The sequence below is a fragment of the Balaenoptera physalus genome, assembly GCF_965194825.1.
Source record: "Balaenoptera physalus genome assembly, chromosome: 6".
NCBI classification, from domain to species: Eukaryota; Metazoa; Chordata; class Mammalia; order Artiodactyla; family Balaenopteridae; genus Balaenoptera; species Balaenoptera physalus.
This window is the reverse complement of record NC_138885.1, coordinates 49,201,597-50,355,029: the sequence shown is the minus strand read 5'-3', so window position 1 is coordinate 50,355,029 and position 1,153,433 is coordinate 49,201,597. Positions and strand designations below refer to the sequence as shown.

At 35.8% G+C, this 1,153,433-nt stretch overlaps 2 protein-coding genes, 2 long non-coding RNA genes and 2 pseudogenes across 16 annotated transcripts; 2 read left to right on the top strand and 4 right to left on the bottom strand.

The window, feature by feature from the left end:
* Nucleotides 1–192,952: 192,952 nt before the first annotated feature.
* KCNJ3 (potassium inwardly rectifying channel subfamily J member 3) lies at nucleotides 192,953–814,635 on the bottom strand. 5 transcript variants are annotated; one of them, XM_082465083.1, is made up of 4 exons: nucleotides 814,626–814,635; nucleotides 359,303–378,402; nucleotides 348,597–348,813; nucleotides 192,953–196,267 (listed from the first exon to the last, which is right to left on the bottom strand). In XM_082465083.1, the coding sequence occupies exons 2-4, from the start codon at nucleotides 360,002–360,004 to the stop codon at nucleotides 195,681–195,683; spliced, it is 1,506 nt and encodes a 501-aa protein (XP_082321209.1). In that variant the 5' UTR covers nucleotides 360,005–378,402; nucleotides 814,626–814,635; the 3' UTR covers nucleotides 192,953–195,680. The 5 variants fall into 5 exon arrangements, with proteins under 5 accessions (XP_082321209.1, XP_082321208.1, XP_082321212.1 ...); XM_082465082.1 differs by lacking the exon at nucleotides 814,626–814,635 and having other exon boundaries at nucleotides 359,303–379,345; XM_082465084.1 differs by lacking the exons at nucleotides 192,953–196,267; nucleotides 814,626–814,635 and adding an exon at nucleotides 243,860–246,462 and having other exon boundaries at nucleotides 359,303–379,345.
* On the top strand, nucleotides 389,800–395,604 carry LOC309662465. Its single transcript, XR_014264709.1, has 2 exons — nucleotides 389,800–392,542; nucleotides 392,861–395,604. It is a non-coding gene; the product is annotated as an uncharacterized lncRNA (long non-coding RNA).
* Nucleotides 528,026–599,047, top strand: LOC309662446. Its single transcript, XR_014264689.1, has 2 exons — nucleotides 528,026–534,017; nucleotides 593,852–599,047. It is a non-coding gene; the product is annotated as an uncharacterized lncRNA (long non-coding RNA).
* LOC309662387 (lysocardiolipin acyltransferase 1 pseudogene) lies at nucleotides 534,031–536,417 on the bottom strand (annotated as a pseudogene). The gene has a single exon. The product of its transcript is annotated as a lysocardiolipin acyltransferase 1 pseudogene (transcript).
* Nucleotides 579,466–1,140,047, bottom strand: GALNT13 (polypeptide N-acetylgalactosaminyltransferase 13). 7 transcript variants are annotated; one of them, XM_082465037.1, is made up of 14 exons: nucleotides 1,139,659–1,140,047; nucleotides 1,138,802–1,138,886; nucleotides 1,104,857–1,104,927; nucleotides 1,073,111–1,073,356; nucleotides 928,313–928,481; nucleotides 822,277–822,443; nucleotides 821,448–821,655; nucleotides 818,536–818,706; nucleotides 797,406–797,523; nucleotides 769,789–769,969; nucleotides 660,134–660,273; nucleotides 639,642–639,740; nucleotides 609,202–609,336; nucleotides 591,564–593,128 (listed from the first exon to the last, which is right to left on the bottom strand). In XM_082465037.1, the coding sequence occupies exons 4-14, from the start codon at nucleotides 1,073,250–1,073,252 to the stop codon at nucleotides 592,940–592,942; spliced, it is 1,719 nt and encodes a 572-aa protein (XP_082321163.1). In that variant the 5' UTR covers nucleotides 1,073,253–1,073,356; nucleotides 1,104,857–1,104,927; nucleotides 1,138,802–1,138,886; nucleotides 1,139,659–1,140,047; the 3' UTR covers nucleotides 591,564–592,939. The 7 variants fall into 7 exon arrangements, with proteins under 7 accessions (XP_082321166.1, XP_082321167.1, XP_082321168.1 ...); XM_082465040.1 differs by lacking the exons at nucleotides 591,564–593,128; nucleotides 1,138,802–1,138,886 and adding an exon at nucleotides 579,466–589,532; XM_082465036.1 differs by lacking the exon at nucleotides 1,138,802–1,138,886.
* A 368-nt stretch (nucleotides 1,140,048–1,140,415) lies between these two features.
* On the bottom strand, nucleotides 1,140,416–1,144,099 carry LOC309662415 (programmed cell death protein 5 pseudogene; annotated as a pseudogene). The gene has a single exon. The product of its transcript is annotated as a programmed cell death protein 5 pseudogene (transcript).
* Nucleotides 1,144,100–1,153,433: the final 9,334 nt, after the last annotated feature.

Sequence of the window (1,153,433 nt, the reverse complement as noted above, 5' to 3'; positions counted from 1 at the left end):
TGGAGAAAAATAAATGTCCTGTTAAGTGTTATGTGTAGTTTCTAGATATGTTTCTTAAAAACTGGGCATTAACTATCCTTTAAATAGAATTTTAAAATTTTGTGTTAGAAAATATACTACTGTATTTAAATTTTTCAAGCTATGGATTTAAAAAAAATTCATTCTTCTAGCCTAGCATGAAATATTTGCCAGCATGAATCACCTAAATGAACAAGAGATATTAGTCACAAAAGTGGTTCCAAGTTCTCCCTACTTTAGAGATTCTTTAAATGTCAAGATCAATAGCTTGGCTCATAGAAAATTAAGAAAAATCCAAATTCTGATATGATTATGGTTATAAATAAGTGTGTAAATATTCATTTATATATGTAGATATAAACTAAATTAACAAATGATTCTCATTTTATATATCATTATATACATCCTCATTTTTCAAAGAGAGGTAATACAAGCTTCTTGATACTACAGCAGGATAGCCCAAATAGTGAAATTAGGTTAAAGGTCAAATGAAAAATGAATAACCAACCCACAAAGGCACAGTATAGAGATGCATTAAATAATTCTGAAATCTGCATGCGTTTCTATACAGTTGCTTTCAGTGGAAAAAATTATTAAAAATTAAACAGAGTTGGGGGCTTCCCTGGTGGTGCAGTGGTTGAGAATCTGCCTGCCAATGCAGGGAACACGGGTTCGAGCCCTGGTCTGGGAAGATCCCACATGCCGCAGAGCAACTGGGCCCGTGAGCCACAACTACTGAGCCTGCGCGTCTGGAGCTTGTGCTCTGCAACAAGAGAGGCCGCGATAGTGAGAGGCCCACGCACCGCGATGAAGAGTGGCCCCCGCTTGCCGCAACTAGAGAAAGCCCTTGCACAGAAACGAGGACCCAACACAGCCAAAAATAAATGAATAAATAAATAAATAATAAAAATAAAGGAATTCCTTAAAAAAAAATTAAACAGAGTAATTTTTAGTTAATTGTGCAATTGAAATAATTCAAGGATACTTCACATAGAGAATTATATGTATAAATAAGTAGAGAAAGCTTTACTTTACTAAGGTCTACTTCGAAAAAATATTCTTCAATCAGAGCGCAAATTGCTCACAGAGCTGTTCTGAACCTAGAGTAAATTAGGAGAGATGTAAAAGCATAAATGAATGGAATTGGCAGATCTTTTCCAATATTAAATTTTTACAAATGCATAACAACATGTAAATACACTAATTTATAGTAAAAATAGTTGAGGACAATTGAACAAATAATTATTCAAAGTTCTAAATGTAATGACTGGTTAATTTATTTATTTTGGACACCAAACAGAAATGTAAGGTTTCAGAGTGCATTTTTTTGCTTTTATATTTGTCTTTCATTGCTACTAGATGAATTGTTAAGCCCACACTCTTTACAACAACATTGCCTGGCAGGCTGAAGAGAAAAAGAATATACTATAAACTTAATCAGATACTAATAAATTATTGAAAATGTGGCACTATTTGAAAATTTTATAATCACAAATATGTTCTTACTGTTAGCCTTAGAGCTGAAGTAGAGAATAAAATTTAACTGATTCAACAGCCCTCCATTAAAGGATGGAGGGATAAAGACTCAAGAGTTCTTAAGATCATGTGGAAAGTTAATGGCAAGAACCTGGAAAAGAAAACTTTGAGTTAACATCCATTTCTCTTTTGATTAGACATTCAGTCTCGGTTTTATTCTGCCCTGTGTTCAGTTTCATCCATTATTTTGGATTCCATTCATAAATGATGCTTGGTGGGGTCAAGGAGCCAGAAGAATTTTAATGCCTAATAAAATGTTTTGAAATTCTGATTAACCAATATTGTTATTTTAAAGTGTGTGTGTGTGTGTGTGTGTGTGTGTGTGATTTTCAAGCATTGAATTAACAGTGCTCATTTAAAGGAATTGTCTTCAATATATGTGGCTTCAGCCAACTTTATCAGTTTATCATTCATATGCAAATTAGGTTCATCCATATATTTTTAGCTCAAAAAATTACTCAAGGATCATTTCTTGTCAAAATTATTGTAATGCCATAATGATGTGTTTAAAGGGCTATAATTAGGAGTAAGTTAGCAATGCCACTTGAAACTCAAAACTGAAAGATGATTATAGTTTAACCCAATTACTCTATTGCAAATGATCTCAGCCTTTCAAGAACTTCTAAATACATTTTCATTATATCTTTACAAAATATGTGCCACCTAAAATAATTCTGATGCTAAAGATCCTGATTAAAACCATGTGTTTATTTGAGAGAAAACAATTTGATGATCTTATTTACTACTAGAAATATCTAAAAATTTCTATCTGAAAATCTAGTAGTGTTAAAAAATGAGGGATGCAAAGCTGAACATACTGAAGTAATATCTAATTTTCTATGAATTGGCAACTCTTTCCATTTGTTTTGTGAATTCACAGGAATTGAGACTGGAAAAAATATCTACATTTTGTTGGGTGATTTCTGTTTGGAAAATGTTTGTGAACCATACTAGGAGAAATTCAATCTTCTTATATTTAGGGTAAAATACCAAGCAAAAAGATGAGAAGATAATTTTCTATCAATTAATGCTCCATAATAGTTTTTCCAAGTTGTTTCTAATGAGCAGGTATTTCAGGCAAGCAACCTGTTTCTCAGACTGAATCGAATGGAAGGGTCAATGGAACATTTGGTCTGAATGGCAGAGGATTTAAACATATATTCATTCTGTTGTTCTGCACCTGAAGTAGAAGTTACTAGGCACTTCTCCCTTTTCCAATAATCTCCCATGAGCAATTTCAACAGAGAAAACATGCCCTACTCCCTTGACTTTTTAGGTGTTGAGGATTTCTCAGTTCATTTTGGATGGGTGCTACTCAAGCTATCTGGTGGAAAAATTCTTTTTATTATTAATTTCTAATGTATTGGTTTTGTGTATCAAGACTTTTGTAAAATAAAATATATAACTAGTAAATTTAAAAAATGCACACAAACACAAGCAAAACTTTTCCATTTTTGGACTCAACACACATAACATTATGGTATAAAATTTCCAAACACTTATTATGTATTCATCTCTTTGCTGCTGATAATTTACTTACAGACACTGGTTTGCAGCCTTTGTTCTGAGTAGCACTGTTTTAGTAATGATGTCATGGGAAGGAGAATTAATTTCTTCCCAGATTATCCTTGTCAATTCTACTTCCTGAAAATGGAATCCTTCTCATTTCCTATTGTCTTTAGTCAAACAGAATCCTAGATCGGCTTTGGTTCTGCCTGACTTATTTCTCTTTTTCATTTATTTAACCGAGTCCTCTAACTCTCTTTCCCTGAATCGTACTGGTTTTGGACCTCTATGTCTTGCCTAGAACTGAACAGAATCTGCCAACCTTGTTCAAATAGTCATTAAATGACTCTTAGGTCATTGCCCTGTCAAACAAATAACTCCTTACCTAAATGTATCCCAGCTTCCTTTCCAGCCGGAAGTATAGCATGATGCTGGGTTGTGTACCCTAATTCAAAGGGTCTTAATTGAGTTTTCAAGACTCCTAGAGTATCCACAGATTTACTGTAGGAGGTTCATGGATCTACTAAATTATTTGCAACATTTTGTGCATTGGTGCACATGTGCGTGTTCAAGTCTTTTGTATTCAAAAGTATTCGCTGTCATAATGTTTAATGAAAATATTATTATGCTTTGAGGCAATAAACTGTAATAGATTTTAAACTCCAATCTTTCTGATAGGTAACTTGGACTCAAGGTAATAATAGCATAATCATCTATAACATCACCATCGCAAAGTATTATTTTTCTGGTGTTGTTTAAAAAAGTATATGATCTGTATCTTCTAGATTATACTTATGCTCCACGTATAAGTCAAGTACAACATTAAAGAAAGAATCAAACATCTTTTTATCAACATCTGAATTTACAGCATCTGATCATGAGTAACAATCAGAATAAAGATTTGAAGGATATTACCATAGACTCAGCATGATACTAGGTGAGAAACATGCAACCAGCCATTGTTGGTTTGAAGATGAAAGGGGACCACAAACAAAGAAATGTGGGCAGCCTCTAGAAACTGGAAAAAGTGAGAAAACATTCTTACCTAGAAACTTGTAGAAAGGAATACAACCCTGTTAACCCCTTTATTTTAACCAAATGAGACTCATTTCAGTAAATAAATTTGTATTGTTTTAAGTCACAAACATGCATTGTGATAAGGTACATATCATATTTTATGACACAAATGTCTGTCTTGAATGAAAAATATTCCAAGTCTCGAATGACACCAGAAACATTTTCTTGCAAAATTTATCCTGACATTCTTCTTTAGCGTCCATTTTTGTTTGTTTTTTTTTTTCTTTCTGCAAAAATCTTGGTAAGTAGTCATGGAACTATATACTGGAGAAAAAATTTATAAAGACTGTATTTGTTTTAACATTTTAAATTTCTCAAAAGATTTTTAATAAGTTAACAGGTCTATGGTTAGTAATTTGAAGAAGTCATTTAATAATCATATTGTAGATGGATAACACTTCCATAGAAAAATGAATTATTAGGCAAATTGAAAAATGAAGGAAGCTATATTTAGGTTTAATTTATTCATTTTTGATGCAGGCCTATGGAGCAGCAAAGGCAAATTACAATTTCTAATAAATGGTTGCAATGTGTAACGTTTTCAAGAAACCATGACTAAATAATTCTGTGCACTGCAGAGTACATATTGAAATGGCAGGTGTTGCGTGGGCAGTAAATTTAAAGAGCTATAGTAAGTGTCTGTGTGTATGTGTGAAAGAGAGAGAGAGAGAGAAAAAAGCCTTCGTCTATCCCATATTGAAATATTGAAAAGGAGTTACTTCGTTTAAAATAATATCTGTATCTAAAAATGACTTATATCTTTTCATCTACACTAGAGTCAACTTTATAGATTACTAAAATAATGCCTGTCTTAAGAACTAGAAATACATTCAATAATCATGCCCAATTCATTTCTGTGATCACATCAGTGTTTTATGAGATGAAAGTATTTTGTAAAATGTACTGGAAGGACCATGCCAAGTGTAAATAAATTATTTCCTGCTAATTTGCAAATGTTTATCAAATGCTTAAGGAGTGAAAAACATGGATTTGACATTATAAAAAATATAATGATATAGACTGTACCTCCCAAGCCTTTCAAATTTATAAGTGAGTGAAAAACATTTTCACTTTAAAAACACATTCACATTAAAAACAAAATAACAAAAGATAACTTGTCACAAACTAGTCCATGTGTACTTGCTAAATGAATTGATATGACATCACAAGTGAGTTATTGAGATATTTTATTCCTATAATATATCTATCTAAAATGGCTAACGAAATCTCAATTGAGTAAAATTAATTTCTCAGTTGCCATAGGAAAGTTGTCATAGTTGTCTGATGGCACAAGATTTATATGACCAGATATAAGATTCCATAATACACAGTATGACCCCAATTTATTTAAACATACAGTATTTCTATATATTTTAAAGTGTGGGAAAAAGGAAAGAGAAAGAGAGAAATATTGATTATATTCTATGCCTTGAACAGTATGTTTTATTCACATGCCTAAATGCATACATATATTTCCAGTTTAGATATCTGAATGGTAGCTTTAGTTTTGATTTTTCTATTTGGCTGTTATATATTTTCTAAAGTTTCAATAATTTACATATATTGCTCTCATATTCAGAGAAAAATAATTATTAAAAACAATAAATAAACATAAAACAATAAAGTTTCAAGGGAAAATGATTCTGCTTCAAAAGATATTTACATATACACCTTAATGATTTTCTTCATTTTCACAAACACAGCATACTCTCTTTCTCCCCACAGCCCTCTTTCTCTTTCTGTCTATCATTTTTGAGTCAAAAATTAATGAAAACATAAATATAAAAAAGAGAGAAACTGTAAAAATCAATGGGATTTCTAGATTTGAAAAAATATACCTGAAATGAAAAGTCATAAAATGGGTTCAAAAGAAGCCTTGATCAGTGAACTTGGATACAGAAAAATAAAATCTAACCAAATTGAAGTACAACAAAAACAAAAAAGTTTAAAAAAATGAACAGAACTTCAACAGGCTGACAAGATCAAGGAATCCAAAATATATGTAATTATAGTCTCAGGAAGAGAAGGGGAAGCAGAAATAAAAAAAATACAACCTTGGGCTTCCCTGGTGGCGCAGCGGTTGAGAATCTGCCTGCCAATGCAGGGGACACGGGTTCGAGCCCTGGTCTGGGAAGATCCCACATGCCACGGAGCAACTAGGCCCGTGAGCCACAATTGCTGAGCCTGCGCGTCTGGAGCCTGTGCTCCGCAACAAGAGAGGCCGCGATAGTGAGAGGCCCGCGCACCGCGATGAAGAATGGCCCCCGCTTGCCGCAACTGGAGAAAGCCCTCGCACAGAAACGAAGACCCAACACAGGCATAAGTAAATAAATAAATAAATAAAATTAAAAAAAAAAAAGAATCCACAGCCAAGTTGCATGTGAAACACATATCAAGTAGATGTGTCCAGCTGTGTTTAAAAAAAAAAAAAAAATACAACCTAAAAGTTGAGAGTTATGTTACATTGGGTGACTTTACTGAGGACTATAGTCTGTGAGGCAGCTTCTCAGGTAGCTCTGTGGAACTGCTCCAAAGAGGTAGGGGAGGAGCCAGGATCTATAGGAGATTTTGCTTAAAAAAAAAAAAAAATAGTTGAACATCAAAAGATTACTGCTAATCACAAAAACCAAAACACCTCAAGACAATGAATTTAACACTTCTCTATGTATGGGAAGATGCAAGAGTCTGGGCTCATTGAAGTTATTCCTTTGATAGGTATCCTAACTCTCTAGGGCCAGTATCCTGTTTTTCTCCATCCTGAATTCCCCTCAGGACTCACCATCCTGGTGGCTGCAGTGGCTGATTGCTTGACGGTGGGCAACATTCATTGCTTATCAGAATGGCAGGCAACATGTCCACAGCAAGAACTTTGACTTTCCTGTGCATGGAATAGAAAGCATGATAGGGTCTTTAGCAATAAGCAAAACAATTTGATTCATATTTTGAAGGATCACTCGTATTTATGTGTTGGAGAAGGGAAACTAAGTGGCTATTGCAGTTATTCAGGCACATTTTTGGTGATGATTTAGGGCACGAAGTAGCAGTGCACATGATGAGAAGTGGCTGAACCTGAGATATTTGGAAAGAGAGCTAATAAAATGTTCTGAAAGAATGACTGTGAGGTCTGAGAAAACAAAATAGAATCCAGGCAGTTCCAAGGATTTGACTTAACCACTATTACAGTTGTCAGCTTCCGAATTCAGAGGGCTACCTGTGGAACAGTTTCATGCGGAAAGCTAAAGAATGGAGTTTAGGCATGTTTAGAATGAGATACCTATTGGAATTATAAGTTACCATGTTGTATAGGAAGTTAGATATTAGATTTCCAACGTAGGTGAGATTTTCAGGCTGAAAGCATTCTGTTGTTTATAATATTCTAGAGATAGATAATGCCGGTGGTGAACGTGTGTATTTATCTTTTTAGAAAAAAAGACACCTAATTAATAACTGACAGTGATAACATGAGCATTAAAAAAACGAAAATTGTTCTGAGAGTGTTAAATAACCAACACAACTCTCTAGAAGTCCTTTCAAATTCCAAATTTCAAGGCAGATGAAAAATATGATTGCAAATATCTGGCAGACAGAGACTAATATTTCACTGGAGAATGTGAAGGGCCTGAGGAAAGACTAGGATGAAAGGAGTGGAAAACTCTCGCTTTGGCAAGAGATATATCTAACTCTTTCTTTTATATAATATAAATGAAATTGAAAAACAAAAGAAAATAATAATTCAGAGCATGTGTGCTTTAAAGATGAGTGCAAAGCTAGGCAGAGATGTATGTCAATTTTAGAATACATTAAAGAAAACTGACAAAAGAAAAGTGTATGTCATATATCTGAGATGCCTAGATTTGGGCTGTTTAAGTGAAATTATTTTTGCTCTAAGAAAATTCAGTCTTATGTGGGTTAAAGAGACTTTGAAGAATATTTACTTAACAATTAGCAGTTAAGAGTATATGTGTGTTTTTATATCTCTCTGTGTGTGTGAGTGTGTGTGTGTGTGTGAGAGAGAGAGAGAGAGGAAAGGGAAGAGGGAATCAATAAACAATAGCAATCCAAACTGACAATTCCAAAACACATTTTTTTCTATTTAAATAAAACAATTCTAATTCCATAGAGAAATTTTGTATCTGATGTGTTGCTGATATTTCTTTCTCAACAGTAAAATTTTTATTGTATTAATGCAAGCTGAAGAGAAACTAATTCAAATAAAGTAACATACATGGAAGCCGTGTGTTTGAAGGAAAAGTAAATAAGTAATCAGAATTTACTACCTGTTTAGAGTAGGAGATTTTCTGAGATTTGCATTCGTGCTCAGTACGATGCTAGATCAGTGAGCTGGGGTGGATGACAGTGTCAAGATTTCACCCCTGTTACTTTTCAAATGCAACTTCATTTTTTCTTGCTTATTAACTTATTTCTACATAATTGCTCCCCAAATTATCTGTTTATTAATATATATGGTATTTTAATTATAAGATAAAATGTAATTTAAAGGACACAGTTCAGTGCTCTCGGGAGTTTCTCTTTTTGAGACCGTGTAGGTACCTCACCGATTTCTGAAGCCTCATTGCTCAAGTTTTCCATGATGAAATCTGTGATTCCCTGAGCATTTACCTTATGACTACTTAGGCCAAGCTGACAAATAAAAGTTTATAAAGACATTTAAGAAAAGGAATATTTGAATTCTTCGCTCACAAACATGTAAAGTTATGACCCAAATTTATCGTGAAGATTTTCCTAAAACCCAATTTAATAAGCTGCCAGTGATTATAATTGAGAGACATATTCTCTGCTCATTGTAGCAACATATTCTTGAATGATAAAGATAAATGAGATTTTGGGAGAAGGTGTTTGAGACAAGAGTACAGTAAAGTGGTTTTCTTAATAGATGCTCATCTTTCTTCTTGGAAGTTAATCGTCTGTTTAATAATTAAAGCTTAGTGCATCGTCTTAATCCCTTCACGAACATACTGTATATAAATTATATTGTAATGAGTCAATATTAGACAACATGGTCTGCATAATTAAGGCATAAAGTTTTAACTAAAGCATTTCCAAACTGTGATGTGCATCATTCATTTTTGAACTCTATAAAAGATAAGTCTGTGCCCTGTTGACTCAAAATCTTTGCCAGTTGAGCTAATTGGGAAAAGAAATCAAGCTGTTTTTAGCATGAGTCAAAAACACATGAACATACCCAATTTTAAGGGCAACTGAACTGGAATATTCTAGATGATAACAAGTTTTTTTTAAGTGTTATAAATTGCTATAAAATGAAATTTGACTTCTTAAAATCCTTGTGTTGTCACTGATAGTGTTAAACATTGAAACTGTGAGTTTACTAATGGGTGTTATGTAAAAGATCAATAAAACCAGGCTTTCTGCATGTGGGGATGGAGTGAAGGGGATGAATGGTTTCTTGAATGAGTTTAACTGTAACTGATGTCATGTAATATTACCTGAACAAATGAGCAACCGTCATCAAATATATAATATTATTTTTCTCTGTGCTATGTATCTACTGAGTTTATGATGCAACAAGCAAGGAAAAACCTGTCAAGAAATATATTTATCTTAATTTATATGCAGAAATATTAAATTTTGTAGTGTACAGTTTTGTACATTTTGACAAATATGTAGTGTCTTGTAACCTCCATTATGATCAGTATACAGAACCATTTCCTTACCACAAAAAATTCCCTACTACTGTTCCTTTTTAGTCAAATGCCCCTTTTCCCCAGACCCTGGCAAGTACTGACCTTGTTAGAGTTTTCAGAATGTCATATAATTTTCCAGAATGTCATATAATTGTTAGGTTTTCCAGAATGTCATATAATTTTTGCCTGGCTTCTTTCAGTAGTATAATTTAATTTCTGAAAGTTATTATAAAGTATGAGTGCACTGGTATGTTTATCCATTCACCTGTTAAGGATATTGGGCTATTGTCAATATTTAGTGGTTATGAATAATGCTGATATATACATTTGTATGTAAATTTTTGAGTGAACAAAGTTTTATTTTCTCTAATAAGATACTAAAATCAGGACTGTGAGGTCATATAATAAATGTATATTTAACTTTATAAGAAAGTACCAAACTATTTTCCAAAGTAGCTGTACTCTCACACACAATGTATAAGATGTACAGCTGGTCTGCATCCTTGTCAGCACATAGTATTAAGATCTTTTCATTCATTCATTCATTTTTACACATTCATTTCAGCCACTCTAAAAGATGTGGGAGGAATCTCATATGGTTTTAATTTGCATTTTCTCAATGACTAAAGATGTGTTCTTTTCATGTGATTTTCTTCCATCTATAACCATCTTTGGTAAAGTGTTTCTTCAAATCTTATTTTATTTTTAAAATTTTTATTGGAGTATAGTTGATTTACAATGTTGTGTTAGTTTCTGCTGTACAGCAAAGTGAATCAGTTATACATATACATATATCCACTCTTTTTTTAGATTCTTTTCCCATCAAATCTTATTTTTAAGACCAAGTTGTTTGCTTGCTAACTGTTGACTTTCGAGAGTTCTTAACATTTCTTTTTTTCCAGCTATTGAGATATAATTGACAAATAAGAATTATATATAATTAAGGTGTAAAATGAGATGTTTTGATATACGTATACTTTGTGAAATGCTTGTCACAATCAAGTTAAACATATCCAGCATCTCACATAGTTATCCTTTTTCTGTGTGTAGAAAAAAATCCACTTAAGATCTACTCTCTTAGCAAATTTCAAGTATACAGTACAATTAACTACTGTCACCATGCTGTACATTGAATCTTCAGAACCTATTCATCTTGCAAAACTGAAACTTTCTAACTTTTGACTAACATTTCCCTATTTCCTTTACCCCAGCACATGGTAAACACCATCCTACTCTCTGCTTTTATGAGTTCAATATTTTTAGATTCCACATTTAAATAATATTGTGCAGTATTTGTCTTTCTGTATCTGACTTATTTCACTTAGCATCATGTCATCCAGGATCATCCCTGTGGTTTCAAATAACAGAATTGCCTTCTTTTTTAAGGCTGAATAATATTCCATCATGTATATATCTATATATATAAAATATTATATTTTATCATTATATATATCACATTTTCTTTATTCATTCACCTGTCAATGAACAATTTTAGCATACAGTTCCCACATATATTATATAAGATATATACATAAGAATTGCATTTTTGGAACCTCTCTCTGGATGGTTCTATTTTTTTAAACTTGTTTCCTAATATTTATTTTTAGAATATGGAAATATAATTAATTTTTAATACTTTAATTAGTTTTAGGTAGAGTTTTTTTGGTATGATTTTGGGGATTTTTCCATGTAGAAAATTATTTCATCTCTAAATATAGACAGTTGTATTTCTTTCTTTCCAACCTTACATGCTTTTTAATTATTTTTATTAACTTATTACACTAGTGAGTGTGGGCAGTCTTGCCTTGTTCCCTATCTTAGGAGGAAAGAATTCAGTTTTTCACTATTAAGTATAAAATTAGCTGTGTTTTTTTAGTTGATGCATGTTATTAGATTAAGGTAGTTTCCTTCTATTCCTAGATGGCTAAGAAGTTTAATCATAAATGTATATAGAATATTGTCAAATTCTTTCTCTTTGTCAATTGTTATGATCGTGTGTTTTTTTTCTTTATTGTTAATACCGTGGATTATATTGATTAATTTTTGAATGTTAAACTACCTTTGCATTCCTGAAATAAATCCCACTTGGTTATAAAGTATTATCCTTTTTCTGTATTCCTTGATTTGATTTGTTAATATCTTGTTAAAAATTTATAAATATATCTTCATGAAGGATATTGGTTTGTAGTGTTTTTATTTTTTATTTTCATTTTTTCTTATACTGTGTGTTTCTGTCTTTTTAAAAAATCAAATCAGGGTAATACTGGCTTCATAAAGTGAGGAAAGTTTTCCCATCTCTTCAGTTTTCTGGAGGAGAGTATATAGAATCAGTGTTATATCTTCCTTAATTATTTGGCATGTGAAAAATAAAAGCAGTCCTTCTTGAGCTGCACTGGTGATTGCAGAGGTCATGCATTGCACATTTCCAGAACCATCACTTCCTCCACTGAATGTAGTGGCCCTACTGTTCACATGTAAACCATGGCCATTCAGAAGGTCCTCCCAACCTGTCTGTGACCCATTTGCAGTCTTCTCTTTCAAGTTCACTAACAGCATCCTTCCCTAATGCTCTGAATAGCATCAGGTCTCCTAACATTGTCATGTATTCCCTGGGACTGAGTCCACCTTGGGGCAGAGTGCTGAAAGAAAAGAGAGAAAAAATAATAATAACAGAGGTTCTTTTCATAGTTTTAGGACAAGAGATGTCCCTTTTCCCAGTCCTTCCAAACAGAGAGGCATATTATCTCTAGTATTTTGGGTGCCTTACGTGGCAGGTGCTGCCGGTACTACCATGACTATAGTTGCCAGAGTGCAGCTTTTGACAGAGGTTGCTTGCAGCAAGATCAGAAAAGTAAAAAAAGAAAAAAGAAAAAAAGAAGAAGAAGAGAAATCAAGGATTTCCTCACATAGTCTCCTTCCCCAAAGCCCTAACTTCTCGATTTTTTGGCGAGAAACAGAAGGTTCTTCTTGGAACTTTCTATGTTCACACAGTTCTGGAATTTAGGCTTCCATAGAGTCTAAGGTAGGGTATGGGAGGGAGAAAAGTAACAGAGAAAACATAGCTGCCTTGGTCATTCCTTGAGTTTTGATTTCCTTTCCTAATCCATTTGCTCTTATTTTCTTTTCAGGGCCCTCGGGTATTTGTTTCCTGTGTTGTCCCCAGCATTTCAAGTTGCAGTCTGTGGAGAGATAGGGTAGCATTGCTTACTCCATCTTAGCCAGATCCAGAAGTCTCCAAACATGCAGTTACCATGTGCCTTAGGGAATTGTTTGCACAGGTTCCTCTTCAAGCTAGAAATTGAATTTCTTATGAACAGAAATATACTATCAAATTATGATGAAATTAATTAAAATAAGAGACATGTAGATGGATTATTTGTCATGTGAGCATAATAAATAAGTTGTCTTTATGTGCTTATAAGTATTAATACTTTTAAATGTTTCTATTAAGGAAGTGTATTATATTTGGAAATCAAAAGAAAAAGGACTATTTTCAATGTTAGGAAGACATCACAGTACAGAAAGATGTCCAGAAATATAAATATTTTAAAATACAATCTTTTTCAATTCCCATTATTAAACACATAGACTAAAGTTTTAAATTAAAAAAATATATGTTTACTGTTTTTTCCTTTGAAATAAACCTTGAAAATGAAGTTAAATCTCCTGTTCTTTAGGATGTAATGACAATGGCATGTGTTTTTACATTTTACCTTTTATCTTCAAAGAGCAAAATACAAATTTTTTCTAATGATTTACTGAGAAAAGGGCTTCCTTTCACATCTTCTTCTTTTTTTTTTTTAAATCAGAGCTGCAGCACTGTGGAGGAACAGGAAACTGGGAATAATTTTCACTGAACGTGGACCTAACTGAATAACAGTGCATTGATGAGAAGTGGTGAATGGCATCTAACATAGGACAAGGTATATTCCCGTTTACCTCGTTGAAGAAGCTTTGATCCGTGACTTTCCCAGATGAGTTGAGACTTCTCTGAACAATCTATCCACATGTAGTGAATCATTAATGCCTTCTTGCCCAAGATCAGTTCTTCTGTTAACACCTGATTTTCCCTCAGGAAATATTCTCTTCTTCGATCTAATCCTGTTTTATTTATGTGGAGCAGATGTTTCAGGGATGAGTGTGTGATGCAGCTGGCCAACAGAGAATTGCATTTGACTTTGCCCAGACAGGATGTGAATCAATCAAAGACAATCAGAACTGATCTAGGGATTTTGCAGAGCACCCAGTAAAGATATTTGTTTATTCCAGTTTCCTAAAGCAGTATGAAAGCAAGCCTGGAGATGTGTGAGACTGTAACTAGGGCTCTCAAGTGCAGTGTATGTACGAGATTGAATAAAACATAGAGGAAATTAGAATCATATGTGATATGTATATACACATAGAGAGAAAGATAAATCAGACCCTGATGACATCATATAAGCTCTGGATTTTCTAGAGACTAAAGAATAGTTTCTTCCAGGGCTTTTCTGTTAAATGAGCCAATAAATGTTTCTTATTACAGGATGCTTAAACCAATTTAAGGTGGATTTTCTGTCATTTGCAATCAAAAATTTCCTAATATATGATATAATTCCTTCTGGTGTCCAATATTATAACTCAGTGTTTTTTTCACACTTGCATAATTATAAGAATCAGTTGGTATTCCTTAAAATGCAGATTTCCAGATAACTCCCCTGAGGTTTCTGTTTTAGTAAGAGTTCTGTTTTTAAGAATGGTCTGGAGATGAATACTATGACCAGGAAGTATGAAAATCATAACAGTAAAAATAACTGCAAAATAAGAAAATGTCAATGTGCTATCACATCCCACTTGCTGAATATTATATAATTCTCTGGTTTGCCTAGCAAGACAGTATACAGTCACAGAAGCATAAAATCTTAGAGATGGAAGGAATAGTAGATAAAATCCAGTCCAACAGCTCCTTTTTTACAATGAAAAAATTGTAGCTGAGAGAAGTAAAGTCACACATATAAATCCTACAGGGAGTTAGTAGCAGAACAAATACTACAACATGAATCTCCTGATAGCTGCAATTTATTTTGTTGCCAAAATCACATTTCTAGATTAGAAAATCATAAGAAAAATTACATAAATAAAAGATGGTGAAAAATCCACCTTTATTCTTCTCGGACATCAAAAATTATCTGAAAGAGCAGGGAGCATGCTCTAAATTTTTAGCATACTTTACTATGAATGAGCACTTACTATTCAATCATTATAATAATGAATCCTTGACTATTTAAACAGACTCTAAATGCTTATCCTAATTCCTGCTGTGATTTTGTAACCATATCCCCTTATGTTCATATATCAAGTATTTTAAAATTTATAATGAAATACTGAGAGCTATTACTAATGAAAGGCTTTTAGGACTAGACAAGTCACTTTTTGTTTGTTAATCCAAGAATTAGTACAGTACGTTGCTTAAAGAATGAGGTGGTCCAAATGCAGTGGTCCCAAATGAATTCATAGAGTTTCATACACTCAATGGATTTTTCAAATTTATTTCCCCAGTGTTTGGTGAAGAACTGTAAGCAATATAGACTCATACCAGAGGCGGCTGCTTAAAAGGGTTATATAAGATCATTTGATGAATTTACAGGAACAAAACTTTTTCACGTTATAAAATAAAGCTTTTTAAACTAAGCATCTTCATTATCTTTCCTCCCCTTGAGTAGCAAAAATCCAGCGAATCACTAGCTAGAGCCGGAATTGTTAAAGAAAGCCCTTTATTTTTTTATTTTATTTTATTTTATTTTTTTGATATAAATTTATTTATTTATTTATTTAAATTTTGGCTGTGTTGGGTCTTCGTTTCTGTGCGAGGGCTTTCTCTAGTTGCAGCGAGCGGGGGCCACTTTTCAGCACCGTGCACGGGCCTCTCACTATCGCGGCCTCTCTTGTTGCGGAGCACAGGCTCCAGACGCGCAGGCTCAGTAGTTGTGGCACACGGGCCCAGTTACTCCACGGCATGTGGGATCTTCCCAGACCAGGGCTCGAACCTGTGTCGCCTGCATTGGCAGGCAGATTCTCAACCACTGCGCCACCAGGTAAGCCCCAAGAAAGCCCTTTATTAATGTCACGAAAAAATGATATTCTTAACTACTTGTTTCCAGCTCAGAACTCGAGGTCCTTAAAAATATATGTCATTGTACAGATAAAATAAGATACTGGCATTTGTTGTATAAAGAACTTTCCCAAGTATCATATTTATTATTATATGCTGAAAATATACATATGTATTTACATGAAAATTTAGTCACATGAATTCATTGCACATATACTTTGTAATTTATAATGGTTTTTTTTTTGCCTAAAAATATTCTGAGTGTTAAATTTAAAAGGGCAATCTTGTTAACCATTTATAATGAAAATAATTAAACGCCCATAGTTTGGGAATGGATTTGGAAGAAAAAGTAAAAGTGTTTAGCCATTGCACAATATTTGTTAAAATTCTATTTAACTAAAAATAGAAAAATATTTAGCTTCAAAATAATGTAAAGCACTGTTTCCCACATTTGGCTGTATGTGTGCCTTTCAGAAAAACAGGGTCCTCATTCTAAGCCTATTAAGTTGAAATCTTAGAACGTGGTGCCATGGATTCTGTATTTTTTAAAGACAGCTTTCACCTTGGTGTCTAGAGGATCATCAATATGGTGATTACTGAGCTCCTTCTCTGTGTGGATCTGTGCATTTGTTCTAGAGGAGGATGTGGACAGCAGAACATTTTCCTATATCTTAGGCAACTACACATGTCTACCAAGCCTCTTTATAGCAATCAATGGTTTAAATGTTCAAAAGATCACCAAACTGAGATGTGTTTATGTATCTTTTTTCAGGCCAACAACAACAGAAAAAATAAGGTTGATAAGATTGACAAAGGTATTAAAAGCTGTGGTTAGTGTTAAAGAAGATGTACAGATGGAAAACAGGCACATGACAAGATGCTCAACATTTCTAATTATCAGAGAAATGCAAATCAAAACTACAATGAGGTATCACCTCACACTGGTCAGAATGGCCATCATTAAAAAGTCCACAAACAATAAATGCTGGAGACGGTGTGGAGAAAAGGGAACCCTCCTACCCTGTTGGTGGGAATGTAAATCGGTGCAGCCACTATGGAAAACAGTCTGGAGGTTCCTTAAAAAACTAAAAATAGAGTTACCATATGATCTAGCAATCCCACTCCTGGGCGTATATCTGGAGAGAACCCTAATTCAAAAAGATACATGCACCCCAATGTTTATAGCAGCACTATTTACAATAGCCAAGACATGAAAACAACCTAAATGTCCATCAACAGATGAATGGATAAAGAAGATGTGGTGTATATATATATATATATATATATATATATATATATATATATATATATATACAATCGATCACTACTCAGCCATAATAACGAATGAAATAATGCTATACACCAGAATCTAATACAACGTTTAAATTAAATACTATAATTGTATAATTCAATTAAAAAAAAGAAGCTATGGTTAGTGTTGATTGTTTAAAAGCATGTTAAAGACTCCTGACTTTAGTGGAAAGGGTGAAAATCAAGATATTTCATATCATCTTTAATGTCTATGCATAAGCAATCCAGCTACAGGGAGCAGTTTATATATTTGTAACTAAGAGAATCAAAGAGAAGAACAGGCCCTGTGAGAGTTTCTTTTCATGGTTTGTTGCAGTGCCTTTTAATAATGTGCTATTTCTGTCATATGCTTTTCCCAAAACCACAGTGTCTATTTGGATCTTTAGGGATTAAGAATGGAAACACTGAATACATTTGTATGTGGTACTTCCAAGTCTTTGGGAGTTTGAACTACTTCCTTTCTCCACTGTCTGAATTTCAAATAATCTTAAAAGTTGATAGCCTCATTTGAAGCGCTATGCTCTTGGTTTGTTTTGATTTGTAAATCACTCTGAGACATCCATACAAGCTGCCTTATTATAAGAATGAAAGCAACTGGATTTCCATTTGTAAGTGGTATTTCTACTTCTCTGAATGAGAAGAGTTCAGAGCTCACTGAAGCACATGCATTTATAATTGAATTTATTTTGAAGGGTACCCATTTCACACTAAACTACAGTCTATTATTATGAGGAATTCAAAGGAGTACTGCTAGAATATTTTAACATGTGAATTAGCACACAACACTTATTTTTTCCTAGCAAGAAGTATTCATGCACTGTGATAAAAATGTCAGATACACCTTTTCTTTACCTACGATATGAACAGTTACTAGTTTCCCTCATTTTTATTTACTTTTCTTTCTTTCTATGGCCTGGTTGCATTCAGTTGGATCATTTCTTTTCCCTGTTCTTGTTGTCGTTTGATCTATTGAGAAACTTTAAAATATCACCGTGAAATCTTTTAAGCCAAAGAACAAGATGCCTAAAGCAAATGGTGTGAATAAGACCAAATAATCATTTCTATAACTTTTCCATTGAATGGGAAAACACTAACACTTTGAGAAAAATGATGCGATAAACAAAACCATAAAAATAGTAGCTTGGTGAACATGGTTCAGCTGACTTTGGAATTCAGGATTTAACTTTTTATTTCCAGTGTTAACAGTGAGTGAACCATGATAGGAACACCCTTTTTTTTTCTTCCAAAATTCCCTCCAAATTATGACTATTAGGTTCCTTTCATTATATATAGTCACTTGAATCCACAATAATCACAAAACTCTATTGTCCACATAAAAACTTTATGAAAATTTTATCAAATACTGTGCCTCAGCTTTACTTTATTTAGGGCGATACAATAAAATCTTTTGCACAGGGAATATGTGAGTATATTCAAAGGACTACTTTGCAAACAGTCACTCGAGCTTTTATTATCCCACAGCTTAGTTCATCCTCATGGTCTGCCACCAAATTCTAGCACAGATTCCAAGAGGAGGAACAGAAAATGTGTATGACTGTGTAAAAGTGGAAGCTCTTAGGCTAGTAGCCTGGCTTGTCAAAAAGGGGAGACTCTGGAGTTTGTTCACTAGACATGACCTCTTCCTTTATTGAGGTAGATTTCTGCTCAGCTTTTCAAGGTGATGAGGAAATGAGCCTATAAGGTCATCCATTTCCCTTTTAGATGCTGAGAAGGCAAAATCATCACTTACCTTCTGTGCTCCTAAAGTCATATGCCTTTGGAGAGACTCTCTTGCCATGGAATTGTTTTCTAAGTAACAGAAATCATCAAGTTTCATCACTTCCTTTGCAATTGTTTGAGATGCTAGGTGCTTTTAGAGTTGATCAAAATGGGATTGTGACATAAAAGTATATTCTAATTTTTAAATCAAACCAAATTTCAAGAATTCACAGCAATATTATAGATCTCTTGATTGGCATATATACTGGCAATTCTGCTGGAAGTATGTACTTTGTAAGCAAATAAATACAAAAGAAGATACTTTCCATGAGTATGATAGGGACAGAGTAAAGGGACAAATTAGGTAATTAAATAATCCCACTAGGGGATTGTAAGTAAAGAAGAAAGTATGGGAGACCCCTGTAAGTTAATGATCATTCAAGAAAGCAGGTTTGCTTAACCACAAAACCAAGCAGGCCTGATTAGCAACAAAACCCATGCAGCAGAAGCATGAGACATGCCCCAAAACAATAAAATGATGGTGGCATGAGACCCACATCCTGCCCAGTGAGCTCAGTAAGTTAATGACCCCTAGGACATGCTCTCTACACACTTAAAAAACAATAATTTATGGAAAGGTAACATTTCAAAGTGAAAGACCCCCATTGTACGGAGACTTAAAATAATTTTTCCATAGTGCCATGACAGTCCTAGCTTGACCTGTAGGGACAAGGAAACTCCCCTGTCCAACCTGGAGGAGAAGCTGATGAAAGTGTGACATCTACTCAAGAATGAAGAAGGAAGTGGTCTTTTCCTCCTCCCCACTTTTCCTTTGATTATAAAACTGTAGCCAACTAAGTTCTTGGGGCACAGCACCTTCTCGCCTGCCCACTTGTAAGCCTCATAAGTGCCCTATTCTAATAAATCACTTCTTATCTATCACTTTGCCTCTCTCTGAATTCTTTCTGCACTAAGACATAAAGGACTGGAGCTCTTCAGAGGCCGCCCCCCCCAAAACGACACCTATCAGTTTCAAATAGGACTGATAATGTGAGAAATAGTCATTAGATCTCACAAAATTCTCGCTGAACTAATTGTTATTAATTAATTCTTACCATGTCTACATTAAAAAACAAAAGGAGTATCTGAGGTGGTTTTGCAATTTATCATCCTCTTTTTATTTTGATAATTGTTTCCTTTATCTGGTTTTAGAATTAGTATTAGCAGATACCTACTAATGTACACACAAATATTCATAACTGCTTGTTCAGATGCTGAATCTTATATCTCATCTAAATAATTCCTTCCTGTTTGAAAAATCAGATAATGAAAACCTGCATTTCTTAATATTTAAAAAGACCTAATTTCTATTATTGGTTTTCAGAGCCTCAGATGAAGCTTGGAATTATCTAAAGAAAAGTAATTAACAACCTAGAATTATAAATATGGTATAAGCACTCAATAGTCTTAATATGGGCTAATTATTTTAAAAGGGGGAGCCATTCCATTTACAGAAGTAAAACAAGAAGAAAGTCCTCCTGGTGCATCAATGTAAAAATGATTGGGCAGAAAAAACATCAGCATTTTCACAGTAAAAATTTTTAATTCTTACCAATGGCTAATCATCAATAGGATTTAGTGGAGAAAATAGCACTAGCAAACCTGGTAGTAAAGAGCAATTGAATTAAAAAAAAAGAACAGAAAATGCATTTCTAGGAAAGAACATTTAGATGGTAATCCTGAAATTGAAACTGTACCTCTCCTTCATTTTATACATCCAGTAAGTTACCATGTACAATTCTGTTCTCCTTTTCAAATATTTCCTACTATTTTTATTACTCTATTTATTTCCTTTTCAAACATATCCACTCTATTTTTTCCTTTCTAATTGCCACCAATGATCCAGTTCATGTCCTTATATTATAATACATACAGTATCTCATAATCCCTACACAATTAAGAAATCACCTCCATAGGCAGTGCCAAGGAAGAGCATGATTTGTTCTCTATTTTTATGATTAAATATTTAAGAGAAGTACAAAATTCAGAACCCATCCTATACAAGAAAAATAGAAAAATGTATGGGTAGAAATATGAGTGAGTGGACACTATAATTAAAGCTAGTATTATGCAAGGTCAACATTTAAAAATTCAGCTGTATTTCTATTTACTAATGATGAGCAACTGAAAATCAAAATTTAAAAACAAACATATATTTAGTTGTGAATCTAAAAACATATTTGTGAAATATGTATGCTAAAACTAGAAAATAGTAATGAAGGAAATCAAAGAACATCCAAATAAATTCAAAGATATACTATGTACGTGGATTAGACCACTCAGTATAGTTAAGATGCCAATGTTTTTCAAAGTGATTTATACCGTCAACACAATTCAAATCAAAATCTCAGCAGGATGTTTTGTAGATGTTGAAAAGCTGAGTCTAAAAATTACATTAAAGACCATAGGAACTAGCATAGTCAAAAATTACAAAAAAGAAAAACTTAGAGGGACCACCCTAATTGATTTCAGGACTCACCATAAAACTAAAATAATTGAGACAGTAGATACTGACAAAAATATGCATCTATCAATGAATGGAGTCCCGAAATAAACCCACATTTAAGGGTCATTTGATTTTTGAGGAAAGTGTAAAGACAAATAATTGGAGAATGGAAAGTCTTTTCAAAAAATAGTGCTGGAACAACTGTACATCTATATTTAAACAAATTAATCTCAACCTATACCTCACACCGTATACACATATTAACTTAAAAATGGTTCATAGGTCTAAATATAAATCCTAAAATTATAAAAGTTCTGGAACAAAACCTGAGAGAACATTTTTACGATTTTGGGTTAGGAAAAAAAAAAACTAAGTATAATACCAAAGCACAAAGAACTTGATACATTGAAGTTCACTGAAATAATATTTTTGCTAAGCAAAAGACACTGTTGAGAGAATGAAAAGACAAGCCACAGATTAGGAAAAACGTTGACGAAGTGTGTATCTAACAAAAGATTGGTCCAGAGTGTATAAAGAACTATCAATTCCAAATAATAAGAAAACAAACAACCCAATTTTAAAAATGAAAAAAAAAGTTTGGAAAAAAAAATACTTCACCAAAGATGTATATATGCACATGAAAAGATGCTCAGCATCATTAATCATTAGGGAGATGCAAAGGAAACCATAATGCAATAACACTGCATTACCATTAGAATGGCTAAAATTTAAAAAATTAAAACCTGAACAATTTCAAATATGGTGAGGATGCTGACCAAGTGGAATTTATATACACTGCTAGTGAAAACAAAAAATGGTACACTCACTTTGGAAAATAGTTTGGCAATATCTTATGAAGTTAAACATATACTTACTGTAAGACCCATTAATACCATTCTTAGTTATTTACCCAAGAAAAATAAACCTCATGATCACAGAGAAGCCTGTCAGAATATTTATAGTAGCTTTGTTCATTATCACCAAAAACTGGAAATAACTTGACTGTCCTCTACTGTGAGAATGAATTAAAAAAAAAAAAAAAAATACTGTGGTAACTGTGGTACAGCCATACTGTGAAATACTACTCAGAAATAAAAAGTAATGAGCAACTGATATACACAGCAAAGGGAGATGATGAATCTCCCTTTTAGCAAACTTAGAATCAAATATTTTTAAACTAAAAGGGAGTCTTCTGTTTGCAATTATTTTTGCTGCTTTTGCTCAAATTAAGTAATTTACCTTATTTACAAAGAAATGTTTCTGTCTTAATTGATCCTAAAACATTTTGTGGTTTGATGAGTCCAATTGGGTTTGGCCTTAAAATATTTTGTTTTTTTAACAACTTAATTATATCTTCCTAAAAATTTTCATTAGTGTGTTATACAATATTTCAAATGTAGTAACCATGTATTGAAATTTCATACACATCTTAAAAATCAGTCATCATATATTTTAATAATATGGAAAAACAATATTTTAAAGCCTATCCTTATTTAATTGCTGCAAAGATAATAAATAGTGATAATTCTAAGCAAGCAATGTTAATTTTAGATATTATGATGTTAATTCCATAATAATTCCCTTTTCTAATATTGATTTCATTATTTTGCAGTTGTAGAATCATATTTTAAAATATATCTGAAAGGCATATCACATCAGATCAAAATATACTAATTTTGATCTTTAATTTTGTGTTAGTTATATCAGAATATATTACTATCATCTCAAATAGCAAAATGATTTTTTTTAAAACAATTCCTTTGGATAGCCATCTGCCTTATATGTAAAAAAGATCTTCATACACATTCTTTTCATGCTATTTTTACCATTTATGAATTAATCTATTGTTAATATATTACTCTTAGTTTTATTAATAACAACAGTACCAATGTTTGTGATTTGTGGTCTTGATGTAAGAATCTTGGTTTCTAAGATATGTAAGTAAATGGTTAAAATACCAGTTGCGACTTTTTTATGACTGCTCTTAGCCACAGCTGGTGCTCTACCGGTTTGTACAAGCAGTGACATTTGGAAAGTCAAATATGTTGTCCATAAAATAAGTCATTACTATTGGCTGGCATTTAGTGACCTTTCTCAATATTTAAAAAAAAAACATTTTAATACTTTTCATTTTGTGGAAACAACATATGTGAGCAGTAAAGCATCATATCGACACATGATATTCTCGTGCGATTGTAATGAAAATGTGCTTAACTGCAGTTCATCATACAACTGATTTTTCACATCTTTTGCCATTGCATCAGTCTTTCTTGAAACACAGCTATTTCTTAATGGAGTAAAAGAAAATGTATTATTTGGATTTCTTTCTTTCATTCTCATGACCTTTCATAGCTGACAAGTTTAATTTTTTTTTTTTAAATAGTATATAGCTTAGCATATTCTGTGGTCATTTGTGCTATACTTAAAGAAACAACAGACTCTTTTTTCTTCTTTAATGTTAAGGTTATTTTTCTTTTAACATTAAAATGATAGTATAGAGTTTTCAAAACTTTTCTCTAAATCTTGGAAGTATATTTTGCCAGCCTTACCAGCATATTTCATTGTAAAATATTCTATTTAACATTTCATTGTTTCATTAGAATAAAAATAATGTTGGCAGATTAGGTAGGTTGATAACTTTTATTTCTGGCATATATTTAAAACCCAATCTGAAATATACAACTGAGTATTGCTGAAATATATTATCTGTAGTTAATATGCTGCACCAAGTACTAAATCTATAAGAAATAAATATTTTCAAATGTTAGAGTCATGTAAGTCAGGTGACTAATCACTCCTCAATTTACTTATTATATTTATTTGTAGAAAATCGAATGTCATTAAAGCCAGGCAAAAGTATTTTTGTGTGGATTTACATTTTAAAAGATAGGTTTTAAATGATTTTTTTTGTTGGTGTTGTTGTTTCAGAGCTTTCAGTTTGTTGTAATGTATAAGTAGGATTGAGAATCAGTAAGCATATAGACACAGGACACAAAAAACACATTATGATTCTTGCTGAACCATTTGAGAATTAGGTGCAAGTGGCTGATGTTATGCTATTTAATCCTTCAATTCTTCGTATATATTCTAAGAAGTTGGACATTTGCTTATGTAACCATGGCAAAATTTCAGAAAATTTAATATTGACAGAATACTATCATGTACCATATATGGTGTGTGTTCAGATTTTCTCAGTTGTTCCAATAATGTTCTCAATAGCTGTTTTTTTTCCCCTAGTCCATGATGATGTATGAAACATTTAATTGTCACACCTCTTTACTCTAATCTGGGGTGATCCCTTCACATTTCATTGTCTTTTGTATTGGCATTTTTTTTTTTTTTTTTTTAGATTCCATATATATGTGTTAGCATACGGTATTTGTTTTTCTCTTTCTGACTTACTTCACTCTGTATGACAGACTCTAGGTCCATCCACCTCACTACAAATAACTCAATTTCATTTCTTTTTATGGCTGAGTAATATTCCATTGTATATATGTGCCACATCTTCTTTATCCATTCATCTGTTGATGGACATTTAGGTTGCTTCCATGTCCTGGTTATTGTAAATGGAGCTGCAATGAACATTTTGGTACATGACTCTTTTTGAATTATGGTTTTCTCAGGGTATATGCCCAGTAGTGGGATTGCTGGGTCATATGGTAGTTCTGTTTTTAGTTTTTTAAGGACCCTCCATATTGTTCTCCACAGTGGCTGCATCAATTTACATTCCCACCAACAGTGCAGAAGGTTTCCCTTTCCTCCACACCCTCTCCAGCATTTATTGTTTGTAGATTTTTTGATGTTGGCCATTCTGACCTGTGTGAGATGATATCTCATTGTAGTTTTGATTTGCATTTCTCTAATGATTAATGATGTTGAGCATTCTTTCAAGTGCTTGCTGGCAATCTGTATATCTTCTTTGGAGAAATGTCTATTTAGGTCTTCTGCCCATTTTTGGATTGGGTTGTTTGTTTTTTTGATATTGAGCTGCATGAGTTGCTTGTATGTTTTGGAGATTAATCCTTTGTCAGTTGCTTCATTTGCGAATATTTTCTCCCATTCTGAGGGTTGTCTTTTCGTCTTGTTTATGGTTTCCTTGGCTGTGCAAAAGCTTTGAAGTTTCATTAGGTCTCATTTGTTTATTGTTGTTTTTATTTCCATTGCTCTAGGAGGTGGGTCAAAAAGGATCTTGTTGTGATTTATGTCATAGAGTGTTCTGCCTATGTTTTCCTCTAAGAGTTTGATAGTGTCTGGCCTTACATTGAGGTCTTTAATCCATTTTGAGTTTATTTTTGTGTATGGTGTTAAGGAGTGTTCTAATTTCATTCTTTTACATGTAGCTGTCCAGTTTTCCCAGCACCACTTATTGAAGAGGCTGTCTTTTCTCCACTGTATATTCTTGCCTCCTTTATCAAAGACAAGGTGATTTTAAATGTACATCATTATCCACTAAAGCATTTGACAGTTGTGTGGGATATGAAACCATCATTTCTTGTTTGAAGTTGTCCTATCCACAGCTGAATGTCTTGTATCTTTTGCACTTACCCACAAATGCTAGCACCATCATTCTATCATTGAAACAAAAAAGGCTCTCAAATTCGGATAATGTCCTTTTTGAGTTATAGTGTCTACATGAGATTTTACTACAATAGACCATTGGCCTCTTAACCTATCTTGTGTGCTTCCTAAAGCATCATATTGATCATGTCACTACTCTGCTTCAAATTTACAAAAGTTAGCCTCCAGATTCCTTAGTCTGGCATTCAGTACTCTCCACCATCTGGCCCAAAACCCACCTTAATTTATCTGTGCCATGAGACTTTATCTTAATGCTTCAGTTAGTGAAAACCTTTTACTCATTTTGAACTGTTTTCCTTTTTTCTCTACATAGCATTTATGTTATTCTACACTCTACTTCTGGTTATCTGTATCTCTACTTTGATTTGCACATTATGTGGACTTGGTACAGATGAATTATTCTTCCAAATTGGGTTTGTCCAGAATTTTTAATCATTAGAAATACATTCTTAACATACACAAAATTATTATTCTATGCCACAAATATTATTCACATAACTAAATCCACAAATAGAATAATATTAAGGTGTTAAGGAAATATTCTTGCATTAAAATCTTTAGGGATCACAGTTTGCCCCAAAGCTCAAATAACAGTATGCAAATATAAAAATCTTTTTCAAATATTCAATTGCATCTGATCTATGGCAACTTAATAGATTTGCTTGGTTTTCAAATCATTTTTAATTAGAGTCTCATTCTCTCTGGACCCCTAGAATTTCCACTGTGTTTCTCCTGGCACAAAAGTGACAAGAAAGGGATTTAGGTCCAATAAAAAAATAAAGCTTTCAGATTCAGGCTGAGCCTGTACGTGTGCACTTGAATCAAAATGAATCTGCATGAATCTGCATGAATCAAAATGATCTATGAATCATTTTGAAGCCAATTTGCCACAAAGAGTCTGCATGATTCTCCTAATGACAGAGAAGCTAGAAGTTAGAGTCTCCCCTGTTGAAGTCGCAATGTGCATAAATCACTTGTAAATTGGGTCTCCAAAACCATTCAGTACAGGGTGATTGACCATGGAAATGTAGACTCAGGCAAAGATACTTGTTAAGCTCTTTCTGGGCCAGAGGATTCAATATGAAAGAAAAATTTGCCATCCATGTTATATATGGGAACTTTGTATTATCTTCACAGTTCTCTTGTAAATCTAAAATAGTTCTAAAATTTAAGAAAAATGTAAAGGACTCTGTAATACCACCCAACAACCTCTGTGATGGTTAAAATCAGTGCAATTGCCATTTGACAGGAAAAAAGACAGAGACTCAAAATACATTGGAAGAACTTACCAAAGTTCACACAGCTAGAATATGCTGGTGATCTTAAACAGAGAAGTCACTCTGAGGCCTGATTGCTTCTCATTGTGCATCTTGACTCTGCAAATTTGTAGAAACTGAATATGGGCAATGACAGTCTGACCACCCATTGCAGACAGCAAATACAAAATGCTATGATTCCAATTATCGATATGGTTTAATCATCCTTCCTTACTACTAGTTTTCAGGGTTAATTAAAACAATTGTAACTTTCTATACTACTCTTGCTTTCTTGATCAGAAATTATTTTTTTCTATTTGAAGTAGTTCCACTACAGTTAATTCATTTTATAAAAAAACAAGGGCAATCAAATCTACTTAAGAGCATTTTGAGAAGAATAGTGAAAGATATGAAGATCATCCTAAATTTAAAGTTCATTTCTTAGACTCTAGACCTAATATACCTGATCTCCTTATATGAATAGAAAAGTTACTCATCACGATATTCACCTAGGTAGACTGTGTTTTGGGAAAAGATTATACACACTTTGATCTGTGTTTTTTCTTTTTCCCCTTCAGGCCTGTGATGGGTTTGCTTGAGGCTATTTGCACATATCCCCCTATTTTCCAAAAAAACCATACTACATCTAACAGAGTTAAATCCAAATATTCCTCCCCCAAAATATTAAACGTAATGTGGAATCCTTAAGCTTAATTTTATTATAGTTGTGGGTTTCATGAGTCTTTTAATTCTGTCTCCTGGATTGCTGAAGATATGTGATGTCCTGTGATGTCACATACTTTAGAAAAGCTTTGTGTACATGGGATAAATTTGTGGCCCAAATCCTCATGTTTCTTCTTATGAAGTAAGACTTCCTCTGGATTTTTTTTGGTTCAGATTTCTAACTGTTACTAAATTGGTAGCCTCTCTCGTTTTACATATAAGTATCCCTTCTCTTTTCTGCCTATTAGCTCAAGTGGCACAAACCCATATTCCCTATAGTTTCCCCAAATACTTTTTATAACAAGTCAGCTATTTGTAATACAAATTCATTAAAAAAAAGTAGATTTTCACTATTTTGCTTGCCCAGCATTTCATTTCCCATTTTGGGGGAATCGTAGCTAGATAAAGCATCTTCAATTTTCAAGCAGTATACTTCAGTAAAGGTCACTCCAGCCTAGATCTGACGGATAATTATGTGGCCTCAGCTAACAAGCTTAACTTTCCATCTCAGAGTGCCTGATGCTGGTCAGACCAATCAAGTCAAAGGTAACAGGGCAGAAAATTAGATACTGGAGGCACTATTTCAGTCTGAACCAGGCTATGTCTGAAGTGGACATTACTTCTTAGAGAAAGTCATAGCATCTGCAATTAGAAAAAGACTATCTTATACAATGTAGGCAGAGGGAGAGGGGAATACTGTGAACAAATTAGCATAGAGTAAATATCCTTGTTTATAAAATGTCATCTCGCCACCACTATGACTGTCTCAGAGATCATCTTTTAACCTTCATTCTAGATTCTCACCATCTTGCTTTTTCCTCCTTCTTCTTTCACAATTCATCACGTTCTACTTCCTCTCCAGGAATCCCTCTCTCCCTTCTTCCCTGACTCATTAGTAAAACTAAACATTTTACATAGTTTATTATACTGTTAAAATGGAATTTTTGCAGGACTGGTGAGCCTAATTACTATTTAAAAAATTTTTAAAGGCAGTGCATTCACATGGTACAAAATTAGAAAGGTACCAAAGGATACACGATGAAAAGAAAGTTTTCCTACCCTCACTATCTCTGGGACATTCAATTTCCCTCCCTAGAGACATGCATTGTAACCAGTTTAAAAGCGGACCTTTGAGAAAATCTTTGAACTTTTCTATGGAGTTTTCAAGAACCATTACTTTCAAAGAGCATTTTGAAAAAGAATATTGCTTCAGTTAAGTCATAATGAAACATTATGCAAGGAATATATAAAATAATTAGAAGTATAATTTTATGCATCTTAGGGAAGTACATAGAAATTGCCTTTTATGTTTGCCCTTAAATATGTTCCTTAAATGGGATTAATAGTATGTATGCATTAAATAAAATAGAAAAAATGATTCTATATTCCTTAGTTATTTTATATATTATTTTCAAGTTTACATCAAAGAAATAAAAGAATATTATTATAAATGAATAAAAACATACATATTTCAAAATATGCAGATAAAATGAAATATTCGCTTAAAACTTATTGTTAATTAATCAGTATCTTGGGTTTCTTTTTAAAAATGTAAATCCTAAAATTAAAAATGAATTAGTCTTCAAAACTCATAATTTTTTCAACTGTGATTTAAAAGATAGATATATAAAATAGTATATATTAAAAAAGAAAAATTGGAATTTCGATGAAATGTAATAATATTATGTTTACCTTAACTAGATGCCTGTTCTTCGTGCTCACATTAGCCTTGTCCAATTCTTTCCATCCAGGCTCTGTACACATGCAAGAGACATAGACCAGAGCACAGACACGACACGTGTACACTCGTACCATTTAGTTGTTTTACACTGATTTTCATGTAGTGCTTTTCACTACTTATTTGATTACCTGTGAAATATGTAAAAGTAGAATCAAAATCCTCTTTTTGTAATAAATTATCAAAATGGCTGAGCTGGTTTTGACAGTTTTGATTTTTTTCATTATTTTTCATTAGTTTGGATAAAGAATTTGCAATTTTTGCTCAAGAGGGTGAATTATTCTTTTTCCAGCTCTATGTAGCGCTCTATATGAACTCATGTTTTCTAGCTGTATTTCTTACATTTTGAAGAATCTAAAACACTAATAAAGTTTTAGGCTGTACTTAGGTAGCAGTTTTTCTTACCCAGGAAATTTACACTATAAAGACTCATGTTTTACCAAGTATTAATGTTCTTATAATCTCACCATGGCCAGCTATCTTTTCCTCTTCTCACTAAAGTAATGTTTTTAATGTAATAGGTCTGAAAGGTCAGTTCTCTGATGATCATTGAAACTAAAGGCACAGAATGTACATTTCTAATTCCAAGTAGAGCTAGTTAAGAGTAGAGAAGAGAAACTGATCAATATAATCCATACTGAAAGGGAAATCAAGTTGCATTATTTCTCTTGTGGAAAAATGTACATTTTGGCACCAGCATCACACATACTGATTATAGTTCTAATAACGATATACCATTTTCTTAAAAGAGAAATCAAAAAATTGAAGAGTGGAAATGATTTACTTAAAAATGTGGCAGAGAGAGATAAAACAATGAGACAAAACAAGGCAGTGTGTCAAGTTTAAAATTCAATGTATTGAAAAGAAAATATGTTTTCACAGTTCTGCAAATCCCTCTTCCATGGGCCCAGCCCCAGTACAGGTATATTTTTCTATTATTTACAACCCAACACATTCAGTCTATTTCTAACAGCTCAGAAATTCTTTATTATCCTGTATCTTAAGGATGAATAAACACTGATGAGATCTGGGGGGAAAAAATTGGGTAATTCTGGTTGATTATTGCAAAAGTAGTTCTGAGCAGGAGAATTGCAGAGGAAGGATTAGAAAGTTCAAGTTGTGAATCTGAATTTATTATAATGAAGACAATTCAAAGAATTCAGCAGTTTGAAATGGTATTTTATTCCCTTCATCAATGGTATTTTATTTTTTTCATCAAGAAAGGATGTTTTTTGGCCAAAGATTTATATACAGATTCAAATAATATCTTCCATTTTTGTAACATTTATACTTTACAGAATATTGTCATATACATGACTCAATGTGCTTGCCATTTTTTTCTCCTGAAATTTTACCCAAATGTTTTAGTCTTATCTTTCAACTTAGGTTTAAAAACATTAATATGCTGTTAAGTGTTGTCAAATGGTTGAAGGAGTCATCATCATTTCAAAGCTTGCAGCCGTTTGAAACAAATTTTCTGTATCTCATCTTCTCTTACTGATATCATCAAGACAGTGTCAATTCTCAAACTGACTCTTTAGCTTTGCTAAATAATATGCACATAAATACACAGCAAAGCAAATATTGTTACTAAGGAATGACTGGACATCAGAGCTTTGGAGGAAGGTATTGTTAGCGAATTGACAGGAAGCACATAGGGTTGTGTAAAGTGTGTCACAGTTAGAAAAATATGAACTGGACAGAAAGTAACTGAAAAAGAAATATATGTAATGCTTATTGAAAATAAATGAATTTAAGATAAAGAAACAAAAAAGGATGTCAACAGGCTTTTTAGTTAACTTCTCTAAACAGATTTGATGATTAATTGTCCGTAGTTGATTTTGTCTTTTAGTTTAAAAGTTCACACCAAAAGAACCAAGTTTGCTTAGCCTAACACACATTCCTCTACTAATGTGATACTTAATATAATTTCCTTTCTTGAATTAGATTCTTAAGTTAAATATTGATCATTTATACTGAAGCATGGACATTTTACGTAAAAAAATTTAAAAAGGACCCCAGTCTTCAAGGGATTGATCTCAAATTCTAAGATTTTTAATACATTCCTTGATTGTATATGTAGATTCAGAATTTTCTACTTCTGAAGGTATTCAAATAAATGATATTGATCAGAAAAGTTCTTATAATTATATTCATATAAAATGTTATTGTTTGCATGTAAACTCCTAACAGATATAGTAATGTTGCAGATCTTTGGAGTAATTTCAAAATTGTGGAACATAACTGAGAACCTAAGTGTAATATTAAGAGGTGGCCATGAATACATAGGTTATAATTATTTTGAGAACAAATACAGTTTAAATTAAAACATTTCAGTGACTGTAACTGGAGGTTCAACATAATTGGAAAATGTATTTATGCAAAGCAAACATCCTCCAGTCATGTGCTTAAATTCATGAGCCTGAATCAATCCTTAGTTTCTACAATGAATTCAGCAATTAAGATGAGGAATATAAATCAGCTTAGGTTATGTTAGTTAAAAAAAAAAATTGTAAGATCCAGTAATTTAAAACAACAAAGATTTATTTGTTTCTGCTGTGGCAGTTCTATCATGGATCAGCTGCATGTCTTCTCCGTCTGGAACTCAGAGTGACAACACTAGGAAATGACAAATGTAGCAGACCATGAGATGGTTCTTAATGTTCCTAAGTGGCACACATTACATGTTCTTTATACTCACATGCCATTTGGCAAAGCAATTCAGATGACCAAGTCTCAATACCATGATTTAAAATGTATAATATTTCTGCAGCAAGGGGATTCAGAAAGAGAGACAGTGAACATTTTTTAAAGTTTTTTGTAATTTTTTAATTGAAGTATAGTTGATTTACAATGTTGCGTTAGTTTCAGGTGTACAGCAAAGTGATTCAGTTATATGTATGTATGTAAATATGTGTGTGTATATATATATATAATTTTTCAGATTCTTTTCCATTTTAGGTTATTACAAGATGCTGAATATAGTTCCCTGTGCTATACAGTAGGCCTTTGTTATTTATCTATTTTATATACAGTAGTGTGTATCTGTTAATCCCAAACTCCTAATTTATCCCTCCTCTCCTCCCTTTCCCCTTTGATAACTGTAAATTTGTTTTCTATGTCTGGGAGTCTGTTTCTGTTCTGTAAATAAGTCCATTTGTATCGTACTTTAGATTTCACACATAAGTGATATCATATGATATTTTTCTTTGTCTGACTTCACTTAGTATGATAATCTCTAGGTCCATCCATGTTGCTGCAAATGTCATTATTTCATTCTTTATTATGGCTGAGTAGTATTCCATTGTATATATATACCACATCTTCTTTATCCATTCATCTTTTGATGGGCATTTAAGTTGCTTCCATGTCTTGGCTATTGTAAATAGTGCTTCTATGAACATCAGGTTGCATGTATCTTTTCAGATTAGAGCTTTCTCCAGATATATACCCAAGAGAGGGATTGCTAGATCATATGATAACTATTTTTAGTTTTTTAAGGACCCTCCATACTGTTCTCCATAGTGGCTGCACCAATTTACATTCCCACCAACAGTGTAGGAGGGTTCCCTTTTCTCCACACCCTCTCCAGCATTTTTTATTTGTAGATTTTTTATGATGGCCATTCTGACTGGTGTGAGGTGATACTTTATTGTAGTTTTGATTTGCATTTCTCTAATAGTTAATGATGTTGAGCATCTTTTCATATGCCTATTGCTCGTCTGTATGTCTTCTTTAGAAAAATGTCAGTTTAGGTCTTCTGCCCTTTTTTTGATTTTTTTTAAAAATATTGAGCTGTATGAACTATTTGTATATTTTAGAAATTAATCCCTTGTCTGTTGCATCATTTGGAAATATTTTCTCCCATTCTGTAGGTTGTCTTTTCATTTTGTTTATGGTTTCCTTTGCAGGGTAGAAGCTTTTAAGTTTAATTAGGTCACATTTGTTGATTTTTGCTTTCATTTCCATTATAGATCCAAAAAAGAGACAGTGAATATTTTGAGAAATAATACGATCTACCCAAAAGTTTAGATTTTATTATTCCCACAGTCTTTTCTAGAATTATTTTCAAAGGATTTTAAAATACAAGGCATTATAACCAATAATTTAGCCCCAACCCAGCTTTTAATCATTTTGATGCTAATAAATAAGATCAAAGTGCCATGGATCTGTTATGTAGAAAATCTGACTTTTCTGTTTGCTTTATTTGATCCCTGCTTGAAATGATTGAGTTTGAAAACAGCACTATTCTTTGCTGATCAAAAGGAAAAAGTAATATAAGGTATAATTGCCCATTTAAGTATGGAGCAAAGTAATCATTTACATAGTTAGCATTCTTAAAATACAGAAATAAATTACTGATCATTTTTTATCATATTTTTAAAAACTTTTTATTTTGGGATAATTGTATATTCACATGCACCTGTAAAAAATAATTTAAAGGAATGCTGTGTACCTTTTAGTCAGTTTCCCTTAATGATAACTTCTTTCAAAACTATGGAACAATATCACAGCCAGGATACTGAGATTGGTATAATTCACCAATCTGATTCAGATTTCCTTAGTTCTACTTGTATTCATTTGTATTTCGTATTTACTTCCATGACGTTTTTCCATATGTGTAAAGTCATGTATTCATCACCACAGCCAAGATACAGAAGAGTTCTATTACCACAAGGATCCCTTGTGCTTGCTTTTATAACCACACCCAGCTCCCTCCCCACCCTCTCCAGTTGTAGCCCATAGTGAGCATTAATCAGTTCTCTTTTTCTATTGTTTTGTCATTTCAATAACTGTATAAATGGTGTCATATGGTACGTGATCCTTTGGGATAGACTTTTCTTTATTTAATACATTTCTCTTGAGATTCATCTAAGTTCTTCCATTTATTAATTTTTGTTTTTTTAAACTTGCTGATTAGTGTTAAATAGTATGGATATACCATAGTTTGTTTAATCAATCATTCATCCATTGAAGGATATCTGGGTTATCTTCAGATTGTGGCTACTACAAAGTTTGCCATTTTACTATTGGTATTCTGTTTTTTTTTTCCTGTTCTCATTCCTCTATTACTCTTTTATCTCCTGTGGATTGTGTGAACATTTTAAAGGATTTCATCTGAAATAATTCATCTTGTTTCTCTCTATTTTATTATCCATCTCTCTGAGTATTACAAAATACATATACGATTCATCACAGTCTACTAGTGTCAACCTTTTTACTACTTCAAGTGAAGTGTGGAAATTTGACTGCCATTTAGTCTCCTTTACTCTCTTTTTTTAATATCATTGTCGTGAATATTAGATGCTATTATTATTTTTGTTTCAGTCATGAAATTTGACTTATAAAACTCATGAGGATAAATATGTTCTACTATACATACCTATATTTTTTCATTGTTCCTCATTTTGATGTTGCAAGATTCCCTTTTTAATCATTTCATTTCTGTTTGATGAAATTATTTTAGCCATTCTTTAAGGGTAGATTTGTTTTCCTTAATCTGAGAATGTTTTTATTTCTCCTTCATTTCTGAAGGATAGTTTCACCAGATACAGGATTTGAGATAGATAGATAGATAAATAGAGTCCTTTTCTTTCCACACTTGAAATATGATGTGTCCCTTTCTTCTGTTTTCAGATGAGAAATCTGTAATTTGAATTTGTGATCCTCTATAGGTAATCTGCCATTTATCTCTGGCTGCTTTTAACAGTTTTTTTGTTTATCTTCAGTTTTCAGAAGTTTAATTATGATGTGTCTTGGAATAAATTTCTTTGGGTTTATCATATTTGAGATTATCACAGCTTCTTGAATCAGTACATTTATGTCATTCATCAATTTGGGGAGGGATTCAGCAGAGATTTCTTTGATTACTCTTTCAACCTCACTTTCTCTTCTGATTCTAGGACTCATATGAATATTGGATTTTTTGTTGTTTTTGTTCCACTGGTCCTTGATAGTCTGTTTTCCCCTGTTGTTCCGATTAGGTTAATTCTATTAATCCATCCCTAACTTTACTCATTTCATCTTCTGTCATCTCCATTCTACTATTGAGTTCATCCACCCATTTTTATTTTGGTTATTGTATTTTTCAGTTCTATAATTTCCATTTGATTCTTTCTTATAACATATTTCTTCACTGAAATTTCCTAACATTCTTTGTTTCAAAGGAACAAATTCAAATTTTTCAAATTTCAAATTTTTGTTTATAATTGCTTGTTGAAGCAGTTTTATGATGACAATTTAAAAATACTTGTCAATAATCTCAGCATATAAAGTATCCTGTGTTTGCATCATCTGATTGCCTTTTCTCATCCAATTTGTGTCGTCTTGATTCTTGATATGATGAATTAGTTTTGATTGTACCCGAGGCATGTTTGCTAACAGAAGATTCTGGGTCCTATCTAAATTTTTTATTTTAGCAGATAACCATACCATAGGTTTAGCATGCTTTACCTACCTTTGTGAGTTGCTGTTCCTATGAAAATTTAATTTTTAAAATATATGTAGAGCTTTTTGGTCTTCTTATTTTATCTGGTGCCTCTAGGGCTCCCTCTGCCATCTGCTGGTCTGCCTGAACAAGCTGAGGAGTTTCTCCAGGCTGGGCTTCTTGGTGCTTCAGACCCAAGGGGACCAAGAGGGTTCCTGGGCCATGCTGCTCAGCCAGCTAGTATGTGCTTGTTTGGTGGGACTGCCCCTTGCCAGTGCCCCACCCCCAGGCATTCATGATCTCTTAGTGTGTGAGGGATGTCTCAGGCTCAGCAGGAAAGGACAGCTCTATCTCTGGATGTTTCTCAGTGGACTCCTTATGTATTCCCCTTGTCAGTAAAGCTAGAATCACTTAGTGTTGTTGATGGAACTTTTTTCAATCTGGAGAAAAACAATGAGTCTACCTTGGTCACTTATCCGTTCTTCTGCCTCAGTTATTCTGCTATTGATCCCTTCTAGAGAATTTTTAATTTCATTTATTGTGTTGTTCATCACTGTTTGTTTGCTCTTTAGTTTTCTTCTAGGTCCTTGTTAAACGTTTCTTGTATTTTCTCCATTCTATTTCCAAGATTTTGGATCATCTTTACTATCATTATTCTGAATTCATTTTCAGGTAGACTGCCTATTTCCTCTTCATTTGTTTGGTTTGGTGGGTTTTTGCCTCGCTCCTTCCTCTGCTGTGAGTTTCTCTGTCTTCTCATTTTGCTTAACTTACTGTGTTTGGGGTATCCTTTTCTCAGGCTGCAGGTTTGTAGTCCCCGTTGTTTTCGGTGTCTGTCCCCAGTCGCTAAGGTTGGTTCAGTGGGTTGTGTAGGCTTCCTGGTGAGGGGCCTAGTGCCTGTGTTCTGGTGGATGAGGCTGGGTCTTGTCTTTCTGGTGGGGAGGCCCATGTCTGGTGGTGTGTTTTGGGGTGTCTGTGTCCTTATTATGATTTTAGGCAGCCTCTCTGCTAATGGATAGGGTTGTGTTCCTGTCTTGTTAGTTGTTTGGCATAGGGTGTCCTGCACTGTAGCTTGCTGGTCATTTAGTGGAGCTGGGTCTTGGCATTGAGATGGAGATCTCTGGGAGATTTTCACCGTTTGATATTACGTGGAGCTGGGAGGTCTCTTGTGGACCAGTGTCCTGAACTTGGGTCTCCCCCCTCAGTGGCACAGCCCTGACGCCTGGCTGGAGCACGAACAGCCTGTCATCCACATGGCTCAGAATAAAAGGGAGAAAAGAAAAAGAAAGAAGAAGAAAGAAAGAAGATAAAATAAAATAATTAAAATAAAAAATAATTATTAAAAAAAATTTTTAAGTAGTAAAAAAATAAAAAAAGGAAGAAAGAAAGAAGAGAGCAACCAACCAAAAAACAAATCCACCAATGATAACAAGTGCTAAAAAGTATACAAAAAAAAAAAAAAAAGGACAGACAGAACCCTAGGACAAATGGTAAAATCAAAGCCATACAGACTAAATCACACACAGAAGCATACACATACACACTCACAAAAAGAGAAAAAGGGGAAAAATATATATATCATTGCTCCCAATGTCCACCTCCTCAATTTGGGATGATTCGTTGTCTATTCAGGTATTCCTCAGATGCAGCACACATACAGTTGATTGTGGAGATTAATCCACTGCTGCTGAGGCTGCTGGGAGAAACTTCCCTTTCTCTTCTTTATTCGCACAGGTCTCAGGGTTCAGCTTTGGATTTGGACCTGCCTCTGCGTGTAGATCGCCTGAGGGCGTCTATTCTTCGCTCAGACAGGACGGGGTTAAAGGAGCAGCTGCTTCGGGGGCTCTGGCTCACTCAGGCCGCGGGGAGGGAGGTGTACAGAGGAGGCGGGGTGAGCCTGCGGCGGCCGAGGCCGGCGTGACGTTGCACCAGCCTGAGGTGCGCCGTGTGTTCTCCCGGGTAAGTTGTCCCTGGATCACGGGACCCTGGCAGTGGCGGGCTGCACAGGCTACCGGGAGGGGCGGTGTGGAGAGTGACCTGTACTCGCACACAGGTTTCTTGGTGGCGGCAGCAGCAGCCTTAGCGTCTCATGCCCGTCTCTGAGGTCTGTGCTGATCGCCGCGGCTCGCGCCTGTCTCTGGAGCTCCTTTAAGCGGCGCTCTGAATCCCCTCCCCTCGCGCACCAGGAAACAAAGAGGCAAGAAAAAGTCTCTGGCCTCTTCGGCAGCTGCAGACTTTTTCCCGGACTCCCTCCCGGCTAGCTGTGGTGCGCTAACCCCTTCAGGCTGTGTTCACGCCGCCAACCCCAGTCCTCTCCCTGCGATCCGACCGAAGCCCGAGCCTCAGCTCCCAGCCCCCGCCCGCCCCGGCGGGTGAGCAGACAAGCCTCTCGGGCTGGTGAGTGCTGCTCGGCCCCGAGCCTCTGTGCGGGAATCTCTCCGCTTTGCCCTCTGCACCCCTGTTGCTGCGCTCTCCTCCGTGGCTCCGAAGCTTCCCTCCTCCACCATCCCCCGTCTCCACCCGCGAAGGGCCTTCCTAGTGTGTGGAAACCTTTCCTCCTTCACAGCTCCCTCCCACTGGTGCAGGTCCCGTCCTTATTCTTTTGTCTGTTTTTTCTTTTACCTTACCCAGGTACGTGGGGAGTTTCTTACCTTTTGCGAAGTCTGAGGTCTTCTGCCAGCGTTCAGTAGGTGTTCTGTAAGAGTTGTTCCACATGTAGATGTATTTCTGATGTATTTGTGGGGAGGAAGGTGATCTCCGCGTCTTACTCTTCCGCCATCTTGAAGCTCACCCAATCATTAAGTTTTAAATTCTATTTCTTACTTACTGCACCTTGGGATATTATTAATGGTAAACTACATAAATATTATACATTATATCATAAAATTGAAGTTGAACTCTATTTAGGAAATTTTTTAATGTACAAATAAGAATCAAAATGGTTTATTATGTGAATTCCAAATATGCTTTATCTACATTTGTGGAAGTGGGCGAGCTAATAAGATTCCAAAATTTCTCTCTTTTTTTTTACCCACATTCTGGTTTCAAATGTCATATAGCTCCATTTATTACAGATCTGATCTAGTCATTTTTTTTCTCTTTCAATTATGTTTGTTTTTTTCTTATTCATTTGTGTATCTTCACATAAAGATATTATTTTCCCTTCAGGGAGAAAATGAGATTGCTCCTCATATATCGTTTTTTAAAATTCTGTTTGTAAGTACATATGCGTTTTTAACAGTAGATCACTCATCTACCCATTAAAACTAATGTTTTTGAAATATCAAATGATATAATAAAAATATGTTTGCATTACATATTATAAACTTATTAAAACCAAAAGCTAGAAAGAATTAATTTAACTATGCATACTTATAATTTAAACAATTGAAAATATTCTCTTTATATCATAATGAAATGAATTACCTGTCACTTAAGTAGCTTTAAAATGACAAAATTCCATATGTCATTTGCAAAGTCATATACTGGATGGATTAGTAACACAGTTTGAAACATTTTCTCCTTTAGGGGAATCTGTTAACCCAATAGATTATAACGAATGACAACTTCATCAAGTTGCTGTTTAGTGTTGCACAGCGCGATGAGCTCCCAAAAAATAAAAAAAGGAAACTACCAGACCTTATCATCTCATGTAAGGTTTTGGACAATATTACTCAGACTCAAATGTAAAAGTAGTGGTTCTAAATTTTGGCTGATACATTGAATCATCTAGACAACTTTAAAACTTCGGATGCTGGGGTTCTTTTTTCAGTGATTCGGGTGTAAATGCTCTGGAGCGGAGCCTAAGCAAAAGTATATTTTTATAAAGTTACCACCATAATTACAAAACATAGCCAGAGTTGAGCAACATTGCCTTAAAACTCAGTTAGTGTTTACTTTTAACATATTTTTAGTAATATAAGAAGTTACTATACATACTATTCTTAGACTCCCACAGACTATTACCAATTATGGCTAGCTATGATATCGGTTCAGCATTTCAGATTCAGCAGAAAGAAAGAGTTCAACTCTGTCATAAATAAGTCAGAGTGAAGATAAATACTTTCAAAAAAAGTTGAAATATCATAGAATTTTAAAACCGTTTTTCTTTTTAAGGGCACGGATGTCTATTTGTACCAATGAAATACTCCACAGAATAATATCTGAAAAGCATTATCTTTAAGTCAGACCAATATGGAAACACTCTGTTGTTTAGTATTGGGTCAGTTACTTGCTTTCCCTAAACCTTGATTTATCCCTTCATAAATTAGAAAAATGCCCTATGGTCATCTTGAAAATTAAGGTAACAATGAAATAATTTAGTAGGTACATTGTGAACACCAGTTCTCTCCTGGAGTGTTATTACTTTTTTATTCATTAGAAAAATACACCACTAAAAGTTAAATAGCTTAATTCTTGAATAAAATATGTATGAATCTTCTAAAAAGAATTTTTTTGAAATCCACCTAGTGATTATACACTAATTAACTAATTAATTCAAACTAATTAAACCAATAAAGTAAGGATTGACTATTGAAATTTCAAATGGAGTTGTTTTATAAGTGGACCCTCTCATAAGTATTGTAATACTAACCTAAGTCTATTCATAATATGACTTAATCAAAATTTAATTAGCTGTCAAGATTTCATGAATATAGCAGCTGTGTAAAGTAAATTACATCTATAGTTTTTCAGGACTATCACACAGTAGAAAATATTCCTTTTGGCTTATTACTTATAATACACTTTTTTTTACACTGATCACATTACCTTCTCCATTATATGCACATTTACATTCTTCTTACTGTGCTATTTACTTTCAGTATCAGCTTTTCTGTCTATGGCCAATATATTCAGAATTCTCTAGCAAATCTATATGGTCATAATTTCTAACTAAATATTTTAATAAAAGGAGACAAGCTATATTAATTTTCCAGAGATCCAGAAAGACTGTATTAAAAAATCCAAAAAGGTCATCAATTCTATAAATTGGCTCCCATTGTTCAGATGCTCAGCCTGACAGGGTCAGGGTCAGGGCTGTGGGAATGGAATATGGCCTCCTATTAAACCGGGAATGCTTCAGGCAGCTCCCTTGACACAGGGCTATGCTGAGGCCTAGCTTCTGCAGTATAAGCAATAGAATGCCTTTGTTCCTGCTAATCTCTTGCTGTTGCTAACTTCACTCAATGCTTTAAGTCTACAAGTTCTAGCAGTTTTTGAATATCATAATCTTACTTCTATGGTTTTACAATTGCAGTTCTCTCTCATCAGGAATGACCTTTCATTTTCTTTTCCCCTAGTTAAACTACTCTTCATTCCTTAAATGCAACTCAGTTTTGCCTCTCCTGAGAAGCCACATCTACAATCTGTCTGCTGACTGGTTAGAAAGCCTGACCTGTTCTTCTGATAGCATATCATCCTTACTCCATATGGAATACTTCTCAGAGTCTACAGATATTGCTTACCTCTCAGTAAGTGTGGTTCATGTGTCTTGCATAGGTCTTAACAGTATATTTGAACCAATAATTAACAATCAGGGCATTTCATACAAAAGTCCAAATATCTAGCTTCTCAGGAAAAACAGGTATATCCAATAATACTGGAGTGACATGACAATAATTTTCAGGGCTGAGTAGGTGCTATCTCTCAGAGGGGAGTTACTAGGTGCTCTCTAGTTTTCAGAAGTCCTACACTGCCTAGTTCTCTTTCAATCTGTAAATTTCTTTGTTTCTTTAACAGTGTAGCACCATGAGCTCTTATCCTAGCTTTGTTAAAACTTAGACTCTTTCTTTGACTTGATCGTTATTAGACGTTCTTAAGCAAGTCACTCAGTCTTCTTGTTACATCTTTTGCTGATTATCAATACAGGAATAATAGTGTTATTGTTATGTAATTCATAATAAGGTCATTTGTGAATATCAAACATGTTAAGGTATGTAAAATAGTATATAACTTTAATTTTACTAAAGTTAGATAGATAGAGATATAATAATACGTCTTCTAAATATCATATTAAGACCATTCCTGGTGCTTTCTACCTAAAGTTAAAATGTGCCCTTATAATTATCAAGATAACAATTCAAGCTCGATACCATCATTGCATTTGATAATTCAGTTTTACTGAAGAGATAGAATAACTGCAAAATAATAAAAACAATAAATCAGGAATAATAAAAACAATAAATAAATCACAATTAGAATACATCAACGTTATACACAAGGAGTATTAGTAGGAAGAGTGAACAAAAGGAATTCTTCACCTAGTAATAGTTTAAGTGGATATAGTTTATGTGAATTGATGAAAAAATCGTATAAAAATAACATTGTTGTGGCTTTGGTGACCATAACCTTCATGACCTAGAAAGTAATGATTTAATGGAAAGCAAAATAAATTACATCCATGATTTATTTAATAAAGGCTGGGAATCAAAACTAAGTACAATTGAAATAAAGATTTATGACTCAACTCAAATTATATTTAATGTGAAGGAGAAAAATTCATCAAAATAGTAATACTTACGCTAACTTAAAATCATTAGCAATCATACACCAATCATAAAGAAAATCTATACTTATAATTTATATAAAAAATAATATTGTGGCTTCATGAAAATCAAAACCTACAGAAAACCTAAATATTGAAAATCTCTTGCTCACTTTATAAAATCTTTATACCATGACATAAAGAATCTGTTACATGCGAACATTCTCATAGATGTTTAGTATATGAAACAGTATACCAATTAATTTTAAACATTTTATGTAGTGAGAGAAACATTCAAAAATTTGAAAACATTTAGTTTAGCTATTTTTTATCACTTTAAAGATACACTGAACTGTAAGAAAATGCAACATATACAACTAAAAACTACTTCTTGAGATGTATTTTTTCAATTTTAACATTTTAAACTTTTTGGATGTAATTAGATTTATGTCTTCAAAATATATTCAGAAAAATCAAATTTTCTTATAGAGTTATTATTTCCAGCAAACATTTACACTACTATACCCTGCAAGTGCAAGGGTGAAAATTCATGACTCTATCACACAAGACATGGTGATTTTGTCTATTTTCCTCTCAGCATGGATTACCCCAAATGAGGCAGATTCTCTTCTCTCTGATCTATCTAAGGATAAACGTTATCTAGCTCTTTTATGACTAAACTGTTATCTTGGAAAATATGTTAGAATCACAGTGGTAGCGTCCAATATAAACAGAACTTCAACACACTCTTCTGGTTCATAATTTATGTCCAGAACATACTTAAAATTGCCCTAAATCCATTGTAAATCAAACTAATTTACAATTGCCCCTCATTTGTTTTTGCTTGTTTGCTTTTTGTGGAGAAGTTCGCTCATGTGTCAAAGAAGGAGAGATGTTCAGATACTTGGAAACATATAGATTTGGACAGTCTACCAAAGCTTCTTTGAAAGGATTTGACCAGTTTCCCTTTTCTAAAATTAAAACTCATTGCCTAGAATAAATCTTCTCATTGCTCAGGGAAAAATGCCTCCCTGATCCAATATGTTATCATCACAATTTCCCTAGTATTTCTCTCCCACAAATTTTCCAACCCAGAATTGTGTGAAAACCACGTAGAGAAGTATTTTTTTTTCTTTGAAGTTTGAACACTTGAAAACAACAATAACAGGGAGTTCCCTGGTGGTCCAGTAGTTAAGACTCTGTATTTCCAATGCAGGTTCGATCCCTGGTCGGGGAACTAAGATCCCATATGCCGGGTGGCATGGTCAAAAAAAAAAATGTGCTTCTAATACATACACAAACATTAACATGAAAGTTTAGGACAAGAGACTTATCTGTTAAAATCTGCCATTGCAGTCGTGTTGGATGGTTTCTGGTTTGGAGAAGTCTGGGATAGGAAGAGACAGAGAGAGTGAAAGAGAGAATGAGTTCCAGTTGGAACACATTATCTTTGAAATATGCACATGAGAAATGCTTGGAAAGCAGTTGAAAATATGTACCTGAAAATCAGGACAGAGTCCAAACCTAGACATAAATATTTGAGAGTTACCTTTATGAAGCTATAGGAGTATTTTTTAAAGTATGGCATATCATCAAGGCTTTTCGTGATCTGGTCCATGCCTGTTTCTCTCTCTGTTGCTCTCCTGCAACTTACCCTTTGAACACATTGAACAACTTGTGATACCCCAAATGTGTCATATTTCTTCAAGATATTACCTGAAATGCCCTCCATATTTTCTTCCCTTACCATAATTCCTGGGAAACTTCTACACCTCACTTAAGACCGTGTTGGAAAGTTTATGTTTGTAAGATTTTTCATGGCCTCTGAAATGAGAATGACTCATTCTATTCATTGTTTCTCTACTTTAGTATTTAGCACATTAATTACAGTTATGTGTTTAATTATCTGTCTGCTGTTAGGCCTTTTTAGGGAAAGCTATATCTTATTTGCCTAAAACATAGGAATATTTTCAACACATTTGGTAAATAAATGGATTTATTAATTAATTAAAAATCTAACAGGCCTCCCTGCTAACTCACTATAGCATATTTGTTTCTGCAAGAATTCTCCACCTGAACTGGGTACAAGTAATTCTAACTGTCCTTATCTGAAAATAAACTTGATTTCCTCAACATCAATTTTTAAATCAATGGTAGAGAAATTGCAGAGTAATTCATATAACAACTCAGCTATAGTGCATATAACCTCAAATTTTCCTCTCAGTATCCATCAAGGCTAATGTGACACAGCAATGGGCAGGAGAGGATGCTTTCTTATATGAATATGAGCTGTTATTTCTAAACTTATTTTTGCTGATGTCAGTATAATCCCGCATTTAATTGATCCAGATTCATGTATGTTTGACATTTATTTAGTGCCTATTATATGCCAGGCACTGTGTTACTTGCCCCTGATCCCTACTTGGTGATTCCTAGGGGACAATTTAAGAAATTAAAAATCTCACTATGTATTAACACTAGCAAACATTGAAAAAATTCTAGAATACACTGATAATAAATATTATCCTATAGCTAGAAACATGAACATTAGTATACTTTATGAATTACATTTAGCCTTAATATAATATTATTGATTTTGAAATTTTAATTCATATTGTAAAATACACTCATACTGACATTGGTCTTCTATCTGTTTTTGTTTTATTTTTTTCCACTTACAGTAAGATAAACAGAAAAAGAGTACAGAAAAGGAGCCTATTGTCTTTGAGAAAATCTCTCTTTGCTCTTAAACATGATCTAATTAGAATCAATATTTAATAAATGAGAAACTGAAAAATATAAACGTGACTGAAGTCCATCTCATATGTTGTCTATACTTGGAAAACATCAGGCATGTTTAACGTTAGATTTGCTTGAATAATATGCAATCTAATAATACAGGTGTGTTACCCCAAAGGAAGTTAACTGAATGAACATAGAGAATTTAATAAATGCTTTTTTTTGTAAATATTTTTTTGGAGTGGATGGTTTTTCCAATGCTTTTATTATTTCACCTTGATTTGATTAGATTGAGACACTGAAGGCTTCACGTGACCCCCAAGCCCAGAAGTAGGCACCAGGGTGGAGACAGAGACAACTCCAGGAAAACACCTATGGATTTGTCTTAAGAAGAAAGCAACAGAAATCCTAACATTTAGAGAGCCTGGCACCTTCATGTGGTTTTCTTATGGCTCAAATAAAGCATTTGGAAAGTTTTATAGATTCCTCATCCTCTCTCAAGAAACTGAATTATTTTGAGGCACCTTGTGACAGATTAAAGGAACATCAATGGTGACAGGATGGTTTTCTAGAGCCTTTTGTGGACTCAACTTGTTCCAAGAGAGGAAATGAAATATATATTTAACTGGGATTCTTTAGATTCCAATTTTAAACACAATCCAACCTCTTTACAGTAAAGCAAGATGGACATGATTCACCTCCCACAGTTCAAAATCACCTATTTGGTAGAGGGAAGAGACGGCATTTAACATCCTACAATGCACAGGCCCCCATTCCCCACCACACACATAAACACGTACACAACAAAGAAATATCTGGTCCAAAATGTCAAAAGTGCAAAACTGAGAAGCCTGCCACACAGGAACAGTAACTGGAGTGGATTTCCCATGCAAAACTATGGAGGCCTGAAAGAAATGATACAATATTTGTAAACTGCTGAAAAAAAAGAAATTTCGATGCAAAATTCTACATCCAGTGTAATTAAATTTCATGAATGAAATGACATAAAGACAGTCTCTGAAAAAAAGAACACTAAGGGAATTGTTCTTCCAGCAGATCTGCCTTAAGTTGATAAGAAAGTTTTACATACAAAAAAATGGAAATGGCTCCAGAAAGAAACTTGGAAATTAAGAACAAAGGAAAAGTAACCTAAATGATATATATCTGGGTAAATATAATGGATTATTCTTCTCTTGAGTTCTTCAAAATATGTTTGGGTGCTAAAACCATAACTTATAATATTGTCTGTTTGTAGATGTAATGTGTAAGAAACTATAATGTAGTCAGAGAGGGTAAAGGGACCTGTATAGTGGTTCAGGTTGTACATTATACTTAAAGTGATAAATATTGACTCTAATTGGAGTGTAAAAAGTTGTGTTTACAATTTAATCTATAGAGATACCATTAAAAATATACAAAGAGATGTAGCCAAAAGCAAAATAGTTAAATTAAAATGGAATGCTCAAAATTGTTCAAATAACTTGAAAGGAGGAAGAGAAGGGGGAAAAAAGGAACAAAAATAAAAGTAAACAAAGAGGAAACAAATAATAAAACTAAATTAAATCTTATCAATAAATATATTAAATATATAGAAGGGGGAAAAAAGGAACAAAAATAAAAGTAAACAAAGAGGAAACAAATAATAAAATTATAAAACTAAATTAAATCTTATCAATAAATATATTAAATATAAATTATTTAAACATACCAGTTAAAAAACAGAACAGATAAGAAAATGATCTTCTGCTATGTGCTCGCATCCACTGAGTGCAGGCTGTGTAATCTATGAGCAGATCAGTTGCCTGTAAGATATAAGTTCAAAGAACATAAGGAAATGTACTTATAGAAAATGAAGCCATCAGTTCTGACTTAATTGGACAGAATTTTAATAAGGGTTTATCACCAAAACCATCTCAGAATTCTATCTAAATCTTGAGATGGCAAAAATATTTTTAAATCTCTTCATATTATTAAGAGATTTTATTGAGTGGTTATTATGCCTATAGTAATATAATAACACTAGTTTTGTTGTGTATATTATGTAATAGAGGTTTATGTTTGTGAATGACATGTAGTCTATAGTACATTGAAGTCTACATTAAGCTGTGTGGTTCATTTAATAGAACTGGTGCATATTATTTTAAAATCAATATCAAAATTCATTTATTGAATATAAATTCCTTAGTTAGAAATATAACCATGTTCATTTTCAGAGAAAACACTATGCTTTTCATGGCAATTCATATAATGACTTAGTTTCCAGGAAGGTTTTTGATGAAAAGTGACGCTGCCTATACAGAAATGTTCCTAGCAGAAATATTTCCTCCTCAGCTAATTTGAATCAAAGTACTGCTATAAATATTTCCCAGTTATTAGTGAAAGGTGTACTGAGAAAATCAAAACAAAAATAGAGTCTTTGCTTCAAAAAACTGCATTATTCTCTAGTGGTTTTGAGTTGGCACTAATACTGGGACAGAAGGCAAGACCCAAAATAGCAACAACAGGCTCTTTGGGCTCCCTGCATCAATTTTTCTCACAAATACCAAACAACTGTGTGTATGTGTTTGTGTATGCATGTGTGCAATATTCTCAAGGGGGCACAGGATAAAATAATTTCATGGGAATATTTGTGTGAGCCCATTAAAAATATATATATATCAACTTCACGTAATGAAATCAGAGGAAGATAATTTTAATTTTGGCTAACTATTTAAGGAAGTCACTTATTTAAGGAATTTCAATGTACTTAGACAATTCTCTCTCTCTTCTTTTTATTACTATATATTTATGGAGCAATAAGTCTCACAAAAATAGATTATTGAAAGTTAGAAATCAGAGTGAGGTTATGGCTCCCTGTATTTGGTTTAGGAATCTGGAAAAATCAGTCATTGAAGGAACAGATGTTTGAATCTTTTCAAATGTACTTAGCAAAGATTTATTCCTCAACCTCATCCCCTTCTCCACCTTCACCCCTCATGCTGTCCGTATCACACACAAGTATCCACAGGGGCATTGTAGATTGTTGTTTCCTGAATTGTGGGCAATATGAATATGATGGTATAACATTTCAATGGTTGTCAGTAATCTAAATGTGTTCTCCTTGTTTCCCAGTTGTCCCTGACGATGCTGGGAGTGGAGTAAGTTGTGAAGAGTAAATGAGACATAAGTGAAAGTGTGTCCTTTTAGACAACTTGTACACTAAGAACGTGTGAAAAAATAATGTCAACCAGTGCCTTGCATTTTGTGATCAATTTATAGAAATTATTGATTTAACACTTTAAAGAAGTTCTATTTTTGCATTTCTACACTACTTAAATCCCTGTCCAAGAATGTAGAATTCTTTTCTAGGAAAACAGAGGGTTCTTTTGCAGTTCTGGATCAGACCTAGATGTGAATTGGATAAAAAAAAAAAGAGAGAGATGTAGAAAATTTTCTAAGCCATTAATAGGACAGAAAGTCTCTTTCAAGATTAGTTCAGTTTGCAGGAGGCCAACTTCTGGACGTCAAATAATAAATGGGGTCCCCGAGGAAGAGCCTCCTGAATGATTAGATTAACGTAGATTGGTTCTTGTGAGAAATAGGTTCTAAGGCAGTTCTGCACTGAGACCCTGCAGTAATGTTGAGCCCTTTTTATCTTAAGAAGCTTGTGATTGCTGTGTTCATCCAAAGAATATCACTTCATCTTATGCAATTCTACGTTCTTCATGGAAACGTTGGCAGTAAAAAGGAAAAAGTAATAGAAAATAATGGAGAAAATAGTAGTTCAGACTGAATGATAATAATGTGAAATGCATTTCACTTTTACCATGTAGAGAGAAATAAAATGTTATCAAGTTTATGGAAAGTACCATCAAATTAATAGAATTTTAAGTATGCACTTTATGAAAGAAGACCATATTGATAGTGTTTCCTGGCTGACGTTTAAATTTTTCATGTCAATATGTTTCCTGGGGTCATATTTGAGTTCTTATCTTAGTTGTATCTTGCAAGTGTTATTGAGTCCAAGCTGTACTGCTCTCTGCATGATAAGCTAATAAGTTGAGAGACAAGGTGTTGGGACAAAGAATAGTGACTTTATTTGGAAAGCCAGCAGACCAAAAAGGTGGTGGACTAACATCCTAAAGAACCACTTTTTGTATATGCATTATGTATACTTCAAGCTATAAGCCACAATCCTATTTATGATTAATGTACCTATGTGCAGAGTTAGCAAGACTGGGCAGGAAGCAATTAGCTATAGAGTACAAGTCTGGAGCCTAAAGAAATAGGTACAATCTGAAGTCACATTAGTTCTTCCCTGTAACACTAGAATTTTTATTTCTCTTCTATGGCGAGATATATATGTATACTAACTTTATTAACATAAAATTATATTCTGTCATTTAAGATTATGCATATGAGAAATACACAAAACCAAGCAATTATGCGCCTATTCCAAATCTGAAATTAATTTTATCATTCCTGAGTTCTGGTTTTCTTCTGACCTTTATTTCAAGTTTATTCAACATCTTTGCTTTACTTTCTTTTTTTTTCTTGACATCTTTATCACAGTATAATTGCTTTACAATGTTGTGCTAGTTTCTGCTGTATAACAAACTAAGTCAGCTATAGGTATACTTATATCCCCATATCCCCTCCCTCTTGCATCTCCCTCCCACCCTCCCTATCTCACCCATCTAGAGGGTCACAAAGCACCGAGCTGATCTCCCTGTACTATGCGGCTGCTTCCCACTAGCTATCTATTATATACGTGGTAGTATATATATGTCCATGCCACTCTCTCACTTCGTCCCAGCTTACCCTTCCCCCTCCCGGTGTCCTCAAGTCCATTCTCTACGTATGAGTCTTTATTCCTGTCCTGCGCCTAGGTTCTTCAGAACCATATTTTTTTTAGGTTCCATATATATGTGTTAGCACACGGTATTTGTTTTTCTCTTTCAGACTTACTTCACTCTGTATAACAGACTCTAGGTCCATTCACCTCACTACAAATAACTCAATTTCATTTCTTTTAATGGCTGAGTAATATTCCATTGTATATATGTGCCACATCTTCTTTATCCATTCATCTGTCGATGGACACTGAGGGTGCTTCCATGTCCTGGCTATTGTAAATAGAGCTGCAATGAACATTGTGGTGCATGACTCTTTTTGAATTATGGTTTTCTCAGGGTATATGCCAAGTAGTGGGATTGCTGGGTCGTATGGTAGTTCTATTCTTAGATTTTAAGGAACCTCCATAGTGTTCTCCATAGTGGCTGCATCAATTTACATTCCCACCAACAGTGCAAGAGGGTTCCCTTTTCTTCACACCCTTTCCAGCATTTATTGTCTGTAGATATTTTGATGATGGCCATTCTGACTGGTGTGAGGTGATACCTCATTGTAGTTTTGATTTTCATTTCTCTAATGATTAGTGATGTTGAGTTTACTTTCAAGTGTTTGCTGGCAATCTGTATATCTTCTTTGGAGAAATGTCTGTTTAGGTCTTCTGCCCATTTTTAGATTGACTTTTTTTTTTTTTTTTAAAGAGCTTGGTCACAATTCTAGATGCCTGCTTTTTAAAAATTTTATTTATTTATTTATTTATTTATTTATTTATTTATGGCTGTGTTGGGTCTTCGTTTCTGTGTGAGGGCTTTTTCTAGTTGCGGCAAGCGGGAGCCACTCTTCATCTCGGTGCGTGGGCCTCTCACTATAACGGCCTCTCTTGTTGCGGAGCACAGGCTCCAGACACGCAGGCTCAGTAATTGTGGCTCACGGGCCGAGTTTCTCCGCGGCATGTGGGATCTTCCCAGACCAGGGCTCGAACCCGTATCCCCTGCATTGGCAGGGAGATTCTCAACCACTGCGCCACCAGGGAAGCCCGGGTTTTTTGTTTTTTGATATTAAGCTGCATGAGCTGCTTGTAAATTCTGGAGATTAATCCTTTGTCAGTTGCTTCATTTGCAAGTATTTTCTCCCATTCTGAGGGTTGTCTTTTTGTCTTATTTATGGTTCCCTTTGCCGTGCAAAAGCTTTTAAGTTTCATTAGGCCCCACTTGTTTATTGTTGTTTTTATTTCCATTTCTCTAGGAGGTGGGTCAAAAAAGATCTTGCTGTGATTTATGTCATGGAGTGTTCTCCCTATGTTTACCTCTAAGAGTTTTATAGTGTCTGACCTTACATTTAGGTCTTTAATCCATTTTGAGTTGATTTTTGTTTATGGTGTTAGGGAGTGTTCTAATTTCATTATTTTACATGGAGCTGTCTAGTTTTCCCAGCACCACTTATTGAAGAGGCTGTCATTTCTCCATTGTATATTCTTGCCTCCTTTATCGAAAATAAGGTGACCATATGTGTGTGGATTTATCTCTGGGCTTCCTATCCTGTTCCATGGATCTATATTTCTGTTTTTGTGCCCGTAACATACTGTCTTGATTGCTGTTGCTTTATAGTATAGTCTGAAGTCGGAAGCCTGATTTCTCCAGCTCCGTTTTCCCTTCTCAAGATTGCTTTAGCTATTCGAGGTGTTTTGTGTTTCCATACAAATTGTGAAATTTTTTATCCTAGTTCTGTGAAAAATACCATTGGTAGTTTGATAGGGATTGCATTGAATCTGTAGATTGCTTTGGGTGGTATAGTCATTTTCACAGTGTTGACTCTTCCAATCCAAGAACATAGTATATCTCTATATCTGTTTGTATCATCTTTAATTTCATTCATCAGTGTCTTATAGTTTTCTGCATACAGGTCTCTTGTCTCCTTAGGTAAGTTTATTCCTAAGTATTTTATTCTTTTTGTTACAATGGTAAATGTGACACTTTTCTTAATTTCTCTTTTAGATTTTTCATCCTGAGTGTGTAGGAATGCAAGAGATTTCCGTGCATTAATTTTGTATCCTGCTACTTTACCAAATTCATTGATTAGCTCTAGTAGTTTTCAGGTAACATCTTTAGGATACTCTATGTAAAAGAATATCTGCAGTGACAGCTTTACTTCTTCTTTTCCAATTTGGATTCTTTTTATTTCTTTTTCTTCTCTGACTGCTGTGGCTAAAACTTCCAGAACTATGTTGAATAATAGTGGTGAAAGTGGACAACCTTGTCTTGTTCCTGAACTTAGTGGAAATGGTTTCAGTTTTTCACCATTGAGAACAATGTTGGCTGTTGGTTTCTCATAAAGGGCCTTCATTATGTTGAGGTAAGTTCCCTCTTTGCCTACTTTCTGGAGGGTTTTTATCATAAATGGGTGTGGAATTTTGTCAAAAGCTTTTTCTGCATCTATTGAGATGATCATATGGTTTTTCTCCTTCAATTTGTTAATATGGAGTATCCCATTGATCGATTTGCATATATTGAAGAATCCTTGCATTCCTGGGATAAACCCAACTTGATCATCGTTTATGATCCTTTTAATGTGCTGGTGGATTCTGTTTGCTAGTATTTTGTTGAGGATTTTTGCATCTATGCTCATCATTGATATTGTCCTGTAGTTTTCTTTCTTTGTGACATCTTTGTCTGCTTTTGGTATCAGGGTGATGGTGGTCTCATCGAATGAGTTTGGGAGTGTTCCTCCCTCTGCTATATTTTGGAAGAGTTTGAGAAGGATAAGCGTTAGCTATTCTCTAAATGTTTGATAGAATTTGCCTGTGAAGCTATCTGGTCCTGGGCTTTTGTTTGTTGGAAGATTTTTAATCACAATTTCTATTTCAGTGCTTGTGATTGGTCTGTTTATATTTTCTATTTCTTCCTGGTTCATTTGGGAAGGTTGTGCTTTTCTAAGAATTTGTCCATTTCTTCCAGGTTGTCCATTTTATTGGCATATAGTTACTTGTAGTAATCTCTCATGATTCTTTGTATGCCTGCAGTGTCAGTTGTTACTTCTCCTTTTTCATTTCCAATTCTATTGATTTGAGTCTTCTCCCTTTTTTTTCTGGATGACTCTGGTTAATGGTTTATCAATTTTGTTTATCTTCTCAAAGAACCAGCATTTAGTTTTATTGAGCTTTGCTATTGTTGCCTTCATTTCTTTTTCATTGATTTCTGATCTGATCTGTATGATTTCTTTCCTTCTGCTAACTTCGGGGTTGTTTTGTTCTTCTTTCTCTAATTGCTTTAAGTGTAAGTTTAAGTTGTTTATTTGAGATGTTTCTTGTTTCTTGAGGTAGAATTGTATTGCTATAAACTTCCTTCTTAGAACGCTTTTGCTTCATCCCCGACATTTTGAGCCATCGTGTTTTTGTTGTCATTTGTTTCTAGGTATTTTTTTATTTCATCTTTGATTTCTTCAGTGATCCCTTGGTTATTTAGGAGTGTATTGTTTAGCCTCCATGTGTTTGTATTTTTTACAGATTTTTTTCGTCTAATTGATATCTAGTCTCATACTATTGTGGTCAGAAAAGATACCTGATACGATTTCAATGTTCTTAAATTTACCAAGGCTTGATTCTGACCCAAGATATGATCTATCCTGGAGAATGTTCCATGAGCACTTGAGAAGAAAGTGTATTCTGTTGTTTTTGGATGGGATGTCCTATAAATATGAATTAAGCCCACCTTGTTTAATGTATCATTTAAAGCTTGTGTTTCCTTATTTACTTTCATTTTGGATGATCAATCCATTGGTGAAAGTGGGGTGTTAAAGTCCCCCACTATGATTATATTACCTTTGATTTCCCCTTTTATGCCTGTTAGCATTTGCCTTATGTATTGAGGTGCTCCTATTTTGGGTGCATAAATAATTACAATTGTTTTATCTTCTTCTTGGATTGATCCGTTCATCATTATGTAGTGTCCTTCTCTGTCTCTTGGAATAGTTTTTATTTTAAAGTCTGTTTTGTCTGATATGAGAATTGCTACTCCAGCTTTCTTTTGATTTCCATTTGCAGTGAATATCTTTTTCCATCCCTTGACTTTCAGTCTGTATGTGTCCCTAGGTCTGAAGTGGGTCTCTTGTAAACAGCATATATACAGGTCTTGTTTTTGTATCCCTTCAGCCAGTCTATATTTTTGGTTGGAGCATTTAATCCATTTACATATAAGGTAATTATCTATATGTATGTTCCTATTACCATTTTGTTAATTGTGTTGTGTTTGTTATTGTCAGTGTTTTCCTTCTCTTGTGTTTCCTGCCTAGAGAAGTTCCTTTAGCATTTGTTGTAAAGCTGGTTTGGTGGTGCTGAATTCTCTCAGCTTTTGCTTGTCTGTAAAGGTTTAAATTTCTCTGTCGAATCTGAATGAGGTCCTTGCTGGAAAGAGTAACCTTGGTTGTAGGTTTTTCCCTTTCATCACTTTAAATATGTCCTGCCACTGCCTTCTGGCTTGCAGAGTTTCTGCTGAAGGATCAGCTGTTAACCTTATGGGGATTCCCTTGTATGTTATTTGTTGTTTTTCCCTTGTTGCTTTTAATATTTCTTCTTTGTATTTAATTTTTGATAGCTTGATTAATATGTGTTTTGATGTGTTTCTCCTCGGATTTATCTTGTATGGGACTCTCTGCAGTTCCTGGACTTGATTGACTATTTTCTTTCCCAGATTAAGGACGTTTTCGACTATAACTTCTTCAAATTTCTTCTCATTCCCTTTCTTTTTCTTTTCTCCTTCTGGGACGCCTATAATTCGAATGTTGTCCCAGAGGTCTCTGAGACTGTCCTCAATTCTTTTCATTCTTTTTTCTTTATTCTGCTTTGTGGTAGTTATTTCCACTATTTTATTTTCCAGGTCACTTATCCGTTTTTCTGCCTCAGTTATTCTACTATTCATTCCTTCTAGAGAATTTTTAATTTCATTTATTCTGTTGTTCATCATTGTTTGTTTGCTCTTTCATTCTTCTAGATCCTTCTTAAACATTTCTTTTACTTTCTCCATTCTATTTCCAATATTTTGCATCATCTTTACTATCATCACTCTGAATTCTTTTTCAGGTAGATTGCTTATTTCCTCTTCATTTGTTTGGTCTGGTGGGTTTTTATCTCGCTCCTTCATCTGCTGTGTGTTTCTCTGTCCTCTCATTTTGCTTAACTTACTGTTTTGGGGGTCTCCTTTTCACAGGCTGCCGGTTCATAGTTCCCATTTTTTTTGGTGTTTGCCTCTGGTGGGTAAGGGTGGTTCAGTGGGTTGTGTAGGCTTCCTGGTGGAGGGGACTGTGCTTGTGTTCTGGTGGATGAGGCTGGATCTTGTCTTTCTGGTGAGCAGGACCATGTCTAGTGTGTTTTGCGGTGTCTGTGACCTTACTATGATTTAGGCAGCCTCTCTGCTAATGGGTGGGGTGTGTTCCTGTCTTACTCATTGTTTGGCATAGGGTGTCCAGCACGGTAGTTTGCTGGTTGTTGAGTTGAGGTGGGTCTTAGCATTGAGACGGAGATCTCTGGGAGAGCTTTCACCATTTGATATTACATGGAGCTGGGAGGTCTCTGGTAGACCAATATGCTGAACTCGGCTCTCCCACCTCAGAGGCACAAGCCTGACACCCTCCTGGAGCACCAAGAACCTGTCAACCACACAGCTCAGAAGAAAAGGGAGAAAGAAAGAAAGAAAGAAGAAAGAAAAGAACATTATTAAAATAAAAATTATAAAAAATATTAAAAATTTAAAAAGTAAAATGTAGTGAAAAATAAAAGAAAGAAGGAAGAGAGCAACCAAACCAAAAAACAAATCCACCAATGATAACAAGCAGTAAAAAGTATACTAAAAAAAGAAAAGGACAGACAGAACCCTAAGACAAATGGTAAAAGCAAAGCTATACAGACAAAATCACACAAAGAATCATACACATACACACTCACAAAAAGAGGAAAAGGAAAAAAAAAAAAAAAAATATATATATATATATACAAAGAAAGAGAGTTACCAAATCACTAAACAAATCTACCAGTGGTAATAAACTCTAAATACTAAATTGAGGTAAACATAAAACCAGAAACAAATTAGATGCAGAAAGCAAACCCCAAGTCTACAGTTGCTCCCAAAGTCCACCACCTCAATTTTGGGATGATTCATTGTCTATTCAGGTATTCCAGAGATACAGGATACATCAAGTTGATTGTGGAGATTCAATCCAGTGCTCCTGAGGCTGCTAGGAGAAATTTCCCTTTCTCTTCATTGTTGGCACAGCTCCTGTGGTTCAGCTTTGCATTTCGCCCTGCCTCTGTGTGTATGTCACCTGAGGGCATCTATTCTTCACTCAGACAGGACAGGGTTAAAATAGCAGCTGATTAGTTGGCTCTGGCTCACTCAGGCTGGAGGGAGGGAGGGCTACGGAATGCGGGGCAAGCCTGAGGTGGCAGAGGCCGGCATGACGTTGCAACAGCTTGAGGTATGCCGTGTGTTCTCCTGGGGAAGTTGTCCCTGGATTACGGGACCCTGGCAGTGGCGGACTGCACAGGCTCCTGGGAGGGCAGGTGTGGATAGTGCCCTGTGCTTTCACACAGGATTTTTGGTGGCTGCAGCAGCAGCCTTAGCATTTCCTGCCTGTCTCTGGTGTCCATGCTGATAGACGTGGCTCACACCCATCTCTAGAGCTCATTTAGGTGGTGCTCTGAATCCCTTCTCCTCATGCACCCCAAAACAATGGTCTCTTGTCTCTTCGGCAGCTCCAGACTTTTTCCCGGACTCCCTCCCGGCTAGCTGTGGCGCACTAGCCCCTTTCAGGCTGTGTTCACGCCGCCAACCCCAGTCCTCTCCTTGGGGTCTGACCTCCGAAGCCCAAGCCTCAGCTCCCAGTCCCCGCCTGCCCCGGCAGGTGAGCGGACAAGCCTCTCGGATTGGTGAGTGCTGGTCGGCACTGATCCTCTGTGCGGGAATCTCTCCGCTTTGCCCTCTGCACCCCTGTTGCTGCGCTCTCCTCCGTGGCTCCGAAGCTTCCCCCGCCATCTCCGCCAGTGAACGGGCTTCCTAGTGTGTGGAAACTTTTCCTCCTTCACAGCTCCCTCCCAGAGGTGCAGGTCCCATCTCTATTCTTTTGTCTCTGTTTTTTCTTTTTTCTTTTGCCCTACCCAGGTACATGGGGAGTTTCTTGCCTTTTGGGAAGTCTGAGGTCTTCTGCCAGCTTTCAGTAGGTGTTCTGTAGGAGTTGTTCCACATGTAGATGTATTTTTGATGTATTTGTGGGGAGGAAGGTGATCTCCACGTCTTACTCCTCCACCATCTTGAAGGTCTCTTGCATTACTTTCTTGCTCCCAATAATGCTAAAGTTTGAACCAAGGTATTGAGTATCTGCTGTCTGTGGCAGGTGCTGAGGTAAATGTTTAACTGTTATTGAGGTAAATGCAAATTTAGTAAAATCTAAGTTTCCTTTTAGCACTTATTTTAGTTCTCTAGCTTGAGGAATTTTGCAATATCTAGATCAATTACTGAAAATGTATGTGATTAGATACCATACAGGAAGGACATGAATCTTGAAAAAGAAATTAAGATTTTTGACAAGTTTTCTGGTAATTCAGAAACTACAAGCAGGTAGAGGTAAGGTTTTTACTCTCTAACCACCAAGATCTCCTCTTGGAATTTAGAATAAGCATGGGCAAAAGAGAGCTGGGAAATGGAAGAATAAAGAAATGTGACACTGTGTGGTTCACACAAGCTTGAGTCACTGATAAATCTTGAAAATTCTTTGAGCAGTATTGTAGCTGATGCTAGAAGATCACATAGGAACATAGCTGAAAAATACCAAATGGTGCTTCCCTTGAAAGAGTAATGTTGTACTACCCTTTGACCTAAGCTTTTGAGAACTCTTAATAACTGTATCAGCATTAGTAGTTCTTTAAAAAATACCCTGCTAATGAAGTGACTCCTTTGTCCTACTACTCCAGGAACTTATGCCACCAAAGGGCCATTACTTTAGAGAGAGTAGTATTGGAAGAACAGAAGATCATGATGGGACCATGTTGCCAACATTCCAAGAAGTCAGCAAGAATGAGATGATTCTGTTGAAAGGACTGATAAAAGTGAAATTTTTGCCTAGTGACCACATTACCTGACCTATCAATGAGTACAAATCCAGCTTTACCTCCTCTTTTACCAATCAACACTTCACCTGATCGATTACCTCATCTTGCACCAATTAACTCTTTTTAAAAACAACTTACCTCATCTTCCCCTCTTTTATCCATAAAAACCCTGAGCCCCTCTCCTGTAGTCAGGGGACACTATTTATATTTCTACCCGAATCTGTGTACTCCAAATTGCAATTCTTTGGTCCCAAATAAACAGTCTGCCTCTTTAACTGGTTTCTTGTTTTTAGATTGACAGATTAGAGGATGAAACTTTTGAATATATAAAAAGACCCCCAAAATAGTATTCCATTTACCAATCTGAATCTTGTACCAACTGAATAAGATAAAGGAGATCAAATAAGAGATCAAAATATAGTCGTTGTTCCAATTAAAAGCTAGATATTAGAGAACATTAATTATTTCCAGGACAATTAAATTTACCCACCCACTCAGTCTTAAGTAGTACTGGGTAGGGGTATGCCTCTCAAGATGAGACCTGCCCCAAGAGTTGTAGAGAAGGATGGCTGTGTCCTGCAAGCAGCTTGATCCCCAGAGAAGAGGAAATTCTGGCCTGTGCATGATGAGTTTCAGCTGATCAGAAAAGCCGTTCTTTTCCTCCAAGGAAAAATAAGAGTCATAAAGAGAATAGTTATTATTACAGACACTTGCTCCATTTTTAAGAATCATTTGAGAAATGGAACAAACATTATCACTTACAGAAAAAAACATAACATCTATATGTATGTATACAAATATATGTATGCAAATACACACATGTGCACACACACACATATACAGGCAGTTACAATATATTGTAATAAAGACTCCTACAGTGAAGTATATGTGTATCATTCCACCAATACCATAACTGTTTTAACTAATGTAGCTTTATAGTAAGTTCTGAAATTAGGTTAATGAAAGTCCAGACTTTTTCTTCCATTTTAAAATGTTTTGACTACTCTAGTTTCTTTGTTTTTCTCTAGATGATAGATAGACAGATAGAAGATAGGTAGAAGATAGATAGATAGATGAGAGATAGATAGATAGATAAACAGATAGATAGGAATATGATATATCTAGATGATAGAATGATCTATATATATTTATCTATCAATAATCAACTTGTTATGCAGAAATTTCTGGAATGTAATTTTTATAACTGTATTGTGATACAATTGATATGGGATAAATTGCCCATATGTAAAGTTACAATTTGATACATTTTATAAAACTGTAACCACAATAAAGATAATGGAATTATCCAACACTGCCAAAAGTTTACACATGATTCATGTTAATTCCAACAACACATACCTCCTGGTACTACCATATTTTCCAAATATAAGGAAAAGTCCTTGAGCTGTAAAAACCCAGCATTAATTTCATTTGTATAAATGAAATTCCTAAAGGTTTGAAGGCAAAGACATGGAGACTTTCATGTGGAATTTGGAAATACTGAGAAAAGTCAGCAAAGGTGTATTTCTAACAGACTGGGCAGTATCATCAGCACACATACCAAAGGGTAGCCATCATATACCTGCAAAAAAACAAAAAGACTGAACCAAGGTATCTAATTCCACAGGATTGAATGGGTTCATTTGTTTACTTATTATTGTTGAAACCATGTTATAATTATCTTTGAATCTGAAGGGCTTTCTCATAGTACCTACCACAATTCAGGTTCTCAAGAGGCAACTAACTACTACTAACTACTGAATTTAATTGCCATCATACAAAACAAAACAAATCAAATAGGATTTATAAATATGACGATAATATTCCCTGGAAGTTTTATAATTATAGACTCTGATTTTTCTCCAGATTTTAGGTATAATTAGACTAAGGTAGGAAAAATTTATCATAAAATGACTAAAATTAATTGCTTACCTAACAAAGAATCTCTCATAAGTCAAGTTTCCATCTTTGTCCTCAAGGGGCTTTTGAATGAAACATTGAATAACTTAGACCCAAAATAATATAATACAGTGAGCTTTGGCTAACTCATCTTATAATAAAAGAAACACATATAAATAATAGTTAAATCACAAGGCAAACATACAAATAAATACAGACAGGGCAAAAAATATATCAACTATTTAAGTTAATATGATTGCTATGAGTCAAAGAGAAATGGAAACAACAGGGCATACAACTCTTATGCTATAACAAAAAGAAGTATCTCAGTTTTGTTAAAAGATATTTTCCTGAAATTAAGTGTTTAAGAACTTTGATTGCACAATACTTACACAAAGGCCTTGATTAAATGCACAAATATTGCTTTGAGTAATAATTGATGCTGCTAAAGCATATGTCCCTCAGCTTTGTAAGACAAGTGATTTTACTGAACCTGAGGCCTAGTAAGAATTCATATTAGCAGTGTGAGTGTGTATAACTGAAGACCCATCTATTTTTTCATATATTCTTTTTCCATCAATACATTTTTTCAATAGTTATTTCTTATGTTCCTATTCTAAAACTGACATTATGATAAGAACTTAAAATCACCCTAGTTTTATAGTACAGAGTAGAAAACCTTTCTGATTTTGGCAAGGGGAGGTAAATTCTTACCTAAGATGTTTATTTGATACTGTTTTTAAATACTATCATCAGTTTTAAGCTTAATCTATTGAAAGCATATTTACCTTCTCATTTTTCCAAAATAGCATTCAGAAACAATTGGAAAACCCCAGAATCTTGGACGGTTTTTCATTTTGGAAAATGGATGGAAAAAGATATTCCATGCAAATGGAAATCAAAAGAAAGCGGAGTAGCAATTCTCATATCAGACAAAATGGATTTTAAAATAAAGACTGTTACAAGAGACAAAGAAGGACACTACATAATGATCAAGAGGTCAATCGAAGAAAAAGATATAACAATTGTAAATATTTCTGCACCCTACATAGGAGCACCTCAATGCATAAGGCAAATGCTAACAACCATAAAAGGGGAAATCGACAGTAACACAATAATAGCAGGGGCCATTAACACCCTACTTTCAGCACTGGACAGATCAACAAAATGAAAATAAATAAACACAGCTTTAAATGACACATTAAACAAGATGGACTTAATTGATATTTATAGGACATTCCATCCAAAAATAACAGAAAACACTTTCTTCTCAAGTACTCATGGAACATTCTCCAGGATAGATCATATCCTGGGGCACAAATCAAGCCTTGGTAAATTTAAGAAAATTGAAATCATATCAAGTATTGTTTCCAACCACAACGCTATGAGACTAGACATCAATGACATGAAAACAACTGTAAAAAATACAAACACATGGAGGCTAAGCAATACACTACTAAATGACCAAGAGATCAATGAAGAAATCAAAGAGGAAATAAAAAAATACCTAGAAACAAATGACGATGAAAACGTGACACCCAAAACCTATGGGATGCAGCAAAAGCAGTTCTAAGAGGGAAGTTTATAGCACTAAGTTCCTACCTCAAGATAGAAGAAACATCTCAAAAAAACCCTAAACTTACACCTAAAGCAATTAGAGAAACAAGAAGAAAAATATCCAAAGTTAGCAGAAGGATAGAAATCATAAAGATGAGAGCAGAAATAAATGAAAAACTCATGAAGCAAGTGATATCAAAGATCAAGAAAACTAAAAGCTGTTTTTCTGAGAGGATAAATAAAATTGACAAACCATTAGCCAGACTCATCAAAAAAAAAAGAGAGAAGACTCAAGTCAATAGAATTAGAAATGAAAAAGGAGAACTAACAACTGACAGGGCAGAAATACAAAGGATATGAGAGATTACTACACACAATCATATACCAATAAAATGGACAACCTAGAAAAAATGGACAAATTCTTAGAAAAGCACAACCTTCCAAGACTGAACCAGGAAGAAATAGAAAATATAAACAGACCAATCACAAGCACTGAAATTGAAACTGTAATTAAAAATTTTCCAACAAAATAAAGCCCAGGACCAGATAGCTTCACAGGCAAATTCTCTCAAATATTTAGAGAAGAATTAACACCTATCCTTCTCAAACTCTTCCAAAATATCACAGAGGGAGGACATTCCCAAACGCATTCTACAAGGCCACCATCACCCTCACACCAAAACCAGACAAAGATGTCACAAAGAAAGAAAACTACAGGCCAATATCACTGATGAACATAGATGCAAAAATTCTCAACAGAATACTAGCAAACAGAATCCAACAGCACATTAAAAGGATCATACCCCATGATAAAGTGGTGTTTATCCCAGGAATGCAAGGATTCTTCAACATATGCAAATCAATCAATGTTATACTCCATATTAACAAACTGAAGGAGAAAAACCATATGATCATCTCAATAGATGCAGAAAAAGCTTTTGACAAAATTCAACACCCATTATTGATAAAAACCCTCCAGAAAGTAGGCAAAGAGGGAACTTACCTCAACATAATAAAGGCCATTTATGACAAACCCACAGCCAACATCCTTCTCAATGGTGAAAAACTGAAAGTATTTCCACTAAGTTCAGGAACAAGACAAGGTTGTCCACTCTCACCACTATTATTCAACATAGTTTTGGAAGTTTTAGCCACAGCAGTCAGAGAAGAAAAAGAAATAAAAAGAATCCAAATTGGAAAAGAAGAAGTAAAGCTGTCACTGCAGATAACATGATACTATACATAGAGTATCCTAAAGATGTTACCTGAAAACTACTAGAGCTAATCAATGAACTTGGTAAAGTAGCAGGATACAAAATTAATGCACAGAAATCTCTTGCATTCTTACACACTAATGATGAAAAATCTAAAAGAGAAATTAAGAAAAGTGTCACATTTACCATTGCAACAAAAAGAATAAAATGCCTAGGAATAAACCTACCCAAGGAGACAAAAAACCTGTATGCAGAAAACTATAAGACACTGATGAAAGAAATTAAAGATGATACAAACAGATATAGAGATATACCATGTTCTTGGATTGGAAGAATCAACATTGTGAAAATGACTATACTACCCAAAGCAATCTACAGATTCAGTGCAATCCCTGTCAAACTACCAATGGCATTTTTCACAGAACTAGAACAAAAAATTTCAAAATTTGTATGGAAACACAAAGGACACCGAATAGCCAAAGCAATGTTGAGAAAGGAAAATGGAGCTGGAGGAATCAGGCTGCCTGAATTCAGACTATACTAGAAAGCAACAGCAATCAAGACAGTATGGTACGGGCACAAAAACAGAAATATAGATCAATGGAACAGGATAGGAAGCCCAGAGATAAACCCACGCACATATGGTCACCTTATTTTTGATAAAGGAGGCAAGGTATACAATGGAGAAAAGACAGCCTCTTCAATAAGTGGTGCTGGGAAAACTGGACAGCTACATGTAAAAGAATGAATACTCCCTAACACCGTACACAAAAATCAACTCAAAATAGATTAAAGACCTAAATGTAAGGCCAGACACTATAAAACTCTTAGAGGAAAATATAGGCAGAACACTCTGTGACATAAATCACAGCAAGATCCTTTTGACCCACCTCCTAGAGAAATGGAAATAAAAACAACAATAAACAAATGGGACCTAATGAAACTTAAAAGCTTTTGTACAGCAAAGGAAATCATAAACAAGATGAAAAGCAAACCTTCAGAATGGGAGAAAATATTTGCAAATGAAGCAACTGACAAAAGATTAATCTCCAAAATTTACAAGCAGCTCATGCAGGTCAATATCAAAAAAACAAACAACCCAATCCAAAAATGGGCAGAAGACCTAAAAAGACATTTCTCCAAAGAAGATATACAGATTGCCAACAAACACATGAATGGATGCTCAACATCACTAACTATTAGAGAAATGCAAATCAAAACTACAATGAGGTATCACCTCACACCAGTCAGAATGGTCACCATCAAAATATCTACAGACAGTAAATGCTGGAGAGGGTGTGGAGAAAAGGGAATCCTCTTGCACTGTTGGTGGGAATGTAAATTGATGCAACCACTATGGAGGACACTATGGAGGTTCCTTAAAAATCTAAGAATAGAACTACCATACGACCCAGCAATCCCACTACTGGACATATACCCTGAGAAAACCATAATTCAAAAAGAGTCATGTACCACAATGTTCATTGCAGCTCTATTTACAGTAGCCAGGACATGGAAGCAACCTCAGTGTCCATCGACAGATGAATGGATAAAGAAGATGTGGCACATATATACAATGGAATATTACTCAGCCATTAAAAAAAATGAAATTGAATTATTTGTAGTGAGGTGGATGGACCGAGAGTCTGTCACACAGAGTGAAGTAAGCCTGAAAGAAAAAAACAAATACCGTGTGCTAACACATATATACGGAATCTAAAAAAAGTATGGTTCTGAAGAACCTAGGGGCAGGACAGGAATAAAGAGTCAGACGTGGAGAATGGGCTTGAGGACACCAGGAGCGGGAAGGGTAAGCTGGGACAAAGTGAGAGAGTGGCATGGACATATATACACTACCAAATGTAAAATAGATAGCTAGTGGGAAGCAGCCGCATAGCACAGGGAGATCAGCTCAGTGCTTTGTGACCACCTAGGGGCGTGGGATAGGGAGGGTGGGAGGGAGGCTCAAGAGGGAGGGCATATGGGGATATATGTATACGTATAGCTGATTCACTTTGTTATACAGCAGAAAGTAACACAATAATATAAAGCAATTATACTCCAATAAAGATGTTAAAAAAAAAAAAGCTAGGTCATAGTCGGGTATATACCTATTAGGGATAAATCAATGTCATGTGTATTAGCAGTGCTTTCCTCATGCTGGTTTTAGAGCACTAAAGCAAAATTAAAGCTCTTAAATTATTGCTGCTGGAGAGCAACAACAACATTAAAAGCATCTCTTCCCTATGAAAGCTTAGTTTCTCCAAGACAGATTTTTTGGTTTAGCCTTAAAATAAATAATTTCGGTTCTTCAGGCAATGACCTCTGAAAAGCAATACTGGAGTCACAGAAGGTAACTCTATTCAAATTACCAATTGGGTTAATAGCCTGCTCTGTGTCATATGAAATAGTGCTTTGTGAATTGAATTTCTGTGCTGATATTTTTAGCTCTGAGTCCATCACTTAAGGAGGATCATTCATCTCGTATACCAACACAGTTTCCATTTTCTATCTTAGCCTAGAAATCAACTGAAAGTGATTGAAGGAAGTGGAAATTCTATGTGTGCCTACGGAAGCCTCTCAGCAGTTTTGGCAAACAATAGAGAAGGCCTTCAATAGTCTGATCTTATGCTACCTAGCCAATAGTTCCCAACGAGTCCACACTGCAATCATTTATTACCATCAGAGTGATCTCTTTGCTGTCTTCCAACTGACAGATGAATTTCCATTCCTCTACTTTTGCTCAGTGTCACATTACCTTTGTCTGACATTCAGTCTAATGAGGCAGTGTAATGAAGTACTTAAGATCATTCACCCCTAATCCAGACAGTCTGAATTTTTTTTTTTTTTTTTTTTTTTTACCCCTGTATTCCCAGTACCCAGCACTTGTCTGGCATCCAGCAGGCTCTCAATGATTATACGATGAATGATGTTGAAAGGAACACAGGGGAAGTTCAGCCTCAGCTCTACCACTCTGTTATTTGATAGGCTGCTTGTCTTCTGTCCCATTTGGTAGTTTTGCAAATGGAATAATAGTTTCATCTCTAATCAGAAGGCTCTACATCCCACTAAGGCTTGAACTTGAACCCTGAGGCTGCTACTCAGTATACTTTGGCAATCACCCGTCTGTTTTGACACTTTTTCCACATCTGCAACACAGAGATAATAATATTACCTTCTCATAAGTTTAGAGTGAAAATTAAATCACATAATATATGTGAACATTTACAAGTAAGACCTAGCACACTGTAAATGTTATATGAGTGTTTATTCAATTATTAGTTCAAATTTTCCATCTTCCAAGTGCCAACTACCAAATATTTTTTTCTGAATACAGTAGTCCATTCAGACTTTGACTTCTTCTGAATTTCTAAAGCACTCTGACAATACCACGTGCATGTACTTAGTTATTTGCTAATTGTTTCATATATTTCATCACTATTTATGCAAAGAAATTATTAGCACTTTAAGTAGATAAACTTTCTTTTGTTTACTAAAATTAGCCCAGTGTTAGAAAAATAATAGACCTAAATTATTTTGTATTAGTCGATTGATTTATAAAACCAGATTTATGAAATTGAAATCTACATTCCATTGCTAATGACTAGAAAATGTCAGTTCGCTGACTTTTGATGCCCTAATATGCTGTTAAGCCCATTGGTACTTTTATTGCAAAAGCTCTATTTTGAATTCAGTAATTCCATTTCTCAATATTTATATTTCTGGGCTTGTATTCTCCATGTGCTCACTCAGTATGTACATTATTTCCTTTAAATAATGTTAATAATAGCTGTTTCAATATTCTTTTATGCTAATTTCCACACTGTATCATTTCCTAATCTATTTTTATGATTAATACACCTAGTTATGGGTTATGTCATTATGCTTCTTGAAATAGTAGTAAGAAGTTGTGGATATTATGTTGTTAGCTAATAAACTAATATCTATTCTCATTTAAAGAACGTTGTTACTTGTGGTTTCTCCTCAGACTACAGGAAGCTAGCAAAAGCATTGCTTGCATTCTTAACCAAACCAACCAACAACGTGGGACAAACTTGGACTCTCACAAATTTTCTACAACTGATCATAAGTTGGAGGGCACAGGGAAAACAACTAACCTGAAATCCAAGGAATGGCAAGTGTCTGCAGTGAAAGACAAGAGATGAGCATTTACATACCAGGGACAGATATATCCAGACAGTAGTAAGAATTCAGGTAAAAATATTAATGAGTTGGTAAGTGTAGTGTGTAGGCCAGCAAAAGAATATAGAAACCATAGAGGCCAGAGATATAAGGAAAATACATATCCACTTACAGGTTCTACTCACAGGAGCTCACAAGAAAACATTGGTGACAGGAGTGACATAGAACAATTTGTGGTTCGTGCCTTGAGAGAGGAATACCTGCAGCCATGGGAAAACAATACCACTCAACCACATTCTTTCTCCCTTTTCTCCCCTAGAGACAAATATCTAACCTGAGGAAAGGGGAAAGGAAAAAAAAAACCCTTTTTCCTATAGGTACTGGTAAAAATCCTATGCATCTGGGAAAAGTGAACAGAAAAACATTCTCTATATCTGGTGAATGTGAAGCATGTATGCTGACAACTACAGCTGAGGGATTGGCAAAACCACTGAAATGACCACACTTATGAGGTCCAGAAACACAGCGTTTGCCTTAGACTGAAACATAGCCACAACAATAGAGAATACTTCCCATCCCCACCACTAGGGTAAAAACACTGAGTAACAAGCAACAATGTAATACTGCAGGGATATTTATTAGAGCATGTAAATTTTTCTAAAGTGCACCACAAAGGAAAAATCTGAAGCTTAGTATAAAGCAGATGTTGAGAAAAATCCTCTGTCAAACTAATACACGTTACAAAGAGAGGTATCGCAAAAATAATTTGAGGCTTGAAATACACTATAAGAAACCATACCAACAACAAACCCTAAACTCAGCTCAACCCTTGGCTAGATTGAGCCAAATTTAACACCAAAAGTATAGTAGAAGGAAAAGTTTGTCCATTTCATGAAACAAAATATAGTTAAGTCCTACAAAAAATATCCTAAGTCTTTTCACTGTTTTGCAATAGATGCTTTACATAAGGTGTCCAATTCCTAGCAAAATTTTGAATAATAGAAAAAAAACTAGAACAAAACAAACCACAATACCAAGAGGCAAAGTAACCAACATAACTAAACTCAGATATGACATACATTTTGGAACTATCAAGAAGAGGAATCCTGAAATAACTGTAACAATATGATAAAGATTCTAATGTTTAAAGTGAGCAACGTGCAAAGCCAGATGTGTTATTTCAGGAGAGAGGTGGAAAATATAAGAAAGAATCAAAGGGAAATGCTACAAATAAAACACACAGAAACAGAGATGTTAAATGCATTCAATGGGCTTATCATAGACCAACACAGCCAAGAGAAAACAAGTGAACCTGAAGACAGGAAATATAAATTTCCTAAACTGAAACACAAAGAGAAAAATAAAGCATTGAACAAAGCACTCATTCATGATCTCTAGAGCCATGTGATGATAGAGACCAGTTCTCCAAGAAGAAAAAACAATCCTGAAGTACCTGAATCTTTTTTTTTTTAATATTATTTTTGGCTGTGTTGGGTTTTCGTTGCTGTGCACGGGCTTTCTCTAGTTGCGGCGAATGGGGGCTACTCTTTGTTGCGCTGTGCCAGCTTCTGATTGCAGTGGCTTCTCTTGTTGTGGAGCACGGCCTCTAGAGCACAGGTTCAGTAGTTGTGGCCCACAGGCTTAGTTGCTCCGTGGCATGTGGGATCTTCCCAGACCAGGGCTCGAATCCATGCCCCCTGTATTGGCAGGAGGATTCTTAACCACTGCACCACCAGGGAAGCCCAGTACCTGAATTTTAAAAAAAGAGCATATACATCTCTGAAATAAAAACTGAAAGAACCAATAGGAGAATCAGAAAAAGACACAAACAACTATGGAGATTCCAACACTCTACTCTCTGTAAAGATAGAGCAAGTAGACAAAAATCAGTAAGGTTATATTGCACTTGAACAACCCTTTCAAATCAATGTGACCTAAATTAAATTTATAGATTTATACATTTATAAAACACTGGATTCCAAAACACCATTCTTTTCAAGTGAAAATGTTGAACATTGACCAAGGAAAATCATATTATTGGCCATAAAATAAAACTTAACACATCTAAAAGGAAATTATTAAATGGTATGTTCTAGTTTCATAATGGAATAAAACCAGAAAAAATAACAAAAGCATAACAAAAAAATTATTTCTTTTATTGTGGTGTATCACATGTAATAATTTGAGTTATGTTGAACCATCCTTGCATTCCAGAGAAAAATCTAACTTGTTTTTGGTTTATGATCCTTTTAATGTGCTGTTGAGTTTGGTTTTCTAATATTTTGTTTAGAATATTTGCATCTATTATTTATTAAAGATATTGGTCTGTGGTTTTCTTTTCTTGTAGTGTCCTTACCTGGCCTTGATACCAGAGTATTGCTGGTCTTGTTAAATGACTTTGGGAGTGTTCCCTCCTCTTCAATTTTTTGGAAGAGTTTGAGAAGGATTGACATTAAGTCTTCTTTAAATGTTTAGTAGAATTCAACAGTGAAACCATGTGATCCTGTGGCTCTCTTACGTTAAGATTAAAGACTCCAGGTCTCATTGCACTCCAGTAACTGTACCACCTTTCCTTATCCTTATTATATAAGGGAGGTAACAACCTTCCCTCTTTTGCTTGCCTTTGTGTGTGTCAACAACCTAACACTCTGTAAATAGTCTCTTCGTTAAAATTTCTTTATTTAAGCTATCTCAGTGACCTTTTCTTTATTGTCAGAATCCTGACTGGTATACTTGCTAACTTCTTCTATGCCTCAAGAAATCTGCTTGTTGTTCCCTCTGCCCAAATTATATATCCCCAGATATTCAGTTGACTGAATCTTTTTCAAGTCACACTCAAAAATGAACTTCTCATAAAACTTTTGTTTAAGGAACTCTTACAAAATACCTACCATTATTATTTTCTATAGAAGCATACTTGTTACTTTCTTTACAACTCTTATTTTTATCAGAAATTACCTTATTTTATTGATCATCTGTCCCCTTACTCTTTACTAGTATGCACATTTTCTTAAAACTGGAATCTTGTCTCTCATATTTATTTCTGGCTCTGGAGTTCCAGTACTTAGAACAGTTACTGACACAAAGTAGGCACTCAGTAATATTAAATGAATGAATGAATAAATACTTTGCTAAACGTATTCTTTATAGTGATATGCTTCAGCTTTGGATTGACTTTTTATTATTCTTATTTTATTTAAATTTCTTTGACAATTCTTAATTGGGGCAACTCTTTCCTTCCTTTTTAACATATTATATTCATGAGTATTTAAAAGTTTAGAAATTTTCTTTCTGTTAAAATCAATACATATCAGGTATGAGAGAAACTTGGGCAAGTCAGCTGTTTGAAGATATCTATAATAATATGGATCTCTTTATGGAGTTTTATGAATTTTCTTTAACAAAAGAGTTCTTGGGATTTCAATAGTTCTCATCCTATATAAATATTCCCTAGGTCAATACAAATGACATTTATTATAAATTGTGGGATCTTTATTGTTGGCTAAACCAAGGTGAAAAATAAAACTTTTCTGGCCTATTTAAAACTTTTCTATTTTTTAAAGTTTTTATATTTAAATAATTTAAAATTAATGGAAGAGTTGCAAAGATAGTGCAGAGAGTTCCTGTTAAGCCCTTTTCATAGTGTCTTTTAATGTTAGCATCTTACATAGCCATGGTACATTTATTAAAACAAAAAATTTGACATTGGTATATTACAACTAACTAAATAATCAGACCGAATGCAGATATCATAAGGTTTTTTTTCAATCTTTATTTTCTTAGAGCAGTTTTAGGTTCATAGTAAAATTGAGAGGAAGATACAGACTTCCCATATGTCCCCTGCTACACATGTGTAGTTTCCCCAATTATTAACATCCCCCACCATAGTGATCCTTTTATTTTCTTTACAATCGATGAACCTACCTTCACACATTATAATCACATGAAGTCCATGGTTTGTATTAGCTTTCACTCTTGTGCATTCTACGGCTTTTGACAAAAGTATAATGACATATTCACCATTGTAGTATCATACAGAGCAGTTTCATTTTTCTAAAAATTCTCTGTGCTCTGCCTAGTTAATCCTTCCTCCATGCTAACCTATGTCAACCACTGATGTTTGTACTATCTCAATAGGTTTGCCTTTTCCAGAATGTCATTTAACTGGAATCATACAGTGTGTAGCCTTTTCAGATTGGCTTCTTTCACTTAGTAATATGCATTTAAGTTTCCTCCATATTGTTTCAAGTCTTAATAGCTCATTTCTTTTTAGTGCTGAATAACATTCCATTGTTTGGATATCCAGTTTATCCATTCACCTGCAGAAGGACATCTTTGTTGCTTCCAAGTTTTAGCAATTATGAATAACTTTCTTATAAACATCCATGTGCAAGTATTTATGTGGACATCAGTTTTATTGCTCTTTGGGTAAATGCCAAGGAGCATAATTGCTAGAGTGTATGGTAACTGCCAAACTGTCTACCAAAGTGGCAGTATCATTTTTTTGCAAGATGGACTTAATTGATATTTATAGGACATTCCATCCCAAAACAACAGAATACACTTTCTTCTCAAGTGCTCATGGAACATTCTCCAAGAAAGATCATATATTGGGTAACAAATCAAGCCTTGGTAAATTTAAGAAAATTGAAATTGTATCAAGTATCTTTTCCAACCACAACGCTATGAGACTAGATATCAATTACAGGAAAAAATCGGTATAAAATACAAACACATGGAGGCTAAACAATACACTACTAAATAATCAAGAGACAAGAGATCACTGAAGAAATAAAAGAGGAAATTTAAAAAACCTAGAAACAAATGACAATGAAAACATGATGAACCAAAACCTATGGGATGCAGCAAAATCAATTCTAAGAAGGAAGTTTATAGCAATACAATCCTACCTCAAGAAACAAGAAACATCTCAAATAAACAACCTAACCTTACACTTAAAGCAATTAGAGAAAGAAGAACAAAAACCGCAAAGTGAGCAGGAGGAAAGAAATCATAAAGATCATCTCAGAAATAAATGAAAAACAAATGGAGGAAACAATAGCAATGATCAATAAAACTAAAAGCTGGTTCTTTGAGAAGATAAACAAAATTGATAAACCATTAGCCAGACTCAAGAAAAAGATGGAGAACACTCAAATCAAAAGAAATAGAAATGAAAAAGAAGTAACAACTGACACAGCAGAAATGCAAAGGATCATGAGAGATTACTACAAGCAAATCTATGCCAATAAAATGAACAACCTGGAAGAAATGCACAAATTCTTAGAAAAGCACAACCTTCCTAAATGAACCAGGAAGAAACAGAAAATATAAACAGACCAATCACAAGCACTGAAATTGAAACTGTGATTAAAAATCTTCCAACAAACAAAAGCCCAGGACCAGATGGCTTCACAGGTGAATTCTATCCAACATTTAGAGAAGAGCTAACACCTATCCTTCTCAAACTCTTCCAAAATATAGCAGAGGGAGGAACACTCCCAAACTCATTCTACGAGGCCACCATCACCCTGATACCAAAACCAGACAAAGATGTCACAAAAAAAGAAAACTACAGGGCAGTATCACTGATGAACATAGATGAAAAATCCTCAACAAAATACTAGCAAACAGAATCCAACAGCACATTAAAAGGATCATACACCATGATCAAGTGGTGTGTATCCCAGGAATGCAAGGATTCTTCAATATATGCAAATCAGTCAATGTGATACACCATATCAACAAATTGAAGGAGAAAAACCTTATGATCATCTCAATAGATGTAGAAAAAGCTTTTGACAAAATTCAACACCTATTTACGATAAAAACCCTCCAGAAAGTAGGCACAGAGGAAACTTACCTCAACATAATAAAGGCCATATATGACAAACCCACAGCCAACATTTTTCTCAGTGGTGAAAAACTGAAACCATTTCCTCTAAGATCAGGAACAAGGCAAGGTTGTCCACTCTCACCACTATTATTCAACATAATTTTGTAAGTTCTAGCCACAGAAATCAGAGAAGAAAAAGAAATAAAAGGAATCCAAATTGGAAAGGAAGAAGTAAAGCTGTCACTGTTTGCAGATGACATGATACTATAAATAGAGAATCCTAAAGATCCTACCAGAAAACTACTAGAGCTAATCAATGAATTTGGTAAAGTAGCAGGATACAAAATTAATGCCCAGAAATCTCTTGCATTCCTGTACAGTAATGATAAAAAATCTGAAAGAGAAATTAAGGAAACACTCCCATTTACCATTGCAACAAGAAGAATAAAATACCTAGAAATAAACATAGCTAAGGACACGAAAGACCTGTATGCAAAAAATATAAGACACTGATGAAAGAAATTAAAGGTGATATAAACAGATGGAGAGATATACCACGTTCTTTGATTGGAAGAATCAACATTGTGAAAATGACTATATTACCCAAAGCAACCTACAGATTCAATGCAATCCCTATCAAACTACCAATGGCATTTTCCACAGAACTAGAACAAAAAGTTTCAAAATGTGTATGGAACACAAAAGACCCCAAATAGCCGAAGCAATCTTGAGAAAGGAAAACGGAGCTGGAGGAATCAGGCTCCCTGACTTCAGACTATACTACAAAGTTACAGTAATCAAGACAGTATGGTTCTGGCACAAAAACAGAAATATAGATCAGTGGAGCAGGATAGAAAGCCCAGAGATAAACCCACGCACATATGGTCACCTTATTTTCGATAATGGAGGCAAAATGTACAATGGAGAAAAGACAGTCTCTTCAATAAGTGGTGCTGGGAAAACTGGACAGCTGCATTTAAAAGAATGAAATTAGAACACTCCCTAACACCATACACAAAAATAAACTCCAAATGGATTAAAGACCTAAATGTAAGGCTAGACACTCTAAAATTCTTAGAGGAAAACATAGGCAGAACATTCTATGACATAAATCACAGCTAGATCCTTCTTGACCCACCTCCTAGAGAAATGGAAAAAAAAACTAACAATAAACAAATGGGACCTAATGAAACTTAAAAGCTTTTGCACAGCTAAGGGAACAACAAACAAGACAAAAAGACAGCCCTCAGAATAGGAGATAATATTTACAAATGAAGCAACTGACAAAGGATTAATCTCCAAAATTTACAAGCAGCTCATGCAGCTCAATATACAAAAAACAACAACCCAATCCAAAAATGGGAAGAAAACCTAGATAGACATTTCTCCCAAGAAGATATACAGATTGCTAAGAAACACATGAAAGGAAGCTCAACATCACTAATCTTTAGAGAAATGCAAATCAAAACTACAGTGAGATATCATGTCACACCATTCAGAATGGCCATCATCACAAAATCTACCAAAAATAAATGCTGGAGAGGGTGTGGAAAAAAGGGAACCCTCTTGCATTGTCAGTGGGAATGTAAATTGATACAGCCACTATGGAGAGCAGTATGGAGGTTCCTTAAAAAACTAAAAATAGGGCTTCCCTGGTGGTGCAGTGGTTGAGAATCTGCCTGCCAATGCAGGGGACACAGAGCCCTGGTCTGTGAAGATCCCACGTGCCGTGCAGCAGCTGGGCCCGTGAACCACAATTACTGAGCCTGCGTGTCTGAAGCCTGTGCCCCGCAACAAGAGAGGCAGTGATAGTGAGAGGCCCGTGCACCACGATGAAGGGTGGCCCCCGTTTGCCGCAACTAGAGAAAGCCCTCGCACAGAAACGAAGACCCAACACAGCCATAAAAAAAAAAAAAACTAAAAATAGAACTACCATATGATCCAGCAATCCCACCACTGGGCATATACCCTGAGAAAACCATAATTCAAAAAGAGTCATGTATCACAATTTTCATTGCAGCACTATTTACAATAGCCAGGACATGGAAGCAACCTAAATGTCCATCAACAGATGAATGGATAAAGAAGATGTGGCACATATATACAATGGAATATTACTCAGCCATAAAAAGAAATGAAATTCAGTTATTTGTAGTGAGGTGGATGGACCTAGAGTCTGTCATACAAAGTGAAGTAAATCAGAAAGAGAAAAACAAATGTCGTATGCTAACACATATATATGGAATCTAAAAAAAAAAAGGTTCTGAAGAACCTAGGGGCAGGACAGGAATAAAGACGCAGACATAGAGAATGGACTTGAGGGCACAGGGAGGGGGAAGTATAAGCTGGGACGAAGTGAGAGAGTGGCATGGACATATATACACTACCAAATGTAAAATAGATAGCTTGTGGGAAGCAGCCACATAGCACAGGGAGATCAGCTCCGTGCTTTGTGATCACCTAGAGTGGTGGGATAGGGAAGGTGGGAGGGAGACGCAAGCTGGAGGAGATATGGGGATATATGTATATGTATAGCTGATTCACTTTGTTATAAAGCAGAAACTAACACACCATTGTAAAGTAATTATACTCCAATAAAGACGTGAAAAAAAAACCAAAAACAGTGTCTCATCACATGCTTGTTGAAGGTATATATATATATATATATATATATATATATATATATATATATATATATATAGTGTGTGTGTGAATTTTGATCCCGATGTATTTTGTCTTGGTGGATGTACACATATGCTTTCAGATGAAAGGTTACAATCCAATATGTTTTCTCTTTTCCTTTTTTTCAAGAAAAGTAATAATAAATTTCAGTGCCACGTGTAGTTATCAATTTATTGCAAGTGCTTCAAAACATTTACTGTCTATGTTTTTTATAAATGTATTCCATTTTGGTTAAACTCTCAATTTTTTTCTCAAAACGTATTTTAACATATGGGTTCCTCAAAGTCTCCTTGGAATTGAATCAATTGTAAACCACACAAACACAAATACTTAAGAAATTAAAGCACTGGTTATAGATAATAGTGACATAAATTAGAATTGATACATACTTTTTTGTATGTGAAAAAGGGAAGTAATATCCCTTTCACACATAAAACAGTAGAATTAGGTAAAAATTAAATTTCAGATAGTTAATTATAAAGAGAGACTAATGGTTAGATAATATGAAAATCAATTTTGGTGCATTAGTCAAGACAGTAGCATTATGGAAATTAAATCAAAGAAAAAGTAAGAAAAGTATGGATCAATTTATAATAGAAAAAGTAATAATTAGGAAGTTTTAAACTACACACATTCTATTAGAAAAAAATAATTTAAAGGACTTTTAAATTTTTCACTGCAACTTTTTATTCTTTTTCTTTTTCTCTCACTAAAGGATAGTACCAATGCAGCTGTGAGATAAATCTGAAAATTTCTTGTTTAAAGCAAGAAATTGGACAGGAACATTTTGTGAACCCAGACATGAAAGCCATCAAAGAAAACTCTAGTGGAAAAGTATAAGATACTAGTTTCTCAAGCTCTGTGAAACCCAAAGAATTTTCATAGGCTTTATGACCTGTAGGGATCAAAGATAGAATTAATTTTTAAAATTCTAAAAGAAGAAACCTTGGGTCTTGTGATCTTCACCCTAATATGACCTACTTAAATCAATATGTTACTAGACATAACCAAGTACACCAAAACTCCATATGATTTTAATTTACAGATGCATCCATTTACATATGTGTGCTCACATTTTAGTAGGGAGTATGTGAAAAGAGAAGAAATCCATAATTATGCATTATCTGAATCAAGATAAACAGAACATGGTTATCAGGGACACAGATAACTTGGTTGTTTTTCTCTTTATTAATTCCCTGCCAAGAATTTAGACTTTAATCCTCTCCATGGGTCCACAATTAACTGACTTTTTCTATTACTCTGATGCTTCATTTTCCCTTCCCACCAGAATGATGCATTGGTGAGTACTGTTCTTAGTCCCCAGGAGATTCACATGATAAGACTTCCATGCTCACATCATGGATCAAAACGTCAGGGGCCAGAAATTGATCAATCAACTTACTAACGGTTGTTAGTTTCTCTAAAGCAAAACCATGCCAGCTTTATTCAATTAGTCCCATGCAAAACATCACTAAAGATATGAGTCCATTATCATTACTAAGCACACCTTAAACATAGTTTTACTAATATTTGGGATCCACATACAGATTAAAAGGGTACATAATTTAGAATATTCACAGTTGCAAATTGGAATTAAAAGTGGAAATGTGAATAATTATATTGTCCATATGGCACAGATGAAGTATGATTTTATAAGATTAAATCTTGTATAGGGATGAAAAATGATAAGCCAGTGTTATTATTATGAGCCACACAATAACATATGGGATGTAGGCCAATAGCATCACTCTAAATCAGCCTTAGAATTTTATAAGCCACTGAATGTCACAGATGGAAGCTGTTATTCATTCCACCTGCTTGACATGATGAGATATAATGATAAAAGTTCAGAAGTAGAATTAAAATGAAGACAGATAAGCCTGCTTTGACCCTACTGGCTACAATTTTTAGTGATGCAGTGGTTACAGAGGCCAGAGGTTCCCATTGATCATCAGGCTATGACAAGATGACAGTGCATTAATTTTAACAAAAATTTCATGGGAATCTACTTTCATAATTTACATGAATAAACATGATGCTCATATAATCCTCCTTGAAGCAAAGATCCTAAAAATAAGAAAGCATGTCTGGTTATCTCATCTCTATCTGTCTATCTATGTATCTATCTATATTTAAGGTTAAAACAACTGGAGGAAGGGACTAGCAATTTCTTCCTAGTTGTTTCATTTAAGATATTCTTTTTCATTTTTCTTAAACTTTTATACTGTGAATCCATGCTTATTATAAAATATTACAATAATGCAAAAATTTACAGAGAGAAAAAACAAATGTGTACCTTCTTTCCCTTTCATATGACATAAATCCAAGCCTCACCCTTCTCCTTAAGTAATCTATATATACATAAAAATACATACTATACATATACTTTTGCTTAAGTACATGTGTTATTTCCCCTCTATAAATTCTATAAATAGAATTGCATTTTATTTGTGCATTAATAGACACAAACATAATTTTGTATTTATACAAATGATGTTGTATTATATATAATTGTCTTTAACTTGCTCGTTTTATTCAACAATATAAGCACATAAAGACTTATGATATTTGTTAAAGCTCTGTATAGTATTTCTTATGAAAGAGCTAAGAGCATTAATTTAACTATTGCTTTACTGAATAACTTTGTTTTTATTTTAATTATTCACTATCATAAACAAGTTTTGGAAGAAAATTATATATACATATAGACATAGATACAGATAAGGGTAGAGATGTATTATGACTACACATATGAATGTGCATACACAAAACACATACACAGTCAAAAGATGTTTCCCCACTTGCTTAAAGAACACAGAAAATTCCCATTGATATATGTTGTTTTTTCCCTCATTTTCTCTTCTAGTCCGACTTTCTATATGCATATTGATACACCAGTAGTACACACCTTAAATTTTTGTATATTTATAATGTTCTAGTATATAGATAAGAAAATCTATAGTTTTCTATTTTCAAAATTGTAGTGGTTATCATTGCATCTTTATTCCTCAAGACAAACTTTGGAGTTTTGCTTGAGATTACATCTTTATGTTACATTAAAGATCTGAGTGTTCTACTATGTTGATATTTGTCATCCAGATATATTATGTTTTTTCAATCATATTTTAATTTTTTCACAAAATTGTATATATTTCTTCATGTATTCTTATATATTTTTGTGAGTTCATGAAAATGATGATTTTTCCTGTTATAAATTTTTAGTTGAGTTTTGCTCGTGAATAAGACTTGTTTATTTTTATTGATCTTGAAACTAACCAATTCCCCAAATTCTCATATTTGCTTTAAAGATAGCTAAAAAATAAAAAAGCTACTGGATCTAATAAGTAACTTAAGCAAGATTTCAGGATACAAGGTCAACACACATAAATTATATTTCCTTATGCTGAAATGAAAGAATTGTAAATGGATCAAATGTCTCAGCATGTTAAACCTGTCAATTCTCTCCAAACTGATTATCACAATTATGATCAATTCCCTCCTAGCAGGATTTTGATAGATATATATAGGTTTACTTGAACATTTATATGGGACAAAAATGAACTAGAATAAGATGTCAAGTGGACAAAACAATTTTAATAAAAGAAGATCAAGTTGGAGACATCATGCAACCTGAATTTAGTACTTACTGTAAAACTATAGTAAATATGAAAGTATGGAATTAGTAAAGGGATAGACATGTAGATGAATAGAGCAGAATAGAGTCCAGAAACGTACCTAAACAAATATAGCCAATTTTTTTTTTTAACTACAAAGGCAAATAAATAGAAAAAAGATTGTCTTTTCAACAAATAATGTTGGAACAGTCTTATAGCTGGATAAATGTCAAAAAAATAACCTCAACCTAAACCTCCTACCTTATACAAAAATTAACTCAAAATAAATGATAAATCTTAAATTAAAATGTAAAACTAAAGAACAATATGTGAAAGAAGAAACTTTATGCCCTGGGATTAATCAAAGATTTCTTCAACAAGACAAAGTAAAAAAAAAAAAAAAAAAATTGCTTTGCTAAATATGATGTAAATAGAAAAAAAAGAATAAGTCACAGACTGGGAGAAAATATTTGCAAATTACATATCTGACAAAGAATTTGTACCTAGTATATATAAAAAGCACTCAAAACTCCAGGGGAAGAATATAAACAACTATTAAAAAATGGAGAAAATCTTAAACATACACTTGACCAAGGAGTATAAATGAATGTAAAATAGCACTTAAAATTATATTCACTATCATTATATATTCAAGAAATGCAAATTCAAACCATGATGAGATGCTGCCATTTACCTAATAGAATTATTAAAAATATATATTATTGACAATAGGAAATGCTGGTAATGATTCAGAACAGTGAGAACTCATATACTGTAAGAATGAGAGTGATACAGCCACTCTGGAAAGGAGATTGGTAATGTCTCAGGAATTTAGAGGTATACTTACCCCAAGACCCAGCAATCTCACTCTGAGGAATTTACTCAAAAGGAATGAAAAATTATGTTTACCAAAACCTGTATATTCATGCTCAAGACTGCTCTGTTCACAACTGTCAAAAACTGGAAACGGTACATATGACTTTTACTAGCAAGGGGATAAACTGTGGTACATTCATGATAGACTATGATCCTGTAATAAAAGGTAATGGACTATGGATACAGCAACAACTTGGATAGATATTAAGGGAATTCATGTGAAAAATGTCAATCTCAAAAGGTTGTACACCATATGCTTCCATTTATTTGACATCCTGAAAAAGAGAAAACTATAGTGATGGAGAAGAAATTAGGGCTTGCCAACATTGAGGGGTTGAGGGAGAACATGACTGCAAAGGGGTAGCATGACAGAGGTTTTTGAAGAGGCCGTAGAATTGTTCTGAATTCTGATTGTGGTAGTCATGAGCACACGGACTTGTGCATGTGTTAGAATTCATAAAACTCTACACTAAAAAATATGTTAATGTAAAAAAATAAATTCAATTATAATAAGCTCTAAGGGGAAAGGAAATTAAAATACTCCTCTCTTCCATTCAAAAGATTTCCTCCTGCATAAGGTCTCATGGGATACTTATTTCATATATTGTGAACAGTTTGACTTCCATCCTTTGATATGCTCATAACGTTGGTAACTAAAAGGGTAATGAAATCATTTTAACACTGTGAAAGGAATAAATGGAAGTGTGGATGGCAGGGAAGAATAGGTAACATCCTCTGAGTGCCTACATACCAGGAACTTAAAATGAAAATATTTCTCAGTTTCAATTAATGCCCCAAGATTATAGGCAGCAAGTACTTTGTGGCAGACTGTATTTTCAAAAATATATATGGCTATAAAGATATTTCCCATGTCATTTGCTCTTTATCAAGGTCACCTTGCCACTCCCTCATCAAGAGATGGTGTTCTTCTCTCCACCACCTTTATCAAGTCTGAACAGGCCCTATTACTGCTATAACCAGTAAAATATCACCCAAGATTCTGTGCCAGTTCCAGATATGGTCCCTAACAGCCCTGGTACCTTCTGCTTCCTGCCCACTGGAGCCCTCAGACAACTCTGGCCTGAGCTGCTACTTGACACAAACCCACGAGACACTGCAAAAAAGAATCCTCTAGCTAAGTCAAATAAACCACAGAATCCTAAGAGATGATAATAAATTGTTTCTGCCACTAAGCTTTGTTAAACTGTATTAGGGAACTAGAACATACTCCCTTCCTCCAAACTGGGACTAGATTATCTCTTCAAATATGTACAACTAACTGTGTGGCCTGCAGCTAACTACCCAGCTCCAGCCTATAAAAGAACTTGGAAAGATCAAGAAGTAAGGAACAAGGGAGGGAATTTCAGTAGAGAGAGTTGTCCATGGGCTTCCTCCTAAGCTCAGACCTAATCAAGGAGACTCCCAAGAGGCCATGAAGAGGACGTTATAAGTATTCTCAAGAGTTTGCAGGGAGCAGTAAGAAGGTCACAGTAGATATGTGTCTACCTCAATCCTGAGCAAAAATTCTAAAGGGCAAGAAGTTTGAAGTTGGGCTGTAGCAGCAGCATGAAGGACTGTGAAAAGGAAGTAATTCTTTCCCATTAACAGAAGTGAAATATTTGTTTCATGTGGATTAGGTGCCTGAATGTCTGGAGGGAAAGAGGGAGGGAGAAAGTGAGAGACATTTTCAAAGCATGAACCATGTCCCATAAACGCCTGTCATGCCCAGAGTGTATCTCAGCTAACCACAACAAATAAGACCTTTTATGTCTCTTTTCCTGAGCCTTTCCTTCACTTTGGCCATGGAGGAGTGAAGAGTAATAGTTAATGGAAGGTGAGAGAAGAGCTTGCAGATTAGAGAGGAAACCTATTTTCTCCACCCCCTGCCCCTGTTTCCATGTTTCCATTTCAAGTTCCTGCCTTAAGTAAGTCTGAGCTAGGAGAGAAAGAAGATGCTACAGTAAAATAAACTTTGAAAGTTTGATTATTAGGTGGAACATATATTTTAATTATGGAAATGAGAGTAGCTTTTCATCTTGAAATTCTGAAGGGGATTTTTTTTTTTTTTCATTATTTGAGAGTGACCAGAAAAGACAGGAGTCTTTCCTGGATTCCACCCAAGGATCAGGATATATTGTGTCAGCATGGACAGAGAATAATGTTGTTTTCTGTTCATCTTATGAGTCTCACTTGTTTATGAGTTTGGTTATAGCTAGGATGTTCTAGGTATAGTGATACTTTATTTGGTTCTCAGAAACACCCAGTAATGTAGTCATTAAAATCTTCATGAGAAAATCTGAAGATTGGGGAATTCAATGGCCAAAATGTTATAGTTAAAAGATAGCAAAGGCAAAGTCCAAGCATGCCCTTCTGAGTCATGTAGTAAGACAGCTCATTAGCTGTGGCTCCTGGCACATCCTTTCTAAGCATTATATAGCAGGAGAGGACAGACAGTGGGAACAGCCTGTTGTTTAAATTAAGTCTATTCGGATTTAAGATCCTTAGTAAGCTAAATACTATTGCTCTCAACTGGAAAACACTTTTCTTTCAGCTTTGCATGTATAAGAATGGTGACTCTTTTTTGAAATCTAGACCTTGAAAAATTTTTTAAATAATAAAAAAATTAAAAAATTTTATTGTGTATTTCTTTCCTTAACGATAGTTATTTGGTTTGAGATATTTCACTTTCTTCTTGCTTATTTAGAATTAGTTAATGTTGTCTTTTTTTTTGATTCAATTTATTTAAACTAAAAAATGTTACTTTTTGAACTATACTTGCTTTATTTTTAGAAATTCCTTTCCCTTTTGTTTAGCATATATAATAACTTTATATTTAAAAAAAAGCTTCTCCTCGTTTATAACTTCCCACGAAATACTTTTTATTGAAGATCATGTACATCTAAGAGATATGTGATTCCCTTATGATATTTAGCCTAAAATTCTTACATACTTTGTAGTCAGAGTGGCTTTAATGGTGCAATTTCTTGTCACCTGGCAAAGTCCTCAGGCTGATTTTGTTCTCCTTTCCAAACTGGAAAGGTTATTTTGGTAGAAGACTTTCATTCAAAATGAGTGACAAAAGATGAAATGCAGATATTCCTAGAACATTCCCATTTGCCCTTATCCATACAAGGTACACTTGACTTCTATAAAATGCTTTCTTGAGAACAGAGACTTGGAAATGGGCACATAGGTGAAAGGCAAAGTTCTGGGTACTGAAAAGTAAGGTACTTCCTAGGGACCAATAGAACTCAGGAAGGGGAAGCTAGGTTTTGAAAAATTAGCTTCAATTCAAAATATTGCTAAAATTTTGGAAACTTTTGGTGGCTAACATTAAATTTCTTTTAAAAATCTTCTTTTCCCTCCTTTTAGCTCTATTTCTCTAATGTTTTCCCTTTTCTTAGTGTTATTTCTGTTTCTTATCTATGCCTTAGGTCTGTCATTAATGTTAAGCAGCACCCACAGTCATTGAATTTCAGGAATTCTGCATTAAGCACATTACTAAAGCTGCCCTACAAGTTTTAATTTTCTTTTTTCATGAAAAATGAGTACTTGAAATTGATTTTGAAACATTTCTAAAGGAGCTTTATGGAGTTTGGTTTCTCAATTATAAAATGAACTTAATTTTATGTACATGTTTAATTTACCCAGTAATTGTAGGTGGGTTATTTGTAATAATAGGAGAGAAGAAAAATAAATCACCTTTGTGACATCTTTTGTTCTGTCAACTAATCCTGACCTTTACTTGAAAAAGCTTCTCTGTGGGATAAGTTTTGCAAAATCATCTTCTTCATTGACTTATTTTGATTTTCTCTTGAAATGTCTCATAGATTTTCTTCTAAACAGACTAAATACACCTTGTCTCTAAAGTGGATAAATCTAAAAAATTTCTGAACTCGTTTTACATAAACTAATATGTTTGACTAATTTAATTTTGTTAAACAAAAAGGATGAAAGTAAAGAGTACTTTTACAATTAAAATTTTTAAGAACAAATGTCAAAAAGCTCTTAATCACCATTGTCTAAAAATAGAATAAGTTATCTTTAAACATCTTGCACATTCCTAAACTCTGACTGGTAGGATATTAGCATTAAGACTTGACACAGGAAAAAAAAAAATCTTTGAAAAGGGGCTATATGTCATTCTTCAAACAATTATATAAAAATACTTTAATAATAAATGTTCTATTTAACTTCTAATGGTAAGTGCAAGGAAAAAATAAAAGGAAAAGTATTTGCTCTTTTACATGAGAAATTTAAGTCTAAAAGCCATGCTATAATTTTATCCCTAAACTTATAGGGATACAATGAATAAATAAAAGTCATGACATTGGCTCAGCTCTCAGTTATTGGGCATCAATGAAACAGATTTAGCCAAAAGGAAAGCTGAAAATCCTTTTCACACCACAGCAAAACATTTGGAAAAACAGCAACTTAGGCAGATCAAAGGCTTACAAAGTCCCTACTGAGTGTGAAATTCTAGGAGAAGTGGTTGGAAGAAGAGTCAATCTGTTGGAGAATGTTGGCTTCTCCTTGCTACTTTTAACAAGGTATTTCAGAAAACAGTGAAGTGAGGGAATAAACTAGCAGGGCTGCAAACAAATTGAAGACAACATAGAGGATGCAGACCTTAAGCACTTCCCAGGCTTGGAAAAGCCAAGCATTCCTGTACCCCAAACAGCAGAAAAAGAGACTGAAAAAGACTTTGAACAATAAACACTCTTATGGGACAGTCAAATGAGACTAAAGAAAGGCCCTCAGCCTTGTGGCAAGAAAAAAAAAAGAAAATCAGAAGGGTAGCCTTTAGGTTGTTTCCATGTCCTGGCTATTGTAAATAGTGCTTCTATGAACATTGGGGTGCATGTGTCTTTTTGAATTCTGGTTTTCTCAGGGTACATGCCAAGTATTAGGATTGCTGGATCATATGGTAGTTCTATTTTTAGTTTTTTAAATGAAACTCCATACTGTTCTCCATAGTGGCTGTATCAATTTACATTCCCACCAACAGTGCAAGAGGGTCCCCTTTTCTCCACACCCTCTCCAGCATTTATTTTTTATAGATTTTTTGATGATGGCCATTCTGACCACTGTGAGGTGATACCTCATTGTGGTTTTGATTTTCATTTCTCCAATGATTAGTGATGTTGAGCATCTTTTCATGTGCCTCTTGGCCATCTGTATGTCTTCTTTGGAGAAATGTTTATTTAGGTTGTCTGCCCATTTTTTGATTGGGTTGTTTGTTTTTTTGATATGGAGCTGCATGAGCTGTTTGTATATTTTGGAGATTAATCCCTTGTCAGTTGCTTCATTTGTAAATATTTTCTCCCATTCTGAGGGTTGTCTTTTTGTCTTGTTTATGTTTTCCTTTGCTGTTCAAAAGCTTTTAAGTTTCATTAGGTCCTATTGGTTTATTTTTGTTTTTATTTTCATCACTCTAGGAGGTGGGTCAAAAAGGATCTTGCTGTGATTTGTCAAAGAGTGTTCTGCCTATGTTTTCCTCTAAGAGTTTTATAGTGTCCAGACTTACATTTAAGTCTTTAATCCATTTTGAGTTTATTTTTGTGTATGATGTTAAGGAGTGTTCTAATTTCATTCTTTTACATGTAGCTGTCTAGTTTTCCCAGCACCACTTATTGAAGAGACTGTGTTTTCTCCATTGTATATTCTTGCCTCACTTTGTCATACATTAGGTGACCATAGGTGCATGAGATTATCTCTGGGCTTTCTATCCTGTTCCACTGATCTATATTTCTGTTTTTGTGCCAGTACTATACTGTCTTGATGGCTGTAGCTTTGTAGTGAAGTCTGAAGTCGGGGAGCCTGGTTCCTCCAACTCTGTTTTTCTTTCTCAAGATTTCTTTGGCTATTTGGGGTCTTTTGTGTTTCCATACAAATTGTGAAATTTCTTGTTCAAATTCTCTGAAAAAGTCTTTGGAATGGGTAAAGAAGATATGATACATTTATACAATGGAATATTACTCAGCCATGAAAAGGAACGAAATTGGGTCATTTGTAGAGATATGGATGGACCTAGAGACTGTCATATAGAGTGAAGTAAGCCAGAAAGAGAAAAGCATTATTGTATATTAACACATGTATGTGGAATCTTGAAAAATGGTACAGATGAACTTATTTGCAAGGCAAAAATAGAGACACAGATGTAGAGAACAAATGTGTGGGGACCAAGGTGGGGAGGGGGGTGGGATGAACTGGGAGACTGGGACTGACATACATACGCCACTGGGTATGGAATAGATATCTAGTGAGGACCTGCTGTATAGCACAGGGAACTCTACTCAGTGCTCTGTGGTGAACTGGATGGGAGGGAAATCCAAAAGAGAGGGGATATGTGTATACATATGGCTGGTTCACTTTACTGTGCAACAGGAGCTAGAACAACATTGTAAAGCAACTATAACCCAATTAAAAAAATAAATAAATATATATATTTTTTAAGTGTAGCCTTTCCTGTCAATCCTATGGTTTCAGGTGGCTTCAAAGTATGTGCCATTAAGCAAACAGAGAGAGGCAATGGCAGAAAATAAGCAAAGAAATAAAGCAAGCTTAAGAACTATCTCTAGAAAATAACCAGATGTAGGGCTAGAATCACATAGAAATATGTAAGAAGCAGAGAAGTAGAACACTATTAAGATTAAAAAAAATAAACTATTAAAATATAGCTACATGTAGAAAAAATGCACAAATTATAATTGTAAGCTTGATGAATTTTATCAAAATTTTAAAAAATTCCTGTATAACCAGCACCCAGAGGAAGAAACAAAATGTTACCTGCACCACCAGAGTCTCCATGCCCATATTTATATAAATAAAATAAATAAATATTATAAAATATATCTTGGGACTTTTTTTAATAGAATGATTTAATATGGAGTTACTTATATCTTTTTGTATTTATTTTCTAATATATATCCTTTTTTCACCTTTTTTTATTGAAATATAGTTGACTTACCATATTATGTTAGTTTCAGGTGTACTACATAGGGATTTGACATTTTCATACCTTATAAAATGATCACCACAATAAATCTAGTAACTGTCTAGCCCCACAGAGGTTATTACAATATTATTGACCATATTCCTTAGCTGTATATTACATTCCCATGGCTTATTTATTTTATACCTGGAGGTTTGTACCTCTTAATCCCCTTCACCTATTTCTCAACCCCACCCCTCTCCTCTCTGACCACCATCTATTTGTTGTTTGTATCTACAAGTCTGTTTTCCTTTCATATTCTTCATTTGTTTAGTTTCTTTAGACCCCACATATAAGTGAGATCATATGGCAGTTGTCTTTCTCTGTCTGACTTATTTCACTTAGTGTAATACCCTCTGGATCCATCCATGTTGTAGCAAATGGCAAGATTTCATTTTTTTATGGCTGAGTAATATTCCATTGTGTGTGTGTGTGTGTGTGTGTGTGTGTGTGTGTGTGTGTGTATACACCACATCTTTATCCATTCATCTGTTGATGAACACTTAGGTTGTTTTTATATCTTTGCTATTGTAAATGAACATAGTGATGCATATATCTTCTTGAATTAGTATTTTTGTTTCCTTCTGGTAAATACCGAGAAATGGGATTGCTAGATTATATGGCAGTTCTATTTTTAAATTTTTGAGGAATCTCCATACTTTTTTCCATAGTGGCTTCACCAGTTTACATTCCCACCAACAGTGCAGGAGGGTTCCCTTTTCTCTACATCCTAACCAACACTTGTTAATTGTTGTCTTTTTGAACTCAGGGTCTTTCTCCTCCACCATCTTGGCCACCTCCCTCTAATATGTATGCTAAAGTCTTCTCTGGTTTGCCTTTTTGTATATAAGACAATGATGTTTTTAAATATATATATATATATTTCTTTGACTAGGATAAGACCAGTTAGACAGAATTTGTAGATATGTATCCTTTCCAGTAGATCATAAGTTAATCTTATTTAATATGAAGCAAATATGTCTTAATTGATTCTTCCTTGTTAAACAACAATGAAAGAGTGAAAAAGCAAGCCTGTTCATTTTCAGGAATTGTAGTGAGTGACCAGATCAGGATGTATACCCTACTGGTCGCATCATGAGCTTTGGGCAATAGTTCCTCATATCCCTTATATGTAGAAGAGTGTTACTCCCAAAGACTGCCATAAATTGCACCTGGAATGAATTCTGAATTTCAATTCTGAAATTGAAGTAGGAATTAATAAAATACCCTTTAAGATTCCATAAATACACTTAGATTCCATATCTGTGTATTCAAAGTATTTTTTTTCTAAATTTTGCTTTAAAGTTTTGTATTTATCTCATACTATATAATAAAGTAACAACCAAAATCAAAGAAGAAATCCATTTTACTCTCATCCTACCAATCTATTTAGTCAATTCCTTATTTTTTCTATCTTTCCTCCTATGAGTTGTGTTAGTTTTTATGAGAAAATATGTCTCCCATACATTTAAACTTAAGTTAATAAAACTAGAAGGACCAAATCAAGAAATTTAATTTTAAAATCAAAATTTTAAATTAAATTAAATCCATTTTATTTCTACATTTTTTTGTTTAGTTGACTCAGTGAATATTATAATAGATTAGACAATCGACCATCTTCTTAACAAAAGTGGTAACCTTGGAACAGGCTAACATGCAAGTTCTTGAAGGTTTTTAGACCACTGTCTTTCATAGTTTAGGTAAACCCTTTGTTGAAATCAGGGAACTGGATCAGATAATAACTAGTTACAAATCATGTGATGTCTACTACAAGCAGAGAATACTTTTGATGCGATATAAAAATTAGGGGTTAAAAGCTTTAACTCCAGTTGTATTCATACCTTGTCCACTTTTCTAATCTTCTAAATGTAAAATTCTAGATATGAAAGAAAAGTGTAAAACTTTTATAAATGCAAACCTGGATATTTTAAAACAGCTACCACATGCTAAAATAACAATTAGCAGTTGTCACATTCAAAGGGTTGGAGAAATATTAAGAAGTTAGTGTATCCCTTTAGTGCACTTTGATGAAACGCATATCAAATACTATCAATAGGATTTTTCACTCCTTCAAACTACAAAGAAAATTTGTCACCAGACAATTTTCACAGCTCTAATTACAGCATTCCTTTTGCAACTCTATAATTAAGAGTGAACTACAATTTTCCTTCCTACTCTCAGCTGTAAAATAAAATAAAATAAAATAAAATAAAAAATTTTAAGTAAAAAAAAAACTTGTTCTGAATTTAACAGGGTGTTTATTTCTTCAGTTTTCAGCCTATTTGCCACCAAAATTTTGTTGAAATCAAATTTAAATCATTCATATATGGTTCTAATTAGCAACAAATGTCAGTCTTTAAAAAATGTAGGTCTATCTCAAAATGTCAACTTCTGGTAATGTCTATGGTATTTTCCAGATTTCTATGTAATTATTTTCCACAGTTTATCTGCATGAATCAATGTGCCTACAAATAAACTACTTGATCTCTTTTCATTCACTTTTTCAAAGGTTTGTGAATGTTCTCCTATTTTACAGTGTTATGTATTTATAATTCAGATTAATTGGAATTATTTTAAAATTCTATGATGCTTCAGACATTTCTCCAGGTAATATCTTGATTCATTTTGCAAGTGGCTCCTAGAACTATGGCTCCAGGTATTCTGGAGCACAATCTCTGATGCACATTTTTCCCCACATACTGAATAAATTTGCAAATTTTGATATATTTCCAATAAGCGGTACTCATTTATCATGCTTTGCAAAACGTTTAACCATGCAGTTTGATCCGTTGGTACTGTGTATGTATCTATACATACATGTGTGTATGTTTATGTGTGTGTGTGTGTGTATATATATATATATTTACATACTTCACTGTCCAGGCTGACATTCATATAAGACATCAGAGGGAAGTACCTGTAGCCTCATTTGTAGTCCTGGGAAGTGACAATTTTGTATCAATTCCTCCAGGGATGAAAAACTGGAGGACTTTGCAGCCCATTGCTTAAAGATACAACTGTGAGAATCACAACTAGCTGCTGGACAATCACCAACAGCAAGACACTGGAACTCACCAAAAAAGAACCCACATCCAAAGACAAAGGAGAAGCCACAATGAGATGGTAGAAGGGGCACAATCACAGTAAAATCAAATCCCATAACTGGTGGGTGGGTGACTCACAGACTGGACAACACTTATACCACAGAAGTCCACCCACTGGAGTGAAGGTTCTGAGCCCCACGTCAGGCTTCCTAACCTGGGGGTCCAGCAACGGGAGGAGGGATTCCTAGAGAATCAAACTTTGAAGGTTACTGGGATTTGATTGCAGGACTTCAACAGAAATGAGGGAAACAGGGACTCCACTCTTGGAGGGCACACACAAAGTAGTGTGTGCATCGGGACCCAGGGGAAGGAGCAGTGACCCCAGGGGATACTGAACCAGACCTACCTGCTAGTGTTGGAGGGTCTCCTGCAGAGGTGGTGGGTGGTTGTGGCTCACCGTGGGGACAAGGACACTGGCAGCAGAAGTTTGGGGAAGTACTCCGTGGCTTGAGCCCTCCCAGAGTCTGCCATTAGCCCCACAAAAGAGCCCACGTAGGCTCCAGTATTGGGTTGCCTCAGGCCAAACAGCCAACAGGGAGGGATCCCAGCCCCACCCATCAGCAGTCAAGCAGATTAAAGTTTTACTGAGCTCTGCCCACCAGGGCAACAGTCAGGTCTACACACCACCAGTCCCTCCCATCAGGAAACTTGCACAAGCCTCTTAGATAGCCTCATCCACCAGAGGGCAGACAGCAGAAGCAAGAACTACAATCCTGCAGCCTGTGGAACAAAAACCCACATTCACAGAAAGATACACAAGATGAAAAGGCAGAGGGCTATGTACCAGATGAAGGAACAAGATAAAACCCCAGAAAAACAACTAAATGAAGTGGAGATAGGCAACCTTCCAGAAAAAGAATTCAGAATAATGAGACTGAAGATGATCCAGGACCTCGGAAAAAGAATGGAGGCAAAGATTGAGAAGATGCAAGAAATGTTTATCAAAGACCTAGAAAAATTAAGAGCAAACAAAAAGCAATGAACAATACAATAACTGAAATGAAAACTACACTAGAAGGAATCAATAGAAGAATAACTGAGGCAGAAGAACAGATAAATGACCTGGAAGACAGAATGGTGGAAATCACTGCTGCAGAACAGAATAAAGAAAAAAGAATGAAAAAAACAATGAAAACAGCCTAAGAGACCTCTGGGACAACATTAAACACAGCAACATTTGCATTATAGGGGTCCCAGAAGGAGAAGAGAGACAGAAAGGACCTGAGAAAACATTTGAAGAGATTATAGTTGAAAATTTCCCTAACATGGGAAAGGAAATAGCCACCCAAGTCCAGGAAGCGCAGAGAGTCCCATACAGGTTACACCCAAGGAGAAACACACTGAGACACATAGTAATCAAACAGGCAAAAATTAAAGACAAAGAAAAATTATTGAAAGCAGCAAGGGAAAAAAGAGAAATAACATACAAGGGAACTCCCATAAGGTTAACTGCTGATTTCTCAGCAGAAATTCTACAAGTCAGAAGGGAGTAGCATGATATACTTAAACTGATGAAATGGAAGAACCAACAGCCAAGATTACTCTACCCAGCAAGGATCTCATTCAGATTCAATGGAGAAATCAAAAGCTTTACAGAAAAGCAAAAGCGAAGAGAATTCAGCACTACCAAACCAGCTCTACAACAAATGCTAAAGGAACTTCTCTAAGTGGGAAACACAAGAGAAGAAAAGGACCTACAAAAACAAACACAAAACAATGAAGAAAATGGTCATAGGAAAATACATATCGATAATTACCTTAAACATGAATGGATTAAATGCTCCAACCAAAAGACACAGGCTTGCTGAATGGATACAAAAACAAGACCCATCTATATGATGTTCCACTTCAGAGACCCACTTCAGATCTAGGGACACATACAGACTGAAAGTGAGGGGATGGAAAAAGTTATTCCATGCAAATGGAAATCAAAAGAAAGCTGGAGTAGCAATACTCATATCAGATAAAATAGACTTTGAAATAAAGAATGTTACAAGAGACAAGGAAGGACATTACATAATGACCAAGGGATCAATCCAAGAAGAAGATATAACAATTATAAATATATATGCACCCAACATAGGAGCACCTCAATACATAAGGCAACTGCTAACAGCTATAAAAGAGGAAATCAAAAGTAACCCAATAATAGTGCGGGACTTTAACACCTCACTTACACCAATGGACAGATCATCCAAAACGAAAATAAATAAGGAAACAGAAGCTTTAAATGACACAATAGACCAGATAGATTTAATTGATATTTATAGGACATTCCATCCAAAAACAGCAGATTACACTTCCTTCTCAAGTGCGCGCGGAACATTCTCCAGGATAGATCATATCTTGGGTCACAAATCAAGCCTCAGTAAATTTAAGAAAATTAAAATCATATCAAGCATTCTTTCTGACCACAACGCTAGGAGATTAGAAATCAATTACTGGGGGAAAAAAATGTAAAAAACACCAACACATGGAGGCTAAACAGTACATTACTAAATAACCAAGAAATCGCTGAAGAAATCAAAGAGGAAATCAAAAATACCTGGAGAAAAATGACAATGAAAACGCAATGATCCCAAACCTATGGGATGAAGCAAAAGCAGTTCTAAGAGGGAAGTTTATAGCTCTACAAGCCTACCTCAAGAAACAAGAAAAATCTCAAATAAACAATCTAACCTTACACCAAAAGGAACTAGATAAAGAAGAACAAACAAAACCCAAAGTTAGCAGAAGGAAAGAAATCATAAAGATCAGATCAGAAATAAATGAAATACAAACAAAGAAAACAATAGCAAAGATCAATAAAACTAAAAGCTGGTTCTTTGAGAAGGTAAACAAAATTGAAAAACCATTAGCCAAACTCATCAAGAAAAAGAGGGAGAGGACTCAAATCAATAAAATTAGAAATGAAAAAGGAGAAGTTACAACAGGCACTGCAGAAATACAAAACATCCTAAGAGACTACTACAAGCAACTCTATGTGAATAAAATGGACAACCTGGAAGAAACCAACAAATTCTTAGGAAGGTATAACCTTCCAAGACTGAACCAGGAGGAAATAGAAAATATGAACAGACCAATCACAAGTAAGGAAATTGAAACTGTGATTAAAAATCTTCCAACAAACAAAAGTCCAGGACCAGATGGCTTCACAGGTGAATTCTATCAAACATTTAGAGAAGAGCTAACACCCATCCTTCTCAAACTCTTCCAAAAAATTGCAGAGGAAGGAACACTCCCAAACTCATTCTATGAGGCCACCATCACCCTGATACCAAAACCAGAAAAAGATACTACAAAAAAAGAAACTTACAGACCAATATCACTGATGAATATAGATGCAAAAATCCTCAACAAAATACTAACAAACAGAATCCAACAACACATTAAAAGGATCATACACCATGATCAAGTGGGATTTATCCCAGGGATGCAAGGATTCTTCAATATACACCAATCAATCAATGTGATACACCATATTAACCAATTGAAGAAGAAAAACCATATGATCATCTCAATAGGTGCAGAAAAAGCTTTTGACAAAATTCAACACCATTTATGATAAAAACTCTCATAAAGTGGGCATAGAAGGAACCTACCTCAACATAATAAAGGCCATATATGACAAACCCTCAGCAAACATCATTCTCAATGGTGAAAAACTGAAAGCATTTCCTCTAAGATCAGGAACAAGACAAGGATGTCCATTTTCACCACTACTATTCAACATAGTTTTGGAAGTCCTAGCCATGGCAATCAGAGAAGAAAAAGAAATAAAAGGAATACAAATTGGAAAAGAAGAAGTAAAGCTGTCACTGTCTGCAGATGACATGATACTATACATAGAGAATCCTAAAGATGTCACCAGAAAACTACTAGAGCTAATCAGTGAATTTGGTAAAGTTGCAGGATACAAGATTAATGCACAGACATCATTTGCATTCCTATACACTAATGATGAAAAACCTGAAAGAGAAATTAAGGAAACACTCCCATTTACCACTGCAACAAAAAGAATAAAATACCTAGGAATAAACCTACCTAGGGAGACAAAACACCTGTATGCAGAAAAGTATAAGACACTGATGAAAGAAATTAAAGATGATACCAACAGATGTAGAGATATACCATATTCTTGGATTGGAAGAATCAATATTGTGAAAATGACTATACTACCCAAAGCAATCTACAGATTCAATGCAATCCCTATCAAATTACCAATGGCATTTTTTACAGAACTAAAACAAAAAATCTTAAAATTTGTATGGAGACACAAAAGATCCTGAATAGCCAAACCAGCCTTGAGGGGAAAAAACGGAGCTGGAGGAATCAGACTCCCTGACTTCAGACTATACTACAAAGCTACAGTAATCAAGACAATATGGTACTGGCACAAAAACAGACACATAGATCAATGGAACAAGATAGAAAGCCCAGAGATCAACCCACGCACCTATGGTCAACTAATCTATGACAAAGGAGGCAAGGATATACAATGGAGAAAAGACAGTCTCTTCAATATGTGGTGTTGGGAAAACTGGACAGCTTCATGTAAAAGAATGAAATTAGAACACTCCCTAACACCATACACAAAAATAAACTCAAAATGGATTCGAGACCCAAATGTAAGATCGGACACTATCAAACTCTTAGAGGAAAACATAGGAAGAACACTCTTTGACAAAAATCACAGCAAGATCTTTTTTGATCCACCTCCTAGAGTAATGGAAATAAAAAAAAAAAAAAAAAAAATGGGACCTAATGAAACTTAAAAGCTTTTGCACAGCAAATGAAACCATAAACAAGACGAAAAGACAACCCTCAGAATGGGAGAAAATATTTTCAAACGAATCAATGGACAAAGGATTAATCTCCAAAATACATAAACAGCTCATGTAGCTCAATATTAAAAAAACAAGCAACCCAATCGAAAAATGGGCAGAAGACCTAAATAGACATTTCTCCAAGGAAGACATACAGATGGCCAAGAAGCACATGAAAAGCTGCTCAACATCACTAATTATTAGAGAAATGCAAATCAAAACTACAATGAGTTATCACCTCACACCAGTTAGAATGGGCATCATCAGAAAATCTACAAACAACAAATGCTGGAGAGGATGTGGAGAAAAGGGAACTTTCTTGCACTTTTGGTGGGAATGTAAATTGATACAGCCACTATGGAGAACAGTATGGAGGTTCCTTAAAAAACTAAAACTAGAATTACCATATGACCCAGCAATCCCACTACTGGGCATATACCCTGAGAAAACCATAATTCAAAAAGATACATGCACCCCAATGTTCATTGCAGCAGTATTTACAATAGCCAGGTCATGGAAGCAACCTAAATGCCCATCGACAGATGAATGTATAAAGAAGATGTGGTACATATATACAATGGAATATTACTCAGCTGTAAAAAGGAATGAAATTGGGTCATTTGTTGAGACATGGATGGATCTAGAGACTGTCATACAGAGTGAAGTAAGTCAGAAAGAGAAAAACAAATATTGTATATTAATGCATATATGTGGAACCTAGAAAAATGGTACAGATGAACCAGTTTGCAGGGCAGAAATTGAGACACAGATGTAGAGAACAAACATATGGACACCAAGGGGGAAAGCCACTGGGGGGAGGTGGGGATGGTGGTGTGATGAATTGGGAGATTGGGACTGACATGTATACACTGATGTGTATAAAATTGATGACTGGGCTTCCCTGGTGGTGCAGTGGTTGAGAATCTGCCTGCTAATGCAGGGGACACAGGTTCGAGCCCTGGTCTGGGAAGATCCCACATGCCGCGGAGCAACTAGACCTGTGAGCCACAACTACCGAGCCTTCGCATCTGGAGCCTGTGCTCCGCAACAAGAGAGGCCACGACAGTGAGAGGTCCGCACACCGCGATGAGGAGTGGCCCCCGCTTGCCGCAACTAGAAAAAGCCCTCGCACAGAAATGAAGACCCAACACAGCAATCAATCAATCAATAAATAAATCTTTAAAAAAAAAAATTGATGACTAATAAGGACCTGCTGTATAAAAAAATTAAAAAATTAAATTAAAAAATTTAAAAGAAAAAGGAAACTTTTGCTTACACACACAAGTTATTTTTTTCCTTAGAATTTGAATCTCTAAAACATTTTGGTGATGATTATTATATAACAACCCCAAATAGTTAAAAGCCTTCCTAAAGTGGCTTATTGTAATTCTTTCACATATTCTAGTGAGGGAATTTATTTTTAAAAATCTTAATAATAAAATCAAGTATGCAGTTGTTATAAATGAGGTCAAGATAGGTTGATAAGTTACATCAAATATATTTATTCTGTGTAATGCATTTGCATTTATAGATATGAATTAAAATAGACATTCTCTTATTAGAACTTAAGAAAGAAATATGAAATGAGGTTTATTTTCTTAACTTTCAGAATTTATTTTCTTATAACTATATGAGCATGATTGCCACATTACCCTAAATGAATTGTTCAGTACTTTCACTGATGTAGTAGCTATGTGCTTTAAATATTTTGCAAGAATTCTTGTTAACAACTCTCTTATTTTTGCTCCTTTTACTTATTTTCAGACAAAAGTCATGTGAACCAATAAAAAAAAAAACAAAAAACAAAGAAAAACAATACTTCGATGTTAACTTCCTGAATTTGATAGTTGTATTACAGCTATCTGTGAGAATGTTCTTGACCGTGGGATTTATATACTAAGATGTTCTGTGGTGATAAAGCGTCAGGTTGGCAACTTATCCTTGAATGGTTCTGCAAAAAAAAAGTTTCTTTTACTGTCCTTGGATCCTTTTGGTAAGTTCGAGGATGTTTTCAAATAAAATTACTAATAAAAAAAAAAGATACAATTGTGAACCCACATGGACCATCTGCATGCTAAAACAGAGAACCTCTTTTTAACACTGAATAATATTCCATTGCCTGTATATATCACGGTCTATTTATACATTCACCTATTGAAGGACGTCTTGGTTGCTTTCAAGTCTTGGAGATTATGAATAAAGCTGCTACAAACATCCATGTGCAGGTTTATGGGTGGACATAAGTTTTCATCTCATCCCAATAAATATCAAAGAGCCAGTATGCTGAATCCTATGGTAAGAGTATGTTTAATTTTGACTGCTAAACTATCTTCCAAAGTGGTTGAATCATTTTGCATTCCCACTAACAATGAATGAGAGTTTCTATTGTTCCACATCCTTACAAGCTTTTGCTATTTTCAGCATTGCACAATTTGGTCATTCTGATAAGTGTGTAGTAGTATCTCTTTGTTGTTTTAATTTGCAATTCCCTGATGACATATGATGTGAAGCATCTTTTCATATGCTTATTTGCTATCTGTATATCTTCTTTGGTGAGGTATCCCTTAAGGTCTTTAGCGCATTGTTCAACCAGGTTGTTTGTTATCTTATTGCTGAGTTTTAAGAGTTCTTTGTACATTTTGGATAACCATCCTTTATCAGATACTTTTTGTAAATATTTTTGTCCAGTCTATGGCTTGTCTTCTCATTTTCTTGACACTGTGTTTCGCAGAGCAGGAGTCTTTAATTTTAATAAAGCTCAGCTTACCATTAATTTTTCATGGATCAAGTCTTTGATGTTGTATCTAAAAAGGCATCACCATACCCAAGATCATCTAGGGTTTCTCCTATGTTATCTTCTAAGAGTTTTATAGTTTTGATTTTTGCATTTAGGTCTATGATCCTTTTTGAGATAATTTTTTTGCAGGTGAATATCCAGTTGTTCCAGCATATTAATGTATTTTTAATATTTTTTTTGTCATAGTTTCAACTAAGATCTGTTCATTTAATTAGCAACACTTTAGGTAAGCTAATATGAATTGTCATTTTTAATAGGAGAATAATTTGATACAGACTATGTGAACTAAAACATATTTATGGCATATATATATATACATAAATACATATATATTATCTATTATATATATACATGTATACACATTGGTATACACACACAGATTCATTGCTTAGAAATATATATATATATATTTTATGTGCACAGGGATACTGGTCCTGTCACCTTCAGCTCGCCCATTACTTTTTTTTTTTTTTTTTTTTAATTTATGGCTGTGTTGGGTCTTCGTTTCTGTGCGAGGGCTTTCTCTAGTTGTGGCGAGCGGGGGCCACTCTTCATTGCAGTACGCGGGCCTCTCACTGTCGCAGCCTCTCTTGTTGCGGAGCACAGGCTCCAGACACGCAGGATCAGTAGTTGTGGCTCACGGGCCTAGTTGCTCCGTGGCATGTGGAATCTTCCTGGACCAGGGCTCGAACCCGTGTCCCCTGCATTGGCAGGCAGATTCTCAACCACTGCGCCACCAGGGAAGCCCTGCTTAGAAATATTTAAATATACTTGTGTGTCTACCAAGTCCATACTGAAAGATTTTTAGAATGTTTTAAAACTTTGCTTATTTCTCCATGCAGTCCTTTTTCTTCTTAAAATACCTCACACAAAGCTCTAAGCACAGTGTAGGCTCAATTAAGGTAAATGATTAGCATCTAATCACATGCTTCTGAGTATTTGGATGACACATTCACTCTCAGCATTGTTCAAATGGGAAGTATCTTACTGAATATTTTACCTACAAACAATTCATATGTCACTCAGAATGTCTTTAACCTAATCTCAGCTTATTTTTTCTTTCACAATTAATAATAGAAACTAAGTCAAAAGGAGGATGGCAAGTTTTCTACCTATCAATCATTTCCCAAGTTTCCCACCTCATAGTGTGCTTATTAAATGAGATTATAAACCTGAAAGTACTTTGAAAAGTGCTAAACAAATGTTAATTATCATTTTCAGAAATTTCTGCTAAATTTCAGCTCTGCTACCTAATTAGATGCATGACTTTGAAGCATCCCTAAAGTGATTGCCTAGATCTGGAAACTGTTTCCCAAACCTTTCCTATGTCTGGATCCTTCTTGTTCTTCAAGTTTCATCTTTATGATCTTCTCAGGGAGGGCTTCCATGACTCTCCAAAATAAATTTGTTCCCTCGTATTATTCTCTCCTATGGAACCTTATCCTTTTCTTTGCATGCCTTATTGTAGTTTGACGGTATATAATTTTTTTAGTTTTCTTATGGGACTATAATGTCCATGAGTCATTTTTTTCACTACTGTATCTGCAACACTAATCACAAGGCCTGGCTCAGAACATTTGCCATTAAACATTGTTATGACGACCAAATGAGACTGTTTATGTTAGAATGATTCTCAAACTTACAGAAACAGACAAATTTAGGGTGCAATGATTATCTTCAGGAATTAGGTTTAAGACATTAGTTATCTCCACCGTACTCTCCACTGACCACCCTCATTATGAGGTACAAAGTGCACCTAGGACCTGAACCAATAAATGAATGTGTTTTATAATTCTGCTCTTTGGCTTAATATTCCAATGTGCAATCACAGGAGAATACCAGGATCATGTTAGGAATACCTTTCCTAACATGAGAGGTAGGGAGATGAAAGAGAAGTGAGACCTAGATTCAAAGCAAGACTACTGGCCACCATTGCTTAACCCCCTTGAGCTCTCATAACTCAGAGAGAGGAAAAAAATACCTAGAGTACAAACCCGAGTAAATCTGAGCTTTTATGAAATTCATTCTGGTTTCTTATAATCTCTTCTACTTTGGAAATGACTTATTATACTTCTATTCAGATATGAATACCATACATGTTTCCGTTCTGATCTTGTCTGCATCATCTTCTTTGGTGGCTGCTTTGGATACTTTTGTGTATTTCATACTAGTACAAAGATATAAAAATTGAGAATTTTCAATATCTGTCTATAATTGCTCAAGTCTTGGCTTTATTACGGAGTCTCCATCAAAGATATATACACATAGTATGGTTTTTCCTGTTAGCTATCATACAGTTTGATACCAGTGCTGCAAGTTGAGGAATCTCAACTCTCCTTTATTTCTGCAAATTAACTGCTACTGCTATATGCTAGCACCAGAAATGGATTTTTCTCTATTTTACATTATGTAGCAGAAAAAGGAAAATTACATAAACTACTCTGGTTTTTGGAGGTCAGGGGACAATTGACCAGATCAGGACTACAACATTAATAAAGGCTGCACCCTTTTAGGGTAACTTCCTCTGTTATAATCACAGGCACCATTCACTATCCCTAGCTGAACATACAGGAAATTGTGTTTAAATTTTTATTCCTATTTATATGTTGGCAGGTGTAGATCTTTTAGTCAAAATTAAATGCATAATTTAAGGCAAGGAAACATAATTAATCCAAGAAAAGGAGATATCACTTGTGGTTTGTAGGAACAGGCAATGCTTGTTAGAAATGGTGGATGGTGATATTTAATCTGGAATGTCAAGACTCATGAGATCACAAGTGTATATCAAGATGAGGAATATTCTAAACACATGAAATAAATGTTTCGTGCTTTCCTTTGGGGAAATACAACATCCAATTTATTTATTTATTTATTTTTAAATTTTTTTAACATCTTTATTGGAGTATAATTGCTTTACAATGGTGTGTTAGTTTCTGCTTTATAACAAAGTGAATCAGTTATACATATACATATGTTCCCATATCTCTTCCCTCTTGCATCTCCCTCGCTCTCACCTTCCCTATCCCAACCCTCTAGGTGGTCACAAAGCACGGAGCTGATCTCCCTGTGCTATGCGGCTGCTTCCCACTAGCTATCTATTTTACGTTTGGTAGTGTATATATGTCCATGCCACTCTCTCACTTTGTCACATCTTACCCTTCCCCCTCCCCATAGCCTCAAGTCCATTCTCTAGTAGGTCTGTGTCTTTATTCCCGTCTTGCCACTAGGTTCTTCATGACCTTTTTTTTTTTCCCTTAGATTCCATATATATGTGTTAGCATACTGTATTTGTTTTTCTCTTTCTGACTTACTTCACTCTGTATGACAGACTCTAACTCCATCCACCTCACTACAAATAACTCCATTTCGTTTCTTTTTATGGCTGAGTAATATTCCATTGTATATATGTGCCACATCTTCTTTATCCATTCATCTGTCGATGGACACTTAGGTTGCTTCCATGTCCTGGCTATTGTAAATAGAGCTGCAATGAACATTGTGGTACATGACTCTTTTTGAATTATGGTTTTCTCAGGGTATATGCCCAGTAGTGGGATTGCTGTGTTGTATGGTAGTTCTATTTTTAGATTTTTAAGGAACCTCCATACTGTTCTCCATAGTGGCTGTATCAATTTACATTCCCACCAACAGTGCAAGAGGGTTCCCTTTTCTCCACACCCTCTCCAACATTTATTGTTTGTAGATTTTTTGATGATGGCCATTCTGACTGGTGTGAGGTGATACCTCATTGTAGTTTTGATTTGCATTTCTCTCATGATTAGTGATGTTGAGCATTCTTTCATTTGTTTGTTAGCAATCTGTATATCTTCTTTGGAGGAATGCCTATTTAAGTCTTCTTCCCATTTTTAAACATGACTCAATTTGAAAACCACTTTCTTTTTTACATTAGATTGAGTCAAATTTGCTTTTGTTAAGATGAAGATCATTGCCTCTACTCTGGGCTTTGAAATAATGTTACATTCCAGATACCAAACTGACTTCTTCAACACATTTATAAATGTTTTACAAACCATTTAAGCAATCTCAAACATTTTTGTTTGGTTGAGTCCTTACTGTACACTTATGATTTTTGTGACACAAAGAGAACTTTGGATGACAGATATTATTATTGGATTTTAGTTCAGTGTTATATTTGTAAAGCCCATTCATGCTTTTCTGTATTTGATTCTACAACATTAGGAAACGCCATAATTTTCTTAGAGAGGTTGCAGACATCTGCATTCCATGGTCTTTTCATGATACTAGATTGTCCTTGTATTTAGAGATAATATTACTGGCTACTAATGAGGCTTCAAAGAATTTTGTGTCCAGAAGTTCCCTTTATACCACTCAGAACTCTCTAGTGCTTTTGTAATAACAATGCAACAGTAACTAAGTAGATTGTTTTGCTTAGGGTATTTGCCTCTATGTTTCTTGGAAAAAGTTGCTCTTATCCATTTCTTTTTTGAAAACTAATGTCCATTCAAATTGTTATACTATAAAAAGATTACCTGTGTACTTTGAAACTGATTTTTTTAAAGTTTAAACATTTACTTGATGAGGGGGGAAAAAGAAAATGCATATTGTTTGGGAGAATTGAGTTTACAAATGTTTCATATAGTTTTCTGAGTGTTGGAATTTTTATGAATAATTAATGGCCCCTGTTGTCATTTGTGATGTTTTTGTGTGATCATTATTAGATAATATTTCTTTCTATATTATTTATATAGTTTTTCAAGGAAATTAATTTTCCATACTTATGTAAACAATAATAGCACAGTAATTTATATTAATGTTATTGAATTAACATTTGTTCTTTTTAAATTGAAATTCTTATAAGGATCTCTGATAAATTTAGAAGCTCATATAAAATATACATATAGTGTTTGACTTGATTATGTTTTCATCTATAACTTATTTTCTTATACCGTTATTATAAAAACTTGAGTTTTAAAATTTATATCATTTTAATCATTTATTTAGGGTAACAGAAGCCATTATGTTCTTTACAAGGGGTAAGCAAATTAGTTCTTAGAGACTATTCATTGCATCAGGTTGAATTGGTATGAATAGAATTAGACAATTTATTATCAATGAAGACACAGTGGATCATTTTTTAAATGTTGTGGTTCTGACGAGAACTGACCACTACATTTCTTTGAAGCATTTACGATTGCTTAATTCCACTGTAAGAGCTCCTCTGGATGTCCAGGGCAGCAATTGTTTCCTTTAAACATAGTTTTAAAATAACAGATGATATTGAGAGAATTGAAGAAATAATACAATCATAGAGACAACTTTGAACTTTGCCTTGTGGGTCGGACCTGAGGAGACATTAACAGTATATAGAGGTAATTCAGGAGTGTAGAATGAAGAACAATATCAATGGAATGCACACCCTTTAAGAGACTACATTAGAAAAGCACTGGTATTGGAACCAACAGGGAAGTAGTGTCTCGCAAGCGTCCATGATGAAACATATCACAACTATCCCTGAAAAACCTGTAAGGGAAATGGAAAAAGAATACCCGCTGAAATTTAGAACTGCTACTAAGTACAAGAAGTTTTTTCCACTAACTACAAAAATAGCAGATTCAGTTAAGAAAAACAACTTATCCACCAGATATGAAAATGGAGAGCAATTCTTTGATGCCAAAGATTATAACCCTTAGGTGATCAGAGCATTGATTTCCAGATTCCAAACCGAACTCAGTACTTCTGTTTGTAGACTGATTGATTCTAAAACCTGAGGTGGCCAGGGTTGGGGCAGGGGGGATGACGGGGCACATATGTGTGTAGGTATGTAGGTGTATGTTGGGAGGTAGACTTCTGATATCTTTAAGTGCTCCAGTATTTCAGAGTGATGGAGTAAAAAATTGTAGGTACAGAAAAAGCACTTCAGAGGAACAGAGGGAAATTAGATAAATGGCTTCTGAGACCTGAAAAATTTTCTGGGAGATCTGCACATCAACCTTCCCTCTACCACCCCCAGCTATAATTCTAGGAAGAGAATTTAACTAGCACACGCATGGATAGTGAGTGAGGCCACAAAAAATCAATAAGAAATGCTAGAAGACAATGAAGAAATATCAGTTGAAATATTTGTTCTATGCACATACAATTTTATATCCTTCCTAGTTGCTTTTCTTGTGTGAAAGCAGTACTTGGACATTTCCAGGAATGCAAGGACTTAGGGAATACATATTCCCTAAGAGAATAACGTATGTCTCTCAGGGTCAGGGGGAGAGGAAACTCAGGATTTTCACTTCATCAGAGCAAAAAAATTCCCAGACTTAAGTAAAAAAAATGCAGACAGTGATCTTTAAAAGCCATCAAATATTTCTTTTTCAGTAAATTTGCAAATATGATTAAAATGGAAAACAAAAGTAAACAATTATATTTGAAGAGAAGATATGTAATAGAAAAAGTTGTGATCCCAACAATTTGGATATCAACTTTCAAAGTATGTTAACAAATACTGGATAGAAAGATAAAACCAAACTTAATACATTTTACACACCTTCAAAATCATAGGTGAAGATAAATGGCAGGTAGAATAAGTGATGGTGAAGAAAGAGGGAGAAAACATGTATCAGAAAGCAAGAAAGAAAAGTTCCAATAACCTATCCTCCCTCCTCAAATCCATGGGACAGTACATAATAAATATGCTTTTAAAGTAAAATCAGCAGTACATAATACCACTATCAAAGTAAGAGAGTTGAGGGTATTCTAGATGGAGTACAGCAGATGACTGTAGACTGAGAGCAAAGTCTACTCAACAGAACACAGCATACTACCCTAAACAGAAACCAGAAGCCAGAGGCATTTAAATAAAAGAAGAAAGAAACAAAAGAAAGAAAGAAAACATGAACAGTAACGAAACACATTTCTCTCCTAACAGAACTCTCAAGAGAACCAGGAAGAGAGGAAATAAAGGCTGGCAAACATGAGATGTGGTCAAAATAAACTTAATTGGATATGACTCTCCCTACTCTCAGTAGCAGCAGACTGGAGAACAGGGACCCAAGCTAAAGGAGTCAGCACTGCTCTCTGAGGTGGGAGTTCTGACCCGACACTCTCAGAGTAAGCATGGGAGCTGGCGCCTGAGAATCAGAGCAGTGCCCATGATAAGTCATCCAGTATACTCTTTCTCCTATCCAGACCCTCTCTCAAATAATCACCTGAGAGCTTTATTATAATCAAAAGCCACTGGGGATAGAGAGCGTGACTCCTTAGAGCTTAAGAAATAGAGTCCATTTTCCAAGTCTATGATTCACTCCCCTCTCCGCAATTACGGGCAAAGGCAACCACTCATCTTTTCAGAGATGTTGCAACCGAATCAAAGAGACTAATCAATATGAACAAATTGAAAAACTAAATCCACAGGAACAGAATTAATAGAAGAAAAGCCTATGTTAAAATTAGTAAAATGAATATTTCAGGAGTGATCCAAGAAAAAAAATCACATTCTGAAATTAAAGCCAGATCCCAAAATCCAAGAAGAGCGAAACGAAACAAAACAATCTTCAGCACATAAAATTGAACCACTTGTTATTCTTGTTGCTGCTGCTTTTATGATGTTAGTTCCCCATCTCATACCTTACAAAACAACCACTTCAACAGATAGAATGTTGATCAATTTTTTTTAAGTAAACTATACAATAGGGAACTTTCAGTTAAAGGTTTTTGTGTCGTGATTATGTTGCAGGAGATGTTATGTTTTATGAAATGTCTGGAGCATCCAAAATCCAAATCCAAAAGTTAAGCTGTGTCCACCATCAGCCCTCACTGCACAAAGGTAGTGACCCTCTAGTGGAGAAGCCTATTCAGTTTCTGCTGTTTAATCCATAGCCATCTTTATTTGTTGGGGTTTCTCCCTCCCCCATTTCCTGAGGTTTCTCATAATCAGTTATTATAAGGGGAGTGAGGGTGGGTAGAAGATGGCCATTCCCACCAAGCCATTTTACAAATGAGGTATCTCCTTGATTAAGCCCGCAAAATGTTCTGCTAATGATCTCAGGAAAGAAATTAGGTTTTGCTTAATTCTCAGGAGTCATTTCTTTGGAATTTTGAATGAGAATTTGGGGTTGACAATCACAGGGGAAAAATAACTTGGCCTAGGAAGGTTCTAAAATTCCTCTGTCTTGACAAATTATGTTAGGGCTCCTGGGCATGCATTTTAAAAATGAAAATAACCACTCAAACTATCCTAACTTCAACTTCAAAGAGGGCCAAGTGAGGACAGTTTGTGTTTGGACTGAACTGGTCCCGTTCCTCCTACTCACCATGTGCATTGTCTTCTCTGCATACCTGATTTTTTGAGGAAAAAAAATCGTTCTAAGGAGGAATAGCTAGAGAAGAATAAAACTTTGTCACTGATAGTTAATGTACTCTGAATAAATATCTATTTCTGTATTTTTAAAATATCCACATGACGTGGGTTTGTAATGAAAAATCTTTAGGAACTAAAAAGTGAATAAAAGTATCCATCTGTTTAATGATTGCTTGTATTATTTTTGGTTAAGTAATATATATATATACTTATCCATATTCATGTTCCTCTGATGATGTCTTCAGAAAAAATTTAGACTCTTCTGTGTCTAGAAACTTAATCAATCAGTAAAGCTAAATTGACATATTTCTTAAAAGTAGGTATGAAAGAATATATATGTATTAATTTTGTTTATTTATGGAGGTTTTAATTACTCCCTCCTATAAAAATTTACCAATTAAAATGTTTCTATTTCACTTTTTTTTTGGTTTTCTAATTCTTAGTTTAAAAATATAATAATAATTTTGCATTTCCACATACAGCTTTCAGTGTATCTGAGATCTTTTTAATGAACCAGGGAAAAAGACAATTCTCTGGTTTGTAGGTGGGTTTATGGAGCATTGGGAAGGCCCTTTATGAGGTTTCAAAGGGGTTATTATTCAGAACTTACCCTTGTTAGTTATTATTCTTATGAGTTGCATGCTGCCCCATAGGGATGAGCATTAAAGAACTTTTCTTTTTTTCTTCTTTTTTAATGAAGGAAACCTGGAATACATGGCAGGGGGGTGGGGGGGAAGAAATAGACCTAGAATGGAAGAGAATTCCAAGTGAAAGAATGTGGTAGAACACATAGAGAAGAAAGGAGAGCATGTTTAGCCATTAGACTAACTGAAAAAAAAAACAAAAAAGAAAGAAAGAAAGAAAAAAGTTCAAAACAAAACTACAGGAGAGAGAACTAATCTAACAGTAGATAATCTCCTGGAATATCCTCATATGTCACTGGTAAAGAGCAGGGAGACAGGAAACCAGTTTGGATATCCAAATCACTTTTAGCATACTTTCTTTTGTTCCTACGTGTAAAAGCAGAGAGTCAAAGAGAGCATCTGTCTTTCAATGCCATCAGTTAATAAGAGCATGGTGATGGTAGGCAGACCCAAGAAAGATGATGAAAGTGGTCTTCCTATTACTCACTTTGTTTGCTGGCACCTTTCAGTTTCACTCTTACCAACATTTCCTTCCTGTGGCTGAAGGAAAAGCTAATCTCCCCCCCAAAAAAGAATGAACATTTTAAGTCTCATCAAAAATATAAACCCTAATGTGAAGGAGTTTACCCAGTGCCTTCTTGAAAGAAGTCTTTGGCAGACTGAGGATGGAGAAAATAAGAAAGGAGTATAATACAGAGTGTCTGGAGGGGTTGGAGTGGGAGGGCAGCCAGTGTGACTGGGGAGAAAGGCAGAGAAAATGCAAATTTGAATGCCAAAGATAAACTTGGCTTATATCTAATTTTGCCTAAAGTGACATAAACAACCTCATTCTGAGCACATGCAACATCTGATCACCTTGAGTTGAGAAATTGCCTAAAAATGGCACATGGTCCATGCATTAACAGAATGTTAGAAAAGCATTTCTATCATCCTACATTTGTTTTTTCTCTTTACCCTAGAAAACTGTGGGATCCTCAATTCAACCATCTCTAGGCTCTGTTTTACAAAAATGCATATTACGTGGCATGCTTCCAGGGTCACAATTTCCTCACAAAAATTCTCTGATCTTGACTGTCTGTAGAGATTTGGAGATTACAATACTATTGTAAATTCATTCAGTTTACTCACCTACTCAGAAAGACATAATGCACTGGCATTAATTCATTCCCATCTCAGAAGGAAGGAAGAACTATGGAAAATATCATCTAAACCAATTGGACCCAATGACTAGGCTATCTACTGTTTCAGTGGTTTTATCAGTTTCTGATTGAGTCTTTGAGTATTGCAGTTTAAAATCTAGTTAGTACTTTGCCGCCTATGGTGTAATAGATTTTGGAAGCCTATAACAGAGGGTCTCTAGAACAAATTGCTATCACGTTCATTGTCCCACAGACCTTCTATAATTCTGTCAAATCACCTGATGGATTCCAATTTTCTATTATTCAGTTTTTCTCACTACTTCTTCAGTGAGATATCTGACTTCAGTCCAAATATTTGTAATTCCAACAAAAAGAGCTTGAACCTGCGATAAATCATGGGAGGTTAGCAGAGGAAGAAAGGACCTGCAGCCTTGAACTGAGACTACTTTAGAAGTACGCTCAGCAGTACCATAGAATAATACAGGAGAATAAAAGGAATAGATTGTTCCTAGAACTAAGAAGTTTTTAGTTCTAGGATCCTTTATGAATTCTTATGAGCGCAGGCCTCAGTTTCCTCATGCCATAAGACTTAGACAACAAGTAGTATATAAACTATAGCAACCACCCCACATCTTGAACTTGCCTCTCTTCCTATACACTAGGCTTTTGGTTTGGGGAATGAACATCCATCCAGTTGCCCAATCTTCAAATATAGGAATTATCTTTAATTTCTTGGCTTCTTTCAATTTCCATGTCCATTCAGACATCGTTTTGTCAATTCCCACTCCCACATTTCTCTATAATCCAGGTCTTTTCCATTTTCACTTCCACTTCCTTAGTTTGTGCCCACCTCATCCATTACTTAGATTATTATAATAGCTTTCTACCTGGACCCCCCTCCAAGTCTCATTCTATGCCTATAGAACCTTCAGGCAGAGTGTTTTTTCAAGGAAAGAAGTTAATTGTAATAATCTCCTATTTTAAATGAGCCACAAAGCAACAATTTTAAATATAGCAAGCAAACCTAGTCTTTTCAGGATCTGCCTTGTACCTATTTCCTATAAACATCCTTACATATTCCCATGTATGCCTTAACATCCCACGTTTTGCTAAATGAGTCATGTTCTCTTTTGCTGGCTGTTCTGCCTGGAATATTTTTCATCCTCTTTTCAATTTAGCAAACATATACTCATCCTTCCAGATTCATCCAGGTATCACTTCTTCAGTCAAGCCCCACTGGAACCCTTCTCCTCAATCAGGGAAAATGACCCCACCTCTTGGCCTTCCAAGAATCACAGACATAATTCTACTGAATAGTTCTTATGTATTACAGTAGCCACTCCCCCTCCCCAATCTTATCCATGGTTTTAATTTTCTCAGTTTCAGTTACCCACAGTCAACCTAGGTCTGAAGATATTAAATAGAAAATGCCAGAAAAACCAACTTACAAGTTTTAAATTGCTTGCTGTTCTGAGTAGTGTGATGAAATCCTGCACCATTCTACCCCATCCCACTTGGAATCCCCACCCATTGTCTGCTCCTGACATCCAACCACTGCCGTCATCATGGCTCAATGATTCAAGATCACCCGAAGCAGATGATCTTCCTTACGACATATTGTCAGAAGGTCAAAACAGCTTAACACTATATCACAATGCCTTTGTCACTCATCTCACTTCATCCCATACATAAGAATTTTATTGTCGTACATTATCACAAGAAGAAATGTGAGTACAGTACAATAAGATGTTTTGAAAGAGAGAGACAGAGACCACCTTCACATAACTTATATTACAGTATATTGTTACAAGTGTTCTATTTTATTATTAGTCATTGTTATTAATCTCTTAGTGTGCCTACTTTATGAATTAAACTTCATCATAGATATGTACGTATAGGAAAAAAACATAGTATATATAGGGTTTGGTACTATCCATGGTTTCAGGTATCTACTGGGGGTCTTAGAAAGTATCCCATGTGGACCAGGGAGGACTACTGTACTAAAATTATTCACATGTGAATTTCTCTCCACCAGACTCCAGCTATATGAATTTAGGAACTACATCTTACTCTTCTTGGGTTTTGACACAGTCTTCCTGGATATTAAGAATGCCATAACTACACTTGTTAAGAGTAATATCTGAACTCTGTACAAACTTAAGGTATTTTTGCAGATACAGTCAGCCTTCTTATTCATGGGTTCCATGTTGCCAGATTCAACCAACCACTGATCAAATATATTTGAAAAATAAAATTCCAGAAAGTTCCAAAAAGCATAACTTGAATTTGCCGCATGATGGCAACTATTTACATAGCATTTATATTGTATTCAGTATTATAAATCATCTAGAGATGATTTAAAATATATGGAAGAATGTGCATAGGTTATATGCAATTACTATGCTATTTTATATAAGGGATTTAAGCGTCTGTGGATTTTTGTATCTGCAGGGGTCCTGGAACAAATCCCCTACAGATACCAAGTGACAACTGTGCTATGGCTTTTAAAGCTAGGTTCTCTTAATCATGTGTGTTGTTTCAAATACTTTTTGGATCTCTCTTATGAATCCCTATATTTTGATTTCTTATTTTTATAAGCTTCTTAAGAATGACAGTCCCTTAAGGTGCACTGTTTTGTTCACGTAAATCCCACCATAGCATCAGATTTTTGTTGACTCTCAGAAGATGCTTGCTGAGGTAGCTGAATGAGACGGTGTTAATAATCAACACTTCCAACCACCCTAAATTAGAACTGGCTCATGAGAGAGAAAGTGAACTTTAAAAAGATGTTTGCCAGAGAATCATCTGGTAAGGAGCCATTTCTGGAAAATAATCTGTGCTAATGAGAAAAAGAAGTGAAGAAAAAGTGGGATGTGGGCTTTGCTATTTTCAGCTTTTTGTTTTGCTTTCAACAAGGTGCCTCTAATCCTTGTTGTGAATATTGTACACGCTGTCTGGGTCTCATACTCTGAGAAGTGCAAACAAAATCATGCCAAGCCATGGCATGTGACATATGTCGGAAGAATAACCTAAATCATTAACTTAAAGGAAATTACCTCTGGAGACAGGTCTGCTGAAAACAAAAGATACATTAATTTGTTTTACTACTTTGGACATGCAAAGCTCCAAAAAGAACATTGCAGACTGAATAAACAAGTAAAAATAAGGTAAGCCATGAACACATAATTTCAATTATTAGCCATCTGAGTGTTCAGGCTGTAGAAAGAAAGGGTTAGAGAATACAAGCTCCTGTCTCTCAAAAAAAAAAAAAAAATCAGAAACATTAGCCTGCACCAACAATAATAGGGAATTTTTTAAGCCAAAAATGCCATGAATTTCAGTAGACTGAGTGTAAGAAAACTTGTCATTTATAGCTTTAGCTTCAAAAATGTTCACCCTAATCAAAGTAAGAAAACCCAAGCCTCTCTGTCTCTCCCCACTCATCTTTCCCTTTACAGTTTGCAAATAAATAAATAAATTAGTAGTTATTAAACCTGCTTTAATATTTAATTTTGTACAATTTTTGCTTCACTGTACTTATTCCCTATAAATAAATAAATAAAACACATTAGAATCCATTCTTCTCTCCTTACATGAACTATCTAAATAAAAGATAAGTATCCCTTTTATCCCTTTGTCATTTCATTTTGTGACACAAACTGTACTATAAATCATATAATCCCAGAACACACTAAAGCATTGCTAATACCTTTGTATTCAGAAACTGCCTCATCTTTTAAAGTAAAAAAAAAATGAAATAGTCTCAGATGTGTCTTTTAGAATGCCAACACTTTTCCATACTTGTTATAGACCTCTAAAGTAGTTTGGTGAACTTCTTTTAGTGTTATGTAGCACAAATACAAGACATTTTAGGTAATGTTTTTTCCTGGTGAGGTGATCTGTTAAGATATAACCATTTCAACTTATAGATCTGGGATGTTGATGGATAACTAAGCTGCCCAATAAGTCACTAAAATCAGGTTGTTCTTAGCTCTCCTTATCTGCCTTCATGAACAAAAGCACAGGTTGATGGTATATTGTTGTGCAGCAGATACTGTGGTTTTGTCATCTATACCCTATCTCTGTGAGAATAAAGGACCTTCATGAACAAAAACACAAAATTGTAATTCTGTATTAGGCTCATAACCTTTTCTCTGTACCCTGCAAAGAACATTTCTGTGCCCTTAACTTCCTGGGCAATCTTAACCTCATCTTTTTATTAAACTTGAAGATGACTGAGATTTCCTTTTTTTAGTCATTCCTAATACCATCACACCAGCACATATCAATACATGCACAGAGATAGCTGGTACCTTGTGTTTACAGAGTAACTGACATGGAGGTCTTGTAAGATATATATTATGTATTATTCCCAATTTACATTTGTTCAGATGAGAAAACTACCGCTCTAAAAGTTATGTAACTTGACAGACATCGCCAGGTATAGAAGTGGTAATCACAAGATTTGAAAAAAACTCTTCTTTTTCTTTTAGACCTGCACAGTCTGATATGATAGCCACCAGCCACATGTGACTATGGAACACTTGATATACTGCTAGTTTGAATTGAAATGTTATGTAAGTGCAAACTACGTATCAGATTTTGAAAACTTGAGATGAAATAGAAGATGTAAATTATCTCATTAATAATTTGTATATTGCATGATAAATTAAATTTTTTGTATACTGGTTAAAATAGAATATAGTATTAAAATTTATATCACCTGTTTATTTTTCCTTTTTTATGATGTGGCTACCAGAAAAATTTGAAATTCCATATGTGGCTCACATTTTGCCTCATGTTATATTAGTATTGGACAACGTTGTATTAGATAGACCATATAGACAATTTCTCAGTTGATTACTGCCTTTTTAAGAGAAGTTAAACACATTTTTAAAAAGCAGATTGTGATTCCAGACTCAAACTTACAAATATACTCCTTTTTACATACAATAAAGCTGATCACACTTGAAAGAAATTCACTTTTCCCAAGAATATGCTTCCCTGTTTCAAGCTGCAGAGACATCACATTCTGTGCTCTGTGTGGATTTCTTTCTTCTCTGAAAGGACTGTACTGTGCTATACTATCGAGTATCATCTGCATGCCTGGGCAACTTCTCCAGATAACCGAAGGTGTCTGGAAATACATTCTCATCTTGGGGGAACAGCACAATAGTTTAGCGGCTGTTCTCACACTGTAGATATATAACAATGATGAGGGAATCTTGTTAAAATGATAAATTCCCAGGTTCCTACTCCCATTGAGTTTGATCCAGGTAGTTTAGGCGGTAGGCGATACTCATTTTTTCAGACTTCCCAGGTGATTCTGATGGATAGAGCCTGTAGACTACCCTTTGGGAAGCCCTTCTGTAGAGAAAGGGCCATGTGTGCATTTGAAAGCAAGAATATAAATGTCTCAACAAATGGTGTTGATGTCGGTCAGCAAAATCCAGGTCTTATTTTTCTGTATTTTTTGTAAGACTACCTACACATTTATATAGCCTCAACAAAAATCAGTCATGTTAGGAAATAGAAACTAAGCAGAGTTGGAATGATTTTGGGTACATAGGTTTCGAAGCCCTGAATTTGTTGTAAAGGACAAGTCTTTTATAATTCCTTAAATTCCAGTTTCATCATCTGTAAAATGAAATCAAATTACTTGCATCACTATAAAGTGTGTAAAATATGTTATTAATTATTGATATTTAAACTTTATACACCAATGATAATTTAATTCGATGAGTATCTGGTAAGAACCAGTATATAACTTTCACTGTAGCTTGAAGAAAAAATGCAATCTAAGTTAAACATCCATCAGCATTCTGATATTTATTCTCTGACTATATTCAGACTATACATAAGGACACCTTTCAAAAAATGAAATGGGGGCTTCCCTGGTGGCACAGTGGTTAAGAATCTTCCTGCCAATGCAGGGGACACGGGTTCGAGCCCTGGTCCGGGAAGATCCCACATGCCACGGTGCAACTGAGCCCGTGTGCCACAACTACTGAGCCTGCGCTCTAGAGCCCGCGAGCCACAACTACTGAAGCCAGCGCGCCTAGAGCCCGTGCTCCGCAACAAGAGAAGCCACTGCAATGAGAAGCCTGCACACAGCAATGAAGACACAACGCAGTCATAAATTAATTAATTAATTTTAAAAATATAAAAAGGGAAATCTCTTTTAAAAAAATGAAATGGAATTGATATTTTGAAAATATATCACTTAATCTTTCTCAATAGAGAGAGAGAGAGAGAGAGAGAGGAAGGAGAGAGACAGACAGAGATAGAGAGAATCATTATATCACATTATATTGGCCCCAAGATGGTCAATTATTGATCTTTCTGTCCTTTGGCATTTACTGATATCATCTGTAAAATTCATACGAGGGTATTTCCAGATCCCAAAGCAATCTGACCTTTGCATTATTCTATAGTCAATTACTAAACTTTGCTATTTATTAAAAAATGTCAGTGGAATACTGAATTGATAAAGATGAGGCATGAGTATGATGCAATATACCTGACCAATTTCCAATAATGAAAGATCAGTACACATAACATAGAAAATGTAAAATTACTCCCTTTATGTTAATAAAATCCGCTAACCCATCTCCTTTCGTGTGTAATCCATCAGATCACAGGGAGCCAGAAAATGGTAAATTATTAAAGCCATTCTTTCTCAAGAATCATTTTCAGGATAATTGAGAGTTATTAATGTGTAAGACATTTTACTAAGTACATTACTATGGGAAAGCAAAAGTCACAGTCTATGCCTTACAACATAAAGCCTGGCAAATACAAGGCCTTTTGGAATATAATCAGCATTCATTAAACGATTGATGAACAAGTAAGTAATAAATGAACAAATACAAATGTAGCGAAACAACTCTGTCAAAATTTGGGAGAGGACAGACCCCTAATTACCAATGCTCTCTTATCAGTGTATATGAAACATTTCTTCTCAGGTGTCAAGAGCCTCTCCCTATGTAGCTGGAGGAAGAATTCCGAAGGCCAAGTTTAATTGTCATAGATACCACTATGTGTAAATATCATGGCAAAGGCTGAAGATTTTTGTAAATTCCAGAAAAAACTCCACTTGCCAGCTATGCAAGTGGGGCCTGAACAATAAAGAGAATGCACTTGGAATGTCAGGTTCACAATAAAAAAAACACTACTAGACGACACAAAATTTAGAAGGATGGGATGCAAATCTTTCAGCAGGTAGTTTTTCACTAGAGCAGAGGTGTGACAATATTCAGTGCTTAAATTCACACATTAATAGTAACTAATAGATATGCCACCAAAGTCTTGTCCAGGAAAAAGACTGATAGCATCAGGATAAAGCAAAAGGGAAACTAACGAAAGGGGGTCCAACATTTGTTGAGCACTTATGGGACAGACCTTTTGTTCTGCTTATCTCAATTAATCCTCATACCAACAGAGGGAATTCCCTGGCGGTCCAGTGGTTAAGACCCTGTGCTTCCACTGCAGGGGGCATGGGTTCGATCCCCGGTTGGGGAACTAAGATCCCGCGTGCTGCGGGCCGCCAAAAAAAACAAAAAAAAATGCATCCTCTGATACCAACACAGAGAACTAGACATTACTCTAATTTTTCAGCAAAGGAAACTGAGCTCTTAGATCTTCAACTACCTAACAAAGCCATATGATAAGTAAATGATGGCGTCAAAACATCCACTTTAAATCTTCAATTTCCTGTGCATTTTCCTCTCACCCTGCTATCCCTCATGGAAGAATATTGCTTCAGAGCTAAATGAATAATTCTTGATGTCACTGATCATAGTTTAACTTCCACCCAATTCAAGGAGCCTCTGGTGCCTTCTAATGTTATATGCCATACAGAAAAAAGAAACCGTTAGGAATAGGAAAATATCCTGATGTTCAATCCAAACGAACTCTGCATTCCTACACAATGTGGAAGATGGAGGTTCAAGCAGGATGAGTCTATGAAATGTGGAGATTTTTTTTTTTTTTTAACTTTTTTTTTTTTTTTTGGGGGGGGTGGTTTATTTATTTATGGCTGTGTTGGGTCTTCGTTTCTGTGAGAGGGCTTCCTCTAGTTGCGGCAAGTGGGGGCCACTCTTCATCGCGGTGCGCGGGCCTCTCACTATCGCGGCCTCTCTTGTTGCGGAGCACAGGCTCCAGACGCGCAGGCTCAGTAGTTGTGGCTCACGGGCCTAGTTGCTCCGCGGCATGTGGGATCTTCCCAGACCAGGGCTCGAACCCGCGTCCCCTGCATTGGCAGGCAGATTCTCAACCACTGCGCCACCAGGGAAGCCCAAATGTGGAGATTTTAATGATGTGGGCAGAACAATCTATCAGAGGAGCCACCTACCTGCCATGAATTCCTATGCTGATCACATGCATTTCACCACAACAAATTAAAGAGGTGAGAGGGAAATAAATAATTAGCACTTTGGCCAGTCCCAGTAGTTTTTTCTAGCTTTATGCTTGTTTTCATTTCACAGCAAGTTTGAAACTATGAAAACAATCATAGAATGAAAAAGAACATTTAGTTGAGTGCCCGTAAACTGTTCCCATTCTGTGTTACTTTTGTGCAGTCTTTAAAGAAAGAACCTACTTTATTAAAATGAAAGAGAACTTTGGAAAAGAATACAGGCATTTATCTTCAAGAGGGAGAAAGGCCAACTGCTCTGAGAGGGTAAGCCTTAGAGGAGTCCTAATTTGGACAGGTGAGAAAAGGTACATAATGATAGAAACTGATAGGGCTCTAGGAACTGTGGGAAGCCATATCTTTGGAAAGTAGATACCACTGTGCAGTGGATACTGAATCTCTGTGAAGAGATACCTGGAAATCCCTTACCATCATGCTGAATTGAACTATTCTGGAACTGATAGAAAGTGCTGTCTGTGTAAGCGAATCATACTCTGACTACACCTCCCATCTGCAGTGTTATTCCCCCTTAACTCCCTTTTATTCTGCAACGTACCTTGGGAATATCTCTGTTCTTGAGCTTGCCATACTTTATAGGAATCATTCATTTATATGCTCATCTTCTCCCATTAACTCCTGAGAGCAATGACCATATTTGATTTATTTATTCACTTAATCTTCAAAACCTGGAACACAATGCTTGGCACAGCTGGAACATAGTACTTTCAGCCACCAACTTGCCACCCTCCCCGTACCCACATAGACAGTCCCCACTAAAAATCCATGGTCTGGGTCCTCAAACACATCCCTCATTCCACTTTCCACTCTCTTCATCCTTCCATGAACAACTTGACTCCTGTTCTACTGTCTTTCTCTTTTGTCTGTGGTCTCACATGCTCTCCCCTTACACCTCATACTGCATTTAAAGTGATCTTTTTCAATTATGTTCCACTCAGGTTGGTACTTATGATTTGAATTAGTTTTAGTTTGCCCACTTGGGAGGGCATTCCAGCTTCATCCACCCTGAAACTATACATGAATTGGCCCACAGATTTAGCATCAGTGACCAGGCTTGCATTATTCATGAGGCAACCAGACATATAGTTGGCACTCAAAAAATATTGCTAGCTAAGTAAATATTTTAAATGCAGGGGGCCTTGCAAGGACCAATGATGATATCATACAAGGAAATAGAAATTAAGATTGACCCAGTTCAATAATGTGCACCTGACATCTATAAAGAAAAAAAAAGCTTAACTTACAATCTCAAAATAATTTTAAAATAATTTTAAAATATATTGATCTTTCTTAATATACGAATTTCAGAGAGAAATTGAAAACACACACACATAAGGCAAGACAACAAAATCTGTCATCATTTTTGAAGATTGCTATGTTCAAACACAGCGAATTATGATATGAATTAAAATCTAAATTAGTTGTAATTTGCATGGGTTCACAAAGCCTCACGTGTAATTCCCAGAGCTGTAAACAACAGCATTCTCAATAAGGGTGCATCAAGCTGATTTGGTTTCTAGGCTGTCCCAGTGCTTGTTTTGGATTTGTTCACACACAGATTCAGATGCATTTTAATCTCCATCTCAGCCCATATGGTCATCCCTTGAGCATTCAGAATAATTCTCAGGTACACAGTCACTCAGCTCTAAAACAAAAGTAAGAGCATGTCAGGCATGTAACTTATTCATCATCTTCAGTATAGTAATTCATGGACCTCAAAGAAAATGGTACAAACTCTAGTGAAGCCTATTAATTTCCAATTCCATCTAATTGCAGGATCAAAAGGTGCCTCTTCTCTCAGTGTCAGGGGCATGCACGGTGAGAGAATGGATACTAAGAAATGCTTTCACCACGGAGCTGGGGTAGGAAGCTTCCATCTGAGTAGGAGTTCAGGATCTGTTCTGTGATTTCTGTTGCTAGGCGACTGCTTCCTTTGTCTGCTTTGTTCAGAACAGTTGCTTTATTTATACTTCGTTTAAATGATGCAGATCATAATGTGAAATTATAAAAGAAAATAGGGGAAAAATTTATATCAAAATTGTTCCAGGGAATTTGTAATTCTGTATGAAAACTAATGAACGTTGATGCAAATAGAGTTCCCACAAAAAAACCAAAGAACTATAACCCAGCAGGTCCCATCTACCAGATACTTTTGGAACAGGCTATATAATAACCTAAAGTTAACTTTTGGTATCACCTATGATTGACCAAAATAAAACCATGAACCTAGGCAATAGTTAAATAATATAAAATACATCTTGAGGGCAATCTTTGGGGAAAAATAACGTTTTAGTGTGAGATGTTGAAATAATTTGGAGATTAAAGTGTGCTCAAAATCAAAAAATAAACTAAGAAGCAAAGAATACAAGTAAAAAGGCTAAGGGATACAGGAGAGGAAAGGTATATTCATAAACTTTTCAAAATTTGATAAACCTTGAAATATGTTTGTAATAAATTTTCCTGTAACCCTGATCTGCACATGCTATAAGAATTGAACTAAATATATTGATTGACAAAAATATCCCCTTTAATCTCTCATACATAAATTTTTTAAATTGTTCTGAATCTATTATTTTAAATGTGATTTTTTAAATGAAGCAAAAACAATGGATATGATCTGATCATGTTAATTGTTACTTAAAATTTGCCAACGCCTTACATATTCATACCTCTTCTCATTAGATAGTTCTTCATTTATTTCTTCACTCATTAATACCAATAAACCATTGAATGCCTACAAGGATCAGATATTTTAACACTTTACAGATCTTAATTCATTTGATCTTCAAATGGTCCTACAAGAAAGTACTGCTACTATCATCATCACCATTGTATAGATGAGAAAAATGAAGCATAGAGGTGTGAAATGACTTTCCCAGAGGTATCCAACTAGCAGGTGGAAGATCAAGGATTCAAACCCGCATACTTTAATGTGGATTCCACCTGTTGAGCCACCAATTTATGAACTGTGATATTTTTCCCCCTGTGACATGACTTTGTGATTGACTACTTTCTCTCTAGATAACCTCCCTGATTTGGGTTTTCATAAAATAACCAGCTAAAGGAATATTGTCTATCTCCATTTATTTTTGTTCTCAGGTCTACGCACCATGGGTTGTAAACATTTGAACTGCTGCATTCTGGTTATAATAAGCCTTATCTAAAATATGACCACTCATGGCATTCATTTTCATGCCTTTCCCACTGTTGCCTGCAGTCTTGAGTTTTCCTATTCTTACTGTAGACTAAATTGCTTGCATATTTATGAAAGTCTTCAGGCCCTTGGTTTCTCCATTATGTAGAAAAGTGTTAAATAGATACTAAGAATTTAAGACAAAATACATAGGTGCAGACCATGTGCGAAGTGTATGGATATTGTGGCTAATGAAATTTGGGCTTTTTCTAACTTAAACTGAGGTCTCAGGATGATTTTTTTAATGCCCCCGTAATTACAAATTCTTTGTTTTGTTTTGTTGTTAAAATTCTACCTCATTATTATTTCCTAAGAAAATAGGAAAAATTTTTGAAGCAATAATAACTTTGGTGTCATAGAGGTATTTGTTACTCTGATGACTAATAAACCTTGAAACTGAGAGAAGCACTTTATTCTTGCCCTAAGCAGAGGCATTTTACTGAAAAGGGAAACAAGAATGGGAACAGCAGAGACATTTTGATGCCACTGAGATTTGTTGTTGTTGTTGTTGTTGTTTTTAATTTATTTATTTATTTTTGGCTGCGTTGGGTCTTCATTGCTGCCCCCGGGCTCTCTCTAGGTGCACAGGCTTCCACAGTTGTGGTTCGCAGGCTCTAGAGTACAGGCTCAACAGCCGTGGCACACGGGCCCAGCCGCTCCACGGCATGTGGGATCTTCCCAGACCAGGGCTCGAACACGTGTCCCCTGCATTGGCAGGCGGACTCTCAACCACTGCGCCAACAGGGAAGCCCCGAGATTTGTTTTTTTTGAGACGACACTTCAATAGAGGTCCATCCTGCTTTATTCTATGTGCAGTTGGAACCTGATAAGATTTTCATCTCAATAGTTCTCAAACCTTGGGTCCCAGACAAATAGAGAACAGAGTCTCCAGGTGCACTGTTACCACCTGTTTCTTCATTGAATAGAAGCAGAAAAGACAAAACAAACCAAGATGTACTGCCGAAGATGAGGGGACATCAAATATCCTTAAGGCTTGTAATTTTCATGTGATTCCATCCAATGTTATTTTAAACCACACAAAGGTCATTTCAATCCATTTACAAATTATAATTGTTAGAGTACAAATTCTTTTCTCTATCAATAATATACTTAAAATAAAGTAATATTATTATTGTATATATTGTAAGAAAATTATTATTATTCCTTAAGACTGCTCTTTGGAATAATGCACTTAGACAGTAGACTGTGTTTTATATAAAGTAATCATTTTAATAGTTTTCATAGTTCCTAAATAACAATATTTTAAAAATATTACTAACTTTTTTTTAATTGAAGTATAGTTGCTGTACAGTATGATATGTTACTGGTGTACAATATAGTGATTCACAATTTTTAAAGGTTATACTCCAATTATAGTTGTTATAAAATATTGGCTATATTCCCCGTGTTGTACAACATATCCTTGTAGCTTATTTTATACCTATTAGTTTGTACCTCTTACTCCCCTACACCTCTGTTAACCCTCCCCCCTTCCCTCTCCCCACTGGTAACCACTAGTTTGTTCTCTATATCTGTGAGTCTGCTTCTTTTTTGTTATATTCACTAGTTTGCTATGTTTTTTAGATTCCACATATAAGTGATATCATACAGTATTTGTCCTCCTCTGTCTGACTTATTTCACTTAGCATAATGCCCTCCAAATCCATCCATGTTGCTGCAAATGGCAAAATTTCATTCTTTTATGGCTGAATAATATTCCATTATTTATATATAATATATATATATACCACATCTTTACCCATTCATCTATTGATGGACACTTAGGTTGCTTCTGTATCTTGGCAAATCATGCTGCTATGGACATTGAGATGCATGAGTCTTTTCAAATTAGTGGGGGTTTTTTTGTTTGTTTGTTTCAGATATATACCCAGGAGTGGAATTGCTGGGTCACAGTTTCATTTTTAGTTTTTTGAGAAACCTCCATACTGTCTTCCACAGTGGCTGGAAAAGACAATTTACATTCCAACCAACAGTGTACAAGGTTTCCCGTTTCTCCGCATCCTCACCATTTCTTATTTGTGTTGTTTTTGATGATGGCCATTCTGACAAGTGTGAGGCAAAGGCAGCAGAGCTTACCTTCAGGAGCCCCAAGGGGCTGGGGGAAACGAAGACGTCCCTCTTAAAGGACGCACATAAAATCTCACATGCATGGAGGCCCAGGGCAAAAGCAGTAATTTGATAGGAGCCTGGGTCAGACCTACCTGCGGGTCTTGGAGGGTCTCCTGGAGAGGCAAGGGGGTGGCCGCAGCTTGCGTTGGGGACATACACACAGGCGGCCGCCTCACTTGGGAGCTCCTTTCAACTGAGACACTGGAGCAGCTGCCATCGTGGGCTTCTCCTTGTCGCTCATTAGCACCGAGACCTAGCCCTGTCCAACAGCCTGTAGGGCCAGTGCTGAAACGCCTCATGCGGAATAACCAGTAGGGTGGGAATTCAGCCCCACCCATCAGCAGACAGGCTGCCTAAAGACTTCCTGGGCCACTGCTGCCTCCAGACACGCCCCTAGACACAGCCCTGCCCACCAGAGAGCCAGGACCCAGCTCCACCCGCCAGTTGGCAGGCACCAGCCCTTCCTGACAGGTAGCCTGCACGAGCCTCTAGACCAGCCTCAGCCACTAGGAGGCAGGCGCCAGATGCAAGCAAACCACAACCTTGCAGCCTGCAGATCTAGCCACAGAAGGTCAGGCCCTATCCTGGGACCAGCTGGGCCCAGGCCTTGCCCACTAGCAGGCCAATGCAAGCGTTAGGACACCTGGGACCCCAAACCCAACTGTGTCAGAAACTGGTGTCCCCACCAGCAATCTGATACTAGCAATCTGATACCAGCTTTTGATCTCTGGGCTCTGCAGCCAGACTCCAGGATCCTGCTCTGCCTGCCAGGAGTAACCTCAGGACTTGGCTTCATCCACCTGTGGGCGGGCAACAGGCCCGGAGTCTTCTGGACCCTGACTCCACCCACTAGTGAGCCAGCACCAGCTCCAGGGCCCCCTGGGGTTCTGCAGACAGCTGCCTTGTGATCAGGCCCTGCTAACCAGCAGCCAGCAGCATCGGCACAAAGTGGAGAGAGGCAATCTACCCGAGAAAGATATTAACTTCTAATACATTGGAGTATCTCTTTCTGAAATAAAATGTGTAATATGTGTTATAAAATAACAACTCCAGCAATAAATGTATTTTTTAGTTCACTATGGCACAGAGAACACATAGGGTTCAATCAAAGAATAGAGTAGTGTAGTACAAAAGCCTGTTATCAGATAAACAGAGTCTCAGTGTTTATTGACAAGGAGAGGCATGGGTAAATTAGAGGGCATGCAGGAAAGGAGGAATGAGATTTGAAATTTCTCATGTTTTATAAAGACATTAGAGTTTTGATCCTAATACTTTAGAAGACTGATTTGGGTAGAAGTTTCTCTCCATTGTATCACATCATAATATTAAATGACTGCAAGGGCCATACAGCGTATCAAAAACATTTGGATTAGGCTAGGTATTAAATAATACAAAGTGCTAATCCTTTGCATAAAGACTTTCACATCTGTTATCTGCACTTAGATTCATAGTCAGCCCACTGAACATGAACTAGGGGGTCATTTTATATAGCAATATGGAAAAAATAGTTCATTTAAATAAATAATAATAACAATAAGAAGGAACACTCATATAATACTGATTTATATCAATTACTACTCTAAGATCTTTTCTATACGTTGACAAATTCAATTTTTAAAATAACCTACAAAGTAGATACTCTTTTATCCCCATTTTAGAGATGAGCACAGAGCAGATGAGTAATTGGTCCCAGGTCACATAGCTATTAAGTAGTGTAGTCAGGACTGGATTAGAACCCATGCAGCCTGGTTCAAAGGTCCAATTCCATTTATATTGATCTGTACTCATTGATTTTGACTTTATAATAGTTTTCCCTTCAAATAATTAATGAGTTGTCCTTTTTTAAAAAATTCTTAATTTAAATAAAATTTTCTTTATGTCTGACTCTTACCAATTTTTTCTTAGAGACTCAGTAGCAGAACCCAAACATGATCGCTGGGACTTGTATTCCTTAAGTGTAACTTGATATCACAAATGAAATCACTAGAATGTAAGCAGCCACCTCTGTTCAAAAGACAGATCTACTGAACTTAATAAAATATGTTTCTGTATTATCATACATCTTCTTGCTGAATATCAAATTATCTTTAATTTTATAAAACCAATTGTAGGCAAATAATAGCTTAACTTCAAATTATAATATTAAGAAAAGGAAAAAAAGAAAGCAGAAGATTGTGATACAGATATTTCAACAAAACAAATTATTTATATAACACCATCTCTTCTATGTCTCAATTAAGTGCCCCACTTATGATGCGTGTGATCAGATATTTAAGCAATGAAAACTGATTATGGAAATGCAGTGCTTCCTCATACCTGTCAGAATGTAACCGTTCAAGATTCATAGACAATATCTGAGTTTATATCTTTATTCTATATTTAATTTTTTTGGATTTTTGCTTAATTCATCCCATATCTGCCTTTTCCCCACCTTAGCACAGAGTTATAGTGAGAGCTAAGATCACCTTGAGCAGCTGATGATAGAATAGCTCAATCTGCTTTTTGATCTCTGATTAGTATAGGATCCCTGAATGAGGAATTAAATTAGATTTAGACTAAAAGAAATTGTATTCTAAGTAAATAAAAGCTTACACTATACCACAATATTGCAACCTGTCTATACCTCGGAAAACAGAAGAATTAGAAACAATTCCAAATGACCAATAAGTTGAGAATTTACCATTTGTTAGTTGAAATTACCAAAGAATTGTACTTTGTACTCAAGAGCCTTCGTGCTAAATATAGTAGCTGTGAATATCAAATCAAGTAAAGATGCATTGCTTATTTATATTTGGACCCATCAACTGGCACAGGATTACATGTGATCCATCATCATTTAAAACCATTTTTTTTGTTATGTAAGTTTCAGGTTTACAGCATTAAAATTCAACATCTGTACGCACTACAAAATGATCACCACCACAAGTCCAGTTACCAAACCATTTTAAGTGTTAGATAATCAATAGTATTTTTTATCATATTGAAAAGCAACATCCGTCTAATTCTAAAAAGGGGCAGTCATACACCTGTAAGTGTTTAAACTGATAGTGTTTACTGGTCTATAATGAGGCTGGGCAAATAGAAAAAGTGTCACCTGTGATAAATAACAAATTCATATTAGTTGAAATTTAAGAAAAAATTCTATGCTGGTGAGAATGATTAAATTTGAAATACTGGGGTGATTATGAAATGTGAATTCCCTATCCACTTTTGCAACCCATATTATCCCTAATTTTGACTTTTTGTCTAACTGGGAAAATTAGAGTTTCTATCGTTTTTTAAATTTCTGGCAGTTTTCTATGGGACAAATATGAGAATTTCATGGTAATTTAAGTATATACCACCAATGTTTATAGAAACAAAAACTTAAAAATCAATTCAGAAAAATCTGTTTTTTAGATACTCTTTGACAGAATCCAGGTTTTTGTTTTTGTTCACAAGCCAACCAATTAGAAATAATTACATGATGATCTTAGAGATAACTGGATTCCTCCTTGGAACATTGTTATTCTTTTTTCGTATTTCTTAGTTATAAGCTCCGTGCCTCCAGGAGTTTTAAAACTCGGTATTTTAATGATCGTGGATTAAAACCACAGCTATTTGGCACACAGAGAAGGTTTAATGCATCGCAGGAGGTACCATCAGCAAGAACAGCATGGGTGAGCTTTATTAAAGTACTTTCGCCACCCTTTGTCTATAAAACTCAAGCTATTCTTAAACATTAGGCCTAATGTAGGTTGCTTTCTAGAAGTGCAATTCTTTGCAAAATTTCACAATGCAAGTTTCTGCCCTGGGCATGTCAATGGATTTAAAACAAACAAACAAAAGAAATAGGAACAACAACAATGAAAAAAACCCTCTTATTGGTTTAAACATTCTAATATTCTTCCTGTCTATATTTTCCATTTTTTCATAAATATATGTTGCTGAATTTAAATGGAGACAAATTATATTCTTAAAAAACGTGTTACTAAATGATGTGCTTTTGTCCTGCAGCATGTGTTCGATCCAAGCTTCATACAATTTTTCAGTTTTAGTTTACATCTGGTATTTTACATTTGATAACCCCATTTTGCCGTAATTAAGTCTGGTTTTAGGAGATGCTTAAAAAGTTGGGTGATAGCACTAGATAATAAATAGATTGGACCCAAGTGATTTTTGATAATCTTTTAGATTGATCTGGTTCTTGAAGTCAGATTGAGTCTTGCATGTTCATCAGACTGAAATTATCCTGAATTTACCACGTTAGCTTTCTATATGGTATAGATTCTCACAGCATTAAAGAAGCAGGTTGTTCTTTAACGTTGTACATTTTCTGACAAAGCTTTTGGATGGGTGCTTAATGTAGTATATGGGAAAAAATGTAAGGAAATAGAAAATCAGAGAAAGAGGATTAATTGTGCCAATTCACCTTTATATCTACATTTACATAGAGTTCACGGAGCATGAAACGAGGGGGTGTCTGATTTGTCCTTGTGGATACCTGCTGGAAAGCATTGTGTATTCAAGGATTGATTTTTGAATTTGCAGTAAAGAGGTTAAAAAGGAAGAATTGCAATAAAATGGTAGCATGAGGCACTTAGATAAAATTTAAAGAAGAATTTTACAATCATATTTAAGTAAGTTTTTAACTTTGTAAAGCTGAAAGGTAAATTACTAATCCACATCTCTCCCAGCCTAACCAAAAGAAGATGAGACTGCAGAGTACTAGAAAATCTATTGCCAAGAACAAGTGGGGTTTAGAAGCAATCTACGGTCCTATGATCTAGAACAAAGGACCTACAGCGTACCAGAACCGAGATGCAATGGAAAGCATTGGCCTCAGGTTAGTAGATTCTGTCTAAAGTTTCCCCACTTCCTTGGTTCAAATATCATAATCTGTATGCTGGTCAAAGAACAAGAACCCTTCCACATTTTTTCTCTTGTCATTTACCTTATGTCCTAGTGCGGGACCGTATTCTGATTTTTTTCATCTTTATTGGGACATCCCTGTAATCAACACAAACTTAAATTTGGTTCTAAATAATGCTGTCCAAATGCTGAAATGATACAACATTTTCCCTTTGCCCAACCCTGAACTCTTAGCTATAAAAGTGGTTCCTCTAAATGCCTGAAGCCAACCTGTTTGGAATTTTTGGTTTCTGTTTTGTTTTTAGTTTCTCTTGTCTTTTGGATCTTAGTTTCCTTCCAGAACAGAAGATGTCACCTGCCCCACTCTGGTATTTCTCCTTTTCCTTTTGCTACTTTTCCCTCAAGCCACCATTCCCCTGTGGATTTTCAGTACTCTGTGTCTGACACCAGCCTACCTACAGTGAGAAACAGTAATTATGAAATCTTATTGTGATGATTTTCTTTTCCTGGGAGGTTATTAAAGGATAGTGATCTTACATTTGTGCCTTCTCATCAATAAAAAAGTAACAAGCCTCTACTGGTCAGTTCTATATGAAGAATAAAATAGTATGCTTTTTTTTATTCTTAGTCTCCCTAAGCAAGATAAAGTAGTAAGCTAACAATAATTGGATACCCAACACTACTCTTAGGTGTAAAATAATAGTGAGAATTAAGTCCCCTCCCTGGGGTAAGCTGGTAAGAAGGAATAGGGGAAAAGAATACTGTATAATTACTGATTTGCCATCCCAGGAACACTGACCATAGTACATATGTTACCTGTTTACATGATACCTTGAGACCTGACCCAACCTTTTTACATTTTCCTAGAAGAGTGGTATTGGAAAATTTCCAGTGCCATCTAGACATAATTGAAAAAGAGTCTAGATGTTGAATCCAGCACTACCATATTCATTTTTAAAAAATTTTTATTGGAGTATAGTTGCTTTACAATGTTGTGATAGTTTCTGCTGTACAGCAAAGTGAATCAGCTATACATATACATATATCCCCTATTTTTTGGATTTCCTTCCCATTTAGGTCACCACAGATCATGGAGTAGAGTTCCTTGTGCTATACAGGAGGTTCTCATTTAGTCATCTATTTTATACATGGTAGTGTATATATGTCAATCCCAATCTCCCAATTCCTCCCAACCTCCCTTCCCCCCTTCGTATCCATACCTTTATCCTCTACATCTGTGTCTCTATTATTTCTGCTTTGCAAATAAGTTCATCTGTATCATTTTTCTAGATTCCACATATAAGTGATATTATACAATATTTGTTTATCTCTTTCTGGCTTACTTCACTCTGTATGACAGTGTCTAGGTCCATCCACATCTCTGCAAATGGCACAATTTCATTCCTTTTTATGGCCGAGTAATATTCCATTGTATATATGTACCACATCTTCTTTATCCATTCCTCTGTTGATGGACATTTATGTTCCTTCCATGTCTTGGCTATTGTAAATAGTACTGCAGTGAACACTGGGGTGCATGTCTCTTTTTGAATTATGGTGTCCTAAAGGTATATGCCCAAGAGTGGGATTGCTGGGTCATATGCTAGTTCTATTTTTAGTTTTTTAAGGAACTTCCATATTGTTCTCCATAGTGACTGTACCAATTTACATTCTCACCAACAACGTAGGGGGTTCCCTTTTCTCCACACCCTCGCTAGCATTTATTGTTTATAGATCTTTTGATGATGGCCATTCTGACCAGTGTGAGGTGATACCTCATTGTAGTTTGATTTGCATTTCTCTAATAATTAGTGATGTTGAGCATCTTTTCATGTGTTTGTTGACCACTGTATGTCTTCTTTGGAGAAATGTCTATTTAGGTCTTCCGCCCACTTTTGGATTGCGTTGTTTGTTTTTTTTGATATTGAGATGCATGAGCTGTTTGTATATTTTGGAGTTTAATCTCTTGTCAGTTGCTTCATTTGCAAATATTTTCTCCCATCTGAGGGTGGTCTTTTTGTTATGTTTATGGTTTCTTTTGCTGTGCAAAAGTTTTTAGTTTAATTAGGTCCTATTGTTTTATTTTTGTTTTTATTTTCATTACTCTAGGAAGTGGGTCAAAAAAGATCTTGCTGCGATTTATGTCAAAGAGTGTTCTGCCTATGTTTTCCTCTAAGAGTTTTATAGTGTCTAGCCTTACATTTAGGTCTTTAATCCATTTTGAGTTTATTTTTGTGTATGGTGTTAGGGAGTGTTCTAATTTCATTCTTTTACATGTAGCTGTCCAGTTTTCCCAGCATCACTTTTTGAAGAGACTGTCTTTTCTCCATTGTATATTCTTACCTCCTTTGTCATAGATTAGGTGACCATAGGTGTGTGGGTTTATCTCTGGGCTGTCTGTCGTGTTCCAATGATCTATATTTCTGTTTTTGTGCCAGTACCGTAGCGTCTTGATTACTCTAGCTTTATAATATAGTCTGAAGTCAGGGAGCCTGGTTCCTCCAGCTCCATTTTTCTTTCTCAAGATTGTTTTGGCTATTTTGGGTCTTTGTGTTTCCATACAAATTGTAAAATTTTTGTTCTAATTCTGTGAAAAATGTCCTTGGTAATTTGCTAGGGATTGCATTGAATCTGTAGATTGCTTTGGGTAGTGTAGTCATTTGCACAATATTGATTCTTCCAATCCAAGAACATGGTATATCTTTCCATCTCTTTGTGTCATCTTTGATTTCTTTGATCAGTATCTTATAATTTTCTCAATACAGCTCTTTCTCCTCCTTAGTTAGGTTTATTCCTAGGTATTTTTTTCTTTTTGTTGCCGTGGTGAATGGGATTGTTTTCTTAATTTCTCTGTCTCATCTTTCATTGTTAGTGTATAGGAATGCAAGAGATTTCTGTGCATTAATTTTGTATCCTGCAACTTTACCAAATTCATTGATTAGCTCTAGTAGTTTTCTGGTGGCCTCTTTAGGATTTTCTGTGTATAACAGCCATATTCATGTAGAAGAATATGGGACTATAGAGACAGCTGAGCAAAGTTACAATTTTCATGAATTTCTTTTGAAGGTGGCAGACTGTGCAAATGCACTGCCCTCTTTTCATCCACAAAACCTTCTTAAAAGTACACAGAAGGAATAAATTCATAACAGCAAAGAGAGTGAATAGGAGTGATTATTATAGAATAGGATTTTTTAAACTTCTAGAAGATATAAACCAGAAGCTACTGCATGGATGCTAAAGAGGTGGGGCCATGTGACTGTTGGTGAGAGCCCAGGAGAGGATCGAGGTTCTAAAATTAGCATGTATATGCAGTGAAATGAAGGTTTGTCTGTGAATTAACTGGATTACTCAGGGACAGTGACATTAGAATGAAATTGAACGTGCACATGCTAGTGATGAACAATATTTGCCTAATCAAAATATTAAAGTTATCCTCAAATTTCAGAGCCAAAGTATAGACATAGATTTAACTGTGATCAAGGCTATAATATAACATTTATTACCTTGACAATGTAAGTTTAAAAAGAATAAAGACAGTATATGGAAAGGGGGAAAAAAAGAGAAAGAATTTTAGAGACACTATCATTCTCATATTCAAAACAAGGATGTCAATAAATACTTTAAAGTGACTAAAAGAATACATAAAAATGCAATTATAATATTTAAAGTTAAGTAAGCAATAAGTACTAATAAAATAATAATATAACTATCAAACACTGAGAAGATGAGAGGGCAAAGAAAGAGGAGGTAAAATGAGATAAATCATTAGGTTTATAAGATGCAGTCAAGAAGTATTGCCTGAAGTTGATGAAATAAAAAATTAACATAAAAAAGGTTCTTAAGAACCTAGGCGCAGGACAGGAATAAAGACTCAGACATGGAGAATGGACTTGAGGACATGGGGAGGGGGAAGGGTAAGCTGGGACAAAGTGAGAGAGTGGCATGGACATATATACACTACCAAATGTAAAATAGATAGCTAGTGGGAAGCAGCTGCATAGCACAGAGAGATCAGCTCAGTGCTTTGTGACCACCTAGAGGGGTGGGATAGGGAGGGTGGGAGGGACACACAAGAGGGAGGAGATATGGGGATATATGTATATGTATAGCTGATTCACTTTGTTATACAGCAGAAACTAACACACCATTGTAAAGCAATTATACTCCAATAAAGATATTAGAAAAAAATTAACAGAAAACAACATTATCTATATGGAAGAAATCACTGAAAGAAACTAAAACACAAAGACTGTTAGAATGTTGCCTCAGGATAGTAACACTGCAGTTGGAAAAGGTGGTCTTAAAGACATGATCTTAACCACAAACTCTTCTAGAATATTTGGTTGATATTCATTACATTTATTATGACAAACTAACAAAATCAGATTTATTTAACTCCTAATTTAGGTTTGACTCTAACATTTATTCTTCCTAAGCCACAGTTTTCTCAGGTCAAAATGAGATAATGACGGTAAACTGCTTAGCATGATGCCTCTTATCTAAAAAGTAAAACATTTGTCATTAATATGGTTCTTCCCTTTATTAACATCATTTTCATTTTCTTGGGTGGCAGGGTGGTCGGTAGAGAGGAAGAAAGTAAGTAATAAATAATGTGGTTATATATTCACATTATCATAACTAGTAAACCAGAACTCACTACTAGAAGTAAATTCCAGATATTGGAAACCTGAGAACAGGAAAGTCCCTGCTATCTTGTGTAAGACTTGTGTAAGAATCTACATGACTGTACTCTATAAGCAGGCTGTTCTTGGATTTCTCTCTCTATCATTAACACCATCACAGAGTTGTGAGTTGTCCTAGGCAGATATGAGCTGGAAGTAAGCATTATCACAGTGGTTGTGAAGGGTTATCACACCTCCATTACTGTCCAACCTGTTAAGCATGGAGAGGACTCAAGCCATTCTGATCCATTTCATATAATTTTTATGCAACCTACTAACAGGAAATGATATTTTCAATACTGCTTCAAATTTTTACTTGAAGTGCTTTCCATTTATTAAAAAAAAGAACTTCCGGTTTTTTAATGCATTGTTGTATTTAAGTGTAGGAGGTTTTGATTGGAGATGACATTAATTATAAGTAAGGCTAATTTAACAGATGGATAGTAATGAGATACACTGAATCACCAACTGAGAGAAAAATACACACTTGAAGAACAATGATAACTATTCACTGGTAATTTGTAGGTTATATATCTAATACTTTAAATAATCAGATTTAGAATACGATTATCTTTATTAGGTAGTGTATCTTTATTAGGTAGTTATATATATATATGTATAAAATATGAGTTATGCTTATAGAGTAGCCCCCCCCTTATCTGTGGTTTTGCTTTTGTGGTTTCAGTTATCTGTGGTCAATTATAGTCTGAAAATATCAATTGGAAAATTCCAGAAATAAACAATTTGTAAGTTTTAAATTGAAGGCCAGGCCTTTCTGAATAGCATGATAAGATCTCATGCTGTCCTGCTCCTCCTGCCTGGGACCTGAATCATCCCTTTGCCCAGTGCATCTTGCCCATTAGTCACTTAGTAGTCATCTCGGTTATCAGATCAACTATTCTGATATCTCAGTGCTTGTGTTCAAGGAACCCTTATTTTCCTTAATAATGACCCCAAAGCACAAAAGTAGTAATGCTGGCAATTCAGATATGCCAAAGAAAGCAATAAAGTGCTTCCTTTAAGTGAAAAGATGAAAGTTCTCTACTTGAAAAGGAAAGGAAGATAATCATATGCTGAGGTTGCTAAGATCTATGATAAGAACAAATCTATCTGTGAAATTGTGAAGAAGAAAAAAGAAACTCATGCTAGAAGATGGTGGAGTAAGAAAATCCTAGGCTTGCCTCCTCCCACAGACACACCAAAATTACAACTACATGTAAAGCAACTATCTGTGAGAATAAGCTGAAGACTAGCAGAAAAGATATTTTGAAACCGAGGGTAAAAAGAAAAAGCCACATTGAGATGTTTAGGAACAGTGGAAACATGGTCTCACTGGGACCCACACCCCTGGTGCTATGAACCACAGGCAGGAGGGATGCATAGCCTCAAAGGTCCTCCCTGAACAGTGAGGGCTCTGAATCCGACATCAGGCTCCCCAGTTTGGGGACCTGCACTGGGAAGGTGAACCCCCATATGTCTGACTTTGAAAACCAGCAGGGCTTACATCTGGGAGACCTGGAGGGCTGTAGGAAATGATGAATTTGCTCTTGAAGTTCGCATGCAAAAACTCACTTGCTCCAAGCCCCAGTACAGAAGCAGCAGGTAACAAAGTGCCTGGGTCATACATGAAGGTGCACACATATAATGGAAAATTTTCAGCCTGAAAAGGGAAGGAAATTCTGATACATGCTACAACATGAATGAATCCTGTTGACATTAAATACTAAGACACTATACTAAGTGATATAAGTCATTCAGAAAAGGACAAATATCATATGATTCCACTTTATAAGGTGCTTAGAATAGCCAAATTCACAGAGATGATTCAAGTAGAACAATGGTGGCTGGGGGCTGGGGAAAGGAGAGTGACACTTTATTGTTTAATGATTATGAAGTTTCAGTTTGGGAAGATGAAACGTTCTGAAGATGGATGGTGGTGATAGTTGCACAACAATGTGAATGTGCTTAATGTCACTGAATTATACTCTTAGATTTTTTAAATGGTACATTGTACGTTATGTATAGTTATGCATAATTAATTTACCATAATTTTAAAACTTAAATGAAAAATTGAAAAACCTGTTTAGAGGGTATCTAAACATGTATCAAATCAAAGGAATTTTTCTGAGAGGATTATTTCTTAAATTATGACATTTTAATTATGGAGAGGGATTTGCTATTGGTCAAAACAATCATCAATATTGTAGTTAACACAAAATGGAAAATATGTTGCAGGACATACAAAAAGGAGTTGAAATTGAATTTCTCAGAAGCTATTCTTATTTTAAAATGTTTTGCATTTATTGGCATATAAGTCATTAAAGCTGTGGAAGAAACACTCCAAATGCAGAGTCCAAAAAATAAATTTTAGATAGAAAGACATAGCAAATGCATAATCTAGTACAGACATTTATAACTCTCAGAACTCCAAATTTCTAGAATGAATGTTTGTATCTTTTCTCTCTGCTGGGATTCAGCCTGAGGCCCTGAAGGACATTAAAACTTGTTTTCTTTTCTGAACATTCCTCTGTTTTATAATCAAAAATTATTTATTCTGCTCTACAGCATTTATTTTAAAACTTTTCTAACATATATCTGGATAAAACAAAGCTACCTTTCTTTTCTAGTACATTATGACATCTCCTAAAACAAATGATCAAACTTATAAACTTGCTCATCTAAACAACAGTGAACCATGTTTTTGTGAAATCGACTTTATTGAGGTATAAATTGCATTATACAAATTGAATCCATTTTGAGTTGACAGTTCAAGAGTTTTGTCAAATGCATACACCTTTTAACCACTAACATAAGCAAGATATAGGAGATTTCTATCCCCCAAAATCTTTCCCCAACCCTGCCCAATTAATTCTTACCCCCTCCTGTGGCCCTGGCAACCACTGATCTCCTTTTTATAACCATATATGAAATTGTACATGTTTTGTTTGGTGTTGAGCTCCTAAAAGTACAGAACTTTCTGGAAGAAGAAGGGATGTGGCAGAAGGGGAAGTCAGGGATATTTGAAGCACCGGAAGGACTTGACTTGCTGTTCTGAGGATGGAGGGGCTCAACATGACATCAGTGCAGATGGCTTTAAAGAGTTGAGAGAGGCCCCTAGCTGTCAGAGGGCAAGGGAACGAGTATGTCAGCCCTACAGCCACAAGAAACTGAACTGTGCCAATGACATGAATGAGCTTAGAAGAAGATTATCCCTCAGACAAGAAGAGCCCAGGGAGCCAACACTTTGATTTTCGCCTCGTGTGGCCAAGAGCGGAGGGATGAGTAACACTCACCTGGGCTTCTAACCTACACATCTATAAGCTAACATGAGTGTTTAAGCCACAAAGTTTGCAGTAATTTGTTACAGCAACAGTAGAAAACAAGTACAACATGTAAAGCAAAAAGAAGAGAAATAATGATAATTGTAGGAATAATTAAAATAGGAAAGGACAAAAAAAAGAAATAACAAAAAACAGAAAAACAAGCTTCTTTGAAAACACACATGAAAGAGAAAAAATTAAAGTGAGACTGACTTAGAAAACAAGAAACCTACATAATTTTAGAAACATGAAAATAAAATGCTAAAAACTTAGACTAATAGATATCTAGATTTCTTCAAAATTATTATATTTAAGAAGGTGGTTTGGGCATAAGTTTAGAAAAACAAATAATTAGAACACAATAGAGTCAAAAATAGACACAAACATATACAGTGACATGTTTTATGACCAAAGAAATACCACAATTTAGTGGAGAAACAATAGTCTTTATCAAAAAATGGTGCTCAGTCAATTATATATCTATTAAAAAAAAGAAAACAGAGTAAAACTTTGACCATTATCTCAAACCATGCATAAAAGTTCATTAGAGATGGATCTTAGGCCTAAATGTTGATAATAAAACAGTAGCTTGCTAGAAGAAAACCTAGGGCAATAAATTCATAACCTTGGGATAGTAATGATTTTTTAAACAAGACACAGGAAGTAGTAACCATAAAAGAAAAAAAATTTTAAATAGCCTCTGTTCATCAAATGATAATAATAAGAGAATAAGATGGAAAATCAGACTTGCAATAATATATTTGAATAAAATATATCCATAAAATTATCCAGCATGCATGGAAAAATATGTGCAATATCATTAGTCATCAAGGAAGTTCAAAGTAAAACCAGGAGATCATTATACCCCATCACAAAAGCTATAATTAAAAGGGCTAATGATACCAGGTGTATGCCAAAGAAGAACATCTAGAACTCTTGTACATTTCTGGCAGGAGTTTAAATTGATATAAACACTTAGAAAATTGGGTGCATATATATATATAAATTTATCATCATACACTTATGACTAGTGTATATGTCATTCTTCAATAAAAAGTTAAAAAGTAATGCTAGAGATAGACATAGTTATACGTAGTTATAAGAAAGTATTATAAACTACATTACAAAAACAAATTTGCAAAATAAAGAATTACTTCCTTAATCTAAATTGTGCATTTTAAAAACTGAATCAAGAGGATATTTTTGTCAATGCAATTAATTAGCAAAAGAAATGAGGTTTAAGGATTGAAAGCGAAAAAAAACTGTAATTATTCATAGTTGTTAGATTTTTAAACACAGAAAAATTCAAAAACAAAAAAAATCATGAAAATTCATGAGAAATTCAGCAATATCATCAGTTATAAAATTTATATAAAATTAATATATTTCATATACCAGGAACAAGTTATCATAATTTTTTAAATCCTACTCTAAATACCTAAATTACTATAACATATCTATAAATAAGGAAATCAAATGTCCAACATCTAAATGTATAAATTAATAAAGCTTTATTAAAAGGCATGAAAGAAAGTAAAGAATGAGAAATACAACATTTTATGGAAAAATTCAACACTTTGGAGATAATAATTCTCCCCAAATTACTCATAAATTTAACGTAGCTCCAAAAAAAATATCAGCAGGGTTTTTCATAAAACTTACCAAGCTATCTAAAAGGCATACAAAGAAATGCAAGAGTAGCCAAGACAATTTTTAAAAGTAATAAGTAACAGGAACTTGTCCATCATATTTCAAAATATATCAACTAATTAAAACAATGTGGTTTCAGAGTAGTGTTAGCCAAGTATATAGTTGTTCTACAAAATAGAGAGACTAGTAAAAGACACACAAAAAATACATGGCAATGCGGCATAAACACACCTCTGAATATTTTGGAAGGTGATTTTGGCATAAGTGCTATGCATCAGCAAGGAAAGGACACACTCTTCCTATAAATGATGCTAGGACAACTGGTTCTCCATATGGAGAATGATAAATTAGATACCTACCTCATACCATACTCAAAAATAAGTTCCAGATGGGTTAAATACCTATACATAAAAAGCAAAACATTGCAACATTTACAAGAAAATAAGTGAAAGCATCTTTGTGACATCAATGCAGAAAGATTTTTTTTTTTAAAAAAGGACAGAAAAAAAAAAGACAAAATTATCCCTATAAAGTTAAAGGAAATCTACAGACTGAGAAAAATATTTGCAATGCATATAACTAATGTAATTTTGGTAGTCATTCTCCTTTTGGAAACACAACATGTACACAAGGAGAGCTGTAAAGAACGTTAGGTGCAGCATTGTTTGAAATAGTGAAAAGAAGTGAAACTTGGAAATAATATAAACACATATATAGATACATATATGTGTATATACACATATGTACACATATGTATACATTTTCATGGTGCCAAGTTTAAATACAGTTTTATTTAAGACATTGCATTTTCCACTTAGAATAGACTGCTTAAGGTGCAATGTTATTTGTTACAAATTTGGGTCCTTCAGTGTTTTATTGTGTGGAACAATGTTAAATCTATGCTAAGGTTGACTTAACTCTTCAGTGGTGGGCCCAGAGGAGGCCACACCAGAGGGAAGAACTCCACCACCGGGGAAGTCCCCTGGCCTGCCTCCTGTCCTCTGGAGTTTGGTAATGATGGAATTGCAGACTTTCCAGCTCTTTCTGCAACTGTTCAGATTCATCCTTCTCTGGAGTCTGATTCTTTTCAAGCCAGTTGATGATTTCATTACACTTATCAAGAATTTTTGTTTGTCCTCATTGTTGATCTTGTCTTGAAGTTTTTCATCTTCAACAGCTGCTTTCATGCATAAGATTCAAGCAAATTCTTGGAAAACAATTTTTCCTGCTGCTTTTAATCTTTAGCTTTGTACTTCTCAGCTTCCTGGACCATATCCTTGGTATCTTTCTTGCTCTTATATGTATACATGTATATATATATGTATTTGTATTCTACTTGTTGAAGTACATATAGGATAAACACATACACACATATATATGCATATATATATTAATTGATATATATATTTATGATAAAGCCATAAACTGTAAGACTATTTGAATTAACTAATCTGATTTTTATAATACTCATGATCTAAAAGAATACTTACAAAATACATAGCAAAAGGGCAACAGAACTGTGGAGAAAAAAATAGATTTAAAATTTATGCATAATGTTCTACTTTCATGAAAAAATTGAAGCAAAATTATATATTAACATTTGACAAATATTAGTGGGGCATACATGGATTCAGTTATATTTTATTCTGTATTTTATTACTATTGTTATATTAATTTTCAAAGTATCAAAATACGAATACTTTGTGTCAGGCTGCATCTCATAATTGATGTCCCTTTACCTATTTAATTTGATAGTTTCTATTTGAATCAACAACTACATATAAAGGGTCTATTCTGTGCAACTTTATTTGCAAAGAGTAAGCATTACATATAAAATATTATCTTCATTCTCAAGCAATACTACATCATTATAAGTGATAAATGTCATGAACTATGAAATATAAATGTATGACATGAAATGCAATGATATATGAATATGAAATATGAAATATAGATGTAATAAGGCAGAAGAAGCTGACACAAGTGAAGGCAATATAAATGTGCACAAATTTGTAATCTCAAATAAGCCTCAAAAATCAAAGAATTTGAAAAGAGCAAGCAAGTGCATTACAAGAAAAGGAAACTAGGTAAGTCAGCAAAGTGAACATTATTAGGGTCTATTTAACGAGCAGCTTCATTTAAAAGGAACAGATTTTGTATTCTGGAGCAAAGTGACAGATTACCAGGGATTTAAAAGATGGTATTAGACGTTCATGGGCCTTGAAACTTGTCAGAGAGATTAGTAGTTGATGTGTATATACTTCCTAGTTTCAACAAATTTAATCTCTTTATGATTAGACTTTATTTGATTGGTCCCACAATGGGGGTGGCTCCTGAGAGGTTGAATTCTGGTATCAACTTACTGTTGTCCAGCAGCTTCATCATCAGATACAGGCTAGTTCAGAATGAGAACAAGGATGATGCTTCTACCCTTTTAATAATATAAATCCTGCCTAACTTTCTACTCCCCAAATCTGTTTCCCATTAGAAATATAGATCTGTATCCCAGTGGAAGTTAATAATTTCCTGATTAAAAGAGCCAGAGATTATTCCAAAACAGTACTACGTGGTTGAGTTGGTCAGAGTGTGTTTTATCTCCTGATCTTTCCTTTTTCCTGGACTTTTATGAGTTTATATCTGATTTGGACATTCCCCAGGCCTTCAGAAGTTCTCCCACATAGTCTTCCCTAATTCCCTCACTCCCCACCCTCTTGCTGGTTTATACTAGGAAGGAATTTTTTTTCTTTTCATATAACTATGACTCTATATCTTCCAAGGACAGTTATAGATGCTTCTACTCTGAAACCAGACTGCCTGGGTTGGAATATGACTTCTGTTATTATCCAGACAACCTCTGGCAATTTATTACATTCTTAGATTCTCGGTTTCCTCGTTATAATAAAAGATCTATCTCATAGGGTTTTTTCTGAATATTAAGTAAATTAATACCTGTTAAGCACTTATAATAGACCCTGGCACATGGTAAGTGCTCAGAATAATTAACTGTTTGCTGTTTTTCTATCTGATATTTCTTTTACATTTCTTCCGGTAACCTCCTCTTATTTGTTTGCTCAACCTGATCTGAATATTCATGTATAGTATGCCTGCAGATTAATGCAAAATGGAAAGGTAATTTTAAATTAAATTTGGTTTCTGAATACCCATTTCTTAAATAAGCATTTTGTTCCTTAAATTTTAGAGTAAGAGTTGTTAGAAAGCGCTCTACTTCTTGTGTTGAACTAACTGAAAAGGGATTCTAAAATTAGAAAGCACTGCATAATTAACTGTAAGAATTCTAATAATGAAATAATGCAAATATTGACTTACAAATTTAAATAACAAAAATATAGAGGATTGGGCTTCCCTGGTGGCGCGGTGGTTGAGAGTCTGCCTGCTGATGCAGGGGACATGGGTTCGAGCCCTGATCTGGGAGGATCCCACATGCCTCGGAGCAACTGGGCCCGTGAGCCACAACTACTGAGCCTGCGCGTCTGGAGCCTGTGCTCCGCAACAAGAGAGGCCGCGATAGTGAGAGGCCCGCGCACCGCGATGAAGTGTGGCCCCCGCTCGCCGCAACTGGAGAAAGCCCTCGCACAGAAACGAAGACCCAACACAGCCAAAAATAAATTAATTAATTAATTAATTTAAAAAATATAGATACATGAAAGGTACATAAAAGACCACAATCAAACTTACCACCCCCAAAGCATTTATTATACCACTGATTATTCATGATATTATTTTAAGCCTTGACAATAATCAAATGTCTTCAGTTACAATGATATCTGTCATATTGCAAGTTCCCAAAGGATGGAAAATACACTATCTCATTTTAGAATTCTCTGCCCTCTGAAATGCTATTGGGGATTGGCCATAATCATAAGAAACAAAGAAAGCTATATGAAATCTAGTAATCAGAAACACCTATCCAAATTTTATAAGAACTATGGTTATTTTAATTTAATGCATCTTCAGTCATGTTTCTTGGAGTATAATTTACATAAAGTAAATATCACCTTTTTTTAAGCATGTGGTTCAATGAGTTTTGCCAAATGAATATAGTATTGAAACCACATCATAGTCACGATGCATTTTCATCACCTCAAACTTCCATCGTGAACTTTGTACTCATTCCCTCCACCTATCCCAAATCCCTGGAAATCACTGATCTAATTTCTGTCTTTATAGTTCTGTCTTCTCCACAGTGTCTTATAAATGCCATCATAAAGTATGTAGCCTTATAAATGATTTCTTTCACTTAGCCTAATGCTTTAGTGATTCATCCATATTGTTGCATATATCAGTAATTCATTCCTTTTGGTTACTGAGAAGTATTCCTGTATAGAAAAACCACATTTGTTTATCCATTGCATGTTGGTAATCATTTGGATTGTTGCCAGTTTTGGCAATTATGAATGAAACTGCTATAGCTATTTGTGTACAGGTCTTAATGTAGATGTATGTTTTCATTTCTCTTGGGTAAATACCTAGAAGTGGCATTGTTGGTGCATATGTTCAGTATATAGTTAAATTTATAAGAAACTGCCAAACTGTTTTTCAAAGTGCTGTACCATACTGTTTTCCCAAAACAATGTAGGAGAGTTCCAGTTGCTCTGCATCTTCACCGGGATTTGGAATTATCAGTTTTTCTAAATTTAAACATTACAGCAGATGTGTAGAAGTATCTCATCATGAGTTTAATTTGCATTTCCTTCATGACTAATTATGCTGATCATCTTTTCATGAGTTTATTTCCTGTTCATATATGCTCTTTTGTTCACATCTTTAGCCCTGTAATTTGTTGGGGTATTTTCATTTTTATTATTGAGTTGTAAGAGCTCTTCATATAGTTTGGATAAAAGTGCTTTATCAGATATGTGTTTTGCAAGTATTTTCTGCCATTCCACTGGCAGAAAATATTTTAATTTTTTACAGTGTTTTCTGAAGAGCAGACATTTTAAATTTTGATAAAGTTTAATTTATTAGCTTTTTCTTTATGGTTCATGTTATTTTTGTTCTAAGAAATATTTGCCTAACCTAAGGTACAAAAACTGTTACAGTTTTATGTTTTACCTTTAGATCTATGTCTTCAAGTTAATTTTGTATCTAATGTGATGTAAAAGTAAAAATTTACTTCTTTTTGCATATGGAAGTTCATTTATTATAGCACCCTTTGTTCAAAAGACTGTTCTTTTTCCCTTTGAATTAATTTGACCCCATTGTCAAAAATCAATAAACTTATACATGTGGGTATATTTCTGGACTCTGTTATGTTTCACTGATATATATGTCTTTCCTTTTCTAAAACAACACTGCCTTGAATTCTCTTAGCTTTTGTTTTTCTGAAATGTTTCCATTTACAGCAAGTCTTGGGATTTAATATTCTGTGTTCTCCAATTTATTTGTTAGTTTTTAAATTTGCTATGGCCGTTCTGGTGTTTTCCATATAAATTTTATAATTGAGTCGTTAATTTCTACAAAAAAACTTCAGGAAATTGGTTGAGATTGCACTGATTCATTTTGGAAAGAATTCGATATCTAAACACTATTTTCTTCCAGTCCCCAATCATGGTACATATTTGCATTTACTTAGGTCTTCTTTAATTTATCTCCACAATGTTTTGTAGCTTTTAGTGTAGAAATCTCTAAATGTTCCATCTTCTCTATATTATTATAAGAAGTATTGTTTAATTTCAATTCCAATGTCTCATTGTAGTCTTCAAATAAAAAATCTTATATCTTCCTGTACAAGCGTGATGTCCCTGAGTAGGTGGGGGATGGAGGTTAATGCACAATAGGAGGGACTATAGCTAACTTCATAGAAAATTTATTTATAAAGGCAAAATTAAAAAATAATAATATATGAAGCCCATTATAATTTTCTATGATCTTTTATAAGTCTACTTTAACAATGAACTCAAGATGGTAACTATAACAGTTTATATACTGGTCTTAGTTATCCTTCTGTGACAAAAGGTTATAAATGGTCAGCAGTGGCAGGTTATTATACCAAAATTTTTTTAAACGTCTACATTATCTCTCATTCAAATATAAGGCTTTAACATGTGAATAATATCACATTTGTATTCTGGCATTTTAACAAGTAATAACATGTTTTTGAAGAATCCTCTTGCATATTTAGAAACTGATAATGAAACACCCTAAAATATAAAAGTAATGCAAAAATTATGCAATAATCTGCCAGTACTTTGAGATAAAATTCTCATCAATCTAGGTGTGAAATAAAGGTAATTGAATAAACGTCATTTAAGAGTTACAAAAATAGCTGTCCAGTATTCCCAGCACGACTTATTGAAGAGGCTGTTTTTTTTCTCCATTGCATATTCTTGCCTTTTATCAAAACTAAAGTGACCATATGTGAGTGGGTTTATCCCTGGGCTTTCTATCCTGTTCCATTGAATTATATTTCTGTTTTTGTGCCAGTACTATACTGTCTTGATTACTGTAGCTTTGTATTATAGTCTGAAGTCTAGGAGCCTGATTCCTCCAGCTCTGTTTTTCTTTCTCAAGATTGCTTTGGCTATTTGGGGTCTTTTGTGTTTCCATACAAATTGTGAAATTTTTTGTTCTAGTTCTGTGAAAAATGCCATTGGTAGTTTGATAGGGATTGTATTGAATCTGTAGATTGCTTTGGGTAGTATAGTCATTTTCACAATGTTGATTCTTCCAATCCAAGAACATGGTATATCTTTCCATCTGTTTGTATCATCTTTAATTTCTTTCATCAGTGTCTTACAGTTTTCTGCAGCCAAACACTATAAAACTCTTAGAGGATAATATAGGCAGAACACTCTATGACATAAATCACAGCAAGATCCTTTTTGACCCACCTCCTAGAGAAATGGAAATAAAAACAAAAATAAACAAATGGGACCTAATGAAACTTAAAAGCTTTTGCACAGCAAAGGAAACCATAAGCAAGATGAAAAGACAACCCTCGGAATGGGAGAAAATATTTGCAAATGAAGCAACTGACAAAGGATTAATCTCCAAAATTTACAAGCAGCTCATGCAGCTCAATATCAAAAAAACAAACAAGCCAACACAAAAATGGGCAGAAGATCTAAATAGACATTTCTCCAAAAAAAGATATACAGATTGCCAACAAACACATGAAAGAATGCTCAACATCACTAATTATTAGAGAAATGCAAATCAAAACTACAATGAGGTATCACCTCACACCAGTCAGAATGACCATCATCAAAAATCTACAAACTATAAATGCTGGAGAGGGTGTGGAGAAAAGGGAACCCTCTTGCACTGTTGGTGGGAATGTAAATTGATACAGGCACTATGGGGAACAGTATGGAGGTTCCTTAAAAAACTAAATTAGAACTACCGTATGACCCAGCAATCCCACTACTGGGCATATATCCTGAGAAAACTATAATTCAAAAAGAGTCATGTACCACAATGTTCATTGCAGCACTATTTACAATAGCCAGGACATGGAAGCAACCTAAGTGTCCATCGACAGATGAATGGATAAAGAAGATGTGGCACATATATACAATGGATTATTACTCAGCCATAAAAAGAAATGAAATTGAGTTATTTGTAGTGAGGTGGATGGACCTAGAGTCTGTCATACAGAGTGAAGTAAGTCAGAAAGAGAAAAACAAATACTATATGCTAACACATATATATGAAATCTAAAAAACAAAAAAAGGGTTCTGAAGAACCTAGGGGCAGGACAGGAATAAAGATGCTGACGTAGAGAAAGGACTTGAGGACATGGGGAGTGGGAAGCGTTAGCTGAGACGAAGTGAGAGCATGGCATGAACATATATACACTACCAAATGTAAAATAGATAGCTAGTGGGAAGCAGCCACATAGCACAGGGAGATCAGCCCGGTGCTTTGCGACCACCTAGAGGGGTGGGATAGGGAGGGTGGGAGGGAGGGAGACACAAGAGGGAAGAGATATGGGGATATATGTATATGTATAGCTGATTGATTTTGTTATAAAGCAGAAACTGACACACCATTGTATAGCAATTATACTCCAATAAAGATTTTTAAAAAAAAGAGATAAAAATAATGTCTCATAAAATAAAGACTGAGTTCAGTGGAAATATCCTACTATATATTAGTGTCAATAATTACATATTTGATCCTTCACAATATACATTTTTTGTCCATCTAAATATAAACATTTGGGTAATCTATATTTTTGAGGTCTGGGGGTATTATAATTTTATTTTCTGGCCCATATGACTCCACACTATTTTCAACTAAATGAGAAAATTACCTAAACTGTTCTGAAAACTAAGATATGATTATGTTTTTATTAATATTTTTGTTTTGATTGAGGATGCTAGAGTTGTAAATCTAAATGTCATAAAGAAAATAGGACAAAATTATGAAAGAAATATGAACAGATATTTCACTGAAGGGACTATAAGTTGGCAAAAAGAACATAAAAAAGTTTGACATCATTAGCCATTAGGGAATGAAACCCTCAATGAGATATCACTACACACCTATCAGGATGACTAAAATTTTAAAAATAATGAGAAAAACAAATGTTGGCAAGGATAAATAGTGACAAAAACAAATGCTGGCGGGAAATTCTAGATAACTCATACACTACTGGTAGAAATTTAAAACAATACAGATAGTCTGGAACACAGTTTAGCAGTTTCTTAAAAACTAAACATGCAACTACTGTAACTGTGTCACATTCACACATGGAATATCATTTAACAATAAAAAATAACAAACTTTTGATACATACAGTGAGTTGAATAAATTTCCAAACAACTCTGGATGAGAAACCCAATCCCCAAAGGTTACATATTCTATATTTCTACTGCTATAACATTTTTGTGATAACAAAGTTATAGAACTGGAGAACAGATTAGTAGTCACCAAGAGTCAGGGACAGAGTGGACAAATAAGGATGTGGTGTAGCTCTAGAAGGTCAGCATGAGGGATCCTTGTGGTGATGGAAATGTTCTGCATCTCAACTATGTCAATGAAATCTATCTTATGCACTTGAAAATACAGTGGTAACATCCATTTATTGAAAAAAATATATGTATATTTCAAGTATAAATTGAACAAGTGTAAATCTTACTGATCTGCAAAGACATTTGCCACGTGGATCCTTTACAATGTTTTTGTAAAGAGAGATGTTACTATTATATCATGCTTGAAGTGTTAATTTGTATGTGGCATTATTAATGTTATTAATAGTATCATTTATATTAACAATAACCATTCAGTTTTTGCATTTATTTTTCCCAACTACTGTTACTAATATCAATGTTTCTTTGATGAATATTCCTATCCATATTTATTCATGCTTTCTTCCATATTTTTTGTGAGATATATTCCCACAGGAAAATTGCTTAGGGGCTAAGTATGTTCTAATTTTTGAAATATATTGCAAAATTGCCATCCAGTAATGTTTGTCATAGAACCTTCCCATCAAAAGTATGTGAATGTTTCCATGTATCCAGTATTAGTAGACCTTGAGGAATGGCCACTAGCCAGGAAACTCGCTTTGACAAACCCAGTGCAAAATTGCTAGCCATTATTGTGATAGAGACTAAGGGTATTCAAGTGGTGAGAACTTTTTCAAGTTTGAATAACACAGAGTGAAGCAGAAAGATAGAAAGTGGGAATTTGCACTGCTTAAACACCTAAGGAAGAATTCAAGCCAAAATGGTGTAAAGTCAATGTAGTTTATGGACGGGTTGCTTTCTGCAAACATCAAATGATTACGTTGCTTCAGATAAGTTAATATAACAAAAAAAATCATCTGTGTGTTACTGTCTCAAATTAGCAATGTGTTACATATTTTCAGCCTATAGTTTTGGGGACCATAATTCTGATGAGTTTAACTTTAGTGCCAAATGATTCAGCCGCCAGTTTACACTGACCATGTCCCAATTCGTTCCTCCTAGAGCTGTCTACATGTAGCCGTGGGGCTTAGGTCCTGCTTTGCTCCACATTAGATCAGAGGTATTTTCTGAAAGCAAAGAGATTTTGAAAGGGACAGACTTACTGTAGCTCAGCAATTCCCGGTGAAGACAGAAAGACACCGAAAGAAGCTCACTAGCTTCAAAAAATATCATCAAGAAAAAGGCTTTAATTCTTCAAATGTAGTAGACAACTTATTGATAAACAATCTAGAGTTTGTTATTCTTTATTTTGGACGGATATAGCAGTTTTAGTGGATCAATCACCTACAAATTACTTAGATAATCCTAGAAAATAAATTTTAAACATAGAAGTTGCCTTTATATCATTATGCTTCGAAAAATAGTTTCATGGAATAGAGGGTGACATGTAGCTCACAAAGTTGTAAACACAGTCAGGTAGCCCTGGAATGTGATCTTGACTGAAACCATCCTTTTGCAGCTATGACATTAACAATCTATCACCTCTTTAATCTTTCTTTTCCTTATCTATAAAAGTCAAAAGAAAACCTGCTTTGCAGGGTTTTTGTGGTAATTATAGATAATGTTATATATAGTGGCTGACACAAAAAAGCCAATCAATAACTATTATTTACAGTGTCTATCATAAAGTTGGTCCTTACAGGTGATATCACCTTACAAGCTGAATTATTATTATGTACTGCATTATCTATGTCTACCCACTAAACTGTAAGTTCCCTGAGTACAGAAACCATGTCTTATCTCTGTGCCCTATTATCTAACACATGCTTGTTACTCCGTAAATGTTTCCTGGGATCAAGGGGAAAATGCCTCAAATTCCTAAAACCACCTTATGTCAGGTGCAGGGATTACCATAATCTATTTAAGGATATGAATAAAATGTTTCTATGCGTAAGGTAGCCCATATAGATTTTATGTAATTTGATTTACTACTAGTATAATATTTTTATAAAGCAATGTATCAAAAAAAAAACCAAAGTTCAATTTTTATCACCCATTCTTATATGTAATTATTAATATCTTGGAGCCTTACAGCCAGAGTTTGATAAATGTTTCCGAATTTAATTGCATATGTGTAGCCAAATCTACCCCAACACTTTAATAATTTCCTGAACTACTTTTAATTTATCACGGAGAAGCTAAACTGTATATTAAAAATCATAAAAGGAGCATATTTTAAAACTCTATATATTACAAGATAATGGAGAAAAATGATTGAGTATTGAGATTCACAGGTGAGAAATCAACCTTGACCTCCTTATATTTCTCTCTGATGATGACCTAATGTAGATGCAATACTGTTGGCTAGCGAGCTGATGCCAATTGTAGTTAGTTCATATAAACATGCCTAAATGCTATGAGTCTCTTTGCTTACTATTTTTTATTATGTATTTATTATATTATATATGGTATATAACATAATACACTATTTGTTGCATTAATATTATATAATATTAAACTATTTTATATAATGCCAATTAAGTATACATTTTTCTCATTACTATCGTATACTGTCTACTATTCACTTGCCTAAATAATCAGCACAGATCCACAAAGTATGAAAGTTTTGAGAACTTTCTGACCCTCATTTACTTTTTTATGAGTTTTAATTTACTCATCGCTTCTTCTATCACTTTATTCCTAACTTTTCACAGTATATGTGTGTGTCTATTTGTATAGTCTCTAGCCTATCTGACCCCGCTCCCCACCTCCAGTAAAGTCGCTGCTCTTCATGAAGCAGGGCTCTCACAGTGCTGTCTTCCAGACCTAAATCCTAAATGTGCCATATGGTTTATACTTCCAAGGTTCTGCTATAAAGATATATTTCAATGCGATGATTAATGTGATAAAGTGTATTAATATGTTCTTAGGTAGAAATGGCAGGTGACAGTCCTCCTTGTGTAGGTCATTCCTATGCATTTTTGAAGTGACATTGTAGAGTAAAGGTCATCCACATTGCCGAGTGTTTCAGTCTAGAAGGCAAGTGAAGTTAGAACCTCATGTCAGTTTCACCATCTATTCAACAGCATTTAGCTAGAAACACAGAAGCGGTTCTTTCCTCATGTTTCCACATTCACAGCACCCAGGCAATCATGAAGTTGAGACCATTCTCCCACTTACGTATTTCTTAAATCCCTTGTCTTCTATCCCACTAGCTTCCCTCTAACCAAGGAACTCATCATCATACTTTGCCTGAACACCCAATAGCTGCCTCACTTGTTCCTGGTACCTGAGTCCTTCTGTCATCACGTCTGCCAGGGAGACATCATGTAAATCACATCATTTTCAATAGCTGCCTCACTGGTTCCTGGTACCTGAGTCCTTCTGTCATCACGTCTGCCAGGGAGACATCATGTAAATCACATCATTTTCACGCCCTCGTTCAAAATTCTTCAATGGTTCTCTTCACCTGAAAGAGAAATTTTCATGTTTACTACATGGCATGCAGGGCCTTTGTCATTTGGCCCCCTTGCCCACCACTACCACCCCCAAGCTTTATGCTACAGGAATTTATAATTATTTGCAGTCTCCAAAGCACAGTTCCCATTTGCAGCACCATCTTTGCATTTGCTGTTCTTTTCTCAGAAATCCTCAACCTGACTTATTTATGGAAAAAATCTTACTCTTCTTTCAAGTCTTAGGTTACTGTTGCCTGTTCTGTGACACTCTATGTTGCTCTTACAAATCAACCTAATATCTTCTTTGATTATTTTCCCACCTCTCCTCATACATTATTCTCATTATTATTAGTGTCTTTATAATTTTTAATTTGCATACCTATCTAATAAACTGCATACATTTTTGAGGACGGGGATTAATTATCATCATCACTGTGTTCCTAGACACTAGCATAGTCATAGTACATATTAAGAGCTCAATAAATATTTGTTGAGTATATGAGTGCATGAAGGCCCTGAACTACCACTCACATCCTAATTGCATGTACTAATGGCTAGCTCATTGCCTAATCAACCCATATGATATTTTTCAAGACCCAGGGATCCGAGGGAAAAGTTAAAGTAGAAAAAGAGAAACATGGTCACTGTTAGTGACTAAATCATATTGCTGTGCTATAGAAACAATATTATCTAATATTTATCATTCAACATTTTCTAATATATAATATTTCTAATATTTAATATTGTCTAATGCTTTCTATTCTGGGAAAGTTTCTAAAATATTTACATTCACATAGGTTAACTCAATTAATCTATAAGTGCTATAATTAGCTCCATTTTATAGATGAGGACTTGAGGGAATATTTTGTAGATTGCCCGAGATCTTCCAGAAGGTAAATGAAGAAGCAAGGATTCAAATCCAGGGAATGTAGCTTTAGAGATCTATCCCAACCACGTCACTGTATCACTTTATAATTGGATGTAGTGTCACAAGATTTTGAGTCAGCTTGTTTCTAGGCCTGTCTGATGAACATTTGGTGAGTCCACTAGGAGTTATTTGCAAGACAGATTTTTTTTTTTAACCTAAAAAAAGAATTAGAGAAAAGATTTCTGTGCTGAACATAGCATGGTGCTGTCTTGGATAATAATTCCCTGGCGGGGGCAATGAACCTGTGCCTGAGGGCTTAAGGAGAGACAAACTCTAGGCTGAAAATAAAAAAAAAGACTGTTTTTACACCAGGCACAAGGCATAAAGAGCTCTCAGATCTCCAGATGAGAAATCATGTGGGATTAACATTTATCTCACTTCTGCATAGAGCACAGCATGGATTTGGCCTGTAGTGCTATAGGACTGGGCTTCTAAAACTTTAATGCACTTGGATACACCTGTGGCATTGTTAACATACAGGGAAGGTTATTCACAAAATAACATGCAAAACAACATATAAACCCCAAATTATCTGCTTGAGTCTTTGAGTTGATTTTGACTTCCAGTGTTATTCAGAAACAACTGTGGGAAGTGGAAAGTTTTCCTTAAATCGTAAGTAAAATTTTGACAGTTTATATTTTCATGGCAATTTTGAACTACCAGTAGTGACCTCTGATAAACGAATTCTGACTTGAACCCCTCTCTCCATGAGCACTTGCTTTCTGCTTTACAACACTAACCTAGACAGGCAACTAAATCACTTTTGCTCATTTTTTCCCCAACTGTTGCATCCAAAGTTTTTAATGCATGGGAAATTTTAGTAAAGATTTTGAGTGGTGAAAAACTTTTATATGTCAGAAAAGCTTGCATGTCCTGTTATCCTTAAAAGTTCTCTGGCCTCATCATAAGTGGGTATTTTTCTCTGGCCACCCTTCCCCAGAAACCCAGCCTTATGTGTCTTGTTGCCTGACTACTTCCCTTCCCACACTCCAATTTCTCCCTGCTTACAGCAAATTCCAAATTCCTTATTTGTGTTTTATGAATAACAGTATGGTTATTACTTTGTTTTGTACAGAACAAGGCATCAAAGGCCTAGACTTCCCCTCCCAGGGCAGTCAATCAAAGTACCCTTCCCAAATTAGAAACAGTAAGTAAATTTTTAAAAATTCCTTCTTCATGGATTCTATTGTGGCAATAGTTAAAATAAATTTTTTATCCAAATAATAAAGAATATGCATTCTTTATTAATTGTCAAATGTATGAATAGTACAAATCCATGTGTGTCACTAAGGTTTGCAAAGAAGAATTCCGCTGGCTCTCATTATTTACAAAGAAATTGTCTCTCACCAAGGGTTTAAAATCAGTTTGATTAATTTTCTTTTTAACTGATTGATCTTAGCATTTTAAATAAAAAATATAATTATGATATTTTTATATATATTATCAAGTATTTAATTTACTTGAATAAAAAACTGTAACCACATACCAAATTGTTTTTATTTTCAGACAATATTTTTCTTTTTTTCTTCAGTTTTGTTTTATTCCTCTTTATTCTTCTTCTTCACCCTATACTTATGCCCTTATTTCCACCCTACTTGTTAATGAATGTCTTCCGGTACTATTCGTTGGAATGGAATGGAAACATAAATATAATAGAACCATATACTCGCATACATATGCAGAAGAAGGGAGACCAGTCATCTTCTCATTCAGATACATCCAGGGAATGCCTCTGTATAATCTCATATAGCTATAATTAAATCTTTTTAGTGACTTTTATATTCGACATTAAAGTTTTAAATGAGCAGAAAAGTGAAAATCTATCAAATGATCCTCTTCCAAAAGCAATGAATTCATTCCCAAGTAATCAACAAGAGCAATCAGTAAAACCATACCTTTTAAAAACTTAAAACTATTTCATAAAAGCCAACATGCAAATCATTAAGATAACTACAGAATTGTGTCTTAAAGGATCTCACCATACTTTGTGGTCTAACAACCAAAAATTAAAATTGTTGGTAACTGCTAAATTTACTAGTAGAAGGCAATTATGTTTTCTCTTGGACAGAAGCATTGATTTAGAGATCAAAGTGTTTACAACTATGTTGTGAACTATATATTTGGAAGACTCAATATGCTTTTGTCTTCTTTTTTATTGACATTACAAGGTGAAGCTAATCTTTCTTTTGCTAATCAAAAATCATAAATACTCTTCTTACAGTTACAAAGTCATCATGAGTCACAAGCATCATAAATTGAATGCAGAATGGTTTAATAAAAAATGTCCTCTGCATGCTAGCTGTTATTAATAAGTCAGTAGGCACAGTGCCAATTAACCTCCATGACCTAAATGGAAAAAGAATACAGGTTACTTTTGGCTGTTAGAACAATGGAAAAGACTATGCTAACATGTCAGTCCATAGGATGATTATAGGAGGGAAAAAGGAAGATTTTTTTTAAAAAACACATCAAATTTGCCAGAGTCAAATCACAATTAATACAACATGTGTTTGTATGAAACTGTTTAAATAATGGCCATCTCATGAGCAGGAAAAAATGTTTCTGTTCCCTCTTTCACAGCAGTAATTCAATATTAGGAGAATAATACAGAAATTCACCATGGTTAGGAAAAAACTGTCTGATTTTATATCTCAGTGCCTATTTCTGAAATCTCCTGATATCAAATTTTTGCACAGAGCCTGTCAGTGTTCTGTGTGTTGGGACGCTGGAAAGTAAACTGCACTGCAACAGAGGTCTTTACCAGAATCGCTTGTTCTAAGTCTCAGCTTGGTCCTTGCCCTTTCTTTTCACAGTAGGAAAAAACACTAATAGTGCTATCTTTGCCTCAGAGGACAGATGAGACACACTAATCATTTGCTATTTATCCCTTGGGTTTCTTGCTAATAGATGCTCTGTAGTGCTGAGACCCTAACCTATGGTAACATCTTTCATTTCAAAGATGGAGTCAACAATAATAGTCTGGAGTTAATAAGAGATATGAGGACAAGAGAAATGTAGAATAGGTGTAGTGAATGTGAGGTATAAGTGAGAGTAAATTGAATGGCAAGAAATGAAGTGACACAAAGTGCAAGGAATGGAAGATTAATAAATAATGAAACCATTAAAAATGTAAGGACTACTGCTGAGAAAAAATTCTCTAGGACCCTGTGGCTGTTGATTTGTCTTCCTGACTCAACAAATCTGATCTTTCACCTGAAATCCATCCTCCTTTCCCAAAACTCTTGCTCCACAAATGCTGAAGTCTGTTAAGTCTGTTCTCCAATAAGATTATGAAATATTCTCTTTGTTGTTTCCATTGCTCACACATTCCTTTTAGTTGCCTCACACACACACGTGCACATGTGCACACATACATACACACATAGAGAAAAGGAGGAGAATTTTTTTATGAAGTTATGTTACTATTTTACAATATGTATTTGTATGTAATAATTATGACCCTGGGCAATTATACAGAAGAAGTACATCCGATGAAAGTTAGGTAAATTTACAAGGCAAACAAACATGATGTTAATAAAGCTATTTAATCACACCAAAGTTAGGTGTGATTAAAGGTCATCTGACCTTTGTCATTTATCCAAAGCAATATAGTAAAATGCTCTAATCACTATTTCTGTTTTATTTTCAGTTCTGGTTATGCAACTTAATATATTTCTTATACTGTATTTTCATGTCTGACAGAGTGCACATTTTTCTCAGTTTATTGACACTGTGGTATTCCATATGGTTTATCCTCATTTTTTTTGGTTGCTTGGGACAGTCTTTTTGTATGTTTGTTTTTTTACTTTCATGCAGTACACTGTATTGTGTTCCTTGCTAAAAGATTTTTTAGAAAGCTTTTTTTTCTTCATATATATTTCCAGGGTGTAGACTCAAATGTAAAAATGCACAGTCTAAGTTGGTTTTATAAGTCATTAATTCATTGTTATAGTTTAATAAGAATTTATTTGAATTTTAAAATTATTTTAATTTTCATTTCTTCCAATAGTAGAAAGATTATCTGTGTTCATGTGATGATTTAGTTAGTAAATTCATCACATGAACATAGATATATAACACTGTATGCCTGTGTTAAATTATTCATCTACTTTGAAAACTTGCTAATTTTAAGTTACAATAATCTAGACAGTCTGGTCATACCATAAGAATAGAGAAGTAGATCAATAGAACAGGTTTGATAATACAAAAGTAAACCCTTACATTTGTGGTACATTGATTTTTCACAAAGGTGTCAAAGCATTTTGGAAGGGAAAAGATGAACTTTTCAACAAAACATCCTGGGACAATAAGATATACACATGCAGATATTTATATGTATCTCACACCATACACAAACATTAGCTTAAAATTCGTGACAGATTTAATTGCAAGAGCTAAAACTATAAATATTTCATAAGAAAACAGAAGAAACTGTTCATGACTTTGATTAGTCAAAGATTTCTAAGATGTGATGCTAAAAGCATGATCCATAAAAAAAAAATACGATAAATTGGACTTCATAAAAATTAAAAACTTTATTTCTAAGGACACCATTAAGAAAATGAAAAACGAGGGAAAATAATTATAATTCAGATATGGTAAAAGTATTTGTATCTTATATATACAATTATAATTTTGGCCCAATAAAAATTAATAAAATCTTGTAATTGATATTTCATCAAAGAAAATATATACTTAGCCACTAAGCACTATGACAAAATGCTCAATGTCATTAGTTATTAGGGAAATGTAAGTTAAACCACAATAAAATATCACTTTACGCCCTCTAGGATAATATACTCAAACAGACAGTAGTAAGTGTGGTAAGGATATGGAGAAATGGGAACCCTCATACCTTGCAGTGGAACTGTCAAATGGTGGACCCAATTTGAAAAACTGGTAATTCTCAAAATATTGAGCATAAATTTACACAAACAGGCAAATTCACTTCTGGGATTCTGCCCAAAAGAAATGAAAACACAGGACCAAAAAAGATTTGTATGAGAATGTTTATTGCAGTATTATTCATAATACAGTAGCCAAAAACTAGAAGCAGGCTAAATGTTCATCAACAGAGTAATGGATAAACGCAAGGTGATATAGCTGTACAATGGAATATTATTAATCAGCAATAGAAAAGAAGAAACCACTGATGTACCATGCAACAACATGGATGACCCTCTAAAATATTCTGCTAAGTGTGTGAATTCAGACACAAAAGACCATATTTTTTATGATTCTATATATATGAAATCTTCAGAAAAAGGCAAGTCTGTAAGAGACAGAAAGGAGATTAGTGACCTCCTGCAGGTGGGGTTTGGAAAAAATAGTGACTGCAAAGGGGAGATCTTTGAGGATAATGGAAAGATTCTAAAATTGGATTAAGTGACTCTTGCACAGCTTTGCGGATTTACTAAAAGTCAGTGTTTAGAATGAGTGAATTTCATGTGTGTAAAATGCACTTAAACCAAAAGGGTTAAAAACCAAATTTCATGTGAACCCCAAAGCATTATCATTGAATTCAGTGCAGAAACACAAAGTGTTTTGTGTGATATCATGAGTTAGTGATTGTAGCATAATCATGACTATGTATGACTTAAATGAATCATGCATGTCTCTGTACTTTTTAGAGCTTAATACCTGTATATGACTTTGCTCTCCAAAAATTCTGTACCTATTAAAACTTTGTTTTCTATCTATGTTTACTAATACTTGCTTGAGGCTTATTTCAAGAAATATATTTTGGTGGCCTGCCAAGTTGGATTCGGAAGTGGGAGAAGAAACTGAAAATTTGGAGATCGGCCAGAGTCAGTTCACTGAGGACTGTGTTACCATGGAAAGGAATTTGAATTAATATATTAATTTGTCTATAAAGAATTTTAACTGCTAGAGCTACTCTTTCATTGAACATCAGTTTTATGTATCCTTTTCTTCCTATCATATATCTCTAAGGTAATAATTTAAAAGGACATAGAAAAAGAAATTGCAATTATTGGAAGTTACCAAGAAAGATCTGCTTATAAAATTATATCTGGGAAATACCACATAAAATACATTTGTATTTCTTTATGACATTGGACAGACTTCTTTAGAATCCCCATTAGTGCATTCAGAGTGATGCATCTTCTCAAGAGATGTATTGTTATCTATTTGGTGATTTAGACTTTGGCTTCGAAAAATCAGAAAAAGGTCTAATGAAATATACTGGAAAAAATTGATGCATACTTGCATACTAAACTGAGTTATCAAAATATAGAGAGAATTGTCCATTATGGGTAGTATTATTTATAGTTCCCTTTCTTTTATCTTCTGTGCATTTTTTTTAAGGGGGCAGTTCTTAGATGTCTTATCTTCCAGGTATCATCTTTCCAACTTGGTATATTACATATAAATGGTAGTTATCTATAAACCCTATCTATCTATCTATCTATCTATCTATCTGTCTATATACTGTGCTTTTAGGAACAACAAGAGGCCTACCCACATATACTTGTGTGTGTTTTTTTTTTTAATTATTGTGATTGCTTTGGCTTAAGATCTTGGTGTTGACAGAAAATGTCCTACTAAAAATGAAATGTGTTAGGTAAAGTATTTGGTCTCTGGCAACCAATAACTCTTTACCACTGAGTAGTGTATTTGTTTATCAGGAGGCCATAGTTAAAGATACAGAGAGACAGTAAACTTAAAAGACAGCATCAGCTCGAAGGGACCACAATTTGACAGCCCCCACCTTCCTTTTATGGTGTCCAAAGTTGAAATACACTTATAAACCCAATCTGTTTCTAAGTTGCAACAAAGACTGTAAAGATTGTAGCTTGGATCAATGGAAGGGTCAATTAAAACAAAATGCAAGATTTTTGCCTGTCTCCTCCTAATCACAAGGACATCACTTCTGGGGAAAGACAGGGAAAATTTCTTTTATTAAAATAGTGGCAAAGTTAAAAATGTTGTTTTAGATGTAGTATTAAGATTATGCCAATCACTTAAAACAATCTGGAGTATCTCATTCTCTATTCTCTGAAATTGCTTAACATTTAAATAAATTATTTCAAGACTGTTTGATAGAGTTTATTAGAGAAACCATCCATCCATGGAGTTTTCTTTGTCTTAAGACTTTAATTTACTGGGACTTCCCTGGTGGTCCAGTTGGTAAGACTCTGCACTCCCAATGCAGGGGGCCTGGGAACTAGATCTCACATGCATGCCGCAGCTATGAGTTCACACGCCACAACTAAGAGTCCGCATGCCACAACTAAGAGTCCACATGCCAAAACTAAGAAGTCCGCATGCTGCAACTAAGAGTCTGCAGGCCACAACTAAAGATCTCACGTGCTGCAATGAAGATCCCTTGCACCACAACTAACACCCGGCACAGCCCAAACAAATAAATATTAAAAAGACTTTAATTTACTGATTCATTTTCTATAATGATTATAGATTTATAATTTCTGTACATTCCTATGTCAATTTTGACAATTGAAATATTTTCTAGAAAAAATTTCCATTTCATCTAAATCTTCAAAGGCATCAAAATAATGGTTCATAATTTCCTTTTCTTATCTTTTTATTAACTGCAGCATCTGTAGTGATACTCACCTCTTTATTCCTGATATTGTTTTGGTACCTACTTTTTCTTCTTGATCAATTTTGCGAGAGGTTGTCAAATTTTTAAATTTGCTAATAATCACTAATTTTTATTTGCTTTATGATTCATTAATTTTTGTTATTGTCTCGATTATTTTATTCATCTTATTTTCTTTGCTTTTATTTTGCTCTTTTTAAATAGCTAACTTCTTGAGAGATATTCTTAGCTCATTAATTTTAATTTCTTTCCTCTTTTAATATTTTCATGCACTTAAGGTATTAAATTCTCTTTTGCTTTAACTGCATTCTTAAATATTATCTAATCCCCATTACAATTTCTTCTTTGAACCATGGACAATTTGAAGTGCTTTCTTAATTTTTAAACATATAAAAACTTCTGGTTTATATATGATAATCTCAATAGATGCAGAAAAAGCCTTCGACAAAATTCAACACCCATTTATGATAAAAAAGTCTCCAGAAGGTAGGCACAGAGGGAACTTACCGCAACATAATAAAGGCCATATATGACAAACTCATAGCCAACATCGTTCTCAATGGTGAAAAATTGAAAGCATTTCCACTAAGATCAGGAACAAGACAAGTTTGCCCAATCTCACCACTAGTGTTCAACATAGTTTTGGAAGACTTAGCCACAGCAATCAGAGATGAAAAAAAAAAAAAGCATTCCAAATAGGAAAAGAAGAACTAAAATTGTCATTGTTTGCAGATGACATGATACTACTATACATAGAGAATCCTAAGATGTGACGAGAAAACTACTAGAGCTAATCAATGAATTTGGTAAAGTAGCAGGATACAAAATTAATGCACAGAAATCTCTTGCATTCCTATACACTAATGATGAAAAATCTGAAAGAGACATTAAGGAAACACTCCTATTTACCATTGTAACATAAAGAATAAAATACTTAGGAATAAATCAACCTAAGGAGACAAAAAACCATATGCAGAAAACTATAAGACACTGATGAAAGAAATTAAAGATGATACAAACACATGGAGAAATATACCATGTTCTTGGATTGGAAGAATCAACAATGTGAAAATGACTATACTACCCAAAGCAATCTACAGATTCAGTGCACTCCCTGTCAAACTACCAATGACATTTTTCACAGAACTAGAACAAAAAATTACACAATTTGTATGGAAACAAAAAAGACCCCAAATAGCCAAAGCAACCTTGAGAAAGAGAAATGGAGCTGGAGGAATCAGGCTCCTTGACTTCAGACTATACTACAAAGCTACAGTAATCAAGACAGTATAGTACTGGCACAAAAACAGAAATATAAGACAGGATATATAAACAGAAATATGGAACAGGATAGAAAACTCAGAGATAAACCCACGCACATATGGTCACCTTATCTTTGATAAAGGAGGCAAGAATATACCATGGAGAAAAGACAGCCACTTCAATAAGTGGTGCTGGGAAAACTGGACAGGTACATGTAAAAGTATGAAATTAGAACACTCCCTAACACCATACACAAAAATCAACTCAAAATGGATTAAAGACCTAACTGTAAAGTCAGACACTATAAAACTCTTAAAGGAAAACATAGGCAGAACACTCTATGACATAAATCACAGCAAGATCCTTTTTGACCCACCTCCTAGAGAAATGGAAATAAAAACAAAAATAAACAAATGGGACCTAATGAAACTTAAAAGCTTTTGCACAGCAAAGGAAACCATAAGCAAGATGAAAAGACAACCCTCAGAATGGGAGAAAATATTTGCAAAGAAAGCAACTGACAAAGGATTATTCTCCAAAATATACAAGCAGCTCATGCAGCTCAATATCAAAAAAACAAACAACCCAATCCAAAAATGGGCAGAAGACCTAAATAGACATTTCTCCAAAGAAGATATACAGATTGCCAACAAACACGTGAAAGAATGTTCAACATCATTAATCATTAGAGAAATACAAATCAAAACTACAATGAGGCATCACCTCATACCCGTCAGAATGGCTGTCATCAAAATATCTACAAACAATAAATGCTGGAGAGTGTATGGAGAAAAGAGGATCCTCTTGCACTGTTGGTGGGACCATAAATTCATACAGCCACTATGGAGAACAATATGGAGGTTCCTTAAAAAACTAAAAATAGAATTACCATATGACCCAGCAATCCCACTATTGGGCATAAACCCTGAGGAAGCCATAATTCAAAAAGAGTCATGTACCACAATATTCATTGCAGCTCTATTTACAATAGCCAGGACATGGAAGCGACCTACGTGTCCATTGACAGATGAATGGAAAAAGAAGATATGGCACATATATACAATGGAATATTACTCAGCCATAAAAAGAAGTGAAATTGAGTTATTTGTAGTGAAGTGGATGGACCTAGAATCTGTCATACGGAGTGAAGTAAGTCAGAAAGAGAAAAACAAATACCATATGCTAACACATATATATGCAACCTAATAAACAAATGTTTCTGAAAAACCTAGGGGCAGAACAGGAATAGAGATGCAGACTTGAGGTCACGGGGAGGGGAAGGGTAAGCTGGGATGAAGTGAGAGAGTGGCAGTGACATATACACACTACCAAATGTAAAATAGATAGCTAGTGGGAAGCAGCTGCATAGCACAGGGAGATCAGCTCGGTGCTTTGTGACCACTTGGAGGGGTGGAATAAGGTGGGTGGGAGGGAGATGCAAGAGGGAGGGGATATGGGGATATATGTATACATATAGCTGATTCACTTTGTTATACAGCAGAAACTGACACAAGAATGCAAAGCAATTTTACTCCAATAAAGATGTTTAAAAAACCCCAAAAAACTGCTGGATTTGTCTTATTGATTAACAGCTAAATTGTCCTATGACCAGAGAGTAGATTCTTTGATTTTAGTAATCTGAAATTTGTTGACTTGTGTCATGACTCAGTATCCAATCAGTTTTTGTGAATAATGCAGGTGTACTTAAACAGCATGAATATCATACTACCTTTTCCTTCTTTCTTTTTATTTTTTCTGCAGTGCAAGGTCCCATATAAAGTCATTGCATTTGTTACAAACCTTACTTTTCCAGTATCCTTAATAATTTTTGTCAATTTTTTCAATCGATTACTGAAAGAGGTGTGTCAGACTCTCCCATTATAATTGTGAATTTGCCGATATCTTCTTTTAATTTATTAATTTTTGTTTATATAACTTAACTTACGTTTTTTGGTCATTGTGGCTGAAAAGTGTTATATCTTCTCATGATTATTGCCTTTCATCATCTTTGGAAAAGTGATTTTCCTTAAAGTCTGTTTTGCCTGTTATGAATACAGCTACCCCAGGTTTATCTGGGGCAGCATTTTTATTGGTATATCTACTTGCATCCTTGATTTGCATTTCTTAGAAAAAGCGTAGAGTTAAATTTTGTCCACTATCCAATCGCATAATAGAATTGATTGGCAAATTCCATTACTTTAAGGTTTGCAGTTTTAACCACAATGAAGTTAGGAGACCTGCCAAGCAATTCCTGAGCTATGGAGGTATTAATTATGTCAAAATGTGTTTAAATTGCCCTTTATAACAAAATGTAATACATTATTTACCAAAGCTATTTTTAAGGCCTAACTTCAGAATTTAATTAATCGATCTTACAATCTTGTTCCGTCTTAGCTATGATATTCCATTGCATTTTTATTTGCAGTGTATGAAATATTGATGCGTGAGAATAATCAAATTTTGATTTAATTAATTGAAGGGAAAAAATGACAGTCCAAAACGGATGCATATAGAAATACTTTTGAAATCAAGTTTCACTTTTTTGTACTTTCTAACCAATCATATATCTTTTTCAAAATTATTCTTGTTCTCATTCTGTATCCTAAACACTAATCCCTTTCACTGACTACATATTGTGCTAATTCTAGAAATTGCTAACTCTTTCCTTTTAGTTAGTTGGTTCAGACTCCCATCCATTTTATGGGCAATTTTTGCTAAACTACATTCAAATATATTTTATTGCAATACATATACAAATAAGTGTATCTAAAATACAGTCAGGTGTCTAATCATCCTGTGCAAAAGTGGATTACACATTCTTTTTCTAAATCTATTGGCAATATTGTTCAGAAACTGGAAGCCTACATTGCCCTCACAAGACTAGGAAGTCGTCATGTTTAGCTTGGATATAATACAGGTACAAGTGGCTTCTGAATTCAGCTCCTTATAGTCTTTAACATCATTAGCAAGTCTGAGACATTTTACTGTAAAAGTTGTCATTTAAATAATTAAAATTATATCCTTTTAAAATAATGATCTATTATATAATCAATATGATATATTATCTTGGTAAACTTTAAAAATGGTGAACTATTTAAAACTAAAATACTTTAAAAACAAAATTATATATTCCTGTATACACTAAAGTAAAATAAAAATGTTTTTATTTTGATTAGCTTATAATTTTAAAATAATATAAGTAGAATTCTTAGTAGATAGTCACATATTTTAATCAGTTTCTCAGCCATATCTGTTTCTAGTACTGTGTCTTTGGTTTTCTTCTCAAGTCCTTATTGTTAATTTTTTTTTTAATTTATGCACTCATTCAAACTTGTGGAATAACTTTAATATTTTGACACATTCAAATATTTTTCAGTGGGGAAAAATCCCTACCCACTGGTCTGAGACAACTGGTAAATACTGATAAATATCTGCTAAATGAAGCCTATCTTCAATGCAAATGTACAAACTAAACAGAACAACTTCTTAATCTTGTGATAACAATGAAGAATTCTGGCTTCTTAACAATATCGCTAATATATTTAGAAAAAAGAATTAAGGAGTCCCTTAAAGAATCAAATTAAGCCCCATTGAAATGCCTAAAAACAATGTATACATGTGATTCAAATGTTATTCAATGCCAAGCACCAAATACATGCACTTCAAAAGAGAATTAGTGAGAGAGACAATCCCATATTCAGGTTTTCATCAAGGCTCTGTCCCGATTAGTTGTGGATTCTGTGATGTGCACGCATCCAATCCCCCTTCAGTGAAGGACTTGTGACCCTTGTTATGGGGACACTATGGGCAGCAGCCTTCAGTTCTCAGTCTATACAAGGGTCGCCTCAGTTCCTAAGCGTCAAAATAATTTTCTTTTTCAGGTGACTACAACCAGTGTTTGATCAATGAAGATACAACAGACCTGGCATCTCGGGCCATTTTAGTCTCAGAGCTCTTTATACAGTCAGCAGAACTGTCACGGAACCTGCATCATAGTTTGGGTTTTCCTTCTGCTGCTTCCATAAAGTCTGATGCTTGATGTGCTTCTTAATAAACATCTCATACGAAATGAGAATCTAATCTGTGACACCAGACAAAGTTGTGTGTTTGTGTAAAATAGGGTAAGCTCAAATTGAACTTTTACAGAACTCAAAGAAAAGTGGGAGAATTTACCATCCACACAATCAGACCTGTTTTCACAGGAGGATGTAAAACTGAGAGATATGAAAAAAACAACTCAGCAGAACAATGCCAAAGGTATAAACTGTACATTCACAGAAAAAGCAAAATGGACCTTAAAGTGTGAAAATATGCCTAATTTCTCTCAAAATGAAAGAAATGCAACCTAAAACTGCACTGCACTTTTATTTCATCTGACAGATTGAAAAATGTAAACTGAAATTAATAACCAATTGTGTAGGTGGGTGAGGGTGGGCAGACAATAGACTGGTTGATAACAGTGAAGGTGAGAGTGTAAATGGTGCCAACTCTATGCAGTCCAATATGGCAATGCCTATAAAATATAAAATTCACATACTATTTTTAACCCAGCAAATCCAGTTCCAGGCCTTTATCTATCAGTTATATTCCAAGACACATTAAGTGAAAAAAAAAAAAAAAAAAAGGTTTAGATGACTGAATGTACGTTTGTAGTATGTTACCATGTTAGGAGAAAACACAATTTTAAAATATAATTATATACATATATAGTTATAAACAATTACGTAAAAACAAATATGAGTACACATAATTTTCTATGATTTCTAGGTTTAGAACTGCATAAAATGTCTGGAATACACTGTGGTTATTATACATATAATTACATAGAATATTTCTGGATACCTACAAAATGAACTGGCAATAGTCTTTGCCTCTGGGGATGGGAACAAAGCAGGTTAGTGAGAAAAGTATAGGAGTCACACTTTTCACTACACAGCCTATTGTAAATTCTGAATTTTATATCATGTGGCTATATTAACTATTTGAAAAATAACATTAAGAACCAAAAATATTGAGACTCAAAGTCATATCTATCATGTCGTATTGGACAACCCTTTAGGTTGTCACTGGAGATGGACATTTCATTTCCCTTTAAATCCAAAATGAAATTTTTGAGTGCTCAGACCTTCTGGAGTTTTTTGAACAGTTTTAGCTATCCTGGCAATAATCATAAGCTAATAACAACGGTCTCTGCTAACAGCTAAGACATCATTTTTCAGTTTCTTTATTCTGTTCATCACTTTATCTCTACTGAACAGCAGTTCAGTAATAAAAATTGACATTTATTTTATTGAAAAAAATCACATTTCTCTCTATTTCAGAAGACTTTAGCCATCATTTCCTAAACTTTTTCTCCAACCACAAGTCTCTATCTACCTGTGATTAATCAATAGGAACTGGGACTTCCCTGGCGGTCCAGTGGCTAAGACTCCACACTCCCAGTGCAGGGTCCCCAGGTCCGATCCCTGGTCAGGGAACTAGATCCCATATGCTACAACTAAGAGTTTGCATGCCACAAGTAAAGATCCCGCGTGCCACAACTAAAAGATCCTGTGTGTCACAATTAAGACCTGGCACAGCCAAATAAATAAATAAATATTTTTTAAAATAATGAATAGGAATCTTTTGAGGAGGAGATAACGTTGTTAGTATCTGAGTTTGTCATCTGGGAGTCCTCTGATTAACCATTACTTACCTGTTTTTAGTTAAATTCATAAACTGTATAATTGTGTTAACATGAACTAATATGTATTAGGAAAGCTTATATTTCTGCCTCTCTTAATTATTTTTTAGAGTATCACAAGTATAGCACTTGAACCTGACAACAAGAGTATTGTTCTCTTACCTAGGATTGGTCATACTGATATGATACTACTTTAAAAAACTCAGCAAATCAGCACTTTTGTGAAAATTAGAAAAAGGAACTCTGTACAAAGACACATTAGAGAAAAATTTCCTCTCTGGACTGAGCAATTAGGTAAAAAGGATCCCCATCTGGTGAGGAACTCAGGGTACAGCTTGGTGAGTGTCCAGAGGCTGGATGTCAGCCCCTCGGCCAAAGCCCAAGCCAGCTAGCTCGGTGCAGCTGGGCTGCCTCGGCCAGCCTGGGGATGGAGGCAAAGCTCAGGTACAGTCCACTTAACATCGCTAACGTAGGTTATGTCAGAGAAAACTGACAACCTGCCCCACCTTTATTTACAGTGAGCAGAGCAACAGAACCCATGGCAGAGAAAAAGAAAAAAAGGAATTTTGGTTTCTCAGATAAATCAATATAAATAAATAATCTTCCTCCTAAAACAGAGTAACCCTATCTCCACTTCGTTCCTGTCTGCTAAATAGTGTCTTGAGCTATTCCTGAAACTTCCTTCAAGAAAAACCATTTTCCCGTCGATTTTAGAGGGCTGATCTCTGAAAATCTCTGACAAGCCTTGCAAATACGATAATTATGTGGGGAAATAGCAGCTTCCCTCAACAACTGGTTTCCATCAATAATCTTGCTATTCTAGTGGATTATTTTTTCCTTTAAACACCTGAGGTATTTTTATTTGGTGAACTGGTACCTGTTTTGTAGACTTCTTTGCAAGCAAATTTTTTCTTTTATATCTGAGTATTATTTGACAGTTATCATTTAGACGATGCTTTGGTGGAAGAGCAAGGGTTCCAAAATAGGTACGGACAGTTTGATTTGCCATGTGTTATGTTACAAGGGCAGTTACATTCTACCATGTCAGCAAATCCTGTCAGCTAGCTTCAAAAATACAGAATACAACCACTTCTCACTAAATCCACAGCTGCTTCCTGGCTTATCTGGTCAACATCTCCTGTCTGGATTATTGCAAACACCTCTTCAATGGTCTCCCTGGGTTGTCCGTGCCCCTTATCAATCTATTTTCAACAGAGCAGCTGGTGTGATCATATAAAATGTAAATGACATCAATGTCACTCCTTTGCTCAATATTGTCTCAATAACTTCTCATTCATGTCAGTAAAATTCAAAATCATTAAAATATTACACACAACTTTATGTCTTCACCCTTCACCACCTCCCATTACCTCACTGTCTTTACTTCATCCTTTGCAGTCATCCCTAGCTAAATTGTCCTTGCTATTTCTTTTTTTAAATTTTTTAATTGAGGTGTAGTGAATGTACAATATTATATGTTTCAAGTGTGCAACATACTGATTCACAATTTTTAAAGGTTATACTCCATTCGTAGTTATTATAAAACATTGGCTATATTCCCTGTGCTGTACAATGTACCCTTCGGTCTTATTTATTTTACACATAATAGTTTGTATCTCTTAATCCCCTAGTTCTGTCTTGCCCCTCCCCCTTTCTTCTCCCACTGGTAACCACTGGTTTGTTCTCTCTAATAAGTCTGTTTCTTTTTTATTATATTCACTAGTTTTAATGTTTAGATTCCACACATAAGTGATATACAGTATTTGTCTATCTCTGTCTGACTTATTTCATTTAGCATAATGCCTTCCAAATCCATCCATGTTGTTGCAAATGGCAAAATTTCATTCTTTTTTATGGCTCAGTAGTATTCCATACCTTCTTTATCCATTCATCTGTTGATGGACACTTAGGTTACTTCCATATCTTGGCAACTGTAAATAATGTGCTATGAACATTGGGGCATAATATCTTTTGAATTCCTGTTTTTCTTTTTGTTTTTATATTTTTGGATATATACCCAGGAGTGAAATTGCTGGCTCATATGGTAGTTCTGTTTTTAGCTTTTTGAGAAACCTTCGTACTGTTTTCCACAGTGGCTGCCCCAATTTACATCCCCACCAAAAGTGTACCAGGGTTCCCTTTTCTCCACATCCTCACCAACATTTGTTATTTGTGTTCTTTTTGATGCTAGCCATTCTGACAAGAGTGAGGTGATATCTCATTTTGGTTTCAATTTGCATTTCTCTGATGATTAATAATGTTGAGCATCTTTTCACATGCCTGCTGATCATCTGTACACCTTCTTTGGAAAAATGTCTCTTTAGGTCCTCTGCCCATTTTTTAATTGGGTTTTTTTTTTTTTATATTGAGTTGTATGAGCTGTTTATACATTTTGGATATTAACCTCTTATCAGTCATATCATTTGCAAATATTTTCTCCCATTCAGTAGGTGTTTTCATTTTGTCAGTGGTTTTCTTTGCTGTGCAAAAGCCTTTGAGTTTAATTAGGTCCCATCTGTTTATTTTTGCTTTTGTTTACTAGCTACATTGTCCTTGCTATTTCTTAAAATTAAATCACTAACCATGTTCCTGCCTTGAGAATATGCCCACTTTCTGGATGCTTTCTTTTCACAGAGCTTCTGAGACCTCCTTCAGGTCTTTATTCAAATGTCACTATCTTAGTAAGTGCTTTTTGTGTCCCCCTCTCTAGCACTTCCTACCATCCCTCCTACATTTTTCTGTCTAGCAATTATCACTATCTACAGATCTTGTATTTTACCTATTTTTTAAAATTATGCTTATATATACAACAATACAATATAGACTCCATAAAAATATTTTTGTCTTGGTTGTTCTGTCTTCCAAAATATGTATTTGTTTAAGAAATATAGTTATTTCATTCATTGAACATGTACTTTCCTGCATTAAAAGAACTACTTAATGCTTCTGTGTGTCAATATTATCATTTTTAATATGAGGGTAATGATTACTTTTATCCCATTGAATGCTTGTGAAGGTTAAAAAGAATAAAATCCCCATTAAAGAGTTGTCACTATGCCAAGCACATAGTAAGGACTCCATAAATACGACTCCAGAATTACTGTAATGATGGCGAATGATAGGATTTGTTACATGATTCAAGGAATACTTGGTTGGATTTGGTTTCTTGAAACACAAAAACCAAAATAAAAAGCTTACTGCCTACTCCTTAAAGAGCTTGGACAACTAGAAGCTGAGGGGCTAAAGACTAACAGGAGTTTATTAGCATTTGCCGGCCATCCTACATTCACCAGTGCAGTACATTTCAAATGTATAATTTGTCTCCTTCTCTATCTTGTTGCTTCATTTTATTATAATTCTCCTTCCTACATAATACTGTCAAATCAAACAAATCATCTTTTGAAACAAACAATTCTCCTTTCACCTGTTTCATTAGTCAAGCTGTGCAATCCAAATCATACAGGCAAACATTTGATCTTCCCAAGGCTTTAATTCTCAGAGACAATTGCAGCCTGTGGCCCCTGTTAGAAATCACCTCACTTCTTAATATAACTTCTTTTCACAAATTTTCCATTTCAGCTGAATAAAAAACCACTTCCCCTTCCACATTATTGGAATGTTACTTATATATACTCATATATACACACTCATTCTTGCTGCCATCTTCAATTGTATGCATTTACTCTTTGCTGCATTGCTTAAAACTTCATTCTCTATAGAACTGGATACAATTGTTTTTGCAATTTAGTGATACTATTATTACTTCATCAAATGGGTTTACAGATGCAAACATCAACATTTTTAAGTATTATCACCATTCTGCAATCAACTTTATCTAAAGAGCTTACTGATTTTGAGGTGCACTATAAAAGATGCTGTCTTAAATATACTCCATATGAATTTTTTAAATTGAAATTTGCAAATTAACTTTTCAATATTTGATTTAAAAAACTGATCTCAGAAGCTGAAATGTGTATATGGCCTATCTTTTCAAAAATTTTAGTCAACAAAGTTTTAATATGCACAACAAAAAAATAAGTTACCATGTTTTTAACCCAGAGAAATGAAGATTTTTAAAGTTATAATCAAAGATTGTTTTGCTTTTTTAAAAAATTCCAGTGAAATAATCTTTGCTCTTATTTGTACTTTTAAAATTTAGTTGTACTTTGACCTTACCACAAAGAAATATATTTGTAGTTAAGTCAGTTTTTAAAGTGCTTGCTCTTTGAAAATAGATGGTGAATTCAATGATTGAGTGCATTTGTATGCTTTTGCTTATACTCGTACTGAAGTTACTTTTGTAGGAAAAGATTTTAAGGGGAAAAAGAAAGCCCAAGTTATCAAAGAACTAACTCTTTGATAAATTGCTCCCTTTTAACAAAGGCATTATTATAGTCTAAATACTCACTTAGAAAAATACCAAAAAACTTCAAAACATAGGAGATAAGTGACATTTTGTTTTTTGGAAACAGAATAATATTTAGACTATGAATGTGTACAAAAATGGCCATTTTCTTATTGACCATTTTCATGAGAAATGCAATATCACATTTCTTGCTGAGTTTTATAAGTGGTTACCCAAATAAATGTGTTCAAACTTTCAAATTTTAGCTTGTGTGGTTTTGTTGTAATGATGGTGGTGGTTGTTATGTTTTATTACTTACAGAGGGAGGCTACAGGATAAAGCTACACAAGCCTGGTTATTACAGAACCTGGTTGCAGATGCAATTTGATTGATGACATCATTTAAGATATCTGTTAAGTTTTCCTTTGCAAAAAAATGCATATGAGAAGTTAATTTTTTAATTTTTCCTTTTTTATATATTATCCTTGCAAGATTAATCCACACTGTTATCTGTAGTCTAGTTCCTTTATTTTCATTGTTTTGTAGGATTTGATTGTATAGATTTACAACAATTTATTTTTCCTTTCTACTGTTGAAGGATATTTGGCTCTTTTTATTTTTCAGCATCATGGACAATGCGATTGTAAATATCCTTTTGCATGTATCCTGGTATAAATGTGCCTGAGTTTCTCTAGTGCATGTACAAAGGAGTGGAAATACTGACTCTAGACATAGATAGCTTCAACTTTAATACAGACAGCCATATTTTCCAATGAGTTTTTCTGTATAAAAATGAAATAAATGTTCTTCATATTACTTTGCCTGCAAACTCAACCCAAATTCTCAGCCCAATTAAAATCCAATGTGACCTTTTAAGTCACATATTTCTGTTTAATTTTTTTGTCCCTTTTGTTTGGGCATACTTTTATGTTTGAATTTTTAAAAAATAATTTTACAGTTTTATTGTATTTTAAAAGTTAGATTCTTTGTGGATAAGGATTCTAAAAACAGAAAAAAAGAGTAAAATAAAAAATGATTAAATAAGCAAGTAAACAGAAGAGTTACCTATTTATAATTAATATTAGGAAGAAAAATATTAATATAAAGATAAATAGAAAATTATCTCTTCTAGATACTGCTACACAGATTTTTTTTTTTTCCTATAGAAGTCTCACTTAACATCATGGATAAGATCTGATGCAGAGATAGACATCTTTTCTTCAGGTCATTTTAGAAATCTTGAAACTTTTGTAGGACTATATAAAAGTGAGCTACTAAAGAAAAAAAAAGTGAGCTACTTAGAATTTTGTGTGGAGTCCTACATATTTGATAATTTTTTTTAGGATGGAAAGAGCAGCAGAGGACATATTCTGACAATTTCCTGCTGACCTGTAATTTTGGAAATGTATCTATCATTTCAGATTGTTAAATTCTAATCAAAATTGTCATAGTCTTCAAGGCAGACAGAAAAGAAATCCCTTATATGAACCCCATCTCCTGGTATTAATGCTTTTATGTAATCCCTACCCTTGAGTGTGGGCAGGACCTGTGGCTTGCTTACATAGAAGAATGTGGGAAAGATGATGTGATTTGGATAGTTACATATACGTGATACATAAAAGTGTAGCACCTGGCTCTCTTTCCATTGTTGGCTTTGAAGAAGCAAGCTTCCATGAATCCTACAGACACAGGGAAGGAATATTTCTTACTTATCTTCTTCACATTACTTCTGAGTAGTAGGGTTATTATAATGCATAACTTAATTATTATTCAAAGATAGGCAGGCCCATATATGTCTCACTCAAGGGTGGGAGATCAAAAGAGTTGGTTTAATTAGACTTTATCAGGAAAATAGCACTTAGCAACTATATCATATATTTTATGTTAGAAGCTACCTTTGTGCTGGATGTGAAAAGAACACAGATTAAGTAAGAGTTCAGTGGGCGTGCACTGCCACGGTCCCGTGATGCAGGGACAACTTTCCCGGGAGAACACACTGTGTGCCTCAGGCTGTTGCAATGTCATGCCGGCCTCCGCCACTGCAGGCTCGCCCCACATTCCAGTAATAACTACCGTACCCCTCCCTCCCCCTGGCATGAGTGAGCCAGAGCCCCCTAATCGGCCACTGCTTTAACCCCCTCCTGTCTGGGCGAGAACAGAAGCCTGAGGGCAAACTACACGCAGAGGCGGGGCCAAAACCAAAGCTGAACCCCAGGAGCTGTGTGAACAAACAAGAGAAAGGGAAATTTCTCCATGCGACCTCAGAAGCAGCAGATAAAATCCCCACAATCAACTTGATGTACCCTGCATCTGTGGAATACCTGAATAGACAATGAATCAACCCAGAATTGGGGTGGTGGACTTTGGGAGCAACTGTAGACTTGGGGTTTGCTGCCTGCGACTGACTTGTTTCTGATTTTTATGTTTATCTTAGTATAGTTTTTAGCACTTGTTATCATTGGTGGATTTGTTTATTAGTTTGGCTGCTCTCTCCTTTCTTTTTTATTATAACTTTAAAATTTTTTTTATTTTAATAATTTTTTTATTTTAATAATTTATTTTATTTATTTATTTATTTTTTCTCCCTTTTCTTCTGAGCCATGTGGCTGACAGAGTGATGGAGCTCCAGCCTGGTGTCAGGCCTGAGCCTCTGAGGTGTGAAGGCTGAACTCAGGACATTGGACCACCAGAGACCTCCCGGCCCCACGTAATATCAATCAGTGAGAGCTCTCCTAGAGATATCCATCTCAACAGTAAGACCCAGCTCCACCCAACAGCCAGCAAGCTCCAGTGCTAGACACCACATGCCAAACAACTGGCAAGAGAGTAACACAAGCCCACCCATTAGCACAGAGGATGCCTAAAATCACAGTAAGGTCACAGACACCTCAAAAAACACCACCGGATGCAGCCCTGCCCACCAGAAAGACAAGATCCAGCCCCACCCACCAGAACACAGGCACAAGTCCCCTCCACAAGGAAGCTTACACAACTCACTGAACCAACCTTACCCACTGGGAGCAGACAGCAAAAACAACAGGAACTACGAACCTGAAGCCTGAGAAAATGAGACCCCAAACACAGAAAGTTAAGCAAAATGAGAAGAAAGAGAAATATGCAGCAGGTGAGGAAGCAAGGTAAAAACCCACCAGACCAAACAAATGAAGAAGAAATAGGTAGTCTACCTGAAGGAGAATTCAGAGTAATGATAGTAAAGATATCCAAAATCTTGGAAATAGAATGGAGAAAATACAAGAAAAGTTTAACAAGGACCTTGAAGAACTAAATAGCAAAAACAATGATGAACAACACAATAAATGAAATTAAAAATTCTCTAGAAGGAATCAATAGCAGAATACCTGAGGCAGAAGAATGGATAAGTGACCTGGAAGATAAAATAGAGGAAATAACTACCGCAGAGCAGAAAAAAGAAAAAAGAATGAAAAAAATTGAGGACAGTCTCAGAGACCTCTGGGACAACATTAAATGCACCAACATTAGAATTATATGGGTCCCAGAAGAAGAGGAGAAAAAGAAAGGGTCTGATAAATTATTTCAGGAGGTTATAGTTGAAAATATCCCTAACATGGGAAAGGAAATAGTCAGTAAAGCCCAGGAAGTGCAGAGAGTCCAATACAGGATAAATCCAAGGAGAAACATGTCAAGACACATATTAATCAAATTATCAAAAATTAAATAAAAAGAAAAAATATTAAAAGCAGCAAGGGAAGAGCAACAAATAACATACAAGGGAATCCCCATAAGGTTAACAGCTGATCTTTCAGCAGAAACTCTGCAAGCCAGAAGGGAGTAACAGAACATATTAAAAGTGATGAAAGGGAAAAAACTACAATCAAGATTACTCTACCCAGCAAGGACCTCATTCAGATTTGACAGAAAATTAAAACGTTTACAGACAAGCAAAAGCTAAGAGAATTCAGAACCACCAAACCAGCTTTACAACAAATGCTAAAGGAACTTCTCTAGGCAGGAAACACAAGAGAAAGAAAAGACCTACAAACACAAACCCAAAACAATTTGGAAAACGGTAACAGGAACATACATATCGATAATCACGTTAAATGTAAATGGATTAAATGCTCCAACCAAAAGACATAGACTCGCTGAATGGATACAAAAACAAGACCCATATATATGCTATCTACAAGAGACCCACTTCAGACCTAGGGACACATACAGACTGAAAGTGAGGGGATGGGAAAAGATATTCCATGCAAATGGAAATCAAAAGAAAGCTGAAGTAGCAATTATCAGAGCAGACAAAATAGACTTTAAAATAAAGACTATTACAAGAGACAGAGAAGGACACTACGTAATGATCTAGGGATTAATCCAAGAAGAAGATATAACAATTTTAAATATTTATGCACCCAACATAGGAGCACCTCAATAAAGAAGGCAAATGCAAACAGCCATAAAAGGGGAAATCACCAATAACATAATAATAGTAGGGGACTTTAACACCCCACTTTCACCAGTGGAGAGATCATCCAAAATGAAAATGAATAAGGAAACAAGCTTTAAATGAGACATTAAACAAGATGGACTTAACTGATATTTATAGGACATTCCACCTAAAAACAGAAGAATACACTTTCTTCTCAAGTGCTCATGGAACATTCTCCAGGATAGATCATGTCTTGGGTTATAAATCAAGCCTTGGTAAATTTAAGAAAATTGAAATCATAAAAGGCATATTTTCTGACCACAATGCTATGAGTTTAGATATCAATTTCAGGAAAAAACTGTAAAAAATACAAACAAATGGAGGCTAAACAAAACACTACTAAATAACCAAGAGATCACTGAAGAAATCAAAGAGAAAACCAAAAAATACCTAGAAACAAATGACAATGAAAACACGATGACCCAAAACCTATGGGATGCAGCAAAAGCAGTTCTAAGAGGGAAGTTTATAGCAATACAATCCTACCTCAAGAAACAAGAAACAGCTCAAATAAACAACCTAATCTTACACCTAAAGCAATTAGAGAAAGAAGAACAAAAAAACCCTAAAGTAAGCAGAAGGAAAGAAATCATGAAGATCAGATCACAAATAAATGAAAAAGAAATAAAAGAAACAATAGCAAAGATGAATAAAACTAAAAGGTGGTACTTTGAGAAGATAAAATTGATAAACCAACATCCAGACTCATCAAGAGAAAAAGGGAGAAGACTCAAATGAGCAGAATTATAAAGGAAAAAGGAGAAGTAACAACTAGCACTGCAGAAATACAAAGGATCATGAGAGATTACTACAAGCAACAATATGCTAATAAAATGGGCAACCTGGAAGAAGTGTACAAATTCTTAGAAAAGCACAACCTCCTGAGACTGAACCAGGAAGAAATAGAAAATATAAACAGACCAATAACAAACCCTGAAATTGACACTGTGATTAAAGTCTTCCAACAAACAAAAGCCCAGGACCAGATGGCTTCACAGGTGAATTCTAGCAAACATTTAGAAAAGAGCTAACACCTCTCCGTCTCAAACTCTTCCAAAATATAGCAGAGGGAGCAACACTCCCAAACTCTTTCTATGAGGCCACCATCACCCTGATACCAAAACCAGACAAAGATGTCACAAAGAAAGAAAACTACAGGCCAATATCACTGATGAACATAGATGCAAAAATCCTCAACAAAATACTAGCACACAGAATCCAACAGCACATTAAAAGGATCATGCACCATGATCAAGAGGGGTTTATCCCAGGAATGCAAGGATTCTTTGACCTATGCAAAACAATCAACGTGATAAACCGTATTAAAAAATTAAAAGAGAAAAACCATATGATCATCTCAATAGATGCAGAAAAAGCTTACGACAAAATTCAACACCCATTTATGATAAAAACCCTCCAGAAAGTAGGCATAGAGGGAACTTACCTCCACATAATAAAGGCCATATATGACAAACCCGCAGCCAACATTGTCCTCAATGGTGAAAAACTGAAACCTTTTCCTCTAAGATCAGGAATGAGACAAGGATGCGCACTCTCACCACTATTATTCAACATAGTTTTGGACGTTTTAGCCAAGCAATCAGAGAAGAAAAAGAAATAAAAGGAATCCAAATCAGAAAAGAATTAAAACTGTCATTGTTTGCAGATGACATGATACTATACATAGAGAATCCTAAAGATGCTACCAGAAAACTACTAGAGCTAATCAATAAATTTGGTAATGTAGCAGGATACAAAATTAATGCACAGAAATTTCTTGCATTCCTATACACTAATGATGAAAAATCTGAAAGAGAAATTAGGAAACACTCCCATTTACCACTGTAACATAAAGAATAAAATACCTAGGAATAAAACTACCTAAGGAGACAGAAGATCTGTATGCAGAAAACTATAAGACACTGATGAAAGAAATTAAAGATGACACAAACAGATGAAGAGATATACCATGTTCTTGCATTGGAAGAATCAACATTGTGAAAATGACTACACTAGCCAAAGCAATCTACAGATTCAATGCAATCCTTATCACACTACCAATGGCATTTTCACAGAACTAGAACAAAAATTTCACAATTTGTATGGAAACACAAAAGACCCCAAATAGCCAAAGCAATCTTGAGAAAGAAAAACAGAGCTGGAGGAATCAGGCTCCCTGACTTCAGACTATACTACAAAATTACAGTAATCAAGACAGTATGGTACTGGAACAAAAATAGAAATGTAGATCAATGGAACAGGATAGAAAGCCCAGAGATAAAGCCACGCACACATGGTCACCTTATCTTTGATAAAGGAGGCAAGAATATACAATGGAGAAAAGACAGCCTCTTCAATAAATGGTGCTGGGAAAATTGGACAGCTACTGTAAAAGAATGAAATTTGAACACTCCCTAGCTCCATGCACAAAATTAAACTCAAAATGTATTAAAGACCTAAATGTAAGGTCAGACACTATAAAACTCTTCGAGGAAAACGTAAGCAGAACACTCTATGACATAAATCATAGCAAGATCCTTTTTGACCCACCTCCCAGAGAAATGGAAATAAAAACAAAAATAAACAAATGGGACCTAATGAAACTTAAAAGCTTTTGCACACCAAAAGAAACCATAAACAAGACGAAAAGACAACCCTCAGAATGGGAGAAAATATTTGCAAATTAAGCAACTGACAAAGGATTAATCTCCATGTTATACAAGCAGCTCAAACAGCTCAATATCAAAAAAACAAACAACCCAATGCAAAAATGCGTAGAATACCTAAATAAACATGTCTCCAAGGAAGATATACAGATTGACAACAAACACATGAAAGGATGCTCAATGTCACTAATCATTGGAGAAATGCAAATCAAAACTATAAAGAGGTATCACCTCTCACTGGTCAGCATGACCATCATCAAAAAATCTACAAACAACAAATGCTGGAGAGGTTGTGGAGAAAAAGGGAATCCTCCTACTCTGTTAGTGGGAATTTAATTGATACAGCCACTATGGAGAACAGTATGGAGGTTCCTTAAAAATCTAAAAATAGAACTATCATACAACACAGCAATCCCACTACTGGGCATATAACCTGAGAAAACCATAACTCAAAAAGAGTCATGTACCACAGTGTTCATTGCAGTACTATCTACAATAGCCAGGACATGGAAGCAACCTAAGTGTCCATCGACAGATGAATGGATAAAGAAGATGTGGCACATATATACAATGTAACATTACTCAGCCATAAAAAGTAACAAAGTTGAGTTATTTGTAGTGAGGTGGATGGACCTAGAATCTGTCATACAGAGTGAAGTAAGTCAGAAAGAGAAAAACAAATACCGTATGCTAACGCATATATATGGAATCTAAAAAGAAAAAGTTCTGATGAACCTAGGGGCAGGACAGGAATAAAGGCGCAGACATAGAGAATGGAGTTGAGGATATGGGGAGGGGGAAGGGTAAGCTGGGACGAAGTGAGAGAGTGGCATGGACATATATACACTACCAAATGTAAAATAGATAGCTAGTAGGAAGCAGCTGCATAGCATAGGGAGATCAGCTCGGTGCTTTGTGACTACCTAGAAGGAGGGTGGGAGGGAGACACAAGAAGGAGAAGATATGGGGATATAAGTATGCATATAGCTGATTCACTTTGTTATACAGCAGAAACTAACACAACAATGTAAAGCAATTATATTCCAATAAAGATGTTAAAAAAAAATGTTCAGTGGGCATGTATCTAAAACTTTCTGAGGATGGTTGGAACAGTAATTGCACACCCAGTACCATAGTTCTGGAAGAGAATGTGTTGTAATTCAATACCAATATGTCCTCACTGGCATAGAAGTAACTTCTATCTGGAAGATGAATATGGAAAGAAAAATGGTTCTACACTTTGGCAAATAAGGGGTCACCTGTTTCCTGAAAAGAATTAATGACAATCAAGTCACAATATGGAGCAATCTATTCAAACCTTTCAGTTTGTTTACATGGAGGCCTGTTGCAGACTAGAGTTACTGAATTTTCTGCATTAGAACTAGTTTCCTCTTCTAGACTCAACTAAAATTATTCTATGATCTGAGTGTCTCATTCACAGATAAATACAAAAATAGTCCACCTAATGTCTTAAAAATTTATGAGTATTTTATAATTCTCCTACAACTTGCATATTTATTTTGAAATCATTCATATATGTGAATGCAAACAGCTAAAATAATTATTGTAGTCTCTTTCCTCTCTCTCAAACAAAGAGTATTATTTCTACATTTCAAACTTTCTGAGAATGTGTATAAATATATGTACACCAAAATATATCAGGTCATTTATTATTTTGAAACTACGATCTAGTTATTTTTAATGCACTGAATAGGTATGAATTCTAACACTAATTAAAGCAAGTACTTGGAATAGTGATCAGAGATTCAGATTTTTTTAAACTACTTTGAGATGGAGTTTGGCTGACCTGCTTTCTTATCTTCAGGCTTCTCAGTATTGTTTCCCTTTTGGTTTTTGCCAAGTCAGCTGCCAGTAAACATACTGCATACTCAGATAGTTCAGGAATGAATTTCTTCCAAGAAAGCACACTAAGTTGAGGAATTATTCTGAAAGAAAATTAAAGTTAAACCTTTAATTAAAATTAAATCTATCTTAGAATGGAAAAAAATGTCTGCCATGCTTATTTCACTTTTCACAAGATATAAATTAAACCAGGGTTATATGGTGAAACCAAGTGGAGGTTTGCATTTGTCTAACCCAACCAAGATACTTAGAGAATACACTGTATCTGTGCCCATCATTCCAGATATTGATTAGGGTGGTCAATTCAATTCAATTTTATTGAAATTTCAAATGATCTATATGATTTGGGGGACACCAAGATATATACCATTGATTGGCTTTGTTTTTATTTCTCTTTCCCTAGATGTGGTGAAAGCTATAAATTAAAATTGTAAAGCAACAACTCTGTTTTGTATCTCATCAAAGCTCACACCATTCCAGGGATGTGGTCTACATTGGTGGGTCACTATGCTGAATCCCAAGGTTGAATGAAAGGGTCAATGCACGAACATTTACTTCTTTGAGTGATGTCTAATAACAATCACGATTTTATTTCTCTGCAAATAATTATCGGAAAAAGACATTTTGTTGCATAAATTTTAAATTCTAGTGATTTAACCAGTGAATCTTTAATTATTAAATTTTAAATAATAGAAAGTCTATAATATTATTCCAGATGACTCAAACTTATGTGCCAACACTAGATATTGCTTTTTTTTAAATTCCATCTTGGATTAGAGATGAAAGGAGTTCTTCCTCTAAAACACATATCTGATACCAAAATGACCTCTTGATTAGCAAGCTGCCAATATTAAAACTGTTGTATTGTTTTATATTTGCTTCTTCAGAGTTTGCATTTTACCATCTTTCTTTAAATCAAGTTAATGCTCTTAAATGTATCAAGTGAAGGAAAGAGAGGAAATAAACTTTCAGACAACACTTTCCTTTGGGGACCAGTTCAGGTAATTTGGAGTGCTTGATTGCAATGGTTGAGGAAAGAGACAATGTTGTGAAAGTATAATGAGAGCTAAAAAGATCTGAAATTGTTGGTTGTTCTTTGGGGAATTTTTAACGTTTTCCTTTTCAGATAAGGGGAACCACATAAAATGATTTTCTTTCTCTCCCCCTACTTGCCAGGAGTGAAATATTACATTCAGTTATAGTATTTAAATTAACTTTACAGTAAGAATATGTTTTTTGTTTTTTTCTCATCTCTCTGTGTATTCAGTCTTACTTATATTGTCCTATAACATTTTGTAAGCCTCATAAATTCTGAGGGATGCAAGCTGTAAATAAAGTATAATGAAAAATATATTGGTTCCAATGAAATAAAAATTGTGGAGTTTATTTATCCCTTGTGTATACTGGAAGAATGAACTTTCTAAAATACATATCTGATTCCACAGTCCTTTTAACATCTTTAAAAGTTGTCTTCCACATAAAAACCCAACTATTTTTTGAGGGCTATAATATCCTTTATGAATGGGTCCCTACTTACTTTCTGATTATCACCTATATTAATGTACCCCATGATCATACCCCATGATCTAGTCTTTCTGATCTACTTATATTTGCAATACATGTTTTCCAAACTCTATGAATCTGTAACACTGCTTCCTTTACTTCTCCTTGTCATTATCTACGTAATTTCTCCAAATCTCTGAAAACACAATCCCAGTAACCCTTACTGCAAAATGCTTTTCAAGATCCTTCCACCCTCTTTAACCCCACCCCAATCCCACACCTGATATGATTTGGATCACTTTCTTCCTCAGTGTGCCCATAGTATCCTTTGCAGTTATGCTTCAAAACATTCAGAACACTGTATTTTCATTAACAGTCATTTCTAACAAGTTTGAAAAGCTTTTATTACCTTCTATAACTCTAGTGTATATCATAACACCTACAACATAGTAGGCACACAAAATTGACCAAACAAGTGTTTATTGATTTGAAGCTTTTAAGATGATGGGTCTCCGTGGAGGTGACAACCCTGCAGTTAATTTCAAACTGGATGAGTGCCCAGAAAGTTCATGTCAATGGACAACAGGTGGTACAGATTCTGCATATGGTAAAATTGATTCCAGCATCCTCAAGTAAGAGCTCCCTTATATAAAAGGCATGCTTGACAATTTGGAAAATATTAATATAGGGTACTGGGAAAAGAAACAAAATAAAATATATAACCAGTGACTGAAAAATAACTTATGGATTCAGAATACGTTATTGGTATAAATACTGGTCATTCGCAGTTAGTGCTCCATTCCAACTGTACCAACATTTGATTCTCATCCAAGAGGGAGACTAACTGTAATGTATACTTCTCCATGCAGTTTTTTTTGTCCTCCAACTTAATCATCAATAATTATTTTATCCACTAACTAGCCTAAGATTTATCATTAATCTTACTTTCTTTAAGAAACTGTATATTTGGTCACAGAATAGATCTCAATTTACCAAATATCTGCCACTTAATGTTTTCTTTACTGTTAAATATCAACTCTGTAAGTCATCAAGAATGGAAAGTGTCTGACATTAAACGTGAGTCAACTTAGTCAAAAAACCACAGGTGGATGAGAGAGTTCATTCACATGTCCAAATCTAGATATTTTAAGTAAAATTCTGAATAATGTGAAATACAAATCTCAGAATGTAATGTAATATAGTTTCATACTATAAATTTTATATACAGGGAAAGTGAGAGCCAGTGAAGTCAAACCTATACAAAAATACAAGTCTATAATATAATTAATTGTCTTATTCTGTTAGGGGAAACACTGACTGAAACTGCCTGCCCTGGCCAGGCAAAGACAGTAACAATTTGCATGAGTTATCTTACGACAGAGATCGGACTAACAAGGACTGACAAGCCACCACCAACCAGAAGAATACGGGAAAGGTCAAAAGGAGAAAGGAGACGCTAGTCTACATGTCCTACCAACATCCCAGAATCCTCCTCGCTGGACTCCATCTTGGCTGAGTGATTGCATGCACCACCAGAAGGTACCCTGAGTCAGAATGATTGGCCAGAGACAACCCAGAAACTAATCCCATCACCATTAAACCCGAGACTGCAAGCCACACAGCAGAGCAGTTCTCCTGAGTTCCCTTACCCTGCTGCTCTCCGCCTGGGTGCTCCTTCCCAATAACGTCTCTTGCTTTGTCAGCACGTGTGTCTCCTTGGACAATTCATTTCTGAGTGTTAGACAAGAGCCCACTCTCGGGCCCTGGAAGGGGTCCCCCTTCCTGCAACAATTCTGTGCACAATTTTCCTTTTAATACAAATAGCTTATGAAACCAAAAAGTCACTTCGTCAGTGTAAGAGGGAGAAGAGATAAAAGTTGATTATAAAAACCAATCATTTATTTAGGAAGCTTTAGTAAAAAAGGAAGCCATATATCTCATAGACTTTACAAGTCTTTATCACTGTAACTCCATATCATTATAATAATGGAATACTGGGTAGAAGACATGTTATCAACTTTGATTTACAAAAATAAAACTTCATCTAAGTGACATTTTCTGATTTCCCCTTTTCATTCAGTCAGCCACTGAAACGTAAACCTTGATCAAAATACCAACTCCCTTGGGCCCATGCAATGTCTCTGCATACAGTTCATTGTTCTTTTGGTTACAATACAATGGAATTTATTTTCTAAAATTAATTTCTAGGTCACAAGCTTTCGTACATTTTAAGTGTCTATGTGGCACATATTTTTCTGCCAACAAATACTGACACTAGCTTTTAGGTTATGTATTGAAATTTAAATCCACCTTTGATATTTTTTAAGACCAAAGCATAGGACACTAACCAAGAAAAGTAGACTTGATGTACAAGGTTAGATTCAGGACATCAAAGTTATGGACGTTATTTTCAATCTATTTAATGAAACATTGTTTTGTTTTGTTTTGTTTTGTTTTGTTTTGTTTTGTTTTGTTTTTTCCTCCTCTGTGAAGAACTGGAAAATAAAGCCTGGTCAGACATTTGCTCACAACTAGGAAAAAAATAGATTCCTAAGAGAATAATTAAATAATGTCTTGTTAAATACGTTTCTTCACAAGGAAGGATGTCATTAATGAAAATAAGTGCTGCCCCTATTTTTAAATATACTTAGATATGGGGAAAAAATATTTTGTTGAAACTACATTCTTTTTATATAAAAGGGGGTAAGTAAGAAAGATTAGTGAGATAGAATAACAGTCCCCAATGAAATCCACATCATAATCTCCGGAACCTGTGAATATGTTACCTTGCTTGGCAAAAGGGACTGGCATATGTGATTACGTTAAGGACAGATATGGGAAGATTATTTTAGATTATTTACATGAGACCAGTGTAATCACAATCGTTCTTAAAAGTGGAGGCAGAAGGTAGAAGAGTCAGAAGAAGATATGACTATGAAAGAAAGGCACAAAGAGATGCAACTTTCTCAGCTTTGATGATGCAAGGAGAGGGCAATGAGGCAAAGAATATGGATGGCCTCTAGAAACTGAAAATATCAAGAAAATGAATTCTCTTCTAGATCCTCCAGATAGAATTGCAGCCCTGGTAACGTATTGATTTTTAGCCCAATGAGACCCATGTCAAACTTCTAGCTACAGGCTGTGGGATTATACATTCGTGTTATTTATGCTGCAAATTTGTGGTAATTGATTATAACAGTGATAGAAAACTAATACACTTAAGCTGGCCTGTCTTCTCAAAATGGTAGATTAAATATAAGTATTTACTACTGCTACTTCCTGAAACTATTGAAACAATAGTAGAGGAATTTTAAAGGCATAGCAGAGCAAAAAGGTCAGGAAAGGAGACAGTAGCAAGAAGAACTCTTGAAAGTCTGTTTAAAAAGCACTTTCTTTTGTTTTAATCAACTCAACTGGTTCTCAGAACAATGGCGGCCAGGTACCTCCTCTGTAGGAAGGTGATTAAAAGAGTCTTATCTGGGCAATGTCATTGACCTTAAAGAAGAAGCCTAAAGATACTATCAATAACTTCCATAAATAGTCCAACCATGTCACTGAAAAGTGAAGACTACGTATGCTTGGACATACTGCATACAATTGCACAGAGCCTCAATAATCTTTTTAGTTGCCTCCGTAGAAAATAAATTCAAAATCATATGTATTAAAAGATATTAGAAACAGAATGAAGGTAGAAGAAATGTTTAAAACACACTATCAAAAATTTGAGAGAGCTAAAATCCTTCACTTATGATACAAGAAAAAGAACCTTTAAAAAAGGAAACCTTTAGAGAACAACAACAACAAAAAGTTCTTGAATATTAAGACTACTTTATAAGAAATGAACATCTTGGAAGATAAATGAAATCAAAGAGATGGATATAAGTGAAAGTCATAGGTGATAAAATTAAGAAAATCTCCATGAAAATAGAGAAAAAATACAAAGAGATAAATAAAAGAGGAAATATGAGAATATTAGAAAATCATCCCAAGAGTTCGGACATCCAAATAATGAAAATTCCAGAAAGAAGCACAGAGGAAGATGGAAGTGAGTAAATAAAGGGAAAAAAACTTAAGAAAAATTTCCTGATGGGCATGAGTTTCCAGATTGAAAGCACATGACAAAAGATTAAAATGGTTGCACACTTACGCAGAAATTTTGAAATTTTAGAACACCAGGGAAGATTAGAATATCCTATAAGCTTTAAGGGGAGAAATCAGTTTTATACAAGGGATTAAAACTTAATGGCGAGAGAAGATGGCGGAAGAGTAAGACGCGGAGATCACCTTCCTTCCCACAGATACATTAGAAATACATCTACACGTGGAACTGCTCCTACAGAACACCCACTGAACGCTGGCAGAAAACGTCAGACCTCCCAAAAGGCAAGAAACTCCCCACGTACTTGGGTAGGGCAAAAGAAAAAGAAATAACAGAGACAAAAGAATGGGGACGGGACCTGCACCAGTGGGAGGGAGCCGTGAAAGAGGAAAGGTGTCCACACACTAGGAAGCACCTTCGCGGGCAGAGACTGCGGGTGGCGGAGGGGGAAGCTTCGGAGACACGGAGGAGAGCGCAGCCACAGGGGTGTGGAGGGCAAAGCAGAGAGATTCCCGCACAGAGGCTCGGCGCCAAGCAGCACTCACCAGCCCGAGAGGCTTGTCTGCTCAGCCGCCGGGGCGGGCGGGGCTGGGAGCTGAGGCTCGGCTTCGGTCGGATCGCAGGGAGAGGACTGTGGTTGGCTGCGTGAACACAGCCTGAAGGCGTTAGTGCACCACAGCTAGGCAGGAGGGAGTCCCGGAAAAAGTCTGCAGCTGCCGAAGAGGCAAGAGACTTTTTCTTACCTCTTTGTTTCCTGGTGCGCGAGGAGAGGGGATTCAGAGCGCCGCCTAAACGAACTCCAGAGACGGGCGCGAGCCGCAGCGAGCAGCGCAGGCCCCAGAGACGGGCATGAGACGCTAAGGCTGCTGCTGCCGCCACCAAAAAGCCTGTGTGCCAGCACAGGTCACTTTCCACACCGCCTCTCCCAGGAGCCAGTGCAGCCGGCCACTGCCAGGGTCCCGTGATCCGGGGAAAACTTTCCCAGGAGAATGCACGGCGCGCCTCAGGCTGGTGCAACGTCACGCCGGCCTCTGCGGCCGCAGGCTCGCCCCGCCTCCTCCGTACCCCTCCCTCCCCCCGGCCTGAGTGAGCCAAGGCCCGGAAGCAGCTGCTCCTTTAACCCCGTTCTGTCTGGGCGGGGAACAGACGCCCTCAGGCGACCTACACGCAGAGACGGGTCCAAATCCAAAGCTGAACCCCGGGAGCTGTGCGAACAAAGAAGAGAAAGGGAAATCTCTCCCAGCAGCCTCAGAAGCAGCGGATTAAAACTCCACAAACAACTTGATGTGCCTGCATCTGTTGAATACCTGAATAGACAACGAATCACCCCAAATTCAGGAGGTGGACTTTGGGAGCAGGATATATTAATTTTTCCCCTTTTCCTTTTTTTGTGAGTGTATATGTATATGCTTCTGGGTGAGATTTTGTCTGTATAGCTTTGCTTTATAATAGCTTTATTTTACTTCACTATATTATATCCTCTTTCTTTCTTTCTTTCTTTCTATTTTTTATCCCTTTTACTCTGAGCTGTGTGGATGAAAGGCTCTTGGTGCTCCAGCCAGTCATCAGGGCTGTGCCTCTGAGGTGGGAGAGCCAACTTCAGGACACTGGTCCACAAGAGACCTCCCAGCTCCACGTAACACCAAACGGCAAAAATCTCTCAGAGATCTCCATCTCAACATCAAGACCCAGCTTCACTCAATGACCAGCAAGCTACAGTGCTGGACACCCTATGCCAAACAACTAGCAAGACAGGAACACAGCCCCATCCATTAGCAGAGAGGCTGCCTAAAATCACAATAAGGCCACAGACACCCCAAAATACACCACCAGACGTGGACGTGCCCATCAGAAAGACAAGATCCAGCCCCATCAATCACAACACAGGCACTAGTTCCCTCCACCAGGAAGCCTACACAACCCACTGAACCAACCTTAGCCACTGGGGACAGATACCAAAAACAAAGGGAACTACGAACCTGCAGCCTGTGAAAAGGAGACCCGAAACACAGTAAGATAAGCAAAATGAGATGACAGAAAAACACCCAGCAGATGAAGGAGCAGGGTCCTAACAGACCTAACAAATGAAGAGGAAATAGGTAGTCTACCTGAAAAAGAATTCAGAATAATGATAGTAAGGATGATCCAAAATCCTGGAACTACAATAGACAAAATGCAAGAAACATTTAACAAGGACGTAGAAGAACTAAAGAGGAACCAAGCAACGATGAAAAACACAATAAATGAAATTAAAAATACTCTAGATGGGATCAATAGCAGAATAACTGAGGCAGAAGAAAGGATAAGTGACCTGGAAGATAAAATGGTGGAAATAACTACTGCAGAGCAGGATAAAGAAAAAAGAATGAAAAGAACTGAGGACAGTCTCAGAGACCTCTGGGACAACATTAAATGCACCAACATTCTAATTATAGGGGTCCCAGAAGAAGAAGAGAAAAAGAAAGGGACTGAGAAAATATTTGAAGGGATTATAGTTGAAAACTTCCCTAATATGGGAAAGGAAATAGTTAATCAAGTCCTGGAAGCACAGAGAGTCCCATACAGGATAAATCCAAGGAGAAACATGCCAAGACACATATTAATCAAACTGTCAAAAATTAAATATAAAGAAAACATATTAAAAGCAGCAAGGGAAAAACAACAAATAACACATAAGGGAATCCCCATAAGGTTAACAGCTGATCTTTCAGCAGAAACTCTGCAAGCCAGAAGGGAGTGGCAGGATATACTTAAAGTGATGAAGGAGAAAAACCTACAACCAAGATTAATCTACCCAGCAAGGATCTCATTCAGATTTGATGGAGAAATTAAAACCTTTACAGACAAGCAAAAGCTGAGAGAGTTCAGCACCACCAAACCAGCTTTACAACAAATGCTAAAGGAACTTCTCTAGGCAAGAAACACAAGAGAAGGAAAACACCTACAATAACAAACCCAAAACATTTAAGAAAATGGGAATAGGAACATACATATCGATAATTACCTTGAATGTAAATGGATTAAATGCTCCCACTAAAAGACACACGCTGGCTGAATGGATACAAAAACAAGACCCATATATATGCTGTCTACAAGAGACCCACTTCAGACCTAGAGACACATACAGACTGAAAGTGACGGGATGGAAAAAGATATTCCATGCATATGGAAATCAAAAGAAAGCTGGAGTAGCAATTCTCATATCAGACAAAATAGACTTTAAAATAAAGACTATTACAAGAGACAAAGAAGGACACTATATAATGATCAAGGGATCGATCCAAGAGGAAGGTATAACAATTGTTAATATTTCTGCACCCAACATAGGAGCACCTCAATACATAAGGCAAATACTAACAGCCATAAAAGGGGAAATCGACAGCAACACAATCAGAGTAGGGGACTTTAACACCCCACTTTCACCAATGGACAGATCATCCAAAATGAAAATAAATAAGGAAACATAAGCTTTAAATGATACATTAAAAAAGATGGACTTAATTGATATTTATAGGACATTCCACCCAAAAACAACAGAATACACATTTTTCTCAAATGCTCATGGAACATTCTCCAGGATAGATCATATCTTGGGTCACAAATCAAGCCTTGGTAAATTTAAGAAAATTGAAATCGTATCAAGTATCTTTTCCGACCACAACGCTATGAGACTAGATATCAATTACAGGAAAAGATCTGTAAAATGTACAAACACATGGAGGCTACACAATACACTACTTAATAACGAAGTGATCACTGAAGAAATCAAAGAGGAAATCAAAAAATACCTAGAAACAAATGACAATGGAGACACGACGACCCAAAACCTATGGGACACAGCAAAAGCAGTGCTAAGACGGAAGTTTATAGCAACACAAGCCTACCTCAAGAAACAGGAAACATCTCGAATACACAACCTAACCTTTCACCTGAAGCAATTAGAGAAAGCAGAACAAAAAACCCCAAAGCTAGCAGAAGGAAAGAAATCATAAAGATCAGATCAGAAATAAATGAAAAAGAAATGAAGGAAACAATAGCAAAAATCAATGAAACTACAAGCTGGTTCTTTGAGAAGATAAACAAAATTGATAAACCATTAGCCAGACTCATCAAGAGAAAAAGGGAGAAGACTCAAATCAATAGAATTAGAAATGAAAAAGGAGAAATAACCACTGACACAGAAATACAGAATATCTTTTGCAGAAATACAAAAGATAATGAGAGATTACTACAAGCAACTCTATGCCAATAAAATGGACAACCTGGAAGAAATGGACAGATTCTTAGAAATGCACAACCTGCCAAGACTGAACCAGGAAGAAATAGAAAATATGAACAGACCAATCACTAGCACTGAAATTGAAACTGTGATTAAAAACCTTCCAACAAACAAAAGCCCAGGACCAGATGGCTTCACAGGAGAATTCTTTCAAACATTTAGAGAAGAGCTAACACCTATCCTTCTCAAACTCTTCCAAAACATTGCAGAGGGAGGAACACTCCCCAACTCATTCTACGAGGCCACCATCACCCTGATACCAAAACCAGACAAAGATGTCACAAAGAAAGAAAATTACAGGCCAATGTCACTGATGAACATAGATGCAAAAATCCTCAACAAAATACTAGCAAGCAGAATCCAACAGCACATTAAAAGGATCATACACCATGATCAAGTGGGGTTTATCCCAGGAATGCAAGGATTCTTCAATATACGCAAATCAATCAACGTGATACACCATATTAACAAACTGAAGGAAAAAAAACATATGATCATCTCAATAGATGCAGAGAAAGCTTTTGACAAAATTCAACACCCATTTATGATAAAAGCCCTGCAGAAAGTAGGCATAGAGGGAACTTTCCTCAACATAATAAAGGCCATATATGACAAACCCACAGCCAACATTGTCCTCAATGGTGAAAAACTGAAACCATTTCCACTAAGATCAGGAACAAGACAAGGTTGCCCACTCTCACCACTATTATTCAACATAGTTTTGGAAGTGTTAGCCACAGCAATCAGAGAAGAAAAAGAAATAAAAGGAATCCAAATTGGAAAAGAAGAAGTAAAACTGTCACTGTTTGCAGATGACATGATACTATACATAGAGAATCCTAAAGATGCTACCAGAAAACTACTAGAGCTAATCAATGAATTTGGTAAAGTAGCAGGATACAAAATTAATGCACAGAAATCTCTTGCATTTCTATACACTAATGATGAAAAATCTGAAAGTGAAATTAAGAAAACACTCCCGTTTACCATTGCAACAAAAAGAATAAAATATCTAGGAATAAACCTACCTAAGGAGACAAAAGACCTGTATGCAGAAAATTATAAGACACTGATGAAAGAAATTAAAGATGATACAAATAGATGGAGAGATATACCATGTTCTTGGATTGGATGAGTCAACATTGTGAAAATGACTCTACTACCCAAAGCAATCTACAGATTCAATGCAATCCCTATCAAACTACCACTGGCATTTTTCACAGAACTAGAACAAAAAATTTCACAATTTGTATGGAAACACAAAAGACCCCGAATAGCCAAGGCAATCTTGAGAACGAAAAATGGAGCTGGGGGAATCAGGCTCCCTGACTTCAGACTATATTACAAAGCTACAGTAATCAAGACAGTTTGGTACTGGCACAAAAACAGAAATATAGATCAATGGAACAGGATAGAAAGCCCAGAGATAAACCCACGCACATATGGTCACCTTATCTTTGATAAAGGAGTCAAGCATATACAGTGGAGAAAAGACAGCCTCTTCAATAAGTGGTGCTGGGAAAATTGGACAGATACATGTAAAAGTATGAAATTAGAACACTCCCTGACACCATGCACAAAAATAAACTCAAAATGGATTAAAGACCTAAGTGTAAGGCCAGACACTATCAAACTCTTAGAGGAAAACATAGGCAGAACACTCTATGACATAAATCACAGCAAGATTCTTTTTGACCCAGCTCCTAGAGAAATGGAAATAAAAACACAAATAAACAAATGGGACCTAATGAAACTTAAAAGCTTTTGCACAGCAAAGGAAACCATAAACAAGACCAAAAGACAAGCATCAGAATGGGAGAAAATATTTGCAAATGAAGCAACTGACAAAGGATTAATCTCCAAGATTTACAAGCAGCTCATGCAGCTCAATAACAAAAAAACGAACAACCCAATCCAAAAATGGGCAGAAGACCTAAATAGACATTTCTCCAAAGAAGATATACAGATGGCCAACAGACACATGAAAGAATGCTCAACATCATTAATCATTAGAGAAATGCAAATCAAAACTACAATGAGATATCATCTCACACTGGTCAGAATGGCCATCATCAAAAAATCTAGAAACAATAAATGCTGGAGAGGGTGTGGAGAAAAGGGAACACTCTTGCACTGTTGGTGGGAATGTAAATTGATGCAGCCACTATGGAGAACAGTATGGAGGTTCCTTAAAAAATACAAATAGAACTACCATACGACCCAGCAATCCCACTACTGGGCATATACCCTGAGAAAACCATAACTCAAAAAGAGTCATGTACCACAGTGTTCATTGCAGTACTATCTACAATAGCCAGGACATGGAAGCAACCTAAGTGTCCATCGACAGATGAATAGATAAAGAAGATGTGGCACATATATACAATGGAATATTACTCAGCCATAAAAAGAAATGAAATGGAGGTATTTGTAATGAGGTGGATGGAGTTAGAGTCTGTCATAAAGAGTGAAGTAAGTCAGAAAGAGAAAAACAAATACAGTATACTAACACATATATATGGAATCTAAGGAAAAAAAAAAAAAAAGGCCATGAAGAACCTAGTGGCAAGACGGGAATAAAGACACAGACCTACTAGAGAATGGACTTGAGGATATGGGGAGGGGGAGGGGTGAGATGTGACAGGGTGAGAGAGTGTCATGGACATATATACACTACCAAATGTAAAATAGATAACTAGTGGGAAGCAGCCGCATAGCACAGGGAGATCAGCTCGGTGCTTTGTGACCACCTAGAGGGGTGGGATGGGGAGGGTGGGAGGGAGGGAGATGCAAGAGGGAAGAGATAAGGGAACATATGTATATGTATAACTGATTCACTTTGTTATAAAGCAGAAACTAACACACCATTGTAAAGCAATTATACTTCAATAAAGATGTTTAAAAAAAAAAAAACTTAATGGCATCAGGCATCTCAATAGCTACACTGGAAACTAGGAGAAAAGGGAACAATGTTGCTGAAATTCAGAAGGAATGCCATTTCTACACTAGACAAGACTCTTAAAATTAATTATTAGGGAAGAATTAATTTACTTAAAGAAATCAAGATTTCAAAAAGTTTACTACCAGGTTTTTTTTTTTCCCCTGAGAAACTCCTGGAAAATGTGTTTTATCAAAACCAAGGATTAGGGACTTCCCTGGTGGTCCAGTGGTTAAGACTCTGTGCTACCACTGCAGAGGGCACGGGTTCGATCCCTGGTAGTGAACTAAGATCCCACATGCCATGCAGCATGGACAAAAAAAAAGAAAAAGAAAAACCAAGGAGTAAACCAAGAAAGCTGCATATTTTCCATGAAGCATGTTTTTATACCAAGAAAGAGGTGAATGGAATCCCCATGATGATGATAAAGGGAGATCCCAAGACAACAGCTATAAATTGAGAGAAATTTACAAAATTGAGCAGATCAGGATGCTTTAGTAGGGATTTCGTCAAGAACAGAAAACTGTTCCAATATTTTATGTGTTTGAAGAATTAACAGGAAAGTATTTATAATTGGAAAGGACACTGTGGCTAAATTAGTGATAAGTACATGTATAAATAAGCAAAGAAAAAATGACTCTATCAACTCTAGGGAGGAAAAGGCTGTGAGGGTGAGTACAATGATCAAAACATATGGGCTCAAATGCAGCAGAACTTAAAACACTGATAATTAATCTAATTAAAAATATGAAAACAATATAACAATATTGGGAATTTAGGGTAGGGTGTATGTAGTAGAGGTGTGGTGGACAGCAAGTTTTAGAAATAGAACTAGACCTTCATCTACCACCGTGTAAAGTAAACAGAAAATGCCCCCAAACGGAAAATCCAGAAGAAGCAATTGCATATCAATAGAACCACCAAAGAGGGCAGAGACTACTCAGGTTTGTGGATTCTCTAAACAACCTGTCTGAGAATCAGTTTCTTCAAGTGTAAAATGGAGATACTCTCTACCATGTAGAGCTGTTGTGAAGATCCAAATACTATGTGCAAATCAGCACGCAAGTGATTGACTCGTGGAGCTGGGAAAGGATAAGCAAGAGTTAAATTGGATGCCGATCTTAGTAAGCAATGAGAAGAGATAATGGGCCCTACCATATCTTTTGTTCATTGATCCTACACAGCCTGAATATTCAGAAACAGCCATGATTTCAAGAAAATTTTTTCAGGTAAAAAAAATCATGATTTGGAAAAAAATTCTACTGGATGAGGAGGATCACCCTTTTTGAACTCCTCTAGGTCAGAAGCTACAGGAACTTGGCTTTGCAGATTAATTCTGTGAGGTGTCAGAGTTGGACATATGACATATCGAACTCATCTGATCTAAAATTAGGAAAACACTTTTTCTTTGAAACACTGTCAGAAAAAGTAACTGAGCGCTTTTCTAAAAGGTGATTTGATATTTAAACAAAATCAGGAAAACTGTATTTGTCTGCTTTACTTACTGTGGCTTTTGAGACTCAGGTTCAGCAAAGGGTAAGATGGTCATGAAGCTTCCTCAGAAATGCAGGTCTCAAATAATCTGTATTATTAAATTCAGTTTCCATATTGCTGAAGCATCTCACCGGTAAGGAACCAAAATAAAAGTAACCCTCAAGGAATGACTTATAATGATTGAATTATAAGTTTTCAATCATTGAATCATTGATTTTTAGGAGTTAAAAGTCTTATGATAAACCAAATCAAGTAATGTGAGTAATTAACTCTTGGGAAGTAGAAAAATGATGAGCACGCTATAGAAATTTAACCCAATCACATTTTGAAAGTTTAATACAGTTTTTATAAAACTGAACTTGCAGTATTGATTACATAAGTTTCTGTTTTTGTAACCTAAATGACCTTGTACATTTAAATAATAATAAACTGCATACTAGACAATGCAATTAGTTTGATGCTAATCTGAATGTGTACAACATAACTCAAGCACATACTCGGAACAGAGCTCACAGATGTGCTGTGCAGTCACACTGAACTCTCTTCATGGTATGAAATGGTAGAAACTTACATTCAAATAGAACGTAAGCCACCTTCCTCAGAATCTCACTTTTCCTCCCAGAGAAATCATCCATTATGGTTCCATTCTATTTCCACAAAGTGGCTCTTGAGTACTGAGACAACTAAATACTTTTCAGAATATTTAATGCCACATATGGATGAATTTAAAACAGCATAAGAATTTTTTCAGAAATAATTAATGATAAAATATCCTTATTTTTAGTTTAATATATATTTACAAAAGCATATTCACATATTGGTGAGAAGGATATTTAAATTGAAAATAGGCATTATCAAAATAATTGTGTTTTTTTAAATTTACATCATTTTGATAAATAGAATGAAATATTTTACCATGACAGGAGCTATACCATGAAAATCCCATTAAAAGGGACTAGTTTCTAGTTAAGTTGAATTATTCAGTTCAATTAACACATTAGATTTTGCTCCTTTTTTTTTTTTCAGTCACCATACTGGTGGGCTGAAAATTATCTTGACTTAAGTTGACTTTTACTCCCTTTGATTTGAGCTCTTACAAATTCCTGAAATGGAAATACCAGAGGTTTATTTTTTATTCAGTCAATAATATGCATAACTTTTTACTGCTAGGAAAACATGTCATGTACAGATTGAACAAACGTTACAGGAAATCACTTTGATGAGTAGTCCTACAGGCTAAAATATATGAAACTGAGATGACTTTGCTTGCAGTGACCAGTGTCAAAAAAATCAGCAAAATGAGAAGAAAAAGCAATTCTTTATTTTTATCCAAATATATCAGACTTCATAATTTAGTTTCAACAAAAACGTAGAGTCACCATATATCATCCAAACCAGGACATTATAAGAGTGAAAGGGAGTATTAGTAATAATTACACAGGTACAACAGGTATAAACTGGAACTCTCCTGGGTAAACCGGGACCTATGATCAACTTAGCAATAGGGGTTAAACTGCAATTACATGCAGAAATCATACCTTTCCCATACATATGTGGGAAAGATAAAGGAATAGCATTCACTAAGAAAAATTAATTTGACAACAGTGGTTCTTTCTCATCATTCAGGTCTTTGTTCAAATATCACCCCCTCCCTAAGCCAGTCACCTCTTCTAAAATAATCACTTCTTATTTCACCCATTTTCCATCATGTTACCCTGTTTTCTTTCCCTTAACTGATATTTTGACTGTGAAATTATGTCATTTGTTTTTTGTCTCCTCCTCCCCCCCTCCTACTGATATGCAGTGTTTGAATGGGCAGTGACCTCCTCTGACTTAGTCATATCCAAATCTACAGGAGCTAAAAATGCCTAGAACATTAAAGACATGCAAAAATTTTGTTGAATGAATGAATGAATATATTTGGAGAGTTTATTTTTGGTCTCATATTCCTCTTGGTGCCAAAAACAAATTAAAATGACTCTCCAAATTACATTATGGCTCTGTTTAGTTTTAAGTAGTTGGACTAAATGATCTGTGCAGTCTCTTCCACTGATAATAAATATACTGTGGCCCCTGGGTCCCCTTCTCTCTCTGCTACTATTTCATTTCCTATATCCAGCAAATAAGAAAGTTTGGGGGTAAGGGTTAGGGCAACCAGATCTATTCACAGTGGTTGGATGCTCAAGGTTGATCATTTTGCCAGTAACAATTCCCTGGTATATGTTTGCATCTGCAGAATTTGATTGATACAGAGGTAGCCAGAAGGTATTATTGTAGTCAATGATAGAATTGTTGATGTAATAATTTTCCAATACAAAAATCATCACAGGATTGCTGAAAACAATGGTAAATGGTGGGAGCCCAAACCAGCTATTAAGGATTTACAATTTATAAGGAGAAATAGATTAATTCTGGACAGACTTAGATTGCAATGCCCCAAAAAGTTTTATAGGAAAATCCATGATATTCTGATAAGGAGCACTTGTAAATTTTCATTAAAATCTCTGCATTCCAAATCTTTATTTTTCATGTGTTCTTCTGAGGAATAGTTTTGATTACTACTAATGAGTCATAAATATCAAACCTTTGGGTTCAAAAAATAGTACTGCTAAAATTATTTTGGTGGGCCAGAGATCCAAGACACCAATAAATTGAGTGTTTACCGAAACAAAACAAAACAAAAAACTCACATGGGTACAATATCTTCAAGTTATCTGATTTTAAATTCTCTCAGGTATATACAAAACATTCCTTCTGAATTGAGTGACAGGCAAGGGATGAAATAGGTTTCCCAGGTGAGGAAAAGAGTCTGTCCTGCTATAACAAATGCCACAAACAGGAGAATGGCATAAAAAGAGACTCAATGAGACATACATATTTTACACATAAATACATATCATCTGTTTCATTGTATTGTATTATCTCCTCAAAGATAAATTACTGGTTTTTAAAATGACAAAAGTTTGAGAAAAAGAGTGAAAATGTTACCAATTGACTCAGTTTGAAACAGGGACCATTAATTATGTAATTTCACACAGATTCCAATATATTCAATATAACTTCGCTACTGACTATTACAGTGATTCAACATTTGTTCAGAGCTCATATTTGTATTAGATCGTATATAAAAGAGATTTCCAGACTTTAATCAGTCCAGGAAAGGACCAGCTCTCAAAATGGCAATATTTATTTTTCCCCAGTACTAGCAACTTTTAAAAATCATATGAAATTGTCAGCGTATTAGTATGCTTCAAAATTTACAAGTTAAATATATAATGGTTATATTTTTGCAGGGCCATAAGTAGCACAGACTTGTGTGACTCCCTCATATAAAGAACAATTGAAAACCTTCCAGGACCTTAAACAGCAGAAAACATTAAATCAGATTTTAAAATGACAAATAATTTAAGGCTAAAATATTTGGTATTAATAATTAATGCCAGAAGCCTTCCTAGCCTAATAAAGTAAACATGCACAAGAACTACAACTTTGAACAAAACATCACAATTTTATCAGATATATGTATGTACGTGTGTGTGTATGTGTATGTATATATATGTACATATATGTGTGTGTATATATAAAACTATGTGTACACACACACACATATATATATATAGTTTTATCACCCTGAAAGCTATCAATTCATGTTTGGCTTAATACGTATGTTAGAAATGTTGTGCAGGGTACCACCCCTTTAAATATATATATATACATTTTCCAGAATATACAATATAAATATACCATATATAAATCATGCCATAAAACTAAATGTAAAATTTGCACATTATTGCATGCTTGATGTGATAATACATGCCCGTTAATAAGAACTTCCTTCTGATGTCCTCCCTTTACAACTTTTTCTTTTGCACATTAGCAATACTTGAAAAGGAAGGGTTCTCAAATATGTATATATGACTGGGGGAAAAAATGTACCTTTCAGATCCCTTAGAGAGGATTACCTCCTCAGCCAAATATTGGACTATTACCAAATCAAACAGTAAATAATGCCTGAAGGGGTGTTTTGTTATGTGAATCTATCAGAGTTCATTTTTCTTAGTTTTGCCGGAAGATTCCCTTCCATCCTGGCTGCTCCTCCTGCCATCTTTTGAAGCTTTGGTGGCAAATCAGCCACCGACTGGCTCATGGGATCAGACAACATTTTGGTGGTTTTAGATACCAGTTTTTCTTCTGAGTTGCCAGGTACTGAACTTATTCGTTGAAGTTTCATGGGCAAATCGCCCAAGCTGTAGGCTTTTTCAGAAGTTGTAGAACTCATTCTCAAGAGTTTTTTGGGAAAGTCTTCTCTTCCAGTGATTTTCTGCAGCTTAGATGGAAGTTTGGTACTAATGTCATCTAGTCCATCTAAGCATTCCACAGAATTATGTCTTTCTTTGCTGTTAGTTATGGCTGGTGCTATTAAAGGGGATGACATAAGAAGCATTTCCTCCTGTTCTTTCACACTGTAAGGTGGCGTGGGGACTTCAAATGTTGCATGGAACTGGGAGTAATCAACTTTAAAGAATCCTTCTTCTAAGGAAATTACAGGGAAAAAACGGTGGCCCCAAAGAACTTCATCTTCAGTGTATGATGTTCGAGCTTGACAAGTCATCCCTGAAAGCAAAAAGGAAGTCCTTGATAAATTACGCATAGTAGAAGCACATGTTAAGGCATTTTGAACTAAGGGATTCATTTTGCTTGTTAACTTAAGAAGGATACTTAACTGCGTATCACTTCCCTCTTCTGTAGAGTAAAATATAAAAAGCAACACCTGTCTTACAGGACTGCTGTGAGCATGAAATAAAATTACACGTACAGAAATGTAAAACGAGCCATATAATGTCTAAAAATAGTTGGCTTTTATAAATGAAAGCAAAGATAACCATCCCAAGTATTTGTTAAATGAATAAAAGTTGAAAATATTTCTATGTTGTATAATGTAAAGTCAATGTAGAGATTCCCTTCTTCTGGACCTTTAGGGCCAGAATGAACATTTGTTCAAGTTTCAGAAATCCTTATGCTAAAATCAGTAATCTGGGCCACTGTGATGTTACAAGTTCTATTCCCGCTATACAAATTTCTGAAACTGGATGCTGGATATAAGATGTGAAATGCTGCTATTTATATATTATGTTGCTTGGATATCATTTACCTTACGCTACTCTGATTAACTCAATTCTGTTCTTATTAATCATATGTTACGACTGAGTTACTGTTAAATAAGTCAACCTCTGAATATTCCTTTGTGAAAACTGGAAATATATGAATAAATTAAAGCCATATATTACATTTCAGTTTTATATTAGTCAAAAGGTACAATTTTCTATAAGTTGCAAAAGTCATTACTGTCCTCTATCTTTACTATCAGACCTCTATTAAAGGCTATTAAAGTGTAAAATAATAGATGAATTTTAAAAATGCATCTTTCCAATAGTTAAGTATAATTTAAACAAGTAATGACAGTCTTTCTACTTTCATTTCTATTCTCCCTTTGTCACTTTATAAATAATTTCTACTGTGTTTAAGCCTGGTATAGTTTGGATAAAGAGATATTCTGTATTTTTTCCTCTGACTAGCAATCACACACGCAATACTTAGAATTAGAAATAAACTGCATAATTCAAAAACCATATTGAAGATAAATTAAACCCTTCACTGAATCCTTCCAAAATTTTACCTTATAATTATTATCAGTTCTATATTACCAGGGAATCAGCTGTTATGACATATATATTGTCTTTTTCCAGACAGCTTTTAAAGAAATTTATGTAGAAAATAAATGCCCATCTCAGGCACTATGTTAGGTGCTCTCTCTCCAGATTATTTCTAATCATCAATATCATCTTGATAAGAAAATATTTTTATGTCTATTTTAAAGATAAAGAATATAATGCTCAGAGAGTTTAAATCTCTTGCCCTTCCTGGCACACAGATCTAGGAAGTTGTAGAGAAAAGTTGGTATTATTCTAACTTCTGTTTTTGTTGTTGTTTTTACTTTGCCATGATGTCTCTATTATTTTAGTTGGGAACCTGATTCTAAACAACTTATCAATCTCACTGTCATGGTGGAAATCTGACAGCGACCCAATACTAGTCTTCATAATCATTATCATATCAGGAGTAGCACCCAGAAATATTTATATGTGAAGATAACAAAATTAAACTAAAAAGTGATTTGTACATTTTATAGACATGCATACAGTAAGTATCATTCTGTATTTTCAAACAGATTTCTAGTTTCTGACTAAATATTTCATGAGAAAAAATTATAGAACATCACTTATTTAGAGAAGATAAAAAGTATATTTCCCAATATATTTACTTGGTTTTATTTCGAGATGTTTAAATATTAAGCAAACTACCTGGAATAAAGAACAAATATTGATGTTTTTATCCATTAGTATATGAAACAATAAAATGAGTAAGTACCCTTTATTGTTTAATTGAAGAAGTACCCTTTAATTTCTCTCCAAGAGCAATCACTCTCATGAATTCTTTATGTATACTTGCCAGTGTGGGGTATTAATTTATATAAATTTATGAAAAAGGATCACTATAAATGCATGTATATATTAAGAGCTGAAGTAAATTAAGATCACGAACTTTGTTCAATTATTTCTAACAACAATAGATTACATATTGAAACAAAATTTGATTCCTATCACATTCTGAGCCCATATTTAGTGACTTTTTTCTTTACATTAGGAAAGGACTATGAAATTAAAAATAAAAATTCTGTCCCCATTATTTATCATTATAAAGTACTATGTTGCTGAGCCCCGATGCCTACCCTGAGTTGCTTCCTATGTAGTTATCAGAAGTCATAGAGAAGAACTAGAGAACCTTAAATGGAAGAAAAAAAATGGGGGAAATAAAATCTTGTAAAATTTTCACATTGAGGAAACAGGATATTGATAATTAAGGTACTATGACATCTACAATGGAAACAGGTATTTCAAATGTTTTTTCATGTAAAAATACCTGTAAGCGTTATTACTAAAATGCCAGTGGATAATTCTGACTGAAAAGGAAGGTAAGGATTTTATTCTACTATATGAAATTGACTTTACTTCCTTTCATAGCAAACTAATACTGGTGAGGCAACATTTTTATATAATTGAAAAATATATAAATTAGGCTTCCTATTACACTACTAAACAGCTTGTAAAAATCACTTAAATCTCTCTGAGCCTCAGTTTACTCTTCTACATAGTAGGGATAACAATATCCTCTTATAAAGCTGTTGAGAGTTTGAGATAAGTGAAGTGTACAGAACAGTGTTTGGTATCAGGCAATGCTCCATCATAACTGCTTTTCTTTTTATCATTCTGTGGGTGAGCACTTGCATTTCCTGTTTTTCCTGGAAATTAGTGATAATGCATTCATATAAGTGGAGAATTTTGACATATTAGTAATTTGTCCCATTTAGTAATATAGAATATTAAACTTAAAAATTGCTAGGTATCACATAGCAATTTTCTTTTGAAATGGTCAATTAAACATTCAAAATATTTCAGAACTACAGAAGAAGATACATTACTCATCTTCTCAATTTTTTAGGGTTTCTCAACATTTTCCACCTAATTATCTAGAATAGCTGGGAAGACTAAGTATGGAAACTTGGGGTGTATTAAAAAGGTCTCGGCAAGGTGAGTGGCTACAGTCCACTATAATACTTTGGAAATGAAGAACATTTGCCAGCACTTTAACTTTTGTTTGTTCTTCTGCTGTTCCTTTTACACTTTCATTAAAAGTAGGTACACAAATAGCAGACATTTCCAATTCAACAACATCATCGTTTTAAAATCTGGTTTCACCTCAAAATGTTAATGTGCAATCAACATATGGATAATGATTTGGAAGCATTATTAATTGGATAACAGGAAAATCTCTATGATGGTCAATCTGCAGTTTAGACAATGTGCTAAAATAAGATGTAATTGAGAAACTACTTCTTTTTACAAGTTATCCCAAAAAAGTAACACCCAAAATGGTGTTGAAAATATAGAATACGGATTTCAATTGAGAAGATTTAAAGTAAATATAATTGTTTTCTAAGAACATGAATATATCACAGTATTCTTCCTTCTAGAATGCTTTATCTTATGATATTACTTACTCTAAGCCAAATTAGTTTAAAATAATCCATGTTTAGATTCATAATTACAAATGCCATTTGAATCAAAATAAATGCAGGTAAAAAGATACTATATGATTGCACCTCTTAACTGGCAATGAGACTGTTTGCATGTTTTAACCAGATTCCAGGCTTGAACAAATGTGATGAAAATCAACAGGAGCTCATCTCTGTGGAAACTGGCAAAGCAACAGATGCTGCTTTAACTGGAAATAGCTGGGACTTTTGAATCCTTAGATAAAAAACATTTTGTGAAAAAATGACTTATCCTGTGCCTTGATTCATGGACAAAGAAACTATATGTTGTTGTTTAATTTATTCCAAAGTAGTGTTTCAATTTAAAATGATAGAGGCAATGTAGTCTAATCTCTTTATTTTTGACTTTTCTCTTTCCTGATTCTGCCTTTACATCGTTAAGTTCATCTCCCTAACTAAATTGAACGTTCATTCAAATAAGAAGTCTGAAAGCTTTTTGAGTGAAAATGGCAAACTGAGTTGTTATTTTGACAAGTCCTTAATTAAACTTTCAGAATACCTCTAACTCAGTTGTTTTCTATTGTTTCTTCTGATCAGAGATGGTGCATATGTCACCTACATGAGATGAATACAAGATGGTTAAATGCAGTATAACCACAGACCAAGGGGAATGTCTGGATGCTGTGATGTAGAAAATACCAAGCAATCGATAACTTCTGCACAGCAGAGGCTTTATCTAAACCTTACTCAGTATGGAAGTTGCTGAGGGGGTGGGGGGGTGGGGGGAAGTTCTCCAATAACATGGTGGCTGTGGCTGCACTTTATCATGTGTGCACTAAACAAAAAGGAAAATAAAAGCAAATCTCCTTCAAACGAGCCGTGTCGTAATAATAATAATAGGTAACATCGCTATAGGGCTTACTATGTGCCCACTATCTTTCTAAGCACTTTTTGGAATCTTCACAACCGTTTGAGGAAGGCATGTGAACCCCAGCTCCACCACTAATTAATACATGATCTTTAAAAAAACTACCAAATCTCTTAATCCTCAATTTCATCATCTGTAAAATTAAGCCCCCCCCCACTGATTTCACCTGAATATTCTGAGAATTAAGTGAAATTATTTAATAGATATATATATAATTAAGTTATATATGTAACTTACATATGTAATTTATATATATATACATATATATATATACATTGCTTGTACAATAAAAATTGGTCATTTTCATCCATAAGTCCCTAAATACAGGCTACATAACTCTACAAATTTCATTTATACACATACGTACACACAACTGAAATATTTAGCCAAGTAGTAATATCTTAAATCTGTCCCCTTTGTCTATTTTTTTCTTTACATTGGCAGTGGTTTTTATAACTGAATTGACTAATAGCTTAACATGCATAGCATGTGCTATATCACAAAGGAATTTCCTAGTTCACCCTATGCACTGCTCTGAGGATTATTGAATAAGGTCTGTAGCTGTGTCTTCCCTAAAGCACTTCCAAAATTTCACCCATCCCCCTAGATGTAATGGCTGTAAGGCTCACTTGGCATTCTCTGCATGCTCTCTATTGTGTTGCACTGAGCTGAACCCAAATTTAAACTATAAACTTTCTGAGGAAGCACATGATGTTTGGGACTTTTTTTTTTTTTTTTTTTGATGTTTGGGACTTTTTTATCTTGTTTACAAAATACAAAGACCCCATGTACACTGTTGTTCAATAATACTAAGGTCATGGCATCAGGCTCTTCTGGGATATTGGTTGCAAAGCTAACTAAGAATACATAAATGGCTACCAGAAACTGCAGTTTTCAAAGAAATGGAATCTCTTTACTTTTAAAGTTCAACATATTTTGCTCAGACAGACTTTTAGTGAGGAGTAGAAGTTTCTGGCATACATTCAACCCAATATTAGCCTCTATTATTTACAAGCATTTGGTCTTACAATGTGTTCTCAGACATCAGTTTGCTATTATTCCCTAGGCTAGGTCAAAGAAATCTAAAAAAATAAAAATAAAAATAAAAACAAGAAGAAAAAGCCAATTATATTTGTTAGAAAATAAAGTGTCAATAAGAAATTTAGCAATAAATGTTTCAAATGTACTACTTTAGGTTTCTAAGTTCCCAGAAGAGCAAAAGAAAAGAAAATAGACTTTTAACCATGACCAACAGAACAAAATGTTAGATTCCCAGAAAGGAATATAAGTGCAGGTGCTAAGGGTCAATGGCAGATGAACAATATGACAGGGAATTCATTATCATACTGCTGAAAATATATTTAAGAGAATCAAGGTAATATTAAGCAAAAGAACATGGGTTTTGAATATAAATGAGATTGTTGCTGTTTTAACCATACATTATTAGTAAGACCTTAGGCATATTATTTCAATGATCTGAACTTTGTTTACTAAAAAATATCAATAGTAATAAGGGATAATAACGTATTTATAAGGCTATCATGATTATAAATAATACCTACTTAATGGGTCTACCATATATCTGAAAATAATAAAGGTTCAATAATTGGTAGCTATTATCAATTATTATTATTATTATTATTATTATTATTATTACTTAAAAGGTCATTTTAGATTTATTTCAATTCTTTAGTGATCACTTTCTTTCTTAGAATCAACTCAAGGCAAATGAAATAATTTTCATCTTGTTAGTTTCTATTAACTTGATATAGACCACGTTGTCTATATTTATCTGGAGTATGAGGAAAGGCCTATATTACACACATAATGAACTGAGTCAAGTCTAGCACTGTCAACCTGGCCTGCCCTGCACAAGTGTGACTAACTTTACAGTAGCAACTATTTCCCTCAAAATACAATTAACTTCTCTACTTTGTTGACAAGGCACTGTCTTCAGCTCTCCACTCTCACTTCATACAGAAGCATTGCAGAATTTACCCAGTACACTTTCAAATGATTATAACTCCCTTACCCTAACTGTAGAAGTGTTCCATTCTTGCTCATCTTTTCCTCTCTTCCTTCATGGTACCTATTAAAACATACTTTCTTGCATTGACAATTACAGAAACAAAACAAAGCTACCGAAATCCATTCATGCTATTGTTTTCTCCTGTTAAGATATGATTTTTAGCTTCCAAAGCATCTTAATGGTATAGGTATAATGTAACCTAATTACTGTTGGGAAATACCCTATATTATGAGACTGACATCATAAAAGGTATTTTTCAAAGGGAAAATGTAATAAATTTCTAGCTTAAAAGAAAACAGAACATCTTTCAGATAATGCTGGAATTTAATCATTTTGGTGAACATTATCCCTAGTCATTGGGAAGAAAAACTTTTGATATATTATCTGAAGCAATACCACTTGTCAACTTTTAAAAAATATTGCACACAAATTACAGCAATTAAATGCTTAGATTAATCCATTTTAAAAGATATTCCTAAAACTTTGCTTTAAAATGTCACTCAGAACCACTTTGTATAATGTATGGGACTGAATTGTTTGTGTTCCCTTAAAATTCATAGGTTGAATTTTCACCCTAAACCCTAATGTGATGATATTAGGCGCTGGGGCTTAGTAACTTTTGAATATGTGATATTTAAACTAACTAAATAAAATTTAATCAAGAAATAAAAAACAAACCCCATAGTTACTAGCATGTCTTCCTAGTTCCTTCAAAATCTAGCTCTAAGTTACCACTATAGTTTTAGCTCTTTAAAAACCTTAACAACAATAACTACAACACATAGTAAAATATATACGCCAGATCCTAAGTGTTTTCTATATGTATTATCGTATAATTCTCCCCACCACTCTATGAAGTGTGTACTATTCTTTTTTCATATGACAGACAACGATACTGAGGTATCAGGAGGGGGAAGCAGCTTCTCCAATGTCACATGACAAAGGATGGTAAATCCAGAGCCAGTTTTTTTAACCTCTATGCTATTCTGCTCCAATTTTCTTAAATGGATGACTTTCCTATTAGTAAGTACTGTTTTCCATATATATTACTTGGTTTATGCTATTTCAACTGCTTAAAATGTCCTCTTCCATCTCTCTACCTGTTGACATAATTCCTCATATTCAAAGCTCAGATCAAGTGTCATTAATTCTATGAAGTCTTTCCCGATTTTTCTATTTTAATTTATTGTCTTTTAAATGTGTCTTATTGTCATGCACGTATGCACAGGCACACACAACAATATTCCCTGACCACTAGGTGTTGTAAATATCTCAATGACATACATAATTGACTTCAATCAGTGATAATACTTAACATTAATTAACATGTTAAACATATCCTTTCTGCCAGGCACTCTTCTAGGTGCTGAATTACCAGGTGCTACGGCAATGGACTGAAGGATCAACCAAACCTCTCGACCTCCATGTTTAAACCTAGTCTTGAAAAATGAGTAGTAGTTTACCACATAGGCCACATCCACCATGTGAGAAAAACACATTCTGGGGTGGGGAAAAAACTTGTGCACACATCCGGTTGTGTAAGGGCACAACCAGTTGTACTTGAATTTAGGATACAGTTCCTGTTTGTTCATTCATTATGGTTACAGACAAATATCACATTAGAATAAGCTTCTTAGGAGAACTCTTATCCACCTTGGCATCGCTAGTATCCAACATTGTGCCAGGTATTAGATGCTCAATGCTTTCTTGGGGAGAGACAGTAGAAGGAATGGAGGAAGAGGAAAAATGGGAAAGTTAAAATGACAGTGCAGGAAAAGTCAACTTTTTGAATGAATCAGAGCTTCCATACCCATTAGCAATTTATTCACCACCAGTAGAGATTGTCACCAACAAAAAAAGAAGGGATATAATTATTAATGAAATAGATATATGTAATATGTCAATCTTGATTATTTTCTTTGCTTTTCAGGTGATAATCTATTAATTAGTTCAAAACATGAACTCAAAAATTGACTTTGAAACATCTATACTAAGATCTTCTTATTTTGATTAGTAAAGTAGGGAGGGAAGAACATTAAAATATATGTAATCACTATATAGAATATGAATGATTCTTGCACAAAGAAGCAAGACACGCTTGCTAATAATAAATCACACTCAGTGATAATCAGTCTGTTATCCACTGAAACCACTGTTTTCCCCTTACACTTTTGTGAAATTATACACTGGCAGATGTACAACCAGATATATTTACTAGAAGTTACATTTATCCTCATTTAACTGTTAAACCATACGATAATTAAATTACTTGAATATTTTGATACACTTGAATACCTGACCTCTAGTTAAATCTAAAGTTTTGAGGAAACTATCCCTTATGCAACTATAACTGATCACCTTAGAAAATGGAGTAAATCCATTTTTACCTGACAATTGAAAACTTATTTTCCCCTTAATTGATGAGACTGACTTTTTATATAGGTTGCTATATCTTTCTCAATCACAAACTATAGCTATTTTTTTAACATCTTCTTTGGCAGAAATTCAAATACATTTTGTCTGCTTGCAGGCTTAGAACAGAGCCTGAATAAATATTTGCAATTCAGCAGTTGTTCTGGTTCTATGCTTTGTAGTAAAAGGTCAGAGAATTTTGCCTGTAATTTTGCTGTTACGTTATTTACAAAGACTAAATGAAAAATAAAGTCCTTATAATTTTATGGGAACTATTACTGAGTGGCTTTTATTTTAGGTATGAAAAATGCCACATCACAGTAATAATCACAAAATATATGATATTTTAACACATGTATTTTAAAGGAAAATGATTGGTTTGAACACGTATGTACAAGTATTCTGAAAGAATTAATTTTTCTGCCATGACATAAACAGGTATTTCAAAGTCAAAATATTAAAAGTTTCAAAACAATGAGCTATCACCTCACACAGGTCAGAATGGTCATCATCACAAAATCTACAAACAATAAATGCTGGAGAGGGTGTGAAGAAAAGGGAACCCTCTTGCACTGTTGTTGGGAATGTAAATTGGTACAGCCACTATGGAGAAGAGTATGGAGGTTCCTTAAAAAACTAAAAATAGAGCTATCATATGACCCAGCAATCCCACTCCTAGGCATATATCTGGAGAAAACCATAATTCAAAAAGATTCATGGACCCCGATGTTCACTGCAGCACTGTTTACAACAGCTAGAACATGGAAGCAACTTAAATGTCCATCAACAGAGGAATGGATAAAGAAGATGTAGTACATATATACAATGGCATATTACTCAGCCATAGAAAGGAACAAAATAGTTTCGCATTTGCGAGACATGGATGGACCTAGAGACTGTCATACGGCATGAAGTAAGTCAGAAAGAGGAAAACAAATATCATATAACATCGCTTATAAGTGGAATCTAGAAAAATGGTATAGATGAACTTACTGGCAAAGCAGAAATAGAGTCACAGATGTAGAGAACAAACATATGGATACCAGTGGGGGAAGTAGCAGGGGAGGATGAATTGGGAGATTAGGATTGACATATATACACTACTATGTATAAAATAGATAACTAATGAGAACCTACTGTTTAGCACAAGGAAGTCTATTCAGTGCTCTGTTGTGACCTAAATGGGAAGGAAATCTAAAAAAGAGTGGATATATGTATACATATAACTGATTCACTTTACTGTATGGTAGAAACTAACACAACATTGTAAAGCAACTATACTCCAATAAAAATGAAAGCAAACAAAAAAAGTTTCCCTAAACTACATAGTTTCTCATCTCCTTGGATAGTACTTTAAATTATTTGAATTAAACAAAATAAAATCACTTAAAGTAAAAAGTCAAAGATATAAAAATGCAGAGGAAAATAGCATATGAGATGCAAATAGTAACTTCCTTAAAATTGACATTTCAGAAAGGAAGTGATAACAAAACTCTGTAAGTTTATGCTAACATATAGTTCAACTCCTAAGACAGCCTAGATTTTTTCCCCAGGTTTTAAGTAAAAAATGATCTGTCTACAGCATTCTGTTAAGGTATCCAAGATCTGGAGGCAAAATTCTCAACTGGCCTGGTGACCTTGTGGGGAAATTTTATCGTATATATGTTTGCAGAAAGTTTTGACATTTATGAACAGAATTATTTATATCATATAAAAGATGCTAAGATATATAATACATAAAACTGTCTAATATTCAAAGGCTTGTTAATATTACAATGGTCTAAATTAGGATGTAATAACCAAGGTCTAAATAAGGAAGGGAAAGAGAAAGGAGAGAAGGCAAGTGAATTAATCCGCTTGGAATATTAAGACTCAAGCTCTCTGGCCAGAGGCCCACTTAGGAATCATAAGATAGAATTAATAATTGGTAAAGAAGAGGTTCATTTTGTGACCCTATGTATCCACAGGTATCAATTTTTGTATCAGTCATAATTAGAAACTACTGTCTTATATGTTCTACCTATTTTAATAGACTTGCTGCTACTGATGTTCATCCTTAGATACATCACTTTTTGAACAGCAAAAACAAGGATTAGAAAATAACGTCATGCAGTTATTTTATTTCAAGTAATATTTTATTCTTCCTGATAAACATTCTAGAAGTTAAACAAGGTTATATTTCATTCGATTGACCTGAAAAATACATGAAATGTGTATGATATTGACATAAAGGTACCCAAAATTATTCTAAGACTTTTATTCACTAATTTATGTCTTTATTTAACAAAACTTCCATAGGAAAAATGATATAAATTTGTCTGCATTTAGAGGATGAGTCAAGAATAATAGAAATCTTTTAAACAAAATCAAAAGGAAGAATATTGGAGCTATTGATTTTAAAAAATGGGAAAGGAAGCTGATTGGTGGGATGAGGTGTGGGCAGTAAGTTTTGTTTCAGACATGTTATTATGATGTAATGTAGATGGTCTATAACAATATCCTCTAAAATTTATGTACATATATTCTAGAGTCTATACTAAAATATTTAAATGAATTATTTTATTTTCAAAATCCCTGTGAAGTAGTTACTATCTCATTTTCAGCTAATAAACCTGCACCTAAAAAAAGGGGGTTGGCAAAAGATCTGAATAAACACTTCATCAAAGAAAATATACAGATGGCAATTAATCATATGAAAAGATACTCCACATTGTATGCTGTTAGGGAACTGAAAAGTAAAATAACAAAGAGATACCACTACACACCTATTAGAATGGCCAAAATCTGGAACACTGACAACAGCAAATGCTGGTGAGCATGTGGAACAACCGGAAGTCTCAGTCACTGCTGGTGGCAATGCAAAATGATACAGCCACTTTGGAAGTCAGTTTGGTAGCTTCTTACAAAACTAAACACACTCTTACCATATGATCCAGCAATCAGGTTCTTTGGTATTTACCCAAATGAGTTGAAAATTTATGTCCACAAAAAATCTGCACAAAAATGTTTATAGCAACTTTATTCATAATTGCCAAGGCTTGGAAGCAACCTAAATGTCCTTCAGTAGGTAAATGGATAAACAAACTGGTGCGTACCTACACAAAGGAATATTATTCAGTGATAAAAAATAAATGAGCTATCAAGCCACAAAAAGACATGGAGTAACCTTAAATGCATATTACTAAGTGAAAATAAGCAAATCTGAAAAGGCTACATACTGTATGATTCCAACTATATGACATTATGGAAAAGGCAATGATGGAGAGAGTGAAAAGATTAATCAATACAGCGTTTTGGGATGAACAGCTGATACACCAGGGATTTTTAGGGCAATAGTAAAACTATTTTAGTAAAACTATTCTGTATGATGTCTTTATATATTTGTCAAAACTTAGAATGCACAACACAAAAGGTGAACCCTAATGTAAACTATGGACGTAGGCTGACAAGGATGTGTCAATGTCGGTACATTGATTGTAAGTGATGAAGCCAGATTACTTCTGTTTTTGGAATTAACTTTTTCACACCTCAGGAGCCCTTATCTATTCTTATATGCTACATTTCAACCATTTCAGTATGCCTTAAAGATGAACCTAGGTACCATGATGTATATGGTGGGAAAAAAAAAAAAACTATTGACAGAGATGTACTACCAAATCTGTTTTCTTTAACAATTTCTAAATTTTGATTATTAGAATCCATAAAGGGGTCTTAAACACTTAAAAACTGTTTAAAACATTACTTTTAAGGGTGGAATGAAAAATCACATAATTAAACACCCTATTTTGTTGTTCTTAAGTTTGTATATTCTAAACACCCTGCTCACCACATTAGGCAATACCTAGCCTATTCACATAAGTGTAAGTGGGCACATCCCTCTTACTGTGCCTGTATTTTATCTCCACAAAATGAATGGATGTAAGAAATAGGTATGTCTTCTATGTAGCCTAAGCTAATTTTCAAAACTTAAGTTTAATGTCAAAGTTTCCTCAAACAAAGATATAGTTATGTAATCATTCTTTAAAAAATATAAACAAAATTTCCCCTCTGTAATTTTAAACCATCATTATTGCTTATACCATCTACAGGGGCTCCATTCCCTCTGATACTGACAGCTCCTAGTTATTTTAGGCTGTTCTCATGCTCTTTTTAATCTACTTCTTCCCTTAATCAATACATACTCTTTTATTAATCTTCCTTCAGACATGAATTCTTTAAGTGCATATAATATATAATAAACAGTGGAAGAAGTAGAGCTTATTATAAAGTATTTATCATATACATTCTAAGTCTAGGACTGTTATGAAAATACTCTAGGATCTTAATGAAGAAATGTTCCTATCACCATAAGAGAGAGGAAAATGTACATAGACTATTTTTCAAGAGAAACAGAAAGTAAACATTCAAAACCTCAATCTGCCAGAGGTGGATTTAAGATGATACTTATGAAGCTTAAGCATCAAGGACTTTCACTAGCACATGTCCTTTTCACTTTCATATACTTGGTTTCATAATTTTGTATTCTTTTTTCTTTAAAAAGACCCCCCCAAATTATGCAAGCATCCATCCCTGCCTAGATTTGCACCCACAAAGCGCTATAACATGCAATCAAAGCAAGGCTTAGTGACATAGACTGCATGCACAATTAAAAAGATTTGCCATTACTTTGGTGCAATTGTTTTATAATTTATCGGTTCTTAATATTTATTAACTTTGGAAGGAAATTACACATGCATACCTTTTATAGGCATTCCCTATTTCACCTCGAGTACACATCTTATCCGTACAAATTGCCCACTTAACACTGTTCTTCATCTGACATCATGTTTCCCCAGCCCAAAGCTAGTGCAGAAAACAGCCTTCCACAGCACCTGGCAATTAGCCTGAGGTCTCTTCCTCACAATTTCCATTCTTTGATTTCATGGAGAACTCAATAGATGTTTGTTATTAGTACTACTATTATTATCAAGATTTTAATATTAATTTTCAAGAACCAAGATCTTATTATACAAAACTATTTTTATAGTGAAAGGTTGAACTCTTTCATTTCCTTGGAATGCTGAAAAACCTCTATCTGATAGGAAGTATCTGGTGTTTTATACTGAGGGAAATTTGTACATATCACCTGAAAAAAAAATGCGTTGCTCCACTCAGTGGGGGGTAATTGATGTGTTTTATCAGAGGTTGTGACACTGTCTGACAGCGTTTTGTAGAAATCACCTTGACTGCTCCATGGAGAAAATATCAGATCAGAGCAAGACTAAAACAAGTAGACCAGTTGAGAAGCTGTGTTAAAAGACAATGGCTGTGGAGATAGACTGAAAAGCTATTTAGGAGGCAAATTTAACAAGACTTGAAAACTGATTGGATTTAGAAGGTGAGAAAGACTGGAGACCAACAATTTCATATTGTTAGAATGACGAAGATGGATGGACATACCATGAAATTTTACTTGTACTTCTCATAGGAAAGCGAAGATAAAAATAGTAAATTAAATCATACCCTTTTATTTTCTGAACTTTCTGATTAAATTTGTCTGACAGTTTTGTACCATCATGCCTGCCAACTTAGAGTCCTAGCAGCCAGTAGCATGAGAAAAATAATCATCCTCATCTAACCATGTGCCATTAAACTAAGAACAATTACTTCCAACTAAACTGTCTCTCCATTCTGCTAAGCTCAAAGGAAATGTTATGACCGAAATGTCTCCTCAAATCTCAAGTTTCTATATCTAGCATTAATTTCATTAATTATAGCTTCTTTGTTTTACTCCTGATCTGCTGACAAAGCACCAGCTGGGTCTCAGCCAACTAATCAGATTAAATACATTGAGTTTGAAATACATGAAGTGCATCTTAATGCAATTGTTTTTCCAAGGTTCCTTTCTGAACAAACAGGTATCAATAATCTTACAGTGATTTGGTGATGTTAAAATATAGTTTTGATGGAAGCCATTAACTTTCCTGTAATCAATAGAAATTTGTTGGAACACAGCCACGATTCACTGTTTCTCTTCCAGGAATACGAGAGCAAAATAGGCAAAGAAAAAATGTACTCTATTAAGAACTCTGACAAAGAATTATGTCTACAGTAAGCTGAACAATCTTACTAGCCTGAATAGCACAATTAAAGAAACTCAGAATAATTTAAGTTAGACAGGCCTTAGGAAACATAATCTAAAACACTAACTTATGTCAAAGAGGAAAATTGAGGTACAGGAGCAACTTCCTATACAGGTGCCAGACTCACCTATTTTCATTTATAACATGATTCAATGTATAGATGATTTCAACGCTAGAAAAGTGAAATGGGAATGTGAGTTCAATGACCAACTAATTTGAACACAGTCTAAAGTCTTGCTTTAAAATGAAGAGAGCTGTGATCTTGTCTGCATCACCCAGATTAATTTCATTCTCAGTATAGGTTTAATTACATTCTGAGTTACCTCTTATTTTAATTAACAGTTCTGGTTGTTATTAGAATATGTGAAGGGAACAGCCACCTGTCTCTCTCTTTACTGCCATCTTAAAATAATGTTTGTGTTTTAAACCTTGGTATACCTCTTCCGAGGTCCTATCAGCTACTTTCAACTAGGGCAAGGAGGCAAATAACAGAACCAGGATGGTATGGTGGGTGGTATAGAGGGTTTTTAAAAGTTTATTACTTTAGACCTAAATATTACATAAAATCTATTATATCTAAGACAGCATATTTGGCATAACACATTTTTTAATACTGTGAATTGGTTAAGTAAATTCTACTTTCCACTGTCTTTTGTTTGAAAAATTCAAACTAAATATTTTATCCCTAAATCTATCTATCTAGCAATATAGAGCAAAAGTTCTTGATCTTGAAAGGATATAAGATTTTACATATCCAAAGACATGGACAAAGAGAGAGTAATAAGAGATTTCCCACCTCTGCTAGAGGCAGCACCATTCAAGGGAACAGCTTGGGAGTGAAGTCTATGCCCTAACCTTGTGCTTCAAGCCAAAATAGAATAGCTCTGTTTTAACTGAACCAAGAGTCCATCTGAACTGCTGTTCTCATTGTCATTCCATGTTGACATTACACAACCCTGATGGTACTAAATCTACCGATTACTTCAAATTCTCCAACCAGTCTTCCCAAATCAATACCCAGAAATGCCAGCACTCCTCCCTCATCCAGCAAACTGATGATCTTAAACATACTGGAAACTTTTAACTCAACCTTTCTTTCTTTCAGCATTTGAGAATCTACCCTATTCTACCTTGATTGTTCTTGCATGTGGGAAGTGGGCAGGGCTGAAGTCACTGGGAGTTCTACTAGGCTACCTAAAGATTTTGATATCTATTAAAACATTTGGGTAGGTTTTCCAAGGTTCAGGTGCATGAGGTTTTCAGAGGGTGGCTCTTGTCAGTGAAACCTACACACCCAGTGATCATGGGAAAAGCATGCTTTAAAATTTTTAAACGCATATGCTAACAGATAAGTAGTAGAAATTTTGAAAATGGAGTCATTCTGTTCTGGCCATTTATTTAATCTTCTATGACTTAATTTTAACACAACTAGAATGCAAATGTCAAACTCATGTCATCTATTTCATATGAAGGTTAATAGAGCATAGAAATGCACTCAAAAATGTGTTCCTGACTCTAACATATTGTTAGACTGTACTAACATATTACATGTTAGTGTGTATATATATATATATATATATATATATATATATATATATATACACATATGTTTTGTTATATATATAACAGAATATTATATATATAATATGGATATGGTATATATAACATACTAACATACTATTAGTCTTCCGACAGTCTGCTTATATTTTCTAAAATCTGAATTACAGAAAAAATATTGTCCTCTCCAGAATCTGATTATTAGAATCATTAATAGTGACATCAGAGAACAAAACTGCTTATTATGTTTATCATGAACTGTATGCCTTATAAAATGCATTTATATTTATAAATGTCTATTAACATCTACTAGATTGGAATATATTACACTGGATATAGCATCTATCTTAAAAACCTAATTACGCATGAAATCTTTTAAATGTACCTGTTTAAATAAAATTGATAATTTTCTGAACATATGAAAGCAGCTATACATTTCTGTCTTCAATTTGTTTACTCCTCCGCATTGATCCTCTGTCCTCCAAATATCATTATCTTGTGAGACTCCTAGAGGTTTAGCGCCTGCTATAAATTGTATTTCAAGTAGGGGTCATCACTGGAAAGAGGCAATGGTCTCTTCATACTTGACAAGCAGAGAGAGTCATCAACATGAGCAGCCTATTTAGTAGAATATCTGTTAAGCTGACTTAGGAAAAATATCACCTTTCAAAAGTCTTAAGGGAAATTTCTCAGAGCACTGAGCCACAGAAAAGTGATAGATTTTATCAACACACAAGTCAACAGGAATGAGGGGCTCTTTTGAGAACTTCTTTAATTGAAGTATAAAAGAAATGTACATTGTTAGCCAAAAAAACTAAGCCAAAAAGCAGCTCATGTCTAGAACACTTTGCTTGGAGGAGTTAGGTTTTCTCAGTAAATCAAGGAGGATATAAATTAGTTAAAAGATATGCTTACATTACACGATCAGAATGTGGAATAAAGGCAGATTTATTAAGTTGGAAGGAGTGAAGGATTTGATTTGGCAAAAGGTTGTCATCTTAGAGAACAGAACGTACCAGTAATAAAGGGAAATGGGGATCTCGGAGGCTCAGATACACACACATGAAAGGAATGGAGATTTACACATTCTTGAAAACAAAACTGTACAAGATGACCAGGGGCCCCTAAACCATGTATGCTGTTTTTGAGCAGTAATTACAAATGTACGCAAATTCAGTAAGTTATTCTGTTGCATGAAGTGTATCTGCTTTACATTAAAATGAAATTGCAGAAAATATCCCCCTAAACAAACACACACTTACACATATACAAATACATGTACAGGTAGGATTATCTTCAAAATAAAATGTCCAGTCAAAATATGCAGAACAGAATCGGTACTCTCTGGACTCATTGTGCAGCATTTTCAGAGCAAGTCATGTTGCCGGAACCCATAATATCTAATCTAAATACCTTGATTATTGCAGTGCTCTTGTCAAAGAGAAAAAACTGTTCAAAAGTATCTACATGTATCTATTTCCAGTTCAATACAAAATTAACTTTAACACCTCTTATCTCTGAAAAACAAAGGTTAGTGACAATCCTTAAATTATATGTGTGGAAACAGTTTTTATCTGTGTGGGAAAGTTGTATCCACATTAAGTTAAATTAGCAAAACTCCATGAACTGACATTGTAAATGAATATCTTCATCAAATTCCCTTTTATATAAATAAAAAGAAAATAACATAGGGTTAAAAACTCTATAAATATTTTATAAGTATCAGAACATTTTCAGATGCTAATAACATTTTAGGAGAAAAATCTGTTGTTGTTCAAATGCCATGTCCTCTGAACTACTCTTTAGGGACATTTTCACATACCTTATTGGGCAAAGACTATTCCTTATTCGTCTGTGCCCTTTCTAATGATCAGGTGAGTCTAGTTGCATTTTTGGCCCTCAAAAAACAATTCATGGATCTTGAGTACCCAAGTGACCAATGATGATATGGGGAAGTGAGTCAGACCCTCAATCAGTCTCTCTTTCTCTCTTACTCTCCCCTCTAATTTAAATATGTACCATGCCTCCCCTATAAGGCCAAAAAATAAGAGAGGAGTATTACTGAGAACATTTTCAACAAAACAAATGGTGAGTGAGTTCATGTTAGGTAATTTTACCACTGATCTTTAACTATTAAAATTTCTGTCCCAGCCCTGTATTCTTGGTTGAGTGTGAATGTACAATTAAGCTCGTTTGTAATAGATGATGGCTAATGAAAAATCTTGCAGGGTCCTTGGGGCCCCGAGTCTTCATTCCCATGGCTAACTCCTCAAAATTGCAACTTGCTACTTAACATTTCTCTAGATATTTTAGTTATGTCATTAATACACTCATTCAAGAATTTAGGTATTGACCGTTGTTCTAGGCACTGAATACAAATCGATCAATAAAAGAGGTTTGATTCCCCACTCTAGTTGACATAAGGGTATAGCAAAGAATATATTTCTAAATACAACATTTCAATAAAATGTGATAATTTCCCTCTAGGAAATTCTGGAACACAAAGCTGAGGCACCCACCCAGGTCAGGGAAAGTAAGAAGGTCTCCAATGGTTGAGAGTACATCAGAGGGATGATAATGAAAGGGTAAATTGGGAGGAAGATTATTCCAAGCCAAGTGATAGGAAAATTAGAATGCCCAAAGGGGAAGCCGAAAACACATCGAATATATTGAAGAAAACCAGTTACGGACAAACACAGACTATTAAAAATAAGGAAGCGATGATGACATACCAAATAAGTAGGTAGTAACCAGGTCATAGCCATGAAGCCATACTAAGCAGATTGAACTTTAAGGGAAACACATAAGCACTGAAGAATTTTACATGTGTCACATACCTAGCAGGTGATCACTTCCCTTTCAGAATTGTTTGATTTCCCTTTCAAAAGTCTCCCTTAAGTAGATTGCAGAGGACTGCTAGCACCAAATAATCCACATGACTATTTTCCCTTAAAGGGGTTTCACATGTGGTTTACTACAGCCCTTTCAAGAAGACTCTATTACAGTCATTAGTTTACAGTAGTTGCTTTGGCCTGCATCCCCTGGAAGGTTAACTATAAACATGTTTTTGATATAAGCCATTTTCTAGTTCACAATTCCTCATCCGGTTTTCTTGTGGCTGGATTCTGCTTTCTGATTTCTGTACATGAAAATGCATATTTATGATCTGTGTCATAAAATTTAAAAATATACAGTTTCCCTATATTTTAAAATGCATTTAAATATTTCTAAATAGAAGGAATACCACTGCAAGCAAGAGGTATATCTTAAGTTCCTTATAGATTGTTCACTGATTTTATTTCAGTGATAGACCCACAATGAACCTTGACTTTTAAATAGTTTTGAAAGGACTAAAATCTGGTGCAGTGTAACTTTAATATCTATTACATTAGGCATTCAAATCTTTGTTAAAAATGAAGGGTTGATATTTAATATTTAAGGAGACTGGCATGAGTATTTCAAGAAATAAATATTAATTTTATTAATTAATATATTCAACCTTTATATTTAATTAATTAATATATTAATAATTAATATAAGATAACTTAAGGCCAAATAAACTTTTCTCAAATTCACATTCCTTTAAAACCAAAGCAAAGAGGCCAAATACTGCACACCAAAAATCCACTCATTCATTCTACAATTATGTGAGTGCTTTCTTTGTGCCAAATACTAAAAGGTCATCAGACCAGAGAGAAATAAATAACACAAAACCCCTAATTCAATGGACATCACAGCCTTATATAGAAGCAAAATTATAAACAAATAGCTCACAAAAAGCAATATGAATAAAGTAAGAAATATAAGTACATATATTGAGATAACAGAAAAGAAAGTAATTAATATTGGTCTCTGTGGGTGAGATCAGAAACACCATTCAAGAAGAGAGACATATAGGAATTCCCTGGTGGTCCAGTGGTTAGGACTCCATGCTTTCACTGATGAGGGGGTGGGCTTGATCCCTGGTCAAGGAACTAAGATCCCTCATGCCATGCAACGTGGCCAAAAAAAAAAAAAAGGAGAGTGAGAGACATATGAACTGAGCTTAAAATATATGGAAAATTTACATGATTGAGAGGGGCAATATAAGACAAGGAAGGAATATGATATATTCAAAGTTTAATGAAGGCAGTAAAATTAGAGACAGGCGATTACATGCGAGAGACAGAGGCATTAGGATCTATGAGATTACCATACCTTAGGTCCTTGAAAAATATTTGTTGATTGAGGGAAAAAAGAAAAGATTGAATAAATATAATCATGAATTATCACTGGACTTCATTCACTGACTAGATATGGGAAGTCTCTACGGTATCTCCGTCCTCTTTACTTCACCCTGGCCTTTGTTTTTTATTCCCCTTCAATGTTCTAATTCTATATCAACATTAACTGTTCCTCATTGTATCACTGTCTTTTTATCTTTCAATTATTATTCTTAAAATTACATTAGTGTACCGTAGTAAATGGATAAAAGAAAACTTAATGTTGCATATGCATGATTTATATGGCATACTTTCTATTAGTGCTGTATCAATATTATTTTGCAATATAAATTGTGAAGAATCATCTGTTAAAGTTCCAAGCTATCCAAAAAATGGATATAAGTGTATCATGTACTTCATTAAAATAATATCCTTCATGTTAGAAAAAAATCCCAAACTTCAATATTTTCACAAAATATTCAATGCTAAATTTAACTTGTAGACTCAGCTACTGCTTAGTCAAGCTAAAAGCATTGATAATAAAGTACTATGAACTGTTTTTCTACTACACCAGATTTTTTTATCCTACTCTTTATTGGTATGCTGCACACTCAAATGCTGATGTTTTTAGAAAAGATATTTTTGCTATACTAATTTGAGCAATTAAAATATAGTTTTAACAATATCTTATGAGCACATTAATTAAAATAATGATTCATTTACTTGTGGCAATTAGAACCTTACTTTTGTAATCTAATAGGTATATTCTGTTCCCATGGAAACATAGTATCCATCATTACAATACAATGCTCAGAAACTGTGCTACATGGAGTTTCAACTACAGTGGCTAAACTGGTTACAGTTCATCTTGTCAACGAAGCAAAGGCAAATGGAAAGAGACTGGTTTTCTGGATAACAATAAACGGACAGATTGTCTTGGGTCCAATTCTTCTAGTATACGTCACACTCACTATTTCATTTTGTCAATGACAGAAATTGAATAAAACATATTTAAATGTTGTCCTAGGTCAGTTAGAGCTGCTGAAGTGTCCCAGTGGTTCAAGATAATTATAAGGTATAGAGATTGGAGATGAAAGTAGTATGGATACCTTCTTTAGTATTGTAGTGTTAATTTCACATAGTAAAAAAAAGTAACAGATTTACTCCACCTCAGATATTTAAAAACCTGCTCAACTTCATTTGTAAACATCCGCAGAGATCATGCTCCAAACCTAAATGCTGGAGACAGAAAAATATTACACTGCACCTGGTTTTTAATGTTTTTGTGGAGAACAACATCATTAACTTTGACAACTGGATTGTAGGTAGTGAGCAGTAACAGTGGCATGCTGAGGTGTTCTAAGTCCATAAACTAAAAAGTAGCATGACGGCAGTCTTTGGTGTAGTTCTGCCAGACAGATGCACATTTATTTGAAAAAATTAGTGCATTCTTGTTTTCTTTCTTGGAAAGGTTTTGGTGCAAGCATTTGTATCCAATGACTGTAACATTCTGAGGCTGGTTTTCCTTTCTTGAAATCAGAAAGCCATCCCTAGAATGGAGGAATATAAAACTAATGGAATTTTGTTTAAAGTACTCTGCAGACAATGATTTGTAGATAACTTGATTTTGAAAGGATACAGGAAAATATTTCTTTTAAATATGTTCAACATTTAAACCATTACAGTAGATTACTTTCTAATAGTCAATTGCCCAGTAATTGTACAATAGTCAACTGCCCATGAAAATAATGCACTTCAAGGAGATAGTGTCTATGTTTTTGACTCATGTGTCCAGACTATGATTCTCAATATTATTTTAATACACAAAAAACTTGGGTATTTTGAAGAATTATCACATTCCAGGTTTTGGAAAAGAAATGCACAAGATGAGACTCTGACTTCTTGTGCTGAAAAACAAGAAAACGGTCAAACTCTAATGGAAGGAGGACCATCAAGATGGCAGAGGAGTAAGACGTGGAGATCACCTTCCTACCAACAAATACATCAAAAATACATCTACATGTAAAACAACTCCTACAGAACACATACTGAATGCTGGAAGAAGACCTCAGACTTCCCAAAAGGCAAGAAACTCCCTGTGTACTTGGAGTCCTGGTACTCTGGCCAGGTGTCAGGCCTAAGACTCCGAGGTGGGAGAGCAGAGTTCAGGACACTGGACCACCAGAGACCTTCCAGCCCCACATAATATCAATCAGCAAGAGCTCTCCCAGAGATCTCCGTCTCAACACTAAGACCTAGCTCCACTCAACGACCAGCAAGCTCCAGTGCTGTACACCCCATGCCAAGCAACTAGCAAGACAGGAACACAACCCCACCCATCAGCAGAGAGGCTGCCTAAAATCATAATAACTTCACAGACACCCCAAAACACAACACTGGATGTGGTCCTGCCCACCAGAAAGACAAGATCCAGCCTCATCCACCAAAACACAGGCACCAGTCCCCTCCACCAGGAAGCCTACACAACCCACTGAACCAACTTTACCCACTGGGGGCAGACACCAAAAACAATGGGAACTACAAACTTGCAGCCTGTGAAAAGGAGACCCCAAACACAGTAAGTTAAGCAAAATGAGAAGAGAGAGAAACACCCAGTACATGAACGATCAAAGAAAAACCCACCAGAGCAAACAAATGAAGAGGAAATAGTCAGTCTACTTGAAAAAGAATTCGGAGTAATGATAGTAAAGGTGATCCAAAATCTTCAAAATAGAATGGAGAAAATACAAGAAATATTTAATAAGGACCTAGAAGAACTAAAGAGCAAACAAACAATGATGAACAACACAATACATGAAATTAAAAATCCTCTAGAAGCAATCAAAAGCAGAATAATTGAGTCAGAAGAACAGATAAGTGACCTGGAAAATAAAATAGTGGAAATAACTACCACAGCAGAATAAAGAAAAAAAGAATGAAAAGAATCAAGGAAAGTCTCCGAGACCACTGGGACAGTATTAAACGCACCAACATTCGAATTACAGGGGTCCCAGAAGAAGAGGAGAAAAAGAAAGGGACTGAGGAAATATTTGAAGAGATTATAGTTGAAAACTTCCGTATTATGGGAAAGGAAATAGTCAATCAAGTCCAGGAAGTGCAGAGAGTCAAATACAGGATAAATCCAAGGAGAAACATGCAAAGACATATATTAATAAAACTAACAAAAATTAAATACAAAGAAAAAATACTGAAAGAAGAAAGGGAAAAGCAAAAAATAACATACAAGGGAATCCCCATAAGGTTAACAGGTGATCGTTCAGCAGAAACTCTGCAAGCCAGAAAGGAGTGGCAGGACATATTTAACATGATGAAAGGGAAAAACCTGCAACCAAGATTACTCTACCCAACAAGGATCTCATTCAGATTCGACGGAGAAATTAAAAACTTTACAGACAAGCAAAAGCTAACAGAATTCAACACCACCAAAACAGCTTTACAACAAATGCTAAAGGAACTTCTCTAGGCAAGAAACCCAAGAGAAGGAAAACACCTACAATAACAAACCCAAAACAATTAAGAAGATGGTAATAGGAACATACATATCGATAATTATCTTAAATGTACATGGATTAAATGCTCCAACCAAAAGACATAGACTGGCTGAATGGATACAAAAACAAGACCCATATATATGCTGTCTACAAGAGACCCACTTCAGACCTAGGAAAACACACAGACTGAAAGTGAGGGGATGGAAAAAGATATTCCATACAAATGGAAATCAAAAGAAAGCTGGAGTAGCAATCCTCATATCAGACAAAATAGACATTAAAACAAAAACTACTACTACAGACAAATAAGGACACTACATAATGATCAAGGGATCAACCCAAGAAGGTATAACAATTGTAAATGTTTCTGCACCCAACATAGGAGCACCTCAATACATAAGGCAAATGCTAACAGCCAAAAAGGGGAAATCGACAGTAACACAATAATAAGGGAAATTTAACACCCCACTTTCACCAATGGACAGATCAACCAAAATAAAAATAAATAAGGAAACAAAAGTTCTAAATGATACATTAAACAAGATGGATTTAATTGACATTTATAGGACATTCCATCCAAAAACAACAGAATACACATTTCTTCTCACATGCTCATGGAACATTATCCAGGATAGATCATATCTTGGGTCAAAATCAAGCCTTGGTAAATTTAAGAAAATTGAAATTGCATCAAGTATCTTTTCCGACCACTACGTTATGAGACTGGATATCAATTACAGTAAAAGAATCTGTAAAAAATACAAACACATGGAGGCTAAACAATACACTACTAAATAACCAAGAGATCACTGAAGAAATCAAAGAGAAAATCAAAAAATGCCTAGAAACAAATGACAATGAAAACACGACAACCTAGAACCTATGGGATGCAACAAAGGCAGTTATAAGAGGGACGTTTATAGCAATACAATCCTACCTCAAGAAACAAGAAACATCTCAAGTAAACAACCTAACCTTACACCTAAAGAAATTAGAGAAAGAAGCACCAAAAAATCCCAAAGTTAGCAGAAGGAAATAAATCATAAAGATCAGATTAGAAATAATGAAAAAGAAATGAAGGAAACAATAGCAAAGATCAATAAAACTAAAAGCTGGTTCTTTGAGAAGATAAACAAAATTGATAAACCAATAGCAAGATATCACGAAAAAAAGGGAGAAGACTCAAATCAACAGAATTGGAAATGAAAAAGGAGAAGTAACAACTGACACTGCAGAAATAGAAAGGATCATGAGAGATTACTACAAGCAAGTATATGCCAATAAAATGGACAACCTGGAAGAAATGGACAGATTCTTAGAAAAGTACAACCTTACAAGACTGAACCAGGAAGAAATAGAAAACATAAACACCAATTTCAGACAAGCACTGAAATTGAAACTGTGATTAAAAATCTTCCAACAAACAAAAGCCCAGGACCAGATGGCTTCACAGGTGAATTCTATCCAACATTTAAAGAAGAGCTAACACCTATCCTTCTCAAACTCTTGCAATATATAGCACAGGGAGGAACACTCCCAAAGTCACTCTACAAGGCCACCATCACCCTGATACCAAAAGCAGACAGAGATGTCACAAAGAAAGAAAACTACAGGACAATGTCACTGAGGAACATAGATGCAAAATTCCTCAACAAAATACTAGCAAGCAGAATCCAACAGCACATTAAAAGGATCATACACCATGATCAAGTGGGGTTTATCACCAGAATGAAAGGATTCTTCAATCTGTGAAAATCAACCAATGTGATACACCATATTAACAAATTGAAGGAGAAAAATCATACGATCATCTCAATAGATGCAGAAAAACCTTTTGACAAAATTCAACACCGATTTATGATAAAAACTCTCCAGAAAGTAGGCATAGAGGGAACCTACCTCAACATAATAAAGGCCATATATGACAAACCCACAGCCAACATCATTCTCAATGGTGAAAAACTGAAACCATTTCCACTAAGATCAGAAACAAGACAAGGTTGCCCACTCTCACCACTATTATTCAACATAGTTTTCGAAGTTTTAGCCATAGCAGTCAGAGAAGAAAAAGAAATAAAAAGAATCCAAATCGGAAAATAAGAAGTAAAACTGTCACTGTTTGTAGATGTCATGATACTATACACAGAGAATCCTAAAGATGCTACCAGAAAACTACTAGAGCTAATCAATGAATTTGGTAAAGTAGCAGGATACAAAATTAATGCCTAGAAATCTCTTGCATTCCTATACACTAATGATGAAAAATCTGAAAGAGAAATTAAGGAAGCACTCCGATTTACCTCTGCAACAAAAAGAACAAAATACCTAGGAATAAGCCTACCTAAGGAGACAAAAGACCTGTATGCAGAAAACTATAAGACACTGATGAAAGAAATTAAAGATGATACAAACAGATGGAGAGATATACCACGTTCTTGGATTGGAAGACTCAACATTGTGAAAATGACTATACTACCCAAAGCAATCTACAGATTCAGGGCAATCCCTAACAAACTACCAATGGCATTTTTCCACGGAACTAGAACAAAAAAATTTCACAATCTGTATGGAAACACAAAAGGCCCCGAATAGCCAAAGCAACTTTGAGAAAGCAAAATGGAGCTGGAGGAATCATGCTCTCTGACTTCAGACTATACTACAAAGCTACAGTAATCAAGATAGTATAGTACTGGCACAAAAACAGAAATATAGACCAATGGAACAGCATAGAAAGCCCAGAGATAAAGCTACACACATATGGTCACCTTATCTTTGATAAAGGAGGCAAGAACATACAACGGAGAAAAGACAGCGCCTTCAATAAGTGGTGCTGCGAAAACTGGACAGCTGCATGTAAAAGAATGAAATTAGAACACTCCCTAATACCATACACAAAAATAAACTCAAGATGGATTAAAGACCTAAATGTAAGGCCAGACACTATAAAACTCTTAGAGGAAAACATAGGCAGAACACTCTATGACATAAATTACAGCAAGATCCTTTTTGACCCACCCCCTAGAGAAATGGAAATAAAAACAAAAATAAACAAATGGGACCTAATGACACTTCAAAGCTTTCGCACAGCAAGGGAAACCATAAACAAGACAAAAAGACAACCCTCAGAATGGGAGAAAATATTTGCAAATGAAGCAACTGACAAAGGATTAATCTTCAAATTATACAAGCAGCTCATGCAGCTCAATATTAAAAAAACAAACAACCTAATCCAAAAATGGGCTGAATTCTAAGTAGACATTTCTCCAAAGAAGATATACAGATTGCCAACAAACACATGAAAGGATGCTCAACATCACTAATCATTAGAGAACTGCAAATCAAAACTACAATGAGGTATCACCTCACACCGGTCAGAATGGCCATCATCGGAAAACCTACAAACAGTAAATGCTGGAGAGGGTATGGTGAAAAGGGAACCCTCCAACACTGTTGGTGGGAATGTAAATTGATACAGCCACTATGGAGAACAGTATGGACGTTCCTTAAAAAACTAAAAATGGAACTACCATATGATCTAGCAATCCCACTACTGGGCCTATACCTTAAGAAAACCATAAATCAAAAAGAGTCATGTACCACAATGTTCATTGCAGCACTATTTACAATAGCCAGGACATGGAAGGAACCTAAGTGTCCATCGACAGATGAATGGATAAAGATGTGGCACATATATACAATGGAATATTACTCAGCCATAAAAAGAAACAAAATTGAGTTATTTGTACTGAGGTGGATGGACTTACAATCTGTCATACACAGTGAAGTAAGTCAGAATGAGAAAAACAAATATTGTATGCTAACACATATATATGGAATCTAAAAAAAAACTGGTTCTGAAGAACCCTGGGGCAAGACAGAAATAAAGACGCAGATGTAGAGAATGGACTTGAGGAAACAGGGAGGAGGAAGGGTAAGCTGGGACAAAGTGAGAGAGTGGCATTGACATATACACACTACCAAATGTAAAATAGATAGCTAGTGGGAAGCAGCCGCATAGCACAGGGAGATCAGCTCGGTGATTTGTGACCACCAAGAGGGAGGGTGGAAGGGAAATGCAAGAGGGCAGGGATATGGGGATATAAGTATACGTATAGCTGATTCACTTTGTTCTACAGCAGAAACTAACAGAACAATGTAAAGCAATTATACTTCAATAAAGATTTTTTTTAAAAAATCTAATGGAAGTGTGTAAAAAGACCACTGGAACCAGGTTGATACGGTTAGTACTGATAAGAGATGGGTAATTTCAGCATGAAAAAGAATAGTACAATTAATAGAAACACTGAATGTACAATAATCCATGAACTCACAATAATACTTAAAAACATATCTATCTATATAAATAGATATAGACAGACACAGATATAAAGAGAGACAAAGTGTTCAAACAAACAAAATAAAAGAGAAAAAATAAAATTTCTCATTTTCATTGGAGGTACCTGAAGCACCAACCCTTTACTATAAAAAATTTGTAATTAACTGGAAAAATTAAAATTCAGGGTGTTTTGGAATGAATTGTGTCCCCTCAAAATTGATAAATTGAAGCCCTAAGCCCCCATACCTTAGACTGTGACTGTATTACAAGACAGGGCTTTTAAAGAGGTAGAAAAGGTTAAATGAAGTCATCAGCGTGGGGCTCTAAGCCAATAGGACTAGTATCCTTATAAGAAGAGAAAGAGAAACCAGATGTGCAAGAGCACAAAGAAAAGGCCATGTGAGGACATGGTGAGAAGACTGCCATTTGCAAGCCAGGGAGACAGTGCTCAGGAGAAACCAAACCTGCTGACATCCAGGTCTTGGACTTGCAGCCTCCAGAGCTGTGACAAAAAAAAAATTTAAGAGTGTTTTTAAGCCACTGAGTGCGTGGTAATAATTTGTTACGGCAGCTCTGGCCAACTAATACACAAGGTAACTAAAAAACTCTAGTCATTAAGGGCAAATTTGTCTTTACAGTATCATTCCAGATAGCAAATTATAAAAGAAACTACAAAATTAGAAAATTACCATGATTTTGCAACCCCAGATGAAATAATGATTCAGGAAATGATCATCAGTGGATACTAAAATCATGAGAAAAGTTGATGGGGAAATTTACAATAGAATAACCTGGTTGGGACCACCTGCATCCCTCAACATATCTCCATCACTAAAGTGGAACAAGCAGACATTATGTGTGCCCTGATGTGATACGACATTAAGTACACAGCAGTAGCTTTGAAATATTTTTGTCAAAAAGATAAACCTAAATTGAATTATGTTTTTGGCTTTCATTTCCAGTTCTCAGAAAATACACTAGATGCAGGTCTACATTCAGTAAGACCATGAGGGAGCATTCAGACAAGCTCAGAATGTAGGACATTCTGCCCATCAATTGTTTTGGTTTTTTTACTTAGTTGACTGGGGGTAAGGGAGTGGGAGATTGGGCTGTATATATAAGGGACCCTTTGGATTCTGGGGTGGGGGGGAAAGACATCAGTGAAAAACTGGTAAAATTCAAATGAAGTGTATAGTTTGTACCAATACTAACTTCTTCCCTTGGATCATTAAACTATGGTTATGTAAGATGGTAACATTAGAGGAAGGTGAGTGAAGGCTGTTCTGCAACTTTCTGTAATATTTTGCAATGTTTCAATAACTAAAATTATCTCAAATTTGAAAGTGAAAAAAAAAAAAAGAGAGAGAGACACAATAAACGCAAAGTGCACAGTGTATTTGGCTCCTGATTTGAACATATCACCTGCAAAGGGACATTTTTAAAGACAATCTGGGAAATTCAAATATGAACTCAGCATTAGATATACTTAATTTTTTAGGTATGATAATGGTATTATGAATGTAGAAGAACAAATTATTTTCGAAAAAAAAAAACAAACACAAGGGACTTCCCTGGTGGTCCAGTGGTTAAGACTCCACGCTTCCACTGCAGGGTGCACGGGTTTGATCCCTAGTCAGGGAAGTTCCACATGCCACATGGTATGCCCAAAAAACAAATAAATAAATAAAATAAATAAAATAATAATAATATAAAGGGGACTTCCCTGGTGGATCAGTGGTTAAGAATCCGCCTGCCAATGCAGGGGACACGGGTTCGATCCCTGGTCCAGGAAGATCTTACATGTGACAGAGCAAGTAAGCCCATGTGCCACAACTACTGAAACCTGAGCACTCCAGGGCCTGCGTGCTGCAATTACTGAAGCCTGTGCACCTAGAGCCCGTGCTCCACAACAAGAGAAGCCACTGCAATGAGAAGCCCTCACACCGCAACGAAGAGTAGCCCCCGCTCGCCACAACTAGAGAAAGCCTGCGCTCAGTAAAGAACACCCAATGTGGGCTTCCCTGGTGGCGCAGTGGTTGAGAATCTGCCTGCCAATGCAGGCGACACGGGTTCGAGCCCTGGTCTGGGAAGATCCCACATGCCGCGGAGCAACTAGGCCCGTGAGCCACAATTACTGAGCCTGCGCATCTGGAGCCTGTGTTCCGCAACAAGAGAGGCCGCGATAGTGAGAGGCCCGCGCACTGTGATGAAGAGAGGCCCCCACTTGCCGCAACTAGAGAAAGCCCTTGCACAGAAACGAAGACCCAACACAGCCATAAATAAATAAATAAATAAATAAATAAATAAATAAATAAATAAATAAACCCAAAGTTAAAAAAAAAAGAACACCCAACGCAGCTAAAAATAAATTAAAAAACAAACAAACAAACAAACAAAGAAATACAGAAGTATTTAGAGATAAATGTTATGATGTCAACGATTTGACTTTAAAATTCTACAGGAAGGAAAATTAAGCACTGATTATGTTTCACTGATATTGGTTGAATCTGGGGATGGGTATATGGGAGTTCATTATAACATCCTTTTCACATCTGTGTTTGTTTTTAAAAAGTTTATATTCTTTAACTTTTGCTTGGTCATACAACCAGAACAGATTTCTGGGCTCATTCTCAGCCCCATTCCACATCGTTCCCTGGCTGTATGTTGTTGAGTGCCCCAACTGCTTCATGACCAGTGAGGGCTGCCTGGCAGTCTCTGTGCCCACTATGAGGACTGCAGGAGAATCTCACAAGGTAATAAAGAAAAGCTTTTGCAACTAAAATGCAAGTGCTATGGAATTTTTATTATCTTAGCACACTACTGACAAACAAAATGTCAGATGCATCCATCATGTCGGTTGGGCTGACACAACAAAATACCTCATACTGTGTGACTTAAACAACAGACATTTATTTTCTCAAAATTCTGGAGACTGGAAGTCCTAGATCAAGGCACCAGACAATTCAGTTCCTGGGGAGAGCTCTCTTCCTGGCTTGCAAACAGCCACCTTCTCAATAAGGGCTCTTGTGGCCTTTCCTCTGAGTGTACGTGGGAGGGGGGTGGAGAGAGAGAGAGATGGGGGGAGAGGGGGAGAAAGGTGTCTCTCTTCCTCTTCTTATGAAGCCACCAGTCCTACTGGATTAGGGTCCATCCCTCGTTACTTCATTTAACCTTAATTACCTCTTAAAGGTCCTATCTCCAAATATAGTCACCTTGGGGTTTAGGGCTTCAACAAATGAATTTAGTGGTCACAATTCAGTCCACAGCACATGTCAATGGAATATTTGTTCTAACTCTCCCTCCACCACCAAGGGTAAGGGGACGAACATCTCTGAACGACCAAGCATGGCTCAGTATTTTAATATACGAACATGGAGGAAGAGACAATTACATAAAAATGATTATTTCAGTATCTAACAGACATATTAATTAATAGAACTACTTAGTTGATGAATAAGTATGACTTTGGTTGACCGACTTTTACCTTTCATAAGTTTTCTTGTTGCCCCTGTTCTGAATCCCAATTGGATAAATGTAACACTTATTTGAGATGTGGTCTGTATATATAGAAACAACCAGACAATAAAACAAAGGTTAAAATAAGACAATAGCATGAAATTAAAGGGGAAAGATTTAGCAATTAAGAAACACTGCTAACAATGAAATCTATTAGAGCAGGGAAAGTTCTCCTGGGGGAAGTATAGAAGTCTTATGGACCAAGTCATTTCAAATAGACTAGACAAAATAATCAAAAACGGCATTAAGAGAACAGTCCCTCAATAGAAAGATAGGGGTGGGAGGTTGATTAGATAATGTAATAGAGCTGTCACATCTTTAAATGTCCATGATTCTAAAATTCTATACGATTTTTAGACAGTTTGATCACCCAGCAGAGACTTTAATTTCATTTTTTATGGCATATTTAATAGGTGAACTACAGTGATCACACAAGCTTGGCCTGGCTTGCTCTCTGGGGCTTGGACTTCTGGCACTGCACTAACTACAGCTCTAACATAAACCTCAATGAAACCAATAATTACTAAGTAATCCCTGTGCAGAATTTCCATCAGACATCTAAGGCTCATATCAGCACTGTTAATGTAGAATGATTGAAATTTAAATCAGAAGTGTTTATCCAACACTGTGATGAGATAAAGTGACTTGAGACTGCTTATCATGATTAAGGCTGCAGATTGCAGGTTATTATTAAGATGAAAAAGGAATATGAAATAAATGGGAAGAAAAAAACAAACGTGGGTTCTCATTATCTGGGGGAAGAAAAAGATTGTATGTTGAATGCAATTAATGCACTAAAGTGATTGTGGCATCCTCTTGTTTTCTCACATTAGTCACTTTTATAACTGAGGACCTGCATGGATATGACATAATGCCTCAGGGCCAAATGACTTTGACCAGGAGAACAAAAACAAAGTCCTGAGCTGTTTAAAACCTCTCGCAAGGCTTTGTCTTTTAGATATGAAACTATTATTAGTGACGAAAGTAAAAGTCAATGAGAAATTGCAATAAGGATAAAGGACTAACTCTGAACTACACTTTAAATCCGTATTTCAGAATGTATCTACAGAATAATTATCCACACTTATATGAAAACGTTATCCCATGGAAATTTGTTTTTCCAAGACTTCCATAAACTGAAAGTTTAATGGTAAGTTATTTACTATAACATTTGCTGATGTATTCATAATTTTCTATTACTTTATAACCCAAAGTTATAAAGAATACTGCTGATGGTCAATCAATACGTACCTATTTACATTTATTAAATAGCACACATATAACTTATTACAGTCAATTTTTAGTTCTTTTATATTCTCAACAGTTCACATATCTTTAATAATATTTGTGGCTGTGCTTTTTTTCCCCAACTCGAATATGACTTCCTTTGGCTTAGGAATCTCATTTATCCAAACACCACCTTGTGTGATTAGATAGATAGATAGATAGATAGGTAGACAGACAGATGGATATAGAGGTATAGAGGCATAGATATATGTATATGTAAGTATGTATCTATAATTGTATCTATATAGATACATACACATATAGATAGCAGGCTCCAAAATGTAACACACATGAAAAGTTAAAAACGAGTCAAAACCAAAAACAATTACGATTTCTCTTCTTTTGAGTCAGTGATAATCATACTGTAGTGTGAAAATTTTTTTAAATGTACAACTTTTTAAAACCTTTGATTAAGTCCCACAATCAAGCGTCCCTTTTGCATTGCATTATGTACAGCAATTTTTTCTCACTTACTGTAGCTTTTATATCTTTTTGTTTGATTATGTTAACTAATTTACTCCCTTACATTAAAAATATTCTGAATTTCTCCTAAAGGATTCCTTAATTATTTCAATTATAAACAATTTCAAAAATCTACTATGTGCCAGGCAAAGGAACACCCTCATGAAATACAAATTCTAATGGGAGGAGAGACAAAAGATAAATAATTGAATAACATCATGCTAGGCAATGATAAGCTCTTTGAGGAATAATAAAGCAGTGTGACAGAGTATGCATCCATATGTCGGGTGTCAAGAAACACCTCCCTGATGGGCAGATGTATAAATAAAGTGAGCAAAGGAAACCAGGAAAATATCTGGCAGAACAGGGGTTCAACAAAAGGACAGTAAATGCAAAGTCCCTGGGTGGGTGTAAAGTTGGCAAGTATAAACAACAGTAAGGGGTCCCGTATGACTGAAGGGCAGAGTGTGAGGCTGTGAATGTGAAGAGTGAAGTCAGGAAGTCTGCTCATGTGGACCTTGTAGAATGAAGGGAGGAGACCAGGATATGAGGAAGACAGGAAGGGGATCTGTCCCCAGTCAAATCACATGAGTGCTTCAAATATGTCTATGCATAAGTACACATAAGGTCAAAACTGGGTTGACTCATACATTTTCCACCTATTCAGCACTGACTCTTTCTGGTGAACAAAGGCATGTGTAATAAACCTATAAATCAATTACAAAGAAGGACACTGTTGAAAGCTGACTCTACAATCAATATTAATGTCTAATGCAGTTTTAGAAAGCAAAAAGAGGAGGTAAAGAACTGAATAAAATGCAGGAGAACCTATTTGCTATTACCAATTATTAATACAGATCTTTGGAACAGAATTAGCTGTTGATATTTTTTAAATTCCTGAGTACTCTCTATAGCAGAATTAATAACCATATATGTTTACCTTTTTAGGACTGAGTTTAATTCAAAACATACATTGAAGAAGCTAAGAAGAACTTCTTCCTTAAGGAGAAAAAAAAAGGATACAGAAAACTAATTATACTGAAATACAGCTTTAAAGGAAATGTTTATATTGAATACAAGTCAAACAAATTAGGCAACTCTACTCTCCTATCTGCCTAACTCCTGGGGGCCACAGCAGCTATTCCCGCACTTTCAACATGCCATAAATACACCAGCCTTGCTTCTGTGGAAGTCATGGTGCCTACTTTAACTGCCTTACCTATTTATGGCTGTGATCTTTTCCAGAATTGCTTTCTGGCTCTAAAAGTATTTTGTTAAATTGCCAGCTTACAATAAATCCTTTTGTTACCACTGTAATCCTAGGATTTACAAAGATCTTAAAATGGTCCTGGGTGGTCACCTTTCACAATAGTGCACCTAACATCACTGATTGTATATTTTCACCCAAAGGCCCTGGAAGGCATTTCTACTGAGATAATTATAAAAGAAAAAGACTGAAAAGTGAGCAAAAATAATTTTATCAGCTTACTATATTGATTTCCTCCTTTAACATACTTTAGTTTTATATTCTACAAATCACCATGACTTATACTATTATTACCCCTGTACATTATATTAAGCATGATATATTCAAAAGCTTTGTGAGTAATTCATAAAATGACATTTGTCCCCTAGGAATGGAGCTATGTCATCTATGTTAAAAGTCACACAATTAAGTAAAAACCAAGAGAAATCACTCAATTTAGTTAATAAAGAAAAGCTACCTCTTTAAAAAATGTGTGCATCAGGTAATAATCTTGGCAGATGTTTCGATGAAGTAATGACAGGATAGAAGAGAGTGTGTGAAGACTGGAATTGGTGACACCATTTAGTTAAAGAGAAATGTAGTAACCGCACAGTGAGTGGCAACTGTGTAGACAGCACAACCAGTTGATCAGTATACACATTTTTAAAGCTACAGGTTGTGACTATTTATCTGGGGCATGTAAACCCAATTTTGAAACACACTATTATAAGGATAATGCATTTATCTCTGACGCAGTCGGGATAAAATGCGTAGTTCTTTATATGTGAGGAAGATGCCAGTTGACACCATCAGAGTTTGTAACTCAAAATCTCCTCCACTCTTAACATTTTGTCCTTAGGGCAAAAAGGTTGCATTTATAAGATCAATCACAAGAGTTACGCATTTCAGTTTCTATAGTGAAATTTGTTTCAACTTACTGGATGATGTCAACATCTAATACATGTTATTTCATATTTTTCTGAGAAAATTATAAAACTGACCCCAAACAATAACAAATGTATCTTGAACAGTGGCATATTACCATATCTATCTAAAGTTATGCTTTATCAGAATTCACCGAAGTAAGCAAAAACACGTAAGAGAAAGGGAAAAAAATGACTTAAATTCAGATCCTAATAGAAGTAAATTCTGCCAAATAGAATGTGGAAGGAATCAGACAATGGAAAGTTGACTCTGATTCATAATTCCAGAAACAAGTGGAGCAGCTCTTAGAGGACCATGAATATCATGCTCTCCAAGAAGAGACTTCATGGGCAGTGGGTTCCTGTCAGCTACTCTTCAAGTAAGGCTTGTGGTTTGCACTTGGAAAAGACCGCTGTGCCAGGCAGAGAGAAACTGGGGCATGGCTGAAAGCTGGTTACTAATGAGGGCACATAGGGTAGGGAAAAAACAAAACAAAAAACATGGGACAGCAGCCCCTGCTGATGACTAAGTATATGAAAGAAACTCTAGCCATCTGAAACGATGCTTAGGGGTGTGAAATCCAGCTACGTACTCTCTGTGTAACCTGGGTTAATAAGTTAACTTCAGTTCCTTACTAACATCAATTCCTGCATCTGAAAAACAGGAATGACAATAATAATACTTAGCTTGTGGATACTGCCTGGATTAACGGAGACGTTGAGTGAAAAGCAGTAACATATATGAGATACACAGGAAGTGCCCAATAAATGTTAGTTTTGATCATTATTATTGATAATATCCATAATATGTGTAATGAAGCTTTTATTGCCCCTTTTCCAGCTTCATTCACTGACTATGTCATATGTTAGGCAATCTGACATATGACATAGCAAAATAAAGTGTAGACAAACTAATGTCTCCTCACCTGGGTTTGGGAGAACCAAATTAATCAAAACGAACTTTTGTAGAGCCCATATCAACTCCCAGAATTGTACTGTGCTTTTAAGAATGAGAAAAGAGAAAGATCTGTCAATGTTTAAAAAGATTCTTTAGTCTGAAAAAACGGGGTTACCCTGGAGACTCAGAATCACTGTCTTACCATGAAACCAATATCCTACAAGAAATATGAAACAACTTTAGAAAGTTTCTAATTTGCCTTAACAGAACTCAAAATATTCTGCAGCTTTCACAATAGAATGGTCATAATACACTAGGAAAGCTTGGATCAAGATTTTTTTTTTAAGATTTCTTTAAAATTAAAAAAAAATACATATGCATATATATATATGCATATATATGCATATATATATTAATTTATATGTATACATATATAATATATATAATATATATAATATATATAATATATATAATATATATAACATATAATGTATATAATATTAATATATGTATATATATATTAATTTTTGTCCTTATGCTTCTTTTTCAACTAACAAATAGGATACTTTCATTATCCTCCACACTGTGACAAGGCAGTCTGTCAAAATTTCCTTGATTATATAAGTGCCTGTTTGGTTCTACTGAGCTTTTGATTACAACTGCACTCATTTTAGAGATCAATTTAAGTAAAGTTTTACTTAAATTCTAATATTGATTCTTCTCATTGAGGGTGATGACATTCAAATTTTCTTTCGTATAATAATCAGTCTAAGGAATAAATAAGTGCCACTCAATTATTTTTGTAATGCTCTTAGAATAGGTCCTAAAATTTCTTTTCAAGTTGTTTCAAGGTATTTTGTATTTTTCGTAAAGTAAATCGTTTTCCTCTTACAGAATTTTCTATCTAGTTGTCACCTCCAGGAAATGCTGCTAAGTGAGACTTTTTCCTTTGTCCATCAATTGACACCTAGGGAACAATCTAAAACCCAAGGAGGTTTTTAGTATTTTTTTAATTTTTATTTTAAAGAGAACTTCAAGCAACAGGGACCAAACCCTTCCTCCAGACTTATTAAGTGTGGCAGAATTGGATGAAATACCACCAGTTTCTGTTGCACACCTGCAATTCTCCTTCTCCTATCCTTTTTCACTGACAGCTCAAAGCACACTGAAAATTGCTTCTTTCCTGGACATTTCTGAAACCTGAAGGCTTGCTGGAGCAACTCATGGTGATGGGACAAGAAGGGACAAAATGTGTGTGGGGGGGGTGCCATGGTTAGCTGATAGGGGCCAAAGGGACACCAAGTTACTGCTCTCCAAGGAAGTGATGCTGGGGCTTGAAACAAAGTTGAAAACTATTCCCAAACACTCCTCTCTTTCCTGAGGAACTACTTCATTAGCAGAGGCTCCCAAAGCATAAAAGCATAAGGAACCACTTTAGAGGCATCACTTTCTCATTCCTATCACATTTCATACAACCTGTCTTTTTTTTTTTTTTCAGATTCATTTGATATTTTCTTGCTTTAATTTAATTTATTTTTAAAGGAAGTATAGTTGATTTACAATGTTGTATTAGGGACCTAATTAAATTTAAAAGCTTTTGCACAGTAAAGGAAACTGTAAACAAAACAAAAAGACAACCTACAGAATGGGAGAAAATATTTGCAAACAATGCAACTGACAAGGGATTAATCTCCAAAATATATGTACAAATATATACAAATAGCTCATACAGCTCAATATCAAACAAACAAACAAAAAAAGAGAAAAAAGCCAGCCCAATCAAAAAACTGGGTAGAAGATCTAAATAGACATTTCTCCAAAGACATACAGATGGCCAAAAGGCACATGAAAAGATGCTCAACATCGCTAATTATAAGAGAAATTCAAATCAAAACTACAACGAGGTATCACCTCACACCGGTCAGAATGGCCATCATCAAAAAGTCCACAACCTATCATTTAACACTTGCCATGTCTCCTATCTTTCTTTTGACCATGCGTTTCAGATTTAGGTGTCCCCAAAAGACTCTTAATGGCCTTTCCCCACTCAGGTCCCTCACCTGAATCCAGGTGTCAATCAGAGTATACCTGGGTTTAAGTGAGTCTTTTACACTGTGCTTAGAGTACTGCTTGGAACATAGTAAATATACAGTTAAATTAATAAATACATAAAGGTTGAAAGATAGTTATCCAGGCTTTATCCCACACAGGAAAAAACCTAGTCATCCTATTTCTGCTCTGGACAAGAGAATGCAAGAGACATCATAATAATAAGCTCTAAAATAAGCTTTAACTTGGAATAGCGGAAGGACCACACATGACGACTGGCAAATAAAATGCCTTTATTCTGATAAAACTTTATAAGAGAGTGAGGACCAGAGCACTTGCCAGGAAAGTAACTTTTATGTATTTATCTATTATAGTTTCTTTTTACAGATCTAATTAATAGCTTACTCACAACTGAGCTCAAATTAATATTTAAATTACATTTCCATCTAGTTAATTTTGGTTTGATTTTTATTTTTTTCTTCACGTGAACTTTATATTTTTGAACATTTTTCAAATAGTAAACCAACTGTTACAGTACCATTTAATGATTTTTTAAAAATAAATATTGATTTGAAATGCCAAGTTTAAGATATGCTGAATCTATTTCTGGGTCTTCTGCTCTGATTAACTTTTCTTTCTGTTCCTATGATAGTATTATTTTAAGAACATAATCTCTTAATTTCATAAATTGCATTAATAATTAGCCCTTAATTTAGCCTATCCAGTAGGACATGTTTTTAAATGTGCCCTTGTCTTGCCAGTTTTTCTTACTCTTTAACTTTAATGTAGAGAACAAGTCTTAATCACCTTTAACCATATTTAGTGCCCTGCACATATATATGTGGTACGGAACTAAATTTTGGAAAAATATAAGTAAATAACATAAAAATGTAAGTTAAATAAGTATGTATATATATAATACACATTTTTTCAATGATGTGAAATTTCATATTCATTATGTGAAATAGGTAATGTTATTTCTTTATGAAGATTCATACAAAGGTATAAAACCTTGTATAAACTAGGTATGTAATACTAGTTCTTTGAATATCAGGTAAAGATAAAATATTTTATTCTAGGAAGTATGTTTATTATTGATGTATATTAGCACACAGTCAAGAAGGCTTTGGGTTTCAGTTTAAAGTTAATTTTAAAAAAAGACACAGTGTGGGACGTTCAAGATGGCAGAGGAGTAAGACGTGGAGATCACCTTCTTCCCAAGAAATACATCAAAACTACATCTACATGTGGAACACTCCTATAGCACACCTACTGAACGCTGGCAGAAGACCTCAGACTTCCCCAAGGGCAAGAAACTCCCCACGTACCTGGGTAGGGCAAAAGAAAAAAGAAAAAACAGAGACAAAAGAATAGGGACGGGGGCTTCCCTGGTGGTGCAATGGTTGAGAATCTGCCTGCTAATGCAGGGGACACGGGTTCGAGCCCTGGTCTGGGAAGATCCCACATGCCACGGAGCAATTGGGCCCGTGAGCCACAACTACTGAGCCTGCGCATCTGGAGCCTGTGCTCCGCAACAAGGGAGGCCACGATAGTGAGAGGCCCGTGCACCACGATGAAGAGTGGCCCCCGCTTGCCACAACTAGAGAAAGCCCTCACACAGAAACGAAGACCCAACACAACCAAAAAAAAAAAAAAAATTAATTAATTAAAAAAAAAAAAAAAGAATAGGGACAGGACCTGCACCGGTGGGAGGGTGCTGTGAAGGAGGAAAGGTTTCCACACACTAGGAAGCACCTTCACTGGCGGAGATGGGGGTTGTGCAGGGGTGAAGCTTCAGAGCCACAGAGGAGAGCGCAGCCACAGGGGTGCGGAGGGCAAAGTGGAGAGACTCCCGCACAGAGGATCAGTGCCAACCAGCAATCACCAGCCCAAGAGGCTTGTCTGCTCACCTGCCAGGGCGGGTGGGGCTGGGAGCTGAGGCTTGGGCTTCGGTCGGATCCCAGGGAGAGGACTGGGGTTGGCTGTGTGAACACAGCCTGAAGGGGGGTAGTGCACCACAGCTATCCGGGAGGGAGCCCGGGAAATAGTCTCGAACTGCCTAAGAGGCAAGAGACCATTGTTTCACGAGGAGAGGGGATTCAGAGCACCACCTAAATGAGCTCCAGAGACGTGCAGAGCCACGGCTATCAGTGCGGGACCCCAGAGATGGGCATGAAACACTAAGGCTGCTGCTGCAGCCACCAAGAGGCCTGTGTGCAAGTACAGGTCACTATCCACACCTCCCCACCCAGGAGTCTGTGCAGCCCGCCACTGCCAGGGTCCCATGATCCAGGGACAACTTCCCTGGAAGAACACATGGCACACCTCAGGCTGTTGCAACGTCACACCGGCTTCTGCCTCCGCAGGCTTGCCCCGCATTCTGTACCCATCACTCCCCCCCACCTGGGTGAGCCAGAGCCCCCTAATCAGCCGCTTTTTAAACTCCTCTTGTCTGGGCAAACTACAGATGCCAGAGGGCGATCTACATGCACAGGCAGGGCCAACACCAAAGCGGAACCCCAGGAGCTGTGCAAACAAAGAAAGGGAAATTTCTCCCAGCAGCCTCAGGAGCCACAGATTAAATCTCCATGATCAACTTGATGTACTCTGCATCTGTGGAATACCTGAATATACAACAAATCATTCCAAAAATGAGGTGGTGGACTTTGGGAGCAACTGTAGAATTGAGGTTTGCTTTCTGCATCTAATTTGTTTCTGTATCATGTTTATCATAGTTTAGTATTTAGAGCTTATTGTCATTGGTTGATTTGTTTATTGATTTCGTTGCTCTCTTCCTTTATTTTTAATATATATATATAATTTTTTTTCCTTTTTCTCTTTTTATGAGTGTGTATGTGTATGCTTCTTTGTGTGATTTTGTCTGTATAGGTTTGCTTTTACCACTTGTCCTAGGTTTCTGTCTGTCCGTTTTTATTTTATTTATTTTCTTAGTATAGTTTTTAGCACTTGATATTATTGCTGGATTTGTTTATTGGTTTCCTTGCTCTCTTATTTCCTTTTTTTATTACTTTTTAAAATTTTAATAAATTTTTTAATTTTTCATTTAAAAACTTTATTTATTTTATTTTATTTTATTTTTTCTTCCTTTCTTTTTCTCCCTTTTCTTCTGAGCCATGTGGCTGACAGGGTCTTGGTGCTCCGGCCTGGTGTGAGGCCTGAGCCTCTGAGGTGGGAGAGCTCAGTTCAGGACACTGGACCACCAGAGACCTCCCGACCCCACATAATATCAGTCGGTGAGAGTTCTCCCAGAGATCTCTGTCTCAACACTAAGACCCAGCTCCATTCAATGACCAGTGGGCTCAAGTGCTGGACAACCCATGCCAAACAACTAGCAAGACAGGAACACAACCACACCAATTAGCAGAGGGGCTGCCTAAAATCATAATAAGTTCACAGACACCACAAAACACACCGCCAGACATGGTCCTGCAACCAGAAAGACAAGATCCAGCCTCATCCACCGGAACACAGGCACCAATCCCCTCCACCAGGAAGCCTACGCAACCCACTGAACCAACCTTACCCACTGGGAGCAGACAGCAAAAACAATGGGAATACGAACCTGCAGCCTGTGAAAAGGAAATTCCAAACACAGTTAAGTTAAGCAAAATGAGAAGACAGAGAAATACCCTGCAAATGAAGGAGCAAGGTAAAAACCCACCAGACCAAACAAATGAAGAGGAAACAGGCAGTCTACCTGAAAAAGAATTCAGAGTAAGGATAGAAAAGATGATCCAAAATCTTGTAAATAGAATGGAGAAAATACAAGAAACGTTTAATAAGGACCTGGAAGAACTAGAGAGCAAACAAACAATGATGAAACACAAAATAAATGAAATTTAAATTTCTCTACAAGGAATCAATAGCAGAATAACTGAGTCAGAAGAACAGATAAATGACCTGGAAGATAAAGTAGTGGAAATAACTACCACAGAGCAGAATAAAGAAAAAAGAATGAAAAGACTTGAGGACAGTCTCAGAGAGCTCTGGGAAAACATTAAACACACCAACATTCGAATTATAGGGGTCCTAGAAGAAGAAGAGAAAAAGAAAGGGTCTGAGAAAATATTTGAAGAGATTATAGTTGAAAACATCCTTATTATGGGAAAGGAAATAGTCAAGTCCAGGAAGCGCAGAGAGTCCAATACAGGATAAATCCAAAGAGAAACATGCCAAGACATATATTAATCAAACTATCAAAAAATAAATACAAAGAAACATATTAAAAGCAGCAAGGGAAAAGCAACAAATAACATACAAGGGAATCCCCATAAGGATAAGAGCTGATCTTTCAGCAGAAACTCTGCAAGCCAGAAGGGAGTGGCAGGACATATTTAGAGTGATGAAAGGGAAAAAATTATAACCAAGATTACTCTACCCAACAAGGATCTCATTCAGACTCGACGGAGAAATTAAAACCTTTACAGACAAGCAAAAGCTAAGAGAATTCAGCACCACCAAACCAGCTTTACAACCAATGCTAAAGGAAGTTCTCTAGGTAGGAAACATAAGAGAAGGAAAACACCTACAATAACAAATCCAAAACAATTAAGAAAATGATAATAGGAACATACATATCAATAATTACCTTAAATGTAAATGGATTAAATGCTCCAAACAAAACATAGACTGGCTGAATGGATACAAAAACAAGATCCATATATATGCTGTCTACAAGAGACCCACTTCAGACCTAGGGACACATACAGACTGAAAGTGAGGGGATGGAAAAAGATATTCCATGCAAATGGAAATCAAAAAAGGCTGGAGTAGCAATTCTCATATCAGACAAAATAGACTTTAAAATACACTATTACAAGAGACAAAGAAGGACACTACATAATGATCAACGGATCAATTCAAGAAGAAGATATAACAACTGTAAATATTTATGCACCCAACACAGGAGCACCTCAGTACATAAGGCAAATGCTAACAGCCATAAAAGGGGAAATCGACAGTAACACAATAATAGTAGGGGACTTTAACACCCCACTTTCACCAATGGATAGATCATCCAAAATGAAAATAAATAAGGAAACACGAGCTCTAAATCACATATTAAACAAGATGAACTTAATTGATTTTTATAGGACATTCCATCCAAAAACAGCAGAATACACTTTCTTCTCAAGTGCTCGTGGAACATTCTCCAGGATAGAACATATCTTGGGTCATGAATCAAGCCTTGGTAAATTTAAGAAAATTGAAATCATATCAAGTGTCTTTTCCAACCACAACATTATGAGACTAGATATCAATTTCTGGAGGAAAAAAATCTGTAAAAAACACAAACACATGGAGGCTAAACAATATGTTACTAAATAACCAAGAGATGACTGAAGAAATCAAAAAGAAAATCAAAAAATACCTAGAAGCAAATGACAATGAAAACACGATGACCCAAAACATATGGGATGCAGCAAAAGCTGGTCTAAGAGGGAAGTTTATAGAAATACAATCTTACCCCAAGAAACAAGAAACACCTCAAATAAGCAACCTAATCTTACACCTAAAGCAATCAGAGAAAGAAGAAAAAAAAAAAAACAAACCCAAGTTAACAGAAGGAAAGAAATCATAAAGATCAGATCAGGAATAAATGACAAAGACATGAAGAAAATGATAGGAAATATCAATAAAACTAAAAGCTGGTTCTTTGAGAAGATAAACAAAATTGATAAACCATAATCCAGACTCATCATGAAAAAAAGGGAGAAGACTCAAATCAATAGAATTAGAAATGAAAAAGGAGAAGTAACAACTGACACTGCAGAAATACAAAGGATCATGAGAGATTAGCACAAGCAACTATATGCCAATAATATGGAAAACCTGGAAGAAATGGAGACGTTCTTAGAAAAGCATAAACTTCCAAGACTGAACCAGGAAGAAATAGAAAATTTGAAAAGACCAATCACAAGCACTGAAATTGAAACTGTGATTAAAAATCTTCCAACAAACAAAAGCCTAGGACCAGATGGTTTCACAGGCAAATTCTATCAAACATTTAGAGAAGAGCTAACACCTATCCTTCTCAAACTCTTCAAAAATATAGCAGAGGGAGGAACACTCCCAAACTCATTCTACGAGGCCACCATCACCCTGATATCAAAACCAAACAGAGATGTCACAAAGAAAGAAAACTACAGGCCAATGTCACTGATGAACATAGATGCAAAAATCCTCAACAAAATACTAGCAAGCAGAATCCAACAGAACATTAAAAGGATCATACACCATGATGAAGTGGGGTTTATCCCTGGAATGCAAGGATTCTTCAATCTATCCAAATTAATCAATGTGATACACCATATTAACAAATTGAAGGAGAAAAACCACATGATCATCTCAATAGATGCAGAAAAAGCTTTCGACAAAATTCAACACCCATTTATGATAAAAACTCTCCAGGAAGTAGGCATAGAGGGAACCTACCTCAACATAATAAAGGCCATATATGACAAACACACAGCCAACATCGTTCTCAATAGTGAAAAACTGAAACCATTTCCACTAATATCAAAAACAAGACAAGGAAAAAAAAAAAAAAAAAACAAGACAAGGTTGCCCACTCTCACCACTATTATTCAACATAGTTTTGGAAGTTTTAGCCACAGCAATCAGAGAAGAAAAAGAAATAAAAGGAATCCAAATCGGAAAAGAAGAAGTAAAACTGTCAGTGTCTGTAGATGACATGATACTATACATAGAGAATCCTAAAGATACTACCAGAAAACTACTAGGACTAATCAATGAATTTGATAAAGTAGCAGGATACAAAGTTAATACACAGAAATCTCTTGCATTCCTATACACTTATTGTGAAAAATCTGTAAGAGAAATTAAGGAAGCACTCCCATTTACCACTGCAACAAAAATAATAAAATGCCTAGGAATAAACCTACCTAAGGAGAGAAAAGACCTGTATGCAGAAAACTATAAGACACTGATGAAAGAAATTAAAGATGACACAAGCAGATGGAGAGATATACCATGTTCTTGGATTGGAAGAATCAACATTGTGAAAATGACTATACTACCCAAAGCAATCTACAGATTCAATTCAATCCCTATCAAACTACCAATGACATTTTTCACAGAACTAGAACAAAAAATTTCACAATTTGTATGGAAACACAAAAGACCCCAAATAGCCAAAGCCATCATGAGAAAGAAAAACAAAGCTGGAGGAATCAGGCTCTGTGATTTCAGACTATACTACAAAGCTACAGTAATCAAGTCACTATGGTACTGGCACAAAAACAGAAATGTAGATCAATGGAACAGGATAGAAAGTCCACAGATAAACCCACACACATCTGGTCACCTTATCTTTGATAAAGGAGGCAAGAATATACAATGGAGTAAAGACAGCCTCTTCAATAAGTGGTGCTGGGAAAACTGGACAGCTACTGTAAAAGAATGAAATTTGAACACTCCCTAACAGCATGCAAAAAAATAAACTCAAAATGGATTAAAGACCTAAATGTAAGGCCAGGCACTATATTACTCTTAGAGGAAAACATAGGTGGAACACTCTATGACATAAATCACAACAAGATTCTTTTTGACCCAACTCCTAGAGAAATGGAAATAAAACCAAAAATAAACAAATGGAACCTAACGAAAATTAAAAGTTTTGCACAGCAAAAGAAACCATAGACAAGACGAAAAGCCAACCCTCAGAATGGGAGAAAATATTTGCAAACGAAGCAACTGACAAAGGATTAATCTACAAAATATACAAGCAGCTCATGCAGCTCAATATCAAAAAAACAAACAACCCAAACCAAAAATGGGTAGAAGACCTAAATAGACATTTCTCCAAAGAAGATATACAGATTGCCAAGAAACACATAAAAGGATGCTCAACATCACTAATATTAGGGAAATGCAAATCAAAACTGCAATGAGGTATCACCTCACACAGGTCAGAATGGCCATCATCAAACAATCTACAAACAGTAAATGCTGGAGAGGGTGTGGAGTAAAGGGAACCTTCTTGCACTGTTGGTGGGAATATAAATTGATACAGCCACTATGGAGAACAGTACGGAGGTTCCTTAAAAAACTAAAAATAGAACTACCATACAACCCAGCAATCCCACTACTGGGCATATACCCTGAGAAAACCATAGCTCAAAAAGAGTCATGTACCACAATATTCATTGCAACTCTATTTACAATAGCCAGGACATGGAAGCAACCTAAGTGTCCATCGACAGATGAATGGATAAAGAAGATGTGGCACATATATACAATGCAATATTACTCAGCCATAAAAGGAAACAATATTGAGTTATTTGTAGTGAGGTGAATGGACCTAGAATCTGTCGTACAGAGTGAAGTAAGTCAGAAAGGGAAAAACAAATACTGTATGCTAACATATATATATGTAATCTAAAAAAAAAAAAAAAGGTTCTGAAGAACCTGGGGGCAGGACTGGAATAAAGACACAGAGGTAGCGAGTGGATTTGAAGGCACGGGAGGGGGAAAGTTAAGTTGGGACAAAGTGAGAGAGTGTCATGGACATATATACACTACCAAATGTAAAACAGATAGCTAGTGGGAAGCAGTCGCATAGCACAGGGAGACCAGCTCGGTGCTCTGTGTCCACCTAGAGGGTTGGGATAGGGAGGGTGGGAGGGAGACGCAAGAGGGAGGAGATATGGAGATGTGTGTATACATAACGTTGATTCACTTTGTTATACAGCAGAAATTAACACACTATTGTAAAGCAATTATACTCCAATAAAGATGTTTAAAAAAAAAAAGAAAGACACCGTTGACCTTCTGCTTCTGATAGAAAAGTGGTGAATAAAAGAAAAACCCCAAGCCAAAGCTTTCTATTGTAGATGTTGCTGAAACAAAAACCTGACTACTCTGTCGATCCAATGTTACTTATTCTCAGCCTTGTATGCGTGTTTCTGATAATTGCTTTTGTAAAGAATTCACTTTGCCTCTCAATTTGGCAATTAACCTGATTATCTTATGTAATTAGCTTACTGTGTAGTTTAGCACTCTTTAGGCGATATCATTCCCTCCTCTTCCCAGTTTTCTGCCTATTGAAATGAAGTTCTAATCGAGCTGAGATATTGGGGAAATCCCTCTCACCCGGTCTTACTTATCTGACTGGGGAGATCAGTAGAAAGAACCGGATGACTTATCAGGAGTTGAAGGTTTTCGTCCTGCTGCCCTTCCTCTGCTATGTGGTAAGATGCCCACTCTGGGCAGGGTTGCCTGCAGTGCCTAGAGCTGGAGAAATAAGCTGATGGGGCAGCATGAAGCAGCTGCTATTCCAATCTGCTTAGCCAACCCCAGCTACACCACTGTGACCTATGAAACTAAATTGTGTCATGTTTTTAGCTTTCCAGACCACTTATCTACCTACTTCTGACAATGATACAACATTTGCCACAAAAACTGCCCAGCATTAAGCCAGCAGTCCAGGTATTTGGTGGACATTTCATGCTTCTCCTCATCCTTAAATGCTAGTGTCATTAAGAAGTGGGATGGATTTTGAAAAACTACTCTGAAAAAGATTTTTGATTGTACCTCCCTCACCTTCTTCTGATTCACACACTGCCTTTAGTAAAGGCAGTTTACTAAATATGGCAGTTTTCCCAAATAGTTCATCTTTTCTTGGTCATCTCTTGGGTAATGATCAGGACCACAGGGTTGAGGAGTTATATAGACCTCTTTTTGAAACTTTCAGATCCCGTCGTACCATTCCTGCCCACAGTGCTTCTTTTTCTCCTCTAATAACAGCCTCAGGCCAGCTTGGCAGGTAATTTCTGAGGGGCAGCCTGGCCAAAATGTGGCCTATGGAATTCAAACTTAATTCTGGTTCAGCCACCTGATTTCTATTGTTGGGTTGCTATGGTGCTCAGGTCATAAAGATAATAATCACTAGGTTGAATACACTGATGTCTGAGTCCATGACAGAGACCCGTGTGAGGCAAGGGGGGTGGTTTATTAATGCATCTGAAAAAATGTTATCAAAGTACCCTCATCCCTCTTCCATCTGACACTCTGGATGAAAGGTCTGGATGCATGGAGAGGATGGCTGGAGGAAAGGTGAATTTATAGTTACTGGAACAGGATATGCTGATTTTATGGGAGTACAGGGAGAGTAACAATGCCAACACCTGGGGAGGGATCACCTTAGAACTCAGGAGGTTCAGAGCAGGGAGGGACATTAATGATCTTTCACCTTTACAAGACATTCTGGAGCCTTCTTCACAAAAAAGGAAAAACAGCCAAGTACACTCTCCCAAAGGGTAGTAAACTGCTTACATTTAAATGACTCCTAGATCTGCCATTCCCCATGAAATGGTGGTGACCCTGACTTGATCTCCAGGTTCTATAACTTTATAGAGAAGTCAATCAGAAGCATGAAAGGGTGGTCCCAGCTCCTGCAGCTCCCATGCAAAATGCCTTTCAGCACCTCTAAGTGTCTCCCCACCTCCATTCCCATCTCTCTCACTAGGTTATTCCACGGGATGGATGAGTGCCACCTGGCAGGTGGTTTAGAAAAATAATATAGGTCAGACTGACTGCCCTCAGACAATCCTCCTGAAGACACAGACCGAACTAGAATTGGGGAACTTAAGATTTACCAGCTGGCCAGGAGGCCACGTTGGAAATACTGTTACCCTGTGTCCCCTGACTGACGTAGATCATACTTGGGGTGAACAAGCATTGCAATTAATGCCTTCCTTCCAGGGGCACCATGTTTGCCTCTGGGACTGTACTAGTTGTGTGGAAGCCAGATATTAACTTGTCTGTAAATTGCTTTGACTTGTACCTTAGGAGTGGTCAAAAGAGTCCAAGTGTTTAAGGAAACACTACCAGTGGATCTTGTAGTTCTCAGATGACTGCGGAGATTTCCTGGGAATGGGACACCCTTAGTTACATGGGAAGCTCCCAGGAGGGATGAATGACTGATTTCTGGTATATTTACTCATTGGGTAGTTATCCCTACAATAGGAGCCATCCAATTAGGAAAAGTGGTAAGAAATGTGTCCCTAACTAGATGAAGTCATCAATGATACTGCTTTGAACATAGAAGGTATTTAGGTCAGTTTCAACTCACTGGCCAAGACTGTTATGGAAGATTGTCCTACACATCCTTCTTTCAGACCAAGGTGGAACGGGTGAAATCCTTAATACATCTCTGTACCTGGAGTAATTCCTCTGAAAAAAAGAAAGGTTAATGTAGAGACTTAAAGAGAAAGCCGTGTGCCTTTCTAAAGTATATACCCTGGTTTTTATGGAATTTGTTCAGCTGGCTGAGTCTGGGACCCTGGGGGTCATGTTTGAGGTCGATACTGCAGGTTGGCTCCATGCCGCTGCTTGGAGTCCTGGCTTTAATTAAATGTTCTATTAGACAAACTGAACTAATATAGGTCTAGTCTCTTGATCAGATTAACCAGAGTGGCCCACAGGGTGGAATATTCATGTAAAAATTTGAATACATATAAGAAAGTGTAGGGTTAAAGGGTATTTTGGGGGGAGAGGCAGTCTGCCTGGGCTCTGCGTATCCCTGCATGTTCTTGCTGAGTGTGCCAAATGCAGAGTTCATCCATCTCCTGATACTGAGCAGTTTTTCTAGTTAGTCACAGAAGCAACTAAGTAGGCCAAGTCCACCAGAGTGTGACAACCACGTAGCTGCTTGCTCTCCAATGGAAGAGGGATCTGCTTTTCTGCCATGTGCTGTGGTATTTGCTGTTTGCTCAAAAAGTACGTGTCCCTGGGTTCCTCAGCTGTGAAACAAACCCACTGCATGTACAGCATCTCTCTGGGCCCATTGCATGGCCCTAGTGGGACATGGGAGGCATGGGGGGCAGACAAATATGCTGGTGCTCATGCTGCTTTCTGTGCCGTGTGTCATAAGGTTCACTGTCTGCAATTGAGGAGTCTTGTGCCTTCTGCCAGCATGCATGTAATGGTGGTCAGCTGACTTGTTAGCTTGCAAATAGGGTAAAATCAAGTTTCAGAACCTTCACAGTTCTTGAGAGAAACAACCTTATTTTGAATGGGATATAACTGTATTCTATTTAAACATCTCTTCATCGTCTTCCAAAAAAATAACCTGAATATGTCCTTATAATTCATAAAAGGCACACTAGCTATAAAGTGGCTGGACTAGAATTTGACCCACAAATATGGACACAGAACATATTTTTAACTACTTTCCTGTATTTCCTTGTATGTTAATGTAGTTTAAAAACATTGGAACATTTTGCATTTTATTTAGTAAATTTCCCATGTCTGTATTATGTAATCCTGTTTATAACTCATTAAACATCAACTTTTTCAAAGTCCTATTTTCTAAACTGGTAATCACTTTATTTAAAGTTGACAAATATTATCATCATTCTCTTTAATTTGTATATGATATATAAACTTTTTTAAAACAAACTATGTAACTGCAACATGCCCATGTTTCATATCACATTCTGTCACTTGAATAAAGCAAATAGTTAAAAGGAGTTTGATTCACTATTAAAAATAATTTAAATCGAGTTATATTACAGTCCTTTCATTGCAAAGCTCCAGAAAACTAGATACCAAGAGTTTACAAAGTAAAAATACATTATTTTAGTTACTTTGTTACAATTTGTAATTCATAGGATGCGGCCACTTTGAAATTATCCCTGTACTACCATTGACTAATTAATCAAGAAGAGAAAAAGGCAAATTTAAAATCATTTCAAAGTGTTATTGATATGTTTTCTGAAGCAGAGAAAGAAAAAAATACAGATACTTTCAGATACCCTATTTTGAGTACAAAATGAGTCATCTTCACAAGACTTCTACTTCATCTTAGCCCAAGGTTCTTCTAATCCTTCCAGGTTTTTGCACCTATCCAGCCACTTATACCATTTCAACAACAGAGCCACCACAGACTGATGGCACCACCTCATGAACACAAGAGGAAATTATTTTGCCCCAAATATCCATCACTTCCTTTCAGTCCTCTCTTTAGTATGTTATGTCAGGGTTTGTACAAAATACTGCACATTCAACCCTATTTTTAAAAGTCTTTTCCCAGTTATTAAATCCACCTCTTTTGTACACATACCTATAGATTATGACTTTTCACATGCATGCATATTCCAATTGCTGAAGGGACTTCCTAGGAAAATTGTTCGTTCTTCTCAGGATTCCTTTCATTAGTATTTCAAAAAAGGGTCCCTCTTTGGAGTTTTATAGAGCTCCATCTACCTCTTTATTTCCTCTGTTGATAGTTGCTGTTTGTCAAATTTAAATAAAAGTTATTTCTTATCCTCATGTTTTGAAATCTGATTTGGAAATGAACTTTTGGAAGAGAATCCATTTGCAACTTGGGAACTGCCTAAAATTTTATATTAAAATATAGAAAAACTCAAATGATGTAATAATGGAAAACTGATAATGTGTGATTATTTTTTATTATAGCCTATTTATGTTTAATGTTAAAACAGGTTAGGCCAGGACCAGATGGCTTCACAGGCAAATTCGATCAAACATTTAAAGAAGAGCTAACACCTATCCTTCTCAAACTCTTCCAAAAAATTGTAGGGGAAGGAACACTCCCAATTTCATTCTACAAGGCCACCATCACCCTGAAATCAAAACCAGACAAAGATATCACAAAAAATTACAGGCCAATATCACTGATGAACATAGATGCAAAAATCCTAAACAAAATACTAGCAAATAGGATCCAACAACACATTAAAAGGATCATACACCATGATCAAGTGGGGTTTATCCCAGGAATGCAAGGATTCTTCAATATATGCAAATCAATCAATGTGATACACCATATTAACAAATTGAAGAATAAAAATCATATGACCATCTCAATAGATGCAAAAAAAGCTTTTGACGAAATTCAACACCCACTTATGATAAAAAACTCTCCAGAAAGTGGGCATAGAGGGAACCTACCTCAACATGATAAAGACCATATATGACAAACCCACAGCAAACATCATTCTCAATGGTGAAAAACTGAAAGCATTTCCTCTAAGATCAGGAATAAGACAAGGATGTCCCCTCTTGCCACTATTATTCAACATACTTTTGGAAGTCCTAGCCAAGGCAATTGGAGAAGAAAAAGAAATAAAAGGAATCCAAATTGGAAAAGAAGTAAAATGTCACTGTTTGCAGATGACATGATACTATACATAGAAAATCCTAAAGATGTTACCAGAAAACTCTAGAGCTCATCAAAGAATTTGGTAAAGTTGCAGGATACAAAATTAATGCACAGAAATCTCTTGCATTCTTATACACTAGCAATGAAAGATCCATAAGAGAAATTAAGGAAAGAATCCCATTTACCATTGCAACAAAAAGAATAAAATACCTAGGAATAAACCTACCTAAGGAGGCAAAAGACCTGTACTCAGAAAACTATGATACTGATGAAAGAACTCAAAGATGACACAAACATGGAGAGATATATCATGTTCTTGGATTGGAAGAATCAATATTGTGAAAATGACTATACTACCCAGAGCAATCTACAGATTCAATGCAATCCCTATCAAATTACCAATGACATTTTTCACAGAACTAGAACAAAAAATTTTACAATTTGTACGGAAACACAAAAGACTGAATAGCCAAAGCAATCTTGAGAAAGAAAAAAAGAGCTGGAGGAGTCAGGCTCCCTGACTTCAGACTATACTACAAAGCTACAGTCATCAAAACACTATGGGGGCTTCCCTGGTGGCGCCCTGGTCTGGGAAGATCCCACATGCCGCAGAGCAACTAGGCCCATGAGCCACAATTACTGAGCCTGCGTGTCTGGAGCCTGTGCTCCACAACAAGAGAGGACGCAATAGTGAGAGGCCTGTGCACCGCGATGAAGAGTGGCCCCCACTTGCCACAACTAGAGAAAGCCCTCACACAGAAACGAAGACCCAACACAGCCATAAATAAATAAATAAATAAATCAAATTTTAAAAAAACAGTATGGTACTGGCACAAAAACAGAAATATAGATCAATGGAACAGGATAGAAAGTACAGAGATAAACCCATGCACCTATGGTCACCTAATCTATGACAAAGGAGGCAAGACTATACAATGGAGAAAAGATAGTCTCTTCAAAATGTGGTGCTAGGGAAACTGGACAGCTACATGTAAAAGAATGAAATTAGAACACTCTCTAACACCATACACAAAAACAAACTCAAAATGGATTAAAGACCTAAATATAAGGCTGGAAACTATAAAACTGTTAGAGAAAAACATAGGCAGAACACTCTATAACATAAATCACAGCAGGATCTTTTTTGATCCACCTCCTAGAGTAATGAAAATAAAAACAAAAATAAACAAATGGGATTAATTAAACTTAAAAGCTTTTGCATGGCAAAGGAAACCATAAACAAAACAAAAAGACAACCCTCAGAATGGGAGAAAATATTTGCAATTGAAGCAACTGACAAGGGATTAATCTCCAAAATATACAAGCAGCTCACGCAGCTCAATATCAAAAAAACAAACAACCCAATCAAAAAATGGGCAGAAGACCTAAATAGACATTTCTCCAAAGAAGACATACAGATGGCCAACAAACACATGAAAAGATGCTCAACATCACTAATTATTAGAGAAATGCAAATCAAAACTACAATAAGGTATCACCTCACACCGGTCAAAATGGCCATCATCAAAAAATCTAGAAACAATAAATGCTGGAGACGGAGTCGAGAAAAGGGAACCTCAAACATGTAAATTGGTACCGCCACTATGGAGAACAGTATGGAGCATTCTTTAAAAAGTTAAAAATAGAGTTACCATATGACCTAGCAATCCCACTCCTAGGTATATACCTGGAGAAAACCAAAATTTGAAAAGATACATGCACCCCAATAATCATTTCAGCACTATTTAACATACCCAGGACACAGAAGCAACCTAAATATCCATCAACAGAGGAATGGATAAAGAAGATGTGGTACATATATACAATGGAATATTATTCAGCCATAAAAAAGAACAAAATAATGCCATTTATAGCAACATGGATGGACCTAGAGATTGTCATACTGAGTGAAGTAAGTCAGACACAGAAAGGCAAATATCATGATATCGCTTATATGTGGAATCTACAAAAAGGATACAAATGAACTTGTTTACAAAACAGAAATAGAGTCACAGATGTAGAAAACAAACTTATGGTTACCAGGGAATAAGGGGGGGGGAGGGATAAATTGGGAGATTGGGATTGACATATATACACTACTATATATAAAGTATATAACTAATAAGAACCTACTGTATAGCACAGTGAACTCTACTCAATACTCTGTAATGGCCTATACGGGAAAATAATCTACAAAAAGAGTGGATATATGTATATGTATAACTGATTCACCTTGCTGTACACCTGAAACTAACACACCATTATAAATCAACTATACTCCAATAAAAATTTAAAAAAAAACACGTTAAGAACATGTCAAATGTTGGCAAGCATTCCTCCAATTGGGAACATGGTTTTGAGTGTAACTAATCCAGATTTCAACCTCAACACCATTGTTGTTTAATATGTGCACATGGATAAACTCTTCCATTCCTTCCCTCTGGAATTATTCATCAGTAAAATGTGGATAACATCTACTTTACAGGGTTGGATGCTACATAAATAGCACCTTGCATGGTACCTGGCACTTACTCGTCACAGCGGAGTATATATTTTTTTTAATTTTATTTATTTATTTTTGGCTGTGTTGGGTTTTTTTCGTTTCTGTGAGAGGGCTTTCTCCAGTTGTGGCGAGCGGGGGCCTCTCTTCATCGCGGTGAGCGGGCCTCTCATTGTCGCGGCCTCTCCCATTGCGGAGCACGGCCTCCAGACGCACAGGCTCAGTAGTTGTGGCGCACGGGCTTAGTTGCTCCGCGGCATGTGGGATCCTCCCAGACCAGGGCTCGAACCCATGTCCCTTGCATTGACAGGCAGACTCTCAACCACTGCGCCACCAGGGAAGCCCAGCGGAGTATATTTGAGCTATTATTATCTCATGAGAAATTCAGCAGAAAATTTATCATGAGAATATGGTGGGATATGATTTCTCCTTCATCCTCAGTTACTTGACTACTTCTCTATGTTACAATAATGTGAAATATCTGCTAGACAATCTGGAAATACAGAATTTTTGCAAATAAGGGCAATGGAGGAAATAAAGAAAAGTGTGTGACTGACGAGCAAAGAACTTGACATCGTATCATAAATAGCTCTGCAGTTAATTTACTGATTAGATTTTTAGCTAAAACTTGCACTTGTCTGTTAAGTTGCAACCCTTATAACTATTTTCTTAAAGGTATCCCACAAGCCTGTACCCCTAAATTTAATGTTCACTAACTATCTTTAGTGCCACATTATGTGTTGTGCTATTTTTCATGTATCATCGTTCACTGCATCTGAAAAACTACTCTTTGGAGTAGGTATTCTTTTCATTATTTTATAAATAAAACCAATGCTCAAAAAGTAAAATGTTTTGAGAAAAATCCTAGCTAATAAAATTCTAGCCCTCTAAATTTTTAAATAGCCCTAATAACCCTAAAATAAATCTTTCTTAGAAATATAAAAGCTTTAAAAATTACTTTAATATAGAATGCATTGAAATACTAAGATACTATCACAACTCTTAGATTTTGTAATCTTTCTTGTGTTCTTTTTAATTTTTCCTGCAATTCAAAAATAATATTTAAAATAGAACAATTTTCATAGTAAGAACAGCATTATTATTCATCTACAAGGTAATCAGCATTATTTACTCATTTTGTATTATACTTCAGCTCAAATGTCACTATTAATTTGACTACATTTCCTTTTCATGCCACAATACATCAATTTCTATAGGCATCTTGTTAACGAGATGCTCTAATTAACTATTTTCACTCTGATTTCAAATACATGACAGAGGATAAAAAAAGTCAGCACACCCCCATGTGAAAGTACACATTTTAGTAGCCAGAATTTAAATCCTAGGTTTTTGAAGTTATGATTAAGGAGATACAATAATTTAGTTCCAGAATGAAGGATAAAATCATGATTAAGAACCTGTGATCCAGATTTTCTAAGTTTTTCTCTGAAGCTCTCTGCTCAAAAACACTTTGGAGATACACAGCTGCAAAACTGGCAATAGTAACTGAAAGTATGGATGAGGTAACAGAACCAAGTCACAGCAGGAACCAGAACACCAGGCAGCACAACTCTGCTCCCTCCCCCCAGCCATACTGAATCATGCCTCCCCACATGGCCACTCTTCTTCTGTCCCCACCAGCACTTTCTATAGACAAAAAGACTACAGGCACAGTACAGCTGAAGAGTTGTTGTCAAAAACAAAAAACAAAACCCCTTTTAAAACCCTGATAACATCACATAATGGGTAGCAGGTTCTTTCATCAAAGACACATATAGGGGCTTCCCTGGTGGCGCAGTGGTTAAGAATCTGCCTGCCAATGCAGGGGACACGGGTTCGAGCCCTGGTCTGGGAAGATCCCACATGCCGCGGAGCAACTTAGGCCCGTGAGCCACAACTACTGAGCCTGCGCGTCTGGAGCCTGTGCTCCGCAACAAGAGAGGCCGCGATGATAGTGAGAGGCCCGCGCATCGCGATGAAGAGTGGCCCCCGCTTGCCGCAACTAGAGAAAGCCCTCGCACAGAAACGAAGACCCAACACAGCCATAAATAAATAAATAAATAAAATTAAAAAAAAAAAAAAAAGACACATATAAACAGTTATACATTGGCCCTGACTGAACTACAGTCAGAATCAAATAGCCAGAGCAGGATAAAATTCCAAAGCAGCAGCATACAGGTCCAAAGTACATTCATACATACTAAGAAGATGGGGCTAAGTTTAATTTTCGAGGTTCTGCTTTGTTTTAATTCTAGGTATAATACGAAAGGGGGAATATTGCAGGAGCCTGGGAAAACTGAGATAGGTAAACACAAAAGCTAACAACTGATATATGTGTTGTTCTCTTAAAGTTGAGTAAACAGAAACAAATAAATAAAAACTCTGTTATCTATATATAATCGTTAAAATTAAATTTGCTAACACAGAGTTAGTGTTCTTCTTACTAAATTCTCACTATTTGCTAATTATTCTTTAAAATATTTAACATATATCCACTCATTTAATCCTGACGACAACCCTCTATAGTCAGTGGCATTTTATTTCTATCTTATAGATCAGGATAATGAAGCCAGGTAAGTTACCAAGTTAAGGTAAGTGACTTGTCCTTGGTCATTCAGTGAACACAAGTGGACAAAAGTGGGATTTAAACTCAGGCATGTGGCTCCAGAGTACACAGGCTTAACATTCACTTTCTCTTCTACATCTGAGGCTTTAAAGAAAGTGAGAATGTCTACAACAGATTCTAAAAACACTACTGGCTGCCTCCTCCAAGTCATGTGGGATACAGATAGGCAGGAGGCTCTTGGGGACAGGAAGGTCATGGGAGCTTGCTCCTCTGACGGGGTTGATACCAAGTGCCCTGCTTTGCACAGCCATCTTTCAATTAGGCTTTTATTTTTTTTTTAACTTAAAACATAATCTATACAACAAGCCAAAACTTCCTCTAAAGGCACTATGGAAAAGCACTACAGTAAAAAAAAAAAAAAATAGTTTTTAAATAGGATTCAAATATACTTTTGAAAATAATTGTTTGGTATTATCAAAGAGCATCAAGCTCTATGAAACAAGAAAATAGGCCACAAGGAGAAGACAGGCTAAGTTGAGCAAGATATTATAAAAGAAGTTGGCAGAAATAAGGGGAAAATGCAAAATATCCTAAATACTAAAGCTCAATTAAAATCCATATCGAAGGCAACAAAAAGCAGAATTAGGAGAACCTACTGTATAGCACAGGGAACTCTACTCGATGCTCTGCGGTGACCTAAATGGGAAGGAAATCCAAAAAAGAGGGGATATATGTATACGTATAGCTGAGTCACTTTGATATACAGCAGAAACTAACACAACATTATAAAGCAATTATACTCCAATAAAGATGTTAAAAAAATTAATTTAAAAAATAAAAACAAATTTAAAAAATAAAACTAAATTTTAAAAACGAGCAGAATTAAAAACTGAAAATTAGTGATGTAGAGGAAAAACATAAGTATGCTGAACATAAAGAAAAAAGTCACTGAAAGAAAAGCTACAGTAAATATAATAGATATGAGGGAAATAGAATGGTGGGGGGAGGGATGGGCAAACCTATACATCCATTCCCATTCCTTCATTCAACAAACATTTATTCTTTTTCCTAGGACTGCACAAAACCTAAAACCTCTTGCCTCTAAAATTGTGTCCATATTTTTGTAGAATTCATAAGTTGAAAGAAGTTGACCTCTTACCCTCATTTTGTTTGAATTTTAGTGGAATTCCAAGGATTCTTGTAGAAAAAGCTAGAACAAACTAAGATGTATTCAAAGTTATGGACAATAACATTTCCAGAGCTGGGGATGGGAAGCACCTGAACCTATAGATCAAAATAAGTCACTGAAGACTAGACAAACATAACACAAATGAAGGAATATGTACATATTTTCTTGACCTGTTTTTGAGTTTCAAGGGCAATGAAAGCAAGCTTTTTACTGTAGAGCCCAGATATTTGCACTGCTAATCCCCCTGCCACTTTCAAGACTTGGTACAAATGTCACCTTTTTGTTGACTCTGTCTTGACTATCCTATTGAAAATTACAACCTACTTCCTACATGATCCCACTCTGCTCTGTTTTTATTTATGCTTAGTGCTTAGCACATACTAATGTACAATATAATTTCCTATATATTATGACTAGAATATAGGCTTCATGAGGGATTGCAAATTTTTGTGCTATTCAGCGATAAGTCCCAAGAACAGAGAACAGTGCCTGACACATATTATGTACCAATTAAGTGTTAGCTTTATTAAGGAGTAAAATGCCCAGGAAGGGGACAGAGGGCAGGATACATACACAGAAATATCAGGTCCCAAGAACCTACACTTGGAGAAGAACCAGAAAAGTGGCTGGCATGGTAGATGGGAGTGAAATAATGAGGAAGAGGATTCTATTCTAAGAATTCTGGAGACAGCTCTAGAGACATTAGGATTTACATGTTGAGTTGTCCAAGGTAAAAGAAGAGTGGGTGTTTGAATCCAACAAGTAGAGCCTGGGAAATATCTAGGACCTGACTACATTATTGGCTTCTCTATCCATCCCCTTCTTCTATGCCACCCTCCCACAAATTTGTAAAATCATACATAGAATCCTCAAAGACGCCAATCTTACGTATTCAGCCCTCTTTTTTTCCCAGCCCAGCGTACACTTACACATGCACACACGCATCCAACACACACACAGTCTGCTTCTCAGCCACAGCAATCCTGCTCACCACACACCAAATGTAAGACACATGGTTAAACTTTGAAGGTTCCTAGACAAAAGTTCCAACACTTTAATTATGTGAACTCTTCCCAAATACCTCTAAAATTCAGGGCAATCTCAATCAAAATCTCAACAAGGTTTTTTTTTTTGTTTTTGTGGGTTTTTTTTTTTTTTTGTAGAACTTTTCAAGTTGATTCTAAAGTCCATCTGGAAGAAAAAACTGTGTAAGAACAGCCAAGATATTTCTGGAAAAAGTAGAGTAATAAGGAAGGCTAGCCTTTCTTGATATCAAAACATACAAAAGGTTGCAGTGACTAATATAGGGTGGTTTCAGTGCAGAAATAAGTCAATGAAAAAGAATAAAGCCCATGAATACTGGAAGCTGAGCATTAAGATAAATGAACTATGACATTTGTTGCAACTTCATTTAATGTTAAAAAAAAGTAGAGACAACTTAAATGTTCAGCCTAAGGGAGATGGTTAAATAAATCATCATACATACCATAAAATATGGTATATAGGGAAGAATGCCCACAATATATCTTTCAGAAAAAAAGCAAGTTATAGTATGATATTAATGGACATGTATATATGTATGCATATGCATGTATATATACATAGATACATACATATAAAATATGCTCCCATTTTTATAAAATAGTAATACTAAAACAGGAACAATAACAAAAATAAATGTATTTGCATTGTATGCATGGACATGGCTAAAAACATCAGAGAACACACCAAACTGTGAACAGTGAGGTTTGGGAAAGAGGGACTTCACTTTTTATTTTACAGAGTTCTGTGTTATTGGAAATTTTAAACAAAGGACATATTTCATGTTTTACTTTTGTAATTAAATGTATACCTTTACATGTATCATGGTATCAAATTTCAGGCTTTTTGAAGAATATCCATTATCTAATTTAAGTCTCACATCAACTTTGTGAAACACAATCACACATGTTAATATTCAATTTTACAAAATGAGCGAAGAAGTCAAAAGATGCTCCATAGAATGTAATGGGAATGCTTAGGCACCGGAAAGGTGACAGCTGCCTTTATATGCCAAGCAGCTAGAACACTAGGTGATGCATAGTATGTCTCAGTAGGTGCTCAGTGACACAAATATGAGACAGATTATATCTATAGGCCAGTAGTCTAAACATCTAGTTTGAGGCTTTTCCTTCTCCTACACCCTGAGCAGGTGAGCCCTTTCTAGACACTCCAGAACAGGCTATGTGCCTTTTGGTCATCAGTGTAAATCAGGTTCGAAAATGGGTCTAGAATAGAATAGACTCAGCCAGCTATAGCCACAGATCCTGAAGCAAGTATTCTGGAAAGACTTTTCTACCTTTAAAGGAATAGTTTACACAATTGAATTTATTGCTCCTCCTAATAAATATATTTGATGACTCTTAAGTACCCTTCCAAATTTTAAGTAGTAACAGCAAAAAAACTAACAAAGTATTCAGTTGATAACCCAGGTAACCTACTTTAAGTGGTGTCTGCATAGAGCCATTCAACTCTGCTATATAGTATCTTTTTTCATAATTACTATCACAAATTATTATTTCATAATTATTATTATAATCTTTTAAGACATGATTTGAATTCAGTGACTCAAAAATGAGTGAGCAACACAGACTTCCATATTAGCTTTTCAAATATTAAATACTTTGCCTGCATTTGATGGAAAAACACGACCCAGGAACAGCAACTGAGTAAGGACAAAAAGGTGTCACCTCATTGAACAAGGTGGCTACTGTTTAAAAGACACAAAACAAATAATTATGTCAACGTATCCGTGAATCACTGGGAGAAAATAATAAAGACAGCTAACTGGGATACTTAAACATTGCCTAGACAACATAATTGGAAAAAATGCATTTTTTCCCTTTTGCATGAAGATACTCTGCAGGATATTTTATATCCACAGAAATCCACAGAAGTTCTATTGAGTATCTACCTGGTTTGGCATCTTTTCTTTTCTTACTGTATATCCTGAGTGCCATTCCTAAAATGAGTCTCTTTTTTGTAAATCTTCTACCTTGAAGATAGACTTCAATTACTTCAGACAACCTCACACGATTATGTAATTCAGCACTATGTCACAGTCTGTGTTCAGACACTCAGCATAGTTTGCTGTTTAATCCATAACCCATGTTATGCAAGTGATAGTAGGAGAAATGCCAATGAAAAATTCTGCAGTTTAGTAGAAAATAACAATGGTCCAGGGTTTTGTGAATTAGTCTGCAAGGATATTCCAAAGGATGCCCTTCCCCTAGAATTTGAGTAACTGACATTCACACTCCAATGGGGAAATTCAATTCCTCAAAATCCAATTTCCCAGGTAGAAATCCAATTATTTAAGTCTTTCCTTACTCTGTAATGATGCTTTGGGCTCCACACTGATTTAACAAGAAGGATAAAAAGAAAATCACCTCACAAAGAAATGCAAAAATAAAACACCAGGGTTTCTTCTATTACTCCAAAAAAGGTCTGCTTTTCAAGAGTCTAAAGAACAAAAATATCAATCATAATCTATTTCATCTAGACAGGTAGCAAATCAATATTATAAAGCACTTAAAAGAAAGACTTTTAGCCTACTAGATTGGCTCTGGAATACTAAATAAAAATGCCCTTAAGAAGCTAAAAGACTTGAAAATTTTTAAATAGGAAAAAAGTTATACACGAAGTTAATAAAAAAAAGAAACAAATTGAGTTTTGGCATTTAAAGTTTCTGAAACATTTATAAAATGAAGTATAATAAAGAATATTATTATATTAGAATAGTGAAATAGCCATAGGGAATTAATTTTAAGGGTTGATTGCCCACTAAATGAGAAGCAATACATATATATATATATATATATATATATATATATATATATATATATATATATATATATACACACACACACACACACACATACACACTCACTATACACACACTCACTATACACATACATGTATATATGAACACATAGTATATAATATTCATACATACAATAGGCAGTAAAATATAATTTCAGCTTCAAAGAGACAGTTTGACTTGATTTTTATTTTCCTAGTTTGAGATTATAGATTTATGATCTCCAATTTTATAAAACACTCATTTTCCTCTAAAACTGTAGAAAATATATAATTGCACACCAAGCCAATTAAAGGAGGAACGAGAAAGTCAACATAATAGGCTTCCTTAGGCATAGAATATATGAAGAAAAAAATTAACAAAATTGAAACAGGTTCTGCATAGATGAAATCAGCATATATTTTTCAATATTATAAATCTGAATATAATCTAGTAAAGTTACACGATGTCAACCAATGTTACTTACTGTAGAGCATTGATTTGTGACAAGGGACATGCATGTTTCTGTTCAACAATGCATACTCATTTGCTAAAGTTAAAATATAGGCTTCATAGAGAAAAGAAAATTATGGTTGTTCGAAAAGTAGATTCTTCAAAGTGGTAGTTTCAATCAGATTATTCCCAAATACTTGTAAATGTTACTAAAATGATAGCCTTCCTTGATGAAGTGTCCTGTGTAACATTTCTCCCTTAGTACTACAGACCTGTATCCCTGGCTTACTGTGAGTTTCCTGATGGCTGCAACATTGTTTTACACTCATTTTTATATCCCATTACACAGTGGCTGGCATACAGTTTGGGAATTAGGAAAGAAAAAAATACATTGCAATCATTCTTTGATAGGGAAAGTACTAGGCTTTTTTTAATGGATATCAACACTTCATCATTTATATTTACTGAACACCTACTACATGCTGAGTATTGTGTACATATTTATGTCAATAGAACTAGGCACAAAATTACCTTTGATTGAAAAGAATGAGAATTCAGAAGATTTATTTGTTATTCAACAATATTTAGTGCTTCACATAAGTGGAAATGTTCATCAAAAGTAATGATTACACTTGTTCATAAATGAGATCCAGTATGACTTTGAGGGCAAGATGCCACTTGGCAGGTTAATCCCCTTTGCTGGGGAAACGAAAAAAGAGAATGTAGCTGTGAGTGCTCTTCTAGATATATTTATTCCTGGATCACTTTTTCTCCTCCACTCAGTCCTACTGCAACATATTGCACACTGCTTTAACTTGGAACAAGCACCAACTTCAAAATTCAATTTGGAGAACCTTAAAAATAGACTGAACATATCATGACAAATCAAACGTTTTGAAATAACACTGTTGGCAAGGTGGCTCTTACTTAAAATTGAAAATGTTAACATTTTGCAAGAAGGTGAATTATTTTTCTTGGCAGATATGTTTTAAAGAACATTGAAAGGAAATACTGAATAAGAACAAAAGTTTCTAAAGTAAAATCAGTTATCTTAAAGGAAATAAAAACATCAAAGAGAAATGACAACAAAATATATATTCTCTCCTACCTGACAAAAACAACTCAATCTGAACAATAGCTTCCTATCAATAAAGCAACAGTTCTTACTTAGTGGCCCAAGATATAAATTTATATATTAATCTGATTCTCCCAGTTAGATTTGAACTGTCAGCTCCCAGTTCAGCAAAACCAAACTTTCTTCATAGATAAGCTTGTAGGCATTTCCAGACACCTCCACCTTACACTGCTGGAAGAGAACACACAACAGTCCCTGAAAATACCAAGGCATTTGCTTCATGAAAAGAAAAAAAAAAAAAAAAGAATTACCATAATGTCTAGGCTCAGAATCTGCAGTATGAGTGCCTAGAGGCATTAAATCCAATTATCTATGTTCAAATCATGACCATTTCTTGTGGTACTATTCACTCATTTATTCATTCAACCAACAAATATTTGTTAAATGCCAGGCTCCTTGTACTAGCTGCTGAGCTTACAGACATATGTTCTAAAGGTTAGTGACCAGTTTCTGGAAACTTAAATCCCAGCCCAGCTTCTGCACGTGTGTGTGTGTGTGTGTGTGTGTGTGTGTGTGTGTGTGTGTGTGTGTGTGTGTGTATTTAAAAGAACTATCCAATAGCCAATACTTGGCAAACCTAAAATTTGAGAAGCTTAAGATGATGAATATTGTATGATGCAATGCTCTCATTCAGAAGATTTCTGTTTATAGGTTTTAAATGACAGATATTGCTTTTTGAAATAACTTTAGAAAACTTTATGCGTGTAAGGAATATAATAAAGATTGAGGATCATGTAGTCATGGTAAAGTCACGCAATCACATTTTTCTGAATTTTTGTGGTATAGTATAGTCCTAGAAATCATGATTTCAAAAAGATGTGAAAAGGCAGAGCACTCAAGCACCACTGTGTTCCTCTTTTTCATCTGCTCAGATATATGCGTACAGTTTCCAGCTTTCACCATAAATTGATGCGCGTGTGCCTGGAAGGCACAATCCTGATGGATTTTACGCAGTTGCCTTTGATTACTCAAAACGATTCAATGTCATCAGTGGATGTTTTCCACGGAGCAAAAAGAAGTGGTGAAAAGCAGACTGCAGGTATTGAACTGCCTCAAAGAGAGGGGAAAACACAACGCAAATTCACCAATATAATTCTTATGTGACTTGCATTTTTCATTAGCTCACTTATTTCCCCAAGAACTTGCAGTCTTTTACTTTCAACAGCCATGATATGAATCCTTAGAAACTATACTATATTCTGAGGAAAGAAAAAATTGAGTCAGCCTGGTGCCTAAGTTTAAACTGACCATTTTAAGAAGCACTTTCCAATGCTCTATTTAGTACAACGCTGGGTTTTCATTTCCAATAAAATTTCATTTTATTTTTAATTCCCTTCTGAAAATTTATGCTAGGAGTTTGTGATACAGAGTTCCTTTATCTTTTTCCTATTCCGTGATTTTGTTTAAAATCATAAATGGCAACTTTGTTCAGAAGACCTTTCTCTATTCAAGTGGGTTGAAGCATGGTTGACAGCACGATAAACTAAGTTAATATTTTAAGATAGAACAGTCATGTCTAAACACACACAAATAACTAAAAGAGGAATAAATAAACAAGGTCAATCATTCTGTGAGGCCACAAGACCTCTATCTTTGCCCTCGGCTATGATCAAAATACAGAATGGTTCTCCAGGCCAATACAATCACTAATCTGTGATAGACTGATTTAAACAAAATCTGCATTGCTCCAAATAGAATTTTTTTAGAATTGTACACTACTTAAATAAGTGTGATTCAGTGCTAGAAGCAGGAGAATTCACACTGAAGTAACTATATGAGCTCATAAGTTAGCCTGTCACAGCTCCATGGTTTCTCACAGAAGACACAGGACTCCTGGATCGAGGACAATTAACTTTATCACTCACAGCAAAATCAGCAGCAAAAGTTTGAGCATCGGTGCTCTAGTTCCCTGAGCCCTAAATTCCACAGGATAACCGAAAGGTCTACGTGGAGTTGTAAGTGCAGTGGGACATGCCACCAGAGAGGAACCCTGAACTCAGGGAATCCTCTGCTCTTACAGGCAAGCAGGAGGTGAGCTTCTGTTCTGCCCAGAGGGAGACCAAGTCTAGTTCAGGACTAAGGGATGCACTCCTAGGATGCATTTCCCTACTTTTCAGAATCAGCAGCTGCATAAACAATCTGAGAAGGGGCATAGGTAAAGGATGGTTTGGCACGTTCTGCAAGACATGTAAGACGTCAAGTGGACCACGGTGGACTGTTGTGCAACAGATCTGAAAATTGATTTGTATGCACCTACAGTTGGGAAGCCCTATAAACTAAAAATGAAAAACCAACAAACAAACAAACTCATAGAAAAAGAGGTTACGAAAGGTGGGGGGTGAAGGGAGGGGAAGTGGAGAAAGGTAATCAAAAGGTACAAACTTCTAGCTATAAGATAAATAAGTACTAGGGATGTAATGTGTAACATGGTAAATATTATTAACACTGCTGTATGTTATATATGAAAGTTGTGAAGAGAGGCAGGCCTAAGAGTTCTCATCACAAGGAAAAAAGGGTTTTCTATTTTTTTATTTTGTATCTATACAAGATGATGTTCTCTAAACTCACTGTAAAAAACCATTTCATGAAGTTTTGTAAATCAAATCATTATGCTGCACACCTTAAACTTATAGAGTGCCGTATGTCAATTACATCTCAATAAAATAGAAGAAAAAAAAAAAGAAAATATTTCAGATTGAGAAATCTAATCCAATACCAAATCTAAGCCAATACCAAAAAAATAGTTCAAGAAACTGTCCACTTCTACTTCCACTTTGCCTTCTGAAGAAGCTGCATGAGGACTGGAGCTTTTTTGCTTTTTAGATTAATTTAATCTCAGGGAGTAACACAGAACCTGGCCCCTAATTGCGGGTTTAGATATTTTTAATGTATTTTTCTTGAATGAATAAATAAATTCTGTTTGCCAGTGCATTTGCCCCATTCTATTAGGCATCTTGCTGATTAACCATTTGGATCTGGTGTACTTTCTGCTTGAATCACCATCCTTGGCTGTGAAAAACTGTGACTTGTTCTTGTCAAATAATACTAAAGGCTTTCTGGTCTCTGCTTGGATGCCCTGGTTCCCAGACCCCTGCTTTAACTCTCCTGCCTTTATCTCCCTCAGAGCTTTTAGATCACTAGTTTATTTCTGTTCTCTACAGTTGTACTTCCTTACTTCCTATTCTACCAGCTCTGACACCTGTCCATATTGGTTAAAAGAGCAGATTTCTTGGTCAGAGTCTAGTTTCAAAATCTGATTTAGTTAATCACTAGCTGTATGAACTCAGACAGGTCTTGTAATCTCTCTTCGACTCACGTTATTTAAAATGACAATAAGAATATAATCCACCTCATGAAAATTAAATGAGGTAAAGTATGTGTAGACAGTTTGCTGAACAACATGGACTCAGAAAGTTCAACGAGCAATAAGAAACTTTATTTTTTTTTAAATTATAGCTTTCCAAAATTAACGTTGTGTGCCCCCTTCCTCCTCTTCCCTGGACAGAATTTGGGGCACATACTTTTGATTTTTAACCACTTTCAGAAGTTAATTAACAAGCAGGTCTTATTTTATGTATTTTCAGCTACTAGAACTTTAATCTTCACCAATTAAAACTGCAATACTGCCCTAGATCAGGCACAACTAATAATTTCCAAAGGCCGACAGTGGAGGCGGGACTTCCCTTTCTTTTTGGTATTCTTCCCTGTGTTTCCCCCTCCCCCTTTAAGTTCCACCTCCTCCTCCTAGCCTCTTATCACTAGACATCTTCTGACTCCCAGACTGAAGAAGGTGAGGAGAAACATGAGGATAAGTTCAAAGTCTTATTTAACTAAGGCTGTCGAAATCCAAATACTAGTCATCTCTATTGGGGTACTTTTCTGATTTATTCAAAGATCACCCTCTTACCTTGCTGGGGTCCTCCCACTACCCCATTCCGAGGCAGAAGGAGCAAAAACTCCCTAGAAGAACCCTCCGGACTCTTACTCAACTCCTGCTGTACATTCCAGAGAGCTTTTCTCTGCTTTTCTCTGCTAGGACCACCACATTTGGAGGGATATAGATTTGAAAACATATGCCTTCTAATTGGAAACTCATCCCCTCAAACCCCAGAATCTTAGTCATCAAAAATAAGGAAACACTCTTACATTTTATGATTACCCTTATAAAGCTGTTTGAGTTTTTTGAAGGGGGGGCAACTTTCTGCACAGCACATAACCTCACAACAAAATTACAGTGAGAAATGAAATACAAACGAAATAGCTAAATGTTAGTGTATCTATCATCCTGCCTCACTAATCATTCATTTGGGAAGCCTCAGAGTAATTTAAGAGTGTCCGTTTCGAGACAAGTATTAAGAGGAATGAGGAAAGCAAGTGGAGGAGATAATTGAAGTTCATGCAACAAGATAATTAGGAAAGCATCAAAAGTGTCAGAAGAAGGTACAGGTTATGTTTGGTGTCTGTTGCTCTATTTGCCTAGTAATTTGGTTGTCAAAGTAAGATTCACTAAAGTTCAGGTTTGTTCCATACATGACTGTATTACCTGTGAAGGCAAAATAGGATATCTCTTTAGTTCTTTGTATTACTTTGTGTAATTTGGTCAACCTGTCTTGAAAGTTGTGCTATTTTTGGACTTTTGTCAGAATACTATCTGGTATCTATCTGTTCATGAAAGGGAGCCAAGATCATGCCCCATGATTACAGTGGTATTTATGAAACAGATCAGTTGCCTTCCCCTTTTCCTACACGTAGTAAAACAGCTGCTTGTTATTGAACAGACTGGATGGAACTTGATTTCTGTGAATTTCTAAAATATTAGGATGTATTATTAATAATATTCTTACTAGACAACTCTGATCACATTAGTATTCATTTTGTTTACTTAAATTTTGCTTCCAATGCTCTCTGTCACAAATCTTTATTCTCTCCATCACACTGCCTTTAAATTTTTTTCTTCTATCTACCTATTTATTTTTGAATATCCAAAGCCTTTCCTGTTTGGGCTCTTCAGTGTCAAAATTACACATTTCTCCACAGAATGTCAACAAAGATTTTAGGTTCTAGAGGACAATGTGGGATACCTGGGTAAATATACATATCCATAATGCTGAGAACAGAGGATAAAGAAAATTATTTTCTCTATGTATCTTTCATGGCTACTTCTCCGTTTTGTCAGGAAGAGTTTATGTTTTAATAAAATCATGATATCTAACATTTGAATGGTGTTTTGTATATTTCAAGGCAGTTTTGAATGCATTATCTCAACAATCAGAGCAGACTTCTATCCCTATTCTTTAAGTCTATTAAGATCATAACATGTAGAGTTAGTATTTTCCAAAGAAAGTAATTCTAGTTCCCAAGATCCCTTTGCTCCTCTAGTTTCCAATAAAGCCTTTCCTAAAGCAAACTCACACAATTCAGATTCCTAGACAAAGTAAATACGTATCCTTAGTGTTTTCCTCATATAAAAGCCCCATGATATTCCAACAAACAAAGTAAATTCAAAGAAATACTGGGTTTAATTTCCCCTGGGGCCAATGACTTCTTCACTTTAGCCTGATTACTATTAGGCCCTAGGTAAACGGTAACTTCTGGGCTTGCTGGTTAGAAAGAAATCGAATACTCAGAAATCCATGTGCTTTTTCTTATTGCAGTATTATACAACTAAGAAAAAGTCTCAAGCTCTTTATGTCAAAGCTAAAGCTAGAAGTCCCAGCAGTGAGATTTTAACAATTTTGCTTTCAGTTTTTTTATTATTCTATTGTACTTTTTAAGTAAATTTTAAAAATCATGCTTGAAAATGGAATTGGTGTTTGAGGAGGTAAGCAACAGTTGTCTGGAAAATTTATGTATGCACAAATCCTTATTCTCTAACAATGTTGAAATGAATAATGATGTGCTTAAAGTATAAAGATTTCAAGAATATAGCAGGTTACCTTCTCCAAAATTATTTATCACTTTCACACTTGAGAGAATCACTTCAACTGAAGAATGCTCGGAGCATGTCTTAACTTACTGTTTTTACTCATATAGAGTACACTTCCCAGTCTGATTTTATCAGAGTTAAGGGCATTTGAGTGTTTCTACTCCATGAGATAGTCTGAAATTGTATCTTTGCATTTCCTAGAGCTGCAAACACAGTACTTTTCACATAATGGGTACTTAATAAACATTTTAAAGATTGAATTGAAACCAAAGACAAAAATGTACCATTTTCCACGTAAGTAATATATTTTACAAAATGTAAAATAATCTCTGAGCCTTCAGCTAATTAAGGGTTATGAAAACAATATACCACAGGACAACCAATAATAGCAAAAGTTAACATTCACATCAACAAATATTTGACCACGTGGCAAAGGTTTCTCAAACCCTAAAACTGAATTTCAGAGTGAGAATCACGAATCACTCTAAATCAAGAGAAGGTAACATAGTTTTGTTTAAAACCCTCATATTCACACCAAGGCAAATTTTGGATAACATTTTTTCTCCAGGATTTCCCCATTTTTCATGGAGTATGCCACCTCACTTTTTGAAAATTATCCTTTCAAATATGTTTGACTAGTTGTTCTCCTACTTGAGTTGAAACATATCTCAAACTCACCTAGAGATATCTTTTACTCAATCTTAAAAACTATAGCAATACTAATATCAGAAAACATAAATATATTTTAAATTAATATTTTAAAAATAAGAAGAACATGTAGCCGTACAAAACACTTGTCTATTATAAATGTCACCAGCCTTCTCAAATTTTCCCATCAATATTTATATAAAAGACTACGTTTGCTAGCAGACAAGCTGTGGTATCAAAAGAATAAGAGAAAATGGCAAAACATCCATTTAGATGCAAGAAAAATTTATACAGTAAATTGCTTCTTCTGTAAAATGAGAAAAGACTGCCATTTTTCTCAATTGTAGCAGTACAGCACCACAATTCAAATTCTAGAATACCAGCAGCCTGTGGTGTACACAGACCACTCATGAGTTCACTCATGAGTTCATATTTAAGTAACCCCTATCCACCCAAAAGCAACTGAATACAATAATTTGCAATAATTTGTAGTTTCTTTATTATATCTTCTCAGTATTTCTGTCCTGCCCGGTGCACATTTTGTATGAAGTATATTCATGTAGATTGTATTTACCTTATTTAACAGTAAAGAATATAGATATGTGTGTGTTTCTTCTTACTCTCTCTGATTGGCCTCCTTTACTGTATCTTAAATATTGGTTATCTTCAAGGCTCTTCTCATCTCACTTTTCATGCATTTCATGGCAATATCAGCCACTCTATTTTTTAAATTTCTTAACTTTCCAAACTGAAGAAATGGTGTGGACAAATACCTAAGTCTTTTCCTGAACATTCTTCCCTCCACTCAAGGAGTTTTTTGACGAATTAACACAAGTATATTTTGGGTTATATTACAAGGAAGGGTAAGATTACAGTCACAAACATCTTTGAATCTCATTTAGTTGGAAAGCACCATGGAATGACAGTTGGAATACTTGAGATGACCACCAAAGGATATATGGCTTCTCAAAAGGTAGATAGAAGAAGTTGTTTTCCACTTAGAGGGAAAATCATGGGGAAAAAAATACATGAATGCAGAAGGACACAGTGTAAGTTCAAGGAACCTGAGAAATACAGGTTGAATAGTGGGGAAAGTATGCCACACTTACCTACATCTAAATCCACCCGGATATGGCTTTTGTATTTATTAAATTGCTCGTGATGAGAATTGGACTTGGGGAAGTTTGAGAAAACTGAAAGAATAAGAAGAAGTAAATAGGGACTTCCCTGGTGGCACAGTGGTTAAGAATCAGCCTGCCAATGCAGGGGACACGGGTTCGATCCCTGGTCCGGGAAGATCCCACGTGCCGCGGAGCAACTAAGCTCATGTGCTGCAACTACTGAGCTGGTGCTCTAGAGCCCCTGAGCCACAACTACTGAGCCCGCATGCCACAACTACTGAAGCCTGCGTGCCTAGAGCTCGTGCTACGCAACTAGAGAAGCCACTGCAATGAGAAGCCCGCACACCTCAAGGGAGAGTAACCCCTGTTCACCACAACTAGAGAAAGCCTGCGCACAGAAATGAAGACCCAACGCAGCCAAAAATAAATAAAATAAAACAAATAAATTTATGTAAAAAAAAAAGAAGAGGTAAATAAACACTTCTGTAATGCTTGGAGCAGTCACATTCATACCTTGCTCCTAGTTCCCTAGGGTTTCTAAGCAGCATCCAATGGTTGCTGTGGTGGGGAAAGGGGAAAGACAAAAGGAGGGAAGAACAAACAAGGTTGACTCAATCCCTGGTGCGGAGCAGTTCCATATAGATATGTTGAAATTCTACTGAAGTTTTCTTCAAAAAGCCAGTGAAAAGGGCATATAAGAGAAAAAAATATTCTGAAAATCAATTTTTTTTCAGAAAGAATGCTAGGAGAAAGAGCCATTAGTGAATGGAGGAGCTGGAAAAACAACAAGAGGAAGACAATGCAATGTCAGTAATATTTCATGTTACAGAAAATGCAAGGAGAATGAAATGGAACCTTAATTCCAAAACAGAATACAAAAAATGTTTCCTTCGTGTTCCAAGTATGGAAATCTTTTTCATCTCAATATATTTTTTTAACTGTTTTTAAATTGACATACATTCTCTAGAGTGGCAGAAAAAACATTTATTTGAAGACTCAAAAAAAAAAAAAAACCCAAGCAATATCACCAGTTGTTCCCACTTGATATCTCGAGTCCTCTATGTTGTATAGTAAACTAAATTTAAAATAACAAATGAATATTCTCTGGTTTATATTTGCAAACATAACCATTAAATCTTCTGCTTCCCTTGTAACATGTGCATTATACTGATATACCATGGCTAATTCATCCTTGGTTTGCTCTCCATTAAAAATAATACATTTTATAATTCAGCTTTTAGAAAATACTGTGCTAAACAAAGGAGTATATATATTTTCCTGTTTTATTCACTTGACTAAAATGAAACTCTTTTTATGATAATACCTTTATTGATGATGCACAGCAATCTTGATGCCATCAGAAGAGGTTTTGATTTGTTTTGTTTGGGCCGGTGTAATAAATAAAAGAGGAATCTTGAAAATAGATCTGCACCTCAATGATACAAAATACAATAGCATTGAGAACTAAGAAACAATTTGACTGACTGGGAGTAACATGGGGAATGACATTTCATTCCTCATATAAATGGTGTCCAATAACCAATTGTTAGTTTTGTAGCTTTGGTGGATAACATCATTGATCCAAAAGACATTCCTCATGTCTATTGTCTAATACTCCATAAATGAGTAAAATATCTATAACTTTGAGTAATTTTTTTTCAGAAAGGGCCTTTAGTGTCCCTAAGTTCCCAAGGGTCTATAGAAGGAAAATTTTATAACTTTCTCACATCAGTTCTTAAAGTGAGGGGATAAAAAGTAAACACAATTTTTTAACTAGTGGTCATTTCAGTTCTAAACATATGGAGTCAAAACTCTATTTCAAAAGTTTCCATCCGATTTTTAAAATAGGTTCATTCTGAGTGAGCACAGTGATTATATTATATTATATTATATCTTAGAAGATGACATTCATATCACAACAGATTATCCTAAAAGACAGATACCCATCAATTTCAAGATTGAAACTTTGAAAGGAGATGGTGACATTTCAAAGTTGGTCCAGACATTTAGTCATTAGTCTTAAATTCATTTGCCCTAAATATGACTCTTACAGGCTGAATTGCATTCTTTTATATAAATAATTCATGTGCTGAAGCCCTAACTCCCAGTACCTCAGAATGTGACTACATATGGAGATGGGCACTTTAAATACATAATTAAGTAAAATGAGGCCATTAGGGTGGGCCCTACTCCAATCCGACTGAAGAGGAAATTCCGACACAGAGACCAAGGATGAGCACAGACAGATGAAATACTACGTGAGGACACAGTGAGAAAGTGGCCATCTGCAAACCAAGGAGAAAGACCTCAGAAGAAACTAAACCTGCCAACAGCTGGATCTTGGACGTCTAGTCTACAGAACGGTTAGAAAATAAATCCCTTTTGTTTAAGCTACCCAGGCTTCGGTATTTTGTTATGGCAGCCGTAGTAAACTAATACAATGATTTTACCACACATCTTTACCATTTACATGAAATTGCACATTTTATTTAATCATCAAATATTCTCTATGAGAGAACAGTTGATAGCAACGCTTGGAGTAAGGTTTCACTTACAGAACGTTGACTTGTATTATCTGCTATTAGCACACTTGGATCACAGTTCAGGAAAGCTCTCCCCCTCCTAATCCTCCTCTTCTCCCTCCTCCCCACCACCATCAGTTATTCCAACAGCAATAAAATCTCACTAGTATGTTGTAGGCACTATTCTAAATGCTTTACATACTGAATCACTTCATTCTTGTGGTTCCACAGTTACTGTGATCATTTTATTAACTGGGAAATAGACACAGGGAGGTAGGTAACTTGGCCAAAGGCACAAATCCAGGCAGCCCAACTGGGACTATTTTTGACACCATAGGGTTTAAAAATAGCACTCTGCCTTTTAGAAAGTGAAGTTGTCTTCCATTTTGGCTTTATTATAAAAGCCAAATCTTTTATAAAAGTCATATCTGTTTTCCACTCAAAAGTTTTTTTTTTCTTTTATATAATGTCAATAGCTTTTTGGTTCAGATAGATAAGCTAAATATAAATTTTGTCCAGTTTAGAAATGGTCATAAATAATATTTCTGTGATAAGTGAGAACTTGTAAATATTAAACATTGTTTGAAAATCCTTGGTAACATTACCAATTGGAAAACCAAATTACCCTTGCCACAGTTATTGCTATATCATTAAAGTAATACCGTAAAATTTAATGAGGTATATTATGAACTTCCAACTTTATCTCCCATCAAGAAAACATTTTTAAAAATGGATTTTAATTTAAAGTTTATAAAATGGAAAGAGTACCAAACTCTTCCATCATTTGTTCATAAATCCAAGTTGAATTTCATTATGATATGTGTTTGAGAAATAGTTTACTGCACCAAATCCAACAAAAGAGTAGTAATCCAAATACATTCTAAGGCTGTAGCATACATAGAATTTAAACTAGGCATTTAAAAAATAGAATAATGGAAATAGTTACTAAAGAGTTTCTTGTATGGAAAAGAAAACTGTGTCTTACAGTTCAGAAACCTAGAGTATAAGGTTACCTGAGTTCAAATACGACTCCACCACTTTGTAGCTGTGAGATCTTGGGCATGTTATTTAACCTCTTTGTGCCTCATTTTCCTCTGCTCTATAGGGATAATCTAGTGTCTATAGAGTTTTTATGAGGATTTAACAAGTTAACATTTATAAGTCACTTAAAACTGTGATTTAGTCATGGTATCTTCTATATGTTTTTTAAAGACATGGAAATATTATAATTTTGTGGTTAATCCGGGAAGTTAGTGGTGGCAGAAACACATGTACTAAGGAGCCATTCTCTTACTGTGTCATGAAAAACCATATTCCCATGTTTCCTTGTCTCTGTCTGATTCCAAGTGAAACAAAAAGTACAAAAAACAAGGAATAGATCTGTGAACATTACTTAAGCTCATTTTTAAAAAATCCTGGAATCATGCAAAATGCACTGGGGGATGCAGATAAAAATCTTTTAATGTCCGTGCCTATTCCAACGCTCTTGAAATCCAAGTCATTTTTGTTGCTCCAAAGTCGCCTCCGAGTGTTTCTTCACCAAAACATACTAAAAGTACTCTTTCATGATTTAAATGTGGAGCTCTTCATTCAAAAGGCATATGAAATTTTGGTTGAAGTAATGTAATTTTAACCCTTATTCTCATTTTGTATCTTCACACACCCTGGTCAACTGAGAAAGTAAACAAAATAAACGGGAATACCTTGTAGATGACTGATCTGAGTAGAAGACTGTAAGAAACTATCTCTCTTCCAAATCTTTCACTGAGGCAGATTGCAAGGGAACATTTTATTAGTTCCCATGCATGGCACCAGACAGGCAGTTGGGGACATAGTTTTATTAGCAGATAGTTTATCATGTCATTTTGCCTCCATTTTCAGATCTGTAAAATGCATGCTGGAGGTGAAAGTTTGTGTGTGTGTGTGTGTGTGCACGGGCTTTGTAGACATATGAATACTTATGCTATGTTTCACAACAGTTTAAAATGGATGTTTCACCCATTTTCAATCGCATGTAGAGTAAATAATTATGGCTAACATTTGTCTAGCACTTACCATGAGCCAATCACTGTCCTGAGTATCTTAAATATATTAATTCATTTAATCCTTTCAACATCCTTCTCAGATAGGCACTGTTATTATCGCTATTTTACACATAAGGAAACCGAGGCATAGAAAGGATAAGGAACTTGCCCAGAATTACATGGTAAGCAGATAGCAGAACCACATTTAACCAGGTATTCTGGCCCCATCGTTCTTCTTCTCAAGCACGATGGTGCTTCTTTAAACTACCTCATCAGATAACACTAACCAATAATCACTCTGCACATGAGCAAGAAGAAGCTCCTAAGACATCACAAATTAAACAATAATTTGCTTAATTCAATTTCACTGACAGGCCAAATAATCACAAGAACAGCTTAAAAGGCACAAAGAATTATGTATCCATTTGAGAACATTTCACAGAACTCAAAACCACTGAACTTTCTGCCCAGCAGAACACACCAGTTCACCATTGTGAGCCTGACCAAATAAAACACTGAATAAAAGCAATTGAATTCATTAAGTCTCTACTGAGCTCCCACTAAGTATAAGGTAGGCAAAGTGGGAGAAATAAAAAGTCACAGATGAGTTGCACACTTAGATCATTAATCTCTATATGTAGATATAGCTACAGTAAATAAATTATGATACAGTTCAGACAAGTATCCAACTGTTTATTTTTTCCCTTTAAGATCTATTTTTATCTTACTATATCATCAGTAGCCAAGAAGCAAGCCAATCAGAAGCCAAGACCTTGAATGTTATTGAATTCTACTATCATTTCAGTAATTAAAATGCATATTACTTAAGTACAAATTTCTAAACAGAGTCCTTATGGCTAATTCTTGCATCTATATTTTGTTTTATTATTGTGTTGTTTCTTTTTTTCTCTCTAGACTGTTTTTACTGTCAACAAAAGACTAAAATTAAAAGGTTTTTGATGTTTTACTACTAATGTAACACTTGTAATCTTCATGTAAATAACTGAGCGCAAGATTATAGGGAAAAAGTTACAGTCATAAGGCTCATTGATTTTCCAGGGTGAATTAATTTCTTAGTGCTTCTATAACAATTTACCACAAATTTAGTAGTCTAAAACAAATTGATTACCTTACAGTTATATAAACCAGAAATCTGAAATGGGTCTCTCTGGGATAAAATCAAGGTATCGTCTGGGCTGTGTTCCTTTCTGGAAGTCGTAGAGGAAATTAATTTCCTTGATTTTTTCCATCTTCTAAAAACTACCTTAATTCCTGGGCTCATGGCCCAATTCCATCTTCAAAGCCAGCAGTGGTTATTTGAGTCTTTCTCACATTTCATCACCCTGACACTGACTCTTCTGATATTCTTCTCCACATTTAAGGACCTCTGTGAATACACTGGACCGCCCCAGATAACTCAAGATATTCTCCCTAATTTATTTATTTATTTGGGGGGAGGGTAAAAGGAAGGATAGCTTTATTGAGGAAGCCGGCAATCCTGGGGACTCTTCCTAATTTAAGTCAGCTTATTAACAACCTTAATTCCACCTTCCACTTTAATTCCCATTTGCCTTGTAGTGTAACATAATTCGAGGTCCTGGGAGTCATGTGAACATCTTTGGGGGGGGGTATGAATCTGCCTACCAAAAGAGACTATTCTTTCTTGGATATTTATAAATTATTCATACTAATCTTTCTGTTCAAGGAAAGAGGAAATCCTGAGGGATAGCTTCTAAATAGATGTGCACAACATATATGAATAATACATATGGATAAAACAAGAACATCATAACTGCAAACCTCCTGTAGTCCACACCTGAGAGACTGTGCCAGCTGGAACTCAGGTGTCTCTCACTGGACCCATCCCCTCTCCCTCCAGCTAACCCACTTCAGCAATAGTCAGGTTCTTCTATTCCGTCCCCACTTCTGTTGCCTTGATCTGAAGCCCATCTGCTTTTTGCTCTTCCTGTTCACTATTACCAGTCTTTTCCTCTTCTAACATCCTTCCCACTGATGACAGTCAGTTTCTATGACGTTAATCCTATTACGTCCCCTCTGACTAAAATAGTTCTCCATCACCTACGGGATAAAACTAAGTCATTTGAGAAAGTAATCTCAGTATCCAGCAGTCAACTCACTTGACACACAACCCTCTCTCACAACATATACACATATACATGTGCACATGCGCGCACACACACGCACACGCACACACACACGCATGTGTGTGCACACACACCTCCCCATATTGAAATACTTATTGTGCACATTTGCCAGACAGTCTTCTACCTTTGTACCTTTTTTCCCTTTCATAAAAATCCCTTCTTTGTGTGCCTCAAAAACTCCTTTTAGTAATTCGGTTCAAATATTTCCTTGTGAGTAAATTCCTCCCTGGCCTTTCCAAGGTAGGATTTTCCTTTTCTGTATCCCCTTATATAACAGCATATATCACTCTATTAGTGAGATTATCACATTACTCTGGAATATGTGTCCCCACATTTCTCTCTCTCCCTTTCTCTCTCTCTCTCTCTCTCACACACACACACACACACACATGCACACACACGCACTCCTCTTGCCTCTTCTCCTCTCTTCCCCTCTCTCTCATTTCTCTTCCTCTCTGGAATTTGATCCCTTCAAGAGCAAGAATGGTACAACTATCATTTTTCAATCTATTCAACATGTAACTGGAGCTTTTGGTGGCACTTAATAAATATTGATGAAATAAAAGTAACATTATAATAATAATTATCACTTTCCAACATCCTTCACCATGCAGAGCTATAAAAAGTACCAGGTCACTGGCAGTGAATGGGAAAGGGGGGCATAGTGAAATAGAAACAAAAGATAAAGAGAATTTGTCAAAGTGACAGAAAAGAGGAAGATAACTTATGACTTTCACAGGATTGTTGATAGTTGTCTGGCTTGCACTGGGTCAGTAATTTTTGACGGCACACAAAGTCAACTCATGCCCCAACTGCATCTTTCCAATTTGATGATGATGATGATGGTGTGTGTGTGTGTGTGTGTGTGTGTGTGTGTGTTTGTGAAAACTGGTTGAAAAGACTTCTGAAAAAATTTCTTTGGAACATTTAGAAACTGAGTGATTGGTATGTGTGATGTCATTTTAAAATAAAACATCAGAACATAATTCCACTCTTCTGAAAATCTAATTTTTTTAATGTGGAAGGCTTTTTTCCTATTTATTGCCAATGGATTACTACAAAACAAAAATATACAAGACAAAAAATAATAAATGTTTAATAATCTTGTGGAACATTGCTAAACATTTAGTACTGTCATCTCTTTCCAGTATTATCAGCATTGAACTATATCTTCAGTGAGACTAGGATATTAATTCAATATAATCAAGAATAATTTTGTAAAGTACTTATCTGTCCTTACTGAATCATATTGTAGAGATATGATCACATAATTGAAAGAATGTTTCCTGTATTAGGTATGGAAAAAACATGTTTTACTAAATATTATGGTTGAAAATTACCATGAAATGTCTGAAATCTTCAGCTTCAAATACACTAAATTTAATTAAATAGTTTATAAATTAATTCATTAATTATATGTATGTCAATATATTCTGTGCACTTCTTTATCATGACCAATAGTGAGCAACTGCTTTTATTCAAGTTCCTTCCCCATCTATTCTCTAAACTTCCAGGCAGAGAGGGAGGATGAGAAAGAAAAACATGAGAGAGTTGAAGGGCAGAAGCCCTAAGAATTCCTTTCTCCTGAATTCCTTTCAAAAATGCTCATAAAATTTTTTTTTCAGTTTGCAGTTTGCTGTGAACTGCAAAACAAAATAAGAAAAAAGCATGCTCAGCATTTTGAAAGGAATTTTTGTCTGTCTCATAGACAAGTCAAGTGTACCTAAACTCCATTGTCTCCCTCCCTCCTGGTACTTTTCCCATCTCCCCAGGTTGCCCTGGTTTAAAGTCTTGTCCTTTCAATGTTTTATGCAATTACTTATGCCCAGTCATTTAGCAGAAAATTTCTATACAATTCCAAAGGGACACATACTGATTCCCTTGACTCTAAAATGAATGTTGTGTTACATAATGACATTAATAAAATGTATTTTAATTCAATTAGTATATTTAATAAAATCTTATTATTTGATTATTTTTAATGTTTACTTATAAAATATGCTATAAATTCAATCTTGTATTTTTTAGCAGTAGTGACTTTTAGGAAAGAAAAAAAATGAAGAATTTATGTATTTAGGAAACATTCAACATAGAAAAAGATAGACACCCAATTCTGTGAAGCAAACAGCCCTGTAATACAGGAATACAGGAATATGATACAAATAACATAGATGAGTGGTTTAGCAAAAACTCTTCTACAAAATACTGGTTCCTGAATAATGAAATAAACTGACCAAGCTTTTTTGAAATTATTTTTTAAATTTTACCCAACAGGAAAGACACTGTTCTGTGATACTCAATAAGTATTATAAAGAAGGCAATTCTTTTATCTTAGAAGAAATAAAATTTAGCAAAAATAAAATTCAATGAGAGAGGTTAAAAAAGAGTAATAGCTGCATGGGATGTTCATTTGAATTTAATAACAAAAAAGTGCCCAATTATTATATTGTCATTATAAATGCTAAAAATAAGTGACATCCTTAAAAGCTAACCATGGTTTAGAAAAATTACTTTGCATTTGCTTTTGCTAACATGTTTAGAATTCTAAGTTCTTTCCATGTATTACAGAATTGCTTCAACACATTACTTATAAAATTGGTAATTTTAAGCAGGGTACTTGGTTTCCATCACCTGTTAATTATAGTGTTCCCACCTGATTTCACCATTTCATCAAAATATTTGCCCCTTTATTACTACAGTTAGTTTTTTAAAATAATGGAAGCACATAATGCTTTAAAAAATAAATATTTCTCCATGAATGATTAATTTAAATAATTAAATCCTAAAATAAGTCAAAGATGTTGCAGGGAATTATAATATTAGTCATTTGTGAATATAAAACTCTAAACCAATCAATTCTCTTACTTTGAATGTTTGTATTATTGGGGTATAATAAAGATTGTACTGTATATAAATATTTGATACAAAATATTAAATTTACTCATCTGACCATAAACTACTTCAAGTTAAAACACTGAAGAAATGCAAGTGGATAAGTATAGTCTTCTTTATCCAAGTGCTGTTAAGTCAGTGTTGGAGATGAAATGAAGCAGAGTTTACAGACATGGATATTAGTTTCCATCTGAGGGAACTAGTTCTACTCTAAAACATTTCCTTTAAAGCATTTGTCCTGGACCAGTGAGATTTTGGGGGTTTTTTTTTTGAGGATATGTGTCATTCCAGAAATTATGTGCTTGAAAGCAAATTATGATTGGCAAATGATAGAAGGTATACTTGGAAATAATTAAAATATTAAAGTTTACTGTTCAAAATTTTTTAATTTAATAAAATCGGAGACCAATATCCATCCTTGGCCAACTTAATGTGACAAAACTACATTTGATGACGCTTTTTGCAGCTCACTGGGATGCCATAATTGGAAATATGAACTCTTAGGAAAGGACAGAGTTAAAGAAAACCCTCTAGCAATTATGCATTGGTGGTATTAACAGTTGTATAGTAAGTATAAAAATAGCTGAAGACGAATGAATTTGTATCTAAAAATTTATTCTCTGACAAAGTATTAAAGAAATAATGTAACATCTCATAATGACTACACAAACTTTTTAGCAGGTATAACTTACATATTAAGATATGCTCTCAAGTATGAATATTAGACATTCAGTCACTTTAATAACCCTTTAAAACTTTTAAAAGTGCATAAAAGAAAAATATGCAACCCCAAAAGGGCAGAGTCTGAATTATTAAAATAACATGAAAATACTAGTGATACCACATCAGAAACAAAAGGCGTTAATTGAAACACGACTTCACATAACTCTTAGCTCAACCGTTCTTGACATGTGGGAGAGAAATGAATTTGGCAGCACCACGGATCTGCTCAAAACTGAAAAGTATTCCAAAGAAACTCTGGATCACAAAATCTCTCCCCAAACTCTAGGTACCTAATATCCTAATGCTTCCATTAGACTACTTCCGAATTCCTATTTTCAGAATCACACTTAAGCTAACTACCTAGTACAATGGCCCATGGTCCAAAAATATGCCAGATTTAACAACCATCCCTCAGACACACTCTTAAAATTCATCTTTTGGTGCTAATCTCAGCAGTTATCAAAACAGAAAGCAATCCCATGGTGTCATGCTTAGAAGAAATTCAGTAAATTATTCAAGGAGGTGTTTATGTATTGAAAGCAAAGACTACATTAAAATAAGTATAAATCAATTAATATAAATTAAAAGTTAATTTCAATTGTTAAACTATGTCATTTACCCCATATTGAACATGATAACTTTTAACCCAGAGTCTCTTAGTCCCCATGTTTACTTCACTTTACTGCTTTGTCCCAATCTGTTCACTGGAATTTGCCACCGGACTTCCTAAAGGCCGATGATCTGTGCATCAAAAAGCACTAACTATCCAATGATTTTCACAGGAATGATAATAAAGTAAATTTAAACTTGGAAATATCATTTTAACACAATACTGAGTTAGTATAAGTGTTTTCGAAAAAGAAATTTCAACACATTTGGTTAACTGCACAGTCGAATAACTATAACTTTCTGAGCTTTTTTAGACACCGAGATTGGTAAAGGCAAGAAGGCTTGAAAAGACTGCCACTGCCATTTCTGATCCGAACTACAAGAAATGGCCTCTGAAAACAGAAATTTAAGGATAATAATTCAGAATGATTCTCAGATTTCGCATTGCTCTGATTTTCTGAGGTAAAGTTTAAAATCAATCTATTTTAGACGTGGTTTTACTTGCCAAAGTACATTTTCTTTTCCACCAATTAAGGGAAAGTAACAAGGAAAGTAAAAGGTTAAGATTACCATTCATCATCATACCGTCAAAAACCATATTTCAAGAACAAAAGCAACTGTTAACGTAGATTTTATATTACCGTGTTTCAACCATTCCAAATTCCATGATGCGTTTTTTAATACCCATGAATTGTACATTAGAGTTTTCTTTATTCCAGGAGTATGCAACAAATTAAAAAACAACTGAGATAAGAAAGAAATTGTTACCATAGTCATTCTCAGCTTTTATCTCTGTTCTCTCTCTTTTTTCAATGTACTATCCCAGGGAGAAAATAAATGTAAGGAGATGGGGATAGGGGAATGAGACTGATCCACTGAGTATATTATTTGGTATATAAAATACGAAAACATTCCTGCATCTTTGCAAACAATTTTGAAATCCTTTCTCTCTGTTTAGATTTCTCCCTAAATTCCAGTTTTCATTACAGATGATTGGTTAATGTCAATGTTGGCTTATGACCTCACTCAAAACCAGTCATCTTTCTCAGTGTCAGTTTATGTATTTCCAGCATCCTGACACACATTTTCTTTCATTTCCATCTTGGCATCTGTTTCCCAGCACACATGGGCTAAATGTCCACGACCCTACGTGGTTTCTCTTATTAATCCCAAACATAAACAAGAGTCATTCAAACTAGTATATTATTCCTGATACTTTGTAACAAGTCACCCTTTGTGTGAAGCCACCACTAATTTTGTGCTCCAAGTTCTTTATTTCGTAACTTGTATAACCCACCTTGCTAGTATCAATTTATCCCGTAATGATTAGAGGAATCCACCACCTGACCTCAGTGTAAGGCTATGGTCTTGCCATCAATCGACGACATCGTCTAGTACCTAGAGTCTACTTTCCTCTTGAAAAGTGTTTGTTTCTTTTCCACTGGACTCTCAGAAAACTGTGACCATGTTGGATACAGCTGACACCAACTGTAATGGAGAACAACGGCTTGATAAATGGCCCAAGGTATAATGGGTTCTACCTTTTGGAATACACTGCCTTTCAATTCCCAGAGTTGGGTCTGTCCTATTCTGCCTCCTTACCTTTATCTTTTCAGCTATCTGACCCCAGTAACTTTAAACTTTCGTATAGATTCCTTCTTACTGCTATCAAGTTAGCTTCCCACAGCATCACTCCACGTTCATCAAGCAATCTCCCAATATTTTTATCTAGTACTTTCATAACTTCATTTCTTATATTTGATATGTTTGCAATTTACCTCATGTATGTGAGCTATAGATTAAAATTTATTTTTTTTCCAGATGACCGTTTACTTGTCCCAGCATCATTTATCAAAAGCCCTGTATCATTTATTAAAAAGCCCTGTTTGTGTGTGTGTGTGCATGCGTGTGTGTAATAGACTAAACGTTTTTTTTTTCTTTTTTCATCTTCTGAACAAATTACTTTTAACAAATAACCTTTAAAATTTATCTTCTTCAGGCTTATTGTTTATGAAAGGAAATTTAACATTTATTTTATCACAAATTTAGCACATCAATCAAATTCTGCTGGCACCTTCAAAAGTATGGTTTCAGTATTTTGCTCTAAGGGAACTGTCATCCAGAGACTAGAGTAGGGAAAAGCAAAACTCCTTCTAATAAACTAGTTAATGAAAATTACAGGATCGTTATGGATCCTTATGATTCCTAACCTAACCCTAATTAACTACCTCCCCAATATTGTGAAACAATAACAAGAACAATATTTTAAAATTAATCAGTCATGAAATGAATAAAGTAACAAAACACAGCCCCCTTAAATCAGAAAATTGTCTAATTAGAAATGGTACAAAATAATCACTATACAATAATTCATCCTTAAAACACTGCAGGCAAGAAAGAGATAAAGAAAAAAAAAAAAAAAACAGAGGCAAAAAAATCCTATTTCTCAGTTCCTTCAATCTGCCAAATATGCTGCTTCCAGTTTCCAAGAGCTGTGCTTGAGCAGAATTTAGGACTAGGAAAATTTCACCAACATGAATTCTACTCATCTTTCCAAGAAGTCTCAGTGACACAAATTCTTAACTAATTTGTTTGGTGCACAATATCTAGAATTTCAAAGAAGACTGTTGAGACAGCTGTGAAATGCAAAGATATGAACTAATGGAGAGGGCACGAGAATGCGTAAAAATATTATATTTTTGTAAATATGTTTAATACTGAGAATTGTAAGTGATTGAATTCCCTCGAAGTATGGAACTCAATTCAAAACTTCATCTCTCATTGTAGTACTTTTCCAGAGCTAGTGATAATACAAGTCTGTAGACATAATCACAGTTAAAAATTTCTTTTAAAAGACTTCAATTTATTACTGAAAATTTATATATTATTATTTCATATTATTCCTCTATTGGCATTAAAACTACCAATAGAGGAATAATATGACTAAGCAAAGTTTATTAATAGTTTCAGGATTCATAAAGCTTCCCTTCCATCCATATCTGCAGTAATTCATATAACCACAGAATGTTGGGATTGGTATATAGAGTCTATTACAAATGGAAAGAATGTCCAAGCAATTAAATAGGATTTGGATTTTCAGCTAAAATAAATTTGCTTTAATTATAATGGCATTTATGCAATCTATGGCACAATTTGGTAAAAGTTATTGAAAAAGCAAAAGCAAGGAGATTTGGAGTTTAATTAAAAGTGACAGTTAAGGCTCATTCCAAATAACTTCTTACAAGAACCTTACCTAGTACAGCCAAGATATTAATAACCTATGAGTAGTTTAGTAACCCTCTGGTAGATACAGTGATAAGGTCTAACATATACTTAAGATAATAGCTCAGCTTCAGCATTAACAGACAGTCCCTATGAAAATGAAAACTATAAATAAGAATGGATTATTTTCACTAAAATTTCTTCTTTCTACTTTGAGTAACTTAGAAAATCCTCTAAAACCAATCTCATTTTCTTTGAGGACTGAGCTTCAGCATAATGGCAGAAGAAAATTTGCAGCTCATATCCATCTTAAGTTTCTTACCACATATTCCTTTACAAGTCATAATGATGTATCATGTCAGAAATATATTATAGTCAGACCCTTTAAAATACGTTACTGTTTATATAAGGAACTAGAAACTGGTGTCAATTTTTTTAAAAAGTGTTTAGAATGAAAATGGTTAAATTGGTAAATGCAGAGATTTCCACACTTTCTCCCTTCATTACTCCCTTCCTGCTTCAGTAATTTTTTCATTACCCTTTCATCCAAAAGAAATATCTACTTATTCTGTTCATTAAATAGTTAAATTCAAACAACTTACTCATTATTTATGTCCTTAATAACTTGGTAGGCACTTTAAAAACTAGTAACATAAATCAAAAGAAAAATAGCATTTTATTTCATTCCTAAATAACCACAGGTACTTACTCTTGGTGTATGCACACCTGTTTGGCACCTGCACACCTGTTTGGTGCCATATCTCAAATCCTGTAATCACTTTGAACATCACCACCCCCATTTTCTGTTCCACACTAACCTTCCTTCTGGTAATAGCTTTATATCACAGCACTGTTGAAAACCTACCCTTCACAAAGATATGACATCATCAAAAGTAATGTAATGCAGTCTAACGTTGAAACTGAACTAAGCTGAGCTAGTGGTTTGCAGGGTGTATGGGAAATGTTACTGTATTTTCCTTGAAAATGTAAAATATTCCACAGCCCCTGAGAGTTCAGTGGGGTACCTTGGCACATGGTTTGGGAACCACAGGGCTAAGGATGAGTATAATCACAATAACAAAACTCAATGTTGGCACTCTAGGGATCACAAAGAATCACTCATTTCAGGGGATTTCCTGGCGGTCCAGTGGTTAAGATTTGGCACTTTCACTGTCATGGGCCCGGGGTTCGATCCCCGGTCGGGGAACTAAGATCCTATAAGCCATGAGGCCAAAAAAAAAAAAAAAAAAAACCAAAAACAAACAAACAACAAAAAAAGAATCATTCATTTAAAAACTATTAATTTTATGCAGTAGGAAATGAACAGAACCCAAATCAAAGATCATTAAGGTGACAAATGCATATTGAGTGCCTGCCATATATGGGCGGCAGCACGAGGCACTAGGAATATGGCACAGAACCAGGCAGAAAAAGTCACTTCCTTCCTGGAGTTTACATTCTAGCAAAAACAACTAATGCAAAATATCTAAATAAATATTCATGATGTCATTTTATTTGTGGTAAGTGCTACAAAGGAAACTGACAAATAGCATAGGCTGATTTGAGAATAGATAAGCGTGGCGGGAGTCAAGTTACTTTAAGGGATCCAAGAAGTCCTCCTTAAAAGAAGTAACAGTTGCCGTAAGCACTAAAGCTGTGAGTCTCAATGGAAGGTGAGTTTGCTCCCCATGGGACATCTGGCAAAGCTTGAAAATATTTTGGTTGTCATGACTGGGAGGGACGCTGCAGGCGCTCTAGTGGGTAGATGCCAGAGATGCCGCAAACATCCTACAATGCATAGCACAGCCTGCATGCACCACCACCCTGACAAAGAATTATCTGACCCAAAATGTTCACAATGCTGAGAAGCTTTTAAATAAGTATGTATGTGGGTGTGTGTTTGGGGTCGGTGGGGATCAGTGGGCATCCCAGGAAAAGGGAACAGCATGTGCAGACTCCTAAATAGTAAGAATACAGTGCATCCACTGAACCAAGAGAGGGCTCGTATAGATGGAGGCCAGTGTAGACAACTGCAAATTCTCAAAATTCACTCAAGAAAGGTAGGGGAAAATGTAATCAAAAAGGCTATTCTGTCTGAATAATCCTTAGGGTAAAAGGAAGAAGAGATTAGTGGCTGTAATTTTAATTATTCAAGGAAATGCCAAGCTATATGTAGTATTCAACTATTCCTTCTGCTGTAAAATGTGACACAGAGAGGAAAATAAGTTATCTACACAAAGGCCTACACAGTGATTAAATGGCCGTATCACGGCTTGTGTTGGTCTCTGAGCAGCTGTGAGATTCTACAGTTGATCAAGCATAACTTGGTCAAACCAAAAAACCTAAAGGGACAAAGAAAGGAGGGCATTTTATGATCAGAAATGCTTTCACCCTTTAGCTTCCATTTTAAATGATTACTTTCATTACTTTTAACATTGATATTTCTTTTATCCCAGAATATAATTGATATAGTTACAGTATTTTCATACTTAATTTGGTGATGTAGTAAGCTGACAACAGAAACTGACGCCACAACTGAGTATAGGGAGACTCGTTGTTTAAACGACAGCTTTGGATAATCCAGGTGGGATCCCCATACACCAGCTATAAACCGTCAGACAGAGGCTATGATAAGCAGAATACACTCTTTAAAAAGTCCTCCTAATATGAGCGGCTGCACAACAGCGAAGAGAAAGAGAAGGGATGTGGTTTTTTATTAAACATCTAGTTTGTATGTGATAGGTTTAGAGTTAAATCTTCTCACTTGTTTATATTCAGCCTCTCAAATATCCTCATGCTAAGGCAGAGAAAACTGAGGCCATACAAGAAGTCACCTGTCCAAATCAGACTAGATTCATTCTGGTCATGGCATAAAAAAGAAATTAGAAAGGCACTGTATAACATATTTAACCTTTTAATAACCAGGTGAAAATCTCACAAAATTGATTGCCAGAAGTGTGAATCCCGAAGTTACTAATATAAATGTACTGGACTAGGTAGTTTCATTACTTTATTTTATCATCACAACAGTTCTGGAAAGCTTTGGAATTGTCCTCGTGTTACAGATGAAGAAATTGAGGCTTGGAGAATTAAATAACCTGCCTGAGTAGATAATTCAAGGTAGAATGGGGAATTCTCTGCACTTTCAGCAGACCACCTGCAGGGAACCCTTTCCCACCCCTCCCCAATCCATTTCCTCCAAAGCTTCCCAGCCCTCTCAATAATCAGTGGAGGTTACCTACAATATTTTTCAAGTCAATATGCAGTTTAATATGACAGCCACAGTTAGAAAGGATCTCATCCATTTTGATTTTCAATTTGTTTTCTCTTTTTGACACTATTTCCCAATGCGCAGGCCTCCAGGATTAGAGACCCTCTTACCATATCCCTCTGTGTTATCTCTTGACTGTTTATATACAAAATCCTATTCTTTTCTGCCAACAACCCTTGGAGATAGGAAATATTATCAATCCTGCTGCACAAAATATGGAAACCAAGTTCCCAGGAGGTGAACTGGTTTTGCTGGGGACACTTTTGTAAATAAGTAACTGTCAGGTCTTCAAACACCTAGTCCGGATCTCACTTACAACAAGTAACTGCTTCCCTCATCTTCAACCAGACTTAAAATTCTGGCCCACACTCTGGGGGGCATGGGGATACATCACCTATATACACTTGGTAAGACTGAATGAAGCTCTAGATCAATCTCACCAAAATAAAAAAGTTTTAAAAGTAAAGGGCTTCCCTGGTGGCGCAGTGGTTGAGAATCTGCCTGCCAATGCAGGGGACACGGGTTCGAGCCCTGGTCTGGGAAGATCCCACATGCCGCAGAGCAAATGGGCCCGTGAGCCACAATTACTGAGCCTGTGCGTCTGGAGCCTGTGCTCCGCAACAAGAGAGGCCGCGATAGTGAGGCCCACGCACCGCGATGAAGAGTGGTCCCCGCTTGCCACAACTAGAGAAAGCCCTCGCACAGAAACGAAGATCCAACACAGCCATAAATTAATTAATTAATTAATTAATTTTTTTTAAAAAACTTAAAAAAAAAAAAGTAGATACAGCATTTGTTACTTGATACATAATATTAAAGGTATTTTCTTCCTCACACTGAATCAGATCAGAGCCTTGCAAAGCAATTTCTTCAGAAGGTGTATTTGTTTCCTATTTCTGCTGTAACAAATTACCACTAACTTAGTGGTTTAAACACAAATTTATTATGTTACATGTCTGGAGGTCAGAAATATAAAACCAAGGAATTGGTAGGACTGAGTTCCTTCTAGAGGCTCTAGGAGAGAATCCATTCTTTGCCTTTTCCAGCCTCCAGAAGCTGCCCACATGCCTTGGTTTGTGGCCACATCAACCTAGTCTCCTTCCATCAGTTACAACTCTTTCTCTACCTCCTACCTTCCTCTTTAAACTATAAGAACCCTTGAAGTGACATTGGGTCCATCTGACTAATCCACGATCATCTCCCAATCTCAAAATCCTTAATTTACACAACTGCAAAGCCCCTTTTGATGTGTAAGGTAATATATTCACATGTTTGGGGGATTATGACATGGACATCTTTGAGGGGCCACTTTTCTGCCTACCACAAAAGGTAAATTTTAAAAAGCAAGTATAATAAATAACCACATTTTACATAATTCTCACAAGCTCTGAGGCAGTGATCTTAAGAAGTTTAAAAATACCTAATCTGATTCATATTTAATGGTAAAATCTAGAAGCACTCCTTTCAAAGTACAGAATAGTAATAAAGTCAAAGAATATCATCTATTTTATTCAGTATACATGAGTGTCCTAAAAAGCATAATAAAACAAGAAAAAATACTGAAAACATATAAGGATGGGAATATTATGAAGATTATGAGTCTCTCCAAATAAATATTATGAAAATTTCAAATCTCCCCAAATAAATCTAAAAGTTCAATGAAATTCCAATCAGCATTCCAGAGAGTCTTTTTCCAGAAACTGATAAGCTGATGTAAGTTTTCAACACATACAGTGAAGTTAAAAAAAAAAAGCAAGTAGCACATTATGTAATTTACTTGCATTTTAAATATCGACAGAATAATCAAAATTTGTCTTTATGGATGCATACCGGTATGATGAAAATAAAAAACTGTGCATGGTATTGATATATGTCATTTCAGATTAGTAATTTCCTTGGGGAAAGGAGAATGTGGAAAGAAAAAAAATGTAGTTAGGTCTTAGCGATTTGTGTTTTTAAAACACAAAATTTCAAACAAACATTTCAAAATGTAAACAATTGTTAAGATTGGATAGTGGACCCACAAATGTTTCCTCTTACCCATATGTTTGAAATATTTTATAAATAAAATTAAACTGAAATAGAACCAATATGAAGAAGGCCCTTAAAGTATATCACAAAAGGAACCAGCTCAAATGGCAAATCAATGGACTTCTAGAACCACATTGATATTGACAGTGCAACATCCTTCTGGTATATCTGAAACTCAGTCATCTTAGTCCAAACACTAGACTGGGGTGCAGTTCAACTGTACAAAGGACTAAGAATTGACATTAGTGTCCCAGCACTGTGAATTTGTTCCAAAATTCAGCCCAATTCCACACAAACCTGGGCTTTACAGCCATGAGACTCACTCTGGGTTGGCTACAGACAAGAATGTTATAAAAGAGCATTTAATGGAAGGATGAGGAGCACCATCTGTTCGTGAGTCAGCAAAACCAGGGAATTTCCATCATCTATTTTAATTCTTTGCTTCTGAGCCTTGTTTTACTGCTGTCAGAGGCCTCTAGACAAACTCGAGTCCAATCAACTGTGTAAGCTGCAAACTTAAAATCACTTAGCATAATACCCTGAAGAAAAGGCTAAAAAAAGAGCTGTCAAGACAATCTACAAGTACCCTTTTCTTTAAAACTGGATTTTTGAGTAGTTAAACTGTCCTCTTATATATTCAGCTTATTATTTAATACAATTAAGCAAATCAGCCTTTGTTTCATGGCAAAAAAGAAGCTTTTCCCTTTGTCACATCTAACCTGTTGTCCAAGATTGCAATCCCTCCAGGGACACCCAAGAGTACTAAGCAAATGTACTTGGTTAGAAATAGCTCGGACATCACTACCTTGTGTGCTTTATGTCTTTAATTTGTATTCAATTGTATTTCAAATACTACCACTTGTCTGGAAGTCAAACTTGACATAAATTCTGAACAATGTTGCTGACCAAGTGCCATCCTCCCCACACTAAAATAATTCTTGTTCTGAAATTCTGAAGGATTCCCCACCAACATCCCTGCAAAAGCGCTCAACTTAGATGTAGGGAATAATTGTCAAAAGATTCTCTATTGTCAAGAGATTTACAAAAATGCCTCAAATTAAAGAAACTTACTTAGTCAAGATTATATTCAATAAGCTTGAAATGTTGAGCATTTCTCCAATTTTAAGGGGAGAATTTTTAAGGATACCATCAAAATTGGAGATTAAAACTAAGCTTGCAAAATAGAGTTTAGTATCCAAATCTTTCTTCTATTTCATACTACTTAATAAGATCTCATGTGAAGGGGGAAAGAAAGCCAAAATGTGCACATTTGTAAGTTGGGAGATACAGAGACGAATATAAGAAGAGAAAAAGGGCAGAGTTTACTTGGTTGAGTGAAAATTGTATTTTAAGCTCCTATTCCTACTTTTGATAGTCTAGAGGCACTATTTCTGATAAAGGAACAGCCTGAACCAGCTGTCGCAATACTAAACCTTCTTCCCTCAAAATATTCACTTCACTTATTATACCGCTCTGCTGCTCACAAATACAAAATCAGCAGCTTTCCTTAGTTGCTCATCCAGAAAGAAAGATCCAAAAAGAAAAAAAAAAATGAGGAATGGAAAGAACATTCTGTTGCATTCAAATATGTTGACTTATATTATTCACTTGTAATATTTTATCTATTAATATGTTGTATTTCACTCTAAAAAACTCATACTTGCTGTGAAAATATTTATATAATGCCTTGTCATTTAAAAGTACATTTTAAATTCATTATTAATGTGTTTCTTATGGCCTATGAAGTCATCAACATTTTTCTTTATACCTATTTAATTTTCAAGGATAGAGAAGCCTAGAATTGTTAAGTTTTATAACTTTTCCAAGATCATATAGTTCCCCAGTAAATCTCAGACAAAATCCTCTCACATATATCTTGGGCTCTTTCTACTATAAATTTCTTAGAATTTACAAATTTTAACAAATTATTTTGTCCTAAATGTTAAATTAAACTGAAAATAAAGGTATTTGCTCTCTTATACCACATAGCATATTTAATAAAAAATGGCACTATGAAAATAGAACCTTCTATAGAAGCAATTTTATAGAAATCTAATGTATGGATTTCTAATACATAAAAATATGAATTTATTTAATATTCACTGAATTATCAAACATGAGTCACAACTACACTAGAGGATATCAACTCTTGAGTACACAGTACAGTGTTGTTTTGACAAATAAAATAACATGATTATAAAATGCTTAAGATAGAACTTTAAATATAGGAGGTAATTAATATATATGATAATTGCTACAATCACCATCATTATTATTTATATTAATAGATAATAGGTAACTCCTTTGGTACTGGTATCAAGTCCCATTGTATGTACACAAAATGAAGAATATAAGAAACTTGTAGAACAGAGGCACCATCTATATCTAAACATGAAATTCTTATTGACCTGAAGTGAGGAAGACAGAGATTAGATTCTAGGATTGATCAAATACTGATAATAAGGAGGCATGTACCAAGTATGCTATTTATATAAAGATATAAACTGGCTGGAAATCCAGGAACCATAATGTAAAAATGCTGAAGACCATCAGAATAAAAGTAAAAAGTGAAGGTCCTCAAAGTGACATCTTTAGAGGCAGATGGTGTAGAAGAACAATAGCACACTTAAAACATAACAGAATTGGTGACAGAATCTTCCAGATATCCATAGCTATATTAATTATCCCCAATTCACAGATGAAGAAACTCTAGGAAAGTTTAGTTAACTTATCTGATATCAAAAGGCTAGTAGAGAGCTTCCCTGGTGGTGCAGTGGTTGAGAATCTGCCTGCCAATGCAGGGGACACGGATTCGAGCCCTAGTCTAGGAAGATCCCACATGCTGCGGAGACACAACTAGGCCCATGAGCCACAACTACTGAGCCTGCGCGTCTGGAGCCTGTGCTCCGCAACAAGAGAGGCCGCGATAGTGAGAGGCCCGCGCACCGCGATGAAGAGTGGCCCCTGCTTGCCACAACTAGAGAAAGCCCTCGCACAGAAACAAAGACCCAACACAGTCAAAAATAAATTAATTAATTAATTAATTTAAAAAAAAAAAAAAAAGCTAGTAGAAGCCAGAGGCAAACTCCAAACCCAAACTGTTCAATCTATCTCACTAACCTTTAGATGAAATTATGTTATAATTTTTACATTTATTTTGTGTAATTTCATTTTTATGTAAACTTAAAAGCAATAAAGAACATGTTAGTCTGGATTCAATAACAAACTATAAGGAAAAGCAGTTTTCTGTGGAAAAAAACACGAGTGAGAACATTAGGATGAAAGGTCTATCTCTGCCCTCAGGTTTTATGAACATAAAATGTTGACTACGGAGAGAAACAATCTAATATACTCCACCAAAAATCAAAATTATTTGAATTTGGGTAACTTTTGTGGCCACAAATATTCACAGGGAGTCTCAATCTTTTTTGGTATGAATTGCTTAGGCAGAATAATGTTTGTAAATGCATAAAATATCAGATTAAATAAAATATTCAAATAAAATTTAGCATCAAAACTCTAAAAAGAAAACCTATGTGACAAAATTTGTCATATGAAAACTAGGTAACATTTTGAGTTAAATGAAAAATCCAGAATCAATAATCTAAGCTTTCATCTCAGAAAGCTAGGAAAATATGGTAACCCAACTCAACAAGAAATAGAAAAAAGGAAAAAAGAATGTTAATAAGAATTCAATGACAAAAGTGGCAGACATACAACAGGGAACCTCAATAAAGTCAAAAGTTTATCTTTTGAAAAACTTTTAAAGTATTGATAAATCTCATGCAAGACTGATGAATTAAAAATGGAGAAAATACATATTACCAGTTATAGGAATGAAAAGAGAGGCATCATTATAGATCTTGCAGATATTACAAATACTTGTAATACTTGCATCAATAAATTTGACAACTTAGAATAAATAAACAAATAATTGACAAAATTGATACAAGAAAAAGTAGAAAGTCTGAATAGTGCTATACCTGATAAAGAAATTACACTTGCAACCTAAGTTTCCTTCAGTGGATAAAGGGATTAAGAAAAGGTGGTAGAGAGAGAGAGAGAGAGAGAGAGAGAGAGAGAGATAGGAAGAAAGAAAGGATGTAACCAACAAGGGCTTAATTTCCAAAATATACAAACAGCTCATACAACTCAACAACAAAAAAACAAGCAACCCAATCGAAAAATGGGCAGAAGATCTAAACAGAACTTTTTCCAAAGAAGACATACAGATGGCCAAAAAGCACATGAAAAGATGCTCAACATCACTAACTATTAGAGAAACACAAATCAAAACTACAATGAGGTACCACCTCACACCAGTCAGAATGGCCATCATTAAAAAGTCTACAAATAACAAATGCTGGAGAGGGTGTGGAGAAAAGGGAACCCTCCTACACTATTGGTGGAAATGTAAGTTGGTGCAGCCACTATGGAAAACAGTATGGAGGTTCCTCAGAAAACTAAAAATAGAATTACCATATGATCCAGCAATCCCACTCCTAGACATATATCCAGAAAAAACTATAATTCAGAAAGATACATGCACCACTATATTCATAGCAGCACTATTCACAATAGCCAAGACATGGAAACAACCTAAATGTCCATTGACAGATGAATGGATAAAGAAGATGTGGTATATATATACAATGGAATACTACTCAGTGATAAAAAAGAATGAAATAATGCCATTTGCAGCAACATAGATACAACTAGAGATTATCATACTAAGTGAAGTTAGTCAGAAAGAGAAAGACAAATACCGTATGATATCACTTATATGTGGAATCTAAAATATGGCACAAATGAACCTATCTACGAAGCAGAAACAGACTCACAGACATAGAGGACAAGACTTATGGTTGCCAAGAGGGAGGAGAGGTGAGGAAGGATGGATTGGGAGTTTGGGGTTAGTAGATGCAAACTATTACATATAGAATGGATAAACAACAAAGTCCTACTTCATAGCACAGGGAACTATTGAATATATTCAATATCCTGGGATAAACCATAATGGAAAAGAATATTTAGAAAATGTATATATGTGTATAACTGAGTCACTTTACTGTACAGAAAAAATTAACACAATATTTTAAATCAATTATACTTCAATAAAAAATAAATTAAAAAAGAAAAGGAAAAAAAAAAAGATATAATGGAATACTAGTCAGCTTTAAAAAAGAAGAAAACCCTGCCATTTGCAACAACATGAATGAACCTGGAGGGCATTATGCTGAATGAAATAAGCTGATTTCACAGAAACAGAGAATAGAACAGTGGTTGCCAGGGGCTGGAGAAGGAGGAAATAGGGTGAGATAGGTCAAAGGGTATACATTTTTAATTACAAGAAGAATAAATCCTGAGGATCTAATGTACAGCATGGTGACCATAGTTAATAATATGGTATTGTACACCTGAGAGTTTCTGAGAGTAGATCTTAAGCATTCCAACCATGAAAAAAAGGTTAATAACTATGTTAACTGTGTGAGGTGACGGGTGTGTTAATTATCTTGGTAAACATTCTACAATGTATACATATGTCAAATCAACACAGTGTACAATTTAAATACATCCAATTATATTTGTGAATTATTCCTCAAAAAATTAAGATAGCAACACTGCTTCAATAAAAACTCCAGACCCAGATAACTTCACTAGTGAATTATATTGAACATTTAAGGCAGAAATAATATCAATGTTAAACAAATTCTTTCAGATAGAGAAAAGGTCTTCCCAACTGGTTTCATAAGGCTGGTATAACCTCATAACCAAATTGCCAAGAGATGGATGGATATTAAATAAATAAATAAATATATATATATATATATATATATATATATATATATATATATATATATATATACATGAAAAGTCCTAAGTAAGTTCTAAATCAAATTCGTCATTATATAAAAAGGATAGTATATCACATATTGAAGTATTTATTGAAGGAACGTTTTATTCAAGGTTTACTGAAGGAATGCTAGGTTGATTAAACACCCAATAATCAATGTGACTTAGACATCAATGGAATAAATGAAAACAATGACTATTCAGTAGATGCATAAATAGTACTCGATAGAAGTCAACACTTATTGTTGACACAAACTAGAAATAGAAGGAAACTGCAATTTTTCTATTAATCTAACACTATTCTAAAATAAAAAGTTTGTTTTAAAAATATATTAGTGGAAAGACTGGTAAAATTCAAATTAGGTATGTAGTAAAGAATTATTGAGTTAATGTTTTTTCTGGTTCTCACAATTAATTATACTATAGTTATAAAAGATATTAACATAAAAAGAAGCTAGATGATGTGTAAGTGGGAATTCCCTATATTATTTACGTAACTTTTCTGTAAATATAAAATTATCTCAAAATAATGTTTCTTAAAAGAAAGGATAAAACAAATATCATGGATAAATGAGCATCTATTATCATAGTATTGACATAAATATATTAAAAATTTTTTTGAAATATCATCTGAACGATGTTTAAAATCTGTCAATATATTAATGCCAAAATTTTTCCTCTCCCCCCACCACCCTTTCAGTAGCCTCTGGAAGCCTTTTCCACCTCCATTTTTTCAAAGTTTGCAGACACACTATGTTTTCAAAATGCCATTTTAAAATTGTGAGTAAAAGGCATTCACATGGTTAAAACAAACCAAAGAGAAAAAAAATGTCTCCCTGGAAATTAAAATTTGGGTGGAGGACAAGGTATTTATGCTCCAGTGCTGAGATCCAGAACTAATACTACAATGAAGATGATATCTTACCATCCTAAATCCAAGTAAAGGCAACAATAAATAAAGAAATAACAAATGAAATAAAGGAGACATTTTCACTAATGTTAGTGTCAACAAAATTTTAATAAGCCAGCATGCTATTTCTAAGTGGCTTCAAGTCAATCAGAAATTCTGCTATTAATAAACATTACATAAATAAACATTTATGGGGCAGTATAATTGGTATAACCTGTATTGAAAGCATGGGGAGCTGTCATATTATTGGCCTTTGACCTCATAAATATAGTTTTAGCAGACCATTACAAAGAATATTTCAATAGCTCAAAAAGGCTTGCTACAAAAACAATGGTCATTATATTATAATTCACTAGACAAAATTTGTGTGCAATAAGAGAGGATTAAGGACTTCATCTGAAGTCAATAATAATACTAATCAAATAGGATTGCTGTTTTAGGACAATAACTGGTACATAAGAACTGTTCAATATTATTTCTATTAAACTGTCTCATATACTGATTGGTTACATCTATTAAATGTTTTAGACATTATAATTTGTCATATTTCATGTATGTTTTCTTTACGACTGCCATTCATCTTTTAACTCTATTCATGATGTTTTTTGTTACAAGTTTTAATATGCATCTAGTCACATTTACAACAGCTTCCTTTACTTATTACAGTTCTATATCCTTACATCCAATAGTTTCAGTAGAATCCCAAACTTCCTAACACTTCATGTCTTACTAGAACAATTATTATCCCAATTTTACAGTTGAGGAGACCAAGAGATTTAGAGGTACAAAGGTTTATACAGGATCTTACAAAGAGTAACTATTTGAGAAATGTTTGGACCTAACACGCAATACGTGTTTGAAGAACTTTAGGAACTTACAAATAGTAAGTATTCAGGAAAGGCTACTGGGTAGCCATTACCATGATCACCATTATTATCATCAAATGAAGTTTCATAATATTTCCTATTCCTGCAGTTAAGGATGCATCAAATAGATAATTTTTAGTAAACAAATATTTTACATCATAGAGTTTAGTTTTAACTAGAAACATCTCTCTCCATTTCTTTAAGTTTTTTATATCTTTCTATAAAGCTTCATACTTTTTGGGTATCTTCCGCTTTTCTTAAATTTACTCATATGTATTTTGTAGTGTGTGTGGTAGTTTATGTTGTTATTATGAATGGATTTGATTTTCCATCACATTTCTTAATTGGTCATTGGTGTTGTAAAGGAAAACTACTGTTTTTCGTTGTGTTAACTTTTTAATGATAATAGTATATTTTAAAAGAAAAGTAATCTCAATTTGAGTACACCAATATGTTGTTTCTGTATTCAAGATTGTATTTTATTCTGCACTCAAGGTAACACCAGGCAATTTCGTTTGCATGGATAGTTATAAGAAGGAATTAATTGAAATGAAAGAAACTATATTTCTTTAAATGTATTAAAAGCAATTTTAATAGATGTTACAGGCTGAACTGTGTCCCCCCAAAATTCATACGTTGAAGCCCTGATTAACTCCCAACACTTCAGAATGTGACTATATTTGCAGATACGGCTTTTAAATGAGTAATTACATTGAAAAGAGATCACATATGGGCCCTGCTCCAATATGACTTATGTCATAGAAAGAAGAGTTACTAGAGGCAGACACGGAAGGAAACCATGTAAAGACACAGGGAGAAGATGCCCATCTACAAGCCAAGGTCTAACCCAGCTGAGACCTTGATCTTGGTCTTCTAGCCACTAGAACTGTGAGAAAATAAATTTCTGTTGTTTCAGCCACCCAGTCTGTGGTACTTTCTGAGGCAGCTCTAGCAAACTAATGAAATAGAAGCAAACAATTAAGTCTTTTATTTTTTTCTGGAAAATATAATTCTATGATTTTATTACATATTATGAGAACTCATTTTAGTGTTTCAACCTTTTACAGTGAAAGGTAACAAATACATAGAAAGGAGTACACAATAAAGATGTACAGTAAGTCCCCTACATACGAACGAGTTCCATTCTGAGAGCACACTCGTAAGTCCAATTTGTTTGTAAGTCCAACGAAGTTAGCCTAGGTACCCAACTAAGACAATCGATTATGTAGTACTGTAATAGGTTTATAATACTTTTCACACAAATAATACGTAAAAAACAAACACAAAAATAAAGAAAACGTTTTTAATCTTACTGTAGAGTACCTTGAAAAGTACAGTAGGACAGTACAACAGCTGGCATATAGGGGCTGGCATCGAGTGAGGAGGCAAGAAGAATTACTGACTGGAGGAGGGAAAGGAGGTGGGAGACAGTAGAGCTGAAGGATCGTCAGCAATAGGAGACTGGAGGGCAAGCTGCACGTAACAATGTACGCCAGACACCTGAACTAACTTACATGATTGGACATGTGAACGCACGTTCACATCTTTGAAAGTTAGCAACTTGAAGGTTCGTATGTAGGGGACTTACTGTACACTGTAGCTCAATGGATGCAAATCACATACGGTATGTTCTTTGTATGGAAAGCAATTAAGATAGATATTAATAACAAAGTTTAAATTGAAATGCCACATACTTGGGGAAATTATGAAATAAATTCTAAATACCCTAGCTTAAAAATGGTTAGAAAATAGAAAATATTTTTATATTTAATGAAAAACTACATTATCCAAATTTGTGAGATAAAGCTAAAGCTTTCCTTAGAGAGGAATTTGTATCTTAGAGGGAAATGTGTAACATATATCCGAAAAGAAAAATGACTGGAAGTCAGCAGGCTAAACTTCTATCTCAAAAAAATAGAAAAATAAAAATTCATCAGAGCCTTATAATTTTAAAGCACTATGGACAGTAAAGAGTTTTTGCCATTATAATGATCGTATATGAAGCTCAATTTGCCAAGTCCCAAATACAAATTTTCAGTTTATTTGAAGAAAAATAATTCCTTATCACTGAAGGCAAAAGTGAAGAATACTCATCTCTCTCTAGAAAATATAGGCAATTATGAAGATATTTTTGTCATTCTAGCTACACAGCTTATATATCTTAGCATTCTACTCATGACCTATGAAGAGTTGCAATGAAGAGGAAACTAGCAAAGGCCTATGACTAATAACAAATCCACAAAGGTAAATCAAAGCCATGTCTTTAATTAGTTCTATCTTGTGATAAAGTTGTATAAGAGGCAGAAGCATCCACGGGATTGAGGATAAATTGATAATGTAGTGTTTTCACCATTTTGCTTATGTGTTTGTCTATTTATTTATGCCAGGCTGACATGAAACAATGGAATTAGACCACAGTTCAGAACCTATTCCAATAAATGGTATAATTTCAAGGTAAGAATTCACAGAAAGTCACATATAAGGAATTCTAATCAGTTTTGGAATATGTCACCATTGTATTAAGGGAAGACAAAAGGTTAAGTTTTTTAAAGTTCCATAATTTACACATTTGTTTTATCTGAAAGTTTGTTCAGTATAGATATTTTAATTATATTAGCAATCATTAGTATTACAATACTATTATGAATTAGCAAAGCTTATAACCAAACCCTATACATATTGAAGCTAAGAGGCTTTGTTAATTAATCACCTGATTAATTATAGCAGCATAATATAATTGTGCTCAAATAAAATATAAAGAAGGGGGCTTCCCTGGTGACGCAGTGGTTGAGAATCTGCCTGCCAATGCAGGGGACACGGGTTCGAGCCCTGGTCTGGGAAGATCCCACATGCCGCGGAGCAACTAGGCCCGTGAGCCACAACTACTGAGCCTGCGCGTCTGGAGCCTGTGCTCCGCAACAAGAGAGGCCGCGACAGTGAAAGGCCCGCGCACCGCGATGATGAGTGGCCCCCGCTCGCCGCAACTAGAGAAAGCCCTCGTACAGAAACGAAGACCCAACACAGCCATAAATAAATAAATAAATAAATAAATAAATTTATTTAAAAAAAAAATATATATATATATATAAAGAAGAACTTTACATGGCTCTTTTCCATTTATATGCACACATAATATTTATATAGGTCTACTGTTAAACATTGTTCAAAGGGAGAAATATGAGAAAAAGATAACTTCTGAAAATGTAGCATCTTAATTGGATGTTAAGTTTTGAGTCTATAAAAAGGTAGTTGAGTGAATATTTATTTAGTGGCTAACATATACTCATCACCGTACTCTCAGAAATAATCTGTTCCCATTTTAGATGAGAGAAATAAGTATTAGAGAAGTCATGTTTCTTTACCACGATCATAACAGTAAGCAAGAAAAACAAAAACAAAAACAAACAAACAAAAACAGTATTCAATGACAGTTTAAAATACAGAAAAGCAAATGATAAAATATCTTGGGTTACAACCCTCTGAGATGAGTTACATTCTTGTAGAGTTCAACAGTTTGGGGTTATGTCTATGCAACATTATGACAATCAGATGCAACCAAAGATTATTTTACTTGTTTGTCCACAGCATACTCGCAGAACATTGAGATTGACAGAAAACTGGGGTACCATCCTAAGGGTTGGCAAGCTAACTACCTTCATGAACCATGATACAGCATATCTCCTGAAACTTTTGAGCAAATCCAACTTTTCCATGGACATACAGATGAGCTTGCTACAAATGTAGATATCTGAGAAAACTTTAGTTTCAGGGGGGTCATTTGGTATCAACTAAACACATTTGAAAGGTCTGTTACTTGTCGGTGAATCTGTTATTTAGTGGTGAGTGGCTAAATTCCTAAATGATAATTTATACAAAATTAATAGCTTCTATAAGAACAGATTGACTTGTATATTGACACAAATTCATCCCACCATTGCCCATTCCAACCAAAAATAAAAGCAATGATTCCCATTATGTAGTGCATCTGGTAACTTTTAAAAATGAAATGAAAATGATTCCTGCTAATGTTGAATAATGAAAATATTAATAGTTCTCTTTGTAATGAGTCTGGTCAGCTGAAACCTGTACAGAGCTTTGCAAGCTACTTCATTTTTCAACACTGAGCTAGGGAAAAGTCAAGCAGCTAACAGAGAATTGTTAATACGTCCATATCTGTAGTATACTTACCAAATGTCTAATCTCCTAAAATCATATGAAACAATTTGTGTTTCCCAGTATATCAGTCTTCTCACTGAAAGTTATAGTTAAAAGAAAAATTTTAATTTTATCACTGCTTCCTGAGCACGTAAATCATTACTTATTCTATTTTCATCTGAATAAAGAAAAGTATAGGTTTCTAAGAAATTTGTTAATCAATGTAGTTTTCAATTTACTCATATTTCTTCTAAACTAGATCTTACAACTGAATGAGTTTGGTTCCAAGATATAAGACAAAGGGCACCAGTCATCCTAGAAATGTCACATAGAATTGCTTCCTCACTTGCTCTCACTGGATAATATCATACACCTCAACAATTGGAAAGGAAAAACCAGCCTCTACCAGAGAACCCACGTATAACTTTCGACTTTTCAGTTCTTAAAGGGGACAATCAAGGTGAGCTATCGCACCTCTAAGATGCCAACACATTTTTATTTTTTACAGAAGTTTTATTTGAAAGGCTACTGTATCTCTAGCACGTGAAAGAGAAAAAAGAAAAAGAAAACAGGCAATCAATCAATTTTAATTTGATTTTAAAATAGGAGTCACTTTTTAAAAAATATTGTTTAAATAGGCATATGTGCAATAGGTGTGAATTTGGTTCATGAACTCAAGTGGAAGAAAAGTCAAGATATTTTTTAAAATCAAAACAATCTTACATGGTTTATTTCTTCTTGTCACAAAAGGGTGACAGAAAATTCTAACTTACTTATGTATTATATTTTGGGGTGGGACATGGTAGAGGCAAGGACCCTTAATGATCTCTAGGGATTTACTAGAGTCCCAGGGAGGCATATTTTATCCAGAAAACTTGAAGAAGAACTTTAAGTTTAGTGAGAACTGGTCACTGTGGGGATGTTCCCTGACCAAGCCCATGTGTTCATTGAAGATGAGCTGCTTTCCTGCCTTGGGCACTGGAATCTTTCACCTTATTTTCCAAAGTCACAGTCCTTGGTATTTGGCTCCCAGTAGCCAAATATCACTCCATCAAACATCTGGCCTTCCTCTGGGGTTCCATAGGGTTCTGGGCTAAATCAAAGTTTTACCATTTCTAAGACCCATAGCTCTAAGCCCATTTCTCTTGAGAAATTACCTTCATGTTGGGTTATTTGTCCTTTTCAAATTCAAGCAACAATCTCTTCTATCTTTTGTCTGGAACAGGCATGAGATTGCAAGACTGTTTACTTGTAGTGAGGGTAGATGGGGGGTAGTGTAAGGAGAGCTCAGACTTTTAAGAACATTAATGTGGTGACTTACCACCCCACTTTACCCCCCTACTTCACCCCCCACTTTCCCACAATAGGGGTAGAAAACAGATTAGATTCATTCTTCCCTAATGGGACCACAGCAACAACAATAAAAAAATCCTGGACACTAGTTTTCTTCTTAGGAATATACCTTGTTGCATAAATTTTATTTTAAAAAAATCAAAAAGATAAAAAGTGAAGTAGAACACTAATTGAATTTTCTCAATTTCCCCCTCAATAATTTCTTAGCCTTATGTCTTACAACTCTTCTATTTTGCAAATCGTTCTAAAAGAACTAGAGAATATAGCCTTAATCACACTGATAAATGAGTAAAAGGAATAATTATTAACAGCTCAAAAGGTATACATTTTATGACAAGTGTAATACTGACTTCTCAAGAGAGGCTTTTTTTTTTTTTTTAATTTATTTATTTTTGGCTGCATTGGGTCTTCGTTGCTGTGTGCGGGCTTTCTCTAGTTGCAGTGAGCGGGGGTTACTCTTCGTTGCAGTGTGTGGGCTTCTCACTGCGGTGGCTTCTCCTGTTGCAGAGCACAGGCTCTAGGCACATGGACTCAGTAGCTGTGGCGCACAGGCTTAGTTGCTCTGCAGCATGTGGGATCTTCCTGGATCAGGGCTCAAACCCATGTCTCCTGCATTGGCAGGCAGATTCTTAACCACTGTGCCACCAGGGAAGCCCAAGAGAGGCATTATTTTTAATTCACTTCTTACTTAATAGACTATAAAGTACAACTCTAAAGTGGTTTATGCAATGAAAAAGTACTGTAAGTTTGGTATGTACTGCCTGCTGCACAAGAGTAATGTTCTGGGGCTTCCCTGATCTTTCAATAGCAACAACCGAAAGTAGTTTGCTTACTAGAAGCTCTTACTGTCATTTTACAACAGGCAGACTAGATTTTATTTCTATGATCTGAGTAGTGTGCTGTTATTGCTCATTTAGATAAAAACACTGTCCATATAATTACGATGTAATAAGTTAGCAAATACATTTCACAAATGATTTTCCAGGAAGTTCTAACAAGAAATATCTGAGAGAAGAGTTTGGTGCTTATTAATTTCCTATGTCACTTCAGCCATCTTTACAAAGTTTTTGTGCTCACTATCATTCCTTTTCAAAATAAATAAATTTCAAATAAATATATATTATATGTGTGTATGTATATCCTTACCACCAGTAGTGATAATGAGGATAATATCATTACATGTCTTTATAATTGTAGTATATGTTTGTCTAAGAATCAAAAATTTCATAAATTTCTCTAGGAGGGAACCAGCTAATAGATTATATGATATACATTTTATAAATTAAGTAATTAAAGTTCACAGGGACTTCTGGGAAGATATAGTGAATATACTTATCCCTGTTTCTCCAGTTAAGTACAACTAAACTCCATGGACATTATATATAAAGCAAACACAAGAAAACTGAAAGAGAAAAAACGCAAAATGGCAGTAGATCTCAGGGCCCAAGGAAAGACAAGGTAATTAATTCACTGGGTTTCCTTTTTACTTCATATATATCCCGGACTTGGAACAAAAGAACTCACAACCAAGAAACACCAATGGGCACAGATAATGAAAAGCCCCAACAAAAGCTTGCTCCCTCTAGCCAGAGGAAAAGAAAAAGAACAGCCCAGCAAGATGGAAAGCTGTTAGGCAATAATCTTACTCCAGTCAAACACCACAGAAAAAACTTTAGCACCACCCCACACACACCAGCAAGTGTCAAGTGGGAAACCTAGACTTCTACCCTCACTTGACTATAACAAGGTAACCCATTTCTCCTACTGGAGGGGTCTCAGAGAAGACTGAGTAGGGGCCTCCTACCTTCACCCCTGTTCTGTCAGTGGAGACCACATGGGAGCCTGGACTTCTACACCCAGCTGGCAGTAACAAAGTATCCCCCTCACCCCCATGCTGTTATGGTAGTGTAAGAGGAGGCCTACTAGAGAGACAGAACTTTCACCAGTAACCATGTCACACCCCTCCACCTATACAGTCAGTGGAGGACACCTGGGGACAAGTAAGGTGGCTTTGTTGCACCTCCCAGCCTGCGAGGTATCAGTGGAGGCCTAGTAAGGGCCCAGAATTCCCACCCCTGCCCAGCAGTAAGGAGGAGACTCCAATGTCAATGGAGGCTTAGTGAGAACCTAGATTTCTACTCGTACTTTACCTTCCCCCATCCAAGCAGTGTCAGAGGAAGCCACCTAAACTAGAAGGGTTAAATAAGGTTCAGAGACCCGTAAAATGTCTACTAGTCATTCCAAGAAACAGAAAGGTCTCAAACTGAATGACAAAAGGCAACCAATAGATATCAAACCAAGATGACAAAGATGTTGGAATTATCTGAGAAAACATTGAGAGCAGACATCCTAAAAATGCTTTAGTGAGCAAGTGTAAAGACACTTGAAACAAATTGAAAAGACAGTCTCAGCAAACAAGTAGAAGACATAAAGATGAACAAAATGGATATTTTAGAAGTATAAAACACAATAATTGAAATGAAAATTACCAGGGACAGAGAAGGACATTAAATAATGATGAAAGAACCAATCCACCAAGAAGTTATAACAACCCTAAATGTGTATGTACCCAAACAGCATAGATGAAAAATGTGAAACAAAATTTGATAGAAATGAAAGGAGAAGTACACAAATTGACAACTATAATTGGAAGCTCAAAAGTCCCTTTTTGTACCATTGATAGAACAATTACACAGAAAACTAGAAAGGATATAGAACAAGTTGAGACATCAGCCACCAACAGGAGCTAATCAACATTTATAAAATATTCCACTAATGAACAACAGAATATTCATTCATTTCCAGTACCCACTGAACCTGTAACAAGATATATCCAAACACTTGACAACCAAACAACACACTTCTAAATAATTCATGGGTCAAGAAGAAATCTCAGGGGAAATCAAAAAAGCACACTGAACTGCATGAAAATGAAAATACAACATATCCAAATTAGCTCAATACAGACAAAGCAACACTAGAGGGAAATGTATAGCACTAAATGCATACATTAGCATAGAGGAAAGGCCTCAAATGAATACTCTAAAACCTTACCTCAAGAACCTAGAAAAAGAAAAGGAAAATAAGCCCAAAGAAGCCAAAAGGAAGGAAGTAATAAAGATAAGAGCATAAACAATGAAATTAAAAACAGAAAAACAGCTAAAAAAATCAATGTTGCAAACAGCTGGTTTTTTGAAACAATCAACAAAATCAACAAACCTTTATCAAAGGTGTAACAAAAAAAGAAGGAAGGTAAACATAACAAACATCAGTAATGAAACAAGAGTTATCACTACAGACCCTGTAGACATTAGAAGTTTAATAAGAAAATATTATGAACAATTCTACACACAAAAGTTTGACAACTTGGATAAAATGAACTAATTCCTTAAAAAAACACAAACTAGCAAAATACAGTATAAAATGGAAAATATGAACAGCCTTGTAACTATGAAGAATTTAATTCCTAATTAAAAATTCTCAAAATAGAAATCTTCAGGTTGGTTTCACTGGAGAATTCTACCAAACATTTAAAGAGGAATTAACACCAATTCTACATAATCCTTTCCAAAGAAATAGAAGAGGAAGGAAGGACTCTCAAATTCATTTTATGAGGCAAGTATTACTCTAATACCAAAACAAAAACAGTACAAAAAATAAAAGCCACAGATCAATATCCCTCATGAACATAGATGCCAAAATCTCTAACAAATATAAGCAAATAGAGTTCAGCAACATATAAAAAATAATTATAAACCATGACCAAGTGAGGTTTATTCCAGTGATGCATAGCTGGTTCAATATTTAAAAATCAGTTAATATAATCTGCCACATTAGCCCATTAAAAGAGAAAAATCACTGCATCATATCAATTGATGCTGAAAAATACTTGACAAAATTTAACACTCATTCATAATAAAAACACTCAGAAAATAGGAATAAATGGGGAAATTCTTCAAATTTATAAAGAATATCTGCAAAAATTATAGGTAATACTATATTTAATGTTAAATAACTGAATGCTGCTCTTTAAAATAAAGAATATGGCAAGAATGTCCATACCAATAACTCATAATCAACATAGCACTGGAAGTTCAAGCCTGTGCAATTATGCAAGAAAATAAAATAAATGGCATTCACATCAGAAAGAAATTTATAAATAAAATTGTGCTTTTTCATAGATGACATGGTTTTCTATGTAGAAAATTTCAGCAACTCTACAAAAAACATATCAATAAAAATCCTCCTAGAATTAATAAGGAAGTTCAGCAAGGTTACAGGTATGTCTTAGTCCATTCAGGCTGCTATAACAGAATTATCTTAGAATGGGTGGCTTATAAACAAACAGTTCTAGAAGCTGGGAAGTCCAAGATTAAGGCACCAGCAAATTTGTTGTCTGGTGAGTGTCTTCTTCCTGGCTCAAAGATGGCCATTTTACCTGTGTCCTCACAAGGTAAAAGGAGCAAGGGAGCTCTCTAGGGCCTCTTTTATATGAACACGATTTCTGTTCATGAAGGTTTCACATTCATGACTGAATCAAATCAAAGGCTCTCCCTCCAAATACCATCACACTGGGGATTAGATTTCGATATATGAGTTGAGGGGGAGGACATCAAATATTCAGTCTATATCAAGGTAGAATATAAATATTTTAAAAATCTATTTTATTTCTATATACTAGAAATGAACACATAGACACAATTTTAAAAGTATAATGCCATTCACAGTCAATAAAAAAGGAAATACTTAGGAGTAAATCTAACAAAACACATACAGGATTTGTGTCCTGAAAAGCTATAAAAGGCTGAGTGTATAAATCAAAGAATATCTACATAGATGGGGAGACATATATTGTTCCTGAGTTGGCAGATAGTAAAGATGCCAATTCTCCCCAAATTGATCTATAGGTTTAAAGCAATTTGTATCAAAATCTCAGCAAGATGTTTTATAGACATAAGATTACTCTAAAATTTATATGAAAAGGCAAAGGAACTAGAATAGCTAAGCAACTTTGAAAAAGAATAGGGTGGGAAGAATCTATCTACCTGATTTTACGACTTATTATATAGCTATAGAAATAAGACTATTTGGTTTTGTCAAAGGAATAGACACATATATCAATGCAACTGATTAGCGAATCCAAAATCAGATCCACACAAGTATGCCTAACTGATTTTTTTTAACATCTTTATTGGAGTATAATTGCTTTACAATGTTGTGTTAGTTTCTGCTGTACAACAAAGTGAATCAACTATATGTATACATATATCCCCATATCCCCTCCCTCTTGCGCCTCCCTCCCAACCTCCCTATCCTACCCCTCTAGGTTTTTGATAAAGGTACAAAAGCAATTCAATGGAGGAAAGATGGCACTTTCAACAAATAGTGCTAGAGCAATTCAACATTCATTGGCATACATGGAAAAATGAACCCTGATCTTACACCTTATACAAAAATTAACTCGAAATTGATCACAGACTTACATGTAAAACGTAAAATTAAAAAACTATTAGAAAAAAATAGGAGACATTCTTTGGGACCTAGGGCCAGGGAAAGAGTTCTTATACTTCACTCCAAAAGCACAGTTCATAAAGGGGAAAGTTGATATATTGGACCTCATTCAAATTAAAAATTTTTGCCCTCTGAAAGATCCTGTGAAGATGATAAAAAGAAAGCCTACAGACTGGGTGAGAATTTTTGCAAACCACATAATCAACAAAAGGCTAGCATCTAGAATATATAAAGAACTTTCAAAATTCAACATGAGCAATCCATGTAGTAGTGATGGAAATATTCTGTATCTTCACTGTTCCAATGTCACTATCTTGGTTGTGATACTGTACTGTAGTTTTACAAGAGGTTACCATTAGGGGAAATGAGGTAAAAGGGTACATGGGATCTGCATTACTTCTTAACAAGTACATGTGAATCTACAGTTATCTCAAAATAAAAAGTTTAATTTAAAAAATTAAGGCTCAAAAATGTTAACTGGTTTTGAAATTGGCAAGAAAGATGCCCTAGCTGCTGCTTCTGAGTCACTCTGTCTGAGTTAATCAGACTTAGAATATAGTCGTTCTCAAGTTCCTTTTATAAAATGGGTAGTATTTGCATATAACTTACCTACATCCTCTCATATACTTTAAATCATCTCTAGAGTACCTATAATACCTGATACAGTGTAAATGTTATGTAAATAGTTATAAATACAATGTAAATGCTATGGAAATAGTTGCCAGTGAGTGGAAACATTTTGCTTTTTGGAACTTTCTGGAATTTTTTTTTAATATCTTCAATCCCTGGTTGGTTGAATCTGTAGATGTGGAACCTGTGGATATGTGGGCCAACTGTATAGCACAGAACCTAAACAAAAGCTTGAAATGAGAGAAATAATCAGGAGGAAGGGCTGATGGTTCTAAAACCGGCAGATCAATCAAGAGAAAAAGTCAAGTCAGAAGCAAGATCAAGAATAGGAGATCTCAGTCAAAAAGTAAAAGCAAAATGTTGTTTTCTGCCTAAACTATGGGAAAGCCAGAAAGCAGAACATTTGGAAACAGAAAATTGCCTGAGAGTTTCAAATACTTGGCTACCTTGCTCTTGATGGTACATAACTTACTTTACTTTTCACTGGTTCAAAGGTTAATTCCTACATAACAACTACCTCTCTCCCTCCAGGAACCAGTCTGGTTCAGAAATCAATTAATGAGGGACTTCCCTGGTGGCACAGTGGTTAAGAATCTGCCTGCCAATGCAGGGGACACGGGTTTGAGCCCTGATCCAGGAAGATCCCACATGCCGCAGAGCAACTGAGCCCATGCGCCACAACCACTGAGCCTGTGCTCTAGAGCCTGCAAGCCACAACTACAGAAGCCTTCATGCCCAGAGCCCATGCTCCGCAACAAAGAGAAGCCACCATAATGAGAAGCCCACACACTGCAACAAAGAGTAGCTCCTACTCACCACAACTAGAGAAAGGCTGCAGGCAGCAGCGAAGACCCAGTGTAGCCAAAAATAAATAAATAAAGTAGAAAATGATAATTCTAAAAAAAAAAAAAAAAATCAATTAATGAACATTTACGCAGAGCCTACCAGAAATATTTAGTACTTGGGAAAGTCATTGCATAAAATCTGTCCTGAAGGATTTAAAAATGTAATAACAATACAAGTGCAAAATAGTTTATTATGAGTAATACCGCTAATGAACATTAAGTTCAAGAGTAAATAGGTTTGCAGGATAGCACATTGAGTTGTTCCACCACTTATGAGCTATGTACCTTTGCACAAACTTTTGAACTTCTTTGAGGTTCTCAGCTTCTCCATTAATAAAATTAGAATATTTTAAATATACAGTGGTTTTATAAGGATCAAATGAGGTGACAGACATTGATTACTTGTACAAAAGTAAATAAAAATCAAGTCTACTTGTAAATCTCATGTCCCAAGTCTACGTTATAGAAGGAAAAGATCATCACGTTAGAAGATATTTAAATAAAGCTTATCTTCTTGTATTCTGCAATTTAAATTGCCTTACAATCTTGAAAAATAAACAACTACATTCATCACATTTCCATCTTAAAATATAATGGTGTGCTTTTTGAAAACAGTAAATGTGCTTTCTTTTTTTTCTGTACCTATGAAAGGCAGGAGTTTGCACAGATCCACATCTTTTAGACTCAGCCTTATTGAACCTGAAATATATATTAGACTTCCTAATGGATATATCAAATAGAGCTCCATTACAAATTTAAATAAGAAATTTATGGAGAAAATGGTCCTTATGAGGCATAGTCATAATTGTAGGGCAACTGACTGAGTCCTTGATTTTTCCTAACTCTAAGCTCAATACTATAAAGAACCAAAGAGGTATCCATGTTAATTTCTAAGCCCTTTTATTGGCATACTTACTCTATTATATATTTATTTATGGTATTTAGATTCATTGTTAAAAAGTCAAGACGCTTTTATTGTCATATACATAAGCCTATATTTGTAGATATATACATTTTCACTTTAGCAAAAGTGAAACTATTCTAGAAAAATATATGTAAATAACTGTTAAGTGGCAGCCTGGATGGGAGGGGAGTCTGGGGGAGAATGGATACATGTATATGTATGGCTGAATCGCTTTGCTGCGCACCTGAAACTATAACATTGTTAATCGGCTATACTCCAATATAAAATAAAAAGTTAAAAAAAACCTGTAAGGTATAATTATAAATATTTAGTGCACACAGAAAGTTTGTTTCATGACAAAACAATACAAATAAAATATTCCAATCTGTAATGTGAATATAATCAGATACTTTTCATCAAAGCAAGGTTATTTTAGAAAACATAAGGCATCTAACTACACTATCTTGCAATATATACGTAGATGTCTTTATTTTTTCCTTAGAAACCTGCATAATCTGAAATCAGTAATTCAAAGCCAGCCTTTGTGATTTTAATTTTAAAAGACTTTAAAGTAAGTTAAATAGAACCCACAGGTGACATATATGCAACATGTCTTATGAGTAGCAAATCTCAATTCCACAATTGTATTATGTATTCATCTTTATTATATTTGTTGTTGATATCAAGATTGCTATTCACCTTTATTCTCAAAGAGTCATTTGCATAGCATGTTCTCTCCCTCCCATCCCTCACTCTGTCTCTGTCTGTCTCTGTCTCTGTCTCCCTCTCTGTCTCTCTAATGTGCCAATTATTTGTCAATTTTCTTGCCCATTTAAACAGTCAGGTTGGGGGTTCAGTGTTCTCTTCTACTTTGGGACTGGAGAGGTTTAATTAACAAATTTCTGTTTTACTCTCTAACCATTTCATTTACCTCTGTAGCTTTATTTTATTGTTCTTTTCTATTTTAAGTTAAGTTCATTATGCCTTTTTTATTTGCTAATAGGTACCATTAAGACTATAAATTTGCACGCCGCACAGGATTTAATTTGTGGAATTCTTGGTCATTTTGAAGCAAATAGTCTGTAAATTTAGTTTGAATTATTTGAACTCAAATTTCATACAGTAAATTGTTGCTTGTTTGATTTTTACATTTTCTAAACTTTTGAAATTTCCTGAGCTATAGATTGGGGTTAGTCAGGTAAAGAATACATCTTTTGCTATGAATTTCTATTTTTATTTCATGGTAGCAAGAAATGTGGCCAAATGAGCATCAATTTTGGAAATATTTTGCAACTTTCTCCATAGCCTAATGTATGTTTAATGTTTGCAAATATTCTATAAATCTATAAAAGTTATTCTCAGTAGGGTACCGCGGTCACTTTACAATACATATAATAAACTGAATTTGTTAATCTTCTTGAATAATATCCTCTATATCTTACTTAGTTTTGCTGTTGTTTGATGTATTACTTTTGACAGAAATATGGTATCATTGTAGATTTGTCAAATTGCCCTTATATTTTGTAATTCATTTTTATTATTTTGTATTTGTTTTTGAGTCTCTTATATTTATTACCCAAAAGGTTTAAGCCCTATCTTCTGATAGACTGCAACGTTTAACAATTGTTTTTCTATTTGGTGCATTAGTCTCTAAATAATATATTACTTGATTTTTTAAAAATCATTGAGTTCATTTTGCCTGGTACATCTTTGTCTATTCATTTGCTATAATAGCTTCATCTCCCTAACTGACTTCTCTTTGTCATTTTAAGCATCACAGAGCTGGGTCATCTAAATTAATTTAAGAGCCCCTTTCAAACAGGAAAAGCACCTCTGGTTTAGCAGTGTGGAGTCCTGAGGCTTTGATGGGCTTTGTCTGGCTCTTCTCTCAGTCCATACCCATATCATCTTTCCCTCAGCCCCACAGGAGAAAATTCTCACTTAACCTAAACAACTGTTCTCCCAGATTTATCGAGGTTACAAACACTGAAGCCTAGCAGAGGGGCAGAGGGGCCCACATGGACCACCTCTTCAGCAGACTGTCTTCAAGTATCCCTGTCTATCAGCCTCCCTAAGGGGAAGATTTTCGTGAGGTCCATAAGCAGCAATGTCTCTTTGCTCTGAACAGATTTCAGTTTCGATATTTCTGTTTTGAATTTCTCTCCTCTGATTTCTCCCTTACTCCATTTCATTTGTTTTACGCACTTTAGAAATTCATCAAAATGGCCTATTTACTGATTGTTTCCTTTCCTGCTTCCCAGGATTCTTATATGGACTCACTTTTTTGCACATACATTTTTCTGTCATTTCCACAAAATTTCGGCTAAACTCATGTTAAACCTGCCATCTGAAACCTCAAGTCAATACTCTAAGTTCTGTTTCCAGCTATGATTTTCCACATAGATATTGGGAATATTTTTTGCTCAAATTTTCATCCAGTTCTGCCTGCTTCCACAGATTTGAATGAAGAAATGACCATGTCCCAATATCAATAAAACAATTCTTATAACTTTTAACACAATCAATTCCTTGTCACCTATTTAAAGAAGACCAAAAAAAAAAAAAATGCCTAAGGTTGGGGGTGAGCAAAACTTTCCGTTAAAATACAATACTGAAAAATGTTATAGCAAAGCTAAACAGAATATATTTTTATTTCTATACAGGATAGTTTGAATTAAACTTATCAAACAAATGTGGCACAAAAGGGGTTTATAGAGTAACCTGGAGATAATTAAGCAGTGCAGCATACTGGTCACCAGCACATGGTCTAGAGGCAGACCGCAAGGGCTCCTACCTCAAAGGCACCATTGGTTAGCTGTGTGGCTTTAGGGTTAACCTCTCTGACAATTAGTTTCATCATCTGTAAAATGTGATAACAGTGTCTACCTAATAAGATAAGAGATTTAAATAATACATAAAAACACTTAAAATAAGAACTAGCCTATAATAAGTGCTCAATAAATATTTCTTAAGATTATTAAAATACGTTTCTCAGAAAGTATAGAGGTAGCACTGACCAGAAATACAGACCATATATCCTCTCAACTTTAATTATTCCAGTTACAAGAGTCTCTGGAAAGCTATGTCATAGTGAGTAAAATATTCAGTTATTAGGTACTCAGTACAAAAGCTCAAGAAAAATGACTGAACTCTTTGTCTTGGTCTTATTTGCAATTTGTCTTACTTTCTGTCTGGTAGAAAGCAGAGCCAGAACTGGTAGATTTGGCCAGTTCAAAATTTGTTGTTGATTTCATATCCTATGCCACAGTAAAATGATTTTATATGAGAAACTTCTCAGTTTTTGATTACATAAAACTTTCACCAAAAAAAAAAAAAAAACTATGAAGGAGATTAAAGAGTCAGTGCTAAAGCAGACTCAAGCAAAAACTCACCATCTGTAGCAGGAGGACTTCTTAAAACCCAGGGGTGTCTTCTTACCCAACTGTCAACACCAGGAATTACGCCAAGGGGACAGATGCTAAAATTGGAAAGTCTCATCTAGGGCATGACATCAGAGCTCTACAATTTCTCTCTAAAAAAGCATCAGTAACCACAACGGCAACAAACTATTAAGGAGAAAACAAAAGCACCCTCCCTAATGAAGAATGGCTTCCATTAAATAGTTATACTACTAAAATTCTATTAAGAAAAATGAACATATTGGTTTGTGGGATGGAAAGTAAAATCTGTATTGAACTAGTTTCCAAGAGACCAGGAGGTATTTTTTTAATCATTGGCAACAACAGGGAACATATGATCAATCAGGAAAATAATAATAACAGAAGCCGTTACTAAAAATAGTTTCCAGTGACAGTGCAGAGTTGAAGAAAAACAATAAAGAAATCTCTCCTGCTGTTTTAACAATACAGAGACAGAGACCTGATAATGAGAACTGATAACTCAAAGATAGCAGTCAGCATTAAAAATGAAAACAGTCTATAATTAATACCATTACATGGGGAATTTATGATCCAGAAACACAGAAAGCCTTCAGTAAAACCTATTTCATGCTTATTCAAGTATTGTTGAACTTGGATTTTTACTCCCTTTAGATTTTCACTTCTATCAGAGGAGGAATTTGGCTTTTAAGATTTCATAATCTTCAGCTGTTTGACAACCAGGCTGAATCTGAAACTGTACTTGCTGACTGGGGCTTTAGTGTCTAAAGCAGAGCTCGCAAACTCAAAGAGTGTCAAGCAGGTAACATGAATGAGTGAGGCCAACAGTGGGAGGACTGTGGGAAACTGGAGAGAGAGTGGCCCAGGGACAGAGAACGGCTGCTATTCAGCTTAGCGCAATCAAGCAAGCCTGGTATTGTTGAATCTCATTTTTCAAGAAAAATTTTGAAAATCCATACTTCTATTTGAATCTCCAAGTTATATAAATGTTGGTTTAAAAAAAATAAATAAATATCAAGCACTATTTTAAAACTATGGGCATCATATACATCAATAAACTAAATCCAGCACACAGGTTGCCAGATGGTAATCTCTAGAAAGGTCTCCATTTTAAGTAAACCTCATAAATGTAAAGAAAGCTGTTTTGTTTGTTTTGCTTTGTTTGGGAAGTATGACGATATAGCCATGCAAGCTGAAAATCATATGACTTTTTACATGAAGATAAAGCCTTGTGATTTGCAAATTCTGTTCAGTTTTTGTAAGTAAAAGATCTAAACTGGGTAAGAAAAACTGGATTATAAAGCTTTATTCAGCACCCCAATATCAGAAGTAATTCTAGATTCTCAAGAAATGAAAGGAAAAATGAGAAAAATCTAGCTCTTATTTTCTTTATTTCTAAAAGGTAAAAGAACAATATAAATTTCTACTTGTGTTTTAGGTGACAAGAAACACTAAAGTAACCCAGACTGGTTATTAGCTTATTCAGTGTTTCAGAAGAAAATAAAATCATTAATAAGGACTGCGTTTTAAGGAGATAGGAGCTACTAAAGACAGTTCTATAAAAGACTCAAATAAATAAATCCTCTTTTCTCTTTAAATATATGAGTAAAAACAAACACCACCTATAAAAAATAATCCAAAGAAAAAAGTTAATAAAAGAAGTACCATAGGTGAACATTTTGTCAACTTCAAATTTTACTTCACTCCAGGAAACCCTTATTATCCAGTTTTATTTCATTTCATTCTAAGGCAAATTGATAAGGAGATTTTCTTCCCATCAGCCAGTCTTTCCATTTCTACACTTCACTGCTTCTCATTTCTATTTACAGAGAAGAAAACTCACATAACATGCCTATAAGACACAATACCATATTAGTCAGTTGCCAAACGCAAATGAAAATACTGAATTATTTCCCCAGTGTCAAAATAAAGACAGAAAGAACTTATTTGTCAAAGCATACATTGAAGATTATATCTTGAAGTATTAGCCTGAGTACTCTTCAGTATATTTTTATGCGCATTCTCCCCTAAGACTGAAATACGAGGTCCCGTGAATTAAGAGGTTTTCCACTCTGGCCGGTGAGAACAAGAACTCTCCCTGGCCGTGTGTGATTTCTGGTTACTGGTCCCTCTAATCTTTTTCAGTGGTTCTTTCCCTCGCCTGGGGTAGTTTCCCCATGCACACGAGCCTGAAGGCTGTAGACCTCAGCAGATCTCCAAAGGTCTGTCTCTGTGCAGCTCTCTCCTCTGGAATATTCTACCACTTTCATCTGTCTGGTCTCCCAGCTCTTCCCCTTCCCTCAGGGAAACCCCCAGGCTCCACCTGGTGCCCTCTCCCTGCACTGCAGTCTGGAAGCTGTGCAGGCGGTCAGCGGAGGCAGTCGTGAGCTCACCTCATTTGTTTCTTGTCTCTCAGGGATCACTGCCTTTCCTTGTCTGATATCCAATGTCCTGAAAACTGTTGTCTAATATAGTGCATTCCGTTTTTAGATGTCTCAAGCAGGATAGTATACTTTGTCTCTGTCACTCTGTTTGCACAGAAATTTGTTTTCTTTTTTCTTTCATGTGTATAATTTTAAGAGTAAGAGTCTGATCTTTTCTCCCCACATTCATTACTCTTTACAGTTTCTATTGCCTTGTTAAATACACACATTGTAAACCCTCAGAATTAGTAAGTGGTACTAGAATAAGTTAAACAAGCATGGCTACAAGCAGAAGCCAATGTTAGGTCTTTCTGTTTTGTTTTGTTGCTTTTTACTTAGACCAGTGACTCCCTGCCACTTTCTCCCACTCTAAAAAGGCAAGATACGCTGGCAGGAAGGTAAGATATTTCTTATGGCTTTGAGTGTCTCTTAGTTTTGAAACAGGCTCTGGTTCTAGACATTAAAATGACCTGCATCAAGAGCTGCAATAATTAACTTTATGAGTTATTATACCAACCAATGAATGACAAGTTCAGGAAAACTGTATATAGTTTACAGCAACAAGAGAGAAAGAGGAAGGCACATAGGAAAGAGAAACTGCAAGAATGATTCAGAAAACACTGCAAATTTCCAAAAAGTAATGCCACATATATTGTACACACTGCCCTAGGACATTTATGGGGACACAGTAACCTTCTCCTAACAGTCAAGAATTATAACTTAAAATTCAAAATTGAGCTTATTATATATTTTATTGTATCAAATGAAAAGGATAGAGCTAAAATTCTAACCAGAATACCTTTCTATGAAACAGTCCAGGAACTGTCACTCAAAATCAAAATTTCTCAGTTTTCTTTTGCTTCTCTGAAAAGATATTATGGAGGAAAATGTGAAAGATACACAAACAGTGACTTTTTTCAGAAAGTTTGACTATTCTGAAGGAAATAAATATTAAAATGATAAATAAATGAAGCCATCTATGATAATATATAAAGAAAAACTAAATTCTCAGAGCAATTGGCAATGTGTCTATATATGCCAAGTCCCGCTTTTAAAATGGATTTCTTAATATTCAAAGATATTTTGTACTTACATCAATAATTCAAGCAAATTTAATTAACTACATCCCCGATGAAAACAAAATAATGTAGGATTTTACTAAGCATATTTCCAGGGTTTCCCTTCGTGCTTGGAGAAAAGCTGCCACATAATTATGTCTCTTCTTACCCTGTAAGGCTGATTGCCTTACAGTCTCTGGTGGTTTGTGTCAATAGGAACACAGATTAAGATATTCATTCCCATGACCTGGAGACAGGCCCACAATGGGGTGCAAAGTCCGGCGAGCTAAAGCCAATGTTATTACTTAACTGAACATAAACGGAACCTGCTTATTGAACAACCTGAATTTGATGTGAACAGGAGAAAAAAGCTTCCTTTTTCTCTATTTTCTGCCTTTTAGTTCACTCTGTTGGATCCTGATTCTTCAAAGAATGACAACATCTCAACTTTCAGGGATAGAACAGTCACTTTACTGATCATTACAATTCACTTTTATTACTAAATGGCTCAGTCTTGTCTAAAATCAAACTTCAATGTCAAATTTAATTTTTGTTCCTCCAAATCAGCAGGGGCATGTGGTCTGGTCCTTCACTCTCTCCATCGCCTCCCTCACCCTCTTTCCATCTGCTGGTTCTGCAAAATTGGAAAGTCCAGTGGGAGTGGTGATTAGAAGCAGAGGACTGAAACACTGACACCTCTCTAGCTCCATCTCGTTTAATACAAGCTGGTTGTCCTGTTCTCCATTCTAGCAATCATTAGTTGCTGGTTTTTTCATAGGAGGTGTGTGTGTGTGTGTGTGTGTGTGTGTGTGTAGGCACTTCACAATTTCTTATAATTGGTGTTTCACTAATTCACTCCCTTTGTGTGGGGTGGGGGGCGGTGAAGGGGACTGTAATTCCAGACCATGGGGAATCAACCATCCCAGATTTTCTTAACTCCCTCCAGCAAAAAGCCCTCTTGGGCAGGATTCCCTCAGGGGAAATGAAGCCCAGCCACTTCCTTTGATATGCAGTGAGATTTTGGCAAACTAAGGCATGCTTGCCAGGCAAAATTCAAGATACATTAGCCTTTTTCAGTCATGCAGAACTCTGTCATCTCAAGCATCGCCAGTAAATTTTCATGAGTTTCCATGAATTTAGAAAATGGGAAGCAAATATTAGTTTATATAAGAGGTGGATTTATCATAAACATAAGGTAGTCTAAGCTCAGGGCTCTTTGGATGGGATCCTTCCAAATCTCTGAAAAGGGCTTTAGCAATATAGTCATGTAGTCAAATAGTTTGTAAAATTTGCGAAAGTAAATTTGCACAAAATTTCGATCTTCTCCAAGCACTCTCTGTGTTCACTTATGCTCACCAAACTTGAAGACAAACTCATGTCAGCTTCTAATAGGAACTCTCACTAGGCTCTCTCCTCTAATCTTCTATGCCGTAGGGATGAAGACGTGCCCTAGGACAAAAAATTCCCCAGTAGACTGACATACTCTACATTAATACATTTCAACAATAGCCTTCCAAATGAAAGTTGGCAATAAGGGTTAATAGTCACCAATTTTGCTATCTTTTTAAAAGTCCTACATAAGCATATCTAGCACCACCTTATGATGTAAGGCACTTATCACTTAGGAATTTCAGCTTTGGAACTTTGGCCTTAAAATGCAAGGCAATAAGGAAATTTGCATGTAATTCTCTATTATTGTAAGCATGTACCTGAGACAATGCAGGCTGGCATTGCATCCCTTACTCAGGCTGTTTCTGTCATCCAAAAGACAGCCTCAACTTAAAACTGATGAAAATATTCAGGAGGACACATTTAGTTTCTATATTTTATTTTATTTTCCTGGGGGGGAATGGCATTTTTTCTCTGTAAGGGAAAATGGAACGAAAGCTGACCCTTCACTGAAATGTTTATCATATCTCAATGAAAAGCAGAATACTGAAGATTAATTTTATAGAAGGTAAGAATCTATGCTTTTTAACTTTAAATGTATAATTAATATGGAGTAAGAAAAAATCATTTGAGAATTAGGTTTAAGCATAGATAGCCAATTCAGTGACAGTTATACTACAGTAACTTTAAAAAAGGTAAAAAAAATGGAATCTGCTAGGGTCAGAATCTGTTTCAATGCTCAGTGGGTTCTTACCATAGGTTAACTGGCTGGCTAGTCTCTAAGTCTGTATAAGGAAAGTAGATTTTGAGAAACAAAATGTCTACATATCAATAGGTTCAACCAAAAATCAATACTAAAGCTTTTATTTGTTTGCTTTTTCTAATGTTGTGGAGGGCAGACTTAGCGTCTGTTTCCTAGAAATGCACTAAACATCTGATTTATTTTCCACTTTTAAAATAAATCACTGATAAAAGCTAAATGTGATTTTGTACTTTCCATCCTTGATTAATCCCTGGTACTTTCAAGTGATCTGTAAATAATACGTGCTTTTGAATGATATCAGGCCAGATTGTTCTTAGCAGGCTCAGAGCTACACACTGAATTTTGATGGGAGTTAGTGAAATAATGCAAAGGAGGCAGAAATGAACAGCTAATGAGCTACTTGAGTCGCCAGACTGGCACTGCATCCAAGAAAAACTTCACACCAAGTGGTGATACAAAAGGGAAAAAAAATTATTAAAGCCACAAATCTTTTTGAATCCTGTTCCAAAATATGACCCTGTAAGATGTTTTTATGTTTCTAAAGAGTCCACTGAAGTCTGCAATTGTCTTTCATTTATCTAAACACCAGTGGATAAGAAACGTATGGCCTGCCATGAAGAAAAGGAAGTAAGGGTTGAGAAAGAGAAAGTCCATAAATACTATGTTAATTAGGAAACAATGACAAATTCCATAGCAACAAAATTGTCCTGGGATATCTAGGACATTTCAAAATTTCAAAAACAAACATATACAGAATCAGACATGGCGGAAAAATTCACTTTCTACCAAGCTTTATCTCTACAAGCAGTCTCATAATGGTAGGAAAAAAAATAAAGACAAAGTGTAGTACTAGCAACTTTTAACCTATTAAGTAGCTTTCTTGGCTTACCTCACAGGGTTTAAGTGGAGACTTTGACATAAAAAAGGCAAGATTTTCATTCTAACCTTTAAAAATGTATTTCATCTAAGAAATTATGCACTGCTCAAAATATTCAATTTCTAAAACTCTTCCACTTGGAACAAGAGAGTTGGAGGAGGTTTTGACCAATGCAATGGAGAGAGAATCTCCTAGGAAATGTCTTTTCCTAAATACAATGTAAAAGTCTCTCTAGGAGAAAGCTGTGTTAGCCTTTCCTCTTCCCTCCTCTTTCTGCTTTTAACTCTGACCAGAGAAAATATTTGAAGAGATTACAGATGAAAACTTCCCTACATAGGAAAGGAAATAGCCACCCAAGTCCAGGAAGTGCAGAGAGTCCCATACAAGGATAAACTTAAGGAGAAACACACCGAGACACATAGTAATCAAATTGGCAAAAATTAAAGACAAAGAAAAATTATTGAAAGCAGCAAGGGAAAAATGACAAATAACATACAAGGGAACTCCCATAAGGTTAACAGCTGATTTCTAATCAGAAACTCTACAAGTCAGAAGGGAGTGGCATGACATACTTAAAGTGATGAAAAGGAAGAACGTACAACCAAGATTACTCTACCTGGCGGGGATCTCATTCAGATTTGATGGAGAAATCAAAAGCTTTACAGACAAGCAAAAGCTAAGAGAATTCAACACCACCAAACCAGCTCTACAACAAATGCTAAAGGAACTTCTCTAAGTGGGAAACACAAGAGAAGAAAAGGACCTACAAACACAAACCCAAAACAATTAAGAAAATGGTCATTGGAACATACATATTGATAATTACCTTAAACGTGAATGGATTAAATGCTCCAACCAAAAGACAGAGGCTTGCAGAAGGGATACAAAAACAAGACCCATATATATGCTGTCTACAAGAGACCCACTTCAGACCTAGGGACACATACAGACTGAAAGTGAGGGGATGGAAAAAGATATTCCATGCAAATGGAAATCAAAAGAAAGCTGGAGTAGCTACACTCATATCAGATAAAATAGACTTTAAAATAAAGAATGTTACAAGAGACAAGGAAGGACACTACATAATGATCAAGGGAGCAATCCAAGAAGAAGATATAACAATTATAAATATATATGCACCCAACATAGGAGCACCACAATACATAAGGCAAATGCTAACAACTATAAGAGAGGAAACTGACCTAACACAATAATAGTGGGGGACTTTAACATCTCACTTACACCAATGGACAGATCATCCAGACAGAAAATTAATAAGGAAACACAGCTTTAAATGACTCAGTAGACCAGAAAGATTTAATTGATATTTATAGGACATTCCACCTGAAAATAGCAGATTACACTTTCTTCTCAAGTGCACACAGAACATTGTCCAGGATAGAACACATCCTGGGTCACAAATCAAGCCTCAGAAAATTTAAGAAAATTGAAATCATATCCAGTATCTTTTCCAAACACAACATTATGAGATTAAAAGTCAATAACAGGGAAAAGAACGTAAAAAACACAAACACATGAAGACTAAACAATACGTTATTAAATAACCAAGAGATCACTGAAGAAATCAAAGAGGAAATCAAAAAATACCTAGAGAAAAATGACAATGAAAACACGACAATCCAAAACCTATGGGATGCCCTTCTAAGAGGGAAGTTTATAGCAATACAATCCTACCTCAAGAAACAAGAAAAATCTCAAATATATAATCTAACCTTACACCTAAAGGAACTAGAGAAAGAAGAGCAAACAAAACCCAAAGTTAGTGGAAGGAATGAAATCATAAAGATCAGAGCAGAAATAAATGAAATACAAACAAAGAAAACAATAGCAAAGATCAATAAAACTAAAAGCTGGTTCTTTGAGAATACAAACAAAGTTGATAAACCTTTAGACAGACTCATCAAGAAAAAGAGGGAGAGGACTCAAATCAGTAAAATTAAAAATGAAAAAAGAGAATGGACACCTCAGAAATACAAAGCATCCTAAGAGACTACTACAAGCAACTCTATGCCAATAAAATGGACAACCTGGAAGAAATGGACAAATTCTTAGAAAAATATAACCTTCCTAGACTGAACCAGGAAGAAATACAAAATGTGAACAGACCAACCACAAGTAATGAAATTGAAACTGTGATTAAAAATCTTCCAACAAACAAAAGTGCAGGACCAGATGGCTTCATAGGTGAATTTTATCATACATTTAGAGAAGCACTAACACCCACCCTTCTCAAACTCTTCTAAAAAATTGCAGAGGAAGGAACACTCCCAACTTCATACTACAAGGCCACCATCACCTTGATACCAAAACCAAAGATACTACAAATAAGAAAATTACAGACCAATATCACTGATGAATATCAATGCAAAAATCCTCAACAAAATACTAGCAAACAGAATCCAACAGCACATTAAAAGGACCATACACCATGATCAAGTGGGATTTATCCCAGGGATGCAAGGATTCTTCAATATACGCAAATCAATCAATGTGATACACCATATTAACAAATTGAAGAATAAAAACCATATGATCATCTCAATAGGTGCAGAAAAAGCTTTTGACAAAATTCAACACCATTTATGATAAAAACTCTCATAAAGTGGGCATAGAAGGAACCTACCTCAACATAATAAAGGCCATATATGACAAACCCTCAGCAAACATCATTCTCAATGGTGAAAAACTGAAAGCATTTCCTCTAAGATCAGGAACAAGACAAGGATGTCCACTCTCACCACTATTATTCAACATAGTTTTGGAAGTCCTAGCCATGGCAATCACAGAAGAAAAAGAAATAAAAGGAATACAAATTGGAAAAGAATAAGTAAAACTGCCATTGTTTGCAGATGACATGATACTATATGTAGATAATCCTAAAGATGCCATCAGAAAATTACTAGAGCTCATCAGTGAATGTGGCAAAGTCACAGGATACAAAGTTAATGCACAGAAATCTCTTGCATTCCTATACAATAATTATGAAAAATCTGTAAGAGAAATTAAGGAAACAATCCCATTCACCATTGCAATAAAAAGAATAAAATACCTAGGGATAAACCTACCTAACAAAGTAAAAGACCTGTATGCAGAAAACTATAAGACACTGATGAAAGAACTCAAAGATGACACAAACAGATGAAGAGATATACCATGTTCTTGTATTGGAAGAATCAATATTCTGAAAATGACTATACTACCCAACGCGATCTACAGATTCAATGCAATCCCTATCAAATTACCAATGGCATTTTTCACAGAACTAGAACAAAAAATCTAAAAATTTGTATGGAGACACAAAAGACCCCAAATAGCCAAAGTAGTCTTGAGGGAAAAAAACGGAGCTGGAGGAATCAGGCTACCTGACTTCAGACTATACTACAAAGCCACAGTAATCAAGACAGTATGGTACTGGTACAAAAACAGAAACATAGGGGCTTCCCTGGTGGCGCAGTGGTTGAGAATCTGCCTGCCAATGAAAGGGACACAGGTTCAAGCCCTGGTCTGGGAAGATCCCACATGCCGCGGAGCAACTGGGCCCGTGAACCACAACTACTGAGCCTGCACGTCTGGAGCCTGTGCTCCGCAACAAGAGAGGCCGCGATAGTGAGAGGCCCACGATACTGAGAGGCCCGCGCACCGCGATGAAGAGTGGCCCCCGCTCTCCGCAACTAGAGAAAGCCCTCGCACAGAAACGAAGACCCAACACAGCTAAAAATAAATAAATAAAAAATTAAAAAAAAAAAAAAAAACAGAAACATAAATCAATGGACTAGGGTAGAAAGCCCAGAGATAAACCTACACACCTATGGTCAACTAATCTATGACAAAGGAGGCAAGGATATATAATGGAGAAAAGACAGTCTCTTCAATAAGTGGTGCTGGGAAAACTGGACAGCTACACATAAAAGAATGAAATTAGAACATTTTCTCACACCATATACAAAAATAACTTCAAAATTGATTAAAGACCTAAATGTAAGACTTGACACTATAAAACTCTTAGAGGAAAACATAGGAAGAATACTCTATGACATAAATCACAGCAAGATCTTTTTTGACCCACCTCCTACAGAAATGGAAATAAAAAGAAAAGTAAACAAATGGGACCTAATGAAACAAAAGCTTTTGCAAAGGAAACTATAAACAAGATGAAAAGACAACCTTCATTATGGGAGAAAATATTTGCAAACAAATCAACAGACAAAGGATTAACTCCAAAATATATAAACAGCTCATGCAGCTCAATATTACAAAAGCAAACAACCCAATCAAAAAATGGGCAGAAGACCTAAATAGACATTTCTCCAAAGAAGACATACAGATGGACAAGAGGCACATGAAAAGCTGTTCAACGTCACTAATTATTAGAGAAATGCAAATCAAAACTACAGTGAGGTATCACGTCACACCAGTTAGAATGGGCATCATCAGAAAATCTGCAAACAACAAATGCTGGAGAAGGTGTTGAGAAAAGGGAACCCTCCTGCACTGTTGGTGGGAATGTAAATTGATACAGCCACTATGGAGAACAGTCTGGAGATTCCTTAAAAAACTAAAACTAGAATTACCATATGACCCAGCAATCCCACTACTGGGCATATACCCAGAGAAAACCATAATTCAAAAAGATACATAAACCCCAATGTTCATTGCAGCACTGTTTACACTAGCCAGGTCATGGAAGCAACCTAAATGCCTGTCAACAGATGAATGGATAAAGAAGATGTGGTACATATATACAATGGAATATTACTCAACCATAAAAAGGAACAAAATTGGGTCATTTGTAGAGACGTGGACGGACCTAGAGACTGCCATACAGAGTGAAGTAAGTCAGAAAGAGAAAAACAAATATCGTATATTAAGGCATACATGTGGAATCTAGAGAAATGGTACCGATGAACCAGTCTGCAAGGCAGAAATAGAGACACAGATGTAGAGAACAAACGCATGGACACCAAGGGGGGAAAAGTGCAGGGGGTGAGGGGGATGAATTAGGAGATTGGGTTTGACATACATATACTAATATGTATAAAATATATAACTAATAAGAACCTGTGTTTAAAAAAATAAAATAAAGCTGCATTATAAATGGAAAAAATAAAATGAGGCAGCCATCATGGCCACTGTTAGAAAAGACAAATGTTAAAGATGGCATAGCAAGAAGACAGGAGGAGTATAAGTCTTTAATGACATCCTTGAGCAGCTGGACCAGCCTGTCTGCCAGCTTCCGAACATCTTGCTAGAGATAAAAAATAAAGCTCTAGGTGTTGAAACCACTGTTGGCTGGATTTTCTACTATTTGCCATCAAATGCATGCCTAATTCATACAGTATTATTTAGGAGAAAATATACTGCAAATATAAATCAAGCTTTCTGATTTAAAATTATTTCATTATAGTTTGCTTTATAATAAAACATTAATTATTCTTATTCATTTGTTTTTAAAAACTGATATATATAGTCTCTATTGCTCTAGATATATAGTGTTTTAGTCCCTAGTCCTTGATTCTTATTGATGACGAGAGGTCAGAATAATTAACTTTTTTTTGTCCATCATTATATGCCAATATAACGCTTTACCGGTGGTGGTTTATAAAATGATTAAGCTATTGAAACACACATTCAAAAATATAGTGCCACAGAATGAAAAAAAAAGGTCAATTAGGAGTTAAACATAAAAGATCTAAGAGGAATGTTCTGAACATCGAATACTATATTCAGGTTCATGGACCAGTTCAAGAGGAACTTAATTAAATGACCATGGTTGACTCAGTTAAAGGAAAGCTCCTTACTCTTGTTAGAACTTTATGACATTTTATAGCACTTACAAATAAAGGAGAGATGAAATTCCTCCACGTCTATTTGGCAAAGGTAACTGTAAAAACTATAAATTTTGGATGTAATCCTTCCAAACTGGCATAAATAAATACAACTTTCAATTCATTTTAGTCATGCTAAACCTGGACTTTTCAACTAAAAACCTGAGGAAACTGAGGAAGGCTTCATTTCTGTTACTCATTAACAAAATTTCATTGTAATTTCACAAAAGGGCTCATCATTAGTCAATAGTGTTAGAGAATTAGTCTAAGGAAATTGGTATTATATTACATATATTAATACAGTGTTAGTGTTCAAAAATGAGTTCAACTAAGAACTAAAGATTTTGATGATAGCAATAGCAATTAGTCATTTTACTGGGTGGCCCTTAAATACTAGATAATATACTAAGCACACTCACTACATTATCTTGTCTTAATATTGTTAGTTTAATCCCCCCCCTACATACACAAAGAAAAAGAGATAGGAAAAATATTTACCTTCATTTTACCTATGAAGATATCAAGGCAGAGGAAAATTAATCAACTTTCCCAGAATCAAGGTGAGTAATACATAGCATATAGTATTTAAAGCCAGGCAATCTAACTCTGAAGTCTATACCTATAATCAGTCACAGGTGAGTTAACTCTCTTAAATTAAACAAACAGCCCACTCTCCTCTACCAACTGACATATTTTAAAATCAGCAAGTTGAAATATCATGCAACACATTCTTCTATAGTGAGTCAACTGTGCAAATACTGAAATCTCTTTACTAAGGATGACAGATTTGTTCCAGTGATTCTAGGAACCCACCACATAAATTTCCAGAAAATGAAATCAAATCTTTGGTGGATTAATAAAGAAGAGGTTTACTGCAACATGACAAAAGCTTTAAGAATATATGATCTTTTAGATATTCCCCTTCCAAACTGACATCAGTATAAAGTAGTTCTTACATTTATATGGCTACCCAGCATCAGAGAAAGGTATTTTAAAATACATAGAGACAAGCACATAACATCGTGGATAAAAGTAAGCCACAAGGCTTTTTATAAAGAATAAACAAGGTCAAGTGTATCAGTGGTTTCACTGGCTATAACTACACTGTCAAAAAATGATGATATATCTTTACTAAACTTATATGCAAAATGACACAAAATACTCTTTTTTTTTTTCTTTAACACCTTTATTGGAGTAAAATTGCTTTACAGTGTTGTGTTAGTGTCTGCTGTATAACAAAGTGAATCAGCTATACATAAACATATATCCCCATATCTCCTCTCTCTTGAGTTTCCCTCCCACCCTCCATATCCCACCCCTCTAGGGGGACAGAAAGCACCAGGCTGATCTCCCTGTGCTATGTGGCTGCTTCCCACTGGCTATCTACTTTACATTTGGTAGTGAAATTTTGATACAACCAGAAGAAGAAGAGTTAAAGAAATATAATTGAGAAATCATGACATAAATAAAACACTAATAAGATGAAAATGACATAACAAATGATATTGTCATTTCCATTCATCAAAATCATTATATTCTATATATTATGGCAGTTAATAATTTCATAAAATAGTAATTTCCCTTTGTCTTAGCAAAAGCCAAGACAAGGAATATTATTCATATATTGTAAATAAAGAAACTTTTACTCAGGAATATTATTTGACTTAGCAAAGATAACATGGCCATTTAGGGGCAAAACTGGATTCTGACTCAGCAGTCTTTCTACCACAGTAATTGGCCATGCAGGTAGAAGACTACTCTAAATGCCATTTGAAAAACTTAATAACATGTATAATGTCTGCACTCTAGTTTTCAATATAATCAAACTGCTAATGTGGGAAACCATATAAAATATCCCACAATATTCTGTAAACACAGAAAGGTGCAGCTTTTGAAGAAATTTGGTTTATACTCTTTCCATAAATTAAAATAATCTTCAGCTTATTGGCAGATCTGTGTAGATCACACCAAATAGTTAAAAATAGAAAGTTAAGAGCATTGTCAAGAGTTAGTGAAATAAAGTTTGACACAATAAATTAATCAAAGAAATTCCTAGGGAAAAATACAGGAAATAAAACCATATAAGTTTATGTTTTTAAACAGGTGGCACAGGGGTCGGGGGAGAGTGAAAAATGGAAGACACAGTGAGTTTGAGGATGTTTTCCTGTATAGGACTTCAATTTTGCAACGCATCATCTGTACATCATCTCTTTGAATTCTCAGAATAACTTTGAGAGGTAAGTGGAGAAGGTATTATTACCATTTTCCAAAAAAGGAAATGTTCAAAGAAAAGATATCTTCCCAAAACACCCAGGTAGTTGGTGGAGGTGGTAAGATATAAAATGGAGAAAGTAGTAGAAGACAAGTTTCCAAAAGAGAATTTTGGAAAGAAAAAAATAAATAAATAAACAGAAAATAAACATTTACAGTCTGGCTAGTGAATGACAGCAGGGATATGATCAAAACCAGTAAAAGGGAGTTTGGAGGTGGCGGAGTAGAAGGACGTGCTCTCACTCCCTCTTGCAAGAACATCAGAATCACAACTAACTGCTGAACAATCATCAACAGGAAGACACTGGAACTCACCAAAAAAGATACCCCACATCCAAAGACAAAGGAGAAGCCACAATGAGACAGTAGGAGGGGCGCTATCACAATAAAATCAAATCCCATAACTGCTAGTTGGGTGACTCACAAACTGGAGAATAATTATACCACCCACTGGAGTGAAGGTTCTGAGCCCCATGTCAGACTTCCCAACCTGAGGGTCTGGCAAAGGGAGGAGGAATTCCTAAAGAATCAGACTTTGAAGATTAGCGGTATTTGATTGCAGGACTTCGACAGGACTGGGAGAAACAGAGACTCCACTCTTGGAGGGCACACACAAAGTAGTGTGTGCATCGGGACCCAGGGGAAGGAGCAGTAACCCCAGGGGAGACTGAACCAAACCTACCTGCTAGTGTTGGAGGGTCTCCTGCAGATGCGCAGGGTGGCTGTGGCTCACCGTGGGGACAAGGACAGTGGCAACAAAAGTTCTGGGAAGTACTCCTTGATGTGAGCCCTCCCAGAGTCCGCCATTAGCCCCACCAAAGACCCTGCAGGTTCCAGTGCTGGGTCTCCTCAGGCCAAACAACCAACAGGGAGGGAACCCAACCCCACTCATCAGCAGTCAAGCGGATTAAAGTTTTACTGAGCTCTGCCCACCAGAGCAACAGCCAGCTCTACCCACCACCAGTCCCTCCCATCAGGAAACTTGCACAAGCCTCTTATATAGCCTCATCCACCAGAGGGCAGACAGCAGAAGCAAGAAGAACTACAATCCTGCAGCGTGTGGAACAAAAACCACATTCACAGAAAGACAGACAACATGAGAAGACAGAGGACTATGTAGCAGATGAAGGAACAAGATAAGACCCCAGAGAAACAACTAAATGAAGTGGAGATAGGCAACCTTCCAGAAAAAGAATTCAGAATAATGATAGTGAAGATGATCCAGGACCTCAGAAAAAGAATGGAGGCAAGGATTGAGAAGATGCAAGAAATGTTTAACAAAGACCTAGAAGAATTAAAGAACAAAACCTAGAAGAATTAAAGGACAAACAAACAGAGATGAACAATACAATAACTGAAATGGAAAATACACTAGAAGGAAGCAATAACAGAATAACTGAGGCAGAAGAACGTATAAGTGACCTGGAAGATAAAATAGTGGAATTCACTGCCGCAGAACAGAATAAAGAAAAAAGAATGAAAAGAAATTAAGACAGACTAAGAGACCTCTGGGACAACATAAATGCACCAACACTCACGTTATAGGAGTCCCAGAAGGAGAAGAGAGAGAAAAATGACCTGAGAAAATATCTTAAGAGATTATAGTCAAGAACTTCCCTAACATGGGAAAGGAAATCGCTACCTAAGTCCAGGAAATCAGAGTCCCAGGCAGGATAAACCCAAGGAGAAACAGGTCAAGACACATAGTAATCAAATTGACAAAATTAAAGACAAAGAAAAATTACTGAAAGCAGCAAAGGAAAAATGACAAATAACATACAAGAGAACTCCCATAAGGTTAAGAGCTGATTTCTCAGCAGAAACTCTACAAGCCAGAAGGGAGTGGCATGATATACTTAAAGTGATGAAAAGGAAGAACATACAACCAAAATTACTCTACCCGTCAGGGATCTCATTCAGATTTGATGGAGAAATCAAAAGCTTTACAGACAAGCAAAAGCTAAGAGAATTCAACACCACCAAACCAGCTCTACAACAAAAGCTAAAGGAACTTCTCTAAGTAGGAAACACAAGAGAAGAAAAGGACCTACAAAAACAAACCCATAACAATTAAGAAAATGGTCATAGGAACATAGATATCGATAATTACCTGAAACGTGAATGGATTAAATGCTCCAACAAAAAGGCACAGGTTCGCTGAATGGATACAAAAACAAGACCTATATATATGCTGTGTACAAGAGACCCACTTTAGACCTAGGGACACATACAGACTGAAAGTGAGGGGATGGAAAAAGATATTCCATGCAAATGGAAATCAAAAGAAAGCTGGAGTAGCAATACTTATATCAGATAAAATAGACTTTAAAATAAAGAATGTTACAAGAGACAAGGAAGGACATTATATAATGATCAAGGGATCAATCCACAAAGAAGTTATAACAATTATAAATATATATGCACCCAAAATAGGAGCACCACAATACATAAGGCAACTGCTAACAGCTATAAAAGAGGAAATCGACAGTAACACAATAATAGTGGGGGACGTTAACACCTCACTTACACCAATGGACAGATCATGCAAAATGAAAATAAATAAGGAAACACAAGATTTCCTTATTTCCTATTAATGACACAATAGACCAGATATATTTAATTGATATTTATAGGACATTCCATCCAAAAACAGCAGATTACACTTTCTTCTCAAGTGCACACAGAACATTCTTCAGGATAGATCAAATCTTGGGTCACAAGTCAAGCCTCAGTAAATTTAAGAAAATTAAAATAATATCAAGCATCTTTTTTGACCACAACACTAGGAGATTAGAAATCAATTACAGGGAAAAAATAAGGTAAAAAACACGAACACATGGAGGCTAAACAATATGTTACTAAATAATGAAAAGATCACTAAAGAAATCAAAGAGGAAATCAAAAAATACCTAGAGACAAATGACAATGAAAACACGACAATCCAAAACCTATGGGATGCAGCAAAAGCAATTCCAAGAGGGAAGTTTATAGCTCTACAAGCCTACCTCAAGAAACAAGAAAAATCTCTAATAAACAACCTAACCTTACACCTAAAGGAACTAGAGGAAGAAGAACAAACAAAACCCAAAGTTAGCAGAAGGAAAGAAATCATAAAGATCAGAGCAGAAATAAATGAAATAGAAACAAAGAGAGCAATAGCAAAGATCAATAAAACTAAAAGCTGGTTCTTTGAGAATACAAACAAAATTGATAAACCATTAGCCAGACTCATCAAGAAAAAGAGGGAGAGGACTCAAGTCAATAAAATTAGAAATGAAAAAGGAGAATAGACACCTCAGAAATACAAAGCATCCTAAGAGACTACAAAAAGCAACTCTATGCCAATAAAATGGACAATGTGGAAGAAATGGACAAATTCTTAGAAAGGTATAACCTTCCAAGACTGAACCAGGAAGAAACAGAAAATATGAACAGACCATTTACAAGTAATGAAATTGAAACTGTGATTAAAAATCTTCCAACAAACAAAAGTCCAGGGCCAGATGGCTTCACAGGTGAATTCTATCAAACATTTAGAGAAGAGCTAACACCCATCCTTCTCAAACTCTTCCAAAAAATTGAGGATGAAGAAACACTCCCAAACTCAATCTATGAGGCCACCATCACCCTGATACCAAAACCAGACAAAGATACTACAAAAAAAGACAATTACAAAACAATATCACTGATGAATATAGATGCAAAAATCCTCAACAAAATACTAGCAAACAGAATCCAACAGCACATTAAAAGGACCATACACCATGATCAAGTGGGATTTATCCCAGGGATGCAAGGATTCTTCAATATACGCAAATCAATCAATGTGATACACCATATTAACAAATTGAAGAATAAAAACCATATGATCATCTCAATAGATGCAGAAAAAGCTTTTGACAAAATTCAACACCCATTTATGATAAAAACTCTCTGGAAAGTGGGCATAGAGGGAACCTACCTCAACATAATAAAGGCCATATATGACAAACCCTCAGCAAACATCATTCTCAATGGTGAAAAACTGAAAGCATTTCCTCTAAGATCAGGAACAAGACAAGGATGTCCACTCTCACCACTATTATTCAACATAGTTTTGGAAGTCCTAGCCACAGCAATCAGAGAAGAAAAAGAAACAAAAGGAATACAAATTGGAAAAGAAGAAGTAAAACTGTCACTGTTTGCAGATGACATGATACTATACATAGAGAATCCTAAAGATGCCACCAGAAAACTACTAGAGCTAATCAATGAATTTGGTAAAGTTGCAGGATACAAAACTAATGCACAGAAATCTCTTGCATTCCTATACACTAATGATGAAAAATCTGAAAGAGAAATTATGGAAACACTCCCATTTACCATTGCAACATAAAGAATAAATTACCTAGGAATAAACCTACCTAGGGAGAAAAAAGACCTGTATGCAGAAAACTATAAGACACTGGTGAAAGAAATTAAAGATGATACTAACAGATGTAGAGATATACCATGCTCTTGTATTGGAAGAATCAATATTGTGAAAATGACTATACTCCCCAAAGCAATCTACAGCTTCAATGCAATCCCTATCAAATTACCAATGGCATTTTTTACAGAACTAGAACAAAAAATCTTAAAATTTGTATGGAGACACAAAAGATCCTGAATAGCTAAAGCAGTCTCGAGGGAAAAAAGCAAAGCTGGAGGAATCAGGCTCCCTGACTTCACACTATACTACAAAGCTACAATAATCAAGACAATGTGGTACTGGCACAAGAACAGAAATATAGATCAATGGAACAAGATAGAAAGCCCAGAGATAAACCCACTCACCTATGGTCAGCTAATCTATGACAAAGGATGCAAGGATATACAATGGAGAAAAGACAGTCTCTTCAATAAGTGGTGCTGGGAAAACTGGACAGCTACATGTGAAAGAATGAAATTAGAACACTCCCTAACACCATACAAAAAAATAAACTCAAAATGGATTAGAGACCTAAATGTAAGACCGAACACTATAAAACTCTAGAGGAAAACACAGGAAGAACATTCTTTGACATAAATCACAGCAAGGTATTTTTTGATCTACCTCCTAGAGTAATGGAAATAAAAACAAAAATAAACAAATGGGACCTAATGAAACTTCAAAGCTTTTTCACAGCAAAGGAAACCATCAACAAGATGAAAAGACAACCCTCAGAATGGGGGGAAATATTTGCAAACTAATCAGTGGACAAAGGATTAATCTCCAAAATATATAAACAGCTCATGCAGCTCAATATTAAAAAAACAAACAACCCAATCAAAAAATGGGCAGAAGAGCTAAATAGACATTTCTCCAAGGAAGACATACAGATGGCCAAAAAGCACATGAAAAGCTGCTCAACATCACTAATTATTAGAGAAATGCAAATCAAAACCACAAAATGAGGTATCACCTCACACCAGTTAGAATGGGCATCATCAGAAAATCTACAAACAACAAATGCTGGAGAGGGTGTGGAGAAAAGGGAACCCCCTTGCACTGTTAGTGGGAATGTAAATTGATACAGCCACTATGGAGAACAGTATGGAGGTTCCTTAAAAAGCTAAAACTAGAATTACCATATGCCCCAGCAATCCCACTACTGGGCATATATCCAGAATAAAACATAATTCAAAAAGACACATGTACCCCAATGTTCATTGTAGCACTGTTTACAATAGGCAGGATATGGGCACAACCTAAATGTCCATTGACAGATGAATGGATAAAGAAGATGTGGTACATATATACAATGGAATATTACTCAGCCATAAAAAGGAACGAAATTGGGTCATTTGTTGAGACATGGATGGATCTAGAGACTGTCATACAGAGTGAAGTAAGTCAGAAAGAGAAAAACAAATATCATATATTAACGCATATACGTGGAACCTAGAAAAATGGTACAGACGAACTGGTTTGGAGGGCAGAAGTTGAGACACAGATGTAGAGAACAAACGTATGGACACCAAGGGGGGAAAGTGGTGGGGGGTGGGGGTGGGGGTGTAATGAATTGGGCGATTGCGATTGACATGTATACACTGATGTGTATAAAATGGATGACTAATAAGAACCTGCTGTATAAAAAAATAAATAAAATAAAATTCAAGAAAGAAAAACAGTAAAAATCTTAAAGATTTCATTTTTTAAAAAATCAAAAGGCTCTCGTTGATATTATCAGTGAAGTTTTATTTCTTGAAGGAGATATTTTGAATGTCTAAGAAAATTATTTTTGAAATATGAACCATTAAATTTCAGGAGAATCTCCCAAGGGAAACACTAAAAGTCCAGATGAGTCATAAAAACTTTTTCAGAGTTAAGTAATACTTCTTTACATCTGAGCTCTGCATTAAAGGTAGATATGTAGGATAAAAATAAAATGTAACATTTTACTCTATAAATAATGTAAAGTGAAACATTACATTTATTAACAGTAGAATAGAATTTACTTTCACCCATTACATCAGACTTTATTTGCCCAGCCAGTTAAGATCATTTTCCAATTTGAAACTACACTATATTGAGGCATGGCAAAGTTACCACGTAAAGGCAATAACCCACTCCTAGGGCACATGACTGCTGGTACAATTCCAAGAAATGAAAGGTGTCAGGGAAGGCATTTTTCAACAGGTTATTTTCTACTCTCACTTTTGCTTGCAGAGTAAAAACCACTGCATGAGCAGGAAATGTATAACAACTTGAAGTTCAGTGTGGCAACACAGTGAAAGAAAATCCTTGACCCCAAGGAAAAATGGACTTATCTATACCTTTTTTCCCTTAGATCAATTTAAAATGTATTTTACTCAAAAAATAGGGCAGAATTTATCTACATTTAGTACTCAGTGAACTAAGTTATCCTTATAATAGCAAAGATCAAAATATTATAATAATAATAATAGTAGCAGCTTTTGGTTAATCTTAAGTGTTCTCATCAGAAAGCACATTTATACAAACACACACATCAACATTTTGTAAGTTCAGATACTCATAGTATCTTCTTAGTTAGATATTGTCACTAATAGACTAATCTCCATAACTATAAAAATTGTCATTTTTATCTTCACACAAAGCATTCATCTAATTTTAACATATATCAAATTTCTGAGATTTTATTTTTCTTCACAGAGTCATAATTTTATTTCTTAAAGAATTCTGAAAGACAGTTGGGGTGTTATTCAAAAGTGCTCTCTAGAACTTAATTTTAAATTATAGAGTACAAATATATAACTGAATGAATTCAATATCTTCACAGATTTCTTCTAAAAAAGGTTTTTAAATTCCAATTCTAATTTGACACTTTATTATTTATACCACTGTAGTGGATCTTTAAAAGATCATGTTGAAGACAAACTCATTCTATGTATCTAAATTTTTTTAAAGAATAAATTTTTGCAACAAATTTTGATTGAAAATAATAATTTAGGACCATTTATTTTAACTAAAGTATTGAGCATATCTCATCTGCTTTACAAAATTTGCATATCATATTGATGTAAAGCATTTTTCAAAAGCTAAAGAAATCCAAACCATATCCATTTTACTTATCTTTCCTCTCCCAGGAGGTAAAAAATGAACATAGAAAACAATGAAATGAGAAAGACAATGTTATATACACTACTGTTATTTATTTTACACACTATTATCCAGAGGCCTTAGGTACAAATCTGATCATAGCACTCTCCTGCTCTAAAATCTGATATACCTTCTTTTTTGCCCAATAAATTGAAGCTCTGGCCCTCAGACCTATCCACGACCTCCCAATACATTTTTAGCCTTACCTTTTGGGCTTATTCCACTTCATACATCTCACTCTTTAGTCCAAATCTGAATTTAGAAACTCTTCTGCTATATAGTCCCTGCATTCTGCACCCCCAGGTCTGCAGCTGCTTCATCTTGTGTCTTCTCCCTCATCTTCAGGCATCAAATTTCATCAAGGGCAACGTGAAATTTTACATACTTCAAGTTTTCAACAAATCTTTTCCAATATCCTAGCCAAAGGTGGATGCTTCTTCAAACTTCCCCTAGCAACAGATTATCACTTTTCATCTGAATTACTGCTCTAACACCCTAATTGATCAACCCATCTCTAGTTTTCCTGTTTAATACTTTTTATAAGGTCAGCCAGAGTGATTTTTTTTTCCTTAAAATGCAGTTATGATCATGTCATCCTTCTGCTTAAAAGCCATCTGTGGCTCCTCATTACTCGTAACAATTAAGTGCAAAAACATAAGTGACTAAAAGTGCTACATTTTCCAGCCTTTATTCTTCCACTACTATCTCCTGAAACTCCTTTATTTCTCCATTATCCTACATATATTCTATCTCTAACCATGTGAATATCATTCAGTACCTTACACAAAGCAAGTTTTCTGTTTCTGTTACACTTGAGTTCTCTTCCAACTTTGTTCACTCTTCCAATAATACTCTTTCCACCCCTCTTGGCCTAGCTAACTCCCTTATCCTTTCTAAGCATAGGTTGTGGCCTTTACACATCTCCCACTAACATGGTATATTTCCCAGTTTACACTACTCTCACTGCCTGGGTAAGTGTTATCTCTCACTGGATCATGAGTTTTGCTGGCTGGGGCCCTCAGACTTTCTTATTCATCACTGTGTACCCAGTGCCTGGAACTTTGCTTGAAATACAGAGGTTGCTTAATACATAGTTATCGAAAAATATGATGATCTCAATAACTACCAGTTGTATTGTATTTACCCAAGAAAAGGACTTTGCAATGATGTTCAAGACCAGGCCTATTTATAAGGCATATATCTCTTGACTGGCCTTCCCCTCTACTCAGCTAGGCAACTAGCTGATCTGATCTAAAATTTAAACTCTAGTAATAGGGAGAAAATCCTTGACATGTCTCAAAAAATTATAATCTCCATCATTATAAATTATTTTGAAGAAGGTAAGCAAGAATTGCATTTAGATAAGTGAATCATTGTTGGTGATGAGAAGACTGCCACAATAAGAGTCAAAGTGCAAAAATATATTCCAGACTCTTCCACCAACTGGTTCTGAAAAGATGGGCAAGTTGTTTTACCTCACTGAATCAGAGTTTCCATTTCCAAATTAACTAGATTATTACTAAGGCGCACTTTATCTTTATAAAACTATCATTCCAATTCTATTATTCAATTAGGTGACAGCTAAGTTTTAAAAATCATAAATGTGCCTTTTTTTTCTTCCTCTCAACTTTCTCTGGTTCTGATAATATTATGGCTTCTAGTGTAAAGAAAAGGAAGAAATATGTTTCTTTGAAGCTGAAAATAGCATATTAGATTTAACCAAGCATATTCAAGCCAGGGAAGACATCATATTGGGCAGATATGATTAAATGATCGGTTCAAATAAGGTACAATATTTTAACTAATATCTGTAGTACTGGTCTAGTAGAACCTGGAGTATAGGAGGGCACTCTGTAAAGGTTAGGTCCCTTCTTTAGTAAGGTTTTAGACACATTTAAAAGATAAGCAAAATTCAGCTTGTTAGACTGAATTTAAACAATAGTAAATAACTGAATAAAAAACAATAGACCATCAGTGTATTGCATAAGAGAGACATTGAAAGTTCAAGACCAAAGTCTGTCCTCGATTTTAGCAAATTGGCCTTAAAAACTTAAGACTCCGAAACGTTTTGATAAGGGATTATGGTGAGTCGCTACCATTTTGTAATTTACAGGCTATAAAATGTTAAAACCTTAACTAAATGAAGAGAATAATCCAAATAAGCTTAACAAACCTTTGCATTTAATGTACACAAATTAAAATGGAGGGTAATGAAGCATATTTGAAAAAAGCCACTGGGAGAAATGTAGTGCAAAGCAAAACCAGAAAGAAACAGATAACACATGTTAAAACATTTTTGGAACCGATAATGCTAATCTGAATAAATACACACATACAAAGAGGCTACATCATTTTCTCTCTGTATTCTCTAAGTAGTGCTGCCAAATACGGAAGGATTGGAGCCATTTCTGGGGAACTGCTGAATCAGGAGCATGAGTCAGAAAGTAAACCCTTAGCACCGAAAAAGTACTAAAAAAAAAGTGCTGGGAGCTTATACACAGACATACACTCAGTTCCTAAGGTCGAAACATTCTATAATCATCAAAGCACCCTGCGCTCTTCACTTCCCAAAGTTATCCCCTCATATTATGTGTATCTGGAAGAAAGTTTTCCTCTCATGGACTCAGATTTTACCTGTATCTAAATGTTGAGATATGCGACAGAGTTGGTACTACATGTGCCTAAATAGGGCTTTGAAAACTAACGTCAGGACATTTTCCAACTTAAATGACAAGAAATCTAAAATAAAAATAAAATTAAACAAAATAAAATTAAAAGCCTAAATTAAATTAAAAATTATTTACAGGTGTACGAAAAGTTTGCTTGACAGTAATTTAGGAAGACTAAGATGCTCTTTCATCAAAAGCCTTTAAGATCTAATCATCCCTCTGAAATAGTCTAGACATAACTCTTCTTTGAACTAGGCATCAGGAATAATCATAACTAGAGCTACTTTCAGGCTCATGAGTATACATTTGGCACAAGACATTCAGCAAATACACCCCACCTATAACCAGCACAATGTAGGTTACAAAGGTAAGTCATCCTTGGACAACAAAGAATTAATCGTCTTCCTTCCTCCCCTGCCCCATGCTGAGAGCTTCTCAATGTTGTAATGGCACTTTGTTACCATCATTAATAAATATTAAAATGCCACAGTTTATAAAATAACTTCATATATTTTTATTTTATTCAACATTCATTTTCAACTGCAACAATAACAACGGCAGCCATGACTTCCCACTTGAATTGCGGCTCTGAGCTCTCCTCTATGAGCTGAATGGGTCACTGATTTTAGCTCTTTTTCAAATAGCGCCTAGAACAAAGTAGTAACTAATCAAAGTGAAGCAATGCAAAGTGGGTCTAGAATCCTTATTTGTCAAGGTAAACTCACTCTATCTGTATCTCAAATCTTACTCACTCATTATCCATTTCCTATTAAAAGCATATTTCTCTTTAATCTCTGCAATCTCCACAATATTTACCCCAGGAAACAAAGCCCTCAAATAGTTTAGCTTTAATGACTAATAGCCAGCATTAGTCTTAGTGTAAAATTATGAAAAAAATTGTCCTTTTGAACTTTGCAGTAAGCATAATGATAATCCCTCTATGAAATGGTAAATACTTGCATGCAGTGTTCTGGTCAAATCCATGTGTAGTGATTTCAATGATCAGAATTCTCTCCAGCAGTGAGTGGCACTAACATCCTTGTTTGGTATTTATATTACATCTTCACACAATGTTCCACAATAGCTATCACATCTTGTTCTTCCTTATGATGATGAATAGCAATGCATTTTAATTCATACTCCTGATTTTCACCGTTTTCCACCCACATTAATTTGCATTTGGCTACATTGATCAGCACAGTCTGAATCGACACAAAGCTTCATCTCTTTAACAGTTAAATCAGTGAATTTGGGGTAAAGCAGATTGCTCTCCATAACGTGGGTGGGCTTCATCCACTCACTTGAAGCCTCAATAGAACAAAAAGAGTGTCCTTGCTGAACAACAGATAATTCTCCAGAAGAATGCTTTCGGACTTCATCTGCACTATCAGCTCTCCTGTGTATCAAGCCTGCTGGCCCACACTACAGATTTTGGACTCACCAGCCTCCATAATTGTATAAGCCAATTATTTATAATAAATATATACACATTCTAAAAAAAAAAAAGCTTCATCTCTGAAGACTTCAGAAATTTAAAGAGCTATGTTCTCTTTCATTTTTACCACATGCCAATATGCTAAATTAGTCCAAAATATTTTAGCTGAGTAGTTAATTCAATAAATATTAGTGGCTTTACTAGCTGAAATTGAGTAGTTCTCAAACGTTAATGTTCTTAATAAGAATCACCTGGGTGCCTATCACAAATGCAAATTTCCTGGTTCACAAACATCAGATATTTGAATACTGTAAATCTAGGCAAAGGCTCCAAAGTCAGCATTTTCATAAGCTTCCCACAGGATTCCAATGCAGGTAGTACCAGGACTTTACCTTGAAAATCTCTGAAAATTACTTAGTTAATGTCTAAACTATGAAGTTCCTTGTCACTGGACTACGCCACATCTTAACCAAAACTGCTTTCCCCAGTTACAATCCCCCTTGCTTACATTTAACAATTAGCTTGATTATCTACAAGGTTTGCTGACTTCTTTTATCATATCTGCCATAGGCAAGATTGTGACAAATATAGTGTCAACCCTCCCCAACTCACCTCATCCCCAGTAATTTACCCATACCACCCTCCAGCACAACAAATGAGAAACTTCATTCTAAAATGCGAAGGATTGTATTAGTTAAATATTCTATACAAGATAGTAGTGAAAATAATAGAGAAAATAACATGTGAAAATATTCTTTTTATGCATTTTTGAGGCTTCAATATTGAATGTGGAATGTGGAAAACAGTAGAGTAACTCCAATCATAAGTTTGAAAAGACTTAATCCATTACCAATGAAGCACACTTCTCCAATACATTGAAGCAGACATCTAGGAAGGCTTAACTAACATTCCTGACTGCTAAATTGGGTGACTAACCAACATTTCTGACTGCTAAGTTTGTTGACTAACCATCCCAGTTTGCTCAGAGTTCCTGGTTAAACAATGAAAGCCTCATGCCCCAGAAAACCTTTCAGTTTCAGGCCAATGGAGATAGTTGGTCATCCTACTTCATGCCTCAATATTTAGGCATTCATTTTTTAAAGTCCCTGGAAAAACGTCTATAACAGCCTATCAAAAGAAAACGATAAACTAGGATTTTATTTAGGAATTGTTCATAAAAAATTGCCTTATATTAAAAAAGACTCTATGGTTCTCAAAACTTTGAGTTTTATTTTGACTCAAATTATTGAAAAGGTATCTCTAAAAGAGAAAACAACCACAATTAAGAAATAATAAATATTAAAATATATATATAATCATAGATGTTACTTGGAGGAGGGTAGTTTGAGATTTCCCATATATAGCGATCCACGGGTCATGGACTTTTACTTGATAAGGTAAGTCTTCTGAAACACCAGCAATTACTTTAAAAGGTAATAGCAATCTGGGCAGGAATGGGGAAACCAGAGAGGTAAACGAGACATCCCTGATTTAGGTCCTGACTACAACAGATACAAGGAGCTCACAGGCTAATGATTCAGAACCTGCAATAAGGAAGGATGAAGAAAATTTCCAATGGTCAGGAGAGAGTTAGCTCATTTGCAGTAACACTAGGGGTTTGCCGATCACTATCTTCCGGAGGATCATTAAAGTGTAACGACTAATTACAACTATAAAGCTAAATATTGTAGGATCATTCATAGAGGAAAATTGTAGGCACATCTCAATTATTCACAAGCTGAGCTTCTGCTCTGTGATTTACTCATTAGGAAATTTCCAACTGTTTTTTCACTAGTCAGGAGAAGAGTCAGCGGCTTGTTCGTGCTGTTTTATTTATTTTTCTCAATTTATCTTTTTGTTTCTCTGGGTGTCTCAGCTTCTTCTAAGTAGCCTGCGGAACTTCAATGGGAAGGATCCTGGAGCACTTTTTCCCATTCTTGTTTAATTATAAGTAACTGTTTTGGAACCAGAGGCCTTTTTCATTACTTTCAACAGTCACATAGTTGCCTGAGTCAGACAATTTCATGCAGGACCCAATTATCTCTGGGCTGGCCTACTGTAATAGCTAACACCTGGTCTGTCTCTGGTCTCAGCCCCACTCAATCCGTCCTCCACCTGCAGCCAGAGGGATCTTTGAATCTTACAAATACGATCATGGCATTCTCCTGCTTCAAGTCCTTCAAGGGCTTTATCGCTTGTAGGATTAGGTTCAAACCATGCCTCATGGATAGGCTCATCTCCAGCCAATTCCCCTCCGCCTGTCCTCTACTCAGACCATACCAAATGATTTGACTCCTCTAACAAAGTGAATTCTCATTTGCTGTCCCTTGGGCCAGAACACCCAGCTCTCCTTACCCTCTGTATGACCTTCTCCTTCACCTTCCCTGTCCTCTGCCGGGGGGTGGGGGGCTTTTTCAGACTCCTTAAGAACAAATCCATCCGGGACCACTACTCTAGGCCTATACTGTAGTGTGACATAACATCTGTTTGAGCACATATTGCTAACACTCAGTTTAGCTCAACTTCTTTCTCCCTTTGGACTGTGGGCTTCCTCCTTAATCATCTTTGTACTGTCTTACACCTACTATAATACGGATAATCAACAAGAATTTGTTGATCAATTTCCTATAAGAAAACAATTTATGACTCAGAAAGCAAGCTAATAAAAAGAGAGCAACTCTATTAAAATCAGTTTAAAATAACAACAAACAGATGAGAAGTGTTTACTGATATCTACTACTTTCTGCAACCTATGATATACATTTAAAAAAAAAAATACAGCCTCAAAACAAAGTCCTCAGTCAATCTTGGCAGTTTACAGTTTATCTGGAGATGTAATAAAGCACATAAGAAATGAATGTGAAAAAATTATACATGTATATATAAAGAAATTATTTTAATAATAGTAGACAGACTACTAGGGACAGGGTTTTTCAAAGTAATGTGCTAATTTTACAAGCAATTTATGCAAGTAATAAATTGGAAGCAAAATGAGCAATAGTGACTGAGAATTCATGAAATAAAATTCATAGCCAATAGATACCATAATTTCAACCTTGCTAGTAATCAAAAAGAATAAAATAATGTCAAATAGACAAAAATGAAACCAATTATAATATCCATTGTTGGCAAGGGTATGAGGAAATAGGCACCTTCATAGCCAGTTGTAAATTGGTACCAACTTTCTGTATAGCAACCCTGAAATAGATATTAAAAACCAACAGATGTATACGTCCCTTTACCTAGGAATTCCATCTTTAAGAATTTATATAAAATAGTAAGGTTGGTGGTAAATAAATTTAAACTATGGACTATAGAGTATCTCATTAAAAAGGAAATGCCTAAAAATTCCAGACAAGAGATAGGTAATAAAAATTAAGATAGATACATAATTGGCCTACAATAAAGCCATTAAGATGAATGGTGTAGAACTGTAATTTGACATGAAAGAGGTTAAAAACATATTATACAATAAAGCAAGTTATAAAACAATACATGTAGCATAATATAACAATATATCTGAATATAGACACCTGAAAGGTTCATGACCAATACATTAATGGTATAGTAGCTGAAAATAAGAGTAAGGTTTTTATTTTGCATATTTGTATTTTTAAAATTTTTTCTATAATGAGCATGTATTTAATAGCCCCTTCATAGTAAAAAACAGTATTTTAAATAAGTGATTAAAGGAAAGCACATGGACTAAAGTGCCCAGGGAAGACTGAACAAATATGGCAGTTCTTATGCCATGTAAGAGAAGACAGAAATGCTATCCTAGGTGGTGAAAATGGTATTATCGCAGACATGGGAATCAACAGTGAGCCCCATTGTATGGACATTACATTAAGCAGGGCAGCCTAACTGTCTCAGGAAGGAACACATGCATTTTGACTGGCAGTCATCAGGGATTTTTGAGCACAGGTATATCATGATAGTAGTGTTGTAAGCATATTCACCAGGCGAACATTCAGTAGTGCACAATCTGCATGTAAGCAGATACTAAATCCATTCCCGAGACAACTACTGTGATTTAGAAGTACTATCATGTGAACTTTCAGAGGAAGAGTTGAATTACAGAGACACCACTAACAGAGAGCAGAAGCCAGGTACCTGCTCCCTTGGAGCATTTACAACTGCTGAACCTCTACCTGAAATCCCCTTCAAAGCAAAGGGATTCGTTTTACTCAGGATACTTTGCTTGGGCTTAAATGTCACCTTCTCATTGCAGCCTGCTCTGACTTCCCTACACTCCCAAACCCTCTTGCCTTGCTTTACTTTTTTTTCCATAGCACTTATTTTCTAACACTCTAAATGAGGCATTTCCTCATTTTGCTGTCTGATTTCCATATATGATTATAAATACCCACAAGAACAGGAATTGTGTCTTGTTAACTAATGTGTCCCCAGGGTCTAGAATACTGTTTAGCCTGTAATAGGTGCTCAACAGATATTGTGGAATGAACAACTTAATTGGATGTAAAAAAGAAAGAAAAGGGGAGGAGGTCTTCGACAAAAGAGCCATGATTAATAGGGACAAACTTTCCAGACGAGGATGTAATTTGAGGGTAAGATGATCACTTGGTATTTAGACAAGTTGACTCTGAATTAAAATAGTGACATCCAAGTGGACAAATGTCCTGGAAATTGATGGCATATATAAAGCCACAGCAGGTGAGAGATTTCATAGCTGGAGATAAAAGAAATAATGGACTTGTGCATACTTTGTGGGTTCATTTTTAAAAATCGAGTGTCTAGATTCAAGAGGAAAGAAGTCAAGGGCAGAGATCCAGGAAAAATTTATAAGAGGGAGCCATGCAGGGTATAAGGAACACCTGGAATATAAAAATTAGAAGAAACAGAAAAAGAGGGAGAGGTAGAATGTGGTGTCTCTGAATCCCAGAAAGAACCTTGAGTATAAAGGAATAAATAACCGGATTACGTTTTTCATGAAGAAAGACCTGGACATGTTTGAGAACAAAGAGAGTCAAAGGGATTTTAGGTATTAGGTATAGTAAGTCTTGGCGCTTGAGTCACAGGTAATAAACATGACGGTAAAGCAGGTGCTTTTGGAGAAGAATAAAGACATTTTCCTCACAGACACCAGCAAAGAAAAAGGGGAGACAACCATGAGAATAGGATAAAGAGAGTAAAAAAAAAATGTATACAAATTGAAGTGTCACATTCTTTTCGATAAACTAGGTGGAGAGTAGTAGGCCTAGGAAGGGATAGGACAGCTGGGACTGGGGGCATGGAAGGAGAGAAAAGGTCTAAAATAGATCCCATGGGGAGAGAGCCTGGGAGTGCAGAAAAGACAATTAAGAAGACTGCCAAATAGCAGCAGAGAGCAGATTGAAGTTTGAAAGCATCGAGTTCTAATGAGCCAAATCTGCAATGCTGTTTGCCTCTAGCAGTGCTCTCCCCCCTGGGAGAATCAGCAAAGAGAGCAACAGTTAGAGGTAACCTATGTTTAGAAATTTGCTACGTGAGCCAAGAAGCAAAGGTTATTCATGAAGAGGCAAATGCTGTGTTCCTTGTTGGAAGTGAAAGTCCAACTCATTTGAAGCTAAGAAGGCAACAATCCCTGAACCTCATCACTGAGGAGTATTGCCAAGGAAGTGGGGAAAGTAATTATTGCTAGTCCTGAGCTGGAAGCTGAAACTTTCAAGGAAATGAGAAAGCTTCTAATTTTTCATCCCCCTCCTCAACACCACTATCACTCCCGCTGAGACTACAGGAAGGGAAGAAGCAAAAACTAAATGAGATCAGAAGATTCTCATCAGAGGACCGCAGCAAAGTGAGCAATTATGTGCCTGTCTTGGGGGCTGGGGACCGTGTGGGTAGTACTGTTAATACGAAAAAGTGGTAACAGTCTAAAATTTTATGCATTCCCTAGGCATTGGGGTCACTGGGTTTTAAATAAACTACATGCAATCCACTAGGGGAAAACATGTGTGTTTTATTTTGTTATATAGAGTTTGAGATTACTAAATTATTACTCTAGCATGTAAATGCAGGCTTTGCTTTTGAATCGAATCCCAGCAGTCGCTGTTGATGCGATGCAATCATCTGTAGTGCAGAGGTGCACCCACACCCCACCCCCGACCTCTCGGACTTCTCCTCACCCCACTCTCCACATTGTTCACTCTGCTCCAACCACCACTGCCTTCTTTTAGTTCCTGGAATCAATCAGGCTGGTTCCGGACTCAGGACCCTTGTACCAGCTGTTTCTCAGCCTCTGCTGTGTTCTCCCTCCAGACAGGCCCAGGAGGTCCTTCTCGACAGGCAGGTCTCCGCTTAGGTGTCACCTTCTCAGAGAGACCTTTCCTAACCGTCAACCTAAGCCTGGGATGCACTCTTTGTTCCATAACCTTGTTTTGTTTTGGTTTTTATTCCTGACACATTATTATGTGATAATACCTTGTTTATTTATTTTTTTGTTTTGTTTCGCAGTTTTCCTCCTCCAGTTAGAATATAACTTTCATAAGGATAGGGATTCTGCCTGTCTTGGTCACCACTATATTGCCAGTATTTCAAATATTTCCAGGCACACAGCATACATTCAATTACTTGTCTAGTGAATGAATGAACGATAAAAAAAACTTGGTGTTTTAATGTTAAATATGATGATGGAAAGTTACATTGTTGAGTAAACATTTAGTCACAAGCCTGTATAACAAAAAACACTGGAGCTAAAATGGTATTATTGATGTCTCAAAACATCACAAAAGATCATATTTGTCTTATTCCAAGCAATAAGTATTATGAGAAAGTATTGTGAATGGGAAGATAAAGGAGGAAACATCCTGAAAAATGAATCTAAATAAATCTCAGTATAACTTTAAATGATCATATGGACATAAGAATGTTTATGTTATTTTTACCAGACTCAGGGAGGTCAGAAAATATAGACAGATTTTTCAGAGTTTGAAAAATGTGTGATTTAATCAGTTAGGGCATATACACAAACAAAATGTCAGATAAATTTTCCACAAAATAAATTCTAAAAATTATGAGTAATGTTTTTGCTGTTATTCTTGCTATATTAAATCTAGAAAACAGGCTTAGTTAAGAGGTTAAGAGGAGGCAGGCTTTAATCTTTTCTCCATAAAAGGCAATCTCTAAATAAGAAATTCAGTCTCCAGTCAAGTTTTCACATTTTCTGTGGAAAATAGTCTCTGCCAGTTCATAATTTTTAAAAAAAAGGGGGGGTGGGGAGAGGGCAGAAAATGGTAAAATGAAATCTACAGTCCTAATGAATAATTTAATGTTACGAACTCCAAATGACTTTATGTAGAATATCATTTACTAACCATGATCCTCTGAAATCTGAGGAAGACACATCAGTTAAGTCAAGAATACATAGGTGTATTTTAAAAACAACCTGATTCCATATTCCCTTAAAATGCCTATGTAGAAGTCAAAAATCAAAAAAATAAATAATGAATAAGGAAGCCTCAGACAAATCCAAATTGAGAAACATTCTACAAAATACCTGGCCTGTACTGTTCAAGTACATCAAGGTCAAGAACACAAAGTAAGGCTGAGGAACTATTTCATCATGAGACTGAGAAGACAGGTAAACAAATGAGGGCATAATCCTTAAATTGATGTTGAACCAGGAAAAAAGGGCTAAGATGGAAATTACTGAGAAGACAAGTAAACAAATGAGGGCATAATCCTTAAATTGACGTTGAACCAGGAAAAAAGGGCTAAGATGGAAACTACTAGGACAACTGATAAAATGTGAAGGTAGACTATGAGCTAAATAATAGCACTGTATCATTGTTTAATAGCCTGATTTTTTCTTAATTGCACTGTGATTTTATAGAAAAATTTTCTCATTCTTAAGAAATACACACTAACCAGAGATAAGTAGGAAAAATGGTTGGATGGATGGATAGATAGATAGATAGATAGATTGATAGATAGAACTAGTGAAAGATTTCTAAGACTGTCAAGTGAAACAGAAACTTCACTCGTGGCAGTGATTAGAATAATAATAAGCAATTAATAAACTATAACCAGCTGTGTCAAAGATAGAACCATATGCTATAAAAATAAATCAGTAAAAACATCTGCTGTTTAAGCTCTAACAATATATTATTACTTCAATAAACGAGACAAATAAAAACTAAAATTTAAATGTAAAGATTTCTTGAACTAGAAGCCTTTATAAATTGGCTTCATTATTTATCAATATATGATATTTTAGAAATATACTATGACATCAATTCAATTTTAAGTTAAAAAACTGGAGAATTTAAACCATGAAATTGTCCACAGAAATCAAATCCCAGATATAGATTGATGAATTAAGTCTTTACTCACTGTCTTCAAAACTCTTAAATTTTAAAGTGAAGCACTAATGATAATAAAATAATAGTAATACAACAGGTAGCTTCAAGGTGGTTATTATATCATTCTCCTTTTAGAGAGATGGGAAAAAAGTTTACGGAGATTAAGTATCTTGCCCAAATTTCAAATCGGTGTTATGTAACAGATGTATAAGATTACAATGGCTTGCCTCCCCCTACTCCTTGGACAAAGCTTTATATCAAGGTGGGAGATTCTTTCATTATGTAACGTCTCCCACCTTGATATAAGGCTTGAATGTATCTATGCTATTGCCGATGTTACTTTCAATGCCATAGTTTTTACATAATAACTAGCACTTTAATATTATTAGAATGATATTGGTAGAAAAAAATTAAAAGCTAAAGTATTTCTTGCTTTCTCACTACTTGTAGCAAGGGTAAAACTCAAGATAGATAGATATAATTATGTAAATATTCCATTATTAGTCTCAAGCATCCAGCAGGTTCCAAACCAACTGGCAATGCTTAGGCCCCAAATAATATACTCTGATTTATTGTTTCTTTCCTTTGCCAACCTTATTCTCCTCAGAGAGTAGCAAACTGTGGGTATTGCAGCATAGCAACGCTATATCACATCCTAAGAAGTAACATACTGCACATAGCTATACCAAAGCCGAAAAAGAAGAAAATTTCTTTTCAAAATATTTTTGGTCAAGGTTCAGCTGGGGAAATCTACTGACCCACTTTGAAATTAAAATGCTACTTTAGTGTGGCTCGCGCCCGCGTGCGCGCACACACACACACACACACACACACACAGGGAATTTTCCACTGAGGTTGCATATAGTAGCATATCAAAGCTCTATCAATGACACCCGAATCACCATCCCTAAGGCAAGAATATGCATGCTGAGTTCAGGCTGCTCACTAATTACCCTGAATTTATTTTAACCTTAAATCTTTTAAAAAATATATGATTATAGGAAATCCAAGTCTGCAGTTAAACTAGAACATCATAATCATTTCTAGGAGTCATCTCAGTTTCCTTTTCTTTTTTTTTTTTTTGCAGTAAGTATTTCTGAGTTAACATTACAAATGCAATCATCACAACAGTAAATCTTCATTTTCAAAGAAGTATCAACTTAATGTTACAAAGAAATAACAGACAAGTCATTACTTTCATTATTGCGAGCTGAGACATTTAGCCCAAACCATGATAGGTATTGTTCATATAATATAATGTTATTACGGAATAAAGAAACTTCATGACATATCTATGTTTTTACTCACCAGTTGTTTCCACAATGCCTTCTAGGATGACGACAATCTCGAATTGTTCACTTTGCATGCTTCGCTGGGATAGGTCATAAAAGGGGCTTTTGGCATCAATCACGTGGCAAATCGTGAGGGGGGAAACAAGAAAAAGTTGATCTGCCCCTGTACTAAAACCTACATCCAGTTCAAGTTGATCAAGGGGAAGGAACTCACCCTCAGGTGTCTGCCGAGACTAGACAAGCACACAGAAAAAGAGAAGAAATCACCACTTGTACTGAAATTTGCAAGGCAGCCCAACAGTAATTTACATCATTGCCAACATTCTGCACTATCAATCATCTGCAACAAAATCCAAACAAATCATTATGCAGCTATGTTCTAGCAAATGGGCCGAAATCCCACATAGCTCATGTGGAACATACATGCATTATTTATAATACACGACTTACTATAATTACCAGTCCCTAACTCATGAGCTTTGGAGAAATGCCTGGTCCAACAATGGCTGTTAACACAAACTGTGGAACTAAGTGTATATGTGCTACTGCTTGACATAAATCACTAAATGATAATGCACTATACGCCAGATGTTTTTTCCTCCCAAAGCAAATAAGTAGGCAATTCTTACAGAGTTTGTTAAAGCTAAAAAAGGTTGATCATAATTTAAAAACAGATTTATTGCATTATTACAAAGCAAACATAATAATTTATTTTTCCAGGACCTTTGAAAAGTAACAAATAGATAGAAACTACAATAGAATAGTGAAGATGTTATCATATTGAATAATGTTATGTACACAACAGCTCACATAATAAAAATAAAGGCAGATGCTGTTAACTGGTGGCTTTCAAACTGCTAGTAATAAACTGCATTAAAGTTATTTCTCTATTTATTTTATGAATTGTAAAATTAGTGAAAATTTGTGCTCAACTGAATTTCTTTAAATTAAAATGCAGTTTAAAAAATCTGTATTAGACAAACTTGTAGTTTACTAAAACTTTCATATGGTAGTGGCACTCAGTATCAGTATAAATCACTGTAAAGCTTAATTCAACAAACTGCTTGCATGCTAAAAAAAATTAAATGTGATTATTAACAATTAGCAAACCATGAAAATAAACTTATCTTTCTTTTCTATTCATTTTTCATATATGTTACTTATAAGGATCACGATAAGCAAATATTCAAGTTTATATGATGATGCTGGTAAAATAAAAGCTGGGTTAATAAAATCAGGGTGGAGTGAGGCTTGCTGCTGGTTGAATGGGGTTTGGAAGAATCCAATATATTTTAAGAGACTCTTTGCAAAGCAAATTTAATAAACAAAACAGACTCTGCAACACTGGTCTGTCCAATGAATCGGTAGATTGAAGACAAAATCCTTACTTTCAGAGTTCCCGGAAAGACACTGGCTTTGTAAACGAGCCTGAAAACACTGAAAAATATGGTTTAGTAAGCTGTCCTCCACAGCAAAACAAAACCAAGAGTTCCAAGTTGGTGGCAAATTGTTACCGCAGCAATTGCAGAGTCTCAAAAGCAGAACTAGTCAATTAGAGAGGCTACTTTGTAATTAGTGATACTCAGGAGTTTTATTTGTGTAGAAAAAAAGTCCAATGAAAATATTGAGACTATTTTTCTTCTCTGCCTTATTACTAGTTGATTAAAAATTTAAAAAAAAGAAGAAAATGATTACTGACAAGAAAAAAAAAAAAAAAACATGGAAAAACCTGATGGTGCAAAAATAAAAACAGCAGCTCTAACAACCAATGTTGGAGAAAACTAGTCATCTCTAAGCCAGTAGAATTCATTTATCTTTCTATATATATTCTCAAATTGGTAAAATACAGATGAGACCAGCATCTTTGCAAATACACAGTTGTATAACATGTATTGATTAATGTAACAAAATAAAAGTCAAACACAAAACAAAAATAAATAAAAACAAAAATCCTGGGTCATTGTTCTCTCACCTACTAAGAAACAGGTGCTATATAAACACAAGGTGGTATTCTGACATTTATAATTAATGATCAGAATTTGGGTCATTTTACCAACTATTCTAAGCTCTGCTTTTTCTGCATGAAATAAAAATATTCAAAAACATAATTTTTAAACTCAGTTCCCCATTTATTTTAAAATAATTTCCCCCAAAGAAGATATATTTTTCTAATTTTTATATACGTACACCAAGGCTAAAATTCATCTCCCTTACTTATATATTTGTTATTTATACTTGCACCTCATTCTTAGAATAGCCTTTAGCTTCTATATCCTCTGCTCATTCAATAACCCATGAAAAGAAGTGGCCTAGAAACAGATAGGCTATCAGGAGAATGCCAACCTAGAATAAGAAATATTTTATTTTTAGCAAAGCAGTTAATTCATATGTAGGTAATTTAGAGTTAAATATGCATGAATCTGTTCCATTAACGTCCATAACGTTCCAGACTCCACGTTATCTTCCGATTTTAAAAATGCATTCCATATACTCAAAATTATGCCTATACCTCTTCCCAAATGCTTTATATCCTATCCAAGTCTTGGCAGAAACAAAGTTGACAACTGCACCTATTTTGTGATACTATGGGGAAAGCAATACTTCATTTCTTTGAAAGATGTTTTCCACACTTACATCTTTTTCCGATAAGTGAAATTCCCTACATATTCCCTGATAATTATTTTCCAGTGGATAAATTTAATCTTACTTTAAATGACTCTGAGGTACTACATATATCCACAATCTTATCTTTCACTTCTTCTTCCTTTTTGTTAGCCCAACAGATATTTCAACTATCAATATGCTTACCTACCTGATTTTTGTTTGCTTCTCTGACTCTGTAATAGACTGGGAAGCCTATTACTCACTGTGAGTTAAAGAGAAAGCTTTTCTGTTTAGAGGAGTAAAGGGTGTTTGGCAGGTGCCTGGAGCACTGGAATTGTTTGAAGTCTGAGCTCCTGGGCAGAGCAAGGTTATCTTATCAATACTCAGCCAAACAAATACGATGTTCCAGAACCTGACATATATCTACCAAATACACTTGCAGAAGCATGCACATTCTACTCTAGGTTTACAAGGAATTCCAATCTAGACTTTTCTAATTCTGGGGCAATTCCAGAGATTTTTCTGGAACAAGGGGGGAAAAGAAGCCTATGTTAGTTATAGTCTCTCAACTTGTGTAAGTGGAGTGTAAGTGGAGTGTAAGTGGAGTTTGTTCAAGGAACTGTAACACATACATAAAAGATACAAAGGAAAAAGAGGAGTTACGGATGTGCCTTTATAAAATTAAACTGTGATCTGTACCTTGAGTATGTAATAAATCAGTAGCAACGATATTTCATCCATTTCTAGTTCTCTTATTTAGATACCAATTACCATATTTCACCCAGAAATTTTGATAATAGGCAGAAAAAAATGTAGTTAAAAACCAATTTAATCTTTATTTATTATGTCATCTTAAGAATTATGATAAAAGAAGAAATCTTTCATTAGTAGAGCAGTTTGCCCCTGGTCTACATTATCTCTTCTGGTTCTATAAGCCTCCTAATTCCAAAAGGGAACACAGAGCCATGATCTTTTCCTGGATAATACGTAAATAGATACGGTCGAGATCAACAACAATTCTAAACAATTGTTTAAGGTGAAGAGTGATGCAATAAATTATTAAAATTTCTAAGGTTGACTTTACTTGATGAAATAATCATTTAGAATCTTGAAACTATTGAATAAATAAGTGGGGAAAAGGCGGAAGGGAAAACAGTTCATGGAAAATTGGTAATTCTTAAAAATTTAGAACATAATTTGAAAACACTGGCACTTGAGAATAACTTAACATACAACTTTTATTATCAATTGTATGAAATATTTTGGGGAAGGAAATAAAGATTTTTCTGCCATTTTAAAGACTTTCTGGTCGGTTGCATTATAGTAAATTCTGAGAGTTAAGACAAAAATCAAGGAATTCTAAGGCATAAAGTTTGTTTAAATTTATTGTCCAAAAACATTATAAGTAGAACCTCCTGGATTTTTTGAAATGATTGTGTGCAATTTAGATTTTGGCAATAATTTCTAAGTTATTCTTTGTAATAAAAATATTGCTATTGAAATGTAGTATTTCTATTACACACACTTTAATTATATGCCACATGGATATATGTCTAGAACTTAAGGTTTGTGCCTCATTTTATAGTCACATGTACTAATTTCAAAGAAGCAGCTAATGTCAAATGACTTTGAACTCCCTTAGAGTCCATAAAGGCCTGCAAGATAATAAATTACAACTTCTGACTACAGGTGGAAAAGGAATCAAAAGTCACAGATGCCTGGAAGGGATTATTATCATCATGTACTTTACAGACAAATAGCTTTGTTATTACAGATAAAGGACTGTAGCGTATGTATCCAAAGACAAAGACACACACACACACACACACACACACACACACACACACACACACACACACACACACACACACACACACACACACACCCCGCTCTGGGATACACATTTAGAACTGCCCTTGGCATAAGTAGATCCACATTTCGCTATCCTCCTTCTGGGAGATTTGTGATCAGTTGCCCACATTCATTCAGCAGGGACACACTTCACCAATACAATCAATCTCTTTGCTGCTTTTCTCCCATCTCTCCAACCCATTACTGTGTTCTAATTATAGCCATTGTGCTCTTTCCTAGCTCGGAGGGAAGCTAGGGGAATTTTGAAAAAAAAAAAAATTAATCTCTAACATCTGACTTGAGATGTACTTCCATAATATTCTAAGGCGTGATCCACTCCCCACCACTTTTCACACGTACCTACTGGAAGAGGTAATGAGGGCCAGTGGTCCAGAAAGGAAAAGAAGGAAAATGTAGTTGAAGACAGAGAGGGCAGCCCTTCTTGCCTACCACTTCCCCACCATTTTATCTGTAATGTCACTTCTCCTCTTTAAATGTGCAATGTGTGTGTGTGTGTGTGTGCGTGTGTTGAATATATGCTGAAGTCAGAAAGAAAATTACATGCAAGGAGGTCAGAGTACTATGTGGAATCTAAAATTTGGAAATGAGCCAAAAGCAGGTACCAGGATAAAGAACAACAATGCCTTGTGACTCAAAGCATTTCTGGCAATGATTTTGGGACTCAGACCAAAATTAAAGTCAGGCAGAAGAAAGTGTGGACCTAGAATTTCATCTGGACTTTCTACAGTTGTACATTTCTTTTGACTTCTTATAAATTTATTTATTTATTTTTGGCTGCTTTGGGTCTTCGTTGCTGTGCGCGGGCTTTCTCTAGTTGCGGCGAGCGAGGGCTACTCCTCGGTGCGGTGCGCAGGCTTCTCGTTGCGGTGGCTTCTCTTGTTGCGGAGCACGGGCTCTAGACACGCAGACTTCAGTAGTTGAGGCACACGGGCTCAGTAATTGTGGCTCGTGGGCTCTAGAGTGCAGGCTCAGTAGTTGTGGCACATGGGCTTAGTTGCTCTGCGGCATGTGGGGTCTTCCTGGACCAGGGCTCGAACCTGTGTCCCCTGCATTGGCAGGAGGATTCTTAACCACTGTGCCCCCAGGGAACTCCCCTCTTTTGACTCCTTAAGTTTGAAATTCCATCAATCCTCAGGTAGAAAAAAATATGACCAACGTCAAGCCTAAAATAAAGATTTTTAATGCTAAGCCAATTATCCCATAAAAATATGTTCACTTTTATGAAAAGAAAGTAACTTATAGATGGAATGTAATTTATCTTGTAATAAATTTCGTGAGGCTTCTGTACCATTTAAATGAAAGAGCAGCTTTATAATTCCTTGAGGACTTTTTATGGAATTTATAATAACTGTGGACAGGATTTGCAACCCTACTTGCACATTCCCCTCCTACTCACCAAACACCCTCAAATCCACCATGTGCTTTTTCCTGCTTCTCTTCATCATTTGTTCTTACCTACTACTGTTTATTTTTGGGTCTTTATGTCCTTATTTCTGTTCACACTGTATTCCCCTGAGCACAAGCCACCCTGTCTTTTTCAGGAACCATATGAAAAATAAAAAACAAAACAAACAAAACCACATATTACTACTATTTAAAAGAAGAATAGTAATCACAGTCTTTAAAAAGAACCCAAGTTCTATACCTATTACAGAATTATTGTACTTGTGTCAGAGAAAGCAAAGCTAGACTACATAGAAACTGTACTTTTTTTTTTTTAAAGACATAATAAACCCACCTAAAAAAACTCACTGACCATTATAAGATCTAAGCCCCAAGAGTTCTGGGGTACTCAGTCTTAGACTCCTTGAATCTTTTTACTAACCACTTGTATGATGTTCAGAAGAAGAGTTTTTTAATAGATATTCACTTGTGAATTAATTTTTTCAAGGAGATAACTAATGATCTCAAGATTAAAACGAAGTGCAAATTGACCAAGACCAATTGGAGAGAAGAGTCAGTCATACAAAATAGGGTCATATAGAGTCAAACCCATAATTGCATTAAAGTGCAAGGTATGGAATGAAGACAAACTAATAAATATATGAAAAAAATCAGGAATCAAGTGGTCCAGGAATCACTGTGGTGAAAAGATTAACAAAATATTAAGGTATATGAAGGGAATGACGAGCTTGTTAGTTTTGCAGATGAAATTTTGGTTTTTATTGCATCTGCACTGGATCACATTCATATGAGGAAACTAGATAGCATCCAATTTTGAGTATCCATATAAATGGAGAATAGAAAAGATGAGTATAAAAATAATGTATGTGATATATTAGAAGATAACTGGGCATCATTACTTTTCATTAGGTAAAAGTTAAGGGTTGCATAGCTGACATCCTAGGAAAGGAAGACGATGACTATATGCCATGAATAAAAATATGAAGATATAAAATTATACTTCTATGAGAAAAATTTATCCTTACCTCTTAATTTCAAAATATGGATCTAACAATAATTGATTTTATGTTTACTTTATGTAAATAAGGTTTGACTGAGTGTCTACATATATATATACACACACATATGTATACATGTAACTGTGATGGCTTCTGGATAATAAGTGTGCAAATTCTTGAATAATGTATCAAAAAGTTTAAATCTTTCCCTAATAAGATGGAAATCTAGGCCAGTCAACCATTAGTATTAGATTTGTAGGAAGGAGTGAGATTTCCAAATCCTTTAAACCCAACACTGAATTACAGGGTCCAATGTATCAACCATTAGTCTCAACTCCTTAATCCAGGCATTTTTATTAAAATTTTAAACTGGATGTTATATTAACTTAACATGACCATGCTATTCATTAGTTCCTATATTTTAGGTTAAAAAAAAGACAACTAAAATAAATTGAAAATTCAAATAAAACATCAACATGGGGATGAAAAGAGGAAAAGAGAAAGAACATTCATCTTAAAAGAGCTTTCTATAGTTGTATTCATAATAACGTTATAAATTTTAAAGAATAACTTCCAATTATATTCTTAAATTTTTATGTAATCTGCTTTCTTTTTTTTCTAAGTAGAAAAAGGACTGATCGCTCCAGGCATTAAGTTGGAAAATCTATAATTAAATATTGAAATAAATTTCAGTATTTGCAAGCTTGGAAGACAGGAATAGAGTTGAAATAAAATTTGCTTTCATATAAGTTAACAACAATTAAAAATTAGAGAAGTTATAAGAGAAAAACTTCCATCAAGACACAGAATTCAAAAAAAAAAGAAAATGCACAGAAAACTTCACAGTAGCAAGGATTAGAAAGCCATATGCATGTTCTTACTTTCTATTCTTTATAAGAATAGAAGTGCTTTAAATCATCAAATATAATTCTTATATTAATACTGATAAATAAGCTTTTATTCAGCAAATAAGAAAACAGCAATAGAAAAATATAAATGAAATTAAATTAGGTAATAGGAAGAACTCATATAGACTCTAATTACTATTATTAAATATTATGGTTTTGTTGCCTTAAAATTCTATGTATTTCTCTGTATTAAAGATACATAAATTTTACATTTAAAATGTCAAACATGGGTTAAGAGAAGAAGCTGAATATGTGTAATAATATTTAGTAAGGATGTATAAGACCAATATCAAAATATTACTGCTTTAAGATCTTGGTATAGCTTCTCTTTAAAAATCTAGTTGGCTGTTTTGGGTCACTTCATCTCAGTCCCTAAAAGAAAATGAGAGTCATTTATTAAAGGCAAATCTTCCCTCTAATTTTGCTGAATGTTATTAGTTTCTTAATAAAACATAGCTCCTTTTAAATGAAGTCTAAGGAAATGACAAGAGCTATGAGAATTCATTTTAATCACCATGGCTACAGGACAAATCAACTTCAAGCAAACTCCAGTAACTGGTTGGATGAAGAGCTGCCACTGATCAACCCTCTCCCCTCACAAAAAAAGCAGGACAGAATTTCACCATACTTTTGTTTAAATATAAATTGACTCCACATGCCAATTTTTTTACTTTTAGCACTGACATCTTCCCAACAAATCAAAAGTAAAGAATTTTATAAGAACATTATACATATTGTTTTAATTAGATGTTTTTATCACCTTGTGTTAATATAGCACCTTGCTCCAAGTTTGCCAACAATGGAAATCTTTTTTTTGTTTGATCAGGACACTCCTTGTGGTATATGTGGTACTTGCATAAAAATCACTATCAGTGTCCTGAACCAGTGTAGACACTGGGTGCTTCAGATTCACTACAACTTTGTAAAAAAACAAAAACAAAAAACAAAACCTACTATGTAGATTAATTCTAATTATTTCTGACTATTAAAATAAAATTTGATAGTCTAAAAACATCTAAATATGTTTCCTCAAAAAGATATTTGTTTTAATAAATGTATCTATATGTTTGAAAAACTAGAGAACAGCAATAACTGACCTTTAAAGTCTAATTTTAAGTTTCCAATACACCAATCAAGATGATAAACTACTCCTCAGTAAAAATCTCAAAGTGACACATGAACATGGATTCCACGCCAGAGACTTTTGCACTACATTTACAAAGTGTTGCTGGTAGGCCTAACCTAAAAAGAGAGGTTATATATCTTGTTCTATTCATAGAAATAGGCACATACAACAAACACCCCTGCAACAAACATGTCTACAACATGTTTAGCCTGATCCAAACAACTCCGTTCAAATGTGGTCCATAGCATGATATACAAAGTTAAATTAAAAAAAAAAAAAAAAATTACATGCAGCCCATTGGAGTTAATTATAAAGAATATGATCTATTCAAATTATTTATTCACAATTATCTTAATTAACATATACAGCAGAACCAGGTTGAAAATTTTCCAGTAAGCTATACACAATTAGTTTGTTTACTGTCTGTAGCATAGTAAATATGCATATGATGTGGAGTGACAGGACAACTGAGCTGCTTTAAGTCCAACACTATACTGAGCAAGATGGTCAAGAATAATTAGGGTAAGACCTTGTAAATGAGTAATGAAAATGACACAAGAGCCAAATTTTTTTTAAAGCACATTGGACCACTTTTAACTACCATATAAACTGAGGCTGTGTAAAACGATAAAGACCTGTAGAGTAAAATTGAAATCTCAAAGGCAAAATCTCAACTTAAATATTTCAGATTTTCATTTTATTAATGCTGAGTTCTGAATGGGGCTATGGTTTTTCTATGCAATCTCAGATAAATTTTTAAGACTGTATTGAGGTCATCTTTTCAATTTATGAACATTTGAAAACTATCTAAGGCAAATCTCTCAAAAAGATGGATTGTAAATAACACATAGAGAACTGGGCTTGTATCCCTCATTCCCAGACTCTAATTGGGTGAGTGATTAGAGTGGGCTTCTCTTCTTGTTTGTAGTGGTGCCCTCTAACGACTAGATGGGCCTTGCTTTAATAATCACTCCATGAGCAATTTCTTTTAGCATTTACACTGCTGATGGTAGGAAGCAATCTTCTTTAATGGATGCTGAAAAGCTTCAAGTGAAACCTGTAATTGACAAAGGCTTCATAGAAACAGGCAATTAAGAATAAAATTAATAAGAGACTCTACAGGAAAAGCACTCACGCTTTCACAGAATATTTCTCTAGGAAAATATTTGGTAAAAATAAAACTTGAAAACAACCAGGTGTTGTTTTTCCACTTTATAAACTGCTTCTCTGGTTTGGGTACTTGTTAAAAAAAGATGACCACAGATAGAGTTAGAATCAATGTTCTTGGGTCTGAAGGAATAATCCACCTGCTAAATACCACTAGGGGGAAAAAAAAGAAATTATGAAAAAGAAAGAAAGAAAAGCCCTAAGTGAAAATTAAAGCAATCTCAGCACCTTTTTCTTCAAACTCAAAGCTGTTCAGTTTTAATACTTCAAGTTTACTGGAGTAGCCTATTGACAACAACTCAAAAGCTCTCTAAAGAGCAAAGCAGCAAGGGGAGGAAGGAGAACAGGGCACTCGTGTAGCTCAGAGGTCCAGGAGCCTCCAGAAAGTGACACAAATACATCCGATGAATATAAATAAGAATAAAATAAAATAAATAAGAGCACGAGAGTGGGTGGGAAAAGAACAGAACCGTCGGTTGTACTCTCTTCGCCCAGTCCCCCACCCCCTCCCCAGCTCCCAAACAAGGAAGTTTACCTGGGGCGTTAGGCAATACTTGGAGCCTGAGGGTGGCTCTCAGGTGAGTTAATTCCCGGGTTTGCGGGCTGGCGGTCGCCAGGTGGGGAGGGGGCGGGTAGCACTTACTTTGAGCAGCTTACAGCGGATCTGCGCGGAGACCATATGGCTGTTGCGCAGGTTGCCCACTCGGAACATGAGCGTGAGTTTTCCGTCCCTCATAGAGATCACCGCGTGCTCGCTAAACATCAGGGTCTCCGCGCGCTTCTTGGGCTGGGACATCTTGATGAACATGCAGCCTATGAGGAAGGCGTCCACGATGGAGCCGAGAATAGACTGAAAGAGGAAGAGGATGATGCCCTCGGGGCACTTGTCGGTGATGTAGCGGTAGCCATAGCCGATGGTGGCCTCGGTCTCGATGAAGAAGAGGAAGGCCGAAGGGAAGTTATAGACATTGGCCACGCAGGGCGTGTAGTTGCCGACGTGGGCTTTGTTCAGGTCGCCCCGAGTGTAGGCAATCACCCACCACATGGACGCCATGAAGAGCCAGGCCACGGTGTAGGTGAGAATGAAGATGAAGAGGTTCCAGCGCCACTTGAGGTCCACCAGGGTGGTGAAGAGGTCCGAGAGGTAGCGGCTCGTCTCACTGCCCAGGTTGCCGTGCTGGACATTGCACCGGCCGTTCTTGTCCACGAACCGCTGTCGCTTCTTCTTGGGCACAAGCTGCTGCTGCGGGCCCTGGCCCGGCCCCTGGGGCTGCAAGCCCGAGCCGCTGGACGAGGTCGTCACTACCTGGTAATCGTCCCCAAATTTCCTTCGGAGTGCAGACATAATACGGAGGGGCGAGCCAGATTCAAACGCGAAGCGAAGGCGCAGGAGCCGAGCGCTGCAAACCAGCACCAATGAGGAGGTGGGAGCGGGAGAGAAAGGGGGGACGAACGCCGGCGTGCCTGGGGCGGGGGGCGCACCCGGCAGGTAGCTGCGGTCTCTGCCCCCCGCAGACGCCTCTCCTCCACTGGGACGGAGGCTTTCTCTCCACGCTGAGTCTTAAAACAAAAAAAGTGTGCTCCCACACTCAAGGCAGGAGGGCTGCAAGGACCAGGAACCCGAGCGCAAATGTGCCCCCAAGCTTTTCGAGGCCTCCCTTTTCTTCCCTCACCACCGGCATCCCGCGGGCCCCCTCTTGCTTTCCCGCAGCCCTCCTGACTATCCTGTAGCGCTCCCAAACTGACTGTTTTAAGATTGATGAGTTGACAAGCGAGTTCCACCCCACCTGCCAACTCGCCGGGCTGCCGAAGCGGCGCTACCTGCTCGGACCAGACCCTCCCCCCCTCCCCGCCGCTCCCCGGTCTCCCGCCCCGCGGGACGGCTCCCGGCTCCCTCCGGCGCTCCCGCCTCCTATCTCTTGGCCCAAATCCCGCCCAAAGGCATGTCTGCCGGGCACGGGTACAGGAGCCCCTACCCGCGCCCTCCGGGCTCAGAGTCCCCGCTCCGGAGTCCGGAGACGCGTCCGCCTGCCGTCCGCGGGCCGCTGAGTTTCCGCGGGCGCCACCGGGGCCCTCAGGCCGCCCCCGAGCGCTGCAGAGACGCGGCGGTGCGCTAAAGCCGAGCACTCACCCAAGGCGAGAGCGCAGGAGGCGGCGCGGCCGGCGGCAGCGGCAGCCTGGCCTCGCACTCTGCCCTGAAGGCGGTTTTCCTCGCCCCTACTTTTCCTGGGGCACCACGACGGGCGCCAACGCCGGTCCCCCAAGCTCCGCACCTTCCTGAGGGCACCGCGCTGCCCCCCACCGGAAGGATCCTGGCGCGCCGGGCACAGAAAGACTTGGGAGCGGGACTCGAGGGTTCCTTGGCGCCGTGCTCTCCCAGCAGGCGACAGCGGTGCAGCTGTAGGGGGTTTGAGCCTCGGGATGCGGGGCAGACTTCTCAGGTGAAATACCAGCTCCGCTCCAGCTTTTCCTCTGCTTCACGGTTCCTGCCTTGTCCTCGCCCCCTCCTCGGTCCCCCCACTCCCTGTCCGCGTCTCTGTGGCCCCGGTTAGCTGAAGCGAGGCTCGAGCAGGGGGCGGCGGGAGAGCGCTGTGTGTGTTGGTGCCTGTGAGCCGCTGCAGAGCCGCGCTAGCCCCGCCTGTCCCTGCCTTCCTCCACTGTTTCAGCAGCCTGAATTGCACCTCCGCGCCTCAGTTGAGCCTGCAGCGTCTGGCAGCTCAGGAAAAAGCGAGCCCCTCCAATGAGAAGCGACTCTAAATCTGCTCCCAAAGGAACTCTCCTTCCTCGCCCCCCTGCATCAGGCAGAAAGCCCCCAGCAAGCAGCAAATGTGCTCTTTGAAAGGAGAGAAGTACAATATGCCTCTCTAACTAGGGCTCTCGTGTAAACGGATGCCTGGGTTTGAGGATGCATCATAAACAGGCATCCCGACTGGCTTCGAGATAAGCCTGTTCAGAACTCAAAGTTGCAAGTAGCAGAGGGGGCTCAAGGTGGGAACAGAAAGGAGGGGAGGGACTCCTAGGAAAGCTCACGGTCCTCCCTGAAAATGGCTATTAGAAAGACTTGGAATGTCCAGAGTTAATGTGTGGCTGTAATAGAGGGAACAAGGCTGAATTGTAATGGCCCAGGCCTGGCAGTTAACTTAATGGAGGGGCAAAGTGCAGAAACAGCTAATATAGTGCCCATGCGTAAACATCAGCTTATTTACCACATTTCATGTTTGTCCTAAGATGCTATGGTCTCCTATGGCATATTCCATTCAGTCCAAACACATAAAATTGAATTTGTTGGAAAATTATCAAATCACGGGGTTATGAAAGCAAGGGGCTGCTGTAAGACCCCCAGGCAAAAGAAAATAAGTACATAATCATTCTGCCAATTCTCTGCCAATAGGTGCTCCCTTCTAATTCTCTATCTCTAAACCTTAGTGCAGGTAAGCCCTGCACCTTGTCAGCCATAAATAGAGGACTCTTTCACTGTCCTTTGGTTAAAACGCCTATCCCAGGTTACAGACATCTCCTGCGGGCTCTCTGATAAGAGGTCAGTGACTGTGATTCTTTAGGATTACATAAGAAGGGAAAGTGACACTGTGGGAAGCAGAAACTGCTCTGGGCCTGGATCATAAGACCTGGTTGAGTTCTGGCCCTGCCATTTACAAACTGTGTGACCCTGAGCAAGTTGCTAAACATCTTTGACCCCCAGCTTTCTACTCTGAAAAATTGGGAGTTTGAACATTTTCCCGAAGTTGGTACCTGAAAAAAAGAGAATGAATGTGGTTTTATTAACTCCTTTTGCTGCGAAGGATGTCATAGACTGGGCTGTAAAATTGCAACAAGGCCAAGAGATGAGGAATGAGTGTTTGGAGTTGGCCCCAAGTTGGGAACTAACACATATTCTCCTCTTATCTCTGACTACTCTCCCCCTAATCATGATGCCTTTGTCAGGCTGGCTTCTTTTAATTCCTGAAACCCACTGAGGCATAATCGCCATCCTTGGACATTTGCCTATCTGTGTTCTCTTTCTGGAACGTTCTTGCCCTGGCACTCCACGTTGCTGGCTTCTTCAGTCATTCAGCTCAGCCTGAATGCGTCCTCCTAAAGGAGCCCCTTCACTAGCTTTCCAGGTACCCCCTACCATATCATCTTAGTTCATCTTCATGACACTTCTTTTTCTAGCCACTATTTTCTTCATTTGTTTGTTGTTTCTCTCCCCCTCCAACAGAGTCTTGGAATACAAGAGCAAGGACCTTGTCTCCAACACCTAGAACACTATCTGTCACATACCAGGTCCACAATAAGTATTTGCTGGATCAATAACATATACCCATATAGATATGTCACTAGAAACCCCACATGCATTGAGTAATGCAGAATTAAAAGTCATCACTAGGGCTTCCCTGGTGGCGCAGTGGTTGAGAATCTGCCTGCCAATGCAGGGGACTCGGGTTCGAGCCCTGGTCTGGGAAGATCCCACATGCCGCGGAGCGACTAGGTCCGTGAGCCACAACTACTGAGCCTGCGCGTCTGGAGCCTGTGCTCCGCAACAAGAGAGGCCGCGATAGTGAGAGGCCCACGCACCGCGATGAAGAGTGGCCCCCACTTGCCGCAACTAGAGAAAGCCCTCGCACAGAAACGAAGACCCAACACAGCCATAAATAAATAAATAAAATTAAAAAAAAAAAAGTCATCACTAAATCAGGTCACTTAAATAAGTTAATATAAAAGAGCATGTAAATTAAAACAAAGTAATCATTCCTGTGCTTGTTAGCTTTAGAACTGATATTCTATCAGTTGCCAAATCTTTTTGATTGCCCCACTGCAATCTCTCTCTTTTAAAAATAGTACTAACTTTCTTCAAATCCCCATTTCATTTTAGACCCAAAGTCAGATGATATTCTTGCCTTTAGTCTTTTACTCCTTCAAACTGTCCTAGGTAGTATTACTAGATCTGTCTCCTTAGAATCGTATATGTTTAGCAGTGGCACGGAAACTAAAGAGCTCTCTGATAGTTTCATTTAATTATTTCATTTCCAAGCTTTTAAACATTCCCACTTTTTAAAAAACACTTTTCTAGGAAAAACCTTTGCCATTTCCCAACAACTAAATTTATAAACAAATAATTTTATACTTCAAGAGACATGGTCTCGTCTAGAGGCTAGAAGGGGGAAATAACTTGCTGACTGTCACAGACTTAATAAGTGGAAACTTTGAGATTTGAACCCAAAACAATGAATCTCCAGAACCTAGTTGTTCTGCTATCTCTTCCCAGGTGCCTAGAAAGGAGTCTAGGATTCTTGCTCCATAGCCAGGGTCTCCCTCCACTCCACCACGTTTCTCATACAGGTTGAGATCTAAGGTCCACCAGAATATAGCCTAACCTATCTTTCCAAAATTATCTCCTACCTTCCCTTTAATGTGGGCTCTGATCCAGCCAACTTTGATTGTTAGCAATTCCCCAAACATTAACTGCATTTGCTCAACTGCAGTCCTGTCACTTAAGTATTCTTACTCTATCCCTGCAAAGTCCAAATTACCATCTCTAATGTACACACAAGAGAAGGGAAAAATTCCTTCAGCTTTTACTTCAAGTGCTATCTCCCCCACATTTACCTTATCCTCCCACTAGCCGTAATCCATCCCTTCTCTGAATTCTCATTCCCCTAGATTTGCAATGTGGTTTTTACTTTCTAGCCTGTATTTGAGCTCAGAATTTACCAAGATTTCCCCTATAAAATAGTAAGCACCCTGAGCATCCACCTATTACTATTTTGATACCATCTAGCACTCCAGCTACCCAACCTGGCCTTGCACATGATAAATATTTAATAAGTTTTTAGAGAGAACTAAAATTTACTGAGCCTACTTTAACGTGCCAGGCAACTTACTTGGAGCTTTACAGTTAGTATTCCCATGACATAGCTAGCAAGATGGTAGAGCAGGGATTCCAAAACATGTCTGCCCATTTTCAAGGTCTCTCTTCTTTGAGAGAAAGAGTATTGCCTGATAAGTTAAAGATTTTTCAGGATGCCATCATGTCACACTTGAAACGTGACTGAGCCTTTGGCCTATTTGTGACCTTGAGTCCAACTCCTTGAAAATGTTTAAAGATGAACCAAACGCATCTTCCTCTGTCAGGACAGCTGCTTCCATAATGAGGTTCTGGGTGGCAGCCAGCCCCACGGTGCTGAGGCCAGGCGGGATGTGTAGGGAACGGATGACAGAAGGCCACCTAATCAGGTGCTGTCTGATGAACTGAAGTGAAACATTGTGAAGAGAATGGGTCAAAGGAAGGAGAGGCACACAATTTCAGCCAAGACCACAAAGCCAGAACAACCTGGAAAATAGAACTACAGAATACACAATACACATTTGGAGTCTAACATTTAAAGATAGGGTGGTAGATTGTAAACAAACTACCATGCAGTTCTTGGCCGGGGCGGTGGCAGGGTGGAGGGGAGATCAAAGCTATATTTAACAACAAACTCAGTTCTAAACAAGCTGCATATTTATTCTTCCCAGAAATGTTTCTGGCAATGTCTTATTTGCTGTGTCCAAAATTAGTAATAACACAAATAACTGTAACTTTAAAAATGAAGGATATGATTCTGTGTTTTAATACTGAAAAAGCATGACTTTGCACATACACTCACCCTATTATATAACAGAACAGTGTGGAGAAAAGAGTAGATTTAATGTAAAAGAAAAAAAACCTCTGCCCCTGAGAAGTCCAAATTCTAAAAATGACTTAATCTGCCAACAGTGAAAAAAGCAAAGCTTTGAACATCTCAAGATACCTGGAGTCCATCTCCTCGTCATTCACTTATTGCCACTGTGACTCCCACCACGAAATAGTCCACGTGGCCAGAAATATTAATTACTCCCTGGTGAATAGGGTATTATATTTAATACTCCTTTACTCCTAATCCTACCATTCTCCAAAGTCCGGTGAAGAGATGGGCAGACTTGGGATCTGAAGGTCTTACGCTCCAAAAGGTGACACATTCCCATTACCACCATAAGCTCTGCTATATCTGGGAAGAGGTCACTCTTTGAAATTCTGTATGCAATTTTGGGCAATAGAATGGTGTTCCTTTTTTTTTTCAACCCTCCTAAAAAAAGATACCGAAGTTATTTTCTCTCTTGCCAAAAAAAGAAGGAAAAGAAATGAAAGGGAGAAATCAGTTTGAGATTTGATTGCGCAGATTTGAGAACAGAGGCATTGCCATACCATAGCAGATGACTCATCCAGCCCTTCATCTTGGCTCCAAACTCTGGCCTCCGCCCGAGGATTCAGAGAAAGGCAAAATGCCATTGTCACTTGGAGACCATTTATTTAGCAAGGTTTTCCTGACATAAACCCTCTCTTTACTCCAAAGCTATACATGGGAATACTCTGGTTTATGAAAGAATAAGGACTTTAAAAAAGTCTTCCAGAACTCGAGGTCTGTTAGAAAAGAAATAATTGTTTTATCAGGCTCAAAGGTTTGTTGGAAAGGTGTGAAGGAAAAAATAATTTCCTTTCTTTATTGTGTCAGTTGAAGTTATATCAATACTTCTGAGGATTTCTCCCCTGAGAATAAGGATGAAGTCCCAGATGTCAAAATATGTACAAGAACGCTACTTAGTTCAATACAGTACACACTTAATGTGCATAAACCATGTGCCTAGTGCCATGCCAAGGGTTGTGCAGGTCAGAAATTATGACAACGTAATGCCAACAAAATGTTAACAGCAACAGCAATAATAATAAGTAATACAATGTGGTAAGCATCTAAAGGAAGAAGATTGTTTTATTAACGTTCAGAAGAACAAGTCTCTTTAAGAAATACTGTTCCAGCAAAGGTGAATTTTCCAAACCTATCAAACTGGAATCACTTACGTTTTTTAAGCATTAAATTACCTCTGTCCAAATGACTCTATTTTAGAAATCTAAAGATAGAATTTGAATAACAAGATTTCTAGGAGGTAACATTTCTACATAATTGGAATAAGATAAGAAATAAATTATATTCATAGAAAGTTACAAACATTAAAATATTGGAAGAAAAATTCAAACAGTAGCATTTTGATGGTGATAGAGTAAATTTTTCACGCGAATCTTCTGTGCTAGTGTATACAAAAAAGATTGTAATTATTTTTCACTAGTGGAAAATAAAAATGCAACTTTTGTAATTTTCATTACAATGTTAGAATGACAGATTGTGCCAGTACAGTTTATCTGGGACGCAGATACCGAGACAAAGCTAGGAAGGCAGAAGTTTTCCTAGGGGTAACACCTAAGATAAAAGGGGAAGGGGCAGGATGAAGCAGAAAGAGCCTTTAGGCTGTGATGCTGATCTGACACTAATGAAAAGAAAGGAGAGAAAACAGAATTGAATAGAGAGACGCTCAGACTATTATGCAAATTTGCCAATGGGGAGCAAAAGTTGGCCATGGGAACAGTACAACGTTGAGCATAGATGGCTGGGTCCTCCTGGGCTTGCTGAGCTGTCATTGGCTGGGGGCTGCCCTCAGGAGAACATGACTTTGGCTGAAATCTGCTTCACACTGGGAAAGGTGCTGTAGCTGGAGGCCAACTCATCCCATGCACTCCTTCCAGCTGACGGCAGGTTTTTCTTGAAGGGAGATCAAGTGGCAAACATCCAAGGCTGCCAGTCAGAGAAGTGGAATTTATCAGGGTCTTTTCAGAAGTTTTGTTACAAATATCCAGAAATACTAGTATAATCTAACCAACTGTTTATGACTGTGTGTGTAAATCTTCAGTTTTGTCCTGGTACAATGACACGAATCTCTTTTTTTTGTGGGGGCGGGGGGTGGGTAGTAATAGCCCATGGCCATGTTGATCTTGGCTTCATTTATAGTCTTCTAGAGGGTAGAAATATATATATGTGTATATATATTTATATATATATGTGTATATGTGTGTATATATATATATATATATATATATATATATATATATATATAACTTCTTTTAGCATCTTCCAAGACTGAGGCGGCTTGACAGAGAGAGAGAGAGAGAGAGACAGGAGTCATGGAACAGTTGGGCATAGGACAGGAGAAGAGAGTAAAAGAGAAGTTATGAAAGATCCTAGATGATAAAGAGATTGAGAACAGAAATCAAGCAACTTTTCACAGCAGGAATCCCAGGTTAGAAAGAAGAGTAGAACAACATACAGAATTTTCTGAACTCTGATTGTCCTGTTTATAGTTTTTAGTTGTACATTAGAATCACCTTGGGACTCCACCCCAGTAATTGTATCAGATTCTCTGGGCATAGGGCCCAGCATCAGTATTTTTCAGAAACTCCCTTGGTGGTTCTGACAACACAGCTAGGATTGGGAAACACTAATTTGGGGAACTGCATACCTATTAGTGCAGGAGCGTCCCTGGGAAATGTCACACATGTAAGTATCATCAATCTTTCTCCCCCCACTCAGAGGCCCAATTCTTTGGCACCAAAGAGAGACAGTTGGGATTAGGACCCCCTTGTCCCCTGTACTCTCACAAATCGCCAGAGCCCAACACGTGTGGATCTGAATGTAAGCAGACAGGAGGATCTTCCCTCCTTGGAAAAGCACCTGGGCAAAGCAGGACGCAGTGTGGGTTGACTGCGGTTTCATCCAATCCTACCACCCACAGTCATAAATAATGAACATGGATGGAAGGATCTGGGGCCACTGAATTCTTAAGCCCATTAATGTTTTAAGTTTTTTCATTAATAATGTTTCTACAGCTTTCTGCGAATGTGGATGTGAATGTAAAAATTCTGTCTTTAAAATCTTTCTTCGCCACTATTTATCATACTTTCATGAATTAAAAACGAAACTAGGAAAGGGAGGGCGGGAGGAAGAAAGAAAAGGAGGGAAGAAGAAAGGAAAGCAGAAAGAGCACAAAAATTAAAACTCTTACAAAGATTACTGATTAACCAGTGGCAGAGCACATCACCCATGAACCTGTGTGGCCACGTCGGCTGACAGCCAAGCTGGGCTCGGCAGAGCTGGACATCTGCTTTATGTTATGTGATTATTTGGAGAGGAGCGAGTGAAGAAGAATTACAGAAATAAAGATGATAACCACTAGAAACTAGGATGTCCTTTTTATACACACTTATTTCTAGAATCCCTCCCAGTTTTTACTCAGGGAAAACTCTCAATACTTTTCATTTAGCTTTGCGTTCACTCAGTAAAATGACAGCGTAAACTCACCCATGTTAGTGATGACCCAGTCTTGAAGAGATCATCTTCATATTCCCCATGAGATAACAGAAGAGGCCCTGGGGATTAGTAAAGTCCAGGGGTAGATTGGGGTTGCATTAAAACTCTCCATTTCCCTGTTATGTGGTTCCTCCTTCAACTTACAAAGTGGTTGCTTCAGCAATTCAAATTTCCGGTTAAGTCAGCAATTATTGTTCAAAACTGATCTGAAAGTAAAAATTGTATCTAATTTGCTCATAGAGAGCTACTACCTATTTATTGTGAACCCACAGATTATACTGTGGCTCTAGAAACATCTTGGCATTGAAGTAATAATTAAATGTAATGATTCACCAAAGCTACTCTTTTTCCCCTCTTTCATCTCTAGCCGCTAATTGGAAAGTCTCTTCTCCAAAAAAGAGCTTAGGTGATTGACAAATTTTTTTAATTAGTGGATTTCTCTATAGGGAGAGTGGATGGGTATTAGCAATCTATTGTGTATATAATATAAAGAAGATGCCTGCTGTTCAACAGTTACATCTCTGTATTGTTTTTGGTTTGCATCAAGGTGAAAAATCAAAGAAAGAAATTAAACATACTGTGAAATGACCAAATAATGAATTAACTTTCCATGTACATAGAAATAAAGTTCTTTCCGCAGTAGTTTTTAGCAAAATCAAATAATAAGGATTAACAATTAGAGAAGGGGAGAAAGAGAAGATGGAAGAGGGAGGTCACAGCCCAGTTCTAGCCATCAGTAAAGTACATATTATTTTTTGCATTCTGTGAGGCTAAAGTTGCCGCTGATGAAATGTCCTCACATATTCTGTCAATGTCAGTATGCAAACATCACTAAATAAATCCTTGTGTCAAAATGTCACATAGTGATTATTTATGCTTCTTGACAATACCAATGAATGACAAGGCTGCCTCTATAGCTGTGAAAGTTTGCATACCAAATGTTAGAGGTAACATAGATGAAGGACAATGTAGACAGCAGAATTCATTTAAACTGTGCCATTAAATTAGCTATGTTACCAGTGGCCAACACCACTGTGATTCTCCTGAAAGAAAAATATCGACTAAACATCTTAATGCAAAGCATTTAATAATTAAAATGCCTTTCTGAATCCCTACTATCAAGTAGTTATACCGAAAGAGAAGTGTCATTTATTTTTCTCCTTTATTTGCACATTGTTTCAAAATGTTTCTTCTTCTGAAATTGAATATGAAGTCCACATATTTAGAGGAGACTGCAATCACTAATGAAGTTTGGATAACACAAAACAAACCCAAATGACACAGTGATAAAAATCTTTGCAATATATAAGCAAAGTGACTAAGATATCCAGCCCCTTTGTTCCTGAATCCCCATATTGTCTCCTGTTCCGACTCTACTCAGCGAGATAAAAGGTAGATCAGTGGGACAAAAACATATACTGTGAAAACATTTTATTAAATCAATCAGTAAAATCTGTAAGGTGATTATAAATCTGTCATCATACATTTTAAATATTAAAAAATAATTAAAAGGCATTGTTTTATTAGGGATAACAAACTACTAACATTTCCCTCTATTAATCATCCTGATACTTACTGATACATTGGATGCTCAAAAGACAATTCAAAGTTACCTAAATCGTTAGGCTTTTTAGGGTCTTGACTAAGACCTCTGCCCTTGCCCCTAATTGTTGGAATATGAATCCTCACTTTGAAATTTCTGGCTTTGTGACCTTGGCAAGTTACTAACCTCCCTGTTCTTGGTTTTTCTCATTGTTAAAATGAAATAGATATAGCTTCTACCTCACTGAGGTACAGTGATGTGAGAATTAAATGACAATCTACATAAAGCAAAGAGTCTAATATCTGACACAAAATATTTTCAAATTCAGTGAAAAACAAATTCAAAGATTGTCTTTAAATGAAAAAAAAATCGACATGGAGAACTTCTAATTTGCTATTAGCTTACAGATGATTTTACAGCCCTTCCCTGGTGGCGCAGTGGTTAAGAATCCACCTGCCAATGCAGGGGACACGGGTTCGAGCCCTGGTCCAGGAAGATCCCACATGCTGCGGAGCAACTAAGCCTGTGCGCCACAACTACAGAACCTGTGCTCTAGAGCCCATGAGCCACCACTGAGGCCGCATGCCACAACAGAAATATTATGAAATTAAACCAATAACTAAACTCAAAAGATTTCTAACATATTGACCCTCCTTTATAATAACATTGTGGGGCACAAGTTACAGACTCTGTTTTCTCAACTCAACAGAAATGAGCGTGCCTACTTTCGTTCCCTACTCGCTCCCATTTTCTTGCTTCTCTGTCAATGTTGGCTGTATCTGAAGATACCCTACACAGGCTCTGCTATTTGTGTTCTAATAGGCCCTTTCATTCACTCTTATCCTTATTCAGGATACCTTTGCCTATTGATGGGAGGAGAAATCCACCGACCACCTCATTCCACCACCACCACCACCCAAGTCCTTGCCTCTACATAAGAAAAGAATTGTCTCCTTAACAATCCAACAAAAATATAGCCCCCACTCACTCTCCACAACAAAACTCCTGCTGGAAGCAAAGCAAACAAAAACCTTCCTTAAATTTTTCCTTTATCGAAATGGTGAAAGAATTATTCACCAGAACACTTTTTGTGAAGTGCAAGTGTTTGAGCGGTCTCTGAGACATGTGAAAGTAGATGGAACTGTTTCAAGGTCAGGCCTCAAGAGGTGGTTGTTAGTCCTGGGAGGGAGGAAGGAGGACAAGAGGAAGAAAGAAAGAGTTGAGAGAGGCCTCAGCACTGGGCTGGGGGACCTGTCACTCTGGGAGGTATCATTCCTCCCCATGACAGTCTTCAAAATTCACCAAGTTCGCCGGTACGATGATAGTTTTTGAAGCCAATGAAGTGCCTGGAATTCATACTTCCCTTGACATAAGGCAAAACCAAGGTGGTCCTTGCAGCTGCAAGAGCTGAAAGGTAAAAAGATGCAGGAAGAAACAACCCCTAAAATCAGAGAAATCTCTTTGAGGGCTTTGGATTGGGCAAAACCATAAGGTTCAGAACAAGTTGGAATAGTTCTGTGAAGGGTAACGAGACTCCAAAATGACCCTCGGTTTATAATCCTGATTTTGTTTTACAGGTTTATTGAAAACATTTTCCTCACTAAGTCAAAGAGATCGGCGGCTACACCAAATCAGCTTTATCACCATTAACCTTTCATTGTGTTCTGTGTGGGTCACAAAATGACACAAGTGAGAAGAGAGCATTTTGAAATTCAGAGATTGGGGGAGGGGCTAGGCTATTAAAATAACTGTGCAGGGGCTTCCCTGGTGGTGCAGTGGTTAAGAATCCGCCTGCCAATGCAGGGGACACAGGTTCGAGCACTGGTCTGGGAAGATCCCACATGCTGCGGAGCAGCTAAGCCCGTGCACCACATCTACTGAGCCTGAGCTCTAGAGCCTGGGAGCCACAACTACTGAAGCCCGCGCACCTAGAGCCCGTGCTCTGCAACAAGAGAAGCCACCGCAATGAGAAGCCCACGCACCACAAGAAAGAGTAGCCTCCCCTTGCCACAACTAGAGAAAACCCACGTGCAGCAACGAAGACCCAACACAGCCAAAAATAAATAAATAAATAAATCCTTAAAAAATAAATAAGTAAATAAAATAACTGCAAATATCTAGAAACGCTAGCAGAGTATTTCAAATAGTGACTTTAGAAAGTAAACCCACCTAACATAAGAATGAACAAATTGGTGCTATTTAATGGCAAAATAGCTGTACTATAAAAAGTGACACTGATACTTCAATTCTACATGTCTTTCAAACAGTATGAAAAGCTGTAACTTCAGGGTCTACCCCAAATAAAAGCAAAAACTTGTAGCAGTGATTAAAAATATATATATACGATTTCCTAAGAAACATCTTAATACAGACATTATAACGCAAGGGAGTTTTATTTTCAAAAGCCAGGACACCTATAAGTAACAAATTAGTTTCATGAAACTGTCACAATGAGTTTGTGGAAAGAAGAAAAATTTATATTGTTTTCTAGAATTGCATAGTATTCATCATCTATTTGCAATAAAGTATGATTGGCTGCACTAACACCAGGGTTACTTTGAATAGTTTCTAATGCTAAATAACTCATGACCCTATGTACTGTCTAGAACTGTAATTGAAGGTGGGGAAGAATAAAAGTCTTAGAACTCCTCTTAAAAGAAAACTTACGAGAAAGGAAAAATAAAAGAGGTAAAAGCAGAGCTACTTCTGTTGAAGCTGGATCGGGGCACAGAACCTCATCAACACAGACCTTTCCTCCTTTCTCATGGTGGTCCCCAGGCAAGCTGAGAAACTACGGCACTCTGAGAGGTATAGTCCGTCCTCCTTGACTCTGGAATTTAATCAACGGAATGGAAGGGAGGCAAGGTGAAAGAGAGATGCCAACTTCACCCCGAACTGTGTCCACTTCTGGGATTCTCTGACATTTTTGGAATGAGGAGGCTGAGCTGATGAAAGTGAATTCCTTGAAGGACTTAAAAGCCTCATGAAAGGAAGTTCTTTCCTTCCAAGGGAAGAAGGAATGAGGCTGAGAAGTTAGTACTGTAACAAAGCCTTAGTCATAGTGGGATGAGCAATTCTGCCGTAGGTTATCTATCACACAAAATATCTCTTATCCAGGCGCTAATGGTCTAATATAATGCATGAGTCTTACAAATATGCAGGTGTGGGGAAGGATTGATGGGATTCTAAATTTAAAAGAATAAGCTGTTTCATTAAGAACTCTGTGGGGGGAAAAAAAATGTTGCATATAAACAGCACGCTTTGGTACCCTTGTGGAACAGTATTAACACTGCAGGAGAGAGCTATTATGAAAAAGCTTGGTTTCTGAACATTAGTGTATCCAAAAAATGCCTAGCCTGGCTGCTGTGAGATGGAGTAATCTTGATCCCAATTTCACAATAGAGGCTGTCACAGCTGGAGAGTAAAATGCCCAATAGAGGCAGCTCCATGTGCCATTCCTCAGGCAGGACCCAAGAAGTGACAAGTTGATAGCACACACAGGTTCCTCCTCTGTATGGAACCTTCCACTTCCTGAGAAGAGACAGAGCAGGAAAAATAAAACAAAAATAAGCCTAGGCTAATTGACCAGACCTAGACTTATACCTCAACAACATCAAGTGACCACCAGAAGATTCCCATCAAAAATGTGATGGATGGTGGAAGTTGCATTAGTTGGAAAAGAAAATGCTAAGATCAAGTGGCAACAAAAAAGAGGTTATCTACAGACAAGGAGATTGCATAACTTTTACTCTTTCAAGTTTTAAGAAAATAATTGATCAAATTCTTTCTCCACTCATTTATACACTCTGTCTTTGCCCCTCCTGGAGTACTCCAATCATTCTGATTGGAATATTCCAATCATTGTGCTAAGTAGAGCTCAGCAGCCCCCTGGAGTTCACATGTAATAGGTACATTTCAGTCTGGTTGCCTTACAAGAGATTAGATGTGTGGATTTCCCTTCTTTCTTCTTTAGTGTAAAAAGCCGGTGCTACATTACAAGACAGGAAGTTACTGTGGAATCACTGAGGATAACGTTGCTGGGAAAGGTAACCCATCTTGGAATCACTGGGAATTGCTTTCCTTATGCACAGAGGAGGCCATAGCCTTAGTTTGGTAAAGATTGTGGTCCCATGTGGTTGAGAGATAATGCAACAGAAGCCACGTGTTCTGTGTCCACGAGGTGGCAGGAAGCTGATTTCTACCCTGATCCAGTGCTCGTGGGACTAGATTTGTCTTCCTCAGAGGTAGCCAGACATAGGATTAGAAAATCTTAGTCAGCAGAACTGGAACCTTGGGTAGAGAAAACGGTCTCCTAGGTGTGCTCCAGAGGCAACTCTCAGGTGCTGGTTCAGGTAGGCAGTGCCTCACCTTGAGCCACCTTGGTCCCCCTCAGCAGCTCTAATATGCCCTGCTACTGGCATCCACCAAAGTCCGAGCCTCACTGTCTTGTTCATGAAGTGACAGAGAACTAAAAGGACTTGAACCTCGGGCCATTAGCCTCCTTGATTGAAGATTTCCTCTTTTAAAGATGTCCTGAGTGTTCTTTTTGAGAATCCTCAGAATTTCCCTACGGCTGCCCCCCGATTGCAGACGGACTGTGCTGGCTGCCTTGAGTTCCTTCCTCAGCTTCCTGCCTCGGGAGTACATCTTTCTTCTCTTTTGCTTTCCAAGCAGGAGCACCCTTGGGAGACTTTTCAAAATGGTCCACAGCCAGTTCCACTCCCCACAGATACTTTGCCGCTTGCTCCCAGGGAGAGACCTCTTACCTCGTTGCCTCAGCTGCCTTATCCAAGCAAAGCTGTTCGTTCCCCTTTCCAGATGTGACTCAGGTTCTTGTTCCAGGGTCCCTCAAGCTCCAGGGAATCTATGTCAAGCTTTACAAAATATTCTCTTGAAAATCCTACCATCTGGCTTTATCTTTTATTTTTTTCCCTCATGGGAAATTGTGAGGAGGACACACAATAATCTGTCAACTCTTTAAAAAGCTGTCTCGTTACAGCCTTTTAAACGGCAGGTGAAATAATGTTGACTGAACCAGTTTCATAATCTCCGAGCATGTCTCAAAGAGGTCTGGCACTTTATTTCAGAAATGTAGGGACTTGGTAACTACTGCGTTGTTCATGACTTTCCAGGCTCCTGATGAATGATGCACAGCTGTAACTTTGATAACATTACACACGGGTCACATGACACAGTGATCACATTATACATTGATAACATTATGCATCAACAGAAAGAAGTAAGAACATTTGGAAAATAAAGGATACTGTGAAGATAATTGGTAAATCTCATACCAAAATATGTTACATAACTATAATAAATAAGCTAAAGAGATACCAACTGGACACATTATATACCCAGAAGCCACCTAAAAATCTATTATATCATAAAAGAATTCCAAACCAGTGAAGCAGCAACAGGTTCTTAATAATTGTTGTTGTTGTTATTGTTGAGGAATGTCTTAGCTCGAGGTCAGTGGAAAGTAGATTCAGAGGCAAAGGCTTATGCGATACCCTTACATAAGGGAATCTAATCCCAGATAGCAAGAGTGAAGGAAAGGAGAATGAGGCCAGGAAGGGGGAAAGCCAATGGAGGATGCAAGGATTGAGTTGACTGACTGCTCCACCTTTAAAGCCCATTTTCTAAGAGGCAGTATGGACAACAGCTTCTCATGAGGCAGAAAAATTGATCTCTAGCTGCCCCCTCCTCCCATCCATTATTGGTTAGTCAAGGATGTGCCCCAAAGAGATTAATTACTCCTGTTCCCCCAACATGCCCACATGTGTGCTTGTGCACGTGCACACACACACAGCCTGTTTACACATATTTTGACATCAAATAGAAATGCCTCTACATCACTACTCTTCAATAAGGAAGTCTTAGGGCAGGAGGCAGGAGGCCTGTGTTGTGAAGTTGGTCATAGTCTACCCCCAGTTAGTCCTGGCTATAGATACTGGGGCTGGAACAAGTGAAACAGGTGAGACAGAAAGGTTGCGGCAGAACTATTTTGATGTAGTGCATACCTGAAACCAAAAAGAAATTACTTTTGTGTGGAAGGCAGGTATCAACTTACACCTATATGCCACATTTTACCCCAAAATAAATGCCAGTAGATTGAAGAATATAGAAAATGAAAATATCAAATAGAAGGTGATGTTGATGCATATTCATCTCTAAAGAAGAGCTTCTTAGCACACTGGGAATGGAGGAGGCTGCAAAGAAAACAAAAATGTTAAGGGAAGTCCAAATTCTATGCAGCACTGAGGGATGAATTGATATATTTTTCGAAGCTCTTTCCTTCCCTGTAATTCAAAACACTACCCTCTCCTTGTTCTCCTTCAGTGTCATTGAATTGCATTCTCTTGGTCTTCTCCGAGAGCTTTCACCCATTAGTTTGTACTATACGTGTTAGGTTTGCCAGATCCCTGTCTTGTTTCTGTTTCCTCCTCACTCTGTGCTCTCTGAATGTTCTTGTCGACATTCTCAAATGCAATTATCTGTAGGTCGATGACTTCCAGATCTACTTTGTCAACCCTGATCTCTTTTGAGTTCCATATAAATATTTCTGCCACGTTGTTGCTTTACAAGCACATCAAACTTTGTGGGTTCAGATCTGAAATCAGTACCCCTTTCCCAGGACGCATCAGTGCTCCTTCTTCTGTTTCTTTTTTGTTTGTTTTTATTTTTTTATTTTATGGCTGTGTTGGGTCTTCGTTTCTGTGCGAGGGCTTTCTCTAGTTGCGGCAAGCGGGGGCCACTCCTCATTGTGGTGCACCGGCCTCTCACTATCGCGGCCTCTCTTGTTGCGGAGCACAGGCTCCAGATGCGCAGGCTCAGTAGTTGTGGCTCACTGGCCCAGCTGCTCCGCGGCATGTGGGATCCTCCCAGACCAGGGCTCGAACCCGTGTCCCCTGCACTGGCAGGCAGATTCTCAACCACTGCGCCACCAGGGAAGCCCCTTCTTCTGTTTTGAGTACCATCCCTGCCATGCCCTAAGATGGAAATCTTAGAGTCATCATTGACTCCTTTCTTCCCCATATTCAACACATCAGCTTCTCTTGTCAGTTCTTTCTCAGAATGTCTCTTGGGTCTGGCTTGTCTTGTCTAATTCCACTGCAACTGCCTTAATTCAGAAATTTAGAATCACTCATCTGAAATATTGCAATAGCTTCCCATCTGTTCTTTCTCTCACTAGGCTCTCTTACTATAGTCCCTCCACCAAATTCCTGCCAAGTGATCTTCCTGAAAGCATTTTTAATTGATCATGTCCCTATCCTGTTTTAAAACCTCCCTTGTTCCCACTTCTCGCAGAAGGATTATTTTTTTAAACAATATTTTTAACCTCGTTTACCTAGAAGACAAATATATAATCCTCAACTCCTTGTACCTCACTGTTCAGGCATCTATTAAACATCTACATCATAGTTTTGCAATTTATCCATTTATGTTTCTGGAAATTCTAAAATGTGCCTTCCCTCAGAATAAGAACTCTATATTATTCATATTTGCATGCCCCAGAGCATAAGCTATTGCCTAGAACAGAGTAGGATCTCAAAAATGGTTATTATTGAATGAATACTTAAAGACAGGAACTGCTAAATTAGCATCTTCCAAAATATGTTTCAGAAGTATGTTAAATACTGTTATATAAAAATATGCTTTTGTAGATAAACCAGTTTGGGACATTTTAGAAAAACAAATGAAATAATTTTTTAACTGGACTAGTTCTCACAATCACTAATATTCTTTAATGTACATAATAAATCTTAAAAAGCAATGTAGTATAAAAATATTCACTGAACTTTTTGCTACCAAACCAATTTTTGAAATGAGTTGCATTCTAAGGAAATTATTTTGAAAATGCTTTTATATGCAGGTTCACTAATTCACTGTAAGAAGATAATAAAGACAGGTTCATCTCATGTACATCTTTATTCCTCAGAAGAATATATAGTATGATCCAAAGGTTATACAGTTTTCTTTAAACTATTCTGCAAGGCAGGTAAAAGCAACTTAGGGCAAGGTTACTTTTCCAGTGCCATTCCAAGCAAATATTATGTATGATTTCCTATTCCTGACAACAACAATGGTAATAAAGCCATATTTTTTTCTTGGATTGTATTCATATCCTTCACAAAATTGTTGGCTCAGGCCCTTGAGAACTCTGGGTAATGCTGACAATGGAAAGCAAGCACATTGATCATTACTGTGTACATAGCAAAGCAAACAATCCAAGGAAATAATAATAAATACTTTTTGATTAGGGTATTACAGAAGAAACACAAATTATTCTCAAATTTTACTAGGTAGAAAATGACTTGCTGAGTTAGTAAAAGAGGCAAGTTCTGACTCCATCAACCTGTACTGGGACTCAGGAAATCTGTCCTTTAAAAAGTTTTCCTCGTAATTCTCATGCAAATAGTCCAGAATTAACAGATAACACTTTTACATACCCTGCCTTCACTTATAACAATCTATTAAAAGGCTACACAAAAGAAAGTGAACAAACAGGGTGTGATGGTTAGTTTTATGTGTCAAATTGGCTGGGCCATGGTGCCCAGATAGTTGGTCCAACATTATTCTGAATGTTTCTGTGAAGATGTTTCTGACTGAGATTTACATTTAAATCAGTGGACTCTAAGTAAAGCAGATTGCCTGCTATAATGTGGGTGACCTTATCCAATCAGTTGATGACTTGCCTAGAACAAAAGTCTGACCTCCCCACTCCCAACTGAGCAAGAGGAAATTCTCCAGCACACTGCCTTCAGACTTCATCTGCAACAACACCTCTTCCTGGGTCACCAGAAGGCTGCCTTTGGACTTGAACTACAGGTCTCCTTAGTCTCTAACCTGCTAGCCTCTCCCATCAAATTTTGGACTTAAGTCTCCGCAATTATAGGAGATAGCTCCAATAGATAGACAGATAGATAGATAGGTGATAGATAGATAGATAGATAGATAGATAGATAGATAGATAGGTAGATAGATCCAATCCTATTGGTTCTGTTTTTCAGAGGAACTCTCACTAATACACAGGGGAAACCATGTCAGCAGTTGTCCAATAACTCTACTCCCAACATTTCCCAAGCTGGGTGATAGAATCCCTGTTGATTGGTTTGCCAGGACTCTGTAATCTTCTGGTAACTTCCATTCCATTTATTCCTCTACCTGTCTACTCCAGCCTGCATGTCTGGTTAAACCAACAGAACTCTGTCCCTAGAACATCAGAAATAAAATTGAGAAAGTGAAATCAATCTCCCTAGGGGGTACCTGAAATATTCTAAAAAAAATCCATCCCAGATATTTGTAATATGAAGCCAGGACTGAGAACCACTGATATAAGTCCTATGTGCAAGGTCAAGGCCAGTGGTTTTGTTTGTTTTTCATTCTAGGAGTCATGGAAGCCACTCAATGCTTTTAAATAAGAGGGTGTCCTTATCAGGTCTGAACGTTTTTTTTTTATACACTCATGCTGACAGCTGGGACAGAATGAATTGAGTAGGGAGGGAAAAGTGTGAATATAAGAAGATTAAGTGACTTGGGTGAGGAAAATACCAGTGAAGAATAAAATGTTGATGGATTCAAGGTACATTAAGAGATAAAACTGACAGGAAATTATCAATTGATTGTCTGGGTGTGGGTGAAGAGTGAGGGAGTGAGGGGTGACTCCTGGGTTTCTACAAGCAATAGATGGCAACAAGGTTCTGCCATTTACTAAATAGGAAACAATGTAAGAGGATCAAGTTTTTAATTCCATCTTGGGCATTTGAGTTTTAAATGCAAAAAGTTGAGTATGTATATCTAGAATACAGAAATAAATTTGGGAATAATTGTCATACTGACAAGCTCAGTACTCTCTCTTCTTTGACAACACATTGATTCTAGGGACTATGAATTATTACAGAGATGAGAAAGGGGCTGAATTAAAAAGAAAGTATAAAATATTGCAGTAAGAATTTTTTAAACTTATTTAAAGTATGGTCAATATGTGCTTCTTTTAACTATGCTTAAGATACTGCATTGCCTATTCTGAGAAGGAGAAAAAAAAAAAAAGAGATCAATAGTTTCCAAATGATCCTTCAAAGCAGTTTTATTTTTCTGTTCTCTGGCTTAGAACTTAAGGGAAGACTCAGTTAAGAAGCAGTTTCTAGTAGCAGTTAAAGTCAATGGAAATCCAGTTCTAATCATTTCAATAAAAGTTTCTTTGATTTTTATTTTAGCTATTAACAGATCTACATATGCCAATATTATTTATTCTTGATGTTAGAGAAATATGTCTAAATGTTGTCTGACCTACGAAGGGGATTGATTTTCTTGGCTCCAGAGTATTACTTCCATGGTGAATCTGAAAACAGTGACTATGGCCTCAGGAAACTATAAGTGACTAGAGAAAAGTAGTTACTAAAATTTTTCCAGAAGTTACCAGCAGTGCCTCTCTGAGAAAAATTGAGTTTTCTAACAGAATGATCCTTCTCTTAAGGCTTGGCAGATCTCAAGTGTGGGCCCTGTAATTACTCATCTCTAAAACTGGCAGAGCTGTGAATGCAGACAAACAATTGGTGGATGGCAGTCAAAGACATGATGGCTTTTTTTCAGCAAACATTCTCGCAGAAGATAAAATAAAAGATAATTGACAGATCATTGACATTGAAGCAACAGATGAAAAGTAAAACAATAAGTTGGTTATATAGGTATAGGAGAAATAATTTATAATTAGTAGGTGGATTTATTTGTTCCTCGTGATGATAAAGCTTAAGTGTGTTTGATAAACCATCTATTTAAACAACAGCAGCAACTTATTCTTACTGATTGTAGTAGAAAAGTTCAGACCAATAGTGAAAGAGACGGAAGAGACCTCACACTCACAAATATCAAGCCGTTTGACATCCGTTTTTACCGCTAGAGTTGCATGGTTTAAATAATAAATCTTTCTTAAATCTTAAAAATCCACTGCAACTACCCAAGGGTTCCCTGCGGAAGAAGCTAATCAGGCTATCATTTAACCAGGACTCACAGGTTAGGGACAGTAGGTGGCAGCCCATCTTCTCGGCTGGGGGTGCAGTGATTGGCAGAAGCCCATGACATAGCATTTGTTAAATATTTTGACTATCTGTCCTGGGCCTACCTGAAGCCACTATTTGCTTAAACCTGGAGGAATAGTTACACCTAATCAAAGAGACGTGGTTAATCCAAAATGATACGTGGTGTGAAAAACATTCCTATTTGTCTTTGAAATGTATTTTTGTACTAACATTTGAATGTGTGTCTGATGTTCTGAGAAATGACTTCAAAGAGATTAATGAAGCCATACTGTGAAGACCTGACTCAGGAGAGCTGGGAAATGGTCCAGCTTTCTCTTCATTCTGCTTCCCTGCCGAACTCCTCTTTGACTCCCACTCTTGGACACCACAAGGAATAGCTCAAATGTCGGTTAGAATCATGTCAGTCCATATAGAAAGGAGAGATGAGCGTGTGAGAACCACAGACTTTTTTTTTGCAGCAGGCAATGCAGATTTTTTAAAAAATAACTATATTTGTGGATTATGTCTTCAGTATGCATTTTCTTTTTATCCTAATCCTTTCCAACAGTCTCTGGTTTTTATTTAGAGATCCCAGCGTTTCCAGGAAAATTGGCTCCCCTCCCAGCTTCAGGTATGGGTAATGGGACCTGGGCATCCTCCAAGCTTCAGGTGCGGAAATGTGACCTTGACACAGTACATCCCGTTCTCTTCGCCACAGTCATGGGGTTCAGACCTGAATATTCATTCTCAACTGACACAATAATGGTAAACCTCAGGATTGTTGAAGTGTTGCAACTGGGCTCCCTTCCTTAGATGATTTCGCATGTAGATGTGAGGCCTAAATCTGCTGCAGTCATTTTAATGAAGTCATCATGAGGAAAAACCAATATATAAAGATGGACAGAGCTGAAAGACACAGAGCTGGATCCCTCATGATATTACAAACCTCAGGATAAAGCCAATCCTGAGCCTGCCCTTCTCCTTCCAGCAATAAATCTACTCAACTAAAATGTTCCTTTATTTCTTAAGCCAATTAAAGTGGAGTTTTCTGTTATTTGCAATTCCAGGCCTTCTAATTAAAACAGTAAGTCAACAAACAGGTAATTAAGCTGATTAGGAACTGTCAATTATGTTAAAATATAAATGTTGCCAATGAATATAAAGCAGAATTCCACCACAGATAATCACAAGTCGATACACACATTCACTTCTCTCTTCACACACACACACACACACACACACACACACACACATGCCACCAATCTATGTTATCTGCTATATTTTAATTCAGTTGAGCTGTATATTTTCACGGAATACATGACAAGAAGACAAAAGTAACATCTATGTTATGAGTTAAGATTCACTTGATCCTGGGAGAACAGCCTGTATGAAAGCGGAAATATCTCAAATATTGGGATATTCAGCCTCAAAAGTTCTAGTAACTTAAGCTTTTGTGCTTTAGTCAGAGGTAAATTAAATCTTTTTGTACAAAGAAGCATACAAATTTTGATTAGAAGAAAGATAACCACAAACGGCATTATCAATGAATGAAAATAAATCAAATGCCAGAAATTAGACTTATCTTTATATAATCGTATTACTCAAAATGGCATGCCATCATTGTCAATGTTTTAAAATATTCAGAAGAGTCTTATGTCCTTTATAGGTATTTCTTTTGTTGTATTATTTAAGTAATGACCATTTTCTTGTATATGTTAGAACCAAGGGCAAAAAGAAGTCAGCAGTCAGCAAAGTTAATGAAGTGAAAAAAAATGCTGTCATTTTTATGGAATATGTTGGTAAGTATAAATATATAACGAATCTTTTCTCCCAAATTTTGCTACAACAGTTTCTTTGACCTATGATCCAGGGGTTGCAGCAAGACAAATTCACCAGATAAAATGTTGCCAATATTACTGGGTATCTGCACAGAAGTAATTAAAATATTAATAAAGAGAGTGTCATGATGGAAGGTCGTGTTGCTGTTGTTCAGACCCCACATCGAGGTAATTGCTTTCGCTACAAAAAATTCTTGGAGCTGCTTCATTAGCCTCGCCTTGTAGTCAGAACAACTGCAGCAAAGCTGTTCCTAAAAGTGCCCACACGTGCTGCCAGAGTAATGGCTTACGCCGAGCCCTGCGTGCTCTGCTGAGATGTGTGGGTCCCATTGCCAGGCTCATCCTTGACAGCAACTGGGAAACAGGAATTACGACACAATAGAAAGATAAATCCATCGCAGCCACAGCAGCCAAAGAGAAAGGCAGAAAGACAAGGTTCAGTGATGGTTCAGGCGATCTGGGTGACTTCAGTGGCAGACATATAAGATTGAGTTATCAACTGAATTCTGAAATTCAGCAGAATCTGAGAGATTTCAAGGACAGCCATGAACAAATCCAAAATTGGTGCTGGGTATGAAAGAGTTCTAAAGACAGAAGTTGTGCTTACTCTATAACTAAACAAGGGAATAAATGGTCTTACCTATACGGTCCTGACTTCCTATAATTTTAAAAAAAAATAGGAACTTATTACACCATATTGTATACTATCATGTCAATTGTATATTGACAATCAAAGAAATTGTATAATATTCACGGGGGTTTTTTTAGTACATGGGAATGAGGTATCTCCCTCTTCATCCTAGCCATGAATTGATAAATAAAAAAACACACAAAAGATTGTGATTATTGAGTTAAACTATAGATACAATTTATAAAGGACTAAAGCAGAAAAACACAAAGCAGTTTTACGTCATCATTTTAGCTTCAACATCATCACCATTATCATGGTCATCACTGTCACCATCATAAGACAAAATGACTATCAGACAGTTGAACTAGATTCTGTAACTTGTAAATATTAACGTACCTAATGTGAGACAATGTTATCAAGAGGTAGATTTCTCTGCTGTGAAGGTAGAGGAAAAATAAGCCAAATGGGCAACTGTTGACATGCCAACAATGCTCCATAATAGGATCACAGGTTCTATAGAACAGGTACATCCAAGAGGAGGGAAGGCTGTATTGTATTCCTGGCTTGGTAACACTGGCCATAGATATTGCAACTAACTCTCTGTTTTCTAACTTCACGGTCACCCAGTAATTTTTTATAATAATTTGGCTTCTCATGTAAAATTTCTTGAGCAGTAAATAAAATTATTATTATCATTGATTATTAGTCATTTGACATTCAGGTTTCTATGCGTCAGTTCCTTTTAGCGTATTTAACAGGAAACTGTCCCCCACAATCCTGTGATCTCTAAATTTAATTTAATTTCTAATCCTGAGAGAAGGAGGAATAGACCTTGCAATGAGGAGACCCATCTAGCATCAAGACATCCTTCCCAAGTAACATCCCATTCTCTCCCTCTGTGCCTTTGGTTTTCTGACTTTCTTTACCTTTCCCTCCCATTTACCAAAGGAAAAATGATCATTAAGGATGGTTTTGTCGTATTTGCTAATTCACAATAACTATAAGAAAATTATTATTTTCTAGCAAGATGTGAGTAAACAGCAAAGGAGACTAGGAAAGTGCAGATAATAATTCAAAGGAAGATATTTATTTGATAAGTAAAAATTTCCACAGTTATAACAGTAATTTGAAATACTAGAAAAATTCACAAAACATATGTTAATATAAATCTTTTGAAAACCGATCTATGAGTAGATTTCAAGTATCTTAAGGGTGTCCGCAGACTTTAAACTGGAAGTTCAGTTACTCAGATAGCAGTCCAAGGAGTAATTCTACAGCACAAACGAGGTTCATATACAAAGATGTTCATTGTTTACATTGCTTACAACCTAACAAAACTGGTCAAACCCAATGACCTACAATAAGAAATATCTAAGTAACAAATGGTGTATCTATTGGATGGACTGTGTTCACTAAGATATTGGAATGACAGAAAATATTTACATTAGTTTTTTTGTTGAGTAAAAGGACAAAAAATATACTAAAATATTAATAACACTGGTCTTTGGATAATATAATTATGGGTGTTTTTAACATTTATTTTTCCTTTTGCATATTTTCAAAATTTTTATTAATAAACTTGATGGCTTCATAATGAAAAATTGCTTCCGATTGATTCAATATTTAAAAACACTTGTTGGTAGAAGAAATGGAAATTGTCACTGTAGACAAATCGATTTATGTATAAGAACAACATCTCTCTCAGATATTTATTTGAAGCATTTTTAATCTTTGAGTTGAACACAGCTCTTTCATTTTTTTATTCACTTATCCACTGAATATTTATAGAGCACTTACTGTATATCTGGTGCAAAGATCTGCTCTGGGAATGCAATGAAAACTAGACCTTATTCTTCTCTTCAAGTTGTTTCTAGTTTGTATCACAGATGCTACTGTAATAGTCAATTAAAATAGAGTGTAGTATGGACTTGATAACATGGAAACACATGGAGGGCAGCTACCCCAGTCAGGGACAGTTCCCCAGAGGAGGAGACCCTATGCTAAATCTTGATAACTAAAACTTATTGAATGCTTATAATGAGTCAAATAATGTTCTCTTTTCATATATTAACTTATTAAGTATAACAATCCTAGGATGTTAATTTTGATATGAATTTTATCATGCAGATACATACAGATGAGAAAACTAAAGCAGGGACAAGTCATACAGGTAATTAGTGACAGAACTGGGATTTGAAGGTACAAAGTCTAACATCAGAGTCCCTCATCTTAGCCACTACACTGATTTGTCAAACATGGTGTGGTTAAGAAAGAATAAACAAAGAGAGAAGCAGGTGAAATGACAAACAGGTGAGAAAACCCAGGAACACAGCAGGTTGGGGAGCTGGACTGAAGAGCACTAGTTGGGGGCGATGGGAGGGAGGTTGAAAAGGCAGCAGTCATCAAGTTACCATAGACCCTTTGTGACATGCTCAAGAGATTGAAATTTATCTTGAATGGATGGGAGAACAGTTCAAAAGTGTTTTCCCAAAAGTGCCACGATCAAATGCATTTTGGAAAGGTCACTCTTTTGAGTGAGAATAATGGATTCGAGGAAATATAGAAGCAGAGAAGGGGTGAGATAGAAGGTTTTATGATCCAAACATTTAGATTGACTCATTATCAGGTAATTGTTTTCTAATGTTTGATGATTTGTCATGATTAGAGTTTGGAATCTGACTAATGTCATATCATTTAGATAATAAGTAATTGAATATAGTGATTATGATGATTACCCTCTCTAAAATTGGACAGAAAAATAATAATAAAATATTCATTTCATAGATTCAGAGCACTTTTTAAATGGGCTATCTTTCCATAGTGCTTAAACAGTTGTAAGTGACTGAGTGAGGAAAAGAAGAGGTAAGCTGTCAATTTGCTCTGTCCAAATGAACTCTGTTCTTCTCCCATGTCCAGACATATTTATACAATAAAGAATCTTAATAAACCCTATGTTAGTTTTCTAAGGCCACAATAGCAAATTACCACAGACTGGGTGGCTTAAACAACATTTTTTTCTCACAGTTCTAGACGCTGGAAATCCAAGATCAAGATGTCAGCGAGTTTGGTTTCTCTTGAGACCTCTCTCCTTGGCTCGCAGGTGGCTGCCTTCCTCCTGTGTCTTATATAAACTTTCCTCTGTACAGCAGAAACTAACACAACATTGTAAAGCAATTATACTCCAATAAAGATATTAAAAAATAAATAAAATAAACTTTCCTCTGTGCCAGCATGCATCCCTGGAATCTCCAAATACAGTCACATCATAAGATACTAATGGTTAGGGCTTCAACATATGAACTTTGGAGGTTTAGAATTCAGACTTTAACAATAACCATTCTAATAAATTGTATGAATTATGAATTGTAAGAGGTGTTCATTATTTATTTCAGTTTCCTGAAATCAAGGCAAATAACTTACAAAGAAGTATCACGTGGCCAGGAGAACATACGTAATTACAGAAACCAAACATAGTATTTCTATTTTTTTTAATTTTTATTTTTTCTCAGCTGTACTGAAATATAATTGACATACAACATTATGTAAGTTTAAGGTGTACAACATGGTCATTTGATACACATGTATATTGCAACTTGATTACCACTTAAGGTTAGCTAATTCATCCATCACATAATTGTAATTTGTTCTGTAAGGAGGACATTTAAGATCTGCTGTCTTTTTCTTCATCTGATTTATTTCATTCAGCATAATACCCTCAAGGTCTATCCCTATTGTTACAAATGTCAAGATTTCATCTTTTGTGTGGCTGAGTAGTATTCCACAACATGTAAATACCACATCTTCTTTATCCATTCATTTGTTGATGGACACTTAGGTTGCTTCCATATCTTGGCTATGGTAAATAATGCTATGATGAACACAGGAGTGCATGTATCTTTTCAAATTAGTGTTTCTGTATTCTATGGATAAATACCCAGAAGTGGAATAGCTGGATCATACACTAGGTTTATTTTTAATTTTTTGAGGAATCTCCATACTGTTCTCTACAGCAGCTGTACCAACTTACATTCCCTCCAACAACGTACAAGGATTCCCTTTTCTCCACATCCTTGTTACCGTATGATTTCACTCATATGTGAAATATAATAAATAAATAAATAAATAAATAAATGAACAAACCACACTAAACAAAAATAAACACATAGATAATAAGAAGAGACTAGTGGTTACCAGAAAGAAAAGGGTTAGGGGCAGGAGGGCAAAATGCTAAAGGGGATCAACTGTACGGTGACAGAGGGTAATGAAATTTTTGGTAGTGAACATGTTGTAGTGTAAACAGGAGTAGAAGTATAATGTTGTACACATGAAATTTATATAATGTTATAAACCAATGTTGTCTCAAAAGTTAATTCATTAAAAGAAAAAGTCTACTGTCATAGCAACTCATATGATTTTTTGACTACCAAGTACAAAATATCAGATGAAAGATGTTAAAATCATTTTGACTAAAGTCTGTTGTAAAGTACCAAATGATGACACCTTGTGAAGGCAACAAAAAAAAAAAAAATTCTCTCTGAAGAAATAGAGCCAATCATTTTTATTTCTTAGAAACTAGTCGAGAGATTAGAAAATAGGTTAATAGCAATGCATACATTCAAATTCATAATAACCTAATTTACACTGTTTGAAGGAAAAGGGCTTTGGCATCATCTGTTACACCAAAATAAATGATGCAGCGTCTACTTGGGGGGAAAATAATCTTTGATCACTAAGTTGAAAAAATTCTTCTTAATCATACGTGTATATCTAAATAATAGGTACTTCTGTTTTGAGTTTACTGAAATACACAGCATTTATTTTTGCTGCTATTCACATTCCCAAGAAAAATATGAACAGAAGAGAGAGTAGGGCTAGTTTAGTTACACAATGCCACACCCTTAGTTGTCTCAAAGTATCATTTCCTTGTAGAGATGAAGAAAGAAAAGGAAGTGAGTTTGGAACAAGAATGGTGTTGAGCACAGATTTTAAAGGATCTAGTTGTCCAGGCCTAGTTTCTCTATAAAATTGGAACAAAAATAGTACCTACTTTAGAAAAATTGTTTTAAAGATTAAATAAGATAATGCTTAAGTGCTTAGCTCAATGCTCACAACTGAATAAAAGAAAGGACGCTGGCTCCTTCTTTTTATTCACATTCTTTTTTTTTTAATCCAAAAACTAAGGAAAGGGTAGTATTGGAACTTTGGAAACCAGAAATGATGAAGTCATACCAAAATCCAAAATTATTATTTTTATTATTTTGGTTCGTGTGCCTTTCCTTTATGTAAGAGCAGCCCCAATGTTTCCTATAGGTTAAAAAGATTGTCTTCAATGCAACATTTATAGATAAGTACCAGAAAAGTCCTCTTTCAAAAAATATCTATTCTTCAATCCTGTTTTGTTATTTTCCTGAAATTTTCACATTAAAAGATTCACCTGTTGATGTCAAGTATTGATCTAGCTTTTTTTTTTTCCGAACATCTTTATTGGAGTATAATTGCTTTATATTGTTCTGTTAGTTTCTGCTGTACAACAAAGTAAATCAGCTATACGTATACTTATATCCCTATATCTCCTCTCTCTTGCATCTCCCTTCCACCCTCCCTCTTGGTGGTCACAAAGCACCGAGCTGATCTCCCTGTCTATGCGGCTGCTTCCCACTAGCTATCTATTTTACATTTGGTAGTGTGTATATGTCCATGCCACTCTCTCACTTCGTCCCAGCTTACCCTTCCTCCTCCCCATGTCCTCAAGTCCATTCTCTACGTCTGTGTCTTTATTCCTGTCCTGCCCCTAGGTTTTTAGAACCAGTTATTTTTTTTTAAGATTCCATATATATGTGTTAGCATACGGTATTTGCTTTTTGCTTTCTGACATACCTCATTCTGTATGACAGACTCTAGGTCCATCCATCTCACTACAAATAACTCAATTTCGTTTCTTTATTTGGCTGAGTAATATTCCATTGTATATATGTGCCACATCTTCTTTATCCATTCATCTGTTGATGGACACTGAGGTTGCTTCCATGTCCTGGCTACTGTAAATAGTGCTGCAATGAACATTGTGGTACATGACACTTTTTGAATTACGATTTTCTCAGGATATATGCCCAGTAGTGGGAATGCTGAGTTGTATGGTAATTCTATTTTTAGTTTTTTAAGGAACCTCCATCATGTTCACCATAGTGACTGTATCAATTTACATTCCCACCAACAGTGTACGAGGGTTCCCTTTTCTCCACACCCTCTCCAGCATTTATTGTTTGTAGATTTTTTGATGATGGCCATTCTGACTGGTGTGAGGTGATGCCTCATTGTAGTTTTGATTTGCATTTCTCTAATGATTAGTGATGTTGAGCATCCTTTCATGTGTTTCTTGGCAATCTGTATATCTTCTTTGGAGAAATGTCTATTTAGGTCTTCTGCCCTTTTTTGGATTGGGTTTTTTGTTTTTTTGATATTGAGCTGCATGAGCTGCTTGTAAATTTTGGAGATTAATCCTTTGTCAGTTGCTTCATTTGCAAACATTTTCTCCCATTCTGAGGGTTGTCTTTTCGTCTTGTTTATGGTTTCCTTTGCTGTGCAAAACTTTTAAGTTTCATTAGGTCCCATTTGTTTATTTTTGTTTTTATTTCCATTTCTCTAGGAGGTTGATCAAAAAGGATCTTGCTGTGATTTATGTCATAGAGTGTCATGCCTATGTTTTCCTCCAAGAGTAATATAGTGCCTGGTCTTACATTTAGGTCTTTAATACATTTTGAGTTTATTTTTTTGCATGATGTTAGGGAGTGTTCAAATTTCATTCTTTTACATGTAGCTGTCCAGTTTTCCCAGCACCACTTATTGAAGAGGCTGTCTTTTCTCCATTGTATATTCTTGCCTCCTTTATCAAAGATAAGGTATCCATATGTGTGTGGGTTTATCTCTGGGCTTTCTATCCTGTTCCATTGACCTACATTTCTGTTTTTGTGCCAGTACCACACTGTCTTGATCACTGTAGCTTTGTAGTATAGTCTGAAGTCAGAGAGCATGATTCTGCCAGCTCCGTTTTTCTTTCTCAAGATTGCTTTGGCTATTTGGGGTGTTTTGTGTTTCCATACAAATTGTGAAATATTTTGTTCTAGTTCTGTGAAAATGCCTTGGTAGTGTGATAGGGATTGCATTGAATCTGTAGATTGCTTTGGGTAGTATCGTAATTTTCACAATGTTGATTCTTACAATCCAGGAACATGGTATATCTTTCCATCTGTTTGTATCATCTTTAATTTCTTTAATCAGGGTCTTATAGTTTTTTGCATACAGGTCTTTTGTCTCCTTAGGTAGGTTTATTCCTAGCTATATTATTCTTTTTCTTGCAGTGATAAATGGGAGTGCTTCCTGAATTTCTCTTTCAGATTTTTCATCATTAGTGTATAGGAATGCAAGTGATTTCTGTGCATTAATTTTGTATCCTGCTACTTTGCCACATTCATTGATTACTCCTAGTAGTTTTCTGGTAGCATCTGTAGTATTCTCTATGTATAGTATCATGTCATCTGCAAACAGTGACAGCTTTACTCCTTCTTTTCCGATTTGGATTCCTTTTATTTCTTTTTCTTCTCTGATTGCTGTGGCTAACACTTCCAAAACTATGTTGAATAATAGTGGTGAGAGTAGGCAACCTTGCCTTGTTCCTGATCTTAGTGAAACTGGTTTCAGTTTTTCACCATTGAGAACAATGTCGGCTATGGGTTTCTCATATATGGCCCTTATTATGTTGAGGTAAGATCCCTCTATACCTACTTTTGGGAGAGTTTTTATCATAAATGGGTGTTGAATTGTGGTGAAAGCTTTCTCTGCATCTATTGAGATGATCAAATGGTTTTTCTCCTTCAGTTTGTTAATATGGTTATCACATTGATTGATTTGCCTATATTGAAGAACGCTTGCATTCCTGGGATAAACCCCACTTGATCATGGTGCATGATCCTTTTAATATGCTGTTGGATTCAGTTTGCTAGTATTTTGTTGAGGATTTTTGTATCTATGTTCATCAGTGATATTGGCCTATAGTTTTCTTTCTTTGTGACATCTTTGTCTGGTTTTGGTATCAGGGTGATGGTGGCCTCATAGAATGAGTTTGGGAGTGTTCCTCCCTCTGCTATATTTTGGAAGAGTTTGAGAAGGATAGGTGTTAGCTCTTCTCTAAATGTTTTATAGATTTGCCTGTGAAGCCATCTGGTCCTGGGCTTTTGCTTGTTGGAATATTTGTAATCACAGTCTCAATTTCAGTGCTTGTGATTGTTTATATTCTCTATTTCTTTCTGGTTAAGTCTTGGTAGGTTGTGCTTTTCTAAGAATTTGTCCATTTCTTCCAGGTTGTCCATTTTATTGGTATATAGTTGCTTGTGCTAATCTCTCATGATCCTTTGTATTTCTGCAGTGTCAGTTGTTACTTCTCCTTTTTCATTTCTAATTTTACTGATTTGAGTCTTCTCCCTTTTTTTCTTGCTGAGTCTGGCTAATAGTTTATCAAATTTGTTTATCTTCTCAAAGAACCAGCTTTTAGTTTTATTGATCTTTGGTGTTTCCTTCATTTCTTTTTCATTTATTTGTCATCTGATCTTTATGATTTCTTTCCTTCTGTTAACTTTAGGGTTTTTTTTTTATATGTTTTTTTTTTTTTAATTAATTTATTTATTTTTGTCTGTGTTGGGTCTTCGTTTCTGTGCGAGGGCTTTCTCTAGTTGTGGCAAGCGGGGGCCACTCTTCATCGCGATACGCGGGCCTCTCACTATTGCGGCCTCTCTTGTTGCGGAGCACAGGCTCCAGACACGCAGGCTCAGTAGTTGTGGCTCACGGACCTAGTTGCTCCATGGCATGTGGGATCTTCCCAGACCAGGGCTCGAACCCGTGTCCCCTGCATTAGCAGGCAGATTCTCAACCACTGCGCCACGAGGGAAGCCCAACTTTAGGGTTTTTTGTTCTTCTTTCTCTAATTGCTTTCGGTGTAAGGTTAAGTTGTTTATTTGAGATTTCTTGTTTCTCAAGGTAGGATTGTATTGCTATAAACTTCCCCTTAGAACAGATTTTGCTGCATCCTATAGGTTTTGTGTTGTCATGTTTTCATTGTCACTTGTTTCTAGGTATTTTTGATTTCTTCAGCGATCTCTTGGTTATTTTGTAGTGTATTTTTTAGTCTCCATGTGTTTTTATTTTTTACAAATTTTTTCCTGTAATTGATATCTAGTCTCATAGCGTTGCGGTCGGAAAAGATACTTGATACGATTTCAATTTTCTTAAATTTACCAAAGCTTGATTTGTGACCCAAGATATGATCTATCCTGGAAAATGTTCCATGAGCACTTGAGAAGAAAGTGTATGCTGTTGTTTTTGGATGGAATGTCCTATAAATATCAATTCAGTCCATCTTTTTTAATGTATCATTTAATGTTTGTGTTCCCTTATTTATTTTCCTTTTGGATGATCTGTCTGTTGGTGAAAGTGGGGTGTTAAAGTCGCCTATTATGATTATATTACTGTCGATTTCCCCTTTTATGGTTGTAAGTATTTGCCTTATATATTGAGGTGCTCCTATGTTGGGTGCATAAATATTTACAATTATTATATCTTCTCCTTGGATTGATCCCTTGGTCATTATGTAGTGTCCTTCTTTGTCTCTTGTAACATTCTTTATGTTAAAGTGTATTGTGTCTGATATAAGAATCGGAACTCTGGCTTTCTTTTGATTTCCATTTGCATGGAATATCTTTTTCCGTCCCCTCACTTTCAGTCTGTATGTGTCCCTTGGTCTGAAGTGGGTCTCTTGTAGACAGCATATATATGGGTCTTGTTTTTGTATCCATTCAGCCAGTCTATGTCATTTGGTTGGAGCATTTAATCCATTTACATTTAAGGTAGTTACCAATATGTATGTTCCTGTTACCATTTTCTTAATTGTTTTGGGTTTGTTATTGTAGGTCTTTTCCTTCTCTTGTGTTTCCTGCCTAGAGAAGTTCCTTTAGCATTTCTGGTAAAGCTGGTTTGGTGGTGCTGAATTCTCTTAGCTTTTGCTTGTCTTTAACTGTTTTAATTTCTCCACTGAATCTGAATGAGATCCTTGCTGAGTAGAGTAATCTTGGGTGTAGGTTTTTCCCTTTCATCACTTTAGATATGTCCTGCCACTTCCTCTGGCTTGCACAGTTTCTGTTGAAAGATCAGCTGCTAACCTTATGGGTATTCCCTTGTATGTTATTTGTTGTTTTTCCTTTCCTGATTTTAATATTTTTTCTTTGTATTTAATTTTTGATAGTTTCATTAATATGTGTCTTGGCGTGTTTCTCCTTGGATTTATCCTGTATGGGACTCTCTGCTCTTCCTGGACTTGATTGACTATTTCCTTTCACATATTAGGGAAGTTTTCAACTATAATTTTTTCAAATATTTTCTCAGTCCCTTTCTTTTCCTCTTCTTCTTCTGGGACCCCTATAATTCGAATGTTGGTGTGTTTAATGTTGTCCCAGAGGTCTCTGAGACTGTCCTCAATTGTTTTCATTCTTTTTTCTTTATTCTGCTCTGCAGTAGTTATGTCCACTATTTATCTTCCAGGCCATGTATCCGTTCTTCTGCCTCATTTATTCTGCTATTGATTCCTTCTAGAGAATTTTTAATTTCATTTATTATGTTGTTCATCATTTTTTGTTTGCTCTTTAGTTCTTCTAGATCCTTGTTAAACGTTTGTTATATTTTCTCCATTCTATTTCCAAGATTTTGGATCATCTTTACTATCATACTCTGAATTCTTTTTCAGTTAGACTGCCTATTTCCTCTTCATTTGTTTTTTCTGGTGGGTTTTTACCTTGCTCCTTCATCTGCTGTGTGTTTCTCTGTCTTCTTATTTTGCTTAACTTACTGTGTTTGGGGGTCTCCTTTTTGCTGGCTGCAGGTTCGTTGTTCCCATTGTTTTTGGTGTCTGCCCCCAGTGGCTAAGGTTGGTTCAGTGGCTTGTGTAGGCTTCTTGTTGGAGGGGATTGGTGCCTGTGTTCTGGTGGATGAGGCTGGATCTTGTCTTTCCGGTTGTCAGGCCTGCAACTGGTGGTGTGTTTTGGGGTGTCTGTGACCTTATTATGATTTTAGGCAGCCTCTCTGTTAATGAGTGGGGTTGTGTTCCTGTCTTGCTAGTTTTTTGGCATAGGGTGTCCAGCACTGTAGTGTGCTGGTCGTTGAGTGGAGCTGGGTCTTAGTGTTGAGATGGAGATCTCTGGCAGAGCTTTCACCATTTGATATTACGTTTGATATTACTGATTTTTTAGTAATATCACTAAATTTTTTAGTAATATCAGTATTACTAATTTTTAAGTAATAAATATTTAGGTTGATATTACTAATTTGATATTACTGGTCCACCGGGAGGCCTCTGGTGGACCAGTGTCCTGAACTCTGCTTTTCCACCTCAGTGGCACAGGGCTGACACCCAGCTGGAGCACTAAGACCCTGTCAGCCACATGGCTCAGAAGTAAAGGGAGAAAAAAAGAAAGAGAGAAAGAATAAAATAAAATAAATGTATTAAAAATAAAAAATAAAACAATTATTGAAAATTCAAAAATTAAAAAGTAATTTTAAAAAAACGAAAGAAAGAAAGAAGAGAGCAACCAAACCAAAAACAAATCCACCAGTGATAACAAGCACTAAAAACTATACAAAAAAAAAAAAAAACAAACGGACAGACAGAGCCCTAGGACAAATGGTAAAATGAAAGCTATACAGACAAAATCATATAAATCCACTGCCTCAATTTTGGGATGATTCCTTATCTATTCAGGTATCCTAGAGATGCAGGGTACATCACATGATTGTGGAGATTTAATCTGCTGCTCCTGAGGCTGTTGGGAGAGATTTCCCTTTCTCTTCTTTGTTCTCACAGCTCCTGGGGTTCAGCTTTGGATTTGGCCCCGCCTCTGAGTGTAGGTCGCCTGAGGGCATCTGTTCTTCACTCAGATAGGACACGGTTAAAGGAGCAGCTGATTATGGAGCTATGGCTCACTCAGGCCAGGGGGAGAGAGGGGTACAGATGCGAGGCGAGCCTGCGGCGGCAGAGGCCAGCATGACATTGCAACAGCCTGAGGCATGCCATGTGTTCTCCTGGGGAAGTTGTCCCTGGATCACGGGACCCTGGCAGCGGCCGGCTGCACAGCCTCCCAGGGGGGTAGATGTGGATAGTGACCTGTGCTTGCACACAGGCTTCTTGGTGGTGGCAGCAGCAGCCTTAGTGTCTCATGCCCGTCTCTAGGGTCCGTGCTGAGAGCAGCAGCTTGCGCCCATCTCTGGAGCTCGTTTAGGCCATGCTCTGAATCCCCTCTGCTCGCGCACCCTGAAACAATGGTCTCTTGACTCTTAGGCGGTTCCAGACTTTTTCCCGGACTCCCTCCCATCTAGCTGTGGCGCACTAGTCCTGTTCAGGCTGTGTTCACTCCACCAACCGCAGTCTTCTCCCTGGGATCTGACCTCCGAAGCCGGAGCCTCAGCTCCCATCCCCAGCCCGTCCCGGCGGGTGAGCAGACAAGCCTCTCGGGCTGGTGGGTGCTGGTCGGCACCGATCCTCTGTGCGGGAATCTCTCCGCTTTGCCCTCTGCACCCCTGTGGCTGCGCTCTCCTCCGTGGCTCCGAAGCTTCCCCCTTCCGCCATCCGCAGTCTCCGCCCGCGAAGGGGCTTCCTAGTGTGTGGAAACCTTTCCTCCTTCACAGCTCCCTTCCCGATGTGCAGGTCCCGTCCCTATTCTTTTGTCTCTGTTTTTTCTTTTTTCTTTTGCCCTACCCAGGTACGTGGGGAGTTTCTTGCCTTTTGGGAAGTCTGAGGTCTTCTGCCAGCATTCAGTAGGTGTTCTGTAGGAGTTGTTCCACATGTAGATGTATTTCTGATGTATTTGTGGGGAAGAAGATGATCTCCACGTCCTACTCCTCTGCCATCTTGAAGGTCCTCTCTGATCTAGCTTTTTTACAATAAAATATTCTTACAAAAGTAGGTTTCAAACCTTTCTCTTTGGTAGCCCAGTGCATTATTAAAACAAGCATTAATGGCATTTGAAATACAAAAGTAAAAACAGAGCTACGCTTGTTGAAGCAGCCTCAGGGAACGAGGAGCCCAGAACACTAAGCTAAAATAGCAAATTTAGAATACTATTGTCTTAAAGAATGTAATGTTTTCCAGTGAATAAGTTCAGCAATTCATTTTCTGCAAAGGTTACAGAAATGCTAAGTGTAGCTGAATTAGAAACGCAACAGAAAATGAGATGTCTTTGGAACTGAGGCTAGTACTAATTGGCCCTTTCTGAATCTTTTTTCCTGAGAATGCTTTTTTTTCCCTATGGCTCAGCTATGGTTACAGTAAGTATATTAACAGAACTTATTTATTTTCCCACTTTCCTGCTTTTCCTAGAATCATTTTATCAATGTTCGCAGTTTTTCACCCAACCGTGTGACGGTTTATCTCCAAGAAGTACATTCTCACACACAGACTTATTTAAAATTATATAATATTATAACTTGCACAAATAAATGTTTCAAATGGGTCTAGTGCTTGTTAAATGCCTAGGTGGCACTGGAGTATGTACTTACCCTAAGAAATTAACAGCCACCACTTCATTGACTGATTTGGAAATTATCTACTCAATTATAAGTCATGCAGCCATTCCCAGATGTTCGTTAGTTATTGCTTATTCAGAGGATTGGCTATATTGGTGTTCATATATTTTTAGGTTTATTAGAGTGTGAACATATACTGTAATTACACGATGCAGATGAACCACCATCTGCAGATATTTCTCCTCCTCTCAAGGACTTTCAGATCAAACTGAGTCATATTCCACTGATGAGTTTCCCCTGGATTAAAGCTTTACAGCACTGTAAATGACAATAATTATGGAGCTGAAAATATAATGTTTCTTTGGACTAGAAACTTCCTTTTCTGTCTTTTCATGCTTTTAAAATAACTTCTAAAATAAACCACGTCTTGTGTGATATGTTAATTAGCCCTTTGGGGCAACATTATTAAATATGTTTTAAATAGACTATTATTGATACATGAGCAATTTACTTTTAGGTCACAATTTGGAGACCAAAATAGCAACTTAAATATTCAATGATGATTCTTAAACATGTATCTTTATCCAATTAGTCACCTTGTCTTCCTCATCCTATCTCAGTTGTGGTGTGCTGCATATTTATGGATATTTTGAGAAAATACTTATTGGAAAAGTCTACAGTAGAGGAGTTCTCTAGAAGCTGTACAGATATTCCTACCATAGCCTAACATCACAAATTGGACGTTCAAATCCTATCAGCAAATTTTGCTTGTAAAAAATGAATTTACAGGATTATTTGAAACAGGTATTTTTTAAAATTGTGTTTTCCTTTTTCTGTGGATTACCCACTCAGAAATATATTATTTTAATACTATGGAGCAAAAGATTATGACTTTGTACAGTCTCTTGGAGAATACTAGCTTTGTTTTTGAATTATAACAAACGAATAGGCTTTGGGAAGTTCATTCACAGACCTGTAAAACCAGTATATCCTGTTTGAAAGATTTCTCCTCAATCTCAATGTTACATTATTCAACACATATTTATTACAGGTCTAAAATGGGCAGAACTCTATTGTATATTTGGTAGATCCAGATAAAAACAGCAACATGGTTTTGATGTCCTTCTTATTAACTATTGGGAGCAGATAGATGTAAAACTGTCCAACTCTAGTAACAAGAATGAAGTTGATTCCAGAATATAGGCTCAAGCAATGTTCTGGAAGAAAAACAATGAGTAGAAAGGATTAGTTCTGGTTGGGATTTCTCAGCTATCTGTCTGCCTAGTATTTCCCTTCTTGTCTTCTAGATCAGCTCTCTAAATATTTATATTCTTTTCTATCATTTGTTTTTATTGGGGTAGAGTTGTTTTACAATGCTGTGTTAGTTTCTACTGTACAGCGAGGTGAAGTAGAGTTCCCTGTGCTACACAGCAGGTTCTTATAAGATGTAAGTTGTAGAAGACCCCAGTCTTGAAATCAGAAGGGCAAAAATAATATGGCATAAAGAAAATAGAAAAAAAGGTTGATAAGTTTTGATGAAGGTGTGGAGAGTGAGCATATTTTCTCATGTGAATATCCAATGATTTAGCACATCAAGAACACTGCATTTTCATAAATCAGGTAATTGCACATGAGGGTGTCTTTTTAGATTCCATTTTGTTCCATTGACCATTTGCCCGTATCCCCCTACACACACACACGCACACACACACACACACTTGCACCAAAACCACATTTACTTAATTACTGTAACTTTATAGTATGTCTTTCATCCTAGTTGTATAAGTCTTCCAGTTTTGCTGTTCTTTTTCAGAATTGCATTAGCTATTCTTGACATTTGGATTTCCATATTAATTTTAGAATTTCCACCCAACTCTAGAAGAAGCTAGCATTGAGCTTCTAAAGGTCCCCTGAGTGGGATTTTGTACAAAGGTCTTGCAAGGAATGTAGAAGGAGGGAAATGCTTTGATTAGGGGAGATGGACAAGGTAGATCATGGAGAGAATGAGCACTTCCCCAAGACTGGGCAGAAAAGCAAATGGAATGGCTACAGGCCCATGTCCTTGTTGGCAAGGAGGGCTGCTGTCAGGGGTGTTTCTAACCCTTCTATAGGAAAGTATCCAAGAAACAAGGGTAGACTGCAGGGCTGAACCTCAGCATGAAGTGGCAGAGAAGTGACATTATAGGTAAAAAGCAAATGGAGCAGGGACCCAGCAAATATCTTTGATTTCTGCCTCACAGAGTCCCAGAAGTCCTGGGTGATCATAGAGGGATGGAAACAAGCACAAGAGGTGAAGAAGTTTAATTTCCGGCCTCCCGAATGGGGAGCAGAGTAAATCTGTCTCACAGGGAAAGAAAAAATAATAATAATAAAATAAAAAGACATGTGATGTTGTAAAATTAATTAATTATTTAACTTAATTGCAATAAAAATAAAATCCTTATGTTCCAAGTGTGGAATTAGGTTGACTATCAAAGTCTGCCTAGGATGTACTTTGCCAAAGCAGTTTAGGATTAGATGTAAATGACTCTATTCTCCCAGAAAGGGAGAAAAGAAATCGGTAGCTAGAAAAGAACATGAAAACTGTTTCAGAGTTCAAGTTATTTAGATAAGTTTCTTGAATTCTTCAGTCACATATTTAGTCTAATTCCTAATCACTTCAAACATCATCTACTGTAATAGCCTGGCCTCGCTTGTGAATGTAGTTCCTGCTAAATGTCCCTAAATATATGCACACGTATATACCTGGAAATCTTTACTCTGCAGAACTTTCCCAATCACCTCTCAAATCAAATCAATCCTACCTGCTGCCTTCAAGACTCATCATTTTTTGGTTACCTTCCCAAAAGTATTTATCTCCCACCACAATCCTTTTCATCCTTTTTTGGGAATGCTGGAATATTCAGAGATATCACTGAGTTGTATATATGATCACTTCTAGGAGGAGAGAATGAAAGTGGAAGAGGGAGGTGGTAGGCTGCTGAGGTTGGGAAGAGCAGTGGGTTGCTGAGAATGACAAAAAAGTAGGATTTGACACAAGAGTGGTTTTTTATCCTCCAATTTTGGTTACATGGGGTTGTCAGAAAAAAAAAAAAATGCAATGGGACCAGAAACATTATCACAGATACAGTGTTTAATAGATCAAAAGAGGAAAAATGTTCTTAGGGTGAACATGGGCAAAGAATAAAGGACAGGAGTCAAAGTCTCAGGTTCAGTATTCAATTACACATAAGAATAGGGCAAAGGCAGAAGTAAAGCAAAGGGACTTCAGCAATAAACAGATCTGCGATCCTGAGAGCTTGTTTTTAGTGGGAGTGGTACCATGTTGTGTAATTGTGTTTTTCATTCATAAGCATTAGAATGCATCGTCAGTACCTTGATCTTGGATTTGCCTTCCACTAGTTCTTCCTCACTGTAGAAATCTTCGGAGAAGATGGGGCCAAATTCAGTGGGGTATCTGGTTAGCAAGCCCAAAATTCCTACTCCACTCACACAATTGATATACTTATTGTCTGCTTAAGACATTGCTGTTCTTTTTCTCCCAATTAGCCTATTAGACCTTTGAGACTAAAGGTCCCAATAAAAATTCTAAAGTATCATTTCACTGTAAAAAAATTTTTAGGTAATTTCCTTTGTCTTCTTCCATTTGTTGGTGAGCTTGAAACCTTGAAATCCTACACCTCAAATCAGAGTCTGACTTCTGCTCCTTGATTTGATTCACTCTGTTAGTAAATCTAAGGTTTATTCAAGCCAGTAATTTTTTCCTTTTTTCCTACTCTCACTCATCTTGGTAATTTCTTAGCAATATTTATATTAATATTCATGAGAAGGTGCATAGAATTTGAAATTCAGATCAAATATATGTGTCTCATTGTAGCAGAGCTAGTAAAGTTTATGCATAAAAGAAGGTTTTTACATGACTGAAATAAAAGCATTGGATTTTCCAGAATGTATTTTGTCATTTGTTATAATTTTGTCCCATTTTACCAAAGATATTCAAATGTAAAACTCATGACATTAATATTTGCTAAGTTTTTCTCTTAAACTCATTAGTCTTCATATTTACATTCTCATTATGATGAATGCAATGTATTGAATGTAGTAGGAGCCCATTAAATATTTGTTAATCTAATGAGTGACAAATGAATGTGTATTCAAATTGAATCTGCCTCAGAACAAGACTACAAGTCTACCAACATTCTAAAATACTAACTGGTTAATTCACTTAGGATGACTCTAACTGAAAATAATTGCCTCTGATTTAATATCTGTTTTATCCTCTCTGACAAACTTTATAGCCACTGTTTTATCCAAGACCACTGTCTCAGTGCATTTGGGTTGCTATAACAAAATACCATAAACTGGATAGATTATACACAATAGAAATTTATTTCTTGCTCTTCTGGAGGCTAGGAAGTCCAATATCAAGGTACCTGCTGATTCAGTGTCTGGTGACAGCCTGCTTCCTAGAAGTCTTCTCACCATGTACTGACATGGTAGAAGGGGTGAAGGAGCTCTCTAGGGCCTCTTTTATAAAGAAACTAATTCCAATCATGAGGACTCTGCTCTCATGACCTGATCACCTCCCAAAGACTCTACCTCCTAATACTATCACCTTGGGAGTTAAGATTTCAACATAATAATTTTGGTGGGGGGATATAAACATGCAGTCAATAACAACCACCATGTTATGCTCATTTAAATTTAATATGTAGCATTTAAAATGGGGAATACTATACATTCCTTGCAACAAAGAGTTTGTATCTGGAAGATTAGTGTTCTGGTAAAACCTTAATTCTATGGCAGCCAGGAGGCAAAGCCTTAGAACCCTCAAAAATCTCTGAAGTAAATACAAAAGTAGCAAATGCTTAAGGATCTTCTAGGAATGACCCAGAAATAAGGTAGATTATTGAACAGATTCCCTGATTCATCCCATCCACTCTTTTTTTATCTTGGGAACTGGAACAAAACCATGTTAGCCAGAGTGGTAGGAAGATAAAACATGATTTATCCAAGTTTATATTTTAATAGTTAAGTGCATATGCTCTGGAATATGGCAGAGAGGAATTTGGAGTCCTAGATCTGCTACTTAACTAGCATGTAAACTTGTTTGGTCTATAACAAAATACCACAGAAGGGGTGGCTTAAATAACAGAGTTATAGTTCTCACAGTTCTGGAGACTGGAAGTCCAAGGTCAAGGTGTCAGAAGATTTGGAGTCAGGTAGGGGCTCTTTCCCTGGATTGCAGGTGGCTGCCTTCTCACGGTGTCCTCACATGCTTTTTCCCCAGGGTGTGCTCCTGGAGAGAGAGATCTTGTGTCTCTTCCTCTTCTTATAAGGGCACTAATCTCATCATGAGCTTCCCACCCTCAAATTTTATTTAAACCTAACTACCCCCCAAAGGTCCACCTCCAATACCATCACTTTGGGGATTAGAGTTTTAACATATTGATTTGGGGGTACACAAGCATTCAGTTCATAATAAAACTTGAGCAGCGTAGTTAATCTTTCTATGTTTTAGTTGTCTTATCTGAAAATCAGGACAATGGTAGTAATTATCATATGACTTTTATATTAAATAAGATAATGTATATAAAGTATGTATCATCTCCGTACATTTTGGCATAATCTACGTATTAGCTATTAAAACTATTATTTATTAATCATTTACTAGCTTGTCTTTTACCTTCTGTGAGACCACTGTTCAGCTGGTATCCTTTTAATGTTATCTGCAGCTGTAGTAAATGGTTTTATTTTACCTATTTGTAAAATAAGAAAGTGTCTCTCTGTACCTATTCCTGTTCATTTCTCTAGATAGGTAGATGATACATGGATAGATAAATAGACAGATAGAATTTCTCTATTGAAAAATCCATACTTATAATGCCATTTAACATCCACATGTAAGATGTCATTCTTTTATTTTTGTTCCAACATTCAAAAAGTGCCAAGTACCAAGAAAAATTTCTGTGCATCATTGTAGTTTGAACACTGTCTTTGGACAGTCTTTTTACTTGCACTCCTTGACAACAAAAGATAGCTTTTGCCTCACTTTTTAATCTCAAAAGAATATTCTGCTCCCAGAATATTAAGAATGGGTAAGGGAACAACAGTGAGTGGCAAGTGCTTGCTTGTATATAATTTTAAAAGTAAATAAGGCAATCTGAATTTTTTATGTCTGTTATAATTACATGACGGGCTCAGTGTATCAGAATAATCTAAGTTCTATACTTTCCTGGATGAAAACCTGAGGTTCACTAGCCCAGAGGTAAGCCACACTAAAACTTACATTTGGAATATAGAGGCATTTTAGGGAATGACTGAATCAAGTAAAAGGTTGGATTGCTCAATCATGTCTACAAGGGGAGGCTATTTGATGAGAAATCATATTCAGAAAAATAGTCCTTAGAGGAAGAAAGAGAAATTTCAAAAATTATGCCTAAGGCACAGTTGTCATTTTGCATTCCAGTTTTCTTGTGAAGATGAAAGAAACCTCTTTAATTGTTACCCAGTTTTGTTTCATGGCTCTTGGACCTGTTGGCCTAAACACCCTTCACTGTCAAATATTATGTCAGCATCACATTGTGGCAAAAGTGGCCAAATGCAGAACAATACTGGGGAAGAAAAGAACAATCAAACAATGTTATAACTACTCAAGCCACAATAGCTCTCAGCACTTTTTTTGTATTTTTATATAAAAAAAATAATCAATGGTGAATTACTTCCTCTTTAATTGCTTTAGAAAAATCATAATGAATTTTTCAAAGTTATACAAATTGAAGATTGAAATATCAACTTAAAAACATAGGCATGTTAAATTTGCTTCTATTCCTTCCTAGTTTAAATTATAACTTCTGAGGAAGAAATTCTACAAATCTCCTATAGAGCCTTACCACAAAACTTATTGAGTACCGAGTCTGGTACCATGTCCTAATTCAAGTTACAAAGTCAAAAAAACAAAAAAACAGAAAACTGTGTGTGTGTGAGAGAAATTCTCAGTCTGCATTTGTTAGGGCGAATGATGGTTATGCAGAATGGTCTAGGGCCTTTAAACAGGGAAAGGGACGGGGGAGGGAAGCTTTGAGAGTTTCTTACATTTCTCTTTCTATACCTATAAATCTAAGCCTTCTTTGAATCCACTTCCTTATCTATTAATTATGTGGTCAGTACATAATCATCCCACCTAATTCACTGAATTATTGCGGTAATCAATTTATGTGCAAACGTATTTTGTGTCAATATAATACATTCAATATTAGGTCATACTATAATTGTTTAAAAGAGTGTTAGGTTGAGTATATAGAGTTTCCAAAGGTTTTACATCAGGAATGTCTCATATGAATTCTGGTTTCGTACATAACTAATTTGATCATCTGGTATCTTGTTATTGTAGCAGCAGCACAGTAACGTGGGAAATGCCACAACTATAGAAGAATTAAGACTTACTTATTTTAAAATTGCAACTTCAATGCATTATATAACTCCAGGTAAATTGTATAATTCTTTAGCCTTAGTTTCTTTATCCAAATAATAGAAATAACAGCATTCACCCATAGGGTTAAATATACTTAAGGAAATGCCTAGTTTACCGCAAAGCTGTTGCTAATAAATACTGTTTGTATCCAATGATCTATTGAATAAAGAGTTAGTTACTTTGTGAAAGCACATAAAAGTCTCTTTCTTGGCTAATTTGCTCATTCTTCTTCCAAATTCTAAATAGGGGAGCAAATTGGAAGAAGAAAAACTTAGAGAAAATAAACACTTCACACCTGATAATTCTAACATGAGGTTGAAAATAATGGCCTTTTATTCTGTCACCTCAACTGTGAAATAAAGGCTTATACCTTAAAATACTAACTGTTAGGGAATATAGTTTTAGAACTCTACCTTTTCTCCACTCTGTTTTATCTTCACATGTTTGAGGAAGGAAAAATAATCTTAAATCTCTAAATATGACTTAAGGATCATAGAATCTTGGCAAGAAGTAAAATCACCATGCTGAGTACCATTTTGTATATACTCCAGTTAATTAACTCTAAATTTTAAAAACTGTAAAAATGAGTAACTAAATAAAAGGCCCTCTTTTTTAAATGCTCAATACTCAATACACTAAAACTCTAAATTTTAAAAACTATAAAACACTATATTTATAGAATAAGTATTTTAAGTTCAAATAGTGTTGCATTTTATGATACTCCAAAATAAAAATCAGGTTAAAGATAAACTACCAAAAAATAGAAGAGAATTACTTCAGATCCACATTTATGACCATTTTTTGTAATTTAGTAATCTTTGGAACTCTGTATAACAGTGTTTGGGAAAGAAAACCCTACCAGAAAGATAACTATGTTTACTAAGCTGTGTTTTCTATTATTCAGAGCGCTCCAAAAATTCTCCTGCTGGAATGATATTTGCATGGTTACTGTACCCAAAAGCATTTCTCCTTTCAAAAGCTCAAAATATATATATATATATATATATATATATATATATATATATATGTATTTTACAAATCCAAAACTAAAGATAATAAAAAACCTCATTGCCTATAAATTGTAAGCTTGTAATATATATCCTAATATGAACATCATACATAGTTAATAATAGAAAATGCTTTTAAAATATTTCAACTGTTTATCTAAGTTCAGTTTTGAATTTAAATTCAGTTTTAAAACAGAGCAATGTATTTTACCAATAGCAATCGCTGAAATAACTTATTTATGTAATTAATATTATAAATCACATTAAAATTAGAATACTAAAATAAAAAGTAGCCATAAAATTTATGTAAATGTTCTATTATTTACTCAAGATTAAGCTCAGAATAAATCAGATGTGTACATTCATAAACGTGTTGTTTGATTAGGCTTGTTTTAAATCCCCTCTCACAAGAATGAAGGGATATTTTCCTGAAAATATGTTAGAATTACAGGTCGAGCTTCAGAAGGCAGAATGGGAATCAACTGGTATCCATAACTGGGAGACAGCTTTAAGCTCAGTAGGAGACAGTTTCTAACAATTAGAACTCTCTGCCCTAGGATGTAGTGACTTGGGAGAATTCACCAGGAGGCTGAACTATCTTTTAAGGATGATCAATAGAGATCAGTGTAGGTAATAGTGCCTGTCCTCTAAGAGGATTTTTCTGTGCACATTTTCACTGACCAAACTGAAAACAAAGTTGGGCTAGACTAATTGTCAGGAGAGGAAGATTAGTTTAAAAGCAATGAGAGACTCTTTTTTAAATTAAAACAATAATCTATCAAAAATAATATTATTAGGAAAAAATTCATGAAAATGCAACTACTTTGGATATTGCAAATAGCTGTATAATCCTTTCCTACCTGCTAACATTTTATAGAGTTGCATTAAGTATACTTTATTTTGATTTTCTCAGTTACTGTATTTAAAATATATTTGTAAGATTTTTTCTACTCTTTACAAAAGCTGATATGCAATGAAAATTTTAAAAGTATTATGAAGATGGGGAGGATGAATGAATCTATCAGTTGAGTGCTTCTTATATGTCAGGCACTATTGGAAGTCTTATGGGGTAGTTATCTTATTTAATCCTCACAACCCATTTACAGGGTTATTTAGGCAAAGAGAGTTTAAATATTTTCTCAAGCATAGAGCTATTATGTGATGTAACCAGGTCTTACCGGCTGTTATACAGTAATTTTCTAAATAATTATAACTTAACTATAGAGACCTAATAGAGACAATTATCCATTAGAATATGAATGTAGACATTTCTGTGAAAGAATAAGAATGTAGAAATTTCTATATAACCCTATACTCTTTCAAATAGAAGTAAAAGACAATAATCTTCATTCTCTTTTGATCTTCAACTTGACATGTAGGAATTAGTAGTTTGGTATTCCTAGGAAAACCTCTAGAGCCAAGTTCTAAGAGTGCCTAAATGGACCTAGAACTTTCCCAGAGTGGAAGGAATAGTATTACGTGTCATAAAATTTCAAAATTTCACAAGAATATGGTAAGATTCTGTACTGAAAACTACAAGGGTAAATATCCCTGAAGGGGCAAAATGAGGTGCAATGGAGAGCTTAGTTCTTATTTGTCTCCAGATGGTACAAATTACAAGTTACAGGCTGGTTTTGTTTTATTATCATGATAGCGAAAAGGAACTAAACTAGAACAAAAGTTTCCAGATGTTGCAATGGAAGAATTTTTCAGAACATACAGAAGTCTCAGCACTTTCTCCAATGTAGCTGTCAAGCTTCTTGGAGATAATATCTGCAATGTTTTTCTTTATCTTCAATAGGATATACTTGGAATTCCATGGACCAAAAGTACAGAAGAAGATTCTTCCTAATTAGTTGGCTTTTTAATATTTATTTATTTATTTATTTATTTATTTATGGCTGTGTTGGGTCTTCGTTTCTGTGTGAGGGCTTTCTCCAGTTGCGGCAAGTGGGGACCACTCTTCATCGCAGTGCACGGGCCTCTCACTATCGCGGCCTCTCCTGTTGGGGAGCACAGGCTCCAGACGTGCAGGCTCAGTAGTTGTGGCTCACGGGCCCAGCCGCTCCGCGGCATGTGGGATCTTCCCAGACCAGGGCTCGAACCCGTGTCCCCTGCATTGGCAGGCGGATTCTCAACCACTGCGCTAGCAGGGAAGCCCTAGTTGGCTTTTTAAAAGAGTAAGAAAGAAAAAGGAAATTTGTTTGCAAACAATTAGGACCACTATAATTTTACTTAAGTCTGCTCATTATCTTCCTAATGCATTTAAACTATTCATATCCTGGAGTAATGCCTGGAAGATTTCCGTAATTTGCTTCCACTGAAAAAGAAAGTGTCTGGAAAGCTTTCTTTCTGAGGCCAGAATTCCTCCAGTTTCAAGGTTTCTTTTCTTTACTGTCTCCTTTCATAGCATTTGGCTTCACAACTGGCCATGAATTAAATCCACAACTCCAAAATTTATTCCCAGCTTCTGGGTTGTGGACAATTCCTTTGACTTTTTCTGACCCACCCTCCTGTGGATTCCTGCCTTGCCTTGAGAAGAAACCACAAGACTGGAAGAGGTCATGACGAGAGTGAGTGTAGATAGAAGAGAGGCTGCTGAACTCTTATACAGTAGAGTCTTGGTCTGGGAGACGAGGAAGGAGCAAAACAGACTGTTAAAAGTCAAGAAGGGGTTCTAGAGAAACAAAGGAGATATTGGTCTCAGGTTAAAACATTTATTAATAATGACAAGATCTAGATGAGATATAGCCATGAGAGTAAGCAGTAGATTCATAATGGACACGATCACTGGTGGGAACAAGATGAAGTGTCTAGGAGGTCAGTGTAATGGAAGAACCATGTATATGAATTTTGAAGTACAAGAATTAATGACAATAAACTAGGAAATTTTCAAAGAATGAGAGAAACTGACCACAGATAACTACAAGTAAAGTATAGGGGTAACAGTTTCAGTAACAGAAGAGTAGATAATATGGACAAACTCTCCCACTGAGAAGATCTAGAAGAGCTGTTCAATATATTTTGTAAAAAGTATTTAGAAATACTAGAGAACTACCAAAGGAGTGGAGATTTTTGAGCCATGACCAGAGATAGGCAGGAAAACCAAAGAAGAGCTGGGATTGCATGTTTCTATAGACCAGAGGTCAGGAAACTATAGCCTATGGGTCAGATCTGGCCTGCTACCTGTTTTTGTAAATTAACTGAAGTTACTTTCATTAGAAAACAGCACATTCATTTGTTTTTATATTGTCAATGGCTGTTTTCTTGCTCCAGTGACAGACTGGAGTAGTTGTAACAGAGGCCACATGGCCCTCAAAGCCTAAAATATTTGCTATCTGAATCTGTACAGAGAAAAATTTGCCAATCCCTGCTCTAGATACAGGTTTCATGCCAGGAAATAACTGAAATCGTCTTTAGAGTAATATAACATCATTCTCACTTTTAACTTTTTCCTATAATTTTTAAAACACAACTAACTCTCAATCAAAATGAAGAAAATACAAAGGGAGAAAAAAAGCTATGTGAAATGAGTTCTTCCTAGAAGTAGACTCTGAGAAAGAAAGTTGAGTAAAAATATTTTTGAAGGGATATGACTCCAGATAACTTTTTCAGAAGAGTGGAGATATAAGAAAGGGAAAAGAAGAAAACTAATAAAGGATGCATTATTGAGCTAATTACCTCTGAGGATAACTGAAGTTCAATCTCCCTAGAGAACTTAAGGAGATATTGTAAAACATGTCTGACAGTTATTCCAAGCAAAGGATGAGGAAGCTGGAGCTTTATCCATCAACTTCTAAACAATCATTACATGAATGCTACTTCTGCAGATGTTATCTCTTTAACTTTTCCAGCTTGCACTTTGCTTAGGCCAAGCATGCTCCCATAAGCAAAATTAAACTGAAAAGGCAGGGAGGAAAAGATATTGGCAAAAGAGTGCTTGGACCTGAAGAGATAAATGCCTAAGACATATGGGCAGGGCACTAACAGCATTTGTTACCTAAGAAGCACATATAATGGTGTTAACAGACAATGGATTTAAATATAACTGTATTTAATATGCTTGAGGAAACAAAAGACAAGACTTAGAGGTCTGGCAGAAACTTGACTATAAAACATAACCAAATGCAAAGTCCATAACTAACTGAAAAACACAAAACTGAACAATCTCAGAGTATTGGTTTAATACAAAATTAGATACAGCTGAAAAGAGATTTAGTGGACTTGAATGTAGGTCAGAAGGAAATATCCATATTGATAACTGATGTAACGAAAGAATGGAGAATGCAGAAAAAATATATAAGCTATGAGACTCAATGAAAATGTCTAAATGTAACTAGAGTTTTAGACAGAGAGGAGATATAACACAAGGCTGGAGAAATTTTAAAAAAATGATAAAGCTTATAATTTCTTCAAACTGATGAAAGACATGAAGCCAATAGACTTAAAAAGCAATGAAAACCATAAGTACAATAAATACAAAGAAAATCAAAATAATAAGATAATAGTAAAATCACTGAAAACAAATCCAAAGAGAGAATCTTAAAAACAACTGAATAAAAAAGAGACATTGTCTTCAAAGGAGCAACCACAAAAGTGACAGCTGAATTGTCAGCAGATAAAATGGAAGCTAAGATATATGGATTTTCTTAAAACACTGATAGGAAAGAAATTTCAACCTGAAATTCTGCACTCAGAAAATGTATCTTTCAAAAATGAATATAAATTCTCCATAAGGGAGTAACAGAACTAGAATTTACAACCCTGCTGTAAACCAAAAAAAAAAAATAGGCAAATACATAAACAACTATGTTCAAACATTGGACAACAAGCAATGTGGAAATGTGATCCCTGCTGTAAGGAAAACAAACATAGTGAGCCCTATATTTGCTTCAGCTATCTATACGGAGGCAACTTCTAGAATGCAGAATAGGCAAGGAGAGCAAAAATATACCTAAGCAATCTTAACTTGATGACTTGCAAGGACAGATATTGGAGATTGGAGTACCTGAGGTAGCTAGAATTTGCAGGGAAGAATACCAGAAAGGAGGTAGCTATGCAAAGAGCTCCAGAAATTTACATTAGGGTATTTGTTTTCTATGTTACATAATACATTACCACAAAACTACTGGGTTAAAACTATATGCAATCATTTTCTCACAGCTTCTGTACATAGGACGCTCAGACAAAACTTAGCCAGGTTCTTTGCTTCATTCAGTCACCAGCTGCAATCCAGGTGTCTACTGGCAAAATCCAGAGTCTCAACTGGCGAAAGATCTGCTTTAAATCTTCCTCACCTTGTCGAATTTCTCTCCTTTTGGCTATAGAACTGAGGGCCCTAGCTTCTTAATGGACATTGGTTAGAGGTTGCCCTTTTGTCCTAGAAGCCACCTTCAACTTCCTGCCACATGGCATTTTTTAAAAGCAATTCACAGCATGGCTTTTTCCTTCTTTATGACCAGTAGAAGAGTGAGTTTCTCCTGTAGTCTGCTCAGAGGGGATCTTGTCTAATGTAAAATTTATAGAAGTGAAACCTCAGCATCTTTGCCATATTCTACTGGGGCTAAAAGCAGGTCACATATCCTGCCCACACTCAAGGAGAGGGAATTATATATGGCATACCACCAAGTGGTAGAGATCAAGGGGGCCACAGCATATTCTAGAGTATATGAATAAACATTAATTTGTACATGTATAGAGTGAAAGCCCACAAAGCAGAGTAGAGAAAACTTTAAAAGAATGGAAAATTATCATGCTACAGTTTGTCAAATAATTTCAAGAGATCATATAGTCAGGAGTCATTGAGTCCCCAGAAGTCAGAATAGAGACACATGTTGAACATAAGGGACATTCAGTAGAGATCCAATGCAGGCTGCACCTCGATTGTGGATTGAAACCAGCCTTAGAGTAAGGGCTACTCCAGACCCCATTTTAAAAGCTTAAAAGCAAGCCTTAAAAGCATAAGAAGAAATCCAATCAGAAAGGCCATAAATGTGACTGGACTCAGGTCCTTCCAGGGCTTGCTCCAGCATTTTAAAGTTTACTTGGGTAATAATAATGACATATTGATTTTTCTTTCAGCATGTTTGCTTCATTTTAAATAATTAACTAGCATTAATTACCATGATCTGCTGGAAATTAGTACTTAGTTGAAGAGTACATCATTGGGATGAGAGTATCAAAATAAGAGTGATACAAGCAAGGCTCAATAAATCACTTAATAAATGTAAATGATTCTGTTAAGCATGAGGAAAATGAATTGCTTCTGTGCTTCAACTGAATTAAAAAGACAGTGAACATTATCATCAAATCATCTTCCCTCTACTAACACCAATTTGCCATGTTCTTTTACCTTTCTTTCCTATTCCTTATTCTCCTCTGCAAACACAAAATTCTATCAGCTGCTTCTTTAAAATAAAAACTTAAAATGGAAGTCTAGGAAGTGACAAAAATTTAGGAGAAAAATGTAACGAGACACTGTCATTTACCAATGAAACGTTAAAGCCACAGAGAAATTCTCTGGATGTAAGTAATTAAATAATCATTATAAGAGGGAAATTTCAGAAATTTGTATATGTGTGACATTGCTCTTTATATTGATTATCTCTGATATTATTAAATGTATATCTTCCTGTGTTCTAAAACAAACTTTTGAGAATTCAGAAACACATTGAATGCATATACCCTTTGACCCAGCAATACCAAACCTGGGCATTTACAGAAATATACATATATTCTCACATATATGTGAAATGACTTGATGCATTATCTATAATAGTAAAATATTAGAAATAACCTAATTTCTTAAATAATTTATGTGCGGTTATTAATGGAATACTATGCAGCAATATTAGAAACCTATATAGTAATTTTAGAAGACTTCCACACAACAACCCTAAATACTAATATTATTCCTGTTACACTGGGAAGGAAACAGGCATACAGAAACTAAGCAACATATTCAGAGAGGTTATAGCACTGATAAGAGTAGGAGTAGAATTTCGGCCGAGGCATTCTTTGAAAATACCTTTGCCACCTAGGGTAAACTTATGTCCCAGTTTACCTGTAGTACTGATCATTACTACTAGCACTCTTACTCATACTCAAATGTGTCCTGATTTGCATGACAATTTTCTGATAACCCTGTATGACATGGCATCTCTCCCTATAAGACAAGAAATGACAAAAATGTACATTCTGCAGATATGTCGTACTGGTTTCCATTTCAATAACTCTAATTTTCCTCATTATTATACTCTTGCCATACTAAAATTAAATTTTCATTTTCCACCATTATACTTCAATAACCATCCATTTATTCTCATCTTCTAGAGAACATTTTAGATTTTCCACGTTTGCCAAGTTTGGTAGATTTGGCTCATAACAATTACCTCCCGCGTGTTTAAAATCCATTTCTAGGTATTAGTGTGCCCCTTCCCTTCTGCTAATAGTTGCACTGAATTTCATACTCTAGAAAAGAACTTTTAGAAATGTGCATCTTCCTAAAGATGCTACCAGAAAACTACTAGAGCTAATCAATGAATTTGGTAAAGTAGCAGGATACAAAATTAATGCCCAGAAATCTCTTGCATTCCTATACACTAATGATGAAAAATCTGAAAGAGAAATTAAGGAAACACTCCCATTTACCACTGCAATAAAAAGAATAAAATACCTAGGAATAAACCTACCTAAGGAGACAAAAGACCTGTATGCAGAAAACTATAAGATGCTGATGAAAGAAATTAAAGATGATACAAATAAATGGAGAGATATACCATGTTCTTGGATCGGAAGAATCAACATTGTGAAAATGACTCTACTACCCAAAGCAAACTACAGATTCAATGCAATCCCTATCAAACTACTAATGGCATTTTTCACAGAACTAGAACAAAAAATTTCACATTTGTATGGAAACACAAAAGACCCCGAATAGCCAAAGCAATCTTGAGAAAGAAAAACGGAGCTAGAGGAATCAGGCTTCCAGACTTCAGACTATACTACAAAACTACAGTAATCAAGACAGTATGGTACTGGCACAAAAACAGAAATGTAGATAAATGAACAAGAGAGAAAGCCCAGAGATAAACCCACGCACATATGGTCACCTTATCTTTGATAAAGGAGACAAGAATATACAATGGAGAAAACACAGCCACTTCAATAAGTGGTGCTCGGAAAACTGGACACCTACACGTAAAAGAATGAAATTAGAACACTCCCTAACACCATACACAAAAATAAACTCAAAATGGATTAAAGATCTAAATGTAAGGCCAGACACTATAAAACTCTTAGAGGAAAACATAGGTAGAACACTCTATGACATAAATCACAGCAAGATCCTTTTTGACCCACCTCCTAGAGAAATGGAAATAAAAACAAAAATAAACAAATGGGACCTAATGAAACTTAAAAGCTTTTGAACAGCAAAGGAAACCATAAACAAGACAAAAAGACAGCCCTCAGAATGGGAGAAAATATTTGCAAATGAAACAACTGACAAAGGATCAATCTGCAACATTTATAAGCAGCTCAGGCAGCTCAATATCAAAAAACCAAACAACCCAATCCAAAAATGGGCAGAAGACCTAAATAGACATTTCTCCAAAGAAGATATACAGATTGACAACAAACACATGAAAGGATGCTCAACATCACTAATCATTAGAGAAATGCAAATCAAAACTACAATGAGGTATCACCTCACACCAGTCAGAATGGCCATCATCAAAAAATCTACAAACAGGGGCTTCCCTGGTGGCGCATTGGTTGAGAGTCTGCCTGCCAATGCAGGGGACACGGGTTTGAGCCCTGTCTGGGAAGATCCCACATGCCGTGGAGCAACTGCGCCCGTGAGCCACAACTGCTGAGCCTGCGTGTCTGGAGCCTGTGCTCTGCAACAAGAGAGGCCGCGATAGTGAGAGGCCCGCGCACCGCGATGAAGAGTGGCCCCCACTTGCCGCAACTAGAGAAAGCCCTTGCACAGAGATGAAGACCCAACACAGCCAAAAATAAAAAATAATAAATAAATAAATAATTTTTAAAAAATCTACAAACAATAAATGCTGGAGAGGGTGTGGAGAAAAGGGAACCCTCTTGTACTGTTGGTGGGAATGTAAATTGATAGAGTCACTATGGAGAACAGTATGGAGGTTCATTAAAAACTAAAAATAGAACTACCATATGACTCAGCAAACCCACTACTGGGCATATACCCTGAGAAAACCATAATTTAAAAAGAGTCATGTACCACAATGTTCATTGCAGCACTATTTACAATAGCCAGGACATGGAAGCAATCTAAGTGTTCATCAACAGATGAATGGATAAAGAATATGTGGCACATATATACAATGGAATATTATTCAGCCATAAAAAAATGAAATTGAGTTATTTGTAGTGAGGTGGATGGACCTAGAGTCTGTCATACAGAATGAAGTATGTCAGAAAGAGAAAAACAAATACCATATGCTAACACATATATATGGAATCTAAAGAAAAAAAAAGGTTCTGAAGAACCCAGGGGCAGGACAGGAATAAAGACACAGACTTAGAGAATAGACTTGAGGACACGGGGAGGGGAACGGGTAAGCTGGGACGAAGTGAGAGAGTGGCATGGACTTATATATACTACCAAATGTGAAATAGATAGCTAGTGGGAAGCAGCTGCATAGCACAGGGAAATCAGCTCGGTGCTTTGTGTCTACCTAGAGGGGTGAGATAGGAAGGTTGGGAAGGAGACACAAGAGGGAGGAGATATGGGGATATATATATATATGTATAGCTGATTCATTTTGTTATACAGCAGAAACTAACACACCATTGTAAAGCAATTATACTCCAATAAATGTTAAAACAAAAAAAAAAGAAATGTGCATCTTTTATGAAACATGATGAAAGCTAAATTCATTAATTTGGCCTTTAGATATTATTCTGACATCTAGAGTTAGTCTCTTCTAATGTATACATTGTGACTTTTAAAAATGTTCTTCTTAGGGATACTGTATCATGATATAGAACAGATATCAACCATATTTTGTAACTACATGCATGTTATTACATGAATGTAAACATTAGGTAAAATAATTTTAAGATATTCAGTGCTGAGACATTGGGTCATTCAAAGACTAAATCTAGATATTAGTTTTCTTTTAAGGAAATCATCAAAGAATAAAGCATATATGATAATTGGAGTTATAGTGTAATGTTGAAGTCGATTCAAAAACATCTTCTCTCTTGCCTCTCATACTATTATCCGTGTGTTTTAACTACTATACCAAAACACTGATTTCTGAAATCCAGTGCATCACTTAGTTATATGAAATAACTTGTATGAAAATTAGAAATTTTGAGACATGCCTATTAATCAAGCCTTCTTTATAAATCATGGTACATTGTATATACTTCTCTTCTGCATTTTAATAACAAATTTGATTTTCCTCAGTTATCTTTGCATTGCTAACTTTTAATATTTTTCATCTACATTATGTCTGCAGCGGACAAACTAATGATCTATGTGATATGAAATAATGCAATTTTCCTGTTTTCTGTTATTTAAATCCATGTTAAAAAACACCTTTTGCATCAGAACTTTTATTGAGAAATGTCATATTTAAGACCTCCTAGATCTATCTACATAGGGTGAAAAAGTGCTAATTTCTGAGAGCATCTCAAAAAGTATTTATTACTTTTTATAGCTTCCTTATTTTCTTTGTTCTTGCCATTTGTAAAATATTCAAAATTAGAATAAAATAATGCTGTAATTAACCTACCTTGTCTGCCAAATCAGAAAGATAAACATTTGTTTAATATCTTCTAACAGTGGTCAAGAAATGTAACAACTTTTACTTTTATTTTATTTTAACATGATATAATAATTATTAATTATAATAAATAGCTGAAAAGCAAAAATATACATATATATATATATATATATATATATATATATATATACACACTCCATATATATAATGAATAATTGAAGAGTCGATGCCCAGATCCCCAGGTAGCAAATTATAAGACTCCTCTGAGAGGGATAAATTAATAACCTTGATGTTGTAAGACTTCTTTCTCACAGCTTTAAGGAAAAAAAGAAGGAACACATGGTAAAACCCATGTCAATCATGGAAGACAACACACAAAAGAGGGATCTTGGAAGAATTAGACCACAAAATTGATGTGTGCCTTGTGAAATGAAGGAGTCCTATTGAACATGTTTAATGATATTCACGTTTCCTCTTTTCAGATTGTTTTGACAACATATTCTTATATATCTAACTTACTGAGTAATATATTTTCTAAAGTGTTTGATTTCTTTTTCAACCACCTTATATATAATGGGGAGCTGGGAGAGGAAAAGCATTAAAAGTATTCAGTTTCAGACATTTACCTGGTTTAAAAGAGAGGAACATAAACCAAGTACAATCAATTGCATGAACAATGTCCCCATTTTATATAAGTACTATTTCTCTAAAATGTTTCACAAAATTGGCCTCCTGATAGCATCAGAATCCCAGAAGAGCTGGTTATTACAGCCTGAGCTCCTATCAAGCCAGAAGTAATACAGATGAATTTGTTACCAAATTAGTGACATCAATTCAGATTGACAGATTGAAAATATAAAAGTAATTTGGGGAAATGTATCTTTTTCTTTATAACCCATAGAGGGATTCTAGAGTTTGTAGCTTGCCTTGGTTTTAAGATTTCTTAACTGATAGTTGTCAATAGTCACGATTTTTCAATAGTTCAAGCTAGGCTGAATTTGTATTAACTGCAAATTGCATAAGTAGTTCATTTTCAATCACATAAATTATAGGCTGAGTGCAAGGTCGGAATTCCTTTCCAGAATTATCACAGTATATTTTCTGGATTTGATTGAAAAGTAAATTACATTTTATGCTAATAAATAAATAAGATATGAAGCCATTAATACATATCAAATAATATGTTTTTTTTTAAATCGGTGATATATAAACTTTTTGGATTATATTTTTTTTAGCTTCCACTAAAAGCTACAGAGGAAGTGGAGTTGAGAGTGGTACGTGTTCTCACTCAGTGTCCATCTGGGAGGCAAGGCAGTTTATTTATTGTCAGATATCTCTGGGTCAATTGCCCACAGGGGTAGGATGGCTACCTGAAATATTCAACACAGAGGTGAGCTGTTTGGTAACTCCATTCACTATTCAGACCCAGGGCAAGTTGAACTAGTAGGAGTCAGGGTTCAAGTTCCTGAGGATAATAATTAGTGAGACCAGGAAGAATTCTGCTCTGAAAGGCAGATTGAAGAACACTGCAAGTTTTGGGAACAGAATCTCGAAATAGGGTCTGAACCCTATATGCAGGAAAATTCAGGCTCAGGAACATGAGAGGCTGGCAGCAAAATATCAGAAGAGGCTCTCTCTGAAGGTAGCTCAGGAAACGATGTGGGACTTCCCAGAGAGCATTAGAATATGAAACTCCAAGTCAGAACTTCATCAAAATGAAACCTGTCTTACATACACTATGCCATACAGATAATGCTGGTAGATGAAATATTAAAGTCTTAACCAAAAGCAAGAGAGTTAAGAGGCTAAGAAATCATAAACAGTTAGTGCTTTAAAAGATTTGGTTTGGGAACTGATAAGAGTTCAAGCCTGTTTGGTGAGGTTTTAGCAAACTTCCTCTATAGGAGAGGGTGAATGCTGATGACTGTCGATTAGCCAGTGTCGGAGATGCTTAGCAGCTAGCGGATGAGCAGTATTACCAAAGCCCACCTTTCCTACACCTTCTCAACCACAGGCATTTATGTTCTTTACACAAAAATTCTGTACAAGTCTTTAAGCCAATCCAACTCAAACAGGAACTTTTATCCCTCCACAGAAGATTTAGCATTAGTCTTGGCAGCCATTGGTCTCAAATAAGGGGCTAAGCCATGGGAACATTTGTGCCTAACAAGCAATATCCTTCTCCTAGCCTCAGCCTTCTGGCTTCTTCCTGTTTTGTCAGCTAGAGTTCAGTCCAAACTATCAGAACTCCAACTCAATCGTTAGAGTACATGACAACTCCCATAGCTTTCAAACCCCTGTTTCATTTGCCCTTGATGGATGGGGGTGGTGTGTGATGACAGGAGTGCCAGAGGTGGAAAAAGACCCTGATTTTTTGATCTGCGGAATTTTAAGGACTGAGTTTGAGCACTGATTCCACCGTATACTACTGATGTGATCTTGTGCAGGGTTGACTCTTTCATTGAAGTATTGATAGGGTTAATTGAGACAACCCATGGGAAGAATCCAGCAAACTACCTAGGATTAACAAGTAACTGAATCGCTTTGATGTACAGCAGAAATTAACACAACATTGTAAATCAACCATACTTCAATAAAAAAAATTTTTTTAAGTATTTAGCAAATGTTAGATATCAAGTGCTGCCTGAGATTCTACTCTCAGAAAACTAACCCAGTGCTATGAGGCTGTTGCCCCACAGGTTGTCCTATTTCCTTTCTGTCCTAAAACAACAACAAAAATAATCATTCCTTAGGAAACACGTCTGATCACGTATATAAAGTGCACACCAACATGCCTGAATTTTAGTAATAGTCAGTAAGTGTAAATTGCCACATTTTGTCTTTTTGAATACCAGTGTGGTAGAGACTGTTGTTTGTTTATCTGGAGACCATTCTCTTTATTTCTCCTTCCTCATATAACCACCATTTTGTTCAGACCCCTCCCAACTCACTCAAGGGAAGCTGACAGCATGTTCACCTCCAGAGGGGGTCATATTCAGTTAGGTCTTAATTATTCCCAGCCAATTATGGGATCCTATACCTCATGTGGGTGAGCCAAAATGGCCTTTCCCGAGTGATTGTTATTTGACCAGAGATGGGCACAGGCTTTACTTGGTTCTTTCAGTCTGAAGGGAACAGCTTTTATTTCCATGGTTAAGAGAGTATTTTTATTCTCTCTTTCTTCCCAAGCATATAACCTAAACTGCTTCTAGCAGCCATTTGGTGCTGATGAGTGAAGCCAGCCTGAGGAAGAGTTTAAAGCTGAAAAATCATCTGACCGTATTTGTAAGGTCCAGGGAATGGAATTCTCCCATTCGAGATAACTCTTCTTATTAAGCCAGCCCAAATAAGGTTTATTCATTCATTGCATCCAAAAGCATCTCAACTGACAAAAACCATTCTCCGCATTTCTTTTTTTTTCTTTTCTAATCATCTGAGCAGATCTGATCAGATCAGATCATTCTGATAATAGTCATTTTTCTTTTCTTGATCTCCATGCTTCCTTGGTTGATTTCATCCATTGCCAGTGGTTCTAATGACCCTCTAGGTATTGATATATTCAAGTCAGAACTCACTACTGAGCACCAAAATCATATTTCCAAATGTCATTAGTTATCTCCTCCTGAGTCACCCACAAGTTTCTCCAAATTAGCATCCTAATCTTATAATTCTCATCTATGTTGGTATGACCTCTTCCTCTACCCAAATTCTCATCATTTGTTTTATTGTCATCCACTAAACTTGAAACTTCAAGACTTCATTCTCATCTTCTCTTTCTAGCACCTATCCCATCAGCAGTGCATATTTGTCTTTTCTCCTTCCGAAACGAGCCCTGAATTTATTTCCTCTTTGCCTTCATTGTGTAACTCTGTAGGCAAAGTTCTCCCTCATCTCTCATATGGGGTGTTGCAATCTCCTCTTGTTTGAACTCCCAGCCATGAATTTCTCCTCCTTCCATCTATCCTCGAGATACAAAGTATTATGTTTCTAAATCAAAAAGTGATTTCCCCCTTTTTCCCTGCAGGAAAATCAAACTGTTCAGCATATCTTCCACAGCTCTTCATGACCAGACCCCACTCCACCTCTCTGGACTGATTTTCTTCTAGTCTTTCTTTCACACATTTCCAGGCTCCAATCTAGAAATGTGTGATGAGGATGTCTCACTTTTCTCCAAGCATGCCATGTTTCCTCTTGATACCGCAGAGCTATAAGTGTTTCTTCCTCTGCTTCAAATGCCCTGACCTCATTTCTCTGCCTGGAAAACTATTATTTATTCTCTAACATTCAGCTCAGTAATCTCCTAAATATTTATCCTTAGCAGCAACCTAAGCTCTCAGCCCGAATTAATCTCTCCTTGCCCTGTATTCAAAGCATGGTATACAGAACTTGTCATATAGTATTCTCCACATCATGGTATTATTTGTAGCTTGTGAGTCTAGATCTGCTCTTAAACCATTAGCACTTTAATAAAGGGAGAACGCATGATTCACCTGGGAATCTCTCAGACTAGTTAACACAGTGTCTGGCATATAATAATGTTTTAATAAAAGTCTATGAAAGGAAAAGCAGCAGGATCTCTCAGGGTCCCACTCGATGGAAAATGCATGTTTTCTCAGGAAAGGATAGATTCTGTATCAGCTGTGGTTTGTGCTAAGTACACTCATACTCTGTCATCTGTCTATCACCTGGCAATTCTGGTTCACTTTCCAGGTTATCCTCAAGGACAAATAACTTGGAAACTCCTCTTTCAGCCAAAAGCTGAAAAATACATAGCTCGTGTCCTAGATCGAAATGGAAGAATAAAGATAATCATGAATTCATTTCTAATAAACAACCCATCACATCCTAAAGCTCTTAGAAGTGAAAAATTCATGATATCCACATCTACAAAATGCAACGAGGTTTGAATAAAATCAATAGAGAGGCATAAATTGATATAATGCTTTTTATGTCTTCTGTTACAGCTGTATTGGGGTGTTTTTTTTTGCCCAGAGTAAAGGGGTTGTTTTAAGGTAAAGGGAGAGTTTTGCCAGAGCAGGGCAGAGAATGCAGAGCCAAACTTATTTCGACCCAACCACGGATCACTTCTCAGGAGCCTTCATAAAGAGCAGTTCACCATATGTGCTGTAACACCTTGTGGGACACAGTGGTACTCTGTTTCCAAGCTTCCTAACACAGATGATGGCCTGCAGCCAAGCATTATGTGCTGTATTTCCAAGTAGCTTTGCAATGGTGCTACATTCTTTTAAAGTGTTGCTTTGCCCTTTCTTGTATGAAGGTCTTGGCACATGAATCAGGAGGCTTTGCAGGGTTTATGAGAATGTAATTTCTGAGTTTCATGGAGGTCTGGTACATTCATGAATATGATGAAATTAATTAGATTGAAATGGAATCCAAATTGTCATCATGAGACAATTCTGAATAAAACACATGTTCCCTGATGAATCTATGCTGAAATAAAGCTGTAAAACAACAGTTTATGTGTGGCATATTTCTGTATTGTAATCACATTCTAAACTTGTTTAGTGAGAAAAACAATTGAGAAAATCTAGAATAAATAGTTCTGGGTTCATAATCATCATCATCAGCACCATCAGCATCATTTCTTGAGTGCTTCCTATGTGTTTGAAGGTATTAGTGCATTTAAATATCCCAAGAATGTTATGAAGCAAGGCACTGCTATTACACTCATTTTAGAGAAATTGAATTATGGAGTCTTGGTGTACACAGAGGACCAGGAGACACCAAAGAAAGAGGCAGACCACTCCAGATTGGTAGGTGGCAGGTTTAATTAGCAAAGGAACTTACATACAAGTCTTGTTTTGGGCAGCCATAAGACAAGTAGATCTCTGCACCTGCCCACCAGAATCTTAAAAGTTTATATAGAGATCTTAACTGGGCTGTCATGTGTATCATCCAGATGGTCTCACCAACATCTTATTCTCTCAAGGCTGCGTCCTTAAAAATGGCTCCTACTGTGGAAATGGTGAGCAAAGCATACATCACAAAGACAGGGACAGGGGTAAGTAGCCTCCAACTGCCCTGCCCAGATCCAGCTCGAGGGTCAACTGGTGGTCACATCCTCCGGATTTCTTCCTCAAACAGGTATAAAAGTAACTTCTCCAGGGACGCACGGGCAGGAAGTAGCAGAACTAGAAATGGAATCCAGATTGGCTTCACAGCCTACATATTTTATCACTATGCAAATTGCCTCTCTGTTTTAGTATTATCCAAAGAGAACAATTGAGCTTCTGAAAAAGGTGAAAACCGGACTTACACATCCCTGAGGTCAAGATATAGTGCCAATTATAAAATTTACTTTCTTTTACCCTTTGATCATGCCATTAGCACTTGTGTATGACCTAGTCTTGAACAATCAGGAGTCATTTACATGTAAATTACCTTTACCTAACTTTTGTTAATTTAACATGATTTAATCTCTGAATTGTGTATTTGAAAGTAATCCAGAAAATACACAAGAACAAACATAGCCTGGAAGTTTCAAATAGCTAATTTGAATACTTCCAAAAAATAATAAGCAAGTTGTTTAAGGTTATTTTGAAATCCAACAAAAAGCCAACTTAATCAATGTCATGGTCAGGTGGACAATATTTCAAGGTACAAATGAAACTGCAAGGAGTAGCTTTCAGAAGAGAGAGGAGTGGGCTATACGGTCACCCCAAAATCGAGTCTGCAACGTCTTAGGTGCAATAAAGTCATCCAATTAAAATTACATTTAATGGATTGCAATGACCAATTTGACCCTATTATTACAAGCTGTGAAAAAAGAACTCTGAAAAATAGATTTTCAGCTTAGAAGATATGAATTAAAACACTGCTAGAATATATTCATATCAAGTTGAGAGACCCTTGCCGACTCACTATGAGAGGAAATGCTATCCAATTTTCAACTTCCTACAGGAGCTGAGAAGTAAAACATGTTCAGAAAGTAAAATGAAATCGATATCGTAGCAACCAAATTAATCTTTCGTTAGCAAATAAAAACCATGTATCCTCATCAAATCTCAAAAGCTAAATGGTAAAAATCCCAGGAGCTTAAGATAGAAAACATACCATTAAAGCTTGAAAATCCCATTTATCAGTAAAACAAGCTTAGCTTTAATGCTATCCTTTCATAATTTATCAAGTACAATTTCCACCTTCGGTTAATACATTGGGTAGGCAAAAGCTCTTTATATGAGTCACGCTGAGGAGGAAAATGAAATGTTTATAGAGTAGAAGGCTCAATGCAAGGAGGAGAGGTTAGAAATGGAATTTCCATGTCAACACTGCGTGGAATGGGAGAAGGCACTCTGGCACAGAAACTCAGCTAGTTCCAAAGAAGACTGAAGGAAATAGAGACAAATTTCAGACCTGTTCAATGCAATGTAATTCTCTCCCTTTGCTTTAGCTAAACCACCAAAGGAAGCAATCTGAGCGTATTCCAAAGGAGAGAAAAGGGAAAGAAAAAAATATATATAGATATAGATATAGATATTGATAGTATACAGGTACACAGTATATATACATAATATAAATAATGTGTACAAAATAAACATAAATACACATGTGTAGAGTCTTAACCGGCATTTTGGATTTCAAGTAAAGACTGCTAAATTCTTCAGCAATCATTTTCAAATTTTATAGGTCCATCATCATAAACGCAAAATTCAATGTTAAATAGGTTTACAAAATAAGAGAAGGCAGTAGAATGCTCTCTGCTGTGATAGCTTGCAGAGGGTAGGAGTCAAGTGTGATGAACTAAACTGAAGTTCTGTGCCCTGACGTCTTAGAGGTTTGATTATGTTGTTAATCAACTTTTCAATGGTATTGTTCATCAATTTCTTTTTTTTTTTTAACATCTTCATTGGAGTAAAATTGCTTTACAATGGTGTGTTAGTTTCTGCTTTATAACAAAGTGAATCAGCTATACATATACATATATCCCCATATCTCCTCCCTCTTGCGTCTCCCTCCCACTCTTCCTATCCAACCTCTCAAGGTGGACACAAAGCACCGAGCTGATCTCCCTGTGCTATGAGGCTGCTTCCCACTAGCTATCTATTTTACATTTGGTAGTGTATATATGTCCATGGCATTCTCTCACTTCGTTCCAGCTTAGGCTTCCCTTTCCCCATGTCCTCAAGTCCATTCTCTACTTCTGTGTCTTTATTCCTGTCCTGCCCCTAGGTTCTTCAGAACTTTTTTTTTTTGATTCATATATATGTGTTAGCATATGGTATTTGTTTTTCTCTTTCTGACTTACTTCACCCTGTATGACAGACTCTAGGTCCATCCACCTCACTACAAATAACTCAATTTCATTTCTTTTCATGGCTGAGTAATATTCCATTGTATATATATGTGCCACATCTTCTTTATCCATTCATCTGTCGATGGACACTTAGGTTGCTTCCATGTCCTGGCTATTGTAAATATTGCTACAATGAACACTGTGGTGCATGGCTCTTTTTGAATTATGGTTTTCTCAGGGTACATGCCCAGTAGTGGGATTGCTGGGTCGTATGGTAGTTCTATTTTTAGTTTTTTAAGGAACCTGCATGTTATTCTCCATAGTGGCTGTATCAGATTACATTCCCACCAACAGTGAGAGAAGGTTCCCTTTTCTCCAAACCCTCTCCAGCATTTATTGTTTGTAGATTTTTTGATGATGGCCATTCTGACCGGTGTGAGATGATACCTCATTGTAGTTTTGATTTGCATTTCTCTAATGATTAATGATGTTGAGCATCCTTTCATGCGTTTGTTGGCCATCTGTATATCTTCTTTAGAGAAATGTCTATTTAGGTCTTCTGCCCTTTTTTGGATTGGGTTGTTTGTTTTTTGATATTGAGCTGCATGAGCTGCTTGTATATTTTGGAGATTAATCCTTTGTCAGTTGCTTCATTTGCAAATATTTTCTCCCATTCTGAACGTTGTCTTTTCATCCTGTTTATGGTTTCCTTGGCTGTGCAAAAGCTTTTAAGTTTCATTAGGTCCCATTTGTTTATGTTTGTTTTTATTTCCATTTCTCTAGGAGGTGGGTCAAAAAGGAACTTGCTATGATTTAAGTCATAGAGTGTGCTGCCTATGTTTTCCTCTAAGAGTTTGATAGTGTCTGGCCTTACAATTAGGTCTTTAATCCATTTAGAGTTTATTTTCATGTATGGTGTTAAGGAGTATTCTAATTTCATTCTTTTACATGTAGCTGTCCAGTTTGCCCAGCAACACTTATTGAAGAGGCTGTCTTTTCTCCATTGTATATTCTTGCCTCCTTTATCAAAGATAAGGTGACCATATGTGTGTGGGTTTATCTCTGGGCTTTCTATCCTGTTCCATTGATCTATATTTCTGTGTTTGTGCCAGTATCATACTGTCCTGATTACTGTAGCTTTGTAGTATAGTCTGAAGTCTGGGAGCCTGATTCCTCCAGCTGTTTTCCTTTCTCAAGATTGTTTTGGCTATTCAGGGTCTTTTGTGTTTCCATACAAATTGTGAAATTTTTTGTTCTAGTTCTGTGAAAAATGCCAGTGGTAATTTGATAGGGATTGCATTGAAACTGTAGATTGCTTTGGGTAGTAGAGTCATTTTCACAATGTTGATTCTTCCAATGCAAGAACATGGTATATCTCTCCATCTGTTTGTATCATCTTTAACTTTTTTCATCAGTGTCTTATAGTTTTCTGCATACAGGTCTTTTGTCTCCTTAGGTAGGTTTATTTCTAGGTATTTTATTCTTTTTGTTGCAAAGGTAAATGGGAGTGTTTCTTTAATTTCTCTTTCAGATTTTTCATCATTCGAGTATAGGAATGCAAGAGATTGCTGTACATTAATTTTGTATCCTGCTACTTTACCAAATTCATTGATTACTCCTAGTAGTTTTCTGGTAGCATCTGTAGGATTCTCTATGTATAGTATCATGTCATCTGCAAACAGTGACAGTTTTACTTCTTCTTTTTCAATTTGGTTTCCTTTTATTTCTTTTTCTTCTCTGATTGCTGTGGCTAAAACTTCCAAAACTCTGTTAAATAACAGTGGTGAGAGTGGGCAACCTTGTCTTGTTCCTGATCTTAGTGGAACTGGTTTCAGTTTTTCACCATTGAGAACGATGTTGGCTGTGGGTTTCTCATATGTGGCCCTTATTGTGGTGAGGTAAGTTCCCTCTGTACCTACTTTCGGGAGGGTTTTTATCATAAATCAGTGTTGAATTGTGTTGAAAGCTTTTTCTGTATCTATTGAGATGATCATATGGTTTTTCTCCTTCAGTTTGTTAATATGGTTTATCACATTGATTAATATGCGTATACTGAAGAACCCTTGCATTCCTGGGATAAACCCCGCTTGATCATGGTGCATGATCCTTTTAATGTGCTGTTGGATTCTGTTTGCTAGTACTTTGTTGAGGATTTTTGCACCTACATTCATCAGTGATATTGGTCTGTAGTTTTCTTTTTTTGTGACATCTTTGTCTGGTTTTGGAATCAGGGTGATGGTGGCCTCATAGAATGAGTTTGGGAGTGATCCTCCCTCTGCTATATTTTGGAAGAGTTTGAGAAGGATAGGTGTTAGCTCTTCTCTAAATGTTTGATAGAATTCGCCTGTGAAGCCGTCTGGTCCTGGGCTTTTGTTTGTTGGAAGATATTTAATCACAGTTTCAATTTCAGTGCTTGTGATTGGTCTGTTTATACTTTCTATTTCTTTCTGGTTCAGTCTCGGTAGGTTGAGCGTTTCTAAGAATTTGTCCATTCTTTCCAGGTTGTCCATTTTATTGGCATATGGTTGCTTGTAGTAATCTCTCATGATCCTTTGTATTTCTGCAGTGTCAGTTGTTACTTCCCCTTTTTCATTTCTAATTCTATTGACTTGAGTGTTCTCCATTTTTTTCTTCATAAGTCTGGCTAATGGTTTATCAATTTTGTTTATCTTCTCAAAGAAGCAGCTTTTAGTTTTATTCATCTTTGATATCATTTCCTTCATTTCTTTTTCATTTATTTCTGATCTGATCTTTATGATTTCTTTCCTTCTGCTAACTTTGGGGTGTTTTTGTTCTTCTGTCTCTAATTGCTTTAGGTGTAAGATTAGGCTTTTTATTTGAGATGTTTCTTGTTTCTTGAGGTAGGATTGTATTGCTGTCAACTTCCATCTTAGAACTGCTTGTGCTGCGTCCCATAGGTTTTGGGTCATTCTGTTTTCATTGTGATTTGTTTCTAGGTATTTTTTGATTTCCTCTTTGATTTCTTCAGTGATCTCTTGGTTATTTAGTGGCATATTGTTTAGCCCCCATGTGTTTGTATTTTTTACAGACGTTTTTCTGTAATGATATCTAGTCTCACAGCATTGTGGTTGGAAAATATAATTGATACAATTTCAATTTTCTTAAATTTACCAAGCTTGATTTGTGACACAAGACATGATCTATCCTGGAGAATGTTCTATGAGCACTTGAGAAGAAAGTGTGTTTGGTTGTTTTTGGATGGAATGTCCAATGAATATCAATTAAGTCCATCTTGTTTATTGTGTCATTTAAAGCTTGCGTTTCCTTATTTATTTTCATTTTGGATGATCTTTCCATTGGTGAAAGTGGGGTGTTAAAGTCCCCTACTATTTTTATGTTACTGTCAGTTTCCCCTTTTATGGCTGTTAGCATTTGCCTTATGCATTGGGGTGCTCCTGTGTTAGGTGCATAAATATTTACAATTATTATATCTTCTTCTGGGATTGATCCCTTGATCATTATGTAGTGTCCTTCTTTGTCTCTGGTAACATTCTTTTTTTTAAAGTCTATTTTGTCTGATATGAGAATTGCTACTCTAGCTTTCTTTTGATTTCCTTTTGCATTGAATATCTTTTCCATCCCCACTTTCAATCTGTATGTGTCCTTAGGTCTGAAGTGGGTCTCTTGTAGACAGCATAAATATGGGTTTTGTTTTCATATCCCTAAAGCCAGTCTATGTCTTTTGGTTGGAGCATTTAATACATTTACATTTAAGGTAGTTATCGATATATATGTTGCTACTACCATTTTCTAAATTGTTTTGGATTTGTTATTGTAGGTCTTTTCTTCTCTTGTGTTTACTGCCTAGAGAAATTCCTTTAGCATTGGTTGTAAAGCTGGTTTGGTGGTGCTGAATTCTCTTAGCTTTTGCTTGTCTATAAAACTTTTGATTTCTCCATTGAATCTGAATGAGATCCTTGCTGGCTAGAGTAATCTTGGGTGTAGGTTTTTCCTTTCATCACTTTAAATATGTCCTGCCACTCCCTTGTGGCTTGCAGAGTTTCTGCTAAAGATCAGCTGTTAACCTTATGGGGATTCCCTTGTACGTTATTTGTTGCTTCTCCTTTCCTGCTTTTAATATTTTTTCTTTGTATTAATTTTTGATAGTTTGATTAATATGTGTCTTGCCATGTTTCTGCTAGGATTTATCCTGTATGGGACTCTCTGTGCTTCCTGGACTTGATTATTTCCTTTCCCATATTACGGAAGTTTTCAACTATAATCTCTTCAAATATTTTCTCAGTCCCCTTTTTTTTTCTCTTCTTCTTCTGAGACCCCTATAATTTGAATGTTGCTGCGTTTAATGTTGTCCCAGAGGTCTCTGAGACTGTCCTCAATTGTTTTCATTCTTTTTTCTTTATTCTGCTCTGTGGTAGTTATTTCCACGATTTTATCTTCCAGGTCACTTATCCATTCTTCTGCCTCAGTTATTCTGTTATTGATTCCTTCTAGAGAATTTTTAATTTCATTTATTGTGCTGTTCATCATTGTTTGTTTGCTCTTTAGTTCTTCTGGGTCCTTGTTAAACGTTTCTTGTATTTTCTCCATTCTATTTCCAAGATTTTGGATCATCTTTACTATCATTACTCTGAACTCTTTTTCAGGTAGACTGCCTATTTCCTCTTCATTTGTTTGGTCTGGTGGGTTTTTACCTTGCTCCTTCATCTGCTGTGTGTTTCTCTGTCTTCTTATTTTGTTTAACTTACTGTGTTTGGGGTCTCCTTTTTGCAGGGTGCAGGTTCGTTGTTCCCATTGTTTTTGGTGTCTGCCCCCAGTGGCTAAGGTTGGTTCAGTGGCTTGTGTAGGCTTCCTGGTGGAGGGGATTGGTGCCTGTGTTCTGGTAGATGAGGTTGGATCTTGTCTTTCCGGTTGTCAGGCCTGCAACTGGTGGTGTGTTTTGGGGTGTCTGTGACCTTATTATGATTTTAGGCAGCCTCTCTGCTAATGGGTGGGGTTGTGTTCCTGTCTTGCTAGTTGTTTGGCATAGGGTGTCCAGCACTGTAGTGTGCTGGTCGTTGAGTGGAGCTGGGTCTTAGTGTTGAGATGGAGATCTGTGGGAGAGCTTTCGCCATTTGGTATTACATGGAGCTGCGAGGTCTCTGATGGACAAATATCCTGAACTCGACTCTCCCACCTCAGAGGCACAGGCCTGACACCTGGCTGGAGTGCCAGGACCCTGTCAGCCACTCAGCTCAGAAGAAAAGTGCGAAAGGAAGGAAGGAAGGAAGGAAGGAAGGAAGGAAGGAAGAAAGAAAGAAAGAAAGAAAGAAAGAAAGAAAGAAAGAAAGAAAGAAAGAAAGAAAGAAAGAAAGAAAGAAAAAAGAAAGAAAGAAAGAAGGAAAGGAAGAAAGGAAGGAAGAAAGAAAAAGAAAGGAAGGAAGGAAGGAAGGAAGAAAGGAAGGAAGGAAGGAAGAAAGAAAGGAAGAAAGAAAGAAAGAAAGGGAAAGAAAGAAAGAAAAAATAATAAAATAAAGTTATTAAAATAAAAAATACAAAAATATTAACAATAAAAAAGAATTAAAACATAATTTAAAGAAAAAAGAAAGAAGAGAGCAGCCAAACCAAAAAACAAATCCACCAATGATAGCAAGCACTAAAAACTATACTAAAAAATAAAAAAAATTAAAAAACGGACAGACAGAATGCTAGGACAAATGGTAAAAGCAAAGCTATACATACAAAATCACGTAAAGAAGCATACACATACACACTCACAAAAAGAGAAAAAGGAAAAATATATATATATTAAAAAAGGGAAGCAAGCAACCAAATCAATAAACAAATCTACCATTGATAATAAGCTCTAAATACTAAACTAAGATAAACATAAAACCAGAAATAAATTAGATGCAGAAAGCTCACCCCAAGTCTATAGCTGCTCCCAACGTCCATCGCCTCAATTTTGGAATGAGTCATTGTCTATTCAGGTATTCCACAGATGCAGGGTACATCAAGTTGATTGTGGAGATTTAATCTGCTGCTCCTGAGGCTACTGGGAGAGATTTCCCTTTCTCTCCTTTGTTCGCACAGCTCCTGGGGTTCAGCTTTGGATTTGGCCCCGCCTCTGCATGTAGGTCACCTGAGGGCGTATCTTCCTCACCCAGCCTGGACAGGGTTAAAGGAGTGGCTGATTAGGGGGCTCTGGCTCACTCAGGTCAGGGAAAGGGAGGGTTATGGAATGTGGGGCGAGCCTGCGGCGGCAGAGCCCGGAGTGACGTTGCACCAGCCTGAGGTGCACCCCGTGTTCTCCCGGGGAAGTTGTCCCTGGATCACAGGACCCTGGCAGTGGCGGGCTGCAATGGTTCCCGGAAGGGGAGGTGTGGACAGTGACCTGTGCTTGCACACAGGCTTCTTGGTGGCTGCAGCAGCAGCCTTAGCATTTCATGCCGGTCTCTTGTGTTCGTGATAATAGCTGTGGCTCACGCCGGTGTGGAGCTTGTTTAGGCAGTGCTCTGAATCCCTTCTCCTCGTGCATCCCGAAACAATGGTCTCTTGCCTCTTAGGCAGTTCCACACTTTTTCCTGGACTCCTTCCTAGCTAGCTGTGGCACACTAGCCCCCTTCAGGCTGTGTTCACACAGCCAACCCCAGTCCTCTCCCTGGGATCTGAACTCTGAAGCCAGAGCCTCAGCTCCCAGCCCCCACCCGCCCCACCAGGTGACCAGACAAGCCTCTCAGATTGGTGAGTGCTGGTCGACACCGATCCTCTGTGTGGGGATCTCTCTGCTTTGCCCTCTGCACCCCTGTTGCTGTGCTCTCTTCTATGGCTCCAAAACTTCCCCTCCCACCCATCCCCGGTCTCCACCAGTGAAGTGGCTTCCTAATGTGTGGAAACCTTTCCTCCTTCACAGCTCCCTCTCACAGATGCAGGTCCCATCCCTATTCTTTTATCTCTGTTTTTTCTTTTTTCTTTTGTCCTACCCAGGTATGTGGGGAGTTTCTTGCCTTTGGGGAAGTCTGAGGTCTTCTGCCAGTGTTCAGTAGGTGTTCTGTAGGAGTTGTTCCACATGCAGATGTATTTTTGATGTATTTGTGGGGAGGAAGGTGATCTCCACGTCTTACTCCTCCACCATCTTGAAGGTCCCGTCTGTTCATCCATTCTTCTCACACACTACCTGTTCTGTATTTGAGAGAGCACTGGAATTAGAATCAGAAAACATGGGCCGAAGTTTGGCCTTGTCATGTGCTATCATTTAGCAATAGTAATTTCACTTCTAAAATGGGGAAAATGAAACCAAAATAGCCTGTTTGTGATGAAGATTAAGTGAGATTGCATGTGTGAAACCAACTTGTAACCATACTTGTTACTATATTGTAAACAATAAAGTGCTAGGCAAATAGTGCTAATAATAGTAAAAATTATTCTTGGTTATCATTTGTCAGGGTTAAATTATAATCCATCATTTTCTGAATCTAAACCATGGATTTTGTAACATTGAACTTACAATCAGAAGAGGCAAATTAACTGGCTACATATGGTGAAATTGTATATAGAAATATAGGACTCCTGGATTAATATGGTTACAAGATTTTCTAGCTTTAATACTTGTCCTCTACACTTTCTGTTAAAATGTCTATGAATATATCCAAGAAACCAAAAACAAACAGTAGCACTGGAGCCAAAAATAAGATTAAAACCATAGGCAGAGAAAAGTTCCTGGACTTTATTATTGATGGTAATTCATTGAGAAGCAGAGACCTGAGTTATGCATCATGTGTTTTACCTTTGGGAAACAAACAGAAACAAAATACAGGGAAAAAAAAAAAAAGCACACTGCAGAGATTCTCAGAGTGTGGTCCTGGGACAATGGACCAGCATCAGCATCACCTGGGAATATTTTAGAAACACAAATACAGCATATTCACAGGCCCCAACCTGTGAAAACTCTGTGGGTGGGCCCAAGAATCTGTGGTCTACCAAGCTCTCCGGGTGATTTTCATACCTACTGAAATTTAAGAACCACTGGCACAAACACAAAGAAGACAGGGAAAATTTTTTTGATTCATGCTTACCCTACGAACTAACTCCAAAAGAAGAATTTGCAATGGCTCAAAACAGGTAAATATTATTATTCCTACTCTCAGGTGAGAAAATTAAGAAACAGGAGTTAAGAGATCTGACTAACTCAGCACAATCAGGAAGAATCAAAGTGAATGTGCTAATTGAAGACTATCTCTTTCATACTCATTGATACATACTCTTTCCCCAGTGTTAAGATTAGTAGTTTGAAAACTATTTTCATAAGTAAATAGAAAAAAAATTGGAAGATTTCTGGCTGAAGTCTTCAGAAACATTGCAAAGTACATGGTGCAGATGTTTGTAAGATGTAAACAAAGTTAAATAGGAATAGAGACACAGAAAAAATAGGTGAAGAAATAAAAGAATGTGAGAAATCCCAAAAGACAGTGGTAGAATCAAACCTACATTAATAAGGGTAGACTAAAAGCAAAGGGGGAAAAAACAGAACAGAATAAGAAAATAAAAGATATACTGTGGGAACCATGACAGAGAAGATAAAAGATATGGAATTCTGAGAACTGAGACCTAAATAAGAATGACATTTACTTCTAAGTGAGAAGTACAAAAACAGAACGAGAAGTAACAATATATGATACAATATGGAAAAAATATCTGGCAATGTAAAAAGGACTGAATGTACTTAATAATAGTAACCACAGAATTCCACACAAAACTAACAAGAAAGACCAATCTATAACTGGACTATTATAATAATTTTTTTTTAATTTCAAATGTAGAAACAAAAATGCACAATGTATCCAGGCTCAAAAACATGTCACTTTGGAAATAAATAAAGACTACCAAAGTGAGAACAAAGACCCTATTTATTCAGAGCTTACTATAGCAAGGGAATCAGCCACCACCACTAGTATTTGCCAGAGACCTAAAGGCAGGCAAGAAAGTGGGAAAATTTTATAGTGAAAAAAAATTAAAAATAAAAGAATAAGAAGAATGCTTCAGGCATGCACTGATTGGAAGTTGTTGACATGAGAAGGTGGGCTAACTACAAGTGGGGTATCATGTGCTTGATCAGGGGAATATATTTGGCTTCCTCTGAAGGCAAAAATTAGAGAAGCTGGAAGTCATTGACCAAGTCTTGACCATTCTAACCTGAGGTCTACAGAGGTTGTGCTTTGGCTTCCCAGGCCTGTTGCTGATGAAGTTGTAGTTTAGAGTTCTATTGTCATACATAGACTTACCGTTCATATGATGAATTAAATGATTCAATTCTCTTACTTCTAAGTGTAACAGCTTGCAGGCAATAAAAATCCATTTCCTCATAACCACTTCTGTATTAGATTTCTATAGATTAAATGCATTAAAAGATATCTGCAGGGAGTAATGTCAGTATCATGGTAGAATGAGACACTCCCTTTGTCTCTCCCCTTCAATCTGCAACCAGTGAAACATCCACAACTCAACAAAGGTGCCTCTACTCAATACACCAGGACACTGGAGAATTCCACACATCTGTATATCTAAAGGTGGGTAGACTGAAACACATAGAGAAAGTAGAACCAGGGGACAGGGGAACCAGTGATGCTACAATCCCAGATCCTTAGCTGTGGTGTCTGAACCTACTGCTCCAGAGAACACAGTAGCATCAGGGTAGGCAGCACACAGTTCCAGCCTCTCGGCCATAGTGATGTCTGTGGCCACAGGGAATGAAGCAGCAGTGGCAGTGGGGCCGGTGACCCTGTCCCTCCAGTGATGGAGGTGCTCATGACTCTTACCACCCTTCTTGTCCACAGCAGTGGCACCCACAAATCCAACAATCCCAGACATGACAGAGGCACCCGCTACCCTGGCTCCTCCCTCACCTTCACCCTCCTCCCACGGCAGCAGAGCTTGCAACACAAGAGACCCCAGATGTAGCATTAGGGCTTGCCATCCTTGTGCTCCAGGCGGGGATGCCACTGACACTAGCAGCAGAAAGGTACCAATGACCCCAGAGGCACAAGCAGGGACAACAAGGGCACCAGGCAACACCTCTGAGAGAGGTGGTAGAGGGTGGAAAGTGCCAACTCTCAAATATAACCAGGGGTAGCTCAGGTAAGAGAAACCAAAAACTTGTACTGTAGCGCCACCTACTGGAAACCAGTAGAAAGCCCTTTAATTCTAACCCGCTGAATAGAACGAAGTGGGGAAAAAAGAAAAAAGGCTTTACCTAAGAAGATGTTTGCTACTTCAAGTGCACTGGCAGAAGAGCAACTCATCAAACACTATGAAGAATCCCTATAACACAGTATCACAAAAATAAAATGGCAATTCTCTAGAAACTAAACGTAAAGTCAATCTAACGAGAATTCAAAATCACTATCATGAAGAACCTCAATGAGCTACAAGAAAACTCAGAAAGGCAGTTCAATGAGACTTGGAATAAAATTCATGAACAGGAGGAATACTTGACCAAAGATTTAAACTCTAAAAAAGAACCAAACAGAAATTATGGAGCTAAAGAATTCAATAAATGAGATAAAGAATGCGTTAAAAAGCATTTAAAAAAGAGCAGACCATATGGAAGAGAGAATTAGCAAACTTGAAGATAGAAATCTAGAAGTGATACAGGTAAGAGAGGAGAGAAAATTAAGATCTCAAAAAATGACAAAATTCTATAAGAACTATTGAACTCTTTTAGGAAGGGAAACTTTAGGAAAATGGATATCCCAGAAGAAGAAGGGGTGGGGGGAGAAGGGAGCAGAGAGTTTATTTAAAGAAATAATAGCCCTTCTTATTAGATTGATTGAAATTCTTTACCCATGCCATGAGGAAAAGGAACATGTTCATGTGAATTTCAGTGTGAATAAAGAAAAAGGGGAAATTACATAGGAAGGAAAGTCTATGGAGGAGATAAATGATGGGTATCAGACTTTGGAGGTGGCCCAATGTGTCCACTAGAATTAGGCACCTGAGAACTGACATAGGAAGGGAGGAAAGGAAGGAGAGGTCACCAAAAGAAGCAAGGTGGGGGTGATATTTAAGTCAAGCACTGCCTTCTTTATATACTTAACTGGCTTGATTCTGCCAGGTACTTCTTCTTTCACTAGGACCAAAATGTTCAAGACAAAAATGAAATAGCTAAACTCAATGCTGAACTATGTTCAAGTCAATTTTTCTTTAGAGTGTAAAAAGCACAAAAATATTGGTAAAGATGTGAACACTGGGCATAAAATGCAGCTGGGAATAAAGGTGATGAGCATCCTTTTTGGTGTGGCAATCTCACACGAGCTCTGTTTGTCCCCCTGCTCATGCCTTAAAGATGATCTTTGTGTCCATGCTCCTTGCCAGTCTTTCAGGAGCAACGTCTCTCTGTTTTAGGTTTTCCGGAGGTATATTCTGAGTTACACGAGATGAGACGAGAGATGACCAATGCTAAAATAATCTGCACATTCTCACGGTTTGCTGCTTTCCCTTTTCTCCTTTTCTCTTGGATTTCTTATTTTTCCCTTGAAAATCAACTATATTACATTCTAGAGTCCAACGTATTTCACCTGTATTTCTCCTCCCCCTCCCCAACCCCCTGGTTCTGTGCATGTATATTGAAGAGGCATTGCTGTGGCAACCTTCTGTGAGGAAGCTTTCGAGCTGCTCTATTACTATATATTAAAGAAGATTATACCAGAGGGAATCATTTTTAAAGTAGAAGAAATTTAACCTAATTTATATCTCAAAATTAAGAAGCACCAGGACTCAGAGTGTAAAAATATTCTGTAATTGAGTTCCTCATTTACAAATATTATTAGTGTTATTACCCTTTGTATTCATTTTTACCTTGGGTTTGGAAAACCATTTCCATTTTCCCCCATTTTACCCTAGAACATACTGCAAATTGGCATCTGGTACAGTTGTCCTTGAGTGTATTCCTCAGTGTGTGCTATAATAAGTGTCTCTCTCTTTAGTCTCTTTGGTTTTCAATAAATATTAACTCACAATTTTCCTTTTCCTCCTCTGAAGTCCTCTCTATGAAACAACACTACCATCTACAGAAGATGGATTGGCTCCTCTGTTAGATGAATCTGTCCTGTCCAAGAGCGTCATGACTCAGCACGTTATGAAAAGCTATGATTTCTAAATGTGACTCTCAGGTGGGTATCAAGAGGTAAGGAATACTGGAAGTAAAGTCTAGCCTTCTGTTGTGTCCTTCTTTCCTCCCTTTCTACCTCAATTCTCAGGTTTCTAATTCCAGTGGACACATCGGGCAGCCTCCAAAATTCAATACCCATCATTTATCTCCTCCCTAGAATTTCCTTTCTATGTAATTTCCCCTTTTTCTTAATTCACACTGAAATTCACATTAACATGTCCCTTTTCCTCAGGGCCCTGGTAAATAATTTCAATCAATCTAATAAAAAGGGCTAATGTTCGCTAAGATACTATTGGCCTGTTTATGCTAAGCCCTTCATAAACATTATCTCATTCAATACTCACAACCGTACTATGAAGTGGATACTATCATTTTTTGTTTTTAAGGTGAAGAATTTGAATGTTAAAAGCCTTCCATCCCTTGCATAACAACACACAAATAATATGTGCAAGAGCCGGATTGAACCTGGTTCCCTTGGAGTGTGAGCTCAAGCTTCACGCTCCGAACCATCTCACCTATTGCTCCCAGCTAACTAACCCTGGTGAGGACGTCTGTGACCTGTAATGCCCTGGAGTGTCTTTCTCTTCTTCTGAAAGCTTTTTTTTTTTTTTCAGAGGAATCTGTAATGCATCAGTAAAAGAACTGATCATGAAAGAGATTTAAGCTTGAGAAATGTTTGGCGCAATCCCTCAAATTCTACCAAAGTGACTGTCCTTTCCATTTTCACTAGCGTTGCTGTTTGAGCCTCTGCTCTGTTTCTGCCAGGGATAACCTCATATAGAAATGCGAGAATCTGTCTACCTCAGAGTCCAATACTCAGGTACGTAGGTGGCTGAGGCTTTTCTGGGTGACGCACTGCTCCCTCCACTGGACTGTGCGGCAAGGAGAAAAACACGTTCAAATCCGAAAGTTTGACATGGTAACTAATTTTTTGTGTGTGTAATTTTCTTTATTGACACGATACCTAATTTTATTTACATTTATTGAGAAGCTAGGAGAGACAAATAACATCACAAAAAACTCAGGGGCGTGATGGTCCAGCAAAGCTGAGAAATAATAAGGGATTCCAATGAAGCTTGTCCCTAGCTCAGCTGTGCCTTCTTGTGACTAGGTTTTATTTTTTATTTAGGAGGCGCAGCAAAGATGTGTTTTTCACACCAACAGGAGAAGCTTACAATTGTCATCGTGATCTGTTTTAAAAATAGAGCTGGCATCATTATCCTAAATTTCTATTTGAGAACTATAGTGTGTAGACTGCACATGCTTTATCCTTCTGGAAATATTTTACAATCTAGAAAAATATCAATATGGAAAAATATGCACGGAGAAGGTGAAGCAATTTTTTTTTTAATTTTACTTATTTATTTATTTATTTATTTATGGCTGTGTTGGGTCTTCATTTCTGTGCGAGGGCTTTCTCTAGTTGTGGCAAGTGGGGGCCACTCCTCATCGCGGTGCGCGAGCCTCTCACTATCGCGGCCTCTCTTGTTGCGGAGCACAGGCTCCAGACGCGCAGGCTCAGTAATTGTGGCTCACGGGCCCAGTTGCTCCGCGGCATGTGGAATCTTCCCAGACCGGGGCTCGAACCCGTGTCCCCTGCATTGGCAGGCAGATTCTCAACCACTGCGCCACCAGGGAAGCCCAGGTGAAGCAATTTTAATAAAGACAATCTAAGTTTACTACATTCTAGACATGATTCTGAATTCCATGTAGTGCAAAAATATGGGCAGAGCAGTCGTTGAGTCATTCCAAACCTTAAAAATAAATCCAATAACATGGCAAGATTCATGGTTCATTAACCTTATTTATTCATCCATTCATTCAATAGTCACTTATAAAGTTCTTACTATGTGATGGACTCAGAGTTAGATGCAAGGAAAAATTTTTTATTCTCCCCAAAAAGCAAGTTCTGCGACTAAGGTTTGGCTTTAAGTTGTTTCTTTGGGAAGCGATCTCAGGAATCACCTGGGTCAGGCAGGAACGAAGACAGAAGGGACAGCAGCCAATGAAGGGTGTATAATTAAGTCAGTTACTACTCTGGGTCGCTAGAATTTAATCCTGCTGGCAAACTCTGGAAGGCAGTGTAGAGCATGCACCTAATATTTTTCCCACGTGTGGGGCAAGAGGGCTGGACTATTTATATACCAGCTTTCTTAAGTCATCATTTGAGGGCGGACGCCAGGTCAGGGAAAGGGGTGATTAATTCTCTAGGACCTCCATATGAAGTGCATGTGAGCACAGCAGCCCTGCCCATGGAGAAAGCCCAGGCAAAGAGATGTAGGGGTTAGTGCATTAAAATAGTAAGGCCCAGGGGACATGGGCAGGCCACCTATAAGTCTGCTACAGAGCACCAAAGCTGTATGAAGTGCAGTGAAGAGCTCACAGTAAGACATGGAGGTCAGGCATACATGGGGTTGATCTGGGTTAACCTTCGGACTGACCTGAGAAAAAAGCAACGTCTTGTATCATTTGTGATTAGAGGCAAGGAGATAAAGTTGAGAAATAGATAAATTTGTCATTAGAAGTGGAAGCTGTTGATGAATTAAAGATTAAAGGCCTCATCTTCTGATTAAGTAGGGTGTAGATAATCCCCAAGGGTCGAAGGAGAAAGAGTTCAGTGAGAGATGTACAGGGAATTGGAAAAGGAGACAATCAAGGACATTATGCTTTAATCATACATAAGGTCAAAAGATAGAAGAGAACAGAAAAGCAATTTATAAGTATTTTCATCGCCAAACGTAAGTTTTGGAGTCTCTCGGACCACATGTGTGGAAGTAGGGAGATATTTAATGAAGAGAAAATCATGGATGCACTTTGTGCCTTTCCTAATGTCCTATCAGTTTTGTCTTATGCTCAGCTGATCTCTAAAGAATCTGATTTTACTATCAGTCAGCACTGAGAACACTGATATTACTAACCCACATCAAATCACCCAGTCTTAAAATCTCAACTTATGGAAGTAATATTCATGGGAAGTTGTTTAAGCAAAATGCTTTCCATTCTTTATCCACTTCTATAAATATTATTTAGACCGCTAGAAAAATGCATGTGTGGATCACATTTTCTTAGGGCTTCTTAGGATAACTTTCACTGAATTAAGAATACTTATCGTATCTTAAGATCATTAAAGATCTGAAATAGTCATAGAAAATTTGCTTCTATATTTGTCAAGAATTTATCAATAATATTGCCCATTTTATCATCAAATGTCTGTTTTGAAGGCCCATCTGAAAATTTTTCTTACTTCAACTGAAGAAATGATATGTATCCTATCCTATGATGATAAAATGCTGTAACTTGTTTTACAAATATTACCCTGGCTAAAAGGAACTTGGAAACAAACATGAGGCCTGAATGATTTTTATTTTTTTACATTTACCATATTAGCCATTTGCTGTATTATTCAGTTATGATTTTCTAACTCTATTTTTATTATCATTTTCATTGGGATTTCTGTATATGTGGCTGAAAGTCTCATTACAGAAAAGTAAGTATAAATAAATTTTAAAGTGAAAATAATTTTGGGAGCTGTGTAATTTTTTTTAAAAAATCACAAAATATGATTATGCAAAGGGCATAGGACTATATATAGAATAAAGCCACTAATCTTATTTATGTTAACCCCAGGCCATCAAAATCACTGCTCTGTCTTTGCCATCACGTCTTTTTATGCTGATGTGATTTCAGTCTACAGGGAGTCTACACCATAAATATATCTGCATTAGAGCATCACAAAATAGCACATTTTCCACATCTACGCACCTAGAAAAGAGACCCAGATTTACTGAGATTCAATTTGTCACTTTAAGATTATTAATGTGTCACGGTTTCAGAAAAATCCCGTGAGGTAGAACCCCAATTCATACAGGCTAAGTAAACTTGCTAGTAACAGAAGGGGTCAAGATTCAAACATAGGTCTGTTTGAATTTAGAATGTCTTTTCTACCAAAACACTTTATTTTGACTTATACCTTCCAACTATATAGATAATAATATGTAAAGAAGGAAATAGATGTATTGTGTTAATATCTATTCAATGCCTGGTGGCTATAAGAGTATGAAAAGCCTTGCTATGGCAGTTCTAGCACAGACCATTAATTGCATCACATCACTGACTAGTTTTGTCATATGACATTTTATTCTTGTGTGTTTCTAAAGAATAGTTTATACATTTCTACAGGGCTTTTTAAAAGCCATGTATTGGTGCATCATTAAACTTGTGCATGTCTATTTTTTATGGAAAAAGGTGATGGCTCCAATAGCAAGGCTGAGGCACCTGAGGACGAGGGTAACTGAACTGCCTCTGCTGGCAGAACTCAAGGCAGAAAGCTGCATGACAGTAAAACATACACAATGTTAATATTAAGTGGTCTCAGCAAATTAGCCATGTAAGAAATAGAGTCAATGCATCTCTCCTCTGAAACTTGGGTGTAAAATGATGCTAGCTTTTGGTCTTCTCTAATTTGCACATCTGATGTGAGTGAATCAGCAGTACATTGTCATTTATGATGAGATAACAAGTGCAGCCATTGACAGATTATCTCATCATAAAAAAATGCTGGTAGCTAAAAGTAAGGGGTTTCTCCTTTCTATGTTCACTTGATTTCCTCCATCTTTTCACTGACAGTAATAGCAGTTTCACAGGTCATGGGTAGTGCAAAAAAGCATCACTTAAAGTACTTGGCTGTCATTGTTTAGGCAAAGACGCCTGAGGAGAATGCTACCTGCTATTACAGTCAAAACCTTGTTAACAAGGTGGATTTTTGCCAAGAGTGAGGCTGAAGTGAGAACTACATCTCAGGTAAGGGGTCACCCACCCTATTATAATTACCAATGGAGTTGTAAAAAATCAAGAAAAATGTCTGATATAGGCACTGTTCTCCAATCTGGTGCTTGAGTTTCTGCACCAGAATGTCCTAATGTTGTTTTTTTTTAATCTAACAAATCAGAATCTCTGGAAGTGACAACCAGAAATCTGCATTTATAACAAGGAAATCAAATATATTAATATTGAAGTTGACTACTATTTCCTCTAGTTATATATCAATATGCCTACTTCAGTTTGATGGGGAAAAATGACTTTTTCCTTATTATTTATCATCAAGTAAAATTGTCACAATGATAAGGATTGTGTATAATGAATGCTTCATTTTCATTTTAGGTAGTCAAAAAATTGAAAAATTCTGAAGTCCAGATCTCAGACCATAAGCTAATTCTCTTTTATTTTCATATTTAAAATACAAGAATTCAAGTAGTTCACATCAAAGTGATAATTACAGAATAATTTTTAAAATTATTACAAACATTTTAGAAAACATAATGACTGAGACTCTACATTTTTCAAGCTAGGGCTAATATTTTAACAAATTTATTTTATTTATTTATTTATTTAATTTATTTATTTTAACAAACCTCTCTTTATACCAAAGAGGGTTTTGGTCATTTTTGTGACTGGTTTATCAGAAGACTAACAAGAAAATTCTGCCAACTGATTAACATGGTTATGAATAAACCATATCCTTTAACTGTGGTTTACTGGATGGCCAATCCTGTCACTTGTTATTTGTAAAGCTCATATAAAAAGAAAATAGCCATATACTAAACAACCTAATTTTTTTAATGAGATTCAGAATAAATGTGTATGGCTAAAACTGAGTAAGATGGCTATAGGTAGAATAGGTAATAATCAGAGATTGGTAAATAACTAAGGGGGAAAAGTAAAACAAAGAAACAAATTTTTAAAAAGTTGGTGAGGTCTTGGTCTCTGGAAACCATCTTAAGAGAGAGATCATTTTATTATAAAATTGTTTTAACATCTATATCCCTTGAATGAGATTTGATTCAACAGTGCTACACAAGGATTTCAATATTGTCTTCTCACCTGAGAGCTATACATTATGGATTCATTGTTTAAAAGAACAAGACAAAATTAAATGAACAGATCCTGGTAGGATTTTTAGTCTTTCACTACCTACTGATCGATTTAAGTTCTTTATGTTCTTATGAAATAGCCTTTTAACAGTGTATTAGTACTAGAAGTCAAAAAGCACTAGTATAACATCAGCTTCAGAAATTGTATGATATTTACAACATATCACCTCTATCCCAAGCAATTACAATGGAAATGTAACACAATGACTCAAATTTGGAAACTTATTTATTTAGCTTATATACTTACCCACTGAATTTTCATCTATATTTGTTAAGCATCTAATAACATGGAGTTTTATGTAGACACTCAATGAACTGAAGAAAGAAACAACTCTTTGATATACATCATTTATATGAATTAGTGAGAGTCTGCATTGGGAAGAATGATATTTAAGTCTGTTTTAATATTATATTTGCATAGTGCTTACAAATACTAATTCATGGAATCCTCATGATAGTTCTATGAGGTACACTTGACTATTGTCAGCTCCATTTTTGAGCTAAGCAAAATTATGGCATAGAAAAGTTAAGGACCTTGCCCAGGGTCACAAAGATGGTAAGTCAGCAAGTAGCAAGATTCAGACTCAGTCTAAAGCCCATGTTCTTAACGGTTGTCTCAGACTCTTACCTCTATTAAGAGGTAAGAATATAATCATATTTCTAAACCATTTTCTTGTTATGCTGTTTAGTCTATATCTATCTTTTAATCTGGAAAAATTATAGACCTTTTGGGACACCTTCCTACCTACTACAATGATGTTATGACACTTGCATAAACTGTCAAAAAAACTCTCCACTTTTTTAACGTTTCCAGAAATAAATTATAGTTTTTATTTGATAATTTATATTTTATCTTTTTCTATAAAGTATCTTCATTGGTGAGTATAGATAGTAATAACTATACTTATAACACATTTATAGAAATCACAGTAGAATTGATAGCAGTCTAGAGCTAAACAATATACTGTGATGATTATTCTGAATAACTAATTTTGAAGATAAAGATCAGAGAAATTAAATGTTTTGTGTTTGTTTGTTTGCTATGCAATGGACATTAATTAATTTTTTCTGTGAGGATCCTTGCCTCCTTCCTCATAGCACCTAAATTTCCTGTTAAGGAATTACTTCTGCCCCATTTTGGTCATCTTGCAGGGAGTGAACAATTGACATTGTGGCTGTCAAAGGTGCCACATCCTCCCTTATGTTGGCCGACAACACCTGGGCTCCACGTATGTCACAATCCTGGTCTCCCTTCAAAGGCACTGAATCTTGAGCATCTGAGGCAAGAGTGGGAGAATATTTAGAGGTGATTTATCCCAGTGGGACAAGGGGGCAGTAGCTGCTTATGTCTTTTGTCTTATACCTGCAGCTGTCCCAGATTTGAAACAGTTTCTGTTTTTCTTGCTTTCTAGCCCTTTAGAACAGGTATTAGTTCCCGCCTATTCTTTTCAGTCCCCAAGCCTTACCCAGATCCTTGCAATAAATCAAATTTCACTTAATTAGCTAGAGTTGCTGCTTTCTGTTACTTACAACCATGAATCCTAACATATATATCTTGTCTATTCTTTTGTTCCAGGTCACCCAAATAGTAAATGGCCGAAAAACGACTTGAGTAAACCTGACTCTCCTTACTTGAATTCTCATACCCTTTTCAGTAAGTAATTCTGCTTGCCCAAGTATACATAGTACCTTCCACATCCTTCACATTCAAATCTTGCTGTCTGGACTCTTGATATCCAAAATCGTAGAACCAAATAAAGTTAATGATATCTCTTTCTATCCAAGTTGTTTATCTAAATGGTTGTTATTTAAAATAAAAAGACAAATTGATTTGGATAGAAAGGGATACATTATGAGCAATGAACCTGTTCTACAGCATTAACCAGATTGGGTAGCAAATGGACAGTTACCAAATACATTTTCTGTATGAGGAGCAAAAAATCTTATATTAAGACTCAGACTGCAATTGTAGAATTAAAGACTGAAAAATGGAGTGGAAATATAGGGCAATATCCTTTCAAGTAGATTTCCTTTCTTTAAGATGTAATCAATATTCTCTAATAAACATTGTGTGCAGCTGCCCCTGTCCTAAACTCTCCTGGGAAATTTTCTGATTCATTATAGAAAACTGCCTAAAATATCTGTACCCTCTGATAAGACTCTCCTGAACTATAATTACAAATTGTGCTTTAGAAGTTGTTTTCAGGAAAGAAGAACATTAAAATTTTATTTCCTACATATTAAGATAAAATAATATAACCTAAAGGAGATATCTATTATATTAACAATCAGAGATTGTTTTGACCGGAAAGGGATTGTAGTGACCATCTAGCTCAAAATTCCATATTTATAAATGTGGAAACAGAGGGTCAGGAGGATAAAGTGACTTGTATAAGATGACAGAGGTTCAAGGCAGGCTAAACATTCGCTATATTAAGATCATGCATGTGTCCCCAGACCTAGTTCTTTTCTTAGGTCTGGTTGTATAAATGCTGGTGATAAAGTCTGATTTATATGATGCATCTTATGTGGGAAATGTCTGTGACTCTAGGTATCCGATCGACCTTGAGAAATGACAGCACTGTTAGTGTAATAACTTTTGAAGATAACCATTGCTAATTTGATGATTACAAGTTGCCATTAAATGAATTAAAAAATTATTGTGTTTTATTTTCTAGAAAAAAAAATAGATGAGAAAGGTTGTTAGTGATCTTTTCTGACTCCTGAGCTAGTGTTTGTCCTATCACACTCTACCTATGATTGACAAAGAAATGAAACTTTTATTTTGTTCTTGGTCATTGTAATGTTTCCTTCTCAAACTACATTTGTTAAATTTTACACTTTATAATTCACAATCATATTTTTATTAGGCTCTCTACACTGTTTGTTATTAAATCATCATGTTTTCAGATGCTTAGGGCTTTGGAATATCCTATTCCACTGGATAACAAGGCCAAAATACAAAGAAGTACTGTGGGCTAATGGAGTCATGGAGCAAAAAAACCTGATGCAAGAAGCAATTCAGAAGCAAAGTAAAACAGAAAAGTACTCCAAGCAAAAAACAACTTATCAGGCTTAAGCCTAAAAGAGAATAACGTGGGTTTCTATTTGACAGCGAGAGGCACTGCTTAATGGAAAACATTAAAAAGGAAATGGTTTACGGTACTTCACTTGAGTCTTTACACATAAGAGATGTCACTTGTGTTCAGACAAGTGGAGAAACCCAAGAAGTGGGGAGAAGAGCAGAAAGTCATTCTGAAATAGGGAAGAATAAAATGCCTGGATGAACATTTTATACCTGCAGGAGCTATATTTTAATAATTTAAATCATTTTTCAAGACCCTATTAAGTTAAAATATTTTTGGCATTCAGAGAGAAAGACAGATATGAAATCTGGAAAAACTGAAGGAGGAAAAAAAGATTAAAGAAATGGAAGCTCTTTAACTCCCCTCTTCTATCATCAAAACCTTTCAAATAAAGTTTTCTTGTTGTTTTAAATACTCAGGACATTGAAGACCAACTTTCTGTATGTAGATTGTAAAGCCATACATTTATTACACCAGTGTGAGATTCATCAGAATTTCCTTATGCCTCTACATATATACAGAGCTGGTGATCTCTAGTTGTTTTAATGCTATGTTTCTGTATAAAGAGTTGACATTTGGCATAATCATTATAATATTTATTTTCTGACTGGTGTCACTATACCATAGCTGCTCATCAGTTATAGAAATTAAAGAGATTTTTTCTTAGGTAGCTGGACATCAAACATTAATAGCTTGTAAAATAGTTACTCCTTGGCTTCCCAGAGATTTTTGACACCATCACCTGTCAGAGTTTCCACTCTTTGCTTCTGTTGAAAACTGAAACTGAAACTACTGCTTCCTGGAGCACCATTCGTCATGGTCCTGGGCTCTCAGATTGTACCTTTTGCCCCAGGTCCCAAGAAGAATTCCTTACTGGCAGATGAGGCAGCACCTCACAATGACAGCACCCTCTTAAACATATTGTTTCACCTGGTCCTTAAAGAGAAGGAGGTAGGAATGTTTAATTTTGAGATGTGGTATAACCAGTGCATGGTCAAATATCAAATGCCAAGTAGGCAGCAGACTAGAAGATTCTTTTCCAATGAGTGTCCTCTTCGGAATAATCTTTAGAATCTCCATATCTTTGTCAAAATACACTTCTGTTGCCTGAGAGATGCCTCTAAAAAACATCTACTAGTTCCAGTGGATACAAAGATAAAGTTTAGTTTCTTAGATTAATCAGAAATGGTTCAGAAGATATGACAGGTATACTTTGATGAAAGAGAAGCTTGAAAAATAAATCTACTAATTGGAGAAAATACTTAGATGAGGAAAAAAAAAATCTGAGCAGTCACAGAACAGCATGAATTCAACAAATTCTAATAGCAAAATGGTTAGCACTGAAAAAGGCGTTGAGCAAGGACCAATATTAAAATTTTCCAATGTTCAGTTCAAATCCTGATACTATGTTCCAATAGGTAGCAACCTTGATATCTGGTCCTCTCCACTTTCTCCAAATGAGTGACCAATAGATACTGGAAGCTCCAAGGTTCAGGCAGGTATTAAGGGAGTGTTATCTACCCAGAGATCATACTATGTAATTAACAAATGTCAAAATACTCCAGAAGAAACATCCTTCAGGAATGCTGCAGTGGTGAATACTGTTGGTTGCCTACCTGTAAGACCATCCTTCATTTTCCTCCATCCTTGCAGACAGAACCCTGATTTTGTTCAGGGTTCTGTGTTTCTGAGAAAGATAAGGTCATGTGTTTTTGAGGAAGATAAGTCTAAGCCAATCATGGTGGTCTCATCACTTTCGCTGTTATAGTCGATTGGCTTAGACAGAGCAAGTGTTCCAATTCTGGCCAACGAGATGTTACAGGAAGTCTGGCTGGTAGCACCTAGTAAGGTTTCTTAACTCTTATAAAGGGACACAATACTAGAACCACCAGTTTTTCTGGATGTCTGGAACTGAGAATCTTCTTGAGGCCATGAGTGTAGCCAGTCTAAAAAGACAACTCAGTATGATGAGAATGGCAGTGCAAAAAGATTGAAAGAAACTGTATTCTTGATGTTTAGCCTCTCAATCAACCTAGTAGTTGCTCTATATTTTGGATTTATGAGATAAATATCTCTCCTTTTAAAAAATAGTTGTGTTGAGTTTTTGTTATTTGTAGCTGAGCACATCTTAATTTTATGTAGTAGCCAATTTATAGTACTGGTATAGAATTGCAAGTCCATACCTTCTTTAGATTGGAATAATTGAAGTGGATGGAAGGTAACTAAATTCATGAGTATAAAATATGAATCAGCAGTAAGTAAAGTCTACAGCTGCTTTATGAAGCAGAACCTAAAACAATATGTGAACCTATTGCCTGTTAGGAGCAACGGCTCAGTCAAAATGAATTCACCTTTAAAGGAGACAACAAACATTAAATACACTGACAAAACTAATATGTGGGAGACATGTTTCCAACTCAAAGAGCAAAGCATACTGCACCTTGCTTAAAGAGAGTCCGCATTCATGATGCAAATGGAAAATCAGTATGATTATGAGAGGATGTGGAGGAATTTCTAGTCTACTAAGTATCAAGTATCAAGATTTTCAATTTCATTTCCTAGCATTGCCAGTGACATAGAAATGTTCACATTTTCTAATGAAGTCTTGGGCTTTTCCTTTTATTTTTAAAATCAAATGTATTCACACTTACATACATTACTTCATAATGCTTTCCTATTATAATTTAAGGATAATTTCATATTCAAGTTTTCTCTGCCTAGAACTTCTTCAAGTCATCTTTAGTTCTTGTTCAAATGCCACGTCCTCTATGAAATCTTCCCTAACATCCTCAAGTCAGGAATATTCTCTCCTTCTTTTTGTCCTTGTTGTAATGTGTCTACACTAAGGTATAGCTCTTTTCAGAGTATCTCTTGCAATGATTTTGGCTATAAATGTGACTGTCAGCTCGCTGAGGTCACAAATCATACATCTTTAAATTCGCACCTTGTCATTTGGGATTGGTCTTGGAGGAAGAGGAGAGTTTACTAGACACGTGGACCAACTGCTCTCTGTGTCACTGAGTGGAAGCTCTTCCCTGTTCAGGCCAGAAAGACCAGAAAACAATGAAAAGACACCTTAGTAAAGTGTGGCTATAAGGAACAAACTTAGAGGCTTTCTGACTGAAACTTTCCTTTAAACTTTAATATGAAAGATTCCGCAAAGAATCATGCTACACACGATGCAGCATATTGTCTTTTAAATAGAAGCAGTGGTAGGATAGACGCACCTGTGTGTGAGCCTGTCCCTCTCCATATGGTTTAATTAGAGCCCATTCTTCATCCCTGATCTTTTAAAAGTATGAATCAGATCTTATATTTCCCATAATAAAAATCCTCACTATAATATTATTAGAAAAACAAAACAAACACAAACAAAAAACCCCTCCTTCCTTCCACAGCCTAAGTGATTCCTTTCAATCTGGCTGCTGCAGCAGCAGCTTCATTACCTCAGCCTCTTACCTCCCACTTCATTCATCAGGCTCCAAAATTCAGCCTTTTTGCAGCTCCTCATTAAGCTCATGCCAGCCTCAGGGGTTTAGTTCTTATAGTTGCCTCTGTCTGGAGTCTTCTTACACCAGCCATTTGTACAGCTGGCTCATTTTCTCACTCACTTCTCAGCTTAAACACATCCTTGACATGGTCCTACCAAATCATCGTGACTAATATAGCACCCAGGATTTTATTTTACTAAAATTATTTTAATTATTAATTTGTTTTTATGCTTGCTGTGGGTTTCCCTGATTATAATTAAACTTCTTGAGGGCAAGACAGACTTTGTCTTTCCTGTTTACTGCTATATCCCCAGCACAGAACATAAAACACAGTTGGAGATCAATACATATTTGTTGAAAAATGAAAGCATGAATGAATGGACGATAGCCTCAAAAAGATTTTTGGAAAATGGCTGGGAGTAATGGACCTCAGCATTCCAGTGCAAGTGCAAGGCAGAGCATGTACAAGACAATTGTGATGTGTTGGCCTTTTCAAACAACCTCCTGAATTAGGAAAATGTTAATTGAGGGTAGCTTAGATACAAAGGGTAAATATGGTGAGTAGATTTTTCCTTTTGGTTTTAGAGAGAATCAAGTGCACTCTTTAAAAATATTATTTATTTAATCTGGCATCTTATTATAAGCTATCTGAGGGTAAGACCATTAAAATTCTCTAAAAAAAAAAAAAACTCCAGCTTTTGTTTCTTATCCGCAATAATTACCTATAAGGTAAATTATATGCTTGCTTTGTCTTAAAAGACTTGCTTTTGGCTTTTAAGTTGGAAATAATGTACGTAGAACAAAAACTTAAGGAATAAAAAATGTTAGAATTTTCAGTGCTTTCACAGAGAATGGCAGCCACATTTAACATGGAATAATAGTCCTTTATTCTTAAAAATAAAGCAGATATTTTATAATCATCAGTTTTATTTATTTCTGAGCTGCTAGGGGTTTTTTTCCCCCATATTTTTTGTTCTTTCAGCTGTTGTCACAAATCTCCTTCATCTAATGAGTTCCAAAATAAACCTGATTTGAGCAGTAACCAGCTTTTTAAATATGGTTTTCATGCGAAGGAAGATTCTCTGGCAGGAAGTTATGAAAGTGAGGAGTCAAAGGTTTGGCTCCCCAAGCCCTCCAGGTCTTAAAGCAGCTGCATGGGGCTCATTAAGACATGCTGATTGTAACAGGTAAAGCAGATCCTGGTTTTACTGAAAAACGTGATAGGCCCACATCAAAGCAAAAGGTTAAAAAAGTAAAATATAAACATAGTTTTCATCCTGTTAAATTCAAAACTACTCCCCTTTCCCTCTTCAAATATGTTGACTCAGATGACAAGAACATAACTGGGTTTCTGAATTATTCGAATAGTTAAAGCTATCATTACTATGTTTTATTTAAAGCCTGATTTATCTATGCATTTATTTTGTTTTTCACATAAAACAACTGGACTTTATTTTATTTTTTCAGTTATGAAAATTTGAAACACAAAGGTTAAGAGACTCGTGTAATGAACCGCCAAAATCAATATACCTTTTTTTTTAATCTATGTATTTAAAAGCTGATTTTTTTCTTAGAAAAAGGAGGCTAGCCATCATTTTAGGTAAGTCAAACTACAGCACAATTTGTGGCAGCAGTCAAGAGACTGCTTGAGGTCACAGTTCCCATACCTAGGCAAATATACAAACTCAAGGGGACAAAAGTGAGATGCTAAAGAATTAAATATTTCATTGCCTGGCCACTGGAACCAAGCAATTTATTGATTTATTTTTCAAGAATCATTTGAATCTACCAAGTTCCTATTTTGACATCATGTTGCTTAAGGACAAAGAATGAAGGTCTACGGTCATATAAACATTTCTGGGTGAGGGGTAGAGGTGCTAAAGTGGCCACATTGAGCAGACATTGGCAATCCCATCAGTGACACTTGACTATCGCAACTCATGAACGTAGCATAAGATACGATTCACTTGGAAAAGATAGGAAAATAAATTACTTGTAAATTAAACAAACAAACTTTGGAGGGTTCTAACGTTCCTGAGGTGGATAAAGATGGGAGGAAAAGGAGTTAAAGGAAAAATATGGGGTTGCCAAACTTTTGTTTCCTTAACTCTGAAAAATAACTTAAAGATAGAATTTGATTGAATTTATTTCATTACAACCAGAATGTATTGGGAGGAATAAAAAACTGTTGATGAAAATACTATGGAAGTTTTTCAATGCAGTAAAGATCAAATATCAAGTAGACACTTGACATAGATTTATGGCTTAGGAAATAAAGAAGGAAATACATATAAAGTCTCTGCCCTTCCTAACTTTACATTGGCTAATGTTTTCTAACTTTCTTAGAGCTGTCAGTGGAACCATTTTTGAGAACAGAGCTGCTCCCTTTCTTAATGATTTATATTACCAAGCAAGGTGGCAGTGAAGGCTTTAATGAGAGCTACTTATTTATGTCTGCTAGACACACAGGAGAATTTGGGCAGCAGGGCTGTCTACTTATGCATCCGAATTTGGAGTGTGTTGATCAGACTGAGGAAATTTCGCACGACTTTGGGAAAACTGAAGTAGAAGTAGAAAAGAAGAAACGCAAATACCAAAATGCTTTAAAAATATTATTATAGTAGGAGTTCTCGGGTCACCTAGTGGTTAGGATTCCAGGCTTTGACTGCTGAGACCTGGGTTCAATCACTGGTCAGGGAACTGAGATCCTGCAAGCCGTGCAGTATGGCCAAAAAATAAATAAATACATAAATAAAATAAACATAAAAATATTATTATGGTAAAGATGAAACAAACGATGAAGAAATTTTGAAGAGGCACACATATACGGTCTTCTGAAAATAGCACCATTCAGTTCCAAAGAGTCTTAGGATGCCCATGACATCAGGAAATAAAAAGAAAAGCCCAAGTGTTTCACTACTTAGTTTCCATCAGCATTTCTGGGGCCCTGGACATGGGTGATGATATTTGGTGCTGAAAATGTTCTCAGCAGATACTGTGTTAGAAGCAATCTCTCTTTAAATGAAATGTAAAATTTTCAAACTTAACAAAATGAATCAAGTCCTGTCAAATCTCTATTTATATTGATATCAATGTGTATTTACAAACATATATTCGATGAAAAGCAATTCATAGACACTGTTTGGCAAATTAAAAAAAAAGTTATTCTCTATTATGTGATTATCATATAATTTCCACCAATTTAAATACTAGCAACCTGATAAAATTTGTTGCCAGTAATCTGTTTTAACTTTTATATCTGGTCCCAGGGATTGGTGCTTAATACATGTCTAGTCATGAATAAATAGAAAAAAAAAGAATGAGTGTGTAAGTGAATAACCAAGTAAATACTAAACCCTTCATTTTTTGCCATAGAAACAGTATTATTTTAGTTTCAAGTATTCTTTAAAAATTGTCTAACAAAGCCTAGTAGTTTGTTTAGCCAGATCTCAATATACTTTCATTAAGTCAAGATTCAGTTTTCTAGTTGCTGCTGTTGTTGTTGTTATTTTGGAACAAATATTCTATGCCTGCAGTCTGCAAGCCCAAGGTTTATTCTAACTCTTTGTCTCTCTTTTTAAGTGACAATTGGTTAAGAAATCAGTTTCCTCCTGTGATATGTTAATATCAGATGTAACATAGCCTACTGAATTTTAAAATTGCAATCTGCTCAAGCTCACAAAGGAAATTGTGCAATTGAAATTCATTTCAGTTTAAGCTAGTTTAGTTAAATATCAGATTGCCAGTCAATAGGGAAATAATGGAGGCATCTATGGATAATGATCATTTACTGCTTTAGGAAAGACTCCAAATCACCATTTCATACATACTAACAAGTGTCATCATATTGACATCTACACAATGAAATAAATATATAGCTTTCTGTTCGACTTTTACCATTTGCAAGATTTACTTGATTATACATACTATAGCCTGGTAAAGCATTTCCACTTTGCTAAATTCTTGATGTATTCTGGTACCATGTCATTTCATTAATAACTATATAACTTGTTTTATCTTCTAGGGCTTAATTTACAATCTCTGCAAGTGTATGTGGCATTAAAGGAGACAATTAGTCCACTGAAGAAATGGAAATGCACTTTCAAGTAGACTGACACCAGTTTTGCTAGAAATGCCATGGTTATGAAGAGGCAGGATGCAAGTCTGAGGGCGAGTTGTAACCCTGCACTTGAGAGAAATAAATAGTGAGAGAGAACATGAGTGAACACGTTGCCTGGGTTTATTTGTTTGAAAACCTGCACCTACTCTGACAGCTGTAATATAAATAGATATAGAGTGCAGAAAAAAATTATTGAATAAGGCATACACAGACTGTTTTCTAGTCTCATCAATAATTTTGATACTGACAAAAGTTTTGCCTTCTGCTACTTCATCAGTCTTTTCTCTCAATTAAAAACTCCGTGAACTTTACCCTATATAACAGAAGTGTCTCTTTCCCTTCCTACCACCTCTTTTAATGCAGAGGTCACTCGGAAGGTAGACTCTAGAAATATAAATCTCACCTTTCTGCTGCTAGTTTTCCTTCTTATTACATAGAATGCAGTGGCGGCTTTTTAGATATTTTATTTGCTTTGGAATTTTCCCATTTAAAATATGAAGTGCTAAGCTAAGCAATGGTAAAAACAAATGGTATAAGAGAAAGTTTTCCCTCTCTCTGACACAGATGGTAATCAATACTGAGCTTTGCCTCTCGAATTCTGCAAGTGCCATTGCTGCCCCAAGTTATGCCTACGGTTCTACAAGCAACCAGGATGAGGAGAATAATTTCTTTGGGGAGGAAAATATCTTTTTCTTCTCCCCTTCTAAATTCTTGACTGGTGTCCCTGTAACAAAAGACAGATGAACAAGAGAAAATATACAGATTTATTTAATATAAGTTTTAAGCCACACGGGACCTTCATAAGGGAATGAAGACACAATGAAACCTGAGTGTTTTTATGCTAGTTTGATGAAGAATGAAAAGTGGTTGAAAGATGTGATAGGACAAAGGTGAGGCAAGGCCTGTACAGATTCTTCTCTGTGTCTCTTTATTTTTGGAGATAAGGACGCTCCTTTCTTCGGATACAGAGACGGCATCCCTCACACAGGAGTCTTATGACCTGCTTCAGGGGACGGTCAGAAAGTTCTTCCTGCACATACCATTTCTCAAATTCCTTCAGCTTGAAATACACAATATGCCAAGGTGCCATCTTTGTGGGGGGGTGTGTCCTGAACCACATAGACTTCCATCAAGCTATTTTTGAATTAAGAATGAAACTAAGCAGCACAAATAATATACAGTAAGATCTCAAAACAGACATTCCCAGGCACAGGGCTGGTGGGATGACATGGAGAGATAAACATTGGCCAGCCAAGGCTGGACTTACTATGATGGATTTACTAATCTCATCCCCTGCTGCCTCTGAGGTTTGCAAGGATTTGAGTGGGGCTGGGAAGAACAAATCAAGTTGGAAGACAAGTAGCGCTTTTTAGTCAAGGTTTTGGTCTTGCTGCTGTGAGAAACCTGCTATTCTGAGACACAGATATGGGGAATTTGCACATCAATGGTTTTGCTACCCTTCCTGCTGAGCTGGTTTGGCCACCTAAGAGGGAAACACCTAGGACTTCAACCCACAAATAGGTTTGTTTCTCTGTTTTAAGATTTCGAGTTCTCCTCAGTGGTTGATAGCTCCTCAGGCCTTAACCTGTATCCACGTTTTCACAGCTATTTACCCCAGATGGTTTTCCCCTCTCTCACTTCAGTGCCTTACACAAGGCAAGAAAAGTTGAGGGATGAAGGTCCCAGGAGCGCTCAGAGAGATGTGCTTTGTCTCCGGGAGAAGGTGCAGAGTAAGACTCTTAGAAGGCACTAAGTAAGGTGGCAACCGTGATCTCAAGTAAAATAGCCCATTGGAATTCTTATCTCTGCATTTCTCTCACTGTAACCCTAGAATACCACTGGCTGTACGACAGGGAAAATGATGTCTAATTCACAGGGCTGTTATGAAGATTCAGTAAAATACTGTACATGAAGTACCTAGTCCAAAACTTAGCAAATACTACGGGCTAAATATGTGTAAGTATTTCCTTCAACCCTAAATGTCCAACCTCCCTCCACATCTTAACTTACTTCACCAAATCCGAATTTTACCTAAATAAATCTTTTGGTTTAGGAGAGCAAATGAGTCTCCATGACGCTCCTCGAAGTTGTATGGTTAGTCAGGATCAAATCTTCAGGTAGTATCTAAACCACACCGTATCTCATAGCCACCTGTGAAAGAACACTTGAGTAACATCTCTGTATGTGATTGGAAAAGATGTCATTTTACTTAAGAGAATAGATGCAGTTTGAAACTGAATGACAATCTTGGAGTGTTTTCATTTTCCGTTTAGCAATTTGCTAAGGAATTTTGATGACCTTGAGGATTTTAAGAAACTCAAATGAACAAAAGTACTCTGCGTGACCCCCATCACCAATAGAATAAAAAATAATTACAGGTAAACTTTTGTTTTATTTTACACAATCTCAAATAATGATGCTAAAAAAGGACATGTAACCTAGTACTTAATTGTTTTTTTAGCTCTCTGGAAAACATGTACGGATTAATCACACATAGTTTACTGGCATGAGCAATAAAGAAAGACAATTACTACTTTCCAAAGCAAAAATAATAATAATAATAATCCACAATTTAGATCTTTAGAAATCTTCCATTGAAGGAAGACTTATTACAACAGCCTTTGAAGAAATAGTTCAGATCACCACAATCATATTTAAATATGGGAAATAAAATTAAACACATTTAGAATTCTATACTGTTCTTCTAACATGTCTTTAACTAAATAGGTGATTAATAAATATTTATTGTTAGGTACACATGCTTTGACTTTTGAAAAGATTGTAGAACACACATTTAATTTCCTGAGTGTCAAACATAATGCTTGAGCATAATTATGAATACAGTTATGTTTCTGGGAAATAGTAGCATGGAAAAGAAGGAAAGACTGTGATAAATTATCCTCAAATAACATTCTTTTTGAAGGCACAATGACCCAGGTAACAGCACCACAACTTTTATCATGTTATATAGAATTTTCCCCCCAGAAAACCCATCAGATTTGTAAGCATGGCTATAAGAAAGAAAATGCCTTAAAGATAATGTAGTTACAAACCCATCTAAGTTCTGTATTTGTTTTGAGAAAAGATTGGCCCTGGCTGCAACCTATAGTGGGAACTTTTGGTGTTGTCTCGTCTTCCACGGTGGATGAACTCATCCCTTTCCACTGTTCAGACACAGCAGAATGTTTATTCACAAACAGCACATTTATTCCTAGGATATCAACAAAAAGAAATCCAACATAGGCCTTCACTTTTGTCTTCTCTTTCTCAAAACCTCTCTGAATTATATCTGCTCTTCATTGATGATAGTCTCCCTGGTAAATCAAGCTCTTGTGACAATGAATGTTATTGAGTTACTAATTAACCTTCCTATTTTTGATATGATATTTCTGAAGATTCTACGCTCTTGAAAATTGTTTTGGTTGGAAGAATATCAGGAACATAAAATATGGCATCTGAGCAGACACGTTTACTTTAATCTTTCCAGTAAAACTCACCTCAGTACCTGGTGAGTTTACTGTAATCAAATTTGTAGCTGAAAGAATAGATATTTTCTGATTTTCCCTGAGAAGTTGGTTTGCAGCTTGGCTATATAAGCTGAGAGTAGAAAAGTAAATGGATCCAATACCAACTGTGGCTCAGGGTCAATTTATAACAATTTTTACCAAAAAATAAAGGAAAATCAAATTAAAGTAAATTAAAAAAAAAACTTCTTGAGAAATTTTACAACTGCCCTCAAACCCTTAAAATGTTCACATTCTACATTGTCCAAAATTACTCCTGTTTTCTTCGTCTTCAATAATTATATTAAAGACTAAGCAGAATATATAAAGCCAAAGGAGATTTAGCTTCACGATATTAAGCAATACTATTTACTATTGGAGAATATCTAAACTACGTTTCTAATAATGACAGACTAGAAAGATTTTAAACTTGGTTTATTGCCACACACAAATACGGTTAACAATTTTTATAATCTATATGTTGCTGAAAATATATTTTGGTATGCATGTTAAGTAAATTAACATTAGCTACTGTCTTATATAAACCCTGAAATCTCCACTACTTCATATTATTGAAGTTTATTTGTTGCTTATTTAAAATTCAACTAGAGGCAAGGAGGGGGTATGCAGTATTTAGTGATTCAGGAACTCAGATTGATGGAAGGTCTGCATCTAGAATGCATGACCCACAAGGCCACCTTAAACATTGACATCCATCCAATATACACAGCAAAATAAAGCCTGAAGGGTAAAATGAGAGATTTTTATAGGCCAGTGTTGTTAGTCATATACATCACTGCCATGCACCTCTTATTGGCCATAACTCAGTCGCAGTAAAGGTAGGCTTTGAAATAGTCTGAGAAGAAAAGAAAAAACAGGGAAGTCTTTATGGTAGATAGTTAACCAGTGTCTTTTGTAGGCATTTAATTCTATTAATATCCCCTTAATTCACAATACAATTTCAATATGTGTTCCTTTCAAAATGTTTGATACCCAGATATAATTTTTAAGCCCACATAAGAAATCAAAGAACATTCTTCTAAAATTATGTGTACCTGCAGACTAGTGAATTTCTTATGACTCATTCTAAACAATAAAATAATATTATATATTCTAAGAAATCATGATTAATAATGACATAGGTATTTGTTATAAACATTGGTTCATGTAAAAGAGGGCTCTCAAGGGAATAAAGATGTGACACATGATGGTGGCCCTAACCACATCCACCAGAATCCTTTGTACTTGTTCAATATGCCCATCACTCAACAGCCACAAGTGTTGCTCAAGGCTCACACCTGTAACTTCTCCAGTAACTTCTGAGTCTTGCCTGGGTAATTGAAACCATCTCTCTGGGGGTTGCCTTGAGGGTATAAAACCAGATGTATATTCAGTGAAAGACTGGTGGGGATTACAAAAGTTTTTGCTTTATTGCCCAAAATTGAAACAGAATCTGCATTGCAGTATAAGCTCCAGAGTTCCTTGAGGAATAATGTGAGGCTGGACTTCACCTGACAACTGGAAGTTGTATTGCTATTTCTATCCTATCTAGCACCCCTAACTCCCTTATAGCTTTTGCCCTTAGCAAGTCTCTTTCATGTATGCAAATACTCATTTCAATCTGTTTCTAGGGAACCTGACTCAATACAGGAGATAAATCATTTAAAATATCTTTTAAAGTCCCTGGCGTCTCTAGACATATTTTGTGCAGGTAGTGAAGTTGCAAAGACTCTGAATTAACATTTTACATTCTGGAAAATATGTCTGCAATATCTCTTTACAAATCAGGCTTTTCTTGTTTTACAACTATGCTGAGCGTCTTTGGTTTCCTTTATTCTCATCAGGAGCACACATGAAGAACTAGGAATAAATATAAATGAAAAAAATATAGCTAGAGAACCAAGATCCAAGGAAGAAAGTTGGCCTCAGCAAGTTAGTGAATAGAAAAGATGACAACACAAGCAAATTCATTACCAGCAGGAACTATTTCAAGTTAACATTGAATCAGTAAGTGCATAGGTAACTGGAGTCAGGTATATTTAATATTCTAAAACTAATTGGCTATACACTGAATGATTCTGACCTACACAAGTTTAGTTTACTTTAACAGAATTTTTTTCTAAATAGATGTACTTGTTTAGAAAATTTAAATGTACCTTCTAAATCCATGGAATAATTGAAGACAAAAATATAAAGGTGTTACATTTTGCAAAATTAATTTATAGATGTTTTACAATCAAAAGAAAATTTCAGTAGGTGTATGTACATGTGGAAATTGCCAAGTCGATAATCATTAAGATGTAAATGTAAAGGGCAAAGAATAACAGATAATATTGAAGAAGAACAATTCTTATACTTATTCTACAGGATAACAAGATCTATTATATACAGTAAATAAGACAGTATAATAGAGGAATAGGTGAATGAAACAAAATGGAGTTAATGCACCAAATAATGCCACCACCCCAAATATGTCCATATCCTAATCCCTGTGAATGTTACCTTAAGAAAGGGACTTCATAGTTGTGATTTAGGCACAAACCATCAAAGAGATAAATAATGGAAAGATTTCTTTATAATAAGAATAGGGGGATTAAGAATCAAGAGAAACAAGAATGGATATATAAGAAAATTTACCATTTAGATATATTAGAAATCTAAAATATTTTTATTTTAAATTAGCAAAGGAGAAAAACAATCTCCGTGAATACTCTAAATAGATCAGATCCCAAGTTTCAGTTAACCAGAAAGATATAACTATGTTAAATTTATCTGTGCCTAATAAAACAGCTTCAAAATAAATGAGGTAAATGTATATAGTAATACCAGGCTAAATAAATATTATATGTTACATATAAACTTATATATGTTACATACAAAGTTATATAAATGATCAAGTTTTATAAGGCTACAGTTATATAAGTCTAAAGATAAATCCACAAATCTGGAGAATAAAAACACACACATATAAATCCGTGAGTACCCAAATGTCAACCATAGAAAGAGTAAACTGCTTTGTATATTTACATGGTGGAATACTATTCATTAGAAGTTCTTTGAACACAATGAAATTAAGCTAGAAAACAATAAGAAAATATGACTAGGGAATTCCCTGGTGGTGCGGTGGTTAAGAATCACCTGCCAATGCAGGGGACATGGGTTCTATCACTTGTCCTGGAAGATCCCACATGCTGCAGAGCAACTAAGCCTGTGTGCCACAACTACTGAGCCCACATGCCACAACTACTGAAGCCCACGTGCCTAGAGCCTGTGCTCCACAACAAGAGAAACCACCGCAATAAGAAGCCCGCACACTGCAACAAAGAGTAACCTCTGCTCGACACAACTAGAGAAAGCCCGCACACAGCAACGAAAACCCGATGTAACCAAAAATAAATAAATAAAATTAAATTAAATTAAAATTAAAAAAAAGAAAATATGACTAGAAAAATCCCATGTTTGTAAGTGTACAATACAAATGCAAATACACTTGGCCCTCCTAATCTGTGAGTTCTGTATCCACAGATTCAACCAACTGCAGATCAAAAATATACCACCCCAAAATTCCAGAAAGTTCCAAAAAGCAAAACTTGAATTAGCTGCACACTGGCAACTATCTACATAGCATTCACATTGTATTTGCAACTATTTACATAGCATTTACATTGTATTAGGTATTATAAGTAGTCTAGAGATGATTTAAAGTATATGGGAAATTGCAGATTATAATGCAAATTACACCATTTTATATAAGAGACTTGAGAATCCCCGATTTGCAAGGGGTCCTGGAACCAGTCTCCCAGGATACTGAGGGTCGATTGTAACAAATGGATCAACAAATAAATTATGAGAATTTTAAAATATTTTAAACTGGATCATATAAAAATACAAAGGATACAGCTAAAAGATTACTTTGAAGAAAATTTGTCAAGCTTAATGTAAGTATTAAAAGAATAAGGACTTTTAAATTAATAAAATATTCATTCTAAGAGCTGGGGTGAAAAGAAATAAAACAAAATCAGCAAATAAACCCAAAGAAAGTAAAAGGAAGGAAATAATAAACACCAAAGTAGAAAATAACGAAATGGAAACAAATGTATAATAAAAGATTCACAAAGCTAAAAGTTAATTCTTTGACAATATAAATAAAATTTACACACCTGTGGTGAAACTGATTAAGAAAGAAAGACACCATAAAACAATTTCAGGAATGGAAAGGGTGTAGTACTACAGAACCTTCAACATCACAAATATATCAAAATATGACTATGCACATTACACCAAGAAATCTGAAAATGTATATAGATGAAATAGACAAATTCCTAGAAAATTCCAACTTATAAAAACTAAGTCAACAGGAAATAGAAACGTTGATGGAATCCAGAATTTACAGAACCATAACTAGTCACAATTCCAGTTATTGAACACATGTAGATGCAGTACCAGTGAAAGGTTGTTTCTTTTGGTTAAATGTGATTCTCACTAGTCTGCTTTGACAATTTAATCCTTTACGTAAGCACAGTTTTATTCTTCTAAAAAAATACTGGAATTAAATTTCACAGAATATTAATAATTAGGTTTTAGGGGGTGGTGCTATATTTGTTATATTGTTTGGGGATCTTATTTAGTATTTTAAGTTACAAAATAAAATTTTAAAACAATATTTTATGAAATGTAATGTATTGATACTTGATACACTCCATTTTTAGTTCAAACATATTTAAAATTTATATAGTAGAACTAATACTATATAAAATTATTTAGCAACTTATGTATTGTTTAGCAACTTGGAAATGTGACAACTCTTTATGCAGCAAGTTGTTATAAATAATTCTAAAAACCTGAAAGTAAGAGTATATTATAGAAACATTTATTCATAGCTGGTACTTCTAAAATGTAAAGCGGTTTTCAAGGGAAATTAACAACATATTTAGAAAGCCACTATTACATGTATTCACTATACAGTGTCAACTGGTCTTTAGTGTTATAATATTAGTCAACTACCACAGCTAGAGAATTATCTTTTGCACAAATGAGTCAATTTTCTAAGGCCAGGAGCTACTCTGGGCTTTAAAAATCATTTTAGTTTCATTGAAAAACCTTCTCATCTCCCATTTTATTTAATTGTTGTTTCATCCTCCATTCCCAGGAAATTGGAAAGAAAGTCTTTCTTTATGAAATAATATATGTATATAAAGATATAAATATAGAAGTTAGGTCAATTTAAAAATTGTCATTTTAATGAATAGCAATAAATTTATTTTCCTATATCTGAATAATAACTGTGAGCACTATCTCTAGTTTGTTCAATATAACTTGATTTTTCTCTCTCTGCTTCTTGAGGGACAAGTTAAACTGCAGTAAAATATAATAAAATAAAAAATAATTCAAACACAGTCTTCATATCAAAATACTCCCTAATCATCAGGAGAATGTAAACCGAAATCCCAATGAGATATCACTTCACACCTATCAGAATGGCTATCATCAAAAAGACCACAAATAACAAATGTTGGTGAAGATGTGGTAAAAAGGGAACCTTTGTGCACTGTTGGTAGGAATGTAAATTGGTGCAGCCACTATGGAGAACAGTATGGAGGTTCCTCAAAAAATTAAAAATATAACTGCCATATTATCCAGCAATTCCACTTCTAGTTATTTTCCCAAAGAAAACAAAAACACAAATTTGAAAAGATATGTGCCCCTATGTTCACTGCAGAATTATTTAGAATAGTCAAGAAATGGTCAAGTGTCCATAGATAAATGAATGGATATTAAAAAAATGGGTAAAATAGAATGTGATATAAACACACACACACACACACACAAAACGGAATATCACTCCACCATAAAAAAGACTGAAATGTTGATTTGTGACAACATGGATGGACCTTGAAGGTATTACGCTAAGAGAAATAAGTCACACAGGGAAAGACAAATACCATATGGTTTCACTTATTGGTGGAATCTTTGGGATTGAACCCAGGCCATAGCAGTGAAAGCCCAGAATTCTAACAACTAGGCCACCAGGGGACTCCCACTTATTCATGGACTCTTAAAAAGAAAACTAACAAACAAATACAGAAAGAGACTCATAGATACAAAGAACAAACTGGTGGTTGCCAAAGGGGAATGACTTGGGGGGCATGGGTGAAATAGGTCAGGGAGATTAAGAGGTACAAACTTCTAGTTATAAACTAAGTCACAGGATGTAATATACAGCATAGGAAATATAGTAAATAATATTGTGGTAAATTTGTATGGTCAAAGATGGGAACTAGACGTATTGTCGTGATCATTTTGTACTGTATAAAAATAGCTAATCACTATGTTGTGTACCTGAAACTAATATAATATTGTAAATCAATTATACCTGAATCAATAAGGGGTGTGGAGAGACAAATACAGTCACATTTTTTAAAAATTTCTTAAGATAGACTGAGAATGTTGGCGGCATGGGGAGAAACCCTCCTCCTTCACTTGCTTATGTTTGTATATATTGGCATAAGCCTTTTGAAGGGAAAGTTATCAGTGTCTGTGATATTTAACATGGGCATAGTTTTTACCTCCAGAAACATCATTATTTAAGATTCTATACAGCCATGTGTACACAATAATACAAAAGTGTTCATCGTCACATTGCTTCTAGTAGCAAAATTATAGTAATAGCCTAAAAGTTTAATAGGAGAATGGCATTAGATCATAATATTGTGAAATATTACACAGCCATTCAATAAAAAAGGTAAATATCTTTGTATAGGAATGAAAATATAGCTTAAATACATTGTTATGCTTAAAAACTCTCTTTATCTTTCACAATCATGCATATTGGGGAAATAGTTTCACACACTGGTAGTGTAAAAAGAATAGAAAATTATAAGAAGACAATGCTAATAAAAGAACAGAAAAATGTATCAAGCTTTCAGTTTAAGTGAAGAAACATCTACCCTTGAAGAAACTGCTTCAGACAAAACATTTCTTACTTGTAACTATTTTCTCTCTGAGTCATTTAGGAAAAGGACTGTGCCCTGGTGAACTGCTTGATTTCCCACTACTGTAAATTATATTGCAGATGAATCTCACACCTATTCTATAAGCTGCTATTGCTTGTATTCATAATTGCTCTCAGCACATTCAAGGTGTTTTATCAGTCTTCTGATGGCTCCCCTGCAGCTAAACACTACTATAATTGACCTGTTAATATAAACTGAGGAATTGAGATAAAATCTACATCATGCAAGTGAGTTGATCAAAACAAATTTGTCTTATTTCTTAAATGAAAAAATATAACACATAGTATAGAGGACATACTCAATTTGAAGCATCTGAATAAAAAGATTAATATTAATCTCATTTTGAAAGTCATCCCCATTTATGGTCTTCAGGACATTTCTATCCAGATAATGTCAAAAGTCAGTTCTTCCCATTAGCTGGTTGTGGCACTAAAAAAAAGTGCACCTCCCCAAGTTTCTTTTTTACTACAAAGTAATATCCATACAGATATTTCACTTCATGAGAAGTTGAAGGGGCTGGAATAAGAAGTTTAGGCAGATATTTATAATATATCCATATCTATCTTAGGCCTCAAAATTTCAAACATGAACAATGCAATTTCTAATCTCTTCAATTCACAGGTGCCTCTGTTGACAATTTTCAACTCTCTTGAATATCCAAACCCTCAATCATGTAAAAATAATTCAATGTTTCTTAAATCACTCATATAATCACGATTAGATGATGCATGATTAGTCATTGTTATAATGAAAGGGGAAGATATAAGTAAATATTTATAAATGGTAGCCAAGATGGGATCACTCTGATGAAATTCATTTTTCCACAAAAGCTGATGAAATAATCATTTCAGTGTTGACAACCTCTTTCGGATAAAAGACAATTCAAAGTAAATATTAAGCTATCAAGATTGCAATTTATTCATCTTATGAGCTTAAATTGTTGCCCATAGTACAAAAATTTTTCATGTAAAGACCTTCATTTTAAGATGCTGTAGGGTTTTAAAAAAATAAAACAAAACAAACCTTTCATCTGTATGACGTTATTAAATCCTCATAAAAATCTCTTAATGTACATTAATCTTCATATTAGAGATGAGGAATCTAAAGTTCAGGCAGGACAGGATGCTTGCACAAGTTCTATAGCACAAATTAATAAAGTATGGACTTGAGAACTAGACACTGGGTTCAAATTCTTCTCTACTTTTCATTTATTGGGTGACTTAGTGGAAGCTACTCGAACTCTCTGTGCTTCAGTTTCCTCATCCATAAAGTGGAGTGATGGAAATGATAGCACCTTTTTCAAATCCTTATTATGGTAAACAAATGAGTTTAAATGCTCCTAAACAGTTCTTGGCACATAGAAAGTACAACATAAGTATTGGATATTATTATTTTAAAACTGTAACTGACGGAGTCTAGACTTGAACTTAAATCTTCTGATGTCAAATTTAGACTTTGGAGCAAGACAAACCTGGATTTCATTCTTACTCAACTATGCAAAGGCAGTGTGAGTTTTGGGTGAGCAATTTTCTTCATATATAGAATAGGAATAAAAATATACTTGCACACTTAAAAGACTTCTTGTGAGGATTATACTTGTCAACATAATACAGAAGCTACATAGTGTCTTATGGAGACCAGCAGCACAGGAGATGATAATTCCATTTTCAGCTCCTGTGAAAGTAACTTAATGCTTCTACTTACATATGATATGCTGATCAATTCATAATTATTTAAAATTTAATGCACACACAAGCGCTGCTGGGTTTACTGACTCACTTCTCAAAGTAAGCCATAAGGCATCATCTTCATTTTACAGATGAGGAAAGGAAGGCAGAGAAATGTTAGGCAATGTATCGAAGATGAAAAAATTAAGTGATGGGATCAGAATGAGAAGCTGAGCAGCTTGTTACCTGACACTACATTCTGTTGCTTCTGAGCATTTCCATAGTTAGGTGTAGTTCCTAATGTGATTACCTTTTTAAACAGAACACATAAGACTGGTATCTATTCTGGTAACCTAGGAGTCAGTATGCCTAAAAATGCTTCCTACTACCAAATATCTAGAAATACTTGAACAAATACAACAAACATTCTCCCAAATTAAGTGATATGCCCAGGGTCAAAAATGACAATAGAGTGTAAACAAGAGTTTTAATCAGTTGTCAGGGGTATGCCAATCTCCATGGCTAAGAAACATCTGACTTAACAGGCACACTATGAACAGGAGACAAGATTCTGAAAGCAAGCAAGGTTGGGGAGTTGGCATACCCCACAAAAATCAGATCCTTAAAATAGAGGCTAAAGACCATTTATTGCCCAAGAAAGGGAATGGATTGGGACTACATCTATCCTGGCCAAGGCTCTGAGTGCAAGAAAATGTCTCCGAGAATTCATCATCACTGGATTGACATTCAGTGTTTTGTCATGCAGTTGAACATCAGCTCACAATTCACACCGATATGGAATGAGTGTTATGAATGAGAATTTGCAAAAACAACACACTTTAGTCCCACGAGGGTTTTGTACATTTAAATTATAAGATGTGGAATACAAAATAGTATATTAAACAGAAATGTAATAGTATATTAAAGAAAAAGAAAGACAGGATTTTTAAAGTAAACTGATTAATTAAAATGATGAAATAAATGCTTAAATTACTAATAAGAGAAATAAGAACATGATCAAGGAGCATAGGGTCTTTCTACAGGATACAATTTTAAAACTCTAGGCAGATTTGAAAGGAAATTAGAGTGTATTTAAGGAAACAAATGTAATCTTTAAAATAAAATATAACTCCAAGGACAGGTTAAACAGCACACTTTGCACTACTGAAGATGAAATTAATGACATGGAAATATGAATCTGAAGGTACAACCCAAAATGTACAAGATACAAAATAAAAAGAGCTCATGCAATGTGAAAAAGTGGAAAGGTCTTCCAGAGGTCTAATTTGAGTTGCAACAGTCTGATTCAGAATGTATATTGATGCAGACTTCTTAATAACAGCAGAAGACAAAAGAGAGGGAAAAATAGTTTCAAGATGCTGCAAGAAAGTCAGAGTTAAAACATATTCAGTTAAATTCTTATTGAAAAACATGGATGAAATAAAGACATTCATTGTGATGCAAGGGTAAAATTAAGACACTTTCAGACAAATGAAACAGTTTACCATCAATAGACTTTCACTAAAGGAATTTCTAAAGGATGTACTTCAGGAATAAGGAAAATGTGCAAATGATCCTGTAGAAATATATAACATTCAACACAGCAATGTGAACAAAGAAATGAGAAAGTAATTACTAAGATGTAATCAAAGAGTAATTGAATTAAAAAAATAATAGTATAACAACATCTATTTGGGGAATAAAAGTTGGGAAGAACTAAAACACTGGACAACAATAACATGTAAGTCAGGACTGACAGGAAAGATATGACATTTTTAAGATTTTTATTATTTAGAAAGAAGGTAGAGATTGGTTTGATTTAAACTTTGTAAATACAGAAAAAATTTAAAGTAACCATGAGAAGAATACAAATGCAGTATTTAATATCCAAACAGTTGTAGAAAACTAAGTAATACAAAGAAGACAGGAAAGGAGGTTAATAAATAGCGAAATCAGGTCTTACAGAAGGCACAATAATGTGATAGAAATAAATCCAAATATAGCAGTAATCACAACAAATGTGCATAGAATAAGAATGTTTGGTGATCAAAGATTTTCTGGATACAAAAGAAAATTCACTTGCATATTGTTCTATAGAGTTACATTAAAAACACGGCTTGAGGGCTTCCCTGGTGGCGCAGTGGTTGAGAATCTGCCTGCCAATGCAGGGGACATGGGTTTGAGCCCTGGTCTGGGAAGATCCCACATGCCGCGGAGCAACTGGGCCTGTGAGCCACAGCTACTGACCCTGCGCGTCTGGAGCCTGTGCTCCGCAACAAGAGAGGCCGCGATAGTGAGAGGCCCGCGCACCGCGATGAAGAGTGGCCCCCACTTGCCACAACTAGAGAAAGCCCTTGCACAGAAACGAAGACCCAACACAGCCATAAATAAATTAATTAATTTTTTAAAAAAAAAAGCAAAGTTACTTGAAATTTCCCTCAGCTGCTGTAGCTTTATCATTTGTCAATATACGATTTACTTTAGGCTTCTGAAAAAAGTAAAAAAACAAAAAAAACACAGCTTGAAAGTCAAAAAGAAAAAGAAAGGATACCTAGTCAAATATAAGCAAAAGAATGCTGCTGTTGCTATATTAATATAAGGCTAATCTTTAAGAAACAAAGCGCTGTCAGGGAGCAAGAGGGTCACTACTAAACGACAAAAGGTTCATTTTATCAGAAGTATTGTTCTGTTCTAAACTTGAAAGCTTATTAACACAGCCTCATAATGCAAACATTCACCATCTAAGATTTTTAACTTTCTTACTAAATTAATAGATCAAGCTGACACAAATTTATAGAAACTATTTTAGCAATACAGTTTATCAGCTTGATTTCTCTACCTCCAAAGTTAGAGAATGAATATTTATCAAGCTTATATTAATAAACAAAACATCACATTTTAAGCCATAAAATCTCAAAAATAGTTTATAATTGATTCATATAAATTACAATGCTACTAGAAATAGATATCAGAAAATTAGAGTCATCAGAAAGAACCCATATACCTCAAAGTACAACTAACATACAATCTCAAAATACCTCACTGGGCAAAAACCAAAAACAAAACAAGGACCATGATGGTGTAAATTGAAAAAGACAAGGAACTGAATGATAAAGAAATACTACAAATCAAAATGTGATGCACACAGCTACCAGGAATTTAAAGAAAAATTTGTTTTCTGAAAGTTTTTATATTAGAAGAGAACAAAAAGAAATTAATGAGCTAAGCTTTCAATGTAAGACATTAGATAACAAACAGAATAATTAAAATATGAGCAGATATTAATAAAAGGAAAACAAAAAATGTCAAACAAGTAAAAAGCCGTGTTTTCTTAAGTCAGCTAGACAAATAAAACAACCCAAACCTCTGCCTGGCATACAAAAAGACAACAATTATAGACACAGTATAGGTGAAAGAGAATTTTAAAATTGCTTTCATGCCAAAACATAGGTGAAAAGGAAAGTTTTCAAGAAAAATAAACTTAGTAAAACTGACCCCCAAAAGTAGAATACTTAAATGTAACTATTTAAGAAATTAAATCAATAGATGTTAACCTACACATCCACACTATAAAACAAAAAACAAACCAGAATCAAAACACAAGAATATATGGAGCTTTCAGGCAAGTTCACTACACATTATCCAATGAATGGATAATTTCACCTGCCTTCAAGTTCTCTCAGGAAATACTAAATTACCAACTCATTTCATGACAAATTCAGCAAAAAATTACAAGAAAGATAAATTAAAGTTCAATATGATGAACATAGTATAAAAATTCTAAACAAGATACTAGTGATCTGAGTCCTTCAACATATAAAAATAGAGTAGATCATGAGAAAGTTGGGTTTTTACCACTAATGCTAGGTTGATTGAACAATCAAACATTGGTTAATATAATTTATCACATTGACATATAAAAGACAAACACATATGAACAGCTTAATAATCACTGGGAAATACTTTTATAAAATGAAACACCCACTCATAAGAATTATTAGTACATTAATATTTTATTTCATATGTGATATAATGTATTGGTGATAGAGGCAGTATGCTGATCAAATGTTCCATGTTCCCCTATATTTCCCATACCCAGTCAGAGCCATATAACTACTTACACCCAAAAGATTCTGAGTGGCCTATCAACAATTTTCCATTTTTCTTTCCCCAACATAGTCATAAAGGTACCACAAATTCAAAGCAACTTAAATCCTTAAAGAGTTGCCTAGACACCAAGCAGAATTTGTGTCATGCCAGAAACAAACTGTTGATATAATTCATAGAGATTTTGTCTACCCTGTCGTCAGTAATATAGACAAAGAATTCATAACCAGAATTAATAATAAACGGCTTTACAACTCAATTGGAAAACTATAAACTATGCAGTAGAAAAAAATAGGCAAAAGATATGAAGAGACATCACAGAAGGTGAAATTGGGAGAACTGAAAATGAAATAACCATCAAAGATCCTCAACACCACTATTGTTTTTTAACATCTTTATTGGAGTATAATTGCTTTACAATGTTGTGTTAGTTACTGCTGTATAACAAAGTGAATCAGCTATATGTGTACATACATCCCCATATCCCCTTCCTCTTGCGTCTCCCTCCCACCCTCCCTATCCCACCCCTCTAGGTGGGTCACAAAGCACCGAGCTAATCACCCTGTGCTATGCAGCTGCTTCCCACTAGCTAGCTATTTTACATTCGGTAGTGTATATATATCAATGCCACTCTCTCACATCATCCCAGGTTATGCTTCGCCCTCCCCATGTCCTCAAGTCCATTCTCTACGTATGCGTCTTTATTCCTGTCCTGCCCCTACGTTCATCAGAACCATTATTTTTTCAGATTCCATATATATGCCTAGCATACAGTATTTGTTTTTCTCTTTCCAACTTACTTGACTCTGTGTGACAGAATCTAGGTCCAGCCACCTCACTACAAATAACTCAGTTTTGTTTCTTTTCATGGCTGACTAATATTCCGTTGTATATATGTGCCACATCTTCTTTAACCATTCATCTGTCGATGGACATTTAGGTTGCTTCCATGTCCTGGCCATTGTAAATAGTGCTACAATGAATATTGTGGTACATGCTTCTTTTTGAACTATGGTTTTCTCAGGGTATATGCCCAGTAGTAGGATAGCTTGGTCATACGGTAGTTCTATTTTTAGTTTTTTAAGGAACCTCCATACTGTTCACTATAGTGGCTGTATCAATTTACATTTCCACCAACAGTGCAAGAGGGTTCCCTTTTCTCCACACCCTCTCCAGCATTTATTGTTTGTAGATTTCTTGATGATGGCCATTCTGACCGGTGTGAGGTGATACCTCATTATAGATTTGATTTGCATTTCTCTGATGATTAGTGATGTTGAGCATCTTTTCATGTGTGTGTTGGCAATCTGTATATCTTCTTTGGAGAAATGTCTATTTAGGTCTTCCTCCCGTTTTTGGATTGAGTTGCTTGTTTTCTTGATATTGAGCTTCATGAGCTGCTTGTATATTTTGGAGATTAATCCTTTGTCAGTTGCTTCATTTGCAAATATTTTCTTCCATTCTGAGGGCTGTCTTTTCTTCTTGTTTATGGTTTCCTTTGCTGTACAAAAGCTTTTAAGTTTCATTAGGTTCCATTTGTTTATTTGTGTTTTTATTTCCATTTCTCTAAGAGGTGGGTCAAAAAGGATCTTGCTGCGATTAATGTCATAGAGTGTTCTGCCTATGTTTTCCTCTAAGAGTTTTATAGTGTCTGGCCTTACACTTATGTCCTTAATCCAGTTTGAGTTTATTTTTGTGTATGGTGTGAAGAAGTGTTCTAATTTCATTCTTTTACATGTGGCTGTCCAGTTTTCCCAGCACCACTTATTGAACAGGCTGTCTTTTTTCCACTGTATATTCTTGCCTCCTTTATCAAATATAAGGTGACCATATTTGTGTGGGTTTATCTCTGGGCTTTCTATCCTGTTCCACTGATCTATATTTTTGTGTTTGTGCCAGTACCATACAGAAGTCATGGAGCCTGACTCCTCCAACTCCGTTTTTCTTTCTCAAGATTGCTTTGGCTATTCGGGGTCTTTTGTGTCTCCATACAAATTGTGAAATTTTTTGTTCCAGTTCTGTGAAAAATGCCATTGGTAGATTGATAGGGATTGAACTGAATCTGTACACTGCTTTGGGTAGTATAGTCATTTTCACAATGTTGATTCTTCCAATCCAAGAACATGGTATATCTCTCTATTGTTTGTACCATCTTTAATTTCTTTCACCAGTGTCTTAGAGTTTTCTGCATAAAGGTCTTTTGTCTCTTTAGGTAGGTTTATTCCTAAGTATTTTATTCTTTTTGTTGAAATGGTAAATGGGAATGCTTCCTTAATTTCTCTTTCAGATTTTTCATCATTAGTGTATAGGAATGCAAGAGATTTCTGTGAATTAACTTTATATCCTGCTACTCTACCAAGTTCATTGATTAGCTCTAGTAGTTTTCTGTTAGCATCTTTAGGATTTCCTGTGTATAGTATCATGTCATCTGCAAACAGTGACAATTTTACTTCTTCTTTTCTAATTTGGATTCCTTTTATTTCTTTTTCTTCTCTGATTGCTATGGCTAAAACTTTCAAAACTATGTTGAATAATAGTGCTGAGAGTGGAAAACCTTGTCTTGTTCCTGATCTTAGTGGAAATGGTTTCAGTTTTTCACCACTGAGAATGATGTTGGCTGTGGGTTTGTCATATATGGCCTTTATTATGTTGAGGTAGGTTCCCTCTATGCCAACTTTCTGGAGAGTTTTTAGCATAAATGGGCATTGAATGTTGTTGAAAGCTTTTTCTGCATCTATTGAGATGATCATATGGTTTTTATCCTTCAATTTGTTAATATGGTATATCACATAGATTGGTTTGCATACATTAAAGAACACTTCCATTCCTGGGATAAACCCCACTTGATCATGGTGTATGATCCTTTTAATGTGTTGTTGGATTCTGTTTGCTAGTACTTTGTTGAGGATTTTTGCATCTATGTTCATCAGTGATATTAGCCTGTAGTTTTCTTTTTTTGTGACATCTTTCTTTAGTTTTAGTATCAGGGTGATGGTGGTCTCATAGAAAGAGTTTGGGAGTGTTCCTCCCTCTGCTATATTTTGGAAGAGTTTGAGAAAGATAGGTGTTAGCTCTTCTCTAAATGTTTGATAGAATTCGCCTCTCACGCCATCTGGTCCTGGGCTTTGGTTTGTTGGAAGATTTTTAATCACAGTTTCAATTTCAGTGCTTGCGATTGGTCTGTTTATATTTTCTATTTCTTCCTGTTTCAGTCTCAGTAGGTTGTGCTTTTCTAAGAATTTGTCCATGTCTTCCAGGTTGCCCATTTTATTGGCATATAGTTGCTTGTAGTAGTCTCTTATGATCCATTGTATTTCTGCAGTGTCAGTGGTTACTTCCCCATTCTCATTTCTAATTCTATTGATTTGAGTGTTCACCCTTTTTCTCTTAATGAGTCTGGCTAATGGTTTATCAATTTTGTTTATCTTCTCAAGGAAGCAGCTTTTGGTTTTATTGATGTTTGCTATTATTTCCTTCATTTCTTTTTCATTTATTTCTGATCTGATCTTATGATTTCTTTCCTTCTGCTAATTTTGGTTTTGTTTTTTTTTCTTCTTCTCTCTCTGATTGCTTAAGGTGTAAGGTTACGTTGTTTTTTTGAGATTTTTCTTGTTTCTTGAGGTAGGATTGTATTGCTATAAACTTCCTTCTTAGAACTGCTTTTGCTTCATCCCATGGGTTTTGGGTTGCCTTGTTTTCATTGTCATTTGTTTCTAAGTATTTTTTGATTTACTCTTTGATTTCTTCAGTGATCTCTTGGTTATTTAGTAACATATTGTTTAGCCTCCATGTGTTTGTATTTTTTACAGTTTTTTTCCTGTAATTGATTAGTTTCATAGCGTTGTGGTCTGAAAAGATACTTGATACAATTTCAATTTTCTTAAGTTTACCAAGGTTTGATTTGTGACCCAAGATATGGTCTATCCTGGAGAATGTTCCATGGGCACTTGAGAAGAAAGTGTATTCTGTAATTTTTAGATGGAATGTCCTATAAATATCAATTAAGTCCATCTTGTTTAATGTGTCATTTAAAGCTTGTGTTCCCTTATTTATTTTCATTTTGGATGATCTGTCTGTTGGTGACAGTGGGGTGTTAAATTCCCCTACTATTATTGTGTTATTGTTGATTTCCCTTTTCATGGCTGTTAGCATTTGCCTTATGTATTGAGGTGCCCCTATGTTGGGTACATAAATACTTACAATTGTTATATCTTCTTGGATTGATCCCTTGATCATTATGTAGTGTCCTTCTTGTCTCTTGTAATAGTCTTTATCTTAAAGTCTATTTCTTCTGATATGAGAATTGCTACTCCAGCTTTCTCTTGATTTCCATTTGCGTGGAATATCTTTTTCCATCCCCTCACTTTCAATCTGTATGTGTCCCTAGGTTGGAAGTGGGTCTCTTGTAGACAGCTTATATATGGGTCTTGTTTTTGTACCCATTCAGCCATTCTATGTTTTTTGGGTGTGGCATTTAATCCACTTATATTTAAGGTAGTAATTGATATGTATGTTTCTACTACTATTTTCTAAATTGTTTTGGGTTTGTTATTGTAGGTCTTTTCCTTCTCTTGTGCTTACTGCCTAGAGAAGATCCTTTAGCATTTGTTGTAAAGCTGGTTTGGTGGTGCTGAATTCTCTTAACTTTTGTTTGTCTGTAAACGTTTTAATTTCTCCAGCAAATCTGAATGGGTAATCAGATTTACTCTCCCCTTCTTGGGTACAGTAATCTTGGTTGTAGGTTTTTCCCTTTCATCACTTTAAATATGTCCTGCCACTTCCTTGTGACCTGCAGGGTTTCTGCTGAAAGATAAGCTGTTAACCTAATGGGCATTCCCTTGTGTGTTATTTGTTGCTTTTCCCTTGCTGCTTTTAATATTTTTTCTTTGTATTTAATTTTTGATAGTTTTATTAATATGTGTCTTGGCATGTTTCTCCTTGGATTTATCCTGTATGGGACTCTCTGTGCTTTCTGGACTTGATTGACTATTTCCTTTCCCATGTTAGGGAAGTTTTCAACTATAATCTCTTCAAATATTTTTTCAGTCTGTTTTTTTTTCTCTTCTTCTAGGACCCCTATAATTCGAATGTTGGTGCATTTAATGTTGTCCCAGAGGTCTCTGAGACTGTCCTCAAGTCTTTTCATTCTTTTTTCTTTATTCTGCTCTGTAGTAGCTATTTCCACTATTTTGTCTTCCACATCACTTATCCGTTCTTCGGCCTCAGTTATTCTGCTATTGATTCCTTCTAGAGAATTTTTAATTTCATTTACTGTGGTGTTCATCATTGTTTGTTTGCTCTCTAGTTCTTCTAGGTCCTTGTTAAAAGTTTCTTTATTTTCTCCATTCTATTTCCAAGATTTTGGATCATCTTTACTGTCATTACTCTGAATTCTTTTTCAGGTAGACTGCCTATTTCCTTTTCATTTGTTTGGTCTGGTGGGTTTTTACCTTGCTCCTTCATCTGTTGCATTTTTCTCATTTTGCTTAACTTACTGTGTTTGGGGTCTCCTTTTCGCAGGCTGAAGGTTTGTAGTTCCTGTTGTTTTTGGTGTCTGCCCCCAGTGGGCGAGGTTGGTTCAGTGGCTTGTGTAGGTTTCCTGGTGGAGGGGACTGGTACCTGTGTTCTGGTGGGTGGGGCTGGATCTTGTCTTTCTGGTGGGCAGGGCCACATCCAGTGGTGTGTTTTGGGGTGTCAGTGAACTTAGTATGATTTTAGGCAGCCTGTCTGCTAATGGGTAGGGTTGTGTTCCTGTCTTGCTAGTTGTTTGGCATGGGGTGTCCTGCACTGGAGTTTGCTGGCTGCTGGGTGCAGCTGGGTCTTAGCTTTGAGTCAGAGATCTCTGGAGAGCTCTCACCAATTGATATTACATGGGGCCTGGAGGTCTCTGGTGGTCCAATATCCTGAACTTGGCTCTCCCACCTCAGAGGCTCAGGCCTGACACCAGGCTGGAGCACCAATACCCTGTCAGCTACACAACTCTGAAGAAAAAGGAGAAAAAGAGAAAGAAAAAAAAATAAAAATAATAAATAAAAAAAAGAAAAAATTGTTTTAAAAAATAATAATCATGGGCTTCCCTGGTGGCGCAGTGGTTGAGAGTCTGCCTGCTAATGCAGGGGACACGGGTTCGAGCCCTGGTCTGGGAAGATCCCACATGCCGCGGAGCAACTGGGCCCGTGAGCCACAATTACTGAGCCTGCCCATCTGCGGCCTGTTCTCCACAACAAGAGAGGCTGCGATAGTGTAGGGCCCATGCACCGTGATGAAGAGTGGCCCCCGCTTGCCGCAGCTGGAGAAGGCCCTCGCACAGAAACGAAGACCCAACACAGACAAAAATAAATAAATAAAATAAAATAAAATAAAAAAAAAGAGAGAATGTAAAGTTGAATTTAAAAAAAAAAAAATAATAATAATAATAATAATCATTAAAAACAAAAGAAGAGAGCATCAAAACCAATAAACAAATCCACCAATGATAACAAGCGCTAAACACTAAACTAAGATAAACATAAAAATCAGAAATAAATCAGTCACAGACAGCAAACCCCAAGTCTACAGTTGCTCCCAGCGTCCACCACCTCAATTTTGGGATAAGTCATTGTCTATTCAGGGATGCAGGGTACATCAAGTTGACTGTGGGGAATTAATCTGCTGCTCCTCAGGCTGCATGGAGATATTTCCCTCTCTCTTCTTTGTTTGCCCAGCTCCTTGGGTTCAGCTTTGGTTTAGGCCCCACCTCTGTGTGTAGGTCGCCTTCAGGAATCTGTTCCCTGCCCAGACAGGAGGGGGTTAAAGCAGCGGCTGATTAGGGGGCTCTTGCTCATTCAGGTCAGGGAGAGGGAGGGGTACAGTAGTTATAATTGAAATAAAGGGAGAGCCTGAGGCAGCAGAGGCCAGCATGATGTTGCAACAGACTGGGGCACACCATGTGTTCTCCCAAGGAAGTTGTCCCTGGATCACGGGACCCTGGTAGTGGTGAGCTGCACAGGCTCCTGGGAGGGGAGGTATGGATAGGTATGGACCTGTGCTTGCACACAAGCCTCTTGCTGGCTGCAGCAGCAGCCTTAGCATTTCATGGCCGTCTCTGGTGTCTGCGCTGATAGCCGCAGCTCACACCCATCTCTGGAGCTCGTTTAGGAGGTGTTCTGAATCTCTTCTCCTTGTGCACCCTGAAACAATGGTCTCTTGCCCCTTAGGCAGATCCAGACTTTTTCCCAGACTCCTTCCTGGTTAGCTCTGGCGCAATAGCCCTTCAGGCTGTGTTCACGCAGCCAACCCCAGTCCTCTCCCTGGGATCTGACCTCCAAAGCCTGAGCCTCAGCTCCCAGCCCCCACCCGCCCCAGCGGTTGAGCAGACAAGCCTCTCAGACTGGTGAGTGCTGGTTGGCACCGATCCTCTGTGCGGGTATCTCTCCACTTTGCCCTCTGCACCCGTGTTGCTGCACTCTCCTCTGTGGCACCGAAGCTTCCCCCCTGCCCACACCCCGTCTCCACCAGTGAAGGGGCTTCCTAGTGTGTGGACACTTTTCCTCCTTCACAGCTCCCTCCCAGAAGTGCAGGTCCCATCCTTATTCTTTTGTCTCTGTTTTTTTTTTTTTTTCTTTTGCCCTACCCAGATACGTGGGGAGTTTGTTGCCTTTTGGGAAGTCTGAGGTCTTCTGACAGCGTTCAGTAGGTGTTCTGTAGTTGTTCCACATGTAGATGTATTTCTGATGTATTTGTGGGGAGGAAGGTGATCTCCACATCTTATTCGTCCACCATCTTGAAGGTCCCCCCTCAACCCCACTATCAAATGGAAAAATGCAAAATAAAACCATATGTTTTATAATTTCATACCTATCCTATGGCAAAACTTTAAATGTCTGACAATGTTAACTGCTGGCTAGAAAGTGGAGCAACAGGAACTCATATATGGCTGGTGGGTGTGGATTGAGACAACCACTTTAGCAAACAACCTGATAAAATTTTGCAAAGTTGAAAGTGCTCTAACTTCAACTTATGCTCAAATGCTATGACTTCTATATTCTTTTCTCTGACTCTCCAAACAGTCTGAGGCAAATCTCATATTTGTGCTAAATTACATGAACTTTCATTAGAGTTACAGCAGACATTAGTTACCTCAGGGCTTCCCAGAATCCAAACGCACTTACCCTCTTTGGGGAAATACAAGAAGTTAACCAGAGGTTTTGTTATTTGTAAGCAACAGCCTTGATGCCTCATTAACGTACTCAGGTTAAAGCAATGAACTTTTCATACCTGTGTGCTCAGCCTCTAGTAGAAACCTGGCTCATAGTAAGCACTCAAACAAGAGTGATCAATTTCAAAGTACTGAGTAGTTCCCAGGTACAAATTAGATTCTTTGCAATGTGGTTTATGAAGACATTATTTGTAATATCAGAATAGTAGCTTAATAAACATCATTCAAAGAAAGGTCCTCAAAGATAAATTCATTCAGTGTGCAAGATTTGGCCTATTTTATATAACCTTTAATTTCTTCTCAATTTACATTTTATTTTCAAGGTACTATTTTTCTCTTCCAGGAACAAATTATTTGAAGAACCCAAAGTAACTCTTAGGGTGTTGTACTTTAGATGTGTTTGAAATCTATTTAGCTAGAAAAAATGCAATAATTCACATATATATGAAATGTTTTTCCACTTTACAAACATATATGACCATTTCCCTATCACAAGCTTCCTGTGATCAAATGTTCATGAAACATATGAGCATAATGAGTCCTGATAACTTCCTGAACTGGAAAAACACAATGATTTTGCAAAACCAGGGAGACTTAGCTCTTTTTTTCTTTTGTATTCTTGAAGTAATTATTCCATGGCCTATTCAGGGAGATCAATATAGCTTTAGCTTTGTTTTATATAGCTGGGCAGTCATGATGGTAACTGAAAGTTCATCTGGGTTTTTAATTGAATGTGTTCCTAGAGATGCACCAAAACAGATCAGAATGACTTGCTTTTAATTTCCTTTGGGCAAGTTGCTGGCATGGGCAATGCTGAATTACCATTTTGCCTCTTTTTCCTTTTTCTCTTCTTTTTGAGTCTGTCCCTTTGAGCAACAGTGCAATAGCTGCTGGCTATGCAATTAGGCATCTCTGTCTGCCTCCCCTTCAATATTTTTCTCCTTATTAAGCTAGTAGGAAAATGTTAAGCCCCTAGGCATCTGCATCTATTAATAGGAAGAGGAGATTAACTGTCACCATTGCATAGATTCATGATGAGTAGACTGCTGGCAGAGTTCTCTTTTATTTCCTCCTTTTTAGTAACAAGAAAGCCAGGGGCATCTTTGCAACATCATAAAGTGGCTCAGCAGTAGGTCCTCTAATCTGGTCTCTGATGGGATGTTGTTGGCCCTCCATCTTGAATTGTCCATCCACAGGATTAGGACAAAGGAAACAATTACACTTAGTCCGAGATTCTCCTTTTACAGATGAAGCAATAGAGGTCATGTGATGAGTCAGAGGGCAGGCAGGTAATTAATGACTAAGCAGAAACAAATAGAGTATCTAGATGAAACCGAGCAATGAGCTCCTGCGCCAGCATCACAGAAAGCCATACTCTTACAGTGGGTGTTTGTAACAAAGTGTTTATTGCAGAACACCAAGCAAGGGAGTGGGAGACAAGTTTCAGATCCACTCCAAGTTGGTGTTTGACTTAGGGGTCTTTTAAAAGGGAAGAACAAAGAAGCTGAGGTTAATCATGGTCGTGTGACATTTCTTGATAATAGTTTTGGGAGTCAGAATGTCTATGGTTGGACTTCCCTGGTGGCACAGTGGTTAAGAATCCGCCTGCCAATGCAGGGGACATGGGTTTGATCCCTAGTCCGGGAAGATCCCACATGCAGCGAAGCAACTAAGCCCCTGTGTCATAAATACTGAGCCTGCATGCTGCAACTACTGAAGCCTGCACGCTTAGAGCCTGTGTTCCGCAACGAGAGAAACCACCACAATGAGAAACCCATGCACCACAACGAAGAGTAGCGCCCCCGCCTCGTTGCAACTAGAGAAAGCCGGTGCACAGCAACGAAGGCCCAACACAGCCAAAAATAAATAAATAATAAAATTAAAATAAAAAAAAAAGAACGTCTATGGCTTACAAGTCTCTAGTCTGGTTGTCCCTGACCCAGGGGTGTGTAAGCTCATCCTGCCTTGGAGAAACAACCTGAGTTTATACATTAACGATGTTATAGACAACAGCAATTTTAGACATCTGACTCTGGTTGATTATTGTTTAGTTAGCACAGGATAAAGTCAGAGGGGGACAAGAAAGGGAACAACACAAAAGAATAAAGCTTTGAATAGGGAGGGGTCTATCATAAACTTGGCAGGGGAACTCAGTTTTAGGGGAACTCGGTTTCATGGGTATCCTACCACTTCTATAAAAGTTCTGAAATTTTTTATATACCTTATTTTGGGACTAAGATTTAATATCTTTCAGAAGTGAAACATTTAGAAAATTATTTTTTCTGGGATAATAAAAAATGTGTCAACAAAATTGTCTGAACAGAATCAATGGAAAAGTGTTTGTTGAAAGGAAAGATGGTAAGTGTGTATCTGGTATGAGACATTCCAAAAGAGTTTTCATTTAATTCAAGAATGCTATTTTCAAACCATCTGAGGATTCTCAATTCAGACAATTCATAAGGGTCTAAGTTTTTTGTTCCTACAAAAAAAACAATTTTAAAACATAATTATGTAAGCTAAAAATTAGCAAACACAGAGAGGTAGTTTGAAATCACATAATGAAATGATTCTCCAAGTGTGACACCTGTAAAATGAAGAAGGCTACGTTAATACTACTTACATCATAGTGTTGTTATGAAGATTTAATGAGTTGGTATAGATAAAGTGCTTAGAACAGTGCCTGGCATATTATAAGCATTATGTATATTATGTACTCTTACCATTAACCTATTGTCACACTACAAGTAATCTACTGGATTAACTGATTAGAATTTAGCTTTAGGAATGGTCTTGAAGAACAAGACTGTTAGAAATAAAAGATATAAAGAAGATTTTTTTAAGTTCCTATGGGGAAGATAAACTTGAGTTGAGGGCCTCACTGGGGTATCTGAGAATTAAGGTTACTTATGGACCTTGCATTCTCTAAGATATTAAGAAGCATTTGCCACAGAAATGCAATAGAAAACAAACCTCATTGCTTCATGTTTCATTATGAGTTTTCTAAAGGTATACATACCTTCTGTGGATAACGGGGCTTTATTTTCCACAAAAAAAATTCTCAATTGTTTCTCTGGATCTTTGAGACAACCAATATGTTTCACCTGTTCCTGGCCTAGTGTCACTTCATAGGAATCTGTGAAGAGATCTGTAAAAGAAGAAAATACTGAGACATCCTTTGACTAGGAAACAAAAGAATGAAGCCTGTCATCTTTTATTCTTCCTTCCTCTTTGACCAGTGCTTTTCAAACTTGAATGTGAATACAGATCACCTGGGGAATTTGTTCAAATGCAGATTTTGATTCACTGGGTCTCCCCTGGGGCCTGTGAGTCTACATTTCTAACAAGCTTCCAAGATGCCAATATTGCTGGCTCAGTCTTCACACTTTATGTAGCAAGGATTTCTATCACATCTGATTATTAACAAATTCTGTTGATTCTTTCTCCATGGACCCTTGGATGGCATTTCTTCTGTAGTCTTCCTGGTTCACGCACTTAACCTTCCAAGCACACCTCTGATTTTTAGTCTTCCTCACTCCAATTCACGTCTCGCCACTGCCAAAGTCAACTTTTCCAAATAGTGTTTTGATCTCACTCACCCTGTGCTAAAAAACTTTCAGTAGATCACCTGCCGAAGATTCATTTACTGGGCATCAACTATGGGATGAGGGCTCCACTATATCCTCAGAATATAAAGAGGAAAAAAACACAGGTTCTATCCTGGAAAGCTCAAACATAACAATTTTAAAACAATATATATATAAAAAAAGGCAATTGTATAGATATAAGGTCATATCAGAAAAATTAGAAAACTTTTGTTGTTATGATTAAGGTTTCTCATTATCCACAGCCTTTTATGCCAGATTAGCCCCACATTTAGGATGTATGATTCTAGAGTTTCAAGGATTCAAGATTTATTATTATAGACCATAAGTGTCTTTAGAACTTTTTGGTGTCCATGTTGGTTATTCAAACCACATTTCTGCTGTCCTGAGAGTGAGTCCTTTGAGGCTTAAGGGATGAACAAGATAATTGTCCCTGAATCTTCTGAAAGTTCTGTAAGGTCTGGTATAAGAGCCTTATATCAGGATTTCTGTGCTCAGAATCATCTTCCTTTTTCTCAAACTTCTCACATTTGAAGCTACTAATCTCATGCTATATACTAAAAGTCTGATCAGAAGATGAGCCCCTGATAATGACTTTAGCATGCCCTCTCCCTTTCTGAAAGAAAATAGCTTTCTTCCTCTGAAAAAAATATTTCTTATGTCCTTCAAGGTCCAGCTTTAAACCACCTTCTCCCTAAAGCCTTCTCTATTTATATTAAGTGACCTCAGATTCTTCTTAATTCCCAGGAATCTTCATGGCTAGATACTCAGTGGGGATTTATCACATGCTTCATATTTTCTAATTGTTTTATAAAATTTTTAGACCTTAAAAGTCAGAGACACTCTCTGTTATTTTTATGTACTGTACTCCACAAACCACTCGATATGGTAGTCATGTTAGTATTTTCATAGGCACTTGATAGTGAAGATGGTGATAATTGGGTTTAGCAATGGGATAATGGTCCTGTCTTTGGGGGCCACATCCAAATGGAAGATCTCTTTCTGAAAGGATAATCAAGGTGTTGGAGGATCCAGAAGTGTATATACTTCATCTGGAGAAAATGTATATATTCATCAGGACATTTCTGGGTGACTTGATGACTGTTTTCAAATATTGAAAAACTCTCATGGGAGACTGGGATTGGATTATTATTTGTGACAGAATATTCTGTGCTGTATTAGTATTATAACTTCCACTTCAGGCTAAGCCTGAAGACATCATGGCACTTGGGTTACCTGGGCCAGTTTGGAAAGAGGAGGAAGCCAGTGCATGTGAGAATCAAATCTACAGGACTTGACTTGCTGTCTAGCTATGCCCAAGGATGAATAACCTGCATTTCACCTTGTCCAGACCAAAAGACTAATACATAACGGTTAGCTCAGAAAGAAGGCAGGACTAAATCTGGCACTTAACAGCCTCAGTGCCTATGGCTGAAAAGGGCTAGAGTAGGCAAGGCATAATATGGAAGGAAGTGACAGAAAGAAACATTTCATTTCAATATTTTTGAAAATGTGCTTTATCACTATTTTTTAAAAAAAATGTTCTTTGCTTTTTGAGAGCGGATGTGAATTATATCATTAAATGATTTTTCTGATAAAACAAGACATGCCTTCAATAGGAAACAAATACTAAGAGAGTTTTCCAAATTGTTCAGTCCTTTCTACCCAAGTGACAAACAAGGAAACACAGAACAATAAAGGTAAAGAGAACATCTGGGTAAAGAGAACATCTGAGTACAGAGCAAAGTTTATATACATTTAATAGCAAGCTAAGGCGCAGTCTACAACAAAGACTTGTAAACATAGCTGTTTGGAAAATGTTGAGATTGATATCGGATACCTTTGATATCTTTTTTAAAATAAACTATTTTTAGAGTAGTTTTTGGTTTACAGAAAAATTAAAAGGACAGTACGGAGAGTTTCCATAAGCCTACACTTAGTTTCCCTATCCTTAACATCTTATCTTAGCATATATATTTGGTATAATTAAAGACTGATATTGATACATACTAACTAAAGCCCATACTTTATTCAGAGTTCCTTAATTTTTACCTAATGTCCTTTTCAGTTCCAAAATCCCTTCTAGGACACCGCATGGCATTTACTCATCATGTCTCCTTAGGCTCCTTTATGCTGTTAAGAGTTTCTCAGACTTTCGTGTTTTTAATGACCTTGACAATTTTGAGGAATATTGATCAGAGAGATTGTAGAATGTCCCTCACCTGAGATTTGTCTGATGTTTTACTCATAATTAGTCTGAGGTTATAGTTTTTGAAAGGAAAAACACAGAAGTGCCATTTGTATCACATATCAAGGATCCATACCATCAAAATGATTATAGGAATTTTTCTAGGTGTTCTTTATCAACTTAAGCAAATTCCCCTCTATTCCTAATTTGCTGTGACTTTTTAAAAATCATAAATGGTTATTGGATTTTGTCAAATTTTTTTGCCTCGATTGATATGATCGTATGATTTTCCTTTTTAACCTGCTGATATAATAGATTATATTGGCTGATTAGTTTTCAAATATTTAATCAGCCTTGCACACCTGAAAAAAATCCTACTTGGTAGTGGTGTGTGGTGTATGGTGTATAATTTATACATTATCGGATTTGATTTGCTAATATTTTGAAGATTTTTACATCTATGTTCATGAGAGATACTGATCTGTGGTTTTCTTTTCTAGTAATGTCTTTACCTGGTTTTGGTATTGGGGTAATGCTGGCCACATGAAATGAGTTAGAATGGGTTTCCTCTGCTTCTATTTACGGGAAGAGATTGTAGAGAATTGATGTCATTTATTCCTTAAATGTAAGGTAAAATTCAACAGTAAAAAAATCTGAGCCTCTTGCTTTCTTTTTTGGAATATAGTTGACCCTTCAGCAACATGGGTTTGAACTGTGCAGGTCCACTTATACAGGGAATCTTTTCAATAAATACGTACTACAGTACCACATGATCTGTATTTGGTTGAATCCAAGGATATGGAACCTTGGATGTGGATCCATGGATATGAAGGATCGACTGTAAAGTTATATGTAAATTTTTTACTGCATGGGGGTCTCACCCCTAACCCCCATGTTGTTCAAGGGTCAACTGTATATTAATATTTAGTTCAATTTCTTTAGTAGATATAAGAGCCCAGGAAAGGAGGTGGTTCTGTGTGTGCTCTGAATTGGTTGGTTTGCATTTGAAAAGCAGAGTTGCTGGCAGGTGGCTCATTATCTCTAGGAATCAGCTAACCTTGAGAAGGGGAGTCCCTCCAGAGTCAGCAAGACCCCAGACGTCAAGACATCAGAATATATAAAATAGAAGGCATGGCTGATACCTGGCTCCAGAGACTTCTGCTTCAGGTAAGCAAATCTCAACCTGTAGCTCCATGGAGTTAGTTGTCTCTCCAGATTTCAGGGTGGCAATTTTCCTTACAGCCACAGTTCTCTGATGGGCCCAAGAAAAGTTACTGATTTTCAATCTGCTCAGCTTTTTCTTGTTGTAAGGAAGGAAGTGATGACTTCTAACCTCATTCCATGTCAGGATTGAAACCAGATGTCTCCAACCAATTTTTAATTGTTCTGCTGACTTTAGTTTCATGCCAAGCTTAACATATTCGCAGTAGCTTCCAGATTCAATGGAATTACACTGAGAAGTTGCTTTTTATAGAAAAATTTTGCTCAGCCTAGGAGTGGGATGACAGGCAGTTCATTCATACAGTACCATGTGCTTTTATTTTGCTTTAAAATGTAAGATAAAAAGATATAAAAATATTATCTCCGTTTTTTTTAGGAAACTACCAAGAAATTATTTAAGTTAGTTATTCAACATTATTTAAAGCAGCTAAGAAATAAATGACATGAAACTATGATAATTTCTTTCTTTTGTTATCTGCTGAAAAAAGGAGGATTAGAAATCCTGACTCAAGTTTGAGTGTTGAGTATTAATTACCAGCTGGGTATCCTTACAAATAATTGACTCCTAAATTTCTCAGTTTGTGAATTTGGATAATGTTACTTACCTTTCTAATTTAAGGTATAGTTAAGAGCATAAAAGGCATGTGAAAGCTTTAAATTTGCATTACAAAGAGCTACAGAAATGTAGGAAAGTAATATCCTTGTTAATAACTCTCATGCACATTCTCCTAAGTGTAGGTTTTAAAGGGGGCAGAGAGTTTCTAATTCTGGTTTAAAGAAAGCACAGCCTCAGGACACACGCATGTTAAGAATGAGTAAATTGAGGATCCAAACAGAATACCAATGGATGGGACACATGGGTTCTGTATTTTTAAATCATCCTCACTCAGTGACAGAGGCTAAAAGACTCTGAGATGAGAAGGAATAAGTAAGCATAAGAAAATGAAGGATAACAAATAAGACTCGTCAAAATAAACAACCAAGTACATGATTTCTCAAAAAAGTTAACTAGTTAGGAAATTTAAATCACTTCTGTGACAGAGAATACTCCTGTTAGGGGCTGATGAAACCAAGTGGGGATCCCAACACATATTACCATGTCTGCTGGAAAGACCAACAAACAACTTATGTTCCTGGCTTGACAATATGTCTTTTTCTTTAGTAGTAAATTCAGCCCAAATGACAAACTACAGACAGAAAATGATCGTAGATTGTGCTGTGGGTAATAACACTGGGCAGAGAACTTTATTGCCCACTAAACTTTTGTCCCAGGTGTATCATAAAGCACTGGGGTGAGTGCAAAAATTGCCCTTATATTGTCTGTTTTCCACAATTGTGTTCCTATTTTTTAACACTGATAGTGAAGTTTTATATCACTCACTGTTTGTCTGTATCTCGGTTCCATAGCAAATGCAGGACATCTGGCAAATGTCTAAATGAATTTACTTCCTCAGGATATTTAACTTTAGGAAAGAGTGAGGAAAGGAGTCAGCATTTCTTGAGCACCTACTGTATACCTAGCTCTGTGGAAGCTGATGTGTGTTAAAGGAAGTAGGTGGCAAGCCAAGCTAAGTTGGATTTGGATCCTTGTTTACACAAGCTGGGTGACTTCAGGCCACGTGTTTACTCTCACAGAGCCTTGGTCTTTTTTTCTCCCGTCCTTTGTAAATTTGGGATAATAATACAATCTGCAATAAAGGATTTTGGAAATGTGGTATATGGAAAGTACTTATTGCTATGCTAGCACAAAGATGTCAAGTATTTTTTATTTGCAAGTATTATCTCAGACCATCCTAAAAAGCTCTGTAAATTAGGTATCTTTCTGCCCCATTTTACAGAAAAGAAAGTGGAAAAAGTTAAGAAATTTGCCCAAGTGAGAAATATGGCAGGATTTAAAGCATACTTTTTCTGGCTTTCATATCTTCCAGATCTTAGCTCTTTCTACTCTATTATGGAATTGTGGAAAACACATTTTAATATTTAATATTAGCATATTATTTATGTTATATGCCATACGTATTACATAACACCCGTGTTATATATATTCAAGCCCTTTCCATCTTCTCTTTAACCTAAAATACTAACTTTGCTTATGTCTTTCTTAGAGCCCAAGGTTTTGAATTTTGAAGTAAAGTGGTAATATATCTCTCAATCACATTTCTTGGTGAGAAAAATTCAGACCATTTTCACACTGTGAGGAAGGGTAAAAAGTTTAGAAACTCCCAATATGGTTTCTGTGTTCAGACACCATAAGGATCATTGTGTTATATGAACTGAAAGGTGAATGCTTGCAACAGAATTGCAAAATATATAGCAAAATAATAAGAAACGTACATTTTGCAAATATTATTTGGAAAAATTTTTGCAAAATTAGCAACGATTTCTATAAAATTTAATTTATAAATTCATATTTATAATTAAGCTTATGATTGTTTTGTCTTTATTTCCTTTATGGCAAAATTGTAACTAGTTCTGAATAACAATTTTCAAATACAAAAAAAATATGGATTAGGCAAATTAAATTCATTATTGAAATAACCTGCATACAAAATTTTATAAAATAGAAAAAAATGGAAAATGTTCGAAAATATATCCATTATACCTGGGTCCTGTGCTTCCTTAAGTGGTAAAAGAACTGAGATTTCTTTAAAGACCTAATTTTTTAAAATTGAAAAGTAATGTGTTTTTTAATTTTTAAAATTTGACTGCAGATAAAGTAGACTATCATCATATCAATTTTATTTAATTCCCATGATGTGTTTGAGAGAGAAAAATGTAAATGAAGTGTGCATGGAATTCTGCCATGTTTTGACTATTAAATTAAAATTTTAATGTAGCTTTATTAAGCAATTTTCTTGATGCTAATGTTTAACAGAGTAAGGCTAATTTTCTTTTTCTTGTTTTGACTAATCAGTGCTACTTTTATAGAATTTTTTAAAGACTCTTGTTTAAATTTTAATGAAGTCAGTTAGTCCCCAAAGAGACTAATAAGACATTGGTTGCTGAAAGGTAAATAAGATGTCTAATTATTTAAAACAGGGCATTTCTCACACACATGCACTGAATAATGGAAAACCATATTTTGAGAGTGGGGTGGCAAGATAAGTTAAAGTGTAGAAAACATTTTGAAGGTAAAAGATGATGAAGATAAAATCAGAATCATAAATACTGTAAATTTACCCACTCTGAGTTAATGCAATAAAAGTTAGAGCAATAATTAATACGTTCATTTACATTTCTTTTTAGGAAACAACTTCTAGTAAATTCCAAGGTTTCAGAAATAATTAACTCAAACTACAATGTTGTTTGAAAAAGGAAATTAGAGGATAACTTATAAGAATCTAATCTTGATCCTGAAATTGCTTATTGAAAGAAGCTCCTGAAATAAGCAACATACCTAAAGAGATTTTGTTGTACTCTATCACTGAATTTTGTTCCATATGCTACTTTACTTGAGCAATGCAAATGGAAAAACAATGAAATTCATTACTGGAGTCAAAATTTTAGTGTATTACAATCTAACATAGCTAATTGATTAGCAAAGTGCATTTGGTATAAAAGACATAAGGTTTTCACTATGTAAGTTAAACACGTGGGACATTTAGTGTGTATTCATAGAATATGAAGGTACTCTTTTAAAAGTTATATTTCAAGGAATCAGTCTCCTGGACTTCAGACTACACAACAAAGCTACAGTAATCAAGACAGTATGGTACTGGCACAAAAACAGAAATATAGATCAATGGAACAGGATAGAAAGCCCAGAGATAAATCCACACAAATATGGTCACCTTATCTTTGATAAAGGAGGCAAGAATATACAATGGAGGGCTTCCCTGGTGGCGCAGTGGTTGAGAATCTGCCTGCTAATGCAGGGGACACGGGTTCGAGCCCTGGTCTGGGAAGATCCCACATGCCACAGAACAACTAGACCTGTGAGCCACAACTACTGAGCCTGCGCGTCTGGCGCCTGTGCTCCACAACAAGAGAGGCCACAATAGTGAGAGGCCCGCGCACCGTGATGAAGAGTGGCCCCCGCTTGCCGCAACTAGAGAAAGCCCTAGCACAGAAACGAAGACCCAACATAGTAATCAATCAATCAATCAATAAATCTTTAAAAAAAAAAAAAGGCCTGTGCCTTTAAAAAAAAAAAGAATATACAATGGAGAAAAGACAACCTCTTCAATAAGCGGTGCTGGGAAAACTGGACAGTTACATGTAAAAGAATGAAATTAGAACACTCCCTAACACCATGCAAAAAAATAAACTTAAAATGGATTAAAGACCTAAATGTAAGGCCAGACACTATAAAACTCTTAGAGGAAAACATAGGCAAAACACTCTAAGACAATCACAGCAAGATTCTTTTTGACTCACATCCTAGAGAAATGGAAATAAAACCAAAAATAAACAAATGGGACCTAATGAAACTTAAAAGCTTTTGCACGGCAAACGAAACCATAAACAAGATGAAAAGAAAACCCTCAGAATGGGAGAAAATATTTGCAAATGAAGCAACTGACAAAGAGATTAATCTCCAAAATATACAAGCAGCTCAATATCAAAAAAACAAACAACCCAATCCAAAAATGGGCAGAAGACCTAAATAGACATTTCTCCAAAGAAGATATACAGATTGCCAAGAAACACATGAAAGGATGCTCAACATCACTAATCATTAGAGAAATTCAAATCAAAACTACAATGAGGTATCACCTCACACCAGTCAGAATGGCCATCATCAAAAAATCTACAGACAATAAATGCTGGAGAGGGTGTGGAGAAAAGGGAACCCTCTTGCACTGTTGGTGGGAATGTAAATTGATACAGCCATTACGGAGAACAGTAAGGAGGTTCCTTAAAAAACTAAAAATAGAACTACCATATGACCTAGCAATCCCACTACCGGGCATATACCTTGATAAACCCATAATTCAAAAAGAGTCATGTACCACAATGTACACTGAAGCCCTATTTACAATAGCCAGGACATGGAAGCAACCTAAGTGTTCACTGACAGATGAATGGATAAAGAAGATGTGGCACATATATACAATGGAATATTACTCAGCCATAAAAAGAAACAAAATTGAGTTATTTGTAGTGAGGTGGATGGACCTAGAATCCATCATACACAGTGAAGTAAGTCAGAAAGAGAAAAACAATTACCATATGCTAACACATATATATGGAATCTAAAAAAAAAATGATTCTGAAGAACCTAGGGGCAGGACAGAAATAAAGATGCAGATGTAGAGAATGGACTTGAGCACACGGGAAGGGGGAAAGGTAAGCTGGGATGAAGTGAGAGAGTAGCATTGACATATATACACTATCAAATGTCAAATAGATAGCTAGTGGGAAGCAGCTGCATAGCGCAGGGAGATCAGCTCGGTGCTTTGTGACCACATAGAAGGGAGGGATAGGGCGGGTGGGAGGGAGATGCAAGAGGGAGGGGATATGGGGATATATGTATACGTATAGCTGATTCACTTTGTTATAAAGCAGAAACTAACACACCATTGTAGAGCAATTATACTCCAATAAAGATGTTAAAAAAAATAAATAAATGTTATATTTCTATTTGAAAAAGTAATTATATCCTTTTCTTCACTTTTTTATAAACCATGAAGCTTCTCAAAAGAGTAGTCTGCCCACACACAATACTCCAAAATTGGAATTAAAAATAAAAAATTAACGATTTACCCTGCATTTTTATAAGGCACTGGAGTTCACCACAGTGGATGATCAAAGTCTTATCATTAGGTAATAATGCCAGCTAATAAAGAAAAAGTGACAGAATTAGAAAAATTACAATTTTGCCACCCCCAATGAAATAATTGATTCATACAAATATCATTAATAAATGATAAACCATGAGATGAAAGGCTGATGAGAAGCAAATATTTGCACATTACCTCTTAGGTTACTTTTAAACGCAACAGAAAATCCTTTCCAAAGAAAATATCTGGCTGTCACTACCACAGCCAAGTGATCAAAACTAAAACCACTAATAATGGTACCACCTAAAATCAAATGCTTTCTGCTATGATCCAATATAAGATATAGAGCATTATCAATGAAATATTCTTGCCCAACGTTTATTAAAAAACTATTCAGGCCTTTAGTACTAACTCAGAACATTCCTCAGTCATTTTATTATCACATTGACATTAGTAATCTATAAATGTTTCTATCTCTCCACACCCTGTCTAACATTTAAGGTTCTTTTTTTCACACTTATGAATATCTGAATATGGAATAATTTTCAACAATGCTTTAATTTTCATTTCTCTGAATACTACTTAACTGGAATACATTTTTACACAATTATTTCACTGTATGGCCATCCCTATTTCCTATTCTCTGAATTATGAGCACGTAGAGTCCATTTTTCTATTTGTAGCAGGTATTTCACAGAGATTGTGCATACTTTGTTAAGCACAGGAAAACCTCAAAGATATTGTGGGTTCTGTTTCAAACCACTGCAATAAAGTTAGTCACACAAATTTTTTGGTTTTCCAGTGCATATAAAAATTACGTTTACACTATACTGTAGTATATTAAGTGTACAAAAGCATTATGTCTAAAAAAAATGCATATACCTTAATTTTAAAATATTTTATTGCTAAAAAATGCTAACCATCATCTGAGCCTTCAGCAAGTCATAATCTTTTTCCAATAGTAACATCAAAAATCACTGATCAGGGCTTCCCTGGTGGTGCAGTGGTTAAGAATCTGCCTGCCAATGCTGGGCACACGAGTTCGAGCCCTGGTCCGGGAAGATCCCACATGCCATGGAGCAACTAAGCCCTTGCACCGCAACTACTGAGCCTGTACTCTAGCGCCTGCCAGCCACAACTACTGAGCCTGCATGCCACAACTACTGAAGCCCGTGCACCTAGAGCCTGTGCCCCGCAACAAAAGAAGTCACCGCAATGAGAAGCCTGTGCACTGCAACGAAGAGTAGCCCCCGCTCACCGCAACTAGAAGAAAGCCCACATAGAGCAATGAAGACCCAACACAGCCAAAAATAAATAAATAAAATAAAATAAGTAAAACATAAAAAAAAAACTGATCACAGATCACTGTAACAAATATAATAATAATAGTGAAAAACTTTGAAATAATGTGAGAATTACCAAAATATGACACAGAGATACAAAGTGAGCAAATGTTATTGGAAAAATGATGCCAATAGTCTTGTTTGGTGGAAGGTTGCCCAAACCTTCAATTTATAAACTATGCACTGTCTGCAAAGCACATTAAAAACAAGGTATGTCTATTTATGAAAATAACTTCTTAGTCAATGTTTCTCAACCTTGATTATACAATAGAATCACCTGGGAAGCTTTAAAAGTATCTATGCCCAGGCTATTGATCTCATATGATGATTGAAATCTTTTTATTTGTCTTGCACAGGCCATTACTCCCCTATTTTCATAATTTCCCCCTTAGCTTTGGACCTTGTCACCTGTATGGTGCTTTTGATCTCCATTATCCCACCCACAACCATCATTTTTTTCAGCTTTCAGTGAAGCATCTGCCCAGTTCACCCATTATGGGTTTTTTTCCCCATTTTTGGTGTACAGAGGTGTTTAACATTTTGTTGGTTATTGGTTTTATTTAGCACAGTTAATCCTTTTAAAATATTGTTTATGTGCTTTATGTTTCACTGGTATTTTTTCTGTTGTTTTGAGAGGAGATGCTAAAATTAACCTACATAAGGCCATGTTGACCTGGTTCTCTTCATTTTTCAACCTGACAACTACCCAGATCATTAAAATCAGTAATGATTTTCAATTCTTCTCTTATTCATTATTCATTCCCTGAGGTACTAAATACATTTTATTTGCCTTCTATTTGCCATGCCTTCTACTAGCCCCTGGTTGTAGAATGATGAAAGCACCATCTTATTGCCCCCAAAAAGAAAGAAAATCAAACGAAAGAACAAAATTCCTGTCATGTAGCTCACAATCTAGTAGAAGTGTAGCCATCAAATAATTTGATAAAATGTAAAATTATAGCTGTGGTAAGTATTAAGAAGTGGATATCAATGAAGCTATAATAATGTAACATTTACATAGTTGAAATGATCACTAAGGTTAGTAAATGTTTTCTGAGTTATTGATGGTTGAGTTGAGGCCTAAATAATGCACAGTGCATGGAAAAGCTAAGTTTTGTGCTGCTTTGAAAAAGAAAATATATTATACAAGTCATGGAAGAATTATTCCATAGTAAATATTCGATTGATGTCATTTCCTGTGATTAGATCACCAATGATGGAAATAGACTGTTACTGTTGATTTTAAAACATTTAGTGGAATCCGAACATCCCAGGATAGATTCTCTTATTCACAAATCATCATGTTACAGCAATGAATCATAATTTTCAAGAGCATCCCAGACCTACTGCTCCAACAGATGCATCTTTCCATCTATGAGTACTTGTAATCTATACTTGTGAAGAAATGCTGCCTTGTTTATACCTCTGACTCTGCCTTAGCTTTTTCATGTGAAACTACCTCATGCATTCTCACCTAACAGGAATGATAGACGTTTTTTTTTTTTATAATGCTTTTCATAAGCTACTTGTTATAAGCACCTTGTTTTTAAGACTCAATGACTGAACTCTAAATAGGAAAAATTGTTTAAATGCTTAGAATTTTCTAGTGAGACTCCTCAATGAAAATTCTCTTATAACTATACTAGAGTTAGAGATCCAATTTATTGGAAAAGTTTTAGAAAATTATATCAAAATAAGGATAAGAAAAAACAGGAAAGAATTAGAACAATAGAGAACCCCTAAAAGTAATAGAGATGATATCGCTTTTCTGTGTTAAAATTTGAAATCTAAAACAAGTGGTAAGTGGTGTTGGGTTACTTCTTTTTAGTTACAATCACTTAATTCACCCATCTGTAAGGGTAAATAATAAGACTTTTAAAGTTCCATGTGCTAAGAAAATTCCAAGTTGTGTTTTTTTGGCTTTATAGGAATGTTCATTCCCAAAAGTTAAGGGTGCAAAATATAGAATATCTAATTGCACAAATACATTATTTTTCTATAGTTACATACAAAGCATTTGTAAGAAATGCTGGGAGAGTGCAACAGTCACATTTAGCAACTAAATGCTGGCAACTTGCTAATATTCTGCAGCCATGACTCTAAATAAACTTTGGGGGAAGCTTTCTTATTTGTAAAAAAAACTGAAAGAACTGGATAGTTAACTTGATGTGGTAATTGAATAGAATGGAAGAATGAAAATAAATCCACTGGAAAGATGTAGTGAAAATATGAGAAAATATGAAAATTATAAAGATAACTCAGTAGTCAAATATTCTAAACCTTTACTCCTTAAAGTGTAAGAGATTTTATTGCAGTGCAATTGACCCTTGAGAATACACAGAAAATATTACTCATTGGTTTCTCCTAGATACCCAGTCTACAGTGAATAAAACAAGGTACATCCACCTTTTCAGAAAAAGTCAATTTCTCTTTACATATAAACATGGATAGTTATGTAGCATTCATAAATACATAAATGTCAACAAGTCATACCTAATTTTTAATATTGTAGTCTTTTAGTTTTCTTCCTTTTTCCCTCATTGTCCAAAAGACAAAATTTGACCCATTCAACATTCCAGGATATTCCAAAGCATTAGCCCTATTGATCTTGGATGAGCAATATAAAAAAATATTCTGACCAAGGAAAAATATCTTATTTTTAGTAGTCATTCAGAGCACATGCACAGAGAAGGAATTTCTTAGATTATTTATAATGGATTCATTATTTCTATTATTTTGCTCTTCTACAAATTAGAGATAATGACATTAATCTTTCTCTAAAGTTTTTTTTTTTTAATTATGGTGAAAGTTGAGAAATCCTGAATGCTCATCTACCTACCAAAAGGTTCATTTGCATAGTTGTTCTAAAATATATACATACATATACACATAAAAGAAAGATATCTTTATCCCATGTTAATGTGCCCTTCATAATCATCCATAACAATAAAACAGTACAGAAAAAGTCAACCACTCCATTAAAATAAAACTCGGTGTGTTATTATGTTAAGTAAGATTTTCTTCCCTAACAACAGTTGCATAATTGTTTTCACTGAGTCATAGGTGATTACAGTAAACATATAGCACATTTTGCCTACTATTATTCCCTTTCGCTCTTAAAAGATCCTGGGTTGGAAAATTCTTGCAAAAAATATTTTTAATTTCTAATAAAATAATAAATGCTTCTGCTAGGGAATACTTCTGTCAGGGACTTGGCAAGAGGCCCATTAAACTATAACTATAATCGCCACTTGAGTGCTTAAGCTCCTTGTGTCAAGGGACCAGCAGGCAAGAAGAAGAGTTGGGCTGCTACTACACAGCAGGAGCACTTGAGAATATGGGCAGTGCTTAAGTGACCAACTTGGGGGCCACTCTTCGCTCCCTTTGTCAATTTTAGCAGTAAATAGACTGAGAAAGCCATGGTGACCAGAGGTCCAGAACCCTCAGAAATGAAGTTCAAGACATCAGGAAGACAGGTCCATTAGAATTCCATAAGAGGTGTCTCAGACTTTATTTGAAGAAATGGATCTGAGCCACACAGAGAGTGGCCTGTAGGGGAGGCTGGCTATATCACCAGACTCTCTTCAGAATTAAAAGAGAGGTCTTATTACCTCAACTGTTGAAAATGTTGCCAGCAGACATCCAGGGACACCTAGCAGTCCCCTTTGAGGATTGCCTTAGCTGAGATCTGCCTCACCCAAGGCCATTCTTCCTTCTTGAGGCAGAATACAAGCAGTGCTTAATTGACATGGGTAAAGACCTGGCCTTTTTGACCCAACTTTTGGGACAGCTCTGAAGGTTATCCCATTTTGAGATTCCCAGTAAAGTCAGTTGATACTTTCCTTAAGACTATTTCCTTTTGCCCAATCTTGCTCTCTTTCCTTACCCCCCACAGGTGTTTTCCCCAAAAGCACTCCATAACAAATCTCCTATTAGCTGAAAAAGCGGACAAACAAACAAATCAACTATGGAAAATGACAGAGAATTTAGAGTGTATATTTCAACTCCTTGTGATTTATATTTACATTCTTCTTGTCCTACACATGTGCTTTGTGTGATCATTCAGTATCTTCATTCCCACACCTTTTATACGCTTCTACTCCCCATATGCATTTTAGCTCGAGTTCTGTGTATTGTTTAGGTTTCATCAATGGTTGAAAAGCCAAGGGAGAGGTGGTTCTCCCCTTGAGAAAAAGGCCATTTTCCAGTGTCTCTTTCTGCTGTTGAACAAGGCCAGAGATGTTTTAAGCCAGAAGGTCTTAAAGACTTCTGCAGATTTTACTTGCTCATGACTAGAGTTGGGGTACCCTATTAACAGAGGTTTCTTACTGCCTGTGTCTCCTATAATCCAGAATAAAGACTCTGAATGGATTAAGATATTACCCCCAGTTATGAGCTGTTTGGGGACTATAAATTTAGATTTCTCATAGTTCAATCAAGTTTTATTTTATAGCGTTACTTGTGTGTATTTTTATCAATTTAAAAAATAAGAATTAAACATTAATAAGAGAGTTTGTTTTAGCTTTCAAATCCACATCCAGAAAACAGAAGGCTGATTCTTTTTTTCCCCTCACCACAATTGGTTTGGTCCATAAGAAAGAATGCAAGACATCTTTAGAATATAAATTCCCAATCCCTGTGCCAAGCTTTTATCACTAAACTCTACAAAAATTTCCAGCAGACTTGTTATATGAAATTTTTAGAACTGAAATTAACTTGTTTCTATTTTCTGTATTAGACATTCTATTTAGAGGAACAGCACACACTTTTTTAACTTTAGATTTTAAAGTATATATTTCTTGAAAAGCTTTGTGATACATCTAACCACTTTAAAAATAGCTCATATAACATTATTTCATCTGCCAGGAATCATTTGCTCAGTAGGACAATTCTTACACTTTAGGTTGAAGTGTATGGTTCTTTGGGTAATGTGTATAGTATTATATTTCTGTACTTATCTTACAAACACTAGGGATCTGAAATAGATCTGTATATATGAAGTACATACTTTAAAAAATAATACACAATTTCAAATAATAAGTAAGCTTTTTACTTGCAAAAACCTATGCATTTTATCACTTTTATGGCATTCATTTCACATAAAACTCCATGTTGTAATTCTTCTATTTAACCTCTTGTTAAAAAATCTTCCCCACCTCACTCCACACTCACTCCCAACCTCCTGCCCCAGTAATCATGGCATCTTTTGGTTTCTGGTGTAATCTACAAATGGTAAAGACAAAGCTAGGAAATGTTAATTTTTGGCAAAAGTTAAACCTCTTCAGAATTAATGAACCCTCTGGCAGTGAATAAGGTGATGTCTGAAGCTCTCCAAGGAGTATGCTTTGATACAAGTTGATATGATTACAAAAATAACATCACTGAAATATTTATCCTGAGTCATGTATTCTTGGTAAATATATTTCCAAGAATATTTTTCTTTCAAGAGCTAATTTTAGGATGGTGTTCTTAAAATCCTAACCTGCAAAAATTTTACATGCCAAAGGGAAACCTAGTTTCCTAATAGAGCAGTAAGGGCTATATGCAAAAACTATGCAGTAGATTACCAGAGCTGTCCTAATCCAATTAGTTAGATAATGAAAGAAACAGAACAGCCCATATATAGTTAGACATTCCAAGTTTTACTCCTCCTAAAGCTAACAAATCCCTGTAGTTAATACTAGTTAAGAGTAATTTTTAAATGTTACTATTGTTCAGTAAACAGAATAAACAATAGCCACTACTATTTATTTAGCACTTATTTGCCCAAGCTCTTAACTACAACACAATTTTTCATAGTTTATTCAGATTTCATATCCGTATGATCAGGCCCAATAAGATGGCTGCTCTCTTGTTCTCTGTACAACGCCTGCCCAACCTGGTCTTGCCTCACCCTTACCTTAAGGGCGTGATCACCTTCCCCTCCTAAGTTGAAAGTTTAATCAGTAACCACCTGCATGATCAGCCAGACCCCCAGCTAATGATTTTTCTAGCCCTCCAGTACATTTGGTCATCAACAGGAAACAGCAGCCCTCGCAAAGTTTGCTAACCCAAAGAGCTGTGGGAACACGTTGTCCAGCAGTCACCCTGGCAACCAAGGAGCCCTTCTGATGCTATGCCCCCTATAACTGATAGCCTCCTCCTCCCTTGTGTAGCCAATATTGCTTCTGAGTCCTGCCTGCTGCAGGCTGTACCTGGTGGGCTGTTGCTCCAAGAGCTTTGCCTCTGACTTGTAAGTTTCCCCATCCAATAAATCATTGATGTCTGTGTCGCTGACTCTGGGTTCTTTCTTTGGTCTAGTGGCTGGGCAATGACAAGGATTGCGAGACTGTGGGGCACAGTCCAATAATATCTATATTCTATAACCCTTTTAAGTCTTCAAATTCCTCTATATCTCATATTGTATCCATCCCGGCTGAGAAACCAAAACCACCCTAGTTATTTGAAACAGTACTTAATAGAGGAACTGGTTCTAAAAGTGTTAGAAGGGTCAGGGAGTGAAAGAGAAATGAGTTTCACTCAAAGCCTGTCTCTAAAGTGGGCTGCCGTGCCCGCAGGGAGTGCAGTGCAAATGCCACTAAGTTAGACAGGCAGGCGGCTAGGAGGCCACGCACCGATAGTGCAAGAGCTTGGAGTCCTTTCTCCGTCTGAAGTGCTAGCCTTCCCTACTGCCGGAGCATCGCCAGTAGCCTGCTATGCAGAAGCCACAGCAGAAATAATAATGACTTCTTCTCTTTTTAAATTCCAGTCTAGCACAAATGCCTCACTTTGGCAGAACCTAACCAGTGAACAGCTGGCAAAGGAGTCTAAGAAATGTAATTTTAAGTTTCCAGCCCATAGCACAAGTTAAGTGTGAGACTGAACTCTGATTAATATTAGGCACGTTATTTATGCAACATTCCTAGAGAGACATTGAGCAGTTATTAAAATAAAATTGAGTTGTTTTGGAAGGACCAGCATATCATATAGAAAGTGTGGGCTGTGTTGGTGTGGTCATCAGAAGCAGGGTTCTAACATGAGTATCTGTAGGGTTGGGTTGCTATTGATAGACCCTCAGACCCTTTCAACAGCTTTTATTCTGCACTGGAATAATTTACTTACTAAAAACAGCAAAGGATTGTATGAGCAAATGTGTGTCCAATAATTAGCATTCAAGTGATTTTTAAATATCTCACCACTATTAGGTTTGAAGCTGCTACAGGCGGCAAATAGAACCATACAAACTATGGATGGTCAGATGGTCAATCCTATTAAGGTCTTCTTTTAGAACAAGGTCTTGGAAATAGTTGTTTTTTTCTTTTGATCCCATGATTTATTCAGTAATAAGATAGTTTCTAAAGCATATAAACAACCATTTATCTGCATAGTTTTTGCTCTCCATCCATTTCTAATATCTGTAATTTCAGTGGTATTTTTTTTTTATTTTGAGTTACTTATAAGGGGTTTAGTTACATAGAGATAGATTTTCTGTGCTTCATTTCTTGCTATCATTTTGTGACTAATTTCTAGAGTATTGCATTGCTTTCAAAGAACATATCCTATATTATTTCTAAGGAAATAATTTTTCCTTGTAGATAAAACTATGGCTTATTTTTAATTTCTCCATGGGTACCTTTCTAATTCACTCATTCATTCAAAAAACTTTTGTTGAGCAACTTATTTGTTTTTGCCAGGCTCTGGAAAAAGCAGGGAATAGCACCATGAACCAGAAACAGTGTCACAGGGATGGAGCTTACATTTGAATTGAAGGAGACAAATGGAAGTAAGCAGTTGAATAAAATAATTCCAAGTCATAGTCGTAATAAATGCTCTGATTAAAAAAAAGTGAGGGCTGAGATAGAGACTAACAAAGTGTGTGTGTGGGGGGTCTACTCGATGTAGGTTGGTCATGGAAGTCTTCCCTGAAGAGATGATGTTATCTGGGACATCAAATTAGAGAAGAGCTCACCATGAGAAGAGCTGGTTGTATGTGGGGTAGATGAAGACTCACAAGAAACCCAAAGCCAGGGGCTGCACAAGGGAGAGGAAGGTCTGCCCCTGGGGAGCCTTCCCTCTAGGGTTGAAGGTAACTTACCTTTTATTCTAGGAAGGATGACTTACCTTCTGGTGGCCTCAGTAGCTGTGACACTGTTCTGCCTCTCTTGCCAAGTCTGGAAGACTCCTTGGTAATCACATCCTTCTTTTTTGGAGAATTATATGCACAGATTTAATCTGAAAATCATGCAACAAACAGGTAAGTCCTTCCACATGGCCTTTTCTTTTGGTCAGCTTGCACCACCGCCTCTGACGGTGGGATTATGGTGGTCGTACCCAGGAAATTCAGCTTTTGGAGAGATTTCCACTTTGAGGTTGCAGAATCCTTAGTTCTCTTGGGTTTCTTTCTAAAACTGATAGCATTTGCTTTGTAACTTTCTGAATTCCTATCTATTCTGGCTTGTGGGTGGCACCTTTTCTTGCTGGTACCATTATGAATTTATTCTCATAATCATACTCTTTTCTGTCGTTTCAATGAGATTTGGGAAATGACTGGAAGTAAGTACACAGGGTCTGTCAAATTTGTTTACACTGGAATCCCAGAATTTATTTCAAAAGCATCCTTTTATTTATTTATAAATGTTTTATGGAGTTCACAAACAATTGTGAATATGTTAGTACGTTATTTTAAGTTAGTTTATGAAAACCTTTATAAGGGCATGTTACCTGCTTTTAGAATTTAATCTTTAATTCTTCCTGTTTTCTCTCATTTTTCTATATTCCTCTCTGATATTACTACTAATTTTTTCTGCAGTACTGAATAGGTGTGATAATTGGTATTTAAGTAAATCATTTAATAAATGAATGAATAAAGCAGAATGATTTGGTACCTCATATATATGCGTAGAAATGGAATAAAAGGTAACCAACATTTATTGTGCCTTTACCAAAACCAAGGTACTTTATGTATATATTTTGTAACTGTACATTAAAGCAACTCAGTCTTACTATAGCTGCAGTATATTCATTTAATTTTCTAAGACCCTCAGAGTTAACTTGTTTAGCCAAGATTGAAACATTTATCGATTCCAAATTCTCGCTCCTCTCAATCCCCAACAAAATCCAAAAATCCATAGCAAATGTAACAATGTTATTGGATAGAACTATTAGGGTTAAAAAATGGTTTTTGAAAACTTTAAAATGCACTGACATGGAAAGAATACATTATATTCAGACAAGGTTGAAAGAGGGAGAAAATGGTTAACTACAGAAGGGTTTTTCTAACTAGACAAGAGTAGTTACCACTTACTGCCACTAGTATTACCCCAGAAACACAAAACCACTCTGTGACAGTTCACGGGAGAACACAATGGTTCCAACATTTGTTGCTATGAAAACACTGATTACATTTGTTTGTTTTCTATTTTAAACTGCAGATTTCTCACTTTAGTACTTTTAATAGTCACAAAAGAATAATCTGTCCTGCTTATCACTCATCCTTGCCTTGACACGCTTGGTCAGTACAATATTTTATAAGCTTGGTACACCACTTAATTTTTAGCAATAAATTTTGTTCAAAATATTAACATCACATGTAGCAGAGCAATAAATATTTACATATATCTTTTAACTGAGGTAATATTTACATATAGTGAAGAGCACAGACCTTAAATAAACATTTAATAACTCTTGATTGATGTAATCACTCATGTAATTACCAACCCATCAAGATATAGAACATTTCTATCACCCCACCAAGTTTCTTCATGCCCGTTTCAAATACTACCACTCAATAGCCAACCACTGTTCTGATTCTTTTTTTTTTTTTCATAAATTTATTTATTTATTTATTTATTTACTTACTTATTTATTTATTTTTGGCCGTGTTGGGTCTTCGGTGCTGCGCGCGGGCTTTCTCTAGTTGTGGTGAGCGGGGCTGTAGTTACTCTTCGTTGTGGTGCGCAGACTTCTCATTGCAGTGGCTTCTCTTGTTGCAGAGCACGGGCTGTAGCCATGTGGGCTCAGAAGTTGTGGCTCGTGGGCTCTAGAGCGCAGGCTCAGTAGTTGTGGCGCAGGGGCTTAGTTGCTCCATGGCATGTGGGATCTTCCCGGACCAGGGATCGAACCCAGTCCCCTGCATTGGCAGGTGGATTCTTAACCACTGTGCCACCGGGGAAGTCCCTGATTCTTTTTTCTTATTCTTTATCGTTGTATAAAAGGAATCATGCAATAGGGTCTCTTCTGTGTTGGCCTTTTACTCAACATATGCTTTTGAGGTTTATCTGTTTTGTTTTTCTGTATCAACAGTGCACTCTTTGTTTTCACATTCCCCTGTTGATTGACATATGCGCTGCTTTGAGTTTTGGATTGTTATGACTAAAGCCACTATAAATATTCCTGTGCAAGCCTTTTTGTGGGCATAGATTTTCATCTCTCTCAGGTAAATATCCAGGAGTAGAATTGCTGGATAGTAAGGTAGATGCATATTTAACTTTATCAGGAAGTGCCAAAGAGTTTTCCAAAGTGATTGTACCATTTTCCAATACTTTCAGCAATGTAAGGGTTCAATTGCACTGCATGCTCACCAACTTTTGACGTTTTCAGTATTTTTAGAGTTAGTCATTCTCATGTGTACATAGTGATATTTCATTGTGATTTTAATTGCAATCCCTGATCACTAATGATATGCAGAAATTTTTCTTGTGATAATTGGCTATTCATACATCTTTTTTGTGACATATCCATTCAAGTTCCTTGCCCATTTTTAAATTCAGTTGTCTTTATTTTTAAAATTGATTTGAATGAGCTTACTATATATTCCGGATAAAAGTTACTTTGTCAGGTATAAGGTAATGAGAATAATTTATCCCATGGTTTAGCATGTCTATTTACTTTCTTGATAGTGCCTCTTGATGAGAAGAATGTATGTTTAATTGAGGTATTTACATATAGTGATATACTCAGATCAAAATATAAAACATTTCCATCTCCCCAGGAAGTTTCCTCATGCCCTGATGTCTATTTCCTAGTCAACCTCAAACCCTTCCCAACGGAAGCAATGACTGATCTGATTTCTATCATAAGTTTGTTTTGCATATCCAAAAATTTCGTATGAATGGACTCATACATTTTCTTTCAATTAGCTTAATACTTCTAAAATTATCTATGGTCTTGAATGTAGCAATATTTCTTTCCTTTTTATTGCATTATCACTTGTTTATTATATTGCTGCTTAGCTTCCACTTTTGTCCATCCATTGATAGAAATCTGGATCTTTTCTTGTATTTGTCTATTATATTGCTATTACAATGATACTACTATGAACATTTTAGTGTAAGGCTTTTTGTAGATATGTAGCTATGATAAATACCTATGAGTGGTATTGGTAAGTTGATTTTAACTTTCTAAGAAACCATCGAACGGTTTTCAAAGTGGTTGTACAATTTGACACTCTCGTCACCCATGGATGAGAGTTTAGGTTGTTCCACTCCCTCTATAATATTTGGATTTTGTCAATCATTTTTTTATTTTATGAATCCCTATGGGTGTGTTGTAGTGTCTCCTGGAAGTTTTCATTTACATTATCTGATATTTAATAGTTTTTCATGTACTTATTGGACATTCATGTTTCATTTTGTATGTTAATTTTGAGGAAGTGTCTGGGTGTGTCTTTTGCCCATTTTTTTCTTGGGTGACTTTTTATCATTGAGTTGCTGGAATTTTTTTTCAAATATATAGTCTATATAGAAATCCTTCCGAATTTGTAGCTTTACTCTCATATTGTTAATGGGACTTCCATAGCAGTTATTTTTATAATTTTGATGTAGTCTAATTTGTAAATATGATGTTTCCTATTTTGTGACGTCTTGCTTAAAAAAATGAAAAATGAAAGAACAGAATAAAAAAAGAAAGGAAGGAAGGAAGGAGAAAATCTTTGCCAAGATCATGAAAATATTCTATTTTTTCTGTATTTTAGACTTTATGTTTAGGCCTATGATCCTTCTCAAACTGATTTTTCTAAATTGTCTGAGATAAGAATCAAAGTGATTTCTTTTTTTTTCCATAAATATATCAGTACCACTTATTACAGAGATTTTTTTTAATTGAAAGAAATTGCTTTTGACTGTTGGAAAAAGAATCATTTGACCATATATGCTTTGTGTCTATTTCTGGTTTCTATATTAAGTCCCAGTAATCGATCTATTTTTTCCCCATAACATACTCTCTTTCTTACTATATTTAAAAATTCAGTCTTGATTTCAGGTAAGGCAAAATCTCCAATGGTTCTTTTTAAAAATTTTGTTTGCTATTTTAGTTCTTTTCAGATACCTTTTTAAATTACCATATCATTTCTAGAAAAAAAGACCTGTTAGGGTTTTCACTGACATTGCTTTAAATCTTTAGATTTTGTGAAAAATTGACATTGTAACACTATTAGGTCTTCCAGTTTATAAACATGGTGTATATCTCTATTTGTTTGGTTCTTTATTTTCTCTGAAATATTTTATAATTTTCAGTATGTAGATTTTTCACATCTTGCATTAAATTTGCCCAGAAGCATTTGATACATTTTGTAAAGTTTACATAATTCAATACTTAACACCAAACAAGTTTTTCTAAGTATTTTAACAACAAAAACAACTTACTTAACCTGATAAAATGTATCATCTAAAAACTTATAGTATCTGTATTTAAATGGTAAAACATGAGAAGCGTTCTCATTAAAGAATACCCTGTAAAGTACAAATACAGCTAACATGGTAATTTAGAAAGTTATTTGGATAAATAACCAATAAAAATCTAAAATTTTCTACACACAGATAAGGCAAATTGGGACATACTTTTAAGACTATCCCTATCATAGTAGCAACAAAATCTATAACCTACTGAAAGTTACTGTAACCCAAAATATGCTAGACTTATCTAATAGTATACTATTTTATTTAAGAACATAAGAGACTTTCTGTAAAACTAGAGAAAAATAATATATTTCTGCATGGGAAGACACAATATTGTAAAGATATATCATATTACTCTATAAATTGTGTGTGTGTGTATAATGGTGCTGTTACAGGAATTGAATCAATCGATGAAAATAAAGTTTAACAGTAGATGCTTTTATATGTAGAAATTAGTAAATAGTAAAGTGTTTTTCTAGCCATTTGAAAAGGATGAATTATTCAATGTGTTGATAAATTTAGCTTTCAATTTGGGGAAAAAATTATATGTGTATGTCATACTATATATGAAAATTTACTCAAGTTCCATTAAAGATGTAAAGTTTAAAATGATACAACAAAATAAAATACTGGTATTAAAACATATGAAAACTAAGAAGCTCCCGAGTAAAGATCAGACAGATCTGACTGCACAAAAATGTAGTTTTGTGTAATGAAGGATATTGTATTTATATTGTATTTTAAGAAAATTTCTTGTAATTTATATATGTATATATATACATATTCCATATGTACGATAAACCTGTTCAAGGGTTGGCATCCATACTTATAATTATAAAGAGGTCTTCACTCCCCTATTTCCTCCAAAATAAAGCCACCCATGCAATACCATTTTTGCCTATCAGATTGGCAACACACTTTTGAAAGAGAAATAATATCTGTCATTGATGAGGATATAAAGAAATTGGCACATTTACATTGATATGTCATTCATAGAATTGTAAGTGGTGACATCCTTTGGATGGCAGTTTAGCAATATTTATAAAACATGACATGTTCCTGTTTCATGATGCAGCCATTTCTCTTCCATCAGTGCTTACTCTGCAGATGAGAACACTCATTACAACACTGGTTACTCAGGGCAATAAGTTGGCAGGCACCTAACTTCTCATTAGTAGGCAAACAGACTATGCACTCTTTAATTTTAATAAGGTATATGGTCATGTATTAATTTGGAAAGTATTCCATAGTACATTAAGTGAATAAAAGTAACTCCGATACTCTATGATAAAATATTTTTAAATCTTATATATGTGTATGAACATTGATTTAAGCAGGAGTATGTATATTGATATTCTTATTATTGCACAAAAATAAATCTGTTAGTGACACTGCTTCTGGGAAACAACTGAGAATGGAGAGTAAAGAAGGAGTGTGCTTCAAACCAACAGATGAAATAAAGAATAATTAAAACAAATGAGCTAAATCAAACCAAGAAGCAAGACGGAAGAGCCCACTGAGAATGTTGTTCTTTGCAAATTGCCTGCTGTGAGTGGCCATGTCATATAAAACTAACTTTGCAGCTTTATGTAATGTGCTCATTTTTCCTGGTAACTCGGGCACTTTTGCCTAATATCTCTGGACACACATTAGATGAATAACTACATAAACAAAACAAACTATCCGATGGAGACAATTTATCCAAGTTAATTCAGGAAAAAGGGAAGTTGGCACCTGCATCTACTTTATCCTTTACTTAAAGAGAGAGACTTTAAAAGATAGCTGTTGCCCTGGATTCATCTCCTAGTGAAATATGAAATTTAGGAACTTCATCTCCTTCTATTAAATCTTAGGCATTGTCAAATGCCCATATTCCTTCCTCTGCTGAAGAGAACTGGTTACTATAACAACCACTGCAGCAGTATTACTAACCACACACTCAAAAACAAAACCCACAACCTCAAACTGATGAATATGTCTGTGTTCACAGTATTATCAGGTAATTTAAAAATGGATGGAAATGCAGTAAGAAAGAGTGAAAACGAAGGGGATTTGAAATTTGATACTAATCCAAAAAAGCAAGTTTAAGCAAAATAGAGGACAGAAGAAACTGACCCAACAGCTAGGGCAGCTCCCACCTCCTGCTCAGGCCATGCTGCTCTTGGCTGGATGGCAAGATGACAGTGCTACAGCTACTCGGAGAAGCTAGGTCGCAACCTCACTCTCCAATTCACTTTGGAGCTGTGAGTGAAATAGGGAGAGCTAAGTATTGATGTCAGCAGAGCAATGAATATATATCCCCAGAAATGCACCCTGATTTCACAATTAAGATTACTGGGAGAGGTGAGAGCGATTGAATCAAAAGAAATACAAATTCCGTAGCTTTTAGTTTTACTTGCTGTAAAATGGATATAACATTTCTCCTCCCTTTCTTATCACTGTGAGTATAAAGTTACATAATCTTCTTAGAAAGTGATTTAAATGCTATTAAGCTTTATAAAATGTAAGTAACATTTCTTATTACTAAAATTTAAACGAGCAACTATCTGCAATTTATTGATAAGCTACTTTTTGTCATAATTTTTTTAATACTGTCATGTCTCTTTTAATAACAAAAAAGGTTTACCTTATATCTGAGATTCAAACAATATCCTTCTAATACTTTTCAATAAATTTAAGACTCTGTGAGTAAAAAAAAATAGAAATGAATTAAAAAGTTTATCCAAGCATGGGTGGCTGTAAGTGAATCTTGAAAAAGGGTTGAGGCTGAGACTGTCAAAAAAAAATTCTCTAAATCTGGAAAGAAATGCTAACTTTTGTTTAAACACTCCTAATATATGTATAATTGGCAGTCAGTCAGCAACTTAATACTTTTTAGAATTTGACTACATTTAAAATGTCAAATTCTTGTTATGCTACTAAATATATTTCCCTTCACATAAGAGTGTGATGACCTAAAACGGTTTTACTCATTTAATGAAGCCATTTTTGTAGCTGTGAGAGAGTAAGTATAAAAATTACAATCTCATTTTAGCCCAGCTATTCTGAAACTAAGAAGTAGTCAAAATAGCTTGTTTTAAAGAGAAACAAAAAGAGGTCAAACCACCTTGTCTTGACAGAGTTCATGTACACCAAGTTCTAAACCATAACAGAATTTTTAAAGCTAACTGGTAAACCTCTAAAAACAGAGATTTATAAAAAAGAAATGTTGGTAAGCATTAACTACTGAGCTGGATTATGTTCCTACAAACACTGACCAGACTTTAAAAATCATAGATGACTGTCCTATTTGTTAAAATAGAGAACGCTAGAAAAGAATGATAGAACATGGTAGAGAGGGTGTGAGTGTGTAGGTTTAGAGGTAGTATTTCGGGTTTTTTGATCAAGTAATATCTATAATTAGTTTTATGAATCACTTACCAGGTTAACAAAGGCAGAGTCTGTAGAAGACCAGAAGAGGAAAGCTATATAGCCCACAGTTCCATCCCACAGCCTACAGAATGTCAATTTCTACATCAATAATATAGCATCCTCTGTGGCCATGAAAACAATAGCATGTTTCCAGGCTTTAGATTTGATATAGTCTTATTATGTTCATAATAGTAAAGATAATATTAGACATAAATTATTTTCTAATTATTCTATAAATAAAGATTTGTCTTATTTTTTCTACTGAAAATTTTTCTGTCAGGAAGTTTTTTGTTTATAAGTTTTATGTTTTTGGTGTTTATTTTAATATTTCCTAAGGAGCTTCAAATAGGCATTCTGATTTCTTCTTTCATTGTAAAAAAGATGGAAAGATAGATTTTACTAAACTGAGAAAAATGGGAGATTCTTATCTAACTAATGAAATTTGAGCCAATGTTAGCTGAAAACATGGCACAATTTCAGACAGCATTTTTAAGCAAATTTGATCAGAATATAAAATATTTCTTCAAAGGTCCTAAGCCTTTCATCAATTTACCATTATCCGTAAACTCTAGCTTGGCATTCGAAGTGCTCTCCCATTCATCATTGTCTCTCTCTTTCAATACATTTCCTATTATTTCTCTACACAAATCATTCCAGCAGCCAAATATGTTAATTATCCCCCATCCATACCAGCTTCTTTGTCTTTGTTCATTTAATTTCTCCTTGGAATACACTCCATTTCTTATTATGCTTATCCACACTTGATTAATCCCTCAAAGTTTAGTCAAGTCCCTTCTTCACGAACTTTGCCTGTTCACATCAGTTTTAAGAAATTTCTCCCTCAACCCAAATCTTAATATACCTAAAACTTACTGTTCACTTGGCACATATTATGGGCTACTGAATAGTATTTGTCACTTGTATGAAGGTCCTTTCCCTTTAACCGTATTGCACTAAGGCAATAGAGAGGAGAGTAAAAGGTTTCACATAACTTTGGTAATTCCACAGGAACTAACCGATTTTCTTGAAGACAATAATAATAGTGATGATAACCAAATACATTTATGGGCCCACCATTATATTTATTGTGGAGGAAAGATATAGAATCCAGTTCAAATCCAGACTCCATCATTTATTAGCTTTCATCAAATTACTTAGTATTTCTAAGACAGTATATTAAAGACTTCACAAGTGTTATCTCATTTAATGTTCAACACAACCTTGCATGACAGCGCCTATTATTAGCTCAATTTTAAGACTAAAGGAAGTGAAGCCTGGATAGTCTACTTAAGGATAGAAGCTGGTAACTAGAGGGGCTAGGATTTCCCTTATTGAGAGCCAGAGCTCTGGTCTTACCCAGAGAGAGGTGTATTAAACATACAGAAAGACAACACGTTGGTTGTATACCCACCTAGCCTTTTACCTGATAGCAAAATGGATTTCAAGGTTATTTGGGGGCTGACAAGAAGAAGTGAGCCTTCCTAATTACAAGAAGAACCAGACACATGAGATCAAAGGAATTTCTAACATTATCAAGAGGGAACTGTTAAAGGATCACTTCCTACTTGCTCTGCTGACACCAAAGCTAAAAGCCCTGTTGTTCTCCCTTACACAGGGTACAATTGGTTAATTCAGCTCTCAAATTTTCCCAAATCAGTAAGGACAGGTCTCTAGAGGAGGTCTGACAGTCAGCTAGCAACAGTTACAAGGGTAGCTGTCTTCAACTACAACTGGGCATTTGAAGTTGAAGCTGGTTTCCAATTAACCATTCAAAATTAAGGAAGAATGTATAAAGGAAGAACAAGAAAATAGCTCAAGCACTTTTGCTTTTTAATAGATTTGACCTTTTTAAAATTGAATTTTGTGACAGGCTACGCCAAAAGAAAACCTGGAAGAAATAAAACTGCAAAGTTCTAAAATTATGAAGCACAAATTGTAATTTTAAAAAAGCTTAAGCCACAATTCAGCTCAGATGTCCTAGGTACCAATACCTCTTAATTTGATCTTTAATACTGTCTAAACCCTGCAAATAGATAGTCTTTATCTGCTGTCTCCCCCTCTCTTAACCAGTTCCACTCCTCCTGGCTGCACTATCAGATCTGTTTTGTCATTACTTCACTGCAAGTGTTAGGTTGATACTCACTGGTTACTTTCCTCCAGGGTATAGTTAACACTAAATGCTTATTTGTGTTGATGTCTCATTTGCATTAAAGGCCAATGGTCAGTCAGTGTATTATGGAGGCCAATCAAGGAAGACATGTCATATCCTATATCTTTGCAGGAAAATACTTGTAAGACCTTGCATAAGTCCCAACCTTTTTGGATCTCAGTTCTCTCATCTAAAGAACAAATAAAATTTGTTCTAGATTATAGCCAAGCATTAAAGTCTTTAATTTTATGTCTGTAAATTTACCCATTGTGCATAATTTCATAATAGTACTCTCTTCTGTATCTTCTTTACCTTTATCTATCTTTATCTTCTTTTATCTATTCATGTTTATTTATTATTTACTAACCATCCCCTCAGCTGATTTTTAAGCTTTCTCTACTCTTTCACTATTTTCCCTTCTATTCATTTTTCTCACTCATGAGATTTCAACTTAATTGTCAGCATTTAATCAACAATCTCTAATTTTCTTCTTTTACTAGGAAATCTGACCTATCTACAACCACTCATCCTTGCTCAGCAGATCATTTGCCACTTGTGGCCGAGTGAGTGGTCCTCATGAAACATTCCATCTTTTCCCTCATATTTTCCAGCCTCTTTGCAGTTAGGTAAGGACACGTGAATAGTTCTGGCTAATGCGCTGAAGAATAAGTGATGTGTCACTTCTGAGCAAAAGCGTAGAAGAGTTCAACCTTCCAATTGTCTCTTCCACTAGAAGAATGCACGTGTCAAATGGTGACATCTACTTTGGCCTGGGTCACCTACTGATGCTATAGGGCAAATCTCCCTAGTGGCCTAAGCCAGACATATAGTGAGAGCAAAAACAAACCTTTGTGTGTTAAACCACTGAGATTCTACTGTTTGTACCTAAAGAATACAGTCTTCAATTTTAGTCAAATGACTTTCGGTAAGGGACCATTTCTTTAATTGATGTTATGGTTCTCTCCACAGTATACTGTATAGACTTCTACACAAATGTTGTCAATAAATACTTTTGACTACATGCCTTTTATTGTTTTGTGTACTTTTTCATAAGCATAATTGGTCCCAGAAAATGTAATGCGATAAAAATAAAATCAATGATAATGATCTAAAATTCTTCCTCATAAAATTTAAAGTGTTGCATTTCAGAGGTTTAAAAGATCAATTAAAAAGTTTTGTAAGGAAGAGAGTTACATGGTGTATCTGTCAGGAATTAATCAGAGAAGCAGAACTCCTAGGAGTTATGTGATAAAGGATTTATTGTAAAAAATCAGACCTTACACAATTAGGGGAAACACTGGGCAAGGAAAGGTTTGAACGTGAGAGTAGGAGGATCAGAGGAGATGCCTACCAGTCAGTCAATGTGAGAAGCCAGCAAGTGCAGCCACTGAGGTAGAACTCTGAAGGGTGAGCTGGTGGAGAAGTCTAAGGGAAACTGCTGCCTCTCTGGTCTTCAGCCCACAGGCTGCTGATGAGCTCTGGACCACTGTTGGTCAATAAGATCAGCAGTTGGGTGGAAGCTGGATATGGAGTGGGGGAGAGCAAGGAGAAGCTGGAACCTCTTACCACCCATGGCTCTGTGTTGTCATGGCACCTAATACTCCAGACTTTCAGAGAGGAGGGAGTGCTACTTCACTTCCACTTTCCAAAGCTCACACATATTTCCCTGTTGGCCAACGTAATCCAGAACCATACAAAGAAGGGGATTTGAAGGGTGGGCCTGTCAACTCAAGGGAAGTTAAGTGAGAGTCATCAGACTGAGGGAGAAGAGTGGTGAGTTAAAGATGGCCACAAATTATTTATTCCTTCACCATCAACAGGTGGAAACTATCTTGCTTGGCAGGGGCGCTAATGCAGAGGCGTAGGAATGCTTTAGCTTATGACTTTGGCTTGAGGATTCCTTATCAGCTGAGTGAAAACATTATCAGAACTGTGCTACAATCTAAAATTCCTTTTACCCAATCCTCCTTCCTTTCTTGTCCTTCACAGGGGCAAACCCTCCATGGCTTCCTTTCTGTTTACTTCATAGGTGTTTCTCCCAAGAAATGTCTTGTGCATCTAATCCCATCTTGGTATCTGCTTCTTGGAAGACCCAAATCAATATAACCAGTTTGTAATAGAGAAATAAATCACTGAAACAGTTGACCACTCTTCCATATTTGTCTCAGACAGACTTCATGTCATGTAATTAGATGCAATAAAGATATTTTTACAAATGTTCAGTTTTGAATGGTTATTCCTTTATGAACTTTTTATATAAATCACAAATTAGAGAAAAATATCCTTTGTTCGAGCTCGGTGTCCTTTTTTTTTTTCTAATAGTATGAAGTGTGTTTTGAAAAAAAATACCACATTCTCATAAAAATATAGTCTTCAGATTTCACCTGCTTACAATGAACAATCAACAAATCATTTCTGAGTGCCAGCTGTCTGAGAGGTAAAATAGCCCTGAAGAAAACAAATTGATAGGACGATTGTATCTTCAAGAAGTGTGTATTTTATAATGGAGAAAATGAATATACAACTATTTACAAATATAACCAATGATATAGCATGATGTTAACTCACTGTCTTCACCTGTTCATTATGGAAACAGACTGACCAGGTGTTAAGCCTGGGAAAGTCTGCATTTGGCCTGGGTTTGTAGAAAGAGTGGCATGTAAAGGAAGATAAAAAACCAGCAAAGAAGGCAAAATAAAAACAAAAAATAACTAATTACAGACTCAGTAAGAATAGAATTGTTCATGGAAAGGAAATAGGACATTTAATGTAAGCCAGGCCTTTTCACACTGACAGCCTAATTTGATCCTCAGAAAATAGCAGCAAAGTAGAGAATATCCACTACAGGGAACTTAATGGCGGGAAAGCTTGAGAAGCTGGAACATCAGGAATCTGTACATGGTACAGCAAGGATTCCGTATCACTTCTCGTTTGTGTAAATATGGTCATTTGTTGGAATTCAGAGAATGAGAAAGGAAATGTGAAGCTGCAAAAGCTAGGAAGAAAGAAAACGGAGAAAGGAATTACATTTAGCAAGTAGGTCATTTGAAACCTTAAAAATTGCAAATTCATAGAGTGAGAAATCCCATTTCAATGAGTATGTAACCAAGAAACCACAATAAAGCTTTTAAAAAAATCAGACTTTAAAATTTATAGATTTTTTCTTTATTTTCCTTCTAATTCTTAGCTGATGGGAAGTGAAAACATTCTTTAACTCTGGGCCACTTTTGAAAGAGAAAGGACTATTAAACCAGGCAAATGAGCTCAGTGAGGTATTATACTTTAATAATAGTGGCATCATTTACTGAGTGGTGTTATGTGTCAGACGATGCTTTCAAGGTACTATCTCATTTAGTCCTTCCCAGAGGATGTGGAATAAGCACTATTTTAGTCCCACTGTGTAGTCAAGGTCTCTGATCCACAAAGTGAAACTACTCAAATTCACATAGCCTACAAGCAGTGGAGCCAAGCTTCAAACCCAGGAAAAAGCCTGGTGTCTATATCCTTTATAACGTAACTAATGATTTAAAATTGTATTTGCTTATTTTGTGAAAATGTTTTATAATCACATTGTTCAATTTCTAAATGTTAGTAATCAATGTTAACAGTTTCAGATGTGTCCTAAAAGAAAAATTATAAGCATTAATAAGCAAAAACGTATATATGTGCATATATAATTGTTTCTTTTAAAACACAAACTATCACATAATATATGTTCCTCTACAACTTGCTTTTTAAAAAAAAGTTATTAATTTTCATTATCAGCTTAGAAAAAAAACGTGTTTTTTTATTATGGCTACCTAGTCTTCTTTTACATGGATGTATCATAATTTGTTAACCAGTCCACTGTTATTAGGCATTTAGATTGTTCCCAGCCATTGCTATTACAACCATTGCTATAATTAACAACCTTGTACTTCATCTTGCATTTCTCCCAAGCCCGTCAGTCTTATTCTTATACCATGCTGCCTCTCTGAGGGACCCACATCATCCTTATTGGCAATTACAACTCTGAGATTTCTTTCTTTTTTTTTTTAAGTAAGAGCATTTTGAGATATGCCAATCTCTCACTGCTGTATTTCCTATTAAGCAAGGAGGTTAAACATAAATGCTCAGTTCAGAGCATTTGTTAAACCAATAGAATGAATGCGGACGAAGTTTAAAAAAGAAAAAAAGGGTGAACAGTTTTACAAAACTCAAGGGTGACAATCAGAACAGCCATAAAGAGATCTTTTTAAAATAATGAATCTCCTGATGTTTCAGGAAAAACATCAGTGCTATTCTTTGAAACTGACCTCCCATAAATGTATATACCAGCTAATATACTGCATGTATATTGCCAGCTAATTCTCTCACCAAACATTTGCATGATGCCTAGACATATTTTAAAGAGCTCTGGAAGCTAGACTAATTAGTCCTATAGGTTATTTTTTTCTCATCCATATTAATAACTTATTTGGAGAGTCAATTCACAAAACTGAACAGCTATCTTCAGTACATTTATTTTATTTTGAGTTCTTTGGAGGATACTTGTTATATAAACCAATAGTAATGTTATGAATGATAGTATTCTTGTTAATAACAAGGACTTTAGAAAATTTAATGTTTCTAATTTGAAGATATTTATTAATTGTTTCTATTCTGCTCTGAACATTTGTTTCTCTTGGTTCCTTCTTTCTGATTATGCCAATTCCATTCCAGTGCAATCTTATCGCACACCATTAAGAGGAATAAGCTTTATTGAAGCTCTTTAAGGGCAGGTCAGTAGAGTGAAACTCTTGTATATTAAAGTCAGAAGCTTAGAGGATATTTAACAAATGCTATTGCGATGATAAGATGACATTTGCCCAAGAATTGACAGAGGAGACTTTAGCCTTAGATTTCTCATCACCTGTTAATTCCTGATGATCAGAGGTAGAGCAGTATCCAATTCTTTACTCAAAATATCAGTAAGAAAAGGTTCATGGTTATAGGTCTTGGTTTAGATATCTTCACCACATATTAATACAAATGATATAATTAAAATATTTCTCAGTCAGACTAATTTACATCTAGCTTTTGTCCTCAATTGAATGATTATAAAGACCTTATTGAGTGAAGCTATAATCTTAATGCTAAAAGAGCAGACGTTCTTTCTGAAGAGTAGGTGAACACAGAAAATCTTTACCTTCCTCAAGAAAGCAGTATCATTCAGTTATGAACTCATTATTCAAACATTTATTGTAGGCCTACTTTTTTTTAAAAAAAGATTAATTAATTAATTAATTAATTAATTTTGGCTGCATTGGGTCTTCATTGCTGCGCGTGGGCTTTCTCTAGTTGTGGAGACCGGGGACTACTCTTCATTGTGGTGTGAGGGCTTCTCATTGTGGTGGCTTCTCTTGTTGTGGAGCATGGGCTCTAGGTGCGTGGGCTTCAGTAGTTGCAGCATGTAGGCTCGGTAGTTGTGGCTCACGGGCTCTAGAGCGCAGGCTCGGTAGTTGTGGTGCACGGGCTTAGTTGCTCCGCAGCATGTGGGATCTTCCTGGACTTGGGCTCGAATCCATGTCCCCTTCATTGGCAGGTGGATTCTTAATGACTGCACTACCAGGGAAGTCTGTGGGCCTACTTTGTGCCAGGTACTAGGATAGGAGCTGATGGTGTATAAAGATAAAGCATGATCCCTGTTTCTGTCTAGTAGGAGACACACATATAAACAAATTAATGTTATAGAATAGTATAGCAATAATAATAATAATAATAATAATTTAAAAAAACTAACAGCCAGAATGACCAACAGGTTTCATTTCAGCCGCCAAACCTTATAGGTAGGTTGTAGCTTCTGGAACATGGTTTAGAAGGGTTTGGAACTGAGTCAAAAGCATGATCAATTAGTGATGATTACCATAGATATGGGATGGAGAAGGTCCATCTGCATGTAGTCTATTTGCTGCCTCTGCTGTGTGGTATACAATATCTGTACACAGAGAAGGGTAGTGATCTGAGGTTTTAGAGAAGAGTTGACATCTGTAAGAGCCTTGAAAATTGGACCTCAATATGGTGAATGTGGTTAAGGTCAGTCAAAGAAGAGGGAAATGGGGACTTCCCTGGTGGTCCAGTGGTTAAGAATCTGCCTTCCAATGCAGGGGACACGTGTTCAATCCCTGGTTGGGGAACTAAGATCCCACATGCCATGTGGCAACTAAGCCCGCGTGCCGCAACTACTGAGCCTGCATGCCACAACTAGAGAGCCTGTGTGCCACAACTACAGAGTCCATGTGCTCTGGAGCTCATGCACCACAATGAAAGATCCTGCGTGCCACAACTAAGACCAGACACAGCCAAAAATAAATAAATAAATATAAAAGAAAAAGAAGAGGGAAATGTATGAAAAAAGGCAAAAGTGATCAAACAGCCTAAGTGTTAAGATTAGCACTCTCTGGAACTAGAAAGTAGGTTGGAAGCGAAGCAGGGTGAGTGACTAGCGTCAACAGGACTAGAGAGTCCAACAGGAGTCAATCGCAGGTTGCTGAGGAGGCCAGGGTGCCCAGAACTGTAGTCCATAGAACACTGACTGGTATCAGAATGATCTGAGATGTTTGTGAAGGCAACCAAATCAGAATATTTGAATATGGGGCTGAGAATCATCATTTTTCACAAGTTCTCTAGGTATTGAAAGTTGGAAGCCCACAGTAGGAAACTATTATAGCATGAGACCGATACTTTTCAGGAAATTTTCATGCTGAGCAGCTAACTCACGTGTTCACAAATATTTCCCACCTAGAAGTGGGCCAGGCTGCTGCTCGCTATCAGCACCTGTATCCATAGCCCCTCAACATCCCCCTCACAGGCCAAGCTGCCGCAGCATTTCCAGCTCATTAATTTTAGTTAGTAAGATCCTTTAGCGTAGCAGGCAAATTATAACACTAGAATTTACTTGTAATTGGAAATATGTACTCAGTTTAATTTGAGCATTTTGGGGGAAACTGGAGCAAAAGGAGATAGTTCATCCTAGTCAGAAACATATTTTCAGCAGTGGTGATAAAACGCTTTAGCAAGAGAATAATTCACTGCCATCAGGATGGTCCAGATTACAGCTGGGTTTGCAAGAGTCACCTACTTTCCCTTGCAGACCTTTTCTGGTTCATTATAGAAGGCATAGAAAAAAGAAAGTGCTGTTTAATGAACCCCCCCAGTTCATTAAATGATCATTCCTAGTAGTTAAATAGCCCTCAACTAATTGAGATTAATTTCCTATTTACATGTACACATAGCATATTCTCCAGTAGGCCTTTTTTTTCTTTTATGCAGGTTTGTAAAATACAACCTGACACCTTGGATAGAGGAAAGAAAATCCTGAGAGTTGGGATTTAATTACTCTATAAAAATTATTATTGTTGTTATTATTTTATTTTAAATATTATAGAAAATACTGATTCTCCTCATAACATTTATCAACACTGGTTCACTTATTCACTCATTCATTGAAAGAATATTTATTGCCTCCTTGAAAGGTATTGGGGACTATATGATGGGCAAGAAAAAACTGTTTTTTCTGCCCTCGTGGAACTCTGGGTCCAAAGGAGGGAAGAGCTATTAATCAAATAACCAACCATGAGTCTAATTTTAACTATAATAAGTGCTTTGAAGGGAAGTCACGTAATGTCATGGGAATATCAAACAGGGGAAACAAAGCACATTTTTAGGGTTACAGAAAAATCCATAGAGAATGACAGTTGATTTTGAATTGTGAACTAAGGGTAAATAATTATAAATTTGGGGCATAGGAGTGGACTTTATATTTGCAGGCCAGGAAGACAAGTTTAAGGAACAATAAATGTGGGTGGGGAGGGGGAGAGCTTGTACAAGCTGAGGATAAAGAGTTATGTAGGGGCCAGGCAACGTAAAGTCTCATAGCCATATACAGTATTTAGGTGCTTTATTCAAATAACATCACTTAGAAGAAAAGTGTATTCGCATTCACAAATTTTTCTGTAAAATTTTCACAAGGCTTTACTGAGCTTGGCTTAAAAGTTCCTGATACAATCAATCATTAATTTCGTTAATGCTTGGTTAGGTGAGGTTTAAATGTTATGTCAAGAAAAATTTCAATAGTATTATATATTCTAGTAGATGATTGAACCAAAAAATGATTGATAATAATAAGTAATAGAATAATAAGTCAATTAAGTATTAGTTTAATTGATGCAATGTACCAAAGATTTTCATTATTAAATTAAGATATGTGTCCATAAGCTCATAGTCCCAGAGAGGCATATTGCAGAAGTAGATACATACATGATATTTGCATATAGATCTACAGCTACAGCAACAAATGCGAAAGTCAAAAAACAGAGCTATTCACATTTAATCAAAAAAAAAATACAGATGGTTGAGTCATTTATGTTTTAATTTTAAAAATATACTTATCTGGACTTCCAGTTTTATTTCTTCCCCTTGTATTTCAGAATTTAGAACACATACACACAGAGGGAAAAACATAACCATGCTTTGGCATTACTCAAAGTATTTAATTAGTTAAAGGATAAACATTGTCATTTACTTTTTCAGCCCCATAGGCAAAGTTTGCATTATTTAAGGAAGAGAGAATGAATTGCTGAGCAATAAGGGGGTGATTCAGAGCTGTATAAATACACCTCCTGGAGTACTCAAACTCTTATCCTTCATCAGACTCAGGATTGAGAGTCAGAATTATACGGACCATTTCCCCATCTTGCCACTTTGCCATCTGTCCTAAAGTAATGATTATTTTTCTACAACAATTGCATTGTGGAATCTTCATTAAGGAACAAACCACTACTTGGAACAATTAGGTTGGCATTGAGGCTGTTGGCCCAACGAAGTGCATTATTCACAAATCCCACATGCTCCACATATGTTGGTTCCATTTCAGAAAGAACTAGGAGACTATGAGACTTGAGAGCTTAGAATTAAAGACTAGTAAATTAAGTAAATCAAGCCAAACATCAATTTTAGGTAAGGAGCAAAAGTCAAGATCTTAAAATCTCTTTAATTGTGGGCAGCAACTGGAGAATTAGATATTTTCACTTTACTGATGTGTTCATTGACCACAGTTCTGTTTGAAGCTTCCCACTTGATTCTTACTCTTTTCCTTTGTACTCTGCTCTCAGCAATCACAGGTGTCTGTTGAAATGGCTCACAATCACTGAAATAAGTGAGAGATTTTATGTGTTTGGCAATCTAATAATGTCGCACTGTACTACTTCTCCCTAAGAGTTGATATAATTCTGAATGATATGTATACTAGGTAAATGTATGAGATCAGCATTCTCTTTATTCCTTTGTTCTATAGTATGCAGTCAATACCTGCACTAGCATATAGGCTTATTATGAAGGGCCTTGAAGAGAAAGGGATGTTCGAGCAATTGGGAGATGGTTGTGCTTATGTATCGTTATGCAATGATAGAGAGAAACAAACCAGATTTCATCAAGCTTATTGTTGTTTTATTTTCTGGTGTATTATTTACTTCTTTTGCTTACATTCTGTTTGCTTCTGTTTGGCAGTGAGTAAAAGTTGGACATGTAACAAATAAAGGTTATTTCCTGTATTTAAAATTTTCTATGAATTCTTTTTCTTTAAAGACTTAAAGTATTTAATCATAAAATTTCATGCTTCTAATTGCTAACAGAAATATCTATGATATATTTGGCCAACTCGAAAGTAGAGAACAGCAGGTCAGTATGGAAGCAATGGTGAGTTGACATATGTCACATTTGCGTGACTTTATCACTTACAAATTCCTTTTTGTCTCTGCAAAAATGTAGTGTTCTTCTAAATCAAATATAATATTCTAATGGACAGTATAAAGAAGTAGGAAGAAAGCTTTCCATAACATATTTGTAGGGAAATGGAAATCTACTTCTCTCTTTCAATGAATAGTAATTAGTAACTTCATTTTACAAAAATAATCTACCAAATTATTATTTTATCAATAACAGTTGTCCTTCCCTGAAATGGAAACAAAAACTAACATGTCTAATAGCCATGCTTTTTCAAGCTTAAATTAAAAACACTGTCAAGAGTGGTCTAAGATGGCAGAGTAGGAAGACTCTGAGCTTACCTCCTACCATGGACACACTGAATCTATATAGAGCAATTTCTCTTGAAGACTTGAGGGTTGATTGAACAGCTGCTGCACATGAAAGACCAAGAGAAACGGGTAAGGAAGATGCAGACACAGTATCCAGGGGAACTCCACCCCCAATGCAGTGAATTGCAATAGGGAGGGATATTGCTGAGGGTCCCAAGGGCAGAGTCTCCTGCTCTGGGACACAGCAGAAAAAATAAAAAACAAAAACCCAGCAGTTTAAAGGGCACCTAGACTCTAAGGGAAGGAAATCCATTTACTAACCTTAGAGCTCCTGCCAAACAGGCAGGGAACTGCTGGAGCTGTCTCGGGAGTCAGGTGTGCTGGCAAGTGCCATTGTTTGAGTCCTGCAGGGACTCCTCCTGGACCATGCTTGTTCTGGCTCCAGCTGGCCTGCCAAAGCCCCAGGCACAAGCAATCTACACAGGCGACACTCCCACACAAGACAACTCTTTCAAGACCGGGAGAGACAGCTGTTTTGCCTAATTCATAGAAACAAAAAAATGAAAGTCAAACAAAATAAGGAGACAGAGGAAAACGCTCCAGATGAAAGGAAAAAATTAATCCCCAGGGGGGAAAAAAAACCCTAAAGAAACAGAGATAAGTAATTTACCTGAAAAAGAGTTCAAAGAAATGGTCATAAGGATGCTCACCAACAGAATATTACTCAACCAGAAAAAAAGAATGAAATCTTGCCAATTGAGGCAACATAGATGGAGCTAAAGGGTATTATGCTAACTGAAATAAGTTAGAGAGAGAAAAGCATATACCATATGATTTCACTTATATGTGGTACCTAAAAGACACAACAAAGGAACAAAGAAAACAAAAGAGAAACAGATTCATAGATACAGAGACTGGTGGTTACCAGAGGAAAGGGGATGGAGGAATGGATGAATAGTTGAAGTGGATTAAGAGGTACAAACTTCAGCTCTAAAATACGTAAGTCAGGGGATGTTATGTACACGTAGGGAATGTAGTCAATAGTATTGTAACAGCTTTGTATGGTGATGGATGGTAACTGTTTTTATTGCATTGATCATTTCATAATATACCAATATATCAAATCACTATGCTGTACACCTGAAACTAATATAATATTGTATGTTAATTATAACTCAGTTAAAATACATTGTCAAATGTAAGTGAAATAAAGTTTTACCCATTGAGATGGCTAGTATAAAAATAGAAAATAAGTGTGGGCAAGGAAATTAGAACTCTTGAGCACTGGTAGCATGAATATAAAATGGTGCATCTACTTTGGAAAATGGTATAGCCATCCATCAAAAAATTAAAAACAGAATTACCATATTATCCAGCAATTCTACTTCTGGGCATATATTCAAAAGAATTGAAAGCAGGGACTAGACCCATATTCAAAGCAGCATTAGTCACAATAGCTGAAAGGTGAAAGCAACTTAAATGTCCATGAGAGGATGAATGGATAAACAAACTGTGGTCTATACATACAAAGAAATATTATTCAGCCTCCAAAAGGAAGGAAATTCTGACAAATGCTACAACATGGATGAACCTTGAAGACATTATGCTAGGTGAAGTAAACCAGTCACAAAAGGACAAATAATATATGATTCCACTTACATGAGGTACCTAAAGTAGTCAGATTCATAGAGACAGGAAATGAAATGGTGGTTGCCAGGGACTGAAGGGAGGGGAATGGGGCGTTATTGTAAAGAGTTTCAGATTTGCAAGATAAACTGAGTTCCGGGGATGGATGGTGGCGATGGCTGCACAACAGTGTATATTTACTGAAAGGAACTGAGCTGAACACTTGAAAATGGTTAAAATGGTAAAATATTTTATGTATATTTTACCACTTAATAAATAAAATAATAATTTTTCAAATGGTGAAATAAGATTTAAAATAGTTGTTCTTTCTTATAAAGGACCTGTATGACTCAAATGTGATTGTTGAGTTTTCTGGTTATATTAATAGGTATTTACAGCTAAAGTAACATCTTTGAAAATGTGGTCACCTTGTTTCTACTGGTTAAAAATTCCCTTGCACTCTCTCTGCTCCACCTGCCTGACTTTTTTCAGAGTTCAGCCAGCTACTGGAATAGCTATGGACATAACCAAAATAAGAGATGCAGCTTCCATGATGAGTGGTGTCCATGCAAAAGCCTGTGCTTGATCAGCTGAAGCAACAGGCAGCTCCAGATTCCTGAAAATGGAGAAATAGATTGCTATTAAAAATTAAAAATTAGAGAAGTCAATCCATTTGCAAACATGGTAGTGAATGTGTTATATACCTAAGGGAAAATTATCTGGAAACACAGAACAAAATGTTAATAGTAGCTATTAATTTTTTTTCTTTTTAATTATGTATATTTTCAATTTTGTCCATAATGAGCACTGCATAATGAAAAATTGAGAGAAGAAAAAAAAAAAAGAAGCAGAAGAAGAAAGAAAAAAGAAAAGGTAGTTGTTTTTTACATTGCAAGATGCTAATATCCTGACAAATATGGATTGTTTGGGAATCATATCTCAGGCATTTTATTACCTTATTTCCAACTGAGAGAGTCCTTTTCACAAAAACACTGTCCTCCATCAGAGTTAACAATGAACTTTATTTAGTACTATCTGCAGATTTAATTAAAGTATGTTTACTCTCGTTTTTGGGTGATTAATGTGAGAGACCTCACACAATTTCTTTAGCATCCCACTTGATAGCTCCCCTTTATTCATTAAAAATGATCATTACCTCTAACATTTTCTTTATCCCTCAGCTAGCTTTTAATTCATTGCTCTGTTTCTTTTTTTTTTTTTTTTTTTTGGCCGCACTGCACAGCATAGGCATAGCTCTGTTTCAAAAGAATATTGACAGGCCTTCTCTGAAAGACAATGAGATTGTTTAACATCTTTGTAATTACTGTGCAATACCCCCTTAATCAGAAGCATGTAACATAGGCAAAAACCGGAAAATGGACATTGCTCTTCTCCTTTTACTTTCCTTGGAATGCCACACCAACCGGAGTAGAACTGCCCTTGATGGGGGCTGATGCTGAATATTTCAGAGAATCACAGTATCTACTAAACTGGGTTTTTGAGGGTAACAATACATGATGGATCTAAACTTGGTTTTGAAAAACTGGATTGAAGCTGCCTGTAGACATAAGACTTTTGAGAAATAAGACACTATTAAACAACTTGAATAGTGCTATTAATTACTTATATTGTTTAGTTTTCATTAGTGTAGGCAATTAGGTTTTTCCAGCATGGAAATAAATCAATCAACAATTCTATTAAATTCAGTATTTTTGAACCAAAGAATTTCTATTTATTTTTAAAGAATAATTTCATATTCCAAACCCTTTTAAAAGAAACAAAATTGTACAATTGTCTTTAAGACCAAATGCCACCAGAATGCTATTTATCTTTTAAATTCCCAGTATTTATATCATACTCACATGTTCAGGGCTGTCTCTGTGCTGAACAGTCAAGGATGGGAATTCATCTCCAACACCCTTCTTGTTTCTAACAGTGCTCCCCTCTCCTTTAGATAATCCCGTTTACAGACTCTGCAGACTCTGATGTCATTTGCCGCAAAGACCCCGGCTAGCCCCTCCACCCAGACACATCTCTGCGTTCTAGATCTTTGCCTCTTTTTTTCATATTCCAATGTAAACATGCATTTTTTGTGTGCCTCATTCTCTTAAGACAAGATTTTAGTGAATACTAGCTAATCTGATGAACTCTAATGCTAATTCATTCATGAGACTCCATGGTAAAATGTCCTCCATCTTTGGTAAAACCTAATTTAGCCTTCCTGGGTCCAATTAATCAACCTAAAGAAATACTTATGTGTGGGATTTCAGACACTATTTTCAGACTTTAGTCTTTATAGTTAGCTGGTTGTCAGTGTCCCTTAATGCTTCGATACTCAGTGACTCTCAGGTCCTTCCTAGACCTGGTGAATAATAATCTGAATTTTAAGAAGATTTTTATGGATTTATGTGAACACTAAAATTTCATAAGCATACTTGAAGCCCCATCATATGAATATGTATATCTTATTACTGTATATAAACAATAAGATCCAATATTTTGAGTGTTTCTATGTGTAGGCACTGTGATAACTACTTTGCATGTGTTATCTTATTTAATTATTACAATAACTCTATGACGTAGGTACTACTATTACTACAATTTTACAGATTGGGTGCAGAGCCTGAGAGGCTTCATAGCTTGTCTCAATCCACAGAGCTGTTACGTGGAAGAGTTGGGAATTAAACTCAAACCTGTTGGATGTCTGACCCTGAGAACTCAACCATCTTCTATAAATGCAGAAGGGCTTATGCCATTTTGCTTGCTTGGTAAAACATGGAAGTGGTAAGGACAGTACCCTGGTGGGTCATTATACCTAGTACTGGTGGTGGTTGCATTGTCAGGTGGCAATTGCCAGGAACAGCATTTAACCACCCGAAGTGGGTGACCAAGGCTCAAAGTCTCATAAATCTAAGAAGGAATGATAAGCATCCATGAGTTTCTCTGATATACAATAGTGTACGGTATTTTATAAAGACTTTTTCTCCAGGGTCAATTTAGCACCATCGTTAACTGTGCAAAGTAGGTATCTGGAGAGTTGATATTGCCCTGTTTCCACTTTCTACATTACCATCTTGGGGGATTCAACAGCAAAGGTTCAGATATTAGAAATTTCCAGGTAAAGTGGTAAGTATTCCTACTTGCCTTTTCAAAGAAGCAGTACTGGAAAAATATCTGAATGACTGGGGTAGATAGGAATGGCAATTTTCAGCAAAGAATAACTGGTAAAGCATATAGAAGTAACACTACAAATTGGATAATAGCCAGAGAGGGATTCCAAAATTAGTTTATTCTTAATATGGAAGTTTCTCTTTTGATATAAAACCAATAAAATAGGCTCATTTAAATAATAAAGAAGTGTTTAAAACAGAAAATGAACCCCTCCCACCTTGTTCTTACAATTTCACTTTGCAGAAACAACCATTGTTAAACTAGATGGTTAGTCTTCAGGGGGCTACCTATCTCCATATCTAACTCCTTACCTCCTTATACTTTTAATTTTCTCAATTTGAGATTATATACTATGTTTTGTAGCATGCACTTTTATTTACAATAAATTGTGAACATATCTTAGTGTCAGTATATGTAGATTTATGCCAGTATTTTAATGGCTGCAGGTAATCCATTGTATGGATGGTCCATTTTTTAAAAAATCAAATTTCTATGGGTAAATATTTATTTTGTGTCATTTTATTGTGCAATTACTGTGCTTCAAAAAGTATCCTGATTCTATAGCATTGCATACTTATGTGTTAGTGTGAATATCTTTAAGGATAGCTTACTTGATATATATTTAAGGATACATTTAAGGATACTTGATATACATTGTCAAATTGTTCTTTTTTAAAAAGTGGCATCAGTTGAGACTTCTATTAGCTGTGTATGAGCCTTTATATTGGCTACAATCAGACTTTTAAAATATTTTACCAGTGTGACAGCTGAAAAGTTATATCTTATTGGTATTTTAATTTTTATTTATTTGACTGTTAGCAAAATGGAATGTTCTCATACATTATTGACCATTATATTTCAATTTATGTATGTTTCAAATGTAATTATTTTGCCTATTTTACATTTGAATGTTCATATTGTTATCTGTAGGATTTATTATACATCATGATGTTAATTATTTTCCCTAAAATAAGTTATACATGTTGACCTAGCTTGTAATTTAATCAGTTTTATTAAATGTTTAAGTATTATGTAAGTATCTTTTATACAAACACTTTAAATTTTAGAAAATAAAATCTGTAAATATTTTACTTATACTGTCTTAAAACCCAATTTACCATATTCTACAATCCATTTTCATTTCTGGAAAGTATCATACATGTGTTTATCAACCTAAAATCAGAACTCAATACATTAAAGCCCAATGACTTCATGAAATTTTTGGTCATCCTGAGTGCAGCTGACAAAGTTTTTATTTAAGTCTGTCCATTCTTTACTGGTTTTTAGGTCACATTAATAACGATAACTTTCTAAATTATTTTTATTAGAAGTCATTTGGAATGGAAAGTCTCCTCATCATAATCTTATTAAGACCTCAGAGTATAAAGTAAATGAATAAATGCATTGTATTCACAGACTGCTAATCTAGAGTTCACTCTTACTGTTCTGCTTTTTTTTTAAAAATTTTTATTTATTTATTTATGGCTGTGTTGGGTCTTTGTTTCTGTGCGAGGGCTTTCTCTAGTTGCGGCAAGTGGGGGCCACTCTTCATCGCGGTGCGCGGGCCTCTCACTATCGCGGCCTCTCTTGTTGCGGAGCACAGGCTCCAGACGCGCAGGTTCAGTAATTGTGGCTCACGGGCCCAGTTGCTCCGCGGCATGTGGGATCTTCCCAGACCAGGGCTCGAACCCGTGTCCCCTGCATTGGCAGGCAGATTCTCAACCACTGCGCTACCAGGGAAGCCCACTGTTCTGCTCTTTGAACTCCAATATCTGTGATAGATCACTACTAAAGAAGGTTATACTTTTAAACAAACTCTGAGATTCAGTAAAATTCCATGTAGCTCTTCTAAGAAAAAATGATGTGCCAGGCAAATCTGCTAAATCAACTATGATAATTAGTGGAATGGCAGATACTGTAGTCCTGTTGTCTTGCCTAGTCATAAAGAGAACACAATCCAAGAACAAGCTAGATTCAGAGAATCTTGGAATATTTGCATTCAGACACCTCAGTTGTTATCTACTCCCAAAGTCTTGTGCTAAAATTAATTAAATTACCTAAATTTAGACAATTCTATCAGAAATGTAGTTTCTAGAAGTAGCAATCAGAGATAAGAAAGTGTTCCAAGACGGTAGAAATCACAGTTTCTGGTGAGGGTATGATAATAAAAACGAAATTGTACATAGTTTTACAAACAGAATATCTCCCCTGTGGTACTGGAGCACAGAAGAGACCCACAGTGTCCCTCTGAGGATAGGGAGGATGGCAGAGAGTGGACAGTGGATATCGTATGGGTCATGGGTGAAGGACAGGTCAGCTTAGAATAAAATAACAACAATCCCCTCCAGAAGCAGAACTTAAGATTTGCCAACTGTCTACTCCCTTGAAAAGACCATCAAAATAACATTTTGATCAAGCAAAGGAAAGTTTATCAAAGTTATTTCTGGGTGAACAACATCTTGACAGTCTTAATAGGATCTCAGAAGAGCGAGATCAGATAAAGATATTTATAAGGCTTTGGGTTTCGTCTCAGTAGTTTAATTCAAATTTAATTAAATTTTTATTTGATAAATTAGCTGTTTGCTTAGGTGAGACAAATATTTGCCTGGACAAATTGGTTCTTAGGAATTTTCTGAAGTTATTTGTAATTTTACAGCATTATTTTCCTGGGTAAGAATTTCCTGGAAAAAGTGCTTAAGTCAAGTTGACACAGGTGATCTCATGTCCAAATCCTGGCAATTAAACTCTGGATGCAGTTGGTCTCAATTTTGACTTCTGAAGAGATTATCTGGGAACAAGTCCTTTCTGCCTTATATCTCCTTGACAATCCTTACATCACCGTCATCCTGATCTTTAAAACGATTCTTGTTAATTGCTCTAGGATAATTTCAGGGATCTGCCAGCCGCTTAAAATACCTTGCATTATGCTTGAAGATGTCAACATTCCCAATTAGAAAGGCTTAAAAGACCAAGCATTGGTAGAGTTAAGGCACTGGCTAAAACTTCTTAAAATGAATGGGTCATCAGCTTATAAATCAGCAAGTTTAAAAAGATTACCCTAAATGCCTCATTTGTTGAAAGGATGAAGAGATAAGAAGAGAGCAAAAGCACTTTAGCATCTATAATAAAATGTAGAAGGGAAGAGGAGATGGACAATCAAAGTAGAAGCAAAAGATGGAGATAGAACAAATGAAAACTAGAGGGTTAAGTATTTTGGTTTAGCTATTGCAGGCAATCCCAATTCTGCTTCATAGGGAATGTGAAGAATTACATCATACATGAATAATCTAATTATTTTAAAATACACGTTTAATTACTGTTAACAACCTTCCAAGAATAAAATAAATTCTCAAGCTTCTAATTCTTTAAATTTTTTAGAAAGCATTTTAAATGATTGAGTCAAATTTTACCTAACCGTTCATTGCCCAAGTCAATCAAAATAATATATAAACTACTGACACATTTTTAGGATGTGGGGACTAAGCAGTTTTAGGGTATTTGATCCAATTCTGAATCCAGATATAAAATATTTACAACCATATGTAACACCCTTTGTATTTAATATCCTGCTTGGTTCTTAGTTTTGTTTTGTTTTATATATGAAGACATTAAAATACTCCCTGTATGGAGTCAGAGCTATTAGATGTTAATACCATGTAACTTTACTCGTCAAAAGTAAAATAAAACCAATATCCTGTTTGTGTGTAGTTTTTTTCAGCATATGTTTTATCCTCCTAGCATTACTTGTCTGACAACAAGTGGCCTCCTAAGAATACAGAATGACAGTTTCTCAGTAACTAAGCTATAAATATTTCTTCTAGGACTAGCGAAGAAAGTAAACAAGTCACAGTTTTCACATTAACAGATTTGAAGAATAGCAGACAAAATTTTAACTATTCTATATAAAGTGATTTTAAGTATTGTTTTTACTATGTATAATTAAGGCAGGACAACTCTTACATTTTGAAGTATTTACACATAAATATTTTAAAATGATTATTCTGTTTTTGTTAATTAAACTGTTAACTATGTATATACACTAATGATTTTGAGATATTGGATATAAATTATTTTTCCAATCATAGGTACATTCCCTCATATGGAAACTCTCTGGTCATAGCACATGAAAAGGATAGGAAAGATGAATAGTCTTATTTACAATAACGGTTATCGACTTTGACATCTGCTCCCATAATTTCATGGTTTTTGAAAAGCTATGCTCAGAGTAAGCAAAATTATCATTATAATTTTAACTTTGAAGAGAAGAACTCCACAGCCTAGACTTATTCTGAAAATTAAAGCAACGGATTTATCCTTTTTTTTTTTTTTTTATTAAAGACGAGCACACAAGTCAAATTAGCAATTATATGAGTACATCTCTTCCCATAATCATTACTTTCCTTCCATTTTATATTCTTGATGAGAAAACCATCACATACTCAATAGTCCTTACAAACTATTCTGGCTTACAAATGATCAGAGTATGCAAAGACATGCTTTCTTTTTCAAAAAATGCAAAAATAAAAATAATAAAAAGACATATAGTTGTATTGTTTCATTACCAGGACCTAAAAATTATATCAACATACTTTCAACAGATAATTCCTTGCATTTTTTTTTTTTTTTCTTCTCCATTCTTTAATCAAACTTTAGTCTTTTTAATAGGAGGTTAAAAAGCCTTTTCCTGTTTGGAAATTTCTGGCTAAACTAAGAACAAGCTCTGTCAAAGAACCCTCACTTTCCAAAGCAATGAGAGAGACCAGCCCTCTTACCACCTCAAGACTACCGAAAGGAAGGCTGAGGAACATCAGGAGGAAGAATGCACGGGGAAACTTCTTTGTGAAGACTGTCAAAGGGTTGTCTTTTTCTCCCTGTCCACCTGTTCAGAGAAAGGACAGGTTTTTCACCTCCCTTAATCAAGTTGCGCGGCACTCGAGAGAACCCCTTGGAGGCCCTCGCCCCGCCCCTTCCGGCTCCTCCTTTCCGGCCGCTTTAGCACTGCGGCTCCGAGGCAGCAAGATGGCGATGCTGCCGCTGCTCCGCGTGTGGCGTGGAGGGCCTCTTGGGCCGCTTCACGAGGCCTGTATGGTTAGAGGGGTCCGAGCAGCCGGTGCAGTTGCCCTGCGGTCGCGTCTTTTGCCCCGCATTCCTGCAGGGGTGTTTGAAGTCAAAGAAGCCTGTCTGTGCGGTGCTTCGCAGCGCTCTGGCACCTGGCATCTGAGCTGCGGGACTCAAGCAGCCGATGGAGAGCACGGAGACATTGCGACGGCTGCCATAAACATTTCTTAAAAAAAGAAAAAGAACCCCTTGGAGAACTTGACATGTGTCCTTTGAAATTGGGTGGCCACAACAACTGTGTATGTCTCGTATGTAAACAACTTCTAAAAGTCAGAGTCTGGCTGGAGCTGCTCGTGTAAAAGGAAACACGAAGTCTGCAGTAGGAACGAGTCACTCATCTACCACGGGCGGCCAGAGGTGCTTGTTTTTCAAGAGTCAGTCGTGGCCCCTGCAGAACTGAGCTAGAACTGAGTCCTGCTAAAAGGCACCCCACATGCAAGGCCTCAAGGGATGGTGGACGCCAACTCAGTAGAAGCCAGGAGCTGAGGGAGGAGTCGTCTATGAGGAGACAGTCGACTGTGGGATGTCACAGGTGAGTGGATCTTCTCCGAGGTCACAAAATCACTCCATGAGAAAAATAGCATTTGGGCATGTCGCAGAGAACGCCAAAGCCAAATTTAGAGAGCACCATTCGAGTTAGAATTGGTCAACCCGTGCTTGCAATTGTGGAGTTATGAGACAGGGAGCCAGCAGGTGGAAAAGATACAGAGCAACATTAACCTTTCACCGTCCTTCTGTAGGCGAAATCCGGCCTCTGTACCCCAGTACCAAATTGATCTCGGAGACAGAGTTTGGGGTGAAGTAGAAAAGAACAGCTTTATCGCTTTGTCTGGCAAAGGGGACCACAGCAGGCTAATGCCCTCAAAACTGTGTCCCCCCAACTTGGAGGGGGTGGTGAGGAGTGTTATAGTAATGGTTCAAAGAGGGCATGACCAGCTGGGGGACATTCTTCTGATTGGTTGGGGGTGAGGTAAGTGGGAGTCAGCGTCATCAACCTTCTGGTTACAACTGGTCTGGGTCTACGTGCTTGTGGGCAGCATACAGTTAACTTCTCCCACCTGGTGGGTGGTTCAGTGTCTGCAAAACAGCTCAAACATATTGTTATGAATATCCCTTGGGGAAAACCAGGACCCTGCTCCAAGGCAGCACTATTGCTTTTTTTTTTTTTTCCTGGCTGCTCCTTCCTTGTTTCTCCATCCCCTCCCTTCCCTGATTAGCAACTGTTTGAACCTGCCCTTTGGAACTTAGGGAAGGTCATGGAGGCTGAATAAAGCCTATTTCCTGCTAACAAGAAAATGGGGGACACAGAAAGGCTTTTGTGCCCAGGAACCCCACAGGGTCCTGCTCGGTTTCACTTCCCCTGCAAGCTTTCAGTCAAATGAGAGAGTGAAAATTTTACTTCAATTGAACTAATATTTTTATACTTGGAAAAATTAATTCCTGAGACTGTCTAAAAAAATCTAAGGCATCTGAGAGATAGCATGCAGAAAAAAGGAAAAGGATTTGACAAAAGTTATTTGAAAATAGTAACGGAAAAAAATAAATCCATTTTCTAATGTGCCCATACTGCATTTCCTTACATTGATCCACTGGTAAATTGGTTTTGTGGTTTTCACTATTTACGTTTATGCGGTATTTCACAGCTTCTAACATGCTTTTATGTAGTTATCAAATTTGATCATCACCAAAAACCTGCAGATGCCAGAATAGATATCATTGCTGTCCTTTCTGAGATGAAGAAGCTAGGTCTTAAAAAATGTAAGTTGTCTTTCCCAAAGCTGGATAACTAGTACCTGCAAAGGCAGGACTCTACATTAGCACTCTTCCCTCTGCTCTTTGCTCTCAGATGGAATCTACCAGGAAGGAGCATATTTGGGATTCACTCATTTATTCGCTCATGACTGCCAACTACTCTATTCCTCTTCATGTTTTTATTTTATTTTTAATTTATTTCTTTTTAAGCTAAGTGCATCACTGCTGACTCAAATATCTGAGTAGAAACTTAGGAGAGTTAACTTACTGCACATATAAAACTGGTGATGATCTTACTGATTATAATAGTAAATGTTTAATTTACATAGAATAAACTGTACATATTCATGTATGCAATTTGCTATTTTGACATATGTATGCACAAGGAATCATCACGAGGATGAAGGTAATTAACATATCAATCAACCCCAAAAGTTTCCCAGTGACCCATCCCTCCCTTCTGCCCATCCTTAAGCTTCTCCCCAAGCAACCACTAATCTACTTGCAATCTGTATAAATTAATTTGCATTTTATATAAATGGAATCATATAATACATAATCTTTTTTTCTGTTTCAATTTTGCATGGCATAATTGGGGAGATATTCATTCACAATTTTGTATTTATCAATAGTGTGTATTGCTGAGTAATATTTCATTGCATAGATATACCACAAATCGCTTATTCTGTTGATGAGCATTTGGATTATATCTAGTTTAGGGTTTTTACAAATAAGGCTTCTATGAACATTTTTGCACAAATCTTTGTATGGATATATACTTTAATTTTCTTTGATAAATACTTAGGAGTGGAATGGCTAGATAATATGATAGGTGTATTTTTTTTCTAGAAACTTTCAAACTTTTCCAAAGTGGAAAAAATAAGATGCAGCCGGACAAGCAGCTGCTGAGTCCAGAGTGACAAGAGTGGGAGGTGAGGAGGGGGATCACTCCTAAGGCCAAGCACAATATTGAAGCTGCATTAAGTTCTACTTGACACTTTGTTATCAATTTTAGATTTCAAATCATAGACTGTATATTTCTTAAAAAATTTTTTTTAAATAAGAGAAGAAAAAGCTGTGTGGGAAAACACAAATAATTACAATTTTAAAAGAAGCCTTATTGCAAAAAAAAAAACCCACAACAAAAAACAAAAAAGGCAAATTTTCTCTTTTTGAAGTTATCATTTCTAACTCTTAGGGCAAGTACAATGTCTCAGTTTCAGTGCTTATGAATTCTGGTTAGGTGAAAAAGAGTTTGCATTTTATCTTAAGCCTATTTTTTACGATCAAAAGAAAATGTGTTTTAAAAAGGAAAAAAGTTCTCCTTTTACAGGTTTCAGAGGGTTAAAGAGGACATGCCTTTAAAGTCAAACCTTGAATGAAAAAGCCATGAGAAGTTGGAGGAAGGGAGGAGAGGCTACATTACAAACACCTGTGGGGTAGAACGCACAGCTTTTCTCTCTGACCCAGGAGAAATGCAATCCTGATTGTTAAACTATTTCTGGTTTCCAAATCTAACCAAAATAAATCTGAGAGAGACCTAAATTAGAAACCTCTTTTATTAAGGAAAAAAAATGTTAAAAAATAACCACCTTAAAACCCAGGGAAGTTAAATAGCTGGGTTTGGAGCAAATGTGCATAATAAGTAATTAGTAGCCCCTGGCAGGATTAAAAACAGCTTTGGGGGGAGGAGTTAAATATACATTGGTGCGTTTCAGTAGAGCCAGTTAGTACTCTTCCAGTAAAAATGGTGTGCCAACAGAGTGCTGCCGGAACCAGGACTTTCTGGAAGTCTGCTCGGTAAGTGCAGCTCGCAGCAAAGCCGTGTCCACTGAAGGGTGGAAATCACTGTCCAGCAAAAGTGAGTTGTAATTAATGAGAAGGCACTCTCGCCAAAAGAGAACGCAAAGCAAGAAACAGCGTTTTAGGCTGGTTCAGGGCAGAAATAAGCTGACAGGTTTGCTTAATCTGCTGTTTGCTAAAGACTTGTAACTGCCCCATATTTTCTGCTGCTCAGACCAGCCTTCCCATAATGACAAAAAAGGTAGTTGTAGGGCTCCAGTGGAGTGGAAACAATGACCACATTTCTTTGCCTCAGAAGGAGATTGGTGCCATTGGTTTGCTGGATTTTCCATTGACTCTAAATAAACAGGAATTTTTAGGTGAACAATTGGTCAAAAGTGAGTTTAAATTTTACTAATGAAAGAGGAAACCTGGGACTAAAAAAGAGAGAGATCCCTCACTATAATTAAAAAAGGATTCACTTTTGCGTGACCATTTTGGTTTTAAGAATAAAATTTGTCAAAGCTACAACGGTTGAATAATTTAGGTTAAACCACAGGGCCCTGTGTGTAAGCATTGTTGTTATTGTTTTAATGGCAGAAATTAAACACCCATGGACATTTAGAAAATACAATAACCTTCCTTTTTGTGTCAACCAAGACATAACTTCAAAAGAGAGTTTCTGATGGCAGTACCAGAACGTTCTACGCTTTCCTTTAAAATGGTAAATGACTTGATGAGCACCGTTTTTAATGCAGAAAAGCAACACCTGCCGATAAGCTGTGAAGAAACCAGCACTAAACATGCGAGGTTATGCAGACGCGGAAGAACTAAACTGTATGAATTCCTAGCATTAAAAATTCAAACTAAGGTTTCTGAGCGGAGAGCCTGTGGTTGCTCTGTGAGACTCATCTAGGTCTTATTTTCTGGTGAGTAGAGGGCACTGGTGGTCTTCTGACGTCTAGGTCAGCGCAAGGCTAAATGCCAAGATTTTATGAATAATTAAGGGCTTCCTATCAAAATGTTTGTTCAGCTTAAGGACAAAGGGTTTCTGTTTTCTGGTCTTAAGGAAGAATGCAAGGGTTTGATTGGCATAGAAAGGAGTATGGGGAAAGTGCCGAGAGGAAGCCAGGAGGAAGGGCCCTCACCTCCACGGGCAAGTGCCAACACTTGATCTGGGCCAGTGCCCAGGAGCCCCAAATCTGCCTCTAGTCTGGGGAGTTTGTTAGGAAGTAGGATTGGGCCTTGAAGACAATCTTGTGTGTACCTTGTCTGCTAACAGCCTGACGATTGTTTATTAATACTCTGGTCTAAGTTATTTCACAGGGGTCGCTCCCTGCTACACAGTGTTGAAATTACATTCAGAGATTAAAAAAAAAAAAAAATCGTGTGTGTAGCAGTATTTTTCCACAAAACTAAGTGCAAAATATCTTTAACAAATAATGATGGTAGTAAGAAATATTTGACATAGTCGTGCAAAAATGCATCTCATTTTACAAAGGCTTAGACATTTGTAAACTTTTACAGAATATCCCCTAGGTTTTTAGACTGTGAACCTTACAATCTTACTCATTTTTCTTTGTATTTAAATGTGGCTGTCTGTCTAAAAAACGTTAACATGCAAGTTCAGTGATCTCCAGTTCACCAAATATTCTCTCCCGCGGCACGAAGATGATAATGATGATTATAAAATACCACTGAACAAGACTGTACAAATGAGAGCAGGCACACTGCAGGGCTGAACAGGGTCCAGTACAGTATAGGGAGCAATTTGACCAGAAGGATCCTGAGCTCAGACTTGCAAGGTGGAATTACAGTCTGTCCCATAAAGTAAAAAGTCTTCTCCCCCAAGTAGAAGGAGTGCAGCCTCTCTTCTTTCTCCTCCCACCACTTGTGGTACCAGAGCTGGAGGTCCTCCTTGGACGTGAGGAGGGTGTCCACTGGGTATCGGTGGATGTGGAAGTGGATTTCCTTGGGAAAGTCCTTGAGGAGTTGCCTCTCTGTCTGAGGAATGATATGAGGATACGACACCGTGGTGTCATGGACAGCGTCTAGGTTCTTACCTTCTCTTAGTCTACCACAAAAGTAAAGCCTGTAGTTCTTGGATGTAAGACATTGTCATATTTTTGAAGTCCATTCTTTTTAGCAAATTCATTACTTCGAGCTGTGCAATTTTCTGTGAGATCAGTCCCTTCTGGGAATATGAGGAGTTGAAGTGGTTCATGCATATCACAGAAATAATCAGTCATGTCTTCAAAATGACTCTTGTCATCCTGCCATTTCCTGTGAGTGAAGATATAGGCAGCAGCCTGCATGGCCCAACCAAATCCAGGAATACTTTTGAGACTGGCTTTGAGGCAAATTTTTTCTAATCTGAGGTAGTTATGTCTCATCAGACAATTCCACAGAAATATTCAGTCCATTCTTGTTGGATGATTCATGATAACAGTTCTTTCTCCAGGAACAAATGCTTCACCTGTTATAATCACTTTTACACCAAACATGGTCTCCAGCAGTGCCACAGGTAGTGTGAACCAGGTTGCCACAAGGCAGTTGTTGATCCAGTGACACCAAGATGGGTTTACAAACATCAAAGGTGAAAAGGGACCCAACATGAAAATGCTTCCAAAGATGATTCCCCAAAATAGAGTGAGTATAAAGTAAATTCCTCTCCAAAAATGCTTCCCTGAAATAGAGTGAGTATAAAGTAAATCCCTCTCCAAAAATGCTTCCTCAAAATAGAGTGAGTATAAAGTAAATCCCTCTCCAAAAGTGCTTCCCCAAAATAGAGTGAGTATAAAGTAAATCCCTCTCCATGATACCATGATTATCCTGGATGTGAGTCTTTGGTCAGACAGATGAATTGCAAATTTCTTCTTGCAGTCTGTATTTTGCCTTTCATTCTCTCAATGGTACCTTAGATGATTCTTCCCTTTGAGTGCCTTTCCTACAGTGGGCCACGTTTACACTAGACCCTGCTGACTTTGATGATATAATTAAGTGTTCTGTAGTCTCAGAAATCAGAAGCCTAGAGGTTTCTGTAAAGCCTGGTTCTGTTATACCTTATTTGATCCAACGACCTCCAGGGGTTTACAGTTCTCCTGAAACTCAGTAACAAAGAACTCCCTGCTTTATCCTTGTTCTTAAATTAATTAATGGTATCTCCAATCGCCAACAGTATAGTTACCAAAAAATCAAAGCAAACAAAACACCTTAGTTTTCTCTTTACTTGCTCAGTAGGTGCTCCCCTCCCCCGCTCCACCCCATTAGTCCTCACAACCAGCCAATCTTCCATTCTGCCTTCAAAATGTGTGTGGCGGATGTGAACTTTGCTCTGTCCTAGTTAATGCCCTGGATCACTCCCTCACCACCTCTCATGCCATCTCTCATGGTCTGGAGCATGGAAACTGCCCTTAACTGGTCTCTTCCTTACATTCTGTCTTTAACCTTGTCACCACCAAAGTCCTCTCTCCAGAGCATAAAGTTGATCACGTCACTCATCTGATTAAGATCCTTCTATATGTACTGCTGCCCACAGAATAAAGTCAGTCTCTTAGCTGAGAATTCACAATCTTGCTCTAACCTTTCCTGACTTCTCTCTCAGCAACACGTGCAAAACTCTGGTCTGACCCCCGGGCACCCATGCCCTCTCACTCATCCTAACTTTGCATTGCTTTCTCCTTTGGCTAGAAGCCCTTCCTCCCTTTATCCTGCAGTCAGCTCCCTTCCTTTCTTGCACAGGACCACTCCAGCAGAAGCAACTGTTCCCTTGTATGTGTTCATCTAAGTATCATCTTAGTGTCATCTAAGAAATCTTTGCCTAACTCTGGTCACAAAGATTTTTCTCCTTTGTTTTCTTCTAGGAGTTTCATTGTTTTAGTTTTCAAACTTACTAAATTTTTGAATAATTTTTTGTAAAAGATGTGAACTATGGATTGAAGTTCTTGCTTCTTTGTGTTCATCTTCTTCATCTAGAGCTGCATTTGTTGCCTCACTATTAAAAAAAAATTCTTTCTCCACTGGATTATCTCTGCACCTTGTCAAAAATCAGTTGTCCAAATATATCTGGATTTATTTCTGGATTCCCTGCTCTGTTTCATTGATGTATTGTTGGTCCTGATAGCAACACCACACTCCAAAATTACTGTCATTTCAGAATAAGTCTTAAAATCAGATAGTGTTAATGCTCCAAAACTCTTTGTTCATTTTTAAAGATGTTTTGTCCTTTGAATTTCCTTAAAAATATTAGAATCCACTTGTCAATTTCTACAAAAATTCCCTCTTGGATTTAGATTGAGATTGCATTAAATCTGAGAATGCCCTCGGAGAGAACTAACATCTTAACAATATTGAGGCTTTCGACTAATAAAAAAAAAAAGACCATCTTTAAAGATCTTTTAACATTTCTCCCAGCTTTATTTTGTAGATTGCAGTGTGTTCACAGACCTTGCATATTTTTTCAGATTTATCCTTATCTGGTTAAGAGACCACATGAAAGTGAAAAGTTTTCTGAGACATGAGAACTATAGACTTTACCTTGCAGTAAAAGCAAGGAGCCATACTTCACACATACAACTATTTGTATACAAAATAAGACAATAGAGTCTCCTGAAAAATGACTGTGGTTCATGTTGCTAGAGTTGCTAAGAGTAGGAAGGATGGGTGGCATCAGGCTTAGGGTTGGAATGAGTCTTCTTTTTTTTTTTTAATTAATTATTTATTTTTGGCTGTGTTGGGTCTTTGTTGCTGCGTGCGGGCTTTCTCTAGTTGTGGAGAGCGGGGGCTACTCTTCGTTGCGGTGCCCGGGCTTCTTATTGTGGTGGCTTCTCTTGTTGCAGAGCACAGGCTCTAGGCGCGTGGGCTTCAGTAGTTGCAGCACGCAGGCTCAGTAGCTGTGGCTCGCGGGCTGTAGAGCACAGGCTCAGTAGTTGTGGCACACGGGCTTAGTTGCTCTGCGGCATGTGGGATCTTCCCAGACCAGGACTCGAACCTGTGTCCCCTGCATTGGCAGGCGGATTCTTAACCACTGAGCCACCAGGGAAGTCCCGGAATGAGTCTTCTTGAGAAGGATTTAGAGTGAGACTGATGGTCAAAAGAGAATAAAGTTTAGGAATCTGTTGTGCACAGAATTGTTAATTTTTCTAGTGATGAAGTTTAAATTTTTATTCTTAGGCTGGTCTAAAATGGCTCCTCATGTCTCCTTGGCAAGTTCAGATAGATACACCATTTATTTCATATCACAGTGATTAACAGATCAGATGAAATAACTGCTTTACTCTAACGCTGATTAACACCAGGTCAGGTTCTGTTCAATGTCAGTGAAATCCCCATGTCTGGCAACCTTTAGAAATTGAATAGCTAATAATCTGTGGTGGATGGTGCAGACACTGACCTTCCTAGAGTCAAAGGGCTACATGACTACAGAGCCTCCTAAGACACCTTAGAGCTCTATGTACAATTAAATAATAATGTTAAATGAGAGTTCACATAACTTTAACAAAGGAGACCCTTTGAGTTTATGCCACCCTAAGTGGATTTCCTTCTCTCTTGCACACTCTTGAATCATTCTGGCTGTGTGGAACATATTTGCTATTGAAATGCCTCGCAGCTATGTTAAGTTGCTTGAGTGGCAGATGACAGTTCTGAAAGGCTGTGGCCTTGGAGGCTGATGGGTCTCTTACCCATCCTGAATTCGAAACAGAGAGAGTTATTTTTAACTCCATTATCAGTGCACATGACTGTCCTTGCTGGGCAAGTGAGCCAAACTGCTGTGATGTTTCTGTTGCTGAGGTGAGAGAGATGGAGGGCAGCTAGTACTTTCACATGATCCTTTAAGGTCGTAGACAACATTGAGAAAAGAATCACAATCCAAATAAAATAAATAAAATAAAACAGCCATTTTAGTGAACTAATCAGGAATACCAAATGTTTATCACTGAAGCAAAGTTACAAGGATTTTCTAGTGTGATTATTCTACCTAAACTTAATAATTCGAGTGTTTATGGGAAAATGGTGATGGTACAAAGACCAACTTATTATAAAAAGATCTCTTGACATTCATTTCGTAAAGTGTTTTTTGAAGACATGTTTAATCTTCCCAACATTTTTATCTCCATGAGAACTTCATGCAACTCACACATTATTCCATTCTTCATAAATCACTCAGCTACAGACTTGAAACTTCAATTTGCTCAATTCAACACTTACTGAGCTAGCACATGCAAAGCATTAAATTAGGGCTGGAGGGGATTCCAAGATAAAGAGAACATAGCCTTTACCTTCTGGGAGATCACAGTCTAATAGGGAAGAGAGGCACACATATCAATAATTTTAAAACAAGGGAATCTCTGCTAAGTGTTTCTACTGTGTTGTGGAAAGAGAGATGAATTGTGGCTATGTGCAAAGATGTAAAAATAGCACTTTTCTTGTACTGATGACTTCTGCAACCTCTTCATAAGTCTGTTTTTGCTCATCATGTTATGATATATCATCAGATAGAATACTTGAAGTTGTAAGTACAATAATAATTAACTAACATTGGCTTAGGGAGAAAAAGAAATCTTATATACACATAAAGTAATCTGGAAGTAGGTGATTCTAAGCGACGTACAGTCACATAGTATCATTAACAACTTGGCTCTTTTTTAACTCTCTACTCTGCCATCTTCAGTAGTGATTTTTCATCCTTTAGCTTGTTGCTTCCTGGTTGCAAGAGGGCTGCTTCAGCTCTAAGCATCACTTGCTATGCAATCCATCCAAAGTAAGAAGAAAAGGCAAGATTTCTCACTCTTTATATCAGGGAGAAAAGTCCTGCCCAGTAGCAACCCAGGACAATTTCTCTTACATCTTATTTGCCAGCACTGGGTCATGTTTACTCCTAAGCAGATGGGTAGCCCTCAGCTTACTTGTCTTTGATCAATCATATCCCATTTCCTGAATCTGTGGGTGTGGGGGTCTGCTTTCCTTGCGCATGTCACTGCCCAAACACAACTGAGAATATGTAAGCCAAAAAGGAGGGAGAAGGAGAGTTCGTTACCAGCAGCACCTGCAAGAACATATCCACGTATCTAAGCACTCAGAGCTTATGTTACCGGAAGGGGAACCCCTTCCAGGGCCCAAGAATGGGCTCTTGTCTAACACTCCGTAATGAATTGTCAGATGAGACACACATACTGACAAAGCAAAAGACTTTATTGGGAAGGGGCGGCCAGGTGGAGAGCAGTGGTGAACCTTTCACCTTGTCAGGGTGAAAAGTTCAGCCTTCTGGGCTGAGGTGACTGAGGGAGGAGACCCCCTCTCCCTGGTTTCTTCTAGGCTCCCTGTGGCATATCCCACTTTCTTCTCTCCTCTTTCCACGAAACTACTGACATCCTTGTACCATTCTCCTTCTGGGTCAGTTACTAGTGTCTCAGATAGGTTGGGGCAAGAAGAGTATAATTCATCTATAACTTGCATGCATTGGTGGTCTACGGGGGAAGTATGGGGATCTGGTTTTAAGGAGGCTGGATTTAAAGTCTGACAGATGCTTAGTTTTATTTCTGGGGTGACAAGGAGGAGGGTCTGGTATTGGGTAATCCCTCTCCCACCCTCCCCCACCCTCCCGCCATTCCTCTATCCCCTTTAGTCTCTAAGACTGCTTGCACCTGGTGGGGCGTGTGCACTGTGGTGGGTTGACCCAGGGTCCATTTAGAGGCCTCTTTAACCATAAGAGCGGTGACTGCTACTGCCCAGAGGCAAGCGGGCCAGCCTTTGGCCACCTTGTCTAGTTGTTTCAAGAGGTAGGCCACAGGCTGTAATACAGGCCCCACCATTTGTCCCAACATCCCCAAAGCGGTTCCCACCCGTTCAGAGACATACAACCTAAAAGGCTTTTCTAGGTTTAGGAGGCTTAAAGCTGGGGCTATAGTGACGGCCTCTTTCAGAGTATTAAAGGCCACCTTACAGGTCTTATCCCAGTCAAGTGGCCCTTCTTTCCCTTTTAGTTTTTCATATAGGGGTCGGGCCAGATTCCCATAAATGGGAATCCAGATCTGGCAAACCCCAGTTATCCCTAAAAGCTGTTTTCTAGTTTGGGGACAGGGGGTATTTAAGATAAAGGATTTCCTCTGAGGGTCGAGCATTCTTTTCCCTTCTGTAATTATGAACCCAAGGTATTTTACTTGGGTTAAGCTTATTTGAGCTTTCTTAAGGGACACTTGATATCCCCTTTCACAAAGAAAATTTAAGGTTTTAATAGTATCCATTTGAGAGCTAGTAAAGTCTGGGCTTGCTGTGAGCAAGTCATCTGCATATTGTATTAGGTTACTGTTTGTTAAGGTTAATTGTCTTAGTTCTTTCCCCAGGGAAGTCCCGAATATATGGGGGCTGTCTCTGAAATCCTGTGGTAGCTGCGTCCAGCAAAGCTGTATGGCTTACCTTGTTTCTGGATCTTGCCACTCAAAAAGGCAAAGAGCTTTTGGGACTGAGGATGGAGGGAATGCGAAAGAAAGCATCCTTAAGGTCCAGCACTGAAAAGTACTTAGAGGTTCCCAGGACCTGGGATAGAAGGGTATATTGGTTTCGGGACTGTGGGGTGGATGGGAACCACAGTCTCATTGACCACTCTTAGATCCTGGACGAATTGATAAGATCCATTCAGATTCTTAACAGGCAGGATTGGGGTGTTGCAGGGAGACTCACAGGTGATTAGGATTCCAAAATCCCAGTATTTGTTAACTAGCAGTCTAAGGCCCTCAAGAGCTTCTGGTTTCAAGGGGTATTGTCTTTTCCAGGGGTAGGGAGCATTTGGCTTCAGGAGGATCTTTACTAGTGAAACATTTGTAGCTAGTCCCGGTCTAGAGACATCCCACACCTGGGGATTGACTTCATCCGAGAAAGGGAGGGAGTTCTTTCCTGTGTCTGACTGCAAGTGTTCAGACACCAGACAAAGAAAGTTATTGGTTTCTAGCTTTCCCCAAGTCACTCTGGTCTGGAGGTGGCAAAGGAGGTCTCTCCCCAATAGGGGAGCAGGGCAACTGGGGATATATAAGAAGGGTCCCTTGCCAGTTGCCCACCTTACAGTGGAGGGGCTTAGTAAAATTTGAGTTTTGGGGTTTTCCGTGTACCCCTGTGACCGTTTTAGTCAGGGAGTTTAAAGGTCCTAGCTGGAAAGGAAAAACAGAAAAGGCATCCCCTGTATCCAAAAGGAAGTTCACATCCTTACCTTCTACTTGCAGAATCACCCAAGGATTAAGAAGTGTGATTTGGATCTCACCATTTGAGGGGGCTTGTCGAGCCACTGGGCATCTTCAGTCCTGGTCTCCCAGGACTAACACAGACAGGGCAGGTTTACGGGTCTCCACATGCCTTCCCTTAGGGCGATGTGGATACTCCCCTTTCTAATGTCAGTCCTCTTTGCAGTAGGCACACTGGGTTCGTCTCAGCCACAGTGACCCCTAAGGTGTTTTTCCCTTTCTCACTCTCTCCATGGGCCTCACCCAGTGGTAGGGTGAACCAAGGTCAAGACTTTAGCCTGTAGATTGGCGAAGAATCAGGTCTGTTTCTCTATCCTCCTATCTTTTCAGGCTTCTCTTTTTTCCCTCTTGGCCTCCTCCTCTTGGTCCCTATTTAGAAAAACCTTTTTTTTTTTTAACCTCATCCACTAGCTCAGAGATGGGGTCTCTGGTCCTTTTTCTAGTTTTTGTAATTTTCTCCTTATGTCCAGGGTTGCCTGGGTTATGAAGGAATGGACCAGTAGGACTGTACCTTCAACACTTTGTAGATCGATTTGGGTAAAATTTTTGAAGGCCTCCATGAGCGTTCTCAAAAAGAGGGCCAGATTTTCACTGTTTCTCTGGGTAACCTCTTTTATCTTATTATAATTAATGGCCTTCTGGACCCCCTGGGTCATTCCCTGCAGTAGGCTAATAATGAGGTGTCTTAGGGATTACCTCCCTGCATTTGTGTTGGGGTCCCAATCCAGCTTTGCAGAGGGGATTGCCTCTTCTGCAGGGGCCAGGTCGGCATCCATCCACCGCAGTTCATCAGCCACTGTTCTGGCCTGATCTAGGATTCTAGCTTTTTCTTCATTACAATACCAGGTGAGAATGACCATCACATTCCTCCATGTGAAAGAGAAGTTAAGGCTAAGACGCTCAAATTCATCACTAAATTCTGGGGGTTTTCAGAATATGAACCCACTTATTCCCCACATTGGGTGATGTCTTGCATGGAAAAGGGAACATGAACCTGCATGGTTCTCCCTTCCCCATCTGGTACTTCTCTTCATGGACGAATTTTGCCTGAGGAAGACCTTTCCTCATGTGGAGGGGAAAGCTTATTTCCTGATTGTAATCTCATGGGGAAAAGGGTATAAGGAGGCGGAGCTGAGGCTAGGAGACTTTCCCCAGATCTTATGGTCTCCGGGGCAGCCAGAATTTCCCTTCCCTTGCCCTCCCCGTCTGCCTTGGGGGAATCAGGAGAACGTAGAGGGTGTCTTCCGTCCCAACCTTTGCCAAAAGTACTTTGAAAGGGCATTTATCAGGGTCCCTGAGCTTACATTTTCTCCTTTTCTCGAGATCTTGGAAGAGGGCCATAAAGGCTTGGACACAGGGAACCTCATCGTTCTTACCCTCGTGTTAAATGGTGTTAAATCCTAGTGACCCCGAAGGGGGCCATTTTTCCTCTTACCCCAAGGAGTAAGTAGGCCAGTCCTGGGTGCAACATCTGATACTTTTTTTTCCTTTTTAGTCCATCCAGCCGGTATCCCTCTCAGTGAACTAAAAGACAACCCAGTGATGTGTCCGAAGGGAAACTAGGCTTGTTTCCCATTTTGATGGCTGTATAGTTTGTATCCTGTCGCCAGAGGACAAGTGCCGGCTTCTACAACCTCTAGAGAGGTTGTAAGTTCTCTCTTGGTCCCAGAGTGCCTGATTGTATATGTGCCAAAGGAAATGCTCAGTGGTAAGCACAATCAGAGGGACTGTAGGACTGGTCCCAGTTGGTAAGTTAACCTGTAGACATACGTCTGAGGTGTTAACTTTCATCCAAGACCAGGTGAGACTGTATGGAACCCCATCAACCACTTCTACTTGGAAACACTCGGTCAGTTGGACAACCAAATGCCTGAATTTATAGAAACAGGGTGTCTGATGAAGGGCTTCTATCACCCAATTATACCCCCAGGAACAGAAAGCACAACTGACAGGGAGGAAAGATTGTAGTGTCTCAGAAAATCTCTTATGAAGGCTTAGAACTTCAGATCTGAGTACTGACAAACAGAGTAAATGGAAATATCTTGGGTCTTCAAAGATTTCAAAAGGAGGAAAGGGGGCCAGGTTGAAGGAAGAGGGGAAGGAGGAAGGACAAGAGGGGTGGACTTAGAGACATCTCCTGCCACCTGCAGATGCCCAGACATTATGGGACTTTTCCCTGGGCTTCCAGGAAGGGAAGATGGGAACTCGGGCCAATCAGAAACTAGATATGAGATAATTCGAGTTCTCTGCCCACCGGAGGTGATCAGGCTCTGGCCCTCAGATAACTGAGGCCCTTCAACCAGACTCCTGCATCCAGGACCAGGATAGAAGGAAGAAGGGTAGGATAGGTGGGTGTTGAAAAGAGGAAAGGGAGAGGGAGGGGAAGAGAGGTCAACAAAGTCCCTTGTTCCTTACCCATTTGGGGCACTCTGGCCAGGCATTTGAGTCAGGAGGAGACTAGGGATAAAAGGGTCCCGGTTGAGGCTGCTGTGTCTAGTCTGTCGGCGGGTGAGCTGGTCCTTGAGTACCCTGAGTGGTTGGGATGTCATTTGTAGCAAAGAAGGGGTTCCACCAGAGTCACCAGTTGTTACTGGAAGGGGGACCCCTTCCAGGGCCCAAGACTGGGCTCTCGTCTAACACTCGGAAATGAATTGTCTGAGACACACGTACCGACAACAAAAGACTATTGGGAAGGGGTGCCCAGGTGGAGAGCAGTGGGGTAAGGGAACCCAGGAGAACTGCTCTGCCACGTGGCTTGCAGTCTCAGGTTTTAAGGTAATGGGGTTAATATCTGGGTTGTCTCTGGCCAGTCATCTTGCTTGTGCCCATATTTGGTCTGACTCAGGGTCCTTCCTGGTGGTGCACACATCTCTCAGCCAAGATGGATTCCAATGTGAAGGTTTCTGGGAGGTAGGCAGGACATACTATGGGCTGGCGTCTCCTCCCTCCTTTTGGCCCCTCCTGAATTCTTCTGGCTGGTGGTAGCTTGTTAGTTCCATGTTCCTTACTGGGACCTCCTGTCGTGAGATAACTCCCGCAAGCAGTCATTATCATGCCTGGCCAGGGTGGGTGGTTTTGGTCAATGGTTCCCTAGCACTTACACCATCACTAAAACTGAAATGACTGCACCATCACCAAATCTAAAATAATCCTTTCCAGTAAAGAAATCATGGAGCAAGGAAGGTAAAATAGTGAAGGATGAGGAATATCCTCACAGCTCAGTCGGGTTTTGGAGTATGGGTGTTACGAGAACAGCACTATACCTGTGATTCTCAAGCCACATTACAGTTGCCCGAGAAGCTTTTAAAAATATTGATGCCCATTTTAGATACTTCATTTAAGTGGAATTATGCAGTATTTATCTTTCTGTGGCTGGCTTATTTCACTTAACCTAATGTTCTCAAGCTTCATCCATGTTGCAGCATGTGACAGGATGTCCTTCTCTTTTAAGCCTGAATAATATTTTATGTATAAACCATATTTTCTAATGGGTTAGAGTTTCAACCATGTAAGGTGTAAAAATTGTAGAAATCTGTCCAGTAACTTGCATATAGTTAATAATACTGTATTTACACTTCAAAATTTGTTAGGAAGGTAGATTTCATGCTATATGTTCTTTACCAAAATACAATGTATATATTGATGCCCAGGTCACTAAAGATACAGATTTAATTGGTCTCGGCTGGGGTCTGGGGATTTCTTGGTTTGGGTGTTGGTTGGTTTGTTGGTTTTACATTTCCTGTGGCAATTCTGAATTGTAACTGACCAAGGCAGTCTTAACATTCCCCTCAGCTTGATTAAACTTTAAACAAGTTTCTTCTTGATCATAGGTCCCTGCCCTCCCTTTTCTTAAAGCATTTAGTTTAGAAAAATTGTGATTATACATTTTTTCTCTGCTCCTTTGAAATGTATGTAATTCTTTTCCCAGCCTCTTGCTTTGTAAGGGTAAGAAATGACATGAAACTATTAGGATGGCCAGAAAGAAACAGAGGGACAATATTTAGACACTGAACACTAAGAAGCTCTTAATTTCCACAGAAAAGAAGTTTGGATAAGAGATGGAGAAGAGAGGGTGGCAAAAATAATATTAATTTTTTACCAGTACTGCTGCCTAGGTAAGAAGACATTAAGACTAGCTAAGTCACCCTAAGCTAAGTCCCAGTTTTCTACATTCACATCTTGCCCTCTTTGTAGCAGGAAGGGATGGGGAGCAGGAAAACAACTGATAAGATGGGAACCTGCATCGTTCTCTCTCCTTCAGTGTCAGTTTAGGGCAGTGTGTCTAGCATATAATTTTCATAGAATTGGTTATCTGTGGATGGGAATTATAGGCCAGATCTGCAGGAACAGTTCCTTGGATGGTTTGTGAAAGTTCAGTTCTCAGGTAGGAAGTTAGGTCTGTAACCGAAGTAGACATGAAGCCCTCCTCTTGGGGCCCTAGCTGAACCAAAGCCCCCTTGCCTGGTCAGGGAGTTCTTTCCTGCTCAGGTTCACGCTGCCAGTAAGGAAACTGAGTTTGGTGCAAGCAAAACAGACTTTCATTCAATGGCCAGAGAATGGAGAAGGGGAGCTCAGGCTCTAAAGACACCTTCTCTCTGAAGGGTGAAAAGCGGGGGACTTTTAAGGGGCAAGGGACACGTGCAGGATCAGAAACTGGGGGAAAGGGAGATTTCCAGGAATAGCCTGTGCATTGCGCAGTCCTTCAGGCCCATATTGTGCCTAGCAGAGGGCAGATCCCCCACTTTGGGCAAAGATCTTAGCATGGTAAGGAAGCAAAGGTGACTTTCTGACACCTCTAGGTTTCATCTGCACAGGTGTGTTCCTGTGGTCATGTCAGAGCCAGTTAGGGCCATTGACCACTGTATATCTCTCAACGTAGAGCTGCAAAGCATCTCTGCCCAACACCAGGTAGTTTTGAAACAAACACAGAGTTAAATCAGGGCAAGGAAAGTTGTGACCTTTAGCCTACTTTGCCTGATATCTTGGATCTAGGAGGTTCAGTCTGGTTTTGTTGGGGGCCTTTGTGGCATCCCGTTGATAAAACACAAACAGTCTATATGATTAAAAACAGTTTCTGCAACTGGAGCCTAGGCTGCATAGCATGAGTGACATGTCTAGAAGTTGGAGAGAACCTTCTTCCTCTTCTTACATGGAACTAGCACTGTTTCCACACTTAAGCTACCGGTATTTAGAAAGAGAGAGATAGCGTCTCTTGGCATTGTGTATAGGCATTCCCATGTATGTCATGGAAATGGCAGAATTTTCCCAACAGGGTCAGACAAGACTCAAGAGGGAGTCAAAGCAGGATGGGAAAAAACCACAGTGGTACTGAAGCTAACAAAAAAATTTGATGGTACAGGTGAGGCACCCCTTTGTAATGCCTAGAGACAACTGGGGAGCTCCTAGCTGTGCTCCCTTAGTCCTGAGTGAGGGATTATAAGTCAGCAAACTTCTGGGTTAAAACTGTAATTGAATTACCAAAATTAACTAGCAAAAACAAAAACATTCAAGAGCTCATTTTTCTTAAGAAAGGCATAGGCCGGTTGATCTGTGCCGGCTGCTACTCCCTCTCAGATATCCATGCCTGGACCAGTCATCAAGCTGGTTGCTGTGGAGCTGTCCGCAGAGGACCTTGGTAAGGACCAGGCTGTCTAGCGCTGGCCTTGCATACAAAACTCATGTGGCGACTTCAGGTGTGACAGAAAGTTTTCACCCTTCTCTAAAAGTTCAGAACCAGTCACCAACCTGACACTTGAATTTATCTGTTTATCCACTATAAACACAAACTCAGTGACTCCTTCCACCCAACATAAAAAATCTATTTTTGGATAAAAGCCTAAAAATGTCACTGATCAGAAGTTTCATGAAAACTAAAATTTAGAACTATTGATACTACTTTCAGATAAATCTTTTATCCAAAAATGAACAGGGGGTAAATTTTTTATGACAATCCAGGGAACCATTTCTCCACCTATTTCAAAACAAGTATTCAGTCACCAAATATTTGTTGGATGTCATTTGGTGCCCAGCACTATAATGAACTGGGGAGATACTGTTGAGTAAAGGAAACACGGTCTCTGCTTTAGCTGAAACTATAGCTTATTGCAGGTCGTTGAGCATTAATGAAATAAGCTCAGTAACAAACATGAATTACTAACAGAGAAAAGTGCCCTGCAGGACAAAAGAGCCCTAGCTTGCACTTATAACTAGTTACCTGGCTTTGACTGACACCCAGGCAAGAACATCCTGGGGAAGTGACAGGATGGGAGAGAGCGAAGGATTAAAGAAGTTAACCAGGTAAGAGTAACTCAACTTTAATTGAAACACACCAGAACCTCTGCAGTTTGAAAAAAATATCCCTGCAAAGAGTTGCAGTTCAGCCGCAGCCACAATCTGATCTTTATAATCACATACAATAGGAACGATCACTGTTACAGGGATAAGAAGTAAAATGTGGTTAAAGTGGCAGACACAATCTTAGAATATAGCTTGTAGTCAAAATTTTTACATTAAATATGCTTGATTCCCTCCGGTAAGTTCTATCAGGTATATGGGCTAAGCTTGGGCTCCATGAATAGAGCCCTGGTCTGGGTCATGTTCCTTGTGGTTCCCGAAGAGCAGTAACTACCATTATCTATCATTTGTGTTGTCATTACTGTGTGATGACAGATACTACCTCATAAGTATGTAGTAAAATTTTAAATATTTTTTTTTTTTTGGCCGTACTGTGCAGCTTGTGGAATCTTAGTTTCCCGACCAGGGATTGAACCCAGGCCCTCAGCAGTGAAAGTACAGAGTCCTAGCCATTGGAACACCAGAGAATTCCCTAAATATTCTTAGTCTTAAAATTTCTTAGTGTTTTTTTTTTTTTTTTTTAATATTTATTTATTTATTTATTTATGGCTGTGTTGGGTCTTCGTTTCTATGTGAGGGCTTTCTCTAGTTGCGGCAAGCGGGGGCCACTCACTATCGCGGCCTCTCTTGTTGCGGAGCACAGGCTCCAGATGCGCAGGCTCAGTAATTGTGGCTCACGGGCCTAGTTGCTCTGCGGCATGTGGGATCTTCCCAGACCAGGGCTCGAACCCGTGTCCCCTGCATTGGCAGGCAGATTCTCAACCACTGCGCCACCAAGGAAGCCCTCTTAGTGTTTTTAATGTGCCATTGTCAAGTAGTAGAAAGAACAATGAAAAAACGGAAAAGCCTGGAAAAGACCCAGCCTTGACCGTGGGGATTTAACACTCACGAGGCTTCTGGTTTCCATCTGCGACTAAATCATTCTGTGATCTTGAGAAAGTCACATATTCTAGTCAACTAAATATCCCCATTGATAGTAACAGGAGGGGGTTATTATTTTGCTCTTCCTATACCTTTTAAGGATAGAATAACTCAACCTTGAATGCACTGAGGCAAGAAAACCTTCCTTCTCTACTCTGTTCTTCCTAATTTTTATCGTTTTTTAATTAATTGATGAAGTGTTTGTTTCCTTTGTTGGTTTCATGAAACCTTATTCTCCAGGAATTTGAGGCTACTACTTATTTTGTAGCTATCTGAAGAAACTTAAGATCATAAATGTGAGAACAACTTGAGTGCTATAAGAATATAATCACCAACAAAATAATTTTTGAGCACTCCTGTGCCTCACCTTCTGTTATTAAGTAATAAATATAGATTATCTCATTGAACTATCCAGACAACTGTATGAGGTAGATATTATTACTTTCCCCATTTTACATATTAAAAAAACTAAGGATTAAAGAGACTAACTTCTCAAGGTGGTATATTTAGTAAGTGTTAGAGCCGGTATTTTATCTTGAGTCTGGGTTCTGAATCTAGAACAAATTATATAACTCTTTATCTATAGCTGCATTTAAAAAAAAAAAAAAAAAGCATGCTGAATTGGAAGGTAAATTCTCAGCGTACTCTTTTCTATTTATAAACTCAAATGTTTACATCAGGAAACTTCCCAGGTAGCATTCTCCCAGGCCCTCACCTTCCAGGTATCGTGAGGTAATTCAAGTAACAAGTCACTATACCTGCTCCATAGGTTTTTTGTGCAGGCTCACTATCTTAGAATCTCCAGGTGGGTATTCACACCATTCTTGGACTCTGACATGTTTCACATTCTCCCCAGAAATTCAATCCAGTAGCCGCCGGGTATGAAACATAAATAAACCACGGAGAAAGTAATTAATAATGCCATCCTTTCCACCACTTCTTTGTTGTGAAAACCAAAGAGAATTTTCAGGAAGGAATAAAAATAGACCAAAGTCCACACCCACATCCCTGGCTTTGTAACAAATTTCCTCAAGGGCATTTGAAGTCATAGTTTCAGCTTGTTGGGAGAAATATTAATAAACCCCTGAGAATGTTCTGAAGATTAGGATGCACTCTCTTCCCTTTTTTGTCTTTTAAAGACTGCATTCCATGTTCTCATGTAACTTTGGAACTTGAAAACTTGGTTTCTAAGTCTGAAGATTCAAACCCAAAATTGTTTGAAGGACAGAGGATGAGAAAACACTTTTCTAATTTAATCTTTAATAAGTCACTCCTCTGTGGCTAGACTTGCAGATTCTGTAGTGAAAAAAGAAGACCCTGTTCACCATATCTTTTCAGTTGCCATGAAAATAGAGACTAAAAGCAACCATGCAGCTAATTTAGGCAAAAGGGTGGTAAGGGTTGAGGGGATATTCTAATGGTCTGTTAGCGAATACAGACCAATAAATTGGATACAAACCAATAAAAATATTTTAAAGATCAATGTGTTAAATGTGTTACTCATTCGCTAACAGACTCCTTACGCATTAGTTAGGTGAGCTATTATGAGCCAGGCACACTGCTAATATAATTTTTCTGTCCTCTGATTTCTACAAGAGTGTTGGTGCTTACTATGCATTTTTTTTTTTTTCTACCGTGGGTTTTCAGAGTAGAATAATAAAAAGGAAATGGGCTTCTGGTAAATTTTCTAGTTTAGTTTCTTGCTATTTATGTGACAGTAAACAAAATATTTAACCTGTCTGAGCTTCATTTGCCCATCTGTAACATAATAGAAAATAATACCCATTTATTGTTATAAGCATCAAATAATGTGCATCATAAAGTGTGGGAGCCCTCTCCCTATATTTCTTTGATCTTTTGCAATGCCTAAAATAACAGAGGCTTACTAACGATTTTTTCTGAAGGTTATTAAGTCTTCACTTCTTTTTTTTAAATAAATTTATCTATTTTATTTTTGGCTGAATTGGGTCTTTGTTGCTGTGCACAGGCTTTCTCTAGTTGCGGTAGGCGGGGGCTACTCTTCGTTGCAGTGTGCGGGCTTCTCATTGCGGTGGCTTCTCTTGTGGAGCATGGACTCTAGGCCTGTGGGCTTCAGTAGTTGTGGCTCGCAGGCTCTAGAGCGCAGGCTCAGTAGTTGTGGCACATGGGCTTAGTTGCTCCGCGGCATGTGGGATCTTCCCAGACCAGGGCTCGAAACCGTGTCCCCTATATTGGCAGGCAGATTCTTAACCACTGTGCCACCAGGGAAGTCCCTAAATCTTCATTTCTGATAATTCATTGTTAGTATTGTGCCAGAGCAATAATTCATAATTGACACAATTCCCATTTATATAATAACAATATCAGCGTTGTTACCTGATAGTTTCAATATATAAGGTCTACACACATAATTTTATGATTTTATGACTTTCTATCCAAGGTGCTGTACAAAGCAGTTAATTGGAGAGTTGGTCTTTGAGACCTTCTCCTCTGGATTTAATGGCCTGTGAATGACCTCCAGGTGTTCCACTCTCCTTTCTCTGTCCCTTCAAAGGCCTAAGCTCTTCCACTTAAAAAGGGCCTTGATTTCAATTAGCTCTAATCTCATTTTGATAGGTTTCTTCTGAACTTTTGGACCAAAAGGGATTCATCCATTCATTCAACACTTGCAATGCCTGCCATGTATTGTTGCTAAATGTGAAAATATTATGTATGACCCAGGCTCTATTAGAATTTTTTTTTTTTTTTTGGTATTAAGGCCCTTCCAGTATCAATCGAATCACAGCAAATAATTCCACCACCCTTAAGAGTTGTTTATTTTATAAAGATTAAAATAACAATGGATCAATCCAAAAGGGCTGTAAGAAACAGAGAACTTTTAAGTGTCTCAATCGTTTAGGTGCTGAGACTTTATTTTTTCTTTTTAAAAAATTTTTATTTTATATTAGAGTATAGTTGATTTACAATGTTCTGTTAGTTTCAGGTGTACAGCAAAGTGATTCAGTGATACATGTACATATATCGATTCTTTTTCAAATTCTTTTCCCATTTAGATTATTACAGAATATTGAGCAGAGTTCCCTGTGCTATACAGTAGGTCCTTGTCAGTTATCTGTTTTAAATACAGTAGCGTATATATGTTAATCTCAAACTCCTAATTTATCCCTCGCCACTGCCTTTCCCCTTTGGTAACCATAAATTTGTCTTCTAAGTCTGTGAGTCTGTTTCTGTTTTGTAAATAAGTTCATTTGAATCAGTTTTTTAGACTGCGCATATAAGTGATACCATATATGTCTTTCTCTGTCTGACTTACTTCACTTAGTACGATCATTTGTAGGTCCATCCATGTTGCTGCAAATGGCATTATTTCATTCTTTTTTTAATGACTGAGTAATATTCCATTGTATATATATGCCATGTCTTCTTTAGCCATTCCTCTGTTGATGGACATTTAGGTTGCTTCCATGTCTTGGCTATTGTAAATAGTGCTGCTATGAACATTGAGGTGCATGTATCTTTCTTTTTTTTTTTTTAATTAAAAATACATATAGTTTTGGCCACGCCATGTGGCATGTGGGATCTTAGTTCCCTGACCCGGGATCAAATCCACGCCCCCTGCATTGGAAGGATGGAGTCTTAACTACTGGACCGCCAGGGAAGTCCCCACGTATCTTTTGGAATTACAGTTTTCTCTGGATGTATGCCCAGGAGTAGGATTACTGGATCATATGGTAGCTCTATTTTTAGATTTTTAAGGAACCTCCATACTGTTCTCCATGGTGGCTGTACCAATTTACTTTCCCACCAGCATTGTAGGCGGGTTCCCTTTTCACCACACCCTCTCCATCATTTATTGTTTGTAGATTTCTTGGTGATGTCCATTCTGACTGGTGCGAGGTGATATCTCATAGTTTTGGTTTGCATTTCTCAAATAATTAGCGATGTTGAGCATCTTTTCATGTGCCTCTTAGCCATCTGTATGGAGAAATGTCTAGTTAGGTCTTATGCCCATTTTTCAGTTGGGTTGTTTGTTTTTTTTTGTTTTTGAGTTGTATGAGCTGTTTGTATATTTTGGAGATTAATCCCTTGTTGATGGCTTTGTTTGCAAATATTTTCTCCCATTCTGAGGGTTTTCTTTTTCTTTTGTTTATGGATTCCTTGCTGTGCAAAAGCTTCTAAGTTTAATTAGTTCCCAATTGTTTATTTTTGTTTTTATTTTCATTACTCAAGAGGTGGATCAAAAAAGATCTTGCTGCGATTTATGTCAAAGAGCGTTCTGCCTATGTTTTCCTCTGAGAGTTTTATAGTGTCCGGCATTACATTTAGGTCTTTAATTCATTTTGAGTTTATTTTTTGTGTAGGGTGTTAGAGAGTGTTCTAATTTCATTCTTTTACATGTAGCTGTCCAGTTTTCCCAGCACCACTTATTGAAGAGACTGTCTTTTCTCCATTATATATTATTGTATCCTTTGTCATAGATTAGGTGACTATAGGCGCTTGGGTTTATCTCTGGATTTTCTATCCTGTTCCATGGATCTATATTTCTGTTTTTGTGCCAGTACCGAACTGTTTTGATGACCTTTGTAGTATAGTCTGAAGAAGTAGTCTTAGTAGAGTCAGCCCGATTCCTCCAGCTCCGTTTTTCTTTCTCAAGATTGCTTTGGCTCTTCAGAGTCTTTTTTATTTCCATAAAAATTAAAAATTTTTTTGTTGTAGTTCTGTGAATAATGCCATTGGTAATTTGATAGGGATTGCTTTGAATCTGTAGACTGCTTTGGGTGACATAGTCATTTTGACATATTGGTTGTTCCAGTCGAAGAATATGTTATGTCTTTCCATTTGTTTGTGTCATCTTTGATTTCTTTCATCAACATCTTATAGTTTTTGGAGTATGGGTCTTTTACCTCCTTAGGTAGGTTTATTCCTTGGTATTTTATCTTTTTGATGTGATGGTAAATGCAATTGTTTCCTTAATTTCTCTTTCTGATGTTTGTTGTTAGTGTATAGAGTGCAACAGATTTTTGTGTATTAATTTTGTATCCCACAAATTTACTGAATTCTCAGATGAGCTCTAGTAGTTTTCTGGTAGCATCTTTAGGATTTTCTATGTATAGTATCATGTCATCTGCAAACAGTGACAGTTTTACTTCTGCTTTTCCAGTTTGGATTCCTTTTATTACTTTTTCTTCTCTAATTACCAAGGTTAGGACTTCCAAAACTATGTTGAATAAAAGTGGCATGAGTGGGCATCCTTGTCTTGTTCATTATCTTAGAGGAAATGCTTTTAGCTTTTAACGAGTATGATTTTAGTTGTAAGTTTGTCATATATGGCCTTAATTATGTTGAGGTATGTCCCCTTTATGCCCACTTTCTGGAGAGTTTTTATCATAAATGGGTGTTGAATTTTGTAAAAAGCTTTTTCTGCATATATTGAGATGATCATATGGTTTTTATCTTCAGTTTACTGATGTGGTGTATCACACTGTTTGATTTGCGGTTATTGAAAAACCCTTGTATCCTTGGGATAAATCCCACTGGATCATGTTGTATGATCCTTTCATTGTGATGTTGGATTCAGTTTGCTAGTATTTTGTTGCGGATTTTTTCATCTATGTTCATCAGTGATATTGGACTGTAATTTTCTTTTTTTTGGTATCTTTGTCGGGTTTTGGTATCTTTGTTGGGTTTTGGTATCAGGGTGATGGTGGCCTCATAGGATGAGTTTGGGAGTGCTCCTTCCTCTGCAATTTTTTGAAACAGTTTCAGAAGGATAGGTGTTAACTCTTCTCTAAATGTTTGATAGAATTCGCCTGTGAAGCCATCTGATCCTGGACTTTTGTATGTTGGGAGTTTTTTTTATCACAGTTTCAATTTCATTACTTGTGATTGTTCTGTTCATATTTTCTATTTCTTCCTGGTTCAGTCTTGGGAGAGTGTACCTTTCTAAGAATTTGCCCATTTCTTCTGGTTGTTCATTTTATTGGAATATAGTTGGTTTTAGTAGTCTCTTATGATCCTTTGTAGTTCTGTTGTATCCATTGTAACTTCTCCTTTTTCATTTCTAATTTTATTGATTTGAGTGCTCTCCCTTTTTTTTCTTGATGAGTCTAGCTAAAAGTTTATTAATTTTGTTTATCTTTTCAAAGAACCAGCTTTTAGTTTCATTGATCTTTTCTATTTTTTTCTTCATCTGTTTCAATTATTTCTGTTCTGATCTTTATGGTTTCTTTCCTTCTAATAACTTTAGGTTTTTGTTGTTGTTTTCCTTCTTTCTCTAGTTGCTTTAGGTGTAAGGATAGGTTGTTTATTTGGGATTTTTTTTTTTGTTTCCTGAGGTAAGATTGTATTGGTGTAAACTTCCCTCTGAGAGCTTCTTTTGCTGCATCTCATAGGTTTTGGATCATTGCACTTTCGTTTTCATTTGTCTCTAGGCATTTTTTGATTTCTTCAGTGATCCCTTAGTTGTTTAGTAGCATATTGTTTAGTCTTCAGATGTTTGTGTTTTTTACAGTTTTTTTTCTTATAGTTGATTTCTAATCTCATAGCATTTTGGTCGGAAAAGATGCTTGATAGGAATTAAGTTTTCTTAAATTTACTGTGACTCACTTTGTGGCCCGGCATGTGCTGAATCCTGGAGAATGTTCCATGTGCACTTGAGAAGTATGTGTATTCTGCTGCTTTTGGATGGAATGCTCTATAGATATCAATTAAGTCCTTCTGGTCTAATGTATCATTTTAGGCTTGTGTTTCCTTATTGATTTTCTGTCTGGATGATCTGTCCATTGATAAAAGTGGGAAGTTAAAGTCCCCCACTATTATTGTGTTACTGTTGGTTTCTCCCTTTATGGCTGTTAGTATTTGCCTTATATATTGGGGTACTTCTATGTTGGGTGCATATATATTTACAATTGTTATATTTTCTTATTGGATTGATCCCTTGATGCTTATGTAGTGTCCTTCTTTGTCTCTTGTAAGAGTCTTTATTTTAAAGTCTATTTTGTCTGGTATGAGTGTTGCTACTTCAGCTTTCTTTTGATTTCCATTTGCATAGAATACCTTTTTCCATCCTCTCACTTTCAGTCTGTATGTGTCCCTACATCTGAAGTGGGTCTCGTGTAGACTGCGTATATATGGGTCTTGTTTTTGTATTTATTCAGCCAGTGTATGTCCTTTGGTTGGAACATTTAATCCATTTACATTTAAGGTAATTATCGATATCTATGTTCCTACTGCGATTTTCTTAATTCTTTTGGATTTGTTTTTGTAAGTCTTTTTTCTTCACTTCCTGTTTCATTCTTCTCTTGTGATTCGATGACTAACTTTAGTGTTGTGTTTGGATTCCCTTTTTTTTTTTTTTTTTTACTTTTTAAAAAACTTTTATTTATTTATTTTTGGCTTCATTGGGTCTTTGTTGCTGTGCACGGGCTTTCTCTAGTTGTGGCGAGCAGGGGCTACTCTTCGTCGCGGTGCATGTGCTTCTCATTGTGGTGGCTTCTCTTGTTGCGGACCATGGACTTTAGGCATGCAGGCTTCAGTAGTTGTAGCACAAGGGCTCAGTAGTTGTGGCTTGTGGGCTCTAGAGAGCAGGCTCAGTAGTTGTGGCACAGGAGCTTAATTGCTCCACGGCATGTGGGATCTTCCTGGACCAGGACTTGAACCAGGACTTGAATCCCCTGCATTGGCAGGCAGATTCTTAACCACTGTGCCACCAGGGAAGTCCCTCCCTTTCTTTTTGTGTGTGTATCTCTTGTAGATTTTTGGTTTGTGGTTACCGTGAGGATTTGATAAAGCAGTCTATATAAAAACAAGATTGCTTTAAGTTGCTGCTTTTTAAATTTCAAATTTATTTCCAATATCCTTCATTTGTGCTCTCGTCCTCTCACAGTTGCTAATTTTTTTGTTTTTTTTAAAATTTATTTATTTTTGGCTATGTTGGGTCTTCATTTCTGTGTGAGGGCTTTCTCTAGCTGTGGCAAGCGAGGGCCACTCTTCATCGCAGTGCACGGGCCTCTCACTATCGTGGCCTCTCTTGTTGCGGAGCACAAGCTCCAGACGCGCAGACTCAGTAGTTGTGGCTCATGGGCCTAGTTGCTCTGCGGCATGTGGGATCTTCCCAGACCAGGGCTCGAACCCATGTCCCCTGCATTAGCAGGAGGACTCTCAACCACTGCGCCACCAGGGAAGCCCCAGTTGCTAGTTTTGATGTGATTTTGTGTTCAGTTGATTTCCTACCTTTACTTTATGTTTGCCTTTACCCGTGAGGTTTTCCATTCATAATTTTCTTTTTTCTAGTAGTGGTATTTTCTATTTTGCTTAGAGAAGTTCCTTTAGCATTTGTTGCAAAGCTGCTTATGTGGTACTGGAATCTCTTAACTTTGCTTGTCTGTAAAGCTTTTGATTTCTCCATCAAATCTGAATGATAACCTTGCTGGGTAGAGTATTCTTTATTGTGGGCTCTTCCCTTTCATCACTAAATATTTCTTGCCACTCCCTTCTGGCCCACAGAATTTTTGCTGAGAAATCAGCTGATAACTTTATGGGAGATCCCTTGTACATTATTTGCTGCTTTTCCCTTGTTGTCTTTAATATTGTTTCTTTGTCTTTAATTTTTGTCAGTTTAATTACCATATGTCTTGGCATGTTCATTCTTGGGTTTATCCTGCCTGGGACTCTCTGCCCTTCCTTGACTTGGGTGAGTGTTGCCTTTCCCATGTTCGGGAATTTTACAGTTACTATCTCTAAATATTTTCTCAGTTCCTTTCTATCTGTTTTCTTTTTCTGGGACCCCACGTAATGCGAATGTTAGTATGTTTAATGTTGTCACAGGCATCTCTTAGACTGTCCTCATTTCTTTTCATTCTTTTTTCTTTATTCTGTTCTATGGCAGTGATTTCCACCATTCTGTCTTTCAGCTCACGTATCCATTCTTCTGCCTCGTTTATTCTTCTCACTCCTTCTAGTGTATTTTTCATTTCAGGTATTGTGTTGTTCATATCTGTTTGTTTGTTCTTTAGATTATCTATGTCTTAATTAAAGATTTCTTGTATCTTCTCATTTGTGGCTGCATTCTTTTTCTGAGCTCTTGGATCATCTTTACTTTTGTTACTCTGAATTCTTTTTTGGGTAGATTGCCTATCTCTACTTCAGTTAGTTGTTCTTCTGGGGTTTTATCTTTTCCATTCATCTGGTACATATTCCTTTGACATTTCATTTTGTTTGTCTTTCTCTGTTTGCAATCTCAGTTCCTCAGGCTGCAGGATTGTATTTCCTGTTGCTTCTGGTGTCTGCCCCCTGGTGGGTGATGCTGGTCTAAGAGGCTTGTGCAGGCTTCCTGGTAGGAGGGACTGGTGCCTGCCTGTTGGTCGGTGGAGCTGGGTCTTGTCTCTCTGGTTGGCAGGGCCATGTCAAGGGGTGGATTTAGTGGGAAGCTGTGGGCTCAGGAAGATTTTTGGCAGCCTGTCTGCTGATAGGTGGGGCTGTGTTCCTGCCCTGTTGGTTGTTTGGCCTGCAGTATCTCAGCACTGGAGCCTACAAGCTTTTTGGTGGGGCAAGGTATTGGTGAGAAAATGGTGGCCTCCAGGAGCACTCTTGCCAATGAGCAGTCCCCAGAACCACTGCCATCAGTGTCTCCATCCCCACAGTGAGCCACATCTGCCCCCCACCTCGCCACGAGACTCTCTAAGACCAGCAGGTAGTTCTGGCTTAGGCTCCTTTTTTTTTTTTTTTTTTTTTTTAAATAAATTTATTTATTTATTTTTGGCTGTGTTGGGTCTTTGTTGCTGTGCATGGGCTTTCTCTAGTTGCGGTGAGTGGAGGCTACTCTTCATTGTGGTGTGCGGGCTTCTCGTTGCAGTGGTGTCTCTTGTTGCGGAGCACAGGCTCTACGCATGCGGGCTTCAGTAGTTGTGGCACATGGTCTCAGTAGTTGTGGCTCCCGGGCTCTAGAGTGCAGGCTCAGTAGTTGTGGTGCACGGGCTTAGTTGCTCCACGGCATGTGGGATCTTCCCAGACCAGGGTTCGAACCCGTGTCCCTTGCATAGCAGGCGGATTCTTAACCACTGCGCCACCAGGGAAGCCCTTAGGCTCCTTTTGAAGTCACTGCTTTTCCCCTGGGTCAAAGTACGCGCAAGACCTTGCGAGCGCTCTCCAAGGGTGGAGTTTGTTTCCCCCGGTCCTGTGGAGTTCCTGTGATCAAACCCTGCAGGCCTTCAAAGCCAAATGCTCTGGGGGCTCCTCCTCCCCTCCTCCCGATGCCAGACCCCCAGGCTAGGGGGCCTGACTTGGGCCTTAGACCTCTCACTCCTGTGGGAGAACCTCTGTGATATAACTATTTTTCACTTCATGGGTTCCCCATCCGGTGGGTATGGGATTTGATTTTTATCGCATTTGCACCCCTCCTACCATCTCATTGTGGCTTCTCCTTTGTCTTTGAATGCAGAATATCTTTTTTGTTAGGTTTCAATGTTTTTTTTCATTGGTTGTTCAGCATTTAGTTGTGCTTTTGGTGTTTTTGGGAGAGGAGGTGAGCTTACGTACTTCTACGTCTCCATCTTGTCTCTCCCCTCCTGTAATTCTGTGATTGCATTGTCAAGAACTCAGGTGCCACCTGTATTTCTCTGAGTTTTCACTCACAAAATATTCTAGCCCTGAGAAAGTAGAGAGTAAACCACGTGGGAGCATCAGAATAGGAAGGCTCTGTGCTGCTATTTAAGAAACAAATGTCCTGGATAAGAATTGGCACAGACCCTCCTTAGATATTGGGACCCAGACAGGAGCACTCTTTTCCTGAGGATGTGACCACACACGAGCCTTTGTCCGAAAGCCACTGTGGTGCCTCCTCAGCTGGTCCTGAAGAAAAAAAGATCTCTTGACCTCAGGGAAGAATGTCTAACAAGTATCTAGGTGCTGAGATTTAAAGCAGTTGGCAGAGACTGGAGATGATGAGGTTTTCCTTACTGCTGCACACTGGAGCAAAGATATATTTGCATATGAGTCACCCTCTTCAGCAAGCTTTAGTTTCAGAGCTAATTACATGTGTTGTCTAGAATAGCACGAAGAGAATTAACCCAGCAGATTTTTCTATATAAGACTAATGTGTTAATATGGACATACACAATCATTGTGTAAGAATATAGCCCAGAAGTCCTCAGTCAAATTGATATGAATATTACATGGATTGTTTGCTTCTAATTTTGATCAAGGGGAAGTACACTGTGTTAGAAGAATGAGATAAATAAAAATAAATCAGTGCCAAGTTCACTGCTGTTTCCCATTGTAGTGTTAATAAGTTTCATTTTTCCCTTCTAATATTCTGATTTATCTTGTGGGGGAAAAAGACTAAATCACATTCCACGTTGTATGTTCTGGATGGTCTTATTGTCTGTTAATCTCATTGCCATACTTAAGAAATATGGAAGAACCTTCTTTTACTGGCTGTATAGCAGAGGTTTAAAAAAAATTCCCTTGACCTTTTCTTTGTTCAGGGAAGAATAAGAAATAAAAATGGATGCTTTCTTGAGAGCTAAAGAAAGAGATGCTCTTTCTTTCCTCACTCACTGACCCAATGAAATCTCTTTCAAGGTTATTCCTTCAAAAGAGAATTTGGTCTTTCCTCTACACTAATCAGTATTGGAGAAAAAAGGTCTTTGACGTCAAGTGTTTTCAGTGCTCAATATTTCTTTAAAAGTCAGTCTTCATGTTTCTGCTTGTAGAAGCTATCTTGTTTTCTTCTTTCTAATCATCAAGTTACCATCTCTTCTACTTTTTAAAGAGAGTTCATGAAAAATTTTAAAATCTAAAATTTAATTGGATTTTTATTTTTCATTGTTTCTTTGTCATACAACTTGTGTTCCTTACGTCTTTCTTGCTTCCTACTGTATCTCCATGCCTGATGCGTGATATGCAAAATAGATACTATTTGTTGAATAGATTGATGTTTTCTATTTCCACAGGAATCACCTCCCATCCCCAAGACAAAATCCTATCAGTGTTATTTACTTTTTATGAGTTGTGATAGAACACATGCTTCTTAAAGTTGAACTTAACCAAAACGAAACTTTAAAAAATTAACTGCAAATGCAATGTTTAATGGTCGATTTGGCATAATTTTCATATTTAGCATAGAATAATTGTCAGGAACAGGGTCTAGATTCATAAGCTTTGGATTGAAATTTTGGATCCAACACTTACATTGCTTATATGATTTGGGTTAATCACTTGAAATGTTATGTGCTCTACTTTCATCATCTGTGATAACCAGCTCATGGAAGGCAGGCAGCTTAAATGAGATTATTCATATAAAGGGTTTTGGAACAGTGTCTGATCCTTAGGAAGCTGTTACCTGTATTATATTTATTTCATCTTATCCTGATATGGAGTAGCCTCTGGTGCCCATGAATCTCCCAATTGGATATAGAGGAATCAGAGTTTATTGTGAGTACAGAGAGAGCAGGTTCACCTTAAATTAATTGGTCACCCCAGACCTAAATGCTACTGCCCCAAATTGTTTTTATACCATATACTTGGAAATGGCATGAAGAATAAGTATACAAAAGGAAGAATGCAAATCAGAGAGGACAGGAATGGACATCTCTCTACCCAAGTTGGAGGGCCAGAATTTTCATGCTCCTAAAAAAGGTAGTGATGCCTGCTGACCTTATTGCTTTCCTGCCTTCGTGAGCCTCTTGTTTCCTTCTGTGAAAAAGTTAAGAAGTTATATGAAATGATCTCAGTTCATTTCAGCTCTAAAGTTTTATTATTTTATAAGTCTCCCTTCTCACACACTCCTCAGAATGGAATACTTTGACATGATTTTCATGAATGTCAAAATTATTAAGCAAAATTTTATTTTGCTAATAATTACAATATTATACAGTAAACATTTTGTCTTAATTTATAAGCAGTAAATACCACTAACTTGTTCACATGTAAATAACTATATTTCTCAAATGGAAGCATATTAATTCTGACCATTATGATTATTTTAATCAACATCATTACTAATGTTATTAGCATTGAAAAGAATTGGTTGCAGAGGATTTTATATTAAACGGTGTTGCTGCTTATTGGGGAAAAATGAGACTTGTGTTTAAGAATCTTAACATTGGGTGGCTCTTTAGCTGCACATTTGTGAGGATTTTGATTTTCTACATTTTAGTAACTCTTTTCTAATTATTGGAAATGACCTGTGACAGGAATGAAGTTATATTGGGTTGGCCAAAAAGTTCGTTCGTTTCCCCGTAAGGTGGCTCTAGTAGTGCTTAGTTGTCTTTAACTTCATTCAAAACAATTTTGTTAGATTGTATTGTGACAGCTGTCATATCAGCATGCATTTAAAAAAACTTATCAAAATTGGTGAATTTTTATGTAGCCATTTTAAGATTGAAGATGGAAGAGGAAAAGTAATGTTTTCGGCATATTATGCTTTATTATTCCAAGAAAGATAAAAACGCAACTGAAACGCAGAAAAAGATTTGTGCAGTATATGGAAAAGGTGCTGTGACTGATCGAATGTGTCAAAAGTGGTTTGTGAAGTTTTGTGTTGGAGATTTCTCTCTGGACGATGCGTCACAGTTGGGTAGACCAGTTGAAGTTGATAGCGATCCAATTGAGACCTTGAGAGCAGTCAACATTATACCAAGCGGGAGATAGCCAACATACTCAAAATATCCGAATCAAGTGTTGAAAATAATTTGCACCAGCTTGGTCATGTGAATCGCTTTGATGTTTGGGTTCCACATAAGTTAAGCGAAAAAAAACTTTCTTGACCATATTTCCTCTTGTGATTCTCTACTGAAATGTAACGAAAACATTTTGTTTTTAAAACAAATTGTGCTGGGCAATGAAAAGTGGATACTGTACAGTAACGTGGAATGGAACCGATTGTGGGGCAAGCGAAATGAACCACCACCAACCACACCAAAGGCCGGTCTTCATCCAAAGAGGGTGATGTTGTGTATATGGTGGGATTGGAAGGGAGTCCTCTATGATGAGCTCCTTCCAGAAAACCAAATGATTAATTCCATCCAACAAATACTGCTCCCAATTAGACCAACTGAAAGCAGCACTCGCCGAAAAGCACCCGGAATTAGTCAACAGAAAACGCATAGTTTTCCATCAGGATAACACAAGACCACATGTTTCTTTGATGACCAGGGAAAAACTGTTACAGCTTGGCTGGAAAGTTCTGTTTCATCCACTGTATTCACCAGACATTGCACCTTCAGATTTCCATTTATTTCTTTATAAAATTGTCTTAATGGAAAAAATGTCAGTTCCTTGGAAGACTGTAAAAGGCACCTGGAATAGTTCCTTGCTCAAAAAGATAAAAAGTTTTGGGAAGGTGGAATTATGAAGTTGCCTGAAAAATGGCAGAAGGTAGTGGAACAAAATGGTGAACAGGTTGTTCAATAAAGTTCTTGGAGAAAATGAAAAATGTGTCCTTTATGTTTACTTAAAAACCGAAGGAACTTTTTGGCCAACCCAGTATTTTTGGAAATATGCAAAATGGTTTGGGATAGGAGTTTAACAACATATATCTTAAGAACTTCAGCACTGATTATACTGAAGGAAGGTATGTTGCTTCCTTTGGGAGAGACCATCTCTGTGGAAAATGAAGGCTGTCTTGATAATGACATATATATAGGCTTATTGTATTTTCAGCTATCAATTTGAAAGGAAGTGTCTGAACATTTCCAGCCATCTCATTGTTTTCTTGGTTTCAGGAAGATTCCAAATGACCTTTAGAAACATTTTGTAAGATATTCCGTGATGCTGACTTTAGGGAAAAAAATAATGCCCTGAGCATTTGGACACAGCACGCTACTATTTGCCTGCCATTAATATACCGTATGGATCTACAGCAGGAGGCAGAAGCCTAGAGGATGTATTTTCCAAACTTTGCAGGGTGAAAGCTGCCCTACTTGATGGGTCTATTTGTGCAGCTGCCTTGGAAAACATTCCCTGATGGGGCTCTGGTGAGCAGCTCTTCACTTTTTCAGCAACTCTTTTAACTGTTAGTTGCTTAACCTCTTAGAGCTGGTCTGGGCATTCTGATCTCTGATTTCTCCTACTTCATTCATTCCTTATTGTCCACCCATTAACCATAATATTTTCAGGTGGACTGGAGAACAAAGGGCAAGCCACAAAGGCACAGTTACTGTCCGTAAAAGAAAATCATCAAGATACAGTTCCTTTAGAGAAAAATGGGTTTGCAAATGACTTTTGTTGATTACTGCTGTTAGGAAGCTTGCCCCTGCCCACCCATTACCTGTTACAAGGAAACCGAGAACTTGGAATTCTAGGGAAGAGTTTCCCAAACTCATTTAAGCTTATTATTATGCCATTGTTATATCATATGCCTATGATTCTGAGCTCATTAGATAAAACTCACTCATTGATTTAAAATGACACGCACTTTCATAAATTCACTGCTAGAAGAAATTTTCAAAAGGAAGAGATAATCAAAATCTGAACTTTGGACCCAAACGAAATTAATCGTAGTGACACACCTATTCAGTAGTTTTTTACCAGTAAGATTTTTTTAAGGTTTAAAAAAGCAGAAGTCTTTCATTTTTGTAGTTCTGTTACAAAACATGAATTTAAAAACATCATTTTAAAACCAGAATAGTGTTTATTTTCTTTTTAGTAAGTCACACATTACACAAATATTAGAAATATTGCCAAATTTCTCACTTCAAGGGCAACATCTTATTATAATACTTTGTTTTCATTATAGAGTAACACATATACATACCATTCTTTGTAAAATGATAGAGAAGGAAGAAAAGTATGGAATCATACAATTTGCAGATTTTCAAAGGACCTTAAATTAAGCTACTCCTTAAAATGTTTCTTCACCAATATAGAGATATTTCTTTACCAGTGTTACACATAGAAATAAAGAAAATAATAAAACAAACTCCCATGTTCCTATAGCCAAGCTTCAACAATGCTAAACTTTCTGCTCTGATTATTTCATCAATGATTTTCTTTATTTTCTATGAATAGGTAGCTAGATCTACTTATTGAGCATCCTCTTGCATGCCATCAAGAGACACGTTTTACCTGGTTGTCTAAATTTATTGTAAAGATTCATCAATAGGTTCCCACAGTGCCATCTCTCTCTCATATATCTATCAAATTTTTAACCTAAGGATTTTAGCATCTATGAATGGTATTGCCTAGATATTTTATTTGATATTGCAAAATAGTGACTTGGTAGTTCTATCATTATCCTTGCATTTATTAGCCGTGATTCTTACATAAAGAAGATCTTTATATCCAATTTTATGACTCTGAAACTCTATTGAAGACAGGTAGGCTAGATGCTTGATTCTTCCTCCTTGCCAGTTCTCAAAATAATGATGTGGTGCCCTTGTATACTCTTAAGGAGACCACTAATTTGTGCTCTGCTTTGTCATTTTTAATTTTTGTTTTGTTTTCAGAACTCATGGATTTTAACATATTTTATGATTTCAGTCCATTGCAGCCATTATTCTTTTTGATGTTCAAGCTGTCCTGTCAATGCCAGAGGTTCTTGGCCCCTCTTTCTTTGATGGATTTCTTCCTTTTTTAGGTACAAATGGATATTTCAGGTTCATCTTTTACATTTCCTGCCCTAGACTCTGAGTCAGCCATTTGTCCAAGGAGTCCTGCTTCCTCTCATAGGAAGTTGCAGTAAGAAATAACAGTATGAGCATTAGAGATGCTTTTTGCTTCTAGGACTTTTCAGGGCACAGAGTCAGAAAGTATACACATTTTAGGAAAACAATAAATCTTGAATTCATACTGATATTTGGAATTGGCATTACAGAGTTTTACTTAATGTATAAAACTTTACTTGATTTTTAAAATATGTGTATTTTTTCCCTTTCTGAAAATTTTAGACATTAACATAATTATATTTGCTTTATTTTACAATAATACATATGTATATAAAATAGTTTGTATATACACAAAGTATAGTTACCTGCATTGTCATTAAAAATAAACCTGCCCACTGAAAGCATTTTAAAATCTGTGTGGTTCTTTTCAGACCTTAGAATATGTAATTCTACAATTTTTATTTAAAGTTTTGTGTTTTTTGGGAATTCCCTGGCGAACCAGTGGTTAAGACTCGGCGCTTTCACTGCCATGGCCTGGGTTCAATCCCTGGTCGGAGGAACTAAGATCCCGCAAGCTGTGCGGTGTGGCCAAAAAAAAAAAAAAAAAGTATTGTGTTTTAAAAAATCATTTGAAATAATCCTTCTATATCTGGTTATTCCACCAACCTTATATACTGTTCATTTTATTTTTGTTCATTTCCATTTTAAGGGATTGCTTTGGTTTTCTGTTTGTTTTTATTTAATTTTAGCTTTTAATTCATGAAAAATATTGACATAATTCCAAAGTCAAAACTGTGAACCAAAATACTTTAGGTTTCCAGCTTCACCTTTTCCCCTTTTTACTCTTTCCTTCCGACGGAGTAACCATTTTTTCTTTCCAGATAATCCTTCCACTTTTTAAAATTGAAATATAGTTGACAATACAATATGTTAGTTTCAGGTGCAAAATATAGTATATTTAAATATATTACAAAATGATCACCACAATGAGTCTAGTAACAATCTGTCCCCATGCAAAGTTATTAAGATATTATTGACCATATTCCCTATGCTGTATATTATGTCCCCATAACATTTATTTTATAACTGGAAGTTTGTAACTCTTAAACCCCCACCTCCCTCCCCTCTGGCAACCACAGGTTTGTTGTCTGTATCTAAGAGTCTGTTGTTTTGTTTTTTAGATTCTACATATAAGTGAGATCATGTGGTATTTGTCTGTCTCTGACTCATTTCACTTAGCATGATACCCTCTAGGTCCATCTATGTTGTCAAAAATGGCAAGGTTTCATGTTCTTTATGGCTGAGTTATATTACGTTGTATATGTATACCACATCTTTATGCATTCTTCTCTCGGTGGCACTTAGGTTCCTTCCATATCTTGGCTATTGTACATAATGCTGTAATGAACATTAGGGTGTATATATCTTTTCAAATTAATGTTTTTGTTTTCTTTGGGTAAATACCCAGAAGTGAAATTGCTGGATCATATGGTGCTTCTATTTTTAATTTTTTGAGCAATCTTCTTACTGTTTTCCATAGTGGGTGCACCAATTTACAATCCCATCAACAGTGCATGAGGATTCCCTTTTCTATACATCCTCCCTAACACTTGTTATTTGTTGTCTTTTTGCTGATAGCCATTCTGACAGGTTTCAGTTGATGTCTGTATCTCACTGTAGTTTTGATTTGCATTTCTCTGATGATTAGTGATGTTAAGCATCTTTTTATATGCCTGTTGGCCATCTGTGTATCTCCTTTGGAAAAATGTCTGTTCAGGTCCTCTGCCCATTTTTAAACTGGATTGTTTGTTTTTTAGATATTTAATTGTATGAGTTCTTTATATATACTGGAAATTAACCCCTTGTCAGATATATTATTTGTAAATATCTTCTCCCATTCAGTAAGATGCCTTTTTGTTTTGTTGATAGTTTCCCTCACTGTGTCCTTCCACTTTTTATCTTAAAAAAATAAATTCAGCATACTATCCAAGCTCTTCCTGAATCTATTAGGATTTGGTCAATGAAGCAGAACCACTGTGAGTGATATAAAGGATTTATTGTAAGGATTAGACATTACACAACCTGGTTTAGCTGTCTGTGTAAGCCCAGTACCCCTGGATCGGGTCTGGGCTTGAAGTCAGCAGGACTAGCAGGAAGGAATGATTTACATAAAGTTAAGAGAACAGGGGTGGATGGGTGGGGAGGGCAAACCAGGACCTATGAAGATCCACATCCATCTCTTAACCTGAACCAGCAGTGGGGTGTCAGCATCTCGAAGCCCCTGATTTTGATGGTGTGGGCAACCTGCAAAAGAACTAGGTCACTTTGCCACAACATTAGCACCCAGCATGTGTTCAGGGAAGTTGAAAGAGGAGGTCCAGGGGAAGTTGGAGGAGCTTCCTGTCAAACAGCTGCCGTATGCAGATCCACCACGGTGTCATAAACTGTTTGAGCTGCAACAGTGTCTGATCTCACACTGACCTGAGTGAACCTAGCAGCTGATTCTGATCAGTCTTCAAATCCTATGCCAGTTTTGCTTGTGGCCAACCCTAAACTAGAACTATGCATGGAAGAGAATACTGGGAAGCCTAGTTCCAACTAAGCTAAGTTGAAACAATACAAAGCCACCACAGTCCATCTTTTGTCAACTTGTCATCCAATATATATCCCTCTTCCACTACATCTACTATTTCCGCTTGTCCTTGGCAAGCACCTTGATGAATGCTGGTTCTTTGCCTGGACCTAAATCTTTATTCCTGAATGTCTGGGCTACTAGAATCAGTGCCTCATTGGAGACATGGGTGTTCTCAGCAGTACCCTAGGGGATCTCCTGAATTCAGCTGTCCTCTTTCTTAGCCCCATTGTGTAGTAGCAACCCAAATTTCCCTTGATATTCAGGATCAATCTATCCAGCAAGTACCACAAATCAATCCCTTTCTTGCCTGCTAATTCTAATTTAATTATTCATTGCTGTATGCATTGAAGGTGGAAACATTTCTCGCTTTTAATCTAAGACCTCTATACCAGCAGAGTCCAGTGTTACAGATATAGGAAGCAACTAAAATATCTCAGAGGTTACAGAGAGACTAGCCACTCCTATTTTCATCCCTTGATTCCCAGACTCATAAATCCTACCTATGGGAGAAACCATACACTCATCTAGAATACATACTGCATCCTGGAAAATATACACCTCTACCCCACAAAGTGTTGTAAGCCATTTGACTCCATAACTGAGTTTTCAAAAGGCCAATCCAACTATAAGCATGAACCTATTGTACACTTGCTGCAAATGAGTTTCTTGATCAGAAGTGGTACTGTGTGGAATATCATGAAGGCAAATAAGGCATGTTATGAATCCAAGGATGGTAATTTTGGAAGAAGCATTGTGGAAAGGAAGGCAAATCCACATCCAGGATTAGTGCCACCCCATCCATGGTGAATGTGGTCAAAAATAACCTGGTGGCTGTAGAAGTTAATCATCTTGGAAGTGACACAATGCCACTTCCACCATACTCTATTAATTGAGACAGTCAAAAAGTCCTCCAGTTTTCAAAGGGAGGGATAAATATATGTATATTCCACCTCTTGAAGGAGGAGTAGCGGAGTTCTGATGAACATGTTGGATGTTTGATGAAAAATATGTTGCACAATTCCTGGAAAATATAACCGGCTCTTCTTCTGCAACCTGATATTTTTATCTATTTAATTTTTATCTCAGCTGAGATCATTACAGAGTCATATAGACCAGGGACCAGGGACCGGTTTCGTGGAAGACAGTTTTTCCACGGGGGGGTGGGGGGGAGGGATACGGTTCAGGCGGTAACGTGAGTGATGGTTCAAGCAGTAATGTGAGCAATGGGGAGTGATGGAGAGCGGCAGATGAAGCTTCGCTCGCTCACCCATCACTCATCTCCTGCTGTGCGGCCTGGTTCCTAGCAGGCTGAGGACCCGTAGCGGTCCGCGGCCCAGTGGTTGGGGACCCCTGATATAGACAATCCTTGCTTATTTTCCAATAGTGTATAATATCCCATTATGTGATTATACCAAAGCTCATTCAACCTGCTCCCTAATGATGGATATTTTAATTTTTTTGGTGTACAAAGCAGTTTTGCTATACAAAAATATTTTTATACAAATAATGATGTAATGCCTAGCCTTGTTTGTAGTCATTTCTTTTTTGTTTTTATTTTTTTGTGTATCTTCAGTGTGAAAAAGTGTGCATCTGTAAATTTTTTACTTTTGCTTTTTTGATTCAGGTACAGTTCAAGGAACAAAAGATTCTGTTCTTTCCTTGAGATGAGCCCCTTTTATTTAAAGATTCTTAGAGAAATGCATTTGTTGGCTATTAATTAATGTTATGTAATATACAATGAATGATATCCCAGACATATTTTGAAATTATAGTTCATATTACATAACAAAGAAGCAATCACTGAGTAAACAACTGTATTAGAATATTCATTATGCAGTATTGTGTTATCTGTACCTTGATGAAGAAGAAGATTAATCCTTCTAGCTGCTCAAAGAAGTCCACAAAAAGAGAAAGTTTTTAAAAAGTAGTACTGATTTGTTGGGAGTCAGCATGACATTTTTGACTGCATGGGATACTGCAGAAAACAGTGATCCATGATGTTTCAGATCTATTTAAAAGTGGGATTGAATTTTGGTCCAACTAATTCTCTGGTGATCACCTAAACATCACATTACATCTTCGTCTGTGAAATGAAGATTTTCCTATGATTCAAGTACAAAACTGATTCAGCCTGTTAAATCTAAGTCCGCAAGTGCCAATTTCATTGAACTTTTCATTTAAAAATAGTATATATAACTCAGCTATAAAAACTGAAACTGATTATTTTCCTTGTTTTTTTTTTTTTTTTTACACTCTAAGTTACTCTAAGGTGTTAATTAATCTAAGAAGTTCACAATAACTGAAGAAGAAGGATCTTAAGCTGATATGAAAGGAAGCTGAATAGAAACTTTTGAAACTGATGAAAATTCAAAAATTACTACAAAAATATTATTATTCAATCATATTAACTCATAAGTTCATAAAAAGTAGGTAGTGGGTCTATTAATATCATTTAAAAATATTTAGTTTTAGTCCTCAGAAAATAGGTGCTTAAAAATAGTTTAAATGATGACTGTTACTTAATATTCATATTATTAATCATGTTAATCACATTATTACTGATATTGTTAACATTAAAAAATTTTTAGTTTAATTTTCATTTTATTTTGGAGTATAGTTGATTTAAAATGTTGTGTTAGTTTCAGGTGTACCACAAAGTGATTCAGTTACACACATACATTCTTTTTCAAATTTTATTCTCATGTAGGTTATTACAGAATATTGAGTAGAGTTCCCTGTGCTATACAGTAGGTCCTTGTTGGTTATCCATTTTAAATATAGTAGTGTGTATATTTAATCCCAAACTCCTAATTTATCCCTCGTCCCCACCTTTACCCTTTGGTAATCATGAATTTGTTTTCTAAGTCTGTTAGTCTGTTTCTGTTTGTAAATAAGTTCATTTGTGCAGTTTTTTTTTAGATTTCGCATGCAAAGGATATCATATGATATTTGTCTTTCTCTGTCTTACTTCACTTATTATGATAATCTCTAGGTCCATCCTTGTTGCTGCAAATGGCATTATTTCATTCTTTTTTATGGCTCAGTAATATTCCATTGTAGACATGTACCACATCTTCTTTATCCAATTTTCTGTCAATGGACATTTAGGTTGCTTCCATGTATTGGCTATTAAAAGTAGTGCTGCAATGAATATTAGGGTGCATGTGTCTTTTCGAATTATGGTTTTCTCTAGATATATGCCCAGGAGTGGGATTGCTGGATCATATGGTAGCTCTATTTTTAGTTTTTTAAGGAACCTCCATACTGTTCTCCATAGTGGCTGTACCAATTTACATTTCCACCAACAGTGTAGGAGGGTTCCCTTTTCTTCACACCCTTTCCAGCATTTGTTGTTTGTAGATTTTTTTGATGATGGCCATCCTGACCAGTGTGAGGTGATACCTCACTGTAGTTTTGATATGCATTTCTCTAATAATTAGTGATGTTGAGCATCTTTTCATGTGCCTCTTGGCCATCTGTATGCCATCTTTGGCGAAATGTCTGTTTAGATCTTCTGCCCATTTTTCGATTGGGTTTGTTTTTGTTGTTGTTTTATGAGCTGTTTGTATATTTTGGAGATTAATCCCTTGTTGGTGGCTTTGTTTCCAAATATTTTCTTCCATTCTGCAGGTTGTCTTTTTGTTTTGTTTATGGTTTCCTCTGCTATGCAAAAGCTTTTAAGTTTAATCAGGTCCCATTTGTTTATTTTTGTTTTTATTTTCATGACTAGGAGGTGGATCCAAAAGGATACTGCTGCAATTTATGTCAAAGAGAGTTCTGCTTATGTTTTCCTCTAGGAGTTTCATAGTATCTGGTCTTATATTGAGGGCTTTAATCTATTCTGAGTTTATTTTTGTGTATGGTGTTAGAGAGTATTCTAATTTCATTCTTTTACATAGAGCTCTCCAGTTTTTCTAGCACTACTAATTGAAGAGACTCTCTTTTCTCCATTGTATATTCTTCCCTCCTTTGTTGTAGATTAATTGACCATAGGTGCGTGGGTTTATTTCTGGGCTTTCTATCCTGTTCCATTGATCTATATTTCTGTTTTTGTGCCAGTACCATACTGTTTTGAGGACTGTAGCTTTGTAAGATATTGTGAAGTCAGGGAGCCTGATTCCTCCAGCTCCATTTTTCTTTCTCAAGATTGCTTTGGCTATTGGGGGTCTTTTGTGTCTCCATACAAATTTTAAGTTTTTTTGTTCTAATTCTGTGAAAAATGCCATTGGTAATTTGACAGGGATTGCACTGAATCTGTAGATTGCTTTGGGTAGTATAGTCATTTTGACAGTGTTGGTTCTTCCAATCCAAGAACATGGTATATCTCTCCATCTGTTTGTGTCGTCTTTGATTTCTTTGATCACGTCTTATAATTTTTGGAGTACAGGTCTTTTGTCTCCTTAGGTAGGTTTGTTCCGAAGTATTTCACTCTTTGATGCATTGGTAATGGGATTGTTTCTTGAATTTCTCTTTCTGATCTTTTGTTTTTAGTGTATAGAAATGCCACAGATTTCTGTGTATTAATTTTGTAACTGCAGCTTTGCCGAATTTATTGATGAGTTCTAGTAGTTTTCTGATAACATCTTTAGGATTTCCTGTGTATAGTATCATATCATCTGCAAACAGTGACAGTTTTACTTCTTTTCCGATTTGGATTCCTTTTATTTCTTTTTCTTCTCTGATTGCTGTGGCTAGGACTTGTAAAAACTATGTTGAATAAAAGTGGCATGAGTGATCATCCTTGCCTTCTTCCTGATCTTAGAGGAAATGCTTTCAGATTTTCACTATTGAGTATGATTTGAATTGTAGGTTTGTCGTATATGGCCTTTATTATGTTGAGGTATGCTCCCTCTATGCCCACTTACTTTCTGGAGAGTTTCAGTCTTAAATGGGTGTTGAATTTTGTCAAAAGGTTTTTCTGATCTATTGAGATGATCATACGGCTTTTATTTTTCAGTTTGTTGATGTGTATCACACTGACTGGTTTGCGGATATTGAAAAATCCTTGCATCCCTGGGTTAAATCCCACTTGATCATGGTGTATAATCCTTTTAATGTGTTGTTGGATTGTTGGATTCGAATTGCTCGTATTTTGTTGAAGATTTTTGCATCTATGTTCATCAGTGATATTGGCCTATAATTTTGTGTGTGTGTGTGTGTGGTATCTTTGTCTGGCTTTTGTATCAGGGTGATGGGGGCCTCACAGAATGAGTTTGAGAGTGTTCCTTCCTCTGATTTTTTGGAACGGTTTCAGAAGGATAGGTATTAACTCTTCTCTAAATGTTTGATAGAATTTGCCTGTGAAGCTGTCTGGTTCTGGACTTTTGTTTGTTGGGTTTTTTTTTTAAATCACAGTTTCAATTTCAGTACTTTCAGTACTGGTGATCTGTTCGTATTTTCTGTTTCTTCCTGGTTCAGTCTTGGGAGCATGTACCTTTCTAAGAATATTTCCATTTCTTCCAGATTGTCCATTTTCTTGGCATACAGTTGGTTGTACTAGTCTCTTATGATCCCTTGTATTTCTGTGATGTCAGTTGTAACTTCTCCTTTTTCATTTCTAATTTTATTGATTTGAATTCTCTCCCTTTTTTGCTTGATGAGTCTGGCTAAGTATTTATCAATTTTGTTTATCTTTTCAAAGAACCAGCTGTTAGTTTCATTGATCTTTGCTATTGTCTTCTTTGTCTTTGTCTTTGTTTCATTTATTTCTTCTCTCATCTGTATGATTTCTTTCCTTCTACTAACTTTAGGTTTTGTTTATTCTTTCTCTAGTTGCAGTATGCATAAGGTTAGGTTGTTTATTTGGGATTTTGTTTGTTTGTTTCCTGAGGTAAGATTGTATTGCTGTGAAATTCCCTCTTAGAACTTCTTTTGCTGCATCTCATAAGTTTTGGATCATTGTGCTTTTATTTTCATTTGTCTCTAGGTATATTTTGATTTCCTCTTTGATTTCTTCAGAGATCCATTGGTTGTTTAGTAGCATATTGTTTAGCATCCACGTGTTTGTGTTTTTCACAGTTTTTTTTGTTGTAGTTGATTTCTAATCTCATAGTGTTGTGGTTGGAAAGGATGCTTGATATGATTTCAGCTTTTTAAAATTCACCTTAGTATTAGAACTCATTAAATATTAGAAAATATGCTAATAAGTCATGGGAAAAGTTAATGGTCTAATTTTTGATCCTTGATACTAATTAATATTTTTAAGTTCAATGCTATTGGCAACTTCAGCTCTTAAAGTTAGAAATAACTTATATAATGATTCGTGTACAGGCACATGTACATTAATATGAACTTTGATGCTAATTGCTTATTTATTTATTTATTTATTTATTTATGGCTGTGTTGGGTCTTCGTTTCTGTGTGAGGACTTTCTCCAGTTGCGTCAAGTGGGGGCCACTCTTCGTCGTGGTGTGCGGGCCTCTCACTGTCGCGGCCTCTCCTGTTGCAGAGCACAGGCTCCAGACGTGCAGGCTCAGTAATTGTGGCTCATGGGCCCAGCCGCTCCATGGCATGTGGGATCCTCCCAGACCAGGGCTCGAACCCGTGTCCCCTGCACTGGCAGGCAGATTCTCAACCACTGCACCACCAGAGAAGCCCATAATTGCATCTTTTGACAAACCATGCAGCAGTAACCCTAATAGCATTGGATATCATTTTAAAATATTCATCTGTGAAACCCAGAATTTAGGATCAATAGAGTTTATCATAAGCAGAGTTTTTTATTTCAGTACAGTAGCTACTGAGAGATGGCCAAAAATGATTTCATTCTGGGCTTACTTCTGCGAATGTAAAGTGATAATTTTCAGAGAAGCTGATGTGAAGAGTTTCTTACGTAAAGTGCCTACAATCCAGAATGTGACTGCCCCAGGATGTTCTAGTTGAAATCCTACTGCACTGACTGGGGGCCCACAAGGGGTAAGCACAGGGCTTTTAGTCCGTTTATGGTTCAAAACAGAAGCCAATTTTCATACGTGCTGGGAAAATGAGGGAAAAGATAGATACAAAATGCCTGGACATTTTTTTTTTTTTATACAGCAGGTTCTTATTAGTTATTCATTTTATACATATTAGTGTATATATGACAATCCCAATCTCCCAATTTATCACCCCCCACCCCCCCACCACTTTCCCCCCTTGCTGTCCATACATTTGTTCTCTACATCTGTGTCTCTATTTCTGCCCTGCAAACCGGTTCATCTGTACCATTTTTCTAGGTTCCACATATATGTGTTAATATATGATATTTGTTTTTCTCTTTCTGACTTACTTCACTCTGTATGACACTCTTTAGGTCCATCCACATCTGTACAAATGACCCAATTGCATTCCTTTTTATGGCTGAGTAATATTGCATTGTATACATGTACCACATCCATCTTTATCCATTCGTCTGTTGATGGCATTTAGGTTGCTTCCATGACCTGGCTATTGTAAATAGTGCTGCAATGAACATTGGGGTGCATCTGTCTTATTGCAATATGCTTTTCTCTGGGTATATGCCCAGTAATGGGATTGCTGGGTCATATGGTAATTCTATTTTTAGTTTTTTAAGGAACCTCCAGACTGTTCTCCATAGTGGCTGTGTCAATTTACATTCCCACTAACAGTGCAAGAGGGTTCCCTTTTCTCCACACCCTCTCCAGCATTTGTTGTTCATAGATTTTCTGGTGATGCCCATTCTAACTGGTGTGAGGTGATACCTCATTGTAGCTTTGATTTGCATTTCCCTAATAATTAGTGATGTTGAGCAGCTTTTCATGTGCTTCTTGGCCATCTGTATGTCTTCCTTGGAGAAATATCTATTTAGGTCTTCTGCCCATTTTTGGATTGGGTTGTTTTTTTTAATAATATTCAGCTCATGAATGTTTATATATTTTGGAGATTAATCCTTTGTCCATTGATTCATTTGCAAATATTTTCTCCCATTCTGAGTGTTGTCTTTTCATCTTGTTTGAAGTTTCCTTTGCTTTGCAAAAGATTTTAAGTTTCATTAGGTCCCATTTGTTTATTTTTGTTTTTATTTCCATTACTCTAGGAGGTGGATCAAAAAAGATCTTGCTGTGATTTATGTCAAAGAGGGTTCTTCCTATGTTTTCCTCTAAGAGTTTTATAGTGGCCGGTGTTACATTTAGGTCTCTAATCCATTTTGAGTTCATTTTTGTGTATGGTGTCAGGGAGTGTTCTAATTTCATTCCTTTACATGTAGCTGTCCAGTTTTCCCAGCACCACTTATTGAAGAGACTGTCATTTCTCCATTGTATATCTTTGCCTCCTTTGTCATAGATTAGTTGACCATAGGGGTGTGGGTTTATCTCTGGGCTTTCTATCTTGTTCCATTGATCTATGTTTCTGTTTTTGTGCCAGTACCATATTGTCTTGATTACTGTAGCTTTGTAGTATAGTCTGAAGTTAGGGAGTCTGATTCCTCCAGCTCCGTTTTTTTCCCTCAAGACTGGTTTGGCTATTCGGGGTCTTTTGTGTCTCCATACAAATTTTAAGGTGATTTGTTCTAGTTCTGTAAAAAATACCATTGGTAATTTGATAGGGATTGCATTGAATCTGTAGATTGCTTTGGGTAGTATAGTCATTTTCACAATATTGATTCTTCCAATCCAATAACATGGTATATCTCTCCACCTGTTGGTATCATCTTTAATTTCTTTCATCAGTGTCTTATACTTTTCTGCATACAGGTGTTTTGTCTCCCTAGGTAGGTTTATTCCTAGGTATTTTATTCTTTTTGTTGCAATGGTAAATGGGAGTGTTTCCATAATTTCTCTTTCAGATTTTTCATCATTAGTGTATAGGAATGCAAGAGATTTCTGTGCAATAATTTTGTATCCTGCAACTTTACCAAATTCATTGATTAGCTCTAGTAGTTTTCTGGTGGTATCTTTAGGAGTCTCTATGTGTAGTATCATGTTATCTGAAAACAGTGACATTGTACTTCTTTTCCGTTTTGGATTCCTTTTATTTCTTTTTCTTCTCCGATTGCCTTGGCTAGGACTTCCAAAACTACGTTGAATAATAGTGGCAAGAGTGGACATCCTTGTCTTCTTCCTGATGTTAGAGGAAATGCTTTCAATTTTTCTCCATTGAGAATGATGTTTGCTGTGGGTTTGTTGTATATGGCCTTTATTATGTTGAGGTGGGTTCCCTCTATGCCCACTTTCTGGAGAGTTTTTAGCATAAATGAGTGTTGAATTTTGTCAAAAGCTTTTTCTGCATCTATTGCGATGATCATATGGTTTATATTCTTCAACTTGTTAATATGGTGTATCACATTGATTGATTTGCATATATTGAAGAATCCTTGCATCCCTGGGATAAAGCCCACTTGATCATGGTGTATGATCCTTCTAATGTGTTGTTGGATTCTGTTTGCTAGTATTTTGTTGAGGATTTTTGCATCTAGATTCATCAGTGATATTGGTCTGTAATTTTCTTTTTTTGTAGTATCTTTGTCTGGTTTTGGTATCAGGGTGATGGTGGCATCATAGATTGAGTTTGAGAGTGTTCCTTCCTCTGCAATTTTTTGGAAGAGTTTGAGAAGGATAGGTGTTAGCTCTTCTCTAAATGTTTGATAGAATTCACCTGTGAAGCCATCTGGTCCTGGACTTTTGTTTGTTGGAAGATATTTAATCACAGTTTCAATTTCCTTACTTGTGATTGGTCTGTTCATATTTTCTGTTTCTTCCTGGTTCAGTCTTGGAAGGTTACACCTTTCTACGAATTTGTCCATTTCTTCCAGGTTGTCCTTTTTATTGGCATAGAGTTGCTTGTAGTAGTCTCTTAGGATGCTTTGTATTTCTGCGGTTTCTGTTGTAACATCTCCTTTTTCATTTCTGATTTTATTGATTTGAGTCCTCTCCCTCCTTTTCTTGTTGAGTCTGGCTAATGGTTTATCAATTTTGTTTATCTTCTCAATGAATCAGCTTTTAGTTTTATTGATCATTGCTATTGTTTTCTTTGTTTCTATTCCATTTATTTCTGCTCTGATCTTTATGATTTCTTTCCTTCTGCTAACTTTGGGTTTTGTTTGTTCTTTCTCTAGTTCCTTTAGGTGTAAGTTTAGATTGTTTATTTGAGATTTTTCTTGTTTCTTGAGGTAGGCTTGTATAGCTATAAACTTCCCTCTTAGAACTGCTTTTGCTGCATCCCATAGGTTTCGGATCGTCGCGTTTTCATTGTCATTTGTCTCTAGGCATTTTTTGATTTCCTCTTTGATTTCTTCAGTGATCTCTTGGTTATTTAGTAACGTATTGTTTAGCCTCCATGTGTTTGTGTTTTTTACGTTTTTTTCCCTGTAATTGATTTCTAATCTCATAACGTTGTGGTCAGAAAAGATGCTTTATATGATTTCAATTTTCTTAAATTTACTGAAACTTGATCTGTGATCCAAGACGTGATCTATCCTGGAGAATGTTCTGTGTGCACTTGAGAAAAAAGTGTAATCTGCTGGTTTTTGATGGAATGTCCTGTAAATATCAATTAAATCTTTCTGGTCTATTGTGTCATTTAAAGCTTGTGTTTCCTTATTAATTTTCTCTTTGGATGATCTGTCCATTGGTGTAAGTGAGGTGTTAAAAGTCCTCCAGTATTACTGTGTTACTGTCAATTTCCTCTTTTATAGCTGTTAGCAGTTACCTTATGTATTGAGGTGCTCCTATGTTGGGTGCAAATATATTTATAATTGTTATATCTTCTTGTTTGATCCCTTGATCATTATGTAGTGTCCTTCTTTGTCTCTTGTAATAGTCTTTGTTTCAAAGTCTATTTTTTCTGATATGAGAATTGCTACTTCAGCTTTCTTTTGATTTCCATTAGCATGGAATATCTTTTTCCATCCCCTCACTTTCAGTCTGTATGTGTCCCTAGGTCTGAAGTGGGTCTCTTGTAGACAGCATATATATGGGTCTTGTTTTTGTATCTATTCAGCAAGCCTGTGTCTTTTGTTTGGAGCATTTATCCATTCACGTTTAAGGTAATTATCTATAAGTATGTTCCTATTACCATTTTCTTAATTGTTATGGGTTTGTTTTTGTAGGTCCTCTTCTTCTCCTGTGTTTCAAAATGCCTGGACATTTCTTATCCATCAAAACCATCGTTTATATCAGCTTTTCTTCTAGATGAAGGAATCAACACTCAACATGTCATACATACCATAAACCTGCCCTTAGGTAGCTCATATTTTTTTTCAAGAGGCACTCTACCTGAATCATTGTTAATCCATTCAAGTGCCCTTCAAGAAATACCCTTAGAGGGCATGTTGGCTGATAAGGACCAAGAAGCTTGCCAGCTCAGCCCACAGAGAGATGGCAATGTAAGTCACCAGGTTTTAAAATTCTTACTCTTCCCACCACACTCTAATTATAGGATTAAAATATCAGGATCTATTTCAAGGTTAAAAAAACTGACCTGAGTGGTTAACTTCACAAGAGTGGCAAAGCAAGAGTACCAGTCTACTGCTTGACTGGTAATGAAAGAGATTTCTGTTGGGTGCAATCAACTGTCCTTAGGTCTTCAGAGTCTGCCACCAGCACTTCTACCTCTTGCCAAAAATGATACAGTGTTAGGGCCTCCTGGATCTATCGGTGGTAGGTGGAAGAGAAGAGAGTGTCAAGGTGGAGAGCTGATACCACTTCAGGTTTGAAAAACATAAGAGGGAGAAGCCCATCTCCCTACTCAACTCCAGAGATTCGTGCACATAAATGTTGACCCTAATAAAGGGCACTGTAGGGAGAGTTTAATTATCAGTATTTTTTAAATTTGGAATTTATAAATTTATGTCTTCACTTTAAATGTATATTCCTAGGAATGTGGAAGTAGTATGTATGTAGTCTTTACAAATAAACCTTAGAGAGAAATAACAATATATATGTACAAATAAAGTTAGTCTGTGATAGCATATGTTATTTTATGATTCAGGGGTTGATCACATCTCCAGCTGCCTTGTCATCCTAACATTCCATTATCCTATCACAAAATACCATGCTTCTGTTAGAGGGAAAGTGCCCATCTGAGTCATACCAAATTTAATTACTCTAATACTCATATAATTATGGAGTTGTCTTAAGTTCCAAATACATCCATTCCCTTAAAAATTAATAGTTTTGCAGTGAAGAAAGACAGTGTAATCTTAGTAGGAGGACATTTAAAAAGTAAAGAGGAGGTTAAAATGTATCAACATAAAAAGAACAAGAAAAATATCAAAGTCCTTTTCTTTCTGCCTCCCCCTCACCCTAGGCATGGAATATAGTACACCAGTAGAAGGGAGAAAATATGGAATTCATTTGGCACACAAAAAATATTTATTGGGTGCCTAGTATGTGCCATGCATTGTTCTAGATACATGCATTATCACAATGTAATTGAGATCCCTGCTCTTTGGTATTTTTTATTCAAGTGGTGGGTGCTTGGTGGGCGTGGAGGGTGGAGAGAAGGAGGCAGTAAGTAAGTGAGCATTAAAAGCAGTAAGTAAATTTTTTTATATTCTTGTTTTAAAATTTTTATTGGAATATAGTTGATTTACAGTGTTGTGTTTCAGGTGTACAGCAAAGTGAATCAGTTATACATGCACATATATCTACTCTTTTTTAGATGCTTTTCCCATATAGGCCATTAGAAGGTATTGAATAGAGTTCTCTGTTCTATACAGTAGGTCCTTATTAGTTATCTATTTTATATATAGTAGTGTGTTATATATGTCAATCCGAATCTCTCAAATTATCCCTCTCCCCTTCCCCCCACCCGGTAACAGTAAGTTTGTTTTCTACATCTGTGACTCTATTTCTGTTTTGTAAATAAGTTCATTTGTAACTTTTTTTTTAGATTCCACATGTGAGTACTATCATAAGATATTTGTCTTTCTCTTTCTGACTTACTTCACTCAGTATCACAATCTCTAGGTCCATCCATGTTGATGCAAATGGCATTATTTTTATTTTTCTTAATGGCTGAGTAATATTCCATTGTTTCAATATATATGTACCACATCTTCTTTATTCCTCTGTTGATGGACATTTAGGTTGCGTCCATGTCCTGGCTCTTGTAAATAGTGCTGCTATAAACATTGGGGTGCACTTGAAAGACAAGGTTGTGCTCTTGGACAAGAGTAACAGAAAATAATGTAGCAGAAAAAAAGGTGTAACTTGGAGTCCCACCAGGTTACAGAAAGCCAAGAAGGGACTTTTTGGGCGTAAGATATAAAATCTAGACAATATCCTTTACTCTTACTGACAATTATAGAAAAAGTTTTGGAAGCAATGTGTTATTCATAATGTTTTCAAATCAGTGAGTTTCTCAATCATGCAAACATAATGCAATATTTTAGGTGAGTTTTCTTCAGAATAAAATTATGAAAATAGATATTAGAATCCTCCCTCCCTCCTTCCCTCCCTTCCTTCCTCCTTCCTTCTTTCTTTTAGCTTAGCAAATGAAATGGTATTTTATTGTTTTATCCCTTGATTCTGTGTGTGACTAGGAATGTAGGGCTGATCCTGGGGAATCACTTCACTGTAGTGTGGGTAGCCTCCATCTGCTCCTCCAAACTCTGACAAGACTTGTCTTCCAGGATTCCAGCACATGAATCAAGGAATTGGGTATGATGCACAGTATTCTGAAAAATAATTTTCATCATATAATAGCAAATGTTAACTTTTCTATTTCAAGTCATTTTTATAAACAGAAAAAGAAAAAAATCAAACAATTTTAAGTAAATAAAATGATAAATTTAAAATATGCACATTTTAATGTTTCTATTTTATATATTTTTGGTATCAAAATTGTACTGGGACCACAGTATTTTCTTACTGCCAAGAGATATCCATAGGCACTTATTATTTATTTAAAATCTACAAAATGGAACATAAGCATAAAATATTGAAATTATTTGTCTGTTTGAAATGCTGACAAAATTTTTTAAAAAGACAACATAAAGGAAGACTAAATTAGTATATTTTAATTCTACAAAAATGTATAAATATTGAAATTTATAGCAGAGGAACAATTATTTAGTAATGCTTACAACATTTAAAATGTGTAATCCTTGATGCACAGTCTACTTTTATAAATGTTAAAGAACTGTGTGCCAAGCATGAATCTAAAACAGTTTTGAAATTATTTCTCCTTAGCTGTGGCTACACTGACCGAAAAAGCAAAAGCGCCAAAAAAAAAAATCATAAAATCATCAAGTCCTTTTTTTTCCCACTTGTGCTATTTTTATCTGAAAGTACAACTGAAACCAAGCAGCAGCTTACATTCATTTTATCCCAAATTAAAAGCATGATGAAAATTTCATGTTTTAACCATTATAGATATAGCCTTAATCATCTAATTTCCCGTCCTCATTCTTACTCATTAAAAACAAAATATTAAGTGATTTGTTCTCCCTAGCTAAAAACAAAAGCAAAATGATAACTTTTTATAATGATGATATAAATATCATAGAAGTGGTCTTTATCTTAAAAGATAGTTAACAAAAAAGCTGCCCTGCATCACTAGTATTTCAGAAGGATTTTTTTAAACAAATACAATTAAAATTGCCTTTAGAACTTATTGAACAATATAAAACAAAAGTTGGACACATTTATACAAACTATTTAAAACACATTGCTGGTGTTCATTCAGTACCTTAAATTCATACAATACCTTATACCTAATAGCAATTTGAACATGGTGTAAGTCACACCAGATGTGTTTGTGTGCTATACAGAAGAGTGGCTGATTTTATTGATTCCGTATTTTGACATATTGAGGAAAAATGAGAAAAAATGTTAGGTAGTGGCTGAATCCTGAAACACAAACTGTCTTAAGACTTAACCAAGTTTTTGCTGCCCAACTGATTGGAAATTTATTCAAGATTTGTAGATATCAGCTGTGCATAAAGACAGATTGTAGATGATGACACATCCATTAAGATCTTGAATTTCCTAAATTCTTCATATTTATTAAATCAGCATGCATTATAACTTGAGAATGCATACAAGTTTTGCCTCTTCTGAAACTAGTTTTAGCATCTGTAAATAAGATGCCAATAAAATGGTTGTGATCAGACAAGATCATCATTTCACAAGTGGTGAAAACAATGTAGGGGGGTAGCCAGAATTTTAAGTTTTACGGAACCAATTTGTACTATATTCTTAACCTCCCACCAAAAAATTAAAAAGGTAAAATCTTTCCTGTTGTTTTATTGTTGTATTCTTTTCTCTCTTTACTTTTTTTCCCCTTTTTATTATTAGGCTGTTTCTAAGCACCATGGCAAAATTGAAATTGTGGGTTGTGTTTATGACAGTCTGCAGAGCTCCACTGGGGAGCTTATAAGTCTCTGCCTATTACCCTGCAGTCTTTGAAGCTGCATAACCTAGAACCTACCCAATGGTCACAGTAATAGATGGTCTAATTCTGTGCAAGCTGTAGGCCAATCTTTTACTTTGAACATAATTATAAGGAAAATAGAAGTGAGGGGGGAGGATGCTCTGTTAGTTACTGTGGAAGAGGCTATTGCCCAGTAATACTAGAATGTTCTGTAATCATGCTGTTGCCTGTTAATCTCTTTATTTTTTGCTGCAGGTCTTTATTTATTGTCTATAGCAGTATTTTATAGAACTAATCTTATTTAAGCACGAAAGGTAGTGAGAATTTATATATCTCTGAATAATCAATGTACTTACCATAAAATGTTTAACAAAGACATTTTTCTCATTATTGTGCCTTTTTTGAGTGCTTTTTAATTGAAGACAATATTAGGTTATATTAACAATGATGAGTCCTGGCAACACTGATTACAGCTATATGATCTTTGGGCAAGCCACATTACACATCTGGGTCTCAGGCTTGTTATCTATTAACAGGTAAACTAAGACTAGGTCATCTGTAAAGTCCTTTCAAAGTTTCTACAATTGTGTTTTTTTCATAGACTTGCTCATAGAAAATAAATTTAGTAATTGCTCCTGTGAAACCATGAAAATACATATGATTCTTAAGAGAATGGTATGTCTCCCCTCTAGAAATAAAAATCTTTGCCTTCAAATGGCCACTGAACTCAACCAAAAAATAAAAATAAAAATTACTTTATCTTAATAGAGCAACTTATATAATACAGCAGCATGTTTATAAAATGTCTTGTTTCATTTCCATAAGGCAGGATATTTTATCATACAGAACAAAACATAGTCCATACATGAATGTGAAGAGTATTAGTAAGAAAATTATATTTGGAGACAGTTATGCAAATCCTGTCTAAATATATTACTAGACTTTACTTTAAAATATAAAATAATATGCCAAAAATATGATACAGTAGCACTTAGCAAATTTAACGCACATTTTTCAGTTCATTAATTCAATAAATGTTTAAAGAATATTTACCATGTGCCAAGAACTCTACCGGGAATATCACAGTGAATAAAACTAACAAAGTGCAGGGTTTTAGGAGGCTTACATTCTAGGGTATGAGATGGGGATGTTGGGGGTAAGGAGGTAGAATGATAGACAAAATATAAAGAAGCAAATTTGTAGTTTGTCAAAGAGTGTACAAGGAATAGAGAGGGCAGGAGGGAGAAGGGTTTGCCTTACTGATGAGGTATTTGAACAGAGACATAAAGGAAATGAGTGAGAGTTCTGTTGGGCAAGAGAACAAAACATTAAGACAGAAATTTGCTTGGCAGTCACAGTAGAATAAGTAAGGGGCAGTCAGAAATGTGTGTGTGTGTATGTGTGTAGAGGGATGTTATTCATGAAGGACCTTGAGGACCACTGTAAGAAGTTTGGTTGGAGAAACATGAAGTCACAGGGTTGTGAGCAGAGAAGTGAAACAATCAAATTTATGTTTAACAGAATGACTTTGGCTGTTGTATTGAAAAAAGACAATTAGGGGCAAGGATTGGGAAATTAGGAAACCAAATTATATGCATATTTCAATTTAAAAGGTTACAGGTAGTGACACAGTGGATGTGGTGCCAAGTCATTAGTTCATGGTTATATTTCAGATACCGAATCAAGGGAATTTGCTGATGAATTAAAGTTGAGAGAGAAAGAGAGGAGTCAAAAGTGACTCTAGGGTTTTGATCTGAGCATCTGGAAGCCTGGAGTTGACATTAACTTCAATGGGGAAGACCTCAGATGAGGAAGATTCAAGTCATTTGAAATATTTATTAGTCTAGCTCCACAGACAAGGAATGTATTAGATGAATGCATTGTGAATCCACTCATGATTTTAATTTTCTGTATTGAATACAGTATTTTTGAAAAGAAAATTTAATTAGTCATTAGTTTTTGGTGGTTTGTAATATTTAATATTTTTTTTTGTTTGTTAGACACAGCATTTGCTGAAACCATATGAGGATTCTTTGAAAATTCTTCTCTGGCATTCAAGCTCAGGCAGTTTTCATATTTCCTGTATTTTTGCTATGACCATAATGAACTTTCAAATACTTAAAATGCTTCCAAAATGTGTCAAATTCAGTTTCAGTGGAGTAGCTATATTTTAAAAAACTTGTCATTGACTCTTCACTAGATAACATATGCATTTTGATTGACAAGTCCATAATAAGTGAAACAGATTGTATAAAAGAGTTCTTGAGTGTTTAAGCTTTTTAAATTTAAGGAAGAATGCCTTGCAGGGACATTTTGTCATATTTTAGTCAGGACAAGAGGAAAAGAGAGAAGAAGAGAGTTAAAATGGAAAATGTGATTGTCAAGTCAGACCTCAGTTGACTTGTGAGGCCACTGTCAATTTACGGCAGTGGTTTACTAGCTCTTAGGAGTCACAGCTTCCTTAGAAGTTTGCTGTAAGCAATGGATTCTCTCGTCAGAAAAAAATGCCCCGACATTAAAATTTTGTTTATAATTTTAAATTTAAATAAATTTAAAACATATCAGCACAAATTTCACGGATAGATTTTTCTTCCTTTTCATGTCTTCTGCTCTTGTATTTTGAACGCAAAGGGTTTTAAAGATGGAAAAAAATTCAGGTATTCTCAGAGACTTTGAGGTGAGGGATGTCTACACTTTAAGGAGTAAACCTGAAATGCTCCATGTAGTATAATTCTTCCTTAGAGTTATACCAGTTTAAAGACAAAAAAGGAAGGAATGCTAGCTGAGAAAATCGTACACGATATTACTAGCTTTTAGAAAATGAGCTCCGTGTGTGTGTGTGTGTGTGTGTGTGTGTGTGTGTGTGTGTGTGTGAGAGAGAGAGAGAGAGAGAGAGATTGCCTGTAGCCAACCTGATCAAACTGATTAATATTTTCTATTAGAGCTTTTAAAGAAAGGATGAGAGCCAACGATGTGACATCCTCTACTCTAGAGGTCACGTCTTCCATTCCCCCACCACCCCCTGCCTAAAATTTCTCTTAGCTGCTGAGTGCATTTACAATGAATAAAATACGTATGTAGAGCAAGTTTATGGGCATTTTAACTGGTGTCAAATGGTGTCACAGATTTTTCTTTTTTTTCATGTTTTCTACTTATGTATTTTGAACACAGAGTGCTTTAAGATGGAAAAAGAACATGTGAAGGTAGCCTAATTATGACTGTGTTCCTTGAGTCATAATTTATGGCAAATGATATCTAGCATTTCAGTTAAAATAAAAGTTTAATGGATATATATTGAGTTCATTCCCCCAGTGATGAAAACTTTCGATATTCTGGCATAGCAATGAAATTCTGATAGTAATGCATTATTTTATTTAAATATAAAAATAAAGTAGTCACAGTGACTTAACTAAAATCCTAAATGCCAAAGAATTAAAAATTAGGGCTAATACTCTACCCTTCACCTACAATTCTGTGTAGCCTAAGTGACAAGTCCCAGTCTCTAGAGTGAAGTTGTTTCTCTAAACAACTGTATAGTTTATGAGACAAAGTGGTTAAAAATTGAGTTTCCCACACCAATTCTGGGACCAAGCTGATTGTTACACTCAGCCTGTGTTAGAAGTGATTGCAACCCAAACAGAATATCTTTTTAAAATGTTTCAATTGTTGTTTTTTAGCTTCATTTTGCTCCCCTCAATGACTAGCTAGTTTCTTCTGATTTCATGTACTTTAAATTGAATTTTCAAATTCTCCTCCACTTTTTTGTTTAAATGTGATGTTTTTATAAGAACTCTATGAGATGTCAATATCCAATTTAAGTTTTTTCCTGGTACAAAATTTGGAACTGATTTTTGAGCAACAAATTCATTGCTCAGAAGTAATTCAATGTATGGCCTTGCTGTTGACACAGAAATTCAACATGTTTCCATGAAGGTTCAGTAGAAACAGAGTTTATAAAACAATTTATAACATTTCATAATGAAGTTATAAGGCATTTACATTGTCCCTTTTTCCACATTATAAGAAAAAAATAAAAATACCCCCCCCAAACTAATCCTGTGACATGATGGCAATAATTTTTTTTAAAAAGCAAACACAATTTGTTTTTCAAGTTGTTCTGATGTTTAATAACAGTTTGCTGTTATTTATTCTGTCTGTGTGCTTTTTAATCAGATACAAATTTTAGTAGGGAAATAAGCAAACATTCCTAAAAATGAATTATAAACAACTGTGTTTTAGAATACTAAAAGGATTTTAAAACTTTCAATTCAACAAAGTTAATATTTTTTCCTAATTGAAATAATGGAAAAGCATAAGTGTAGACACTTTCATGGCTTAGGGGAAATGGTCTTCATGCCCCCAGAGTCATGTTCCTTAGCAGCCATTGTTGAGATCTGTTTCCACTACAGTCCTGCATGGTAGGCACCATTTTATCTTCTTCAGAAGGTTCATCTAGACATTGATTACTGTTAACATGTCTCAAGGTGAGTCTCTGTAAAAGATAACCAATAATCAGTGCAACATATTTTATCTTAAACTTCACTAGCACATTGGATTAAATCTGCTCTTTAAAAAATCCTTTTTTTTTTTTTTGGTATAAACATTGCGATATGTTTGTAAAAGGAACTGTGTGTACAGGTGGCTCTGAATTAATTATTATACAACTTTCACTGTTATGGTTTTATCATTGTCTAATGCACCTTTATCTGCAGATGGTTGAAGAAATTGGCCGACATTTATCATGCATTGCCAAGAATTCAGGCTCCTTTGCAAAAAACCCATTTGTGAGCTTAGAGTTCAGTTGAGGAGTGCAAATATTAACAAGCTTTTACAGAATCTTAGTTTTCTTAGGCATGTGTTACTTAGTAACCATTTGGTAAATATGAAAAGAGATGTCACAGCTGTGACCCAGATGAACAAAACTGCTGGAGATGTTCCCTTTTCAAAATACTATACAACCCATAGTATCTGTGTGAGACATTCATTGTAGAAGAGTAATTACCATAGCAACAAAGATCTATCTTACTTGATGGTGTGCTCACCATATTTAGTTTGCATTTTTAAGGATCTTAAAAAATACCAGCATCAAATAAAAACAGAGATGTGATGGACATATATTTTAAAATATTATACCTATATATATTTTCATAACAACAATATTAATAATCATCCTCTCAGTACCCAAATGCTGAAATGTAATTCCAATAATTGCACCAGGTTAACCAGTCTCCTCTTTTGAGTTCACATTTACATTTTGAAGTCATATTTCTGGACTTTTCAGATATACATTTTAAGTCCACATGGTTTTACATACTAACTTATGCACTAATTGTATACATTATCATATACAGTTCTGCTCAGTTTCATGGGCAATGCCTAGAACCCTACTACATGAAAAACTCCCCAGCCAGAGGAGACGTGTTTGAATATGGGAGGTGATTTGGAGATATATCTTGAAAAAAGTATCCATATATTATACTTTTGTTGCAAATTACCAAAATTAAAGGTAGACAAATACTTTTTTTGGGGGGGGTGGGCTCTTGATATTATATTGAAAGTCAGAAGATAAAAAATGCAGGGGGATGCAAAAAAATGGTGGTGAAACACTGCCTAGACACTTATAATTTGTTTTGGATTAGGACTACAAACACCCCGAACTGCGCTGTCCTGAGAAAAGATACAATGGAAAATAGGCTTGTGGTAAAGGATGCTTAATAGACAACAAACAGGAAATTAAAAGAGCAAGGCTATTAGATGTGAAGATTTGAAGATTTAGGCCTTTGTTGTTGCTCTTTTCAATACATGGAATCAAGCCATTTATACTGAAAAATGGACAAAAGAAGAAATGGCCAAAGATAGGCAAGAAGATAGTTGATTTATGCTTATGATGCCAGAAATTATTTTGTTCATTTATGAACCAAAAGCCAACTTGGAAAAAGATACAAACGAAAACAAGCATTTTTTTCTAGAAAGTTCTAGTTAAAAATCAAAATGTTCATTTTTGTTACGTACCTGAGTCCTTTGTGTATATATGTCCTTTTCCAAAAAAGCCACTTACCCTTGTTTGCTTCTATTAGATCCTTTTAAGAAACACGTATATGACTTTAAGGATTAGATTGAATGTGTGTTGTCAATTACATATATGATGATAATTTTTAAAATATTAGTAAGTATTGTTCTTTCTAAAAAATGCATAAATATTTTCTTTGAAGGAATTCATTAGTAGTCAAAAGCCGCTGCTGTTAAGATAACCTACCAAGGAAAATACTCTCCTTTTCAGTGTAGTGGAGTAGAAAGATCAGACATTTTAGGGTTAGATAGCCAAAAGTGTGAATAAGTGTGAATTTCTGCTTCCCAAGTTACTAGCCATGAAAATTTGGGCAAGCTACCAAATCATTCTGAGGACATACTTTGTCAGATGCTTAATTATACTTACTAATATGGAAAAATGCTCTTTTCCCTACTGCTTAAAAAATTTGACCTTAAAAAAAAAAAAAAAATTTGACCTTTAGTCAGCTATCTGTGATCCCTTGCAACCTAAGGGTAAAATTGTTAACTATGTTTACAGGCAACAATGACTTACAGTAAAAATGACCTCTGATTGATTAACTGCATCTGCATCTGATAAACTGCATTATAATGCCAGATAGGAAGGCAAATAGTGGGCCTCTTTAAGTGCAAAAGACTTGTAATTTTGTGAGACTAAATAGTTAAATCTGAGATGACCACTTGGTGGGCACTGCACCTACCAGGTATGGTTTCTTTGAAAACAAACTAAGATAATATATGCAAATTGCCTTGTGCAAAAGGTCCGGACTTTTCCAGCTTTCCAATGTATGTTTGGAATGCCCTTGTCTCAAATGTAAGTCTAATCTAAACAACATCCCTCTTCCCCCTCCTCTCCATACTTCCATTCCCAGCCTTATCACAAGTATCCCAAGCTTAATTCAACCTTTAACTGATTCATCTGAACCAGAATAACTCCCTAACTTCCCATGTGTTCTCATAGCGAGGTATTGGACTATATAATAGCTTTTATTTACAGGACAATAATCCCCTTAAGATCAAGAACTAGGACAGGTACGTATTGGACTTGAACTGAATAATAATTCATTTTACTGCCTACTGAGAAGATATTCACAAATCATACAAGTCAGAAAAGTACAATTTTTAAAAGTTTTTATTATTATAATTATATCATTTAACCAACCACAAAGAAATGCTCAGAAATAATTTACTTCATAAAGTTATTGAAAATTAACATCTTAGTCTTCAATAATGCATTTGCTTTAAGTTTCAGGTTAAAATAGTAAATTTTAGAAAGGATATGTTGTATCTGCACACAAAGTATCTAAATAAAAATTAACAAAATTTAATAATTTCAGTGTTCCAAAAACAATTTTTGGGCTATGTTAGTTTTTTTTATTGGTTGTTTCAGCTCTATTACAAAACCTATTGTCATATAGACATGGCTATAGTTAGAAAGAGCTAATATGTCATAATGTATTCCATCAGTTATACTTACGCATGTGTATATATGAAATAAAGAAAATACCTATTAATAAATAATACACAAATACCTATTAATAAATAATAGACAAACCTATTAATTAATAATAGACAAACACCACTTAATATATGCCTATTATACCTATTAATACCTATTAATAATAGGAAAATACCTATTAATTAATAATAGACAAACACCACTTAATATATGCAGCCTCCAAATTAATGAGCAGCAAAGAAGTAAAAGACAGAAAAATTACTCCACGGAGAAATAGCACATAAAGATTTTTTTAAACCACATTTTAAAGAAATAAGTTTAGATTTCAATAAGAAAACATAAGAAAAACACTAAAATAAATTTAATAAAGTCTGCAACACAAACCTCCAAAATTATTTGAGAAAGTAATCAGTAGAATTCTTAAAAATGTTTCTAAAAATTTCCATTCTTGTATAGTTTCTTAGATGCCATTTTTGCAAAGGGTTATCATTACATATTTCCACAGTGGGCTGTTGGGAGCCATCAGCTACTTTGCTTACTGAGAGACAGGACTGGGTGAGTATGTGAAGAAGAGTGTGGGTCTGTTTGACAAAGAAAATAATGAGTAATGACAAAATCTAGTACAAAGGTAGTAATAAATCAATCATTCTCAGCAACATACAATTTCTACTGGATAAGCACTGAAAGCACACGTCACAATAATTGCATCCATGGAGCTGTGAGCCACATCCCTTTAGCTGACTTTCATGTCAACTGTATTCAGTAGGAGTAACTGAAGATAAGACTGAGAATATGGAGAAAAGCCTGAGATCAAATGATGAAACATTTGGGGCAAAAGTTTATTTTGGATAGAAAAGGTTATATTCTTAGTGTTCATTCCAGCAATAAAATGTTCTTAGCATTAAATGAGTTATTTTGTGAGTGCATATTCAAAACCGTTGATTAGTGCAGTGAGTTTTCTTCGATTGTGGTCTTTGGCTCCCTCATTCCTTTGCCCTGAACTTGAGTGGATGCCAGGGAAGAATCTAGGGGATAATTTAGCTTTAAGGCTTTGCTTTACTTTGTACAGTATGGTTGGTACTCAAGTTATTTCCACTGTGTTTTCACAGGGCTAACCTGGTGGCATTCAAAGTGTTCCACATATGCATTGCTACATTCATCTAAATGTCAGTTAGAAAGTTAATGAAGGGAGGAAAAAGAAAATGATTAACTCCATTTGGGCTCTTAATTTGACATAATTCTCCTAATTAATTTGTAATTAATTTATTTGTCTGTTTCTTGTTTTCCATCTATTTCCTCCACAGGAACATAAGCTCCAGGAATGCCAGGGACCATCACTATCTACATCATGAAGTCCAGTGCCTGCTAACATGAGGTACTCTATAAGTTTGTTGATTGAAATATTTAGTGGAAGACCAATGCAGAAAATAAATTCTGATAAAATTAAACTACATCTCTTGGGCAGCTTACTAGATACAAATCATTGGATTTTTCCATTTCAAGGACTTACTTTCTACAGTCAAATGGTAGATAAATGATTTACAAAGATAGGAAAGGTAACATTATCATATATAATAAATTTTATTTGTGAAATGATACTGTTCAACCATATAGTTGATTTGTTAAGGAGACTAGTTTTTTGGGCTTTGTATGAAATCAAGCTTGCCTTTCCTATCTATACTGTTTTAAATTTCTGGGTTTGATAATCCTCTACCCTTAGTGATTTCTTTTTGCAATGAACATTTTTTTGGTAAATGTCATGTTAACATCAAAGACCGCAGTGTTAGTGATTATGAATTTCATGTGTTATTAAAAAGAAAAATGAATTATAAAGTTTTCCTTGGTTTAAAACAAAAATAAAAACTTGATTTTACTTATACTCAGGAAATGTACCTCCAGAACATGAATACAGTATAAACTTTTCCATAAAAAATATATTTGTTGAAAAAAATACATGTTTGTAATATTTTCCCCCAAAATGTTCATCACATGAATGACAATGAAAAAAAATTCAAAGAAATTTCACTCTAGGTACTTCTGAAAAACCATAAACCAGAAGAAATTAGAAATCTGAAACAACTCCTTTGAGATAAAAAATTATTTTTCATTTTTAAAAACCCACAAAAACATTTAGTGCTTTCATTTGTTTGAGAAAAAAAAAAGTATAGTTTTTTTTTTACCTGAGTATTCTGTCTAGAAGAGATACCAATTGTTAATATTGTATTGGTTTTCTAGTATTTTTAATCCCTTATGCAAATTTATGTAATTGAGCTCATCTAGTTAAATAGACTTCACTTTATATTGTGGTCATCATTCTTATAATTAAATATTCTAAAAACCTAAAAAATAAAAAATTTCTACAAAGGAGACTTGCCAAAAATCATTTAACTTTTCCATTGGGGTTGGGGGATAGCCAATTTGGAGCTACTATAAATAATGCTGTGATAAACATCTCTGAACATCTCTCTCCACATCTATAATCATTTCTTTAGAGATGATTCTTAGACGTGAAATCACAAGATCAAAAGGTATGAACATTTTAATAAATATTAGTAAATTTTTAAAAAATCTGTAATAATTATTTTGCAATAATAGCAACAGCAGTTTTCTTGTGCTTACTCTATTCCAGAATACTCTATTTGTGTCAGTTTCACTGCATCTGCATCAGTATTGTGTGTTGCCACTATAAACATTTCTTGACATATGGACAGGATAAATAAAGAAATGGATAAAAGAATACATATGAAATGACTTTTTTTACAGTTATTTAATGGGTTTTTATAGTTATTTAAGTATCTTTTTTTTTCATTTTCATTGGTTAATTTATATTTCTCCTGTGCTGTATTCAAGACCTTGGATATTTTTATATTGGATATTGGATTTTTTAATATTGGATATTTATATATATATATATATAAATATAAATAAATATATTGTATATTTATATTTTTTCTTTTAAATGCTCTTCTTTAAGCATACCAGCGCTTGTCATATTTGTTACAAATGCCTCTCGCAGCTGTAGGAAACTGTCATATTAACTCAGTTTTGAAGGCAATGTGACATACAGGCTGACATGCAGTATACTGCCAAATATCATTTCCTATAGCATTATTTAAAATATTGACTAGAAAACAGGATAATATGAACCCTAGGCTGGTATTGGTTTATCTTTATAACATAGCATTACTTAATTGTTCTCTGTTGAAATATAAAGCATTAGTATTTCCTGGGATTTACAAAATTTCAATCATACTATTTTAAGATGCATAAGAAAAAATTAATACTTCCTGCCTTTAAACATATTTTTGCTATCTGAAACAAGATGTGTCATGGAGTATCTCTAAATCTACCCTTTTAAAGATACAATTACTACTGAAAGCCAACTGGAATCAGGCTAGGGAAACAATTTTGGTGACAAAATAAGAATCATAAAATTATAAAATTAGGTCATACCTTTGGGTGAAAAAGCACTAAGTAAAAAAATTGATATTTTAATGAACAGATAGAAGTGACTGTATGGTTGATTGAAGAACCAATCATACAGGTCTCAGTTTAAAAGATGCCATACGAAAAGTTTAAAATGAAACTTGGTTAATTTTATTATATATAATGATAAAGAAAGACTGAATTTGGACTGTTATAGGTATTTAATAGCAAAAACAATAGGATTTCCCCTATTGATCAAGTACAGAATAACAATTATTTAAATATTAATATAATGAAGTTCTTATTTAAAATTTTAAGTATGATCTCCTGACAAGGTGATCTGTGCACTTGTTAGAAGAGAATATGAGTATTAAAAAAAATAAGTGTGCAAGTGTAGGTATTTAACAAACAAGAACTAAAAGCGCAATACTAAACTACTGAAATTCCTATTTGCTAATTGTTTCTACATAAGAAATCACAGCGCTGGGTCAGTGGGACTATGGAAATATAATACTTGTCTGATATAAACAGCCTTCAAAAGGTAAATCAAGCCACTATTTTTATTAGGAATCCTACTCAGGGAAATGACTGGGTTGGCAATTATAGATGACTTACCTTGAAATTATATTCCCATTTACCTGCTTTCTGATAAAGGTAAATAAAAGAGGAGGTATTAAGTAAAATCTAAATATAAGCTTCTGTGATTTCAGTAAATATAAATCCCATATATCTTACCTACTGAAAAAAAATCCCTGATGTTGTGTCTCTGAGAAACATTTGACACAGATGGATATCAAATTCATAACAAGCATTTTCTCAGTCAACTTGCTCAGTCACATGAAAAACAAGACTTATTTTTAGCACCATATTTTGCTTCCTTTTTTTTTCTTTGTTGCATAGTGTTTGTTGAGCATAAGTGTTCTGTTCTAAAATTAGATTCTCACACTGTATGTAGCCGCCTGAATGTTCAAAAAGAAATGTGATTATGTGCACTTATTGCAGGAAAATACAGATTTCAAATGGATTGGAACCCAATTGCAATGAAATTGAATAATATAAGACAACTTGAATAAAAGAGAATGGATGGATGACAGACCTTTATAACAGTAATCTTTAAAATATTTCAGTGAGATGAGATATAGGGTTTTTTTCTTTTGTTTTAACTTTGTGGCAATGGGCTTTCAAAGCACCAAAGTGTTCAAGTAATTTTTTCAAGAGATTCTAGACCAGGTGGGGATTTTCCAGTTTTGCTAATGATGCTCAGGTTGCCCCCAAAATGAACATATTTGGCCAGGTATAAAGTGATACTGAATTAAATGCATGGTTGTGTTGTTTAAGAAATATTTAGTTAGGAAAGTGGGAAACTCCATATTTCAAATCAGAATTGGCCAAAGACATGTATTTATTACCAACAAGTTCTTAGTTTCATTCAAATGAAAGGTGAAACAATTAGATATTAATTAATTATATTATGAATACATGTGGCTAAAATTCGTAAGCAATCAGACCATACTGACAGAGTAGTTTTATGACTGCCTGTTTATCTAAATAGACAAAATTTATTGCAGTACATCTTTCCAGTGATTAAGGAAAGGAGAAATTCTGTGTGAATACAATTTGGTACCACAAATAATTGATAATATTTAACCATTTCTTTCATTTGTAATACTGTACATTTAACTTATCAAATTGAGACAGGCTGGGACCTGGGACCCTTTGCTGCAGTGCTGCAATGCTTGCACCTGGACAAACATCTGAGCTACAAATTACAAAGAAACTATGTAGGACTAAAAATAACTGTGTGCATGCACAGGTGGGGCAAATTATGGACAAAAAGATACAAAAAGACCAAAAAAAAAAACCCCAACTGCCACTTCTGAAGAGCCGGGAGCAAAAGCAGGGTACTATGCATGCCCCCTGTGCACAACACCACCAAAGGGGTGGGCAAAACACCTAAGCCACCCCTCTGGCCCGACCCCTGAACACACCCCTACCCTCACCCCATATAAGGAACAAGCTCACACCCCCCACCCCCCCAACCTTGGGGGAGCGAGCAAGGGAACCTTTTCACTCCTGTGGCCTTTCCAAGGGGGAGGGGCGCGAGCTGGTGTGTGCAGGGGGCATGGGCAGTACCCTGTCTTTGCTCCCGGCTCTTTAGAAGTGGCAGTTGGGTTTTTTGGTCTTTTTGTATTTTTTTGTCCATAATTTGCCCCAGCTGCGCATGCACACAGTTATTTTTAGTCCCTTTTAGTTTCTTTGTAATTTGTAGCTTGAGGAGACATTTGTCCAGGTGCAAGCACTGCAGCAGAGGGTCCCAGGTCCCACCTGTCTAAAGACCATCAGTCATCATTTGAAAGCATCCAATTATATTTAGTTTTTCAGTGACCTCAGGAAGCAAGGTAGTGTAGTGGAAAGATTGCTGGAGTTAGTGCCAGAAACCTGGGCTGTGCAGATCTACACAAGGAATTTAAACACACTAATCTCTACTTGATTGATGTGAAAAATACAAATAATAATATCGTACAGAACTGTTGTAAGAATTGCACGAGAAAACAGATAGAATTAAAGACATTCAGTAAACTTTATTTCCTTCTCTTTCCTCCCCCCACTCACTTAAGAAGTAAACAAACCAAAGCAGCTGGAAAGACTCCATGTTTTGAGGCTTTATGATACCATTAGGGGAACCACTGACTGAAACTGCACCCTGGCCAGGCCCGATAGTAACTACTTGCATGAGTTAATCTTAACAACAGGAGGTCCTGGTAAGGAACATGGAACTAACAAGCCACCACCAACTGGAAGAATTCAGGAAAGGTCAAATGGAGACAGGAGATGCCAGTCCATATGTCCTCCCAGAATCCTTCCCGCTGGAATCCATCTTGGCTGAGTGATGCGCGTGCCACCAGGAAGAACCCTGAGTCAGAATGATTGGCCAGAGACAACCAGAAACTAATCCCATCACTGTAAAATCCGAGACTGTGAGCCACATGGCAGAGCAGTCCTCCTGGGTCCCCTTACCCCCCTGCTCTCCACCCAGGTGCCCCTTCTCAATAAAGTCTCTTGCTTTGTCAGCACATGTGTCTCCTCGGACAATTCATTTCCAAGTGTTAGACGAGAGCCCACTCTCGGGCCCTGGAAGGGGTCCCCCTTCCTGCAACAAATGGCGACTTTGGTGGGACCTCTTCCTTGCTATGACTGACATCCTGACCACTCAGGGTACGCGGGGACCAGCTCACCTGCCAACGGACCAGACCCAGTGGCCGCAACGGGGACCCTTTTTTCCCTGGTCTCCTCCTGACGCGGACGACTGCCCAGAGTGCCCCAACAGGGTAAGGAACAAGAGATTGTATTGACCTCTTTCCCCTTCCCTCTCTTTCCTCTTTTCAACCTCTCCTGTCCTACCCTTTTTTCTTCTGTCCTGGTCCTGTACGCAGGAGTCTGCTTGAAGGGCTTCAGCCTGAACTGAGGGTCGGAGCCTGATCACCTCTGGTGGGCAGAGAACTCGAATTCTGGTTCTGGTCTGGTCTCTTGTTTCTGGTAGGGTTGAGTTCCCGTCCTCCCTTCCTAGAAGCCCAGGGAAGGGTCACATGACACCTGGGTGTCTGCAGGTGGCAGGAGACATCCATAAGGCCACCCCTTTTGTCCCCTTTCCTTCCCCTCTTCCTTCAACCTGGCCTCCTTTCCTTCCTTTGAAAATTTTGAAGACCTGAGATATTTCCATTTACTCTGTTAGTACTCGGATCTGAAGTTCTGTGTCTCTATAGGAGGTTTTCTGAGAGACTGCAATCTTATACTTAAGGGAGTGTCTGATTAGGACGGCCGGGCCTGTGTGTGTTTTATACTTTGTGTTCTGTGTTGTGATTTGTGATGGCCCTTCTGCCTTGTGAAATGGGAATATGTGTGGCCCATATTGTTTAGACTCCAGAGAAAGTTGGTTTAGGTAAAACTCTTGAAAACTGGTTCTTTTTGCATATACAGTTAGTAAAAGCAAGCTTGATCAAATGTCTTTTCGGAATTTTGACCCTAAGGGAACAAGTCCTACTAGGAGAACATGATTTTTCTCTCTCTGCGCCTTGAGACCAGGGCTCTCAGGAACCCTTATCTAGACCATCTCTAACTCCTGCAACTGAGAGGAAAATGGGAAGAAGCCTTTAAAAATTTTACTTATTCCAACTGTTATTTATAAACTAGTGAATTTTATATTGTGATACCTGATTTATGACTAAGTTTAGAAAATGAAGCTAAATCTTTCATTGTGTCTGTCTGGATATTTGTATGTCTCAGTATGTGTCTTTGTCTTTGGATAATATTGCTGAGGTTAATTTGTAAATGAGCTCTGTTCAACTGACTTAAAAGTAAATGAATTTCGGGTTCACGTGAACTGGGAAATATTAAGTATTAAATTAATATCTGGTATTAATGTATAAGTTTGTCAAATCTAGTTGATACAGACATGTCTTCAGAGTTATCAACGTTAAGTGTAATACTTTTACTGCACCTAGGTTTAATATAAGCTAAATAAAATCTTGTTATATCTGTTACAAATTTGTCAGCAAAAAACAAAACAAAACTCAATGTAAAGAAACTTTTAAGGAAAGAAAATGTAAATGAGATAAGAGCTTTTAGATAAACTCTATTAAGAATAATTATGCTTTAGGAATGTCTGTCTAAAATAGTCTCTCCAGATTCTGGTAACTTGAAATTCTAGAGTTGTGCTAAATTAAGTGATGGAAGGTTATTGAATAGCTAGGTCATTCCCAAATAAGATACTGAAACATTAATTACTGAACATTGGCTTCCTTTTGCAGAGAAACAAAAGGTATTTAGGACTGTTAATAAATATGTTTGGTGCCACACTGAGATATTTTCTATAAGAAAGCACATTTTTCAAGAAATTATTTGAGTTTGTGTTTACCAATCTGCAGAGTGCTGATATAAAGGACAGTCCATGGTTGCTTAAAGAAAGTAGGATGTGTGTTTTCAGTAAAAAAGGTATGAGGCATGGAATTGCATTTTATTAAGGGAAAAGGAAGTAGGTCTGACTTACAGGTGGCTGTTTCTGAATGGAAAAGTAAAGTGATGGATACAGAAAGTGATAAAAAGTTTTGTGGAAAGTGGACCCCAAGAAAAGAGTTTTGTGCATGGTCAGGGCTGACTGAGTTTGAAATAAATTTGATTGAGTAAATGAATTTTAAAAGTAAGCTGGTGCAAAACTTGAATTTGGCTGTTCTCTCTGTTAAGAGGACAGGTTTTCTTAAAATATTGAACTGCCTTTGATAACAGATTTTAAGTTTCTTTACCTTTTGAGTGATCTGTATTTGCTTTTGAAATCTTTTATTGTTACTTTGGCTAAGTGAATAACTATTGTTTCACAGTGACCTATGATATTATCTGACTGTTTTAAACCCTTTTGATATTTTTTTGACAAAAGTTCCTAAATCAAATTCTAATGAAGTCCTTTTGACCTCTAGCTAACTTTGGGATGCTTCAAAGGGCCCCTGAAACATCCCAAAGAGAGATGTAAACTAATTAGTTTCATTTGGTACGTTAAATTACATGGGAACTTAATCTTCTTAGGTTATATTGTATGGTACATGTTACTAATATAGATATAGAGATTATATGGAATTCCTAAAAATCTGATATGTCCTGGTAAAATGTTATCAGTCATAATTCTAGTTATTATCTGAAAGTGTATGTCACAGCAGTAACCAAGTTACTTTGTCAGTTGTATTGTAAACAGATTTAAACGTACCTCCTGAAGTCTTTTGTCATTATAGACAGATATGGTTTCATTCTGATGCCTTTGCAAAAATGCTTCCTCTTCAAGAAGATTTATAGAAAGGACTTTTGGATAAATACAAGTTTCTGACTTTCAGACCATAATGCTGAACTGGGTAAGAAATTGAAGAATTCTAACGGGAAGCCTGATGGCTTCGTAAAGCTGTTAACAAAAAGGATTACTTACACAGGACTGAGTGAACTGGTTGATATGGTTGTAATTTTTATGGTTTCTATCTGAAAAATTACTGGTTTAAATCTGTGTTTTCCAGGTGTAAGGAAAACCTTCCCCCTTACACTAATTATGACTTACAGTAATTTGGTAAATTATACCTTTGTAAGCAGAATTGAAACATTTATCTTTTCTATCTGCTCCTTCAAGAGTGAAAACCCTTAGGTTTCCAACAGCTTTATCAGATAAATTAGGAGGGCTACCTCAATAACAGGTACAGAAATCTCAAGGTATTTTGGGGACCTTGAAAAGGAAGGCATTCACCTAGATCTGTTAGGCAAAATCTGTGATAAGCCCTTGGCGTGACTTTCCTAGTCCTGAGAGGACTTTTAAAAGTTCAGTCTGAGACTCCTTATAAAAGTTTCAGCAAGCAAAAAGCCCATATGATCAATTACAGTTATATAAATCATCAGGCCAAGTTTATTGAGACCAGACTTATTTTGCAAACAGACTAGTCTTAATTTGGTTATATTTGGTAAAAACGAGGGTAACTTTAGAGAGAAAAAGATTGTTTCAGTGAATATTAAATTCCAGTTTTGTTAATGGCGGTCTGTATTTACTAAGACTCACCTCCCAGATAGTTCCTTGCTGTTATGTTATATTAATGTAAAGTTTAATTGAAGGACACTCTAAGTTTGTTTCTGAAGCTTATCTCAGTAATCTATCTTTGGATGAAGATCAGATGCCCCACAGCTAGCAACCAGGGGATTATGCATGCTGGAAAAGGCATAATTGAAAGGACTATCTCCAACCTGGACGGAAGGGCCCTTATCAGGTACTCTTAACTAGCTCATGCACAGTGAAACTGAAGGGAATTGACTCTTGGATTAATTTCCACTTACAAAGGGCCCCTGCACTGGACTGGTCTGTAGAGAGGCCTGCTGACCTCAAACTCACCTTAAAACAATGCTCAAACAGAGGAGAAACTACATTCCTCCTAGGATGAGAAAAAGACGTTATCAGAAATAGCTAGCCCAAGATCCTGGACCTGACTCGTATGATCATTTATAATGTTTTCTTGATTCTTGGACCTTTGCGTATGAATCAAATGCCTTTCTATCATAGGCATGATCCTATGCTAGTTTTAAAAATCAATCCAGTTGTTGGGCTTGTGGCCAGTTACCTGTGTCTAGTACTTCTGGGTTACCTTGGTGGATTTCTCCACTCCAGGGCTCTAATTGGTTAGCTATGAGGAAATTTACTTTCAAAAAAAAATTATAGTCATGTTCAGGTTACTATTGATATTACTAGATGGAATCCCCTCACCTGGTCAATTAATAATGCCTGGCCATAAATACAAGTTGCTCTGACCCTGGCCATAAATACTAGTGTTCTTCTATTACTCAAGCTCAATCAGAGCAACAAGCAAAGTTTCAGCCAAGGAATAAAATCTCCCACAATTATGGGACGGATTTACATAGATAACACCAGGCTATAGAAATTTAAGGTAAAAAGCTCCTCTCTGTTGGGAACAAATAAATCATACTAAGGATAATCAGTCTAGTAACACTAGGAAACTGCACTGAGTGCCTTATGGACAATGCCAATATATAATTTCCCTTAAAGATAGGGATTGGTACAGAACAGACTAAGTCAGATGACCTGCGATATACTGGGCTTCACCTAATGGAAGTTCTTGACTTATATTCCTACTTATGACCTCACTAATCTGCTAGCTATATTGTTTTTTATATTGCCTGTTTTACAACATTGTTGTTTCTTGTATTACCAAATGTGTGACTGAGCCTCTGATAAAATGATGATATGTAGTTCCATATGAGATCAATGATTGTAATAGCACAACTCTAGATATGGGATGAAGCAACAAGAGGGAATATTTTTCTGGACTGTAAGAGGCTAGTAAGACAGGTGGTACAGAGATTTTTGGCACTGTTAATAAGACCTAGTCCAGTAATAGCACATTGAGTGGCCTATCAGCGAAATCTTTGCCAGACCTGGGAATGAGCATTCCCAGCACCGTGGGACGAAATGGTCATGAAATACCCCCCCAAACCCTGGTCGAATTTACCAAATTTATGACCATGAAGGGGCCCTGCTGACTGGAAACTGGCACTTGCCATCTGCTTCTGCAAGGATTAAGTCAATCGCCACTGTGGCCACTGATCTTCAGCACCCCCTGAAAGGAATTTAGGGTGGAGATCAGGAATGAGGCACTCTGTGCTCTGAGAAAAACTGGCAGAACAGGCCTTTAGATAGTTAAATACTTTGAGGAGATTTTATGAGCCCAAATTCTTGTATCTTCCCATATCTAGAGAAATACTAACATCATTAACGGTGACATCTGCTTTATTAAGGATAGTATTACAATTAAAAGTCAGAATGGAGTAGCTGTGGTTCAGATAGCCAATGAAATAACTAGGTGACACTATGGGTGTGATTTCAGACAAGTCCTTGTATTGCTAAGAACTTGAGTTTTCTGAGCTGTGTCAGAATTGGATGCTACCAGCCATTCTCAAAACAATGTCTGCTGGCAGCTGGTAACTGCAACCTTACTTTTTAAAGGTCTCCTCTTGTAACTATTACATTTTAGACAATGGAGTTGCTTTAGATCATACATTAACAAAAAAAAAGAGACATGTATGGTGACTAGTACCACCTGTTACCTTTGTGTTAACACCACCTTAAAAGTTAAAACCTACTTAGATAAAACTAGACAACTGGCTACATGGCTACAAGTCTCTCCAAAGTGCCTGGTCCAGACTGGGTTTCAGGCTTATTCTCCTGAAAAGAAATGAGATTTTTTTTGCCTATTAAAATTCCAGTTGTCACTCTTCCAACTACTTCTAATTTGGTCTCTTACACTAAAATGGCAGATCAAGGGACTGAGATTTTAGTCATACAAGACTCAGATCCAGGACTTGGAACTCAGAAGTATTTCCAATTCAGCATCTGTTTTCCAAATTGAGGCAGGACTATGCCCCATTTTAGCAGGAAGTGGCCAGAGCTGTCATCACCCAGTTTCCTGAATTAAAACTGATAGGACTCTGTGGGGCTCTGGAATACAAATCCTTTCTGTGTCCCCTGTTTCTTGTTTATAGGATATAGACTTCATTCAGCCTCCTAGACCTTCCCTGAGCTCCAAAGGGCAGATTCAAACAGTTGTTAATCAGGGAAGGGAGGGGATGCAAAAACGGGGGAGGAGCAGTCAAATGTGGTACAGCTTTGGGGCAGGGTCCTGGTTCCTCCTAAGGAGTATGCATAACAACATCTTTGAGTTCTTCTGCAGGAACTAAGGCCCCCACCCAGGTAGAGGATGGTAATTTCAGGCTGAGCACAAGGTTCCTGGAGCCACCACCCTGTTACCTCACCACCAACCAATCAGAAGGAAGTCACACAACGTGCAGCTCTCACCCCAGATTTTGCCTTCCTTTTCTGGGCCTGGTGATGACCATCCTGTTGGACCTCCCGTTTGGCCCCTGTCTGTTTCATCTCCAACAGGCTCCAAGAGTTTCAGGCTAAACTGTTGTTACCACGAGGGTGAATGCTGGTTTTGGGCACAGAATACCTTGATTTAGATCAGTTGGAGAGAGACTTCTACTCTACTAGGCAGGACTATGCCCATTCTCAGCAGGAAGTAGTTACAGAAGAAAGAGACCTCTACCCCAATTCCCAAGAAGTATCTTGAGTATGAAGTCTCTCCGGGGGAGTTGTTAGGGGAACCACTGACTGAAACCACCCACCCTGGCCAGGCCCAGTAGTAACCACTTGCATGAGTTATCTTAACAATAGGAGGTCCTGGTAAGGAACATAGAACTAACAAGCTACCACCGACCGGAAGAATTTGGGAAAGGTCAAAAGGAGACAGGGGACACTAGTCCACATGTCCTCCCAGAATCCTTCTTGCTGGAATCCATCTTGGCTGAGCAATGCACTTGCCACCAGGAAGGACCCTGAGTCAGAATGATTGGCCAGAGACAACCCAGAAACTAATCCTATCACCATAAAACCCGAGACTGCGAGCCACATGGCAGAGCAGTCCTCTTGGGTTCCCTTACCCTCCTGCTCTCCACCCAGGTGCCCCTTCTTAGTAAAGTCTCTTGCTTTGTCAGCATGTGTGTCTCCTCAGACAATTCATTTCCAAGTGTTAGACGAGAGCCCACTCTCGGGCCCTGGAAGGGTTCCCCCTTCCTGTACCAATACTGTTTCAGTTTTTCTCTGGATATTTGAACAATTTTCCCATTTATGACTTGCTTTTTTAAGATTGAAAGGACTATGTGAGATAAGGTGATGGAATGTTTCAGTTGTTCACACTGTGAGATCCACAATTGTATTGATAACTAGCTTTCTTTGATTACTTTATTAGGACCTAAATCCTGCCTCAGCCATGGGTGGTGTAATCTTTGTACTTTAGCTTCCTCCTAATAAAGGCTAAAAGGAGAGAATTGAAAGGTAAATTTCAGCTCTGTAATTCTGTGAACTCCTTATTCTGCTTTGAAAGTGCACCACCTCAGAGGTTTCTCAAAGAAGTATTAATTTGCCCTTGATAGCCGTAGATAAAGAATTAAAAAAATAGCAAGTACTATTTCTACTTTCTACTGGTTGTAATATGAAACTAGAGCTGCTTGGCAATTACTCCCCTTTCTCATCTCAGCACCTCTCACCCTTATGCTCCGTTTCCCTCCTCCCTCTCTCTTGGAAGCCTTGTCATTTTCTAAAACGTATTTATGCTTTTTCCTAACTTTGCAATATTTTTCAGTAGTGCATATAAAAAGACTAAGAAAGATAAGCAGATGTTTGGCCACTGTCTAGACTTGTCCTTCCTAAACTCTTAACATGTACGTAAATGACCTGGGGATTTTGCTAAAATACAGACTCTGACTTAGTGTGTCTAGGGTGGTCTCTCAGATTCCTGATTTCCAACAAGTTGCCAGGTGATGGCACTAGTCCTAGAATTACACTTTGGATAGCAGTTGTTGAGACTATTTTGTAGACTTAAAGTGATCATAAACCTAAAACTTAAAGAAAAGGTAATTATAAAAAATAAATATTGTATTTCAATTTCATTAAAAAAATCATGTCTTTCCGCTGACTTCTTCACAAATAAAATCAGTGTTTTCTTTCAAAGTTGAAATTTCCAGAAAAGTAGTGCATTATTTCTATAATCTATTCTCATGTATCTTCTCTACATTATGATTTCTACATTTTTTAATTTGGCAAAAATATCTACATTATGATTTAAAATTTTAAATTTAGACAAGTTGAACATCACAATTTAATTCTGAAAACCTAAACATATAAGAGAGTAAATTAAACTTATATAATTATTAAGATGATTGGATTATTTATTTAAAAATAAACATTTCTCAACATTTATGACATAAGCTTTATCATGTGTGTTTTAGAAATAAAGTTTACATGACACAAAATATAACAGTGCTCTACAATACTGCAACAGAATAACTACTAGTTATCCAAAATAGTAAATTTACAAAAAACTATATCTTAGCTGAAGCTAGCTATTTTTTTTCACTTTTCTTTTAAAATCCCCTAATATTCAGTAATCTTGCTACTGGCTGATAAAAATATAAACAAATATACAGAATTACCAAAAATAGTTATTTCAAATATGAAGGAATTTGAATTATGACTATAGAAGCCGTCGTCACTCAAAAATTATAGAAAAGTTTAAAGATTAGATGTGGTATTCTGAAATTCTGCTTCATCTTATAAAAAATATGTACACTCATTTCCCTTTCCTTTTAATATATGCTAGATTTCTTTGTTTTTTAGCACAAGCCCAGTAAAGTCCTTGTTTCCTAGTGAAAACTAAAGAGCAACAATAACTAAAGTTTTTATTTTAAAACTTGCATTGTTTCTCCTTTATTTGTACATTTATCTGTACTTTTCCTCATTGAAGAGGTAGGGAGCTCAGGGTCCAGGATGACCCACACATATTATTGGAGGAAACAGCATCCATCCCCAGTCGTAACATAAAGGATGGTGATGGATGATAATAGTTGAAGAGAAAACTTGATGGTTAGAGAAGATGAACAACGTATTAGGAAGGCAAGAGTCTGAATGGAACACACTGGTGCAATATAGGAAGGATTCAGGGTGTTTGTCTTTAATAATGTCCCAGAAGAAAAATATTTGTTGTCTGAGGAGCTTGGTAATTTTGTATAAATTTTAGGGCCCAATTTTAACCCTACATAACTAGTTTCTGATCACATTAGAATTCAGTGTTTTCTTGATACTCCACTTAAGAAACTACGTCTTGCAAATAAAATTGACATTCAAAAAGTGTTTAAAAAGATCTTGTTAAACTATCAGTAATACCAACAACTCTGAAGGTTGGTTTTTAAAATGTTACTCTTGCAGAGTATTATAAGCTTGCATAGAACACTGCATCTGTGAAATTCTTTTATCTCTCTTGTATTATTTATCTAGTAAGAACAAAGTTTACTTATCTTTGAATAAGTCACCGACCATTTAATGATGTGGAAAATGTAGCAAAGATGACCAATTCATTTTGCTAAGCAAAGAGAACTGAAAGAAATGCAGCTGTTTCAATGCACCTTCCTTATGCAGAGGAAAATATTTCTTTTTTTATTAGCTCCATCTGATGGTTGATCTGGTTTTTACACACTGCCTGGCTATAAATTCCCAACAGTAATTTCATTGTTTTCTATCCCTCTCTTCTATCAGAAAAATGTGCTATATTGTGAAGATACTCCTTAGCTGACTATGTATCTAATTAATTCATTGAATTCTGCAAAGTATTTACTAATGTAAAGAATACTAATTCATGCTAATTCTTGTGGCTGTTTTCTTTTTTCCTTTAAGTTGAGAAGCATAAATATCACCGATTACAACTATGTAAAATTTAAAATTTGAAAATATGAGAATATTAGTGATATTGTCCTGTATGCACATTTTCATACAGGACACACACACCTCTCAGATAGGCATGGCCTGCCCGTTACCTAATTTATGTTGAGCATGTACATGGTGATAACAAAGTTTAAGCACATAAAAATGACTTTATTTTCCTTATGTATATTTTATACTAATGGCCTAGTTTGGCAAAAACCTATTTATATGATATACCATCCTAATGTTTTCAGCTATGAGCATGCATGCTTGAAAATACAATTCTTCCAATGCAGAGAAAAAATAGCTTAGGATTTAAATTTATTTGAAATACATAACTGAGTCTAAGCATTAAATAAGAAATAAATTAAGAAAATACTATACCTCAGCATCATACTCCCATAACTGATTTCCTCTCATGTGGTGGCATTTTAACATGATTACAGGTCCATTGAGTCTAGACACATCCAAGCACAAGTCATCGGTTCTGATTTCTTTGTCAGCAGTATAAGAAAATACCTGAAAATATAAGAGTCAGCCAATAAAATAATATCTTCTTTAAAAAAAAAAGTTGCAGTATAGCAGATTTATCTGTGGAAGCTTTCATATCAGATAAACTTGTATTTTCAAATGATCTCTGCTCTGTGATCTTGAGAAAGCTAGTTCATCTCTCTGCGTCCTTTTCTTCAACTACAAAATATGTACAGTGTCATGTGCTTTTTGTGAGGACTCAGTTTAACAAACTAAATTATTATTATTTTTGTAATTCTAACTTTTTTTTCCTTTTTTAAATTGAAGTAATAGTTGATTTACAATGTTTAGTTTCAGGTGTAGAGCAAAGTGATGTTTATGTATTCTTTTTCAGATTCTTTCCGCTTATAGGTTATTCCAAAATACTGAGTATTATTCCCTGGGCTATACAGTAGGTCTGTGTTGGTTATCTGTTTTGTACATAGTAGTGTGTATATGTTAATCGCAAACTCCTGATTTATACCTTCGCATCCCTACCCCTTTCCCCTTTGGTAACTACAAGTTTGTTTTCTATGTCTGTGAGTCTGTTACTGTTTTGTAAGTTCATTTGCATCATTTTTTAGATTCCACATATAAGCAATATCATATGATATTTGTCTTTCTTTGACTTATTTCACTTGGTATGTTAACCTCTAGGTCCATCCGTGTTGCTGCAAAGGCATTATTTCATTCTTTTTTATGGCTGAATAAAATTCCACTGTATTTATATACCACATCTTCTTTATCCGTTCCTCTGTCGATGGACATTTAGGATGCTTCCATATCTTGGCTATTGTAAATAGTGCTGCAGTGAAGATTAGGGTGCATGTATCTTTTCGAGTTACAGTTTTCTCTGGATATACGCCTAGGAGTGGGATTGCAGATCATATGGAAGTTCTATTTTTAGCTTGTTAAGGAACTTCATACTGTTTTCCATAATGGCTATACCAATTTACATTCTCACCAACAGTGTAGGATGGTTCCTTTTTCTCCACACCCTCTCCAGCATTTATTGTTTGTAGAGTTTTTGGTGATGGTCATTCTGACTGGCGTGAGGTGATACCTCATTGTAGTTTTGATTTGCATTTGTCTTATAATTGGCGATGTTGTACATCTTTTCATGTGCTTTTTGGCCATCTGTATGTCTTCTTTGGAGAAATGTCTGTTTAGATGTGCCTATTTTTTGTTTGGGTTGTTTCTTTTTTTGATATTGAGCTGTATGAGCTGTTTGTATACTTTAGAGATTAATCTCTTGTAGGTCGCATCGTATGCAAATATTTTCTCCCATTCTGTAGGTTGTCTTTTTTGTTTATGACTTCCTTTGCTGTACAAAAGCTTTTAAGTTTAATTAGATCCCATTTGTTTATTTTTGTTTTTATTTCGATTACTCTAGGAGATGGATCCAAAAAGGTATTGCTGCGATTTATGTGTTCTGCCTATGTTTCTTCTAGGAGTTTTATAGTATCCGGTTTCACATTTAGGTCTTTAATCCATTTTGAGTTTATTTTTCTGTATGGTGTTAGAGGATGTTAACTACATTATTAAATTCTTATTATTTGGTGGCATTGTATTTTCTGAAATATATTTGCCTTATAAAACTTACACAACAGGTTCAATAAAATAAAGTTTGTAAACTTTATGGAGCTCCGTAAAGGGCAGTCCTTGTTGCCACCACCATATGACCAATTCCCTAAGTCTAGGGACAATGATGTTTTTCATCAGTTTCCTTTCTGTAACATAAGTACATCACATAAACTTTATTAAATATTGTCAGTGGGTTTCTGAAGGTTGTAGAATTATCTTTAGAGATCTCCTTAAATGCAGGCTCTATGTTTACCTTTCTCATGTGGTTTTGGCTGGGCTTGACTATAATTCTTCTCAAAATATCCAAGAAATGTCAAGGTAGGTAGAAGACTCATTGTTAACTAATTCAAACTGATGCTATAATAACCTCTATTATTTTGTTCCTAGTGTGAATAATTTATTTATAATGTTGATTATTAAAGTTTTGTGAGGGTTATTAAATACATAATTATAAAAGTTGTTTTCTTCTGTTAGTTATGATAAGCATGCTTCAGTATTCTGTGGGTATTTATTTTTTCTTTGCAATATCGAGAGGGAGTATGATGAGGAAGGTCATTTCAAGGTCTTTTCATTTCCCAAAGCAACCTGATGAAATCTGAGGAAGTCAGCTCTACAAATCACTTATAAACTCTGAGTCCTAGCCTGTAAGCTGACTAAGTTAGTCTTGAAATGGTTGCCTCTGTAGCACTGCTACTCAGGGCTTCTAGGAAGATCACAAGTAGTGGTAAGAGGGAGATGCATAAGTCAGTGATGGAACCCAAGTACCCTCTTAAGCCAATATCTTAAAAGGAAAATTTTCACAAAGGTTATACATTTTACTTAACAATATAAAAACTTGGGAAGTGTATAAAGTTCATTTATTTAAACAGTATAAAATATATTATAGATTTCGTGTATCGAATTCAGAAAAGATTTTCCTATCTTTGAAGTATCATGTATATGTGTATACTTTTTATACTTTTCAGTGTATATACTTTTCATGGAAAAAGAGTAACCAAAAGAAGAATAAAGGAAACACCCATCTAAGATAAGTATTTGTATCCTTCCCAAACATGGTTAGTATTTTTTTAATACAATTACAAGCATATTTAATTAAATAAATGAATCTGGTAGTAAACCTTGATGTGAGAGAGGGTAATTTCTAGAGAAATTTCTTTTGCCCATTATATCAATGTGAAGGATAATTTTCCACTTTGAAATTGCTTTATTTTAGTTGTATACAGATGGCAATGTAAATGGAGATACCAAAGCATCCATATTCACCATTAATTTTGCATAATGAGTATAATCATGGCCTGAGCATCAATTCTCCTCAGGTCTCTAATGATAGTTTGGCAACTTTAACTATTGAAAGTTCTAGAGAGAAGTCCACAAAGCATTCTTTGTTCCTCAATTTCTAATTTTGATTCATTTTTGGGTCAATTAATAGATATGTAATTTACATCACATTTAAGAAAGATATCTGTAGAATACTCTCTGGCCCTATATATGAAATTATCTTTCTTTGGACTTTGCAATTGAAAAAAATTAACTGATGCATCTACAAGTCATGGCGATTGCTGGCAAACACCAGAAGTTAGAAGCAGCAAAGAACGATTCTCCCTTACAGGTTTCAGAAAGAATATGCCCTTTCTGGCACCTTGATTTCAGACATCCAGCCTCGAGAATTGTGAGTCAATAAATTTCTTTTGTTTTAAGCCGTCCAGTTTGTGATGGTTTGTTATAGCAGTTTGAGGAAACGAATACACTTCCTTTTATTCCTAATGCTGGTTGAAGCCTTTCCAAATGTCACCGCAAATTTTGCATAGAAAAGTTGGATTTTAGATTTCAAATCTATTGTATCTCAATATCTGGGCCTAAAATTGTAACATCCAGTTTACTTTCCAAAAGCATCAGAGCAATCATTTTCATAATCATTTTTCCATTTAAATATATCTTTGTAAAGTGGTTCTTTACTATGACTAGATGGTTTACTTGCTTTTATGTATACTTTATTGAGGTTAGATTGATTTCTGTCTCTGAACTGATGCACTCAAATGAGTTTAGGAATAACTCCCAACATATGAAAGATGATAGCCAAGCCCAGTCTCAATTCCTTTTAATCTTAATATTTTTTCAGAGAAGGTAAACTTTTTCATTATATCACACATGCATACAGTTTGTTCTGGATTTTTCTTTTTGGGAAGTATGTCCAAAGGTATTTTATGATTCTTCAAATATCTAAAATTGAAACAACATATAAACATCTTTTAAGGACTGTGTGAGAATTGTCTAAAATATTCTGCAGTAAATTAGTACTTCGCACCATGAAAGAATGTGTCAATACATTCTTTTAAAAATTGTATCTTGCTTAAAATCCTAATGTATAGCTATTTCTTTAAAAATACTCTTATACCTTTACCCCTTTGAATAATTGAGAGCAGCAGAGCAGCCATTCACAAAACCTTGTAGAGCAGCCCAAGTTGCAAACCAAGGACACTGTTCTATGTTACTGGGACCTGGACCACACCTCCTTCAGCAAGAGGCCTGGGGACTAAACGCCCTCTGCTGGCTCTGTCTCAACATAAGGTTTCTTTCCTTCTTTTATCCTTAGATAGAGAAATATTTTGCCAAAAAATACGTGTGTATTTAAAAGGCTCACATGTGTATTTGATTCAGCTTTGTTAATTATACAGGTTGTGATTTCCCTAGATTTAGTTCTGAATTTATAAAATACTTTTCCTGTTGAGTTCCTCAGGACAGTATTTACTATAAAAGTTCACAGTTTGAAGAGACTCTATATGTTACTCTATGCCAACTGCTTCACTTTCTAGATGAAGAAACTGAGGTCAGTAAAGTTACAGGGTTCACCCAATTTGCCAGAGCTTCTTAGCGAAAGAGGTCTCTCTGGACCCCAGGCTCATTGCCACTGTTCTTTCACTTCACCATACTGCCCTTTACATACCCAATTTGGAGCTTTGGGCCCTCTGGGAATACCTTTAGGTATTTGAAATACAGTCAGTTTGAGAAATCTGTTAACAACCATCCAGAAGGACAAATTATAAGAAAATAAACATATCATAATAGTTTTTTCCTCATTCTGTAAAAATAGCCCAGGAACATTTTTATTGAAATAAGAAAATTGTTTAGCAATAAAAATTCAACATTTAGCAGTGTGATTTATTTTTTAACACGTTCTCTCTTACTGTATATCACACCATCCTGATATTAGCATGGAGAATGCAGAGATGGAATTGAATTCATCAATGGAGATGCCAAGCAAAGAGACTTTTGCTCTCAGACAAAAGATTTTTCTGTCTTAATTGATTTCAGATTCTGTTTATAGCCTGTTAGCCCAGTGGTTTATATAGAAGAGGGTAAGGAGATGTAGGTAGCTTCTAGCTGTGTACTCTTATCTTACATGCCTACATGGCATCTATGGTCTTTTACAGTTTTAATGCTCTAAAAGACTTGTTAAAAACAAGATGTGAGTGTGTATCTCAAGTTCAGTATTCCCAGTCTGTCCTCAGTATCACCTATGAAGGCTTAACTCTTTCCCCTTTCACTTCAATATAACTGTATGTAACACTCTGGTAGTTCCCTGTTGGTGCTCAGCAAGTCACCTCATTCTTCCATCCCTGACCTGGTATGTGCTGATCATATCATTAGGACTATCCATTCCACTTTGCCCAGGAAAAGACCACCTCCTTAAAGTCTTAGTACATTTGTCACTTTCTTCATGTAGCATTTTTGTAACTACTCTTACCCTGATAGCTTATCTGCACTTTATTGTAGGTATGATATCATCTGTGCATCTCTTTGGAGCAGAACAGCGCTAACACAATGGGCTTTGGAGAATCACACGACCAGGGTTTGAGACCTTCCTCCACATGCTTCAGAAAGAATTACTGTGAGACTTTGACCAAACCTTAGCTTCCTTATCTGGGAAAAGGGATAAAGATGCCTCCTGTTTCCTGGGCTATTTCAGAGGCTGAATGAGGTAATTCATCTAAACTCTAAACACAGTACTTAGCCCAAGTGACATCTCAGTATCAGTAATTATCTGTGCAAAATCCAGGCATATAATCTACATTTGATTACAGTTGGTCTCATCTTTTTGTTTTATTTTTTAAACCTCGCTGCCCCAGTAATAATGCTAGAGATATATTTTGAATACCTATGGAAACAATTCTAGGAGAAGAGTATGTGTCCAGTAATAACTTGCTGAATTTCATTGAAAGCAATTTCTCTTTGGAGTTCTTTAGTACACTTTATGGAAAACAGAGCAAGAGAATAAGGTAATAAAATAAGCAGGATGCACTAATATAATAAAATGTGACTGTTGTTTCTATTTTCTTTCTACTTCATTGCTAAATCCTCCCATTTTAAACACTACTGGTGTTAAAGTTTATGTATGTTTAATAACTTACTCTGCCTTGAAGGGTTTTAAAGGAAGTCTGCAATTCAGGAATCTATACTCAGATATTTTCCAAATATTTATTCATATTGTTGTATGAGTATTGTTTACTCATACTCACTCATAATACTCATAAAACTCACACTCATAATATGTTTACTCATATTGTTTTATGTTGTATTGTTGTAATATTGAAGAATATAAATTGCAAATATAAGCCTAGTAGGAATTCCTTCCAAAAGATACCTCAAGAGATAACACTTGAATGGCAGATATTATTTTTTTTGTGACTGTGGTAGAATTCTCAGATGGCCCCAAGATTCTTGTCCCCTGGTGTACATGCCCTGTTTAACACCCTGCCCTTGAATGTTGGTGAGACTGTGACCATGACAGGAAAGTCACTTCATGATTACATTATGTTACATAAGACTGTGTCTTTGCAGACTGAGAAAGATGGGCCCTCAGTCCTCCAAATTCAAGGAACTGAAATCTGCCAATAACCAGGAATCTTGGAGCCTCCAGTAAGATCATAGCTCTGGCCAACACCTTCATTTCAGTCCTGTGAGACCCTGAGCAGAGAACCCAGCCACATTGTGCCTGAATTTCTGACCTATAACACTGTGAGTTAATAATTTTGTGTTGTTTTAAGCCACTTAATTGGTAGTAATTTGTTATACAACAATAGGAAACTAATACAGTGACCATCAGGTTAAAGGAGATGCATGCAAAAACTAAATTATTCTCACCATGTAGAACACCTTCTCCCATGCTATGTCTCTATCATTTATTTTTCATTCAGTAATTCATCCATCTATTTATTCATTGATACTTTTGAGAATGTTAAATGTTTCAGGCTTTATCTAAACCATATAGGCCATTCATGAAACTTTGATATGCAGACATCCAAGTGAGTGCCAACATTTCTGTAAGTTTCCTCCACTATTCCAACCTGCTTGAACTCTGTTCTTGATGTTCTCATTGTATTGATTTTCTGTAACAAATTAGCTTTCTCTTGATGATATTCTTTCCTATGTTCTCCCCCACTGAATTATTCCTTAAATATTTTTTATCTGAAGAACTGGCCTTCACACATATAAATTGCAAGGGAAGTTAAATTCCTGGATGGGATATTCTCCTTCAGTCATGGGCAATTTAATACATACTTTCCCTTTATGACTATATCATTAGTTAGAACCATGGAGCAGCAAGATATCTGGTCTTTGAGGTTCTTACTCATTTATGCCTGTGAATGTAAAATAAACATAGCAGTAATAATATATATTATTCACATGACATATATATGTATATATATAGACTATATATTCATTTTAGTGTTTGTTTTATTAGCCACAAATTAATGATAAAAGACTTTGTGATATCATTTCTGAATATATTTTTACTGGTATTTTATATTCGAAACTTTTCCACATACATTGTATTATTAGACACTTCCTAAAACTGGTATGTTGCATATAATTAGAGAAAAATTATATTAAATATATTAAGTCTCAAAAGGCAAATTATAATGTCCTTAAGATAGCACAAAGAAACTCTTATTGTGTATCTGTTGTAACTGCATCTTATCTGTAAAGGTAAACTACCCTTTAGTTTAAATTAGACATAATTTTAAAAATTCACCTCCATATTATTAGCACAACATTGGCACTGAATCAAATAATACTGAACTTTTCTAGGTGGTTTCAAGCTTAAAGAAATCCTACTTATGTCATTCATCATTGCTGCCAACTAAGATCAATTTAGTTTGGCTTCCTCCAGAAGCTGACATTGAACAAGGATTCAAGTGCAAGTAGTTTTTATTATGTAGATGATCCCAAGAAAGACCAGTAGGAGTGCAGGGAAGGCAAAGCAGCCAATAAAGGGTATATTACAAATTAGTTACACTGTAGATAACTGGAGCCTTATCCTGTTGGGAAACTGGCAACCAGATGGAACAAGCCTCAGATTCAGTTCCCTGGAAGGGTGAAGGACCTGGGATAATTATACCATTTGCCCTCAGCTTTTGCTTGAGGTGTGCTTCCAGGGAGTAGAGTTGATTAATTCCCCAGGTGTGAAAAGGTGGGCAAAGCGGCCTCTGGCAGAGAAAACCAGCAGGCAAAGGGACAGAGATTCTGGCCTTTTGGATGTTGGGCTGGAAGCAGGTGGAAGGAGAGAAAGCCAACATTTTGGGATAACCTGCCGTGTGTTTGGCAAGATAGCAGTCATTTTAAATATTAGTATATTAAATATGATATAGCATATATCATAAATTATACGTTTCTTCAGTAACTTTTCAGGGTTAGTATTTTTTTTTTATACATTTATGTATTTATTTATTTTTGGCTGCATTGCGTCTTCGTTGCTGCACGTGGGCTTTCTCTGGTTGCAGCCAGCAGGGGCTACTCTTCGTTGTGGTGCATGGGCTTCTCACTGCGGTGGCTTCTCTTGTTGCGGAGCACAGGCTCTAGGCACGCGGGCTTCAGTAGTTGTGGCTCGCAGGCTCTAGAGCACAGGCTCAGCAGTTGTGGCGCACAGGCTTTGTTGCTCCGCGGCATGTGGGATCTTCCTGGACCAGGGCTCAAACCCGTGTCCCCTGCATCGGCAGGCGGACTCTTAACCACTGCGCCACCAGAGAAGTCCCAGGGTTAGTATTATAATTTCTTTTTTTCAAATAAGGAATGTGAGGTTTAAAAAGGTTAGATAAATTCCAGGTCACTCAGTTTGCAAGTGGGAGAACCTGTCTTTGATCTGTGGTCTGTCAGGCTCCAAATCCCATGCTCTTTTCACACAGTTAACATTTTGCTTCTGGGATATTTTAAAAATTAAACTCCAAACTTTATTCAGATTTCACAGGTTTTTCCTTAAATTTCCCATATGGTCCTATGTTCATTTTTCCAGGATCCCATCCAGGATACCACGTTACATGTAGTCGTCATATCTCCTTAGCCAACTCTTGATAGATGCTCAGACTTTACTCTTTTTGATGACTGACAGTTTTGAGGAGCATTAGTTAGGTATTTTGTGGCGTGTACCTCAGTTTGGGTTTGTCTAATATTCACCTCATGGTTAGATTGGGGTTATAGATTTTTTGGGGGAAGATCACAAAAGTGAAGTGCCATTCTCCTCACGTTTTATCAAGGGTGCATGGTATTAACATGACTCACAGTGTAGATCCTTGATCACTCACCCAAGGCAGCATTTGCCATGTTTCTCCACTGCAAAGTCACCACCACCCGCTTCCATATTCTACTCTTAGAAAGCAAGTCAGTAAGCACAGCCCACACACAAGCGGGAGGAAAGATAAATTCTATCTTCTGGAGGGGGACTTGTCTACATAAATTATTTGGAATTCTTCTGTATAGGAGATCTCAGAGATCAATATTAACATGTTCTAAAAATTTCAGTCTAAAACTGGGGCTATGTCTTTATATCAGATTTATATGTAACACATTAAGATTCTCATAGTAAAAAATAAATCTAGCTCATGGGCCACTTGTTTGGGCCACTGAAGGAAGAAAAGTTCTCTTTAGTGAGCACATTGTAACGTAATGATTTCCACCACCTAGAAATAGTACTTGGTCTCATCAGTGTGTAAGATGTGGATTGAACACTGGCCACCGTGACCTAGGGAGACCACTTTGATCATTCTTTGGTGTTACAGGGACTGTACGGTGCACCTCTGAATTTGCTAGCTGCTGTTTTCTTGGGGGGGAGAAAAGTGCCTCTTAAACAATTTCTGCATATCCCAGCCAAACAAGCACATTTTACTTCTTTTAAATAAAAACAACACTGCAAAATCTGTTTAGAAAGTTAGCAACTAGAGAGATGGAGTAGAAGTATATCTATCTGGTAGGTTTTCATTAGAAGACTAAGATTCTTTACTAGAAATTGGAATGGACAGTAGGCTGTTTCCATGGTAACCCACTGAAGCCTTTTTTCCTTTAATGGAAAGGTATCATTTCTGTACATACCACATGTAGCTTCTTGCTCAGTGTTGGATCAAGTCCTTTGATAATAGAATAAAAGAAAGGAACTGACAAAAAGTTCTGTAGTCTGTCCCTGCTTGTGGTGAAATTATACTTGGGTACTAAATAACAAGAATAAAAAGCCCTTTTCATTTTGGCCACATTCCCCATGCCATTTTTAATAACAAAAGTGCATGTGCAAGTATTCTCATGAGGTTGTATTAGAAATAGGTTACAAGCTCTCCTTTGGCAACCTTTGCACTCTGAAAGATTATTGCTCCTTTTGTCCCCTCAAGTCAAAATTTCCTTGCTTGACATTTACATTCTATTAAAATCTTAGCTCCACTACTTATAAACCTTAATTTTCCACTCTCCCTAGTCCAGGCCTTCCACTCCGTTTAGGCTAGTGTCCTCGCTGTCCTTGCACACACTCCGTTCTCTGTGCTCCCTGACAGCTTTGAGAAGCATTTTAGACCCACTCCTGTCCGTATCAGACCTTTTTTCTGAATGCCTTCTGTATAATAGTACAAATATTCTTTGTTTCAAGAATCATTGTTTTGTATTCCCATTGAGATGGAGGGTAGGGATTGTGTGCCCATTTACTTATTTATATTTAATCTCATTAAAAAGTAGAAGTGGATTTAAACAGAATTTTACATATATATATATATATATAGAGAGAGAGAGAGAGAGATGAGACAAAATCCATGTACATAAAAATGGTAATATAATAAAAAGAATCCAAGTATGGTGCCAGGATAAATACTTGTCCATAGAATATTATTAATTTTATAATTAATATTATAAAATTATTGTTTCTGGGTGAACCATGTTATTTGGAGTAAAAAAGAAAAGAAAAACCTGCTTCTCAGGAGGCAAACAGCTCTTCCAATACTCAGTGCAGCATGAAATTCTCTTAGGGTTACTCATGGAAAGGACTCTATGTCATGTAACAAACAGCATCTTCCCTACATCCTTATACACAAAAAGAAGTTTGAGTTTTAAGTGTATATTTATTTCCTCTTGGTGCCCATATATTACTGGGTATATATATATATATGGTGTTCAATGAATTACTGATTAATAGGTTCTTTTTTCTTTAAATCATCAGTTTTTTGTGACTGGCAGGTTGCTCAAAATTTTCACATTGTTCTATCTTCTAAAAACGTTTGTTTTCTAAATTTTTTTCCCCAAATTCAAGCTTTCTAAATTCGTGTCCTCGTCACTAGACTGCAGGTTACACAAATCATCTGGACTTATCTCTTGCCTATCTAGCAATAGAGATAAAGAATATTAACTGATGAACATCTAGTTCAACCGTATCAATTTACAGATTAGAAATTGAGGACCAGAAAGGACAAGGGACTTCATAACACCTGTGCTATGGACTGAATGTCACCCCACCACCCCAATTCATATGTTGAGCTATAATTCCCAGTGTGATGGTATTTGGAGGTGGTGTATTTGGAAAGTAATTAGGTTCAGATGAGGTCATGAGGGTGGGGCCCTGTGATGGGATTACTGCCCTTATAAGCAGAAGAAGAGATCAGAGCTTGCTTGCTCTCTGTCATGTGAAGAAACAGCAAGAAGGTGGCTGTGTGCAAGCCAGAAAGAGGGCCCTCCCCAGAACATGACCATGCTGACACCCTCATCTAAGACTTCCAGCCTCAAGAACTGTGAGAAAATAAATGCCTGTTGTTTAATCCACCCAGTCTATGGTATTGTGTTATAGCAGTCCGAGCAGACTAAGAGTCACAGAGGGATTTTGACACTCAGGTCCTCTGATGATATCTTAACTTTTCACCAAAGCTGACTCAGATCACGTATGGTGTAGTGTAGTAGGGTATATGAAGTATATAACCTAATTATGATACCTTCCTCTCAGGGTTATTGTGAGACTCAAATTATATATACATACTTAAAACACCTGCAAATGTTTACTATAGGAGTAGTGTTCAATATAATTTCCACCCCCATCACTGCCATAGGCTTTTGGGAAGAAGCATTCATAATATACCCAGAAAGAACTTAAAAAATATTAATAACTAAACCAACTCATACTGTGGATATATGCTTTAATTTAGTGTAGGATGCAATTAATCCTAGAAAAATGTAGAAAAAAATTGTTTCATGCAAAGAAGAAATATTGGCCTCCATATAAATAAAAACAATAGTTTGTAAAGATGAGGCTAGATTGTTAACTAGGAGAAATACCTAATAAAAATTAGAAAGATTTGTTCTTCATAGTTTATACAGAAAAATGATGACAATTCCATGATATCTCAGGTATAATTTTTTTATTTGATACAAAGAATGTATAATTAAGGTCATTAAAATATGGAAGATATTTTGTTGCTATCTTGTCACTATTGTTATATCAGGATTTCTAACAACAAGGCAAAATATATATGGGATATATAGTTATTTGCAAACAAATGAAATATTTAAAACATTTTGTTTTCAGCCATGTAAGTGTATAAGCTTGCATTTGATTAGTCTCCTCATTTTGGGTTATCCTCAATAAAATCTTGTATATGATGACATCATTTAAAAATTGGTGAGTTTTAAGCAAAGAATGCCTTAAAAATCTTGGTGCTATAAAAATATTATACCTGACATTTTATTTGGCTTGCAGATTTCTTAGACTTTTCCTTTTTCTAAACTTTGTTTCTCTTCCTTGCATTGGTTAGTTAAATATTTGAACATAAATTTCTTGTCCAGTTTTTTGTTATCTAGGCTTCATGTGTTATCTTTTCCTTCCCCAAAAAACAAGTTTTCATATTTGGAAGGGAAAAAAACCCTAGGTATACCCTTACTTGTTACTTTCTTCCAATACTGTAAGAATTTATTAACTAGGATAGAATTGGGAATACAGTAAGATGAAGAAAATCTTAGGTATAGCAAAGCATATAATCGTAAGTATGGGCTCTGCTTGGCTTCTGGTGAATATAAAACTGGGGTAGCCAACACTGTTAATTTAGAAACTACAGACATTATTTACCTTACTTAGAAACTAATAAAGTGGCTTTTTCTACTAGAGTAAGCCAAGATATTATTTTAGCTATTACAGAGTGCTTCAAATGGTAATATTAAATAATTATTTATGTCCTCAGTAAAATTTAGGCGCACACACTCTCTAAGGGAGAAGAGGGGATCATTTCAAAGGACCTTAATATTCTTCATATATAGTAGATTCATGCATTCAATCCATTAAATTTTTTAATATTAAATATACTAAAATGTTGGCAGGAAGATGACTTGAACAAGCAAGCAGCTCAGGGTAATGATTAAGACCAGGGTGTTAAGTCAAGAATTATGCATTAAGACAGGATGAAAGCATTTGAAGATAAAATAGAGAAAGGAATGAGGTTTAGAAGATTGAAAAAATACAGAGGAGGAAGGTTCTTCTGGGACTGAATTGTTCAGTGGAGACAAACGTATCATGATGAAGTTAGCAGAAAGCTTATAGTCCATCTCTAAGTAATAGAAGCTTCAGAAGAGAGAAACTGGTGGGCTGAGGGAGCACACTGATACTGCTAGTAGCAAAACATTTTTGTTTTAGTAAGTTTTTCGGTGAACAGTCTACCCTTGTCAGTAAGAAAAGTTCTGTTGATGGTGTGCAGTAAGAGAAGTACATATGCCTGTGTGTGTGTGTATTTTGTAAAAATACAGTAGTATTAAATCTTCTGCTTTGTGAAAGTGTGTGATATTTCACTTTTCAAAGGGGGTTTTTCAAAATATTCTGGAAATTCCATTAATAAAATGAATACAAATTTATGTGAATTTTCCCAAAGATCTTAAAGTATTTTAATATTTAAGCTTTATAGAAATTTAATTTTAAGCTTTTTAGAGCATGGGTTGATGTGATACACTTTAATTGATTAATCAATAGAATAAGTATTTCTTTTGTCCCACTATGTGCACATACTTTGATATCATCATCATTTCCTTAGATGCCCTCCTAGAGACTGTTGTCCCCTCCAAGTTTAGTCCAGTGCCTTTCCTTTTCCATATAATGTTCTCCTTATCAGGAATCAGGGTAGACATTTTTATTATCTCAACACCAGAAATAATTGAACCTTTTTGAAGCTGGTTTGTTTTTATATTATTGACCCAATAAATCATATAACCAGTGTTGTACTTACAGCTAGAAAGCTTGGAGCCAAAGTTGTGGCTTATTTAAATGAATGTAGGATTTCAGGTATTAATTTTAAACACTTTACAGTAAAATAGTAAAAGTGCTTTCTAGGTTGACTTGCATTGCCCATTTTTCCATAGCTTTTAAAAAAAAGTGTCAAATGTGATAGATGTTAACTATCATTAAGCAGAAATACATAAAATTGGACTGTACAACACTTAGAAGAAAAGATAGATCTAAGAAATAGACAATACTAGTGCTCAGTTTTCGGAAATATTAAGAAAACAATCTCACAATCTCTGAGTAACTCCTACAAGGGGAAAGAAAAGGATTGAACACAACAAATTTGCCATTTATTTCTATTCCAGGAAACACTCTGGCCAGGCAAAACTAGGCAGAATAAGATCATTAGTTTAAGTTCCTGCAAGTTTTAATCAACTCCAAGCTTAATACGTGTTTCTTTAATACAAAAGATAATGTAATTTGTTTGAATTAAGAAAATGTTACCTGTTGATTGTTTACTCAGTTCTTGAATTAAGATTTGAAAAAACAATTTTAAAACTTCTGTGCAGAAGTTATTAACTATTAATGGAAAAAGCCATCATCATTTAATATTTATGGATTCACTTTTAGTTATTTTATACTTTAAAATTTTTATTAATATAGGATTTAGAGCTATTGACAATTTTATTTACTACTACAATTGCACTAAAATAGAATACAAATACTCAAGTTAAAATGGAATATCCAAAATCAAATTTTCTATAATTAAAATATTCTGTAGGACCAGTATAATTTAGAGCCATTCTTTGTAGCTACTACTTGATTTCTTGAAGTAGCAAGATAAAATAATATATGTTTTTAACTTTGAGGAAGGTTTCGTATCTTATATCTTAAACCTCCGAAGGGGTGGATTGCTTAAGAACACTGAGCTAGAGACTTCCTGGAGTTTTCTTTGTGAGGACCTACAGTAGTTTCCTGTGGCTGCTGAAACAAATTATCGCAAACTTGATGACTTAAAACAATGGAGATTTATTCTCTCACAGTTATGGAGGCCAGAAATTTGAAGTCAGTTTCACTAGGTTGAAATCAAGGAACCAGCAAGGCAGTGTTCCCTCTGGAGGCTCTAGGGGAGAATCTGTACCTTGCCTCTTCTAGCTTCTGGCAACAGACTATATTTCCTTTGCTTGTGGCCACATCACTCCTGTCTCTGCCTCTGTGGTCTCATTTCCTTCTCCTTGTCTGTGTGTGTGTCACATCTCCCTCTGCTTTCCTCTTATAAGGATACATGTGGTTGCTTTTAGTGCCAACCAGATAATCCAGGACAATCTCCTATATCATGATCCTTAATCACATCTGCACAGTCCTTTTTCCCATGTAAGGTAACATTCACAGGTACCAAGGCTTAGGATGTGGATACGTTTGTGGGTCATTTTTCAGCCTATTACAGCCTCAAATCTAGGCATTTTCATAGGAACAGTTTCATCTTCCAGGAAGATTTTCCCTTATGTGGTTTCCCTAAAATTTTGAAGCTATTTCTGTGTTAACAGCAGGTTCTTGAGTAACTTTGAAAATTTTGTATGAATTTGTTTACCCATTCATTCTTTCAATAAGCACTTATTACTGTAGAAGGATTAAGAAAAGGAAATTAACTAATACTTGCTTCAAGAAAAGTTTACAGTTTGTTTTTGGAAATGAGTTGAATAAACACAATTGAATGAAATTATGAGAGTTAAAAGAGAAACATCGAGATATGGTATATGAGTAAGTAAAAAAAAATGCGAAAAATTAAAGTATTGTGAGTTCAGAAAAAGGAAGTATCAATGTATATTGAAAATCAGAAAAAAACAAATTATTATATGGAGGACGGTGAATTTTGAAGTGGAACTAGAACAATGTAAACTATGGAATTACATAAACTAGAATTTATGTAGTTAGAAAAGTGGAGAAAGGTGATATCAGGTGGGTAAAAGAAAAGGCAAGGATATGATTTTAAAAAATGGATTACAGTAACAATTTTTAAAATGTTCTGGCTATACTCAATAGAGTTGATAGAGTTGAGAGTTTGTATGGGTGAGCAACAGGAGATAAAATTACAAGGGTAAGAAGGAGTCAGACTGTGTAGAGCTTTGACTAGTAAAGAATGTTAATTTTATCTTGTAATAACTGGGGGCTCTAAAGTTTTTTGTTTTTCCAGTTGGGAATGGTATTTTTAAAGGAGTTTTCATTATTGAATGAGGGTGGAGTAAAGACAGGCTGGAGCTCTGGTGAAACTATATTGAAACTATTGTGGTAACTCAAATATGAAGCAATCAAGGCCAAGATTTGGAAAGTAGAATTATTAATAAAAGAAAAGAAGGAATAGGGAAATTCTTTCTTGTAGAAAGAATCCACAAGGCTTAGTGCCTAGTTCGAGAAGGGCAGGGTGTGTGATAAGAGATAAAAGAAGAGAATGTAAAAGATAGATGAATACAAAGATTGAAGAAAAAGGGCTTTTCATAAAAGATGAGTTAATTATAGACACACTGCGTTTGAGGCTACACTTGGTCATTCAAGTAGAAATGTGCATTAGTCAGTTTGAAGCAATGGGTGTAAGCCCAGGAATTGGTATGATTTTGGAGCTTTAATATCCTGGGAAAATAGAATGAAAAGAATCAAGAATAAACAGAGTAGCATAGAAATAATGGTCTCATTGACTTGTATATGTATCCCAAAGGGTTTTTTGATACCAGACTGAGCCCATGATAGCAGGCCCTGCTGAGACTTACTTGGAAGGGAACTAACTCTTGTATTGATGAACTTGATGAACAGATACCACATGACCCCCTGAAAAACCAGGTCAATGTGAAATGTATGTCTTTAGATATTTCCTCCTACTAACATCATCTGCTAACCTCATCTAGAGTATCTATTATAGGCTAGCATAACCAGGTTTTGTTGGATGAGTGATTGAGACAATTTACCATTCCATCCTCAGTATATTTTAGTCTCCTGGTAGGAGCATAAGCCAACCAAAGTCGAGAAGTTCTCCCAGCCAAGCATTAATGAGACTGAAAGGCTCTTGGAATAATCCCAATTTCTACAGAGGTTATAATAACTGCTCTCTTCTAGCTCTCATGTATCCAACTCATTTAAACATTTAATGAACGGTAAATGTTCTTTTTTTTCCTCACAGGCCGTTGTGGGATTTTACTTTGTGAAATCCCTGGTGAGTTTTAATTCCAGTGTGCATGTTATTAAAAGGGGACCAAACTAGTGTAGAAATGGCTTATAAGTAATTATAAGATGTAAACTTTACGTATAAAAAGGTAAACTTTAAAATGAATACATATCTCTTGAATGAATATATCCATTACAATCTATGAGTATATTAGAATGTATTACTAAAATAATTTTCTCTAGGAGAGGGTCTGTAATGAGGAGAGAAGGTATTTGTTTACTTTCAAAATTTGTAATGTACCTGTCATAAGGTTAGATTCTTCTTAAGTATAAATAATCACGTTTTAGAGGAAGAGGAGATATTTGTATGAAAGTATAGATAATACCTAATGATCTCTTCTTTATCTTGGCAGACAGTGGGGTTTTAATAAATGGCTAGCATAAGCTTCCCTAAAGGCTTGCTACCTTGAAAAATGGCTCTGAATCATTTACTGCAATAAATTACATGGAATGTTTCCATGTGCTTTCTAGCTCTCTCCAAATGAGTGGCTACAGGGAGAAAGAGAAACATTATAAATGCATTTGCTAAAATGTGAGTGTTTTTCCATCACTTTATATTTTTGGTCTTTAGAGGGAATAAGTACAATATGTACAAAGGCTGCTTTTCTCCCTATTTTTGATTAAAGATATATTGTAGTTCAAAGGGAAATACCACTGGTTTTAAAAAATTTTATATTGATACATTATATATTATGTATATGTATATGATATATGTACATTTTATCAAAGAAAAATGTTTATTTTATAAATAGTATATTAATCTAATTTGACCCACTTATATAAATTTATATATATTTTAAGTAAAATTTATATAAGTTTTAAGTAAAAATTAGTGTCAATATTTGAGTAGATCTAGTATATGCCCAGTGAGGCTAAGACCTATTTACCATTGGCTCCTTTAAGATGATGTTAAATATCATGTAAAAGCACCTCATTAGAAAAGAATGGTATTTTGACATCAAAAAGAGAAAACAAAGACAATGTGAACAAAATGTCAAGTCAGAAAAATATCTGTAATGTGTATGGCAGAAGATAAATCTTAATGAAGTGTTTTTATAAGTGGTGAAGAGAATAAAGAACCACCTCAAACTCCAATGAAAACATAAGCAAAAACATGACTGTGAAATTCATAAAGTACTAATGCCAACTTTAAAAATGCTTATGTGCATTGATAATGTTAGAAATATGATTTAAAGTAAGATAAAATGTTTCTTCCATACTAAACTGGCTAAGATGAGAAACAAGGAAAAGACAGTATCCAGTTAGGGTTGGCCACTGTAATCACAGTCCTGGGGGAGCGTGGCTGGGAATCAATACAGATGTGGTGAATGTAAAACTGGTGTGGAGTCGGCAGATTCAGGTTCAGACTGGCTTTACCACCTCAATCATATTATTAATCTCAGGGTTTCCATTAAACTCATGAGTAAAATCAGGATAATAACACCATGTACTTCATTGATTGTTGTAAAAACCAAAGAGGATAATGCATGTTAAATGTATATCATAGTACCTCTTCCTATTTTAGCTATTTGTCCTATTAAATTGGTGAAACATTAAAGAGGACAATTTGTCACTATATATTAAAAACCTTAAAATGTTGCATAACCTTTGATCTAGCAAACTTAACTTGTAGACATTCTTTCTAAAGAAGTAAATATGGATGGAAGCTACCAGGTTTTAGCTACAAGGGTATTGATGAGCCTGGGGTATAACAATGAAAAGTCATAAATAACATTGTGTGTTAAACAGTACAGGATTGATGAAATAAATTATAGTTTATCCATTAAAATATGCCCTGCTTAGGGTAAGAAGTTGTTAGCCAATAGGTAGCAGAAAAGAAGCTAAATTATTTGGGTTTTAAACAGTGAGCATGTCTTAAGTTTGTGAGTGGAGCAGTATTTGGCCAATAGTGTAATTAGAACAGTACTAGTGAACTGTGGAGACATGAACGTGCACAGAGCATGCAAGGAATAAAGAATTATCAAACATGTCTAGAGCACAGGAACTATAATGTCAAGGGAGATTAAGCTGGAAAGCCAGATGGGGATGAAATTAAGAGGGGTTTTGAATATCATAACTAGGGAATTTGTACTTTATTTTTGGACAGAGAAGAATTGCTGGAGATTTTAATCTGATTTTAATTCTAATATGCCATGTATGGAATGTACTTATGGAATTCCATATGATATATGGAAATAATGAGTTGGGTTTTTTGGTTTTGTTTTGTTTTTTTACCATACAGGTGAAAGAAGGTGTAAGCTAGGACAAAGACAGAGGTCCTAGTTTTAAAGGGACTTAGAGGTAGGAGTCAAGGGACATTATTTTCATACAAATAGGGGATTTGGTGGCCAGTGAAATTTCAGAAGTGAAGTGTCTATGTCAGATTTTAATTTTGGATGGTTGTGTGAAAGGGAAGAAAATGAGTACAGTTTGGAAAGCTTTGATTTTGAGATGCCTGTAAAGAATCCCAATTATTAATTAGCAATAGATTCCAGAGCTCAGGAAAGAGGTTGGGAATGAAGATATAAATCTCAGTCATTAGTACTGTAGGGGACATGAAACTGCTTCCAGGAATCCACATCATCTTTTCAGAAGTATAAAGAAGACAATCCCATAACTTCTAGTAACACACTTTCTACCAGTAAATTGTTAAGTTCTTTCTTTCACTTGTAGAAATTTATGTTCAAGTTTTAATCATATTCTTATTTTCATTCTTTCGAATGTGTTTAATGATCATCATGATATTACTTGCTAATGAAAAGAAAGCATTTCGAAAGCAGATAGGAATGGAGTATCAAATTTTGTCATTATTCTTTGAGGTAGAAGTCTTTTATTACTAAGGTTTTAAAGAGACCACCTCAAGATGATCAAGTGTTGAATTTAATAATAATTCTCCACTTGCAACCCTGTTTTTACAGTATTCCTGATACAAAAACATCCATGCATTCTTTCATCTATTTACTTGACTAATTTTTATTAGGTGCCTACAGTATCCCAAGCACTGTGCCAGGTGCTAGGAATGAGGAGAGAAGAGTATGCTGGATATTTGATTATCTAAATGTTTAAGAAAAATATTTCCAAGAACTACTGAAAAGTAAGTTTCTTTCTGATATCTCCAAAATTAAAAAAACCTAAACTACAAAAACACCCTTGCAAGGAGAAATGGTTACAGGTATAATTGTCTAGAAATATAAAGTGCATTCTTTTAGAAAGGTAACTGAGTAAAACATGCTTTAAAAAAAAAAAGCTTTACTTCTTTTCCGATTTGGATTCCTTTTATTTCTTTTTCTTCTCTGATTGCTGTGGCTAAAACTTCCAAAACTATGTTGAATAATAGTGGTGAGAGTGGGCAACCTTGTCTTGTTCCTGATCTTAGTGGAAATGGTTTCAGTTTTTCACCATTGAGGACAATGTTGGCTGTGGGTTTGTCGTATATGGCCTTTATTATGTTGAGGAAAGTTCCCTCTATGCCTACTTTCTGCAGGGCTTTTATCATAAATGGGTGTTGAATTTTGTCAAAAGCTTTCTCTGCATCTATTGAGATGATCATATGGTTTTTCTCCTTCAATTTGTTAATATGATGTATCACGTTGATTGATTTGCATATATTGAAGAATCCTTGCATTTCTGGAATAAACCCCACTTGATCATGGTGTATAATCCTTTTAATGTGCTGTTGGATTCTGTTTGCTAGTATTTTGTTGAGGATTTTTGCATCTATGTTCATCAGTGATATTGGCCTGTAGTTTTCTTTCTTTGTGACATCTTTGTCTGGTTTTGGTATCAGGGTGATGGTGGCCTCGTAGAATGAGTTGGGGAGTGTTCCTCCCTCTGCAATATTTTTGAAGAGTTTGAGAAGGATAGGTGTTAGCTCTTCTCTAAATGTTTGATAGAATTCGCCTGTGAAGCCATCTGGTCCTGGGCTTTTGTTTGTTGGAAGATTTTTAATCACAGTTTCAATTTCAGTGCTTGTGATTGGTCTGTTCATATTTTCTATTTCTTCGTGGCTCAGTCTCGGCAGGTTGTGGATTTCTAAGAATCCGTCCATTTCTTCCAGGTTGTCCATTTTATTGGCATAGAGTTGCTTGTAGTAATCTCTCATGATCGTTTGTATTTCTGCAGTGTCAGTGGTTACTTCTCCTTTTTCATTTCTAATTCTATTGATTTGAGTCTTCTCCCTTTTTCTCTTGATGAGTCTGGCTAATGGTTTATCAATTTTGTTTATCTTCTTGAAGAACCAGCTTTTAGTTTCATTGATTTTTGCTATTGTTTCCTTCATTTCTTTTTCATTTATTTCTGCTCTGATCTTTATGATTTCTTTCCTTCTGCTAGCTTTGGGGTTTTTTTGTTCTTCTTTCTCTAATTGCTTTAGGTGCAAGGTTAGGTTGTTTATTCGAGATGTTTCCTGTTTCTTGATGTAGGCTTGTATTGCTATAAACTTCCCTCTTAGAACTGCTTTTGCTGCATCCCATAGGTTTTGGGTCGTCATGTCTCCATTGTCATTTGTTTCTAGGTATTTTTTGATTTCCCCTTTGATTTCTTCAGTGATCACTTCGTTATTAAGTAGTGTATTGTGTAGCCTCCATGTGTTTGTATTTTTTACAGATCTTTTCCTGTAATTGATATCTAGTCTCATAGCGTCGTGGTCGGAAAAGATAGTTGATACACTGTTTGCAGATGACATGATACTATACATAGAGAATCCTAAAGATGCTACCAGAAAACTACTAGAACTAATCAATGAATTTGGTAAAGTAGCAGGATACAAAATTAATGCACAGAAATCTCTTGCATTCCTATATACTAATGATGAAAAATCTGAAAGTGAAATTAAGAAAACACTCCCGTTTACCATTGCAACAAAAAGAATAAAATATCTAGGAATAAACCTACCTAAGGAGACAAAAGACCTGTATGCAGAAAATTATAGGACACTGATGAAAGAAATTAAAGATGATACAAATAGTTGGAGAGATATACCATGTTCTTGGATTGGAAGAATCAACATTGTGAAAATGACTCTACTACCCAAAGCAATCTACAGATTCAATGCAATCCCTATCAAACTACCACTGGCATTTTTCACAGAACTAGAACAAAAAATTTCACAATTTGTATGGAGACACAAAAGACCCCGAATAGCCAAAGCAATCTTGAGAACGAAAAATGGAGCTGGAGGAATCAGGCTCCCTGACTTCAGACTATATTACAAAGCTACAGTAATCAAGACAGAAACAGAAATATAGATCAATGGAACAGGATAGAAAGCCCAGAGATAAACCCACGCACATATGGTCACCTTATCTTCAATAAGGGAGGCAAGCATATACAGTGGAGAAAAGACAGCCTCTTCAATAAGTGGTGCTGGGAAAATTGGACAGCTACATGTAAAAGTATGAAATTAGAACACTCCCTGACACCATACACAAAAATAAACTCAAAATGGATTAAAGGCCTAAGTGTAAGGCCAGACACTATCAAACTCTTAGAGGAAAACATAGGCAGAACACTCTATGACATAAATCACAGCAAGATCCTTTTTGACCCAGCCCCTAGAGAAATGGAAATAAAAACACAAATAAACAAATGGGACCTAATGGAAACTTAAAAGCTTTTGCACAGCAAAGGAAACCATAAACAAGACCAAAAGACAACCCTCAGAATGGGAGAAAATATTTGCAAATGAAGCAACTGACAAAGGATTAATCTCCAAGATTTACAAGGAGCTCATGCAGCTCAATAACAAAAAAACAAAAAACCCAATCCAAAAATGGGCAGAAGACCTAAATAGACATTTCTCCAAAGAGGATATACAGATGGCCAACAGACACATGAAAGAATGCTCAACATCATTAATCATTAGAGAAATGCAAATCAAAACTATAAAGAGGTATCACCTCTCACTGGTCAGCATGACCATCATCAAAAAATCTACAAACAACAAATGCTGGAGAGGTTGTGGAGATAAAGGGAATCCTCCTACTCTGTTAGTGGGAATGTTAATTGATACAGCCACTATGGAGAACAGTATGGAGGTTCCTTAAAAATCTAAAAATAGAACTACCATACAACACAGCAATCCCACTACTGGGCATATACCCTGAGAAAACCATAACTCAAAAAGAGTCATGTACCACAGTGTTCATTGCAGTACTATCTACAATAGCCAGGACATGGAAGCAACCTAAGTGTCCATCAACAGATGAATGGATAAAGAAGATGTGGCACATATATACAATGGAATATTACTCAGCCATTAAAAGAAATGAAATGGAGGTATTTGTAATGAGGTGGATGGAGTTAGAGTCTGTCATACAGAGTGAAGTAAGTCAGAAAGAGAAAAACAAATACAGTTTGCTAACACATATATATGGAATCTAAGGGAAAAAAAAAAAAAAGGTCATGAAGAACCTAGTGGCAAGACGGGAATAAAGACACAGACCTACTAGAGAATGGACTTGAGGATATGGGGAGGGGGAGGGGTGAGATATGACAGGGTGAGATAGTGGCATGGACATATATACACTACCAAATGTAAAATAGATAGCTAGTGGGAAGCAGCCGCATAGCACAGGGAGATCAGCTCGGTGCTTTGTGACCACCTAGAGGGGTGGGATAGGGAGGGTGGGAGGGAGGGAGACGCAAGAGGGAAGAGATATGGGAATATATGTATATGTATAACTGATTCACTTTGTTATAAAGCAGAAACTAAGACACCATTGTAAAGCAATTATACTCCAATAAAGATGTTTGGGAAAAAAAAGCATTAACATTTGTTTTGACTTCTGTGTAAAAGCAGGAAAAAGAAATTTAAATTAAAAAAAAAATTTATTTATTTTTGGCTGCTTTGGGTCTTTGTTGCTGTGCGTGGACTTTTCTCTAGTTGCGGAGAGCGGGGGCTACTCTTTGTTGTGGTGAATGGGCTTCTCATTGCAGTGGCTTCTCTTGTTGCGGAGCACGGGCTCTAGGCACGTGGGCTTCAATAGTTGTGGCACATGGTTCAGTAGCTGTGGCTCGCAGGCTGTAGAGTGCAGGCTCAGTAGTTGCAGCGCACAGGCTTAGTTGCTCTGCGGCATGTGGGATCTTCCGGGACCAAGGCTCGAACCTGTGTCCCCTGCATTGGCAGGCAGAGTCTCAACCACTGTGCCACCAGGGAAGTCCGAGATTTGAATATTTTTAGGAGTTGGGGCTACTTGTAAAAATTCAAAACTAAATAACCATAAAAATAGATGCTGTTTCCACAGTAACATAAAAGAATAGCAATAAAAGACAGAGAAGGTAGCTCTCCCAATAATTTATTCATTCTCAATAAAATCCTAAGATCTGTTCTTTTTAAAAGTAAGTCAAAATTTTAAACATGTCCCTAGTATTAATCATGCTAGAAATATTGAGTTCCATCAAAAAGATACCATAATAGGGTTTTATGTGATGTTTTAATTTTTTCATAATATATATTTGTTAGAATAACAGGAGAGGCAGCGCATTTTATTGAGCTTAACAATACCATGAAGTGTCTTGTGCTTTTATCTTGCCTCTGGCATTAGCCACTGAATAAACATTTTATTTTTTACTTTTAGAAGTAAAAACAGAGATAATTGAGAACACAAATGGAAATAATAGAGAGAATAATTAATAGCAGTAGACCAAAATGTACTATTTAGTATATGCCATGCTAGTGTTAGTTGTTTCATAAATTTTTACTAATCTTTAGAGAAAAAAATTGAGGGAAAATTTTTATGCATTTTATAGATAAAATACTGAAGCTCAAAAAATACTAAGTAACTTATCATGATAAGTTACCCAATTAATCAGATCTGAATAGTGTTATAAAATGATGTTCTTTTATTCTCAACAGTTCAGTTTCTCCATTTTTATTTGTTTAATTATGAAAGTAGTAAATATATATGGAAAAATATGGGGTAAAAAGTAAAATTTCCTATACCAGCTTAATCGTCTCTCCAGAGGTCATTTGTATTCCAAATAGATATATATACATTTCTAATAAATTGTATAGCATTTACATATATATATTACAGATACTATATAGAGGAAAATGTTCACATACATTTTCCACAAATGAGATCATTCAAAATTCAAAGTAAGTTGTACTGTGCGTTACTTTTCCCTCTTTTCAATGTTTGATGAGAGTACATTTAGACCTCTCGGTCATTTTGGTGGCTATGTAGTAATCTGAACTGTGGATACACCATGATTTATTTAAACATTCTCCTCTTGGTACATATTTGTTTCCATTATTTGTGTTGTAACAAAATGGGCTTCAATAAGCATTTTCAACATTTGTAGCACGAATAAGTATTCACATAGATGAAAAAATATTGGTTTTAAAATTTATCTTATTAAGTAGATAACAGAGACATTAGAAAATATGTAGGTATGGGTTTTTTACTTGCTGTTTATTTGTTCCCTTTATTTATGAATCCCTGAGATTGGTGTCTGTCTATACTTTTGGTTTCTGTGATAATAACAGCATTTTTGGCAATGTCTACATAGTACTAAGGTATACATCCATTATTCTGACCATGAATTCTTTCATCTGTTTACTTGACTAGTATTTATTAAGTGCCTATCATATTCTAAGTGCCACGTGCTGGGGAGGAAGAGAGGAGTAAGACATAGCCCCAGCCAACAGGAAGTTTACAGTAGAGTAGGATAGTTTATTTCTGGTTATTATTCATGTAAATGAATAATGTAATTTTACACATTTATGATCTAGGTGTTCCATGTCATTTAGACAAATTTAAGTATATAACTGGTTATCCTTTTTTTTTTTAAAAAAAAAAAATTATTTATTTACTTATGGCTGTGTTGGATCTTCGTTTCTGTGCGAGGGCTTTCTCTAGTTGCGGCGAGCGGGGGCCACTCTTCATCACGGTGCGCGGGCCTTGCACTATCGCGGCCTCTCTTATTGCGGAGCACAGGCTCCAGATGCGCAGGCTCAGTAGCTGTGGCTCACGGGCCCAGTTGCTCCGCGGCATATGGGATCCTCCCAGACCAGGGCTTGAACCCGTGTCCCCTGCACCGGCAGGCAGACTCTCAACCACTGCGCCACCAGGGAATCCCCTGGTTATCCATTTTAACAGTAACCTTGGCACTTTAATGATTCCATGAGGATAATTCACCTGAAGGATCTTCCTCCCTCATTTTCATCTGTATTAGAATCAGAGTGATTTCATAAATAATGTTTCCCTTTTTGAATTCTGCAGGTAATCACTGTGCAGGTGATGAGCTGGATTTTTTCATAAGCTGTTGAAACACATTATGGGAGACACTTCTAAATGTACACCCAATACCCGTGGTAAATAAACTGTGAGGAGAAGCTGTGCATGAGTGTGAGGTGAAGTATTTAGTGTTTTTGTGCCATGAGGTGTCCAAGTAACACATTTCTGACCAAAGAGACATACATGGAGATGTGTTGAGCCTTTAGGAAGGCATTTGCTCTGCCTAATGAAAGGACAGACATGGCTATTTCAACTCTTCTCTACCCCCACTTCTTCCTGCTTTGAATGTGGACATGATGTCTGTAGTTTCAGCAGCCCTCCTGTGATCAGCTGATGATAAAAGTTAACTTTAAGAAGAATGGAAAGATAGAAAGCTTCTGGTTTCTTGGTGGACTTATTGAGGACTGGAACAAATTATCAACAATTGACTACTTTCAGATTTCTTATTATGTGAAAAAATTAAACCCCTATATATTTAGTCCTCTGACAGCTTTCGCCATTTGAGGCTGAATTCATCAGGACTCCATTGGGTTTTGGTAGTAGAAGCCTCTCACACTCGTGAATCAGTATAGTAAGCTGGACCATTTTTGAATGCTGTCATTGTTCTGGCTATGTTGTTGTTTCTATCGTCTTCTTTCATATGGTCGTTTTCCCATGCTGCAATTTAGAAAGTTTGACTCAAATATTTTCTTGCTTAAATTCAAACTGTGTAGCACTAATTAACATTTTAATAATTAAGTTGTTTTTATTCGTTTGTTTGCTTGGTTTTAGGGAGAAACTTCATTTTAGTGTTCTCCATTGAATCATACAAAAGTCTGATTTGAAGTATGGTGCCAAAACTCAACAGGGCCATTTCCTTCTGGCTTTTTCTCTATGGATCCTTTCTTTTTTTTTTTCTTTAAATTTTATATTAGAGTATAGTTGAGTTACAACGTTGTATTAGTTTCAGGTGTACAGCAAAGTGACTCATTTATACACATACATCATTCTTTTTTAGATTCTTTTCCCATATAGGTTATTACAGAATATTGAGTAGAGTACCCTGTGCTATACAGTAGGTCCTTGTTGATTATTTTATATATAGTAGTGTGTATATGTTAATCCAAAACTCCTAAGTTATTCCTCTGCCCCACATTCCCCATTTGGTAACCACAAGTTTGTTTTCGAAGTCTGTGACACTGTTTCTGTTTTATAAGTAAGTTCATTTGTGTCATTTTTTAGATTCCTCACATAAGCGATATCATATGATATTTGTCTTTCTCTATCTGACTTACTTCACTTAGTATGATACTCTCTACGTCCATCCATGTTGCTGCAAATGGCATTATTTCATTCTTTTTTTATGGCTGAGTAATATTCCATTGTATATATGTACCACATCTTCTTTTTCCATTCCTCCGTCCATGAACATTCAGGTTGCTTCCATGTCCTGGCTATTGTAAATAGTGCTGCAATGAACATTGGGGTGCATGTATCTTTTTGAATTATGGTTTCTCTGGATATATGCCCAGGAGTGGGATTGCTGGACATATGGTAGTTCTATTTTTAGTTTTTAAAGAAACCTCCATACTGTTCTCCATAGTGGTTGTACCAATTTACATCCCCACCAACAGTGTAGGAGAGTTCCCTTTTCTCTAGACCCTCTCCAGCATTTATTGCTTGTAGACTTTTTGATGATGGCCATTCTGACTTTTTGATGATGGTGAAACCTCACTGTAATTTCGATTTGCATTTCTCTAATAATTAGTGATGTTGAGCATCTTCCAAAACTCTGTTGAATAAAAGTGGCAAGAGTGGACATCCTTGTCTTGTTCCTGATCTTAGGGGAAATGCTTTCAGCTTTTCACAGTTGAGAATAATGTTAGCTGTCAGTTTGTCATATATGGCCTTTACTATGTTGAGGTAGGTTTCCTCTATGCTGAGTTTCTGGAGAGTTTTTATCATAAATGGGTGTTGAATTTTGTCAAAAGCTTTTTCTGCATCTATCGAGATGCTCATGTGGTTTGAATTCTTTCGTTTATTGATGTGGTGTATCACACCGATTTGCGGATATTGAAGAACCCTTGCATCTGCTCCTGGGTCTCGCAACGGTAGTGGCATCCTGCACACCACCGGGGCAGCAGGGGCAGCGATTGGTGACTGCTCGCCGCCCATGCGTGCTCCCCAGACGGCAGGGGCAGTGAACAGTGCCCACTCCTGGGTCTCCCAACAGCAGTGGCAGTCTGCGCACTCCCGGGACAGCAGGGGCAGCAATTGGCACCTGCTTGTGGGTCTCCTAGTGGCGGTGGTGGCTCGCGCCCACCACCGGAGCTCATGTAGGTGGTGTCCTGTTGCCTAAGGGTGCGCGCAGGGAAAGAAGCTCCTATGGCGGTCCTACCCCTCTCCTTGCACGTTTCCCCAACAATGGCACCTTGTCTCTCTGGTGTGTCCAAGCTTCTTCTGAGTACACCCTTGGTTGCCACACTCCAGCCTCTTCAGGCTGGGGAGCACAGGGCGGCGGTGACCATCTGTGCAGGTCACCCTCCATCTTGCCTTCCTCAGACTGGTTGCTGCACTCTCCTCCGAGGTTCTGAAGCTTCTCCTGCATCCTGGCTGATCTCCTCACCGTAGAGGGGACTTTCCGGGGTGCAGGAAAATTTCCTCCTTCGTAGCTCCCTCCCTGGGGTACAGTTCCCATCCCAGTTCCTTTCTTTATTTTTTTCCCTTTTTTCTTTTGTCCTATCCAACCTCCAGGGGAGGTTTTCTTGCCCTTTCAGAAATCTGAGGTCTTTTGCCAGTGTTCAGTAGATGTTCTGTGCGAATCGTTCCACTTACAGATGTATTTTTGATGTATTGGTGGGAGTAGGTGAGTTCCACGTCCTACTCCTCTGCCATCTTGATCCCTAAGATCTCTATGAATTCTTGATACATTCAGCTGCATTACAAATATAACCATCGTGTTGTGCTGATCAGGATAATTTTTGCTTCCTCAGCTCACTCTAAAGCACTAAACAGCTCACTCCTGTGCTTCATCTTGACCCTTTTAGACAACTTGTGTACAGAGGAGCAGTTATCTCTAACTGTGCTTTGTTATAAGTTCCCACGAACTCCAAATTCGGCCTCTGAAAGTAGCCATGGCAGCAAGACTCACAGCCAAGTAGCCTCCACGTGGCCCACCTTGCAGTGCCACTTTCCAATGCTTACAGAGAGCACAAGAATCCTTGTTATAGTATAAGTTTCTGATAATTAATTGGACTGTCACACAGATAAAGGTGTCCTAGAATTTCAGTCAAGTATAAATCTTGTTTAAAGACATTTTTACCTGGTCCAAAGGACGTCTTCAGATAGCCAAAGCAAAGTTGTAACAGATGTGCTTATCTATGCACTTTAAAATTTTATTAAACCACCAAAAGTCATAGAAAACATGACATACGTAAACATTTGAAAAAGAAATTTAGGATAATCACCATCGGGAAAACATCATAGTTGTTGAGTGATTATTTTATATGATTCAGTTAACAACAGAATAAAATGTAGTCCTCATTAACTCATACGTGGTAATATGAGATGAGTCTCAGACATCTGGCTGTCCTCATTCACCATGGGCTCATTGAAGATGTTGCTCTTTTTATTAAATTCTTCAGTGCTTTCGTACAATACTTGGGATAATAACATAGGCAAATTAATTCTTGATTAGAATGCCCATTAATTTACTAACCTAAGCCATCGTCTACCTGAATAGTTCACACAACATTTTTCCCCCCAAGTATGAAGCTGATAAAAAAGGGAGAGTTTACCTGATTTCCTCCCATACCATGACAGTTGAATATACCCACTTTTTCATTTTCCTTGCGGCCCATGTTGTCTAAACATTGATTTGTTTCAACATTTCTTATCTAAAGGAAACACACAAAAATGTAAGTCAGAAAGTCTTTCTGATATTTTCAAATTGCAAATTGGTAACAAAATAATATGAGTTCGTAAGGAGATTTCTCCAAGGAGAACACATTGCTTTAAATATTTATTTTTATTTTTCTGTGTCCATTCTGAGATCTATATAAGATTCTAAACTCTCATTCAAGTAAACTTGAATAGCGTGAGCATTGTCATTACCATCCAGTCAAGAGGCACTCTTTGTTTATAGCATAGTATCAGAAAAGAAGAAAACCTCTACATATTATAAATTAGGAATTCTTCCCAAAATCCTTTTAAAATTAGGATGGTTTCCAAATGCCACTCAGATAACTATAGTGTATTCGTGATGTCCTATAGAGAAAGGAATAGAAACAAATTGGTCAAATATTCAAATTTATGTATTTTTAGTTGCTTCATTACTAGATGCTCCATTCTGTACATTTATAAAGATTAATTACACTGTTTATTTCTTTAACTAAAATATACACATCTGTTTTCATTCCCAGTGCCAAACTTAGTGGAAAGCAGCTGACCCTAAGAAAAGCTATTACAAGGCTAAATGGTGATTTCACATGAAAATTCTTCAAAACCAAGATTAAATTGCCAACTGTAAACATAAGATTCATGGTTTACACTCAAACACTGCATTAGTCCCATAATTAACATAACATTAATACATATTTGTGCCAGATGCAATTACAAAAGCCATTTATTGAGTTTAAAGATGCCCACATTACTAAATCAAGCACAAGTGAATGTAAAAAAGAAGAAAAACCTTTCTAGTAGATGGAATGTTTTAGAATTTTTTCCTTAGTCTTACCTCCAAGTAGTACGTTTTGTACTTGTCCACTCTGCTTCCGAAAAGTTCTTACCTCTGACTCTTATTTGGACACATATTACTGTTCACTCACACATTACTTGGATATATTTATTTATAATAGTTATCTATGCTTTAGGTACATGTTTCTCCCTACTGGCAAATGAACATGATTAGAAACTTCTATAGAGGCTGGAGTAGGTTTATACAGTTCAACTTTTTTGTATGGTACAGAACCCTATGGTCAGGTAGTGGTTCCCAGAGTTAGGAAAAGTATTGTCATTTGCAGTAAACCCCAATCAGCAATTGAAATTAGTGGGGAGTAGAATTCACACTTGGTAAGGGGTTGGGCAGAACTGAGCAGTGTGGTCAAGCCCTGTTCCAATGATTAGAGGGGAGGCAAGAGTGGAAACAGAGAAACAAATAAGGAGACTATTGAGTCATTGCCAGCAAGAGATGATGGTTACTTGGAATAATAGGATAACAGTGGAGGTGGGGAGGTCAAATTTAGGATGTTTTTAAGGTAGAGCCAGTAGGACTTGCAATTGAATTGGAAATGAGCTAGGAGAGAAAAAAAAGGCATCAAGAAGCATTACAAGGTTTTGGCCTGAGCAAATAGGTAGATGATGTTTCCATTTACTGGGAACAATATTCTTGAGTTCTTACACATTGATAACTGTGTCTGTGGTCTTTATGCTTGAAAATCCATTTTGTGGATCTGAAATCCTTGGCTTACAATATATTTCCTTGAGTATCTTTAAAATGTTACTCTATTCACTTCCAGCATAAATAGTTGCTTTTGAAAAGTCTGATGATAGTCTGATTTTCTTTCCCTTATTCTTACAAATGTCTGTTTGCCTGAATGCCAAACTAAGTTCAGTAGGTTTACCACAACATATCTTAAAATTCATTCTGTATCACTTGCCCAGGTATATGATGTTCTGTTTCAATATGTAGTTCCAAATTTATTTTCAAGGGTAAATGTTGAATAATATTGTATTATATATAATTGAATTATATATAATTCAATAAATATTGAGTTATAATTTTTAGTGTTCATTTTGTCTCATTGCTTTTTCTCATTAGGAAATTCTATTATTTTGGATCTTCTTGCTTCTCTATATGTCATTTTCTATTCAATAGTTTTGTCTTTTATTTCATTTTTATTTTTACAAGTTTCCTCCTTTCCCCCCTCTAAAACTCTTACGGCATTTTCTCCTGGGATTATTGACTCATCTGTTCTTTAAGTTTATCCTTCATTTCTGAAATGATTCATTCTTTAATTTATAATTCTTTCCTGCATTTCAGGCCCTCATTTCAGAGGTTTTTCTAAATTTGATGTATATTGTTCTTTTATTTATTTTATCATTATACGATTTCCCTTGGCTTGTTTTGAAATATTAGTTTACAATTTTCCTCTGTCTTATGAGCATAAAGTTTTGGTGTGCTTTCATTTTTTGTAGAGCTATCATTTTACTCTTTATTATCTTTATTCTTATGGTAGTGATCCTTTTCTATTCTTTTCCTTTCCTTTTTATTTTTTTTCTTTCAGGAAACAAATTCTCTGGATCTTTTAAGAGGGAGAATTTGATTAGGAAGTAATTTTTCCTCCTTCCTTCCTCTCTCCCTCCCTCCCTTTCTCTCTCTCTCTTTGTCTCTTCCTTTCTTTCTTTCCCTTTTTCTGTCCCTCCCTCCCTTCCTTCCTGATGGGGGGAATCACTTGACATCTTTAAACTATTCTGATGCCTGGTATCTATGCCCAGATGATTCTCATTTAATTGGTATAGGGTGTAACCTGTCCATCAGGTGTTGTAAAATCTCCCCAGGTGATTAAAATGTACAAAGTTTGGCTTGGCAAACACCATTCTGGAGGAAGGTATAGCATGTCTTGATATTGAATGGTGACATTACAGTTACTTTTCCTTTTTTGAGTAACTTCTTTTTCAGTGGTTTCCACCTGGGCTGCCCTGTAGACTCACCTGGAAAGCTTTTAGAATGTACTCCTACTTTGCTTCAGTGAACTTCATAGATTCTGATTCAAATGGTCTAGAGTAGGACCAGAATACAGTTAAAAGCTCCCCAGATAATTCAAATGTGTAATCAGGGCTGAAACTCCCCTTATCAGGAAAACACAATAGAGTAGTTGGTAACTAGAAGCCTGTTAATTTTGTGAATCATTTTGAAAACTCTGAGTGCTGGTGGAAAGGTAAGGAGGTTTTCGTAGCAAAGCTGATTTCCCTGCTACCCATTGGGTATGTTTAAGAATAAATGTTTCCAGCTGTACCTACAGGAAATGTTTACACTGGAGACCATTTCTAACTTCACTAATCTAGATCTGTTCCTGTATTTTTTGAAAGAGTTGAAAAAAATTGCCTTCTGTTTTTTGAGATCTCTTGGTTCTGTTCAACTCTGCCATTTTTATTTTTTTTAAATGTTTACTGAAATATAGTTTATTTACAATGTTGTGTTAGTTTCAGGTGTACAGCAAAGTGATCCAGTTATATATATATATATATATATAATTATATTTTATATATATATTCTTTTTCAGATTCTTTCCCATATAAGTTATTACAGAGCTTTGAGTAGAGTTCCCTGTGCAGTACAGTAGGTCCTTGTTGATTATCTATTTTATATATAGTAGTGTGTATATGTTAATCGCAAACTCATAATTTACCCTTCCCCCCACACTTCCACTTTGGTAACTATAAGTTTGTTTTCGAAGTCTGTGAGACTGTTTCTGTTTTGTAAATAAGTTCATTTGTATCATTTTTTAGGATCCACAGATAAGTGATATCATATGACATTTGTCTTTCTCTGTCTGACTTACTTCACTTAGTATGATAATCTCTAGGTCCGTCCATGTTGCTGCAAATGGCATTATTTCATTCTTTTTTTATGGCTGAGTAATATTCTACTGTATATATCAATATATACCACGTCTTTTTTTATTCATTCCTCTGTTGATGGACATTCAGGTTGCTTCCATGTCTTAGCTATTGTAAATAGTGCTGCAGTGAGCATTGGGGTGCATGTTTGTTTTTGAATTATGCTTTTCTCCAGATATATGCCCAGGAGTGTGGGATTGTTGGACATATGGTAGTTCTATTTTTAGTTTTTAAAGAAACCCTTCATACTGTTCTCCATAGTGGTTATACCAATTTACATCCCCACTAACAGTGTTGGAGAGTTCCCTTTGTCTCTACACCCTCTCCAGCATTTACTGCTTGTAGACTTTTTGATGATGTACATTCTGACCAGTGTGAGGTGAAACCTCACTGTAGTTTTGATTTGCATTTCTCTCATAATTTAGTGACATTGAGCATCTTTTCATGTCCTTATTGGCCATCTGTATGTCTTCTTTGGAGTAATGTCTATTTAGAGCTTCTGCCCATTTTTTGATTGGGTTGTTTGTTTGAGATTGAGCTGCATGAGCTTCCTGTATATTTTGGAGATTAATCCCTCTCCGTTGCATTGTTTGCAAATATTTTCTTCCATTCTGTGGGTTGTCGTTTTGTTTTCTTTATGGTTTCCTTGCTGTGCAAAGCTTTTAAGTTTAATTAGGTCCCATTTGTTTATTTATTTATTTTTTTCATTACTCTAGAAGGTGGATCTAAAAAGATATTGCTACAATTTTATGTCAGAGTGTTCCACCTATTTTTTCCTCTAAGAGTTTTATTGTATCCGGTCTTACATTTAGATCTTTAATCCACTTTGAGTTTATTTTTGTGTATGGTGTTAGGGAATGTTTCATTCGTTTACATGTAACTGGCCAGTTTTCCCAGCACCACTTGTTGGAGAGACTCTCTTTTCTTCATTGTATATTCTTGCTTCCTTTGTCGTAAATTAATTGACCATAGGTGTGTGGGTTTATTTCTGGGCTTTCTATCTTGTTCCATTTATCTATATTTCTGTTTTTATGCGAGTACCACACTTTTGATGACTGTAGCTTTGTAGTACAGTCTGAAGTCAGGGAGTCTGATTCCTCCAGCTGCAGTTTTCTCTCTCAGAATTGCTTTGGCTATTCGAGGTCTTTTGTGTTAACATACAAATTTTAAAAATTTAAGTTCTAGTTCTGTGAAAAAATGCCATTGGTAATTTGATAGGAATTCACTTAATCTGTAAATTGCCTTGGGTAGTGTAGTCATTTTGACAATATTGATTCTTCCAATCCAGAAACATGGTATATCTTTACATCCCTTGGTGTCATCTTTGATTTCTTTAATCAGCATCTTATACTTTTCCAAGTACAGGTCTTTTGTCTCCTTAGGTAGGTTTATTTCTGGGTATTTTTTTCTTTTTGATGCAGTGGTAAATGGGATCGTTTCCTTAATTTATCTTTCTGATCTTTCGTTGTTAGTATATAGGAATGCAAGAGATTTCTGTATATTCATTTTGTATCCTGCAACTTTACCGAATTTATTGATGAGCTCTAGTAGTTTATTGGTAGCTCTTTAGGATTTTCTATGTATAGTATCATGTCATCTGCAAACAGTGACAGTTTTACTTCTTCTTTTCCAATTTGGATTCCTTTTATTTCTTTTTGTTCTCTGATTGATGTCATTAGGACTTCTAAAACTGTGTTGAATAAAAGTGGCCAGACCATATGTCCGTGTTTTGTTCCTGATCCTACAGGAAATGCTTTCAGCTTTTCAGTTGAGAATGATGATAGCTATGAGTTTGTCATATATGGTCTTTGTGCCCTCTATGCTTACTTTCTGGAGAGTTTTTATTTTTTATTTTTTTATTATTATTATTTTTTTAATATTTACCCTATGGTTTCTTCTGTTGCTCTTTTCTTTTTCTTTTTTTTTAAAATATTTTATTTATTCATTTATTTATGGCTGTATTGGGTCCTCGTTTCTGTGCGAGGGCCTTCTCCAGTTGCAGCAAGTGGGGGCCACTCTTCATCGTGGTGCGCGGGCCTCTCACCATCGCGGCCTCTCCTGTCGCGGAGCACAGGCTCCAGATGCGCAGGCTCAGCAATTGTGGCTCACGGGCCCAGTCGCTCCGCGGCACGCAGGATCCTCCCAGACCAGGGCACGAACCCGTGTCCCCTGCATTGGCAGGGAGACTCCCAACCACTGCGCCACCAGGGAAGCCCTCTGGAGAGTTTTTAAATCATACATGGGTGTTGAATTGTGTCAAAAGCTTTTTCTACATCTATTGAGATGACCATATGGTTTTTATTCTTCAGTTTGTTAATATGGTGTATCACATTGATTGATTTGTGTATATTGAAGAATCCTTGCATCCCTGGGATAAATCCCACTTGATCATGGTGTTTGATCCTTTTAATGTATTGTTGGATTAGGTTTGCTAGTATTTTGTTGTGGATTTTTTGCATCTACATCCATCAGTGATACTAGCCTGTAATTTTCTTTTTTTGTGATATCTTTGTCTGGTTTTGGTGTCAGGGTGATGGTGGCCTCAAAGAATGAGTTTGGGAGTGTTCCTTCCTCTGCAGTTTTTTTGGAATAGTTTCAGAAGGACAGATGTTCGCTTTTCTTTAAATGTTTGATAGAATTTGTCTGTGAAGCCATCTGGTCTTGGACTTCGTTTTTTGGGAGTTTTTTCATCACAGCTTCAATTTCAGTACTTGTGATCAGTCTGTTCATATTTTCTATTTCTTCCTGGTTCAGTCTTGGAAGGTTGCACCTTTCTAAGAGTTTTTCCATTTCTTCTACGTTGTCCATTTTATTGGCATATAGTTGCTTGTAGTAGTCTATTATGATCCTGTGTATTTCTGTGGTGTCTGTTGTAATTTCTCCTTTTCCATTTCTAATTTTTACTGATTCTGGCCCTCCCTCTTTTTTTTTTTCTTCTTTTCTTGATGAGTCTGGCTAAAAGTTTATCAATTTTGTTTATCTTTTCAAAGAACCAGCTTTTACTTTCATTGATCTTTGCTATTGTTTTCTTCACCTCAATTTCACTTATTTCTGCTCTGATTTTTCTGACTTCTTTCCTTCTACTAACTTTGGATTTTGTTCACTCTTCTTTCTAGTTGCTTTATGTGTAAGGTTAGGTTATTTGCAGTTTTTCATGCTTCCTGAGGTAAGATTGCACTGCTATAAACTTCCCTCTTAGAACTGCATTTGCTGCATCCCATAGGTTTTGGATCATCGTCTTTTCATTGTCATTTGTCCCTAGGTACTTTCTGATTTATTCAGCAATCCATTGGTTGCTTAGTAGCATATTATTTAGCCTCACATGTTTGTGTTTTTTACATTTTTTTTCTTGTGTTCAATTTCTAATCTCATAGTGTTGTGGTTGGAAAAGATGCTTTATATGATTTCAATTTTCTTAAATTTACCATGGTTTTCTTTGTTGCCCAGCATGTGCTCTAACCTGGAGAATGTTCTGTGTGCAGTTGAGAAGAACTGTATTCTGCCACTTTGGAGTGGAATGTCCTATAAATATCAAGCCCATCTGGTCTCTTGTTGTGTGTGTCATTTAAAGCTTGTGTTTCCTTGTTTATTTTCTGTCTGGATGATCTGTCTATTGGTGTAAGCGGGGTGTTAAAGTCCCCCAGTATTCTTGTGTTACTGTTGATTTCCCCTTTTATGGCTGTTAGCATTTGCCTTATGTATTGAGGTGTTCCTGTGTTGGGTGCATAAATATTTATAATTGTTATATCTTCTTCTTGGATTGATCCCTCAATCATTGTGTAGTATCCTTCTTTGTCTCTTCTAACAGTCTTTATTTTAAAGTCTATTTTGTCTGATATGAGTGTTGCTTACTCCAGTTTTTTTTTGATTTCCATTTGCATGGAGTACCTTTTTGCATCCTGTCACTTTCAGTGTGTATGTGTCCCTAGCTCTGAAGTGGGTCTTTTGTAGACAGCTTATATACGGGTCTTGTTTTTGTATCCATTCAGCCAGTGTACATCTTTTGGTTGGAGCATTTAATCCATTTACATTTAATGTAATTATCAATATGTACGTTCTTCTTGCCATTTTGTTAATTGTTTTAGATTTCTTTTAGTAGGTCTTTTTCTTCCCTTCCTCTTTTATTATCTTCTCTTATGATTTGACGACTTTCTTTAGTGTTGTGTTTGTATTCCTTTTTCTTCTTTGTGTGTATATCTATTATAGATATTTGGTTTGCAGTTACATGAGGTTTTGATATAGCAGTCTATATATATACATATATATATATATATATATATATATATATATATATATATATACACAAGATTGTTTTAAGTTGCTGTTCTCTTAATTTCAAATGTGTTTCCAATATCCTGCATTTGTATTGTTCTGTTCTCACGATTGCTGGTTTTGATATCATTTGTGTGTGGATGGTTTCCTATGTTTACTAAATGTTTGCCTTTACCAGTGAGCTTTCCCATTCCTAATTTTCTTGTTTAGAGTTGTGCCTTTTTCTTTTTCACCTAGAGAAATTCCTTTAGCATTTGTTGTAAAGCTGGTTTGGTGGTGCTGAATTCTCTTATTTTTTGCTTGTCTGTAAAGCTTTTGTTTTCTCTGTCAGATCTGAATGAAAGCCTTGCTGGGTAGAATATTCTTAGTTGTAGGTTTTTTTCTTTCATCACTTTAAATATATTGTGCCACTCCCTTCTGGATTGTAGAGTTTATGCTGAAAAATCAGCTGATAACCTTATAGGGATTCCCTTGCATGTTACTTGTTGCTTTTCCTTCGTTGCTTTTAATATTTTTTCTTTGTCTTTAATTTTTGTAAGTTTGATTAATATATGTCTTGGTATGTTCCTCCTTGAGTTTATCCTGTATGGAACTCTGTGCTTCCTGGAGTTGAGTGAGTGTTCCCTTTTCCATGTTAGGGAGGTTTTCGGCTATAATCTCTTCAAATATATTGTCGGGCCCTTTCTATGTCTCTTCTCATCCTGGGACCCCTATAATGCAAATGTTGGTGTGTTTAATGTTGTCCCAGAGGTCTCTGAGACTGTCCTCTTTTCTTTTCATTCTTTTTTCTTTGTTTTGTTCTACAGCAGTGATTTCCACCATTCTGTCTTCCAGGTCACTTATCAGTTATTATGCCTCAGTTATTCTGCTATTGATTCTTTCTAGTGTATTTTTCATTTCAGTTATTGTATTGTTCAACTCTGTTTGTTCTTTATCTCTTTGTTAAACTGTTTTTGTATCTTCTAGGTTTGTGCCTCCATTCTTTTTCCAAGATCTTGGATCATCTTTACCATCATTACTCTGAATTATTTTTCAGGTAGATTGCCTATCTCCACTTCAGTTAGTTGTTCTTCCAGGGTTTTATCTTTTCCATTTGTCTGGTGCGTATTCCTTTTCCATCTCATTGTGTCTGACTTTCTCTGTTTCCAGTCTCAGTTCCACAGGCTGCAGGATTGTATTTCCTCTTGCTTCTAGTGTCTGTTCCCTGGTGGGTGATGCTGGTCTAAGAGGCTTGTGCAGGCTTCCTGGTAGGAGGGACTGGTGCCTGCCTATCGGTGGGTGGAGCTGGGTCTTGTCCCTCTGGTGAGCAGGCTGTGTCAAGGGGTGTGTTTAATGGATAGCTTTGGGTTCAGGAAGGTTTTAGGCAGCCTGTCTGCTGATGGGTGGAGCTGTGTTCCCACCGGGTTGGTTGTTTGGCCTGAGGCATCTCAGCACTGAAGCCTACAGGCTGTTGGGTGGGGCCAGGACTTGGTGACAAAATGGCAGACTCCTGGAGAGTTCATGCCAATGAGTACTCCCCTGTACCTCTGCCACCAGTGTCCTCTTCTCCACAGTGAGCCATAGCCACCCCCCTGCTCTCCAGGAGACCAAGACTAGCAGGTAGGTCTGGCCCAGGCTCCTATGGAGTCCCTGCTTTTTCCATGGGTCCTGGTGTGTACCCTCCAAGGGTGGAGTTTCTCTTTCCCCCAGTCCTGTGGAGTTTCTGCAATGAAGCCCCACTGGATTTCAAAGCCAAATGCTCTGGGGGCTCCTCCTCCCAATGTTAGACCCCCAGACTGGGGAGCCTGATGTGGGGTTCAGAACTCTCACTCCTGTGGGACAACCTCTATGATGTAATTATTTTCCAGTTTGTGGGTCACCCACGCAGTGGGTATGGGATTTGATTGTTTTGCACATGGGCCCCCTCCTACTGTCTCATTGTGGCTTCTTTGTCTTTTAGATGTAGACTATCTTTTTTGGTACATTCCAGTCTTTTTTGTCAATGGTTGTTTAGCAGTTATTTGTGATTTTGGTGTTTTCGTGAGAGGAGGCAAGCTCAAGTCCTTCTACTCTGCTATCTTGTCTCTACTGCCACCCCCCTGCCCCACCCTGACCTCTCCCATTTTTATCTGGACTTTGTCACTGTTGTCCCTACCTCCTTAAGTTGGGCTTTATTCCCTGAAGTTTCTGCTGAGAAAGAGCTTCAGCTATTGAGTTGTAAGAATTCACAGGCTGCAGAGTTTTCAGACCCTTCAGACATTTAGAGAGGGGACTTTTCACTGACTTGCACATTGGATTTTATGAAAACACTTCTCCCAGTTTCAACTACTATTATTAAATTGGCATAAAACAATTTCTCATGAGTATCTATTGGCAACTCAGGTGTTATCCTGGTCTCATTTCCGTCAGATGACACCCCATTGCTTCCCTTTTTTCCTGCTGCAATGATTGTATTATCATATGGTCATGAATTTTACAGGTCATATTTTGGGACTGGTGAGAATATCTTGTCACCTAATTTTATTGTTAAAGTTGTCCATCAGTTTTTGGTTTTGCTAACCTGGATGCTCTCTCTGCCTCAATGGAGGAATTCAAAGAGATTCAAACAGTGTCACTGCTGCTGCTATTTTTTCAGAATTCCAGAATAGACTCATTTTGGGGACTTCGGAGCCTGTTTTATTCATGACATGTTCTAACTTTTCTAAAAATTGGTTTGATGGTTTCCAGACATGTAATATTAATTGCCCCTTAGAATGCAGCAGGTGCTAAGAGGATATAGTATAGGAACCCAAGTCAAATCTGGTGAGGCTGGCTGGACATGGGTTCTAGGAGACTAGAAATAATTAGGAGTCAGTGGTTTTAGGAAAGCTGTCAGAATGAGACAGGGATGGCAACCACCACAATCACCACAATAATAATTATTATTTATAATTGTAATTGTATGTGCCATGTACTGTCCCAAGCACTTATGTGTAATAACTAATTCAAAACCAACCTATTACCCCCATTTTACACATGAAAACATTAAGATACAAAGAGGTTAAGTAGTTTGTCCAAATAAGTTATTAAAAGTTATTATAGTGAGTTTGGGAATTGCCTAGTCCTGCCATCCAGACAGGTAGGCAGTGTTGTTCAGAAAGGAGTCCTATAAGGAGGAAGGGAGGATTAAGTTCTAGTTGAATAAAGGTAAAGGTAAATGACAGGTCATCCAGACAGTGGCAAAGACACATGGAACATGAAAGGGGCCTAGGATCAGACCTGAGGAACCAGGTCAAAAAGGCTAGAAGCAAAGTGGTTTCCATGCTGAATGTCTGTCAGACTGTTGGGCCCAGGTCATGAAAATGACTTCTGGCTATCATGACACTGGATACCAATATGGAGGGTCAGGGAACAGGGCTATCAATACCAATCTTAAAAAATTGAGAAGGACATATCATCTGGATAGAGACAATCTCTGAGAGGTTTTTGTGAGTAGTCCTATGATATCCAGATTTTTTTAAAAAATGCATGTACATCTAGAAGGCAGCCTGATGTACATCAGGTTATTCTCAAGTCAATGAGCCTAACAGTGGGAATCTGTAATGTTTTCTTCAAACATAAAAATAGTCACTAGTGTCTTCTGACAGTCCTCAACAAGCAAATCTTAATGCACAATATAAGATACTGGCATACAGGAAAGTTCAAACTATGCATCTCATCTTTTGAGATGCAAAGGATGATCAGATATAGGATGATTTTGCATGATTTTAAAATCAGAACCGTTGTAAGAACACCCTGGAACTGAGGCAAATATATATATTCCCAAAGAATGTTATTTAAGCAAAGAAATGAAATTTCAGGAAAGATCCTGATCTTGTCACTGGTGTCATATTACCTGACACCACCAATTGCTTGATCATGCCATTCATTAATCCTGAGAAAAATCTAGGCAAACAAACATGGAGGAACTTCATCCATAGAAACTCCTTACAGAATCCAACCTGTATCAACATAAGTAGAACATACAGGTAGTTCTGCATTCTGAGAAATTCTTGTGACTCATTCCTTATGTTGTGGTATAGCTTTGAATATATGGTGTAGGGCCAATGTAGTTTTAACTTTGTTGTCTGCTTGGACATTTCTTTGTTTACACATAATCTTTTATTGCCTGAGAACAATCTTTCATGACATAAACTTGGGAGTATTTTTCCCACTTGTGTTTTAATATTTGAAATCAGCAAGTCTTTTTCTAAATGTTTCTACTCATTGGTAGTATCATTGGTAATGTTCTTACCACTTGCATGGTTTGTTCATTAGCTTTTGCTCCCTCTACTGGATTGTAACAGCAAGCAACAATGAGAACTCCAATTCTAAAAAAGAGTCATAAACTCCCACCCTCCCCACCTTTGAACTTCAAAACTAACAGGTAAACTTCATTCTAAAATAAGAGTCTAAACTTAAACTAGCTTTTTTTGGGCTTTAATTACTCCAGCACATGCTTATCTTTCAACTGCACATTGTTACTCATTATCATTATTTTAAATATGTCAACCTCCTTTGGTTTCTCTTTACTTTGTAAAGAAGGAAATAGGCACATCTGCAGTGAATTCCAGAGTTTAATGTTAATATTTCCATGTAATTAATTGCTGCAGTGAATATGCATTTAAGTATATTTTCTCTTTACCAAATTATGAATAAATCAGAAGGATGATTTTACACAGATTTGCAAAATCTATTTAATTAACAAACCCAAGCTGACTTCTCTTATGTAAACCTGGGTTTAGAATGTCCTGACTGTGAGATTTAAAAATTATGAGTATGTGATATCTTAACCTCCTTCAACAAAACAGTAAAGAATACAGAAAACTGAACAATTTCATTTATTTTGGTGGATAACAAAAGCAAACAAGAATCCTAGGAGAATTCTTAAATGCTTAACTGGAATATAGTTTGTTGCAGTTGTTTGTGCCAATACATATTTAAGTGATAGAACTGATTCTAATTTATTTATCAGCAGTGTAAAGTAAAAAAAAAAAAAAAAAAATTTTTTTTTCTAGTAAGATACTCACTCATTTTGTCCATAGGTGGGTTACCCAGCCCAACATTCTTTAAGGTTAACATCTGATGAAGAGTAATATATTCTGCCTATATATGTGCATATTTAGTTACACTGGGATGAAAATCAGCTACTGGTCCCAAGGAGTTTTGGAAATATCATCATGGGCAGAGAGAATGCCCCCACTTGTGCCAAGCCGTATAAAATGAGGCTTTCTTACTGGTTATCCTATTAAAGGGTCAAGAAGATGGTGAATTTATAAATAGATCTCCTGATTACCAACAGAAAGGGTAACACTCTCAGGGTTTTAGCCTCTGCATTTGGCAGTAACTGATTTTATCCTTAATCCCTGCAGCCTAGCAGCTTCAATAGATGATGTCTATTTTTAGTTACTTAAATTTGCTCTTTAACAATATTTAAGGAACACAGTGTCAATGTGTTCAAGGATCTTAACTAGCTGATAAGGTTAAAGAATACAAGAGGAAAAGGAAGTGCTGAGGTCAAGCAGGCAGTACAAAATGCAGAGACTAATGTCAAAACGTCTTCCAAGCAGCATGCAAATGCAAATATTAAGCCCCAGGAGTTAAAAGTCACTTGGCTCCAGCAATCCTCTTCTTGCCCTCTCTATTCTTGTGTTCTACATAGCTCACATTTTTTCCAAAATGCTGGCCCGTCTGAGGCCAAAAATTTAGGGTGAAACATTACTACTTTAGAAAGCCATTTTTCAATGTTATACTTGAATTAGCTTTTATATTTACAAGATCAGAAGCTGACATGCTAAATATACATAAGCTAAAGGGCTACTTAAGAGAGAATTTAATGCTGCAAGAAGCTCTACTTCCTTATTCCATTATGATCTGCTTACTAAGTCTAAAAGGCATATGCTTCATTAAGCTACTTAATTAAAGGTTTTAGTTCAAAGCAATTGCACAGCTTTTAACTTCCCATTGGAAGCTGCATGTAATTCACGGGCTGGGTAAAGTAATATTTCAATTAACTGAGTAAAATGCAAATGTAAGAAATTCAGACAGCCATCTGATATCAATACTGATGATTACTTTGGTGACAACACACGATAATAGAAACTGAATACCATGTTTGCCTCTATCTTGCAATACAACTAGGAAAGTTATAAAGAGAAATTGACATGAAAATATTTATATTCACCAATGCACTGCAATATTAAATATCTAGGCTTTGAAAAACATTGAAACTCAAGGAAATTGTAAATTGTTAAATCCTAACAATTTCATTTGAAATTAAGTGAGGAGTACATATGAATTACTACAAAGAAATAACTTTGTCCTCTAGATAAGTAGCTTTGGACACCTGATACCACTTTGAGACTAACTATTTGAGAGATAGTACCTTCGTATATAAGGAAAGGTAGTTTATTACATTTTTAAATTGATGGTTAATGACAGGTAGTAAGAAAGAAAAAGATTTAAGTAAATGACTGTTGTCCATTAACAGTTCATCCCGAACTCATTATCAAAGTGTCCATCAAATTATGTATACATGACTAGGCAAAATCGAATTAGAAAGCAGTGCTTGGTGAATTTGTCCTTCTGTTTCCAAGGAAACAGGTGCAGGATTGCATCTCTTTAAGGATGGTTTTAAAGTGGAAAATTGCAGTACATTAATATTCCAGAAAGTTCAAAACTTAATATATCTCATAGATTTTTGAATTTATTGGGTTTTTGAAACAGCAGCTTATAGCATGCCTATATACCACATGTTTATTTCTACTTAATTTCTTACCTGTTTGTTTGATTCTCTTTTGCCATCCCCCCACCCCCATTTCAGTAGAATGGCTTAAGAGTAAAGGTCTTTCCTTATTGACTTTGCATTGTTAGCATATAACACAGGTTCTAGCTTAATCTCTTATTTAATAAAAGCATTTTGAATGAATAACATATAGTAATATAATCTATTTTCTCCTTCTAGTTATAAGAAAAAGTGAGCTTTAGTGTCAGACTAAAATGTATTGAATCCTGACTCCAATATTTAGTTAGCTCTATAACCATTAGGTCAATCACATGAACTTTCTCCATATAGGTTCCATATTTAATTGGGGATAATAACAAAACCTGAATTGTGATTTTTAAATACTGCAATTATTATTAAGCATCTAGCATAATGTTTGACATAGTAAGAAAACAGTAAATAGTAGCTATAATAATTACAATACCTGTAACTACTGGTGCTGCTACTAATTCTTGCTAGGTGGTGGTGTAGATGCTCTGTATCCTCAATCATCACTATAACCTTGTATGATTACCCTCCTGCTGCTGACAAGTACCAGAGAGAAGACCTAGTGCTACCTGAGTCCTAAACTATGAGGTCAGTATTTAAACCCTCCTCTGCTTGATTCCGAAGCCTGGGATTTTTTCAGTACAACGTGCTGCCTCTTCTGGATATGTTTCAAAAACCCTGAAAGGTGTAATCTCTATCTTTAAAAGTTTTTCAAACGATTTCTATAAGATTCATTACAGAAGATAGTTACTTTAAAATCAGTAGGTTGTATAAAGGAATTTTCCCACACTTCATTTTCACTTTTTCAGAAAGTCAATTAATTAGGTTTCTTGATGTAGTGCAGGAAAGCATAAAACTGAATTTTTAACATGGAAGTAAACATCTAGGTTCCATTTCAGAGCCCTGAATCTTTCTCAGGAGTCACCCCGATGGCCTCAGAGAATTTCCAAAAAGCCCTCTTTACTCATATCTGTCTTGTTATATAGGCCCTGGTCATACCTTCTTTTAGAAAGAGTTATCAGTGCTTACTCATCAGCTGGATCCATTGATTACCGTGGGAGAAATACTCTACTACAAGAATAGAAAAACTCCCTTCTTCTAAAGGTACAGTCAGATTCACACTTGGTCCAACAAACTTTTCAGTAAAGAAATGAATGTTAGGTATTTTATTGGGGATCTTCAGTGGAACTAGATTATAATAATAACTCGCATGCAAACAGTGTTCCAGTTTAAAAAACACTCTCATATATTTTATGTACTGAATATAAATAAATCCCTGTGACATTAGTGCTAACATGGGAATACTGCATATTTGAAAACAACAGCAATGACACCCTCCCAATGAAAACAAACAAAACCAAAAACACCAGAGGCACAGGACTAGTGACTAAAGTTACACCTAGAAAGTAGTGTATCAGTGTTATTACACATGAACCTTTGCACTGCAGTATTCAGATTAATGTTGAATAGATGTAAACTGAAAAATTCTATAGAGATATTTACATGGCTGATGAGTAAGTGAAGATTTGGCAAACAGTGCAGGGATAAGGCACAAAAACAAACAGCCTTTAAAAACAATTCAGCTAGGAACAAATTGCATTTTTGTTTTTCTTTAATTATTTTCTAGTTAATCACAAGTGATGTTTATAGTTATGGAGTGGATAAAGTCATAGATATCTTGGCAAATGTACCAAAAAGCATTAGACTGAATTTTCAGATATTCTACTGTTATGACCTATAAAAATGGCATTCAACAAATGTAATAAATATTTTTGAAATGCATGTATTATTGCTGTTGAAATGCTTTAATTACAACCAATATTAAATTAGTTTTGATTCTCAAACCTAATCCCCATTAGGTGGGAAGTTAACAGTATGGAACATATAATTCATAAAGGAATAATTAATTCTTATTTTGAGCAATTGAATATGTATTAGGTACATATGCCTGTATAGTTATGATAAAGCCAATTTTTAAATTTCTAAAGATAATATTTTGTGACTATATTACCCAATCTACAGGTTCAGTGCAATCCCTATCAAATTACTAATGGCATTTTTCACAGAATTTGAACAAAAAAATTGTAATTTATATGGAAACACAGAAAGACCCCGAAGAGCCAAAGCAATCTTAAGATGGACCTGGAGGAATAAGACTCCCTGACTTCAGAATATACTACAAAGCTACAGTCATCAAAAGAGTATGGTACTGGCACATATACAGAAATATAGATCAATGGAACAGGACAGAAAGTCCAGAGATAAACCCACGCACCTATGGTCACCTAATCTATGAGGAAGGAGGCAAGAATATACAATGGAGAGAAGACAGTCTCTTCAATAAGTGGTGCTGGGAAAACGGGACAGCTACATGTAAAAGAATGAAATTAGAACACTCCCTAACAAACATCATACACAAAAATAAAATGGATTAAAGACCTAAATGTAAGGCCAGATACTATAAAACTCTTAGAGGAAAATATAGGCAGAACACTCGCTGACATAAATCATAGCAAGATCTTTTTTGATCTACCTCCTGGAATAATGAAAATAAAAACAAAAATAAACAAATGGGACCTGATTAAACTTTTAGCTTTTGCACAGCAAAGGAAACCATAAACAAAATGAAAAGAAAGACAACCCTCAGAATGGGAGAAAATATTTACAAAGAGACCCACAAGGGATTAATCTCCAAAATGTACAAAGAGCTCATGCAGCTCAAACAACCCAATCAAAAAAATGGGCAGAAGATCTAAATAGACATTTCTCCAAAGACAGATGGCCAAAAAGCACATGAAAGGATGCCCAACATCACTAGTGATGAGAGAAATGCATATCAAAACTACAATGAGGTATCACCTCACACCAGTCAGAATGACCATCTCAAAAAATCTACAGACAATAAATGCTGGAGAGGGTGTGGAGAAAAGGGAACCCTCTTACACTGTTGGTGGGAATGTAAATTGGTACATTCTATGGAGAACAGATGGAGGTTCCTTAAGAAACTAAAAACAGAGCTACCATAGGATCCAGCAATCCCACTCCTGGGCATATATCTGGAGAAAACCATAATTCGAAAAGATACATTCACCCCAATGTTCATTGCAGCACTATTTACAATAGCCAGGACATGGAAGTAACCTAAATGTCCATCAGCAGAGGAATGGATAAAGATGTGGTACGTACATACAATGGAATATTACTCAGCCATAAAAAAGAAAATAATGCCATTTGTAGCAACATGGATGGATGTAGAGATTGTCATACTGAGTGAAGTAAGTCAGAAAGAAAAAGACAAATATCATATGATAGTGCTTATATGTAGAATCTGAAAAAAGGTACAAATGAACTTATTTACAAAACAGAGTCACAGATGTAGAAAACAAACTTATGGTTACCATGGGGGAAAGGGGGGAGGGATAAATGGGAGATTGGGAAAGATATCTAACACACTTCTATATATAAAATAGGTAACTAATAAGGACCTATTATATAGCACAAGGAACTCAATACTCTGTAATGGTCTATATGGGAAAAGCATCTAAAAAAGAGTGGATATATGTATGATTCACTTTGCTCTACACCTGAAATTAACACAACATTGTAAATCGAGTATACTCCAATAAAAATTTTAAAAGTCATAGAGAAAGAAGAAATAAGACAAAGGCATTTTATTCTTCTCTAGATAATAAAGTTGGGGGGGGTTATTCTCTGAATTGCACATGGTAATTAGAAAAAGTAGCTTTCTGGATGAGTGTGAGTGAAAAACTTTTATTAAAGAAGTGAAAATATTTATAAAAAAAAAAATTTGAAAAAGGATGGTGCAGATCAAGGGTTCTCAGTGTGTCCACAAAGTCTATATGATTTTGATAATAATAATGATAATACTTTTCACTCACTTCTCATGAATGTACAAGGAGTCTTCCGTAGGCTACATGGTGTGTTAGACTGAATATAGAAGCATTTGTAAGAATCCAACTATCTTTTTTTGGCCAGTTTTTAATGCAATTAAAAAAAATTATGCTAATCTTCTTCTTACTATTTGGCTTTGCTTTATATTTTTCAAAAATATGTTACTTATATTAATGTGTAATGGATTATTACATATTACCTTCAATAAATTAATAAATTTTAAAGTTTCCAGTTTGTTTCAACATAATAAATACTAATAATTAGAGCCCACATAAATAAAAGCTCTTCATGGTTTACAATAAATTTTAAGAGTGTAAGTTCCATATGACTAAAAAGTTTTAGAGAACTTTTTAAAGTTCTCTAAAGAAACAAGAAAATACTATTTATTCCATCTTCAACTATGTTCTTACTTTTTACAAATCCCAGTGATATACACCTTTATGGTCTTTGTAATTTATGAGAAGTCATTTAAAATAGATCTGTTTAAAAACCCTTAAAGCATTTTATTCATAAGGTAAAAAATAAAAGCTTTTGCACAGAAAAGGAAAACATAAGACGAAAAGACAACCCTCAGAATGGGGGAAAATATTTGCAAATGAAGCAACTGACAAAGGATTAATCTCCAAAATTTACAAGCAGCTCATGCAGCTCAATATCAAAAAAACAAAGAGCCCAATCCAAAAATGGGCAGAAGACCTAAAGAGACATTTCTCCAAAGAAGATATACAGATTGCCAACAAACACATGAAAGGATGCTCAACATCACTAATCGTTAAGAGAAATGCAAATCAAAATTACAATGAGTTATCACCTCACACCAGTCAGAATGGCCATCATCAAAAAATCTAGAAACAAATGCTGGAGAGGGTGTGGAGAAAAGGGAACCCTCTTGCACTGTTGGTGGGAATGTAAATTGATAGAGCCACTATGGAGAACAGTATGGAGGTTCCTTAAAAATAAAACTACCATACAACCCAGCAGTCCCACTACTGGGCATATACCCTGAGAAAACCATAATTCCAAAAGAGTCATGTACCACAATGTTCATTGCAGCTCTATTTACAATAGCCAGGACATGGAAGCAACCTAAGTGTCCATATACAGATGAATGGATATAGAAGATGTGGCACGTATATACAATGGAATATTACTCAGCCATAAAAAGGAATGAAATTGAGTTATTTGTAGTGAGGTGGATGGACCTAGAGTCTGTCATACAGAGTGAAGTCAGAAGAGAAAAACAAATACCATATGCTAACACATACATATTATATGTAATCTAAAAAAAAAAAAAATGTTTCTGAGGAACCTAGGGGCAGGACAGGAATAAAGACACAGGCATAGAGAATGGACTTGAGGACATGGGGAGGGGAATTGGTAAGCTGGGACGAAGTGAGAGAGTGGCATGGACATATATACACTACCAAATGTAAAATAGCTAGTGGGAAGCAGCCACATAGCACAGGGATATCAGCTCGGTGTTTTGTGACCACCTAGAGGGGTGAGATAGGGAGGGTAGGAGGGAGATGCAAGAAGGAGGAGATATGGGGATATATGTATATGTATAGCTGATTCACTTTGTTATAAAGCAGAAACTAACACACCATTGTAAAGCAATTATACTCCAATAAAGATGTTAAAAAAATATTGAGCTCCTTAGAAATTGCTCCTTTTGCAAAATATATTTATAACTTAACCAAAATAAATAATTCATACCTCGCCAAGTGAGTAATAACGTCTTGGGATCTGGGAGTCCGGATAGATGTTTTCAAGGTACCAAGAAAAGGGCTTACAGTTCAGATTTTCTCTTAGGGTTCTTCTGACTGACACATCTCCATAATCCACTTTGACAACACCTGCAATTTTGCAGAGAAACACACAAATCAGTTTGTGCTATTTTCATTTCAGCACTGTTTCACTCTGTTTACTTTGCTATCAGGTTTTTTTCTCTATAATTAAACTTTCATCAAATTGAATTGCATATGCAGCTGCTACTACACTGATTTTCTTACTATCATCCAATTAGTACATTAAATGGATATTAAAAGGTTTTCCATTGGTTATGACTTTTCAAATGCAAATATTTATCACCAAGTACTTGTACTTCCTAGATTCAATAATTAATCAACTAAGTGTAATTTGGTATTAATTTAGTATCTCATAATCAAAGCTTAATTGAGCTGTGTAATAACGTGGTTGTTTCTCTTTAATAAAAATTTCAGTAGCTCCACTATTTTTATTATTGCTCATATTTTCCCTTTAGTGTCATTTATTCACCACTTGTGTGGATTTCATGAGAAATTTACATAAATATAGTCCTCACAATGGACGGCACATATGTGTTATAAATTTTCCTTCTTCTTGAATTTTTATTCTATCTAGGTTTACCATAGACCTAATATTTTTTTTATTGATTTTTTTTCCTATCTTATTTTACAAGTTAGCGTAAACCACTTCAAATCCTTGAGTAAGTTAGTAAATATATAAGCATAAAGAAACATAAGTAAATGAAATATACTTACATGTGTATATTAAAATTGCTTAATTGTACTTCATATAATAGACTATATGAATTTAAAATGAATATTTCCATTGAAGATCATAAAAGAATGCTCTTTAGTTGAGAAAAATAACAATGCCACTAAGTTTTATATAAAAGATACGGTGACATGAATTGCTCATTAATATTAAAATGACAATTGAAGTGACTAAATAACTGTGATAAGATGACAATTATTTCTTAGATTATTTTGAAAAGGTCTCTGTTTAACATGTTTAAGACTAGTAAGCAACCAGACTTTGGCACAGGAAAAAAATGGCCCAGTATTTAGTATATTCTGTCCCAACCAAGCAGCAAAGCCAATTAGTCATTTTGTAAGAAAGGAACAACTGTTTAGGAAATTGAAATGTCTGTAACTAATACCATTACTTGGGTCACTATTTTCAAATGAGGTGATACTCTTGAAGCTCAATCACCTGCCCGTCCTTCCCACCCCCCACCACCCCTGTTTCTTTCAGAATTTTTGTTTTCTCAAAATTAAATGTCTTACTGTTGTTAGAAAGCATTCTGCTGTGCTTAAGCAGCCGAACCATTTCCTTCTAAGATAAAATATTGATTTTTCTAGCTAGTGTTTGGATGAAAACAACGTGATCTTTGGGCTTTTTAGACAGATAAATACTTCCCTTCAAAATAATTCTATCCAGAACTTCCAATCTGGAGTGCAGCTTTCAAAAGAAGAGGTTCAAAAACATTTACAAAATAGATCACTAAAAGAATTTCTCTTTGTGTTAAGAGCTACACAAATATATGGTCTTCAAAATCTTATAAAAAGATGCTATTGGACCCAGAAAAAAAAGGCACTGCTGCTTCAAAGGACTTAGTTCAACAGTTAGTTTTACGGTTATCGTTTCATTTTCGAGGTGGGCAAATTTACTCAAAGTGGCTTATTTATATATCAGTATGCTCCCTTTTCATCATGTTCAGATTTAGTATTCCTGACTCCAGAATTTTTTCCTAGGAGGCTTTTATGAGCACTTTTCTGATTGGAAGAAAGTTTAAAGGTTCATTTGCATATATTTTACATGAGATAAGAGAAAATGTTAATTGCCCACATCAGATTTTTCAAAGGGTGGTTGGTGGAGAATGATAGAGCTTATTGAGATTACCATTAGAAATGCACAAAAATACCATGGACTTAATATTTTGGTAAGCATTGCTTTTCCCCTCTGTATGGATATTTTCCTACTTAGAGGTAAGATATTCAGTATTATGTAAGACACAGAAGTGCTCACCAAACTTTCATCAATTCCTCCACATTTCTCAGAATGCTGCAGTTAGGCAAGGACATCTGACTGGTTCTGACCAATGTCCCTCTGGTTGTAAGAATAGAAGGACTTGTATGAGACTCGTCAGCTCTTTTCCTCTGCCACAGGCCTCATACTCCTGTGTGTGCAGCTACAAGATGGTGAGACCTTTGTTAGTGTCAATGAGTGACTATGAAACAGAGTCTGAATTAGATTATTCATTTCCATGGCTTAAAATACCTTCTCACTTGTTTCCTAAACTATTGCCAACCCAAACCTCTCTGAAGTAGTTTATCCCATTGTTTACCCAGCAGTTTTACTGGGATTTCTAATAGGTGTGTCAAATTTGACATGTCCAAAAAGTCCTCTTGATTTCCCACATGATCCATCTTCAAGGTTCTACATTTCAGTAAGTAGCACAAATATCCACCCATTTTCTCAAGGCAAAACCACGGGAGTCTTCCTTTTATCTCGCACACACTTTCAATTCATTAGCAATTCACAATATGGATCTTTCTACTTACTGTGGGGTTACATCCTGAAAAACCCATCATAAGTTGAAAATATCGTTAAGTCAAAAATGCAGTCAATACACCTAACCTACCAAACATCATAGCTGAGCTGAGCCTACCTTAAATGTGCTCGGAACACTTAACATTAGTCTGCAAGTGGGCAAAATCATCTAACATTAATCCAATTTTATAAAAAATTATTGAATATCTCATGTACTTTATTGAATATTGTACTGAAAGTGAAAAACAGAATGATTGAATGGATACAGAATAGCTGAAAGTGAAAAACAGAAATGATTGAGTAGGTACGGAATGGTTTTAAGTATATCAGTTGTTCACCCTCCTGATTGCATGCTGACTGGGAGCTGGGGCCGCCTAGCTTCTCAAGAGAGCATCACGCTGCATGTTGCTAGCCAGGAAAAATATCAAAAACTGAAATTTGAGAAGTACAGTTTCTACTGAATACATACTGCTTTCATGCCATAGTAGAGTCAAAAAATTAAGTTGAATCATCATGAGTCAGGGACTATCTGTATATCCCCAGCCCCTCTACCATCCCCATCACCATCCTGGTCCCACTCACTCTCATCTCTTGCCTAGACTAGCATTGCCATAGCCTCTTCACTCGTCCTCCTGACATCTTACATTTCTGCATCTATCCTTTATTTACTGTTGCCTGCTCCCTAGGCAATATATTTGAAATATAAATAAAATCATGTGCTCCTCTGCTCCAGAGCTTCCAGTAGTTTTCCATTGTGCTAAAAATAATTGACAATATCCTAGCCATGGCCAAAGCTTCTTCATGAAATGACTCTGGTTATCTCTCTGAATTAATCACCTATATTCACTTCATTGTAGCAACACTGGCTTTCTCTTTCTCTCTCTTTTTCCCCCCCTGTCTGGAAAGGTATTACCCTGGAACTTAGATGAGTTGTCCTTCACTTTGTCCAAATCTCTGCTCAAACTTTACTCCCTCAGGTTCACCCTGACCTTCCTATCTAAATTGATCACCCTTCCCTATCATCCTGGTAATGCTCTATCCCTCTATCCTGCTTAATTATTCTCCAGCATACTTGTTAGTACGTGATATCATATCACAGGTTAATTCTCTCATTGCCTCCCCAACGAAAACTTTGGACAAATTATTTAATCTCCTGAAGCCTAAGGTATTCTGTCTGATGATATCTTGTACGATGTTGTGAATACTAAATAATGTCTGAAAAAGGCATAGTACAGTACGTGGTATATAATAATTACTGAATACATATTATGTATTGTAACGGACACCTGTTGTTTTTGCCTGCCCAACATCCATTCTGCATTTTGGTAAGAGCATTCAAGTTTTCTTTGGGCAACCATCACAGCCCCACTTTCACTTTGTGTGTCTTGGTGACCGCGTTCCCCTTCCTGCCTTTCCAGCTCCACTGGGATCATAGAATAAAGGCATTATCACCAGTGAATCTTGCTGAAGTTCACATTCTGACTCAGGTGGTCTAGAGGTGGGCCTGAGAGTCCGCATACCTAACAAGTTCCCAGGGGATGCTGCTGTGCTCAGGCCAAATTCTGAGTAACACCCAAGACAATCAAAGCAGTCCGTTTCTCAGCCTTACTCAACAACCCATCATAATGATTGGCTCAGGAATGGGCACGTGAACTATCCAGGCTAATAAAAGTATACTCTGACAACTTTCTAGGACTGTTAGGAAGTTGAAGCTCTGTTTCTTCTGGAATTACTAGCTGTGAAGATGATTAAAGCCTGGAGCTGCTGAGGCTACCATAGAGAGAATGCCTAAGACAGTGAAGCCGATACAGGAGTAAGATAAACATGGAAAGAAAAGCAGGCAAAGATAGAGAGCATAAGCCAGGCCAACATTAAGTCAGCAGATATTTATCATCTTCCAGCTATATACAGGACACAGTTTTCTAAGCACTTGGGATACATCAGTGAACAAAAGTATCTTCCTCAATGGAGTTTACATTCTAGGGTAAGGAAACATAAGCAAACAGTAATACATTAGAAGGTGATACGTGCTATGATAAAAATAGAATAGGGTGAGGGAAGAAGGTTGCAATAGAAGGAATCAATGAATTATGATTTTTTTCAAAGGCAACTTACAGGAGTTGCAAGTTTTTAAGGTAAGTGTTTCAATGGGACTTGCACAAATGCTGGAGAAGCTCTGAGTTTCATGATGAGTTAGAATGAAAAGTATTTTAAGTAACTCTACATTTGCAGGTTTGATTAATAGGTAAATGATAACATTTATGGTCAGTTTTATTTAATAACCTGTCATTCATCATTTTAAAATCTATTTCATGGTGGTAATAAATTTAGATACATAGAACAATTATGCTTTAATTCTTTAAATAGATAATAGATAGAAGGTCATAATAATCTCAGTTAAGTTCTTCCCAAGTAGATACCTAATAAGCCTAATAGTTCTGGTTACCTACAATCAAAGTACCTGATGACAGAATAGCCTGATTATAGACTAAAGTTTAGAGTTTTGTGCATAAGAATACATATTGCAGCATAGCTTAAAGTGGAGAAAAGGGGAAATAATTTCCTTCAATAAGGGAATTCTTAAGTAAATCAATGCTATACCTAACTGACAAAATATAATTGCTGTATTGAAATAATTATGTCTATAAAATATGGGAAAAGTAAATAAAATATAAAGAATTTTTATTACACTGTCATTATAACTGAGTAGAATGAAAATATATGGAACAACAAAAATAACAAAAATAAAAACAGTACATTCCCTTTGCTACTAAAAAAAGAGAAAGAAAAAAACGTTAAAAAATCTATTCTTAAGCACAAAAGTTAAAACTGTACAGCCAAAGTTTTTTATGTACAATGATATATTAACAATATACTTGCTTATTATAGATAAGTATACATAGTTTCAGCTAAGAATTTTTTGATATTTTCAAAATTCCTTATAAAGAAAATCGTCCTTATTTTGTTATTTTCTTTGAAAAATTGTCATCAAAAGATTTTTGAATAAGGATCTACATTTCTTTCTTCTCAAGTGTAATAAAAAGATCATTTTTAAGCCAACTAGGGATTACTGTGTTCTAGAGTATCTAAGTACTATATTGTGTCAGATGTTTAGCAGATTAGTTGGAATATTTTTTTTAATTAAAAAATACTCTTTTAATCTGCCATTTTAATTTTTACCCATTCTTAATTTGCATACAAGTTACCCAGGCTCATAACCGTTCATTAGGAAGTCACTGGATAGAACTATATTAAGAGGCTGATGACCCATGCCAGCTAATAATACACAGTGATTATCTGTTAAATTTATCATTTACTATTATTACTTCAATTTTATTTTAACGGAATAAAAATGAAATAATGGATTGTACAAAGATCACAGCTTCTGCTGAGAGCAGTAGCACATAGAAGAATCAAGTATCAGACAACTTCTCAATTTATTTAAGTCTATCTGATCTTTATAGTCAAAAGTGTGGGCAGGTCAGAAGGTGGCAAAGACAGTGGAGTAGGAAGACCCTGAACTCACCTCCTCCCAGAGACAAACCAAAACTATTTGCATAATAACTATCTATGCAAATGGCCAGAAGATTTATTCCAACTGAAGACATAAGGAACCACATAGTATGATATGAGTCATAGACTTAGAGAACGAACTTATGGTTACTGGGTGGGGAGAAGGGATAGATTGAGAGTTTGGGATTAACATGTACACACTGCTATATTTAAAATAGATAACCAACAAGGACCTACTGTATAGCACAGGGAACTCTGCTCAATATTCTGTAATAACCTAAATGGGAAAAGAATTTGAAAAAGAATAGATACATGCATATGTATCACTGAATCACTTTGCTGTACACCTGAAACTAACACGATATCGTTAATCAACTATGCTCTGATATAAAATTAAAATAAAAAAAAAAAAGAAGGAACCACAATAAGATTAGTAGGAATGATGGAGACACAGTATAGTCAGAATCCAAAACTTCAGGGTTGGCAACCCACAAATGGAAGGGATATCACAATTATAGAGGTTCTCTGCAAGGAATGAGGGGTCTGAGCCCATATTGAGCCCCCTAGCCCAGGGATCCTGCACCAGGAAGATGAGCCCCCTAGAATGTCTGGCTTTGAAGACTAGCAGGGCTTATGTTTAGGAGAGTGGGAAGGCTATAGGAAACAGAGATTTCACTGTTAAAGGGCTCATGCAAAATCTCATACAATCCAAATCAAAGCCCAGAGATGGTAGTTTGAAAGGAGCCTGGGTCAGACCCATTTGCTGATCTTGGAGAGGCAGGAGACAACTGGGTCTCCTTCTGGGGATGAAGAAGGAGATGGCCACTGGAGGCCGCTATTTTGGGGGGATCATTTTACTCCTATAACATTATTGCTGGCAAGTGACATTTTGAAATCCTCCCTGTACCCTGTAAGTGCCAGGGGCCAGCAACAGCCCCGATTCCGCATGGTATGCAGATAGCTGAGTGGGGACTGGGCCATGCATACCAGCAGGCCAGCACCACTCCCATGACCCCCGGGCCCCACAGTCAGCCATGCTGGGACCCAGCCCGTCAGTGGGCTAGCACCAACCCTGGCATCCCTGGTCATCAACCAGTCACTCTAAGACCTGGCCCTGCCCACCAGCAGGCAGAAACCAGCCCTGCACCCCACTGGGCTCTGCAGCCAGCCACTCCAGGACCCAATCCTGCCCACTAGGGGGCCAGCAGCTACCACACCAGGCAAAGCCTGGCAATCAACCTGGCCAGGGACCAGCCCTGCCTATCAGCAAGCCAACAGTAGTCGGCTCTGCCACAGCAGAAGGCAACATGCTTCCACATAGAGCATAAAGAGCACAAAGCTCTAGTGACCAGAGGGGAGTGTGCTGCTGGGCCCCATAGGAAGCCACCTAAATAAGGCCACATTTCAAACATTGGAAGACATAACCTCCCTAACACATAGAAATAAACACAAAGTTAGGCAAGATGAGGCTAGAGAGGAATATGTTCCAAACGAAGGAACAAGATAAAACCATAGAAAAAGCTAAATGAAGTGAAGATAAATAGCCTACCTGACAAAGGCTTAAAGGTAATAATCATAAAGATGTTCAACAAACTTGGGAAAAGAATAGATGAACTTAGAATTTTAACAAAGAGTTAAAAAATATAAAGACGACTCAAAATGCGCTGAAGAGTACAGTAACTGAAATAAAAAAATACACTTGAAGGAATCAACAGTACAGAGATGACACAGAGGACAAGGTCAGTGGACTGAAAGAGGAGTAGAAATCACTGAAGCTGAACAGAGAAAGAAAAAAGTTTTAAATGCTGATAGTTTATGACACCTCTGTGAAAACATCAAGTATACTAACATTTGCAAATAGGAGTCCCAAGAGGAGAAAGGGTAAGGGAACTTATCTGAAGAAATCATAGCAGAAAACTTCCCTAACCTGGGAAACAGACATCTAGATCCAGGAAGCACAGAGTCCCAAACAAGATGAACCCAAAGAGGTCCACAGCAAGACAATTTATAATTAAAATGGCAAAAATTAAAGAGAGCATCTTAAAAGCAGCATGAGAAAAGCAACTAGTTACATTTTTAAAGGAAACTCCCATAAAGGCTATCAGTTGACTTTAGCAGAAACATTGCAGGCCAGAAGGGAGTGGCACACTATACTCAAAGTGATGAAAGGAAAACACCTGCAATAAAGAATATTCTACGTGGAAAGGCTATCATTTGACTTGAAGGAGAGATAATGAGTTTTACAGACAAGCAAAAGCTAAAAGAGAAGACCAGAACTAGAAATATGAAAATTACAAAAGGAAAAATCTCATTGGTAAAGGCAAGCACACAGTAAAAGTAAATCAACCACTTATAAAACTAGTGGGAAGGTTAAAAGACAAAAGTAGTAATATCTATATCCACAATAAGTAATTAAAGGATACATGAAACAAAAAAAATGTAAAATATGTCAATAACAAACATGAAGGGGGAGTAAAAATGCAGGTTGTTAAAATGCATTAAAACGTAAGAGATCATCAACTTAAAATATTTATATATAAAGGCTGTTATATATGAACTTCATACTAACCACAAATCCAAAGCCTAGAGTACATACACACCCAAAACAGAAAGGAATTCAAACATAACACTAAACATAGTTATCAAATCGCAAGGGAAGAGAGCAAAAGAAGAAAGGAACAAAAAAGAACTACAAAAACAACCAGAAAACAATTAACAAAATGGCAGTATGTACATACCTATCAGTAATTACCTTAAACGTAAAGTAATTCTTAAATTTTTTCACTTCATGTTTTTTCCTTAAGTCCACTATAGATACTGTCTTACATACTTTCTCATTAAATCTCTGTAATATCCCTATCTATTATTGTTATTTTTTGTTTGTTTAAGGATGAAAGAATTGAGACTTTAAAAGGTTAAATAACATGCTCAAGCTTACTTAGAAAATATCAGGAGGAGGATCAGAAGTCATTCACATCCATTTATCACAGTCCAAGCTCTTGCCCATTCTACTAGAACAACATCGAAAAATTGGAGAAACTTTGAAAAACCTGTACAGAGATATCTTTCCCTGGATAGTGGTACACGACATGGTAATTATCATTCCTTGAAGGATAGGATCCACTTGGCAAATTCTCCCAGTCCTAACAGATCAATGTGATCCAAGATCCAGACAAACTTGAATTCATAGAAATAAATGATCAGTAATGATATAATTGGGAGTTTTTCTATTGATTTGACAATTAAATACAAGCCAGAAAGTTTCAGTGTGCAATTGAATGATCAACCAAAATATTTCCATAAAATACTTCATGAATTTTGTACTATCCATTCCTCATTCTGCAGGATGCTGGAGATAACTGTTTCTTCAGTTTCATGACACATATTATTATATCTTCTCTGAAGTAGCGATATATTTTATAATCAATGGCATCTTACAATTGCTTGAGCGCAAAACACATTGTATTGTAACTGATGCTGCTTGAACATGTGCAAACTTGTTTTCCTCTTTGTAGAATAACAAGCCAATTGCAGTTTCAGTAATTAATTAATGCAAATTTAAATCAATAGGCATTTAAATACATCCTGATTATTGTCTGAAAAACTTTCCTTTGATACTTCTGGTAAGAACAAGAAAGTGCTAAGATGAAAATTTCGTGAATGGTTTTAGGGACTTTAAAGAAAATCCCAGGAATAACAGTGTTTTAAGAAAGCCCACATTATCAATCATCTTGATGGTACTGAGAATGACAGTGGATGGAAAACACATACACAGCAGTAAATGTGCATTGAAAAGTGATTCAAAAGAGTCAGCCTCCAAATATGAAGACGTTGCTTGACCAATTTATTTTGCTTATTTAAAACAAATTCTATGTAGTACAAGAATGACATATGATCAAAAAGCTATCTGGATAGTTTATGTCTGAAAGAGTTCCCATAATAGGGACAAAATAATTTTAAGTGAAAAGGAAGTGATACATTATACTTAAAGTGGAGACTTTTTCTTAGCAGCAAACAAGAAAATGGTGATCTTTAAATTGATGACAGCTTAAATTAGATGAAATATAGTACTTAAACATTTATTAGCTGGTCATATTTTAATAGAAACAATGAGTTAAAGTCAAATAAGTATCTTTACTACAAGACTTCTCATAACCTTTACTATGTTACAGTGCATTTTGACTATCGAAAGAAATATTTCCCAAATTTAACTGTCCTTTCTGAAAAATTTTGTGACAATAATACTCCATTGAAAACATTTGGAGAAACATAGCTTTATTGTATTTTCTATGTCTAAGCAAAAAATTTAGTCATTTACAGGACATAAATTGATCCTGTTAGAGAAAAACCTTTGTGGGGGGAAAAATTCTATATGCTTTTCAAATTTTTTCATTAGCAAGTTTCCATTGCAAGATTTTAATTAGGGCTTCCCTGGTGGTGCAGTGGTTGAGAGTCTGCCTGCCGGTGCGGGGGACACGGTTTCGAGCCCTGGTCTGGGAAGATCCCACATGCCGTGGAGCAACAAAGCCCGTGAGCCACAACTACTGAGCCTGCACATCTGGAGCCTGTGCCCCGCAACAAGAGAGGCCACGACAGTGAAAGGCCCGCGCACCGCGATGAAGAGTGGCCCCCGCTTGCCGCAACTAGAGAAAGCCCTCGCACAGAAACGAAGACCCAACACAGCCAAAAATAAATAAATAAATTTATTTTAAAAAGATTTTAATTAAACCGAGACAATGGTAGTAAATACAAACACATATATTCATTGATGGGTGTATTTATGTTCAGTTCCTAGAACAGTACCTGGTGCCAATAGTTATTCTTTAAATATTAGTTGTACTAATCTCTGGCACATGCTCTCTCTTCCCTCTTTTTCATTCCATCTCATTCTCTCTCTCTCACTTTCTCCCATATATGTGTGTGTAAGAAGTATGTCTTGGGAACCCTCCTACACTGTTGGTGGAAATGTAAATTGGTACAGACACTATGGAGAACAGTATGGAGGTTCCTTAAAAAACTAAAAATAGAACTACTGTATGATCCAGCAATCCCACTCCTGGGCATATACCCAGAGAAAACCATAATTCGAAAAGACACATGCACCCCAATGTTCATTGCAGCACAAGAGCCAGGACATGGAAGCAACCTAAATGTCCGTCAACAGAGGAATGGATAAAGAAGATGTGGTACATATATACAATGGAATATTACTCAGCCATAAAAAAGAATGAAAATGCCATTTGCAGCAACATGTTTGGACCAAGAGATTGTCATACTAAGTGAAGTAAGACACAGAAAAACAAATATCATGATATTGCTTATATGTGGAATCTAAAAAAAAGGGTACAAATTAACTTATTTATAAAACAGAAGTAGAGTCGCAGATATAGAAAACAAACTTATGGTTACCAGGGGATAAGGGGGAGGGGGAGGGATAAACTGGGAGATTGGGATTGACATATATACACTACTATAAACAAAATAGATAACTAATAAGAACCTGCTGTATAGCACAGGGAACTCTACTCAGTACTCTGTAATGGCATATATGGGAAAAGAATCTAAAAAAAAAAAAAATAGAGTAGATATATGTGTATATATAACTGATTCACTTTGCTGTACACCTGAAACTAACACAACATTGTAAGTCAACTATACTCCAATACAAATTAGAAAAAAGAGAGAAGTATGTCTCTATTTAAGAAGTATGTCTCTATTTGCTTTCATGACTTAGAATTACTACTTAACACTTACTGAAAGTGTTGAGAGAGAGAGGGAGGGGGGGGTGGGGAGAGAAATAATTATATACAAAATTTGGCTCCAGAGCATTACCTGGTTTCATTAACAAAGAACATCATTAACAATTTTAAATATTTGAGTGCATTTTCCTAGTCTGTATTTTGTCAGCCTTGTCTGCAAAGCCAATAAGTACATCTAATTATGTTTTTGGATTGTGAGTTATTAGAAAAAAAAAAAAACTAATATGGCCCAGGAAGACTAGTGTGAATTGGTTATTACATTTTATAAACTAAAGCAATACCTGAGATTATATTATGGAGCACGTTTCAAACAGAAGAAATACTAAGTACACATAGGCAGTTCTTGATTATTTAGGCTAACAAAATGTAAACCTACAGTGTGTGTGTGTGTGTGTGTGTGTGTGTGTGTGTGTGTGTGTATATATATTTCAACAGGAATGACTTCTGTATCTTTTAAATATTTGTTTATTCAGCAAAGGAAAATAATTCTGAATATACGGAGATATGATTAAAGGAGATTAAGAACATACCAGTTCACTTAGAGAGAGACTGGTTCTCACTGCCTGGGTTTGAATTCTGCTCTGCAATGTACTAGATGTGTGATATTGAACAATTTATGTAACGTCATAGGGCCTCAGTTTTTTCCTCTATTAGATGGGCATAATAATAGTATCTTCCTTAGAGTGTTATTGTGATTATTAAATGAGTTAACAAGTAAAACACTTAAACAGTGCATGATACATAGTAAGTGTTCACTAAATGTTACCTATTATGTTTGCTATTGTTTTAATGTGGATGATTGTTTTAATGTGGATATGGACCTCAAGGGGCACATCATCCAATCACAGAAGAGTAGGCTAGTAATTCTCTGAGCCTGTGCACTTCTGTTGTATATCAGATGGAGTGGGAATCAACAACTTTAACATTGGCCCTGATGCCCTTTCAGTGAGAAGCATAGCATACCTCACTTTCAAGACTTCTCAGAATTGCACTCCTACAGGTATCATTTAAGGTCTCAATCCAAGCATTTTTCTAACCCCAAAGTACTAGTAAAATGAAGCTGAAGCTCCACACATCTCTGTACTTTATATTTCCCCTACCTACGTTTGTGCATTATGGTGATTTTGACACATACGCCACACAAGAAAAACACAATTCCATAATCATGGTTTTTCAGTTAAGAAGAAAACTACTAAAAACAGTAGGAATTCAGATTAAAAGAAAAGAAAAAAAACTGTTCTAAGAGAACATATCGATTTCTGTTTTGAAATAAAAATTATAAAAATATTCTCAACCTCCATTGTCAACAACAAAATTTCCCCCTTCTGTCCTGAACTACTACAAATGAGTGAGCTGAAAAAGGCTATAGAAGAGCCATTAGTCACCCCAGGGACACTGTGCACTCTTACTATGGAGCAACCCATGACAAAAATTTCAATAAGCATGAGTTTGACTTATGATTGGGGGGAAAGGTAGAGTAACATATTGTTCCTGGGTTTCCCATGCAGTATTTATCTTCTTGTAGCACCAGTCATGTCAAAGACTTGATAGTGAAAGCAAAGCAAAGTTTATTTACTGCATACAAAAGATACATTTCACAAACCACACTTAACACTGCTTGGTATGAGAACTTCTCCACAGTTACCAAGTAAGGGCAACGTTCAGTAATGATGAAAACAGGCCAAGTGTGTCAGCTGTACTATTGTGATGCTAAAATATTCTTCTACATTAGAGTCTAGTACTCCATTACACAGAGAATTCTAAGATGCCTCTCTTCTTTTTTTTAGAGCTTCATATTTTTCTTAGGATGTCACTGGTCTAAGTCTATGCTACCATCTAATTCAACAAACCCTCTGGGGGTTTGGGCAGCTGAAGGGGAAGGCAGGATGCCAACATCTTGAAAGGAATAGCATGTGTATAATGTAGTTTTTTGTTTTCTGGTGAAGGTTTGATTTGTCTAAGGGAAAGGAAAGCATTTTGAATCATACCATAGCTATGGTATTCAAATGCACAAACTCTGAAGAATATCAGGAGTGTTTCTTAAAATATAAATAAACTTGCAAATGTTGATTTAAGTGTCTCACATTATTTCTCCTCCTTTGACTTTGCTTGTTGCAAATAGGTTAAAACCTCAACATCATTGGTCAGAAAATAAAGGAGGTAGTTACTGAAAACTCAGGGAAAAAATTTCAATGCAGTAAATATTTACTGATTAAGAACGGTATAGAATCACAAAATTGCATCAAAATTTTAACTGAGTTAGAACTGACCTTTCATAGATGAAAAAAACCTAAGGCTCAGAAAGCTAATTGGACCTGCATGAAGTAGCACAGCTGATAAGTGAAAGGGCTTGGAACCTAGGTCTCTCGACTTCAGTTCAGTGCTTTTAACATGTTTCTTCACCCAATATGTTCTCATTGTTTCTCTCTCTGTGTTATATACTGTACTGGGTGATAGAAATAAAGTGTTGAACAAAAACTACATACAGTTTCTTCCCTCACGGCTTAGTCAGTAGTTAATCAAATAACCAACACAAATGAAAATTACCAAATGTAAAATTACAAATGAATCTGAGATATGTTCAGAGTATAAAAGCATAGAATAGGCAGCTGATCCTAGCTGGTGGTTAGGGAGGAGAGGTCAGGAAGGCTTCTCCAAGGAAGTGATCATTGAGCTGAAATGTTAATCAACTATGGGTGGGGTGAGATGGAGAGTGAGTTGGATGGGCATTACACAAAATGCCATCTGGTTTTATTTTTTAGGAATATTTAGGGAAATAAAAGTTGTTTGGCTATTACCAAGAATTAATCATGCTTTATTTCTGTATTATTTTCTGTGACAAACAGACTCTAAAACGGCCTTGATTGTCCCCACTTTCTGGAATTCAGGCCCCTGTTGTGGTCCCTTTTCCTTGAGTGTGGGCAGAACCTGTGACTTGCTTCTAACAGAATATGACAAAGGTGAGGGGATGTCACTAAGGTGATGACGTTACATTAAGATTGTAACTTACACCTTGCTGGCAAGATGTCTCCCTTATTGGCTTTGGTGAATTAAGCTGCTGTCTCCCTTATTGGCTTTGGTGAATTAAGCTGATTTGTTGCTGTCTCCCTTATTGGCTTTGGTGAATTAAGCTGCCTTTTTGTAAGCTGCAATATGCAACTGTCTCAATGGAGAGGCATGAAACTGCTGGCATAACCAGCAAGGAACTGAACCCCTCACTTTGACAATCTGCAAGGAGCTAAATTCTGAAAACAATCATGTGAACTTGGAAGCGGATCCTTCCCCAGTTGGGCTTTGAGTGAAACAGCAGACCTGGCTGAGATGTTGATTGCAGCCATGTGAGAGGCCCTGAAGCAGAGGACCCCATTAGGCCTTGCCCAGACTCCTGACCCACAGGACATATGAGACAATAAAATGTGTGTGGTTTTAAGCCACTAGGTTTGTGGTAAGTTATTACACATCAATAGATAGTTCATTGCCTTTTTGTGTCATTTTAGACTGTATCTGAAATGTTTTCTTTATCTATCATCTTAAAAAAACTTCCTAGAAAACTATGAAAAACTAAAAAAAAAAAATATTGGGGGAGAATATTTTGAAATTATTTAGATAATCATTTACTTCTTAATATATACATTTAAAAAGTCTTTTAAAGTTGAACATCTGGAAGTATTAATACACGATCCATTTAAGAATACATAAAGAAAGATATTCTACCATTTTTCTGAAATATCGTACTGGAGTCTAAAAAGGATTAGGCTGAAAACTAGAGCAACAGAAACGTAGATGACTGATTCCAGTATTGCATGTGTGCATGATCCACCTGACTATGAATTCCAGATCCACCACATACTAGCCATATGACCTTGAATAAACTACTTTACTTGTATAAGGTATAATAGAGGTAATAATTGTAACTACTTCATGGAATCATTGTGAAAAAATAAATGAGATATTGTATACAACGTACCCTGGCACAAAGTGAGAGCTCAAATATTTTAACTATTGTTATGTCAGAAAATTATAAATGCCTTTTGTTCAGTTATATAAACTTTGCAGTAAAGTATTTCATAATCTAATAATAGATTACAGTCTTATTTATTCCACTTTTTGAATTTTTAGATACAAATGGGAAAATTTTTTTAATATAATTGCATTCCTTCTGCTGGCTTGGAAAAATTTTAAAGCAATTTTCAGTGATTTGAGTCATGGATTAAGATATTTGCTACTTCAGATAATAGTTATTAGTTATTAATACTTTCACAGGGCTCACCAATCTTAATCCCTTTAATCTTTTTTAGGTAGTCTTCAATCTTGTATTTTTTTTCCTTCCCAATGTTCAGTGTTTACTGAGTTAAGAAATACTCTGCAAGGCAGTATTACCAAATTCATCACAAATTTTTAAGAACATTAAAATTGTATGGTTACTTACTATATGGTATAATTATAGATTTCTGCTTGACAATAAACCAATGCTGTTTCAACATTTACAGAAAACGGACACTATGGGACTTATGTAATATTAGGTAATTAAGTAATATTCAGTAATTATTAACACATCAGTATGCTTTTACATTTAAATAGTTTCTAGGTGATTATTAAAAGTTTCTTTTAGATATACAACATGAGAATCCAACAGCCTTCTAAGGAACTGAAAATGTGGGAGAATATTGACAATGGTAATAGACCAAAGATGAATTACTTTAAAATTATTTACACTAAAGCAATATTTTAACTTTCACTCATAGCTTTATAACCAAGGTCTCTACTCTTAAAGATGGTTAATAGTAACACTTAACAAAAGATTAAGAACATTTGATCAAACCTTGTTAATAAAATCCAATTTAAAGCTTTCTTAAAAAGGAGGAAAAGCTACATAGCATTTTGGATGGTGGCTTTATTTTATTAGAACATACTATTAGTCCTTAGCCAATATGACATATGTTTTATTAGCATACACAAATACAAATTTTTCAACTGTCCTGCCAAGATGGGCAAATGACTAAAATTTAGGTGGTTTTGAAAAAAAGTGCTGCTAATGTAGTTTTGTTTTCTGCTTAAAAGAGCTAGGTATCATCTATTAAGCACACACTATGTATTTCCAGACACATATTATATGTTCTCTGAAATTATTGCTGTTATTATGGTTCCATTTTACATAGCATAACAAGAAATCTTCATGAGACTGGGCATTTAACATTTTTTTTAAGTCACAGTTTATCAAATTTTAAGTGCAGAGAGAAGATTCTTAATTATGTAAGACAAAGTAATTATGGTTAATCAGAGAAAAACTCTTTGACGTTGTAATACATGACTTTAAATACATGCCTTTGTAATACATGAAATTGTTGCAACCAACCTGCCCTCTGCATTGTTTAACATAGAAAAAAGGAAATGCAATTTTTATGCATGTGTAAACTACATTAGATTTGGCACCTACAACAGAGAAGCTGAATAATTGTTTTGAAGTAACTTTCCTGGAGTTCAGGCTTTCTTATTAGAAGGAAGCTCATGAAGAAGACATTCTAACATATTAGTTATAATACACTTCTAGACTGTCTCAAGAGAAGAGGCACAAAGCAGCACATTTCAGGTCATTTGTAAGACAGCCAGCCAGGAGGGCACAGTAACATCTGGAACAAATAATCAATTTTAATCTGAACGTTGAGCAAGTATAGCAGAGCAACCTCCTGCTATGATCGCTGTGAGCTTCTTGAACGGGGGTTGAATGTAAGTATGGTATATAGGGATAGGATTCTCTTACAGAGAATTGGTGTACCCTGCGTCAGTTCCCTGGACAGGAAACTGGAGGTGAAATGGTCATGGGGTCTGAAATTTGAGTAGTCTGCTTGGGTTTAAGGGTAATCCCAGATGATGGGGGTCATAGGAACCTGGTCATGGGGAGGTAGGTCAGAATAACCCAGCTAAAATGGGATGCACCTCAAAAAGCTGGCATGTCTTTAGAGACCCCTGAGCTTCATTCCAGCAGAAGTCCACTGTGCCAGGATGGTCAAATCACTAAAGTTTTTCCGTGAGGCCTTTCTTGACCACCCTATCTAAAATGATGGCCATTCCGCTTAGTCCCCTTTCATTATCCACTAATTTCCTTAGCTACTATCATAATCACACATACTATTTACTTATCTCATTTATTGTCTGTCTTCATGCTACAAGGTAAGCTCATAAAAATAATATCTTTGTCTGTTTCTTGTGCTTCTACATCCTCAGGACCTAGAAGAATGCCTGGCACATATTAAATAATGAATGTTTGTTAAGTGAATGAGTGAATGAATTATTACTTTTAAGTCAGAGGAACTACGTCTGTATAACTTCATTTTATTTCCTTTTTAAAGTCTCTTTTAAATAATTTAATGTTAATGCATAGACTAAAGCTACAGAGTGATTCTTCCTTTATTGTTAAATTTAGAAGGTCTAGGCTTGATTTTGTTAGTGGACCAAGTGCAAAGAAAAGGCTAATCTTTCTCACAAATGCCAAGAAATTATCTGATGTAAAAATAAGATAAAAAAATTCCCAGTGTCACTGGGCAGATACCCTGAGAAAACCATAATTCAAAAATAGTCACGTACCACAAAGTTCACTGCAGCTCTATTTACAATAGCCAGGACATGGAAGCAACCTACGTGTCCATCGACAGATGAATGGATAAAAAAGATGTGGCACATATATACAATGGAATATTACTCAGCCATAAAAAGAAATGAAATTGAATTATTTGTAGTGAGGTGGATGGACCTAGAGTCTGTCATACAGAGTGAAGTAAGTCAGAAAGAGAAAAACAAACACTGTATGCTAACACATATATATGGAATCTAAAAAAAAAAAAGGTTCTGATGAACCTAGGGGCAGGACAGGAATAAAGATGCAGACGTAGGGAATGGACTTGAGGACATGGGGAGGGGGAAGGGTAAGCTGGGACGAAGTGAGAGAGTGGCATGGATATATATACACTACCAAATGTAAAATAACTCGCTAGTGGGAAGCAGCTGCATAGCACAGGGAGATCAGCTCGATGCTTTGTGACCGCCTAGAGGGGTGGAATAGGGAGGGTGGGAGGGAGACGCAAGACGGAGGAGATATGGGGATATATGTAGATGTATAGCTGATTCACTTTGTTATAAAGGAGAAACTAACACAACATTGTAAAGCAATTATACTCCAATGAAGATGTAAAAAAATAATTCTTCTTAATAAGCATGTTCACTCACACTCCCACATGAACATGTACATTTACATGCATGTATTAGCATATGCATACACGTATATCATTCATGGGAAGCTCATGAAACCCACACACCTACAGAAGGACAAATTAGTTAAGACATACATGACACAGGACTTCCCTGGTCACAGTAGTTAAGAATCCGCCTGCCAACACAGGGGACACGGGTTCAAGCCCTGGTCCGGGAAGATCCCATGTGCCGTGGAGCAACTAAACCCGTGTGCCACAACTACTGAGCCTGCGCTCTAGAGCCCACGAGCCACAACTACTGAAGCCTGCGCACCCTAGAGCCTGTGCTCCACAACAAGAGAAGCCACTGCAATGAGAAGCCTGCGCAGTACAATTAAGAGTAGCCCCCGCTCACCACAACTAGAGAAAGCCTGTGTGCAGTAACAAAGACCCAAAGCAGCCAAAAATAAATAAATAAATAAATAAATTTATTTTTAAAAAAGACATACATGAGATAGGTCTATTAGTATAGTAGAATTTAAAAAAATTATTTTGGTGTCTGGGAACACATGTTTAATATAAATATTTGACTTAATATAAATAAGATATATATGTTTGGTTTTTAAAAATTTCAATTGATCTTTTTACATATGAAAAAGCAATAGGTTTTGTATTTTAAAAAATTAAGCTTTATTAAAATACTTACAAAGTTTAAAAAAAAATTCCCAGTGTCAATCAACGTGAGTCACAGATACGTTAAAAGGTTGGTCACAAAAAAAGACAACAGAACACAGAAAAATCAAAAAGAGGAAGCCACAGGAGTAAAATAGGTCCTTACTAAAGAGGAACTACTATTACATCATTTTATAATTTAATATCTGTTACATATACTTACCAAGCTAATATATGTAAACATAAACTATTTACATTGCCTATTATTCTCAGCAAATCATTTCACTGTCTTCAAAAGTACTATTTTAGGAAATCCTGTAGGTACACTTAAAGTCCTATCTTGACTGGGTCAATCCTAACATTCTAGTATATTCCAGATTCTGGTGCTAGGAGTATTCAAAATGAAGTCTATAGCAACCCTAACAGAATTCTACTTTCCCAAGATTTATTCTTTTCTAGGTATAAAATTTATATTCACTACTTTAGAAGGGAAGGAATTAGTTAAAGCCATAGAGAACCCATCTGGGAATCCTTAGATATTTGTTGTAACTTAGGAGACAGATATTAAGATTTTTCTGCTTTATTTCTTCAGTCTGGCCTCATAGGACAATGGAAAACCCACAAACAATACTGTCTTCGACATCTATGAGTTTGAAGTAAAAAAAAATTGTCATGGTTTTAAAATTTTGTCTATTTTTTCATATAATGGCCATAGTTATAAATGGACATTAATCTGCCAATTCTTGCTTATTTTTATTCAGTGTAAAAGATATTCAGTATGACTTTGACATAAATTGGGATTATAAGTTCATGAGAGTTCAGTAAGACCAGACACCCAAAAGTTATGCTGCACCCACATCTTCATTCTGTTACGTAATTTGTTTTAAATAAAAGCTCTAAACTCTTACATTCTTTTTAAGAATCCAACTCTACCGAGGAAAAAATGATCTTTACCGCTTCGTACTGACTCAGTGAAAGATTACAGAAAAGAAATATTACATGAATTATCTTAAACTGTATATATACCCTCTAGTGTACTTCAAAGTATGTCCCCAAAAGATTCCTGCTATTATCTAACTGGGTGATGCAACATATGAACAAGATGGTATGTCATTAAGTAGCATTAGCTGAACTCAAAGTAGGGGCACTCTAATGAAGATGAGATTTGTTCATGAAAAGATAATTTTCAGAAATGAAAAAAAGTGAAGTGACTGTCTGTATAAATAAAATGCCTCATTTTTTCCAATCATCTTGATATTGCAGGGAAGGTTATTTTTATTATGAATTTTCTTAATAAATATAAGTTTTGTTGATTATATTACTGCTCCATATCACTTTTTCCAAGTGAAAAGAGAGGCAAGTTATATATTTCTTTTGACTCCTTTGTGTGACATAAAGTGGGGTTTATATTTTGTAAAAGCTGAATGTATTCATTAACCGATAGATTCTTCAAATAAAATGCAAGTTAAAAGAATTATGAAACCTCTAAGTGGACATGCCAGGTTATGCATGGCCAACACCAGAAGAAAATCTGCTGTGGACTCTCATACTCTTTATTACTCAAAGAATCCAGTAGATGGAAGCCTTTCCCTTTGAAAACTCAAACTGCTTCCAAAGCTTGCAGTTGGACTTGCTATTCCTGCTGAAAGAGTAGCTGGAAATAGCTGGGGAAAAAAAGCACTTGCTCTCCTGAGAGCATATCAGAAAGACCACAATTTACCTGCTTTGTAAGTGGTTTGAAAATTTCATTATCAAAGTCAAGTTGTTTTGACCCCTATGAGCTGAATGAGAAAGGAAAGAATAAATAAATCGTTGACTCCTGAAGCCGGGCTCTTGGTGGCTGCAATCTTGCTTGTCTTCCTGCATTAGTGTCCACATTCTTGTTGCCCTTTCTCAGTGATACATTCCTTAGGCTAGTGGTTACATCTGTTTCCTTACATTAGAGTTCTTTTGGAGCAATCTGAGCAGAGAAAGACATTCTGAATTAGGCTTTCTGGGATGAGCAAAGGGTTCTCCTGAGGGGTGAGGCTCGTGGGCGTGGCCACACAGTGTTTTCTCTTTGTCCCTGTTTATGGCCTCTTTCTGCCTTTCTTAGGCTGGTCACCTCTGCCTTCTTACCAGAGTCCTGAGCATTATCTCTGAGAACATCCGTAGATTGTCCTTACACTTGACTGTCCAGGGAATGAATGATTGCATTCTAAATAATTGATCAGATTTAATCATTAGATGAATTAAATCACTATTAGTCTATTAGATTGCTCTCTGTCTCTTTGAAAGATATGAAAAACCAGGGTAGTTTAAAAAGTCTCCCAAAAAAATTTTTAAAAAAATAAATAAATAAAAAATAAAAAGTCTGGGTTTGGGGCATTCCAATGTACAGTCTAAGCTGGGTATTTTTTTTTTTTTTCAGTTCAAATCTCAATATGGAATTTACACTTTGACAGAAAAACCACACTTTTCTTTAATTCTAAAGGTGTCATTGAATGGTTTTTCCATGTTTTTATAAGTCGAACTAATGAAACAATTATGTACGGTGGCAACCTCTGCAAGGGCAGCCAGGATACCTGACATCAGTACCACCCTCTTTCCACTGAACTGCATCACAGTTAGGTATTGGGTCCCCCACTCTCTTTTTGTTACTCAGTTTTGAAGTGTACAGTTGAGCTTTAATTTAGAGCCTTATCTCTGGTAATGGCTTCTAACTGCTCATCACTTTTCCTTGTACTAAGCAAGAGTCATCAGGTCACATCTCATTGAAAACTCATTTAACCATCTCCTGTATACTTTTAAGGTCAAAAAGGCAATATACTGAATTCAGATGTGAAAAGCAGCAACTACAACAACGTCCCTAGGTTAAAAGTATGTAAGTGTCCTTTCTTTAGCAGGAAGAGATCTGGATAAACTATTTGGATGTTGTTTACTGAATACTGGAGCTTCGCCATGTATCTAAAAGGCTCATAGCAATACAGTGAAATAATGTTCCATCTCCCAGAGCCCCAATTTCTATACTGCATAAGAGCCAAGAAAGAAGGAAAGAGGAAAAGGGAGGAGGCCAGAAATAAAGATAATACTTTGTTATAACTGGTGAACTGTCTCAGTTGACAAGTCTGGAGGAAGAACTCACAAAAGTCTTTGGGGAGTTATAGCATATCTGAACTCAACTGTCGTCTCACAACTTAAGAGACCAAAACTAGCGCTCAGATGTATGAAATCTGCCTTAAACAAACAAAGCAACTTACACATAAACCACACAGAGCTCTGAATATCTTTGTTATTACTCACACTCTATTTATAAATCCTTAAAAGTCATCAAAGCAATACTCCTGCCACACTTGTAAACCACTGTTACAAGGCCAAGGTGAGATTCATACCTACGATGGAAAAGCATTTGCTGTTACCACTCTGTCATCAAAACTGATTTTGTGTCTTTGACTCAGCTATTTTGTAAGACAAAGCAATTTTTAAAAAATTAAATAAAAAAAAATTAAACATAGGATGCTTGTTTTAAAAGCAGGTATGTTATTTCTTGTCTTTTTGTTGATAGCCTTTCTGACAGGTGTGAGGTGGTATCTCATTGTGGTTTTGATTTGCATTTCCCTGATTAGTGATGTTGAATACCTTTCCATGTGCCTGTTGGTCATCTGTATGTCTTCTTTGGAAAAATGTCTGTCTAGGTCTTCTCATTTTTTGATAGGTTTGTTTGTTTTTTTGATATTGAGCTGTATGGGCTGTTTGTATACTTTGGAACTTAAGCCCTTGTTCATCACATTGTTTGCAAATATTTTCTCCCAGTCTGTAGGTTGTCTTTTTGTTTTGTTTATGGTTTTCTTTGCTGTGCAAAAGCTTTTAAGTTTAATTAGGTCCCACTTGTTTATTTTTGCTTTTGTTGCCCTAGCCTGAGGAGACAGACCATAAAAATATCGCTAAGACAGTTGTCAAAGAGCATACTGCTTATGTTTTCTCCTAGGTGTCTTATGGTTTCAAGTCTTAGGTCTTTTATCCATTTTGAGCTTATGTATGTATATGGTATGAGAAAATGTTCTAGTTTCATTCTTTTACATGTAGCTGTCCAGTTTTCCCAACACTACTAATTGAAGAGACTGTCTTTTCCCCATTGTATATTCTTGCCTCCTTTCATATAGATTAATCAACCATGTGGGTAGGTTTATTTCTGGACTCTCTATTCTGTTTCATCGGTCTGTGTCTGTTTTTGTGCCTGTAGGATACTATTTTGAATACTGTAGCTTGAACCCTAGTACACTGTTGCTGGGAATGTAAATTGGTGCAGCCACTATGGAAACCAGTGTGAAGGCTTCTCAAAAAATTAAAAATAGAACTACCATGTGATCTAGCAATTCCACTTCTGGGTATTTATCTGAAGAAAATGAAACACTAACTTCAAAAGATATCTGCACCCCCATGTTCATTGCAGCAGCATTATTTACAATAGCCACAATATGGAAGAAACCTAAGTGCCCACTGACAGATGAATATATAAAGAAGATGTGATATATATATATATATATATATATATATATATATATATACACAATGGAATACTATTCAGCCATCAAAAAGAATGAAATCTTGCCACTTGTGACAACATGGATAGGACTGAAGGATATTATGCCTAGTGAAATAAGTCAGACAGAGAAAGGCAAATACCATATGTTTTCACTTACATATGGAATCTAAAAAACAAAACAAATAAAAAATATAATAAAACAGAGAGAGACTCACAGATACAGAGAAGAAACTAGTGGTTACCAAAGGGAAGAGAGGTGGGGAGAGGCACAAAATAAATGAAGGAGATTAAGAGGTAAAAACTACCAGTTACAAAATAAATAAGTAACAGGATGTAATATGCCATACAGGGAATATAGTCAACATTTTATAACAACTTTTTATGGTGTGTTGTCTATAAAAATATCAAATCACTACATTGTACACCTGAAATTAATATAATATTGTAAGTCAACAGTACTTCAATAAATAAAATTAAAAAATAGGTATGGTTTTTTTTATAAGATTTTGAAGGAAAAAAGTCTACTGAGGGAGCTCTCTGTTTATCTCTTATAATCTTTGTGATCTTCAATAAGGAATATGACTTTTGGGACACTGCTTTTTTTCTCAGTAAATTAGGGAGGGGCACTGGATTCAATGATCTTTAAATTACCTTCAAGGCTTTGAATTATAGAGACATGAACACACAGAATCAAAGAAGAAAGGGACAGAAAAATTCTGGTGTTATTCAGATTCAAGTCTGAAGAACTTACATATAATACAACTTCAATTTTGTCATGTCATTCCTGTATTTAGTTTGATTACTAAAACAGCTAAATTCAATGTTCTTTTCCCTTTTTAATTAGTATGCTTTCTCATATATTATGCCAGATGTCTTGATCTCAGCATTAGCATCTGGTAATAAATTACAGGTGGTGAAGCTTTATTATAAATTGAGGAATCCTTTTTGCACAGTATTCATTTTTTATAATGTTTTCATGACTCTTTGGTTTTAAAATACTTTTTAAAATTAGTGTTTTGACTTTATAAAACCAAAATTCAATTTTAGTTTACTTTAGTTCCTGGAAATAGTGTCCTTAAAGAAAGTTCGAAAATATTTTTAGACATATATTAATGTTTATATGAAAGATGGAATCCATCTTTTAACTTATTTTAACATATATTGAAAAGGACTAAAAAGTAAGTGTGGTTGTTTATAACGTTTTCATGATTTGAGTTCACCTATAAAAGTCATGACCTTTTTTTAACATGGGGAAGTGTATAGTCATCATGGAAAGTTTCAGTGGAATATATGGAAAGGAAGGATATACAGAAAATATACAGAAAAGGAAGAATAAAGTAATAATCACATATAATCCCACTACCCAGAAATGAGCAAAAGAAACATTTTATGACATTTCCTTTTAGTATTTATCATCTATGTATTTTTCACCTAGCTGAAAACCTACTGTATTTTGCATTTTTATTTTACTTTGTTTCCTAAGCAATTTCCTAATAAAAAACACTTTGTAAATATTTTAATGGCTGCATGATAATCTATTAAATGTACCATTATTTAGTTACTCAGGTTCCTACTGTTGTCAGATCTTATCCCTGAACAATATTACAAATGACACTGTGATAAATGCATTTGTGCATAAATATTTGCATGAATTTTGTAATAACCTCTTTCTTAATAGGGCTTCAGAGACCAAAAATCTGTTTTCTATTGCCTCTAGTAACTAGGGAAAATGTACAACCACACAAATATATCAGCAAAGCAGAGGAAATAGTGAATTCTTCCACACCCTAAGATCTTGAGACCTTTAGGATTATTAGTCTGAGCAAATTCTATTCTCCTCTCTAATTAAACAAGCTTCACGTTAGTGTGACAATAAAGCCTCACTCAATTTGATGACTCTTGGAAGTTTTGAATTAAACCATCTGTATAAATCCAAGTAATTTTCTTATAAACTGAAAAAAAAAGGCTTATTTGTTTTTTATAAAGCCATTAAGCTTTAGAATCTTCACAAAGATGTCTGGACTATTCACCAAAAAGTAGCCTTCTATATCTGCCAATTTTGATGAAAGCATCTCTTCTTTTCTAATACGTTATAATACTTATCAAATTTGATTTTAGGTAATGGATTTTCATTTTGTTTATGTATTTGTCTGGGTGAGGTATAAGGTCTTAGGCTTGTGCTCTTAAACTTTGAAAAGCTCTGTATCAAATAAATAGTTCAGTCCTAATTAACTAAATATGGGATAGATGAGTATTTCTATATGTTATGCCCAGGCTCTTGATCATAATGACCCCAAAAGACTAATGTTTCTATGGGAAATTAATATTTAACTAAAGCACTAACATGTATGAGGACTGTCTTTTTAAAAGTATTTTTTAAAAAAGATATTAAAAATTAGAGACAGCCTTTAAAATTGTTTCAGGGAAAGCATTTTTTTTTTTTTTTAACTAAGGACTTGTTTCATACCTTTTCCCCACTCAGGATCAGACTATAGCTGCAAATTGGGCAAAATCTATTCCTCCAGTGGTGGGAAATAAAAATGTCTACTGCCAACAGAAGATAAGATGCTTGAAATTATACAATTTCTGTCTGTCCCCTCTGGCCTCCTCAAGGACTTTCCTCTTGCTGTTGTTTACCCTGAATCATCAATTTCTCCCTCTTTACTAGATCTTCTCATGGGTACATAAATATCCTCCAGTATTTTTGGTTAAAAAAATATCGTCAAAACTACAACAGTAATAACAAAAACAAACACTTTTCTTGCTACATAGTCACCTCCCTTCTCTCTTTCACACACACAAAACAACTTCTGAAAACATTTGTCGATTATAGTGATTCTCAATGCAAGCAGCATATTAGATTTATCTGGGGAACTCTAAAAATACTCACAGCTCCGAATATACTTCCGAGGTCCTCCCCCTCCCTCCCAGAAGCTCTTTTATGATTGATTTGAGATTAGCCTGCTCTGCGATTACGTATTGGAAATTTCCAAAGTTCAACAGGTGATTCTAAGGTGAATCCAGGGTTGAAAAACATGGGTGTGTATTCTCTGTTTCCAATTCCACACTTCCCATTCGGTCTTCAATCTACTCTAAGATGGCTTCCATCAACAGCTCTCCACTGAATCTCAGCAAGGTCACCAATCACTTCCACGCTACCAGACATACTAGTCACTTTTTATCCTCACTTTATATTCTCAGCAGCACTCCAGGCAAGTGATTATTCTCTTTCTGCCAGCTGATCTTTTCTTAGCATCCACAACACCACACTCTTCTGGCTTTGTTTCTACCTCAGCAGCTACCCTAGATTCTCTCTGGTGCCTCCTACTATGCTAGCCTTCTAAGTGGTGCTATGCCCTGAGGTTCGATTCTGAGACTCTCTTTGTTTTAATCTAAGCTTTCTCATAGGAAATCTCATTCAGTTCAATGGGTTTAAATGCTATCCATAAGCAGATGACACTCAAATTGTTAACACTAATCCTAACAACTCAAGATTTGAGTCCAACTGCCTATTTGACATCTGCACTTGAATATCTAGGGGGGGGCACCTCGACAAGTCCAAAACAAAACTCCAGATTCAGCCCTACCCAACCTGAAACTGCCCTTCCTCCAGTCTCTCCATCTTAGCAAATGGCACCTCCAACCACCCCGTAAGCTCATAAGTAACTAAAATCTTAAAGATTTTTACCTTATTTCTCCTAACATTCCTCTCCATCCAATCTATTAGCAAACCCTGTTGACTCTACCTCTATGGCATATATTAATTCAGATCACTTATGCCCTCCCTCTTACTACTGTCCCAGTTGAAGCTGCCATCAGTTCTCCTTTTGACTGTAGAAGTAGCCTTCAAACTGGTTTTCTTAGTTATTCTCTTTCCCCTTTATGTTCAATATTCCACAGAGCCACCACAGTAATTTTTCAAAAACGTAAGTCATATTTTAATATGCTTTACAAATCCTCCAATGAGTTCCCATCACTTAGGATAAAATCAAACACCTTAGAATAATCTGGAAGACTTTTCATGACCTAGTCCCTCTCTACCTCTCCACCTGTATCTTGTATCAATCCCTCCCTCACTAATTATGCCTCACTAGCTGCTACAGACTGATGTCCCTCCCCTACCCCCCCCATTCATATGTTGACACTCTAACCCCAAATATGACTATAGCTGAAGATAGAGCCTTTAGAATGTAATTAATGTTAAATAGGTCATAAGGGTGGGGCCCACTCCAATAGGGATTATAATCTTATAGACTTTATAAGAAGAGGAAGAGAGAGAGGGAGAGATCTCATCGTGCACCCACAAAGAGGTTTGGAACACACGGCAAGATGGCAGCTGCCTACAAACCAAGAGAAGAGGCCTGGGAATGAAAGCTGTCTTGCTGACACCTTTATCTTGGACTACTCAGCCTCCAGAACTGTGAGAATATAAATTTCTGGTGTTTAAGCCACCCAGTCTACAGTATTCTGTTATGGCAGACTGAGAAGACTAAGACAGATTTTCTTCCTTTTCCTCAGAAATATCAAGCTTATCCTTATCTAAGGGTTTTGCACTTTGTCTTCTGCCTTAAACATTCTCTCCCAGATTGCTATACGGTTGCACCTATTCATTGGTTAAATGCCACTTTCACAGAGAGGCCTTTTTGAATCATTCAATCAAAAGCAGCCATCTCTTCCAGTTGCTCTTACACTATTTTATTTTCTCAACAGCGCTTTGTCTTTGAAACTGTCCTATTTATTTTCTTACTCGTAAATTATTCATCTACTCCACTACATTTAAACTCTATGAGTGGTGGAACTGTATCTACCCTGTTCACTGTGGCATCACTAGCATTTAGAACAATGCCTAGTATGTAGTAGTAGCTTAACAGATGCTTGTTGAGTGAGTAAATATCTGGAACTCAAACCAAAATTTAATAAAGCCAAAAGGCCTTGTGTAAAAGGAGACAAATTCCATCATCTGAAAAACATTCAAGTGATTTCAAAGAGCTATGTGAGGTATTGATACAGTGTTGGCAAACACACAATAATTAAACAGAGGTCTTCAACTTCCCTCCTTTCCCGAGAGCTGACTGGATAAACATTTTGTATAGTTCTTATATACCTGTTTATTAAATAATTTTCACAAAACTCAGGCACATGTGTATTATGATATCATTTCATTTAAGGAAACTGAAGCCCATATAAGTGAACCTTAACCAAAGTTACAGGTAAGTGAGCAGGATTTAGCCCAGGCTGTTTAAAAAGTATGTGCACAGCAAAGGAAGCCATAAACAAGACGAAAAGACAACCCTCAGAATGGGAGAAAATATTTGCAAATGAAGGAACTGACAAAAGATTAATCTCCAAAATATACAAACAGCTCATGCAGGTCAATGTCAAAAAAAACAAACAATCCAATCAAAAAATGGGCAGAAGACCTAAACAGACATTTCTCCAAAGAAGACATACAGATGGCCAACAGACACATGAAAAGATGCTCAACATCACTAATTATTAGAGAAATGCAAATCAAAACTACAATGAGGTATCACCTCACACCAGTCAGAATGGCCATCATTAAAAAATGTACCAACAGTAAATGCTGGAGAGGGTGTGGAGAAAAGGGAACCCTCTTGCTTTACATTCCCTCTGCTGGTGGGAATGTAAATTGATAAAGCCACTATGGAGAACAGTATGGAGGTTCCTTAAAAAACTAAAAATAGAACTACCATATGATCCAGCAATCCCACTACTGGGTATATAACTGGAGAAAACCATAATTTGAAAAGATATATGCACCCCAATGTTCATTGGAGCACTATTTACAATAGTCAGGACATGGAAGCAACCTAAATGTCCATCAACAGAGGAATGGATAAAGAAGATGTGGTACATACATACAATGGAATATTACTCAGCCATAAAAAGGAACGAAATTGGGTCATTTGTACAGATGTGGATGGACCTAAAGAGTGTCATACAGAGTGAAGTAAGTCAGGAAGAGAAAAATAAATATCATATATTAACATGTATATCTGGAATCTAGAAAAATGGTATAGATGATCTTATTTGCAAAGCAGAAATAGAGACAAAGACATAAAGAACAAACATATGGACACCAAGGGGGGAAAGGGGAGGTGGGATGAATTGGGAGATTGGGATTGACATATATACATTATTAATACTATGTATAAAATAGATAACTAATGAGAACCTACTGTACAGCACAGGGAACTCTACTCAATGCTCTGTGGTGACCTAAATGGGAAGGAAATCCAAAACAGATGGGATATATGTGTACATATAGCTGATTCACTTTGCTGTACAGTAGAAACTGATACAACATTGTAAAGCAACTATACTCCGATAAAAATTAATTTTAAAAAAAAGCAAAAAAAAAAAAAAGTGTGTGCTCACTCAACAGCACCATGCAGCCTCTCTCAAAGTCCTTTTTAGATACAACTAGACACAACGTCATCTGAAAGAAATTCTGTCTCGGGCTTTTAGGGCTTGCCAAGGAAAGATTTGCCTTGGATAAATTAAGCACAACCCTCAAGAAAGTAAACTTGGTGGCCCCGTAAAGTCTCCACCAGATACTCTATGATTCTAGAACACAATGGAACATTCACTTGATGAATTGTGGTACAAAACCAGCAAGATCTGACCTTTGATGGAAGTTAAAGAGAATGGTCCCCCAGTAACATCTTGTTGCCCTCATCTCTTACTAGCTGCCAGAAAGTGGTGGAGAATTTTCTGGGATGTTACACTGAGGTAATAATGACAATAGTCAACGTTTATTGAGAGTTTCCTCTGTCCCAGGCCCCGTTCCCATAGCTGTATCATGCAAGTGTTATCTCTATTTTAGTAATGAGAAAACTGAGGCTCAGAGAAATCAACTAACTGTGAGCCATCTGACAGCAAGGCAATGACAGAAACAGGATTCAAGACGACAAATCTGACTTCAGAGCTCTGGCTCTTGAGCTCCACAGTTAGGCCAACTGAAGCCATCTCCTTGACTCTGGCCAATTCCTCCAAAGTTAAAACCCAGGAGGTTTTTACTCCACAAAGAAAACATAAACAAGGTAATGTTAGGGAAGCATCTGACTGAATATCCTTCATAAAAGAATTTTCTTCACCCCACGTAAGCAGCACCCATGGTTCCTTAAGAGAAAGATTGGTCTGCACTGGTCAGCCACTCATCCAGAGAGGGCTTTGCTAGTTTCTCAATGTTGGCAGGGATTTCTATGTTGTGGCCAGCTTTTTCTAAGCAATACTGGGCCTTTTCGTTGTCTAATCTCCTATAGGAACAAGCTCTTATTAAGAATATTAGTAAAAAAATTCATGTGGGCTTCTCATTATCAAGAAGTTATAATATGTTGTGGTAGCAAATCTGTGAGATTTTTCATCAGAGCCAGAAACATTTTGTTACATGTTTTATCCAATTTATTATCCATTGGATTTTCTTTTAATCAAAGTGAATTCATTAGAGACATATACAAATAGTTCATTCTAAGGAAAAACAAACAAACAAACACCAACCTTTTAAAATTCATTCTTTCCCAAAACTCAATCTTTCCTATCTGTATTACTGGCTTATTGACTGCTACAATCTACTACTACTCATTTTTATTCAACCCCATTTCAGAAAATATTGTGTGAAACTCTATTATCATAAATTTTCACACTTTACTATTGAACTTTCTTTTTATCTCCCAGTATTTCCATTTCCTATGACAAATGTTTTCATCCTTAAATGCTTTTGTTTCATAGTTATTCTACTTTGAACAATTTTTTATCCATACCTGTCATTTAAAAATGGTTCTGGATCATATCTTCCCTTCCTACTCTTGCTTTATCAATAGAGAAATTGACAAGGTCCTAAATATTTAGCCTTATTTTTTCATTAAGATAGAAATTATAGCCTCTTGATTATTTTATAGTCAGGACCATCCTTATTCATGTTTGCAATAGAAACCAGGAAAACGTGATTTTCCAAAATATGCAGATGGGAAAACAGCCAATTCCATTGTTATTTTTTACTCTTGAAATTGTAAACAATGAAATTGTATATCAGGTTAAAAAATAACAATGCTGACCTTTGATTTCAGAGAGTAAACCATCTTCTTCACAATTTACTGGTAACCAGCTAGGGTTTTCAGGAATACTTTCTGACTACTCAGTTGGGGACAAAAATAACCAGCTCTATGTAACTAGTGGCTAACAAAATCCTGGTTTCTGTTGTCTGACTCATTTCTGGACCTTTTGTCTACATTATCATTTCCTTCCCTTAATTTTCTTTTAATTTTTAAGATTATTTTTCTATTTCCAGGTACCACATCCAGATGGGAGGTTGTTGATATGGTTAACTTCCCTTTCCTTGCATATAGGAAGGTTCTTAAAGTCTTGAATTTCTTTGTTCCTTGTCAGTAAGCCAAATGATCCTGCTTAGATTTGCATCACTTGTGTTTTATCTCTTCATTCACGGTTTAAACATCCCTTGTCTCAAACCAGGAACTTTCCACACTGTATAAAGCAAATTCTATTTCTACCCCATTACAGAAATTTTAATTAAAAAACAAAGTTCATTTCTTCATTTTATTGCCTTCAAACACCATCTTTTTATTGACATGTTTCTCTTTGATTTGCAACACGTTTTCTCCTGTTCTTTTAGGATTCAATCTTTCTTTAATCTTTTTTTTTTTTTAAAGTCCATTTTCTTTTTCTTTTTTTAATTAATTAATTTTTGCTGTGTTGGGTCTTCGTTGCTGTGTGCAGGCTTTCTCTAGCTGTGGTGAGCGGGGGCTACTCTTTGTTGCGGTGCGCGGGCTTCTCATTGCAGTGGCTTCTCTTGTTGCGGAACACAAGCTCTAGGCACGCGGGCTTCGGTAGTTGTAGCACTCTGGCTCAGTAGTTGTGGCTTGTGGGCTCTACAGCACAGGCTTAGTAGTTGTGGCGCATGGGGTTAGTTGCTCCACGGCATGTGGGATCTTCCCAGACCAGGGCTCGAACCCATGTCCCCTGCATTGGCAGGTGGATTCTTAACCCCTGTGCCACCAGGAAAGCCCCTCTTTAATCTTCTTAATATGTATTTTTAATGGTGATCTCTAAAACCTTGTCATAACTCAGAGGGTTACACCACTAATAAACAGCAACAACAACAATTGTTTATTGAGATTTTACTATGTTCCAAGCTGTGGTGAAAAATCACCTTATGTATAGTAATTCATTTAATCTTCTTTCAAATCTTTGAGATAAAAGTATTTTCTCCATTTTATATATAAAGAAAGTGAGGATGAAAAAGGCAATATTGCCTTCTCAAGGTCACATAATTAATAACTGATTGGAGTCTGGATGTAAAGGCAGATGTTCCTGACCTGTGCTCTTAACTACTTTATTTTGATTCCTCCAAGGATATAGTCAAATTCTATGCTATTCATCTCCAAGGATAAATTCTATTTTGCAGACCAAATCAACTTTGGGCTCTATTATTAATATAATATATAACTTAGTTATGGATAGCCTAAATTTAAAAAAGATATCACAGTACCTATGGTACTTAAATAATTGAAGATAAAAGGTAGTTGCAATGAAATTCCTTCTTCTCATAGTATCCAACCAGGCATCAAGGAAAGAGTATTGCACGGTATTTCTTGATTTACATCACCCATAATCCAAACTAATCAGTCCCCATATGCTTACTTTCAATATTTGACCCAGTTTGTTAGGGTTCCTGCACCTTTAGTGACATCTTGGAAGTGACTCATTTATGACTGTCTGACCTCAGACTTGGCCTTGCTTTTCTTGTGTAACTATTCTCTCTTTCTCTCCTCCCTGGTGACCTCTTTTAATACATTGATCATTGCTCATCCCAGTCTCTATCCATCTTATGGACAGGGTTCCTCCCATTGTGTGTGTATTTCTCCTTAGTCCCTTTACAGATCACCTTAATTTTCACCTGATAATTTTCACTTGATTAACTGTGCTCAGAAGTCTTGATATTATATAATTTATATATTACATAATTATATAATATATATATTATATATTATATGTAATAATATATAATTATAATATATATTATATAATATATATAATATATACTATATAATAATATATATATTATATAATGTCCACATTTTGGAAATTGATGCTGATTTGGAGCAGATTTGAATTTGCTTTAACAGTTTAACTCATTGCATTTGTTATCCCATTAGTCCAAAAGAGGAGATGTCTGTTGGTTTACCCAGTCTTCCTACTGGGTTCTGGTTGTCAGTATCACATTCCTCTCTTTAGTAGGTGAACCTAGCATGACTTTTGTCTGAAACTGTGCATGTATGACAGGCATGGTGTTCATGACTAAATTCTCTCTGTTATATATACATATGTGACAAATGTATAAAATTTGTATATATATATTTATACATATAGAGAAACGTGCACACACACACATATATATGCATTATTGTGTATATGTATGTATACATATGTATACACATACATATACATATACTTTCTAAACTATATATTTTAGACAAAGACACAATTTTTGAAATCTTTTTTTTTTTAAAGGAGGCAGGAGCCATACTTCCATTTCAAATAAAAATATCAGATTAGTTCATTCTTGGTAACTGTGACATTTTTTGATGGGTAAGGAAGAAAAAAAAAATAAAGAAAAGAATAACCTTGGCTTTGATATGCCACAAAATCCTTCCTAATGGCTTTGGCATAAATCAATGTTAAGTGATGTATGTGCACACAATCAGGAAAATATTTAATGTATTATTAATTAAGATTAATTACAGGAACACATCAACAGGCTTTAGTTCTCATCAATGATATTTATTTCTTAAGTACTCTAGTGGAAAGAATAAAAGCATTTGATGATGTCAATAGCATTGACTTTAGAATAATGGACATAGGTCTAGGTCTCTTCACCAAGATATTAGATCAGTTTTCTCTGGAGGGAAATACTCATTCTTCTTTGCACTGAAGACATCGTTCAGAAGATTTGGCTACAAAGGGGGTTCCTTTTATAGAGATAGTTCCTTCAGTGCAGTAAAGACTGTTTAGTCAGTCAATCAATCTAATTACATGTATTGAAACATTTTTTTTGAAACATTTTTTATTCTCTTTTCTAAATATTTTAAGCTTATAAACAGAACAACTATATTTTTCTTTCTATTCTTTGATAATGGTATAGTTGTGTTTTTCTGGTTTGTTTAAATTGAAGGTTACAGCAGGAATGATTTGTATAAAAACTATTTATTTACATCCAACAATTGATTGGATTATGGGAAGAACATGTCTATTCTTGTATTCCCAGAACCTAATGTAGTAACAGACTTGACAAAGGTGTCTAGTGAATGGAGTAAATGGATAAATAGAGCCTCGATGAAGTTAATGATTTTACCCATTCAAGAAGAAGAAAGCAGTAGAGCAGAATGGGAAAATCACCGCAACTAAATGGGATTCTATTTCTCATATGTAAAGTAAGGGGGTGTTGAACTAGATTATCTATGAGGTACAAAATTGGCAGTTATATTTTTGCAGAAAATAGAAAATGCAAATGCACAAAGAAAGGGTAAGATAACAATACTTAACAGTCATAGAGGAAAATGGATTAAAATCTAATTTCTAAAACACATCATTAGAAAACAAAGCATTTTAGGTAAGATCTGATTTCACTGGGTCCGAAGTAGTCTTTCTAGGATATTACTTTGCTGTACTTTCTAATTGCTATCACACTATTCTCATAGCTTTGGTGGAATTCCTGGAAATGTTATGCTATCCCTTGAACCTTTAAGCCCACTCCTCCATAACCATCAAATTTTGCTCATTTCCCACCGGAGAAGTAATATTGAACAATATGTTAATACATCATAAAGTTAGGTTAGGTTAAATGTCTTCTTGCCAACAACAAGGTTGTATTATTAATGTTCCCAGAACTGAGGTTAATTAATTGAACATTAAGTTTCTATTTTAACTCCATGAGATAAAATTAGAAATGACCTTTTAATAATTATAAGAGTTGTAAATTATTTCCTTGTCTCTCAATGCAATATTGCTTGCTTACAAATAGATATTCTGTTATCATCTGAATTCTGTAAAGATAGAAAACAGTATCTCACCTCTATTTGCTCAATATAAGATACTTTCCATTGTACTCCATTCAATACATAACCTGTGTGATTTTCACCTTATGTTATTTGCAGCTCAAGGATGGTGAATTTTAAATGATTTTTTACATCAAAAAACAATTAGTGAAAGGTAAATGATTTAGACTGTTTCACTTTTTAGACCACCAGTTAGTTTCATCTGATGGCTATAAAGGGATTAAAACTTTTATGCCAACCCACTGAGCAGTGCTCAACTGTGATTCCTTTGTAGATGGGATAACGCACTTGGGTGATATTTTCAGATGAATAAAGACACTGACTTAAAAACACGATTGCATAAACATGATGTGGAAGGCACAGGCCTGGGGAGTCAATTCAACACTTCTATTTAACTCCAGTCTTTATCTTTTATATTTATAGTAAAAGAGCTTCACGTAAAAACTCCCTGCAGACAAAGAATTTGCCCAACATTTAAATTTTAGGCTACAGACATAGCCGTTTCATTTCAACATGATGCTCTTAGCTTTTTTTCATATTTCGGAGCATGGTTTAATTTTCTTTCATTACTATAATGGGTCAGAGTGTGCAGAACAGTGATGGCAGCGAAATTGCATTTTTAAGAAAAGGTCATGCAATTAGCTGATGCACTGATAGAGATAACTATGGCTGGCAGAATCCTCACTAGTCCATCACAGAAATCCATAGAATAAATGATCAGGACATTTACCCAAAAAAACCATGAAGCAAATGCCATAGACATAGTTCAGAGTGCCACTCCGAAAAGGCTGGAAGCAAGCCAAAGTTTGAGCACATCTAAGCCATAACGTGAAGATGGGTGATGAAAGAGCAGTGATTCAAAATGGGGTGAGCTGGCTGGACAGGCACACATCTAGTTTACTAAGCCTATTGGGTTTTTGACAAAACTAAGGTATGACACAACCAGAGAGAGTTAGAAAAATAAAAACTGGCTTCAGAAAACTTCAGCACCCCAGAGATATGAAATGCTTGGCGAGAAAGCGAACAAACAAAACAGAAAAACAAGCTTTGAATGCATTTAAGCCTAGAAAATATTACTGGGTTAAAGTAAATCGGACATCAAAATGAACACTAAGACAATGACACTTTAAAAGCTGCACAATGGAATTCAGTACCTCAAAAACAGACTGCACTTTTTGTGATTTAAATCTGTTAGAGTGCCCCTATCCATCACCCAACCCCACAGGTGGTACGAAGGAAGGAGAATAAAGTTCTTATTCTGAGGTTGGGGATGGAATATGACAGGGGTGGAGGGAGGAGGCTGGCAGGAAAGTAGCAGGAGACCCAGAGGGGAGGTGGAGTTTAAATCCTGCTAGCTCAGTGATCTCCCAACTCAATATTCCCAAACTGGGCCAACAAACTGTGGCCATCTAGTCAGCAATTTCCTGGGGGGAAAAAAAAATCTGTTATAGTGAAAACTCAATTAATGTATTTAACATTTTAAAGGACTTTAAAGATCGACCTAAACTAATTATTGAGCCAGTACAGTCTCCTCAGTCATGAAAATGAATATGGGGAAAACGAATGGAATGTCTTCTTGAATGCAAAAGCTAGTTGGCCGCTTGTGGAGGATGGTTTAGAGGTGCTTCATGCATTGGTAAATGTAGCAGTTAGCTTTCGCTATAGCACAAATCGTCCCCAACTTAGTGCCTAAAACAATAACCGATTGTTTAGCTCACCATTCTGCAAGTCAGTAAGTAATCTGGCTGGGTTTAGCTGGGCTTTTTGTCCCCTTCCTTCCTTCCTTCCTTCCTTCCTTCCTCCCTCCCTCCCTTCCTCCCTTCCTTCCTTCCTCCCTCCGTCCCTCTCTCTTTCTTTTCTTTTTCTTTCTTTCTTCCTTCCTTTCTTCCTTCCTTCCTTCCTTTCTTCCTTTCTTTCTTCCTTTCTTTTCTTCCTTCCTTCCTTCCTTCCTTCCTTTCTTTCTTTCTTTCCTTCCTTTTGCATTTGTGAGGAGCTGCTAGGTTGGTGAGGGCTGGCTAGTTTATGATGACTTTGGCTAGGAAGGCAGGGATGTAACAGAGCGTCTCTCCACACGTCTCTCAGAGCCTCCAATGGGCTAGAAGTGGCCTCCTCACACAGCAAGCCTTCTCCCTTTCAAAAGAGAGAGATGAAGCATATGGGCCTCTTCAGTCCTAGGATCCGAACTTACTCTATGTCACTTAGGCCACAAAGGCAAAGTGCATACTCAAGAGGTGCAAAACTAGACTCACTTTTGATGGGAGGGGAAGAATCTGGGGTCATTTTTGCCACTCTCTCACAATGCGTGTTAGAGTAGAAACTTCTAAGGACCACTCCCATTCTTTTGTTTCTGTGAAAATAATAGGGTGCCACATTTCTCTATGGTCCCTCAATTCTTTACGTATCCTCACTGCCTACTTTACTCCTTATTTTCTCTTTCTGAAGTGATAGCCTAGTCAGTGTCAATTCCATGCAACTAGGCTAACAGTGGTGGTGCCTCTTACCTAGAAGTGTGAACAACTAGATCAAGTTTGGCAGTCAAGGGAGAGTTACCTTAAGAAATGGGTCTCATTAGTTTTCCAAAAATAAATCAGACCTTAGGGGAGTAACAGAAGCTAAACTATGAAGTCCTAGGAGAGCCAGAACTAAAATGCAAGCCTGAGGAGTCACTGACCAAGGCTGAGGTGAGTAATATTGATAAAAAGGCAGGTTTTCTACATTCAAAGGCTAAGAAATTAAGTCGACATTATTATTTTACTAACCAATCCAGTGTCATCATAATAATAGGTAGCATTGGTTAAGGACTCACTCTGTGGCATAAAGTAACCCAAACACTTTACATTTAACCTGAAGGCAACCTTATAAGTAGGCACTATTTTTAATCCTATTTTATACAAGAGTAATTTGAGGATCAGAGAGTACCCCATATTACAGCAAAATGAAAACATTTACACAGCAGGTAAGCATCAGAGCTAGGATTTGAACCCAAGACAGTCTGACTCCAAATATTCTGCTTTGAACCAAAAAATTATATGGTCACTCCAAAGAAGGTTATAGCTGAAATAAATATTAGAGACCATCCAGTTACATTCCAAAAGGGTTAATAACTTAAGCAAAAATTACTTATTTGGCCAGTGTCAGAACTGGAACTATCATCTAATTAAGGCCACACACACACCAACCCTGAAAGGAATGTTTATACTATGAATGTATGTAAACTGTATATAAATACATGGTTAAATCTATTGATCTACAAATATGCCCACTCGTTATTACACCCCACAGTGGTGAGCATATTCTGCTCAATAAAATCTTTCTCAAATAATCAGACAAAAATAAATAATTTTCCTTTAGGTTTTAGTCTGAAAAATATACAGGGAAAACAGGCTGTATATTCAAGATCCCTCTAGGTTATTTTCCCACCAACCATTCTATGTTCTAATTACTTATTTAACCCACCCTTCTAAATTTTGCATTGTATCTTCATTTCTCTCTTGAATTCCCTAGCTTTTTCACCAATCGCATCTTCTCCCTGCTATTCCAATCCTGCAAAGTATGATTCATCTTTAACCCAATTCAAATGCTACAATCCTCCCTGGCTGGATTAATATCACACTCTCTCCTCTGAGTTCTTGGAGCATTGTATTCACACAGCTTGCATAGGGTTTATATTGCCTGATGGTTATCATGGAGCCACAACAAACTGTGGGTTCCTTGAAAGCAGGAGCTCTGCTTTATGTTTCTTTAAGTCCTGAGTGCACAGTATACTACTTGGTGCAAAATATATACTCAATAAAGATTTACTGAGCAGTCTCATTTATGAAAATGGACTTTTTGGGGGATATCTATCCACACATAGGTACACTGTTGCAAATCACTCTAAAAATGGACATGGGATCATAAGCATAACCCATCTGATGTGCATCTCTGGTAGGAAACCAGAAGCCCACAATCATTTTAGAATGCGTTTCGCTTTTCTGCCAAAGCAGCACACCGTACTGGGCTAAAACCCTGTTGGCTGCACCCCCTCTGGCACCTTCCTCTCCTGCCTGGCCTTTCCAAACCTCCAAGATCTAGCTAGGAAAAGACCTGGACAAAGAATAGTCTATTCCCTTAATATTCAGGGACTTGAATGGCTAGACCTTTTTCTGTGAAAGGAAGGAAGTAGCCTGAATAGGCAGCCAATGGACTGTACACAGATGATCATTTTCTTTACATTGTAAGCGACAGCAGTAAACAAGGACATAAATGTTAATGACTTTCCTTTAACCGAAGCCCTCCCGTCAGCACTCTTGCATTCAGAACAGTACAATGACTAAACTACTGTGATATATATATATATATATATATGTGAATATTTGCAAACACCCAATCTAGGGAGAAAAGCAGTCAATGTAATACCGTTTAACGCAAAAGAACATGATTATCTTTCTTTTGTACAAGATTTATTGCCAGGCATTTTTTTCCCCGAGATTTGCTAAAATTCATTAACTACACTTTCAGAGACACAATATGGTCCCTTCATCTGATATTTATGTCTCTGCTCACTAAATCATATGTTTCTTTTGGAATGCTGACTTTTAAGATCAAGGGCTACATTTTGAGTCAGTCCACCTTTACAGATTGCCTTAGACAGCATTCTATCACATTAGGTTTAAGAAAATAGCCATTTTCTTATAATCCATTCTAACTTATAATCCATTTTACTGGGGAGCAGCAATCGAATTCACATTGATTTTGAGTAAACCTTTACATACCCATCTGCCCCATTTTAAGCTGGGCTTGTACAGATCAATGCATCTCTACCATCAACATGCACTCAGTAATCAGTGGGTAGGGAAAATCATTATTTATTGCTCAGAAATTGTGTTTACATTCAAATAAAATATAATAAAATGTGCAAGGCCATTTTGGAGAAAGAACAAGCGACCCATGAATCACAAGCAGATTGTCTCCCTTCAGTCTGTCAAATGAAGCAGAATATCTGAGGAATTTTACCAGGAAAGTAAGGAGAAAGTCCTGTTCTCACATTTGCCTAGTTTTAGTCCTCAAGTACTGAAGCAGCTGTCAACATTTTCATGATCTTTTAATCCTAGGAAACCTCCAGCTGGTAAACAGTAGTTCCAGTCACCATGGCTCCAGGCAGCAATCCTCTTTGCTGGATTATGACCAGCTCTGATGCCGATCTGGTCTCTGCCCACCTGCTCACTGTTGGCTCTGAACCCTCACTTTAATTATCCCTCTTGTCATCTGAACTCGGAGTATATAGTTGGTCTCTCTAGTGATTGAATCTCAGTTCTCCCTAGCGGATTATAGCTTGGATTCATTCCACTGATGCTTTTTGGTCAGGACCGCCTTGAACAGGATACCTGGTCTATTCCAACTCCATCTGAGCTCTCATCTCTGGTATCACCCAGCTACCTGATTGCTGCCTTAGTGCTGCTGTGAAGGGCGGGAAGGGGAGTCAACCAACAGCACAGAAATAGAAATAAATGAATATCTTGTCATTCTGATTCTCCACACTTTAGTAAGGCAGCCCTACAAGCACTGGGACAGATAAGCCCAGGTTTCTGCCTCACAGCATAACTAAACAGATGGGCTGTGGTGAAATTGCCCATCAAAATTTGTTTTGTCCTATTTTATTACAGTTATTCAGGCAAGGAATGCAGATTGAAATAAGGAATGGCTGAAAATAGGTTCTGTTTTTAGTGAATTTCAGTGAGTTAAAAAAAACTTCATAGTACTGTGAATGAAGGCCATGCATTTCTTTCATCGTAGCTACTTGTAGACTTAAAAATGCTGAAGACTGCACTTGGCAAGTATCTAAGTACTAAAGTTAGATGTATGAAAATTGGAACAACACAAAGAAAATGGGCAGGCCCTTTGTTAAAAGATCACACAAATTTGTGAATCAAATCAGCAAGTGAGGAAATAGTTTGAAAAATGGTAAGATTCATTTCTTTAAATTCTGAAAAGCCAAAAAAAAGGCAAACAAGTAAACAAAACCAAGACAGCACCAATTATGATTCTTACTTTCAGTCCTGTGTAACCTTTTCCCATTGTTTAGAGTAAGTTCTTATATAACATGGAAATGTCAAATTAAGTGATTTTGAACCTTGACATTTTTATGTAAAATTTTACATAAAAGTGAACATAGTTCTATGGATGTTTATAGAAATGGCTTAGCATTATAAGTGATCTCTCAGTTTGCTGATCTTTAACCAAAGTATCTAGTAAAAGATAACCAGCTCTGAGCTCACATTATGAAGAAGAGAGAAAAAAATTTTTTTGAAATACCACAATTCATCTAAAAGAAATCACCTTATGAAAAAAATGGCAGATTTTTCTAAGTTGAGTAATTCTCTAAAGGAAATAAGGGAAGAAAAACAATATCAAAGATAACTGGATCACTCTTCTATGGTAACAAAACTTGCTGTTTGGAAGAGCAGCATTCTTATTTTTAATATGTATATTTAGAACACCATGTAATTTGTGTCAGGGCAAAGCAAATCAGAGGATGATTTTAATAAGTCAAGTATTCCTTAAGCAATATGCAAAAACAGTCACATTTTACAGAAATACCTACAGTTTGCAAGGGCAGAGTCCACTTAAAGCTCACATATACTCAAAATTTACTGATATGAGTAAGTTGGAACCTCAGTATAGAGGACCAAAGAATAATTAGTAAATTTAAATAAAAAGAGAAAAGTTAAAATATTTGTAATTTATCTTAGTCATTTAATTAGCAGTCTCTTTTATAAGGCCCATTGGAACATAACAGAGGTTCACAGTCATTCTTTATCCTTTATAAAGCACACACCAAAAGACCAGTGATATCTACCTACTCCTGCCATCACTCTAGCTGAATGTCAAACATGACTGATATTGGGGTATTAGAGAGTGTCCTGAGTACCCCACTGAATGATCAGCTATCCCTTGAGCAATACTTTCGTGGCAGTTTTAATAAATGTAGCTTTGTTACAGGGGAGAATGTGGAAGACCAGAGTATTTGAGTAGCTTTCCCAATGTTACAGAGACTATCAAAGTCAAGTCTTTCTCCAACTGTTCTCTGCCAAAGCACAGTGCCTCATCATTGCCTCCTGGTAGTGACTAAACTCAGCCAACTAAAGAACTTGCATTCGTTGAATATCAGAAGCGCTATGTCCTAAACTGAACATGTAGCCAAATGAGAAACCACGAATCGACTTGGGATCCCAAGGCAGACAGTGAACTCTAATGAGGTTACAAGAACTCAGATTGATTATTAAAACAAAGGGTAGCACTCTTATCAGTACTACAAGACAAGAAAAACAAAACCAAAAAAATTGTAATAGTAATACAACTTTAAAAAAAAAATGCATTGCCAAATACTAAGCACTCATCTTTCAAGAGTGCTATAAAGTATTTTTGACTCCCCTAGAGAGTTAAGAGCTAGAAGGGATCTTAAAGATTATGTAAGTGAATGTATACTTTTAATGTGGAGATGAAACAACTGATTTGGCCTCAGAAAAATATGTACTCAAAATTATATCACAAAAAAAAGATACAAAGGCGATTAGAAGTTAGATCTAATTTATCTAATTTCCAGTACAATATTATTTTCAACATACTGCCTGAATCTCCACATCTTTATTTTCAATCAACCCCCAGGTTAATAAAAACATGTATTGTCAAATGCATGCAGTTATATATAATAGATCATATAAGACAACTGAAAGCTTTTCTTAAACAGAGATACCTGTACCACTAGTGGAAAAAATGATGACTTTTAGGTGGTATACGGATATCAATTTACATCTTGATAGCTAAGTATTTATTTAACACGTATCAACCTACAGTTTCATAGTTTAAGGCTCAGTTAAATTGTAAGGAGATTTAAAATCAATTTTTAAAAATGTAAATATAGATTATGATATGGCAAAAGTAGTGAAGAGATAAATTAAGGACAGAGGTTCGGGGAATACTGATCTAAAGTAGAATATATTGGCCATATAAAATTGAAAAGAGTACTTATTTACCAGAAGTTGTACCAGTGATGGGGTTTCCTAAATAAAATAATTTAGTGTAAGGGACAAAATAACTTACTTAAATATGAAATGAGCTAGAATACTCCATGATATCTACCCTATAAATTTCTTAAAAATAATTTTTCTCATGTATTGCTTTATTGCATTATTGATTTCAAGAACTGATTAAAAAGCACTTTTTCCATGGATCTAGATTTCTCACAACTAAAATTTAATCTGAACATACTGAAAACTGGCAGTTGTCAGGCTCTTAAGTGAAAGCACAGGATTTTAGAGTCTGAGTTTAGAAAATCAGAATAATACACCAGAGACACATTTCTTCAAGTTTTTTTTTTTTCCAAAGAGTGCTAAGAAAAATCTACTTAATAGCAGTTAGATTTACATTTACTTGCTTAACAGTAGAGAGCTAAGGGGAAAATCTGTAGATAACTTTGTAGAAAATAAAGTAAAAAGGTTTTCAACCAACTCAGAGGCTTTGCTCACAAATAATAATAGAACGGTGATCAAAGAGAAATCTCTAGAAATTGTGTTTAGTAGGGATTTAGTGAACAATATCAGACCTAAATGAAGTCCACTTGAGGCATTTGAAACCATTTTAATTTCAAGGGGAATGTGATGACAAACAAGAAATTCTGCTCTCAATAAGAACAACTGGCAGTTAAAGATACTGGCAGGAAGAAAGGCAGAACGCTGAGACTGAGACTCTTAGCTCTAACCAGTACAATTTTAAATCCTCTCTTTGGTCCGCTGGCAGCAAGAAGAAAATGTGACCTCACAGTCCATTATCAAAAACAATTTAACCTCAGAACACAGTGTCTTACTTTCTAGAACATTATTAAGTAGATAGTTTTGCTTGAGGAAAGAACTCATTTTATGCAGTCTCTCAAACTGAAAGCTGTCCTATGGGTGCTGTGAGATTTTATTATTACATTTATAAATAAACTCTGGGGTTATCAGTTAAGCATATCAGCAATAATGAAATTGAACAACTTACTTTTCACGGTTGTATAATAAACTTTTACTATATCATACATATGTTTTATGATTATGTTTCATATATATGATTTCACATATGATTTTAAAAGGCAGATTGCACTCTATTATGTAACATATATTCTGAGGAATCATCCACCAAAATCTGAAATATATTTCCTACAGACAAATTTTAAACAATGCCAAACAGAGTTGCAATTCATCTCATATGGCTTAAGGAAAACTACATTTGCCTAAAGAGAGACAATAATCACATTATCTAAAATAAGAATGAAAATTCAATCTGGAATTATCTGCAGTAGTGATGATGGTTCAAGGAATTGGGGCTCTCATCAATAGTACCTAAGAACATATCCCAAATACCTATTAGGTGCCTAGAATTAAACATGTCTTATTCAAAAGCCTGGGTTGTCCCATCAATTTCATTAGGAATACATGGCGTCTTCTTTTAAGCTCAATAGTTAAAATAACCAAAAAGGCCAATAAATTAGGTCCATAGACAACTTGTTGTTAGGCATCTTAAGAGTTACCATAGTACAGGGATGAATAAGAAATAGCCCAGGGACTTCCCTGATGGTGCAGTGGTTAAGAATCTGCCTGCCAATGCAGGGGACAGGCGTTCAAGCCCTAGTCCGGGAAGATCCCACATGCTGTGGAGCCGCTAAGCCTGTGCACCACAACTACTGAGCCTGTGCTCTAGAGCCCACAAGCCACAACTATTGAGCCTGTGTGCCACAACTACTGCACAACTACTGAAGCCCACGTGCCTAGAGCCCGTGCTCCACAACAAGAGAAGCCACCGCAATGAGAAGCCTGCGCACCGCAACGCAGAATAGCCCCCGCTCGCCACAGCTAGAGAAAGCCCGTGTGCAACAACAAAGACCCAAAGCAGCCAAAAATAAATTAATTAATTAATTAATTAATTTTTAAAAAGGAAATAGCCCAGACACACATGAACATTACAAGAATCAGCACTACGCTTATGTAATCAGAAGTCTCTTGTAACCATTCTTATACAGAAATCATGTTACTTTCAACGTTTGAGAAGTTTCACATGTTTTACTACTTTAAATTATGTTTAAATAATTGAAGAGTATCTTATTAGGAACTTTTAAAGAATCCCTACCTTCTAGGGAAATATTTTGAAACACTACATCTTCCTAAGATGACCAATCCATTAATGACAAAACTCTAGTTAAATTTTTAGATATATAGACACTGAAGAGAAACAAAAACCGAGTTATTTTAGAAAAGTATTCATATAAAGTGAATATTTTTTGCCAGTTCCTGCTGTACCTCCCAACAGTGTAAAATAGCCAATTATTATTTTTAAATGGACAATTAAAATGATGGGACCTACTCTACCCAACACAATCTTGAAAAAGAACCAGTTTAGAAGATTTAAACTACCTGATTTCAAGACTTGTAAAGCTATAGTAATCAAAGCAGTGTGGTAGGCAAAAGCACAGACACACAGGTCAGTGGAACAAAACGAGGAGTCCAGAAATAGTCATATATTTAAATGGACATTTGATTTTCAACAAAAGTGCCAAACCAACACAATGGGGAAATGAAAATATTTTCAAAAATGGTGCTGAAATAACTGAGTAACTTTACAGGCAAAACAAAACAAAACACTCAACCCCTCCCTCACACTACACATAAAAAATAATTTAAGATTGATCACAGACTTAAATATAAAAGCTAAGCCCATACGGCTTTTAGAAGTAAACCTGTGAAAATAACTTTGTGACATGGGTGTAGGGAAAAAACTCTTAGGATGTTATAAAATAACCACTGACAAATTAGGCTTCACCAAAATTCTGAAAATTCTGCTCATCAAAAGACATTATTAAAAAAATAAGAGGCAGGGCTTCCCTGGTGGCGCAGTGGTTGAGAATCTGCCTGCCAATGCAGGGGACACGGGTTCGAGCCCTGGTCTGGGAAGATCCCACATGCCGCGGAGCAACTGGGCCCGTGAGCCACAACTACTGAGCCTGAGCGTCTGGAGCCTCTGCTCCGCAACAAGAGAGGCCGCGATAGTGAGAGGCCCGCGCACCGCGATGAAGAGTGGCCCCCACTCGCCGCAACTGGAGAAAGCCCTCACACAGAAACGAAGACCCAACACAGCCAAAAATAAACATAATAAATAAATAATAAATAAAAATTAAAAAAAAAAAAAAAAAAAATAAGAGGCAAACCACAAACAGAAAATACTTACAAAACATATTTGATAAAGGACTGATATATAAGATACATAAAGCCCTCCTACAAATCAATAATATAAAAAGACAACTCTATTAAAAACTGGAAAATATCTGAACAGAGATATTTCAAATAAAGACATTCAAATGGCCAATAAGCACACAAGAAAAGTACTCAATATCATTAGTTACCAGGGAAATAAAAATTAAAACCACAATGAGATACCACCATACATTCCGCGGAATGGTGAAATATAAATATCTTAAGTGTCACCAGCTACCTGATTGCTGCCTTAGCACCGCTTGTTCATAAATGTTCATAGCATTTTGATTCATAATGGCAAAACAAGACCAAACAGAACAGGAAACTACCCAGACATTCATTAATAGGAGAATGGATAAACAAACTGTGGTGTATTCACACAATGGCATTCTCCTCAGCGATAGAAAGAGACCACTGAGACATGCAGTATCATAGATAAGTCTAAAAAAACTTGCACAATAAAAGAGGCCTTACTATATGATTTCATTTATATGATGTTCTAGACCAGGCAAAACTAATCCATTGTTCAAAAACATCAGCCTTTGGGAGGATGGACTGACAAGTAAAGGGCACAGGGGAATTTTCTGCAGTGATGTTAATGTGCTATAATTTGAATAGAGTCTTGGTTTACACAATTGTATACATTTGTCAAGACTCAGAAATATGCACTTAAGATATTTATATTTCATTGTATGTAAATTTCACCTCAAAAAAACCTCTAAACAAATACTGACTTTAGTTGGTGCTATTTAAGTGTTCAGTGCTTTTAAAGTACTTAAGTATTAAATGTTTAATATTAAACATTTAGTATTTACATACTTAAAGTATTAAATTTAAGTATTTATGGGCAGTGTACTGATGTCTTCAATTTGCTTTGAAGTTGATTAAAAATAGGATGGATTATTAGACAGAAAGCTAGGTAGATGGATAGGTATGTGATAAAGGAAGTAAATAGTAAAATGTTAATAGCAGAATGTAGGTGGTTGGGTATACAGTTGTTCTCTGTAAAGTTCTGTCAACTTAGCTGCGTGTTTGAAAATTTTCATAAAATTTTGAGGAAAAAATAATACTACTTTATCCACAGATAGAATAGTAGACAGGTAAAATCACTGCTGGGACACAAAAAATTTATTGGATAACATATCACCACAAAACAAAATTATTTAGGGTGTTTTAGCTTAATATGGAGACTATAAGGACAGTGCTATTATTGATTAAAGTTGGTTTGATAATGACAAAGACTTCTGTGTTCCTCATTAAACACCACACTCACCAACAAGATTTTTAAAATCATTTAAATTCTGTAATAACATCCTCATGAGAAGGTTAGAGGCACCCAGTGGCTTTTAAAGCATAAACAGTATTTTTGTAGTAATTGCCCATGTTATCTTTGATCACAACTTTAGTGAAAGGGTGTTCATACAAAAACTACCTTTCTCTTTCATTTTAAACATAAGCTTTGAATTTAATTAGAATATAATCATAGGGGCTTCTCTGGTGGCGCAGTGGTTGAGAATCTGCTTGCTAATGCAGGGGACACGGGTTCGAGCCCTGGTCTGGGAAGATCCCACATGCCGCGGAGCAACTAGGCCCGTGAGCCACGACTACTGAGCCTGCGCGTCTGGAGCCTGTGCTCCACAACAAGAGAGGCCGCGACAGTGAGAGGCCCGCGCACCACGATGAAGAGTGGCCCCTGCTTGCCACAACTAGAGAAAGCCCTTGCACAGAAACGAAGACCCAACACAGCCAAAAATAAATAAATTAATTTAAAAAAAAACACACAGTTTAAAAAAAAAAAAAGAATATAATCATAATTATTATTTGCATTTAGAAAAAAAACTTATGCGACTCTGAAGAATCTTGTTTAGTAGTGCTAAGAAGTGCTTATAAAATAAATCAGTAAAAATACAAACACTTTTAAGTAAAGTGCCCAAGGCACAATGTCTAATTGATGTATGTTATTTTATCTATTCTGAGAAAATTAATGTTTTGGTAACATGATTTAGCTAATTTCAGACAAGAGAATATCTCAGAACGAATATATTTCAGAAATCATTTACTTTCAGGTTCTTATTTTTAACAGAATAGATATGAAACTATTTTACATAATAAAATATTAATACACTTACACTACTCATTAAGTTGTACCCGATTAAGTTATTTTATTTATCAATTCAGTTAAAGAAGATTTATTAAGCAGTTTACAACGTGTCACTTAACTGTGCTAGGAAGGATATATTGGTTAATACTGTGCTTTATAGGTTTCCACAAAAGCTTACCAGTCCTTCTCATATCGAACACTTAACAGAAGCATTAGTGGATATAAGACTAGGTAAGAACATCTAGGCAACCTTCTAAGTATGGCCAAGAATTTAGCTTCTTGAGTTCTAGAAGAGAAGCAATAAGCTGAGGAGGGTTTCATGTTGTGCCAGTTGATGACATCAAGACAGCATCTGTCTTTTGGAATCCCGTGTTTTGTGCCAAAGTAGAAAGCTTAAAGATGGCTTCTCTCATTTCAATGTGGCAAATACCATAACGTCAGAATGAAGTGTGACATTTACACGTAACTGTGCTGATGCACTTCAAGAACCAAGAAAAAGAACTCACATCCTGAATGTTTAAGAAGGTATTAGATTGAATCACAAGAAACTGTGTAGGTCAAAAATGTTCAAATATCGGCAATTTCATATGGTTCGATTAAATATTATTTTAAAAATGCAGGTCTCTATTTCTTCATCTGACCCTTTACAAGCCATTAACTGACTTATTGAAACAATCAAATGAGATGGCAAATCCGAAAGTACTTAGTACCTATATGTACAGGCAATACAACCTGAGCTTGGGAAGAGGCAAGACATAGGAGTCAGCATGGGTGCAAGCCTGGGGTGCATTATTCTGCTGGCAGGTGAGTGGGGACTAAAGCTTAAAAGTTGTTCATAAATTCAAAATCAGTCCACAGAAGTTAGGAATTGTATGATTATTATTAAATTCCAACTAGTAATTCCAGTCTAATTTCTGTCTTTGAAGGATTATAGCAGAGACCAAGACAGCTAGAGAATTGGTATAGAAACAAATGGGACGTCGCAGGCATAGAAACACTAGTATTCAAGTACAGGAACCCAGGCGTGAAAGAGCTGGAGTAGAGAGGAGAGAATTGGTGAAAACCTAGAGTTAAGAATTATGATAAGAAGGGCTTTTTGAAGCCTAACTATTGTATACAGGGGGCACTATGCAAATGTCCTTTCTATCCATTATTTAATTTGAATTGACAATAAGCCTAATGGGCTATATTTTATAGTAATATCCATTATACAGATAGTAAAATTGAGCTCAAAGAGTTTAAGTCACTTGATGAAAGTTGCACACCTAGTAAACGGCCGAGTTGATGTTTGAAACAGGGTCATTGTAATGCAAAACTCACAATCTTTCCATGACCTTAAACAAGAAAATTACCCATTCACCAGAGAAAAGGCCAGCACTCATTCCTGAGGAGCTGTCATTCAAAGTTAGTCTCTAGTTGCCAGAGGACCAGAGCAACAAGATAAGTAAAGATACTACTGGTAAGAGTAACTGCATGCTGCCCAGACAAGACGCTCTCAGTTAGACTCTGCACTGGACTTGTTGAGTCCTCAGAGCGCCTAGGGAGGCTAAATAAGCTTTAGTAGGCAGAGCTGGAGAAGAGCAATGGAGACACGGAGGAGGAGGGACACTGAAGATTCCTACACTAGTAGGTACACAGAAGGAACATAAGTAGGAGGATTGAGAATCACTTCTTATAATGGTGGCCATGGAAGAGAGGGGCAATGCAGTATTGGCAAGGACACCAGCCCTGGAGTCAGACTGACTTGGATTCAATTCAAGCTTTGCTCCACCACGTCCTATTTGGCAGACTGTCATCAGAAGTTCTTCCACATTTTTGAACCTCAAATTTCTCATTTGTAAAGTGAGAAAAATAAAAGGACCTACCTTGGGACTTCCCTGGTGGTGCAGTGGTTAAGAATCCGCCTGCCAGTGCAGGGGACACAGGTTTGAGCTGTGGTCTGGGAAGATCCCACATGCCGCAGAGCAACTAAGCCCAAGCGCCACACCTACTGAGCCTGCGCTCTGGAGCCCACAAGCCACAACTACTGAGCCCACGTGCCACAACTAGTGAAGCCCGTGCACCTAGAGCCCGTGCTCCGCAACAAGAGAAGCCACTGCAATGAGAAGCCTGCACACTGCAACGAAGAGTAGCCCCCGCTCGCCACAACTAGAGAAAGCCCGCGTGCAGCAACGAAGACCCAATGCAGCCAAAAAATTTTAAATAAATAAATTAATTTAAAAAATAAAAAAGGACCTACCTCATGGGTTATGAGGCTTAAATGAGATAAGGCATGGACAGCACATAGAACTATGTCTGACAGTATTAACAAACACTAAATAAATAGTAGCATTTGTTGACTAGAAGGCAACACAGTTTACTTTTCAGACAATGTGTAAAGGTAACACCTATTTCATTTACCTGAGAATTGAAAACAAGTGTTAAGGAAACCAAAGTTGGTACAAAGTTAGAGAGAGACTGGCCCAGAAGAGGAGCAGGTTGGGTGGAGCTATGGGAGGGCAGTTACAATGACACATCAGTGGTTCACTTTATTGTTTATTAGAGCAAAGGCAAGGCCGGCTGACTTCCATGGGGTTGAGGCATGTACGTGGAGTGACACTGGGTGAGTCTCTGTTCCTCCTTTGGCTTCAATTTACTCATTTATTAAAAGGGGTAGTGATTCTTATTTCATAGAATGTTATAAGACTTAAAACCAAATAAAATTGTGTAAATACACTCCTTAAATTGAAATAATATATAATCTAACTTTGTATTATTATTGTCAACCACCACTGAAAAAGTATGAAAAAAAATATCCTCATGGAACTGAAATGTAGAAAAATTTCACATGAAATAATTAGACTTCCCGAAAGATGGTGCATTTAGTAAATATTTTGTTTCAAAGAAAAATGACATTATGGTGAAGTTTTTATGATTTCTATGATTGATTAATACGTGTATTTTATTTTTCCTTTTTATATGCTTATATAAAACTACTTGTTTTATTGATCGAAGTGTTTAGAACTATATTTTCCTTGTGATAGAGAAGCATGGATAAATATGATTTTATAAGAGATTTATTTGTGTACTAGGGACTGAATGATCTCATGAAATAGAACTCTGGTCTTTACTGAATTTTTTTTTTTTTTCCAGTTCAGCTCTAGAAGCTCACAACTGAAAACTTCTACAACAAGATGCAAAAAATATTATAATGCCAACTCATGGTTCCAAATGAAATTTTTTCAGGTTTATTAAATCTGAGATCTTTCAAAAAATAATGTCATGTTTACATCATTTCCAAAAGATACTGCATGGCCTTGCCATTAATTCTTAGACTGACTCAGAATGAAAACTGTGCTGTCATTCCTGTGGTTAAAAGTCCTTCAGTGCCTCCCTATGTTCTTCATGATAAAGACTAGAGCTCTTTATGTGGCATACATGGACCTTCATGAAACTGTAAACTTTCTTTCTCTTCAGCTTCAAATTCTGCATCCACACCTCCAGCTCAAACCCCTTTTCCCATACATGCACCTTAATCTTCAGGAATAGCAAAGTACTTACTATACTCCAATAAACCAAGCTTTTACACACACACACACACACACACACACACACACACACACACATATATACACATTTCCTCTGTCTTACATATTCTTCTTGAAGTGTCACTACCAGTTTCTACTTGTCATTTAAGACATGATGCAGGTGTCAAGTTCTCTGGGAAGCCGTTGCCTCAACCCCACATGTCTTGTGTTCCCTGCCACACAATGCTACTTCCTGTCTGTTTGCCTGCATGTCTCCTAACTAGAATGTGAGCATGTAAGGGCTACTGTGCCCTTTATTGCTACATTCCTGAAACCAGTATGTTCATTTGTCCAGAGTAGGGAATTCATGAATATTTCTGAATGAACTAACAAATAAACAAGTCACTCTTACTGCTGTTCTGACTCTGAATTAACAGTCTATTTTTAATACAGCTTTATTCTTTTGTCCTTGAATCTCAGAGGCTCTAGGTTACTGAGTGTCTCTCTTGCTCTTAGTAGCACCTAAGAGAACTGACTTCTATTTCTGATCTGCACACAGTCTAACGAGCAGAGCCCTGACACTTTGAGCAGACTCGACTGGCGCGGTCCTCCTCCTGCTTTTCATCTAGCTTCATTATGCTCCTCAATCATGAGCAAGACTGAGTTACTTAATGCTGGATCCATTTTATGTTGCCTTTGGGCCTGGGTGGCCGGCCACCTATTATCAGAGTCCGTAGATTTAGGATATTAAGTCTGTTTGTTAGATTTGACACTTGCTAGCATCAGATTCTGGATACGCCCATCTCCTTCCCTCCTGGCTTCTTTTTCTGCACCTGTGTCACCCTAGTGTTTGGATTTATATCAGTTCTCAGGTCTTTAGCAATTTGAATGATTTCACAGTAAACTGAGCCATGGTCAGCCACATCCTAAAACATGACTTGTGACAATTTTAATGTTGGATCTAACACAGTATTGTTTGTGAATAATTTGATTTTATGCAAATAACATTTTGATTTCTTCCAACTTCTAAGGGAAATATTTATAACTAAAAATTTTTATCACATTCATCTATATTTTGGCCAAGGAGCAGGAAGACCTGGAAGTCAGTCCCTTTTGTTAAAACTGCTTTAAATTATTTTACATGGTACTTTACATGATCCTTGCAATGTGTCTGTAAGCAAGATAAGATAGTGTTATTTTACCCACATTTCATGGATAGGAAATTATAACAGGATAAATCCAGTGACTTGTTCCCTCATTTATGTGTTTAATTATTGATGATAATTAAATGGAGATCCTTTGATTCCCACTTTATGGCTCTTTCCTTGGATTATACAAATCAGTTTATTGATGATTGTTCATGTGAACATTCTTTGGGACATTCTTGGTACTCTCTAGAATGGCATTTGATTAATAGAACCAGTATAATTTGTTATGATATTTTAAAATACTATGATAACTTCAAATAATTTGGTATCTAAAGTATTTTAGTGAACCTGCAACAGTGGTGATCTTGAAATCACGCTATGTGTTTCTAAAAATTTAGTGAAAAATGGAGAAAAGAAGAATTATTAGAATGAATCCACTAGTCTTTTCATTTCCATGACCCTTTAAAAAGTTCTGGAAAGGCTCTGTTTGATTCTGACTATGCTCTTTCATCCTTAATGCTCACTTCTGAATAACGTGCAGACTCCAGAGAGCCAGATATTCAAGTGCATTTCCAAGACCTTGCAGATTTAAAAGTGTCAGGGTCTGCTTTGTGAAGGCTTTCCGACTGTCTAGTATAAAATAGTATTGGGACTTCCTCAAATAGATTCCCCTGCCGGGACACACGGTCAGGAGGCAGCTCATAGCACATCAGAGACAGGCCAGGCCCAAACATGAAACAGACACTGTGGCTTTGTTATGAATATGGCAGACTTCAGGGTCAACACTCCTGTGTGGAGGGAATGCATGCTGTTTTTCAAAGGAGCTCTAGGACATGCTAGGAAACCTAACACTGGTGTGGGTGTTTTTACCCTCTTGACTGTAAATTCTGCCTGGTAAAAATACACTTAAACAAGCAAACAAAGAAAGCACATTTTAACACTGCGAAACTATTAAGCACTACTAACACTATTAAATTGGCAGTGAATATATTGAGTGCCTAATCAAAGAAATGTGCTAAAAAATTATTTGAGCAGTGATTCATAAGAGTAGGTTTTTTCCACTCTCAATGACTGGGAAGGCATTTAAAGTATGAGACAAGAGTCAAGTACAGAGTAAGTATGAGGCAGGATTATTGAGTGGTTAAGGGCCAAGAGTTAGGAACAAGACCATGGTAATAAGCCTCTAATACTTCATAACTTTGTTACCTTCAGTCTCTATTTCCTCATTTTAAAAATAGACATATAATACCACTCTACATTACTGTGGTCATTATCAAATAAGATAAAGCATGACAAATCTTGAGCAGAGTGCCTGCTTCCTAGGAAGGGTCAATAATTATTAGCTATTTCTGAATCATTATTATTAACATGAAGGTACTGGATAAACAGAAAGTCCTGGTAAGGTTAGAGACTTCAGAAATACCTGTCTGGTGAAGAGAATACTTACTTTGAGCCAGCTGGATCTGGCTTAGGGAGCCAGTTCCTCTGATTTCTGGCTGTATGATTTTACCACTGTACTTAGCCTCTCATAGCCTCAGTTGCTTCCTCTGTAAATAAGAATAATACCTACTTTTGAAAGCTGTGGTGAACACGAAATAAGGTCACACATGCCAAGTACCTACTGTAGTACTTGGCTAGTCCCTCGTGCCTCCATTGGAAACCTATTGCTATAATCTTTGTCTGTCATTTCAGTTGGGCAGAAATGAAAAGACTAGACATTTCTCTTCCATGACTCTTTTCTGGCAATATAACCTCTTAATTCTATTAGCTTCAATATTAGCAGAAAAAAACAAAGTTAAGAACAAACAAAATATACTGTACAGGCGACTGATTGGTATGGAGAGACTAGATTTCACAGTAATTGGTTAAACCACGGAAGGATGAATGATTTATAAAGTTGAGAAGATATAGAAAATATTACAAAGAAAAATAATTGCAGGTAAAGCAGAAACTAACACACCATTGTAAAGCAATTATACTCCAATAAAGATGTTAAAAAAAATAATAATAATTGCAGGTTTTGAATACATAAAAATTTAAAAATCAGATCTTCAAAATATCTGTTACCAAAATAAGAACAAAAAAGGAATTTGGAATAAAACGTTATATTTATAAGAAACATGAGAGATCAAGGTTTATTATCTTTTATATAGTATGTGCTCACATAAATGATAATTAATGCACTAAGGCCTTGATAAATAAATGGGCAAAAGGACAGACTTTACAAAAGGGGAAATACAACTATTAAATAAACATAAAACAAAATATCCAGAATTTTTATTAATCCAAGGATACAAACTAAAATATTGAGAAAGGATTAATCACCCGTTAATTATTTTAAAATTTAAATTAATGATGATTACTGCTGGTGTTGATGCCTAATAAAACTCTAAGTTTCTAACACTGAATTTCCCCCTTCAAATTTTCTAAATGAGGTTATACTATTCTTAACTGTAAATTTGTAATAAATAACTGGATAACAGATGAACAGATGCAGGAGTGGTGGACAATTTTCATACCAGAATGAGACCATGGAATGCACTGGTTGCTGTGTACAATGATTACGTATTATATATTTTTTGAGAATATTTCTGGAAACTCTAAATTGCACAGACATTCGATCAGAGTCTAAGAGAGAATCTATGCATTAGGCAGTAAATACATGGTGTTATATTTAAAAGTATGTTGAAAAAATAATGTCTGCTGTGAGTATAAGATATTAGGGATGCAACTTTAGAAATGGGAAGAAGGGGGAAGTCTGTGAGAAAGTAGATGACTGACAAAGTAATTATAATTTTTGATATTTTCCTAGTATTCTATTTATTTAGTTCTTGGAAAGCACCATCATATATATTTCTCTAATTTAATCCCTCTAATGATTCTGTACAATATATATTATTTCATTTTTACAGACGAGGATACTGAGTTTCAAAGAGGTTAAAAATTCCCTGCCCCAAGCTCAGAAACCAGTAGAACTACAGCTAGGGCTTGGACCTAAGTCTCCCAAATGAAGGTTCTCTGCTTCCCACTATGTTGACCTGGATATAAAAAGTATTACTATATGAACTTCAATGATAAAGAATCAAGTGTTACTGTAGACTATCATAGAGATTTTGGACAGAGGATGAGGGTAAATAGAGAGAAAGTGAACACATATAAATGAAGTTTTCTCAAACTTGCTGTTTTCACAATATTGGGATAAAAAGTCCTACTGATGGCTAAAGGAGGAGTTAGACTGCAGTGAAGCTTAGAAGCATTGTCAGTAAATGCTGACCTGAAAGTCTTTACAACAGAGACTCTGAGAATGTCCATTCCAGAGTTAGTGAGGATCCCAGAAGAGACTGAACGTCTATAACTATCGGGAGTTTGTGACACTAGCATTCTAGGTCTCAAAAGTGACTTGATTTTAGGGCTATGCTTTGGGTCAAGCCTCATCCTGTCTTTATTCTAGAGCTGTGCTGTCCACATAATTAAATTTATATTAATTTAAATTAAATAAAATTAGAAATGCAGTTCCTTAGTCATCTTAGGTACATTTCAAGTGCTCAATAGGCACATATAGCTAGTAGCTACCATATGGAACAGTGCAGGATTATAGAGCATTTTCATCTCTGCAGACTATGCTGTTGAGCAACAAATTTCCTACAGACTGGCTACTTCTTTGTTGGGGGAAAACCTTCAACTCAGCGAACATGGGAAGTTATTGAACCATTTGGTGAGCTTGGATTCTTTCTGTGGGATTATTCTTGATCTCAGGGGACCATCTGTCTCATGCTCCAGCTGTTTGGGAATTATTTATGCACTTTCCACCTACTAAGCGGTCAGGAAAGAACAGCAAAGGATAGAAGAATCACTCTCAATCAATAATATGTACTATTAGGAGTGAAGTGCATAGTTATCTAAGAGTTCTTTGGAGAGTCCTATCTCAGGAGATATACAAAGGCTGCTCATGGGAAAATCCTACCCTTGTTGACTTCATTCCCCAAATAGTGGATCCCAAGGCATTCCAATTTGGAGCAAAGTTGTACAGAATGTGGAGTTTTTTTAGCAACAGTCCCCTATTGTTCTGAGTCTCTCTCTATATTTTTCCATATTTTTAACCACAGTATTCTTGGAGCCCATACAATATCCTCCCATGGTCCTGAAGCCTATCACCTGATCCTAGTGAACTCTTTCCAAGCTTAAAATTTATCCTGCCTACTCTACCCTCCACTGGCCAAAAAAATACACCTTTCTAGAATTCTATTCTCTCCAGCTAATTTCATTAACTAATTCTTGTCTGTGTAGTTAATGATTAATGGTGATGGCATAATGAGAACACCTTAGAAATAAGAGTACTTGGATTTTCTGGTGTGGGGAGTAGTATTCCAAGACTATATATATATATATATATATATATATATATATATATATATATATATATATATATATATATATATTTGTTTTTAATTCCCTGACCAGCAATCAAACCTGGGCCCCCTTTAGTGGAAGCATGGAGTCCTAACCACTGGATCGCCAGGGAATTCCCCAAGACTATATCGTTGAAAGAACAAAAAATTGAATAAGAAAACCTGAGTTTGGTTCTGCCTCCACCACCTCTTAATTATGTAGCTACAGGCGTAGTATTTAACTGTCTTGAGTTGAATTCTTCATGTGAAAAATGGGGACAATAATGCCTACAACACATGGTTTCTGTGAAGATTAAATGGGATGATGGATTTCAATATAAATCCATCCTAACAATTTTTCCCCATGATGTCAAGCTAACATCTTTGCCAGTGTTATTTTATGCCTTTGTGAAAGCACTGATGTCAGCTCAGGGCTGCTTTCTGCAGAAAAATTCAGATGTCCTTTAACACTGTCAGAATGTTATGTTAGTTCGAAGATAAAAGGATGACAATAACAGCAACATAATGGCATGTTAAAAGTCTTTGTCAGGCCAGTCAACAAGCAAGAACCCCTTCCATTTGGAGCTGTGTAGTATGAGTTAATTTACTTTAAATTGTATAAATTTACACCATGTGATTATAGAGTTTGCAAACAAAGTCTTTTGTGTTTTAAAAGCAGACAGTTTTAGATGTGAGCTTACTGTCACTGCCTAATGAAGAATTTGTAAAGATCATGGAGACAGGAAGCATAAAACCTTTCTTAAAAACATATTTTATCAAGTAAAGGGTCATAAGGCTCTCAAAAGGAAGAGAAAAGAGTGTATATTTGCAGCTGTATTCATATTTCCAAGCCACTAAGGGGCCACTCAAAAAATTGAAATATCATCTATAAATAGACAAGTGACAGAACCACATGTCTTCTCAAAATGAAAAATGTTCTTCTCAGGGGTGGATTAAGTACAGTAACATCAATAAGAACAGCCACCTTCCCAAGCTTGAATAGCTCATGAAATTTTTTTTTCAAAATATTTTCATAATCTACTATCTCATTTCAAGCAACCAAAAACCTGTAGGAGGACTCGTCTCTTTCTAATTATACCAGTAATTATAAGTGCATTTTACTGAGCATGATGTTGTATCCACAATTTGGGATAGCACATTCAAGATTACCTAGGACTTCCAGGATGTCATCATATGTAAGGTTCAGTCAAGTCAGAATGCCATTTGACAGATGCCACAAAAGGCATTCTGGGAAGGGTATGGCTGTAGTTTGTTGACTGACTTCTTGTAAATGTCAAGGGTTAGGAATGAATATCTAAATACACTTTAAAAAAATGAAATGTCTCATATTTTAATGCATCAGACCTATGAGATCATATTTTATTTGTACCTTATTCATAATAAAGTTGCCTGTTTATCTGCTCACTGGTCTGAAAATTTCTTGGAGTCAAGGAACGTGTCATTTACCTCTTCTATCTCCAGATCTCAGGAAACTGCCCAATACCATATATTAAAACCATTTTCTTAAAATGAATGAACTTAGGAATGAGTAAATGTATGCACTTACTGATAGTACTCAAGTTCCCACTAAAACACATAGTTCTAAATCTTCTGAGTCAGGTAACAGCTCTTTAATATTGACACCTTAAAACCATTTCTCTCACCTTTCTCCAAATTTCTGAATATTCTCCAAATCTCTGGATCTCCTTTGTGAGGACCTGCTGGATCTGCATACAGTATGTCAGGTGCTGACGCCCCACATGCTTAGCTCCACATGGCAGGGTTGTGGTAGGATAAAAGAGACCTCAGACTTAAAACCCAGATCAGCCTGAGCTTGTATTCTGATAACATATTCAATCTCTCTGATCCTCAACTTTCTTGTCTGTAAAACAGGGATAGCAAATTCATGCTAAATGTGATAACTTACAAAGCACTAGGCACATAGCAGATGCTCAAGACATGATAATAAGTGCAGTGAGCTTAACTCAGGTGAATTAAATGTATGCTCATTACAAAAGAAAAAAATGTTTTAAATGTCTTTAAAACGCTGGAGTTATACCTTCCATATATATATATATATATATATATATATATATATATATATATATATATACACTCTTAATTATATAATGCACTTTACTGTACATACATACATACAACTGTATAGAATTGTACAAGCCAGGCCTTTTCTGTAAAGGGCCAGGTAGTAAAGATTTCAGGTTTTGTGGGACATTCAGTCTCTGTTGCAACTATTCAGCTCTGCTCTTGGAGTGTTAAAGCAGCCCTAAATAATGTATAAAAAAAATGAACATGACTATGTTGTAATAAAACTTTATTTATGGACACTGAAATATGAATTCTACAGAATTTTCATGTGTGATAAAATATTATTCTTCTTCTGATTTTTCCTAGTCATTTAGAAATGTAAAAAACATTCTTAGCTCTCAATTAAAAAAAGACAGCAGGCTGAATTTGTCCCATGGCCATAGTTTGCCAATCTCTGGCATAAACCAAGCCATGTATACTGAAATTTATGGGTGATTTAGGGAATTTTTAAGATTAATGTTTACTAGACAGTTTTTCTTCCTTATATGCTGACTTAATAACTCAATCACCTTTTGAGAGGTGAATTAACTCTTCTATTATTAGTGTCTTTGAATTGCCTTAGCACTCATTCCTTATTAGATCTCATTTTCTCTACACCTACTCTCTTGGTGAGCTCATCCAGTGTTCTGACCTGACAATCATCTACACGTCGATGGCTTCCAATTTATATCTTCAACCTGAACTTTTTTCTGAACCCTAGACTCATATTTCAAAAACCCTGCTTAATATCTCCACCTGGATATCTAAAGTTCATCTCAAACTTGACATGTCCAAAACTAAACTCATGATCTTTCTCCTAAACTTGTTTCTCTCATAGTCCTCTTATCCCAATTTATGGCAACTCCTCTTTCTATTTGTTCAGGCCAAAACTTGAGTCTACCCTTGATTCTTTTATTTTTCTTACAGCACAACATCTATTCCACCTGCAAATACTCTTGGCTCTAACTTCAAAATATACCCGGAATATAATCGTTTCATGTCGTCCCTACTGTTACCATCATTACCATTTACCATTATCATTACTGCAGGAGGCTCCCAGTTGGTGCCACTATGTCCCCTCCCCTCAGCCATCTACAGTCTATTCTCAATACAAGATTCAGAGTGATCTGTTACAATCTAAGTTAGATCATGTCATGCATGGGTTCACAACATTCTAATGGCTCTATTTCATTCAGAGAAAATGCCAGAGTCCTTGCTGCGTCCTATATAATTCCCCTACATTCCCCATGTCCTCTATTCCCCCTTCCCAACCTGTCTGACCTCATCTTCCTCAGCTCTTGCTGCTGCTCACCTTGCTGCAGCCACACTGGTCTCCTTGTGGCGCTTGAAGCATGACAGTCACACCTCTGTCTGGAATACTGTATCTAATGCTTGGAACATAGGTTTTTGCTCACATGTTAATTTCTCAATGAGGTATGTCTTGATTATTGATCGATTTCATACTACATCCCGTATCTCCAATCCCAGTATGTTCCTGTTTTCCTGCTTCTCTCCATCACATTGTCACCATTTGACAAATACTGCACATTTTAACTATTTAAATCACCTTACTAGAATGTAACCTCCATGAGAGTACACATTTTTATTTGCTTCTTTCACTGTAGTTCACCCTAGTGGAGTAGAATTGTACCTGGCATAGTAAGAATTCAAAATGTATTTGTTGGATAACTGAGCATTTTTTGGTGATGGAATTGTGGGCAATTTTTATTTCTTTTCTTTGTGCATGCCTATATTTCCTACTAAAAAGAAGAAAAAGTAGGGCAGACTTTAGATCAAGAGACACACATATTGGGCTCGAGTCTTGAATATGTCACTTTACATCTGTGTGAACTTCAGTAAGTTCAAAAGTCTATAACTTGAATTTTTATCTGTAGGACTAAAATAAGATAAAAAGTTATCTATTATATATATACACACACGTGTATACATATATATACCTATATATGCATATATACCTATATATACATATATATGATAAAGCAAAAAGATATTCTATAACTGCCTAACTTATATGTATATTATTGTGATGATAAAATATGATAAATGTTTTTGAAAATATTTTATAAAATAAAGGCTGCTCAACATGAGATCATTACAAAGAGAGGTTACTATATATTTTTCTACTAATCATTTTATGATAAACAATAGACTCAAGTACACTCACATATTTATTTCTGTCTCATGGCCTCTGTAATCTGAATTTAATGAAGGACTAGTTTTGAATCTAAATTCAAGGTGATAGCATAGTGAGTTTTCTCCAGATATGGAAGGAGCAAAGGAAGAAGAATCTTGAAAAAATTCAATTTCACCATCAACATCACTATAGTACATCAGGTGACACAAGGAACAATAAATAAGAAATAAATCAACATTTAAAAAGCCAAACAACCCAATCAAAAATGGGTGGAAGATTTAAATTGTCATTTCTCCTAAGAAGACATATAGATGGCTAAAAAGCACATGAAAAGATGCTTAACATCACTAATAATTAGAGAAATGCAAATCAAAACTATACTGAGGTATCACCTCACACCAGTCAGAATGGCCGTCATCAAAAAATCTACAAACAATAAATGCTGGAGAGGGTTTGGAGAAAAGGGAGCCCTCCTACACTGTTGGTGGGAAGGTAAACTTGTACAGCCACTATGGATAACAGTGTGGACGTTCCTTAAAAACTAAAAATAGAACTACTGTATGATCCAGCAATCCCACTCCTGGGCATATACCCGGAGAAAACCATAATTCGAAAAGATACATGCACCCCAATGTTCATTACAGCGCTATTTACAATAGCCAGATCATGGAAGCAACCTAAATGTCTATCAACAGAGGAATGCATAAAGAAGATGTGGTACATATACACAATGGAATATTGCTCAGCCATAAAAAAAGAACAAAATAATGCCATTTGCAGCAACATGGATGGACCTAGAGATTGTGATACTGAGTGAAGTAAGACAGAGAAAGACAAATATCATGTAATATCTCTTATATGTGGAATCTAAGAAAGGGTACAAATGAACTTATCTACAAAACAGAAAGAGAGTTACAGATGTAGAAAACAAACTTATGGTTACCAGGGTGTAAGTGGGGGAGGGATAAATTGGAAGATTGGGATTGACATATACACACTACTATATATAAAATAGATAACTATAAGGACCTACTGTATAGCACAGGGCACTCTACTCAATACTCTGTAATGGCCTATGTGGGAAAAGAATCTAAAAAAAGAGTGGATGTATGTATATGTATAACTGATTCACTTTGCTGTACACCTGAAACTTACACAACATTGTAAATCAACTACACTCCAATAAAAATTAATAAAAAAATTAAATTGAAGTCATTATGGAAATAGTGTCGAGTGGCATTAAGAGCTAAATGCTTTTCATGTACTGCATTTGAAGAATATACGTGTACTATGCACATGAGGAAGGATGAGAAGGGATAAAGGGGTTCAAGGACAGTTAATGGAGTCATAAGCAGAAGATGGGGGATGAGGGAACCATCATCTCCTAATTAAGTTAGAAAGTTGGGGCAATGGAGATCTGCTAGGAGACAGGCAATGGGAATAACACAATACTCTGCTGGCTGGCTTAGAAAGTGTCAACGGGTTCTATTACTTCAAAGTCATACAACATTCCAATTCTTTCCCTGTCTATCATTTAAAAACAGAAATAGGATAGCTGCTTTTAAAATCAGTTTGTATTATATCAAGGTATTAATGTACCTGCAAAATATTCCTGTGATAAACAAACATGAAACATATGTTTATAAGACATGTATTACAACTGAAAGTATATTTTATCTACCAATAAACTTCTAGTAGATTGAACATAAAAATCCCTTCTAGTCATTGGGAATCACGCTATCAATCTGAGAAACTCTGGTGTATACAGAGAGAGAAGGCTTAGGAACCAAAACTGATTATCAAAATAGAGTTTTCACTACTAAATGGGGTTGCAATCATTCTTAGGGAATCAGAATTTAAATCAGTAATTGGCAAAACCTAATCATTTAATTCCCAATGCATTAAAGTGGATATCCATTTCTGCATGTGAACTGAATAGTATTCAAGGCTAAAACTCTCCCTAAAAACTCAAAGCAAATGTTAACCCTTATTGTTCATTATTTCCAGTCAAATATGTCTGTGTAAAAACTTCTATATTAGGGAAAAAACGCCTGCAGTTTCATTCCTAGTATAATGGAATAGTAGCCTAAAATATGTTTATTGGTTTATGGAGTCACTGCAAAAAAAAGCTTGCAATTATCTAAAATTCCTCCAAATTGTGATCAACAGATTATAAACTATTGTCTCTGTTAAAGAGCAAGACAAACTTGAAAAACTCTTATATAGAGAGGATATAGAAAATAATGGTAGATGTACCAACTACATGTTAGTTACACTTGGTTTTGAAACTTCTTCTATTAATATAAACTATGAGAAAGCTACTCCAGTATAACGTGTTTGAAAATGAAGTTCAGAGTATATGACAGGAGGGCCTGCATCTGGTTTTGCCCATGACTGAATGCCTAACATGTAGTAAGTGCTCAGAAAATAACTGCCTAATGAATGAGTAAATACTTTTCACAACCACCTTATCTTTGGTCTTGGTCTCTTATCCACCAAGTGTATTACGCACACCTGCTCATTCTTTAAAAGCACCACATTTTATACTAATTTGTCTTAACCATGCCTTCTTATTTTCTGTATTCTGATGCATTGACATCTGAGACCTTGCTGACCCTGGATGGACTGACCCTCCCAGGGTCAGTTACTTTCTAGAGATAAACAACTTAGCAGGATGTGTGCCCGCCAAATGCAAACCAACCAGTACAGAGCTCACACCCCAGCCACCTCTTCCACAGGGCTCTCAAACTCTGGGGCCACTACTACCACTTGCTCCAGTCACCCAGGTACCAGACAACTAGGGACAGTCCATATATATTAATACCAGAGCCTAATGAAAATATTCAAATCAGCCAATCCTAAGCCTGCTCACCCTGCCTTCCCATGGAAACCACAATTGAGGCTCTTGTCCACATTTTTCTCATTCCCTCTGCCTCCTGACTGATTCTGGAACTTTCCCAAGTTGCCCCCCTGTATGGCATGCCATGCCTCCTGTTTCTAGGGATCTGTGAGTATAACAAACATTTCATGACAGTCGTTTACATGTCCACATGTTTTACCACATGATTAAAACATACCGGTATCCTTAAAACACAATTTCTTTGGGACAGTATTTCCATTTAAACTATGGGCAAATTAAACACAACTCCACATTTGGGAAAAAAATTAATTTCATATAAAAGCAACGAGAGATTTTTCACCTATGAAGTTGGCCAAGATTTTTAAACTGATCATTCTGAGTATAGTTTCACGCAAATGTCCTAAAAGACATTTTGGAAGTACTTAAATCAACATTGCAACAATTAACTCAATTTGTGATAGAAAAAAAAACCCTACAACTAACTAAAATGCCTAATGGAATAGAGTGATGTTAATTCTATCTATCTATATGTCTAGATATGTGTACATATATAACCTATAATATGTAATATATCTTACATGGAAACACATAACACATTGTTCAAACACAAACATAAAAAAATTACAATTCCACATTTATAACAAAACATGTATTTGGGTTACTCATATAACAATGGCTGGAAGGCTGAACACTAAAATGCTGAATGAGTAACACTATGTGGTGAGTTTACGGGTGTTTTAAAATGTTTTATTTTAGTTTTTTAAATGTTAAAAAATAGATAAGTTAAACCATGTACCCAAAATCTAGGTGTAACAAAGGCAAATAGCTTACCATGTTAGCTTGCGATCTATTTTTTAAAAACAAAATATTACACAGCTAAACGCCCCACTTATCCCTCTTCTTTTCCTGCCTCCCCATAATTTACCTCTAATGCCATTTTTGTCCATTTATACTTAAAAAATTTCTTCAGTGAATATATATTACTTTGTAATTAGGTAAATCACATTAAATATATCTGGTGTGGCATTCTAATGTCTCTTCATACTGAACTAATCTGCATCACCATTTTACATTTTAAATAGTAGCATTTCCACTTAAACCTTGGCCCTAACATGGAATGCTTAACGTATGGGACATGAAACTCCACCAGAGGCTGCCAGGCATATCAGGGATTCTTTGATGGAAATACATACATAAGTCATTATAGTAAAATATTTAACCATTTAAAATTTATATTCATTTATTAATAGTTAGAGATAGTATATTTGCAAAGTTACTGATTATAACTTTTTTGCTTAGATAACATTTAGAGCATGGAAGCAGAAAAGAACATTATATTTATTTATTTACTTATTGAAATATAGTTGACATACAATATTATGTTATTTTCATGTGTACTATATAATGATTTGACATTTGCACACATTGTGAAATGATCACAAGTCTAATAACGACCTGTCCCCATACAAAGTTATTACAATATTATAGATCATATTCCTTATGCTGTATATTATATCCCAGTGACTTATTTATTATATAACTGGAGTTTTGTAATTCTTAATTCTCTTTACCCATTTTACCCACCTCTCCACCCCTTCTGTTCTGGCAACCACTCTTTTGTTTTCTGTATCTGTGAATCTGTTTTCATTTTGTTTTATTTGTTTTTTTAGATTCCACATATAAGTGAGATAATGCGGTATTTGCCTTTCTCTGTCTGATTTATTTCACTCACCATAATATTCTCTGGGTCTATCCATGCTGTTGTAGCAAATGGCAAGAGTTCATTTTTTTTTATGGCTGAGTAGTATTCTATTGTATATATATACTGCATCATCTGCATCCATTTGTCTATTGATGAACACTTAGCTTGCTTCAATAACTCTGGGGAGAACCTCAGCAATTGTGATTTTCCTCCTGTTTGTCGGACACCTACCTGGGGGTGTGAGTCTTGACTCTACTATGTCTCTGCCCATCCTTCCTGTCTTGTAGTGGTTCCTTCTTTATACCTTTAGTTGTAGAAAATCTTTTCTTCTAGTCTTCAGGTTGTTCTCAAAGATATTTGTCTATAAATAGTTGTAATTTGGCTGTGCCCTTGGGAGGAGGTGAGCTCACGGTCTTCCTACTCTGCCATTTTGGTCATATCCCCCAGAAAAGCACTCTAACACTCTGAACTAATTAGAACTGTTGCTCCAGGGATTTACACGATTAGGTATACCAGAAGTTTCTTGCAGTAGGAAGTCCCACTGCAGAGGAGTTCTCAGTTAATTTCACTGTAGCTTCCCTTACTAATAAATATTGGGACGTTAAATTTTTAAACTAGGTGCCAAGCTATAATTACAAACAAGGGCTTTTAATTAGAAAATGAATTTGATCATTTTCAAACTAATGTTATAAATATATTTAAAAGATTGTGGTTTTATTAGTTTGCTTAGACAAAAGAAATTGTCCATGATCTCTGAATTCTAAAAGCATCATTTAAATATAACCACACTGTAAATAAAATGTTCTGCCTATTGAATAACTTTGTACTCCTTTGGTGCTTAATAGGAGAGGTTCTACAAATGAAATAACCTCAATTGATGACTTGAAATTGAAATTGACCCCTGTGGTCTCACAAATGAGCTAGGAGCCAAGAATATCCTTGATTAGAGCGCAGGAGTTATCACCCATGTGCACGGTCTCTAATTGCCTGGGTTGGCAAAGCTTTCTGGTTTCCCTGATGGTCTTTGTGTTGGCCAGGTGAGGGCCATTTTTAAAAGAAAAGCGAAGTCTATGGCTGTTGACTATGTAAACTGTACCTCTAATTTAAAATATTTTTTACCACTAACCATTCCAGTTGTGCCTCATAGTCTGTTCTTTTAATCCCAAACATAGCAGGAGCTCACTGAATCAAAATTCTGGGTGTGCTTAATAGTTCTGTATGCAGATGGCACTCAGTTCCTTCTCTGACCCACTGTTCATGCTATTCTGCCCTTTGGTATTATTGTGTATTTGTCATTCATCTTGATAGACATATGCTTATTTATAGCCATTATCTATACATTATTCATATTAGAATCCCTAAGGTTTCCTAACAAATTAAAGTACCAAGTAGATACTTAATTAATAGACACAAAAAGACATAAATGTAGACTTAAAGGAAATAGAAGAGATAAAGGAAGCTGTCAGATCATGAGGAAACGTGATTCTTTTATTTTGCTAGATATCCCAAAATTTTAATTTCTAATAGTTTATACTAAGGTTAGGTAAAGATTTAATTCCAAAAAGTTCACTGCTATACCATTTATAATAAATGACCCAGAATCCCAGTAATTAGGGTTTGAATAAATAATTTTGATTAATCCACATAGTTTAACATAATGTAGTCATAATGAAGTAAATATAATTTCTGAATTGGAAGATGTTCAAGATATGTAGACTACTTGTTTTTCTTTCTTGTTTTCTATCTGGAGATTACAAGAGTATATACAAAAATGTTCACAGTGATTATCACTGGTATTAGACTTATAGTTGTTTCTCATTGCCTTTTTCAAAAAAATCTTTTTATTTCTACTTTTCCTGCACAGACATATTCTTTTTATGATAACAGAAATATAAATTATTAAAAATGATTAAATGAAGTGGTTTAATGATCAAAGTGATTCTTTATCTAGTTGCTCTAGTGCTGCATTAAAGAAAATGCTTTATCTAGAAAGCTTTATTCTTTGAAAGTAAGAAATACAATTATATTATTGGGTTCAAAATAATGATGTTTAGCATTTGCCATTTGTTGAACAAAGTCATTGAAGGAAGCAAATAATTTTGCAAATCTTCAATTGTGCAGGCATTTATTTTCTGTAACACTGTCCTACTTTCCTCTGTTATTTCATATTATAATATTAATTTTGAATTCATTTAAAATAGATGAATTCTTTATATCTCTGATTTACAAAAGAAATGCCAAAAATGATTCAAAACATCAGTGTTGAGCAATGACTAAGTTATAAATGAATAGTTCTTGCTATTGTAAAGGCAATTAGCAGCTTATCCCTTCTCCTAGACAAATTAAAATGATGAATATTTCTGTTAAAGGAAAAAGTGAGTTGTTCTCTTACCAAATCTGAAAGTGGCAGCTGATGCTTTGTTTGAAACTAGCCTTTTGTTTTAACAAATGAAACTTACCCAGTGCCTTTGCTTGGATACTAATCATGAAAAATCATATCAGACAGGCCTTTATCTACAATTGTAGTAACTTGCAAAGCTTCAAAGACAGCTGAGTTCATTATGTTGGGGGTGCCAATCACACAGCCAGTCATTTATATAGCTTTTGAACTCTCATTGTCATGTTTCCTCATGGACATTTTTTTTCTCTTCTCTTTTATAAGATGTTTAAACATTCCATTCCGTCTCCTTACAAATGACATTCTAGAAGATTCCCATAAGATTTTCTTTGCCATAACAGAAAACTAAGACATTCATTCCATTAGTGTTCAAGGTATGATTCTTCAAGCTAATCTCAAATTTTTATAAATCATTTTCCCTGTCATCTTGAGATTTTTTTTTTTGCCTGCACTTTGAAACGCTGTAGGATATCATAGTATTCAACACATCGTAAGCTCAATATGGATTCCTATAACATCCACCAAGATAACTCATTGATGTCTAAGAAATCAATAAACAATCTTTAAACTGAATCAGAACTAGAAGCATTCTAAGCACTTAATAAATCTGAGTTATAAATATGACACAGCAAAAAATGTTGGGTAGTGGATGTGGATTTTCAGTCCTTGTCATCTAAACCCTATAGCCACTACCCCAGAACTTTCTCCTGGGGTCCCCATTCAAACAAAGGCAGTAACTGTCCATCTAGTTGCTTGCTTCAGAAGACTCGCCACCATCTTTGACTCCTCCTCTCAATTTAAAACTTTCAAGCATTCACTACCTTTTGTTATTTCTACTTCACAGTACCCCTGGACTTTTTGTACATCTCTCCATTCTCACTACTATACAAATTTAGGCGGTCAACATTTTACACTTGGTTTAGAATACATCCTGCAAACTTCAGTCTCATCCCCACTGCAATTCCTTTACCATATAACAGTCAGAGTGATCTCTCAAAATAATTCACTTTTCACTTATGTCCTTCAATGACACCCCGTTGCCCTTTGAGATAAATTCCCATGCTGCTGCTTAACTCTTCCAAACATATTAAAGTTCTCACTTTCAGTTCCTGGAAAGCATCATGCTCTCTCTTAATTCCCTGCAGTGACAAACTTTGATCCTTCTGTCAGGAAAACTCTATTTTTCCCCACTGTCTCCTTTGTCCCTGGCTAACTTCTGCTTATCATTTATGTTTTGGCTTTGAAATCGCTTCACTCAGAAAGACTGCTCTGGCTTCCTAAAGCTATTTTCAGAAGACTTTCTATACATTCTGTTCTACATCTCTCCATCCCCCATCCTACTTTTTAAACTGCATCCTAATGCCTTATTTACTTGCCTTCATTCACCTCTATGTGGTAAAATTAATGAGAATGGGGAGTACGATTTTTAATTCAACATTTCTTCATGAAAAAAAATGCACTCAAGATTTCATAGCAAAAATTATTCATATACATTTCATTACAACTCAAATTTGTTGCCACATAAACAGAACTACCTAATTTTCTTCCAGCTCAGGGCTTTAAACTCCTTAGCCCTATCCTAAGTGTCTAAAATAATATCATTCCAAAGGCATCCCACTTCTTTTCTATTGTTCCAATGTTTTCTTATTCTCCCCTTTCAACGGCTGGGTTATTTTCTGCTTTCTGCAGAAATAAAATCCATTTTTCTCTCACAAGCATGTTTCCTATTTGTTTTATAGCTGAGCCCTTACAGTGCCAGAACACCGAGGATATTAAGCTTAATAACAGACTCCTAGGACCCTTCTCTGTAATGGCCTTTGTTGGAGTAGCTCTCTCTTTCCTATGTCCCTTCCATAAATGTATCCACATGAACAGAGAGCATTGCTTCGACAAGTGAAAAATCCTCATTTGCTCAGGGCTAAGTGGAAGCAGTGACATAGCCTTCTATTATTACCAAGCTTTCTGAAAAATAAAGTCATGTGCTTTTTCTTTTCCCAAACCTCTCCATTTTCTGCCATGTATTCAAGCTCTCTTCTCTCCTTGCCTCTTTCAGAACATACTTCATACTAAAGGGTCTGAAGGAAAAGTTTAAAACTTTCATTATTTTTCAAGAGTCAGTGTTTCCTGAGGCCCTTCTGAATCCCAGGTGCAGATCTATGCAGGTCCTGGCCATACAAAGAGGAAAAGACTGGCTTCCTAAAACACGTCCCTGTTGGTGGGGAAGGCAGACTCATAAACAGATCATTTCAAATCAGTACGACATTTCCAATCCAAGCTTTGAGCAATTCTACAGAAGCATTGAGAATGAAATGCCTAATTCTGCTCAGGAAGAATTAGGAAAAGGAGACGTGAAATGTAGAAAAGTTTCCAAAGGAGGCAGCACATACCTCTGTGCTTTTTATTTTCCTACAACAGAATATTTGAGTAATAGAAAACAGATATATGGTAAATAGATTTCTTATTTTTCATTCATTTTCTTTTGCTGCCAGATAAGAAAACAAATGAATTTTCTTCATTTGATTTCAGGCTTGAATATACTTTCATAACTCTGCCGATCTCAACAGATACCTTACCAGACATCTGGCTCTGGGAGTGGGGAAGCATAGGCTGCAGCTACTGACAAGTTGGAGCACAGGGAGATCCATTCACTTTCTGGTGATACCTCTGTTGCTGGGCGAGCAACTAGAATAGGTAGGTGTGTTATTGTAAAGCGTCTCCTCAACTTGTTTGTTTGAATTCTCAGCATCTAGAATATTGGGCCCAGTAAAGAATATTACTTAAAAAAAGAGATCTCCTTTGCAAACCACGAAACAGGGCTTTATAGACAACTTATCATTTCCTTTAATGTCTCACTTGGTTAGATACTCAGTTTTTCTGTGGGGTAGCTAGGACGGAATTTATTATTCCCATTTTCCAGATGGGTTTCTGAGACCCATTAAGATTCAAGGATTTACTGTAACTAGACAAGTCTTGTAAAATCAGGCCTTGAACCATCAGGCTACAAAGTGTGGGTTTATGTTATCTAGATTCAGCTGATGTAGAAAACAATATCTCTTTATCTTTTATACAACACTCATATACATATACAACATTCATAGTCACATGCACTTAATGACAACCTCAATTCTTTTCTCTTTAATACCATCAAACCCTTCAGCTTTTCTCAGAGGTCATAATGTCTGAAGCAACTTACATGCTGGACAATATTGGGTGATTAGACATAAATTATAAATACATAGTGTTCAAATATATTCGAAAAATTAAATACTACTTTTGTTCATTTGTTCATTCATTTACCACTTGCCCATTCTCCTATAGGACAGCATTGCTCCAGGTGTGTGTGTGTGTGTTTTAATTGCCTCTGACTGGGTTCCTAGTAAGATTGTGTCTTTTCTGGAATCTTGCTTTGAAGATGGGTGCAAATCATCTGCCTGGCTATGATGTGATCTTTGTTTCCCATATGGCTATTTTTTTCTTGTCTGTACACTACTACCACTAAGAACTCATTAGCTACAATATGAAGGGGGTGGAAGGTCCAGGTATGGGAACTTCACTATGACTTCTGTTTCCAAAAATGTAAAGAATTAGATGCCCAAAGGAACCAAACTGGCAAAGCACACACACACACACACACACACACACACACACACACACTGATGACCATTATAACAATTGATAATTTCATTATTATTAAAAATAAGAACTTCAGTTAATCAGCAACCTCATAAAGAGATTAAAATTACAAGGCCCAAACTGGATGAAAATACTTTCAACACCTATTAGGCAACAAAGGAATAATAAACAGAATAGGGCTTCCCTGGTGGCGCAGTGGTTGAGAATCTGCCTGCCAATGCAGGGGACACAGGTTCGAGCCCTGGTCTGGGAAGATCCCACGTGCCTTGGAGCAACTGGGCCCGTGAGCCACAATTACTGAGCCTGCGTGTCTGGGCCTGTGCTCTGCAACAAGAGAGGCCGCGATAGTGAGAGGCGTGGCGCGTGCACCGCGATGAAGAGTGGCCCCCGCTTGCCACAACTAGAGAAAGCTCTCACACAGAAACGAAGACCCAACACAGCCATAAATAAATAAATAAATAAGTTTAAAAAAATAAAAAAATAAAAAAATAAACAGAATATATAAAGAATACCTTAAAATCAATAAGGGAACAATAAAAAGCAAACAAATAAATGAACGAAATTATGAACAAGCTTTTAAGAGAAGAAATATTGATGGCCAACAAATAACTGAAGTTCAACCTCATTAACAAGAAGACCCAATAGAAGATTGATATGTAAACATCAATTGCATTTATATAAAGTACCGATAATCAGAAAAATATAAAAATAACACAATTCTCACATTCTCCATGTTATACTATTTTAAAGCCTGACAGTGCCATTGCTGGTAAAAGTGTTAGGGCAAGGGGAACTTTGCTGTTAGCAATTAGAATTGGCACATTAACTTGGGAAAAACGCTGGGCTTTAGCAATTTCACCCCTAGATATATCCCATAGACTAGTGCATTTCAACCTTTAATAGCCATAGAAGATACAGTAAGATGCAGATTCTGATTCAGTAGATCTAGGGCAAGGAATTTTTAACAAGCTCCAGGTAATGCAGCTAATCCTTGGACCACACATTTTTGGTACCAAGCCCTACAGAATCTCTTGTACCTGTGCACCAAGAGTCACATCAAAGAATGTTCAGAGCAGCATAATTTACAATGAGATAGTTGGAGACAACCCACATAGCCATGTTTGGTAGCAGGAATAAACACATTATGATATAGCCAGACCATAGAATACTATGCAGCAGTGACAATGAATCAGTGTGGAGGAACATTAAAAATATAATACTGAGCAAAAGAATAAGGTTCAGAGGAATACATACAAAATAATTCGAGTTATATAAAAGATCAAAAGCAAGCAAATAAACATGTATGTGGTAAAAATCAGTAAGGGAAGGAAGCAAGAGAATATTTATCACAACATTTAGGATACCACCCAACTCTAGCAGCAGGATGGCCAATTTGAGGCAGTTAAGAAGAGGCCCACAGGTGCTTTTAATGTACAGTTAGTAGTTAGTTTTTAAACAGCATTTGTGTACAAAGATGTTTATTTTGATATTATTCTTTCAACTGTACTTTATCACATGAATGTTTGCATAATAAAAACAAACAAAATCTTCTACACTAGGTCCTTAATATCAATATAAATTAATATAAATATTATGTAAATGTAATATAAAAGGGGAAAATGAGGTTAACAAGACTAAAAAGTGAAAATTTAAAAATGCATGCGACCATATCTTATATGACAATTGATAAAATTTGAAGACAAAACCTAAAAAGAGAATTCAGAAGGGGCCATTCTACCAGTGATATGATTACATTTATAGCACTCTGATGTTCTAATTTGATCCAAAAATAGACTTTAAATATACAGAGGGGTGCACTGTTAGCAGCATATGCCTTAAATTATCTTCTATGAGACTTTTGGTAGAAACTACAAATTATACATCAATAATACTCCTATAGTCAGAGTTTAAATTGCAGTAATAATATTGCTGATTAAGGTCATTTACCTAAGTTCTGGAAACCTGGCGAGCAGGGACAGACTTTACATTATTGAAGTTAAAGAGTGCTCTCATCCAGTACTTTCATTCAAATAAAAGTGCACTTCATCTCCACACAGAGTTGGGCCCAAGGACGACCAATAAAAGATTTCTTCAGGAAAACGTCTTAGTTACCCCCCAGCACCAATCCTGTATTCAACTGCAAATTCCCAGCACAGATTATAGCAGAGACAATTTTGACCTTAAAAAACCCACTCAAAGCAGGTGTTACCAGTCATCCTCCAAGACTAGATTAACCTTTAGTAGTGATCCAGCAGGGAGAGTATCACATTTAAAGCAAGAGGGACTCCTGATGGGCATGCCATAATGACTTAGTTGTGACATGTACCCTTGGCACCTGAAAGATTTAATCTACTGCAGAGAGTTAGTTGCTACCGATATTTTATGTTGGAGAATATTTTCAAAACAGGATTTTTTGGCTTTTCATAGTTAATTTTCAGTCCTTTCTTCTGACAAATGTTAGAAAGTAGGGTGTTCTGTATCTCAGGGCCAGTTCCTGTTTAAGATAATAAGGCTCTGTTCAATGACATCTTTTGTAGGTATACAAAGGCATATAGATGCTGGCTTAGTAGAGGGCAGAGACCAGGATTTCAATTTCTGTCTGAAAGGAACTGAAAAACTGTTATATAAAAAGATACAACTGTTTTAGCAAATATTCATATTGATGCTGGCAGAAATTACTAGTTCTACAATGGGGAGTTTTGGTCTATAGGTAGAGTTGACAGATGTAGAAAATAAAAATACAGGATGTCCAGTTAAATTTGCATTTCATATTATCAACAATTTCTTGGTATACATATGACCCAAGTATCAAGTATTACTCAGAACATTAAAATATTATTTGTTGTTTGTTGATCTGACATTCAAATTTAACATGGAGTCTTATTTTGGGAGGAGGGGGCCTGGAATCCCTTTGTATATGGAGAAATAATATTATAAAGCTTAGTGCTTTGATCTTAGAATTAAGGGGCTCAATGTTGAATAAAAACCTGTGCATCTGTTACAGGGTCCAATTAACCCCTTAATTGTGGAACTTGAAAGAGGATTGGTTCTTTCCCTTCAGGAAGACCATGGGCTCCTGAGGCAAATCAATCTGCCTTATCTCCACAGATCAGAGCTGCAAAAAAGATGCTGATGTAGCATTTGCCAAGTCATTTGCAAAAGCTTCTCAGAAAGTGTCATTTAAATATAGCACAATATAAAAACAAAAATCTTCATGCATTATGCTGCTCAATAACCTCCAGAGGACAAAGATCAGATTCTATGTATTAAAAAATTAGTAAAGTAAAATAGTACCCTTTGCACATGATTTTAAAGTTAGTAAGAACAAGACATAGTTGAGAATATTTAAGACAATACAATATCTCATACTAATAAGATGATAAAGAAATGAAATGTTAAAGAATAAAAAATACTAGAAAATGTTTTCTAAAAAGTCTTCAAGAGCATAAACCAAAAGGCAGGAAAAAAAAAAATCAACTTATCTGGTTACATCAAAATCAAGGATTTCTCATTGGAATGATGCAGAAGAAATGAAGACAAAGAATGGAAGAGGAGAAGGTTTTACTGAGCTCTGACCGCCACAGCAACAGTCAGCTCTACCCACCACCAGAGCCTCCCATCAAGCCTCTTAGATAGCCTCAACCACAAGAGGGCAGACAACAGAAGCAAGAAAAACTACAATCCTGCAGCCTGTGGACCAAAAACCACAGTTACAGAAAGGTAGACAAGATGAAAAGGCAGAGGGCTATGTACCAGATGAAGGAACAAGAAAAAACCCCAGAAAAACAACTAAATGAAGTGGAGATAGGCAACCTTCCAGAAAAAGAATTCAGAATAATGATAGTGAAGATGATCCAGGACCTCGGAATAAGAATGGAGGCAAAGATTGAGAAGATGCAAGAAATGATTAACAAAGACCTAGAAGAATTAAAGAACAAACAAACAGAGATGACCAATACAATAACTGAAATGAAAACTACACTAGAAGGAATCAATAGCAGAATAACTGAGGCAGAAGAACGGATAAGTGACCTGGAAGACAGAATGGTGGAATTCACTGCTGCGGAACAGACTAAAGAAAAAAGAATGAAAAGAAATGAAGACAGCCTAAGAGACCTCTGGGACAACATTAAACGCAACAACATTTGCATTATAGGGGTCCCAGAAGGAGAAGAGAGAGAGAAAGGACCAGAGAAAATATTTGAAGAGATTATAGTCGAAAACTTCCCTAACATGGGAAAGGAAATAGCCACCCAAGTCCAGGAAGCGCAGAGAGTCCCATACAGAATAAACCCAAGGAGAAACACGCTGAGACACATAGTAATCAAAGTGGCAAAAATTAAAGACAAAGAAAAATTATTGAAAGCAGCAAGGGAAAAACGACAAATAACATACAAGGGAACTCCCATAAGGTTAACAGCTGATTTCTCAGGAGAAACTCTGCAAGCCAGAAGGGAGTGGCATGATATACTTAATGTGATGAAAGGGAAGAACCTACAACCAAGATTACTCTACCCAGCAAGGATCACATTTAGATTTGATGGAGAAATCAAAAGCTTTACAGACAAGCAAAAGCTAGGAGAATTCAGCACCACCAAACCAGCTCTACAACAAATGCTAAAGGAACTTCTCTAAGTGAGAAACACAAGAGAAGAAAAGGACCTACAAAAACAAACCCAAAACAATTAAGAAAATGGTCAGAGGAACATACATATCGATAATTACCTTAAACGTGAATGGATTAAACGCCCCAACCAAAAGACATAGACTGGCTGAATGGATACAAAAACAAGACCCATATATATGCTGTCTACAAGAGACCCACCTCAGACTTAGGGACACATACAGACTGAAAGTGAGGGGATGGAAAAAGATATTCCATGCAAATGGAAATCAAAAGAAAGCTGGAGTAGCTATACTCATATCAGATAAAATAGACTTTAAAATAAAGAATGTTACAAGAGACAAGGAAGGACACTACATAATGATCCAGGGATCAATCCAAGAAGAAGATATAACAATTATAAATATATATGCACCCAACATAGGAGCACCTCAATACATAAGGCAACTGCTAACAGCTATAAAAGAGGAAATCGACAGTAACACAATAATAGTGGGGGACTTTAACACTTCACTTACACCAATGGACAGATCATCCAAAATGAAAATAAATAAGGAAACAGAAGCTTCAAATGACACAATAGACCAGATAGATTTAATTGATATATATAGGACATTCCATCCAAAAACAGCAGATTACACGTTCTTCTCAAGTGCGCACGGAACATTCTCCAGGATAGATCACATCTTGGGTCACAAATCAAGCCTCAGTAAATTTAAGAAAATTGAAATCATACCAAGCATCTTTTCTGACCACAACGCTATGAGATTAGAAATGAATTACAGGGAAAAAAACGTAAAAAAGACAAACACATGGAGGCTAAACAATACGTTACTAAATAACCAAGAGATCACTGAAGAAATCAAAGAGGAAATAAAAAAATACCTAGAGACAAATGACAATGAAAACACGACGACCCAAAACCTATGGGATGCAGCAAAAGCGGTTCTAAGAGGTAAGTTTATAGCTATACAAGCCTACCTCAAGAAACAAGAAAAATCTCAAGTAAACAATCTAACCTTACACCTAAAGAAACTAGAGAAAGAAGAACAAACAAAACCCAAAGTTAGCAGAAGGAAAGAAATCATAAAGATCAGAGCAGAAATAAATGAAATAGAAACAAAGAAAACAATAGCAAAGATCAATAAAACTAAAAGTTGGTTCTTTGAGAAGATAAACAAAATTGATAAGCCATTAGCCAGACTCATCAAGAAAAAGAGGGAGAGGACTCAAATCAGTAAAATCAGAAATGAAAAAGGAGAAGTTACAACAGACACCGCAGAAATACAAAACATCCTAAGAGACTACTATAAGCAACTTTATGCCAATAAAATGGACAACCTGGAAGAAATGGACAAATTCTTAGAAAGGTATAACCTTCCAAGACTGAATCAGGAAGAAACAGAAAATATGAACAGACCAATCACAAGTAATGAAATTGAAACTGTGATTAAAAATCTTCCAACAAACAAAAGTCCAGGACCAGATGGCTTCACAGGTGAATTCTATCAAACACTTAGAGAAGAGCTAACACCCATCCTTCTCAAACTCTTCCAAAAAATTGCAGAGGAAGGAACACTCCCAAACTCATTCTATGAGGCCACCATCACCCTGATACCAAAACCAGACAAAGACACTACAAAAAAAGAAAATTACAGACCAATATCACTGATGAATATAGATGTAAAAATCCTCAACAAAATACTAGCAAACAGAATCCAACAACACATTAAAAGGATCATACACCACGATCAAGTGGGATTTATCCCAGGGATGCAAGGATTCTTCAATATACGCAAATCAATCAATGTGATACACCATATTAACAAATTGAAGAATAAAAACCATATGATCATCTCAATAGATGCAGAAAAAGCTTTTGACAAAATTCAACACTCATTTATGATAAAAACTCTCCAGAAAGTGGGCATAGAGAGAACCTACCTCAACATAATAAAGGCCATATATGACAAACCCACAGCAAACATCATTCTCAATGGTGAAAAACTGAAAGCATTTCCTCTAAGATCAGGAACGAGACAAGGATGTCCACTCCCACCACTATTATTCAACATAGTTCTGGAAGTCCTAGCCACGGCAATCAGAGAAGAAAAAGAAATAAAAGGAATACAAATTGGAAAAGAGGAAGTAAAACTGTCACTGTTTGCGGATGACATGATACTATACATAGAGAATCCTAAAACTGCCACCAGAAAACTGCTAGAGCTAATTAATGAATATGGTAAAGTTGCAGGATACAAAATTAATGCACAGAAATCTCTTGCATTCCTATACACTAATGATGAAAAATCTGAAAGAGAAATTATGGAAACACTCCCATTTACCATTGCAACAAAAAGAATAAAATACCTAGGAATAAACCTACCTAGGGAGACAAAAGACCTGTATGCAGAAAACTATAAGACACTGATGAAAGAAATTAAAGATGATACCAACAGATGGAGAGATATACCATGTTCTTGGATTGGAAGAATCAACATTGTGAAAATGAGTATGCTACCCAAAGCAATCTACAGATTCAATGCAATCCCTATCAAATTACCAATGGCATTTTTTACGGAGCTAGAACAAATCATCTTAAAATTTGTATGGAGACACAAAAGACCCCGAATAGCCAAAGCAGTCTTGAGGCAAAAAAATGGAGCTGGAGGAATCAGACTCCCTGACTTCAGACTATACTACAAAGCTACAGTAATCAAGACAATATGGTACTGGCACAAAAACAGAAACATAGATCAATGGAACAAGATAGAAAGCCCAGAGATTAACCCACGCACCTATGGTCAACTAATCTATGACAAAGGAGGCAAAGATATACAATGGAGAAAAGACAGTCTCTTCAATAAGTGGTGCTGGGAAAACTGGACAGCTACATGTAAAAGAATGAAATTAGAATACTCCCTAACACCATACACAAAAATAAACTCAAAATGGATTAGAGACCTAAATATAAGACTGGACACTATAAAACTCTTAGAGGAAAACATAGGAAGAACACTCTTTGACATAAATCACAGCAAGATCTTTTTTGATCCACCTCCTAGAGTAATGGAAATAAAAACAAAAATAAACAAGTGGGACCTAATGAAACTTCAAAGCTTTTGCACAGCAAAGGAAACCATAAACAAGACGAAAAGACAACCCTCAGAATGGGAGAAAATATTTGCAAATGAATCAACGGACAAAGGATTAATCTCCAAAATATATAAACAGCTCATTCAGCTCAATATCAAAGAAACAAACATCCCAATCCAAAAATGGGCAGAAGACCTAAATAGACATTTCTCCAAAGAAGACATACAGATGGCCACGAGGCACATGAAAAGATGCTCAACATCACTAATTATTAGAGAAATGCAAATCAAAACTACAATGAGGTATCACCTCACTCCTGTTAGAATGGGCATCATCAGAAAATCTACAAACAACAAATGCTGGAGAGGGTGTGGAGAAAAGGGAACCCTCTTGCACTGTTGGTGGGAATGTAAATTGATACAGCCACTATGGAGAACAATATGGAGGTTCCTTAAAAAACTAAAAATAGAATTACCATATGACCCAGCAATCCCACTACTGGGCATATACCCAGAGAAAACCGTAATTCAAAAAGACACATGCACCCGAATGTTCATTGCAGCACTATTTACAATAGCCAGGTCATGGAAGCAACCTAAATGCCCATCAACAGACGAATGGATAAAGAAGATGTGGTACATATATACAATGGAATATTACTCAGCCATAAAAAGGAACGAAATTGAGTCATTTGTTGAGACGTGGATGGATCTAGAGACTGTCATACAGAGTGAAGTAAGTCAGAAAGAGAAAAACAAATATCATATATTAATGCATGTATGTGGAACCTAGAAAAATGGTACAGATGAGCCAGTTTGCAGGGCAGAAGTTGAGACACAGATGTAGAGAATGGACATATGGACACCAAGGGGGGAAAACTGCGGTGAGGTGGGGATGGTGGTGTGCTGAATTGGGCGATTGGGATTGACATGTATACACTGATGTGTATAAAATTGATGCCTAATAAGAACCTGCAGTATAAAAAAGCAAACAAAACAACTAATACTAAACTTTCATTGGGTTATTTGTATGGAAATATGTCAATATAAATGTTTCAGACATTACATGAAATTCCTAAAAATCTTATATTTGTATTTGTATGGAAATATGTATGGAAATATGTTAATATAAATGTTTCAGACATTACATGAAATTTCTAAAAATCTTATATTTGTATTTGTATGGAAATATGTATGGAAATATGTTAATATAAATGTTTCAGACATTACATGAAATTTCTAAAAATCTTATATGTTCTGGTATAATGTTATAAGTAATAATCCTAGTTACTACTTTAAAATGTATATCTCAGAAATAACTAATTTTCTTTTCAACTGCATTATTATGAACTTTCATCAAATCTTTTACCGTGGTCATTTTTAAGTCTTTTGTCATTTACAGACAGTTCTGGGTGTACTCTGATGATTTTGCAAATATGTTCCTATAAAAAAAAAAAAAAAAAAAAAAAAGAATGGAAGAGGAATGGGATAGGTGGAAATGGGGTTGGATCAAGATTTCTCCATATTGACCTCATTATATTATTTTTATTTTTGAACTATTTGAATACATTATGTATTCAAAATAGAATAAACATTTAAAAATTTTTAAAAAATGAATCCTGCTTAATGAAAAAAACATGGACAGTTAATAGGAACCTGGAATAAGATACTGGGATTCTGAAAAACATCCGATGAAATTCTATGACTCACAAATTTTGCTCCAGAGCATAAATCCCCTTTCCCATTCTTATATAAGTTCATAAAAACATGTATGTTGCTAGTACTTAGAACAGTGTCTGTCACACAGTTAATATTTGATACTATTTGTTGAAGAAAGTAATGTTAATGGTGGCAGGGAATTGGAGCTACTTTGAGTAATCATCATTAAGAAAGTGAATAGTTAAAATGCAGTGGATTCCCACCACTGAGTGCTTTGCAGCACATAGACATGTGCTTAAAAACCTGGAATGGGTGTTAAAATCACAATGTTTATGTTATAAAGAGAAGAAAAAAATGACATATATAACTCAATGCCATTTATACTAATTAAAAATAAATTAACCCCTAACAATACACAGTTCAATAAATCATTCAAACAAAATATACATATTAAACAAATTATGTTATCTATAATGAGGGATAAAGGAAAGAAAAAAAGAAGGAAGGAAAGAGAAAGAGAAGAAAGAAAGAAAGAGGAGAGGGAGGAGGAGGGAGAGGAGGAGGAGGAGGAGGAAGAAGAAAGGAGGAAGAGAGGAAGGGAAAGAAAGAAAAGAAGAAACAAAGCCATAGCCATGAACCAAAAAGTATGATTAACTAAATCCTCTTTACCCAAAGTTTAGGGGGGAAATCTGTGATAGATTAAAGATGGTCGCAGATACTTTGTTACTCCTTCCTTTGAGACGGACATAGGGTCTAAAATCTCTCTCCTTGAGTCTGTCTGCCTTAATGACTTGCTAAACTAACAGAATGTAGCTGAAGGGCCATTCTGGGATTCTCAAGGCTCTTATAAGTTATAATACTTGCGGCTCTGCCCAGGCCCCTTGAAACGTTTACTCTAGGGGAAGACAGCTTCCTTGACAGTTATCTGAGTACCTTGAGACCATTATGCTGGAAAAGCCGCTGATAAGCACTTCAGCTGACCATCCTACCTCAGTCCAGCCTTTCAGCCATCATAGCAAGGGGCCAGATATGCAAGAGGAGCCATGGTGGACTCTCCAGACCATCCCACGTGCCGGCTGAATACCACTGCGTAACTTCAGTCAATGCCATACGGAGCAGAGGAGTCACTGTGCTGAGCCCTGCCTTAATTCCTGACCCACAGAATCGTGAGATATAGTGAAATCTTCTGTTTTAAGCCACTAAATTTTGGGATAATTTGCTATGCGGTAATAGAAAACAAGAATCAACACTAACTAATAATAATACCTGACTACCACCAATTTTAAAGTCTAGGTATCAAGGATAAAATTATGAAGGACTAAAAGACAAAGATAAACAAAATGGTATTATAACTTCTGAAACTGCTTTCTACCCTGAGTCAGAGCCTTTCAAACTAAGGCTGCCACAACATCCAGATATATTCCTACTTAATTGTTTTCCTAGTCTCTGAGAGCAAGGCTTTGATCCTCTCTGTTTCTGGCTCTTGCCCCCTGTGCCTTGTCCCAATTTAAAAGACCTGAGTCGGAGGAAGGCATACCTCCTTAGTGAGTGCTGCTGAATCATCCCCTTTATATCAACATAATCAGGTGGCTGAAAATGGTCTCATCTTTCAAAAGGAGTGGAGAAGCTAGTTGTTTCATAAGAATATAGAAAGTTAGAAATAAAGTTAGAGATCATCATTTTCAGCTGCTAATTTAAAGAAAATATTCAATACCCCAGAGATTGTCACTTTCCCAAAATAATTTAAAAAATCTACATGCTTAGATCTTAAATTCAAATACAAGATTTCTAATTTACCTTCTTGCCTTTAAAGCTAGAGTCCTAGACCCAGGGTCCTGGGCTCTAGGTACCTTCAAATTCCATAAATAGGAATGAAAGCTTCCATGAATTCCAAATCTGTATGAATAAGGTTGTGTATTTATGTATCTGACTGGGAATAGTTTATTATACACTTCACAGATTTTCAAAGCAGTTTGTGATCTCTGCCCCAAGTTGACAAACATTGCCTTAAAGTAAGCCAGAAGTGTATTCTTATATCAAAGAAGATGTCATTTTATTATACAAATATTTTGTCACATATGTTATCAACAATATTTTAAATTACTTTTCCAAAAATAATAGAATACACACATATTTATGTATAAAATACTTGACCCTGGGCCAGTGCTTTCTTTTATTATTTCTTCAGATATTTATTATTATCTATAATTTATTAAGTCCTTAGTATGCGTCAGATACAGTTCCAATATCTTTACATAATTTATCTCATTATTGCTCACAAAAATGGAATATGTGAGATAAACGAGAATCTCAAAATATCAAAAGAGATTCTGTGAGATAAATATTATAAAATTCCCACTTCATAGATGCAGAAACTGAGGCATAAAGAGATTACGTACTTGTCCAAGGTTACATAGCTAATTCTGGATTATGACTTTGCTTCTATATCAATACATGTTTGATCAAAAAAGTTGAAATATTTTCTCTATTAATGTTTTAATTTGCAGAGAAGACAAAAGGATGAGAAGAAATAGCAGTTATTGATTATATTCAACTAACTAAGGAGTTTAAAAAGATGGTAGAATAAAAGCAGTTGGAAGCAGGTATGGAAAAATAGGGGTCACTTGACAAGGATCATGGATTAGGAGAAAGGAAGAAAGGCTGATAATGGAAAACACCACCAAAGCTCCACCTGTAAGAGACAGCTACTATTGTTCCAACTCTTTCTTCATCCAGATGTAGTGCCCTTCATCATGATGCAGCCAAGCTGACTCCTGGGTTACAACCCTAGGGTCTCTTTCTCCTCTTCCATCTCTGCTCCTCCCTGGCCTATAATTGCTTATGCTAGATCCTGGCATCCCCTCTCATCTTCCACTTACCTGGACCACTCTTAAGCAAAACACATCTATGATGCTAGTAGCTAATACCTTTTCCCTGAGCTGGTTTTCTATTTACTGTCTTTCCCACCTAGATTTGAGGCTTTTCCCAAGTGAGGCCAATAAATACCAGAAGAAAATGGGAAACCAAAACATCAAGTAACTCTTACTGGAAAAGGTTCTACTGGTAAAAAAAAACATCCTTTCAGTGTTAATGTCCCCAGGAATCTAATCTGGGATGAGGTTAGCAATCAAATTTAGAATCTTGGATGACCTAGGTTTGTGCAGAGAGAGATCCAGCTTTCAGTACCAGAATGAGATGGCATCTGAAAGTAGAAGAAAAAAAGAGCCTTCTTGAATCTCTCTGTTCCATGCCTAGGACAGGCTAGACTGGCCATGTAAGATAATTAAGAAAGCTGTGGAGACTGAATGTGGAGAAGGTTTGTCATTGCGGAACGTTAGTATATTTACAAATAAAATAAAGCTTTATGGTATGGTCTGTGTTAGACCATGCATTTGTAGCTTTTACCACATAGCCACCAACCTCCTCTACTGCTCTTTACTGACAGCCACGAGGAAAAAGACTTCTGTGCGCACATTGTGGCATGTGACACAAACATTTCTGGACAACATCCCTGTGGTACGTGCACTTGGAAGCCTGCCAAGAAGCCCATACCTCATTGCTTTCCTTCCTGTTCACTTCTTTGTTGATAAAATACAGTGATTCTAAACACGGGGAAGCCCAGTGAAATAAAATAGAGCCAAGTAGATGCTAAAGTAGAGCTTTCCATCAAGTGACTCAGAGCCAGACAGTTATCAATATGGCAGCCACCTGCTCTTAGGCATTGACAATCCACATCTATAGTAACTACTCCATATTACTGCTGCTTCTGATAAAATTATGCAGAAAGCCTATTTGTTAAACAGCCATCCTACCTTCTCAGAAACTGTCTCCCCTTCCCTTTGCAAAGCCCTCCCCTTTTCTCCCTAATGCACCTTTTCATCCTGGTCTATATCCATTGTTCGGCATTCCTTCCTACCAAGGACTTGATGCAAAGCTCTCTTCAACTCATAACCCCACTAGATAAAGACAACTACTAAAAATAAAATTTTTATTTTCTAGAGAATCTGTGTTATTATGCTAAAGAAGAGCTACTCCCAAGGGCAATGGATTGTAAATTATTAGGATGCTGAGGTAGTCTTTCATTAGAGTTGAATGTCTGGTAAGCAAGTATGTGGGTAGGTTATTTTTGTTTTTTGGCTTTGTCTTATTTTTTCAGGGGACTATTTAAAGAGCCTCACTTTAGCACATCTGAAAAGTTTAAACTACCTGATATATCATTACTGGATCTAGAAAAGATTGGGTTTCCTAATTCTCTAAAAGTTATCCTTGACACTGCTCACTTTCATGAGTTGATGTAACTAAGTAATTCCAGAATTAAACTCATATTTTACTATTTTATTTTATAATAGCTAAAGGATGATGATAACATAGAAATTAGGCAAAGATGGTCCACCAGAACACCTTATGAGGGGGACTTACACTGAGAGTATTAGAAATACGAAATGTGCAATGTGTAACTACCTGACCACCAGTAAATTTATGTAATGACCACTGCTGAGTATTGAGTGATCCACTTAATTCAGTTAAGAATTAGGATTGAAATGCAATGTACTGACTATATAATTTTTAAGCTGTTCAATTTTAATTATTCTAAAATTAAATAATGAAGTTAGGGCACTCTGAAGACGACAAGATGAAAGTAGGTATGATAAAACCTCTGTATGCACCTGAGTCATGTTTGATTCATATTTAATGCTCTTACATAAAACAAAAACTCTCAGCCAACTCCTGACAGTAAAAACCCATGAATCTTACACAAGTGTTCTTGATCATTTGTACTAATTTAAAAAACATTGACATCTTCTACTTTGACTAGTTGAACAAGCCTTAAGGAAATGAAAATTAATCATGATCCATCCGATCCAACTGGGGTAGAATTTACTAATTGGAAACTTCAGAGTACCACATTGGTTGCATACACACATATACACACACACTGATTAGACTAGGGCTATACACACTTTGTTTGAGGGGGGTGCAAAAACTAAATGTATAAATGATTTTGGTATCTAAACCCTAGAAGGTACTGATTGATTATTCTGTGAACAGATCTACACTAGAACTTAAGTTATATTTATTCACTCTAGAAATACTTTGAACTTGCCCAGATTTGATAATAGTAACATTATATAAGGGGTTAATTATCAGAAATAGTTGTTGAATTGCTAATCAAAGACTTTGACAATACAATGATCCACTCTTACTGTTCAATTCAATATTTTTGTAAGATTCAATAAATATTGTTTATACCATCTGTTTATTAACTTTATGAACCATGAATACAATTCAAGACACTTGGAAAGAATTACTGTAATGGGAACTGATATAATCATATTAATAGATTTATTTAAAATCATAACTTTTATGGCTGATAGTTTTATTTATGTTCCATGGATAAAGATAACAATATTTTGTATAAGGAGTGTTATCTGTTTCTGGCATTCTGCTCATGCTTATTGCCCAGAGAGCTCACTAACCACTTGAAAAAAAAAAAAGCATGCATTTTACTCAATAAAACCTAAAACATTCAACAAATACTTCCGGGGTACATACAATGTACTAGGCTTGGGGGAAACTGTTTTTACAAAAACAAATAATCCCAAATGCCATAAAGGCTAAGATAAACAGATTTTACATAAACAAATTATTTTTTAAAATATCTTTTTTTATATCAATTGAGTTACAACATGTGTAATAGTCTGGGAGAAAACCCTTGAGATGTATATAACAAACAAAAGATGAATTTCCAGAATACATAAAGATCTATGAATATATAAAAGAACAAAAGAGATCCAAGAGTAAAATGAACAAAGGATATGAATGAAAAGAAAAAATCCAAATAAAAAAAGTGGCGAAAGACGTTCATTTCTAGCAGCAGTGTGAGAAGAGAAACTGTATATATACATAAATATATGCAAATATAAATGAATGCATGCATATATGTACACACAGAAATATATTTGCAAAAATAAGGATTGAGAATCTGGAATATTAATAGTATAGTGTAAGTGCTCAAGCACTGTTGCAGTCTTTTGGGATGGAAGTTTTGAAAATGTCTACCAAAATATAAATGTACATATCCATTGATCCAATAAATCTACTTCTATGAATCAATCTGGTCAATAACTACAGAAATATCTAACACTAATTGAATGTTTAATATTTGCCAGGCATTGTTCTAAGTGCTTTATGTATCTTTTTTTCAATTAAGTCTCAAAAAACTCTATGTGGAAAGCCCTATTATAATATTTCCATTTGACAGTAAGGGAACTAAGTACTGAGAGGTTTAGTAAATACAGAGGGGTTATATGGAACAAAGATTTGAACTAATCCAGGCAGTCTGCCACCAGAGCTTTCTTTCTTCTTTTTTTTTTAAATTTTTATTGGAGTATGGTTGCTCTACAAAGCTGTGTTAGTTTCTACTGTACAGCAAAGTGAACCAGCTATATGTATACATATATCCCCTCTTTTTTGGATTTCCTTCCCATTTAGGTCACCACAGAGCACCTGAGCTATACAGTAGGTTCTCATTAGTTATCTACTTTATACATAGTATCAATAGTGTATATATGTCAATCCCAATCTCCCAATTCATCCCACTCCCCCCTTCCCCCTTGGTATCCATATGTTTGTTCTCTACATATGTCTCTATTTTTGCTTTGTAAATAAGATCATCTACACCAATTTTTTCAGATTCCACATACACGTGTTAATATATGATATTTGTTTTTGTCTTTCTGACTTACTTCACTCTGTATGACAATCTTTATGTCCATCCATCTCTGTACAAATGACCCAGTTTCGTTCCTTTTTATGGCTGAGTAATACTCCATTGTATACATGTACCACATCTTCTGTATCCTTTCCTCTGTTGATGGACATTTAGGTTGCTTCCATGTGCTGGCTATTGTAAATAGTGCTGCAATGAACACTGGGGTGAATATGTCTTTTTGAATTATGGTTTTCTCTGGGTATATGCCCTATATTGGGATTGCTGGGTCACATGGTAGTTCTATTTTTAGTTTTTTAAGGAACCTCCACACTGTTCTCCATAACGGTTGTACCAGTTTACATTCCCACCAACAGTGCAAAACGGTTCCCTTTTCTCCACACCCTCTCCAGCATTTATTGTTTGTAGATTTTGTGATGATGATCATTTTCTGACCAGTGTGAGGTGATATCTCACTGTAGTTTTGATTTGCATTTCTCTAATAATTAGTGATGTTGAACATTTTTTCATGTGTTTGTTGGCCATCTGTATGTCTTCTTTGTAGAAATGTCTATTTAGGTCTTCCACCCATTTTTTGATTGGGTTGTTTGTTTTTTTGATATTGATGAGCTGTTTCTATGTTTTGGAGATTAATCCTTTGTCAGTTGATTTGTTTGCAAATATTTTCTCCCATTCTGAGGGTTGTCTTTTCATATTGTTTATGGTTTCCTTTGCTATGCAAAAGCCTTTAAGTTTAATTAGGTCCCATTTGTTTATTTTTGTTTTTATTCTCATTACTCTAGGAGGTGGGTCAAAAAAGATCTTGCTGAGATTTATGTCGAAGCGTGCTCTGCCTATGTTTTCCTCTAAGAGTTTTATAGTGTCTGGCCTTAGACTTAGGTCTTTAATCAATTTTGAGTTTATTTTTGTATATGATGTGAGAAAATGTTCTAAATTCATTCTTTTACGTGTAGCTGTCCAGTTTTCCCAGCACCACTTACTGAAGAGGTTGTCTTTGCTCCATTGTATATTCTGACCTCCTTTGTCATAGATTAGGTGACCATAGGTGTGTGGGTTTACCTATAGGCTTTCTATCCTGTTCCACTGATCTATAATTCTGCTAGAGCTCTCTTTCTTAATGCTACTACATTTCTTAGAATTAACCTCTCAAGTTCACAAAAATGTTGCTTCAAGAATGTTTCTGGTCCTTGGACACAGAGAGTTGGCACCACACGCAATACTTTTGTGGACTGTGTGCTACTCGAGGACAAAGAAATCAAAGCAGAGCAAAGTGCCTGGAACATAAGGTGTGCGTTGTTTCTCATTAAAGTCTGGATTTCTATCTGCCAGAGTTATTCAAAACTTAAAGAATAAGATTGAGGTATTTATGCCTTGTGTCTTTTTCGCACCTTAATTCACTGGCAAGCATCCCTTGTACCAAGTTGAGCCGAGTGGCTGACAGGGTCTTGGTGCTCAGGCCAGGTGTCAGGCCTGTTCCTCTGAGGTGGGAGAGCCGAGTTCAGGACATTGGTCCACCAGAGACCTCCCAGCTCCATGTAATATCAAATGGCAAAAGCTCTCCCAGAGATCTCCATCTCAGTGATAAGAGCCAGCTCCACTCAACGACCAGCAAACTACAGTGCTGGACATCCTACACCAAACAACTAGCAAGACAGGAACACAACCCCACCCATTAGCAGAGAGGCTGCCTAAAATCATAATAAGATCACAGACACCCCAAAACACATCACCGGATGTGGTCCTGCCCACCATAAAGACAAGATCCAGCCTCAACCACCAGAACACAGGCACCAGCCCCCTCCACCAGGAAGCCTACACAACCCACTGAGCCAACATTAGCCACTGGGGGAAGACACCAACAACAATGGGAACTACGAACCTGCAGCCTGCGAAAAGGAGACCCCAAACACAGTAAGTTACAGTGACAAGACAGAGAAATACGCAGCAGATGAAGGAGCAAGGTAAAAACCCACCAGAACAAACAAATGAAGAAGAAAGAGGCAGTCTACCTGAAAAAGAATTCAGAATAATGACAGTAAAGATGATCCAAAATCTTGGAAATAGAATGGAGAAAATATAAGAAACATTTAACAAGGACCTAGAAGAACTAAAGAGCAAAAAAACAGTGATGAACAACACAATAAATGAAATTAAAAATTCTCTAGAAGGAATCAATAGCAGAATAACTGAGTCAGAAGAACGAATATGTGACCTGGAAGATAAACCAGTGGAAATAACTACAGAAGAGCAGAATAAAGAAAAAAGAAGGAAAAGAATTGAGGACAGTGTCAGAGACCTCTGGGACATTAAATACACCAACATTTGAATTATAGTGGTCCCAGGAGAAGAAGAGAAAAAGAAAGGGTCTGAGAAAAAATTTGAAGAGATTATACTTGAAAACTTCCCTAATATGGGAAAAGAAATAGTTAATCAAGTCCAAAAAGCACAGAGAGTCCCATACAGGATAAATCCAAGGAGAAACACACCAAGACACATATTAATCAAACTATCAAAAATTAAATACAAACAAAAAATATTAAAAGCAGCAAGGGAAAAACAACAAATAATATACAAGGGAATCCCCATAAGGTTAACAGCTGATCGTTCAGCAGAAATTCTGCAAGGCAGAAGGGACTGGCAGGACATAATTAAAGTGATGAAAGGGAAAAACCTACAACCAAGATTACTCTACCCAGCAAGGATCTCATTCAGATTCAACAGAGAAATCAAAACCTTTACAGACAAGCAAAAGCTAAGAGAATTCAGCACCACCAAACCAGCTTTACCAGAAATGCTAAAGGAACTTCTCTAGGCAGGAAACACAAGAGAAGGAAAAGACCTACAAAAACAAACCCAAAACAATTAAGAAAATGGTAATAAGAACATACATATCGATAACTACCTTAATTGTAAAAGGATTAAATGCTCCAACGAAAAGACATAGACTGACTGAATGGATACAAAAACAAGACCCATATATATGCTGTCTATAAGAGACTCACTTCAGACCTACAGACACATACAGACTGAAAGTGAGGGGGTGGAAAAAGATATTCCATGCAAATGGAAATCAAAAGAAAGCTGGAGTAGCAATTCTCACATCAGACAAAATAGACTTTAAAATAAAGAATATTACAAGAGACAAAGAAGGACACTACATAATGATCAAGGGATCAATCCAAGAAGAAGATATAACAATTGTAAATATTTATGCACCCAACATAGGAGCACCTCAATACATGAGGCAAAGGCTAACAGCCATAAAAGGGGAAATCAACAATAACACAATCATAGTAGGGGACTTTAACATCCCACTTTCACCAATGGACAGATCATCCAAAATGAAAATAAATAAGGAAACACAAGCTTTAAATGATACATTAAACAAGATGGACTTAACTGGTATTTATAGGGCTTCCCATTCAAAAACAACAGAATACACTTTCTTCTCAAGTGCCCATGGAACATTCTCCAGGATAGATCATATCTTGGGTCACAAGTCAATCCTTGGTAAATTTAAGAAAATTCAAATTGTATGAAGTATCTTTTCCAACCACAATGCTATGAGACTAAATATCAATAACAGGAAAAAATCAGTAAAAAATACAAATACATGGAGGCTAAAAAATACACGACTTAAAAACCAAGAGATCACTGAAGAAATGAAAGAGAAATCAAAAAATACCTAGAAACAAATGACAATGAAAACACAATGACCCAAAACATATGGGATGCACCAAAAGCAGTTCTAAGAGGGAAGTTTATAGCAATAAAATCCTACTTTAAGAAACAAGAAACATCTCAAATAAACAACCTAACCTTACACCTAAAGCAATTAGACAAAGAAGAAGAACAACAAAAAACCCAAAGTTAGCAGAAGGAAAGAAATCACAAAGATCAGATCAGAAATAAATGAAAAAGAAATGAAGGAAACAATAGCAAACATCAATAAAACTAAAGGCTGGTTCCTTGAGAAGATAAACAAAATGGATAAACCATTAGCCAGACTCATCAAGAAAAAAAGGGAGAAGACCAATAGAATTAGAAATGAAAAAGGAGAAGTAACAACTGACACTGCAGAAATACAAAGGATCATGAGACATTACTACTAGCAACTCTATGCCAATAAAATGGACAACCTGGAAGAAATGGACAATCTCTTACAAAAGCACAACCTTCTGAGGCTGAACCAAGAAGAAATAGACAATATAAACAGACCAATCACAAGCACTGAAATTGAGACAATGATTAAAAATCTTCCAACAAACAAAGCCCAGGACCAGATGGCTTCACAGGCGAATTCTATCAAACATTTAGAGAAGAGCTAACACCTATCCTTCTCAAACTCTTCCAAAATATAGCAGAGGGGGGAACACTCCCAAACTTCTACGAGGCCACCATCACCCTGATACCAAAACCAGACAAAGATGTCACAAAGAACGAAAATTACAGGCCAATATCACTGATGAACATAGATGCAAAAATCTTCAACAAAATACTAGCAAACAGAATCCAACAGCACATTAAAAGGATCATACACCACGAATAAGTGGGGTTTATCCCAGGAATGAAAGCATTCTTCAATATATGAAAATCAAACAAGTGATACACCACATTAACAAACTGAAGGATAAAAACCATATGATCATCTCAATAGATACAGAAAAAGCTTTTGACAAAATTCAACACCCATTTATGATAAAAATCTACCAGAAAGTAGGCATAGAGGGAACTGACCTCAGCGTAATAAAGGGCATATATGACAAACCCACAGCCAACATCATCCTCAATGGTGAAAAACTGAAACCATTTCCTCTAAGATCAGGAACATACAAGGTTGTCCACTCTCACCACTATTATTCAACATAGTTTTGGAAGTTTTAGCCATAGCAATCAGAGAATAAAAAGAAATAAAAAAGAATCCAAATTGGAAAAGAAGATGTAAAGCTGTCACTGTTTGCAGATGACATGATACTATACATAGAGGATCCTAAAGACGCTACCAGAAAACTACTAGAGCTAATCAATGAATTTGGTAAAGTAGCAGGATACAAAATTAATGCACAGAAATCTCTTGCATTCCTAGACACTCATGATGAAAAATTTGAAAGAGAAATTAGGAAACACTCCCATTTACCATTGCAACAAAAAGAATAAAATACCTTGTAATAAATCTACCTAAGGAGACAAAAGACCTGTATGCAGAAAACTATAAGACGCTGAAGAAAGAAATTAAAGATGATACAAACAAGTGGCGATATATACCATTTTCTTGAATTGGAAGAATCAACACTGTGAAAATGACTATACTACCCAAAGCAATCTACAGATTCAATGCAATCCCTATCAAATTACCACTGGCATTTTTCACAGAACTAGAACAAAAAATTTCACAATTTGTATGGAAAAACAAAACACCCCGAATAGCTAAAGCAATCTTGAGAAGGGAAAACGGAGCTGGAGGAATCAGGCTTCTGGACTTCAGACTATACTACAAAGTTATAGTAATCAAGATAGTATGGTACTGGCACAAAAACAGAAATATAGATCAATGGAACAGGAAAGAAAGCCCAGAGATAAACCCACACAAATATGGTCACCTTATCTTTGATAAAGGAGCCAAGAATATACAATGGAGAAAAGACAACCTCTTCAATAAGTGGTGCTGTGAAAACTGGACAGCTACATGTAAAAGAATGAAATTAGAAAACTCCCTAACACCATACACAAAAATAAACTCAAAATGGATTAAAGACCTAAATGTAAGGCCAGACACTATAAAACTATTGGAGGAAAACATAGGCAGAACATTTATGACATAAATCACAGCAAGACCCTTTTTGACCCACATCCTAGAGAAATAGAAATAAAAACAAAAATAAAGAAATGGGACCTATTTAAATTTAAAAGCTTTTCAAAGCAAAGGAAACTATAAACAAGATGAAAAGACAACCCTCAGAATTGGAGAAAATATTTGCAAATGAAGCAACTGACAAAGGATTAATCTCCAAAAGTTACAAGCAGCTCATGCAGCTTAATATCAAAAAAACAAACAACCCAATTCAACAAAGGGCAGAAGACCTAAATAGACATTTCTCCAAAGAAGATATACAGATTGCCAACAGACATATGAAAGGATGCTCAACATCACTAATCATTAGAGAAATGCAAATCAAAACTACAATGAGGCATCACCTCACAGCAGTCATAATGGCCATCATCAAAAAATCTAGAAACAATAAATGCTGGAGTGGGTGTGGAGAAAAGGGAAGCCTCTTACACTGTTGATGGGAATATAAATTGATACAGCTGCTATGGAGGACAGTATGGAGGTTCCTTAAAAAACTAAAAATACAACTACCATGTGACCCAGCAACCCCACTACTGGGCATATACCCGGAGAAAACCATAATCCAAAAAGAGACATGAACCACAATGTTCATTGCAGCTCTATTTACAGTAGCCAGGACATGGAAGCAACCTAAGTGTCCATCAAGAGATGAATGGATAAAGAAGATGTGGCACATTTATACAATGGAATATTACTCAGCCATAAAAAGAAACAAAATTGAGGTATTTGTAGTGAGGTGAATGGACCTAGAGTCTGTCATACAGAATGAAGTAAGTCAGAAAGAGAAAAACAAATATCATATGCAACACATATATATGGAATCTAAAAAAAAAAAAAATTGTTATGAAGAACCTAGGGGCAGGACAGGAATAAAGACACAGATGTAGAGAATGGACTTGAGGACACGGGGAGGGGGAAGGGTAAGCTGGGACAAAGTGAGAGAGTGGCATGGACTTTTATATACTACCAAATGTAAAATAGATAGTGGGAAGCAGCCGCATAGCACAGGGAGATCAGCTCGTTGCTTTTTGACCACCTAGAGGGGTGGGATAGGGAGGGTGGGAGGGAGAAGCAAGATGGAGGGGATATGGGGATTTATGTATACATATAGCTGATTCACTTTGTAATACAGCAGAAACTAACACACCATTGTAAAGCAATTATACTCCAATAAAGATGTTAAAACAAAAAAAAGAATGTTTCTATAATTTTTTATAATAGCAGAGAACTGAAACCTAACACTTGTTGATATTGGTATGATTAGATAAGTTCTGATAAATCTGTATAGTATAATACTATTTATCTGCAAAGTCAAATGATACAATCCTTTGTGAATTATGTATAAAATACTGCAGCACATATTATTAAATTAGAAGAATGGAAATCAAAATAGTACTCATTGTATGATCTTATTTACTTATATATGTGTGTGTATATGTATGTATAGTTATGCAAGTGAATAGGAAAAGGATTTGAATGAAGGGTGACAGGGGTGGTGATGGAAACACATTTTATTTGCCTCTGGACATATGCAATAAAATTTAAAAAAATATTGAGCTTAATGAACTGTATCTAAAAACAGAACCATATTACTCAGACATAAAAAAAGAACAAAATAATGCCATCTGCAGCAACATGGATGGACCTAGAGATTGTCATACCGAATGAAGTCAGATAGAGAAGGATAAATATCATATGATATTGCTTATAGGTGGAATTTTTAAAAAATGGTACAAATGAACTTATTTACAAAACAGAAATAGAGTTACAGATGTAAAAAACAATCTTATGGGAACCAGGTGAGAAAGGAGGGAGGTATAAATTGGGAGATGGTGGTAGACATATTTACACTACTAAACATAAAATAGATAACTAATAAGGACCTACTCTATAGGGAACTCTACTGAATACTCTGTAACTAATAAGGACATACTCTATAGGGAACTCTACTGAATACTCTGTAACTAATAAGGAACTACTCTATAGGGAACTCTACTGAATACTCTGTAATGACCTATATGGGAAAAGAATCTAAAAAAGAGTGGATGTATGTATATGTATAACTGATTCAGTGTACTGTACAGCAGAAAGTAACACAACATTGTAAATCAACTGTTACTCCAATTTGAAAAAAAAGAAAAATCATAGGCATTCAATAAATATTTGTTGACTGACTCAAAAAATAAAAACAGAACCAAACAAACACATTAAAAAAAGAGAGAAAGAGATAGTTCCTTTATTCGTATAGCTTAGTAGAGGAGAAAAAATACTTTAAAAATGCATAAATGCGGGCTTCCCTGGTGGCACAGTGGTTGAGAATCTGTCTGCCAATGCAGGGGACACGGGTTCGAGCCCTGGTCTGGGAAGATCCCACATGCCGCGGAGCAACTAAGCCCGTGAGCCACAATTACTGAGCCTGCGCGTCTGGAGCCTGTGCTCCACAACAAGAGAGGCCGTGATAGTGAGAGGCCTGCGCACCGCGATGAAGAGTGGCCCCCGCTTGCCGCAACTAGAGAAAGCCCTCGCACAGAAACGAAGACCCAACACAGCCATAAATAAATAAATAAAATTTTTAAAAAAATGCATAAATGCTACAACAGGGGAAGTACAGGGAGCCATTGGATTTCCTGGGGGGAAATTATATCAAACTTGATACATGAATGATGAATGCAGATGGATGATGATGGTACTTTATGCACATGCAGCAGCATTCATTAGCTTATCAAATACTGTTTTAGACATATGCAAAAACCTAAAAGCAGGAGGGAGTGTGTTGAGCTCTGGATTTGAATATAGTTCTACATGGTTGGTATGTGGACTGCTAGGGTTGAAAGTATAGGGTGAAAGACTGGAAAGCTGGACAAGTACCAGATCACATAGAGCCTTGTTGGCCATGTTCTAGACTTCTGACGTTGTGTTAAGAGGTCCTTAGGTAAGTGAGAGATCAAAACTTAGGAAGGTCCTCCAGCAGTAAGAGTGAGTGAAGGGAGGGCAAGCTTTGAGGCAGGGAGAGCCATCAGGAAACTTAGGAGGTTATCAGGATGCAGGATGAGTGTGAGAATGAGGATAACTGATAAATTTGAGAGAACTTTGCAGGTAGAATAGAAAGAACCTCAATATTCATTTGACTTTGAAGTTTGTGAGTGAAAAGGAGGAACACAGAAAGATAGACAAGATGAAAAGGCAGAGGGCTATGTACCAGGTGAAGGAACAAGATAAAACCCCAGAAAAACAACTAAATGAAGTGGAGATAGGCAACCTTCCAGAAAAAGAATTCAGAATAATGATAGTGAAGATGATCCAGGACCTCGGAAAAAGAATGGAGGTAAAGATCAAGAAGATGCAAGAAATGTCTAACAAAGACCTAGAAAAATTAAAGAAAAAACAGAGATGAACAATACTATAAGTGAAATGAAAATTACACTAGAAGGAATCAATAGAAGAATAACTGAGGCAGAAGAATGGATAAGTGTCCTGGAAGACAGAATGGTGGAATTCACTGCTGCAGAACAGAATAAAGAAAAAAGAATGAAAAGAAATGAAGACTGCCTAAGAGAACTCTGGGACAATGTTACACGCAAGAACATTTGCATTATAGGGGTCCCAGAGGGAGAAGAGAGAGAGAAAGGACCAGAGAAAATATTTGAAGAGATTACAGTCGAAAACTTCCCTAACATGGGAAAGGAAATAGCCACCCAAGTCCAGGAAGCACAGTCAGTCCCATACAGGATAAACCCAAGGAGAAACACACCAAGACACATAGTAATCAAATTGGCAAAAATTAAAGACAAAGAAAAATTATTGAAAGCAGCAAGAGAAAAACGACAAATAACATACAAGGGAACTCCCATAAGGTTAACAGCTGATTTCTCAGCAGAAACTCTACAAGCCAGAAGGGAGTGGCATGATATACTTAAAGAGATGAAAGGGAAGAACTTACAACCAAGATTACTCTACCCGGCAAGGATCTCATTCAGATTCGATGGAGAAATCAAAAGCTTTACAGACAAGCAAAAGCTAAGAGAATTCAGCACCACCAAACCAGCTCTACAACAAATGCTGAAGGAACTTCTCTAAGTGGGAAACACAAGAGAAGAAAAGGACCTACAAAAACAAACCCAAAACAATTAAGAAAATGGTCAGAGGAACATACATATCGATAACTACCTTAAACGTGAATGGATTAAATGCTCCAACCAAAAGACACAGGCTTGCTGAACGGATACAAAACCAAGACCCATATATATGCTGTCTACAAGAGACCCACCTCAGACTTAGGGACACATACAGACTGAAAGTGAGGGGATGGAAAAAGATATTCCATGCAAATGGAAATCAAAAGAAAGCTGGAGTAGCTATACTCATATCAGATAAAGTAGACTTTAAAATAAAGAATGTTACAAGAGACAAGGAAGGACACTACATAATGATCAAGGTATCAATCCAAGAAGAAGATATAACAATTATAAATATATATGCACCCAACATAGGAGCACCTCAATACATAAGGCAACTGCTAACAGCTATAAAAGAGGAAATCGAAAGTAACACAATAATAGTGGCGGACTTTAACACCTCACTTACGCCAATGGACAGATCATACAAAATGAAAATAAATAAGGAAACAGAAGTTTTAAATGCCACAATAGACCAGATATATTTAGCTGATATTTATAGGACATTCCATCCAAAATCAGGAGATTACACTTTCTTCTCAAGTGCACATGGAACATTCTCCAGGATAGATCACATCTTGGGTCACAAATCAAACCTCAGTAAATTTAAGAAAATTGAAATCATATCAAGCATCTTTTCTGACCACAACGCTATGAGATTAGAAATCAATTACAGGGAAAAAAAACGTAAAAAACACAAATACATGGCGGCTAAACAATACGTTACTAAACAACCAAGAGATCACTGATGAAATCAAAGAGGAAATCAAAAAATACCTAGAGGCAAATGACAGTGAAAACACGATGATCCAAAACCAATGGGATGCAGCAAAAGCAGTTCTAAGAGGGAAGTTTATAGCTATACAAGCCTACCTCAAGAAACAAGAAAAATCTCAAGTAAACAATCTAACCTTACACCTAAAGGAACTAGAGAAAGAAGAACAAACAAAACCCAAAGTTAGCAGAAGGAAAGAAATCATAAAGATCAGAGCAGAAATAAATGAAATAGAAACAAAACAATAGCAAAGATCAATAAAACTAAAAGCTGTTTCTTTGAGAAGGTAAACAAAATTGATAAACCATTAGCCAGACTCATCAAGAAAAAGAGGGAGAGGACTCAAATCAATAAAATTAGAAATGAAAAAGGAGAAGTTACAACAGACACTGCAGAAATACAAAGCATCCTAAGAGACTACTACAAGCAACTCTATGCCAATAAAATGGACAATGTGGAAGAAAGGGACAAATTCTTAGAAAGGTATAACCTTCCACGACTGAACCAGGAAGAAACAGAAAATATGAACAGACCAATCACAAGCAATGAAATTGAAACTGTAATTAAAAATCTTCCAACAAACAAAAGTCCAGGACCAGATGGCTTCCCAGGTGAATTCTATCAAACATTTAGAGAAGAGCTAACACCCATCCTTCTCAAACTCTTCCAAAAATTGCAGATGAAGGAACACTCCCAAACTCATTCTATGAGGCCACCATCACCCTGATACCAAAATCAGACAAAGATACTACAAAAAAAGAAAATAACAAACCAATATCACTGATGAATATAGATGCAAAAATCCTCAACAAAATACTAGCAAACAGAATCCAACAACACATTAAAAGGATCATATAGCATGATTAAGTGGGATTTATCCCAGGGATGCAAGGATTCTTCAATATATGCAAATCAATCAATGTGATACACCATATTAACAAATTGAAGAATAAAAACCATATCATCATCTCAATAGATGCAGAAAAAGCTTTTGACAAAATTCAACACCCATTTACGATAAAAACTCTACAGAAAGTGGGCATAGAGGGAACCTACCTCAACATAATAAAGTCCATATACAACAAACCCACAGCAAACATCATTCTCAATGGTGAAATACTGAAAGCATTTCCTCTAGGATCAGGAACGAGACAAGGATGGCCACTCTCACCACTATTATTCAACATAGTTTTGGAAGTCCTAGCCACAACAATCAGAGAAGTAAAAGAAATAAAAGGAATACCAATTGGAAAAGAAGGAGTAAAACTGTCACTGTTTGCAGATGACATGATACTATACATAGAGAATCCTAAAAATGCCAACAGAAAACTGCTAGAGCTAATCAATGAATTTGGTAAAGTTGCAGGATACAAAATTAATGCACAGAAATCTCTTGCATTCCTATACACTAATGATGAAAAATCTGAAAGAGAAATTATGAAAACACTCCTGTTTACCACTGCAACAAAAAGAGTAAAATACCTAAGAATAAACCTAACTAGGGAGACAAAAGACCTGTAAGTAGAAAACTATAAGACACTGATGAAAGAAATTAAAGATGATACCAACAGATGGAGAGATATACCTTGTTCTTGGATTGGAAGAATCAATATTGTGAAAATGACTATACTCCCCAAAGCAATCTACCTTTTCAATGCAATCCCTATCAAATTACCAATGGCATTTTTTATGGAACTAGAACAAATCATGTTAAAATTTGTATGGAGACACAAAAGACCCCGAATAGCCAAAGCAATCTTGAGGGGAAAAAAACAGAGCTGGAGGAATCATACTCCCTGACTTCAGACTATACTACAAAACTACAGTAATCAAGACAGTATGGTACTGGCACAAAAACAGAAATATAGATCCATGGAACAAGATAGAAAGCCCAGAGATAAACCCATGCACCTATGGTCAACTAATCTATGACAAAGGAGGCAAAGATATACAATGGAGAAAAGACAGTCTCTTCAATAAGTGGTGCTGGGAAAACTGGACAGCTACGTGTAAAAGAATGAAATTAGTACACTCCCTAACACCATACATAAAAATAAACTCAAAATGGATTAGAGACCTAAATGTAAGACCAGACACTATAAAACGCTTAGAGGAAAGCATAGGAAGAACACTCTTTGACGTAAATCACAGCAAGATCTTTTTTGATCCACCTCCTAGAGTAATGGAAATAAAAACAAAAATAAACAAATGGGACCTAATGAAATTTCAAAGCTTTTGCACAGCAAAGGAAACCATAAACAAGACGAAAAGACAACCCTCAGAATGGGAGAATATATTTGCAAACGAATCAATGGACAAAGGATTCATCTCCAAAATATATAAACAGCTCATTCAGCTCAATATTAAAGAAACAAACAACCCAATCCAAAAATGGGCAGAAGACCTAAATAGACTTTTATCCAAAAAGACATACAGATGGCTAAGAAGCACATGAAAAGCCGCTCAACATCACTAATTATTAGAGAAATGCGAATCAAAACTACAATGAGGTATCACCTCACACCAGTTAGAATGGGCATCATCAGAAAATCTACAAACAACAAATGCTGGAGAGGGTGTGGAGAAAAGGCAACCCTCTTGCACTGCTGATGGGAATGTAACTTGATACAGCCACTATGGAGAACAGTCTGGAGGTTCCTTAAAAAACTAAAAATAGAATTAACATATGATCCAGCAATCCCACTACTGGGCATATACCCAGAGAAAACCACAATTCAAAAAGACACATGCACCCCAATGTTCATTGCAGCACTATTTACAATAGCCAGGTCATGGACGCAACCTAAATGCCCATCGACAGATGAATGGATAAAGAAGATGTGGTACATATGTACAATGGACTAGTACTCAGCCATAAAAAGGAATGAAATTGGGTCATTTGTTGAGACGTGGATGGTTCTAGAGACTGTCATAAAGAGTGAAGTAAGTCAGAGAGAGAAAAACAAATCTCGTATATTAACGCATGTATATGGAACGTAGAAAAATGGTACAGATGAACCGGTTTGCAGGGCAGAAGTTGAGACAAAGATGTAGAGAACAAATGTATGGACACCAAGGGGGGCAAACCGCGGTGGGGTGGGGATGGTGGTGTGCTGAATTGAGTGATTGGGATTGACATGTATACACTGATGTGTATAAAATTGATGACTAATAAAACCTGCAGTATAAAAAAACAAACAAACAAAAAAAACAACTAATACTAAACTTTCTTTGGGTTATTGGTATGGAAATATGTTAATATAAATGTTTCAGACTTTACATGACATTTCTAAAAATCTTATATGTTCTGGTATAATGTCATAAGTCATAATTCTAGTTATTACTTTAAAATGTATATCTCAGAAATAACTAAATTTCCTTGTCAATTGCATTATTATGAACTTTCATCAAATCTTTAACCGTGGTCATTTTTAAGTCTTTTGTCATTTACAGACAGTTCTGGGTGTACTCTGATGCTTTTGCAAAATGTTCCTATAAAAGGGTTTCATCTTCAAGGAATTCATGGAAAAGACTCTGACAAGTACATGTTTCTGGTAACTGACTATACTGCTGAACTGAATGAAGAAGCATTTTCAGAACTCTAATGGAAAAGTGATGAATTCATAAAAGTGCTAACAAAAGATCAAGATGAAAGAAAAATTAATTACATGAGACTGAGTGAACTGATGAGGATGATTATAATTTTTGTGACTTTCTGTTTGAATAAAAAAAAAAAATCCCACAAGGACTCAGAGGCAAAAAATGTACAAATCAATTTTCACTGCAAAGTAAAGGAGCTGTTACAGTGGAGGATTACGGGACTGAATGTCAATATTATGACATAGTATGAGTGTGTTTCGTGTTTGGTAATTGCAATCATTGTTGCTTTTGTTGTGGTCATCCATTTACAATGCTTGGTGTCAGTTTATTTATCTCTTGTAAAAATAAAATACAGTGTGTGTGTGTGAAAAAAAAAGAACAAATTATACTTATGAACATGTTCTCGGAACAGAACTTGTTTCTATGTAGGGGAGTTACTGTAGATCTTAACTTCTTCATTTGTAAATAAATTACTATTTTAATAAAAAAAAAAAAATTGACCAGTGATCGACTACAGCAAGGAAAAGCAGTTGTCTGTCCACTACAACAATACTGAATGTAGGTGTCATCATTAACTTCAACATTTAGCTTTTCAAGGGAATCACACAGGTATATGAATTGTGTTATTACAATATAGCATATCAAAATGATTTAGAATTTCCTCCTCATAATATCATATTCGCTCAGCGATACCATGGTTGATACTGCTAAAAAAGCATTTATTAAGTAATAAAAATCCAATATTCATAGGTACAAACATACTTTACTTTCAGAAGTGCCACACTCTTTTCAGATGAATTCATGTTAACCCAACCAAAATCTGATATCTCTGGATTATTAAAAAAAAATATATCTACATGCTGCACATTTTGCTGGAAACATCAAAACCTGTGCTTATGAAATCAGCCTGGAACCACATTTTTATGACTCATAAAAGAAATTAGGCCCTAAACGCAAAGGGCTGGTTATTAAATATTGTATCTTTAAAAAAATCAGCGTGTTGAAAAACATTTATATTTTATAGATACAAATTTCAAGAGATAGAAATGAATAAAGTCCTTAAACTTTAATAATGATCCAAAGATGCTATTAACAAAGACTACCTTTGATGAGCTGAGTTTTCAAAAGCATTTTTGAAAGGTTAGCAATTGAGAGTTAACCTTCAAAATAAGTTCAAGGATCCTTCTTTAAATGCTTACTTGGAATACAGATCAAAATACTACAATAATGTCAAGGAAAATAAGCTGTTTTCCCAGTTATATATAAATACCTTTAAAGATATGTTTGGGGATTCTTTACCATTTTATCTTCAATTTGTGCTCAAAACAAGAGTACAGCTGTCCATAAAGAAAAGGAAAAAGAACAACCGGAGGTTATGTAAGGACAGCTGTATCTAATCACCATGTCAATTGATACACTGTTAGAAATCTACCTCCCCAAAGAAAGAAAATCAATATTTATAGAACAGCCAGCATTTCAAATATATGGTTAGTTCTGTGACTACACTCTATTTTAAAATTCTTAAGCTTTTTACCTGTGACCAATAGGAAAAAAAACGTTGCCATTTATAATGGGGTGTTCTGTGCAGAGTGGTTTCTGCTTACATCACATCATTTCAAAGGACTTGCTAGGACAATCAGGTTGGCTCAAGCTGAAACAGCCCAATTACTAGTAAAAACTGCCTCAGGCTTTAAGAGCCTACAGGGCTTTAAAAATCGTGATGCTATAGTATTTGCATCCTTAAAAATACAGCCGAAAAGCAAACTAAACAAATGTTGAAAATGCATTCTTCAACACTATTTCAAAGTATTTCTACTCTTCATTCATATGCCCATTTAGGAGACATAATTAGACACTGCAACTCTATCATTATTGCCAATGGCTAATGGACATAGGGCAAGACGATTAGGACATAGAGTAAATATTTTGAAAAAAATCAGATAAAAGTAATTCACACATGTAGCTATTTATATGACTCCTTTTAACTTTAAATTAATGGGGGTCATGAGAAAAATACAAATCAACATGTGTAAAAGTATCTTATTTTAAGTTTATGAGCTCTTGTATTATGCTGCTCTATTAGAAAATGTCATTGTCCTTCTAAATTGTGCCTATTAGACTTTTGTATTAGTCCTGGAAGGTAAGATTATATGACTATGTGTGCCAGTGATTACGGTGGAATCATAGAACCCAAAGCACACGGATAAGCCAATGGAACCTTCTTTTCTGATGGCAGACTCAGAGGAATGATAGTGCAGGCATATGAAGAATACCTTTCACCTCTCTTTTATCAGTGGGTCCTTTCTCAGGTTGGATTAGAGAAGTGGGACAAAGGGTTCCGATTTGCTGTAATTCTTATGAAGAGATTCCCTGGTATAGAGGAGATATCCATGGAGAATTCAGTAGAAAAGAAGAAACAATAGTGGCTCCCTTCAAAAATTCACTCATTCATTTAGTCATTCACTTATTCTCCTAAGTATTCAACACATATTTTCTTTCAAGGACTGCAAAGTGACAGGAAAGTTGCTAAGCATGTTAAATACAAGTCTCTGAACTACTTTGGCAATAGATATAGGTAATAAAAATAAGACAATAGCAAGACATAGCAATGATGGATTGGCCGTGGTATCGAAACTGCAGGAAATACACCTTTGAGAGAGAAAGAATACCCAGTTAGTTCAAGACAGAACTGAAGCATCCCTGAAACCAAAAAATAAAGTAGGTAGGAGCATATTGGAAGGAAGCAAAATTGTTGTCAAAATTCAATCAGAAAGACTCAGTACTTAAAGATCACATTTCGAACAACTGCATAAGTGGAGAATAAGATGTGGTACTAGAAACCCTGGTATAAAAAAATGGGAGTCTCCTTATAAAACATCTTGGGCAAATGAACAGATACATGGAGGTGCTTCTAGAAAGAACTGTAACATTTTCCTTAGCCAGATTATTATGGAGGTTCTGGAGACTTAAACAAAACTCAATATAAACTGTTTTAGAGTTTTTCGTAAACATGTGTATGTTTCCGTGTGTGTTTATGTATACTATAGAAAAAGGTATAATTCTAAGTGTAAATGTGCAAGCATGTGTCCCTCCAATCTCCCCCATACCAACTTCTCTTCTTACAAACTTAGATGAAAAATAGAAACCCAACAATTTTAGATGATAGCAAAGAAATCCATGATTTTGATTTTAAGAGTAACAGAAACTGCCAGTAATGACAAAAATAGTTATCCACTCAACAAAGGCTTGCCATCATACAAATGACAGATTCCTGACTTCCCCAATACAACCTACTTTATCTGATTTTTGGATGATTTGAAACCTGCTAGGGCTAGCATTGTTTATAGGCATCCAACTCTAGTTTCCAGTTTACTTCCCTTCTTCCTTTTCCACTGAGAAGCAATTTATTGTTTCACATTTTTGGTTTTCCCTCTTTGCCCACACACAGCAGGCAGGTTCCACACTCAGCGATGCTGTCTCTGTGACATCCAGAAGCATAAATGCCCCTTAGGAAATTCCCAGATACTTTCAGCATATTCCCCAAATGTCCTTTTACTGCTTTCCAAAGTAATTTCTGGGCTTAAATGAGCCCATTTTATAAGAATAATAACCTTCCAAATGATATTTATTGTAACGTAAAAACTACATTTTCCAGAATATACAAACAGTCCCTCTTGAGCAGCAAGTCATTAGTTCCAGATAGCAGGCGTTCTTTTTCATCCTTTCAACTCTAAAGCTTGACATTTCATTACGTTTTGAGAAATGGTTCTACCACTTACCTGCCTTTTTCACTCAATGGGAAATTATACAAAAGACTAACACCTGACTTTTTACAAATAATATTCATCATGAGTGAATAGAATACATATGGTTACAATTATTCTCAATTACTTACATTCCCGAATGTACGCTGTATATAATCACACATAACACATTTCTTTCTTCCATTAATTCTTTTTTCATATTTGAGCTTATATATTTCTACAAGTAATGATTTGAATTCAAAAAGTATCATCAAAAGAAAATGAGAAGGTTATATAACATCTGGACTGGGTTTCTATTGTAAAGAGAAATACATCTATATGTGAAATAGTGTTCCTGGAAATAGCTTCTTGACACAGAGGAGGGTTAAAAATGTGTGAAAAAAATCCATCTCCTAATCACACATTTACACATGCATTGCCCCAATTTTTCTTTTCTGTGGAATAATGTTGGATCTTAATAAGAAAGTTCATACTGCTCATTCCCTTTTTCATCTATAAAAGAAGGATGTTCACAGCCTCATATATACTTTCAGAACCAGAGCATGTCAATTAGAACCCACACTGACTTTTCTAAACCTCTGATAGATGATAATGTAGAAAAGAGGATGTGGGCATGGACTTTTGTTGTTGTTCTTACAGGTTACATAATAATGGCACTGATGACTGTAAGGCCTATCATAAACTATCAAAAATAGGACATTACAAATTATTTTATAAATACAGCTGAATTCCTGTTATATTAATTTATGCTTTGGTTTCTTTGTCTGGACTTTGAGATCTTGAAGACATACCTGTGTCTTCCTCTTATTTGTATCTTCTCATATGTTTCTTTTTTTCCTTAAAAAATGTAATATCTCAGAGGTTTTTTTTAATAATTAATATGACTGTTGGAGAAATCCTAGAAAATTTTAAAGAATGCAATAACTCATAATGATGCCAACCAGTAATGGGGTTTTCTCACAATGATTTATTTATTTTCTCTTTTTTAATGATGTTTAAAATTTTTTAATTATTTATTTTCTTTTAAAATTTATTTTTAATGAATTTTGAAAAATAATTGTTTTATAAAGAAAATTTATAAAATATAGAAAAGTATAAGGAAAATAATGAAATTACTCATAATCTCACTACCCAGCGATAGCCTAAATTTACTTCTATTTCTATATCTATCCTTCTCTGTAACTAAAGTAGGATAATATTTTATTGTCCCATATTATGCTTTTTCACATATTTATCGATGAGTAATTTACTGTCATTTAATATTCTTTAAAAATAAAAATTTTTATATCTGCACAGTTTTCCATCTTGTTTCTGTAGGAAATCATTTCCTCTTTCCCTACTCAGATATTTAAGAAAATAAGGTAGTAGAAAACATCTCTTTATAAACATTAAAAAAATTCCTTACCAACTCAGTCAGCCTTATGTGTGTAACATAGAAATAAAGACTTACTTCCCTTAAAATTTTTTTTCTTAAATTGAGCTGGTACATGTCAGTTAAATTTGGACCGCCTTATATATTGATTACTTCATTTTTTTTAGCATAATACTTGTGCCCAGAAAGAAACAAAGAAAAAAGAATATTTAGGCATTTGAGATAAGTATAGTCTTTCTCATTTTAGGTCAAAATTGACTTCATAGGACAACTTCTCAAACACAATTTTCTACAATATTATGGTGATAAACAATATCTTATTTAAACTAGTAGAAGAGGAGCAATAATGCAACACATACTCAGCATGTTTAATATTTTATTTTACCCTGCAGAGGAAGAAAATGTCAGAATTGCTTACCTGGGGATATGATATAAAAGAAATCTTTAAATTCATCCATCCAAACTTCTGCCAGTCTCCTGTTGTTCTTGTTGATGACGTGACCAGTGCCACCAGGGAAAGTGTATGGAGTTGCCTTCCGAAAAACGTGACCCACGTGGGAGCAAGTCACAATCTCCAATGAGCCTCCACATTGCCAAATCTGGAAAAAAGAGCAATTGTTGTATAGCAATCATTGCAGATAATGCAGTAATATTGTCTGAGAAGCAACTGAGGCTAACTCAGTTAAGACCAAATCTTCAGATCTTACATGGTTCAAACAAACATCAGATGAACACAAAATTTAGAATGGGTATACTTGGGTTTGGCAAAGGATTCTAATTTGGAAGAGTTTGATGTATTTAAATATTGTAGTATTGGAATTGAGGAAGATGTAATTATTTTTGTGTGCCTTTATTAGACTACCTAATTTTCAGTTTCTAATAGTTAACCTAATTTCTATTTAATAGATATTTGGTATCCAAAATTTTCTATAAATAAATGAATTTGTACATGTTGGATGCCATGGTCAATAACTAAGTCTGATTTGGAGAAAATGAATCTGCTATACCCCATCCACCTGGAACTTCAAGTAACCATTCATTTTCACCTCTCCATATCTCCTGTATCTTAGGCTTTTGAATACGCTATTATTTTTATTAAAGCATGTTAAGTATCCTTTACATCTATTCAACTTCTATGTATCCTTTAAAGCCCACTTCCAAGATCATTTCTTCTAGGAAGCTCTGTGGGGAGATTTAGTATTGTGTGACTTTTGTACTTTAAACACAGCTGTATTAAGAACATATTACAATGTATTGGGTTGGCCAAAATGTTCATTTGGGTTCTTCTGTAACATTGTATGGAAAAACCCGAATGAACTTTTTGGCCAACTCAATATTTTAAATTGTTTACTTCACTATTGCTCCCTTAAAATTATGAACCCTTGAAAGACAAATGCTATATATTTCTTGGTATCCTAGATTTACTGTTCAGTTGAGGATAGGTATTAAGTATCCATAAAACATTCATTTCTATAAAATTATATTATATAGCCATAGGTTACAATAATAGTATATATGTGTATGTGTGTGTTATATACGTATATTATACACATAAATATATAAAATATATATATATATATATATATATATATATATACATATACTACATTTATTCATCCCAATAAATGAAAGTCATAATTATTGCCATCTGTAATTGGAAGGACTTGGCTTTATACCATAAATAACATTATTCTTATTTTAAGAAGATCTGCTTATTTGGAAGAAAAGGTTTTCTCCTATTGATCCCTCAAGTAATATTCATCTGAGAAGAGGGCTGCTATTGGTCTTGGGTAGCAGTAAGAGACATTTTTTCTAGAAGATGAAAGATGATAAATAAGTTGTACTCATCAACAATGTTTGTGCATTACATGTACAATCTATTCTATCTCATTTTCTAATTGTCTACACAGTGTGATGCTAATAGAAAAGATGTTCCAACCCAACACTGAAATGATGGACAATATAAAAGAGGAATGGAATTCACCATTTCCCTAGAAAGACGGGTGGCTCATTCTTAAATAATCAAATAACTTTATTGATTGGTAACTTTCTCATCTTTCTAGCATAAAGTCTATAAACTTTCTTGTAATTACACAACTCTTTACAGTCCTCCTTTCTATTAAAATGGAGGAAGTTGATCCTTCTCCTACCAAAGACAAATCAATACTTATATGTCAGTCTAGAGCATATTACTTAAGTCTGTCTTAACGACTTCATTGATTTGGTCCTCCCCTTGAGTTTCTCCTGAAACATCAATCATTTCCCTCATAATTGGATTATGCCTATCTTTGCATAATACCTCCTAAACCTCCTATCTTTCAAACAGATTTAAAATAGAGATAAACAAATTTTTAAAATTACAAAACACAACAAAAAGTTCATCCCTTGATCTATATTCCCATCCAACATATCTCTTTTTTCTGTTTCCCCTCACTATAATTAATATAAAATTTTTACTGATATACGTTATATCCCTTCCTCAATTTTCATCCGTTTTTCTACTCATTGTGAAATGCTGTTTATTTCTGCAGTCCCACAATATTGCCACGATGAAAATCACAAACTTTTCCTTTGATGAATATCTAGCCGACTCCTTTCTTGGATCCTCTTGCTTTCCATCCTACTACTTCATTATTTATACATTTTCACTCTAAATTTTTATTTAAATGTTGGCATTATTCCTTCTTTATTCATTCTCTAGGTGGTCTTATTTGTTCTTATTATTTTATGCATGATCTGAATACACAAAACCCCCGCAGTAACATCTCAGCCCAGACTTTTCCTCTGGGATCCAGACTTGTGTATCCAAACACCGACTTGATACCTCCTCTTGCAAGACTCAGAGGCATCCACATAAACGTGTCTGAAGTGGAATTGTTAATTTATCTTCACCTTGTCAGCCAGATCTTATTTTCTTTCAGTTTTTTTTTTTTGTAAACCATCAATAAATGGAGCCACTATTCACCCAGCCAGTCAATCCAAAAACAAAATGGAACAAAAATGACAACAGAACTCCCTTCTCCCCCCCAAAAAACACCTAGAAATCATCATTGATCTCTTCTTTTCTTTCATCACTTATATTCCATCCATTAACAAATCCTGGTGGTGCTATCTATAAAACAATTCTCAGTATATCCATCTCTCTCTGTCTCTACTGCCACCATCCTTGTCCTAATCATCAACATCTCTTGTCTGTCAGTTGTAATAGGCTCTTAATTGTTTTTCTACTTTCACTGTTGCTCTTCTATAATTTGTTTTCTGCTGAGAAATCAGAGTGGTCTTTAAAATTCTTAATCATGTCATTTTACTTCCCTGCTTCAAATCCTGCAATGGTTTTTCACTGCACTGTGAATATAAATAAAATCCTTTGTCAGGACCTCTAAGAACTACATGACTCTCCCCTTCTGTCAATAAACTACGATGATATTGGCCCTCTGCCATTTCCTAGAATAACAAATCACATATATTTTTCACACACCAAAGCCTCAACACATGCTTTCCTTATACCTGGAAAACAATTCTGTCAGCCCTTCACTGGACTGCCTCTTTCCCATACTTCTCATCTCAGCTAACATATCACCTCATCAGATTTTCCCTAATTGCCATATTTAAAGTGCCCCACCCAAGTTATTTTCTCTAATAGCACCTTATTTGTTTCCTTCATTGCTTATCACAATCTGCAATTTATTTCTCTGTTTGGCTATGCACATTTTCCCCCAACTAGAATGTAGACTCGAAAAGGGCAGTGGAGAGGTCTACTCATGGTTGCACCCCCAGAGCCCAGCCCAGCGCTTGTTACATGGTAGGTGTCACTGTATGTTGGTTGAATGGAAGAATGGAAACTCAAATTTAACTACCAAGACTAACATTAAAAAAGCATCCCTGGCAGAATGACGAGATTTAAACAGACATATTTTTGGAGGGATTTTACATTGCATTTTTTAAGGAAATATTTTTAGTACCAAACTAGGCAGAGTAGTCTAGCAAAATGATATGCAACTGCTGTTCCACATGTCTTAGGAACTGAGGAAGGTCTTTGGAGGTCACAACACAACAAATAAACATCAGAAATGGTTGATGGCTTATGGCAAACAAGGTTGCTCAATAACACAGTCTTAATTTTTAATGTGTTTTCAAAGTAACCATTCGGTCCAACTCATACTCTCTCTCTCTTAAAAACATGATTTAGTAAAGTACTCAGGTGTTTGTACGGCGACCACACCATTCAGCAAGGTGCCCTGAATTCAGAAGAACTAGCATATGATATGTTATACTTGAGGGGGAATTGAAAACCTTTCCCTTATTGTGAGGAGCACAGTGTGAGTCGTAGAGCTTTCCCTTCTCCTCTATGGATTAGGTATGACTAAAGAGCTCCTTTCTTCCTTCACCCAAGTCATATAAGGGAACTAAATGAATGAAGGAGAGACTGGCATTTCACTCGTGGCTGGACACTTGCTGAGCAGCAAACTCAGCAGATTAGCCTGGTGTTCCCATTGGAACATAGCAGAATACGGTGAGTGAGTCTATGGAAAGGCCTCAAGTGTGGGGAAAAACATGACCCTAGTAAAATGGGGACCACCTCTAGTCTAGAGAATCCTGAAGGTGGGTTGGGGTTTATTGAACAAGCTTGTTCCAGCAAAATTGATAGGTTCAGTGATGCAGTGACCCTGGAAGGGAGTGGTCTTTGGAGACAACTGGACAAGACTTCAGTAGTTTCAAAACTCTGTAGAGCATGGAATATAGACTAGAAAGAGTGATCTGTGGGACTAGCAATATGGCAGATCAGCAAGGAGATGTACCACTGAAAAAGGGAGCTGGGGACCTTACAGGGTGAGAGATGGAGACTAAGATTTCCCTCTTCAAAAGGGCCTTGGATAACAGACGCGGTAAAAGGTGAAGTTCAGAACACTTTTAAGAAAACAATGAAACCATGTATAGAAGCCTATCATATAGATGGAGGCCACTAGGAGCAAGTGGAACCACACTGAGTCAACAACAGGCAGACATCATAAAATATTTCAGGTAAGACCTGCTGTTTCTCTAGCCCTCTTATTTGACCCCATACACTGTAGAAGTGGCAACCCAGAGAACCCTGCCCTTCCCCATTCCAAGAGCTTCTATCAGCATTGTCCTGGGGAGAGAAGAGAATGTAACCTGTGATTGCTTACAAAATCAAAGCCTTTAAGCTGAACATTACTAGTATTTTTAATAACTGAAAGTGACCAGAAAGCTATAGAATCTGTGCTAAATGATGTCAGATTGGAAAGGAATATTCTTCAGAGCATGAAGCAATGATTGGAGAAAAAGGAAAACCATTTTAAGTGTGTGTGCTTACTAAATTCAGACTATGCAATAAGCCCTACTGCAAACAAACCAGTGATTTACAGCTGTCCTCAGGGTTCCCAATTCGCCTTTTTGCAAATATGAATTAGCACTGTGGTTGTGCGAGGGCACTTTATTTCTACTCTGCCACTTCTCGGCCCTACCCTGGCTTTGTATGCTTATGGCTTCTATGGCCCAAGCTTGCACACAGAAAAGAAAAAAAAAAAAAAAAATCTAGTTTGAAATCCTTTAAAAGTAGAGTTCCAGTGGTCTCACTCCTTATATGAAAGTGCTGATTTTTGGTTATCCTCTAACTTGCAATGAGATCTTTGTGTGTACATGTAAAAGCATAATTCAATAATGACTGTTGATTTACAAGACAGAAGGAGAACCTGCCCCTGATGTTGATTCTCACAGATGGAGGCAGATTTTTTTAGTATATTTAGGAGAGATAACAGAGGTGGAGGTAACTGTTCTATAACTCAGTGGATACTGGCCTGTGTTTTGCTTGTGGATCATACTCTACTGACTCCTGGAATAAAACGCGTACTTTTCCCATTGCCATCTGTGCTCATAGAATGTGTGAATAAATACTCATATTGCATTTCCAAAGTAAAGCATCTCCCCCAAATTTACACTAAAATAAAAAGATCAAGGTAGAAAAGCATAACGTTATGCATTAATTAGGCTGATATCTGGTCATGATAATACCCAGTTAATATAAAAACAAAATATTTAATTGATCAAATATTGACCAGACAGTTGCTATGTACTTAGTAGACATTTGGGTAATGTGAAATAATTAAAAAATAAACAGTTCCCAGAAAACTATATGATTAAATATTAAAGTGGAGAGAATTCAAATTGAGTGGAGTCCCTAATGACTACCATGATAATTTCCCTTAGTGTATCTTTAATAAATATTTTGGAAGGATGGATGAAAGGAAAGAAAGAAGAAAAAAAGGAAGGAAGAGTATGACACAGTCATTAAGAATTTGGGCTTGGAAATAAGCAAACAGAATTTTCTAGGGGCTCTCTCACTTACTATCTATGTACACCGGTGAAAATTATTTACATCTCCAAGACCTTGATGTTCCCATTGGAAAACAAGGATAATAATAACTGCTTCCTAAGACCATAATGAGATTGTGTGTATCAAGCACCATGCCTGACACCTCATATGGGAGGAAATAAAATGTTATTTGTATATTTCCTGCTGTTCAGGAAAACCAATATATGTAGATTATTAGCTGATTCTTGCTTCTTAAAAAATATTTAGCTACATTTTGGTGAGTTTTGCCTCTTTTTGAAATTGCAATATCAATGTCTGGGGACTTAGGTGAGGAGTTTAAAAGAATTGCCAATTCATTCCCAATTAGAACACTACATTTTGTTCTCTGAAATTATTTTACAATGTTTAAACATACAATATAAACTGAATAAAACATGATGTCTCATCCACATAAACATGTGATGTCCGAATTACTTTGTATCATTGAGCATATCTGATTGTTATTTTCTAGGCTTCCAAAAAGATTAATATTTGTATATTACTTCTCGCAAATAAATTTGACCATTTGTAACATACAAACTGTCCTTTTATCCACAGAGGATTGAAGCTAGTTGGTAACTAGTCTTTGTTCCCAGATATTTTTATGAGAGTCTTTTGATGATGGAGAAGGTTATTAATCAAAATGCAAAATGCCCATTGCTCATTTGATTATGTACCTGATTTTCTTCCCCTAGAAAGAAGACAATTAACTAACATACATTATCCTTTTCATGTTTTTTGGTACCTACATCAGTGACATTTTTTTTTTAACATCTTTATTGGAGTATAATTGCTTTACAATGTTGTATTAGTTTCTGCTGTGTAACAAAGTGAATCAGCTATACATATACATATATCCCCATATCTCCTCCCTCTTGCGTCTCCCTCCCACCCTCCCTATCCCACCCCTCTAGGTGGCCACAAAGCACTGAGCTGATCTCCCTGTGCTATGCGGCTGCTTCCCACTAGTTATCTATTTTACATTTGGTAGTATATATATGTCCATGCCACTCTCTCACTTTGTCCCAACATCCCCCTCCCCGTGTCCTCAAGTCCATCCTCTATGTCTGCATCTTTATTCCCATCAGTGACATTTTAATTAAGGTTCATAAACTTCACAAGCTCCAACTTTGCAATCTCAGTTCTGGTGCTATGATGGTTTCTAGCTGTCCAGATGTTATGCCAAACTCATGCAGCTGCTTTATTTTATACTAACCTTCACCCCCCACCCCCAGCCCACACACGTACTGTCACTGGCACAAAGTCACTGCTTAATATGGCTTTAATAGCAACCACCACAACAATATATCACGGAGGGCACGAAGCACAATGGTTATGAGTGTGTAGGCTCTAGTTCCTGAGACCATATCCCAGCTCTGCCACTTACCAGCTGGGTGAACTCATCTTTCTGTGCTTCAGGTTTCAGGTAATAACATGTCTTGAAGAAGCCACCTCAGGGGGTTGTTGTGAGGAGCGAGGCAAAGCAGTGCACGTAACAATACTTAGCCTTTATGTGAAAAAGAATTGGAAGGAAGCAAATAGGGGAGATTTATTAAGGGGTTATTGTAATCATCTAGGAAAGAGATGAGAATGACCAGGACCAGAGTGATGACAAGGGAAACAGAAGGGAATTCAATAACTTGACATAATTTGGGGGATTAAAATTAAGAATTAGTGTATGTGCTTTCCCTTATCTATTTTGTCCTCTCTAATAAGCTCATTTCATATACATTTTCTTCCAGTAACCAGTTCTTAACTATGCTATATTTCACTGATCTTAATTTTCACTGACTCATAGCATTTACTACTGTACATCCATCCCACTCTACCCCATTTAGCTTTCAGTTCTATATAGTATGCCATCTTGATAAATATTTGTGTGTGTGCATGTATATTTATGTGTGTGCATACTGACATAAATATATTATTTGTATATATTAGTCTTATCTCCCTGACCACATTATTATCCCTTTGAGAAAAAATATCACACATTTCACTTTATGAGACTAAACTTCATCATCACATGAAATTGAAAGTCACTTTATGAAACTGAATTTCATCATCACGTGTTTCACTTTACGTAACTGGTATAATTCACACATAGTGAAAAAAATCACAACTTAAATATACTGTGACATAAGTGTGTGCAAAGTTTAAAAAATGCTTGAAATATTGGTGCTCAGTACATATTAACTGATTGATCTCTTGATATAGAGAAATCTGGAAAATTACAGAGTGTACACAAAATGTACCTATTATAAAGTGGAATTGGGAACAAAAGCTATTATTTTCCTAGTTCTGGCAAAGCGAAAAATGAAACAAGTTACTATGACTCAGTTTTCAACCTATCTCACTCTACATTCATTGTCTGTTTCAAATAATTCCCTTCAGCACTTCAAGTCTCCACTTTGTTTATATGTATTCAAGTAGACTGATGACAAATCCTTTAATTCTTACAGTTGAAACAAAGTCTAAAAGAGCCTTCAGTGACATCCTGAAGGCACCGTGATCCTTGATAAGTTGGCAGAAACACAGGAGGTATGGAAGGCATAAGGGGCTCAGTAGGCATTTTCTATTCATTCTGGACAAGAGACTTCCCAGTTATTCTTCATAGTCAGCTTGATTTGGGGAATGTCTTCTTTAATTGGTTGGTTTGTCTCTTAACCTAGTTTTCACTTCATAGTGTAATTGAGGCCATTTATGTGATCTGGAAGAGGTCGCTAGAGCTCATGTCAGATCCTGATATCACCATAACAACTCAAGATGAAGACTCTTGTACATCAAGCTGCTGTGGCCTTTAAGTGCTCACCTGAGTTGCCAGAGATCACAGATTCAACATGTCTGAGGAATCTATCCAGTACTTGATAATTCAATTTTTTAAATAGAATTATTATTTGTATGAAAAAGAGAAGCAAGCATCTGATTTGAAATTGGAAAGCTGGATTCTGGACTTGAAATCAACACAAATTGATTGCAGGATTTGGAACAAGTCACTTAAGCTTGACAGTCCTCAGAAAATTCACATGTAAAAGATGACTAAGTTATCTTCTGGGTTTCTAGGATTCAGATTAATCTCTTGTATAGAGTAAATACCACTTTCAGAGATCAGATTTTTAGATGGGAATGATAAAACTCTCCAAAATTTGAATCCACATTTTCCTCCTTAGATGAGCTTACTTTACTTTAGCTGTATTAGAAGTACATGGTAAAGATACCATTCTCTGAACAAGAGAAAGTCTGAGTTTGCAAAACTTATTATGAGGCAATCAATGTGTCTTCTCCCTTCAAGTTTGGGAATTCCATTTTAGAAAGGTCACAAATGTTATGAAAACAAGGAAAACAACAAAAGCACTTTTGTTCTCCAAGAGTTTTTCAAGAAATAGCCATATATTAGAGTAATTTGTTTGAAGATTTTATTTTCACCTTGGCATTAAATGTAGAAAATTCTGAGTTGAATCTATACCATTTCATAAATCCATTAATTTGGTTCTAAAAATATCCAGTTATCAACTGCTTTCCCTTATAAAGTACTTTGTCTCTTAACTTAGAAATGAACCTCCTGAAAGCCCCAAATTCAAAATGGACCCTCTTATATCTACTCATTTGATAAAGGACTTAACAAATTAATCCTGAAATGAGTTTAAGGGCAGTCTCCCAAGCCAGTTCATCTTCTTCCTTTGCCAAAGACTTAGCAAGTGATTCTTGGGGGTTGAGGTGTAGGGGATGAGGTACAAGGAAGGGAGAGAAGCAACATAGAGCAGAAGCACGAAAAGGTGTGCTCATACTGGATGTGACGAAGTGGAGGAATTGTTCTGAAAAGGAACTGAGGCAGTCTGTGTATGAACCAGTGTGCATCACAAGTATAGTGAGGTAGTTGTGGTCACAGATGGAGTCCTTTTAACCTCGTCTCCCACTCCTCTCAAACACAAACACCCATTCTCAGCAGTTAAAATGAACAGTGGATGGGTCTTCCCTGGTGGCACAGTGGTTGAGAATCTGCCTGCCAATGCAGGGGACACGGGTTCGAGCCCTGGTCTGGGAAGATCCCACATGCCACGGAGCAACTAGGCCCGTGAGCCACAACTACTGAGCCTGCGCGTCTGGAGCCTGTGCTCCGCAACAAGAGAGGCCGCGACAGTGAGAGGCCCGCGCACCGCGATGAAGAGTGGCCCCCGCTTGCCACAACTAGATAAAGCCCTCGCACAGAAACGAAGACCCAACACAGCCAAAAATAAATTAATAAAAAAAAAAAAAAGAATAGTGGCAATACCTTTAAATGTACACAGGCCAACATTTTAATATATAAATTCCACTATTAACTTTTTGCCTCTCAACAACTTTCTTAGCCTTGGAGCATTCTGACCTTCAGAATTACCACACATTATGGCCACTGTGTTTCCTGGCATCAGGAGAATTGTTACCTGTCGTTATTCCACATCTTAATAGGACGGCTGGTATTGCAGAATTTCCCAGTTCTCCTTTAGATCAACAGAGCAACACATAGTCCTGACTGTGTTATGGCAAATCTCCCATCTGCTGCTTAAATGACACGTGAAAATGAAGACCACCGAGTAGCCTACCGGATATTGAAACTCCGATGTAAGATAAGGTGGCTCTGCTTAAGAAAATTAGGGCCTAGTTTTTCATATTTACAATAAAGTATTGCTTTCTTATTAGCATAGATGGTCACAGGCAGATAATTCATGAAAAAAGAACACAGATAATATGCAATATAGTGACACTTCTTCATCTTTCAATAATCAATAATCTTAAAGTTTGATAATACTGGAGGTTTTGGAATATTGTTAGTGCTTTTAAGGGGACTAGTGACTAAGAAAAATCTAGAATGATTGGAATTTGTGCTTTCCTCATTGTATAATTAATCCTACAAATACATTTAAATGGTGAAAAATTGTATATAGATGAGATTTTTGAGAACTAGATGGAAAGGGTCTGTGATTGTTAAATGAGACTTGGGTCAGATATTTTGCATTTTACACTGGTGTCCTCCTGTGTCTGACGATCTGACTGCCTGTCAGGCATCTGTAACATCTGCCGCTTGCAGCCACAGAGCAGCGCATGACAGCTGTGTGATGCTGCCCTAGAATTCACACCAGAACGGTCCCCTCTGAATACCAGTAGACCACCTGGGTATCCAGCTACAGTGCGTGACAACATCTCGTGCTCTTTATGAACGCCAGAGATACTTAAAAAGAACTTGGATGGGGTAGGAAAAGAAAACCTGGTACCTCCAAAAGAGTTATCCTTCAGTGACTCAATTTCTCCATCTTTAAACCATCCCCCTCCCCTGATTGCAGCTATAACATTTTAGTTTAAATGAAACTTCCTGTATAACTTGCAAAGCTGTCAAGTGCTTTTCAAATCGAAGGCCTGTGATAAATTTGAGGAGAGGGAATGACCTCTCTCCTCTCAAGCATTTTCCCTCAGAACTTGGCTGGCATCTACCGAGCAAATATTTACTAGCCATTGACTTTGTGTCAAGCACCATGCTGGGCTCTGGGGCATAGAGAAAGGACAATAAAACACGGCTCTCTGTCTTCAAGTAGCTCACAGGCCAGTCTAGGTGTTGTGAGTGTTAGGACTGAGCATATTAATGTCTAGTCATCAGTTTGCACTTGACAGTTGAAGAACAGTCTCTCATGCCTACGAGAAAAGGACTGTATTAAGAGATACTCACTTCAACCATAATCCCTTCATGGACAGAATTTTCTTTTCCTGGTTTTTAATCAGCTGGAGACATTTTGTTTTTTTATCAAGGACCTGAGACATTTTCAGACAAAGCTATACGTTTTGCTTCAGATAAAGAATTTCCCTTGGCAACACCTATAAAACTCGAATGCCATCTATGGAACACTATGATTCCCTTCCAAAAATCATCTTACAGGTTATCTTTTTTTTTGCTGTAAAATGTTTAGTGAGATAAATGTGAAACATATAAAAATATCCACATTGATATCACCTCAAGCGCTCATTACAAATACCCACAAAACTCACTATGAAGGGAAGTTATACTCTACTTTGACAGTTTTTAGTTTTTTAAAAACAAATTGGTAGTAGTCAATGTAGGTTACATTACACTTTAGAAGAAGAGTAAAGGAGGAACTATGAAATAGCAACACATAGACTGTTACTTTGCTCACTTATCCGTCACAAACCAGTAGAAGGCAGTGCACAGTTTATTTCTCCAGATATGATGCTCAAAGCACAGGGAAGATAATTTCCTCTTCTCTGTTTCATTAAAATTGCAAGAGGTCATTCTTAGGACATTTAAAGGTTGTTTCATAGAGAACATCATTGCTCATTCAGGTGCTTGCTGAAGAAGCTGCCTTTAATCCAAAACTGTCTCCTCTCATCAAGCTCCCAATATCAGTCCCATCCTCTCTGTACATAATCTTCTGCTTTCCACTTTTCTTGAGCTCAGAAACAGTTGCTCCAACTTTCTATTCATTTCCACCTTGAAATATCTCATATAGCCTTAGCTTCTTTTCTCCATTTTAAGAAAGAGGGTCAACTCTCCAAAGTTAAATATCCTGCCTTTAGGACCTTAAACTCAAATAGAGGAATTCTAGAGTAGAAGCAGAAGGTGTGGGTTTGATGCTCAGTCCTTACAACTTCCAGCCACACGACTTAGTTTCTTAGCAACTCAAAACCTTTAATTATAGAATAAGACAATAACAACGACCCATCCACAGTGCTCTGGTAAGAACATAGTGAAATAGTGAGCATAAAATTGTGTTGTAAACTAAAAAGTATTACACAGGTGTACTTTATTATATCTAGAATATTCTTCCAACATCTGTAGATATTTATCTCATCAGTTGTTCCTTTCTCTTTCTTCTTCAGTACCTTCTAGATTTTTAAATCCTTTCTATCATCTTACGTTTACTTTATCTCCTATGATAAAATAAAAGAATAGCAAACATAAAATAATTACTTTGATCATATTTACCCTTTAAGTTACCATGCATTTTCTTTCCTGTTTGCTGAGAAACTTCTTAAAAAGTTTGGCTTTTCTCTACGTTGTCTTTACAGTTCAATTTTCTTAACATCTTATATTCTAGTATCTCGATTCTATCATCTGAAACTACACATGAAACTTTTTATGAGCTCTCATTATTCTTTCTCACTTCTCTGCAGCATTTGACACTGTTGACAATCACCATAACATTCTAAGTTCTTCTGATATATATATTTGTTCTTCCCTGACAGCTTTGTCCTAGCGTTTGCTTTCTCTTTTTTTCTCCCACCCCTAAATGTAGGTGCTACCTAAGGACATGCCTTGCTATTCCGCCCTCTGTATTTTCTTTCTTGGCAAACATCCATTCTCATATGCTCATTAAACTATCAATTCTGTAAAGCTAACTCTCAAATCTGTCACCTGCCTTATACTTTGCCTCCACTCTGTAACACATTTCCAACTTCCTCAGGTACACCTTTAACTTTCCATGACCTTAAAGAGTCAAGTTTCCATTCTGATCCCCAAAATGAAAAGAAAGCTTGTAGTTCCTGGGGTCTTCTCTTGCAGGGCCAGGGAAATGATCAAGGAGCACTAGTCTTTCATCAGGTCTAATTACCATTCATCATTACAGGGTTAGTGTGGGACATTTTACCCTTAAACAATTTATTTATAGATTCCTATCTTAATTCAGGAATTCCAGAGGTTAAGATGATTTCTCAAACCCAAATAAAAATATAGAATATAAAGTTGGTTGACCAATTAAAATACAGAATTTAAAAACATAAATAAAACAACAAGGTCCTACTGTATAGCACAGAGAACTATATTCAATATCCTATGATAAACCATAGTGGAAAAGAATATAAAAAAAAGAATGTCTAATGTGTATAGCTGAGTCACTTTGCTGTACAGCAGAGATGGGCACAACATTGTAAATCAACTATACTTCAATAAAAAGATTAAAATAAAACAAATAAAATTTTGGTTGACCAATTAAAATAAAGAAAATATATAAGATCAAGACTGCATATCGTTGAACTATGAAATAATAAAAATGAGTAGAAAAGTGTAGTCAAATCTTTGACAATGGAGGAGCTCATGTAGAAACATGTTTTAGTATCCAGGCACATGATGGTGGCAATAGAGAAAGGTTACACCAAATTTTGATTTCAATTTTAGAGTCTTTTCAGTGTAAACCAGTGGTTGTTTGGTAATAAAATATTTTAAGAATTTTTAATTCATCAAGTTTGAATTTTTGCAGATATAGTGAAATTTTTCAACATAGATATATTTTTAAGAGTGATTTAAAAATCTATTTAAAAACTCCAACTACGTTTTCAATGGCACTTAAAATTCAATTTCATTGGTACATAATACTCAAATTCTGAACAGTTGGATCAAAGTCTTCCCTCCACATTATCTCACACCCTCAAAAGAATCATTCCTGGCATCTAGAATCAGTTATTGCTGAAATCATTCAGCCTTATTTAAATAAATCTCATCATAGGTTTCCTTTTTAAACTACATTTCTGGTTGACTAGAACAACAGTGAAACGACTGGTAGTCATGTACTTAAGACAGACATCACTAAGAGTGACAGTATAATCATAGCTTAAGATGTTGTACATTTACTGCAGTAGTTACCATAGAGATTTAAATTTGGCTCTTTAAAAAAAGTACATGAATTTGATTTTGAATGTGTTCATTTTGGTTAGCAAGGTACACTAGGTTTCCTAATTGAATGAACATATATAGAAACAACAGTTTTGGAATTTTGTCCTAGAAATCTTCAAGGGGTCAAATATAGGTATATAAAAAAAATAATAGGTTCAATTTCTGGAGTTTTAATGGATACTTCATTAACTCTGTCACGTGAAGCCTAGTTTGGCAAAATATATATTTAATGGCTTACTGATATTTTATTCTCAAGAGGGAAAACAAAAGGCGGGGGAACCAGACATTCTAGCCTAAACATAGGTATGGCTCAAAGCACAAAGTAGGATCACAAGAGTAAAGATCTGAGATTTCACTGATTTCTGGCCCCTGTTCCTCTTCTGCCCTGCTGTCTATAAGGCAAGACTCTTGAATTTTTCATTTATAAATTCTTCCCTGGTTATCTTAGATCACAGAAATCTCTCCCTTCTTTGAACTTAATGAGTTTTATGTTTGCAACTTGAAATGATCCTAGACGCCATTATACTCTCCAAACTCTCAATCAATTTGGAGATGGTATACCTTGCAGATACACCATCCAGAGTGTCCAGTGCAGATCTAGGTATATAATTATTTATATTGAGTGATGGATAAGATGAGGGTAGACTGATACCTGACTGCTATAGAGAGGTAATCTGAAGTATAATGCAAACATTACAAATGCATTAAAGTTAAAACCAGATATATGGGGGGAGAAAAGCTACTGAGATCCATTATGATAATATGTGTAAAAGAATTCTATAAAGCGCTATTCAAATGTAAAGCCTCATCAAAAAATAAACTCCTAGAGGAGTTTAGTTTGTTCAGCAAATATTGTTCTGAGAGAATAAATTGTTCTGAACTGTTGAATAAGAAAGCTTTCCCTCCCCCAAAGCATTAGGATATTTGTGCTCCTACAGACTTGGAATGAGAGTTGTAATACTCTGTCTTGCATTATGCTCTATATTGAATGTTCTCTTTGCAAAGCCTTGCACAGCTGGATTCTTCCTGTCAGTCTGGTCTCAGCTAAAATGCTTCCTGAGAATGGTCTTCCCTGACCACTCTAAGGTAATGCAATGCTCTACCTCTCATTTTACTTTCTTCAAGGCACTCATCTTGATCTGAATTTAACAGACCATTTTTCTGCTTACTCATTTATTGCCTATCATCTTCCTCTACCACAAGTTCTATCAGATCAGGGACTGATCTTCTACATGTCTGTATGTCCAACTACTAAAAAATATTTCTGAGTTAATTAGTGAATTCTCCAAACTAAATTTACTTGCAAACTTTGTTTGAACTTAATGGCAGGTTTATTTCATTTCACCAAACCCAAGATATATAAATGATCCTTAAAATTTCAAAACTAGAAATATTTTTGGAAGTTATTTGTTTTAACTTTCTTGTTCCATTAAGAAAAAAAAATGGAACCTTAATTTGTAAAATAAATAGTTCAAAGTTAATTCACTGAGCACATATTTAGATACAAAAAGAAAGTTAAACATTTCATTATCAGAATATTTTAGGCACACTTTAAATGTAAATCAGCAGGATAACTGACTTAATTCTCAGCGCCATTTTGTATGATTAAGTACACTTAATGGGAAGCTTTAGTAAAATATGGCCATGGCAGAAAGTGTCAAATTTTTCTTTGCAATAATTCTGAGCACATTAAATTCTTCGAAAAGCGCTTTTTATCACCATAAATTCAAACAGTTAAATTGAAGTCTTTCATATTTAGCACCAGAAGGATCATAAAGATTTTTATAGTTAATGTGAATACACATGGGATATCAGCACATTAGCAGAGAAGGATCAGAAAACAGTCAAAGAATTGTAGTGTGTTTCCCAAAAGTGACATTTCAGATATTTGTCTCTAATAAAGATTGTTGGTTTCTTAATGTGCTAAAACTCAGTAAAAAGCTACGTACATCTGGCTTATTGCTATTGCTATATACAGGGAAATTCCTCTTAGTATCTCTGAAATGTACCTGCATTTGTTAAAGAATAACATCATCAAAAATGTTTCTATCATGGTTCAGAAATCAATAGTTTCTCTTTCCTGTATCTTTATTTCCATTTAATGGTTTAATTCAAGAAGACAGAAGAAAAATTTAGAGTGATCTTGCAGTAAAATTTATTCCCAATAAGGACTTCTGAATAAACCCTGTAAAAATATCACTCAACTCTGGTTTATATATTAATGGAAATAAAAATGTAGATTTTACAGATAACTATTTTTATATCATTTTCATTCCATTTCTTTCTCATTTTATGCATTTCATTTCTATCTACCTTCAGAGTTTCATAGTTCACTAATTCTCCTAATTATCTGAGTCCCAACTCCTTCAGGATGTCTGGTGAGTATCTCTCAACACTCATTTGCAATAGAGATCATTTAAGCTGTAAACTTTAAAATCCATATATTTATTGTCACATTATATCCTTTACAATAACTACGAGACTTGCATTCCGAGTCTTCATGAATATTTAATTGTTTGCACTCAGACTCACATACACATAAATTTAGATAGATAGGTAGATCGATAGATGATTGATAGACAGATAAATGGATAAAATAAACAGAGAGCAGACAGAATAAGTTGGACATTAGATGAGTATATTTGCAGGTTGACATATATAGTATATGTTTACATTTTCAGAGAAACACTCATATGATAAGACTTTATGAGGTCATGAAAAAGAAGCAATGAATGTTATTGGTTCAAGAAGGTACTAAACTGTGAGTGGTACTAACAACCCCAAAGAATATTCTTCAAAAAAATCACTTTAAGAGATAACTAAGTGACCGTAAAAGGGAACCAGAGATTAATAACAAGTTCTAGTGTACCTAAGTCTCCTACAATGCCTTATATTTCTAAAACTAAGTATGTCTCCATGTAGTGTATGTTTACGAGGTGAAACATCACATAGATGACTATCCAGTGTAAGTCTGTTCTCATACTCTGCTTCAGTGAACTAGAAAGTTCAAGTGAAGAGGTATAGTTATGAAAATTACCAAGCCTTAGGCTATTATAATTTTAAAAGCAAAACAAGTTCTGCTAACATTTTCTGACACTATCCTAAAGTTTGATTAATATCTAATTTTCCTGTCGTTAACTTGTGCTTTCTAAGGGAACACAGGAAATCAGGTATGTATTGTACTTAACATTCAAAATAAAATTCTAACCCATTTATTTTGGAAAAATAGAGTTCACTATAGACACCTTAATTAAATACCATTATATGATCCTACTGACCCAATGTTCTAAAAATATATAATAGATGTAACATAGTCCCTAGAAACAAAGTCTCAGCTATCCCTTATCTAGAAATACTTTATTCTATAATATCAGTTAAACAAAGGATAAGGAGACTGAATAAAGAGAGATGCTTAAACAAATGTTTAAGTTAGAGTGGTGGCCCACATGCCAGAAAATCTAATTGTAAGCACAGAAGCAAAAATTTTAAGCCATCTGCAATGTGTTTAAGGTTTATCCTGCACCAGATAGGTAACCTTAGAGTAGTTTGCTGGACTAAATCATTGATATTGGTTTATATTCTTTATGGAGGCTGTACATGAACATGATCTCTTGGACTTTTATGTCTAAGTTTATGACCTCTTAGACTTTTTTAAAAAAGAGGACAATAAGGTACAAACTTTCAGTTATAAGATGAATAAATTCTGAGATCTAATGTACAGTATGGTGACTATAGTTAATAATGCTGTATTATATACCTGAAATTTGCTGAGAGTAGATCTTAAGATAACTATGTGAGGTAATGAACGTGTTAATTAGCTTGATTGTGGTAATCATTTCCCACGTCACATATGTATAACATCACGTTGTAAACCTCAAATATATACAATTTTTGTCAGTTATACCTCAATAAATCTGGGGGGGAAAAGAGGCTAAGAAATCTCTACGTTAATATTAAGACAGTACTTTATTATACTTAAATCAAACTATTTCACAAAACCATCTCCACCAAAATCGTGGATAACACATGAACTTAGTTAGATTAAGTTAACTTAACTAAAAGATTTCTATTATAGTCTGATTTCTATGACTAGCCAAATAAAACAAAAACAGTCAAGTTTTATATACTGATAGACAATCCAGTATGCTCAGATTTGCATGAATTAAGTTTAAATAAAAGCAAAGAGTGCTAACAGAAATAATTCAACTAGACTTCTGTCAAAATTGATTTCTATTTAACAAATTATTATGACTGACATTTTCATTTGTCAAAATTAGAACTGCATGGACATTTCTAGCAAATTCTTTACTTTCTTTTAATACTTTCAAAAGCCTGGGTACCACAATCCCCAAAAAGTCTACAAATATTTTCACCTCATTTACCATGCTATACTGTTCAATGAAAACTTCTGCCTTTCATTTTTCCATTATTTATTATGTCAACTCTCATTTCTTTTCTACTTCATTGCTTGTGCAATTTGGAAATAAATGGATTTCACATCATGAAACATTTCACTTGGTTATGTTCTTCAGATAAGTATATTGCTGCTTACATAGTGACTTGGAAGGAAAGAAAATTGGGGCATTTAAAGTAAATTCCACCCTGTTAATTAAACTATTGGTTGTTGACAAAACAGCTTATTTTTTAAGGGTAGTGATAATAATAAAATTAAAATGTCCACAGTATGGTACAGTTTATAAAAAATTCAATAAGTATTGTCTTATTTAATCCACATAGCTGTCCTGAGAAGTAGATTGTTAGAATCATATCGAGTGTATTTAAAAGAAACCAGGGTAAGATATAATGAGAATCTCCCCTAAACTATAGCGGTCTACAGCTGACTAGTTACCATCAATTACAATTTTCTTTCATTTGTTTCTCTTTGGAAGATGCGTGTGTGTGTGTGTGTGTGTGTGTGTGTGTGTGTGTGTGTGTGTGTGTGTGTGTGTGTGTGTGTTTTAATACTTAATAGCTTTACTGAAGTATAATTAATATACATTGGACTGCATATATTTAAATTGTACCATTTGATAAGTTTTGGCATATGTGAAATCTGTGAGGCCATCCCCACAATCAAGATAATGCATATCTCTGTTAGCCCCCAAAGTTTTCATATGACCCTTTGTAATCCTTCCCTCCAGCTCTCCTCTCTCACCCCAATCTCCAGACCCCAGACAATTTATCTGCTTCCTGCCATTCACAGGTTAGTTTACATTTCCTAAAATTTTATGTAAATGGACTCATATTGTATGTTATCCTTTTGTCTGGTTTGTTTCATTCATTCGTAATTATTTCAAGCTTCACAATGTTCTAGGGTGTATCAATAGTTCACTCACTTTTCTGACTAGAATTCCATGTATGGATAAATCATAGCTTATTCACCTTTGATGGAGATTTGCATTGTTTCTGGATTTTGGCTATTCCAAATAAGGCTACTATGAGAATTACTGTACATCTCTTTGTATGGACATGTTTTCCTTTCCCTTGGGGAAATACCTAGGAGCTGTTTAAGAAATAGTAAAATTATTTTCCAGAGTTATTGTACCATTCCCACCTCAATTGTATGTGCTCTTCTTCTACATCCTCACCAACATGTTCTTTTTTAATTTTAGCCATTCTGATAGATGTGTAGTGCTATTTCATTATTTTAATTTCATTTCTCTAATAAAGAATAATGTTAAAGATTTTCTCACATGGTTATTCACCATCTATATGCCTTCCTTAGTAAAGTGTCTCTTCAAATCTTTGAGCTATTTTTCCTTGGGTTGTTTTATTACTGAGTTTTGAGAACCTTTGGGTTTTTTTTTTTTTTTTTTTTTGGATACAAGTCCATTATCAGATATATTATTTACTAACAATTTCTTCCTGTCAGTGACTTGTCCTTTCAATCTCTTAACAGTGGCTTTGTAGAGCAAATTTTTTTTCATTTTGATGAAGTCCAGTTTATTGATTTCTACCTTTATGGGTTGCCTAATCAAAGGTCACAAAAATTTTTCTCCTATGTTTTCTTTAGAATTTTATAATTTTAGGTTTTACTTTTAAGTTAACTTTTTATATAGTGTGAGGTATGCATTTTAGATACTTTTTCCACATGGATATCCAGTTGTTCCAGTACTATTTATTAAAAATACTATCCTGTTTCCACTTAATAGCCTTTGCCTATTTCTTTTAAATTAGGTGTCCATATACGTGACATCTTAATAGCATATGGAGTCTTCCAAATCATAAATGTATATATCTCTCCATTTTTGTAGTTCCTCTTTAATTTCCCTCAGCAATATATTGTGGTATTCAGAGTAAAGTTCTTTGCATATCTTTTGTCAGATTTATCACTATTTCATATTTTTTATTCTATTTTAAATGACTTTTTATTTTGATTGTTTGTTACAAGTATATAAAAATACAACAACTATAGTATTCCTGTATCCTGCAAACATGGTAAGATCATGTTTGTTTTAGTAGCTTTTTAAAAATACATTCCGTTGAATTTTCTAGACAATCATGTCACCTGTAATGACCAGCTTACTTTCTCCTTTCTAATGTTTTGTTTATTCTTCTTGCCTTACTCCACTGCCTACAACCTCCGCCGTAACGTTAAGTAGAAGAGGTAAACACCAATGCCCTTATCTTTTCCTGGTCTTATGGGGAAAGCATTCAGTATTTCAACATTAAATATGATGTAGGATTTTTACAAAAGCCCTTTATTAGGTTGAGGAAATTCCCTGTTATAATTAGTTTGCTCAGGGCTTTTTCTCACTTTCTTTTTATTTTTTAATCAGGAATAGAATTTGGGTTTCATCAAATACTTTTCGGCATCTGTTCCAATGGTTGTTTGATTTTTCTTTTTTTGGTTTGTTAATTTGGCGAATTAAGTTGATTGATTTTTGTATGTTAAACCAGCCTTGCTTTCCTGGGATGAACTTCACTTAGTTATGATGTACATTCATTTTACATATTGAGAAGATTGATTTACTAAAGTTTTATTTAGAATTTTTGGATCTATATTCATGAGGGACATTGGTGTGTCATTTTCAGTTCTTGTAATGTCTCTGTCAAGTTTTGCTCTTTGAAACTGCTGACCTCATAAAATGAGTCAGGAGGTATTATCTCCTCTTCAATTTTCTAAAACTTTGTATAGAACTGTTCTTATTTCCACCCAAACCGTGTGGTAGAATCCACCAGTGTGGTCAGCTGGCAATGGAGTTTCCTCTGTGAAAAGGATTTTCAAATTACAAATTTATTTATTTATTGCTGAATATATGATTATTGGGTTGATTTATTTCTTCTTGTGATTTATTTCTTCTTCTTTTATAGTCTTTGTTGTTTAAGGAAATTATCTATTTTATCAAAGTTGCCAAGTTTATTGACATAACACTGTAAATAATATTATTTTCTAATCCTTTACAAAATTGTAGAATCCATAATGATGTGACTGCTATCATTTCCAATGTTGGTAATTTGTATCTTCTATTTTTCCTATTAAGTGTGGTCAGAAATTTATCAGTTTTACTGATCTTCTCAAGGTAACAGCTTTTGGTTTACTCGCTTTTATCTAAACTTTTCCTCTTTTATATTTCATAATTTCTATTTTGATCTCTATTATTTCCTTTCTTACATACTTTGAATTTACTCTCCTCCTTTTTTTCCAGTCCCTAAAGGAAGAAGCTGAAGTCATTGATTGTAGATCGTTTATATTTTCTTCTTTTAATATAGATGTTTAGTGCTATAAATTCCCCCTAAGTATTGCTTTTAGTGGCACCACAAACTTTGATATGCTTTATGTTAATTTTCATTCAGTCCAAAATATTATTACTCTTACTTTTGACTTCTTTCTGTTGCATGGCCTATGTCAAAGCATATTATGTAGTTTCCCAATATTTACTCTACACCATGCTCCACAAATCAGTGTGGTTGGAGGGTACAGGCATTATTGCTGGTCCTAAGTGAGCACTGGGGCAGTGAGACCTCTAAGATTTATGAGTTTTTTCCTCAAACTTGGGTCATCTTCTCACACATGTGCACTGTTCAGTACTCCATATTTCATGAGTTCTCTGTCTGTGCAGCTCTCTCCTCTCCGTTACTCTGTCCACTAAATTCTAGCTGCCTTGATCTCTCCAGACACTCAGGCCCATTTCCTCAACTCATGGAGTCCACTGGGACCTGGCTAAGTCTCCCTTCATGTTGCTGAAGTCTAGACACTATCTCAAGGCAGTAAGCCAAGGCAACTCAAGGTCCCTCCTTGTTTGTTTCCCATCTCTCAGAGACCATCATCATTTATGACTTACTGTCCAATGTCTTGAAACTCTTTTTTCATATATATTTTGTCCATTTAAAAAACTGACTTAGGTTTGTCTCTGTGTGTGTATGTATAAATTCAGTTCTCTTACACCAACTCTAGATGACACTTTCCTGTTCTTTTTAAACTCAGTTGTTTTATTTAAGCCATTTTATGAGTGTAGGTAAACATTTTACACTGTAAGTTCTTAGAATGTCAGTGGTTATCTCAGAGGATGTTGCAGCAGTCTAAAAAGAAAGGTTTTTTTTATTGTTGTTGTTGTTTTTTGTTTTTTTCTAAAATTTAATCTCTTTCTGGTCAGGAGAGATTTAGAACCACATATTGACTAACACTTAGAGCAGCAGTATTTTATATACATATTGCATATTCTGGTTTTAAAGGGCTTTTCATGAACATTCTCTCATTTGATTATCTATGGTTAAGGCCTAGATGCAAACATACTAGAGCTTAGGAGACATGCTACCTTACCCAAACTCACACAGCTAATAAGTGCTAGAGCTAGGTCTTGAACCCAGGTTGCCTCCCTCCCAGACCATTCTTGTAACCACTAGTCTACCCTTCAGGGCAGTGGGACACTCTTCTGAGTCTTTTGCTGCCTTCTGACTCTTTTTAACGACCTCAGTTGGTTCTACAGTAACAGATTCTCACATATTGTGTGCTTTTGGAAATAATGCTCTTGTACTATTGCCTCATGCAAGGCAAGGATTTCAGGTGGTGATGCTTATTGGGTGGTACTGATAACATCAGGGATATTATTCAAAGATAGATGAGTGGCTCTGTGCGCAATGGATAGTGCATTGGACTTCTAAAGATAGGTGATACCTTTGATGATAAATTCGTACTATACTGGGTTAATTTTGTCATAAACTATTTTATATGAATATTCATTTCTGAGTTCTTCCTATATAAAATTTCAACCCCTAACAATTTCCAAGATCTACCATTTCATATTCCTCTTCTCTTCCTTAGTTTTTTCTCTTTAACACTTATCACCAGTACATATATATATTTTTTTAATAAATTTATTTATTTATTTATTTTTGGCTGCGTTGCGTCTTTGTTGCTGCATGCAGGCTTTCTCTAGTTGCGGCGAGCGGGGGCTACTCATTGTTGCAGTGCGCGGGCTTCTCATTGCGGTGGCTTCTCTTGTTGCGGAGCAGGCTCCAGGCACACGGGCTTCAGTAGTTGTGGCTCACGGCCTTCAGTAGTTGCGGCGCGCAGGCTCAGTAGTTGTGGTGCACGGGCTTAGTTGCTCCGTGGCATATGGGATCTTCCTGGACCAGGGTTGGAACCCGTGTCCCCTGCATTGGCAGGCGGATTCTTAACCACTGCGCCACCAGGGAAGCCCTATCACTAATATATTAATGTATTTTGCTTCTCTTGTTTATTGTCTGTCTCCTTCACTAAAATATAAGTTCCATAAGGACACACGGTTTTGTCTATTTTGTTCACAACTGTATGCCCTGTACCTATTGAGTAGGAAATCAATAATATCAGTTAAAATTTACATTTACATCTTGGAATTTATGTTATTTTGATGATTGTTGTGCAAAGGAGTGGAGAACAGTATCTGAGACTAAGTTTTCAGGAGCATTAGGATCTACTTGTACATATTCTCACTGCTATTGGACATGTATTATCCATAAGAGGCTGAAGCGTATAAGAAGAAGATAAAGTCACTAGATGAGACAACCGTCTCAGCATTGTTCAGGAAGATCACATTTGCATGTTAGCTTCTCCCCTCTCTCCTGATAACACCATCAGCTGTCAGGACTGTCATGTTAGGGAGGGATGGACCTTTATAGGGGAGGTAGTGGTACAGTAATTAGCAGCACGGCCACTGGTCTCAGAATGCTGGGGTTCAATTTTCAACTACTCTACTTACTAGCTCTATAAATATTAGAAGTCACTATTATTTTATGCCAAGAATTTTTATCCAGAGACTTCAAGGGATTTTTCAACCCTTTGAAACTGTGTTCAAACCTATTGTGTGTAGGAGACGGATGCATTTTTCTTGGGAGGTCTACAGTTTTCATCAGATATTCAAGGTCTATCAGTACTTACAATACTCTGGGCATCAAAGATCAAGTGATACTGTTATAAATAAATCCCCCAAACTGTATTCTTTTGAATTGGCTTAAACTCCCATAAGGCCAGACAGAGTACTAGTTTTTTGCAGGAATTTAATATTTCTATGTTTTTCATCCTCAAATCTACATAGACCAGAGCTATAAGACAACTATAACTTTACTATTATTATAATCACCTTTTCACAGTTGAGGTTAAGTAATTTGCCTATACTAACATGATGGAGACAAGAAAACCTCATACATAAATCTACAAAAGAAATGATCACATTTTACTGTCACTGATACCTATGTACCTCTCCTTTGAGATGTGCTTCCCTGAGAGTAAAAGCATCAGGCCTTCTTCACTTTGGCAGTCTCAGGATCCGGAAAGTGTGAAGGACATACTACATGTTCAATATATGTTTGTTGTATAATAATTAAGCTGGATATTAGACATAGATCTCCTGATTATAAATCTCCAACATATTCTCATTTCCTGAAGTCACACATCTTGTTATGAAATTAATCTAAAGGAGAGTGTCATCCCTTTGCTAATGACTGTTCCAGCGTTTTCTCTCACTCAATATCTTCCTCAGCCAGGGTACCAACTATTAAGCTAACACATATTCATGTCATAGAGAGAAAAGTAAAGTAAAACATGAATCAAGAGTCTAATAAAAAGCAAAATATACATTTTGTTTCTATTGATAGCATACGGAAACTAAATCAAAGACCAATCACTTAGGAGTACTTTATCTCTTAATAATCTCAAACAACCAATCACAGAAAACCTCCTGTGTTATTATTTAGTGATCTGATCATTCTTATGGCCACTAGTTGCATTCACTCTGTTCACCTGGTATCTGCATCACATACCATATTTTCAAATCTTCCTTTCTGATACCTTAATATCTCTGTTGTATTTCCTGATCATGTTCTCCTGGCATATCATATTATTCCACTAAATTCCTTCCTAATACATTCCTCCCTGACACATCTTTCAATCAGTTAGATGAAGAGCATCCATCTAATCTGGGAGTTCTGTGATGAAAGTAAGGGGAGTCTACTGGCAGAGAATCAAGCTTAACAGGTGAGCAGGAAAGAGGTGAATAAGAATGTTAGGAAAGAAGGAAAAAAAGATGGGTAATAGGATCACTAGGTAAGAGTAGTATTGTTATGTTAATTTTTTTTCCTTATGAGTTTCCAGCACAGCATCCAAGGAATATTGGTTAATGAATGTATAAATATTCTCTTCATTAAATCTAAGGGTAAGAGAAAATTGTTTTTCAGGTCTTGAGTATACTATCTTTCCTTTCTTCCCCCCTCCCTCCCTCCTTTCCTTCTTTCTTTTTTCTTCTTCCTTTTTAAACTGTCAGCTCTTATATTCTGTACTTTGAGAACTACACTGAGTAAAAAAGTTGGGTCCCCAAATGTCCCAAAGACTGTGCAAAGATGTATTCTGTACTTCATAACAAGAAGACATTCCTGGGTATGCTACTAAGTCTTGTGGAGCAAGCTCCGTCCGACTATGAGTATATAAGCAAATATGGGAAGAATAAAATTTCATTAACTGATGATCTTCTCAGACATTGGACTATTAGGAAGATTTATAGGCAAAAAGTTGTATAACAAGGACATCCTAGTCCTTCTAAAATAATTCAGATTATCCAAGATCCATTAAATTCCACATTATATAAATTCAAAGTAATTCTTATTCTCAAATTTTGACATTCGCTTACACAACATCAAACGTATTTATATTTGTGAGAAACAAAGTTTACTTTCTAAATAAGAAATTAAAAGGTATAACTCTTGAACTTCATAGATTAATATATCTAAACTCTAATAATTTTGTTGTGCAAATAATGCCAGCAAAACGATACAGTGTTTCAAATCATTCAGGTTAAATTATAGGAAAGAAAAAAACAACAGTATTATTAATTTAACTCATTTTTTAAATGATACTGAATGTGGTTTGAAGAAAAAAACAGTATGCTATCCCTTATTGTTTCTTAGTAAGGAACATTTATGTGTATTTAAAATTTTTGAATGTAATAATATATTAAAATTATTCATATGCTTCCTAGTATTGGTTATACGAGGGATTAATTCTTAATTTTTGTTTACTTGGAAGGCCATTTAATAAGTGCATTTGCATTATTAAAACTGATTTATCAAACAATAATGTCTCTGATTGTGAAAACAGTCATGTTACTTGAATTACCCAGAATTCCTTTGACCACAGGTTATTCTTAAATGTATTTGAGAATAACCTCAAGCAGCACTTGCAAATTCAGATATCATAAACACTTCCAAGTTTCAGTTCAAAAACACAAAGTGATTTCATAGGATAATGCTTTATTAAAAAATAAAGCCCATCTTTTTAGAAAAGCCCTAGTGTCTTTGAATTATGTATAAAAGAATTATTTTGAAAACTTAAAAATTGCCTCTAATTTCCCATTTAACAGTAAATATTGCATGCAAAAAGACTCTAGCAGAGTTTCTAAACAAGTATTAAAATGACCAACTGATCAGTAATTTCTATCACTTTACAAAAAATATTTGACAGTAAATTACTGAGTCTATATGTGCATGCTACAGCATAGTATGTTCAGAGTCAAAAAATAAAGTAAAATGCAATTACCCTAAAAGACATTTCAAGATTCTCTCCACCCCAGATATCCATTCCTGCATCGTAAGTTCCTATCTCTTCAAAGTAGTTTCTGTCAATAGAAAATAGGCCACCAGCCATAGTAGGGGTCCTAGTTGAAAAAAAACAAAAAGAAAAGAATATCTTTTGAAAACAATGTGTGGAGTTTAATGAGACTACAGCAAATATTTTTGAGACATTTTAAATTAAAAAAATAGTACTCAAAAATCTCAAACTGGAAACATAAAGCCAAGTTGTTAGAGGTTTTAAAATTAGTAAATAGCATTTTATTTCACACTTTCTGTAAAACTAAATTTAGATTAGTCTATATTTTTCTTATAGGTGATCAAACAGATACAAGGAAGGAACACTGGCCATTTAAGACAGAGGCATATACATCCTTTCTGAAAGGCATAGTGAAGAGAAGTTAGGGCTCTCAGCACTATACGTAAAGAGATGAACTGGTCATGAAACTACCAATTGTCTTTTGTCACCTAATTATAAATTATTTTAATATGAACTCTAGAAACATATGGAAGTGGTTTCTCTATGAAAAGATCTATAGCCTATTTAAATATGAAAAATATTAAATGCTGTAAAATGTTTACAGGCAATAAGTATCTAATGATAGTTACATAAGTATCATAAGTACCATAGAACTTTATATCTAATTGTTTACAGCTGTTTACCTAATTAAAATGATAGAATGAATCATATAACCCTATGGATAAACATAAATCCTGTATGCTATTCACAGGTTTAGAAGGACAGTTGGCCAAGATCCAAAACTTTTTACTAGGAATAAATACTTTTGGTTCTCATATTCAAACTTCCTCTATAGAAACTAAGTCAGGTGTTAAGTTTCAAAAAGAATAATTAATTTTTAATTTGAAAAGTTTCATTAAAATCAGTGGTTAATGTGTGAACCACACAAGTCTTTCTGTATAAGCAATGTGAACTGAAACTGAAAAAGAAAGTTCTAGTTGTTCACAAATGAATCTATACTAGCAATGGTTATTTTTGAATAGAGGTTTTCAACCTTTGTAGCACATTAGCAGCACCTGAGGCAACTTTAAAAAATACATTTCCATGCTTGGGTGCCACTCTCTGCAGATTTAGCTTTAACTGGCCAGGAGTGCGGCCAGATCTTTAATATTGTATAAAGTTCCCAGGTGAGTCTACTGTGCTGTTAAAGAGGAGAAACTGATCCAGTAACTTAGATTTGGAATGCTCATCCAGGTACAGTTGACCCTTGAACAACATGGACTTGAACTGCTCGGGTCCAATTATATGCAGATATTTTTCAACAGTAACTACTACAATACTACACAATCCATGGTTGGTTGAATGCTCTGATGCGGAGAAACCTTGGATACCAAGGGCTGACTATAAATTATACTCAGATTAACCCCTGAGTTATTCAAGGGTAGTTTGAGACTGTTAGAAAACCAAATGTTCTATTTTTCTCAAAATTATATCCTCTTCTGCCACAGGATATGATCATGTCCTCTAACTGAACAGTGCAGCTCATTGAAAAACCACCAAATAATATTGTACTTGGATATCTACCATATCACAGAGTTCTCTATTTCTCCCAGTGCGCTCACTGTTTTATGCTCAGGTAATTAACTGTCCATCAGTTGGAGTAGCAGAGCCTCACTTGGTCCGAGCTGTTTTATTACTTTTGGTCTTGCTGGCTTCCTATCAAGAACAGTATCATTGACCTACCGAGTAATAAAGAGAAACACTAACAAAGCTAAGCAGATGGTAATTACGGAGTAGCCATGACCCTCACCTGATTGGAGTTTTGGAACTCCATGGAAATAACTGTATAAGGTATTATAGTGCTGAATGGTCTAATGAAATGAGGAACAGAAATTGCTGCAATTATCCTATCATAATGTAACCAGGTGATTAAGAATGTTAAGGATGCATTTTTAACGATTAGAGTGCCTGTTCACTTATCTATTTACTAATAGGGAACTAATGCATTTAACTTAAATACATGTATTGAGTTTCATCTTAGAGTTGGTGATAATTCCTACAAATATGTGAGAAATATATTATAAATGGCTACAATTAATTATATACTTAACCATAAAAATGACTCAAGTTTTACTTTTAGTTGAAAAGTAACAAAAGCTTAAAAAAATATTGCTCAAAAAATTCTTGTATTTTCTGAAGATGGATGTTCCTAGGGAGAATTTTTTTTTTTTGTATTTGCAATGTCAGTTAGCTCTCTCAAACAGTCTGGAGATGGTGCCTTAAATAATATATACAGCCACAGACAGTGCTGTGTAGCATGTTCTAAGTTAACTGCTCTGTAATGTCCCCCCATGAACTATTTACATATTCCTGTGCAGACCTTAAGTTTTCAGGGTACCTAGAAAATTAAAAACCTTGATTATAGTTGAGTTAGCTAAAATTGTCTTTTTAAGGTTGCGTCTCTGCCATGTCAGACCAATCAATTCCATCAATTTTATTGGGGAAAATATAATCAGCCCAATGGCTGCAAATATTACCTACCACACAGTAAGTAGGTGAAGATGAATTGAGTTAATAGAACTGAAGCACTTGGCACAGCGCTTGGTACATTATAAATAGTTAATGAGGCTGGGTAATACATCTTTCTTGTTGCTGCTGATGTTAATCATTCAATCAAAATCTTAAGTGTCCTTCAATTAATTTTGGCTCCCCATATACATGTTCTCATTTTGGATTTCAAAATCATTTAAAAACACTTCAGATCCAAGAGGTTGAACTCTGAAATCTGCCTCTCTGAACACACCTTTTAATTTTTTAAGCCCTCCTATTTCAATCCTATGGAAGCCACTTTTTATCCTTCATTGATGGTTATCGTTCCTTAGCTACTCCATACTCTCACAGAATAGCTCCCTGCAGAAACTGCTTCCCTCCCTCCTCCCACCCCCTCTCCAAGGCCCTGCCATGTCAGCGAGCACCTAGCTGAGCGCCCTAGGTTCTCCGTCCTTGCCTGACTGACCCCATTCTCTTTCTATAAATATTAGTTCCTGGGTAAACTTACCCTTCCTCATCTACCTCTGCTCCTAAGACCTAGAGAATCACTAAAAAAGTAATAAGCTGAGGTCATCTGGTCCCGCTACAAGTCCATGTTATTGACCCTCTGCAAGTCCACAAAGACCTAACAGTCCTTTTACCTCTATTTGTTCACCTGGCTCATTTTTAACTGAGTATTTTCCAAAAGTTTTGGACTCTTCTCAAGAAATTGAAGATTGAGGCAATGCATAAAATCTAAACTCTCTCAATCATGAACTCTTAACCTCCCTCAATCCCTACGTTAATATGTGTGTTTCTCTTCCTTCCTCTTGTCTCAGAGAAAAGAATGTCTCCTTTCCTCTCACTGTGGGATAGCATTCATCCTTTGGCCCTCAGCCAGCTCTTTTCTGACTCTAAGCATACTTTTTTTTGTTGTTTTTATTACCCCTTGATCTACTGAGATTTGCAGATATTGTGTATTTTACAAATTGAAGGTTTGTGGCAACTCTGAGTTGAGTAAGTCTATCGGCATCATTTTTCCCACAGCATTTGCTTACTTCATGTCTCTGTGTCATTTTGGTAATTCCACACTATTTCAAAACTTTTAAATTATTATTATATTTGTTGTGCTCATCTGTGATCAGTGATCTTCGATGTTAACTATTGTAGTTAGGTGCACCACGAACCACGCCCATATAAAACAGTGAACCTAATCAATAAATGTTGTGTGTGTCCTCACTGCTACACCATCCGGCTGTTCCCCTGTCTCTCTTCTTTTCCTTGGGCCTCCCTATTCCCTGAGACCAATTAATAATCCTACAATGATCTCTAAGTGTTCAAGTGAAAGAAAAAGTCTTACATCTCTCACTTTAAATCAAAGGCTAGAAATGATTAAGCTTAGTGAGGAAGGCGTGTTGAAAATCGAGATGGGCCTAAAGCTAGGCCTCTTGTGCCAAACAGCCAAGTTGTGAATGCAAATGGCAAGTTCTTGAAGGAAATTAAAAGTGCTACTCCAGTGAACACATGAATGTTAAGAAAGCAAAACAGCCTTATTGCTGATATGGAGAAAGTTTGAGTGGTCTGGATAGAAGATCAAACCAGCTACAAAATTCTCTTAAACCCTAATCTAGTGCAAGGCCCTAACTCTCTTCAATTCTATGAAGGCTGAGAGAGGTGAGAAAGCTGCAGAAGAACGCTTCTAAAGCTAGAAGAGGTTGGTTTATTAGGTTTAAGGAAAGAAGTTGTCTCTATAACATAAACCTGCAAGGTGAAGCAGCAAGTGCTGATGTACAAGCTGCAAATTATCCAGAAATCTAGCTAAAATAATTATTGAAGTTGGCTACACTAAAACACAGATTTTCAATGTAGATGAAACAGCCTTATATTGGAAGAAAATGCCATCTCAAGACTTTCATAGTTAGAGAGGAGAAGTCAATGCCTGACTTTCAAAGCTTCAAATGATAGGCTGACTCTCTTGTTAGGAGCTAAGGAAACTGGTGACTTTAAGTTGAAGCCAATGCTAATTTACCATTCTGAAAATCCCAGGGCCCTTAAGAATTGTGCTACATCTACTCCACCTGTGCACTATAAATGGAACAACAGAGCCTGGATGATAGCAAATCTGTTTACAAGATGGTTTACTGAATGCTTTAAGCCCACTGTTCAGACTTACTAAGGTGAACCTGGTCACCTTAGTGCTCTAATGCAGATGTACAACAAGATTAATGTTGTTTGCATGCCTGCTAACACAACATCCATTCTGCAGCCCATGGATCAAGGAGTAATTTTGACTTTCAATTCTTATTCTTTAAGAAACCCATTTCATTAGGCTATAGCTGCCATAGACAGTGATTCCTCTGATGGATCTGGGCAAAGTTAATTGAAAACTTTCTGGAAAGGATTCACCCTTCTAGATGCGATTAAGAACATTCATGATTCATGGGAAGAGGTTATAATATCAACATTAATAGGAATTTGGAAGAAGTTGATTCCAACCTTCAAGGATGACTTTGGGAGGTTCAAGACTTCAGTGTAGGATGTAACTGCAGATGTGGTGGAAATAGCAAGAGAACTAGAATTAGAGATAGAGCCTGAAGATGTGACTGAATTGCTGCAATCTCATAACAAACCTTTAACAGATGTGGAGTTGCTTCTTATGAATGAGCAAAGGATATAGTTTATTGAGATGGAATCTACTCCTGGTGAAGAGTCTGTGAAAACTGGGAAATGACAACAAAGGATTTAGAATATTACATAAATTTAGTTGATATAGCAGTGGCAGGATTTGAGAGGATTGACTCCAATTTTGAAAGAAGTCCTATGGATAAAATACTATCTAACAACACTGCATGCTACAGAGAAATAATTTGAGAAAGGAAGAGTCAATCGATGGGGTAAACTTTACTGTCGCTTATTTTATGAAATTCCCACAGTCAGCAGGCATCAACACTGAGGCAAGACCCTTCACCACCAAAAGATTATGACTTACTGTACGCTCAGATAATGGTTAGCATTTTTTAGCAAGTATTTTTTACCTAAGGTATGTACATTTTTTTAGACACAATGTTATTGCACACTTAAAAGACTACAGCATAATGTTAACATAACTCTTAAATGCACCAGGAAACCAAAAATTTGTGACTTGCTTTATTGTGATATTCGCTTTATTGCAGTGGTCTGGAACCAAACCCACAATCTCTGAGCTATGCCTGTACTCTTTCAGCTACTTGTTCATTGACTATTACATTTGTGTTTTATGTCTTTGATTTCTAGATTGTCCCCTTGAGCTTACAAAACTGCTCAACTAAGTTCTACCCTAAACCATAATACATCTTCACTCCATCCTACTACTCATTCAAACCAGGGACATATATTTTCTATTCCCTTCACTGGTGACCTTACTGAAAGGATACTCTCTACATACTCCCTCAACTCCTCTTGACCTTCTCACTAGAATCTGGCTCTTGCTCCCATCTCTATAATAACCTCTTTCTGAAAGGGCCCATTGATTATGAACTTCAACAGCCTTTCCTTGCCTTCTTCCTTTGAAAGCATTTAACACAATTTACCGACCTCCTTGCTTAAATTCTTTGCACTTCTGACTCCCATTGCATTGTTCTAGAGAGGTTTTTCATTCTATCAGTTTAAATATTTATTTTATGATGCTTATTGATTCCCCTTCCTCTTCCTTTCCCTTGCTGGCTATCAGATCTCAGTCAAGCTCTTCGTTTCACATCTGTGACATGAGTATAATATACCAGTACAGTATTGTTTTGCAGATATATGTGCTTAATAATTATCTTATTTTCCCCAAAATGTAGTCTTCTCAAGGGTCTCTCAGTGGCACTTTTCTCTTTCTAACTCTTTACCTGTATCAGATCATCGGTCATATGCCTTTAACCATCACCTCTATGAGGATGACTCCTGATCTATGTTGTCTTTTCTCTCTTCCCTCCTCTGCATTGGTTGTGCTTTTCTAAGTACTCACTAGATGTTGACTTAAAAAACTCCTTCTGACTCTTCTCAGTGTATGTAACATAGAACTGAGAATGTGCTACCACATCTGTTTCTCTTTCAAAGTCCTCTATTTTTTTCTAGCGTCCTAAGACTTTATTCATCAGACCTTATTTCATCAAACCACCTTCCAGCACCTTTTTCTTTTTTGCCTCATTCGGTCATTTCCCAAATACTTCCTTTTTTTTTCTTAAGTATTTTTGACACTTATCTCTGTTATCATGGTCACTTTCCAATTTTAGTCCTTTTATTTCTAACCATTTGTTAATGGAACTCTCTTGCTTCTAGAGTCTGCTACTTCTAAAATGTATCCTACAAATCACTGCCAGATTAATTTCTCTAATCAGAATTCCTCTGAAACTGTTAACCAGATGTTCCAAAACCTATTTTAATAAATTCCAGCTTTTTATCTTGGCAGCAGGGATCTGGACCTACCCAATGAGCTCCTCCATTCCTTTTAACTATTTATCTGTACTTAAAGTGTTTAGTTATACCAGTAAATGCTTCATACTTTCCCACCTTGGTGCATTTGTTCACATCAATTTGCCACTTGAATTTTCCTTTGTAAACTCCCCTTATATGTTCAAACCTGCTCCATTCTTAGGTCAATGCAAAGTTTATATATTCCATACAGGCTGGCCTTAGTACAAGCCTCTTCCCTCCAGTTTGGTTGTAATCTTTCCCTTCTACCTTGTACTATAGCACTCTGTTTCTCTCAAGGCAATTGTCACTTCTTATTGAGTATTATGAATATTGAGTATTTGCCTTCCATGTTTGAAAGTCAAAATTACCTGCAATTTTATTTCTGAAATTGCAAAAAAAATTCTTTGCTTACATCTGCTAAATTGATAATAAAGATGCCTTCACTAATTCTAGGGTGTTTAAAGACCTTATCCTCTACTTAGAGTTCTGGGGATTGAGTTTGATAGTATTTTAGAATTACAGATATAAAGCTTTATATAACAATGTAGAGTAGTAAAGAACTCAAAAAGTAAGCATTTGACCTGGAAAAATACTGAAGCTTTTCAGCAGAACTTGATAAGTCCAAAGAAATTGTGATAGAATACATTTGATTATTCAGTAATGCTAAAATGCAAGGCCTGCATTTTCTCCAATAAGACAATATATCCTGTACTTCACACTGGGATAACCACCATGTGTGTGAAAAGCAGGCAGACAGTAAAGAGACTCTAAGAGGCAGCCAATTCGTTTTTAGGAGTATAGACTTCGTATCTAGATTGACTGGGTTCAAAACTCAGTCCCACAGTGTGACCTTCAGCAAGTCACTTAAACTCTATGCTTTAATTTGATCGTCTGTAAAATGGGGATATACGTTTTAATGTAATACTCTTTAGAATAGTATCAACACAAAGCAAGTACTGCACATTTAAATATTAATTTTAATGAAGAGGAAAACATCTGTTTATCAAGATTATAATCAGCTTTATCTTATTGTTTTTAGAGTCTAATCAATTTTTAATAGAATTGTAATATTTTAGAGCTTTAAAAGCCCTACAGATTTGGTCAACCAAATTTAATTGCAATGTATTTAAATGACTTGTTCAAGGACCCCCCCAGGTAGTTAGTGGTCCAGTTAGGAAAACAATTTCTTTCTACATATAAATTATCTATCTATCTATCATCTATCTATCTATCTATCTATCTATCTATCTATCTATCTATCTATCTATCTATCTAATCATCTGCCAATCCATCACCTCTCAATTTATCCTTATAACTCACACAACAAAGGATTTGAGGTAGCTAATTCAAAATACACTTTTTCTGATTTCAAGCTCCAAATTTATGTACCATGTTTTCCTGTGAATGTTAGTACTGCTCTTCAAAGCAATTTCTTTTAAAGTTATTGAAACATCATTTCTTCTCACTAATCCTTTGATATATCAGGATTCTATTTAATCTTACTTGGCAAATAACCAAGATCTCTGGAGAAAAAGTGTAAAGAAGATTTGTGAGACCATAGCACAGCTTTAGGCTGTTATTTGAAATGGTCAAATTACACAATATCTAGACTGTTAGTGTTTAGCTCTGTATTAATAACATTTCCCATATATTATAAACCATGATAAAGAGAAATGATAAGCATAAATATTTTATTATTTACACAAATGTGAGGCAAATAGATGAAATATTGCCATAATTTTGATTTTTTCAAATCATAAAATACAATGACTTCATTTTGTTAACCTCTGTGAAGGTTTAGAAACCAAAGGAAAATTAGACGCTGTGAGTATCTCTCTGTCCTTCCATATTCTGTCAACTATACTCAATATAGAAAACAGAAGAAAGGAATCAAAGGCATAGCCATTCTTTTACTAGAGTAACGAATAATTGCATGTTGAATGTAATTAAAGGTTTTTTCAGAGAAAAAAATGGGAAGTTTAGTGGAATACTGCACACCACAACACTCGTTTGAACATATGTTGAGTAAGGAGATGCAGATTTTGGTAGAGAAGAAACTGTTACTTTAAAAGTTTATGCTGACTTAGGCTCTGAGAAAAGGAAGCTTGCTCAAATCCTGTAGAGTTTATGGAACACAGTTTCAAAGCTATTTTTATTCTTTCTTTATTTTGTTTATTTTATTTTTTTAGGTTTTGACAAGGTTTAATTTACTTTTGTTTTTTTGAATTTTATTTTATTTTATACAGCAGGTTCTTATTAGTTACCTATTTTATACATATAAGTGTATATATGTCAACCCGAATCTCCCAATTATCCCACCACCATCACCCATCCCCCATCCCACCTTCCCACCTTGGTATCCATACATTTGTTCTCTACATCTTCTTCTCTAATTCTGCCTTGAAAACCAGTTCATCTGTACCATTTTCCTAGATTCCACATATATGTGTTAATTTACGATATTTGTTTTTCTCTTTCCAACTTACTTTACTCTGTATGACATTCTCTAGGTCCATCCACGTCTCTACAAAAAAACCAATTTCGTTCCTTCTTATGGCTGAGTAATACTCCATGGTATGTGGGTACCACATCATCTTTATCCATTCCTCTGTTGATGGACATTTAGGTTGTGTCCATGTCCTGGCTATTGTAAATAGTGCTCCAATGAACACTGGGGTGAATGTGTCATTTTGAATTATGGTTTGCTCTGGGTATATGCCCAGTAGTGGGATTACTGGGTCATATGGTAGTTCTATTTTCAGTTTTTTAAGGAACCTCCATACTGTTCTCCATAGTGGCTGTATCAATGTACATTCCCACTAACAGTGCAAGAGGGTTGCCTTTTCTCCACATCCTCTCTAGCATTTGTTGTTTGGAGATTTTCTGATGATGCCCATTCTAACTGGTGTGAGGTGATACCTCATTGTAGTTTTGATTTTCATTTCTCTAATAATTAGTGATGTTGAGCATTTTTTCATGTGTTTGTTGGCCACCTGTATGTCTTCTTTGGAGAAATGTCTATTTAGGTCTTCTGTCCATTTTTTGATTTGCTATTTTTGTTTTAATCAAAGCTACTTTTTTTTTTTCCTTTATTTTTTAACATCTTTATTGGAGTATAATTGCTTTACAATGGTGTGTTAGTTTCTGCTTTATAACAAAGTGAATCAGCTATACATAAACATATATCCCCATATCTCCTCCCTCTTGCATCTCCCTCCCACGCTCCCTATCCCACCCCTCTAGGTGGTCACAAAGCACCGAGCTGATCTCCCTGTGCTATGCACTTGCTTCCCACTAGCTATCTATTTTACATTTGTTAGTGTATATATGTCACTGCTACTCTCTCACTTCGTTCCAGCTTACCCTTCCCCCTCCCCGTGTCCTCAAGTCCATTCTCTACATCTGCGTCTTTATTCCTGTCCTGCCCTTAGGTTCATTAGAACCTTTTTTCTTTTTTTTTTTTTAGATTCCATATATATGTGTTAGCATTCAATATTTTTCTCTTTCTGACTTACTTCACTCGGTATGACAGACTCTAGGTCCATCCACCTCACTACAAATAACTCAATTTCATTTCTTTTTATGGCTGAGTAATATCCCATTGTATATATGTGCCACATCTTCTTTATCCATTCATCTGTTGATGGACATTTAGGTTGCGTCCATGTTCTGGCTATTGTAAATAGACCATCAATGAACATTGTGGTACATGACTCTTTTTGAATTATGGTTTTCTCTAGATATATGCCCAGGAGTGGGATTGCTGGATCGTATGGTAGCTCTACTTTTAGTTTTTTACAGAACCTCCATACTGTTCTCCATAGTGGCTGTATCAATTTACATTCCCACCAACACTGCAAGAGGGTTCCCTTTTCTCCACACCCGCTCCAGCATTTATTCTTTGAAGATTTTTTGATGATGGCTATTCTAACTGATGTGAGGTGATACCTCACTGTAGTTCAGATCTGCATTTCTCTAATGATTAGTGATGTTGAGCATCCTTTCATGTGTTTGTTGGCAATCTGTATATCTTCTTTGGAGAAATACCTATTTAGGTCTTCTGCCCACTTTGGGACTGGATTGTTTGTTTTTTTTGATATTGAGCTACATAAGTTGCTTGTAAATTTTGGTGATTAATCCTTTGTCAGTTTCTTCATTTGGAAATATTTTCTCCCATTCTGACGGTTGTCTTTTCATCTTGATTATGGTTTCCTTTGCTGTGCAAAAGATCTTAAGTTGGATTAGGTTCCATTTGTTGTTTGTTTTTATTTGCATTTCTCTAGGAGGTGGGTCAAAAAGGATCTTGCTGTGATTTATGACATAGAGTGTTCTGCCTATGTTTTCCTCTAAGACTTTTATAGTGTCTGGCCTTAAATTTAGGTCTTTAATCCATTTTCAGTTTATGTTTGTGTATGGTGTTAGGGAGTGTTCTAATTTCATTCTTTTACATGTAGCTGTCCAGTTTTCCCAGCACCACTTATTGAAGAGACTTTTTCTCCATTGTATATCTTTGCCTCCTTTGTCATAGATTAGTTGACCATAGCTGCACGGGTTTATCTCTGGGCTTTCTATCTTGTTCCATTGATCTGTGTTTCTGTTTCTGTGCCAGTACCATACTGTCTTGATTACTGTAGCTTAGTAGTAGAGTCTGAAGTCTGGGAGCCTGATTCCTCCAGCTCCGTTTTTCTTTCTCAAGATTGCTTTGGCTATTTTGGGGTTTTTGTATTTCTAAACAAATTGTGAAATTTTTTGTTCTAGTTTTGTGAAAAATGCCATTGGAAGTTTGGTAGGGATTGCATTGAATCAGTAGATTGCTTTGGGAATTATAGTCATTTTCACAATGGTGATTATTCCAATCTGAGAACATGGTATATCTCTCCATCTGTTTATATCATCTTTAATTTCCTTTATTAGTGTCTTATAGTTTTCTGCATACAGGTCTTTTGTACCCTTAGGTAGGTTTATTCCTAGGTATTTTATTCTTTTTTGCTGCAATGGTACATGGGAGTGTTTCCTTAATTTCTCTTTCAGATTTTCCATCATTAGTGTCAAGGAATGCAAGAGATTTCTGTGCATTTACTTTGTATTCTGCTATTTTACCAAATCCATTGATTAGCTTTAGTAGTTTTCTGGTAGCATCTTTAGGATTCTCTATATATAGTATCATGTCATCTGCAAACAGTGACAGTTTTACTTCTTTTCTGATTTGGATTCCTTTTATTTCTTTTTCTTCTCTGATTGCTGTGGCTAAAACTTCCAAAATTATGTTGAATAATAGTGGTGAGAGTGGGCAACATTGTCTTTTTCCTATCTTAGAGGAAATGGTCTCAGTTTTTCACCATTAAGAACGATGTTGGCCATGGGTTTGTCATATATGGCCTTTATTATGTTGAGGTAAGTTCCCTCTATGCCTACTTTCTGGAGGGTTTTTATCATAAATGGGTGTTGAATTTTGTCAAAAGCTTTTTCTGCATCTACTGAGATGATCATATGGTTTTTATCCTTCTATTTATTAATAAGGTGTATCACATTGATTGATTTGCATATATTGAAGAATCCTTGCATTCCTGGGATAAACCCTACTTGATCATGGTGTATGATCATTTTAGTGTGCTGTTGGATTCTGTTTGCTAGTATTTTGTTGAGGATTTTTGCATTTATGTTCATCAGTGATAGTGGCCTGTAGTTTTCTCTTTTTGTGACATCTTTGTCTGGTTTTGGTATCAGGGTGATGATGGCCTCATAGAATGAGTTTGGGAGTGATCCTCCCTCTGCTATATTTTGGAAGAGTTTGAGAAGGATAGGTGTTAGCTCTTTTCTAAATGTTTGATAGAATTCGCCTGTGAAGCCATCTGGTCCTGGGGTTTTGTTTGTTAGAAGATTTTTAATCACAGTCTCAATTTCAGTGCTTGTGATTGGTCTGTTTTTATTTTCTATTTCTTCCTGGCTCAGTCTCGGAAGGTTATGCTTTTCTAAGAATTTGCCCATTTCTTCCAGGGTGTCCATTTTATTGGCATAGAGTTGCTTGTAGTAATCTCTCATGATCCTTTGTATTTCTGCAGTGTCAGTTGTTACATCTCCTTTTCCATTTCTAATTCTATTGATTTGAGTCTTCTCCCCTTTTTTCTTGATGAGTTTGGCTAATGGTTTATCGATTTTGTTTATCTTCTCAAAGAACCAGCCTTTAGTTTTATTGAGCTTTACTACTGTTTCCTTCATTTCTTTTTCATTTATTTCTGATCTGATCTTCATGATTTCTTTTCTTCTGCTAATTTTGGGGTTCTTTTTGTTCTTCTTTCTCTAATTGCTTTAGGTGTAACGTTAGGTTGTTTATTTGAGATGTTTCTTGTTTCTTGAGGTAGGACTGTATTGCTATAAACTTCCTTCTTAGAACTGCTGTTGCTACATCCCATAGGTTTTGGGTCATCGTGTTTTCATTGTCATTTGTTTCTAGGTATTTTTTAATTTCCTCATTGATTTCTTCAGCAATTTCTTGGTTATTTAGTAGTGTATTGTTTAGCCTCCATGTGTTTGTATTTGTTACAGATTTTTTCCCGTATCTGGTATCGAGTCTCATAGCATTGTTGTCGGAAAAGATACTTGATACTATTTCAATTGTCTTAAATTTACCAAGGCTTGATTTTTGACCCAAGAGATGATCTATCCTGGAAAATGTTCTATGAGCACTTGAGAAGAAAGTGTATTCTGTTGTGTTGGGATGGAATGTCCTATAAATATCAATTAAGTCCACCTTGTTTAATGTACCATTTAAAGCTTGTGTTTCCTTATTTATTTTCATTTAGGATGATCTGTCCATTGGTGAAAGTGGGGTGTTAACGTCCCCTACTATGATTGTGTTACTGTCGATTTCCTCTTTTATGGCTGTTAGCATTTGCCTTACGTATTGAGGTGCTCCTATGTTGGGTGAATAAATATTTACGATTGTTATATCTTCTTCCTGGATCGATCCCTTGATCATTATGTAGTGTCCTTCTTTGTCTCTTGTAATATTCTTTATTTTAGGGACTTCCCTGGTGGCACAGTGGTTAAGACTCCACGCTCCCAAGGCAGGGGGCCGGAGTTCGATCCCTGGTCAGGGAACTAGATCCCACATGCATGCTGCACCTAAGAGTTTGCATGCTGCAACTAAGGAGCCTGCCTGCTGCAACGAAGACGGGGCCCAAATAAATAAATAAAATATTTAGAATAAAAAAAAAAAAAAGAAAAAAAAAAATATTCTTTATTTTAAAGACTATTTTGTCTGATATGAGAATTGCTACTCCAGAATTCTTTTGATTTCCATTTGCATGGAATATCTTTTTCCATCCCCTCACATTCCATCTGTAGGTGTCTCTAGGTGTGAAATGGGGTTCTTTTAGACAGCATATATACGGGTCTTCTTTTTGTATCCATTCAGCCAGTCTATGTCTTTTGGTTGGAACATTTACATTTAAGGTAGTTATCAATATGTATGTTCCTATTACCATTTTCTTAATTGTTTTGGGTTTATTATTGTAGGTCTTTTCCTTCTCTTGTGTTTCCTGCCTAGAGACGTTCCTTTAGCATTTGTTGTAAAGCTGGTTTGGTGGTGCTGAATTCTCTTAGCTTTTGCTTGTCTGTAAAGGTTTTGATTTCTCTGTCAAATCTGAATGAGATCCTTGCTGGGTAGAGTAATTTTGGTTGTAGGTTTTCCCCTTTCATCACTTTAAATATGTCCTGCCACTCCCTTCTGGCTTGCAGAGTTTCTGCTGAAAGATCAGCTGTTACCCTTATGGGGATTCCCTTGTGTGTTATTTGTTGTTTATTCCTTGCTGCTTTTAATGTATTTTCTTTGTATTTTATTTTTGATAGTTTGATTAATATGTGTCTTGTCATGTTTCTCCTTGGATTTACCCTGTATGGGATTCTCTGCTCTTCCTGTACTTGATTGACTATTTCCTTTCCCATATTAGGGAAGTTTTCAACTATAATCTCTTCAAATTTTCTCTCAGTCCCTTTCTTTTTCTCTTTTTCTTCTGGCACCCCTATAATTCGAATGTTGCTGTGTTTCATGTTGTTCCAACGGTCTGTGAAACTGTCCTCAATTCTTTTCATTCTTTTTTCTTTATTCTGCTCTGTGGTAGTTATTTCCACTGTTTTATCTTCCATGTGCCGTATCCATTCTTCTGCCTCAGTTATTCCGCTATTGATTCCTTCTAGAGAATTTTTCATTTCATTTTTTGTGTTGTTCATCATTGCTTGTTTGCTCTTTAGTTCTTCTAGGTCCTTGTTAAACGTTTCTTGTATTTTCTCCATTCTGTTTCCCAGATTTTGGATCATCTTTACTATCATTACTCTGAATTCTTTTTTAGGTAGATTGCCTATTTCCTCTTCATATGTTTGGTTTGGTGGGTTTTTACCTTGCTCCTTCATGTGCTGTGTGTTTCTGTGTCTTCTCATTTTGCTTAACTCACTGTTTTTGGGGTCTCCTTTTTGCAGGCTGCAGGTTCGTAGTTCCCGTTGTTTTTGGTGTCTGCCCCCAGTGGCTAAGGTTGGTTCAGTGGGTTGTGTAGGCTTCCTGGTGGAGGGGACTTGTACCTGTGCTCTGGTGGATGAAGCTGGATCTTGTCTTTCTGATGGGCAGACCGCGTCCGGTGGTATGTTTTGGGGTGTCTGTGACCTCATTATGATTTTAGGCAGCCTTTCTGCTAACAGGTGGGGTTGTATTCCTGTCTTGCTAGTTGTTTGGCATAGGGTGTCCAGCACTGTAGCTTGCTGGTTGTTGAGTGGAGCTGGGTCTTAGCGTTGAGATGGAGATCTCTCCGAGAACTTTAGCCATTTGATATTATGTGGAGCCAGGGGGATGTCTGGTGGACCAATGTTCTGAACTCGGCTCTCCCTCCTCAGAGGCACAGGCCTGACACCCGGCCAGAGCACCAAGACCCTGTCAGCCACACGGCTGCTAGTGTTGGAGGGTCTCTTGCAGAGGCAGTGGTTGGCTGTGGCTTACCATGGGGACAAAGACACTGGCAGCAGAAGTTCTAGGAAGTACTCCTTGGCATGAGCCCTCCCAGCATCTGCCATTAGCCCCCTCAGACCTAGGTTTTTGTTTTATGGGATAAAATTTTCAACATGTAGTTAAAGCTGGTCTTCCTAAAGTCAGGCCGCCTGCAGCAGCAACTTTTTCCAGCCCCTCTTCCAAGCCTAATCAAAGCTATTTTTAAAGGATAGTTCTGCTTAGTATGGGCAAATGGCTCATTTTTCTGCCAAAGAATCCATTTACCATGAAATATTGGAATCAAATACCTTAACCTGTGCTTAAAGACCTATATTACCAAAAAAGGAATAGTTAGTTTTTCCTTTTTCCTTAATCCTTTTTCATAATCCTCACCACCTGATAAAACTCTAAGCTTCCAAAGAGAATGTACAGTAAATGGTGCAAATTTTAACCTTTCCTTTTGCTTTCATTTAATGCTTCAGAGGGGTCAAAATAACAATGGGGCCAGATGTTTTAAAATGTTTTTGTTAATGTGATACAATTATTCAGTATATAAATGTGATATTTAGTTCATCACCCTGTAATCTTTCTATACCACTCCTGTTTTCTTCTCATCTCAACAGACTGCTAGGAAAGTCTTGTAAATTATCCCCTAAACCATTAGGAAGTAATATACTGTAAATGTACTATTTTCTCCAAAGAATACATATTTAAAGATTCCACCTGAGGTAGAATTTTTTTTTTTCTCAAAGTCAACATACATTAGATTTTAACACAAGTAGGGTTGAATGTTGAACTGTTGAACATTCTGAAGTCCTTTCAAAGTCTGTTCTATGCACAGCCTTGACCTTTCCCTGTGCTGTTGTTTTAGTATCTCCTATTGTAAAGAAGTGTCTCACAGGCTTTATCTGTTTCTGCTTTCTTTCCTCCAATTTAAAAGTGTATTTTCATTAGACTGAGGAAAATACAATAAAGAAAACCTGATAGATAAAAATTAAGAAATATATTACTAGTTGCTATTATAGAATTACAAACATTGTCTTATATTTGTATAAGATTTTACAGAATAAACTAGGTTTTTTTCATTTATTATACTTCCTAGAGGAACTATAAATTGGAGTCAGTGATGATTTGGGGCGAGAAAATCAAATTGGCAAAAGGTATCAAGAATACTAAAACAAATTTCATATTGCTTGATTGCATAATTCTAAAGAGATTACATTATTGCAAAAACTGTAGATCACAGACATACATGGCAAAAACAAAGTGTAAAACTCTTAGTTGACTTTAGACTATTAAAAATAGAGACAGGGTTTAGTAAAAAATTTAGATATTAACAATCATTAAAATTTTTATTTGTGATAAAATTTTAATGGCATAGAAAAATACTAATGATATATCAATTTTTAAATTGTGGGGAAATGTATCTGGAAAGAAATGCTCTGGAAGTAAATATAACAAAATACTAAAAGAGCTGGTTCATTGGTGTTCTGCTTCTTTAAACTTATAGATACTTGTCACACTTATTTTTCAATGTATATATCTGTTACTTATATTACCAGAAATAAATTTAAAATAACTATTTGCAAATAGTTTCAAATTTCATTTAATATTTTATAGCACTTCACCAGTTAAGCAAGGCAGGGAGAATAATTTTCCATTTTATAGTTGAGAAGAATTGAGTAAATTCCCAATAGGAGTAGCTTGAAATAAAACCCAGATCCTCCAAAGCCAGCTTTAATGCTTCTTCTATGATATCATACTAGAAGGATACAGGAAATAATATATGTGAATATTCCAAGAGCTTTTCACAATGATTGTAATCCAAGTTGTTATTAATACCATTGTTTAATTTATTTGATCTTCTTTATAAATTCCTAATTCCAATTGAGAGAAAAATAAATGTATGAGATCAGACAAATGTTAATAAAAACGGATACCAAAGTCAAATGTGTCAGAAATAAAAACTCATAGTTATCAATACATCTATGTTTCATTTATTATGCTAGCATGGATTAGAAGAAAATCTAAAACTCTTTTGTTTTACTTTAGAAAAATACTGAACATGGTACTCAAATGTAAGAAAGAGGGGAGTCATACTGAGAATATTAATAATGACTAAATGTGAAAAAAGTCCATAAGGTAAGACACAAAGGGTAAAGAAAGATAAATAGACTTGATAAATAACCCGTAGGCTTTTAATTAAATAATCTATTTCAATCAGTGAGAAATTAAAGTAGAAATTAATACTTTTATAACTATTTATTTAGGGTTACTTACAGAGCATAATTAGGAGACTAACGCCATCAATAAGATTAAAGAGCCAGGTTCTTTTCCAGAAGCACACACCACTCTATCAGTTGACACAATTTAACTCCTGTACATCCACTCTCTAGCCAGTTGTGCTGGCCTTTTCCCCTTATCCAGCAGACTTACAGCTGGCGCCAGATAGTGAGCAACTTTAGTGCAGAGATAGCTCTATTCAGCTTTGCATGTGTAGAGCCTAACACAGTGCTCAACAGTGTTCGCGCATGTGTTTTTGCATGTGGAATCCAACTCATTTCAATAGCCTGAACCAAATCAGCTGAACAGTTATAATTATTATATAGAAAAAATGCATACTACACCCCCAAACTAATTAAATGATTTGGGAGATTATCTGCACTACCAGATAACTTACGCTACCAGTTAAAATATCTCATTTTTTAAATGTTGGTAATTTTAATAAGTGCAAAACATTATGTAGGCTAAAGAAAACACATCAACAGAGCATATTTGACACACAGGCTCCTGGTTTATGACCTCTGGTTTAACGATTTGATTACTGTATCGTTGCACATATAATTGAGATATTCCTGAAAAGTCATATAATTTGACTACTAAATTAATATCAAGGACAGTTTACTGATTAAAGAAAACTAAATAGAAAGAAGAACAAAGCTGGACTATGTATGCTATGCTATTATTCCATACTCATAACTTCACAATTGCCAAGCATTTTGCAAACTCCATTTATTATCAAAAAGAAAATATCAAAGCCCAGAGGTTGAGAATAGAATAATAAGTATAACCATTATAAACTTTACTTTAAATGAGGTATAACTAGGGTTAGGTTACAAGTTCAAGTTGTTCCTCTATGTATGCAAATGAATGATTGTATTTCTAAATGATGACTAACTAGCCAATTATAGTCACTAGAAAGTTCTGTCATAACTGACATTTTAAATAAAGCATTCAGCTAAGAAAACCAAAATTTCAACCTAATTTTAATCACTTTAGCTATTCAGAATTCTGTAAATCAAGTAGGAAAAAAATTGTCTTTAACACCTAGAATGATTTATCTGTTTGTATGAATGTGAGAAAAATGATCACATCCTCGAGTAATAGATTACAAGTACAAAGAAAGTTCACATTACAGCTATGCTGATGAAAATTACCTGCAGGCTGTTACAACAGAGCCAGTGAATTAATTAACCTTTTGCCATAAGAATCTAGAAACTTCAGCAAAGACTGAGCTTTCTCTTTCTCTTGCTCCAGCTCTCTTAACATTGAAACACTGCTCCTTCACAGTGAAATACTGTGCAGTTACTAAGGCAAACAAATAAAATATACTCAGATTTCATCACCTCTCCATGTTATTACAATAAAATCACATAAACTGTGATGAAAATATAGCAATTTGGATGTTTCCTCTTTTGCTTTAGTTAATGAAAGATGAGAAATAATGGTAGATTTCTATGTAGATCTTTACTTTTATGAATAAGATGAGCAATTTCTTACTATGAATGTTGGCTAGCTCTTAATTATTTACCTTTTGACTCTGTGAGAAGATAAAGTTTAAAAAAGTATGTCTTTTGCCAATGTGTTAAAAAAAATAAGTATGCACATGCAATCTTTTAAACCTCTTTTTCAAATAAATAACATATTGTCTATATTTGAGTGTATTGGTCATGTATTTTGATAATTTTCACTTGGGATCTGAAGCTGAAAAATTATCTAACACTAAATGAAACCATGATCTAAGAAAATAGGATTTCTAACAAACAATGGTAATATGAGCCATTGTATTTCCTCAAGTTGTTAGAGGCAAGGATCAATAATACAAGGTGAATGTGAAGATGACAGCAAGAGTTAAGGACTGCTAAATTACACTCCAAATATTGATATAATAATTTTGCATCCTTACGCAACTGTTTGGAACTACATGTTATTTTCTCTTTGATGTAGTTAATGTATCCTTAAGAGGGTTAACAGTCCCAATATTTAATTGTCCAATAACAAGCATTTAGAGCTGTTCACTTCAATTAGCCAAGTTTTTGAGCTAGTTTTAATTAATTCATTATATAATTAGTCTTGCCAATGGATAAGTCATTCTCTCAGTAGGCTAGGAGACATTCTTGTCTAGATAATGGGTTATATATATTGTTTTAGAATGTTAGGGTACTTCTTTATTGTTCCAACCAAATGATGATTTACCAAATTCATCTTTAAAGAGCTAAACTAGTGAACTCCCTCCCCAAGTATTGTTCAGGAAATCAATTTTTGGTTGCAGGCAAAAGGTACACAATAATATGTTAAAATAAGAAGGTGATAATTTTATGTTAATAAAGTAGATAATGCTTATCTAGACAACTAAATATTTATATGATAGTTCTTATTTTGTATTAAGGGCAAACACATATTTTAAACATAAATATTTCAAATTAAGTAGCTTTTTAAATAATTTGGAACAAACAATAAATCCTTCATAATTGTTCATATATTAAAATTTTCCAAATGGATCTTTCTTTTGTATCTATAGGGAAGATAGCTCTTTAAGGTTGGTAAATTTAAAATATTTACTGAAACATTTTTGGTTATACCTCTGTTATAAATTATATTACATCTACCTGAAGTATCAAGGTTAACACATACCTGTCACATAGAAAATTCACAATACATATATTTTGAATATAAGAATACACAATTTTGAAAAAATTGGCACTTCTTCCAGTACTTAATTTGTCTGTGCAATTTAAATTAGATTTAATATTGTCATTGATTCTTAGATGATCATGTAAAACATGATAATACATATATGCATATGAATAAAAAGTATGTCTTCAAAAGTCTAAAAAATGAGCATACAAATTGATAATATTCCTTAATTATTATAGGAATACACATGCTATGCTTTGGAAGATATGCTCTACATACCTAACAGGTAATGTTCTGTCTCCTTTCCTTCTATCCATTTCTCTTTGGGGAACAGGATACCAACGGAAATTCAGTTTCCAGTTAAAACCCCCATAAGTCATGTCTGACCCAGCCATATATTCAAAGGTATCATCACTAATCACATCAATGATGGGGCATACAACTGTTTTCCTGCAGAAAAATTAAAATCAGTTTACATATAAATAATAATTTAAATGTTACCTTAGCTTCTTTAAGCTTAATATAGCTGATACGTTGAAATTTAATTATTTTGTGACTTTAATTTGCCTTTATTTTCATGTTATCCTTTTTCTCTGTAAAATTACTTCCTTTTACTGCATCTTACTTCAGTCTACTTTTATTCTGTCATGTATAATCTAATCAAATATACTAACTGATCTTCAAACTGACTTTCAAATGCATTCTAAATACTAACTCAGCAGGATGAACATGGTCTATTTTTCATAAAACCTCCACTCACAGCATGATTAGTAGAGCTGCTTTGATATTATGCATCATTTTAGCTATAGACCACTGAAAAGCAACAGCATGCAGGGAGTGAAGAATGAATGATGGCAAATTAGATCTGGTAGTTTGACTCTCAAAGGCGATAGGTAAGTTTGAAGAGATAGTTCAGAGAAAATCTTCATAGAAAAACAACCAAATGAAAATCCAAGAAGCAACGATAAAAATCATGATCATCAGTATAAGTAAATACTTCCTATGAATGACATTAGTGTCATGACAATTTCTGAGTGAATTGTCCTAGATTTATAGTTTACACTAAAATAAAAAAAAAAAAAACAAGTTTACACTAACAATCTACATATTTTAAGATGGGAAAAGATAAGCAACTTCAGTTTCTGGTGTTTCATGACCCATTTTTTCTTAAAGTAAGAGGAAGAGCCACGAGATTTGGTTTTTTTTTTAATTTTATTGAAATATAGTTGATTTACAATGTGTTAATTTCTGCTGTACAGCAAAGTGATTCAGTTATACATATACAGATTTGATACTCTTGATGGTGGCTTTTTAGGGTAAGGAACTTTTCACCGTGGGAGATCATTAGGTACTCTTTTAATCCATGTTGTGCTTTCTCCAGTCTTCCCCTACTCCAGGCTTATATGTTTTATTATGGGATCAACCTTTTGTCATCTCCACAGTAAATGTTCAAACAACTGTGCCTTGTTTGTAGCTAATTCCTAAGAGTAGAGCTTCCTTTTCATATAAGATAGAAGGTAAACATACAATTGAATCACCCATAGATGTGGAATGCAAGGACATGCTGTCCATTATTTATTCTGGTTTTGTAACACCAGCATCACCAACACTCATTTTCTATTAGGTCTTATATGCCACACAATTGGCCAACACGTGGAGTTCTCTGAAATTAATAGATTTAATTTAGCCTTGGAAAAGCTTCTTGGTAACTTTGGCCCTTATACAAGCAATATCTTTCTCTCTTTCTTCATTACATTTAATAATTTAAATTATAGAGAGATGAAATTAGATCTAATAACCTTGAATAGGACCTTATTATCTAGTTATGGCAACTTTAGAACATATAAGCAGGACAAGGCATTAGAGTTCACTATATGCAAATACAACCTAAATTTGTTGTTAGATGAAAAAATAAATGATCCATTCATGACCATAGTGAAACAACATTATATTAAAAACTCACTAAGCTGAATATGAAACACATGTTTTAAAAAGTAGCATATGTATGAAAAGCTACCAGGAAATGAACTTAAGATGTTCTAAGTTCATTTTACTTTGCCAGCCTTACCTTCCTGTGCATACTGTACAATACACAGAATGGAAAAATGTTATTAGCCATATATTAGACTCAGTTGACTAAAAGGTTCCCACTGATTTCTTCAACTGCTATGGTTCATTTTACTGACAACTTCTATCCATCTTCCCGGCAAGCACCAAATCCTGCCATTTATGTGATACAGCTGCACTAGCTCACACTAAGCAGCCCCTGTCTTGGAAGCTTAATTAAAAACTTCAATTCTAAAAAGACCTTTCTACTGTAGGTGAAATGACTATGCAAGCAAGGTGTTATGCAATGCTTTGTTACTATATCAGACAGCAATCAGCATAGCTGTCTTCGTTAGGCGCTTAGGAATGATACTCATTTACCACCCATGTTTACGAGTATCTGCAAAAAACCCACTTCATACCATCATCATCAGAAAGAATTTCAGCTAACTATGAGGGTTCTTAATTTCTATATTCTTCAACTTTTCAGGTTTCATAATATGTCTGTACAAAAGGACAATATTATTTAAATAATTAAACATTCTTACAGCTGTGCTTTCTATGCTTTTTTTTTTTTAAATCCCGATTTCATTTCAGTGGGGTGCATGAGTGTGAGTTTATTTTTAAGATCTTCAGGGTGGCTTTGGACTAGACTTTGAATAAGGGCACTGACGTAGTAGAGGGAAGACTGTTCTGTGAGTGGGAAGAACTAAACTGTTGTTCCCATCACTTCCAATAACTGGGACAAGTTATTTAACTCATTTGTTCCTCCCTCTTATTGAATACAGACAAGAATACCTTTATTACCTACCTCACAGGGTGATGGTGAAGACAAAGGTGCTTTGAAAATGTATTTTATAAAATATGATACTATTTTTGATTGGACTGATTTCCGTCACCTATAAAATGAATATTCAGCACATCTTTACTATTTGAATTGTTTGACTATTTCTTAATCAAATATTCGGGTTCAGCATAAATAAGCCAAGATCTTTATTAAATAAGGAGTAGGGAGCCTACTTTTTTAAAAGCTAGGAAATAAACATTCTGAAAATAGCAACTTGGAAGAAAAGTTTTGATGGACAGCTGAAATGTCCTAACAGGTTCAGTCAAAACCCAGACAGACATAACACACGAATTCTTACCTGTCTTCCTTTATTCTTGCCAGCAAGGGCTCCAACCATCCTAACGTGCATTCACAGTGTGCATCGAGAAAAGTTATGACCTGTCCTTTTGAAGCAGCTGCTCCTCGAAGGCGGGCACGTATTAACCCAGAGCGCTCTTCCATTCTAATAATTTTTACCGGCACTTCTAAATTTTTCACATAATTATCTAATGTCAACTTGAGAAAATCTGTAACGTGCAATAAGAATTTATAAAGTTTTGAAACTGTTTTAAGACAGAGAAGAGATACTACTACCCGGATGGAAATTTAACACGCAGAAATGGTGGTAAACTCCTATCAACATTTTTTGCATTGTACAAAATAAAGATGTAGAGATTTCATCAGTGAATTAGTATACAGTTCATTATGACTCTGTCACTTGGCTGACAAGGATAAGGATATACTAGGAAGTTAATATACCAGAATCTAATTTAGAAACTGGGCCACATTGGCAAATGCAATCTCCTTAATTATAAGTTATTTTTCTTTTACCTACACTAAAAAAAATAAAAAGACAAATATCCACGAAGTCATATAAATGCTCAGTCATAAGATCAACTGAGCTTGGAAAAAAAAGAAACACTTATGAAAGTCATTTTGGCTGATTCCTTAGGTTAGTAAGAACCATGCAATCATACGATAAACAAAGAATTAGTTACTTGTTTCTGGAGTTGGTATATTAACGAAAATTTGATAGGTGGTTACAGAGTTAGTATAATTACAAGGAAAATACAGATCATTGCCCATTTATCTTTTTGAACACAGTAAAGCTTTCTAATTAAAAAAATATACAAAAAAAATATTTGTACCTCTTTCACTGGCATCATCTACCAAGATGACCTCAGAGAGTAGATAGTGTGGAGAACGATTTATAACACTGTAAACAGTTCTAAGGAGAGTGCTCCAAGCTTCATTATGAAATACAATGACTACACTTGTATTTGGAAGTTCATCAGGGTAGACCTTTGTCTTGCATCTGGAAGAGAGGAAAGAAGAGGGACATGCTAAGAAGTTCATTTTTCATTCTGATCATTGTAATAAAAATATCCATTATGATACAACTTTAGACTTGAAAGCCCCTTACTACAGAAACACTTTATGATTATCTAAAATTATTTTCCTTTTAATATTTGCTGTGGGTAATCACTCGGCACTTTGAAAATTAAATATGCATACTTATTAATATTATTTTAACTGATTTTATTTTTGACTAATTTTACATTAACTCCAGGGAACAAAGAGGCATGATTTACACAAGTCTAAGAAAGCTAAAATAGCATTCTGAGTATCAATAGAAGACCAGGTACAACAGGGACAGATGAATTCACTTAGTAGATATAATTGTCTTCTTTGTTTAGAAAAAGAATTATTGTATAACTCAAAAAGTCTTAAGAACATAAAAAGGCATATGTTCACAGGGTTTTGAAGCTTGTAAAACTGAAATGATTTCTATTCTAAAATCTAGTCACGTATGCTTTCTATTCTGTTTGAGAATGCCATAATCCATGTCTACTTTGAGGTAAAGATTTAGGGGCAAGGATACACTTTACAGATTCTCAATGAGTACTGTACAATCAAAATCAGAGATTATGAAAGGGTATAGGCTACCAGAACATCTCAAACTTTAATGTGCAGAGGAATTGCCTAGGGATTTGTTAAAATGAAGATTCTGGTTCAGAAGATCTGGGGTGCAGCCTGAGAATATGCAGCTTTTAAAAAGTTTCCAGGTGATTCAGATGCTTCTGATCACTGGAGCACACTATTTAGTAAGAGGTTACATCATAATTGTTATTACTTTTAGAACTTGATATTTTGAGAAAAACTTTTAATTTTGCTTATAAGTTAAAAGAACTCCAGATTTTACTTTTCAAGCCATCAATTGAAAAAGGTACATTTTGATAAATAACATGCAGCATGTTCTAGGTGGTCACCCCAAATTTAACATGCAGATGGCTCTCACCCATATCAACTTTCAACATTTAGACATTTCTGTCACGTAATGTTAAATCACCGTGATTACAGAATATTAAAAAAAGAATGTCACTGGGTATCCAGAACAGGAATAGAAGTTTATTCACCTTAGGTTATTTTTTCCTGTAAAATATTCTAAAGAGCTAGAAAATTAAAATAATTCCATAAAGTAAAATGAACCAGATACACCCTCCCACCAATAAATGACCTAATCTATGACACAAAACTAGCATCGTTAAAATTAGTCTCCTTCACAGGTGAGTGAAAAAAAATCCACTAAAGTGTGGGCATCAAAGGCATGTAATAAAACAAATACTGACTGCATGCCTGCTGAGATTTTAATCATCTTTTAAAACAGTGTAAAATATCACCTACTCAGTGAAGTGCTCTGCAATATAGCCAGATAAGAATGTGCATGTGTCTAACCATAACATTTTTTCAGCATATATTTATTTGAATAACATTCATTAAGCAGACACACTATATAGGACACTGTGTATATAAGAAAAATCAAAATGTAGGGGGTGAAAAGTAGGTTGATTCATAGTCATCTCTTCCCATTCTGGTAGCAAGATTCAAATGGTTTCTATATGCTTCACCATCATTTGACTTGTGCCTCCAGGCAGTTCATCACTAAATGAACTTAGAAAGCTGTCTTGGCATATATACACTACCAAATGTAAAATAGATAACTAGTGGGAAGCAGCCGCATAGCACAGGGAGATCAGCTCGGTGCTTTGTGACCACCTAGAGGGGCGGGATGGGGAGGATGGAAGGGAGGGAGATGCAAGAGGGAAGAGAAATGGGAACATATTGTATATGTATAACTGATTCACTTTGTTATAAAGCAGAAGCTAACACACCATTGTAAGGCAATTATACTTCAATAAAGATGTTTAAAAAAAAAAAAAAAAAAGAAAGCTGTCTTGGTAAGTCTGAAAGGTTCTTGCCATGATTTTCCTCAAACCTCCATTCTTCTGTCTCAGCAAAACACCCCCTTCACTTTCAGCATGCTGAACAAAATGTATCATAAAGATAATCACTATCATCAATAAAGAAGTAAAGCTGGAAAAGCAGGCTGAAATCTGTCCAACAGTCAACAAATACTGGTTTAACCCAAGGATAACAGTCTATAAAGTCTACTTAGTATCATTTGGATACAAATCATTTCTTTTAAATTAAATCTCTCACATGTTACACTAAGTGCTAATAAAGAAAAAAATGCATGAGATATTAATTTAGATAAATCATTTAAAATATCGAAATAAAAGCAGACATTTGGATCCAGCTTCTTAAACTATTTCCAGCATGCTTTATTTTTGTGGTTAAAAAAAGTCCACTCACAAATGTTAATTTTATATTCATAATATGTGACAAAGTTATAATGAACTAATTTACTATTAATGTAGCTATTTTGCTTACTTAGAGAAAACTTCCACCATGTCATTATTTAATGTAGCATAAAAATAAAATGTGGCTAATATGTTATTAATTCTTCCTCTTCCTCCTATGTAAACAGTTATTTAGCAAAGAAAACTTTGTGTAATAATAAAATAATTTATAGGATAATTCTTGTTGCACAAATTAATCATTTTCTATGTCAGTTTACCCAGTTATCTCAAGTGCATAGATACGTATGGACAAGAGTTTTTATTTTCATGGTTTTTAATGGATTTGTGACACACTGAACTTGAATTATTGCCCGTAATTCATCAAACCTATTGTTTCACCTAGGGTTAGATACATCATGATTTTATGTTCCACTAGGAAAGAAAAATGTTTCACTAGGAAAAATTTTATGTTCCACTAGAAAAATGTTGTCAAATAAACTAAAATGCTTTCTTATCTTGAATAGGCTCTATTCAATACCTAAGTAAAGACTATAGAAAAAGCTTTTAAACTTATTTGGACATAGATTCCTATCAATATTTTCAGGCTTGCTTATAAATCAGTCACATGAGTTTCTTGTTGCTTTGAAGTTTCTTTCATCTGTTCTAAGGGGATTTCTCCAGCTTTAGGTTGTATTGCTTAACAAATGAGAGGCATGCATTTAGCACATACCTCAGTAACAAAATACAAAACAACTTCATCTTGTGAGTCTCCTCCTTGGTACTATAAAGCTGTGCTTTGCAAACTTTTAGCTGCAAAAGAATTATGTTGGGATCTTGATAAAATTCAGATTCTGATTCAGTAGATCTGGGATGGGCCCAAGGTTCTGAATTTCTAATAAGATGCCTGGTGATGTGGACACTGCTGGTCCTGGGTTGACATGATAAGCAACAAGGCTCTATAAATCAGTCAGCTGTTGATTAACAAGAAAATATGAAATTGCAGTCATTGCTCCAACCATAAATATTGGCTTCATCAAATGAAATATAATTTTTGCCACTGTTTCCTTGCCTTTCTGTTCAGACAATAACTTTTTGTTCTAATACTGAATCATATTGTAATCTTTCTTAAGAAACGTTGAATGACAAACTCTACACATACAGTACAAAGAGTGCACATAACTTAGTTGAAGTTTGACTATGTAAACGGCCATGACCACATTCACACAAGCTTAAGGAATATTGCCTACATGACAACTGCCAGCTGGTAGACAATGTTTGTAACTAATCATTAATTGTAAAACTCATCCTGATTTCAGACATATAAAAGGTATAAAGCGTACACTTAAAACAGGTGAATACAATAATTTTTTCTTTAGCCACAGATAAGTACTAAAGTGTTGTTTGATTTTTTCACTTTTTTTTTTTTTTTAATGCCTTTAGTATCTAAACTGGCAGAGTTCTTTTAACTGGCTGATTTTTCCATAAATAGTTAAAAACAAACAAAACAAAACAAGGAACCTATATGATGTAGGTGGAGGTAAGTACTTAAAATAAATAGATAGTTTGGACTTCTCTAATAATCTCTTCACCCTCACACATGACAAACTTCTTCTCTGTGGTATTACAGGAAGAATTTCACCACTGTTCACCTCAGCTTTTACATCTCTCATAATAAGATTAAAGTATGTACTCTGAAATGTGTGGTAGACATTGCTTGGTCTACACAGCAGAGTAAAGCTCAGAATCTCCAAAAGGTGGAATTGCAAAGGACTTTCAAAGTTGACTAATTCAAATATTTGTTTCACAGAATACAAGTCTCAAGTCACAGAGCTAGTTCAATACTCTGCATAATAAAGTAATAAATAATACCACTAATAAAATAATTTATTACTTAATAATATTAGTAATAGTAATGAGTTCTGCTCCATATTATATGCTAGATGTCTTAAATGATGTTGTTGGTGTCTGAAAAATTAGAAAAAAAGCATTTTTATGCCTTTTTAAATAATTTATATCTATAAATATTTATCTTTAAGTCAAAAAGAGAAGTAGATTCTCCTAGGATCATTTTATTAAAACTAAGCATAGAAAGACAGCTTTCATTGAAATTAGGTACATATAGATCAAATACTCTTAGCAACCTGTCTTTCAAGGACATTATTTCTCTTTTATGTAAACATCTAAATAGAACTGGAAAATTTGACATAATTGTGGGAACACAATGTATATGTAATTAACTTTGAGAGTAAAAGTGGCAGACTGCAACAGCAATTTTCATCAATTTGAAAGGAATATCTGATACCCAATACTCAAATTAAGCTCCTGAAATCTGGTATTCCAATAAGATCATAAGCTTTATCACAGCAGCATTTCATATTTGCACTATATTTTGACATTCTAAATCTATAATAGTTGAAAGAAAATGAAAGTTTATTTCCTTTTAATTCTGTAATAATATATCTCTGGCTCTAATTCTTAGTTGCACATAGGAATCATCCCATGAGCTTGAAAAAAAATTACTGATATGTGGGTTTCAGCCACAGAGATTCTGATTTAGGGGTCTGGGGTATGGCCATGGGTAATGGGATTAAAAAGAAATCTCTCCTGGGGATTTGAATGTGCAGCCAAAGCTGACAACCATATTGATGATTTCAGATAAGCTACTGAACACAACATGCCATATCAAAGAAAAACTGACTATAAGATGAGAATGGGAAATCACAAAGGATCCATAATTACACAGTGGTTTAGTTAGACACAGTGCATTTTGGACTCCAAACAAAGGCTGTCAACACTGTAGTTTGCATGACTTTTTGGATTGCTGCTCAGTGAATACCTTTAACTGCCTCAAACAAAGAAGAGTAATAACAGTGATTTAAAATAAAGACTTACAAGTCCTCTATATACTTCTTATTTTTAAGAGCTGTGGGAATTGCATTGAACCTTGCAGAATTATGTGTGGTTTCCATGTTTCCCCATCATTAACATTTATATTCACAGAGAGAAATTCCATCATTTTCCAATGCACCCCTGCAAAGAAAACTTGGGCAACAGGAAAGTGTTTCTTTCATAATTGAAAGCTTGGTGCCTCAGTAAAATGAAGCACTTACTTTTGCATGGGTTTCTGTATGTTGATTTGTACTTCCATTGTGTTAAACCTTCCAAAAGTAAGTTCCTGTAAGTCATAATTACTTGACTATTTCAATTTTTTTTCTTTTTTTACAAAATCAAATTGTTATTCACCTGTCCCAATCACCTTTATTTTAACATCCAGGTAGACCCTGTACTCATCCTTAGCCTATTTGCTATCAGATCTACTCTTTGCTCCTTCTGTTTTCTTCTAAGTATTGGGGTGGGCGGAGCAGGAGAGTTATTGAGCAGGATGCTTTTCCAAGACGCCCCTGCTTGTCAGTTTCTCTTTGAAATACGCCATGAGGACCTTGGGTGGAAAGCGCTGTGCAGCAGAAAGGAGGAAGAGGGACCCAGGGAATTTCTTCCTCTCTACTTCCCTAATCCCAGAGAAGACTACTCAGCCCCTCCCCCAACATTGTACTTCATATATGCCTCAATCCTTTTACTTATTATACTCTTTCACCACAAATACATCTAATCCAGTAGACTAGGGGCTTCTTAAAAAGAAGAGGGAAGGTTAATCTTATTTATCTCTGTCGCCAGAAACTAGCCTTCTGCATGTCACAAAATATATTTAGCAAGGACTTGACGCATGAAAACTTCACCAAGAGGCAGGCTATTGTATTAATTATCAGATTAACTTCCTAATCGTAGTTTTTTAAAATCAATTTATTTATTTATTTATTAAATTTTGGCTGTGTTGGGTCTTCGTTTTTGTGAATGGGCTTTCTCTAGTTGCAGTGAGCAGGGATACTCTTTGTTGTGGTGCGCAGGCTTCCTCATTGCGGTGGCTTCTCTTGTTGTGGAGCACGAGGGCTCAGTAGTTGTGGCTCACAGGCTCTAGAGCGCAGGCTCATTAGTTGTGGCACACGGGCTTAGTTGCTCCACGGCATGTGGGATCTTACTGGACCAGGGCTCGAACCCGTGTCCCCTGCACTGGCAGGCGGATTCTTAACCACTGTGCCACCAGGGAAGTCCCCCAACCATAGTTCTACACTATTATAATCTGAACTAGAGGTGTAGAAATACCAGTTTTTCTACATCTTTTTATATTTTCAGTTGGTTTTGGTTTTCAAGCTTCTAGAGCCAGGGCAAATAAATGAGCTAGGGATAGGAAAGGGGAGGAGTATCAGAAAATTGGTCTGCAAGTCATTTTATTATAACACATTCCCCTCAAACATAAGTAACATCATTCTATTTTGATATACTGGAGAAGGCTCTGTGTCTGGAAAATCTATGTTTATCTCCTCATTCTGCCATTAGGATCTATGAGCAAACTCTTGAAGTTTCAGTTCTGTCATCACCTAAATTGGAGTAAAACTGTTTGCCACATCTATATCACAGGACTTTTGAGGAAACAAATGGAATTATTAAGGAATTATATGAATGTAATTTATTATTATACTATTCTTATATTATCAAGCACTATATGAAACATTAGAGATAAGGCCTTATAATTATTTGGCTCAGCCTTGCTGCTGATAGGATTCTGACCATAGCTATATTAACTTGTCTTTTATTCTTAGTTTCTGTGGCCAAGCATCCACTTTATTCCTTACCTCCAATGCATTTTCAATAACAGGTCTGGTGTCTAGACCATCCTGGCTTGAGAACTGTTTACTTCTTTGTCCAGTGTAGCAGTGTGGAATAAAGGTCCTGCCTCTTTCCCTTTTAGTTCTTTTAAATCATTTATTATTGATGAACCGGTTTGCCGGGCAGAAGTTGAGACACAGATGTAGAGAACAAACGTATGGACACCAAGGGGGGAAAACCGCGGTGGGGTGGGGATGGTGGTGTGCTGAATTGGGCGATTGGGATTGACATGTATACACTGATGTGTATAAAACTGATGACTGATTAAATAAATAAATAAATAAATAAATAAATAAATAAATAAATAAATAAAATTAAAAAAAAATAAATCATTTATTGCCGTAATCTGAAATTTCTGTTGCTGGCTGTGGCTGCTTGCTATTAAATCTTCCTGCTCACCTTAACCTCTGCTTATTATTTTCTGCTGGAAGATCTCAAAGGGTCAATTTCTGCTGAGATCTCTGCTTCTTGCCTGCTCTTGAATATCCATGAGTTAAGTCTATCAACTTGTGTTCCCTCCTATTACCAAAGCTGGAATAGATCCCCACCCTATAGGTCGGTCTGATTATCAAATCCTGCATTCCTCAGCTAGTTAGGCCATCTCCTCCTGTAGTCAAGCTCTGATTTAAGAAGCATCATAATAAGAAAGCTAGTATTAAGTGGCGAACATTTACTGGACTCTTAGTTACGTAGCAGACACTGTACTATATGTTTTCTATGTATCATCTCATTTGGCCCTGAGAACTGAAATCTCCTGCAACCTCACAGGTTAAATATCAGAACTAAGAGAAGGCTATGAACTCATAAATAGCTTCACTGCATGCTTCAAGAACTTCCAGAAAATAAATTTATTCAAACAATTAATTGCTCAAACAATCCCCTTTTAAGGAGAGTATGTTGCTTGGTTGTCTTCTCAGGACAATGTGTATCTTAACTAAACAAACTGCTTATCAGTTGACCTCAAGACTTTTTCCTCAATATGTCCACCAATCCTAAACTATTACATCACACACTGACCAGGCTCAATAAGATTCCTGCATTAAAAAACCAGTCTTAAGCCACTTAAACCCAGATCCCCAATCTCGATAAATCTCTAACGTGGCCTCTCTTTCCAAGACTACTAGAACTCATCAGAACTGTCTGTTAAGGTGGTGGTTACTCTGGTGATCTTTTGTGGAGTCCTTATAATATTCTTATAATAATCATTAATAATTATTATATAATAATCATATAATAATTATTCTTATAATAATTATAATTACAATGCTTATAATAGTCTAAATTACTCCCATTTCATAATAACATAATGTTCAGATCAGTTAAGTAACTTGCTTCTAAGTGACAGAGCTGGGTTTCAAACCCTGGAAATCTGACTTTAATAGCTGCTATTCAACCTCTTTCCTGATAGGATAAGGCCCTTTCTCATTTAGAGAAGAAACTGCCTTTGTTAGGGAGAATTCTTAGAATAGGTACTTGGGGAGCCTGAAGGTATGCATTCCCAGAAAACAAAGGAAAACATTAATTGCTTTGAATGAGGTGAGGGGAAATTTTGCTTTGCTCCAGGGGGGTGGGCAATTGAGGTGGGAAAGACTAAAGAAAGGAGTAAAAAGGGACTAGGGAGAGGAGATGAGCAAGTAAAATGATGAGAGGGTAAAGTGGCCAGTGGACTTTCCTCAGTGATGTGACAACTGCAAGATGTTGTAAAGATGAGTTATGTCTAAAATTCATATTTGACTACAATGTTATAATGCAACCCCACCTCCCTTCCTATTATCCATTAAATTTGCCCTACTCATAAATGCACCGCATTGGTAATTACATAAGTATGTCTCTCATTTAAGAAAGAAGCCAGGTGTAGCATCTGGATTGCACTGTGAGGAACTGAGAAAGCAGTCACAAAAGCAATCACAAAAGAATGTCTACCAGGGAACTGAGTAAATCTTGGGAGGACGATTCTTTTGGGTTTAAGCTGACTTATCTTGACTTTAACAGACTGGGTACACTAAGTTGACATCTGCTTTATATTAAAAAATAAAACTTATCATAAGTCTAATTTCTACCAAATAAATGGCAACCGTATACTCCCACTGGAGTTACTTCCATGTCAACAGTTGCTAAACAATCTCTTTTTTCCAGCACATAAAAATAAGCACTGTACAAGCAAGTTTTATATTTTTTCTATTGTGAAGAACTCTCATTTTTGGAAATGAACTATAATTCAACTCTGTATCTAGAAGTAAAAGAACACCATTCAAGTAAGTGTTGTGGCCTTTGTTGTTTTGGAACATGAATTTAGAAGGTTGTTCTCTTTCTATGACCTCTGAATATAATTCTTTCATGCTATTGAAAGTACTTAACAGTGAGCTGTCTAAAATGAATGTGCTTGTTGAATGCAGTAACTATAATTAAAGTGACTTTGCAACAAAATTACTCACTATTGTCATTCATAAGTTTAAACTCTCACATTTGTTAGTGAAAATAACACTGATTTCAATAAGGCCTGGAATCTGGAACAAGCTTTGCTTCTGTCCTCATTCATGGCCTTATCCAAGTCAACTGACCACCCTAAGCCTTATAGGTTTCACTTCTCTTAGACAATGAAACCACCGTACAGGTTCACAGGCAGAAACTTTGATGTTGACATTATGGTGGTGATGTTGACATCATGAGTCACCAATCCTGATGATTCCTCCCTCAGTATCTTTCTTATCCTTCGCTGTTACTATGTCCTCTGCATAGACTATCATCCCTTCTCTAAGTTATTGCATGGCATCAATATGGTGCATTTGGGGGACATTTTGACCCCCAAAGTATATCCTTCTCATTGCAGATCAGAATGCAGATCTAAGCAGCCACTCCTTTATTCAAATGTTTTGATGGCTTTTCGCTGCCTAATGTTAAAATCTAAAGGCTCTTCCTGGCTTAGTCTCACACATGTCACCTTCTCCTCTCACCATGTCATTTAACTCTTCTGCAATACTGAACATCTCAAAGTTCCTTCAGGAAACAAAGCTCTCTCATGCCTTTATCTTCCTCAATCTCTAGAATTCCTCGTATTTGGAATGCTGTCTTCCCTGAAGTGCTCACACACATTATTCATGGTAGGACTCAAGTCACACTTCCTCAATGAAACTGTATTTCCTGCACGGATATCCAACTGTTCACTCTCCGAAACTCCCAGAACATTTTATGTATTTATTCCCTTTTCCTTCTCTTTTTTTTCATTTTCACAAGGGTTTTTTTTTTCTGGTTTTTGTGCATTTACATCTTTTGCATGATTATGACCACATTGCAAAATTTGGGTTTTCACTGTGTCAAACATTTTCCAGTTTCAATGTAACCTACTTAACTATCGAGAATGGAGTCATTCTGAAGTGTGTGGAAAACTCCCTATCATACTATAGCTATTGTTTTCAAGAAAAGGTCTGAAATGTTCCCAGAAAAGAACCCTTTCTTCTCAGTATTCTTCTAATGGGACTTTCTAGCTAAAGGATTCTCTGAATATAAAATACTCATTTGTGTATCAAGTACATACATATATATATTATAAACCATATATTCTTGAGGAAAGATGGAGTTATAGATAACGAAAGAAAGTTCAATTGGTCAAGTGGGGCTCTATATCCAGAGTGAATTGTGATGGATGGTGTTTCAGAGTACAAGTCTGTATCAGGAACAATGCAGTGGGGTAGACCTTTAAGATGGAGGAAGAGTAAGACGTGGAGATCACCTTCCTCCCCACAAATACATAAGAAATACATCCACATGTGGAACAACTCCTACAGACACCTACTGAATGCTGGCAGAAGACCTCAGACTTCCCAAAAGGCAAGAAACTCCTCACATACCTGGGTAGGGCAAAAGAAAAAAGAAAAAACAGACAAAAGAATAGGGATGGAACCGGCACCAGTGGGAGGGAGCCGTGAAGGAGGAAAGGTTTCCACACACTAGGAAGCCCCTTCATGGGCAGAGACTGTGGGTGGCAGAGGGGGGAAGCTTCAGAGCCACGGAGGATAGCGCAGCAACAGGGGTGTAGAGGGCAGAGCGGAGAGACTCCCGCACAGAGGGCGAGTGCCAACCTGCACTCACCAGCCCAAGAGGCTTGTCTGCTTGCCCACTGGGACGGGTGGGGCTGGGAGCTGAGGCTTGGGCTTCGGAGGTCAGATCCCAGACAGAGGACTGGGGTTGGCTGCGTGAACAGAGCCTGAAGGGGGCTAATGCCCAACACCTAGCCAGGAGGGAGTCTGGGAAAAAGTCTGGAACTGTGTAACAGTCAAGAGGCCATTGTTTCAGGGTGCACGAGGAGAGGGGATTCAGAGCACGGCCTAAACGAGCTCCAGAGATGGGCACGAGCCATGGCTATCAGCGCGGACCCCAGAGATGGGCATGAAACGCTAAGGCTGCTGCTGCCGCCACCAAGAAGCCTGTGTGCACGCACAGGTCACTCTCCACACCTCCCCTCCTGGGAGCCTGTGCAGCCTGCCACTGCCAGGGTCCTGTGATCCAGGAACAACTTCCCTGGGAGAACACACGGTGCGCCTCAGGCTGGTGCAACGTCACATCGGCCTCTGCTGCCGCAGGCTTGCCCCACATCCGTACTCCTCCCTCCCCCCTGCCTGAGTGAGCCAGAGCCCCTGAATCAGCTGCTCCTTTAACCCAGTCCTGTCTGAGAGGGAACAGATGCCCTCAGGCAACCTACATGCAGAGGCGGGGCCAAACCCAAAGGTGAACCCCAGGAGCTGTGCAAAGAAGAGAAAGGGAAATTTCTCCCAGCAGCCTCAGGAGCAGTGGATTAAATCTCCACAATCAACTTGATGTACCCTGCATCTGTTGAATACCTGAATAGACAACGAATCATCCCAAAATTGAGGCGGTGGACTTTGGGAGCAACTATATATATAATTTTTTCCTTTTTCTCTTTTTCTGACTGTGTATGTGTATGCTTCTTTGTGTGATTTTCTGTGTATAGCTTTGCTTTTACTATTTGTCCTAGGGTTCTGTTTGCCCGTTTTTTTTTTTTTTAGTATAGTTTTTAGTGCTTGTTATCATTGGTGGATTTGTTTTTTGGTTTGGTTGCTCTCTTCTTTTTTTCTTTATTATTACTTTTTAATTTTTTAAATTTTTAATAATTATTTATTTTTTATTTCAATAACTTTATTTTATTGTATTGTATTTTTTTCCTTCTTTCTTTTTTATTCTCCCTTTTCTTCTGAGCCGTGTGGCTGACAGGGTCTTGGTGCTCCGGCTGGGTGTCAGGCCTGTGCCTATGATGTGGGAGAGTTGAGATCAGGACACTAGTCCACCAGAAACCTCCTGGCTCCACGTACTATCAAACGGCGAAAGCTCTCCCAGAGATCTTCATCTCAACGCTAAGACACAGCTCAACGTAACGACCAGCAAGCTACAGTACTGGACACCCTATGCCAAACAACTAGCAAGACAGGAACACAACCCCACCTATTAGCAGAGAGGCTGCCTAAAATCATAATAAAGTCACAGACACCACAAAACACACCACCGGATGCAGACCTGCCCACCAGAACGACAAGATCCAGCCCCTCTAACCAGAACACAAGCATTAGTCCCGTCCACAACCCACTGAACCAACCTTAGCCACTGGGGGCAGACACCAAAAACAACGGGAACTATGAACTTGCAGCCTGCAAAATGGAAACTCCAAACACAGTAAGTTAAGCAAAATGAGAATACAGAGAACACACAGCTGATGAAGGAGCAAGGTAAAAACCCACCAGACCAAACAAATGAAGAGGAAATAGGCAGTCTACCTGAAAAAGAATTCAGAGTAATGATGGTAAAGATGATCCAAAACCTTGGAAATAAAATGAAGAAAATACAAGAAACGTTTAACAAGGACCGGGAAGAACTAAAGAGCAAACAAACAATGATGAACAACACAATAAATGAAATTAAAAATGCTCTAGAAGGACTCAATAGCAGAATAATAGAGGCAGAAGAATGGATAAGTCACCTGGAAGATAAAATAGTGGAAATAACTACTGCAGAGCAGAATAAAGAAAAAAGAATGAAAAGAATTGAGGAAAGTCTCAGAGACCTCTGGGACAACATTAAACTCACCAACATTTGAATTACAGAGGTCCCAGAAGAATAAGAGGAAAAGAAAGGGACTGAGAAAATATCTGAAGAGATTATAGTTGAAAACTTCCCTAATATGGGAAAGGAAATAGTCAATCAAGTCGAGGAAGTGCAGAGAGTCCCATACAGGATAAATTCAAGGAGAAACATTCCAAGACACATATTAATCAAACTATCAAAAATGAAATATAAAGAAAAAATAGTAAAAGCAGCAAGGGAAAAACAACAAATAACATACAAGGGAATCCCCATAAGGTTAACAGAAGAAACTCTGCAAGCCAGAAGGGAGTGGCAGGACATATTTAAAGTGATGAAAGGGAAAAACCTACAACCAAGATTACTTTACCCAGCAAGGATCTCATTCAGATTCGACTGAGAAATCAAAACCTTTACAGACAAGCAAAAGATAAGAAAATTCAGCACCACCAAACCAGCTTTACAACAAATGCTAAAGGAACTTCTCTAGGACGGAAACACAAGAGAAGGGAAACATTTACAATAACAAACCCAAAACAATTAAGAAAACGGTAAAAGGAACATACAATATTGATAACTACCTTAAATGTAAATGTATTAAATGCTCCAAACAAAAGACATGGACTGGCTAAATGGATACAAAAACAAGACCCGTATATATGCTGTCTACAAGAGACCCACCTTAGACCTAGAGACCCATACAGACTGAAAGTGAGGGGATGGAAAAAGCTATACCATGCAAATGGAAATCAAAAGAAAGGTGGAGTAGCAATTCTCATATCAGACAAAATAGACTTTAAAATAAATACTATTACAAGAGACAAAGAAGGACACTACATAATGATCAAGGGATCAATCCAAGAAGAAGATATAACAAATGTAAATATTTATGAACCCAACAAAGGAGCACCTCAACACAAGGCAAATGCTAACAGCCATAAAAGGGGAAATCGACAGTAACACAATCATAGTAGGGGACGTTAACACCCCACTTTCACCAATGGACAGATCATCCTAAATGAAAATAAATAAGGAAACACAAGCTTTCAATGGTACATTAAACAAGGTGGACTTAACTGATATTTATAGGACATTCCATCCTAAGACAACAGAATACACTTTCTTCTCAAGTGCTCATGGAACATTCTCCAGGATAGATCATATCTTGGGTCACAAATCAAGCCTTGGGAAATTTAAGAAATCGTATCAAGTATCTTTTCCAAACACAATGCTATGAGACTGATATCAATTACAGGAAAAACTCTGTAAAAAAATGCAAAACATGGAGGCTAAGCAATACACTACTTAATAATCAAGAGATCACTGAAGGAATCAAACAGGAAATCAAAAAATACCTGTAAACAAATGACAATGAAAACACAATGACCCAAAACCTACGGGATGCAGCAAAAGCAGTTCTAAGAGGGAAGTTTATAGCAATACAATCCTACCTCAAGGAACATCTCAGATAAACAACCTAACTTTACACCTAAAGTAATTAGAAAAAAGAAGAACAAAAAAACCCCATGGTTAGCAGAAGGAAAGAAATCATAAAAATCAGATCGGAAATAAATGAAAAAGAAATGAAGGAAACGACAGCAAAGATCAATAAAACTAAAAGCAGGATATTTGAGAAGATAAACAAAATTGATAAACCAATAGCCAGACTCATCAAGAAAAAAAGGGAGAAGACTCAAATCAATAGAATTAGAAATGAAAAAGGAGAAGTAATAACTGACACTGCAGAAATACAAATGATCATGAGAGATTACTACAAGCAATTCTATGCCAATAAAATGGGCAACCTGGAAGAAATGGACAAATTCTTAGAAATGCACAACCTTCTGAGACTGAACCAGGAAGAAATAGAAAATATAAACAGACCAATCACAAGCACTGAAATTGAGACTATGCTTAAAAATCTTCCAAAAACAAAAGCCCAGGACCAGATGGCTTCACAGGCTAATTCTATCAAACATTTAGAGAAGAGCTAACACCTATCCTTCTCAAACTCTTCCAAAATATAGCAGAGGGAGGATCACTCCCAAACTCATTCTACAAGGCCACCATCACCCTGATACGAAAACCAGACAAAGACGTCACACAAAAAGCAAACTGCAGGCCAATGTCACTGATGAACATAGATGATAAAATACTCAGCAAAATAGTAGCAAACAGAATCCAACAGCATATTAAAAGGATCATACACCGTGATCAAGTGGGGTTTATCACAGGAATGAAAGGATTCTTCAATATACACAAATCTATCAATGTGATACACCATATTAACAAATTGAAGGATAAAAACCATATGATCATCTCAATAGATGCAGAAAAAGCTTTTGACAAAATTCAACACCTTTTATGATAAAAACCCTCCAAAAAGTAGGCATAGAGGGAACTTACCTCAAACATAATAAAGGCCATATATGACAAACCCACAGCCAACATCATTCTCAATGATGAAAAACTAAAACCATTTCCACTAAGATCAGGAACAAGACAAGGTTGCCCACTCTCACCACTGTTATTCAACATAGTTTTGGAATTTTTAGGCACAGCAATCAGGGAAGAAAAAGAAATAAAAGGAATCCAAATCGGAAAAGAAGAAGTAAAGCTGTCACTGTTTGCAGATGACATGATACTATACATAGAGAATCCTAAAGATGCTACCAGAAAACTACTAGAGCTAATCAATGAATTTGGTAAAGTAGCAGGATACAAAATTAATGCACAGAGATCACTTGCATTCCTATACACTAATGATGAAAAATCTGAAAGAGAAATTAAGGAAACACTCCCATTTACCATTGCAACAAAAAGAATAAAATTCCTAGGAATAAACCTACCTAAGGAGACAAAAGACCTGCATGCAAAAAATTATAAGACAGTGATGAAAGAAATTAAAGATGATACAAACGGATGGAGAAATATACCATGTTCTTGGATTGGAAGAACGAGAATGAACATTGTGAAAATGAGTATACTACCTAAAGCAATCTACAGAATCAATGCAATCCCTATCAAACAACCAATGGCATTTTTCACAGAACTAGAACAAAAAATTTCACAATTTGTACGGAAACACAAAAGACCCCAAATAGCCAAAGCAATCTTGAGAAAGAAAAACGGAGCTGGAAGAATTGGGCTCCCTGACTTCAGACTATACTACGAAGCTACAGTAATCAAGACAGTATGGTACTGGCACAAACACAGAAATATAGATCAATGGAACAGGATAGAAAGCCCAGAGATATACTCACACACATATTGTCACCTTATTTTTGATAAAGGAGGCAAGAATATACCATGGAGAAAAGACACCCTCTTCAATAAGTGGTGCTGGGAAAACTGGATAGCAACATGTAAAAGAATGAAATTACAACACTCCCTATCACCATACACAAAAATAAACTCAAAATGGATTAAAGACCAAAATGTAAGGCCAGACACTTTAAAACTCTTAGAGGAAAACATAGGCAGAACACTCTATGACATAAATCACAGCAAGATCCTTTTGACCCACCTCCTAGAGAAATGGAAATAAAAACAAAAATAAACAAATGGGACCTAATGAAACTTAAAAGCTTTTGCACAGCAAAGGAAACCATAAACAAGACGAAAAGACAACCCTCAGAATGGGAGAAAATATTTGCCAATGAAGCAACTGACAAAGGATTAATCTCCAAAATTTACAAGCAGCTCATGCAGCTCAATATCAAAAAAACAAACAACCCAATCCAAAAATGGGCAGAAGACCTAAATAGACATTTCTCCAAAGAAGATATACAGATGGCCAACAAACACATGAAAGAATGCTCACATCACTAATTATTAGAGAAATGCAAATCAAAACTACAATGAGGTATCACCTCACGCCAGTCAGAATGGCCATCATTAAAAAATCTAGAAACAATAAATGCTGGAGAGGGTGTGGAGAAAAGGGAATCCTCTTGCACTGTTGGTGGGAATGTAAATTGACACAGCCACTGTGGAGAACAGTATGGAGGTTCCTTAAAAAAGTAAAAATAGAAGTACCATACGACCCAGCAACCCCACTACTGGGCATATACCCTGAGAAAACCATAATTCAGAAAGAGTCATGTACCACAATGTTCATTGCAGCTCTAGTTACAATAGCCAGGACATGGAAGCAACCTAAGTGTCCATCGATAGATGAATGGATAAAGAAGATGTGGCACATATATACAATGGAATATTACTCAGCCATTAAAAGAAATGAAATTGAGTTATTTGTAATGAGGTGGATGGACCTAGAGTCTGTCATACAGAGTGAAGTAAGTCAGAAAGAGAAAAATAAATACCGTATGCTAACACATATATATGGAATCTTAAAAAAAAAAAAAAAGAAATTAGTTATGAAGAACCTAGGAGCAGGACAGGAATAAAGAGGCACATGTAGAGAATGGACTGGAGGACACGGGCAGGGGCGAAGGGTAAGCTGGGACGAAGTGAGAGAGTGGCATGGACTTATATACACTACCAAATGTAAAATAGCTAGCTAGTGGGAAGCAGCTGTATAGCACAAAGGAGATCAGTTCGGTGCTTTGTGACCATCTATAGGGGTGGGGTAGGGAGGATGGGAGGGAGATGCAAGAGGGAGGATATATGGGGATATATATGTACATGTATAACTGATTCATTTTGTTATAAAGCAGAAACTAACACACCATTGTAAAGCAATTATACTCCAATAAAGATGTTATAAAAAAAAAAGATGTTAAAAAAAAAGATTAAAAAAAAAAAGAACAATGCAGTGTTGGCAAGGCGTGAAAGCACTGCCATGGGATGCCTAGCAACAAGCAAAAGAAAGATACTAACAGAGAAATCGGTGATATTTGTGGGAATAGTATCAAGTAACAAGGGTCAAATCCAGGGGATATATTCAGAAATAGAAGACCATAGTCCCTGAAAGGTCAGAGAAAGTAAAGAATTCACTCATGAAAAAACTGGGGTTCTGCTTTATTGGGCTAAATGTATTGACACACAAGTACAGGAAGCACGCTCAGTTCATGGATTAGGGTATAACATAGGAACTACGTCTTAGTATCAACGTGGTATCTGAAAGTGATACACAGGATGAGGAAAGATGTGAAATGGACTTGCTGAACTTGAATCAGGGCCACAACTAGCTTACACTGTGTGATTAGAAAAATGTGTGCCTTCTGGACAGAGGAGTCCTGCTACAACAGACTTAATAGCAAATTTGGTTTTTGTACCCAGAAAGAGGCACTTTTTCTTCCAGTGAGACACAGCCCCTCACTGAGGTCCACAGCATCGTAAGACTGCACCACTCACTCCTTCAGCTGGATGACTTTGTGCAGTGCACACACTGGACAACTCTACAGGGGTGCCCTAAGCCTTAAAATACTTTAATTATCCTAACTACAGAGGTGATTAGTTCTGTTTTCAAATGCACAGTTGTATCTTTAGATTAAGAATTGGGGATATAATGAATAGTGGGGCAAAAACTCAGGCAGGTCATTGCACTTTATTTGAATGGGGTCAATGTGCAAAGCCTATCTGTATGGAGTAAAGTATGTGGGCTTTGTAAGAACTTATTTTTTTCCCTTTGGCTTAGTGTTTTCACTTATTTCTAGCTTTGTTTGCTATAATGCACTACATGTCTATATACCTATCTATATCTATATTTATGTTTATTTATAAAAATACCTAAGTAAAACAGTATAAGTTATACTCAGTAATTCTCTATGAAATTGAATATCATGGATTTCTGACACTGAAGGAATGATTCAGGCAACAACTATACTTTGTTCCCCTATCACAGAACATAAATACCATATGTTATATATTTTTACAAAAATATTTTAAATCCATGAATGAGAACAAAATTAAGATCAAAGTCTCATGTATGAAACAAGTGAAGAAATTAAATAATAGAAACCGTTTCATTATCTACTAAGATAAAAATTTAAAAATATCAAATAGTAATTACAAGGCTTAACTGCTGCTAAATAAAGTATCAATTAAAAGACTATATGCATCATGAAATTCTTTTTTTTAATATTTCTCCCACCCAGTTTTAAATAAGAAATAATTTCTTTTCTGTCCCCATTATTTCCCATTAAATACAACCATTCTTATCAATGGCAACAACAGGCACATCATTTTGGGGGAAGAGAGTTTTGTCTGGTGTTTCCACATCATTAGGTCACCATCTGGGGGCAAGAGTACAACAGAAGTGATGTTGTGTCATACTTAGTGCATCATAACAGGAGGCTCATGATGTTGATTTGTGTCATTACTAATATTAATGTTGACCACTTGAGTAGGGTGGAGTCTGCCAGGTTTCCCCAATGTATTTTCCCATTGTAATCTCTTGTGAGGAGATAACTTGAGATTTTGTAAAATATTCTATTATTTTATCAAAATTTCACTCACTAGTTATACCATCCATTGATGATTATTGCCTCTAATATATGTCTTGTGTATATATATTTTTCATATATTTCAAGGGGTTGTCTCGGTAAATATCTAGATGTATAATTGCTGATTCAAAGGTAAATGCATATACAATTTTATTAGACATTGACAAATCTCTGACTATAAACGCTGTGCCAATTTGCTTTCCCATCATCAATGTTTGACAGCTTTTGTTTTCCCATAGTTATGCAAACAGGAAGTGTTATCAAACTTTAAAATTTTTACCAGTCTGATAGGTGAGTAAAAATATCTCAAAGAAGTTTTAACTTGCATTTTTCGAAGGAGGAATGAAGTCAAACATCTTTCAATGTGCTTAATATGTTTAAAAGTCAACTTTCCATCTGTGTGTGTGGTGTGTGTAAATATCTGTTCTAGTTTTTTGTCCGTTTTTGTTTTGAAGGTTTTTTGTTTCTTTGCTTGTTTGTTTTGCTTTGTGCTCTTGGATTCTTCAGAAATCTTCAATTATAGAAATAATGGTCCCTTTATTTGTGATATATCTGCCAATATTTTCTATCAGGTTGATAGTTATATTTTTATTTTACTTATATTTTTCCATGTGAAAGGCTTTTTATTACATGTATTCAAATGTATCAATATATTCTTTTATGCACATGCATTATAATGACAAATAGAAGAGTATTTCTCTTCATCAAGGTTATAGAGGAATTCACCTTTTTTTTAAAATTTAGATTGCTGATTGATATGGTGCTTATTCTTTAGCATGGTGTGAAGTATGGATCCAGTTATATCTTTTTCCAAATGACTAACCAATTATTATTATTAGGAGCAGGGCAGCGATTTGAGATGTCACTTTGTTATATTAAACTTCCATTTATTCTTGTTATTTATCTCTATACATCCTATTTCATTTCATTGTCTGTTTTTCTATGTTTCACTATCACACTGTTTTAATTATAGAGCTTTATACTATGTTTTATTGTATGGTAAGCCAAGTTCTCTCTTACAGCTTTTTTTTTTTTTTTTTTTGCATCGTTATTCTGGCATGTTTATTCCCTATCCATCTTATGTTAATGCATTTCAAAGTATAAGGGCACTCCCCCTTAAAGTTTGCAGCACAATTATTAGAGTTTGATTTTTAATTACTTTTTTCTTAGTTTTTTTTCCTTTTAGTATAAAATTTAAATACAATGAAATATGTAAATCTTATGTGCTCTTTTGTATAAGACATTATATTCTCTCTCTCTCTTATACACACACACACCCCCCCAATAAAAAAAAAAAGTAAACTTCTCTTTCTACCTAAAAAATCTGAAGAACAACATATTACCAAGCATTTCCTGAATTGTAATGAGTAACTGAAGTCAAAGCAATCTCCATATATCAATTACTCCCTTCTCATCATTACACTTCATAAATGTCCTGAGCCTCAATTGTTATTGCTAAATGTAACATAAAATATCTTGCTTCAGTGACTGCAAGCAATATCAAAATGTCAAATACATCTATTCTTAATTTCAATGTAATGTTAGTTAAGAGCAGCTATTACTATTAAAGAATGAGAATCCTGGGTGATAAATAGTTTTACCTGTAGTAAGATAATTTCCAAATGATTTATTAAAAATGAAGTAAGGAATTCTAGCAAAGTAGACCACTATTCATCTACAATCACTTAGTGAAGAGAAATAGTGACTATAATTACTGCCCAAGAGGTTTGTTATCCGTCCAGCAGCCTTTGCATGTTGCTGGTGTCTGTTGTATTGAGCTATCTAAAACATGTACGTGTTCACTTAATTTCAGTATTTAAAAAATTCAGATCTGTATTCCATAAAACAAATTGAATATCAATATAATGGGTTTCTCTTTTAAATCATATTTAAGACTTTAGACCACCTGATTAAATACTTAAAGGTGAATACTTTTCTAGTTTTATATATTAAAGAAATTATAGATATTATGTTCAAATAAATTAACCAGAAGCTACAATTTTATATTTAAAAAATAGAAATCACATACTTAAAATAAGTATTTCTGCTCTGCCACACATAAGCTCTGGACTAGGCCTGGAAATTTTTCATAATTTAGTCTTCTTTATGATTTATTTAATTGACACGCTCCTTTGCTTTTATTCCTTTGGGAATAAAGTAGGGGAAAAAAAAACTGTTTGCCTCTCTCTTCTGTTCACATCTGTATTTCCTACTCCATCAATGGTGCTCTCCTGCTCATAAAGCTACTCCATACACTTACATTTGCTCAATCAGTCCCGACTTGAAGAGACAACATTTGTGCACTGACTCTTTTTCCTAACTTCTCCTCCTGAGAGAGAACCACACTGGGGAGGTTTAGCTTCTATTTTCTCATTGCAACCCCTGTTTCATTTAGTTTTCATATGGCTTAGACTCCTGGTACCAGCAATGGAATTTACTCCCTGGGACAGTTAACCCAATTTCCTTTCTGAAGAATTATATCCATAGAGACATTTGGCCCCATGATGTAGGAAGCAGAGGTGGAAGCTAGCAAAAGAGGAGGGGGAAATGACTGATATCAAGACTGGGTCTTACTAAGGAACCAAGACCCTTAAGAAACCATGCTTCTTGCCACATGAGCAAAGCTATGTGTGAGTGTATATTTCCTATTCCCTTGCTTTATATTATATTTGTAATAGTATCTGCAGAATCACAGACAAAGAAGGGGCCTTACAGACCACCTAATAACTTTAATTTTATGGATGGGGCAACTGAATCACAGACAAAGAAAACAACCTGACAAAATCTCTCAAATAGTTGGTGGCTGTGCTGTGATCAAATTCTAGGTCTTTGAAATCCCTGAACAGTGACCTTGTCTCTTCAGTATATCTAGGAGCTACTGGGGGAAATTCACCCATAAAATACGAGTGCTTTACATATTTCACCTCCTTTGAAACATATAGCAACATATTAAAAACCAAAGGAACAGGCCAGGTCAAAGTTCATTCAGTGGTTTTTCAAAAATAATTTTAGGGATTACTATAAGGTACTTGTTCTTTCATTTTTGTATAGTCTATCCTTGTCTGGTTTTCTTATTAAACCTTGTTTATCTCTCATGATGTTGGCTGTTTAAAATACATATTTTCATTGAAACAACATAGTACTGATTAGGAAAAGGAGTGAAAGTTTTCAAAAGCTTTTCTCATTGACCAATAATTTTTATAATTCACTGTAGAATTTATTATAGTATTCTTTTAGGAATTTAAATTTTATCTAGGTTAGATACTTGATTTCATTAAGACTTCCTGTGTAGGATTTATAGAGTAAATACTCAATGCTTTCTTCTCTAGGGAGAGTGAGATCAACCTGTAAATTGTACAAAGGGAGCAGGCAGGAATAGAACAAAGGTATATACAGAATAAATGGTGAAGAGAAAAGATTAAAATGTTCCTGAAATGTTAGTAAAAGGCAGTCATACCTAGCATTTAAAATTTTTCCCAATATAACAAACAAAGCTTGAACTGAGACAACTATGGAGGAACCGCAAACTATTACAGAGAAATGTTGGGGTGATCCCATCTCTTGGAGGACTATAGTAGCCTCTTAGAAAAAAGGAAAGGCCACCTTGTGCCCCACTTCAAACACTAATAAAAAGTAAAACACATGATTTGCTATAATAAGAGAAATAAGAGGTGTTTTTAGCCAGGACAAGAACAAACTTCATGTTAACAGCAATCTTTGTGTTCCGAAAGAGAATGTCTCCATGTCGTAAGAAAGGTTTCAAGAGCAGTGAGTGGAGTTAGGGTCAGATCTAATTCCTTTTTCCACATGCTGAAGGAATAAGTGAGTTATCATTAGAATCTGTTACTAGAAACCTCAACTAGTATTTACTGCCTTTCATACTTCAAGGAGAAATTACTGCAGTGTGATTGTCAAATTGTTACATACTCAATGTCACTCCTCTCTCAGATCTCAAATGGTACATTATGGATTCCAATTTTAGGAAACAAAATTAACCTCAAGCCAACAGTCAAAAGAAATACCCACCCCCAAAACAGAACAATTCAATTAGGTGAAGTACTAAGTCAAGGATTTATTCTCATAAGAATCCTAATTACAGTAGATACTGGCTTTGAACATAGTGATGAAGATGATTCATGCTTGACTGCTGATGTTACAGCTTGCTTTTTAGTGTTATTAACACCAAAATAGTAGAATTCATAATAAGAAATTCCAGTGTAGGATTTTGTATAACACTAACATTTTAAGAACTTCTAACACAAGGTCATAATATAAATATCCAAGTTAAAATAACATTTGATTCTTCAGAAATACATATATGTTTGTTTATATGCACATGTACATGTATGCATATATGCACATGTATTTTTTAGATCTCAAGTGAAGAAATAAACATAAAGGAAATTAACATAAGAGCTTGTGATCTAGAAGAAAATGATTTGATAATTTCTGAGAGAATGTGAGTACTGGAAAGTGGGTGATTCCTTTTTTTTGGGGGGGAGGGAGTACATCATTGAGTAACTTGGTTTCTCATCAGTTTTTTGAGCTTCAAGATTTTCCTAATCCTAATATTTATTTTCAGTTTCTTATTCTACATTGTAACCTCTAAAATCACTTCAAGTCTTTTTTTACTATACAGTCAAACTTCTCATTTATGTCTCATGGATAAAATTTATTCTTGGAACATATGGAACATTCACTCATGGGGGTAACTGTTGAGTCAACATGATTCTGATACTTAATGAAGTGGATCAAGGCAGACGTACCATAAAGCCAAAGAAGATCAAGCATCAGAGCCCATTGCACAGCCTATTCAGCACACTATCGAATTTTATAATCTCATTTTTTATTATTTTTCTCTTAAAGAAGACCCCCAAATAGTTTGTTTCAAGGGCCACAAACATAGATCTGCTCTGGAAGCTGAGTATGAAGTATATGAGATATTTCATCATTCCTCACTTATCAGAAATTAGCTTCCTTCTCGCTGAACACAATTTTATCTCAGTGCATCAGGCATCTAGAGGTCATATGTGCCCACAGACTGAGATTTCAGCACTAATTGTTTTAGAAAACCACAAACTCTGCTAAAAACCATCATTCTCAGGTGGAGAGTGGCATTCTTCTACCTCAGCAGGGAACAGGGTCTGATCATGGCACATTTGGGGCCAGAGACCATAGAGGTGTGTTGGCAAAATGTTAGCTCCCAAAGCGCTCCCAAGGCCAAGGCCATCTCAAAACAGCTCAACTGGGAGCAGGATCAGGTGAGGCGTGACTTCATCATAAGTAGAAGCTGAAGTGGTTTGTTTGTAAGAGACTTTTGAAATAGTGAAACTAAACTTGAGGCATGCTACTGGTGTAATATATACTATTAATGTGGATTTCCAACTGGTATTGCCTTAAAAATATGCATAGCAAGATTTAAATATAGATTTAGATTTAAGTTTGGGAAGTGGTAATATTTGAAAGATGGAGACAGGTAAGGAGATTAGGAGGCAGGCTTTGGAATCAGAACACCTAGACTCAAACCTTGACCCCATCATTTACTTGGGATGGCAAATTGGTAGAGTGACCTTATCATCTCTCATCTTTTCTCATTTTTAAAATGGAATTAATTACAACACATAAAGATGTTGTATCAAGCGAACTGAAACATGTAAAGCACTTGGCACAGTGACTGTGTCATAGTGAGAACATAGCTAATAATGTTAGATATTATTATTATAATCATTATTAAAATAGGCTAGGAAGAAGATAAAAATTAAAGACACACAGTAGATATTTGAGTCTTGGTGATTAATTTTGATGTGTGGGGAAAGATATGGAGGAGTTTGAGAAGACCTCAGATTTTCAAGTATCACTAACAGACATAAGCAATACCCTAAGAGGAACTGGTACGGAAGAGGCAAAGAGAGAGATCATGCATCATTTTAGGTCATTTGTTGACTTTGATTTTGATAGATACAAGAAGATATGGTATGCAAAAGATAAAATATTTGACCTTGAAGCTCTGGGGTTAGTCAAATGTTGAGACAGATAATGGGAAATTATCAACAGATAATCTCTCACAAATTGGTAATAATGCATGAAAAAATATGTGTCAAGAATGGATTCTAATGGTCAAGATGTGAGAGGCAAAAGAAGAATTCATGGAGGAGCCTTGGAAGAACTCAGAGAATTTAGATAAGATTCAAGACAAAGTGCTTTCATGGAAGGCACAGTCAGTAGCACATAGTAAGACAAAGACTGAAAAGTCCCTGCTGGATGTCTCAACACAGAGACCCTCTGTAACCCTACTGAGAGAAATTTCAATACAGAGTCTTGGGGACAGAAAGATTACACTAGATAAGAGTTATAAATTGGAGTTAAGTAGGTAGAGACAGTCAGTGAAGACTACTTTCTCTAAAATTTTGGCTGTTAAGGAACAGTGAGAAATAGTGCAACATTTGGAGGATTGGGGGTTGAGGACATATTTCTTGTATGTAGGCTTATTTACCTGGTTGCTTATATGATAGACGTGATGTCAGAGTGATTATAGGCTGTCGAAGGAGTGAGTAGGGAAGGAGGGTTCAAAGAATGAGGAAAGAACTGTGGTTACTGACACCTCTCTGTCTATGGCTGATACCAGAATGTATAGATAGCATCACCTCTTCACAGTCTCTGAGTAAATTGAGTAAATATCAATATAATCCTGCTTGAATGCCAGTGTCTCAGGCTGACTACTGACACTCCACTGTCAGACCATTCTCTGTTTGGGTTCACTGATCTATGTATTTGACCTTCTATTGACTAGCTCTTTCATCAGATTTCTATTATTTCCTGGAATCTAGTATCTGATCCATATCTGCTGTCATATTCTGGTGTCCTGGAAGCTGAAATGTCCTCATATCCCCACACTATGTCACTGTTAGATGCTTCCTGTTTTGGTGAATATTCCTGGTCTTTCCTTGCAGTGTATACCTCCTAGACTGCTTAGGTGAGATCTTATTTTGGATGATTCTTCTATTGTCATCTAAGGCCAGAGGTTTAGTCTAACAAATTCTGTTCACACAGACTCTTTTGAAAATGTCTTGAAATGTTTTTCTGAAAAGGGTTTTTGTTTGTTTGTTTGTTTACTTTCTACTTTAAATACTGTGCAGTTTTAATTTGTTGCTTTTTTATTTTTAGCCATGAGCATTCACTTTGCTTAGAATCATGAAAAATGAAAATTATTTTAATCTTAACATTGCATAATTTTTATATTACTGGAGTGCTAATTCCTCAGCAAGGGATTTTTTTTGGATAGCTATTTCCAAAGCTTTATGTATGTAAGGGAATTATCAGAGTCAGCTTGGGCTACAAAATTCATGAAGCTAACAACTGCCAGAACGTGTGTATAATATCATTTGATGCCACTGAAATCAAGAGGTATATAAATTAGAATAAAACATATAATATACAAAATTAACATATACATTTTAAAATGTTGATAACCTTTCTTTCCACTAACTTACACAATTACATTTTCCCTTCAAACACACCAGGCTGGTTTCCAAGTGTATGGCCAGATATAATCCCCTCCAGAAATAGTACTTTGCTCAATTTTATGTTTCAAAATAAGAGGCTAAATGTGAGTTATGTACTAAATAGTGAGAATTTCATCACTAGAAACTGAATTTTAAATTTTATTTGATATTTGACATGTTCTTCAAGGTAGTGTTTACCAGAGGTAAGATAAATGATAAAGACCTTTCCTATCTCCCACCCTCTCCATTAGTATAAAATATAAAAGTCTTTTAGGAAGATAGAAGCAAATTGAATACATTTAAAAAATAGAAATAAAAATAAATGGAAGATATTTAATATACCTGCCATTTACAAAGCACTTTAAAGAAGGGAAGTAGATTAATATTGTATTTTCTTCCTAATACATATATGCAAAAACATTGATAAAAATCTATGGAAAGTGGTTATCCTAAAAGTTCTACCTATACAAAATTGCAATGATTTAAAAACAAAGAAAAGTGGGACTTCCCTGGTGGTGCAGTGGTTAAGAATCTGCCTGCCAATGCAGGGGACATGGATTCGAGCCCTGGTCCAGGAAGATTCCACATGCTGTGGAGCAACTAAGCCCACACACCACAACTACTGAACCCACATGCCACAACTACTGAAGCCCGCGCGCCTAGACCCTGTGCTCCGCGACAAGAGAAGCCACAGCAATGAGAAGCCCGTGCACCACAACAAAGAGTAGCCCCTGCTCTCCACAACTAGAGAAGAGCCCACGCACAGCAACAAAGACCCAATGAAGCCAAAAATAAATAAATAAATAAATAAATTTATAAAAAAATAAAAACAAAGTAAAATAATATTGTAATATTTTGGATCTTCCTGGTTTAGTCTCATTTTAATAAATGGAAGGGTAATATTTGGGGTATTTTTGAAATGGAAGTCATTTACATTTCAAATTCATAATTTATCATAATGAATAATCAGAAAAACAATTAGAACTTTTTTCATATGGAGGAAATAGGATCTATAAAACAACTACATTCTTACTAAGTTCTTTTTTTTAGTTTTTTTTTATAGTTAATGAAGAAAAATGTTTAATTATTAAATCTTATCTAGTCGTTTCAGATAACTGCTTACTTAGAAGATAAGTTAATTGCATGGGGATATGTCACAATAGATAAAATTAAAAATTAGATCAATTTTTAAAAAATAAATTACACATGCACTGAAAAAATACTGGAAACACTGTGAAAGGTTGGGATTTCTTACACTGGTGGGATTGTAGGTGATTTTTATTTTCTTTTCTCTATATTTTTAAATTTCTATTATACACATTAATATTTGTACAACTAGAAAACAATATTCAAAGAACTGCCCATGTGGGCTTCTGTGAAAGTTACTAGAATAATGTCAGTATAAAGCAAATTAAAGAATTGGACCTTTCACTTTGGAGCATGCATTTTCAAATGGTAAATAAATGAGTTGCAGGAAGAATCTTAGAATTACTGTAAGTGAGATCTTAAAGACACCTTAGAGATCATTGCATCAACCTCTTCATTTTGCAGATGAGGAAACTGAGGGAAGAACAGGAGAAGAAAGTCAACATTCTTGACCCAATAAGTCATCACCCTCTTAACAAAATTGAGAATGGACATTAATTCCTTAAAAGGTTTTTGATCTCTTGCCCTTCAGAAAAATCAAAATCAAAATTAACAATGTGATCTTTAGCCTCTGCCCTGAGTGCCGAATTTAACTAGCATAGAAGAAATGAGTGTTTTGCAGCATTCATTTTCTCTTTAAAAGCTACAGAGATTTAAAAAAACCCAAAAAACCAAATGCTGTTCCTTCCCCTCCACCAAAGCAAGCGTTGTTCTTGCTTCCATTAGTTAAGAAGAAAAAGACTCCTTGGAGGACATTCTCTTTCTTTTGTGTGTGTGCACGTGTGTGTGTGCATGCATGTGTGTGTGTTATTTCTGATTGTGAAAGCATTAGACATCCATTGTAGAAAACGTCAAAAATGCTGAAAATGGGGCTTCCCTGGTGGCGCAGTGGTTGAGAATCTGCCTGCTAATGCAGGGCACACGGGTTCGAGCCCTGGTCTGGGAAGATCCCACATGCCGCGGAGCAACTGGGCCCGTGAGCCACAGTTACTGAGCCTGCGCGTCTGGAGCCTGTGCTCCGCAACAAGAGAGGCCGCGATAGTGAGAGGCCCGCGCACCGCTATGAAGAGTGGCCCCCGCTTGCCACAACTGGAGAAAGCCCTCGCACAGAAACAAAGACCCAACACAGCCAAAAAAAAAAAAAAAAAATTAATTAATTAATAAAAAAATGCTGACAATGATATAGAAAATCTTACGCATATATTATATTGTCACTCCAAAACAATGATAGTTAACATATAGTTTTTTTTTTAGTTTTAATATATTTTATTTAAACTAGTATGTCCAAAATATCATCATGTCAACACATAATCAAAATTAAAATTGTTGAGGTTTTTTACATACCTTTTTTGCACTGTTTTCAAAATCAGTGTATATTTTACACTTATAGAACATCCCAATTAGGACTAGCCATATTTCAACTGCTTGATAACCTCATGTGTACAGTGGTACTCTATTTCACTGACTTCTTGAATATTATTGAAAAAATACTCAAAAGCCAATCAGTTTTTATACCTGGAAGGTGATGAATATGGAAATATATAAGGAAAACAGCTCTCTAATGTTATGCGGTATTTGCAATATAAATAGGTTTTTGGTCTATAAGAATGAAGAGCCTTCAGTCACTCCTTCAGATGCCACAGTTTATAATGATGACATACTCTGAATCTAGTCTTGAATATCAAATTTTAAAAGAAAAACATTCACCCAGGGTGTCTTCTCTACTTTTAATATTCAGCTTCACTTTTGTCACTTCTGATCACCAAATGTGGGATAGTTTTTCAAATATAAAGCAATCTTTGCACACAGTTGGATATCCTACAGTTTAACTCAATTCTGACACTAGCTGCCTGGAATTGGGAGTCAGATCTCACAGATTAAGGGCTCAGTTCCACAAGACTGCCTACCCCCGAACTTCAGAGGCCAATCACAAGTTCAGGTTGTTCCCTGTGCTTGTGACTGATATGCTCTAGATCAGATGTTCCCTCAACCCCCTCCTCGGGTTTAGTTAATTTTCTAGAGCAGCTCACAGAACTCAGGAAAACAGTTTACTTGTTGAATTACTAGTATATCATAAAAGAATATAACTTAGGAACAGCCAGATAAAAGTGATGCAAAGGCAAGGTATGAAGGAAGGGGCATGGAGCTTCCATGCTCTCTCCAGGTGTGCCACTCTCTCTACATCTCCATGTGTTGACTAACACAGAAGCTCTCTCTCCTTTTGGGTTTTTATGGTTTTCATGAAGTCTTCATTACATAGGCATGATTTGTTAAATCACTGACCAATAGTGACTGAACTCAATCTCTAGCCCCTCGTCCCTCCATGGAGGTCAGGGAAAGGGATTGAAAGTTGCAACCCTCTCCTCCATCTAGGTTCAATTTTCCTCTATGTTGATTTCTCTTTCCACATGTGGTTGCAGAATTAGCCACCAGAAACTTTTGACTTATATACACCACCCAGCTCAGCAATACTTCTGAAAAATTTCCCCAAGCAGCCCAAATTCAAATTGAGTGAGTGTTCTCATAGATCATCTTTAGTCAAGTGCCATTCCGGAATCCAACACTGTGGCTAGAGGAACACACTGCTCTTAACAGCACACCCATCACAAGCCCACCCCTCAAGGCAGGGGGTTGGCAGCAATTCCACTCTAATCAACATAGACTGATAGTAGCGAAAGGAGGTTCCCCTTATTATGAGCTGGGATAATGTTATTTAAATAAGATGAGAGTGAGGATTAGAAGGAAAAACAAAAGCACAACAAGCTAGGTCCATATGGTGGATCACTAGTGAGAAGGTTTTAGTAAACCATGTAATAAATGATGAGGCTTTACCCTAAGGAGATGGAAAATTAGAGCTGGATTCAAGATAAGCTTAGGACAAGGACAAAGAATGGACAGTACTTGCTGGATGTCCCAAGGACATCTCAAAATTAACAGGCCCAAAATTCAACTATCAAACCTACCACGCTTCTAGTTTTCAGCATCTCTATAAGTGATACCCATATCCATTAAGTTATTTAAACTAGAAACCTATGAGTCATTTCTAATACTGCCCCACCCACCCTCATTCTGTCAACTATATTTCCTAAATATATCTTGAATCTATCTGCTCCTATCATCACTATACCTTCTTAGTTCAAATCACCATAATTCCCTTACCAATAGTAGAAAAATAGCCTCCTAAAGGCTTTCCCTGCCACCATATTTGTCCAATTCCAACCCATTTTTCAAAAACCATTCAAACAATATTTAAAAAATGGAATTATGATCATATAATTCCCCAGTGTGAAACCATTAAATGGTCCTCGTTACATTTAAATGAAATACAAACTCTTCAACATAACCCTCAAGACCCTGCATAATATGGAATAGGCCTACCTCTCAAACCATGTTGTCTGACATTCTCCCAATAACTTATATATGTAGGCATATGGACCTTCATTTACTTCCTTAAATGTGCCAAGATTTTTCCAGCTTCAAGTCAGGTTTTTCTCTTTAATGCAAATTTTATTCTCCATTTTCATCTGGTCAGATGCTAGTCATTCTACTGTCCTCAGCTTGAATATATATATTCCCCCAAATATTATAAACATATATTATCCCAGATATATTTGTGAACTAAGTCCCTTCATAAATTATCTTATCTCATAATACCCTGACATTTCCTCATTTCCACTTGTTATAAATTATAATTACAGGTCCTTTTTGTGGCTTAATGATTTATCAGCTATCTTCTTCTAAACTGTAGGCCTCACTGGGGCAGAGTCTATTTTGTATCAATCACATTGTATTCCAGGAATGTAGCAAGTTCCTGGGTACATATATTCCGTAAGTACATAAATTAATAAAATGTTATTTAAAATGCACTTTATACCTTATCACCAAAAGTTGGTAGCATTTTCCAATAACTAAATATTCATAAAATATGAGGAAAATACAAAAAACAGGGGAAAAAACCTATGAACACCATTGTTAAGATAAACGACCTGAATATTCAAGGAATTTTAATGATCTAAATGTTTTACATGAACATGTAAGAAAGTTAAAATACAGAAAGACTGTATATCACTCTAGTGTAGAAACTAGGCTAGAAGGTTGACATAATATCCCTCAAGAAGTTTAAATTTACTGATTTTGTCATGAAAGATATATGGACATATGACTAGAATTGAAGAAACATGCAATGATCACTCAGAAGACGTTCAAATATTGTCCTAGGCATGGAGGACAATATTTGAAAGGTTGGATTTTTTTCTAAAACTTTTTACTGGGAACAAACTTTCTAACATCAGCATTATGTAAATGATGGGAGGAGATGAGTGCTAAAGCAGTAAAAAAAGAAAAAATGTTATAGCTTAGAAGGAAAACATCTTTAGCAGGAGGGAGTGGAAGCTGAGTGCACTTCAGTAAAGTGAATCTTAATTTATAGATATGGTCAGAAGTTATTTACCTAAAGTCCATCCTTTGGGTCTTATTCCCTGAAATTACATGAAAAAATTCCGCATTTATTTGCATGCATGCATTTTGCTTGGGAGAAAAGAATCTAAGCTTTCATTAAATCCTCCGTTGAGGATTTGTGACCTAAAAATAGGTCAACAAACCATAACAGCAGAACCCCATGTATCCTGAGATTTAATTAAATTGGCTTTTATGAAGGATTTGGGTATTCTCATTTTATCCAGTCAGAAACCTATTTACTCCCCTTTATTGATTTTCTTTTTCCTGAACTTTCACAAACTCTTTTCCTTTCCTTTTTTTCCCTTTAATCCTTCCTGTTTTTGTTTTAATACATCAACACACCGAAGATTCTGACTCTTTGATCTGGAATTAGGACAGGTTGGTAGGGACTTGATCACTGTTTTTAAAGTCATACAGAAAATATAAAGGGGATATATAGACCTACTCATCAAATTCTTAAGTACTATTATTATGGGTACCCCTTCCAGCACAACAGAGACCTAGTTGAAATAAAAAGAATTTCTACTTCTTTGTACTTCAATACAAGTAACACAGTCATGGTCTCCTTATAAAAAATATTCAGATGGGATATAAAATATATGTAGATTCAAAGGGATCATGAAGGGAAATTATAATAAGTGATTATGAAAAGCTACGACACTTGAGGGCATTTGCGGTGATAAAAACATATTATGCTCATCTAAAGTATGACTAGCACTGTTCTAGGCATAAATATTAAATAAGCTACACACACACACACACACACACACAGACATACACACATAAGTGACTAAAAGAAGATAGTGCAGTGCTTCAAATATCAGACTCCAGGGTCAAACAGATCTAGGTTGGACCTTGTGCTTTTGTGACTTCATGTCTCTAGGAAACATACTTAACCTTAGCCCCATCTTACTGTAAAGATTAAATAAGAAAACATAATAAATAATCAATAAAATGATCTAATATTATTAGATTTCACATACCATTTCATATATTACATTTATAACAATATATATTCAATACTACTGTATTCATTTTTTTATAAATACAATATACAGATTCATTTTTTCTGACTCTAAGTTCTATTTTTCTCATAATAAACACTCAAAAGCCCAGGAACTAGTCTTATCCTATAAATCAACATGTTATGTTTACTGAATAATGAATGCCAGGCACAAAGAAAAAACCAACTATTAATTAATATAGAATTGTTCTTTTTACAGCTTTTTCTGGGATGATCTTTTGGTAATTAATGCTGTTTTTAGAAATTACATGATATAGTTCCTCTTTCATCTAATTGAAAATTTAGTAAAAATTGCTAACAGCTTTATTGGTTGCTTAAAAAATTACACTATTTATTGTTTAAGTAGAAAAGAGTCAAATTAGTAGTACAGAACTGTAGGAAGTAAATCAGGATATTGCTATAGAGGGTACACTGAAAAGTCCCATTTCATCATTACATACGCTCCCTTAATCCTATCCAACATCAGCTAATACTTACTATGGTCTCTGAGGGAACTTATAATGACTATGTGAAAAATGAGTCCTCAGGGGACATTCGAACTGAGTGATCAAGGTTCAGACAAGGACGGAGGCATGACTAGTTTTAGCTGAGGTTTTCGGGCCTCCAACTTTCTTATCACAGTTCTGTCTTTCTTAATTCAATCAGTTCTCTTCCTGTCCCTTATTCCTGGGTTCCTCGGTGAAGTTGATTACCTAATTTTATTCAGTCTACGTACATTTACTGAGTGCCTACTATGTGTCAACAAAGTGATAATAACAAACTACTACTGCTATTGATAATTATAATAACGACAACATAATCTCAATATAACTAACACAATGAACACTGACTATTTGCCAGGTACATGTATTAACTCACTCCATCTTCCTATAAAGTAAGTAATGTGTCATTCTCACTTATGAGGAAACTAAGCCACAAAAAATAAGGCAAGATCTCAGCCTTATAGAAAAGTCACGTGGGGAGATTTATAATAAACAGATACATAATAAAATGGGTTTGGAAATGACAGATAAAGTAACAGGTTTTTAAGGAGAGAGCAACAGTAGAACTGAGTAATGGCAAACACAGGAGCAGAGTGTGGAGATGAGAAAGATGCTATTGTGCTGCTAGAAAATGTCAGGAAGTAGAGAGTAGCCAGCAAGACACAATGTTGGAGAAGCAGCCACAAGTTCAACTACATGGGAGCCATGAATGCTCTATCAAGGGGTTTAGACTTCATCTCTGTACTTAATGAGCTGATAGTTAATGATTAACAGGGGCTCTTACATAGAAAAGTTGTATTTTCAGGTTATAAATATTTAATCATCTCTCTGGTAGTCAGGTGTACGGAGAATAAATTTGATGAAGAGAGTACTGGGTAGCAGTCAGGAGATTTTTGAAGTCATCCAGGTAAAAGATAAGAAAGTCCTAGAATAGGACATGCTATCAGAGGTGAGGCGGATGAACAAATTTTATACATGCATCCTGATGGCTGATTCTACCTGGTGAAGTAGACTCTTTACTACTGACCTTATACTTACTCCTTAACTTCAAAGTCCACTTCCTCTTTCACTCCGAGACAAATGTGACCCTAAACATAGGATGTTTAGTAGGTAAATATCTGTGCCTGAATAAGCAGACCTTTTTAGAACCATGACTCTCACTCAAATAAAGAAAATACATAAAAGTTTTCAAAAACCGAACTTGCCTTACTATAAGTAAACATAAAAATCATAAATGTCCCAAACTGTGTAAGGCAGATCTTATACATAGGACACAACGCAAAATAAAACATTTACAAATAAAGCTGAATGAAATTTAAATAAAGAAAACTAAAGCCGTAAATTGTTTTCTGATACTAAAGTTGGGCATATTCCAAAATTTTGGAAATAAATAATCTCTAGATTTTTCAGGTGGTGGAGGTAAAAATGAAACTGAGTCACTTGGTTATTATGACTTGGGAGGGTAACTGATAGAGACACTCATCTGACTTCGTTATTTAATCTCAACAAAAAGAAAATATGATGAAAAGAGGAACTCCTAGAAACAGAATAGCATCATGTGGATAAACATGGCATGTGTCAGAAATGACTGCTGTTAACAAATAAGAGACATGTTGGAAAAAGACAACTACACTTGTAATAAAATAAAAATAAAACACAAGTCATACATGTAACTCTAAATTTTCTAGTTGCCACATTAAAGAAGAAAAAAGTAACATTGATTTAAATAGAATCAATAGTAGAACTGACTTAAATTATTTAGCTTATGTAACACAATATATCCAAATTATTAACATTTCAGTATGTAATCCACTTAAAATTATTACCTAGGTAATTTACACTCTTTGTTTTTTACTATGTCTATGCAAGTATTTTATACTTATAGCACATTTCAGTTTGCACAAGCTACATTCTAAGTGGTCAGTAGAATCAAGTGACTAGTGGCTACTATATTAGAGAACACATGTGTAAAACATAGGAAAATATACTTTTTTAAGAGGAAGATAATTCTCCTTCAGATAAAGATATTAGAATACCATTATTTTAACCACTTGATAAGTAATTAGGCAGTCCCTCCTATCAGTAAACTTGCACAAGCCTCTTAGATAGCCTCATCCACCAGAGGGCAGACAGCAGAAGCAAAAAGAACTACAATCCTGCAGCCTGTGGAACAAAAACCACATTCACAAAAAGATAGACAAGACGAAAAGGCAGAGGGCTATGTACCAAATGAAGGAACAAGATAAAACCCCAGAAAAACAACTAAATGAAATGGAGATAGGCAACCTTCCAGAAAAAGAATTCAGAATAATGATAGTGAAGATGATCCAGGACCTCAGAAAAAGAATGGAGGCAAATAACGATATGATGCAAGAAATGTTTAACAAAGACCTAGAAGAATTAAAGAACAAACAAACAGAGATGAACAATACAATAAGTGAAATGAAAACTACACTAGAAGGAATCAATAGTAGAATAACTGAGGCAGAAGAACGGATAAGTGACCTGGAAGACAGAATGGTGGGATTCACTGCTGTGGAACAGAATAAAGAAAAAAGAATGAAAAGAAATGAAGACAGCCTAAGAGACCTCTGGGACAACATTAAACACAACAACATTTGCATTATAGGGGTCCCAGAGGGAGAAGAGAGAGAGAAAGGGCCAGAGAAAATATTTGAAGAGATTATAATCAAAAACTTCCCTAACATGGGAAAGGAAATAGCCACGCAAGTCTAGGAAGTGAAGAGAGTCCCAGGCAGGATAAATCCAAGGAGAAACATGCCAAGACACATAGTAATCAAATTGACAATGCCGAGATACATAGGAATCAAACTGACAAAAATTAAAGGCAAAGAAAAATTATTAAAAGCAACAAAGGAAAAATGACAACATACAAGGGAACTCCCATAAGGTTAACGGCTGACTTCTCAGCAGAAATTCTACAAGCCAGAAGGGAGTGGCATGATATACTTAAAGTGATGAAAGGGAAGAACCTACAACCAAGATTACTCTACCCAGCAAGGATCTCATTCAGATTCAATGGAGAAACCAAATGCTTTACAGACAAGCAAAAGCTAAGAGAATTTAACACCACCAAACCAGCTCTACAACAAATGTTAAAGGAACTTCTCTAAGTAGGAAACACAAGACAAGAAAAGGACCTACAAAAACAAACCCAAAACAATTAAGAAAATGGTCATAGGAACATACATATCAATAATTACCTTAAACGTGAATGGATTAAATGCTCCAACCAAAAGACACAGGCTTGCTGAATAGATACAAAAACAAGACCTATATATAGGCTGTCTACAAGAGACCCACTTCAAACTTAGGGACACATACAGACTGAAAGTGAGGGGATGGAAAAAGATATTCCATGCAAATGGAAATCAAAAGAAAGCTGGAGTAGCAATACTCATATCAGATAAAATAGACTTTAAAATAGAGAATGTTACAAGAGACAAGGAAGGACACTACATAATGATTAAGGGATCAATCCAAGAAGATATAACAATTATAAATATATATGCACCCAACATAGGAGCACCTCAATACATAAGGCAACTGCTAACAGCTATAAAAGAGGAAATCAACAGTAACACAATAACAGTGGGGGAATTTAAAACCTCACTTACACCAATGGACAGATCATCCAAAATGAAAATAAATAAGGAAACAGAAGCTTTAAATGACACAATAGACCAGAAAGATTTAATTGATATATACAGGACATTCCATCCAAAAACAGCAGATTACACTTTCTTCTCAAGTGCACATGGAACATTCTCCAGGATAGATCACATCTTGGGTCACAAATCAAGCCTCAGTAAATTTAAGAAAATTCAAATCTTCTCAAGTATCTTTCCTGACCACAGCGCTATGAGATTAGAAATGAATTACAGGGAAAAAAACGTAAAAAACACAAACACATGGAGGCTAAACAATACGTTATTAATAACCAAGGGATCACTGAAGAAATCAAAGAGGAAATCAAAAAATACCTAGAGACAAATGACAATGAAAACACGACGATCCAAAACCTATGGGATGCAGCAAAAGCAGTTCTAGAAGGGAACGTTATAGCTATACAAGCCTACCTCAAGAAACAAGAAAAATCTCAAATAAACAATCTAACCTTACACCTAAAGGAACTAGAGAAAGAAGAACAAACAAAACCCCAAGTTAGCAGAAGGAAAGAAATCATAAAGATCAGAGCAGAAATAAATGAAATAGAAACAAAGGAAACAATAGCAAAAATCAATAAAACTAAAAGCTGGTTCTTTGAGAAGATAAATAAAATTGATAAACCATTAGCCAGACTTAAAAAGAAAAAGAGGGAGAGGACTCAAATCAAAAAAATTAGAAATGAAAAAGGAGAAGTTACAACAGACACCACAGAAATACAAAGCATCCTAAGAGACTACTACAAGCAACTCTATGCCAATAAAATGGACAACCTGGAAGAAATGGACAAACTCTAAGAAAGGTATAACCTTCCAAGACTGAACCAGGAAGAAACAGAAAATATGATCAGACCAATCACAAGTAATGAAGTTGAAACTGTGATTAAAAATCTTCCAATAAACAAAAGTCCAGGACCAGATGGCTTCACAGGTGAATTGTTTCAAACATTTAGAGAAGAGCTAACACCCATCCTTCTCAAACTCTTCCAAAAAATTGCAGAGGAAGGAAAACTCCCAAACTCATTCTATGAGGCCACCATCACCCTGATACCAAAACCAGACAAAGATACTACAAAAAAAGAAAATTACAGACCAGTGTCACTGATGAATATAGATGCAAAATTCTCAACAAAATACTAGCAAATAGAATCCAACAACACATTAAAAGGATCATATACCATGATCAAGTGAGATTTATCCCAGGGATGCAAGGATTCTTCAGTATACCCAAATCAATCCATGTGATAAACCATACTAACAAATTGAAGAATAAAAACCATATGATCATCTCAATAGATGCAGAAAAAGCTTTTGACAAAATTCAATACCCATTTATAAGAACTCACCAGAAAGTGGGCATAGAGGAAACCTACTTCAACATAATAAAGGCCATATACAACAAACCCACAGCAAATATCATTCTCAATGGTGAAAAACTGAAAGCATTTCCTCTAAGATCAGGAACGAGACAAGGATGTCCACTCTCACCACTATTATTCAAGATAGTTCTGGAAGTCCTAGCCACGGCAATCAGAGAAGAAGAAGAAATAAAAGGAATCCAAATTGGAAAAGAAGAAGTAAAACCGTCACTGTTTGCAGATGACATGATACTATACATAGAGAATCCTAAAAATGCCACCAGAAAACTACTAGAGCTAATCAATGAATTTGGTAAAGTTGGTAAAGGATACAAAATTAATGCAAGAATCTCTTGCATTCCTATACACTAATGATGAAAAATCTGAAAGAAAAATTAAGGGAACACTCCCATTTACCATTGCAACAAAAAGAATAAAATACGTAGGAATAAACCTACCTAGGGAGACAAAAGACCTGTATGCAGAAAACTATAAGACACTGGTGAAAGAAATTAAAGATGATACTAACAGATGGAGAGATATACCATGTTCTTGGATTGGAAGAATCAATATTGTGAAAATGAGTATACTACCCAAAGCAATCTACAGATTCAATGGAATCCCTATCAAATTACCAATGGCATTTTTTACGGAACTAGAACAAAAAATGTTAAAATTTGTATGGAAACACAAAAGACCCTGAATAGACAAAGCAGGCTTGAGGGGGAAAAAAGGAGCTGGAGGAATCAGACTCCATGACTTCAGACTATACTACAAAGGTACAGTAATCAAGAAAATATGGTACTGGCACAAAAACAGAAACATAGATCAATGGAACAAGATAGAAAGCCCAGAGATAAACCCATGAACCTATGGTTAACTAATCTATGACAAAGGAGGCAAGGATATACATTGGAGAAAAGACAGTCTCTTCAATAAGTGGTGCTGGGAGAACTGGACAGCTACATGTAAAAGAATGAAATTAGAACACTCCCTAACACCATACACAAAAATTAACTCAAAATGGATTAGAGACCTAAATGTAAGACTGGACACTATAAAACTCTTACAGGAAAACATAGGAAGAACACTCTTTGACATAAATCACAGCAAGATCTTTTTTGATCCACCTCCTAGAGTAATGGAAATAAAAACAAAAATAAGCAAATGAGACCTAATGAAATTTCAAAGATTTTGCACAGCAAAGGAAACCATAAACAAGACAAAAAGACAACCCTCAGAATGGGAGAAAATATTTGTAAACGAATCAACGGACAAAGGATTAATCTCCAAAATATATAAACAGCTCATGCAGCTCAATATTAAAGAAACAAACAACCCAATCCAAAAATGGGCAGAAGACCTAAATAGACATTTCTCCAAAGAAGACATACAGATGGCTAAGAAGCACATGAAAAGCTGCTCAACATCACTAATTACTAGAGAAATGCAAACCAAAACTACAATGAGGTATCATCTCACACCAGTTAGAATGGGCATCATCAGAAAATCTACAAACAACAAATGCTGGAGAGGGTGTGGAGAAAAGGGAACCGTCTCGCACTGTTGGTGGGAATGTAAATTGATACAGCTACTATGGAGAACAGTATGGAGGTCCCTTAAAAAACTAAAAATAGAATTGCCATATTATCCAGAAATCCCACTACTGGGCATATACCCAGAGAAAACCATAATTCAAAAAGACACATGCACCCCATATTCATTTCAGCACTATTTACAATAGCCAGGTCATGGACGCAACCTAAATGCCCATCAACAGATGAATGGATAAAGAAGATGTGGTACATATGTACAATGGAATATTACTCAGCCATAAAAAGGAACGAAATTGGGTCATTTGTTGAGACGTGGATGGATCTAGAGACTGTCATACAGAGTGAAGTAAGTCAGAAAGAGAAAAACAAATATCGTATATTAACGCATATATGTGGAACTTAGAAAAATGGTACAGATGAACCGGTTTGCAGGGCAGAAATTGAGACACAGATGTAGAGAACAAACGTATGGACACCAAGCGGGGGAAGCGACGGGGGGTGGGGGGGGATGAATTGGGAGATTGGGATTGACATGTACACACTGATGTGTATAAAACTGATGACTAATAAGAACCTTCTGTATAAAAAACTAAATAAAATTAAATTTAAAAAGTAAAATAAAAACTTATTAAAAAATAAGTAATTAGTTATTTTATACACTCGTTTGATAAATAGTTTTAAGACCTTAGCACATTTAAAGCCCTGTGTCAAGGCAAAACTCAGATGATTTAGAAAGGATCTTGTCCACATGATAATCATGGATTACTAGGAAGACATCTTCCATCCACCCATCCATCTCTCATTCAATTTGCACATTTGGAACATATGCTGATCACTATGTTAGTCTCCAGAGCTACAGTAGCACATAAAGAGTTAATGACCATTTGGCATAATAAATGCTTAGATGGAGACTTGTACAAGCCATTAACTGCCCATGAAGAGGGGAGAACTGACAATGAGGTGAACGCCCACAGAAATAATGTACTCACATGGGCAAAGGCATGGATCACAAAATACTTTGGTATGTCTGAGACTATACATAGTTTTATGTGATTGGTTAGTAGGGTTCATAAGGGGAAGTAGCAGAAAATGAAGGTAGAAATAAAGATGGAGACTAAACTACAAAATGCCTTTAGGCCGTGCTCAGGACTTTGGACTTTATCTTATGGATCTGGGGAACTGTAAAAGTTCATCATCTTATTGGTTTAGAAATTTAACTTTGGCAACTCTGTGGAAGAGAGACTGCAGAGAAATCAAAACTGGAGAAAGGAGAATTGTTAGAATATTAATAATCGGGAGTTTAAAAAAAGAAAACATACTAAAGTCCTCTCATAATTCCGGAGATTTTAGAATGGAAAAAAAAGTCAAGAATTCAAGTTATCATGCATTGAAATGTATTAATTCATTTATTCAAATAATATTTATTATGTACCTACAATGTATAAGGCACTTTTCCAGGGTGAGGGATATGGTAATAACAGGACAGAGAAAATCTCACATTTCAAGGGGAGCAAGTTTTGATTAAATCAATGTACAATTTTAAAAAGTTAAATTCCATGAAACAATTAGATGGGGTAAAGTATTGAGAGAGAGAATGGAACAGTAGCACTAGAGTTAGGCTGTTTAGAGAAGGCTATCTGAGGTGGTTGATGTTTGAACTTAGACTTGATTAACAAGGAGTCAGTCAGGAGTGAAGTGCCTCAGAGGATAACAAAGGGCAGTGGTCCAGAGGGTATGAGCTTCAGTGTCCAAAGAACAGTACTATGTCCTGTACGTCTGACCACAGTGAGCTTGTGGGACTGTGTTAAGTATGGTCAAAGAGGTGGGCAGAAGCCATATTGTTGATGACCTAGTAGGTAAAGATTTTGCATTTCATTTAACGTATTTAGAATCTACTGGGAATTTGCTACCGAGTGGTGACATTGTCATACGTGATTTTTATGAGGTCCCCCCCTCTTGCTACTCTGTGGATAATGGATTGGAGATAGGCAACAAGGGCAATGGCAGTGATGTAGGGTGACAGCCTAACAGTCAGAGAAAAGTGGACTGACTCAGGATGCATTACGGAGTTAGATGAATAAGTGTTTCAGATATTTGAAATTGAGGATGGGGTATAATTGAAAGAGAAGTATCTAGAAAGAGTCCTCGAGTTTTCTCCAAAGCACTGGGTGGATGGTGTTGTTACTCACTCATGTAGGGAAGACCAGAGGTCAGACAGATGAAGGGGGTCCCCTAGGATTCAGAAGTTAGGGCAAGCCTCAGGCTTCTAGTGTGAATGACTTTGAAAGAAATTACAAGAGTAGGAGGTGGTTTTGAAGCAAAAGGAAAAATTGACATTAAAAATATACATATATGTAGAAAAATATACATATATGTAGAAATATACATATATGTAGAAATTGCCATTAAAAATATACATATATGTACATATATATGACATGCGACATATCACAGAAAAGACAATTCAGTTACAACTGGGGATGTCAATCCTGATAGCTTGACAGCATGGTTTTCAACCTTGAGATATTAAGAGCTTCCTAAGGCAAAATATTAATGTTATTAATCATCCAGAGGTTTAACAGGAAAACAGAATTGGAAGTGAACAAGAAGGAATATAAAACACTCACAATTCATTCCCCCATCATCTTTTGCCAGGGCTGCTCAAGACAAAAATGGCTGAATGGTTATGAGTACTCACAATGAATTTCATTATGAAGTATCTCCCCTAACTGGGTTGCAGTAAGTTTTAAGTGCTGGGATATTTTTGTTTGGGGGCTAATCACAGCCTCTGAGAACAAAAACACAGACTAGAAAATGTAAGAAATGCATATTTCACCAACTGGTATACAAAATCTAAATCAATGGTTTCCAGGCCCAGTTCACAGACTAACAATCAGAATCACCTAAATTACATATTCAAAGTCCTTATTTTATTTTTCTTCCCCAGACCTACTACAGCAAAACATTCAATGCTAGGCTCAAGATTCTGCCTTTTTATTAATTTCCCTGGGTGAATCTGATGCCCAGTTAGGCTGAAATCACTCACAGTGGTCAATTGGGATTATTAATATATATCATGAAGTGCTAAGGAATATGGTCTTAGCCTATTTGGAATATCAAGAGTCTAGATTCTAAACATAAACAAAGCATCTCTCTATATAGAATGTCATGGTGGTGAAAGATGGATAAAATTATGAGATTAGTAAATATTTCAGTGACAGAAGCTTGGACCTTGGTATTGGCCATCAGTTTGCCAATAAAACTCCTAAATTCTCTCAAGCTAATAATCTATTACTTCACCATATGGTTTTAAATTATTCTGGGTTTCTAACACTGGTCAAAGAAAGAGGATACTGTTAGCCATCGTCCTAACCTGTGAAGAGTCCACCTGAAGGATCTGTATTAAAAAAAAAAAAAAATGTTGCTTTCATTAATTTTTATACTAATCCAAAAGCAGAATTGTGTTCTCAAGGACATTCAGAGATGCAGTGTTCCCTGAAAAAAAGATCCTTAATCAGGGAACATGCCGTATTTACTATATGCAGTTTAAATACATATATCCTTCAAAATCTAGTTCATATATTACCTTACTAGGGTTTCTCTGACTACCCTGATTGAGCCTCTTCCACTGAAAGGCAAAGTTCTCATTTTCTCCACTACAGATACTCCATTAACACTTTATATATGTCTGCATTTTCCTTCAGTCATGTATTTATCTATCTGTCTTCCCTGCTAGAAAAAGAGCAACTTCTCCTGAAGCCAGACATACAGTCGGTGTTTCATAAAAGCATTTTGGATTGAATTAAATCTCAGGGTAAGCAGTACCAGCAGTATAAATGCCAGAAGGTTACTTTCCTCCATGCAGGTTAGTTGTGAAAATGTGACTGTCAAGAGACAGATTGTAAACAGCAATAATAAAGTTAGGTAAATCTCTCAGTCTTTGAGATGTCAAGCACGAATCACAGACGGCACCAGTATCCTTCAACATGAGTCACTCCAGCTGAACAAGAGCTTAGGTAAAAGGAAACCACTGACAGACAAATCAATCTTTCTGGACATACCTGCTCAACTAGATGCCAGTTCTGTACGTGAAAAACAAAGAATTCTCAAATACACATGCTTGTGGCAAAAAACATTTAACATTGACTCTTAACCGTTATCAGAACACAAATGAAGATAAAGGAAGCCTGTGAAAGGAGCAGATAATGAAGGATGTTTAAAAAAAATGATTGTCTCTGTGTTGAAGTGGCAAAATTATCTAAGCCCATTTGGGATAGTTATTTGAGGGGACCAATCCCATGTCACTCTAAATAAAGTTAGAGGGTGACAATACACATGTGTGCTGTCATCACGAATGTCTTCTTGTCATGACTGCTAATAGGTGTGAGACAGCTTTCAATGCCATGCTTCACAAAGCAAGTAACAGATGCGTTGGTCTTAGAACTTCCTTCCTAAATTGAATTTCTGTCAAGAAAGCAACATCAACAAATCAGACAAAGCCTCTATGACATGCCAGGGTTTCAAAAGTGCACCTAGAGAGAATTATTCTCCCACAGCTGTCATCGATATACATTCATGCAAGACTTTCTATTGTCTTTATTAACTACTGTCATTATAATTTCATCACTGCACAGTCATTCAGATTAAATTATTAAAACCTATGACAACTCTTCATAGGCCGACCATGATTCCTTCAATCAGGCAGTTGAACTTGATAACAACTCTCAGGAACTAATACAAAACATATTATTTACACATATACCACCCAATATGATAACACACACACACACACACACATACACACATGCACACATATAAAGTGACCTCAAATGTAAGAACTGATAATATTCCAAAACATCTTTTTGAAGTTCATTTAGTTGTTGCAAAATTGGATTGCACTTTCTTAGGAAAACAAAATTATATAAGGTGTTGAATTTTCTAGGCTAAGCCCCTAAAGCCTCTTTAGCTCACAGTATAGGTAAAAAGATGAACAGTAGCGTCATATACGTTAGCCAAACTGTATAGCATAGATTCCATGGGAAAACGCATTTAAAAGTAGTGTAGTGGCATTCCTCCATCCTCGTGCCACACCCTCACCAAACCACACATTGCTATCTTTGGAGGGATCCCCTCCTTATTCGCCACACCCACTGCCATGGTTTAAGTAGCAAGAGCTTTTAATTCGAAGTAAAGGAGACAAGAAAAAGTACTCTTCACGCCTAAGTTTAATACCTAGAGAATTGACTTCAATATGCAAGGAAAACGTGCAATTCTATGCTCACTGCCCAACGTATCATTATGATTCCTAAAATAAAATCTTTAGGGATAACAATTTATAGAAACTTCAATGCCTTAATATTTAAGTTTCTTTGAGTTAATCCCTCCACCACCTTCAGTCAAAAAAAATGTCTTGCTAGTGGAAATCATTTTACGTATGTTGAAGATATGATTTCTGAGGAGTCTATGTGGAATATGGCAACTGTGCATGTCTCTGGGCTTCTTGCTCTGCAATTATAAGATGAAGGACATACTGCATATCTGAATAATGTATTATGCTTTCAATCCAAGCCTTGATTATGACAAGTCTTAGAAAATTCAAGACAGAGTTCAGATAAAATATTTCTTACCCTGGGGTCAAAAAATATTGTTTTGGAATCCAAAAGAGACACATTTAAAATTAGATTTTTTAAAAAATGCAGAGTCTCTGAACTCTAATAGTATTACACTCTCCGGTTTTATGTCCCTAATCAAATTTTACGACAAAATTGTAAGACTGATTATTTTTGCACGAATAAAATATTTTAACATATAAATAAGCAAAAATTACTCCACTCAGACATATCTTGTTTAGCTTCTACTGTTAAATAGTTGCAAAACCATCTCACTAACTACTTTGTCTTAAATTGCATAAAAGTTAAAAATCAAATTAAGTAAACCATTGTGATATTGGATAAAGTGTTAAGGAAAGCAAAGTGATTAAATCTCAAGCTTCCTGAAGTTTAATGTACACACTGTGTGCTTGTGTTTGATTATAAAGAAAGCATAATACAGCTTAAAATCTTCCCTAAAATCAAGGTATTTCCAATATACTAAACCTAAAAACATTTATTTATAATGTATTTTATTCTACTTCTTAGAGTGAAAATATTTCCCCTTTCCACTTGCATTCCACTTTTTACAGTAATCCTATAATAGGTATACTCTTCCATTAACAAAAAAAATATTAAAATTTAGATATAACACACATTTAAGAGAGTCACTAGTGGCAGAGCAGAATCAGATTTCTGAACTTAAAAAAATGATGATTGAAAAAAAAAATTTTTTTAATAAAAGCAATACATGCAAATGGTTAAAGAAATTATAGAGGAACTTACAATTATAAGCCATAATCTCCTGATTATCCTCCCCACTGTGTCCAGCTCCTCATATATATATACTTGGAGCCCCTTTCTGTTGTTATTTTTCCATAGCTGCAAATAAACTATTATTTTTTTTAATTTGAACATATATGCTCATTTTTATTCAGTTATTTAACAATAACCATTGAAATTCAGCTATAATAGGTTAATATTTAGTTCATTTATATCAGTCAACAAAGCAAGACAAATAGTATATCTTGATTTTCCAGTTTTTAAGATGAGCATATTAACGCCTCAACCCTTGAACTCTACCCCATTCTGTCTTCTTGTTGCTGTCATTTTACTTTTTATTTTGTTGAGGTTAATAACATTTATATTCTGTTCTGTAATCTCAGCTGAAAGGGCTATATGCTCAAAGTATCCCTTAGAACTCTAAGTCGCATTCCATAAAAGTGGAGGAAGTTACAATCTCTTTCAGTTACCTTCTCCATCCCAATTTCCTGTTCCAAGATTGTAGTCACATCCTTAAGGGGAAAGCACCCTGTTATATTTATAACACATTGAAAAAGTAATCAAAAACTTGAGAATGTTGAGGGAATTTATCCTGAAGAAGATGTTAGAGACTGGGGAAAAAAGAGTTATGAAATATATCTTTAAATTTCTAAAAGGCTTTCATGTGTAAATAGAATTTCTATTGGGCACCAAGGCAATGGAATAGCAATGGAATAATTCATGTTTTGATGTAGAAAGCAGGAGAATAACAGAACCAAACAAAATTAGAACTCATGGGGCTTAAACATAGGCTGATGACCCCTTAGCAATTACATTGCCAAAGGTATTCAAAAGAAAGTTCACGAAATGATGGTTTTAAGAGAACTTCATTATTTGAAATTGGAATACAAAGAGCATCAAAAAAACAGAAAAGTCTACATCTACAATTACAATGTAACTATTCAAACATGGTTTTATTTGTAATGATCACAGTTGATATAATCAAAAGTAAACTTACCAACAGTGACCAGTAGTAGCCTCCTATTAGTTTCACCATTGTTTTCAAATACACATCGATTGTTTGATTTAATCAAAGCCTTTAAACAGGAATCGAATTCTATTATATTACATATTTCTGTCTTGATGTTACCTCTGACTCTATGATTAGATAAGGAATTCACTTCCCTGTGTCTTTGGTGTGACTAACACTGGTAGATTAAAAAAAAATTAAAAACAAATAAAAGAACTACTGTAAAGATTTATAATTCAAGAATGAACTCCTCTTTTTCTCTCTTGAAGTATCATTAGGACTCTTTATGTCGTGTGTAATCAAATTCCCAGACAACATAGCCGTAAGCAAGAAAAGTTCAGGGTTCTCTGACTTCCCATATGGTTTGATCTGAATTCTCGCAACGCTGTTAGAGATTTTTTTTTTTTTTTCTTAATATCACATCCTTTCTAGGACTGGCTTTTCTCTCTCTATAGTAAATAGCTGCAACAGTCCCTTTACAATCTTATATCCCAATGTCCAAAAGAAAAGAGCCCATATTTCCCCATGTTTCCTCAGAGGAAAGAGGAACCTTCATACTCAGAGAACACCAGCAAATATTTGCAATGTCTTATTGGTTCAAACTGACTCACAGACCCAGGCCTGATGAAATGAATGTGGGCAGGAGAGTGGACTTCATAAATTCAGCTTCTAGCCTGGTTGGGTCAATATTACCCAAACCATAGTTCTATGAATAGAAGTAGTACAGTTCTTCAGAGTGATGTTGGGGTTCTGTTACCATGAAGTGGGTGTGGGCAGCAGGAAGAATGTTTGCCAGTGGCAAAACATTTCACGGTAAGAACTTAGTTGTGCAGGGTTGGTTTGCACATATAATTATCCACTAGTCTAAAAGTTGAGACAGAATAATTCAAGTCTAATAGCTGCGACTTTTTCAAAATTTGAAGAAGTTCATGTTTAATTACCACTAAGAAGCTATGTGCTATATTCCCCATCTGTTGGAAGGCCTTAAGCACTAAACAAAGAAAGATATATGAAACCTTCTTTGTCAGACCAAAGTGTTGAAAATCTGAGAAGTGCTAAGGGCAGAGAAGATTGGAATGATATGATTAAAGCTGAATTTAAGGTGAAGTATTTTATCTGAACAATTTGAAGTGAGAAGCAGCTTTAAAACTTATGAGAATTACGGTTTCTTAGGAATTCCCTGTTTCACCTGGTTGAGCACATATATTGATATAGAGTATTTAATCATGTCTAAAGGAAAGAACCCTGAAGGAGAAATGGCTGTATTTCTCCCGTGGTAAGTTTTTAGAAGAAAATGGAAAACAGTTCTCAATAGCATTCAGACTTGAAATACTAAGAACAGCCATTTCAGCTAAGGAGGTATGGTATTGGCCAAATCTGGGAGCTAAAGACAAAAGTCAGGAGAGAGAAATTCCTAAGTAAGAATATTTTCATTTCTCAGAAACAGTAGTCTGTAGAAAGGGATGTATTATCTCAGAAGGATCTTGCTGAGGAATTGCTGTTGGGGGAGACAGCAGCACAGAGCAGCGGCTAAAAATGTGGCTCTGGGGTTGACTCTTTAAGGTTAAAATGCTTAAAATCCTGGCTGTATCACTTCTAAATTGTATGGCTTTGGGAAAGTTGCTTAAGCTCTTTGGTCACACATCCCTTATAGGTAAAATGGTGATATTACTAGTTCCTGGTTCATTGCATTGTTGTGATAAAATCATGCAAAGCCCATACAAGTATAGTGTTTAAATCCCAATAAATAGTGTTTGACTGCCTTTAATAAATCTGAGCTAACAATAATAACGGGGATAACCTAAGAAGTTTATCCTGAGTAGAGTGCAGTTGTACTCTGGAAGGAACTGTGGAAGTCTAGGGGAAAACAAAGACATAAAAAGATTTAGATGCACCATCTGGTTCAGATAGACCCAACAAGTTCACCATCAATCCCCTAGGAAATGATGGTTCATTCCAAGGCGCTTAACAGAAATCCTGATTTCTCTCTTTGTCTCATTTTCTTTTCATGGCTAAACTTTGACCGCTTGTGCACCTTTTTCTAATTCCACTGTTTTCACTACATGTGTATGGCATAGATAAAATTAGTCTCATCCCCTCATTTGAGATCTCCAGGTAAATACAGATATTAAATAGCGGTCTAGAATCAAAACACAGCATGCTCGCTGTTAGTACATGATCAGTTTATAACCACTCAAAACTGGACATCCATTAGAATGATAATGTCTCCTAAAGCAGTCAGTCTCCAACTTGGTTGCATACCAGAAACACCTGTAGGACTTTTTTGAAAAAGAACACATGATGGAGGTTACTTCTCAAGATGCTAATTCAGTAAGTCTAGGTTGAGGCTAAAATACTGTGATTCTTAATTTTTGGGGTAGTTCTGATGTGCAATCTAAAATCACTGCTGTGAGAATACTATTATCCTGTAATGATAGTAACTGACATCCGTTGGTCATTTACCAAGTGCCAGGCACTATTCAGTGTGGTCTACATGAATTAACTCATTTGACCCTCAATTCACCTAATCCTCACAATTATCCTAACAGGTAGGCTGCTATTGTTATTCCATTTCACAGATGAGAAAATTGAGGCATGGGGAGGTTAACTAACTTGCCCAAAGCAGCATGGCTAGTACGAAGTGGAGCTGGGATTGAAACCCAGGAAGTCTGGCTCCAGAGGTCACTTCTTGCCTGGAAGCATTAGAAAGCAAAGCAAACTTTTGGCATTCACCCTCAAGGAATTAGTGGAGGTAAATTAGGTGAGGAAATTTGTCGTTAGTTATTATCTCTATGGCAAAGGGGAATTCTGTGCAGCACTACAGTGGGAGTTTCTTTGGACAGAGCAGTGTGTTTCTGTCAGACCCTGTCAAGATAGCACTGTGACTGACCACAGACCAGGTGTCTGGAGGAAATCAGGCCCCCTGAGGAAAGTTGTAGAAGGAGGAAAACTTCTAACATTCAAGTGATATTTAGTCATGGTTCTTCAGGAACTAATTGCCTATAGCAGGCTGGTCAGCTCTAACTAAGGAAGGCCAGCAACTGTCCCAGAAAGATGGTCGCCCTAATTCTGGAGAGACAACTGAAGGACACAAACTTGGATACCTCCAGCCTGAGCCCATGGGTTCTATTTAGTAATAATGAAAAACAACCAGCTAGAGATATCAGTACCATCTAAGTTTGTTGGAGAGAAGATGGGGTGAATCACATAGGTATATACGTATATTTATGCTTATCTGATTCTGTGGGCAAGAATTATAAGTTCTTTACAGGTATTTTCAAAGAAAATTATTTGCCATCGTTATTCAGAAATAGCCAGAAACATCTGATTTCTTATCGTGATCTGAAGCAAAACATGCATGATGCTTATATTTTTTTGTTCAGAAACGCATGTGTGATATTTACTCTTTAACTACTTTAATTAATGTTTGTCAATAGCTCTTTTATGCAAGACATGGAACTTAGAGCCAATTTAAAGAACTTGACAAATTTCAATTTGTGTTGTTGTGAATGTGAATTATTAATGTCATTTTTAAGTTAACGTGGTTCTAAAATACTGAAACAAGGCCTTGGCAACAAAGGTATTTTAACATTTTATTCAAGCTACACCTAAGTCTTAAGTAAATCACGAAACAACCTTAAAACTTTTAGAATTTGCTGAGAAAATTCCTCGTCTTCCAAGTACTGACTTTAAAAAATTTAAAAAATAGTTTTCTATCCTTTAAAATCTAAATAAATCTAAACTCCTTAATTTATATTTTGCTCAAGACCAGAAAAGTAAGTGAGCCAGGGAAATAGTGCTCTGTGTGTGTGTGTGAATATTTGCTATTGTTTCCATTGTACATGAAAGGAAACATCCTTTATAGCCTTATCATATTGAAAAAGGCCCCAACTAAAGTAAGTATCCTTGTCATTTCCTCTCAACCATTCCACATCTCCAGTGTTTGCCACTTATTAAAGGGTTCCAAGAACTCTTGAGTCCAGATTGTTTTAGGATTTTAAGGATAATGGATCTGTACCACCCAATAACAGGATCATGTAGCTACTGAGTATTTCAAATATGGCTGCTTCGCATTGAGATTACAATAAGTGTAAACTATATCCCACATTTCAAAGACTTAGTATATAAAAAGAATATAAAATCTCTCATCAAACATGGTTTTTACTGATTGCATTGAAATAATCATGTATTTGATATATTGGGTGAATTAAAATATATGCTATTGAAATGAGTTTCACCTGTTTCTTTTTACTTTTTAAAAATGACCCCTTAGAAAAAATAGAATTACATATTCGGCTCGCATTTGTGGTTCAAATTAGATTGCTACTGAACAGCTCTGTACACTATTACCTTTTTCAGACTTCACAGGCCTCAGTGGAAAAAACAAAACAAAACAAAAAAAAACAGCACTTAGGGTGTTTAAGTTAATGAGGAAAAAACAAATTGGCTGTTTCCAGCATAGCAGATGGTCAGAGACGAAGCTGAGCTAGACTTTGCCTCCTTTATAATTTTTAAACCTGGTAGAATTTTTATTAAAAGAAACTTGTTTATACCTAATGAAAACATTTTCTAGTCAATTTTAAAAAATACAATATTTTCCATGTGTGCTATAATCCTACTGGTTCTTTTTAACCCAGCATGTTAATCACATAGTGCTTAGATTCTAATAAAAGCCCCATATCTATTTTCACCTTGTAACTGTCTGAAGAGGCATATTTTCTTCAGTAGGGTAAACAGAAAAGCTTAACTCTGATTCCAGCAACAACTGGTTGGGTCAACAGCTGTAATCACAGTAGACATCAAGTTTTTGAGCCTTGACTTGCCAGGCAAAGGGGATTGCTCTACATGAAGGAGTTAGTTTCATGCTTGAATAGCCCTGCACTATGAAATCAGAAAATTGCGTTACAGTTCCCTCACATCACGGAACCTGCTGCAAGCAAGCCTGCCCCTAAGGAGCATTTGAGAGAATTTCACTGAGAACAAGACAGTGAAAACACAAACATACAAGAAGAAAAACAAAGTTTCTTTTATGATTGGACACTTTGGCTTAAAACTTTTATTTTCATACTTTTTATGCTTTTGATTACCCCTTGCATTTTTCAAGTTAAAGCTAATGACAGAAGAATTCAAACAGCACTATTGTAGTTATAAAAATGTGCCTCTTTCTCTATTTTTTTTTCTCTGAGATGAGGCAATTTTTACTAATGTCGGTAAAACAGCTTTACTTATCACTAAAACATTTTCCCTGCACTCCACCTTAGTAAGAGCGGGTGATGTGTGCTGTTAGTCATACATATTTAGTCTCAATCTATTTTTTTCTAAATTAACTTCTAATTTTTATCCCACTTCTTAGTTGTATATGTCCTATTTATGACTGAGAATGTCTCCATTCTCTCTATATGTGCCACTGTCAGAAAGGTTAGAAAAAAAAAGAAAGGTCAGGAAGAAGAATTATGTATGAAGAGAAACACTTTAATCATCCCAGTTCAAAGTGTTTCCCTTATATCACCTCATTCAAAACTTTCACTCCTATGAGATAGGATTATTAGATCTGTTTTTCATATTAGGAAACTGAGGCACACTACATTTAAATAATTGATTCAAGACTATTATAGTTAGTAAGTGGAGAAAGCAGAGACTTAAAAATAATTTCAATTTAAGGCAAGGTGCAGAAAAATGAAAGGCCGTATTTTGAGTGTGAGATAATGCTTTATATTTTAAGAATGAAATAAAATACTTGTTTTCCCTATGATGACTTTTTGTTTCCAACTCAAAAGTAAACAAAAATAATAAAAGTCACATCTTACTCCATTTGTTATATGCAAGTATAAATGAAACATTCACCAATCTAATTGCGAAATAGTCTGCTGTTTATCAAATGTTCTTTGCTGTTAGGAGATTAATATGCTTATCTTTTCCTGCTTTAACATTAATAAGTACTAATTAACTTACATGCAAAGCTTCAGCTGGGCTAATAATCATAGCATTTTTTTGTGTTTTTGTTTTCCTCAGCTGGTAGTCAGCCTAGTAATGGATTTCATTTTTATTCATAATGGATACATTTTATGACTATAATTTATAATAACTTTTAATAGACTCATTTAAAAAATCTTGTAACAATGAATCTCTGCAGTGCATACATTTATTTTTCTGCCTACCAGCTACTCCCTTCTTCAGGGACAATGCTATTCTTTATCTGGATACTGTCATCATCCTATACTCTATCCATTTAGTACAAATGGGGACTTCCATGATTTTAGTTCTTGGTCATTATTCTGTGTGGTCCACAGTGTTTGTCTGACCAAAGGTGGTCCAATGAGTCCCTTCCCTGTTAATTTTTGGCCGTCTCTCCAGAGGAGTCAAGTTACTGTAAGATAAAAATTTGGAAGGCCATGTTTTCCACTGTTTGGGGAAGTGGTACAACAGTGTGAGCGTATGAAGTTAGTGCAGAGAAAAGAGTGGAAATGAGAAACAGAGAAAGATGCCCAATTCCCAGCTGCATCACTACTCTTTCCTTGGCTTAATCATTCTGTAAAATAAGGAAATTCTTCTCATCAACACTAATAGAGGACGACAATGTACATTATTTACCTCATACTGGTGAACTAATATGAGTTGTATTTCTGTTACTTATAGTCAAAAGAACCCTAATAAAAATGCCATAGGAACAGAAAAGATTTTTACTTTATTTTTAACTGTAATATAAACAAAATTCCATCTTTAATATATTCAATATGTACTTCAAATTAGTTGTACTTCTTTCCCCCATTTTCAGTTTTTCATTTCTAAGTGTGATCTCAGGTAGTTGTTCAAGCTTCACATCTAATCGTTTTGAACTCATATGTATCCTTGTTCTACTAGAACTTTTAGCATGATTACTGAGTCATGTGCTGTAGTAATTATAAAGGATAGATTATCTATACTTATACATTTATAAATGTACCACTGGACTTACTTGCCTCAACCAGCATTTTCAAAAGAGGGAAATGTCCAAAATCACCAAGAGGTGAGTGCTGATATATTAGATGCTTGCTCTGCTTCAAGCTGCTCAGAATTGATTCCACTAGAGATTTCCACACACGTTTCAAAAAATTTTTTCTATCTTGTCCTTATTCATTTACTCATCTATTTCAAGAAGTTTCTAAGAATGATTAAACAAAAAAAGTTATTAAAATTATATTTAAATAATCAAAACCACATTTATGTGGACAGTTTAAAATAACTTAAAATCATATATATTTGACACAAAGCATCAAGTTCAAGGATTTTATTATGTCTTGATCAAGCAACATGGATTGGTAGTCCAGAATTTGCTGTTCCTCATATAACCATGACAGTTTTCTGTAGAACAATAAATTCACCAATTCAGATGGTTGTTGTAAAATGTATAAAACTAGAAATATCGCAAGACTGCTTAGGTGCAATTTCATTTTCATAATAGACTCAGTCTCTTTTGGTTCTCTTATTTTATCATGCTTCTTACATTTACTCAGGCTAATATGGTGGCTAGTGAGAAAAGTGCTTGCCTAATATACAGTTTGTTTATATAAATTTTGAAGAGATGTTGGAACACTTCCTTGCTATCTGCCTTCCTATATGGTTTAGCTTAAGTTTGAAGACAAAGAGAGGGGCTACAAGTAATGCAACCCATTACTCTATTTTTGAATTTTATTTAATTAATTAATTAATTTATTTTTATTAAAAAATATTTTTTTATACAGCAGGTTCTTATGCAATCCATTATTCTAAATTAGTCCTCCTGTGCATTCAGGATCAAAGTCATAGGTTTAATTTGAAAATCTCCTTAAAACTGTGAAAAACAGTTTTACAACTTTAGCTCACAAATATCCATAGCTAATTTCAAGGAGAATCAAGTAAAGAAATGTGGATGGACTGTTGCAGAGTTTCTCAAATAGCTTCCAAACAAAACTAAGATGTTATTTGCCTTTATTTCAGAGTTGACATTTGCACTGATGGTTTAAAATCAATGGTGAGTAATTGTTGGCTCCTTCAGCACCAAACTGTATGAGAGAACATTAAATCCTTCAATATACCTCCCAGTAAAAAAGCAATAGTAACACATCTCCCAGCAAACGAGCAATACAAACAATAACAAATACCTTTTAAATATTCTGTGTGATGAAATGGAAAGTATGCCTCTGATAGTTAATTTTATGTGTCAATTTGACTGGGTGAAGGGATGCCCAGATAGCTAATATAATATTATTCCTGGGTGTGTCTGTGAGGATGCTTCCAGGAGAGATTAGCATTTTAATTGGTGAACTGAGTAAAGCAGATGCCCACCCCCCCACAATGTGGGTGAGTATCATCCAATCTGTTGAGGGCCTGAATAGAACAAAAAAGCAGAGGAAGGGAGAATTTGCTTTCTCTCTCTGTCTGAGCTAAGATATCCATCTTCTTCTGCCCCTGGGCATGAGCACTCCTGGTTCTTGAGCTTTTGGACTCAGATAGGGATTTATACCATCAGCCTCCTTTGCCGCAACCCCCCAACTCCCATTCTCAAGTTTTAGACTCAGACTGAATTACACCACCCACATTCCTGGTTCTCTAGCTTGCACACAGCAGACAGTGGGACTTCTCAGCCTCTATAACTGAGTGAGTCAATTCCTATAATAAATCTCCTCTCTCTCTCTCTACACACACACACACACACACACACACACACACACACACACACACACACACACACACACACACACACACACACACACACACACACCTTCTATGGTTCCATTTCTCTGGAGAATCCAGACTAATACAATGGCTAAAGCACTCCTGCAACATACCTAAATTTAATGGTTGTCTAAAGAAAAGCACTCTTGAGACCACCTGAGTTGCAAATTAACTAGCTGCTTGTTTCATGGAATGTTATTGTTACCTGAAGGAACAACTGACAGACAAGCTATCATTTAACAACTGGGAATTTGCCTGACGTTTTCTTGAAAATTAACAAAAATCATTGCTTTTTTCAAGGAAGACAAATGATGGTAGTAGATTTTTGCCAATGATAAAAAGTCAAGACTTAGAGCAAAAATTACAATCTGGGAGAACTTGGATCCATCTCTTTGAGCTCAACAGCTTCATAAATAGCTTAACAGCTTCATAAAAGTTATATGATGAGATTGGTTGTGATATTTACCAATGAGATTTTTTGCTATTGTAAATTTGTCAAACTGTGTGATAGGAAATGGGTTAAATTTGGAAAACAAACATAATTCAGTGAACAAATATTTCCCCAGTAAACAATAAATAATGTTACCAATATTGCATGAGTAGAAGACTTTAATACAGCAGAGTATAGAAAGTTCACTGATATTGTTTCAGATGCTACATCGCAGGTGATCTTTAAGAAACTACCTTTCTTAAAGTTTTGGTGTAGCATCTTTGAGTTTTGGTAGAGTATTAAATTTTAAATATCCATAATTATCTTCAAGGACTATTAAAATACATCTCCCCTTTCCAACTATACATCTCTGTGAGGTCTAATATTCCTCATATACTTAAACCAAACCAATCTTTCCAACAGATTGAACGCATAAGCAGATATAAGATTTCAGTAGTTTTCTAAGACTGCTATTAAAGAGGTTAATACTACTCAGTTTCTAAATTTGTAAAATACTTTTCATAAAAACATTGTATTTAACATATAATGGGTTTATTGTTATTTTAAATGAATCAATAAATATTTGTTTAATATTTTCTGTTTTATTTTTTAATACAATAAATATCATTTGTTATAATCGACATATAAAAACCATTTGAGGGTCCTTTAACAAATTTTAAGATTAAAGTTTGAGAACTATTGGTTTATTCTCCACATTGATAGTGGGAAAGAAAGATCCTCAATGACTCCAGAATAGAACTGACATCACTGTAAACCAGAGCAGCCCTTGAGGCTCAGACTAGTTCTGATCATGGTATGTAGAATAGGATGACAACTTTCAAATATCTAGAAATACTACCACCATATTCACAAAACAATTGTAGTACTCTGTGCTTTTGCCCTTTGGGTAACTATACATGCATGGAAGAAACAAAACATTGTCATAGAATGAATTGGTAGTCAAATGATGGGCACAACTTTGGAAAGCCAGACAGCCTGAGTTTGAAACTGTTTCTCAATTTACTAGTTCTGTCAGCCTGGTCCATTTATTTGACCTCTATATAATAAGTCTGTTTCTTTACAAGCAAAGAGAGCTGTGATAGTACCAGCCTCAACAGCCCCAAAAAGATTTAATAGACAACGCATATAAAATATTTAGCATAGCATCTCACAGTCAGTAAGAATCCTCTAAGTATTAGTCAGTATTTCAATTATGTTTTCACTCTTATTTATTGTTCTTATTAGGTTTCCAGATTAAAAGACTTTCTGAGAGAGGAGAGATACTTACTAATAATATAAGAGTAAAAAAGGAGAACGTCTAAAAATGTTATTAAAGAATACACTAATTAGTGGACTTTGACATTCATAATATTGGCTTAGATATTAAGGGAATGATTAAAATGATGAAATACTGTTAAGTATTTATCTGTAATGCATTTTTTAAAGTAAGAAAAATTGTTGACAACCTCCAAGAGACATGTAAATGTAACTTGCAGTTATCCTGGATCAAATAAGAAAATAAATGATTTCTATTTTTACTTATGAAATCTAGTAGCTGTTTATAGTGAACTGCAAAAAGTGTTTTGCAGTGAAAACTTAAAAGGCGGTATCTCTCGCTAATGGGTTGGGTCTGAGAAGGGGCGTGGCCACAAATCCCTTAGGCTGAGGGACCACATCTTCTCTGAGCCCGGCTCTGTGCTGAGGGCGGGGCTTTGGGTGGTCCGGGTGTCACATCGGAGACTCAGGCCTGTCCCATTCTCTTGTCTAGGCCAGGTTAGGTATCTTCTCTGAGGCTGACAGTGTCTTATGTTCCCCCATCAAACTCAGAGCACGCTGTTATCACTGCTTACATGGCCCTCCCATACCCCACCCCTCCTAGATAGATGGCGGTGGGGGAAGACAGGGCCTAGGTCAAGGGGTCTCCGACATTGCTGAGCAGGGGCCCGGCACATGGGAACTGCTTATAAATGTTTGATGAATGGAATGAATGGCGGGCCCAAGATTATTCACAGGGAAGGGAAGGGTGGGGGGATCGCTCAGGCTGGGGAGGGAGATGTAGAGGCAGTTACGGATAGGCGGCAAGACTTAGAGAAAAGGACACGTTTCCACCCCAAGATGCAGGGGTGGGCCCTGGAGGGGGTGGGGCAGGGAAGGACCCTGTCACAGAAGAGAGGGTGACATCGTAAGTTCAAAACGGAGAGACAGAAATGGAAACGGGGAAGGCTGGCACCCAGAGTGGGGCGTGTCTGGACCTTCTGAGGTTTGAGATCTCAACCTTCTCAACAGTAGGTAGGGGGTTCCTTCTGGTTTTGGGAGCGGTGAATGACATACAGCCACGCTTTTTGCCCCTGTCCATCCGTCTCCGCATCTGTCTACACTCTGTCCCATCTACATTTTGCCTCTGTCTCTTCTCTCTTTATCTCTGTCTCTACTCTGAATCTGTCTACACCCTCTCTGCCACTGTCTATACTCCCTCTCTGTGTCTTCCCTCTCTCCCTCTCTTTTACTGTCTACTGTACATTGCATCTATTAAAATTTTGGAACTGTTAAGAAAAGCTTCCAAGCGTATTTCTAAAAACTCTGTGGTAAAAATAATTATAATGAATTCCTTCTCCCCCACATGCCCATATACCCCCATACCCCAGTTTTTAAAAAGAACATATCTTTGGGACTTCCCTGGTGGCGCAGTTGTTAAGAATCTGCCTGTCAGTTCAGGGGACACGGGTTCAAGCCCTGGTCCGGGAAGATCCCACCTGCCGCGGAGCAACTAATCCTGTGTGCCACAACTACTGAGCCTGCGCGCCACAACTACTGAGCCCTTGTGCCACAACTACTGAAGCCCGCGTGCCAAAAGCCCATGCTTCGCAACTAGAGAAGCCACTGCAATGAGAAGCATGGGCACTGTAAGGAAGAGTAGCCCCTGCTCACCGCAACTAGAGAAAGCCCACGCGCATCAACGAAGACCCAATGCAGCCAAAAATAAATAAATGAAATTATATAGATATAAAAAAAGACCATATCTTTGATTCCCTGGCTGTCCAGTGGTTAGGACTCCATCCTTTCACTGCCAAGGGCCCAGGTTCCATTCCTGGTTGGGAAACTAAGTTCCCACGTGCCGCAGGGCCAAAAAAAAACCAAAAAAAAACGGCGATATCTCATGTTGTGAAATTTTATCAAAAGTACTGGCTTTAAAAACGCAAAATGGCATTGCTTCATCTTCAAGTTTTAATTATCTTTTTGGGAAAAGCACAAATTCAATTTAAATCACGTAATAAAACCTAAAATTGTTATTTTACTAAAGTACTTACCAGAAAGGAAAATTTTAATGTAAATGGGAGAAATGCTACAAATATGAGTATTAAATAAATGCCTTATTGGTCATTAAGCCTTAAAATGCTTTCTCTTCAAAGATAAAATATTCTTATTTTAAAGACTAGATTCTCATTTTCTTAATGTGCTTCTGGATTCTGATCTTACTTCTAAAGCCTATTCTCCTATTAAATGCTTGTCAATATGGTCTACAACAACATAAAAATGACTCAATATACAACAATAAAAGAGTAATTAAATAAGAGTATATCTATTGAATACTTTTATCATTATCATAATTATGAAAATCTACAGTTAACTGATATTAAAAGATAGCCACGAAATTAAATACACAGAGCAGATTTTTTAAAAAGTATCCATAAAATCTGACTAAGTCATACATAGATGAATTGCCTAGTTACATGTACAGATAGAGATAGTTATATGAGGTATTAGTTTAGAAAAAGAAGCTTGGAATCATGAATAGCAAATGTTTAACTATGCTTATTTTGGGTGGTAATTTTTAGATTTTTTTGTTACGTGGTTATAAATTTTTTAGAAAAATTCCCAAATGCATTTATTACATTTATAAGCAGAAATAAATCTACTTGCTTCAACAAATACATAATGATAGAAATGTGTACCTTTCATTAAGAAACTGTAACTGTAGATATTCAGAAGGAATATTTACACTGATTTTTTAAAATAAGTGGTTTGTTGAACTGACTGAGAAATAAAACCACACACACACACACACACAAACAAGGAAAGAAAATGAACTACCAAAACATATTTAACATACTAGTTATGTTAAAGTAATAGAAGATTACAGAATAATTATATACAGTTTTTTTTTAAATTTTTAATGCTCAGGAAAACAATTTCCATGTTGCTATGAATCTCCATGTATTTGAAATAGCTTAAAATAGTCACTGAACAAAAATCACAAAAACCTGAAATGATTATGAGAAGGCTACAGATGTCACAAATTGTTTTTCAGGCACTGATGCCTTCAATGCCATCTGTATTATGTGTGTTTGGGTTGGTTTAAGCAGCTTGATGACACCTTCATAAATCGGGTATTCATGCTGAGTATGTGAATTACACTACAAACTAAGCAGCATATTTCTGTAAATTTTGCTGTGATATTTGTTTTCAAATCAAGCACATAATAAAATGCACTCTAAGTCAGCTATAGAGAAATGCATGTCCAAAAATATCTGCCTCCCAAAGTATCTAATTGGATATGCAGTCAAGTAACAAATAGAATTATGTCAGAGTTAGCCAAAAACACTCTTCAAAATTTTCATCATGAAAGAGGGCCCCAAACCCAACAACACTGACAGTTAAATGTTTTCCTTGAAACGCTGTTCAGCCTGGATACGAAAGTATTGCTGAAGCCTCTTTAAGTTATAAATGTCAGATGAAAGGAACAGCCCTTAAAAATTAACATTTAGCGTATCCTCAGGGCTTATTTCAGAGTAAAAAAAAAAAAAAAAATTTACAAGTGTGTTAGTAAAGTCATTTGACACTCAATCCTACAACCCTGGAAAAATCACTCTGTTTCAGGGATTATCTTCCACATTTTACATAATTTCTCCCTACCCTCTCTCACTCTGGAAAAACTTTACGCACACTTCTAATTTTAAAGTGACTATGAGAAAACCTACAAGAAGTTAAATCATATGTGCAATTTGCCACAAAATTTCCCTTTCTGTAATTTAACTGTAATGAAATCAGGCTGAAAAAAATAACCTTATGGATTTCACATGCAGATTAATTCACCCATGTATGCATGTATCTGTTTGCTGACTGAACAGTTACTAAATATTTACTATACGTTAGGAAAAGAGAAACGAAGGAAACATAGTCCCTGATTTGTACTTTAGAGGAGGGAAACAGACATGTAAAAAAAAATAATCATAATAAACCGTATAATAAGTGCTATTAAAAAGGTGTAAAGAGGGTGGTCTGGTGAGGGGTACTTCTTACCAGACCTGGGGTAGACTTAGGGGTGGAAGGAATTAGAAAAGATTTTAGAGGAAGGAGATGCTTTTGTTGGGTGGTGAAGGATGAGTGGGAGATTATCAGGCAGACTTGGTGAGGAAGGAAATTCTAGAAAAGAGAACACCATAGTAAAAAGGTTATGTCTGTAAGAGAAAACTGAGTGCTTTAAAAACGCCAAGTGCATCCTGTATGTCTGGATTCTGAGGCACCTTTGGAGCAGTGGCTGCAGATGAACTTAGAAAGGGTGTCTGAAGGAGTTTTAAATGATGCCAAGGCATTTCGACTAGGATGTCAGTGAAAGATGTTAGGTAGGGAGCCATATGATCATATTTGCATTTAGAAGATAATTCTAGCAGACTTGTGAAAGAAATTGGAGCTGGCTGAATGGGGAAGGAAGTTGACCGCAAAGCTGACGGCAGGGAGATAAATTAAGAAGCTATTGCAAACCCTCAGGCGGCAAATGATGAGGACAGTGCAACTGGAAGAGTGGAGAGAGACTTGAGGAATATGTCACTGATAGAATTAAGGACACAGTGACTATCAATATGAGGTAGTCATGAGAGGGAAGACATGCAAAGTTTTGAGTTATTTCTCAAACTTAGCAGTTCCCATGTTTTAGACATTATTTCCTCATTCCATATTCTACTTCCCATTTGAAAAAGCCCTGTCAAACCTGTCAAATGCAAAAGTTGTCAGGGACGTTTTGGTCAAGGCCGGCAATTCTGAGCACTGGCTTTGTATGCTGGAAGGCAGGTAGACAAATGCTACCACTTCTTCCTTTTAGTGCTCCTATGACCTCAAGCAAGTAGCTTCTATCTTTTAGCACCTAACTCATAGAGGTCAACCTAAGAGTAGTAAACCAGCTAGAATAAGCAAGGCACATCCTGGTCCATCCGAGGAATGATTACAGCGAGGTGTAGGAGTAGCAGATATGGCGGCAGGTCATTTCACCAAGAGTGCTCAAGAGGACAGGACTTCAATCATGGAATGAATGGAATGACAATTCTGCTCTTAAAACTTACTTTTGGATTATTTGAGTGATTAAGGTGGGAGGGCTTGGAGTATATAAATCAAATTCCTAAAATGGCAAGTTGGGCATTGAGGCAAACTGACGTGTCTGGGCCCTTCAGAAGAGAATGGCTACTACACAGCTGCAGGGTATTATTATACTAAAAATCTAGCCCAGTGTTGCCAGATCCTTTTTTTTGGTCTGGTGTCTACATACATATTTAAAAGACTTTATTTTTTAAAGTAGTTTTAAGTTTGCGGAAAAAATGAGCAGAAAATATCGACTTCCCTTATACCACCTTTCCCTCTACACCCCCGACCTGCACAACACAGTGTCTCCAGTCATTAACAACCTGCATGAGTGTGGGATGTTCAGTTACAATTGCTGAGCCAGTATAGAGACATCATTATTAACAAATGTATAATGACATGTATCCACCATTATAGTGTCATACGGAATAGTTTCATTGCCCTAAAATCCTGGGCTACACCTATTCATCCCTCCTTGCCTAGGCCCTAAGCCCTGGCAACCACTGATTTTTTTTTTTTTTTTTTTACCATCTCCATAGTTTTGCCTTTTACAGAATGTCATGTAGTTGGCATCATATAATATGTAGCCTTTTCAGACTGCCTTCTTTGACTTTACATTATGCATTTAAGTTTCCTCCATGTCCTTTTGCGGCTTGAAAGCGCATTCTTTTTATCACTAAGTAATACTCTATTGCCTGGATGTAACACAGAAGATTGGCCTTTTCCTTTTTCTTTTTTTCATGAAACTAGAATTCTAGATTCTTATAATGTGAAGATTTTTTATTGTTTAAATATTGGCAACTAATTCAGGTTGTTGTTACTGTTGTTTACCATTCTCTGTGTCTGTTAAAAGACAAAAAAATTTCCCTTGGCCATACTCCCCCAAATTATGACTCAACAGATCATAAGGGAGCTAATGAATTTGCATATCTAACACTTTCCCAGCCACTGCAGATGCTGCTGGTCCCTGGCCCACAGTTTGAGTAACACTGGTCTAGATCATCCAAACTATAAATATGGCCTAAGAATAATTTTTGGATAAAATTAAGTCACTGATAGTATTCTCATGAAGAATTTTTCCTTAGCTTTAGTTGACGTGGTAAATGAGACATAACGGACACTATTTTTCAACATCCACATTTTTAAGGGAATATGAATACAGCAATAACCATAACAGAAACACTACAGAATAAAGAAACATCTCCATCAGAATTGTTTCCTCTTTTCCATTTTGTATAAAAGCATTCATACCAGTATTCCTAATAGACTTGTATCTTAAACCAAAGTAACTGCTTTTCATTCTTTTGATACCAGGGTTACTTAAGATGATTATTTATTAATTAAATTATATGTTTCTCTACTAGAACTTCAACAAAAATATTCTGGATCGCGCAGACTTTCCAAGAGGCATATAGCCTCATAAAAGAAGGACAGAAATTCAAATACAAAATGGGAAACATTCCTTTTTTTCCTGCGTGTGTATGGGACAGTGGGGTGTGTGTGTGTGTGTGTGTGTGTGTGTGTGTGTGTGTGTGTGTGTGTGTGTGTGTGTGTGTGTGTGTGTGTGTGTGTGTGTGTGTAATCTAGATAGCATAGTCCAAGACTTTTATTATAATTTCTACCTCTCAGAGGAACGACTGACACAAGGTTGCCTACTGTGGCTTTCTATTACCCCAAAGAGGGTGCATGGATATAAATCAGGGTTTCATAAACTTGGATAGGAAAAATACATATTTCTAAATGAGAAACAGCATTTACTTTAATTATAAATGTAGGCAACAAACTATGGACATATTGTAGTACCTATTACTTTGACTCTAATAGTAATCATAGATATTTTCATAAGCATATCATAGTTGCATCTATATTTGACACTGTTTTGAAATTATGGTAGTTATTAGAAGTACCTCAAGATAGAAGTAACATGGCAGGCCATGTTATTCTATTACAAAATTCATTTTAAAATAGTTTAGTGGATATATTTCTATATAATTGGTTTCTTTTTCCTTTTCTTCATATTTTTGTACACTCTGAGAAAGGGCCCATAGGTTTAACCAGATGTCCCAAGGAGTCCATGACACCTAAAGTTTAAGAAACCCTGCAGAACTTGGTAAAAATATTCTTCCTGTTCCAAGTTAGCCCTAAGGATCCCACTGGCTTGAATTATTCCATCCAGAATAGTTCTCAATCCTGCCATTTGATTACTGCCTTTTATATTTGGTATGTACATTAGAAATGTGGTTTTTCAGGCAATAGGAAGACTCAGGTCTTTCTCAATGAACCTCTGGATGTCAAAAGTGATATGATCAATGTGGTTCTCTATAAATTGAGTTGACCAGGGTATTGATCAGGAGAATAGCTGAAATGAACAGATTAGTTATGCCACACACAGATATATTCGTTGCATAAACCAAGCTTCCTCAGAAAGTGAGGAGAGAAAGCTAAAAGTAAAAATTTTCAAATTATTAGTTAAATTCTCAATGATGTCATAGATTTATTTGGTAAGATTAGGCAGATGTTTGGCTCACTGGTTCTTTTCAAAGACTAGAAAACCTGAATTTACAACTTCTCTAATCAAACTAACAAAATGATAGGAAATATTACCACAGTTTGCTTAGGAAAAAGATAATGGTTATTACAACCAAATTGAAATGAAATAATATCAGCTCAAGTTTTCACAAGAACTCATGATAAATCTCTTTTTAATATGCAGAGACTTTTTAATCAAGCATATGGGCAGCAATGTAGTTATGTTGACAAGAAGAATTTCCTTATTTCCCTAAGACTAAAAACATTTCCTTATGATAATAGATATGCAGCCAGAAAAGTGTGGTGATGATCTATTGTAGTCAACAATAAAAAATGAGAGAGAGCAAAAACAAAACAAAATCCTACTTTCACAATTGCTTAGAATTTTCAAAAAGCTTCAGCTTTATTTCTCAATGCCAAATCTAAAAAGTGAGTAAAGCAAAAGTCAAATTTCCTGTGTATCCTTACATAGAGGCTAAAATATATAAGTTATACCTTCAAGTAAACCTAATAAAAGTCAAAAACTCCTATTAGTCTTGCTTAAAAAAACTTCCTTTGACTAAAAAGGATTATTTAGACAAGTTTTCAAATTTTATGTGTGTCTACTCCATTAAATGCTTTCCAACATGCTCATAGAACTGGATGCAAGCTTAGAAAATCCTAAAATTTATTTCCCTGAATTTCTTATTTAATCATACCCCCTATATCCCATATTTCCCTGATTTCTCAGCCTTTTTTACTCTATAGACTGGTATCTGCTTTCTGTGTGGCTCCACAGATTTTGTGCTCTAGGCTAGGGCTATGTATCCTAGCTCCCACAGTGGCTGCAACTGCCTCACTCCACCTCCCCTTAACGCGGACACTGGTATTTGATGAGAGGTTTGCTGACACTGTCTAGCTACTCTTCGATCATTCAACCTATCAATGAAGAGACTGAGCCTGCACAATTTCAAGGCACCTTAAATCTCCTTCCTGAAGATAACAAGCTAAGAAAATCATATACTGTAAACTTGTTGCAATTAAATTATGCCTAATTTAAGTTCAAAGAAGATTTTTATTGGGAATGGCCATTTGAAACTGACCCTCAAAATTCTTTTTAAGTAATTTAAAACTCAGTTTTAAGGAATCCAGATTCATAGTTGATATTCAAACTCAAGGTCAAGTAAAGTAAACCCTCACTTGCTTAGCTTAACACTGTGTGTGTATATGTATGTGTTTCTGTACTTCATTCTATGTTGAGCACAAGTACCATGTCTACTAAACAACAAAGTATCAGATGGAAAGTGAGGGCAAGTAATTAATAAGAAACTCCTAGCAAAGTTATCATAACCCACAATTTACCACCACTTCCACAAATGGATTATATCATTAGTGACTCACAGCAGGCCAGAAGTACAAAACTCTCAAGTGGAATAATCTTGAAATAGCTGATAAAACAAGTTGTGAAGCTGAGAAACAGTTTAGCACTTATGTGTTCATACTTCACTGCTGCTCACCTTGATAAGACATCCAGGAGCTTCTATTTCAGAGTCAAGGACCTCAGAGTGTTCAAAGTAGACAGACACTTTGGAGTCAAGAAAACTAGCTTCCTATCCTGCCTGTCTCTTCCAATTATTAACGATATTGGCTATGTCAAGTCAGTTAACCTCTTGGAATTTCGTACTTCCCATCTGTGAAATGGGATTATTATCTAACTTGCCAACTCATGTGCTGTTATGAAATTCATTTGAGATGTAGTATGTGAAACCATTTTATAGATTGAAAGCATGCAAATTTATAATATAGTTATTATGGGTTATTATGTTTCAAATTACAGGGAAATGGTGGGAAGCAAGTGGGATTGAGGAGGAGTTCCTAGAATGGCAGGTAGTGTTAACCCCTTCCCGTCCCACCCTGTGAATGAGAATTTTGTAACTTGATAAAGAGAGGTTGGGGTTCCTCTGGCTGGGGAAGTTTGTTTAGAAGACTCCTTCCAAGCCCTTTATGTAGTTGTGCAGTCTGAAAAAATATTTCTAGGCTTAGTCACTTTTTTCAGCCAGGAGAAGGAAATCAACATGGCTGAGTGTCTAATAAGGCCAGCCAGATACTATGTGCTTTAAAGATATCATTTTTGATCATTAACAACCCAACAGTTGAGAAGAGCGAGGCTGAGAAAGTTTAAGTAAAATACCCAAGGCACGACTACTGCTTGTTCAATTTTGGAGTTGACTAAGGCCTTCTGAATGCAAAGATTTCCCATCAAATTACACAAGTTGTTCTGGAGGCATCATTTGTTAAGTTAAACCTTTCTTTAATCACCAGTGCTGGATGTTTTCATGTTGGAATTTTATTATAGGGTTATTTTATTATTTAATCATTTCGGGAGAATATAAAATGACATCACGAGGAAAATGTAATAATACTCAGATGCTGTTCCAACATTTTAGCATTCATATTTTTGCATATTTTAGCTCACTTAAATCTCACCACAATCTTAAAAGTAGGCATTATTATTATTTCCAGGGTACAGATGAAAGAGGAAGTCTGTGACACTAGCCATGATGCTATGCTGCCTCTCTGGCAGAAGCAATAGAGTTATAATAACTATATTATTTATTGTCCATACTGGGCTCTTAATAATTAATAATTATTCCAGGCAGCAGGTATAGACCTGAGTCAATCAGATTTATGGTCACCATAGACAAAGTGGAGAGCCGTCAAGAATGATATCTCCTACGTCCCCCCCCCGTTGACCATAGTCTTGGTAGACCTATCAGTTAAAAGTACACCTTTTCTGTGACCCAAGTTGGACAATAAAAAGCCTGTTTTGGGAATCGGAATCTTGGCCTGCCCAAAAGCCAGGTGAGCTTCATTCATTCCAGAAGTCATGCTCCTGTTCCCCCAATCTCTGGACATGCTTGGGTTTCTGTGCATTTAGACATTCACTTTTCCTCTTCCCTTGGATTCTGTGTATTACTTCACATACTATAAATATATTTAGCTTGTGTTTCAGTTAGAAATGGCTTCTCATCCTTGAAACCAAAGAAAAATAGTTGGTACAAAGGTCAACCTAGAGGACTCCTTACATCCCACGAAAGCTGCTCATCACCTACAATCAGCATCTCAAGTCCTTGTAATCCTTAAGCAGATTTTGAATGCCAGACCTAGAAGAACACCTTCAACTCTGGGGCTCTCCTTTGGGTAGGTTGGTGTATTCATATCTTATGGCTACTGTCACAAATTACCACAAACATGGTGGCTTAAAACAGCACAGATTTATTCTTTTATAGTTCTGGAGGCCAGAAGCCTGAAATTAGTTTCACTAGGCTAAAGCTAAGGCATCAGAAGGGCTGGTTCCTTCTGCAGGCTCTGAGGGGAGAACCCACTGCCTTGCCTTTTCTAGCTTGGAGAGGCTCCTGCAGTCTGCCTTGCAACTCCTTCCTCCCTCTTCAAAGTGTGTCTGTCAATCCAGTCTCTGCTTCCATTGTCACATGGCCTTCTCTCTCACTCTGACCCCTCCTGCAGCCTCTTAAAGACCCTTGTGATTACACTGGGCCCACCCACATAATCCACGATAATCTCCCCATCTCAATATACCTAATCACATCCACAGAGTCCCTTTTGCTATATAAGATAATGTTCACAGGTTCTGGGGATTTGGATGTAGACATATGGGGCGGGGGGAGGGGGGAATGGCACCATTCAGCCTCCAAAAGCTGGCAACTTAATGAAACACTATGGGAATAAAGATGGACTATCATTGCAAAAAGCTACCTCCAAAGAGGGAAAGAAATTGCTTTTTCTATATATCCCAGATTATCATTCTATTTATAAAGATTCTTCAGAATTAAAAAAATGCACACTTTTCATAACTTTTTTTGTTTTAAATGTCATTGAACGCGCTAAAGTTAGGAGTTTTAAGTAAAACTGATTGGAACTCCTGATATGGTGTGAGCAGATACAGAGTTGGGAGTGAGAAGAGTTTCTTAGAGTCTGTCTCTCTACCTCTCTCTCTCTCTCTCTCTCTATATATATATATATGGTCCCTGATTTCTTCTTATGAATTGAGTAAGACCCAAATATGAGGATTCATCACTGAACATGATGGGTGCTATGATTTGCTACCTAGATTCTTCACACAGGGGAAAACAAACAAACAAACAAACATCCAAATGCTTGAGTGCTGCTGGCAAATAGCCCCAGTTGCCAGGCTGGGTTTGAAGACTGCCTGGGGGGAAGAGAGCTGATTTTTCTCAATGGCATGCCCTCTTCCTAAGGCACCTGTATTCAATGGCTGATCAATCCATGGGTATAGTGATCTGGCCCACTTATGCCAATCTGGGACCATTTTGAAAGTGCGTTCTATCTTCAAAACTCTTCCCATAGGAGTGGCTGAAGCTTCCATTCAGACTGCATCACAGCTCAACTCAGGGATGTGCTGGAACTGGCTAGTAGCACCAAGCCAGGGCTGGTTTGTGCATCTAACTGTTCCTCTACTTTACATCCAGTGATGTCAAGTGGGTACCTTAAAATCTGCCACAGTGAGAGTACTCACACTATGGGAAAGTATAAACAATATAAATCAGGGCTTTAAAAATATCACTATTATTTCAGAGAACCATATATTAAACATTTATCAGCAAACCACTGGAATTTTCCATCTGCACAATCCTGCTTCCTTCTCTTCCTGCCCAAAGATATTAATCCCAAGAGCACTCCCTAATAAACCTACTGTAGAATAATCTTCATAAGGAAACTAATCTATAATACTTAAGATACTACAAACATATTTTTTTCAGCTTCTGAAATAATTTTGAACAAATGACCCATCTTCAATTATGTCGACTTAAAAAAATTGTATTTTCAAAAACACAAAGTAGCACAAATGATGTGAGATACAGTTACTCGCATGACGAGCCATCAACTTCAATACTTTAGAATTTTCTTCAAATATGGATATTCTTTTATATAACTACAATATAACAATTAAAATAAAGGAATTAGAATTGACCCATTACTACCACTTAATCCTCAGACACTATTCAAATTTCACCAACTGTTCTAATAAAGTCTTTATATCTTTATAGCAAAAGGCTCAAGTTCAAATTCATGAGTGGCATATGACTGTCATGTCTCATTAGGCTCTTCAAACTCAGGCTATCCTTGACATCTATAACCTTGACATCTTGAAGTTTACAGGCCAGTTTTTGTTGTTGTTGAATGTCCTTCAGCTTGGATGTGTTTAATGTCCCTCATGATTAGATTCAAATTACACATCTCTGGCAGGAATATTGAATAAGAGCTGCTACACACAATCAGGTGGGGTAAGATTTGGACTCATCCGATTGCTGATGGTGTTCACTTTCATTAATTAACACAGTATCCTCTATTTTCCCTTTGTAATTAATAAGTATTTTTGTGTGGAGGACAATTAAAGCTGTTTAGATGTTCCATTGCTCACCAAAATGTCTACTTACATGTTCATTTATTTGCAATAGTATAGATTCATGGAATCTTATTTTTTTTTTCAATAGGTTATGATCCATTCATATCATTATTTATTTGACATTAAATTTGTCCCAAATTGGGGTAGTTGGAGCCCCTTCACCCTGGCTTCTGGATCCTCCATCACTCTGTTTGCCCTCCCCTGCTCTCGGGACAAGATGTTCTAAACTCACACTATCCCTGACCCAAGACAGCAATCAGGCATTTCTCTAAGGAGCTCTGATTCCTTTTAGATTTATTAAGAAATTCAAGATATGGGTGATAGGTATGCTCACTGTTATTGGGATGTCATTGTTCCCAAGCCCTCTCAGTGGACAGCAGTCGGAATATATGTGTGTGTATGTGTGTGTGTATACACACATACCCAAGCACATAGGATGCACATGCACACTTGCCTTTAAAATATCTTTTTACCTTTCTTTCTATAATAGAATCTAGAAGTTAATATTGATATCCCCAATTCCATTCCAATTCCACAGGGTTCATTCTAAATTTTCCCTTTCCATGTTTTTCTCTCTCTTTTTTGACAGTAAGAATCCTGATTTATTTGATCAATCCCACTGTATGAAACCAATCTCCCATCACCTCTGTCGTCATCTCCCCCATATACATGACCTCTGAAACTCAGCATAGGGTGCTGCCCTAACTCTATGTGGCCAGCTGCCTCCACACCTTATCCATGCAGCTCTGGACTACCCTGACACCCAGCAGTCCTCCTCAACCTTACCTAGGATCCAGCATCCTGTCCTGAGCCAGCTTCTGCATGGAAACCTATTCACCCCACTTGGACTCCTCATGCAAAATGCCTCTCCTCATGCATTGATGTCCTGCAGATCTGACTTGGCTATGAATCCTCCAACAGGCTGGCCCTCATGTGAAAGCACTGTTCACCTCAATCAGGCGCTAACCATTCTTGGTAGCTCTCCTGTGAGGATGCTTTCTTAGTGCTGTTCACATTCTGATATGCCATTCCAGGCCACCTCCCACAGGACTGGCATCTGAACTTACCCAGCTTCTGATACCCCATACAAGTGCACTTAGCTATGAGGCCTTTCTCCTCACCCTGCTTGGGCTCGGATTCCCGTGTGTTTGTCCTCCTTGTACTCCACAGGCTCGGACACTAGCACCACACACGGACACCTTCCTCATCCTGCATGGCCTCTGACTCTGATTGGCTGACCATGGCCCTCCTCCCAGGCTCAGCCCTACCTAATGGCTTTTGGACCAAAATGTTGAGTTTTTGAGAAGAGAAGGGGAATGAGCAGGAAAGGAAAAAGAAAAAAGCCTTTTCCTTTATTTGAATGCAGAAGAGAAGTTTGCTGTTGGCAAAGGAGAAGTTTGCTGCTGTTGTGACTACTTCCAAAAAGCTCATTCGAAGAAAATTTTGCCTTTTCTTTTTAAACTTTCAGACGTTTAAACTAATTCCTCAAAGTTGCTTAATCATCAAAAGCTCAATTACTATTAAAAGTCTTCTATCAGCCCTTGAAAAATACAATTTAAAAAAAATTTATTTATTTACTTTTGGCTGTGTTGTGTCTTTGCTGCTGTGCGCGGGCTTTCTCTAGTTGCAGCGAGCGGGGGCTACTCTTGTCTGCTCTGTGTGGGCTTCTCATTGCGGTGGCTTCCCTTGTTGCAGAGCACGGGCTCTAGGTGTGCGGTCTTCAGTATTTGTGGTTCACAGGCTCTACAGAGCAGGCTCAGTAATTGTGGTGCGCGGGCTTCTCACCGCGGTGGCTTCTCTTGTTACAGAGCATGGGCTCTAGGCGCGTGGGCTTCAGTAGTTGTGGCGCACGGGCTTAGCTGCTCCGCGGCATGTGGGATCTTCCTGGAACTGGGCTCGAACTCGTGTCCCCTGCTTTGGCAGGTGGATTCTTAACCACTGTGCCATCAGGGAAGCCCGAAAAATACAATTTTTAAAAGTGCTATATGTGTGTGTTAGAGAAACAGATCAATTCATCATGCAAAGTTTTCAAACATACAAGGTGTTTCTTGTGTATGTTTCTCTTTACCTCAACTAGAATTTAAATCCCACAGTGGCAGGGAATATGTCTAACTCATATGTGCAGTCATAGGATCTGGCACAGTTCCTGGCATGTGGTAGGCTCTAATAACATGTATTTCTTGAATGAGTTAGTTGAACTAGTTTGGTGTGCTCTGTACCAAAGAATGCACAGCTATCGTATGTCAAATGGAAAACTGCCCCAATGGTCACATAGCTGCCACAGCCTGGGTGTCAAATGGACAACAGCAGTGAGATGAAGAGGGAGCTCCTATGTATTCAAAGACTGTGGGTTGAGAGATAGTGTGGTCCTTTTACATAAATGACTTTGGGAAACTCAGCTAACCATTATACGTGATGATGATGACACTAACTCATCTGACATTTTGTGTACTGAATGTAATGAAACATGTGAGTGGGAAACATAATTGTAAGGGTAAGGGTCGCTACAAACACAACAAGGGCCATGTGAAATCTACTCACATCTTTCAAAGTGGCACCAAACTAAAACTTTCATCATTGTAATTTCATAAAGGTAAAACTAATAATCTACCCATAAGTATTTTGGGTTGCCATTTTTAAGCATAGTGAAAATGGGTACCTTGTGTTACTTTATCTCTTTCTAACAATGTTCTCTGTAAGACACAAATATTCCATGCATATATAAAAACAAAGGAATATGCTTTATTAGGGAGACCCTATCTCTGTCTACCCCTTATTTTATCAAGAATAAATATGAAAACATGGTAGTTGTGTAGCCCCAGCCAGGCTCTCCCAGGAGGTATCTGCCACAGCCAGGCTATGGCTGAAACATATGCATCTCATGTCTGCCTCATGTCTTTCAGCCTCCTGTTTTCGAGTTGCAGTTTTGTGACACAGTCTATTAAACACACAGTTGAAGCAATTTACTTCTGTTAAAATCACTCACAGCTGAACTGACTCTCAGATGACTGAAACTGTTTATGAAAGGCACTAAATGTCTTTTTTTTTTTAAAGTTATTATATTATTTTGGAATTGTACATGACACAAAAATTTCACAATTAAATCGACATTTCCCCACATATGCACATTGGTGGCTCTTCTACCAATGAAATTTTCTTTATTACTTAAATTCCAGGTATATGACAATTTTTCTCACTCAACTTCAGTTTATTGTTTGTTTCTGATGGAGTATTTATGTTAGGATGGAAAAACAACAATTTTTTCTAAAAAGATATGCTTGATTCTGATACGTTGCTCAGTCTTATCTTTTCTTATTACCTGATCCTCTTGACTATAATAAGAGGTTATAACAAAAACACTGAAAGAAACATTCTTCCAAGTGTTATTTGATCTTGCATAATTTTTATTGTCAAAAGTAGTAAACATTTAAAGATCTTATCTCATCTTACATTCCTTGAATTCTTGAAACGGGGTTGTCCATGGCCAGTTTTTCTTTATTCCTCAATGCTACCCTCATCATTACTTACCCACCACCCTGTGGATTTCTTTATTTGAAGTCTACACCATCTGTCTCAGACACCCACTTAATCAGTCCTGTTGTGCCTCTTGCCCCACTCCCACCACAGTGCATGTCAATTCTGGACTCCCTAAAATGGTACCACTGTAGGACTCACATTCATTTTCCTTTCTATGCCAGAGTCCACTTAAATCATCTGGTCTTGAGATGCATTTGGCATGAACTTCTAGATGCCTTAAATGCAGACATATCCATTCTAGCTGAGTACTCGTTAATAGTACAGTACACATTAATTGGACCTCAAGTTTACATTGAACAAGATACACTGCAGCATTTCATAGATATGTATGCTTGCCCTTTATAATCTCAATCTTCTTACCATTGCCTCCTCATTGTTCTACACATATTTCATTGTCCTCTGCCCTCTCCAGGAACTCAAGTAAGGAACATCAGGAAGGGTACAACTTTGGAGTCATAGAGCCTTGTACAAATTCTGGCTTTACAACTTGTATGCTGTCTGATAAAAGATAAATATAGATAGGTATAATGGCATAAGAAAAATACTTTTTTGGAATTTCAGCCAGTCTCAAAACTGAAGCCAGAAAGTGATAGGTAACCCAAATTCTAAAAGAAACTGCTGGAAAGATATCAGAGCGGATACTGTGACTCTGAATCTCTATCACCCTCCTCCAGACTCTATGAGAGAAGAGTAGGAATTTGAAGAAGTGTTCAATGAAGTAAAGAAATTCAAAGGCATTGGATATGTGGTGGTATTTCCTACTTCTGGGGCAGGGAAGAAAGGTACTTTTCACTTCTCAAGCCAAATGACCGGGATCCCAAGATATTAATTTTCAGAGGTTGTGACTGCTTTTTAGAGATCAGCACCTCACTCTTGCATAGATATTTATTGGCTGTGAAACTGTAACCTGTAGTAATGCGCTGGTCTCATACAATGAGAAAGCACTTGGGGAACTGTGGCATGACTTCCTTGATGTTTGGAGATATGTGAGGCAGGAAATATTCTAGAGGAGTCTGAAGGACTGGGTGGGGAAAAGAAGTATCAGTGGTTGAAGAAGTACATTTCCGCACTTTCTTGTGGCGAGGAGCCACGGGTTTCTAAGAACAACTGGACAGGGTAAAAGGTAGCTGGATTCAAGCCCTCTAGATTGGGCTCTGCACTATGGGACTGTCTGCTGAGGCAGGGAGCCCCAGAAGCAAGTCTTTGGCTGGTTTATTGCCTGAAGCAGAAACCTGGGCTGGGGTGGGAGACAAAAAGATGTCAGCTGAGGTGTTTGGTCCATGCTGACAACTGTTCAGTGAAGAAGTCTCCAAAATGCCCCTCACTAAAAATGAAAACATGGATGCCTGCCACATTGGAGAATATGATGGCCACTCACTTTTACCCAAAAACTAGGTTACACCATTACTATTTGAAAATGTGGCTTTTGTACTAGTTGAAAATAGCCAGAAGATGCAACTAAATCAATCATCCAAAGACTGGGAAGACAGTTCTGGCAGCAAGTTTAGAAGAAATTATGGAAAAACAGCCATTTCCAATAGTTCAGCCTAAACAAAAATGTCTCTTCTCCCCTCAGTTCCCTTAATTGTAAAATGGGAATAATGCCACTTACTTTTAAAGCCCAATTTGAGTATTGAGAAGGAGAACAAAAGGCTGATGGTTTATAAGTACCTAGCATAGTGATTTGCACCCAGTAATTTCTCAATAAATGGAAACTAAAAAAAGGACACTTCAACTTAAAATTTAACAATTTGTTAGCACTGTCTTAGCTATCACTAAATTCTAGCTACTCATTTATTTCTGATCTTTTTTCACAGAACACATTGTAGTATTCCCAACATGGAACAATTTCCAATTTTCATTTTTTTCTTATTCTGCTCCAGGCTAACTGTCCTGCTGAAAGAAAAGATGACAAAAATGCCAGCTTAGCCCAATGCAGATCTATATACTTCTGTCATCATGTCAGTTTCCCTCTGAAAACCTGTAACAGCTCTCTTTTGATTACAAAATCAAAGTCAAGATTTTCCGCCTGTCACATCCCCTATATACCATCAGAATATATCCTATCATTTATTAACTTATAAATTTGCTCAACAAATATTTATTGAGTGCCCATCATACAGCAAAAACTCTTCTAAGAGCTGGGGATACAGCAGTGACTAAAACATAGAAAGATCTCTACATTCAATGAACTTATGCTCTAGTGTGGGAAGCAGAAAATAAAGAAGATAAATAAGTAAAACATGCTCTATGTTAAGTAGCCAGTAGTATAAAGGAGAACAATAAAGTAGAGAAAGGAGATAGAATGTGTCATGGGTGTATAATTTTATATAATGTGGCCAAGGAAGACCCCAGAGAGCAAGTGACATTTAGCAAACACCTTGAAGGTAAGGGAGCAAACCATAAGAATATTCAGGGAACAAACATCCCAGACAGAGGGAATAGAAAGTTCTAAAGCCCTGAAGTGGGAGTGCTCCCCATGTGCTCCAGTGTTCACTGTACCTGGAACTGAGAGAGAAGGTGGGTAAGTACTAACACAGGATGTGGGAGATGTAATGGGAAGCTAGATCATGTAGAGCTTGGTAGGACATTAAAAGGACTTTGGTTTTTTCACTGAAGGAGATGCAAAGCATTGGAGAGATTTAAACAAAGTAGTAGCAAAAACTAGCTTAAATTTTAATAGGATCACTCTGACCACTATATCGAATTAGAGACTGTAGGGTACACCAAAGGAAAAGCAAAAATCAAAACAAAACAAAACAAAAAGCACTTAGTAGGTTACTACAATAATTCAGGGGAAAACTGTTGGTGGCTCTGACTAATATGGTAGCAGTGGGGATGATGAAAAGAGCTAATATTTTGAAACTGCTGATGTGTCAGATGTGGGTTGCAAGAGAGCAGGCTCAAATGAGATTCCAAGGTTTGGCATGAGCAACTGGAAGAGTGATGTTTCCATTTCCTAAGATGATGGACTCCATGAAAAGAGGGGGTTTCATGGGATTATCTGGTGCTGAGTTTGGGAGATGTTAAGTTTCAGATGAGTGTTACATATTCAAGTAAAGAGATCACCATTAGATGTTCAATTCTGGATGTCAGAGGAGAGGTCAAGATTGGAGGTCAAGAGGATATTTAAAATGAAGAGACTACAGAAATTGCCAAGGGAGTGAGTACTGACAGAAAATAGGCCTGCTCCAAGGACTTATTCTTGGGACATACCTATGTTTAGAGGCTAGGGAGAGAAAACAAAAAAGCACCAGTAAATAACAAAGAGATATAAGCCCATAGAGGTATAAGAAAATTAGGACACCATAGTAACTTGGAAGCCAAGTGAAAAATTTGTTTCAAAAAGGAGATAGAAATCAACTGTGTCAAACCATGCTGCTATCTCAAGAACTATGAAATCTGAGAATATATGATTAAATGGAGCAACATAGAGATCATCAACAACCTTGGCAAGAGCAGTAGTGCTGGCATTGTGAAGAATAAAATTAGCTGAAGTGGGTTTAGGACAAAATGGAGGTGGGGAGTGGTCAAAGACAGTGAATGTAGACAATTCTTTCAAGATTTTGAACAAGAAGAGAAGTGGATGTACCTGTGAGAAGTGTTGTCTCAAGAGGTATTTTATTTATATGTTTGTTTGCTTTTAAGGGAGAATACACAGTGTGCTTCCATGCTGCTAGGAATAACCAAGAGAGAAAAAACAATTGATGTCGAAGAGGTGGGCAGAGTTTTTGGAACAATGCACTTGCATAGTTTAGAGGGGAGGGTATCCAGTGTGCAATAGATGGGCTGCCTGTCATTAGAAGCAGGGACAATGCACTCATAATAATAGGACAGAAGGCAGAGTACAGGGCTGCAAATGCAAGTAAGAGGGTGAATGTGATGGTGGGACTACTGGAGGTTTTCTTCAATTTCCTTCTATTTTTCTCAATAAAAAAGAAAGTAATATCATAAGCTGAGAGTAAGGATTGGAGAAGAGGTATCAAAAGTGTGAAGGGAGTGCTGAAATTATGAAATAATAATGCACAAAGTGGAAGAGAAAATAGACAAGGGAAGTTTCATGTAGTTGATGGATAGCATCAGGGGCTTCCTTGAATGTAGTGACCATAACTGTATGAGTCAGCGTGACTACACAAGCAGTCTTTAAAATAACTCACTATTGTATTAGGTCATTCTCTTCAGCACACCATATAGTCATCGTATTTTGCCCACTCCTCATCTCTTCGTCCCTTGGAAACTCTGTGCTCTCTTATATCTGTATGTCCCACATAATTGTTCAAGGGCTAACCCATGGCTCATGTTTTCTACAAAGCTCTCTGTAACATAACTCCCTATCTTGTTTTTTCCCCTGTTACATTCATTGGTGTTCTCTGGTGGTTGAGAGCACACACTGGGAGTTATACTGCCTCGATTCAAATGTCAGCTGCATGACCTTGGAGAAGTTCCTTCACCTCTTGGGTATGTTTCTAAATCCATAAAACAAACACAATAAAACATAGGATATACTTCATGGGGCTTTCACTGAGAATTTGATGAGATAATGCAGGTAAACTACTTAATGCAATGCCTGTCAGGTAGTAAAAATTCAGCAAATATTGACTATTAGCTACATTTACTCTTATTACAGAATTTATTAATTCATGTATATTGAGTCATGGGAGAAAAAAATCTTTCCCTAACCACTATGTTATGTAAGCTCATTAAGGATAGGGATGGTGTGCTATATTTGCTTTAAAATTTCTCACAAAATACTCATCAGAAAGGAGGCACTGGATGAGTGTTTATGAAATTGAATTTTACTTATTAACTTACATTGTAAAATTTAACTTTATCTTACTTAGTATGATGATAAAATAATTACTTTATACTGGATCTTTCCATTTGAATTTCTTAGAATACCGTCTTAAAAAATTATCTCATAAAGTATAACCAGATAGCTTCCTATGACATTTTAGTGAAAATGTCTCCATCTATGTGTATACTTTTTCACTGCTAAGAAAGAAAAAGACAAAAAAGGAACAGAAAGAATGCCTTTCCTCAGGGGAAAAATAAAGCAAGATGTGTTAAATGCAATAAATAAGGGTATAGTGGGACATGTATTTGTACACATATATTTTCTGTCCTAAAATTATAACAATTACATATGCTCCACACAGTTCAAGTTGAACTTGGAGTATACATAGTGAAATTTATTTTTGACATTGTTTTCAATATGTTTTGATACAACAAAATTACATAGCATTTAAGATATTAAACATTTAAATTCAAAGACTAAGCACAAATTGTCTTATTTATAAAGCAACTGTCATTCAGAAAGTGGATTGGCTTCTATAGGAGACATTTCAAGGTCATGAAAACATTAATTGCAATATATTATGAGAATTTTAGACATGCCACATCTCCATGTCAATGAAACTGTCTTACTTTCATGGGTTAAATTATATTAACTATGAAATCAAATTCTTCCTCAGAAAAATAACATTGCAAGTTGGCATTAGACCAATTTAGCCTTCCCTTAAGGCACTAATATGTGTATAGAAAACATCTGTCCATGGAAAAAAAAATTGGAAGATTTTTATATAGAAGTCATATATTCCTTTCACATAGGATTTTTGTAGCAATAGCAGAACTACATACTTTCTTAAGTTGAATCAATATGCAAATGTTTCTTAAGAAACTTTCTTTACTTTTGAAATCGGATTTTTTTCATATAGTAAGGAAAAACCTCCACATTTTAATGAGAAAATCAACTTGCAAGGGCCAATTTTAGGAATATTAGAATCTCAAAATTTTCTTAATTTATATTTTACTCAATTTTGCTAACACTGTAAAGATAAATATAGTAATGATTTCACAAAGAGGAAATAGAAAATGAGAATACTAATTGGATTTCTAATCTTTGTTCCACATCTTTTCTTTTTAATTTGAGAATTCCTACAGCTTTCATATGCTGGCAAAAACTTTTATAGAAACTATAGATAACAATAGTTTCTATAACCCTTGGTTTTATCTAATGTGTACATTTTAATTTCACTACCCAGATTAAAAGTGGTAAGTATGCCTCTGTATATGTGAGAGAGTGTATGTGTGAGTGGGATTATGTGTGTGTATGAAATCAGCAATACCACCCATCTCCTGGTCACTCAAATTTGAAACATTAGAGTCATCTGTGACTCCTCTGTTTTCTCTTGCCTTGTATTCAGTCACCAATTCTGACATGTCACTTCAAAATATACTTGGGATCATCTCTACTTATAGGCCCTGTCCCTCCTCCTTATCTGCTTCAGGTTCAAAACACAGACACATGCACACACACATACAACTGAAAATTCAATTACATGCCCATCTCTCCTGAAGCTATCCTGAATTTGTTCTTTATCATTTCCCTTCATTTTAGCGTATTACTACACATTGCTTTATATTTCTAAGGCAACTGCTATAGACAAATTCCTATCTAATCATATCTACATGAATATAATAGCCAGTAGGGAATCCTGTTAAATTCAAGATTCTATCTATAATATTTGCTATATAAAACTTCAGATATATCTCTTCCTAAGTATCATTTTGTTCATGGCATATTTCTGCTCCAACGCCTCCATGTTGCCTACCATGACATGTCTAAACAAAGGCAGAGGTATTATTTTTAAGATTCTTCATCATCTTCTCTAGGCCTGTGATCCAGAATGGCTGTTACAACTTCCATTCTAGTTGTACAAGGTGTAACAAGGCCTCATACAGTTTCTGTCTAGACTCTATCACCTTTTTCCATTTAATCATCCAAAATTTCTGCATTTTAAAGACTGCTTTTCTCATTACCTTTTAAATTTTTTCTTTATTTTTTTAGAACAAAAACTATCTCATTTTATTTATATGAGCTCTATTTTTTAATGAAGATTAAAAAATAAACATTCTGCCCCAAATTACAGAGAATCCGTATGTAGAAAACTATATATATATATATATGTGTGTGTATATGTATACATATATGTAATATATATATACATACACACACAGAAGAAAATATTAACAGCCATAATAGTGGGTAAGTATAAAAACCCTTTTAGTCCTAAATTACGTGAGGAAACATGTAAATAAAAATATAATTGCCATGGTAGATTTAGAAAATAAAAATTAAGTTCTCTGCTTTCTCAATCACAATTTACAAAACAAAAGAAAAAATGTATTTGGTCAGCTTGAATATATAAACTCTTAAGAGTAAAAATGAAATAATAGCCAGATACAAAGCCCAGTTTGCTTATAATCCATGTTCTTAACAAGTAGTTTCACTGTCTTTGATCTAATCAGAACTGGCTTTCTCCTCAATATGCTTTTCTTCCTGCCCAAAATGTTATCTCCTTTCTATCTAACGTGGTTCCACACACATCCACCCTATAAAGCCTGGCTCCAAATACACCCTCTTATAAAGCTTTCCTTCACCTCACCTCCATACAATGGTACTTCTAAACTCATATTTCCATATACCATATTTTTTAATACATTTTCTGTCTTGCATGTATAACATTCTCTAATGGAGAACTGTATCATTTGGTTTTCATGGCTACACAACTAGATCTTGATAAGTGCAAATACATAAGATAATAAAAGATTTTTGTTTTATACAAAGATGAGGCTGTGAATGAAAGCTGAAAACTATAATTGCAATTCTGGGAAGAAAGTGTCTACCTTTAAAAAAACTGTTCAAAGATCAAAGTTGGAAGTCTTACACTTCCAGGTTTCAAAACTTATTACAAAGCTACAGTAATCAAAAAACTCTAGCACTGGCATAGAAACAGACACATAGACCAATGGAATAAAAAGAGGGCCCAGAAGTAACCCCTTACAGATACAGTCAAATTGTTTTTGACGAGAGTACCAAAACTACACAATGGGGACAGAACACTCTTCAAGAAATCTTGGTAAAACTGTATATATACATGCTGAAAAATGAAGTTGGACCCTTACCTTATAATACATAGAAAAATTAACTCAAGTAGATGAAAGACCTAATCACAGGAGCTAAAACTCTAAAACTCTTAGAACAAAGCATAGGGGGAAAGCTTCATGATATTAGATTTGGCAATATTTTCTTATATATGACATCAAAAGTGCAGGCAAAAAATAAAAATAGATAAACTGGACTATATCAAAATTAATAACTTCAGTTTTTAATCAGAGGATAAAATCAACAGAGTGAAAAGGCAACCTGTAGATGGGGGGAAATATTAGCAAATCATATATCTGATAAGGGGTTAATATCCAGAATTTACGAAGAATTCATACAACTCAGTGACAACAAAAAAACAAATACCTCAATTAAAACATGGGGAAAGAACCTGAATAGACATATCTCAAAAGAAGACATACAAATGGCCAAAAAACACATGAAAAGAAGTTCAACATCACTAATCATGCAAACCAAATCTACAATGAGATACCACCTCACACCCATTAGGATGGCTACTATCAAAAAAAAAAAAAGAAAGAAAGAAAGAAAGAAAAAAAGAAAATTTAAAAAAAATGTTGGAAAGGATGTGGAGAAACTGGAACCCTTGCTCACTGGAATGTAAAATGGTACAGCCCCAAGGTTCAGATCAAGACGATGGAGTAAGAGGGCATGAAGCTCATCTCCCACCATGAACGCATCAAAAATACATCTACATATGGAAAAATTCTCACTGAAAACTAACTGGAGATTGGCAGAAGAACTGCTGTACAATGAAGATTGTAAGAAAGATATACACATAATTGGATAGGAAGGGAAGAAAAGCAATTAGTTTGGGAACTGTGCCCCTGGAAACGGACTCAGAGGAAAATGCAGATTACAAGGTGGGGGGGACACCCACACTGAGGAGTGAGCAGTTTGAGCTACATACTGGACACCCCAGTCCTGGGGTCCTATGTGGGAGAGACAAGCCCCCTTGGCTGGTTGGAGGACCCTTGGGACTAACGAAAGGGCTGTGGGAAGCCCGGACTCTGCTCATAGGGAGTACGCACACTGGCTTGCCCCTGAGGCAGGGAGGAGAGAGGTTTGCTCTACAGGCTGCTGAGTTTCTTGAGACTGCCTCACAGCACACCTCAGACCAAGTTGGGCAAAAATTCTGGCCCCACTCACTCCACATCACAGTGCAGCACTGGATCTGGGACAGCCATGACTGGGGAGAAGACTCGACTCTGGGACACAGATGCGACCTGGTCCCAGGGCTTAGCATCGATGGGGAGGGAGTGGCATTGTTGGAGCTTACCCGGTGCAGAAAAAGCGGCCCAGATCTCTGATGGCAGCTACTAAACTTCAGCTCACCTGCCCCATACACACTGAGAGGGCACAAGGGCCCCACCTTCCCTGCAGAACAGTTCACAATAGGGTGGGGGCAATGGAGGCTGGGGGCAGTTATCTGCTGTGAAGCACAAAAGGGACTTGCACCCAAGGCTGCATCTGAGCAGAGCTGTGGTCACCTGCACAGGCAGTGAACAGGACTTTGGTCTGTAGCCAACATGAGCTGAGAGTTCACATGGATTCCACTTGTTTCAGCACAATGACCCTCTGAGGCAAGGGTCCCAGTACAGGGAAAGGGGAAAACACACACTTAAAGGGAACAGAGCAAGCTTGAACTCATCCCTCAGAGTTTCTGCTCCAGCAACTTGGATCAGACCACACCCTCTATAGGGTGGTGATGGCCACTGAACTGAGAGGAAGTCCCAACTCACACCCGATGCCAGCTCTATCCCCTCTACCTCCAGACCCACATCAAATCCAGCTCTCTCACAGAGGCATTGGGCATACATGGACTGCATAGGGATGCTCTCACACGAGAGCCACAATCAGTAAATGTTTCACCTCAGTTAAAAGAGGCAGAGAAAGTTAAGCAAAATGAAAAGGCAGAGGAACTACTCTCAACTGAAAGAGCAAGAGAAAAAATTTGAAAAAATAAATAATGAAACAGAAATAAACAATTTACCAGATAAAAAATTCAAAGCATTGGTAATAAAAATGTTAAAAGATTAGGGGAAAAAATAATGTATATAGTGAGCATTTTAACAAGGAACTAGAAAATATTAAAAAATATTTTTAAAAGACCCAATCAAAAGTGAAGAAGTCAATAGCTGAAATAAAAACACACTAGAAGGAATAGCAGACTAAGTGATACAGAAGAACACATAAGGGATCTGGAAGATAGAATAATGGAAAGCACCTAATCATAACAGCAAAAAGAAAAAGTAAGATTATAAAAAACGAAAAGAATTTAAGAGGTCTCTAGGATAATATTAAGCATACCAACATTCACATTATAGGGGTTCCGGAAGAAGGAGAGAGAGAGAAGCAAATCAAAAATGTATTGAGGAAGTTACGGCTGAAAACTTCTCAAACCTGAAGGAAAAAAAACAAACAAACAGATATCCAGATACAGAAAGCACACAGGGTTCCAAACAAGATGAACCCAAACAAATCCACACCAAGACATATCATAATTTAAATGGCAAAAGTTAAAGAGAGAATTCTAAAGACAGCAAGAGAAAAGCAAAAAGTTATCTACATGGGAACCTCCCTAAGCCTATCAGCTGATTTATCTGCAGAAACTTTGCAGGGCAGATGGTAGTGGCATAATATACTCTAAGTGCTGAAAGGGGAAAAACCTGCAACATAGGATAGTCTACCCAGCAAGATTAAATGACTACCAGTTTGAAACAAGTAGATATAATTATGGGTCAACAACTATGAACCCCATGGCAACCACAGTTGTGACCACCTAGAGGCATGGGATAGGGAGGGTGGGAGGGAGATGCAAGAGGGAGGAGATATGGGGATATATGTATATGTATAGCTGATTCACTTTTTTTATAAAGCAGAAACTAACACACCACTGTAAAACAAATATACACCAATAAAGATATTTTTTTAAAAAACCTACAATAGAGTCACAAAAACTAAAAAGAAAGGAACACAGCATACTATGAAAGAAAATCATCAAATTGCAAGGAAGAAACAAAAAGAAGAAGAAATGAACAGAGAAGAACTACATAAACAACTGGAAAACAGCAATAATTACATACCTATCAATAATTATTGGGTTGGCCAAAAAGTGCCTTCGGTTTTTATGTAAAAATAAAGACATATTTTTCTTTTTCACCAAGAACTTTATTGAACAATGTGTTCACCCTTTTGCTCCACTATCTTCTGCCATTTTTCAGGCAACTTCATAATTCCATCTTCCCAAAACTTTTTATCTTTGAGCAAAGAACTGTTCCAGGTGCCTTTTACAATCTTCCATGGAATTGAAATTTTTTCTATTAAGAGAATTTTGTAAGGACCTAAATAAATGGAAATCTGAAGGTGCAATGTCTGGTGAATACGGTGGATGAATCAGAACTTCCCAGCCAAGCTGTAACAGTTTTTCCCTAGTCATCAAAGAAACATGCAGTTTTGCATTATCTTGATGGAAGATTATGCATTTTCTGTTGACTAATTCTGGACGCTTTTCATCAAGTGCTGCTTTCACTTGGTCTAACTGGGAGCAGTACTTGTTGGAATTAATTGTTTGCTTTTCCACAAGGACCTCATAATAGAGGACTCCCTTCCAATCCACCATATACACAACATCACCTTCTTTGGGTGAAGACTGGACTTTGAAGTGGTTGGTGGTGGTATATTTTGCCTGCCCCATTATCTCTTCTGTTCCACATTATTGTACAGTATCCACTTTTCATTGCCCATCACAATTTGTTTTAAAAACAGACATTTTCATTACGTTTAAGTGGAGAATTGCATGTGGGGATATATGGTCAAGAAGGTTTTTTTCGCTTAACTTATGTGGAATCCAAACATCAAGGAGATTAAAATAACCGAGCTGGTGCAAATGATTTTCAATGCTTGATTTGGATATTTTGAGTATGTCTACTATCTGCCATGTGGTATAATGTTGATTGTTCTCAATTAATGTCTCTATTTGATTGCTATCAACTTCAACTGGTCTACCCGACCACGGAGCATCGTCCAGTGAGAAATCTCCAGCACGAAAATTTGCAAACCACTCTTGACATGTTCGATCAGTCACAGCACCTTCTCCATACACTGTGCAAATCTTTTTGTGCATTTCAGTTGCATTTTTACCTTTCTGTAAATAATAAAGCATAATATGCCAAAAATGTTGCTTTTTATCTTCCATCTTTGATATTAAAATGGCTACACAAAAATTCACCAATTTTGATGTCTTTTTTTAGGTGCACACTGATATGACAGCTGTCACGCACAATCTAACAAAATTGTCTTGAATGACGTTAAAGAGAACTAAGTGCTACTAGAGCTATCTTATGGAAAAAACCGAACAAACCTTTTGGCCAACCCAGTACTTTAGATGTCAATGGACTAAATGCTCTGATCAAATGACATAGGGTGGTTGACTGGGTAAAAAAATAAGACCCATATGTATGCTGCCTACAAAAGACTCACTTCAGAGCTAAAGACACATAGACTGAAAGGGAGAGGATGGAAAAAGATATTTCATGCAAATGGAAACAGCAAGAAAGTGGGGGTAGCAATACTCATTTCAGACAAAATAGACATTAAAACAAAGGCTATAACAAAAGACAGAGAAGGGCATTATATAATGATGCAGGAATCAATACAAGAAGAGGATATTACATTTGTTAACATATCTGCACCCAATACAGAAGCACATAAATATATAAAGCAAATACTAACAGACATAAAAGGAGAAATTGACAACACCACAATAATAGTAGGGGACTTTTTTTTTTTTTTTTTTATAGTAGGGGACTTTTAACAGCCCACTTACATAAGTGGACAGATCATCCAGACAGAAAGTCAATAAGGCAACAGTGATTTTAAATGGCACAATAAACCAGTTGGACTTAATAGATAGCTACAGAATTACATTCAAAAGCAACAGAATATACATTCTTTTAAAGTGCACATGGAACATTCCCCAGGATAGGTCACATGCTAGCCACAAAACAAGTTCCAACAAATTTAAGAGAACAGAAATTATATCAAGCATTTTTTTTCTAACTTCAATGGTATGAAACTAGAAATCAATTACAGAAAGAAAAATGGTAAAGAACAAACACTAAACAACAACAAGATTAACAACATGCTACTAAAAAAAACCAATGGTTAATGAAGAAATCAAAGAGGAAATAAGAAATTAACTCAAGATATATGAAAATGGAAACACAACACTCCAACATCTATGGGATGCAGAAAAAAGTTTCTAAGAGGGAAGTTTATAGCTATACAGGCTTTCCTCATTTAAAAAAAAAAAAAAATCTCAAATAAACAACCTAACCTCCCACCTTAAAGGAATTAGAAAAAGAAAAGCAAACAAAGTCCAAAGTCAGAAAAAGGAAGGAAATTATAAAGATCAGGGAGGAAATAAATAAAGTAGAGATTAAAAAACAACAGTAGAAAAGATCAATGAAACCCAGAGCTGGTTTTTTGAAAAGAGAAACAAAATCAATAAACCTTTAGTCTGGTTCACCAAGAAGAAAAGAGAGAATACCCAAAAAATAAAAATTAAAAATGAAAGAAGAGAAATAACAACTAATATCATAGAGATACCAAAAAATAGGAGAATAAGAATAGTTATAGGCCAACAAACTGGACAAGCAAGAAGAAATGGACAAACTTCTAGAAACACGCAACCTGCCAAGACTGAATCAAGAAGAAACAGACAATTTGAACAGACTGATCACTAGTAGTGAAATTGAATTTGTAATAAAAAATTCTCCCAGTAAACAAAAGCCTAGCATAGAATGGCTAGGGGAATTCTACCAAACATACAATGAAGAATTGATACCTACCCTTCTCAAACTATTCCAAAAAACCAAAGAGAATGAAACACTCCAAAATTCATCTTACAAGGCTACCATTACCCTGATACCACAATCAAAGATAGTACAGAAAAATAAAGTTACAGGCCAATATCTTTTATGAATATAGACACAAAAATCCTCAACAAAATATTAGCAAACCAAATTCAACAATATAGTGAAAGGATCATACACCATGATCAAGTTGGATTTATTCCTGGAACTCAAGGATGGTTCAATATTTACAAATCAATGAATGTGATACACCTCATTTACAAAAGGTAGGATAAAAATCACATGATCATCTCAACATATACACAAAAAGCTTTTGAAAAAATTCAACATCCATTTATGATAAAAACGCTCATCAAAAAGTATTTCAAGGGACCAGGACCATATCTCAATGTAATAAAGGCCATTTATAACAAACCTTAGCTAATCTCATACTCAATGATGAAAAGCTGAAAGCCTTCCCTATAAATTCAGGAACAAGACAAGGATGGCCACTCTTGCCACTTCTGTTTAACATAGTATTGAAAGTCCTAGCCACAGCAATCAGACAAGAAAAAGAAATAAAAGGCATACAAATTAGAAGGGAAGAAGTAAAACTGTCATTATTTGCAGAACACATGATATTTTACATAGAAAACCCTAAAGTCTCCATCTGCGGACTATTAGAGTAAATGAATTCAGCAAAGTTGTAGGATACAAGATTAATATACAGAAATCTGTTGCTTTTCTATACACCAATAATAAACTATCAGAAAGAGAAAGTAAAAAAACAATCCTGTTTAAAATCACATCAAAAATAATAAAATACCTAGGAATAAACTTAACCAAGGAGGTGAAAGACCTATACTCTGAAAACTATAAAATATTGATGAAGGAAATTGGAGATGATACAAAGAAATAAAAGGATGTCCCATGCTCTTGGATTAGAAGAATTACTACTATTAAAATGGCCATAGTACACAAAGTAATCTACAGAAATCCCTATCAAAACATCCATGAAATTTTTCACAGAACTAGAACAAATAATCCTAAAATTCATATGGAACCAAAAAAGACTCTGAATTGCCAAAGCAATCTTGAGAAAAAAGAACAAAGCTGGAGGTATCACACTCCTTGACTTCAGTCTATACTGCAAAGCTACAGGATTCAAAACAGCATAGTACTGGCATAAATACAGACATGTAGATAAATGGAACAGAACAGAGATCCCAGAAATAAACCCACACACCTTTGGGCAATTAATCTATGGCAAAGGAGGCTAGAATATACAATGAAGAAAAGACAGTCTCTTCAATAAGTGGTGCTGGGAAAACTGGACAGCCACATATAAAACAGTGAGATTAGAAGATTTCCTCACACCATATACAAAAATAAACTAAAAATGGATTAAAGACCTAAATGTAAGACCTGAAACCATGAAACTCCTAGACGAGAACATTAACAGAGCACTCTTTGGCATAAAATGTAGTATTCTGTCTCCTAAGCAAAGGAGATAAAACAAAAATAAACAAATGGGACCTAATTAAACTTAAAAGCTTTTGCACAGCAAAGGAAACTGTTGACAAAATGAAAAGACAACGCACTGAATGGGAGGAAATATTTGTAATGTTAATATCCAAAACATAAACAGCTCATACAACTCAATATCAAAAAAACAAACAATCCAATCAAAAATGGTCAGAAAACTCCAATAGACGTTTTTCCAAAGAAGACATGCAGATAGCTGACAGGCACATGAAAAGATGCTCAACATCACTAATCATGAGTGAAACACTAATCAAAACACCAATGAGGTATCACCTCACATTTGTCAGAATGACTATCATCAAAAAATTGACAAATAACAAATGTTGGAAAGGGTGTGGAGAAAAGGAAAACCTTGAACATGGTTGGTGGGAATGTTAATTGGTGCAGTCACTATCAAAAACAGTATGGCGGTTCCTCAGAAAATTAAAACTAGAGCTAACATAATTCCATTCCTGGATATATAGCTGGAAAAAGTAAAAACACAAATTTGAAAAGATACATGCACCCCGATGTTCATACCAATACTATTTACAATAGCCATAATACAGAAACAAGCAATATAAATATTAAAAACCCAATATAAAAAAGAATGAAATTCTGCCATTTGCAGCAACATGAATGGACCTAGAGAATATTACGCTTAGTGAAATAAGTCAGAGAAAGACAAATACGGTATGATATCACCTATATGAGGAATCTAAAAAATGATAGAAATGAACATATATAGCAAAATAGAAATAGACTCACAGATATAGAAAACAAACTAGTTGTTACTAGTGGGGAGAGGGAGGAGGGGCACATTAGGGGTATGAGATAGAGATACAAACTACTATGTATAAAATAGATAAGAAACAAGGCACAGGGAATTACAGCCATTATCTTGTAATAATTTTCAATGGTGTATAATCTGTAAAAATACTGAATCACTATACTGTACAACTGAAACTAATATGATATTGTAAATCGACTATGTTTCAATAAAAAATAAATAAATAAAAATAATAAAACCATTGCCAAAACCCAGGATCAAACAAGGGACCTTTAGATCTTCAGTCTAAGGCTCTCACAACCAAGCTATTTCAGCTACTTCTGGAGAACTTTTTCCACATATCTATAATGAAATGTTTTTTCCGTTGTAACAAAAAAGGTCAGTATATAGGTTCAGCTGGAGGTGGTCATTTAACAAGTATTACAGTGGTGATGAGGCGAGGCCTCATTTCTAAGCTAGAAGTGATCAGTAATTTTACTTTTCTCAGTTGTTTTTGTTTTTTAACTGCCCTGTAATTTGTTTTTCTCATTTAAAAATAAGCCATAGGCGCAGTGGTTGAGAATCCACCTGCCAATGCAGGGGACACGGGTTCGAGCCCTGGTCTGGGAGGATCCCACATGCCGCGGAGCAACTAGGCCCGTGAGCCACAACTACTGAGCCTGCACGTCTGGAGCCTGTGCTCTGCAACAAGAGAGGCCACGATAGTGAGAGGCCCGCGCACCACAATGAAGAGTGGCCCCCGCTTGCTGCAACTAGAGAAAGCCCTAGCACAGAAACAAAGACCCAACACAGCCAAAAATAAATAAAAATTAAAAAAAAAAAATTAGCATCAATATATATTAAAAAAAAAAAAAATAAGCCATAGGGACTTCCCTGGTGGTCCAGTGGTTAAGACTTCTCCTTCCAATGTGGGGGGTGCAGGTTTGATCCCTGGTGGGGGAACTAAGATCCCACATGCCTCGCAGCCAAAAAACCAAAACATTAAGGAAACCAGAAGCAATACTGTAACAAATTCAATAAAGACTTTAAAAATGGTCCACATCAAAAAAAAACTTAAAAAAAAAATTTCATACTTATTTCATGTCAAAAAATAAAATAAAATAAAATGGTACAGCTGCTACAGGAAACAGTATGGTGCTTCCTGAAAACATAGAATTAGCATATGATCCAGCAATTCCATTTCTCGAAAGAACGGAAAATAGGATCTCAAAGAGATATTTATACAGCTATCTTCATAGTAGGATTATTCACAGTAGGCAAAAGGTGGAAGGAAACCAAGTGTCCACTGACAGATTAATGGATAAACAAAAGTGGTATATACATATAATGGAATATTATTCACCTTAAAAAGTTAGGAATTTCTGACACATGCTGCAACATGGATGAACCTTGAGGACATTATGCTAAGTGAAATAAGTTACTCAGAAAAAGACAAATGCTGTATGATTCCAATTATATGAGTTACCAAGAATATCCAAATTCATACAGACAGAGATTAAAATGGTGGTTGCCAGGGTCTGGGGATAGTGGAGAATATGGAGTTGTTGTTTAATAGGTATAGAGTTTCAGTTCTGCAAGATAAAGCGTTCTGGAGACTGGTCCCTCAACAGTGCGCATATACTTGTAGGGTAGTGAGAAAACTTTGGGTTATTCACCTTGGGTTAGTACCAGAGGCCAGCCAATTAAACTGACAAAAGAAAGAGTAACAGGAGAAAATGCATATAAATTTTATTTTGATGTTAATGTTTTGGTTTTTATGTATATGGAGGACTTTTAGAAAATAAAGGAAGACCCAAAAGAAGTGGTTAAACTCAGGGCTGGGGTTGGGGGGGTCTTAGATGTCATTTTAACAAATGGTGATGAATCATGGAAAAGACAAAGGAAAAGGAATTTGGGCTTTTAGGGGTGGTAAAATGTGGGAAGGCAAATATATGGGGGAAACTAACAGAAGATAAGGGTTATTTAGTAAGGTTGAGTTTATGCAGTCATCTCAGTGCCATGTCCATCATCAGTGATAAAGGTTATTGTTCCTTTTCTTGTTCAAGAGACAGGGGCATCTTCAAGAGGGAAACTTGCCTTGCTTTTAGGCAGACGAGGGAGGGAAGACAGCTTTTCCTGTGCCTGTTTTTTTCTAAATTTCCTTTAGTCAAAATAATCTTCATGCCAAAGTGGTATATTTAAAGATGGCATATTCTGATCCCCTTCATACTTAACACTACTGAACTATACATTTAAAAATAGTTAAGATGGTAAATTTTATGTTTTGTATAGCTTATTATAATTTTTAAAAAGTCAAAGTAATAGTTGTTAGAAAATTAAATAGATTGTCGAGGGGTAGTTCAGGTGTAAATGGAGTTACGCAGCATGCTTTCTGCCTATAGTGGTACACAAATGTGTCCCTGAAAACATACCTAGACATGTTGTAATCAACTTTCTTATTTGAAAGGAAAGTTATAGTGAAACAGTATTATTATTTCAAAGATAATAATAATATCTATCATCTCTATCTTTTTTTGGGGGGGGGGCTTAAACAGTATAAATTTATTATTTTATAGTTCTGTAGATCAGAGTTCTGTAGATCAGAACTATCTTTGATCTAAGTATCTGTGATCTATCTATCTATCTGAACTATCAACATCTTTATCTTCTTCAAATAAATATGTCTAAATGTATATATTTATGTGCATACACAAACACACAGAGACAGAGATTCTTACACACCACTTCTAATTGGGGAAGTGAAATTAATTCTACACATGAGCACATTACATAAATCAAAGTATTATAGAAATTATTATTATCTTCAGAGGCAAAATTTTTGCCAGCATATGAAAGTTATAGTAATTCTCAAATTATAAAGAAAAGATGTGGAACAGAGTTCAGAAATCCAATTAATAGTCTCATTTTCTATGTCTCCTTGTGCAATCAATGCTACATTTATTGTATTTTAATTCATAGGAAAGACAATCCATATAAAGGTACACTTATGAGATTAAGCACAGAAAAAATATATATTATGATTTATTTCTGTTTGATGTAGTAAATAAACTCTTTGTCCTTTGAGAGCATCTTATTCAGAATTTGTATGCTACAGCTCCTTTCCACTAATATCGCAAGACCACTAGAGTATTTTTCTCTTTATCAGCTTGCAAGTGTGCATGCATAAGAAGCAGTTATTTGTCTAGGATATAAATAGCTGAAATAAATTTCCTATTTCCTCATTTTTTTCCCTGATGAAATATATTTAAATGCCAGCTGCATTATAACCTTCAAACAACTCAATACCAGAACTTGAAGTGCTATTAAACATCTGAATACAAGTAAATGCTAAAAAACCTTAACATTTTGTTTTAATTGGCCACAGCTATTTTATAAATATTCACTCAATAATTACCATTAATTTCTTATTCAAAAAGAATGGCAGAGTAAAGGGAGAAGCCAATTGCTTAAAAAGTTTCCTTGCTTAGTCCAAAAAAGAAGGTTAGGACATAAAAGAATTCCACAGATTAATAATGATAATGAATCTAAAAATTTCACTAGGAACTCAGCACAATTCTATCCTTCATCATTTTTGGTGTGTTCATACGATACTATAATTTGTTGTTTATGTAAATATATTCTTTTTACTCTTCACAGTCAGGGGCTATTATATCCATTTTCTTGTTCTCAAGGCTAAACCTATATTAGGTAAATGACAGGGATTGGTTGGTTGACTAACTGATTACTTGGTTTCATCAGTGAAAGCAAACTGGGGCTTAGAAAATTAATGGCTTACCCAAGATCCAGTAGAAAGCCACAGAGCCAGATCTTAAACCTATGTGCTTCGGCTCCATACCTAGAGATTTTCCCCCTAATTATTTGAAAAATTTCTCCACAGTAGGCTTTTTGTTCCACCTATTTGTTTTGCATATAATGGAATAGAGTCATGTACGTCATTGATTATAATCATAGTCACATTGTTTTCTCTTCTTCAGAAAAGCCTAGAGGCATGGGATAACATTGGCTGCAGACAGCTTTTGCAAACCAAATTGTGATTTTTGCTGGATTTCATGGAAATATAGCTCAAACACTCTTTTCAAAAAATGATACAAATACACATGCACAAACAAACATACATCTATGCATTTGCTTAACATTTGCTCCATTGCTTTTGTATCTTTATGGAGTTTTATATATGCATAGGTCTGCTATATTTCTAGCATTGTCTGTTTCAGGATCCCAGTAAATATGTAATAGCTCTGTGTATCAGTAAAAGGAAATTATAACATTTAGTTGCTTAAGGTCCACTCAGGTTACTCAAATGAGTTTCTTAAAGAGGCTTCCCCTTACTGCTCTATTCTCTATCGCTTACCATTCTTCATTCTTTTATTTGTTCTAAATTCCATGAAGCAGAGACTTAGTTTTGTTTACTGCTATATCCCCAGCACACAGAACAGTATTTTGCACATATCAGCATATTAGGTGCTAAAATAATGTGTTTAATATCACTTAATGGGTTTCTTTAGTTTGGTAATATATTCTCTCTCTCTTATTTAAATATTACTTGAAAACTCTTACATTGAAAACCAAACAAAATGACACTTATTTACTTGCTTTTTTAAACAGAAATATTTAGGCCCAGTTTCTTAAATTCAAACTATATCAATTTACAAAATATTAGACCCGTAATAGATGAGAAACATGCTAACTAATCCCTAATGCTGATCCACTGACGCAAGTTGCTAGTCATTTTTCTCAAAGTTCTGAATAGAATTTTATGACATTGTACTATTTTTTTTTTTTTTTTAATTTATGGAGGATGGGCAAAGGGGAGAGAGGATTGCTTATAGCTGTCTGGAATTTTATTTATATTTATATAGATTTAACCACAAGAATCTCAGAAACTGAGGGCCTTCAAAAAAGTAAGAAATTTGGTAAGTGCTTCAGCCTTGACTGTACTTAAAATATCCAAGTACCATGATTCTTTGTGATACTATCATTTTATGTCCCTCAAATAATTAAAGATAATATATAAGTGTAATATAAAACTTAATAAATATATTAAGTAAATAAGCAAATTAATATAAAAATTTAAACATCCCTAGGGATGGACATTCTAGAACTTAACTTCAATTTGTCCTGATGTTTCATCACAATTGCCTCCATGGAAAAACATTTTTTATTTAGTTTCTTCTCTTTGAAAACATGGGATATTTACTTAGATTTATTCCTCTTGTAAAACAATTAATAAAGACAAACCTCAATTAAACAGAGTCAGGATATCAGAAGGGGGAGCTCTCATGCCCCGCATTGACAGTGGAGACCAACAGGAAGAAGAGAGACTCCCCTTCTTTCCCAGCAACAACTCAGCCAATGAAAAGCCATGGACTTTTTTTTCCCACCCTCCCAACTTCCTTCTCCTCTCTATAAATGTGTCTCCCTTTCCTTGCTGTGCAGGGACTTGCCTGTGGTTTGCCATGTTTGTAGACCCTGAATTGCAATTCTCTGCTGATCTGAATAAGCACATCTTTGTTGGCGATTGCAGTCTATTTGCTTCAGGTCAAAATTTTGGTGGCTCTTTCAGGGACCAGAGGAGACTCCCTATGGCTCCAGGGCTGCGGAACAAACAGGGGTGGTACCTACAGTTGAGCCCATTGTTTCTCACTGCATTTCTCGCCAGCACGGGAATGTGAAGTTTTTCCTGGATTTCAGCTCACATCCTCTTGTGTTTGAAGCCCTGCAGGCTTTATTCAGGATCTATTTAAAGGCTTTGTCTTTCTGGTTAAGGTTTTGTTCTGTGTGTAACTACTCCTTTGGCACTTTGGTGTGATCTTGAGATCAGACTATTTCAATTGAACCTGTCTAAAAATGCCTTTGGCTCAACTCTTTCAGGAAGGGGCTGCTTCAGATGAAACTGTTCTGGTTTTTCAACTTTTGGCCTATTCCTTTAGAAGCGCTGTCCTCTGAAGACTGGCTAAAAAACAAAAAAAGCCTTCAGCCTGGCTCCTCCAGGACCAATGTTTTCTAAGGACTGGCTAGGACTGGCTTGCAAGCTTTTGAATTAAGCCATTTGTTCTACAAACTGTTTAAACTGTTTGAAAATTTTCTTTGCTCTAAAGGAAAAACCTCTAGGAAATGGGATCCCAGTTATCTAGCTTTTTTGAGGGTGCCTTCCCTACAGGGACTCTGGCTAATTTTATTTTTAAAACCAAGGTCCTTCCCCATGCACAATTTCTAAATAAATGGACTGACTTGACCAAAGGCAATTTAGAATCTCAATGGCCATGATGGGGAACTTTTGAAATCCCTAAACTTAATTTCCTTAAAACTGAACTGGTTCAAAAATTTCCAAAACTGACTGGAACACTTATTTCAATTGGTATTTTGAGGCTTCCCAATGTTATCAGGTATCTAAAATTGCCTCTCTGCAAAGTATGATTTTAAGATTAACTAAGGCAAACAAATGATTAAAGAGAGAAACAATGGCTCCCAAAGCCCCAGGCTCTCCTTCCTTGGCTTCTTTGTCTTAGGCTCTGCTTCTCGTCCCATCTTGTCTCGATTGCTCTTCTCCTCATGTCCAGATTCCACCTTTGGTGCCACCTTCCTCCATCCATTCTATGCTGCCTCCAATATACCCTCAATTCCCCCATACTTAATTTTCTTGCCAATCTTTCCCTTTTCTCTGAAACTCTCCCCTCTCCCTTTTCCTCTTAAAGTTGTCAGAACATGTACCTTTAAAATTAAGCTTTCTGAGGTTCCAGAGGCTAAACCCTTAGTTTCTTATCTTCCCTTGACTAAAGCTGAACTAGGAGCCATAGTCAAAGATTTTCCCAAAGTAACCAAAGATCCTCTCGGATGGTGGAGAAATTTATTTTATAGTCATTCAAACTTATCACCCTGGTTTCTCTGACTTATATCAGCTAGATCATATGCTTGTCAATTAAGGTCAGGTCTAGTATTGGATGAAAACCACTAATTGGGAAAGTTCTGCAAGGTCACTAGAATTATAACCAGGAGAACAGCCCACTAACTTATTACATGATCAGTCTCAGACAATTGCTAGATGACATCATTGAGCAATTCCTAGAGTTTTTCCAAAGCCTGTTGATTAGAAAAAAATTCAGGCTTGCACATAAAAATATAAAAATATGTTGAACCTGTTCGTGATTTTTTATTATTGAATTCAGATTGTTTTCAAAGAAAATTCTGGTCTTCCTTAAGATGTTGATTCCATCCAAGTAGCTCTTAACTCTAGTTTATTAATGGGCTGAACTGGGACCTCTTCCTTCTACTAAAAAGGACCCAGATGGAATGGGAAACTATGTCCACTCCACATTTACTTAATCTGGAAAGTAGCTCTCTTACTCTAGATGAGTCACCTCCAAAGAAGGCCACCGAAATTCTTCATCTTCAACTCCAGCAAATGGAAGCTCCTACACAAAACCGAAACCCTCTAGTTTCTGCTATTAATGCAAAGAGCCAGGACATTGGAAAAGAGACTATTACAAATTTAAGCACTTCAGGCACCTTCAGCCCTTGTAACCAGCCTTCCCAATGTCCTTATTCTCAATGACAGGGCTCTGGGGATCTACAGGGGCTCTTCCCAGTTCTCCCTCCTGACTTGGAGAAACATTTCTTCCGATTGGGGAGGAATCTCTTCCTGTCCTAAATGACACCACAGCCACATGCTTAGTGCTCAACCCCACTACTATAAAGCAACCCCTCCCTCGGAGTACTAAAATAGTTCAAATAGTGGGGATTTCTAATGAACCTCAAGAGGTTCTTGTCTCCGAACCTATTCCCTTTTGTTTAGGCCCTCTGAGAGATGCCCACTCTTTTATCCTTAGTTCCTCTGCCCCTATTCACTTATTAAGCTGAGGCTTAGAGAAGTATCATGCCAGAATTTATTTCTCCCAGAGGGGAAATAATTCTAAAAATTGACAGTAGTCATCAAAGTAACCCCCAGGTGAATTAAATAGCCCTTTGACATCTTTTATTTGTTCCTACTCTGCTGGTACTAAAGCAGATTCTGAAAACACTGGTCACTTGTCCCTACTGAATCAACTACCACTTTCCATATGGGTAAAATCTCCAACTGATGTGACAAAATTCACAGCGTACCTCCAGTCAAATTTCAATTAGATACCTCAAAACCTCTTCCCAGAATTAATCAATATCCTATAAGTAAAGAAGCCCTTCAAGGCATAAAGTCCATAACAGAAGATTACATGGCTCAAGGACTCATTATCCCTTGTACTAGCCCTTGTAACACTCCCATTTTACTGGTGAGAACACCTAAGGGCTGAGGGTAGAGGTTTGTCCAGGACCTCAGAGCAATAAACAACACTGTTATCCCTGGACACCCTATTGTTCCTAACCCTCATACCTTACTAACATCCATTCCCACTGGAAGTAAATTCTTTAATGTAATTGATTTATGCAATTTATTTTTAGTATTCCAGATGATGAAGCTAGCCAGTACTTATTGCCTTCACTTGGGAAGAAAAAACAATTCACCTGGGCAGTAATGCCTTAGGTTTTACTGAGAGTCCTTCTTATTTCTTGCAAATCCTGAAGGCGGATCTGGATGACATCAAGTTCCCTAGAGGTTTTACTCTGTTACAATATCTGGATGATTTGTTTCTTTACTCTCCTTCTCAAGTGCCCTCACAGGAAGACAGCATCTGCTTGTTAAAGCCTTTAGTCTTAAAGGGACATAAGGTCACCAAAGGAAAATTGCAGTTTGGCCAAACCCAGGTTTGATATTTTCTTCTTTTTCTTTTTCTTTTTTTTTTAATTTTTGGCTGCATTGGGTCTTCATTGCTGCATGCGGGCTTTCTTTAGTTGCGGCGAGTGGGGGCTACTCTTCGTTGCGATGCATGGGCTTCTCACTGCGGTGGCTTCTCTTGCTGCAGAGCACAGGCTCTAGGTGCGCAAGCTCCAGTAGCTGTGGCACGCAGACTCAGTAGGCAGCTCACGGGCTCTAGAGCGCAGGCTCAGTAGTTGTGGCGCACGGGCTTAGTTGCTCCATGGCATGTGGGATCTTCCCAGACCAGGGCTTGAACCCATGTCCCCTGCATTGGCAGGCAGATTCTTAACCACTGTGCCACCAGGGAAGTCCCCCAGGTTTGATATTTAGGGCATATGCTATCAAAAACAGGGCTCTACCTAGATCCACAGAGACTTCATGGTATCCTAAGTTTCCCCAAAACCAAAAGTAAGCACCAACTGTGAGGTTTCCTTGGGCTACTTGATTCTTGACAAAATTGGATTTGAAATTTCTCTCTTATGACCAAACCTCTGCAGGTTTTACTCAACAATAACAACCCCAACCCAATTTTATCCAGTTTTATGGAAAGAACTGGAAGACACAGCTTTCAAGGCTCTAAAGGAGAGTTTGATGAAGCAACCTGTCCTTGGGCATCCCAATTATCGGATTCCTTTTTCCTTTTTGTGTATGAAAAGGAAGGGAATGACCTTGGGGTACTCACCCAAAAATATGGAGACCACCATCGACTCATAAGGTATTATAGCCAGCAACGAGACCCTGTGACACCGGGATACCTGTCTTGCCTTAGTGCCATATCAACCACTGCCTTTTTGGTTAAAGCCACCAAGAAAATTGTTGTGGAATTCCCTTTAACTATTTTTGTACCTGATGCATTAGAAGCTATCCTGAATTCTCACCACATTCAATATTTCTCCACCAGCCATCTTACCTCCTATGAAGTCCTTTTGTTAACTGCCCCTCACATAACTCTTTTCTGTTACAATAACCTTAACCTGGCTACTCTTTTCCCCTCCATCACCCACAAAGTTCCTCATGACTGCTTAACACTGATGGACCACCTCCTGACTCCTCATAATGATCTATCAGAAATTCCATTAGGTAATGTTGACTTCTGAAGGTTCACCAATGGTTCTTATTTTAAAGGTGACAATGGCAAATAGTGCTCTGAGCATGCTATCATAATTTGTTATGATGTTGTTGAGAGAGCATCTTTATCTGTGGCTACTTCAGCTCAACAGGCTGAATTACACACTCTTACATGGGCTTGAACTTTAGCCAGGGACAAAACTGTTTATACTGACAGTAGATAGGCTTTTGAAGTAGCTCATGATTTGGGAATGTTGTGGAAGCAACATTTCCACAACATCCTTATTTCCAGTGGAAATAACATTAAAAATGGCCCTTATGTTCAGGAATTATTGTGCACAATAATGTTACCTGCCATTTTAGCTATTATTAAGATTCTGGGATATTCTAAACTTGAAATCTCTGGTCGCTAAGAGAAATCACCTTGCTGATATTTCTGCAAGAAATACTGTCCTTAAAGGGACCAACAGCATCCAAACCTCTGTCATGGTCCAAAAGGTATTTCCAAATTATCCAAATGATAATTTAGAAAAACTGGCTAGAGAGGTCCAACAACTGGCCTCAGAAAAGGAAAAACAAGATTGGAAATTCAATTATTGTTGGTTTGATAAAAAGAGAAGGCTCTGGTTTGAACCAAATAACAATGCAGTCCTACCTGAGACTCTAAAATGCTCACTCCTCACTACTGTACGTGCATTAAACCATTGATCTACTGACAAAAATGATGACCTTCATGAATCAGTATTGGTGGGGAAACATTAACAGGGCCACAAAAAGTGCCTACCTCACTGTCCCACTTGTCCAAAGTACAGCCCAGGGAAGTTTGTTCCTACTGCTCCCAGACATTTGAAACTGCCAAATGGACCATTTGAGGTCTAGCAACTGGATTTCATACAACTTCCTCTGTCTAATGGATATAAATATGTCTCAGTCACAGTCTATATGTCTTCGCCGTGGAGTGAAACCTTCCCTTGCAGACCATTTCCTGCCTCTTCTGTGGCTAAAGTTGGGAAAGATTATTCCTTCCCAGAAGAAGTCTTCTTGAGTTTCATAGTGTTCGAGTAACCCATTTTATTGGCCAGATGCTTTGCCAAGTCTTTGCTGTTTGGCTGGTTTTACAGCACTGTCACTGGTGTGGATTGTGGCCTCAATCCTCTGGTTTAGAAGAACACACTCAGTGCATCATTAAGACTCAACGGGCAAAATTTGTAGAGGCTCTCCAAATAGCTTGGCCAGAAGCACTGTGGTTGGTCCTTCTAAATCTCAGATTCACCCCTTTTTGAACTCATAAACTCTCACCCTTTGAGATAGTGATAGAACGCCAGTGCACTTGGCTCTTGTTTCTTTTGACCCACAACTGCTAAAAGGAGAGACCCTCCAATATTGCAAAGACCTAATTCGTTCTATTAAAAATCACTATGAGTTTTCGTAGAGCAATCTGTTTACAATGCACCCTTGCGAGACGAAGACCTCAAGCATCACACCTTGCAACCTGAGATTCTGTCTATTGAAAAAGACACTTCCAGAAGTACTCTCTTCAACCTTGCTGGAAAGGTCACTATCAGGTTACTGCTAAGCAACCCTTGTGCCACCAACCCCCAAGGAATAGACTCTTGGATTTCCATGACACACACACCTAAAAAAGAGCGCCAAGCACTGACTGGACCCGCACATAATTTTGTGGCCTAAAAGTAAAAAAAATTCCCGATATTGAAGGAGAGGACATCTGATGAGACAGTTTTCCCAAGATATCCAGAACAGGCCTGTTGGAAGTTTGTTGCTAAACCTTTGATAATGATATAACACATCAGATGATCTCCAATGTCTATGATCTTGACAACATAGAGACTTTAAATAATAATGCCTGAGAGTTCTCCCTCCTCACCCTCCTTGTTACCTGAATATGACTTTAATAGGTTTCCAATCTGAGCATTTTCCCTCTGACATGAGACACCACCCAGGAAAGAGCCTTCCTGACACTGAGGGACAAAAAGCCACTGAAACCTGAAAACCTGACTCTTGATCAGTGATGCTTTTAGAGAAAGATCATGATCAAAAGAGGGATATGTAAAAAAATTAATAAACAGAAACCTCAATTAAATAGAGCTTGGGCATCAGAAAGGGGAGTCTCATACCCTGCAAGAATAGCAGAGCCCAACTGGACAAAGAAAGACTTCTTTCCTGGCAAGAACTCAGCCATTGAAATGCCATGGACTCTTTGTTTACTATGGCTCTCCCAACTTCCTTTTTCACTCTATAAAAGTGTTCTCCTTCCCTTGCTGTGTGGGGACTTGCATGTGGCTTGCCATGGTCGCAGACCCTGAACTGCAATTCTCTGCTGATCCTAAATAAACCCATTTTTGCTGGAGAAATATCTGACAGTCTATTTGTTTCAGGTCAACACTCTGAACACATCTTCAAATATTTGTAGATTGATATTAAAGCCAAACACAACATTAAACTATTTGGACAATTTTCTGAATGCAGTCATAAAATATGCTGAGATGTTTTAATGAATTCACAGTTTGGGCAGTTCAGACCCTTTCTAAATAAATATCAACTCTAGTTTTCACTAAAATAAGATCTTTTTAAACTAATTATTTATAAATCCCATCTTTTTACATCTTGATATTTCAGTCATCACTGAGGCTAGCTTTATGTGTCATATGTTGAGATGTAACTATCCAAAAACCGAACTGTAATACCAAAATTGGAAAAAATATAGCTTTCTACATCAAATGGGTATTAACAGCTTTTTACATCTTTTAAATAAGTTTGGATATCTGATTCATGGTGTGTTTCTCAACATTAGTTGTTCCCAGGGAGTCACACAATTGAGTCATTCAAGATGACTTGCAAAAAAAAAAAAAAAAAAAGATGACTTGCAAATGTCCTCAGTGAACTTCACACACACTTTATGATTTGTCTAGGAATTGTAGATGGTATTTCTTTCTTTTTTTCTTTTTTTTTTTTTTTTTTTTTTTTACTAATTGCATACACTGTGCTGTCATAAGAATAAAACAGAAAATGATTTATTTCACTACTATTATTTGCAAAATCTCAAAATTCAAGCAATAATATCTACAGTAGGTATGGCATTTTTTTAATAGTTTTGATACTGAGATTTGAATCCTACATTTTTTAAATGTTGAATTGTTCCATAGTTTAAGACTTAAATCTTCAAGTACTTAATACACTCAGTAATTCTTAAAACAAGTAATACCACTGGCCACAAATATTTTAAATGGATGCTCAATAATGATGTTGCTTCTTTTTTTCTTTTGTGACGGCTCTGTATTAAAATAGTTCTTACCTTAATTTTATACCAGATTTGATATAAAATTTAATTTTATATGTTCTGATAGTTGAAAATGAAGATTTTAAAAAATTTGAAATAGTGTGTACATGGTTTTCCTGAACACATAAGTATCACATTTTCCCATTTTATCACAACATAGTATATAAAACAAGGTAATAAATGCAACATTATAACATTATGAACTCAGCATATAAAATGCTCAAAATTACTTAGAAGAATATGCTTACTGTATTTCCTTAAACATTCAAATGTATCTAAATATATACAAACACACACATACAAATAAGGACAGAACTACCTGTAAAATTATTTAGGCCTTTGGAATGCAAAAATGTTAAATTTGATGCTTAAGCTATTTGCTAGGAACCAAAAATATCCATAATATGTAGTTATTTGTGGTTTTGTTGAGAGAGACATTTCAAAAGCGTACAGGGGTATACAAAACCAGTTACTTAGCTATCAAGTGAACCTTCTGACAACCCAGGCCAGCATCTCAACAAGGCTTGGATTAATTTATTTTGGCCTTATTTGAAGTAATTCAGAAAGGAAAAAAAATCATGTTTAGTAAATATGTCAATGTCACCATCTCACTAATGTAATATAAGCCATTATATGTAGCAAACTTTGTATGCATCAACTACGTATGGGCCATTACATGTCTAAAAGAACAACTTCGTTTTAAATGGAAGTGTGTTCTGAAGGATATTTGTAAACTTGGAGATTTTCTACAAACTGAGGACGTATCTTTTCTAAGTGCCAAGAGTTTTCTTTATAAGGACTATATACAAGGATGACAATACTCCCACTAAATATTCTGATTTTTATTACCTCCATTTAAAATATGTTCAACTATCTAGAGCATGGCTTACAGTTAATCACATAAGTGTTGAATTCTTCAACATAATTTTTCATGCAGTATTATTATTTCCAAGTGAGTATTTCCTCCATGGCTGATTAACTGAGCTTTCTAATTATATCGATAAATAGCATCATAAATTGCTAAAGAGCCCACAATAAATAATTGTAAAGGGTCAAAGAATCACACAGGCAGTTGGCTATTTTTATGCTGGAATAGCAAAGCATATAGTTTTTCAAAGCAAAGTATACGAGCTTTTTATACAGGCAAGAAAATAATTTATCAAAGATCATGTTTGCTCTATTTTTAGCAAGATAAAGCAAAGTAAAACAAAAAGACATCTCATGAAGGAAAAAATCTGTTAGGTTTGTGTATTCTGCAATGTCTTTGCAAGTAACATATTTTGCTCTGCCAGAGAAAGACAGTTCATATCTCTCATCATACGTATGCACAGTTAATTCCTGCTATGGCAAAGGTATTCAGAACCATATAGCTCTAGATTTCAAATAATCTGAGTTAATTGAAGTTCTGAGATATTCTGAAATTTGGGGATTGCTAATATATAAGATTATAAAACAAATGTAAACTCACCCTTCTAATCTTACATCCGGCAGACTTCTGTTAAGGGCAATCAAATCGCTGGCCATAAGGTTAAACTGATTGATTTTAAACAGTTCTTTCATTTTCTCCTGGTCATCTTTAGGAATCAGCACAGCCTTTCCCATTTCTCCTGGCCCTTCTTGGTTTCTTGAAATAACAGCTGTAAGACACACACAGGTACACACATACATACAAACATACAGATAATGAACTGAAAATATAAACTCATGTGTTGGATTAGATTCTAAAGGGTATCACTTATAAACTGGCTTAATGATACAATCATCAAATCTCTATTGCCACTTACAAACCATGCACTACACTAAAGAAACAACTTATTTTAATTCATTAACTCAATGCTGCATGTTGTTCTTCAAGTCTATCACATATATATGATCTGACTAATCATTAAGACTTAATAATTAAGCAACACAAAACACCAAAACTTAAAACTTCTCTTTCATGTTTTTTAATACACTAATTAGAGAGGGATGAAGTTGAGCTCTGGGCAGACTAAGCTGTGCAAAATGATAAAAGAGAAATTTAAAAAATTTACCAAGATTAATTTATTTTCACATCCACTTAAATATTTTGGTATTTCAAATATCTACTGCCATTATATCTTTATAAAAGCAAGTAAGGTTGGCAACGCTTTATCCCCAACAGAATTTGATTTCTTTGTCAAATCATTTTCAAATAAGTGAAAAGAACTTTCATAGCAGTGACATGTAATTTTAAATGTCAAGTTGGATTTGGAGGCCATGTGTTCCATAACTGGAATTTCAGAGCAATATTCTGGGCTTGACTGTTTTTATTAAGAACACTCAGGATTCTATACAAGCTAATGTTCTTGCCATTTCCTCCAAGTTATCACCACACAAATGTCCCTTCTAGCAATAAAATACATGGTTCAATGTGTGTGTGTGTGTGTAGGCACATGCATGCATGCATATGTCTGTATGTATGCTAACATATAGTAATAAGCCAAGGTTCCAGTTAATCCTACTATACCCTTAACTTACTTCTCATAATGATATTAAATTAGGTTACCATGAAAGAAACTGGTAGTTCTGGTCTTGACTCTTCCAACATTTTGCTGTATTATAGCACCTAACACATTAATCTTACTGAGTTTAATTTCCATATACTTTAAAGGGCAAATATTTGGACCCAGATTACTTTAAAATGTATTTTAAAAATTAAAGAATATTAAAAAACTAAAACTAGAAATACCATATGATCCAGCAATTCCACTCCTGGCTATATATCCAGAAAAAACTAAAACAATAATTTGAAAAGATACATGCACTGTACCTCAATGTTCATTCCAGCACCGTGTATAAGAGCCAAGATATGGAAGCAACCCAAGTGCCCATCAACAGATGACTGGATTAAGAAGATGTGGCAAGCATATATATATACACACACATATATATATGTGTATATATATGTATATATATGTGTATCTATGTATATATGTATATAGAATATTACTCAGCCATAAAAAAGAATGAAATATTGCTATTTGCAGCAATGTGGATAGACCTAGAGAATAGTATGCTTAGTGAAATAGGACCGACAGAAAAAGATGAATACTATATGATATTACTCATATGTGGGATATAAAAAATAATACAAATGAGTGTACATACTAAACAGAAACAGACTCATAGACATAGTAAACAAATTTAGGGTTACCAAAGGGGAAAGGGAGGGGGAGAGAGACAAATTAGGGGTATGAGATTAACAAATACAAACTACTATGTATAAAATAGATAAGCAACAAGGATTTACTGTAGAGCACAGGGAATTATACCCAATATCTTGTAATAACCTAAAATGTAATATCATCTGCAAAAAAAAAAAAAATTGAATCACTATGCTGGATACCTGAAACTAACACAATTTTGTAAGTTAACTATACTTCAATACAAAATTAGAGGATAAAAAGCATGTGAAAATAATCCATAAATTACAGCATTTCATGGAATATAAATTCTAATATAATATAAGAATATGGTCAAAACTAGGGTAGAACACAATAAGGAGACTTTCCTCTGATTTGACCATAGTTATAAAACATCGAGACTGATACTACTAGTACTAATATACAATGGGTCTTCCAGTAGATTATTTTCTGTGAAAGGTTATTCTGACTTTGGAACGGCAGGAGTCAAGCTATAAAAGAGATTTAGGCATCTCTGGGGAACTTCAGATACGGGTATCATGAAGGTAATTAGCCTGTAAATCCTCTTATATGTAGAAAAATGGTAAGAACCGGGAAATTTTTAAATGAAAAAGATATATGTATTCGACCTAAAACTATTAAAAAAAGTTATCTTAAAGCTTATGAAGACTCTCATTCACTTTAAGAAGCAAAAATAGAAATGATGGCAGGAATTTTATGAAAAAGCATGTTTTGTTCAATTTATGAATTAGAATTCTAACAGTAATATGTTCCCTCAGGAGTTAGTAAGCCTATTGTCCCTGAAATCAGATGGAGTTGTTGGCATTGGCTTTGGGTGAATTTGTGCTGTTGGTGAGACATTGGACTTAGATAGGGCTTAAAGTACTTTTCATTTCTAGGATTTCTTTAAGTTTTGATTCCATAGAAACTGTTTAAAAGAATTTTTATAGTTTCCATAGGAGTCCTTCTAATTCTGAAGTAAAGGACATAATCAGGCTATATAATACTACCCACTGACCATAGATATTTTATGTATGTGTCTGTATCTATATCTATATCTATCTAGAAGGAAATAGATTCTCAATCTAGATTGGTAGAGATAGATAGACAGACAGGTAGATGATAGATATTTTACATATTCTGGTCTGTAACCTTAATGTCAGAAAATATAGGACTAATTTTTTTCTGGGAAAAAGAATTTTTGATTTTTGATACATTAAAGAGAGCTTAAAGAATTTGAGGTTAAAAAATTAGAATTTTTAGAAATTAAGAAAGCAATTCATTCACCATTCACAGTTCTTTAAAATGTCCTCTATAAATTCCAACAAAAACACATTACATTGCAGAGAAAGGCGCTAGCATCAATGCAATGCTACCAAGACTACGAAATAGATAGGAATGACTTTTACGCTATGTAGAAAAACCATGGGGCTCAACTCCATCATTGCAGAGAATGAAGATCAAGTTATAGCACATTGAAGTACTTGTTTTTTGTAATATATTCAAAGCTGTGACCATTTCCTTTGCTTAGCATTATGAAAATTATAGTTTTGTCAGTGGTAGAGTAAGTATATCATCTTGTAGTGTTATCAACAAAAATAAAATTGTCATAAACAGTATCCGTATACTTAGAACTAGTTTGCAAGCACATATAATCGTTCTCCTTAATTATTCTCAGCTTCTTAGTGAAGAATAGATGACAACTTAATGTGTATCAGGTTAAGTGTCTCCTCCCCAAAGTTAAATATATTTGTCTATAATAGCCTCTAATGAATGCATACTTGACATTTTACAAAATGTTTTTTCTTATGCATGAGCAGACCTATTGGTATTTTTCACCTTGCTCAAGGAAAAAATGCTAAGTGATTATAATGTGGAACCAGCCTTTTCTTTTCCTGGCTGTTACCTGGAAGAATACATATTGCTAGAAGAAGCAGGTTTTTTTTTTCTTTTATTCAAATAATAAATAGGAAATAGAAAAGATTGTGCAGTTTAGTATGTAGTTTATCTCTGATCTCCAGTACCTTTAAATAGCAACTTTTATTTTTTTTCTCACCTGTTTATTTCTCTCCTCTACATAGTTTAAAGAAAAAGAAAATCCACCCACACACCTACAAGATACCACGCTCCTCCACAGCCAAAGTAAAATAACAGAAAGAAAAGTCATTGAAGTTTTGGTGTTACTTTTCCACTCTTAATAGGCAAATATGATGGAGAAGGCAACTAAATCTACATTATACCTTGACTATTGATTTAAATATGGATGGAAATGTCCCAATTCCAAATCTGGTTTGGACTGTAAAAATAAATTAATATACTATGCTGGAAGGTATTTTCTTCCTAATTATATGGTTAAATAATTTAAAATGATAGATAATTTGACTCAATATGACATTATAAAACTTGTTGAAATATAAAAGCAGAATCATTATATATATGTATATATATATATATAACATATATCTTTCATTTTCTTTAACATAGTGCATACCATATAGATTGAGATTTATTTTTATCATAGAATTCCCATTGATAAAATAATGGCCACCAAAATATAAATAAACCAACTGATCAGTCTACCAAAATGAACACTACATATTAATTGCATTATTGGCTTATGTACATTATGAACATTTTTTCAGTTGCAAAAATATCCCATTAACAATAAGCACTGTCAAAAAAAAAAAAAACAATAAGCACTGTCTATTTGAAAAAAGAGAGATAAGACAGTTTATATTTAAAAACAAACTTGAGTAAAATAAAATTTAGGTCATTTTAAAGTAATGATTTTATTATGTTAAAGAACACAGTAATATATGATGCATATTGGTAAAAGCATGACATTGGACCCAAATCTAAATGTTATCCCATCTGCCATACTTTCCAAAAAATTACCTCAAATTATATTTCTATCCTCAGATCTACTCAGTTGTTAATTTCTGTATATTTGCCTTTAAAATCTTTCTTTTCTATGATACTGCAGCTCTTCTCTAATTTTCATCTCTTCCAAATCGTCAATTGAAATAAATTTAAAACCTTGACTTTTAATCTCTCTCATCTTTGAATATTCATACTTCATTGCTAATAAATCAGTTTCCCTAAGACAATGTTGTTTGTCTTGTCAATCATAAACAAGTCTGCAGTGGAGTCAGAAGATGGGGAAATCACACTAGCCCTTGGATCACCAACCATCCCACCATCCAAACCATTTTGCTTTCCACTCAGTGTCCCGTGGGCCATGCTCTTTTGCAAATCTACAGACCCTGAGTTTATAAAGAATAATTCTTGTTAAAGTAAAGGAACTCAGTATATCTTTACTTTGTCCCACTTCTATTAGAAACAATGATAGACTTCAAATATCAATATTATAATACAGAGCTTAATATATATATATATCAAACAAAATTCATTCTATTTTATGTGGGAATAAATGGCAATTCATTTACTACACTTTTGAAAAAAACTATGCATTTTTATAAATCTGATACATCTGTCAATAATACTTTTTAAAAAATTTTAACATGGCCATATGTGGTGTTCTGATTTCTGCCCATTACATTTCAGTAACTAGATTTTTATGCAGCAAGAATGTTGCAAATAGCAAGCTCCAATGGGATCAAGTCCAGCAGATATTAGCTACTATTTCCCAGTAGGGTGGTACCCTTTTAGATATTAATAAGGCAGCATTTTCCACCAGCTAAGTGAGAGATCATTCACAGGACCAAGGGAACACTAATTTCCAAAACTGTCTTTTACTTATTTTTTAAATCAAAAATATATTTTTTTATTATATATAAAAATAATACATGCTCATTTAAAAGAAAGAATAAAGAAAGAGAGAAAAGGGGAGGAAGGAAGGGAGAAAGAAAGAGAGAGAGAGATAGATAGGTAGCCACGATGAAAAAAAAAGTGAAAAATCAGTTAAACTTCTGCTTGAATGGTCAACTTTAATTTATTCAGAAACATACTTATGTATTTAAAATATGACCATTCATGCATGCTGAATTTTATCACTTCATTTATCATTATCATACATACTTGTTTTTATCGTTTAAAAAGCAATTGTGAAAATCTACCCAAATAAATATGTGAATCCATACCTACCTTATAATGGCTGCAAAATATAGCATAACATGGCTCTACCATGATTTATTTAACTAATTCTTTGCCTTTGAACATTTATGTTGTTTCCATAATCTCTATTATAAATGATGATTCAATTAATTTTCTTCCTTAGTCTACATCTTTAAAAATTTGTTTAAGAATTTGTTTTGAAAATATGGTAGAAATTTAATGAGGAAATTACAGATTAACCATGCTATAATATAATTATTGTTTATCTCATCTTTTTTGACTTTTCCTTCTGATATTCCTCTGGCTAGGAATTTCCTCCTATGTCTGATGACTGAAATAATCTCTGTTCACCAATTTCAACTTTCAGATAAGGTAAACACTCTCTCTTCTCTGTTTTTATAGCTCTTTTACTTTATTCCATTACGCCTTTTATAATACTCCATTACCACTATCTGTTTACATGTAATGGCAGAGAGTCTACCTAGTCAACTGTCCCATTTTACTTCCTCCTGGATACACAGATATACAACATTCCTCAGCCTCCCCTACATTTAAGTGTGGTTTTGTAACTGAGGATAGAAATGCTATGGGCCTGGCCAATAAAAATTTCCCATGTGCAATTCTCCATGCTCTTTCCTTGGCTATAGCAACTTTGGAAGCCACGTGTTGAAAACGGCAGAGCCATCACAAGGAGGCGGTAACATAGATGCCTGAATCACCACTTGGACGACAGCCACCAGCTGATCAGGTATGCCCACTGCGTAATTTATATGAGAGCAAAAACACTTTATTTTGCTAAACCATTGGGACTGCAGACCTATCTGTTATACCTGGTAGTGTTATTTTTATTCGAGCACTTTGTTCTTTCCCCTTTGGTCTATGAAGACTCACCAATGTATTCTGCCTCAACTTTGACTCAGCTCAGTGCCTGACACCATTCATTCAATCAGTGAATAAGTTCAAAAAAGTAGAAGGAAACTTTGAGACAATCTAGTTCTATCGAGAGACTGATGAACAGAGCAATTAAAGTAGAGGTTTTTCCCACCTCAGATGTATAAAATGATCCATGTGGTATTTAAAAAAAAGTAAAATCTCTGCTTCATACCTATTTTTTATATTAAAAATTAGTCCTCATTAGTATTTAATATTTAGGTTGAGAATAATATATGTGTGCATACTAAATAAATTTAGATACATTAATACAAGCTGAAAAATTTCTACAGATAGTGGCACACAATTAAAATGTGTGAAGACTATGGCCTTAAGAGGTTTTAATTAGATCACAAATCAGACCCTAAGCAGATAGTTAAAGAAACCATTTAAATAAAGTGGAGTGTGCAATTAATCTATTTCAGACCCCAATGGTAATTTTTATTAAAAATAGTAGTTTGTGTAACTATTACAAATGGTTCTCAATAATAACTCAATACAAAGTTGGCTGCTTAAATACTGGCAGCAATTAGCCTTACAATAATGGACTTTTCTTTCTTGTCCATAATTTCTTCTTTTGTAAAATATTTAAATAACTTCACAGTGTTACATAAATGGAAGTTATATGCCAATGCATATATGTACTACAGTAGATGCCCGTATCACACATTCCTGTAATATTCTATAAAAGAAAATGAAACATAGCTTATAAATTATGACTCAGAAATCTTTTATAAAAATATATTCTAAGGAAATATGGATATGTCCCAAATTTTACTGGCATAGATAATTAAAGTAATATTATATGTTTTTACATGCAAGAAAAAAATAAATGTATATTTTCTCCCTCTCCATGTAGATATTATATACTACATATATATACTAAATACTACATATACTACATTTTAAATACAATATAAATTATGTTATATCCACATACAGAAAACATAAAGTAATTAAAATTATGCTATAGAAAAATATTTAATTATGTAGATGTTCATATTATACTTAAGTGAAAAAAGAGGTCATGAAACGATACTAAAAAATACGCCCATTTCTATGAAAAAAATTTATATGATGTATAAACATCTGTCACCAACGGAGACTTGCAGTGGTTCCTTAGATTAGAAGAACTTTTACATTCTTTCTTTAGCATCATCTGTATTGTTTAAATCAGTTCAACTGTACTTAATAAGGGGATTTCAGCTGCATATTAACCAAAACTCTGGTTTCAGTGATGATGGATATAACATGGCTTTTACAGTGATAGATACAGAAGGTGAAGTTAGTGGATGTTGGGGGAATGAAAAAGAAGGCATCAGTGTTGAGTGGAGTTCCTGAAAGAAGGAAAGCTACTTAATGTACCTAAGATGACGAGCAGGTAGAAGAGTATCATAAAGAATTATGGTTTGTTTTAGCAGGAAAGTTCTCACAGGAGCTTCACTATAATTTACAGATAAGGAAATTATAGGAGCCTCACTATAATTTACAGATAAGGAAAACTATTTGAGTAAGGACAGATAGCAAAGTTCTTGGTTCCTCTTTTAGGAAAAAGCAAATTTCTATATTAGTATAAAATTTTTTCACTCTCCTTTCACAATCGTCCTTACAAAACCATCTACATGTCTATTAAAGCCAGCGCTATTCTTCTGTACATTAAGAGGTTGTTTGGCACCTGTTACAGTCATAAATATTTCCTGGAAACAACGGACCCAACTTTTAAAATGTTCACTAAGGTAGTATAATAATGCTGAAACATGAAATTATTTCCTTCTGCATTAAGAATGAGATTCCTCATTAAAAGTATTGAAAAGGTCCTCAGCTTGCAATGGCTCTAGTAATAACCTTAGTCTCAGCTTTAAATAGGAAATCTCCCCGTCCCCCAACTTCTGCCTACACTGTCAAAAAAAAAAAAAATTTTTTTTTTGGAAACAGAACACGAATTTTGGCTTCAAGATGCATTGGGAAGCCCTTTGTAAGGAGACAGCGCAGTGGAACAATGGCCATTTTACAGAAGCCCCTTACATAACCCAACACTACAAATTATTCCTAAAATACACAATAATAAACTCTCAGCATCTGATATATCATCACACATATGATTCATCAAGTTCACAAAAATATACCCACTTTGGCCAAAAAAAAAAAAAAGCACTGCATTCATTGACTGTACATCTAACTGAGGTAGTACATATTTTTAAAATAATTTCTGAATGTAACATTTTACTTATTATGAAACCGCATAAGATGTCCAATAAAGCTCGAAATTTATTAGCTACTATTAGTCACAGAAAATGTGAAGCAAATATTACTCAGGAGGTTCTTATGATTCCACGTGTCAGAAGTAACAAAAAAAAAATCCTTCACAAAGGTCTGCAATTAAAAATTATAATACTGTGAGCAGAAAAATGGTTCATCTCAAATACCCTAAAGTATTTTAAGCCATAAATTTAAATTTACTTCTGGATTGTGCTTTTTTGATGGCAGTTGTGCTGAATGTCTTTATTTGGTCCACTAGGTCTCCTTCTGCACCATCTCCAGCCTGCTGTGTCAAGAGTTGCTGACCTCTATTTCACATCATCCAGGTTCCCTTGTCCTTTGACTTCTGGTTGGGAAGGCACTGACAGATATTAGGGGATAGGAGATGAAAGAGGTTGAGGTATTTATTTCCCTGGTTCCTTCTCTGTGGGGTTGCTGATGGTTGGTTCTCTCACTCAAAACCATAATTTATTTCATGGGGAGTGTCCTATGACCAGTTAATGAAGGAAGAAACAGTGCAAGGCTGGATTAACTAAGAATCTACTAGTCCTTGTTAAAAGCTGCTACATTACAGCCCTACTCAGGGGTGGTCCTGAAAGTCAGTGGGTGAAAGGAAATCCTCCCATCATGCAGAAAGTCAGAGAGGAAATTTGGCTGAATACTGTGTGACAGGAGAGATGGCTTGAGTTAGGGATCTACACTCATCCATGAGCATGGCTAACAGGTTGGACAACTGATATGGGACTTAAAACACCAAGACTGGAAAATCAATGGCAAAGAGGTCTGATGGAGGAGTATATGAGTGGTCCCCTTGAAATGGGCATAAAAGATGGAGATTCAGGTCGCATGTAATCTCCCAGAGAGGGCTTCCATGGTAGAGGAACCTCTCAATAATCACATGGACAAAATTATCCTTCCTATAGCAGTCATTCTTTTTTTTTTTTTTTTTTCAATTAATCCAGTGCTTGCTCAATGGGAGAAGTACTAATAGGCCAGGATGGCACAAATGCACACTATGTACTGATTTGACAACATGAACGTCTCACCACAGTTGACATGGTTATGGCCACCCGACTTGCCAATAGTAAAAGACAACACACAGCCAATCATACGGCACCATTCTTGACCAACTTGTATGAGGTCAATTCTATTGGAGCCCTTTCATCATTGTGGAAAAAAAAAAAAAAAAAAAAAAAGTCTTCTTAAAGGGAGAAACAGATATCTGGGATCTGTCTTGTCTGGCCACAGTTCTGTCAGCACCACCATTTGTAGACTTACAAAACTTTTATTTTACTTCGGTTTTGACATAATCTTACCACAGACCAGGGGAAATAATTTATGGGGGGAAAAAGAAAATGACCACGGGCTCACCAACAGAAAAAAATCTCAAGCCCTCAACATCTAGAAGCAATTGACTTGATAGAATGGAATAATGTGCTAGATTACTATAGAAACTTTGGGGAGAAAAATCTTGTGGATTGGGGATGCCATCCCACAGGATGTTATGTACCTTAAAGCATTATCCAATGCATAATGTCATATCTCCTAAGACAGAATGCACAGGTCCAGGAACCAAGGGAGGATGTGAGAGTGGCCTCTTCCAGCTAAGTCACTGAAGGAAAATTTCTATGCCTACAACCTAGCCTTTATGGGGAGAAGGGTACTAGTTTCCATGGGAAAAAATGCTTCCACTAGAGAACACAATCAAGGATCTGTAATATCGGAAATTGAGTCTGTCCTCTGGCCATTATGAACTCCTTAAGCTGTCTAACCTTCTCTACAGAGAAAGGGACAACAATAGTGGTTGAGGTGATTGATATTATTTACCAGTAGGAAATTAGATTGCTGCCACATAATGGGGGCAAGGAGAACTATTTCTGAACCTAGAGGTTTCTCTGGAGTGTCTTATTTATGTGATACACTGGGTAATAGAATAATGAGGCAACACAATAAAGGTAGACCAATCAGGCTTATAACGCAGGATCATACCACCAGTAACTAGTCTGATCATACCATACAGACTAGTTACTGACACAGCTTAGGATACACGTAGAATAACTGTAGCTAAAAGAATGTATAATTATCATCTAAGACCTCATGAGCAGCTACATGTCATAAGACTATAGCAGCTATATTTTATGTTAAGAATTTTTTTCCTTACTTTTTTTTTCTAGATAACCTTATACAAAGAGCACTGAGGTTTACTAACATTTTAGATTTTGTTTGGGAATATGATAAAACTGATATCAATTCATAAGAATATGGTAGTTAATATGATTCACATATCCCTTATACTAGGGACACATACTTTTTACCTGGAAAAGAGCATATACTGGAAAAAAAAAAAAAAAAGAGGAATGGAATGCAGAAAATTTTCCATTTGTTCCTCCAGATCCACGTTCCACTCTTAACCTTTCTCAAACTATGCCCCAGGAGGCTTTTTTTTTTTTTTTATAAATTTATTTATTTATTTGCTTTTATTTTGGGCTGTGTTGGTTCTTCATTGTTGCACACGGGCTTTCTCTAGTTGTGGTGAGCAGGGGCTACTCTATGTTGTGGTGCATGGGCTTCTCATTGTCGTGGCTTCTCTCATTGCAGAGCATGGGCTCTTGAGCACAGGCTCAGTAGTTATGGCCCACAGGCTTAGTTGCTCCGTGGCATGTGGGATCTTCCTGGGCCAGGGATCGAACCCGTGTCCCCTGCATTGGCGGGCAGATTCTTAACCACTGCGCCACCAGGGAAGCCCGAGGCTGACTTTTATACACTGTCTTCTCTGGCTTCAGATTGGATTTGGCCAATGAGACTAACCAGTAAGAAGTTGGACAGTAAGACAAAATAAAATCAAGACATTTACTCCCTTGGGTTTTTCTTGTGTAGTAGCCACAAACTGGCTATGTCCTCAAACTACAGGCCATAGTTTCTCAGGTAGCCCTCTCCATAGAGGTATTTTTTACGAGTTCATATAATTGCTTCCTCCCCTCCCACTTAAAGTCCAGGAGTGGTAATGACTTAACCCCTGATTACTAGCTCCAGTGTACAACCATCTTTTGTTGCATTCTCTAAACTCTGTTGATTCTTTTGTAAACAGCCTTGTTATTATACTCTCCTTGGCTACTTGCTTGAAAGTGCCATCTGTTTCCTGCTTATAAAAGTTTAAAAAGGTATGTGGGAGCTGTAGTGGATTCCCCACTTACATGACAAAGTTTATGGTTTGACCAGTTTAACTAGCACTTAACCCATCATTTTCTCTGGATTGAATTCTACTTTAACTCTCTAATATACTTTCCTAACGGTCTTCAACATTTTCTTTTGCAGCCATGTTCTCTAATCAATTAAAAACTGTACGAGCATGTATTCATAATAATTCATGTTTTTTGTTGATGATGAATATAGGTATCGCAGCAAAACAAAAATAAAAAATTAGAGGTAAGGTAAAAAATAAAGAAAAATTGTAATATTTTCTTTTCCCACCCCAATGAAGTAACATGGGGTGCCTATAGCACATTTTGCAAATTACTGTAAATACAGTGATGATAGCACGCATTTCTTCTTGTCTCAAGACATTTTGCTGTCAAAAGATGTTGTCTGTTGTTATCGCTGGTTGATTGTTATGTAGGTACTACTTCATTTTGGTACTCACCTCTTCATGCTAGGCATAGGGTTGACCTTCTTACTGATTATTCTTAATGGTACAATATCAAGAAAAAAATAAAATTACTGGATAGGATTTCTTAGGGCAAATATATGGATTAAGTTCAAATGGTAGACATGTTCTGCTGCCTTTACTGATAATCACATTGTCACATTTCATGGCATAAGGTGTGTTAAGGTGTTGTATATATGTATATATTCTGATGTGGAATGGTGAGTGGGGTTGGTGGGGAGGACAAAAACTGAAAAAGGAAGATTAGAATGGTGAGGCACATAGCATGAAACCATGAAAGTAAATTTTCTTGTTTCATTTAAAGTATTAATCAAAATATATTCCTTGAAGTAGGAAATACTGCCAGTTTCTATGATGCTAATAACATCATGGGGCTAATTGAAGGTTTGTAAGGTTTGCATTTCAGAATTATCAGATGTAACCCTCACAGGAAGCTTGCATTTTTCATCAGTAAATTCCGAAAAATGAAATTACATCAATTCTTCTATTTAGCTGTCAAGTAATGGACTCAGATTACCTATTACCAAAATGGTGACTTGATTTTTAAATCAGATCTTTTTCAGAAGCTCCAGCAATAATTTCAGACCATCAAAACAAATTGATGTAAATTTGCTGCAAGAGGCATCATGATGTGAAATGTAACATTTTGATAATTATTTTTCATGAGACAATTTCTGGTAGAAGGAAAAAAAAGTCCAATGTTCTACCCAAACTAAAAGCTAACCTCAGTGATCACATAGCTAATCACTACCTGCCTCCTGCCGCTACCCCTTATATGTTTTGGGCATTCACACATTTTATTGGCCATCTGTATAAACCAGCTGCTGATCTTTGCATTTATTCACAGTTATTATAAATCTTATTACTTAGCATTACTTTATACTAAGTTGTGAGTTTTCCATTGCCTCCAGGCATTTTGTTAGTTAATAATAATAAAAATAACCAAAATACTAATAATATGCTATAATAAAGGGTGACTATTTAATAGTCCATAGAATTAAATTGAATGTGCTGGCTGAATAATGCAAATATGTCAGTCATTAAAATTTCAGAAATCCATCATATACTACCTTTGTCCTTTTTTAAGTGTTCAAATATTCCAGGAACTCACCATTCAAAATACACAAGGCCTAAATCAAAATTCATTTAATAAGCATTTACTGTCTGTGCCAAAGAAGTATGATAATTTTAAAATTTAAATGCTGTTATAAAAATCAACACAATGCTCAACCACCAGTAAGGTACATATTTAAGTGAACACACTCTTCCTTAAAACTCATCAGATCTATATGAAATACTGTCAAATATACCCTGGCTTTTATTATCTAAACCATTTTTATTAAAGGAAATTTTGGTTACTTCGTAAGGTCAAGGGCAAATTGTGGGTGCTTACTCACCTAGAAAAGCTACAGATTAAATTAGTGACCCAATAAAAAACAGCAGACGGTGCTCTGAGCCTGAGGAGAAACAATGACCCTTTTCTTCTTCTTTCTCTATAGTTTACTCTTAAAATCCTTAACATTCTACCTGACTATATATAATATATATATCATATATATGTATGCATATACACACATATATGTTTATATTTGTGCAAAAATATATATGTATACCCACATACATACATATACAGATTTTGGGGGATGGTAATGTTTTAAAATATCTTTACCGATACTACTTTTTTCTTTCGTATTTAATAATTTCATTGTCACCTTTTCATAACTACCTATAGAAGTGTTTAATTTTCATTACATACACATTGCTAGTTTAATCCTCCACTACATAAAACCTATTGAGGTTAACATTTATTTACGGAGATTTTGCCCTAGGACTTGAGTTTCAAGGTAACTATGAATCTTTTGAGTAATTTTTCCCATGAAATTATTTTAACCTGAAGGAAAAGAAGTTTACTCTGGCATAGCTGCCTTCCAACGTTTGTAATAGATCCAGTTTTCTGTAGAAATAAGTAATAGCAGTCACTTTAGGAAACAACTTTAAAATTTGTTTGCATTAGTAGTTAATGTCATCCAATAGGTAATTCCATTGCAATTTATGGTTAATAGCTCTTTATTCATGCTACTGGGAAGGAGCAGCTAATTTCATATGTATCATTATATTGTTTTATTTTCAGTTATTTTATATTTATTCCTCTGTATGAATAAACTGATTTGAATTATTACCTTTCTTATTTTATATTTCAAAGAGGTAAAAATACTCCAGTGATTTCAAAATGAGGTTGTTTTGCTTCCTTTTTTTGAAGTGCAGCTATGAGTTTTTTAATAAGTGGATTTTAAGATTGTTTATTGACCATATTTTAGTTCCTTGTCCATTGTGGCACAGCAAAAAAAAATTTCACTATCGTTTAGATATTGTTTCCTTCCAGCTCTGTTTCTTCATTCTGGCTTCTTTTTTCCTATGTACTCTGCTAATTCATACAGTCTCAAATGGGAGACCAATTGGATGAAAAGACTTAATCTGGATAGGTTATATGCATCACGTTTTGCCATACTGACTTGTATTCATCAAAACCCAGACACCTACATAGCTTATAAAATTATAGACTCACAATATCTCAAGATTGGAAATTTAGGTGTTTTGTGTGAATGCACAAAAGTGTTTTCAACAGAGAATTGTTTAGAGCCAGTTTACCTCAGCTATCTGAGATACAAAACAGAGTTTAGCTTGCAAATGTTTTGCAAAATTATCTCTATGATCATAACAATAAAAAGTGTCTCAGGAAAAATAGATTCATGGGAAAATAAAGCAGGTAAACTAATGCAGCAAAGTTCCTTTACATACTGAGTATCACATCCAAATAAGCAGAATCATGTGATAGTAGCAACTTGTTATTGCCTTGCATTAACTGACATAACATGTTCACTCACTGAAAACTACTTAGGTATCCCCAGCTTGAGATGGTAAAGATGGTACGATATCTCCCTTGTAAGAAAGAATATGGGATCATTATGTGAAAGCATTCTGCTCTTGCTAAAAGATGTTCCCATAAATTTAAAGCAAGCTTAAGAGGAGGTGCAAGGCAGAAGTTATAATTATTTAACTGTAATTATTTAGGTAATCTTCATTTTAAACTATGCAGATTAGAAGAAAGAAAGCAGGGAAGACAGAACCAAACTTTGTCAAGTTTAACTGTGCAAGGTTCAGGATATATTTCCCCACAGAGTACAACTCAGAAATTCATAGATTAATAAAATTTTTTCTTCTTAGAGTTTTTCCTCTTCTTCCCATTTTTCTCATCTAATGTGAATTATTGTCACCCTCTCTTTGTCCTGTCAGATCCCAACAACTTATCAAGACATTTTGTAGCCTTTCTTCCTGCCTACAAATTATCCAGTTCATGCAGATTTCCTTTTTCAAGTGTGGGGTAGTATTTTTTTTTTAATAAATTTATTTATTTCATTTATTTATTTTTGGTTGCATTGGGTCTTCATTGCTGTGCGCGGGCTTTCTCTAGTTGCGGCGAGCGGGGGCTACTCTTTGTTGCAGTGCGCAGGCTTCTCATTGCGGTGGCTTCTCTTGTTGCAGAGCACGGGCTCTAGGTGGGTGGGCTTCAGTAGTTGGGGCACGTGGGCTTCAGTAGTTGTGGCACGTGGGCTCAGTAGTTGTGGCTCAGGGGCTCTAGAGTGCAGGCTCAGTAGCTGTGGCACACGGGCTTAGTTGCTCCGTGGCATGTGGGATCTTCCCGGATCAGGGCTCAAACACAAGTCCCCTGCATTGGCGGGCAGATTCTTAACCACTGCACCACCAGGGAAGCCCCGTGTGTGGGGTAGTATTTCATTAAACAGTTTCAAGTTCTGTTTTTATGTATTTTGCATGTTTAGTTATAATTGTTGAGATATAACTGAACACTTAACTCTTATAAGATATGATGGAACCAACTCCTCACGTTCAATTCAATTTAATTCAACAAGCATTTATTGACTTCACTATGCCAGGGTCTATCTGGGATGCTGGGCACATGTCAGTAAACAATACAGAAAAAATTTCTACCCTAGTGTTTCTTACATCTTATACATTCCACAGTTCTGCTTCACCCACCAACAGTTTTCATTCTTCTATGATATCTTTCTTACCAGTACCACTAGAAAATTTTCGTTGGAAAGTTGTGTTACTGTCCAATATAAACAAGAACAAAACATGCAAAACTTAAGCTGTGTTCATGTGCTAGGCACTGTTGTTAGCAGAATACTTAACTCAATCTGCATAACAAGTTTATGGAATGTGCACTAGTTATCACAATCCCAATTTTATGGAAGAGAAAACACAGAAATAGAGAAAACTTAAATAATATCAAAGCTTGCCCAGTTAATAAGTGAAGTCCTGATCAAACCCAGGCAGCTTAACCTCAGAGTTTGTGCTATTTACCCCCCCCGCCCCCCCCCCCACACACACCCCGTATCAGCCCAAAGTCTCTCCAGAAAGGTTTTTATAGCATTCCTTTTAATGTGGTTACTTTAATTATCTGTTTGATAGCAAAGCAATCCAAAACTCAATTCAGGATCTCTGATTTAGCTGAAAATATGCTGTATATTTAAAATCAATCTAAAGGCATCAAATTCTACTGAATAATTTTCAGAGCACAGTATTTTTCCTTTTTGTAATCAATTTAACTTAATCTCATGGTCACTGATTTAAAATGTCCCTCTTTAATACGGAACTGATATTCTTCATGTTAACTCAGAGAATTCACATCTGTTAAAAATAATTAAATTTTCCCTACAAGTGAGAGATATATTGTATTAAGAGAATAGTGTATATATTTTACTAATCCCTAATGCCATGACTTTTCTGCCTTTTGACAAAGCATAGGCAGTCTATACAACCAAATATTTCATCCTTACAAAATGATTCTAATAAATGTATAATTATTTCTGCAGGAAACATAAAGTCCCTTTAGATAGTAGCTTAATTTGCATATTGTTAATTTGACACAGACATATAATAAAACATAAAAGAGCAAACCTTAGTAAGTCAGAATAAGTTAATCAATTTAATACCTAATGACAAATGTACCTGGTTCTTATACTAAATCCATTGTTCCAAGCCTGTGAGCATATTTCTCCTGGCTAGAAACCTGTGAATGCTGGATATCTCTTTCTTTTTTATCACATCTATATACTTATTAGATACAAATATAGTTTCCCTAACTTTCGTATAAATGAGATTGCCCTCTTTTGGATGATTAAATATCTCCTGAGATAATGAAGTAGATTCTAGTTATATCCATCTTCAGGTAAAAAAGAGAAAAAAAAAGAAAAGAAAACCCAGAAATGCCACTAGTTTTAAGGTTAATTCTTGGCCCTCATAGTTAAGGTATATTTTTCAAAACTAACTTTATCTAAATATTATTTAAACACAATAAAATACACTCATTTTGTGTACAGTTCAACAAATTATGACAAACGTATATATCTATTTAACCACCCCTCCAACCAAAACACAGAATATCCATCATTCCCAAAGTCCCCATGTGCCCTTCCAGTCAAGCCCACACAGATGCTCAAACTTGCTCCTATGTCTTCTGTCAATAGAGTTTAGATTTGTTTTTTATAGCATCTGTATAAATAAAATGATAAAGTATGTAGCCTTTTGTGTCTGATCTCTTTCCCTCAGCATATTGTTAAGAGGTGTCTGTAGAGATGACTACTGAGTGTATCAGTAGTCATCTCTCTTGAGTAAACACCTAGGAATAAAATTGTTGGATTGTATGGTAAGAGTATTTTTAAATTTATAAGAAATTGCAAATCTTTCTCCAAATCACATCCCTGCCAGCAATGTGTGAGAGTTCCAGTTGTTCCACATCCTCACCACTACTAGATGTTGTTATCATTTCAGATTTCGGCCTAAAAATGAGTATGCAGCTACATCTCATTGTAGCTTTTATTCTAAGGGTAAAATATATTTTATTTGATAGTTTGATATTGATTTATAAATTGCAAATATTTAGATAAATAGTATGAGTGTCATATTTGTTGTCTTGAGCTCCATCTGGCAAACTTTTGGAGGTGAGCCTAGATTGAGGCTTGTAGGGGCATCAATAAGGAAACAATTAGCTTCAACTCCCCTACACAGTTCTAGAGAGGACACTATAGAAATACATTTTATGTCCACATGACAAAAATTTCTTTCTCTAGATGGACATCATAAAAGCTGACTTATGCTTCTCTGTGTGTCAGTCACACATGGTCCCATTTCCAATTTTTGCTGATCTCAGATATTTCAATAGATATCACCTCTATCTCTCATGGTCCTTGTTTGTAAAAATAGATCTTTTGCATGTAGAACACTATCAATATACTGATATTCATTTGCTTTTTTTCTGACACATTTCCTTTATGTAGATCCAGCTTTCTGCTATGTTATTTTGCTTCTTTAAAAGAACTTCTTTCAAAATTTCTTACAGTACAGGTGTGCAAGCAATCAATTTCCTCAGTTTATGTTTAAGAAAATGTTTGTTTCACTTTCATTACTGAAGGATAATTTCATTAGATATAGAAGTCTACACTGGTAGTTTTTTTCCCCCCCCCAACACTCTAATGATTTCACTCCATTCTCTTCTTGTTTGCGTGGTTTCTGATAAGCAGTTTGTTATAATTCTTATCCCTTTGTAAGGTTTTCCCCCTTCACATTTTCTATTTGTCTTTGGTTTTCTGCAATTTTAATATGACATGCCTAGGTGTGTGTTTTTGTTATTTATCCTATTAGGGTTCTCTGAGCTTGTGGGATCTGTGGTTCAAGGAAACTATTGTTTCTTCAAATATCTTATCTGCTCGTTTTCCTTTTCTTCTCTTTCTGTTATTCCAATTACACAAATGTTACACTTTTTACTTGTTCTTATAGTCTTGGATTTTTAAAAAACTTTTCCAATGTTTTTTCTCTTTGCGTTTCAGTTTGAGTAACTTTTACTGCCCTATCTTCAAGTTTGTTCTTTCTTTCCTTGCTTATGTTAAGTCTGCCAGGAGCACACTGAATGCATTCTATATTTGTTATGGTGTTTTTAATTTCTAATATTTCCTTTTAAATTTTTGTTATAGTTTCCATATCTCTGCTGACATTATCCAAGTGATGCTGCATGTTGTCTACCTTTTCCATTAGAGTGTGTAACATTATCATAATCATTTTAAATTCCATATCTGATACTTACAGCATCTGAACCATATCTGAGTCTGGTTCTGATGATGACTTTGTTGCTTCTCAATATATTTTATCTTGCCTTCTGGCACGCCTTAGAAATTTTTGTTAAAAGGCAAACTTGTAGAGGGTAATGAATACTGAAGTAAACAGGCCTTTACTGTGAGAATTTATGAGAATCTGGCCAAGAGTTGGGTTGTTTGATGTTTATTCTACCTATCCCATTAAAGTTTTTATAATCAGATATATTAATATAATTTACATACAATAAAATTCATCCTTAAGATTAGTTTTGACAAATGTATATAGATATAATCACCACCAAAATCAAAATATACACTACTTCCAGACTTCAATTAGTTTCACTGTGCTCAGTTGCAGACAATCCACTTCTCACACTTCCAGCCCAAGAGCCACTGTAACTGTTTTGTGTTCCTACAATTTTTTACTATTCTAGAATTTCATATAAATCGAACTGCACACTATTCAGTTTTCTGTGTCTTTTTGTGTATCTGCCTCCTTTTACTTAGCATGATGTTTTTGATATTTAGCCATGTTTCTTTGTGCATTAATTTATTTTTTATTATTAAGTAGTACTTCTCAGTAAGTAGGTATCAAAATTTGTTTAATTCATTCACTAGTTAATGGACATTTGATCATTTCCAATTGTTAGATGTTAAAGATAAAGCAGTTATAAACATCTGCACATGGGTATTTGTGTGGACATATCCTCCTGGTTAAATATTAAGGAATTGGATTGGTGGAGCATATGGTAAGTACACGGTTAAATTTACAAGAAGCTATCAAACTGTTTTCCAAAGTGTATCTTTTTCCATCTTTACCAGCAATTAATAAGATTTCTAGTTGCTCTGCATTCTAGCCAGAACTTGGTATTTTTAGTCTTTTGGCTTTAGCCACTCTAGTACATGTGTGTTCTTCTTTTGAATTTAACTTGGATTTCCCTAATGCTATGATGTTCAGCATCTGTTTATGTGCATATGTGCCATCAAATGATCTTCTTTGGTGAAGCGTCTGGTCAAATTTTTTGCCCATTTGTTTTACTTGGGTAGTCTGTCATCTCATTATAAAGTTATAGGGGTTCTTTATGTATTCTGGATAAAGTACATTATAAGATATGTGTTTTGCAAATGTTGTCTGCCACTTTGTGATTTTTTTTTTCCTTAACGGTATCTTTTGAAAAACAGAATTTTAAATTTTTATCAACTCCAATTTATCAATGTCTTTTTCCTTTATTATTTGTTCATTTGTGTCCTACCTGAGAAATTTTTAACTGCCCTAAGTCACTGGATTTTCTCCTACAATTCTTATAGTTATGCCTATTACATATAGCTCTATACTCCATTGAAAATGAATTTTTAATAGATAAGTGTTTAGTTTAAGGTTCAGTTTTCTGTTGTTGTTGTTTTATATCTGCATGTGGATAGCCAATTGTTTTAGCACCACTTGTTGGAAAGACTGTCCTATCTCTTTTGAATCACCTTTCCAAGGTTGTTTAAAATGACCAATAACTGTCTAAAGTAATAATAGTAATATGATACTGGTTGATGATAGCATATAGATAAGAGTAGTGAATGAAAGAAATGTCACGAGGCATAGGATGGAAGTATTGGTAATACTCTGTGAAAAGATACCTGTACTATAAATGTCTTAGAGTATAGGAAGACCAGCTACTGTAGTTAGGTTTTAACTTTCTATTAAAACGCATATTTAAAACGGAAAAAAAAATTACCTGTACTATATGTGAAATGGTATAGCATCATTTGAAGATATAGTTAGATTAGTTTAAAATATATATTGTATTGGAAAAGAAGAAGTAAAACTGTCACTGTTTGCAGATGACATGATACTATACACAGAGAATCCTAAAAATGCCACCAGAAAACTACTAGAGCTAATCAATGAATTTGGTAAAGTTGCAGGATACAAAATTAATGCACAGAAATCTCTTGCATTCCTATACACTAATGATGAAAAATCTGAAAGAGAAATTATGGAAACACTCCCATTTATCATTGCAACAAAAAGAATAAAATACCTAGGAACAGACCTACCTAGGGAGACAAAAGACCTGTATGCAGAAAACTATAAGACACTGATGAAAGAAATTAAAGATGATACAAACAGATGGAGAGATATACCATGTTCTTGGATTGGAAGAATCAATATTGTGAAAATGACTATACTACCCAAAGCAATCTACAGATTCAATGAAATCCTTATCAAATTACCAATGGCATTTTTTATGGAACTAGAACAAATCATCTTAAAATTTGCATGGAGACACAAAAGACCCCAAATAGCCAAAGCAGTCTTGAGGGAAAAAAATGGAGCTGGAGAAATGAGACTCCCTGACTTCAGACTATACTACAAAACTACAGTAATCAAGACAATATGGTACTGGCACAAAAACAGAAACATAGATCAACGGAACAAGATAGAAAGCCCAGAGATAAACCCACGCACCTATGGTCAACTAATCTATGATAAAGGAGGCAAAGATATACAATGGAGAAAAGACAGTCTCTTCAATAAGTGGTGCTGGGAAAACTGGACAGCTACATGCAAAAGAATGAAATTAGAACACTCCCTAACACCATACACAAAAATAAACTCAAAATGAATTAAAGACCTAAATGTAAGACCGTACACTATAAAACTCTTAGAGGAAAACATAGGAAGAACACTCTTTGACATCAATCACAGCAAGATCTTTTTTGATCCACCTCCTAGAGTAATGGAAATAAAAACAAAAATAAACAAATGGGACCTAATGAAACTTCAAAGCTTTTGCACAGCCAAGGAAACCATAAACAAGATGAAAAGACAACCCTCAGAATGGGAGAAAATATTTGCAAATGAATCAACGGACAAAAGATTAATTTCCAAAATATATAAACAGCTCATGCAGCTCAATATTAAAGAAACAAACAACCCAACCCAAAAATGGGCAGAAGACCTAAATAGACATTTCTCCAAAGAAGACATACAAATGGCCAAGAAGCACATGAAAAGCTGCTCAACATCACTAATTATAAGAGAAATGCAAATTTTTAAAAGTATATATACAGTAAGAGAAAATAAAATAGAATCATATAAAACCACAATTATATTAAGAGAAGGCAGAAGTAGTAAAGAAAAAATGATGCAAGGCACAACTGTAATAAATAGAAAACAGTTACAAACATGGAAGATATTAATCCAACACTACAAATAAACTTTTTAAGTGTAAATGGTCTAAATACACCAACTAAAGGCAAATTGTCCAAGTGGCTTAATAAAATGGAACTGCATCTCTGCTGTCTACAAGAAACCACTTTAAATATAAAGACTAGGTTAAAAGTAAAGGGATGAAGAAAGACAGATTATGCTACCACAAGTCAGAGAAAGCTGAATTAGCTATGTTAATTTCAGACAAAGTGGACTTCAGAACAAGGAAAATTATCAGGGGTAAAAAGGTGCTACATAATGATAAAGTGGTCAAATGTCTAAAAAGAGATAATAATCCTCAACATATATGCATCTAACAAAAGAACACCAAAATAAATTAGTCAAAATCTGATAGAACTGTATGGAGAAATAGAGAAACCCACTGTATGATTAAAGATGTCAACACTCCTCTTTCAGTAACTGATAGATCTGGTTGGTCGAAAATCAGTAAGGATACAGATGACCTGAATAGTTCTATGAATCAATTTGATCTAATTGATATTTATAGACTACTCTAATAACAGGAAAATGCACATTCTTCTGAAGCTCACATGTCAGATCGGTACAGTCACTTTGGAAGACAGTTTGGCTTCCAAGTGACTGAAAGATGGTTCTTACAAAACTAAACACTATGTTTAAAACCAGCAATCACACTCATGGGTATTTAGCCACTGATTTGAGAACTTTTGTTCACATAAAAACCCGTGTGTGAATGTTTACAGCAGATTTATTTATAGTCACCAAAATCTATGAGCAACACTTTTACAATTACATGACACTATATTTTATATTAATAATTCATATTATTTTAGTATATTTTACTGACTCCAAGTATTTTGCCAGAGACAAATTCTGCTAGAGAAGAGCAGACTTTAGTTTCCACATAATTTTGAATATTTGTTTCTACCCATATATTTTTCATTTCTCATAGTACTTCCTGTGCTGTGATATAAACAGCTTCAGCTTATTATCTGAAGTATAACTGCTAAACAACTCAAGTCTGAGCATTGCCTTGTCCTAGAGTTTATCCGTTGTTAACAATGAAATAAACAACGTCTGACCAAAGCAACACTAACAAGCCTCAATTCAATTTGATTTGATAAACATATCATACAACCCCAACTGAAATAAATATATATAACATACTCTCAAATAACATCCTTTTCAAGTCTACCTCAATATATCCATTAATTCCATTGAGCCAAAATGAGATAATTGCTAACAAAGCAAAATCATTTTAAAAAGCTTAAGATGACTAAAGTTAGTCTGAAATACATTCTTTTGCATATTATGTTCATGAAAAGTTGTTATCCTTTGTTTTTAAGTGGAGCAAAATATGGTATCCCCAAAGTTGCTACTTTGGCATATGGATTATTTGAATTAAAGTTGCTTGAGAAACAGCCAGTGCAAGAAGTATACTCTGACCCTTCTTTATGCCCCTGAAAACAGGAAATAAATCTCCCATGTAAAAGGTACCCTCCTGTACCAGGAAAAAGAGAGACATCCTTATCACCAGAGATAGGGAATTTAGGGGCAAGAAGGCCATAAAAATAAACCTTGTTACTTCCTCACTAATTTATTACACCAAGCCCAAATTTCTTTGTCTTCTAAATTCTTCACATATTTATTGTTTCTTTGACTAAAGGATATAAAAGTTGTCTGCCTCGATCACTTCTTTAAGTCTCATATTTTTAATGGGGCTCCTGTACATACGAAATTAAATTTTTCTCATTAATCTGGCTTATGACAATATAATTATTAAATCACCCAAAGAGCCTTGAGAAAGGAAAAGTTTATCACCCCTACAGTTTTCTAAAAATAAATGAAAGGATATGGTGTCAGATGTCAAAAAAAGAAAAGGTGTTGAGACGTTTCTATATACAGGTTCATAGTATAATTTATATATATATATATATATATACACATATACACAAACACACACACACATATACATACACACATACATAAATTTGGGAAGAGCTCTTAAATGTTTTGAATATGATCCCACTGATGTATGTAACTGATACTGATTTTTTTTGCTGATCCTCTGTTAACAATAAATCAAACTTCTCATTTGAAGCTTTAATGTATTCTTCTGCCTACGAAAACTGATGTCTTAATTGTTAATATTTATGCACCCAACATAGGAGCACCTCAATACATAAGGCAAATGCTAACAGAAATAAAAGGGGAAATTGACAGCAACATAATCATAATAAGGGACTTTAACACCCCACTTTCAACAATGAACAGATCATCCAAAATGAAAATAAATAAGGAAACACAAGCTTTAAATGATACATTAAAGAAGATTAACTTAAATGATATTTATAAGACATTCCATCCAAAAACAACAGAATACACTTTCTTCTCAAGTGCTCATGGACCATTCTCCAGGATAGATCATATCTTGGGTCACAAATCAAGCCTTGGTAAATTTAAGAAAACTGAAATCATATCAAGTATCCTTTCCAACCACAATGCTATGAGACTAGATATCAATTACAGGAAAAAATCTGTAAAAAATACAAACACATGAATGGTAAACAATACACTACTAAATAATCAAGAGATCACTGAAGAAATCAAAGAGGAAATAAAAAAATGCCTAGAAACAAATGACAATGAAAACATGACAACCCAAAACCCATGGGATGCAGCAAAAGCAGTTCTAAGAGGGAAGTTTATAGCAATACAATCCTACCTCAAGAAACAAGATATATCTCAAATAAACAACTTAACCTTACACCTAAAGCAATTAGAAAAAGAAGAAAAAAAAAACCCAAAGTTAGCAGAAGGAAAGAAATCATAAAGATCAGATCAGAAATAAATGAAAAAGAAATGAAGGAAACAATAGCAAAGATCAATAAAACTAAAAGTTGGTTCTTTGAGAAGATAAACAAAATGGATAAACCAAACTCTATGCCAATAAAATGAACAACCTGGAATAAATGGACAAATTCCTAGAAAAGCATAACCTTCTGAGACTGAACCAGGAAGAAATAGAAAATATAAACTGACCAATCACAAGCACAGAAATTGAAACTGTAAGTAAAAATCTTGCAACAAACAAAAGCCCAGGACCAGACGGCTTCACAGATGAATTCTATCAAACATTTAGAGAAGAGCTAACACCTATCTTTCTCAAACTCTTCCAAACTATAGCAGAGGGAGGAACACTCCCAAACTCATTCTACGAGGCCACCATCACCCTGATACCAAAACCAGACAAAGATGTCACAAAGAAAGAAAACTACAGGCCAATGTCACTGATGAACATAGATGCAAAAATCCTCAACGAAATACTAGCAAACAGAATCCAACAGCACATTAAAAGGATCATACACCATGCTCAAGTGGGGTTTATTCCAGGAATGCAAGGATTCTTCAATATATGCAAATCAATCATTGTGATAAACCATAATAACAAATTGAAGGAGAAAAACCATATGATCATCTCAATAGATGCAGAAAAAGCTTTTGACAAAATTCAACACCTATTTATAATAAAAGCCCTCCAGAAAGTAGGCATAGAGGGAACTTACCTCAACATATTAAAGGCCATATATGACGAACCCAGAGCCAACATCATTCTCAATGGTGAAAAACCGAAACCATTTCCTCTAAGATCAGGAGCAAGACAAGGTTGTCCACTCTCACCTCTGTTATTCAACATAGTTTTGGAAGTTTTAGCCACAGCAATTAGAGAAGAAATAAAAGGAATCCAAATTGGAAAAGAAGAAGTAAAGCTGTCACTGTTTGCAGATGACATGATACTATACACAGAGAATCCTAAAGATGCTACCAGAAAACTACTAGAGCTAATCAATGAATTTGGTAAAGTAGCAGGATACAAAATTAATGCACAGAAATCTCTTGCATTCCTATACAGTAATGATGAAAAATCTGAAAGAGAAATTAAGGAAACACTCCCATTTACCACTGCAACAAAAAGAATAAAATACCTAGGAATAAACCTACCTAAGGAGACAAAAGACCTGTATGCAGAAAACTATAAGACACTGATGAAAGAAATTAAAGATGATACAAACAGATGGAGAGATATACCATGTTCTTGGATTGGAAGAATCAATATTGTGAAAATGACTATACTACCCAAAGCAATCTACATTTTCAATGCAATCCCTATCAAACTACCACTGGCATTTTTCACAGAACTAGAACAAAAATTTTCAACAATTTGTATGGAAACACAAAAGACCCCGAATAGCCAAAGCAATCCTGAGAAAGAAAACCAGAGCTGGAGGAGTCAGGCTCCCTGACTTCAGACTGTACTTCAAAGCTACAGTAATCAAGACAGTATGATACTGGCACAAAAACAGAAATGTAGATCAATAGAACAGGATAGAAAGCCCAGGGATAAACCCATGCACATATGGTCACCTTATTTTTGATAAAGGAGGCAAGAATATACAATGGAGAAAAGACACCCTCTTCAATAAGTGGTGCTGGGAAAACTGGACAGCTACATGTAAAAGAATGAAATTAGAACACTCCCTAACACCATACACAAAAATAAACTCATAATGGATTAAAGACCTAAATGTAAGGCCAGACACTATAAAACTCTTAGAAGAAAACATAGGGGGCTTCCCTGGTGGCGCAGTGGTTGGGAGTCTGCCTGCCAGTGCAGGGGACACGGGTTCGGGCCCTGGTCTGGGGGGATCCCACATGCCGCGGAGCGATTGAGCCCGTGAGCCACAGCTGCTGGGCCTGCGCGTCTGGAGCCTGTGCTCCACAGCAGGAGAGGCCGCGATGGTGAGAGGCCCGCGCACCGCGATGGGGAGTGGCCCCCGCTTGCCGCAGCTGGAGAAAGCCCTCGCAGAGAACCGAAGACCCAACACAGCCAAGAAAAAAATAAAAAATAAATAAAATATAAAAAAATAAAAAATAAAAATAAAAAAAATAACTAAATAAAAAAAAAACATAGGCAGAACACTCTATGACATAAATCACAGCAAGATCCTTTTTGACCCACTCCCTAGAGAAATGGAAATAAAACAAAAATAAACAAATGGGACCTAATGAAACTTAAAAGCTTTTGCACACCAAAGGAAACCATAAACAAGACGAAAAGATAACCCTCAGAATGAGAGAAAATATTTGCAAACGAAGCAACTGACAAAGGATTAAACTCCAAAATTTACAGGCAGCTCATGCAGCTCAGTATCAAAAAACAAATCACCCAATCCAAATATGGGCAGAAGACCTAAATAGACATTTCTCCAAAGAAGATATAGAGATTGCCAACAAAGCCATGAAAGGATGCTCAACATCATTAATCATTAGAGAAATGGAAATCAAAACTACAGTGAGGTACCACCACACACCAGTCAGAATGGCCATCATCAAAAAATCTACAAACAATAAATTCTGGAGAGGGTGTGCAGAAAAGGGAACCCTCTTGCACTGTTGGTGGGAATGTCAATTGATACAGCCACTATGGAGAACAGTATGGAGGTTCCTTAAAAACTAAAAATAGGACTACCATACTACCCAGCAATCCCACTACTGGGCATATACCCTGAGAAAACCATAATTCAAAAAGAGTCATGTACCACAATGTTCATTGCAGTTCTATTTACAATAGCCAGGACACGGAAGCAATCTAAGTGTCCATCGACAGATGAATGGATTAAAAAGATGTGGCACATATATACAATGGAATATTACTCAGCCATTAAACGAAATGAAATTGAGTTATTTGTAATGAGGTGGATGGACCTAGAGTCTGTCATACAGTGAAGTAAGACAGAAAGAGAAAAACATATACTGTATGCTAACACATATATATGGAATCTAAAAAAAAAAAAAAATCGTTCTGAAGAACCTAGGGGCAGGACAGCAATAAAGACACAGACGTAGAGAATGGACTTGAGGACACGGTGGGGGGGAAGGGTAAGCGGGGATGAAGTGAGAGTGTGTCAAGGACATAAATACACTGCCAAATGTAAAATAGATAGCTAGTGGGAAGCAGCTGCATAGCACAGGGAGATCAGCTTGATGCTTTGTGACCACCTAGAGCAGTGGGATAGGGAGGGTCGGAGGGAGATGCAAGAGGGACGAGATATGGGGAGATATATATATGTATAGCTGATTCACTTTGTTATAAAGCAGAAACTAACGCACCATTGTAAAGCAATTATACTCCAATAAAGATTTAAAAAAAGAAAAGAAAAAGAAAACTGATGTTATTATTTCACTTTATGTACCTCATAGTTGTGAATAAAATACAACAATGGTAGTCTTAAAACAAAAAATACAAGAAAAATACCCAATCTAGTTAGTGTTTGATTTAACCAAAATACGGGGGATGGTTTCTTTTTTGTTTTTAATAACGTGGATAGTAAACATTACCAAAGTAGGCAAGCATAACCAGGTCCTTCAAGTAAATTCCAGGACTACAACAGTATCATCTTGTCCTTCAAACCAACCTCTTTCCCTGGGTATTTCTGTTAATGGCTCCCAATTTTTCTTTGTGGTCAACTTTGAACAAATCTCTCCAGAGCCCCTCCATTCCATTAGCTCCAAATGCTAGGCATTCTACTTGCCATCTTTCCCATTTATTTACTCCTTTCTGATTATAGAGCTAATTCACTTTGATGATCTACTCAGCAAGGAACCGAGTGTTTCCTACTGGACATGCACATAGATAAGGAAACTATGAAATCCATTAGCTGTGACTTTCCTGATGCAGGTGGCTTCACTTTGCCACCTCCTACATGCATCATTTTTCATGACTCCAATTGTCTGGATCACTTGTTCCTTTACTTGTTCTTTACATTCAGTGGGAAACCTACCTCATTAGTTATGTACCGAAGGAGAAGAGTGAGGGCTGAATGGGCTTCAGGGACTAGGATAGGCTTCAACAGTTTCTACCTTGGTTTGTCATTCTGGCTTCCTTGTCTCATCAATTAACCAAGAATACCCCAGATAGTTTTCATAAATACTCTCTAAAGCTGTGTTGTGCAATATAGTAGCCACTAGCCATATGTAGCTGTTTTAATTTAAATTAATTGAAATAAAATAAAAATTCAGTCCCTCAGTTGCAGTGGTCACATTTCAAGTACTCAAGACTCACATGGGGCTAGTAGGTACTTTACTGGACAGTGAGAATTTAAAATATTTCTAGCTTTGCAGAGAGTTGTATGGGACAGCACTATCAAGATTCTCTAGACTGGTCCAAATAAACTTTTAAAAATCCTGTCCAAGTTCTTTATAATATGAAAAAATAAGATGTTGTTAAGCTTCTTATTTTTTTCCTAAGCAAAATCTAAATCTGAAGGACCTTTCACAACCTAGCAGTTATTGTATTAGGCATATTTAACAGAGATGATGAGTACTGCAGTATTTGATGAAGGGTCACAATGGAACAGGTACTAAAGTTTCAAATTTCAGAATATTTCCTGAGAGATGTTTCAATAATATGATTATTTTAATGAATAGTGTATATTATCTTCCATGTTAGGTTTATCAAGAAAAATATAGAAACAAGCTTTTTCTTAATTCTGATTTATTTCAAACATTTTTCTTTTAAGTAGGATCTCTTGTTGAACAGAAATTTAACTTTCTTTCTTCCTACTGTCATAGCACATCATTCACATGTAATAGCATTTCCCATATTTAGTGTCATCCCAGAGGTTTTGTGTTATTGTTTTTATTTGTGCATCCATCTTACCCACTAGTTTATGAACTACGGGAGCACAGAGACTTTCCTACTCTCTATTTCCCCATTAAACCTAGTACGATGCTTTCAACAGAGTAAGCACAAAATAAAATTACAATAAAACAATAATGTAGCACTAATTTGAAAGAAAAAACTGTGTAAATGTACAGCAAATCCCCTGTTAAAGACCTAACAATCACAAGACACAAGATCACTCTGGATGTGATCTGTTGTGTATTTCAAGGCTTTAAAAATTATTTATTTATTTATTTATTTACTTACTTATGTTGATGGTACAAGATATGTATTCCCAAAGTACCCTGGGTCACACTGGACAGGTGTGCTTGATTCTCTGATTCATTTAATAGGACCATTTGGTTCTCATACGAAGCTCTGTCTTGCAATTTAATCTTTATCATTAATAGAAGTCCTATTTTAACCTGCAAATACTAACACTTTTTTATATTTTTCAGTTTTTTAGAACCCATGCAGGGAAGAGGGCTGCTATTTATTGGTATTCCTCATAGACTTTGCCCGTAAGAACTCGATAACTATGCTACTAATTTTGGATTTATCCTGGAAGCAAGAAGAAGTTATTAATCGTATTTGAACTACATGGTGTAAATATAGTATTTTATAACTAATCAGTGTTAGCAAAGGGAATGGTTGTTTATGATAAAAATGAAAAGCAAGAATATCATTGGAGAAAATACTGTAAGTGATGATAAACATTTCTGTGTATCCAAGTCTCTGAGCCACTGTATATATGCGACGAGAAGGCTTGAGAACCATTTCAGTGTTGAGATATATTTGTTATTTTTAACTCAGTTTGAGATTACTATAGCCATTTCAATGTCATTGCCCACAGACAGTTGGAAAGATGGCATGTCTCTTATGAACTTCTTCTGATTCATAACAAAAGTATTTGTCTCTTTTCTCCACTCTACTGATTATGCTAGTTGAGTTTGTTCTAGAGCCAGAAGAGGAGTAGGTATGTACCTAGTGCCAAGAATGGTATCAGGAATGAGGATGAAAAACAATATTTTGTGATTTTATTTTCTTGTTATTTTATTTTCTTTCAATATGTTACATAAATTTCACTGGGAGACTTCAAACCCTGTTTCAATTTGCTTGTCTACAAAATATGTATTTTAATAAAAGTGATATCTTAAGGATAAATATAATTTTCTTTACTATACATACACTAATAATATATAGAATAGAATACCTGTTCTCAGATATGAGAGAAATTTCAAATCATTATCGGGTCTGGCACGTTGCTAATGAGAAGATAAACATTATCAACAGATGTGGTATCTGGAGAGAATAAAATCAATTATTGAATCTACATATTTTATGGTTTATAGGAGCTGATGAGCATACTTTGAAAAAAGACAGTATTCAACTTATGGGGTTCATGATTAACACTGAAATCTTTCATAAGGTACAAAATCAAAATCAATGTATTCAATATTATAAATATTAAAGCCAGTGCCTTTTAAAATATGATAAAATATGATTTAATTTCCTAAATTTATTCAGATAAAAACATGCAAATTCTAAATAATCCCATAAGTAATCCATGTTATTCACTTCTAAGTTTAATAAATAGAACACTTTTGGGCACAACCCATGAATAAATAGAACTAAATAAATAGAACTGAATTCTATTCAGATATAAAGAAAAAGCTGTTCTCTTCCTTTTCTCTTCTTGCAGAGAGACCATATGCATTATGCATAAAGAAAGAGATTTGAGGACAAAAATGAATTGGGAGTGGAGTGCAAAAATTAGCCTGTTTTTGGCAATGATTTGAAAGTAAATATTAAATTAAACCTTTAAAAATAGGAGTCATCATCACCCTTCATTTGTTCCATACATCCCTTTGGCATTCCAGTGAAGCTCTTATAGCTCTTTTCAGATTAATGTTTTAAATATATAAAATAAAATGTATAGGGTTATAATAGACATTAATTCTACTGAAATACAGTTATAAAAATATTAAAAAAGCAAATTTATGATACAGTAATATAAATTCTTCTCTAACTCATCATATAACATGACGAAGTACCAAATCTACTATCTCCAATAATTTTGAAGTAGTGATTAGACTAAATGATACTTAAAGATATCAGAACATCTGGACAATAAACTAACAGCTCAAAGAATCACAAAAAAGATCTAGCCACTAAAATTGTCGGTGCACCATTAAATTGGCTATATCTGAACAACACAGGTCAGATTTATTAAGTACTAGACGTTTGCGATAGGAATTCTCACTTCGAAAACATCGCTCACATCAGACAATTTTGCATCAGGTAGAGCTGACAGACATTCATCCTCTGTAAATAAGTATTTTTTCTATTGAAACAAAAAAAATGTTCAGCTTTTTTTAAAAATTGAAGTATAGTTGATTTACAATGTTGTGTTAGCTTCTGGTGCACAGCAAAGTGATTCACTTATATTTATGTGTGTGTGTGTGTATATATATATATATATATATATATATATATATACACACACACACACACATATATATATATATTCTTTTTCATATTATTTTCCAAAAATATTCAGCTTTTAAAACTAGACCTGGAGTCAATGAAATAAGTGTAGGTATTGGGAAATTAACTGACAGAAAGCATTGTATAGTAACAAAAATAGTAATATGCATTATATTATTTTAAACATAAAATTATTTTATTCGTCTTTTCTCCTTAATTCAACAAATAAATTAGGTTATATAAGACTGAGAGCTCTGAAAATAGAAATACTGAAGATGAGGGCAAGCAAGATAATTAACTGGGAGAGAAATAGTTAACGTGTAAACCAAGAGAATGTGTTAAATAAATATTTTCCTTCGGAAGTGAAATCAGTCAGCCAGTTAAGTATTGTACATAACTACTCAGTGCCAAGTTAAATATTGAAATGTATTTGGGGAGAAACAGAGAGAGAGAGAGAAAGAGAGAGGAAGGGAGGGAGGGAGAAAAGGAGGCAGAGACACAGAGAAAGAAAAATTGATTGAATACAAGATTATGATATGTACCAATTAAAATGAAATATCTTACTTTTTATTTTAAAAGATACATTTATTCTTCAACCAAATAGGTCTTTAGAGTTTATCTGAAGTGGCAATTTTAAGACAAGAGTTACTGCTGGCAAATAATTTTTACACATTTGCTATCCTGTGTCTTAAAGTCAATGCCTTAGTAATCATAGGCGACTAGTGTAATAAAGGATGGTAAGAGTATATGCTGAAGTTGCACAGCATTACATCAAGGCTTTGAGCCCAGCAAGCCATCTCACAGAAGGGAACCTCATTGCCCAAATATTCCCTTTCGTGACTGCACTTTTTGCTCCTCTCATTGGGAAGCTACTATACTTTGCTACCCTGGAAACTGCCTGGTGGCCTAGTTTTATAGGAACTTGTCCAGCTGGCTTTAACAGGCTGCTCAATAGCACTGAGTTTTATACAGAAGAAACAAGCTTGAGAAAAACAATAATAATAACTTATCTACACAGAACATGTACCCAGTTTTAAAGACACTTTATATTTATGAACTCGGAGATAACTCTCTGCAACATCTTGGGAAAATTAAATGCCAACCTCTAAACAGTGACAGACTCTACATGTAGCAAATGGGCACAAAACCATCACATCAAAAGATACTACTTTTAAAATATGTCAACAGGCAGTTCCATTTATTGCCTTATGTGGTCACATTTATATACTACTTTTATTCAGTTTAACAAACAGCTTGATGTAGTTTGGGGGTCAGGGGGGAAGTATTTAGAACAAGATTTCCTGGGTTGGAGTTAAGTTTTATGATATACTAATTGTATACTGAAGTATATAGATATTGAGCAAGGCTATTTACCATATTATGAGAAATTGTCTCATTTGCAAAATGAGGAAACTATCCTGTGAAATGTCTGGAATCTCCATGAGATTCAAATGAAACAAAGTCTGGCAAAATAATTTAAATGTTAACAGGATATTTTGTAAATAGTTTTCTGTATTTATTTTTATTTAACTGTTTTACCTTTATTGTGGCAACTCTTCCAAGAAGTCTCCCCTAAACTTTCAGTTTGGACTTTTTTTTGAAGCTAGTGTAAATGAGTAACTAATTCATCTTCCTCACCAAACCCACAGCAAGTATGTACTATTCATTTTTGTACTGGCACAGCATAGTATATTACAGATGCTAAACAAATACTGATGAACTGCATTAAGCTAAAATTAATGTTTTTTAAATGCTTAAGGGGATTAGTGTTGACTACAGATAAGCATTAATTGTATTTTGGGTTTCTCTTAATCTCCACAATCACTAATATTTTGGTTACAAATATCACTTAAAGAAAAGGCACCAAAGAAAAAGATAAAAGAGAATCCTCTGTCCTCAAATAGTTGATAAAAATACAGTTTAAAAGAAATATTCAGCATTTACTACCTATTTCACATCTCATTTTCTTTATTCATATTATTTTATTTCTTCTACAATTGAGATTCTATTGAGACATAAGTAGGACTATATTATTTTAATTTAATGGGACATGAAATCTTTTGAGCCTTTAAGTACTTGAATTTATATTTTAAATTTTTCTACTTAGTGCTATAAAAGTAAATGTGTTGAATATTCTATATTTTTTGAACAAGCAGTGGGACACAATCCAGATACTTACCTGGGCACAGCACAGAAACAAGTCATTTTTCTCTGCAAGGAGTCCTTTAAAGTAAAGAAGTACCTTCAGCTGCCTACATCCTCCAATGTTCCCCGTACTCATGTTTCATGCCTCTTACCGAGTACACACAATTTATTTTTCTTATTGAAAATTAGGTGCTAACCTAACCTCATCTCAGTTACCATTGGTAGTGCTGATTATAGAGTAAACGATCCTTCTGTACAACCATAAATTTCTTAGTCTTGATGCTAAGTACAGTCCTAGGTCCTCTTAAAGCAACTTCTGGTTCTAGGAAGAATAATTGTACATTTTAAGTATTTGACTATGCCAGCGCAATTCCAACAGTGACAGTTTTCAGTTAATTAAGTTAATTGGAGGAGATATTTTCAGCATTCCAGGAGATATAGCCTACATGGAGCAGGCATTTCAAATTGGGTAGTTGCTTTTAAACTCCAAAAGATCCATATTATAACAGACATTTTGCATATCTCATTTAGTCTAGCAAAACACCTTCACAGAAAAGATAGGGCCTTCTAATGCATACAAAACGTCAAACGTTGCCTCAATTTTCTTCTTAATAATTTTAATTGGCTCTTATTTTAGAACCAAATTAGTTTTAAAAGAGAGCAGTGTAGAGTAATCCCTACCAATATAAATGAGATCTGTCAAAAATTACTGCAGTTAACTTGGCTGGGAGTTTACAATTTTTCACAGGAGGACTCAGAGGCCTGAGCAGCTGGAACTTAGACTGTCAAAGCGCCGACTCGAAACCATCTGAACAACCGTACACAACTAAATTACAGCATTTTTTGCGGACATGAAGCATAAAATGCCTCCCCTGACAGCAAGATTCTCTATACTTAGCTTGTGATAACAGCATTGCCAGGCAGGGCTTCTGCCTATTTAAATTTTGATTATAAACACTCAGGATACCATTAAATATCTGATTAGCTCAAATCAGTTCTGTAATCTAACTGACCCATTTAGTTATTGACTATAGAGCCTTACACTGGTCACTTGATCTCCTTAAGCCATTAATTAATATCTAAATAAATATTAATAATTACCCCAATAGAGTGAAAAATAAAAACTTTCAGTTTAACCATTATGTGTCATTGTCTGACAGAAACGCTTATAATTCCGAGGAAAGGGTTTATGAACACTTTTATATATAAATTAGATTATTTAAAATGATTTAATATAATAATCCCCTATTACAAAAGATACTGAAAATGGCAAAGTTCTTAATCAATGGTCTTCAATTCTTCTATTTGAAACTGTTGAAAGCACAAGTTTAATAACATACAACCAGAAAACATGATGTATGCTATAAAAATGATAAATGGTAATGTCATCCCTTTTATTTAGCATATTTTAATGTTTAATACAGACTATATGTATATACTGATATGATCATTTTCTTCAGCTTGTGAAGATTATTTTGAGAGTCTTGAGTTTTTGAGCCACATAATCAATATCTTCCCCAGGGTGGCCATCTTTTAACATGTAATAAGCATGCCCTTTTATCATCATTCTAATCAATAATAAGAGTAGAAGATTAAAAACTGAATACAAATCAAATTTATTTATACATTTATAAAAGTACATAAAATTATATAAATATTAAAAATAAAACTATCAGTTAAATAAGTTAATAAAACTATATAGACATAGGTGAATAAACCTATATAAATATGTCATTCAGCATATATTGTATTGTCTCCATTCTAAAGTGAAATCTTCTCAACAAGAATATTATCAGACTTCAAATACCTTGAGCCCTAGACTTCAAATATAGTCTTAGCAATAAAACAGGGAAAATATTATTTATTGTATATCATTACAATATTATAGTTTATTTATGTAGCCTAAATCATTTTAAGCAATTTTTATAACAACAGTTGGCTCTTACTGAATTACCCTTTTTCATCCCTGCTAATAATTTTGATAATTCTATATTTAATATTTAGTCTGACCCATCAAATTAAGAACCTAAACCATTATGCAAAAGATTCTAATGAGAACATTTGCTGTTTTCTTCCTATATCAAAGAAATCTAATAGGGTGCATTACATTCTTTAATGCTGCATTTTAGATTTTTTAAATTTCAAAGGGTGCTGATGTATAGATATTTCTGTTGGACAATTGTAACATACATGTTTATGCAAAATGGGGAACGAAACACGGGCATAAAAGGGAGTAGGATAAATATAAATTATCCTAATTGAGAAAACTTATTTTTATAACAGTAAAGGAAATTTGAGTTTACTTAAACTTTACTTAAACTAAATTTGAGTTTACTTAAACTCAATATATTGAGTTTACTCAATATTACTCAGAATATCCAGAGCAACTTCCTGACTACGAACAATAAAATGAATTATGGAACAGCTTCCTGAGACTGTGGAATAAGCTCAACCACAGAGGTTATTTTAAAATAGACTGGGAAAAGTGCTGAAGGTACATTTTGCAGCATAGAAAATCTGGGTTTTCAAAAGGATAGAATGAGTAATACAAGTTTGCTATTTTTAATGGGTTTAAATTTGGGGCTTGAATTAATAAAATAAATTTTAAATTGTAGACAGACAACATTCTCATCACCCCTCCCCCACCAAAGGTCTGTGTTGCAGAAGCTCTATTCCAGACAATAATGGCTGAGTGGCCTGGGTATGCCATACCCCATACCCCAGGTATGGCAGGGTGAAAAAACACCTGGCAGGCCAAGAATAGTGGGGGTCTAATCACATTTGCCCCAACACACACCCATAGGCCAAAAGTTCTATGCTAGGAGAGGCAAACCAAGAAGACCAGAAGCTACCACCTCCATCAGTATCCTTCTTGTGAAACAGGAGTGTCACTCCTAAGAAAAGTAGACCACTGTCCCACCCTCAGCTTCAGAGCAGACAGGCACAGAGATTTTGGCCAGGGGGAAGGCAGGCCATAAAAACAGAGAGCTCCAAAGTTCTTCCCAAAGGAACAAGCTTTGTTTAGAACAGAGTGCAGAGAAGATCAAGCCTAAAGGCATTCTCTATAATGAGAATTATTGGGAAGTGAGAACTGGAGGGGGCAGGAAACCAGATAAAGAAACAGGCAAGAAGAGTCCTCCTGGCTTCAGAACAAATCTCAAAGACTAGTCTCTAACATTACCTCTGCAAAGGAGTCAATGCAATTGGATCAGACTCTGCAGAAATTTATAATCCCAGGCATTTTTAAAAACAATAGAGCAATAAGTTGGCAATTGGTGATGAACAACAAACATAGCTCTAATACGTTGTGCAAAATGCTTCCCAAAGTTGTCCTGATATTTATTTTAAAACAAGCTTGTTTACCTCTACTTTTTGCTGTATATAGAAATGACTAACTATATACAGAACACTCATAGAAAAGGTGGACAAATATTTTTAAAATACATAGAAAATGGACGATTAAAGTAAGATTAACAGGCAAAGGAAATAGGATCTGAATCTAGTTCAGTGAAAGTACAGAATAGTTTCTTCTTCATATCTACTAAAGATTAAACAAGAAAAAAGAATAATAGGATAGAACAGAAGAGATGAAGTCTGGGGTTACTTTTACAAAATTAGAGCCTCAAGGCTACTGTAAAGAATCAAGTATAAAGAACACAGCCTGTGACCACTTCTGTTAATACAGTTTCACCAAATTGTAAAACTTTTCACACTGTATTATAGTTCTCTGTTTATTTTTTATTTATAATCTACTTCATTCAAAAAGGATATAAGACAATTTACAGAAACACTTTGAAAACTCTCCAGAACAAAAGCATTAATGGAAAGTGGAAAACAATCAGTAGCATAAAGCCATGAATAATTCCTGCAAAAATGTTATAAGATTCAAAATAACTATGAAGTCAAGATACAGATTTAGTTCTGACTCTTTTTTTGACAAAGAAAAGAGAAAAACATGAAGAGTTTTAGTTACACATTTTTATTCCAAGAAAATTATACTGTTGCTCTGAAGGTCAGCCTATCCCAGCACTGAGGTCTGACAGAAACATGTCCAACAAGTCCTCATTCTGGGAATATTGAGTAACAACAGGAAAGTGCACCATAAATATAGTAGCATCCTAAATTGAATTTATCAAATTTGAAAATGTTATCGAATTTACACAATTTCAGTTATTTTAGGGGGTGCATGAATAAATATATTTGAAGACTACTAGTCAAGCAAACATAATCACATTTTAGAAGAATAAAGTCTTTCAACTGTTTGGAGTCAAGAAGTGATGGTGACGGGCTTCCCTGGTGGCGTAGTGGTTGAGAATCTGCCTGCCAATGCAGGGGACATGGGTTCGAGCCCTGGTCTGGGAAGATCCCACATGCCGCGGAGCAACTAGGCCCGTGAGCCACAACTACTGAGCGTGTGCGTCTGGAGCCTGTGCTCCGCAACAAGAGAGGCCGCGACAGTGAGAGGCCCATGCACCGCGATGAAGAGTGGCCCCCGTGGACTTCCCTGGTGGCGCAGTGGTTAAGAATCCGCCTGCCAGTGCAGGGGACACAGGTTCAAGCCCTGGCCCGGGAAGATACCACATGCAGCGGAGCAACTAAGCCCATGTGCCACAACTACTGAGCCTATGCTCTAGAGCCCGCAAGCCACAACTACTGAGCCTGCGTGCCACAACTACAGAAGCCCGCACGCCTAGAGCCCAGGCTCTGCAGCAAGAGAAGCCACCACAATGAGAAGCCTGCACACCACAAGTAGCCCCCCGCTCACTGCAACTAGAGAAAACCCACGTGCAGAAACGAAGACCCAACACAGCCAAAACTAAATAAATAAAAAAAAAAAAAAAAAAGAAGCGATGGTGACAAATTGACAGCAAGACCTAGACAAGTAAACTTATAATAGATTATGATATCAAATCATAGTCTCATTAAAATAAAATGAATTTGAAGAAACTCCAAGGCAGACTTATGAATGTTAAAGTAAAAAAGGACCCTGTAAAAAATAAAAAAGGTCTGTATAATCAGAATATAAGTGCTATGAATTACACACACAGTGTGCCTTCAGTTAACATGCAACATATTTTGATACTTAATGATTCAGAGACTTTTTTAAAAAAAATCATGTACCATAGTGTTTATCTAAGGCTCCACTAATCTGTACAACTTCTGAAAAATTAGCCTATGAGCCAATGGTATAGGTAACACTGTTAGAAGAACAATTTTTTTGACAAACAGTTAAGGTTTCTATACAGATAACTAAATTCTTTCATGAAAAACAAATGACGATGACAGAGTCCATGTAGTGAACTAATTCCACCTATTTCATCACAAGCTAGATTTGTTTTTTATATCCAGAAAGCTGTTTTAGTTGTGTTTAATAGTACATCTGTAAATTAATTCCATCTTCTTTAATAAAGTCACTTTCTTGAGGTTATAAATCTGCCAGTTCCCTCTATGTTATGTTGATAACATTTAGAAATATAAATAGGTATACCTTGCTTTAGTAAATATTTAGTTCCCAAGTTGTAATTTAAACAGCAGTTTTCTAAAAGTTAACTCATACTTTAAGGTATCACCAAAAACAAATTCAAAGGTAAATCTTCTGTGGACAGAGTTACATTCATTGGGTGAAAAAAAAAAAAAAATTAGTGCTCTGAATAAAGATGCACACAATCAAAAGTTTAAGTAGATGAGTATGTAGAATACTGATTATAAATTTACAAGTACTCATATCTTTAGCTGAGACAAAACCTTAAAAGTATATATAAAAAGATTTTTCTGTGCAAAGAGAAAAGTATACATCTCACTAAAGGCAAAGGGAAAAAGGGTTGGTCAGTTTCTTACTACAGCTTGCTGAAAGTTTGTCTACTGACAATGGGCAACAAACACAGTATAATAACTTTCTAACATAGACTAATAATGACACTGTAAAATTAAACAAACCAAATTACAAAGGACTTGAGAAAATAAAATTTTTATGAATTAACCTTCATTTGAAAAAATCAGAAGGTAGGAGGGAGATGAACCCTATTTATGCCTAAAGCTTAAAATATATTATCACATGTAATCCTCATAGAAACTCTGTTATTTGATCAATGAGAAAGCGGGGCTCAGAGTTTAGGTAATTTGCCTGAAGTTTACTTCAATTAAATCATGGAAGCAGAAATCAAACCCAAGACTCTGGAACTCTCCAGGCTTTAGTGCCTTCTTTGTACCTCATCAGTTAGGGCACAAGACTCTTAGCACACCCTCCTGTCTCTCATAAAGTCAAGGAATTCTGAATGAAACCTCTAAGTGCGGTTTCTCCAATTTGTTCCTTTGGATGTATTTATTACTACAACTAGCTCTGTGAGGCTAAGCTGCACCTGAAAACAACAAAGGTTTACAGAAACAGAGTCATTCATATACTACACTTTCAGCTTATATTAAAATCATAATTGTTCATTGTTATAACAGTGAGTCCCAATCCACAATTTTCAGTTCCCACTATTTCAAACCTAAGCAAGAAAATAAGGAACATTTTTCTTCTTCAAAGAAATTATCTAAATTGGCACTTTTCTTCCATTAGAGTGTTTTTATCTTCTGAGAATTAGTCCTGCCAAATATTTCTATTTCCTGAGCAAGGGGAGGGGTGGGTGAAAGGGGACTAACACAGCTCAGCAGGAATATAAATATAAATCAATTGTGTGGAATTGGGTTCTCTGGCATTTTCATTCCGGAAAATCCTCTGTAGGACCAGGCACAGGACCAATAACTAAGCATGACCTTGAAATTGCTTGAAAGCAATTAAACTGCCTCAGTGAGGGAAAAAAAAAAAAAATTTGAACCGTGACAGACAATATAGGAATTTCATTCTTAGCCACAAAATTTGATGTGAATGTTCAAAATTGATGCTTGTGGTAAATTACTCAAAATATAAAAGATTTCTGAAAAATTTTAAATAAAACATGACTAATCATTGGTCTATGAAGAGGAGTAAAAATGAAAGAATAACATTCAGAATGACGAAGGAAATATTCATAATATCTTAGTACTGAAGTTTATCTTAGTTTATCTTAGTACTCATAGCATGAAATCTTATCTTATCTGAACATTAAGAGCAAGCGTCCCTATTATTTTAGCTAAAACCAATACCTTTGTTTTAGTTGGCATGAAAGATGAATTTGTTTTCATACGTGGGTTTGTCAGCATTTGTGATAGAGGCAAATGAAAACATTAGTATTATATAGTAAGCAGTTTTAAATAAAATATGACCTTTCTAAGAATATTTAAATAATTTAGGGATTACATTATACTTAAAATTAATTTCCTGAAATTTAGTGAGCTTACCTTAGAGTTGTAATACTGTTTTATGGATCTAACTTAGTTTTAAACAGTCCTTTTCATACTCAAATATATCAACCAATTTTTTAAAATAAAATCCAAGTCAGATTTGTATAGTAGAAACTATATAAACCAAGAATCTTGTTAACCAGTTCAGTAACAAATTTCCTGTAATAAATTCATAATTAGATTATAGAGAGAATCCCAGGAAAACAAATATAAGGAACTTAATAAAAATGATTTTGTCATATCCTTTAATCTATTACAACAAAAAGCGACATTTATAGTTAAAATATTACTTATGGACCTAAATTACTGCTTGGGCCTCTAAAAATAGCCACCAACAGATAGCGTTTAAGTTAAATCTCTCCTATAGTAAAAACTGAAAAGCATATATTTTTAGTATTCCTGAGGCAGCCATTTGCATACACGGTAACTCTCTCAAACCCCTCCAATCTGCTCTCCACTTCCACCAGATGGACAGTCTCAAAATAGCTGCCCCTTCAGCCCTTGGGTTCAGAATACAGCCCTTTCTCCCTTCCTATTATCCATGAAAACATCAAGGTTGAGTTATTCTTCAGGACATTTAACATTTATTTTCCAGGACTCCCCTGTCCTGGCCATCTCCTCTTGATACTAAAGACTGTCATTGTCACCCGTACCCCCCCACACCATTACTTTGCTGCCTTTTTCACTTCAGCAGAGACTAAACTAGAACTGTTGCTCCCACAGAAAGGGAAATGGCACACAGAATGCGACTATCAGATGAGACGACACAGACACTGCTTAATTATCAGTGTGCAAGTCATTATAAAAAGGTGAGTCCCAAAAAGAGGCATACATGCATCAGAGAGCAGAGGACAGAAGGAAGATGTCTCTCTCACCTTTCACTCCTCAAGGAAGCCTATTCTTTCTCCAACTTAGAGAGCTGAACAACACCGCTTATATCTTTTACCAATCATTTGATATTTATCATTTCTTCCTTTGAGGTAAGGAATTATTTACTACATTTCATGATATTCATCATAACAGAGGTGCAGATAAGGTATGTTCAAAACACAACCATTCCTGCTAATTCAGAAAGTGAGAGCATTAAAGAACTTTAGACACCATTGTGTTCAACAACCCAAATTAAGAAGTGAGGAAACAGAGGTACAAGGAAATTAATAGAATCAATAATCAAATTAATTTTCAAAGTTTATGAAATAAATATGAAGAGATTTTTAATGTCATATAGAAATTTCAATTGCTCTGAAACATGGTAGAGAAAGCTTCTTGCTTTGAAGACACACAGCACTTGGCCAAATGTCAGCTCATAAAACCATGATCGTGTTCTTTTTCTTTACACTCATGGATATAAGGCACTCCTAAGAGTTAAGAACAAGCCTGTACCCAGAAAATCTGTTTGGACAGGGAATAGTATACTGGGTTTCTGGATTTTACCCTGGAGCCAGGTACTAATAACCTATGTTAGTTGAGAAGAAATCTGTCTCATTTATAAAATGTTTAAAGAATCTTTTGGTTGTAGAGACAGAAAATTGCTTGAATTAGAGCCCAGAGACTCAGATAACCCAAGGCTCAAGCACACTGCTTTATTGTGGTTCGACCACAAGTGTCCATTTAAGGTTGAGGCTACTTCATATTGTTAAACACCAGACATATTATCCAAACATGAATAAGATAAATCAATGGTCATTTGACAATGGTCTATTTTCAAAGCAAACTGCATTCGGTTTCTGATAGCATTCATATCCATGGGAAGTCACTCAGTAGTATGGGAAAAATCATTGCAATGTGGGGTAAAGGGGTATAATCTGGGTGTGGAATAGCAGTAGCAAGTAATTCAGGGTGTGTTCAGGGTCTATGACCTGAGTTTGGTCCATCAGAGTCCATTTTTCTACTATCATTCACTCATAGCAAGGACTAAAATAGAACTGCTGGTACTGCTACATAAAAGGAACTCATGGGCAGTGATGTGGATTTTCTGGTAAGAGGACACAAAGGCACTGCTTAATTAAAACTGATTTAAGTCATTATAAGAAGGTGAGTCCTGAACAGAGGCAGTCGTGGAGCAGAGAGCAGACATAGAAGGCTAAGAGAATGCCTGCTTCTGTCTCAAAAAGAAGTGTGTATGCTAATAATGAGGTGGTATCAACTATGAAAAGAATGTAGAAGGAAATTAGAAATGAAAAAGTCAAGAGAAGGGTGCTAGGGTGGAGATCAGTATCCAGAAATGAAGGAGAGACTTAGATAGAGGATGAGTCTGCAGACTTTCGTGGAGTTTATACTAAAATCAACTGGATTATAGAGGCTCCCCAGGTACATCCAGACAGCGAGGGCATAAAACTCAGGATGTATGAGAAGTATCAGGGAATCCTGTATGCACAGCAACATAAAATATAATATCAAATGTTTCAGTGTGACCACATAACATGGTGACATATATTAGAGGCCATGGAAAGAATGAAAAAATAAACTTTCTTCAAAATCCAACACTTTCTGCTCTCTGTTTCAGAGAATAAATGTGATGCTCTGCTTAGAGAGCCTGATCTCTGAATTTACCCAAGGAACTGCAAAATTACTAACACTAGTAGTTAGTTTTGCTGACGTAGGTTCCCAGTGCACAGAGACGAATAGCTGAAATCATCATGCTTTGATAACATCATTAGAAGAGCCTAAGGATTAGGGAGAAAGTGAATATACAGGTGCCTGTGGAGTATGGAAGGATGCTTTGGGCTCTGGATATCCAGGAATTTGGCAATGTAATATGTCAGGAGAATCTATAGAGGGTGCCAAGTTAGAAATCAAGTAAATGCTCCTCCCCTTGCCACCTCCTTATAGGAAAACCATGTTTTTTAAGAACCCTAAGGGGAAAAAAAAATCTAAAATTTCCTTCTACTGATTGCTGGGTCTAGAATTTAATCATATTTACAGACTGATATCCTAGTCCAGGTGCATTTTAACTTTTCCTTATTGCTATTTAACTCTCTGTTCTCAATTTATTCATTAAACGCTAAGGCAACCATTTCAATACCTTGGTCATAAAGATAACCCCTAATCCTTCTTCTTCTTCTTCTTCTTTTCCCCCCTTAGTTTCATTCAATCATCAGTGGGGAGGACTGGACGAGAGTCACCCACATTCTCGTCCATACCCAGTGAATTTTTATAGAATAAATAAATGATGCCAAGTAAAGCAGCCAAGTTGCCTAGTTAAAGATTTCCACAGTATACTTCCTTCCTAGCATGCTTTGTTGAAATAATACTTGCGCAGATCATCAACTCTATTAACTAAAGGCTGTTAAGAAAACAAAGGTATGGAAGGAGTCCAAAGTATTTTGGGGGCACATTATATTCAAATATTCTCAAGTCCATAATATGGATTACCTAAAAAAAAAAAAAAAAAACTATTTAAAAATAAACAAAAGGGTAAAATGTAATGTTCATTTAGCTCCATATTCTTTCTCAATATTTTCAATGTTATTAAAGAGGGTTCAAAGTTATTTGATTTTTTGTATTAAATTTTTATGTTTGATAGTGATAGTTAATAAGAAAAGTAGTAACAACTTACATTTGTAAATTACTTAAAAGGTTATTTTCTGTACTTCAAAGTATTCTTATTTATCAATTATCTAAGTTTAAAAAAGAAAATTTCAATTAAGGAAAACTATTTGCATAATGTCTTCTATCGAGATTAAAGACTTGCTTTTACCCTGCTCCACGAATATTTATCAACATACTGTAAGAGTATCATCCTCTAAAAGCTCATGAATGTTATGGGATATCATTAAAAAGTTTTATCTAATTATAAATTAATCAATAAGCAATCAGGTTATCACACATTCCTGATTAGCCTACATGTCGATTATCTCCAACATCCCTACATATAACAGTAGAGCTCCCAACAAATTATTCCCAGGTTTGTATATGTTTATGTTTATACTGAAATCATTGTAGTCATTGAGAGAGGAAATTATCTTCCAGTAATAATAACTAAACGTGCTATGTGCCAGGAACTATTCTAAGTGTTTTGTAAGCATTAACTCAGGCAATTCTCACAATTCTGGAGATGGGTAGCATTGTTTTCCCCATATAAGTATACTTGAGATAACTGAGGCACAGGAAGTTAAGTAATTTTCCTTAGGTCACGTAGTAATACATACTGGGACTCAAACACAAGCTATTTGGGTCCAGAGTTTGCTCTTTCAAGCATTGTATATTGCCTGTCTGTGTGAATGCAAACATGTGTTAGTAATTTAGTCTCAATCATTTACCTCACATGTGCAATGTATTTGGTAGTTTGGAAAGATACAGAAAGGGAAGAGATCAAGATGGCAGAGTAGGAGGACCCTGAGCTCACCTCCCTTATGAACACATCAAAAATACATCTACATGTGGAGCAGCTCTCACTGAAAACAAACCAGAGACTGGTAGAACGGCTTTTCTATAACCAAGGCTGTAAAGAAAAGTCCACACAGAGTCGGGTAGGAAGGGAGGAAAGCAGTCAGCTAAGAACCCACCCTCCTAGGAGGAGTCACAGAGGAGGAGAAGGATATCAAGGGCTTGGAGACCCTCCTTGGGGAGTGAGGGGTTTGAGCCACATGGTGGGTACCCAAGCCCTGGGGTCTGACACCAGGAAGACGAGTCCCCTTAGCTGGTTTGGAAATCAGTGGGACTTACAGGAGGGCTGTAAGAAACCTAGACTCAGCTTGCGAAGAGCACACACATGCTTGTTTACTCCTGGAAACAAGGCAGTGGAAGCAGATTGACACTGCCCGGGACTCTGGCCCCTCTATCTCCAGCACAGCTCTCCACTAGGTTAAAGGCTGCTTTTGCCCAGGAAAGTGCACACTGGGAAGGGACGGAGCCAGCTCGATCTGGCACTGCATCCGAATGGGGTGAGTGCAGCCATTACTGGCTCTCACAGAGGCAGTGGATCTGGAGCTGTCTGGAACTCTGACTGCTGTGAAGGGACTGGCCCAGGGCATGCCCTAACCTGCACAAGGTGCCCCTTCCAGCCCCTCTTGCTTCAGCACTGCTTCCCTCTGGGGCAAAGCTGCCATTGCTGGGAGGGGGAGAGTGCACACTTAGAGGGAACGGCAGACCCTGCTTAGACCCTACATTCATGGTTTCTGCTCCAGCACTTTGGGACCCAACCCCACCACTGATAAGGTGGTGATGGCCACTGAATATAAAAGAAGCCCCAGCTCACACCTGGCTCTGGCTCTAGCCCCTCCATATCCAGCCCCACCTCCCACCAACATGATAGCTGCCAGCACACCCTGGGGGAAGACACAGCCAATGCTCACTTCAGATCTAGCTCTCCCACCAAAGCCACTGGGCACACACAGACTGCATAGGGATGCTCCCACACAAGGACACTCCTTCCAGGCCAGGATAGGTAACTGTTTCACCTAATTTCATAGAGACAGAGAAAGTTAAACGAAATGAAAAGACAGAGGAATTTGTTTCAAATGAAAGAACAAGGAAAAAACCCTGAAAAAAAACAACTAATGAAGCAGAGATAAATAATTAACCAGATAAAGAGTTCAAAGCATCAGTAATAAAGCTGTTAACTGAATATTTTAACAAGGAACTAGAAAATATAAAGAAAGAACCAGTCAGAGCTGATGAATACAATAACTGAAATGAAAAACACACTGGAAGGAATGAAGAGCAGACTAGGTGACACAGAAGAAGGTATAAGTGACCTGGAAGACAGAATAATGGAAATCACCCAATCAGAGCAGCAAAAAGAAAAACAAATTTTATAAATGAGAACAGTTTAAGGAACCTCTGGAACAACAAGCATACTAACTTTTGCATTGGATGAGGTCGGGGTGGGGATGGTCCCAGAAGGAGAAGACAGAGAGAAAAGGGTCAAAAGTGTGTTTGATAAAATTATGGCTGAAAACTTCCTGAGCCTGAAGAAGAAAACTTATCTACAGGCACAGGAAACACAGAATCCCAAATAAGATGAACATAAAGACACTCACAACAAGACACATCATATGAACAGACGATGCATGATTTGCTTAACCATTCATTATTATTTCCAGTTTTTCAATATTATAAATAATACTGGTAGATATATTTTCATCAAATTTATGAGTATTTCCAAAGGATAAATTCCTTGCTGTCAATGTGTAGAAATATTTATAAAAGCTTGCTCTACTATTTCAGATTTTTTTCCACAGAAGTTGTGTCAGTTTAAACTCTCACTGGCAGTATATGAGAATGCTCATCTAACCACACCCTCACCAACACTGAATGTTATATTTTTGAAAATTTTTTCCAGTTTGGTAGATGAAAATGGTGTCTTATCGTAATTTAAAGGGGTATTCACAAATAACATCACAAGTGATATGGAACATATTCTTGTTTACTATTATTTTATATTTCTTTTGGGAATATTCTGCTTATTTCAGATCCTGTATTTTCCAATTTTGAATGTTAGAAGCCAATAGAAGCCTTGTAAATAAAAGTTCTCCAGGGCAGTTAATGAGTCTGGTAAGCTTATAAATGCTTGTAAACCAAAACTCCCCTAAAGGTTTCTAGTACATGAATAAGCAATATTAAAATTAATAAGCTTTTATAGTTTGTATACTCAGCTACATTTATAAATCCCTTCACTAAGCACACACAACAATAGGTACAGAATCTCAGGTCAGAAAATCTTGGTCCTTTTCATTGTTACACTAATCAATTCTTAGTTTAGGTTTGATTATTTATTCTACTCTAAATATTAAAACTTTGGAACTATTATTTAGCATCCTTTAGGGATATTTACTACTTCAGAGTAGTTAAACTAAAATAGAGACAATTTTAGAGACCATCTTGGAAAACACTACAAAGATTAATAAGTTTCACTTACAGTGTACAGCAAACAAGCAAAGCCAACTTAGAAATTTACTATGCCTTGAATGGTATTACTTCATGTATTTTGCAGTGAAGCCTCTGGGTTTACATGATTAATATTCCTTATCCAAACTTGCCAAAGCCCTTAATTACTGTCAAGTAGTACAATGTTTTATAAAAATTGTCTCTAGTTTAACCACTCATCTTGGTTTCCTTGGGATAGCCCATTCAGTTAAGCATTATCAGAAAAGGGGCCCAGGTTTGGACAATAAATTATAGATCTGTCATATTTATAAAATACTATGAGGTGCTAGGTGATTTTTACTGGATGTAATTTATTTTGTATCATTGGACCAGAGCATAGTCTCTAAAACCAGAGTGCCTGGGCTTGTATCCCGGCTCCAACACTTACTAAGTCTCTGAGTATGGGCAAGTTACTTAAGCTTGCTGTTAGAAACATTAGAACTCTGTTTTCTCAACCATAAAATGTGGAAAGTGATAGTATCTAATGTGACAGATATTTTTGTTCCTAAGTATTTTCCACCCATCCTTATGAAGAAGGTAATATTTTCCATTCCCCACTGAAAGTATGACTGATCTGTGATTTGTGTTGCCCCTCCACATGAAAGGATTATACATTCTCACCCCATTAAGATACGTTTAGCCATTTAATTCTTTCGGTCAAGCCATGTGAACAAAAGTGACTTATACACAGAAATTTTAAGAGTCATTGTATGGTTAAGCCTTTTCTCTTTCCCATTTGTCATAAAATTGACAAAATCCCAATAGAGACTAATTCTTCAGCCTGGGTCCTATAATGAAGAAAAGGTAGAGCAGAGCTGCTATTGATCAACAACAGATATGTAATGTGAGCAAGAAATAAAACACAGTTGCTGTTGTATGCTCCTGAGATCTTGGGTTGTTTGTTACATCGGTATAATATATATATTTGTGTATATACATACATATATATATGACATTTAGAACAGTGCATGGCACACAGTAATTAATATATAATTCATGATGCTTACTTCTAGTAATATCTTAATAAATATTTTTAATTGTAAATAGCTTATGATCATATGAAACAATGTAAAGCTCATTGTGATATTAGCGATAAAAATAAAAAATTAACATTAAAACAAAAATATTTATTGCAGTAGTAACCTAACAATAGATATCAGAATAGATTTATATTAATGTATTCTGCAGTACAATTCAGAGGTATATATCAGTAATTCTAGATTCAATATTTTTCTGGGGAAGGAATGATGGATATATTCTAAATTTTAATTGAAGAGTATCTACTGCTACATTATTTACAGTTGCAAAATACTGGAAGCATATTGATCCTTAATAAGAGGAATCCATTAAATAAATTCTGGTATAGCCATACAGTTAAATTCTTCTTAGGAAAGTAAACTGTTACAGAGGAACATAGAGGAATATCAATGATACATAAGAATGTTAAATATATATATATATTTATAAAGATATTATAGACAGATATATTAAATGGAGTATACAGTAACTCCATTTCAGAAAAACATGGGTAATTTTCTTGCCTTTTATATTTTCAATTTTTACATGCATTAATTTTATAATAATAAAAATCATTTAAAATTAAAACATACCAGGTTTTATTTATTGTATGTATATGGCTCAAAACCGAAAAAGGAAAAAAACAGAAATCCGTCTCATTGCAATGTGGTGCAACAGAAATAGCAAGGACTGTGGTGTTGAGAATACCTAGTCTGAGGCTTAACTCACTCACTTCTGTGTGATTTCAGCTTAGTCAATGAGCCACATATTCCACATCTACCAAATGATGATAGTAGTATCCACCTCAACTGGTTGTATGGAAAGGAAACAAAATCATATATGTAAAAACTGTTCTCAATAAATGTTAGCATCTTACTGCCCACTCATGAATAAGAAGAGGTGTTACGCTATACCAGTTGACTGATTCTCCAGACCTCAAGCAAGCAAAATATTTCTTCTGTTCTTGTGGTTTGTCTACATCCTTTCACCACATAACAACTGAATAAGAATTTTGCTGTCATTCTTTTCCCATGTACTTACTCCAGGGACTGTGTCAAACAGTACTACCTCAATTGGTAATAAAATAGCTAAGTCTCGAGACCTTCCTTTTGATTACTCTGTATAATTGCCATCTTTACTTTTAAGCATAACTTAATAATGAAAATTTATACGCATATTGAGATATCTTCAACATGTAGTACAGCAGCTCTCAAACTTTGCTTTTAGGACTTCTTTACTTTCTTACAAATGATTAAGGACCCAAAGAGCATTTGTTTGTTTTGGCCATAGCTATCAACAATTACTGTATTACAAATTAAGCCTTCCCATTTCAAAAGTTATTTATAATGTAAAATAATAATAAACCTAATACATGTTAACACATACAATATTTTAATGTAAAATAATATTTTCCAAAAACTGGTGAGAAGAGTAACATTTTTATACATTAAAAAAAAAATCTCTATAGTATCTATCTTTAAGAAAAGCCAGCTGAATCCTCATATCTGCCTTTGAATTCAATTTGTTGCAATATGTTATTTTTGGTTACACTGTTTTGCTGCACACATATATTCAGTTAGAAAACAGAAGTATTTTTGTAGCATTTTTCCAATAATTGTGGATACGCTTCTTTGATACTACATCAAAATTCAACAAGTAATAGTTTCTGAAAGGTTACTTGCAATGAGGAAATGGAAGCCATACAATGAATATTTGATACTAGAGTAGATTAAATTTGCTGGTCCACCTTGCACTTTGAACTGGCTTTTTAAATCTATGAATAATTTTGTAACATCACGCACTGTAACATTATGCATAGGAAATACTGGTTTGAGTTATGCAGATCTTCCAAATGTTGGGACATTTCATATAGAATATAAAAAAAAATCACATCTGCTTATATCATCACTGATCTCCTCTGAAAAGCCTTTAAGTATTAGGGAACTATGAACTTCACAGTAGAAGACATACAAGTTTTCCAAAATTCTAATTTCCACTTGAAAGCTCGACTTTTATCATTGTCAATAAATACTGTTAATTGTTTTCCCTGAGGTGAATGACTCACTTTATCTTTCAAGGAAAATGTCTACCAAATAACCAACTTTGAATCCCCATAGTTTCTCTGTCATTCTTCCAGTTTAAAATGATGCTATGAAAAAAGTAGTTAGTTTAGCTTACGACTCAAACAATTGCATAAGAGCTTTTACTCTAGACAGCCACTGCATAGACAGTATGAGGCATAAGTGCTTTATGTTTACTTCCCATTTTATCATAAATGATATATACTCACTGACTTCATTCTTATGAAGGTTATCAGCAGTTCTACTCAACTCACTATTTGTTATCTCCATAAGAGCAAATTTAACAAAATGAAAGGGCAAAGAATATTTTGGTATTATCATGAAAAAAAAATATTGATCTCACGGACCCTCTGGAAAGGTCTCAGGAATCTCCAGAGGTCCACAGACCTCAATTTCAGAATCACCAACATAGAACATATACAAGTCCTGGAGTCATACAAATGTTTACATATTCTTACTTCTCCAAGGTAGGGAGGAATTTGTTACACTTTATCCTTCTAGGAGAAATTTCTCCTGTCATCATTTAACTCTTCACTTTCCTGATAGCCAGTGAATAATTTTCCAGTAAAAAATTTGTTGGCAGATTTCAGTCTCATCGTATCAACTTTATCTACACGCTGAAGCTGCAGGCCCACCTCTACCTGTCCTAAGGTTTCCCAGGGGTAGACAGATGGGTAGCTTCAGTCTTATGAAGCTTACTTATGAAAAGGCAACAATGTTCAACTGATTCTGTTAAAGCATGACATAATCTCTTGGGTGAAATGCTGTAGATGAGGGAGCATTAAACAAGGAAGTATAGGTATGGGCTCTGATCAACTACTAACAGTTATGAGCTGTAGGGCTAGGTTGTGATTTTTTAGCCAAGTCTTGAATACGGTAATGAAAAGAGAAAGAGTTGCAATTAGCTTCAGTGTCTTTGACAGTGAACAAAAGACTGTAAGCTATATGTCAATGTTTTGTTTTCCACCCTAGATATGAACAACAGTCCCATACAGAAGTCTGATGCTCAAGCACGATTACTATGCACATATGTAATAGATAAAGTACAGTTGATTCTCATTATTTTCAGTAGTTATGTTCTATAGAGCTTCTGTGAATACTGAATTAATCAATACTGAACTATTGCTCTCAGGGGTAATACAGAGTTAGGTACCTGCAAGCCTGTGGTCACAGCATTTTTGTCATTCAAAACACTATTTGCGTCATATAGGTTTGTTTGCTAAATTCCTTATAAATTAAGGTAGACATATCTGCCTTGAAAATCCACTCTTCTACATAACCCTTTTCGCAGGGTTTTTTTTTTTTTTTAATTGTTCTATAGCCTCCTGTCTGCAGAACCTGCCTCACTTGCAAGTTTAACATTTTCTTGCTGTATTACCGTTTGAAATGAGCAAGGCAGCTAGCAGTAGCCGAGAAGTGTTTAGCGTTTTCCTAACCCTGGGTAACGTGACGGTCAATTTCTTTGGCTATCAGCCTCACAACAGCGCTGCCCACTGTGCTTTCTATGGGTCGTCATCTCATGAATGTACAAGTTTAGCCACTTTCTCGTCTTTTCCACAGCTTTATCATGCACTACACGTTAGTTTAGCACTTTGTACAGTGGCCTCATGTACAGATCAGTGAACCATATGAGGCTAAACTCTGGGTCAGTCATATTGCTAGTCTTAACTATGCATTCTAATAAAATTTTCTCAGTAATGAGGTTTATGTTAAGTGTCATTGATTTATCAACTATTTATTTAATATACTGGGTGGACCATATTGTTGATTCATTAACATTAAACTCACGGCCAACAGCGCTATAACTCGCGGTGGAACAAAGCTTATCTAACACATGTATTTTCTCCGTAAGGCACATCACAGCCTTTTGCACTTAGGAACACTAGACAGCACTTCAGCACTATGTTTGAGGGCTATTTTCAGCAGCAGAAGCACCAAGAGAAAAAAAAAAGCAAAGAATGTGGCACTAAATAGACTGCTAAAAGGATGCTTTTTTACAGCATGAGAACTAAAACAAGAAGGCGGGCATTACCTTCTCAGCTGGGAATGTGTATATTGGGCAACTAAAAATTTCTGCTGCTCTGCATATGTGCAAGAATAAGTATAAAAGCACCAGCATAAGTATTGATTTTGTGGTTACAAGTATATTTTCGTGAGTAGGTGAATTCACAAACACAAAATCCAAAAATAATGAGGGTTTACTGTACTTACACAGAATTTAAAGTTCAAAGGTATTTGGAATTATAAAAAAGAAATAAACAAGAACAGAAAGATGAAACTGCAAGTGTATTTTTTTTTTTTTTTTTTTTTTGCTTTCGGTAATGAAAGTGTTCACCTATAAATTTCTAATGTTTAGAGATGACACCGTATTACTATTAAGGATATTAAATTAGCTTGTTACATATGGTGTAACATTAAAAACCCAGAATTCTGAACAATTTTAATTATGAGCTCTTCATCCAAATGCATCAATTCCCAGCATAAGTCCAATGAAAGAAAATACATTTCAGTTATTAGTTTTTAGTATTGAATGGAATATTGGTAGAAAAGCTATGATGCTTGAATTAAGAAAAAGTGCCAACTTGAATAAAAAAGTAATAAATCAGAAAACATTTATGAAGCATTCAATTTTACTTTGAAAATTCATTTTTGGAAAATTACAATTTCCCTGACTAGGATTAATTCCAGCAGTTTTAGAGAAGGCAACCAAATGTAGAAACACAATTTATAGAAAAACCTCATTATTATCCATTTTAAATCATCCATATGTATTTTAAGATCTCCTTAATAATGGCTAAATGCTACAACTTTTCTTATTTCAAACTTGAATCATGCTTTATCACAATATGAAGAGGAAAGAGTAGTAGTTTTTTTTTCTTTTTTTTGGTGACTTAACAGTTTTTCTTTGTTTCTTTTTCCAAGTCCTCTCATATTCATTAAAATATACCAGCCCCAAGTTATTTCATCCATATTAGTCTCTCCTATATCTGGTTTTCATGGTAAGTTAGATTAAACCTTCTTGAGTCAACTAATTTGTATGGAGTTATCAATATGTGGAACTATATGATAGTATCATGTTAAATCTCAGAAATTTAAGATATCATCTTATATGATGAAGTTTCCCTTATTTAGTGACAGAGAAACAACACAAATACTACCCTTCCACTTCTTCTTTGCTCTATCAACTTCAAAACCAAGTAAAGAACTTTGCTTTGTGATAGGCTCAGTTAATGCAAAACTATAAATCCTTGGATGACAGCTCAGTTATGAATCTCTTTAAGTTAAACCTAGGGTCATATATCAAGCACCTGTAGGAACAGCCCTCATTTATATTCCTCTAACCCTCAATAGGGAAGGTTCTATGAGGCTAAACTCTGGGTCAGCCATATTGCTAGTCTTAACTATGCATTCTAATAAAATTTTCTCAGTAATGAGGTTTATGTTAAGTGTCATTGATTTATCAACTATTTATTTAATATACTCCTTGAACTGTGTGAGTCACCTGGGATAGAAAATGAATGATACTGTATATTTCTGTCAATTGCCATTTTTCAAGTTAATTTTATGTATGGAAAGAAAGAATCACTATTTTCATTAGAAGATCATCCTTTCCCCAATGTATATGTGTTGATCTATTTCTATACTTCAGTCTGTCCTACTGGTTGACCTGTTGATCCCTGCACTAATCCCATACACTATTAACTTCTCAAACTTTATGATGAGTCCTGAAATCTGGTAGCATGTATTCTTCTTAAGGATTGTACTAGCTATGCTATATCCTTTGAATTTCCATATAAACATGAAAATTATCTAATATCCACCAAAATGAAAAACTATACTTATAGTTGGAATAGTAATAAATCTATAGATCAATTATATTCCTCATTTATTTAGCTCTTCATTAAATTCTCTAACCAATGTTTTAAGGCTTTCAGTATAGAGATCTCACACATCTGTGAAGTTCTCTCCTGGGTATTTTGTGGTTTTATGCTATCATAGCTGATATTTTTAAAATTTCATTTTGTAAGCGTTTGTTACTAGTATATAAAAATAGAAGTGATTTTTATATACTGACCTGTATCTATAATTGACCACTCTGGAGCTGTTTTACTGTATCTATAATTGACCACTCTGGAGCTGTTTTACTATTTTTGCAGTGTGTGCTTCCATTTGGAATTATTTTCCTTCAAGCCAAAGAACTTTCTTTAGTATTTCTTGTAGTGAAAGTTGCTATAGACACATTGTTTTGTTTAAAAAGTATTTTTTTGTACACATTTTTGAAGAATATTTTTGTCAAGTATAGAATTCTATGTTGACTTTTTTTCTTCTTTCAGCCCTTTAAATACATCATTTCATGTTTTCTTGCTGCAACAGGGAAAAGTCAGTTACCAGTCTTATTGTTGCTCTTACAAAGGTAATGTTTATTTTTTACTCTGGCTATTTTCAAGATTTTCTTTTTACCTTTGGCGTCAAATATCTGGCCCTGCTATGTCTTGGTGGTGTTTTCTTCACATTTATACCTTTTAGGGATTACTAAATTTCTTAAATCTGTAGATTTAGAAATGTCTCATGTATTATTTTTTTCTAATATTGTTTCTGTCCCATTCTGTCTCTCTCTTCTCTTTCTGAGATTTTAATCATTTATATTTTTTACCCTTTTGACTACATAATACATCTCTCCTATAATGTATTTTCTTTTTCTTCAGTTTTTCATCTTGAGCTTCACTTTGTATGTTTTCCACTGGCCTGACTTGAGCTCATTAATTCTGTCAAGATTGCAGTTAATCCTCATCCAATGAATTTTTAATTTTATATATTGTATTTTTCAGTTCTAAAATGTCCATTTGATTTTACATTATATATATATATATATACACACACATATATATATTCAGATATTGTTTGAGATCTCTTGTCATTGATTTTTTTCCATTCTTCCTTCTATTTTCTTTAACATATTTATAATAGTCATGTGTGAGTCCTTGTTTGGATCACCTGTGGTTCTGCTTCTATTATCTGCCTTTTCTCTTACTGGCCACATTTTCTTGCCTCTTAGCATGTCTAGTATTTTTCTCTTATTAGTTTATGTAGACACTAAAAATAACTTTGAGATAAAATTCCTACAATAATTCCCCAAGTGGGCTGCATTTCTTCCATTAGGCAGGCAGACTGAGAAGCTGAGTCGAGGCTGGGTTGGAACTTTACTTACACTTAGCCCACCCTCTATTTTCAATTCTCAAAAGGATGAAATCTGTTTTGTGGTATTTCAGGCTCCTCCCTCTAGTGGGACTTTGTTTCCCAAGCACCATAATAAGAAGGGAAGTTGATTCTGACTTTCCTAACTAAGAACCTATTCTCCTTTATGATCCCAGAGCTCAGCACATGCCCATGAGGGAGGGGATAGGAAGAGCTGCCATTTGGCTCTCCTTTAGTTTTCGATCTGTGACATGACAAAATATGAAAAGCTCTGATATTTCATTCCTCCACGAGACTAATTCTGTCTAACCCAAACCCACCCTATTTCCAGGGTGGGTGGGAGGAAGAGAGAAAGATTGAGAGAGAGAGAGATTGAAGAAGAGAAAAAGAGAAGAAAAGCCAATGACATAATTTCAGGACACCTGAGAAAGGCTCTTCCTTATCTGAAACTTTAATTCAACTACTCTTTGTTTTCACAGATTTCTGCCATCCTTTAAAAATAGGAATCTGTAATATATCTGTCATTTTTTCCCCAAAATTCTCTCAGTGACAACAATGGCATGCTACCATCAACTTCATTCTACCAAATAGTGGAAATTTATCTGAAAATTTATCTCATTTTTTCAAGGTAGGAACATCCCACCTAAACTCATGTTCAGTTTTTGACAGTCATTAAAGTTAGATCTCACTGACTTCTAAATACTCTAAGTTATAATGATGTTATTCAAAGAAGTGGCTAATTACATTAAAATGTCTATCAAACTGGCAGAATTACTAAATTGCCCTGTCAATTTAGTCAAAACAGTAAGTATGCCAACTGTTTTAGAAAAAAATCAGAGATAAATTAGAATACTTAACATTTTCTCAGAAACTTGTAAATACGTGCTGGTTACTAAACATTTTTCTTAATGTTATTCATGATTAATTATATCACTACTAAGCAGCAGATTAGCTTTGTGTCACAAATATTTTAATGTCATTAGAGTATCAAAATTCTAAAAAAGTATGTCTCTTGTTACTTGTCTTATGCTAATAAGAAACTTTATATATTGTTCTATTATAGAATATATATTTCTGCAAAAAATCCCTTGCTTTTGAAACCAGATCTCTCATTTCATAATCAGCATTTTTAACAGTAAAACTTTGTGATTATTTAAACAAAATAACTAAAGTTTTTGAAGTTTGCTGCTGTTGTTGATATTGTTTAAAATAAAGATAAATGAATATTGTTGGGCTTGGAGAACAATGATGGCCAACTGACACTGAATCTCCCCCACACACCCTTCCAAATAAATCATAAAAATGACAATAATGGCAAATAAATCCAAAAATAACCCATGACTTCAACATCATGAAGAGACAGAGAATACAACAATCTTTAAAAACAGAGAAAAGAAAATTCCAGCAGAGTTTCCACCTGATGTTAAGCCTGCAGGTATGGAGAGGAAGAGAGAAAAGGCATAAGAGAGTCCAAGAAAATATGTGAAGGAAGCAGAGTACATAGATGAAACACAGACCAAATCATTCCCCAAAAAAACGAACTGCAGCATTATATTCCAAAATAATAAATACAGGTAAAATGTGGTTGATTATAACACTAGCTATAGAGAAGGGGCTTGGTAGTATACAGGATCAGCAGTGGCAGCCTGGAAGAAGCATTGCTTCCTGAAGAGAAAGAAATATAAAGAGGCTGGAATGAGGCATGAAGGAATATGAGAAAATAACAGGGCAAAATTAATGCTTCTTGCAGAAAAAGGTGACAAAACACCAACTCTTCAACTCTCCAACACCAATCAACAACAACATTCTTTTAAAAACTGAACAGAAAAGAGCAAAAATGACAAACTGTACTTTTGAATTAGGAATGCTATTCATAGAATAAACAATAGAAAAAAGCAGATCATGTCAATATAAAATGACTTAAAATTTTTTAATTGTGACTAAAGCAATTCTACTGATGAAAACTATCTCCTAAGAAACAAACATGAAGCTAAAAGAAATAACAAAAACATTCCAAGTTGAATTAAACATCCTAAAACATGTATTTGGGGCCATGAAAAAAACACCTTGAATTATAAATACAAAAACTAATACCAGAAATGGACAAATTAGAAGAAAAGAGAACTGAATGAACTCACAAAAGAAATAAAAGAAAAAGAGTAACATATCAGAAATAAAGACTAAAGGAAAAGATTCCCAAGGGAAAAGAGGTTCAAATGAAAATTTAATAAAGGCCATTGTATAAAAGAAGTAAAATCCCCAGGAGAATAAAAAATTATATTTAAAAAAAGTAAAAAGGGCCAGAGAGAAAGTGTTTGAATTGGAAGACAATCAAAAATAGTCCAAGGCGGGGGTGGGGGAGGGATGAATTGGGTGATAAGGGTTGACATATAGACACTAATATGTATAAAATAGGTAACTAATAAGAACGTGCTCTATAAAATAAATAAATAAAATTTTTAAAAAACCAATAGTCTAAGGCATGTATAATTATAGTCTATAAAAAGGAAAATCAAAAGAATAAAAATTAATATTTCAATATTTACAATGATAATCAAAAAACATTCTGAAAACAAAAGAATACCTGACTCCACATATTGAATTTACTCCGAACAGAACAGTAAACTCTGGCACATATCTAGCAAAGCTATTAAAGTTTAAAGACAAAGTCCTCAGAACCTTCAAACAAAGGGATGCAAATTCAAGAGAATTAGAATGTTAATAGACTTCTCAAAAACAAATACAAAGCAAGGCACAAGTAGAGTGGTATTTTTGAGAAAGTTAAAGAATAAAAGCGTGAGCCAAAGGCATTATGTTTAGTCAAAACCTTTTTTTTAAGTATCAAGGCTATAGAAAAACAGATTTAAATGTGAAGGACTCAGGGAATACTGTACACGTGTACACTTCCTGAGGAGTCTACTTGAGGATGAGCTTCATCTAACCAAGAGAGGACTGGAAAAACTTGCAAAGGCACTGATGGTGAGCATTCCATCTGTTTTCTTTTAGAATTAAGACTAAAACAAAGGTGGAATCACAGGTAGAAAAATAATATTCATGAAATTATAATTTATGACAAAGTATTGAAGAGTCTGGCTCCTGGCCAAAGTCCGGTGTTTGGGTGTGTGATCTTTCGGGCCTCATGGGGGAAAGCTGCCCACACCAGACTTGGTGGATGCCAGCGCATTGCAGTCTCTGAGGAAATTGTTAGTCAAGGACCCAGGTCCTACTGGCTGGCCATGTTCTTAGAACAGAATAGTATAACATAAAATATATTAGAGAAAGAGGTAAAGAGCATATGGTAAGGCAAAAGCAGTAAAATGTTTACAAAGAATAAATCTGGTTAAAGGATATACAGATATTCTTCATAATACTCATTTTTGCAACTTTTCTATGTTTGAAAATATCTTCTAAAAAAATTCAAAAATATGTATAAACTAAAAAAGTAAAATTATTTGCAAAATGTATTTACTGGGGAGTATAATGAGGGGTCATAACATTTGATGTCTTTGTGGATCTCAATATAAATCAATTCCTCCCATACAAAATATAATTTCACATTGGCTGGATTTCTCTGCTCCTCCAAATCTGGTCTCTGGCTCTCTACAGTTTGCTGTGTCCCTCTGGATGCTGACATTTATGGACTGAATGAATTGGCTCCCTTTTCCTAAGGTATTCTCTTGTGTTTTATCCAATGAGATATGCAAGTAGGATCACCACGTGTGAGATAAGTTAGGTCAAGCTTCCTTTGTTCCTCTACTGAAGTTTACTATTTCTTTTGAGTGGTCCTTTTGAACAGACACAACTGTACTTAAAGCTACAACTCTATCTTCAGGAACCTGCAAAACTGTTTCTTTCCCTTGCTTAGGGGATGTAACAGCAACCTTAGTCTGTGAGACTACTGCCCAAGCTTCACTGTCGCTTGTTGGTTTCCTTTAACCCTGCCCACACTTTTGTAAATATTCCCTTTATTAAGCTTTTCCGCAGTCACTCTTTTTTGAGAGTGTTGTATCTTTCTTGCAGGGATCTTGTCTGGTACATAATACTAATGGAAAACAAAAAACAAAAAAACCTACAAAAAAATGGAATGTACTTAAATGCTGAAAATATTCTGAAAACTGTATATTACAAAAAATGCAATTATTAGTAGAAGCAGTGAAATAGTATGTAACATTAATCATTTTGAAATATCTACATGGACTGTTTCACAGATGAAACTAATTGTGTTAAGAAAGCATCATGGGCTTCCCTGGTGGCGCAGTGGTTGAGAATCTGCCTGCCAATGCAGGGGACACGGGTTCGGGCCCTGGTCTGGGAGGATCCCACATGCCGCGGAGCAACTGGGCCCGTGAGCCACAATTACTGAACCTGTGCGTCTGGAGCCTGTGCTCTGCAGCAAGAGATGCCGCGATAGTGAGAGGCCCGTGCACCGCGATGAAGAGTGGTCCCCGCTTGCCACAACTAGAGAAAGCCCTCGCACAGAAATGAAGACCCAACACAGCCATAAGTAAATAAATAAATAAATTTAAAAATTGTCCACATCAAAAAAAAAAAAAAAAGGAAGCATCATATGTTTTCTCAAAAGATTTCTACAGAGTAGCTTAACGTAATGGTGCATATATAGTTTGGTAGGGATTAAATATTTATATATGGATACCAGAAGCAACACCTTAAACACGAAATGAAGCCCATGTTATTTCTGATCATTTACATTATAAATTATTATCACTTAAATTTTATCACTCTCCTTGCAGCCATGGTTAACATCCTAAAGACCATTCAAGGGAAAGGAAGGGTCAAAGTAACTAAAAGCAATTTAAATACAAAAGACGGCTATTTTCCCTAATTTTTCTTTATCTTCCCTCCATTTTTCTCAAAATATTCTGTCCATATTCTTTAACAAAATCTACCTGAATTCTACCACTGAATATTAATATCAGCAGGTTAGGTAAAAGGGGACATTTTCTTTCATTCAGTTTATGTTAACTCCATCTTCTAGTTGCTCAGTCTCAAAATCTTGGAGTCAACCTGGATTCCTATCTCTGTCTTGTACCTCAAATCCTATCCATCAGCAAAAACTATTGGTTCTGACTTCAAAATATAAAATCTGACTACTCATCACTTTCTCCACTGCTCCACCCTCATCTGAACTACTTTCTCCTCTCACTTAGGTTACTATAATATCCTTCCAATTGCCTCTCTTAATATCTCTTCTTAACACAGTGGCCAGAACAATCCCTTTAAAAGGAAGACAGACTATGTCACACTTTTCCTCAAAACTCTACAATGGTTCCTCGTTTCACTCAAAGTAAAACCCAAAGTCTACACCTGCTTAAAAGGCCCTAAGTGATCTTTTTCCCATTACCTCTCAAAACTCACTGCCTACTAATTTTCAACACGTTCTCTCTCCTCTAGCCAAACTGGCCTCCTTGTTGCCCCACAAATGCAGCAGGCATGATTGCCACCTTTATACTAGCTATGCTCACTGCCTGGAATGCTCAACTTCCAAAGATCCACAAGATAAACTTTATGTATTTTCTTAAATGTCACCTTTTCAAGGGGTCTACTAAGACCTCCTACTTAATATTTCTAAGATGTACCTCATCCCCAACATCCTATCCCCCATTCTTTTCTATTTTCTTTGTTTCACAAGAATTATTGTCATAACTTTCTATAACATTTATATATTCCATTTATTATTTATGGCCTCCTGTGACTCAAGTGCAGTGACTGGCACTAAGCAAGTGTTCAATAAAAATTTGTTGAATGAATTGATGAATTAATACATGCAAAAAAATATGTATTGAATGCCTCCAAAATTGTTAGGTACTCAAAGTTTTTTTCTAATAAACATATTCTGTAGGTTAATGATATTGAATATCTAAATGTATTAAAATCATAATACAATTTTTTCACAAAAAAGGAATTTCTAATTTCTGAGTAAATCCTACTCAAATATTTCTGTATATATATTTCAAACATACCAAAACAGAAAGATTTATCTTGTCATTACTCCCCTTTATATTTGCTCTCCACTCCCATCTCAGCTCCAAAGCTGGATTATGTGGTTCTACTTCTCTTTGTACCACCATGGCACTTAATATATTTGATTGGGGTTATCTCTTAACGTGTCTCTATCCCATAATCGATTAAGAAATTTTCCAGGGCTATGTCTATTGCATTCACCTTAGTTTTCCCAGCACTTAAAGTCGGTACTGCATAAATGTTTAATGAATAAAAAGGAGAAAAAGAAAAGAATAAGAAAGCACACAGACCTCCCTGTATATCTTTTTGCAACTTGTCAACGTATTAATTGTTTCAAAATTGAGAAAAAGAAGAAGTAAGTTTCCTTCTTGCTTTTTTCTTAAAGTTTTCTTCAGTTGTAAGTAGTCAGATAAAAGAAGCCTATATAAAAGCCCAGACAAAAGAATGAAAACTCAACCAAAGACTAAAATGAATTAATTTTTCTAATGTTTTAGTTTTACTACATGTAGGTAATTGACTGTTTTCAAAATGTCACATAAACATGCTAACATTTTTATTGTTCTAACACTCTTTATCACCCCTAGAGTACCATGAAAATTTTATTAGTGTTTGTAACAAATTCAGGGATCCTGGGTCATGGTGCTTTAAGCAAAGGCATATTTAAGAGCTTAACTAACATTTGAGCAATTCTTCAGTATCAGCTATGGGTTTGATTTCAAATTCCCATTTATTTAATGATGGCTCTACCAATAATAACTTGAAGTACAGCAAGAAGACTGAAAATTAATTCAAGCACAAGAATCAAGAACTCAAGATTTTCTAAGTACTATAAAAAGCACTTGATCTATGAATCTGAAGCTATCAGAACAGTTAAATTGATCAGCTAACGTATTAACTACATCCTAGGATAGGCTGATCAATATTTTGCCTTAGATTAAAAATGTAAGGATGCTACTAAGATATTTCTATGATGAATAAGATAAACCTAACTCTCCAGTAACACTTAAATTATTATAGGCAAATAAAATGTATCATCAACTCAGGAATTTATTTATTTATTTTCAAATTGGAGAGCATTTTCGGAGAAAAACTCAAGAGTTGTACTGACTTTAGCCAACATGTTTTCCAATTATTTTATCCAGAAAAATAACTCATTGGTTTTCTTTTTCTTTTCAACTTGACAATATAAAAAGATGCACAGTTCTAAGAAATAGGGATAAAATCAGCTTAACACATTTTTCTTACCTAAGCTTTTGCCTTTATGGGGGATCAGTAATTCTGTCATGAAGAAAAGCCTATCACAGAATTATAACTACAAAGATAAAACTTCTTATTGGTTTATTTAACAATAAAATTTAGATTTCAGTTAATCTCTTTGCCTGACGGAAGAGCCAATGCTTGATCCAGTAGACAGATATATTATGCATTAAAGTTGGAGAATGACCATTAGATCATATCCTATTGCCTTTGTTCTGGTTAGGTCACAAGCCTCTAAAAGCCTATTTGAAATGTAATATTCTTAATGAGAATGAGGCTGAAACTGGAAATTTAACAAGCATATGTTTATGAATACAGACACTAACTTGCCTTTGTGCTGTCTTTGTAGTTAGCTGCTTATTTTTAAAAGTGAACCTCCTCTACTCTACTCAGACTGTTTTAATTCCATAGAACAGCATCCTTCTTCCTATCCATAGAGCTTTCTTCCCTAAAATTGTACCTAGGATACTTCTACTAAATAGTCACTCCCATTCTTATAGCTGAAACTCAATGCAATCTTGTAATTATGTGCTTATCCCTTTTTTAATGATTATACATTTGTTTTGTTTCTGAAACTCTGTACAGGTTGCAGAGGAAGGGATATGTTTGAATTGCTGTGAATGCTGTGGTGAGATTATAAATACTAGATGACTAATGGACTGATCACAGTCCCATAAAAAAGGCATTGTATTTATTTCAGTCTGTATTTCCTGAACAATACTGGTTGAAACAAAAAGAAAAAAAGAAGATCTACAGGTTACAGGCTAGAAAATGTGGCTCAAGAAGAAGGATTCCTGCTGTGGATAAACCTATCAAAGATAGTATCTTGCCTTCTCATAGGGAGAACTGCTGCTTCAGAGTGATAGCTGTATCTACATAAGTAGCAAAGTAAAATACTGTATGGCAAAAATTCCTACTTATAAGGGAAATCATATGAGTAGAGAAATACTTATGTGGGATTTAGTGACCCAGAAAGTCTAGATCCTTGATCAAACCTCCACTTAACTTTGCCTGAGGAGAGTAATTTGGCATACATATGCAAAGGGTTAAAAAGGAATTCTTTTACTTTTAACAAAATTTGTCCCACATCACATTTTAGCAATATAATTAGACACTGAACATGTCATACAGCCCACTGAAATTATACAGAGCATTTAAAGACCATTTGAAGGTGTTCTCGTAATTTCTAATTGCTTAGATATTTTATTATGGATACAGTTTTCACTTCATAAAGCTTCCTGTAAAGAAACTTCTACCAATATTTTTATTGTCAACTTGATCAGCCTGATTGCTTTTTTCCTGCTACACAGAAGTTGCTCTGTTGGCTACCAGCATACATTCCTCAAGGGATGTTATAAATGGAAATAAGGCACTTAGGGATGTTATAAATGGAAGAATAAGGCCAAGAAGGGAGTCAGTACAGAATGGGGAAATTATTCTTGTGAATATTTGTACACAAATATAATTTTGAGGAATTGTACATATGCTTGCACACATGATTTATACCTTAATTTTTTTAAATGAATATTAAGAGTTTTTTCCCTATTTATCATGGGTTTTTAAGTGAAATGAAAAATATTTCATGAATAAATCTCTTAAATACTAGAATAAGTAATCAACTGGCAGCAACTTTGATAGTTGAGTTTCTGTTTCTTTTATCACTTTTCCATCTTTGTTTCTCATATGGATAGTAGCAGAGACAGAGAATGTTGCTTCAGAGCATGAAAATAAAAGTATATTATTTGAAATTCACAACACAATTGTTCAGAAAGCATTCTGGAAAAAAATTAAGAAAAAAGTAGCATGGAAAACATTCACAGTGTGGGGGGGGCACCAAAAAGAAAACCAAGAAAAAGATGTTGAATAGTCAAAACAATCTTGAGAAAGAACAAAGCTGAATGTATCATGCTCCATAATTTCAAGCTATACTACAAAGCTACCATAATCAAAACAGTATGGTACTGGCACAAAAACAGACACACAAATCAATGGAACAGAACTAAGAGCTCAGAAATAAACCCACACATATATGGACAATAAATTTACAACAAAGGAGCAAAGAACATACAATGGAGAAAGGATAGTCTCTTCAATAAACGGTGCTGAGAAAACTGAACAGCCACATACAAAAGAATAAAACTAGACCACTATCTTATACCATACACAAAAATTAACTCAAAATGGATTAAAGATTTGAATGTAAAACCTGAAACCATAAAATTCCTAGAAGAAAACACAGACAGTAACTTTATTGACATTAGACTTAGCAATGATTTTGTGGATCTGAATCCAAAGGCAAGGGAAACAAAAGCAAAAATAAACAAATGGGACTACATCAAAGCAAAAGCTTCTGCACAGAGAAGGAAATTACCATCAAAATGAAAAGGCAACCTACTGAATGGGAGAAGATATTGGCAATTCATATCAGATAAAGGTTAATAACAAAAATGTGGATGAACCCATAGAATTCAACAACAACAACAAATGAACAATTAAAAAATGGTCAGAGGATCTGAATATGCATTTTTCCAAAGAAGACATACAGATGGCCAACAGGCATATGAAAAGATTTAACATCACTACTTATTAAGGAAATGCAAATCAAACCTCAATTACATATCACCTCACAACTGTTAGAATGGCTATTATCAAAAAGATAAGAAATAACAAATATTAGAGGATGTGGAGAAAAGAAAACCCTCATGCACGGTTGATGGGGGCTGTAAAATGGTGCAGCCACTATTGAAAACAGTATGGAGAGTCTTCAAAAAACTAGGACTAGAAATACTGTATGATCCAGCTATTCCACTTCTGAGTATTTATATAAAGAACATGAAAACACTAATTCAAAAAGATATATGCACCTTTATGTTCAATATTCATTGCAGCATTATTTATAATAATCAAGATATGGAAGCAACCTAAGTGTCCATGGACAGATGAATGGATACAGAAAGTGTGGTATATTTATATATATGCTACTCAGCCATTAAAAAAAGAGAATGACATCCTGCCACTTGCAACAACCTGGACAGATCCTGAAGATATTATACTAAGTCAAATACGTCAGACAGAGAAAGACAAGTACCATATGATTTCATTCATATGTGGAATCTAAAAAAGAAAAAAAAAACAAACAAACTCATAGATACAGAGAATAGATTTGTGGTTTCCAAAGGGGAAAGGGGTTGGACGGTGGGTGAAATGGGGAAGGAGGTCAGCTGTATGGTGATGGATGGTAACTAGATTTGTGCTGATCACTTTGTAGTGTATACAGATGTCAAATTATAATGCTATGCTGTACACCTGAAACTTTTATATACATATATTACATTTACAGACACTGAACCTGCACTATAAAAAGGAAACAATCATACATAGAAAACCTCCCATCAGTATAATAGATATTCAAATGATAAAATATTAAAAGTGAACGTAAAAGAGAAGTTTCATGCAAAAACAATGCATTGTATTCATATGAAGAGAGTAAAAGCAAAGAAGAAAACTACTGTGATTATAAAATAAAGGGAAATAATCAATTCCTCATGCAAGAAGGTGGTAAAAGGAGAAAGAGAAGTGTCAAGAACCCAGTGCTTTACCTGTAGGTACACTAATAGGAAAATCTACCCATTCTGTTAAATGTTTATCATCACCCAAAACATAGTAGAACAGATATACTCTTTGATTTTATAAGAAAAGGAAAGTCAGAAAAAGAAACCAAAAAAGAGCATTTACCTCAAAAGTGACTCTCAACACTGGCCTTTCATCCATTGTTAGCCCAAATTCAAACTACAAGTTTCTTTAAACCCTATTTCTTTAAGATCGAAGTCATAAAACTGCAAATTATCTAAACTCCTTTACGAATACTCTAATATCTAAAAACATCCACTCTACTGTTTGACACAGGATCTAAATACCTTAACACAAAAAGAACTCAATGTTAGAAATGATACTTGTCTCAGGCAGGGAGGCAAGATAGCCCTATAGAAAGAGAACTTGTTTTAAATAAAAACAAGCTAAGTTTATTGAACACTTATTATGTGTCAAACACTGTTATTTACATGTATTATTTCACAATGATCCTATGGGATAAGTGCTATCATTACAATTACTTTGAGAAACTGTGGTACAAAAAGTTAAGTAATTTGTCCAAGGATTTAAGTCCTGTAGTTGGGGGAGGTGAGAAGAATATAAACCTGATGTGGGTAAACTCATAAGGCTGAGAATTACTCACGAAGCATCCTATGTTAAAGGGCTGACCTGGCAACTAACTAGCTATGCAACCACCGGCAAATTATTTAGGCTTTTTGCCATGCCTCAATTTTGCTTAATTGTAAAGTCACTTTAAATGTTTTTCACAATAGCTAAATTCTCTAGGTTTCAAATAAAAACAATTTGAATTAAGCACCATCATTGAGTGAGTCATCCTATGAGGCAATATGATGATATAAGAGATCTTTTCTCTTAAAAAAATACTTTTTCTTTCTTCTTCATATTTATTCACACGTACTTTTCTCTGAGGATAGGAAAGAACAATATTTCTCTTCCTGAATCCATGAGTATAAAGAAAGAAGCCACAAAAGACTTGACTGTTTCTTCACTAAGGAACCCACAAAGTTTATGAGTGTCATTTTAATTGGCCAAGGCCAATGTACCTCCCACAGGGTCCTCCAGCCAGAGTTCCTTTGCCTACTCACTCTTTGCATCAAACCAGAAACACCGACCCCACACCCAATAACTCTTAACCTCCCAGATATCTTAGTAGAGGTAGAAATACCCATAATAGGACCCAGAAATCGCATCAGCTGTGGCAACACCGGTCCTTACCCTCCAATCTTCTATTTAAACCAGAGTTTACTTAGCACTGACTTATGTAATTTTGGTTCCAAGGTAACTAGAAGTGAACTTTCTCCGAATGATTATGAAATAATTAATTTTCTAAATTAAAGCATAATTTACCTTCAGAAAAACCTACCTTTTTTTTACGTACAGTTCTAAGAGTTACAGCCATATAATCACCACCAAAAGTGAGTTATAAAATAGCAGTTCCACTACCCCCAAATTCACCCTTTTTGGCGTATAGTTCTATCAGTTCTGGAAAACACACACAGTTGTGTAACTACTATCACAATCAAGACATAAAACAGTTCTATCCCCACAAGACTCTCTTGTGCCCTTCTGTAGAAAATTTCACCCTCTGTCCCCTTCCCTTGGCAACTCTAGATCCGTTTTCTGTCTCTATAAACATCTTTTTTTTCCAGAATGTCATATAAAAAGAATCATACAGTTTATAGCCTCTTGAGTCCAGTTTTCCACTTAGCATAATGAATGTGAAATTTATTCAAGTTGTTGCATTTATCAGTAGTTAGTTCAATTGCCGAGAAGTATAGCATTAAATGGATGTACCACAGTTTGTTTATCCAGTCACTAGTTGAAGGACACTTGGGTTGTCTGCAAGTGACTAGGAACAGAGTTGCTCTAAGTATTTGCATACAGGTGTTTGGGTAAACCTAAGTTTTTACTTCCCTTGGGTAAATACCTAGCAATGGAATTGCTGGGTTGCACAGTAACTGTGACTTTACCTCCTAAGAAACAGCCAAACAGTCTTCCTAAGTGATCATACTATATTGCATTCCCACTAGCAATGTATGGATTTAAAAGTCCAATTTGCTCTCCATGGTATTATCAATTTTGTTGTTGCTAACCATTCCAGTAGGCATAAGATGGTATCACAGTGTGGTTTTAATTTGCATTCCCCTAAAGACTAAAGATGCTGAGCATGTTTTCATGTGCTTACTTGGTGTATATCTTTTTGCTGAATACCTATTCAAATATTTTGACCTTTTAATAATTGGGTGTTTGGATTTTTTCATTATTGGGTTTTGAGAACTCTTTATATAATCTGGGTAAAAGAACCTTATCAGGTATATGATAACTTACAAGTAGGTTGATTGTATTTTCATTTTCTCAACAGTGTCTTTGAATAGATTTTTTTATTTTGATGAAGGTCAATTTATCAGTATTTTCATTTTATGGGCTATGCTTTGGAGTTTTATTTAGGAAATCCTTTTGCCTAACACAAGGTCACAAAAACTTTCTACAACATTTTCTTCTGAAAGTTTTATAGTTTTAGGTTTTAGATATAGGCCTATGACCCATTTTTTAGTTAATTTTTATATATGGTGCAAAATATGGATCAATGTTCATTTATTCAGCATATGGATGTTCAATTGTTCTAATGTAATTTTTTGAATTGCCTTTTCACCTTTTTTGAAAATCAATTGACCATACATGTGTGAGTCTACATCTGGCCTCTCTATTTAAGCAATTCATTCTGAAGGAGACTTAGGAAGTAGATGCCAGAAGCATATCTAGGTATTGCCAACCAATAATGTTTTTTAAATTAGTTGTATTCATATACTTCATCCTAGGAACTTAAAGCAGTATTGTTTCACTAGTCTTCTGCTTTATATAGTCAACATAAAACAAATTGATTTCCCATATGCAAAAACTGGACAAATTTTAAGGCTCTAAAAGAAAAAAAGATGAATTGATATAAAATCCAGGTCATAGAAGTTTTCAAAGAGTTAAAAGTTTAAAAGGATTAAAATTTATTTAAGAAAATTACTATTTTCAAATGGGATGACAGAAAAGGAAAGGAAAGGAGAATAAGGAAAGTGAAGGGAAAGAAAAATAGAAAATGATAAAAAAGTGGGGGCATTTATTGAGCACCTATTATTACCATACACCATATTAGGTGTTTTTTCACGTGATGTTAGTTATTTTGAATCATTGTTTCTGATACCAGTTTATTTAACCAGTTTGTAGAGAAGGCAATCATAGAAGTCAAGATTCTTCTGCCCAGTTCAATGTTCAATCCTGTTATGTATCTCAAATCAAAAGTTATTCTTCAGATAACTTTAAGAGCCAAATTCTGTTGAATTCCTAATGAATCACATGAACTGTGGGACGTTTTTAAGATATCCAGGAAAAAAGTGACAAACTAAAAGATAATCAATTCTGTAGTGAAGTGTGGACAAGGAAGCCATGTGTCCATTCATTCAACAATCATTGAGCATCAGCACACTGAAGGGACTATGCTGGGTACCACTGAAGCAAGAGGAGTTAAGACACACTCCAACCTCTTAGACTCAGGCACCTCAAGGAGGCGAGAAAAGATATATCCAGTAACCATGATTTGAAAGAATAGAGAAAAATATTTAGTAAAAGAAATGCAAACAAAATGCTGAGGTAGTTTTAAGAAGACAAAAAGAAAAAAATCTAAATGGGAAGATTAGAGAAACCGTAGGAACAGACTACACTTGAGCTGTTGGTTCTTAGAACGAGAAGCAGATATGATGACACGCCATGTTAAGGAGAAAAAGCACTTAAAATGCATGGAGAAAGTGGGGGTATGTGCAGGGAACAGAAAGAATAAGCTCACTGGGTTAACACATAGAATATGTGGAGATAAGTTATGGGAGATAACCTCGGGAAAGTAGACCGAGGTCAGATAATGCATGCCTTGCTATGACATTTATTCTTCCTATGACAAATATTTCCTGAGTGCCTACCAAAAGACAGGCACAACAGCAGGCACTGACAATATTAGCCACAAAGAAGACACACAAGGTGCCTGCCCTCATGAAGGCAAAGTCTAGAGGCTCCGGAGTTTGGACTTTATTCAAGAAGCAATGGCTCTTGCATAGCACAGGGAGATCAGCTCGGTGCTTTGTGACCACCTAGAGGGGTGGGATAGGGGGATGGGAGGGAGATGCAAGAGGGAGGGGATATGGGGATATATGTATATGTATAGCTGATTCACTTCGTTATACAGCAGAAACTAACACACCATTGTAAAGCCATTATACTCCAATAAAGATGTTTAAAAAAAAATTTGGTAAATACTAGATTTAACAAAATTAAACAGCTTTCTTAAATGCAAAAAAAAATAAAGAAATAAAGATGCAAACATAGAGAATGGACTTCAGGACACAGGGAGGGGGAAGGGTAAGCTGGGACAAAAAAAAAAAGAAGCAATGGCTCTTAATGAAGATTTTCAAGCAGTCAGGCTGGTTTTGGGAGGTGAGATGGTAGAGGAATATCAGTATAACCAGGAAAACAAGTAAAAAAAATTCAAACTATTTTCTTTTGCATCCTAACTTTGATTTTGCTAGAAAGTGTGAACACGGAGAAATATATAGTGTTTTATAAATGAAAATCATTTCTAAATAGACTTTTGAACGTTTAGTTTGGATGGGACAGTACCCTGAATAAAATGTGTTGCTAAATAGGAGAATCACATTATAATGTGCAATATTCTGCACATTTGATGTCTCCTGGCATTATCTTCTGATTTCCACTCAGATAATGCCCGATTCATGAGATGATCAGACAGATATTGTTACTGAGAGTGAGAACTACTGCTGGCTCTTATCTGAGTACCATATATATATAGTATATAAACTATATATCTCTCTATATATCATATATAGTATACATAATATATATCATATATACATATCATAAATATATAGTATGATAGTATAGTATATATATATAGTATAAATATCATATATAGTATGTATATATGTAATATATATTTACATGTATATCTCCTAATATTGTTAAACCTTGAAAATAAAGCAGGTTTACATATAGAGCATAAAGTTCATATAGTGGAGTGGAATTTATAATATGTTAATCTAGAAAGAAAAGTAATTTGTATCTAAACACCTTAATGACTTCCATCCACCTAATAATACTTGTACCAATGAGTATGTACACTCTATTTAGAGGAGAAAAGCTAAATTAAATAGATTCTTTAACTAGATTCAAACCCCAATTAATATTTAATTGTTAAAGGCTTAACTTCTAGAAAGGAGATAATTTTTCACCACCTGCTTCTTTCAGTAATTGAGATTTAAACAGGAGTGAAATTTAACAAGTTTTACTCTACAGAACACTCTGCGCATTTGATGTCTCCTTGGCATTATCTTCTGATTTCCACTCAGACAATGCCCGATTCATGAGATGATCAGACAGATATTGTTACTGAGAGTGAGAACTACTGCTGGCTCTTATCTGAGTACCACCCCTCAGTCTGACACAATGCTCCCAAAGTTTCCGAGAGAAATTCTATTCTGGAGTTTATAATGTCCTATGTCCTCACAGTGGGGGTCAAATAGTGTGTCTGTGCTATAAAACAGACAGAAAATACTCAGCTTTGGTTATTGAAACAAACGACATGTGATTTCTTTTAAACTTTTCAATGATGTATTCAGGGCTTTTCCAGTATAGTACACTATAAGGACACAGTATTTCTGAAATGATGATTAATTGATTTTGAAGATGATAAGTATGTAGAAAAATGCCATAACAAAAATATTAAGCATTAAAATATTTCACTATGCTGGATCCCATGAAGTAAAACAACTCACTTTTCTCTCTATTATATATATAGTATATAAACTATATATCTCTCTATATATCATATATAGTATACATAATATATATCATATATACATAACATATATCATATATACATATCATAAATATCATATAGTATGATAGTATAGTATATATATAGTATAAATATCATATATAGTATGTATATATGTAATATATATATTTACATGTATATCTCCTAATATTGTTAATCCTTGAAAATAAAGCAGCAATCTATTCACATATTCCCTCTTTGAGCACTCCACCATATCTGATATTTAACTGTTAAAATGAATATTTATATTTCAATATTATTTCCCTTCTAAACTGGCTGCTGTGTTTTTCAGCATCAGAAGGAGAGATTCTCAAGGCTTTGTAAAATGAAGAAAAGCTGGGGGGAGCAGTACTTCATCATCCTCCAAAACCTTGTGGCTCTCTTTATTGGTCTTTCAAAGACTCCACCAAAAGGAATTACACATTACAATAAGGAACCCAAGTTCATTTTCTCAGCAACAAATGTGAGAGAAGTTTATTCAGCAGACACTGTGGTGCAACAAAAGAGCACCAGCTATGGAGTTGGAGAAACGAGGATCAAATACCAATTCTGCCTCTTTCTGCTCCACCTACCAAGCCCTGTTCAACCCACAGGCTCAAGTTTTCCCACCACAAGCAATTACATCTGCATCACCGTACAGTTATGAAAGTTTTAAAAAAGTCATGCATGGGAAATTATACAAATGTTAATTACCATTACATTTAAAATCCCTTGTTTCTCTTTCTATTATTGATTTCAATGTTGACTCTATAAGACAAAAAGAAGAAAGGAGAAAGGAAGTAGGATTGAAAAAAATTTTGCGTCTAACTTTTTGATGGCACAATTAGAATAACATTGAGAAAAAACCCAAACCAATAATAAACATTTAAAATAACTGAGGAAGGAAGATATGTTTAGATAGAGCTATATTCTTATTTTGGAAAGACCTGCTGCAATTGGTCCAAGAGAAAATGTATCCAAGAAAATGAAAATAAAAGAAGTAAGTTTAAAATTCTGAGAATGACAAAAGCTGTATGATACATGTATTAAAGAAATATGTATATATATACACACACATATATATACACACACATATATTACTATTCCATGGACCAGTATACGGTAATGATACACCCCAACTTCCAAGGAGCAAAGGAGTAATGGATGGTAATTGACAGGTGCTAATCATTTTGACTGATCCCAAAGAAATGTCAGAGATAAGATTTGATATATTAAACTTTGGGATTTGCACAAATACATTGGACTTTAAAAAAAAAACTTTCTATTGTTTTACTGGTTCTATTGTTTAAAACACAAGAACATCACATTAATACTGTAATGTAGAGGATGGAATTATTCATATCTATATAACCACCATGTATTTTATTTCTCTAACAAAATATACATCTATGGTACTTTCTAAAATTCCCCACATACTTCATCTTTCTACACCTTTGACCATGAAATATGGCAGCACACTTTAATGAATATTTAAATTTCTCTCTCCTACACCCAATACTACTTTAGTCAAATTTTCTACAGTACATGAGAAACATCAGACAGTAGTTACTTCCATTGCTGATAATATTTGAGTTTACTCTGATAAGATGTGGGTATAACTTGTTTTATCCAAATAGAGATCTTCATGACAATGTATCTGATCAATTATTAAGTCAATTATATTTTTTCATTACTATACATTATTATTAAAAAAAGACATACCAAGATATTTTGGCCTTATGCCACAATAAAAGAAATTATGTGTTACATTTCAGCTGACCTAGTTTAATTGTATTTCAAAAGAAAAACCGTCTTACAAAATCCCAATAGTAACACTTAAAATAAATCAAGCATCAGGTTAGCTTACTTAAGCAGCAGGCAATAGATGTAATATTTTCCAAATCAGGTTTTTATTTGTCAATCAAATATTTTCCAGTGATTCTCAACTGGAGACAATTTTGTCCCCCAGGGAACATTTGGCCATGTCAAGCAGGTGCTTTTAGTTGTCATAACTAGGGGCCATTGGCATTGGCTAATGGAATCTGATACACAGAGTTCATGGGTGCTACTAGACATTCTGCATGCACAGGATAGCCCTCACAATAAAGCATTATCGAGTCCAAAATGTCAACAGAACCAAGGGGGAGAAACCCTGCCTTAAGTTAATATCACAATAAGGTTCTAATAGGAATATTAATAGAAAATGATTTTTCAGACCAGCAAGCAATAGGATTCAGGAAAATAATAATAATAGCTTAGATGTAGGGAGTATTTATCATGAGCCAGTGCTGTTTTATTAATTCTCTTATCAGTGTTAACAACAGTCCTATGTGTTAGGCACCATTATTATCAACCTTCTTCTATGGATGACAAAAATGAGACTTTAACTTAATTATCTTGCTCAGTGTTACCCATCTTCCAAGAAGCTGAGCCAAGATTTCAACCACAGCCTGCTAACTCTAGATCATATACTCTCGACTACATCACTATACAGTTGATTCTTGAACAACACAGGTTTGAACTGCACAATCCACTTGTACGTGGATTTTTTTCCCTAAACATATACTAGAGTACTATCACCTGCAGTTGGTTGAATCTGAAGATGCAGAACTGTGGATACGGAGGACCCACTGTGAAGTTATACTCAGAGTTTTGACTGCACAGACCATCCCCCACGTTGTTCTAGGGTCAACTGTATAGTCTTCGTGTTGATCAGAGAACATGCTTTCTGACATAGGTTTTTGAAAATGCATCATATTTAATAAAATCTATAGAAACTCTGATGTATTATTCTCTACTAGAAAATCCCATTCTTGAAGATCAATAAAAGTTTAAGACACTGCAGATGTCACTAAATCATTATTTATTCATTTACTGAGATTCTCATTTCAGCTTTAGCAAATGTACTCACAATGTCTAGAAGAATGAAAGACGCAACTAAGTGAAACACATCACACTAACAAGAAAATGAGAACAGAAAACACTTAGCTCTGGTATAATACTACAAGTGTAAAAGCAAGTTAGGATAACAGCAGAGATAAGTTATAGGCTACCAAAAGTTCTCTCAGGAAAAATACAAACTTACTAACTGGAAAATACAGTGTACTCATTTTCTAGGATTGCCAGAACAAAATACCATAGACTTGGTGACTTAAACAACAAATTTATTTCTCACAGTTCTAGAGGCTAGAAGTCCAAGATCAAGGTGTTGGCAGATTTGCTTTCTCCTGAGGCTTCTCTCCTTAGTTTGCAGATGGCTGTGTCTTCACATGGCCTTTCCTCTGTGTGCACAACACTTGTTTCACTTCCTCTTCTAATAAGGATACCAGTCACATTGGATTAGGGCCCCACCCTAACAGCCTCATTTTTACTTATTTAAAGACCTTATTTCCAAATATGGTACATTCTAAAGGTACTGGGGGTTGGGACCTCAACATTAGATTTTGAGGGTACATAATTTTGCCAAACTACCAAGGACAATTTCTGAGAACACATGGGGTTTCACCTGCCCAGAACTCTTTCATGGAGGATTAAAAGACAGTTTGTCAGATATTAGGAAAAATCTATAAAACAGTTATGAGAATAAATAGCACAGTGTCATTCCAAGGTGGCACCACAGGCACTAAACCTAAAGGGAGATGGCCAAGATTCAACTTTTTCCAGACCCATGTTGAAATTTGTGTCTACAAATGGCAATTATGGTCTCATCAATAGCCCTGTAATGTTTTCCCCACATTACTAGACAGAAAAATAAATTAATAAATGAAAGACCTTAATGGCAAAAATGCACTGACAGTCAAAGTGTATTGGATCTTTGTGTCAGTGAGGAAGAGATAAAGGCAATCTGGAGTCCCTCTGCTTTCAGCTAGGTTTCTTTTTTGTTTGTTTGTTCTTGCTTTTTTTTTTTATTTCCCTAAACTCACAGGAACCTCAGAACTGCTGCCTTGAAACTAAGGGAGTTGTTTTCACTAGAATTTAAAGCCTGCTTCTCTGTGCCTGCCAAGAAAGCAAGATAATAACTGCAGGACATGTTTTTCTTCCCCATACTCCTGAAGCAACACAACTTGCCTCCAGAGCTGTCTGCCTACTCAGCAGGACAGCAAAAACAAAGAGGAAAAGATGAGTGAGAGTCAAGCAGAACAGAAGGAAAAGACCAAATGGAGAGATGACTGAAGCAAGCATCATAATGTTTTCTTAGAAAAATGGCTAATTGGAGCAAGATAAGAAGAAGCATGATAACAACTAAGAACATTTGTTAAGTATAAGCAAATCACTAATAATTATCAATCTTGTGTCATTTTAATATAAATTTCCATTTCATTATTTTTCTTAGTTTCCTGTATCATGTCTGTAATGTTCCTCTATCTCTTCTAACCACGGGAACCAAAACTCACATGGGTTTGACTGTAATAAGCTCTCCCCCTTCAACCTCAACTTGATCACTTATCCTTAAACAGCTCTTTCGTCATGTGATTTCATTCCCCTTTTCTAAAAGTCTCTTCAATTAAAAAGGACTCAATCATTCTATTACTTCTCTGCATAATTTGGCCTCGCCCTGTAGGTCCACGATCCATCCTTATTACTCATTACTCCAAAACACACTCAGTTTAGTAATGCCTGTCTCCTCATTATTCTAAGATCATGTCACCAGTCAGCCCAGAATGTCTTCTCTTTTCCCCTGTACTGACCATAGACACCTCATCTTCTGAAGCCCAGCTAATAGCCAGTCCATTTCCACTTGATGCCTTCCAAATGGATAATACCAGAGCTGCACCTAAAAATCCATCTACCCTCTGGATATCTTACCCTGTATCTCCCACAATTACCTCAGGTTAAACGTAACAGTTAATTCATTATCTCCTCCAAAAATAGCTGCTCTTGTCCCAGGGTTCCCTTTACATACTCAGCCAAGACAGACCCAAGAATCAACCTCCACTATCCCTCCACTTCACCTTCCCCCACATCCAGTCATTCATTAAATACTACTGAACTGACTCCTTAAAAGCCTCTCACATCTAGTACTGCCTCTTTGTGTTCTTCACCATGTTATTCATCATCCCCCACCTAGCCCAGTGTGTTAGCATTCTAACTCTCTTCTTTGTCACTCCATCCTTTTTTAATGCATCAAACTATAGCTCTAAGCAGGGGAACCAAGGCCCATCTTGATCTAGCACCTGGAGTAGTGGTCAACTTCTACCACTGTGACATCCCCAAGCCAGCAATATCATCCTGGCACATGACTGATGGTGAATGTCTCCAAGTTATTACACTGGGAGATTCGATCTAAAATGCCTTTTCTTCTGTTATCCTTCACATAAATTCTTATACATGTGTTAAAGCATTTCAATTGCACCTATTTGATGAAGTCTTCCCTGACTTCACCAGGCAGACTTGGTCACATCTTCTCCAAAATTCTATTTTGTACAAACTCTGTTTTTACACTGATAATCTTATAACATATTCCTTGTACAGTATCCCAGCAAGTAGCCTGTGAGCAATTTGAAGGTTTGGATCATGCAGTTTGTTTTTCATTTATATATTCCCAGAATATATCAGAGTAATTATTCCACAGAAGATTCCAAATAGATGCATGATAACTGATTGACAAAACAAGGATTAATCATCTAATATATGTATAGTACCATATTAGTTGGAAGCATTATAAAAAACAGATAATCCACAAACAACTTTTATAGATGTAAGAGTAATTCTGATGTTTAAAAACCTAAAGCGGGGCTTCCCTGGTGGCGCAGTGGTTGAGAATCTGCCTGCCAATGCAGGGGACACGGGTTCGAGCCCTGGTCTGGGAAGATCCCACATGCCGCGGAGCAACTAGGCCCGTGAGCCACAATTACTGAGCCTGCGCGTCTGGAGCCCGTGCTCTGCAACAAGAGAGGCCGCGATAGCGAGAGGCCCGCGCACCGTGATGAAGAGTGGCCCCCACTTGCCGCAACTAGAGAAAGCCCTCTCACAGAAACGAAGACTCAATGCAGCCAAAAATAAATAAATAAAACTATTTTAAAAACCTAAAGCGTTACTTAACTTCAGAGTTTTAAGAAAATGGTAAGCCTTGGTATCTTTTTATATTAAAATGTGTAGGAGTATATTAATGATACTCTAACAATATTTTAAACAAAAACAATGTTACTACATGTGACATGATATCTTGTGAAATATTCCACAGAAATCCTAGAAGAAAATACCTTACCATTACATGAGATATAAAATTGATACAAAGTAATATCCATAGCAAAAGTGTCCATTACATCAGTAAATAACTAGCTTGTAACCAATTTAACAAAAAGAAAAGCAATATTTTGCTATTTTAAAGGGCCTTGTGAAGAAGTATTTGTACATGTTTTAGCAAAAATTGTTACTTAGGCTCAATATTTTTGAAAATAAAAATGTAGGATGTTAAGCAATTCCATGAAACAAGAAAGGTGTTTATCTCAAAAATAGGAAAATTACTTTGAAGGCAATATTTTTAAGAGAGATCAATTTATATTATATTTGAAGATAATTCAAAGTTTCAACTCATACATAAATGATAATATTATGCTTTAGAAAGCTTTTTAGCCAGTTTCTCTAGAATTTTAACTAGATGTTGAATTATTTTCCCTTTGTAATTCATAGTGCAAGATCTACTTCATTATAATATTTTGTCAAGGTAACTTTCAATTAAGGTCTTGGTTTTTATACTCTTGAACTTAGTCTTTTCATAAAAATCAATCTACGTTAACTTTACACATCTAGCTAATTCTTACTTCTTTGACTTGGACCTTGTGCCTTTGTTATTAACATTTTTCCCATTCTCCCCACTTATTCATTAATATACACCTTTTTTTTCAAAATCAAATTCAAATCTGACCCCTTTCAGAGCTTTAAATACTTAACTAAGTCCAGATCTTACTCATCTCTTCCCTTTTAAATTATGTATCAGCCTTGTGTTTGCTATGATACTTTTTACGTATATAAGTTTTAGCTCTCAGTTGATTTTTTGAAAGTAGAACTAGCTGTTTTATCTCCTTCTATGCCAAGTAGATATTCAATAAATAGTTTGACTTATTTATAAATGTATTTGCAATTTTCCATTCTCTATTGTTTTTACTTTACTTCAGTTGGACAGATAGCTGTTTACTTTCTCAAAGATTTACCCATCTAAATATAAGCAACTAGCAAATAACTGTTAACAACTGTTTCATAGATATCTTATTTCTGTGTGCAATGGGTGTGTGTGCCTGTGCATGTGTATGTGTGTGTGTAACACATTTAAATCCTTACAGTAGAAGTAGGAGAAGAGATTTTGAAAATGTTGATCTTTCAAAGTAACCCATTTATAGCTCAGGACTATATGTATCATTGACTTTTTTCTCTTTTCCTTTGCTTATATTATTTCCTCTATATACATTTTGCTTTTTGATATTAACTATTAATATGGAGCAAAATGCTCTACATGTTCTGGGTTCAAGATCTTGGTCACATCTCTCCTACTGTACCATGTGCTCCCTAGAGGTCACCTATACTTCTTTCACTTTCGACCCTGGCTACCACCACCACAGTGCCTTTGCGTATGACAGTATCACTACCTTTGCATGGTTAACTCAAGTCACTCAAGTTTTAGCCCAAATGAAACTTCCTCAAAAGGCTTCTGATCTCTCATATTAGGTTATATTTTGTTACATGGTTGTTTGCCACCCTGGACTATTCATTCATTGTATTTACAATTATTTGTAATTATATAGTTGGTTGACGTCTGTCTCCCCAGCAAGCTAAGATTCACACAGTATTCCCAGGAGCAAGTACTATGTTTCTGAAACACAGTAAACACATAATAAATACCCATTCAATGAATGAAGTTGCTTTATCTGTGCTTATTTATTTGCCAGAAGGGCTGGTGAATACACCTGAAAGCAGTGTGACCCAGCAGTGCTCAAACAGAGAAAGGAAGGCAGATCCAATAGTTTTGCAGAGCAAAGCCAGTAGCCCTCTTCAGCCAGGAACTTGGGGTGCAGGTCAGCTTGAGTAAAGACAACAAGCAAAGTGCTTTACTGGTTCTAGAGCTGCTTCTCTTACTGCATCCATGCAGGGAATCTAATCCATACCCCTACCCATTGTTAAATACAGCTTTCAGTGGGTCTGACTAGGCAACCTAAACAGAGCACACAGGAAGCTACAAAGCCCATTCACCAGCCCTACATACAGTGACACTTGAACAGAGAGAACATCATGTAGTTTCTCCCATCTGCAGAGTAAAACTGATGGCCTCACCTAATCAGGGAATTCACTGCACACTCAGGACCTGATTCAGGTCCCCAAACAATGAGCTGTACAGGCCCTGGGACCTGGCCTGCTGTCCTGCCAGAGCAGGGAAGCTAATTCATAGTCCCATCTACTACTGAATATAGTATCCAGTCCTGACTATCTAGTACGTCTGACTAGAGATTCCAGGCAACCCCAGAACTCATCCTACAGCCTCATTTGGGCAGGGAACCAAGCCAGCAGTCCTATCTAACTTTCTCAGCCAATGCCACATCTCTCTTTCTCTGTCCACAGAGCTCGAACAGTTGCCTTGCTCCAAAATAGACCATAATAGCAGGCCCCACCTGATCAAGGACATTACAGCAGACACACCCAGAAATCCAAATTGAGCTGACTGATGAAGAACTGTCTCAGTCAAAGCAAACTTGTAAAGTCTGGAAGAGGAGCCCCATTACTCAAATGTGCAGATAACAGCATATGAAATCAAGGATCATGAAAAGTCAGGTAAATATGCCACCAAAGGAAACTAAGAAAGCTCCAATAACTGACCCTAAAGAAATGGAGATCTATGAACTGTTAGGCAAAGAATTCAGGATAATACTCTTAAGGAGGTTTAGTGAACTACAAGCAAACACAAACAGACAACTAAACAAAATTAGGAAAACAATGCATGAGTTCAACCATGAAATAGGAACCATAAAAAAAAACTAAAACAAAAAACAGAAATCATGGAGTTGAAAAATACAGTCACTGCACTGAAGAATTCAAAAGAGCTTCAAAAGTAGATTCAACAAAGCAGAAGAAAGCATCAGTGACCTGAAAGATAGGACGTTAGAAATTACCCAGTCAGAGGAGCAAAAGAAAGAATAAAAAAGAGTGATAAAAGCCTATGGAAATTATGAAACACAATGGAAAACAAATCACATTATGGGAATTCCAGAAGAAGAGAAAGAGACAGGGACAGAAAGTATATGTAAAGCACTATGGCTAAAAACTTGCCAAACCTGGGGAGAAAAATGGACGTCCAGATCCATAAATACTCCAAATAGGTAGAACCTGAATAGAGCTATACCAAGATACATTATAATTAAATTAGCAAATGTCAAAGACAAAGAAAAAATTTTAAGAGCAGCAGGGGAAAAGAGAAAAGTTACATACAAGGGAAACCCCATAAGACTAGGGGAAGATTTCTCAACAGAAACTTTTCAGGCCAGGAAATGAGATGACATATTCAAAATATTAAAAGAAAATAAATGTCAACCAAGAATTCTATATCCAGTGAAGTTGTCATTCAGAAACAAAGGAGAGATAAAGACATCCCCAAAACAATCAAAAGCTGAGGGAGTTCATTAAAACCAGACTTGCTTTACAAGAAATGCTAAAGGGAATTCTTTGAGTGGAAGTAAAAGAATGCTAATTAACATCATAAAAGTATAAAAAGGCAGCATAAATCTCATTAGTAATGGTAAATACACAGTCATGGTTAAATTCTGCAATATGGTAAAAGCGGTACATAAGTCAAAACTCTAGCTTAAACGTTTAAGTAGTAAAAATAACCATAATTACAATAATTTGTTATTAGCTGCACTACATAAAAGAAACATATAAATCATAACAGCAACACCTAAAATGTGAAGGGATGGAGAAGTGAAAGTGTAAAGTTTATGAATTCTAATGAAGTTAAGTTGTTATCAGTTTAAAATAGGGCTTCATTTGTTTAAGATATTTTATGTAAGCTTAATGGTAACCATGGGAAAATCCTGTAGTAATTATACAACACAATATGGTAAAGAGTCAAAGCATACTGATACCAAAAGACATCAAAACACAAAAAGAGACAGCTAGATAAGAAACAAGGAACAGGGCTTCCCTGGTGGCGCAGTGGTTAGGAATCCGCCTGCCAGTGCAGGGGACACGGGTTCGTGCCCCGGTCCGGGAAGATCCCACATGCCACGGAGTGGCTGGGCCCGTGAGCCACAGTTACTGAGCCTGCGCGTGTGGAGCCTGTGCTCCGCAACAAGAGAGGCTGCGATAGTGAGAGGCCCGCTCACCGCGATGAAGAGTGGCCCCCGCTTGCCGCAACTAGAGAAAGCCCTCGCACAGAAACGAAGACCCAACACAGCCATAAAAATAAATAAATTAATAATAAAAAAAAAAAAAGAAACAAGGAACAATGGATGTACAAAAAAACAAAAATTTAACAAAAGGGCAGTAGTAAGTCTTCACCTATCAATAATTGCTTTGAATGTTAATGAATGAAAGTAATCAAAAGACAGAGAATGGCTTAAATGGATGAAGAAACAAGATCCAACAATATGCTGTCTACAAGAGACTTATATTAGTCTTAAAGACACACACAGACTGAAACTGAAAGGATGGGAAAAGACATTTCAAGCAAACGGTAACCAAAAAAAGCAGGAATAGCTATCCTTATATCAGACAAAATCGACTTTAAACTAAAAATAGTAAAAAGAGAAAAAGAAGGTCACTATACAATTATCAACATGAAACACCACATTAATAGAATGAAAGTATCATATGATCACCTCAATAGATGCAGAAAAGCATTTGACAAAACTCAATATCCATTCATGATAAAAACTCTCAACAAATTAGGCATAGAAGAAACGAACATATCTCAACAAAGGTCATATATGACAAGCTCACAGCTAACATCGTACTTAATGGTGAAAGGTTGAAAGCTTTTCCTCTAAGACCAGGAATAAGACAAAAGTGCCCACTCTCACCACTCTTATTCAACAAAGTAGTGGATGTCCTAGCTAGAGCAATCAGGCAAGAAAAATAAATAAAAGTTATCAGAATTGGAAAGGAAGAAATAAAATTGTCTCTTTGCAGGTGATATGATTTTATATATAGAAAATTTTAAAGATTCAGCCAAAAAAACTGCCATATCCAATCAATGAATTCCAGATCTAATCAATGAATACCATAATGTTGCAGAATAAAAAAATTAACATACAAAAATCAGTAGTGTTTCTATACACTAACAATAGTTACCTGAAAAAGAAATAAACAAAATCTCATTTACAATAGCACCAAAAGCAATAAAATACTTAGGAATAAATTAACTAAGGAGATGAAAGATCTCTATGCTGAAAACTAAAAGACACTGATTAAAGAAACTGAAGAATGAAAAGGTATCCTATGTTCATGGATTGGAAGAATTAATATTGTTTAAACGTCAATATTAACAAAAGTCATCTATAGATTCAATGTAATCTCAATTAAGATTCCAATGGCATTTTCTTTTCTTTTTTTTCTTTTTTTTTTTTTTTTTTTGACAGAAGTAGAAAAAACACTCCTAAAATTTATATGGAATCACAAAAAAGCCAAAGAAATCCTAAGAAACAAGAACAAAGGAGGAGAACCTTCCTGATTTCACACTAAACTATATAGCAGTAGTCTTAAAAACATACAGGTATTGGCATAAAAACAGACAAATAGACCAATGGAACAGAATTGAGAGCCTGGAAATAAACCCAAGCATATACAGTCAATTAATATTTCACAAGCTAGCCAAGAATACTCAATGGAGAAAGATAGTCTCCTTAATAAATGGTGCTGGGATAATTGGATATTCACATGTAAAAGAATGAAACTTGCCTTATATCTTACACCACTCACAAAAATTAGCTTGCAATGGATTAAAGACTTAAATGTAAGACCCAAAACAATGAACATCACAGAAGAAAACATAAAAATAAAGCTTTTTGACATGGGTCTTGGTAATGATTTTTTCGATATGACATATAAAACATAAGCAACAAAATAAAAAAATAGACAAGTGGGACTACATCCAACTAAAAAGCTTCTGCACAGCAAAAGAAACGATCAACAAAGTGAAAGACAGCCTACGGAATAGAAAAATATATTTGCAAACCATATATCTGATAAGGGGTTAATACCCACTTATATATATATAACTCAACAATATATAAGGAACTCATACAACTCAACAGCAATAAAAACAATAACCCAATTAAAAATGGGCAAAGGACCTGAATAGACATTCTCCAAAAAGATATACAAAAGGACAACAGGTACATGAAAAGATGCTCTACATCTCTAGTCACTAGGGAAATGCAAATTAAAACCACAATGAAATATCAACTCATATCTGTTAAAACGGCCATCATCAAAAAGACAAGAGATAACACTAGAATGGATGTGGAGGAAAGGGAATACTTGTGCACTGTTGGTGGGATTGTAAATTGGTAGAGTCACTATGGAAAACAGTATGAAAGTTCCTCAAAAAATTAAAAGTAGAACTACCATATAATCCAGCAATTCCACTTCTGGGATTATATCCAAAGGAAACAAAAATACTAACTTGGAAAAATATCTGCACTCCCATGGTCATAGCAGCATTATTTAGGCAAGACATAGGTAAGACATCAAAACAGCCTAGGTGTCCATCAATGGATAAATGGATAAAGAAGTTGTTGTATAAATATTTATGGAATATTATTCAGCCATTAAAAATGAGGAAATCCTACCATTTGTGACAACATGGGTAGATCTTGAAGGCATTATGCGAAGTGAGATAAGTCTGACAGAGAAAGACTAATACTGTTATGATCTCACTTAAAATAAAAACCAAACTCAGAGAAAAAGAGATTAGGCTTGTGGTTACCAGAAGCAAAGTGTGAGGGAAGGAGAAATGCAGGAAGTCAAAAGATACAAATTTCCAATTATAAGATAAGTGAGTACTAGAATGTAAAGTACAACATGACAACTGTAGCTAATGCTGCTGTATGATATATAGGAAAGTTTTAAGACAGTAAATCCTAATTTTTCTCATTATAATAAGAAGGTTTTTTTTTCCTTTTCTTTTCATCTTTTTCTTTTCTTTTTATTGTACCTGTATGAGAAGGTGGAAGTTAGATGAATGTATTATAGTAATCACTTCACAATATATGTAAATCAAACCATTATGCTGTACAACTTAAACTTATGCAGTGATGTATGTCACTTATTTTTCAATAAAACTGGGAAAAAAGTGAATAAAATAGCATCTGCTGTTACAGGACTGACATTTCATTTGGGAGAAACAAAACAGATGATTAGATAGATAAATGATAGACAGATAGATAGATAAATGATAGACAGATAGATAGATAAATATAGATAGACAGACAAACGAATGATAGGAAGGAAGGAAGATTTAGAGAGTGTTGTGCATTTTAAAAATGATTATGATATTGTCAGGGAGACTGCTTTAGACTGGGTGGTCAGGGATCTCCTCTCTGAAGATGTGTCATTTAAGCTGTGACCAAGAAATAAAACTCAAATTATAATGCTGTAACATGTAACCCTGTAATAAAAGAGTCTGCTAGTTTGTCTACCCCACTGACTGTAAGATCCTTCTTTGAAGGTAGGGATTAAACCTTTAGTACTTTGAAGAATGAGTAGCACATAATAGTACTCAGTACCTATTTTTAAGGTGGCTGAAAAAAAAAACTGATTAAATGGGGCAAATGTGATCATTTCCAATTTCTGTGCAAGGTAAGAGATCCAAAGAAGTTAAATCATAATGGATATTCAGAGTAGAACCCAAGTTCTGCCTGAGTTGCTTCTCCAATCTTTTTACCCATCAAAATCTTGATCTTGCTCCTCCTTTTAAAAGCTATGATATACTGCCAGTAAGTCTTCCGTATCAAGTCACAGAGTTGATATATTTGTAGTAGATGGAGTACAGTTATTGTATAGAAAGAATACCACTTGCATTGTGATGTGTTTAAATCAATTAGAAAACATTGCAGTTTAAAGTTTTCGGTTTGAATCTGTTCCATAAATTCACCAAACACCTAGTTTATACAATGCCATGGAAAGAAAGAAATATTATTTTATTGTTGTGAGATTTAAAAACTAGTCAGAAAGACAAACATGAGAAAAACTAACTATAAACACTATAAGGCATGAAGTTTGATGGAAACATAGCAGAAGTTAGCATCCAAATGTTCAAAGAACTGTTCAAGGTACAGAACAAAAGAAAACACACAAGCTTTAGCCCTAAAAGGCTTATTGAAGCTTACAATCCAAGGGGAAAATGCACCAATAAACTGTTTAACTGAATAAATTAGATGTTTCTTGTTGATAAAGTTGTTTCACCTATTCTGAATTGTTTTTCTTTTTCTCTGTCTTTATTTCTAAATGTCAGGAAAAAAATAAAATTAGCAGTTGATTTGTGGCTGTACACGTATTATGGTGATTTAATATTAAGTCTTAGACACAGCCTTGTGATGAGGAAAAAAATCATAGCTTAGTTCAATTTTATTTTTGATTGGTGTAGCAGCTTGTGTAGAAACAAAGAAGAAAAAGTCGTAAAATCTATATCTGAATTAGCTATGTATTATAAAGCTCATCTCCAATATCATGATGATTTTGGAAGACATTAGAGGTTTCCTATATCAGCAGTAACTATATACAAATTATATTTTATATTGTAAGAGAAATTTTCTGGAGTATCTGTATAAATCCTTACGTCAGTTTAAAAATATGTACTCTCAACAGGATAAGCTAGGCTGAAGGAATTCTGAACTTCTCACTTTTCAATAGGTTTTATGGCCTTCTTGATGATTTATGTAAATTAATTCATGGTATACTTCTTCTCTCATGTGTAAAGTTAATACTGTGTTTACATTGGTTTTGTTCAATTCTGTCATAATACTGGCCCAGAAAGAAAACCACAGCACATTTTCTAAGACAAAAATTACAATTAAAAGGCAATGAGAATATATGTATTTGTATAACAGATTCATTTTGCTGTACACCTGAAAGTAACACATTGCAAATCAATTATACCCCAATAAAAATTTTTTTAAAAAGGCAATGAAAAATTTCCATTTTTTGAATCTATCAAGAGACTCCTTCGTAATATATATATATATATATATATAAAAGAAGCAAGAGTGTAATGCCTAAAAGTAACAATGTACTTATTGGAAAAAACAAGCAAAATACCATAGTCTAAAAAATGTCCAGAGAGTTCCCCATTTAAGTTAGCTTGAGTAATTTTTACAAAAAAACACATTCAGCCAGGGAAGAGGAAGCCACATTTCATAAGACCCCTTCAGAAGCCCTGAAATCTATAAAATAAAGATTTTTATCAAAGAACAAGATAACCACTGAATTTACAATACCAATCCATCTGAAATGTGTAGTTTAGCTTATAACTGTGTCCTACACATAATAAACGGTCAAATCAAATCAATATAAATCCCATGCCTTAGCAGTAGTCCTAAACTTTTTATAGGAGGTTTACTATTTTTCTACTGATGAAGTTTCATAGCAGCACTTTCTACAAAAACAGATGTTCTGTTTAAAATTACCACATGGTATTATAAAGGATACGAGTGTCTTATGAATAATAATGAATAGGTTTGAGTCAGAAAGCAGAAAAAGAAAATACTGATATGATGATTTAAAATAAAAGTATTTCACATTTGCCAACTTTTTCCTTTATCTTGCTAATGAAATCATTTTTACTCTAGTTCAGTAATGGCTCGCACCTACCTTAAGAGTAATATAGTTCCACTTAAATATTTTGACACATACAAAAGCAGAAAGGATATTCTCCCTGACTAAGCAATATCATCAGAGCAATTTTATAATAAATTGTGACTAATGCCCATTTCCTATGTGTCACACATCATTCAAAGAAATTTAAAGGTATTACCTCTTTGAGTCTCACAATTCTGCGAGGTAGGTATTGTTATTTTACAGATGAGGAGAGTAAAACAGAATTTAAAAATCTGCCCGAGGTTGTGTGGCTGACTTCCAGTAGAGCAAAGATTTGAAGCAAGACAACATGATTTCAGAGCCTACACCTTTATCCATTAGTAGTTTATACTACCTCCCAATAAAAACGTTTTCTTAATCACAGTGCATTCCACTCAATGGACCAAAACGGCAGTGCCCAAGAGACATCAGAAAAATGTCTTATATTTGAATACATTTGGTTTAGGCTTTAAAGGACTCCAAAATGACCTTCTGGATTTGGCATTTTCATATTTTAGTGATGCATATCCTGGACTTTTAGCTTTCTCTCACCATCAAAAATACACTTGTGTGTGTGTGTATCTTTCTTCTGCATTAGACAGTGATTCAACTGAGACAGGAACCAGGTGTGGCTCTGTATCTACAATACCCAGCAAGGGTCTGAAAAACACATAGCAGGCATTTGAATAAAGGACTACTTAATGAAAACATACATGAATGAGTTAACAGTAAATATGTCAGTAAAATGATCTCAAAAACATACATTGTACACAAAAAGGCTAGAGATAACAGTGAATAATTACATCTAAAATCTGTGCAGTACTTATAAGATTAAGAATTTCCTTCACATACTCCATTGAAATTGCAAAATACCATAAGGACTACAATACTACCTGTACTTTATACATAAGGAAGTTTCATAAGAAGCCCAGCCAAAGCAATATACTTAGGAACTGGTAAAATCACCACTCAAACCCATGTTTTCTGACTTCTAAGGCGGTTCATTTTCCCTTACAAACACTCCACAAAAAGAACAAGTTAGACTTTAATTCATACCCCTTCTTGAAGATTGCTATGGTATATCAAATCACTTTAAATTCCTGATAAAAATAACTTCAGCACATTTGTAAATCATAAAACGTTAATAAAATGGTTGCTTCTTGTTTTAAAATACACAAGAAGCTTTGCTTATTAGGTACTTGTATATACTACGTTTTCTAGAGCAGTGGTTTTCAAACTTTACTGCACATTAGGAACATCTGGGGAGTTGATATTTTTAGAATCCTAATATCCCATCTACGCACCAGAAATTTTAAATTAGAATCCCTGGGGCTGTGTCCAAGGCATCAATATTTCTTTAAAACCCCACAAGTGTTTCCAATGTGCAGCCAAGTTTGTGGACTTCTGAGTTTTCATCAACTCTGGCAGTGTTGTCTTTCTCCCCTTATTGGATTAGAGGGCAGATTTGTGTTAGGTTGTAGAGGTAAAAGCAACAACACATGATGGTGTAAAGAAAAATGAAAAAAAAGTTAAAAGAAGAAAGTTTATGTGAAAAAATATACATATATGTACATGTGTGTACACACACAGACACACACACATGGGACTTGAAGAATAGAATGTCTCTTTAATACTGTATATTTCCTTGCCATTACTTGTGTGCATCAAATGAGTCAATGATAAGTCAAGGCTGATTTCCACTTTAGGAATGGAGCCTGAGATGTATAAACTACCTTGTGGTGAAACGATTATTCTCTCAGAAGCTTTTGTTTTGTCATCATTCTATAAATTTTGCATAAGGTAAACAGCATTTACCATGACGGTAACTGCAATGCAGAATTTGTGGTCACATTCTAGGCAATTAGAATATATCGAGGGATCAATTTTGCTGTTTTCAGTAGAGATAAATGTAAACAAAGGAGCTGTAATATTAACTATTCTGACTTTAAGATTGAAGAAGGTCTCTAGAGAAGTCACTGCTGCTATAGCAGTATTTAAGTTGGACACTAAGAGTTGGGAAACTGCATCAATAAATGGGACAAAAATTTTTCTTAATAATTCTTCAAAATAGATACATTTATATATATATGTGTGTAATATATATATATATATTTAGGAGAAATAACCATTCAGCTCTTATTAGGGACAAATTAGAAACACCAGAACAAAGAAATCATCAAAAAAATAAGGACATAATAGAAAGCCAGGTTTATAAGTCTATCAACAGCAAAGATTATTGGGTACCTACTATATTAGGCATGGAAGGAGGTCTTCACCTAAAAGCGAATTATTTTTCACTATTCTGTCCCCCAACTATGAGTAAGGTTCAATCAATATTTGTAGCACAATAATACTAAAATCCTAAAACATGTTCAAGGGGTGTGTGTGTGTGTGTGTATTCTAGATTTTACTAAAGCATGCCTTAGAAAAATGGTTTTGTTATATTTAGTTATGATGTGTTCTCATTATGGATTCATTTAACAAAATTTTCAACAAATATGCATCAGATATCTATGTTCCAATCACTGATGTAGGCACTAATAAATAACACAGTGATCAAAATATGTCTGCCTCCATGGATCAAACATACTGTTTAAACTAAAATCAATTAGTAGTTTAAATGACTCCACTTTGAAATAGTTTTCCTACTTCCAAAAAAATAACTGTTCAATCACAGCACACTAGACATCTGCTAATTTTCTTACTATATATATAGTTCAGTGATGGAGAGACAACTTGCAGTGACATTAACCAGTGTAGGTGAAATATAACCTAGTTCTGGGCCATTTTAAAGTTCTAGATTATACTAAATCCTGATGTTTGACTTCCAACTCCTTTGTCTTCTGGATTTATTTCTGATGAGAAGTCAGCTGTGTATAATATGTCTTTTCCTCCTGATGTCTTCAAGATTTTCTGTTTGTCTTAATTTGTCATTTGGTTGTAATTTCTTCTTTGAGCTTCTTCAATCTGTGCTTTGGTGTTTCTCGTTTTTTTTCTCATTAAATTCTCAACGTTTTTCTTATTAATTTAAAAAAATTATTTGCCATTCTTTCTTCAAATTTTATTTGGTTCTGTTCTCTTTCTTCTCCATCTTGGATTACAATTACACATATGTAAAACTACTTCTGGTATTACAAATGCACTACTTGATATTATAACTCTTGTTTTTTTCTGATTTTTCTATGTTTTAAACTTTTTTTCCTCTTGGTTTTTCAGTCGGAGTAATTTCTATGAACCTACTATTCAAGTACAATAAGTCTTTGCTCAGCTGTACCAAGCACACTGATGAGCCCATAAAGGCATTCTTCAATTCCATTACTGTGTTTTTCATTACTAACATTTGATTCTTTCTTATGGTTTCCAGCTTTGCTAAAATTGCCTATGTGATATGCATATTATCTGCCTTTTACATTAGGGTCTTTAAAGTATTAATAATAGTTACTTAAAATGTGTCTGATAGTTCTATTATCTGGGTCATATGTCTGGTTTGTTGAATTTTTTTTCTTGGCAGTGTGTCCATTTTATTGTCTCATTTTGTGTGCCTCACAAATTTTTTTTAAAGCTGGACGTTAGAGACTGAGTAAATAGTTTTTATGTTTTTAAATGAGAGTGACTGTCCTTCTGTTAGTGCTAGGGTTTGGATCAATATGCTCAGGAGTTGAGCCAGATTTGGCATTTATTGTTACCAAGTTTACTGTCTGCATCACAGGACTCATATTCTTCAAGTATTATCTTTGTTTAGGGTAGGGACTAGTTGTATGGAGGGATTTTCCTCAATAGCTTCTCAACCCTCAACTTTAGTCTTCCCTTTGCTCTGTGCCTCTGAGAAAGTCTCTCTGCATGTTCTTTTACTCACCCAGCAGTGTTGCACTGTTACTTTTATTTGAAGCTTGTTAGCCTGGTTGGTGGCAGACCGGGATGATGGGTATTCTCTTTTGTTCTGATTAACCCTCAGTCTTAACTAGATTCTGTGGCTCTGGGCCTACAGGTTGTGGTCCTCTCAGCACTTCAATTTCTTCCTCCAGCTGTAGATCTGAAACTAGGCGTATTCTTGCCTTTTCTCTAGGGAAAGAGGGTATTATTCTGCTGCCTTTCCCCTGCTTCAGTGGGTTTTCAGCTGGGACGCTATGAGTCATGGTTTGCCCTTCCCCTAGCAGCTTGAGGCTTTTCTTCTATAAAGAAGGAGGAATGAAACATCCAGGTGGTGTTTCCTGCCCTTCCCAGAGTCGCTGCTGCATCCTACACTAAGCCTGTGCTAGAATAAATGCTTTCTGAGGACTCCAGCCAGCCAACCTTTATTTTTCTTAATGAACATCCATTAAGGTCCACGGAGAAAAGCATACAAGTGAACAAAAATCCCCCTTAAATCTGCGGCCTCTGGGTATACTATATTCTCTTTCTAACCTGCATTGCCTTTATTAATTAAAGAGTTCAGTTAAATTCATTTTTAAATTTGTTTTTACTGAAAAATATTTGACATATAACTTTGTGTAAATTTAAGGTATATAACATCGATTTGTCACATTTATATTTGTAATTTGATTGCTATTGTAGCAATAATTAGCACCTCTCACATCAAATAATTACCATCTCTTCTTAGTGGTTAGAATAATTAAGATTAGTCTCTTAGCAAGTTTGATGATTATAATACAATATTGTTGTCTATATTCACTATACTGTGCATTAGATCTCTAGGATTTACTTTCTACATGATGCAAGTTTGTACACTTAAACATCTCTCCTATCCCCCCAACCCCCAGCCCCTGGTAAGCACAATTTTACTCTGTTTTTATGAGTTAGCTGCTTTAGATTCCACATATAACTGATTTCATACATGACTTCTGACTGATGGCATCGGACCCAAGCAAACAAGTGCTTGTGTCCTGTCTTAAGTTTCAAGTTAGTTGGTTGCCCTATCACCTCAGCTCTCTGATGTGTCCAAGAAAAACTGTGAATTTGCAGATTGTCCAGCTTTTATTATTATTGCTGTTTTAAAGGTTAGAGTAATGTTCCATCCAGATTTCTATATCCCAAGCAGAAACTAGAAGTCTCTTGTTTACTTACTGATCCATACGTTGTATCATATGTCTTTATAAAGGCATGATCATGTCCCTTAAAACGCAGCAGAATTAAAAGCCATAACTAAAGTATAAGCAAATTCTCATAAACACATGTCAGGTTAAATTATAAATAAATTGTATGTACTTTGGGCAAGGCTCCAATTACCTGAAAGAATTGGTAAAAATAATTACAGAAAAGTTACCTATTATTTATTAGAACTCATGGAATATTATTAAGATGTTAGAAGACTGGAAATGGGCAATTATGTTGCATTTCCTAAAACCATATGTTTATGTAGAAAGAAGCAAATGAAGGAATAACACCCCAGTTGATAGGGATACTAAAGTTTCATGCTTGCAAATATACTGGTGCAAATCATAAAACAAAAAATCAATTTGCAAGCTATAATAAAATTACAGGCTATTGAAGAAAAAAATATCATCATGCCCTTGTGAAGAATAAATTTATCAAACGATCAAATTTATTTCTGTAGCAAAATAGTATAGGCAAAATAATAAGCTATAATATACTGTGACCTTACATAGCTTCTGATTTGGGCCTCAATTAAATACTTTTAAAAATCCAGAAAGTAATGTTTAAGACAAAGTCAATATTCCCTTCAGTTCATATCATTGTCTAAATACCAAACGTCCTTACATGCTAGGAGGTTCAGTATTAACTAATAGTTTGCCATACTTCTTTGGCCACAATGCTCTAGAGATACGGCTATTACCATGTGATAACCAAGGTTCATGTTTGATGGCAAAAACCAAAATTTTATAGGCAAAGTTTACCAAAAAAGAAGATATATAATATTCATGTCATTCACATATACTTTTGATATGTAATATTTAATAACATATGAGATGAATTTTAACAAATATTGTTTAATTTCTTTTTTTAAATTCAACATAATGTTAAATTTAAGCTTATGGAAATGCCTTTGTCATCAAACTGTTCTGTGGAATATCTGGAGACAGATTTCCAGTTCCTACTTATACATTCCTTCATTATATTTCTATATATTATACAGAATTTATCTTGTAAATCTTTTCCTAACATTCTTTTCTTAACACTAAAAATGTTAAGTTCTCTTAACACTAACTCTCAATATCTTTCCTTCTGAAAACAAACTCTTTAAAATTTTTTTTCTTTCAGGAAAGTTCATGCTTGAACAGTTCTAAGCTCATGTCCTCTGAGTTATATATCTCATGTATCGTTCAAATGACTCCAAATAGAGAACCAACATGGTTTGGCATCTGAAGGGGGACACATCTGTGACAGATTTTCTCCATTTGGATATTGTCTGCCTATTCGACAACCTGTCCCTACTAATCGCATGCAAACTTTCATCAATGACCATTTTTTAAAAGATCTAACATTAAAAAATTGTAATCTGCTGACTATGGAAGAGTAGACATCAAACAACATTTCTATATAGTTGGCAAGTCTAAATGCTGTGCCATTAACAATGTTCATTACAAACAATGTAACATAGAATCATAGAGCGCAACATGAATCTTTGAGTTCTTGACCCATTTCCTTTCTTACTCTGGATGTCCAACCTGGGCATACTCATCTATTCTCATGAGGCATACTCAACTATATCTCCAGTTCCAAAATGTCACTTAAATTCTAGGTTTATATCTAGCTTCTATGGACTACATTGTGTCTCCCCTAAATTAATATGCTGAAGCCTTAAGCCCCAAGGTAACAGTATACGGAGATAGGATCTTTAGGAGATAATTAAGGTAAAATGAGGTAATAAGGGCTGGGCCGTAATCTGATAGGACTGTGGCCTTAGAAGAAGAGGGAGTGAAAGAGCTTGCTCGCTCTCTCTCCACCATGTGAGGACACAGAGAGAAGGTGGGCACTGCAAGCCAGGAGAAGAGCTCTCACCGGAACCTGACCATGTCGGCACCCTGATCTTGGATTTCCAGCCCCTAGAACTATGAGAAAATACATTTCTGTTGTTTAAGCCACAAGTCTATGGTAATTTTATAATCAGCCTGAACTGACGAGTACACAGCTGACTACTGATCATCTCTACCTGGATGTCAACAGGTAACTCAAGCCAAACACATCTAAATTAATACTCATCATCTTTCACTAAACCTGCACCTTCTCTTGTATTCTATGTAACAAGTAATAGTAGCAAGCCAGAAGACTGAGAACAATCTGGGATTCTCCTTACCCTTCACCTTCTGACAGTCATCAACTACCATAAATTATCTTTTCAATATATCCATAACTTAATCTCTCTCCACTCCTAATGTGGTGATATTGGATCTCATTTTTTTTTTTTTTTTTTTTTTTTACATGGACTATTTTAGCAGATTTCTCGCTTCGAGTAGCTTCCTCACATCAAGTTTTACACCTGAGCAATCCATCTTCTGCTGTCACATAATCAATTCAAAATGCAAATCTCCCAAGCCCCCTCCTCCTTGAAACTGTCAGTTTTATCCATTGCCTATATAATGGCCATGATTTGGGCCCTGCTTACCTTTCTAATTTATCTCTTGTTGCTTCACATGTACCCTCCTCTCCAGTCATTTATTCATATGTCAATATTCAGTTCAAGACCCAGTTTCCCCCTAAGAAGCACTTCTTCACCTCTTTTCCCTCAAAGAAATGACTGATCTAAATTTGATGAACATATTGCTCTTTTACATTAAAGCTCTAATCCCAAGGTAAGCAAACATATCTTATTAGCTAGTTGTATCAAACTATTTGGTACACAGTGGACACAAGATTTGTTGAATAAAAAAGAAATTTAAAAAAAGTCAAAGAACCAATGAGGTTACAGTTAATATCCTTTAAGTTAAAAATCAGAATGATCATAAACAGGAAAATGGTTCATTAAATGGTGTTACATAAATAAAAACCATCTCCAAAAATAATTTTGTTAAATAAAAATAGTAAAACATAAAACTATACATGCTGTTGATCATGATTCAGTTAGAATTAATATGTGTGTGTGTGTGTGTGTGTGCTCAAGTGCATGCTGGCATACACAGAAGATTACAACAAAATATACCAAACGTTAACAGAAGCTACTTCCAGATGGTGGGATTAGAGGCAAATTTTATTTTTGTTAAACATGTGTTTATTTTCAAAATATGAGACTGGTAAAGCTTTGATTTAATTTATGTCTTAGTTAAGGTTCTTAGGGTTGTAAGAATGAAGCAAAATAAATGAACAAACAATACAAGTGCAACTCAAGGAAGCCAAGAGCAAGTTGTTCAGTCAAGATGCTGGGAACTAGAATGAGGGAATAAAAAGATGTCTGCAACCTGAATCTTTATTTCTCTGAGGATACCTAATCTCTTGATCATGCTGTTCTCCATACATCTGGTTTGTTTTTTTCTTAGAATATCCCCCTCTCCTCACTCTCTCTCTGGGTTGGCTTTCTGTGCTTTTCTGTACACATAGACTAAGCAAGGCTGAACCCTTCCATTTTGAGTTCATATTACTTTAGTCTGAGTGACCATAGAGACTAACATCAATGAATCCCAATTCTAAACTTCTGAAAGAATCTGACTGGCTCAGCTTGGATAATGTGTGGCCAATCAGCTGTGTTTAGGTTGCTGGGGAGGGGCTAACAGATTACATTTTACAAATACATTTTTTTTCCTCCTACAGTTGTGAATGCCAATTTATAGGAGAGAATAAACCCCAAGCAATAAATAACAATGCAATAATAGCAAAACAAATGAAAATGTAAAAATCGTTTTTCACTCATACATTTACTAGGATTTTGAATTTATAGCTGGGAATATACCATCTGAGATTTCCAAAAGGATATTTCTCAGGTTGCTATCACCCTTGAATATTTACATATAAAAATAGAAACAAAAAGACAACCTACAGAATGGGAGAAAATATTTGCAAATGATGCAACTGACAAGGATTTAATCTCCAAAACATACGAACAGCTCAAACAGCTCAATATCAAAGAAAAAACAACCCAATCAAAAAATGAGCAGAAGACCTAAATAGACATTTCTCCAAAGAAGATATACAGAATGCCAATAAACACATGAAAAGATGCTCAACATCACTAATCATTAGAGAAATGCAAATCAAAACTACAATGAGGTATCACCTCACACCAGTCAGGATGATCATCATCAAAAAGTCTACAAATAATAAATGCTGAAGAGGGTGTGGAGAAAAGGGAACCCTCCTACATTGTTGGTGGGAATGTAAATTGGTGCAGCCACTATGGAGAATAGTATGGAGGTTCCTTAGAAAACTAAAAAAGAGTTACCATATGACCCTGCAATCCCACTCCTGGGCATATATCCAGAAAAGATGAAAACTCTAATTGGAAAAGATACATGCACCCCAGCGTTCATAGCATCACTATTCACAATAGCCAAGACATGGAAGTAACCTAAGGGTACACCGACAGATGAATGGATAAAGAAGATTTGATACATACACACACACACACAAAACAGGATATTACTCAGCCATAAAAAAGAACAAAATAATGCCATTTGCAGCAACATGGATGGACTTAGAGATAATCATACTAAGTGAAGTAAATCAGAGAAAGAAAAATATCATGATATCACTTATATGTAGAATCTAAAAAAAAATGATACAAACGAACTTATTTACAAAACAGAAACAGACATCCAGACACAGAAAACAAACTGTGGTTACCAAGGGAAAAGGCAGGGGGAGGGATAAATTAGGAGTATGGGATTAAGAGACACACACTACTATATATAAAATAGATAAACAACAAGGTCCTACTATATAGCACAGGGAACTATATTCAATACCTTGTAATAAGTATAATGGAAAAGCATATATATATTTATATATATAACAGCATATATGTTTATATATATAAAATCACTTCGCTGTACACCAGAAACTAACACAACAATGTAAATCAACTATACTTCAATTTTTTTAAAAAAAAGAAAAACAATTAGAAACAATAGAACAAATATTGCTAACAAAAGTAGTGATATGTCAGTATACATTGTTTGCTCTTCTGTTTGACTACAACTACCTAATCCTCTAAAATCACTCAAATTTTATTATAACAAATTAGAGAGATATATGATAAAGACCACAAGACATGAGATAAGAACTTGAGTCTAAACCAGTTTTCCCATTTAGAATATATGTGACAATGATAAAATCCAATAATTTCTCTAATTAGCAATTTCCTCAGTTGCAAAAGGGAGAGAATGAAATCTGACATGATTACATCTTTACATTGCTATGAAAACTGAAGTGGAATAAAGGTACACTGATTAAAAAGAACAACTTTGGGGGGCATAAAAGAGCAATACACAATGACAAGTGTCAGCAAATAACCTCATTTTCACCTGTATGTACTAAAGATACAAGTTAGAACTTGAAGATAGTACATGTCATAACTAAAGCTCATTTCAGCATTTCAGAAGGCAGTTATAATGCAATGCCAAATATCGTCCATATGAAGAATCAAAATAAAGTCCACACTGTGCACGTCAAGTCGCAGTGGCAAGATACAAACACAATAAGTTTCAAACGTATTAAAAATGGTTATTTAGAGAAGAAAAGTTAACCCTGTATTTCAGAAAAGTGCTGGTTTTGCTCATGCTTGGCAGGAGATTTAAATACTTTTGTCAGTCATATATAGGAAGTTAATTTTTGTGCATCTAGGCAATAAAAAATACTAGTCATTACATCTGTGCCAAATTACTTGTAAACTATGTAGATTTCCAAATGTTACTATTATAAATAACACCTTAGTAATTTATAAATAACAAAGCTTTGAATAAGACCTAAAGTAGTGTGTTTGTTATTTCCAAAGATAGTGTTCTTCAGTTTACACTGTAATATCATAGCAATTATTTAAGAAGAGAATGGCTTTTGATGGTTTTTTAAACCAGTGAGCATATTATGGTTCCAAAGCTAGTACTTCCACACTTCCCATTCCCACTTATATAGGTAAGCTAAGAGTATATGCAGATATAAGTTCATTTACATTTAATAATACCAATTATAACATTCACATAACTTACAGTTTTAAAAATACACTCAAAAATTCATATTAGAATAAACAGAATCAACAATTCCCACTTTATTAAAAAAGGAGGTGCTTTTTATGGGATACCACGCTGCCTATGGATACACCATTCGCCCCAAGATCATGGGTTCCTCATCAATCTTCTATTATCTATGTGATAATCCTGCCAGATACATTACACAACTCCTCCATGTCTCTACTTGTACTTTCCTACCCACACTCTCAGGAAATTCCTATTAACTCCATTTTCTTCATTCTTAAGCTCTAGCACATTAAGAAAAACCTCCCCTTGACTTATCACTTTGTCCTTTCAATAATGATCATCTACATCACACCTGTTAGCATTCAGTTATTGATTTTTTATCTCATTTAAAAGTAGAAATTATAACTGTTATTCAGTTTCCTAGCTGTTTCATATAAGTTATTCAAATCATCTGGTTGGCTTGATTTGTTGATTTAAGGGTCTGGCACAATGACAATCTGCCCAATCTCTTCTGAGGAGGCTAACAATAAAAACTTAAATTTCAAAAACTAAAACTGTAAAAATTGCCTCCATGTTCATGAACAAACAATCCAATATTATAATCCTATATGCAACTTAATTTCTGTTTCATTCACTTTGTCCCAGCTTCCAATCTTGGAAACTGAGATCAACTGTTCATGGAAAATTGAGAGGGAGCCATCTAAAATTATTTAGACTGTATTAAGCTAATTTATAGTTATAATATTCAATATTCCCATTCCACTATCAATCAAAGGCACATGCTTCTCAAGTGGTCCATGTCAGCCTGTCAGGTATTTCTCCAGAGTGGGACACATATAATTTGGGACTCTTTGATTACTATAGCCCTCCCAACTTCCTTTTCCTCTCTGTAGAAGAGTTCTCCTTCCCTTATAGTGAGGGGACTTGCACGTGGCTCACCATAGTTGCAGATCCCCTACTGCAATTCTCTGCTGATCCCAAATAAACTCATCTATGCTGGAGAAATATCTGGCAGTCTATTTCAGGCCAACAATGTATCTTAAGACAAAGAATAACCTAATTTGCTATATATGTGTTGGTAACTGCCTAGAACAAGTAGATACTAATTAGTTTCATTTTGGTTGGCACCTGAGGCTGTACCTAAAACTTTCACATTTTCACATCAGAATTCGCATAGTTACAGGTACTTGCTTTTTGTTATGTAAGATGTTAGGGGGACTACAAAGATTTAAAAGTTTAAAGAAAGAACATAGGATTTATTTTTCAGGTAGAAGAATACAAAGTTATGGCACTAACAAGCTAAATACCCGAGGGAAAAAAACATGATTGCAATTAGGAACATTCAAAATATCTGGGAGTAAAATCCTCCCTGTAGACGTTATCTTTTTTAAATTTAAGCTTTTGTTCATTTCCTCCAAGCCTCAGGGCGACTAGTGTAGAAGAAGGCAATGTGGTGAGTAACATATGTTTCCAAGTGAAATTTTAAAAAATTAGTTTTTAAAATCCGGAATAAATAACGTTGTTCACTGAGAGATGGCTTTTCTCATAGAGGAATTGAGAAACCACGGAGGTATCGTTAAGGAGAAGAGAACATGGCGATGTCACCAGCCACAGTTTACAGATACCCCTTACTGATATAAATGGCAGAATCCCACCTATTAACTGCAAACCCTTACTTCAGCAAAGGGATTTCCTAAAAAATTAATCAGTGATGCCATGCCTTGGGTCTTATCTAGTATCAGGAAATAAGTAATTTTGTTAATTTTTTTTCTCATACTCTCCACTCACAACTTAAAAATAAGATGCTTAAATCTGCTAAATTAGATTTCTTTTGATGGCGATTTTATATTTTAAGTTATTATGGGAAATCTTAAAGTTATGTAAAAATTGAAGCACTTCAAACCCTGATGTTGGAAAAGCAGTACCTATTATCTTTTTAAATTTCCTGTGCTGACATATATGAATGCTTGTTTCCTGGCTTAAAGATTGGATAAATATTTTTCTGTACATAGTATGTGCATGTTCTGTTTTGTTTTTCTATTTCATATATATGTCAATAAAAGGAAATCACATATATTTTCTATTGGTATATTTAGTCGGGTAGATACAGGTAACTGTCAGACAGATAAAAAGTTGCAGAAAAAACAACTAGAAAATTGACCCCAAAGAGGAATAAATCATTAGCACAAGTGGTAATACACTAAGGTCAGATAGGAAGAGAATATGGCATTATGTTGCAAGATAATGGGTAACCCAAATGTCCATAAAGGAGCATGGAGTAAGTAAGCAGACTCAATTCCCTGTTTCTTGAGAGAAAGATTTTGGATCACTCTACCAACTATAATAAGATTCTAATAAAGAATAATGAAGTAAATTATAAACTGAGGTTAGACATCCAGAAACCAAAATTTGATGGTTATGGTTGTAGTTGGGAAGCACCGAAGAAGGAGTGGATATGGGGAAGAAGTGCAACATGAGGGCTCTTTCTTTTCACTGAATACAGAATGGATTCCTCACTAGCATTAAATCGAGGTTAGGCTGTAGTTGGTAATGGACTCCCTCAGGACTGCACATGGAAATAATTTTTGGCCCTAGTGTGGATATCAAAGTTGATATCAGGGTGCAAGAGGTTGAAGAGTAAACACTCCTACCAAAAAGTCAAAAGTATAGAAGTGTATAAAGAAAATGTTAGAGTTTTCTTCTCTTTCTCCCATCCAGCACTTTCTAATCCTATGCCTAATGTAGCCAAAATGACATCAAACGCTAAGGATTCGGCAAATTTTCTCATAGGGCTTTTCCTAGGTATATAAAATCCTTTTCAATGAAACAAAGAACAAATCTCTTCACACAGAGTCCATTCTAAAAACCTCAATTCAGGATGTAATATTAACACAATTAGGGAATATAACACTTAGAAATGAAAGGCACTATACAAATTATCTAATCAAAACCTTTCATCTTACCTTTGAAGATTCTCACAGTTTCCATGGGTCAGTATTCCAGGCAAAGTTGAGCTACGCCATCTGCTCAGGGTCGTACTAAGGCTGAAATTAAGTTGTTTGCCAGGCCATGGGCCTTTCTGGAGTTTAGAATCCTCCTCTAAGCTCACATGATTGTTGACAAAATCCAGTTCCTTGCAGTTACAAGAGTAAGGTCCCAGTTTTCTCGCGGTTCTCAACTTCTAGAGGCCCCACGGCCCTCTCACAACATGGCTACTTCTTACTTCAAGGCCAGTAGGAGAATCTCTCTCACTAGAAAGTGCCTAGTCACTCTTTTAAGCAATTATGTAAATAGGTTGGGTTTACCCAGGTAAATCTCCTTTGTGATTAACTCAAAATCATCTGCTAAATCTCTTCACCTTTGTCACACAGTTAAATCGAATCACAGGATGATATCCTATCATACTGAGAGGTTCTCTAACACTCAAGAGGAGGGGATGATACAAGAATGTGGCTCCTTCAGGCCAGCTTAGAATTCTGCTGACCCCAGTATTGGGGAGCGATCTTAGAATCCTGCCTAGCACAACCCTTATATCCAAGGTGCACCCTTCCGTGCTTCAAGTGGAAAGCTTGCATATTTATCACAGCTCCTCCTTGGGGTGCCTGCTATACTCCATAGCCCTAGAAAACTATCAGAAGCTCTGCTTGACTTCCTAGTCTAGTAACTATCACTTGCAAATTAGCAATTACCGGAGAAATAAATCTGAATGCTGGGCTCCCATCTCAGCTTCCCTTCTTTCCAGGAGCCTTGGCCCCTCGTGTGCTCCCTGCCTTGGCTTGATTTTCAAACACGTTAGCTAAATTTATTTATTAAAAAAAAATAGCATCCAGGTTTCCTGGTTGTTCTTATTAGGAATGCTAATCTGCAACAAGATGGTCCACCATCACTGGACCCCGAAATTGTTTATTCGGGTATCTTATGAGATTTTATTTGCAAAAGGTGAATTTACAAGATGTAGCATAACAATAATAAGCTAGCAAGTTGTAAAGTTTGAAGAAAAGCTGCTCTTTTAATCAGTAACATCTGTGATAAATTAATTAGAAAATAGATTTTAAAAATCCGCTTTTAATGTTAAGCATTCTACTTAAGTGTAATTCACACCACCAAGGACATTAAGCAAAAATTTTAGTGTATGCATCAGACATGATATTTTAAAAAATATTCTTTAAAATAATCAATAATTTGCATGTTATTATTTTTCTTTGATAAGTGATCATTAAGAGAAACAGCTTTTATTCTGAGGCTTAAACTAGTTCAGTGAGTTTTGGGAATTAAGAATCTCACAGGATTATTCTAATGTAAAATTTTTATGAAACAAAATAGATGTTCAGCATAATTATCACCAAATTTGGGCCCTTAAAGTTCTGTTAATTATTAACGTTCAAACATGGTGGAAGATGTTTTTGTGTGCCTAATTAATAAATGTACTCATTCTCCTCAAAGGTTTAAACATTTGGTTGATATCTTTGCTTGGTTAACGTTATCCACCTCAGTGCTACTCATCAAGTGGTCCATGAACAGGCAGTATCAGCTACACCTGGGAGCTTAAGGACCCTAAGCCTACACCTACTGAATTTGAATCTCTGGGGCTTAGAGCTAAGGATCTGTGTCTTAACAGTCTCTTCAGGTGATTCTGTGGCATGCTAAAGTTTGAGAAGCATTAATCTAGCTCATCTCGATAGCAGCAGGAATTTTTAACAACCACCAAACAAAGAGATCAAAGCGTATATGTGAAATTTCCCCCTTATATTTGTGTCCATCTTTGAATTAGTCCATAAGCGGTCCCATCAAGAAGAAAGAGGATAATAAACCCACCCCATGCTTGGATACACCTCTGGGACACAGGGCAAAGGGTCCCAGACTGCATGTAGATTCCAGTGTTATTTCTCATTTCCACGTGACGGTTTGGGGCCATAAATTCTGTCACAGTGCAAACAACTGAACGATAAATCAGAGATACTAGCACTTCAGTCTCGCAGATTATGTAGTGAAGAGTTTAAAGTGGATTTTAAAAAATATAATAGTGGGTACAAGTTTCCAACACACCAAGAATCTCACAGAGTAAAAGCATAACCCTGAAAATAAAATTCACAACCAATAAAAAAAAATGATATAAGTAATCAAGCTTCCAAAACAATAATATAGTAGTATCTTGCTTGGAATTCCTCTAAAAGGTAAGTTGATTACTGCTTGTGTAGCAATATCAATATGACAGCCATTTCACCAACCAACAACTTAAATCATTTTCAATAAAACCGTGATATAAATTTAAAGTTTAATTATTTAAAATGACCTAAAAAGACAAAATTCAAAAATATGTAGTAGTCACAGAAATTAAAAGTGGTAAAACCTAAGGTCAAAAATGAAACACACACAGAATATGATCATCTTTCCTCACAGTGACTGAATTCTAAAGCTACATATTATGTAAATCCTAAATTTAAAATGACTAAATTTGCCATTCCATTTTTTTCTAACTTGAAATATAACTCTTTAGTGACTAAATATTTTCCTGAGACTACAAGCAATAAAATAATATGTAAAATCCAGATATTACTGAGCCACTATCCACCTGGTATGTTTATTTGCTTATTAGAATTTTGTAAAGATTTATTCTCTTCACAATCAAGGATACACATTTGAAAGATAATTATGCTAAGTATTCTCACCAATGGAAAAGTTGTAATAGCTGCTCATCCTATGCCATCAACGAGCTAACTGAGAGAAAGCAGATCAATTTTTGTGGCAGTGGTACCATTAAAGGTAAGTACTAATCTTTGGACCCACTGAGATGGTAGCGGCAAATAAAAAAATTTTTGAAAGACCAATTTACAATACATAGCAAGAAAAGTTGACCCATATTTATTTTAATTTCATGTTCTGTTAGAAACTAATCTCATTTTCAATGTACTGTATTTAACTCCATTTTATGAAGTCAGGTCCATAGTGAATAGTTTAGAATTTCAGGGGAATTGAATAATTTATTTGGATACTCTATAGTAATCTAGTAACAATTAGGCATAATCCTGTGGGGAAAAAAAATCAAATGTAGATAAGAATACTACGTAGACAAGAATACTATGTATTCAACATGATTAAAATAAAATTAAAATGTCAGTTATGAAATAACCGAAAATATGTCTAAGTTGAGAGCAACAGCAATGTCTTATCTTATTAATTTATTAAAAAATGCTTTATTGGTTCCAAAATTAATATGCAGTTGGTGTTTATTTGTATATCTGACATGGGACTAAGTTCGGAAGAGTAAAATAAAGTGAAATGTGTTTTAATTAAAATGAATTGAAAGTCTTTAAAGTTTGGTTTTTCTTTTTACCACTTAAGCAATTCAAGAGTTGATTTACTTATTTTACACAAGTTACCAATGTGTGTTTTAAAATTGTTAAATATATAAATGAACTTTAAAAAATGAAAAGATTCAAATAGATAAGCAAATGTTTATAACAAATCTATTTAAAAGTTGATAAATAATAATTTTGCATGTGCAAATAATTCAAAATCATCTATACTAACCTAAGAGGTATCCATGACAATATTTTTTATCTTAATTAGATATATATGGGTTCATTCCACTAGACTTCAACTTTCTTAAATTATTTGATATTTTATACTATTTAAAATGTTTTTTTAAAATACATGAGTTAAATAATAAGAAAATTTTTCATTTATTCTAAGTAATTAAAGTATGATCACGGATGCACAGTGGGCTTACACACATTTTTTGAAAAGCAAGAGGATAAAAATCATTACCACAAAATGTTTGCATTTTTACAGCATTTCTTCTAAAATGTTAGTAGAATTTAACCATATTAATGCTGGCTTCTACAGTGAATTTTGGAAAAAATCATTTGTTAATTTTTCTAGTATAGCCGTAATCAATTTAGTATATTAAATAATATTAATATTTTAATCTGTTTTACTTAGTGAATTTACAGCCATTTAAAAAATTTATCCACCTATTCAGCACGAATTGGATATTTAATTTATTGCAAAAATCTATAGTCGCTAAATATAGCAACTTAAAATATTTAATTGTTGTAACACTTTGGTGTTTGAATTATCTAAACTTTTTGGTGTGTGTTTAAAAATTGACTTTACATACTTGGTAAGAATATAAAATATATTAGTCCTAATAGAGGACTTCTGAATTTCTCAAAATTACCCTGTAAAGAAAAGCTTGGACTAACCTTTCCTAATCAAGTAAATGCTTCCCCAAACTATATCATGTCTGATTTCACAGTATATTTTCTTATAAAGTAGACATTTGTAAGGTTTTAAAGTTTTAATGATGGGAGAAAATTGAGAATTAGGGAAAGATACAAGGTGTGCAAGGAAAACAATCATGAAAATTAGTTTACTTCTGTGGGCTTCGAGGATAATAATTAACTTGACTAATAGGCATGGGTGATGAAGCAGCAGATAGAACACATTGGCTTTTTTGCTCTTAGTGCTGCCAGGAGTTTTTATTCCACCTTGTTTTCTAAAATAGAAAAAATTATGAGTACTGTCATATTTTCCCAAACTAAAATGATAATCCAGGACATTATATTACAAATGCACTTTGTATTTTAGGAAAGTTACTAGAAACAGATACACTTATTCCAGAATCACCATTATTACTAAGAAAACAGTTCTGTGACCATAGAAGCCCAGAAGCAAGTTGTAAAATCAGGTCATTCAGTGTTCAGGTTGAATCCAACTTTGTCCATACATGTTTTTTCAATGAATTATATATAAAATGAATAATTTAGTATTAAATTACTTGGTCTTATTCTATTTTAGTTCCAGATATGTTTCTACAGACTGAGGTAGTTTGCAATATGCATTCTACATAGCTTTAAATATTCCTGATATTCACTGTTATTTTAGTTTCATCAAAGCATGGTTTGTGCCGGAACTTTTCCTTTAGAAATTAGTCAAATGAACAAGTATATGTTATCTAACCACACTAATTGCAAACATGCATATGAGATATTAAAATACACTGAACTATTACTTATCACTTCATTTTGAGTTCTTCTACCCCGTGATATTCAAATATTTAAATAAACACAGTGGTTGATTGTCGTTATTTAGAAGAACCCATGGATTGAAAGCATAGCATAAAAATATACCAATGATAATTGACTCATTCTTCAAATTTTAGGAAAAATAATATTATTTCTGTAAAAGGTTTAGTTTTCCCAAGTAGTGTAACAATTATGAAATTAATATTTCAGTAGTGTGACTTCACTCTCACATTATTTCAAACATTATTGATGCCATCAGCCTTCCACAAAGTTTACTTCTATCTTTGGCATTAAGTCTAATCTTGACCCTAGTAAAGTGGAAGGGTTTGATAACTTCAAAACACATCCACAACAACAGCTCAATAACATCAGTAATGTTATTAACCCCCTTTAAAGAAGTGGAAATAGAAGTTTAAAAACCAAATAATCTCTCAAGGTTAACTTGTCCAGGAGTGGCAGAAATAAGAATCAAATGAGGGACAAGCCCATGCCCTTGACCACTACATGATAATGTCTCTGTTTAATACATTATACGGTAATTATGTTTATAGGTCTATATTCACCACTAGCTTCTAAACTCTTCAATAGAATGAACTACACCAAATCCATTCTTTTTTTTTTAAACAATTAATTAATTTATTTTGGGTTGTATTGGGTCTTCGTTGCTACGTGTGGGCTTTCTCTAGTTGCGGCGAGCGGGGGCTGCTCTTCCTTGCGGTGTGCAGGCTTCCCATTGCGGTGGCTTCTCTTGTTGTGGAGCACAGGCTCTAGGTACGTGGGCTTCAGTAGCTGTGGCACGCAGGCTCAGTAGTTGTGGCTCACAGGCTGTACAGCACAGGCTCAGTAATTGTAGTGCATGGGCTTAGTTGCTCTGCATCATGTGGGATCTTCCCAGACCAGGGCTCAAACCCGTGTCCCCTGCATTAGCAGGCGGATTCTTAACCACTGCGCCACGAGGGAAGTCCCCCAAATTCCTTCTTTTCTTGTAACATAACTCAACAGTGCTTGAATGATAGTTCCTTCTTTGAAGAGTGAAGACCAGTCTCTGAGGGAGAAACGCTCTTTACACTCCCCTGCCTGTAGACTCCTCCCTGACTTGCACCTTGGGAAAAAGTTCACTCTTTCTCTTCTTTTTTTTTTTTTTTAATTTTATTTATTTATTTATTTTTATTTATGGCTGTGTTGGGTCTTCGTTTCTGTGCGAGGGCTTTCTCCAGTTGCGGCAAGCGGGGGCCACTCTTCATCGCGATGCGCGGGCCTCTCACTATCGCGGCCTCTCTTGTTGCGGAGCACAGGCTCCAGACGCGCAGGCTCAGTAGTTGTGGCTCACAGGCCCATTTGCTCTGCGGCATGTGGGATCTTCCCAGACCAGGGCTCGAACCCGTGTCCCCTGCATTGGCAGGCAGATTCTCAACCACTGCGCCACCAGGGGAGCCCGGAGCCCCACCCTTCTGAGTCTTGCCCACGTCCTGCAGTGCAGGCTCAGGTCTCATAATCTCTCTGCTTTGGATTGACCCTCTGTACTCTTGGTCTCTCTCTCTGCTACCCTATTCAGGCTCATGCTCAGTCCTCTCCACCCCCAGCCTTCCTCTCAGCCAGGAGTCAGCTCCTTCTCACGTTCTTTGTCCCAGCACAATCCTGCCCCAGCCAAATGGTTTATTGGAACGAGCTGTACACTATTCCCAACATTAGAGAAGAATGGTTCTGTCCTTCTCCCAGTTAGGCTTCAATTTCTATGAAATGTATGTGATGATTTGTTCTGGTTGACTATCCCGGAGAAGGATTTGCTGAGTGAAACTCCGAGTGTGGTTTTCTATAAATCTGCCCTGCTTCTCTTTGCTCCATTTCCTAAAGGTCAGTTGAGCACATGTCTCCAGAGATTTGAAAGTTACCACAGGTGAATTTAGGCAGAACTCTGGGCACCGACCCCAAACAGAAGTCGATTTGCTAGCTTCAGTTGTTTTCCCCCTCCTAGAAAGTATTTAAGCTTTAGGCTAATAGCCGATTTTGTGTTTCAGTCTGCTCAACAAATGTTGAGACAATAGCTTTCATCATTTGTACAACAATTTTCTAAAATGTTAGTCTGAACCAGCTCAAAGTTTCAGAAGAAAGCTTTAAGTTCTGCTTCGTAAACTGTATGACTCGAAAAGTGCACATTAGATTATTCATTTAAACTGGCTTCCAGCACAGTTTATTTATCATTTATCATTCCATATTCTCAAGCCTACTCTTTTGTTTTACTTTCCAAAGTAACAGAGCACCACTCTCTGTAATGAATGTCACGCCAGACTCTGAAACATATTTTTAAAATATGATTAAGTGAAGCTAATTCCCTTGTAGGGATCTCTAAAATTTATCATCCTCCAGTGACTCATTTTCATTTCTACATTAAATGTGGAAAGACTTTATTCTAAGAAACTGAAAGCACATATTAGTTACTCATTTATTTATTCCAAGTATGCTGTATACCACAGAGATTTAGGATTCTAACATTGGCAATCCATATAATTAAGTGTGGAAAGTCTTCTAAATACAAATTATGATACAAGAACACATTGTTGGTAAATATATCTTCTCTCTTGCTCCTCTGCGACAGCTTGCCACATTTTTACATATTTTTCATCTTTTCTTAAATGATAGCTGACTCATTTAGAATACCAGCTCCACCATTTACTAATTGTATGATCTTGAGCAAGTTATTGAAGCTCTGTGTGACTTAATTTTTTTACATCTAAAAAATAGGGGAGGGGTGAAGCACCAACCTATAGATAGAGTAAATAAAATAATACTTGTGCTGTATAGAACTGTTCACTGGAAGCCTTCAATAAATGCTAGTCATTTTGCTATCAATAGTATACCTCCTCTAGACCCAAGAAAGATTAAACTCTGATGTGTTGCTACATTTCAATGAGCATATTTTGATACACTGTTGATCTTTTTTGTTTTGTTTTCTCTCTACAGGTATCATCCTTCTCATAAAGGAACTAATATTATTGTCTTCTGACAAGTGTATTTACCTGTATTCTGACAGGTTTATTTACCTCTAGACTTTTCTTTGTCCAAAACTTCATGAGTTCTGAGATCCTATCAACATGCCTTAAAATATCACTTCAATCAGTATCTTTTACTACCTAACATTTCTAACTAAGTTCCTAAGGCATCTTTTTACTGCTGCAGTATTTTATAGTGTGAATAGATATGGAAAATGCTCAGCAGAGAGTTCTCTGTGATATTCATTCTCTCCCTGAAATTGTCCTGGGCTTTCTACATTCATATACATTTCCTCACACAATCCAACTGGCCAAGACCATTCCACATCTTTACAGATATCCAAAGTCTACCCATCAGTTTGCTTCAAAGTTCACTTCATCTCCATGCTTCCTTGTGCACCACCCCAAAGGGGAAAATTAAATGGATTGATTTTTAGTGTCATAATTGGGCCACATTTATTTAATAACTGATGGCTTAGAGGAAGGCATATAAATAATCAGGCAAAGACTAAGAACTCTCCACTCTCTGTTTCTTTCCTTCTGGCCCTAAAGGATGTGGCCTTTTCAAGCAATAGGGGGGTATGATTTGAGACTTAGCTTTATACTTAGACCTTGAAATGTACAATGCAGACCTATCATTGTAATTTGATCTAGATTATTAAGGCCACAAGTCAGATAATGGAGTTTTCAACAGAACCAAATCTATCTTCATAAAACATTGCTTTGCCTTGGTTTGAATCATTATGCATTAATTCCCTAGAAAATTTCTGGGAAAGTTTGACTAAGAGAGGATTCAGGGATTCCGGATATACTGGTCAAGCTATTTTAACAATAATATCTAATAGTTGCTCCATAATCACACCTCTGTCTATCATGGCAAGCATGTACCATGGCCAGGATTAATCAAATTTGACATAAATTACCCCATCTGGTAGGATTCAATTTAAATCCAACATGATAACTCTCTCAGGGAGAGGGGCTCATCCTTTTTCACTACCATCTCTGGCATTTACTCTTTCATAGACTCAATATATTTCCTGATTTATGCATAAACCACCCTTCTCACTTTGTCACCTGAGGTCAGTAAAAAAAAAAAAAAGTTAATAAATAATTCAAAGGTTTTTTAAAAAAATATGTATAGCCTTTACTACATATTAAGACTTTAGGTCCTCACTGTCCTCTCAAATTTTACAATTTCCTCAAGAGTGGAGGTGGACACATACTACTCAGAGGGCCACTAATGTCCTTGCTTCTCACAACTACACGATGTCAGCTGACTTAGACATCACTGCCAGTGCTTTATTCCAACATTGCCCATATTTTTAATTCCTGATTCACAGTATTCTTTCCCACCATGTTCTTATGGAACTTAGTGCTTACTTTGCGGATTGCCAAAGAGCCCTTAATATTACAATTCTTTTATTTGACCAAATCTTTTCCATTTAATTCTATTGCGAAAGATGCGACAGAGTTAGAAAAACAAATGAATGATTCTATAACATCCTTCTCTGCAAAAAATATATTTCCATTGGCTTAAAGTCAGTTATCTCCAAACTCAGGATGAGTTCCATTCCATTTGGTATTATGCCTAGGAAATTAAGGGGCAAATCTTATTTCTATGATTTTTCTATGAGGCCAAGACTTTGAGGTCATCTTTCAGCACTTACTTTTGTAGTATAATTTCTTCAAAGACACCTCACACTAATATAATCCCTATGTTTTGCTCTGGCATGAGTTAACATGCCCAAATTCCTTACAATAAGCACAACATAGGCTCTATCCTGGGACTCTTTAAATGTGTATATATACATTTGATCTCTCCAATTAAAATGTAAGATCTTTAAATACAAAGATTGTGTCTAATAATATTGATCTCCTTTAATGTTCGGATATGTACCTATTTTCTTGTGAAGTATTTATTTTGTTTCCAAGGTAGAAGCAGCAAAGTCCTCTTACCTAAGCCCAGACTAATTTTTCTACCACTTACCTAACAACTCCACTCAGATGGATTATGAGCCTCTCAAATCTAATAGCCAACACCAAACTGGGGTTTCACAAGAACCCTCCTTCCCCTTACTCCCAATCAATTCCTCTCCCCACAAGGTTGTTCAATTTTATTTAAATGACTTCAGCATTTATACATTGCTTAGGCCAGAGTTCTGAATCTCATCCTGATTCTTCCCACTCATTCATCTTTCAGATCCAATCTATTAACAAGACACATTTGTGTATAAATTATCTCAACTTCACTCATTTCTCTCCATCTCCATAAGTTCAAACCCCCTTCTTCTCTTCCCTTGGATTACTGTAATAGACTAGTTATTGGTCCTCATGCTTCTCCTCTTATTTCCCTCCAACTCTTTACTAAATACTATCCACAATGAGATTTTTTCAATGTAAAGCTAATTATGTCATTTCCCTCTCATGCCCCTCCTCTATTGTCAATATTCTTCAATGGCTTCCACTATACTTCAGATAAAATCCAAAGTTTATCAGGACCTAGAAGATCCTGCTGCCTCTGGCCTAACCTTCTACAGTTTTCACTTTCCCCCCTTCATCCACTGGGCTAAACCCAATATAGCCTTAATCTGGGGGGGGCAGGCTGGGCTCTTTGTAGAGGTTCCACAATTAGAGGGTGTTTTACTTTTCAAAACACTAGTACAGAACACTGAGTCTTCCACTCTGACATGAAAATCTAGCCACAAGTTATTGGGATAAACTTGAGATAAAAGGTTTTCAGGGTTGAGGGGTTAAAAATAAACACCAAGGCAATTTTACAATTGCAAATGTCCATAAATTCAAATTGGGATGCCAAGATTATGTCTCCATCTTAATGATTTTCAAATGTGTGATTACTAAATCCCGGTATTTATATAGCTGATGGTTGTTATATGATCAAATATACTGTTGTAGTTCAAGTACCCATTAATCATATTACAGCTAATTAAAACTGGAGCATCTCCTTTGGAACAGTAGCAATCTTTCCCTTTTGTTTGAATAAGATATATATACATTATTTGAGAATGTCATGTTTCTCCTCTGATTCGAAAGCCCAGAGTCAAAAAGAAAATATTGTAATCTCTAAGTGACACTCTTCCAAGAATAAATCAACCTCCATATCAACGCATGTAGCATTTGATATTTGGAAGCCAACTATTAACTCTAAAAAGCAAATGTAAGGTAATGATTTGGAAAAGAGGCAAAGTCACAGAGATATAGTTGTCTTTTTATTGCCAGAATCAAAGAGTAGGAGAAAGCTAGGTCCCAGGGGCTCCTGCTCAGTGTTTCAGTACCTCATCATTGGAAATGCTATCTAGCAACTTCACATTACTTGTAGAAAATGCTTGATAATCTGGCTGAGGGCCAGTTTTAGAACTACCACAAGAGTAGAAAAGTGCTCTAACCTGTCCAACTGTGCTGAGATCACATAACAAGTTATACCAAAGAAACTATATACAGCCAAAGATTTCCAATAAAAACACAGCTTTGCAAACCATCACCAAATCTGGCCTCCTGAAGAGCTTTTTTACAAATAATGAAACAGAGAAATGCATTGGGCAAACAGGCCTGGAATGTTTCTGGAGGCATCTGGTCAGGACATGTTTTCATGTATTGTCAAGGAGTTGTTGGGGCTAATTCTTCATATTCTGCAATTTGCCAACATAGGTAAGAAGGAAGCCCATTAATGTGTGAAGCTGATGTATTCCATCAAAACTGCTAAAATGAAAATGACACATGTGAAAGTTAATTGGTTTTTCCAGAATTTGTTACCTATTGCCCTTCAATATTATATAACTATTATGCCAGATATTATGTTTGGTACTGAAAATACAACAAATAAGATGAAAACCCAATTTCTCCAGGAGTTCCCAGTCCAAAGGAGAGGAATTCATAAATAAATCTAAGTTTAATATAAAAATTGATATAAAAAAGAATACCAAGTGAATAGGAAAGGAATTCTTCACAAAACTCAACTACCAGCAGAGAAGCTATGTTGTATGTGTGGAGGTGAGGAGAGAAATCTGAGCAGAATGCTGTCAAGAGGACTTCAAAAGAAATTGACATTTGAACTTTGGAAGGAAGAGGAATTAACCAGGAAGCAAGGGGCCTTTTCTTAGGAAAGCGATGCTCTGACCTGACAACTAGAAATAATGAACATATTTAGTTATCCAAGAATCGTCATTTAATAAGTCGTGAATACTGAGTAATAATAAAAATAACATGGAGAGTACCCACGGAGAGTTTACTATTTACTGTTCAGGGCTATACATAAGTAAATGATTGCATTTAATACTATGAGGCACATATCATTTTTTTTTTCATTTTACAAATGAAAGTCCCCATGTTCAAACGTCAGAGACAGGATTTGATCCTGCATAGTCATTTGAAAAATTATGCATATTTTATTATTGAAGTCCCTATAGAGATGGAAAATACAGTAATAGAAATGAACAATGAACTGGGTAGAATTAACAGTAGTTTCAATACTACAGAAGATAAGAGCAGTGAAACTGATAGTGATGAAAACTATCCAAAATGAAACAAAGAGAGGAAAAGAAAACACCTTAAGAAGTAAACAGAATCATCAGTGACATGTTAGACATAAACTATAGTTACAAAAACAAGGTCAGTGATTTCCAGGGGCTGGGGTGAGGGGAGTGGACCATGTTGGTGACTACACAACTGTGTATGTTCGTCAAAACTCATCATGGTGCACCCTTAAAATTGGTGAATGTAATTGTTTATAAAGCTGATTAAAGAAAAAACTGAAAGGGGGTAACTTACCATTTGGCTTAAAAAAAGACTGCAATACATCTCATGGAAATTAAAAGTTGGAATTTATGTAATTCAATTAGTAAGAGTTAAATATTATTAAAGGTAATAGTAATACTAAACAATATTACTAAAACATTACTAATATTAATGTTAATATTAATAATATTACTAGTAATATTTAGATAATATTAAAGGTAATTGTTTCTCTAAGTTTCACTTTTAATATACATATATGTGAATGTTAACTTCTCTTGCTGCCTTCAGTACATCAAAGTCTTCTGGAGCTAGTATAGTACCTTTTATTATACTAACCTCCAAATACACTTTTAAGTATCTAGGATGAAACTACAAACACAGTGGTTGTGTTCTACATCAGAACTATTGCCAGTGATCTAAGTAGTCAATCGCAAAAATAAGGTTTCCATAAATGTGGCCTCTATTTTATTTAATTTCAAATTCTACATAAATCCTAAGACATAAGAACTCAAAGAAAGCATTATATTATTGGAAATCATCCCTGACCACAATACAATGTAAGAATTAGGTATGTCATTAAATTTTTAAAGCTGCAGTCCCTATAAATAAAAAATTAGCATTCAATGTATTTCCTTAAAGAAGCATTTTATTGTAAAAAATAAAACTTTAAAATTAAAGATGACAGGTATAATCAAATATGATAGATCTTTCCTTAAGCTAAACAGTAAAATTTATTGCAGTTTTGTGATACCATTAAACAGTTACCTATTTCTATTCTCATGTTATCTTTCCTTTCTTTTAGGATTCAGCACAATATTTTCTCTAAAGGGAACAAGGTAAGTGAAACCACCTTTCTTGAAATTGCCAGTATGTCACACTACAAAGGGCACAGAATGAAATATGTTTATTTCATTTAGACCATACACACTGCCACACGTTAAATGGGCATTAAAAGTTAAAATAGAATGCCAAGGACATAAAGGGTTGCAATGAAATAAATCCCACACAAAATCTTTCTTATTACTTCATTATGCAAATGAATTTTAGTTTGTCATATTTGGAAATCAGTTTGAGAGAATGTTTAAAGCCTAAACCTTTCATTACTATGAGCATAAACCATCTAAATGGACACTTCAGTGTATGATCACAGACTAACTTTACCAAATAATCTTAACCAAAGCAAAAATTAAATGGAGGAAAGAGGGTGAAAGGAACTAAATTACATTATTTTAAATTTATAATCTAAGTTGTAGTTTCTAATATTTACAAAGTTTATAAATATATATCTTAGCCTGATTAACATACCTTAGTTTTTAGGTAGAAAAAACTGAGATATATATTTAAAAGAAAGAAAAAGAAAATAATTTTCTTAAAATTACATATTGTGGAGATGATAACATTTCAATGCCATAAATAATTATATTTTTAAGCTAATGTAATAACCTGTTATCAAATTTCTTTGGACGTTCTACCCCAGCTCAGAATTGATAAAGATTAAAGTAACATTTGTATTTATTTAAAAAAGAGTAAAAGTTGCAGAAAACTATAGCACATCCCACTACACACTACTGATACCAAATTTCACTCTGTACATAATAGAGAAAATTAGACAGTTTATAGATAGAATAGACATATCAAATTTTCTTTTTGTTTCTGAAAAATTAACTCTAGAAAATACATCTTATTTTTACCTAAATTATTTCCAGATAGAAATAGCTCACCTTTCAATAATTTAAGTAAATTTAGTCTTCTTGTTTTTTTTCTTTCCAAGTGCTAACAAAAATTCTCAGCGTCTTAAATATACCCAGTACCTTAAATACTCTCAGCACCTTGGTACAGAAAACACTAAAACTTTTTATCGAATACATTTTTTTTCCTCCAGGCAGGTTAAGAACTACTGTTATCTGTTTTGGGGGCTTTTGTTGCTGTTGTCTGTGTGGTGTTTGTTTTGTTTTGTTTCATTTTTGTATAAAGTTATATTTATGTGATCGTCTATACATCATCTTGATAAACAAAACATCATGTGTGGTTAAGATCATTCAACTTATCTCTGAAAGTCAAGTTAGAAGTTATAGCTTCATCATGCTACCTGTTAAAGGAAATAGAGAGTGGATCTTAGAGTCAGCCCTATATTACCTGCTAAAGATAGTTAAGCTTTTCACCTATAAAATGAGGTAGCTATCTATACTGACAGATGCTATGAAGAAACTAATCTGTCCCTGTCACTATCTTTTCTTAGGAACACTGACTTCAACATATAAACTTGGTGATAGATGATGGCTACAACTTACAACAGAATTTGCAGTTATCAGCAATCTACTTACAGACTTGTAAAGGGAAACGGCACAGGATTTGTATACAGTAGAAAATGTTTTGCATATATTTATTTATAACTTCCCCATTTTGAAATTCATTTAATCCGTCTACTGAAAACAGATCAATATTTAAATAAATTTAGCAGTATTTACGTATTAAGATGAGCCGCGTACATTTTCATCCTTGCAAATGGATCATAAAGTTTAATTCCATAGTATAACTTCTCTTTGAGCCTGTCACTTTGATTCCTAATGTTTCACTGGCCTAAAATGATCAACGTTGAAACTGTGTTTGTTCTTGTGGACTGTAGTGAAATATGAGAGAAAAAAATGTTAATTTCTCCCAGCATAGATTTGTTAGAGTTGAGTGTTAGTTTAAAAGAACATCAGAAAGCTGAAATTATACCTTTACAGGTACTGTAGTAGAGGGGTATTCTGTGTGTGGTAATTGTCCTTCATAGCAAGAAAAAGGGCAAGACGACTCACTAATCCTGCAGATGACATGACATTAATAGACATGATAAAATGTATAGTATATTCATAATAAGACTTTAGAAAAAAGTAACTAGGCAAGACAAAATAGGCCATTCCATCTCAAGAAGAGGAACACTGGATATGGATCACTAGTCTATAATCCAGGCAACTAGAAAAAATCTGCAAGCTGAAAGGTGATAATCTGGTTCAATGAATTGCTAATCTCAGGTGACAAGGCAAAACTCACAATATGAACCTGCAAATTGAAGCTACTTCTGCTCTATCATTTCTGAAAATTATCTTTCAAAACTATCACAACGATGAAAATAAATTTGCATGAGACCAAACAAACAGTCCTTCCAATCCAATATTTAGTCTCTAAAGAAATAATTTGGGAGATAATTACGAGTAGTTGTCCTTCATGACTTCATGTGTTATGGATGTGAACTGAGACCCCTCACTCATCTTTAATAATGGATCAGAGCATTGCCATCCAGGAATGTAAGTATTTTTTAATTTAAAAAATGAATCCTTTTAAAAGTATAATATTTGAAACTGCAACTCACATTTTAGGTAAGAGAACTCCTTTCCTTGAAAAGGAGTTTCAGGGCCCAGCTTCCTATGCCCAGGCACTACCTTAGTACACAGCGTGCTCTGAGGCTCCTTCACAATACCTTAGAGCCCTGAGAAAAGAAGAAGAAAAAAAATAAGCTTGCAAACCACTGCATGCTTCTAAATCCTTTGCAAGCCTACTATTTCCTACTCACATTTCAAGAAAAGTAAGATGACAAGTTTCCTAGGTTCATAGGATGAGTACAGAAGTATTTCCTTTCATTTGCCTTAAAATGATAGTTTTCAAATTTTAAAGTTGCCTCTTAGTTCTTTAAGCCTCAGAAACATGTATCCAACTGCCTACTCAACACTCTTCCATGAATCTCTCAAGGGCACCTCAAGTGTAACATATCCAAGACTAAACTCATTTTCTTAGCAAAGATCACGATCACCCGTGTACTAGCTCAAGAAGGAAACCTGGTATTGTCCTCATCACCTCCCTCTCACTCATCCTCAATTTCCAGCTGTCTATAAGCTATGCCCATTACTCTTCTTAGATGTTTCTTTCTCAAGTCCATCTATTTTTCCCACTCTCCATCTCTACTGCTACTAAAAGGTTCAAACTACCATTATGTGTCCTTCAGCAATTACTTCCCAACAGGTCTTCCTTCCCACCCACTCTTCAGGCTTTCTAATCTATTTTTTCACACAGCAGTTAGTTATGACCTTAAGTCTTCCCTGTTTAAAATCCTTCAGTGGTGTCCCACTGCTTTTAAAATTAAAAGCAAACCTCTTAATATAACCTAGAATGACTTGATCACACCACTAGCTTCCTTGGGCTCTGTCCTCCAGCAATATTACCATTCTCTCAGTCTTGAAAATCTGTCAGTTCCTGTTTGCTGCAGGGCCTTGATGCAGATAAGATCTGGTCATTTATTTAAATGCTGTCATATCACTTTGGATTAGAAGCATTTATCACAACTGTAAATCAACATGCAATTCTGTTTTTAAAGTTTATGTTCATATTTGCTGGACTGTCTGGCTTACGCTCATATCCCAGCACATAGCATAATGCCTTGCACATAATACAGCTTCATGAGCCTTTATCGGCTGAATTTGTAAGTGATAATCTGGGATCTGGAGAAGAGTATGACCTATCTTTCATTTGATTTTTGTAGACTTTTGATAAGATTTAAAGTTTTAATCCTTTTAGTCTCTTTTCAAGAAGCAGATCAGCCTCATTTTAGATTCTGAAATTGCTCTTCTCTATTTTATTTCCGCTATCTTATACATTTAATGAGGTTGAAGAATGTCTAGAATCATACATACAAATGTTTTATTTGTACATATGATGTTATGTACAAAGATTCTACTAGAGAATGATTATGATTTGCATTTGTATTTTCAAAGCTTTTACTGATTAAAGAGCTTGACTCTTTAATATCTTTTAAGCATCCAAGCATATCAATACCGACTGATATTAACAAGAATTACAGAAAGGGAGGATGGTAGAAGAGGAATATGTATTCAGGCCACTAAGTTTTGGCAGAGACCATAATCTTAGATCCCTAGCTCCATCCAACAACAGTGAATCTATTTTTATTTCATTCCTAAATATTTAGCTGTAAATGCCTCCTGTTCACTTACAGATATTGATCTGTTCAAAAGCAAGGAAGCCTTTATTACCACATTAATTTTTTGATCCTCTGCCCCTCAACAACCTGGCAATTATTTAAATAAGTGTGGCTAGCTGAATTACTGATAAGATTCATGAAATTATCCATATTTAAAGTTCAAAACCATTGATTTTGTGTAATTTTATTAAAGGTGAATATAAATTAATTTAATTTTAAGACATTTTGCATGAGCTTTCCCTGGATAGCTACACTAGAGTAACCTAGATTTAAAATAACAAAATACCACGACTACTACTAATTTAATTAATAATAGTCATTTCAGAATGTTCTCAGGACTATGCAAAATTTTCTGCAGATATTACATAATTTAATCCTAATAATAACCCTATGAAGTATGTAGTATATTAATGTATTGTTATTATCCCTATCTAATAGATGAGGAAACTAAGACTTAGAAAGCTAATAAACTTGCCAAAAATCACACAAAGCAAGAATTCACACCCAGGCTGCCTCACTGCAAGTAGAGATGATGATACAAGCATAACTCTATAGGGCCTCGGCCATAATGAAAATGTAGGGAGCTTCTTCAGCTTTTCTTTCCTCAACTTTTCCTTCCATCTTAGGGAGGGAGAAAGTGGAAAGTTTCTGACTCAGAACCAGCAATGCCAGCAATTAATCAATAGCTTATGGAGTTTATAGACAATACTCTGTCTTCTTACCTCAGAGAAATTTAGTTTGCATTAAATTCAGTATTCCATTTGCAAAGTTCTGGGAAGCATAGACATTACTGACAGAACATTTTTAGGAAATCTATGAAATCCATTTTGCTACAGGACGATTTAGGCATGAATAGTATCCTCAAGGAAGAAGCCTGTATACAAATAATAGTAATTGAAGGCAATATTTTAAAAATACAATAATTCCTAGGTTTGAGACATTATATTTCTCTAGAGGATTCAGGGAAGACTTCAACAGGAACGGATGTGAGTGTGATCTTGAAAAAAAGTTAGAATTTCAAAATCTGAACCTTACTTCTGTAATTTTAACATGCGTATGAGTACCACACCACTCTCAATCAAGCATTGAAGACTGCCAATTCACATATTTCCATGTCATTCATTTTTTACCGAAAATGTTCTAGTAAATATACAAATATCAAATGCTCTGCAGCAATTAGTTACTTAACAGTATGGAATTAAATATATTTACTAAGTAAGTTATTGTAAATAGCCCAACATAGAAGACTGACAGAAAAACCTGTTTCTGCAATAAAAGCTAAAATGAACTCCTCTTGTTTTCCAAAGAGAGCTATTACCTCAGACATTTATTATTGGTTCCATATGTTTTATTCACTCACCTCACATGATTCCAACACAGCCTGTTCTTTACAGGAGAATTATTTTACTTGTGTAATTAAGGTAATACAAATATTATTCTGATAGATTAATATCTGATTAGCTTGGCAGAAAATTTAGTTGAGATACATGTGACATCCAGGTTTTACAAAGCTTGAAATGTATTAATTTTGGAGGACGTCTTTACAAAGAATATAAAATCAAAAATGGTTCCTGATCATATGGACCCTAAAGCTTATGCTTCAGTAGCTTTATGGTCAGTAAGATTCAGTTTAGGAACACTAGAGCCCAAATTTTGTTGTACAATATTATATAATTGTTGATTAATTCATTAATTATTGGGTACCTACTGTGTTCCAATAGTATGTTCCAATATTACAGAATAACCAATACTATTCTAGGCACTAAGAATGAAATGTTGAATGAAACATACAAAATTTTCATCTTCCTAGAGCATATGTTCTAAAGGTGAGAGACACAATAATACATAAATAGATTAGACAAATCCAGAATACATAACAAGATAAGGGCTATAAATTTAAAAGGGTAAGGAGATAGAGAATAGTTTAGAACAGGCTATTTACGCTAAAATGGTTAGGCAAGGTGCATCAGGATTTGATATTTAAATTGAATCATTTAATGATGAGAAAGAGGCAGCCAAGCTAAGAGGGATTTTTTTTTTTTCAGTTTTATCCACAGTAGGGAGAGAAGGTGATTAATAAACATTTGTTGAAATGTTAAGTGAATGCATCTGTGGGAAAGCATTTTCAGTAAAGTAGAAAATGCAAAGATCCTGAGATGAGAGTAACTTGCAGTTTTCGGGGGATGGAAAAAAGGCCTATTGCAGAGAAAGGTAATTTATGGAGAGAATGGTAGGAGATGAGGTTGAAGAGAGGCAAAATCTAGATCAGTTAAATCAATAGTTCTCAGGCCAGGTTGCACGTTAAGTCACCTGAGGAATTTTACAAAGCACCAGTGCCTACGCCCCACCAGAAGCCCCATCAGCAGAGGGAGGGAGAAGTGGTATTCAAACAGAAGCATTTGTTTTTAAGTCCTCCAGGTTAAGAACCAATGATCCACAGACTTGAAGGCACAATAAGAATTTTGGTTTTAGTCAATGAATGCCAATGAATGCCTTGTCAGGGTTATCAGGGGGAAATCAATAATGTCATGAAGATGTATAGAGCCTTGAATTAAGATTCAGAATAAATACTTTGCCCAAATTCTTCATGTGTTTTCCCTTCTACCTAATTTGTGTATTTATATACAAACACAGAGAAAACAAAGATGGTCACGTGCAAGCAGAGAATGGTATAAAAGCATTTTCTATTCTTTCTAATGGTGATACCCATATAATACACTGATCAAGAATTCTGAAAGTTTCTCATCACATAAGAAAAAAACATTCATTTTTTTCTTCATCTAGACTATTTTACATTACAAAGACTCAGGAAGATTAAAGTGTCAAAACCAACTTCTTTTCCTGACACATAACTCCAGTGTCCTAGGACCCTCTGACCAACAAGTAATAGGAAACTTGAATCAGTTTTATCTCTAAAATCTGAATTCTTCTGGTAGCTCCGTGACTTCTGGAAAGCAAGGTAGGAAAAATACCTCAGTAGTTCCACGACTGATTTCCATCCTCACTCTTCATTGCCACCTCCTCCCAATTCTTAAAATTCCTTACCCACATTTTTTCATAGCACTTATACCTTCTGAAATAAGATTTCTTATTTTTTATTTAGGTTATTCATTCATTTATTCCATTTCTTGTCTATCCTCCCCACTGGCATTCAAGCTCCATAATAATTTTGTCAAATTTGTTTATTGATTTATCCCAACATCTAGAGAAGTGCCTAGCACATAGTTCGTGATTCAATAAATGAATATTTATTGAAGAATGGAATGAAAGTAGATGTGGTCATTATTCTTATTTTTCAGATGAAGAAACTAAGGCTCAAAATGGCAAATGAAGTGTATAAGGTCACATCCTTAGAAAATAACAAATTTAGGATTAAAATGCACATCTTTCTCACCCTAAAGTCCGTGTGTTAACCACTACACACTAATCTTTAGTAAAGCATTTAAAGCTGAGACTAGAATTCTGTGCTGTGGTCAGACTGCAGACAGCCTCTAGTACCAGAGTAAGGAGTTATGACTTTGAGCTGCCATTAGTTGGAAGTTATTGAAGGACACTGAGCAGGAAAGTAACAGCATCAAAGTAGTGTTTCAAGAAGATTTATCTGCCATCATTGTGGAGAATAGATGGGAAGGAGAAGAACAACAAGGCAGCAATATAGTTCAAAGAAAAAAGCACGACGTCCAGATAATTTTAGGAACTTGTCAAAATAAAGTCTATAAATCACTGGTAACATCAAATTATTCTTCACCTGTGAAATGCAGACCTGTTATAAATGTTCATTCAACAAATATTTATTGAGGGCACACAATGTTCATAACAGTCATCAACAGGTTCTATCAAACATTTTATGTCAAGTAATAAGACAAGATCATCTGTACATGGTCATGTCCATTTCATTCCACTTGGTGGGCATGTGAATAGCATAGATAACTGAAAGATCTTCAAAGAACCACAGTAAAAATAAAAGTGAAAGTAGAAAAGGATATCCAAAGTAGTAAAAAGTTTATTCATTCACCAAATGTTGGTTCTGTACTTGCTCTATGAAAGACACTCAGATTATTTCCTGAGTCAGAAATGGATCTTAATACCCGAATACAAAGTGCCCTTAGTAAGAACAATACCAACAACAACAAAATGCACATAAATAGCCTGAAAATAAAGAGATTATGATGGAAGAAGTTTAGATAAAGTACTATGTGAACTGAGAGGAGAAACAGATAACCTTAAACTTGGGATTGCAGAAATCTTCAGTGAATTGCTAGTAACTGAGCTATAAAATATATTCCACCAAAGTACACCCAAAATAATGCATTAATGGATTTTGTGTGTAATTCTTGGTAAACATAAATAACTTTTAATGACACTGGGAACAAAAAAAATATAACGATCGTGATGCATTTCTGGAAGAGACATTGTAAAACTCATGAGGCCAAAAGCAAGACTGCAAATTGTACAGGCCCTTTCATGGTCACTATAATTTTTAAGTAGGGTTCTGGGTTGGAATCCTCAAGACTCTCAGTAGGTTTACCTTGGCCTCTACTACTTGTCTAAGTTTGATAGTTGATATAACCTCCTTGGATCTTCATTTCTTTGTTAGAAAAAAAAAAAAGTCTATGAACCAGTAACCACTTCTCATTTGCTCTTAGTCATATGGGTATCAATTCTAAAATGCTATATAATATAAATTCTACCAATAGGCCACTTTATAGATAACCCTGAGTGATCCATACTAGTGAGATTTACACTGCGTACCTACTATAAAGAGTTACATGCACATATTATGACATCATAGCTTCCAATTCATTGTAGCTCCTTTTGTCATGAGAAATGAGAACTTCAAATTATGAAATAAGACAATCACTCCAGTAATCTGCTAATATAAGTTGGTAAAAGTTTATATAGTCTCAATATTTCTTAACTTTTTTTTTCTAGCAGAGGTGACTTTCTGAAATATGTATTCCTACATAACTCTAAAATATTTTATTTTTATCTTTATATCAAAGTTAGAAAGATGGAGAATTGTATTTGCAATAGTACCTGAACCAGAGATGAAGACTTCTTAATATCACTGTCAGTATCCTGACTGAGCTACTTTGTGATTTGGGACAAGCCATGTCTTCACTCTTTCTATGCTTTCAAGACTATGGAACATTTTAAAAATGGTTCTTAGTGGTTGTATTCATTTTCTAGGGTTGCCATTAACAAATTACCACAAACCTGGTGGCAGGTTTATTCTCTGGCCATCCAAGCGGGTAATTTTGAATGTGGAAATCCAGAGAAGCTAAAAAGCAAATGCATTCCTGTAATGGAAGCCCAGGAATATATAGCAAATGTGACCAGCAGCTCCTCCGCCAAGTTTGAAGCCGCACTGACGTGAGATTTATAAACAGAGGTTTATTCTCTCACAGTTCTGGAGGCTAGAAGTTCAAAATCAGGTTGTCAGCAGGGCCATGAGCCTTTCAAAAGCTCTAGGGAAGAATCCTTCCTTGACTCTTCTAGCTTCTGGAATGCATTTCTTGGCTTGCGGCAGCATAACTCCAATCTCGGCCTCCATTTACACATGGTGTTCTTCTTCCTCTGTGTCTCTCTCTGTCTACTCTTTCTCTTTGAAGGACACGGTTCATTGCCTTTAGGGTCCACCCTAAGGCAGTAACTCTCATCTTAACTACTTACATCTGCCAAGATCCTATTTCCAAACAAGGTCACATTCTAAGGTTCCAGGTGAACATGAATTTTTTTCAGACATTATTCAACCTATTAAAGCAGTTATGAAATATTCTACCAATTTATATAAATTAGCATATATATCAAGGCACAAATTTTTATTAATGTTATAAAGTTATATGAAAAAGGAAAATAATCATTGATGCTTCCAGCTGAGTGAGTGACAGACAACAAAGTGGTGTGAGCAGAGGAAAGGCATTATCTGACTTAAGTTTTAAAAGAATCACTCTGGCTGAACTGTTGAGAATAGATTATAGGTGAGCAGGGTAGAAACAGGGAGGCCAATGAACTGGTGAGAAGTGCTTGAATTCTGAATATATTCTGAAGGAAGAATAAATAGGATGTGCTAATATAAAATGTGAGAGAAGGAGAAGAGTTAAGAATGACTAAGATTTTTGGCTTAAGCAACTGGAGTGCCGGAACTGCTAAAAACTGAGGTAGAGAGGACTGCAAGTCGGGAAGTCTTTGGTGGAAGATTCATAATTCAATTTCAAACACAGTAAGTTTGAGAGGTCTCAGAATCCAGAAGAATATATCTAGTAAGCCTTGGTTGTAAATATCTAAAAATTAAGATAAACGTGTGAGCTGGATTTATCAATTTTCAAGTTGTAAAATTATAAGATGGCATATAAAGCAATGAGATCAGATTGGATGAGATCACTAAAGAAGTGAGTATAGATAAAGAACAGATAAATCCAATCCCGTTTTCTGAGCTACCTCAACATTAAAGGGTGACATGAAGGGAGGACACCTGCAAAGGAGATTGAGAAGGAGCAGTCAATGAGGTAGAAAATCAGGAGAGTGTGATACCCTCTAAGACAAGTAACAAAAGTATTACAAGGCGATAGGAATGATTAAGGTGTTTCGGATGTTATTCATAGTCAAGTAAGATATGAGTTGAGAATTGGCCATTGGATTTTAGTAAGAGGGAGGAGGTAAGTTGTCTTCATAAAAAGTCTTTTTGGTGAAGTCATAGTGGAAAGAAACTGATTGGAGTAGTTTATATTTTAAAGCAATAATTCAAAACAGTGAGTTCAGAAAATTCTATTAAGATAATTTTCTCTTAACTTCTTCATGAAGGTGTCTGAAGACTAAACGATACAGCACATGGTTGAGTGGAAAGCTCGGCATACAGTAGACAATAAGCAGTAGCTCTAATGATGGTAAAGATGTTGTTAATTATGCACACAAAACTTCTAATTCTATAGGAGTGCCAATCTCCTCAACAACAATTTCTCACCTCCAGGAATCTATCTTTTGAGATCCAGTTTATATCTCATGTAAGAATGAGTAAATTAGGCATGCCCCAAATGGGTACATTAATAATGAAATAAGTTACAACTCATCAATTACCTTAAAGAAAAAGACAAAACTACAATAGAAACATACTACACAGCAGCAAATAATGAAGACAGTTATAAGTGAGGAATTAATAAAGACTTTTGATACTTTTTATCCTCCCTTTAAAAGCTAGAGGGAAACAAATTATGATGTATGAGATAGAATATTGTACTGCCAGTAAAATTGTTTTAAGGAATATTTGATGTGGCAGGAAAATGTCCAAAATATAAATTCAAAGACTTAAGCAGAATATAAAAATGAAATAAAGTAGGATCCCTATTAGAAATATAAAGGAAAAAACCAAAACTTTAATTATAATAATCTATATGTGGTTCGCTTATAGGTATATTTATATCCTTTCTTATATTTTTCTACATTGAAAAAACATTTTTTAAATAAAGATTGTGTGTTACTGTAACTTGAAAGAAGAATTAATCTTCCAAAGAGGAAATCATGTATTATATTTAAGGGATTTTTTGTTGTTGTTGTTGCATTGGGTCTCCGTTGCTGTGTGCGGGCTTTGTCTAGTTCCGGAGAGTGGAGGCTACTCTTCGTTGCGGTGCCCAGGTTTCTCATTGCGGTGGCTTCTCTTGTTGCGGAGCACGGGCTTTAGGGCATGCGGGCTTCAGTAGCTGTGGCACGCGGGCTTAGTTGCTCCACAGCATGTGGGATCTTCCTAGACCAGGGCTTGAACCCGTGTCCCCTGCATTGGCAGGCGGATTCTTAACCACTGCTCCACCAGAGAAGTCCTAAGGGATTTTTAATAATAACAATATTTGTAAAGTATTTTTATTTAAAGGAATAAGATTTTGTTTTGAGAACTATTAACTTCAGGTAAATTAGGGGTCTTTTTGCACTAATTTCTTTTTGTAGAGTTTTCTATGATTCCTAAAGCATTTTTTTAGTGCAGCTATTTAATCCTCAAAAGATGGAGGAGGTGAGATTCTGTTTGGATAAGACTTCTAGTTAAGGCCAGAGCTATGATAAAGTCCAGATCTTCCAACCACAGGACAGGTGTTCTTGCCACTATACTATTTTATATCCAATATCCCCACTCATTATACCAACTCAATAGAATCAGTGAGACAGACCTATAAGAAAGCTCATGTGAAAGTACTTCCAAAAAGTATGAAATAAAAAAGATTAAGGATACTGGTTCTAGTAATGCCAAATATAATTTTTAGATGAATATTCTAGCACATTTCCACAGCCTGATTCTATTTAGAAATATGGTGAGATTCAATGATAACACAATACTTTCCATTCATTTATCATGAAAAAAAATCATAAAGTTTAGATACAGAGAAGAGTAGGTCTGCTCCAAGCCTCTCATTTTATAGATCAAGGCACAGTGATACAGGGAGAGGGAGACACCCTAAAAGTAGCAAAGCCAAGATTAGAACTATAATTTACTCATTTTCCTGACTACAGCAGTTTGCAACTTGTCAAGTGTTTCATCAGATAATATAAAGCTAAATAATTAAAATAGTTTAACTCTGGAATATGATTTAAAATCGTATCATTTTTAGTCATATGGAAAGGAATCAACGGAATCAAATAAATAGACCATATAAAGACCTTGCTAGATATAAAGATTTTCTACATGTCAATTTTAACATTACAAATCAGTAATGAGAGGAAAGACGTCACAAGTAATTACTGAAAAAAATACATCCTCATTATTACACAAAAATAAAATACATACAGATCAAATCATTCAATGTGAAAAAAATTAAAAACAGAAAAACTCAAAGAATTTGTGAAGACAAGAACCTCTCAGTTTAGTCCTGAACAGGTCTTTCCTCCAATTACAGCCCAAAGTTTTATATTTATCTTCCTTTCCCTATGGAGTTTACTGGTACCACCAAATGTGTCATAGTTAGAAGCAGAATTTTACCAACACCCAGATTCTGTAATTGCTTAATATATTCTACAATGTCTAATATATCACATCTTTTAAGCCTTCGTCCATTTATCTTTACATTTCAAAACTCTGAACATGAGGACAGCATATATTTATGTTCAGTATTTAATAGTAAAATTTTAATGTAAATACAATAAAACATAAAAATGTAAGTACAATAAAACATAAAAATGATTTTTAAAATTGTGATTAGAAAGTACTCTAATTAGCAAATGTGTTTTAAATTAAATTACAAATAACATGGTGAGATAAGTATTCTCATATATTGATAATGAGATGTGAATATTAGTGACCTTTCCAGGAAGTCATTAAAAATGTCCATCAAGAGACTTTTAAAAATATGTACACCTTTAAAAAATAAATCCCATAACCAAGAATATAGCCTAAGAATATAATCAGCAATATGTTTAAAATTGTTTAAAAACAACTTCCTAAAAATGTTTATAACATTATTTAGTGGTAAAAAAATTAGGAGCAATACACATGAAAATTAATGAAAGGTAGTTAATTATGGAAGTTATGATAAATACACATGATAAAATATTACCCATTAAAACTATGTTTTGAAATCTATCTCATGCAGGACAAAATGCTCATGCTATATTGATCAAAAAAGTTTAAATATTAAATTTTATTTTAGTATGTGGAAATTTCTGGGTGGCATTCCACATTATTTTTCTTCTCTTTATTTGTATTTTATATTTTACTACAATAATTATTTATCAATTTTATTATCAGAGAAATAAATAGTACTTTTTTATGTTAATATAATAAATTAGATTAGATTTTTCATTTGCCTTCAAGTTAAAATATCTAAAGAAGATTTGGTTAGTAACAGTTGGATACTTTTCAAGTTATATAACAAATTTTACATCAATTCTGTATAATATGCAATGAATTCTAGAAACTAAACTCAAATATTTATAACTAAATCATACATATAAGCAATAGAAAAACTTATAGATGCATACTGAAAAATATTACAATGAAGTGTTGTTCTTATTTCTAAAATCCATTCCTTTCTTATCTTCAAGGAACAAATGTTTCTGGAACAGCTGAGTTTTTATTTTGGAAAAATATAACCTTGACTCTCTTCACATCATACACAGAAATTAACTCCAATCTTATAAACTACAACCATAAATCTTCTAGAAGAAATACAGAGTGGCCTCGGCGTAGGCAGAGATTTCTTAAATAGGATACCAAAAGAACAATAAAAGAAGAAAAAAAGATACACTGGACTTCATCAAGATAAAAAATCTCTGCTCTTTGAAAGATACCTTTAAAAAAATTTTTAAAGGCAAGCCATAAACAACCCAATTACAAAATAGCCAAAAGAATCTGACCAACACTTCATATAAGAAAACTGGCCAAAAAAAAAACATGAAAAAAATCTCAATATCACTAGTTATCATGACACGCAAATTAAAACCACCATGATGTATCATTACAAACTCACAAAAATGGTTAAAATTACAAACACTGACTAGGAAGTGTTGGCCAGGATGTGAGTAACTAAATCTCTCCTATGTTGCTGATGGGAATAGCAAAGTCTAACAACTTGGGAAAACAGACTGGCAGTATCTTACAAAATTAAAATACATTTAGCATATGACTGAGCTCTACCACTCCTTGATATTTACCCAAGAGTTGTAAAAACATATGTCCACATATGTAAACAAAGATTTGTGTACAAATGTAGCAACTGTATTCACAACAGCCATGGAAAGAATGGAAATGTCCATCAACAGGTGAAAGGATAAACAAATTGTAATATATACATACAACAGAATACTGCTCAGCAATAGAAGCTCTGATACACTCAACACCAAAGATTAATCTCAAAACCCATATGCTGAGCAAAAATAACCAGACACACAAAAATGCATAGTCATCGTCAGATTTTCCAGAAGAGGCAAAACTAACAAATAGTCACAAAAGACCTATCAGTGGTTGTCTGGGGCTAGAGTGGAGGGATTGACTGCTTGGGATATGTGGGAACATTTTAGGGGGGGAACATCCTTGTGAGGTTGAACCCTGGGATTCACTTGTCAAACTCATCAAATTGCATACTTAAAAGGGAGCATTATGTTATACCTCAATAAAACTTATTTTAAAATAATATTCCTTATCTAGCTACTATCCTCAATCATTCCCAAAGCTATATTTACGTAGAGCCTTACTTATTGACTAACCATGGGTCCTGTTCTACAACTCCGTCACTTTATTCTTGGTAATTTTCCCTTTTTATTGGATTTTTTTCACTTTTAAACCTGTCCAGTATTACTTTCTTTTATTCATTTTCCATCATCTCCATTTTCCCATCTTCTTTTAACAGATGAATAAAATCTACCACACACTTACATCTTTTTCAATATTCCTCAGTCGAACTTTCGTAAATGTTCCTCTGGGTCTTCTATGTATATTAGTTCATTCCACACATCCTACCTGATCTGCCTGTTCCATCAGAGCTCTCTTCAATGACAACACTCTCATGTGTCAATATGCAGTGTTCTTAGACACCCTGCATCACAGCAACAGTGTATAACAGTGCAACGCAAGACACATTCTGAAGGAAAAAAAGAGAGTCCCTTGGCTATACATTTGCCAGTTGGGGCTGTAAATCAAACTACATAAGCCAATAAAAAGTAAAAGAAAACGTTTGGACTATGTGTGTAAACAGTAACAACAACAAAAATATGTTTGCCATGATAATTGAGTTATTTCAAGTTGTTTAATCATCCACCTATACTGGATACTCTATTATCATGAGAACACTCAGGAAGTGCCACGCTGCTTGTGTGTTCATTCTTCATTCATTCAACAATTATTAATTGAGCACCCAGGATGCGTACCTGTCTCTGCTGCAACACAGCCCTTTAGTGACCATGATTTCCAGTGGGTAGAGATAAAACTTGTCCATTTCCATTTTACTGGTGGACTATTTGGTAATACGTTTTGTCCTCCATTCTCTGCTCAGTCTACGCTAGTCTTTATGGAATTGAAAATTAGATCTTGTCCTCAAAAGGCAGATATTGGCTTATTGATGTTTTTTTCTCTTTATTTCATATATTCTCACTCCTCCTGATAGCACAGGATTGATATGCTGACATTTCATTCATACAATTCTGAATTCCTTTCTCCCCCTCTAAACGTGAAAATAAGAGTGATTATTTTTCTAACCCTAGCTCTGACACAATCAAGCATTCAAATGTTTGTTGAATGGATTGTCTCATTTTATTTCATACTAAATAAGTAAAGATTTTGAAGAGTTATTTTTTATACACTATCTAAACTTGATTTTACAAAAACAGAAAACTTTCTTGTTCTACCAGTTAATTTACAGAGCAAAGAATTTAAATGAATTAATATTCCATTTAGTTACCATCTAATTCAAGTGGTTTTAATTAACAAATAAAACTTAAGTGTCTGAGTCTCTATCTGAATAAAGATAAAAAAAAATCTAGAAACAATAAATGCTGGAGAGGGTGTGGAGAAAAGGGAACCCTCTTGCACTGTTGGTGGGAATGTAAATTGATACAGACACTATGGAGAACAGTATGGAGGTTCCTTAAAAAACTAAAAATAGAACTACCATACGACCCAGCAATCCCACTACTGGGCATATACCCTGAGAAAACCATAATTCAAAAAGAGTCATGTACCAAAATGTTCATTGCAGCTCTATTTACAATAGCCAGGACATGGAAGCAACCTAAGTGTCCATCATTGGATGAATGGATAAAGAAGATGTGGCACATATATACAATGGAATATTACTCAGCCATAAAAAGAAATGAAATGGAGGTATTTGTAATGAGGTGGATGGAGTTAGAGTCTGTCATACAGAGTGAAGTAAGTCAGAAAGAGAAAAACAAATACAGTATGCTAACACATATATATGGAATCTAAGGAAAAAAAAAAAAGGTCATGAAGAATCTAGTGGCAAGATGGGAATAAAGACACAGACCTACTAAAGTATAGACTTGAGGATATGGGGAGGGGGAGGGGTGAGATGTGACAGGGTGAGAGAGTGTCATGGACATATATACACTACCAAATGTAAAATAGATAGCTAGTGGGAAGCAGCCGCATAGCACAGGGAGATCAGCTCGGTGCTTTGTGACCATCTAGAGGGGTGGGATAGGGAGGGTGGGAGGGAGGGAGATGCAAGAGGGAAGAGATATGGGAACATATGTATATGTATAACTGATTCACTTTGTTTTAAAGCAGAAACTAACACACCATTGTAAAGCAATTATACTTCAATAAAGATGTTAAAAAAAATAAAAAATAAAAAATAAAAAAAAATTAAAATGTATTAGTGCTACTCTCTTGCATATTTAATAAACAGCACTGCATTACCCTTCCAAACCTTATCTGATGATAAACACATCTTTTCTTTTCCAGAAACCTTCAACGGTTCCCCATTTCCTAAAGAACAAAGCTAAAAATTCATTTCCCCAGCACTCAAAGTCCTTTAAAATCTGCCTTTATCCTAACTTTCAACCTAAAATCTAGAAATCCCCTTTGAGTCTGACTCTGCCCCAATCAACCGATTCACTGATTTCTTACATCCTCATTTTGGGAAAGCCAATAGCTTTCCTTTGATAATTTATTCCCTCCTGGTACTTGCTCCCTCCCAATTTTCAAACGTCCACATAATTTATATCTGTCAGGGCCTCTCACAGCAGTTTACTTGGTATCTCTCTTATAGCAGCCGCCACTTTCTATCTTGTAATGTACATGTCATGTCTCCAGTAGACTGTGATTCCTGAAGACAGATGTTCTATTTGATTAAACTTTGGATATTTCATAGTACCTAGCCCAGTACCACTGAATAAATGGACGCAAAAATTGTATCAATCGTTTTTATTAAAGTTTTGGGAGAAAACAGTGCTTCACTACTGTTCAGAACTTTTAATCATTCTTTGTAAGACTTCAGAGGCTTGGCCCCAAAGGAAACTGCTGAGGAAAATTGCAACCTAAATTAATTTGTATACTGTAGAAACTCAATAAATGTAAAATTGCTAAAGTCTGAAAGCCTACCTTTCAGACGGGTAAGCCTGCCAGAGTACTTTTCTCCTAATTAAATGAGACATTTTTTTACCCAAGGTCGTGGCCACCTCCTTCTTTGTCCTCCAGAAATATTCCTATATGCGTAAATATTTTATAAATACTATATAAATGTCATGATTATTTTGCCTTAAAGGAGTCTAGGCACCTGAGTCAGGGACACGGCATAACACTGTAGTTCAAAGTGTGGGCTCAAAAGTCTGACAAACCAGGCTGTGAGTCCTTTCTTCCCTCTTCTTAGTTTTGCAACCTTGGGGAAATTAATTAACCTTTTCAGACCTCAGTTTCTTATATGTAAATGAGAATAATAATAGTACCTACCCTCAATGCCACTGTGAGAACTAATCGAAACAGTGTATCTATAAAGCACTTGGCACAGTAAACCTCATAATTGTTCATTATTACAATTTATTTTTCTTCCTGACATTGCTATGTCCATGTGGACTGGAGAAGGGCTCAGAGTGAATTATAAATAAAACTATGAAAGGCAAAAGCAAAATCAAAGGTCAAAATTTTATAAAGTCTATTAACTTTTGAAAACTATTTATAAACTTGATCGAAAATTATCTGGGACATACATGCCTTTAATCCAAGGTGACTGTCCATGTGTCCCACTTTTTGTATGACTATAAATATTATCACCTGAAAGTTCCAGTGGTCATCATAATTTACGCGGGGCAATTCCAAAACTGACAGTGCATTTTAACCAATCACACTCTTCTATCCTCCCCGCAAAAGGTAAAGCCATATTTTTAAAAAACAAGAAAAATGTGGTGTTGTTAGTTTTTTTTTCTTTTTAATTAATTAATTTATTTATTTATTTTAATGGCCGCGTTGGGTCTTCGTTGCTGTGCACGGGCTTTCTCTAGTTGCGGCGAGCGGGGGCTACTCTTCGTTGTGGTGCACGGGCTTCTCATTGCAGTGGCTTCTCTTGTTGTGGAGCACAGGCTCTAGGCACATGGGCTTCAGTAGTTGTGGCACGCAGGCTCAGTAGTTGTGGCTCGCGGGTTCTAGAGTGCACGGTCAGTAATTGTGGCGCACGGGCTTACTTGTTCCGGGGCATGTGGGATCTTCACAGACAAGGGCTCAAACCCGTGTCCCCTGAGTTGGCAGGTGGATTCTTAACCACTGCACCACCAGGGAAGTCCCAAATGTGGTGTTAGTTTTAACACTTTAATTCTCAAGTTTTCAGTTTCCTCTCACACCTACTCACAGGAACTCTCCCCTGAAGCACTAAAGATTAATCAAACAAAATCAACAAACATTTACTGTTTAATAAATAAGGACATGGCTAGGCGTTAATGTTACGAGGAGATCATTTAGAAAGAAACAAAAGAGAGAATTCCCTGGCAGTCCAGTGATTAGGACTCTGCTCTTTCCCTGCCAGAGCCTAGGTTCAATCCCTAGCTGGGAAACTAAGATCCTGCAAGGCTACCTGTGTCCCCAGATTTATGAGAAGAAACCAGGAAGGGTCCCAGGCAGGACCAAGGGAAACGTGGAGGTATGGCATTGAGATTCCAGTCAACAATTCCACTCATCTTCTTGATTTCCCCCAATTTAGAGCAGCAGTGAAGAGGTCTTAAGGGATACAAGTGGATGAAAGTAACTTTGCAAAACCTTTAAAATACCAGATAAGGTGATACTGTTTTATAAACGATCTGAAACCAGAATGGTCCCTAGGAAATATTTTCCTGACTGGCATTTATACATCCTACTAGACAGGGAGTTTTGGCTAAGTCTCTCTAGTGTCTCTGAGAATGAAGACAAGACACTCAATTCACGTTTTCAGACTGTGTACTCTGTACTGGTATTTGAATGAAAGCATGGCACTTAAACTACAGTGCAATCTGGCATTAAGTGATAACAAAGCCCTTTACTGAACTTGCATTGTAATACCCAACTCCTGTTCCATCGGTTGTTAAAATTCTGGCACTCCCTCTTAACCACACCATGAAATCATAGGAGGTACTGGTCTCTGGCTCCAGCTCCTGGCACAGCGCTACTCTAACCCTTGTAATGTCCTATGTTATAAGAGCACCAGAAACATCTTTTGTTCTAATGTTTGGTCCATGACCCTGGTTCCCGACACGGAGCTCCTACATCCCTTGGAATTTCCTGGGATTAGAGCATCTAATAGGAGCATCTTTTGTTTTAATGAGGTGACTCTGGGTGGGTTCCTGGATAGCTCCTGGATGGGGCTGGTCACCAGAAAGACCAAGCCATGATTAGATGCTTGGAATATTCAGCTCCACCTCCCATCCTCCAGGAATGGGAGAGGGGCTGGAGACTGAGTTGGTGATCGATCATATCTATATGATGAAACCTCCATATAATTCCCAAAAGTATAGGGTTCAGAGAATTTCTGGGTTGGTCAACACATCTACATGACAGGAGGGTCATACACCCCAACTCCATGGGCACAGAAGCTCCTGCCCTTGGGACCTTTCTGGACCTCAACCTATGTAACTCTTCATCTGGCTGTTCACACATATCCTTTACTATATCCTTTACAATAAACTGGTAAATGTAAATAAATGTTACCCTGAGTTCCGTGAGGCATTCTGGCAAATTATCAAACTCAAGAAGAGGTCAAGGAAACGCCAAGTTATAGCTGGTCGATCAGAAGTACTGGTGACAACCTGGGACCGGCGATCCGTGTATGAAGTGGGGGCATCCTTGTGGGACTGAGCCCTTAACTTGTGGGGTCTGGTGCTCACTCCAGACAGGCAGTGTCAGAATTGTAGGACACTCAGCTGATGTCGCAGAGAATTGCTTGGTGTGGGGGAAAAGTCCACACATCTGGTGTTAGAAGTATTGCGTGTGTGAGTAAAAGAGAAACACAAAAGTGATTTCCCCATATGCTCACTCTGCCTCAGTTTCCTTATATGTAAGAGAAGAAGAACGTCTACTTCACATATTTTTTTGTGAAAATTAAGTTAACGTGTAAAGAATTTAGAGCAATCATAGCTTATAATTATTTTTGTTATCATTGGCTAATGTACTTATCTTTGTCTATATACAAGCAACAACTCTTTCTTAGATATTCCTCTCCCTCCCCTTTTCTTGAAGGTAAATTTTATTTCATTTCCCAAGTATGTGTAATATGTTCGAGATTCAAGATCAGTTAAAGAATTGCAGGTTCCTTCCCTTCATAACTTTATATCCCTTTTGTCTTCTGTGATGATGAGAAGGCTCTTCTGGGGTTTCTAAGCAGACCTCTCCCCATGTCACTTCCACATCGCCAGTTCTCATAGCAGAGTACACACTGTCTATGGACTGACCAAAAGCCAGATACGAAAATAGTTCATTTTCCATAGTTTTATTGAAAAAAATAGCTAGAAACATAATTCTTCATTTGGAGATGAGCATGATTTAAAACCATGACTCATATCCAATTCGTTTTACAGATGGTGACTGAGGCCCAGAGAGACAAATTAACTTGCCTGAGGACGTGCGGCCCTGGGCGGAGGAGGTGGAGGAGGACTCATTATGCATGGTGCTCATGCAGACTGGCCACGTGACCTCAGACGTCCCCAAAGCGTTTGTGGGTGCACTGCAGCAGCACTGGTCCTTTTAAATACCTGTTCTCTCAAATAGCTATTCTAACTCTTCCAACTTGGGAGCAGCACCACTTAGTACTCCATACCAGTTAGGAGTTAGAAGTATCCTTCAGGGCTTCCCTGGTGGCGCAGTGGTTGAGAGTCTGCCTGCCAATGCAGGGGACACGGGTTCGAGCCCTGGTCTGGGAAGATCCCACATGCCGCGGAGCAGCTGGGCCCGTGAGCCACAATTACTGAGCCTGCACGTCTGGAGCCTGTGCTCCGCAACAAGAGGGGCCGCGATAGTGAGAGGCCCGCGCACCGCGATGAAGAGTGGCCCCCGCTTGCTACAACTAGAGAAAGCCCTCGCACAGAAACGAAGACCCAACACAGCCATAAATAAGTAAGTAAGTAAATAAATAAATAAATAAATAAATAAGAAAGAAATATCCTTCAGTGCATTTTAGCTCTAAGTGGCCCCAGAGTGGCATAAAAGAGTTAACACACTCCCCTAACAAGAACTTATGTGACCCAAAAGCAATCCTCTGGAAAATAGGAAAAGGAAAAGTATTCATGGGTCTGTATCTAATATTGGAACAAGTCTTTGTGCTACCATGAAAGTCCCTAAAATAATCATTTTTTTTACAGCATCGTTCAATAATTGATGTATGAAATGATAATGCTGACTCAGAAGCAAAGATTTAATTATATCCCATATACCCCATTTAATAAGGCAGAGAAGAATGTAATCCATTTTAGAAAGAATAATGATGGCTTTTAAGTTTGATATTTAGAGTTTAATAATGTAGTCAACTTTCTACTGAACCGTTCCATTCAGTTGCCCAACACGTGTCTCAAACTCAACATGTCCAAAATAAACTCAATATCCACCCTCAAATAGTCTCCTCCTCCATCTCCGCTCTCAGGAACCTGGATCAAATAATGCCCTGCAAGAAACCTGAGATCTGTCCTTGACATTTCCATCTCCTCCACCTGCCAGAGCCAGTCAAGCAAGCTCCCAGTATCTCAAATACCTCTTCATTTTACCCACTTCTCTCACAACTCACTGGCACTACTCCACTCTAAGCAGGCCTCACTTCCCACAGAGAATTCACGAAAGGCTACCACAACTTCCACCCTGCCTCCGTGAAGAGGTGGCTCTTCCCCAATCTAGTCTCCACATGTGATCCTTCCACAACACAGAGGTGATCATGTCTGCTGTCTTTTAAACCTCTTCAGTGGCTTCCCATTTTTTTCAAATCCATTCAGTGGCTCTTATTCACTCGCTTAGTTATCTGTATTAGGTAACAGATACATCAAACCCACATCCAAAACAAATCTAGGACCCTAATTACGCCCCACATTCAGTCAAAGTACTCACACCCACCCCATGCCACTGTTGCCCCCTACACATGACAAACGACATCCTAAATCCTATGTTCATAATTAGCTTTATTGCTTTATAAAAAGTCTTGTCGTATCTCTGTAGAGTCCTAAAGTGTATATTTTAAATTTTTAGTTAGTTTTAGCTTTTCAAACTGTACCATGCCATATATCATCTCTGAAAGATATCAATATAACTTCTGTACTTACTATTGTATCATGAGGATTAATTCATACTGGTACAGGTTGCTGTAGTTCATTCATTTTGACTAAAATATACTATTCTATATCATTTTATATCACTATTCATACATCAGCTTTTCCTTTGACTGACCTATGGATTATTTTCAGCTTTTATTTTTATGAACAGTAGCACTATGAAACATTTGTTTATATGGAAAAACTTATATCACTAGGAGTGCTGAGTCATCCATGAATTTTTTAGATTTCAGAGATGATGCCAAACCATTATCTGAAGTTACTATAAAAATGTGGAGATGCATCACCTCTAACAACTGGTATTATCAGCCTTTTTAATTTTTGCCAATTGAATGAATATAAATATATCATTAAAGTCTTGGTCTGCATTTCCCTCATCACAATTAATGTTAAATATTTTTTCATAAGGTTCTTTTTTAGTTTTGTTATATTTGTTTCCTTTTCCAAGAAGTGTCTATTCATGTTTATTGCCCAGTTTTTCCTGTTGGCCTATGTGGGCTTCTCTTACTAATAACGGGAGTTATTTATATATACCTGACAATAACCTCTCAGTTACATGTTCTTTGAACATCTTCTACAGTTTGTAACTTCCCTTTTTACTTTTTTTAAGGTATATTTAAGTGAATCAACTTTCTCAATATTAATATAGTCAAATTTATCAATATTTTCTTTTATGGTCAATGATTTTGTATAGTGTTTTAGAATTGTTCCTTAATTCATGGTCTTATAAATGCCTATTTTTTTTCTGCTAAAAGTTAAGTTTTCTTGTGACATTAATATTTCCAAAGTATATCTTGGTTTATGACATGAGTTAAGCATCCAGCTTTATCTGTTTTCCACCCAGATTACTATTTTATTTTCAGCTATATTTATTGAAGAGCTCTTCTTTCCCCCATTGATCTGTAGTGCTTCCTCAGTCATATACTGAATGTTCCAAACGTGTGTGTGTGTACTTCTAGGGTCTCTATTCTGTTGCATTGTGCAGTTTGTCTACCCTTTGTGCCAATTACTACAGTCTTGATCACCAAGATTTTGTTAAGGAATTTGCCAAAAGTCACACAACTAATTCAAGGCGGAGGAGGTGAGGACCAGGTTGGTCAACAAAGCTGGGCTTTTAACTGTGGGGTAATCTTGTTATACCACCTATGAAGCCAGAGGTCCTGATGCTTGGGATTTTTTTCTTTGCCCATTACTGGGCTATGTTCTTCTTCTTTTTTTTTAAACTGAGATATAATTGACATGCAACTTTGTGTAAGTTTAAGATGTACAACATGTTAACTTGAGAGGCACTTAAATAATTGATGATTTGGTGAATGAATGAACATATCTCAAAAATTAATTCAGAGTGTATGCTAATATTGGGTATTTATAAATTGTTTAAAATTTAGAACTAGAAGGGATCTCAGAAAACACCTATTCCAAGCCCTTTGTTTTAATAATGGAGACACAAAGGTCCGGAAAGATCAACTTTTTTGTCAGAAAAGCCTGTTTTTAACATATCTAGAACATGAAAGTTTCAGTCAAGTGCATTTTGCACAACATCACCTACCTGTAAATAAAATATTATTTGAAATACATGGCACAAATTCCTAAATAAAGTAATATTCTGAAATAATAAGTAACAGTAGAAGATGAAATTAAAAACCATAAAGCCTAATTTTCATTTTTTCAAGACAAATATTACTGTATAACATTAAATAAGTCTTAAAAATAAAGAGAGTATTGTTTAATTTTACATTTTAAGTACATGGAAAAATTACTATTTTTGCCTTGCATCATTAAATTTTACATTTTGAGATTTGAAACTGAGCATTAAGCACTTAAATCAGCAAAACTGCTTTTTTGGTACTTCCAGAAAAGGCTGTCATAGTTTTGCTGAATCAGATTATAACATTTTTTGTGACCAGTCTAGAAGTCTCTGTTCAACAAATAATAAAGTGATCATTCTAAACTGATGTGATCCATCAAAACACACTTCCACTTTCAGCCAAGCAGCAGCTCAACTGGTTCTAACAAAAAAACAAAAAAGGCTGATTTATTCTGGGATCCTAACCAAAGATCAGCAAATTAATCCCCATATTCATTTATCAAAAACTGATGGACTCATAAAGTTCTCCTCTTTGAATAATTCTAGTTAAAGGCATAAAAAATGTATATAAACTACCTAAATGGGTCTAGGTTCTGTCAGTTCCAAAGTACTTTCTCTCAATTCTTTGTACTAGTCAAAAACTGTAGTGAGAGAATTAGACTCATTTTGAAAAGAGGAAGATAATCAGAATTTCTCCAATTGGGCCAGAGCATTATTGCAAAGCAAACTAAAGATGTCCAACAAACTCTTTTGACAAAAATTAATTTTTGGAAATGCTTTTCTCTGTTTCCCTAAACCTCACACAACTGATAGTATCAATGAAATTCATTTTATTAGCATATTTTGATTAATAAATAACCTCAAAAATATCTGTAACATTAAAAGCAGATTACATTCATTAAATAAATGCAAATCTCTAGTCAGTAATTTAGATCCACTTTTCCAAAAGATACAAACATATCAACAGGGACTCAAAGTTTACCTTTTGTCATGTCTATAAAGAAACACTTTGCTAAGTAGAGAATTAATGTAAATTAGATTTTTTTTAATGTTTAATTCAATGAGAATAAAACTAATTTCAAGCATGCTTAAGTACTTTAGAAGCACTCATTTACTAGGAATATTTTAGAAGTAAATTAATAGGTATTTAAGTCAACAGAAAGCATAGAAAAATTACTTGGAATAACTTCAGGAAATGAATCTCTATGACTTTACTTAATAAAACACCATTTATATAAATTATTATGTTTCTTTAGCATTCACTCTTATCTAGTCATTGAAACTGGTTCCTAAATAGGGAATATTGAGTTAAAGTGACTTTATAGTACACTTGAAATTATCTTTTGCTTTTAACATAGGGCAACAACCTGGTAGCCCACAGGTTAAATCTGGCCACCAACATGTGTTTTGTTAAAAATACATTGTGCCTTTTTCTTTTGCATTGCTTTTGGAAGTTTTAAGGGCTGTCATGTGTAGTCTCATTTTGCTACAATCCTCACCATCTCACTTCAGTAGTTTTCCTCTTTTATGTTATGTGCTTGGACTCTAAAGGCTTATGCTTCTGGAAGCCTAAATTTAAAATTCTGTCCAATTTGAATGTTCACTACAGTCACAAAACATTGGAATTATTAGAATTAGAAGGTACCTTAGAGGTTAGCTAACTCCTCATTTCTTCTGACAAGACACCTGAGGCCAAGAAACATAAAGTAGCATTCCCATGGTTAAATGTACATTAATAGTTCTGCCCAAATGCACTTCTGAGTCAATAAACTTCTATTTTGAAATTTCATGCTTTGTCATGAGTCACCACCATTTTTATCGCTATGAAAGAAACATTTGCTTCATAAGCACTTACCCCTGAGGGCAGGTAGCAGGGACCTCTCCTTCTTGTCATCACATTTGTTACATTCACTGAAGTACAGGAGTAAGAAGACATCAACGAGAACCCACATCAGTGAAGTGGCTAGAACCACCTTGCAGTAAACAAACCTCCTCATGTCTTTCCTTGATTTCTAGTCAACACAGAGATCGGAGACAGATACAACTGTGATAAATCCAAGCCACAGGGGTGAACTCCAGGATAAAGGCAGGATGCATCCCACTGTATTACAAAAAAAAAAAAGAAGAAGAAAAATTAATTATTGAACAGTTTATTTTGCATAAATGTGATATAACATGAAATATATGACTTATTTAATGCTCCCATATATACCAGCACTTGGCCTTCAAGTTCAGAATTAAAAGCTCAAATAAATGAAAGTTGTATGTAAGCCAGGTGGCTAAAATTCTAACAGCTAATCCTAGATCTGCCACTACTCTGCTGGGCCCTTGACAACTACTTGATTTCTTCAAGTTGTATTGCCTTTTTCTTAAAGTCCTTTCATGGTATTCTGTAAAGCACCAGGTTGTAAAATAGTGCAATTCTAAATTTACTGTGATTCAGCACTTTTAAGGAGCCAATACTGCTGAACTAGAAATCATCCTGGACTACTATATATTGCAGTGGCTAAGAGCTGGACTTTATGCATAGATAGGCCTGGGCCTATTTACTTCCTGTGTAGGGGAGACTTTCTAAGCCTCAGTTTTCTCATCTATAAAATGAAAATAATAATGCCAAACTTAAAGATTTGCTATGAGGACCAAATACGATAACACTTGCAAACTGTCCTACAGAACACATAGTTATTAATGTTAAGATATAAAACAAACACACACAAAAAATTCTCAGATTCTCAAAAAGGGCAATTACATGGAATAAGTCACCAGTTATTTAGACTTAAAAAGCCCATCTGGTCTGCATAGAAAGTATCCACTACAAATGTGCATTTGAGAATGGGCAGTACAAATTCAAAGAAATTATCAGAGAATAATTTCAGAGGATAATACATTAATATAAAGTGACTTAAAATAACCAGAGCAAGAATTCTAAAGGCATGACAAAGACATGTGTGCAATTATTGAGAGATATTCAATACCATACACATATTTGTTTTATTTACACTACATAGAACAATAACTACCTGGTTAATTCATTTCTATCTATACAGTAACTATATCAAAATAAAAGTCTCATATAATTTGCTACATTAAAATAATAGAAACTGAAGTATATATTTATTGATGTGAATAAGATAAGTAACAGTTTTGACAGATATTTGAGGAGAACAGCTATTAAATACAAAGATACTTAGACTATTTCAGAAACACTTGTCTCAAAATAAAAACATCAAAGTACAATTTGCTGAGGCAGAAGTTCTTTAAATTAATGGCAGCTGACTTTGCATAATAAAGCAACACAAATGCTGTTGCCTGTTACAAATCTAACCAGACTAGTAACAAATTCAAAGTTTACATGAAGTGACAATTTAAAAAATTATTATAACAAAGACTCTACTTTCAATGTCTACATAAAATTTACATTTATTCAACATATATTTAAAACAGAAAGATACAAAATGTACAAATCCAAGGAATGCATGATATCTGAGGTTTATTTGTTATTTTTCTTGAAAAAATGGCATGCTAATTATTTTATTTCGTTTCAACTTCATTTTTCTGTAAAAATTATAACTAAACACTGGAACTCAACCTCTAAACCTGACGACAAGGGAAGGATTCCCATATATATATTTCCTGTTACTTTATGTATATTTCACTGAATATGATATTTGAAACAATTCAAGCTGTTAAATTTTCTGTCTTTCTTTGGTCCTAAGATGGAACATGTGCCTTCAGTTTGTTGTAGAAAAAAGTCCTATGGAAAAGCATATATAACACTAATGGTAACTAGATGGCCATTCCCAGATTTAGAAGGAATACCTTAAAATAAAATATCCTATAATAAAAATCTATATATTATATAAGATCTATATATTACAGGATCTTTTTATCATAAAGATCTATAATAAAAGACATAAAAAGAACCATCCCTGGCTGTGTCATAAAATGGAAACATGAGTTTAGGTAGGCATTTTGCCTCTCTGTGCTTCATTTTCTTTACTTATATTTCCTTCCCCATCCGTCTCACAAACTTGTAAGGCTTAAGCAAAATAACGAATGAGAACATTTTTTAAAAGAAATATAAAGAATATTATTATAATAGAAAACCTGAAATCACTTAATATTAAATATTAAAATGTCTAAGATAAGTCATTTCCTAATAAAAGCCTAACAGTAGAGGTTATTGAGAATTTAATTTAAACTTTAGCCATAATAGAAAGTGAAAATCACATCTTATTGCCACTTCAAGCATCATTCAAATTATTCTAACTTCATACCCTGGTACATCTATATGTCAAGATATTAACACTGAGAAAACTTTGACTTTACTATTTTATGTGATAAAACTAAGCTGCTGTAAACATTTTTGTTTATTTATGAAACAACCTTTCCTTATATATTTCAAGTTTTTAATTCTATCTACTGTGAAAACACCTCTACCTAAAACATACTAAATTTTGTCATTCTTTATCTGGTGGTACTTGTAAAATAGTAATCTCGTACACTGTTTCAATACTCGTCTTCATAAGAACAAAACTGATTGAGCAGAAGCATGGTACCATATACAAAGTAACACTAACCAACATAAGCACAGTTGGTGGCCCAGGTTTATTTAAGAGAATCAGCATCTGTATTATGTTTTTATTCCAGTAAGTCCCTATTTATTTGCAAACACTACTCTGTTTCTCAAGCCAAATCCAAGTTCTGCAATATCCCTGGCTTGCCAAATCAGTGTGCAGCATGACTAACTTTGCATAAACTACAGGCTCTTCTATCCAAAAATATGACCCATTTTCTAATCGTTTCAAAATCTTTTGAGCACAGTTATTCCCCTCTTTAAAAATATTTCTCTAGATAGGAAAACGTCAGGAGTTAGAAAGCTATCAAGTGCCATCTTTTTATTTTTTTAATTAATTAATTTATTTATTTATATTTATTTTTGGCTGTGCTGGGTCTTCGTTGCTGCACGTGGGCTTTCTCTAGCTGCGGCGAGCGGGGGCTACTCTTCACTGCGGTGCGCGGGCTTTTCATTGCAGTGGCTTCTCTTGTTGCGGAGCACAGGCTCCAGACGTGCAGGCTTCAGTAGTTGTGGCACGTGGGCTCAGTAGTTGAGGCTTGCGGGCTCTAGAGCGCAGGATCAGTAGTTGTGGTGCACGGGCTTAGTTGCTCTGCGGCATGTGGGATCTTCCCGGACCAGGGCTCGAACCCGTGTACCCTGCATTGGCAGGCGGATTCTTAACCACTGCGCCACCAGCGAAGTCCTCAAGTGCCATCTTGCTAGTCATATTGCCTTTCCTTTTCTTCTTGCCCACTAGATAATGGTGTTAGCCAGAAATTCTGAGATATTACAGATTTTTTGTTTGAAAATATACACCATTTTTACTATTCTATAAAAAAATGTATTTCAAATATAAAAAAATAAGATCTAAGTAAAGCTTAGGAGTTTGGTAACTATGTTTTTAAAATAAGAAAGAAATTTTTGTTTTTAATTAGGAAGTTATCACTTACCCGGGGAATCTACTCTAGTTGCTATTAGACATATTTTTATCTGTAGCCAAATATTTTCTTTTGTAGAAAACTGCATAATAGGTGCAAATTTATTAAATCTGTTTTATGAGGCTATACTTGAGGCTGCCAAAGGATGAAGCTCGTGGAAGACTGTGGGCAGTACTTCCAGAACTTGCAGGGACCCAACACACTTTAAATGTTTTAAATAGCTAGGCAGGAGCTTCTGAGAGCTGATGACTGAACAATTATGCAGTTTGGTTTAAGGACTGATACATCTAGTGAGTAAGCTTTGAAAAAATACCCTGAATTAGTTACAGGTCTTATTGACAGAAAGTCTGATCTTCACATGAATGAAGATTTAACATTCAGGTGGGCTAGAGGAATCTATCTGCAGCCTAAACCAGAGTCCACCATAAAAACCACTGTAAACCGTAAAACCCATGCCACAACGAAAGATAACACTAAGAGACAAAGAAGCAATCAATGATAATGTTAAATGAATGCCTCATGTGGAAAGATGGTGGAAAAGAAGAAAAAAAAAATTACTTCACTTGAATTTAAATTAAGGAAATTTCAAATATTCATAAAATTTGACTATTAGGATGAAACCAAGCATAAGACCTACGACTCTATATTGCAGAGTTACAATGCCATGATCTGAATTGAGGTTCCCACACTCACTAATTGTAAGGCTTAATTCAAGTTCCTTAGATGTTCTATGCCTCCATTTTTCTATTCACAAAATATGAACAGTAGGCGCTACCTCATAAGACTCTGAGTATCTAATGAATTAATACACATAAAGCTCTTATAACAGTGCCTGACACATAGGAGGAGTTCAATATACACTAGTTATTATTAGTAGTAATATTATCATCATGAACAGCATAGAAAGAACAAGAAAAAAAGAATGAGAATTCTCTTCCCCAATCCTTCTAGAAGCAGTATATGTTCAGTATGTATGTTTAGGGGGTCAGGAGACAAGATGAGCGTCACAAATATATTCAGTATTTAAAGTATATTTATATTAAATTGAAAATGTATTTAACGTTAAATATATTCAATATTTGAGCATTACAGATATATTTTATATTTAATTATGAAAAATATATTTAACAGATGTAGTTGCTGATGGAGTATGGGTTACACAGGATTTTACAATTGTCAAAACTCATTGAACTGTACACTTAAGATCTGTGCATTTCACTCTATGTAAATTATAGCTCATTTTCTTAAGGCAAAACCAAAATGGTTATGTACCTATTATATGATTCCCTGATTTAATGACATTTTGATTAACTAAAGAAATTATAGTCCAATTGCATCAGATAAGAGTGCTTCTACTTATGACCTTTCTGATCTCATTTCTTACCAAGTGACCAGTCCCTTTTCTCTGCCCACTGATACGGTCATAGCTCCCTGCTCTTACTTCCTTCAAATCTTAGCTTCTAGCACACGGAGAGCTTTCCTACCAACCTATATAAAAGAGCACACAACTTAATCACTCTATATTTCCTTAGCTCACTTTATTTTTCTCTTGGTACCTATTAACAACCTCCCAGCATATTAAAAAAATGATTTTTGTAATATGTTTATTATTTGTCCCTTTTTCTTAAATAGTAAGCTGTATGAGAACAAGGTTTCATATCTCTTACATATGCCCTTTCTCACTTCAATATATTTAAATTTTAAAACTCCAGCAGTGTTTTATGTGCAGACTTGTACTCCTTCCTCCCGCCAAAAGATTCATAAGTGAAGTCTTCACCCCCAGTATTTTAGAATGTGACTGTATTTGGGGATAGATCTTTTAAAGAGGTAATTAAGTAAAAATAAGGTCATACAAATGGGCTCTCATCCAATATGACTGGTATCTATCTAAGAAGAGGTTATTAGGACACAGACACACACAGAGGAAAGGCCACGTGAAGACAGAGAAGGTGGTCATCTACACACAACACAGAGAGGCTTCAGAATGACACCAACTCTACTGACACATTGATTTTGGACTTCTAAAATCTGTGAGAAAATTAATTTCTGTTGTTTAAGTCACCCAGTCTGTCATACTTTGTTATGGCAGCCTTAGCAAACCAATACACTGGTTAAATTTAACTTTCCCCTACACCACTCCTACATGCAAACAGATGAACATGACTAGAAAGAAACCCCAAAAATATGCTGCCTGTTCTCATTTTAAATCTATGAATTCACACTGGACTTGCAGTGCCTGGCAGCCATCCTGCAATAGTTCTAGTCAAATCAATCTCCATCCCTCAGATAACATTTGCACCTTGTTTGCCTTCAGACTGCCATCTCCATACTATTTCCTCTCAGCTCATCACCACATGTATTCATTTAGCAGAGAAGATATAAACAATCAGAAGAGAATTTTGCATACTGCCACGTGGAGTGTATCAACTTGCTGGTTCCTATTACTGCCACCCCTAAATCTGCAAGTCCAAGTGTGACAATGGAGGAACTATCCTTTTAGGAGTACAACACCCTCCGCTCCCACACATTCACGAACTTTACTGATGCACTTGTCTCTTTTGCACCAGTTTTTCTTCTCGAATGAGTCATTTCTATCAATACAAAGATGCTATATGGAAAATCATCTTAAACCAAGTTGACCCCACCCACATTCCTCTTCAGCGATCCTTCCAGCTCTCTGCTCACGTGTAATGCAAAATTCTGCAAAGAATTATGTATAATCACTGTCTACACATCCCATATCCTTATCCTCTCATTCTCTTTTAAACTCAACAGGCTTAAGCTCCTTCCACTATATGGAAAACATTTTGGATACAGTCATGGCCAAGTCCAATTGTCAATTCTCAATCATCTTACAAAACTCCTAGGCAGGATTTGACGTAAATTAGCCAAAATACTTTGTACTCTTTTCTGGCAACTCTTTTCTTTCACATTCCCTATTTGATCTTACAGCAAATTCTGTTGGCTCTACCTTCAGATTTAACACACTTCTCACCAATTCCACTGCTGCCGTTCTAAACCAAGCCACCATCACCAACTTGACATATAGTTTCAACTTCTTTTTTTTTAAACATCTTTATTGAGATATAATTCACATACTATTAAATTCACCCATTTGGTGTACAATGCAATGGCTTGTAGTATAGTCACAGAGTTGTGCATCCATTACCACAATCAATTTTAGAACACTTTCATTACCTTGAAAGAAAGCAACTCCCCTTTGCTATAACCCTCCAACCCTCCCATTGCCCCTAGCTCTAAGTTACCACTAATTGAGTTTCTGTCTCTATAGATTTGCCCATTCTGAACATTTCATATAAATGAAGTCATACAATATGTGGTCCTTTGTGACTGTCTTCTTAAGTTAGCATAATGTTTTCAAGACTTTATCCATGTTGTAGGATATACCAGTACTTTATTTCTTTTTCTTGACAAATAATATTTCATTGTATGGATATACCACATTTTATTTATCCATGTAGCAGTTGATCCCCATTTGGGTTGTTCCCACTTTTTGGCTATCATGAATAATTTGGTGATGAACATTCATGTACAGGTTTTTATACAGACATATGTATTTGTTTCTCAAGTATATACATAGGAGTGGGATCACTCAATTATTTTCTTAAATACACCCCCATAGAAATCTATTCTCCACACAGAAGGCAGTCTGATCATGCTAAAACTTAAGTTTGATCAGATCTCTTCTATGTTCTGATCATTACTGACAAATGGCTTTTTTATCACATTTAAAGTAAATTCCAAATCCCTAACTTCGCTGTAACACAAACAAATCTGGACCTTGACTACCTTTCAGATTTCATCTTCTAACTCTCTCTCCTTTACTTAATGCACTCCAGAATCTTTGTGCTTGAAGTACCCTCTAGAACGCCATTTCCCTAAGTAATACAATGGCACAACCCTTCACCCTTTATTCAGATCTCTGCTCAAACATCCCCAGAGTCTTCTTTTCTGGGCCAGCTTATCTGAGATAATGCCCTTCCACCATCTATGCAATATACTTATGTGGTTTATTCGGAATACATATCACTAGTACTTGTTAATTTATTTATTGCCTGCTTCCCCCCATGGAATTATGTCTATTATTCTCTGTGCTATCCTTAAGACACCAAAAACATTTTCTGGCACAAAATAGGTGCTTGATAAACACCTGTTAAATGAATGAATGCAAGAAGGACCGAGAAGTAAAAGGTCTGGTAAAAATGTGGGGAAAATTAAACAAACCCTGGCAGTCATAATAATGAAAACTGAAAACATTAAACATTCATTTAGTTGAGCTGTGGGTGAATGGTGCTCTAAACTGAAAATAACTTGTTCACCAGCATAAAGCTGCTCTCTTGCTCCATGCCCTCTGAAACCTCTGGTCCCCTCTACCCTGACTTCAACTGCTTTAAGACAAAAATATGATTAAGGGTGAAGGTGAGGGAGGTTGTCACCAGAGCAGACTGAAGTTCATATGTACCTGTATAAATATGGTTCAGAAGTTAAGGGGGGATGGTGGGAGGAGAATTTCCACCTACAGCTCTGTTTGAGTATGGCTCTGTTTGGTACAGGCACCCAAGTCATCATCTTACCCAGTCTCAGGTTACACTGTTGCTGTTCTCGTCCAATCAGCCACCTCTGGCAACAGTACTGTGGCCCATGAAACTAAACTGGGTCGGTTTTCTGATTTCCAGACTGCTTACAGTCTGACAATGCTGTGTCTTTTGTCGCAAAGGCCACTCAATGATGGAGTAATAGTAAAGGTATTAGATTTTCCATAAACTCTACCAAAGTTTTTGCTGAATGTTGGAATGACCTCCTCAGAAACTGACTGAAAAAGACACCTGACCAAACTTCTAATCAACTCCTGGTCCACCCACCTGAGCAAGACAGTGGCTTCCTAAGTTTGGCCTTCCCAAAAGAAAGTTCATCTTCTCGTGGCCGCCTACTGATTAATGATCAGGATGAAATGGGTGGGGAATTTTATAAAATTATTTTTGAACATATGGATTCCACCCTGTCCATTCCTGAACATGGTGCATTTTTCTCTCCCCAACAACAACCTCGAGTCAGTCCGGTTGGCATACCTCTAACGGGCAGTGCAGCCACAAAGAGGCCTGGAGCATTAAAACTTAATTCTGACTCCACCACCTGGATTCTTGTGTTGGACTGACATGGTCCTAGACCATGAGGGTAATAAGCTCTTTGTTGTGTACACTGCTAATGGAATCCAACTACAATGGACAATGTGAGCCAACACAGGTGGTATCTGTAGTTTTTGTAAAAATGCCCTTGTCCCACTCATATTTAACCCTTCCATATGAAAGGTCTGGGTCACAGTAAAAGATGTTGAAAAAAAAGAGATGATGTTATATTTATTAGGCTAGGACGCACAAAATGTCATGGCTATGGAGGGAGCTTACCAACCCTGATATCTGAGGAGAAAACAAATTGTATCCGAAGAGGTGGAGGGAAGCGGTGGGCGGAGGGCGGTCAATTCATATTCTCTTTGTCACCCCAACATTAGAGCCTGGCAATATAATCACATGGCCTGCCCGAGTGAAGCAGCTTCCGCAGCTGGCAGTCTGAACTACTATCTCTTTGTCACCTCATCCATATGCTATAAAACCGAAACACTCATATGGGCATGACCAGACCTGAACTAGCCTGCTGTGCCTGATGCCCTCAATGGCAGCTACCAAAAAGAGACCCTTTCTCTGCTTCTCCTGATGTCTGAGCAGCTTTGGGTTATGCTCTATATGGCAATCCAGGCTATAAATAAGTCTTCAGTGACATGGCACATGCTTAACCATATCAATGTAATGGTGATCCAAATCAAGTTTATCAACAAATATTGAACTAGAGTAACCCGTGTCCCTTTGGACTTTATGTTTGGATCTGGGGCAGAATGGCCTATGGACTATCTTGCCACTGGGGACTGAGGTACTTGATTGCCTACTACAATGACAACCAAGGATCAGCAAATCGGGCTAAATTCTCTTGCACTAGTCACCCTGGATAATAAGGTGGCCTTAGACTACATCTGGGCTGCATAAAGTAAGACCCACTTATACCCTCTGAGACTTATTTACAACGATTGAGTCGAGGACCCTGGGAGACATGATTGAAGTCAAAACTGCAGGTTTGCCTAATCCTGCTGTTTTAAGTTTTGCTCGTAATAACCTTAAGTAAATACAGTATGAGAAAAATTGAATGAAATCGTTCCCAGCCTCTATCAGATTAATCAAGATGTTCAACGGAATGGCAGACTCATGTGAAAATTCACCAGAAGCCAAAATGATGGAGGACCCAAAGGTAGCTATTGTTGGGATACCCTCCTCCTTAGGGTCTCTCACACTCCTACACTTCTCGCTGTGTATGCCTATAGGCAGGGCCCCAAACACGCTTCACACAGGCCATTTCTCAGGGCTGTGTTTACAGCAAGCAACTTAAAGAATGAGGTGAGGTCTTTCTCTGGGACAAAGAGCAACCTTTTACTGCTTTCGATAAAAGGGTGGGTTCCCTATGGTTATCGTTCTTTTCCTGAAATGCAGCTTGTCATGTGTGCAGGCATCCACTGGTGCAGTCCCCATTACCTCTGTGGCATCTGGGAGGCAAGGGGAGCTGGGGCAAACATGTTGAAACTTAAGCTACTTGCTGTGCCATGACTAAAAATGTCCTTTGCCCTGACACAGGAGTCTATTCTGCCAACATCTATGAAACAGTAACAATCTAACTTAGTAGTGTTTAATTAAGTACAATCAAATTCCAGACCCTTCAGAGACCTGAAATCATCACACAGAAAAATCAGGAAGTGTGTATGTGTGTTGTGTGGATTTTCATACATACAGAAATTTTTCTAAAAGGATGCACCCGCTAAACTTGATAATCTCTAGGAGGAGAATTGATTTATAGTCTTCTGTAGTTCTGAATTTTTAATAAAAGCATGTATTATTTCCAGAATAAAACTACTACTTTAATTATAAAAAGTAATGTACGCCTTTCATTTATCCTACAGACAAAACTGAGTATCTACACAGATACCAGCATCTATGCTAGGCACCAAAGTTAAAACAGATACAAAGATGCAATCTCTGCCTTCCTGTTTCCGATCCAGTAGGGGAGATAGACAAGAGCGTCAGAGTAGGGATAAGAAAAGAGGTAAGCGAAACATTTGGAGTGATTCCAAGATGTGGAACTCTTTTCAACAGATAGTTATAATGTGTAATTATTAATGTTAAGAGAATACAGCAACAGATAGGATAATTGGGCATAGAGAGAGTGAAAGAAAGGTGAAGCTTTATAGAGAATGTGTATGTGGCAGACATCATTTTTCAAGGCAGTTTTTTACACACTGGTCTTTTCAGTCACGCTTGGTTATAGCAATATCCATTCTATGAAGATACTGTGAATGTCAAAGCCTAAAATATATGTTAATGAGACTCTATAAGCAATAGATTCTCATTAAAACATAATGAAATTAAGTCTTCATTTAAAAAAAGCTTATAAAAAGCAATACATGACCCTCAAAAAATAATGAAATTAAGTGCTGTAAAAACTGTATCAACCTAAAAACTGCTCATCTTTCATTTGTTTAAGGTATTTAATAACTGCTCAGTATTCATTTTATAACATGACATACCAGTGGTTTAAGCTTGTTCATTAATAGTTGCCAAGAGAGGTAAACAGAAATCCAAAGTGTTCAACTGGATATAAAACCCAGAGATTTAAGACAACAGTAGAGCATTTCGACAGTCTCCAGTAGAATTTCACCAGCAAGCTGGCCATCTTCTGCCATAAATCACATGATTAAAAAGAAAATAAATGAATCCCCTGAGACATTAAACCATTAGAAAATCTTAACCTCAGCTTCCTACTTCCTAGCTGGCCTTAAGGATTTTGAATTCTTCATGACAAAAGATGTAAGGAATGAATTACAAGTGTTCCTTCTTTGAAATAGTCAGGGTAATGTGGCTATTTCTAGTCTAGATATTCTTTTCAAAACAGGGGTGTTTATTTGTAGAAAATAATGAAGAATAATATTAAATTAGCTTGTAAAATTATATCACAGCCACTCTGTTTCAACAAGCAATTAGTGCGAGATAAAAAGAGAGTGAAGTATCATCAAACAAAAGCCCAGAACTCTAGGGCACAAAAGGATCCCAGCAGCACAAAGGAAAGGATGCAGAAGGGTCTTGGTTACAGAAAACTCCAAAAGTAAAATAGACTAAATAAAGCTGCTTTCTGATATTCTATCCTAAAATTACACAAATGTAAATAAAATTTTATTTGTCGGCTTGAATATTTTAATTTAGTAAAATTTTTACCATAATTGATACATGAGAGAAATGCACACCTTTCTTAAAACTAGTTTTAAAATTATTAACAAGTAAAATATTCAACTTCTTCCACTCAAAAGAAGCAAAAATCAGAACCAAAAAACACTTTATTAAAGCCACTATATCCTTACTTATTAGTTTGATTTGCAGCTTCAGTTTTGTCGGGGTTTTTTCTGCAACCTTCCTGGTGAAGTTATTAACCATAAATTAAGTGCCATAAAAGACAGGCAATTAGAGGAAAGAAGTAAATAAAGAGTTAAAAATCAGGATATTGAATAATTAGCCCCCAATTAATTAAAAGTAAAGTAAAATTATTATATCCCCCAACAATTAACATTCATATTCTTATTAGCAGAGCAACATTGTCATAGAAAATTGCTAAAAACTGTAACTTGTTAATCAATATAAAGCAATCTAATATAACAAAGTATGTAATCCAATAATAGAAAACACAGAAATATTATAAAGTAAGGATATTTGCCAAAAATACATGAGAAAGAGAAAAATATGCCTCTTTACAAAATTTAAAAATTGAGCAGAGATTACCATGATATATAAGCACATGAATAAGCAAGCGGAAAACAAGGTTACATTTCCCCTATCATCTGGGGAAACTATTATTTCATTTAATTAGGGATTATGCCAATTAAAAAACTGTAAATTAAACACTGTTTCTGAGAAAATTATGTTTTCTCGAAGAGGGGATAAAATGGGTCCTTACAGGTAGAAACGTAAATTGGTAAAAACTTTTTTGGGGAGAAATGTGGTTTCTTAAAAATAAAAATGATTTTTGACCTGCTTTCTTAAAAATAATCCTAAATTTCTCCACTGCAAAACTCTCTTGTTAAAACGCCATACTAAAGAAAAGTCTTCATAGACAATGTTATGACAGCATTATTTATAAAAAGAGTACATAGGTATACACAGTTATGATAAATTATAACAAATAGAGAGATCCAAGGGATTGTCAAAAGTTATTCATAAAACAGAATAAATAAGAAAGAAAAGGAAGGCAGAACCTCCCATTAAAAATAAAGCTTGATTTAAGTATTCTGTTTCAGAATTTCTCTCTTCTACTGGTCTCCAGTATTAGAGAATCTATGTGACTTTGGAAAGATAAAATTTCACCCTACATGTCATATTCTATTAACCTCCACATTCCTTTTTAAAAAATGGCTAACTTTCCAAACCTGGAGTTTCACCCAAGATTCAGGAGCTATTTTTTTCTGTTTGCATTTGTGGCCTTTCTTCCAAATAAATACCCTCTTAAAACCATCAGGACCAATATTTAAAAGCAATTACTGAATCTGGGGAAGACTAAGGACTTCTAATCACTCTCAGTGTTGCAGCCTGCATTTCATCAAATCCAACTACATTTTTACGAAAGAAACAACACAAATGGATTTTGTATTTCACTTATGTAAGGAAACTGTAATATATTGAAGACATACCTATTCAGACCCCAAAATGTTCTTCCCTTATAAATGATTCAGGTTGAAATGGCATGTTAATTGAAATACCTGAGAACTACAGTGATTGCTACTCTAGAAAATGTCTCCTATCAATAGTATACTGTCATTTGAAAAAATCATTACTGAGATAATGGCAAAAATGATTAGATTGAAAAATCAAATTACCACAACCAAGAAAACCTCCCTGGTTAAAAGCAAGGCACCCCAGTACTTGTTTTTATTCAGAGTCCAAAAAAAAAAAAAAACCAGATGTAGTATACAGTTAATACAATCTATCCTACAGTCTGTTTTTAAACAACCAATCTAAAAGTACTGTCTTAAGTGACCTTAGTTATCATTTTAATACAATAATTAAATAACATTACATCTCTGGGGTACAAAAAAATGTATGTGCATTTATCATTTTGTGCCTGTTGTTGCCAATTAAATCAACTTCTGGAAACAATTCTTCTTTCAGTATTATTCACCAGAAATTAGCAATGGGGAATATGGTGGGGGGCGAGGTAGTAGTAAGGGGCAGGAGAAAAGTGATTATCACCCTACTCAAACTTCTCTCAATTGTTAGATTCCTTTCTAGAAATGGTATTTTTATAGATTATATCATAGCAGTGAGAAACAATGTTATTAATAGACAGTTTTTCTTATTACAGCTTATTTTTGAGTCAAGGTCAAAATTTTAGAGTCAAATTCTAAAAGCAAACAACTCATAAGTTTTCTGCAAAGGTTTTACAGTTTCATAGCTTAAACAGCAAAGTATAAAGCTTCAAGATCAATAACATCTGTTAGTACAAGGAAAAGCTCCACTATTTATGTGGCTGAATGTTTATGATACTTTCTTTTGATTTCGATAAGCAGAATAAATAATTCCAACCAGTGATTGACCTCTGAACAAATCAGTAGGTGTGCTCTGCATCAAAATCTCTTATCTATTAATTTCTGTGAAATGAAACAGTGTTCAAACTGAGAAAGAAAATGCTGGTATGATTCTTCTCTTGCAAAAAACCATAATCAATATAAAAATTATCAGATTTCCCACATCCATTCAGCTCCATACCACCAGAACAGCAATCAACATTTTATTTTTCTTTTTGCTTCACATTTCTGGCAGAGAGGTACAAAGGCAGCAATCTGAATCAATGAAACCTATTAACTGCTGCATGGGATTTTTTTCTTTATACCAATTTTAATTCCTGGTTATTCACACTCTCTCATTGTATTAAATTACATTTCTCATTGATCAGATTTAATCATGTTACTCTTCATCATATTTCATATATTCCTTTTTTATTCATCTCATTTCCTCGCCATATTCTCCTCTTTTTCCAGTTATAAAAGTCACCGAACCAGGATTTTTCATTTCAATTTACAATTGGCCTTGCAGGATATGTTTGTCTGTTGTTTTTTCCACATGTCAATTATTTTTCCCATTCTTTTCCAGCTTTCTTGTATTTTCTTCCTCTTCTATGGAGAAAACACCATATCTCTTGACCATCCCAATATTTCTCTATAATCTCCACTGGCCATTATACAGAAGCTCCTTTTCTCTTACCCAGCGCCTGAATGCATATTTTAAGTTCTTTCTTTATTCCAACCAAAACCAAAATGACAATTGATGATCCCTAAGAAAGACTGTACTTGTAGTCATGTGTTACTACTAAGACACTGAAGAGGCTAAATAATAGCAAAAATACCAGAACAATGAACATTTATATGAAAGAGACAGAAACATACAAAGTGTTATTTTTTCTAAAAATGCAGCCATATGCAGTATGGCTAGGGGTATTAGACAGACTTTGATTCAAGTCCTATCTCTGCCATCCTTTAATTTGGAGATATTGGAGAGGTTAATCTGCCCAACTAAGTCCAGTTGTTCCCAGATTTATCAAATAGCAATAAGAGCTCTCCCTACTTAAAAGGTCATGGGAAAGAGTATGCACATAAAATGAGAATCAGAGGAACCGGCACATAGTAACTAATCAGTACATTTTAGCCATTGCTACTATTGTGATCAATATTATGATGAGCAAAAAATTTTTGTTAATACAACTCAGAAAGAGAAAAGCATTTAAGATTCCTTCAAATATAAGCTATTTATTTCATTTATTTGGCAAATTTAACTACCTAAAATCTCTCAACCCTATGCTAGATGCTTGGGACATCTTTCCTCTCAGAGTTTTTAATACAGTATTTCCAGATAAAATCAAAGACCTGCTAAGAGCAGGTCCGTTGTTAAGAGTACCCATTTTATTATTTTTACTTTGTTCTTTATGCATTCCATCACTTTATATATCTTAATTAAGTTTATTATAGAAAAAATTAGGGGTATTCATAAATTTGCTGGTAGACTTTGACGATTTTGAGGCACCTATGAGACATAAAGTAGGACTGCCCAGAAGGCAGGTGAGTATAGCAGTTGAATTTTAGGACAGATAAAGATGAGGGAGTTAGCAAACCAATGTTAATTAAAGGCATCAAAATTTCCACAAAGAATCCTATGGAGTCCAATTTAAAAGAAAGTTAAGCCCACAAGTGAAATTGGGCGAGGTCTATCAAGGGAAGAGAAAATCATGACAGTGTAGTGTTAAAGATTCCAATAGAAGGAATATTGTAAAACAGAGGGCATGATTAATGGTACAAAATCATGCTAAGAGATCAAAGAAGTATAGTCTATATGTAGTCCCAGGACTAACTTCAGTGGTGTAAGAAAAAACAGTTTCAGACAAGCAGGGAAAGCAAGCCCCCGTGTGCTGAGGTGTGAATGGAGGATGAGGATTTGGGACAGAGAATGGAAACAATTCTTGGAAATGTTTAATCGTAAGTAGAGATAAGAGTTACTGTATAGCTGAAGGTGGACTTGGAATGAAGGGAGGATTTGTGCATAGATGCTTATTTGTTTTTAAGCAGAAAGATACTTTGACATGTTTAATGCCAATGCGAAGGAAATCAGGAAAGGGGGAGAAGATTGAAGATACAGAAGAGGAAGAAAATATTCATTTGAGTTATAGGGCTCTTAGGACACATACAGGTATAAGGTCCAGAGCATGCATGATGGCACCGGCTTACAGAGGAAGACACATCAGAAGGGAAGAATGAAAGGATTTATGGATAGAAGTAAATTAGCAGGAACCTTGCAGTTCACAGATGCTATTTTCTCTGTATGGCATCTTTTAAGAAGGAGAAAAGAAGAGTAGTGTGAGGTTAGAGCACAGGACAGTAGAAAATGTTTTATACCAAATTATGGAGAATGGAAGATATATCTCTCTAGAAAAATACATAGAAGTTGCATCTCAGAGTAGAGGGCTCAGCCGAAGTTGTCATCCCAGATTCTCACCATGTTTGCCTGGGGTATATCACTTCTGATGCCTGCCCAGAGGGACTCAGGCATGCCTCCCTCACTATTCCTTTATGCCTTCTTCCATGAAAGGGGTTAACTCCAGGTGGTAGGTATTTTATTTTATACTTTTCATTTTTTTTAACAAAGTATATCAATTTAAAAATCAGATTAATTAAGTATGACTAAAGCAAACAGAATACTGTATGATTCAAATCTCAGTGAACTCTTAGTTAACCTGATTTGGATGGGCTGAAAATGACTTGTAACACCCTTCTTTCCTAAAAATTAATGATGATGCATCTTTCCAAACCTTTGCACTCATACCTACAGACACAGCAAAGGAGGAAAGCACAGTGAAGTAAGTAGAAACCCAAAGAATTTTGCTCTAAGCTAGCTGCATTTTACTAGGTGGGGGGAAAAAACTGTGGTCGTGACTAACATGGATAAGTGCCCAAGTGACTCTATTTCTCTCCCTCTCTCTCCCTCTCTCTTTCTCTCTCTCTCTCTCTCTCTCTCTCTCTCCTCCCTCCCTCTTTTTCACCTGGACCCTACTGTTTCCAAGATACCTTCTAGTTTGACTCTCTGCTGCTCAATTGGGTGTCTCTGGTACTGACTGAGGTTGCCTGGCAACATGACCGATGGAACACTCACCAGCCTGTGTGGTGGCTCTATTTTTTGGTTCGCAGGTGGGAGATTTGGATAGAATTTCATAAGGTTTCCACATTGCAATTCTGTTTCATTCCAGTGAATGTGTAATGAAGTTTATTGCTTACAATATTATTACTATAGTTCATTGCATTATTCATCATTGTTTAGAGGTTTTTATTTTTTGAAACTATTATTAATACTTCCAAAATTTTTAAAGAGGTTGGATTGCCCTTCAAAAGACTTCCTACCTTTTCATATGCACTATCATAAAGCCAAAATTTTAAAGAATATTAAAAACCAAAAGGTTATTGATGGGGAAGAGATATAAGGGGAACTTCTTGGGGATTGGAAATGTTCTGTATCTTGATCTGGGTAGTAGTAACACAAGTACATAACTATGTAAAAATTCATCAATCTGTATACTTAATATTAGTGCACTTTACACACTTTAATATACATTCTAGAGTTTTAAAAGGTGCTGACAAGATGAATAAACACACATACATATCTAGAAACAGAAGCTCTATAAGCTTGGTATAAGTTTTAAAACAAAAATAATCTCTAGGCTTTTATCACAGAACATAACATCTTCTTAAAGACCAGACACTGTTGTTGCATTTAATCAGTTTAACAACAGAGACTGTTTTGCCATATGGCAACCATGCTTTTACTAATAACTTGCTATTTATAGAGAAGGAGCCTTAACTGTCACTTCGACTGGACAAACTGAGGAGAGTAGACAGCCCTAAAAGCCACACACTGCAGATGATTTGCTTTTTGTTTCAGCTTCACTGGATCGCAAGCTGAATGCCTCAGATGGAGAGAAAGATCACATCTAGAAATTCACCTCAAGGAGAGACTTCATACACAAGTCATACACATGCCTTGCTGGTCTGGCCTCTCTGGGGTGAGCTAGACGTACCACTTGCTACAACATAACATGGACAGAAAAATACATTGGCAAAATCTAACACAAACTTTAAAACAGTGGTCCTTAGTAGCTTTATTTTGCTGTATTTTATTTATAAAATTTTATCTTACAATCTCCATACCAAAGAGTGAGGGTATTTTCTGTACTTTACCCATTGGACCTTCTAAAGAGCTTAGCACTAAAGTTGCACAGCTTTTAAAAGTACTTTTATGTTGTTCTTTACGCTCATCATGGCTTTAATAAATATTGCCCAATTTATAAATGAGTAATCTAAGGTTCAGAGAATTTAAGTGACTTGCCCCAAATGACACACTTATCTAAGCCAGCATCTTCCCAACCAGAATTTGAAGCCAGTTTTCTAACACACACCATGTTGTTTAAGGAATACCTATTGTTTCTTTCCGAACTGGCAAAACCTCCCCACCAAGCCAGTTCCTGTAAAAATTCAACTTTAGTTTGTCTAAATATGTCTTTATCACTTATTTCCTGGTCTTTAGGATATTTCTTTTGACAAGAAGATCTGTCTGGGGCAAATAAAAATGCATAGAATTGTGGTGCTTTAAAGCTGTGGAATAGGTAGTGGAGGTCCACTCGTTCACCTAATTCATTGTCAGCTGACAAAACTGAGGTCCAGCGAGTTCTGATGACTTTCACAAGTTTCATAACTTCTAGCGGTAGAATTCAAACTAGAACTCTTCTTATCTGTTTTTCGGTTTGACATTACATACATATTACTATCATAAACCTAAATTTTGAGCAATATTTCAGTATAGTTCAAAGAATATAATGGATCTATTTAAAGGGTAGAAATTGAGACTCTCCATCCCAGCTAAAAGGTAAAGCTTTACCCAAGAGAAACAAGGCAAATTGCCTTTCTACGCTCTCAATCAGTATTAGTCATGAATAGACTCTGTCCTCCCTTAAATAACTGAACTTATGTTAATATAAGGTGGGTGCAATAAAACATACCACTTATTGATCCTCTCCTATGTGATAGACCCTTTGCATGTATTATCATATTCGATCCTCACAAAAATGTTTCAAGTAGTTGCTATCATGCTCTCTTACAGCTGAGCAAGTAGGACCAGTTACGATAAGGACCTTGCTCAAGGTCACAAAGCTAGTAATTTGCAGAGCTGAGATCAGAACCCAGCTCTGTTTGGTGATAGAAGCTGTGTACTTTAATCCACACCATCCTGCCTCAGAAATCTGATTACTTAAATGTAGTCCCCATCCTCTAATTGTGTCTAAGACTGCTAAGAGCCTACCCAATACTAATCTTCCCCTTCCTTACTAGGGACACATTCAGAGGAGTCGTGTGTGCAGCTAAAACACTATACATAATAGTTTTGTTTGCAGCAAAGAGTAATGATGGTCATGTAGAAAATATTGGGTAAAGTTTCCAGGGAATATTTTTGAGCAGGGCTAAACCAGCTGGTAGCATGCCCTTTTGCCATTGCATTTTTTTTTAACATCTTTATTGGAGTATAATTTCTTTACAATGGTGTGTTAGTATCTGCTTTATAACAAAGTGAATCGGCTATACATATACGTATATTCCCATATCTCCTCCCTCTTGTGTCTTATTTTTTCATTCTTGCTGCATAGAACCCAAATATGATGGCTGGGATCCAGGAGTCAGCTTAGCCATTGGAAAACCCTTGAGGATGAAGTCATACTGCTAAAATGTTGGAACAGAACTAGATAAAGAAACTTGATTCCCTAATGACCAAAGTACCACAATTCCAGCCCCACATGCCAATGACCAGACTCCTTTATGCAGGAGAAAACTTGAATTCTACCTTGTTTAAACCAATGAAATTTTGTTATACATAACCCACTGAAGCCTCAATTGCTCACAAAACTGTGATAGCAACAATTCACTTTGTGTGGAAAGACTACTAAAAATAGTATTGACTCAAGAGTTCTGGCTCTGGTAAGTGCAGACTAGGTAATGTATAGAGAAAAAAAAAAAAAAAACTCATCTTGCTTCGGAAAACTTAAAAAGCTGGGTTAAAATATATATATATATATTAAAAAAAATGTGCAGTTTTCCTACCACTTGGAAGGTGAAAAGCCACAAGAGAATATCACTCTTATCCTAACAATGAGAAAGGGCCAGATAATCTATAATGTAATAACTTTTCTTGAGCTCATCTGAGAGCTGGGGTCACAAGGCCAAGAGATTAACTCAGTTGCAAAGGGTAACAGCCGTTCTGAGGAGAGACAGGACATGGGAACGATTTCACCTTTAGCAGAACATGAGAGGGATGGGTGCTCATTTTGAAAGTGGGTAAGAAGAAAACAGCTAAAATGGTAACAAATACTCAAAGGCCAGAATGGGCTGACAGAATAGTATAGACACCCTGGGATCTCCCAGACACAAAGGCATACCCACTCATTCATAAGCTCTTTTTTTTTTAGGCATCTCCTGGCAGCTCAGCAGCAAGATTAAGGTCAGGGCAGAAAGCCAGAGAGAGCACTTTGGTGTCACAAAGGCACAAAACCCTTTCTGCTTCCCCCACACCCTTCTCTAATAAAAAGCAAAATTTAGCCTTTTAGGACAGAAAACCCTCATACCCCCAAGGGCCCTGGAAGAGATGCACAGTCTCTGGGAAAGAGGTAGAAGCAAAAGTCATCAGGCCCTGCTGGAGGAGCAGGTAACACTCTTGAGCCCAGAATCTCACCCTAACGCAATGCAGAGATCTGTTCCCACTGGGGGAAGAGCAGGACACTTTCTCTCACCAAATAACCCCAGAATCAAGGAAGAAGGTGAGCATGATGAGAGGAATGGGTAGGAATACTGAAAAAGCCACACAGCTAAGGCCCAGATGCACAGGACATTGTAAGATTAAGACTGGAGCAAAGTAACCCAGAACTTTTCCGCTCCCACCAGGAGCACAGCGCCAAGTAACAAGCAGCAGCAGTCTACCCTGGGGAGGTGCAAGATGTGACACGAGGCTTCCTGCATTTTGCAAGCGTAGGAGGGTAGAGAACAGACGTCGAGAAAAATCCTCTGGCCCTCTAGGACCCACACTAAGCAAAAGGAAGCAGCCGCACTGCTGCTGGAACTGGAAGTCTTTAAAAAAAACACCCATCTGTATAAACTGTTAGATGAACAAAGAAAAAAAGAAAAATCATTCGATAATCTCAATAGATACAGAGGAAGCACTTGATGAAATGCAAAACCCAGTTATGATTAAAAATCCCAACAAAATCAGAATAAAAATAAATTTCTCAATCTAATGTATGATATTTACAAAATATATTACAATAAACATCATGCTTAATAGCAAAATGGTGACAGTATTCCCTTTGATTTGGAAATAACAACAGAATTTCCACTCTTCTTCCCACTTTCATTCAGTCTTGTTCTGAACAGTCTAGCTAATTCAATAAGATATGAAAAAAAGTATAAGTATAAAATTTGAAAACTATTAAATAATATTATCTTTGATCACTGACAACATAGTTCTTTATGTAGAAAATCCAAAATAATCCACTCAAAAACTATTAAAATTAATAAGTGAGTCTACAACCTGCTGTATGCAAGGTCAATATAAAAATTACATTTCTTTATATGAGGAAGAGAAAGAAAATTAAGTTTTTAAAAATATATAATACATAATAATATTAAGCTGTGTAAAACTTCTAGGAACAAATTAACCACAATGAATAAGACCTCTATGCAGAAAGCCAGAAAATATAATTGAGAGAAATTAAAAAGACCTAAATATATAAAGTATCTACTTTGTATATGTTCATAGATTAAAGGAGTCAACATTGTAATTATGCCAACTCTTTAAGAATATATTTAGCAATAGATTGAATGTAATCCCAACTAAAATCCTAACTTTTTTGTCAAATTTGACATAGCAATTCTAGAATTTATATGAAATAAGGCAAAGTCAAGATTCCTTGAATAAAAATATTGTGGGAGAATATTTTTTAATTGGTATGTAAAATTATATGTTTCATGTGCCCAGTATTGTTTTTCGACTTCTGTATACACTACAGTGTGTTCACCACCAAAAAAGTTTAGTTTCCGTAAGTCACCGTACTGCTGACCCCCTTTCCCCATTTCACCTTCTACCTCTTCCCCTCTGGTAACCACTACTCTGTTCTCTGTAACTATGTGTTTGGTTTTGGTTTGGTTTGGTTTGTTCATGTATTTATTTATTTTTTATATTCCACATATATTTCAACAACATGGATGAACCTTTAGGGTATTATGTTAAGTGAAGTAAGTCAGACAGAGAGTGTGTTTTAATAGATATCAAGAATAATGAAAAAGTGACCATAGTTAAAATAGTGTCATAAGTAGTAAGAAGACACTAAAAGACCAATTAAAAAGAATAATTGCCCCCAAAACATAGGCATATGGGCATTTAATTTATGATGTTGGCAATGAAGAGTAGTAGGCAAAGGAGAGAATTTTCAGTATGATTCTGTAACAACTAGATATCCATTTGAAAGGAAAATAGGATTTCAATTCTACCGCAAACCATTCATGAAAATCAATTGAACTGGAATAATCTAAATGCAAAGAGGCAAAAATATAATCAAGACTAAACTTAAAAACTTTTCCTCATCAAAAACTCCATTAAGAAATTGAAAAAGCAAGTCACAGAGAGGGAAAAGGTATTTGCAACATTTAATTTATAGGGGGTTCTTAATCCAAATATAACTAATTTCTGCATATTAACAATTTTAAAAATCACCACAATAGAAAAATAAGCAAAAGCACCTGAACAATTTATAAGTAATAATAAACATATGGCAATTAAACCACATAGCACGACCGCCTTATTCAACAAGGAAATGTAAACTATACTTTCATCAGAATGGCTAAAATTAAAAGGACTGATTAAATCAAGTACTGGTAAGGATGAAACAGTTATGAATTCTCATATACTACTGACTGGAGTGTAATTGGTATAGCTACTATGGAAAACTGTTTGGCAATATCTACTAAAATTGAAAATTTGCTTAAAATGTAACAGCAATTTCACTGGCAAGTATATATCCAATAGAAATGCATGTACATGTGCAGCAAGAAACATTTAAAAGAATGTTCATAGTAGCATTATTCATAATTGCCCAAACCTAGAAACAGCCCAAATGTCCATCAACAACACAGTGGATAAATACTATGTAGTATTTTTATATAATGGAATACCATACAGCAATGAGAATTAATGAACCACATAAAAAAATTAATGAAACGTAGAAATACATGTTCAGGAAAGGAAACCAAACACAAAAGAATACATGTTATATGACTATTATCTATGTAAATTCAAAAATCAAGCTAAATTAAAATTTTGTATTTAGCGACACATAATGAAAGGTTAAAACTCTAATGAAAAGCAAGGAAATGATTACCACAAAGGTCACAAAAATGTTATCTGTCAGGGAATTGATGGAAGCGGGGGTTAATCTTTAGGAGAAGAAAAAGCAGAGTTTCTGGAATGCAGAAAATGTTCTACTTCTGGATCTGTATGATGGATGCATGGGTCTTTGCTTATAAAAATTATTGTTTTGTGTGCTTAATGTATAAAAATTCACAGCAAAAAAAAGTTTAAAATGGCAATAATTCTGTAATTAAATTTTACAAATTAAAAATTATGATACAGTTGACCCTTAACCAACATGGGTTTGAGCTATGTGGGTCCACTTATATGTGGATTTTTTTCAATAAATATAGTACCTGTATTTTCTTTAACTAAGTGTGGAGAAGAGTTTGTGTTTCATTAGAGACCACAGTATGTAAAATCAAAAGAACTAGTGTTTGAGTCCTGATTCTATCCAAACTGTTTCAGCTTCCTGCCTTTGGTTGAATCATTTATCAATTCCTTTATTTTTAAGGCAGAGATAGCAGTAAGTGTACTTTTGACTCCACAGGAGTGCGCATCCCTAACTTCCCTCCCATGTTGTTCAAGGGTCAACTGTATATGAGACAAAGTTCAATGAATAAAACTAACATCTACTGAGAATTTACTGTGTTAGGAGCCACTGTAAGTACCTTATCTCATTTGATCTTTACAATTTTCAGAAGACAAAGTACTATTACTGTCACATTTCAGAGGTGAAGAGACTGAGGCAGAGAGAGCTTACATGTTACACAGCTACAGAGGTCTCATTTTAAGATCTGAACCCATGCATTAGTATGGTTCTGGAGTCCATGCTCTTATGTAGTGCATTCTACTGTCTCCAATATAGAAAAAGAGAGATACTCCCTATGCTAGGTGTTAGTTTTCTTCTCTTGTCAAAATTACAGTTTGGTATGATAGGTAAACTAAGTCTGAAATACGAATCTTTCATGGATACAAGATATTAAATCTTTAATTTAGCACTCTATCCTTGTTTCATTGTAAGCTCTGCTAAGGAAGGGAGACAAATCACATTAAGATGACATATTTACTTTCCTCATTTATAATTGAGCAATATCATAAATTACACTGTTCCTGTTGCCCAGCATAGAAGTGAATATGTATAGAAGATTCATCCCAACCACAGGGATATTTTTCCCCAAAGGTCAGAAGAGTTTTCTCCCTACCAAAGACTTAACTAAACAAGGGGAAAACTCTTAAAAAACAAAAAAAATATGTTTATCTGATTATTGGTAACATCATTTTCCAGTTCAGTCAACCTGGAAATCTCAGTTATTTTTTAGAGGAATGATATGTAGTGGTGAACTATGGATCCTTTGGAGTTTGACTGAATGGGCGCGAGTATCAGCCTTGCTATTTTCTAGTTATTTGAACTGGGACAATTTACTTAGCTAATTCTGCCTCAGTTTCTATTGTGCAAATGGGGATGACATTAGCATCTACTGCTCAAGGTTGTTTCGAGTTTAAGTTAAATAATAAATGTAAATCATTTAAAACAGAGCCAAGTACATAGTAAATGCTACACAAGTGTTAATTACTATTATTACTCCCTGACTTATTGCCTTCAAAATCTCACCCACATCTATTCCTTTCTCTCCATTCCCACTGCTATGACCTAGGTCTCACCTTCATTCCTTCATTCTTATATAAGGTGCTACATTTTCCTATAAATTGTTCTTCTTGACTACGACTGGACTCCTTCGTGAAGACAACACCAGATTAATATTCAAATAAGAAACTTTTGTTCACAGGATTGGGCTTACAAAATATTCTCTTTGTTTTGTCAATTGCCTAGTAAATTCAAATTTCTTATTCTGATGATCAGTATCTCCTACAAACTAGCTCCAGCCTTATTTTCCAGTATTTTCTGTTTTCAGTCCAAGACAAGAAACTTATTCTGTTGTCAAACTAATTAATTGACCATTCATTGAATGTGAAGTATACCTTTTCACCTCTAACCCTGGATATGTCATTTCCTTGATTTTTCTGTTAATATTTTCCACCTGCATAAAGATCTAGCACAAATGCAATCTCCATGGTGAAACCTTGAATGAATGCAGTTTAGAATTGTATCTCCTTTCTTAAATCTCCTCTAATGCTTTATTTTTCATATATATGTATACATTAATATAACCTTATTATTTCTCAAATTATTTGAAATGACTTTATTAATTTGACTAGTTTAGACTATTTTGATGATATCATAAACTAATACCACATCCTCTGCTTTATTTAGGCCTGGGCATATCTTATTTCCTCAAATTGAAGACAGAATTTTCTTGAAAGTCATTTTTGTCTCTCCCTCCCACCTGCTCTCATACTTAACCAACACAGTGCCTCTCATATTATGGCAGCATGTGATAAGTATTTATTGAATTGAGTGAAATAGAATTATTAAATGTAATCACTAGCTTTGTCTTTCAGAGATCAACTCTGGAAATTGAAAGTAGAAGAATTCCATAAGTCCTTCAGGCTCAAAACCAAGAGTAGTGTGAGAAAAACCAAAGACTTGACCCATTCATTTTTAGAGCAATAATATTTTGTATACTAGTAAGTTTGAAAATATCCCTGAGGTAAAATGTTGCTAATGGTTTGTTTCAAGAAGTGATGTGTAAAGGGACTGGGATTGATGGATGACTTAAATGGAAGAAGATGAAGATCACCAAAGAGCGAAAGAGAAAGTATCAGTGTGGCTGGTGTGTTGCTAAGGATGTCCCTGAGTTTGAACACACCTGAAAATGATGACTAGGGAGGAGAATGATTAAGTCAAGCTGGACTCTTCAAACCTCTCAGCATTGCATGAAGTGGCTGAAGAACTGCAAGAAAAAGGTGTGTTCATTCAGTCACTTCAGATTCTATGAAGTAAGATTAATAGAAGCATAAGATATGACCTCTGGCCTTAGGGAAGAAACTTTGGTATTTTTCAAGTTTTCTGTACTCAAACAGCACTTTTTTCAAGGTAATAAGTTTTGGGTTGCTGAGTGGTCCTACCAACACTTAATATAAAGCAATTGTCATTTATTTAGTTGAAATTCAATTATCAACTACTTATTTACTAAAGAATTAATATCTATGATCTGAGGTTTGAGAGTAAGGTTTTTAGGCAAATAAAAGAAAGATCAGTCACTGAATTTCAGTGCTCAATATCAGGTTAAGAGGATGAAGAAAAGAAGCTTTAGAATTAGATCAACCTCTAAAAAAATGGGTGGAAGATTCAAATTAGACATTTTTCCACAGAAGACATACAGATGGTCAACAAACACATGAAAGATGCTCAACATCACTAATCATCAGGGAAATGCAAATCAAAACGGCAATGAGATATTACCTCACACATATTAGAATGGCTATTTTCAAAAAGACAAGAAATAACAAAAGTGGGTGAGAATCTGGAGAAAAGGAAACCTTTGTGCACGGTTGGTGGGAATGTAAATTGGTGCAAACACTGTGGAAAATAGTATGGAAGATCCTCAAAAAATTACAAATAGAACTACCACATGCTCCAGCAATTCCATTTCAAGGTATTTATCAGAAGAAAACGAAAACACTAACTTGAAAAGATATATGTGCCCCCATGTTCACTGCAGCATTATTTACAATGATCAAGATATGGAAACAACCTAAGTGTCCACTAATGGTTGAATGGATGAAGAAGATGTATATATACACACAATGGAATACTATTCAGCCATGAAAAAGAATGAAAGCTTGCCATTTGCAACAACATGAACAGACCTTGAGGGCATTATGCTAAGTGAAATAAGTTAGACAGAGAAAGCTAAATACCATATGATCTCATTTACATGTGGAATTTAAAAACAAACAAAAACCCCAAGCTCACAAATGCAGAGAACAGATTGGTGGTTGCCAAAGGAGAGGGTGAAGGGTGGGTGAAATGAGTGATGGGGGTCAAAAGTTCAAACTTCCAGTTATAAAATAAAAAGTCATGGGGATGTGATGTACAGCATGGTGACTATAATTAATAATATTGTATTGCATATTTGATAGTTGCTAAGAGAGTAGATGTTCAAAGTCCTTATCACAAGAAGAAAAATATATAAGGATATGTGGTTATAGATGTTAACTAGACTTTGTGTGCTGATCATTTTGCAATATATACAAATATTGAATCATGTTGTACACCTGAAACTAACACAATGTTTATGTCAATTATGCTTCAATAAAAAGTTAGATAAATCTCAAGCTTCATTCCCATGAATGACAGATTTAAACTTTCTGTGGTGCATTTTCCTCACATGAAAATTGAGATAACATCATATCTACCTCATGATATTATTGCTTACATTAACTTAGATGTTGAATGCAAAGTGCATGGGATAGAGTCGATACTTAATATATATTTTTTCTTGCCCACATCCCTTCAATTTCCATGAATCGTTTAACAAAACATTGGATGAGGTTGTTCCTCCAAATTATTTGACAATCATTTTAACAATTCTCTTTATTCTGTATCTATAAGTTTGCCTGGCTTCCTTCAAAACAAGCTTTTCAGATTCCATAAGCACACAACTTCCCCCTCTTTTCTCCAAAAAGCACAAAAACACACTTTCAGTCTAGATTTGCAATCACCACATAATAGGATATACATATTGTTTGACTAAATAGCTTGTTTCTTCACTAAGAGTTCAAAGGAGGAAAAGTATCCACTAAGAGCATCTTGATTTGTGTATGAAGAAAGCTGAAGTTTAGTTTCTTTTTGAGCATGTCAATCAACAGTATTCACTGAGTACCTTTGTTGTATATTTTATATGACGTGATCATGAAGTTATGATGCTTATTAGCAAACATACTTGAAAACTACCACTGGCATTTTTCACAGAACTAGAACAAAAAATTTCACAATTTGTATGGAAACACAAAAGACCCCGAATAGCCAAAGCAATCTTGAGAACGAAAAATGGAGCTGGGGGAATCAGGCTCCCTGACTTCAGACTATATTACAAAGCTTCAGTAATCAAGACAGTTTGGTACTGGCACAAAAACAGAAATATAGATCAATGGAACAGGATAGAAAGCCCAGAGATAAACCCACACACATATGGGCACCTTATTTTTGATAAAGGAGGCAAGCATATACAGTGGAGAAAAGACAGCCTCTTCAATAAGTGGTGCTGGGAAAATTGGACAGGTACATGTAAAAGTATGAAAATAGAACACTCCCTGACACCATGCACAAAAATAAACTCAAAATGGATTAAAGACCTAAGTGTAAGGGCAGACACTATCAAACTCTTAGAGGAAAACATAGGCAGAACACTCTATGACATACATCACAGCAAGATTCTTTTTGACCCAGCTCCCAGAGAAATGGAAATAAGAACACAAATAAACAAATGGGACCTAATGAAACTTAAAAGCTTTTGCACAGCAAAGGAAACCATAAACAAGACCAAAAGACAACCATCAGAATGGGAGAAAATATTTGCAAATGAAGCAACTGACAAAGGATTAATCTCCAAGATTTACAAGCAGCTCATGCAGCTCAATAACAAAAAAACGAACAACCCAATCCAAAAATGGGCCGAAGACCTAAATAGACATTTCTCCAAAGAAGATATACAGATGGCCTACAGACACATGAAAGAATGCTCAACATCATTAATCATTAGAGAAATGCAAATCAAAACTACAATGAGATATCATCTCACACCGGTCAGAATGGCCATCATCAAAAAATCTAGAAACAATAAATGCTGGAGAGGGTGTGGAGGAAAGGGAACACTCTTGCACTGTTGGTGGGAATGTAAATTGATACAGCCACTATGGAGAACAGTATGGAGGTTCCTTAAAAAACTACAAATAGAACTACCATACGACCCAGCAATCCCACTACTGGGCATATACCCTGAGAAAACCATAGGTCAAAAAGAGTCATGTACCAAAATGTTCATTGCAGCTCTATTTACAATAGCCAGGACATGGAAGCAACCTAAATGTCCATCGACAGATGAATGGATAAAGAAGATGTGGCACATATATACAATGGAATATTACTCAGCCATAAAAAGAAATGAAATGGAGGTATTTGTAATGAGGTGGATGGAGTTAGAGTCTGTCATACAGAGTGAAGTAAGTCAGAAAGAGAAAAACAAATACAGTATGCTAACACATATATACGGAATCTAAGGGGAAAAAAAAAAAAAAAAAAAAAAAAAAAGGCCATGAAGAACCTAGTGGCAAGACGGGAATAAAGACACAGACCTACTAGAGAATGGACTTGAGGATATGGGGAGGGGGTGGGGTGAGATGTGACAGGGTAAGAGAGTGTCATGGACATATATACACTACCAAATGTAAAATAGATAACTAGTGGGAAGGAGCCGCATAGCACAGGGAAATCAGCTCGGTGCTTTGTGACCACCTAGAGGGATGGGATGGGGAGGGTGGGAGGGAGGGAGATGAAAGAGGGAAGAGAAATGGGAACATATTGTATATGTATAACTGATTCACTTTGTTATAAAGCAGAAGCTAACACACCATTGTAAGGCAATTATACTTCAATAAAGATGTTAAAAAAAAAAAAAAAAAAAAAAAACAAACATACTTGAATTGAAATATCCAAATGACTCAATTCCAATTTAATAACCATGAACATTTATCGAGCATTAACCATGTAGATGGAATTGTGCTATAGTTTACATGTATTAACTCACCACAAATTCAGTAGTTCCTAATCTTATATTCATTTTAAAGAGACATTTTAAAGTAATTTATTCAAAGTCACACAGCTAAAAAGCGATAAATCCAGAATTTAAACCCAGGAAGTCTGAATCCAGAGTCAAAATTCTTAAAACACTACACTATGCCACCTGTTGTTTTTTTTTTTTTTTTGAAGTAGTTATACTGGGAGACAATGTACAAACATCAATACTGACATCATTGCCTCTACATTTTTTGGAAATTTTAATTTAGAACTGTCCTCCAGATTATCCCAATTCATCAAACAAGGAATTTGAGCATGCAGAGGCTAGGACTCTATGATTCTATGGTTCCTTCCAACTTTAAAATAATAATATAAGAGCACTTGCTTTTTTTAATAAATGAAAGATGACTTTTAGAGAATTTCAGAACTCTAATTCTAAACACTTTTCATCAAAGAATAATTTAGGTGATTCATTAACTTTCTTTCAGAATCAACATTTTCACTTATTTCCTACTAGTTCAAAGCCATCCAAGTCAGGAATTGAAAGCATCATTTGAAATGGAAGTAATGACATGACAGACGATACAGAAAAAAAATTTGCAACATTTCCATGATACTGCTTAAGCAAAACAAAAATCCAAAGAAATAATTAGAAAATGTTTGTATTCTTATTAAATATTAAATAAATATTTAAATATTCAGGCTCTTAAATAAAATTAATTTAACTTTTTCTAAGTTGTTGGTGAAGGTAATATTTTTTGAAAAGCTGTGTGTTTTGATCAAAGCCCAGGTCTTCACTTTGAATAGATATTGAACAAGTTATTAAAACTTCTTGGATCTCAGTTTTCTCATTTATAAAATGGGAATAAAAATAGTAATCTTAAAATATTTTGGGGAGAATTAGGACAAAATATATAAATGCCTGATACACAGCAAATCTTAATCCTCAGCAAATCCAAATATTTAATTCTGTACTCCTATTTAAAATCTCCATAGCAACACTGGCTAATAACACTAATTTTTCTTCGTGCTTGTCAACTTATGATTAAAAGGAAAAAAACTCACTTAAATAAAAAGTGATAAATATTATGTACCAGTTATGTACATAGAACAAATATAAAATCAGTCATTAGAAATCTTGAAATTATACAACTTAATTCAGACTAGCAAATAGCTCAAATCTTTATCTTTTATATACATTTTTCCTCAGTATTCACAAATATCAAGAACTGTAAATAGAAATGTATTCTTCCTGACTGTCTGCCAAATTTATTCTGCATGACTGCAATTGAGTGGAAAAATAAAAATACATATTACTTACTGTATGTGGCACTTGGCAATTTCAAAATGATTTGCAAACATTCATCCTCAAAATACTCCTACAAAATGCATCTGTGAAAAGAAAGAAATGCAAAAGAGTAAGCAATTTGCCAAGGTCACAGAAAAACTAATCCAGAACAACACTCACTTAGACACCACATATTTTAACATACCGAAATGAGCTTTTGCAAAATATAGATTATACATCTAGTATATTATAATGGGCTGATGAACAGAAATGTTCCCAACAATATGCAAACATTCTATACATCAGTCAAGGAGGACACTCTTAAGATGAATCTGCACATTGGCTTCCAATGTTCTGGGGGCAAAAAACACAGGCCCCCAGAACAAGCCAGAATAACATAAAAGCAATTCAAAAATAAGATATTTATAGGTAAATTTAGTTGGAGATTTTAGGTAGTTATTACATAATTCAAGTTTTGCAAATGTACTTTTGTCTAATATATGAAGATCAGAGTCGGAGGAGAATTTTGCTTGATTTATGCAGAGAATTACACCAATTCACTTTGTAACTGTGTTTCAATTCTAATTGAAAACAATGTACTGAGAAAAATGCAGGCATGCCACTTGCACACCTCACAAAAATAGACAAACATTCATTTCTTTTTTTTTCAGAAGGCCAATTATAAGGAGAAAGTTATTTAATCAGATTTCATTAATTAATGTGTTCGTTTTAGGGGAGAGGTGTTAGGGAAAGCACAGTAATTTCAAAGTGCAAAATATTTCAGCTTAAGTGAATTTTATGCTTCTGGGTATACTGTTTTATAAAAGAACTGTTCAAATGAAACAAAACAAAACACAACGTAATGATAATTAAAGTAACCCTTCAAAGTACAACATGTTGTTTCAGACAGATTAAACACACCATGGACAATACAAAGTAGCAAGCATCTTTAGAGAGACGTTAGTTTTCAGCAACCAGCAGAATTTCCGCCCAGATATTTAGTTGTTTATAGGACTAAGCAGAAATACTAGCTTACCAAATCAACAGTTCAACAGCAGAACAGGCATTCTGAGTCGAACGTCTAATGAATTTATCTTCCTTTAGTGTGTGAAAGACAACAGGATGGCACTGGCCTCTACCTGCTACAGGAATGAATGATTTTACTAATCCTCAACAGAGAGCTTCTCAAAAGGAGGAAACTAGAGATAGTTAGCGAATTTATAGTTAAAGGTCAAAAGTAAGTCAAAAAGTTTTTAAGAAACCATGTATTCTTATAAATTTCATTTTTCTAAGTTTAAAACTCAGAGCTTAATAGAAGGTACAAACTCATGTCCACACATAATTTCAATAGAATTATAAAGTTATAACAATTAGCAGGCCTGTGTATTTCTTCATGCTTTAGCACAGTCATCCTCTTAGGCAACAGAACTGAAGTTAACACTAATTCCATGACTTGCCCAATCTGACACAGCTAATAGGGGTGATCCTGGACTCAGAGCCAGCTTTTCCGACCCCAGTTTCTTCCACTACAACACCTACTAGCCCCTACACCTCCTGCAGGGCAGAAGTTGCAAACTGGGGCATGTTAAAAAATATTCAAAAGCAAGAGATTTCTCATAAGAGTTCTAATTTCTTTTTTTTTTTTTTTTTTTGAAAGAGCAAAGATATCTTAAGGCTGGGTTCACAGCTTCCAGAGAGCAGAGAAATGGTTGCCAGTCTCACATGGGACATGCCTCCTGCACTCATCTAATTCCTACTTTTGCAAATTGTCTTCTACTCTGCAGTTGTCAAGCACCAGAGAGTTTTGCTCCTGATCCAAAAAACCCCTTTACCTACCAACTACAATCAGACCTCTTTGCTGTGAAACAGGAAGAATAATATTAATTATCCTCCAAGAGCATATTTCATGAGTTGAAGTGACTGCTTCTAACTACATTTCACTATACTCTCCTAATCAGGGGTTATTGATTACCTTATTTTAACCTACACATACAACTTAAAATTTCATGGGCTTGAATTTCCAGGTATTTAAATATATATTTGATAATTTTTAAAGCTAAAGGAGAAATTTTAAAACACAGTTGACTGGTACATAGTCATAAGCATTAATCATCTCAAATCATGATTTTTCATTTACAATGGACACATCTTTCAGAGAGATACCTCCTGGGTTGATAGGTGTACTATTCGACAAAATAATTATAATGATAAAGAAAAAACCTTTAATTTAATTAAATAAACTAGATTAAGAGAACAGTGACCACTAAAGGTAAAGCAATGCAGCCCACACATTCTGGTTATATCATGGCATATTGCAAATAACTTAAAATATCAATATGTTTTGTAGAATGCTTAAAAAATATGGACCTGTAATTTGGGATAATTGTGGTAACAGTAGCCACCTAAATCTGAAATTCTTCACACACGCTGTAAAATATACGGCCAACAAAAACAAATAAAAACACACAAATCCTAGGCCTTCAGCATAACTGGAAGTTGGAGGATAATAAAAATGTCAGATTACCTGTAAACAGAAAATTAAACACCAATTTCTAACAGAGCTACCTTTCAAGCTCCCACTATATGTATTACAGTGATCTATCTAAAGGGTCTAGAAACTGAGGGAGAGAGAAGAAGAAAACAAAGGTCCTAAGAGTGACACAAAATTCACTCTCAGAAAGTCCACTGAAACTGTGAAAATGTTGAAAAATCATCCTGACATATTATAACGTGAACACAGGGAGAAGACTTAAAAGTATACGGCGGGGCTTCCCTGGTGGCGCAGTGGTTGAGAATCTGCCTGCCAATGCAGGGGACACGGGTTCGAGCCCTGGTCTGGGAAGATCCCACATGCCGCGGAGCAACTAGGCCCGTGAGCCACAACTACTGGGCCTGCACGTCTGGAGCCTGTGCTCCACAACAAGAGAGGCCGCGATAGTGAAGAGGCCCGCGCACCACGATGAAGAGTGGCCCCCACTTGCCACAACTAGAGAAAGCCCTCGCACAGAAACGAAGACCCAACACAGCCAAAAATAAATTAATTAAAAAAAAAAAAAAGTATATGGAATTCAAGGTGACAACATTTTTTTTCTTGGGGAGGAATAAGGCATTTTAAAATGATGGGGCTAAGTCAAAAGGACTTAGGCCCCAGCTTCAAGAAATTCTCACAAGTCAAATCTGGGACAATTGGAAAATCAGAATAAATAATTATGAAGAATTAAACTTCATTACAGAATATAAAATATAAATAAAAGAAAGTATATAAGGAAGAATTGGAAAACTCTTCCCTTCTGTAGAATATACCTTGGAGTTAGAAAATCACCACTAAGCACACATTATAGTTAACTGATTTAGTCAAGAAAACACCTGCGGATCAGCACTCATGGGTGAAAGTGTGTTGACAAACAGGATATTTCCATAGTCTTAAAGTATCTTCCCCAAATCACTTACTAATTACAATGGAGAAAACAATGGAGAAACTTGGCAGAGATCACCTTAACTAAATGATCGAAGACAACATCATCAAAACGGCACAAACACACGTGACAAGTCTCCAAGTATGATGCACTTGAGAAGGACACAACATCACTTCTGTGGTATGTCTGCCAAAAATGTGTAAACTGAATCAATAATTAGGAAATATCAGGAAAACCCAAATTGATGAAAGTCTAAAAATATGTGGCCTGAACTCTTCAAAGTCATTAAAAACTGAAGAAATGTTCCAGATTGAAGGAAATTTTAAAAAGACATGACAACCAAATGCACGTGTGATCCTAGATGCACCGTGAGTTATATAATAGTATTTTGTTAAAAATGATATTCTTAATTTTTACAACTGTACTGTGGTTATATAGGAAAATGTCCTTATTCTTAGGAAATACACACTAAAGTACTTCAAGTAAAGAAGCATGTTGCATGTAACTTATTCTCAAAGGATTCAGGGAAACATTATATGTATGTACATATATACATACGTATATGTATATATAATTATGTAATTATACAACGCATATCTATATCTATCTATATATATATATATATATGAGCATATATGGAGAGAGAAAGAGCAAGCAGAAATAATAAAGCACAAGGGGTAAAATGTAAATAACTAACGAATCTGGACAGAGAGTATTCAGGGTTCTTAAGTATAATAATTACAATTTTCTGTATGTTTGAAGCTATATCAAAATTTTAAATTAGAGGAAATAGGTAGAAATAAATAAATGTCTTACTTTCACTGAGATATTTTGGGATCACAGAAAAATAGCCAAAGAGATAATCAATGAAGTGTTTTTAAATTAAGAAAAAAATTAAGAAGTTAAAAAACAAATCAGAATCATTGCTCAATGTTTTTGGACAACTAAAATAACAAAAATCCAGATATATATACACATTCTCCTGCATTTTATATATTATATATAATTTATATATTAAATATGCATATATTTAAATCAGATATCTTTTTAATAACATATTTATATATGCATATTAAATTCATAAAATAAAGGAGAATGAAAGTAAATATGGAATTTAGCTTTGGGTTTTTAAATAAACCATACAAACAATATTACAGTCAGTGAATTCAGTAACGTAAAGTTAAATAATAAAGTGATGTGCACAAATAAAAGTGTTCAGCAATTAAAGAAAAAAAAAAAGATTATCAAACAGTCCTTGAAGGTCATCAGTGTAAGTGTTTCTTCCTTATATGACTGTTTTTCTAAATCAAAATTACCAACTTCTGTTTTTTTCAAATTCAGGAAAAAAAGAAACATAAAAAAATAAAAATCGCCCTTAATTCCTAAAACAATATATTTCATTTCAAACAATATATTTACTATCTTTATTTCCAAACCATTATTTAAATTATACAATAAAAACTCATAGATTCTTTTTTTTTTACTCTATTGTGAATTTCATTCCGTGACAACATTATGTTTGTTTATCATTACAATGCAAAATTATTTCACTGATTGGTATCCCATAGATGCCATCATTGATTTATTTTTTATCTATAACTTGTTATCAAGTATCAGTTACCAAAAAATAAAAAACACTGCAAAGGTCCTTCTGAATGTATCTTCTGCCATAGCATGATTGTTCCCTCAGGATAAAATACCCAGAAGGGAAATTGCTAGATCAAATAGCATGAGGCTGTTAAAATTTGCTCAACTATATTTTATTAACACAGATGCACAAAATTTTCATATTTTCTTATTTGAACAACCCCACAATCAGTTTATATTTTACAGTCACTGCAGCCATTTGCAGTTGTGACACAGTATTTTTTGCGTGTTTGTGTCCTGATTTGGCCCTAGTTCTTCATATTGTCATGTCTTGAATTGAGTTTTATGCATTCTTGGTGTTACAAGTGTTGAGTTTACCTTTTAAAATGTCTACAAAGAGGTTAGCCAAAAATTTGACCTTGAAATAAAAAATTGTTCGTATGGAAAAGCATGGAAACAGAGCAGTTTTAAGTAAAATAGTTATTTATTTTTGGAGGAATTAACACTTCCTATTTTCTTAGGAAGCAACAGTTGAGATTTTACAGGACCTAAGGAAGATGAAGATATGTTACAGTCTTGTAACTGAGAACATACAAGAGGATTGATTACTACATGACGCGTGATGCAAGCAAAGACAGAAAACACTAGAGACCCCTGAATAATCCAAGCCCCTCTACCAAGTCTCATTTCTAATTTATAGCAACAATGCGTCAGTATGTCTACATACTACCATTTACATTTTATTATGTTAGCTATTAGCATTTTAAGTGCCACCTTAATTGATAGTTTTCATCAGTCTTCAAGTTACTTTAGCCACCTTTCTTTTTTCCTGTATTTACTTTGTATTCTTGCAAATTCACACAGATTTAGCAACTTTCCTAGTCTGTAGAATCCATATTTTGTATTATTAAGTTCTGGAGATTAATACAAATATTATTCAGTATAAGCACCCAATCAACCCTTCTGGAGTCTCAGTTGGTCTGCCCTGGCAGGTCACTGATTCAATAACACATAACAAACCATCCCTCCCTTTACCCAAGACTACATTTTCTTTACTAGTTGATGAGAAGGTCATATGAGATAAAAACTAAACCTTACTGAAATGAAGACATATGAACTCTTTTGCTTCCCCTCATATTTAAGTCCTGTCATTGTGTCAGATAATAAAATTAGATGAACTTGCAGTGATTTACTTCTTTTAAAGCCATGTTGGTTGTTACCCCCATTTGTTCTGCCCTTTGAGGTGTATGAAAAATCAAATGTCTTTTTGATTTATTCTATTTTCCTAGAATAAAAGCAAGTATCAAAGCAAGCTGATTAATCTATAACTTCTAAAGTCATCACTGTGTTCTCTCTCTCTCCCTCCCCATTTTCATTTGGCATTCAAGAACCCTAAGTCAACTCCTTGTACACTTTCTGTTGTAAATACGGCTTGGTAATAATCCTATGATAACTTCTATCATGAACAGCATGCCGAATCAGGATCTCCTCAACATTGCATTTAAAAATGTAATTCTCCTGAAGTCCATTAGCCAATTTAAGTCACTGCATAATTCCATATCGGGTCTACTCCATGGTTCAAACAGTAGGCAATGCCTTGACCAAGATCCTGAACACCCTCACCCCTTGATTTTTGACAGTGTGCTTACCTTGCAGACAGTGTCTACATTGTGGCATTCCCTAACTGAAGACTGTTTCATCCGTCCCTCTTCTCTATTCATCCAGTTGAGAAGTCAAGACCTGTTTCCTAACTCAAGTGGGTTCTCAGTCAATTCTTTGTTCCCTTTACTTTATTTCACTTTTTTTCCACTGAATGTTCAAGGAACTGGCAAAGTGATTGTTACAAACATTCACTAGCCTCTCTTATAAAGAACACTGAATGCCTTCACCTTCATCCCCTGCTTCACCGGCAGAGGTATGAGAAGATGTTGGATCCTTCGTCCTCAGAGATGAAAGGTGAAAGATGTTTGCTTAACTCACTTAACCTCACTCTCAGCAAACACACAGTAAAGCATGATTTATTTTATATCCTTCCCTCATTACTTTCTACTCACTGTAAAAATTTCACCTCTTCCTTTACATATCTCTATCTTTTGACTCACTTCACTTTCATGAAGTTTTTCCAAGAACAGATTAGAGATTCAGGCAGATTTATGTTCAGAGAACTTCATCAGTGTCATTTATAATATTTATAACTGTAAATCCTTAAAAGCAACTAGAGTGTCTAACAATTAGAGATCAACTAAGTAAGGTGTGGTTTGTGTAGATGATAGAATGCCAGGCAGTCACAGAACTCATGTCTCAAACAGTATTTATCTATATGCAGAAATCTTCAATATATCAATATATTTTTAAAACAATATAAATACTTTCTAAAATAACATGATGAATAAAGTAGCAATTGTGTAAATAATTATAAATATGTATGCACACATGTATTTACATATACACAAATATATGTATAAAATTCAGAAAGACTGGAGGACTATACAGCAAAATGTTAATAGTTATGATCTCTGAATAATGTAAAAATATAAGTAATATGAACTTACTTTTTAATATTTTACTTAATTTTGCAAACCTTCTGCAAATATATATATATATATATATATATATATAATCTTATAATTCAAAAAGAAAGAATACTAGCTTGAAAACTCAGAGGGAACAAAAGCAACACACTGCATATGTAAGAACCAAATACAGAGCTATAAATCAGGCAGAACTTCAGCATTAAAAGAGCTGGAGACTAGTATAGACAAAATTGGGGCATAAATAAGCAGTAAGATTAAATTCTCAAAAAGTTAATAAAATGTCATTTTTTTGATGTGATATGGCTGGACCTACCAGTTGCCTCCTCAATATTTATTCTCTCCGGCCTTAGATGCTATATGTACTTTATGCTCTTTGGCCTTTGCCTGCCCAACATGTAGATATGATTGGAACTCTGGCAGCTATTTTGAGATCTTAAAATGTCTACAAGAATCCAAGATCCCTGGTGACATTAAAGAGCCAGTCTTCTCAGGCTTAGACTGCTGACATCAAGACTTCATATTTTGTGAGGGAAAAATAAAGCACTAATTTCTTCAGGCCACTCTGGGCAAACACTGGACACAATTTCTAAGTGAAACATACAACTACTTGAGAATTTGCAGGTAAGAATAAAGAAAATGTTTCTCTGTCAAGGATTTAATGATTATTTGACCAGAATATATTAGCAAATCTTAGGGTTCATATGTCAAATAATACTTAAAATGAAAAAAAATTCAAAGGAATTCAGAGGTGAGGAATGGAAAGAATTAACATTTAGGAAATTACAATACATTAAAAATGGCTCAAATAGAAAAATTTATATTTCATAAAAGGAAATACCTAGTAGTTTAGTTATATTTAATTGTATGAAGGATTATTTTTAAAGTTAGACTCCAAGTAATGAAATTGCTTTAACAGTAGCAGGAGAGATTATATTACACACTAAAAATGAATTTCCAGAAACTAAAGATTATTTAGATATTAGCTTTTTTTTAAGTGAAGTTTCTTTTGAACCTAAATTTAGAACTCGGACTTTTCAAGTCATGAGATCCAATTAGAAATGCAGTGTAAATATGTGATGAACTTTAGGTAGCGGATGTGAGTTAGTTTTCTATTATGTTTTATGGTCAATTTTGGTGCTTTCTTCATGTTTTACACCACTGTTTAAATGTACACATTTGTATTCACTTCTTCTGAGAATAAGTTAAAACTGATTGAAAGTGCATCCTTAACTCCACTACACCATCCAAATATAGAGTGTGGCAGGTTGTATCTTCCAAAGACGACCACAACATGTCCCATCCTGCATGGTCTTCTGCAATGTGAGCTTGACACTCGCCCATCACAAGATGAGGCTATTTCTTTACCTCCTGGAATCTGAGCAGACACTAGGTCTCCTTTGACCAAGAGGATATGATAGAAGCAACACTGTACCAGACCAGGAGTAACCCTTAACTCGCATCTTCTGTCTTCTGCCTCTTGGAGACCTCAGCTGTCATGGAAGAAGTTCAGGTCACTCTGCTGGAGAGAGTGGCCATTTTGAGGAGCGCAAGGCATCAGACATGTGAGTAAAGAAACCATACTGGCGTCCAGTTCATCCGGCCTTTAGATGACTCCGGTCCCAGCCACCACCTGATGGCAACTACATGAGAGACCCCAAATGAGGATCTCCCAGCTGAGCTCCGTCAACCCACAGAACGATGAGAGATTAGAATAAATTGCTATTTTTAAGCCACTAAATGTATGGATAATTTCTTGCATAGCAATAAAATAACCAGAAAATGTGATCATTCTAGAATTTAAAATCTAGAAGTATAACGCAATATTTGTCATCCTTTATTTATGTAAAATCTAAAATTATATATATGAACATATACTGACCAGAATGTGAATTGTTTATATGGTAACCTATTTTTCTGTCTCTGTCTCTACCTCTATCTATGCAAGTTATCTTACATCCAGTTAAAATGATTTCCGATTGCTTTCTGGCTGATCGTGCACTAACACAGAAGTTTTATATACATATATATATGTATAAAACATGGATATATATATGTGTGTGTGTGTGTGTGTATTTATGTGCACATACAAACACACACACACAGTGGAATTAGGGGCCATTCAGCCTGTAAAACAGAATATATAGCAGAAACCTGAAGGCTGAACTGATAATGTGGAAAACGGCTTAAATTTGTTTTCTGTGCTCCCAAAAAGCAGAACTAAGACCAATAAGACCAACGAGAAAAGTCACAAGGAATAGAATTTAAGCTCTGCATAAGGAAAAGCCCTCTTACTATAAAGAATGACAAAATAGAATGGGCTTCCCTAAGAAAGGGCCAAATGAAGAGTTCAAGAAGTTGAAGGTCCACTCTCCAGAAATGCTGAAAGGGACTTCAAGTTGTGGCTTGTTGCTGGAATTAAATGTTTTTTAAATACCCTCTTGAACCCACTATTTTGATAAATTTGTGGTGATTATCTTTGGAATAGATTATGCTAATATTTTTATATTCCCATCATATTCTAGAAACAGATATGAGGAGTGTCACAAAGATTCATTCAATAGAGCATCATTAAATTCACAGCCCTTTATCCTACTGAATCAATGTTTTCAAGACATTTATTGAATAACTAGCTATATTATGGACTTTAGTAGGCCTCGGGGGAACAATGAGGAATGTGGTGCCTCCACTGTGAAAAAGATTATAATTTAAAATCGGAGACAGAGGAAGACAAAACCATGATAACATGGTATAAGTTAGCAACAGCAATAAGAACAAAGTACTGTGGGAACTGGAAAAAGGAATAGAAAAAATTCTGCCCTGGAGATTGGGGAAATCCTGTAAAAAGAGTTAGCATTTAAGCTGATCCTTGAAAGGACAAGATAGGTAATTCAAGGCTACAAAGCAGTGTGAGCAAAGAAACAGTCATGGATATCTATGCCATGTCCAGGTAACAAAGAGATAATTCAGTGAATCCTTGAAATAGATTAGGAGAGGGTAACAAATGAGAAGTGAGGCTGCAAAGCTCATTGGGATAAATCTCTATGAAGGGTTTTGAATGATATATCAATACTAAAGAATTTGAAATTTAACCTGTAGAACTTTCATAGGTTTTTACACCCAGGAGTTACATGCCCAGAATTATATGTAGTGAGATCCCCCTATTGGCAGTGTGGAGTAGGTAATGGACTACACGATGTGGAGTAACTTTATTTTAAAGAAAGATGTCAGTCTTGGGTTTAGATTAGGCACCACTTTGACTGAGGGAAGGTGGGGTGACAGGCTCACCCTCAAGATCCCTTTCAATCTTAAACTCTGCGACTTACATCCCTTGCAAAGGAAACAAGTTGCAGACAAATTCTTTAAAATGACAGAGGTGGCAGAACTCTTGGGCCACTCTGGTGAAAATCACAAAGCCATTGCTATGTCAAATACCCAATGAGTTTGACAAAAAGTACAGAAAGTGCACAATCTTTGACGAGCTGACAATGGAATGTGAGAGGGAAAAACATCACAAGGAAGAGATTAATACAGCACAGTAGAAAGGCATTTTCAACTATCCTTCTGGGAAAGCCAGATAAAAATTTGACTGACCTAAATCCTTCTGGGCCTGCATCATTTTCCAAAGTAGCGTCTACAGCTTTGGAAGGCCTAGGGGACCTCTCTGTACATGTGCAATCTAATTAATGCATGTAGGAAGGACTTAACTGTGTAGGACACTTTGCTAGGTACAGCACAAAAAGAACTACGTTTGACGGCCTTCTCGCATTTCATAATCTATTAAAGACGGATGTAGATATACATCTACAATTTAGGACGATGAAAGGAAGGATTCATTATACTGCAGAAAGAAAAATGTATGTACTTAATGTTAAATGCTTCATGAGCATCCATAGTGGGACAACTTGATTAGTGCCCTTTCAAGGAGAAACAGAGCTGAGGGTCAGAGGATAAATGCCAGTGACACGATCTCACTCCCGAGACTTGCTGGAAGGAAAAAGGAAAGCTTTGCCTTACTCAGATTTAACGGCACTGTAAGCCAAGGTCAGTGAAGGGGTCTGAGGCACAAGCCACAGGACTGCAGCTGCTTAAAGGGAGGGAGAACAGGTCAAGCGCAGCACGGAATCATTCTAGGGATACAAGCTCCTTTTCTTCCCTTCCTTCCTTTCTGTTGTTGTTGATGTTGATATTGGGCCACTTGGCCCTGCCTAGGGAGCTCTATATATGGGTGTCAGCAAGGAGGCGGGAATTCATGAAATTCCTAATGACCTGAAGGTGTGAACCTGGATTGAGAAAGTTAACACGTGAAAAAGTTTGAAGTTGGGGTGCAGTGTGAATTTTACCCCTGAGACTGACACACGGTGTGTGAAATCAGAATTCTTAAGTACTCTGAATGACTTGCTTGATGGCAATCAGCCAAGCATATCATCAGATGAGAATTTTAGCTACTGAAGAAGCTCACTGACCTTGAAGCCCCCGCACAGTGGTAAAGGCACACATTTTCCTATAGAATACAGCCACGAATAACACAGTCTGAATGCCTTTGCTGAAAAACACAGAGAAGAAAAAGTAAACATTCTACACGATAACAATGTCTCTAATTAATGCCCCTTATTAATAAATTTGTAATACTGTTCACATGGAAGGATTTGACATTTATATTTTTTATGGTATAAGAGACCCTTTCTTGACAGAATGGCTTGGCCTTATGAAAATATGTAGCTCTATTTTGCAAATGTTGTTCATTTCGAATGAGGACATAACCCCTAGAAGCAGGAAAGAGAAAGTCATCTTTTTAATAGTATGAGACTTCAGTAAGGCAGAGACTTGACAGAAAGAAAGAAGGGCAGACCCAAAGAAAAAAGGATTTTGCCATGTGGACCCCCAGGGCTTTAGAATTGCAAAAGCACTCAGTAATTGCATGCAGTGCACATGAACCCCTTGCTGAAAACCCATCTGTAAGTATGTGCCTCTTAACGAAATTTTGGAAGCTCCTGATCTTGCATTTACATAGTGTCTTAGACCAAGTAGACCCCAAAACCACTAGCCAGATTTATTAACTGATTATGTATACTGACTGCTTAAGCAGGAATCATTTCATGCAGCAGTGAAGTGCACTTCCGTATTAAAATGTGGCAACATTTTATTAGCCCACAATTTTATATATCAAGTTATTGTGAGATGTAGCCCTCTGGCCAATTAAAAGTGCATGGGTATTTAGAGATTTATAATAAAATACAGATGCATACAACTTTATTAAAATCACATAACTTTTTTTCCTAGGCAAGTGCTAAATACATGTATGATAAAAAAATAGATGGACAGAAAATAACATCAGCTAAAAAATGACTAAATGGGGGGGTTTTTAGGGTGTGTTATTGTGAAGAGGAGTGAGAAAGTGAAAGGGTATATGACGAGTTGGTGGTGGTGAAATGCTGTTGGCATCAGGCCATTTCAATAAACACACCTGGCCCTGCAAAGGGAGCTCTATATATGGGTATCAGCAAAAAGATAGGAATTCATGAACTTTCTAATAAATTGAAGGTGTGAACCTGGAAGACTGGTTAAAAACTCAAAACTATTGAATTAAACCTAAAAAGAAAGTTATAATGAAGATAAGGTTTTAGATAGGGAAGTTTAAAAAGTTAGACCAAAACTTAATTTGGTCCAACAAAAGGTCAAAACAAACCCTAAAGTTAATAAAACAACTAACAGTCAAGAATAAATCTGAATTATCATAAAATAAGTAACTTGAGTGGTGCCCAAGAGATCATGGAGAGCCACACTCAAAAACACCCAGGAGAAAGCTGGACAGCCGCATATAAACCAATAAAGTTAGAACACTCCCTTACACTATACACAAAAATAAACTCAAAATGGCTTAAAGACTTAAATATAAGACATGACAACATAAACATCCTAGAATAGAACATAGGTAAAGCATTCTCTGACATAAATAGTAGCAATATTTCCTTAGATCAGTCTTCCAAGGCAAAAGAAATAAAAGCAAAAATAAACAAATGGGACCTAATCCAACTTATAAGCTTTTGCACAGCAAAGGAAACCATAAACAAAATGAAAAGACAACCTACAGAACGGGAGAAAATATTTGCAAATGATGCTACTGACAAGGGCTTAATTTCCAAAATACACAAACCACTCACACAGCTTAATATCAAAGAAACAAATAACCCAATCAAAAAATGGGCAGAAGACCTAAATAGACATTTCTCCAAAGAAGACATATAGATAACAGGCACATGAAAAGATGCTCAACATCACTAATTATTAGAGAAATGCAAATCAAAACTACAATGAGGTATCACCTCACACAAGTCAGAATGGCCATCATCAAAAAGTCTACGAATAATAAATGCTGGAGAGGGTGTGGAGAAAAGGGAACCCTCCTACTCTATTGGCAGGAATGTAAATTGGTGCAGCCACTATGGAAAACAGTATGGAGTTTCCTTAAAAAACTAAAAATAGAACTACCATATGATCCAGCAACCCCACTCCTGAGCATATATCCGGAAAATATGAAAACTCTAATTGGAAAAGATACATGCACTTCAATGTTCACAGCAGCACTACTTACAATAATAGTCAATACATGGAAGCAACCTAAGTGTCCATCAACTGAGGAATGGATAAAGACCATGTGGTATATATAAACAATGGAATATTACTCAGCCGTAAAAAAGAATGAAATATTGCCATTTGTTGCAACATGGATGGACCTAGAGATTATATACTAAGTGAAGTCAGTCGGACAGAGAAAGACAAATATTATATGACATCACTTATATGTGGAATCTAAAAAAAATGATACAAATGAACTTATTTATAAAACAAACAGACTCACAGACACAGAAAACAAACTTATGGTTACCAAAGGGGAAGTGTGGGGGGGGGGGGTGATAAATTAGGAGTATGGGATTAACAGATACACACTAGTATATATAAAATAGATAAACAGCAAGGACTTACTGTACAGCACAGCAAACTATATTTAATATCTTATAATAACCTACAATGGATAAAAATCTGAAAAATAATTTGTATGTGTATATATGTATGTATAACTGAATCACTTTGCTGTATACCTAAAGCACAATATTGTAAATCAATAGTCCATAAAATAAATACCCAGGAAACCCATAAAAAGAAAAACTCAACTTTCAGTAGAAGCCCTTTGTGGAACACGCATGCTCGTGCGTGCGTGGGCACACACACACACACACACACACACACACACACACACACATAGTGGGCATCAGCCCTGCTCTGTGACAGGAAAGAGTATATATCTTTGATTTAGTGTTAGTCAAAAACATACTGCAAAACCAATGATAATGCTAAATCTTTCTATATCTTGGTTTTATATTTACAATGATGGTGAATATTTTTGTGAGCTACTAACTTCCAAAGCACTTTTAAATAAAATGAAAACTGTTCACAAAGTGAGTTTACAAGGTTAATTATCGGTGGACTATCACACTATAAAATAATTACAAGTGGAGTATTTTGGCAGATAGATGCAACACTACAAAAAAATCAATTGTCTGTCTGTGACTTAATGTAACCTTGTTTGAAAATGGTTAACCTCATACATGGTTCCCAGACACAGAAGGAGTTATTACTTGATTGTAATTATTTCTCATGTAGAGATTTCTTGAAAGGTTGTTGAAGTTTAAGTTAAACTTTTCTTTTTAATCACTTTTAAAAAATATTCAAACACAAAACTTCAGAATGGGAGGCAACAGGAGTACTAGGCAAATGTAAGCTAAGGACCCAACGTTATTTTAGGCAGCTCTAGAAAACTGTTTGGATCACAATAAGAAAAGTAGTAAAAGGTTATTTAACTAATTTCATTATTTTTAATATGCAAAGGAGTTTTAAACACAGATAAAACACATAAACTATTTAATAACCCATACAACCACTTCTTATAAACTCTCACAAAAGATAAGCTAGTCCTTCATCATTTTTTAAAAATAAATATTCTATTTTACTGAACATGTTTTTGGAGTTGAGGAAGTTACAGGTTACATTAAACAATTAGTCCTGGTACATTTCAACAGACTGCAAATGATTCGGAAATAAATCAAAAACAGCATGATGCATCATTAGATTCCCAACAGCAGTTTATGAATTTATGTACAATTATCACTTGTACAAATTATTGTGAAGGAACTGACAAACTATCAGTGTTCAAAACAACATATTCTCCTCATATGACAAGAAAAGAGAACTGGAATTCAAATATTTCTAAATGAGAAATCAATTGCAATTTGTTATCTCAAATTATGTCCTTCTACATAAAAAAATAGAAATTCTCCAATTAAGCTTTTATAAAAATCACTAAAAACAACAAGACATCACATAATAAAAATGAAGTCTGTGTCTCTAAAGAACAAAAAATAATAATGTTTCATCTTTTTCACTCAAGGGACTAAGGCTAGGATTGGAAACATTTTAAAATTGTTACTATTTTTCATACTCACACACACAAAAAAAGCACTCACTTTTCAATTTCTTTAAGAATCAGCCAAGAAAAAATAACAGTCAAAGCTGATCAAAAAACTAAGGGGAAAGGGGAGGATGACCGCACAACATAGCCAAGAACACCTAACAAAAATCAGCAGTGACACTAGAATTTTTTAACTAGAAGTTAAAGGAAATAGAAGACTCTTACCACCCTTTTTTTAAGCTAGATGCACTTTCTGCAAAGTGGCATTTCAGTGTTTAGCACTGTGTACAATGTGTGCAATACTATGATATATTTATCATGATATGATATTCCTTTGCCTTCCCTCTTTTACCTTCACCTCTCTATTAAACAAGATTTATAAATATTTCACTAATATAGTTTTACTGTGTTTCTATTTTGCTTGGCTTCAATCCTATCTTTGACTGCTATTTATTTATTGCCTCCTGGGATCTGATTTTGCAGTTACTCTTCACAATAACTCTTCCAGGTCTGAGAATTTTATTTCAGAAATCGGTTAAGCAGGCCAGATTTACTAGGCACCTGCCATACTAAATGCCCATAGAGGACCCTGGAAGAGGAGATACACTAATAACAGCTAGTATTTGTTAAGCATGTGCTAAGTGCCAAGCACAATAATCAGTACATTACATGCATTGTCACCTCAACACATTAAAACAGTTATAATTATTAGGTAGATGAAAATAAACATCTAGCTCTTAGAATTGTGAGAATTAAAAGGGCTAATATTATGTAAAGCACTTAAAAGAGACCCGCAAAACCAGTTAGAAACCTGGGTTGTATTAGTGTTAGCCACTATTACTATTACCCTCACTTTAAAGATGAAGTAACTAAATCCCACAGAGGCTATCTAACTATGCTTTGTCATTCTGCTAAGTAATTGGATAATTCAGAACTTCTGAGCTGCATTTATGCAGGCACCATAGTCTTAAACTTGTAGCTTTAGCACAACCATGTTCCACTGCCTCTTCCAAACTTGAGTCCAGGCATTTATCTTATCTTAGAATCAAGGGATGGTTCATATGCTAACGGTTCTAATTAATGGCCAAGAACTTCACCTTTAAAAGGAAATGTAATGGACCCTTGATTCATCAAACCAGGTGAGATAACAGGACAGAGGCGCTCTTCACTGTCCCCAGTGACTGTCCAAAAACCAGATCACTCAGCAAATGGTAAAAGGAGGTGACCCAAGGGATTATTATCACAACCTGTCAACAGAAACCAGATATCCACAGCTTTAAAGAATGCCTCATTGTTAACTTTTTTCTCATTTCAGAATCCCCTATCCTTCCAAATCATAAAAATACTAGATCTTAACATATTATTTAATACGTAATTGATCTTAACATATTATTTAATATGTAATTTGTGTTCTCAATTTTCACAATACGTTATTGTGGTATACAAGCCCCAAGTTGGTGGTGGGGAGAGACTGGGAAACTTCCTCATTCCTCCTTATCTCTCTTCCTCTCCCTCTCTGTCTGTCTCTGTCTCTGCCTCAGTCCCTCTCTCTTTCTGTCAATCTCTTTATTTCTATCTATCTATAGAAAGCTATTACAATTTTCTTTTGGTTTGTTGAATTGATATTCGTAGTTAAAAGATGCTAAAGCACACATGCATGCACACACACACAGAGAAATCTAACAACCAGCAGGTTAGACATTTCTTATGGGACCCATCTGTGTTCTCACATTCATTAGGAATAGCTAGCATCTTTAAAGCAACTATTTCTGATTAGCTACAAAATTAAAGTGTTAGTCCAAATAATAAGAAGCAGTGAGAACTTCCAGAGCAGCTGCCGATCTAAGTTGGCAATATCCTCACATCTGTGCAATGTTGAAATGGCCATCCTTCATCTATCAATTCCTCTGTGAATCTGCAGACACATCAGGTAATCAGAATAACTGGTATAATTTAATAACGCAGAGGACTATAAAATTTACCGTCTCTATCTGGAAACCACTACAAAATGTTGTTTAAAATTATTGTTTAGTACTATTAAAATGTTCAGGAAAACAGAGGTGGAATGGACATAAAATCTTCTAGAGAATCATTCGGTAAGGCTTTGCATTTTTACATCAGCAAAAATAAAAGTTATTTTTTAATTATAAGAAAATAAGACCTAGAAAATTTATAGTTCATTTCATTCTCAAAGAAAATGATAGACCTACATTTGCAAAATAAATAAACACTAGAATATAGAGTCATACTAGGTATTTTTTTTTTTTTTACCAGTTGCATCATTTCAAAGATGAGGAAACAGAGATCCAAAGAACTTAAATGACACGATACAGAATTTAGTAATGGTTTTACCAGGACTAAAATCCAATTCTCTCCTCTTAGTCCCATAATCTTTATCATACTGTAAGGGATGACTGCTACTGTGTTTAGTAACAGAAGTTCCAAGGATTTATATTTCTTTATACAGTGGAGTCCCCTCCCCGAACCCCAACCTGTTTCTTTCCTCAGAGGGAATCACCTTTAATTGTTTATTAGTTCCACAACAAAAAGCTTAAATTCAAATGTCTTTATGGACCACGGGGATTCAACAGAGTGACTGGAATCTCTGGAAATCTGGTACAGATTTAGTACAGACACACCTAAAGAAACCATATTTTTTTAAAAAATCAAGTTAAAACATACTTTGACCAAACAAATAGACCCAGAGTACTTTAGACATTATCTAAATTATCTCACATACCACACTCCACATTTCTCCATACTCTTCCTATTAATATAGTCAATTATTCCTTCTCTTAGTTTTCTTTGGAATTTTGAGTTGCAAATCATCTTCCTTCATAAATTTGAGAATTATTCTATTAATTTTTAAAACATGTTCTGACTTTATTTTTTTGTTTTCTTACAATCAGAACTCCAATTAGCAGGAAGTCACACTTCAGGGAGATTCAGTGACTCATCTTTCTCATCTTTTTGTTCTTTTTCTTTGCACTGTTGAGAGATTTTCTCTATTTGAAATTACAAATGTCCCTTAAAACTACTGATTGAAAATCTTTAATTTCCAACAGTTTTTCTCGTTTAGTTTTTGTCTCTTCCCTATCATCTTCTTGTTTTATGAATGTAATATTTTCTTGAATCTCTTAAAAATTTTTCATTTTTTGGTCTCTTTTATGATTTTTTTTAATCGATCTGTACCATGCAAGGTCATTTTTTGTCATTGGTTTTCATTTATCTTGGTGCCTCTTCTTTTTCTTTTTTTTTTTTTTAACATCTTTATTGGAGTATAATTGCTTTACAATAGTGTGTTAGTTTCTGCTTTATAACAAAGTGAATCAGCTATACATATACATATATCCCCATATCTCCTCCTTCTTGCATCTCCCTCCCTCAAACTCTCCCTATCCCACCCCTCTAGGTGGACACGAAGAACAGAGCTGATCTCCCGGTGCTATGCGGCTGCTTCCCACTAGCTATCTATTTTATGTTTGGTAGTGTATATATGTCCATGCCACTCTCTCACTTTGTCACAGCTTACCCTTCCCCCTCCCCATATCCTCAAGTCCATTTTCTATTAGGTCTGTGTCTTTATTCCTGTCTTGCCCCTAGATTCTTCTTGACCTTTTTTTTTTTTCTTAGATTCCATATATATGTGTTAGCATACGGTATTTGTTTTTTTCTTTCTGACTTACTTCACTCCATATGACAGACTCTAGGTCCATCCACCTCACTACAAATAACTCACTTTCGTTTCTTTTTATGGCTGAGTAATATTCCATTATATATATGTACCACATCTTCTTTATCCATTCATCTGTTGATGGACACTTAGGTTGCTTCCATGTCCTGGCTATTGTAAATAGAGCTGCAATGAACATTTTGGTACATGTCCCTTTTTGAATTATGGTTTTCTGAGGGTATATGCCCAGTAGTGGGATTGCTGGGTCATATGGTAGTTCTATTTTTAGTTTTTTAAGGAACCTCCATACTGTTCTCCATAGTGGCTGTATCAATTTACATTCCCACCAACAGTGCAAGAGTGTTCCCTTTTCTCCACACCCTCTCCAGCATTTATTGTTTGTAGATTTTTTGATGATGGCCATTCTGACCGGTGTGAGATGATACCTCATTGTAGCTTTGATTTGCATTTCTCTAATGATTAATGATGTTGAGCATTCTTTCATGTGTTTGTTGGCAATCTGTATATCTTCTTTGGAGAAATGTCAATTTAGGTCTTCTGCCCATTTTTGGATTGGGTTGTTTGTTTTTTTGATATTGAGCTGCATGAGCTGCTTGTAAATTTTGGAGATTAATCCTTTGTCAGTTGCTTCATTTGCAAATATTTCCTCCCATTCTGAGGGTTGTCTTTTCCTCTCGTTTCTGGTTTCCTTTGCTGTGCAAAAGCTTTTAAGTTTCATTAGGTCCCATTTGTTTATTTTTGTTTTTATTTCCATTTCTCTAGGAGCTGGGTCAAAAAGGATCTTGCTCTGATTTATGTCATAGAGTGTTCTGCCTATGTTTGCCTCTAAGAGTTTGATAGTGTCTGGCCTTACATTTAGGTCTCTAATCCATTTTGAGTTTACTTTTGTGTATGGTGTTAGGGAGTGTTCTAATTTCATACTTTACATGTAACTGTCCAGTTTTCCCAGCACCACTTATACAAGAGGCTGTCTTTTCTCCACTGTATATGCTTGCCTCCTTTATCAAAGATAAGATGACCATATGTGCGTGGGTTTATCTCTGAGTTTTCTATTCTGTTCCATTGATCTATATTTCTGTTTTTGTGCCAGTACCATAATGTCTTGATTACTGTAGCTTTGTGGTATAGTCTGAAGTCAGGAAGCCTGATTCCCCCAGCTTGGTTTTTCGTTCTTAATATTTCTTTGGCTATTCGGGGTCTTTTGTGTTTCCATACAAATTGTGAAATTTTTTGTTCTAGTTCTGTGAAAAATGCCAGTGGTAGTTTGATAGGGGTTGCATTGAATATGTAGATTGATTTGGGTAGTAGAGTCATTTTCACAATGTTTATTCTTCCAATCCAAGAACATAGTATACTCTCCATCTATTTGTATCACCTTTAATTTCTTTCATCAGTGTCTTATAATTTTCCACATACAGGTCTTTTGTCTCCTTAGGTAGGTTTATTCCTAGATATTTTATTCTTTTTGTTGCAATGGTAAATGGGAGTGTTTTCTTAATTTCACTTTCAGATTTTTCATCATTAGTGTATAGGAATGCAAGAGATTTCTGTGCATTAATTTTGTTTCCTGCTACTTTACCAAATTCATTGATTAGCTCTAGGAGTTTTCTGGTAGTATCTTTAGGATTCTCTATGTATAGTATCATGTCATCTGCAAACAGTGACAGTTTTACTTCTTTTCCGATTTGGATTCCTTTTATTTCTTTTTCTTCTCTGATTGCTGTGGCTAAAAATTCCAAAACTATGTTGAATAATAGTGGTGAGAGTGGGCAACCTTGTCTTGTTCCTGATCTTAGTGGAAATGGTTTCAGTTTTTCACCATTGAGGACGATGTTGGCTGTGGGTTTGTCATATATGGCCTTTATTATGATGAGGAAAGTTCCCTCTATGCCTACTTTCTGGAAGGTTTTTATCATAAATGGGTGTTGAATTTTGTCTAAAGCTTTCTCTGCATCTATTGAGATGATCTTATGGTTTTTCTCCTTCAATGTGTTAATATGGTGTATCACATTGATTGATTTGCGTATATTGAAGAAACCTTGCATTCCTGGGATAAACCCCACTTCATCATGGTGTATGATCCTTTTAATGGGCTGTTGGATTCTGTTTGCTAGTATTTTGTTGAGGATTTCTGCATCTATGTTTATCAGTGATATTGGACAGTAGTTTTCTTTCTTTGTGACATCTTTGTCTGGTTTCGGTATCAGGGTGATGGTGGCCTCATAGAATTGAGTTTGGGAGTGTTCCTCCCTCTGCTATATTTTGGAAGAGTTTGAGAAGGATAGGTGTTAGCTCTTCTCTAAATATTTGATAGAATTCGTCTGTGAAGCCATCTGGTCCTGGGCTTTTGTTTGTTGGAAAATTTTTAATCACAGTTTCATTTTCAGTGCTTGTGATTGGTCTGTTCATATTTTCTATTTCTTCCTGGTTCAGTTTCGGAAGGTGGTTCATCATTCAATCAAGAATTTGTCCATTTCTTCCAGGTTGTCCATTTTATTGGCTAGAGTTGCTTGCAGTAGTCTCTCATGATCCTTTGTTATTTCTGCAGTGTCAGTTGTTACTTCTCCTTTTTCATTTCTAATTCTATTGATTTGAGTCTTCTCCCTTTTTTTCTTGATGAGTCTGGCTAATGGTTTATCAATTTTGTTTATCTTCTCAAAGAACCAACTTTTAGTTTTATTGATCTTTGCTATCGTTTCCTTCATTTCTTTTTCATTTATTTCTGAACTGATCTTTATGATTTCTTTCCTTCTGCTAACTTTGGGGTTTTTTTGTTCTTCTTTCTCTAATTGCTTTAGGTGTAAGGTTAGGTTGTTTATTTGAGATGTTTCTTGTTTCTTAAGGTAAGCTTGTATAGCTATAAACTTCCCTCTTAGAACTGTTTTGCTGCATCCCATAGGTTTTGGGTCATTTTGTTTTCATTGTCATTTGTTTCTAGGTGTTTTTGATTTCCTCTTTGATTTCTTCAGTGATCTCTTGGTTATTAAGTAGTGTGTTGTTTAGCCTCCATGTGTTTCTATTTCTTACAAATTTTTCCCTGTAATTGATATCTAGTCTCATAGCATTGTGGTCGGAAAAGATACTTGATACGATTTCAATTTTCTTTACCAAGGCTTGATTTGTGACCCAAGATATGATCTATCCTGGAGAATGTTCCATAGCTCTCGGGGTTCAGCTTTGGATTTGGACCCACCTCTGTGTGTGGGTCGCCTGAAGGTGTCTGTTCTTCGCTCAGACAGGACGGGGTTAAAGGAGCAGCTGATTCGGGGGCTCTGGCTCCCTCAGGCCGGGGGGAGGGAGAGGTCCAGATGCGGGGTGAGCCTGCAGCAGCAGAGGCCAGCGTGACATTACAACAGCCTGAGGGATGCCGTGTGTTCTCCCGGGGAAGTTGTCCCTGGATCACAGGACCCTGGCAGTGGCGGGCTACACAGGCTCCTGGAAGGGGAGGTGTGGAGAGTGACCTGTGCTTGCACACAGGCTTCTTGGTGGCGGCAGCAGCAGCCTTAGCATCCCATGCCCATCTCTGGGGTCTGCGCTGATCGCCGCTGCTTGCACCCGTCTCTGGAGCCCCTTTAAGTGGGGCTCTTAATCCCGTCTCCTCGCGCACCAGGAAACAAAGAGGCAAGAAAAAGTCTCTTGCCTCTTCGGCAGCTCCAGACCTTTTCCCGGACTCCCTCCCGGCTAGCTGTGGTGCACTAGCCCCTTCAGGCTGTGTTCACGCCGCCAACCCCAGTCCTCTCCCTGAGATCCAACCGAAGCCCAAGCCTCAGCTCCCAGCCCCCGCCCGCCCCGGTGGGTGAGCAGACAAGTCTCTTGGGCTGGTGAGTGCTGCTCGGCAGCGATCCTCCGTGTGGGAATCTCTCCGCTTTCCCCTCCACATCCTGTGCTGTGCTCTCCTCCGTAGCTCCGAAACTTCCCCCTTCCACCCCCAGCAGTCTCCGCCCACGAAGGGGCTTCCTAGTGTGTGGAAACCTTTCCTCCTTCATGGCTCCCTCCCACTGATGCAGGTCCCATCCCTATTCTTTTGTCTTTGTTTTTTCTTTTTTCTTTTGCCTCTGTTTTTTCTTTTTTCTTTTGTCTTACCCAGGTACTTGGGGAGTTTCTTGCCTTTTGGGAGCTCTGAGGTCTTCTGCCAGCATTCAGTAGGTGTTCTGTAGGAGCTGTTCCACATGTAGATGTATTTCTGATGTATTTGTGGAGAGGAAGGTGATCTCCGCGTCTTACACTTCCACCATCTTGAAGCCAAGGCTCTGTCTCTTTTTCATGTTGCATATTTTTGTTAATTTTTTTTTTCTTAAATTATTTCTTAAATGTCTGGTGATACTTGGTTGCTGTTTTATATTTAAGAATAAAGGAACAGAAATGGCTGAGCCCTCTGTACTTGAGTGGGTCTTGTTGTTTAGAAGACTTTACTTTAGGGTAAGCCAGCAGCTAATCATTAGGCTTAAAGTCCCTAAGTATCAAAATAAAAGAGAATTTATTCTACCGTTGTAAGATGCATTCTTAATTGCCCTTATTGTCCCTCAGCAGTCCACGTAATTTCATTAGTCTATGTTAAGGGGGATGGTCAGGAGGGGCAGTGAAAAAAATCTTGCTACAAGGATATTTGTGTAGGAAGTAGAATTGGTGAATAGAAGGGTGGCTAGTCCATCTATCCACGTTGATGATTTTGTTTCAGCCCCAGCGTCTCACTTCTGCCCTCTATTTTTCCTGGCACTGTTGAACCTTAAGCCTTTGGGTGCTTGTTTCGGGCAAAAGGGCTCCCTCCTCGCCCCATCTTTGGCAGTTTCCTCTGCCTTGCTTCATTGCATCCAATTTGTAACAGTTTGATATCTTTTTAACTCCTTAATTTAATGCATAAATTAATGAGGTTTCAGGAGGAAGTTTAGATAAAGGTACGCTTCAATCCTTCCTTGTAAAATAAATACTCGCCTGTTTAAAAGCCTTTTCACTGACCTAGAGAAGCTGCCCTTAAAACACGTAAAATGAAGAAAACCCAAGAACAAACGTAATTATTATACTGTTGCACATCACCATAGTCATCATGGCGACACTGCTATTAAGAATCATTCAGACAAGGCTCTGTACTGAAATAAATGCAAACTGCACATCTGCATGTATCTTAGGGTACACAGGGTAAAAAGGACTACTGATTTCATGTTTCTGAAATGTCCTTTTTGTGGGCAATAACTCACTAACATTCTCAAAAAAAAAAGATGTATTGAAGTTCAAAATTATTTAATGAGATAGTTGCAAATATCTTATATTTGTGGAGGTTATTTTTCCCTACAAAAGGAATGGAAATGATGCATACATATTATCCCACTTGAATTAGAATTTTATATAGGTAATAAGAATTTGTGCATTGTAGAAGCAAAATGGGCCTACTGTTGTCTGCAACAGCAAATGAAGTATCTCATAACCAGCAATTCAACGTGTTAATTCAGCTGCACCATCCAATACCTACAATTCATCTCAACTTAGTGCACAACAATAAAATTCTTTAAAAATCTGTGACAAAATATATGCTCTAGGTTTAACTCATAGGAAAAATACTATCCTGAAATGGGAGTAGGAGCCACAGAACATAAATTATAAAAATTATCCATCACAATCTATCAATTAATATCACAATGAATTTCTGACATGAAGTCAATAGTCTAGAGTTAATAATGAAATACATATTGGAAATTTTATAAGGAAAATCTGACCAAGGAATGTGAGAACTGTGTGGCCACTGAAATTGGCATCCCCTCAAATAATACAGCGGTCCCTTGGAGCCAGGGCCTGCCAAATGACCACGGGGCCCAAGCACACAATTCTAAAAGTAGACAAAGGTAATGAGATGCGAATTTAGAATCCCCATCCTCCGGTTAAATGACCCAGATGCAAGAGCTAGAGAGTCTGTCTATTACCTACTCAGGGACTAAATGATGAAATGAACAGGAGCTCTTTTTTATTTACATTTTTATATAGAATCAAGAGAACTAATAGACAGTGCAGGCCTGCTACATGAGGATGTATTAAGCCACAGAAGAAAGACAATTGAAAGTCGAGAGCATCACGAAGAAGGAAGAAAGGAAAAGAGGAGCGGGAAAAAGATATGGAAGAAAAAGTGTATTGAGAAATGATGAAACACAGTATTTACTTGAGAAGAAAATGCAGAGCTGCACTGAAAATCTATAGGATATGAGTGAAATCTGAATCATGAACAGACACAGGCTGGTTTCTAATATTTTTCAGGACGAGGGATGTATAGTCCCATTTGAGACTGAACTATCAAGAGAATCAAAGAAACATGAGTCTTGAGGATTCAGAAAGAGGTGGAATTTGCCATGAGAGAAAGAGAAAAGACTGCAGTACTAAGTGTTAAAACTCAGCTAGTCAGTAATCTCATAAACCTCACTTCACTTATAGAATCTGAAAACAGAATTGTTTTCAAATAGATTTTTATTTTTTTAAAAAACCAGAGTGACTCATTACTAGGGTATCTAATTCAAATAATTTACACAATCTAATCAAGTATCAGTCAGTATAAAATAATATTTTTAAGACTGAAGAAAAGTCATTAAACACTGCAGGAGTGTATTAAACAAAAATAAGTAACAGAAAGTTGCTAAAAATCAACCAAAGGCCAGAAGTAAGGAGAAAAATGTACCTCATCAAAGATTAATACATCAGTTCTTTACAGATTAACAGTGATTACAAATTAATATAGATATTCTATAATGTATAAAGCTTACAAAAAACATATTTGAGAAAAAAAATCCAGAAGTTTCAGGAGGATTTTTCCAATACTAATGTTTATGAAAATATTAGTATTTCCTAATGTAATTTAAACAATTTATGAATAGTACTGCAGGAAAATAAGCTATTTCTTATTACGTTAGTTACAGATGTAGATCTTAGTTATAGATTGAAGTCTATATATAGAAATCCTACTTATAGATTTTAATTTTTTTTCTTTTGTCTGCATCACTGTGTGTTAACTTGTTTTTTGTTTTCTTTTTTACTGGGCACTGGGGCAGGGAGGGGGGAGGGTGGCCTGCACCTATGAAGAGACAAGAATGAATCTACTTGAAGAAAATCACTCTGATTTTTCCATATTTATTTTATTGTCCCTTTCATAATTAGTTTTCTTTCTTAATCTGGTGCTATGACTTCTAAAAGGTAAATATTTTTTGTTTCCAACTCTACAAATCTGAGTTTGTTGGTCAGATTTTCCTCCTTCACTTTCAAAGGCAAAACTTATTCAAATAGGAAACAAAACATAGAAACACGGGTTCCATTTCCAATTCTCTTGCTTCATACTTTGTGACTTAAAGCAGATCATTTTAATCATTTCATCAAAATAGCATAGTCCGTACCCTGTCACTCATCAGCTTACCCTGGACAACTTACTTAACCTTTATGGGTCTCAATTTCCTTGCCTGTAAAATAGAGGTACTAATAAAAACTACTTTGGAGGGTGGTTATAATTAAATGAATTGATATCTGTAAAGCACTCAGAACAATGTCCAGAACATAGTAGCTTCTATATTTTGTTAAAGAAATAAAAATTAAATAAATCTGAAAAATGTACTAGATGTAGTTCGGTTGCTTGTAACCTCACTGTACAACAGATTCATCTGGAAAAATGTTTATGAAGATAGATCGTTATGGATCCATCCCAGGCAAATGAGAATCTGTATCAGTAGAATCTGATAACCTGTATTAAAACAAGCAAACAAACAAAAATCTCTTGAGGTAATTTCAATTTCCAAACTGGTTTGTCAGCAGTGACATTATACGATACCACAGGTCAGTTTAACTACATCTCACACACTCCATCAGCGTCCTTTTCCTCTTCAATGGCCGCAATAGTCACTATCCAAAGCCACTTGGGATTTAATAGCAGCAGCCAGTTTTCCAAGAGCAGAAGTTTAGCTTTGGAATTTTCTTTCTTACCTAAAGCAAAGCTGCTTTGTCCTCACCAAGGCAAACAAAGACGTAAAAAAGGAGCAAACTGATCCCTAAAGGCTGGGACATACTGGTTAAAGGGAAGGACAGAATAAGTTCTTACGACATGCTCCTTTTGTTTTTGCCCAGCATTCATTCTTTATTCAAGGACACAGATTGGCACCATCTTAGTGACAGTGATTTGTGGTTAAGTGCCACGACGGAGCAAGTTGCCTCCAATTCTCCAATCCTTTCAATAAACACTGATGCAATAAACTGAGGCTAGTGTAATTGCTAGCATCCTTCCTAGGTACAAATCTTATTGCCCAAACTTCCAAGTAGAAAGAGAAGGGAATAGCTGTAAGGACGAAGTCATGAGTATCACAACCATGCTGGCCTGTGCTGCTTGGTTGCTTGGGATCCACTGGGTAGGCAGTATATCTAGTGGTTCAGACTAAGGAAGTGTTCCCAATCGCAGGCTACAGAATGTGGTGAAATAAATTACCAGACTGTGATGAAATTTTCTTCAGTCTTTGTTAAATTAGAAAAATAAATGCAATGTAGAAAAATGCACAGGGAGCTAAATTTATTCTATTTTAAGAACTATATTTTGAGATTTAGTACTGCCACCTTAGTTGGTGTTACAATGTGCGGTCTTTCATAAAATGATGGTGATAATAGACTTCTAAAAATCATTCTTACCATGCAAAAGAAAATGTTCACATGGAGGTTGATGCTCATTTTTTTTTTTAAATTTTATTAGTCAGTGAAAATGTCAGACTGGGAACTATCAGAGCACTGGCTTCAGAGACAGACAGAACTGATGTGATCCCTGGCCCTAATGAGACATATTAGCTGTGTGACTTTGAGCAAGTGACTCCTCATTTATACAGTGGCGATAGTAATAACTACTTACAGCTCATACGATTATGAGGATAAAATGTAGTTCAAGCTATTAGATGTTTACTTACTCACAATACAAGTGCAAAGTATGTATCCAATAAATTTTAGTTATTTTATCAGTTTGTAACTCTTCATTTTTAACTCCCTCATAAATAAGTTGAAATGGCTGTAACTTTACATATATTTTTTTCCAAGTATTTATTCCCCATTTTTTTTCATTCGACTAATGGCAGTACTGCATGCGGGTCTTGATAGTCATGTAAATCTCATCCTCTCTATCTAAAACTAATTATATAACAAAAATCTCAAGAGGAAATTAAGTTATTATTCTTCTGATCTACAATAAGATAATTCTCCCCATATGTCAAAATTCATTTCTTAACCAAAAAAAAGCACTGTGCTTACAATATCAAGGCAATTAATATTAGGCAAGAGACTAAGTTGACATTTACTACAGTCTCTGAGGTGTAATTTAGAAGATTTTGAATGTGCAGGCTGTGCTTTAAATTCTTCTATTTACAGTGGCTACTTAGCACATGTATTATGTTCACCAAAGTGCCAACGAAGAATTTAATCACACTCTTCCTATAATATTCTACAAGATCTTAAATAAGATTTAAGTGACAATTCAATGTAGTTTAATGTACTAAACAGAGTCCCAATTAATTCTACATCATGTTAAAAATCCTGATATATCTTGGACAGTTCCCATATATCTTAACAGTAAGCACTCCTGAAAAAAAACAGGAAAGAAGCCTGAGTATTTAATATGGACAGTGTGTTTAATTTTCTCACATAACAGAAAATAGAATCACAAATATGTTCACACCTATGATGGTAACAGTCACTACTTTCCCTACATCCCTCTCAAGCTATGTTGGGAGGATTAACCGTTAATACGGAACAATTTTTAACAACTGATACTTTGCATCTTGCTTTCGGTCTATTGTGAAGGGAGGACAATTATAGTAAACATTAAGAGAGAACCTGATAGTTCATGAGGTCTGTAATTATGTGGACATTTGAGTAAAGCTGGGCCCTCAGAGGAAAGTTAGGCTCCAGTAATCTCTTAATAACCTGCAGTAATAACTTTTAAAAATTAAGAATTTCAGCTTCAATAAATAGGTCCCAGATATACTAAAAAAAAAAATTGGAAAACTCATAGCTAAAAATGAATTTTAGTTATTGTATTTAAAAGGGACATTAGAATACATATTAATCACACAGAGGTCTTTAGCCACCTGTAATTATTTCTTGGTAATCATCTTGGACCAATTAAACATATTATTATAAATAAACTACCTTGAAAACATACAAATAGATATAAATTTGAATCAAGAAGAAGTATCAAATGAATAAAACCTATTTGATTATACTTTGCTCCCAAAGATAACTGCTTATAATGCCCTCAATGAATGACCAACTACTACTAAATTCATATGTGTATTCATTTTCACAAACTTCTTTGAATTCTCTAAGTACTAAATTTCGCAATGGAAAGCTGGACTCTTCAAAAATATATATGCCTGTTTACAACAGAATATTACTCAGCCATAAAAAGGAACGAAATTGGGTCATTTGTAGAGATGTGGCTGGACCTAGAGACTGTCATACTGAGTGAAGTAAGTCAGAAAGAGAGAAACAAATATCGTATATTAATGCATATATGTGGAATCTAGAAAAATGGTATAGATGATCTTATTTGCAAAGCAGAAGTAGAGACACAGACATAGAGAACAAATGTATCCATACCAAGAGGGTAAGGGGAGGTGGTGAGAGGAATTGGGAGATTGGGATTGGCATACATACACTATTGATACTATGTATAAAATAGGTAACTAATGAGAACCTACTGTATAGCACAGGGAACTCTATTCCATGCTCTGTGGTGACCTAAGTGGGAAGGAAATCCAAAAGAGAGGGAATATATGTATACATATAGCTGATTCACTTTGCTGTACAGTAGAAACTAACACGACATTGTAAAGCAACTATACTCCAATAAAAATTAATTTAAAAAAATAAATAAAAACACCACTTAAACCCTGAAAAAAAAATGTATGCCTGTAACTGAATGGCAGAAATACTTAACTAAACAATGTGCTTTAAGATAGAAATTGTAAATAGAAATCTAATCTGCTAAAATGGTAAATGGTTTATCAAAGCAGACAGTACAGGATCTTTAAATGTGATTTATGTGTTCAAACATATGCTTAGTATGTATCTGGTGGAGAGGGCAGGGGGGATATTAAGAAATGTCATCAAATAGACTTCAGAGTCAATATGAGTATAAATATACTTAAGTCTTGATTTGATGCTTCACATGTGTTTATTCTGATGACAGGAAGCATTCAGAACCAAAGCCCAATTAAAATTCTTGAATAATTAGGCATATGGTCACTCAGATTTCAAAGTAGTGGTCCTGCTAGATCTCAATAGGTTTAAGATGTCTACACGTTCCTACTACTGATGGCGACATAAGCCCAAAAACGTGATGTATTAAAAGTCACAATCCAGAATTTGTTGTTTATTGCAAAAGGTGCCTCTTGAAAACAGGATGTTTAATAAGGCAAATTAAAGGACAAAACTATAGGATCTGTTCATTTTCATAAAGCACAATAAACACTTATCAGAGACATGTAGTATTGTTATTTATTTCACATGGTGGGACTTTATTCATACTTTACTCTCAGCCATTTTCTATACTTTTCTTGTTATTCAGAAATACCAATATCTTCTTCATTTTCCTAACTAGAAAGAATAAAAATATTCATTTATTTCATGTTCTCTCACCCTCTTCCTAAAATGCCAAAGTTTTAAAAAGCTGCAAAATCTCTATTACATGGAAATGTTCCTAGTACAACTACCACTTCTAAAAATCAAGGTGGCAAAATGGAAGCACTGTATTTCACTCTGACATAACTTTAACCTGAAAGTAATGTACATTAAGTTAGAAAGTTAAATGTGTCTCAATATTCTTATCAGTTAGAAATCAGAATGTAACTCAACCAGTATCAGCATGTCCACCTTCACTATGTCTTTGCTATTTTTAAATACAAAAAAAACTGCATAGAGTATGAGTTGATTTATAAGTAATATTTTTAAAGCAAAATTGCCTTGAACATGCTCCTGAACAATACTCATGGTAAATACCCAACTATTTTAAGAAGTAACTAACATATCATCAAAACAGCAATATTGCAGCACAGGGATTCCTACTAGTACATTGTATCAGGAGGCATTACATTTCCAGGTACTTTGGCAAATTCTCATATACATGTAGTATCACACCTCTCATATATATTTGAAGCAGTAAGGAAACCTATAAATTATTCACGGTAAGTGATTCAGTTTGAAGATCAGTTTATAGCCCCCAAATATTTTAAGCTGATACATCTGTTCTTTATATTAAAAAAGAGAACTTTTCACTTGTTAAAACCACAGGAAAAGGGATTCCCTGGTGGCGCAGTGGTTGAGAATCTGCCTGCCAATGCAAGGGACACGGGTTCGAGCCCTGGTCTGGGAAGATCCCACATGCCGCGGAGCAACTAGGCCCGTGAGCCACAACTACTGAGCCTGCGCGTCTGGAGCCTGTGCTCCGCAACAAGAGGCCGCGATAGTGAGAGGCCCGCGCACCGCGATGAAGAGTGGCCCCCGCTTGCCGCAACTAGAGAAAGCCCTCGCACAGAAACGAAGACCCAACACAGCCAAAAATAAATAAATTAATTAATTTAAAAAAAAAAAACACACACACAGGAAAGTATTCACTCGCAAATGATGTCATGCCCTAGTTCACTTTCAGGTAAGAAGGTTGAGAGAGGCCACCCATCAGAGCCTCTAAACTCATTTCTTTAGTTCTGCAGTGACTGTTAAAGAATATCAGTCAAGTTAAACACTTGCCCAGAGGGGCAAATTCAAGCAGCGAATGAGTTAAAACGACACAGAGGACTCACGTTTCAACATCCCTTCTACTAGTCTTCAATTCCCATTCATAAAAGACTAAATGAAACAAAACAGAGAGGCAGAATTCAAGTTCTTGTATGTAGGCTTATAAGCATAGCTAGGTAACTTCAAAGCCAATAATTAGCTCCATGGTAATCAATCAACCAACAAGTTTCCAGCAAGCATTTACTAGTTTTCCTACATTGTGCTAGGGCCTGCATATCTGAAACAGCACCTGTCCCAATCTGGACACTGGGATCCAGAATTAATCTATACCAGCAGCACTGTGTTTCCTTTGGAAAAGCTTTCTTTTCTTCTCCCCCAAATCTTATCTAAGACACAGTGCCTCTACTTAAGCAAGCAGCTTAAGCCCTAGAATGGGATGAGCATCACAGAAATGGTGAATTAAAAACATTTAACTAAACAAGCAAAAGCAGCCAGGGAAAATTCTCAATGGAGTTGAAGGTGGGCAGGGGCATAAGGAAGAGATGTGAAATCCTGGTTTGTGGGGAATGGTGCAGAGAAATGCACGTTTCTTATGTTCAAAGCCCGCCTTAGGCTGTGAAAATTCTCCAAATCTATCCACCTCTGAAATCACTCTAACAGTTTCAATATTAAGGTTCTAATTCTGCAGGAGAGGAGGAGTTTGCAGAGATCCCGAGAAAGGAAAGATTAGTAACGCAACAGAAAAGTCAAGATGAAGAAAAGGAAAGGATGGGTGAAGGAAAGGAGAATGATCTGGGAAGATGAGAGATCAAAAGTAAGTCACCAATAGGTTGACCTTACTTTGCAATAGTCTGAAACCAGCAGGTTTCTCTAACACTAGAGGGCATGAACGCAAACACACACACACACACACACACACACACACACACACACACGGTGGTGGGGGCAACCCTGAGCAAAGGCAGCCTTCATACAAAGCTGAAGATCTGGGGGCCCCAAGGATGCTCGAAATTTCAGGGGGCTCGGGCAGCCAAGTGTCTTTACCCCTGCAAATAAAATCTTCATGCTGTATTTGTGGGAAGAGTGACCGCGCTCTCTCCCAAGGAAACCGCTCAAGGATTGAGTGTTATGACAGTCGAAAGCAGGCAATCCCCAGCGCTCCTCTCCTCCGTCAGCAACACCTTTGCCTCAGGAAAGCTCCCACCCTTTCCAGGTTAGTTTTCCCTGGATCCCGAAGCTTCTGTGTTTATCTGCCCACTGTCTCCTCCTGTGGCTGCCTGTAAGGGTTGGAGATGTAGGCTCTCCACCTGGAAATTCAACTGATCCTAGTCAAAGAACGGGGTAAGGGGAGGGGCGCCGGCAGCTTTCGCTGTCCAAACCAGCAGCCTCCGTGCGCCCGGGTTCGTGGCAGCGCAGCTCCCTCGGACCCAGGGAGGGGAGGCGGCCCTCGCGACCCTCATTCAGCCCCTCGACTCTATGACAGCCCAGACAAGAGCCCTCTGTTTCCAATCCCCTCGTCCCTTCCGGCCCCGAGAAGGGAGGTCTCCGTACCTGGAGATCTCTGTACCTGGAGGTGCCCAGAAGGTGGGCCGGCCGGGGTGTGCTCTCCTGGACAAGGAGCCTCGGGATCTGGGAGCTGGTGGTGTTCGGGAGGACCAGGCAGGAGAGGTAAGAGAGGGAGACAGAGACAGGCAGCGAGAGGCAGAAACAGAAAGAGAAAATACGGCAAGACGGAGAGACAACGGAAGAGACAGAATAACAGGCACACGGGGACATCCCAAGAAAAACAGGGAGAAAGAGAACGAAAAAGGAACAGTGAGACCCGGAGCGGGTGCGGTGAGCCAGAGAAAGAATCAGAGAAAGAAACCGAGTCAGAAACAGACAGAGAGACTGAGAGGCAAAGGAAAGCAGAAATAGAGAGGAAGGCAACCGTCGAGGAAGACACCCGAGACCCAGCGCGTCCCCGGTGTCGGACGGACGGTGTAGAAGCGCCCGCGCACCGCAGCCCCCGGCCGCCCGCAGCTAGTGGGAGAAAGTTGCCGGGGCGGAAAGGCCGAGCCGCCCCCGGCGCCGAGCGCCACCGGAACGCAGAGGGTGGCCAGTGCCCCCCAGCTCGGCCGGGTAGCGGAGAAAGCAGGGTAGAGGGCGGGCGGCGGTAGAAAGTTCCGCGCCTCTCGGTCCTCCCTCGGCACCTGCAGCAGCGGGAGAGCGGGCTTCGAGAGCCCGGGAGGCCGCCTTACCGGGTTCGCCGGCGCCCCCGCCCCGGGACCGACCCGGGGCGCTCGGCTCTGAGCCCTGCCACCCGCTGCGGGACTTGGCGGCGCCCACCCGGGCACTCCGGGCCGCCCAGAGAGGACTCGCCCCAGACAATCAGAGGAAGAGAGGGGAAGCAAGAGAGAGACAGAGACCTGCTATCGTGGCCAGGGATCCCGCGAAGAGGGAACGGCGGTCCACGCACGGAATTCAGCCTCCGACCCAGACCGGCAGGCGCCAGCCGGCCGCGCCGAGTGCGGGGCGCGCGGAGCCCGCGCTCACCTGGAACCCGCGCCGGCCCGCGAGCGCCGCGCGCAGCCCCGCTTCCCGCCCGCGCCTCTCTCTTCACACTTCCCCGCGAGCAGAGCGAGCCGGCTCCGGCCTCGGCCAGCCCCGGAGAGGCGCCCTCATAGCGCAGCGGCGGGCTGGAGGGGCTCCGCGAGAGCGGGCGCCGAGGCCGAGGAGGCGCAGGAGAACGAGCGAGGGCTCCTAGCACATTGTCACCTCGGCAGAGACGCCGCCACCGCCTGGTCACTTCGCCCCCCTGCCCCCTCCCACCCCAGCCCGCTCCCTCCCAGCCCCTCCTCCTCGCGTGGTTCCTCCCCCTCCCGTAGCCACAGCCTGAAGGCCTCTCACTGGGCTAGTATCATTTACGTAACCAGCCCCCCCGGCCCTCCTCCCTCCCGGCTCCCGCTCCTCCCCGGGCTTGGGCGGTGCGCACAGAGCGCGCTCCAGCTGCTTCTGGAGCTGGCGCTCCTGCGATGCGCACAAGTCCCGCGATAGTTGGCAGTCACGGCCCCCAGCTGCAACCGAGGGGTCGGCTCTTTTCCGCCGAGAGCGTCCGGCGACCCCTGGCCGCCCCCGGGCCCCACCGTGAGAAAACAGGCTTGCGTGCACTGTGTCGGCCCAGTGCACCAGAGCGCCTCTTAGAGGGGTGCTGGCGTGGGGAGGGGGGGTGCAGGGGCTCGCAGACGGCCCTCGGGGAACGCTCTAGCAACCTCACCCCCGCTGTCGGCTCTCCAGTGGAGAGAGGCTGCGGGGAACTTGAGGTTTAGGCGCCCTGAAGCAGAAAGGACAGACAAGAGTTTGACCTCCTGTCCATTACAGTTCGTTTACCCTGCCAGGATCCTAGTGTTCTGGCTAGCGACAGCTGCTGCCACCAAAAGCACTGTAAGCGACTTGGAAACGCAAAGCGCTTCCTTGTGCTCTTGAATTTTTTAGGGAGCGGTAAAGAAAAAAGCGAGGCTTTGATTTCCTTTCTCAGTCAGGAAGATAGGGTCTTTGACACCACACACACACACACACACACACACACACACACACATACACACACACACATGCACACACACAGGCGCCTGAATGCTTGCATTTCAGAGTAAAGTTACTGTGTAGTGTCATAAAAAGTCCATGATACTAAATGAGTTAAAATACATGTAAGGATTTTAGAACAGTGCATGGAACAAGGCACAAATTTAAGATTGAGGTATTATTAGCATTCTGAGACTTGGGACCTATCCCCCACTGCCATGTGGGAGGGACTCTTCTAGGAAATTGGGGTTGCTGAGTTCAAGTCTCTGCTTTGCCATTTATTCACTTTTGGCTCTTGGTCAGTTTTGGTTCTTGACTTAATACAGTTTCAGTTTTCTTATTTGTAAGAGGGGGTAACATAGGGGTCCTTTCCTCCTCTCACAGGGTCACTTCATGTTGTCTTAGCTCCGTCTTTTTAGTTTATGTGGCAAAAGTAGGGGAGGATATGAGACCTACTCCAAAAATATTAAGAGCCATATTGTACCAACATATTAATTTTAATCTAGTATGTCAATGATATTCTTGATTATATTCATGAAAGGCAATTTTTAGAGATGTTATCTTTATATCCTTTTATGAATCAATTATTATCTAAACTGGTATGATAATAACTATATTTAATGTTTCCTCCTACACTGTCCATCCTGCCCAACCCCCCGCCCCCATCTCATCAATTAGGGAGCCTCTACCAGAGGGGTTTCTGTGCATGTGTGAGGACACAGGGTGCCACTCATAACACCAAGGACACTGGTCTTTTTCTCTATTGCTTGCTTTTGTGAGTTCTGTCATCACATCACTCACCTCTGTATGGCATATTGAGAAAAGTTATGGACCAGCAGGTAAAAGATTGAGCTTCTAACGCTGGCAGAGCCACTTATTAGACATATGTCCTTGAAAAACATATAAGCCCCCATTCTTACATTCTTCATCTCTAAAAAAGATAGCAATAGCATTTTGCAAGCTTTGTAGTAATATTTAACTAAGGCAAGAATCATAAAACTAGTTGGTAAAAGTTATACATGCAGTTAATTATGTAGTCCCAAAGTATCTCCCTGGGAATTATTATCTTTTGCTGTATAGCACACCATTCCCAAACTTAGTGGCTTAAAACAATAAACATCTATAATTTCCAAATTGTTCCGAAAAGCAACAGAATAGTGCAAACTCCAATGTAGAGCATTTTTCATAGTTCTGCTGACACACATTTACCCAAGGAAGTTACATGGCCAAGCCCAGATTCAAAGGATGAAGTAATATACTCCATGTCTTGATGGGTGAAACTGCAAAATCATATTGCAGAGAAGAATGTACACACAAAGGGGAAGGAAGTACCTGAGGCCATTTTTGTAATCCATAGTTTCTCCTCAATTACAAGGGAAATTTATAAGGAAAAAATATTCCTTAAAGTGAATAAATCTGGTAGACATCGTCTTAACCAAGTGATCAAGATTAAAATCACCAATAATGGTATCAAGTGACATTATGAGCCTCATGATGTGATGCACTAAGAAATACACAATATAATTTATTTAGTATTCCAGACCAAAAAATAAAAGCATAAGCAACTATAATCATGAGGAAGCAAAGGACAAACCTAAACAGAGAAACTCCACAAAATATCTGTACTTTTCATATATGACACTGTGATGAAAGTTAAAAAAATAAAAGGGTGAAGAACTGTTATAGACTAAAGGATATTAAAGAGACATGACTACTAAATGCAACATGTAATACAACGTGAATTGAATACTCAACTGGAAAAAATACGTAACTATAAAGGACGTTGGAACAATTGGCAAAATATGAATAAACTCTGTAATATCTCATCTCTAGGTCTTTTATCTGTGTTAAATTACAACTACTTTTGTATCAATATTAAATGTCCCAGTTTTGCTAATTATACTGTGATTACACTAATGAAATATTTTGGAATAAAAAGGGCTTAGTGGCTACAGTTTGTTCACAATGATTCAGAAACATCTATAGAGAGAATGATATTAACAGTTGTTAAATTTGGGTGAAGAATATAAGGGAATTCTTTGTAGTAAGTTTGCAACATTTTTTAAGTTTGAATTTATTTATTTATTTTTTATGGTAATTCTCTTTTAAACTTTTCCTACCATTTTCCACAGCAGCTGCACCATTTCACATTCCCACCAACAGTGCACAAAGGTTTCTATTTCTCCACATCCTTGCCAACATTTGCTATTTTCTTTCCCTTTTCCTTCCTCCCTTCTTCCCTTCCCCTCCCTTCCTTCCTTCCTCCCTTCCTTCCTTTCTCTTTCCTTCTTTTTCTTTCAAATGAGAGCAGAAACAGTCTGCTCATCTTACAAGAAGGTTAGATGTAATAATTTATGTAAATGAGTGTTAAATATAATAAAAATTTATATTGTACTTTGTTTCAAATAGGACACTAAAAATTTATACTTAATCCATAAGGAGTTACTGCAAGTATTTGTTTACATAAATGGGATGACCAACACTGTACAATTAATCAGTTATAAGGCACAGAGTGACTTAGATGGAGAATATACTGAAGATATGAATATGAGTTTATCAGGTACATTTGCCCATCCTGTGGTTAACCAAGAAGGCAAATTACATATACACACATATATATGCTGAAATTAAATTGTCAGGTTTGGGCAAATTATTAGCAGTGAAGGAGAAGGAAAAATGTATTATATAACTCAGAGAGGTTAAGATTGGATGAGTAGGAGAAAGGAGATGCCTAACATTTCTCTGTTAAGAGAATTAGAAAGCAAGAATTTTATTTTCTAAAGTGAAAATTACTTTAGTGAAATAATACTTCTTTTTTTTTTTTTTTTTACTTTGCATAACAAGTTTATTTTTAAAAGGCATATAGACAGTAAACAAAGTAAACATCCCATCAAGATCTTAACTTCTGCCAAGTATTATCTCTCCTAGAATTGCTCCATTAAGTCCCAGTCTCTAGACATCTTAAATTCAATAATCGTCATCTTCATCAGAGTCCATTACTTTTCTTCTGCTGAATTTAACTGTTGTTTTCTTTTCTGTTTGTTGGCTTACTTTCTAGAGGATTTCTATTAAACCTTGTTCTGATACCTTCCCACTTAGTTGTCCATACCGTGCCATCTGTATAAGGTAATTCTCTACTGCTTTAGTTTTCTCAGGCTTTACAAGTGCTAAGTTACTTAATCGGGCCCAGGCTGACTGATCCAGAACTTGGGCTAAGATACTGTTTCTCATTTCTGCTTCCCTTTGCTTTGCTTCCTGTTGTGCTACATCGCCAGGGTCTTGGGCGTTTTATCTACGGGATTAGTTTGGTGCCTGGCCCTCTCTGGGACTGTCAGCTCCATCAGGCGATGTTCCCCGCTGTACCCTCAGCACCTGGCACACAGCAGACCCTTGGGTCGGTACAATTAAATTCTAGAAAACATTCGGCAGGAACGCTAGTCGAAGCAGGCTAGATCCACGAGCTAAGGGCACCGAGAGACCCGAGGGGCTGAGAATTCTGTTTGGGACCAATGCCTGCCCGGGAGAGAACCAGCCCCTGCCCGGGAGAGCCCCCACCCCCACCTGCCCGGGGCAGCACGTGGTCCGCTGGCCGCCCGAGACCCCTCACGGCGGGGAGAGGGCAATACTTCTTTTTAATTATAATACTTCAGTGGCTTTTCATTGCTTTTAAGAAATAGTCTAAAATTCCTAACATGTCCTACAAAACCTTTATAATCTGGGCCCTACTTACCTCCTTAGTACCTACGATGAGCTAAGCACTGGGGTGGGTACTGAAGATAAAGAATAAAGACAGTCCCATTGAACTTAGAGTCTAGTCCTTCATCCAATGAATATGTATGGAATACTTAGACCATGCAACTTGACTACGACAGTGAGCAAAAAGACAATGACTCTGCTTTCATGAATGCTACGTTTTGTTGTGCTATGTTCTAAACAAATAAGCAAGTATGTAACTATGGCAGGTGGTAACAAATTCTCAGAAGAAAATTGAAACAGGCCAAGAGCTGAGCTTTCAAACTGGTTTGCCACAAATGATATTTAGATATCACATGATATATTGATCACCTCACCCATCAGGAGTTGCCAAGTAGGGTGGCCTCAAGTTGCCAGAGTCCATAGCCAGGCAGCCTCTGATCATTAGAAACTTGTTCACAGCTCTTTGGATAATGGCCTAAGCAAGTGGTATCTGAGTGTGTGTTCAATTCTTCCTGTGGCATAGATAAAGAGGTGTTTACTTCTGGACATCTGCTTCAGCATTCAGCTGCAAACAACTGACAAGGGCTCATGGAATGATTTGAGGATTTTTTTTTCAGGAGCAAAGGAACATCACATGAAGTTCAAAATGTGACCCACTGCAGATGGGGGAGCAAGGAGATTGGGCAGGAACTTCTAGTGAGCATAGCTCCAGTTAATGACCCAAAGCTCCAGCAACAGAAATAACAGATAATCCTATTCTGTATGCAGCTGATTTGCTATTTTTTGTGGTAGCCATGTCAACTGCAGATTGGCTATTTTAATAATGCTTAGGCATTCTTCAAACTCAAACTTTATTTTTATTTTTCTGATAATCATTTTGAACATATTTGAAATCCATTTATATCCACAAACATTCAAAATCACAACTATTAATGAAATAAAAGTAGAGCTGATATATTTTAAATACCATTTTAACAGATATAAATATTTGGTCATAAAAGTAAATGTTTAAACTCCTTTTTACCTACTTGTGCAAACAAATTTTCTCACCTTTGATGTTGACCAACTATTATATCATCATTGAAAATGTCATGATTAGGAAATATTATAGCTATTTCAAGCATAAATATAAAGTTGAGTTCATGGAGGCAAGATCTCATTAAAATATTTTTTAAAGATTTTATTTGGAAGTCAAACAATTCAGTAGATCTTATCTTCCTTGATATATTATTTTTATAATAATAATTTAATAATGTGAAGAAAATGTAACTAATTTTTAACCAAGCTCCATATTGATACACTAATATTTGCTCTAGTTTATTTCATGATCCACAAAGACCTGTGTCCTTCTTAGCATCTAACATAGTTGCAAATTTAGTTTTCCATATTTGTGTGATTAATGTCTGTTTCCTCCAATATACAGTAGGATACACCAGGGTAAAGTGTAGGTTTATAAGGTGGCAGTGGGGGTGGAGGGAGTTGTTGTAACTTCACTCCAAGCAGGGTGCCTGTTGTACAGTAAACTTTTGTTGTTAATGAATAAATCAATCCAACCACCAATTAATCAACAGCTATGCCTTTCCTGTAAACCTTTCTCTTTTTTATCCTTCCCTTTCCTTTATCGTCCTATGTTATCTTTCCTTCCCTTTCCTAGACTTTTTCTCTCCTTGTTTTGAATTCTTGATTGGGCAGTAATCATTAGTGCCAAAGAATTAGGGGAAACAACTCATGTTTAGCCCACTAAAATCTTTCAGCACCACGGAGAGCGACAAATGAGTGTCTCCCAACTAACTTAGGGGTCACACCAGCCTGACTATGCTATTATTTAACATACATTGACAGGGATACGTAAATAGATAGTAAGCAGGCCAATGTGGAAGAAACTAAGCCACTATTCAGCATTCATAAATAGAGATAAATAAGTAGACGGAAAGCAGGACAATGTGGCAAATCATTGGCATTCACTTAAGGGAATGTGGGTTTGTTATCATTTAACCTCTCTGTATCTCCATTAAATCAAAAGGCAAATATGAAGTAAAATGTTAAGTACCATCAGAGTTCAAAACATGAAGCAATCACATATCCACAACCTCGGAGTTTTTCACTTATATACATATACCATGTGGACGTAACCCTTCTTAGAAGATAAATCCCTGGAAAGCAGGGACTGTATCACTTAGTACAATGCCTGGCACATAATGAGTATTAGCTATGTATTCATTAAATATATGTACTAAGTTATATCATCCTGTCAATAATATTTCACTTGCTTGTTAAAGGTCAGGAATAATCCATTATATTGGCAAAACTATTTTCACATCTAAGAATCTAGTACTCTCTATTTAAAATTTGAATATGAATGCTTATTGGAAACAACTACATGGCAGGTAAACTTTATTGATTTCTGTATTTTAAAGCTATATTTAAAACATCACCCTCTTGTAATGAAGAATTTTCCAGTGTGTTTTAATTAGTTATTTGAAGCTTTACTCATAACTCCAGCATATTAATGTAACAACCACAGAATATTTTAGCCAACAAATAGCTACCATAGCTCTCTACTCCATCAATGCACAAAGTTAAAAGCTATCGTCTTACAGAGTGAAAGTCAGATATAAGGAACAAAGAAAAGTATCAAAGCCACTATTTTTAATTTTAAATATGAAAAAATGATTCCCAGAATCATATGACGTTTTCTTTTTCAGCCTCATTTTTCTTCAGCTATCCTATTCAAGGCAAATTATTTATGCTGCTACACAATGTACAAAACAAAAATTATGTGTACTGGACAAGAAAATTTTAAATAGTCAAGTTCATAAATTATTCAGTGTTTAACAGGGAACAGGAAGTAGAAAATATTCAGTAGAGTGTCACAAATTCTTTGTCTTGAACTCAATCTAAATATCCAGTTAGAGTCTGGATAAAAGGAGAGAATCTGTTTCACTTTAAATCCATTTGTGTTGCCAAATTTATGTGATGAGGCAACTGTCTCAACATTAAATGACAGAAAAATGACTATCATTTAGTAAGAAAGAGGACTACAATTAACTGTGAGGAATTTATGAAATTTAAATAAAGATATATTTCACTTTATTTTGAAAGATTAGTAGTTCATATTATACTACAGGTTAAATATAAAAAGTGAACATGTTATTATGATTTTTCATTAGCCTGAAATGCATAATAATCTATTAAGTCAGAAATATGTAATAGTTATATTATGATATAGAAAGAGGAAATATATATATGTGTATATATGTATATATATATATATTTCCTTGAAAAACAGAAAGCATTTTACAAATGTAAGGTATTGTAATAACAAGTATAGAATTAAAACTTAACAGATTAAGAATAAGAAAAATTATGGAACATTTAAACAATAGGCCCCATGATTTTAAACTTAATAGACAATATTAAGGAAGACATGTTAGGGTAGAGTATGCAGTGATGTTTTTTGTTTTTTGTTTTGTTTTTTAACATCTTTATTAAAGTATAATTGCTTTACAATGTTGTGTTAATTTCTGCTGTATAACAAAGTGAATCAGATATACGTATACATATATCCCCATATCCCCTCCCTCTTGTGTCTCCCTGCCACCCTCCCTATCCCACCCCTCTAGGTGGTCACAAAGCACCAAGCTGATCCTCCTGTGCTATGCGGCTGCTTTGCAATGATGTTTTAAGGTACTATTGTCTTGGAACAATCACTAGTATCATATAAAAGCAATCAATTGTATTAGCCATAAAGAGAATAATAATAGGGCTTCTCTGGTGGCGCAGTGGTTGAGAATCTGCCTGCCAATGCAGGGGACACGGGTTCCAGCCCTAGTCTGGGAGGATCTCACATGCCGCTGAGCAACTGGGCCCGTGAGCCACAACTACTGAGCCTGCGCGTCTGGAGCTTGTGCTCCACAACAAGAGAGGCCACGATAGTGAGAGGCCCGCGCACCGCGATGAAGAGTGGGTCCCGCTTGCCACGACTAGAGAAAGCCCTCGCGCAGAAACAAAGACCCAACACAGCCATAAATAAATATAAATAAATAAATAAAATTAAAAAAAAAGAGAGAGAATAATAATAGACTCCAAGAAGAATTTCATAAACAAGGGAGTTGAGCTTTCACGATTTATATACTAAGATGTTAACAATTACTCAAGTTTGAAAAGAAAATAGATTTTAATGTATTTAAGTGTATCTTTGCTCCAAGAATATACAAAACAGTTCTCAAAATCTTTCCATATTTTCAGCTATATAAATTTGATTGACATATTTTTGCTGCTTCTCTGAACAAAACGTCATTATATATGTACATATGTATGTGTGTACAAGTGTGTCTGTGTGTGTGAATCTATGAATTATAGTAAAATTAACTTGTATAACTTTTAATTTTAGGAATGCCCAGAGTTATCTTTCTAAGTGTGCAATTCCTCTAAGATTCTTGAATGTGAAAATCAGCTTTTAGAGTTACCTCTCATTAAACACAGAATGGGACTAAGAACACCACGTAACATGTAGGCATTATATTGACTTTCAAGGATACTCCAGTACTCAATGATGAAATTTTTCAGAGTGAATAATTGAAATTAATATTTCCTTCCCCCCAAATCCACAAGCCATGTGAGCTGCCAGTAGCTAGATTTTAAAAATTGATATAAAACTTAGTGTCATGGCCTCTAGAAACCCATTGAAGAAAGGAAAGCACATCAAAAGTTAACTATATTACAATCAGCTTTTCAAAAGGGGGTGCTTCCGCTTCCATTTCCATCATAAACAAAGCACAGAAATTAGTAAATGAAAAAATCACACTCATATTTACTCATCAACCTATACAAAATTGCGTGTGTATGTGTTTTCATATATACATCATCTTTCTTCTCAAGCTCAGAGGGCCACAATCAGTTTGTAGACTTTCAAGCAAAACAGACATGGAGTAAATGTTCTGACACCTAGCAACAATGTGACCTTGGGCATGTACCTTTCTGAGAAGTAGTCACTTTTTTGGTAAAATAAGTATGCACTATATATCAAAGTAGATGTTTTAAGAATTAAATGATGCAGTATATATATACCTGGCTCATACTAGGTACCCAAGAAGTGATACTATTTCTAAGTTTCCTGTATTTTAAATGCTGTTGTTATCAATTTTCAAATATAATGGGTTCTTAAGGTGAATCTTAGATTTCATGCTCCCTGCTTTGGGAACAATGTTGGGATAGGAGCTAAGGTGATCAAAACTGAGTACATATCAGAAATTCTCTCACTGCTTTTCCCCCTCTTCAAATCTCTAAACTCAGTAATGGTTCTAACCAAGAATCAGAATAAACATTTGCAGTATGAAAAGTTGCTGAGTCTTAATTGCTACCCCTATCATTTGCACAAGTGCACGTGTGCAAGCATCACACACACAACCCTACTTGAGCACACATATGCATACAGATTCCACTTTAAAAGGTAAGCTCCATGGGCTTTGTCTGCATTGGTCATAAAAATGTCCCAGTAGACAGAACTGAGTGCCTGCCACTTAATAAGGGCCCAATAAGTAGCATGTATCATCACATAGGCCTATATTCTTCTCTCCTCAATAACCACTGCATACCAGGAGAAAACTGGCTTTTTATCAGTCTCTTCATGATCAACCTTTTTAATGGCCCCTAATTAGGCAATGAATGCTCCTCTGTGAAGAACATCTTGCCAACAACCACCTGCTGAATCCTCTGTAACTTTGCACATAGAAGAAGAGGATACAATCCAACCAATTTAGGACCAAGTAAATAAGCAGGTAACTCTCTCTCATATTCCTAGTTTGATTTATTTACCCATTATTGAGAAGTAGATATCTAGGACTTCTTTTTCCCACTTTTTAAATCTACCTTTTAACTACTGACTTTTTGTTATTGGTTCCAAAGGAAAGAAGAGCCAATTTTACACATATAAGTTATAAACTTCACCATGATAAACCATGCTACAGAACTATCTGAACTGGATTCTAAGCCAATTATTCTATTAATACTGAATAATACTGCAGAATTTACTACAAGGTTTTGCAAAGTCTCCCATTAGAAAGTTCTGAAATGATGATTTTTTTTTTTTGACCGCACCACGTGTCATGTGGGATCTTAGTCCCCCGAGCAGGAATTGAACTCCGGTTCGCTGCAGTGGGAACACAAAGTCTTAACAACTGGACCGCCAGGGAAGTCCCTGAAATGATGATTTTTAAATTTTAAAATAAATATTCACTTTTAAATAGAAATTTAGATGGGTATGTCAATAACATTAGAAAGTGTTCCCCAATCTGCACTTTAGGGTCACTATCTGTGGTTCAGAGCCAATCTATGTTGTTGCTTTTTTTCTTCTAATATTAATAGTTGGATAGTGTTTTACTCATCTACTTCCTCTGTCAGTTATTAACCTCTCATATTTTGAGATAAATATCCAAGAAAAAATATTGCCAAAAATAGCTCGCCAGGGCTAAAAGAACACTAGTAAGTTTCCTATTTGTTTCTTCTAGTAAGGGATATATTTCTCTAATAATGTGTCATATTTCAAGATTCAGTACCGGAAATGAAAGCCAATACCAAAAAGTAGGGAATAAGTAAGGAGAAACATCAAGCCAGAACCTGATTGGAAACTCGCCTGTTTATGAAGAATAGACCTAGCTACAAAGAGCAGTCATGAGAACTAGAAGCAGTATTCCAGCGACACAATGATTCCAGTAAAACATCTGTAGATATAGGTTTTGTATATGTGTCTTCATGTGTTAAAAAAACAAAACAAATTAATTCAATATTAGAAAATTAGGATATTTTTCACTAAAAATCTTGATATGTGGCTTGTCTTAAAAATTAGAAGATCTAGGGCTTCCCTGGTGGCACAGTGGTTGACAGTCTGCCTGGGACACGGGTTCGAGCCCTGGTCTGGGAGGATCCCACATGCCGCGGAGCAATTAGGCCCGTGAGCCACAACTACTGAGCCTGCGTGTCTGGAGCCTATGCTCCGCAACAAGAGTGGCTGCGATAGTGAGAGGCCCGCGCACCGCGATGAAGAGTGGCCCCCGCTTGCCGCAACTGGAGAAAGCCCTCGCACAGTAAACGAAGACCCAACACAGCCAAAAATTAATTAATTAATTAATTAATTTAAAAAAATTAGAAGATCTAGAAAAATTGAACCTACTTTGCTAAATGCAAAATGGAGCTACTTCACTGGACTAAGCATCTGTCATTGTTCATGTGGATTATTATAACAGCCTCCTTTTTCCATCCTTGCCTTCCTTGAATCTATTGTCAACAAAGCAGCTGAACTGATCCCATTAAATACAAGTTAGGTCACGTTACTATTCTGCTCAAAACTCTGCACACACCCGCATCTCAGAATCCTTGTGGTGGCCTATATCTCTGACACTTTCTCACTCTACTCCAGTCATACTGGCCTCCTTGCTATCTCTCAAATAATTCAAGATTGTATATTTCCTGTCCCCTCTGCCTATAACACCTTTCCCCCAAAGAGTTGTATCTTAAGTTTTGACTTAAATGTCATCTTCTCTGTGAAAACTAACCAGGTAATTGAATATTAAGCCACTAACACCCCAATTTCCCTTCCCTAGTTGACTTTCCTTCATGGCTATCACCACATACAGATTTTACTTATGTATCTTATTTATTTTGTGTCCATCTTATAATAGAAAGAATTTTAGATAATGAATCTTTGTATATTTTACTTCTTGCTATATCCCATTCTCTAAGAATCATCCCTGGCCCATAGCCCTTGCTCCATAAGTTTCTTTGAATGAATAAGTGATGGGGTATGATTATTTTCACTACTTTGCTAATGAGGAAACTAGAAGCTAGAGTTATATAATTTGTCCAAGATCACATAACTAAAAATTTAAAAAGCTATATTCAAACCTTGTCAGTCTGATATAAGGGCTCAATATCCTAATAATCAGGTTACAAATGTATCAAGAAGAAGTATGTGATTTTCAAGGAAAATAGAAAAAAACATTTCTGTGTGGAGGTACAGAATATTCCTATGTGCATAAATATGCAAACTCTATCTTCATTCTTTTATGTCACCTGTCTGACCTCTAAAAATAAAAGGTCATGACCTTTGACTTAAGTAGTGAAAATGGATAAATCAATGATTGTATTAGTGCTTTGGCCCCATTGCTTCTCACAGCTGCCTACCTAGCTCTCCTGCTCCACTTTCTCTGGATTAGGATTAACCTATACTAAGGATATTTGTTTGAAATTATAGTGACTTACACTTTTTTCTCATTTGAATTATGAATTATCTTTTGAAGTAGAACATAAGTAAAGAAAAGTTCACAAATCACATGTGCATAACTGTGAATTTCACAAAGTGAGCACATCTTGGACCAGTATTATGCTGGTAAATATATAACAACTAATCCCCCCACCTCAAAACAAAACAAAACAAAACAAAAACCAAAAGCACATTGAAAAAACACAACATCCATAATGTGAATACTCCCAGCATGGCCAGTTTCAAGCTACCAAATTGATGCCAACCAGCTTGCAAAATTAAAAAATTTAACAATCAATTCTTGCAACTTGATGCAACGCAGTTGCAACATATCACTAAAACCCAAGAAGCTCTATCATGTTTCTCCTCGAATCACTACTTCCCTCTTTCCCAAAGGTATCCAGTATCCTGATTTCTAACACCTATTTTTTAACCTTAATATAAAGTAATCATACACACTCTTTCACATAGGGTTTCTTTCTCTCATTTTTGTGTTTATGAAAGGCACCCATGTGTTGAAAGTACTGGTAGATCATTAATTATCAATGCAGTATAGTATTCTGTATGATGCTATGATTTATACTCTTCTTTAGAGTTGGCAACCATTTAGTTTGTTTCTAGTCATTGGTTATTACAAATAATATTGCTATGAAAATTCTGATGGAT

Coding starts and splice junctions, on each gene's coding strand:
- KCNJ3 (XM_082465083.1), bottom strand. CDS start 360,004: ATGTCTGCACTCCGAAGGAAATTTGGGGACGATTACCAGGTAGTGACG. Junction 348,814..359,302: donor TCCGCTGTAAGCTGCTCAAA/GTAAGTGCTACC, acceptor GTGCTTGTCTAG/TCTCGGCAGACACCTGAGGG. Junction 196,268..348,596: donor AGGCATTGTGGAAACAACTG/GTGAGTAAAAAC, acceptor TTTTGCTTTCAG/GGATGACTTGTCAAGCTCGA.
- GALNT13 (XM_082465037.1), bottom strand. CDS start 1,073,252: ATGAGGAGGTTTGTTTACTGCAAGGTGGTTCTAGCCACTTCACTGATG. Junction 660,274..769,788: donor CTTTTATATCATATCCCCAG/GTAAGCAATTCT, acceptor GCAAAATTGCAG/GTGTTGTCAAAGTGGATTAT. Junction 639,741..660,133: donor GTTATTACTCACTTGGCGAG/GTATGAATTATT, acceptor TGTTTCCTTTAG/ATAAGAAATGTTGAAACAAA.